Source organism: Sarcophilus harrisii, chromosome 3, assembly GCF_902635505.1.
Source record: "Sarcophilus harrisii chromosome 3, mSarHar1.11, whole genome shotgun sequence".
NCBI classification, from domain to species: Eukaryota; Metazoa; Chordata; class Mammalia; order Dasyuromorphia; family Dasyuridae; genus Sarcophilus; species Sarcophilus harrisii.
The window spans coordinates 464,679,290-465,760,421 of record NC_045428.1 but is presented as its reverse complement, the minus strand read 5'-3'; the positions used below and the strand labels follow the sequence as shown (position 1 = coordinate 465,760,421).

Sequence of the window (1,081,132 nt, the reverse complement as noted above, 5' to 3'; positions counted from 1 at the left end):
TAATTAAGTCATTCACAGTTGATAATTGTATAATATTACTATACTGTATACAATGTTCTCCTGGTTCTGCTCTCTTTACTTTGTATTAGTTCACGAAAGTCTTCCAGCTTTTTCTAAAAGCATCTTTTTCATCATTTTTTAAAAAAATAATATGGTAGTATTCCATTACAATCACACACCACAACTTTTTCAGTCATTCCTCATTTGATGGGCATCCCCTCAATTTCCCATTCTTTGATACTACAAAAAAACTTACATAAACATCTTCCCCTTTTAAAAAAAAAATCTCTTTGGGATATTGATTTAGGAGTATTATTGCTGAATGCATAGATGCCAATTGCTCTACAAAATCAATGGATCTCACACACAACTCCTGATTTTTCCACATTTTCTCCAACATTTATCATTTTCCTTATCTATCATATTAGGCAATCTGATATATGTGAGATGGTGTCTCAGAATTGTTTTAATTTGCATTTCTCTATTCAGTGGTGATTTACAGCAGTTTTCTTATGACTATTAGCTTTAATTTCTTCTGAAAGCTCTGTTCTTATCCTTTGACCCATTGATCAACTGGGAAATGACTTGTCATCATGTACATTTGACTCACTTCTCTATATTTTTGAGAAACAAGGCCTTTAACAGAGACATGCACTATAAAATAATTTTTCTAGCTTCTTTACTTCTTATCTTGGCTGCATTATTTTTATTTGTATAGAACCATTTTAATTTAATGTAATTAAAGCCATATATTTTACAACTGATAATGTTCTGTTTGGTCATGAATTCTTTCCTTATCAATATATCTTACAAGTTAATTATTTCATTCTCCCCTAATTTACTTATAATGTTTTTTCTTATGTTTAAATCAAGTTCTCATTTTGATCTTATCATGTACATTATTAGATGTTTAATCTATTTCCTTGCTTCTGCCAAATGGCTTTCCAGTTTTTCTAGCAGTTTTTCTCAAATACTAATTTTTTTGTCCCAAAATCTTGGATCTTTGGGTTTATCCTACTAGGTCACTGTGCTCATTTGTTACCGTGTATTGCATACCTAATCTGTTCCACTGATCTATAACACATTTTTTCCCGTAAACAATACCAGATTGTTTTTATAATTATCACTTTGTAATAAATTTGAGAGCTGGCACTGCTAGGCCACCTTCACTTTTTTTTTTTTTTTTTCATTGATTCTCTTGATATTCTTGAACTTTTGTTCTTTCAGATGAATTTTTGATGGCTTTTTTTAAAATCTGTAAGATAATTTTTGGTACTTTGATATGTCACTGAATAAATTGATATAAGTAGAATTGTTATTTTTATCATATTGGCTGAGCCTACCCATGAGCAATGAATATTTTTCTAATTGTTTTGATCTGACTTTGTGTGAAAAATGTTTTGTAATTGTGTTCATGTGGTTCTTGAGTTTGTCTTAGGTTTGTCTTCCCAAGTATTTTATATTGTCTGCAGTTATTTTAAAAGAAATTTATCTTTTGCTGCTGGGCTTTGCTGATAATGCATGGAAATGCTGATGATTTATGTGGGCTTATTTTGTATTCTATAGCTTTGCTAAAATTATTGTTTCATCTAGTTTTTTAATTTATTCTCTAGAATTTTCCAAGTATATCATCCTACCATCTGTAAAGAATGATAATTTTATTTCCTTATTACCTATCCTAATTGTTTTGATTTCTTTTTTCTTTTCTCCTATGGTTAGAGCTGTATGGTTAGAGCACGTTAGAACTATGGTTAGCTAGTTCCTGGTATGATGTTGAATAATAACGAAAATCCTTGCTTTACCCCTAATCTTATTGGAATGACAGTTGTTTGCTTAGGGTCTTAGATACATTATCATTTTAAGGAAACTTCCATTTATCCCTATGCATTCTAAGTATTTTTAAAAATAGGAATGAATGTTATATTTTGTCAAAATATTTTTCTCCAGCTATTGAGATGAGCAAATGATTTCTGTTGTTTTTGTTACTGGGGTGGTCAGTTCTGCTGATAGTTTTCCCAGTATTAAACTAGCTTTGCATTTCCTATATAAATCCCACCCATTGATAGTGTATGTCTTTGTGATACATTGTAATGTCTTTGCTCATATTTTAAATTTTTTGCATCAGTATTCATTAAGAAAATTGATTTATAGTTTTCCTTTTTTTGTTTTGGTTCTTCCTGGTTTAGGTATCAGTACCATATTTTTATATGGTAAATGGAATTTAGTAAGAACTACTTTTTTGCCTATTTTCCCAGTTAGTTTCTTTAATATTGGAATTGTTCTTTAAAAGTTTGTTAAGAATTTACTTGTGCATCCATCTTGGATATCATTGATGGTTTATCTAATTTTATTTTATAAAATAGGCATATTTAATTATTCTCTTTCTTTTGTTAACATGGGCAATTTATATTTTTATAAATCTTCATCCATTTCACTTAGGTTATTTGATTTTATTGACACATAATTGGGCAAAATAGCTATTCTAATTGGCATGTAATTGGCAAAATATCAATCCTAATTACATTAATTTAATTTTCATTGGTGGTTTGTTCACCCTTTTTAGTTTTGATACTTGTAATTTGGTTGTTCTCCTTTTTAAAAATCTTTATGAACCAATGGTTTATTTTGCTGGGTTTTTTTTCATAAAGCTGGCTTTTAGTTTTATGTATTAATTCAGTGGTTTTCTTTCAAGTCTATTATTTTCTCCTTTGATTTTTCAAGATTTCCAGTTTGGTGTTTAATGGGAAATTTTAAATTTATTTTCTAGGTTTTTTTAGATGCCTTCCCAGTTTATTGCACTGTTATTCCTCTGTTTTATTGATATATGTGTTTAGAGAATTTTCCCAAATACTGAGGGCTCTGGGAGCCAGAGTAACTCTGGCTGTTACTAATTTAGTAGTCTCCAATGCCTGAGTTGGCTTGTTGGGGCAAGGCCACTGCTGTTTTACCAGGACTCTGCATATGCTACACTATGTTCTACTCCCACTCTAGTGAAACAGTTCTTTCCTGTTGATCTTGTAGGTTGTCTTGGGCTGGAAAATTGCCTCACAGAATCCTTTTGTTGATTTTGTCACTCTAGAATTTATTTTGAAGGATTATTTCAAAGATGTTTGGAGGCAGATTTGGGAGATGTTAGGCAAGGTCTTGCCTCTATGTCATCTTGGCTCTGCCTCTGGTATATCTGGATAATTATTTTTGCAATGTTTTCTTTAGGCTTATGGGGACATTGGATAGACGGCTGTCCCTGGAAAAATAACATGTGGCAAACCAACAGATGCATTGCTTAGGACCAAACAAAAGTCAGGAATTTATAGGATTCAGAGAGGAAAGGGGTTAAAGAATCAGGCTACTTTGGCAGTATTGTAGAATCTCAGTATATTACTCAGTGACTTCACTTCAGTAGATTTAGAGTAGAAATTATAAGTTTCAGTACATTACTTTGTCACCATAAGCCAGCTAGAAAACTATCCTGGTCAAAAGTGACAGAATTCCAGGGTCCTTTGTTTTAGATTCCTTTCCTGCAGGCTTCAGACTGAACTGCATGCTGGACCTGATGCAGTATTTTACACATCAGAACCATATGGCTGCTACTTGCTACTTAATTTGTTCAATGCTTAATACCCATTCTAGGGCCTAGCACTTGTTATGGAACTTGCCACCCCCAAGGGCAGTTTCCTTCTGTTTGCCTAACTTCAAGTTGGGCAGTAAATAATAGGGCTGCCAGATGCCATCTGTTTTTGCATCCTACTTAAGTTAAAGTCCCTCTACACCGAATCTGAGATCCCTTCTTGGCCTATTAAACAGGCTTTTTCCAATGCCCACAGACCTTTGTAATGGGCTGAAACTGAGTTGACCCACTGAGGTCCGAGCACTAAAGGCTAATTACCAGTTGGACAATACTCTTATTAGCATATGCTTGGAGAAACAATGGCCCTGCCCACTACTCTGTGCAGGCTTGATCTGTTGGCTATAGAGAGATTGGGTGGAGGATTTAGAGGGTGGAGTAGGACGAGGTGGCTCCGGGCAACAGAAGAAAGAGGAGATTCCTGTGTCCACAAGCTCTCCTCTCCCTTCAATAAAGAATAAAAACCAAGTACTGACTCCAGCTGATTCTAAAGTATCCCGGGTGCTAATGTGGTCTTACAGACCTTTCTCAGTCTAACTCTTTACACTGAACTGATCAGGAACAGTGCCTCAATGGTTTATTGGATTCCCATTAATGATTCAGGCTGAACCATGTTCTCCCTTTTGTTTGCCTTAACTTCTTCAGTTGTAAAATGAGCGTAGTAATAGTACCTACTTTATAGGATTATTGAGAGGATCAGATGGACCAATTTATAAAGACTTGGCACTAGTAAAATTTAACAAAGATGTAAACTGAAGCAGTTCTGACACTAAAATTAGTAAGTGGGCTGCCAGTGACTTGCTTCCTTTTATGCCAAAGACACCACGCAAAAGAATAGTTCTTCTAAAAGAGGGGAATACAGATCAAAGGACATACCTAGGATTGAGGGCCACATAATTGACAGTGTAAATACATTAGGCTGACACTGATATTTGCATGTGTCCTCCAAGGTCAGCTACATTCCTTGAGGCAAAAATAGATTAGTGATTATTAGGAAAGCTGGATTTTAATAATTAACCTATTACAGTGAGCTGAATCTCTGAACCAACCTGAGAGGCAAAGAGCCATAATTAAGCAATTAGAGAAAAAATCTATTATTTATAAATTGGATCAATAAGAAAAGGATCTTGAATGAATTTTCTCTGTAGGCGCCATGGTTGTGAACCTGAGATGAAATTCATGAGGGATCGATTTCAAGTCTTGCTATTGGGTACAAAATAAATCCGTTTCACAAGTATGAGATGGGAGAGGAAAGAGTAAGCAGCCCTTGTTCTGAAAAGGCTCTATGGCTTTCCATGGACAGAGCAAGTTTAGAAGGAGCCAGAATGTGCTCTTGGGCTACAGCAAAAGACAGAGCTTCAAGGAAAAAGGAGGGGAGAGCCCTTGTACATATTCTGCCCTCATCAGACCTCCTCTAGAGGACTGGCCCCTGGGGTGTTCTTTTATATAATATATGATGATTCTCTGTGAGAGCAGGTTTCTTGGGGAAGTTTTCAGGAGGCAGCCTTAGTTTCAATTCAAAGTAAAAATCACTTCAAACGCAGCCAGCTGATAAAATGCAAACGTTTATTTTCTCCTTCCAAATCTTGTCTCTTTCCTTGGACCCGGGTAGCTTTCTTAGAGGCCTATCTTTCAGTGGAGAAGCGAAGGAGGAGAGCCTGCCACCACAGTGGTGTGAGATGGGATGAATGAATCTGGTGCCACCTCCAAGAGTGGGCTTCTTCTGAACTGACTCACTTCACTAACTCAGCTCCTTTTTATGCTCTTTTTCTGGGTGTGAACTCAAAGGTGGACTCCTCCTCTGAGAGAGTGGGATTGTGGGTTTCTGACTTGTGAATCTCCCCAAAGTGTGAACTCCAATGAGTACTTAAATACATTAGTGAGCTAGAGAACTTGCTAAGTACCGTGCTAAATTAGGCATCACTTTGTAAAGATTCTAACAGGCTCCAGTTCTGAAACCACACTTTAAGAAGCATATCATTAGAGGGACGATGTTCATAGAATAGCCAGGGTAGGTAAGGGCCTTGAGCCATAAGGAATACTTGGGACTAAAAAAAGTATTGGAAAGGCTGTGGTGTGGTGGCTAGACTTGCAGTTTGATTATAGAAAGCATAACCAGAAGCAGTATTTAGAAATTACAAAGAAGAGTCAAGAAATCAAAATTGGCCCCAATCACTAGCTGTGTAACATTGGGCAAGTTACTTAATTCAGTTTGTTTCAGTTTCCTCATCTATAAAATGAGCTACAGAAGAAAAATGGAAGTTGCTCCATAATATTTGCCAAGAAAAACCCAAAAAAAGGGCCATGAAGAGTCATGCAACTGATAACAAACAGAAGGAAGAACATATATGTTTCTGTTTGTGTTATATTTTTTGTTTATTTTTATCAGATGCAGAGACTAGGTTTGATATGAAGGAGATGACTGTTAAGCTGAAAATGATCTTATGGAATGACTATACTAAATATAGTGAATGTAGAGCTGGTCTTGCTAAACATCAGAGAATCCATGATGCAGAGAAATAAGAATACAATCAACATGGAAAAGCTTTAAGACTTAGGTCTAATCTTATTGTACATTGGAAAATTCATACTGGAAACTTTATGAATGTGACCTATGTAAAAAGACATTCACAAATAGGTCCAATCTTGTTGCACACAAGAGAAGCCACACTGGAGAGAAACCTTATGAGTGTAATCAGTGTGGAAAAGCTTTTGCACATAGGCCCAATCTTGTTGTCCATGAGAGATTCCATACTGGAGAGAAACCTTTTGAATGTGATCAATGTGGAAAGGCTTTCAGATGTCTCTCCACTCTGTAAACATCAGGTAATCCACAGTGCAGAGAACTTATAAATGTAACCAGTGTGGAAAGACTTTTCAAATGAGCTTCCATATTGCTGTACATGAGAGAATCCACACTGGAGAAAAAACTTATGTACAACAGAGAATCCACACTGGAGAAAAACCTTATGAATGTCACAAATGTGGTAAAACTTTTACCTACCACTATTCCCATTATGTACAATAGAAAATCTACACTTGAGAGAAAACTCATGAGTGTCTAGACTATGTTAAATCTTTTTGTTTTTGTTTTTTTGAGATGCAACTGGTTAAATGACTATCTGCTGCTTCATCTAGCTGTGCCCCTATGGGAAAGCTTTTTTCCGTTACTGAACATCAGAGAATCCATAGTAGAAAGGAAAAAATCTCATTAACATAAAGTGGAAAAGCATTCAAGCTAAAGTCATCTCTTATTTCCTATAAGTGAATTCACATGAAATAAAAACATCCCTATAATGAATATGTAAAACTATTCAATGGAATGCAGATTTTGTTAGACATAAGAAATTTCATTTTGTGAACAAGCCCTATATGAACTCAATGTGGGAAGGCCTTCAACCAGAGATCATCTCTTTATATCACAGAGGATTAATAGAGAAAAGACTTATGAATGTGTTCAATGAATATTCGCCTTTTGCTGGATGATGTCATTAGATGACATAATATTCACACTGGAAACAAGCAAATAGCAAAGATTGTGGGAAGATCTTCACCAGTAGCTTACACTTGTACATGCATTGAGAGATTCTTGCTAGAGATAAAACTTAGAAATCTAATTTTTTAGCCATTCCTCAATTGGTTCTCTATTTTCATAATGTTAGTTGGCAGAAAAAAAAAAGTCTTGGTATAAATATTTTGTTGTCAGTAAGTTATTTTTGTAAAGATTTCTTTAGGTTGCTAGATAGCACAGTGCATGGAGATCTGTCCTGTTTCCCCATATGTACAATACAGATAGTAATAATACCTACTTCCAAGGGTGCATGAGATCAAATGAGATATTTGTAGAGTCCTTTGCAAGCATTAAATCAACATGCAAATGTAAGCTAGGAACCCAAGGCTTATAGAAAAACCAAAATTCTCAAAAGTATTGTTACAGTAAAAACTGAGGCACACATTTCCATGCATTATCAATTTATTAGTTAAACTAGTAGTAACCAATAAATTGAATGGCCTTTCTTGATTATCAAAGACTGGTTGAAGCCTGAGAGGATGTTTTATAAACAATTAGGGAGATGACAAAGCCAAATCTTAAGCAACATAGATATGTCTTCTGATTGACTATTGATGACCTAGAATTGAGATTACATTATTTGAATCTCCCATTTGAAACTTATTAACCATAACCAAGACATGTGACACAAGACAAAGATTCTCAGGTCATAGTGTTAATCTTCAGGTAATGGGATTAATCTATAGCCCATGGGATTAATCTGTAGGAGTTGGGAGTTAGTTTGGTTTTTTTTGTTTTTTTTTTAAAACAATTACAAGAACATCAAATAAATCCATAATTTCCTTGAAGCATAAGAAAATTTAAATTTTTACATCTCACTGCTCTAAAAATCCATGAAGATCTGTAAAATGAGTCATTTTGGTTAGAAGAATTAATATTTACCAAAGTGGACCTGTAAGCAATGGTTGAAAAAGTACTTTTTTTTTCTTCTCAATATTTTATTTTTCCAAATACATGTAAAATAGTTTTCAGCATTCATTTTTGTAAGATTTTATGTTCCAAACTTTTTTTTCCCTTTTTCATCTCCCTTTTCTCCAAGAGGAATCTGATTTGGATTAAACATTTGCAATCCTTTTAAACATATTTCCATATTTGTCATGTTGTACAAGGAAAATCAGGCCAAAAAGGGAAAAAAAAAAAACACAAGAAAGAAAAAAAGCAAAATAAACAAACAAAAAGGTGAAAATACAATACTTCAATCCACATTCATGCTCCATGGTTCTCTCTGAATGTGGATGGCATTTTTCATCCCAACTCTACTGGAATTGTCCTGAATCTCACATTGCTGAGAAGAACCAAGTTTATCTCACTTGATCATCACATAATCTTGCCATTACTATGTATAATGTCTTCCTAGTTCTGATGACTTCATTCAATATTAGTTCATGTAGGTCTTTCAGGCTTTTCTGAAATCAATCTGCTCATCATTTCTTATAGAATAATAATATTTTCTTACATTAATATGCCATTACTTAGCCATTCCCCAATTGATGGACATCCAAAGGGTGCTTTTCTAGATTAGCACTGACTCTATTATCATTTAACTTTTTTTTTTCCTGCTGAGGCAATTGGGGTTAAGTGACTTGCCTAGGGTCATACAGTTAGGAAGTGTTAAGTGTCTGAGTCCAGATTTGAACTCAGGTCCTCATCACTTCAAGGTTGGTGCTCTATTTACTATGCCACCTAGCTGCCCCTAATCATTTAACTTTTTAAGATTGACATTCTTTTTTTTTATTCTTTCAGATTTATAAAAGGAAAGTTTCAATTTTACTACTTATAACTGCACTGACATAATTTAGCAAATTATTATGTTAATATATTTTAAGAAGTTCATGTAACAAATGAGAAGATTAAAAAAAGTAAATATTTTAAAGTATCACAGAAATTCTGCAAATCTCTGGAATTTTTTAAAACTAAGCACTAAAAAACCCCAAACAAAACAGATAATATCTGACATATATAGAGGGTGATCAATACAATTTTATTTATAAAGTCCCAAATCCAGCATTTACTACTGCTCAAGTCCTACATATCCCATTAAAATCATTTACAGGATGAGGATTCTGGGAAGATGGCAGAATAGGTCAGAAAATTCCAATTTCTCCATATTGCTCCTCCAAACAAAACAACATTGCACCTCAGGGAAAACACGGAGTACTGAAAAACATTTTTAAGACTTGGTGCAGAACAGGGGCTCTTCTGGGACAACCCAAGGACCAGGAAGCAGGGGGAGCCCTGGACCAGCTGGGTTCAGAGGTAGTCTTAGCCCAAACCACAGGATTTCGCCTATCTGACAGGATAGCATGGATCTGAGTCCGGGAAAACTGAGGGAATCTCCACTGATTAAGAGCACCAGGTCCAGTTATGCTGCAGACATGTGGCTTTAGGCAAAAGGAAACTAGCATATCTTGTGAGTACAGAACCAGTGAGGCAGTGGCTGCCAGAACTTGCAGGAGGTTGGAGTTTTTGGTTTGGGGTTCCAGGTAAGAGGGAGGGGAAAGCTGAAGTACCAGAGGTACTTCTCCCACCTCAGAACTAGGGGTAGCTACATTAATTTATCATTTAAAAAAATGAGCAGGCAAAGAAGAACCCAACCATAGGAATTTACTATGGAAATAGGGAAGATCAGGGTTAGTCTTTAGAGGACAGTGAAGTAAAAAAATAAAACAAAACCTCCTCTTCTCCAGTGAGCAACATTAAATGGTTACATGCCCCCAAAATTTATAGAACTCAAAAAAAATTTTTTTAAATCAAATGAGACAGCTTGAGGAAAGATTAAACAAATTTTTAAAAATTATGAAAATAAAGTTAACCAACTAGAAAAGGAGACACAGAATCTTAAAGAAGAAAATAATTTTTTGGAAATCAGAATTGGTCAAGGGAAAGCCAGTAAAGCTATGAAACCAAGAAATAATAAAATTTTAAAAAATGAAAAAATAGAAAAGAATGTGAACGATAAGAAAAACAACAGATTTGGAGAACGGATCAAGAAGAGAAAACATGATTGGATCACTTAAAAGCTGTGACCAAAGAAAGAACCTTGACACAATATTGCAAGAAGTAAACAAAATTGTTCTGAGGTAATAGAACAAGAGGGGAAAGTAGAAATAGGAAGTAACCACTGATCACTACCTCAAAAAGATCTTACAATGAAAACACATAGGAACATTATTGCAAAATTTTGAAACACCCAGATCAAATAGGTTATATCATGAAGGATATAGAATCCTCCAAAATTGATAAATAAGAGAGAAGAAGGGAGGGAATAGGATAAGATGGAGTATAGATAAGTGAATAGATTTATGGTAGTGGGACAAAGTGTGTAGATTAATGGGGAAGGAATAAAGGGGGAGGAAAGTGGCATAAAATAAGATGGGGTATAGAAGAGTGTTTAGAGTAAAAGAATGGGACAACCCAGCAGGGGTCCTCAAACTACAGCCCAGGCGCCAGATGCGGCAGCTGAGGACGTGTATCCCCCTCACCCAGGGCTATGAAGTTTCTTTATTTAAAGGCCCACAAAACAAAGTTTTTGTTTTTAATATAGTCCTGCCCTCCAACAGTCTGAGGGACAGTGAACTGGCCCCCTATTTAAAAAGTTTGAGGACCCCTGCTCTGATAAGGTATGTAGATTCATAGGAATGAGATAAAAAGGGAGGGAAGAGATGTGAGGAGAAGATGAGAGGTATGCATGGGTGGGGGGAGATTAAGTAATAGCAAGTCAAGTTAAGGAGTAAAATTAAAGTAGAAGATTTAGCAGGAATAGGAAATGAGAGATGTGCACAAAGACAATAACAGGGATCAGAAATAGAATTTACTAGGAAAAAAATTAGGGCCAGTAATCATCTCTGTAAGTCAAACTTATTCAATTGAGAACTCTGTATTATATATCATATTATTATTATTTTAGGTATATGTCTATCTATGTATGTATAAATACATATGTATATATATATATATATATATATATATATATATATATATGGGTATATGGGTATATAAAATTACAACACACTTGGGGAATATGGAGGGAATTAAAGGGTGAAAAAAGAATAAAATAAAAAGCACAACATAGAACAAAAGAATAATCTTGGACAGTCATGAATATAATGTTTTCTATTATTATATATATTTTCTTGAAATGGAAATTTATTGTTACACATTTTGACTCCTCCATTATGTTCTACTGGGCACATGACAATGTGTTCTTTTTTCCACTTTTCTGAATTTTTCTATTTTGTTTTTTCTTTTTTTTTTTTTGTATTTAGGGTTTTTTTTTTAAAGAATTATTTATATTTGATACATATATGTCTGTGTGTATGCATATCTAATCTTGATGCTTTCTCAAAATTTTTCATTCTAGCTAATTCTCCCCTTAGATGGATGAGACTTTTTAGGGCTCTAATCCTGAACATAGACATATAGCTATTAATACTCTTTATAAGTAGATGACTCTTATCCTTTGGTTCATTGGTTACATAAATGGAATTGCATAAAGTATGCTGATTTAGCTTCAATTGTAATACAACAAAATATTTGGGATGGGATATGTATATATAGAGTAAGTTCTTTATCTCAAATTGTATGCAGAAAATAGTGTATATCTCAAATTATTAGTCTATATGTAAATTGCTTGCTTCAGGACATACTCTACACACAGATGTTAATCGCTAATTAAATAATAAAACCAAATAAAACTGGATTTTATTTTGGATTCCCTTTGAGGTAATACAAGATGGTTTACAAATTACTCTCCTTTAAGATAATTGCATGGAAATTCTTTTCCCTGTAACCAAACAAAAGATGTTTTGGATTTTAATCTTACTAATTAATAGGTTTATATCTTTTCTTCACAAACTTCTTCATCTATGTCTAATTATTCCCATATCATTCTAAATTATTTCAAAAACCTTGCATTCTATTATATAGTAGGGTGGAGGTGCTGGAGTATCGCAACAGTGAAATTCATTATCTTAAAATTATAGCTTTATATGCCCTGGTTAGAGAGATTTGCTATGAAAGGAAGAACCAGGGACATGGTTATGACAACATCAAAAGTGGTCCTTCTCACCTAAGCCTAAAAGCACAGAATAGATAAAGCACCCTTAATAATGTTTGGTTTCAAATAAGAATTGCATCTGCCATTTGGAACAGCCAATTTTTAAGCAAAGTTCCATATCATTCACAAATATTCACTGGTTGTAACCAGGCTCAAGATTGCACAGGTAAAAAACATTTCTTTTTAGAAAGGAAATTGAACAATGGGAAAACTGAAGCAAGAAGAACCTACTTAAGTCCAGGCCAAGTTCATCCTTACAATTTTTTTCTAGAAAAAGACATTCCCCAGATTGAATTCCCTTAAGCAGAAAGTGGCATTTACCTTTGAATGTTGAATGACTGAGTCTCATTCACTGAATTGACTGAATTAAAAAATCAGAATAATGTCAGATTACAATCCCATGAGATTTCATTTCAAATAGTTAAGTTTCACTAATTATAACTTAGGGTGATGGTGATGATGATGATGATGATGATTACAGTTATTATTACTCTCATTTTGTTGCAATAAATTTTCCTGTTGTTTTTAAGTTAAGTACTAATCTCATGACCCCTTTTTGGAGTCTTCTTGGCAAAGATATTGGAGTGGTTTGCTATTTCTTTCTCCAGTACAGTAAGTAAATTAGCAATAAAAGACTTTTCACTCAATATCCCTTCTTCTCTTCTTTCCCCATTTGAACTTATTGTTTTAAAAAAATCAGTCATTAGAAATCAAGAAAATAATTACATTCTTCAGTTCCAAAGAGATAGGGAATATATGAACATCCCATTAAAAATTAGCCAAAAAACACTGACTATAAATCTTCAGACTGACAGATATCGATCTCTGAAAGTATTGTATATTTAATCCTAAAACAAAATTCAATCTGTAACACTAATTTGGCCCAAGATCTAACTTTAATATATACTATTACAGGTATAACTTCATAATTTTCATAATTACCAATAATCATATAAATTATCGCTATTCTATAAACAGATTGTAATTCCTCTCCTCTTTTGTCAAGGAGTGTTTATGATGGAAGAGGGGATCCCATTTTCTCAGTAAAGCAAATTACAAGTTATTTCACATGAGAGCATGCCACTGTTAAGGTACAGGGGCTTTGGCAAAGTTCCATGGCAGAGAAGAGTTTCTGTGGTCACTCTCAGAACAGAGCACAAGCTACAGGAGCAGCTGTCCACTTCTTAGAACATATCACCTTGGTGTAGAAGTCGAATATTAACTCTTAAAGTAGTATCAAGAATGACTTGAAATTTGGGACAATGCCTTCTTCATCCCAGGAGCAGTGCTCATGTTAAATATAAAGCTAAAAATGAAGAAATAGGCTGTAAAAATGAGCAAACAATAACAAAATGAACCTGACCACAGAAAGTTATTATGGTGACAGAGAAGATCAAAAGTCAAATTCAGAAGAAAATAAAAAGTCGAAGGACCTATATGCAAAGCCTCAAAGAAAAACCCTGCAAAAAAAGCCTCAAAATTGAATTGATCTCAGTGCCATCTGTTCCTACCCCACCAAAAAAATTCCTGGAAGAACTCAAAAAAAATTTTGAAAATTCAATAAGAAAGATAGAGGAAAACTTAGAAGAAAAAAGTGATGCAAGAACATGATGGAAAAAGTCAATAGCTTAGTAAAGAAGGCACAAAAATATTGAAGAAAATAACATCTTAAAAAACAAAATATGTAAAAGAATCACAAAAATCCATTAAGGAGTGCCTTAAAAAGAATTGGCCAAGTGGGAAAAGATATATAAAAATTCACTGAAGATAGGAACTTAAAAAATAGAATTGGCCAAATAGAAAAGAAAGTAGGAAAGTTCAGTGAACAAAATAATTCTTTTGATAAGTAGAAGCTAATATCTTCATGAGACATCAAGAAATAAAAAAAAAAAAAATGAAAAGAATTATAAAAATAGAAGAAAATGTGAAATATCTTGTAGAAAAACTGAACTGGAAAATAGATTGAGGAGAGATAATTTAAGAATTATTGGATTTTCTGAAACCTATGATGTAAAAAAAAAAAAAAAAAAAAAGAGCCCAGCTATTTTATTTCAAGAAATGGTTGAGGAAAACTGCCCTGGTATTCTAAAACCAAAGCATAAAATAGAAATAGAAAGAATCCACCAATTACTTCTGAAAAATCCCAGAAATATTATAACCTAATTCTAGAGCTCCTAGGTCAAGGAGAAATACTTCAAGCAGCTGGAAAGAAACCATTCAAATATTGTGAAACCAGAGTCAGGATGGCATAAGATTTAGCATTTTATATATTAAAGGGCCTGAAATACACTATTCAAGGTGCCTTGAAGCTTGAAAAAGACCCAAAAAACTAACATCTTGGCAACTAGTCCCATTACTTCAGAGTAGAAATGGAAGCAGTGTCATCATATATTAATGAGCTCAACTATATCTGCATATGGTGACTACAGCCATGAAATTAAAAGACATTTGCTCCTTGGAAGGAAAGTTGGGCAGCATACTAACAAAAAGAGACAACCAAGGTCTGTATGGTCAAAACTGTGAAGTTTTTTGTTTTTTTTTTCCCAGTAGCAAGCTATAACCTTGAGAGTTGGGCTATGTAAGGAAAGCTGAGTGCTATAGAATCAATGCTTTCAAATTGTGATGCTAGAGGAGACTTTTGAGAATTCCTTGGACAGCAAAAAGATCAAATCAGTAAATACTTAAAGAAATTCAGACTATTTACTGGAAGTCAATACTAAAGGTGAAGCTTAAATATTTTGGCCATATAATAAGACAGAACTCATTCAAAAAGATCCTGATATCGGAAAAGATTGAAGGCAAAAGGTAAAAGAGAAGACGGGATAAGATGGTCAGAGAGTGTCATGGAAACAATGAACATGAACTTGGATAGACTTTAAGAGATAGTGGAGATAGAAAGTTATGGCACATGATGGTCTATGGAGTGATAAAGAGTTGGACTTGACTGAAAAAACAACAGCATTGGATTTGGCAGTTAGGAAATCCTTGATAACTTTGAAATATGGTTTCCAATTTTATAATCTAACTAAAAATATCTTCTCTAAGAGGTTGAATATTGAGAGAAGTGTCAACAATGAAAAATTAGTTGTTGTTTTTTTCTGCAATTTTGGCTGCGAAAGGGAAGAAAAGTTATATAGCATGTCATTTGAGAGTATGGGGAGATTTGCACATGTTGAAGGAAGTAGAGAAAGAGTCAGTAGAAAGGGAGAGATTTGACACTTAGAGAAGAAAGTGATTAAAAGGGGCATTCTGCTGGAGAAGATAGGATATGGGATCAATACCTAGAAGAGTTGACCTTGGAAAAGAGCAGGACCACCCCCATATGAAAAAGTGAAAAAAAGGAGACTGTGAAATTAGTGAAGAGATTTTGAGATGAAGAAAATATGTGGTAGCTTGGGAGCTCTTGAATTTGACTATAATAATTTTGACTATAATATATATATACACATATATAATATTTGACTATAATATTTCTTTTTATTTTGGAATTTCAGTAGATAATTCAACTTCCATTTTACCATCTGAAACTAAGATACTGATGAAATTTTCTTAGATAATTTCTTGAAATATGATGTCTAAGATCTTTCTTTGATCTTGACTTTCAGACATTGCGATAATTCTTAAATTATTTCTCCTTTATTTATTTTACTGGTCAGTCCTTCTGATGAGGTATTTAATATTTTCTTCCTTTTTAAAATTCTTTTGATTTGATTTTATTGTTTTCTGATGATAGTGGAGTCATTAGCTTCCATTTGTCCAATTCTATTTTTATTTTTATTTTTTTTGCTGAGGCAATGGGGTTAAGTGATTTGCCCAGGGTCACACAGCTAGGAAGTATCTGAGGCCGGATTTGAACTGAGCTCCTCCCAACTTCAGGGCCGGTGCTCTATCCACTGCGCCATCTAGCTGCTCCCCAATTCTATTTTTAAGGAATTTTTTTGAGCTTTTGTACCTCTTTTTTTTTTTTTTTTTTTTTTTTAAATCTGACCAGTTATACTTCTTAAAGAGTTCTTTTCTTCAGTGAATTTTTATACTTCTTTACTATTAGACAAGTTTATTTTTAAGGTGTTATTATCTTCAGTATTTGAGGTGTTATTTTCTTCAGTATCTTACCAAGCTGTTAATTCTCTTTTCATAATTTTATTGCATCACTTTCATTATCTGTTTCTTTAATTCTTTCGGGAATTCTCATTGAGCTTGTGTCCAATTAGCATTTTTCTTTGAGGCTTTGCTTATAGCTATTTTCATGTTACTGTCTTCTGAGTTTGTATCTTGATCTTCCTTGCTACTATATTAGTTTTTATGATCAAGTTATTTTGGGGTTTTTTTTGCTCATTTTCCCAGCTTATTTCTTGACTTTGAAATTTATGTTAAAGTTGGACTTTACTCACCTGAGGGTTGGCAGACATTTTTCCAAGATTCAGACTTTTTCATGCTACTGTTTTCAGAGCTAGTTCTAGAGTTCTGTGAGTTTTCAGTGCTTCCAAAGTCGTGTGGTCTAGGGAGTGGTGTGGTCACTGCTTTTTTGGTCTGCATTCTGAGCTTAACTCAGAAAAGGCTCCTGCTTCTTTCTGGCTGCAAGTAATGGTACCCCTCTTGTCCCATGATCATCAGAAAACAATAATAACAAATCAAGAGAATTTTAAAAAGAAGAAAAAGAAAAGAAAAGAAAATGACTAGCTTCCCTACCTTCCTATAGCCATAATTTTAATTATCCTTTCATTCTTGATCTTTGCTCTCCTGTGACTGACCACTGGCACTGCTTTCTGCCTTGGAAAGTGACCAAGAGCTGCTATAGGCCATAGAATTGCTAATTAGTGCCAGGTGACCTAGTGTCAGTGAAAGTTCCCCTGCAATCTCTTTCTGACTACTTTTCCGATGCCCTTACTCTTCTTGGGTAAGCCTCAACTGTCACTGTCATGGCTACCTCCAAGGCCTGCTGCTGGTTCTGCCACCATGTGCACTCTAGACCAGCTGCCATCCCTGTGTCAGAGCCCACTCCTGGCAACCTCCTAAATTGTCCTGGGCTAGAAAAATGTCTCACCTTGACTTTTTGTTGGCTCTGCTGCTCCAAAATTTGATTTGAGACATTATTTCCAAGTTAATTGGAGAGGCATGTTTGAATTTAGCTGTATTACTGCTTCTACTCCACCCTCTTGGCCTCCCTTGAGTGGTATCTTGAAGAGTGATTCTGCAAAGCAGAGGTAAGGGGGAAATGCCATACAGACATGAAGGTAAGACAGTACAAAGGCATGGGGAGAGCAGGTATTTTGTTCTGTGTGAGAAACACAGAGACAGCCTGTTTGCCTAGATCACAGAGGACAGGAGAAGACTCATGTTCAATGATCCTGTTAGGGATAGGAAAGAAGATAAAAGGGAAGATAAACTGAAAAATAACTTTCAGACCTTCTCTTTGAAGAAAATAATGCTAAAATACCATAAAGAATTTGATTTCAGCTCCTACATCAACCTCTTCTGAGGGCATGGGGGAAGAGACAATGATGGTGATACCAGTGAGAGAGGAGAAAAGATTACAAATATCATATATTTGGAATAAGGGGTACTCAAGGCACATCCCAGTAAGCTGCAGAAGCCCAGTTTGCCCAAACCAGTTAGGAATGAAAATGGTTCAATGGAAAGAAGGTACATTCTTTATAACACCTTGATATTTGTCATAAATGTCTGCAAAGTAGTTAGCATAGTGCCTGCATATAGTAGTGCTACATAAATTATAGCAATAATTATTAATCAGTTTCTTCTAAATTCTCTGTGAACAGTCTCAGTCAGAAGCTTGAGCACTGGTTGAGAGTCAGCAAGGTGAGATGGAAGAACAAGCAGGAATGTCAGTGGTAGAGCAGCAAGAAAGGAAGAAGAGTTTGAGAGGGAAAATAGAAGGTGGGGCACTGCTGAAAAACTGCTTGTTCTACACTATGACAGTAAGAAGCAGTCATTTCAAAGAAGACTTTAGCTGGGAGATTTCATTATTGTTCCAAAAGATAAATGACTTCATTGGCCAAGAGTTTCATTGACTGTTATTATTCTCTAGTGCTGCCCAGAGTTAGAAAAAGATGAAGCTTTTTAATAAGGGCTTGATGCTCTCTGTTGACACCTCTGTCTTGAGAAAGAAAAGCAGAGAGGGGTTTATAGCTATGGTGAAACCCTGGGGAGCAGCCCTTAAAGAGTCAACCTGAACTGTGTTGATGTAATTTCCTTCTGATAAAACAGAGCAGCATACTTGTATAACTGCCAGGTGAGAGTCTATTTGAATTTCACAACTCTTTGGCTTAGGGAAATATTCACATTAAAATACCACACTTCTCAAATGCCCTTGAAAAGTGATAGCTAATTGGAAGAGTTTGCAAAAACTATGTTCAGAAAAGAGGCTTTCTTTATTTTTTTAATATTATAATTTTTTATTATACCTTTTTATTAACAAAACATATCCATAGGTAAATTTTCAACACTGACCCTTGCAAACACTTCTGATCCAACTTTTCCTTTCTTTCCCTCCACCCTCTCTCCTAGATGGCAGGTAGTCCCATAGATGTTAAATATGTTAAAATATATGTTAAATACAATATATGTATACATATTTATGCAGTTGTCTTGCTATACAAGAAAAATCGGATTTAGAAAGAAGTTTACCTTTCTAAATAACCTGGGAAAATAAAACAAAAATGCAAGCAATAATAATAGAAAGAGTGTAAATGCTATGTTGTGGTCTACACTCAGTTCCTGGTATTCTTTCATTGGGTATAGCTGGATCTGTTCATTACTGATCAATTGGAACTGATTTGAATCTTCTCTTTATTGAAGATAGCCACTTCCATCAGAATTGATCCTCATATAGTATATTGTTGTTGAAGTATATAATGATCTCTTGGTTCTGCTCACTTCACTCAGCATCAGTTCATGTAAGTCTCTCCAGACTTTTCTGTATTCATCCTGCTGGTCATTTCTTACAGAACAATAATATTCCACAACATTCATATGCCACAATTTATTCAACCATTCTCCAATTAATGGGCATCCATTCAATTTCCAGTTTCTAGCCACTAACAAAGAGGGCTGCCACAAACATTCTTGCACATACAGGACCCTTTCCTTTCTTTAAGATCTCTTTGGAACATAAGCCCAGTAGTAACACTGCTGGATCAAAGGATATGAACAGTTTGACAACTTTTTAAGCATGGTTCCAAATTTCTCTCCAGAATGGTTGGATCCATTCACAACTCCATCAACAATGTATCAGTGTCCCAGTTTTCCCACATCCTCTCCAACATTCATCATTATCTTTTCCTGTCATCTTAGCCAATATGATAGGTATGTAGTGGTATCTCAGAGTTGTCTTAATTTGCATTTCTCGGATCAATAATGATTTGGAGCACCTTTTCATATGGGTAGAAATAGTTTCAATTTCATCATCTGAAAATTGTCTGTTCATATCCTTTGACTATTTATCAATTGGAGAATGGCTGGATTTCTTATAAATTAGAGTCAATTCTCTATATATTTTGGAAATGAGGCCTTTATCAGAACCTTTAACTGTAAAGATGTTTTCCCAGTTTATTGCTTCCCTTCTGATCTTGTCTGCATTAGTTGTTTGTATGAAAGCTTTAACTTAATATAATGAAAATTTTCTATTTTGTGATCAAAAATTGTTAGAATTCTTACAAGGTGCTAAGTCAGTTATCTAATTTAGCATGGTACTTAATAGTTCTCTAGCTCACTAATGTATTTAGTATTCATTGGAGTTCTGCAAGATTTATAAGTCAGAGAGGAGTGAAGATTCACAAGTCAGAAGCCCACAATCCCACTCTCGGAGGAGGAGTCAATCTTTGAGTTCACACCTCTAAAAGAGCATAAAAAAGGACCATCCCAATGGGAGCACTCTGGGAGATTGAGAAGCCAGGATTCAGAGAGAGAGAGTCTGAAGCTGGAAGAGGCAAAGGACTAACAACAGGAGTTCTTGAAACCAAGGAGAGAGATAGGCCTTAAAGAAAGCTAACCAGGCCCCAGGAAGGAGTCAGAAACCCAAGATAATAAAGGATCTGGACTTTTAACAGCTGGCTGCATTTGAGGTGATTATTACTCTGAACTGAAACTAAGGCTGCCTTGAGAAGTCCCCCAAGAAACCTGCTCACATAGAACGATTATATTTTAGATAAGAGAACATTACAAATAATGATCTCTAGTTCTTCTTTGGTCACAAATTCCTTCTCCCTCCACAGGTCTGAGAGGTAAACTATCCTATGGTCTTCTAATTTATTTATTATCTCATTCTTTATGCCTAGATCATGAACCCATTTTGACCTTATTTTGGTATACGATGTTAAGTGGGGTCAATGCCTAGTTTCTGCCATACTAATTTCCAGTTTTCCCACAAGTTTTTTTTTTTTTTTAATTTATTTAATAGCCTTTTATTTACAGGTTATATGCATGGGCAACTTTACAGCATTAACAATTGCTAAACCTCTTGTTCCAATTTTTCACCTCTTACCCCCCACCCTCTCCCCCAGATGGCAGGATGACCAGTAGATGTTAAATATATTAAAATATAAATTAGATACACAATAAGTATACATGACCAAACTGTTATTTTGCTGTACAAAAAGAATCAGACTCTGAAATATTGTACAATTAGCTTGTGAAGGAAATCAAAAATGCAGGTGGGCATAAATATAGGGATTGGGAGTTCAATGTAAAGGTTTTTAGTCATCATCCAGAGTTCTTTCTCTTTCCCACCAGTTTTTGTCAAATAGTGCATTCTTATCCCCAAAATTGGGGTCTTTGGGTTTGTCAAACACTAGATTGCTATAGTTATTATTAACTATTTTGTCTTGTGAAACTAACCTATTTCACTGATCAACTAGTCTATTAGCCAATACCAAATAGTTTTGGTGACCGCTATTTTATAATATAGTTTTAGATCAGGTACAGCTAGGCCGTCTTCATTTGATTTTTTTTTTTTTCATTAGTTCCCTTGAAATTCTTGACCTTTTGTTCTTCCAGATGGATTTTGTTATTTTTTCCTAGGTCACTAAATAGTTTCTTGGGAGTCTTGGTATAGCACTAAATAAATAGATTAATTTAGGTAGTATTGTCATCTTTATTATATTCACTATTCACCAGCACTTGATATTTTTTCCAATTGCTTAGATCTGACTTTATTTTTTTTGGAAAGTGTTTTGTAGTTTTGCAAACATAGTTCCTGATTTTCCCTTGGCAAATAGATTTCCCAAATATTTTATACTATCGACAGTTATTTTAAATGAAATTTCTCTTTGTATCTCTTGCTGTTGGATTTTGTTAGTGATATTTAAGAATGCTTGATGATTTATGTAGATTTATTTTGTGTCCTGCAACTTTGCTAAAATTGTGGATTATTTCTAATAGTTTTTTAGTAGAATTTCTGGGGTTCTCTAAGTATATACCATCATATCACCTGCAAAGAGTGACAATTTGGTTTCCTTATTACCTATTCTAATTCCTTTAATCTCTTTTTCATCTCTTATTACCGAAGCTACCATTTCTAACACAATATTGAATAGTAATGGTGATAGTGGGCAACCATGTTTCACTCCTGATTTTATTGGGAATGGTTCCAGTTTATCACGATTACATATGAGGCTTACTAATGGTTTTAAATAGATGCTACTGACTATTTTAAGGAAAAATCCATTTATTCCTATCCTCTCTAGTGTTTTTAATAGAAATGGGAGTTGGATTTTATCAAATGCTTTTTCTGCATCTATTGAGATGATCATATGGTTTTTGTTAATGTATTGATATAGTTAATTATGTTAATAGTTTCCTTAATATTGAACCAGCAGAGGATTTCTTTAGATAAAGAATGGGAAGGATTAATGGTCAAGAAGTGAACAAAGAAGCAGTTTCATTGTGTGTTCAATTTTCATCATATCTATTCAGTACATTAGTGGAAGAGAGTGATCTGGGTTTAATCTGAGTGTTATGGTGTATTTTTTACTTATGTATTTGTTTTACTGCATTGTCTCTAATATTGCTTTTGCCTTATTATTATATAAATGACTAAGTTTAAGATCTAAAAGTATCTTTAAATGATTCTATAAATTTTAAAACTCATTGGATGGAGATTTAAGATTGGTGAATAGAGTTCAACTCAATAGTTATCACAGGCTTTTGAGGGACTTTGAATATAACTGTGGTATTGGTCTATTATTTCCGGGAACTTAAAAATCCCTAGTTCTCACTAGAATGGGTTAACTCTTCCAACCTACCCTGAGGTAAGAGGTCTGGCTTGCACACCTAGATGAAGCTCCTCTGATATGGGTTTTGGTTAGACCTTATCTGGCATATCACACTAAAGTTATGTTTGGGGAGCTGTATGTAGAAAACTGCTTGCTACTCCAGAAAGTAGTGGAAAAGGCTAAATTAATAAATAAAACTATACTGTTTTAATTGATTAATGTTTTTATTCTATTTTGGTGGTCTTTTAAGAATTCTCTTCCAATTTTTAATTGGCTTTCTCCTTTTCTTTGGTACTGCTATTTAATGCATTTTTGAGAGATAGGTAAGAAGTTTGATCCTTTTCACCTTGCTCTCATTTTCAGTGGAAAGCACCAAATATTTTTTCAACATTGAGAGACTATTAAAGCACTATGTTTAAAAGAGACAGGCTTAAAACAGTTGCCACCAGCAACAGCCAGTTAAAATTGACCTTCAAGGTGACTTACTTTGTTAAAAAGGTTGGGAAATAAGTTAAATTATAGATTAAAAGAATCTTTAAAGTAGTACAAAGGCCCAAATGGAGCAAGAAAATCAAATTGTGAAGTAATTGCAAGGATGCCAGAAATAGATAACCAGAAAATAAACGAGCTATGAAACCCCAGATAGGAAAGATACAACTCAATTTTGGAGTAAAATCTCAGCCTAACCTATCACATACTGATATACCGACAACACCAGTAACAAGTTAAACATGTATTACAAGGCCATAAAATACTTCCAGCCTCAGATCATTTTCTTCCAAATAGGGAGAGAATACTGCAATAGAACTAGGGCTATTTCAAGAAATGCATTTGGGGATTTGCATTCTAGGTTTAGGTCAAAGAGACCTTGAAGACAATCTAGTCTAATTTTCTCATTTGACAGATAAAGAAACCAAGACCCATGGACATTATAGCATGTCCAGGTTTTTTCAACCTGGCAGGCTTCAAATACAAATCCTGGTGACAGTCAAAACCATGGTTGAAACAACCAAGCTAATGTATTTCTCACTTGGGTAGAGTTCTACATTGGAGTATCTAGGATACTTCCAAATTCTTAGAGTGATTTGTAATAATATCAAAAGTACAAATGCTACAAATTTATTAAAAAAATTGAAAGGTTAATTTATTTACAATTTTAAAATATTGATTTATTTGGGTTAAAATTGAACATAACCGTCTTATGCTATACATTAGCAGGCTTTCAAACTTCATAACACTTTCATCAGTTCTTGCATAGTGCCTGCAAGAAATGCATTTGTAATCTTAGCTTTATGAGAAAATGAAACCTGAAAAAATAAAATTAAAAATTATCTTTTAAAATTCACAAAAGTATTAAAAGATTTACATTTTGAAGATGGAGCCAAAATGACAGAGAGAAGCCAGAGGTTGCCTGAGCTCTTCCTACTATTCCTCAGAAACAATGTTAAATCAACCCTCTACATAGATTATGAAGTGACAGAAGCTATAAAAAGATGCAGTGAAACAATTTTCTAGCATAAGATAACTTAGAAGGAATTCAGGGAAGGTTTGTCTCTCTTGGATAAAAGGAGGATGCAGCTCAGTGTTGATGGTGTCCAGGCAAGCCAACCGAAGGCTCTTGGCCACAGCACAGATTAGCAACCCCTCAGTCCTAGCTCAGCATGCAAATATTATGACTGTCCAGCAGTGAGCCTCTAGATCTAATGCAGAAAGTAAGTTTCCAGTCCCCAAGAGGCTAGACAACAGCAGGCTCAATTGGGTCAGACTATCCCAGCACAGTGAGCAAACCTCCAGTCCTGGAGTGTTGGAGCACCCCAGTGCTAACAGTCAATGATCAGGCAAAAAGGAGTAAATTACATCACACAAGAGGCACAGAAGAACTATTACAATAGAGAATTTCAAGGGAAGGGAAAAAACATTGTTTAAACCTTAATCTCATCAGATTTGGCTCAAAGAGGGAATAAAAAACCATGAGGAAAAAAAAACCAAACCAAAGCAAGCAAACAACCATGACTTAAAAAAAAAAAAAAGTAAAAATGCTATGCTTTGATCTACATTCAGTCTCCATAGTTCTCTCTCTGGATGCAGATGGAAATTCCATCCCCTGTCTACTGGAATTGCTTGAATCACCTCATTGTTGAAAAGAACCAAGTCCATGACAGTTAATTATTACATAATCTTGTTGTTGCTATGTACAATATTCTTACTTCTATTCACTTTACTCAGCATCAGTTCATGTAAATATTTCCAGGCTTTTCTGAAATCAGCCTGTTCATCATTTCTTAGAGAAAAATAGTATTCCATTACATTTATATACCATAACTTATTCAGCCATTCCTCATCTGATGGGCATCCACTCAATTTCCAGTACCGGCAATGTTTCTAATAAAGGATTTGTTTCTAAAATATAGAGAACTGAACTGAGTCAAATTTATAAGAATACAGGTTATTCCCCAATTGATAATTAGTCAAAAGATATGAACAGACAGTTTTCAGGTGAAGAAATTAAAGAAATTTATAGTCATAAAAATGCTCTAAATCACTATTGATTAGAGAAATGCAAATTAAAATAATTGATGTAGCATCTCATTTTTGTCAGATTTGTTAATAGGACAGAAAAGAAAAATGGTAAATGTTGGAGATAATGTGGGAAAATGAAACATCACTGCATTGTTGGTGAAGCTGTGAACTGATCTAACAATTCTGGAGAGCAATTTGGAAATATGTCCAAAGGGCTATAAAACTTTGCATACCCTTTGATTCAGCAATGCCACTATTAGATTTGTTTCTGCCCCAATGAGATCATAAAAAAGGGAAAAGGATCCATATGTACAAAAATGTTTATGGCAGCTCTTTTTGTGGTGGCAAGGAGCTGGAAACTGAGAGGATGCCCATAAATTGGGGAAATGGTTGAACAAATTGTAGAGTATGAATATAATGGAACACTATTATTCTATAAGAAATGATGAACAGGTGAATTTTAAGAAACCTGGAAAGATTTATATCAACTGATGTTGAGGGAAGTTAGCAGAACCAGAAGAACATTTATAGCAACATTGTGTGATGATCAACTTTGATAAATTTAGCTCTTCTCAGCAATACAATGATCTTCAAACAATTCCAAAAGACTCATGATGGAAGATGTTCCAAATAACATTTTTAGAATATATTTAGCACTATTAGAATATATTTAGAAGTGGTGCTGTTAGATGTTTTGTAAAAGAATATTTTGACATAAAACTATCAGAAAATTCATGTTTCTGTAATTCTTGAATTTCTACATTATGCTATGTTTTCCACCATATGCTTTCTGGCAATCTTTTCCTGAACAGATAACTATCGGTAAACTATCAGTTACTAGAACAGTACCATCTAGTGGTGGCTCATAATTGTATGCAAAAATTTTGGTTTCTAAAAATGGCATTTGGAAGATATTCTATATAGAAGCAAATGAAAGTAGCATAGTGCTTGATAAACTCCAAGATTCCATGTACTGGTATAAAGACATACTATATGACAAAAACTCCTAAGAAATCTAAAAAACAATTTGGCAGAAATTAGGAATAGAGCAACATCTTGTATGATGAACTAAGTCCTAAATTAATACATGATTTAGACATAACAGATGGTAAATATGAAATTACCTTTTATGTCTGTGTATAAGGAAATTATTCATAATCAAGCAAGGTATAGAAAGAATTATAGAAGATAAAAAGGATGATTTTGATTAGGTAAAATGTTATAGGTTTTGCCCAAATGAAAAATAGTACAGCCAAAATTAGAAGTAAAATTACTTACTGGCAGAAACATCTTTCTAATAAGTTTCTCTGAGAAAAAGTCTTATTCAGCTTATATAAGGAATTAATTCATATTTAAAGAAGAAATTCAAATTATCAGTCATATTTTTAAAATGCTCCAAATAACTAATAATTAGAGATGTCAATTAAATATATCTGCTATTATTTCTCAAATCAATCAAAATAAGAAAGAAATCATAAATGTAATGGGGTTACATGAAAACAGTTACATTATTGTACTCTCGGTAGAGCTATAAATTGATTTAGCCATTATGAAAAGTTATTTGGAAATATGCTGAAAAAATCATTAAGCTATGTACATTCCTTGACTCAAACTTAATTTTTTGCATATTTTCAGTGCCCATTTCCAAGATACTGATATATTCAAATTTATTTATACCTTGAACTTAAAAAAACACTAAATAAGATGAACATTTCCATTGAATAGTAGAATAAAAAAAGAGGACTAGTTAGAAAAGCTGGTCAGATATGTAAAAACATATAAATAATTATTATACATAAATATATATAAATATTTTATGTATACATGTATAAATTTTATAAATATATGAATGATGTGTATTATAAGCATACAAATAAACTATTAACATAAAATGAAGTCTATATATAAACTACAAAACAAAATATTAATAAAATATAAATATAACATATTATATATACATATATTAATAGATCAATTAATTAAAATCAATAGAAAACATTAATTCAGTAAATTTTCAGGTTTTAAAGTGAATCCACATAAAACATTGACATTTCTATGTATTATCAACAAAACTACTGAATCTTGTATGTAAGCAAAAAACTAAAGCAACTCTGTTTTATCTTTAGTTCTTCTATTTTGTCTCAGATTCTCTTTGTGTGATACCCCTACCCTGCCTTTCCTATTCCTTTCTGCAGACAGCATATATTCAAAATAGTATATCTATTAGGATGAGGTTTCAAGAGATAGCTCATCTGAAGTAGAGCCTTTCCTGTTAATATCCCCAACAACAGGATCTGTCTTATCAAATATCACATCCCTTACTACTATCCTTGCAAGATTCAGCAACACACACACACATATATATATATATATATATATATATTGTGTTTTTTGTTGTTTTTGAGAATTTTACCATGTGGGTGGGGCTCCCTTGCTGCCAAACTAAAAAATCCTGTTTGATTCCTAAATTTCTAGTTTTGGTTCTGTTTTGTTCTTGCACCAACAATTTGTCCATAGTCTATACCTCAGAGACATCAAAGGAAGCAAAAAGGACCTATAAATACGAAAATATTTGTAGCATCAATTGGATGCCACTGGAGACCAAGGAGGTACCCATCAATTTTCAAATGGCAGAATAAATTATGGTATATGAATGTAATGGAAAATATTACTGTCTTTAAAAATGACAAAATAAACAATTTCAGAGTAATATGAGAAGACATATATATATTGGTACAAAGAAGTGAACAGAGCTAAGAAAACACTTTATATGATAACATTATAAATAAAAACTTTTTTATAAATAAAATAAAACTTGAGAATTGTGATCAATCCAGTGACCAATTATGATTTCAGAGGAGTGGTTGTGAAACATGCTACCTAATTCATGTCAAAGAAATGATAACCCCAAGATACAGAATAAGACATGCATAATCAAGCAAAAAATCAAAACTACATTGATTCTAAGATAATGTATTTTACTGCAAAGGTTTTGTTTTTATTTTTTTTATGAGACATGGGAGCCTATTGGAATAAATTTTGGAGAAGGATAGGAGAAAAAAAAGAATAATTAAGTCACTTGTTTTAAGGCATAGAAGAAAGCAGAATGATGGCCAGAAAGAAGCACAGACAAACCAACCATAGAAAGCTATAGGTTAAGCTTGCTATATAATTTAAAAAAAAAAAAAAGCAAGCTGCACATAATATAGAAATGTGGCTTCATATAAATCCTTTTGTTTTATTACTATGTATATCAAAATGTCCATTTTATTTAATATTTAAGTTCAGAATGCACACATAGATATCTGCTCAAATATATATACATATACATTCACACATTAGATATAGGTTAGTTCCACAATTGTGTAGAAAGATCAAGATGAGTCAAATTTAGAAAAAGCATTTAAAAGCATTCTCACTAAGTACTGTAAAAAATCTGTCTTTAGTGCCAATTTTCTCTTGATGATACCATATGACTATCATTTATAGAAGAGTATAAGCTCAGAAGAAGTATAGTAATAGTCCAAAGAATGGTGAAAAAATTGAATGTCCACTGTAAGTAGGCAGCAACAAATTACCATTGTGGCTATTTAAAGGGATCAGCAATAGATATCATGACCAGAAATGGATGTGAAGCAATGGATAACCAGTCCAAGTACAATAATAGTGCCCTGAAGACAATAAAAGAATCTTAAAATGGCTTCTGGTACTTAGAATAGATCCTCCCTACAGAATGATTTATAAAAGGGCATGACCTTAAATTACACAAAGAGTGAGAAAAGTTCAGGATTTGCTAGAAACAGCAATGGAGAATATGCCATGTTTATCTTTAGGAAAGCTCTCAGACAGAAGTAATCTGGCTCCTTTTAACAGATAAGGAAACAGATAAGAGCTCCCACTGAATGGTGAGCTCCTTAGGGGCAGAGACTATTTTGTGCCTGTTATGTGGTTAGCTTGGCTCACTGACCAGCCTGGCCCTCAAAGATCCCACATCTGGTTTGTGGCTGGACCAATACTAAAGCCTGGACTGTTTGTCCCAATTCTCCCATTGTTTCTACTAAGTTATCAGGACTTGTTAGCTTCTGATGGCCTCAGATCTCTAGGGGATCTTTCCAGATATGGTCATGGATATATAGCCAAAATTCCTTTTGTGGCAATTAACACACCTTGGAATAAGTATTAAATGTCAGGTTAAAAATAGCTAAAAGTAGCTGAACATTACAGAAAGTTACAGCAGCAGTTCTTATTGCACTGGGAGGAATCTATGAATGGTATGGCAAGGAAGGATGGTAGGAGACTCAGCAGAGGCCACTCTGACCTGATTCACTCGGGAGGTGCAGTGTGTTTATGTGCATATCCAGCAGCTGATTCTTTTTTGATATTTAAGTTTCTCATACAAAATTTCCAGTAGTAGATGTTTATACAGAACTTGGAAGGTATTAATGAAAGAAATTACCCAAGGAGTCTTAAAATGTATCTGGGTTATTTCCTTTACATGAAAAATAAAGAATTATTTCAATCAAGCTGCATAATGAATGCAGCACAGCTCAGTGCATTTATCATGACTGTGCACAGAAAAGATATCTACAATAAAAATACAGAGTAGGTGAAATGGAATGTGCTTTTCAGTGATTAAAACTCATTACTGCTCCAGGACTATGACTTGAGGAAAGAAACATTTGTTAATCAAAACGGACTAGTGGCATTTTTTATTTTGGGGCTGCTGTTCATTGATTTCTTTTCTTGAAGATAATTACTTCTGTGAGAAACTGATGATTGCTTAGAGAAAATTTTTTGCACTTCATTTCTCTAATTTTGATTTCTTTTTCTCTAAGTGCAAGTATATGTTCTGTTATGTTCTCTAGTATATAGCTTGTCACTTTGCTGTGAATCCAGGACCTTACACAGTAGGCAAGATCCCAAGTCCTTTTCCATCCTAATGGCAATGTCACTTCCATGGTAAATCATTCTCATTCTAGTTGTTTACCCACATTCTCTATTTTCCTTAATAGTGTAGAAAAGAAAAAAAAAGGATAACTAGACTCAAAATACAGGTTAAGAAAGACATAATATTATAGCCATTAATGTGGGAAAATTATGTATGTGTTGGAGGAGTACAGTGGAGGGTTCTGTGAATTGTAAACTCAATAAACGTCAATGATGTGACAAGGCAGTGCAAAGAGCTACCAAAAACATTGAAATAGGAATATTGTCCAGAATGCTGTTGTTTGCCCTTCATTTTGAAGAGAACCAATTTCATCACAAGTATGATGTCTTAACTTGTTCATGAATTGGATTTGAGTGAGGCAGAACTGTGCAAGGTCATCAACCTTGATCTCTCCTACAGAATAATCAAAGTCCATGGTGAGATAAAGGTCTGGCCTTTGGAGAATTGGCAATGGTCCAGGATGCAGTAAGTTACCTTGGCCTTTCTAAATTAAGATCTTTCCCAGGTTTCATTTTGTTTGATGTCATGCCTAACCAAGGGTCAGATAAAAATTGAGATAAATATGGCTCAATTTACTAATATGGGGAGTAAGACTGTCAGAGTTTTTGGCCAGAACAGAAAATAAATGCTATTTACATTCATTCTAAATCTTTAAAACCTAAACAGTGAATCATAAAAGCTTGTGCTGGGTGTATTATTGGTCACTTAATGAAAGCCAGAATCATTTGGGTTTAAGGCATAATCAAGTAGTTCCCTTTAAAACATATTCTTTTTTTTTTTTTTAAAGCCTATTTTTTCAAAGCTATATGGCAAAACATCAAAAATGAAAACAGCCTGCATCAGAGAAAAATGAGTTTTAGGGACAGCTTATTCTCCATCTATCTTCATGTTTGTATGGTAGATTTTGAACCCTGTGACAAAAGGAACTGTCTTTTTATCTTTCATTATATCTGATGAGCATGGTGACCAGTACATAGTAGGCACTTGATCAATGTTTACTGACTGGACACAGGGCAAGAGAGATAAAAGACTCACTGCCCAAGGCAGCTAAATATCAAAGCATGTAGAATAGTGGTTTTGAAGTCAGGAAGATTTGAGTTCAAATTTGACCCCAGAAACTTATTAGCTATGTGATCCAGGGCAAGTCATTTAAAGTCTATATATCTCAGTTTCCTCACCTACAAAATGGGGATAATAACATCTATCTCCCAAGATGGTTTGGAGTATTAAATGATATGCTATTTGTAAAATGCTTAGCACAGTACTTGACATAGAGTAGGTGCTTAATAATGCTTATTCCTTCCCAGGTCAGATCACATATGGGACATTGCGACCAATTCTCCCTTTTCAATGTAAAGCCCTCTTGATCCTAAGTCAGTGAGTCTCTTACAAAATATGCTGTTTCTCTCTTTATAAGATCTATTTCACCACTTATACCAAGAGCATGTTGTGTTGGTATCATAAATCAAGGTCATCTCAGCATTGTTTGTTAAATATCTGTAATGTGCCCAACCTTGTACTAAGTGCTAAGGATGCAAAAAAAGAGGCAAAAAGAATAGAGATTATTTTAAAGAGGGAGAACAATATTTAACTTATACACACACATAGCCAATCAACAAGTATTTATTAAACAGTTGGCACTGTGCCTAGTACATAGTTGGTACTAAAAATACAAAAAAGGTAAAAATTCCCTACCTTCAAAAAGGGAGAGGTGTTAAGAACTAGGGGTGGGTGTATAAATGGAAGTAATGCCTTTTATAGAAGGCAAGATTTGAGCTGAGATTTGAGGGAAGCCTAGTTACAGAAAATCATATCCTGTTTCTTTGGTACATTCACTATATTACCAGTGTTCCCTTTTCTTATTCTCTTTCCTCTTCTGAAGTCATGACTTTAAACTTAAGTAGGGAGTGGGAAATTGAAGACTCCATCTGTCATTAGGGATGCATTCCAGATTTTTTCTGACTACATCATTTGTCATGGGAATCATCATAAGTGGATAGTAGTCAGTGAGTCTATCACATCTTAGGTACATGGTCTCCAAAGATATGTCCAAGTCAACTTTGTCTACAACTCTCTTTACATGTCTATTTCCAACTGAGTCGTAATTCCGTGCTATTCTATGAGAAGTAAATGGCTACCACTACTAGAGTGCATATCCTTCTTTTGGGGGTGGAAAGGTAACAGGCATTTTGCTGGTATCCATGAAGTCTCCTTAGTGTTTTATTGGAAATGAATTACTGGGACTTCCAGCTAAGCAGGCTTTCTAAACAGAAATAGGATACCAAAGTCACATTTATCTACCTTAGCCAAAACCTAAAATTCACACCAGACCAAATAATGACCAAGAAATCCAATTAAAAACTACAAACAAGGAATATCTGCAGCAGAACTACTACAAAACCACCCAGAAGTTCATAGTAAGTGGGGAAAGGGACCAGCACCGAAATTGGTGCTAAAGCAGGCAAATAAGCCAGTAGCTTCCCATGACAGAGGCATAATAGCTTGCAGGGCTCTATGTTTATGGGCAGCTAAAGTGGAGGGCCCCACTGAGAAAGTTCCAGAGTAGACATAAATCACTTGAAATGCCAGAGACTGAAACCTTGGAAATCACTAGGAGCAGCACTAGTCATGCAGTGATAAGGCAGTGTTCAGAATGAGACAGCCATAAATGTCTAAGTACTCTGCATTTCCCAGTATTTGGTCCTAAGATGTCATACAGAGCCCTAAAAATCCAAAATTCAAAACTTCACAGATCTCAAGGTAAGCTAATCTGTGGAAAGAGATGTACAAGAACCTGAGGGACCCAGAGCAAGACCAAAGAAACTATCTTATCTAAAAGTGCAGCAGGAGATGTTGTGTGGCTTTGGCAAAAATAGTCAATTTAGGAATTAAAGCTGGAGAGATGAGTAAATCACAGAAAACACTAACTGGTAAAAAAAAAAAATTAATCTAGAGATGTCCAAAAATTCAGTCTTAAAGGAGAAAGTAATTCCATGACAAAAGCAAACAGAAATTGAAAACAAGAAAATGTGTTTCCATAAGGACGTTGTGAAAACCTGGAAGGAATAAAGCAAGAAATACAAAATAAAATAAGACAACTTGAAGAAAGAATGGGAAAGATTTTATAATAGATTAAAAGAAATGGAATTTCTGAAGACTATTAGACAAACAGCTAACGAGATATCAGAATAAAATTGAGAGATTAAAAAATAAAAGGAAGAGGAAGTTGAGATGGCAGAGTTAAAGGCAGGGACTCCCCCAACTTCTCCATTTACATTTAAATAATGACTGTAAACGCATCTTAAAGCAACAGAACCCACAAAAAGACAGAGTCAATTTTCCAAATGAAGATAACTTAGAAGATCAGCAGGAAAGGTCTGTGTTGATGAATGAGCACACTCCTGGATCAGGCTCCGCCAACACAGGCCCAGCCAACTGGGCCTTGGGGCCTCTGAACCAGGGGCAGCACTGAAAGTCTCCAGACCTCACAATAGACTGCTCGGAAGGTTAGTGGGAAAGGTTTGTCTCACAAAAGTGTGAGGGCCTTGGGAGATCAGCAAACGAGGAGCTGGCACCTGTGGCAGGAACAGCATCAGTGCTGGTAGAAGAAGCTTTAGTGATGGCAACAGCAATTGCTTCTGGAGGTCTCAGCCCCCAGATGGTAAAGGGGTTGAACTGGCCAGAAGGAGGTCTCTTTACTAGCACTGAGGCAGGACTCTATGCTTTGCCCATAATCAGATCTGGGACATAGTCCCAGGATGAGGGGAACACTAACACTAGAACTTACAGCCAGAGTAGCATGGGACCCTTCTCACAGTTCCAGGGCAGAAAAGAACACTCACAGACCACAGCATGGGTCAGGAGAATAATAAACACACTTGGATCATGATCCTTGGAAAAACTGAAAACTCACAGGAGGATCCCTGAGAAGAATGTACTGGGAGAAATGGAAAGGGAGAGGTAAAATGATATAAGTTGTCTGCCATAAAAGAGGCAAGAAAAAGATTTTACAGTGGAGGGGAAAAGGGGGAAGAGAAGGAGTGAATGAACCTTGTATCATCAGAATAGGCTCAAAGAGCAAAGCCTCTGAAGCTCGGAATGTTGCACCCTCTATAGTGGAAATAGAGCCCCACTTTAACAAAGAATTAAGAGCTGAGTAGTAGTCTGGAAAAATGAGCAAACAACAGAAACAGATTTTGATCCTAGAAAGTTACTGTGGTGACAAGGAAGATCAAAACACACAATTCAGAAAAAGATAACAAAGTCAAAGCTCCAACACTCACTAAAGTCTCCAAGAAAAAAAAGAATTAGTCTAAGATCATGGAAGAGCTCAAAAGTAATTCTGAAAATCAAGTAAGAGAGGTGAAATTGAGAAGAGAAATGAGAGTGTTGTATAAGGAACTACAAAAAGCTAATGAGGAGAAGAATGCCTTAAAAAGCAAAATTGGCCAAATGGGAAAGGGGGTACAAAAGTTCTCTGAGGAAAATAATTCCTTAAAAAATAGATTGGAGCAAATGGAAGCTAATGACTTGATGAGAAATCAAGAAGCAATAAAAAACCCAAAAGAACAACAAAAAAAAGAAAACAATATGAAATATCTCAATGTGAAAAACAGTGGATGTGGAAAATAGATCCAGGAGAATTAACTTAAAAATTATTGGTCTACCTAAAAGCCGTTATCAAAAAAAGAGTCTGAACATCATCTTTCAAGAAATTGTCTGGGAAAACTGTTTGATATTCTAGAATCTGATGAGAGATTCAAAATTGAAAGAATACAATAATCATCTTCTGAAACACATCCCAAAATGAAAATTCCCAAAAATATTACAGCAAAATCCCCAAACGTCAAGAATAAAATATCCAAGCATCCAGAATGAAAAAAATTAAAGTAGAGTGGCACCACAGCCAGGATAACACAAGATTTAGCAGTTTCTACATTAAAAAAAATCAGAGGGCTTGGAACATGACATTATGAAGAGTGATGGAGCTAGTATTTTAACCAAGAATCACCTACCCAGCAAAACTGAGTATAATCCTTTAGGGGAAAAGTTGAATATTCAGTGATATAGAGGACTTTCAAGCATTCATAATTAAATGAACAGAACTGAATGGAAATTTTCACTTTCAAGTACAGAATTCAAGAGAAGCCTTAGGGGTAATTAAGAAAGGAAAATCATAAGGGACTTAATCAGGTTTACCTGAGAGAATGATACTTGTATCTCAAGAACTTATTATTGTGGCAGTTTGAAAGAGTACAGATAGATAGAGGCCACAGATATAATGTTTAATATGAAGGGATAATATCTAAAAAATAAAATCAAGGCGTGAGAGAAGAATGTACTGGAAGAAATGGAAAGGGAGAGATAAAATGGTATGTTATTTGCCATAAAAGAGGCAAGAAAAAGATTTTACAATGGAGGGGGAAAAGGGGATAAGAGGAGGAGTGAATAAATCTTGTATCATCAGAATTGGCTGAAAGAGGAAATAACATAAACACTCAATATGGGTATAAAAATCTATCTTATCCTGCAGGAATGTAGGAAGGGAAGGAGATACAGGAAGAGGGGAGAGTGATAAAAGGAAGAACATATTGAGGGAGGGAGTGGTCAGAAGCAAAATAATTTTGAGAAAGGTCAGGGTGAAAGAGAACAGAATAAATGGGGGAAATGGATCAATAATTGTGAAAAGAACGTTGAATCAAATTTCTTTGATGAAGTCCTCATTTTTCAAACATATAGGAAATGGAGTCAAATTTATAAAAAAACAAGAGTCATTCTCCAATTGATAAATAATCAAAAGATTGAATAGTTTTCAGGTGAACTAATCAAGTTATTCATAGACATATGAAAAAATACTCTAACTTACTATTGATTGGAGATTTGAAAATTAAAACAATTCTGAGATACTATCTCATACCTATTAGATTGGCTAATGAGCCAGAAAAGGGAAATAATAAATATTGAATAGAATGTGGAAAAAATGAGACATTAATGCATTATTGGTGGAATTGTGAACTGATTCAACTATTCTGTAGAGCAATATGGAACTATGCCCAAAGGGCTATAAAGTAATGCATACCCTTTGACCTAACAATACCACTACTATGAATGTACCCCAAGAGATTTAAAAAAAAAAAAAAAAGGAAAAGGACCTATATGTACAAAAATATTTATAGTGGTTTTTTTCTCAGGGCAAAGAACTGGAAACTGAAGTGATTCACAAATTCAGTAACTCATTGGGAAAATGGCTGAATAAATCATAATATGTGATTATGATGGAATATTATTGTTCCATAAGAAATGATGAGCAGAATGCTCTCAAAAATCAAGTAATAGCTATGCTGTAGAATGATCAGCTGTGAATGACTTTGTTATTCTAAGCAATAATGATCCAAGACTACTCTGAAGTACTTATGATGAAAAAATGTATCCATACCCAGAAAAAGAACTGATTGTATCTGAATACAGATTGAAGTATACTTTTTTAAAAAGTTGTGTAGTGGTACCTCAGAGTTGTCTTAATTTGCATTTCTCTAATCAATAGTGATTTAAAGCACCTTTTCATATGATCAGAAATGGTTTTAATTTCTTCATGTGAGAATTGCCTGTTCATATCCTTTGACCATTTATCAAGTGGAGAATGGGTTGAATTCTTATACATTTGAATCAGTTCTCTTTATAGGAAAATGTAGTTTTAAAAAAGTATACTTCAAACCTATCAGTGTCTATACCAGGTCTGTATCCCAAAGAGATCATTAAAAAAGGGAAAAGGACCCACATGTTCAAAAATGTTTGTAGCTGCCCTTTCTGTAGTGGCAAGGAAATGGAAATTAAGACAACTCTGAGATACCACTACACACCTCTCAGATTGGCTAAGATGACTGGAAAAGATAATGAGAAATGTTGGAGATGTGGGAAAACTGGGACACTGATACATTGTTGGTGGAGTTGTGAATGCATCCAGCCATCCTGGAGAACAATTTGGAACTATGCCCAAAGAGCTATCTAACTGTGTTATCAGTGTTATTACTGGGCTTATGTCCCAAAAAGATCTTAAAGGAGAGAAACATACCTACATGTGCAAAAACGTTTGTGGCAGCCCTTTTTTAGTGACAAGAAACTGGAAACTAAGTGGATGCCCATCAGTTGGAGAATGGCTAAATAACTTACAGTATATGAATATTATGGAATATTATTGTTCTATAACAAAAGAACAGCAGGATGAATACAGAGAGGCTTGGAGAGACTTACATGAACTGATGATGAGTGAAATGAGCAGAACCAGGAGATCATTATAAGCGGCAACAAGACTATATGATGATCGATTCTGATGGGCGTGGCTTTCTCCTCAACACTGAAATGATTCAAACCAGTTCCAATGATCTTGTGATGAAGAGATCCCTCTACACCCAGAGAGAGGACTATGGGAACTGAGTGTGGAGCACACATAGCATTCTCACTTTTTTCCGTTGTTGTTTGCTTGTATTTTGTTTTCCTTCTCAGTTTTTTTTTCCCTCCTTGATCAGATTTTCTTGTGCAGCACAAGGTTTTTGTAAGGGTGAATGTTGAAAATTATACATTTATATATTTTGAAAATAAGAAGCTTTAATTAAAAAACCCTATATTTTCTTTTCTTTTCTTTCTTTCTTTTCTTTTCTTTTTTTTTTTTTTTTTTTTTTTTTTTTTTTTTTTTTTTTTTTTTTTTTTTTTTTTTTTTTTTTTTTTTTTAGGGAAGGGGAATCTATTATGTTCTTATATGTTCTTTTACAACTTTTATGGAAATGTCCCACATAACTTCACATGTACCTTTTTAATGGGTGCATTAATTCCTTTTTAAAATTCCTAAAAAGGGATTTTTAATTCCTTTTTAAAGGAATAGGGGAAGGAGGGAGAAGATCTGCAATTCAAGTTTTAAAAACATTAAAAATTCTTTTACAGGTAACTGGGAAAAATAAAATATTAAATAATGAAAAGTAGAAGGAAATGTGAGCTATTTGACATGAAAAAAAACTGATCTGGAAAATAAATCAAGTAAAGATAATTTGGGAATCACTAGATTTTTTGAAAATCATGACTTTAAAAAAAGCCTAGATAGTATTTAAAGAAATCATACAGGAAAACATGCCCATTCTCTTGGAACAACAAGACAAAATAAAGATAGAATTCCCCAATCACTTTCTGAAAGAAACCCTTAATTGAAAAATCCATGACCATAATAGTTAAGATTCAAAATTTCCATATCAAAGAAAAAGTACCATAAGCAGTCAAAAAGGAGTTCAAATACCAAGGAATTATAGTCCCCTACATAAGACCTGGAAACTTTTACTATAAATAAGAAGTTTGGGGATATAATATTCAAAAAAGCAAAAGAGAGAGACTTATAATCAGGAATAACTTGCAATACTGTTTGTAATACTACAATATAAATAAGATGGTGCATGTTACATCCTGCCTTCTGGTATTTGAAAGCTTTTTCTTCCTGGATTTCCTCCATAATGTTCTCTTCCATCTGTTTCCAGACACTTCATCCTTCATAAGCTGGAAAGAAAAAAGCGTTCTACAGATTTTTTCATTTGCTTCCTCATTTGCTTATTCATTTTCAGTGCTTATCATTGTTGTCAACTTTAGACAGTAAAATATCGAACCTACTCAATGGAGCTCTATTCAGGGATCTAGCTCAAGTTTTTGATAACCAGACATCTTGAGTATCAAGGTCAACTTCAGTCCTAAAATTTTTTTTTTTTTTTGCACTGAGAAATACCTTATGAACTCCTAAAGCAACTATCAATTTATATACATTAACTGTTTAATTGTTTTTAGGATATGTTATCATGACACCTATTGTGTAATTGATAAGGTATCAACCACTTCTCTACTATGGATCCTATAATGTAGTGGATAGACTTGGAATATTGGAATGTAGAAAGACAAGCTTAAATCTAAACTCAAATATTAGCTGTACAATCCTAAAAAGTCACTTAATTTCTATTTTAGAAGTAAAGCCATAAGGGACCCTAGAGACCATAGAGTTCAAACTATTCTCTCCCTTTCATTTTATAGATAAGGAAAATAATACATTCATCACACTGTGTTGCTGTCTCTCTACCCATTTCTCCATATCTGTCTCAGAACACTGCAAAGGACTCACCAATACAGAAGGTAACAAATTCCATCTTTGGCCTATATAGCCACTTTCAAAACTATCTTGCTCATCTGTATTCTCACATATTTCTGTCCTAACATTTGTGATAGTTTCAAGAACTTACAAGCTTCTTGATTACCCTTTCACAGTCAACCTGTTTATAGCTTTTTGCTGCTGGCATGAATGCTTTTGTCTGCTCAGTGAATGTTTATGTGGCCTTCTATATGGGAAGCCATCAACTCTGTGTGGGAAGAAATTAGAATTAACTATGCTTCAGAAAATTAGAATAAGTTGGGAGTGATTCTTCTTCTTCAATAACTTCTCTCATATCTAAAAAGAGTAGGTAAAAACCAGTACCATTCCTATGGAGAGGAAAAGATGGGCATAAGATTTAGAGCACTGTGATGCAATGGAAAAGGTACTCAGTAAGTTCCCTTCCTTCCTCACTAATTAATTTAATATCACCTTGAGCATATTGCTTCACTTTTCTGAACCTCAATTTCTTCATCTATAAAAGAAGTGGGTTGATCTGGATGTTCTAGATCTAGATGGTCTCCACCAGAATCTACGAATTTAGCATCTATGCCAAATCTGAACAAAGGCAGGAGCAAGAGTAGTATATTCATGTAAGATATAGCGGTGGCTACTTCAGCTCACAAGTGATAATGGATTGATAATTGATCTGGGATCTAGACAACCCTGTCTCTAAGAGGAGGCTGAGATTTCCATTTCTGTGGGGAGCAGGAGGAGAGTCATGGCTGAGTGCTTGCTCCTTCCTTTGCCTGTCCTCAAGTGGGGTATTGAGCCAGAATTATCTATCCATTGTACCTTAAATATTGATACTCTAAGGATATGATACATTAAATGCCAGTATATATATATATATATATATATATCACTTTTTCCCTCATTACTCTCAAGGGGAGGGTAATATTTAGCTTACTATTGCTTGTTCAGTTTTCTCCAATCAAATGCTGTTTTTACAAAATTCCATCACAAATATCTAGCAAATCTTGATTACCATATTCAAGGATTAACATAGGAAACAAAATGAAATTAGTTTTTAGAAGGCTATTCATTCTTTCACATGATGTCATTCTCTCTTCCAATTCTAAATCTATGGTTCTGTGTTCTTATACTAGAATGGAAAGAGTAGTTGGCTCAAAGGAGAGACTCTGATTCCAAACTCAGCTTTACCACTTACTGGTTGAGTTACTTTCAACAAATAACTTCATTTCTTTGACTACTCTTCAGTTTCTCCCTCTGTAAATCAAAAAGATGGGACTAGGAATCATTATCTAGTCCAAACCACACTATAAGTAAAAAAAATTAGAATCTTCTAATTTTTACAAACTCTGGATAGCAACTTCCAGTATGTCAGAGAGTGGGAGTTAAAGAATAGTGAAAAGGAAGGAGCTTACAGCTTACAAATAGGATGAAAGGAGAGTGAAGATAATGTTTTAGAGGTTTTAAGAAATAAGGATCTAATTTCCCACAAAGAAGACAGGAAATCAAAGCAGTTCAAATATCTTACAATTACTCCCATAAGGATGAAAAAACTTTCTTGATCATTACTCTGTGTGATACACTTAGAAGAAACTATAGTAATTGCACTTTTCTATCCCAGAGATGTACAAAGAGATATCCAAAAGCTGGCAGGCACTGAGGAAGAGAGTCAATCAGAAAAACTGGACCAGAAGGCATAGTTCACTGAAGCTTTCCAGCACATGAACTAGGGGTGATTCAGGAACTTTTGGAGACTGAGGCTATCTCCCTCTGACTTTGGGCCAGAGACAGGAGCTTGATTATTACCATAAAGGAAAGGAGATCCTAAAATGTGATATTCTAAGTGACAAATGATAGACACTTACAACCAAGGACAGCTGAATCTGCAAAACAGTATAAAACTACATAATAGAAAACAGCATTCTAATAAAATAGTTCTGGTCTTTTCATCAGGAATATTTGGAAGTTCAAAAGAAAAGTAGAAAGGGAAGCAAATAAATGATAATGAAGTTCATAGGGGCTATTTCTGTCTGACCTGTGGCAGAGCATTCCTATTTTCTGATCAGCCAGTAGGACACATTTGACTCTAACATAATGATGACATTTTGGTCCTCTTTGAGAATGAAGGACAATAATCAATCAATCAAATAAGAGCTATCTGACTCTCAGTGATTTACTTTTTCCTTTAAAAACCACAACTATCCATTTCTCTAAGTAAATTGATAGTCCTTTAAATTGTACCTCATTTTCTTATGCTTATCTTCTTTAATTATAAATATTTTTTATTTTTTAAAATTTTATTTATATAATATATATAATAAAATAAAGCAATTTATGTTATTAAAATCTGTATTTTATACAGATTGTGAATTAGAGGAGGTATCCATAATGTCCCTTTTAAGTTTCTCTTTGGTGCCTTTGGAAGAGTTTATTCACATTTCCATTCCTCATATTTTTAATAAAAGATTTCTCTGCCTCTTTATAACATTGTGCCCACACATGCAAATCATCATTCTATTTTATTAACAAAGAGATCCAAGTTTTCAAATAATTGTCCTTTAAAATAAAAAAAAAAAATCACTATTCTCACTTGATCCTCACAACAACCCTTGATATGAATACTATTAGTATCCCCATTTTAAGATGAGGAAACTGAGCTTGAGAGACACTAATTGTCTCCCACTGTCACTCAATTAGGAAGAGGTTGAAACCAAATTTCAAAGTAAATCTTCATGACTCCAAGTCCAGCTCTGCTACAGATCATTTTCTCTCTAAAATGGTCCAAAATCCCTTCTTAAAGTGAGCTCTCTTTTATTTCCCCCCCCCCCCCACATTTATGCATTTATATAATGGATACACACACACACACACATACACACACAAACATATATTTTAACAGTGAATGTTAAAGCTATCCTTCTACTCTTATTAAGTATCAGAATGTTCATCCACAACAATGTCAATATCCTACAATCTTTGACGATAAATACAAATTTGTTATTTCAAACAAAAACATATTTTCTATATCCTTCAATATTAACTGCTTCTTATAAAAAAGAGACAAAGACAGAGTATCTTATGCTGCTTTGTTCCCCTCTTTGAAAAAAATCAAACATTTTTTTCATCTCTCCTGAACCATTTCTTCTAGTCTCAATATTTTTCAAAGATGTAACAACAGAAGCTCATTTAGAACTTCTTATAGAACCTGGTAAATTGAACTCAAAGCATTGAGGTGCATTCAGTCATTTATGTAGCTTCAATTATTAATTAACAGTTTTTGTTCTCTCATTCATAGTGTGAAGATTATTATCAAGATTTACTTAATACCCTCCACAGGAAAGGGTTTTAATTTTAGAGAACCACATTTTTGGACAGAAGTATTGCCAGTGGAAAAGGGTGATTCATGAAGTTACTGTAGCTTATTAGAAATTCCTCTTTATTTTTATTTATTAGAAATTTCTCTTTAGAACATCCAGCTCTTTTTACTTACCACATTTGGTCTCCAAATTAAAAGTGATTTTAACCAGCATGAGTAGGTGTCTTGTGCAAATAAATAAAACCAGTTCTCATTTCAGGATTATAGGATTATGGGATTTAAAGCAAGAAGGGACCTTAAAGATTATCTAGTCTAACCCTTTCCTTTTTGAACAGAAGGAAAGCGAAATATAGCTTCTCATTCTATTCCAGTTAATTCATTTCCCACCATCATTCAAAACAATGAAAGAACATATCCACCAAATGCTACCACTTACAATTTTATTCTCCTCAAATACTTTAACATTATCTCTTATATTCCTGTTTTTGTTAGAAGTCTTTTTCAAAGACAATACTTGCTACTTCTGCTGCCTCTTTACCATCATTTGGCATATGCACACACACACACACACACACACACACATACACACACATGTGTCTTTTTATTGCTTGCCTGTTGCTTTGTTTTATAGATATATAGTTATACAAAATAGATATTTAATCTATATTTATATATGGATATTTATACATATATTTATATATCATATCCATATGTTTATATCAATCAATATATTTTTATATTTGTAAAAGCAAAATATATGTAATAGGAAAGCAAAAATAGGTTGTATAAAAAACTATGAACTACTATTTTAAAATATATTTCTTCTTATTGCAAATTGAATTGGCAACTATCACCAATTTTTGAAATTCAAAGACACTCTCTCTGGGTATTTCTCTGGCTGTTTTCCATGCTCAGAATGCTCTCTTTCCTCATCTCCAACTTCTGGCTTCCCTGGCTCCCTTCAAGCTAAAATCCCACCTTCTACATAAATCATTTCCTAATCCCTCTTAATTTTAGGCCTTCCTTCTATTGATTATTTCCTATAAAAGATAAGTAGGTAGTAGCTTATTGGTGTGTAGTTGTTTGCATGTTGTCTCCACCATTAGGCTGTAAGCTCCTTGAAGACAGAGAACATCCTTTGCCTTTCTTGGTATCTGCAGCATGCAGTAAAATGCCTGGCACATAACTGACACTTAATAAATTCTCATTGACCTTCTCATATTAATGAAGAAATGGAGGCTCAGAGATCTGGGCCTTGATCAAAGTCATGCAAAATAAGGGGCAGATTGAAATTTGAAGCCTGGTCCTCCGATTCCAAATTCAGAATTCTTTACATTATATTACACTATATACCTCAAGCAGTCAAGAGATGTGGCTACATAATGTTAATAAACAGGTACTTATATACCCTAGAGCTGGCAGTCACTGATCTTTATTACCTGTCTCTTCTTTCTTTATTACTAGATGATCTCTTCCACTGTGACATATAAGAAATTTAGGGGACACAAGTTGTGAATAATTAAACATTTTATTAATGATGTTAGTGGATACATTAATGAAAGGGGTCAGTTCCACTTTGGAATGCCAAAAAACCTCATGGAACCCAGTCAATACTTATATATGCCCTTGGAAGAGTGGGTTTTCCCCAAGTGTAGCAACCAATTCTGGTTAACAACTAATGAGAAGAATGAATATTATAATGAGAGGTAGATCTATTCAAATGAGGAGCTGGAGTATGACTCTCCATCCCAGACCACCCACAACCTTAAGCAATCCAGATACAAGATCTGTTCCCCCCCTGAAGCCTGAGTAGAACACAATGGTTTTCTTCACTTGAGTGGGATCTGAACTAGGTTGAGGAGAAAATTAATCTAATCTCATTATCAGCAATATCTTCAGATGCTGACTTGATCCAGTAGAGAATAAAGAGATAGGAAGGGAGAAAACCTGGTTATTCCCCCAAAATTGGTTATTTAACAATCATTTCTCACTTGGTAGTATCTAAGTAGCCCCATGAGTAGCCACATCATTGCTTATAGGAAAAAAGAGAATTCATCTCCATTAATAACAGGAAAAGTGCCACACTCATTTTCAAATATATTCCTCATTTCTTTACTTCTCTGTATTACATATCCCTATTCTCCAATTTCATGCCCTTGCCCTTCCACTTTCACCTCTCCAGATTCTTTTTTTTTCTTGTTTTCTCTCTGAATTTTTATTTACAAAACGTGTGCATGATTTTCACTCTTTCTGTTGTTGTTTGCTTGCATTTTTGTTTTCTTTCTCTATTTTTTTTTCTTTCTAGATCCTATTTTTCTTATGCAGCAAGATAACTGTATGGATATGTATACATATATTTTTATATGTATATGTATACATATATATAAAATATATTAACATATATTTTAACATGTATTGGAATACCTGCCATCTAGGGGAGGGGTTGGGGGTAACGAGGAGAAAATTTGGAATATAAGGTTTTGCAAGGCCAGTGTTGAAAAATTATCCATGCATATGTTTTGTAAATAAAAAGCATAATAATTTTAAAAATTTTCATGGGTAATTTTTCAACATTGACCCTTGCAAGACCTTCTGTTCCAAATTATCCCCTGCTTCCCTCTATCCCCTCCCCTAGATAGCAGGTAGTCCAAAACATGTTAAAATATATATTAAATGAATATGTGTATATATATATTCATACAGTTACCTTGCTGCACAAGAAAAATTAGATCAAGAAGGAAGAAAAAACTGAGAAGGAAAACAAAATGCAAGCAAACAACAGAAAGAGTGAGAATGCTATGTTGTGGTCCACACTCATTTCCCACAGTCCTCTTTCTAGGGGTAGATGGCTCTCATCATTACAAAATCTTTAGAACTTGTTTGAATCATCTCATTGTTGAAGGGAGTCACGTCCATCAGAATTGATCATTATTTAATCTTACTGTTGACATGTATAATGATCTCCTGGTTCTGCTCATTTCACTCAGCATCAGTTCATGTAAGTCTCTCCAGGCCTTTCTGAAATCATCTTCTTGGTCGTTTCTTACAGAACAATAATGTTCCATTACATTCATATATCATAACTTATTCAGCCATTCTCCAATTGATGGGCATCCACTCAGTTTCCAGTTTCTTGCCACTACAAACAGGGCCGCCACAAACATTTTTGCACATGTGGGTCCCTTTCCCTCCTTTAAGATCTTTTTGGGATATAAGCCCAGTAGAAACACTGCTGGGTCAAAGGTTATGCACAGCTTGATAACTTTTTGAACATAGTTCCAAATTATTATCCAGAATGATTGGATCTGTTCACAATTCCACCAACAATGTATCAGTGTCCCTGTTTTCCCACATCCCCTCCAATATTTGTCATTTTCTTTTCCTGTCATTTTAGCCAATCTGACAGGTGTGTAGTGGTATCTCAAAGTTGTCTTAATTTTCATTTCTCTGATCAATAGTGATTTAGAGAGCCTTTTCATATGACTACAAAATAGTTTCAATTTCTTCATCTGAAAATTGTTTATTTATATCCTTGTCCATTTATCAATTGGAGAATGGCTTGAATTCTTATAATTTGAGTCAATTTTCTATATATTTTAGAAATGAGGACTTTGTCAGAACCTTTGACTGTAAAAATGTCCAGTTTATAAGCACATCTTCTTTCAAAAATGTCTTCGTTGTTTCTGACAAATTAAGGAGCTTTCTGCTTTCACTTATTTCTCAAGGATAAAGACCAAAATGAGTTTTATTTGTGCAAAATATTACTTATCACTTGACAGATATGAAAACATAGCATGCTTGGCAAGTTGCTTCAAAGACTCTCATGTTCTACATGCTAAAAGAAAAACCCTCAAAACTTTATTTTAACCTTCATCATATAGTACTAAAACAAATTGCTTCTTTGTACATTGCACCTAAGTACCATTTTCTGAAATCTGTTGGGGAATTCATTTTTCCTCATGATAAAATGTTTTTATCCTTGTTTGTCTTTGACTGCATTAGGACTTGGGGAAAAATCCATAATTATCAGATAGAAAACACCCTTACTGTTATCTGAGAAAGGAACAGACATTTTTTCTCCAGACAGAAGATATTTCTTCCTCTCAAAAGCTCTCAAGCACCAGACAAGAAAACATATTTTGAATACTCCCAGAAGAAAGAACCAGAAGCACAGAATAGGAGTTATAGAAAACTATTTGAGGTTTGACCTAAGGAAGAACTTTCTTTTTTTTATTATTATGATAGCTTTTTATTTACAAAACATATACATGGGTAATTTTTCAACAATGACCCTTGAAAAACCTTCTGCCCAACTTTTCCCCTTCTTCCCCCTACCTCCTCCCCTAAATGGTAGATAGTCTAATACATGTTAAATATGTTAAAGTGCATGTTAAATCCAACATATGTATACATATTTATACAGTTACCTTGCTGCACAAAAAAAAATCGGATCTAGAAAGAAAGAACAAAAAAATCTGAGAAGTAAAACAAAAATGCAAGCAAACAATAACAAAGAATAGAAATACTATGTTGTGGTCCATACTCATTTCCCGTAGTTCTCTCTCTGGGTGTAGCTGACTCTCTTTATTACTGAACAATTGGAACTGGTTTGAATCATCTCATTGTTGAAGAGGGCCACGTTCAAGAGAGGAATAGATCAGGTAAGTGGGGAAGTAGATAGAATTCTGGGTCTGGAGTCAAGAATATACTTTTTTTTATCTTTTTGAGATCAAATATGGCTTCAGACACTTATTGGCAAGTCACTTAATTCAATTTGTCTCAGTTTCCTCAAAATGAGCTGGAGAAACAAATGGCAAACCATTCCAGTATCTTTAAAGAAATCCCAAATGGAGACACAAAGAGTTGAATGTGACTAAAACAAGTGAACAGTAGCATGTCAATAGTTTGCCGTATTAAATACCAAGTTCCTGCCACTAATTATTCCAGCAAAGACTAGATGGATAATTGATACAGTAGGTCTAATTTCTGCATGAGTAAGAGATTGGACTTAGATGGACTTTTAGGTTAATAATAACAGCTCATGCTTATAAAGTATTTTAAGACTTGCAGGACACTTTGCATACCTTATCTCACTTTATCCCTATAATATCCCAGTGAGGAGGATTATCTCTATTAGAGATGAGGAAATTCATTATACTCTCAAAGAGATTAAATGGTTTACCCACTGTCATCTAAGATGAGATTTAAATTAAAGTCTTCCTGACCCTAAATCCAGTGTATTATATTCTATATAACATTGTCTCAGTTCTCTTCCAAGTCCAATATCCTATGATTCTCTGAATATTGGGACCAAGAGCTTCAGATATGGCCAAGAGCAAAAAATAGGAGCTATCACAATAAGAAGAAATATTTCTCCTACTTTAGCAACTGGTAGGGGTAGCATTTCCCAGGGAATTACTTAGTACTAGTCTGATAACTTGATAAATGGCTATATGATATGATTAAAAAGTGAAACAGCTTCCCCACTAGTTTCCCAAACTGTCCCAAAATATCAATGTTTCCTACTAAAATGCATCTTTGGTTGTGCAGTCTGTATTAGCTCCCTGGAGGCCTCAGAATCAGCCAGAGTTAGGATAAGCAAAAGTCTTTGATCTTTAGGGGGAGAAGTGAAGGGGATGAACAAGACTGACACAAGCTCTCCACAACCTCCCTTCTCTTCATCCACCTCCAAAGTGACTCTGGCCTGTCTCACTCCACCCCTAATCCCTCCTTACAATTCTCTTAACCCCAAGCATTGAGCTAGCATTTACTGTGAGAAGAGAAATTCCAAACATGCTAATAGAGTTATTGTCCAATAGGTAATTAGCCTTAGTGCTTGGTTGTCTGATTCAAGTGCACCTATTCAGAGTCTCAGCCCTTTACATATGGTAGAATCTGGAGAACAATTTATATTATAGTATTATAAAAACATACACCTTTGAAAGACTTTCAGAACTCTGATGAATGCATCGACCAACTAGGATTCCAGATGTAGCATGCTACCCACCTCCTGATAGAGAAGTGATGGACTCAAGTTAAAGAATGAGAAATACATTTTTGAACATGGTCAATAGGAACTTTTTTTTTTAATATGAATATTTTTTCCAAGAGCTTTCCCCTATTTTTTCTTTCTCTTTGGGGAGAGAAGTTGGGGGAGGGGAATAAAGAAACTATTAGAGATAAGGCAGCCAGAAGAAGAAAAAAATATCATTGAAGCATTATGTTAAAATACATGGAAGAAAACAAGAGAAAGGACAGAAAGAATTACAAACAAGCAGAACAGCATTGAAAGTTACATATTAAATTTATCATATGCTTAAAAAGAAAGACAAACTATACATAATAGAGTTTTATGTATATAGCAGTTATGTGTAAATTTTTCTTTATAGTCTGCCATGTTTATAGAAATGTCCATCTTATTTTGGTATTAAGTTCAGAATTTTGAAAAAATTAAAAATATATTTATGACCTTATGAGAGATAATACAATTAAGGTTAACAAATCAATGAATATAGGGCCTTAGGAAAACAATAGAAAAGACAGGCAAATTTTAATGATGAAAGTATAATTGACTAACTTTATGTCTCTGACATGGACCATGTTGACTATGCAAGGTCTAAATTTCAGGGTTTCTGGGAGTTCTAGGGTAACAAGCGCTATCAGAGAGTAACAAAAAGTACATTATTAGGTAATTGAAACCTAAGTTCACCCCTCCCATTAATTTTTTTTAACAGGAAAGGAAAGGAAAAGAAAAAAAAATTCCTATAGAATGGGCTAATTGTATCGACAGTTGCTGAATCATGAGTTTACTGCATATAGAAGTTTTCCTGAGCAAGACCAAGGCAATAATTTTCATGGGATGTTGCATTCATTTTCTAGGAACAGGCTTAGCAATTAGATCTTACACAGCCACTATGTTACCCCTTGGTTCAATTTTGTTTTTTATTCATTTTAATCACATTCAACTCTTCATGACCCTATTTGAGACTTTCTTGGCAAAGATATTGGAATGGTTTTCCATTTCCTTTTCCAGCTCATTTTATAGTTGAAAAAATTAAAGACAAACAGAATTAAATGACTTTCCCAGTCTATCTGCCAAGGCAAAGTCAGGAACTATATGAATAGAATTAGAAAACACTTTTCACACAAATAAAGTCAGATCTAATCAACTGGAAAAATATCAAGTGCTAATGGGTAGACTGAACTAATATAATAAAAATCACAATACTACCTAAATTTATTTAGGTGCCATACCAATCAAATTCTCAAGAAATTATTACAGAATTAGAAAAATAATAATAAAAATAATAAAATAACAAAAGTATAACCATCTGGAATAACAAAAGGTCAAGAATTTCAAGGGAATTAATGAAAAAAATGCAAATGAAGGTGGCTTGGCTATACTAGATCTAAAACTATATTATAAAGCAGCAGTCTTCAAAACCATTTGGTACTGACTAAGAAATAGATTAGTTGATTATTGGAATAGGTTAGGTTCATGAGACAACATAGTTGATGACTATAGTAATCTAGTGTTTGATAAATCCAAAGACACTGGGCTTCTGGGATAAGAACTCACTATTTGACAAAAATTGCTGGAAAATTGAAAATTAGTATGGCAGAAACTAGGTATTGACCCACATAAAACACCCTGTACCAAGAGGAGATTGAAATGGGTTCATGATTTAGCCATAAAGAGTAATACTATAAGCAACTTAGAAGAACAAAGGATAATCTACCTCTCAGATCTGTGGAGAAGGAAAGAATTTGTGGCCAAAGAAAAACTAGAGTACACTATTGAATACAAAACAGATAATTTTGATTATATTAAGTTAAAAAGTTTTTGTACAAATAAAACTAACACAAATAAGATTAGAAGGGAAGTAATAACTGAGAAAAAAATTGATATCCAACAGTTCTGATAAAGGCCTCATTTCTAAAATATATAGAGAATTGATCCAAATTTATAATAATTCAAGACATTCTTCAATTGATGAATGGTCAAAGAATATGAACAGACAATTTTCAGATGAAGAATTAAAGCCATTTATAGTCATATAAAAATGCTCTAAATCATTATTGACAAAAGAAATGCAAATTAAGACAACTCTGAGGTAATACTACACACCTCTTAGATTGGCTAAGATGACAGGAAAAGATTATGACATGTTGGAGGTGATGTGGGAAAACTGGGACACTGATACATTGTTGGTGGAACTGTAAACTGACTGAACCATTCTGGAGAGCAATTTTGAACTATGTCCAAAGGGTTATCAAATTATGCTTACTCTTTGATCCAGCAGTGTCTATACTGAACTTGTAACCCAAAGAGATCATAAAAAATGGAAAAGAACCTATATGTGCAAAAATGTTTGTAGCAGTCCTTTTTGTAGTGGAAGAAACTGGAAATATACTTTTATGGTATATGAATGTTATGGAATATTATTGTTCTATAAAAAAACAACCAGCAGGATGATTTCAGAGAGGCCTGAAGAGATTTACATGAATTGATGGTAAATGAAATGAGTAGAACCAGGAGAACATTGTACACAGCAACACAGATTCTGTGATGATCAATTCTAATGGACATGGCTGTTTTCAACAGTGAGTTGATTCAGGCCAGTTCCAATGGTCTTGTGATGAAGAGAGCCATCTGCATCCAGAGAGAGAACTATGGGGATTTAGTGTGGATCACAATATAGTATTTTTACTTTTTTTGTTTTTTGTTTGCATTTTATTTTCTTTCTCATTTTTTCCTTTTTGATTTTTCTTGTGTAGCAGGTTAATTGTGGAAATATGCATAGAAGAATTGCACATGTTTAACATATATTGGATTATTTGCTATCTAGGGAAAGGGGTGGGGAGAAAGAAGGGAAAAATTTTGGAACATAAGTTTTTACAAAGGTGAATGATGCCCTGAAGTTGGGAGGACCTGACTTTAAATCTGGTCTCAGACACTTAATACTTCCTAGTTGTGTGATCCTGGGCAAGTCACTTAATCCCAATTGCCTCAGGAAAAAAAATGATGAAAATTATCTATATGTATTTTTTGGGGAAAAAAACTTTAATAAAAAAATTTAAAAGTGACTTTCTCATAGCCATATAATTAGCATCTAAAGCCAGATTTAACTTGAGAAGATGAGTCTTCCTGACTCCAGGTCTACCACTTTCTCCCTTACACTATCTAGCTGCTCACCAGTTCAATACTTAGAGGATATATAACACACAGGGACAAATAAAAGCCTTCTGTTGTCCAGCAGAGCTATGCTTTGTTCAACTTTTTGTAAAGTGACCAAAAGGCCACTTCAAGTTTAGTTCTGTCTCAGATTCTGAGATCAATGTGACTTCTAGGCAGAGAAGATATATTAATGCAAAGCTATATAATTAGTTGGATAAGGGTCTAATCATTCTTCATTGTGGTTCTGCTTTGGATCTGAGGCATGGAGAAGTGGATAGACCTCAGGGCTTCTTCTCAGTGAACAAGTGAACTCTTTTGTGAGAACTAGAAAACAGAGTCCACCTTGGTATCCTGCCTTGGAAGATGGTTTCTCTAAGACTTGGTCTTTTCCTTTGTTGATCTTTCTATAAATCACATCTCTGCTTCAATCTTCATCTTCCTTCTCCCTTAATACTCATCTGCTTAGACCTTAGTCTTCCTTCTTTCTTTAGATAATTCTGACATCATAGTTCCTCTCCCATTCTGGGAGGAAGAACCTCCCTCCCTCCCCCCCAAAATATTACTGGGTTATCCTGACACTGACACTTATCTGGACCACAATTTATTGCCTGCCATTAGGTACCACTCCATGTTCTTGAACAGATTTTTCTCTTAGCACACTTTGTTGTTACATTCTCAGATTACCTTCTTCATCTTCCTTTTCCTGGTCTTATCTTTGGGTTTCAGCCAATCCATTGACAGAGAGAATAAAGAGAGTTCTGGAGCACAGAGGGATGGGTTTGAAATATGTAGTCTATTGGAGGAAGGGAAGGCAGCCAGGGTTAGCATGAGAACCCTGAGACCATACAAGTGGGCAGTATCAACCACTGAGAGAAGACTATTGAAAATGGAGAGAGAAGGCTATTGAAAATGGAAAGAAAAGTGTATCAAGGATAAATGCCACTAATTTAGCTTCAGGCTAGTTCTGATAATATGTCAGCACTTAGAACATAAGAAATAGTCGGTAAATATATGCTAATTGATCCAACAATGGGCCATAATATGAACAGAGGGAAAAAACCCAACAACAACATAAAAACCAAGAAGGATTGTGCTTATAAGCACCAGAAGAGAAAAGAACATTGAAAGAAGTCACAGCAGATATGGAGTATCCCATACTATGGATGGATACTGAAGAGCTCTGGATATTTAGATTATTTTCCCCTTCTGAAATCTTTTTTTGATGAAAGTTAGAAGTCAACGAATTTGTTCATACACCAGATTTATGCTCAGTATTCTTTGGAAGCCTAATTTCACATCTTAACATCTAAAATCCTTTTACTTTTCTAGATGAGAATTTGATTGTTTGGTTGGTTGTTGTCCTTCTTTTTCCAAAAGGACCAAAAATGACGTCACTATGTTAGAGTGGAGTTACAGTGTATCTGACTGTGGCTATCAGACCAATACCAGCTCAGAATGCTCTGCCACAAGAGTCCATATGAACATTTGGGTGGTTTCTCTAATTTTTCACATCTTGCATTTCTTTTGGGCTAATTCAATTCTGCTTCGTTCATAGAGCACAGCACCTTCTGTGACAAGGACACACCATGCTGGGTGGTCCTGTGCCAGTGTCTCCTGTGTCATACAATCAACTCTAAAGCTCTTAAGAAATGGCGAAGCTCTGACTTACTGTAACTGATGGTTTCACATATGATGGTTTGGTACTGGCTGATGGAGGACCTGTGTTTTCTTGGTGTTAATTGTTAGGCCAAAATTAGCAGAAGCAGCAGAGAACTGATTCATACTTTGATGCATCTTAGCTTCAAAGGTTGCAGAGTGCACAATCTTTTGCAAACAAAAGCACCATGCAGCAATACTTCTTCCACTTCACTTTGGCTTGTGGTCTTTTCAACTTGAAGAATTTATTATCAATGAAGCAGTTGACTTTGGTTCTATGCTTGTCCTCATTGAAGGGATTAGGCAACATGGCTGAAAATGTCATGTTAAGAACATGGGAGCAAACACACAGCCTTGTTCTATCCCACTGGTGACAGGGAAAGCTTGAGAGCATTGTTCATTGTCCAGAACTTGGGCAAGCTTGTTGCCATGAAACTGCCATACTATATTGTTGAACTTCTCTGACAACCTTCATAACTTACAGCATCAGAGATCTTGGTCACATGTACAAATGTTGTATACAGACCTCTGTCCTGCTCCTGGATTTCTCCTGGAGTTGTTGGGCAATAAACACCATGTTGACTGTTCCTCAGCCCCTTCTGAAGCCACATTGGTTCTCAGGTAGATGACCTTTTGCTGGGTGTAGGGTCAGCCTATTAAAAAACTTTGATAAGAATTTTGCCAGCAGTGGGTAAGAGAGAGACCCCACTGTGATTGTCATAGGACAATCTGTTCCCTCTAGCTTTATAAAGATGGACAATAGAGGCATCCTTGAACTCTAGGACATAACTTCCTCTTCTTGTATAATCTGGAAAATTGCAGTCACTTTTGTACGAGCAAGGGACCTCCAACTTTGTATATCTCAACTGGAATAGAATCAGAGCCATGTGCTTTACCACATGAAAGTAGACTAATGGCATTCAAAACCTCTTCTTCAGTTGGAACTTCATCTAGGAAGTGATTGATTTCAACTTGAGGTAAAAGGTCAATAGCTTCAGCATTGATTGATGATGGTCTTTGAACATATGGAAGTTTGCCCATCTTATCCCACAAGATGTGGCACCATCAACAAATTTGAGTAATTGAGATGCACCAGGTCTTTCCCATAAAAACCTTCAGTGATCTAAAAAATGCTTTGGATTGTTCATCTGAAAATAATTTCATCTCTTTTTAGTGAGTCAGAATCCTGCATCTCTCTAAATTTCGATTGTACTTTACTTTTGATGGAGGTGAACAATACCTTCTTACAAGAAGGATGAATTGTCCTGCTCGTACACCCTTTGAAGTTCTCATTTTTTCATTTAGCAGTTTTTGAATTTCCCCATCATTTTTGTCAAACTAGTCTTGATGTTTGCAAGTGTTCTGACTCAGATGAACAAATGCAGTGCTCTACATCAAGTCTCTGAAAGCTGCCCACTCCTTTTCTGCTCCATTGTTGCCAAATGTGTGTTGGCTCAACTTACTCCAAGTTGGCAACAAACTGTTTCCTCTCAGAATTCTTCTAGTAGTCTTTTTGACCTAAGACCACTACTTTTGTTGAATGCAAATATTCAGCTTGGAGAGGATAAGTCTATGATCTGTCCAGCACTCAGCCTTTGTCATTATCACATCCTGTCTGTCTCCTTATAATCACATAGTCTATTAAATGCCAGTGTTTGCTATGAGGGTGCATTCATGAAGTTTTATTGCATTAAGGTAAAAGAATACAGTGCTGGTAATGAGATGGTCATGAGATGCATGAGTCTTCAATGGAAAATGACCACTGCTGTGTTTCCAACTCCATTCCTCCTGGGGGCTCCCTGCCTTCTAGTAGTCTGAGTCTACTTTAGCATTAAAGTCACCCAGAATTATAAGCTTATCTTTTTTTTTTAACACATTGATATAAAGTTTGATCATCTAATCTTTCTTTTCTAGGATTCTCATGGTGTTAACCACTAATGATGGTGACATGGCACTTTTCCTCTAAGAGGCAATTGCATTGTCCTGAGCCTATCATTCACTCCTTTTGGGAGGCAGTGAGTTTATTTTCTTTTTTTTTTTTTTTTTTTTTTTTTTTTTTTTTTTTTTTTTAATTTAATTGCCTTTAATTTTAAGGATATATATACATGGTAACTTTACAGCATTAACTTGAAACCTCTTTTCCATTTTCACCTCTTCCCACCCCACCCTCCCTTAAATGGCAGGGACCAGTAGATGTTAAATATATTAAAATATAACTTAGATACACAATAGTATACATGACCACAACATTATTTTTGTACAAAAGAATCAGACTCTGAATTATTGTACAATTAGCTTGTAAGGAAATCAAAGATCAGGTGTGCATAAATATAGGGACTGGGAATTCAATGTAGTGGTTTTAGTCATCTCCAGGTTCTTTTCTGGATAGCTAGTTCAGTTCATTACTGCTCCATTAAAATGATTGGTTGATCGTTGTGAGGATGGCCTGATCCATCAGGACTGGTCATCATCTAAGTATTGTTGTTGAGATATAATGATCTCTGGTCCTGCCATTTCATTAGCATCAGTTCGTGTAAGTCTCTAGGCCTTTCTGAAATCATCCTGTTGGTCATTTTCTTACAGAACAGTAATATTCCATAATTTCATTACCACATTTATTAGCCATTCTCAACTGATGGACATCCATTCAGTTTCCAGTTTCTACCACTACAAAGGGTGCCAAAACATTCGTGCACATACAGGTCCTTTCCTTCTTTATAATTCTTTGGGATATAATCCCAGTAGTCTTGGATCAAAGGGTATGCAGTTTGATAACTTTTTGAGTGTTCTACTCTCAAAATGGTTGGATTCGTTCACAACTCCACCAACTGAATCAATGTCCCAGTTTTCCCTCCTCCACAATCATCATTTTTTTCCTGTCATCTTAGCCAATCGACAGGTGTGTGTGGTATTCTTAGAGTTGTCTTAATTTGCATTCTCTGATTAAATGACTTGGAGCATCTTTTCATAATGACTAGAAATAGTTTCAATTCTTCATCTGAGAATTGTCTGTTCATATCCTTTGACCATTTTCAATTGGAGAATGCTTGATTTTATAAATTAGAGTTATTCTCATATATTTTGAAATGAGGCTTTATCAGAACCTTTGACTGTAAAATATTTTCCCAGTTTATTGCTTCCTTCTAATCTTGTCTGCATTAGTTTGTTTGTACAAAAACTTTTCAGTTTGGTATAATGAAATTTTCATTTGTGATCATATGGATCTCTAGTTCTCTTTGGTCCAAAACCTTCCCTTCCACAGGTCTGAGAGGGTAAACATCCTATGTCCTCTAATTTTATAATCATTCTTTATGCCTAGGTCATGAACCCATTTTGACCTTATCTTGGTGTCGCGTTAATATGGATCAATGCCATTTCTGCCATGTATTTCAATTTCCCAGCAATTTTATCAAACAGTAATTCTTATCCCAAAGCTGGATCTTTGGGTTTCAAAGACTGGTTGCTATATTTGTTGATGTTTATCCCTGACCTAATCTATTCCCTGATCAACTATCTATTCCTAGCCAATCCAAATAGTTTTGTAACTGCTGCCTATAGTATAGTTTTAGATCTGGACAGCAAGACCATCATTTGATTTTTTCATTAATTCCTTAATTCTTGACCTTTGTTTTCCATATAATTTGTTTTATTTTTCTAGGTCATTAAAATAGTTTTTAGTCTATTGTATAGCGTTAAATAGATTAGTAAGTGATTGTCATCTTATTAATTTGTTGCCTATCCAGGGCATTTAATATTTTCCAATTGGTTAGATCAGACAATTTGTTAAAAGTCTGAATTTGCTCATAAAGTTCTATTTCCCTGGCAGATAGATTCCTAAATATTTTATATTATCAGTAGTTACTTTAAATGGAATTTCTCTTGTAACTCTGACTGTTGATTTTTTAGTGATATATAAGAATTAGACTTATGTGGGTTTATTTATAACAACTTTCAAGTTGTGGATTATTTCTAAAACTTTTAAGAGAATCTCTGGGGTTCTCTAATTATCACATGTCATCGGCAAAGGTATAATTTGGCTTCCTCATTGCCTATTCTTATTCCTTTAACTTTTCAGCTCTTATTGCTATAGCTAGCGTTTCTAATAAATATTAAATAGTACGTGATAGTGGCAACCTTGTTTCACCAGATCTTATTGGGAATGGTTGCAGTTGTCTCCATTACATATGATGTTACTGATGGTTTAATAGATGCTGATTATTTAAGGAAAAGCATTTATCCATACTCTCAAGTGTTTTAATAGGAATGGATGTTGGATTTATCAAATGCTTTTCTGCATCTATGAGATGATCATATGGTTTTGTTAATTTTATTAACATGGCCAATTATATTGATAGTTTTCCTAATATTGAACCAGCCCGCATTCCTGGGGTATAAATCCACTTGATCATAGTGTATTATCTTGGAGATGATTTTCGTAGTCTTTTTGCTAATATCTTATTTAAGATTTTAGCATCAATATTCATTAGGAGATTGGTCTATAATTTTCTTTCTCGTTTTCAGCCTACCTGGTTTAGGTATCAGTACCATGTCTGGTTCATAGAAGGAATTTGGTAGGACTCCTTCATTCTATTTTATCAAATAATTTATATAGCATTAGGCCAATTTTCTTTAAATGTTTGGTAAAATTCATGTAAATCCATCTGGTCCTGGGGATTTTTCTTAGGAGTTGTTTAATTGCCTGTTCTATTTCTTTTCTGAAATGGGACTATTCAAGCAATTTACTTCTTCCTCTGTTAATCTGGGAAGTCTATATTTTTGGAGGTAGTCATCCATTTCATAGGTTATCAAATTTATTGGCATAAGTTGAGCAAAATAACTCCTTATTATTTCTCTAATTTCCTCTTCCTTGGTGGAAAGTTCTCCTTTTCATTTTAAGACTACTAATTTTATTTTCCTCCTCTTTTCTAATCAGATTTACCAAAGGCTTATCTATTTTATTGGCTTTTCATAGAACCAACTCTTAGTTTTATTAATTAGTTCAATAGATTTTTTACTTTCATTTTTTAATTTCTCCTTTTAATTTTAGAATTTCCAATTTAGTATTTGATTGGGGGTTTTTAATTTGGTCTTTTTAGTTTTTTTAGGTAAGCCCAATTCATTAATCTTTTCTTTCTCTTTTTATTCAAGTAAGCCTCATGATAAAAATTCCCTCTTTTTCCGCTTTGGCTGCATCCCACAAATTTTGGTATGATGTCTCATCATTGTCATTATCTTGAGTGAAATTATTAATTGTATCTATAATTTGCTGCTTCACCCAATCATTCTTTAAGATGAGATTGTTTAGTTTCCAATTACTTTTTGGTCTATTTCCCCTAATTTTTGTTGAATGTAGTTTTATTTATCATGATCTGAAAAGAAAGCATTTTACTATTTCTGCTTTCTGCATTTAATTTGAGGTCTTATGTCCTAATATATGGTCAATTTTGAATAGGTTCCATGAATCTGAGAAGAAAGTATATTCCCTTCTATCTCCATTCAATTTTCTCCAAAGATCCAACATACCTAATTTTCTAATATTCTGTTTACTTTTTAATTTCTTTCTTATTTGTTTTGTGGTTTGATTTGTCTAATTCTGATGCAAGGTTGAGATCTCCTACTATTACAGTTTTAGTTGTCTATTTCTTCTTGCAACTCTCTTAACTTCTCCTTTAGGAAGCTGAGTGCCATACCACTTTGGTGCATATATGTTTATTGATATTGCTTCGTTGTTTATGTCCCTTTAGCAGGATGTAGTTTCCTTCCTATCTCTTAATTAGATCAATTTTACTTTTGCTTGATCTGAGATAAGGATGGCTACCCTCTTTTTGACTCACCTGAAGCATAATAGATTTTGCTCCAGCCTTTTACCTTACTCTATGTATCCCTGCTTTAAATGTGTTTTTGTAAACAACATATTGTAGGGTTCTGACTTTTGATCCAGTCTGCTATCTGCTCCTCTTTTGGGGAGTTCATCCCATTCACATTTAGGTTAGAATTACTAAATCTGTATTTCCTGCCATCCTAATAACTCCAGATTGTGCTTTACTTATTCTTGCCTCCCCCAACCCTCTTTCCCTTTAAACTTATGTACCCTTCTTGTATCAGATACTTATCCTCTTTATAATCCCCCTCCCCCTTTGAGTCTTTCCCCTTCCTTCCTTATTACTCTTTTTCTTTCCCTTTTCCTCTCCCCGTTTTTAATGGGCAGAGAGAATTTTCTAAAACAAATGTCAATTATTTTTCCTTTGAGCCAACTCTGATGAGAGTAAGATTCACACAATGTTCCCCTCTCTAAATTCCTCAGATATGATAAGTTTCTTAGCCTCTTTGTGGATGTGGTTTCTTTTATCCCTCCTTCCACCTTATTCTGCCATCATCCCTTTTCCATATCTACTTCCCTTTTTTTTATTTATATCAGTCTATCAAATTTTACATGTATTTTTTGTGTATCACAACAGAAATACAACCTCAAGAGTTATTTTTACCTTTTTCTCATCTTGAGTTCTATTCTTGGAGATCAATTTTTGTTTAGTTCGTTTTTCTTGAAACAAATGGAATTCATTGTTTCATTAAATTCCATCTTCTTCCCGAAGAAATGCTCAGCTTAGCTGGGTAGTTTATTCTTGGCTGCATCCCAAGTTCTTGTGCCTTTCGGAATATCATATTCCAGGCCCTTCTTTCCTTAATGTAGAGGCAGCCAGATCTTGGGTGATCCTATTGTGGCACCTCGGTATTTAAAATGGTTTTTTGTCTTTGTAATTTTTCCTTAATCTGATAGTTCTGAAATTTTGCCACAATATTCCTTTGGGTTTTATTTTAGGGTTTCTTTCAGAAGGTGTTCGATGAATTCTTTCAATGCCTATTTTACCTTCTGATTCTATTACATCTGGGCAGTTCTCTTTGATGATTTCTTGTAAAATAGTATCTAGGCTCTTTTTTTCATCATAGTTTTCGGAAAGTCCAATAATCCTCAGATTATCTCTCTAGATCTTTTCCAAGTCTGTCATTTTAGCAAGTAGATAATTCATGGTTTTCCAGTTTGTCATTTTTTTGGTTTTGCTTGACTGATTCTTGCTGTCTCAATGCATCATTAGTTTCAATTTGTTCAGTTCTAATTTTAAAGAATTTTTCTTCATTAGCTTTTTACTTCTTTCTGTATATGTCCAATTGAGTTTTTGAATGTATTGTTTTGGTCTGTGGAATTTTTTCCATTTCACTAATTTTTTTTATGAATTATTTTCTTTTTCAACCACAGATCCTACTTTCTTGCGAGTTCTTTGTCTTTTCCAATTACAAATCCTACTTTCTAGTGAATTCTTTATTTTTCCAATTCACAATTTTACTTTCCTGAGATTTTTATTTTCCAATTCACCAATTTTGTTTCCCTGACTTCCTGGGAATTTTTTAACTTTTCAATTGTATTTCAGGAATTGTTGCTCTCTTGTAAGGCTTCTTTCCTTTCCCCATTTATCTTCTAACTCTCTTTGAGACTTTTAATGGTCTCTTCTTAGAGCATTATGTAAAGAGGACAGTCTGATGCATTTTGCTGTTTGAGGTCTCTTCAGGTTTTGTGACCTGCTCTTTTCTGCATAGAAGCTGTCGATCGTTCTTTTCATCTTTTATTCATGTTTTAAAGCCTTTAGGGTATGTCTCCTAGGAAGGGGTTACCAGCCCTCTGCAGAGCAGGGAGGATGTAAACCGATTCCGGCTCCAAGGTATGGGAGTGCTCCGAGTGAGGTTTTCCTTCCCCCAACAGGAAGTGGATTCGCACTGGCCGAGCTATCAAACGCTTAGTAGGGCTGAGTGGATTATCGTTGCCTAGGCTAGAGACTAAGTGGTGAAAGTGTACTGCCCCAGGCCGGAGCCTCTTGTGGGACTGTGAGTATTAGCAGCTGAGCGCAGACTGCAGACCGCCCGGAACTCTGTCCCAGTGTTCTGCCCAATAAATCAGCCCTGGAAAAGCCTCTTATGGCCCAAGTCGAGCTCCCACTGTGCAGATTGAGGCTAACCCGGCTCGTCCTCCTGCGGTGCAGGATCACAACTGCCCCAAGGAAAAGCCCTTACTGCGGGTTGGGGCTGCGTGCTTGAGATCTGTGCTTTCTCCCCGGTTTGAGACTCTCCTCGGAACCTAATTTCTCTCCCGTCTCGCCCCCCCTGGCCCCGAACCAACCTTTTTTGGCGAGACTGCAGATTTTTTCGGCCGGTGAGTTGTTCTATTTCTTATCTTTACGAATTGTAGCAGTCAAGACTATTTTTGAGGCTCGATATAATATTGATAAAGAGGGTAAGAGAAGAGCTTAGAAAGTCGCGTGTGTCTTCTCCGCCATCTTGGCTCCGCCCCCCAGTGAGTTTATTTTCTAGCTTAATTTTGATCACAAAACCTACACCAGTTTTATGGTGTTCCCTTTTACTGTGGCCATTTCAGAAAAATATGTATCCAGCCCCTACTTCAGTAAGCTTGCCTTCATATCCATCCTTCTTTCACTCAGAGCTGCTATTTGGGTTCTCTTGCAACAAGATCTATAAAATCTTGTCTACTAGATTTTGTGTTGTCTATATGTGTTTGCATGTCCCAGGTACCATTGGTGAGAAGAATCAGTTTTTCTGAAGCTTTTGTACATTTTTTAGTGCTTCAACTGCAGAATGGAATCCCCGCCTGCTATAATAATTGGGCCAGGGTTGAGTAAGCAAACAGTTTTTAGGGAACCTCTTCTAGCCCCTCCTCACTCATAGAGGTGAGCAGTGTAATCCTTAAAAAGCTGCTCAGACACCCAGAAGGCCTAATCCCACAGCTGCTTCCAGTGAAAAGACATCCTATGGCCTGGGCAGCCCACATGCAAGGTTGTGACCACAGCTGCCAGTGTATCCACACCTGCTGCTTCATCACTGACCCATGGCCACAGAGCTTTGGGATAGGTAGAAATGGGGAAATGGTGTGGTGATGTCTTGATTGGGCATAAATTGGATTTAAGTGAGTTACAGGGAGTCACTCTCTTTTCTAAAGCCATCATTGTCCAGGGGCAGGACAGAGTCAAGATGACTGGTGATAACTTGAGGTGCGAGGGACGACCTTGGTGAGTTCAATGTCCAACCAGGCTCTTAGTGCTACACAAGACCTGCCTCATCCGCTTTTGAGGTCATTGGAACAAATTGTTCTCATCTGCCTATTCCTCAGGGGAAGACTTTCTATATTTGGGGTAGACACCCTCTTCTTGTGTGGAGTGTGAGACCTGTGGGTTACCCTCAACCTGGATTAGCCTTCTGCTAAAATGATTTGCTGGGATGTGGACACTGCCCGCTACAGCTTCTTGGAGTCAAAGGTGAGAGTTAAGTGGATCAGATGGACAGCAATGGTGGAAAACAGTCTTGTAAAGGACTCAACAGCCTTCACACTGGAGGTACTAGTCTTCCTGAACACATCCTACACTCCACTTTTCTGAGAATTTATCATTTTAATAACAAACTACTCAGCTCCAGATACTTCTTACTGTTTTTGTAAACAGATTCACAATTTCATTTTTCTAAAGTTGGCTAAAGGGAGAAAATTAGACATTACTAGAAAAATTTATATTATTAGCTTTTCTACATTTTCCCCTCCACAACCCCCAATACTTTATGGATATTTTTGATCCTGAGGTTTGACTTATCTGTAATCTTTATAGCCAGCATCAATCACTCTTTCACTTTTTTATGTATAAAATCTGTTGACATTCCACAGAAACCAATTTCTACCTAGGGACTTAGGAGTCTACCTTCCAACAGTATTTCTATTTCTAAATTATTATGGAGTGATTGTCATCATACATAGTGGTTTTCTTCCTGACAGCTTCTGGGGACATTGTTTTGTATTTCTCCCATAGAGGGGGAGAAAATAAAAGCAGCTCCAAGAAACCCCAGGACAATGAGTTTGTGTGACTGAAGCAAAGTTTGAAAAATTTTCCTCATCTACTTTGCAATAAAAAATTGTGCCTGCTGTGGATTCCTGCCATATGCCTTTCTTCCCTCCTTCCTCCTTTGAGCTTTAATTGAAATACATGCAATTTGACTTAGTGGATCAGAGAGCAAGTATTACAACATGAATATCAGCATGCCATGGAAGTGGAATTTTCTGCCATTGAAAAAGGTGCTTCTTTTTAACCCATATTGTATTGCTTGCTATTTTGAATTTTGAAGTACAGTAAAGGAGAGGAAGAAAAATTTGAAATACAAGGTTTGCAAAGGTGAATATTGAAAATTGCATGTATTTGGAAAAATAAAATATTATTAAAATTAAAAAATTAAAGAAAATATGTGCTTCTATAAAAATCATACTAAATTATGTGTCTCCTTGTGTCATTCTATGTGTTGTACCCTCAAAGGCTTTCTCCCTTGACTATCCCAAGAGTTAATTCTGGCTTGAAGTCAGATTGGAATCTGATAGGAAATCAGCATTCTTTAACTGGTGATGATAATCCAAAGTAAATTTCAATCTCCATCAATTTTAATCATTGATGGGATTAAGAGGAAAAAGGAGGAGGAAGGGGAAGAAGAATTTATTAAGTATCTACTTATGTTCTAGGTACTGTGCTAAGCACTTTACAATTATTCTTTTTAGTCCTTATACCTGTGAGTTGGGTGCTATTATAATCCTTTTTTCTTTTTCTTTCTTTCTTTCTTTCTTTCTTTCTTTCTTTCTTTCTTTCTTTCTTTCTTTCTTTCTTTCTTTCTTTCTTTCTTTCTTTCTTTCTTTCTTTCTTCCTTTCTTCCTTTCTTCCTTCCACCCTCCCTCCCTCCTTTCCTCCTTCCTTCCTTCTTTCTTTCTTTCTTTCTTTCTTTCTTTCTTTCTTTCTTTCTTTCTTTCTTTCTTTCTTTCTTTCTTTCTTTCCTTTTCTCAACTGTTTCTCAATTTATTGTCCAAATTAAAAGCTGTCCTTAGGCTCAAATTCCAGGCATCCTGATTTTTCATAATTTCCCTCTGAGCTGGCTGACCATAACATCCTGCCTGGAATTCTGCCTTCAACATCTCCATGCTTTGAAAGTGGGACTGGTAGCTAACCTCTACCTCAAAATTCAATTATCACAGAACAGAAACAGAAATGGAATTTAGGGTTAACAAGGGAGGAGAGGTCCTCTTACTGATTCATTTCATGAATCCCTTACTGGGTGTACAGTTATCTTCACCTTCTGAATTTAAAAGAAAAGAGTATACGGGAAAGAGAGATTCTCTCAGTTTGTCCAGTTTTAGAGATGGAGCCTGTTCTGGCTGAGCTGCCAATTAAGAGACTCCCCTTCCTGTTTAGCAGGGGACATAGAATGTCTCCATGTTGGACAATCTGGGCCTGCCCAGGACAATCCCCTCAGTCTATCTCCATTTTAAGAGATCTGGGCGTGCTCCAAGCTCTGTTAGATTTACTAGATGGCATAGTGAGTAGAGCACTATCAGAAAGTTAAGATCCAATATCAAACATTTGCTAGCCGTGTGACACTAGAAAGGCCATACTCAAACTGTTTTCCTCAGTTTCTTCCACTATAAAATGAAAATAATAGCATCCTACGCCCAGAGAAAGAACTCTGGGAGATGACTAAAAACCATTACATTGAATTCCCAATCCCTATATTTATGCCCACCTGCATTTTTGATTTCCTTCACAAGCTAATTGTACAATATTTCAGAGTCTGATTCTTTTTATACAGCAAAATAACGGTTTAGTCATGAATACTTATTGTGTATCTAATTTATATTTTAATATATTTAACATCTACTGGTCATCCTGCCATCTGGGGGAGGGGGTGGGGGGGTAAGAGGTGAAAAACTGGAACAAGAGGCTTGGCAATTGTTAATGCTGTAAAGTTACCCATACATATAACCTGTAAATAAAAGGCTATTAAATTAAAAAGAAAAAAAAAGAAAATAATAGCATCCCCATTTCAAAGACTTGTGAATATCAAGAGAGATATTAATAAAGTATTTAGCATAGTCTCTGACACATAGTCAGTGCTTGATAAATACTCATTCCTTCCTGGGCAGATCTTCATATTTTATAGTGAGGGAATTTGCAATGATCTGTCAGTCACTGGACCCAGTAAGCTCTTTCCATTTCTTTCAACTGTACCATTCAATGGTTCAGTGAAACTGGGAACAAAACAGTTGTGGCAGGAAAGACCAAGAGGAAGACACTTTTAGAGGTAAAGTAACTGAGGGAAGTAAGATAGGAAACCAGATTCTCACGTTACAGAGCCAACATTCTTTCCACCTATTGTCCTAACAGATAGAGACCTGGGCTCGAGTCTTACTTTTAACATATGCTGACCCTGACAAGTTATTCAGTGTTCTAATAACTACCTCACTCAAAGTTGGAGGAATGATATGAATTTCCATTGGTAGAAGAATTTTTTTTATTGAGAGTTTCATTGAAATCTCAGATCCAATTTCTATTCCTATTCCTATTGAAGGAAACCTAAATAATACCTTCCTAGAAAGTGAGGGGAAAGGATTGACTTCTGAGCATAGATATTGGCCCTCCATCATGTAAAATATAAGAATCATAATGCAAAATGAAAATTTCCCCAGGCCATAGTTTGGACTGGTGCCCAGAATAAGTCTTATCAACCATATCTAAGAAGTAGGCATTTATGCCATTTTATAGGCACTTTATATCATTTTAACAAAACCAGTCACACTGTGTTAAAAAAGAACTTTAACAAATCCATTATTAGATTAGTTTTGAATTATTCCCTCTCTCCAGAAGATAGTAGTCTTAAGAACATGCCTGTAAGGATTGCTTCAGTTCATATCAACAAGCATTTCTAAGATCTTACTCTGTGACAGGCATCGTACTAGATGCTAGAGATACAAAGATAAAAATAAAGCAATTCTTTCTCTCAAGGAACTTACCTTCTATCAATCTAAGGAAATGGGGATTTGGGACTTGGAGAGGAGAAGATGGGGAAATACACATTATTTCCATGTATTTATCTGAAAGGCTGACACATGAAAGTGAACCATGAGCAAAAGGTGTATATTGCTATGAAGAAAATGTAGATTTCATGCAAGAAAACTTCTTGCTATACACAGATGGAATAACTGCAAGGGGAATATAGTGAATTCCCACCCACCCTATCCCACCCTAAATTTTCAGGTAAGACTGAAAGACCATTTGTCAGGAATGATTTGGGGTTCATGTACTGGTTGGACCAAGTAGTCTCTGGGTCCCTTTCTATTCTGAGATTACTTCTTTTTGCAGTATTAAAAGAATTATAAACTCAGTTTATTCTTTGAAACAAAGTATTTTATTTGAGGGAAATTGATGTACTTCCCTACTTGGTCTGAAAGCTTACTATATGTATGGCACCTGTCAATCTACGGTGGGAAGGTATCAGTTGCCTGCCACCTTTCATTTCTACCCTGCTTTGGGTAGAATGTTGTCTCCATGAATTTTTCTTATGAAATTATTTTCATAGAAGTCCAATGGTTCAAAGTTGGTCTTAATGAGATCCCCAGGGCTGGTTACATAAATGAAAAGTGAGTTCTCCCAGACCTGTAGTATTGTGCATCACTTGCAGAGATTGTGTTAACATCTCTGACATGTTTATTGCCTGCAACCAAAAGCATCCCATCCATTCTGGATTTTTGCTTTGAAAAGACTGGTTCCCTTATGAGCTGACTGTTCCCTGTGAGCTGACTGCTCACAGTTAGCTCCCTAATTTCTAAGTTACTTCTGACATGCTCAGATCATAAAAGCATTTGTTAACTCTATATCAATGGATTTCAGCAGCGTTTAATGCATGGTGCATTGAACTAAAAGTTACAAAGACCTGAATTTGAAACCTGCCTCAGACACTTTTTAGCTATGTGACCTTCTATGAATTCTAGTTTCCTTATGTGTAAAATAAGGTATTTGGACCACTGTGATTCTATGATTCTTCCCAGGAATTTAGTTCTATGTTCCATCTAGATTACTGAAAATTATTTTTGAAACTTCTAATCCATCTCTCATCTTCCTTGCATCCACTCAGATCATTTTCCAGGCCTGGGAAGTGCTCCCTGTTCAATTTGACCTCTCAGAAGCCTTATCTTCCAATAGGTTTCAGCTTGTGTTACTATTGTCAGAAGCCTTCCTTGGTCCTCCCAATTGCTGGCTCTCTCTCTCTCCTCAATTTTTCTTGTACTCTTCTTATTTGTCCACATGGAACCTTCCCCCATCACGCACAAGTGCTCATTTCTTTTGAGCAATCCAGTGCTTTTCTGAAAATGACTCAAAGTAAGAGGATGATTACTAGATTTGGTCAGAAAGTGGCAGGCCTGGGATTGGAGCTCAATCTCTGTCATTGGGTTCTTAGGTGGCATCATGGTTCTATGATGAAGAATGTTACTCTGCTTCTGACAGAAAGGCAATGCCTTCAAAATGAAAATTGAGAAGTGCATTTTTGAACATAGCCATTGTGGAAATTTGTTTTGTTTTGTTTCACTATACTTATATGTTTTTATTTTTTTTATGAAGATTGTGGTGGTGGAAGGCAAGGTGGGAAAAAGACAAAATAAACACTTATTAACTGAAAAAAATATTAATAAAAAAACCCAACTGTTCTTGACTCTTGATCCGATGTTCTATCTACTATAAAAATTGTCTCTCCCTAGGCTCTATCAAGTCTTTCTGGTTCCAAATCTATGTTTCTTTGATTCTATATCATCATCTTCTCTTTCACCAGAGAATTTGTCAATTAATTAATGACTTCACATTTGGAAGGCATCATACCATCTCTGTTCATATCCAGCTGTTTCAGTCATGTTCCATCATCCAATTTGGGATTTTCTTGGCAAAGATGTTGAGTAGGTTGTCCCTTTCTTCTCCAGTTCATTTAATAGCTGAGGAAATCAAGGCAAAGAGAGGTAAATTATTTGTCCAGGCTCCCACAGGAAGTGTCAGAGGCCAAATTTGAACACAGTTTCTTGACTCAGGCCCAGCACTCTATCCACTGTGCTACTAATTGCCCACCATACTATAGGTATGATAGGCACAAGAACAAAACATGAAACAATCCCTGTTCCTGATGAGCTTTCATTTTAGTGAGGGAGATAATAGGTATATATATGTATATAAACATAAACATATATACATAAAACATATGTAAATATAAATATAAAGTTAACAAATACAAATATATACAAAGTTAAATAGAAGGTGGTTTGAGACAGGGTACTAGAGATTGGGGAGACCAGGAAAGACTTGGGCATGGTACTTTTTACATTTTAAAGGAAGGGAAAGACCTTTTAAGGTAGAGGTAAGAAAAGAGATCAACATAGTACTAAGGAATGGCCAGTGCAAAGAGATGGGAGATGAATGTCATATGTGAAAGGAGACTCATTTGGCATGATCACAATGTGCAGGAAGAGAAATAATGTCTAATGAGTCTGAAAAGATTAGTTGGGGCCAGGTTGGGTAGGAATTTAAATGTTAAATTCTGCAGAGGACTTTCTAGTTTATCAGAGAGGTAATAGGAAGCAATTAGAGATGGTTGAGGGAAGTCACATAGAAACATATGTGATTAGGAATTACTTTGATAGCAGAATTAGGACTGACTGGAATGGGGAGGGATGAGACAGAGAGAACAGTTAGAAAAATATTGCAATAATCTAGGTAAGGGAATGAACTAATAATAGTTCTATTATTCTAATAGCTAATATTAATAGCTAGTATTTATATAGCTTGTTAAGGTTTGTAAGGTACTTTATAAACATTTCATTTGATTCACACAACTCTGGAATATATATATATATATATATATATATATATATATATATATATATACATATGTTTAGAGACTTGCTCATGATTGAACAGTTAGGTAATAATTGTCTGAGCCTGGATTTCAACTTGGGTCATCTTGACTTCCAGTCCAATATTCTATCCATTGTTATCACCTAGCTGCCTAAGGCAGCAGCCAACTCTAAGAGACACAATGAACGTAGGAGTGGCAAGATTTGATGATTGATTGGATATGGATATTGGGATGGGGAGTGTGAGGTGTTAAAGATTCTGCCAAAAATGACAAACCTGCGACACTGAAAAAAGATGGTACTATCTTCAACAGAAAAAAAATGTAGGAAGAGGGGCAGGTTTAGGAGAAAGATAAAGTAGACAATGTTGAGTTTGAGATTCCTCTGGGTTAGTCAATTTGAAATGTACAATAGTCAACTAATAATGAAAGACTAAAATGGGGTAAAGTCTGGGCCTGTTTAGATGGAGGTCCTCTTCATTGAGATGTTAGTTTAGGGTAATTCAGAGCTATGGGCAGGACTGGTCATACAGATTAGTAGAATAAACAGTGGTTTGATAGTATACTTTAAAAGGCCTTTCCAATCCTACTCTCCCCAGATATCTACTCCATCCCTACTGAAATTGTTTGAAATTCCATTTCCAGCAATATCTCTTAGTACTAAAATACAAATATTCCTCAAATGGGTAACCCTGAAACTATTTATCACTGGGGCATTAGTAACTCATCAGAAAAAAAAAATTTTTTTTCTAACAAGATAGACTGAGGCATTAAGGAGAAAGGAGATTAGAAGGCAAGATCTTTAAAAGGGGACAAATGTTTTCAGAACAGAGAGGAGAGGGGTACCAAAAACAGTTTTGACCAGCTTCATAATCTGTCTATAGCTATTATTTCTCATCCCCAATTAGCTAAAGGACAAGACCAGGGTTGCTAAATCTATTAAGGCTAGCTTTACCCTTAACTTGCATTAGATGTTTAATGAAAACTTTTAAATATTCCATACATTTTCTCTAACCTTTAAGTTTCCTTATAAGCAGATTTCTTTTTTCTAAACCAACATTTCCTTCTTCTATTGCTGCAAATTCCTTGTAACATCTTGATCCTTATGAAAGCACTTAGTAGCCCAAGGATATGCATGAAAATGTAGCAATTATATTTTCTTAATGGTCAAATTCAGGGTTAGAAGTACACATTAAATGGAATTGTTTCATCTAACCCAAGAGTTCTCACATCTTACAGAATTAGTTCCTCAAATCCAATTCCATTTTAAATCTGTTTTCTCTGTGCCATATTGATTGAATGTACCCTCTAAGCCAAATGATATTGATGCTATGCATTTCTTGGGTGAGCACAATAATCAAAATTACTAGTTGTTTTTAACACTTTTATTTCTTTAAAGGGATAGAGAAATACAATGAACAGTATGAAATTTGTAATTTTGTAAGGAAAAAAATAAGCATTTGTCAAGTCCCTACTATGTGCTAGATTTTACAAATATCTCATTTGATTCTCACAACAACCTTGTGAAAACTGTATACCTGATTTAGAGTTATATAATCTCTGCTTTATGGCCTTGGGAAGAATCCACTACTTCTCATCTTCACTTTGAAATAATTCTAATTAACTGAAGAGTTTGAGAGTTTAAGTGACTTGCACATAGTAAGACAGATAGTTAAATGATCAGCCTTTCTGAATCCATGTCTGCTGTTCTATCCACTATGCCAGGGCTTCTCAAACTTTTTCCTATCATAATCCCTTTCTGCCCAAGAGATTTTTATACAACCTAAGGCAGATAGGTATGTAAAATAGGTATTCAAATCAAACATTTATTGATAATAAATAATAGTTTTGTGATCTCCATATTCAATTGCATGACCCTATAAGGGGTCGTGAACCACAGTTCAAGAAACTTTGCATTCTGCCCTGTTGCTTCAACCCCTTCAATTTTCCAGTATGTCTTCATTTGATAGAATCTTCATTCTGATTGCTCTTCTCTGAATATTCGTTAGGGTATCAGTGTCCTGCCTAAATTTGACTTCAAGAACTGAATAAGTACTCCAGAATTGCTCTGACCAGGGAACAGTACAGTGGGAAAATTAACTCTTTATCTGTGGAAGGAATGTTTCTCTTAAAGAACCCTAAAATCTCATTAGCTTTCTTGGCACTGTTACAATGGACTAAAATCCCTAGACATTCTTAGCTTGCTATCTAATCACACCTCTCCCACCTTACATTAGGTTCAAAAACTGAACTTTACAAGTATAAGACTTTATCCTTACCCACAATAGATTTTATCTTAGTTGATTTAGTTCAGTGCTGTAGTCTTTCAAGATGATTTTGAACCTAACTCTCTCAATTCAGTGTCTTAAATATTTGTGTATTCTGCAAATTTGATAAGCATGTCAAGTGCATCTTTATCTGGGTCATTGCTAAAAAGATTTACCAGCACAGGTCCAACCCTCCAGAGACCTCCTTCTGGGTTGACACTGAATAATTAATAACTACCCTTTAGTTTTAGTCATTCAACTAATAAACTAAGTGTACTATCATCTAACCCAGGGTTTTAAATCTGGAATCACTGAATACATTCCAGGGGGTCCGTGAACTTTAATGGGAAAACTTACATTTTCATTTTCATTAACCTCTAACTGAAAATTTGCATTTCCTTCAATTTTGAATTAGGCAACAAAATGTTCTAATGAGAAAGGGATTGACCAGACTGCCAAAGGACTCCTTGAATTAAAAAAGTTAAGAACTTCTCTCATCTGAATCTTTCCATTTTCTCTATGAGAAGAGCATAGCCTATTTTGTTAAATGCTTTACTAAAATTTAGGAAAGCTTTTTCTATGGTTTTTCCTATCTATTAGCTTAGTAACCCATGAAAAAAGGAAATAAAATTAGTCTAGTTGTTCGCCATAAAGCTATGCTCACTATTTGAAACTATCGCTCCCTTTTAAAAGTGTTGACTGACCATCCTTTTGAGAATAAATGTTGTTTAGGAATGGAAATTAAGCTCTTTGGACTATTGCTGATAGATATTGCTCTCTTGCCTTTTGGGGAAAAAAAATAGAACATTTGCCTTTCTCATGTAATACTTCCATTTTCCATGGTAATTCAGGATTCAATGACAGAGGTCTAGCAATTATCTGCCATTTCTTTCAATACCCAAGGGTGTTGTTCATTTAAGATGATTTGAATTCATCAAGGAGCTGGCTACTCATTCCATGCTGGTCCGATTGGGTAGCATGGAATCTTTCTGTAATCCTTGCTCTGATATCACCGTTGTTCAAGTCCCCAGTCTTGTGAGATACCTCTAGCACTGGAGACAGAGGACAAACAACCCAGAACAGAAGCCAATACATCAAGTCTATTTCTTGAAGTTGTGGTAAAATAGAAGGAGTAGGGGAAGGAAACTTCTCTCACTGGTTTGGTTCATAATATCCATGTAGAACACAGAAGCTAAGGAGTGCAACAGAGAAAGTGGCAGAAATGATTGCCACTGAAAAAAGGGGTGAATGGAACAGTCATTGATTTAAAGATAAGGACAACCCCCCAAAAACCCAAATCCATAGGCACCTAATAAAAGGAAGGCACCCTATCTAGGTGGCAGGAGAGACAGATCTCTATATTACCCAAATTAGGCATGCGCAAGCCATCCTGGGTTACACATATTATCTCCTTACTTATCTTGTGAATTAGCTCCTTGCAGTTTACCTTGATCTTTCTGTTTTCTGCCATTCAGTTCTAAATGTCCAATTTATTGATAATTATTGATATTATTGATAATGTGGGATTGGGCTAGGTAAGGAAGTGGAGGAATCACCTACATATAGATATGCTAATTGAATCCATAAGACCATCAAGTGAGAGGGTAAAGTGAGAACAGAGTGCCCAGAACCCACAGCAATTGGGCATGACATGAATGAAGAGTCAGCAAAAGAGAAGCACTGGAATAGATAACTTTGTGCATATATAGATACCTCTGGAGTAAGTCAATGGCCTTCAAATATCAACACCAATTTCCTCAAGCAATGGATGTTACTGATCATCATTTGAATGCAGCTATTTTCTCACCATTTTATAGGAATTGGAAAGCAGTTGTCTGTTCTGATGGCTCAGAATCTAGACTGACTGGACAAGTTCATTATCGGCAGAGTGACCTCCCTCTACATTATTTACTATTTGCCTGTTTTGTATTTCTTTCCAACCTGTCACTGATTTCAGAGCAAGTATTCTCCCCCTCTTTGACTTCTGCCCCTCCCATCCTGCTTGAGTATTTCTGGGCTAGACACTTGATACTGATTAATTCTTTTAATGTATTAATTAACATATCCCAATACACTGCAAGGTTCACCTGAATTATTAACCTCCAGTAGGAAATGTAATGAAGTTTGTAACTAACAAATCAATTCAGTTTGCTGATCTCTGCATTCTAAGTCTTTTGGGGAAATGAACTTGAACATGTTGTGCTTAATTAGAGTATAAATATTTGGGTTTAATAGCACTAGCAATGAAGCTAATGGCAAAGAAAAGCTGTCTTTTTATGGATCTAGTAGAGGAGCACCCCATTGATCTAGAACAATAACCCTAAATATAGTGTCTCACTATCTGGCCTAAAAAAAGATTTTTTTTAAATGATCATTTTGTTCCTCTCTTACTGCTTTGGAACGGTCTGGGCTTAGTTCCAGAGAAAAGCTGGTCCCTCAGTTCATTGGAAAAATGTAATTAGAAGATGTTAATGAAGTATTAAACTGACTATAGAATGCTTCCACCTTGACTAAGGGTTGTATTCCCTTCTTTGAGTCAAGAAGAGAGCAGTACAATTGGCAGAGTAAATAGTCTCCAAGGGCTTCACAACATGAATTTCAAAGACTGTTGGAGACAAGGCAAGCCTGAAGCTCCCTGTTTAGGACCCTCCCTTCAATAGTTCCAGAGGAGGGAATTTTCTTCCCCATCACCCTCCCTCCCTCTTCATGTTAGTCATGCAACTTTGAAAGAAAACTGGACAGATACAGATACAGTGAAATAGTCAAGTGAGGGAGGAAAGATCTCCAAGGAGTCAGTCATAGCAATGAGTCAACTTTCAGTAAGGAGAAATCCCTGGGATGCTAGATGAACAACCCCCTGAGCAGAGATGATACACCCAAAGGGAGCCTCGTGAGTGCTCTGGGATCAAAGGTCTTCCAAATTCTGAAATACCAGCAATAGCAGCAACACATGATACCAGTGTATCTTGCTTTGGCTGTGTATATATACACTGTCATTCTAGATTTATGCCCACTCTTCCCTTGAGTGTACTTTGTGGTTAAGTTCACTACAGCTTTATTGGGAAAAGGTTTTCTATCTATTGTTCTTGCTAATACCATTTGAATAAATGCCTATCTATGCCAGGAGCTAAATTATTCTACTGGCTGATGATTACTGGGAAGAATGCTTGTAGTATCTTTCCTCCCTACCCTTCTTCCCTTCCTCTTCTTCTCTCCCTCTTTTCTTTTCTCCCTCCCTTCCTCTTTCCCTTCTTTTTTCTTTCTTTCCTCCCTTCCTCCCTCCCTTTCTTTTTCCTTCTTTCCTATCTTCCTTCCTTCCTGCCTTCCTTCTTCTTTCTCTCTCCTTTCCTCTCCTCTTTTCTTCCTTTTCTCTCCTTTTGTTTGTTGGAGAAAGAGTAACAATAATTTGTATTATCTATTACTCTACTTTCATTTTTTGTCTCATCATGACTATTTTCTATGGGAGATAACATTAATTCATTCTGATATCATCTATGATGTACTTCAATTCCTAATTCAGTCCTATAAATCAACTAAAAACATTATGCATCTAATTTTGGAATACTTATCTAGAAGTGAGAATGGAGGCTACAAGTCTAAGGCAGCTTCTTTTGTTTATTTATTTACATTTCACTAATAATTATAGCAAACATTTTTACAAGACTTTAAGGTTTCAAAGCACTTTCCAAATATTATTTCATCCTCAAAACGATCCTGGCAGGTAGGTGCAATCAACATTTTTGATGGTTCTCTATTTAGAATTCTAAGTCAAATTATTCTGGGCATTTCTCAGCAGGAAGAGATATCTTCTCATTTTGTAATAGAGTAAAGAAGATCTTAGTTCAAATCTCATGTCTAATTATTTACTAGGTCTGTGAGCCTGGACAAGTCACTTAACCTCTGTGTGCCTCAATTTTCTCACCTATAAAATGGGGATAATTTCAGACCTGGGAGATAGTCATTGAAAATTCCCATTCTGGGGAAGTAGATTGTTTTGTGTGAGGAATAGCAAAGAGGTCAATTACTGGGGGAGAGTAAGGGGAGCAAAAGGGACTGGCTTATGAAGGGCTTTAAATACCAAATAGGATTTTATTTTTAATTCTCAAAGCTTTAAGGAATATCAATTTGATATCTGAGTGGAAGATGGATTGAAGTGGGAAAAGAAAGGAGACCAACCAGCAAGCTATTGAATGAACCATGTGTGAGGTGATGAGGGCTTGCCTCAGGTGGTAATAGTGTCAGATGGGAAAAGGGAATCTATAATAGAAATATTAGTGAAAGTAGAAAGGGAAATGTTCTTCCAGTTGGCCTTTGCCTTCCTTTGCTTCCTTCAATTTATAATTAGTTTCCCTTTCTGCAACAAGATTACTCTGTCCTCCTTAATCTCACTGTCTTCCTCTGGAGACTACCCACATTTTATTCCATACACATCTTGCTTATATATAATTATCTGTATGTTAGGTACACCTTAAGACTGTGAGCTTTGAGAGATATACCCATAAAGATTTTGGGTTTTTTGTCTATCACCTTTGTTTAGCACAGTACCTAGTATATACTAGGTCCCTAATAAATGTTAGTTGATTGACTGGCATGCAAACAGCGGGAGGATGATCTACATGATTTTTAACAATTACCTAGTAAGCACTAAAACAGGAGATAGTAGGTGTGCTTAAAGATTAAGAGGGAAGGGAAAAAAAAATTGAAAATTAGAAAGTCAACCTTAAAGAGCATCTAGTCCAAAAGAGAAAAAAAGGGAAAACCAAGCCTAAGTAGGCTGTGACTTGCTCAAGATCATGTAGTAATCTAATTAACATTTGGACTATATCTCAGGTCTCCTGACTCCAAATATGGGAGTCCTATACCTCTCTTATGGAGTACTAAACCTCTCTGCTTTTAATGAAGAACCAAAGAACAGGATAGGGAATAAGAGTGGGGAAGAGGCAATTGGAGAGAGAAATAGAAAGTCTAGAAGTGATGGGGAAGGAATTAAGTTAGGGAAAATTAATTTGAAAATGTATACTATTATATGTTTTTCTTCCTTTTTAGAGATGAGGATAGGAAATTCTGGAGTAGATGATGGCAGAAAGTAGAGGCCCTGGTCACAATAGGCATAATATTCCTTTGTGGGCAATCATTCCAATTAACTTGCTTTTGTAATGGTCTCTGGCACCTCCCTTTCATTAGACTTATTTTTCTACAAATGAAATTATTTTGTATAACTCCACAAACAATTTAATACTTCAGTGGATTCATGATATCAGCAATGTGAATATGCATTCACATGCACACACATACATACAAATTTATGCTTTCTCATCTTGTGTGATTTCTCTCCATGATCTTCAAATTTACTGAGCAAATTGTTTAACCAATCATCTGTCCCCTTTAAAAAATAAAAAAATAACAAATTCTGAAGTGACATACTTCAGACAACAATTTGACTAAGAAGTAAATAATGTTATTTTCAATCTTTATCTCTATGTCTATTTGGTCAGGAGACTAGCCATGCAAGTTTATAGAACTTTATACTTTGCAAGATGCTTTTCTTTCAGCTCTGTGAGGGATGTAATAAAAGATCTTCTGATGAAAACTAGATGTCTCTGAGTCTCAATTTCTTCTTTTTAAAATAAGTGGCTTGTCAATGGTCACATAGCTAATAAGAATTGAAGACCATATTGCTACTCAGATGCAAGAAAAGTATCTGAGATCTTTGGTTATAGGAACTAAAAATGCTATGTCTTCTTTCTCTCCTTTCATCTTGTTCAGTTTGTAAGGTATCATCTTTCTCAAGTTATATCCCAACTTGAACTAAATGTAACAAGATGCAAAGCTTTATATATATATATATATATATATATATATATATATATATATATATATATATTTCCCCCCTCATTCTTTTTGTGGCTTTTCAAGTTAAAAAACTTGTTCTGGAAAATTTTATTATAAGAAGTTACATTCCAACCACTATTTTTAAGAGTAAATGCATGTCAGTAATATCTATACTGAATATGAATTTTTAGTTCATAAAAGTCACTCTTTAATACTCTGAAATGCACACAATATAAAAACCATAAAATCAAATAATTCAAAATTGGAAGGGACTTCAGTGGCCATCTACTTTAAATCATACTCAGAAAGGAATACCCACTCTGATACATCAGACAAATGGTTACTCTGTCTTTGCTCAAAATTCTGTAATGAAGAAAAAATTTCTATAACCCAAAGAAAATAGATCTCTGAGGATCTTCTAAAGAATGTGTTATAAACTCTACAAGCAAAGGGGATAATTAGACCAGATTATCTCTAGTTTAAAATCTTCCCCCTTATTTTCCATTCTATTACCTATAGAAAAAGTTTGATTTAGAAAATAGATAACTGGCTTTGGATTCCATGTCCAACTTCTGGTGTCACAACCGTTCTTTATAAATCTCTCATATTATCAAGTTTCAAAGAAGAGGCCAAACTCCATGATGAAAAGGAATTCCTTGTTTAGGATCAAGTAAAAAAAAGTTTTCTTTTGGGCATTTAAAGTCTTTTATAGCCTGGTCTTTTCCTCCATTTTCAGTCTTGTACTTTCTTCCCTACCAAGTATTCTACAATCCAATAACACTGGTTTCCTTGCTTCCTCACTTACAACAATTCATCTCTCCATTCTGTGCATTCTCCTTGGCTGTCTCCTATGCCTGCAGTTCTCTCTTTCCTCCTTTCTGCCTCTTGGATTGCTTCCCTTATTGATTATCTCCAATTTTTCCTGTATATATCATTTGTACATAGCTTATTAGTACATAAGTATTTGCATGTTGCTTCCCCATTAAATTCCTTAAGAGAAGCGAATGTATCTTACTTTTTTTTTTTTGTATTTCCAGTGCTTAACAAAGTACTACATTGTAGGAGCTTGATAAATTCTTGTTGACTGATTGACTAGAACATACCCTTCAAAGGATATGTTCCATGGGATTGATGAGGGAAAGCCCCACCACCCCACTTTTCATTTTCGTAATGAAAATGAAATAGAGTTTAGCTACTCAGGACAAGAAAACATTGTCAGGCTGTGAAATCTGTTACAGAGATGTACTTCAATATTAAAATAGGATTGCCTTGCTTCAATGAAGACTTGTTTGAGATTGAGTAACAAATTTGTAATGAACTCAATGAGCAAGGTTTCATAATTTCCCCTGATTCTCTTCAGTAGCACACGAATAGGTGAGATTTGTAGAGGTATTAGTGGATTGGGTTTTGCAAAGGTGGGAGATTGTGAAAGAAATATAGCATTAGGTTTTGGCAAGGTATCACTGATAATAGAAGAGGGAGATGAAAAATTTGAGAATAGAAGAAAACACAAAGTTGGATTGGTTTACCAATGGGTCAACATAGGGAAGGAAGGAGAGTGTACCCTGTGCATATGTGATGTCTTGGAAAGAGACCAAAAAAGGCATAGGGAAAAATAAAAAAATAAAAGTTCATGATCAGATAAAAACATTTAAGAGTTCAAAAAACCCATATGAGGATGGGAAGGTTAAGAGTAAGACCATCACTGTCTTACCAAGGTGAGGTGGAAGAGTAGAACCCCTAATATAAAGTAGTTTACATCAATTGGTGTGTAAAAAGAGACTAAAGGGATCAATGAATTCATTGAAGAAGGGTAGAGATTGTCCTAATTGACAAATAAAGATCTAGGATCTTGAGGAGGATCTCCCTCCCCTAAATTCTAACTGAGAGTTGAGGGATTTCCTTGTTCCTGTGCCACTTAGATTTCTGATCATAGAGCTAGAAGAGCACTTTGTGATTACCTGCTGTTAGGTGCATAAGTCCTACTGAATAAGTAGTCACAGAGCATTTGCTTAAAGCCAGTTAAATATATATTAAAATATTTATTGAGTATTTACTAAGTGCCAGGCACATAGTATGCTAAGCAGTGGGAATATAAATCTGAAAAACAAAAAATTATTCTTGCTTTTGTGAATCTCAAGGATATAATGGGTAACGACAACATATAATAGGGAGCTAAAGCACATGATATGGTGGTATATTGGAATATCCTAAAAATTCAACTAAAATTAGTTGAAACAATCAGTAATTTTAGCAGTGTAGCAGATAGACTATAAATCCACATGAAACATTAGTGTTTCTATATATTACCAACAAAACCCTGCAAGAAGAGATAGTAAGCAGTATTTATCTAAAATAACCATAGAAAACAAAATATCTAGCAGTATACCTGCCAAGACAAGTCTAGGCATTATATGAACCTAATTATAAAAGATTTTAATAAAATAAAGTCAGATTTACATAATTGTAGAAATATTCATTGCCTCGGGTAGGCTAAGCAAATATAATAAAAGAACAATTTAACCTAACCTAATATACTTATTCAGTGCCATCCGAATTAAATTACTAGAAATTATTTCATAGAGCCAGAAAAAATAATGACAAAATTCATTTGGAAGATTAAAAGGTCAAGAATATAAAAGAAATTAATGGAAAAAACATAAACAAAGGCTGTCTAGTAGTGCCAGATTTTAAACTGTATCATAAGGTCATAATTATAAAACTGCACAGGACTGGCTAAGAAATACAATGGTAGGTCAGTGGAACAAAGTATACAATACACCATAGCAAATTATTATGTTATGTTTGATTAATGCAAAGCTCTAAGTTTTGGGGATAAGAACTCATTATTTGGGAAAAAATTTCTGGGAAAACTGGAAAGAAGTCTGAAAGAACTGAGGTAAACTATTTACCAAGAGAAGGTCAAAATGAATGTATGACCTAGATATAAAGGGAGATATCATAAGTTAATTAGAACAGCATAGAACATGATACCTATCAGATTTATGAGTAGAAGAAAAATTTATAAATAAACAAAAAAGAGAACATTGTGAAATAAAAATGGATGATTTTGATTTTATTAAATTAAAAAAAGGTTTGTACAAATAAAGCCATGATAGTCAAGATTAGAAGGAAAGCAGAATGTTTGGGAGGAAGGATTTTTTAGTCATTTTGTTGAATAAAAGCCTCATATAGCAAACATTCAGAATTAAGAAAATTGAGTTAAATTTATAAGAATCTGAGTGAATCCCCAACTGATAAATGGTCAAAGAAGACCATTTTGTGAAAGAAGAAGACAAAGCTACATATAGTCTTCTGAAAAAATGCTCTAAATCATTATTGACTAGAGAAATAAAAATGAAAGTAACTCTGAGCTACCATCTTATATACGCTGGGTCGACAAAAATGACAGAAGAAAAAATGCTGGAGAGGTTGTGAAAAATTGGCACACAAATAAACTGTTGTGAAGCAATTGAGAAATTTTGGAGAGCATTTTGGAACTATGCCCTAAGAGTTATAAAACTGCAATCCTTCTACCAAGTCTGTTTCTTAAGGTGATCAGAGATAAAGGCAATTTATATATAATCTAAACTATTTATGCATCTCTAATGTGGTACGAAGAATTGGAAAATGAGGTAATGTCCTATTGGAAAACAGATAAATCAGTTGTGGTATGATTATGTTGCAAAACTATTGTGCTATAAGAAATGATAAGCAGTTTGGTTTTAAAAAACATGGAAAAAATAGACTTGTGATAGAGAGAGCCAGTACCCAGAGAGAAGACTGTGAGGACTAAGTGTGGATCACAACATAGTATTTTCACCTTTTTTGTTGTTTGCTTAGTTTTGTTTTCTTTCTTGTGCAGCATGATAATTGTGGAAATATGTATAGAAGAATTGCACATGTTTAACATATATTGGATTGCTTGCTGTCTAGGGAAGGGGTTGGGAGGAAAAGAGAGAGAAAAAATTTGGAACACAAGATTTCACAAGGATGAATGTTGAAAACTATCTTTGCATATATTTTGAAAATAAAAAGTTATTATTTATAAAAAGCTCCCCCAACACAAAGAAAAGAAAAAAGAAAATATGGGAAGACATGCATAAAATAATTGCAGAATAAAATGAGCAGAACCAAAAGGATGTATATGGTAATAACAATATTTTCAGTAGAGTAACAAAATGACTAAGCCACTCAAGTAATATAAATATTCAGATCAATAATTGAGGACTTATGAAGAAAAAAGATGTTATCCACCTCATCCACCAAGAATGGATATATATGAAAGTGTCTATTGTATGGCTCCACCTATGTATATCAAAATGGGTCTTTTGTAATGTAGGGTTGAAGGGAGGGAGAAAGACAACTTGGAACTCAAAATGTAACCCCAAAAAGGCAGCTGAAAGGGAAGAGAGGAAGGTACTTGTAAGTTTGGGAGTGAGGGAATGATGGAAAAGTCCTAAGGAGGGTACCTGGGTGGGAAATGAGAAAATGACAGATCTGGGTACATTCCTTAATTGAAGTTCTAGGAGGAATTCTCCATCCTCTGAGACTTGGAGAGAAGGATCCCAGATGCAGAAGGTAATAGCTTAAATCCAAGACAAAAAGGATCTTGCAGAATAAAGAGGTTCCTGACATGATAGAGAAATCCAGAGGAGGGTAGCCAGGTGGGACATGAAGAACATTTTGGGGTTGAATGTCTCACAAACAGGGAGTGAGGGAAAATCCAAAGACATTTTAAAATGTATATTTGTTGCTTCCTTTTCACTTTGGTGTAGAAATAATAAGCCTAATTAGTTTTTCTTTTGACTAAAAGGCTAAAAAGGTTTCTATTTAGATTCACATTCCTCCCCCAAACAAAAGATTAAGTACTTTTTTAAAACTTTCTTTTGAAATGTAATTAATGATAGTCCATAATTTTCAAGAGAAAAAATAATTAGTCCATAATATATTGACAGACTATTAAGAAGCTTTTGTTTGAAATGGGGCTGAACCCATTTTCTAGAGAAATGACTTCAATAGCAATCTGAATGCTAAGATTAAAGTGCAACTAGTCTCTAATGGCAAACTTGGGGAACTCTTGAAAAGGGTGAGTTTTTGATTCTATGCAAAACTTTTAGTCCAACCTGTTATCAGTCAGAAAGAAGAAAAGCTGGACATTACACAATTACACCTAAGGTTCACATTCTCCCTTCTAATAAGTTATTTTTCTTGAAAATTTCAACAAATAATATGAACCCATCATAACACGTAGAATCAAGAACAGGGTTTAAATCCTGACTCTCACACTTGCTTGGTTTCCTCATCTGTAAAATGAGGATACTTAATAGCACCTATCTCCTGGACTGATGGGAGGATAAAATGAGATAATAATGAGCTAGGGATGATAATAATAATATCCAACCCATATAGTTGTAAGGATCAAATAAAATAGTGCATATAAAGCATTTGGTAAAATTTAAAGTTCTCTATATATGGCAGCTTGTATTTTATTGTTATTTATTTATTATCTATTATTATTTCTTATACACTTCTATGTAGAACAGAGATGTCAACCATGGGGTCACTAATATTCTCTAGTATAGCTGGAACCAAATTAAAATGCAATTAGGAAATAATTAACAAAATAAATAAAAATACTGTAGAAAATGTTAATATGTGGTTTTCTAAGTCAATATATAACTGACAATTTGTGATTCTGTTACTATTTGAATATGACAGCCTAATGTCCTGGATGTGAATGTGGTTAAGGAAGATCCACATTTAGGTAGAATTGAATATAACTTGTGTGGTATGATGTCAAGGATATGAGACACCTCATCCCACCCACCACCAACTCATCCATGTTCACTAATGCATATGGTTCCTATCATTGAGAATAAAGACTTTGGAAAGAGTTCTGGCTTCTGGTCTCTGCATTGTTATTTACTGCTTGTATTATCTTGAGAAAATTGATACCCAGTGAGATATGGTAATTTACTTGCCTATAAAATTTGGGTCAAGGAATATTTGGTTAGTCCAGTAATTTGTAAGGCTTCTCCCAGATCCAAATTTCTAGGATTATGTGGTTTAATCCAAGATAAAACTTAAAAGACAAATTCCCATAGAAAAGCTACAGTAATGCAATAGCTACTTTGGCCTCCTACTTTAGCTTTTACTCACAAGTCCCCTAAGTTCTAGATTCTGGGGGGTAATTTTGTGGGTCTAAATTTTAAATCATTTGTCCACAAGCAAACACCAGCATGTTTCCCATTAATACTAAGCCAATAGACTTAATTAGTTCTTTACCCTTTCATTCAAGTGGCATAGTAAGAACGGTAGATATAAAACATTCTGTTCCATAATTTGCACTTTCTCAGAAATACATGCAGCATCCGTGGGAAAAGAAATTCAAACTAAGAGTATAATAGTAGTGATACTCATGTGGCAAAGACAATTCATTATTCCTAGTGCCACTGTACCTGGAAAATGCATCCTTTATTAGAGCTCTTAGAAAGTTCCCCTTAAATGCTGTCTCTTCTGGGGGAGTCACTCAGCTACATTCCTAGTGTCTACTCTTTTCCAGGGTCTCTGACTATACTGCCAGGATTTGTGTTACTTAAAGCGAATTCCTCCCTGTTGTAACTACCTGTATTCATCATCACCATTATCAAGTGATAAGCATTTATTAAGTCCTCCTACTACTCCCTGACACTAATTACATAGTTAATGTGGAGAAATGGAAAAAAAAATCTCAATGTCCATTCCCCCTAACCTTCACCCCTACTCCCTCACAGAAATCCCCTGGTTTACAGTACTTCCAAGTCTTTAGCTCAAACTTTGACATCTATATAGGGCCTATCTGTTAAAGTCCTTACAAGTATGGCTCATTTGCTTGCTCATCTAGTTATCTTGCAACTTTCTTGATTCAATCTTAGAGATATCTTTCCCCTCCCTCTTAACTCCTAAACAAAATTCCCCCCTTAAAAGATTAGGATATAGTTGCATCTCTATAATCATTTTGCAATTCATTAACTCCTTGTGATTACATTCTGGGTCGTCTGTGACTAAATCAATTGAGGATCTTTTCATTGTGTAAGCACAATGACTAAGATTCATACTAAGATTTCAGTGATGGATAGGAAAAGACTTTTTGACAATGTGGGAGTTAAGCTTGTACATGCAGCCAGACCACCCTGAACCATCGGAAATAATGTAAAGTCAAAGAAACTGAGTAAGATAGAGATTAGAGACCAATTCAATAGTTTATTAAATGGAGAGAGATATTGGGACCAATGGATCCATTGTTGGTCCCAGGGCTGGACGAGACTATCATCTGAAAGAGTCCAGCCCCGAAGTACTCAAAGGGCAAGGCTTTTATGGGATAACAACAATGGGGGAGGTACCTGGGTGGGGATAACCTAATGGGGGGAGACCCCTAGGTTGGCACAATGGAGAGAGGTTACTGATAGTCTAATGACATCTAAAATGGATAAACATTTATCCTGTCAAACATTAAGAAGGAATGTCTATAACCTAAAGATATAAAACCTTTATCTCATCAACCATTTTAGAGGGAATGATTATAGCCTGGGGTTTTGGGTCAGAGCAACTGAGGTAAACCTTTATTTCATCAAACATTAAGAAGGAAAGTTATAACCTGAGGCAGAATAACTAAATAGGACAATTGGAGAAACTTGATTATGACATTAAAAGAAACTGGGTCACGACATTAAAAGGGAACTTTGGTACAACAATAACAGCAGAATTAGTAATGAGCAAGAAAAAAATAATAAGAATGAGAAAAATATATGGCATTCAATGAAAACAATTCAATCCTGACCTATTTAAATAAGAATTGTCAATCAAAAATAAAAATAATAAATAAAATAAAAATTATACACAAGTCCTTGAATATTTTAACAATAGAATCATCCAATTCCACAACCTTAAACAGCAATAAACATTGGATGAAGCATAAAACAGGAGATGTGTACTCTCACGAGAGGTGATGTGACATAGATGAAGAGCTGGTCTTGAATTCAGTGAGATTTAAATTCAAATCTTACCAACAATTTAACTCTATAGTGTTATAAGACTATAAGATTATAAGATTCAGAAACCAGTCAGCCAAAAATCACTTATTAAGCTCCTACTATATATCAGGCATGGTACTTAGTACTGAGGAGGTTAAAAAAAAAGGCAAAAAAAAGAGTCTCAAGCGACTCTTGAGGAGCTCACAGTGTAATGGGGGAGACGTCATGAAAAGACATTGATCTTCATTGACAGCAAGGAAATCACAGGTCCAGTTTTTCTCCCCCTCTGTTTGTAATTTACCACAAAGTGCAAATTAAAGAACAATTCTCTGTGTATCATGAGGTCCTTGACATGTTTCTGTGTGCAGATGACACTGTGCTAGTTAAAATATGTCCCATTTCATACATTGCATGACAGAATCTTCTGAAAGAGATACATGATCACTCAGAAGAGTGTGGTCTAAACCAATCACACAGGAAAGAATAAGTGGATAAAGAAAATCTATTGTTAAATACATTAAAATATAAATTAGATACACAATAAGTAGGAGGGGGTGGGGGGTAAGAGGTGAAAAATTGGAACAAGAGGTTTGGCAATTGTTAACGCTGTAAAGTTATCCATGCATATAACCTGTAAATAAAAGGCTATTAAATAAAAAAAAAAACAAAACTATTGTTTAAGTTATGACATGAATTTTGACAGAAAACCTATACAACTCATTCATTACTATGTGAATTTGGGACAGAGAGCACAAGTGGACTAAAAAAGGTCTATGTAGGGGCACAGTAAAATAGGAGAAAAGAGAGTTAAATTGCCTTCAGGAATGTCCTCAAGGAACTTTAGGATAAGAAGTGAAGATGGGCTGGTCATATAACAAGAGCAGAGGATGACAGGCAGACATCCAGAATGATCCACTGATACTCTTGTGGTATCAGGAGAAATCTAGGAAGGACTGCTAACACATTAAGCAGACACTCTGTGATGAGCTTTTGGGAGGATAGATTAGAGTCACAAAGGATGGACAGGTGTACAGATAGGCTATAATTTGCACCAATGGAGGGAACACCCAAATCAATGACGTTATTGATTCCTTTGAAGATTACATATATGTTATCATTTAATCCTCACAGTGGCCAGATGAAGAGGGTATGGATTGGTTACATTTTAAAGAATGGAGATCATAATATTTATGCTTTTTTATTGTGTATTATTATGAGGGAAGCATTTTGCAGTTCATGTAGGGAACTCCTGGTGTGGAAGATCCCTCTATTGATGCAACAACTCAACATTAATTTATAATCTTAGAGAGTTATCTGGGATCGACTGTGTCTGAAGCTTTAAATTATGCATAGTTTGCTTTCCTTTTTAAATGTGTAAATTCAGCTTCTAACTCTGAAAGCTGTTCTGCATATCTATGCTTCTTTCTGGCCTTTTCAATCTCTTCTCTGCATTTAAAAAATAAAAAATAATTCTCAATGACCCTTTTTTCCCTTTCCTTCCTTCCATTCTTCTTACCTTTCTACCTTTTTTTCATCCTTCCTTTCTATTTTTTAAAATTTCTTCACTATCCCTAATCCCTTCTCTCCTGAATACTCTTCCTCATTGGGGAAAAGAAAAAGGGGAAAAAAGTCCCTTGTAACAAATATATATTATCAAGCAAAATAAAATCCCATTTTGGTCATGCCTAAAAATATGTTTAATTCTGAATCTTGAGTCTGTCATTGGGTAGCATACTTCATCAATGAAGGTCCAAGATGATTATGAAATATCTGTTCATTAATCCCACAAATCTTGGGAATGGAAGAGGGAATACAATGATTATAATGAACTTTTTGACTGGTATTTGTTCATATACACCTAGGAGGCTTTTGCATCTTTTGAAGTTTCTATGATGGAGAAAGTAAATAGCTGTCTTATACCTGTACACTCAATGTACATCTATTTTGTACACTGAACACTTTTGAATGATAGGATCCTGTTACCCCCTTTTGTTACCCCCTAAACTTGTTCCACCTAAGTTTGTAGGAATCTAAGTAGCATAATGGATAGAATGAGGAGCTTGGGGTCAAGAAGATTTGGTTTCAAATTCTCCCTCAGACATTTACTATTTGTGTGACCCTGGCCACACTTAATCTCTATTTGCTTCAGTTTCCCTATCAGTAAAGCAAGGAAAATAAAAGTACTTATTAGATTAGATGAGTTAACATATGTAAAATGCTTTGCAAACGCAAAAGTTTGCAATAGCTATATTGTAAATTTAAAGTTTGCCTAATAACTATATAAATGCTATTTATTATTATCATTAGTGGTAGTAGTAGTTGCTGTTGTAATAGTAGTAGTAGTAGTAGTAGTAGTAGTAGTAGTAGTAGTAGTAGTAGTAGTGTCATGGACATTCCCCTGTAGTTTTATTTTTGGATGAAGGTAGAATTAAAAGAAGAATTTAACCTTTCCAAGAGCAGGGGAGTCAGGTACTCCAGAACAGACTTTGTTTGCTATGAACCACAAAACTAGACTCCAATTAACAGAGAGGACATGATTCATCAGAAACATTGGGATATAAATAGGTCTGAATCATCAGAAGAAAAATGTCCCTTTACCTAGGTTCACATTCTGCCCCTGAATCTTATTACCTATGTGATTCTGGACAAGTTATATAACTACTGAGGATTTAAGTGGCTTATCTGTACAAGAAGGGGGTTAGGCTAGATGGTTTTCTAAGATTCCTTCTAGCTCTAGGACTGAAATCCTCTAACTTAGGGGAAGAAAAGATGTATGCATCTAGGACTTATCCAAGCAGAATTATTAAGTCATTCCATTCTGCCTTCTTTGACTGCAACCTCATCCATATGAACCTTAAATGGACCCAATTCCCTTTATTTCCTCTCCCCATTTCTACTCTCATCCCTATCCTTACCTGCTTTTAGATAAATATCTGCAAATTATCATTTAAGTCTTGACAGAATTCCTAATGTGAGGCCCATGGATTTATTTTAAAAATTGTATTTTTGAACTTACAAGTTAAACAATTCTCTATTCCCTGACTAAACCGTTGGATAGTAACACAAACCACCTGCATGATCCCCAAACAATATATTTCATCTCTTGGCTTGATGTATTTTCTTTTCTCCATAACTGGAATGTTCCCCCTCCTAGCTTCTCAACTAAAATCCTTCCTTCTATTGATCTTTAATACTAATGCCTTTGTCACACTGTACAGTGCCACTACTGGATTTGTATCCCAAAGAGATTATAAAAGAGGGAAAAGGACTCATATGTGCAAAGATGTTTATAGCAGCTCCTTTTGTAGTGGCAAGTAGTTGGAAATGGAGTAGATGCACATCAATTGGAGAATGGCTGAATAAGTTGTGGTATGAATGTTATGGAATATTATTATTCCGTAAGAAAAGATCAGGAGGATGATTTCAGAAAGATCTGGAGAGACTTACATGAAATGATGGTAAGTGAAATGAGCAGAACCAGGAGATCATTGTACATAGTAAAAGCAACATTGTGAGAATGATCAACTAAGATAGACTTAGCTCTTAGCAATACAGTAGTTAAATGACTCATCAGGGTCACACATGTAGGAAGTATCTGAGTCTGGATATGAACTCAGTTCTTCCAGACTTCAGGACTGCTGCTCTATCCACTGCACCATCTACCTGCCCCATCCACAGACTTTTAATGGAAGAAAGGAAGGAAAAATGAGGGAAGGGAGGGAGGGAAAGAGGGAGGGAAAAAGGAAGGAATGAAGGAAGGAAAGAAGGAAGGAAAAAGAAAATGAAGAAGGAAGGAAGGGAGGGAGGGACAAAGTGAGGAAGGAGTCTTCAACTGACCAATTACAGGCCAGCTTTGTTCACAGAGGTTCCTTAATTCTCAAAGATGACATCAGGGACCTTCCTCCTTTTTTCCCTCCTTCCTTCCTTCCTTCCTTCCTTCCTTCCTTCCTTCCTTCCTTCCTTCCTTCCTTCAGTTCAGATAGGGTATCACACTCTTACCTCCAGATGCTCTTACAAGTATTTTTTTTCTCTTTTGCACTTCTGAACCATTCCAAGATATCTTGGAATCTGATTCTAATTAGCCTCCAATACGTTCTAAGCCCCAGCTCTGCTCTCTGAAACTAGCTCTGCAGTCTCCTCCAGTCTCCCAAAACAGATTTGAGTCTTCTCAGTGGATTCCTTGAGTCACAAACTTGAAAAACCTTTTGAAAAAGAATATCCCATTGATATTGAAATAAAGTTTAAAAGTATTTTTTGTTTCTTTTGCTGCAGCACTTTCTTTGAAGGGCCATTCTTCTCCAGGTGGACAGCAATTATAGAGCTTCAAATAGTAGAGGAAAAGCTCACAGCCAAAAAGGTACAAAAGCAATAATTCCTCAATTAAATGGAGGTCAACCTTCTGACATACCCAACTCTCCAGGATGTGATCTTCAACCAAGAAAAAGTAAAAAGTTTTTCAAAATAGTTGACACAAAGCCTCAGTATGAAAAGCAACATTAAAGCATAGGAGAGGTCTTCAGGTTCTCAGTGCTTATTTATTCTTAAAGTGCAAAGATAAACAAACTAGGCTTCTTTGGGAGGCAGTGTGATCTTGGGCAATGGATCTCAAACTTTTGTTCTCAATATCTTTCTACTGTTGAAAATCATTGAGGATCTTTCAGAGAGTTTTTATTTATACGGGTTATCTTTATAGATATTTACCATATTAAAAATACCTCCAAATTAATAACACAAATAAGCATTGTAACAGTCCTGAAGAAAGATTCGACATCATTACTTTTATTACAACCACCACCACCATCATCATCACCATTCTCACCATCATCATCACCATCATCATTCTATATCAAAATGGGCTGGGGTGATATTGAAAATTTTAGTTGATAAAATTTAAATTGAGACCTGAAGGACAGATAAGGTTCAGTCACATGCGGTGGGGATAAGGGTAGAGGGATGATGCAATAGATATTTCAGCTTCAAATATTAAACTTGGGCCACATGGGCCACAGGTTACATATACAATCAAGCCTATTTCATAAGTCAGTGACTAAAATCATGTACTTACAAAATGTAAATTAAGGAATCTAGTCTTAAGGAAATTGAGGAGTGCATAAGTTCATTAGCACTAACCAGCAGCAATGGAACAATTCAGAAATGATTCCTTTGGAGTGGAAAGAACATTGGTTCCAGAGTCATAGGGTTTGGGTTCATATTCAGGCTTGGATGCTTTTTACTTATATGACTTTGGGTAAGTCACTTAACCCTTGTGGACATCACTTTCCTCATATATAAAATGAGGAGATGGACTAGATGACCTTTCATGTCTCTTCCAACTCTATCGATGCACCTATGACCCTTAGCACTTAATTTTGTATTTCATAGACTTAGAATCATAAATCTAAACTTGGAAAGAACCCCTCCTTTTATAGATGAAGAAACTGAAGCACAGATAAGTTAAATAACTAGTCTAAACTCACACAATTAGTTAATAGCAAAGTTAAGATTTGATCTATAGCCTATGACTCTAGATCCAGCATTCTTTCCCCCTACATATGATAGTTATCTGTGCTTCTGTCTCATCTTTGTATCTCCCTAGTTTTTGAGGCTGGGGTCTTTAGCTTATCTAAACTTTATATCTCTCTCAATATACAACACAGTGATCTGCACACAGAATGTAGGAGCTTAAATAAAAATTATATTGTATTATGTTGAATTGTCTTATACTCTTCTATAGGCAGTTAAGTAACACAGTAGATAGAATGCAGAACTTGAGTTCCAATCTAACTTCTGAGTTATTAGCTGTATGACCTTGAGCAAATAATTTTAACCTCTGTCTGCCTCAGTTGCCTCATATGTAAAGTGAAGATAATTGTACTGCTCAGGGTTGTTGTGAAAATAAAGGTAAAAATATGTATAGCATCCCTGTCATTCCCCACTGGCTAATCCCCCCCAGTCTGTAGATGTTATTTGCATGTCACCTCCACCATCAGATTGTGACTCTCTTGCTAGTAAAGATGATCTTTTTTCTTTATGTTTTTAGGGCTTAGCCCTGGCACATAGTAGATGTTTAATAATAAATGTTTACTGACTAACAAGAAAAATTGAAAAAGAAGTATATCTCATTTCATACCTCAGAGGGAAAAAAGCTTCATCATCAGTTAGTTAACACAGTAACCAGTCACGACTTCAGAGTTCTAAAGTCTTTCAGAACTGCTTTTCCTTATATTAGTTATTGCATATTTTATTCTTTTTGATCTATTTTTTTTTGCATTTGTCTTTCCAAATTTCTATGAATTCTTTGCATTTGCTAATTTCTATAGCACAATAACATTCCATTACATCAACATACCACAATTATTCCCCAATTTATGGGTACTCATTTTATTCCCAATTTGTTATTACTGTAAAAAGTGTTGCTATTAACTTCTAGGTTAAGATGGTAATATACAATTGTCCACAAACAGTTCAACAAAATTCTGAAAATTCACCACAAAGAAGAATGATAAAGAAAATAAAAAGACATCAATAAAGTCTTCCAGTCAGTCCAGCACTGAGCAAGAAGACTAAGTTTGTGGGCATGCTAAACTGAGAAAAGAAAGGGGAGGTGGGAGTTAGTTACTCTGCTTAGAATCCCTGGGGTCCATTTATCACAAAAGGGCTCACTGCACAAGGATATAATGAAACTATATACCTCTTGGGCATAACTTAGCCAGCTGTTGGGGTAGATTCTCAATGAAACCCACAAAGCCAATATGACGCTTAGACAATTAAGTTTCTTCTTAAAATTTCTCAATTTACATGTAAAAATCTTCTTAACATTTATTTTAAAATGTTTGCAAATTCTCTTTCTCCTTCATCCCCTCCTTCCTTGAAAAGACAAGGAATTTGATATAAATTGTACATCAGCAATTATGCAAAACATATTTCCATATTACCTATGTTGTAAAAGAAAACACAAATCAAAAAAAAAAAAAAAAGAAAGTAAAAAACGGTATGTTTTAATCTGCATTCCATCAGTTCTTTCTCTTGTATTGGATAACACTTTTCATCATAAATCCTTTGAAATTATCCTACGTCATTGTATTGCTGAGAATAACCAAGTCATTTACAGTTGATGATTGTACGATTTTGTTATTGTTGTGTACAATGTTCTGATAGTTCTATTCACTTCACTTTGTATCAGTTCATGTAAGAATTTCCAGGTTTTTCTGAAAGCATCCTGATTATTATTTCTTATAGCACAATACATAGTCCATCACAACCATATACCACAGCTTGTTTAGCCATTCCCTAATTTATGGCCATCTCCTCAATTTCTAATTCTTTGATATCAAATTAAAAATTGTTATAGATATTTTTGCACATATAGGTTTTTTTTCTTTTTTCCTTGTCATTTCGATATATAGACCTAGAGTTGCATTTCTGGGTTAAAGGGTATATACATAGTTTTATAGTCTTTTGGACATAGTACCAAATTGCTCTACAGAATGGGTGAATCAGTTCACAACTCTACCAATAATGAATGAGTATCCCAATTTCCCCACATTGCTTCCAACATTTGTCATTTTCCTTTTTTTGTCATATTAGATATATGTGAGGTAGTATCTCATAGTTGTTTTAATTTGCATTTCTCAAAATAGTGATTTAAAGGATTAAAACAATCCACTTTACATCCTATAATACTCTTTATCTCTTGCTTGTTCATTCTTACCTTCTCCATAGATCTGAAAAGTGAAATTTTCCATGCTCCCCTAATTTATTTATGATATCCCTTTTTATGTCTAAATTGTGTGCCAATTTTGACCTTTTCTTAATGCACAGTATAAGATGTTGGTTTCTGCCAAACTGCTTTCTAGTTTTCCCAGCAATTGTTGACAGATGTAGAGTTCTTGCTGGTAACTGTCAATTTTTTCTTCAGGGGATCTGATATAAAAGAAACTATCTCTGTCATTTCAATCAAACTACCAAAAAATTATCTTATAGAGCTAGAAAAAAATAACAACAGTATTGACCTGGAAGAACAAAAAATCAAGAATGTCAAGGGAATTAATGAAAAAAATAAAAAAGAAGGCAGTCTAGCAACACCAGATCTCAAATTATATAGCAGTAATCATCAAAACTATTTGGTATTAGCTAAAATAGAGTGGTGGATCAATAGCACAAGACACAGTAGTAAATGACCATAGTAACCTATTGTTTGATGACCCCAAAGACACCAGCCTTTAGAATAAGAATTCATTATTTGACAAAAACTGCTTGGAAAAAAACTGGAAAATAATAGGAAACAAACTAGGTCTAAACTAAGATCTCACACCATATATTTTTTTTAATTAAAGCTTTTTATTTTCAAAATATATGCATGGATAATTTTTCAACAGTGACCCTGGAAAATCCTTGTGCTCTAAATTTTCCCTCCCTTCCACCATCTCTCCCCTAGATGGCAAGTAATTCAATACACGTTAACATGCTATAAATATGTTAAATCCAATATATGTGTACATATTTATAAAATTATCATCACACAATATACTAAGATAAGGTCAAAATGAATACATGATTTAGACATAAAGGATGATGCCATAAAGTAAATTAAGTTCAAGGAATAGTCTACCTATTAGATCTATGGTTAAGGGAAGAATTCATGACCAAACAAGAGATAGAAATCATTATGAAATGTAACATAAATAATTTGGATTATATTAAATTAAAAATTTCTGCACAAACAAAACTAATACATCCAAGATAAGAAGGAAAGCAGAAAACTGAGAGGAAAAAAATCTTTTACAGGAAGTATCTCTGATAAAGACTTCATTTCTCAACTTTATGGAGAACTGATTCAGATTTATAAGAAATTCTCCAACAGATAAATGGTCAAAGGATATGAAAAGATAATTTTCAGATGAAAAAATCAAAGCTATCTACAGGCATATGAAGAAGTACTCTAAACTACTTTTGATTAGAGAAATGCAAATTGAAATGACTCTGAGATACTACCTATCAGATTGGCCAATATGACAAAAAAAGAAAAAGATAAATGTTAGAGAGAAAATGGAAAATTTGGGACACTGATGCATTGTTGGTAAAGTTGTAGACTGTTCCAACCATTCTGGAGAGCAATTTGGAACTATGTCCAAAGAGCAACCAAACTATGCATACCCTTTGATTCAGCAGTACAACTATTATCCCAAAGAGATCATTAAAAAGGGGGAAAAGATGTACATATACAAAAATATTTATAGCAGCTCTTTTCATGCTAGAAAAATATTGGAATGTGAAGGGATGTCCATCAATGGAGGAACTACTGAACAAGCTGTGGTATATTAATATAAGGAAATACTATTGTACAATAAGAAATTAACAGACACATATCAGAAACTCCTGGAAATGATGCAAAGTAAAATGAGCAGAACTAAGAAAACATTGTACACAGTATCAGCAACATAGAGTCATGATAAACTATGAATGACTCAACTCTTCTCATCAATACAATGATCCAAGGCAAATATAAAAAATTTAGGAAAGAAAATGCTATCCACATGCTGATAAAGAACTGATGGACTCTTAAGTGCAGATGGAAGCATATTTTGTAACTTACTTTATTCTTTTTTTGTACTCTTTTTCATTTTGATCTTTTTTTTTCTTTCACAACTGTGATTAATATAGAAATATGTTTTACATTTATAACCTATATCAAATTGCCTGCCATTTTTGAAAGATGGGAAAAGAAAGGGAGGGAGAGAAATTTGGAACTCAAAATCTTGTAAAACTGAATGAAAAAATTATTTTGACATATAGTTGGGGGAAATGCTATTTAAAAAAACAGAAAAATTCTCCTTCTCCACTCTTAGTTTTTTGCTCATTGATTTTTCCCCATGGTTTCTTGGAAGGTTTCTTGCTTCTGATTATAACCAGGGTCACCAATATCAAAACAAAAATCCAGCCATAACACATCCATTAAGAAGCAACCTAAAAAAAGAAAAAAATAGCAATCTGCTCCATTCTTTAAGTATCAGCTAAGCTAGCCAAATGCTAGTTGTTTGGCAAGATCCCCTTATAAATAAATGAAAGCTTTTTGTATTGTTTTTTGACTCTGAGGGCAGTCAAGTGCCCAAATGGAGAGAGCATTGGGCCTGGAGTCAGGAAGACTAGTTCAAATCTGGCCTCAGACACTTACTAGCTGTGTGACTATGCAAATCATTTAATCTTTCTCATTTTCCTCATTTATAATATGGAGATTATAAAAGCAATTACCTCCCAAGATCAAATGAGATAATATTTGTAAAACACTTAGAACAGTACCTAGCACATAGGAAGCAATATATAAATGCTAGTTACTACTATTAATCTTAGTAAAGAAGGTATAAGTCTAAGAGAAATGATTATTAATAACCAATGATTTGGAGAGAGAAAGAGTTCTCCCTCCTTTTCTAAAGTCTTCATTTTGTATCTCAGCAGGCCAGGACTAAGAAGATTAACATTGTCCTAGGTCTAAAGTCTAAGTATTGTTACCCCACCCAAACTTCCGAGGAATTTAATCTAAGGTAAAACTCATTGTCTTCTGCTTAGACTTGGATGTAGGACATAGGTCTTAGCCTAGATTTTGCAGGCTGGGGATGATTTGGAAATAAATGATATAACCAAAGTTACATTCTCTTTGCCTCTTATTTGAACAGGTATATCTCTTATTATAATATTCATCCTCTCCCATTAATTAACCAATAAGAATTGATAGCCACCCTTAGAACATAGGGTGTTCTAAGGAACATTTATATGCCCATTTTTCTAAGGGCATATAAAATGTGAGCCCACTGCCACAATTGGTCTTTGGCATTCAAGAGTTTCACTGAAAATTTTATTAATAAAATGCTAGCATTATTAATAAAAATGATTAATTTCCCCAAAACCATGTTTCTCAAACTTTTAAAATCATATGATGTGAAGTAGAAACTGTGTTCTCTCGGGTAACTTTCTTGATGCCTCTGAGTCTTAGGTTCCTCATCTATAAAATGAAGTTTGGAAAAGGCATTCCTTTTCAGTTCTAAATTCTGTGTTCCTATGGCCTACTAAAGTATGGTGAGAAAAACACAGACCTGACAGTCAAGATGAGTTCTGGTCTATGTTCTGCTTCTAATTTACTGTGTGACCTCGAACATTTAGCTACTTAAGTCTTCCTTTTCCTCATGTATAAAATGTTAATGGACAAGATGGCCTCGAGTTCGTTGCAGATCTGTGAAGGGGCATTTAGTGGTATATTTATTATAATAAAAAGGCAAAAACCAGAGATGTCCCCAGAAATAGCCCCAGAAAGAATTATGAAATTATCTAGGTTTTCCTTTATTATTTGCAGCCCCTATATATCTCTTAACAGTACATTGCTTTTTCATTTTTCTATCTATTTCTGCTCTTATCATTATCCAAACCTGTTTTCAGAAAAATATCTGAATTCATTTATTCCTGCAGAAGCCCTGTTCTTAACCTAAGGTTTATGAGTTTTTAGATAAATAGATATGTATATAAATATGTATGTGTATGTATATGTATAAATAATTTTGTTTGGATATAATTGGCTTCTTTTTTAATCTTAAAAATTATATTTTAAGCATTTAAAAATATTGTTCTGAGAAGGCATCCAAGTTCACCAGACTATCAAAGGGAGCCATGACACACAAAATATTAAAAATATTTACCTTAGGATATCAGAACCTGAATGGAACTTTATTCATTCTGTGACTGTCCTCAGAGTTGTTCTAAGTAAAAGATGACATTATGTGTGGGAATGTGCTTTGTGAGAATATGAGGCAATGTACAACAGTATTATGATGACCTTGAGGGATTACATAGGAAAATGAGTGAAGTGCTATGGGGAAAGAAACAACCAGCACACATGTGAAACAGGGAACAGGAAAAATGTGGGTACTTGGACTATCGGGAAAACAATTCCAAAAAAAGTATTTCAGGCAAAATTTTCTTTATTGAGAGTCAAATCTTCCAGTTTGAAATAGTCCTGGTATGTGTTAAATATACAAACATATACATATCTACAAATACATATGTATAAGTATATATATATATATGTATATATATATATATATATATATATTATATACATATCATCAGATGTCCCATTTGCCGCATTCATATCAATTTCCCCAGTTCCAGACTCAAGAGCAGAAACCTATGGAAAAAGGTGGAGAAGTTTAGGTTAGTGAATTGTAAGTAATACTAAACAACACCTGAGTGACAAAGTAAATGAAAGTCTCCCTCCCCCCCTCTCTGTCACTGTCTCTCTGTCTGTTTGTCTGTCTGTCTCTCTCTCTGTCTCTGTCTCTCTCTGTCTCTCTTTGTCTCTCTCTCTGTCTCTTCTCTTCTCTCTCTTTCTCTCTGTCTGTCTTTCTCTCTCTTCTCTCTCTTCTCTTCTCTCTGTCTCTCTTTCTTCTCTCTCCTCTTCTTCTCTTCTCTTCTCTCTCTCTTTCTCTTCTCTCTCTCTCTCTCTGTCTCTCTTCTCTTCTTTCTCTTCTCTCTTCTCTCTTCTTCTCTTCTCTTCTCTCTCTTTCTCTTTCTCTCTTTCTCTCTTCTTTCTTCTCTTCCTCTCTTTCTCTTCTCTTTCTCTTCTGTCTCTCTTCTCTCTTTTCTCTTCTCTCTCTCTCTCTCTCTCTCCACACACACACACACACACACAAACACACACACAACCCCCAAAATTTTCCCCTTCTAAAAACAGAAACAATCAAAAACAAGGTATCCATTTTTACTTCTGGAAACTTGCAGTAAAAGGCATAGGAGGAGGGATAAAGAAGAACTCATTCAGTCATCATTTGGTAACTAATTATAACTAATTCTCTTTGCTAGGAAGTTGTTAAGCTTTAATTTTTCTATATTACTGAAGGAATACGAGTACTGTACTAAATGAGGGCACTGAGACAAAGTCCCAGTTGCCTCACTCTACCTCATGTTTCTCCACTCTCCACTCTCTTTTGTATTCCCCTCTCCTTATTCCTACCCATTTCTCTGTCTCTCTCAATCAAGAAGCATTTATTAAGTACCTAATATGTGTCTGGCATTGTGTTAGACACTGAAGTTTGAAAAATATTGAATTAGTCCTCCCCTCAATCTTTATAGTTACTTCTTTTTGTGAGGGTGCACATATATGCGTACATGCGTGTATGTTTGTGTGTGCCCAACATTCTTCTGTGGCATGAAGTTCTTTTTGCAAAGAGCCCAGTATTTGTAGCCAGGTCGTAGGTGATTGTGAGGATTGTGGCTTTATAGAACAAATAGGGCTTTTAGCCAGGGATAGGTTACAAGAGTCTAAGAAAAGCTCCCTTGGTGGACTGTGAAAGTTTCAAATATGTGTATTTGACAAATGGTTCCAATCCCTACACCCAGGCAAGGGCTAGCATATTAATATTTAACAACTGGCTTTTGTCCACAACACACTTTTAAGTTTAATGTGCATTATTAATATTTTCTCCATCACTTTCTTAAGTCTACACAATCAAAAACCCACCCAGTAAATCAAGCTTTGATTCATATAGCTTGTATGATTTCCAATGTGTGAATGCTCACAATAAAAATCACAATCAGTTCTCCAGAGCTGGTTCTAATATACTCCCACCACCTCAATTCCCCCTTCATCCCCCTCAATTTCTGATATCAGGGTGATGATCATGACATGACTACAACTAGAGCATCCCATATAAATGCAACATATCTCTTGCATTTATTCCTACACTCATGGAAGGATGGGATGGATTCAGGACACCCTAAATTATATGGATCAGCTCAACCTTTGGGAATCCCACAGGAACTATCAGTATCTGAGAAATGACTTATAGAAAGAGTGAGGGAGAATATGATTTTATGGTAGTACTTGAGAGTCTTTTATACATATTAAGAACTACCTCCCTTCTACCCATACCACTCCCCTCCCCCCTTTCTCTCTCTTACACACAAACACAAATTTATTTCCCCCTTTCCCCATCTTCATTACCTGCTCCTTGGCTACTTTTGGGGGTCCTTTCTTTCTCTCCCTTAAAGATAGCCCTAGCTCTCTCTTTTTACCTAATGATAAAGATGGAGGGGGGACCTAAGATGTTTGTTAACTTTGCTGAGGCTCCTTTTTCAGAGAGACCTTCTTGTTGGGAGGATTAATTTTCCCTCAAGTAGGGTTTGTCTTGACACCATGGTATGAAGGAAGGTCTTCTTTCTGTCTCTGGATGGAACAGTGAAAATATGGCACTGAAAGTCAAAATATCAGTGTAGTCAGAAGTCCCCAGAAAGATGTGTTGGAAGACCAGAAATTAAACCTTGCTGCTTTACGGAGCTCCTGAATCTTCCCTCAGGTGTGCCAAATACCCAGAGCAACAATGCAGAAAATTAGAGACCAGTACCACTGTGCAAATTGATAGTGAGCACATGAGCTTAGTTAACCATGTACAAATCCACTGAACATCTTGTCCAAAAATTAGCTGATCAGGTTACACAAGTCAAATGTTAATTAAAAAAATAAAATAAGGATCTCAGAGCCCATCTGCTCCAAGACTCCACCACTCCTTTCCTTGCTCTGCCAGAGAACTCATCCCAGATGCACTAATTCCTTCTGGATGCTCTGCAGAAAGATTACAAGTTGTTTGTCTCTATGTGTAAAGCATCAGGCTTGTTTCTCTGACTGTTAGTCCCATCCTTGGAACTATCCTGAAAGAAGTACCTTGGTATCCATAGAACCAAAAGGATTTTTTTGTATTCCTTCCAAAAATTCTGATTGAAAAGACCATATATAATGGCATTCAGGTAACTATTGAAATAAGCCAGGAAGTAGCTGGTGGTAAACAGCCCATCTGGGACCCGGGAAGCCATGTCCAAAGGGTTAATGGCTATAGCAAGACCAATTCAGTGGAGCCCAGCAAATGGCAAAAATCACAAAGACCACAAACATGGTGAGGAAATTCCAGACCTCGCTCGGTTTCAGCCTGGGCTTTATCGCCAGCTTGACCCTTCTTCTGGATTGAATCACCAGCACCCAAATCCTCAGGTAGCAATAGGTGACAATCGTGATAGGGACAAGGAAATGGATCACCACCATGGCAATGGTGTAGTGGGCATTGGCTGTCTGGATAAATGTGCAGGAATAGTTGCGGGGGTCATATTTTAAGGAGCCCATAAAAAAATTGGGCACCAAGGCAATAACTGTGAAGACCCAGATGAGACAGATGTAGAGGGTAGTGTTCCAAGCCCTGTAGATCTTTTGGTAGCCAAGGCTGTGGCAGATGCAGCAGTAGCGATTAATGGCAATTGGGGTGATGTTGAAGACGGACCCAAGGACGCTGAGACCCATCACAAATCCACTGGCTTTGCAGTGTGTCTCACTCAGGGCCCAGCCATTGTGGAAAATGGCCATCAGGATCAGAGGGTAGGGGTACAAGGCAACCACCAGGTCTGCCAAAGCCAGATTCACCAAGAACATGTTACCTAAGGCAGAGGAGAAGAGTGACAGTAATTTGAGACTGCAGCTATAATAAATGAATGTGGTAGACACCCAATCAATCTAGGTACTTAACTGGCAAATCAGTGATAACCAATGATAACATCAGACATTTAAGGTTATATTCTATAACTAAAGCATTTGCTTATTTGTCCAAAAAATATATCCTCCAGTTCTATATTGAATCTATGAGACACTTAGTTTCTTTCTTGTTCTCTCTTCTTTGGGTCTAATAAATTCCCATAAAAATATTTGTTTAATTTGAATTGTACAAACAATTTTCTGCTGCTATTTACCCTTAGGGATTAGGATAATGACCAGATCTATGATGTCACTGGAATAGGAAATTCGCACAGTTAGAACTTTTTCTACAATTGATAATCTTATAGAATTGCCTAGAGTGCTGAGTTGCTAAGAGACTTAGTTGCCCAGGGTCCCACAATCACTATATGTCAGAGGAAGGGTATTCTGATTCAGGGGAGCCACATATCATGCTGTTTGATCATAAATGGTGATATTGGGGCTGGGATTGATAAGAAGTAGGAGGAGGAGAAGATGGGGTAGACATGGGGGTGGGAAAGCAAAAAAACAAAGAGAAATCATAGGGTATTAGAACTGGAAGAGACATTAGAAATCATCTGATTTAACTGCACTATCTTACATGTGATGAAATTAAGGATCAGATTGGTAGTTAGAATTACTCTTTAGGAAAATCAATTTGGTGCATGTGGAGTATGGTTTGAAATAGGGATAGACTTAAAAAATATCGATTAGAGAATAATTAATAAAATTAAAAAGAGATATCAATTGAAATAGTCCAACTTTGATGTGATTATGCCTAAAATATAGTGGCAACTAAGTGATTAAACAGAATGGGATTGTTGCAAGATATATAGAGGCATAAATGACAAAATCTGACAACTAATTAGACATGTAGGATGTATGAGAGCAAGGAACTAATTATTATGCCAGTCATTGGCAAAACAATTTCTTCTGGTGGACTAGATGACAAAAAGTGAAATTTCTAGGTCATTGACCTCTTCAGCCTTTCAGTAAGCTTTAAGATCCCTTTCTCCCTCTTCTGCTTTGGCATGATGTATCTCTTTTCACTTCTTTAAAACAAAATAAAATAAAAGGATGAATGACTAGAATAATGCTCACTCATAATATGTGCCTTTCGTAATGGAAACATTTGTTTAATTTCCCTCCCTCCTTTCCCCTCCTCACCATGCCTTTTGTTTATTCTCAAAGATAGACTTTTCAAGAATAGCTTTCTCAAGAGTCCCTCAGTGGGTGTCAACTGTACAAGGAGAGGTGCTCCCTGCAATTTCTTATAGAAACCTACTAGGGAAAGGAGAAGGAGTCTCCTCTCTTAACCTTACCGCCCAGAAGACATTTCCTTGAAGTAGCTATTCAGGAAGGGGATGCTAAGCAGAAAGAGCTTCCAGAGTCCCAAGATGCAGGCTTCAAGTTCCTGGGTAGCACAAATGTTTAAAGTCAACATAAAGGGGAGAAGAGGGAAGGGGCCCTTACTCCATCCCTCACAAGAAGTTTAGAGATTTACACATCCTATTCCGAAGGGAGGAAGGAAGAAAGCAGGCCATGAAGTGGAGTCAATTTCTTTTAAACTCTACTAAGTGGGTAGCTTCCCACTCCACACTGGTCAGTCCCCATGATGCAAGCAGGACTTTACTGCCATCATGGGTCCAAGTGCTTTTGCAATTTAGGGAGCAAGGGGAGAGGGAGTGTATAAATAATATAAATAAAATAAAGAGAATTTTAAGTTTCTTTAATCTTAGTACTTTTGCTATTTAATCAACAAAATATTTACTGTACACTTACTGTGTACCAAGTACTTCCTTCTCCATTCATGTTTCATTAGTCATAGATGCCTTCTTGGTAGTAGTGACATATAAAATTAGTAATCATCTGATATTGAGGTTATAAAATTGAGAGATTATAAGAATGGTGATACTGTAATTCTGGAGAAACTGAGGCAAGATAGAGATTAAAGGTTTTTAATATTTTACTAGGGGGAGAATTTGGAGGGGAAAAACAGGAACCATGTTGACCCCAGCTGGCTGGATCAGACTCTTGTCTTAAAGTATCCAGCAAGGAGCGAGGGATTTCAGATACTCTTATAGGGCTCCAGTGATTAGGGAAACAAAGGCAAGGTGGTGGTTGAGCACTGGTGAGCCGGGAGTTCCAAGAAAAGACCATAAATTCAGTTCTGACTAGTTGGGGGTAAGGAAGGATCATAAATTCTGATAAGTTGGGAAGATGCTAGGAGCCACTAAGTCTGGTTCAGAGGGTCCCATTAGGCATCTGAGATAAGCCATCTGCAGTTTTATGACTCTTTGGAATGCTAGTGGTCAGGGATCCCAGCCCTAATTATCTCACTCCTAAGGTCCAAGAAGGGGGGTTGCCACCAGGGAGACTGGGGCAGAACAATTCAGGGAAACTGAGGAAGAACAATTCAAGGAAATTGAAGTAGAACAATTCAAGGCAATTGAGGCAGAACAATTCAAGAAAACTGAGGCAGGGAAACTGAGGCATAACAGTACCTTTGACATAAATAAGGAAATTTATCAGAGGTAACTTAGGTAGGAAGGGAAGAAAGTAATTAGTTTTGTTGGGAATATGTTGAGTTTGAGATTTCTCTGGGACATCCAGTTTGAAATATGCAATAAGTAATTGGTGATGAGGGATTATATCTCAAGAGAGATATCTCAATAGAGATCTCAGATCATCTGAATAAAGATAATTAAACCCATGGCAGCTCTCATCAAGAGAAACAGTATAGAAAGAGAAGAGAAGTAACCCCAGAACAGTCTTGAGGGAATCAACTAATTAGGAAGCATAATATTAATGAAGAGTCAGCAGAGGACACAGAGAAGAGATGAGAGATTCAAGAAGAAGATGAATTAGGAGAAAATAGCATCATGAAAACCTAGAGAGTGGAGGGTTTCCAGGAGGAGAAAGTGATCAACAGCATCAAATGTAACAGGAAGAAAGAGCAAGATAAAGACATTTCCCATGAGTGCTTCTTGGGATGGCCTAAACATCAGATCTACTCTAATATAAGACTAAGAAATGAATTCATTCTATTGCCCAAGGGAGCAGCAACAAACCTATTTGAATTAGCCCTTGAACCACACTAGTTTTCTAAAATGTTTTTTTTTTTTCCAAAACAATGACTTAAAGTGGGATTGTCTTTTAATTTCACTTTTCACCCATTGAATTCAGTTGTCCAGAGCCACAATTTCTGTCCAGTGAATATAAGGTCAAAGATTCCTTCATGATCTTTGTAATGAATTAAAAGTAAAGCCTCTGTCTGATCTTTGGTGGGAATCACTGCAGGGAGCATAAAAAGTTATGGAAGATATAAGCTTTATAGCATCAATATCCCAAAGGCCAATGAAACAGAATTCTTGGATAAAGTCATCCGGTTTTGTTGATGACTATAGACCTTTACTGCCACCATGTGTCTAAGAGGCACAAGGAATTCAGGAAATAGAAAAGTCATAGCAGGAAGAAACCAGTCTTCGGTTGGGAAAGAGTTTCTCTGTGAGGAATATAAACTTATCTGTGTTAAAAGAGAAATTCTTACCATTTAATAATGGTCGTTTGGTAATCCTCTCTGCACTTAAATTTTTATGCATGGAATGCTCATAGAATAGAGAAGCTACTTATTTTAACTAAGTCAAAGAGACATGGATCATTATGTCCATGAAATCTAGTCTTGAAATAAAGATGATCTCACTCTACAAAAATCCTTTCCCAATACTTTTTAAAATTTATTTTTTCTCAATTATATATAAAAACAATTTTTACATTCTTTTATTTTATATTTTGAGTTCTAAATTCTCTCCCTTTCCCTTATTAACCCTCTCCTTGAGAAGATAAGATATTTGATATAAATTATTCCTGTTTAGTCATGAAAAATCTGTCCATATTAGCCATGATATAAAAGAAAATATATATAAAAAAACAAGAAAAGTACAATTTTAAAAAGCATGCTTTGATCTACATTTTGACTCCAACAATTCTTTCTCGATGTGGCTAGCATTTTTCATTTTTTCAGTCCTTTGGAATTGTATTGGATAATTTTATTGCGGAGGATAGCTAAGTCATTGCACCATATTGCTCTTACTGTGTACAATGGTTTCATGGTTTGCATCAGTTCATGTAAACCTTTCTAGGTATTTCTGAAATTATCCTGTTCATCATTTCTTATAGCACAATATATATTGCCCACCACAATTGATAATCATTCTCTCAGTTTCCAAATCTTTGACACCACAAAATGAATTGCTATAAATATTTTGTACATATGGATCCTTTTCCTTTTTTTCTATTTCTTTGGGATACAGATCTAATAGTGGTATTGCTGGGTCAGAGGGTAAGCACAATTTTATAGTCCTTTGCACATAAGTACCAAATTTCTCTTCAGAATGGATGAATCAGTTCAGAATTCTACCAATGAAGCAGGAATATCCTAATTTTCCCATATCCCTTCCAACATTTTTCATTTTCCTTTTCTGTCATATTAGCCAACCTAGTAGGTGTGAGTTGTTTTAATTTGAAATTCGCTAATCAATAGTGACTTGGATCCTTTTTCACATGACTAAATAAACTTTGATTTCTTCTTCTGAAAATTGGCTGTTCATAGCCTTTGACTATCAATTGGGGAATGATTTTTTTCTTATAAATTTGACTCAATTCCCTATATATATTGGAAAAATAGGTCTTTAATAGAGAAACTTGTTGTACATCTCCTTCTCCCAATTCCTGCTTTTCTTCTAATCTAATCTTGGGAATATTGGTTTTGCTTATTGGAAATTTAAAAAACTGAATGTAATAAAATTATTCATTTTACACAGCATAATGCTCTTTTTTTCTTGTTTGATCATAAAATATTCCCTAATCCATAGATCTCACAGCTAAAATATTTCATGATCCCCTAATTCGTTTATATCACTTTACAGCTAGACCATTTTGACTTTACTTTGATCTACAGTGTGAACTGTTGGTTTATACCTAGTTTCTGTCAAAGCGTTTTCTAGTTTTTTTTTTTCCAGCAATTTTTGTCAATAGTGAATTCTTAGCCCAGAAGTTGGAATCTTTGTGTTTATCAAATAGTAGATTACCATTGTCATTGACTATTCCATCTTGTGTCACCTAACCTATTCCACTGATCCACCACTATTTCTTAGCCAGGACCAACTACTTTTGAAGACTGCCATTTTATAATATAGTTCTAAATCTGTTGCAACTAAGTCCCCTTTCCAAAAGCTTGGATCTTTGTGTTTATTTTCCAATACTCCTCAATGCTAACACCTTTTCCCTAAGCTGATCTTCAATCTATCTTGTCTATATAGTTATTTGCATGTTGTCTCTTCCATCAGACCATGAGCTCCCTAAGAGCAGGAATTATCTTGCCTTTCCTTGCTAGCACAGTCTAGCACATAATAGTAACTTAAAAATACTTGATGACTTGATTTAAAACAATGAAGAAGTGAAATCAGCTATGTATTAGTTTGTTTCAAAGAATATATGTGTATATACACATATATGTGTATGTGTATATAGCTTCTTTCTCTCTCTGTCTCTCTGTGTCTCTGTCTCTCTCTCTCTCTGTGTGTGTCTTTGTCTTTGTCTCTTCTCTCTCTCTCTCTCTCTCTCTCTCTCTCTCTCTCTCTCTCTCTCTCTCTCCTCTCTCCCTCTCCCTCTCCCTCTCTGTCTCTCTCTGTCTCCCTGTCTCTGTCTTTGTTTCTTCTTTTTCTCTCTCTCTCTTTCTGTCTCCCTGTCCCTCTATCTCTCTGTCACTGTGTGTTTCTGTCTTTGTCTCTTCTTTTTTTTCTCTCTCTTCTGTCTCCTTCTCTCTGTCTCTGTCTCTCTGTCTTTGTTTCTTCTCTCTTTCTCTTCTGTCTCCCTCTCCCTCTCTCTCTATGTCTCTCTGTCTTTGTCTCTTCTCTCTCTCTCTCTCTCTTTCTCTTCTGTCTCCCTCTCCCTCTCTGTCTCTCTATCTGTCTCTGTCTCTCTGTGTCTCTGTCTTTGTTTCTGCTTTCTCTCTCTCTCTTCTGTCTCCCTCTATCTCTCTGTCATTGTGTGTCTCTGTCTTTGTCTCTTCTTTTTTTTCTCTCTTCTGTCTCCTTCTCTCTGTCTCTGTCTCTCTCTGTCTCTCTCTCTCTCTCTCTCTCTCTCTCTCTCTCTCTCTCTCTTCTGTCTTCTTCTCCCTCTCTCTGTCTCTATCTCTCTGTCACTGTGTGTCTCTGTCTTTGATTCTTTTTTTTCTCTCTCTCTTCTGTCTCCCTGTCCCTCTCTCTGTCTCTCTGTCTCTCTCTCTCTCTCTCACACACACAAAGACACATACACCCACATACCTGAGCTCAGCCAACCAGTACTGAAGTTCTAACCTAGCCATTAAGAGTTTTGTGGAATAGGGGGTAGCTACCTTTTCAGCCTTCCTTATACTTTGTTTTGATGGAAGAATAGGCTGAATTAGCTGTCTGCCTATCTATGTGAGTTTAAGGCAAATGTAGATGACAGAGAGAACACAGCTAGTGAATCATGAGAGCACATAGGACAATACCTTCCCATTGAGCAATAAAAGGAAGGGACCAGACCATTTAGGAAAGGTCTTTCTGTGATATGAAAATCACCTAAGGACAATTCAGAGTGGGTAATGTACCCAAGAAAAACTGGAAGTCACATTCAACATGATCATCTCTGTTTTATAAACTAGAGCTTGGCAAAATGTTTTGCTCAGACTTATAATCAATAAAATATAATTTATAAGACCTCAAGTAAGATGTCAAACTGTTCAGTTTTTCATCAGTCAGATGAAGCCTTTCTCAGTCCTCCTTAGTTGAAGAGCTTTCTTTCTGAGATTATCAGTATATCAATTAATAAATCAATAAACATTTCTTAAGTGCTTACTATGTATGCTAGGTGTTGGTAAAAAAAGATAAAAAAGGACAAAATTCAGTCCCTGCCCTCAAGGGCCTTACAATCTAATAATAGAGGAAAAAATATATATATATAAATACACACATATGTATGTATACATATATAGATATATACATATATAAATAAAAATACACACACATATATATATATATATACATATACATACATATATATATATATATATATATATATACATGTATGCATAGGGCATTCTGTATACATTTTGTTTGTGTTTAATTGCTTTTTTGTTGTCTCCATTAGACTGAGCTCCTTAAGAGTTGGAACTATTTTTTGCCTTGCTTTGTATTCTCAGGGGTAAGTAAGCACATAATAGGGCTTAATTTCTAGTTGAATAATTTTTAAAACTCATATCATACAACCTTTAATTAGTGAAAAGCTCTACCTTTTTCTCCCTTTTGTTCCTGGGGGCATATTAAATTGTCTAGCCTGCTAAATATCTCACAGAAATATTATAGTTTTGCTTGAGGTTGAACTTCCCAGAGTGGGATTTCCCTAGCCATTTGTTCTTTAAATCCAGTCAAGTACAAAAGAAGAACTAGGAAACGGCATTCTAAGAGAATAAAGAAGCAGCAGCTAATTATATTTTTCTTTTTCCTCCTGAGAAAGTCTTGACTTTCCTCAATAGAATCTTACTCCACTCAATGAAATCAATAAACATTTGTTAAGCATCTACTATATCCCAGGCACTGTGCTAAGTCAAAGAGTACAAAGAAAGGCAAAACAGCACCTGTTCCCAAGAAACTCGGTCTAATGGGGAGACAACATACAAGCACGACTATGGACATTCAAAGTATATACAGAATAAGCTGGAATAATCAATAGAGGGAAAATACTAGCAAGGAAGTAGGGAAGGAGAGATTGGGAAAGGCTTCCTATAGAAGATGACATTTTCTAGTGCATATATTTCCATTATTATAATTATTATCTTATTACTAATAGAAAAAGGGAAGAAAAGTCAAAATGGCCAATATGAGAATTACAACAATGCTGACTCTTGTATACATAGCTTTGGCCAGTGTGGACATTTTTAGAAGTCTCCCCTAGCAGATCTCTGATGTCAACATCCAAATGGTCAGTGAATCATTTAACAAGAATATTTTTTCAAAATGTAATCACTCTGGGGAGTTTTCAAGTTGAAAAGCAGTTTGAAACAGTGGAAAGTATGTTGAATGGGGCATTAGAGGACCTATGTTTAAATCCCTGGGCTTCAGTTTCCTTCTCAGGGAAAATAAGAGGGTTGGACTAGGTGATTTCTGTGGTCTCTTCCATCTCTAAATATATGATCTTATGAACAAATGAAGTCACGGGGTGCTAGAGAAGCCTTTTTTAAATTCATATGGATCAACAACTTTGTTATCTCATCAGAGTGAGTTAGGGGACTTTTAAGAATTTCCTTAGGGCAGCTGGGTGGTACAGTGGATAGAGCACTGGCTCTGAAGTCCAGAAGACCTAAGTTCAAATCTGGTCTCACCTATGTGACCCTGAATAAGGTACTTAGTCCTGATTGTAAAAAAAAATTTAAAAAAAAATCTTAGTACTTCTGCTATTTAATCAACCAAATATTTATTGTACACTTACAGTATAGCAAGTACTTCCTTCTCCTCCATTCATGTTCCATTGCTTACAGATATCTTCTTGGAATGTCCCATCCCCCATCTCTTCATAACACTGTTTTTGGAAGTTATTTGAAATATTCCTTTTTTCAACCCATGGCAACCAATTCAAGAGAAGCACTGCTGTCCTCCTTTTGATGAGTTTCTAGTTGATGTGCCATGAAAGTCCAACACTTGTTGGAGTTATTGACAACTCATTACCAGCTATTTCTTTTAAGAGAGGGCTTAAGTTCCAAATGCTGCCTCATATAAGAATGAAGCCCTACAGGGCTAGAAGCAGCATGGGAAAAAAAAGGGAAGAAAACATGGATTTCCTCATGAAAATTGATCTCATTATTCCCCTCTAAAACACTGACTGTTCCTAGCAGGCTCAAGTCATCTTATTGCAATAATACATTTACCTGGCCTTTGAACTGTTTTGGGAGAAAGAAGGAAAAAAGTCTTGTTTTGTTTCCAAGACAAAATCAGCCCAGCCTTCTTGGTCTATAATCATTTTCTCATATATTTCTTCCCCAGACGTGACAGGTATAAATTAGGATGCACATGAGATTGCTAATAAGCTTCTGCAGGGACATCTCATGAATATTTATAGTATAACCTATGAAATGATGCTCCTGTTCCTGGATCAGATGGGGAGGGATTACTGTGGATATAGCACCAAAATAGGATTTAGTAGCTTATTAATGGATACTCACATACATAGAGCCCAAACTGAAAACGTGATTACAAATGAAAACGACAAGTAATGTCCTAGATCAGTATGACTTGGTCAAAGTTAGAAATAATTTGAAAAATGCCAATTGTAAGAGTTATGAAATTGATCAGGATAAGACATGATACAAAACTTATCTAAATCTTTAAGACCCATTCACCGCTTCCCCCAAAGGAAAAGGACCAGCCTCAGAAAGGGAAAAGTGGAAGGCTGTTTTTCACTTCTCCCCTCTCTCAGCTTTCTCTACCTACTACCACCAGATATCATCTTTTAAAAGAAGATTTGGCTATGGGGTATCTGGACTTTCTATGGAAGACCCAGCCAAAGAAGAACTATAATGCCCTGGTTACATAAGTTACTGGAGAGTATTAGAGTGAATACTAGAAAGCCCAGGAAGTAGAATATATAAATATATAACATCTCACACACACATATGTATAATATAACTGGGTCAGGTTTTGATTAGCCTACATTATTTAGTATGAGAGAGTGGAAGGAATACAGTAGTTCCAGAGTCAGCCGTAGGTTTGAGTCATGTTTCCACAACTTACTAATTTTAAGCAATTTACCAGCTCTGAGCAAGTAATCTTATTTCTCTGAGCTTGGCTTTCCATCTATAGAATGTAAATAGAACATATAAATCTATACTGTGACATATATTTAATATTTATATTATATTAATATATTTGTATTCTGTTTACATGACCTATAATTTATAATGTATATTTATATAATATAATATATATTTGGTTGGTTGTTATCCCTCACTCTCAAGGAGGACCAAAATGACATCAGTATGTCAGAGTCCAGTTAGTATGTCTGACTGGCTGATCAGACCAAGAGGATCTCTAAATGCTCTGCCACAGCTTGGACACAAAGAGTTCCTGTGAACATCTGGGGTGGCTTCTCTAACTGCGCATCTCGAGTTTCTTTTGGGCTAATTTAATTCTGCTTTGCTCAGAGCACAGCACTTCTCTGATGAGGGCACATCATACTGGGTGTCCTGTGCCCTGTCTCCCTTGTCACATAATCAATTTAAAGTTCTTAAGAGAGATTTTGGTAGTGTCCTTGTATCAGTTTTTCTGACCATCTTGTGAACATTTGTCTTTTTTTTAATTAAAGCTTTTTATTTTCAAAACATATGCATGGATAATTTTTCTTTCTTTTTTTAATTATAGTAACTTTTTATTGACAGAATCCATGCCAGGGTAATTTTTTTACAACATTATCCCTTGCATTCACTTCTGTTCCGATTTTTCCCTCCGACCCTCCACCCCCTCCCCTAGATGGCAAGCAGTCCTATACATGTTGAATATGTCCTGGTATATCCTGGATACAATGTATGTGTGCAGATCCAAACAGTTTTCTTGTTGCACAGGGAGAATTGGATTCAGAAGGTAAAAATAATCAGGGAAGAAAAACAAAAATGCAAACAGTTTACATTCATTTCCCAGTGTTTTTAATTTGGGTGTAGCTGCTTCTGTCCATCATTGATCAATTGAAACTGAATTAGGTCTCTTTTTCAAAGAAATCCACTTCCATCAGATTACATCTTCATACAGTATCGTTGTTGAGGTATATAATGATCTCTTGGTTCTGCTCATTTCACTTAGCATCAGTTCATGTAAGTCTCTCCAAGCCTCTCTGTATGCATCCTGCTGGTCATTTCTTACAGAACAATAATATTCCATAACATTCATATACCACAATTTACCCAACCATTCTCCAATTGATGGACATCCACTCAGTTTCCATCTTCTAGCCACTACAAACAGGGCTGCCACAAACATTTTGGCACATACTGGTCCCTTTCCCTTCTTTAGTATCTCCTTGGGGTATAAGCCCAGTAGAAACACTGCTGGATCAAAGGGTATGCACAGTTTGATAACTTTTTGGGCATAATTCCAGATTGCTCTCCAGAATGGTTGGATTCGTTCACAACTCCACCAACAATGCATCAGTGTCCCAGTTTTCCCACATCCCCTCCAACATTCCTCATTATTTTTTCCTGTCATCTTAGCCAATCTGACAGGTGTGTAGTGGTATCTCAGAGTTGTCTTAATTTGCATTTCTCTGATTAATAATGATTTGGAACACTTTCATATGAGTGGTAATGATTTCAATTTCATCATCGGAAAATTGTTCATATCCTTTGACCATTTATCAATTGGAGAATGGCTTGGTTTCTTATAAATTAGAGTCAATTCTCTATATATTTTGGAAATGAGGCCTTTATCAGAACCTTTAACTGTGAAGATGTTTTCCCAGTTTGTTGCTTCCCTTCTAATCTTGTTTACATTAGTTTTGTTTGTACAGAAGCTTTTTAATTTGATGTAATCAAAATTTTCTATTTTGTGATCAATAATGGTCTCTAGTTCGTCTTTAGTCACAAATTTCTTCCTCCTCCACAAGTCTGAGAGATAAACTATCATATGTTCCTCTAATTTGTTTATAATCTTGCTCTTTAAGTCTAAATCATGGACCCATTTTGATCTTATCTTGGTATACGGTGTTAAGTGTGGGTCCATGCCTAATTTCTGCCATACTAATTTCCAGTTATCCCAGCAGTTTTTGTCAAATAATGAATTCTTATCCCAAAAGTCAGGATCTTTGGGTTTGTCAAACGCTAAATTGCTATAGTTGACTATTCTGTCTTGTGAACTTAACCTGTTCCACTGATCAACTAATCTGTTTCTCAGCCAATACCAAATGGTTTTGGTGACTGCTGCTTTATAATATAGTTTTAGATCAGGTACAGCTAGGCCACCTTCATTTGATTTTTTTTCATTAATTCTTTTGAGATTCTTGACCTTTTATTATTCCATATGAATTTTGTTGTTATTTTTTCTAGATCATTAAAATATTTTCTTGGAAGTCTGATTGGTATAGCACTAAATAAATAGATTAGTTTAGGGAGTATTGTCATCTTTATTATATTCACTCGACCTATCCAGGAGCACTTAATATTTTTCCAATTGTTTAAGTCTGACTTTATTTGTGTGGAAAGTTTTTTGTAATTTTGCTCATATAATTCCTGACTTTCCTATAATAAAGATGACAATACTTATATTTGCTCTACCTATCCAGGAGCACTTGATATTTTTCCAATTGTTTAAGTAGTAGATTAGCTTTGATTGCAAAACCTACACCGCCTTCATGGTAGTTCCCTTCCCTGCAATCACTCCAGGAAAATGTATATCCAGCTCTGACTTCAGTAAGCTGGCTTTCATTTGCCAAGCTTGTTTCTCTCAAAATTCATCATCAGTAGTGATAACTGTTGAGTTCTCTCACAAGAATTTTATGTTGTCTATAAGTGTGTTCAAATTCCATATACCAATGATGAGTGGAATCAACTTTGCAGAAGTTTTTTACATTTTTTAGCGTTTCAACAGCAGACTGGGATCCCTTCCAGGCAGGCAGGTGAGCAGACAATTTTAGGGCATCTTTTCTAGCCCCTTTTTCAAACCTGGAGGTGAGCAGTGCTATCCTTAAAAGGCTGCTCAGACATTCAGAGGCCTGCTGCTTCCAGTGAAAAGACAACCCTATGGCCTGGGCCGCCTATGTGTAGGATTGTGATTACAGCTCCCAGTGTGTCTGCACCTGCTGCTTCATAATTCATGCATTGTCAAAGGAGTTTGAAATAGGCAAAATGGTATAGTTGATGTCTTTTGATTCATACACAAATTGAATTTAAGTGAGGCAGAATTAAAATTGTAGGCTTCATTCTTGCTTCTTTCTCCATCACTGTCCAATGGCAGGACAGAGTCAAGATTATTAGAGATGCAGTGGATGACCTAGAGTCTTTAAAGTCCTACCACTTCACAAAATGTACTTTGCCTGTCTTCATGGCCTTTGGAACAAATTGTTCTCATTCCACTAGGGAAGTCTTCACCTGCTTAGACACCTCCCTAACTCACCTTAGAGACTGAGACCAGTTGGTTACTCTCAACCTGTTTTAACTCCTCTTACCAAAATGGCCCATGTGTATTCTACATCTTCTTGGAGCCACAGGTGAGAGTTAGGTGGATCAGGTGGACACCAAAGATGGAAAGCAGCCCTGCAAAAGGCTTGGCAGCTCTCGCCTCAGAGGTACTAGTCTTCCTTGAACTGCCCTACACACCAATATATATTTATGCAACATATAACTATAATACTTTCCTAATCTATATCCCAGGGTTGCTGTAAGAACCCCAAACAATCAATAAACCTTAATTCAGTATTTACTGTTTGCCAGGCGTATTGTAAAATTCTAGGCATACAAAGAAAGGGAAAAACGACCCCACAAAAATGGTCCTTGCCTTCAAGAAGTTTACATATTAATGGGAAGACTACATGAAGATAAATTAGCACATAATATTATATATATATATATATATATATAAAAGTATATATATATACATACATATACATGTGTATGTAGCATACATCAAGTGTAAATAGATAATCTTAGAGAAGCTCAATGGCCGAGATAAAGAGGGAACGGACTAGGAAGACCCCTCATAGAGGGTGCTCTGAGTTGTCATCTGATTAGAGTCTTGAAGGAAGCCAGGGATTCTAAGATTCAGAGAGAAGAAGAGATGGCATTCAAGCCAGAGGCCAGTTAGTACAGAGACATCGAGATGGGAAATAGAACACTGTCTTCAAGGAATAGTGAGACTACATGACTAGAGTACATGGGAAAGAAGAAACTATAAAAAGGATAAAAAGGTAGGAAAGTGTCAGGTTTTAAAGAACTTTTATGTCACACCGAAGACTTTATATTTGATGTTGGCAATAAAGGCGTACCTCATTTTATTGTGTTTTGCAGACACTGCAGGGTCTTTTTGTTTGTTTGTTAATAAATTGAAGGTTTGTGACAATCCTGCATTAAGGCTCTTGACAACATTTTTCCAACAGCCAGTGCTCACATCATGTCTGTATTACTTTTTGGCAATTTTCACAATATTTCAAACTTTTTCATTATTTTATCTGTGATCTGTGACCAATGACCTTTGCTGTAACTGTTTTGGGGCACCATGAACTGTGCCCATGTAAGATGATGAATTTAATTGGTAAATGTTGTGTATATGTTCCAGCTGCTCCATTAATCAGCCCTTCCCCTGTCTCTCTCCCTTTCCTTGGGCCTCTCTATTCCCTGAAACACAACAACATTGAAAAGATATTACATAAACTTAGTTGATAAAGCAAAAGCAAGATTTAGGAGGCTTGACTGATTTTGAAAGTTCTATTGTGGATAAAATACTATAAAATAGCACCATCAAATGCTACAGAGAAGTCTCTCATGAAAGGAAAAGTGAATTGATGTGACAAATCTCATTGTTGCCTTATTTCAAGGAACTGCCATGGCCATCCCAACTTTTAGCAACCACCATCTTGATCAACATGGAGACAAGACCTTCCACCAGCCAAAAAGATTACAACTCAATAAAGACTCAGATGATGGTTAGCATTTTTAACAATAAAGTATTTTTAAATTGTTGTATACATTGTTTTTTTAGGCATAATAACTATTGCACCCTTACATTTTACAGTTCAATGTAACTTTTAGGTGCACTGGGAAACCAAACAATTCATGTGGCTTGCTTTATTGTGACATTTGCTTTATTGCAACGGTCTGGAACCAAACCTGCAATGTGTCTGGGTATACCTGTAATAGGGAACCATTGAAAAGAGCAATGACATAATCAGATGCAGGTCTGTTTAAGGAAAATCTTGTTGTGTTTGGAATACAATGGGGAGAGACTTGGGGCAGGGAGACCAATTAGAAGAAATGATAAGGGTCTGAACAGAAGTGGTAGCTGTGAGAAGGAGACGTATATAGGAAGCACTAAAACAAGGTTTAGAGCATTACATTATTTTGTGTGCACAAACACACATGCTCACAACAACCAAAATCTAGAATCTAATTACAAATGAGTTACTGTAAAGACAGAAATGACAAATGAAGTAATATGCTTGAAAGCACCCTGAGAAATAGAAAGCAATGAAAAAAGTTTTATTACTTATAGAAAAGCTAAAGTAGTAATGTTATTATTTTCTGTTTGGTTTTCAGTGTCTCTTTTTTCCCTCATAACATGGAGATGATAATATTTGTTCTTTTTACCTCCCAGGATGCTAATGTGAATCAAATGAAATATGTTTTAAAATGTTTCAAAGATTTACAAGGCTTAAGCATGTAAAATGAAAACAAATTCAATAGTTAGATAAATAATAAAAGAATAAAAATGAAATGAAAATAAATAAGACTTAATAAAAGAAATAATATATAAAATATGGTTATTAGTAATCAAATTAAGGAATTTTCCAGAAAAAAGTTCTTCTCCCACAAGTGTTAAATAAAAGTGCATGTATAAAAGGGCTTCTCAGTAAACCCAGGCCCTGTGAGCCTTCACACGGGACAGGAAAGGAAGGCTAGGAAGCCTGCCTCCAGCTCAACCCTGTTGTTGAGTAATAGAAGTGCCTTGAAGAGACTTTAGGACATGTATAAATATTCTGGAATTGGTTGTTATCTGCTAAACACAGTAGCCTTTTTAATTGACTATAGTTGTAGAACACAAATTGGAGCATCTTTAAAAGGTGTTAGTCATCCTTAGGAACTAATCTTCATTGGGCAGCTGCTCTTGGTTCAGTTCTTTTGTTGATGACATACAATAATGACAGTTCTATAAAGGGAGAGGCCTGAGTCTGCTCATCTGCCTGTTTCTGTGTTTCTTTATTTCTCTGTCTCTGTGCCTGTCACTCTATCTCTGTATCCGTCTGTGTGTCTGTCTGTCTCTGTTCTTTGTCTCTCTGTCAGTTTCTCTGTCTCTGTCTCTCTCTCTCCACAGGCCAATATATAGACCTTCAAATGTGGTTTTCAGCTTTTTTATCTGCCTCAGAGGCAGTTAGGTGGTGTAGTAGACAAGGCCTGGCATTGGGAAGACCTGAGTTCATATCTGGCCTCTTATACTTATTAGTTAGATGACCCTGAACAAATCAGTTAACCTCTGCCTGCCTTAGTTTTTCGTCTGTAAAATGGGAGTTATTCTAGTGTTTTCCTCTCAGGGTTATTGTAAGGATCCAATGAGATGATAATTATAAAGTGAGCACTACAGTGCACATAGTAAGTTCTATATAAATGTTAACTGTTATATTTATTTATCTTTTTTCATTTCACATAAAGGAAGTTAAGAGCAATAACTTTGTTGGATTTGTAAAATAATCCAAGGTCTAAGATCTTACTGCATTTTGTGGCCAGCCAGAATTTATGGCCCAGGGAGTGGGTACAACTCAGGACCAGCCTAGCACGCATGAGCCAGTCGTTGAGATGAGGATGCATCTGGCAGCAATGTCCCATTTGGATGTCAAATTGGTGAGACCAATATTGGGTTGAAGTTGCGCTAAATCTGAGCCAATTTCTCCAGGCACAGAGGTAATATAGGGGGAGTGTACTCCTAAAATGCTAAGAGGAAATGTTTGTCCTTTTCTATTCTTCCTGTAACTTCAAAGGAAATATCCTTTTGTAAAAGCTATCATGCTAATTGATTAAGTGGAAGTGAGACACCAGTCATTCGTTGTTAATAGTGGTGGGAACAAATCCAGTGGATATTCAGGTTAATAGCATTAGAGAAAGAGATATTTCCAACTATGGATGGGTTAGAGACAATATAAACAAAATTATAGAAGTTATCTTTAAAGAAAATTCTTTTAAGCACTTTAAAAGCATCTATTTACATAAAATAATAGATATGATCATTATAAACCATTCTCTCCTAACCATTAAATCAGGATGCCTGAAAACCTCAAACAGAATATACTTTATTAACAAAATTGCATATAATATAAAATTTTCACTAATTTAAACCAGCCTTCTGTTTTGTATCTCTAGGCATGAGATTTAACAATTAAAAATCCCTCCATTCTAAGCATTCCCATTCACCCTTCTACCTCAATTCCCTCTTCAATGCACATTTCTCTGGACAAGTAAGCCAAAAAGAACAGAAATGTTTGTTGATTAATTAGGATATAAGATAAAAGATGTGGGAACTATTATTCTAATCAACTAGCCTATTAAATCCTTCAGTTCCTTAAATTCACTATTCTGTCCTTAAGATTGTGTGATAAAGTGTACCAAACTTGGAGTCAGAAAACTCTTGTTGGTGCTGTGAAACTTCCATTTATTAATTAGCTGTATGGCATTTTTCAATTCACATAATCTTTTAGAATCTCAATTTCTTCATCTCTAAAATTGGAGAAAGGTGAATATTGTGACTTTCTTCCTCATAGGTCCTGTGAAGATGAAATAAGATCTGTGCATAAAACAAGTACTGTACTGAATGAATTTGATATCAGAAATCATAGGTTCAAAATCTAACTGCTACTTATTTCTCATATAATCTAGAAGTAACTTAATCTCTTTGGGCCACAGTCTTTAAATGAAAGTGTTGGATTATGTAACCACTAAAGGAAGATCCAGTACTAAATATATAATTCTATTTATCTTATCATCATCATCATCATCATTGCATCTATTATATGTTCGTTCAATCAGCTCATTGTGATAGCCATTTGAGCATTTCTCACCAAAGATACCAGCGTGGTTTGTCATTTCTTTCTCCAGCTCATTTTGCAGGTGAAGAGAATGAGGGCAAATAAGTTTAAATGACTTGCTCAGGATACACATGTAAGAGTCTTAGGCTAGATTTGAACTCATGAGGTTGAGTTTTCCTGATTGCAAGCTCACTGTTCTATCCACTATGCCCTATAGTAAGCACTTACTAATATGGGAAAACTTTGAAAGACTTAAGAACATTGACCAACTCAATCACCAACCATGATTCCATAGGGCCAATGATGAAGAATGTTTCCCACCTTCTGATAGAAAGGTGATGGATCAAATTAGAAAATGAGACATATTTTTGCATATTTCAGAAATTGCTTTCATTCATCACTCCTTTTTGTTTCAAGAGTTTTCTTTACCTAAGTGGAGTCATGGGGCATAGTAAAAAGGAAGAGAAAATAAATGTTTATCATTTGAAAGGATAACATTTAATTTCAAATTAATTTTAATTTAGAAAATTTAAATTTACCACACAATAAAAAATAGAATTTTCTTGATGAATTAATCATTAGTAAGCAACCAAGCATAGAGGCAACTTGACATAATGGATATAGCATTAGATTTGGATTCAGTTTAAATCTAATCTCAGATATTTATTAATTGTGTGACATTAAGAAAGTCATTTAACCTCTGTCAACATTAACTCATGCATGATATTAACAAAATAACATCTATCTCATGGGATGGATCAGATTACCTAACTATTGCACTCAAGTTCTTAAAATTATACAGGTTAGGTTTCAGGAATAAATGAGCTGAGAATTACCAAAAGGACAGATTAGTTTTCGAAGAAGTAGAGGAATTAGAGATCAACTTGTTGATATTTGCTGGATTACAGAGAAAGCAAGGGAATTCCAGAAGAGCATCTACTTCTGCTTCATTGATAACACTAAGGCTTTTGTGTGGATTACAACAAAATATGGAAAGTTTTCAAAGAGATAAAAGAGCCAGATTATCTTACTTGTCTCCTGAGAAACCTGTATGCAGGCCAAGAAGCAATAATTAGAACCAAAGATAGAACAACTGACTGGTTTGAGATTGGAAAAGGAATACAATAAAGCTCTATATTGTGATCTTATTTATTTATTTTATTTATATGTAAAGTATATCATGCAAAATGCCAGAATGGATGAATCAAAAGCTGGAATTAAGGTTGCTGTGAGAAATATAAACCGTCTCAGATATGCAAATTCTGATGTCAGAAACTGAAGAGGAATTAGGAAGTCTCTTGATGAGAATAAAAGAAAAGTGTAAAAGCTTGCTTAAAGTTTAACACACACACACACACACACACACACACACACACACCCCTATATGATCTTGGCAATCGGTCCCATCACTTTTTGGCAAATAGAGGGAAAAGAAATAGAAATGAAGTCAGATGATCATTGCAAATAATAACTGCAGCCATGAAATTAAAAGAGGCTTACTCCTAGGAAAGAAAGTTATGGCAAATATGGACAACATACTAAAAGCAGAAATATCATCTTACCAATGAAACTCTACATAAGGTTATGATTTTTCCAGTAGCAATGTATGGCTGTGAGAGGAAGGAAAGCCGAGTACCACAGCATTGACACCGTCAATTGGTGATGCTGGAAAAGAGAGTTCCTTGGTTAGCAAAGAGATCAAATCAGTCAAAAATGCTAGTTACTTCTTTTACTTAAATATTTCCTGAATCTTGGTTCACGTTATTCACCTGAAGGTCAAATATTGAAGCTGAAACTTAAGTACTTTGTCATATAAGAAGAAAGGACTCACTGGAAAAGACCCTGATATTGGGAAAGAGTAAACGCAAAAGGAAAAGGTGTGGCAAAGGATGAGATCGATGGTATCATGGAAACAATGGCCAGTGGAATAAATGGAAATTGGACAAACCATGGTCCATAGAATTGCCAAAGATCAGATAAGGCTAATAACTGAACAAGAACAACATAGGGTTATTTCAAGAATCATGTGAGAGAAAGTATGTGCCTTGTAAACCTTAAAGCATTATTAAATGTTATTTGCTGTTAATTTATCTAGGAGCAGACTGAATGTTTTCTCTGGTAATTTTTCTTTAGTAAGAAAGTTCATATCCAGGAGTTTCTTAATGATACATTTTTATGCAAAATTTCACATAGCCCAGAAATAATTTCTGGATACCACAACTTCTGTTAACAGAATTAAATTCCAAAGACCTAGACTAAGTTTTGTGCAAAAATCCTACTGTACCCTTGATATTCACAGGTTCATCATGGATCACAGGTTTAGAGCAAGGTCATCATATCCAAACATCCCTCTTGACATATAAGGAAAGCAAGATCTGAAGTAGGTAAATGTCTTACCTAAAATTATGCAGTTCATATGTAGGTAAGCCAGGATTTAAATTCATGTTCTTTCAAACTTGGAGTCATCTCCATGCTTATAAGAACTCTGGATTCAGTAAAGCAAATTGTTGGCTGACTTTCAGTTTTCCAGATCTAAATTGGCCAATCCCTACTTCTTGGTTTGCTTCTAGCCATGTTGGCCGAGTAAGCCTAAAATTGTGACAAAATTAAGCATCATTTATGAATCATTTCCTTCTTCCATTTTTCTGATTTTTCCACATCTTTATCAAATATTCATTCAGTGGCAAAAAGGTCCCTTTTTTTTCTGAATAGGCATATTTTTACATTAAGACTACATATCAAGCTAGGTATCCAAGAAAAAGGGCAAAAACCATCAAAGTCTTTATAATTCTTGTCTGCTGGGGGTTGCATAAAAAGAATTAAAGAGGATTACAAGCTTTTCTGATTATCCAGCTAAAGACATAATTACAGGATTAAAATTAGTTAATTTTTGCTGGGAGGGAAGTTAATAAATAAGATATTCACAATTGAAGTGAAAAGTTGGAAAGCTTAGAGAACATTAGGGAATGAAGTCCAAGGCAAATGGATTTGAACTTCATTAGATAACAACCCCCAAAAGTTAGAAAGGCTTGGAAAGGCCAAGAAGCATCTGGCCCTCTGAAAACATGGAGCAGAATTTTAATGTGATGATACAAGATGGTAAAACGTAGAAATTTAGCCTCTTGTGAATGAAGGGAAATAAAATAGTTCCTTCTATACACATGGTTCCCACCTAAATTGTTTTATGAAATGTATATCAGATAAAAAAATTAACATAATAGCATAGCGCCCTCAATTAGGAAAATTCTTAATATTTAGATAGAAATCTGACTTTCCTAATTTAAATTTATGTTTATTTCTAGTTAACTTCTGGCTTTTTTGTGTTTGAAGCAAAAATCAAGATTTGGAAAATATTTAAGTAAAAGAAGTAAGCACTGGGCATATTATTGTTACTGGGTAGACCTGGAAAGGGAAAGTTGGGTAAAGAGCAGATTTGGCAGGTTTGTGTAGAGGAGAACTTCCCTTGTTCTTTTAAAGGTATATACAACCTAATAGCTTTGGACAAAGATCTGTGCTTCAAGATGCCTGTGAGGGTCCTCCTGGATCTCTTTCTTCTCTACCATAGCTCAGTTTGCCTTTTGAAAGTTCAGTTTGTTAAATACTTACTGAGGTTGGAATTCCCACTGGTACTATTGCTCAGCTATTTTATTCTCTGTCTCATATACTTTGTGTGAATCTGACTAATTCTTAGCCTTCAGTGGAGTCCATCTTCCAGCTTAAAAATCATGCTCAAAATCACTTTCAAGACTGAGAGGAAATGTCCTTCTGAATTACAAATCGCAGGATACCAATCCATTCTCAAATTTCACTTACTACTATAAGTAAGGCAACAATGTAGTAGATGGAGGCAAGTCTGGGAGTAAAGAAGATTTGGGTTCAATTTTTGTCTCTGACACATATTAGCTATGCATCCACAGAAGTCATATCACTTTTTGACATTCTAGATAACCCTCTAAAATCATAAATTACACCCAATTTATCAATCTGCTTGAATGAAGGCAGTTTCCACACTAAGAACTGACCACATGAAAGATACTACACAAGTTGATGGCTCCCTCTGAGGGCACTGTGTTAGCCATGAGGGACACAAAAATAACAGTGAGACAGTCCCTTCTCCGGGGGATTTTATAATCTAGTTGGTGATTCACACTTACAAATGTAAAATGTAGTGGATTTGTGGCACAGATCCCCTAATTCTCTCCTCTTCCTCTAGCTCCCTTTTTTGAGATTGATTTATTCAATACCCCCTCCTCTTCCTAATTTGACAGGTTGGGGGTTCCCAGCAGAGGCAGCTATAACTCATATTCAAAGTACTAGGGATAATCCTTACAGGAAAAAAAAACAAAAAACTATTCATTAACTGTTCACAGCACTTAAGCCTCCACCCATTGTGTTTCCTATTTAAATCAGCCAAGATGACACCATTAATTTTTAAACAGGAGATATTTACTAACAAGAAACAAATGAATTAATAATCATAACAAGGAGGGATTGCCTCTCCTTGGAAATCTTCAATGAGCATTTTTTGTTGAGTATATTATATCGGGAATTTCAGATTATAGGTGAAATCCCTTCCAATTCTTAAATTCTGTGATTCTCTGATAACATAAAGTCCACCCATAAACCTGGGCCATATTTTTCCTAGAAGGCATATGGTTTTTGGGGAGGACAGTGAGCAGAAACTTCTAGGAACCTAGCAATGAGGTAACACCTATATATCTGGGCAATTCACTGTGCTGGACTGCTGGTTTTGAAATTCTTAGTCTTGTTAGTGAATAGTCTGTACCACTGATCACCTGCTGGGCAGTACAGCTATTCTTTTTGGACTCTCCTGATGAACAAAGCACCTTATCTTCTACTTACTCTCAAGGCACAGAAACAGTGCTAAGTTCATTTAGCAAACAGCAACTTTAAGTCTAAAATTTGCAGTTTCCTGGGAAACTTAGTTTCCTGCTCCCTTAGTTGAGTGTTGAGGCAACATTACACTCTTTTAGTGAAAAACAATTCCCTTGAACTTGGGATTTACAAAGCTATTCGAGTCTTCTCATTCATTGGTCACTCTCAAAACACAGAGGGCAATAATGGAAAATGTGGACAAGATTGTGAGGAACAACTCCCCTCAGAAGCTCTAAGTGGTGCTAAAGAGCAAGGCACAAGCCCAGATAGATCTTCAAGCTAAAGAGCAATCTTTTTTCTTCCAAAATAGTCTCCCTCTCAAACAATAGTGCTTTTTTATTCTCCAGTTGACTTCCCAGTATCAGTTGCAGTTTGTTTCCAATCAACTGGGCTCTTCTAGAATCACAGTGAAGACCCTCCTTTTACTATCTTCCTTATCTGCTTCTTTTGTTTTGCTGGTTTCTTAGTTCTTTTGGCTTCTGCTTATTTCTTGGTGTCTAAGCTCCTCAAGTCTCTTCTGCCTCAAATCAAGGCTTCTTTATGTGTAATAATATTTATTCCAGGTTAAAAAAAAATCTAAAATCCATATTTCTGTTAAATGTGACACAAATAGGCAATGTACAATTGTCCCATAATTTCCCCAAATACTTCTTGTTGTATATATCTAGAAAACTCTGAATTTACATTCTATAGTAATACACACACATACATATACATACATACATACATATATATATATTAACCATTGGGAAATATTGTTTTGCAGCCATCTTTACTATCAATAAGAATGTTTGTTTCTCAAGAACTGTTTTCTCCCAGATCCTGTCAGGATTATCTGTTTTTCTCCCCAAGCACTTTTTCTCAGTTTTTCATTTAAAAATTTTATATATTTTACCTCTTTAAGCAAATGAAATGTCCATATAAGAAAAGGATAGTATCTCTCTCTCTCTCTCTCTCTCTCTCTCTCTCTCTCTCACACACACACACACACACACACACACACACACACACGGATACAAGGTGTTTTGAATGGAAAAGTATTAGAGCACAGGAAGATAAGGAAAGGTCTCACAAAGAAGGCAAGTTTTGACCCAAACCTTGAAGGAAACTAGACATTCTGAGAGATTATGATGAGGATGAGGAAGGAGGGAATTTCAAATATTAGCAACAATAAATACAAAGGCACAGAAAGAAACAGAAGTTGGTTGGGGAACAAGATATTGTTTTTCATCCTTCATTACATATTATATAATGATCAAAGACATCATAGATGATGTTTTAACTTAAATCTGAATTGAAATTAAGGGAGATAGTTGCACAGTCATCAACCTCACTCTCTCTTCCAAAGTCATCAAAGAACAGTGGCAATGTAAAAATACAATGAGCAACAACCCAAGGTGCAATGGATAATTTAGTGTCTCTGATGTCTGATCAAACTCTATGCACTCCACAATGCCTGCTTCAATGACCTTCAAGGTCATTGGAAAAAATTGCTCTTATCTACTTTCACAAGCTTTAGTAGACATTTACCTAACTCACCAGTAGGTTTGATATCTGTTGGTTATCTTCAATCTGGGCCAGCTCTCTTCAAAGATAGTTTTACTGGGTGTGAGCCACTGATGAACAATTGAAGAATTTGTATCCTGACAAAGAAAGAAAATCACCTTGAAGATTTTGAAGGTGGATTGGATGAGAAGGACATGAGGAGAAGAGACCATTCAAGAAGTCACTACCAGAGTCCAAGCAACAAGTGAAGAAGACCTGAACTAGAGTGGTGACTGTACAAATAATTATGAATGTAAGAGATGCTATAGAAGTGGAAATAATAGCATTTGGGATCTGGGTGGATAAAAGTGGGTAGTCAGAATAACAATAAAGTTATGTATCTGGGAGGCTATAGGTGGTGTAGGTATAGGCTAGTGGTATTAAAAGAAATAGGAAACAAGAAAATTTGGAAAGAGTGAGTTGGTTTGGAGAGAAAGAAAATGACTTCTCTTTTGGATATACATTATCTCCTGCTTTATGGCAGAAAGGTGGGGGACTCCCAGGGGAAAATGTTTTTTTTCCATTGTCATACGTAGTCATGATATCATATTTCTACTTAATAGCCTTTCTTTGTCTCAAAAAAGGATTCTATATGCCCTCCTCTAAAAATAAATGACTGTGATATGAAGGCAAAGTCATGAATAAAATGTGGTTTTTCTAATAGAAAACTGAAGAAACCTGTTCAATTTACCCACAACTGTTCCTAGATAGACATAAATATTGGGAAACAGGTGGTAAGGGATCTATACAGAGAAAGGAATTCAGACAATGATAAATGATGGATATAATACCTCTAGAGTGATAATGATTTTAAAAAGAAGAGACTGTGTCAATGAGGGGAATGATAGAGTAAGCACAGAACAAGTTTAGTAGCCTCTAGAGGACTATATCAGCTTCTGAGGCTGAAATAGAGAACAAACTAGTCTATAATAAGCATATAGTCCTGAAAAACTAAAGGCTAAATATGATGAGGGACTGAGGAAATGGGTGACAGTGACAGGCAAACCTCTAACTTTTCTCTTGCTCCTTCAGCAGAGACCTTTTGAGTGCAGGTCCTGAATATACTAGTTATATAACCTTGATCAAGGCATTAACTTTCCAGTGCCTCAGGCAACAATGCAAGACTATCATTTACAGAGCAAGTGTTGATCTGCATTAGTAAAGGAAATCACTTCAGGGGGAATCCACATATCAGTGAAATCACAAGTCTAATCCAAAAAAAATTTTTTTAAAGATTTTTCCTATGGACATCATTTACTTATTGATTCTACTCCAATTCTACCTATGTCTGGGCCCTGCTCCAAACCTGTGTCACTGCTTGAAATGCCAAACCTATTAGCACTGCCCATCCCATGTTTCCTTGGTTTTCCTAATGCCTTTCCTTCCCATGTCTAGGTTGCAAAGTGGTGCAGTGGATAGAGGAGTAGGGCTGGAGTCAGGAAAACCTGAGTTCAAAATCAGCTTCAAACATTTCCTAACTCTGTCACTCTAGGCAAGTTATTTAGCCTCTTCTGCCTCCCTTTCCTCCACTGTATTTGAGATAATAATAGCTCCAATATCCACAGTTGTATAAAATGCTTAGTACAGTGCCCATTATTAAAGTAGGTGTTTAGTAAAAACTTGTTTTCTTCAGTCTCTTTGCTGGCATTTTCCCTGTACCAAGCACAAAGAAAAATGCTGGACACATAGAAAATACTCAATAATAATACAACTTAGCAAACCTCAAATCTGGGTTTCATTAGTGTGGGGGAAATCCCAACATGGAAAACTCCCTCCACAGATGAAGATCACCAAACACTACAACTTATAACCTTAGAAAGTTACCTTGCACTAAAAATCATAGCCATACAAAAACCTTTAACATTAAATAGTAATAGTTCATTTCCCCCCATTTTACAGATGGGAAACTGAGGCACAGAATGGGTGAAAGGATCTGCTAAAGATCTCACAGCTGATGTGCATCAGAACTATTATTCAACCTCAGTTCTCCATTCTGCACATTGAATATGCTTTCCAGTGTATTATGATGCCATTAATTATTAGGATCACATTCTAACATTAAAGACAGTAATACAATACACAGAATCCAGCCAGAGAAGCAACATAATTTAGTTTATAGAAGTCTAGCCTCAATGCCAGGAAGATCTAGAATCACAGTACTATCTGAGTGATCATAGATAGATAATCCACTTTTATCTCAATCACAACTCTTTACCAGTAAAATAGAGAGGAATAGAGTGGTTTTATTCTAAAGTCTATCTGACTATGTCTCTTTCCTATTCAGTTAAATATAATGGCTCCCTTTTACTTAGCGGATCAATTTTAAGATCCTCTATTTGAGGACCACAGGATGATAGCACTAGAGCTATAAGGTATTTAAAGCTCTTTACTATCTGGCTCCAATCTACCTTTCTAGTCATATGTACTACTCCTCTTCTGCTATTCTTCTTGCTGTTTCTCAGACATGTCACTTAATCTCTATACCTTTGCATTGGTAGTCTCCCATGCCTGGTAACATACTCCTCTGCTTCTTAGAATCACTTGTTCTTCTAACACTCAACTTGTTCTATATAAAGAGTATCCATATAAAATATAAAATTTATTAAATATAGTTTTCTGTTTGTTTATTATTCTTTTCCAATGAAAACACTTAAAAATAGGAACATTAGCACAGTGAAAAGGACACTGCCACTTGAACAAGCAAAACAGGTTCCAAAACAGGTTATATAATGTATAAGCTATATGACCTTAAAGGAAGTCCTTGTACTTCTCTGTGCTTTAGTCTTCTTATCTGCAAAATAGGAATAAAACTTGTACTACATAATTGGGCAGGTAGGTGGTACAGTGGATAGAGTGCAGAACCTGGAGTCAGAAAGACTCATCTTCCTGCATTCGAATCCAGTCTCAGGCACTTTCTAGCTGAGGGACCCTCATATGTCTCAGTCCCTCATTTGTAAATGAGCTGCAAAAATAAATGGTAAACCCCTCCAATATCTTTGCTAAGAAAACTCCAAATGGGGTCATGTAAAGTCCAATGTGACTTAATAACAATATCTACTTCACTAGGCTATTGGTGAGTGCTTTGGTTCTGGTTTATAATTTTATTTTATTTTATTTTATTTTTTTAATTTAATAGCCTTTTATTTACAGGATATATACATGGTAACTTTACAGCATTAACAATTGCCAAACCTCTTGTTCCAATTTTTCACCTCTTACCCCCACCCCTCCCTAAATGGCAGGATGACCAGTAGATGTTAAATATATTAAAATATAACTTAGATACATAATAAGTATACATGACCAAAACATTATTTTGCTGTACAAAAGAATCAGACTCTGAATTATTGTACAATTAGCTTGTGAAGGAAATCAAAAATGCAGGTGTGCATAAATATAGGGATTAGGAATTCAATGTAATGGTTTTAGTCATCTCCCAGAGTTCTTTTCTGGTATAGCTGGTTCAGTTCATTACTGCTCCATTAGAAATGATTTGGTTGATCTTGTTGCTGAGGATGGCCTGATCCATCAGAACTGGTCATCATCTAGTATTGTTGTTGAAGTATATAATGATCTCCTGGTCCTGCTCATTTCACTCAGCATCAGTTCGTGTAAGTCTCTCAGGCCTTTCTGAAATCATCCTGTTGGTCATTTCTTACAGAACAGTAATATTCCATAATTTTCATATACCACAATTTATTCAGCCATTCTCCAACTGATGGACATCCATTCAGTTTCAGTTTCTAGCCACTACAAAAGGGCTGCCACAAACATTCGTGCACATACAGGTCCCTTTCCCTTCTTTATAATCTCTTTGGGATATAAGCCCAGTAGTAACACTGCTGGATCAAAGGGTATGCACAGTTTGATAACTTTTGAGCATAGTTCCAAACTACTCTCCAAAATGGTTGGATTCGTTCACAACTCCACCAACAATGAATCAATGTCCCAGTTTTCCCACATCCCTCAACAATCATCATTATTTTTCCTGTCATCTTAGCCAATCTGACAGGTGTGTAGTAGGTATCTTAGAGTTGTCTTAATTTGCATTTCTCTGATTAATAATGACTTGGAGCATCTTTTCATATGACTAGAAATAGTTTCAATTTCTTCATCTGAGAATTGTCTGTTCATATCCTTTGACCATTTTTCAATTGGAGAATGGCTTGATTTTTATAAATTAGAGTTAATTCTCTATATATTTTGGAAATGAGGCCTTTATCAGAACCTTTGACTGTAAAAATATTTTCCCAGTTTATTGCTTCCCTTCTAATCTTGTCTGCATTAGTTTTGTTTGTACAAAACTTTTCAGTTTAGGTATAATCAAAATTTTCTATTTTGTGATCAGTAATGATCTCTAGTTCTGCTTTGGTCATAAAGACCTTCCCTTCCACAGGTCTGAGATGTAAACTATCCTATGTTCCTCTAATTTATTAATGATTTCATTCTTTATGCCTAGGTCATGAACCCATTTTGACCTTATCTTGGTGTAGGCGTTAAGTATGGATCAATGCCTAGTTTCTGCCATATTAGTTTCCAATTTTCCCAGCAATTTTATCAAACAGTAAGTTCTTATCCCAAAAGCTGGGATCTTTGGGTTTGTCAAAGACTAGGTTGCTATATTTGTTGACTGTTTTATCCCTTGAACCTACTCTATTCCACTGATCAACTAATCTATTCCTTAGCCAATACCAAATAGTTTTGGTAACTGCTGCTCTATAATATAATTTTAGATCTGGTACAGCTAAGCCACCATCATTTGATTTTTTTCATTAATTCCTTGAAATTCTTGACCTTTTGTTTTCCATATGAACTTTGTTGTTATTTTTCTAGGTCATTAAAATAGTTTTTGGGAGTCTGATTGGTATAGCGCTAAATAAATAGATTAGTTTAGGTAATATTGTCATCTTTATTATATTTGCTCGCCCTATCCAAGAGCATTTAATATTTTCAATTGGTTAGATCAGACTTAATTTGTGTGAAAAGTGGTCTGTAATTTTGCTCATAAAGTTTCTGATTTTCCCTTGGCAGATAGATTCCTAAATATTTTATATTATCAGTAGTTACTTTAAATGGAATTTCTCTTTGTAACTCTGACTGTTGGATTTTGTTAGTGATATATAAGAATGCTGATGACTTATGTGGGTTTATTTTATAACCAGCAACTTTGCTAAAGTTGTGGATTATTTCTAATAACTTTTAGCAGAATCTCTGGGGTTCTCTAAGTATACCATCATGTCATCGGCAAGAGTGATAATTTGGCTTCCTCATTGCCTATTCTTATTCCTTTAATCTCTTTCTCAGCTCTTATTGCTATAGCTAGCGTTTCTAATACAATATTAAATAGTAACAGTGATAGTGGGCAACCTTGTTTCACTCAGATCTTATTGGAATGGTTGCAGTTTGTCTCCATTACATATGATGCTTACTGATGGTTTTAAATAGATGCTGCTGATTATTTTAAGGAAAAGTCCATTTATTCCTATACTCTCAAGTGTTTTTAATAGGAATGGATGTTGGATTTTATCAAATGCTTTTTCTGCATCTATTGAGATGATCATATGGTTTTTGTTAATTTGGTTATTGACATGGCCAATTATATTGATAGTTTTCCTAATATTGAACCAGCCCTGCATTCCTGGTATAAATCCTACTTGATCATAGTGTATTATCTTGGAGATGATTTTCTGTAGTCTTTTTGCTAATATCTTATTTAAGATTTTAGCATCAATATTCATTAGGGAGATTGGTGTATAATTTTCTTTCTCTGTTTTCAGCCTACCTGGTTTAGGTATCAGTACCATGTCTGTGTCATAGAAGGAATTTGGTAGGACTCCTTCATTCCCTATTTTATCAAATAATTTATATAGCATTAGGGCCAATTGTTCTTTAAATGTTTGGTAAAATTCACATGTAAATCCATCTGGTCCTGGGATTTTTTCTTAGGGAGTTGTTTAATTGCCTGTTCTATTTCTTTTTCTGAAATGGGACTATTCAAGCAATTTACTTCCTCCTCTGTTAATCTGGGAAGTCTATATTTTTGGAGGTAGTCATCCATTTCACTTAGGTTATCAAATTTATTGGCATAAAGTTGAGCAAAATAACTCCTTATTATTTCTCTAATTTCCTCTTCCTTGGTGGAAAGTTCTCCCTTTTCATTTTTAAGACTACTAATTTCATTTTCCTCCCTCCTTTTTCTAATCAGATTTACCAAAGGCTTATCTATTTTATTGGCTTTTTCATAGAACCAACTCTTAGTTTTATTAATTAGTTCTGGTTTATAATTTTAAAAGAAATAGTTATACTCTACCTGAAAAAATCGTGAATGTAATTTCCTTTTCAGAATGTTTATGGTACTTTGCATAAAATGGAAACATACTTTATTTAAAAGCACTATTATAACCAAAGAATTAAAAAAAAACCTTTAAATTACTGAAGTAATATTAAATTCTATACACAAGAGGTTTTTCATTTTTTTTAAATTTTTGGAATCCTTTTTAAAAAGAATACTTTCAAGATGATCTGGTACATAGTGATTAGGTCTTAATGAGTGCTTAATTGTGCTTGTTGGTTGATTGTGTGTATATGTACACATGCAAGGACTTGACATCAAATCTCCCATGGTTCTTCTAGGATGAAAATTCTGGATCCAACTAGTCAGACAAGAAAGCATTTACTTTAAAAAATACTTTCCCTTATAAAAATATTGAGTAACATTTCTAAACTGTATAAGTTGCTTGCTATTGCTGGACTTTTTCCATTTTAATAGCTCTTTTAAATTTGAGTTATAGCCTAATAATGGCTGCAAAAAAAAAAAAAAGATATTTCAGCTCTCTTCAGTGAGGTGCAAATGGAAAAATTCAGAGTTAGAGGTTTCAAATCTCATATCTAGCCCTTACTACACATGAGACTTTAGGCAAGGCACCTAATCTCTCTGGACCTCAGTTTCCTCAACTATAACAAAATGGAGGTGGACTAGATGACCTTCTAACTAAATCTATGATGCCAAGGACTATGGCATAAACTTAATGATCAATCAGGACAATTGTTCAGGGTATGTCCCCTAACTCAACTTTCTTCCTTCCACATTCTGCATATAGAAAATCCGAAAGTCCAAACTGTGAGAAAATTTCAGAATTGTAAACTCATGAATATGAAGGAGAATTATTCCTTTGTCTTTAAATATTTCCAGTAATCCTCTAATCTCCAAAGAGACAGTCTATTTATATGCTTCCAGGCATATTTTTTCAACTTCTGTGATCAACAAAGTATTCTTATTTAGTACTAGGACGAATAGCATTCAAAAGACACTCAACATATACAAATCACAAGAGAATATCTTAGAAACTTGTTAGTAGATAGCACTCCCTAGAACTGCATTAAATGGGAATCAATTATGGAATATATTTCTGGGCAAAAGGTACTTTCCTTCCTCTGACTGTCCCTCCCTTACTTGTCACCCCTCCCCACTCCACCTCACTCCCAGCAGAAGCCTAAGGAAATGAGTGAACAAAACTTTTTAACTAGATTATTTAAGACAAATCAATAGAAAAAGTTGAATTTCCCATGCCTTAGAAATGACTTGAACCAACTTTTAGTTTCTGGATCAAACTTGGGGAAAACAAAAGCAATGTCGGAAAGATTTAAAAACTAAGATGAGGGGATATTTGTCTGGACCAGAGTAGGGTTAAAGTGTAAATTGGCATAGGAGTGTGGGCGGAATAACGAAGAGTGAGATGCCCACGGCTCCGCCCATCCTCCCCTACCTGTATTCTGGAGTTTGCGGTTCCTTAACACGGACAAGATCACCAGTGAGTTGCCCACAAGATCTACAATGGTGATGATGATCAGCACGCTGGACAGTGCCGGAGCTATCCAAAAGGGCCTAGAGGCCGGGGAGGGCTGCTTCCAGTCCCCAGCTTCCGCCTCTTCCCAGCCAAAAGAGCGGCCTGATCCGTCCCAATCACAGCAATTATGGAGAGAGCCATCCTCCAGCATTCGGACCTCTGCTTTCCCAAACCGCCGCTGTCCCGGTTCTTGCCTCCGCGGCAGCATAAACTTCACAGTAGCACAGAAAGTGATTGGGCACCCGTGCCGGAACCTAGATTCCAACTTCTGTTCCACTCGCCTCACCAATCTGGTTTTGGCCCTAGCTTTAATTCTGTCCTTGCCTCTGGGTTTTCTGGCTCTTGCGCTAGCCACCAGCCTCACTACTCGGTCTGCCCACCCCTCTCTCCCCCCGACCACCCGGCCTCAGAAGGATTTATAATAAATGAGTTTTGTCCTTCCCACTACTCTCACTCCTATTTAGCTAAGCACTACTCGGACTTCCCAGGCTTACTGAGGGTGGGGAGGAGAGGAAGTAGCAGGAGGATTTAAAAGAAGAATGTTAAGGATCCGAAAGAAGAGGAGGGAAGAATAGTGGCCGAGCGGGAAATCACCGAACTGTTCCTGTCTTAGGTCCATGCTGTAGCAACGAACTGGAGATCCAGGGACATATCACTTCACAAGTTATCTCGTTTACTCAATAACCTAAGGCCCTCTGATCTGGGCAAGGAGAGAGAAGGGTCACAGTGGGGAGGTCATGGAAGAAAGAAAATAAGCATTATTATGTGCCAGACATTGTGCAGGGATAACTAAATTGAAAAGATGCCAGTCAGGCAAAAACAAATATGAAGAAAGAATTTAACAGTTTAGTTAAATTTTTAAAATTAAAATATATTGAAGCTAATATATAGCTAATATATAAATACTCTTTAGTTACCAAGGTGTATTTATGGAGTTTTTGCCAGAGGGATATTTATGAAGTCTTTTCCCTATTAAGACTATCCTTCATGTTCATATTTATTTTAACCCTATTTTATCTATGTTGTTAGTCCACTTGTATCCCTTTAGAATAGTCTTGGGTACTCTTATTTCCTTAGGAATGACTTTCACCACATAGACCAGATCATCTATTCTCCCCACTTTTGTGCTGAGGCAAACCATAGTTTGGTAGTCCACTTTCCTTACTAAAACCATGCCTCTTCCCTTGGCCTGAGCAGCTCATATTCTCCAATGCTGACAGAGTCTTACTCATTTTATTTAGTCACATCCAGACTGTTAATTCAGGACAGTGGAGACTGTGTATTAAATAGTCTTGACTGACAAAGCCTTCACCTGCTTCTAAGTTAGGGTATAAAAAAGAATGAAAAGAAGCCTCCCTTTAAGGGGGAAGGGCCAAGCCCAGATGAGTCATATCCAAGTCCAAACAGCAAACAAGAGGAGGAATGAAAAGGGAGGCAACTCGATCTGGAAGCCAAGTAGAGCAGAGGGAGAGATGAGGAGTAAAGAAGCCACAGACTGATGATCAATTGCTTGGTTTGAACTAGATATGAATTCAAAAGGTACTAACTGGATCAATCAATGTCTTTCTTTCCTGATAGTAAGGGAAGCAAAAATTCAGAACAAAATAAGTATTCATTTCAGTGAGAAGACATCTAATGTCCTACTTTCTCCCTACCTCTCCATCTCCCAATATAATACAATTATATTGTATTTACTTTGTATGTATTTTGTACGTATATAGGGAATATAGAGTTTCTCTAGAAAAGATCTAAGCTTCTTTTTTTAAATTTAAGCTTTTTTATTTTCAAAATATATATATGGATAATATTCAACATTCACTCTTACAAAACCTCGTGTTCTAACTTTTTTCCCTCCCTTCCCTCTACCTCCTCCTCTAGACTGCAAGTGAGAATCTAAGCTTCTTGAAGGCAGTTTCTATTTTTGTCTTTGTATATCCATCATCTAGCATAGTCCCTGGCACATGATAGACACTTGTTTGATTCTTGTTCAAATATGAATTGGTCCAAAGTACTCTTAGGTACTTTCCAATATGAGTTTCTGTGATTTTTCAGATGAGAAAAATGAAGCTGAGAGATCACTAGCCAACGGTCACAAAGTGAAGATGACTTCATATTGTTCCCTATGTTTTTGCCTCTCTTTCTAAAGAGAAATAAACCAATTGTTTATTCAAACAACTGAATCCAGCCCAGTTTCCCAATTCCATTCCAGTATAGGAAAGTTTCCACTTCAAGCACGGCAGCAAGCAATTTTTGGTTGTGATAACAATGCACAAGTGGACTGCTAGTTGCTTTTAGCATTCCAGGTTGATGCACTCTTATCTAAAAAGAATTATTTTAAACAGACAAAAATATTAGCTGCTAGCTATTGTGAGATGAAATTACACGGGAGGAAAAAATACTAAGGAGGAATGCAGAAAGAAACAGAGGTTCAAGACACCCAACTAGTTCTTCTTATATACCTTTTACTAGACTCAAATTCAGACCAAAAGTCCTCTCAAAACAATATCAATTAAGGAATAAATAACTTAGAAAAGAAAATTTCTAACAAAAACAGCACCAGTCTCTATCTCTGTCTCTGTCTTTGTCTCTCTGTCTCTGTTTTTGACTCTCTCACACCAAGCCCATGCACGTATATATACCAAAACCCTCCCTGAGCAGAGTCATAAAATTAGGAATTATTAATTTCAAGTCATCATCTAGCCTCTACCTGAAGATCTCCAGTGAGGGGGAACTGTACTCCAACTTCAGCTCATTTCACTTTTGAACAGCTCTCACCATTAGGAAATGTTTTTCTTATGCTTATTAAGAAAAAGTATTCCTTAACTTCAAGTTCTCTTCTGGGGCCAGGGAGAATAAGGCCACTATATGGATAGAGCACTGGAACTAGGATCAAGAAGGTGTGAGTTCAAATCTAGCCTAAGCTTTTTTCTAATTGAATAATTCTGGGCAAGTCACTAACCTTTGCCTACCTCAGTTTCCTCAACTGTAAAATGGGAGGAGGCTAATATTAACACCTCCCAAGATTATTGTTAAGATTAAAGGAATATTTATAAACTACTTTGCATAATTTAGGTATGCGATAAATACTTGATTTCTTCTTTCTTTCCTCTTCCTCATGAAAATCATTCAAATACCTGAGTATCTTTTATCCCAATTGTTTTTTTTTTTTTCTTCTTCAAATACAGGCTAAACCTAATTAATTAGTTCAACTAAAAATTGTGAAATAGTTTCAGGTTCCCTCATCATCCTAGTCAGACTCTTTTAAACAAACTCCAACATGTCAACATCCCTTTGAAAATAAAGTATGCAGAATAAGATTCTAAGGAAGGAAGAAAAAGAAAGGAGAGAACAAATAATTGGTGATTTGAGCCAGAAAGAACTAGCAACTTAGGGGCAACCAGAGAAAGAAATAATTTAAAAATATGAGCACCACATTTGTTTCATAAAACTCTAAGATTTTATGCTGAGATTATTTTAGTAATTACCAACCTCCACCAACAGACAGCTAAGCACAGGAGCTCTCAGAGTGGCAGCATTTCTCATTCCTCTTGGTCTTGCTTCCAGCCCAACACTTCCAGCTACTATTTGAGAAATGGCTTCTGAGGAGAAGAGACCAGCCATTTCAACCAACTACCAACTAACCAAGCAAACCAGCCCAGTAGAAGCAGCAGGGAAAGGAAAAGACAAGAGGCAGTTAAATCACTCCCACCAACATGGACCAGGAACTTCCTACTCATTCCCTAAGAGAGACAGCCTTAAACCCATGAGCCTTGGAAATAGCAATTTTCCTACCTGTAATCACTTTCTTGATTCTTGAACCTATATCTATTGAGGACCTAGAGACTTTTGTCATCATACACCTTGGCAATGTTGAACGGTTAAGCATCAGAAATAGATATGATTTTATCAGTAGAAATTACATTGGAGAGACAGCCTTACCACTTTACTGCTATACCCCCCAAAACTCTTGTCCTTTCTATCTGACTTTCAACTGAGGTCTTCTATGTATGTTGTCTTTATTATTAGAATGTGAGCTCCTTGAGAGCAGGGACTGCCTAAATTTTTCTATATTTAGCATAATGCTTTTCAAATAGTAAATGCGTAACAAAAACTTCATTCATTCATTTTTTTCAATGTGGTCTGCTTAGAATTAATACAGCAGAAATCCCTTGCTTGGGATTATATACTTCCATTCATTAACAGAATGTAAGAGCTCGGAAATTCTTTTGACTGCTGTACCACACTGCTGCTTCATATTGAGCTTACAATCCACTGAATCCTCTAGAATTCTTTTTATATGAATTCTTTTTTGGCCATGTTTTCCCCACTCTATTTGTGCAGTTGATTTTATTAGCATAAGTATAGGACTTCACAGTTACTCTTATTAAATTACCAAAGTGTTACTTTATAGAGCTAGAAATATCAGAAAAAATTCACCTATAGGAACAAAAGTTCAAGAATATTAAGGGAAATAATGAGGGAAAATGAAAAAGAAGAGGGGAGACAATGTCAATTATTAAAATTTAGAGCAAAGTAATAATCATTAAAATTATTTGATACTCTGTAATGGGCCAGAGATTTGAAGAAATAAATATATTTGGGGCAAGGATTCTTACAAGGTGTTAACTTAATGGAATTGATAAGACAATGGTTATCTAGTTTAGCATGGTGATTAATAGTTCTCTAGTTCAGTATGACTGAATTAATCTTACAACAAATAATGGTTGCCTAGTGATATAATGATTGGCTTGCACTTAGTATGATGAATGGATTTAATTGTAATAGAGTATATAAACTGGGGACAAACTCAGCCACAGAGAGGAGAAAACTTGACCAGCCTCATGGTGGCTCTCCTGCCCTCATTACTTCTCCACTAAGATCAAGGACTCGGACTGGTCCCAAGATCCTCCAGAGAGCTAGTCTGGACACTATATTTTAGTCCACCCCAGTGTTGGGGCTCTAGAAAACAATGGTACGTTTTGTCACCCCAACTTGGGGGGCTCTAAAAAACAGGACAGTACATTGAGATGTGCAGATTGCTGAATGGCTGGCTGACTGAGACTGGGAGACTGAAGGAGACAATAAATTTAGACTTTGGACTTTATCCACTACTATTCTCATGGTGATTATTCTGCTGAAACCAAGACTGGCCCCGAGACTTCCAGAAACCTAGTCAGAACATTATAGAACTCAATTTTTAAAATTGATTAATAGGGTAGATTAGGACCAAAGATAGAGGAGCAAATAAACATAAAAGAATAGTATTCACTTACTCCAAGTGAGGGACAAGTTTATTATTTGACTGTAATTTCTGGGAAAATTAGAAAACAGTTGAGCAGAAATTAGATTCAGACCAGTATCTCACACAAAACAAAACCCAAAGCTCCAAATGGATATATAACTTAGACATAAATGATCATATCATAAATAAAATAGAAGAGCAAGGAAAAAGTTGCACTTTACAACAATAGATAGAAGAAGAGTTCTTAACCAAACAATAAGATAGAGAGTATCACAGAAGATAAAAAATGATAATTCTTATTATATAAAATTGAAAACTTTTTGCACAAACAAAATCTATGCAGCTAAAAATAAAAGGAAAATTATTGCAAAAATTTCTCTATAAAAGTCTGAAATTAAAAAAAATACAAACATAGGAAACTGCTTCAAATACATAGGGAAAAGAGCCATTTTTTCTATTGATAAATGAAGATAGGAGCAAGTTTTCAAAAAAAAAAGAAAGAAAAACAAGCATCAATAATTACATGAAAAAAATAGTTCAAATTGTTATAATAAAAAATACAATGTAGGATAACTCTGAGATTTCGTATTACACTCATCAGATTAGATAAGATTACCAAAAAGGAAAAGAATAATTATTGGAGTAAATATGAGGGGAGGCACACCATTGCATTGTTGGTAGAGCTATAAATTGGTACGTTCATTCTGGAAAGCAATTTGAAACTAAACTAAACCAGGCATATAGAATTTAACCAAACAATTACATTGTTAGGTATATATCCAAAGAGAATAAAACAAAGGCTACATGAACAAAAATATTTACAACAAAATTTTTTGTTATAACAAAATTAACTGAAAGCTAAGAAGTCCCCCTTTTGAGAATGACTATTATGGGATACTGTTGCATCATTTAAAAAATATCAGAAGGGACAGACTCAGAGAAGTCTGGGCATACTTATATAACCTAATACAAAGTAAAAGAGTAATTCCAATTTACAATAATCCATAACACTAAAAAGAAAAATAACTTTTAAAATCTTAAGTACAATCAAAGAAATGATAAATTTCTTTTGACACAGAGGTGATGATTCAGAAATGAAGAATGAGGGAGACATTTTGGGGCTTGGGCAATGAATAGATTTGCCTCACTTTATTCTTATTTCTTTCAGAAGAGGATTAAAAAAACTTTGATGAGGGGAGAAGTGTTTTGGAAAATGTGGATCAGGTGACAATAAGGCCAAAAATGAAAGAAAAAGAAAGCATCAATAAAACATTTTTTTCAATGCAAAGAATAAGACAGGAGAGTCAGAGGAAAACACTGACAAATGGTCCCATTTTAGAAAAAGCATACTGAATTTAATATGCCTTAAAAATGAACTTAATAATGGAAATTCAGGATTTCATATGTAATTCATATGTAATGGGCAAATATGAAAATGCCCATGTTTCTTGGTTTTTGCTAATTGTAAAATAAAAACATTTTAATATGCCATGTGATTATAACACATCCTTTAAAAAATAATTGTTTTATTTTTTCAGACCAAAGCTTTTATTTATTCATTTCTTGCATTTAAAATATTCTCTGATAATATCTTTGGCCTGAGATTCCTTGCCATAGTCCTTAATAACAACACAACTGCAGCCAGTCACTTTACTGGGTTTTCCCTCTGTCATTTTTACAGAGACCTATTCATTCACCCAGCTTCTTGTTGTTATCAACCTTGATCAGGTTGATTCAATGTTCAGCATACAAGGCCTCAATCAACTTTGCAAACATGGGTTCATCACAGTTGGAAGCAAAAACACAAAGATGGGCTTGGCATTTGTCCAAGGCAGCTTCACAAATTCCACAAACTAAGCCATCATGGATGACTGCAGTTTTCAGCACTTCTTGTGAACAGTGTTAACATCCATTACACCAGCTGCAAAACCTTCCTTGGTCATGTCAGTGGTTAGCAGGTGAAGCTAAATCTTGAAAATATCCAGGAGCTTCTGCCTCCACTTCACTCAGTAGCAATAGGGAAAGAGCAAAAATAATGGTATTTTTTTTAAATTAATGAATATAATGACCAGAGCAAGGGAGATAATAGTTCTGTTAGACTTGGTCCTGATAAGATCACATCTAGACTATTCTGTTCAGTTCTGGGTACCAGATTTTTAGAAAACTAAAATGTGTCCTGAGGAAGACAACTAGGATGATGAGGGAATTTGAAAGCATGTCATGAAAAAATGGTTAAAGGAAAGAGATTTAACCTGGAGAAGGGGAAGACTTAGGGGGATACATAATTTTGATATCCATTTCCTGATAAAAGTACAGAGCATGTAGTTAAAGGATAGCTTATCAACTCTTGGGAAGTGTGAATCATTAATCATTATCTTGAATTCATTAAGAACAAGTCATGAGAGATGAACCTCATTTATTTTTTGGATAAAATTATGTCAAGTAATACTCTGTTCATAAATTTCATTAAAAAGTTCATGGTTAAAATTACTTACTATGGAATACCGAGAAAACATATAAACAGAATTTTGTACTTACAAAACCATAGCAATGTTTTCTAATAATTCTTCATGAGCCAGCCATTAGAATCTTATTTCTCCTTCTTAACTCTCGGTCACTGTCAGCAGCCTAGAAAGCTACCGAGGTGTAGTCAAAGAAGATTCTTCTCTTAAAGTGAAGAGCTGTTCTTACTCCTCTAACTAATTCAAAAATCCAACCTAGGACTAATCCATATGGCTCTGAATAACTTTCACCTTTTAAGGTTGAAGAGTTGGCCCTAAGAAAATGCTTGATTTAGAAAATATTGTCTTTCCCAGTACTGAAACTGGCACCTTCTTTGGTATCTCCCATTAAATTATAGTGCTAGGAGACATTTTTATTTCTAGGCTGAACTAAGAGAAAGGGGCCTTAGTTTTTAGTTCATCTGAAGAATAGGTGAGACCAACACCCTTTGGGCTAAGTGATATCTTACATTTATTCAGGCCTGTTAATTCCATTCATTTTACTGAGTTTGGGGATTCACAGGTCATTTGTCATAGATAACAGGACATAGAAAAGTGAAGAATGTAATGGAATACTAATGAAAATGAAGAGATAATTTTGGAGAAACCTAGGAAGGATAGCATGGACTGATGCAACTTGAAGTGAAAAGAAAGAGAATAATTTATACAATAAAAACATTGCAAAGACAACTTTGAAAGACTTAAAAATTTTGATCAATGCAATGTTCAACTATTTTTTTCCTGAGGCTAAGTGATGAAAAATGCTATCCATTTGCAGAGATGTGACATATTAAATATGCATCCTGATGTGTTGAGGACCATGCAGAGTGTGAAACCCAGAAAACCTGAAAAGGGTTAACAGGGAATTGCACAGGAAAGCAGATCGGTTCTCACAGACCTGCAGCTGTGTATCACAGTTAAGAAGTTGCAAATCAGTCTCTACTGTTAGCTTACTTTTAAGTTGAGCTAGCAGACTCTTGGGAACCAATGACCCTGGCAATCAGAGATAAATGTCTGAAGGTCATAACACAGAGTTGCAGATGCAGGTGTTGCTTGCAAAAGAATGTATGCTTTTTTTAACCAATAATAACCTTGCTGTGTCTTGAAAACAAATATATTTTGCATAAAGCATGAGAATAAATTAGAGGTATTCACTGACATACAATTGCCTCTCGTTTCCTTGTATCATTCCCATCTTCTCACATGATATGATCCATTCTTCTGGTCAGAATTATATGCTGGACTAACAAGTGGCCCCTAACACTGAAGCATAGATTTCTAAATGTGGTTAATATGTGAATTAGTATTGTTTGACTATGAATATATGTTATAAGTGTTTTCTTTTTCTTTTTTTCTTTTCCAGTGATTGGGTCAGAGGTGGAGTAAGAGGAAGAGATAGAAAAGGGGGAAATGATTTAAAATGGAAGCTTCAGAGTGCCTGAAATCATGTTTATTATAGAAAAGACAAGTGTTCAGGTGTTAGAATGTGCAAATTGGATATAATTGGGTTGGATATCAGGCCTTCTAAGTTCTTGTTTTAGCTATGCTGCTAACCAGATATATGATTCTAGACAACTCAATTCATTTGTTTGTGCCTCTGTTTCCACATTTGTAAGCTATGAAAGTGGAACCTGAGTATTTAAAGGGTTTAGAAATCATCTAGTCCAATCCTATCATTTTACCAATGAGGAAAGTGAAATCCAGAGGGATAAAGGAACTTGCCCAACATCCAACAGTAGTCCTGAGGTCCCAATCAATTTTCCAACCATTAGGTGATGCCTTATTTTAAAACTATCTCCTCTGACAATGATTTGGTCTTACATTTATAGATTAATAATGTTCCAGTAATCTAAACATGCAGTAATAATACATGACTTTTCTGTCCACAATAAGAGAAAAATAAGGTTACTGGATTTGATTGGAGGAGGGGCAAAGAAGTGATTATTTTCACCAATCTGTTAAACCAAACAACTTATAGAATATGAGATAATTATATGAAGGGTCTGGATTTTTATCATCTGTCTGTTGGTGTTAGAGGAATGCTATTAGCAGGCCAGATGCTCCAAACACTTTCCCTTTCCTGCTTAGTACATGATCATAGTTTGACAAGCTTGTACCTTTGCCAGGCTTTGTGGTAGGTGTTAAATTCATCTCCCCTTAAAAAAATAATAATCTGCCTTGTCCTAGCTATCAACACTGAATTGATTTCCTCAAGCAAATTTATTAGGCTAAAGCTGGTTCTTGTTTTCTTTTTCTCAAGAACTAGTGTCTGTAGTGAGGCTAAAAGTTTTCTCATGCCATAAGTATTAGGTGGACCTCTTACACTTCTTAAAGTTTATCTTTAGGTTAAGAGTTAACACCCAAGTTCTACATGGGAAAAAATGGTAGCATGGTGCTATGGATAGAGTTCTGGATTAGAAGTTAAGAAGTTGTGGATTCAGATATGGTCTTTGACTTCTATTAACTTTATGAATATCAGAATACCTTATCCAACACTCAATTTTCACATCTACAAAAAAGAAATATATTTGGAATACCTACCTCCCAGGATTGTTGTTAAAGCCTAAGTGCCATAATTTATATAAAGTGCTTTGCAAACACTACAAAAATATCAATTTTTATAATCATCATCATCTGTCTGAATAGTGGCAAAATGTGTCAGTGCGAATGGTTTGATTATTCATCAAATTATGAAAATAAAACAGGGCAAAATTAAGTTGTTTCATAGAAATGTTCATCACTTCCTCATGCTAGGAGACCGAAAAGCAAATGGCCAGATTACTATTTTGTTAATGTGGTCTGTTCACATTTGTCATCCTAAGGTCTTCATAGGTATATATTTATTATATTTCTGAGACCCCATAGTACTGTGCACATATGAAAACATTTTAGGCTGCCAATAGGGCATCTAAGTAGTGCAGTGGATAAAGTACTTTGTTAGGAAGATTGAGTTCATAACTGGTCTCAGAGACTTACTAGTTCTGTGACCCTGAGTAAATCACACTTAACTTGGTATGCCCCAGTTTCCTCATTTATAAAGTGATGGCAATAGCACCCACCTCCCAGGCTTGCTTGAGGACCAAATGAGATTATAAAGTACTTGGCACCTAGGAAGCTCTATCTGTCTGTCTATCTGTCTGTCTGTCTGTCTGTCTGAGTTGCTGTTGCTATTCAGTTATTTCAGTCATGCCTGATTCTGTGACCCCAAAGATGCTGGAGTAGTTTGGCATTTTCTTCTCCCAAAAAAACTGAGGCAAACAGGATAAAGTTATTTGCTCACAGTCACAAAGCTGGTGTCTGAAGCTAGATTTGAGCTCAGATTTTTCTGACTTCAGGACCAGTATTTTATCCACTTGCTGCCCAAGTGGAATTTATACAGCTACACTAATTAATAATCTTAAGAAGATGGAAGAAATGGGCTTCAATGTGGTGGCTTTTTCATATGTGATGCATATGCTGTAACTGCTAATAACTGGTTCAACCATTGCAATGCTTGCTTCGGGTATTTATGGTATCCAAAAGAAAGCCACCCATTAGGAAGAGAGCTTTTGGGGAGGCCACGATAATTAACTAATATTTGAATGTTTAATAGATCTTTGATTTCAGTGATTCAAGATTTTCCTTCGACTATGTGGACTCATGCTTGCCTGTTCTATGTTACTAGTATCCATGTCCATATATTAGCCACATAATATCCCCCTAATTTGCTAAAGACATTCCTTACATGCTCTTGACAGCCAAAGGGAATCATTGGAGCATTCTGGTTTCTCACTTACCATCCTTCAAACTTGCCACATGTCCAGCCCATCTTCTCTTCCTCTCATACATCTCGCCAATGATATGATTTATGTCTATTTTTAAGTTCCTTATCAATTATATGTTTCATCTTTCTCATATCAATCATACTACTATCCATTGGTCTCTTTTGATACTCATTTCAATTCTTCATAGACTTATAATCTGACTTTCATTGCTATACAGTAACACTGCCACAATGTTGATATTAAAAAGATGGGCCTTTATTTGCCTGGAATCATTAAAGAAGTTTTGCAGTTTCCCAAAGGTAACCCAGGTTACCCATCAAGCCTGTTTTTCTTTTACTGATATTATCATTGAAAACATCCTCGATTTACATAAACATTTTGGATAAGTGGGAGAATAGGCATTCTAATCAGTATTCATTGATGGTTTTTATCATCTTTTAACAAATATTTTTTCTATGTCTTTAATGGCTTCCCTTCCTCCAGATACTTATTATTACAAGAAGACCAGATACCTTCAAGAGCATATTAGTTGCTCTATACTTATACAGTCATGACTTCTCCAGTTTGGATTTCTTCTAACTACACTTAATCCCAATTCAGCTGTTTTCCCCATCTTTATCCTTCTTAGTGGTGGTGTCTGTTGTACTTACAGGCACATCCAGGAAATTGATATTAAGATCTAGATGAGGTATTTCCACAATCCTTAATGCTAAAAATTGTTCATTATAGTGATCCCTGCAGATATTTTTCATTTTTATTCTATTTGCTGTCTACCTGTTTTCCTCTTTAAGTGCAGTTACCTCAAGGCATTTAAGAATGAAAATGGTAGGACAAGAAGTTTTCTTTAAATTGGTTTTCTCCTCGACTGACTAAATCATTTCTTTTAGTTTTTCTGGTCTTATAATAACAGATTTGCTGAATATCAATATAGAGTTATTATAAGAGGTTTAAATACAGTTTTTATTGTTCATTTCTCAATTTTCATATCTAATTACTTGCATAGTTAATGATCAAGGTGTTTCAATTGGATCTCAATCCTTTTCTCAATATTATTCTTTCTTTTTGCTCTTGTCTAATTATGATCTTTTCCCCTGATAAGTCAATAATCTAACTACACACAGAATCTGCTTCAGGGATAACTTTTAAATCAATTACAAGCCTTTTCTGTCTATTAAAATAGAATCAATTTCATAATGTTATTTTATGCTAAGTTCAGTGTCAGTAAATTATTTTATTAAAGAAAGTATTCATAGATGTAAAATCCTGAGAACTCTGAAGTCTACAAGTCTTTAGCCTTTCTGACTCATTTTCCATTATATAATATATATATATAAAATTTTCCTTGTCTTTCCCCACTTTTGCAGTGAAGTCCCTGAGCAAATTTAACTTGGAAGGCCTTTTTGATCCTTCTTTTGGTACAAGATAACCAAGGTTAGATCATTCTGTGCTGCTATCTCCATCACCCACAGACATTTTTAGTTCTCCATATATTGGGTGAGGGATTGGGCTTTTCCTTATTTCAAATAATAGAAGAATTATAATCTACTTAACAAACTGAGAGTGGAAACATGATCAATAGGAGTAGGGAAATGTAACTCAGGGGTCTGTCTGACTGTTTAACTATTTTTGATAATATTGAAGTTATCTATTGACTCCTTCCTTATCTTTCCAATCATCTTACACCTTTTTACTCCACCCCCACCCCCCACTCCCACATGCTGTGTGATTCATTCTGGCCCTCATGCAAATAACGCTATCCTCCCTCATCTCTGTCTCTTGCTTTCTCTGTTCCTCCAAATTCCAACTAAAATCCCACTTTCTATAAGAAGTCTTACATAAGGTAAGACTTTCCATAATATTAGGACTCTCCCTCTTTAGATTATTTCTAATTCATCTGATATCCTGTTTTTACATAGATGTTAAAATATTGCTTTCCTCTTTCCATAGGGAGTTCCTTGAAATAAGGGACTATTTTATATTTCTTTCTATAGTATACACGTAGCATAGCATCTGACATAGATTAGGCATTTAATAAATGTCTATTGATTAAGATCTTATTGTCCTTTATCTGGGAAGTGAGTTCAAGAGTGAGATAACTGGAGCTTCCCTTACTCAGGTTCACTTACCAAAATGAGTTTTAGGAAAAGGGAGCAGCATTTATCATGTGACTAGATAGAGGTTCCAGCTTTCTATTGTAAATGAGACCTTCTTCACTTAAAACAATGAAAAGAGGTAAAACCCCTAAGTGACCCTCAGATCTGGCCTAGAACTTGGAATTCAGCTGTGATATTACCTTAAACCTAAAGGATGCCAAAAACTAGGTTTTTGAGTGTAACATACTATCTGGACTAGACCAGATGGATAGGATTTAAAGAGCCACCAGTTTTCTAAAATTTCTTTCTTTTTGTAATCCAAAAATTGATAAAGAGCTTTAAAATTTGCAAAGAATTTTATGTACATTATCCTATTTGGTCCTCCCCAACAACCTTATTAGATAGATAATATGATTATTATTTCTGTTTTACATAATAGAAAACAGTCTTAATGACTTACTTGCCCATAATCACACAACTAGTAAATTTCTGTTTTTCTGCCTCTCTCTTTACCTCTCTATATTTCTCATTTTGTCTTGCTGTCTCTGTTTCTCTTTCCCTTTTTCTCTCTCTCCCTATTCCCTTCTTCATTTGGAACCTAGAAGCCAATATGGCCTTGGGCCAAGTAAAAACCAAATGGACTCAGGAAATGCAATCTAATTTTATCCTATTTGCTGGCTCTGTCTATTTTCAATATTAGGAATTAGATTCTTAATTCATAGGCAATACATGCAGCTGCATATGCAATGTATATATATATATATATATGCATACATACACATGACAGAGACAGAAAGAAAAAGAAAGAGAGACACACAGAGAGAAATGTAAAAGTGAAAAGTTCTGCCTTAGGAAGCAATGAGCTTCTCTTTCCTGGAGGTCTTTAAGTAGAAGCTGAGTGTTAGAAGCTTTGTTAGTAAAAGAGATTCTTAATTGAATACAGATGGGACTACATGGTCTCAGATTTTTTTCAACTCTATGATTCTGCATTTCTCTGAATGTGGGCTTTTTGGGTAGATTTTCCCAGGAGGTGGTGAGCTAAAAATGTTCTTGAAAGACTTGATTAAAATTATCTTTGATTTTTTACTTGTCAGACAAAATCCTGAAGAAAACTGTCCAAAAAGGGGTGGTGGTCCCAGTTAGACACACACACACACACACACACACACACACACACTTCTCAGACAATATTTTTAAACAGATTTTTAAATGTAGAATTTTAAGGGCACTGATGCCTTTCATAGCTATACTCTATATTTTCATGCACATTTCTCTAGTAACACAAGATAAAAGTGATCCTTGAACTAATAATCAAGGATCTGAACATTAAGACCAGTTGGACATAAAGTCCAACTTTTATATAAAGTGCTCTTTATAAATATAAAGTACTCTTATGGTACAGTCACACTGATTTCCTCACATTCTACATCTCCTATGTTCATTCTTTTGCACTGGCTATCCCCAGTGCTTTTCATTCTCATCTCTACCACTTGGGATTCCTGTTTTCCTTTACTCAGCTCAAGTACCACCTTCTATGTGAAGTCATAGAGTATATAACAACTAGCAGGGATGGAGAGACAGATTCATTCCATCCTCCACCTTTGGGGTGGCTGGAGGCTGAAGCACAAGCCTTCAGACTCAGAGAGCTTCATTCACTCCATCTCACACCACCATGGTGGCAGGCTCTCCTCCTTAGCTTCTCCACTGAAACCAAGACTCCGGAAGGTCTTCAATAAAGCTAGCTGAAGCCCCAGGCAAGGAAACTAGACTTTGAAGTAGGTAATAAAGGAATTGGACTTTGTCCCTGGCTATTCTCATGGTGATTTCTGAACTGAAACAAAGGCTGCTCCAGAGATCACCAGAAAACCAACCAATGACACTACATGCTAACAACATTTTTCTCCTATTTCTTCTTTCCTTTCCACAGCTTCAAATCACACCTCCTCCCCCACTCAATCTGGCAATTTATTATTATTGCTGCTGTTACTAGCATCTACATTGTGTTTTATTCTTTGCCAAGTATTTTGACATTTATGTGCTCATTTGATCTTTATAACAGCTCTGCATGGTTGACAAAACTGACATGATTCTCTTTTTTTTAGCAGATGAAAAGTTTGAGACCCAGATCAGTAGAGGTACAGCTGAACCTGGAATTAGAATACAGGTCTCTACTTCTGGTCCTGTATTCTTTCCAACACAGACAACAACTCTATTGTGCTGCTGCCTTATACAAAGTGTATGTGTGATGGCCTCAGTAAATATAGAAAAGCATAATCAGAGAGAGAAAGATGTAAAAGTGAAACATGTTTGCTGCAGAGGTTGCAGCAATGAGTTGCTCTTTACTAGAGGTCTTCAAGTAGAAAGTGGGTGACCTTTTGTTAGCATAATTATAGAAGGGATTTTTAATTGGGTACAGGGTAGACTATATGGGCTTTTAGATCTTTTTCCACTCTTAATATCCTGCATTTCTCAGAAGTTGTGGGTTTTTTGAGGGGGGTCAATTTTCAAGGATGTGCTGAGCCAGAATGTCTTTGGAAGTCTATAAGTATGACAATCTTCATGAGATATCTTTCCATGTTCCTCACTTGATTAAAAGTAGCTCTTTTTCTTTTTTTAACTTGACAACCTGACAAGTGTTTTATTAGCTATTGCTTAAAAATTCTGAAGGATACTACTTTAATTAACCATTGGAGGGTTAGTGCCTGTGTACAAGTAGATGTGTTTTTCTGTTGTTAGCTCAGTGAGATCTCTCTAGGTATTTTAAATATCACCTTACAAGAAGGTGAAGAAGAATATATATATATTCTTTTAAGCAAAAAATGGTTTTATTTATATATATATATATATATATATATATATATATATTCAAAGCTTCAGCATATATTTATAACTAGGGTAGGGGAACTATGACTGTTGCTTGAGGCACTAAAATTTAGTAGACATCAATAGTATTTATATACTATTCATACTTACAACCTTTATGAAAGTTCCCCATTTTATAGATGAGGAAATAAACTATAAAAGTGACTTGAACTAACCATGTCACTCAGTTAATGACAATCCAAGTATCCCACATCTGATTATTATCCATTAGCTTTTATATCCTCTCAATACCCCATGGACTAGTAAATCCAAGCATTATAATTAACCCCATTTTACAGATGAAGAAACTAAAGTTTAGAGGGGTTAGATGAATTAATATGGGTTATTAACATTGTTATTAATAATACCTTATAGTGATAGAACCCAAATTTTAGTTCAATTAAATTCAATTCTCAGAACATTCCCTAAACAGTTATTATATTGAATGCACTGTGAAAAGATAAATGTTAAATGGTACTTTTTTTGCAGTTTTCAAAAGTATAAATAAGTAATTTCCAGAAGGAAATCCTTCTTTCAGGCCTCTACCATCTACCATGGCTCCTAGCATAAGTGGCAAGACTTCATTATCTCCTTTGACCATCATGAAGATATAAACTGGCAATGATTACACTGGGATGATTATTCTCCTCCTCAGTGTTTCCCCCTGTCCAGATCACTTGGTAGGCTCAGTATTTATCGATGGAATTTGAACTAGGACATCCTGAAAATCCATTTGTGCAGCTGACTTATTGGGTCCCAGGGAAGGATTTGAGCTGGTCATAAAAATGTAGCTTAGCTTTAAATTTGGATTCAGGCTGCAGTCAGCCTGTGCCCTTTGAGAACCAATACAGCTGTCACACAGACACTGGGGGAATACTTTAACACAGTGCTTCTCTCAAAACAATCAACCAGTAATGATAAGGAGCACATTTGAGAATGTGTTTTTTTTAGTTCTATTGGTTTTATTTCCCTTCCTCCCCATTTTTTGAAGCAATTGGGGTTAAATGATTTATCTAGGGTCACTAATTAGTATCTTAAGAAGGATTTGAACTCAAGTCCTCCTGATTTCAGGGCTTGTGCTCTAGGCTCTACTACCTAGTTGCCCCTACTAGCTTGCTTTTCCAACTTCCTGTTACATGTGTGTTACTTTGACTTCTGCTTAGCAAGCAAATCCTTTGCAAGCACAAAAATGAATGAATGCAGTATCTAGTCACATACACATTCAATTTTCTAGGTTAGGTTTTGGGCCAGCATTCTCTATCTCTGGAGATGACCATGTTCAGTGTATTGGAATAGATGAGCCATGAGTATGATGTAGTAAAAAACTCTAGATAGATTAGGATAATACACAAAAACTGTTTCATTTCTGTCTTTGTTTCTAAGAGTCTAGCAATATTAAGTGCCTGGGAAAAATTAGTCCCTTAACAAATATTTGATGATAGATTGATAAATTGCCTTGGGGTTTATAATCCCTGCTCTGTCACTTAGTAACTATGATCTTAGATAAGTCACTTGATCACTCAAGCCTTAGTTTCCCCATCTATAAAATGGGAATAATAATATCTGTCTATAATGACTAGAGGGCTGAGCCTAAAGTCAAGAAGATCTGTATTCAAGTTTCACCTCTTCTATATTAGCTATTTGACTTTGTGCAAGTCACTTAACATTCCAATGTTCTAAACAAATCCCTAAGATTATAAATTTCAGAAAAGGCTGTTGAAATCCAAGTCTTTGTGACCCTATTTGGGGTTTTCTTGGCAAAGATAATGGAGTAGTTTGCTGTTTCTTTTTCCAGTTCATTTTACAGATGAGAAAACTGAGCCAAACAGGGGTAAGTCACTTAACCCTGGTTAGGTGTTTGAGATTGGATTTAAACTCAGGTCTTCTTGATTCCAAGTCTACACACCCCATCCATTGCTTCACCTAGCTGCCCAGTTAGCTGCAGAAAAGGTGCTGGATCTGTATTGGCAGCGGAAGCTTCTCCCCTCCCCATCCCAATGAAATCATATTTCAGTAAAAACAACAACAACAACACACACACACACTCTATCAAATATTTGTGTTACACAGGAAGAGTATGACACTCAAAAGAGTGTATGTGAAAATACTCATTCCAAATGGTCAGAATATATATGCCTTCCATTTACTTAGGTCAGAGCCCATCCATGCTGTACATCTAACTTTTGCACCTCTTGTCCACATCCTCTCATCACTTTTCCAGAGACCTTCCTCACACTTTCTTGACATTGCAAGTGGAGTACAATGGCTATGCATTGGTATGCCTCACATCCACCACACAACCATTTTCTCTTCCTAACATACATTTCCTTGATAACATCTCAAAACCAGTTTCAAATTTCCTTCTTTATAATATGTTGCAGTTTGCTCACAACCATCATGTGCTTTTCCATCATCTTCTAGGAAATGCTGATTCTGTTTCTCAGAGATAGTCATATTTTATGAAAGGAAACAAACATTTACTCAGTGCCTACTATGTGCCAAGTATTTTGCTAAGTCCTTGACAAACATTATCACAGCTAACTCTCACAACAGCCCTTTGAAGCTTATTATACTCAGTTTACAATGAAATAAACTGAATCAAATAGAAGTTGCCCAACTTCTTGCCCAAAGTCACATAACCATTAAGTGTCTATGCCTTAATTTGAATATCAGTCTTCCCAATTCTAGGTACAACATAGTATTCATTGCATTTTGAAGAATTACAATTATAAAACACTACTATTTTTTATCATTCCCAATCATAAATAACATGCAATTCAAAGTAAATGAGATAATTTGTGAGGATGAGTCCATTAAAAACATATCACATTACCTTATTTTTTCATTTTATATAGAATCATATCATTAGAGTAAGATCTAAGACCAACCACTTTGGAAATACAGAATGATGTAGCATAAAAAGATCTAAATCTGGAATCATACAACATAGATTCAGATCCCAGTTCCAACATATCATATTCCAGTAATTTTGGGAAAGTCACTGCATTTTTTGTTTTTTCCCCTCAATAAAATGTTTAAATTTTTTTCAATTTTTTTGTTTTGTTTTGAGTTCCAAGTTCTATTCCATTCTCTCCTCCCTGCTCTCTCCCTGAGATAGTATACATGTGCAATCATGTAAAACATTTCCATTGAAGGCATTTTGTATAGGAAGAATCAAACAAAAGAAAAAGAAAAGAAAGAAAATTAAAAATAAGATGCTTCAGTCTGTATTCAAATAATATCAGTTCTTTATCTAGAGATGAATAATATGCTTCATCATTAGTCCTTTGAACTCCTACACTTTATTGAAGGTTATACAGCTTTAAGGAGCCTTCATTTTAGATCTAGAAAAAACACAAGTGAATTCTACTCCATGACTCCTCAACACAGATGTAGAAAACACATGAGAACAAGTTCTGGATTGAGAAATCCAAGTTAAAAAACACAATAGTCATTTTTCCAATTCTAGGTTGGCAAAGGAGATAGAAAGATAGGTCTACAGACATTATGTCAAGAGTCTTTCTTGGAACAGCTTTGAGGAACATTGCAGTGAAAGTTGGGAATCAGAGCCAGAAAATGTCCAAAACATATTTAGATAGGCTTGAGCTTGTGCAGGATGAAGAACTAAGTGCCAGTTGGCACCTGTTGATCACTACCAGGCTAGAGCCAGTTTGTACTGACTCACAAGAATAAATCATGAAATTTTAGTGTACATATTTACATCTTGGAACTCAGTAAATGCTACAAATCAGGCCTTGATTTGTTTTATTTATTATCTAGACTTAAGAAAGTGATGGAGAAAATGTTAATAATGAAGATTAAGCTTAAAGTGTTTTGTGGATACATTTTTTCCAGGGGAGCCAATTGTTGAACATTTAGCAGAATATTCCTACTTACTATCTAGTTCCAGGTCATAGATTCACAGCAAAGTGAGAAAAGAATGAGTACATATGAGTGACATTCCAAGATAAGGTGTGATCCCATATGCCCTAATCCATGTATACAACAAGGAACAAGCTCAAAAGCAAGCAGCAGCTGGCCAGCTCTGATCCTAGGAACCAAGCAAGGTCTCAGTTCCAAACTATAGCCCAATCTAAAACTTGTAGCAAAATAATCAGGGGGAAAATCCCAGACTAAAGGGAAGTCAGAAGTTTTATCATTGATAATCATCAGGGCTTTCTTGCTGGCTGATAGTAGCTAAATCTAGGAACAATTTTCTGAAACTCTAATTGAAGCAAGCCACAAGTGTGTTGCTCAGATTTAAACTTAGATCAGGAACTTACAATGTGAAAATAAATTTGCTGTCTTGATATAATTGAATTCATTTGTTTCTAAGCTTGTATTTTGTGATGGAATAGATGCTATTTATGTAAATTTTTTCTGTATTAAGATAAGGACTTGAATGGCATAATTTTGCAATGATATGTTTGTTCTCCAAATTTAATAAATAGCTACTAATGATATATGTCCCCCAAATCTGCTGAACAACTGACAAATACTTCCTAATAATATCAGCTCTGATTGAGCTTAAATAATAAATCCCTAATCAGAAAATGGGTAACTCATAGCTAAAACCATAAGGAACCCACTAGGGACATCTAGTTCAACTTTTGGTCATGACTAGGGCTGGTTTTTGTGTTCCCTTGCACTTGGGATCTAAGCAACCCTATGATGGTTTGAGGACAGTGTTTATTGAATGAAAAAAATTTCCTGAATTGTCAGGCCTTTGAGGCAGACATGGCCTTTAGCTAGGCAGAAAGGGAACCTTATCATTTAATGTCAATATGAGACATACTTACTATGATACCCAAAGAAATCAGGTTAATAACTTGTTCCTAATGGGGCTAATGTTTGTATCATCTAATAGATAATATAAACTAATATTTGCTTTTATTTAATAATAACCTTTGATTCTTAGCATTGAGAATTATAAGCCTAATTAATGGTTTGATTGCACTAATTAGCATAATTAATTGTAAATCAGTTTTATGTATAGACCACAAATTACAATTGAAGGGGACAGAACAAGAGACAGTGCTCAGACTTCACTTTGGATAAAACTCTTTTGTGGAACCTGAAAACTTCCCAGTACCTGGGGCGAACTGTCCCTGAGATAATGGAATAATATAATACACAATATGCCAAGAAACAGCAGGACCCAGGAGGACACAGGCCAGCCCAAAAATTTCCACCAGATGAGGGTTTATCTCTAGCATAAATTCCATCGTTCAGAAATAGCCTAACGGTGACACTAAAGATACAAACCCAGAAGAAAAGAATGATTCCAAAATATCCTCAATCAAAGTTTCAAATTAAAACATACTTTCTATACAAGTTCAACAGGGGTTCCTGGGAGAAATAAAGCAGGGTTTTTTTTCCTAGAGATTAAAATGTTTTATAAATAAAATGAGAGCACTGGGGATGGAGGGAGGGGATTGCAAAAGAAATGAGACCCATGGGGGAAAAGAATTGGAAAGGACATTAGCAGCTTGGAACAAGAAGGTACAAAATCTTGCCCAACAATAAATGCATTAAAATTAGAATGGATCAAATAGAAACCAGTGGGCAACAAGGAATATTAAAAATAAGTCAAAACACAAAAATAATAGGAAAATGTAAGATATCTCCTAGCAAAATGACTGACCCCAAAAGGATATTGAGGAGAGATAATTTAAGATACATTTGGACTACCTGAAATTTGGTATTCATAATATAAACTGCCCAAATGTCTTAAACAGATGAAAAATAGAAATAGAAGGAAGCCACCAGTGACTTATTGAAAAAAACATCCAAATAAAAACTCTCAAGAACATGATAGCCAAAAAATACTACAGTCATCAAAAAAAAAAAAAAAAAGATTTAAAGAACTAAGGGGCTACAGTTTAGTAATCACCATTATAAAGGCAGAGGCAGATTTCCAGAAGGCAGAGGACATAGACCCCACCAAGAATAAGTTACCCAGCAAAACTGGGTATCCTTCTAAACCTCTAGAAAACCTCTAAAAAATAAACATTACAAACATTCCCAATGGAAAAAAACCACAACTGCAAAGAAACTCTGAAATGGATACACAAGAATTGGGAGAAACATAAAAAGGTAAATGAACAAACAACCATAAGCAATTAAATTATGATAAACTGTTCACCTTCTAACATGGAAAGATGATAACCTTTGTCTCCTTAGAAACTTATCATCATCAGGGACCACAGAGGGAATCTAATTAGACAAAGGTATGGAAATGGTTCTGTTATATTTTAATGATTTTAAAAGAAGAGAAAGAGATACACTAGAGGAGAAATAGAAAAAAAGAAGAATGGAGAAGTTGTTTTTTATAATTGCCCTTAAATGGGCAAGGAGAAGTATATTCAAAGAGAAAAATATGGAGGGACTGAGTAATCTTTACATCTCATTCTCATCTGAACTGGTGAAAGGAGGAAAGAATACACACCCAGAATTGGGTAGAAAAATACTTTTGATTTAACAGAGAAATAGGAGAAGAAAAGGGGGAGATTAAAAAAAGGGTACACCAAGTGAGGGAGTATTCTTTTTTGTCTATTTGGTTTTTTCCAAGATAATTGGGTTAAGTGACTTGCCCAAGATGACATGGCTAGTAAGTGCTAAGGCCAAATTTGAACTCAGGTCCTTCTTTCTCATCTAGCTGTCTTGAGAGGATTTATTTCTAAGAAAAACTTAAATAAATTTTTTTTCTAAGAAAAATCATTCCTAAGCAAAATTCCAAGAATGTACAAAATTATAGCAACTCCTTTGTAGTGATCAAAAATTAGAAATCAAAGGTATAACCTTCAATTGGGGAATGACTAAACAAGTGATGGTATGAGAATATAATAGGATATTATGTGATATAAGAAAAGAGGGGGTTGATTTCAGAGAAAACTGGAAAAATTCATATGAACCTATGCAGAGTGAAATGATCAGAACCGGGAGACTAACTTCTGCAATAACAATAATATTGTAAAGACAAACAACTTTGGAAACCTTAATTATTCTGATCAGTATAATGACCAATTATGTTTCCAGAACATTTTGCCTGTTTCTTAATAAAAGTGTCAATAGAGTCAGAGCATAAATTGAGGTACATTTTTTGGATGTAGAAATGTGTTTTTGCTTGACTCTACATGTTTGTAATAGGGATTTTGGCTTTCTTTCTTTCTTAGTTGTGGGATATAATGGGTCAGAATTCTGGAGAAATATACTTGAGGCAAGGATTCTTACAACAAGGTGTTAACTCACTGGGATTGATAAGACAATGGTTATCTAGTTTAGCATAGTGCTTAATAGTTCTCTAGTTCAGTATGATTGATTTAATCTTACAACAAATTCCCTAGTTCCCTAGTGATATAATGATTGGCTTATACTCAGTATGATGAATAGATTTAATTGTAATAGATTATTTAAGAGGTCAGAGTCAGACCTAAAAAGAGACTTAGAGATAGAAAAGACAGAGAACTGGAAACTGGAGCTCAAGCTGGTGGCTGTCCTGTCTCCTTCACTTTGCCACTAAGACCAAAGCCCATCTGAAGATCCCCAAAACCATCCTGGCCCCAAGCAAAGGAGACAGACTGTGAAGGAGATAATAAAGACTTTGGACTTTATTCTTGACTATTCTTGTGGTGATTATTTTGCTGAAACCAAGGCTAGTCCCAAAACCTCCAGAAAGCTAGCCTGGACATTACAGTGGAGTATGGAATTGGAGAGGGAGAGAGATGGTGGCTTTTCATTGATTGAAAAATATTTTTTTAAGTTCTAATGTATAAAAACCCTCAAAGACTTGACACTTTATCCTGAGCCTAGTATTTTCAAGACCCCTATAGATGTAAAGGCTAAAATCCCCTACTCTAGTCCCTTACCTTAAACTAGTCATTTTGGTTTGTTTAGATTCAATTCAAATGTCCTACTTATTGGTTCATCACTCTGTAAGCAGCCCAAGAAAAGTACTATTATGGAATTAGTTATAATCTCAAAAATCTAAGGGATTTTCCAAAAAGAATGAAAATTAAAAGATAACCAATATACAAACATGAATTTGATAAAGAATAAGCAATTTGTTTCCACACACAAAAGGGAGCACTAGGCCCAAAAGAAACAGAATTACTGGATCAGTAGTCTGATTTCTTTCCATGTCATTTTCCTTTTGCATTATCATGGTCGTGGTGTGAATTTCTCTAATTTATCTTGCTATTCTCTGCATCATTTTATGTGATCTGGGATTCCTTTCAACTCTGAGATTTTGGGATGGTGAGGCAGTAACCTTAATTTACATAGTATTTCTGTATATTCTACCTTCTTCAATGCCAAACACAAAATTGCCTCTAACTGGATGAATGCCGGACAGAAGCATAACTCTCTCATAGCTAAAACTACTATATTCTTCCTTTCCTTTCCCTCCTCCAAGACCTAGAAAAATATCTATGATCCCTCAGGCTAATGGGGAAAAAAGCCCTCCATCTCCTCTGGGATAATCTAAGTTTGTTTAGCTCCTCTTCTTCTGAAAAACGGTGATTGAATTCATGTCACTAAGAAATTCAGAGAAAATAATTCAGAAAGGCCATACAGCATTTTTCTTATAAGTTATAAACTGGCAGACAATGGGAGAGAGCTATCAATCAGTGAGGTGCTCCATGCCAAGTGCGAATTAGGAATGAGCAGGCCATATTCTGCAGAGCAGCCAGATTACTCTAGGGACTGATTTACACTCTATTAAAAGTATGAAGAGCTGCCTTCCTTCAAAGAGAAGAGACTATATCCTAGTCTTAGAGCCCAGGGAAAGCACTGATAAGAAAGTTAAATTTATGGCAGTTTACAGTGTAAGTACTTCTTCCCACACTTTTGAAGGTTTTAGACAGCAGTGTCAGAGTGATGGAGAGCAAGATGGGAAGGAATCATTAGGAATCTAATATCTATTTGGCTATTTTAAAATTAAAATTTAATTTTTTGATACATTTTAAGTTCCAAACTGTCTGCCCTCCCCAACCCACCCACACTCGTGAAAACCACCATTTGACACAGATATATAGATATAAATAGGTAGGCATATCTATCTATCTATCTATCTATACACATATGTATATGTATTTATGTATATAAAATCATATTATATATACCAGTTTTTTTTTTTTTCTGGAAGTAGATAACATTCTCTTTCATAAGTCATTTGTAGTTGATTTGAATATATATAATATTCAGAATAATTGTGTGTTGGATAATATTGTTACTATGTACAATATAGTTACTATGTACTATGTTACTATGTGCAGTTCTTTTGGTTCTGCTCATTTCACTCTTGATTATTTTGTGCAAATCTTTCCATATTTTTTCCTAAAATAAACTGTCATCATTTCTAAACACAATAGTATTCCATTATGATCAAATACTACACTTGTTTAGCCATTTCCCAATTGATGGGCATCCCTGCAATTTTCATTTCTTTGCAAAGAGAGCTGCTGCAAATATTTTAGAACATATAGAATCTTTCCTTTTCCCCCTGATCAGCTTGGGAATCAGATTTAATAATGATATTGCTAGGACAAAGGATTTATACACAGCTTTATAACTCTTTGGGTATAATTCCAAATTGCTCTTCAAAATACTGGGTTAGCTCACAATTTTACCAGTATCAGTGTCCCAATTTTTCTATATTCCTTCCAGCATTTGTCATTTTTCCCTTTTTCTCATTTTTGCCAATATGATATGTATGAGATCTGGAAAGACTTACATGAGTTAATGCCAAGTGAAATGAGAACTAGGAGAATATTGTACACTAGGAGAACATGTATACACATTGTACACATTATAAAGCAAGATTATGTGATGATCAACTATGATAGACTTGGACTCTCTCAGCAATATGATGATCCAAGACAATGCCAACAGACTTGGAATAGAAAATGACATCCATATCCAGAGAGAGAATTATGGAGACCATGCAAATAGAAAAATACTATTTTATCTTTTTTGTTTGTTTGCTTGCTTTTCTCCCCTCATGGTTTTCCCCTTTTGGTCTGATTTTTCTTTCACAACATGACTAATATGGAAATATGTTCAAAATGATTGTACATGTATAACCTATATCAGATTGCTTGCTATCTTGGAAATGGAGGAGGGAAAGAGGAGAGAGAAAAAATTGGGAACTCAAAATCTTACAAAAACAAATGTTGAAAATTATCATTACATATAATTGGAAAAATAAAATATTATTGAAAATTTTAAAAATTATCCATTTTATATTTCACAATACTATCTCTTGTTTATTCATAAATTCTTTTCTCCATTAGTCTTTTCTTCATTAATCTGATAAGTAATATGTTCTATGTTCTTCTAACTTACTTATGATATTTCCCTTTATATCCTAAGGACTCAAGTATTCATTTTGACCCTATTTTGGTAAATGTATTTGGTAAATTGTATTATTTTGACCTTATCTTGGTAAGTGATGGCAATTAAATTTTTTTCTATTGTTTCTTGAAGTATTTTTTCCCTTGATCTGGGAGCCTCGGAACTTAGTTATAATGTTCCTGTGAGTTTTCATTTTGGGAGCTCTATGAGGTATTTTTTCCAATTTCCATTTTTATCTTCCAATTCTAAAATTTCAAGGCAAGGCAAAATTTCTTTTTTTTAATTTTTTTTATTTATTTTTTTTTTAATTTTTATTTAATAGCCTTTTATTTACAGGTTATATGCATGGGTAACTTTACAGCATTAACAATTAAGGCAAAATTTCTTGATAATTTCTTAAAATATAGGGTCGAGACTCTTTTTTTTTGGAATCATAACTTTCTGGTAGTCTAATAGTTTTTATATTGTTTCTCCTCAATATGTTTTTCACTTCAATAGTTTTTCTAATAAGATGTTTCACATTCTCTTCTATTTTTTCATTCTTTTGATTTTATCATTTCTTGGTGTCTTGTGAAGTCATTAGGTTAGACTTGTCCAACTTTAATTTTTAAAGAGTTAGAGTCAGGGTAGTCCTGAGATGTGGGCAATAATGGATCAGGCTTCAGATTAGTTTGTTGTTTTTCATTTCTGAGCTCTATCTGGGGGCTTAATCACAAATATTCCTCACTATTCCTGACCTCAATCAGGGGCCCCAGCAAAATCAACATTTGTTGTGCTTCCTTGTGGCCCAAATAGTGACTGCAAACTTCAGCTTACCCTGAACCAAAACCACAAACTCTGTTCTCTTGTGAGTGACTACAGCCCAGAGAACCCACATTCCTAGTTGACTACATTCACTGGCATGCATGTGTACTCTCTTTTTCTTATCCACAGCAACAGCCTGGGACTATGTCTGTGCACCTGGGCCCTGCATCCAGAGTGAGTAGAGGGCCCTTTTATGTTCCCAGGTCAGTCGTTTGACTTGCACACTGTCCATGAAGCAGAAGTTGCTAAAGCTGAGACTAACATAGTATTTTCACTCTTTTTATTGTTGTTTGCTTGCATTTTGTTTGTTTTTTTCTAATTTTTTTCTTTTTTGATCTTATTTTTCTTGTGTGGCATGATAGTTGTGGAAATATGTATAGAAGAATTATACATATTTAACATCTATTGGATCATTTGCCATCTAGGTTGATGGGGGGGAAAGAGGGAAAAAATTGGAACACAAGGTTTTGCAAGGGTGAATGTTGAAAATTATACATACATATGTTTTGAAAATAAAAAGCTTTAATAATTTTTTTAAAAGAAAGAGATTAAGGAAAAACCAAAAAAAATTTAAAATAAAATTTAAAAAATCCAAGAAAAAGATTATAGAAAAAGTTAAACAATTAGAAAAGGAGATACAGAGTTTTAAAGAAAAAAGTAATTGTCTGAAAATTAGAATTGGGCAAGGGGAAGTCATGAAGGTATAAGAGAGCAAGAAATAACAAAACAAAATTTAATAAATGAAAAAATAGTACAGAATATAAGAAAAACAACAAATTGTTAAGAACATATCATAAAGGGACAATATAAGAATAATTGGACTACCTGAAAGCTATGACTACAAAAATAACCTTGACACAATAATGCACAAAATAATCAAAGAAAATTATCCTGTAATCATAGAACCTGAGAGAAAAGTAGAAATAGGAAAAAAATCCATTAATCACTACCTCAAAGAGATCCTTTGTGGAAAACACATAGGAACATTATTGCCAAATTTTGAAACCTCCAGATCAAAGAAAATGCTTTTCAAGAAACAAAAGAAAAGAAAACAATTCAAATATGCTGGAGCTAAAATTAGAATTTTATAGGACTCAGCAGCAGCCACAATGAAAGACTGAATTAATATATATCAGAAATCAAAAGAACTTGGCTTGAGGTAAAAAAAATATCATATCTAGCAAAATTATCCATAATATTGAACGAAAAAAATGGATATTCAACAAATTTGCAGATTTTCAGGACTTTGTCTCAAACAAACTTGAACTTAACAGAAAATTTAACACATAAGAGCCAATCTCAAAGATTAATTTCAAGGAGCTCAATATGGATAAATTGTTTATGTTTTGTATATGGAAATGTATACCATATATGTAAGATTGACATCAATAATTGGGTAGTTCAAAAGAAAGATTGGGGCAGAGGTGAGTATGATTTGATTCTAAAGAGCAACACTGTCTAGGAAAAGATAAAAATAGTAATTATGTTATACAAATGAAGTATATATTTGTTAGGAAAAAAAATAGGGCTGGTAATCACTGAGTTCAGAAAAAGTCATACTTAAAGATTTAACCAAAAAAGAAATCTACATTATATATCAACCATATTAAAATTGTTTTACATATATATTTACATATGGGTAAATGTGAGTATATATGTGTATCTGTAGGTATGTATGTATGCATGCAGCTCTATGTGTGGATATGTGGATAGGTGTGACTGTAAATGTCTATATATATATGTGTTTGTGTGTGTGTGTGTTTATATCTTTATATATGTATATATAAATATATCTGCACTTAACTATACCCCACTTGCAGGAGATGGGGGGATGAAAGAGGAAAAATAAATTTTTTAAAGTACATGGCAAAGGACAAAAGAAGAGTTTACAAGGAAGCAAATAAGAGATCAACACTCATGAATATAATTTATTTTGTTATTATATGTGGTTTCTTGAAATGGAAATTTATTGTTATATATTTTGAATCATTTCTGACATTCTGCTGGGCACAAGACAGTGTTCTTTTTTATTTTGTTTTGACTTTCCTTTTCTGTCTTATTTCTATTCTGTTTTTTTTTTTCTTCTTACTCTTATGTTTCTAGAAGCAACCAGGAAGTTCAGTGGATACAGCAGGAAAATCTGAGTTCAATTTGGCCTCAGACACTTTTTAGTTATGGTACCTTAGACAAGTAACTTTACTTCTAACCACGTATTCCTCAACATCACAGAATTGTTGTGAGGATGAAATGGGATAATATTTGTAAAACATTTAGCACAGTGCTTGACAGGTGTTTAGAAGTTCAGTCATATTAAATTCTTTGTGACCCAATTTGAGGTTTTCTTGGCAAAGATCTAGCTTGATTTGCCATTTCATTCTCTAGCTCATTCTACAACAGTGAAAAACTGAGGCAAACAGGGTTTGCCCATGGTCATACAGCCAGTAAGTGTATGAAGTCATATTTGAACTTAAAAAATTCCATTTTTAAAAGTCTTACCCAAAAGCATGGATAGTGCAACTCCTGACAACTAGTCCTGGATGGACTACTCCCTCCCCCTATAATATTCAGCTCAGTATTTTCATCCCTTTTTGGTGCCTAATGATACTGAAAATGCACAAGGCAAACACTGACAAGCTGAAGGCGAAGGATGCTTCAGATATAAATGGTGTGCATATAAAACAGTTCCTTTAATGAAGAGATCAAACAATCCAGAACCTGTCTCAGCCAGGAAGCATTTAATTGCAATACTAAACTTGACCAAGGAAAGGGACAGTAACATGAAACACTGAAGATGTAAAGGAAACAAATATTAATTAGTTACCTGTTTGCCAATCAAAGTAGCTAAGTGGATGGAGTGTCTGGCCTAGAGTAAAGAAGACTTATCTTTTTAAGTTCAAGTGTTAGACCAGATGAACAAACCTAACAAAAGGGGTCATGAGGCCTTAAACCTAGCTATTGTTTTGTGGGTAAAAACAAAGAATGCAGAAAAGAGAGTTGGGGGGGAATAGAAATTGTGTTCTATTGTGCTTTGGAGCTTAGTAAGCTTACTATCCTTTACTTTTGCTTTCCTTGTAGTTTTTAAGTTATAAACTAAGTAAGTGAATTATTTGGAGATTATAATGAGAAGTGAGAAGATCAAGTACTTAATTGGGTGAAGGTATGAGCCAAGAGGATTGAGTTGTTGGTTGTTTTTTTTAAATTAATCATTCTCTTAGACTTTAAACATGGCATCCAGGATATTTGAGAAAGGCTGAAAAGATGCTAGAAGATAATCTGCACATGTTCTATTTGTAAAGAGCTGGTACTTGGGAGTTGAAGTTGACTAATTTTGAGTTTTGAGTTACCCTGTAGTTTAAGAAGATACAGTATATTTACCTCCCAACATAAATACAATTGCTTTCACCAACATTGTCCACATGAGAACTGAACTTTCTCTGTGAGGGTAAAGTATTTCTTTAAGAAATGGAGATAATCAATCACTATCTTTATTTTTATCCATGTCCAATCATTTATTGGAATAGGGATTGTACATTTTTAAAATTTTTATTCTTTTTTCTAATTCAGTGCTGGTTTTGACCTTTAATTATTCAGTGATCTGACTGCACACAGACAATGGATTCTGAAATTTTATCTTCCTCAGTAACTACTTATTGAAATATAATTGGTTGCATGTTTTGTAATATTGTTTGGGGTCTCATATCTTTCTGATTCTTTTCTTGAAGAAAATATTAATGACAAAAATATCAGCTTTTAATCTCTTTGAACCATATTTTTCAACACTTTTTCCCCTTTTGACAACTTTAAAATTAAAATCATTAAGTCTTAAGGTATTTCTTGATTTTATTTAGAGGAGATTTTCTGGCACTGATCTTCTTCTCAGACTCCTGTTCTGGATTCCTTGGCCCTAATAAGCTAACTGAGGTTTTGCCTTATCTTGCCAAGATCTGGCCTCCACACCACTATGTGGTGTCTCTCTCTCCCCCCTCATCTTCCACTTTCCAGAATCTCTCTCTATGTATTAATTGTCCCATATTAGCAAGTAAGCTCCTATAGGGCAGAGACTGTCTTGCTTGGTTGCATTTGTATCCTAGCACTGGCCCAATCTGTCCATGAATTTCTAACCCATAATATATGTTTAATAAGTACTTTATCCATACCTCTATCTATCTGTAAGTATGGCAATAACTCTAAGACATTTCATTAAAGTAATCAATCAAGAATATGAATTAGATGTGAGCAAAGCCTATAAATCTCCACTGAATCAAGAACATTGGGTGAAGTCAATTGATTTTGATAAAAAAATTTTTGATAAAAAATCTACTATGTGTAAGATACTGTGCTAAATTCTGATGATACAAAGGCAAAAACATCCCTAATCTTAAAGAACTTGTGATGTAATGGAGTAGACATCATTTTATATATATATATATATTAATCTGTATACATGATTAACAGGAAAAATTTTTAAACAAGAAAAGGAAAGAAAAAACATTGGAATTAAGAAGGGTTGAGAAAGGCTTCTTGTAGAAGATAAGACTTTAATTCGAAGTTAAGAGTCTTTGAAAGCATTTGCATATGGATATAAGGAGATATATTGGTATTGACTAAGAAGATTCCGTTATGTCCTAGAGCGAAGGACATCTCTTCTATAAAAGAGTCATTTCTTTTTCCTTGAAAACTACTAGATCAAGGAATTTGAGTTCTTCTATTCAAGCCTTTTTGTGTGCACACTCAATTCCAATTTAAAAACTTTTTAATCACTATGAAATAAATTGTTAAGACACAGTCTGAATAATTACAAATATTTTGAATTGGGGACAGTCCCTCCATAATGAATCATTAGGTAATTAGAGAAGCAGGCTCCCTAAACTGCTCCATATGCTGGCCAATCCCCCATTACTTAGATGTAGATCTAATCTAGTTCTTCATAAAACTATTCATCTTCTTTATACTTTGTAATAATACTGGCCTATGAGTTATGAATTGTAGAGGGCCAGAACTTTGGAGAAGTGTACTTGAAACAAGAATACTTACAGCAGGGCATTAACTCAGTGTGATTAATGAGATGATGGTTTTCTAGTTCACACATACATAGTGTGCTGTAATGATGTAATCATAATAAGGTATTTAAGAGCTGAGAAGGACTGGAAATGGGACGTTCCATTTTTGACCATCCTCCTGATGGCTCTCTTGCCTCCTGCACTCCTCCACTAAAATCAAAACTGCAGTGAAGGAGACAATAAAGACTTTAGACTCTATTCCTGATCATTCTCATGATGTCTATCCTATTGAGACCAAGGGCCATCTGAAGGACCTCCAGAAAGCTAGCCCAAATATTACAATGAATATTTTCAGCATCCTTTTTTATTTCTTCTCATAACTTTTCTTGTAATTTTTCCTCATAATTCTCATAAACATTGCAAGGTAACTTACCAAGTGCACAAAGTGATATTTCTTGCATCTTTAATGTAAATAATGAAGCCATCTCCAATATTTTTTTTAATTCCCAATGATCAAAAAAGGAAGTGAATGGAATTTGTGAACTTCAGGACAACGAGCTTGATTTCAGTTTCTAGTAATGTTAACCAAAGGTTAATGAGTATCTAGAAAAAACTGTAATCATACAGAACCAGCAAAGCTTCAACAAGAAGAGACCATATCAGATCAACATTGGTAGTATATATAAACTCTAAGGGTCTTTTTCCCAATTTCCATTCACACTGATGAGTTGAGCCCCTGGAGCAAGGCTGCTATATTTCCCCTCCAAATCTAAGGTTAATGCTAATAGGGTGGGATTAGTACTGAGATTTTTTAATGTCATAGTTCACAAGCCTCCACTGTTGTGTTTCCTGAAATATTTATGGGTCAATCATCTATGAGTTAGGAAGACTTAAGGAGCTTTTAGAAAAATGTATTTTGTTGTTTCTCAGTTATTTCAGTCATGTCCAAATCCCTGTGACCCCATTACAGGTTTTCTTTGTGAAGTAGTTTCCCATTTTCTTCTCCAACTCATTTGACAGATGAGGGAAATGATGAAGTAAATGGGGTTAAGTGACTTGCCCAGAGTCAGATAGTTACTAACTATCTAAACTGGATTTGAATTCCTGGCTTCCTGCTTCCTGGCCTAGTGCTTTAATTTGCTACTCCATCTATCTGCCTTAAGGTGTTTTTATTCACTCCCATCAGTGCAAAACTGTAATAAATACTTATTAATCCTGTTTGCTAGAAGTCTATTTTTCCATATTATGGGGTATTCTTGAAGTTCTTAGGTAGGTATAGAATAACTTTTCTGCTGGACTTGTAGAGCTGTGAAATTTTGACTAGTTTGTCCTTGATTTCCTGCCATCACCTGCTCCAAGAACATGGCTAGGAAATCTATGGGAAGACAGGAGGTCATTTGGGTCTTCTAAGTCCACCAGTCCTTCTGATCAAAGTGAGAATTGGAGATGAGGACTTAGATTCAAGTGGGGTCTGTGTTTCTCCCTACCAAATGAATTCTTCTTAGGAATCTAGCTGGAACTCTGTTGCTCATAAGTCTTAGGTTCTGAACTAGTTCCCATTTGCTCCTGGTTTTATAAAAACCCCACAAGTCATTATCAAGCTACTTCATCTAATCTGAATAGTTTCCTATACACTTGGTTATCTAAAGTCCATGGCTAGTAGTTAAGATTGTTTTACTAGGTTGACTAAGACATGTTCCCATCTGATAAAAGTATCAGGATTAACAGTAGGACTTTATCTCCTACTTTAGGTGGGTTAACTTGATTAATAAACCCAATCAACTTCCACTTTCACATTTTGCTTCCTTTTTTTTTTTTTTTTTTGACAGGATTAGTAGACAGGTAGAACACAGGAATACCGTACATATAATTTAATTAGATTTTGGCAAATCATTTGACAAAAAGCTTTCCTTATATTCTTGTGGAACAGATAAGAGAGATTTGAACTAGACAACCATACAATTAGGTGGATTTTGAACCAGTTGAAAAACTAGATACCAAAGTAATTAATTGCCCAATATCATCTTGGAAGAAGGACCCTAGTTAAATGCTTGGTGGCAGTGATTGGACCAGTGCTGTTTCACATAAATGACATGCTTATCAGGTTTTCAGGTGATATAAAGCTGGCACACAATAGCTAACATATTGTATAACAGTCGGGATTCCTAAAATCTTAAGAGACTGGACTACCTAATAAGAGAAAATTTATTAGGGATAATTTAAAAGTAATGCTTGGTTTCAAAAAATTAACTTGACAGGTTATTAGATCACATAGTATGGCTAGACAGCAACAATTTATCTGAAGGAGAGCTAGAGATTTTTTTTCAGAATTTCATTATATCTTTAATCAGCTACTGAAGACAAAACCCAGTAGTTAAAGTGATACAAGAAGTCAAAGTAATGTAAAAACAAAATAAACAATTCAATATCAATAAAAATTATACTATGGATATTTAAGAAGCAAGAAATTTAGAGAAGAGAAAGCCACAGAAAAAGAAGGCTATGAAATTTTCTCATCATCTATATGTCAGAATGTGAACAAAACAATGAAATTGAAGTTAACTCAAACATGAAATGGAAAGATAATGTACTACTAACATAATGGTGGTGCACTTATGACTAAGTTAAGAAATAAATCTCTTTGCAAAACTCCCAAGTGGAATGTCTGGACAATATCTATAATTATTTGACCAAAATGATCTATAATCTTTGAGCACATTGTTGTTATTTTTTATCTTTCATATTTTTAATTGTAGTAAGTTTATTTATTTTTAATACACATTATGTATCATGTTGGGAGAGAAAAATCAGAGCAAAAAGAAAAAACCATAGGAGAGAAAAAAAAAACCCAGAAAAAACTGAATCACTAAGAGGAACCAAGCTTTTCATAGTTGATCATCACACATTCTTGCTGTTATTGTGTACTACATATTCCTGGTTCTGCTTGTTTCCCTTAGCATCAGTTCATGCAAATCTTGTATTCTTATAAATTTGACACAGTTTTTTAAATATTTTAGAAATGAGACCGTTATCAGTAATATTGTCTGTAAAGATTTTTCCCCAGCTTTGTACTTCCCTTTTAATCTTGTTTATGTTGGTTTTGTTTGTGCAGAAACTTTTTAATTTAATGTAATCAAAGTTGTCTATTTTGCTTTTCATAATGTTCTCTAGTTCTTCTTTAGAGCTAGAGATTTTGCTCTTGTCATATATATATAATGTATTCAGTTCAGTTTTAGGCACCATATTTTGAAAAGGATCTTTACAATTTAGAGAATATCCACAGAATAACCAGCATCTTAAAGGCACTCAGGACCAGTCATAGAAAGAATGGATTGCTGAATTGGAGATGGAGAAGAAAAGCTTCAGGGAAAACAAGTTTACTCTCTTCTTTGAATTCTACAGAGAAGGGATTAGATTTGTTTTGCTTGGCCCCAAAGGGCAGAAGCAAGAACAGTAAGAAGACTTATGAGTTTGATGTGAGAAAAAACTTCCTAATATATAAATATAGATATATAACTATCTCATATATATAATGTGCATATAGGTATAGACATATCTATATGTATATACCCATACATATATGTCTACAAATAACTATATAAATGTCTATAGTTATATATATGCTTATTTATATATAAGATACCTATTATATATACATATATATTTATTTATATACCCATGTATGTATACGTGTCTATAAACAATTATGTATCTATACCTGTATCTATATATATATATTTACATAAGCATACATATACATTTACATGATCAAACCTGTCATTTTGCTACTGTAGAGACTACTTAGTGAAGAAAATTTTGCTCCTGAATTAGATTACGTAGCTGTTTAAGTTAACTTTTCAATGTTCCCAGTCAGATCTCTAAGATTGTAAATGATTTCTCCAGGGTCACACAAAGGGAAAAGATGAACTCTTCTCTTCCTGATTCCCCGGCCAGTTCTCTATCCTCCATGAAGTGCTTCCTTTCTTCTAATAATTAGGAATGCCCAAATGTGGAACAAGTTGTGCCGAAGAAGGCAGAGTCTAGCAAAGTATGGACTTTTATATTATTAAAGAAATTCTTACTTAAGTTTGGGTAGGATTTATTCGCCTTAGAGAGTCTAAAATTCAGTGATATTTAATTTTTAGTACCTTTACAGAATGTTGGATAAAACTCCAAAAACATGGCAGCCAGCCAATTCAACTCCTAGTTTCTTTTTTAAAACTTTGAAGCAACTTTATACTAGCAGCGGGAGCTTAGACCTATTATTGTTTTAGATGAGGCTTGTAAAGAAATCTCTTTTCTCTCCTTCTTCCTCACTTTTTGGTTACCACCTGCTGCTGTTCCAATTTAAACCTAGGACCCATATGAACAAAAGAGAAAATGTAGGTTCATACCCACTGAATGTATTCTTACCTCTCTCCTCTCTAATAGCCCCTGTTCAGCACGGACACTAGTGATCCTCCCATACAATTATCCCCAACAAGGACTGTTCTGAATGGTCCTTCCTTATTTTGTTAGTCCTTTGAGCACAAAACTAGAAGGTTACAGTCTTTTAAAACAGATCAATGGGGAAGAAAACCTCAAGCAAGATAAACATCCTGGGCTTTGATAAAATTCAGAAATGGGGGCCTTTCCCTCAAGAAATGGGATTATCCACCACTTAAAAAAAAAAAAAAATCTTGTTCTTGGTTCTTTAATCCCTGTGTCAGGAAGTCTTTTGTGGGCAGAGACTATGTCTTATACTTCTTTGATAATCTTGCACACTGTCCTATTCCAACTAAGGCACTTTGATGACCACGTCTCCTACTTCACTAAAATTAAGGGCATCTAAAACTAGGATCTCCAAAATTTCTCATTATTATCAGACTTTTTTTTTCTCTTCTCTCAATTTCAATTTAATTCATCAAATAGTGCTACACTCTAAGGGAGATGTTGAGCTTAGATAATATGTGGGACAGTATCCTTAGAGACATTATAGTATAGTAGGTAGTAAAGATATAGATATGTTATAACATTTAATTATAATATTTAAATTTAAATATTATATTTACATATATTTTCATATATTAAAATATATAATAAAATATAATATGTACATCAAATGATAGGAATTTATGGATTGGGGTATATAGAGAGAAAGACTGGGTTCAAACCCTATCTGTCTCTTAATCTCCCAGAGACACCAATTCTCTATCTTGCAGAGTAGGTACAAATTTGTATCTATGAAGAGTTTCCTCACCAAAAGTACCCTACTACCCTACAATTACAGGTCTAGTTTTAAAAATATATTTGTAGAGTTACAAAACAGAATGCTATGGGACATCCCAAAGATAAAGCTTCATGGAAGACATATCTTTTAATGAGTTTTAAGTAATGAACAGAAATTTTAAAAGGGAAAAGAGTGAAGGAAGTTATTCCAGGTATAGAGAATAGTGTGAGAAAAGATGCAGTGATGGAAAATACAGTATACAATCAGGAGACAGAATAGAATACAATTTGGCTGCTATAAAGTAAGCATAGGGGAGTAATATGAGAAAAGCTCGGGAAGGGAGATTGATTTTCTCATGCAGAGCTTTGTATGTCAGATGAAAAAAAAAAAGAGGAGAAAGAAGGACAAGGAAAGAACTGTGGGGAGCACTCACCTTCAGGGATGAAGAAGAGGATAAGAAGTCAAGAAAGGAGATTGAAAATGAATAGTTAGACAGCAAAAGGAGAATCAGGAAGCCAAAGGAAGAGAGTGTTCATAGGGTCACAAAGTTAGAGGTGGAAGGGACTTGAGAAGTTTTTCAATTAGACAAATGAGGAAATATAGATCCCAAAGGTTATGGGATATACACAATGTCACAGCAATAACTAGTTCAAAATAAACACATGACAAGGGAAAGATTTGAACCCAAAAAATTTGAACTGATAACAGTTTAGAGTCATAGAGCACACTGAGGTATACAAAAACCTTTGCATATATGACTTCATTTTTCAAATAAAAATCACAAGTGAACAAATATTTATATGATATATACTATAACATTATATTAGTATATTATATATGATTATATGTGTGTCTGTGTATGTAATCTACTCAGCATGGGAAGGAGATGGTTGGTCTCTGACTTACAATGGTAGCCAATGCTTGTGCTGTTTTGGTATAAATAGAGTGTTCAGTGGCATCTGATAAATTCCTCATCCTCTGTCATGGTGGAGGTGGCTCTGGAACTTCCAGTTCTATTTTATCAATAAGAAAATCAGCTCAAGGAGATTCAGTGATTTTCCCAGAATTCCAAGATATTAAGTGCCAAGAGTGGGGTTCAAAATGAGGTTTTACGTAATTCTAAGTCCAGACCTCTTTCCATTTTATCTTGCTTAGATAGCTAGGTGACTACAGCATATAAGCAGCTGGGCCTGGAGTCACAAAGCAGGGAGTTCAAACTGGGCCTTGGCCAGGTAATTTAATTTCTGCCTCAGTTTGTAAAACAGGGATAGTAACCTGTCTCAAAGAGTTATGAAGATTAAAATTAGCTAATATTTGCAAAGTGCTTTGCGAACCTTAAAGCACAAGCTAGCTATTATCATTATCATTGACTCTCATAGTTCTGAAGAAATCTAAATTATCAATAATCATATAAGAATGATCCAAATCACTCATAATTTGTGAAAGACATTTATAAATTGAGCATCAAGTATTTGATAAAGGCAACTAGGAAATACCATAGTGCTTAGAGTGAGGGATCAGGAAGAATCATCTTCCTGAATTCAAAACTAGCCTCAGATGCTTATTAACTGTGCGACCCTGTACAAGCCACTTAACCCTGTTTGTCTCAGTTTCCCCATCTTTAAAATGAGCTGTACAAGGAAGCTGACAAACCACTTCAGTATCTGCCAAAAAAAGACCCAAATTGAATCACAAAGAATCAGGTACAACCCAAACAACAAAACATCAACAAAAATATATGTGTTTTAAAGATCAGCAGGATGTTTCAGAGAGACCTGGAGAGACTTACATGAACTGATGCTAAGTGAAATGAGCAAAACCAGGAGACCATTATACACGGCAACAAGACTATACAACAATCAATTCTGATGGATGTGGCTCTCTTCAACAATGAGATGATTCAAATCAGTTCCAATTGTTCAGTAATGAAGAAAGCCAGAGAGAGGATCATGGGAATTGAGTGTGGACCATAACACAGCATTCTCACTCTTTCTGCTGTTGTTTGCTTGCATTTTGTTTGCTTTCTCAGTTTTTTTTCCTTCTTGATCTGATTTTCTTGGGCAGCAAGATAACTGGATAACTATGTATACATATATATATATATATATTGAATTTAGCATATATTTTAACATATTTAATATGTATTGGACTACCTGCCATCTAGGGGAGAAAGGGAGGAGGAGATGAAAATTTGAAATGGAAGGTTCTGCAGGGGTCAATGTTGAAAAATTACCCATGCATATGTTTTGTAAATAAAAAGCTTTAATAAAATAATTATGTGTTTTATATGTATTATAATATGCTTGGTTCTTTGCTTCTTTGCCTTAAAAAATTTAATCCCACTTAAGCAATTCAGAGATTTCTTATTTATTTTAAAGATTTACTTTCAAAATTTGGGCATTCTACTTTCTTTGGAGAAATGCCAAATTTCCTTTCCTATCTAATTTTACATTGTTTAAACAGTTGAATGTTAGGTTGGTCTATTTTACAATTGGATTATCTTTGTTGGGATACATTTGTTTACATTTGTTGGTGATTAATTAGTATGATTCCTTTTCTTTTTTGAATCATTGGATAATTAACCCTAAGCCAGGATTTGACCCTAAGGATGCCTGAGTCACATTAAGTATGTTAAGTACACACACATAATGTGACTCTTTTTGCTAAAATAAATTGGATAAGTCTCTAAACCCTCTTTTCTCAGGATTAATCTCAGAGTTAAAAGGGATATCAGTGTCCAGTAGGATAAAACCACACTTCAAGACAGAAGCACTTCTACAACACAGCCCAGAAGTAGCCTTTCCCTAAAGTTGTTGCTGTTGAGCCATTTCACTAATACTCAACTCTCAGTGACCCCATTAGGGGTTTTCTTGGCAAAGGTACTGAAATAGTTTGCCATTTCTTTGCCCAGCTCATTTTACAGATGAGAAGACTAAGGCAAACAGGGTGAAGTGACTTGTCCAGTTCACACAGAATGAGTGTCTGAAGCTGGATTTGAACTCGACTCTTCCTGAATATAGACTCAGCATCCTATCCACTATACCAGCTAACAAGAAAGAAAAGTGCCTGAGACCTCTTTTTTAGAGGCCAAAGTCCCTACCATGACTGAATCCAATTCATGTATATGAATGCAAAGCAAAGTATCCCTTTTTCATGGGAGGCAAATACCTCCTGAGTCCAGTGGTGGTTTGGTGTTGCTACTTAGGTAAGCCCAGGGCAAGGAATTTAGAGTGAACCCCTATTAAGGGGCTAACTAGATAAGGAGATTAAACAACTGCTGGAAGTCACCCCACCCTCTAGATCAATGGTCCTCAAATTTTTGTTCTCAATATCTTTATCCTATTAAAAATGATTGAGGATCTGTCCAAAGAGTTTTTGTTTATGTGGTTTATAGTTATAGATATTGATCACATTAAAAAATAAAAACTAATTATGAATTTGTAGACTTTCTGAAAGGATTTCAGAGATTCCCAGGATGCTCTGGACCAGACTTTGAGAACCACTGCTCTAGATACTGAAGGGAGCTCTAAAAGAACTGACCTGATTCTATGATTAATAATGGGAACTGGCTGGGCTCCTTTTAACAATTTCTGAGAGTAAGCTGGTTTAGAGTTCCCAGCAGATACTACTTCTCCAGCAGAGAAGATATAAGAATAATCCAGATGATTAAGAAAAACAAGTTTTGGGGATCTCAAAAACTCTTGCTGATAATTCCCTCTGGTCTAAGCCTTATGTCTTTAGGGCTGGAATCTTCCAGTCTTCCAAAACATCAAACATTAAGAACTTTAGAATTGATTGTATGACATGGGAGATGAGGTGGTCAGTTCAAAATAAACACATGACAAATTCACAATGGCCATTCTCTTTGGCAAAAAAAAAAAAAAAAGATTTATTTAGCAGAATAGGTTACAGACAAAATTAGGAGGTGAAATAGGCATCAGGAGTGGAAATTATGAAATACAGTTGGGAGAGCATATAGTTAGCAAGGAAAAAAAGACTCATGATTAAATAAGAGAAGGAAATACTCCATGAGGTGGGAGCAAGCCATTGCTTATTGGTTGGTTAGACTGACCAGAGTTAGCTAGAGTAAGGAGAAAGATGCCATTAGAGAAGGAAGAAACCAAGTAACCTCAGAGTGAGCTTAGTCCTGAAAGAACTTAGCAAAGATCTTCATCATAACCAAATCTTTTATAGGGCAAATATAGCTTTGAGGGCTTCACAGGTGGGAACAAAGAAAAAGGGATCAGGAGCTAGATGGAATATACCTGGCGGGGCAGGTCTCAGATCTGCCTAAAAACATGCTAATCAATATCTCAAAAGATTGTTTGGAGATGCCCTGTGGTTGGGGGACAAACAATGAAATCTGATAAAGAGTTCCTTCCTAGGGAATGAAGCCACATGTGCAAAAACATTTGTAGCACCCCTTTTTCTAGTGACAAGAAACTGGAAACTAAGTGAATGTCAGTTAATGACCGAATAAGACCGAATAAGTTGTGGTATATGAATGTTACAGAATATTATTGTTCTATAAGAAATAAAGAGCAGGATGATTTCAGAGAGGCTTGGAGAAACTTATAGGAATTGATACTAAGTGAAATGAGCAGAACCAGGAGATCATCATACATGGCAACAGCAAGATTATACAATGATCAATTCTCGCAGATGTGGCTCTTTTTCAACAATGAGATAATTTAGGCCAGTTCCAGTGGTCTTGTGATGAAGAGAGCCATCTATGCCCAGAGAGAGGACTGTTGGAACTGAGTGTGGTTCATAACATAGTATTTTCACTCTTTTTGTTGTTTGCTTGTATTTTGTTTTCTTTCTCATTTTTTTCCCTTTTTGATCTGATTTTTCTTGTACAGCATGATATTTGTAGAAGTATGTACAGAAGAAGTGCACATGTTTAATATATATTGGATTACTTACTCTCTAGGGGAGGGGGTGGGGTGAAGGGAAGGAAAAAATTTGGAACACAAGGTTTTGCAAAAGTAAATGTTGAAAATTATCTATGCCTATATTTTGAAAATAAAAAAACTTTAATAAAAAAAGAAAAGAAAAAAAAAGAATTCCTTCCTAGATAATCTGAAATTATTTGATAATAGAATTATCTGATAATAGCTTCTTCCTGACAGGGAAAGAGAGTTAAGTCACATCAGGACACACTGGTGGGATGGCTCTTCATGGTGTGCCCTTATCAGAGAAGGTACTGTATTTTACAGACAAAGCAGAATGAATTAGCTCAGAAAATGCACAGAGTTAAATGAAGCCATCCTAAAGATTCATAAGGACTATTTGTGTCCGACCTGTGGCAGAGCATTCCGAGCTCATATTGGTCTGATCAGCTAAAGTTGGACACATTAACTTGACTCTAACATAATGATGCCATTTTGGTTCTCTTTGAGAACAAAGGACAACAACCACTCAATTAAGCCTTATGTCTTTAGGATTAGAATCTTCCAGCCTTCCTGAAAATCAGCATATTAAGGTGATAACATCATTTGCTTCTGTTGTAATAGTTCTCTGGAGACCCCTTGCTCACTATTACAGAGGGCACATATATGTGCAGAAACACTGTTTTAAAAACTTTCTAGATGAAGGAATTATGCCAGTTGAACTCTGAAATTCTTTTAGCTCTGAATTTATGATCCTATCTAGTCCATATATTCTCATTTTACAGTTAGAAACTGAGGTCCAGAGACATGAAATGATTTGTCCCAGTCATACAGCTAGTGAGCAGTGCACCCCAGCAATTACTTTTCAATATTTATTGTTTAGTCGTTTTTTATCATGTCTGACTATGACCCCGTTTAGGGTTTTCTTGGCAAAAAATAATAGAGTAGTTTGCCATTTCTTTTTTCAGCTCATTTTACAGATGAGGAAACTGAGCAAATAGGTTTAAGTAACTTGCCTAGTTCACACAGCTACTGTCCGAGGCTGGCTTTGAACTAAAGAGGAGTCTTTCTGACCGCAGATTCTGCATTCCATCCCTGTGCCACCTCCTATTTTCATATTTAGATTCTCTCTATATATTTCCTTCTGTTCCCTGAAATTCTAAACTAAGAGAAACTAAGGATTTACCTCCCGCAAAATTTGGTGCATACCATAGCTATAGGGAAGGAAATGGTGAAAGGGGCAGGAAAAAAATGAGGCTTTGGAAGTAGTAGAGTCAGATGGGAAGCGATCTTTCGCAACATGCTTTCTTTTTCCTAGTTCCAATTTCTGGGGAATCACTCAGAAAAAAAAAAAAAAAAAGGAAGAAAGAAAGAAAAAGAAAAGAGAGATTTTTATTGTGGGCATTTCTGACACCTAGTGACAGAAATTGGAAAATACATCCAGTTTGTAAAATCTGCTGTTAAGAAGACTTCTCAGCATTTCTACTTGCAATTTAAAAGCAACACAATAAACCTACAACTTTTCATCTTTGGTTTGAGGCATTTAAAAAAAAATCTAAAAAATCTTCACCAAAGTTTAATTTGGTTAAGGAAATCTTTATTGCCACACAACTTCAGACATATCCCATATTTCAAAAAATATTATTAAGGATGGAGTTCCAATGTGGCTTTGTACTTACCATGTCTGTGACCCCATTAAGCCATTTCCTTTCCCTATTTGTCTCCCTATAAATGGGAGATATATCAAAATAAATGATATCTGGGGACATTTAATAATAATAAATAATAGCATTTGTACAGCATTTGAGGTTTACAAAACAATTTATAGTCATCTTATTTTAGCCTCACAACAATTTTGGGAAACAGATGCTATTATCATCCCCATTTTATATTCAGGGAAATTCAGTCAGCCAGAATTAAGTGATTTGCATAGAATCATAAGGATAATGTCTAAGTCTGGATTTGAATTCAGCTCTTCCTAACTCCAGATCCAGTTTTCTCTCCACTGCTGCGTCCTAGAAACTTTACATCACTACTTGATCTTTATTTTATTTAGAAATCTTAGACTTGTAGAAATATTTTATCATTTACAGTATTTTCTTACACATATTCTCATTCCATTTTTCCAACAACCCTATAAAACAGTACAAATATCAATCCCATTTTACAGATTACTCAACTGAGAAAAAGGAAGTGATTGTTTAATGTTCTACAGCATTCCAGGTCACATGTTTTTTTTTACTCGAAGTCTGGCACATCTTCCATGACAAAGTACTCTCCAGCTCAGTTCTCAGCACACCACAGTTCTCAACAGAGGCAGCCAGGTAGCATAGAAATTAGTTGATAGAACACTTTACAATTATTTAATTTTATACTCACAACAATCTTGGAAAGTAGGTGCTCTTATCTCCTTTTTCCTTATGAGGAAACTGAAGCTGTCATGGCTTAAGTGACTTGATCAGCTCACACAGTTAATAAGCATCGAACACAGGATTTGAATTCATATTTCTCCATCTTCAGATATAGCATTCTGGGGATACCTCCTTGTCTTTGCTGGGAACTGTGGTACAGTAAATCTGAAAGCTGGTTCTCCAACCCAGTGTTCTAATCTCGGGTTTTCTGATTTCAAAATCAATTAACTTTCTGTAATACTATGCAATTTCCCATAAAATACATGCACATGTGAGTCCATTTTCACCTGACATGAGAATATTAGTGTTGTAAATTGAGTGCATCTTTATGCTAATATTTTTAAATAACCTGCATCATTCACTACATAATATAAAGAGATGAATGATCTGGGCAGCCAAGATATAGTTGAAAAAAATCTGAACCTGTTTAAATCCTGGCTCTGACACTTACCAGCTACCGAGATGATCTTGGACCAATCACTTTACATTTCAGTAACTGTTTTTTTCATTTGTAAAACGAGAGTCTCAAAGATGCCTTCCACCCTAGAAAGTCCATTCTTGTACTAAATCCTATGGCTTTGTGCTAAGAGCCCTCCACCCTTGCAGTATAATTTCTTGATTCTGGGATTTCATTACCCTCTTCCATCAGTGCAGGCAACAACCTCACTTCAATTTAGTTGGAGGACTGAAAAATGCTTTTTCTTGAGGCCAGCCTGGTGATAGACTTCTCTTTGCTTATCTTGACTGATCCTCAGACAACAAATACACATTTGTTCGATTGGATTGTAGCCAAGGCTTTTCCAGTTTGGTGATTCTTCCTAGAGCTTGTGTTCTGCTAGCTTAGCCTTTGAGAGTCCAATATTAACTACATAGACATATATTTATTATATAATTATCTAATAATACATTTCATATAAATTATATATCAACATTAATATGAATTGATATAAACATTAATATGATAAATACACATATAGAATATACTATAATAGAACAAATAGAATATATGTAATATATTATATAATACATATTATATATAATTATATATAACAAATATGTTCTATATTACATATATGGAAAAAGACTTTTGTGAATATCTTTATATGTATCCTTGAATATAACATCTATGTATATGTATGTGCACTTATACATAGATATTTGTGCATATGCATATGTATGTGTGTGTATACACATACTTATAAAGGTAGCATCTAATTACCCATTTCAAACAGATAAAAAGTTCTTCAACTTTGAAGAACTTCAAAAATAGAAGGCGTCTCCAAACTCACTGAGCAACCCCATGAATTATCCAACATATATCTCACTGTTAGGTACAATACAGCCAGTCTCTTTCCTTTTGGTCTTCATCAGGGATGGATTAGAGCTTTTTATTATCCTAATAATGGATATGGTGCCCAATGGGATAGCTTTGGATTCTTGATCTCAGGCTTGACTTTCATTGACATAATTAGCCAATCAGCCAGTATAGATCAGAGATCAAGCCTAAAACAGGAGCGAATCTTGTTCCCCAAACAGGCCACAGAAAGCTCTGATGAACAGACAGAAGGAAGACTTTAGAGAGTGCTAGGGCCAGGAAAACAGAAATAGGCAAAGTAAGAAGGGTGAGAAAAACATAAACCAGGTCAGATAGGACTTGCTCCCTATGTGGGCTAGACTAGTTTCCCTTTAAAGGGTTGGGGGTCAGACATAGGATCACCTTGGTTTGGGTTCTTGTTGTCAGAAGCATGTTCTATTTCTATTATGCTAAGACCACATAACTAATACTCATTGAAATGAATGTTCAAAAAAAGAGAAGACCTTTCTCAGTGGATGGGAGCTCCGAGTTAAATTCTAATTGTATAACTCCAGGAAAACTAGCATTTGAGTTATTAAGATAAAGAAGGTAGTAGTCATTTTATGTTAATTGTCCTCTTTTTAACCTTAAAAGCATATTAATTTTCTCCTTTTTATTAGTAATCATTTTTATTGCATTTTATGGCTTATTATTATCTCTCTGCCCTCTAACGCTGAGCCTGAATTATTGGATGGCCTGAATAAGGGATGACTCAGAATAGAAGGGTACCTTGTATTGTACCTGCTACATTCTCTTGGCATCAATAACTAAACTGTCGTAGAAAATACTTATTGTGTATCTAATTTATATTTTAATATATTTAACATCTACTGGTCATCCTGCCATCTGGGGGAGGGGGTGGGGGGTAAGAGGTGAAAAATTGGAACAAGAGGTTTGGCAATTGTTAATGCTGTAAAGTTACCCATACATATAACCTGTAAATAAAAGGCTATTAAATAAAAAAGAAAAAAGAAAAAAAAAAAAAAAAATTTGAGCACCCATGCTCAAACATTGCCATGTCTCTTTTCTTTTGATCTTAGCTTTAGTGTTTTGGTGGGAAAGAGGGGTAGTATAATCACAAGGCAAAGGACAATCATTAGGGAAATTCAAGGGGAAAAGAATACTTTTACTCCATCAGTCCTTCTAGCTATAGAAACTCACTAAAAGTGTTCCCTTTGAAGGGGAGGGAGAGTGAATTACTGTCATTGCCCAAGGAAGACAAAAACAGAGGAATGGGCTGGCAATATGTCAGAAAGGATTTAGGTTAAAACAGAAGAAGTGCTTTTTAAACTTTATTTCTGTAAACACATCAGCCAAGTCTTGAATCCTGAGGGAGTTCACCCCATCTAAACATATAATCAAATTAAGCATCCCCCTACACTATTTTCCTAAATACAAACAGCAGAGATTCTGGACAATTACTTCCAGTTCATGAAGTAATATGTCAATGAGTCACCAGGGAGACTGTGAAGCCTCCTTCCCCGGAGAGGTTTAAAAGCAAAAAGACACTAAATTGTGTGTAGGAGTGTGTGTGTGTTGGGGGATGGAGGGATTACTTACTTCTTATTTCTTGTTCCTTAGTTCGCTTGGTTCAATCATAATGATGATAATGGGGCCAGAGTCATGGTCATGGATTCAAGACTCCCATGGGCTAATTAGGATAGTAGAATTAGAAGGGATTATTGAGTCAAACTTTTTCATTTTTATGGATGAATAAACTAAGATTCAGCAGGGTGAATTATTTTGCCAAAAGGACACTAAACTAACAAATAGATCAGGGATCAGGAGTAGCTTTCCTAATTCCCATCTAGTCCAGCAGTTTTGCTCTCTTAAATAGCCATGTAGTATATACCTTGCAAATTTAACTACCAGGTGACATGGCATTAATAGCTACTCAGTGCTGATTATCACATTCATCTAGGTGGTTTGCAACTGCCCTGCTGGATGTAAGTGCTGAGTTAGTACTATATTCAGTTCCACCTCTCATGATAGAACAATGCTAATTGATTTTCTTTTTTTTTTTTTTTTTTTTTTATTTAATTTTTAAAAGGGGATATATAAAGGAAACACATTAAAATTGAAACCTTTTTCCAATTTTTCCCCTTACCCTATCCCTAAAATGGCAGGAGACCAGTGATGTTTATTAAAAAATTAGTAAAAAAAGAAATGCCAAAACTTTTTTCTGTACAAAAGGAATCAGATTCAAATTTAAAAACAAAAAAATTAAAATCATTCTAAATAAGGGACTGGGAATTAATGTAATGGTTTTATTCCCCGAGTTCCGGGAATTGTTAGTTCTTCCCCATTAGAAAGATTTGGTTGATTTGTTGTGAGGATCCTTGTCCTAGGCTGGTCATCATTAGTATTGGGAAGTATTATGATTCCCCTGGCCTGTATTTATTAGAAGGTTAAGTCCTCATTTTTAGAAATGTGGTCCCAAGAACAGTAATATTCCAAAAACATATACACAGTTTATTAGCCTTTTCTCCAACGTGGCTCCTTATTTCCAGTTTTACCCTAAAAAAAGGCCTTTACAAACATCGTGCAATACATTCCTTTCCCCTTCTTTATTTTTTTGGGATATAATCCCAGTAAACCTCGATAAAATGCAAGTTTTCTTTTTTTCATTTAAATACCTAAAATTTGGATTTTACAAAACTACCAAAATAAACTCCCATTTTCCCTCCACCCCCTTACCTCCCAAAAATCAGGGGTTACCAGGTATTTAATTATTTTTAAAAATATAACTTTTTAGAACAAATAGTTTACTTACAAAAATTTTTTCTACCAAAAGAATGGCTTGATTTTTTTAAATTAGGTTAAAAATTTTAAAAGAGGTTTATCAAACCTTTGACTGAAAAATTTTTAGTTTATTCCCCAATCTTTCTGATTAGTTTTTGACCAAAAAACTTTTCATTTGAAATGAAATTTTTATTTTTGTGATCGAAATCTCTAGTTTGTTGTAAAAAATTCCCGGTCGGGTCATTATTTCCTTAATATTTAATTTATTCTTTATCCGGGCTTTGAACCCATTTCCTTATTTTTACCGGTTTATCAAGCCTTTTTCTCCATTGTTTCCAATTTTCCCCAAACAATTTTACAAAAGTGTCTTTCCCAAACTGGGTTTTGTAAAGATAGGGGCAATTTGTTATTTTTTATTAACCTAATCACCCACACAACTAATCATTCCTTCCAATCCAAATATTTTGGTAACTCTCATGGTATGTTTTTAGATTGGTCAATCCCCATATTTGATTTTTTTCATTAATTCCCTTGAAATTTTAATTTTGTTTTTTCCATATGAACTTTGGTTTTTTTTTATTAAAATAGTTTTTTCCTATTGGTTGCCTTAAATAGATTTATTTAAATATTTCTTTTTTTATTTTCCCCTATCCAAGGTTTTTTTCCAATTGGTTAATCAACTAATTTTGGTGGTCGTAATTTTTTAAAGTTTCTGTTTTCCCTAAAATTTTAAAATTTTAATTATTAGGTTTATTTAAAAAATTTTCTTTGTAACTTGACTTTGGATTTTTGGGTGTATTAAAGAATGCTGTGATTATGTTTTATTTTATAACCAAACTTTCAAAGTTTTTGGTTTTTCAAAACTTTCAAAATTTCGGGGTTTCTGAACCATCTATCCAAAATATAATTTGGCCCTTTGCCATTCATTTTTAACTCTTTGCTTTAAGTTTTAGCTGCGCTAAACAATATTAAAATAACCGGGAAAAGGGAAACCTTTTTCCTAGACTTTTGGGAATTTTTTGCCCAAATATGAGTTCTGATGGTTTTAAATAGATGTGTATTATTTTAAAAAGTCCATTTATTTATATTCTTTTTTAATAGGAATGGTGTTGGATTTTATAAATTTTTTTCCTTTGAGATGATCATATTTTTTTAATTTGGTTATTAATGGAATTTTTTGTAATCTAATTTGAAATTTGTTGGTATAAATCCTATTGACTTATGTTTTTTAATTTTTCAGCTTTAATTTTATTTAAATTTTAGCATTTCAAATTCATTAGGGATTGGTCTATAATTTTTTCTTTTCTTTTTCAGCCTACCTGGTTTAGGTATATAATTCGTGATAGGGGAATTTGGTAACTCCCTTATTTATTTTATCAAATAATTTATATGATTAAATAATTGTTTTTTAAATTTTGGAAAATTCCATTAAATTCTTCCTGGGGTTTTTCAGGAGTTTTTAATTGCCTTTCTATTTCTTTTTTGAAATTTGGGCTATTCAAAATTTTTTCCTCCTCTGATCGGGGAAGTCTATATTTTTGGGTATTCCATTTTTTGGGTTAAAAATTTATTTAAATTAGCAAAATAACCATTATTTCTTAATTTCCTCTTTCCTTGGTGGAAAGTTCTTTCTTTTAAGATTAATTTCATTTTTCCCTTTTAATAGTTTACCAAAATTTTTTTTGGTTTTTCAAGAAAACTCTGTTTTTTTTAGTTCAATGTTTTTTTCTTTCAATATTTAATTTCTCCTTTTAATTTTAAATTTCCAATTTTAGTATTTATTGGGTTTAATTTGGCTTTTAAATTTTTTATTAACCCTTATTAATTTTTTTTTCTCTGTTTTTTCTTTTTAAATTTCTTTTCCCTTTCTCATCCCACAAATTTTTATATTTTCATTTAAAAACTTGGGAAATTATTAATTTATCATAATTTCTTTCCCCAATATTCTTTAAGTGGGTTTTTATTTCCTTATTTTTTTTTCCCCCAATTTTTTTAATTTTTTTTTGATTGTCTAAAAAACATTTAATTTCTGCTTTTTGCATTTTAATTTTGGGCTTTATGTCCAATATTGTTAAATTTTTGAAAGGCCATAACTCTGGAAAATATATTCCCTTTATTCCCATTTCAATTTTCCCAAAATCCCATACCAATTTTTTAATATTCAACTTTTTAATTTCTTTCTTATTTTTTTTGGGTTTTTTCTAATTTGAACAAGGTTGAACCCAAACATTTTTGTCTATTTTTCTAAACCCTTTAACTTCTCCTTGGGCTGAGGCCATCCACTTGGTCATTATGTTTAAATAATTCTTGTTTTTATAACCTTTAGCGGATGTGCCCCCCTTATCCTTTTAGATCAAACTTTTGCTTATCCTAATAAGGATGGCACCTCTTTTGATCAGAAGCATTGATTTTTCCATTTTATTTTAATTTTTCCCCTTTTAAATGTTTCTTTAAACATTTGGGTTCTGACTTTTGACCAGTTCTTCCCTCTTTATGGGGTTTCCCATTCCATTTCGTTAAATTACAAACGTTTTCCTGCCATCCTTAACCCCAGATTTGGCTTACTTATTCTTCCTCCCCAACCCTTTCCCTTTAAACATGACCCTCTTGTATCCCAAATTATCCTCTTTTAACCCTCCCTCCCCCCTTTGAGTCTTTCCCCTTCCTTCCCTTATTTCTTTTCCTTTTCCTTCCCCCCCTTTTTTAATGAGGAGAGAAATTTTTCTAAAACAAATGTCAAATTTTTCTTTGAGCCAACTCTGATGAAAGATTCCCAATGTTCCTCCCCCTCTAAATTCCCTAGATTGATAAGCCTTACCCTTTGTGGGATGTGGTTCCCCTTTTTATCCCCCTTCCTTCCACCTTATTCTGCCATCCCTTTTCCATATCTACTTTTTTATGTTATATCAGTACAATCAAATTAACATTATTCTTTTTGTATATCCCAAACAAAATACACCTCAAAATTATTTTACCTTTTCTGCATCTCTTGAGTTCTATTCTTGAGATCAAATTTTTTGTTTAGTTCTGGTTTTTCCAGAAACAAATGGAATCATTTTTTCATTAAACCATCTTCTTTCCTGGAAAATGCTCACTTAGTGGAGTTTATTCTTGGCTGCATCTGTTCTGTGCCTTCGGAATATCTATTCCAGGCCCTTCTTTCCTTTAATGAAAGAAGCCAGATCTTGGGTGATCCTTATTGGGCACCTCTATTTAAATTTTTTTTGGCTGTTTTAAAATTTTTCCTTAATCTTATAGTTCTGAAATTTTCCCAATATTCCTTGGGTTTTTATTTTAGGGCCGAAGGTTATAATTTTTCAATGCCTATTTTACCTTCTGATTCTATTACATCGGGAGTTTTCTTTGTATTTCTTGTAAAATAGTATCTAGGCTCTTTTTTTCACTAGTTTTCGGGTCCAATAATCCCAGATTATCTCTCCTAGATCTATTTTCCGTCTGTCGTTTTTTGCAAGTAGATAATTGTGGTTTTTTCCAGTTTGTCATTTTTTTTGTTTTTGTTGACTGACTTGGTCTCAAATGAATATTAGTTTCAATTTTTTAGTTCTAATTTTAAAAATTTTTTTCTTCAATAGCTTTTTTTATTTTCTGATAGTCAATTAGTTTTTGAATGTATTGTTTTGGTCGGAAATTTTTTCCATTTCACTAATTTTTTTTTAGTGAATTATTTTTTTCCAATTCACAGATCCACTTTCTTGCGTTTCTTTGTCTTTCCAATTCTGGTCCACTTTCTTGGTTCTTTGTCTTTTAAATCACAACCTACTTTGGTGAATTTTTATTTTTTAAATTGTATTTGGAAGTTGTTGCTCTCTTAGGTTTCTTTCCTTTCCCCATTTATTTCTCTCTTTTTGGCTTTTTCCTCTTCTAGAGAGCATTATGTAAAGGAGGACAGTCTGATGCTTTTGCTGTTTGAGGTCTCTTTGGTTTGTGACCTGCTCTTTTTCTGCATAGAAGCTGTGAGTTCTTTTCATCTTTTTTTCATGTTTTAAAGCCTTTGGGTGGGTCCCAGGCAAGGGGACCAGCTTCCCCCAGAATAGGGAGAAATGTAAACCGATTTCCGCCCAAGGTATGGGATGCTCTGGTGAATTTCCCTTCCCCAACAGGAGGTATTCAGCACTGGCCGAGCATCCCTGCTTAGTAGGGCTAGTGGATTATCCTTGCCCTCGGCTAGAGACTAATGGTGAAAGCCCCCCAGGCCGGAGCCTCTTGTGGGACTGTGAGAGGCTGAGCCGGACTGCGAACGAGACAGCCACAAACCTGCCCAGCCCCCTCCGATGCAAACGGCCCGGAAAAAAAAGTTTACCCCAAGGAGTCCCCGGCAGATTGAGGTAACCCGGGCTCGTCCTCCCGCTGCAGATCAAACCCCCAAGGAAAAGCCCTTACTGGGGTTGGGGCTGGGGCGCTTGTGCTGAGATTCAGCCTTCACCCTCGGGTTTGGATTTGGAACCTAATTTTCTCCCGTCTGCGCCATCTCCCCGGCCCCGGAACCAACCTTTTTGGCGAGACTGGATTTTCTTCGGCCGGTGGTTGTTCACTTCATCTTTAAAATTGTAGCAGCAAGACTATTTTTGAGGCTTGATATATTATTGATAAAGGGGAAGAAAGGCTTAGAAAGGCTGTGTCTTCCCCCATTTTGCGCAATTGATTTTCAAAGGGCAGGTGGATTCCTGAATTTAAACAATTAGAATTTAACTCTTAGCCCCCATCTACTGAGAAAGGTCTTTTCTTTTTTTGAACATTGAATTCATTTCAATGAGTATTAGTCATGTGATCTTAGCACAATATAAATGACTACCAGAAGGAAATAAATATGCTTGAATATTAAATACAGTTGTTTTTCATTTTTCATTGCTGTTTAATCATAGGATAGAATTTAAAAGCCAGATAAATGTAAAAGTAATGGACAAAGCCTATTTCAGACTTTACCCTACCCAGATATAGAGTGGTCAATCAATGGATTAAAAAAAAAAAAAAAAGAATGGTTAGTATAAGAGTGAAACCTTGAATGATCATTTGCATGGGAAAAGGTTGAACTAGTGGTTCTCAAACTTTTGTTCTCAGTATCTTCATGTTGTTAAAAAACTATCGAGGATCTGTTCAGAGTTTTTGTTCACATGGGTTATATTTATAGCTATTTATTACATTAGAAATAAAAAATAATTTTGAATTTGTAGAGCCTCTGAAAGGGTTTCAGAGACCCCAACAATTCTTTGGACTACACTTTGAGGACCACTGGTAGGCCGTCTGAAGGTTGGAACGGGCTTTACACATTGAGAGTCTGTTGGAAAGTCAGGTTGTGGATTGAACAAAGGAGGGAACAAGATTGAATCCACACTGACTTAAGCCAGCCCCATGGTAGTTTGGGGTGAAGTTTTGGAATGATATGAAATATTCCTAGAGGATCTGATAGTAAGAAATTTACTAAACCATAGCAAGGGAAAGAAAATTCAGGGAGGACACTAATTATCTGATTCTGTCTCCTCTGCTTCCCTATATGACAATCCTCTGGCCAAGCATCAGGGCGGAGCTAAAAATACCTTTTATACTCAGGTAATCAGGAAGTGACATCCTTCATGATTTGCAATCTCTTGAGCCAATTAAATTAAATGCTCGCAATACATTTTAAGGAAAAGAACTGTTGTAGTCCACATGGAAAATATTCCTCCAACCACAGTTCCTCAGAGTTGGTATCCTGCTGGTCCTAAGGTGGATACTTCATATCTTTATAAAATTGTGCAGTACCCTAGATGAGAATGTCAGCTGAACTCAAAGTTAAAGCCATCACAACTCCAGTCAAACAGCATCTTTCAAAAATTCCAAAATCAAATTTTGGATGCAGTAGTTTCAGGAAATACAATTTGAATTGGCTTATTTTCTCATAGCTGTGCCATCTCTGAAGTAGCAAAATAATGTTTGCTTACCATGAAGAGCTATGGAAATACTATGTGTGACTCTGACGTTACAGCCGTGGCTATACTTCTAGAGCAAGGATTCTTAACTATAAATGTATATATATATATATATATATAGGTGTGTATGTCTGTGTGTCTGTGTGTCTTTGTATACATATATACATACTAAAAAAAGAGATTAATCTTCTAGAGGGAAAAATAGTCTGGAGAAAAAATAGCTTCTTGAGGAAAAAATAGTCAGATGGGGCACAGATTGGAATCAAACCCTGGAACTGGATCTGTGGAATAATTTGAAACTGGGATGGGGAGAAAAAAAAATTTTCTTTGGTCCAATTTTGGACATCCTTTTGGTAATAAAGATGCTCACTCAATTTCTTCTAACTACAACTAAGCTACCACAAAGTAAAATCAATAGTGTCCTAGGTACATGAAGCTATTTAATTCTAAATATTAGAACAAATTGAAACTAATGATGCATTGAGACAGCAAGAATCAGTCAAGCAAAAACAAAAAATACAAATGAAAAACCAGAATTATCCACCAAAAAACAGACTTGGAAAAATAGTCTAGAGAGATAATCTAGATTATTGACTTTCAAAACTATGATGAAAAAAAAGAGCCTAGATACTATTTTTACAAAAAATATCGAAACTGCCCAGATGTAATAAACAGAAGGTAAAAAGGATTGAAAGAATTCATGAACACCTTCTAAAGAAAACCCCAAAATAAAAACCCCAAAGGGAATATTGTGGAAAATTTCAGAACTTAATTAAGGAAAAAATTTTAAAGCAGCCAAAAAAAACCATTTAAATACCGAGGTTTAAAATAAGGATACCCAAGATCTGGCGCCTCTACATTAAAGGAAAGAAGGGCCTGGAATGTATTCAAAGGCACAAGCGGGATCGGAATAAACTACCCAGCTAAGTGGCACTTCCAGGAAGAAGATGGAATTTTAATGAAAAATAATTATTTGTTTTTTGAAGAAAAAAACCAGAATTAAACAAAAAATTTGATCTCCAAGAATAGAACTCAAGAGGTGCAGAAAAGGTAAAATAATCTTGAGAATTGTATTTTTTTGTGGATATACAAAAATACATTAAAATTTATTTAAATTGATATAAATAAAAAAAGGGGTAGATATGGAAAAGGGAATGGCAGAAAAGGGGGAAGGAGGGATAAAAGAGGGAAACCACATCCCACAAAGAGGCAAGGGAAACTTATCATCTGAGGGAATTTAAGAGGGGGAGGAACACTGTGTGAATCTTATTTAAGAGTTGGCTCAAAGAAAAATAATTGACATTTGTTTTAGAGAAAAACTCTCCCCATTAAAACGGGGGAGGAAAAAGGAAAAGAAAAGAGTAATAAGGGAAGGAAGGGGGAAAGACCAAAGGGGGGAGGAGGGATTATAAAGAGGATAAGTATTGTGATAAAGAAAAAGTTTAAAAGGGGGAAAGGGGTTGGGGGAAAAAAAAGTAAAACAAAACTGGGGTTATTAGGATGGCAGGAAATACAGATTTAGGGTTTTAACCTTAAATTGAATGGGATGAACTCCCCCAAAAGAGGAGGCAGATAAGACCGGATCAAAGTCAGAACCCTCAAATTTGTTTACAAAAAACATTTAAAGCAGGGGAAAATAAGAAAAAAAGGCACAAACTATTATCTTAGGTGAAAGCCAAAAAAAAAGAATTCCTTATCTCAGATCAAGCAAAAGTAAAAAATTGATCTAATTAAAAAGAGAAAAGGAAACTAATCCTCTAAATAATAAACAACAAGCAATATCAATTAAAACATATACACCAAGTGGTATGGCACTCACTTCCTAAAGGAGGGTTAAGAAGTTGGAAGAAATAGACAAAAAACTTAATATAGGAGATCTCAACCCACCTAAATTAAAAAAACCACAAAAACAAATGAAAAAATTAAAAAAAAAAAATAAGAAAATTAGGTATTTGGATCTTTTGGAGAAAAAATTTGGAATGAAAATATACTTTCTCTACAGTTCATGGAACCTATTAAAAATTGACCATATATTAGGACATAAAGACTTAAAATTAAATAAGAAAGCAGAAATAGTAAATGCCTTTTCAGATCATATGCAATAAAACTACATTCAACAAAAAATTGGGGAAATAGACCAAAAAGTAATTGAAACTAAACAATTCTCTTAAAGAAATGATTGGGCAGCAAATTATAGATACAATTAAATTTTACTCAAGATAATGACAATGATAAGACATCATACCAAAATTTGTGGGCAGCCAAAGGGTAATAAGAGGGAATTTTATATCCTTAGAGTTCGAATAAAACAGAGAAAAGAAAAAGATTAATAATTGGGTTGCAACAAAAAAACTAAAAAAACCTTAAAAACCCCCAATCAAATACTAAATTGAAATTCAAAATTAAAAGGAAAATTAAAAAATTAAAAAAAACTATTAACCAAAAAAAACAAAGTTGGTTCTATGAAAACCAATAAAAAAATTTTTAAATCTATTAGGAAAAAAGGGAGGAAATGAAATTATATCTTAAAAATAAAAGGGAGAACTTTCCACCAAGGAAAGGAAATTAGAAAATAAAAGGATTATTTTTCAACTTTATAAATAAATTTGATAACCCAAGTGAAATGGATGACTACCTCCAAAATATAACTTAACTAAAGAGGAAAAAAATTTTGAAATCCCATTTCAGAAAAAAATAGAACACAATTAAACCTCCTAAAAAAAACCCCAGGACCAAGATTTAATTAATTTACCAAACATTTAAAGAACAATTGGCCCCAATCTATATAATTATTTATAAAATAGGGAAAAAGGATCCTACCAAATTCCTTCTATGACAAAACATGGTAAAACCAAACCAAGGCTAAAACAAGAAAGAAAAATTTAAAACCAACTCCCTAGAAATTGATCTAAAATCTTAAAAAATATTAAAAAAAACAAAAATCATCTCCAAGATAATAACATATCAAAGGGATTTATACCAGAATGCAGGGCTGGTTCAATAAGAAAACCAATAATTGGCCATTCAAAACCAAATTAACAAAACCATATATCATCCAAAAGCAAAACATTTGATAAAAATCCAACATCCATTCCTATTAAAAACACTTAAGTTAAATAAATGATTTTTCCCTTAAAAATAATAACATCTATTTAAAACCATTAAACATCATATTAAGAACAAACTGAAATTCCCAATAAATCTAGGAAACAAAACCCACCACCTTTATATTTAATATTTATTAAAACTATATAAATAAAAAAAAAAATTAAAAAAAAACAATAAAGCCAAATTATCCTTTCCATAATTAACTTAAAACCCCAAATTCTTAAAAAAATTAAAATAAACAACACAAATTGTGGTTATAAAAAAACCCACAAATCATCACATTCTTATATATCACTAAAAAATCCAAAACAAGTTACAAAAGAAATTCCATTTAAATAATACGAAATATAAAAATATTTAAATCTATCCCAAGGGAAAAAGAAAAAAGAAAATTACAACCACTTTTCACACAAATTGTCATCAACAATTAAAATATTAAATCCTTAAACAAATATAATAAAAACCAAATTACCTAAACACTTTATTTAGCCATCCAATCAACTCCAAAACTATTTTAAACCTAAAAAAAAAACAAATTCATATAAAACAAAAAAAATTTAAAATTAAAAAAAAAAAAAAGATTGGTTTACAAACCAATCTAAAATTAATTAAAAAAAATTACAAAACTATTTGGTTTAAAAAATTTTAAATCATAAAATTATTCAAGGGACAAACATCAACAAAATGCCCTATCTTTAAAACCCAAAATCCCACTTTTGGGAAAAACACTTTTGATAAAAAAGGGGAAAATTAAACTAATATAGAAACTACATTATCCATACTTAACCCACACCAAATAATAAAATTTCATAACTAAAAAAAATTATTAATAAATTGAAACATAGATTTTACCTCCAAACCTTGGAAGGGGAAAACTTTTACCAAAAACAAAATCTTCTTAAAAAAAAAAATTTCAATACCAAACAAAAATTTTTGACAAACAAAACAAAAACAAATTGAAAACAATAAACGAAAATTTTTAAGTATTTATAGCCCTATTTCAAAAACAAAGGTTAACCTAATTTAAAAAAACCCATTCTCCAATTGAAAAAATGGTCAAAAATAACAACACTCAAAAAAAGAAACCTTTTCGTCTAGGAAAAACCCCATTATTAATCAGAGAAAGCAAAAAAAAACTCTGAAAAAAACCCCGCCACAAATGACAGGAAAAAAAATGAGAAGGGGATGCGGAAAAAACACAATGCATTGGGGGAGGGAACACCAACCATTTTGGAGGTTTGGAATATGCTCAAAAATTATAAACCGTATCCCTTTCCCGGAACAATACCCGGTTTGAAAAGGGGGCCGTAGGACGAAAATTTTGGGCAGCCCGTATTAAAACTGGCTGGAAGGAGCCATAGTTGGAGAATGGCGAATAAAAATAAAATTATAATATTACGCAAAAATGCCAACAATTTTCAAAAGGCCGGAAGACTTAACAACTATCTAGGAAATACAGGCCAAACATTAATTTCAACAAAAAATACCAGTTCTTAAGACTTCCCAACAACCCAACCTTTCTAATACATAATAATGACACAGCCCAAAAAAATCGGGAAACAAAACCATTCATTAAATTCCCCCCTTTAGCAAACTTTTTTGATTTCCATAAGTAAAATTCAAGCTGATTTTTTTGTACGCAAAAAATTTTTTGTTATACATTGGTAATTTATTTTAATTATTTAACTCCTGGCAAAGTAGGAGGGGGGGTAAAAAAAAAATTAACAAATTTCAATTGTTAAACCGTAAATTACCCAAAACCCAAATAAAAGGCTATTAAATAAAAAAAAAAAAAAAAAAAAGAAAAAAAATTAAAAAAGAAAATAAATTTATGTCATTTCCAATATTTAACAAAAAAATTTTACTAAAATTAACCATTAACCCTATATAATAATAAAATAAAATTATAAAAAATCTTTTCTTAAAAGGATTAGGGACTAGTGTCGGGTCTTGTTGGCAGAAGGCCCCTCCCCGGATTTCAAAAAGGGGACAATTTTTAAATTGTGGTTCCTCTACAACCTTCCCTCAAATTATCCATTGACAAAGAAAATATGAATTTAAACAAGAAAAAATTAATCTTTCACCAATTTTTTTTTAAAAAAGGGTTTTATTCATTAAATTTAAAAGCCAAAATTTTGTCACAAAATTTTTGGTTTGGCCAGAACTTTTTTTGATTTAAATTTTTTACTTTTACTTTATTTAGTGTTTGTTCCACCCAAACCCATTCCCAGGGAGGGTGGGGAAGGGGAAAAGAACAAAATTTAGCAATTTTCAAGCTGGAAAATACCATATTTTTATAATTAAACTTAAATTAAAAAAAATCATGTAATTTTGAAATTAAAGCTAATTGGGACCTAGAGACATTAAATATTCTGAAAATGAATCCAAAGAATTCTTCAAAGAAATTCTGTTTTTAATGGAAAAAGTCCCTTTTAAAATGGCTTTTTCAGGCATGTGCAAATCAATTTAAACAGAAAAACCCAGATTCCCCTGTCTATGATTTTTTAAAAGGGAAGAATAATAATAAATACTATTATAAAATTTTGCAAAATTTTTCTAAAGGAAAAGGATTAGTAACTGGTAGATACAGGAAAAATCTCCAATAAAAGATGTTCCAGCTAAGGCCCCTCCCCCCCAGACACTTTTACCAAAAGGGCACAATTTTCTATAATTGTAGATTTCCTCTGACAATCTTCTCAGAACTTGATCTATTGTTTTTTTTTTTTTTACTTCCTAAATTGAAGAAAGTGATGAAAATGTTAACAACGAACTTAGAAGTGTATCCTGCACACATTTTTTCCTCTTAAAGATTCCATTGTTATTTCAGAGTCCAATTCTTTTTGTACAACAAAATAATGGTTTCGACATGTATACTTATTTTGTATTTAATTTATACTTTAACATATTTAACGTGTATTGGTCATCCTGCCATCTAGGGGAAGGGGTGGGGAGAAGGAGGGGAAAAATTGGAACAAAAGGTTTGGCAATTGTCAAAGCTGTAAAATTACCCATGCATATAACTTGTAAATAAAAAGCTATTAAAATTTTTAAAAAAGCGATTCCATTGTTAAATATTTACCAGCACAATGCTGCACAAAGCAATCAAAATAAGGGACAAGGTAAAAAGTATAAATGTATCCCCAGAAAAGCAAAGCATGGTAATTCTCTGCAATATAGTAGGTAAGTAGATTCCTGTTTGGATATGTATAATAATGTGCCCTCCTTTTTAATGCCCCTCTTTCCTTCTAGCCTATGTGTCTATATCTCAATTTTATTTGTAGGTACATGAGAAGAGATCCCCTTGTGTTTTTCCTCTGTTAACATTCCCTTGTGCTTAGTGGATTTTTTTTTTTTTTTAAGTCTGAGCCTGAATATATGAATGGTAGGCTATCCTCAGTAATGCTGGCAGACTTTATTCTGGGAGCAAGAAAAAGATAATAAGAGCTCTATAAACCTGGGATGTGTGATTAGTAGGCAAAATGACTGATTCTTCCATAGGGAAACATTTTATCCAATTTTTACATTTAATTTCTTTTCTTGGGTTTATAAGAATCAGGTGGTAAGACAAAGAGCTAATCATGATGAAGAAAGTTATTGGATTTTCATTAACTGATCATGACTCCATGGGGGCTACATAAGGAAATTGATCATAGCTCCTTGAAGGTGAATTTTTTATATCCTGGAAACTTTAATTAGCACCGCACTGAATATAAATACTCTAGTTCCATCCTGATGACACCTCATATACCAAAAAATACTGAGCTTGAGGTGGGAGAATACGAAAACCCTGAGGCAAGAAGAAAATCTCAGCTCCCCATTCTCTATTCGACCCAAAGAAAATCCTTCTAGGGCCATTAAAATCCCACCACTATTGGTACATCTTCTAGAGACTAATCCTTTCTTGGTTGTGGACAAGCAATATCTTCTCTTCAAAGTTCTTGCACTAATCTAATCATGGTTTCCCTTTATGCTCAGTTAGAGCAAAGGCAAGGGGAAAAAGTGACAGCATTTCAATGAAGGAGAAGGCATGAATGGACTGAAATGTTTAGAAAATAGTGCAAATATTAAAATAACTTGTTTAATTAGTTCTTTCTCCAAGAATCAAGTGACTGTATCCAAAATCAAAACAATAAACAAAAAGGTGATCAGTTTTGGAAACATTTTCTCCAGTGATTCCAATTGCAATTTAATCAAGCTTTGATAGTATATCTTTATTCTAGAAAAACAGTATTTCTCACAATACTCATTCACAAAACAATTTTCTACATTCTTCAGGTGATGATTTGGAAGTCTCAAATGGGAGTTTGTCTTGGTAGTTATCTCAATCTGTCACTGCCATCCACCCTTGGGATGGTACAACTCATTTTGCCTTTGTATCCATTTTTCCATGGAAAGGAAAAATGCCTTTCCATTCCATGTGCCCAAATGTTGATTAATTATTTTCTGGAGCAAACTGTTTAATTGGGTCAAAAACAAATGAAAGCAATGTTATGGAATAATCAATAAAATAATAATAAAAGACTTCAATTAGGACTTAAAGCTCTGGCCATGGTTTGCAGGGACTGATGATTTCTATTTTACTACTGGACCTAGATGACTCTGGAGGAAAAAGTGAGGCAGGTGACCTTGTACAATATTCCTTCACTTAAATCCAACTCACTTCCATATTATAGCAACACATCTCTGATGTCACGGTCTTCTTTGAGAACAAAGGACAAACAACAAACAAAGAAATTTCTGCAGTAATGGGGTCCTGGAAATAATTATGGGGCACCAATAAAGGTAGGAGGACAAGACCATAATTTAATATTCTTTCATCCAATGTCATTTAGTTAGCTGGGCAGGAATGCTAATTTTATTTTTTGTTGTTGTTGTTGTTGTTTTATGAGATCCATTTGTTGGTTTAATATTTAATTGACAAGAAGGCAACAAACCGGTATTAAGTGCTTTTTATATGTTAGGCACAGTGGATACATGAACAAGTAAAAAGAAATCCTATCCTCAAAGAGCTTGCATTCTAATGGGAGAAAATATATAATAATAGCTTATATTTATGTAGCACTTACTCAATTCCAGATAGCAGGCTAAGCACTTTACAATTATTATCTCATTTGATCCTCACAACAATCCTGGGAGATAAGTGCTATTATAATTCCCATTTTTGCAGATGAAGAAACTGAGGCAAACAGCAATGAACCGAATTGCCCAAAGTCACATAGCTTATAAGTCTCTGAGACCAGATTTGAATTCAGGTCTTCCTGACTCCAGGGTTAATACTCCATTCATTGCACCATTTAGTTGTCTCATAAAAAGAAGCTAAAAATGGAGGAGGGGAATGAGGTACCTGTGTTATGGGGCAAAAGGGGGAATTCTGTGGAGTTAGAAGTATATCTTGGGGAGAACTGAGGATGAACAGCTTGGACTCCTTATCAAAATGGAAATCCTGGAAAGAACTCAGCAATAGGACAAGAGACCCAGAGAAGATGTTCCAGGGTGAGAAATCTCCAAGTGTTGAGATTGTTCTAGCATGAGGAGGCAGTTGAGGCCTTGTGGTTAAGTCCAGAAAGTGAGAAACACAGATAGAAAGGAAATGACAGCTCAACCATTTGGTGGCAGAGAATGCTGGGATACCAAAGAAAGGTAGAAATATCATCATTTTGACTCTTCCTTCCACTGGTTCAATATAAGAAAGGCCTTTTTACTTTAGTTGCCAATTACAATAGTTGCCACTCTCTTCTTTTCTCTTTACCTTTGGCACAAAAGACATTTCTCTCCTTGTAGAAGTGGTGCTTTAAAAAAAAGGTTTGTAGGATATTATAAAAGAACTTATGGGGACATGAGAAGGTGGACTAGTCAGTTGTTAAGAGTGAGTAATAGCTGACACACAGCTCTCATTTATCATTGGTATTTGTGGAGCAGCAAGTTGCCACAGTGCATGTAGAATGTGAGATTTGGATCCAGGAAAACTGAGCACCAAATTCCTAGCTATGTGGCCCTGGGCAAGTCACTTAGCTACTTTGTGCTTTGATTTACTTATTGATAAAATGGGAATACGAATAATGATTGTATGTAAATGTAATGTAAATGTAAAAATGATATTTTTAAAAGAGTCAACAAATTTGAAAAAGAAAACAACTGCTCAAAAAGTAATGGCCAAATGGAAAAGAAAGTGCAAAAGCTAGCTGAGGAAAACAAAAGTTTTCAAAAGTTATATATGAGTAAGTGGTATCTAATGATGCTAGCACATTAAACATTAATCAAATAAAACATGGAAGAAAATATAAAATACCTCTTGGGAAAAACAACTGTTTTGGAAAATAGATCCAGGAGAAACAATGTCAGAATCACAATACTATCTGAAAGCCATAATCAAAATGAAGACCTGGACAGCACCTTTCAAAAAATTATTAAGGGAAACTATACAATGTCCTGTAAACAGAGGGAAAAATAGGCATTGAAGGAATCCACCAATCACCTCAGGAAGTAATCCCAAAATAAAAATTCCAAGGAAGATTATAGCTAAATTTCAAAACTATCAGGTAAAAGAAAAAATATTACAAGTGACCAGATAAAAAAAAGCAATTAAAAAATTACAGGACCACAATCAGGATTATATAAGACTGAACAGGTGCCATTAAAAGATCAAAAGTCATGGAATATGATAGTCCAGAAAGTAAAGGAGCTAAGATTAGAACCAAGAATCACTTACCTGGCAAAATTAAGCATAATACATCAAGAAAAAAAAGATCATTCAATCCAAATAGAATAATTTCATGCTTTCATAAGAAGAACAGAATTAGACCAGAAATTTGATCTTCAATATCATGATCCAAAGGAAGCATAAACAGATAAAAATAAAAGAAAATAAGGAATTAAATAGAGTTAAACCAGTTACATCTGTACATGGGAAGATGATACTTTTAATTCTTAAAAATTGTATCACTAATAATACAGTTGGAAGAAACATACATAGAGGATATGAGCATGAAGTGAATTTGAGGGAATGACATAAAAATATTAAGAGATAAGAAAGAGTAGTACAGGAAATAAAGAAGGAATAAAGAAGTGGAATGGGCTAAATTATTTTACATCAAGAGTCTCAAAAGACCTATTATAGTGGAGGAAAAGATAGAAGAAAGGGTGATGGGCATTGCTTGCATCTTACTTTCATTAATATTGGTTCAAATAGAAAATTATATAAAAATTAATTGATTATAGACATGTATCTTACCCAATTAAAAAAATAGAAGGGAAGGAGATCAAGTATAGGGGATGGGGGTGGGAACTGACAGAAGGAAGGGCAGATTTAGGGAGACAGAAGTCAAACACTACTGAGAAAAGAAAGGCTAAAAGAAAAGAAGACAAATAGGAAGAAGAATAGGATGGAGCAAAATACACAGTAATCACAATTGTGAATATGAATGGGATGAACTCTTCCATAAAACTGAAGCAGATGGCAGAGTGAATCAAAAAACAGAATCCTACAATATGTTGTTTACAAGAAAGACACATGAAATAGAGAGAAAAAAAAAGAGTAAAGTAATTGGCTGGAGTACAATCTATTATATTTCAGCTTAAGCAAAAAAAAAAAAAAAAAAAAAAAAAGCAGGGATAGCAATCTTGAACTCAAAGTAAAAGCAAAAATAGACAAAATTTTCTAAATTCTAATTTTTTAAAAATTTCCTAAATAAGGAAAGAAACTACATCTTGTTAAAAGGTACCATAGAAAATGATATGATAGCAATATATGTACCAAGTGGTATAGCATCCAAATTCTTAAAGGAGAAATTGAGTGAGTTACAGGAAGAAATAGACAGCAAAACAATAATAGGGGACCCTCAACTATCCTCTCCCAGAATTTGATAAATTCAACCAAAATTAGACAAAAAATTAAAAAAGTAAATAGAATATTAGAAATATTAGATGATAGAACTTTGGAGAAAGTTGAATGGGAATAGAAAGAAATATATCTTTTTCCCAGAAGTATATGACAAATACACAGAAATTGATAGGACATAAGATAATCAAAATCAAATGTAGAAAGGCAGGCATATTAAATGTATTCTTTTTAGATTATAATGCTGTAAAAATTGATGAATATTTACTAAAACATAAAACACCTATATTAACAAATCAGGAAATAGGAAGCCTAAATAACTCCATCTTAAAGAATGAAATTGAACAAGCAATTGATGAACATCTTCAGAAAAATCCCCAGGGCCAGGTATGTTCATAAATGAATTCTACCAAACATTTAAGAACAATCTATTCCAAAACTATATAAATTGATTCTCTGATGTTTGTGCTAATTTTGTCCTAATAATTAACACCAAAAAAACACAGATACTCCATCAGCCAGCATCATATCATCCATATGTGGCTACAACAAATGGAGAAGTTTTGAATGCTGTGGATAAGTTCACTTACCTTGGCAGTGAAGGTAAATGAGACACACATTGCCAGAGTTTATTCAAAGTTTTGAAAGGCTCCAAAGGAAAACATGGGAGAGAAGAGGTATTAGACTTATTACCAAACTGAAGGTCTACAGAGCCATTGTGCTGACTTCATTGTGGAATGCCTACAAAACTTGGAAAGTCTGCCAGTCCCATGCCAGGAAACTGAATCACTTCCATTTGAATTGTCTTAGAAAGATTCTGAAGATCATCTAGCAGGATAAGATACCAGACACTTTTCTTAAACTAAACTGCCAAGCATTCAAACTCTACTGTAAATAGCACAGCTCCGTTGAGCTGGCTACATTGTTCAAATGCCAAATGCTTGCCAAAACATCAGGTGTTCATAAGATGGTCAGAAAAAGCAATACAAGGACTCTCTCAAGGCCTCTCTTAAAAACTTTAGAATTGATTGTATGACATGGGAGACATTGGCATAGGGACTGTCTTCCTCAAATAAGGTGCTATGCTTTATGAGAAAAATAGAATTGAATTAACCCTGAAGAAATGTGAGATGTGCAAAGTTAGAAAATCCACCCCAAATATTCATAGGGACTATTTGTGTCCAATCTGTAGCAGAGCATCATTTTGGTATAATGATTCATCGTTGGACACAGTAACTAGACTATAACATAGTGATATCATTTTGGTCCTCTTTAAGAAAGAAGGACAACAACTAACCAGCCAAACTGTTTAGAAAAATAGGCAAAGAAGGAATTCTACTAAACTTATTTTATGACACAAATATGGTGCTGATACCAAAACCGGGAAGAGCTAAAACAGGGAAAGAAAATTATAGACAAATTTCCTTAATGGATTTAATTTTTTAAAAAATTGAACAAAATACTAGCAAAGTGATTACAGCAATATATCACAGGGATTTTACACCATGACCAAGTGGGATTGATACCAGGAATGCAGGAGTGATTCAGTATTAGAAAAACTATCAACATGATTGCCCATATAAATAACAAAACCCAAAGAAATCATATAATTATTTCAATAGATGCTAATAATTTTTTTTTGACAAAATAGAGTAGTTATTTCTATTAAAAACACTAGAAGGCACAGAAATAAGAGTATGGTTCCCTAAAATGATAAATAGTATGTATCTAAAAGTATTAGTAAGCATTATCTGTAATGGGCAAAGATTGGAAGTATTCCCAATAAGACCAGAGGTGAAGCAAAGAATATTACCACTATTCTTCAATACAAATGTTAACTATATTGTTAATTAAATATTAACTATAACTAAAGTTATAACTAAATGTTAACTATAATAATAAGACAAGAAAAAGAAATTGGATTAATTAGAATTGGCAATGAGGAAATAAAACTATCACTATTTGCAGAGAATCAACTAAGGACTACTTGAAATAATTATCAACTTTTGCAAGATATAGGATAAACCTACATAAATTATCAGCATTTCTTTATATAACATGCAACAAGAGAGAGATATTCTGTTTAAAAGAACTGTAAACAATATAAAATATTTGGGTCTCTCTAACTGCCAACTTCCTGGGCTTGTGCCAATAAAATTATCAAAAAAAATATTTAATAGAGCTAGAAAAAAAATAACAAAAATTTATTTGGAAGAACAAAAGGTCAAAAATACCAAGAGAATTAATGGGGAAAAAAGCAAAAGAAGTTGATCTAGCAATACCATATTTTAAGCTATATTATAAGGCAGTAGTCTTCAAAACTATCTGGTACTAGTTAAGAAATAGAGTGATGACTCAGTGGAATAGATTAGATAAACAAGACACAGTAATCAGTTATCACAGTAAACTAGTGTCTGATAACCCCAAAGACCCCAGCTTTTGGGATAAAAACTCATTATTTGACAAAAACTGATGGGAAAACTAGAAAACAATAGGACACAAACTTGGTATAGATCCACATCTCACATCATATACCAAAATATCATCAAAATGTGTGAAAGATTTAGACATAAATAGTGACACCATAAACAAATTAGAAGAGCAAGTAATAATCTGTCAGATCTATGAGGAGGGAAAGAATTCATGTGATTCAACAAAAGATAGAGAACATTATGAAATGTAAAATAGATAATTTTGAGTATATTAAATTATAAAGGTTTTTTATAAACAAAAACAATGCAATCAAGGAAAAGAAAAGCAGAAAGCTGGGAAACAATCTTTATATTAGGTATCTCTGATAAAGCTTCATTTCTCAAATATTTAGAAAACTAAGTCAAAATATGTCAGAATACATGCCATTCCTCATTTCATAAATTGTCAAATGATATGTACTGGCAGTTTTCAGATGCAGAAATCGAAGGTGTCTATAGACATATGAAAAAAGTACTCTAAATCACTTTTGATTAGGGAAATACAAATTAAAACAACTCCGAGGTACTACCTTATACCTATCAGGTTGGATAATGTGACAAAAAAGGAAAATCATAAATTTTGGGAGAGAGGATGTGGGAAAATTGGAGCACTAATACATTGTTCGTGGAGTTGTGAATTAATCTAACCACTATAGAGAACAATTTGTAACTCTGTCCAAAAGGATCCAAATTGTGTATACCTTTTCATCCAACAATATCCTCTATTAGATCTATATCCAAAAGAGAACATAAAAAGGGCAAAGGATTTATATGTACAAAAATATTTATAGCAGCTCTTTTTGTGATGGCAAAAAATTGGAAATAGAAAGGATACTCATCAATTGCGGAATGGCTGAATAAGCAGTGATATACAAATGTAATGGAATACTATTGCATAATAAAAAATGATGAAAAGGCAGATTTCAGGAAAACCTGAAAAGACTTGTTTGAACTAATGCAAAATAAAACAAAAAGAACCAGAAAAAACATTGGACACAGTATTGCATTATTATGTCATGATCAACTATGAATGACTTACTTACCTCTTCTCAGCAACACTATGACCCAAGATGAAAAAAAAAAAACTCACAAAGGAAAATGTCATATACATCCAGAGAAAGAACTAATGAACTATCAATGCAGAAGAAACATTTTTTTTCATTTACTTTATTCTTTTTCATGGTTTTTATCTTCTTAATCTGTTTTTTCTTTCACAACTGTGACAAATATGGAAATAATGTTTTATATGATAGCACACATATAACATTGATCAAACTGTCTACCATTTTCAGAAGAGAGGAGGGAAGGGAAGGAGGGAGGAAAATTTGGAATTCAAATTCTTGAAAAAGTGAATGCTATAAATTGTTTTGACATGTAATTGGGAAAAAATACTATATAAAATAATAATGATGAAACAAAGATTCTTCTCATAGAGAAATTATAGAGATCAAAAAACATGACACATGTAAAGTGTTTTGTAAGTCTTAAAAAATTATATAAATTATAGTTATTATTACTATTAGCTATTTAGCTTATATGAATGGTACTCAAAGAAGGTTACACATTGTCTTTGGTCCTCTGAAAGGCAATCATAGATTTAGAGTTAGATAGAAGCTCAGAAGACCTCTAGTCCAACCCCTTAATTTTACAGTTGAGAAAACAGAGTATACTAATCAGTTTCTTTGAAACAACTGAATAACAACACATTTCAATATGTCCCAATTTCATGATCTTTAAAACTGAGTAAATAACATTTATTATGCTTATTTCACAAGGATGCTGTGAGAATGCACTTTGTGACCTTAAGGTACTATAGAAACTTAAGCTATTATAACTATTGCTATTTTGGGGATTATGGCACCAAATAAATGGGACAGTGGGCTTAACTCCCAAGGTATACTGGAGTTTCAGGCTAATATCCCAAGTCCTACAAATTCAAGAGAATTTGTAGCCTTAGACCTTTTTCAAATCAAGAGATAAAGATGTTATTATGCTGCTAAGAGCAGGCTAAATCCATGTGAGTTTTTAGCAAAGAAAAGAGATTTTAGCAATTAACAAGGAAAAGAGAAGAGGAGAGATAAGTTCCCTGGAGGAATTCACAGTTAATCAGGGGGAAGATGCCATTATGGAGAAAGATGTCATGAAGATATGGCAAGTTCCTAAAGAACTCTTGATTCCATGAGGCAGGCTAAGCCTTAAAAGGATTTAGGGTCCTAATAGACATTAGCTGGGGAATTAGAATAGAGCAAGTCTTTTCTAGGAGAAATATAACCTCAAGAATTGACATTATAACTTGGCTTTCTGATTGGATACAGTAATTATGAAGTTATGATGGTTTTGCCAATTAGACTAAAAATTCAACCAGAGGTGGGATTGTAATAGAAGTCCACTTAAAGATTTCAAAAGATCCAATCAAAATCACCCTATTAAGTGCTCCTCCCTGCTTGTCTCTGTTTCTAACTAGTCTACCAGATTGTTTACAGTAATTCAGGCTCTCTCCAGATGTCACTCCCTGCTACCAAATATTTCTACTCTTATCACTACTCTTTCAGAACAGCACAATTCTTTCTCCCAGTGGTTTACAAATTTTTTCAATCATGTATATTATCAAGAAGGAGAAGAAGAAGAAAGAACTCACAGTGCATTTATATTTCCTTTTTTATGAATTAAATATATAATATCTATATATTTCTATATCTAACAAATTTAACAAATATGCATAAATATGCTCCACAATCATATTTGATCCTAGAAACAATTGGAAGCGCCATATCTTCTTCTTTTTTTTTTTTAATTTAATAGCCTTTTATTTACAGGATATATGCATGTGTAACTTTACAGCATTAACAATTGCCAAACCTCTTGTTCCAATTTTTCACCTCTTACCCCCACCCCTCCCCAGATGGCAGGATGACCAGTAGATGTTAAGTACATTAAAATATAAATTAGATACACAATAAGTATACATGACCAAAACGTTATTTTGCTGTACAAAAAGAATCAGACTCTGAAATATTGTACAATTAGCTTGTGAAGGAAATTAAAAATGCAGGTGGGCATAAATATAGGGATTGGGAATTCAAGGTAATGGTTTTAGTCATCTCCCAGAGTTCTTTTCTGGGCATAGCTGGTTCAGTTCATTACTGCTCCATTGGAAATGATTTGGTTGATCTCGTTGCTGAGGATGGCCTGGTCCATCAGAACTGGTCATCATATAGTATTGTTGTTGAAGTATATAATGATCTCCTGGTCCTGCTCATTTCACTCAGCATCAGTTCGTGTAAGTCTCTCCAGGCCTTTCTGAAATCATCCTGTTGGTCATTTCTTACAGAACAGTAATATTCCATAATATTCATATACCACAATTTATTCAGCCATTCTCTAACTGATGGACATCCATTCAGTTTCCAGTTTTTAGCCACTACAAAAGGGCTGCCACAAACATTCGTGCACATACAGGTCCCTTTCCCTTCTTTATAATCTCTTTGGGATATAATCCCAGTAGTAACACTGCTGGATCAAAGGGTATGCACAGTTTGATAACTTTTTGAGCATAGTTCCAAACTACTCTCCAGAATGGTTGGATTCGTTCACAACTCCACCAACAATGCATCAATGTCCCAGTTTTCCCGCATCCCTCCAACAATCATCATTATTTTTTCCTGTCATCTTAGCCAATCTGACAGGTGTGTAGTGCGCCATATCTTCTTAAGGAGGGTAGTAACCCATCAGACCTGTGCTTTAGGAATATCACTTAGACAGCCATATAGAGAATGCTTCAGGCCAACAGAGATTTGAGGGCAGGGAGATCATCTAGGAGCAATTGTAATAGTCCAGGTATGAGATGAGGAGAAAGGCCTGATTAGGGTTAAGCTGAATGAAAAGAGGAATACAGTTGTTGATTCTATTTCCATATCATAGTTCCTAGAACTGAACAATTGACTGGTCAAATGGGGTGAGGGAGAGTGAGGAGTCAAGAATAAGAGTAAGAAAAAGACAAATTCAGAGGAATGATGGATTTTTGTAAAAAGAAAATGTAATGAGATTTTGGAACCACCCCATGGTCCACTAGGGGTGTTAGGCTTTCAGTTTAGAAATATATATTCTAAACAGTGAGATTATTTCTCTTCCCAGCCCTCAATACAATCCCCTCATTTGCTGTGGGTTGAAGCAAATTCCAAAGCAAGGCCATAAAAAAAGTTAGTTACGAGTAAGAAAGAGACCTTTCACATAAAAATATCTAATATTTATATACTGCTTACTATATGCTAGAAATTTTTATAAGTGCTTTCCTATTATTATTTTGTTTGATCCTTATAACAAGGATCACCTAGGAGATAGGTACTATTCTCACCTCCATTTTATTATGTATGAGATAACTGAGACAAAAAGGAAGTTAAATGATTTGTTCAAGATCTTAAAGCTAATAATGTCTGAGGTTTATTTGAACTCAGATCTTTCTAGCTCCACTGGAAAAAAATGCTGAATTTGGAGTCAGTCTAATATTAGCTTTATCTATTCCCTAAGTAATTTTTGTCTAGTCATTTAAATTTTCTGGATCTCAGATCTTTCACCTTTTATAAGGAAAAATTAAGACTAGAAAACCCCTAATTTCCTCTCCAACTGTAAATCCTAAATTCTCACACAACCATTTTTTATTGACAACTAAGTCAGTTTACCCTTTCTGAATCTCAGCTTTCTCATCTAAAAAATCATTTCCTATACTGATCTCCCAGGGAATAAATGTAAACCATCATTATTGCAGCTTGGAGAACATAAGTCTAGGGAGTTCTTCAAAGTGAATTTGTCATTCTCTGTTTATATATATTTTTTTCTGCTTTCCATAAAAGTTCACATTTGGGTCTTCTTCAGATTTTTTTAAGTGCAGATAATATCCATTAAGAGACTATGGAGGAGTATAATGGGAGAAGATGGGGATGAGGAAAAGAAGGGGTTGTGTTTCTGGGTGAAACTTCATTGTCCTGTTATTCCCCATGTGGCTCCACAAAGCATGATGTAGACTACTCTTGTTATCATACAACTCAGGATAATTTGCATTCACACTGCATGTTATTGGCATAACAATTTTGTCCCTTTGAGCTGTTTTATTTCAAGTGGTTCCATTTTAATTATCTATAACTAACAGAGCAACTATAAAAATGATTGTAAAACAATTTGCAAATTGAGAAGTGTTGCCCATAAAAGCTAAATACCAGTAAAATGATAAGCATCACAAAAGGGGACCTGTCACCTTTCAGGGTGATGTTTTCATTTCCCACAAAATATATAGTCAACTTTTTATCATCCACGTCTGGATGACCCACATGCTAAATGTATATCTGGACCCAAATTTGAGAAGAGTATTTGTGGAGGGGAAAATATTTCAGAATAGAGGTACATAATAATTCTATTTTTTTCTGTATTATCAAATACACACACTCACATACACACATATACTCACAGGTCTGTATACAGCAATACATTTCCTTTAACAGTGAAATAGGAAAAAGGAAAGAAAGGGGAGAAAGAATTAGAGGAAGAGTAAATTAAGGAGAGAGTAATCTTAAGCAAAACAAATTTTAAAATGCATAAAAGTATATGTAGCATTTTTTGAGGTAGAAAAGAATGGAAATCTGAGAGGGCTATTCATAAATTGGGAAAAAGATGAATAAGTCATGATATATAAATGTGATGGAACATGATTGTGTCAAGTTCTAATCAGTGTAATGGCCAACCACAATTCTAAAGGATCAATAATGAAACATGCTACCCATCTCCACATAGAGAGGGAAAAGATTCAGAATACAGAATGGAAGAATTTTTTTTTTAGAACATGGCCAATGTGGACATTTATTTTGATGTGTGTGTGTGTGTGTGTGTGTGTGTGTGTATGTGTATAATGGATGTGCAATTTCTTATGATCTCAAAAAGGAGGGAAACTCGGGTAGGAGGATGAGAAAGTAGATATTGACTAATAAAAATCAAAATGTATACATACACACAGAGAAATAAACTTTGGAACTTTAATCAACACAATTTCTGAAGACTTGCCATTAAAAATGTGACCCATTTTCGCTTGGAAAAGTGATTAAAACATTATTTTTTGATACAACTAATGGGAAATTTTATTTTGCTTGACTATAAATAATCAAAATCAGGGATTTTGTTTTTCTTGTTTCTCAACTTAGGAGGGAGGAAGAGAAATGGGAAGGAGAGAATATTGATCTTTGTGTGAAAATAAAATAAAACATAATTTTTAAAAAAGGAAAAAAAAAACATTACTTCTTCTGGAGTCTAACCATGAGGGTCCATTTGCTATTCCTTACTCATGATTCTACATCTCTCTCTTAACCTTTACAAGGCTGTGTCTCTCCCATACCAGGAGTGTACTCTCATCTCATCTCACCTCCCCCTCTTGCAGTATCTTTCTCTTTTTCCAAACAGCTCAGGAACACACAGGTGATATCTGAGCTACCATTAAAACTTAGATCATCCTTTCTGCTTTCCAGGACTGCTTCTCTGTCTAGATTGTTACAAAAGTGGGTTTTTAGTTCATTGAATTTGAGAAGGCTCTAGAACACGTCTTTAAATAGCAGAAAGTCATGTATATGTGATATTCTTCAAGAATTTTGTTCTTCTCAACTATCTATATATAGCACTGTACTTGAAATCCAGAAGCTCTGAAATAAAGTTTAGCATGAGATACTTATTAACTGTGTAAACCTGACTTAGTCACTCCAATCTGCCTCAATTTTTCATCTATTAAATGGGGATAAATAATGCCACTTATATCCCCCAAATTGTTGTGAGGTCAAAATCAAATAATTGTTGTAAAGCATTTTGCAGAGCTTAAAGTGCTATGCAAATGTCAGTTATATCATCATTATTACTATTTCAATATTTTAAAGTCACAATGATTTTTCAAGGCTTAATCATGTCACAAACAATCATAACAGAATTAGGGGTAGCTAAATGGCATCTTGAATAGAGCACCAGCCCTGGAATCAAGAGGACCTGAATTCAAATTCCTCTTCACCCTTGACACTTACTAGCTATGTAACCTCAGGCAAATCACCTAACCTTGATTGCCTCACCAGCCTCCAAAAAAATCATTACAAGCTTGATATTAAAAACAAATTTAAGGATTATAAATTTAATATATTTATTTATATTTCTTATGATTTTATAATATCATTAATATAATTTTAAAATGATTGAAATACAAACAAGAATGGAAAATTTATCTGTAATAACTTTAAGGATAAAAGAAAAGATGAAAAGAAAAAGATTTCATTAGACTTCCAAATTTATATAGCACCAACTTTCTAATTCTGGAAATACTTGTAAAATTATAACTCTTTGGTGATTAAGGGAGGACTCAATTTCCTAGTTTGTAAAACAAATGAGTTGAACTCAGAGTTGGAGTTGAGCTGGAAAGGACCTCAGAGACCATCTTGATTCCTTATGATCTCTTTCAATTCCCTAGAGGGGATAAAAACAAAACAAAAACTGGAACTGAAGGGAAAGGAGGCCTCCCACTTCTATGAGTAAAAATTAAGTGATCATAAAGAAAAGCCAGTTTACTGACCCTAGTCCTACTCTGAACTAGTTCTAAGAAAAGCTTAGGGAAAAAATTACCCTTACTGCCTTTAAATGAATGCTTTCTTCCTATTCTCCTTTGGTTCCATAAGTCAGTTATCTATATATTTTCCATATATTTTAATAATAAAAGTTGAAGGTAGGATTGTATTGCCATTCTGAGCTTCAATAGTTATCTGATTTTTTTTTCTTTTCTTTTTTTTTTTTTTAAATTTAATAGCCTTTAATTTACAGGATATATACATGGGTAACTTTACAGCATTAACAATTGCCAAACCTCTTGTTCCAATTTTTCACCTCTTACCCCCCCCCCAACCCCCTCCCCTAAATGGCAGGATGACCAGTAGATGTTAAATATATTAAAATATAACTTAGATACACAATAAGTATACATGACCAAAACATTATTTTGCTGTACAAAAAGAATCAGACTCTGAATTATTGTACAATTAGCTTGTGAAGGAAATCAAAGATGCAGGTGTGCATAAATATAGGGACTGGGAATTCAATGTAATGGTTTTTAGTCATCTCCCAGAGTTCTTTTTCTGGGTATAGCTAGTTCAGTTCATTACTGCTCCATTAGAAATGATTTGGTTGATCTCGTTGCTGAGGATGGCCTGATCCATCAGAACTGGTCATCATCTAGTATTGTTGTTGAAGTATATAATGATCTCCTGGTCCTGCTCATTTCACTCAGCATCAGTTCGTGTAAGTCTCTCCAGGCCTTTCTGAAATCATCCTGTTGGTCATTTCTTACAGAACAGTAATATTCCATAATTTTCATATACCACAATTTATTCAGCCATTCTCCAACTGATGGACATCCATTCAGTTTCCAGTTTCTAGCCACTACAAAAAGGGCTGCCACAAACATTCGTGCACATACAGGTCCCTTTCCCTTCTTTATAATCTCTTTGGGATATAATCCCAGTAGTAACACTGCTGGATCAAAGGGTATGCACAGTTTGATAACTTTTTGAGCATAGTTCCAAACTACTCTCCAAAATGGTTGGATTCGTTCACAACTCCACCAACAATGAATCAATGTCCCAGTTTTCCCACATCCCCTCCAACAATCATCATTATTTTTTCCTGTCATCTTAGCCAATCTGACAGGTGTGTAGTGGTATCTTAGAGTTGTCTTAATTTGCATTTCTCTGATTAATAATGACTTGGAGCATCTTTTCATATGACTAGAAATAGTTTCAATTTCTTCATCTGAGAATTGTCTGTTCATATCCTTTGACCATTTTTCAATTGGAGAATGGCTTGATTTTTTATAAATTAGAGTTAATTCTATATATTTTGGAAATGAGGCCTTTATCAGAACCTTTGACTGTAAAAATATTTTCCCAGTTTATTGCTTCCTTCTAATCTTGTCTGCATTAGTTTTGTTTGTACAAAACTTTTCAGTTTGGTATAATCGAAATTTTCTATTTTGTGATCAGTAATGATCTCTAGTTCTGCTTTGGTCATAAAGACCTTCCCCTTCCACAGGTCTGAGAGGTAAACTATCCTATGTTCCTCTAATTTATTAATAATTTCATTCTTTATGCCTAGGTCATGAACCCATTTTGACCTTATCTTGGTGTACGGCGTTAAGTATGGATCAATGCCTAGTTTCTGCCATATTAGTTTCCAATTTTCCCAGCAATTTTTATCAAACAGTAAGTTCTTATCCCAAAAGCTGGGATCTTTGGGTTTGTCAAAGACTAGGTTGCTATATTTGTTGACTGTTTTATCCCTTGAACCTAATCTATTCCACTGATCAACTAATCTATTCCTTAGCCAATACCAAATAGTTTTGGTAACTGCTGCTCTATAATATAATTTTAGATCTGGTACAGCTAAGCCACCATCATTTGATTTTTTTTTCATTAATTCCTTGAAATTCTTGACCTTTTATTTTTCCATATGAACTTTGTTGTTATTTTTCTAGGTCATTAAAATAGTTTTTGGGAGTCTGATTGGTATAGCGCTAAATAAATAGATTAGTTTAGGTAATATTGTCATCTTTATTATATTTGCTCGCCCTATCCAAGAGCATTTAATATTTTTCCAATTGGTTAGATCAGACTTAATTTGTGTGAAAAGTGGTCTGTAATTTTGCTCATAAAGTTTCTGATTTTCCCTTGGCAGATAGATTCCTAAATATTTTATATTATCAGTAGTTACTTTAAATGGAATTTCTCTTTGTAACTCTGACTGTTGGATTTTGTTAGTGATATATAAGAATGCTGATGACTTATGTGGGTTTATTTTATAACCAGCAACTTTGCTAAAGTTGTGGATTATTTCTAATAACTTTTTAGCAGAATCTCTGGGGTTCTCTAAGTATACCATCATGTCATCAGCAAAGAGTGATAATTTGGCTTCCTCATTGCCTATTCTTATTCCTTTAATCTCTTTCTCAGCTCTTATTGCTATAGCTAGTGTTTCTAATACAATATTAAATAGTAACGGTGATAGTGGGCAACCTTGTTTCACTCCAGATCTTATTGGGAATGGTTGCAGTTTGTCTCCATTACATATGATGCTTACTGATGGTTTTAAATAGATGCTGCTGATTATTTTAAGGAAAAGTCCATTTATTCCTATACTCTCAAGTGTTTTTAATAGGAATGGATGTTGGATTTTATCAAATGCTTTTTCTGCATCTATTGAGATGATCATATGGTTTTTGTTAATTTGGTTATTGACATGGCCAATTATATTGATAGTTTTCCTAATATTGAACCAGCCCTGCATTCCTGGTATAAATCCTACTTGATCATAGTGTATTATCTTGGAGATGATTTTCTGTAGTCTTTTTGCTAATATCTTATTTAAGATTTTAGCATCAATATTCATTAGGGAGATTGGTCTATAATTTTCTTTCTCTGTTTTCAGCCTACCTGGTTTAGGTATCAGTACCATGTCTGTGTCATAGAAGGAATTTGGTAGGACTCCTTCATTCCCTATTTTATCAAATAATTTATATAGCATTGGGGCCAATTGTTCTTTAAATGTTTGGTAAAATTCACATGTAAATCCATCTGGTCCTGGGGATTTTTTCTTAGGGAGTTGTTTAATTGCCTGTTCTATTTCTTTTTCTGAAATGGGACTATTCAAGCAATTTACTTCTTCCTCTGTTAGTCTGGGAAGTCTGTATTTTTGGAGGTAGTCATCCATTGATTTTTTTTTCTTTGTGAATAATGGCCCCATTATTTGTCAGAAGCATAATTGGCCCCATTATTTGTCAGAAGCATAGTTATACACAAAAAATTGGGGTAAATTTTTAAAAGGTTCTAACATTTCTTTTTCTGTTTGTTTTGCCAATTCAATCCCCAATATAAACTAGGAAATAATCTGAATATTCAAAAGAATAAATCATGTTGAACAATCTTATTATTCTATTTTGTACAATCCATTTTGCAAAGTGCTTTCATTTGACTGATAGTATATTGCATTTGTTTTTAAATTTTAACTGAAGAGAAATTTTGATGTAGTATAGTGACAAACAGTGTGATATCAATTAATAAAGTTTTGGGGTCAAGAAGATCTGGATTTGAATCCTGCCTCAGATACTGATTGTGTGACTCTGAACAAGCTACTAAGTCCCTCTGAGCCTCTATTTCCTCTTTTGTAAAATGGAATTAAGATTGAAATTAGTGACTCTAAAGTTCCTTCCAGTTCTATGATCCTATGTGTAAACTGCCTCTCGGCCCAAATAAAATCTGCTTTCCTACTCCCATATACCTTTCTTGATTAACAGCAACAAGAACAATTATACTTTATCTTTCTTGGATTCTATGTACTGTCCTTGCTATTCTAACATGAAACCTCCAGATTACACTCCAATCCTACCTTCTACAGGAGGCCTTTCCCATGCCCTCACTGCTAGTACCTTCCCTATGGGGGACTGCCCTAAGTACTACGTGTGTGTATGTATGTGTGTAAATGCACACATATGTGGGTATGTATTTTATATAATAGCACATCTAATAGATCAGTATATCATATAATATATTAACATCTATGATATATACTATATTTTATAATATGTAACATTATATAATTATACAACTTGGTATAATTATATAAACTACTATAATTATATTACACATATTATATATACTATAATATATAGTATAAGCTGGGTCTACTATAATATATACTACATGTAATAAGTGAGAAGTATAATGCATACATAGGTATGTATGGGGTGTGTGTGCACATGTTTAGTTGTTCTCTTGTTGTATCTATTAGGACATGGGCTCCTTAAGGACAAAGATGTGCTTTGGGTTTTTTTTTTTTTTTTTTTTGTATTCCCAGACTTACATATGCCTTGGCACCCAATAAGTGTTTAATAAACGTCCTTGTGCATGGTAATAATGATGGTGAAGATGCTGATGGGGCTGCTTTGGTAGCTAAGAACAAATACATGATAAATAATAAGATTACTGCAGTTAAGAGACATTCTTTAGTCTCTGTAAAGCACAGTTGCTGGCACATAATGGTGCTTAATGTTTGTAGGATTGAGTGGCAATCCGGAAGGGTTGATAAGAGTATCAGTATCTGTTTGTCGTTTAGTACAGTTTAATTTACTGCTGGCGTTGTCTGTTGGATGAATTACAGCAGAGACGGAGTACTGTAACCACTGTTCACGCTTCATCAGCAGCTCCTAAGAACCTCTTCTCTGGGGAAATTTTGCTGCAGCAGCCGAGTTCCCTCGTGCATCTCAGATCCCGTGCAATTTACCTGGGTAATTCTTGTCTTCCTCTGTTCCTGCCACATTTTATAAATAGGGTGATAAACTTGAATGACTGCCTGGGGGCAGGAGCAGGCAAGGGATGGAATCACACTTGTCCCTTTGGTAGAGCCTTAGGTTGATCCATCAGTCAAGTAGCTACTTACCAGTGAGTCCTTTTCAAATTAGGTCATAGGTCCCTAACTTTCCTCCAATAACTTGAAGCTCAGGATGGAAGGGAGGGAGGGACACTAAACAACCTAAGCCTGAGAATCCTGAAGAATTTTGGAAAGTGAGAGGGGAGCACAGCACTTCCTCTGGAGAGGTCACTTCAGCAATTCATGACTTTAGAGGGTTGCCTTGAAACTGGGGTGTTAAATGATTTGCTCCAGATCACACAGTCTTTGTCGGAGGTCGGACTCAGCCTAGGGGTGATTTGTCTGCAATGTCATGCTCTGTGTATACTTAAAAACTACTATTTGGCATTTGAAACTTATAAGATTATATCCACCTTAAAGGGGATTTTGCTTATTATTCTATTATATAAATTAAAAATACGAGAAAATGAGATCAACCCACAAGGAAGGCGTGTGTATTTATAGATGTATCCCTCCTAAACAACACACACTCCCCATATTATGTATATATACTTACATATACACATATGTGTGTATTATATATGTGTGTGTATATGCATTGTGTGTATGTATACCTGGGGATCAGAGGATAAGAACTGCATCTGTGACTTCATTGCTGTAAGGAATTTCCTGGAAGGAACTTCTATCATTTCAGGTTGGTGCTGTTTCTACAAATGTTAGCATTAGAGAAATGTTTTATACCAGTGAGAGGTTAAGTGATTTGTCTAGGGTCACACGAGCAGTATGAACCCATATCTTTCTGGCTACAAGACCAGTTCACTACACCAAGTTGCCTCTTAGCTTAATACACACATATACATAAATACATATGCACCCATATGCACCCATTATCTACTATTGATGGATTATTGATTAGTGCTTTTGGAATTCGTGTTTCCCATTAATAAGCCATACTGACCCCTTCCCCAGGTATAACTAAAGCACAGCCAACAAGCCCATCTTGGCTGAGTAATAACATTAATATAATTGTCTTCTCTGTGCATTCCATTTGCAGTGCCCTAAATGATCTCATTTGATTCTAAGTACTTGAAGCTTACATTACTGTCATGGCAGATTTCATTTCTAAATCCAAACTGTTTCATTCCAGGAACACCAATGACCTTAAATTTATGAGTTGTAAATACTGTTTCTAATAAAGTGATAATGAATCACTAGTTTCCATCCAATTTGTAAATAATAGGAATATTTCCCTAGCAACAGCCAATTACATCAAAGGAGGAAATCCATTCTATCAAGAACATTTACCCTTCAGCTTTTTTTCAATGTCAGGAAACCTCTTAGTTCTGATTATTTCTTCAGCCCCAAGTCAGCAAAGACCACAGAGATTGTTGTTAAATGGGGCAAGGGGAAGAGCCATAATAATAATCCTTAATGAGACGACAGGCTATCTCAGAAGATGCACAGCCAAAGAACCTAATCTCAGTTCGCCCAAGGTCCGCTACTTTGGGCAATTCACAGTAGCTCTCTGTGCTTAAGGCTGTGTCAGCTCAGTGGAATTCAATGCTGGTAGCATTTATTAGGGCTGCTCGGTGGCATAGTGGGTAGAGTTTCGGGTTTAGACAATCAGGAAGACTCATCTTTCCAAGTTCACATCTGATCTCAAACATTTACAAGCTATGTGATCCTGGGCAAATCCCTTAACCCTGTTTGCCTCAGTTCATCATCTGTAAAATGAACTGGAGAAGGAAATGGGAAACCATTCTAGTTTCTGCCAAGAAAGCCTCAAATGGGATCATGAATTGATTGAACAAAAAAAAGTAGAGCTCCTGTATTTCTTTAATCACCAAGGTGCAACCTAGCATGGGGAAGGAAAAGAGAAAGAGAATTTCAAAGCATCAAAGTAAGAAGAGACTTAACAGACCATCAAGTTTGACTCCTTTTTTTAAATAGATGAGGAAACTGAGTCCCAGAAAGATGAAATAACTGGGCCCAGGTCACACTGAAAGTAACAGTGCCAGATAGAGCCTTTTTCTAATGAATTTGGAAACTGTTCCCTCATTGTCTCTATGACCTGAACACAATGTATACCTGTACAGAAAACAGTAGGTGTTGAATCCAATTAATTTTTGTCTTTCTTTGTATCCCCACCACTTAGCTAATTTTGGGGGGGAACAGGCAATTGGGGTTAAGTGACTCGCTCAGGGTTAAGTGTTTGAGGTCAGATTTGAACTCAGATCCATCTGAGGCCTCCTCGGGCCTGTGATTTATCCATCCAAATGTCCCACTTTGCATTCAAGAAGCACTTAATAAGTGTTTGTTGGCTGACTGTCATTGCATGTGTGCATACGTGTGTGTGTGTTTGTGTGTGGGTGTATGGTTGTGTGGTTCATAGGTGTTTCTGAAACTTCCCATTCTTGAAGTTCCAAGACTTTCTAAGCAACCAACTTTCCCTTCCATCTCAAGGCCCTGCACACTGTATATTCACATCAGAAGCAACTGACATCATTGCCTTTTGACAACTTCCTCACGATTCTAATTGTTTTAGCCCCATTTTTAGTCTTCATACTTACCATAATCACTCCAAAAGGCTAGTAGGTAAAGTGGGTTGTAGAAGAAAGGGAATAAGAGCTATTGAAAGAGAGATTCATTCCTATAAAATTCAAAGGAATAATATGGGAAGAACAGAAGGAAGGAGTCAAGGGAGAATAGAGGAAACCCAAAAAAACTTCAATAGTAGCATAATGATATTTGAAATGTAGAAAGAAGCCTATTACAAGGATGTCAAAATCTATAACTTGAATGTCAGTAAAATGCAAGTCTCTTGATGACAGAGACAGTTTTGTTTTTGTCTTTGTATGTCAAGAGCCTAATATAATGTCAATATTACATAATAGGTTCTGATGAAATGTTGAACTTAACTTATTTTGCCTTTTTAATGTTTCTAAGAGGTGGGGAGAGGAAAGTAATATTCTCCTAATTTTACATTTGGGGGAAGTTCAACCCAAAAAGTTCAATCGGCCTACTGATAGACATGTTTGCCATTTACAGAACCAATCTTGATTAGCTTTGTTGTTGTTCTGTTATTTTCAGTCCTGTCCAGCTATTTGTGATCCCATTTGGGATTTTCTTGGCAATGATACTGGAATGGTTTGCCTTTTTCTTCTCCAGTTTGTTTTACATATGAGGAAACTGGAGCAAATAGAGTTAAGTAACTTGTTCAAGGTCACCCAACTAGTAAGGGTTGCTGAGATTTTGACTAGTAGTGCGAGGCCGACTCCTGCCTCACAAGCTGAGAAGACTAGTAGGATTAAGGGGGTTATGGACATTGAGAATATGTGGAAGTGGGTGATTAGGAGGGTTATAAGGATGAACAAGGACAACATTATTCCCTCCTCAGGAAGAGGAGTCTTCATGACTTCAGGCTCTGAATTCCCTGTACGGCCCATCTGCCCTATTTTGATTAAATTAAATCAATTTAATTCAACAAACATTTTTTAAATACCCACTAGTGCAAAACATTGTTTTCTGTCAAGGATACAAAACAAAAAGAGGAACAATCCTTGCCTTAAAGGAACTCCCTGACACAGAGTTAAAGAGAAAAGTCCAGTGTTTTAAAGGAATTAAAAATACACATCTATATTTCTGTCTTCTCATAGATTTAAAGTATCACAAGATTTAGAGTGGCAAGGGGACCTTGGAGATGATTTCATTTGACCTCTTCATTTTTTATAGATGACAAAATGGAACCCCAGTTGAATGTTAAAGGGAGCTAGATATTTCAAGAAATAGAGGTTAGGGGAAAGACCATTCCAAACATGTAGACATGTACTGGAATTTTACTTAAGGGAAACAGCAAGGTGATACATGTAGTGAATTGTAAAACTACTATTAAAACCAAGGTCCTATGACTCCCAAGCCAATGCCGGTTGCCTCAAAGTAGGTAAGAGCAGAGTCAAGATTGGTTCTTAAACTTTTTTTTTCAGTATCTTTATTCTATTAAAAATTATTGAGAATCTCTCCAAAGCATTTTTGTTTATTTGGGTTATATTTATAGACATTTACCATATTGGAAATAAAAACTATTTTTGAATTTGTAGACCCTCTAAAAGGGTTTCAGAGATCCCCAGGATTCTCTAGACCATACTTTGAGAACCACTGGTCAAGAAGAATGGGTAGAAGTGCTTTCCTGGTAAAGTCCTTCTCTTCCAAAGCAGAGTAAGAACAATCATCCTAGACTTTTAACAGTAGGCAAAAATGCCACTACCTGCACTTAATACATTGCCTTTGGACCTCAACTAAGGTTTCAAAAGACATCAAGAAATTCTTATTAGAAAAGGCTACAATAAAATTATAGAATATTAGCTAGATGGGAAATTCAAGATCATGCATTCTGGAGCTTTTTAACTTGCTTTGCATTTCTTTAAAATGTTTTTTTAAACTATATATATATATATATATATAAAACTAATATAACTATTTCAATATAATTTATTTTCTTTCTAATTTTAAATATTTTACTTTGATAATTTTAAAAAAGTAATTCTAAGAAAGGAGACACAGACTTCATAAAAATCACAAAGGGGTCCATGACACCTAAGATTTAATAATTGTTGATCTCGTCCAGTAGAGGATTATATCATGGTTGAGATAAGAAAAAAAAAATTATAGTGCTAATTAACACTAGGATCAGGAAGATATTTTCCTATTGTTTAATTTCTTAGTTTTAAAATATGGATTGTAGCTACAGACTGTACCATAGTAATTTCAAGGGTTAATATGAGGATCAAATGAGATAACATATGTGAAGTATTTAGCATAATGCCTGATCTTTAATGGATATCTATTCCCTTCCTTTAGTTTATAATTATATAGTTGTGTAATATATATATATATATATATATATATATATATATATATATATATATATATAGACAATGTATACTATACTATATCACATGGTTGCTTTCCCTGGCCACAGGAATTTCAGAAACGTGATCACCAGTGCCTTACAGATGCTCCCCTAGGCTCACCCACTTCTTGTAAGCAGGTCTAGCTCCCTATCCTAGATCTCCCCAATAAAAGTCAAAGATCAAAATAGCCCAAAGTGTTGATTGCAAATTAAAAGCTGATTTTAAACTATGCATTGAAGGATGGTATCCAAAACATGGAAAATGGTATTTTTCTGTTTTATTCTGTTCTCATTAGACTACCTCTGAATATTGTGGCCAGTTCTGGATTACCCATTTAAGAAAAGGGATCCTCTTACAAAGGAGAGCTACCAGGATGGGAAAGGCTTTGAGAAGAAAGTGAGGAGCTGGGGATGTTTAGCCTGGAAATGAAAACAAAAACTGACTTAGTGGGTTTGGAGGAGACTGAAGGTCTGTTTTCAGATATTTGAAGGACTTTCATGGAAAAATTAGACATATTTGGTTTGGCTACAGAGATCATAACTAGGAGTGATAGGTAGACATTAACAGAGACAGATTTAGACTTAGTATAGGGAAAATTTCCTAAAAATAAGAGCCATGAAAAAGTGAGTTTGGCTGGTTGGGGAGATAATAGCTTCTTTGTTTCTAATGGATTTAGAACTGGAAGGGATCTTGGAATCCTGAGTCCAAAATTCTCATTTTACAGATACTTCATTCCATAATATTCTACTTTTCAGGTCATTTTGCTGTCTGGAACATGAGACAGACAGTGGAAGTTGCTATTTTCAAGTCAGTGGACAAAAACGGTATCTACTTCAGTCAAAGTCACTAAATCTTCAGTGAGGGCCAACAAGAAGTAAACACTAACCAACTCTCCACTGCCTACTTTTTGTGTAGGCTTTTTTCTAGTATTTTCAATTTTTAATCTTAAGTACCATATTATTATGTGAGGTTTTAAGAAGATAGAAACTGGATACAATGTCTCTTTGAATCTATTATGGAAATAAAAGGTTAAAAATATACTTCAGTTTGGGTTACTTTAATTATAACCATAGCATGGGAAACTACTTTTATAGTTTACTGAGAACTTTTCATTCACTTTTTGCCCCATTTAATTTTTGTACATGCAAAAATTCCCCAAATGTTCTATACATTTTAGAAAATTTTAAGTGAATTCCCCAAGGTCATTAACAGAATAGGACACTGTTGACTGAAAACTATTTTATCTTTTATAACTCCATGCTGCCTTTTAGTTTAAAGCCAAGTAATAAAATAATGCAACAGCAATCATGGCAGGAACTATCCCTAGTACTGATTTACAGGAAATAACATTTAACTCTTGACCTATAGATCATCAGACAAATGCTTATGTAAAGCATCTTTTGGGATTGTTAAGATGTAAAGATCTGTGGAATTCTTTCTAATTTGAGGTGAAAAATACCATGCCTTGTATTCACAGATCCTAATTTTTTTTTGGGGGGGAAAGGAAGGAAATTTTTGAGGCTCAATGGAATGTAGTTCTTTTTGATTAAATACATTCACTTAATTATCCCAGGTCTTGGCCTGTCAGCATTGGTCTTCCCTCAAGCACATTTCTTCTTAGCAGTCATAGTTCCAGAACAAACCCAAGAATTTACATTCCCCTAGGAATTCTTCTGAGTGACCTATCAGAAGTGTCAGCTCAAAAAGCATCACTAAGATTACTTGTTTCCTGTGCTAAGTGACCTGTCAAATTTCAACTATTACCATAAATTCAGGTCCTGAGGGAAAAGGGCCAAACTTGGGAACTTTCTGTGCCTGTCACAGGAGTTACCAAAGCCACCAGGCTGTGGAGGTGAAGTACTGACATGTGACCACTGCCACATTTCTGTCTCCTTTCCTGAATTTTATGAAATCATAGATTCACAGGATGGCAGAACTAGAAAGGACCTTATAATCAATCTAGACCTACCCCCTAAATTTGCAAATGAAGGATGCTCTCAGTTCTGCTAAAAGACAGCAAATGGCAAGCAGCACAACCCATAAAAGAACCCTTATAATCAGGCTTAGTCTAGGTTCCATGTTGCCTCCATTGGACTTTGATTTTAGAATACTACCTTTTTTATACTTGAGAGGGATTTTTTGCAGTCATGTCCCCGTTTTACATATGAGTAAGCTGAAACCCAGAGAGAAGTTCATTGATTTGCTAAATGCTTCACATATAGTGATAGAAGACTGGGTTCAAACCTACATGTTCTGATGCCAAATCTAGTTCTTCAGATTTTTTTTAACAGTCTGGGAATTTATTCCATTAGTGAATGTCTGGGTCAAGGCTTAATCCCTTTTGGCTTTGATTTTTTTTATTTAGAACTCTAATTCTTTGCCCTTGAATACAGTGGTCAGCTCTGCTAAACTGTATTGGTCTTGAGGCTGTGCAAGCAAGTCTCTCCAGAAGTGAGGTGATCTTGGCATTCTTCTTCTACTCTTTACAGTTCTCTGGATTTTCTTTGATTGTCTTTAATTTAAAAGGTCTTCCTTCCTAGGAGTATCTTTGTTCCCTTCTTTTGGAACAAAGGCAGGACATAGTGGACTTATACCATTGGTAGTATGGGATGATATCAATGAGCATGATGCAGGTCTTAACTAGTTTTCTTGGTCTTTGGTGGGCTTCACTGCCTGATAGTATTATTCATTTATTCAAAACACACGTATAATGCATCTGCTTATGTGTTTAAGTGTTGCCTAGAAGAGCATGTACTATTAAATAACATGCAGAAAGTCAAACAACCAACAGTGTCAGAGAATGGATTTAATCTTCCTAATAGAGACCAATTCTCTTATCATATAACCTGCAAAAAAGTGATGACCTGCAGACTTGTGTTGGTAAAAGGAGTTTCCTCACCTGGTAGTTCCCTATTTTTATGGGCCAAGAGCTGAGATGGGGAGAAGGAGAGAGAGACCCAGAACAAACAGAGCACCAAATCTGAGATATAGGAACTGGCCTGTATATAGTCTTGGCACTTCTATCAACATGTGTAGTCTTGCCATTTTATTTCTCTGAACTTAGGTTTGCTCCTCTATAAAATGAAAGGCTTGGACAAAGTAATATTTAAAGTTCCTTCCACTTCTAAATCCCTCAGAAAGTATTCTACTATAAATAAGGCAATTCAGTGATGAGACATGCATGTAAATAAGTGAGCTAAGAATTTGAGGAGCCAAAAAGGGGCTAGTGAGAAAATTTTGTTAGAGAAACTTTGCATTGACCTCCATTTATATAAAAAGATGAGCACTCTCTTCTGCATAATAGCAACCTTCATGATAAAGTGGAAGTCTACAAAATGAAAACTGGAATAAAAAGATTTATTATGTACCAAAAAATCTATTAAGCACTTGGAATACAAATACAAAAATAAGATAGTCCCTGTTCTCAAGGAATTTACATTCTTAATGGGGAAAACAACATAGGGATGTATATATCAATCTTCAGCATAGTTCTGCAATATTCTGGACTAACGACAAAGTGATAAAAGTTGATTTGATCATGGTCCATAGATCAATAAAAAAAGAGGAGGTTGGAGTGTAGTGGAGTTATAGAAGAAGGAGCATGTAGAGAAAGGTAAAAATTTCCATTTTTCTTGGCTTTCTTGAAGTAGAAGAAAAGACAATAACGTATCAGGTGAATGAGATTTTTGAGAATTTTTTTAAAAGCATCTTATAATACTGACACAATGATTTGATAAAGCAATAAGCAATTTTCCTTTAGTTACCCAAATAATTTGGATGAAAAACATTTCATGAAATATCTGTACATGTAAGGTTTGGATTTTTCCTTAAACCATTTTCATGCATAATTTAAGGTTGTTATGAAAGGTTTCCCTTCCTTTTCTCCCAATTGTAGGGGTGGTAAAGAAAAAAGATTGATTTTCCTAACTAAAGAGAAGTATTTTTATATTTTTATCTAGTGCCTAGCACAGTGTCTGGCATGAAGCAGTGCTTAAGAAATACTTAGTTATTGGTTCATTGAATGAATAAATAAAGGTTATTAATACTATTGCCATTATTATTTACTCTTTATATCCCATACAGAACTTAACGTTAGGCAAGTAAAATATACATTTCGTGCTCAATGAAAACTTAGTGAGTAAATAATAAGCATTTATTAAGTGAGGAGTCTAGAATAATATGTTAGTTATGAGCCTGAGTGACTTGGAAGATAGTAGTGTCCTTGACAGTAATAGGGGAGTTTAAAAGGGAAGAAGTTTTGGGGAGAAATATAATGAGTTCAGTTTTATAATATAATATGCAAGGACATCTGAGAATCAACTACCTAGAGATAATTGAATCTATGGGAACTGATGAAATCACCAAGTGAAAAACTATAGAGGGAAAAGAAAAAAGGGGAGAAATTCAATAGAGTACTACCACAGAAATTTAAATAGAAGAGAATATTAAGAAGAGCATGATTGACAGTGTCAGAGTTTATATTTGACATTTGAACAATATGGCCAGTCCATCAGACTTGCATTCTCTCATAGAGTTTGAATGCTTGGCAGTTTTACACAAGTAAGTAAGGACCTCAATGTTCAGTACCTTATCTTTTCAGGCAATCTTCAGAATCTTCCTAAGACAATTTAAATGGAAACAATTCAGTTTTCTGGCATGGAACTAATAGATTGTCCAGGTTTACACAATGAGGTCAGTACAACAGTATCCAAACCTTCAGTTTGGCAGTAATTCTAATACCTCTTCTCTTCCCACACTTTCTTTTGGAGTTTCCCAAACACTGAATTTTGGCAATGTGTGCATTAACCTCATCATCTCTGTGAACATTCTGGAAAGCATATTGCTAAGGTATGTGAACTTATCCACAGCATTCAAAATTTCTTAATTTTCTGTAACTTATGGTACCATGTATGGATGCTGTGGTGCTGGTTGGTGGAGAACTTCCATTTTTTTTGGTGCAATTATTAGGCCAAAATGAACAGAAGTGTTAGACAATTGATCCATACTTTCTTGCCTCTCAGCTTCACAGGCTGCATTGAGTGCACAATCATTTATGAATAAAATGTTATGTACCAACTCTCCCTCCACTTAAGCATTGGCTTGTAACCTTTTTAAATTGAAGAATTTACCATCAATACAGTAGTTGACCTTAATGCTTTTTTCCATACCTATTAAAAACATCCAAAAACATCAATAAAAACATCATGCTAAAAATCATAGGATTAAGCACCCAGCCCTGTTTCACTCCACTGGTGACTGGGAATGCATCATCCATTATCCAGAATCTGTGTAAACATGCTCTCATGGAATTGTTAAGTACAATACTGATGAACTTGTCTTGGCAACCAAAGTTTGTTATGATTCTACACAAGCCCTCATAGCTGATGGTATCAAAAATCTTGGTCGGTTTGACAAATGCTGTGTATAGACCTCTGTTCTGCTTGTAGCATTTCTTCTGGAATTGTCGGGCTTTCAAACATCATATTGACTGTTCCTTTGTCCTTTCTGGTTTTGGGGTAAATGACCATTTTCCAAGTGAAGAATCAAGCTGTTCAGGAGAACTCTAGTAAGAATATTGCCAGGAATGACCAAGAGAGAGATATCCTTTTTGTGATAGTCACAGGACAACCTACTTCCTTCTCCATTATACATAGAGACAATGGAGGAATCTTTGCACTCCTAGGGGCTAACCTCCTCTTGCCATAACTCAGAAAATTTCAATAATTTTTTTCTTTGCATAGTGGACCCATTGTCTTATAATTATCAGCTGGAAAAGAATCAGCAACAGGCATTTTACCACACAAAAATCTAATAATTCAAAACTTCTTATCTACTTGGAAGTTTGGCTGGAGTGGGATTGACTTCAACCTGAGGTATACAGTCAATGGCATTAGCATTGGTTCATGATGGCTTTGTTGAGAACACTATGAAAGTGGTCAGTCCATCTTTCCAGCATCGTTTCCTTATCATTAACCAATGTGGTTCCATTATCATTGAGTAGCTGAGATGAACAACAGGCCTTTGGCTCATAACTAGTCATCAGAGCATCATAAAAGTGCTTTGAATTGTTACTACCAGAATAAAACTGAATTTCATCTGTTTTTTTGACGGAGCCAAGAATTCTGCATCTTTCTGAGCTTTGCTTGCACTTTACCTTTGAAAGTGTTGACCAATTAAGAATGGATGAACCATTCTGTTAGAAAATCCTATGGGTTTCTTATTTTTGCTTTTTATTTAGAAGCATCTGAATTTTTACATAGTTTTTGTCAAATCGGTCTTGGGATTTGAGTGTTCTGGCCCAAAGGAGTAAATGTGGTGCTGCATACTAGATCTCTGAAAATTGCTTATTCCTTTTCTGCTCCACTGTTGTCAACCAGGTGTTAACTTAGCCTTTCCTCTAAATTAACGGCAAATTGTTCCCAAACAGAGAAGTACTTTAATTTGTTGACACTAACTCTTCTGGTACTCTTCTTGCCTTGGGACCACTGCCTTTGTTGAATATGGATGTTTTAGGTTGGAGAGGATAAGTCTATGATCGGTACAGCATTCTGTGCCACACATTGCCTTTGTTACTTTCACATCCTGACTGTCTCTTCTTTCAATGACACTGTCCATTAAATGTCAATGTCTGCTGTAAGGGTGTATCTACAAAGCTTTATTGTATTTAGATAAATGGAAGATGGTATTGGTGACATCATGAGACACACAATTCTTCAACAGTAGTCTTCAACCTTTGCTCTTGCTGTTTCCTCCCTTCCTCCCAAGAACTTCCTGCCATGTCTGTGATTACTCTGGTGTTAAAGTCACTCAAAATAACAAACTTGTCCTCTTTTGACATATTGATAATGCGGTTGTCCAAATCTTTATAACATTTTTCTTTGATCTCATCAGAATTTATCATGGTAGAAGCATTTGCACTGATGACAGTGACATGGTACTTTTTTGCAAATAGAAATCACATTGTTGTGAGTCTGGCATTCACTTCTTTGGGGCATACAAGCTTGTGAATCATATTAATTTTGACTGCAAAACCTATGCCAACTTTATGGCATTTCTCATCATAGTCACTCCAGAAAAATGTGTATCTAACTCCTATTTTGGTAAGCTGGCTTCATTTGCCAGCCTTGTTTCATCAGGGCTGGCATTCAAATGTGATACCCGCAAAAGCCTTTTACAACAGGAGTTATTCATCTTTTAGGTCTATGGAGTTTCTTTTTGTCCATAAGTATGCACACATTCCATGTATCAATGATGAGTGGAACCATCTTCACAAAAGTTTTGTACTTTTTTGTTTTGATTAATGGGTAGGATAACTATCTGTCACAGTAAACAGCAAAAGTTTTGATGAAGCAGACAATTTTTAGGCACCTTTTCTAGCTCCTTTATTGCATCAGGAGGCAAACAGTATATTTCTTTAAAAAGGCTGGTCATAATTTGGAAATATGCCCAAAAGGTTATAAAACTGTGCATATACTTTAGTCCAACAGTATCAATACTGAATCTATATCTCAAAGATCATAAAAAAGGAGAAAGTACATGTTAAAAATGCATGTAGCTGCCCTTTTTTAGTGGCAGGAACTAAAAATTGAGTGGATGCCCATCAGTTGGGGGAATGGCTGAACTAGTTATAGTATATGGATGTATCAGAATATAATTATTCTATAAGAAATGATGAGTAGGGTATTTTCAGAAAAGCCTGGGATGACCAACATAAACTAATGTTGAATGAAATGAGTAGAACCAGGAGAAAAATTGAATATAGTAACAGCAAGATTATAGGATGATCAACTGTTATAGACCTGAGAACTTCTCAGCAATGTGATGATTTAGGATAATTCCAATAGCGTTAGGAAGGAAAATGCCATCCACATCCAGAGAGAGAACTATGGGGACTGAATATGGATTGAAACATAGAATTTGCACCTCTTTTTTGTTTATTTGCTTGCTTGCTTTTTCTTTCTCATGGTTTTTTCTCTTCTAGTCTGATTTTTCTTGTACAACATGACAAATATGGGAATATGTTTAAAAGGATTGAATTTTATTTAACCCATACCAGATTGCTTGCTGTTTTGGGAAGGAGAGAGGTAAGGAGGGGAGGAAGAAAAATTGTAATAAAAAATGAATTTTAAGACTATATTTACATATATTTGGAAAAATAAAATAAAATACAGCCAAAGGACTGTCAAATGTTCCCGTTACTTCAGTCTAGTGAGGAGACAGTTCTATGGCCTGGGTTGCCTATGTACATAGTTATGACTACAACTCCCAGTGTACCAAAACCTGTTGTTTTATTATTTGCCTATCAACATAGAACTTTGAGGTGAGTAAAAAAATGGTAAAATGGTATGGATGATGTCTTTTAACTAGTCTATAAATTGGACCTAAGTGAGGCAGAGTTGTGTGAAATCATTAACTTCATTCTTTCTAGTCATGGGAATCCAGTTGTAAGACAGAAGTCAAAATGTCTAATGATAGCTTGGGATGCAGTAGATAACCTTGGGATCTCTGATATCTAACCAAGCTCTAAATACTTCACAGCTCCTTCTTCACTGCCTTCATAGACAATTGGAACAAATTGTTCACATCCATTCCATTCCATTGGAGGAAGTCTTCGCATGCTTGGGACATACCTCCCTAACTCACTGACAGGATTGAGGCCATTTGGTTATCCTGAACCTGTTTTAGCTCATCTGGCAAAATAGTTTACTGAGGTGTGACCACTGAACATACCACAGCTTCTTAGAGCTATAGTGAGAATTGGGTGGTAAATGAACACTAAATGAAGAAAATAGCCCTGAAAATGGCTTGGCAGCCTGCACAACAGAAGAAACAGTCTTCCTCAACACTCATACATCCCTAGCTGAATAGTATGAGATAAGGGGGAATGGAGAAGAGGAAACTTTCAAGCCCTGGTTTCAATTTTTCAGTAAAATACGAGAAGTTATTACATCAAGGTCCTCAAGGACAGGAAATACTTTTTATTTCTTTGCAGTTATTAAGGACACAGATATTTAAGGGGTATGTGTGTGTGTGTGTGTGTGTGTGTGTGTAAAAAATGAAAATCCAATAATAGCTCTTTGTGAGTTTCCAAAGGAGACATTCATAGTTATTCTTCTGGGAAATGAGCTTCCAACCCACTAAGTCATGTTGCAGACATGATTTAGAGGCTCAAATCAAGCCCTGAAATGAATAGTTTCCAATGATAGAAGTCAAATTGGAATCCAAGACAGGGGAGACCCAAGGATGGATCTGCCATGTACATCCTCAATCACTCAAATGGAATGGAGGAGATGGAATTGATCCAGAAAGCTGATGGTTTGGATAATGAGGGGAGCTTTTAGTGCAAATCACACTTGTCAGAGGCCATGATCTCATTCAAAAAATCAGGATGTTAATGTCATAGGGGCCTAGTTCCACGGCCTTATACTGCCTTTCTATGTCCTCAGCTTTCAACTTCTTTGAGCCGCTTTGAAATTTCCAGCTGCATTCATGATTCAGAGAAATATGAACTGCACAAAGCCCATATTTTTTTTTTACAAGGATTGTTAGATGATGTTGGAGGAAACAACACAAAGCCTAACTGTGGAGGCAATTGGTTCTCCTGCTTGCTAAAGAAATGTCATATAGTTCCTCTCCAAAGGAGCCATAAATAATATTGCAATGGCAACATAAATAAGGGAATCATAAAACTATGGATCTGGAAAGGAACTTCAAAAATCCTAGTCTCACTCTCTCATATACTAAAGGGATGAAAATTGTGGTCCATAGCAGTGAGACAACCTGTCCAAGGTAACTTAGCTAGTTAGTAGCATGGCAAACACTAGAACTTATGTCTTCTGACTCATGTGCTTATTAATCCCCTAGTCAGGGGTTAACATTTATGACTTTAGGAATGTCGAGCAAGTCACATAATCTCCATGAGCTTCAGTATTCTCATCAGTAAAATGAAGAGGTCAGATCAGATAGTCTCAGAGATCCTTGTAGCTCGAGATCTCTGATCCTGAATGCTGCAACTCCAGAATGATGGTGATCTCTTTCTTCCTTAGAGAATTAAATGCTATTTTGTTTTCTTTTTCATTTTTTCCATTTTGATCTGATTTTTCTTGTGCAGTATGATAATTGGGGCAATATGTATAGAAAAATTGCACATATTTAACATATATTGAATTACTTGTCTTCTAGGGGAGGGGAGAGGGGAAAGGGAAGGAGAAAAAAATTTGGAACACAAGGTTTTGCTAGGGAGAATATTGAAAATTAGTTATGCATACGTTTTGAAAATAAAACGTTTTAGATAAAAAAGAGAATTAAATGCAACTTCCAATAAACTTGGGATGGAGAATGTCATCTACATCCAGAGAGTGAACTATGGAGACTGACTGAATGAAAACAAATTATTTAGACCCTTTTTGATCTGGTTGTTTGTTTGATTGTTTTTTCTTTCTCATGTTTTTTTTTTTCTTTTTGATCTAATTTTTCTTACACAGCACGATGAATATGAAAAATACATCCAGAAGAATTGCACATGTTTAACCTATATCAGAGTGCTTGCTATATTAAGAGAGGGGAGGGAGAAGGAGAAAGAAAAATTTGGAACACAAGGTTTTGCAAAGGTGAATGCTGAGAATTAAATGATAAAGAGACTTCATCTTCATTTCTTCTCAAGGTCACAAGAACTCAGAATTGGAAGGCATCTGAGAGGCCATTAAATTCCCCTTTCCAATATCATTATAAAGTGGTTATGCATCCTTCATTCTTGAAGAAGACCAATGACATGATATGGATGACAACTTGTGAGTGAATTGGATTTAAGTGAACTGGAGCTTACTGCACAAAGTCATCAGCCCTTCCTCCTCCATAGACACCAGATTCTATTGGTAAAAGGCATAAGTTGAGAAAGAGGGGGACATAAACTCCCCAGGAATTTCAATCCACTTTCTGCTTGTTTTGATCATTTCGAATCCATTAGAAAGGCTGCAGAGTAGAGTTGATAGAGTTCTATCAAGAGTGCTGATTTCAAGCTTGGCTTCTGATATACTGGGTTTATAACCCTAAGCTAGTAATTTTGCCTCTCAATTCCTGAGAACTCTCTAAGACTACCAAGTTGCAGATATGCATCTATGGAGACAGTTCCCATACTAGGAAGCTGGAAGTTCCCTGAACAATGATGTAATTACAGATTCAGACCTCTTACTCCCCAACCACTCCCCATATTTATTCTCCAATAAACTCTCTCTGGTCTGCAATTCTTCCTTACTAGCCCCAGGAGACTAGGGGCTGCCAGAAGGCAGATTCAGAATTTCCTGTTTTGATCTTTGGATTCTGTGACCTTTAGTCCTGAGATAAAGAGTTGTCTCTTAAGCTCTTCCTAAGAGAAGTTGAATGTCGAAGTCAAAAATCATTTCCACTGCTATCACTGAACAGGTAGGATTCAGCTTGGTTCAGTAGAAAGAATGGTAGGTAGAATCTAATGTCTTTGGCTACTGAGACAAACTACTGATCATCAATTATTGATTAATCAGCCAATCTAATTAATAGATTGGTAATTAGCCAGAAACGCTGTCTTTCTGGTTTTTCATTTGTCTCATATATAAGTGCTAATTATAACTAGTTTGCTCATATATTTATAAAAGCAAAGAAAATCTGAGTGACAAATTATTTCTTCAGAGTATAATTGACTATGTTCATGAAGTCCCTGCCAGTTTTCTATGTATGAATTTAGAAACAAAGAGAAATCAAAACAGAAGTTATAGATTTAATTGAATTGAATTTAGAAACAAGATTTATTCTATACAACAAACTATGGAGCTGCAAAAATAAATGAAACTTCTTACCTTCAAGGAACTCATAGTTAAATAGATTGATGTTTTGATCTTGTATGGACATCTACAAATGTGTTTGTAGCGCTATTCTCATTGATTATGATCATATAAAAACATGGAGACAAGTTCACTCAATAAGATCATAAGAGCTGGAAGAGACTAAAAGGTATCCACTTCTGTCATTCTGCAGATGAGGGAACTGAGTGAGCTCCAGGAAGGTCAAGTGATTTGTTTAAGATAACTTAAGTAGTAAGTGGCAAAGATAGGTTTAAGACCTCTGATTTTAAATCCATGCCTGTTTTCATTCTGTCTTAGTGTCTTAGAGGAAAAAATAACATATGGTCATTATCAAACTATATACAGTACACTGCTAATTTTAAAATTAGAGGAGGCCATTTATTGTACTCTTTCTGTGATGAGGGATTTCTTCCCACAGCATCCTTGGCAGATCCTTTCCTTCAGCACCTCCCTAGAAATACCTTTTTCCCCCACAATAAGCTTGATATTATTTAACCTCCCAGAGATAAGCAAGTTATAGGCTTGCTTTGTAAGTGTATGTTGTTCTGTTCACCCAATTAGTAGATCTAATTTCTCTTTAGAGCATAAATAGAAGCCAATTTGGATGAGCTTGGGGAAAGGAACTCCTGTCTTTGGTCTCCTCATTAAAGTTTAGGGTGACTCAACTCATGGAGAAAACCAACCAGAGAAGTCTGGATGGAAATGGTTTCCTTCTGTCCAGATTGCTGAAGGCTGCTGCATTTCATCATCAAGACTTGTTCTTAGTAGGAGAAGCTGAAAACTTTTAGCTCTCCTCTTCTATGTCCACTAATGTCCACTAATCAAGGTTGGTTTTCACTTGTCAGAAAAATTCCCTTTCAGGAGATATTTAAAATATCTTAAGGTTTCCCTTGGCATCTTTGGTTATTGAGAAAAAAAACATTGACCATCAATTAGTTGATTGCTGGCCAATCTAAAAATAAGTTGATTATTAATTACCCAGAAAATCTTTCTCTCTGAATTTTAATTTGTGTCACTCTTTAAGTCTAAGCATCTTCTTTAGACAATCCTGATAATGATACAAACACATATCCTTCCATATCCTGCTTGCTTTCCTCTGACAATGTCCAGAATATCAGTGCTCTTCCTAAAGTGTGATGCTTAGAACACCTATACAATAATAACATCTCAAATTTAGGAGAGATCTTAGACATAATTTAGCCTAATTATTTTATGTTCAAATGGACCAATGAATCTATGACCTTATTGCTTTGAGAGTTTTCTCCAATGATTCAGAGTGGAACTCTTCTATGATGGACTATTCTCCAGTTCATATCTTTTCATAAGCTCATCAAAAAGGTCCATTTATATATTAATGGTCTACTTCATTTTCTCCTGGCATCATGAGGTTACCAGTGAAGCACTCTGGTCATTTACCTCTCACTCCTTGCCATGCAAGCAGTCCATCTCTTCCTATCATACATAAGATGACATCTCTTGCTTCTTGTTTTAATGGCAAAGAATTGTGACTCCCAGGTGAGAAACAACTTGTCCAAGGTCACATAGCTAGTGTGTAGTCTCCTTTTTCTCAGTCTATTTCTTTCCATTCTATACCATACTGCCTCTTAGTCTCCCATGGGAAGATTAATCCCATGGTCAGGGATGGTAGTACCAGAATTATTTTTCAAAAGAAAAACTTCACACCTTCTCTGCATACATTCTTGTGTTCAATAATTAGTCTAACACTAATCAGTCTATGCATTATTGTCTTTGCCATGTTAATTTTGTGAGACAATGGTGCGTAACTCAAAAACAGGGCAAAGCTAGATGATAAATTGGCAAAGGGCTCATGGGATGGCTGCATTATTCATGAAAACATACCAGAACAACCCAAGGATAACATTAGATTTTAAATCAGAGGAGCAATTACAAGACTATTATTCCAAATGGTGTAATTGCCACACTTACAGTGCATATGACGCAGATACCACACACTGGCAGATTTCCTCATTTTCATTTAAGGCTGATCGGAAAGACTATGTATATGCTTTAAAAGGGTCTGTCAAGACAAAGAAAAATGTACACTTCTGCATGATTCTTCCAGAGCATCAATCAGGAACTCAGGTTGAGTTCTGTTTTCAAAAGCTTTTTGAAGTATTTCAGGGTTCTCTCTTCCCTTTCATACCAAGTAGTACAGGTCTCTGTTATGTGATTTTATGGATGGTCCAAGTTTCAAGGCAATCAGAGATGCTTCATTTCCTTTCTTTTGGCTTTAATCCTTCAGCTGCCTGGAACTTGTCTTCATCTAATACTCATTAAATCACAGGCCTTGAGCTGAGATTGACTTTTGTGATCACCTATTTCAATCACCTCATTTGATGGAGGGGAGAATGCTTTTGTGTTCCCTTTATTTTATTAGGTTCCTTTTAAATGGAGATGTTCTCAGAAAGCTACATGATCTGTGAATTAGGCCATGAGATAAAGAGGTAGGGGGATAGATTAGGTTTCTCATGGCATCTGTAGACCTTTTCTAGGGTATAGATGTTTTGGCAAGTGCTTCCATTCTAACTGATTCCAGAGAATCCTAATTCTCTCACTTACCAATTCAACACCCATTTATCAACCACTTACTCTGTCTAATCTACTGTGTTAATCCTTGCGTAAAAAGAGTTCTTCAAGATCATCTAGTCCTCCCTCTTATGTAATCCAGACATTTCTTCTACAATATTCCTGAGAGAAATTTTTGCCTAAATAACTCTCTCTAGGGACTTTTTTCCATAACTGAGTTTTTGGGTCATTCAAAGGCTTGTGAATTCTAAGGAACACTGTTCTAAGGATCTTTCTACCATTGTTGACCTCAGGGATCTTCTTTTTTGTATCTTTCCCCCTGCCTACTTTCTCTTCTATTGCTTTTCTATTCTTTTTCTCTTTTTTCCTCTTTCTTTTTCATTCTTTGTCACTAACCTAGGCCTGAAGACCGTCAGTGGTATCAATAAACATTACTTAATACTACTAGAGAACCTTATGGTTGAGTACATTATTAATTCTATGTTAGTATATTGCAGCTCTATGTCCAAAGGTAGAATTGGAATCACACATTTTTGGATGCTAAACCTGAGGCATGGATACCCAGATAAAATTATGTACTTTTGAAATCATGTAATTCGAATTGGGGGGTGATATTCTTCCCCTCTTCTCCTCCCTCTCTTCCACTTGTTAGCTTCTTATTAATAGGGATAAACATGGAGGGGATACCATCTCCTTCCCAGGGTTGTTGTGAACATAAGATGAAAGCATACTTGTAAAATGCTTTTCAAACCTTAAAGAATCCACAGAAATGATACTCCTATTATTATTTTTTCTAATACTAAGTACTATGGTTCTTTGCTCTTAGGAGTAGGAATATGAACTGGACCTTAATTTTTATTGTTATAGGATATTCCTAGACGAGGAAATTTCACCATTTTCCTGTCATTTATAGTCTTAGAGAGTTGTTTAGGACAGTGAGAGATAAGTGACTATCTCAGGGTTATTCTGCCAATATGGATCAGAAGTAGAATTTTAACCCCAGGCCTTCCAAGACCAGCTCTTTAGTCACTCTTCTTCTATGTCTTTCACCTTGTGTGTCCACAATGCTCAGTCATTTCAGTCATGTCTCACTATTCATGACCCAATTTATTTTCATTTATTTATTTTGTAGGGCAAAACTACTATTTATTTTTACCATTTACTTTTCTGGTTCATTGTACAGATGAGGAAACTGAGGCAAATAGGGTTAAGTGACTTGCTCAGAGTAACACAGTTGGCAAGTGTCTTGAGGTCTGATTTGAACTAAAGAATATGAGTATTCCTGACTACAAGCCTGGCACTCTAGCCACTGTACCACCAATTTCTCTGTATATACATATAGATACATACAAGTACTTTATAATTGGCTACTGAATTGACTTATACCATTCAGAAGCTGGACCAGACAAATCACATCCTGTTATATTCTGAAAGGTTCCTATGAACTCCAATGTCCTAGGCACTCCAAAAAAATTCAGGATCCTGAATTAGCATCAAAGGTTTAGTGAAGTCAACAAACATTTATTAAGCACCCAGTGAGCACAGACTCTGTGCACTGGAGATTTAAAAAAAAAGGCAAAAATTGTCTGCCTTCAAAGAGCTCACAAGCCAGTGGGGAAGATGAAGAGTCTATGATTGCTATCCCTAACAGCAGTCTCACTGGTTAGAGATCCCAGGATCAGATTAACATCAGAAAAGGAATTTAGAGAACATTTTACCCCACTCTCATTTGATAGAGGAAAGTGAGATGGCTCAAGGTAAAGTGATTTGCCCCTGATCACACAGATAGTCAGTGACAGAGTTCAAACTTAATCCAGGAGCTTTAACTCTGAAGTCAGCATTTTTTTCAATGTACTTACTGCATGCATGGCCAAGAGCTATAGCTGCCAAATATCCCTGATGTCCCTTAATGATCTATTATGGATATGCCATCTATTAATTTATCATGCTCCCTCAAGGAAGCCAAGCACCAGCATTGCTGTGGTAGAAGAAGAATGAAAATGGTAGGAAGAGAAGGAAAAAAAATTATCTGGGTAGCTGGCTTGGTACTCAGACTGCAGCAAAATGTCCTTCAAGGGCATTAAGTACACCTGATGGAGTCAGGCAGACCCTCCATGGAGGATGGTTGATGCCCTTTTACTTTGCTTCCTGAAACAACAATTTTGATCCCAATGGTAAGGAGCAAAGCAAAATGAAATGAAACAAACAAACAAAAAACACCTTAGGAAATATTGCATTCATTGCAAGGTGCCATTCTTGTCTTTCCCATCCATGGGAGGTTGAATTCAAAATTCTCATGAACACTTTTCTTTCAGTTTTCCTCATCTCCACCAAGCTATATTTTTGTCCCTCACATAAACAGGCAAGAAGGTAAAGTAAGTGGTTGAACCAAACCCTCAAAGGATTGAAGTTGGAAGTCACCTGCAATCTATGCTTCTGATAAGAAAGGAATAAAAGATTAGACATCTTAGAAGTGATTCAGAAGGAATATGCTATTTTTGCCTCCTCACTACATCATACTTGAAAAGTTGGGGAAGGTATACTGTGGACAGATCCTCTGCTATAGGCTCTGGAAGAACTCAAAAGAAATTAGTGTTTCCAGAATGAATACTAGTAAAACCAATCATCTTAAAGGTATGTTGTATGTATAGATAGGGAGGAGAGAAAAAGAATGGAGGAGGAGAAGAAAAAAGGAAGGGAAAGGACAAGAGAAAAGAGGTTGAGAGAAGAAAAGGGAAGAGGAGTGGAAAGAGAAAAAGGTAGGGGAAGGAAGATTAACAAAAGAAGGAAAGGCAGGGAGGAAGACTGGATAGAAAAGAAAAAAGGCAAATTTAGAGGAAGGGGATAATGAAAAAGAAAAGGGGAGAAAGCAGAAAGGAAGGCAAAAGAGGAGAAATAGAGAAAAAAGGGAAAAGGAGAGGAGGAATGGAAAGAGAAAGGGGAGCAGAAGGTAAAGGGAAGGAATTGAAAAGAAAAGGGAGGAGAAAGAAAGGAAGACAAAGACAAAAATGGAGGAGAATAGAAAGAAAAAAGGTAGGAAAGACAAAGGAGAGGGAGGAAATGGCAAGTGAGAGGGGAGATAAAAAAGACAAAGGAAGGAAATAGTAAAAGAAAGGAAGGGAAGACAAAAGGGGAAAACAAAAAGGAAAAGGAGAAGAAAAGAAAACAAGAAGAGGATGAAAAGTGAAGGGGAAGGCAAAGGGAGTGGGGAAATTTGAAAGGAAATTGGAAAGCAAAGAAGAAGAAATGGACAGGGAAAGAAAGAGGAAAGGAAAGGAGAAAAGGAGGAGAAAGAAAAAATCATTTGTGAAAAGGTGGAAAACAAAAGGATGGCTGAAAGCTCTGTGTGTGTGTGTGTGTGTGTGTGTGTGTGTGTGTGCTGACTCAACTGAATATGATTTCACTCTGGCACTTCCCTTTGGAAATTAAAAAAAAAAATCTTTTTGGAAGGTTTTTGATCCCATTTCTACTGGATATTTTGGAGGACTCCCCCTGCCTTGTTAGTGGTTTTCTGCTTGAGAGAGTAAAGTCTCCTTGACAAGCATGACTACTCCAAAATACCTTGGGATGAACAAGGCAGCAGGGCATGAAAGGCAGTACGTTTTCATGAGCTCCCCACTTTCCGGGATGCTCAGTGACACATAGCTGATCGCTCTCCCGGAGAAGAGGAAAGACGGATTTGAAAAGCAGTGATAGCAGAGAAACTTGGATCAATTGTGGCTGCTGGAAACAGCTGTTAGAGCAACGGATCGAGCTCTGGATCTTGGCTGCAGAACCTCACATACTTTCTAGCTGTGTTACTCTGGGCAAATCACCCACCTCTGTTTGTTTCCATTTCTTCATAAAATGGGGATAACAGTAGATATAAGGATCAAATAATGCAATATTTGTAAAAGGTCTCGGGTATATAAAAATGATTTGTCCCTTGGAAATCAGATGGTACTATGGACTCTGCAGCATTCTGATAATTGTATGCTGACAGCAGCTGCTCTATGCCTGGAACAGTCACAATTAGGTTTTGGGAATTGTAGGAAAATCCAGATTATTTTCTGGAAATGAACCCTCAGACTGACCTAGAAAGGAGCTGAACTTTAAGAATATCACATGAGACCCAGCCAGATGTTCTAGGAGCTTTCCTCCTCCAAATCTGCCATTTTAGTGCTTGAAGATCTGTTGTTGGGGAATAATAAAGTGAATATTGGATCTTGAGACAGGAGAGTTGGGTTTGAATACTGCCCCTAATATTTACTAGTTATGGGACCATATGTAAGTTCTTTCATTTCTTCTCAGTTTCCTCATCGGTAAAATGGGGATAATGGATCTACCGTATAGGGATATTGTGAGGAAAGCAGACCCATTTACTTTGTAGAAGACTGCAGTCTTCTGCAAGTGATTTTGATGAGCACCATGAAGGCTTCACAGGAATGTGCTAATTTGGGCACCCTTAATTTGATTCTATCCTCTTTTCTCTGTTTCTCTCTATTTATAAAGGAAAAATGTTTATTAACATCTTTTGTTTTTTACATAATCATAATTTCTCCCAATATTCCATCCTTTTTCTTCCTCAGAGAGTCATACTTTATAACAAATATTATTTTTAAAAACAAAAAAGAGGAAAAAACCTGATTAATATGTCAAAAATTTCTGAAAATATGTGCAATACCTGTGAACTTCCCACCTTTGAAGGGGTTAGGTTGGGAGCAGCATCTCTTCTTTCAAACCATGTTTATTTTAAATTTTGCAACATTTATTTTGATTTTTGTGTTTATGTAGTTGTTTTGTTGTTTTATTTCCATTGTTGTAGTCATTTTGTATATTGTTTTCTTGCTTTGCATCAATTCATATAGATCCCTTTGGGTTTCTCCATATTAACCACATATATTGTTTCTTATAGCACCACAATATTCTATTATATTCATGTACCACAATATGTTTAGCCATTTTCCAATTGATGGGCACCTACTACCCTATTTTCTTTTAGAATATCTCTGGGGAAGAATCTACTTGCTCCAGCTGCTAAAACTGTTGGTTAAATCTTTGCCTAGAAAAAAGCAGAGCCATAACTAGCAGTCTTAGCATTTAGAACGAGTAGAATGAAAGAAGAAACTAGAGAAAAAACCATTTCCTTGTGCAATTCATTCATCATGAAGACCCCTGGACTTTGGCTCCATTGCTGAAGGAGAATGGGGGAAATGAGTGCTCACTTATTTTTCTAATTGACTAAGTTATTCTTCATAGTTTGTTGATATGCTGCTGAAAGAGTGAAAATACAATTAAAATTAAATGTAACAATTTTTAATTTTTTAAATAATTTTTTGGCTTTTACATTTCTCTTTTCTAAGTTAAAGTCTCAATCATTTCACTCTAGTTATGCTTCTAGGAAAAAGGGGAAAAAATCATCCCAATTCTTATGTCATTTCAGGTAAAATAAGTAAGTACTCACGAAGCTAACTTAATGACTCATCAGAAATAATGGAATTATAATCTAGAATACAGAACAGTCATATACATTGGCATAGGGAGTCTTCTCAGGCTCCTTACACCAAAGGAATAACAGGTCATGACCAAAAAATGCTTAAATAAAGATTTTAGGCATATAACTGAAAACGACAGATTCCAGGAATAGGAATTAAAAGCCTACTTAATAATTTGTTTGTTAAGAAAAGCATCTAAAGGATTTTAGGAAAGGATTAACAAATTTAAGCAGAAAGTTAAGTCCTGGAAGAGGTACAGGAGGGGAAAGAATGATTTTAGTAAACATAGAGCTGATTCCTCTCCCTCCCCCCTACCCCTAAATCCTGGGATGATCAAAGAAAAGACATTTTTCTATTCTAAATTTTCAGTTTTAAGTGTAAATTGAGGAGCCAAAAATTTTGACAGGTTCTATGTCAAGAAAATTGGGTTATCATTTTTAGTATATAAGTATATATATGTATAATTTTTTTGTAACCTAGGATAAATTTCTTTATGTGTAGGAGAGAGACTTATTTACCCTCCCTCCTAATAAGCTGAATAAAATACCATCAAGGAATATATGAAAGCTTGCAAAATTCCCACCACCCCCACCAAAGTAATTAGGCTCCAAGTAAATGTTAGTAGCTTGTTATTAAGAAAGTCACTAGATTCAATTGCAATTTGCTATGTTAACATCAAGTGTTAAATGCCTGGAATATTCAGTTCTGACAATCACTGTACCAATTAATATAATTCAAACTCAATTGCACGATTGGTATTTTTTTTTATAGAAATAGAAATGGAAAAGAACCATTTAATTTGCTGAATGTAGTATATTAATATTGCCCGTCACATTATCCAAATTTAAAATCGGTTCTGCGCAACCAGGAAATTCAATTTTCCTGTTGTTAAAAATGTTCATAGTAATTCAGCAACATGCCTTCAGGTTAGAGTTTCTATAATTACTTTGTATTTTGAATTCTTAATTAATTATATTCTCTGAGACATGAAAAAGTCATTTTGTGCTTATAGCTGGAGAGCCCATCTTAAATCCTTTTCTATTCTCATTAACTCACCCGACTGCATTTCTTTTTAGTTCCTGAAGCTGCAGGGCCTTTCGTTTCTCTAACTATATTATTCTCAGTTGATTTTTGCTAGTCTCTATGTGTGCCCCAGTTTTATTTTCCTGAATGATGAGGTTCTTCTGCTTGTCACCAAGTCCCTTTGTGACCCAGTTAAGTGGAAACCTTTCTGGATCATAGCCATGATTGTTTTCTCAAAGTATTTGCCCTAGTAGCAGCTCCTAAAAATTGACTTTAGCTTCCCTTTGATCAGAAAACAGCTTCTCTCAAATCCCCCATAGCTTGATATTACTCCAAAAGAGTTTAGAATATGGATCTTACAGACACAACCATAGAGGCACCCCAGGTTTAACTACTAACACAGTTTGGTTGTAATGATTTCTGAAACATTCATTCTTTCAGCACCAGTGGGTGCCAGTCACTTGACATCATCTATCTCTCTCCATCTTCTTCCAGCCCAAACCAAATAGGACCCCTATGGCCTTAAGTAATTAATATGCTTCCCTCATAGCAGATCTTGGACGATTCTTAACAACTTAAGAAGATCAGATGCTCCTGTATTTTCATTGATTAGATAACAATTTTCGAATAATATGGTTAATTATGTTTAGATTGCTTCCTATTTAACTCTGAAGCAACTGCTTTAAAAACATGAATGTTGCTCTCTATTGTTTTCCTGTTGCTTTTAATTCTTAGTCTATTCTTTTTACTTGCCTACTTTAAGACAATTTTAAAATTAGAGCTTATACAGTGACTCTCTCTACAGGTAATACTTAGTTGTATATCTTTCTAAAGCACTTACTATGTGCTTTTATAGTCTATTGGAACTTGAGTTAGTCCCTCCAACTCTCATTTCACAGAGGAGGAAATAGCTCCAGAGAGGGAATAGAAAAAAAAATCAGCGGAAAATAATGTTGTCAGAGAAACCAAAGGCCCATCCTCAAGATTGCATCACAGATGGGATATCTGTACTTGTGTCTTATCCCCCAATAGTTTATACATACAAACATACAGGATGGGGCTGGGCTTTAGCTACACTTTATACCTGTTCTAGTGTCTCCTATACCCAATATTTGCTGACTTCTAAAGACTATAATGAACCTGTTGCCATCAGAATTCAGACTCCAAGGATTCTATTCACTTGGTTCTTGGTGCAGTCCCATGAACAAACACAATCTCATATGTGGCCTCGTGTCCAAAGTTCAGATCTTGAATTTTGAACTTTTTGGATTTCAATGGTCAACATAGATTCTACTCTTTCAGGAAGTTAGCTCATTTGCTTTTCTGTTTTTTTCTAAGTAGCATAAATGAATAGTGTTGATTTCAGTCAAGAAGATTTGAGTTCAAATCCTGCCTCAGACTTACTAACTAGGGAACATGGGAAAGTCATTTAATCCGTGACAGCCTCAAGTTTCCGCATTTGTTAAAAAAAAGAAAAGTACCTATCTCTCAGGGAGGTTTTGAGGATTCCATGAGATTGAAGTGTTTTGCAAACTTTAAAACATTAGGTAAATGCCAAATAGCATCAAATAACAACAATAAAATACAACATTAAATAACAAGGGCAATAACAATAAAAATTACAATTATGAAGAAAACTGCTGTGGCCTCTGGTCACCTACATCACTAGTTGTGCATGGTATTGGCAAAAGCATGGACTAGGTGTCAGAGGCTGTCACTCAGTTGTCTACTTATAGAAACAGTGGGCTTGATTCCAAGAAGTGATGACAGAAGTCATATAAGTCTCTATGAGTAACCAATGGTTCTTGAGCTAAGCATATCTGGAGAATATGATTGACATGGCATGGTTCTGAGGAAGGCATTTGATGTTTTGGGCCTTGATATTTTCATTTGGGAAAAGAGTGAATACAATTAAAACAAGAACAGCAGCAGCAGTAGCCGCAAACAGCACCACTATCACTTCAGAAATAATAAAAATACTGGAGGAAGAAATCTAATCACTGTGCTAGGACCATATTTTAGGCATTCAATAAACATATGTGGCTTGATTAATAGTGCTTATTACCAGTAGGCTGAGCAGGGAAGCAATCCATTTGGGGATTTATTTTGTATTTTACTTTTTAAAAATAATTCTGCAATATCTAAACTGAGTATTTCTATTTACAGTAAGACAGAAAGAGAAGATTGTACCCAAAACTTTGAAGCTCTCTTGTGTATAGTTGTTTTCCTATCAAATAATAAATTCCACATGTTACTCTTACATCTGTCTTGCTGTTTGTTGTTCCATTTGTGACTTTCCTTCTCTTTTCATATGCATGTCAAAAATATGTTTCAAAGACTATCCTTTTTTTAAGTAGGCCAATCCATAGCTCTCTTTTTATTTGCACCCTTCTATCAAGAAAAAAAGAAAAACTAAACCTTTGTAACTGATATAATCAAGCAAAATAATTTCCCCCATTGGCTCTTATTGAGAATTAAAGTTTCTTCTGCATCTTGGGTAGCAGAAAGCAACCACATGCTTGGTTCACATTTGTGAGAGGTTAAAACAAGATAAAGTTTCCATATGAGAAATATGAACAAACAGGAACTAGCTGTTGCAGCCCTTTCATCTCAAGCAACCAAAGGAAAACAATGTTCCTGGGTAAGGAAAGTTTGTCATTTCACATTGGCACTTGCTCCACAATTTATGGTAACTTTACTAGAGACATAGAATCAGCATTCATCAGAGGTAGCATCTCATCTGAGACTAGCCTGGCTCTGGTTGGGCTGATACTCCTATTAGTAATAATAATGATAATGAATAAGTCAACAAGTATTTATTAAGCTCTAGACCCTATGCTAAATACTAGTAATGCAAAGAAAAGCAAAAACTAAAACCAACTTCTTGTTACAGCAACAATAACGGTTATAACACTTATGTAGCCCTATACAAACATCATCTCCTTTTACCTTTACAACCCTGGGATGTAGGTGTTATTATTATCCCCATTTTGTAGATAAGGAAACAGGTGGCCAGAAATTAAGTGACTGTCCTGTGACTATATAGCTAGTGAGTCTGAGGCAAAATTTGAACTCTGGTCGTTTTGACCTCAAGTTCAGAGTTCTCTTGAGGCTACCTGTCCATCCTCATTGCATGAAAAAAAAAAAAAAGATTTTGAGCTTAATGACTTGCTCACTTAATATAAGGACAGGGCTTGAAGCAATTTCCTTATTCCTAGTATTAGGCTCTTTCCAAACTAAATTTTCAGAATAGAAGAATTTATAATTAGGAAGTCCTGAGAGATAAGTGCTATTTCCATATCCTGTTAAGTAACAGGATACAGGAAAATTTTGGCTTCCCTAATCTGCCCTGGGGGAGAAATTATGATGAGTACATTGAGAACCTTCCAGGCTGATGTTTGTTCTCAGTTTTCTGCTGGTTGGGTTGGCAAATGTGGCAATGAGAACAATCAATCTTATTGAAATCTCTTTCTTAATTTATTTCTGCTGATCTCTTCTCACTCCTCTCTCTAGTTTTCCATTACTTTCCTGCTCTTTGTTTAAAACCAATGAACCAGCACAAAACCCTTGTTGCTTCAAACTCCCTCCTCATTTTTCATTCACTGCTGTGTGATTAAGGGTCTCTCCATACATGGAGGCCAATAACGTTTTTCTCCCATCAGTCTCAATTTCATCTATCCTTTCCAACTTTTAGAGATGGGTCCCCTGCCTTTTCTCCCTTACACCAATATTTGTGATGTTTGAGCTCAACCTTAATTTTTAACATTTAGCTCTACTGGGATGGATATCTGTTCATTCCATTTTTTTTCTATAGAATGGGACCTATAAACTCTGACCTGAACACAAATGATTGCTCAGTTTTGATTCACACTTTGCTTATATAATCAAATCATAGCAGGTAACACACAGCACACACCTTTTGGCCTATTTAGGGGCTTTTGGAAATGGATTTAAAGCAAAACTACCTTGTCAAATTGCTATGATGTTATGATTATGAGAAGAGAAATGAGTAACTTTTAAGGCTCCCAATGATTGCTCCCTCTTTAATATTACCATCCATTGTTATTTCTGATTTAATTATGTTGAGTGAAAAGTCATTAAGACAATGAGAACTCATTTTGGGGAGATAAACTCTCATTGATTAAGTTTTTGAATCAAAAGGCAAAGTTTTGGAACCAGAGTCATGTAAAGGGTATAGAAAATCAAGATGAATATCTTGGGGGGAAAAAGTGGAGATGGAAAGATTCCTGTGCTGTATGCTTCTGGGCAAAGAGATGGAGGGGTAGCTGATGATAAAAAATCAGGGGTCTTGAATACATATAATGACCAACTTTCTCCCACTATTACTGAAACCAAGGCTTAGACCTTTTCACCTTTACTTTCGTCATTTTGTCTTACTTAGAATTTACTTCCTTCTCAGAGGTGTCTTCTCACTTAAAATTGCATACAGATGTTAGAGAAAGAAAACCAAAAGGACAGGGAAGTCTTCAAGGCTGAAAGATTTTTAAGACCAATAGCCTTCCCGTCTTTTTTTGCTCCAAATGGTGGTATATGGTATGTGGAAAGGACAGGAGGTCTACATAGATATGAACTTTCTTCCTTTATTTAGCTCTGTCTCATTAATAACCAAAAATCTTGGATTGTGTCCAAGGAAACTCTTGAAATAAATTAATTCAAACTTCCAAATGTAAGCAATTTCCAAATTAGGGGCTTCCTGTGAATAGTTAAAATAATAAGGATAGAGAGTATAGGTAAAAGCCTCAATGACTCCAGATGGGGGTCCTCATTTAAATTTCACATTTTCCACAATTCCCTGCAAGATGTAAATGGTTACCTTATAAACTGTGATCAGGAGGCAAATGAAAAGACAGCAAATCAGAAAGAAAAAGGCAACACAAAAGTTTTTTTTTTTTACTTGAAAACTTGTTTTTAACCATCAAATTTTGGCAGTTACAAACCTGTACACTGTTGGGCTGTTTTGTTTTTTTTTTTGTTTTTTTTTTATAGTTGTTGCTTTTTTTTCTTCATTTTTTTTAGGAAAAGAACACAAGACTTAATACTGCCAACAGCAAGATATGAAGGAACAATTCATCTTCATACAAGGGACAAGACCCACTTAGAGTGTTAGCTTTCCCTTTTGCATAAGGTTGTGTGTATGAGAGATAATGTGTATGTGAAGAAATGACATACTTTAATACATACTTGAAATGGCATAAAAATCATGTACCTAGTATCTGTGCAAAACACATTCATTTTAAAAAAAAGTCAATAAAAAACATTTCCTTAAAAACTGAAAAAAGTTAAATGAAAACAGTGAAACCAAAGAAAGGTTACAGTACATTTTGGAAATGATTAAAAAGCATCATTTTCAAATCTAAAACTTTTTTTCTCATTATTTTAAAAGTTTATAGACTGATTAACTCAGATGATTTAGAATCTGACTCCCAAATTAAAGCATCCTGATAGGCATCAAATACAGTATCTACAAAAGCCTGGAAATTTGAAACCACTATATACATTTTTATAAACATTTTTAAACACCAAAACATACATCTTTTACAAACCAGCCTGTTTGTAACAGGTAAAATTTACAAGACAATCTTTCTAATACAGTGCTTAAAGAGAACTGCTTCCATGTTCCAAACACATCTGTCCTTCCCCGAATGCAGTAGTATGGGCTCATTAAATTGTTAAATAGTAGCAATTCCGGTATTTGCTTGCTAGAAGAATACTACAGTACATATTAACCATTCCCACCTTGCTCTTATAACAATACAGTTCTAGTGCATCCTTAACACTGGTAAAGACTAGTTATGTATGGCCTTTGTGTAGCATTACACAATTATTGCTTTTCATTATTACAGAAAAAAAAAGGAATTTGTTTCCTTTTTCCATCTCTCCCAGCCAGCTGGTGAAACATTAAATGAATGTTTCATCTTCTAAAGATAATTTGAAACCTCAGATTCCTTCTCCCACACTCCCCCACCCCCCAAAATGAGCAAATAAGCAGAAAGCAGAAGCAAAAGACAAGTCTGAGGCATCCTATCTGATTAATATAGATAGATGTTTGGGACTCAAATCAGCAAAGTCTGAGGCTTACCTTCTATAAAAATGTGGCGAATGATCATGGTGATCTTGAATCATTCTCAAGTCATAATTTCTCAGGGTTTGTAACTGAATATAATTGAAGAGTAATTTTAAAAGCCAAACCATTTGACCAATTAACATGTATTAATATTGTTTGGACATCAACAAAATGAAATAAAGAAATCAAGAAATTATTGGGATAATCCTCCAAAAATAAATACATAGGATACCACCTGATATTTCATTTAAAAGTTTTTTTTTTTTTTTGAGAGGGAGTAGATTTAGATAATTTGTTGCCTCAATTTGAAACACATACAGTTCCAGTGAGCATCTATAGTTGCTATATTTAAAATTTTTACCCCCTTAGTTGGGACTATCTTGTGGTTTTCATTGCCTCAGGAATGCATTGTGAATTCCCCTTTCTGGCTGTCATACCCATTCTCTGCCGGGCCCACTATAGGGATAGACTGGTCCATCTTACTGGGCCTGCATGGACAGCCAGGACTTTGCACATACAGAAGGTTAGTAGAGCCCAATAGCAGCATATATACTTGAAGGAAACAGAAAAAGGAAAATGCCTCCTTGGTCATCTTATACTGGTCTTTGTTCATGCTTTATTGCCAACATGGTTTCTGTTCTTTGCAGCAGCTTTAGCCCAAACACTCATTCAAACCATTCTTAACTTGGTCATGTGCAAAAGTAGGCCATGTGCCTACCTACAGAGTTTATGAGAAATGATGGATAAGGGACATCATGGAAAGGTAAGGAGAAAATGCAGAGGGTGCTTAGACATTTCCCTTATGTGGAACATTCTGAAAAAAATACCCATTAACATTGAGCAAAAACAGAAAAAAAAATTCCCATCCCACGTTCTATCCAGATCTGAAACTGATCTGTTCCTATGTATAATCACTGCCCATTTTAGGGCAGATCCAGCCACCTGAGAGGTTTAGTAAGCTAACAATGAACCTAGCCTATGAAGTCTGTATCTACATGTCCAAAGAGCCAGTAGAACGCCAGATCTTGGTGCTTCACATGAAGATTATCTTGGTATTTTGGCGTTCTCTTTGCCTTCTGAAAGCAAGTATATGGTGGAGAAAGATCAAAGGGCCTTGTGAACAAGGCTACTTGAATCTTCTGCAGAGTCCAGTTAAGACCATCATGAGATTATAGGTCCTGAGAAGGTAAACCTTCCTCCCATGCTTTGGGGTTCTGAATTTGGCCTGCTCTCAGGGGAAAACCAAAGATGCTATTTAAAAGGATGAGGTACTTCTAAGTGGGGAATATCATTTCAAGGACACCATTTGGCATGTTTTATCACATACCTTGTGCTCAGTTCTGTTAAGTGCATTTCAAAGTATCATAAGTGACAAAGTTCAGAAGATAGTAACAGTGAAGAGATTAGAAGCTTTTTTAAAAACAAGAATGAAGACAAGGACTTGGTCTATTTTACTTAAGGAAAAAGGTTTAGAGAAGGGAACGCAGAGGTATATTAAGTAAAGCTAGGTAGAAAAAACTCTAGATACAAGCTGTTTTCACCAAGTGCACAAAATGCAAGAAGGATGTAAAGAGAAAAGAGAAAAGAATGGCCCATGGAAATTGTAAAATTGACAAGCCATTAATGCATGGAATTGGGCACACTTGGGTGTCAAGGAAGCCAACGGCTGCAACCAGTGCTCTGGCATGCCAATGTTTCTAATTCTTTTCCCCCAAATTGATGCTTTGGATGTGTCCTAGCAAATAAAATAACCTTTAGATATTAGGATCTTCGGGTATAAGAAGAGCTAATAATATATTTTCAACACTTAACTGAAGCAGCATCTATAACAATCTGATATGTAGCAGATCAGAATTTATTTAAACTTAGAGACAAAAGCTTGAAGAAAAAAGCTCACATGAAATTATAAACCTCTGTGCAACAAATTTTGCCTTTTGAACTGAGAGAACCATTCTTTAGGAATTCAATGATGAACAGTCAAAATTAAATATCAGAGAGATCACAGAGAAAGTTTATATGACAGAAAGGATCTTGGATTGGAAGTTGGGAAGAAAAGATGCATGTTCTATCCCTTGCCCTGTGGCTAACTGGCCAAGTAATGCAAAATTGTAAGTAAAAATGAGATTGAGGATGATAATCTCTAAACTCCCTCTCAGCTTTTCAGATTTGGTGACCTCTACAGGGAAATCCTTTGTTCTCTATGCAATTTTGAGGAGAAATGTCAAATAATGTTCTCACCTGATTTTAAGATGATGATTCATTACATGACATGAGATAGAACTACCAGAGATGGACATCTCCCTGTTTGCCTTTTCTGAAAAGATCAGGTGAGATACATCTAAGAATATGCAGGTCGGAGATAGCAGGCTGGCTTCCTGGATTTCACAGGGGCATTCAGATCTATTTGTTCCTTCATTACCATGTCAGTCAAGCATTTCTCTCAGCAGAGAGGTTGTGTAAGCAATGGAAAATCATCTGTACTAATCCTGTCCTAATATATCCTGGGGGGTAAGAAATGAACTGTTGGTTTTACTTTGTCAATTTTTTATGTCACTGCATTATTAAGATGGTTACAGAGGTTCTATCTAGATCATTAGTTTGTCATTTTCTTGCTGATTCCTAAAAATGCACTCCTCACATAAGAAAAATGCTGAAGAATTCCTTTGAATGCATTCTGGTTATATACTTCAATTCATTGCAGAACCCCGATTTCAAGACTATGGTACAGATCATCCTTCATTTAGTACATCCAGACAAGAACAAGGATGAGAAAAAAAAATAAAATATGAAATCCTTTGAAGTGTGTCCACATATCTAGGAAGCTCTGAAGTGCAAGGGTATTGCCTTGACAAATTGTCAGGATACACTGATCCCTGTGCCAGGAGAGAAGCGAAATAAATGCAAAGAATGCAGGTAAGAAATGTGACTAGGTGGACCATGACTAGGCAAAGTTCTTTAGAGCTCACACACCAATGCCAAAATTTGTTTAAAAAAAATAACCCAAAAGCCAACAACCCACAACAGTTTTGCTCATTAAGCAGATAGTGCAAATAAACGTTTGCCAGGGAAAGAAGTCATGGACTTCCCAGTCCTTGGAAACAGTTCAGGCTGCTTAGTATAAAATCTCATTTGCCCTAATCAGCCTGAGGGGAAGCAGAAAAGCAACTCAAAATGTCAATTTTATATTTTATTGTACCATGTTGTAACATCTCTCGTGGAATGACTCTCTAATTCATTTAGAAAATTTTCATGGCCAAAACCCATGTGTCAGACTGACCCTGGGCTAAAATGAAACATGAAGTACTTTCTGAAGACATTTGAGACTCTTTGTGTCATTCTAGTAAAATGCTACTTTTAAAATCCGGAATTTTGTTTTAATTAAATAGATATGGCACTATCCAAATAAGGTAACTGCACTAACACAAAAAATAGCATTTGGTCAGTCTCTAATATTAAAGAGATCCAAAAGGTCAGAAGGCTTGCACTTTTGGCCATGGTTCATAGAAGTTCACGAGTCTCAAAATCACTTTCCTCACAGAGGTGCCTTCTTGGGAGAAAACACATACACACATTTACATTGGCCCAAACACACATACTATTATAATCTTGTGTATAAACATCTATTCATCTAGTCTCTCTTCTTTGACTTAAATCCATTTATTGAAATGATACTGTCATGTTAAAAAAACAAGTACTTACTTGCCTTTTACCTATGATAGTAAAAAAAAAACATTTTTCGGGGGGAAATTTATGAATTACTTGTAGACATCTTTCAGCCTAGATAATGGTCACAACTTGGTCAGCTTTATCTCCTAGTTTCCATGAACAAGGTCAATGATTACAATAATATTCAAATTGTAATCATGGCCGGGAATGTTCAACAATAAAATCAAAGAGGTAACTTCTACCCTTTCCTCCCCAAAACTCGGAAAACCTGTAAACTGTCATGCATTACTCTTCATTGAAATCTTTTTCAGAGATCCACAAACTCCATCATCATTTAAATTTTGGGTTCCATTTTTCATCCAGGTTTTTCTAATTAAACCAGTATCTGAAGTCTACAAAAATGCAAGTCTTTTACTATAATTTTATAGCTGATAATCAGAAAGCTTTATAAAGAAAATCATACTTTATTTTAATATTTTGCCCACTTTTGACTGATTTTATTTTTACTCTTTCTTCTTTCCCCTTGAGGCCTTAGCTTCTCCCTTCCCCCAATTCTATTAACTATTTTCTTTCTTTTTTCTGTCGGCTTAATTTTGTTTCATGCACCAATACCCTGGTGCCCAAACTTTTATTTGTTCATTAATACTGCGGGGATTGATACTGTTAACACCTTCAAAAACACAATACTGTACAAAGCTGAAAAGATTGACTGCATATAACTTACTGGGTGAACTTGTGTAGGGGCTTCTTTACCCCCTTAAAAACTTGGTGTGCACTCTTGGCCATGAATGCTGGGTATATACTGTAAGGATTGTCTGTTGACTCACAGTAACAGATTTTGTGACATGATTTACACAACTGGACTTTAAAGTGTTTGCATGAGACAACATCATTTGTGACTAAGTTATTTGTGGAAAATGGTGGATTTCCCCCCATCCAATGGACTCCTCTTGGTCTATTTCCTTCAATGTTTCCATGAAGAATGGAGCCCAGATGTCTGTGTCCTTCACACCTGGGTCTGGTGCTGGGTCTCAATAAATGGAATGTGAAGGCTGGTGAGACTGAGCTCCTCCACGCTTTCATAGTCACTCATGGCCACTTCGGAGTCCTCAAAGCCACAGCCGGCAGACATATCTGAGGAGGAGGTGCCGAGGGAGTTGTGCAAGGTTAAGGACACGTTGTCTGCCGTGCTTGGGTTCTCCAGGTTCTGCCCCACACCCACAGCAAAAGTACTAAATTCGTGTGCAGGCGGAGGTCCCACCATGTCTGTCTCATTGGGGAATGGGTGGGGAGGGAGATACTGGCTGGGGTGGAACTGGGGCCTTCGCCTGCAGTCTGGGCTCAGTGTGCCGGCCAGGGAGGCTGGCTGGGAGGGGGGTAGTGCCTCAAAGTGGTCCGGGTAGTCCTCCGGCAGGGGAGGGGGCAACTGGTCTTGGCTCAAAAACTCCTCCTCGTGAGGCGGGGGGTATTCGCTATCGATGTCATAGCCCCCTAGGTAGTAATCGGATTCGAGCTCCCTCGTGCTCCCCTGGTGCACTGAGGTGCCGTCTGTATTTTCGTAATTGGGCACTTCCTCAATGTCGGACAGGCGGGCTCCCGGCATCCAGTCCGAAGTGTCCCAGTGGTAGGCTGAAAAGAGAGACCGATCTTAGTAAACATCCCTGGGGTTGGGGAGTGACCTGGGGCAGGAAAGGAGCAGGAGGGGAAGAGCGCCACATGCACGCCTTCACGACTCCATGAAGTCATCCACATGCTGTTTACAAAGCATTCAAGGAAGTCAGCCATGCTCTGACCAAACAACAAGCCACTTTATATGATGATGCTCAAGGGGATAAGGTGCTCCCCTTCTACTCAGCCAGACCACAAACAAGACGATGAGGGGAAAAAGAATTAGGAATCTACACTGTAGGAAAGACCTCCTATCTCCAAATCCCTCTTCTCACCCCCACCTCCCAAACCATGTAGAAATCAAAGCTTTCAGCATGCTTGCAAAGGTAGGCTTGAGGAGAGGCAAATGGCTGGCTTAGGACGCGCCAAAGGGACCTGGAAGGAGATCCCATTCGATGTCTGGAACATGCAGAGAGCTAACAAAACACTCGGAAAGGGTGAGGGGGAAGGAGAACGAGAACAATAGGGGCAGCAAAACCAGGAAAGGAACAGGGGGCTTGGCTGAAATCTGGGGGAAGTCACCTCGGTTGTAGTTCTGTCCTTGGTCCATAACTGACACTGTTTAAATACAAAGCAAAGAATAAAACTGACAACCCCAGTCACATGAGCACTGGAAGACTTAGAGAGGACATGCTTTTAGGACATGCTTCAATAATATTCTTGGGATCTAGCTGATTACAGCTTCAATCTTCACTCCTTAGCAACAGAAGTGGGAAATGAGCTTCATCAATACGCAGTCCCATAGGGCATGAAGAGCTAGCTCTAGACAGAAAGAGCTCCCTGATGTAATCTATTTCTTCACATTATATCTATGGGATGAATCTTTAAAGCAAATATTTACACTTTTCATCTATTTTTCTGCTAATTATATTCACCTCCTCTGGTATTCCTACTTCACAGTTTACTTTTTTTAAGATAACTGATCAAAATTTTGCACTTTGGTCCAGGTGTGTGATTGCATTGGCAAACTACTGGTAAGGAAACTTTATTCTACCTATTCAAACTCTGTAACTTCAAGAGTTGTCTAGAGCATGTAGCCAGGATGTATCCAAGGCAGAACTTGATATTGAGGTCTGCTTTCTGTCTGATTCTGAGACCAGCTCTTTTTTCAACAATGTTCAAAGTGGGAAAGTAAACAATTAATTTATTCATTTAATTTCTATTAAAGGCATTAAAACTGCTGAGTGACTTTAAGGAAAAGAAACAAAAACCAGGTCACATAACTAAATACAGGCATGCTCCAGCAGTATGAAGGACTGGAAGCTCTACTATTTGATCCCAGGATTTAAAAATATTTGTAGAATCACGATCGAGTATTCTTTTCAAAGAAAATAACCATTTATAGGGGACATAGAGAATATTTCAGGTCATGAGATTCACTTTTTTTTTTTTTTTTTAAAGAACTTTAAAACTGTCTCAAAGGAATTCTTTTAAAAAGCCAATACCAATGAATGGCATGAAACTAATGAGCCCTTGGAGCCAATGGTCCCTGATGCCTCATTTTATCCTTAACTGGATCTAATCTAAAGTAATGAGAGGTTACTAAATTTCAAAGAAAGATAACTTGATAAAAAAAGAAATGTTACAGAAAAAATATAAATACCTTCATTTTCTATAGTGTCAACTACATTGTTGACAAGCTGAATGACAGTCACTATGGAAGCTTGTGGGAGAGGGAAAGCAGACAAGGGAGGGAAAGGATAGCTTTAGGTTAGTATTTTAAACACATATTATCTTCTCAACCAATACACATGTATGTTCACATTTTATTATATTATACTATATAAACAAAATCAGAGATTCCATACAATTCATTAGGGCAGTATTCCAATGAACACCTTAATTTGGGTAACATTGATTTTTGGAATGAATGGAAAATAATGACAAATTCTAAGCCAAATCTGCCAAAAGGCGTATAACTAATAAATTAGTCATGTGGATATGTGATTTTGTCAAATTAAGAACTTCTAATGAAGATCACAGCAGATGTAAAAAAAAAAATACCCTTCAATTTATACTTATAAAATTTTCTGGGACTACCAAGTTTAAGTGACTTGGCTATAGTCACACAATCAATATGTGTCACCAAAGTCTGTCCTCACTATACCATAGTATACTATACTCTCTGTCCCTGTTTACCAGTTAATACAGTGAATGCAAATTCTATCAGCAACACCAGCTAAATAAATTTAAGAAGCTAGTACCTCTCTTACTTCTAATTTTTCTTTAGTAACTCTCTAATGAATCTTGGAATAAAGCAATTAATTTGTCAGGTGGTTCTATCTGAATCAGTCAGGTTACTTATGAGAAGGCTTAATTTCTTAATATCAAATGCTTTGCTCATATACCAGTATCTTTTGTGATTAAGATATGTGTGGCCTCTACAATGATTAAGATGTGATAAGGAAACAATTGTGATTTATAGTTATCCTAAGTGTTTTCTGTTGATGTGACTAAGCATAGAGTCCATTTCCCCAAAACTCTAATAGAATATAGAATGAAATGAGAATTTTTAATTTGAGACACTAAATGTACCATAAAGAGATGGGCATATTTTCTTTGCCTGGCTGAGCCAAGCTAGGTAGGGGTGCTATAGGGAGCTTGAATACTTAGCCATCCTTGGATGTTACTTATAGCTATTGAGAATTGGAGTCAGGATGACAATATTTCACCCCTTTCCTCATTTGTTTAACTCAGAACAACCAGTCTTGGGAAAGTAGGTAGTAGTTATATGACTAGATTGAGATGACTTTCGATTAAAGGAATTAGCTCTCTTCGATTCAAAATTGATGGGTTTAAGTAAGCACTGACCTGGCCACCCTTATCACCTCAGCATTGAGAAAAAGAATGTTTTGATTATTTAGAACACTCAGTACCAACTTCAGAATTGATGCCCCCCTCCCCATGAAATACATTTGTCTGTTTCTTAAATATAATTGTCTTTTTATGTAATGGGGTTCAGATGGCTAAGCATCCTATTATGAACTGCTTATAAGTTGCTTGTTATCCTGAAAGTTAATGGTTGTGTAGGGATGGTGGTAATGGTAGAAAATTGTCAACATCATCCTAAATGCCACTGGGATGTCCTTAACAATAGCGATACACAGAATATCAATTCTAGAATTACTCCTAGGTATTCTATAAAACATTTGTTTTTTGCAGCTGGGGTGATGAAGTTTCTAAATAGCTTGCAGCCAAAAATAGATGCTCAATCCTCAAAGTAGTACAGTGCAGAGTAAGACTGGAGTAAAGCATCTGGCTTACTCTGCCATTCGGGGTTCATTTAATCATTGAAGCCAGGGAGGTGCTTAAACCCATAAAAACCCCACTTTGGTTGTGATTTATTGTACCAACATAAGAGCAAATGTCCCTTTATCACACAACAGGGACTCAAGTACCTTGAGGATTTCCTCAGAGTTCTCAAGTTGCAGTGTCATATGGAATACACTTTTAAAAAATATTTTATTTTTTCCCCAATTATATATAAAGACAATTTTTATCATTCAATTAAAAGAAATTGAGTTCTAAATTCTCTCCCTCCCTTCCTAAGATGATAAGCAATTTGTTATAGGTTATTACATATTCAATCATGCAAAATATTAGTTATGTTGGGGACACATATTTCTAGTAGCAATAGTTGGAATGTTGCTGGAGGTGTAGTTGGATTTTTGGGCTTTCAGCTTTTTTTTAAGGTCTGGGGAAATACAGCTGTTGCTTCAACATATATTCATAATGTTGAATATGCTATCTCTACAGATAGATGCTGGGGAAGTAGTTTAATCTTGAGAATAATATTTTAAGTCTCTTTATATGATTCCAAATCTAATTACTATCTAGTAATTATATCTTGTGATGTATCTTTTAATGTTTTTTTAATAAACAAAAAATATTTCTTTCCCTCCATCTTCCCCATTGAAAAGACAAAGAACAAATTCCTTCTAACAAATACTTGTTTCATATATATATATATATATATATATATATATATATTATATTGTGTATATAAAATATAGAGAGGTCTTATCTCACTTTTTTCTTCTTTTATGGAACTGAAAACAAGTTTTTACTCTCTATCACACAGCTCAGGGAACCTATACTCTTAGCCATAAATAAGAGTCCCTTCTTTTGAATTCTGATGCCACTTTGTATACACTTCTCTCATAGACCTGTACATATATTTTATTTTATGTTTATCTGTATGAGGCTTTTATGTCCCATGACAATATCTCACCCCTTTCCTCATTTGTTTAATCCAGAACAGCCAGTCTTGGGAAAGTAGGTAGTAGTTATGTGACTAGATTGAGATGAGTTTCTATTAAAAGAATTGACTCCCTTCAATTCAAAATTGATGGGTTTAAGTAAGCACTGTCTAGGTAACCCTCATCATCTCAGCATTGAGAAAAAGGATGTTTTTATTTATCTATTTCTCTTTATATGTATGATAGATAAACACAGTGGGGGCCACAATACTGGCAATATAAACTGAATGTAATATATATATATATATATATATATATATTTATATAAATATAAGTACACTTACATAATTTATATATAATATAAATTGAAATCAACTTGTTTACATTGGTCCTTCTCCAATTTGATGGTACCTTGGGAGTGTATGTAAAATGTGGACATGGCTTTATCCCATTTATGAAATGAATAGGTTTCTCTATGTATAAAAGCCCATCTACATGGGGATCGTGATATCAGGCTTCAATTCAAAATGAAGCTAAATGAAGAAGATAAAATGCATGCTGAAGTGGGGAGGCAAATTCCACCATCTAGTCAAAAGAATAATCTGTGAGGAGGCAGATCCATTTTGAATCATATCCAAGAGGGCTTAGTCATTAAATACCAAGGAGGTAGATCCCTTTTCCCTCATGAGGGAGTCAACTGGTGAATATCTAGAGGACACTTGCTAGGTTAAAGCTCATTCTCTTAGAATTCTAAGAAATGAACTTGAAAATTTCTTACCATTATCATCTCCAGAGTCAGACTGGAAAGAGCTGAGGGACTGAACCTCCGAGTTGCTGCCTTTATTACTTCCCACAAAACAGGTCACTTCTTCAGCATCATCCACACCTTTGTCTTCAATGACAGGAAAAAGAGGAAACAAAATGGTAATGGTTTATTCTGTCCATGTATCAATTCCTGCCACTTCCAGAGTTCGTTTTTATTTTTCAGGTTCTTTCCCCTCTTCTATTTTCATTTGGTCAGAGAAACGATTTACTTCCAAAGGAGAAAATTGATTGTGCTATTGGGTGTAAAGATCTATCAATCATGTAATTTGCATTATGGATTTGAAACTCTTAACCCGGGGTAAATGAGCTTCCAAATATCTGACAACCAAAAGTAGATGCTCTGTCCTCAAAGTACTATAATTAAATGAAGTCTGAGACCGGAGTAAAGCAACTGGCTTGCTTTTTGTCATTCAAGTTCATTTAAATCATTTACATGAACTGATGTGGTGTCAACAGTAGATTAAACAAGATTACTTTTAAAATGGGGAAAGTATAAATATTTTATAGCCAAGAGTGTCATGACATTTATTCAAACTTCAATCAACAGATTTTCACTTCAGCCTCTAGAGGGCAGAGTAGCACCAACTTCAATAATTACAGAATTCTCATAAATTGTGCCTGTTAAAGGGAAAACCTGGGTTAGGAAGGCTTTCTGTATCCCCACTCTCTTATTCCTTTAGGTACAAATTTATCCTGGGCACACAGATGCACAAACACCACAGGGTCATTTTCTTATTTGATGGAGTACAATAGCCATAAAAGCAACCTATATCTTGGGCCTGTCATCATCTGAAAAACAAATTGGCTACTTACAGAATGTCTTTCCAGCACACTCTAACACCCTTAACAAAGAAGTCAATGTATTAAATAAAAACTCAACAATACTTTGGGGGGAAATCTGAGTTTTAGACTGAGGTATATTTTGGAAATAAACCTGTCACATTAAAGAGGGAAAAGAAATGATCATCAGAAAAAGATTTAAATCATTGCACTATGTGATGGTATGTAGAGATACAGGCTTGTAATAAAAGGAATATCCACTCTTCTTTCTGGACTCAGGAATTAGTCCCCACAGAAAGGACTATTTTTCTGCATCTGTTGTCAATTAGACAAACCCCAAGTAAGATGTGGTATAGGATTAATTACTAATTTAAAAGCAAAGAAACACTAGGAAGGAAGTCACATTTTGGAAAACAAAACAAAACAAAACCCCAAACCCTAAGCTCTGTTTTTTGATGAGGGCAGGCAATATATATGGTTTACTTTTATCATAAAGAAGAATACAGTGAGCTCTGGGAGTGAGAGTGGTACAGTCTAGTAGCAGAAATGAAAATATAGGAGGTTTCCTTGTATTCTCAAATTGAATTAATTTAACACAAACTCTTGGGGCCCCATGACCCACATAACACCATCCTGGACTGATTTAAGTCCTGGGTTAATGCAGTGCTGCAGCCCAAGCTCATTTCATTTTTTGGCTTTGGACTTCATAGTGCTTTGTGGATGCCTGCTTCTTTTACATACCTAACTGTAAAACAAATTAAAATTTTTATTATTTTTGTATGGGCCTTATTCTACTTTTAGACTGTGAGTTCCTTGAGGACAGTGATTATACATTTATCTCTGAATTCTCAATTGTCAGTCATGTCTTCTATGTGCTAAGTTCTGAATCAAGGAATGGCAAAAGATAGTTCCTGCCCTTAAAGAGCACACAATCTAATGAGGGAGAAAGGAGGAAACTACTATATACAAATATGGTTACCTATCTATCTGATCAATTAGAAATAATCAACAGATGAAAGGTACTAGTATTAAAGAATTGAATGGTTTTGGGAAGATGGGATTTGGGCAAGGACTTGAAGGAAGTCAGTAAAGTATGGTGGTGGAGATGAGTATGGAGGTAATTCTAAGCACAGGGGAAAGCCTCAAAACACCCAAAGACAATTCCCAAGGATTTTATAATGAAAAATGCCATATACCTCCAAAGAAAAAACTGATGGCTATAAAGGCCAATTAAAGGATACTTTTTTACTTTATTATTTTAGGAGTTTTTTTTTTTTTTGTCTGTGTTTTTATTTGCAACATGGCTAATGTGGAAAAGTTTTGCATGACTGAACATGTATAATCTATATCAAATTACTTGCTTTATTAAGGAGAGAGAAGTGGAAAAAGGGAGGGAGATAATTTGGAACTCAAAATGTAAAAAAAAATGTAAAAAATTGTATATGTAATGGAGAAAAAAATTAAAAATCAAAAATTAGAGGCAGCTTGGTGGCACAGTGGATAGAGCACCAGCCCTGGGGTCAGGAGGACCTGAATTCAAATCTGACCTCAGACACTTAACATTTCCTAACTGTATGACCCTGGGCAAGTCACTTAACCCCAATTGCCTCAGCAAGAAAAAAAGAAAATAAAGCAATTAACCCCCTTTCTCCAAAGAAAAGAAACATTTGGAGTTGTGAGATGGAAAGTTTTCTGTGAGGACCAGCAAAGAGGACAGTATCAATAACCCAAAGTGGGAGTAAGTTGAAAGAAAATTGGAAAGATGGGGGAGGAGAGATTTTGAAAGTTTTGAATGCCTAACATAATTTTACATTTTATCCTGGATGTGATAGGGAGCCAATGGAATTTATTGAGTAAGGGAGTGACATAGGCCTATGCTTTTGGAAGATTACTTTGACAGCAGTGGGGAAAGACTTAATGAAGCTTGAAGGTCTTCACCAGACTGGTGGCAATGTCAGAGCAGAAAACAAGGAGTTTATGAGAGATTTTAAGAGGGTAAAATTGATGAGTCATGATAAATAAGAGATTGGACATGGGGAAGGATGGAGAGAGGGAGAGAGAGAGGGAGGGGGGAAGAAGGGAGGGAGGGAAGAAGGGAGAGAAAGAGAGAGAGAGAGAAAGAGGATGATGCTCTCTTGACAGTAATAGGGAAGTTCCAAAAAAAGAGATTTTGAAGCAAAAAAAGAGTTTGGTTTTGGGCACAGTGAGGTTCATATGTTACGAGAAGTCTGGTTCAAGATGCCCAATTGGCAGTTGGAATTGTACAACCTGAGGTCAGGAGAGAAGTCAGAAGTGGATGAGTAGATCTGAGAATTATCAGCATAGAGATGATAACTGAACTCATGGGAACTGATAAGCAACCTAGCACTTTGCACATATACAGCAGGTGCCTAATAAATATTAAAGTGAATTTAATTAGAAGAAATCCTTACTGGCCTCTCTGTTCCACTTCTTGATATGGGAGAGAAGGAAAAAAGAAAAAAAAAAAGAATTGAGCAGGGAAATAAATATAGTAGCATGCAATTAAGAACTCAATAAGCCAACAAGTTTAGTCTTTTTTTCAGTGGCATGGAGAACTACAAGACTAGTTAAGAAAATACTATTTATATTAGGCAAAACAAGTAAGCCTAGCTAAAGTGCTATAGTAACTTGTCATTTAAAATTGGTTATATATTGTAAAATCAGAATCAGAATTGGCTTTTTCTATGGAAAAAAAATCCATTGTAATGACAGATGACTTAAAGTTCAACTTCAACCATTTTTCTGATTAATTTATTGTCCATTTACCTGGATATCTAATTGGAGCCAATGTGACATTCAAGACACTACCTCAACTCTTGAATTATGGATTATCCTTCTCTCAAGTGTTTAAATGTTTGTGACCCATATCAGTGACCCTGAGGCTGTGTAGTAATGAACCAGGCACATCCACGGCGCCATTTAATCACTGACCTTGATAATGATGATCAGAGTTCAGCAAGAAAAGATTAAAGTATGTTCAGTATATAAAATATAGCATTCTGTTTATTTTTAAACTAAAAGAAAGCTGCTAGTAGAAAAAGAAAAAAAAATATGGACTTGGAACCATTTGAGTTCAAATTTAGTGTGATGACCTTTTAGTGGTTCAATTGTCAATGAAAGGAGGGAGATGAACTCGATGATTTCTAAAGTTCCCCTTTTGTGATTCTGGGATTCGGAAGGAAGCCCACCTCCCACAAATATTTCCACCACCACCAGCTTCCACTCACTCTCTGTTCCTGCATCCCAGACACTTTTCCTGATGGAATCACAATCAGAACGACAAGGGGAGACAGCTGGGAGATTGGGAGCCACGCTGCACACCACCACTCCCCGCCTAGCAGTTAATATTCGGGGTGACTCAGGATGAAAAGTGGTCATCTCTTGGTGCTCCACACCGAGCCCATCGACGATTTTGTCCAGGTTGTTCCTAGAATCGCTCTGGAAACAAGGGGTGTAGGCCATTGGGCGCACGGGGACCTGCGGGGGGCCAACCTCCTGGTAGATGTTCCGGCTGTCCCCACCCCCCCTTAGGTTCTTGAACTGAATCCCATTGCTTTTGTTCAGTAGTGCCGCGGTGGCTGGGTCCTGGACCAGAGTGATATTGTTCCTGGAATAGTTCTTGCGGAAGACTTTCTTGCGGAAAATGATGAACAAGACAATTAAAACAAAGATGACAAACAGAACCACGGCAATTCCAATGAGTTCTTCCTTTCCAACATAGGAGTGGCCAGCTTGGATGTTGGGAACCACCACTGGCCGGAGCCCACAGTACTGGCCCACATAACCTGGGGTGCAGTTACAGAGGAAAGAGCCAAACACATTGACACAGGAACCCCCATTTTCACATTCTTCTCTGTCGCACTCATTGATGTCTTCCTCACACCTTTAGGAACATAAGAAAAGAATACCCCCCAAAACAGTGACAATTGGAAACTAATTAGAGATTTTAAAGTCACCCTCTGCCTAATATTTAATAATTCTCTTCCCGAAAACACTTCTGAAGGAATTTTAAAAAAAGTAATTCTATCAATTTTTTTCTTTTTAATGTAATCTGATCCATATTAATACCTACCTTGATATGATTGTTAAGCAAACATACAATTTAACTCCACAAACATTATTAAATGTCTATCACACAACACAAGGTACCATGTTGGCCTTTAGGGATCTAAAGACAGAAAGGAAACAGTCCCTACTTTCAATGAACATATAATCTACTAGAAAAGTCTGTCTGTCTATCTATCTATCTATCTATCTATCTATCTGTCTGTCTGTCTGTCTATCTATCTATGTGTGGGTATGTGTGCTATACACACACACACATACCTGTTCTATTTGCCCATTTTAGCAGATGTTGTATATTTATTTAAAGGGCTTGATCCCCTGTGGTTTTTGGTAAAGTCAACATTATATAGTCAAATTTCACTAATTGGGTTCAAATGGAGAAAAGGCCAGTCTAAATTAATAAGGAATTGAAATCATAGAAATATGAAAAGAAATGTAATTTGATTGCTTTAATTACATTATATACAGTGAATTACAAATAATAATTCAAAGTAGGCCAATAGAGAGCCATCTAGTATATATCCTCAGGGGGTTTACTATAATGACTACAAAAGAATGGTTTATAATCAGAATATGTTATCCACATATATATGGATACTTAGGAGTGATCAAGGAGATTTCAAAGTGGTTTGTGCTTATAATATAATAAATAATAATTCACATTTTTATATATCTGGAAGGTTTATAAGTGACTTTCTTTACAACGGATTTCTGAGGTAGGCAATGATCTCCATTTAGTAAATGAATTGAGGCTGAGAGAACTTCAATAGCTTGCCACAGTCACACACAATGTCAAAGCCCAGATTTGAATCAGGTTTCCTGATGCAGATCCAGAGATCTTTTCATTACATCATGATATTTCAAATATTCTGAGCATCCTATTTCAATCTAAACATGCTGTTCGTTTGACCCATCTCTGAAAAAAAATAATAATTTAAGCTTAACTTCAGCTTCTATTCAATTCCTAAAATCAATTCCTAAAAATTGGGAATATGAATACATAAGGAGTGATTATTTTTGACTAGAATACAGATATCTCAAACACAATATGGAAAACCACCTACCCCACAAATTTGCTGCAAGAATCAAATGAGGTCAGGTATGGGTCTTGCCAGTCTTAGAGTGCCATATAAATACCAGCTATGGTTATTGTTGTGCTAGCAATTTATAGGCTCTAGAGAATTATACTGCAGGCTTTCCTGAGGCATGTCCTGCCACCTAAATATCTGACAGCAGCTGGACCAAGGATGATTCACTTACGTGACACCAGTAAGCCCAACTTTACAGTTGCAGATGAAGGTGTTTCCTATTGGGTCGCAAGACCCCCCATTCCGACAGGGATTTGGGAAGCAGGCTGTAATCTCTGACTCACAATTCCTTCCAGTGAATTGTGAGAGACAGGTACATTGATAGCCTGGGGAAACAAAAGACCAGAACATTCCATGAACACAGCTGGGTATATTCAGAGGCTGAGTTAATTCTAATGTTTTCTCTCTAGTTATTACTCCAAATAGATTTTTTGCAAGGAGGGGCAAGTAAAATAGAATCAAAGGTGAGGGCTTTGACCTTATGGAAAGCAAATTCATTTATTCTTTTTTATATGATACTTTTGAAGAGACCTTTTCTTTCCTAGAAATTTAGAATTTTGGAACTGAGATCCTATGATGATCTAATATCCCTTTAAGTGATAAAACTAAGGTTCAGACAAATTAAGTAATTTTCCCTAGATCACACAGCTAGTTAGGAGCAAGGTTAAGATAAACAGCACATTTAGCAGTCAGAAGAGCCAGATTTCAATCCCATCTATGTCCATTACAAATTGTGCAACACTGAGAAAAATGTGCTGTACTTTCGGCTTTACAATGCTTATTAAAATAGAGATTAGAATCTCTACTCTGGCTATTCTATAGATTGGCTGTAAGGCCCAATGAAGATGATCTAATATAAGTACTATACAAAAGCAAAAGCTTTTATTATTCTAATTTATCTCAGGGCATGACTAACATTCATCTGCAGCTTAAATGATTTATCTTGTTTTGCAGGGTGTATAGAATACTTGAAATAAATTGTATAAGATAATGCTAGAAAGGTAAACAATACAATTAAATCATTTACTCATGATTGGGTTGTGCCAGTTTAGAAGAAATGGTGATTTAGTGTTATGCTAATCAAATGGGAAGGGCTTACTTGAGAGAACTAGGAAAAATAACAACAGAATTCATTTGAAATGACAAAAAGTCAAGATTTCAAGAAAATCATGAAGGAAGTATTGGAGGGGTCCTGATAATACCTGATTTCAAATTATATTATAAAGCAGGTATCATTTAAACCAGCTAAAATGTAGAAGACTGGATTGTTGAAATAAACCCAGAAACATTTGAACATAGTAAAATAGCTCAATGTTTGATAAATCCCCAAATGGAAAGTATATGGAGAAGAATTCCCAATACAATACGAAACACTGGGAAAACTCAACAGCAGTTTAGAATAACACCTTGCGTCATATATTATGATAAACTCCAAATAGCAAATGTGACATATTAGAAGACAATGAGAAGTTAACTGTTAGATCTATGATCAAGGGAAGAATCCTTAAGTAAACAAGGAAAAGAGTAGAACAGAAAAAAGAGACAATTTTTATTACAAAAAATTAAAAACTTTTACCCAAACTAAATGAATTCAACAAGAATTAGAATATTGGCCAATAAAAATCTTTTCAGCAAATATCTTTAGCAAAAGTCTGATATTCTGTATGTATAAGGAATTAAAACATAAATATATAAAATATGTAAATATAATAAAACTAAGATTGTTTTCAATCAATAAGTGATCAAAAGAAAAATACATTTTCAAAATAAATGTAATTATTTGCCATACACACATGAAAAAAACCTAGAAACTAAATACTTTGTTCATTGGGGAATGGGTGGAAAAACTGGCACACATGAATATAATGAGACATTATTATATCAAAAAAAAAAAAAAAAAGAATCAATATGAGGAAGGACCTCTGCTTTGCTTAGGAAGATCTGCATGAACTAATTCAGAGTAAAGAAAGTAGAATCAGGATAACCATACACTGTGATTACAATTCATGTAAATGAATATAACACAAAATAACAATTGAATTAACATTAATTGTAATGATCAATCTTGACTCCAGAGAACATATGATGAAACACTATTTTTTCTCCTAATTAATGAGGGGGCAGAATGTTGCTTATGATTCAGATGTGTTTATTATGTTGGTCAATTTTACTCTATGTTTTTCCTTGTTAAAATGAGGTTTCAAGGGTCATCTGGATGACACAGTGGATAGAGCCCTGCACCTTAGAATCAAAAAGACCTAAATTCAAACACAAACAAGTTGAGTGACTCTTCTGAATGAGTCACTTAACCTGTTCAGCCCAGTTTTTTTTTTTTTTTTTTTTTTTTATCAGTAAAATGGGAATAATACTAGAATTCACCTCCCAAGGTGATTGTGAGGATCAAATGAAAAAGTATTTGTAAAGTTCTTAGTATGGTGCCTGGCACATAGTAAGTGTTATATAAATTGTTAGTTACTGTTATTATTGTATTAGAAAATGGCTAGGCTGTAAAATCCAAAGAGCATTAACAAACCAGTAAAAACAAATAAAATTTGAAGGGAAGGTGAGTTTTCTGATTTCTTTATGTGATGGAAGGAAAAGTGTTATGTAATAAGCAAATGATATAAAGAGTTAGTTAATTATTACATGCCTAATTTGTTTTTCCAATATGCACAATGTTTTTGCCTTACCAACTTAGAGAATAATCAATCAGATAATAAATACCCAATAAAATAGCCTTAAGATATTTGATTGGTTGTATTAATATGGAAGTATAGAATTACATGATACCCAAAAGTCTTTTTGGCTTGCAGAAGTACAGAACATATGGGAGTTGAGAATTAGGAGGTCTGTGTTCTAGAAATTTTTTTTATAATATTTTATCCCATGAGCTCAAAAAATCATTTAACCTCCATGTACCTTAGTTTCCTCATCTATAAAATGAAGAGATTGGACTGGATGAGTTTTTTTGTAATTTCATGACTGCAGACTTCACTGAAAAGAGTTAAAGGCAATTTTTGAAGGGCCTTAGATGGTGTTTACTTAGAATGGGAGGAATTATTAAATTCAGAAGACAATTACTGAACTCTTTGGCAATGTACAAACTAGGAGGGAGCTGAGACAGATAAGAAGAACACATAGAAGCACACATACATGCTCACACACATATTCATTCCACAGTGATGAGACACACGGGGAAAGATTAATTTCTGCTGGGGAATCAGAAAAGGTTTCCCTTCATCATTCCAGAGATGATATTTAAGCTGGATTTTAAAGGGTATGTAGGAATTCAATAGTCAAAGAGGGAAGGAGAAGGCATTTTAAAGAGAGGGGAGAATTTTACAAAATTATGAGAAGTTTTTCATTTAAAACATCTTATACAAATAAATATATATTTGTGTATATTTATATATACATAGACATGTATAAAGACAAATATGTATAAAAAGACAGACATATATAGAAAGACTATACATAGACAAACATGGAGTGACTATAAGGCACTGTATATACACATATATGTATGTATATACATACTTTATAAGTATATATATATATATATTAAGTATATGCATATTTTATGACACTATATACATATAGACATGTATATAGACAGACACCTACTTAACTCAATTAAAATGTGATCAAATGAGAGGACATATGCAAAATGTTTTGCAAATCTTAAGGCACTACTATTTTATAGTGCTATCTCTTAGTATTATCACAGTATCATGTTGTTTCTTTTAAAAAGGTAAAACAAAAACAAAGGGAGAGGTTCTTGTTCTACTATTTGACTAGAAGAATCCAGATAATCATGAAGCAACATGATCCGTTTCTAAAAGTCTAGATTCTGCTATTCATTAATAGAAAACTCAATTCCATGGTCACAATGGCTTCCTTGCCTGGTGTGGCTCTAGAACCATCTTACTCCTGATGCCAGAGGGAAGATGCTACCATTCTGCACTGACAGTGACAAGCCATATTTGCTGTTTGCTCAGCTTTTCCTTAGTTTCTTATCATGGATCCCCAGGGAAGTGAATTAGTTAATTCCCTTAGCTCACAATAGACTGGGTTGAGAGACAATGAGATATAGCCCAACCTGGACAACCCACGTGGGCACTAAATAAACATTAAATAACCACTATGATAAGAAAACCCAGAAAGGTTGTTCCATGTTATTCCCAGGTGCCATAATATGTCAATATGAAACACTAGAACAGGAAAAAGACTGTCAAGAGATGCTCAGGCTTTATTTGACTACAACTAGTTCATTCCCCTTTTGTAAATACAAAGTAGAAATATGACTGAAAGAAAACCCTACATTTTTCCTAGAATGAAGGAGTGTAAGGGAATACTCTGAACATGCAGTCCTTACTAATTACTGTTAGAGTTGAGGGAAATGAAATAATCATTTCCTAAGCTTGTTTCACTGAATCTTGACAAAATGAAAAGCATACTTCCCAAACCCCCACCATAAAAATCCATTTAAGAAGTTAGAAGTGTCTGTGGAAATCTGTGCCCACATGGACATTTTCTTTGTACAAAGAAAATATTTTCAAAATCCATAAAATGCCATAATATATCTGCATAGGCTAGGATCAGCAATGTTCTGGTAGATACAGGATGCAGAGAGAATCGGGATAACTTATCTATCCTTCTTCCAAGACATCAGCAGTTTCTTTAGTCTGATTTATTTAGGTTGTAGCTTCAAGCCTCTATTTGATTTTGTTTCAGTAGGAAATGGTTGAATCATTTTGGGAATTTCTGGCTGTTTTGATCCATGTGCATGCACATACATACATACACTCTACCACAAAAATGGAAAAAAAATGCTAAATGCAACAAATAATTTGGTTCTGGAGATGGCAATCAACTAAGGCATTTTGCTGGAAAAAAAAAAAGAAACCTAAACATTTTATGTCAATGCTTCCATGGCTGTCAAGGGCCATCTTGAGGTAAATCTCAAATCTAAAGTAGGCTCTCTCATATACCAAACAATGGAAAGCTGCAAAGATTTTTCCCTCTTTAATTTTAGGCTGAATGTCAAGGGGAAAAAAACCCTCCTGTCAGTGAGACTATTAATTAGTCTTCTAAGGAAAGTGGTAGCAGAAGTATCACTTGGGACACTGAACACAAGTCTGGATAAAGCAGACAGTGTGCTCGGGGAACGAGCTCAAGCTGACACAGATGGCCTCATGATTAGTTAGGCCATTTCAACTTTTAATTACTCTGATCATTTTTTTTCCCCTTGCTTCTTTTCAAATACAAAGAGGGACTAAATTCAAAAGCCATGTAAACCCTACAAAATGAAAGCACACTAAAGGGAGACCTGGAACTTTCCCTGTGTGTGCTAACTGGCTCACATCTCACATAATGCAAATGGGGCTTGTCCTCCAATGGTTTACTGAGGAATTGGAAGCTGTTTGTGAAATGTGAGGGAACTAAGCATAAGGAGTCTTTATGTCCTCAGTTTCCAGCATATTCTTCTGAAAACTTTATATGTATATACATATATACTTAAAGCACACAATATACATATGTATATGCACATACATATACACATATAGGTCCGTATCACATGTCATCATGTATATATTCTAAAATGCATAAAAATTTGAGTTTTGTCTGTTAATGGCTTTACTTATGTTGTCACCTTGAGACTTTCCTAATGCATGAATGATGAATTTAGTCCATTAGGAAAAGCTACCCTAAAAACTCTTTTGCATTTTTTGAAACTACAAATGTATAGCTAATCTATAACTACTCCTTTGTCAGGGAAGCTCTCTCCTTCTTCTAAATCATTCTTATGTAGTGGGGCCAACTTCCCATACTGATTCTTATTTGTCATTCCACTTTTATTTTTAATTTTTAAGAACAATGCAGAGGGAAGATGGCTCTCAAGATAGTATCTCTGGATAAAATGGAAAAGCATGAATTTACCCTCTATTATCATCTAGGACCCTGGTCTCTTATATGCTGGGAATATAAATACTCATACCCATGCTAACATGAGTTTCACTTGGGAAAGCACTTTTTTTTTCAAGTTCTGTAGAAACCAAGACCTGTTCTTTCAAAGAACCTGAGATTTCATGGATCTCACATGAGAAGGGCCTACACTCAGTTAGGGATATATGGAAAAATCTTATTTCTATCATCATGTAGGGAAGAAGGATGCAATGTACTCAATGTCACCCAAAAAATGAGTTGGAAAAATTTTTTTCTTTTTCTTTTTTAGCAGGGGCATAGGGATGTGACATATTTAACATCACCCAGAAAATTCTGGCTCCACTAGCAACAAAATTCAATCTTTAAATATCTGATATTTATAGTTTATAGATTTATAAAATACTTCATAGACATTATGTGAGTGACCTTGTGAGGTTAATGCCATTAATACCTCTATCTTACAAATAAGGAAACTGAGGCTCAGAAATGTTGATTTGTCCAAGATCACAAAACTAATATTTGAAGTGGGCTTTAAATCTAGACCTTCCTAATTCTAATACTTGTTCTTTAGCCACTATGCCAAACTGCCCCCCAAAATAAATAGTACACCTGACTTTTAATTTAGTATTCTAAAGAGAAAACCATCTTTCTTCCTCCATCTGTTCACCAACTTGCTAGGGATCTTATCAGCTGCCAGGACTCCAAGCATTACATTTATCAAGATACCTGATGGCAAATTTGTAGGTCTGCTCAGGTTTAGTACAGTCTGGAGACAGAATCAAGAATCAAGATTAAAAGAAAAACAACAAACTCAATAACTTCTTAAGAACCAAAATTCTCCCCAAATACTAAAAAAATATTTATAGTAGCATTTCTTGTGATAGTAAAGATATGGAAGAAAAATTGCTGCTGATTAACTGGGAAGTGGCTTGAACTAACAGGTATGTGACTATAATAGAATGTTATTGTACCCTGTGAAATGATAAATGTGAAGAAATTGGAGAAACTTGGCAAGGCTGATATGAACTGATACAAAGTCAGCAGAACCAGGAGAGTACCTTACATGACAACAAAAACAATGTAAAGGAAAACTACACTAAAAGACTTCAGAACTAAATCTAATCTTTCTTGTGCAACAAGATAACTATTAATATGTATACACATATTGTATTTAACACATACTTTAACATATTTAACATGTGTGGGATGGTTACTTGCCATCTAGGGGAGGGAGTAGAGGGAAGGAGGGGAAAAGTTGGAACAGAAATTTTTGCAAAGGTCAATGTTGAAAAATTACCCATGCATATATTTTGCATATACAAAGCTATAATAATAATATAAAAAAGACTTCAGAACTGATCAAGGCAGTGACTAATCATAATTGCAGAAGTTTTGATGGTAAAGCATTGATAATGAAGTAGCAACTAAATGAGATGTACATTTTCAGATGGAGCCAGTGTGTGGATTTCTTTTGCTTGATAGTACTTATTTATAACAATGCTTTTTCATTCATTCATTGCAAAGGTGGAAGTCAGTGGGACATTATAGGATTTTGAACAAAAAAAGGAGCATTAATATGCCTAAAAAAGACAAAAATCTACCAAATTCACCCTTGTTTCATCCTTAGCTGAACAGCGAGAATTAGGCACCCAGACCCTCATACAAATGCCCTAGAGTCTGCTTCTTCCATCGGGACTGCTTTACTGGGCCCACTTACTAAACTGCCACCTCACCACAGTTACTTTTTCGCTTCTTTGGGAGACAACTGAGTCAGGAGAGGACAGAGGGGTGGGGGACTAAGGTCTCCTTGTTCAGAGCTCTGCCAGTTTTCTGCTGAACAGCATGCTCCCTGGCTGTGGGGATAGGAAGGCAGAGGTCACTCTGGCTATGAGCCATTTCCCTGCCACAGTGCTTGCTGCTATTTCCAGCTCATGTTTATGCAACACGTATCATTTTGAGGTTCTTCTCAGAAGGAGCTTTCCCTCTGTGGCTGATGCAAAAGGCCATATTTATGTTCTTATTACAAGCCAGCTTTCTGGGCTCTGGCTGCTGGCTGCTGCTGCTTCATATGTGTCCTGCGGCTAGCTGCTGGGACAGCTAGACTTATAAGCACTGGTCAAACTTGCTGAGTGCCTCATTCCAGGGTTATATACACAGCTTCTAGCTCTCTGCTCTACATGCCAAAGATTTGATTTTAGGCCTGTAGAGTGGTGATGGAAGGGAGTAGTTCCTTAAAAAATAATTGTGTCCTACTTATGGTTCATTTTTAAGGACCCAATAACAGTCCCAGAGTAACATTCTAGAAGAGACACTGATTGAGGGGCACTGTATTTTAATAACAGTGCAGAAGTCTACTTTTCTAACATTTTTAGATGCATAAAGACTGGGCATTGGAGTGGGGAAAGGTTGGTGATTTATGTAGACCATTTAAATACTCTGGATTCTGGAGGAATAAACAATGTAGGCTTAGAAACAATAACTGCATGGTCAAATTATTAAAACTTAAATGAGAGGATGCTTGTGGATATCATCACATTTCTAGTTCTCTCATCTTATTTCTTCCTGCTGAGACTTCCTATTTAAATAAATATACAGGCTCTCACTTTTTGTTTAGTAGGGCAAGAATTCCTCTCTTCCAATCAGGTCCTTGGAGAGCCCCTTGAGGAAATTACTAGAAGATTTTTCTTTCTTCCTCAGAAAAAGGTCTCTACCATTGTTCTTTTACTTCTCCCTATTTTACCTCTAGCTAACATCGAACAAGAATTCTGTTTTATCTTAAGTCACCATGCAATTATATAGCCATGTACCCGTGGGTCTGAATTAAGGAATGAGTTGCTGGCTCCTTTTTCAGTGCATGATACTGGAAAATGTTCTTGCGCCTATTTTAATGTGTTTGCTGACAAGGTATGCATGCTTAGCAGAAAGTTTCCACTGTAAAAGAATTGACAAAGATTGTATATGACTCCTTTTTTTTCTCTCTGCAAGCACTGAGGTGTCAAAACAGGAAGCATGCTAGAAACTGGAATGGCTTCAAGAGAAACTCTCTCCTTGAGTTTTGTGCTTGGCATTTACTCCCTTCTTACCTTTCTGGTCTCCTCACATTTTATTTTCCCCTTCCAGACTGGCTCAGAGACAGCAAAGACCTGTTTCCATGTTTCAAATCTGCATAGATAGATACCATGATGCCAAGAATTGACCTGCTCATTTCTGCTTCTTAGTCTTTCTGGCTTTCTTCAAGACTCAGCTGAAATCCAACTTTCAGTAGGAAATCTCTTCCAGCTCTTCCAGTTATTAATGCCTTTCTCTCTATCTTGTATGGACCTAGTTATTTCATGTTGCCTGTCCCATTAGAATGTGAGCTCCCTATGGGCAGGGACATTTTTTGACTTAATTTGAATGTTTGGTGTATAGTAAACAGATAAAAATGGTTGTTGATTGTTGACTGTGCTAGAAGGCAAGTTACTACCCTCTCACTTTTGTCCAATTTGGCTATGTATGATAACAGGATTTATAGTTGAAAGGGATCATTGATTTAGTAGTGAAAGAAATCCCAGGGGCTATCTAGTAAAACCCCCTCAATTTACCTAGAAGAGAAACAAGACCCAGAACAGGGGTCCTTAAACCTGGGGCCCAATTCTATCCACTGTACTATCTAGCTGAAGTTCTCTTCTTAGGAGAAAGTCAGCTCTGTCGTGCATAAGGAAGATAAGAACTGACGACATTATCTAGGGGGAAAAAACCCTTAATAACAATATTGTTAAGAGAATAATAAAATATAAGGGTAAAAGTGAAGTTCAGGCTTTTTAGCTTTCTTATTACTTTTTTTTTTTTTTTTTTTAAAGGAAACCCACTGTGGGTTCTGGTAGCAATGCCAGCAAACACAATGTCCTGCCATCGTTAAAAGTATATTACAATTTGTGGTTGTGTAACTAGCATTTGACATGGAGTGGAGTTCTATTTCAACCCGATTTAATTATATGCTCCTTTTTTGTATCGTAGATGGCTCACACTAGCAGAATTGTTTTGCCTGGTGAAAAACTGGCCATGACTTGTCATAATGGGCTGGTTTATAGAACTACTGAAGTATAGTTAGTGCCCATCATTTGGGAATTATGGCACTATAACAACCCTTTATTTACATATACTGCTGAGACAGTAAAAATGGCAAATAGATTTCTTAAACTGAGACAGCAGAAATATCCCCCTAGGGTATTTGGCCCTCATTGTGGCAGTAACATATGCAAGTCTAAATAACTTTGGTGTCTGTATTTCTGCAGTGCATCATCGCATAGACACTTTATACCAGTCTAATAATAAGATGGACTCTAAATTGGGAGTTGGGCTTCCTGAGTATTCGATTGTAATACACACTGTGGAGCCTATAAGTGATTTGTGAGAAAGGTTTAAATTTACTAATCACATGGCTGTGGAGTGATCCTGCAAATGGGATAGAGGAAATCAATGGCAGAGCTGCTCCCCTGCCCAGCTGCCTCAGAAAAGGATGGATGCTTGACTTAGTTTACTGTTAACTCAGATCCCTCATTCGAGGAAAGTCAAGCAGTTGTTTCATCTTTATACCCTAGGACTTCAGTAATCTCAGCATCTTCCTCAAAAACAAAAAGCAACTACAAATGTTTTGCTGCTATTTCTCCATCCCAAATTATTTCCTTCACTTTCTTGATGTCTTTCTTCTTAGTTGAGAAAGAGAGATAGGCAGACATACATGTAGAGACACACACAGAGACAGAGAGACAGAGAAACAGAGAGATATAGAGCCAGAGAGATACACACAGGAGAGACAGAAACAGAAAGAGAAAGACAGAGACAGAGGAGAGAGAGAAAAGAGAGAGAAAAACAGAGAGAGAGAAAGAGTCAAAGGGAGAGAGAGAGGAAGGACAGGAAAGGAGGGAGGGAGGGAAGAGGGAGAGAAAGAGTAAGAGAAAAAAGAGAAAAAGGGATAGAGAAGGAGGGAGAGAGGAGAGATAGGGACAAAGACAGAAAGAGACAGAAACACACAGAGACAGAGACAGAGAAAGAGACAGAGGAGAGAGAGAAAGAGAGAGAAAGAGGGAGAGAGAAAGAGTCAGAGGGAGAGAGAGGGAGGACAGGAAAGGAGGGAGGGAGGGAAGAAGGAGAGAAAGAGAAAGAGAAAAAAGAGAAAGAGGAGAGATAGGGACAAAGACAGAAAGGGACAGAAACACATTCAGAGATAGAGACATAGAGACAGAGGAGAGAGAGACAAATACAGAGACAGAGGGAGTGAGGAGGAAGAAGAAGAAGGAGGAGGAAGAAGAAGAAGGAGGAGGAAGAAGAAGGAGGATGAAGGAGAAGAAGGAGGAAGAAGAAGAAGGAGAAGAAGGAGAAGGAGGAAAAGGAGGAAAAGGAGGAGAAGGAGGGAGAAGGAGGAGAAGAAGGAGGAGGAGGAAGAAGGAGAAGGAGGAGGAAGGAGAAGGAAGAGGAAGGAGAAGAAGGAGGAGGAAGGAGAAGGAGGAGGAGGAAGGAGAAGGAGGAGGAAGGAAAGGAGGAGGAAGAAGGAGGAGGAAGAAGGAGGAAGGAGGAGGAAGAAGAAGGAAGAAGGAGAAGGAGAAGGAGGAGGAGAAGGAGGAGGAGAAGGAGAAGGAGGAGAAGGAGAAGAAGGAGAAGAAGAAGAAGGAGAAGAAGAAGAAGAAGAAGTGGAGGAGATGAAGGAGGAACTAAATCAGAAAGGAAGAGAAATCAGTTAGAAGAAAAAGAAAGAAGAAAGAAGAAAGAAGAAGGAAGAAGAAAAGAAGAAGAAGAAAGAAGAAGAAAGAAGGAAGAAGAAAGAAGAAGAAAGAAGAAAGAAGAAAGAAGAAGAAAAAGAAAGAAGAAAAGAAGAAAGAAGAGAAGAAGAAAATCAGAAGGAAGAAGAACAAGAAGAAAGAAGAAAGAAGAAGAAAGAAGAAAGAAGAAAGAAGAAGAAAGAAGAAGAAAGAAGGAAGAAGAAAGAAGAAAGAAGAAAGAAGAAGAAAAGATGGAGGAGATGAAGGAGAGACTAAATCAGAAAGGAAGAGAAATCAGTTAGAAGAAAAAGAAAGAAGAAGAAGAAAGAAGAAGGAAGAACAAGAAGAAGAAAGAAGAAGAAAAAGTAAGTAAGAAGACAGATAATGTCAAGAAGATCAGAAGAAAAGATGGAGGAGATGATAGGAGGAACTAATCACCGAAAAGGACAGGTAAATTCTAGTTGCGTATATATTCCTTCGAGACAGTATATTATGTTACCTCAGAGTAGTCAACGAAGGATGAGCCATTACAGTGACAGCAAAGGCCGATAGCCTGCCTGTCACCGCAAGGACAACATGGAGATCCAAGAGCACCCTCTGATGCAAATGCAATATTCACTATCCCTCGCTTAGACGGCTTATATTGTCCCCACGGGTGGGGACGATTCCTGCGTATGACCTTTACTAAAGCAGCTCCTGCGGCGTGGATGCGCACCTCAGCCATAACAATCCCCAAACAGGATGGCACCGGTTCTAATCTGGTTCCGCCATCAGGTGAGTGCCGGCTTTCCCGTCCTCCTTTCTACAACAGGGGGTCGGACGGAAATGGCCTCTCAGGCTCCTTCCGGTCCTAAGTCTGTGCTCCCATAAAGGCGGTAAAAAAGCACATGGGGGATGAGCCGAGGAAGACGGAGCTTTTCCCGCCTTCACTTCTCACCTGGAACACTACCAATAGATGAAAGTTTCCCCTGAAGCACTGGGGCTAAGCGAATTGCCCGGGGCCAGGCACCCCGGAAGTGCTGAGTGTCAGAGGCCACATTAGAACTCGGGCCCTCCCGCCTCCGGGCAGGCGCTCTATCACTGCGCCACCTAGCGGTCCTCCCTACAAAGAGATCTTGGGGAAGCTGAGCCGAGTCTCCGCCTAACTGTAAAGCCCCGGCTCCTGAATAAACAGCCTGGCGAGCCCGGCGGCCATCTGGGCTTGTGTATTCTTCCCCTTGTGGCCGCTCCTGCATGGCCGGCGGCTTCTAAGAGGCGCATTTCTCGCGCGGGGTCCCCAGAGGAAAGGGGTTCGAGGCCCGGCGGCCGCTGGCTGAATGGCACCAGGAGGGGGGAGGGAACGGTGGCAGGCAGAGGCACTCACCGCCAGAGGGCAGGCTAGCGCAGCTCCCTCCGTTCTGGCAGGGGTTCCGCTCGCAGGCGTCCGGGTACAGCACGCAGCCGAGCTTGAGCTCGGTGAGCCCCACCACCTCGGCAAAGCTGCTGCGCTTGTTCTGCAGGGGCAGCTCGTGGTCGTTGAGCACCACGGAATCCAGGCAGCCCTGGAAGCCGCTCAGCACCTGCGTGACGCGCTTCTCCGTCAGACTCCGGACGCTGTCCACCTGCACCAGGGCGCCGAAGTAGAGGGCGCTCTCCGCGCCCGGAGTCTGGAAGTAGAGGGGCGCCTTGCGCCGCTCCACGTAGCTGTCGTCCAACGACAGGCTCGTGAAGTTCTGGTTGAGCTCCAGGAAGACCGAGTGCCAGCTGCCGTCATTCACGGCCCGGCCGGAGATGCCCAGGATGCCGGGCCCCGTGCCGCAGTCGAGCTGGAACCAGAGCTTGCTGTCCACAATCTGAGAGGGGGGAAGGGGAAAGGTATTAATTAACAGTCACCTCAAAGCCTGCTGGTGCATGTGCACTCTCTTGCTGAGCCCAGGCCCCCCGCAAGGAGACCGCAGAATATGATAACAATAATATAATAATGAAATAATAATAATAATAAACAAAACCAGTGTCAGTGGATGCTTTTTTTTTCTTTGAAAAATCCCCTTCTCTTTGCCGTGTCAATGCAGGCTTGTCCTTTCGCCTTCCTCCTCCCTCCCCCTCCACTTAGTAATTAGTTACGGCCATAGTTATAAAAACGCAATTAAATTTAATGGTATTTACAGTCCTTAGGATAGAGCATTCCTAAAAGTCAAAGCGATGCTTCCTCAGACAGAAGCACCGCTCATTCCCGCTTGTAATCCAGGACTCTAACCAGGATGACTCCTCCTGGGTTCCCTTTTCACTGCCAATACTTAACACCGATGTGACTCTGAGCAAATTATTCAGCTTTCCTGGGCCCCTCTTTCCTCGTGTGTAAAATGAGGAAGCTGGACTTGGACTATGAGCTTCCTTCTAGATGAGCTAATTTTCAATCTGTTTCATCGCAGTTCATTTCTGTATCAGTTATGGATTGATTTCTGTGAATGCCTCTGGAAAACAGGAATTTTCTCTATAAGGGGAAAACTATGAAATATTAGCGATCATAGCATCACATATCTAGAAGGAATCTCAGAGCTAATCCAACTCTAATCTAATCCAAGACTTTAAGCTAAATGGCAAAGTGGGGACCCAGAGTCAGAAGAACTGAATTCAAACCCAGCCTTCAATCTTTACAAACCATCTGACCAGGGGCAGGTTGTCTGACCAGTTTGACCAGACTGGAAAATGGGCATAACAACAGCACCTACTTGCTAGAGTTGGTGTGAGATAATTAATGTTAACAATTATTATATTATAATATTTAGATTTATTAATATTATATATCATATTAATTATAATAATTAATATGATATATACTATCAGAGTTGGTGTGAGATAATTAATGTTAACAATTATTATATTATAATATTTATATTTATTAATATATATCATATATAATTATAATAATTAATATGATATATACTATTAATGGATAAACATTATATTAATATATTATATAATTATAACAATTAATATGATATATAATATTAATATAGAAACTATTATATATCAATATATTATAATATTTAGATTTATTAATATTATATACCATATATAATTATAATAACTAATATATAATATATAAACATTATATATTAATGTATGATATATAATTATAATAATTAATATATAATATTAATATAGAAGATATTATATATTAATATATTATATCATAATGTTTATATTACAATATTTATATATATAATATTATATATATATAAATATAATAATATATTATGATAATTATAAAGATAATAATGTTAAGATAATTGTAGAAAGTTCCTGGCCTATAGAAAGTGCTATATAAATGTTATCTACTATTATTGGTATTATTATTTACTGATGGAAAAATTGAGGCTCCAGGATGAGGTCAAGGTCACACAGGAATGACACAAAATCACATAGGAACAGAAGTAGGATTGGGATCATAAAGTGGTAATGACATGATCATAGCTGGAAGGACCCTCAAAGATCTCTCTATCCTCAGTTTTTAGACTTGCATAAGGTCACATAGATCACAAATAACAGAATCAGAATTGGAATCTATCACTCTTTACACAGGCAAGGAGAGAATTCAAGGCTCCCTAAAATTCAGACACACACATATTCATACATGCACACACACATGGAGATACATGTATGTGCGTGTAAACATACATGTACGCACATATGCACACATACATGTGTGTATTGTAACAGATACAAATCCATTTTTACAAATATACTCTCATATACCTCAAAGATAGTTCTTTTCCTTCCAACTAATACTGTTGCTACTGGTATTAGAAGATCACTCAATGCACTATAATTACTTGTGATTAGATATTTTCAACAGCAGATTTTATTCACTCCTTAGAAGGCCCCCCCTATAGTAACACAACCTCTCATCTGAGATATTGTCTGTGATGGGACAATATAATTAGATGCTTGTTTTATGCGACTTTATTATTTCCATGAATGCCTCATAATGGAAGTTTAAAGCAAAGAACCATGTGGCAGGATTTGATATTCAGAAAATCTTGGAGACTACTGGTCCTGCTTCCATTCTTGCTTTCCTGGGGAAGTAACCAATTCTTGTGGAGATTTGACCTCTGCAGATGCTACAGCTGCAAACAGCTCAGTAATCCTGGCTATTGAATATTAAAAAAAGAAAATTCTTACCACCAGAGTACTTGGCCTTGTCAATTATCAGAAAAACATACGGTTTTATCAATGGAAATATGACTAAAGATGCTATCTGCTTTGCTTGGACACACTAAAGATCACTTGGTCTTTCCATTTAACTAAAAACTGACATGTTTTCTATGTGTCTTGTTCCCTAGAATTTGAGCAGGAAGCACTGAGTTTAGTTATCTAGACTAAAACTGATTTTACTTAATCGAGGAAGGGGAAATATTGAGTCCAATTGTTTTGAGCACTACTCCAATTTTCTGCTGCAGTTCTCATTTTTCTAGGTTTAAAGGGGAGTAAATGGTTATACAAGAATAGAGCAGGATCAAGGACCTTATATCATTTTGTAGCTCCTATGTTTATATTCTGAAACTGTGATATCTATGTTTCCTTCATGAGCTTCTGTTGTGAATTCATCTAGAATGTGTTTGCTGTATAAATTCTCATTGTCAAGGTGACTTCAGAACAGAATAAATTTTGTTGTTTCTCTTTAGGAGAAGAAGGTCCTTCTATCTAGAGGGAGCATTGCTTTGACTTTTAGGTTTTGTCTTGATTTTCTATTTGTATCCTCAGTACTTTGCCCATGTTAAGTCCTTAATAAATGCTTTTTCAGTTAGTTCCTTCTTCTAAGCGGAATATGAACTCTTAAAGGGGGACTCTTATTACTCTTTAGAATGCCCTCCCTGAGGGTAGGGACTGTCCAGAAGCTCAAATGTATCCCTAGTTCTTAGGACCCTCTGGTACATTAGAAGTGCTGAAATAAATGCCTGTTGAGTGGACTCCTCAAAGCTGGAAGAGCCCTTGGGTTTTTTGAGAGCCATGCAAACTCTGAAAGATGCTAGCAAAAGCCTGGAAAGGCTTTCAAGTGTGGATTCTATGAAGCTCTCAACTGAGATATGTAAAGCATTATACAATTCTTAAAGTGCTATGTAAATGCTAGCCATTATTATTATCATCATGATTATCACTATTGAAATTATTAGAGCGGAGGGTTGGCCTTCTAGCTCTGTGATTCAGAAATTGCCACCATCCTAACTTTTGTTGAAAACTCCTCCATGTGAATACCAGAGACTAAACTATGGATATAAAACTGATTCATCTGGAATCAATGAACTTTTCTTTTTCAGGATCCAGCTTAAGCATCCTTCATTTTTTTTTTTTAAGCACACACACACACACACACACACACACACACAAACCCACAAAATCTTCTTATTTCAGGTTATTAACAGTAAGAGCATATAAATATCAATGGAATACAGAGTAATATACTGAGAGAGTGTTCCTAAAATGTGTCTTATTCATGATAGACCTGTCAGGGATTATTAGAACCTCACTTATTCTCTCAGACTATTTCTTTATCTATCCTTCAATATGTTCCACAGACCATTAGTTCTTTGGGACTCTCTCCTTAACTCCTTTGTCACAGTCCTGCTGCCACTCAATGTATGTGCTCAAATGTATATGCTACATAAAAGCATATATGTGAGAATCTTTGTGGACTTAATACGGCTTTAGGAATTTAAGAATCTAATGAATGCTCTGTAATCTTGTGTAAATTATGCAGCTTCTCTGGGCCTATGATTCTTTAGCTGCATGGAAGAGATAACTACAATGACTTATTTTACAAGGGTATTGTAGTGTATGGATAATAATAAGCTCTATCACACACAAGCAATACATATGTACATACATACCTCTCAAACATCCAAATTAAAAAGAGACAAATACATATAGTAGGAGTATTTTATTTTCCTCTCCGGAAAATTTTAAGTGTAATAAATGCATGTTGGATGCATAATTTTTTGGTTCAGTGAAATGAAGTGAATGAATACTGTAAATCACACCAGAATACGTGCTTGCCCATGACTCTTGGATAATGTCCATATTTGTATATCAATGTAAGTAATAAAATGATCAAATGATCCTTTGGGGACTTCTTCCTTTTTGCATAGTCCATCTGCTGTTACATGCTATGGCTCTAATATAGTATCTACCAATCTAACAGGGGTGGAAAGAAGAAGGAGGATGAATATCTGGTTGGTGCTGTTACATTTTATGGGACTTTAAAAAAAATGGGCAGAATTAAGCTTTCACTAACTTCAACCTTGTCTCATACCTGGTTTGATATCAAAGCCACAATCTCATTCAAGAGAATTGAAGTGGTATTAATATACATAAAATGATATGGATCACTGAGCACAAAGTAACTTGCAGTTTTTCTACATTTAGTGAATAAAAAGGGAGCCACAACACATCAGCTTATCCTTGTTTTAAATATTATATCTTATTTAGAAATTTTAATTTAATTGTAAAATTTTACCTTATTGTATTTTTGAAGTTTAGTAGTGGTTTATATTTATACTATGATTTAAGGTTTATAAAGTGCTTTTCACACCATTGTCTCATTTGACTTTAAAAATTGTTGGACAGGGTTTTGGAAATCATATAGAATGTAGTCCCCAAGCTTTCTTTCACCAAAACTTGTTAACCTTTTTCTGTTTCAAATGTATGTGATAATGAAAAAAAAAAATACTGGTGGTTCTTTAAAGCATTTATTTCACTTTATTATCTTTAAAATAGGCCAGATCCTATATAACCCACCTTTTATAATGATAAAGTGTCCCATTAGTTAGTGGACAAGCTGTTACAACTGAAGTTCAGGCATGAATGAAACGCTTTATTACTGAATATCAAAGTTACTGTAATTGGTATGCTACTGTGGATGAGGGTGGGCAGAAGTAGGGATAAGCAATTTGTTCAGTAGAATTTATTATTTATAGACTCAGTTTTATAAAATATTTAGAGTCTCTGAGTTGCTTGAAATCAGTCATGATTTCCAAGCATCAGCCTAAATTCCAGTGGCCTAGAATCTCAGAGTCATTAGTCTGGAGCTAAAAGAAATCACATTATAGGAGCAGAGGCAAATTTTAATAAAAATTAAACTTATGGCAGAAAGAATTAACCTTTCTTGTCACTGTGTTCAATGCTGCCAGGAAGACTATATTTATATGAGTGGGGATTGATTAGAGACATCCTTATAAGCATGACTGGAAGAAGACTGGGAAGATGAAGCTTTTAATCAGAATTATTTAATTGGAATTATCCCCAGATGCAATGGGTGACCACCATAGGGGAGTCATTCCTCAGCTCCAAAGGTCTTTCAAGCAGAAGCTGCTCTAACCCTCATTTGAGGATGCTGCACTATGTAATGACAGTTCAGGCCGAGATCACACTAAGGAACTCTTTGTCTCTTAGATAGACATTATGGAGTGTCTGATAATTTGTGAAGAAATGATATTTTAAAGCCTAGTTTAAAGTTGCTTTAAATTCATACATTCGGCACATTCACAACCCAAATCCTGTCCTACCTCCTCACCATACAAGTCCTCCCCAACGGCCCCTAGCTCACGTTAATCATTAATTAATTTTGAATTTACATTTCTCAGGTTGTTGCCTTGCAATGGTACTTAAGTTTTCACAATTCCATCTATAGTTCTATTTTTGTATATTCATCTTGTCTATTAGCCTATTTCAAATCTTGGCTTATTAGCCATTGCCCTATAGTTAGGATTCCATCTACTTTGTGTTTTAGAATCCATAGTTTCCTTTTGAAATAAAGCTTCAATTCAGGTACCACCTCCTATGTCAAATCTTTCTTTTCTAACTCTCTCAGTTTTGGTTCTTTCCCCCTCCATAAATTCTCTGATTTTTTACTTATGTATATGCTTTATATACATATGCTTTATATATATAGTATATATGCTATATGCTTTACTAGAATGAAAGAGCCTTCACTAAAAGGCTACTGTTATTGTTACTGTTCAATTATTTCAACTGTGTCTAACTCCTTCTGACCCAGTTGGGGTTTTCTTGGCAAAGATACTGGAAAGGTTTGCTATTTCCTTTCCCAGCTCATTTTACAGATGAAAAATTAAGGCAAACAAAGTTAAACGACCCACATAGGGTCACACAGCTACTAAGTGCCTGAGCTCACATTTGGACTCAGGGGCTTTCTGACTCCAGGGCTGATGCTCTATCTACAGTAGCACCTTGCTGCCCCTACTAGGTGGTTAATAAATGCTTGTTTTCTTCCTTCTCATCCCCTGCTGGTGAGGGGGATTTTATGTCCCTGCCAAGGTTCTCCAGCTGCCTGAGTTGCAGACATTGGGGAATGAGTGAGCTGTGATGAATGTGAGCCAGAGGATCAACAAAGGCTGTACCCTGAGATACGTTCTGAGATAAATCCCTGTCTTGCCCCACTACCATATCACATAACACAACAGTTTGGAAGCCTGACAGCTCTGTGTTGAGCTTTGGGATCTGACAAAGGAAGCTTTAATCCAAAGCTTCATGAATACCCTTACTTCATTCTATCCCCATGTAATTCTCCAAGAGACACCTTTCACCTATTTCTTATTCTAAGTGCTTTCCAAACATGGCATGCTCACTTGAAAAAATACAAGGAACCTGAATGTACAATTGAAACAATGCATTTCGACTTCATTGGTTTCTGAAAAAAAGCACAAGGTATACACACTGCACCAAAACCCAATAAAATGAAGTCTTGCAAGAGGCACAAAATGCCAAGCAAACAGATTCAAATTCCCAAAGTGGATGTTCAGAGCTATTAATAGTTTAGTACAGATGTGCTCTGATTTAAGACAGCCCAACATATGAAAAACTCAAATATACAAAGACAAGCAATTTGGGGGTGAGAATTAGCATTATAAAAGTATTCATAAAATTTTCCTTTAAATAGCAGGCTCTTCTAGTATATTTCAAATATAACTTTTTATAAAAAATTGAATTTATATAACTTTCAGGAACATACTTGTTTTAGAAAATGAAGTCCAAACCATCTGCTTTGTATCTATGAGATATTCATAATTTATTATTGGATTTATAACCTAGGATTTAGAAAGGGGGGTGCTTTTCAGATTAAAGTGAAATGTCAAAGTTAAGAGAAACTCCATTTTGGAAGAAACTATAATTCTATCTGTGAGTGTTTTTGATTACCTCAAGTTCAAAGCCTTGGAAGATACTTATTCATCAAAATTCCATTTACTAAGCATTTAATGAGAGCATACTATGTGCAAGATACTGTAAACTTTTGCTTAATAAAAAGAGCTTCATCAAAGGCCCCTATTTCAACTTGGAAGAAAGGAAGACAGAGAGGAACTGAGGAAGGAAAGAAAGGTATTGGTAAAGAGCAAAACGGAAGCAGTACAAATTGACTGGTGTCTTTGCATTACGCTTTATAGATAGGCAGAAGTATTCCATAATAGTTTCTGAAAACTGTGCTTTCATCTTCCACCTTTAAACCCATTTTGAAAACTGATCTTTACATGGGAGCCTGTCTTGAAAGTAAATCAAAATAAAAAAAATCCAAAACTGTCATTTTTGTAGGTATTTTTCTTCTCCCACTATGAAAAGCTGATCATAATCCTTTAATCAATATAATCTAGCTACATAGAAAGACTCTTTTCAACATTGCCTTTAAAAAAAGCATTGATAATATTTTCCCTCTGAATTCAAGAAAAAAGACTGATAATGGGATTTTCTGTAAGTTTCTTCGAAGACGAGGGTTTTTGACTTGGGGTGCATGAACTTAAAAAAAACCCTTATCTTTAAAACTATACCAATATAATTGGTTTCCTTTGCAAATCATTTTATTTTATATAATTTATTTATTTAAAAACCACATGTTTTGCTTTATGCATTTAAAAGCATTATTCTGAGAAAGGGACCAATGGTTTTTTTTTTTTTTAACAACTTCCAAAAGGGTCAATTACACAAAAATTCTTCTTCTATGGAAAATCATAGCACTACTTAAATCCATCAAAAATGGAAATTACTCTTTACTTTTATCAGAAAGAGCACTCAGTATGATACATTAGGGACTGAACCAGTCCCCCCCCCCTCGTATTAGGCTCTATTAAGATAATAGTTTCCGTATATGTTTGCCTTGGTGAAAACTCATCTGGAATAAAGTGTAGTGCTTTTTGGGTGACACTGATAAGCTGCAAACTCAAAAGGATGGCAACCAAGATCATGAAGAAAAGCATCAAGATCATGTCTTCTGAGGATCAATTGAAAGAGTTGGGAATGTGCAGTCTGAAGAAGAAAAAATAGGGCAGCATGATGCTTCTCCAAGAAAAACTATTGGGGAACAGGAATCAGATGTGATCTGTTTGTCCTCAGATGGCAGAAACAAGAGCAAATGGAAAGCTGCAAAGAACCAAATTTAAGTCTGATGATAGGAAAATCTTTTTAATAATTAGAGCCAAGGATGGAATGGGCCGTCTCAGGAAGTAGTGGTTCCTGATGCTCTTTAATGGATGCTACTTGTTGGGGGTGCTGTAGATGGGATCCTTGTTCTTTGATGGATCATGTGGCCATTGAAGTCCTTTTCAGCCATGAGATGCTGTGATTAATTTAAATGCTGACTGAAGTTCCAGGAATTAATAAGCATGTAGAGACACAGGGCATATATGTATGTTTGGGGGTCAATAGGGAGCAAAACAAGGTCCATTCATGGTTTTTTTTTAGGGGTAGGGTTCATGATGTTTAGATAATTTCTAAAGTCCTTTCTGGCTCTAAATTCCAAGAGATTTTTTTGCAGCTAGTCACATGCCTTGAAGGGGTAGAATCTTTAAACAAAAATTGGTGACTGTACTTGGCAAAAAATGAGAGAGAGGAAGGTTTTATTTCTAGCCTTGAGGAGGAGCTTTTCAGTGAGTTTTCTTTTCCCTTCTCATTGCGAATAGAACTCTCCTTTAAAATAAAGATGTATTGTTGTTGAGCTATTTCAATTATATCTGACTCTTTGAGACACTATTGACGTTTTTCTTAGCTAAGATACAGCAGTAGTTTGCCATTTTCTTCTCCACTCATTTTGTTGATCAAGAAACTGGGACAAAAAGGGTTAAGTGTCTTGCCCAGGGTCAAACACAGATCCAATTTGGTTAGGTACCTCACTCTGCCCCCATGATCCATCAACTCTCTTCTGGAAGTGGAAGGAGGTTTTATCATGATCTTCTGAAGTCACAATTGGTTATAGCATTGTTTGGATGCATAAGACTTAAATATTAGTATTAAAATTCCCTGTCCAAATAAGTTATTGTCTAAGTTTGAATATTTATTTTTGAATTTAAAATTTCTTCAGAGAAATTAATCTGTATTTTGGTCTTTCATATGTGAGTTTGTTAAATGTAACCATTCTCTCATTTTTTCAGGGAGATCTATATATTTGTGATTTGTTGAGGTATTGTAGAATACACAGTGCTATAAGGCTACCATAATGATGCTAGGGATGTTGCATACTGGCTCAGAAAAGGACTTTGTTAGGGGAGGGAGTATAGAGTGTCTTGTTCAGAGATTCTGTACATCTCAGGAATCCCTGGAAAAAACCCAGACTGCTTTTTTTTTTTTTTTTTTTTTTTTTTACTGACGGAATGGTTACAGTTGAGAAGTCAAGATACTCTGTCATTGACTGGAAAATATAAGTCCCCATACTTCAGGTCTGAAGTCTCAGAACTGAAGAAGGCTTCACAATTGGGTAGGGAGAGATGCTGAATGGAGTAGAGGATTAAAGTCAATGCTATCCCTGTGGAAGAGTTGCTATGAATTGTTGAGTGATTATAGCTCAAGGAGACTGACTATTGAACCTACTCTAGAGGGAGATGACACAATTTACAGAGTCAAGTTTGATGCTAGATGTTCAAAAGGAAAATGGGAGTACTGGCTCTACTCCCAGTTTGGCTACTGTCCTCTTCTGCCCTGAATTGTGCTTCTGATCTTCTGAACCCAAAGACAAAATGATTACAGCATTCCCCAAACTGAGAGCCAAAATGCAAACATATAAGCAAGAGAAATGACTGCAAGAAAAGATAACCCATTTTAATTACCTTCAGAATTATGCAGGGATTTGCTCTGGTGTACATTATAATCCCATTGCTTTGCAGTGTTCGCAGACGCAGAGCCAACTTAAATTCCTCTTTCTTGCTATTTTCAGAAAGCCGGTATTTGATGTAACTGTTTCCAGCAAAGCTGAGAGAAGTGTGCCCTAAAAGAATCATTATGAGAAGATACATATACTTTTAATGTTCATAAATGAGCAGGGACACACAAAATTACCCAACAACGGCCAAGCGAGTTAATTAAAGATCATGTGCAGTTAATGAAGCCATTTTTGGGAGAAAGCTTTTAAATAAAAACCTACCAACTTTGGATTAAAAACTGTTCCTCCATTACACAACACACTCCTTAAATTTGAATTGAAAAAATTTATTAAGTAATCAGATCCCAGGGATCTGGGTTGCCTTGTGCCAATGGGAAATTTAATAGTTCAAAACCTACATTATTACTGTGCCACTATAACTCTTCCTATTGAGAATTAGCAAAATTCTTTTTCAAAGATGCAACAAATAGCTTCTGAAGAGACTGAAGCACTTTGAGTACCATCAAATGAACTCCCATTACTAAATAAAATAGTCCCCCTACTGTCAAATAATGGATTTAACCAAGTATTGCAAAATAAAAATCAGTTCAAACCAATCTATAGTAAGGATGATTATAAATAATTCAAAAGTGGCACTTTATGCAACATTTTCAACACATTTAAAATATTTATAAAAATAAGTTCTTGAAGTGGTAAATTTTAAGTTTGATTCTCTTTTTCTCCTATACTTTTCTATTATGTGTATTTTAATGGTCAATGGTCAAAACTGAAATACTCGGATGGAGGAATTCAATCTTCTACAGACTTTTCCAAACCTTCTAAATTCTAGTCTCTTCCTTTTTATAATTCCCATCTTTTTATTCTGTATATAGTTTATTTGTACATGTTTGTTTGCTTGTTGCTTGTCCTTTAAGGCTGTGAGCTCTTTGAGATCAGGAATTATCTTTTGTATTTTTTTGGGGGGGTAATTCTAGAGATTAGCACAATATCTGATAAACAATAGGTGCTTAATAAGTTTTTACTGATTACTGAGTAAGGAAGAGAAAAAATTTCTGTCAATCTATTAAAAGGATAATTAGCACATTGGAAAATTAAGGGCTGATGTCATATATGTGGATTATGTGATGATGGCTAGAAGGGAAGTTTGGAAATAGGAGATTTGGATTCTAGTCTAAATATTTTTTATGAATTGTACCCTTATTTATTTATGTACATTTTGAATATGCTGAACAAAACATTTTCTAACTCTAACCGTTTTAAAAAAGAAATAGTAGATTATTATCAAAGAGTAGGTTCCTGGGAATAACTAATTGAAGGTGGAAATTACTCCATTTTGTTTATAGCTTAGGGTTCATAGCTGAGAAGATTATATTCTCCAATAACTGAGGTAGAAATGTCAAAAATCCTGACTGAGTCTGACTGTAAAATTGTCCATATTTTTGAATTTCAGATACATTTTATAATAACAAAATGACATTTTGATAATGACTAATGATTACACTCTTCCCTTTTCCCCAACAACGTATTTTAACAATCACTGTTAGAATTCAAAAAGTCAGGCTTGGAAATGAATGAAGGCCACGACAGCCAAATTGAATGCTGGGATGAAGGTCAAGAAGGGAAAATTTAAAGCTAAAATCATATAAATAAGATTTTTTTTCCCTAGGACATGGGAGTGGATACCTCTGTTTTTATGAAATATGTTGTCATCCATCTCAAATGGATAATACATTTCTTACTGGTCCAGACTTGCTTATTCCATAGACCATGAATGGCTTTTCCATCTAAAGTGTTATCTTCTTATGATGGCAGATTTATGCAATACTCCGAATAGCAAGGACTATACTAAAGATGAGTTGCCCTTTGCTCCAACAACTTTCTATTTTCTATAATGTCATACCTTTAAAGTAGATGAGATAAAACCGAAAAAGGCCTACATTTCTTTGTCATTCCATTATAAAAATAGTGTATGTTTTCATTTTTATTTAGTAGAAATACTAAATTCTGGGTTCTGGATTGCTGATAGAACCTAACAGCAGACAGCTGTTAGCACAGCACAAAAAAGGAATTTAAATAAAATGCTTGCTGACTGATAGCTATCCCCCTCACAATGTAGAATGTGAAGGCATTCATGGCAGGATCACATTTAGAGCAGAAAGAGATCCAAGAGGTCACTGGGTCCTCATTTTTCAGATGAAGGGACAAAAACCTAGAGAGATGAAGTGTTTTTTTTTTTTTTTTTTAAGGTCACATAGTGACCACATGGTGAGTGTCAGATAGGACTTCCTGGTTTTAAATCTAGCACGCAATTTATGATCTTCAAGGTACAATGGCTACTCAAATGAACAAAAATAAGGTCAGAGAAATTCTAAAGTTTTGAGAAAATGCATTACACTAAGTCAATTCAGAAAGTCATTTCATGTGTTGTCAAGAAAAATCTTCTAAGAATTTGGGGGAGAATCAAGGGTGTTATAGGAATCAAAATTTCAATATTCTTCATCTAGCACAATTCTGTACCTGAGCACTCTCCAAGTTTTCCTGGTGGACACTGGCAGATGAATGGTCTTCTACTGGCTTCATATCCAACACATTGCATATCTCCAGGGCAAGGCTTCTCCATACAAGGATCATTTGATCCTGGACAGAGTCCTCCTGTTACAAATGGAACAACACAGTTAAGTATACAAAGAAATTAATGGAATGCTGAAATGGGGCAAGAATAATACAACAATGAGGATTCAAAGAGAAGATCAGAGGGGAATACTACCTTATATGTACTTCCTACATTATGGTGTACCAATAGAATACGTCTAATAGCTACTGCCAATATTACTTCATGGAGACTGGAAAAATATGTCCAGTTTAAAACTGAACTAGGCCAGGATTAGATCAGTTCCATCAAGGAAACTGGGAAAATGTTTACCATCTCATTACTTGATATTTGTGCAGATGAAATGATAAAAACCTGAGCTTTAAAATCTGGAGTTGGAAGAAACCTTAAGAGATTATCAAGTCTACTTCTTCTTCTTCTTCTTCTTTTTTTTTTTTTAAAGGTAAAGAATTTAAGACCTAAAGAGAACAAATGTTTTGATAAAGGTCATGCAGGTAAAATGCCTGGGAATTGAATTCAGATCTTTTACCTCTTAATCTAATGCTTCCTGTCTCCTCCATCCTCCCATATTCCATGTGACCTTTATCACCAAAGTTGGGCTAAAGGGTGGTTAGAAGTGACTTGTTATCTAGGCTCCCACCAAGGTCCTTTTAATTTAATCTAATTCTGCATAGAATCTAGGTGATTAAAAATATCTCTATGGACTCCAAAGAAAGAATGGATCATTTTGCTGAATTAATTTAGAGTTATGGAAGCAGAGCACTTGCCTATTTCCTAATCTCTTCCACTACATGCTGTTTTACTGACTATGTGCAAATGTGATATAGCAACATTCATGAAAAGTAGAATTAGTCATTTCAAAGGAAAACATCCTTCCCAACCATGATCGTAATGACACAGGAGGATGAAATTTGTATTAATTCTTTAGAAAGGAAATCCTGGGAAGCAGATTAACAGATTTAACTATGAAATTAGGTGCTAAATGAGTTATTTTGATTCTGCAACCTTGGCAAACATAGGAAATGTGCTTTTCATGGAATCTGGATATTTCAAAAGTAATTAGGCCATTTCCTACCTGGTGAGAGAGCTACTCCTTAAGTGTAAATTACATCAGGGTAAGTAATAAAGTGGCTATAAAAGGAGACAAATTAAAAATAACTCACAACTGGAACAGTAATTTTCTAAATGGGTTCTCAGTGGCCTAAAAGAGTTAGAGCCCCTTCATGTGAATTTAACACTTCTGGGGATTCAGCAGCTCCATCACCACATAGCAAGATCTGGTCTATTATATTTTTCTTAGATTTCCATTCTATCCTGACCATTACACATACTGTCCTACTAATCATTAATTTCTTCTTCTAGAAGAAAATAGCAATTCAACTTTAACAACATATAAATATTTTAGGAACTATAATCTTTGAGAGAAGCAATATAAGTGGCAAGAGCAAACCCAAAATTTATAAATCCTATTTTTCAGTGGTTTGTAGTTTAGCCATAAAAGATGTTGCCCGGCCATGAACTGGTTTATCATGTCTCAACTGATGAAAAGGTTCTTAACAGAAAATTTAGAAATAACTATACATTTGGTTATAAAGAAAACAAGGACAAAGAAGAAAGAACCTGGATATTTTGTAGAATAAAGAAACTTGTTTAGTGACAACAATTCCACAAAAATTCCCCTTTTAAACTCCTTGGGACTTCTCAGTACTGCCATGTCTTTTTCAATGCTCCCTCATCTTAAACAGTTGCTTGCACATTCTATGTCTTCTTCCCAGTAACTATTAATGACTAATGTTAAGTGGCTTTTGGTACTTTTAGGTAAAAATACACTGTTTTGTCCACAATTCACAGGTAATAGCTCAAACAGATTCTTTAATATTTACTTGCAACCCCAACAGATAAATTGGGGTAATCTTCCTATTTCACTGGCATTAAGTCAACTCTCAATTATCTCTATGCATTTTCTGACACGCAGCGCAATTCTAGGTCACTTTTTTTGCCACATGGTTTATTTGTGTTCAGGATTGCAAACTAATCTTAACATTTAAGATTAAGCCATACCTAATTTTAGCAAGATATATATTGCTGAACAAAATAATTACAAGGTGCAGCCCCCAAACAAATGTTGATAATTTCTAAATCATCTATGTCAACAATCAGTCACCTAGTTTAGTACGACATCTGACTATATTCAGTCAATCTATCACTGACCTTTTCAACTAAGGGTGATCCATATCACCATTTTATCCTTTTCTTTCTATGAGCAATATATCCCAAAGTCTTGCTTTGAAAATGTTATTTAGAGAGAAGGCAAAAAGTTCTTGGTTAGGAGGGCAGAATTGGAATAGAGTATTGTCTTCCTCAGTATTCTTTGGAATTTTTAAAAGTATCCTTTTTGATCTCCTAATTGGACAACACAAAATAAAAAATATTATGACTGCAGTTACTATTTTATCTCTAGCCCTATTACCATCCCACTCGGCAACAAAAGCTACTACTCGCACCAGATCCTGATGAAAAAAGAGTAAAATACTGGGGGCCATCTTTCTCAGGTAGCTGTCACTATATCTTGCTCTCTTCCCTATTTCTCTTCTCTTTGTCTGTTGGTCTGTCTCCATCTTTTATTCAAATAAAGAAAGGCTAAATAGTGAGGTTATTGAGCAAGCCAGTTTCTTCAAACTAGAACTTTTTCTTCTCTGTAAACATTTGGAAGCAGTTAGGTCATGTCTAGAATATATATTGTTACAGGGGCTGGATTCTTTATAACTGATGTGGAACAGATCAACACCTGCTTCATTGTGGCTCAGATACTCTGAGATTCTAATGAAGTTGTCTAAATCCTGGGAAAGATTTTTAGGAGCAAAGTCTTCTCTTTTCAGCTACAGCCAACAGCTTCTTAATACATAAGATCCGTAAGCTCCAAACAACTCCTAATAACTTAATTTGCTTTGACAAATCACACGTTTACATAATTACTATTTTAGGACTCTATGCATCCTATAATTGTTATAGGCCACAAGGCACTTTTTTATTGTAAAAGAATGCCCCCCCCTCATTGCTCAGGAAGTGTCAGCTGAGTTCTGGGAGGATAGTCTGTCATCATAACTATCCCTAAGGAATTCAGATTTAATCATAAATGTGTACTGAGCTCAGGAACATCTATCTTAAAGGAGATGTGTCAGATTTATGCCATGAATTTTCAGGCTAGTCAATTTATGTCCAGAATTGGTACTGAAGGGAAAGGAGTTCATTTTGCTAAGCCAAAAAAGGTTTATTTTCACTTCATATCATGGCAAGATGAAAGGGAATTTGGTTAGTGTTTGCCATTTCATTTCCCTTTTCAACCTGTATGTTATTTAAAAATAGCTTTTGCACGTTATATTTTGAAACGTGTCAAAAAGTAAAATTATCAGGACAAACTACTTTGACCTACCCCTAGTTCCATAACATTTACAAGGAAGTTCAAAATGCCTCCTAAAGGCTGAAGTTAATTACTCTCTTCTTTGTAGAATTTTCCTGCAATCAAAACATTAAGAGGTTTCAAACAGGGACCTGCCATTATGTCTGGCTACTATGACTACTAACCTGGGAATAATATAAGACTTAGCCCAGTCATATTTGAATGGCATTTAAAAAAATTTAAATCTAATGCATGATTTAAAAGTTTGCCAAAGATATATGATATTGTATTAGGTAATATCTGATGTTTTAAAATTTTATGTTGCCTTTTTGGTCTGGACTCATTTCAACAAGTTTAGTAAACCTCAAGAAAGAAATTTTTCTATCCATGCTAATTGACAATTTACAGTCTTAAAGAGCAGCCCAAAGTAATGAAAGTATTTGCTCTAAGTCACAGAGGTAGTAACCTCCTAACTTCCAAGGTCACATAGTTAGTATCTGTCAGAGAAGTAACTTGAATATCGTGTTTTTTTTTGTTTTTTGGCTGGGACCAATTCTCTTTCCACTAAGCTACACTTCTCGGCTATTATTAAAAAGCCTAACAGTTTCAGTAAACAGACAAGGGTTTTTCAATCTCATCTTGTTTGCTTCCAAGGCATCCAGTTCAGACAGCTTCTTTGTCCAAGGTGAGGCTGCAAACAATATGCACCCCTTTGAAAGTAACTTTAATCTCATAGTCAGGTGATAATTTAAGATGCAAGAAAGTTCCTGTGGTTGACAAACATACAATTTATCTGAATTAAAGTTGATGGAGGCTTGGAAGCAGCTGAGAGGAGGGGGCTACAGGATGGAAGCTCTGGCATCTTTAGAACTTTCACTTCTCTCTTCCTCATTATATGGAGATTTACCTGATTGTATACAGCATTGAAGGACTTTGCATTATTATCATTCATATTTTTACCTGGACTAGTATCTAAATTTGTATCTGATCTGTGTCAAAAACTAGACAGGATCATGGTAAAGAGTTATATCTCACATTAGAACATTAATCCTGCCCCCACCAGCTCCCTTCTGTCTTTTGCTCAGTAAGAAAAGTTAAACTACAGAAATGTACAATACCTGTTTTGAGTTAGTCTCCTGTGGTTTTCTCACAGAAGTCTGAATCATGCAGTATATTTGCTTGACTGAACCACATTTTCTGGATGATTTCACCACTGTGCTGAATACAACTTCATGCAATGATACTTTCCAGGGCAGATATATACTATGTCATACACATATTGGAAAGGGAGGCAGCTGGTCTCAGATTCAAGAAAATGTGTGTTCAAATCCTATATCTGACACATACTAACTGTGTGATTTTAGGCAGGACTCATAACCTCTCTGTGCCCTGGGGAAGGCTATAACTTTCAGAGAAGGTGCTGATCTATACAGGTAGAACACATTCCTCACAGGAACTCCCTATAGTAATGAAAATACAGATTTGGTCCAGACAAAAACTGGAAAGAGTCATCCAAACTTTTAAACAACAGGGGTACACCACACTGCAACTATTACAGATAAGTTGACATGTATATAGTCCTTTGGAGTTTATAAGGCCTTTTAATATATTTCACTTGAGCTCCACAACACTTTGTTGGTAGGTTAAATTATCATAGATGATGAAATTATGGTTCAAAGAACTGACTGTTCTGCCCTTGCTCAAAAAGCCAGAAAGTGTTAGGGAGAAAATTTGAATTCAAGTCTTCCAGATTCTAAGACTCCTATCGAGAAACACCATGTCACCTCCCACCATCAGGATAGTAGAAGACATAATCATTCTTGAAAACTCAAGAAAGAGTTCACACATTTAGGACACTGTATTATATCTATACTTATATCATTTTGCTCTGTTCTTTCAAAGGAATATCTATTAAGAATGGTTATGTAGACAATGGATTGTGCTGCAGGTATGGGCTGATATACCTTTATACATAATATATATATATATACACACACACACATAAATACATACACACAGGTAATCATTTATCAGAAGGGAAAAAGAAGGATTTATGGTTTCAAATAACCTTGAATATTTGTTTTACATCTACGGAGGGTTTATCAGCTCATTCTCTCTCTCTCTCTCTCTCTCTCTCTCTCTCTCTCTCTCTCTCTCTCTCTCTGTATGCATATGTATATATATCCTGTATAAATAAATGATTACCTGTATAATGAGAATGGTGACTGACTGATGGGGATGAAATGAAATAGCCATGTAGTATAAAAATAATAGTAATTATTATAATATAAGGATATTTGTATAGTAGTTTCACACTTGTAAATGCTTTAAATATATTATTTTGTTCTTCCAACAATAACCCCCTAAGTTAAGTGTAATTATTAGTCTCATTTTGCAGATTAGAAACAGATGCTAAAAGAGATCATTAAAGTATCTTACCTAAGGTTGCAAAGCTAAAAAGTACCTGCGTCAAGATTTTAACTCATCTCTTCCCATATTCCATTCTTAGTGTTTTATTCACTATGCTCTCTGGCTGGTTATTCTTAATTGAACCTCAAAAAGCTCTCCAAGATACATACAATAGAAATTATTTTGCTTGTGTCATAGGAAGGGAAACTGAAGGCTTAAAACAATTAGTGACTTGGTCAAAGTGAATTCTTTGTGTAGCTGGCACAGTGAGCCGAACCACTTTAATCTTAGGATACTTTTGTCCTGACCTTCACACACACACACACACAGTAACTTCTCAAAACTCTAATTCTTTGGCAGTACCAATATTATTACCTTTATTTTACAGAACAGGAAATTAAACCTTCAAGAGGTTAAAATAATAAATATCTCAGATGGGATCTGAACTTGTTCTTCCTGACTCTAAGCCCACTATTCTAGACACTGTAGCACATTGCCTTACATGTAGCAGCATGTAGCACAGTGTCTGCCATATAGTAAGCATTTAATAAATATTTATTTAATTGCAACATGCTTGCAAACTTATTTATTTCATATAGCTGAAACCAAGCCCTTGGAAAAATGCCAGGAGGGCAATGCCCTAGTTCTCCCACTGCTCCTCACACTTTGATCAATTCCTGAGCCCTTTTTGACAGATCTTTCTTCTCCCACTCTCCTCTGAGCTGGCCAGCAAGCCACTTTAGAATGGGTTGCTTTTCCAGGCCCCCTCTCTCCTTTTTTCCCTGGTCAGATTAGGTTTCTAATTTCCCTGATTTTATGTCAGGCTTCCTTGCGAGTCAGTGAGGTGCCCCTCAGCCAGCGGCAGCGACAGGCAATCACACAGCCTCCCTCGCACCTGCTGAACTGCTGTTCACATGCAAAATTTAATGGTGGCTGGAATTTAATGGGGCCAACTGGCACTAAAATTTAGGTCTTCTTTCATTCAGTTGCAGCAATTCAGCATTTTAGTTCAAAATGATAATGATCATCAGACTCAAAAATCTGGATAAGAAAAAGAGGAGCTTCGTGTTGGACAAGGAAGAGAGCCCGAGAGGAAGCGGAAAACTGTGCCCGTACCGTTAATTACTCCTCCATGTGGCCAGCAGGGTCGCCTCAGGTCCTGTAGCTGGCTAGGCTGAGTTACTGAGAGTCCAGAGGGGTTGGGCTCTCTCTATAAAGTACAAAGATCTAATGCTCGTGAGTTATTTGCATTGAATTCCTTGACCATTTACTTCTTTCTGAGGAGTGAAAGATGCTGGGCAAAACTGAAGCTGAGAAAAGAAACGATTTCCTTTACAATTCCTCACCTAATTTTTATTGAAATTCTAGGGACATGGCAGGAGATAGTATGATATGTTGTAAATACAGTGGTCACCCTCTCCATTTCAGAAGAATGACTTATGTCCTTTTGGCATCACACTAACCGGTATAGCTCCGATTCAGTTTACTAGCATATCTTCATGGGACACTCACTGGGTACAGACCAGATAATAGGCAGGGCTGATTATCCAATATATAACCCAACATCATGCAGCTACTAAGTAGCATGATGATGATGATTATTCTGCCACTCTCCCATCTCCCTGACTTTGCATAGGCTGTCCCCTAAGCTTATAAAGCTTTTGAGAATCTCTGTTTCCTCCCGTACCCCAAAATCACTTTATATGTATATACATACATATATATATATATACATTTATCTCTCTGCATTATATAAATGCAAATCTATATATTTATTTATTCATCTATGTAGCTATGTCTACATTGTCTTTCCACAGTAGAATGTGAACACCTTGAAAAGAGATACTTTTTTTTGTCTTTTTATCTATATATTTATTTATTCATTATTTATGTATTCAAATATATATTTATTTATTTATTCGTGTAGCTATGTGTATGTTGTTTTTCTATAGCAGAAAGTGAACACCTTGAAAATAGAGACTTTTTATTTTTGTCTTTTTATTCATCTATATAGTTATATATATGTTTTTTTTTTTTAATTCACAGTAGAATATGAACACCTTGAAAATAGTGTTTTTATTTTTGTCTTTTTACCCCCAACACTTAGCATGATGGCTTATACATAGTAAACACTAAAATGCTTGTTGAATTGAATTGTTAATTGCATGTTCTATCACTGTTAATCAATTGTAAATACCTTAAAGGCCATAAATATAGCCAGGATTATCATTTTCTTTATTAGTTAGATAGTTATTGAATCTCTCTAGGCCTTAGCTGATCCACCTACAAAACAGAATCAATTAATACCTTGCCTGTTTGAAAGAAGGGTTATATTTCTCTTTAGATCTATTGTATCTCTAATATCTATAATTCTGTGAATAATTACAGAAGTGATTCACTAAGAAAGGGAGACAGACAATGATATTCTCTACACCATCAGAATTTCAATCTTCTCCAAAACTCAACATTTATAGGGTCTCACATTCCACTTGTGGGGTACTTAGGATTTGGCTTCCAAAAAGAATTAGAAGTGAACTGCTCAAGAGGAAAAAGATTCAGTCCCCAACACATTTCCCCATCCTGCTTCTCACATATAACCATCAGCCAGAGCAAAATTCTGAATTACAAGATTTTCCAGTGTCTGTTCTTAATGACTTAGTCACCTAGAAACAAGCTAACATGCTGTTCTCGGTGGCTCCTCAGGACTCTGAGAACATGTCATTTCAGTTCGCTCTGTGGGTGAGACACTGAGGTGTGTGCCCAGGTCACACTATGGGGGTCCACGGCTGGCACATTTGCTCCTACAGGGTGGAGCTTCCCCTTGTACTGAGCCATCCCACCTCCTGATCTTTGCTCTGCACACCTTCATTAGGCCCCTCACGGTGCTTTGTTGCATAAATCAGCTTGCTTACTAAGGTAATCTAGGTAAGACATGAACAGCTGGCCCGCATAAATTGTCTGTGGCAGTGACATCTGCCAGCGACAAAAGCACTCTGCATAAGATGCAGGCATTCGGACAGTCTGGCGTGTAGACAATTAACATATCCAACAGGTCTGGTCATCATTGAATCTGACTGCTGAAAACACCTACACAGTATTTATGGAGCACCCACGGGGTGGATGGCACTGTTCTGGACATCTGAGCCCAGAATGGAAATGGAGGCAGGAAAACTGTCAACACATTCCTCTTACTACAGCAAATATCCCATTCCTGGATGCTTTAATAATGACATCCAAAATTGGGCAAATGGGAATTTTCTACAAGTTAAGAGCTAGAGATTCTCTGTCCCTTTCCAATGACTTAAAGGGTTACTTTACAAGCTCACTCCATCTTGGAAGTGACTCCCTCAGCAATCACTTCAGCAAAGGTTCCCATTGCTTAGAAAACCATGGATGTATGATTCTAAGACTCAGACAATGACATTGTCCATGCACATCAGAGAGCGGAGCATGCCCTCTCACTGACCACTGAGAGTATGGTGACTCTCTACACAAGTGACATTTGTCCCTGAATGGTCAAAGTTCATTGATGCATTATAGCAAAAAAGCAGAAAAATCCCAACCTGGCAGCCCTGAGCAATGATTCCATCCCCGTCTGTTCCCCAAGACATCTGGACCTTGTAAATTGTCCTTTCTAACCAGTATCCCCAAAGACTGGAGGGAGCCTGGGAAATTTCCCCATCCAGAGATATATAAACTAAACTTACCATTACACGTACAGCGCACATTTCTGTAGAAACGAGGGCAAACAAAACTAATGCGAGCCGTGCTGTAGGTCATTAGAGAATGTGAATCTATGGACAAGCTTTGTTCACAGTGTTGTTCTTGGCAGTCCAGTCCGGAGCAGTTCTTCTCCAGGATGGCTGAGATGCGAATCACATTCTCCAGATGTCTCCTTGCGTTGGACAGCTTCTGGATAAGGTACGCGGGCTTGTAGAAGCTGCCGCTGTGCATCTGCACAGCAAACAGCATGTCCAGTTGGTTGGTGCCGGCCACAGGTTGGATGCTGATGATGTGGAGGCTGTCCTGCTTCTGGGAAAGGACGGCGTTCCGGAGCGTCCTTCGGAACCCGTGCATGTGCAGCCCTACAAAGTCCTCAGGGGACACGTTCTCAAACCGGATGGTGACCGTGTTCTGCAGCATCTCCTGGACCAGTTGCTCCACGTGGACGATGACGTCAATGGGCACCTGGAAGCGGCCGTCACTCACAGAAACATTCAAAATGTACTTGCCACTGTCCAAGCCCCCCAAGGCAATGATCTTCCCGTCATGGGTGTTCACCTTGAACAAGCTTCTCTGCTCAGATTTCAGGGCATATGTGAGTACATCATATACATCCTGGTCAGTAGCGTGGATCTTTCCAATGACACCCCCGGGGAAGTCATCCTCCATTGTGACAATAAAGATCTCTAAGGGAATGGCAGTGGGTTTGTGGATGCTTTCTTCAATCACCCGGATGTGAACATAAGAGTGGGAAACTTGCTGGGGTTTGCCTGAGTCTTTTGCCTAAAACATTTAAAGAAAAAACATGGGAATTAAGAGAAAAACATAAAAAAGCAACAACATAAATCCCTGGCAAACAGAATCTTACCTATACTTTCAATTTTGTTTTTTTAAAAAATTCTTCTTAAAAAAGATATTTTCCCTCAAAGTGCTGAAGATATGCATTTAAAATAAAGGGAGTCATTTGTCACTTTCAACCCCCAAATGCACCATTGATTATTAATAGTAAGAAATGACAAGAGACCAGAATTGGGGATAGAGAAAAACATGACCCAGAAAACAATGCAATGGCATTGTTTCCAATGTGGATAAAAGAAAGAAGTGATACTGAGGACAAAGTGTCATTATAACAAGGAAGTCTTGGTGCTCCATGGAAGTTTTCTCTTTGATTCAGTTTACCTAACTTAGATTAAATGCCCGTTGTGTGCACTAGAATACTATGGTATGTGCTGAGTGAAAAAAATTTAGCTGGAAGAACGTTCTCTACCCCAAGGGAGTTTACAGTGCAGAAAAAGGATCAAGGAACATACAAAAGCAAGTATAATATGAAATAATGCATCTTCTTCACTGGGGATATGAAAGAGAAGGCATATTTTTGTTAATTCAAAAATTTAAACAAAAGAAGCATGCTTCCCCAATGTCAATCTGGGGGGCAAATAAGCCCCTTTTGAACACAAATAGCCCCAATATAATGGTGAAATCTCTTCCAAGATAGACTGCTTTGTTTTTAAGGAGGCCTCAAATAATTAAGTACCCCAATATCTAATGCCTAAGAGTGTCCTTCAGGTGAGGGCACCTCTTGGGTGGTCCCTCTCATCATATACACAGTCAATGGAGCACTGATGTTCCTGTTCCTGAGCTCTGATGAGGGAACTCTCCATCTATGTTAGCTCTTTTCCCCTTTCATTTTTTTTTTGTTCCCCCTACATCTATTGTCCCACATCAAGGGGAGGACAAGTGAACAAAAGTCATTGCCTGAATTGTGTTGCTAGTCTATTTATTCATGGTTCCATGAGGAAATGAAACAAGATTAAATGGACTGGATCAAAAAGATGAGGTTTCTCTCTCTCCTACAAAAACTGAAAAAGACATCTGGCCTAAACCAAATATAAGATGCTGATTCATTACTTCCCCACATAATGGTGATTCAGCAGAGGATGCCATCACAAAGGAGAAAGCCTTATACAACTGAATGATATTCAGGGGAAGGAGGTAAACTGGACGCTGGGGCGGTTTTAAATACACTTAAATACAATGATTGCCTGCTTAAGCATACTAATGTTAGGCCTGAACAATGATACCCTCATATCTTTCTATTCAGTTTTACATGCAGAGTCTACTTTTATTGCTGTGAAATTAAATTGGAGTTAAGAGAGGTCATATTCCTACATGCCCACTAAATTATGTTTACTTACTCAACAAAGAGAAATTAAGCAACAGGCTCAATAAATAACAAAAAGAAATAAAAGACATATGGTTCCCAAAATGGGCAAGACAGTACCTGAATGTAAAGCACATATTCAGGAGAGTCTGTATGCCTAAAGATTACTGCTGATCTTAAGATCCCATGAGGATCCAACACAAACTCCTCTTCCTCATTCCCTGCCAAGATGGTAAAGGTAAAGGGGGGTCCATTGTGAAAGGAATCACGGTCTGTCACCATCAGCTGCAAAATGCTTGTCCCCACTGGTTTATTTTCCTGCATAAAACAGTACGAGGAAAAAAGATTAAATTATATTTCTCTCTCTTTAATAAAAATTTAAAAAAGCAAACCATTCCTCACTAGAAATAAAATGTTTTGAAAAGGAAGTAGTTCCCCATGATATTTTATTATCTTAAGCCAAATATTGCTGCTCATTAACAATTTTTATTTTCCTCCCTTTCCCTTAGCAATAAAAGTCATATTTATGTTACACATTTTTCATTTGTTTGTTTGTTTTTGAAATCCTAACTATGGTCTTAAGCTGTAGTCAATTCTCTAACTAACTGAAATATCTACGGCTACTTGAGAGAATTCTAAAAAGCCAGAGATGGAATGGCACTCACAGCATGGTTCATTTGTAGAACAACCTGGCCTTAAAGACATTCCCAGGTAAGGAAAAACAGTAGATTAACCAGAGCTAACTTTTTCTCAAACAGTTGTTACAACAATTATGCAGAGACAAAATACTGCTGCACACATTACAAGATTTTGCAGGGTGGAGAGAGTATCTAGAGAAATCAACAAATTTATAGAAAACACACAGAATAAAGACCAAAACAGTATTAATTTTAAGGTTTTAACACCCACAAAAAGCTTGAATTAGGCACACTTAGCAATGAATGAGCTCATTTATTATATTATTATTATTCATTGAAGATATGTGGGAAAGAGTATCCTGTAGCTTTAACACCAGTAGAAAAAAATTTTATTCACTTAAGCAATCAGTAACTCAAGTAATATTTTACTGATTTCTCTCTGCTTCTCCTCCCATTCTCCCATACATCTTAGGTCAGAGGTTATCCTCACTTGGATTTAATTCTGTGGCTCAGGAGTTGAGTTACTTGCTACTCTCCATTTAGATTTCAGTGCTGTTATAGGCTGGAACCAGAGTCAGTTTTGCTAGTGCAGGCCTTTTGATGACAAAGATTTAGGATTAAGTGAGTCTGGGTCAGAGAGATTGATAGAATGATACATGTAGTTTTGGCAGGGAGGAAAATGCAGGGCAGGATCATAGGCTCTAGGTCCTGAATTAGATTGTGTCTTATCAAAACCATGTGTGGGAGTAAGTCAGAGTAGATTGGGAAGAGGGAGGGAATTATTCTGAAGGAGAAAGATAGCAGGACCTTCAAGACCTGTCATTTTTCTCCTCCTCTCAAGTGTCCTTTCCGTCAGCAAGAACCAGATGCAAGATCCCTCTGGAATCAGTTACCGTCCCTTCCGGGTTCAGTGAAGATTTATTGCTTTACACTGACAATATACTCAGCCCAGCACCAAGTGTAAGATTTATTTATTTATTTGCTCAATCTATATAGCCACTTCCCTCCAGAGAGGAAAGACATAATAGTTGCTTCAGGGGCTCAGTGTCCATGAAAAAAGAGATATACTACAGAGACACTGCACTTCAAGACCTGGAGGAGGGTCACAACTTGAATGGGGTGAGGGGCTTCTGGTCTGTCATTCTTTTCTTTCTGTTTGGCATTTAAAAACAACCTGCCAGGTTGATTGATATATGTCATAAAATGAAAATTAAGTACCAGGAGTCTTGTCTTGAGGAAAGAATAAAGGACAAAGGCTGGGGGTAGCTGAATGTAAAGGCAGAAAAGTCTAAGAGAAGTACCATCTCCTAAAGAAACTGAGGCATTTGCAGAAATCCAGCAAATATCTATGATGGGAGGAGAGGGGTCACATTATACAGCTGCTAGGAATAAGATTAGAAGGAGAAGAATTGAGTCTAGTTGGGATTTAAGAGAGGTAAGCAAAAGAATATCATCACTGGAGGCATCAGACTTCATGAAAAGAGGAAGTAATCTTTACTGAAACGTGAGGGTTTCAACATGGCTGGATCTGCTGTCTAAATTATCTTTTGTCTATAGAAGTCTGAGGAGATGTGGAGAATAATTCTGCAGCCAAAAAAGTTCAAGTCTATACTGGGGTGAGCCTAGGAGATATCTGACATGGGAAAAATATCAACACTCCACCTCAGATCTGCTCTTGATCCTTTATGCAGATGGAGATCTAATCAGTAGAGAGCCTTGTTTATATTTCTGGTGTATGGAGTTGCAACAGCTTTTTGGAAGTATTAGGATATGGGGCACATGGCCTTTCTCTCTAATGTATGAGTCTAGAAAAACACGACTAAGTCATCACATCTTGCAGCTGGATTTTAAAGGGCAGGTGGGTTATAAAGCGTGAAATAACTTTTTGGCACTGGTTCAGCTCTCTAAAGGGACACTGCTTTGTCCAACTGCCAGATCTCCAAGCTGCCCTCACCCTCCTTCTGCTTTATGAAATATTCAGCACCCAACTCGCTTTTTTTTCTCCTTAACAATCTTAGGGTTTGTGTTCACTTCTTTCCCACTCCAGACAATAATCCAGATGGAACATGGAGATTTTTTCAGCAAGTCAAATGAAAAGGGTAAGCCGATGTTGAAGAGGAAACAAAAGTAGTATCCTTAAGAGTTCTCATCTTTGAGAGGTGAGCTTACCTGGATTACAGCAGTATAGTTAGCTGGTGTGAAAACAGGGCCGTTGTCATTTACATCAGAAATGTCTATGTTGACTGTCACAGTGGAAGACATGGCAGGAATGCCACTGTCCGTAGCCTGAATGAGTAATGAGTATCCAGACACCTGTCAAAGGCACCGCACACTGAATGAACAACTGAGAAATCCAGAACTCTCATCCCCATGTCTAAACCCCAAGCAAATTCAGCAAAGCAGAGCAACTCAGAGTAGTTCATTATGTGTCAGGGGGCTACAAAAACTAAAAGGATATGTAAATGCATATATTATATATACATATAATATATGTGTGTACATCTTTCAAATACATGCACATAATTATTTTTTTGGGGGAGGGAGTCAGATCTTGTGATTTCACTGTTAAAGATAACTTCCAGTGAGAAAACAATGCAGATTAGTTTGGCTTTGCAATTTAGCATTTTAGAGAGTTGTGGGAGTTATTGGGAAGGTAAATAATTTGCTCAAAGTTACACAAAGCTAGGACTTAAATTTTTGTCTTTCAAGTTCACAGGTTGGGTCTACTCTGCTATATATACAATTATCCCTAGAAACTGATATACTTAAAAATATGAAAAAAAACCCCATTGCCTTCATTTTGTTATTTTGGGTCTTCATACAACATCTGCATTGTGGTCCAATTATGCTACATAGCCTCATGGAAATACTCTGAAAGTCTATTTTGAGGGACAAAGTTTTGTGAAGTTAGATTCTTCATAGATATACTCGTTGTTCAAGTTCCATTTTTTTTATACAAATATTATCAAGTGAGATAATAGCTGTAAAGTGTTTAGCATAGTATTTTACACGTGGTTGGTGCTTAATAAGTGCTTATTCCTATGCCCATTCCTACCTCACTTTTTCAGTACTTATAAATATAAAGGATAAGCTCATCTTCCTGCACCAGACCCTAAATGCAGGATTCTCTCTTACAGCTTCAAGAAATTAGCCTTATTACTTTATATGTATCCCCAACACTTAACATAAGTGTCTGACACATAGTAGGTGCTTAATAAATGTTTACTGATTGACTGATACATTCCTAATTCACATATAATCTTAGCCAGTTACCTTAATGGTACATTTAACACATTAAAAAAAATTCTGCCTTTGGATCAATCCACAGCTGCCTCATGATTCTTTTCCCCTTCCCCCATGTCACGGCTATCACTCCTAACCCCACTATGTTCCTGATCCCACTTCTCCTCCTTACAGCTAATTCTTTTGGAGTGCTAAGTCCCTTTCAGGATTTGACTTGCCTGCTAAGAACATGACTTAACCTCATGGGGTGCTTCCTTTCTTCTTGCTCTTTCTATCATTAATTATTAAAGCCCCACTCTCTGCTCTCCCAACCCTATTCCATATTTATCATTCCTGGTGTCTATTGTACCTTTTATTTTGTCTGTAACCTATTCCCTTAAATAAACCTACCTTTTGCCAAAGAGAATAACCATTATGAATTCTTCACATGACCAAACCCCAACTTTTGGTACTTACCATCATGTAGTGTTTATATCAACCACATCACAAGGACCCTGTCTCTTTTATTGAGGTGGATCTAACTGGATTATCTTAAAATTACCTATAAAAGCTATTCCCATCTTGAAGCCAATATTTATTTCCAATGATCAGCCTGTCAATAAATTGCTACCTTGATGTACTTATAATAAAATCTTTATAATTCTCAAAAAAGAAATAGAATTCTGAGAATTGGGTCTGTGAAGAAGCAGAAAAAGTATAAACTTAGCTATCTAAAATTCCACATTCTAATACGATATACATATATATTTAAATAGTATTACAATTATGTATATGCTTACACATATGTATTTGTATATATAGGCACAGACTTGAAAGACATCCAATATGCCAAACTATGAATTTTCAAAAAAAAGAAAAATTATGAAAGAAGTCACTATTAATAAGTGTTTGTTAAAGTGAATTAACAGTGAGTTCCCTTAATATATTGAAAATGTCATTTAATTTATGAATATTTGATCTTCCCACATCTTTTAAAGAATACAGTTACTAAGTGAAGTACATTTTAATATCCTATCTAAAGATGAGATTCTATTAAGTCAGTAAGAGAAAAACCATTAGCAAAGTCAAAGAATTAACCTTGATTTCAATTCAAAAAAGCCAGTTACTTGTTTGTTTAGCCAAATGGCAGTGCCTAGATTCTTAGATGCTATTTCAAAGATCAATAAATTCATCCAGCTGGATGTTTCCTTCACCAAAGCAGATCATAATCTTTCAACCTCTTATTCAACATTTTTGTGAATTGTAATTAACAAAAAAAAAAAAAGAAAAGAAATCAGCTGACCAAAGTTCTAGTGAAGAGTCTCTGTAAGTTTGGCTAAGTTAGTTTCCCAAGGAAAGACAGACAGACAATTTCATAGTCCCATACATGCAGCTCTTCCAGCATGGAACACCCTGAAATGACTTTCCCCTCTTCTTTCTGTTGTTACTATTGCCACCAGAGCCTACAAGATTACAGTGTTATCTCCATGCTCTGATGAGAAGGAATATTTCCTCTTTTCAGGAGAGGAAATCCTGTCAGCTTTTTCACAGGGAAATCTGTGTTCAGAGCATCAAACAGTACTCTATCATTTAGCTTTTCCACTCAATATATAAACAGTTATAAACAGTAACTGTTTACTATTCTGTGCTGTGGACATTGGCAGTAATTTGTCTGTAGTTCTATGTTAACAAATATCTACATTTAATCAAGTAAAAATTATATGGGATAATGCTATCAATATGCCTTGAAAATGGTATAAATGCAAGGTGTTATCATTACTTAGGAATAATGACTCCTAGTCATATAAGCATAAATAATAATAATAATAATAGTAATAGCTTTAAGATTTGTAACCATTTTACAAATATTGTATTTTATCATCAAAACAACTATGAGATTATTATGATTGTCATTTCATGTGTTTGATAGTATGTGTTAGTACATATGACTGAGAGCTTGAGGGATGGGATGATCCTTCCTCTACATTCACTCATACAGGGATTACAATTAAGTAACTGTACACTTTGCTGCAGGCTTTTCAGGCTGGGTCTCTGGGAAGTTTTATTAAGGTTAGTCAGCCTCCTTTATCAAGACTAATTTCCTCATGCTCGGTGCCTGGATCACACAGGAAATTCCTTCTGGGTTTTCTGTACTTTAGCATCTGGGAAAGGAGAAGGGGAGGGCTTCTCTATCTTTACCTTTTCTTTAGAAAGCTGAATTCTTGGTGGAGAAAGAGCCTTTTTGAACCTTAATCAACATAAGGAAATGTTAAGGATATGGGCTTTTAAAATTCATGTTTCTTGACCTAGGAGTCCTTCCAAGTCAGCATTGATCACAGCTTCTGGCAGAGATAAGTTAGCTATAGAACCCAGAATCAGAGCCTCCTGATGCTAGATCCCAGGCTCATATCTATGGTATTAATACAGTTGACATTGGGCTGATATCTGAGAGGTTGGCTTCATATTTTATCACAGATACTGGCTGCTTTTTACTGATTTTTCAGGTCACCTCCTTTTTCATTTTTCTAAACAATTTTCATTTTTGTCCTTGGCTACCACAAAAAGAGCTTTTGAGACAAGCCTGATAGAACCAGTCACTTCCTTAATATCTCTTGAGGCAATGAAATATGGTGTTACATAAAATTTGGCAGAAAATTCTTCCAAGGGTTTAATCAAAATCCAAGTCATTATAATTGTAGACCGGTTTTCTATTTCTCCACCTTTGCTGTACTTAGAGAATCACTGTCCCTATAGTGCATATTTTACAATTAGATATCCTTCCACAGCCCTATCTCGTTCAGACTATAACCATTTCTTGAAAATAAAAATTATTATTCACCTTTAGAGACCTCTAAGGAAGTCTAGAGGGGGAGATTGGTCTAATTATTCTTACCCGTTCTCGGTCCAATTTCTTTTTGACTTTAATGAGTCCCAAAACAGAATCCACAGCAAACTCATTGTCCCGGTCCCCACTGACAATGGAAAAGCGAATCTGCCCATTGGGTGGGCTGTCTACATCTTCTGCTATTAACTTCATAAGAAAACAAAGGGGTTAGAGAAAAAAGTCCACCCTTAATCTACACCTCTATTTCCATAGAAATAGAGGTAAAGCAAACCCCTAAGTATTAACCTTGCAGAAGTAATGCCAGTTTTTCCATTAGAATCTCCCATTCTTATTCACCATAGTGACAGAGATAGTATCAATGGCAAAAGAGCACTAGGGCTATGGTCCTAGACTCCATTTTTACTTAAAGTCATATGTATTCACAGCTTGATTTATTTTTTGAATCCCTTATGCCCTGAGTCTAAAACTAAATGATTACTCATCAAAGGCAGGGATTTTTCCTTCCTGTCTGTGTATCCCTAGCACCTAGCACTGTGCCATGCTACATAGTCAATACATACTTAATAAATGCTTTCTTCAGCTTTATTATTCTTTGAATCCCCTCAAACATTTGCTTCTGTCCATTGTGCTGAACATTCAATATGCATCAGTAAATTTGACTTCATGTACAAACAGATGTGAAGGATGATAAAAGGGTTCCCCCACCCCTAACTGTGTCCCCTAACTGTGTTGCTAATGTCTAAAATTTTACCATTAAGTATTAATTTGAGTTAAGATACCAATCTCTATTAAAATGCGAGTCATCCTTTAAATCATTATCAGTCATCTATATCTTAGTATGAAATAGCTTATCAACTCCTTTCTAGTGAAAAATAAGGGCTGAATGATACTGGGAGTATATATGATTTCTAGAGAGAACCCCAGAAGAGAGATTTCACTCAAAAGAGATGGTGGGAGAACACCAGAGAAAAACTTTACTTCACTAATTTGGCTCTGGACATGAGGACCAAACTAACCACAGGTACCCACCACAATAACTGAGTCCCCGATGGAAGCATCTTCACTGATGACTGCACTGTAGACCTCCTGGTTAAATTTTGGTGCATTGTCATTCACATCGGTAAGGTTGATGTTCACCGTGGCCACAGCACTAAGGGCTGGGGTGCCCCCATCTTTGGCTTCCACCACGAGGTAAAAATCTTTGCACATTTCATAGTCCAGGGAATCAATGACAGAAATCCCTCCTTTGAAGAAAAATGGGGAGTTTCAGATTCTAATCATTAAAAAATACTGGGGCAGGAGTGCAATTATCATTGTACATTTTATTTTTGTTATCTTTAACCAAAAAATGGTGGATATTCATTTATTTAAGGTCCTTCCAAAATGCATCCTGGAAGCCTACTTAATACCATCAATCAGTACATAATTGCCCATCAACCAGAATATTGAATCACTTTAAAAATCCAAAAATCCCATCTAAGAATCAGACATTTTAATACATTTCTAGAACTGAAATTCAGTTTCTTCATTTGGGAGCACATTTGGACCATAGTCCATTCTTATGCAATCCAGGTTTCAGTCGGGAAGAGGTGACTTTCTTTATTTGAATCTCAGTCTTGCTTCTTTGTTTCTAGATATATGATCTTGGGCAAATCACTTCACCCATCTGACCCTGTTTCCTTATTTGCAAAATGAGGGGTGGGTGGGCTGGATGACTTCTAAGATTCCTTCCTATGTTTGGTCACCATGATTCATGCAGCTCAGTTATAAAGTATATACAAACTGGTCCTGTTATAAAATGAAAGTCATAACTCTTCCTTGTAAACAAAGATGCTACAGTTTTTTGGTTCTCTAATTAAGTTTCCTTGATGATTATCTCACTTAGTGCTTTATTAAGTCTCCTGCCCTAGCTGTCAAATAACAAAATTTAAGCAATATTTAACCATTTCCCCATGGCATTTAAATACAATAGTCATTAGCCCGACAAGCTGAAATTAATGAATACCTAAATGTGTGAGGACCCCCTCCCCATACACTTTAATTTTAAATAATGGGTTTTAACTGAAAGAGGTGATTGTAATGCAGAATCATTGATGGGAGGAGTAGCTCTTTTGGCCTAGTACAATCTTCTTCCTATAGGGACCCCCTTTGCTAATGTATCATGACTAATACACTTATTCTTCTAGTGATAGAGAGGTGTGTGTGTGTGTGTGTGTGTGTGTGTGTGTGTGTGTGTGTGTGTGTAGTGTTCAGTGAAGGTGGTAGGGATCTGCATTCAGTCTTTATCTTATTACACTCTAGTGGAAGAGTTGTTTTCTAAATAAAAAGGGTTCATCCTCATGGTGGATCTTATTTATACTGTCCAGACCCTTTACCTTACCTTAGAGAAAAATACTGCAAGTTTTGAAATAGTCCCTGAGTCATTCTATTTCTTAGTACTATTTATAAGGTCACTAGCTTCCTGCTTTAGGTTAGCTAGCTAAAGCTTCAGTGAAAAAATACATATATACACACACATATATATGTATATATGGAAAACCCTTTGCAAACATTAAAGTTCTATCTAAGTGTTTATCATCATTATTATTATTATCATTTTGGCTCACCACAAAAATAAAAAAAAATCTGGTTTCCAATGAAATGAGGATGCAAGGTTTAAGAAAGTGATGTAATGTAGTCAACCTCTCCTATTTATTTTTGGCATGGTTGTCATGGCAATATGTTTGTAGGCAAACTGAATATTTCCAAAGGTGGATGGACATATTCTCCAAATCTAATAATCTTCTGAAAAGAGGGATATGTATAGGAAGAAATATGAAGATCTGAAAGGATTTTTGGTTGGACTAATTCTTTGCCCCATCCTCTAATTCCTTTATAACATCTTAGACAAGTAGTAATCTAGACCCTACTTAAGTACCTTTAGTAATAGGGAGCTCATCACTGTCCAAGCCAGTTACTTCCATAGTCGAGCAGTGCTGCTTATAAAGAAATCCTCCACTGGATTAAGCCAACATCTAACTCTGCAATTTCCATTCATTAGTCTTAGTTCCCGTTTATGGAGGCAAAGGGAATAAATCTAATCCCTGTTCCATATGAAAGCTCTTTGGATATTAGTAAGACCTATAATGATAACTCCTTAATCTTTTCCTCAGACTAAACACTACCAACTCCCTCAGCTATTACAAGACCTCTCACCATTCTTGTTATGTTTCTCTGGAAGTGCTCAGACGTATCAATGGTTCCTTTCAAAAAATAACACTTAGAATGGAACCTGATGCTCCAAGAGTCATCTGACCAGCAAATAAAGTCAGATTTTCAGCTCCAGAATTTGGGGCACTTATTGATTGTAACAAGGATCAGTAATTTCATCTAAACCACATCCCTTCTATTGATGTAGATCATAAGCCCTCTACAATTAAGGGACTGATCTTTGAGCTTTTGTGGCCTCCAAGTTCATCCTCCTCTCAGCCAACCAAATGGTGTTTTATTGGCATTGCTACAGAGAACTGTTGATGAGGAACTTCCTCTCTTTGCTGTACTTCATTGATATATATTTTGGTCCCAAACTCAAGGTTTTTTTAGTTATAAAGAAAAGGGCTCTGGATTCAAGAAATACTATCAGAGCTTATGTTCCACATACATTGCCTTCAATACCCAGTGTCTTCTGCTTCTGGATATTATCATTTTGTCAATGTGACTGAATCATATTATTGATTTATGCTGACTTTGCATTCATGTCAAAGCACTGCCTTTTTCAAATGAAATGTTAAGCTAGGTTTCCCCATCCTGAACTTGGACTGTTGAGTTTTTGAATGTAAACATATGACTTCACATTTTTCCCCTGTAATGTCATCTTATTAGTTTTTGTGTTTCTTTCTCATCAAAAGAGAATTTTTTGAAGTATTGATTCTGTCATCTAGAGTACTTGCTATGCTCTTTCCCCCGACTTGCTTTGTGTGAACTGGATATATCTGCACTCTAGGGTCTTTCTCCAAGGTGCTGACAAAAATGTTGAGAATGATGGGGCTGAGGACATATGGGAAGAGTTCATACTGGGCAAAGTGTATGTTGGGCAGTGATGCAAATTTTGCAAACTAAATAGAACTTCTGTGGGCTTAATGGTTTATGAAAACTATTTGTAAGGGCTGGGTTAGGCCATATGGTTCTCCCTCCCTTCTTACTAAATGCTGTGGAATTGAGGAAGCATAAAATCAGTTGACAGATCACTCCTGCGGCTGGCTCATATTTTAATTGGAGATAATGACCAGTTTCCAATAGGAGAGCTGGAAGAGTAATGGCTTCTGCAGAGGCAATATGTCTACCAAAAAGAGCAATAGGCTGGGGGCTAGAAGACTTGCTGCTTTTATTTCTTTGTTTCCACACTGAGTGATTTTAGGAAAATCAATTAACCTCTCTGTTTTTCAATTGCCTTACCTGCAAAATGGGGACAATAATGTCAGTCCAACTTCAGAGAACTGTTGGGATAACGGAATGGAATAACAGATGCCAAAATGCTTTGGAGAATATTGTAAAACACAAAGTGTGATTATTATAACAATTGCTCATTAGCATTCTCTCTAAACCCATTTGCCTGGTTATAGTTTTTTACCTGTGGTGCTTTGTCATTAAGCATATTACTATGAGGAATAAATACCCCAGGGCTTCTCTGAACCTTTGCCTTTCCCCCCACCTATGCTGTAAATGTCACATATTCTTCAAGATACTGGAGAGAAACTAGGATTAGTAGCAGAAGCTTAATAAATGCTTATTGATTAATAAAAGGATTTTTTTTTTTGCTGAAGAACCTTGAAGTCCGTAGTCATAAGTATAACTCTTGATTATTGTTTGTCCTTAATTCATGAAAAGGACCCTAATATCTGATATTGGGGAAAGTGACATCTTGACTTGAAAGTGAATTGGATTTAAGGGAAGGAGGAACAATTGGAAATCACCAAAACTGGAGCGACCAAACCAAATAGCCTTAATAGAAAGCAATTTTTTTTTGGTGTGTGTGTCAGCTTATAGGCCTTATAAACTTAACTGTGGAACATTCACTTGTTTTTACTCACCTGTCTTTGGGTTAATCATAAATTTCCCTCGTTCATTCCCAGAACGAATGAGATAAGTAATTTCCGCATTTGTGCCAATGTCTTTGCTTGTGGCAAAAACTGCAAGGACTTCTGTGCCTGGTGATGTATCTTCTGGTACTGTAACAAGATAATCCCTTCTTTCAAACACAGGGGGGTTGTCATTAATGTCCAAAACAGTAATAGTGACTGTGGCTAGGGAAGACAGAGCCTTTAGGATACTCTGGTCTGATGCCTTCACACTGATGTTGTAGGATGACTGCAGCTCTCGATCGAGTGGCTGTTCCAAGATGATAATGCCTGATGAGCTGTCTACTGAAAAGTATCCTCCTGCCGAGTCTGCCAGGGAATAAACAACTTTTCTGTTGATGCCTAAGAGAAGAGCAAAAATCAGAAAAAAATGATGATGATTGTGGACAATATTTTATATTAAATGACATTTTTCCTCTAAATCCTAATCCCTGACCTCCTAATCTTGATTAGAACAGTCAATATCTACCTTTACTATGAAAAATGGAAACCATGCAGCAAAAACATTCCCATCTATGTTACATTCATTTTTCTCCCTTAAAACCCAGAAACCAATTTTTAAAATAATTTATCTTTTCCCAATTACATGTTATTTTTTTAAACACTCATTTTGATATTCTGAATTCTAGTTCTTTCCCTTTCTCACTAAAAAGGTAAGTAATTTGATGGAGGTTATACTTGTGAAATCATGTAAAACCTCTCTCTCTATTAGTCGTGCTGTGAAAGAAAACAGAGCAAAAAAAACCCCACAAACCCCAATTCAAGAAAAATAAAGTAAAAAAAAAGTATATATCAATCTGCATTCAGACTTTATCAGCTCTTTGTCTAGAGGTGGATAGTCTTTTTCATCATAAGTCCTTCACGATTGTCCTGGGTCCCTGTACAAATCATTCACAGCTGTTTATCATATAACATTGCTGTTACTGTGTATGCTCTTCTAGCTTTGTTCACTTCACTTTGCACCAATTCATGCCAAATCTTTCCAAATTTTACTGAAAGTTTCCTGCCCATCAATTCTTATAGCACAATATATATTGTCCATCACAATCATATACCACAACTTGTTCAGTCATTCCCCAATTTATGGGCATTGACTCCATTTTCTAATTCTTTGCCACCACAGAAAGAGTTCATATTAATAATTCTATACATAAAGGTCCTTTTCCTTTTTAAAAAACTTTCTCTGGGATAGAAAACTTAGCAGTGGATCAGAATTAATAAGTATGGTTTTATAGCTCTTTGAGCAAACTTCTAAATGGCTCTTCAGAATGGTTGAATCATTTCTCAATTCCAACAACAATGGATTTTTGTCCCAATTTCCCCACATCCCCTCCAATATTGGTTATTCCCCTTTCTGTAATGTGACCCAATCTGATAGGTATAAAGTGGTACATTTACATTTCTCTAATAAGTAGTGATTTGGAGCATTTTTTCATATGTAGCTCTAATTTCATCCTAAAATTACAATTATCAATTGGGGAATGACTTGCAGTCTTACAAATATGACTTTGTTCTCTATGTATTTGAGAAAAAGGGTCTTAGAGAAACTTGCTATAATTTTTTTCTACAGTTATTACTGTTTATTTTCCTCCATTCTATCCTCTCTTTCTCCTTTCTCACTGTCTCTTCAAAAAGTGTTTTATTTCTGACCTCTACCTTTTTAAATTTATGCTTACTTCTATCATCTCCCCAATCCTCTTCATTTTTACTATCCTGAAGGGTAAGACAGATTTTTTATAAGCAAATAAGTGTGTTTATTATTCCTTCTTTTGAGCTAATTCTGATGAGAGTAAGGTTCATGTGATTCCTCTTTCCCTCTCTCATCTTCTTTTGTACTGTAAAGCACTTCTGTATCTCTTTTATGGGAGATAATTCATCCCATTCTATCTCTCCTTTCTCCTCCTCTCAGTGGATTTTTCTTTCTTTTTTAATTTAATTTTTTAAAGATATAATTCCATCATAGTCAACTCTCTATGTATACTCTCCATACTCTCTATGTATAATGCTACTAATTGTCCTATTGATAACTGTCTTAAATAATAAATTCCTTAGTAATTATCTTCCCATATAGGAATTTCAACAGTTTAACCTTACCAAATTCCTTATGATTCATCTTTCCTGTATACCTTTTTTATTCTTCTCTTGAGTCTTGAATATGATAGTCAAATTCTTCCATTCAGCTCTGGTCTTTTTATAAGAAATGTTTAAAAGTCCATGAAATATTCATTTTTCCCCTGATGGATTATACTCAGTTTTGCTGGATAGGTCATTTTTGGTTGTAATTAGCTCTTTTGCCCTCTGGAGTATCATATTCCAAACTCTCTTCTCCTTTAATGTAGAAGCTGCTACATTTTGTGTTATCCTGACTGTGGTTCTATAAAATTTGGATTGCTTCTTTCTGGTCACTTGCACTATTGTTCATTGTTCACTCTTCATTCTTGAAGAGAACCGATGACGCAAGGATGATGCCTTGATTTGGGAGTGAACCGGATTTAAATGAGGCAGATCTGGGCAAAGTCATCAGTGGAGTTCGGTGTCAAGACATAAGTCATAAGGCTTGGCGGTGGCCCAGGTAATACTTTCCACGTGGCCTGGGAGCTCTAAAATTTGGCTATAACATTTTTCAGTGTTTTCATTTTGGCATATCTTTTAGAAGATGATCAATAGATTCTTTCAATTTCTATTTTACCCTCTGGTTATAGGATAGCAGAGCAGTATTTCTGGATGATTTCTAGAAGCCATGTTCTTGTTAAAATTTTTTTTTATCATGGTTTCCAGATAGTTTAATAATTCTTAAGTTTTTTTTTTTGCCTCAATCTATTTTCCAGGTCACTTATTTTTCCAAAGATCTATATCACATTTTCTTCTATTTTTTTCCTTCTTTTGATTTTGTTTGATTATACCCTCATGTCTCATGGAATCATTAGCTTCCATTTATGCTATTCTAATTTTTATTGAAGCTTTTTATTTTCAAAACATATGCAAGGATAATTTTTCAACAATGACCTTGCACACCTTGAATTCCAATTTCCACCCCTTTCCCCAATATATGTAAATCAAATATAGGCATACATATTTATACAGTTATCATGCTGTACAAGAAAAACTAGATCAAAAAAGAAAAAAAAGAGAAAGAAAATAAAATTCAAGCAAACAACAACAAAAGAAGTGAAAATACTATGTTGTGATCCATACTTATTTCCCACAGTCCTCTCTCTGAGTGCAGATGGCTCTTATCACAAAATCATTGGAACTGGCCTGAATCACCTCATTGTTGAGAAGAACCATGTTCCTCAGAATCTATCACTGTATTAAATCTTGTTGTCGCCATGTACAATGATTTCCTGGTTCTGCTCATTTCACTTAGCATCAGTTCATTTAAGTCTCTCCAGGCCTCTCTGAAATCATTCTCCCAACTGTTTCTTATAGAACAATAATATTCTACAACATTCATATACCATAACTTATCTAACCATTCTCCAACTAATGGGCATCCACTCAGCTTCCGGTTTCTGGCCACTACTAAAAGAGCTGCCACAAACATTTTTGCACATGTAGGTCCCTTTCCCTTCTTTGGCATATAAGCCCAATAGAAACACTGCTAGATCAAAAGGTATACACAGTTTGTATTATTCTAATTTTTAAAGAATTATTTTCTTCAGTGAATTTTTGTATCTCCTTTTACAGTTGGTCAAATCTGATTTTTAAGGAATATTTCTCATCAGTAAATTTTGTATGGCTCTTTTATCCTTTGGCCCATTGTGTTTTTAAGGTGTTATTTACTTCAATATTTGTATGTCTGTGCCTCTTTTACCAAACTGTTGATTCTTTTTTTCATGATTTTACTGCATCCTAACTCCCATTCCTTTTTCCATTTCATCTTCTACCCCTCTTATTTAATTTGTAAAATCCATTTTGAGCTCCTCCAGGAATTCTTTTTGCACTTGAGACCAATTTACATTTTTCTCTGATGCTTTGAATGCAGCAGTTTGACTTTCTGCCTTTTTTCCGAGTTTGTATTTCAATCTTCTCTATCACCATAGTATTTTTCTATGGTCAGGTTCTTTTTTGTTGTTTGCTCATTTTTCTAGCCTATTTCTTGACTTTTGACTTCAATCTTCAAGCTGAACTCTGCTGCTAGAGTAGAGAGGACATTGATCTGACTTCAGATTTTTTCATGCTGTTTTTTTTTAACAACTAATTCTTCCAAAATGGTATGTTCTAACGAGAGATGTAGTCACTGCTTTCTTCTCTGCCCTGCAACTGGAAGCAGAACCCCTTTAACCCTGTGGCCCCACACTCTGTGATATACTAGTGCTTTTCCTCCTCATCCTGGAACTGGGACCTAGAGCCACATATAGGCAATGGGGCAACAGGGCTAGAGTTCCCAGAGCTAGAAGAATGTCCCTTTTAATCTCCTGACCAGTTGTCTTATGGACTCATTGTCTCTGTGTGGAAGCTGCTCTAAGGCCCATTGCTGGCTTGCTCAGTTATGGTCTATGCTAGCTCAGCTTGAGCTGAACTGTACTCCCGTCACCCCACTGAGACAGACCTTTCCTACCTATGCTGTTGTGGGCTGGAAAATTCCTTCTTCTTGTGCTTTTGTTGGGTCCGCTGATCCAGAATTCCATTAAGACAATACCTTTCAGCTGATGGGCTTTCCATACCAGGCCCACTGGGCTTGCACTATATTGAGTAAAGCTTCTAGAGGGCAGAGTCTGTATTGTGTATTTATTCTGTCTAGCACTTACTTTATATCAAGCGGATGCAAATGCTTACTGGTAACAAAAGCTTAATGTTTTATTCTCCCCAAAGAGCACTTTTCTGATAGCAAAAATTCCCAGCAAAACAATAAAATGATGTATCTTGGAAGGATGACATAAATTGCATTAAGTTACTTCAACAAAAAGGTCAACTCTGAAAAACTCACTCTTGGTTTAGTTCCAGACAGTTGATTTTTTCCTCGGTTCCATCATTTTTTTTTCAAAAGCAGCATGCAAGCATAAATATCAACCTCTGGTTTTATCAGCAAAAAGATAAGGAATCAATGATGGGAAGAAGACGAGATGGGAGTAGGGGAGGTGAGGGGGGTAGTGTCCTAACAGATCACAGAGTACATGGTTCTGTTCTTTGCTATAAATTACTGGGGCAAGTATACAGTGCATTGCTAAGGAAGTCAAGCATGCAACAGAGAAACAATAACTTAGATGGGCATTAAAACTCCCCCTGTGTCCTGAGGGCTGACTTGACTGATTTGATGGTCTCAGAACACCTTTCAAAATAGCAAATATGCATTTATGGGAACAGATTAGCAAATGACATGAATGCACCGAATTGGCTTTAAAATCACACGCGTTCCCTAATGATCGTGACTTCCACTCCATAACATCTGGAGTGTTGCTATTACTAACAACAACACAAAACACAAAATTCATACAGTGTCCTTTTATATGAGGATCCAGCATCTGTTGACAAACTATTAAGCCCATTTCACTGATGCATAAACAAAGGGCTAGTTACACTTGCTCAATTTAATTCAGATCTTTAGGAAGCTATATTAACAACAAGGGGCAGCTCAGGGACTCAGGATAGGTAGAGCACCAGACTGGAATGAGGAAGACTTTAGTCTCCAACATTTACTAGCTGTGTGACCCGGGGCAAATGACTTAACCCTATTTGTCTCATCATAACCCTATTTCTTCATCTGTAAAATAAGCTGAAGAAGGAAATGGTAATCCACTACAGTATTTTTTTTTAAGAGAACTCACAGAGTTACAAAGAGTCAGACATGACTGAACAAATGACCATTAAGAACAAAAACCAAAAACGTGATTCCTTGTCAGCTTGCTCTTTTTCTTAATGCTTAGCCATCTTCTTTAAGGCACCTTTTGGGTTCCTGGGAAAATTTTTACTAAAAACAAATAGAAAAAAATACAAATTTAAATCTCTACTCCCAAGGCCTGCCCAGCACTTTAGAAATGACTTAATTCTTATTCACAGCTTGGGAAGAAAGGTTTAGGTCGCCAGCTGTAGAGGAGGTGATACAGAAGTTTAGATCTGCATGTAAATAATGAGGTCTAAGGGGAAAGAACTTTTATGGCTGCCTGTTCTTCCCATCATTAGGAATACCACTTAAATCTAATTTAAAATATCTGATGTGTTCCACCATGTCTGTTTCTTTAATGTCTTTTAATGCCCATGGAACTCTGACCTGCATCCAGCCTTTGCCCAAACTTAGCGAGCAGAAGTCACTTTCTCCACTTCTTTCATTTCAGTGGGCTCATCCTGATATGGGAGAAAGGGCTGACATTAATCAGACATACAAACATGATTGATCCCCAGGGGGCAGATTCTGTTCATTTAAAATTTAAAATGGCAACAGTGGTTGGGTTTTTTCTGCTTTATTATGGCAGAAAAATATATGAATAATCTTCTGATCCAACTAACACCATCCCTTCTGTCTTTCCCTATTCTTCCTACCACCCTCCATCCATGTCCCTAGTCTCATGACATTTACTTTGCTCTTGACATGCTGCTCATTCACCCTGGGGAAAGAATCATGCATAACTGATAGAAAGACAACACTAAGAAAAGAAAAAAAAGGTCTTAAATGGCATGACTGATGTCTGCCAACTCTCAAGAACGAAATTTTATTAGCATAATTTTTTTCTATTAAAGGTTTTTATTTTCAAAACACATGCATAGTTTTCAGCATTTGTCCTTGCAAAACCTTGTGTTTCAAATTTTTCCCTTCCTTCCTCCCACCTCCTTCCCTAGACAGAGCAAGCAATCCAATATATGTTAAACAAGTGCAGTTCTTCTATACATATTTCCACAATTATCAAGCATAATTATTTTCCAAAAATTCAGTTTAAATAATCATTTGGTAATTTTAAGGAAATTAGGTAATCATTAATAATAGAATAAACCTAATCCTTCTTCCATAGGATAACCCTTCAAAATAACTGAAAAATAATTGTGCCCTTCCCTTTCCAAGACTTCTTTAACTTGATATGACAGTGGATAAAGAGCTGGGCTTGGAGTCAGGAAGAGTTGATAAGAGTCAGGCACTAAGTTTAAGTCCTAGTCCTGTCACTTCCATAGTAATTTTTCAAATAATTCAAAATAATTTCCAATAATTGAAAAAGCAATTGCACTCTTCCCTTTCCAAGTCTTCTCTAGCTTGATTGGATAATGAATAAAGAGCTGGATTTGAATTCAGGAAGATTTTAGTTCAAATAAGGCCTCAAATATTTCCTAGCTGTGTAATACTACCATTTTAGCTTTATTTAATGAGGCCAGAGTCATTTAGCTTCTCATACTCTGCTGAAATTCTATGATATTAGAGAATTATGGCTTTTACTCCTTTTGCCTCAGCTTCCTCATCCATAAAATGGGGATAATATAGCACTTATCCCCCATATTAAATTAAATCAGTACTTAGCATAGATCCTGGGACATAATAAATGTTATATAAATATTAACATATGCATGCATGTATTAGTTATATATAAACACTAATATATTTCAATTTATATAGTACTTTATAGGTACAAAGAACTGTTATCTTCTACTCCCCCCATTCTCCTAATCAATGGCAACATGGAAAAATAGAAAAATTCCTACATTTAGAATCTGAGTTGCTCTTTACCAGTGTATTCTGTTAAAATTTTATCTTCTGAGGCAGTTCACGAAAACCTGATTGCCTTCTCCCCAAAAGGTTCATCTTCCCCAAATCACTGAATATGTCTTTCATGACTGAAATTTGTATTTACTTACACGTAAACATGTTATATTTTTTTATTCTTTGAGAGCTGATACCATGTCATTTTTGTGTCTGTATCACCAATCTCTGGCACACTTTATTAGATATTATTATTAGATAATATTGAGTAGGTACTTAATAAATGCTTATTGACTGATTGGCTTTTGGTAGGGAATGTTTAACTCCTCAGTCCTCAATTTCCTCACCTGCAAATTGAGAAGTTTGGACTAGATGAATTTTGAGCTCCCTCGGATTATCCGATTCCTATCCTGTGAGATAGACTTAAGGAATATCATTATTCCCATTTTACAGATGATGAAACTAATGTATGGGACAATAAAATGATCTCACCAAGGTCATACCATGTCAGAGTTGGGACTTAAACTCAGGTCTTCTGACATATGTCCAATATTCTTTCTACTGTAAAGTAAATCTGAAATGAACTCTCCAGTTAACTGTGGTAAAATAAAAGGGTACCCGAAAGGAGTCAGGCTTACATCCTAGCCTCTGGGCCTCAGTTTCCCCTGAGGTCCCTTTAAGATCCAAATCTATATTCCTGTGAATACATCCTCTTGGGACAGGATTTGGGCCGGTTCCTCCTTTTGTCAAATGAATGCACACCATGATAACAGAATGGAAACTTTCTACCACAAGGCCTATGGCAAATGCCATTTGTCAAACTATCAGTCCTCCATTCTGTTCTGAGTTGAAGCAATGTAACAAGCTGCTAATTGGCTTAATGCTTCCACCCTATGTCACGATTTGTTATATCAAGGTATAACATTAATCCATCATTTTGTGTCTTTCCTTTTTTTTTTTTTTTAGCATATAATTCTCCTCTGCCATTTTAGCTTAATTTAATGAGACCAGAGTCACTTAGCTTCTCACACTGTGCTGAAATTCCAGGATATTAGAGAATTGTGGCTTTCACTGAGTGAAGTTTTGGCATGTTAATTGCTGCAAATGGGGGCAGGAAGCCCCAAAGGACTAAAATCATATAAAAGGAGCATGATTAAACTCTTTGTATGCTTAGAGAAATAACTAATTGGTAGCGGCATTTCATGAAGGAGTCTGGAAGGGACTATGAAAAAAAACTTCCTGATATTGTATTTATTAGATATTAGAATGGATTACCAGGAATGGCTGTGGATTCTGTCTCTAAAAGTCTTTATAGATCTTTGTCTGGGAGAATCTGATTTGGCCGAGGGCGAGGGAACTGACTTTTTGGGGCAAAAGTGTATGCTTTTGCTATCAAGAAGAGTGAGATTCAAGTTTAAGTTTTTCCAGATGAGAGGAAGGTTATATTACAGAAAGAAAGATTATTAAGCTTGAGAATCAGGAGTTAGTCATCTTGGCTCTGTCACCTGCTTGCTATATGACCTTAAGAAATACATTCAACTTCTCCAGGCTGCAATGTTCTCATCTATAAGCTAAAAGACTATAATGGGTTGATGTCTAAGACTTTAATGAATTTGAGTTTCTGCAAGGCTGAGAATGGGTGAATTCCAAACTTCAAAAAGATTAATTATCCAAACTATAGGCTAGTGAACTTTAATATATTAAAAAAATGGTTTTTTTGAGGTTTTAGAAATGAAGGTGAAACTGAAGGTGGAATGGGAGACGGGACAGAACTAAGACCCAAGGGCCATGGACACATGATGACAGGGTTGACAAGATAATGGAAGAAGACAAATGGCAGGCTTTAGAGGCTGAAGAGGGCCTGAGCTTCATTGCCACAGTTTCAAAGTAAAGTTTAATTCAATTATACACACACCTGTGATGAAGCATGTCCTTTTGGTAAAAACACTTTCTGTAGGGCCAGAGCAAAAAAGACAAAAAAGAAACCATTCTTGTTCTCAGGAAGACAATGTATGAGTCTATGATATAGAAGATAAATCACATACATATGTGTGTGTGTGTGTGTGTGTATATATATATATATATATATACATATATATATATATATACCTATGTATATACCATATACCTATATATATATGTATATATATATACCTATGTATATACCATATACCATAGGTATATACCATATACCTATGTATATATCCTATTTATAGTATATATTTTACAAGCATGCTATATGGAATAAATACAGTCATTTAATGCAAGATAATTAGGGAACAAAGGCTATAACAGTTGTGGGCACAGGAACAGACTAGAAAGTGGTCGTTAGGGAAGACAGATTCTATGGGGTAGAGGGTAGGAAGTGATGCATCATAAGCAAGGGGAAACAAACACAGAAAGACAGGGGATAATGTTCTCTGTGACAATCACAGAAGCTATTCTGGCTATATTATATTGTGTAGTAATGGGAGAAATGTATAGCAAATGAGTCAAAAATAGGTAGGCAGCAGATTTGGAAGGGCTTTAAAAACTAATACAGGAGTTTATTACATTGGAATCTATAGGTAATAAGGAGCTATTGTGGTTTATTGCAATGGGGCCTGGAAGTCAGATGGAAAAAATTTTAACAAATAATAAACAAAAATAATTGAAGTTATAAGGAGAACAGATTGGAATGGAAACAATTTGAGAAAGAGAAACCACTTAAGAGGTTGCTTAATTAATCTAGAAAAGAAGTAATATGGACTTGAAGGAAGGTCATGACTGACTGTATTTGAGGAGAGAAGTCAGCCAGATGCAGAAGATGTGATATATATATATATATATATATATATATATATATATATATATATGAAGGTTAACATGTCTCCAGGATAATCAGTTTGAAATGGCTCATTGGAAGTTAGTGATACCACATGAATTCAGGAGCAAGAATGAACTGCAAGATATCACTGAATCTACATAATATCAAAAGAATGTGGAGAAAGCCTGAGTACATAGAACTTGGCAATGAATTTATAGGAAGATGGGCTTTGATTTGCATTACCTAAATTGACATGATCACAGAATGGTGGCCACAACAAAATAAGGGCAATCGATGTGGAGGCAAAAAGACAAGTGTTTAGGGGTAGAGATGAGTACTGCTTTTGATATATCAGATAAAATTATAAATTGTTATAATATGACATAATAATATATAAAATAATACAATTAATATTATAAATTGTTAGAATCATGGTTCCATCTATTTATTTTTGTGAGTTGTTTTTTAATAGCCTTTTTCTATTCAAAAGTGTTTACTGCCATAAGATCTTAATTATCTATTCTAATATGTCAAATCTCTCATTTATCATTTCTAATTCTTCCTTAAGTACTGTAATTTTCTTCCTTATATTTTTCTTTACATTCTTTTTTCTGAGCTTCTAAATTATTCTTCCAATTCTTGTGGCTATTTTATTCTCATTTCTGAGGATTTAGGGGGCTATTCTTCAAATGTTTCTGCTTTCTCCAGTTTTATTACTTTTTGCTCAGAATATCCATTCCTTATTTATTTTTTGTGTTACTATTTCTTTACTTTTTGTGTTTAATTTTCCTTGAGATTTTCTTTGTGAGGAATGTTTACTTTACACTTTTATTTTTGATGTTATTTGATGCTTTCCTTGCTGTGGAGAAGCAATGGCTTTGGGCTTAACTATTCCTTCACTCATCTGACCTGAAATCTTGCCATTTTACTTGAGAGAGAAAACATACATGGCTAAAGCAAATTCCAGAGACAAAGCAAGTCCATGAGAATGGGAACCAAGTCATCTTTGGAAGAATTATGGGACTTGAATAAAAACACAGTCTAAATGAAGCAGGGAGGCTTCAGAACCAACATGAAATGAAGCCACTGTTCAATATTTTAAGCCAGAGAAAGAACAGTGCTTTCACCTAATAACAAATGGCGAGGATAGCTAAGTTCTCCATTTCTCACACCTGTTTACTTTTTTTCACAAGAACACCATCTGAAACAGTTTTAAGCAACTATGCTTGGCAATCAACCCTCAGCATTCCCTGCTTTTTAAGATTTCCAGATCTTAAAGTACATTCCATTCTGTTTTAATCTGTATCCATGAAGTCACTAATTTTTTGGGGGAAATATTTTTAATAATAGTCTTCATTGTGAAGAGATTTTGGGGAACAAATTACATTCAACTTTTTTTCTTTTTAAGTGCTAGATGAAAACCTAACATTTGTTACCATTTTCTGGAGTAGGCAAATAAGTCACATTGCATCAACAACAACAAAAAACAGCAACTGACCTTTCCCCCCTTCTTTTGTAAATGCCTACAGCTGATATGAAATAAAACAGAAAGTCACCATGAGGAGGTCCAGGAAATTAGCAATTACTTTTAAGTTGGCAATTACTTTTAAATAGTCTCTCTAATTACTTCTTTTAGGGCGCCTTTTAAAAGTTTTTCACAAGGTGATGAGTAAAACTGACAAGTGCCCACCAAATGGAACACCAAAGCACAGGACATCAGCCTTAGAGCGGGTAAGAGGTAGAAGGAAGTGCAGCTTATGGACTCAGAAGGAGTGCCTCTGGCTCAGCCTTTACAGGACTCTGAGCCACTTCTGCCCAGGAGGCCTGCTGGGCAAGACAAAGCATTTTCTCTGAAGGGAATATGAGGGAGGTTACCATCAGTGCAGAATGTCATCCAAGCTGGTGCACACTTTAGGAAGCAACCTGAAATGTTCCATATGTACTGGAATTCTGAGCCCTCTTTTGGGGAAGTGGGACCTCTGCCTTGTCCCTGTATTGTAGAATGAGAAAAATGGTGATAGAGCAAAGGCTGGAGTAGGCCAAAGGAACTCCTGATTTAATTCAAAGAACTTTTATCAAGTCCTTACCAGATGCAAGATTTTTATCAAGTATCTGTCGTGAGAGGCAGCATGTGCACTAGTGTTAGGGGAAGAAAGACCTGGAATTGAGTTCGATCTGTGTTAGATACTACTTGTGTTACCCCAGAGGAAAAGGGAGAGGGAGCAGAAGAAGGAAAGGGAGAGATAGAGGGAGAGGAAAGGAAGGAGGAAGGGAGAGAGAAAGAGAGAAACAGGGATAGAGAGATAGAGACAAAGAGACAGAGAAAGAGTGGGGGGGAAGAAGAGGAAGGAGAGACAACATGAAGAAATAGATCGCACTGAACGATTTATAAAGCCAGAATTTGCAGAAAAGTTGGAATATGCACTGCAAAAGGAATATCCACATTGTAGAGGTCATAGATCCATTTATGTGTGCAAGGTACTGGGGATAAAATGGGGCTTTCAGAGCTCTGAGCCACAGAGAGAAATCCTAATTTCAGGTTCACTGGGGCATCCCTACTAGCATCTGTGACTTAGAATATTGAGAAATCTCACAATTTGAACCTTATGAGACATCAGGTATAAGTGTCACACAAAACTGAATCAGAGATGGTCCTTTATATAACCTGAAGTTTACTTGTACACAGGCAGACAGATCTGCCCTGACTCCTCCATCTGTGATTCACACTGTGTAAGCCATGGGAAAGCTATCAGACTGCATGGTGAAATGTATCTGGATACCACTGGGAAGCAGAAATGAGTTTTTTAGCCTGAGCGCCAAGATTCCAGGACTCTCCAAGTCAGTTCTGTGGGATGAAGCAAAGTCAACCTGTTGCACCTCAGTTTCTTCATCTGTAGGTAGGGGAGATCACCATCCACTATTCATCTAAACACAGGAGTACTGTAAGGATTATTTGAGAAGTTCTTTGAATGCCCTGGAGAAAGGCTTCACACAGATGATTACATTTTTGTTATCTACAATAAGCAGAAAGCTTAAGAGTATGATGTCCTCTAGAGAATGACTCATGTCTCTTGGCCTTTGGGGGAAAGGGAGGAAAAAGGAGGAGGAAGATTGTTTAATTTTTACTGACATTTTAATGACTCCTCAGCTTCCATCAAAGATTTAACACTTCAGAGAATAACTAAGCTTTGGAAGAGAAAAAAAATAAGACCCATATTAAATCACTGACATAGAAAACCTAGAAATGCCACCCGCTCTCCTGTAGTGCCCGGCAAAGACACTAAAATGCTCAGCACCAAATAAAGTTCAAATTGACATCAAGACTAGTTCCTTTTCAAAACATCGTAGATCCCCATTTTTGGTACAGTATGATAAAGCAGGAGGTTTAAGTTTGGGTTCTGACTTTGTCACAAAATAGCTTTGTGGTCTTGGACAAATCATTCTGCAGCTCAATTTCCTGACGTGTAGAAGGGGTTACTAATCCTCCCACTCCCTACTTCACAGGGTGGTTGTGAGAAAAATGCTCTGCCCACTTTAAGGGTTTATGTAAATAGGGGTTATCATCATGATCTATGTGAAGGCTGCTGCTGTTCAGGGAAATGACTATGATTTTAATAATATACAGGCCCAGCAAGCCAGAAATAATCCATTCAAGACTCCAAGGATAAGCCAACAGCTGTGACATCATAACTCATGTATCTCCCCCGCACTGGATTGCTTCAATGCTCTTTGCTTGAGGATAAGCTGCAAAACCATCTGTTGCAGAAGGCTGCTTCTGAAGTTTAGGCTTTCGGCACGAGTCGAAGCATCTGTGCCCCAACTCTGGCAGAAATATCTTCCTGATTTTGATCATGACTGACCTTCACTGGAGCATACATTTCCCCAAACAAACACAGCCATATGGACAGATCATCGTTTTAACATGTCGGCTTTCTCCATGGAGAACAGTTGAGGAACTATTTCTTGGCTCTTCCTGCCTTGAACCAACAAGCAAAAGGTCCCAGCATTAACTGTATGATGTCTTGCTTTATAGAAACCTCGTTAGGTGGTAATCAGAAATGATTCCATCCCTCATTCAGTAAACACTTATTATGAAGTTTCTATGTACATACAAAGACAGAATGAAATAGTTCTTGCCCCCAAGGATTTTATTAATACATGGCCCATTTCATTAGGACTCTTAAGAGTAACAGGACAATTATGAGATGGAAGGAGAAGGGGGCATTATTCATATTTCTACCTCTTAACACTTAAGAGACTTTTTGGGAAGGATGAGGAGAGAGCCCAGTGAGAATCGCAAACTAGAGTATTTGGAGCTGATGTAGAAACACATGTGAATTATTAAGGACTTTAATAAATCATGTACTAAAGGTAGGACTGAAAGCATGGCAGAGGTTCAGCCTGGTTCGCTTCTGGGAAGTCCTATACTACTTCTAACAGTCGCCACTTTTGGTAGGGCCCTGGAGATGAAGGAAGAGGTAAGGAAGAGATGAGCCCATCTAAGTGCTGAAGACTATCTTGTTTTCAGGAATGTGATGGTATATAAGTTCTTTGAGAAGTATATAAAGTATATAAATAAGTGTGCTTCTAGGTAACTTAAAAAAAAAAACTAACAACAATTCAACTTAAGGCAGAACAGGAAAAACTAAGTTAAGGAAGCTCTTTCCATCTTCTTTTCTTTATTCTTTATGTTCATACCTATCATGTTGGGACAAAGATATTTCAAGAGATTATGATTATGATAGTGCTTTTTCCTTATGTATAATTTAATAGGAAGTCACTGTGATAGGTTCAATTCAATTAAACAAATGTTCATTTTGAAACTATTGCATGTTAGATTTTGAACATAAAAAGGACAAAAATAAATGTTACCTACTCTCAAAGAGCTTACAGTCTACTGGCAAATTCTTGGAACTCTTAAGACAGCATGGAGACTTAGAAACTATAAATTTCTGCCAACTACTATTCTTAGAATGGACTGGTAAATTTGCTCATCATAATCCTGCCTTGCTCCTTGTTCCTGTATACTGCAAGGAATGACAATCCTTCTACCCTCTCCTTGTGTCTAGAAATAAAACAGCTCTTAGAGTATAACATAATATATTTTCCACTGAAAGTTGCCCTTTCTTTTCCATCTCATTTTGCCTAAAATACTCACAGATACCGTGTCTCTATTACCACAAATTCTCTGAGCTTCTCTGAGACGCACTAAATTAGGTGTCTAAATTCCAATTTATCTCCATGAAAGAGGCAGAATTAGTGCTCGAGAACACTAACCCAAAGGGCACAGCAGAAAAGGTGTCCTCATCTTTCTCGAAAGTACTATGCTTTGCAAATGTTGGGCCATTAGTTCATGTCACTGGTTTATGGGAGTGAAGATGTTTCCATTTTACAGGAAAACTGAGAGTGTGTTAAAACCAGGGCAAGTGACACATTTTTGTGTAGACCTCATAAAACTCATGGCACAGTCATCCTCCTCCCACCCCCATTCTTGACCCTTCTCATCCTTTTGTTGCAGTTGTTTCACCTCTGAACAAAGGTTCCCATGGAGCTGACACCTGCTTGTTACTCAAGAGCAGGGAGATATTGTGAAATTATAAAGAACAAGTCACTTGGGTTTGGTGAGACATTTATTATTCTGGCCCTAAGCATTAGGGAAATCCTATAAAATGAAATGGTTGGACTAATGGCTTCAGAGATTCCAGGCAAATCTAGATGTAGGATTCTTTGGATTAAGCTGCCTTCAAACACAGGAGAACATTTAACCAGACCAGGTGTCATTTGGTCACTGAGTTCACATACCTGCTGTCCTATTTGCCAATCTACTACTTATCATTAGTGGATAAGCTTCAGTCTGCCATCAAGCTCAATTCTCCACTCAGTAATACAGAAACTTCTATACTTTGCTCATTCTCATCCAACCCCATTGCTAAAGATTTAAAAAAATCTACTAGTTCTTCTGCATGAGTTGGCTTTCCTTTCACCTTAATTGCCTCCTCAGAGAAGCATATAAACAGCTTAAGAACTGCAGGTAAGAGTTCCTTAGAGGTCCCTTAATCTAATTTATAAACTGACCAAGACTCCCTTAAACACCAACTTCCAAAAATTTCCATCTAGACTTCACTAGGAAACTTTTAGTACCTAGGACATACATGGACTGCCCATTAGGGATACCAGGTGGTATAGTGGACAGAACAATGGCCCTTGAGTTTGGAGAACATGATACTACTTCAGACACTTACCAGCTCTGTTTGCCTCAGTTTCTATTTGTAAAATGAGGATCATAATAATCCTGCCTCCCAGCATTATTGTGACAGTCAAAAGAGAAAATAACTGTAAAGTGCTTAATAGAGTGCCTGGCACATAGTAGGTGCTTTCTAAAATATTAGCTTTTGTTGTTGCTGTTATTATTTAACCTGAGGCAAAATTTCCCCAAGTAGAACTAAGTCAAAGCTAAATTTGTATTTTTGAAACTTCAGTCTCTTCAGTTTTGTCCACTGGAGGCAACTAAACAAGTCTAATCCCTTTATTGTCTTGGTTGCCTATTTGTACCAGTGTTCAGGTAATCCAGAATGAACCTCCAAATCCTCAAGGAATTTTTCCTTTCTTCTGTATTTCATTGGTAACTAAATTCATGAAGAATAGGTACATTACCTCCATTGAAGGAAAAGTAAAATCTTTCTTTAGTTTAGCCAACTACTAAGAGGTAGCATAGGAAGACCTGGTATCAACTGCTACCTCAGAAATTTACCAGCTGAGTGACTGTGGGTAGATCATTTGATCTCTCTGGATTTCTACATTTGAAAAATGAAGAAATTGGAGTCAATGATCTCTAAAGTTCCTTCCAACTTTAAATCTATAATTCATGAGGGCATTGGAGGCAAGAAGATCTGAATTTAAATGTGACTTCAGATACTCAATTAGCTGTGTAACCCCCAGCAAATCACTTCATTCTCAGCCCCCCAAGGCCACACTCTCTAGGATGCTAAACTGCAGAGTTTGGGATGATGTGCACAGATTACAGGGAATTTACTTAATAGGCATTTCCTATGCTAATGAAATCATAGGTCTTCACTACCCCAAGATTCGACATACACATTACCGATTAAGCCATATAATGTAAAAGACCTTTTTAACCTTCCATAATCAAACATTGCAACTACAATTCTAGACACAACGACTTCACTAAGAAGAAATTTCCAGAGGTTTTCAACTTTAAATCTGCTTACAATTATTTATTCAATGTTTACTCTTTCATTAGTCAAATTTCCTTTCAATCCAGGATTAGAGCAATAAGACACTGAATTATATAAATGTCTATTTAGCACATCAGACACCCCCCCCCATCATACTGCAATCTTCTGATTTACAGATCTTAAATGCAGAACCAAAAGGATGTCCATGCCCTTTCATATTTATATTCCATCACACAGTCACCCCAATAACTTATGCATCCTCAGAAGAACTACCCAGCAATTAACTTACATCTTTCAGAGTTCACCATCTCATTATGTAAAGTGGGTTTTAATACAAACTTTATTGGTAACTTTCAATTCTAATTCTCCCCCTATTCCCCCATAATGTCACTCCATACGTGACCAAAATGCTTTGGAATATGGCCATAAGAAAGACAGCACTGGGCTGACAATACATTTAGTAATTGGTCTTTGTACTACAGGGTGGCACAATAAATTGTGATTGTCATTTTTCAACTGTGACATGTGATGGAATTCTTTATTGAAAGGGAAATGAATTTTCCCCATTGAACAGTGAATTTTAACTATGTTCAGGAGACACTAAAAAGGAGGGAAACAGTTATTTTTTATTTAGTAAAATAAACAGAAAAAAATTTTGTCGAAGGTCAAAGGAATTCATAATGTGTTTCCTTTAAAGTACTTACCAGAAAGAAAGAACAGAGAAGGAAACTTGGTGAGTTATATGTACATGAAACATACAAGCTGAAAGGAGAATTTAGATCTTTACATGCATAAGTTCTGTCAGAAATGTGTCTGTTAAAGCTCTTACATGGCAAGGGAATGGCAACCCAACTAAGAAGGCACATTGTACAAAGAGATTATCAAGATAATGTGTGTGTTCTTAGCTTACCTAAGTCAGGATCTGTAGCTTGCACTCTTGTTAACAAGGCTTTGGTGGCTGTATTTTCATAGACACATGCGTTGTAATGGTCAGATGAAAATATGGGGGGATTATCATTAACATCTTCCAGAATCAGGCGGATATCTGACTGGCAGAACCTGCCACCCCCATCTGTTGCCCTGGCAACCAGGTTGTACACAGGGATTTTCTCTCGATCTAAAAGGGCCAGGGTTTTTAACTCACCTGAGAAAAATAATAAATAAATGAAAAAATAAAAGTGATAAAAATAATAGTCTGAACAGTACAACATTTCAATTTAAAAATATGTCAGAATTAAGAATCTATATTAGAGGGATCCACCAATACAGAATAGAGTGTCAGTCTGTGTCTTAACCTGGAATAATTAATTATTCAGTCAATCAAAAGGTATTTATTAAATACTTATTTTGTTCCAAGTATTGGTCTAAGTTCTAAGAATACAAAAGACATAAAACAGAAGTCTTGTCCTTAAGGAGTTCACCTTGTAGAAACAACATAAATATAAATAAATATATTCAAGATTCATAAAGAATAGATGGAAGATAATTCTAGAGTAGAGTTTCTTAACTTGAGGCATAAAAATTTATTTATTTAACATTTTCTTAATATATTTTCAATATATAACTTTTCATTTGTTACCCCATGTATTTTATATTTATATTATTTAAAATCAGTATTTTGAAGAATTCATAGGTTTCACCAGACTGACAAAGAAGTTCATGATGACCAAAAACAGGCTGAGAATCCTTGCTCTAAGAATCCCTCTAAGGGACAGCTAGGTGATGGGATGATGATAACTAGTAGGGCACAAAAGAACAATCTGTTTGCTTCCCTTTCACTAAATAGGAAGGCATAAGGGACTCTTGAAATACAGCAAACACATCTCCTGTCCTTCAAAGTTATGTAACTAAACCTGTACATGGCCAGAAACAACATCTGGATTGTTTCCTCTGGAAACTTGGGGAACATAATCCATCTTCAGGTTTCTCAGCACCATGGTCTGGTCACAAACAACAGCAAAGGAACATACACAGCACAGTTCACTAATGATAAGCTGACCGCCAGTCAATCCTAGGTATCTATTAGTTCAATCTTTTTGTCCCCCAGTATAGTACCTGGCATATTGTAAATGAGATTATATCTATAAAATGATAATAAATCAGTCTTATCTTCCTTTTCCTTCCTTTCTTTCTCTGCCTCCTTCCCACGATTTCTATCCTTCCTTTCTTCCTTCCCTCTCTATCTTAAGGAAAACACATAAAGCTGAGTATGACATAAATTTATTTACTATCATTAAGAGTATGAGATGAGAGAAGGTATAAAATATCAAATAGAGCAACTGCTCTATTTGTAACTTTGGTTAGTAACTTTGGATAAATTCTAATAGGTGATGATTCGTAGAAGGTGAAAATAAAGACTAAAAAACCGGGTTTGGTTCTTGCCAAAAATTTTACATTTTAGGCCAGAAGGAGTCCACTGCTGCTATAGTTAGATGAATGCTTCAGTTGGGTCCCATGGAGGGCAAAGAAATGTCTGCTCATCAAAATCAATAGTAATGGAAATTTAGAAAGTCTGGCTTTTCTCCACATATTTCGTTAGTTTTTCATTAGATTCTGAGTTCCTTGAAAGGAAGAACCATTTCTTGTCTTCTTTGAATTTTCACCTCTCAGCACAGTGCCTGGCATATAGTAAGCACTTAATAAATGCTTATTGACTTGAGTCAGGAGACTAGATTAGAAACCTGTTTGACTTTTACTAGCTGCATGACTGAGGGCAAGTCATCTAACTCAGCTGTTTGTTTCCTCATCTATAAAATGGGGCTACATAAAAATATCTTTTTGTGAAGAAAGTGGTTTGTAAATGTTGGTGGGTACAATGGGGAGCTGGTCTGGACCTATGACTTCAATGGTATTGAGAAATTCTGTAACTTACAGTCTCAGAATTTAAGCTCATGGAAAGTTATTATAACATCCAAAGCTTAGCATGGAGTCTGACTCAGAGAAGATGCATAATAAATTTTTATCAATTGACTGACATGTCTGGTATACAGGAGGTATTTAATAAATGCTTGATGATTTTGTCCAAACCAATGCTTAAGGTAGCAGGGGGTTAAATGATTTTTGCAGGGTAATACACGTGGTACATGCCAGAGACAGGAGCTCACCTCCAAGTAGGTCTTCCTACTTCAAGATCAATCTTCTGTCTCTTAATACACATTACCTGTTTTTGTGATCTTATACAGAAGTAAGAGATCATTTCCATTAGCACTTGCCCTCACTATGGACATATAACTTAGGTTTCGTAATCTTTCATTTTGTGAATTTTATCTAGCCATGAATATAATCCCTGGCCTAAAAAGTTTAATGAAAATTAAACAGTAATAATAGTGAGAATTAGAAAGTAAATATAAAAGAATTTCAATGCTACTATTCCTTGATTTTTATTTTTGTTTAGTTTCCTGGAAAATCTATGAAATTTACTTTTTTTGGGGGGAGGATACTGAGAATTATTTGCTGAAGGAATTAAGTAAGAAGAACCAGGAAAATAATACAAATTATGACAATCCCATAAATGGAAAGAATATTAGTGGCAAAAACCACAATGAAAAAAGGGAAAGTGAATGCTCTATAATTATAATGAAATAATCTGACTTCTGAGAACAGATGAGAAAATGCACTTTCTCCTTTTTCTGCAGGGGTGGGAGATTATGGAGGTGGAACAGTGCATACACTGTTAAATTCAGATAAGCTGCTAGTTATTTGTACAGAACTGCTTTTTTATTCCTTTCTCCTGTTCTTTGTTAAAAAGGGATGGCTTCACTTTGTAAAGGAAATGGGAAGAGATATGTTTTGAAATGAAGGTTATATTAAAACAAACGTATATTAATAAAATTAAAAATCTGATTGACTGAAGAAGTAATTGTCTTCCTATAACTTATTGATAGGTAAAAAGTGTATAGTAATTAGAAATTTCTAGTTGGGGAGGTGGTGGAACTGATAAATATAGGGGAAATTATTATAAGATTTCTGGTCAAAAACAATTTTTGTGGCTTAGGTAAACTACGCAGGACATACTTCTCTAGTATCATGGAGCAAGAATGTAACATAGTCAAACAGTTAAAATGAGATGCTTCTGATCTTTCTTATATTCATATAAACCTCCTAGGTTGGATATTAAGATATGTATGTAAAGCAACCAAGAAATCTATTATGAAGTTTAAGCATATATCTATATATATGATATATATGATATATATGATGTATATGATGTATATATATATATATGTCATATATCATCTATCTATCTATCTATCTATCTATCTAAGTATCAATGATCAGGTCCCATTAGAGCCCAGCTTCTTAAACTATGCACTGCAACTCCAAAAGGGAGTCTTCTAACTGAATATGGGGGGCTAAAATGATGACATTGTCAGTAAATGTTTGATTTGTATACCTAATTTTATATACCTATATACTTAAAGTTGTGTAAAAATTTCATGGGACAAAAAAGGGTTTGTGGGTGGAAAAAGTCTAAGAAACCCTATTTTAGATTACAATGAGTAGTGTAATTTGCAAGACTGATTAGTCACCAATTAGTAATTTTATCATCTAAATAGCCTACCAGAACTGGGGGGCATAAGATTCAGTCATGTTTGTACCAAGTGATCAAAACTGTCATTTCACCAAAGAACACATGACATCTTACCACTTTCTGGATCTAAGAAAAATTTGTTATTTCCTGAGCCATAGAGTGAGTATCTGATATCTCCATTGGGCCCAATGTCAGCATCCTTGGCACTGATCTTAAGGATAATTTTATTTGATGGAATGTCTTCTGGAAACAAAGCTGTGTATGCAACCTAGACAGAGAAAAAGAAATTTTTTAAAAAAATATTTGTAGGTTTCGGATAGTCTAGGCTTTAAAATTAAAAAAAACCCCACAAAGCAAACAATTTCATTTCTAGTCAATTTTTCCCATTTAAATAGTGATATGATTGTCACAAATGAATTCTAAGTTATAGGATATCAGAATGATAACACATATTCATTCACACTATGTAGGTACAGAGAGAGAGAGAGAAAGAGAGACAGAGACAGATGCACACACAGAGACAGAGAGACAGAGAGAGACAGAGACAGAAAGAGCACATTAAGGTTTACAAAGCCTTTTATATACATTATCTCATTTGATCCTCAATATAATTCTGCATTGTTGTTATTTTATAGAAGAGAAAATGCAGTTTAAAAAGGGCTTAAAGATCTGCCCAGAGCCACCGAGCTATTATGTGTCTGAGACAGGCTTGGGAATTTACCCGTATTGGAAAACAACATGGGAATGGGGGATCTGATTTAGGAGAATCGTCTAGTATAATGGGAATAGGATTTTGCTTCTTGGATTAAAATAAAGCAACTGAAACTCAGGGAGGAAAAGTAAATTATTTCCAAGGTTTCTGACCTAGTAGGTGCTACAATTGTGACTAAATCCCAAGTCTCAAAGTCTACACTTCTATGACATTTTGATTGATTAGGAATCCAATCTGGCCACTCATGGCCATTTCATTTCTAATTACTTTATTCCAAAAGCTATCCAGTGACTAACAATGACAACCTTACTAAACCTAAGAAGGACCTGAGTTGAGTTATTGCATTAAGAGGACATTCACATTTTTCAAATGTTTAATCAGAAATCTTTGTGTGCAAACCACAAGAATTAAATTATCTAATTAGTGGAATTCAGTTTTAATTACCATTACTAATGATACAAGTCTATGAGTGTGGTACCTCAAGTCAGGTAATTATTGTTCAGTTCCATCAGATTCTTTGTAATCTCATGGACCATGTTAATAACTGTCCGTGGGGTTTTCTTGGCAAAGACATTGGAGTGGCTTGCCAGGTTCTGCTCCAGGGATTTAAGGCAATAAGAGGCTAGATGATTTATCTAGTATCACCCAGCTAGAAAGTAGCTGGGGCTGATTTCAAACTCAGGTCTTTCTTGACTCTAGGCCCAGTGTTTTATTCATAGAGCCACCTACCTGCCTGTCAGTCAGGTACACAAGAGCAATTACACTGGTGAGCAGGTATTTTTCTTTTTCTTTACATGTGTTAATTAAGCAGTTTTTTTTTTTAATTTGGCGAAAATCTCAAAGGATCTCAATTTGAGATAAGGTAAGCCAGATTTAGCCTCAGGAAAACACTTTGGATATACCCATTCTATTACTACTACTACTGCTGCTGCTGCTGCTTCAATGACTATTACCACTATCCAGCGTTTATGATTTGCTTTAAGGACTGCAAAGCACTTTATAAATATTATTTTATTATCATTTTTATTTATTCGTTATTTATTTGTCTTTTATTATTTTATGCTGGAAGCAAGCCTGGGAAGTAGGGACTATTGTTATATCCATTTTAAAAATGAGAAAACTGAGGCAGGAACACTGCACCATCTAGCTGCCTACAAGTCCACAGGAAAGAAATGAAATGAGATCCTTAAAAATCAATTATAGGGGGGCAGCTAGATGGTGCCATGGATAGAGCACCAGCCCTGAAGTCAGGAGGACCTGAGTTCAAATTTGGGCTCAGATACTTAACACTTCCTGGCTGTGTGACCCTAGCAAGTCATTTAACCCCAATTGCCTCAGCAAAAAAAGTCAATTAAAAGGAAAATGCTAATTATTGAGTAAAAGGATGAGAGAATTATCTGACTAACCTGGTCACACACTGGACTGTTGTCATTCACATCAATGACAGTGACTTCTACCATAGCCTGAGTGACAAAAAGTCCATCTGTGGCAGTGATGTTCAGGAAGTAAACATCTTGCTCTTCTCGATCAAGAGGTCGCTTTACATAAACCTTCCATTCGTTTTGCACCAGGCCCAAGGCGAATCTTCCTCTGGGATTCCCTCCTGCAGTCAGAGAAGAAATCGATCTCTTTAAGTTTCTGGAAGAAAATGCCTTCTATACTAAAACTACTCAGAAAAGAACACGAAGATGATCTCACTTTCTTTTCAAACTCAGGATACTAAAAAATGACAACCACTCACAAAATCCTAAATTCATCTGATTCTCTTGCAGCAAAGCATGACATTTATATGCCCTGTGTGGAAACAAAGACAATAACTTCCAAAGAAAACAAAATCCACTTAGAGGAGTTTGAGATGATCTCTTGTTTAGTTTCCCTGAAGGACGATCAAATTCAAACTGTGAACAATCAATAGACTTCTCGGAACCGTACAACTGACAGTCTTTCCACTTTGTCTCTGGAGAGAATGTAATACACCATAGCTCTTGTTACTAAGACAATTTCATTAGCTGTTGATTATGTAATCAAAGAATGGCAATGAGTTCTATTAAGGAATCTTGTAATGAAGGTTTATCATACAGCTGTGCTGTTCTTAACTAGGAATGGAGTTGGACTTTTTTGTTTTTTTAAGTTTCCATGGCACATAAAGACAAATTAATATTTAAAAACCCCTAACAAAGGGGTCATAGAAAGAGCTCTTCAGAGATAAGCACTGTAATTAGTAGGTGCTTAATAAATGTTTATTGACTGATTGTAACTAGATTAAATTTATCAATAAACAAAAATGAAGAGAAGAGTAGAAAGATGTAATAGAATAGTTTTTTGTATGCACCTGATGTTAAATCTGGCAGTAAGACTGCTCCATATCATTTAAATCTGATGATAAAAGTACAAAAAGAAGAGCAACAGAAAAGAAAATGAAAATGGGACTGCCTTCGCTACTCTCTCATCCTAAGATAATAATATGAAGTTGAAACAGGTAAGAAGTTGGGAATCACCTTTGTTTAACTGTGTATCCACATCATTCACCTGCTCAAGGACTTTTAGTGGCTCCCTATTGCTTCTTGAATAAAATGAAATCTCTAGCATTTACAGTTTCTCTCTATTTGGTTACAAACTATCTTTATAGATTGGGTTTGCATTCATAGATTCCAAGTTCCAGTCAAACACGGGATAGATACTCTATAACTTGCCTTTGTATCCCTTCCCCATTATTCCTCTCCTTTGTACTTCTACCTCTTGGAATCCTTTGCTTTTATGGTAAAGTCTCAGATCCAACGGTACCTCCTCCTATGAAAGACCTTTCCTGATTTCCTCAAAAAAATGTAGTGCTTCCTTCTAACCCTGGAATTACAATGCATTTTTTTCTCTGCATAAAATTTCCATTTTCTTACCTGTATATGTGTTAGGCTTCCCCAGGAGTGTAAGCTTAACTGTTGTCCCTTCCCAACATCTACCATAGTGCTTGGCACAAAGCAGGTGCTTAATAAATGTTTCTTAAATTGAATTAAGTTACCGTCTGTCAGGGCTTTTGATCTCACTGGAAAACAGGAGAGACCTCACCTTTTCCTCAAGGGAATCTTAAGTCAGAGAACACATACTTATCTAGTGTAACACCCAAGGGAGGGAGACAAAATCCTGAAAGAGAATTCTAATTTGTGACCCTGAAGTAGATTAATGTTATGAGTCAAACTGGTGTTTCTCTGGTGCAGAAGACATAGAAAATACTTTTAACCCCACAGGTAAACTATTGACAAAAGGTGAGAGTCCCACATTCTTCTAGGGGAGCTCAGGATGGGCCCATAGGCTCTCCACGATCCACTAAAATCTAATTATGTTTCCACTGAATATTTTGACACTCACAAATTTAACCTTTCCTATTACATTGAGTTGTTTCTGTACAGGCTGCAACTGTTTTTTTTTTTTTTTTTTTCCTACAGAAAATGATTAACCATCTTTTGTTAATCTGGAGCACTATGGGCAAGTTGTCTGCAACCAACTGCTATGTAAGAAGGAAAAGTAAAATCTAATTAATGCCAGTTGGTGGTTGGCATTGCCAATAGTAATTTTTGCTTTAAAGCTACTGCATGCTCTCCACTAGAGTAGAGTTGATGGGATAGTGTGTGGACCCTTTAAATCACTGGGATTTCAGAGAAAGTGCATAAATAATTAGAAAGGCACATTTAAACTTCAGTCTTCCTAATAAGAAAGAGTTCTTCAGAATGTCTACAAGGTTTCTGTAGTAAAAGTGAAAACATATAAATCAAAGATGATTCACATGTCTCTTCTTTTTCTTCCTATTATCCTTCATTCCTCTACTGCAGAAACGTACATTTTGCAGATGGAGGGCTGACAGTGTGTGATAAAGTATAAAATGCATAATGAGATTTAAACAGAAAACATTGTCAGGGAAAATAGTTTCATGAAGGCAAAAGGAAAGAAAATGCTGAAATGAAAGGTACTTTTTGCTAATGCTCATATGTATGCCCTGCTGCAAGCTCTTATTCAGTAGTGATTAATTAACTTTTCCACTAACATACTTAAGCAGATTCCATGTCCTAAGGGCAGTCTAATTAATTCCTTTTTCTCTCTGAATAATGTAGTTTTTCTAAAAGGAAGTCACCTGACTACAAGTACTGATAGATTCTTTAAAATCTTTTGTCACTTTTCCTAAGTATCATCTTTGAATGTCACAACACCAAAATATTGACCTGAAAACTCTCAAAACAATTTTTAGGAGGACTGCTCATCATTCATTAAGGTTCATTTTCCCCTGGCAAGTGTCCAGTTATTAGTGCCACCCATTTGTTATACTAATAGTGCTCCTACCAGAAAGGCAGGTAGGTAGGGTGGTGGTTCTCAAAGTATAATCCAGGAACTCCTGGCACCCTGAGACTCTTTTAGGGGGTCTATGAGAATGAAACTATTTTCATAATAATACTAGGATAATATTGTTTGCCTATTTGAAAAAATCCTTCCTTTTTCAACTACGCGTGTGAGACTGAATTTACTTCATATACTCAACCAAAACCACATAGTCTAACAGACAATGTAAAAACAGAGTGGAGTCCAGCTTTTTTTTTTTTTTTTTTTTTTTAACCCAGACATTAAAGAAATTTGTAAAAATGTGTCACTGCTCACTATTATTTTTGGAAAAATAACTTTTTCAAGAAATGTCATTTTAGAACTGAAATAGTTTTTAAATGTATCAGGTTTAATTTCAACTATGATAAACTTTGATATTTGAAATCCACAAAGGATAGAAGCTCTTTGAAGTCCTCATTTATTTCTTTTTTTAGGCAATTAGGGTTAAGAGATCTGCTCTGTTACATAACTATTAAGTATCTGAGTGAGACTGCATTTGAACTTGGGTCCTCCTGACTCCAGGATCAGTGTTCTTAATCCCTGCCCCATCTAGTTTTCCCTAAAAAGAACATTTCGAAGACAATTTCGAGCCCTTTTACAAAACTAACCTGTCCTATAAAAGATAAATTTTCTGAGGGCAGGAGTATTTTGTTGAGCTTCATTTCCTTAGCACTTACATGGGGTTTCTGCACTTAGTAACAATTTAAGAAATGTTTGAATTGAGTTCTCCTTGTCTACCTTCCCCCTTCCCCCAACTCTACTTTTTTTCCACCCAGCTGCACAAATTATGAAACAGGTAATAAGGGGACTGACCTGTAATATGATAGCTCACTTGCTGATTAATGTCAGATGTATCTTCATCCCATGTGCTGAGGACCGCCACAACTTCACCTGGGGGATCACTCTCCTTCACCTGCTCTCGGTACATCTCATGCCCAAAGACAGGTGCATTGTCATTTATGTCCGTCACGGTGACGGAGACCAAGATGGTGGAAGACAGAGAAAAGGCTTCGCCAAGATCCGAGGCTACCACCGAGAAAGCGAATGTGGGATCTCTCTCATGGTCCAGGTCTTTCAAGGTGCTGATCCAGCCTGTGTTACTGTCAATGCTGAACACTTCCATTATCTTCTCTGGACTGGAATCAGAGTGGAGAGCGTAAGTGACCTGTCCATTGGCACCCCAATCTCTATCAATAGCCTTCACTTGGATGAGTCTGGTGCCTATGGGCATTCCCTCCATTATAATGGCTTCATAGCTTGAAGCATCAAAGAATGGTTTATTATCATTCAGATCTAGTACCTTGATCTCTATATCTACAGTAAACACAATATCCACCTTGTCCAAGGGGATAGTGGCTGCCACCTTAAAGTAAAAGGCGGGAATCATTTCACGGTCAAGTCGCTTGTCCAGTTTGATGATACCGGTGTCCTGCTCTATGATGAAGACCCCACCTTTGTTATTTTCAGGCCGTTCACCGTTAACTGTGCTAAAAACAACATTCTGACTTGGCAAAATCCTGAGGGAATCCACTGTGCTTCCAATGACAGTATCTTCTGGAATGGAGAAGGAATACTGGGGCTGTGTAAAGGAGGGTAAGAGTATTTCGGGAGGCAAGACATGAATGTAGACAGGGATGAGGGAGTGCTTCACTGGAATACCTCCATCAACCGCTTTGACAAAAAATGACAAGACAGTGTTTTTCAACTGGTGAAAATTGCTCTTTGTGACCATCCAGCCATTGTCAGGGTCAATTTCAAGAAGATCTGCTACGGAAACAGAAGCTTCACTATACAGTGAATAAGTAATCCTTGAATTCACTCCATCGTCTGGATCAATGGCTTGAACCTGAGTTACCAAGTGACCTCTCCCAACATCAGCTCTGACACTAGCTCTATATTCCACGGTCAAAAATTGGGGAGCATTATCATTTTCATCCACAACAATCACCCTCACGGTGCAGAAAGTTGTTCTCCCTCCACCATCCAGGGCCCTCAAAAAAATACTGATGTCCCCTTCCATTGGGCTTTCCCGATCGAGCCTTTCTGTTGTTATGACTTGCCCATTGCTGTCTATCAAGAACCGGTCCTTAGCAAAGTCATTGATGATGGTATAGCTGATTTGTCCGTATGCTCCCGGATCCCCATCTGTTGCTCTGACATGAATTACCTTTGTCCCTGGAGCAGCGTTCTCTCTCACTTCAGCGACGTAGGTGCTTTGTGAGAAGGCTGGACTGTATAAGTTAGCACCAAGTATCCTAATGTGCACCTGTGCTGTGCTGGTGAACAGTCCGTCGGAGACAGACACATTCAGACTGTACAGAGGTTCCATTCTCTGCTTGCGATGGTTGGACAGCGTGATGATACCACTCTTGCTATCCATCAGAAAGCTAGTTCGGTCATTCCCAGATAAAATGCTATATTCTAATCGGTCAAAATCAGAGCTGTCGGCATCAGAAGCTTGGACACAGGTCACAAAATGGCCCCGTGGGGCTAATTCACTCACGTAGGATTCGTAAATCAGCTGGTTAAAAATTGGAGGGTTGTCATTCATGTCAGTCACATAAATGTTAACAAGTACCTCGCTGCTCATTGGTGGGAACCCATTATCTGTTGCTCTGACTTTTAAAGTGGATTGTTGCACTGATTCATGATCTAACATGCGAGCTGTCAAGATTAAGCCACTTGTGCTATCTATGTGAAAATAATCAGTACTGTTATAGGTGTCTTGAACAATCTGATATTGTACAACTTTATTGTTTTCCGAATCTGCATCAGAGGCGACCACTTGCAAAACAGGTGTCCCAATAAGAGAGGCTTCAGATAAGGTTGCATTGTAGGCAGGTTGATTGAAAATGGGGGGATTATCGTTTACATCATTAATTAACAAGTCGACAGTGACCTCAGCCCTTGCACCCGTGAGAGCATCACTGGCTCTCACTGTCAATTTAAAAACAGGTGTTTCTTCATAGTCCAGAGGGCTAATGACATTGAGAACTCCAGTGTCAAAGTCAATGTTAAACTGGTTGTAGGGATCCCCATCAACAATGATGTAAATGATTCCTTGTCCTTCTGGGCTGGTTGCGTTGATGCTGAGGATGGGAGTGTGCATTTCGATATCCTCATTGACAGAAGTTGTATAAAAGGGCTTATCAAAGACGGGCATTGCTTTGTTGACGATAGTTATGGGCAGCTCAATGGACGCAGACAATGCGGGCTTTCCACCGTCTTTGGCTAGGATGATAACTCCATACTCTATGTTAGATAAATCAGAATTGAAGGCTTCTTTTAAAAAAACGCTCCCTGATTCTGGGTTAATTTCAAAGTGGCCATAATCCTCTTGGAGGCTGTAGGTCACTTCCCCATTGGCACCTTTGTCTCTGTCAAGAGCGGACACCCGGTAGATAAGAGTCCCAGGTTCGGCATCCACCTGCACAGCAGCATAGTAAGGCAGCCCCACAAAAACGGGAGAGTTATCATTGATGTCTTCAATGATTACTCGCACCACAACCCTGGCCACACGCAGATGGTCTAACTCACGACTGGCTTCCACCACCAAGTCGTACAGCTCTTGCTCTTCACGGTCAAAGGGGACACCAGTTGTCTGGATGACCCCGGAGGTAGATTTTATTTTGAACTTGTTTCCTGGATTCAATATTCTATATATTAAAGGTTCATTAAGGCGATTTCCAATTGCATTGACAATGGCTACTTTGGTGATATTGGTGCTGTTCTCTGAGATCGAAGCAAAGTAAAAACTCTGTGTGAAATGGAGACCACTGTCCATGGCTTCTTTGACCATGATAGTCACCATCGCAGTACCGTAAAACTTACCATCCGACACTCTGACTATGAGCATATAATGATCTTTGGAAAGGCTGCTGTTTTTTATGGAGAGCACCCCACTACTGGAATCAATTAAAAAGTAGTCCACGCTGCCTTCCATCAGACTGTATGTTAGTTCAGCTGGTACTTCTGAGTCGGGATCTGTTGCTTGGACTTTCAGAATCTCTACCCCCACATAAGTGGGTAGAAGTAAGACTGTCTCAAACACTGCCTGAGTGAAAACTGGAGGGTTATCATTCACATCTGTCACCTCAATATTGACCTCAGCTGGGCTTTCCGCAGTCAACTGGGGATTACCACTGTCTCTCACATGCACGTGAAAATGGAAATGGGCAATGGTTTCATGATCCAAGCTGGCAATTGTTCTGATGGCGCCTGTGCTGGAGTCCACAGTAAAAAACTTCTTGGCGGTGGACTCAACAATTTGATAAACTAGCAAAGCGTTCTGATTACTATCAGCATCTGTGGCTCGAATCACCAATGGATTGTTACCTGAGCTACGGACGATGCTGTTGATTGGGGCAACCTCACTGAGGCTGCCCGAGTAGTGAGAAAAAAGGAAAATGGGGGGATTGTCATTTTCGTCAACAATCTGAATATTAACTGTGGCATTGGACGCCATCCCTGCCATGTTGGTGGCTTGGACGATGAGCTGATAAGAGGAAATGCGTTCATAATCAAGGGCCTTTTGGTTGGTTATCACACCAGAATATGGGTTTATGGTAAAGGCCCCTTCAACATTTCCATCTTTGAGTTCATAAATGAGTGTAGATTGACTGATGGCAGAGATTAAAATAACCGATGTCCCGATGTCGACGTTTTCATTCACTTCTGCTTGGTATTCTTTCTGAGTGAACTTGGGATGAGAATTATCTGACATAGTGACAGAGATGCGAACAATGGCAGTAGCAGACATTGGTGGGGTACCCTGATCGGTGACTTTTATGGACAAAACAAACTGTCCCATTGTTGTCATATCTGGTTCTTTTGATACGGTGATGATGCCCAAGATGGGTTCAATCTTAAATGTGTTTCCAGTGTTTCCTAAAATACAGAAATTGGAAAAAATTAAAATTAGTTACATTTGTCTCAACAAGCATTTTTTTTTTCTGAATACCATTTCCTTAAGGCACAGAGCAAGCCAAATGATTTTGAACTTACTTATTTTGATCCTAATGAAAATAAGAGATGCTTCTTTGATTATCTGTTATCTATACTGAATTTCCCAGATTGTAATGGTCATTCTTGGATTAAACAAATAGACAGGCTTTCCCATTGATGAAAGAAATAGGTACATGTGAACCAAAAAATATAATGAGCTGAAAGTAAGATTTTCTGCCTAAAATGATTAAAATTTTCTTTCCTTTCTATCCTTCTGTGGAAAGGTATTGATCAAGTACAGAAATACATATATGAGAGGGGGAGAAAAACACCTTCATTTAAAATATAAAGATAGTATATGTTAATGAGTACTCACAAAATATTTTTTCTTTCCACATTCTACACAAAAACATTCTACAAAGTTATTAATAAGTCAGGTTTTTTTTCCCCTGCCTAGATTGTGTTGCATTCTCTCATGGCAGATGAACCATTCATTTGTGTAACTGGTTGGTTACGTTCAGATTACCCAAAATGACAAGAAATGACTTTAAGTCATAGCTTGTTACAAAGATGGTTGAGCTTACTCCAACTCAACCTAAAAATTAAATGAAGAACCGAGGACACTGCTCTAACCTATGGTATTCCAATCCTTTAAATGTGGAAAGGATTTCTTGTGAAATGATGAAAATGTGTACAATCCAAATTCAGTAATTAAAATTAGCATCTTGGTGTCAGAGCATTCATGGATCAGAGAAAGCAGGGGTCACACTTTGATAAATCTGGAATTGGAAAGGCTGTCAACAATTATACTGTGAAAGTTCAGAGCTCTGAAACAAACAATTGTTTGAAGTTTGGAAAGCAGACAGAGATTCAGATGAAAGAAATAGCAACTACACTATGGAAGATAAAACCTGGAGTGTGTAATGAAGGGAGGTGGGTGACATATATCTGCAGAAAGGTAGCTGGTGGGATGAAGCATCTCTAATCATGAGTTCTTCCCTCCTCCCACTTTCTTTCATCAGGCATCCTGCCATTTCTGTAACAACCCATTTGCTCACAGACTTGGATTCTTGAAATTAAAATTTACACTTCTTAGTAGTTTAAATATTTTTTATTCCTTCTGAGGTAGTGCATGATGGGAGACATATAGACGATTTACTAAATGTCAAAACCATTAAGGCAGGCTCAGGACTACAGAGGACAGAAACAAAACAGATCTGGCTATTAAAATGCAGAGCAAAGTCATTTAATCTTTTAAGTAGAGATGTACTGAATAGAAAAAAGTTTTATTTTCCTAAATAAATGCATAATGACTAAAACATTTATTGAGATTTTCTTTTGTTCCTGGCTGGCAGTGTTATTTAATTTCTATTTCCAAGTGAGAGATCCTTATTTTTCATATTTAGTCTAGGAAACCATTTGACTCAGGCCTAAAAAGTGCATTTTGGATCATCAAATCTTCCACATGAGTGAGTTCTTATTTCTCAGTCCAGAACAAAGCTAGATTGTGATCTTTACTACATATACTCATATGTACCCTTTCAAATGGTCAATCTGTTAACAATCTATAATTTGCTCTATCTACTTTTATGTAAGTTACTGTTTTAGGGACTTACCTGGCATGGCACTGAGAGGCTTAAATGACTTGCTCAGGATTATACTGTCAGCATGTGACAGCCAGCTTTTGCACTCTTTTTGGCTCATAATGTGACTCTCTGCTTACTAAACACTACTTATCTAATTAAGGAAATCGTCTTATGAGGAGGTTTCCTATACTAGTGAAATTACAGATACAGGTCAGAAGAAGCATCTTGGTTTAATTGATAGTACTCTGGACCTGGGAGTTAAAAAAGATCTGTGTTCAAATCATGTAATCTTTTCTAGCCTCAGACTTCTCATCTGTAAAATGGGAATAAGAGCTATTCTCTTATAATAATATCTTATTATTATATTATCTAATTATGAGGATCAAATCAGATGATATATGTAAAGTTTTGCAAAATTTCAACTGCTATACAAATGCTTATTATTATTATTAAAAACATTTCACAACATATATTTGCATTTCACCAGGGAAAAAGGAATAATTTCTCTTCATGATAGAAAACTGAGAAAAAGCCTGAGTAGTACTGGCATTTGATAAACTAGAATAGAGCCAAAGGAACATGACTAAGGATGGTGAAGGGAAATTAATCCCTGGACAAAAGATGAGTTTGCTCACTTGCTGTAGAAAGACTTGGCAGGCAGGAAGTAGGGACACAATATGGCTACCTTCCACTGGTTAAGGCATTGTCATAAAGAACTATACGTTTTGTTCTGGGTAGCTTCAGATTTAAAATCAATGGATGGGAGTTACAAGGATGAATTTTCTGACATTTACAGCTGTCTTAAGATGGGATGGATTCCTTGGCCAGGTAATGAGTTTTATGATGTCATTGGGAGGATTAGGCAGGTATTTCCTATCTTTTATCTTTTTCATTCATTATAAAGGATGGCTCTTTAGAGAATGAGATATTCGGAAAGAGAAATGATATAAAAACAAAATATTTCAATAAAATTTTCAAAGAAAAAGATTTTTTTTAAGAGTATGAAGTAGGGATTGGATCATTCAATTAATCAAACAATGATTAATAATCATTAAGGGCTCACTATGTGGCAGGAACTGTGCTAGGTGTTGAGGATACAAAAATATAGACATATAAAAGTGTTTCCTCTTTTGAAGAAGGAGACTGGCCTAGATGACTTATAATGTTTCTATCTAAACTTAATCTGAGCTATGTTATTAGAGGCCACAACTTAGGCCCAATGTAGTTTGTTCTCTTTATAAAGAGCTTAATGGAGCATTAGATACAAGTTGGTACTTAATACACTAAACCTTTTTTCTCTATGATATGATGATTAAGAGTCTCTTTTCAAGGAAGTTTTTTTTCCTTCCCTAATATTTTCTAATCCACAGCTGTCACTGAAACATTCATATTTTAATTGTAATCACTCAAGGAAGTGCTTCACACTTAAATTTAAGGAAAGAAACCTCTCTGCCACTGGCATGAAAAGAGATCACATTTGGCATCATCTGTAACAGACAGAATGTTACAGAACATTTCAGAAAATATGTGGCTTGAATATTTAAAGGGGAAAAAGAGACAAAAATCTAAGGGAAAATATAGTAGGAAAAAGAAGACTGTCATTTTTGCTTTGAAGGGCCACTCCTGACAAGGCTATTTCATCTCTTTTGTCAAAATAAATGATTTCAGTTCCTAATCTTTAAGACATCGGTTTTACCTTATGGAAGTGAGGTTAATAACACACAGACACATATATAAAGGAGAGGGATTAAATTGACCGCCTGGGAGACTAATATCCTGTATTTATCTGACAATCCAAGAAGGTCCCAGCTCCATATCGCCTAACTCCTTCCACTATCAAGACTAACCTTGATATATTATAGTAGTCTTGGCCTTAGGGGTAGTGGGAACTTATAAGAATGACATTCTCCCACATTCAACTAAATAAAGACTCCAAACAGTGTAGAGGAGGCATTCACAGCTGTCTCATGTGGTGACACTCTGTTTACTTTGGGTTGAATTTTTGACCGAGTTAAAGTAAAAAAAAAGTTAAAAAAGTATGTCTTTTCTGTATCTTCTCAATGCAAGAAATAATATGAAGTTTGGATGAAATGAAGGCAAATATTTTTCCTTTATGCACTCCTGAATCACTAGGTATTCAGGTATTCTTATTGTCATTCAAGAAAAAAAAAAGATAATATGCTCTGTGCATATTGTATTTCCCCAGGAAATAGTGGGTTTCATGGTTTTTCTTTGTATTTATCCATTCACATCTTACACAGACTAGGTGCTTAATAAATATTTCCTGGATTGGATTGAACTGTTTGGCCAGAGGATGCATTGAGGGATTTTCTGTGACTATCTCCACATAAATTAACCTGGATATGAATGTTAGCTACTGTTCACACAGACACCAGATCCATGGTTTGATCTAAGAATTAATTCTTACCTGCTTCTATGGAATAGAGAAGTTCTGCGTTTTCCCCTCGGTCTTTATCCAGAGCAGTCACCTGCAGGACAGCTGATCCCAAGGCTGCAGATTCAAATACAGAGGCTTCGTACAGTGGGCTGGTGAAATAGGGACTGTGATCATTGGCGTCTTCTACATTCACAATGACTCTGGCCAAGTTTCTCCGATAAGGAAATTCTTGATCTCTGACCTTCAGACAAACCACAAGAAATAATGACTTTCATTCAGGTGTGTAAATGTCTTGTGATGAATGAAAATACAAGGACCTCATTTCTGGACCTGTTCATGGTTAGGCAGTGTGGGATCATGAGAAGAATACTGAACATGGAGCCAAAATGCTGGAATGATTCTAGATCTTAGTCCCTGCCCCTCACTGATCTGAGATGAGCTATTTGATTTTTCAAAATCCAATTTTCTTAAATAAAAACAAAATGGGGAGGAACTTGATAGGGTTATTTAGGTATTGTCATTATCTAAAATAATCAATCCATATTCCAAAGATGGGGACCACTCACTTTCTGTAAATTGGGAGCTCCACACCCATAAACTCACAATTAATTCTCACTGCAGGTTTCAGTGTACTTTGAAATCTGATATTTATTTTACATGTATTTATTGCTGGGTCTTGTGTTGACATAGTGAACAATATAATAGGATGTTGAACTCCCAGAAATTGTGCACAGTGTAGATCAAGAAGTAATTATCCTTATGATTAACTTCTCAAAAAAGTTTCTAAACTTTTCCATGAAATTTCTGAGGACTATGCCTAACATCAGACATAAGAAAATTGAGAAAAATAGGAACTACTCCTTCCTTTTCAATATCTATTTAGCACTTGCTATTTGTGCGACTTTCTTGGCATTTCAGTTCAGAAAAATATGTAGTTACTTTCTAGTGACAATAATTCTTACCTAAATAAAACAGCAAAAAAAAAAAAACCCCCAAAAAAACCCCAAAAAAACATAGATGCACAATCAATTGTGAACAGATTAAATTTATGACAGCTTAGTAAAATTTAGTGCTCTTCCACATCTGAAGGCTAAGGCACATGCCTTGAATAACTAATGATCCTGTTTGGAGAGCAAATGAATAATTCTGTCTTACCATTATATTAAGAATGTGCTTGTCCTGGGCTTCATGGTCTAGCCTCTCAGCAATGTAAAGAACCCCAGTACTGGCATCAATCCGGAATTTCCTCATGCTTACAGAGTCAATACTGCTGTGGATGGTATAACTTAGTTTATGTTTTTCATCTCTGTCCGTTGCTTCAACCTGTAATATCTCGGTGTCAGGAAGTACATCCTCAGAAATCGTGACATCATAACTTGATTGGGAGAATTCAGGGCCATTATCATTATTATCCAGCACTTTGATAAATACCTGAGGTTAAAAGAAGACAAGACAGACTGGTAATATTTCATTTCTTCCACACAGGAAAGACCAATACTCTAAGGTCAGGACAACATAAATTGAAAGAACATCAAAAACATCAAAAACAACAACAACAACAAAAAACAGCCCAAAAGTTCATGTCTCAAAATGACAAAGAACGAACCTAACATGAGAAGATAACTCCAACCCATTTCTTTGTAGAGAATTCAACAGTTGAATATATTACATATATTTTCAGACTCTCTTTGATATATTAATCTGCTTCCCTGAATATTATGTCATTTCCTCCTCTTCTTTAAAAATGGTGATTTATTATATAGAATGGTTTTTGGGGTGAAGGCAAAAGTGTGGCAGGAACAGAGAAGAAAAGGGATGGCTAGCTGAGAGAGAAAAAACAATATATATCAATGACAATTTATATTAAAAATAGAGTGTCATTTTACCTGCTGTTCCTCACCTGCAACTTCAATATGTGTGGCAAACTCTTGGGGGACCATAGATCTAGAATTGAAAGGAACCTCAGAGTTCATTTAGTACAACCTTTCGTTGGGCAGATGAAGAATATTAAACATTAAAGTCACAGCAACAAAACTAGAGTGCTAGGAAGCCCAGAGGTGACCCCCACAAAGAATCCTCTCAGAGAGGGTATCAAGGATGGAAGTGTAACCTTAGCTAGTGTTTTCAAGAAGCTTACAATCTAATGAGTAGGGGTCCATAGGCTTCACCAGGATGTCAGAGTTCTCTGAAACAATAAAGTCCTACAGTCACTAGGGAGTTTCTGGAATTTATTAAATGATTGGAGAGAGGGGAGAACATGGTCAGATGATATTTAGGCAAAATACTTTACCATCTCTTTGGGAAATGTTTTGGATTTAAGTAATAAGGCAGAGAAACCAGTTAGGAGGCTATTAAGGTAGTTCAGGTATGAAATAAAAAGGAAAGAAAAGCAAAAGAAAGCAATATCAGGGAGGGAGGGAGAGAAGAGACAGAGAGGGAAGAAAGGAGGAAAGGGGGGATAGGGAGAGAGAGAGAGAGAGAGAGAGAGAGAGAGACAGAGAGACAGAGAGACAGAGACAAAGAAAGAGACAGAAAGAATCTGAGGGAAGAGGATGGTTAACAGTGTCAATGCTCCAAGAGAAGTTAGGAAGAATGAGAACTGAAAAAATAAGACTATTAGATTTGGCAATTAAAAAATTGTTGGTGACTTTGGAGAGAATAGTTTCAGTTGAATGATAAGGTAAGACAGACTGCAAAAGATTGAGAAGTGAAAGAGCAATGAAGTGGAGACAGAAAGACTAGCTTTTTCAAATAGTCTTTAAGGTAGGAAAGATAGAAGGCATTAACTTGGGAAGCTAGTAAAGTCTAGGGAGGATTTTTTTTTTAGTTTTTAAGAGGGAGTTCATGGATAATGGGAAGAAGAGAGAATAATAAAGAGGAAGTCTACAAGTTCTGAGGATACATTCTTTTCTCTTTGGTAAATTCTATTGAAAAAAAAATTGAGATTAGTTTTACCAAAATGTCAAAATTTTCATATTTAGGGAAAAGCATTCAAGTTAGTAAAAAAAAATACTTCACCTGAAAAAAAGATCTTATTCAGAAAATCTGCTCTGACATTCTTGGATGTTCCTATTTCTACCAACAGTTAGGAGCTCTGGAGGAGCATGCTAGTTTTTGCTTACCTTGTGCCTGGCCTAATTTACAGTCAGAACAAGTATTTTTCTGTAAAAGAATTTGTTCTCCTTCTATCTTGTTTCCCACAGTTAAGGCATTTTCATATAAAAGACATAATGGGCTTCTGAACTTATAAACCAAGCAAAACCCCTCTCAAAGCCATTGTGTTCAAAATAGTAACCAAAAGGCCAAAAGAAAGACAATAAAATCCAAACAGGATAGAGCTGAATGCGCAAAGTCTCTCCAAAGCCATTTCTAATGTTGCCATCACAAAAACCTTAGCTTTATTCACAGAAGTACTTGAGTCAAATCTGGGCAAAGGCCAAACCAAGTTTCACAAATGCTCAGAGCATGAAGGATCCTTGGGGCTAATTGCTTGTTCAGGGTCTTGTGTTGTCCTAAAACCTTATTAATCACCTAAATTACTTGAATTCTGTTGCACATGTATATGCATTTCAAAAGCACACCATTTTTCTTTATAGCATTACTGTTTTGTTTGTTTCAAGGGCAATTTCCCACATATTCTCCTGTTTTAAAAGTTTGTACTTTAAATTCTCATTTTAGTTTGTCTCCCAACAAGTTCTACTTTGATACATTATGCAATAAAGGTGACCTTGGAGTCTTGAATTCAATGTCAGCAGAATACAAGCTCTACCAAGGTCTTGCTGTGTTGGAAATGCATCTGTAATGGCTAAGCAATGGACTTTATTCTGAAATATTGAGAACTACAATGCTTTCTGCACAGAGCAAATACATAAATACATAGTAGATTGAATAGAATTAGATAACAGTCTAATTAATTTTGGGCATGCTAACAACCTGAAAGCTGGTAACCAAATGGTAAATGTTTTTCAAGTACGGCCACTGACACAGGCAAGCTACAAAGACATAAAGTGTTTGTAAACTGGGCTGGGAGAGTCTATGCTGTCTGAAGAAATTATATATATTTGAAATATTCATTAAGTAGAAGATGTCAATAAAAATATGTCCTCCTTCTCTCTTGTTTCCCACAGTTAAGGCATTTTCCATACAAAAGATATCATTGGATACTGAACTTATAAAAAGTAAAAGCATCCTTCAAAGACAGTATGTTTAAAATGGTAACCAAAGGCCAACAGAAAAATAATTTAATCAGTAGTATGTTATGAATATCGTCTTAAGAAAATAGCCCAGCTCTTCTGTCAGACACTGGTTATATGATGCTAGGGAAATCATCTTAGTTTCCTCACCTATGAAATGGGTGGAAAAATGGGACCTGTCTTTCAGTATTGTAGTGAAGATCAAATGAGATGCTATTTTAAATGTTTTGTAAACCTGAAAGATCTACATAAATGATAGTCATTACAATCATCAAAGTTTCTAACTTATAAAACATCAATAACAAGGTGATTATCTCCATTATAAAAGATTAAACCATCAGATTACATTTTGAATATGATTTTTCCAATATTCATGTTTAGCTAAGACTTAGCAGAATGTCTGGCTGTTGTGTAACTCACTATTCAAGTTTAAAAATATTCTCATTCATTCTTATTTTGTATAATTCTCATTCTTTCCACGAAAATTCCATAGGAGATATTTAGCCTTTTTGGGGTGCTTATAATATCTTGAGAATACTCATAAGTCTTCCATCTGTCCATCTGGCACCTCCCATTCTCACCACATAACCTTTTCTGGACACACTTATTCTTGATAATTTCATCTACAACATTTCTCTTAAGCAGGTTATTGTCAGTTATAAATGTATGGTGCATGGTTCATGGTGACCCAAAGCCTGCTTTAATAGTCATTTCAAATGACTCGGCAAGGTGTGCTGATAGTTTAGTGTAACAGTTTTAGCAATACTCAGACTCAAAGTCTCTCCTCTAACAAATTTCCCCCCTGCCAAAGTGGATGATTAGAATAGTTTCTATTTCTAGTAAATAACTGAGTAGGCTTTGATAACAACTAGCATTTATGTAGTACTTTACAAATATGAACTTTTTCTTTTGACAAAGCCCTGGGAATGAAGTGTTATTGTCACCCCCATTTAATAAATGAGGAAACTGAAGCAGGCAGAAATTAAGTGACTTTTTCAGTGTCAACTTAAGTCACAGAGAACTTCCCAGGGAACTTGTCCAAAGCCACAGAGCCAGCAGGTGTCAGAGACAGATTTGGACATTCTGGCTTCAAGATGACTTTCTAGTCACTACACAAGCCTCTCTTAAATAGAAAACCAAATTCTTTAAAAATACCAAATCATATTTCATAAAGTCAAACAGTCATCATTCTCAAATTATCCATTGTTTTGGTTTATTGGCTTTACTGCCTCCCTTCCATGGGATGGAAAATTAAAAAAAAAAAGGCTTGTATATAAATCTAACACACATATGAATAAGTGTTTAAGTATGAGGTGAACCAAAATAAATTTCCTTTCCTCCAACTAATCTTTTTAGCTGAATCCTGATTGGAAATAATTTTAATTTGTTAGAAGGAAATGCTATCCTGGACTGATTTTGTAGATAGGTGAGAAAATCTGTTATAATAAAAATTTTCTTATAACGGGATATAGTGTAACAGGAAAAAGGCTGAGTGAAAGGAAGCATGATGTCATAGAAAGAGCACAGCATTTGGAGTCAGAATTCCAGTTTTTCTAGTCCACTAGTTCACTCACTAACCTTGGAAAAATTAGGTCACTTTTCATGGCCTCAGTTTTCTCAACTGGAAAAAAGTAAAGAGACTGAAAAAGATTAACTCTAATGTTTCTAGCAAGCTCTAAAAACGTGATTTTATTATGGCTTTGTGAATATTTAGTTAACAAACTACAGCTAGGACCCCATTAGTGAGAACAATGAATCTCATTAAGTAGTCTCATTATTCAAATCCACACTGCATATTTCTATTGGGCTAGAAACAATATATATTATATATATATATATATATATATACACATATATCTATGTATATATATATATAATACACACACAAACACACACACAAAAATAATACTTCTAATAGGAAGGAAAAATCAGTCCATTGAAGACTGTGCATATTAGAATAAAAGCCATTCAAAGTTATAATTCTGTACTGTAAGATATGGTAAGACTATTTAATGAAACTCATTGTTTGCATTAATGAGGACCTAGCTGTAATACTGTGGTCACAAATGGTATTTCTTAACTGAGACAACCATCTTGTACATGGCTTCCTTGAGTTACAGGTACAACTTAATCTACTTTACTTCTTTAGAAAATCATTGCAAAAATAACTGAACTATAACTAAACAATAATCATGTCCTGTTTCCAGATTATTATTCTTTTTAAATAATATTTTATTTTTCCAAATACATGCAAAAATAGATTTTAACATTCACTTTTTCAAAACCTTGTGTTCCATTTTTTTCTCTCTCTCCTTCCCTCCCTTCTCCCTAACATAGCAAGCAATCTTTTATAGGTTAAATGTGCAATTTTTCTAAACATACTTCCACATTTGTCATGTTGCACAACAAAAATCAGATCAAAAGGGGAAAAAAAGCAAGGGAAAGAAAAAAAAAACAAGCAAACAAACAACAACAACAAAAAGGTGAAAATACTATGTTTTGAACCACATTCAGTCTCCATACTTCTCTCTCTGGATGGAGATAGCTCTCACCATCACAAGTCTATTGAAATTGCCTTGAATCACCTTGTTGTTGAAAAGAGCCAAGTCCATCACATTTGATTATCACATAATCTTCTTGTTACTATGTACCAAGTTCTCTTGTTTCTGTTCACTTTATTCTGCATCAATTCATGTAAGTCTTTCCAGACTTTTCTGAAATCAACTTGCTCCAGATCATTATTCTGAATGCTTACTGTATAGTTACTATATGTGGAGAAGACTTTTTTAGTTTTGGGGGCTTTTCTGTACTATATAAAACATTTATTATACTGTCTAGAATTTAGGACATTTCTTTTAAATATAGCTGAAGGGAGTGGGGAAATGCTGATTGGGAGACCCAGACCTAACAATTTTCCTCCAAGGGGCAGGTAATCACCACCCCCACCAACCCTACCACCAACAAGAGGGTTAGGGTCTTGAACAAAAAATCTTTATATTTTATAAGCCCTTTAGGAGAAGTAGTAAAGTTTTTCAGTCAAGCTTAATGAGATCAAAGAGTGGCTAACCACTACCTTCTGAAAAGCTCTAAGCAAGAAATGAGATCCATGAGCTGAGAAAAGTATCAGCTTTTAGGAGCCCAGGTACAGAGAAGAAGAGACAGAGGAAGCTCCACTGAGTAACCTGTTTTGCAGAGGCACTATGTCTTGAGGACATCAAAGAGAAGAGAAAGGCTATCATCCTGGAAACGCTCAAGGTGTGAACCACCTAGTTCCTTATTGTTCCCTATATGTATGTCTTCCTACTAATGTATTCATTGTGTGTTTCCATTCTTCTCACTGATGCTATAATCAGTGGTTCTCAAAGTATGGTCTAGAGGATCCTGCGGATCTCTGAAACCCTTTTAGAGGGTCTACAAATTCAAAATTAGTTTTTATTTCCAATATGGTAAATGTCTATAAATATAATCCAGATAAACAAAAACACTTTGGAGAGATCCTCTATAATTTTTAATAGGATAAAGATACTGAAAACAAAAGTTTGAGAACCACTGCAGTGTAAATAGTTGTGGAAGAGTATGTACGCCTCAGTTAACAATAAGAGCTTATCATCTATACAGAAGTTACTATGTGTCAGGCACTAAGCTTTAAAAATATTTATCAGATCTAATGTTCACAACAACCCTGGAAGGTAAGTACTATTATTATCCCTGTTTTACAGATGAGGAAACTGACGCGAACAAAAGTTAAGTGACTTGCCTAGGATAACTCAACTAATAAGTGTCTGAAGCCATACTGAACTCAAGACTTCCAGACTTCTTGGAAATTATATTATGCCTGTCTGATTTTCCGGGAAGCTCTGCTAAAACATGAAAAGCTTTTTGTAAAATGCACTTGGCCTTAACCTGAAATATGTCAGATCACAGTTCATGATTTCTAATTGGGCAAAAGAGCAAAAAAGTGTTTGGAAAGGAGACTGGAAAAGTGTTGTGGAATAGTGGATATTTATTTCATTGATGATGGTCATCTGTTTTATAGTAAAACTCTAAATTGCTCAGAGTTTTTGGCTTTTAAACAAATTTTAGATGAAACTTTTTTTTTTCTAAACCAGAACATATTTCTGTAAAATGTCACTGAACTGAACTTTTTTAGCTTAGGTTTAGTTTAGAAACTAGAATTGTTTAGGCGTAGCTGTAATCTTGCTGTGAATTGCCAGAAAAGACATGGGAGAGGCCAGTAGATCCTTGAATTCCCAGGAGTTGAGTGGGATTTCTATTCCCCTGTCTCAAGAGTACCATCTGCAGAACGCCTAACAAACACAATTGTCTTATGTGATGCTGACAATAATGCAGGTTTTGTTTTTTGTTTTTGTTTTTTTTAATAAAAAAGATGTAGAGATGGCTCTTGGATGCTGCTAAGAGATACTGTCATTAGTGTGCTTATATCAGTCATCTTCAGGATGCCAGCCTTTTTTGAGGGCAGGAACTATGGCTATTTTATTTTATTTTATTTATGTATTTACATGTCTGACATATAACGGGCACTTTATAAATTCTGAGCTGATTTCTGGCTTCAGAATTAAAAAGGTCTTAATAGTTTCATCTTATGATCTCACCTACCTTTAAAGAGCTTTAGAAAACAAGTCTTATTCTATTTATTTCTGGATTGTGAAGAATAGTTTTTTTTTAAGCTGCTTGGTCTAAGTGCTCAGCAGCCATAAAACACCACAGAAAAGAACAGAGAATATAATTCCACTGTTTATTTGTATTGTAATTAAATATGCCTCTAACTGTTTGTTAAATGGAGCTCAAAAGTAGTGGTTAGAGTTGCTGAGACACTGGTTAATTTAGGGACCTCATTTGAAGTGACTTTCAGGGAGACAGGAAGCTATTACTTTGTACCGATGAATAGTTTGTCTATGTGGGTTGCTTTGTATTTGATGCGTTTCTCCCAATAATCATATATTTTTTAACTGGAGCAGCAAAACTGTGGCATCCACTATGATTAGGTCATTCTGATATATCTAGATTTCAACCTTGGTAATGACCTATACTCAAAAGGAAGAATCTCTCTACATTTCAAAAACAATGCCCAAATAGGAGGTAACGGCTGAAAAAAAAGACATTTCTGTTATTGTCTTAGGAGAAATCAAAGCTTATGTTATATTAAAATAAAACAAAAGGAAAAACTAGTCTTTGAAGTTAAAAAATTTCCACAATATATGCTAATAGACTTATTAAAAACTCCTTGTCAAAATATAAAGAAATCCTCAAAATCTTACTATTTTCTCCCCAAAGTCCTACTTTGTCAGATTGTTCTAGTGTGGTTTAAGAATACCATTAATAATGAATGATAGTTAATGCTCTTTCTGTTACTGCCTCTTTCCCCCATCAAAACTATTTTGAATTTGCTCTGTCTACATTTTGTTTATCTGTGTATGGTGTTGATTCTCCCTAGGAGAATATAAGCTCCGTGAAGGTAGGGAATGTTTTATTTTCATTTTTGTATTCCCAGCTCTTAGAAAACAAGTTGACATTCAGACAGTTCTTGATAAATGAATATTATACTGATCTAAATTGCATGAAAAATCAAGTTTCTTATTTTCACCTCCAAATTGCCTTTCATTTGATAACCCAAATAGAAAATGCATTTAAATACTAAAAAGGAGTTAAAGTAGACCACAGAAGTAACAGTGCTGACCTGGGAGTAAAGAAACATTTTAAATAGTTAATAAGTTAATGGTCTACCTGAGTGACAGCCACATTTGTTCCATCGGTGACTTCCACACTCATATTATAGATGGACCTCTGCTCTGCATCCAGAGGTTTTGCAATGACAATTGTTCCAACACCTTTCTCTGTGTCGAAAGAGCTGTCAAAATTTCCTCCTGACGATTTCACAAAAACAAAATGAAATTAGCATATTCTGGGAAATGATATATGTGCTAAATATGTACATATGACTGGAAGCATTTCTATATTTGACAGGCATCCCTATGGCTCCATTTTGTACAAATTAAATGGGACCTTTTTGTTTTAACCTAATTTATTTTTTCAAAGCACAGCCTCTACAATGCAAAACAAATGTCACAAAAATAATGCAAAGAAAAGAATAAGCAGCAATATTGTTATAGTAACTGAAGCATAAACGCTGACTATAGAAATATAAAGAAAGCTACAATCCCTTATAGCTCCTGTGCTATAAATCTGCAGACCCTGTAGGCTTTTGAATTCTGAATGTATTCTTTTTAAAGAGATAAACACAGAAATATCCCCATTAGTTAAAGTAAGTATATAAGTAGATGAAAATGAATTGACAAAATGCAATTTACATGAAGGTTGATGGTAAACGTTTGGTGGCTGATTTTACCCTCTTAGTCTCTGGGGAAGAACTTATTAAATAGAACCACGTGATTTTTTGAGTTTCATTTACAAATTGGATCACCCTGATGATGAGACATAACTTAAGAGAGGAAGTTGATCTAAAAATACAAGAAGAAGAAAAAACATAAATAAATGTTGAAAATAATTATTTTAAAGATTAGTGAATGGCCCTGCCTCTTACCCATCCCCCCCACTTATAGGTATAATTCACAGTTGGCAGCTAATATTTTTAGGTCTACAGCTGCACACGACAGAAGGATATTATAGATGAGGTTGCTAACTCTCTTTACCCAGACCATCCTGATCACCCAAGGGGCATTTTATAATCCTTCTAAAATAAGAGAATTTGGAGGAAGACAAGAAGAAAATAGAATGAACACTGCAGCTATTTTAATTAAAAACGAGTAGTATACTTTTGGAAGTTCTACTATTTCTGGTTCTGAAATTTCATGTTGTCCATTAATTTTGTTCTTTGGCAGTAATTTCATTTAACAAGAGAAGGATAAGGCAATATGTTCACTGCAATATCTAATTTAGGAAAACCTGGCTTCTCATATATTTAGGATTCCTTGAATTCATTATGCTAATCAATAAAGAGTACATTTCCTATAATATTACAGCTAGGAATGTACATGAGAGATAAAGAAAAATAGATTTTTAGTTAAATTAAGGTGATTTGATTCATTATGACATCAGAAAATGAGTCCATGACTTAATTTCCCCCCCCCCCCCCCCCGTCATATATATTCCAAAACACTTATTGCCTGCAGCTGTTATGTACACTTAACATTATTTAATTGCTAGTGAGAATATAATTGCCCTTGACATTTAATTAAATTTATGGACATACCAAGGTATAAGGGAATTGCTTTAAGATTATATACTTTTCCAAAAATTTCTCCTAAAAAAGATGTTATCTTCCAATTAAATGACTTTAATTGATTTCCTAACAAACATTAAAAATAAACTCCAAAAAAATCCCAAATTATTTGAAGAATGAAGATTTCTAGACAATATTAGATATCTGGGCTGAAAGGAAACTAGCCTTGGGACAACATTCACTTTTCAAAAGGAATGTTCCACACTGATAATCAGAAGAAATAAAATGTTAAGGCATTAATTTGAAAGCCTTAATAACTACTTGAACAAGCAATGAAACTCCCGAGTTATCAGCTGGTACTCCTTGAAGAAAGTTTGCCAAGAAAAGTTTCACAAAAGTCAATGCTAAAAGATCTATAATTATCTCCCAAAGTCAACTCTGGTGATAGAGATGAAAATACAATTTATACTTAGAAATGTGCATTCACATTTATGTATGTGTATATATATATATATATATATATATATATATATAAAAAACACATATATACATACATATATATATATATAAATTTCAGTATAAAATCTCTTTCTGACTTTTAAACGAATTGTGAAAGGCAATAAAATATATTTTCTTCTCTCAACGAAGTACTTCCTTCTTTTTCTTTAAATCTGAGAATATTTTGCTTTTGTAACCCAGGGAACCAAGTATTTTTTTCCAAGGTAAGAAATGGGAGAGTTATAGAAGATGGATGTACAACTAGCACAAACACCAGTGCTTACACAAACTAAATCACTGTAATTTTTATTTTTAGTTCAGTTATTTATGAAAATGAAATTTAGAAGAAACATATGAAAATTTTCAAAACCTTAGGCAGACAGTACTATGTCTGAGTTCTTGTCCCCTTCCTTATAGATCTTTTAGCACTATGGTCTCCATTAAGATTTTCCTTAGGGTCCTATATAATCATATAAAATTAAAGCCATGTGCTTATTTGCATAAATTTACATATTTTGCATGTCACATAGACTGTGTGGTTTATCCTGTTAGTTTTCAAATGAAAAAAAAAAAACATTTTTTTTGGCAACTCTTATGGCTGTGTGTGTGTATGTATTTTAATTTTGCTCTTTCTCTTTCATTTACCACACTGACCTACACTTAAACTAGAATAAATAAATACTAAAATAATAAAGAAAAAGAAGTCATAAAAAAGTAGGGTAAATGGGGACCTCAAAAATACATCAGACAACCAGCAGAGTTAGCAGCTTCTCTTTGCAGGCATCTCTCCCTGCTAGATAAGCAAACTTTTTATTTGTAATAGATTCTAAAATCTTTAGTGATTCAGATGATTATTTTCTGGCAAAGGGAATGGTGTTTGGACCAAGAGTTCATCAACAACCCTCATGTAATGCAATAATCAACCACTTAAGCATTCTATTTCATAAACCATCTCATATCTCTCCCCTAGGTCTCAATTTTGTAGCCTCCATATTAACCCGAAAACTCATTTCCTTTTCATGGACAACCATTAATATCAAATGACAAGATCACATGTTAGGAATCTACCTTCCCTGACAGCATCCCATTCCAACATGGAGCGCTCCCTCAAAGCCAGTAACAGACATGCAAAGCAGGAGTGTGTTGGGTGCAGCAGGGCTTGGCTAAACAAAAGTGGGGGAAACACTGCTGGGCTTTTCCAAAGGTCAACAGAGTGGGAAGGGGAAAATCCCAGCCTTGGAGTTGTTGCAGGAGTGAGGAAGATGAGGAAAAACAAAAAACAAAAAAACAACAACAAGGTTGTGAACAGCTCATGGGGCAGATAATACAAGGCTGTGAAAGGGAAATTTCTCTGTATCTGCCTAAGGTCATATCTCAACAGAATTGCCCTCTATACTAATAAAAAGGGGGATAATGTAATATGCAAAGGGAAGAAAAAATATAATGAATTTTTTTATTGGATCGTCAAAAGAAATGCAGTAGATAAGAAAATTATAACAGTTTCAAAAGGTGTTTTCTATGAAAATACTTTAACTAGAAGGTACTTTTAGAATGTGATGGGATACTAATTAAAGATTAGTAAAATTTTACTTGAGGTGGGGGAGGATGATACATGGTTCCCCCCAACCAAAGCAGAACCAATGATATAAAGGGCAAAGATTCTCCCATAGGAAAGATTCTACAGTCTTCAGCATGCATACAATCCATTCCTTACTATGTGTAATTTTTAAAATGTCAAGTAAATCTAGTAGCTACCAGAGGGGAAAAAGTGTGATGTGAGTAGCTTCCAAAATACAGAGATGTTTTAATCTAAATGAATTAAGGGAGTCACATACAAGCTGTTCATCATTCGAGTTCAAAATGTACACTGAACTTATGGAAAAAATGTTAAAATTAGCATGTTACATTTTGACCACGAATAATTTTTGGACCAGGATAGCAGCAAGTAGAATAATTGTAAAGGGCTTAAAAAAAAACAAAAACCCAAAGGCAGGAGAGAGTGGGTAGATATCAGCGGAATGTGATAGGAAGAATTCCCCTACTGAGTCTGGATCTCAAATTAATTTTCTGAAAATAATGAGGCTTCTCTCTTTTCTTATATTTTTTTTGATCCATCTAAAGGTGTTTAGCATTTTTCATCCTACTAAATATTTGGGGTATTCTCTAACGCAAAATGCGATTGCTATGAGAAGAAGGAAGAGGTCCCATTTAGAAATTGTTTTTGGTTTTTCTTTAAGAGGAATAAAACAAAGAGAAAAGAATAGAGTGCTGAGAGCTGTAAATCTTGATAAGAGAAATATACAGAAAGGTAACTAGTTCATTTGAGTTCAAGGAAACCTTGAAAAATTTCAGATGTTCATAAATTTGGATGAGAAAAATTACATCCTTATTTTCACTAGCCTCTAACTGAAATTCACTATTTCCTTCATATATGAATGTAGACAACAAGCATTATTCTGAAAAAGGTGAATCCTTAGGGATCCACCAGGCTGCCAAAGAGATCCATTACACATGTTCACATGTGCACACACATACATACACACACACACAAAAAAATGTTAGGAAATATTACCATGAGGTAAATGATAAAGTACTATTGCTGTCTGGAAACATCCACTGGACAGATAATGCACTTCAATGCTTGTGTTTTAACAGCTTTAGAATTGGCTGTTGTATTAATTAATCAGCCACTTACTAAATGTGACCTTGGGCACATCACCTATTTGCCTCAGTTTCCTCATCCTAAAATGGGAATAATAAAAGCAACTATATCCTAGGCTTACTGTGAGGATAAAATGAGATAATACTTACAAAAGCACTTTGTTTAGTCCCTGGCTATAGGAACTATATAAATGTTAGCTCTTATTGTTATTAGTCTACTTTTGAATAAAAGAATCAAAGAGTGAAGGATAAACTCAAATAATCTCAAAGCCTCTAATTATTTTTAGATATGTCCAGAGCTAGAAAAGTCTCAAGCCCAATACTGCCATATCTGACATATAAAGTCAAGGTCATTACTAGCAGCAACAAATGACAGCCCTTTCTTGCTTCCTAATTGTCAGAAAGAGATATTAAAGGAAAATCAACGTGTTTTATATATATATATATATATATATATATATATATATATATATACACACACACATATATAAATATAGGGGTAAATAAATAAATAAATATATATATAAATATAAATATAAAATAGAGGTAAATATATATAAAATATAGAGGCAAATTATATATATATGGATAAATATAGGTAAAATATATTCCAAACCCGTATGGAGGAGGACTAATTTAACTATGAGAACAATGTTCTTTAAAATACATAAGTGTTTCCCATCAGGGTAAAACATAGTGGGACTGAACTGTGAACCAGATTGCTTGCACGCTAGAGAGTATGTAAATGAAGAAACTGCTGAGTAGTAATCACATTCCCCTCAGAAGTGTGAAGATACACGCTAAAGTCACCAAGGACTCTGTGTTATTTTTGTTCCTTCCTTTTTTTTTTTTTTAAACTCCCGGGCCCCCTTTTAACAGAGGGAAAGAACGTGCTGTGCATGGGCTATTTAAACACAGAACAGCTGAACTTTATGATGTTTCTTTTTAATTACAGCTTTCTTAACTCAGTTCCGAGTGGTGCTTCTGTTTCTGAAAGCCCAGGAGAGTCTAGTCACAATACCATGCTGCGAGGTGGCAATCTGGGAGGCACAGGCTGGTGTCTCTTTGGGGCTTTGCAAAGGAGTCTGTGGGTATGCCATAGCCTTTGAGGATTCATGCAATCAGGAATCTGGCACATGAAGACATCAAAAGGCTTTATCTAGTCTTGAGTGGGCGGAAGAACAGGGTAAAATGCTCTCTGCTTGGTGACCTATACCCATAATTTTAGCATTAAAAGCTTGTATAATCTGTATTTTTAATATGTACCTACACAAGGGATTCAAATGTAGGCTGCTCAGAATGGACTATGGGAAGACTGATTTCATCCTTCCCTAGTGGTCAGTTCTATCTCAGCTTCTTGAACATAGGACTCATAAGGGAAAGTCTCTTATTCATATTTACGAGGGCCAAAACTCTAAGTATATTCTATATACCATTATGACTCAGTCTGTATACATTGTCAGTGAGCTATGGAGGCCACATCTAGTTTTCTTAAAGCCACTGACAGAACTGAATGCTGTTTCCACTCTCAGAGGCAGTATGTCACAAAGATCTGAGTTTATAAACCAACTCAGAAACTTATTAACTTGGGGAATCTATGCAGTCTTTCTACATCTCAATTTCCTTATAAATAAATTGGAGTTTATGGTAAACTCTAGGACCTACTAATTAAGATTATTGTGGAACTGAAATGAGAAAATGAATATAAAGTGTTCTTCAAATTTTATAATTTTATATAAATATCAATGATTATTTTGATCCCAAGTTCATTCATTTTAGTTACCTTTTTGGGGACCCTAAAGGACCTGACATACCTTATTTTTAAAGTCTTTGTGGGACAAGTCATGCTTGCATTTCATTTATAATTTTTTAAAATGGCATCTATATAATCTTGGGCACTGGCAATAGACAGGATTGTCCTTGGCCATTTGGGTGAATCATAAGTAGAGGTTGATAGATTTGACTTGAGAGGTATATTTATTATGTCCTAAATGGAAAGAGGTGCTGAATATTAGTTTTACAGAGATAAAGGAAATAATAATGATAACAGTGATGATTGTTATACAGCATTTACTATATGAAGGTACTTTACAAATCTCTCATTTTGACCTCACAACAACCTTTTTTGGTAGGTGATGTCATCCTTCTCAATTATAGTTGAGGGAACCATGACAGAGAGTGTAAAGTGCCCAGGGTCACACAGCTAATAAGTTTCTGAAGCCAGATTCTGACTGCAGGTCCAGAGAGCTAACCATTGTGCAAGCAACTGTGTCTGACTGAAAAATAGGGAGAATATCTGGGAAAATGCAATAGTAGCAAGTGTTCTTGAAAGCAAGGATGAAACATTTGCATTTCATGAAGGAAATGGCAGTTACAAAGAAATTTAGAAGTAGGTAACTGGCAGAGAAAGAAGGTTGTTTTTCAATGACATTTTCTCAGTTTCAGGGGTTTGATGAAATGCATTCTTGTGTAATGCATGTGTGAGACAAGTTACTCTTTGAACAAGGAATAGTTCTTTTATGATAAAAAGAAATGATCACTAGTATTTTAACCACCGACTAAATAAAAGGAGGCAGAGAGGAGGAATAATGATATATTTGGCCCTCTCATAAATTCCAAGGATTAAGTGCACAGAGAACTTGGAGAGAAAGATGAAATCAGTCTTTTTCAAGTCCATTTTAAGATAACAATGAGATGTTCAGGGGGAAAATATTAACAAAAAAGGTAGTCTGGTTCATACGAGAAAGAGAAAGGGGGATGAAGAGAATATTTTAGGGATTCTAAAGGTAGTGCTTCTTAATTTGGAAGCTTATTTAAAAAAATGATAACTATCTCAATACAATTGGTTTCTTTGTAAACCCATATATTTTATGTACCTATAAGGGTGCATAAAGGGGTCCTTTAGGTTTTACCAGGTTGACAAAGAGGCCTATGACACTAAAATAGTTAAAAAGGGAAGGTTTTTGTATCCCTGATGTTCTGAATCTTGAAGTGACCTAAGTGACATTTGTTAAAGTGCACTGAAATAGCAGATACTGTGGATATACATGAAAGTCATCCACATCAATCACCATAACAGATAAACTCTGGCCTTGAAGAATTTTAGACAGAGAGACACTGAATAAGTTCAGCCTTCTTTCCTAGGTACAAAAGGGGATGTATAATTTTTAATGATTGCTGGACCAGGAGGCATTTTATAAAGAACTTTTATCCTGGAATCTCCCTTCATAAGTGGACACTCAAAAGTTTTACTGATCTCTGGGGAAAGTATCAGGACTATTTTTATTTAGGTTTCTGCCAAAAGTTCAGTGTTCAGTGGGGCTAGCAATATATGAAGCGATTATTGTTATGATATATGGGATTTGGGAAACCTTGGTGAGGCTGGATTATTGGTTACCTATGGTCTATCAGTCAGTCAATCAATAACAACTCTTCAGGGTCCACTAACCACTAACTAATGTATTTTTGGAGAGGAAGAAAGATGGAAAAGAATAAAACTGAGGCTGTAGGAAGGAGAGAATAAGAAATGACAATGGTTACATAAGAACATGACATCCATTCTAACCCCCTACTCAGATTTGTCCATGTTGTAGGGACTTCTGGAGCAATCAGATAAAGTGGGGTTAGCAGAGACTGAAGAGGGCAGAATGAGGATTAGGAATGAGCAAAAATGGTCTAAGGAAGAAACAGGCAGGCTCCATCTGAGGGCCAGAATGAATGAAAAAATAATTAATTTATTGATTGATATTTACAATCGATTGATTTGATAGCTTTGGGCTGAGTACTGTGCTAAGTGAAGGCAATACAAATGCCAAAGTAAAGCAAGTCTCTGCCTTCAAGGAGCTTACATTTTAAGATTAATTAGCTTTAGTTTTTGAAGTAAAGATCATAATTTGGAAAGTCAGAAGGAGGAAGCAGATGATAAGGAAAAAAACTATTCCAACTACTTTATAGTGTAATACTAAAGTTGTAGTTTAAATAAACCATGATTTATTATATTCTATGTAAATTCTAAATAACTAAAAAGTAAAATTCTATATAAATAAATAATTGTTCATGTCCCAAAATTCTTAGTGCAGCTTTATGCTTTGATAACATAAATGTGATTTAAGCTTTGAGTAATTTTAGTTTGCTTTAATAGCTTAAAGCTGCACCAAGACATCGGGATACCCAGTTTTATATATTTAATTTTATTCTTATGTCTACCCTTTTCGTTCAACACCAACAATAACACCACCAAAAAAAAGCTATATTCAATAATAACTGCTATGTGAAAGGAACTGAAGGCACAGTACTAGAAGCAACTTTCAAAAATGGAAATATATCATTTGTAACCAAGATTGTGATGACTTGAGGAAAGTTATTATGGCAGAGATTGAGGTGTAGCAGTAAGAGAATCACTTAATGTGGATTTATGAACAGGCAAGTGATAAATATCAGCAACTTTTATTTCACTGAGAGTGAAAAAATGAAAACAGAGGATATCTTAATGAAGTGGAAAATACTGAACTATTTACTGAGAGGCACAAAGAATGGAGAAGTCCATATATCAGAAGGTGTCAGAGTTTTAAAAATAAGGGGTCTCAACTGAGAATTATGGCTGAACCATAATAGGATGGAACCATCAATATCATTTAAACATTATTTAAATCATATTAAATCAATATCATTTAAATAAAATTCAGAACTATTACTAAGAAACATAAACTAGAAAGGCAGAAAACAATTCCTTTTCTAGTAAGATTTTGAAGGGAGGAACTTTGGGCCATTTCTTTGAAACTATCTGCAAGGAAATTATAGAAAGAAAGGTATGAACAGGAATACACATGAAGTACTTTCTTGCTATTCATCCCTAAAGCAGGGAGATTTCCATTATTACCCTATCCAATGGTAGAAATACCCTTATAGAAGAAATTTATTCCTCTAGGATTATTCTTTTCTGGCTTACCAGTCTCCAAAAAGAGAAATGTCCCCTTCATTTCAGATTCAGGATTGGCCAAAACACTCTTCGCTTCCTCTCTTAGCAACATTCCTGGTTTTCTTAATCCTGTGAGACTTTAGTATCTATTCACCTTTTTTTTTTCTCCTTCTTTGCACTGATACTATTTCTCTCTGTCTAGCTTGGTTTCAATTCTTTCTTTTAAGGAATTTTAAAGTTGTATCCTGGGGTCCATGATGTACTTAGCATCCCATGTCTTGTCTGATGATTTTGTTTGTCAGCCTACCTCATGGGGACAGCAGTAAGACAACCATTCCTCGGGGGATTTTAAGGCTTGGAATTGTACATGCAGGACGTTATTACTGCTAAACAGTAGGGCTGCAACTCGACCTTATTATTAAACATTGGGAAAAATTGGGGCCAAAACAACCCATCTCAGGGGGAAGAAAAACACCCCACCCTCAAACAAAGGAAAGTAATTGGACACAAGTAATGCAGTAGCTGTTAGAGAGGCATGTATGAAATCTATGGGCTGCACTTTACCCTGTCAGAGGCAGTTATGAAAGATGTAATTTAATTTGCTTCAAAAAAACCCCATAAAAAGGCAGATTGGATAGCTGTATTTTAGCAAATGTGTTTGCACTAAGGGTACCTTCTGTTGAACAGTTCTGCCCACAAGCTGTCTGTAGAATATAGAACATCTCTCGAGCATGCTTGCCACCTTGAAGCAGGGCAGTCGGGAGCAGAAAAAAAAAGAACAGAATGCAGAAAAAAAGGTGAAGAAAAGAGAGAAATGAAGGACAGCAAGTCTAAGTACCATCAATACATTAAGAAATGAGATTAGCAAAGTGTGACAATAGAATTTAAATGACACACAGAAAGACATTAAGATTGCAGTAAATAACATACTATGAAAAAAATTCAGCCAAAGAGCGCTTTCTGTTCAGCTTAGCTACAGAATCATAACGAAAGCACAAGTACATTAATTCATTTTACTGGTTCATTTGCATTCTAGCACTAAAAGGCTATTTAAATCTTAGTTCTAACGGTTAGTCTTCTGGCTAGCAAATCCAAAAAGCCAATGACTACATTATTTAATACCTATAATACCTTCAATACTGGGACTTACCAACTACATCAAACCACAGAGGTATATTGGCTGGTTGCACAGACACCACACCCACAATTTCTGTCACTCTATCACTTTCCATGACAGTAAAGTTATAGAAGGGCTCATCAAAAGTTAGAGGCACAGGGGAAGGAGGCGGTTTCTTAATCCATTCGATATGGAGGCGGGCAGTAGAGGACTTCTGGGGACGTCCGTTATCCACTGCTTTGATCTAATCACAAGTGGAGAGAATATAGAACATGGTTTAAATCCCTGGTTGATTTGGAATTCTCAGATAGCAACATACAAATTTACTTCCATTACTATGGCAAAAGGAGAACAAAATCTACCTACTTGCCTCTCAGGGAGAATCCATTCCAAGTTGATCTGAAAGCCTGTGAGCCATTGCTGTGTTTTAGAACGTGACAAAGTCCAAAACAAGTGACATGGGGACATGTGGATATGAGCAGTGAGAACAAGAATGGGATCGACCAGTCTGGTTCTCTGAGAAATGTGATTTCCTGGACAACAAGAAATTTGACCAGACTAATATAAATCTACATTATGCGGGGGGAGGGGGAGTGTGTTTAGTACCTTTCAACTACCCTTCTCCCTGCTTCATATTTATGTATAGTCTTAGAAGGAAGAAGGATCCAGATGGACTTAATAAGGCATATAGGTAATAATCATGTAGAAGTGATGAATCTGTGTCTAGAAGAGAAGAAGCTTGTGAAAAGTCCAGTAAGAATTATAGTTATACAAAGTCTGCAGTGGCTTAAGTGAATTCAGCCATCATAAAAGCTCCTGATATAGCTAGGGAGTTATTTTACCCCTTGGACAATCATGAACTCTGACTGAAAGACTGAATAAAGAATTCATTTTTCCACTTTGAATTGGAAAGGAACTGCTAGGGTTTACTTGATACATGGGAAAATTACATCTGGTAATGAGGAGTAATACACCCAATAGAATTTTAAAAAATTAAAATCACCCAACATAAACAAAAAGTGATAGACAAATATCACATTGTTCTATAAAAGTTTTTGGTAGTGGACTGGGAATTAAGTATACCTAGATTCAATGCCTGATTTCACTACTAACTCACTATGTGATCATGGACAAGTCACTTGATATAGGAATTTAGACTATAGATGAGCTTACAACCTCTTCATTGATGAATGAGGAAACTGAGAAAAATACGTAAAGTTGACTGAAGTCTCAGCATCATAGTATCACAGGTTTAGAGCTGGTTTTAGGAACTTGAGAAGTCATTTAGTTCAACTGTCTCATTTTATAGCTAAGTAAACTAAAGAACTAAATGGCAAAGTGGATAGAACACAAAGCCTAGAGTCAAGAAGACTCATCTTGAGTTCAAACCTGGCCTCAGACAGTTACTAATTTCCCAGCCTTTGGCAAATCACTTTAGTCAATTTGCCTCAGTTTCTTCATCTGTCAATTAAGCCAGAGGAGAAAATGGCTAACTACTCCAATGTCTCTGCCAAGAAAACCCCAAATTGGGGTATGAAAAGTCAGATATGACAGAATAATAACAGCAAGCTAAGGATCAAGATGGGGAAGAAATATGACTTCCCAAAATTATATAGGTAGCAGAATCTCATATTGGAACTCAGATACTATAATTGTAGATTTAGAGTGCTTTCCATTTGAGCATTTTAAGTGTCATAATTTTTTTCCATTTACAAAATGGGTACAAGTTTTTATCCACTGCCTTAAAAATTCCTTGTAAGTAAAATATTTTAAAAATCTCTGTGGGAAGTACTTTGAAAACTAAAAAAATAGAAGCTATTATTCTCCAAAATAAAAAGCACTGCAGATAAAATTTATATATTTTACTTTCTTAAGTATAAAGTAGCTATCTTTCACACAGTCCTTATGAGATAGCATGCTTCCCCTGGTTTAGCCATAAATCAATTATTTTTAGAAATAGGGAATGTGGTTAACAAGAATATAGGCACACACTAATTGGCTGTGTGAAAACACAAAAATAGGTAAAGCACTATTACCAGGGATAAAGTTGAGTATAGGGAAGAGGAACTACCTGACAAATTATATAGTTAGCAGACACAAAAATAAGTTAAAATCAATGGGCTCCCATAGCATGGTTGGTTACCCATCATTTGAACTGTAACTTAAATGAGAAGCCAGATACTATTAATATGGGATTTGGTTATAATGCATCTATTAGTAATGTTATTGGGAATCTACATTAGTCAGAACAATGACATTCATGCAAGTAGTACCTGTACCTGAAACTCATAGATTAAAAGGGTTTTGTTAGAAAAAAGCTATAGCATTAAACATTTTATCAGAGTATATGGAACACATTAGGAGCATATCAGCTCCTTTTATCTACTCTGAACATCACCTAAGGGTAGGTAATAGGAGCAAAGAGGAGCCCATCCTCCCAAACTAATCAAGAATTTTTTGCATTAGGGTCAAGGGTATGTAGGCCAGAGAGAACAGACTTGAAAGGTAAATAGAAACTTAGTACATGCATGAAAGCTGGAGTATCTTAGATTTATAGTTGGAAGAAACCTTAGAAGCCAAGTAGACCAAATCCTTCATTTTACAGAAGAAATAAACTCAGAAAGGTTAACATATTATTATTAATTATTATTATTAATATGTCAGTATTTATAATATTAATATATGTCTAAGGCCATATAACAAGTAAGTAGAAGAGCTAAAATTTGAATCTAGAATTTGAATATCCTCTAATTCTAAATCTAAATTCTTATTTTCCAAGGTACCACAATGCTTCTCAGAGGGAAGAATTAGGATGAATTTCTTTCATGTTGAGCTCTCTTTGTCTAGCTTTGACTTAGTACATATACAAAGTGACACTTGACAATTGTGAATATGACCAATTACTCTCTGTTTCCTAGAACAAAATGGGAATAAAAATGCAGTTGTGCATGTGAAGGTGAGGTAGAGAGGAAGGAGTGTATGGATGTATGTACTTGCATATGTTGATCTAAGATGATTGGAGAACACTAGGGAATTGAAGCAAAGGAGGGAAAAAATTATTTTATGCCAATTTTATGCCAATATATCCAACATGGGGGTATCGGTGAAGCTTCTAGAAATATTACAAATCACTAGAGAAGAGTAATATTTATTTATAAGCCTTTGTCTCCAGGACAGCATTTCTTTTCATATGTATCATGGCGCTACTTATTAGCAAGATTTACTACATACAAGAACATATACATGCATATCTATATGAATGAAAATTGAATGAGATATTCATCCATTTCTTTTTTTAATAAACGAGAAATTGAATGATAAAAATGGAAACACACATAATACAATACACACACACACACACACACTCCCCCATCTCCCCCTCCCCCCCATCCCTGCTTCTCTCTCTCTCTCTCTCTCTTTCACATACACACAAACACACACACACACACACACACACTCACTCTTCTGATTTTGGATTCAGAAAGTCTTACTGTGAGGATGTCGTAACTCCCTGCTGTAAATTGCTTCCTGGAAGAGACCATGCCAGTTTTGGGGTCAATAAAGAATTTCCCATCATCATTTCCATCTACGATGCTGTAGGATATTTCTGCATTGGGACCTTCATCTTTATCAAAGGCAAAAGCCCTGTAAATTGGTTCTCCTCTTTTTTTTCGATCCCGCTCTGGCAGCTTGATCTGATAGACTTTCTCTGGGAACTGAGGTTTATTGTCATTTTCATCCAGAACCTGAACCACGACCCAAACTGTTGATTGCTTTGGAGAAGAACCACCATCAGTCACCGTCACCTGAAGCAGGAGAAAATTAGAACTATGCAGAGTTAAGGTGTTGGGGCATTCGACTATAAATTTGCTTTAAAAACCAAACCAAATCAAAAAACAACAAAGATTTATTGCATTCATGCAAAGCATTTAGCAGAAGTTCTTTTCTTTTTGCATTTCAGGATGTAGAGCATCTTATTTCCACTGATTAAAACTTCTATGTAATCACCACTCTCTTTAAGGTTTGCAAAGCACACTTCTCACAAATGTTGTCCCATTTTACAAATCCAATTCAATATGCATTTAGTCAATGCCAACTATCTATAAAACCTCTGTTTATAATGGAGGGTTCTTCCCTGCACCCCCCAAAATGTGTGTGTGTGTGTGTGTGTGTATGTATGTATGTGTAATTATGATTGAAATGCAGATCAAAGATTAAGAAGAGGAAAGGTCCTTAGAAGACATTTGGTCCAATGCCCTTATATTCCAGATAAGATAGAAGAGGCTTTGAGAAAATAAAGTGATTTGATTATGATGACAGTGAATAAGCATCAGAGGCTGGGCTGAAACCCCTAACTTCCTGAGGGGACCCTAAGATGCACTTAGGTCCAGCATTCTATCCAATGTTCCATGCTATCTCTTGAGGTATCAAGGAAGACATTATTTTAATCCAAAGCTTCTTAAATCGTGGGTCACAAAATTATGGTTTATTATCTGTAAATGTTTGAGTTGAATACCTATTTTATATATCTCTATACAAATGGTCATGCAAAAATTTCTTGGGCAAAAAGGGACCACAAGTGGAAAAAGTATAAGAAGTTCTGTATATATAGAACCCAGCAAGGACAAATGAAACTTGATACCATTAAGAGCTCAGCCCACTCCCATACCTTCCAGGTAAATAGACAAGCCAGATTCCCTTTGAAAGAGGGGGACAGGACATCAGTTACTAGAGGGTGGCAATATGTTTTGAGGAAAGAAGGAAGGAAGAGAGGAAGATCAACCTTTTCTTGAACTAGACCAGGTTAGAGTGGTGAAGTTCTACCTTGGAGAAACAACCACTAGTGTATTTCAGCTGACACTTATAAAGGGCTCTGGGGTTTGGAAAGGACTTTACTTGCATTTTATCATTAGAATTCCTTAACACAACCAGGAACTAAGTACTACTGGTACTAACTCTTTTTAGAAGTTGAAACTAAGGCTCAGATAGATTGACTGATTGTACTATAATCAGAGTTGCTTAGTGATCAGTGGATTAGAACCCAGAGAGTCCTGACTCCCAGACTAATGCTCTGTCCACTCACTCTGCAAGCCTGTAATAGCTTCTTTAATAGCTACTTTCTTAGAACTTTTGGTAATTCTTATTTGTTTACTATAAGCTATTCTGGAAGAATCTGTCATTCTTTCATTCATTACCTTGAATTAGACAGCTCATTAATCCAAAATATGCTTTCTGAGGCTCTAATGAACACAAATGCATTTGGCATGAAGAAAAAAATATAATGGTGAATTTCAGCCAAAGTCTGTAGTATTTCATCAAATAAAACAATTTGACAGCACTCAATGAAAAGTGGGAAAATATATGGGGAGAACGAATTGGGAACTTTATGTTTTCCCTCCTCAATGGGTTGGCTAACCATTTTACTTCCTCTAAATCATTGGGAAGGCGGTGGGGATGGAGGGAAGGGTGACTTGAAATAAGCTCTTATGGGCTTCAGTAATGAGCTTCTTTGAAAAAAATCAATCAAATTTCCTTTCTTTCAAAGCTCTTTCTCCATTTGTGACATTTTCCAGAAGACATGAGGCAGCAGCAGATATGAAAGAAGGCTGGAAATTTTGCTTTTTTGGTTAATTTTCTGACATACTGCCTCCTGGAGTGGCATTTCCTGCTGGTGGCAGTGAGATTGAAATGTTATACTTGCCAGTCTGGCTGTGCTAACCATTACACATTGATTGCATTGCTGCTTAACTACTCTGTGGTCTTTTTTCTACTTAAATGTCCCTGCCCAACTTCCAGCTAACCCCCGCCGTCCACTCACACAGAGCACAAAATCACCTTCTCATCACCTATCAATAATGCCCTGCAGTTGGATTCAAGATATAACATTGTAGACTTAGTGGGAACAGTGTCTGTGCTAACGGATTTCCACAGAGAAGACAAGATTACATTAACAATGTTTCACCCCCTTCCATGATTCTTGCCTCATTCTCAGCTCTTGCTGGCATTTTCATGTAAAGAAGATCTGGATTTATAAACGCAGGCTCTGAAATCCAGTCTGCTGACAAGAAAGCGCCGCAGCTAAATGGGTGAGACTCCTTAAATTAGCCAACAGGGAAGCTTCAGCTATACTCTTAACTGGTTTGGGGAAAAAAGGCAGATGTAGAACATTGAATGAATGATCAAAAATCTGAGGTCTTAATCCAGGTCCTGCTTTTGGGCAACTTCTTTTCAGGTCTTTGATACTATAAAGTATCTGCTGCTGTGGACCTTTATTTTTATTACCTTATTTTTACTTCATTTAGATATATCCCCAGTAGTATCAGAAAGATCTGAGTTCAAATCTGTCCTTATATACTCACTTTTGTTTATCTTAATCCCTTGGGGAAGGAAATGGCAAACTATTCCAATACTCCATGGACAGTATGCTTCATGAGGTTATAAAGAATTGGACATGATTGAACAAGAGTAAGGATCCCTGGATCCAAGGTTCTAGATATTTTTGTCACTTTTTCAGTATAATTATAAATTACCTCTTTAGAATTTTGGGGGCCAAGTCACTGGGCCATTAATTTAGCACAATATTCCTTCTAATATTGATTAGTCTGACCCTTTATCATATTACTCCGCAGGGCATAGTATATACATCTTTTAAAAAAAAGATTTTTATATTCAAAACACATGCATAGATAGCCTTCAACACCAACCCCTGCAAAATTCCACTTTCCAAACTTTCTTCTCCCTCCCTTTCCCCCACTCCCCCAGACAGCAAAAATCTGATACATGTTAAACATGTGCAATTCTTCTATACATATTTCCACAATTATCATGGTGCACAAGAAAAATCAGATCCAAAAGGAATAAATGAGAAAGAAAAGAAATACAAGCAAACAACAACAGAAAAAGTGAAAAGTGAAAATACCATGTTGGATCCACACTCAATCCCCAGAGTTCTCTCTCTGGGTGGAGATGGCTGTCTCCATCACAAGACTTTTGAAACTGACCTGAATTATAGTACCTTTGCCTTGTAAAATGAGGATTCATGGATAGAACAGTGAAGTAATACAAGTGCGTGGGATTTCCATTTGACATAATGAAGAAAAAACTAAGGTGAATGTCACTTTTGTCTCAGCAATTCCAGCACTGACAGATAGTCAAAGAAAATGTTATAAGAACTGGAACATAATAAGTGTTTAATAAGTGCTGGCTAATCATTGGCTTAACTGAAGACAAAGACAGAAAAGTCCAAACTGGGCCAAAATATTAATCCCCTTTATGATTGCAAAGAAATGAAAACAATTTGGTTTGGGAGTATTATTTGATTAAAAGCTGAAAAAACCCCAGAATATGTATATCATATATGTATATATGTATGCAATTAGAAATGGCAAAAATGAAGAATTCAGAGAAACACGGGGAAATTTATAAGAACTGATACAGAATAAGAGAAGCAGAACCAAATGGGAATTATGCAGAAGGGCTGCAACAATGTAAGCAAATTGACTGCTAAATGAAACCTAAACTATGAACTGATAAATCAGTAAAGACATCTTAGGAAAGAGATAACATATCTACCTCTTCCATCATGGCAGACAGATGGGGGGGGGAGCTATGTAAGATGCCTATATCAGTTGCTTTTGCTTAATTATTATTCTGAGTGGGGTATTCAATGTGGCTAGAAATGACTGCAATGTAAAGAAAATTAACAGTTTAATAAAACCTTAAAATAGAGGAAGAAGAATGACTACTATCTAATAAAAGAGAGCTGAAAGAAATTCCTACCTCTTCTATTTATCTTTATTATTTATTACTTTTTTTTAAAAAATCACCTTTAGTGTCAGAGAGGAACAAAACCAATGTCACCTGTGATGTTGATGGAACATCTTAGAGTTATTTGATACCTCTGTTGCATTTTCTTGCCAGTCCCTGAGAAGTCTACTCCAGAGCCAAGGATGATTTTCAGCCATTTTCAAAGCTTAGTAGTTTTCATTTACTAACCTCAAAGGGAAAAGGATATAAATGTCCCATTATTAATTCCCTCAGGCCAGCTTGTCTGCCCTGGCCACATTTTACACCAAGCCTAATAACTATAAAGGATTTCATCAGATTCCCAGACTTCATTTTAGATGCTGTCCTCTTTCTTAGTCTACTGGATGAAATTAGCCCCTACTAAAGGAATAACAGTCCAACTCAGTGCACTGGGATCTTAAGGGAAGTTAGTCAAGAAAATACCCATTATCCCTTATTAGTAACAGAAGAAATAAGCTATTATTTAAGAATGAACCAAATTCTTTTTATCCTGATGTAGGTGGCCAAAAGAAGTTCACTCATCTCATTCCAGGTTTTCTCTTGACTCCATAGATTAAATAATATTTTCTTCATATAACTGAAGATTTAGAAAAAGCCTAAGTCAAGTTCTTCTTGTCCTTATGTAGGTAGCCAGGAGAAACTTATTTCAATTTTGGCTTTTCTTTTGGCATCAAAAGTTAAATAACACTTTCTGAAAAATAACTAAAGATCTGGACAAGCAGCTTATAAAAGTATTAATTTTTAGTAACTTAAAAGATACAATATAATTCATTTCACACTTAAATAGTATATTCATATTTTGAAAATAACAGGTAATGATGGGAATAGGAGAGGGGAAAATCAATATGATGTAAAGATAAAAAGACAAAATTACATAGTAGGAATAATTTTTTTTTTCAGGGGAAGGGAGGTTTCTCAGCCTCTAAAAAGAGCAAATTGTAAAGTGGTAGAACAAAACAAAACTGAGAATTCTAAGCACAATGATGTCAATCAATGAAGGCAACAAAGTTTTGATACAAGGAAAACTCAGCCCAAAGAGTTATTCTTTTCTTTTCTTTCTTTCTTTCTTTCTTTCTTTCTTTCTTTCTTTCTTTCTTTCTTTCTTTCTTTCTTTCTTTCTTTCTTTCTTTCTTTCTTTCTTTCTTTCTCTCTCTCTTTCTTTCTTTCTTTGTCTTTCTTTCTCTCTCTCCCTTCCCCCCCTCCCCCTCTCTCTCTCTCTCTTTTTGCCATTGTGATTAAGTGACTTGACCAGGGTCACACAGCTACTGTTAAGTATCTGAGGCTACATTTGAATGCAAGTCCTCCTGACTTCAGGACTGCTTTTCTAACAATTCTTTCAATAAATATTTATGAATACTTATGTGCTGGGCATTGGAGCATGAATGAAAGATAAAATGTGATCCTTACACAGGGAGATATTTAATCAATATGTGTATAGCACTGTGGTAGGTAGGAGAAGGATAAAATATATTTTTCTAAAAAACTTAGTTTTTCATTTAATAAAACCTATTCTTTTTCCTTCTTATTTTGCTGCCCACTTTCATACTGGATGAAAAAAAAAAACCCTGCAACAAATATTCAAAGTTGAACAATACAAATTCCCACATTGGCCTTGTGCAAAAATAGCTATGTCTCATTCTACAACTTGAACCTCAGTGATCAATGTTGGAAATCATTGTAGCAAAAGGCAGGTACTGATGCTTTTCATGCTATCAGAAATCTGATGACTATGCTCCTCTTGAATGAGAAATGAGCATACAGACCAAGAAATAATGAGATTAAGAAGTATGTTGCACTTGATGGCAAACATTCCATTAAAATAAGTTTAATATATAAATACAATAGGACACTTAGTATCCCTCTTTTTTTCTGATATCACATCTTGAACCTTGCAAAATATCTTATTAGCTAGATTTCTTTCTTAAGGACCAAGTGTATTTTATTTATTTATTTATTTATTGTTTGCTGAGGCAATTGGGAGTAAGTGACTTGCCCAGGGTCACACATTTAGGAAGTGTTAAGTGTCTGAGGTCACATTTGAACTCAGGTCCTCCTGAGGGGTGGTGCTCTGTCCACTGCACCACCTAGCTGCCCCAGGGACCAAGTCTTAAACCCAAATCATTCTGGCCTTCATTGATTGGCCAACAATAGGTCTAAGGTCAAGTGACTTGGTCACTGTTTGGGCACTAACTGGCTCAGAATAATGTAAACCTCAAGGGTCTTCCCCTCCCAGATGGATCTTTTTTTGCCAGGGGTACAAGAAGCTAATCTTTGCTTCAATTCTTACCTAGCCTTAATCACTGAATGTGCATTGCCTCAGTCAAACTGAGACCTACTAAAGACCTTAGCTTAAAAAAGATCAAGATTTCCCATGCATCCAGGGCCATTTCAAGTCTTGGACAAGTCACAAAAGGTTTCTGGAAGTGACATTTGAGATGAGCTTTAAATGACAATAGCTAAAAGAAGAAAAGAAGAAATAAAAATGAAAGAACACCGTAATCTAAACGGAAAGTCAAGATGAACAAGATAAATACACATGAAAAGTTAACAATATGTATCATATCCTAGAACAATAATTAAATACCAAATACTCTGAGTACAGAGGCTGATCTGGCCAGTAATATTTCATGAAAGAGAAGAAGAGTTGAGTTAAATCTCAAAGAATGAATATGTTAGGTTTGGAGAAGAAATGAGATGGCGAGAAAATAGTATTCTAGTAAGAAGGCTCGAGTAAAAATTCAAAGGGGTTACATTACAGGCGATATTTGCCTGATTATAGGGGATAGCCTGATTGGTGGTCTTATAGTCTGATCTGTGTGAAGTATAGGATCTATATAGAGGAGGAGCTGGAGACTCAGCCCACAAGGACTTAATGAGAGGCTAAGGAATTTAGACTTCATCGCTTTTTAATAGGAACTCTCGAAGATTTTGAACTTGGGGACAGAGCTACAGAAATGATATAACTCTATTAATATTTAGGACAGAATGAAGGCAGAGAGGGACACTAAGGCCAGTTAGAAAGTTATTACTATAATTCAGAAATGAATTGATGTGGGTCTGGGCTGGGGGTGGGAAGTGGTAAAAGTAGGAACAAAAAATTAGGGAGAGCTGTGAATGACATAAAGGATATGCTGATGGGATTTAGTTGTTGATGTGATATGTGGATACTAGATGAAAAATAGTAGGTAATTATTAAGTTCTAAACCTAGATAACAGAGGGAATGGCTATCACTGGCAGAAGTGACAAGAGGGAGGTACTTTAGTGCAAATGTAATGAGTTCCACTCTAAAGATGCCAATTTCTCCACTGCTTCAATGGCTCATTAGCAGACTCCCTATTAAAATTTGAGCTCTATGAAGACAGGGCCTTATTTTGGTCATTGTTTAAGAGTATCTTCAGTATTTAACATAATGCCAGGCACTCAGTAAATGCTTAATAAACACTTGTTGACAAATGGCTTTGAGAAAGGTAATTGTGAAGAAGGGCAAGTTATGTGTGGCAAATTATTAATCAGGTTGCCCTTGAACCTTCTTCTTCTATAGAATCACTGAATTTTATCATTAGGAAGTGCTTGAAGATCATACAGTTAAAGTCTTCCATTTAAAAACATGAATCCTGTAAAGTATTCATATTTTGCTTGATAACAGCCAGGAATGGGCAGCTCACAACTTAATGAGGATAATCACTGTATCTTTGAGCAAGTTAGTTGACCCTCCATTTATTCAAATGTTAAATAAGAAAGTTGAATGTGATGAACTTTAATATCTCTCAATATCTAATATCATGGCACCTTTACTTTTATAGTTTATGTTTTGAATAAGTGTATTATTTTATGTCTATACCTATCATTAAGCATATCATTCTAGTCTGTGAAAATGTTACTGAATTCTGATTTTGTCATTCATTATATTAGCTGTCCCTCTTTTTTGTGCTATCTGTGGACTGGATAAAAATGATTTCATCTGAATACTGCTAAAACTGTTCACTAGATTAGGGCTAAGTACATAATTGTACAGTATTGTATGCCACCAGAGCTCTCCATCCAAATGGACAATTATCTACTAATCAGTATCTTGAGATGCAATGATTACTCAATCCTGGATATGCAACTATACTGTCACCTTGCCCCATATCTTATCATCTTGTCCAACAAGATATCATGACACCCTGAGCCAAATGTTTTTTGTTGAAATATAGCTATAGTGCATCTACAGTATTTACAAAGATAGATAGGTAGATGATAATTTCAAAGGGAAAGGCATTAGTGGGGTAGTGGGGTGGGGGAGTGATGGTGCCAGAAAGCATTTGTTGAGGAAATCTGGGATTTGGGCTGAATCTTGAATGCACTCATGGAGTCTAAAAGGGACAGGTGAGGAGAAAGAGCTTTCCAGTATTGAAAGACAGCCCAAAAGTTTCAGAAAGGTAGGAGGAGTCTCATGTTCAAGGAATAACAAATAGGTGAATGCAGCTATAATGTAAAGTATGAAAATGGCAGGAAAGTTAGAAAAGGTCAGGTTATGAAAAGCTTTAAATGCCAAGAAGAGGAATTTATATTCAATGCTGGAAGTAAACTAAAGTGGAGGGTAGGAAGAATGGTACGGCAAAACTTGGCTTTAGAAAAATCATTTGACAGCTGAGTGGAGAATAGATTAGAATGGGGAAAAGGCCCAAAGGCTTGGATTAGGATGGTGGCAATGTGACTGGAGAAAAGAAATATAGAAGAGTTATTCTAGAGAAAGACCCTACAAGGTTTGGCAGCTTACTGAGTCTGTTCAATGAATGAAAGAAGAATAGAGTTTGATTTTAAGACTGTGAATCTGGGTGACTGGGATGATGATTGTATAAGTGCAGAAAATGGGGGGTGAGTAAGGGGAAAAAATGAGTTCTCTTTTTAATATATAAAATTTGAGAAGTTTATGGGTCATCACTTCAAAGTGTTCGAAAGGAAGGTCTGGATTACATATATGGAGAATTTGGGAATGATCCACATAGAAATGATAATTGAACCCACAGACGCTAATGAGATTACCAAATGAGAGGGCAGAAAGCAAAAAGAGAGGTTTAAGAGGGAAGGAAATGAATTAATTATGTAGTAGGTATTCCAGAAGGCAAAATGGAAGAAGCTGGCAAATTGCCTCTATTGGTTGGAGGAGAAAGCAAGGATGGTGATTTTGTATGTCTCTAATTCACTTAAATCCAGTTCACTTGGAAGTCGACATCACCTTCCTGATGTCATTGGTTTTCTTAGAGAATGAAAAATGACCAAGACAAAGTTTCTGGAACCACTAACGTTTTCTACAATGGTAGTGGGGATTCTAATCAAGTTATAGTTTAGAGCTGGTTGAAACCACATATTCCCCCTTTCAGTGTTAGCCCTCATCCTATTTTCAGGGAACTCTTCCACTGGTCATGATTCTTCAATTTCCATAATCACAAATACAGCCTTTCAGTGTTCTGAGATATAATTTATCTGGGTATGGAAATTTAAACTTGTTTAAATTAGCTGGATGCTTCTTACTATTTCTTCATCTATCTTAGAATTTAATTCCCTTTTGACTATAATTATGCAGACCTTTCTTGTCTGAAGACTATTTCCTTGACAAGTGTAAATGGGAATAAAATAAGATCTGAGTAGATCTGCTTTTTCTCAATTATCTTTAAAAATTACATCATCTGCCAGTGAGCTTAATTTTTCCTTCCTTTTTTCTTTATCCCCAAACAACTAAAGATAACAATTATCCATTCCTGTCTGCTGACAACCCAGCTCTAACCTTTTTGTTTTTCATAGCATTTCCTCAAACCTAATCTTTTTCCAAGATTTAATCTTCCCCAAACTATTTTTAGTTGTATTTTTGATCGTTCTTGTGGTATTTCTCTTTTGTTTCTGAGACAATGCTATCCATTCTACATCTTATCCCAAACCCCAACTCTCTTAGGCTCCTAGAGCATATATTCTTTCTCCAGAGTATTTTGAGGTCATTTCATTACTTTATTCATTCAGGCTTGCTCTCTGAGCAGACCATGCTTTCTAAAATCATTTTTCCCCTCTTTCTCTATCTACCAAAGCTTATTCCAAAGCCCTTGGTAGCATGTTCTTAGATAGCTAATTAAGAAGAAAACTATAATAAACTCTTTCGCACTGAGGTAATAACACATGAATGTATTATGCTTCCTAAGGACATTTCTGGTCTGGAAGAGGATGCCTAGAGAGGACAATATTTCCATTTAAAATGCTGAAGTTTTAGTTGTTGAACTAGATGGACAGGGGAGAATTTGGGAGGGAAGGATACCCCACGGTTCCTATAATTCACTTCATAAATACAAAAGGCCAAGACTCTGGAGTGGAGACAGATTACAAAGTACATCCAATATATATATGTGCTATGAGACTGTCTTCTCAACCACCTTGAGAAATACTGTAGTTAACAATTAATAAAAAGCTACTTTCTGGTATAATGGATTTCCAGAAGGAATGGTCCTGAACAGGTCATAAATTGAAGGGGCATCTTTCTATTATGAATAGGACAGGACCCCCTTGATTCACAGCTGTGGGCTGTAATAAATTAAGTGTAATTGTCTGAGAATAAGGCTTCCTATTTGTTAACAGCACAACCTTCCCTATTGTCCACCTTCTCCATTTTTATTAAAAGCTGACTTCAGAAAAAGTAAACTGTTTTCTTTAACTTTCTGAACTAGTAATGATTATACTGTAGTCAAGACAAAAAGCATTTATTAAGCATTTGCTCTGTATCAACCACTGTACTAAGGACTGAGAATACAAAAAGACACCTCCCTACTTTCAAAATACTAGATGTCTATTTGGGGAGGAAGGAACAACACATAAACAATTATGTACACACAAAAAATTGGAGGTAATCTCAGAGGCGAGACATTAACATTAAAGGGAATTGAGAAAAGCTTCCTTGCAAAACACTGGATTTTAAACTGATACTTGAAGAAAGCCAGTCAATCAAGCCAGGAGGCAGAGATGTGGGCAGGCATGTGGGACATGTGGTGAAAACGCACCTTTGAGAGGTGGGGGAGAGGAGGTCAAAAGCAGGAAAGCCAGTGTCAATGGTCACAGAATGTGTGGAAGGGAGTAAAGTATAGAAAAATTGAAAAGATAAGAAAAGACCACATTAGGAAGGGTTTTAAAAGTCAACATTCTTATATTTGATCCTGGAAGTAATAGGGAACTACCAGGGTTTATTGAAAAAAAAGAGTATCAGTTCGAATTGCACTTTAACAATATTATTGTTATAGATGAGTTTGAAGGATGTCTTGGAGTGGGGAGAGACTTGAGACCAACTCCCAGCAGCTAATGTTAAAAAAGGGTAAAGATGATTTTTAAAATACTTAAATTCTTTTTGGCCTTCAAAATTTCTCATAAACATTCAACACATAAACATCACAAGATACCAATGAAGCTAACAAAAAAGGTTTTTATCTTCCTTTCACAGTTGGAGAAACAGAGAAATAACAAGTAAATGAATGACCTTCCCAAAGATTATTTGAGAGTAGTCTTACAATTCAGAACTCTAGCTAGCTCTGTGCTCAGACTACTGTACACTTTGGGGAAGAGAACTCCAAAGAATAATAAACAAAAGATTAGATCTCAATAGGGGTGAAATCCCTGAAGCAGATGAACTTTCTAAAAAATGAAATCACCAAACTAAAATTAAGCTTCTCTGACACACAAACATACAGTACATGAAAAGGAACGGGAAACCAGCAGGAAACATACAGCCCTGAGTGACATTCTGCTATTTCTCTTAGGATATAAGGTTGTTTTGCTTTGATGTATAATTTGGCATTGAGAAACCAATTAGAGATGATGAGACAGGGGTAGTTCTGGTCACTTTCTCTTACATTTTGCCATGACTCATGGGAACGACACATTTAAGGATTTCATTTTTTTTGGTCTGAATCCATTCTTCCCCCATTATGATCAGGTAATAGATGTATTCAACCTTGAAAATTATCTTGCTTTTCAAAGCTTTGTTTTTTTACAGACTTGATGAAATGCGTATTTCTACCCCCTGTAATTAGAAGTGCATGAAATGTTTCATATATTAGACAACAAAGACAGAAATTGTTGGATGACTCTGAGAATAGGTAAAGTTATATGATAGCAATATAGCACCCCACATTTTGGGGGTAATTGGGATTGTTTAGAACTATGCTTCTTTTATAAAACTGAAAGGGAGAAAGACCTCTAAAAACAGTTAATTCTTAACTCAGGAAGACTGAACCGTCTCTCTCATTCTCCATTAGCAAACATTTATTAAATAATCACCATGTTCTATTTCAGTAAGACCTAAAATAAATAATGTATGAGATAAAGTTGCTCCCTCAAAGAAATTTACATATTAGTTGGGGAGAAGGAAGAAGCAATGAAATTATGTTAAGGGTATTTACCAAGAAACATACCAATAGTTATAAAAACATCCAGCAATTATTTACTGATTACTTGCTAGCTTGTCAGCTCAGTACTAAGCATTACATTTACCAGGTATTTATTTATTAACTGATATTGAGAAATACGAGTAGTATTGTGATAACCAATACAATTATATTTGTGTATATTTATAATTATAATTTTAAGGCACAAGATCTTCAAGAGTCTTTTGAGTAATCAAAGCAAGTTCTCACTATGGCCAATACAATTTGAGTATATAAAAAGTAATTATTTTCCTCCATAGAAAGCCTCCTCTGATGTGTTACTGGGTCACTGAAATGAGCCTGAGATTTTAAAGGCTGTGCCAAACTTGGTGAAAATTCAGGTAGATTCTATGACAATGAAAAGGCTTTTGACTATTGCTCTTGGGAAAGATTTTGTGTGCTGTCTAAGAATCAACCTAGCTAATTATGGAAAGCCTCATTAACTAGTAAGCTGGTCAAAGGATGATGAACTTTTTTAAAACACAGCACCCAGGAAACAAAAGTCCAAAAAGTTCCTTTGGTGTATGTACTCTTCTCTGCTTCTATGGGGACAATGAGTAAAAAGGCAGGGTGAGAAAGGGAGGGCTTCTATACTCCAAATATGTGATTCTATATGTGGAAACATGGCTCACTTGGTATCCTGTTGGAGCAGCAAATAAAAGAATTGGCAGAATTGTTTTTATTCATGCAAAAGAGGGAAAAAAAAAGCATTTCTTGAGGTAGTTGTTCATGTCACCTTGAAATGTTTACAATAAACATTTACAAAAAAGACTACTAGGAAGATAATTGTAGATTAAACGATCAGATGACATTCTTTGTTGCAAAGAAAAATGTTAAACAAAGAACTCAAAAAGTCCTTCTAAACTAAATCAACATTAATACATAATATATTTAATGGTAGACATAGGAGAGGACAGCAAAAAATATGCTAAAAATCAAATCTGAAGTATTCCAATAAATATTCAATAAACATTTGATAAGTACCTACTATGGGTAAGGTATGCTGGAGATACAAAGGGGGTGGGGAGAAGAGGACGTAGTATGTAGGCCAATAAGTAAACACAAGATTATAGAAAGGAGAAAGCACCAACAACTAGGACTATAAGAAAAGTCATCACAAAAAAAAAAATGACCCCTGAGCAGAATCTTGGGGATTCTAAGAGGTATAAAATAGGCATATTGTAGGCAGTAAAAAAAAAATTGAGAAGATAGAATGTTATGTTTGTGGAATGGCTAATGGGTCAGTCTAGACATAAGACAGAATGTATGAAAGGGAGCAATGAAATAAGTCTGGAAAAGTAGGTGGAAACCATACTGGTACCAGGCTGAAGAATCTGCATTTTATATTCAAGGCAATAGAGAATGAATAAAGGTTCTTAAATGGGGAGGACATAACAACAAGTATTCTAAAGGAAAATCATTTTGACAGTTGTATGGAGGGCAGATTGGAAAGATGGAAGACTGGGAGAGACCAATTAAGAGAATACTATGAAGGTCCAGGCTATAGGGAATGAGGACCTCAATTTAAAGTATTGGAGGAAAAAAGGGAGGATGAATTTAAGAAATATTATAGAGGGGAAATCAATATGATTTGGCAACTGATCAGATACAGAGGCCGTAGGTTAGGAAGACATTAAAGGTGATTTTGAGGTTAAGGAGAGTAATAGGGAATATCTAGGAAGAAGTATACTATAAGATTGTTGAGGGTTTCTAATGCAGATGAAGGATTATTTAACTGGACCTGTGTTTTAGGAAATTAATTTGACAGTGGCTTAGAAAATGTTGCATATCATCATGATCATCATGCTTAACAGGTTGGAAATGTAGTGTTCACTGATGGGTCCAAACCCAGTACTGATTGTCAAGTGAGCTACCAACGAGGTCAACTTCTACATTTTTATGATTTGAGTCACTTTGCTTTCCTTAGGCAGCCTAGTGGCTCCCAGATCCTAAGGGCCCACCACATTGGTGCAGACAATGAGGACATCTGATCAGCTTAATCTGCTATAGCTCAGAACTCTTAACTTCAAAATCCACTAGTCATACCTTCCTTTCTAGCAGGGATTAAAAGCCTATCACTGAAAATGCTATCCAACTGAATGAAAAATACAAAGTATATGAAATTGGAATTTCATTGGAATGTGCTTATTGTTCACTATAAAAAACCCATTTGATTCAGTAGGGAAATTGTTGTTTCTCTTCAAACAAGGTATCTCCCATGTAAATGTTAAGTTCATCCAAGAATCCCTGATAAATACCGGAGACAACTTTGTCAGATAATCTTTGAATTAACAAAGAATGAGTCAAGGGAAAAAAAGGTTAGAGATATGCTATGTGGAGATGACTGTTACTGTCATGGAGGCTGTCTAGTATAGAGTCCCAATGTAAAAGGGGATAGCTCTATAATTAGAAAGGTCCTCAAACTATGTCTGCTTAGAGACAGATATTTAGAGAGCTTATCAGGCTCTGAATTAAATGCTAAAAATTCAAATAAAAGTAAGCAAGATTTTCTCTGCCCTTAAAACTAATATTCTTATGAGAGGAATAAAAGGGAATATGAATAAAGAGAAGGGTATATATTCATTGGAATGTCTGAAGATGTTTAGGGAGCATGGTGTGGATATGGAAGGAAACAAAATAAGACCATAGTTGGCTATCAAAGGTAAGGGTGGTTCTCCAGAGGAGAAAGGAATAAATATTAAGTATCTACTATATGCACTATTACTGTGTTAAGCACTTACAACAAATATTATCTCATTTGATCTTTACAACAATCCAACCAGGTGATCTTATAATTGCAATTTTGCAGAGAATGAAACTTAGGCAAATAGAGTTATTATAACTATTAAGTGTCTGAGCCTGAATTTGAACTCAGGTATTCCTGACTTCAGTCCTAGAACTGTATCCATTATACCATCTAGTTTCCTCCTCAAGATAGCTTCCTTCTAGGAGCAAACTCCGATTTTCAAGTGGGAAGAGAATGAGAATGATGGCCTAAGTATACAGTCCAGCAGAGATGTCCAGACTATGATACATCAAGACCCAGAATATGGTATATCCTCTTAAAGAAGATACCCAATCATTCAGAGGAGTTTGGCCTAACCATTCACATAATTTATTCTGGAGCAAACATTAGAAAAACAGTTTTAAAAGCTGTTTTTGAAAACCCCTGAATAAATGTGAGCTAATATTAAAAAAGTAACAGACATGGAACAGGAGAGGCAGGGTGATTGTCTCTGTCAGCTCCCTTGGAAACCCTGGCCCATGTTTTATTGGACATTTCATCATTGCCAAAATATGTCACATAATTGGGCAGCTACAGGAAGGAAGTAGCTTGAAATTCATTTACAGAATGGTATAATACAAAGAAAATTGAATCTGGAATCCAGGAATCTGGCTTCAAGTCTTAGCACTGCGACGCTTTGTGTGATGCAAGTCACCTAACCTCTCTGCACCTTAGTTTAATGAGAAGGTTGGATTACTAAACCAATGAGTGTCTCTTTCAGTTCTCAATTTATTATTCTTTTAGAGAAGTAGTGTTAAACTCACATAGAAGTGGCTCCTCATAGATACCATATTGACTTTGTTGTTGTTCAGTTCTTTCAGTCACATCCAACTCTTATGTGACCCCATTTGAGTTTTTTTGGCAAAGACACTGAGTGATTTGCTATTTTCTTTTGCAGCTCATTTTACAAATGAGGAAACTAAGACAAACAGGAATAACTGTCTTGCTGGGAGTCACACAGCCAGTCAGCGTCTGAAGCCAGATTTGAACTCAGGAAGGTGAGTCTTCTTGGCTCCTGACCTGCTGCCCCATCCACTGCTCCATCTAGTAACCCTACTGTTTTAACTTGGAAAACCACAAATGAACATTATTTACCTTGTATTGTATTTTTATTTATTCTGTTAAACATTTTCAATTACATTTTAATCTGATTTGGCTGCACTTAGTGGTTTTGCCTCTGATTTTGACATCTCTGTTCTTCAGCATATATCCGCCCACCCTACAAAAGTCCTACAAGCTTTTAGTTTCTTTTTCAATATCCATTACCAACTTGTTTTTATTTTGGCTACTAGTATTATAGCAATTCTCCAAATCTCTTATCTCTGCATTTCAGGAACAAAGTAGTTTCCAGTCTGACATCTCTTAAAGCCTTTATATCCACAGAGAGGTATGCCTCAGACTCTAATCTCATCATATTACTGTATCCTTACAGACCCATCTGCTCATCATTTTCTATTCATAAAACTTTCCTGATTCTAATCTTCCATATCAGCAGGAACTAAACACTTCCTCTAAGTTTACTTATTACTCCATGGGTTAATTCTTCCTTTCAGACAGATGGGTCCAATCTACCCACTCACATGTGGGACATTAAAAGGAAGGTCTGCTATGTGATGCTATTAACAAATGAGAGCCTTTCGGGGGGAGGATATTTCTTTTATTTTGTAATTCCTTTGCTAGCATCCAGGTCTTAGTCAAAATTCTACCCTATGTCCCTTTCTCATGTTAAGATATTGCTACAGAACAGAAACCAGCAACTATAATTTACAATCCCAGAGGCATGGTTGATGGATGCTCTTCACAATTTTACTTTGATTCTCTTCAAGTTAACAGTGTCAATAGTGGCTTTGAATACCTGATTTATGGCTCGGTTAACAACTGCCAAAATAGGAAGGATGAAATGTTAACTGGATCCAACAATGGAAAATACTACCAGCACAATTTTGTGCCCTTTAACTGATGCATTCAATGAAAAAAAAAATAGAATTAGTATAGCAGAATGAATAAAGTCCTAGTTTAGAGCTGGAAGGATTTGAGTTCAAATTTGGATTTTGACATTTACTATTTGTAGGTCCCAAACTCAAGTCATTTAGCTTCTATGAGCATTAGATAAGTCTCCAAATGAAAATAGGTTTAGCATTTGAGAAAGGGATGACGAAGAGGTAACATGATATAATATGAGGATTAATTAAAACAACTGGGAATGAGAAAACTTAAATGGGGAGGAAACAATTGATGATTTCATCTATTTGAAGAATTCTCACACAGAAGAAAAGGCTATAAAACTTGATTTCCCCCTAGAGAAGAGAACTAACACCTGTGGTTAGTAGAAAAACAAAGAAAAGCAAATTTGGATTTAATGAAAGGAAGAACTCTAAAACAACTAGTTATATGAGAATGACTTTTTAATAAGGTGGTCTGTGTAATTTTAACATATTGTTACCTAAAATAAGGAAATAGTATTTTGAACCCCATATGTGGACTTCTGATCATTGGAGATTTTTAAGCAAAGTCTGGATGACAAATGACTTGATCATTACACTGGATTTGATGACTTCTAAGGTCCCTTCTAACTTTTAATATGCTGTGGCCCTAATAACTTGCTAAGAAGAAAGGGTTTACAAATTTTGATTATTTCTTGCTCCAATATGAGCTCTTAGCTTGCTTTAACATCATGTTTTGAGAACAAGGAGACCTTACATTGAGACCTACAGAGAGTGAACTATGGCTATATTTCTGCCACAATCTTGGAAACTGACTTATATACAAGATACACATTGGTATTCATTCTAGCAAAGTAAAAGAACTAGAAGAATTTATTTCAACTTCTTAAATTTCCAGAATGAAGTATTTCTTTTTTTTTTTATTTCATAGCCTTTTATTTACAGGTTATATGTATGGGTAACTTTACAGCATTGACAATTGCCAAACCTCTTGTTCCAATTTTTCCCCTCTTACCCCCCCACCCCTTCCCCCAGATGGCAGGATGACCAGTAGATGTTAAATATATTAAAATATAAATTAGATACACAATAAGTATACATGACCAAAACGTTATTTTGCGGTACAAAAAGAATCAGACTCTGAAATATTGTACAATTAGCTTGTGAAGGAAATCAAAAATACAGGTGGGCAAAAATATAGGGATTGGGAATTCAATGTAATGGTTCTTAGAGAATGAAGTATTTCTTAACACAGTAGAAAAAAAGTGTTTTAAGATGCAGAGAAATGGAGAGGGACTGTTGATTGTTTTAGAAGGACAGGAGATAGACGAATGGGACAGAACTTTAAATGAGCATTCCAAGTTAATACACTTGGTATAGTATTCTTCCTAGAGGATTTGAGAGACATATGGGGAGCAGAAACAGCTCTGTAGCTTCTTGTGCCTCTAAGAAATAATAATGTATAACCACAGGCAACAAAATAGAAGTAAAAGAAGAGCTGAGTAATTCAGTTGAATAAAGTGATTCCTCCAAAATAATCACTAATAGAATGGTTTCAGTGGCCCTTGAATTTAGTACTAATTTCATAACTCCTTTTTTCTCTATTGGGGTATTCATTTCTAGTACATCAAATATTCCTGTACAAAACTATATTCACCCTATTCCCCTTTGTTCCTGCCTCATTCTCCAACTTTCCCATTTCTTTTTCTAATTCAATTTTCTGTTATTTTTACATTCAAATTCTCTTTCTTGCTCCTCTTCTTCCTCCTCCCCCAGTAAGAAAGCAAGAAAAACAAAATCTGTTACAAATGCGCATAAAGAAAACAATTTCCCAATTTAACCATGTAAAACAAATAAAAGCAAACAAAAAACTCTACCATATGCTTAAATCAGCACTTTGAATCCATCACCTCTCTATCTTGAGGGTTTCATATTGATGAGTCTTTTGGAATTGTGGTTGTATCTCATGTTAATCAGAATTCCTAAGTCTTCAAAAGTTGTTTTTCTTTACAATACCATTATTATTATATAAATTGTTCTCTTGTCAATTCACTTTATTTTGAATTAGCGTAGACAAGTTTACTCAGTTTTCTCTGAAATAATCCTCTTAATTATTTCTTAAAATACATTAATACCTGTTTTTTTGATGATGTCCCTATACTCCCAGTCACCAAGGTTTTAAGTTCTCACTCATTCTTACCTGTCATCTCTTACATAAAATCCTGATGATTTTATGTATAAAACATCCCTTGTATTTGATTTGCTTGTTAATTCATTTACGGTGCCTATTCCCTCATTCAGATTCTTATTACTTTTTTGTCTCTTAACTTTTTTGGACCCTTTCCTCATTGTCTTCCCCTTTTATAATTAAACCCTCAAATAGCTGCCAAAATTATCTTCCTAAAGAATGACAAGTCTGATCATATCACTATTCTTAATGCCACTTAAAGCTTCCCACCATCTCAAATCAACCCACTTTGTCAGCCTTTTCAGACATTTATTCTCCAAAACCTACTCTGGCTGAACTCAACATATTGTCTCTTGCTCCTCCCACTCAAGGTTGTTCCTCATCTGTACTAGTCAAAATCTCATGGTTTCTCAAATCTCTTAGTTCAAAGATATAAAAACCCTCCTCCACTCCCCTAATTCCCAACAAGTTTTCTGACCTTATCAGATATTCTCAGAATACTTCCTCTCCTTTGTCCTCATTATACCCTAACGTGCATTAAACTCCTATATATACATACCAATTTCCCCAGAAACAAAATGTAAGCTCTTTCAGAGCAGGAATTATATGTCTTTCTTCATTTTTATGTCCCAACCACCTAACATAATGACTTGCTTAAGAAATAGTTATTGAACTGAAATCAATAATTTAGATATCATGTCTTTGAAAGAGTTCAGACAGAGTTTGAGAAAGGAAATAATAAATTGACTAGCTAAATCTTCTTTTGTTTTCATGCTTTAGTAACAAAGCTATGTGTCCATGAAAAAATCTATTCTTCTACCTGTCTTTTCTCCTTCCAACAGTGTTCTGTATCTTTCCACTTTCCCCTAATGGGACTATTTAAAATAGTCATGTTTATCAGAGATCAGGTTAAATGTTTGCTCTTTATATACACAAAATTGTCTAGGAGAAATGATTCTATGAGATGTAGCTAGAGGCTAAGGTCTTAGGTATTTAAAATATTTTAATTATTTTCACAAAATAAAAGTGCTTAGCATGTCACTTAGCACATTGGAAGAATGTCATAAACTCATTATAAGCTTTATCTAACAAATACTACTTAAAAAATTCTAGCTCTCTATATATCTATTTGAGGGAATATATAGATTAAAATTAAAAGCTTAAATTTATCCAATAAACTCTTACAAACTATGGAAGATTTTTTCCAAAAAGAGCAGTAAATTCCAATAAGACTAACAGCATACATCTAATAATCATTATCAGCACAAACATCATTGCTGGGTGACTTGATCATTGATGATTATGAAACATACACTTCCATATAGAATTGCACAGAAAGAATGATTTCCAGACATATGCCAAAGACCCAAATCATAATGAAATATGGCAACCATGAAGTGACTCAGGATACCATGGCAGGGAACTAACCTGACAATCTATGCCATTGACTGATAGAATGCAATGGCTGAAATGTTCATAATACAGCAAGGAATGTTAAAATTGCTTCCACAAATGTTCCCTTTAGTTTTTTTGTTTTTATTTTGGAATTTCTTTAGACCTGAAATTATGCTGCTGTGAAAATGAAAGGAATGAGGTTTTTAAAAGCATTCCTTTTTTTTTTTATTCAATCCTCCTCTGCCATCAATATTTAAAAGGATATGTTGACTTATCTAGCCAGATCATATGGAATCACACAGATTCAGCAATTCACTAATTTAGCCAAATTGGAGTAGTGGGGAACACATGCTGTGAACTATTACTTCTCTCTTGTCAATCAAAACTTTGGCCCAAAGCAGAGAATAGTTTCTCACCTTTGTTTTAGTGGAGACAGACAGCTAAATGATACCTTACATAATTATCATAAAGGCAGCACCTATGGCCAGGCCAAGTATTGGAAAAAAGAAGGGTTACTTTCTGGCTATGTCAAAAGCTAATGGATGAAACTTGTTACATTATAGAAAATACATGAATGTCACAGTGGCCCAAGGATTCAATTAAAAACGTACAATCTGGTGATGTCTATAGTCTAAAAGTAATGTCTTTTTATTTAAATAAGTTAGAAATATATTTGAAGAGAAAACCAAAAGGCACTTTGGATCTTGTACTGGAGAAAAGCCAGTATAGTGGCTAGAACACTGGATGATAGTAATTTTGATTACTAGATTAATGCCATTCTCAACATCTCCACCATCACCACCCATCATTACCACTATCACCATCACCTCCTTAGGGGTACATGCTTAATAGGAGGTTCTCTAAGATAAAGAATAAACTTATTTTAGTCAATTTCTTTTCATAATTCCAGATACCTGGGCCAATTAATAGCTCTATCAATAATAATTATTATTTTTTTTTATACTTCCTACAAAGCATTGATTAGTCTTCTATTTTTGGACATGTTCTTTTCAAATGCCTCCCTTTCTCCCATTTGTTTTTTTCTACCCAGTCTTTCCTTTCAGGAGAAGAAACCAGTAGGAACCACATGTGTGACTACTTTGTAAATTCCTATATTTTTAATGCTATATGGAAGTCTAAGGGTGCACATAATAAGTGACTCATAAGAAAACTCACAGTTAGCTATTTTTGCTTTATGACAAAAGCATTTTGAGAGAAGTATTTTCAAACCACATTTCTCAAATTGGAAGGAGCAGAAAAGCACGATTAGGTAGAATTTTTGTTCTTCAGTTGTTTCACTTTTGTTCGACATTTTATGACTGCAGTTTAAGTTTTCTTGGCAAAAATACTTGCCCACAGTCACACAACTGGAATTTGAAGCTGCATTTGAACTCAATTCTCCTTGATTGCAGACCCATTGCTCTATCTACTGCACTACCTACCTGCTACGTTTAGTAGCATGAAAAGGATAAATTATGATATTGTGGAAAGAGCACTGGCTCCAGAGTCTGAAGAAGGATACTCGTGCTGATGGATACTATCTGTCTGATCAAGCTACTTAATCTCTTTGTGCTTCAATTTCCTCATCTGTAAAATTAGGGGATTGTACTAGATAGCCTCAAAAATTCCTTTTAGGACTAAATCTATGATAACACAAAGTCATCACAGTGGATAGAGTGCTTGCCCTGCAGTGAGGAAGACTCATTTTCTTGAGCTCAAATGTGACCTCTGACACTAGCTATGATCCTGGACAAGTCATTTAATCCTAAAAGTCTCAGCTTCCTCATCTGTAAAATGGGACAGAGAAGGAAATGACAAACCACTCCAGTATCTTTGCCAAGAAATGCCTAAATAGGGTCAGAAAGAGACAGACATGACTAAAAACAACTGAATAACACCAGAAAATATACTTGTCAATAATGAATCTAATTATCTTTTCATCCCCACAACTTTCATCCATAATGTAACATTTTCTTTAGAGAAATATTTGGTGGTCTTCCATCCAGATTAAATAAAATAGGAGGAGTCCAACCTTAAACTAATATGTTAGGAAGAAACAACTAGCTCCCATAGTGATGAGAGCTCCATATGAATGGGAAAAAAAATCACAATCCAACTTATCAGCATGCTGGTTAAGATAAAAATTATCCTCACCCAGAGTGAGAGAAGATGAGAATTTTGTTCTTAAAGAGTTATCAGTTTTTAGGGTTCAATGAATAAGCTGATTACCAATTATGAGTTCAGGTTTCTACATTCCCTTGAAATCTTAAATGCAAGATTAAATGAGCTAAGAGCACATTTGAAAAAGAAAATTTGAAGAAGAATTTGCTTGTGAGTTAAATCTTCAGACACAGAAGCGATGGCAGCAACCAAAGGCAACTCAAAGATGTCAGATGGTGAATGGCTAGGTTCTGGTGAGCAGTACGTGATCCCCTCAGTTTCTAAAAGCTAATGGATAATGTGTCACCAATGGACAAGGCAGGTGAGTGAGTGAGTATCTACTGGCTCTAATTCAATTTCTAGTAATCCCAAGATAAACATATGGTGCATCTTCAGGAAAAGAAAGCTCATCTAAAATCTCGGGGCTGTTTACTGGTAGCTTTGAGGAAGACATCTTCTGTTTCCAGGTTTTCTTGAATTCTTTCAAATCCCATTTAAATCCCACCTTCTATAAGAAGCTTTTCCCAGTTCTTAATCTTAGTAGCTTCCCTCTGAGCTTATCTCTAATATTTTATGTATAAAACTTGGTTGTACAAGTTTTCCCCACTTATCTCTACCATTATAAGGTAGGATAGGTATGTGTGTGTGTGTGCATTCTTTCCATCCTATGTTTAATCCTGTGTTTTTAATTTAGAATGGGCACTTAATAAGACTTAACTGACAACAAATAGCAAATTGGTTATTGTTGATAACTGGTATCCTTGGTATACTTTCATAGCAATAGCAATTCGACCCCTTGTCATTTGTATTGCACTTTTAATGTCTAAGGATACCTAGATAGCACAATGGATAGAATGCCAGATGAGGAGTCAGGAAATACATCTATCTGAGTTGAACTCTGATCTCAGACACTTCGTAGTTGTGTGATCCTAAGCAAGACACTTAACTCTATTTACCTCAATTCACTCATCTAAAAAAGGAGCTGGAGAAGAAAATGGCAAAACAGTTCAGTATCTTTGTCAAGAAAACTCCAAATAGGATCACAAAGAGTTGGACAGGACTGAAAAATTTTAATTTATGGCTCTTTGTGCCTAAGAGAAGCTGATAATAACTAGTATTTATAGAGCACTTTTAGGTTTAGCGTCAATGGTAAAATCTGAAGTCAGGTCTTATGGGTTTCAGTCATTCATGAGTTTTAGCCACTAAACTGAATGCTTCATATAATTAAGGCCATTATAAATTGTAAACTGTATAGGTTATCTAGGGAAAAAAAATCTATATAAGGTACTCAGTATAACAAATTGAATTAACCTCTCTGTTCAACTGGAAAAAAAGAAATAAACAGGATTTTGGATTGTTTACCATTATGCAACCATGTCAATAAGTCACTTCTTGTCTAAGCACCTGCTATAAATTTATGTTACAATGTACTTATTTCCCTCTATAATTTCATTAACAAGTATATGAATATTCAAGCATACATCCTTTAACAGTATTGTACGATTTAGGAAAATGGAACCTTTGGGTGAGTCCTTAAAAACCTCTTAGAATTGCTTAAGGGAATTAGGCTTGAAATGCTAAGATCAGACACTAACATAGTCTAATAGAACAAAATAACATTTGCTTTGTGTTCATGGAACTGTGAGTGCTGTGGGTACTATAAGAGGCGCTCTTAATAATGAAAGGTCCCATGAGAAATCTAAATCTGAACCTAAAATCAAGGGCTGGCCTATTCTCTTTGTTACTGAATATAATCAGCAGTTACCCTGAATTCTGACTGCTTTTCCCTCTGTTGGTAATATGCTTAATCTCTCTGCTGATTCAAACTTTATGAATTATGATTAGTAAGGACTCTGGAGCTTGTGAAGAATATTGCTGGTGCCTTTCAGAATTACCTCAATATTCTGAAAGCTGCAATTAGTTAAATATACTCTAAGTATATGTCACCTTGTTCCTTTTTTTGGAAAGATGTAGGAAGAGAAAAAAGAGAAAAAAGTACTTATCTGAGATAGTTAAGGCTATTTTTTAAAATTTATCTTATTCTACCATCTTATCACACTGTCAAGGGTCTGTTACATTTGTTTATTTCCAGCTTTCAAAAAGATACCAATGCTATGGGAAGGGGTGATTGTATGTTAGCTGCTTTTTATAACAGCAGAGCAATAACCTCCCAAAGTGGGTGTGAATCCCTTCTGAGGGGCAGATCTTTGACATTAGCAGATCAAATAACAGCTTTATAGTCTGGTTACTAGGGACTCTTCACTTTCAAAAGTGTGAGTGGGATGCTCAAATCCCTCCATATTTGAGATTTTCTTTATAAAAGCTGAGTCTCAATATTATCAGTTAGGAAATGAGGTCTGGGAACTCTTCTTGTCTGAATGGCTCAATACTGGAATGTTAATTACCTGTGATACCCAAAGAAGCCTGTCAGTCACATAGTAGAAATCCTTTCTGCTAGAAAGGGAAATCAGAGAATAGCATAGAGGCTAGCTGGGTCAATCCATACCTGGACAGAATTCCCTCTATAACACATACGATGAATAAAATGGAACCCATCAATTACTGAATCACCCTATTCCACTTCTGGATAGCTAAGTAGTTTTTCCTTACATTGGTCTGCACAGGAACAAGACTACAGGAAGAAAAGAACAGGAAGATGTAGATATGGATAAGTTACCCATGTTATTAGAAGAAATAATATCTACATGGATGAGATCATATGGTATAGCCATTGGAATATTGTAGCCAAAATCTGTTTCCCATCTATCAAGTACTTTTGGTTCTGTGCTCTGGAGCCAGCTGGGACAAAGTTTAAGCCTACTCCCACCTGACAATCCTAGGAAGCTCTAAAAGAATAATTTTTTTTCCTATTCATCTTCCATGTGTCACACACATGATCATAAGTCTCAAATGGCAGCAGCTTATTCTGATCCCATGACTGCATAATTCCATGTGGCTTCCTGACTCCAGTGGCTGCTGGACTACAGCTCATTGTCTAGCGTCCTACACTCTGAAATCTGAGGCCCCAAATCCAGAAGTCACTTAAAGGGTTCTACGTAAATAAATCAGGTCATCAGGTTTAGAGATATTGATAAAGCCTTTATTAAGTGCTTATTGTGTGCCAGGTACTGTGCTAAATGCTGGGGTTATAAATATAAGCAAGCAAGATAATCCCTATCCCCAAGGATTTTTTTTTTCAAATTCAGTTTTATTTTTAGTTCCAAATTTACTTTCTACCTCCCTCCCACAGGCATTCAGAAGACAAAAATATCAAAAATATATACAGTCATATCAAACAAATTCCTGAATAAACTGAAAGATGGAAGGGAGGGAGGAAGAGAGGGGAATCAGGAGGGAAGGAAGAAAAGAAAGAAAAAAGAAAGGGAGGGAAAGAGGAAGAAGATAAAAAAGGAAAGTAAGAAAATATGCTTTGATCTATAGCCTAAATCTATCAGTTCTCTATCAGAAGGTAGACAGCATTTTTCATTATTGTGTTGATCAGAATTTCCAATTTTTTTCAGAATTAATTTTCTTTACAATATTGATATTATTGTATAAAGTATTCTGGTCTGTTCATTCACTTCTCCCTACGCCATTTCCTACAAATCTTTCCACCTGTTTTCTGAAACCATCTCCATCATTTCTGGTAGTACCATAGTATTCTATCACAATCATATGCCATAATTTGTTTAGACATTCTTCAATAGATGAGTGTTCCCCTGGATTCTAAATCTTGCTGACATAAAAAGAGCTGCTATAAATATTTTTGTGCGTATGGGTCTTTGTCATCTTTCTTTGATCTCTTTGGGACATTGATCTAGCAGAAGTATTTCTGGGTCAAAAGGCATGCACAGTTCAACAGCTCTTTGGGCATGGTTCTAAAAATCTTTCCAGAATAGTAGGATACCTGAAGAAATAGGGATTTCCAATAGGGAAAGACCATGGCAAATGGGACAGAAAGGGAAGAGTGATACTTACGAGGGAGCAGTATAGCAGGGGTAGGGAGTAGGGTCAACAAAAAGGGGAAGAAGGCCCCAGGGAGGAGGCTTCTCAGGGGGATAATATAGCAGGGAAGAGGATGAGAAGAATTCTGTAAGGCATGGCTGAAGTCCTTTGAAAGATGATAATCTGAGGATGGAATTTGAAAAGCAGACCAACCCATGAAACAAGGTAGTTCATGTCTTCAGCATGTCCTTCCAGTCCTATAGATACTTAATAAAAATGGAAAGGAGAGTGACTACATATTTAAAGATAACAAGATTACAATCTGGGTTCTCATATCAGATTATTTACTTCAGAAACTGTTGGCTCTTCTTTACTGAAGCTGATCCAAGTCAAATTGAGATGACTTGAATTTTTTACTAAATTGAAAATTTGTATCCCAGAAAGAGATTGGGAACTACTACACTATTAAGGTTGTGTACTGGACTTTGAGACAAGAGAAACCTGGATTCTACCTCTTGCCTCTGGCACTAACTATTTGATTCTGGACAAGTCAGTAAATCTTTCTGAGTGACACTTTCCTCATCTGTAAATGGGAGTAATACCACTGAGGTTCTAATGAGATAATGTATTTAAAGTGAAGCATTAGATAAGTTACTTAATGTTAATAACTATATAAATTATTTAATATTATCAGTTTTAGAAAAACAGACTGATTATATGGATTTTTCCTGCATGCTTTCAATATTTTCATGTATAAACACAATAGTGAAATTATAATTGTGATCTCCTAACACTAGGAGTACACCAGAAATATATTGTATGTTTTCTGGAATGAACATTCTCACTCATTTATTTTTTTCTTTCTCTTCCTTCAGTCTCTCTCTCTCTCTCTCTCTCTCTCTCTCTCTCTCTCTCTCTCTCTCTCTCTCTCTCTCTCTCTTTCTCATACAATGAAAATTTTGGGTTTACTGTCTACTGGTTTTTTGAGATTCTGTGATGGTTAGGAACCCATATTTCAGATCTCTCTTGAGAGAGTGACAACCTTATAAATAACCACTTTCACCACATGAGCATTTACAGAAAGGTCCTCATGCAAATGACCTTCTCCCCAAAGGCAGTTAACTCCATTTCAAGGGATGGCCTCTGTGTGAACTGCCATGATTATTCCCAAAAGAGCAATCCTGGTTCATGGAACCATGAAAATGGTTATGAATAGCCCCCTAGTGACCTGAGAAAGTTCATATGGCTTCCCAAGGTGCCCACCTCACATCTCAGGTAAGTGAAAGCATCTAGTTGATTGTTCAGGGGAAAGTGTTAGAAGGGCCACAGGCAGCTGATAATCCTGACAGCACTAGAACTGTTGATTTCCCAGTCCTTCTTTCTCATCACCAGCAGTTATTCTGTCTTAAGAAAAGCCCAACAGAAAAAACCAATAGAAACAGATGCTACTTATAGGGCCTTATGGATTAGCAAGCATTTTTTGTCCATTATGCTATTTGTTCTTCACCACAACCCTTTGAGATAAGTAGTGTAGATATTGTTATTCCCATTTTACTAATAAAGAAACTGAGACACGGAGAAATTAAGTACATTTTTCCAGTTTCAAGGAGTCAATAAAAAACAGACTCAAGAGCCCAAACTAGCTCTTACAATTAGGTCATTTTACTACATCACAGCTGTCCAGGATGTAGAATACAGGCTATGCAATATAAAATATGAAGTAAGCATACTCAAGACATTGTCAAGCCCCATACATAATACAATTTCTAAGATATATATATACAATATTTAATATTCATATTTAAATTGAATATTTACATAATATTTCAATGTAAATATTTTCATATTTAAAATTTAAATAATAGATGTATGTATTTGCATATGTATGTATACACATATACACATGCAGTTAATGATGAAGATATTTTGGTAACTAAAATTTTCCTTTACCTCTCAGAGGCACATAATTTAAATAGGAGCCTAGCTTAAGAACTAAAAGCTGTGGATGATTGGCTAACTCATAATCAATTCTTGTGTGACTTTAGGTGCCTCATTTAACCTCTCTGGGTCTCAGTTTCCTTAATCTGAAAAATAAAGCAGGTGTACAATTATATTAAATGGATGACACTATCATGGCAAAATAACAATTGGAAACAGAATAAAAAAATCCATGTATAAAGCCCTTTAAAGATTGCAAAGTACCTTTTGTTATTAAATAGCTAGGAAAATATTAAAAAAAAACAAAATCTGTTAGGGTCCTCAGAGGCCATCAAGTGTAATCACCTCACTTTACTGGTGAAGAAACTACTGCCTACAATGATTAGGAGCTCAAGATTGAATAGGTAGCAAGCATCCATTCTTTAATACCAGACCCAGTATTCTTCCCAAGTCATTTAGAGTCACTTAAATCCAAGTCCAATATTCCATCATTTTGTGAAAGTGACGTCAGATCCAAAAAGATAATATGTAGAAAGTAAAGGACCACAGGAACCTTAAAGTGCCATATAAATGTGAGTTATGAAAGGGTCCAAAGTTTTCAGATAGAACTGAACCAGAAGTGTAGAGGGACTGCAATGTTAAGTTTATTTGTTAGGCATCAAGTACTGCTTTTGAGCCATCTGTTAACATAACTCAGTTAGGGCTTTTTGAAAATTAAGGTGGTACTAGGTAACATGTAGGAAAGATTGGAGGCAGGACCCAGAGAAGGGAAGTTAATTCATAGATTACAGTCATGGGGTAATAAAGAGATGAAGAAGGGTCATGAAAATGGAAATGTAAAATAAAGAATAGGTATAAGAAAAGAAAGTTTAGGAAAGAAAAAAGATAGATGAAGCTTAAAAAACCTTTGGGGTTCTGAGCCTGTACTATTGAGAGAATGGTGGTTCCATGGCTGTAAATAAAGATATTAAGAAGCTTTGAATGCCTTTTCTAATGATACCTTTTTATCTCCTGGCTGTTTGAAAAAGGGAACAATTATTCATATCACAGATGAGTCCATAGATTTGCTTCATTTTGTAGATGAAGGAATTGTACCCCTACAGAATGACCTCTAGCACAATGAGTAAATCTTTTATGAAAGATTTATGGGAGAACATGAAGAGGCATCTTATAAGATAAGAAATCTTGGAAGAAGAAATTGCAATAGACTTGGAATGGAAAGTACCATCAGCATCGAGAAAGAAAGAGAGAGAGAGAGAGAAAGAGAACTAGGAAAATATGAAGTCTGAAAGGGGATCAAATCATGATATTTTCACCTTTTTGCTTGTTTTTTCTTTCTCATGTTTTTTTCCCATTTTTATCTGATTTTTCTTGCATAGCATGATGAATATGGAAATATGTGTAGAAAAATTGCATGCATTTAATCTATTGCTTGCTGTGTTTAGAAGGGAAGAAAGAAGGAAGAGAGAAAAAATTAGAACACAAGGTTTTGCAAAGGTAAATATTTAAAACTATCTTTACATGTATTTGAAAAAATAAAATACTAAAATAAAAAGAATTTGGGTGCTAAAAAAAGAAATCTTGGAAGGGTTATAATCTTTAAGATAAAGGAAATTAATGGGATCAAAGGCCCATCAGAGTAATAAGTAGTCCCTAACATGAGCCTCCTATTCCAATGAGATAAATTTTATCTTGGTTGAACATTCCATGTCAAGTATGAATTGTGAACTATTGACTAGACTATATTCTCAACTCAGGATTCACTGACCTGTGTAGTGCTATTTGTTAAAACTATCTCTACCTTTTCTCACTTGGATGAAGTTCAATCTATTTTTTGAGGTGTATTCCATTACTCCTTCTACATTAACCTCTTCTACTTTTTAACTTTCATAGCACTTCCTGTATGATTTAGTCATTCTATTTAGTCATATATTAACTCACATGGTTATTTCATTGTTTTCCTCCTATATGTCTTGTCTCAATTATATTCTTAGCTCCAGGAAAGCATTATATTTCTCTTGCAACATATTTGCATGGCATAGAATAATGTATGGAATAGCTGCTCAGTAAACATTTTTGCCTGTATCAGACATAAAGGAAAATTGGGAGCATGGGTGGTAGAATAAAACTGGATAAGAATGTGACTGTAATTATCAGGAAGAAGATAAAATGTTTCCAGTAAGTAACTAGAAAATTACACAAAGTATCCTACCTTCATTCCTAAAGAAAACTGGTGCAATTCATAGCATCAAATGAGTCAAAAGATATTTCTGACCCATAGGACAAATCATTGGACAAAACTACGCTTACTGTCATAGACCTGCATACAATCTCTAACAAAAGAATACTACAGAAAACAGGAAAAGAACAAAAAAGGATTGTCAAAGATGTCAATGACCTTGTAAACCAAGCAATATGAGTGCAAATATTTCCACATATTCTGTGGCTGAGTCTTCAGGAGACCCCTCAGCACAGTCATATGTCCAAAAACTCAAGAATACAGATAATACAGAAAAACATGAAAATCCAGCCTGAGACATTTACTGGCTATGTGACTCTGGACAAGTCCCTTAACCCTGCCTCAGTTTCCTCATTTGTAAAATGAGCTGGAGACAGAAATGGCAAACTACTCCAGTCTATTTGTCAAGAAAACCCCAAATGGGGTCACAGAGAATTGGATATGACTAAACAGTTGAACAACAACAACAAAACAGAGGAATAAACCTAGAAATTTTAGAATCTTCCTCAAACTGTAACACTTGAACCTGAATACCTTTATCTTCTTCCTGTCAAAATATCAATTTGCAGCCACAATGTCAAGTGTAAGAATACTAGCCCAAAGTTTCTAAGTGTTTCTATTTTTATTGATTGTCAAGAGGTTACATGAGAGGGGAGGGAGACTGATGTCCCCATCAAAGCCACAGGGAGCAGTTTGCTGCCTTCTTATCCCTATACAGGTAAACTGCTCAGCCTACCTGACTATGCTGCCATTATTCCTCAAGTATAAGACACCTTCCATAGTAGAGAGCTTATAGAGAGAAGCCAAGAAAGAGTGAAATTAGTTCAGTTAAATGATTATGCTTCTTCTACTTACCAAATTATGAGTTGAAAAGCTTATATATGTTTTTATAAAAGGAAGAGAACTGGGAACATCTGTGAGATAAAACTGAAAGATAGAAGCTGCTGATCTATACAGTGCTTCAAAAATATTTCTAATTTGGGTAAAAACAGGTTTGAGGGTTAATTAGAAAGCAAAACATCAATTAACTTTCTGGTACATGTTGCTATTTTCAATAATAAAGTGCCAAGTTTTAGCGTGATGAGCAAAAGCATTGGATTGAGAACCATTCTTATATTATTAACATTCTGAAGGATTTCATTCCAATAAACTCAAGCTAAGGAGGGAAAACAACAAAAACACAAATGTGACTGAATGCCACATTTAGTAATGAAAACCAATATTCTGGCTCATTTTATAGAAATCCAATTAGCTCTTAGAAGTAAGAGTAACAGTTGGCCATAGAGTTATAAGAATGAACTTTTAAAAAGATAACAATGCTACAAAATACTTTTTTCTGAACCTAGAATATTGCTTTGATTTTCAAATTTTGTTACATGGGTCCAACTGGAAATCTTTAGATATTCTTAGAAAGAAAATGTAATCTTAAAATATGTATATACATATATTCATACACATACAAGTATATATAATAACTGCTTTTTTCCCACCATCTCTAAGCATTCCACATAGAGATGAGGACTAAATGTAAAAATAACTTTTATTAGAATAATAATAGCCATAATGATGTCTTACATTGTACAGCACTTTATATTTTTTTTTAAAAAAACTTTTACTTGATTTTTTGTTTCTTCACAGAGGAAGCAACTTTAGAGACGAACTAGTCTAACTTGTATCTTTTTTAACATTCCTGACAAGAAAATTACTGACAAGAAATTACTCAAAAATACCTCCTCTCTCATGAAGTGAGAATGGGTCCCACATAGTAATAACATGAAAGGGACAGAGGATATAAAACTGTCAAGCCAGGAAACTTTGATTGAAATTTAGGGCTGCCTATTTGCTGTGACACAGATTTTGGCCACTTATTCATCCTCTTAGTGACCTAGGGACTGTCTCTTAAGACTTAAGTTTACCCAAATCAGTAGAGGGTATTCCCTCATTTAAGTTCTGAAAACTTATTAAATCCACAGGTCCCTATCCCTCCCAGATAAAGGGCATGTACTGTCTTCTGGAAAGAGACAACCCATTATACTTGTAGATAGTTCTAATGGATGATAAATTAAATTCATATGAATATGGCTCTTCAAACTCATATAAAGTAAGGTAGAATTAAGACTACATCTGGTACAATCTATATTGAATGATGCTTTTCATGTTAAAAACACACAGTAAGGACTAGTGCATAACATATTAGGTCATGTTGACCTGTTTGCCTTAAGTCTTTTAGATTTGGGGACCCTTTTCTGGGAAATTGGGGAAAAACCCACTTCAACATATTTCTACCACTGACCCAACTAGGATTCTATGAATGTGTGAATTGTTAGAAAATGTTATCTTAAAAGTTGTCATTTTCAAATACTTTCATATTTCTATAAAAATACAGAATCTAGATTTGTTTCACGGATTTTTGTCTACAAGAGATCTTAGAAGTTGTCTATTCCAAGCAATATCAAGTTCAAACAGAAATGGAGACCACTAATCTGTAAATAATTATTCCTGTTGCATATTCCATACTGACTTAGCATTAAAATTCAGTGTTATCTGTGTTTTATTATATTTTTATTTGTTAACTATTTCTGAGTTAGCTGCACTGGAAATGTTGCAGGATTCAGACCTTTGGTCTGAGCCAACACTATTTTTAAAATGAGGAAGCAGGGAAGCAAAAGTTATAGTATATACAGCATGTATATACTATAGTATATAGTATATACAGCATGCTAACTGTCAGAGGACTTAGCTGACTGCAAGTCAGTTCACTCTCCTTTGGACTCGGTTTCCTCATCTGCAAAATGGGAAGACATCTAAATATTATGGGTGATAACCCAGGGAATAGACCTGGATTTGAATTCCAGTAGGCTAATTCTAAACCCAGCATTCTTTCTCTATGCTGTACTTTCTCTCTGGATAAAAACTACCCTATTACTTAGTTCCATTTCTGGAAGATTGGGCTGAGAAAATGGGTAGACGTGTTGAAAAGTGAGTAATAGTTTTCTTAGGAGCTCAGTTGCACTCATCTGAGGGGCTGGTTTGGCTACAGCAAAGGCCAGATGAGCATAGAATATGATTAGTGAAAGCTGCAACTAGTTATAGCCTCTCTTTGTGGTCTCCTGAAGGCATAGGCTGGTGGGTCCAAAGAAAGCATCCTCTGCCCATGTGGAAGAAAAACCATCAGTCTCTCTTGGGCACACAGGCCCCCTTGCTAGAATCATTTTGACTAAATTGCTCCAGAGAAACTTAGATGATCATTTTAAAGTGACTTACTTCTACTATGTGCATTTAGTAAATGTAGGGGGCTGATATATATATGTGAAGGTTTCTTTCTTCTTTTAAATAAACTATGTAGGGTTCTGGCTTTTCTTCCACTCAGGGGGCTTTCTTCAAGCAGGTGCCTGTTAGCCAACATGGGCTTCATGCGCAGGTTCTTTCCCCTGCAAGAGTTAATCCTTCTCTTCCAAATGGGGCCAGAGGTGGACCTCCTTTCCCTGAGCAATCTCTGCCATCGGAGAGTGACTGTGTCAGATGGCAGAGCTAGGCTGGCTCATACTGAAATGAAGCAGTCAAGTCTGGTCATCGGCCTGTGTGTGGTCCCAAAGGACTTGGAGGCACGCTGGTCCGGGAGGGGTCTGAACACTGTCACAGGCAGGAGAGCCCAAGGCAGTGGTGGAGATAAGGGGAAAGGAGTGACAGCTTCATGAAACATCCTGCTGTCGGTCTCCTGGGACGACGAAGCTGTCAGCTCCAAGACTAACCTTACCTTTGCCGACAGAGAGAACTCCCTGCCAGTTATTTTGAGAGATGCTGGGAAGAACCACTTCTCTTACCCCCTCCCCATCTCCACCCAAATCCTCAAATAATTACCATTCATTATTTGCAGCTGAATTTGTCATTGCAGTAGAATGACAAGAGCTCTGAATTTGTAATCTAAAGGTCCAGATTTGCATATTGTTAGTATTACTTCCTTAGGGTTAGAGTTAGGGTAGGGTTGTTCTATCTGCCTGTAACCTTCTGTGATCAATCAATCAATCAATTAGCATTAAACATCTCAGCTATAAAGAATGCAAAAATCCCTATTCTCAAAAAACTTAAATTTTGTCAGGGGAGATGCATACATATGTCAGTATAGAATAAGGAAAAATAAATGCCTAGTAATTAGAGAAGGAGGGTATTAGCAGTGAGAGAAGAGTTTAAAGTAGAAGGTTGTGCTCAGCTAAGTCTGAAAGGAAAAAAGGATTCTAGGAGGTAAAAGTGAAAAGAGAGTGCACATGGTTGGCAGGCTTGGAGGGTGGCCAGTATAAAGGCAGAAGATAGGAGATTCAATTCTGTCCTGAGGAATAAGGAGAACGCAAGTTTCGCTGTACCACAAAGTGGAGGAAGGGGACCAATATATCAGGAACTTGCAAAGATGGGGATGAGTCATTTAATTCTCTGGAGCTTTATTGCCTCATATAGAAAATGAAGGGGTTGGACTAAATAGTTTCTAAGGTTCCTTATAACTCTAACTTCTGTGATCTTCTATGATGCATGTCTATTTTAGATTCCACTAAAAATGATTTAGCATACAAAAGATTTCATTTTAAAAGTAGTTCACTAAAAATAAAAATAGTTGACTCAGGCCGTAGACTCAAAAGATAATATTAAATCAAGACTCTAGTGCATACTTGGTTCTATGCATGGTAAAATGCATAATGGCTTACACTCAGACTCCAGCCTACAATTCCAGGCTTGTGGTACATTACTCACATTCGTACATTGTACAGTCAAGCTTTCTTGCTGCTCTTCACACATGACTTCATATATTTCAATATCCCCAGAAAGTCTATGATAGCCTGACTGTGACTCCATTTGGAGAGGGGGGTACTGGGAGAAAGGAGGTATATGAGGGTGCAGACATTTCCTTCTATATTTTTGGCAAAAAGAAAATATAAAATCTAAGAAGATATTAAGAACTTTTTATGTTCTTTTGATATGTATAGAAGAATTATACATGTTTAACATATTTGGATTACTTGCTGTATAAGAAAGGGGGGGTAAGGGAAGGGAGGGAGAAAAAATTTGGAACTCAAGGTTTTGCAAAGGTGAATATTCATAATTATCTATGTATATGTTTTGAAGATAAAAAACTTTATAAAAAAAGAACTTTTCATGCAAACACATCCAGGGTACATTGCTGGGCTTAGTATCCATCAAGACTTATGTTGTAATTTAAATGAAATAGTATATGATCCTGAATATAGTAGGTGCTTAATAAATGCATATTCCTTTTTCCTTTTCATTTCACATATTTTTCAATAGCAAAAGCATGTGATAATAGCTGATGCTAATAATGACCATGAACTATTAATAACAGGTTAAATTAAATTCAACCTCACCTTTATAATGGGAATGGGAATGGAAGAAAAGTTTTAGATTTTAGATTTTAGAAAGATTGCTGTAAAATGCACAAGACTTAAAAACCATCTTTTAAAGAGTTAATCTTCATCTAGTTGAAACATTCAGCAAATACAGAAGGAATCATTCCCAGGAGAGTACATTTACCATATTTGAAAAGTGTGAGAATTAGCTAGAAGGCATCTATTCCCTTGCAGATCTGTAAGAGAGACCTAGACTCCTAGTGCAAGTCTGAACAGGCCTGCTGAGCTAGATGCTCAATGTGATGGAAGGGTATGACAGGAAGTTACTATATCCTTGGAACTTGGATATTTTCAAGGTCTTAATCGAAGATTAAAAAGGGAAAAAAGAATTTCTGATTTACAGGAAAGTGGCAGAATTCTGATCATGTAGCTTATATATATTATGTTATATTACATTATATTAGCAAATTTAGGTATCCTGATTACTCAAATTGACTTAATCTAGGATAAACAAAATTTCAGCTAAAAACTGAACTTCAACTAAAGTAACAGACTGTATTATTATCAAAAAGTGGGCTTTAAAAAAACATTTCAGTACACACACACACACACACACACACGCCCACCTTTTGCCTTTATGGAATCACTAGAGAGAAGGATCCATTAGAGGAAGACTCATTTAGAATCAGACATTTCCCCCCCCCTCTGCTACAACTTGGAAACAGTCACTTAATTTTGCTACTTTAACACTGGTACTTGTGTTTACAGAAAAAGGATGCCTGAAGATAAAAAAATGTGTGGGAGGTTTGGAAGAGTATAAATATAAGTGTTCTGAGATCTAAGCTTGACTCCAAAGTGAATTTATAAAGTTAAATTGTGAGGATTTTCCAAAATATAACTGGTGTGATTAATATTTGTCAAGAACAATGAAATCAGACTTGGTTTCTTGGTTTCAGATCTAGGATGGTATTTCAGTCTACAAAAGAATATATTTTTTACAGATTACTTAGTATAACCCACTCATTTTATACCCAAGTCAACTAAGTAAGATCTGGAAATGTACAGTGACAAGATCTCAGGAAGAATGTGTTGAAGTTCCTTTTTCGTCTCTTTGAAAAGTCATCCTTGTTATCTCCTAAATATTGGTACATGTTAGTTGTCTGGTTTTTCTTCTCTCTCTGGACTTTTCCTTTAAGGTTCTCATTGGTTTTCATAGTCTCTATCAACTCTTTGGATGTGATTCCAAGCTCTTCATGTATACCCCAGTCTGTCTTCTGAACTACAGTTTCTTTTTGTTAACTACCTATTGAGTTAGATGAGATCTTGAAGACCATAGACTAGGGAATCCTAGTTCTACCATTTGCTAGCCATGTGACCTTGGACTTGATACCACTGGGTCTTAGTTATAGAATCATAAATTAGAGTTGAAAGGGATCATAGAAAATTTACAAAGTACAAATTCTTATTTTACAGGATAAGAAATTGTGCCTAAGAGAGATTAAATGTGTTGGCCAGGGTTACACAAATGGTATGTGTTTGAGTCAGGATTCCAACTAAGGTCATTTTTTACTCCATGTCCAGCACTTTACCCAAAATGGCACCCAGTTGTATAAATATTCTTACTTCACAAGATTGTTTTGATGTAAATAAATCACGAACTCTGAAATGTTGTATAAAAGTATTATTGTTGCTGTAGCAGGTGTTGGACAAATGGAACCTAACAACCAAGTATGATATTGAATCCTTACAAAGACACCGTAAATTCCTATTCAAAAAGAGGAAAAGAGCAAATTCTAGAAACTGGCCCCAGAAAGAGATGAGAAAAAGCGGATAAATTAACAGAGATGAGAAAATATTACTCTTTTCAAAAGGCATAATAGTATATATCCTTTTTATTCATCGGGGTTATTAATCTTTTTGTGGGTACGCCATGAAACCCTTTGGGCAAATTAGTGAAGCCAATGGAGTCCTTTTCAGAAAAATGTTTTTAACTACACAAAATACATATGAATAACAAAGGAAACCCATTATATTGAAAAACAGTTGTTAAAATATTTTTATTTAAAACAATTCTAGGACCTCAAGTTAAGAACCCCTGCAATATACATAAATATCTTGATCTTTGTTAATAAGAAAATTATCTCTCACTAAAACTTCTCATTTCTAAATTTTGTAGAATTTTCCTCATAACCCTACTCCCATAGGGATATATGAAGTCAAAAGAATATAAATTTTAAGCCAGAAGAGATTATAGAAATTACTTAGGATTTGGTTTAATAGTTTAATTAATTAATTGAAAATTAATTAAAAGTTTAATAATCCTTGATCAATAGAAAGGATATGTAACTAGTATCAGAAAGGATATGTAACTAGTATATCCCAGATTTGCCACAGGCAAATCACTTCATTGGACCTCCATTTCTTCCTGTCTTTTCTCTACTTTTGGTGATCTACAGTTTTTCCAATTATCACCTCTTGTATCAACATCTTCAGGTGTCATATCTTGTTCTATGAGGTTTAATTTTATAATGGAAATCAAGGGGAAAATTTATTTACTTTATAAAAGTTAACTTTGCTGGAACTTCTCTCTTACATAAAGTGAAGGATCTTTGTACTGCAATTTTAAAGCATTATTACAGAGGTAGGACTAGTAGAGGTCATGTAGACCAATTTTTCCAGGACAGAGATGAAGAAACTAAAACCTAAAAAATGTAAAGGATTTGACCAAGATTCATGAATAATAAACATCAAAGATTATATTGGAACCCAATCCTCTGGCTCCAGTCACCGTTCTTCCTGCTCTATTCCTCTAATATTTCCTCTATGGAATTAACTTCAAATGTAATTTTGGTTGGCAGTTGTTCTCTAGTGCTTAAAGATCGGGGGAAAATGAACTTATAGACTCAAAGAACCACAGAATTCAAACATTATAAATGAACAAAGAAATCATTTAGGTCAATCTCCCACTCACTGAAGGAATCCATTCCATGATAGCTTGTTATCATCTCACATTTTAGAGAAGAGTCTTACATTTGCACAGTTTTTCCAACTGTGTTATTTTCTATTTGAACTTCACAGCTGCCATGTGAGATAGTGTGACCCACAATTTCACTTCATAGCTGCCATGTGAGGTAGGCAGCTCAAATAGTCTTTCTATGTTATAGATGATACCATTTATAAGAGAGGCTGGCTGTAAATTTCCCAAAATCATATATCAAGTTAGTGTTAGATCCAAATTTGGGATTCAGGTCTTCTGGGGTTTTAGCTATGTGTTCTTTCCATTGTATCATATTGTAAACACACTGTCACCAATAAGATGAATGAGTCTTTTTATAGGGCAAAAAGTGAGAGAATGTGGTTTGTGAGGAGGTGAAGGCATGGGTGAAAAGTAGTATCTTTCTCCTCCTTTGCCTCTTTCTCACATAATGAAATGGTCTTACTCCTTGTCAAGAGTAACCCTTCTACTTGTTCAAGCAATCACATTTCATTCTGTTTCCTCCCCTGTTACCCCTATTTTCTCACTTATTTTCAATCTCTCATTTTTTACTGGTTAATTGCCTATTGCCTACCTACATGTCCATCTTTCCCCTATTCTGAAAAATTCCTCATTTAATCCTTCAAACTGTACTAAGTAGCATCCTATATCTCTTCTGCACTTTGTAGTAAATCCTCAAAAAACCTATCTACAATAAGTACCCCACCTTTTCTTCTCTGACTCTTTTTAACCCCTTACCATTTAACTCCTAGCTTTATCATTCCACTGAAACTGCTCTCTCTGAAGTTACTAATGATTTCTTACTTGCCAAATCCAATGCCTTTTTCTCTGTATTCATTCTCCTCCTCTCTGCAATTTATGACATTGTTGATCACTTCCTGCTATTCTTTTCTCCCTAATATTGGGACACTATTATATCTTGGTTTTCTTCCTATCTATCTAACATCTTCTCTGTCTCTTTTCTGGATCTTCCTCCAAATCACACCCTTTAACTATAAGTGTTCTCCTTTAGGGTTCTATTCTGGATCCTCTTCTGATATTCTATTTGATGATTTCATAAATTCCCATGGATTTTACTTATAATCTCTATGCTGATGAATCTCAAATCTCACCCATTCTCTCTGCTGACCCACAATTTCACACATCTCTAACAAACTTTTAGACATCTTGAACTGGATGTCTGGTAGATACCTTAAACTCATTGCATCCAAAATGGAATCTGTTACTTTCCTCCAAACTCTTCCCAACTCCTACCTTCCCTATTACTATAAAGGACATCACCATCCTCCTAGTGACTCAATCTTACAACTTGGGAGTCATCCTGGACTGCTCTCTCACCATCCTTATCCACTTCAGCACCGACAGCTCCTGTAGCTATCAGTGGATATTCCTCTGTCATTTCTCTGCTTCTAGGGCAATCTGTTATCAGAAGTCATACTCTTTCTCTTGCCATTAATGAAGCCCGATTGTCATCCTGGTTGATAACATGACATTCAGATACTCTTCTGTCTCCCCACATGTAATTCTCCTTTTTTCTTCTTCCTTCACAGACTCTGCTCTCCCAGCCAATTTTTCCTGGAGTTTTCCTAAGATGCGTTTGGTCCAGTGTTCTAAGAAAACCAGTTTCCCTCTCCCCCATCTGCCATGTCATATACCAGGCATCTTCTTGTTTCTCTCCCTGCCTATGTCTATTTTAGAAAGAAGTAAATGTTTTATTGTTCTCACCCTCTGATGCATATCCTGCTAGGAAAGTATGATTGTGTAGTAATGATAGTGATTGGCTTGTGTGACCCAAACAAGGTTTGAAAGGCAATGCCTTAAAGAGACTATCTAAAATTAATTAGAGCTTAGAATTCAGTGTACTAGTCACATAGGTTCTCAAAGTAATTGCTTCAAAGGATCATGCCCATTTGGATGTATGAACTCTGCTGTATTTCTTTTTTAATTTTTTCCCCTGAGGCAATTGGGGTTAAGTGACTTGCCCAGGGTCACCCGGCTAGGAAGTATTAAGTGTCTGAGGCCAGATTTAAACTTAGGTCCTTCTGACTTCAGGCTGGTACTCTATCCACTGCACCACCTAGCTGCCCCCTCTGCTGTATTTCTTAAAAAATTCATTTCATTACTTCATAGTCAGATCTTATATACTGAACATAATCTAATAGGTCCTTTTATGAATCCTAAGAGCTATGTATGAGTCATGAAAAAACTTCCATCCTGGTTATTTCTCTGTAAGAATAGGACAATATCACTCTATTTATGAAGGATTTCAAAACTGAGGCATACTACACAATGATCTTTGATACATTCAAGGCCTTCTGGATGGCTTTCAAGACAAATGAAATAAAGGACATAGCAAAACAAATTAGTTCAATTGAGTTATTTGTCTTACTTTCCAATGAGGACAAAATACAAAGAAATAGCTGATATATAACAAATATATTACATTTTAAAGTCTACAAAATTCATTAGACCCTTGCTTATGGGGAGAATGACTATTACTCCCCATTTTGAGGATAAAATTAAATCTAAAGGACATTACAAAACTTAAGGGAAGCACTGGTCTAGGAGTCACGAAAAAATGAGTTCAAATATAGCCTCAGAAATTTAATAGTTGTGTGACCTATGTAAATCATTTAACCTTTGTCTACCTCAGTTTCTTCATTTGCAAAATTGGGATAATAATAGCACTTGCCTTTAGGGGTGGTTGTAGGAATTAAATGACATACTTGTAAAGTATTTTGCAAAAGTTAAAACACCATATAAATGTGAGTTATTGTTGTTAAAATTATTTTTACACTTAAATCAGCCAGAGGCTGATTTTGAATTCATTGGACTGCAGGTCCAATATACTTTCTAGCACACCATACCGCCTTTTTCTAATATCCCATATTACTTTTATCAGAATATAATGAAATTATCATTAGACACTAATAAATATTGTAATAATTACAAACACTAGAATAGCTGCAGCAGAGAAAAGCAACTACAATATGTAAAGGAATAACAAAATTATAGAACAAACAGAGGTCAGGTATGTGTGTTTAGCTAAAAGAGGAGAAAAATAAAATGTGAACTAGGTTTCTCTACATCTTTTTCCTTGCACTAGGCAAAAAAGCAAGGCAAATAAACAAAAATCACTCTAGGATATGCTATATAAGTTACAAAGCTTTTTTTTTTTCTATTTTGGAAATTGGAACGTAGATGTCAATAGCCAGCCAAATTGGGAGAATGTACTGTGAGTGATTGAAAAGCAGACTAAATAGTTAGAAAGCACAATCACTAAGCAGCTTAATCTTAAATGGGAGAAAAATGAAAGCTTCTGATAAAAGTATAAGTTCTTTATACTAAATACTATCTCAAAGTACTGGTGAGAAACAACTGCACTCATTTCCTTTCCTCCTTCTTTGCAATGTTGGCAGATGATGAATTTTTTTTTAGCCATGACAACTTATGAAATGTGAAGAGGTTGAGGTCATTTCTGGTGAAGGAAAACCCAACATCAATACTGCTAGTCTTTCTAAGTCGCATCGTTTTTTCTTTTAAAATGTCATTCCATTTCCATTGTCCTTATCTTTATCATCTCACACCTGGATTCTGGCAATAGGATACTAGTAACTGGACTTTCTGACTGTGGTACCTGCTCCCTTCTACCTCCCTTGCACACAAAGCTGCTACTTAAAATAACCTATTTTAAACAACACTTTTTATAAAAAATCTTGTATGATTTACTATGTTTTATTAATTTGTCTTCATTTTATCATTTTATTAATATATTGCTATTCATCAAAACAAGAAACTAACCAGTAATTAAAGTAAGTTTTGTTGGGAGATTTTGGAAGTTGACATGTCTTCAAATGTTAAAAAGGTGTTATTTTTCTGGAATAGACTTTCAGAGAATACTAAGATATGCTGATAGAAATAATAGGGAAAGAGAATTTAACTCACATAAGGAATAATTCTTGAACAACTGATGCAGTTTCCAAATGGACAGAAGTTTCCCAATCTCTGAAACACCATTTCAAGCAGAAACTTATTATCTCTAAGGGAGGCTACTGAGAGGACTCATGTTTTAGATTGAGGATTGGACTAGATAATCTCACAACTTTCCAACTGTTAAGTCACTTCAACTTTATTTGGCTTTTTAGACCCAGTGGAATTTGACCCCATGTTCCTTATCCAATGATCTTTTCTATGACACATATATTTCTCTTTCATTGGTATCGTCTTCATTCTGTCCTATAAACTCATCATGCTCATTATATCTTTCACTTCTTTAGGGATTTTTTCTTCCCCTCCTTGGAAATGATTTTTAAAATCCTTGTCAGCTCTAAATCCAAAGAAAACCATGAAGCTTTGGGCTACCATTTATTGTTGTGGGATCATAGGTTATTCCATCTCTATGATCCTTAGCCTTTTTACTGGGAAAATGGGGCACAGTGATAAGATCTACTATATCAGAATACCTTTGATTAACTCCCTAACTCCAATAACATATCTTGCAGGTTTGTTGAGACAGTCAAATGAGTTAATGCATGCAAAGTATTTGGTAAATTGTTAAATGCTTTATGGATATCAGTGCATCTTGTTCTGTTTAGAACTTTATGAAGTAGGTATAGTTTATTCAAAAGCCCTGTAAGATACAAACTAAAAATATGGTTGGCATAGTAGATAGAATATTGGACCTAGAGTTAGAATGACCTGAATTCAAGTACAGTCTCAAACACTTATTATCTGTCAGTGTGACTCTTGGCATATTGCTTGTTGCTTTGATTTATTTGTAAATGGGGATAATAATAATGGCATCTATGTCCTCAGGGCTGTTGTGAAGATAAAATGAGATAATATTTGCAAAGCACTTGGCAAATCTTAAAGTGCTATACACATGATAACTTATTATTATTAGCTATTTTTAAAAATAACAAAATATTGAGATTATCAGAATGATTGTTTGAATCTACTTTATCGATGTGACTTTACTTTTCTAATGTATCTAAACAAAGAACATAAAATTTAAATTGTAGAATATCTAATTAGGCAGGGAGAAAGAAATCTCACTTGGAGAAATAGGAGCTATAATACATGTTCTTTTTTATGGTTCTGATACTCATTTTTTAAATTAAAACTTTGTATTTTTCAAAACATATGTATGGATAATTTTTCAATATTGACCCTTGTAAAACCTTGTGTTCCAATTTTCCCCCCTTTCCTCTAGATGGCAAGTAATCCAATATATGTTAAACATGGTAAAATATATATGTCAAATCCAATATATGCATACATATTTATATAATTATCTTGCTGCACTAGAAAAATCAGATCAAAAAGGAAAAAAATGAGAATAAATAAAATGCAATCAAATAACAACAAAAAGAGTGAAAATGCTGTGTTGTGATCCATACCCAGTTCCCACTGTCCTCTCTCTGGGTATAGATGGCTCTCTTCATCACAAGATCATTGGAACTGTCCTGAATCGTTGTTGTTGAAGAGAGCCATGTCCATCAAAATTGATCATCATATGATCTTGTTGTTGCCATGTACAATATATTACATGTTCAAAAGTCCAGAGTGCCAGATGCCTTATCTGGTGATGATCCTATTGAGGGTCATTCTAATTTTTTGTCCCTCAATAGAAAAACCAACAGATTTATTCCTAGATAACCAATCAGGGCTGGTTAATGGCTATTCAGAGATATCAACATCTTAGATGTTTCTTCATGCTGATATATAATACTTATATATCACATATATATATATTTATTAAATATTTATGTATATTCATATCTGAAAGGATCAGTGAGATTGGAAAGAGAAAGGCAATGATACAAATATGAAGGAAGGCTAGATAAAGTGAGAACTGAGATACTAAACCACCAACTCTTTTAGTTAGAAGAGTAAACAGCTTTCTCTCCAATCATTAATGACTTTATGGAACATCCAGTGGCTCTTTTCCAAGAGTGTTCTGCTGGAGAGGAGGATTATTTTACATAGGTCATTACATTTCAAGCTTTAAGCTTAAACATGGACATTAAATTTAGATTTCTCAGACCTAGAAGACAGTATGCTAATGAAGAAATCCATATAATGTGAAAGCACTAAATCATTTCTAAACAATAAATACCACTGCTGCATATTTATTTGGTACGCAGTGCCTTGCATACAGTAGGCATTCAAAAACTGTCCACTGACTTCAACTGAAATGCCAGTCAAGTAATTCCACACTGGGCAGACATCCAAGCTGACAAAGAACACAAAACAAATGGAGACACGGAGTCTCCACCATATAAGGGAAGGTCTGTCAGAGAGTTCATTTTTTCTTTATTTCTTAATTTTTAAAATCGGCTCATTTTTAAAAAGAGACAATCAGGTATCTTCATGCTTTATTTGTTTTCAAAGTGGTAAATTTGCCATAGTTACACATCACAGCAATCACAAACTGATTAAACCATTTTAAAAATTGTTATGTTATGACAGAAACCAGGCCAGAATGGGAGGGGATGAGGGAATGGTGAAGTGTGAAAAGATGGTTTATACATGTCCTTAAGTCAAACTCAACTAAAATAACTGAGGGGTGGAATAGGATGATTTCTGAAGTTTCTTCCCAGGTCTAAATCTTATGATTCTATCAACTTAATCCCCAGTTACTACCATAAAGCACAAAGAGATTTTATTGAGACTTTTTAGATAAATAAAATGTGAGATATGGTAGGCAAAATGGAACACACTTCCTTCTTCCTCCCCCACATGCTGGTCCCCAACAAGATGTCATCCTGACAAGATGACAAATTCAGGGGGTCCTAACTACTTCTTGGTTCAGTTTATTTCATTTTATTTTCCTGTAGCTCCAATTATTAGGATGTTTTTCCTGTCATTAAATTGAAATTGGTCTTTCTGAAAATTTCGCCCTTTACTTCTAGGTCTGTCATTTGGAGTTAAGAAGCATGAAGCTAATTCCTGTTAGAAATGACAGTCCTTGAAATATTTGAAAATGACTGTTATACCTTCTATATTTTCCTCTTAAGTATACACATTCCCTAATTCCTTCAATAGATCCTGATATAACATGATTATTATTATTATTATTATTGGCAAATTGAATATTAGAATCATATTTTTAACATTTTATTTATATATGTGAGGCAGACAGGTTGATCATATTCAAAAGAATTTTTAAAAAACAGTGTTTTAAAATGTCATGGTGGAATTTAGTGTTTGGTCTACTATGAAAGTATCTGTAATGTAATTTCCCAAGTTGGTAGCTTAAATAATGGAACATCTGGATGCCACGGCACTGTGTGACAATCTAGAAGAAAAAAGCAATACAAACAATGCTGTCCCTTGCAAATATTTCCTTGGGGTTTCAAATCCTTTTTGCCAAATTCCAGCTCTAGCCTTAAAGGAAAATTCCTTGTTCATAAGTCTACCGATCATCCACAATCTCCTACTCTCATCTCTGCATCTACTAATCACCTTGGACAGCCACAGCCTAAGCCTGCCTCCATATTCTGCTGTGTAAGATTTTATGCCTGAATACACCTGTGAAGCTATGCACAATGTCATATGTAAATTGGTCCAAGAGTGATGAGTTTAACCTCTGAAGCTAGTGCTTCGCCTTTGGAAACTTTGGCAGATTTTGATGGATAATACCATCTACTTAATAACTCTACTAGCAATCATCAGGTTTGCTTTCTCTGGTCCTTCCTTTTCAACCATAAACTGCTGTAACTTTTCAGGTTTGGGGTTTTTTCTTTTGCCCTGGTAGTTACTTTATGGGTACTGTACAGAGGTTTATCTTCCAAAAAAAAGAGTTAAGTTCATGAACTAGCTGGTCTGCAAATCCATTTCTTAGATTAATCAACTGCCACAAAGATAATTGCTTTTCTTTTAAAGAGATCTCAGATCCACAGAATGTCGGATGTTATCTAGTTTAAGTGTTCTTAACCTGGAATACCAGAAATTTGATTTATAAAATATTTTGATAAGTGCTTTCAATATTATTGTTTTTTTTTGAAACATTGTTCTGGGAAAGGGTCTATAGATTCGGACTGCATGATACACAAAAAAATTAAGGACCCTTGATCTAGTCCAATGTAAACTTTAAAATTCTTTAAAACATCTTTGATTGATGGCTATCCACTTAAAAATACACAGTGAGGAGTAATGTATACCTCCTGAAGCAGTCCATTCTGCACTAGGATGACCCTAATTGAAAAAATGTTTTTCCACTTCTATTATGCTGAAATACGGCTTTGGATCTTTTACTCTAGTGTTGGTTATTTCTTCTGGGGCCAAGAAAAACCATTATTTATTAACCTCTTAAACATATTGTTGCTGTGGAGTCAGCTCAGTCAAGTTGCACTCTTTGTGATCCCACTTTTGGAGTTTTCTTGGCAAAGATATTGCAGTGGTTTGCCATTTCCTTCTCCAGCTCATTTTACAGGTAGGGAAATTGAGGCAAACAGGTATGTAACTTATTCTGGGTCATATAGCTTGTGTCTGAGGTTGGATATGAACTCAGGAAGATGAATCTTTACTACATGAAAACAAACTCCAAATTAATAATAGTAAGTAAAATGAAAATTGAAATCTCTAAAGTTTTATCTCATACTAAGCAAATTGGCAAAGATGACAAAAAAATGGGAACAACCAATGCAGGCGGGGATCTGACACACTAATATGATTTTGATGGATCGATGAATTGATCCAGACATTCTTGAAAACTAATAATTTAAAATCATGCAAAAAATGTGATTATACTATCCATACCCTTTATGCTACTATATATGTACTCCAAGTCAAAGTAAAAGAAAAAGTTCCAAAATACAACAAAACATTTAGTGCCGCACTCTTTGTGGTAGCAAATAAACTGGGTATGCCCTTAAATTGCTGTATAACTAAAAAATATTAGTGTAATTGAAAATTATTATATAGGAAACGGGAAATTTTGAGAAAAATGAGATTTGTATAAACTGACAATTGTTTCTTTCAATTGGTTCTGCAAGCAGAACCAAAAGAACAATATAAACAATAATTGAAAAAAAGAGTAAAGGAAAAATATAATTTATACTGACTTAGTACAGAGTTTAAAATTGAACTCTGAATAATTTAAAAAAAATCTTACTTCCCTCTTCATGGTAGAAAGGAGGCAGGTAACTATGATAAAATGTTATATACATAGTCAAATATACTCAGTGTATGAACTATTTTGAATCAGTTATCACTCTGATATAACAAAGATTTCAATCTAAAAGGAGAGTAAGGTCTTCGGTCCTGAAATGACTGATGAGAAGGCAAAAAATATTAATCAAAAAAGAAAAATTTCGAGGCATTCAATGAGCACACTGTGTAGCCATATCAATAACTTTAGAAAGTACTCCCTTTGCTGTGTCATCACAATAATTTATGTTGTCAGAATTTCCATTTTGGGAGGAACCCATTGCTCTAGTGTTCATTTAAGTGTGCAAATTTTATACTGTTGAATCTTACTAATTTTTTTGAACAACTTGAAATAAACTTTCTTCAAGTCCAGGATGCTTGTCACATTTTAACTGGCATTCAATCCCTTATCTATGGCAAATTTTACAATATCCACTTCATTTCTTTCTTTTTCAAAAAATAATTATAACTTTTTATTGACAGAACCCATGCCTGAGTAATTTTTTACAACATTATCCTTTGTACTCACTTCTGTTCCAATTTTTCCCCTTCCTCCCTCCACCCCCTCCCCCAGATGACAAGCAGTCCTATACATGTTAAATATGTCACAGTATATCCTAGATACAATATATGTGTCCAGAACCGAACAGTTCTCTTGTTGCACAGGAAGAATTTACCTACTTCATTTCTTAAAATTCTTGTCATTTCTATTTTGGCAATAAAGTAAATCTTTTCTAATCAGATTGAGATGCAAAAAATTAGTTATAATAGAACAAAGATATGAAGCTCAAAGAGAAACAAGGATCTCTAAATTTAGTGATCTTTATTTTATTATTATAGTGATCCTTATTATTAGTGATCACTAATTTTAGTGGTGGATGCATACTAACTCAGAAAAGCCCATATTAACATTATCTGTATTTTATTGTATTTTTTATTTATTTGACTAAATACTTCCCAATTACATTTTAATTTGATTTTGGTTGTACTTAGGAGTTTTGTGGGTCAAATGTGGCCCAATAGTCCATTGATCTTTGAAAAGGAAAAAAAAAGCAAAACAAAAAAACCCCACAAATATAGAACAATCTCCAAGATTCAATGTTTTATCACCCTTTATATTTGTTGAAAATGACTCTTTATTCTCTATTTGTTGTTGTTACTTTGGCAACTAACAACTGTGCATTGTATGTGATTTGAGGATTCGTACATAAGGCTTTATTATTTCTTGTTTTAGGAAGCTGGAAATGAATACAAAATTCTCAGGAGTTCAAACACACAAACAGGAGTTTGTGCATATATTTGCATATATACATTCATATATGAATATGTATTTTAGATGTATGTCTGTATTATATACATTTACACATATACCTACACACAGATGTGTATATAATTCAGTTATGCAGAGATTATTCTCCTCCATTTAAAATCCTCCTTTATGGTTGAAGAAAAGTGGCTAGTCTTTCTTTTAGGGTCTTTTATCAGGCAAACTATGTTTCTAAATTATGATTTTCTTTGCACTTTTTCCAAAGTGATATAATTTGTAAAGAGATATTTCCTTCTCTCTTCTTCCTACCCCTTCATCACTGCAAATTATATTTCAAGGACTCCTGAAAATGAGCTTCTCACATTTTAGAGATGACTTATTTTTGGCAAATACAGCAGAGTAATTCCAGTGCCCCTTTAACTAAATAACCTGGGCTTGGACTTAGATGAAGGAAGGCTGTTGAAGAATGGGGAGGGAGCTTGATTTTTTCTCATGCTGGTTTTGCTTGTATAATCTGATGGAATTTGCTTTTAAACTGAGGAAGACATATGTACCCTCTCAAAGATACGTCAGCTCTTGACTAGAGTTTGGTTTGGACTCTCTCCCTCTTTTATACCACAATTTGTCACAGACAAGGAATGCACAGTTGGCTATGTCAAACGTGAATGCTGCTCGTATACCCACATTTGGCCAATATTTACACAAATTTATAGTTTGGGAATTAAATAACCCATAGTTTTGAAGGCCTTTTCCAGCTCTAAATTTCTAGGGGATTTTGTTCAGGCTAGAATTGGATTAGATTTCCAAAAAAAGAGGCTTACACTGTATCATTTTGTTCAGATTAAGGGAATGCTATACAGTATAGCTTTATGTGGTCTTGTAGATGATGGGGGTGGGACCATGGGTGGTCATAATTTTGTGGGTAGAATGGAAGATTTCTTGAAATCTTTTGCCAGGTAATATCAAACCACATCCAATTTCTTTATTCAAATTATTTCATAGAAAGTTATTCTTTATATCTTCATGGATCAGTTAAGTACTTTCTTTGATGGATGAGGGTAGGCGTGGGAGATAACATAAGTCAAAGCCACAGAAAAGTAAATGCATGGGATATTGACCTGCCACACAAAGAGTCATTCAAATGATAACTAAAGAGTAACTATTTAAGGATGTTAAAAATCCCATTACAGGTCATACCTAAACTAATCCTAGGACTCTCAAAAGAGATTCCGGATCTGTACTTTTTCCCCTAAAGCAACCACAGCATTTGTTAAAAATGAAGTTTTATCCACAGGCAACACAATACAGTAGAAAAAGTGTTAAGATTCAGAAGTCACAAAAATCTGGATTTAAATCCTACTTTAGACACACAACAGCTGTGTGACTGGCAAGTGGCTTAGCCTGGGACTCAGTGGTCACTAAAGTCCTTTCCAGTTTCAAATCTAGGATTCTTCAATCCTACTTTACATGATTCAACTGCGAACTCTGCTTAGATATTTTTAAATAATGGCTCTCAGGGGGTACCATTAAAAGTGTCAGGGAAATGATTTCTGTACCTGAACCAACATATATATGATATTGTAAGGCCATTGTCATATTCTCATACAAATAAATATGAGACAGAAAGGGATTTGCTTTCCTGTATCAAGTGTCAGTCATCACATGTGGTGTAATAAAAATGATAAACTAAAAAACATTACTACATTCCCTTGCTGAAATCAAGCTACCCCGTCTCTAATTCCTGCACACCATAAAAGTCTTTTTGCTGCTGTGGCTCCCAGCTGTTGCCAAGAGTGTAAAATTTCTTTGAATTTAACTTCAGTCTTTCTGACCGCTTTTAAAGACTTTGGGAGAGGTATTTTTGCCTTTTAATATTAGTTGAGGATAGGGACTTTCAGACTAAATGTAAATGACATAGCTAGATAAAATAAGACTTGGAAATTGAAAATTTCAGACAAATATATTATTTGGTGTCCCTTAAAAACTTGTAAATTTGATGAGATCACAATGTGAAACTGATCTTATGTATTTTCATACAAATATACAAACATTGTCTCATTGTTATTAGTGCCAAGGATCTCTCCTTTAAAGGGTTCCCATGATGAAGGAAAAATAATTATTAATATATTTTTAAACTTAAAAAAAACTTACATATACTTTTTGTTTTAGACGAGGGCTGCAGAATAGTAAAGCAGAATTTTAACTTTATAATGTCTACTCTTATCAAGAATCTCAGCACAAATCACAATGAATTAATGAATTAAAAAGAACTTATTAAGCATTTAATATGTATACTTAAAATTATACACACAATTATTTTTTCCTTTTCTTCTATCTCCTTTTCCTCCTTTCTTAAATCTTTCTAAATCACCTATAATGTGCTAAGAATTGGGGGGAGTACATAGGTAAATAAAATTTGGTTGTTATCCTCAAATAACTTAAGAGTTGTGCAAAGAAGATAAGACATGAATCTGCCTTCAGACAATACCTGTGTAAACCTGAATAAGTCACTTAACATCTGCCTGCATCAGTTTCTTCAATTTAAAAATGGGAAGAACAGCTTCTATCTCCCAGAGTTGTGTGTGTGAAGATTAAATGACATCTGAGATATTATTTGTAAAGTATCTGTAAACTTTAAAACTCTATAAAAGTAATTACAATTATTATTTGTTGCTATTATTCTTATAGCAGTAAGTTTTATGATTTTCTAAACCAAGTATGGCTCATGTTCCAATCAGCTCTGAACATTTTTGGCCTTGGGTTCAAAACAGATTTAACAATTATATTTTCTTTCTGGCTATCTTATCCTCTTGCTTTCTTTCTGATGCTCACAGATTAGGTACTCAGGAATATTGGATTATCCTGCTAATGGAGAAAGGTAAAAAAGAAAAAATGATAAAATAATTATAACAAATACATAGTGAAGTAAAGGAAAACATCATCATATATTCCCAAATGACTTAAAACTATACCCACGGTCCCAAAGTGCAAGAATTTACCACTCTGACAAGTCTCGGCAAGACAGATCCTGCATCTAGCAGATCATCCAATGTCCAAACTGCAATGCTGTTACTGGCTGGCAACTGCAGTTCATTAATTCCCCTTGCCCCCATATATAATCAATACCTCATTTTTAACTCCATATTTAATTTTTAAAAATCTTGTTTCCATTGCTATTCATTTACAAAAGCATTTCTTGTTCTATCTCATCATAAAACTCACCTTTTTCTTGATCACCTTAAGACAGCTACTCCTTCCTTCACTGACATAACAAAACTGTGCATTACATTCACACTCTTCACTTGGAAATGATGTTCAATGTTTTCAGCAAATGAGCCCTGTATACCTTGGATCCAGGCATTCTGAGAAATGTAATGTTTTTCCCCAACTTGGCCACACCTGTTTCATAGGTATTTATGATTTCATTAATTTGATAGATTTAAATTTAAAAACATGATTCAGAATAGCTGGCACACTTCTAATAAATATTCCTTTTCTTACTTCTCTGGAAAGACAATGACAGAGAAATGTCAATGGCTTTTTTTGAAAGGAAGATCTTGCCATTCCTTATGACAAAAAGTAAAAAGGAATTATTGTGGAATAACTATGCCTAGGTACAGGTGTTCTATCAATAGAGGACTTTGTAGGAAGAATAAATCTTATTTAAAATTATCAAAGCACAGATAAACTTCTGAGTCAATGTTCTAGCCTCTGGATTGTTTAGGACACTATATTTCATCTTCTCCCTCTTCCAGAGGAGAAAGAACATGAGATAAAATCCAAATCCATTAATTTTGTTCATTACTAACAGTTTTTGGAGCTTTCTGAAGGAGTTTTAAACTACATTAGATATAATGATTTGAATTTCCGATTTGGAAGGGACTCGGAGATCTCTAGGATGGCCTGTACTTGTCCAAGATTTTCTTGTACAACAGCTAGGAAAAATGATCATCTAGGTTCTACTAACCACCTTTAGTGATTCTACTAATGATCTTCAGCGATATGAACATCACTACCTCCTCTAGATGGTCAAAATAGTTTTGGATGGCTCTGTTGGGAATTTTTTTTCCTTAGACCCCAGAATCTGTCTTTCTGCAGTTAACATCCACAGCTCCTTCCCTTTTTTCGTCTGGTTTAAACCATCTTCTGAAAATCACTTTTCAATGACTTACTGTGTCTTCTCCAAATTTCTTCAGACTAAACATACCTAGTCCCTTCATTAAGGACATAGTGACTTGTCATTTATAGGAAGTAATGTTTGAGTGTTAGAAAAGGCAAACAAAAGTAGTTGGGATTTAATACAATCCTGGGCTCAGGAATGATTGGGCCTAAAACTACTTTTATCATCTCTTTAATTCTTTGGTTGACCTTTGTCTGAAACATTCAAGTAAAAAATATGGTCAGTTCTTTCTATGAGATTATCTAAATATAGCAAACGAGGGAAGATTATAAAGAAGCATTATAAGAGCCACTTGCATCTAGTTGATTCTTATAAAGTCTATCTGAAGAACAAAAACCTATTCCAAGCATTTTGGTTAATCCACTAGTTTATATGGAGATGAGGGGTCAAATTTCCCATTCTCACATCAATGAGATTCTCTGTAGTTCTCCCCAGATGAGTGAGTAGGTGATTACAACAGCTACATACAGAAAGAACAAAACACCAAATTAATATGCTATAATCTCTGTCTTCTGCTACAAGGAGGAAGCCTCCAGTATTCCAACTCTGACATCACAGTTTCCTGACTTATCTTCATTACAACTTGCACTATTAAAGATATCTTTCTCAGCACAGAACTAAAGGGATCCTTACCACAAAACTGATGAGGCTGGTATTTCCTGATTGACCACAGAAGCAGGAGGCTTGGAAGGTGCTTTTACGACAGATTGATTGAACAAGGCTGTCTGTAACAAGGAGGAAATAAGCCAGCACACCATTTCCCCTTTATTAATAGAGGCACTTCAGCTGGAATTTCATGTTTCTAAACTTGCTGCTGCCACCACATTTTTTATTCTTCCATGGACAGACGCTTAAAGCATCAGGCTGGTCCATGAACATCTGGTGTAAGACTCTGGCTTTTACGGTCTCTGATGGATTCAAAGGAAATTGGAATAGACATGTCATTCTACTATATAGTAGAGTTTGTGGGAAATGGCAAAACCAAAGAGAAGGAGAGGAAAGAAATGGGAAAATGTGGATAAAAAAGGGCAAAGGGTCAATTTACCTTTACTGAGATGTCAAGGGGAATGCATACACACACACACACACACACACACACACACACACACACACACTTCCTAAGAGTGTAATTCTCAGTTGGGAGTTTCTTTCTGTTATTCAGAACTATATAGTGAAATCAGAAGCCTTTCTGGGGAAAAAAAGGATAGTCCACTGATTCAATATTAAGCTTGCAGAGAAAGAGATTTCCTATTCAGGAAATGTTACATCTGCTTGTCCAAGAAAGCATGAAGGAAACAGAAATATAACAGCATACTCAGAAACCTTTCACAACTCAAAACAAAAGCAGCCACTCATCTCGACTTTATAGCTTGTGTATGCAGCTCTTGAAGCTGAAACCTGACTCAGAGCAATTATCTCCCCAAGTACCACATGTGAACAATGTGGCAAAAGTAAAAGGCATCTTTCTTTTTGGAAGGTTGAATGCAGACAGATAACTGTTTATTTTAGGAAGATCTAAAGAATGAAAATCCAATTTGGTATAGCGGGAAGCAAGGAGTCACATCATCAGAGTTTGTCCCAGATGACCTTCCTGATAATTCTCCCAATATGCATTTCAGTATTTCTTTGAGGATGTATGAACTTGACAGTAATTTGGGGGCATGTATTTGAGTAAGGGGATCTGGAGAATTTAAATTCTACAAACTATTGTCAACTTTAGAGCAATCAAAAATGATCTTAGTAATAATGTCAGCTAAAAATATGATTTAATTACAACAAGAAATTTACCTGCTGCTTTTTTTCAAGAATGTATATATATATAATATATGTATGTGTATATTATATATATGTATATATGTATGTATATATATATATATATATATGTGTGTAAAGAGAGAGAGAGAGAGTTTTTTCCAATTTGTCCTGTAGATATCTTGTTTGTAAGTGGTTGTTTGAATGTTTTAGTCCCCATTTGACTGTGAGATCCTTAAGCAAGTGCTGATTTTACCCTTCTTTGTACCCTATAGCATTTAGCACATCATATGCAGGTACATAAGTATTTATTGACTGACTACATGAGCACAATTATTACTAATAGCTAGTATGTATAAAATGCTTTAAAATTTGTAGACTACGTTATAAATATTATTTTATTTAATCCTCACAGAAATCATTTAAGGTAGGGGTTATTATTCTTATATATCTTATTTCTTATCTGGCTGTACTAATTTTGGACTTCTTCAACTTCTCTACCAATAGATATCTTCCTCAGCCCTCTCTTTTAAGCTTTCTTTTGTATGGTGTCTCCCTCCATTACACTGTAAGCTCCTTGAGGGCAGGAACTGTCTCTTTTTTCTTACTTGTAACCTAAATTCTTAGCACAATGACTGGCACATAGTAAGTACTTAATAACTATTTGTTGACTATTAACAGCCTATCCCCATTTTATACAGGTGAAGAACCTGAAGCTGAGATTTATTGACATGGATACATAGCTGGTAAATGTCTAAAGTAAGCATTAGGTTCAGATCTTCTTTACTTCAACTTCAGTTCTCTCTCTGTATGTATGAATTAAGACACAGAGTAACTATAACTTGAGTCTGTGGAGACTGCCCATATAGATGAAATGTAGGATCCTTAATGTTCTTAAGTACATGAGGAGCAAGCACTGCATGGCAATTTTAAATACTTTAAAAGCAAGAGCTAATTCTAAGTAGCAATAAGAAGAGTTTTTTTTTAATTGCCCTAACTCCTAGGGAATATTTCCTAAATTTACTAAGAGAATTCTAATTTCCTTTACAGAAAACAGAACTTTTAAAAAGGAGAGAATGATAAGTTCAGATGGGAGTAAAAGGGGATGCATCTATTCAAGTGAGCTATATCTTACAGTAAGGAAGGTGGGGGATTATTCTAAAGCAACTAATACTAAATAATTTACATTTTCATATATCCAGTTTCTACTTCTATAATATATTTTGTTATTTATACAGATGTAAAAAAAAACCCATAGCAATCTCTGGCCTAGACTAACACAAGAGTAATTGCATATTAACACTTCCATTTTTCATTTCCTATCTTAATATTGGATACTTGTCCCCATCATTTTTTTATTTGCAAATAAAAAACTTCGTTTTTGATGGGAGGTTTTAGTGAGTCCTAAATGGGAAGTAGATCAAGATGAAAAAGAAAGATAAAATAGTACTTCTTCTACAAGTAAAGTAATGAATGACAGATAATAAAGCTGGGCCTACAGGATCTCTTAAACAATGAGTCTTTTAGGAAGAATTAAATCATTAGAAAACATTAAAGCTAAAAAAATTAAAGCTTCATGGATCATGACAAAAGAAAGACCTATTATTTAAAAATTCCCTGGAACTATTTGCCCCTATACCTTTTGTCCCTATGGAATCATCAAAGGCAGCCCTTGCTGATTTCTCGCTCTTCCCTTTTAAGAATTAAATGACTGTAACTCAGAAGAAACTATCATTTAACTCTATTATCACTTTCCAGCTATTATCCACCTTCCATGCATGATAAAATTCTTTTAACATTTTGTAAAACACTTACTAACTCCATCTATATCAGAGAGCCCTGCTAGGAGGGAATAAGGAGACAAAGAAGAAAGACTGCCAAGGACAATTTAAAAAAATAGAATCTGCTTGTTTTTAGTTCAATTAGTTAAAGAAGAACGACAAGAAAACAAATTGCTTCTTGGGATGGATGGAGTTATAATGGAGGATATAATGAAGGAAGAACAATTCAGATCTTAACATTTCTTTCCCCCTTCTGAAAAGGAGAATAATAATCACTGCATTAGAAATAGCAGAAAATAGGGAGATAGTAAGAAATCACCTAGTTGCCCATGTTGTCAAGGTCACATGAACTATATTCTTAAATACTGAAAGAAAAGTGGATGTGAACACTGAGTCACTTGTGATCCTTAACAGGTTGTAGAAGTCTATAAAGAAGGGAAAAATCTACAATGGAGTATTCCAGTGATCTATGATTGGCTCTATGCTGTTTGACATTTTTAACTGGTTAAAGAAAGGTAAAGACAGTAGTTAACAAATTCAGGTATAACCCAGATCTAGAAATGAGAACTAGCACATCAAATGGCAGAATAAGAATATAGTTGGAAGGAAGATGAAATTAAAAGTCTTACACTTGGATCAAAAAAAAAAAACTCCACAAATATAAGGAGACATGCAGACAACAAAACTGAATATGAGTTATCAGTGTGATAAGGCAGCCCAAATTCTAATATAAATTTTTGTTATTGTTCAGTTGTTCTTCAGTCATTTCCAACCCTTTTGATACCACTTTTGGGGTTTTCCTTGCCAAGAAAACTGGAGTTATCATTTCCTTCTCTAGGTTCATTTTATAGATAAATAGAAGTAAGTGACTTGCTTCATGGATACTAGTAAGTGAGTGAGACCACATTTGAACACAGATCCTCTTATCTCCATGTTGGTGCTCCATCCACTGTGCTACCCACTTGCCATCTAATGATTTTAAATTGAATATTTTTTTAAAAAAATGCAGTGTCTAGAATTAGGGAGATTATGATCCCATAATACCCTGCTCTTATTAGATCACAACTAGACTGCATTTAGTTCTAGTTACTACATTTTAGGAAAAAGATTTATAATTGTTCAGAGGAAGGTTACTATGAGAGAGAGGTCTTGCAATATTGCCATATAAAGATCATTTGAAGGAAATGGAAAGATTTAGTCAGGAGAAGAAAAGACCTAAGGAGGGAAAAATTAACTGTTTTAAAATATTTAAGAGGTTGTCATTTGGAAGGGGAACTAATTAAACTTATGCTTAGCTATGGAGGACATAATGATTAGAAGTTGCAGAAATCCATATTTAGATAAAGCATGATGAATTTTTTTCTTAGGTTTTTCAGAAATGCTCCTTAGCTTAGTATTTAAAGCCCATCATGAGCTGTCTACTCTAATATACAGATTGACTTCACATTATTCTCATTTATGAACTCTAATTTCCTGCAAATTGGTTTACTTGCTGTTTTCCTAGTTCAGCAACTCATTTCTTGCTTACAAGCCCTTCTTAGTCTGTTGCTCATGCCTGGGAAATTTTGAAAGTAGGGACTATTTTTTTTGTTCTGTCTTCAGAAGTGAACATACAGTCTTAATGGTCAAACATTCAAAGTGGAGGTAACTGGGCTGCTTCTGATGGTAGTGTTCCATTCTGCCTCCTTTAGAGCTCTTCAATCAAAGCCTTGATGACCACTATAAGACGAGTAATTATTCAAGTATGAGTTGTACTAAATGGCCTATGTGGTTCTTGCCAACTCTGAGATTCCATATTGTGAAATATAGATTACCCCTGCATGGCACTTGAAATTTCTGGAATTCCTGGCTCTTGCATGCCTAGAAATTCAGAATCTCTATTTCATAAGCATCCGATAAAGACAATATGAATGTAATGATCACTTAAGTAATGGAGGAGCCAGTGAAAATATATTTGGAACTCATAAAAAGCTCAAATTGTAGAAGTAAATAGTCTTTACCTTCAAGAACTAGATAGAACACTAGTGTAGGCCTATGGAAGCTAAAGCACACCAACTGGACAAGCTATTAGACAAATGCCTATATGACTACATTCATTTTAAGCTAAGATTAAATTACATTAGTGTCAGGATAAAGGCCAAATCAGAGCTAATGTTCCAGCAACACAAAATAATTAGCAAATTCATTAATTATAGTCCTGTTTATTTCATATTACCAACTCTAACTATTTGCTGCTTCAAATTAATCTTCTACTGTCATTAGAGTCATCAGTATCTACCTGGATAATATATCTGAATGTTCACAAGTATATAGGAGTTCCAGACATTTTGCATTTAACATAAAGGAGAAGAGGATTAGTCAATATATATTTTTTTATCTATTGTCCAACAAACTTGGCAAAGGGTCTTAAATTTCACCATGTATAAAGGTCATATGTAATTACTGAATTTACTAACGATTCTTTCCTATTGTTGCTGGCTCTTTATCCAATAACATCAGAATTTTCCATTTCTAATAAAATATCCCTCTCTACACTGTTAGGGAGCAGAATCAAGTTATTACTGTAAGGATGGCAGTTTGCATTCTACATATGGCCAAGACAAATATTTTGAAGTAATTTAAGTGCAAAAATGCTATAGGCAAACAATTATGGCTTCTATTAAGGAAACAACAAATGACCAAAAGGTGTTAATTTTCTCTTGTATGACCCAATCAGAAATGTACCTGCTAGGTCAGCTTTGGTTCTGTCTTTTCAAAGAGAAGTCAGTTGTGCTTTTTCAAAAAAAGTACAGAAACTCTACTGGGAAGGAGAGGTATGAAATAGAGCCAGAAGGTTAATATAAGCAGAGTGGGAGCATAGGGTTATCTTGGTAATTAAGGACTCCCCAGGAGGTTAATTATACACACCAAGAGCGAACAACTTCACAAAGTGTTTCGTGAGCATTACAAAAATTTGTGCCCAACAAAGAGCTTCAATCTGTACTGTCAACAGAGTAATTTCTTTATTTGGCAAGTTGAATCTGCCTTCCCTACTTCAGAGATGGAAAAATAATGGAAAGGAAGTTCAGCTGTGATAAAAATAATCCAAGAAATGGACAAAGGGACAACTTTATGTCATTACTTTCAGTGTTTTGGATTTGAATAGTTCAAGATGAACTAAAGTTACCTTTAATTATTTCCTATCAATATATTTTATGCTAATAGCTTGACAATCTGAGGGGTGAGCAGGGTGGGGGTTCTCTCTCTCTCTCTCTCTCTCTCTCTCTGTTATTACTGACAAGATTTTTGTCATAGTCCATAACAGGCTGATCTTTCACCTGGAAGATGATCACCTATCAGAGAACTAGTGTGGCTTCAAAAAGGGCTGAGTAATGGTCAATGTGGTGTTTGCTGGCCTACAGCTCCAGAAGAAATGCCTGGAACAGAGCAGAGGTATGAACACAACATTTACTGATCTAACCAATTATTGATTTGAGATCAATATCTCAAATATATCAATATCAGCCATGAGAACTCATGGAAAGTTGTAGCAAAATTTAAAGAAGTTCATCAATATTGTATGTCAGTTTCAGGGTGGCGTACTTGCCCAGGTTCTGGATAATGGGTGATGCTCTTGTGCCTTCCCAGTTACCAACTGGGTGACCCACCTGTGAGCTTGCTCCCGTGCTTTTTAGCTCCTGATTTCAATGATGTTTTCAGACAAATTCAACAAGCACAAGCAAAACTTCAAGGTCAGCTACTTGAGTAAGGGTAAATTATTTATCTTGAAAAGATTACAAGCCAACACTAAAGTGCAAGGAGAATTAGTCCATGCCTTTTTGGTCACAAATGACTGTGCACTGAGCCTCTAAGGCTCAGTAAGTCTCCATTCTCTGCTGCTAACACTGGTCCTTGTTTTTGACTTCTGATTCTAGAATTTGTATTCTGGCTTGCACTTTATTTGTACCTTTATCTTTTGAGCCTGCGCTTACTTCCACTTTCATTCTTATGTGATTGTTTTTAGATTAGAGATCCTTGAACCATGAGTCTTTTCTGAGATCCCTGATAGCAACTGCATGATTATATTTGGACCATATTGAGGCAACCTGATTGCTACAAATATCCCAATTTTCACATTCCTTTGTTCAGAACTCAGAATGATCTTTCTAAAAAAAAAACTATAGTTAAGATGGTAGTTAATTAGGTTCCCAGATTAGCCTTTCCTTACATGGGCTTTCACAAACTAACAACTTTTTCAGTATAGTTTTTAAAAACTCTTCATCACTTTTATGCCAGGATGAATGATAGAGAGTCCTGTTACTAGATTAGATTATGAACAGAGAGGAAGAACATTGGGGGAGAGTTGAGGACCCATGGGAAAATGATGGAAGATTTAAGTGGACAGAAAGTTCAATAAGTATCATTTATGTGACATGATAACCGCAGGAGTAAACTGAACATCCTTAATCAGAAACCAGGTATCTTTCTGCATCTGTCAGGTATATTCTAAAGGAGATTCAGCCCCAGGTACAGGTGGTTCTAAAACCTGTGAGACCTTTTTCAACACTGTGGCTCAATTTGGAAATTCTGTGATAATCTGAATGAATGTGTAAAGTACTTCTCTACCAAAGAGTCAACTTACTGTAGTTATGTTTCATACCATAATTCCTCCAAAGATAGTCAGGGTTGCATGCTCAGCCTATACCCTCTATCAAAGTTCATTTTCCACATAAAGGTTGGTTGCCCAATTGTTCAAGTGAATGTCCTCTCTAGGGGAATTTAATACTTGTCTTATAAATTTAAATGGTATAAAATATAATATAAAATTTTATTATTTTGGCAAAAATAAATTATATTCATTCTGGAATAGTTAAGTTCATTACCTACCTAGCATTTACTTCAAAAGACATATAAACAGCTATTGTTTACATCTAAAGATTATATTGTAAACATTTAAGATTTGGTAGCAAAGGTTCTTCTCTCTCTTCATCTCTATCTCTTGTTCTCCCTGGCTTCCTTCAAGTCTTGGCTAATTATTTTTATTTATCTTGCATATATCTTGTTTGGACATAGTTGTTGGTATATTGTCTTCCCTGTTAGATTGTGAGCTCCTGTAGAGTGGTGATTATTTGGGAGTGAAGGAGAAAAAGTTTGTTTTTTATTTTTTTGTATCCCCATTGTTTTCCACAACACACGGCACATAGTAGGTACTTACTTAGTAAATGCTTGTTGAGAAATGGCATTAAAGCAAAGAAAGCATCAAAAACACCCTGAGTTTTAAACAACATTGTTGGACAACTTCTCTTTAAGTGTGATATCTGGAGTATGGTGTTCAGTATGGGATATCACATTTTAGGAATGACATTGACAAATTAGAAAAACATTTGTGCTTGTCAGTTTAAAATTATTTTTTAAGAATTTAGTTGACAAATATAGTTCCCTAGAAAGAATCTGGCTACCGGAATCAAATGTAAAATTTTAGAGGCATTAACACTGATGGATGGAAACATTAAGAAGCCTTGACATATGCTTGCATTCTTCTAAGTCTTATCCTTTATAGAACATATTTATAGAACATAAATGTTTCTATAATATGTATTTTATAAATTTTACATATAGTTTTATATATTATATGGGTTTATTATATTTTGAACAGATGAAAATCCAAAAATCATAGTGTTTTCCACATATATAAAAAACTGTCTCTGATTCAAAATAATAATATTACTTCATTCTTATAAAGCCCTTACATGTGACTGAGAAAATAGATGTGAACATACTTTGTAAAGCACAGTGTTATATTTTTTCAGTAGAAGTGATGCTTTTACATTCCTATTGCAAGTTTTAATAAATTATATAGTAGAAATAGTTTATGTTTCTTAGGACTGTTCTTAAAGGCATGAATCACTTAGGCAGCTAGATGTATAGTGACTAGAGTGATGGGCTTGGAATCAGAAAGAGCTACATTTAAATCAACATCAGATACTTACTAGTTGTATGATCTTGAGCAAGTTACTTAAGCTTCATCAGTCTCAGTTTCCTCATTTGTAAAATGGGAATAATAGCAGTACCTATCTCATATATTGACTGTGAGAAATGTACCACATTGTACAAACAATGGTACCACATGTAAAATGCTTTGCAAACCTTAAAGTGCTAATATAAATGCTATAATTATTAGTAGTAATATTCTCTCTATCCTAATAAGAAAAAGGAATGACAGACTAGAACAATGTAATATTATACAAATCTCCGTTGATCTAACCCCTTCACACATGAATAAGCATATAAATAATATATAAAGTTAATTTCAGTCATAAAACTTTTATCTTTTCCTTTCTTTATATAAGTGGACAGCATGTCTTATGGTAACATGTTTCTGAGGATTGTTTTCAGGCTTAACCTAAAATACAGGCCAAGTTGTTGTTAATGGGATAATCATTACTAAAAACCAGCAGGGCATTTTTATTCCCTTGTTCACATTGGAAACTTTTTAGAGAAGCAAAACAATAGTTAGCAGGTTCAGATCTCCAAGTTCTGAACCTTTTCGCTCAGGGGACGTATCACTGGTATCTGAGGCTCACAGTTCCATTCTATTAAGATTCTAGGTTGTGATGAAAGCTAAAATTTCTTTTTTTTTTTTTTTTGAAGGCATAACACTTCTTTAATGTTTTCTTTCATTTATGTTACTCTGTAGCTTCTCAATTGGACCCAATTCAGTGGGAGGAATACTAGATTGATAACTAGATTGATATAATCCTGCTGTGTCCCAAAGGATGCCAGTAAAAGGACCATTTTCTCTATAACTCCTAAGTACTTTTTTTTTTATTTAATAGCCTTTTATTTACAGGATATATACATGGGTAACTTTACAGCATTAACAATTGCCAAACCTCTTGTTCCAATTTTTCACCTCTTACCCCCCCACCCCCTCCCCTAAATGGCAGGATGACCAGTAGATGTTAAATATATTAAAATAGAACTTAGATACACAATAAGTATACATGACCAAAACATTATTTTGGAAAGCTAAAATTTCAACTAAAGTCCATTTTAATGAATGTAGGTTCCTTCTTGGAGCTTACCTCCAGAAAATGCTCTGCCTGCTGTTCTCGATCCAGTTTCCTTGAAGTAGTTGTAATCAAACCTGTGAAGAAATGAGAATATTAGAATTTTAAAGACTTGGAGGCATTAGATGAGAATTTTGCTGAGGATGGGAGACAATGTCAGTTTCAGGAAAGGGAACCCAAGTGGGAACACTCCCCCTCAAATACTGGATGGTAATCAGATTTCTTCAGAAAGGATACTGAAGAACAAAAATAAAATATATGAAAAAAACTTTAAAATTTATTTCAATTCAGTTTATACAGTGGAGGCATTGTAATTACTACAGTGAAAGCAAAAACTCACTAAAGAACCATTGTTTTTGTTATAATGAGGAGTTTCAATGATTCATTTGCATATGACTGAAATTCTACAGTAAGAACCTCATTAAAGATTTTTAGTTAGAGTTCTTTAACAATTAATAGGTTGTGGATGCTGATTAGATTCTTCTAGAGAATAGCACTTTCTTATTTAACTTTCAGATGTCTTTATGATCTTTTTTTTTTTTTTTGTTAGGTTTGACAAAGAAGGTTATTTCTGTAATAACTGCTTGGATACATAATGATTTCAAATGTAATCGTTCTTATACACTGAAAATCTCATATTGTAATTTCATCAATTTGTTTTATGTGTTTGATTCTTAACACAGTATATTCTACAAGGAAAAAAATCCTGTATCTTTAAACAGAGCTCTTTAATAAATGAATAAACTTGATGAGAATTAAGTAAGGGAAGGAAATGAAGGGAGGAAAAAATACCCTTTAAGACCCTCTCCCCCAACTGCCTTCTGTTACTTTACCAATTTGTCTTTAGACTACTTTATTATTTTTGAGTGGCAATTAAGAGGTCAAATTTACATTTCATTTCTCTCTTAAACTAAATCTCAGAAGAGGGGAACGCATTAAGGGTTGTTTCCTTGACTGACAGTGAAAACCCCACTTTTCCCACAGGCAAGGTCTGGAAAATGATATATCAAGCTAGTTCTCAGCCAAATATTTTACTAGTGAACTATGTGAAATGTGTGCTTTTGTTTTGTCAGGTATCCACATAGAGGAGCTCCTTCTCCAGTTTCATGCTTTTGTCTCAAGTAGAAGGAATAGGATTTGCTGCTGGATAATACAGGGTAGGAAGAAGAGTCTGAGGAACATATGAATGCTGAAGATGGTTCACTGGGAGGGAATGGATGAAGAATAGGAAGCATATTTTAGGAAAAGTGGAGGAGAAGAGAAGCAACCTGGGGAAAAAAATCATAGAAAGTAACTTGCTTTTACAGAGGATAAAACTGAAGTCCAGGGAGGAGTTGGAGTTAGGAAAAGTCTGAGTTCAAATCCTGTCTCAGTAATTTAGTAGGCTTAGACAAGTTACTTAAATTGTCTTAGCTTCTTTTACTTCATCTGTAAAATGGAGATAATAAGCATTCCTATCTTACAGAGTTATTTGAAGATCAAATGAGATAACATTCAAAGTACTTTGCAAACTTTAATAACACTACATGAATAATAGCTTATCATCATCATCATCATTATCATCATCATCAACTTCATTATTAATTTGCCCACTATTGCAGAGAAACAACTTTCCTGATTTAAAACCTCTGCCCTGAATATAGGGAGTAGGTGATTTTGCTAGATATCAGAAAGGTTTGGGGAAGAGAAGCCTTCATGAGCACAAGCTATCGAAATTTAGAGAGCTACCAATCAGATGACTATAAATAGGTTTGAAGTGTTTGGACATGAGTTACTATTAAACCTGAGCAAAGTAACTGATGGTGCTGTGAATCCACAAAATGGCAGAGAAAAAATAATTAAAAAGTGATTTAGATACAATCATAACTCAAATAGCATGAGAGTGTAGGTTTTTTGCATGGCTGGGAAATAATGAAAACTCTCCCATCAAGGAATGCTGCCTGTTTAAAAGAAGTCAATCTACAGGGGAGATATTCACAGAAGCAATTTCCTTGGCATAGTAGTAGATATGCCCTAGCAACTGCAAATTATTTCAGTTCAACAAATATTAAGGTACTATGGCAGATGGCAGGAATATGGGGGCAAAAATGAGAAGCAGTTCCTGCCTTCAAGGAACTTATATTCTCTAAGGATACAATGCAATATATACGTAGATATGTACAAGATAACTGGAGAAGGGAAAAATCATCATTAATTAGATCATGGAAGACTTTGTGGGGAACATTATATCAAGCTGAACCTGAAAGAACAGGAATATGAAAAGAAAAAACATTCCTGGGGGCAGCTTGTGGAAATGCTTAAAAGGCCATGGAATATGTGGCTTGAATATGGAGAACAGGTAGAGTGATTTAAAAAATACGACAATGTATTTTTCTGCCTCTTCCTATCTTTGTTTTTTCTGCAGTCTAAATTAAAGAGGATGTGGGGTGTACCCCATGGAACCTTCTGCCTTAAAATACAGAAAAGACTAAAAAAAAAGACTATAAAATGGTGGCAAGGGAGAGGAAAGCATAGGGAAAAGCAAAGAGCAGGGCCAAAAAAATTTATGGCATCATGTATTTATTAAATATTTACCAAGAATGAGACATGATGCTAAGCACTGAGAATACAAGAAAAACAGTCCCTATCCTCAAGGAGGTCACAGTCTAGTGTGGTAGAAAACAGGCTAAAACTAATTACACACAGGTTATATACAAGGCAAACTGGATGTAATCTCAGAGGGAAGGCACTAGAATTGAGAGGGATTGGGAAAGACCTCTTTGAGAAGATAGGATTTGAGCTGAGATGTGAAGGAAAACGGGAATGGTAGGAGGCAGAAATGGGGAAGGACAGTATTCTGGACACGTGGGAGATATTAATGCTTATCTTGCAATTTTAACAATGGTTCATATGAGTTGGTTTCAGCAAATTCCTGACTTTACAAACTAATCAGAGAATTCTATATTTATTCCTAAAGATAATAAGAAGCCTTTAGTTCTCAGTATCTTCATGTTGTTAAAAACTATCGAGGATCTGTTCAAAGAGTTTTTGTTCACATGGGTTATACTTATAGCTATTTACTATATTAGAAATAAAAAATAAAATTTGAATTTGTAGACCCTCTGAAAGGGTTTCAGAGACCCCAACAATTCTTTGGACTACACTTTGAGGACTACTGCTCTAGAGGATGCTCATCAATTGGAGAATGGCTAAATAAGTTATGATATATGAATGTGGTAGAATATTCTTCTATATTAAATGATGAGCAGATTGATTTCAGAAAAGCTTAGAAAAACATTCAAGAACTGATGCTGAGTGAAGTAAGCAGAACTAAGAGAATATCGCACACAGTATCAACAAGATTATGTGATCAACTCTGATTGACTTGGCTCCTCTCGATAATGTGGTAATTTGTAAAGGACCATGCCTGAGTAAAGGGGTAGGTCAATTTTGCAAAAGCCTCTGCAGCTGTGGATCATAACATCTGAAGGAGTTGCAAAGCAGCCTTATTGACACAGGTGTTGCTTGTGCACAGGGAATGAAATAAATTGGAGGCAGAGGGAAGAGGAGAGAGGTCAGACAATACAATTGCCTCTCAGAAGGGAGGTCAGAGAACAGCAACTGCCTCTCAGTCTCTTTGTATCCTCCTCCTCCTCCTCCTCCTCCTCCTCCTCCATCCTCTCACAAGAAGAGATCCATTCTACAGGTCTGAGTTACACCTCCAGTAGCCACTGGCAGCTGGCTCCTGTATCCCAACAGCAATTCAAAGTCATTCAAAGAGACTTGGGATGGAAAGTGCCATCTGCATCCAGAGAGAGAACTATGGAGACTGAATATGGATTGAAGCATGATATTTTCACTGTTTGTTTCTTCCCTTTTGGTCTGTTTATTGCATGTATGTAATCTATATCAGATTATTTGCTGGTTTTGGGGGGGGAGATAAGGGAAGGAGAAAAAAAATGTGCAAAACAAAGTCTTACCAAAATGAATGCAGTAAACTATTTTAAAGTGTATTTGGAAAATAAAATACTATTGGAATTTTTTTAAAAAAGACTCCACTGGACTGTATTGAATGGGGTGAAAGTGACATAATCAGACACTGTAAAAATATAATTTTGATAGCTAATGAAGGATGATTTGGAGTGAAGAGACCAACAAGAAGGCTATTGAAACAGTTCAAGTAAGAGGGGATGAGGATCTGTACTAAGATGGAAGCTGATTTAGAAAAGAGGAGGAATATATAAGAGATTTTGCAAAGGTATACTCAACAGAATTTGGCAAATGATTTCAGGATGCAGAATGAAAAAGTGAAGGCTAAAGGGTGGGGATTCTGTGGGAGGGTAGTGTTATCAAAGTAATACCACGAAGAGAATTTGGGGAGAAAAATAATGAGTTCAGTTTTGGACTTTTTGAGCTTAAGATTTCTATGGAACATCTGCATGATTTGTTCAATAAGAAATTGGAGATATGAGGCAGTATGAAATTCTCATGAGAAAGATTAGGGTAGATCTGAGATTCATCAGTGTAGAGATAATAAATGCATCTATGGGAACTAGTGAGATCACTAAACAAGATAATATGGTGGGAGAAAAAGATCCAGGACTGAATCTTGGTACAGTATTCAGATAAAAGCCTTATGTGTTCACAAAATAATAAGATTTTACATTTTATTATGTTTTTATAGTTTTAAAAATGCTATCACTTCATCTCCTATGAAATAAGTAATGAAAATTTCATATGAAGTACCATAACTAGTACAAACTCATGAAGGTGAATATGAACTCACTAGAGAGTGACCTTGAGCTTAGGTATTCTGCCACCTAAGTCTAGTATTTTCCCACACAGTCGCTCATCAGTTAGGATCTCTGTTATCAAATGGGTTCCTCTGAATCTAGCAAAGTCATTCCCTCACTTGTTCTCAAGGTAGGGGTAGAGGGAAGGGCTTTCACACATTCTCACCACCTCCTCAGTAAAACCATTTTGCTCAGAGAGGATATAGTGGAAATGAGAAATACTTGTTATACTCATATTAGCAACAGCAGAAGAGCAGTAGACTTCTGTAAGAAGACTGTTGTAATTCCAGCCTCAGCCTGCTGTTTTTCCAGACACAAAAGACAGAAAGACCTTTGCCCTCAGACACCCTGAGGAAACTCATATCATTTCAAGTTCCTTTCACACTGAATCATTCATTCCACAGCCCACTGGGGGCATTGCTCATTGCTCTGGGAAGAATGAAGCTTCCTTTCCTAATTCATTCTCAGGGTAATTCTTCAGCAAATTTATTTATTTATTTACTTATTTAAGCACAGGTGTGTAATTGGAAAAACCACCTGGGCTCTCAAGTGCAAAAAAGAAATGGGATGTCTCTTCATCCATCGTCATCATGCCCTCAGCCAAAATATGTGTTTCATGTAATTATCAGTCTACAGGGAAAGGGACTTATGCTTCCTGCCAAGTCTGGGGCAGCTCTCAAAGCAGTGAACAGTGTTTCTGGCTCCCTGATGGGAGGTGGGCAAACTTGTCTAGATTTCCTTCTTGTGGGGTTCCACCTCTTTCATTTTCAGTTTTAAAGCAAATAGAAAAAAAGAAAGAAAGAATTTGAACAAGAGTCGAAAGATTTAGAATGAACCAGAAAATGTCAGGAAATGACAAAATTTCACTTTTTCCATAGTCATGCCCACCTTAAAGTGCCTGAGGGCACTTTTTCCCCCCTTTTCAGAGGAACCAATCAATCATTACTCTCTCCCAGAGGGAAGCAGAGAATCTTATTTGACATAGGAGTTAGTCCTATGTTTTTGAAAATCTGAAAGATTTTGGAATTGCATGATGTAGCCAGTGGAATACAAGAACCAGGGCCACAAAACCATGGGTTCAAATCCTTCTGACACTAGGCAAGCTTGAGCAAGTCATTCAACTTCTCTGAATTTCAACTTCCTCATCTGTAAAATGAAGGGCTAGACAGCTAGATGGCCTCTAAGGTCTCTTTCACTCTAAATCTGATTTTATGAATCAAAGACTAGTCTCAGATTTTATAATCATTTATGATTTTAATTATATTATTAATATACATTATACTATACATATTATATAATATATAATTATACATTTTAATCATTTATAATTTTTATAATCATCCTCATAATCATCCTCAAAATCCAATATCTGGATTTTGGTTTCAATACTTATTGTTATTCAATATTTATTTCTAGTTTCTATCTTTCAATTACTTTAGCCAATCTTTCTCTCAGCTTCCTGGATAAGGACAGTTTGGTTCTTCACTTATCAGTGTGCCTAGAACTGAGTATATATTAAGTTACAATCACAGTTATATGCAAAAGTTCCATCATCTTTTTTCACTGTCACTTTCCTTCATCACACAGTTCCAATCATCACAAATTGTCTAAGCTGCCTGCTTTGGAAAGTATATGTTAGTGCCACAGATTCAATTAAAGGCAGGGGAGTGAAAACAAGTATTGATCCAGTCTTTTAAGTCCCAAACAATATTGATGCTGATTAAAACTCAAAAGACAACAGAACAAATGTTTAAAAACCCACTAAATTTTTTTTTTTAACAAATCTGCTCATTCTGCAGAAATTCTTATAATTGACCTAAATAGTTAATTCCCTTGTGGTCCATCCACTAATTTAATAATTTTTGTATTAAAAAATCTACAATAGGTATGCTATTGTGTTACATATATAAAAGTTGTAGGGAACCATAATTCAAAAGGATACAATGAAAATGAGGAAACATTTGCTGTATTAAAATTATAAATAAGTAGAGGAGCAGGGGACCTCGAATAAGGCTATTTTAATTCCATGCTGCAGCCTGGTGGGGTCAACTCTCCTGATTTTTACAAAAGAGGAAACTGAGGTCTGCAGCAGTTAAATGACTCACCCAGGGTTGTAAAGGTAACAAGTAGAAGGACTGGGATTTGAGTCTACATCCTTTAACTTCAAATTCTGCATTCTTTCTACCATATTATGTTTAATCCTCGCTTCAAGAAACATAAAATTACATTGTCTTTTTAAAATCCATGGCTCTTCTGATTCTACATTTTGGAGCACTTAGCTAACATCTAGGCATTTTTTTAGGATTTGCAATCTTTAAAATTATTAGTGTTACTACTACTGCTACTACTACAACTACTAATTATTACTACTTCTGCTATTACTACTACTGCTACTACTACTACTACTACTACTACTACTACTACTACTACTATTACAAGTTTGGTAAGATGGAGCTTTAATCAAGCAACAAATATTTATGATTGACTATTTTTTAATTTGTAATTTTTTATTAAAGCTTTTTATTTTCAAAACATATGCATGGATAATTTTTCAACATTAACACTTGTAAAACTTTGTGTTCCAATTTTCCCCATCCCTTCTCTTAGATGTCAAGTAATCCAATTTATGTTAAACATGGTAAAAATATATGTTAAATCCAATATATGCACACATATTTATACAATTATCTTGCTGCACAAGAAAAAGCAAATCAAAAAGAAAAAAATGAGAGATAAAAATAAAATGTAAGCAAAAAACTAAAAGAGTAAAAATGCTATGTTGTAATCCACATTCAGTTCCCACATTCCTCTCTCTGGGTGTAGATGGCTCTCCTCATCACAAGAATATTGGAACTGGCCTGAATCATCTCATTGTTGAAAAGAGCTATGTCCATCAGAATTGATCATCATATAATCTTGTTGTTGCCATGTACAGTGACTTTCTTATAAATGGCAAAAAAAAGTAAAAGTTCAAGGACATGGAGGACAGACAAGGCAAGATTGTAAGCAGGATGGAGAGGGACTCATTTTGCATCTGACTTGCCCTGGCCTACAAACCATTGCTCCATTAATCATGAACAAACCAAGAAGAATGCTCAGGTCTGCTTTCAACTTTGTTTCTGACTTTCTGAACTTTGCCACTATACTTCAACTACCTTATTGACTTCAGCCCGATCATCTGAGCCTAAGCACTGGACCTCATAATCTTTCATCGTGGAACATTCTTCTCCTTTTCTATTGTTGATCTCCTCCCAAGACCTCAATTTTGAGGAAGAATCCACACTAACCAGAGTTCATTCCTGTTTTCCCTCTTTTTCAAAGGCATATTCTTGCATAGCCAATGTTCCCCTCAGCGCTTCTTCTCTACTTCCTAGCTTTTCAGCTCCATTTTTTTGTACTTTAACTTTTCCAACTAAATGTAAGTTCCTTGAGGAAAGCATTGGTCAGTTGTATTTGCCTCCATAATGTTTAGCAGAGTGGCTGGCACATAGTAATCGCTTCATAAATGCTTGTTGCTTTGCTTCTGCTAATGAACAGTGAAATAAGCTGTAACTGAAGAAATGATCAGAGGTCCTTTAACTAAAGTGGAAAAAGCAGCAAGTGACTTTGAGATTCTAGACTCCCAAGTTTCCATTCTTTTTAATTTGGACTTTGATCCACTGAAAATTTGTGAGTTAAAATTTGGGAAATATTTTATTTCTAAAACTCTTTTACTCACTATTCAGGAGCAAACTCGACAGGGCTAAAATATCTAAAACATATACTTTTTTCACGGATTCCTGGGTCCAGAGTATATGTATATACTGATGACTAAACACAAGGTCAAATGAGAAAAACATATAACTAAAAACCAATTAAATGTGGCTTAGTATCTATGCATGGCTACTTAGTATCCATGCATAGTTGGCATAAACAGAGTGGTATCCCAGGCCTTTGGAGCCAAAAAGAACATTAGAGGTCATTTAGTTTTATCCCGCCTTTATTTGACAGGAGACTGTGGAAGGAAGCCAGTAAGGGTCAAACAGTGGGAAAGAAATAAGAAGAGTCAACAACTTAAACCCCCACTCAGAAGTAGTTAATATAAAATCATAGACTCAAAAGAAAAAATCAGTAGCAAATGATCTTGTAACAATGAGAAGTTGGATTGCTTTTAAAGGATACTGCCATTTCTCCAGTTTTCCTGATGAATAACTTTGTCATTATTCCTGACTCCTCAGTCTACACATCCCATAGGTTGCTGTTTTATATCTCTACAACATCACATGTGTCTTATCCCTTTTCTATACTCACACAACCTCTGCTTTAGTTATCTGGAAGACTTTTATCACCTCTTATAGATCACTGCAATGGCTTCTTAATTGGTGTCCTTTCCTCCAGTTTCTCTCTATTACAGTTAACTACATTAATTGCCAAATGATTATCCTTAAACCAGAAATGACCTTGTCAGTCATCTATTCAATACACTATTATTAATTTCCTATTGCTTCTAAAATAAAATATGAACTTCCCTTTTTGACATTTAAAGCTTTCACAACTTGACTCCAACAATTTTTCTTCCCAGTTTCATTCTATATATTCCCTTTCTTTTACTGTAGAGTCAATACAAGCTGGCCTTTCCTCTGCTTCTGTGTTTAGAACATAAACTCCTTGAGGACAAGGTCTCTCCTTTTTCCTTTGGACATCTAATGTTCAGTACAAGCAGATGGCAAATACTTTAAAAATACTTGTAATTTGTATATAATATTCCAGCTTTACTGTTTCCTTTTCCTGGAATGCAATCTCTTCTAACCTTTGCCTCAGAAAATACTCCCACTTCCTTTAAAATATAGTTCAAGCACAACTCCATACATGAAGCATGTCCTCATCCTTTAACTGACTGCTACCCTCCCTCCTTAACCACTTTATGCTTAATTTTTAAAATTTGTGCATATTTATTCTGTACATGCTTATATATGTCTATGTTGTCACTACTAATTATTAGTTTCTTGAGAAGAGAGATTCCTTCTTTCTTTCTTCTTCTTTTTTTGGGGGGGTCTTCTAGCCCCTGGGACTAGCATATCAATATCACTAGATAAATGCTTGCTGAATGACTGATTGATCAGGAGGCTATGCTTGAACTTTGTGAGTTTTGTGGAAAATGGAAATCAAAATTGCCCTACAATGGCTATGTCTGATTAATAAACCACATGAGGCAAAAAAGCAGACTATTCACTCATTTCCACAGGTGTGGGTAGCAGTGTAGTCATCCGATGTAATAAATTGGGGATTGACATGATGAAATTGAATTTCAAAGATAAATCACAGACCAGAATTTGAATTTGACTCAGATGTAAACAAACACATCATTTTATATAATTACATGTGCAAACCCCCAATTTAGGGAGAAATTATGCCAGTCCCAAGTGAATGATACTCAATAAAGAGGAGGGGGGTGGAAAGGAATGATGGCTTGAACTGTGCAATTACTTTAAAGACGGCTGCTTTATTATTTCTGTTGTGATGACAGGGGGAGTGTAATGACCTCACTGGGAAACAGCCTGAACAAAAGAAAACTCGGAATGCTCTAAGTACAGTTATGGTCAGAGAAGTGATACTTGTAAAGATGGCATCATTTCTGCTGATTTCTCTCCCTGTGGGTGTTCTGGGTCGCAGCTGTGTAATCTACTGCCATGACATTCACATTTTCTCTAAGTGTTACTTCAAGTGCTGAAAGCCTTAACCATTTCAAACATAACTCTCCATGACGATTTGGAGGCTGAGTTTAGTTTTAAAAATACGAGCAGGATAACTACAATTGTAAGGATGTTACTGAATGGCATTTACCCATGGGCATATGTGGGGTGACATGAATGTAGTGAAGCAGTTGACGGGTGTTGCAACTGGATAGATCTGAAACAATGGAGTCCCCTTGCAAGTGCTAAGGGGGATAGTTCTCTGATCTTTCCCTTGATAATCTTATCTCCCACTTCATGGTGAAGTGGAAGCAGAAAAGGGAAAAGTGATGCTAAAAAAGAAATGATTTCTTTCTTGGTTCCCAAACTTAGTCCTTTCTCTTTTCTCTATAGGTTTTGGTCACAAAGGATCAGTGGTTATCTGGTGACCTTTGTGCTCATGCCAGCCAAGGAGGAACCACAATGGAAACAGCAGTCCAGCTGTAAGTAATCAGTGCCTTACTCTGAATTGGGCTCCTTCTCATCTCTGATATTAAATTCAATTATCCTCATTCCTAAAGAATGCCCATCAGCTCAGTGATGCTGATTGGTTCTCTTGCCTTCAACACCATTAAAAATTCAAGGGAAAAACCAGGATCATCCTTTGCTTTGACTTTACCAAGGCAACAATTGTAGGAATTTTACTTTGGCACTCTAGCATTGGGGTCCTTAATCTTTTGAGTTTCATATACCCACTAGGTATCATGCTGAGATCTATGGATTCCTTCTCAAAACAATATTTTTAAATTAACAAAGTATATTGTATCACAAAAGAAACTAGTTATATTGAAATAGTTACCAATATATCAAAAGAAACAAATTAACAGACTACAGCTTATACTACTTCTTGTATAGTGTGATAATGTTAGAGCACACCTATAGAAATAAATCTGGGTCATCTCAGTCACTGAAGTAAAATACCTACTGGAATAAATATAATGGGGATAATAAATAGGTAGGTACAAAGAAAATTCAGAAGTAACCAGTGAGTGATAATAAGAATAACAATAATTTATATAGTACTTAAAGCTTTGCAAAGTATTTTGCATATGTTATCTAATCCTCACAACTTCTGAAATAGATACTATCATTATCTCCATTTTAAAGATGAGGAAATTAAGTTTGATGGAATTTAAGCAATTTCTCTCAGGTCATATAGTTAACAAAGATCCAAGGGAAGATATGAACTGATTTTTCCAAGATTTTGCTACTATATTCCCTAATCTCTTCAAGTAAAGGACAACATTTAAGTAACGGGAGGAAAGTTATAAGGAATTCGAGAGAAGGGAAGTTTTAGGACATTAACCAAACAATATATAAACTAGTATATGTGCTTTTTTTAGAAGGTAGTAAATAAGAAACACCATAAATTCCTTGTTTTGTACCTAAATAATGGCATCTGGCTTTAAAGGGGCAAAGATTCTGAACTACTGAGCTCAGCATGAAATGCTAGCTATGGGGGGAAAATAAAGTTTAATTTAAGGCAAAACCAGAAAATTTGTCACAGAAAATATGGACAGTCCATAAAACTGCAACATCAACTTTCTTTTTAAACAGCTATTTTTGAGATATTAACTGAACTTTCCAACTGTAAAATCTGGGTGTTTTAAAAATCCTAGCATAAAGAATCCTGAAGCCAGATTTGTTTACACCTTGTTCACAGTCTTTGTCTATCATTTTCTTTACCTTTGCAGCTTGGCAAAATGATTAAGTGACTGTATTTAATAGCAACCCTGGCAATTGTGGGATTTTCCTCAGAACAGAAACTTTTTTCCAAGCCTTCAAGCTGCAGCTGATCACTTACCAAATAGAAGGCCATAAAATAATTATACATTCCAGTTTACCTTTGTGCAAAATTAAGGGGCTGAATTAGATTACTTAAGGTTCCTTCTAGCTATAGCTTCCAAATATAATCATTTATTCATCTCTTTTCACTACAAAGGACAAGCAAAAATAAACATTCATTTAATAATATTTATTGATTGCAAGCTCTTTGAGGACAGGGACTGTCCTTTACCTCTTTTTGTATCCCTAGAACATATCACAGTTCCTGACATATAGTTGGTGCTTCACACTGTTTATTGATAGCTGGTTGGTTAATTACTCACTATCTATAGAGCACTATTCTGTCAAGATGAAGTGCAAATGTAACTGAGGCATTGGCCCTCCAGCGTTTACTATCTTACAATTTATAGTTTAGTGAAAATGGAACTTAATAGTTTAGTAAAATGGTACTTGTATGTAACTCTATGAACACACATTCTAGCTAGTATAAAAATCAATACCCTTTAGGACAAAGAACCCATATAAATGCAAAATAGTATTAAGTATAGTAATAATGGTCTGAGGTTCTGAAACATGTTATTGGTTCACCCAGCCACATTTGGGGGTTTTGTTGTTGTTTGTATTCTGTGTCAGAGCCTATTGTGAGTATAGTTAACTGAGGTGAATGGGGGGAACATGGCAGACTGCCAATGCTAATGAATTTTTCTTGTCTGTTTCTAATATGTATTTTATTTCTCCTTTCCTTTTTGTTTAACTAAATTATATTATTTAACCAAGAATTCATCACATAAATCTCAGAAATCACCAAGCTGCCAGGGAGGGGTTAGGTTACCATATAATCAGTTGCCAGTTAAAAAAAAAATTGACATGGGAAGAGATTCCTTCCTCTTCCCAAACCCTGAAAGCCTCAGGCTTCAATGAGGAAACAAAGCATGGCAGCCTTAATGAGAATGTGCAAATGGAGAAAGATCAAAGGACATAAGAGATCATGAGTCCTCAGTGTTGAGACATTTAATTCTTCTAACGAACCACAAATAACTTTAAAATGATATGCAATTATGATGTGGCAATAAAAACGGCTCATATTTACAAAGTGTTTCGCTATTTGTAAAACACTTTTCAAATGGTGTCTCATTTGAATCTAAGCAGTTTAACATATCTAAACTTCAATTTTCCTTATCTCTAAAATATACATGAAAATTGATAATGTGTATAAAGTGCTTTGCAAACCTTTAAAGATCCACATAAATGAGAAGTCTTTATATCACATTCACATTGTCCTTTTAAACTTGGCCTCTTTCAGAAGAATACATAAAACTGATTGTCCTATGTGATTTTACTATTCCAGTTTCATATTCCCAATAAATATTAAATATATGACCAGTGTTTTTGAATGAACGACTCTTAGATAGCAACTTGGTTTTTTATTTTTAAAAAATCAACTTAAATATGTGTAAGAAACATACTAAAAGTACTTGAAGGCAGAGCTAGTGGGAGAGATAGAAGCTACTTGGAGAATTGTGTGGCCCAGAATGGCCTTGCTATTCCATATTCATTAAGCACTTTCTAATTCAATTACTGTTTTATTCAATTTATTAATTTCTCCCCATACATATATCCTTTTGGAGAAAGGTAAGTTTGGTGATGATGTGACATTTTATTTCATCAATGTGGAAACCAATCAATAGCTGGGCTAAAATGAAAACCCATGACTAGCTTGGCCCTAGATTCTGTTTATTAGGGGTAAAGAAAATTACTTGATTCAATCAATCTCTTTCCTTTCCTTGTGGTTCCAGATTAACCCCTATTCCTTCTTATTCAGATTAGTAAAAGGGGCAAAAGAACACTTTCCAAAGCATTCTTGTAAACTTTTAGTAGTTTATAATTATCCCATTTGGAGTAATAGCTTATAATGGGTAGGTACATAAGATCCTTATTTAAAAACCAAATAGCCAAATAAACATGCCACTAAGACTAAAAAACCATTTTAATCTCCATTGTTTGGCATCTGGGAAATTCAGTGTCTCCCAAACAATTAATTGTTAATACAGAGTCCGGGAACAGATTTTTTAAAGTGCTCACTAAGTCATTCTTTCATTCTTAGTGAAAATTAACATGATTCTATTCTGATTGTAATTAGTGTGTAATTACTACTTGTACATGTTGATATTATATGTCATGAAACCGGTGGCTAGTTTGGTATCTTACTCTGCATTTAGGGCTTTTTTTTCTTTAAATTTATTTTTTGTGAAATATAAAGGCCTTCTTGACACTTCAAACTAGAACATTAATGTCCTGAGTAATGGTAATTAGTCTTTTCCTTGACAGAAAAACTAATTTACTAAACATTCAGGGGGAAAGGTAATGCCATTCAAAGAAAGAGAAAAGAACAGAGCCTTGGAATGGGCAGAATAAATCAATTCTGGGAACCATTCTAGACTGTCATTTATTCATTTTTTTAGCCGCAACATTCAATAAATGCCTATCATGTACATAACATTGTGCTGGGTTTTGGGAAAGATATGACAATAATTAGGTCTCTGCCCTCTTAGAGCTTACACTCTAGTAAGATAGAAAGGACACATGAAATAGCTTTAGACTCTAGCAAGACAGAAAAGACACATGAAATATCCATATTTGTGCTATGAAATGCAGAACAGAATGGAAAGCAGCATTTATAGTCCTTCCCATTTAATTCGTACCTCACTATTTCTATCCTTGTCCTTCTATTGGGAATGTGTTCATTATTTTGGGGTCTTCCCTCTTTCTTCCATCTCATATATCCTGTCAATTCCAAGATAGGTTGATTTGAATCTAAAGGACAAGAGCTCTGCCTTGTATCTCCAACTACTTCTACTTCTGACTAAAGCCTTCACTCCTTGCATTACCACTTGCCTTGGCTCCCAACAGAGCCTTTTCCTTCTGCTTCTAATTTTCACTTCTAACACTTCTAACCTATTCCTTGTATTTCATCCTTTGCAATTCTGTCACATTCATCTTTTTTCTTTCTTTTCTTTCTTTTTTTTTTTGCATAGATCTGACCCTGTCCCTCTTCTATTACAAACTCTTCAGACTTCCTCTATCACTTTGCGGAGTTCCGACCTCTTATCATTTACAAGTTTTCTACCATTTGTCCCCAAATTAGCTCTCCACCTTGATTTCATGGTAATAATCCCCTTTAGAATCTGATTCCTGAAATGTTACTCCCACAGTCACTTTGGATTTAGAGAAAAGATGTGCTATTTTTGAGTTTCCTGAACTTATAATAATTGCTAACATTTAGACAGCACTTACTACGTGCCAGGCACTGGGCCAAGCATTTTATAATTGCTATCTCATTTGATCTTCCAACAACACTGGGAGATAGATGCAAATATTATTTCTATTTTGCAGATGAGGTAACTGACACAAAATAAGGTTAAGTAGCTTGTCCATAGTCACACCACTAGTAAGTATCTGAGGTGAAACTTGAACTAAGACTTTCCTGATTACAATAGAGCACTCTATTCTGATTTTTAGGAAAAAAGTTTAAAAAAATTTAAAAGTGGGCATTGCAAAGATATTCAAGTAATGCTGGCATCTTGGTCTTTTTTTTTTTTCCATTTCTTGGGAACACAGCAGGAATAGAGGTCAGTTATGATTCGTAAGCAATGTTTTCCTAGAATCTTGGAAATATAAATGGTTTAACTTTTTTCCTCCTGTAGAAATTACAAAAAACATCTCTTTAGGAAAACTCTCCTATCTCCTTTTGTTGAAATTAAGACTCAGGCTTTCATTACAGTAATTCTCTTGTTCTAAAAAAGCAAAGCAGCATTAGGCATTTAGACACTTTTCCCCCCAATAGTTCCTTGTCAAAGAAAAATATTTCTTATTCATTCATTTATCAAGTATTCAAGAAGCACCCCACAAAGCATTTATTCAGTACCTATTACTACCAGCCACTATTCTAGGCACTGGAGAAATGAAGACAATAATGAAACATTCCCCTGCCCTCAAAATGTTTACATTTTACTGGGGGAAACATCATGTAAGATACATTGTGTTTAGTACATATCAAAGAGTTAGAAAGTAAATACCAAGAGGGTCTAACAGAAGCATACAAGACATTCTATTGGAAGTCACTCTGGGCTAAACCTGGAGGGAAGATAAGAGTTCTAAGATGCCTTTCTCTGAAATAAAGGAGGATGGGCAAAGAGGAAGTACATTGCTTTTCTGCAACCTTCATCCACAGCTTAATAATAATAATGATAATGAGAGCTGGCATTTATATAGCACTTTATGGCTTTAAAATGCTTTACAAATTTATTTCATTTTATCCTCTTAACAATCTTGGGAGGTAATGTTAGAAGGACTGGGGTAGTCTTGAAATTCTAGCTCTTCCCCATCCTCTGAGCTCAGTATTTTTACTTGATGGCTACAGTACAATAGGAAAATTGGAAGGGAAACTTAATGCTCACCAAGAATCATTAAGTTTCAGTAAATCTCTATGGTCTTGGAAAAGGTAATATGAGAACTCACTTAATCCAACACATACCTGAATAGAGTTCTATAACATCCCCATTGAGTAGTTATTCAACTTCTATTTTGTAGACTTTTTAGTGGGAAAGGGAACCATTCCCTCACAAAGCAATTCATTCTATAGTGCTGATAGAACCTGTGGTTAGGAAGACCCAAGTTCAAACCTAGTCACAGACACTAACCAGTTGTTTTTACCTTGGTTAGTCACTTAATCTCTATATGCCTCAATTTCCTCAACTGAAAAAAAAGGGGGATATTAACACATACACCTCCTAGGGATGTAGTGAGGATTAAGTGAAGTAATATTTGTAAAGTCCTTAGTTGCCTGACTGACACATAGTAGATGCTTAATAAAAAGCTTCTCCTCCCTTTCTCCTAACATGGTGTTAGGGAAAGACCCAATAATCTGCTTTTCTGCAATCTTCACCCACGGCTTAATAATAATAATAATAATAATAATAATAATTGGCATTTATATAGTATCTTATGGCTTAAAAATGCTTTATAAATTTATTTCATTTTATCTTATAACAACCTTGGGTTGTTATAAATATTATTATAATATCTATTTTACAGATGGGGAAACTAAGGTGATGGAGGTTAAGTGACTTATGAATTCATACAGTAAGATTTATGAATTCATCCAGGAAGAGTTCAGATCTCACTTTGGATATTTATCAGCTATGTGGCCCCATCATTATTGGCCACTGCAGCCCCCTACCTGATTTCATGCTTCTAGTTTTGCCCTCTGGGGCAAGCTGGGAATAGAATTTGGATTTCTCAATTTCTTAGTCCAGTGCTTTATCCACTACAAAACATGTCAAGACTGGAGAAAAAATTTTAAAAAAATATGTTTTAATTAAATACAAACAAATAGTAGCACCCCCCCCAAAAAGGATATATATTTCAAAAATGTCATTTAGTTTAAAATGAGACTTACAACTTTAGAACATCTTTCATTGCCATCTGGAAATCTATTATTCCAGGAGGAAGTGGTCTGGGGGAAGCCACAAAGCAACGTCCTCGTTTCAGTACAATCAGTGCTTTACAAAGAGTAAGCACACAACTAACTGATACATGGTTCATAGCTAGGGAATTGGATGAACAGATGTGGGTCTCAGGTCTTTTTACTCTCAATTTATTGCTCTTTTGGTTTATGTCATGGTCAAACCTAATGGCCTTTCTTAGCATTAGAACTAGGAAGCTAACTTTCCCATCATTTGAAAAAAAACTGCATTTAATTTAAACATTGGCAGAATAGGTCTCAGACAATGGTAAATGTTCCCAAGAGTTCATTCTTAAAAGAATTAAAAAGCCTCATCCTATAATGGAATAAATGTTTCAGGTCCCAATGTATTTCAGTCTCCACAGAGCTTTAGGAGAGGGCTAATCCCAAGTAAAGAGTTTTTTTCCCTGGCTGGGTTCCTTGAGAAACCACTCCAATTAACATCCTAAGTATCCTCATGAACTAGTTGAGGGGGCTAAAGAAATTCCAATCCATTAACTTTTTAGGAACTAAAGTGCACTTAAGACTACCTATCCTTTGGGTTGCGTCCATTTCTCTTCACTTTCTACTTTTCACATTCTTTTTACTTCACATCTATTCCAGCTTCTATCTACTTTCCAATTCTGACTGAAGCTGCTTTATTTCTTTTGGTTGTAATGTCCTTTTTTGAGGGGGAGGGAAGTGATGACCTGGCATCTTTTCAGTATTGGGAACTCCAGGTATGGAAACTTTAGCCATTGACAAAGACCACTAACATGTCCCTAAATGATAATCTTAGTTATCTGGAGACATTGAGAAAACATATTCAATTGCATCACATAGCTGGTATGCATCAGACTCAGACCTTGAAATCAAGTCTTCAGGACATCAAGGTCAGCCATATATTTAGCATTCCATACTATTATTCTCATGTGACTCCCTCTGCCTATCCAACTGTTAAACATTTTGTATCCCTTTCCCCCTGTTTTAACTGGTCACTCTTTTTCTTTTCTTTTTAATAAACCTAATATTTGAGATAACTTTTATAGTACATCCCTGAGGTTTCTGGGGTCTGTATACAGACCTGGTTTGTAGCTTCCAGTGCAAGTATTGATCTGTTCATTTTAGAGTGTGATTTATTGAATTCTGTAACTTTGAAGCCCTGCCTTAGGACATTTACTGAAAAATTAAAACTTTATAGAGAAATGTAAATAAAATGTAAACATTCTCTCAGATATAGCACAGGTCTCGTCATCTAGGGAATCCAAAAATGAATAATTAGATCTTATATTAAGTAAGGCTTTACATCTTCACTGCCATGAATTTTGTCAGACTAATCCTAGCAAGAAATTCTTGCAAAATAAATGTAACTTCTATCAATTTCCCAAAAGTTCATTGGAAAAGCTACCTATGTCTATTAGGGACAATGGACTGAACTTCAAAGCTCAAGTTTCATTTTCACCTGCCCTGAATCAGGTCAAACATGTGGCTTTTTTATATTCTTGATAAATCATTCTAGTATCTTTGCTTAGAAAACCTCAAAAGGGGTCACAAAGAGTTGGACATGACCGCAACTGAAATTCCTCTATCTGGAGGAGTCAGGTTGCTCTTAGACAGTTATGGAAGTAACAAGGGTTCAATTCAGCAAACATTTAATAAATTATTACTACGAGTATGGGCCTGGAAAATAATTCAGCAGGCTTTCTATAAAGAATGAGATTTAGGAGTAGGAAATCCCTCTACCAATGCAGACAAGCACCCATCTATGGCATTCATCTTAGGGAGTTTCCTCCATCTCAGAGAGGCTCAGTGACTTCTGTGAATATTGCCAGGAAATATCGGAGGCATAATTTGCAATCAGGTCTTTTTTTTTATTTCAAGTGCAACATTTTTTTCTATCCATTATGCTATACTGCCTCTTCCAATGTTTAGGGGTAAATCTTTTACTGGCCTGTAGTACAAACAGAGGCAGTATTGAGTGGTGAAAAGAACTATCCAGAGACTGAGTTTAGTCCTAGCATTTTTGCTTACTTGCTATGTGATAATGAACAATTCACTTAATGCTATTGAAGTGATCATCTATAAAATCTCAGAAATAATATTTAATCATGAGGAAAAAGGGAGATCATTGATAATCTGATTCAATCACAGAATCTCAGAGTAAGCTAAAGACAAACGAGGGAACCTCAAATGGGGGAAAATCTGCTATAGGAAGTTTTTTCTTATGCTGAGTTTAAACCCCCCTCTCTCACTTCCGCAGATCACAATTCTTTCTTCTATGGCCAGGAATTTAATAGATGCTAGTCTGATTATGTCTCTTATCTGCTCACTTATCTTCGATAGCTCTCTGTACCTTATCAGATCAATTATGAATTCCTCAGCATTTTGTAACTGGGGCCCAACCTACTTTTCCACTCTATGGTTGGTTATTTAATGTTCTCTATGGACCCTGTGTTATAGCTTCTGGATCATTGTCTATCATTCTTAGAGTTAAAAGGGGAAAGACATGGCTCTTTTAAGTGGCTATTCCATAATCCTGGCACCTGAAAAGTTAAACTATAGACTTCTGAATAACACATTTTAGGAGACTTAGATGGAATTGTATTTGCAATTGTTTGTTCTTTGTTCTCTAAGATGACCGTGACATCAGGGAATTGGTGCCATGACCAGGAAGTGAATTGGATTTGAGTGAGGGAGGGCTGTGCAAGGGCACCAGTCTCACTTTTTTCTCTGGAACCATCTGGGTCCAGTGGCCAGATATAAATCAGGACAATGGGAAATAACCTGGAATGCAGTGGGAGACCTTGACCTTTTTAAGCTAAGATCGTAGTATGGCTGAGGGAACAACTATTCGGTGATTATGGTTAGGTAAGAAAGAAATGGAAAAAAATAGCCTTTAAAAAACTACCATAATAAATGAATAAATAATTAAAAGAAGAATTGTGAGAGAGAAAGACCCTCAGGATGGGATAGGCAAACCTAGAGAAGGTATCTGGAATTGTGACTTCATGAATATAGGGAATTCTCAGTGAAGAAATTCTTTCTACCAATGCTCTCACAATGTCACTTCTCCAATTGCCAAATAGATGCACTGAAACAGGATGTTCTGTATTAATCCTAAATTTAAAATGTCCAAAACTGAACTGATTATGTTTCCTGTGGACTCTCTCCTCTTCCCAACTTTTCTGTTAATGTAAATGGCATCACCATCTGCCCAGTCATCCCGATTTGAAATTTAAGTATAATCCTCTATTCTTGATTCTCTCTCATTCTCCAATCCTGATCTGTTGTCAAAGTTAGCTCATTTACTTTTGTAACATCTCTTGAAAAACTCTGACACTGCCACCAATCTGATGAAGGACCATATCATTTCACACTTGGATTGTTGCAATGACGTATTGATTTGTGTATGGACCTTAAGTCTCTCTCCAATCCAATACATCCTCCACTTTACTGTCAAAATTATCTTCATAAAAGATGCTCCAAGTCATTATTAATCAGAGAAATGCAAATTAAGCTAACTCTAAGATACCACTACACACCTGTCAGATTGGCTAAGATGACAGGAAAAAATAATGATGATTGTTGGAGGGGATGTGGGAAAACTGGGACATTGATGCATTGTTGGTGGAGTTGTGGACGAATCCAACCATTTTGGAGAGCAGTTTGGAACTATGCTCAAAAAGTTATCAAACTGTGCATACCCTTTGATCCAGAAGTGTTACTACTGGGCTTATATCCCAAAGAGATTATAAAGAAGGGAAAGAGACCTGTATGTGCACGAATATTTGTGGCAGCCCTTTTTGTAGTGGCTAGAAACTGGAAACTGAATGGATGTCCATCAGTTGGAGAATGGCTGAATAAATTGTGGTATATGAATATTATGGAATATTACTGTTCTGTAAGAAATGACCAACAGGATGATTTCAGAAAGGCCTGGAGAGACTTACACGAACTGATGCTGAGTGAAATGAGCAGGACCAGGAGATCATTATATACTTCAACAACAATACTATATGATGACCAGTTCTGATGGACCAGGCCATCCTCAGCAACGAGATCAACCAAATCATTTCCAATGGAGCAGTAATGAACTGAACCAGCTATGCCCAGAAAAAGAACTCTGGGAGATGACTAAAAACCATTACATTGAATTCCCAATCCCTATATTTATGCCCACCTGCATTTTTGATTTCCTTCACAAGCTAATTGTACAATATTTCAAAGTCTGATTCTTTTTGTACAGCAAAATAACGTTTTGGTCATGTATACTTATTGTGTATCTAATTTGTATTTTAATGTATTTAACATCTACTGGTCATCCTGCCATCTAGGGGAGGGGGTGGGGGGATAAGAGGTGAAAAATTGGAACAAGAGGTTTGGCAATTGTTAATGCTGTAAAGTTACCCATGCATATAACCTGTAAATAAAAGGCTATTAAATTAAAAAACAAACAAACAAAAAAAAACAAAATTATCTTCATAAAATTCATCTTGGTTCATGTCATTCTTCTACCCAATAAATTTTCCTGAGTCTCTGGCATTTCCATTTAAAAATTTTTCTATTTGTCATTCAAAAGCCTTGCATGATCTGCTCTCCTGATTGGAATTTTTTCCCTCCTCATCTCTGCTTCCTGACTTCCATGGTTTCCTTCAAGTCTCATGGAAATTCCCAGTTTCTACAGGAAGCTCTTCCCAGTATCTCTTAATCCTAATGCATTCCCCTCTGTGATTATTTTTAGTCTATCCCAAATTTAATTTGTATAGTTCTTTGCATAGACTGAAATTAGATCTGAGAAGTGGGGCTATTTTTGGACTTACTTTGTGCTTTACTATAACATTGAGCACATAGAAGATGATTAATAAATGCTTATTGACAAATTAATGGTCTTAATAAATTGCCTGGGATCACTGAGAACACAAGTAACTTGCTCAGGATCTCACAGCCTATATTTGTCAGAGGCAGAACATGAACAAGGTCTTCCTTAGGTTAAGTTAGGGTTATACTGAGATTAGCTTTCTAGTCACCGTATCATATTGCCTTAATGTTTAATTGAATAAAATATTCTTTATTGCAAAAAAATGGCATGAACAAATTTGAATCAGATAAGATGAATTGGTATCCCTGAGTCTCAAAGAACTTGGTTTTGGCAATGATGAGGTCTTCCTTTACAAAACAGCCAATGCTCTGTATAATGTACAGTAAAGATAGGTCCTGACCTCAAGAAGCTTATATTTAGTAGTGGAAGACAACATTAATAGGGAAGTACTGGGAAGGGAAAGTTCATTGCCCTAGAAAGTTACTGGGAGGGTGATTGGGTCCATAGGACAATAGATTGACATGTCTTCTTAGAGAAACAGCAGAGCTGATTTAAGTATGGTTAGAACTAAAAAATATGTATGTATGTCTTTATACATAGGGAGAGGCTAGAAGGAGAATGAGTTAGGAGGAGATATAAAGTTGGAGAGTAGAGAGTATAGAGAAACATTGCTTTGGATCTGATACTGGAGGCAGTCACCAATCAGGAAAAAAGTGGGGAGAGGGAGGGTATCCCACTTCTGCTTTAACTTCAAAGCATACTCTTTTCCTCTACCCCCAACAAATTCCAACCTTTCACTGTGGAACTATATTTACTTATCAGGAACTTGTTTCTTATAATGCAATTATCAGAAGTTTACCAAATATAAAAAAATTTCTAAAAGAAATCAGGCAGCTTGCTTTTTTCTTCCCCTCTTCTCCCACTCCTCCCACACCCCATGCTTAATATGAAGTGCTGAAATAATCACCAAAAGATTACCCAATCAACCCAAAGGGAGATACAACTTTTGTTGTTATTGCTCTGAAATCTTAAACAAGGAGAAAGATAATAGAAATAGAGCTTATGTTGCAATTCAGTAGGAAAGGTTTGTAATAGAGAATAAGAACAAGTGAACTGTAAGTTCAATTTGACTGAAGTCTTTTATAAGATAAACGTATCTCCAGTGGAGGTTGATAGGAGCCTCATTACTTAGAATTGGACAAATAACCTTAGGGCTCTGTGATTATAACCTAGAAGAAACATCGGTTCTCAGAAAATGACCAAGGCCTCTGCTGGGAATATTTAATAGCATTTATACTTGGAAATCACAGGCTGCATCTATAGTCAATGATTGTTATCTCCTGAATTCACTGGCAAGTGAACAAACATTCAGGTAATTCAAGTTTAACAAATTTGTCTAAAGGAATATTTGCCTTTGGAATCTCCAAGGTATGGTTTACCATGTTTTCTAATAGACTATTTATTGAGGTTGAATTTTAAGTTTTATTTAAAACCTTTGGGTTTTATCCAGTTTTGACAATTCTCCCATCCAAATACACAAAAAAGAGATTTTTTCCAAAAGCAGATGAACACAGGAATATTGTTATTGGTACTCTAGGATAGATATTTGCTTCATAGCTTACTTTCATCATTACTAGAAGGCAAAAAAGAGAGATTGCCAACAACTCCATAGCATCAGTGGTAATGCAGGTAGTAGTACATCATAATTTTTCAACTAATCTTGCAATAAATCTTAATAATACACCTTTGCTAATAAGTAGTTAATGATAAACAACTTCTGATATTTTCTGTTGCTGATATTTTATCATTCTCTTAAAAAGAAAACCAAGTAAGCTTAAGGTTAATGAGTTTGTCTCAGCCTAATTCAGTGAAGAATGAGGACTAAGATCTATTTAACTAAAGTCTAAAACCATGTTTAGACCAGATCGCAAGCCCTTATAGCCCAGCCTTCATTTATTTTTCATTCTTCTCAAATATGGAGAATGATTTATTGAAAAGAATATTGCATTTGTTCAAGAAAACCCTGCCTTCTTAGCCTATCTCTCTCATTTGGTTCAAATTTGATACCACATAAGGCAATAAACCCCTTTGGATTTTGGTTTCCTTATTTGAAAAAAGGAGAGAGACTGAACTAGATGCTGAATAATGACCCTTACAGGTGTGGATCCATGAGTCTCACATGCTTTTCAGCTATTAACCTATATTTATAAAATGCCTACTATATACTTTCATGTTAGGGCTATATGAAACAATTTAGAGGCGCCATGTTTTATTTCATGTGAAGCTTTCATCTATCACTGTTAGCTCTCTCTTCCTTCTCACTCACTTATTAAAATCCTTATGGTATTACCATGATTCAAATATGTCTGCTCTAGAATTTGTCATTCTGGAACTTCTGTTACACAAGTTGTTAGTGTTGTTTAGTGGTATCTGACTCTTTCTGAACTCATTTGGAATTTTCTCAGCAAAGAAGTAGTTTTGGCTATTTTCTTCAGCTCATTTTACAGATGGAAAAAACTAAGGGAAACAGGATTAAGTAACTTGTCCAGGGTCAGAGAACTAGTAAGTGTCTGAAGTGAGATTTGAATTCAGGTCTTCTTGACTCCAGGTTCAATGCTTGATTGACTGAAACATCCAATTGCTTTTATTTTCCTGCTATTCATAAACATTACCACAAAAAGCTTATCTGATAGATGAACATAGCTCAGGCCCTCAAAAAAGGCAAGCTGAGTTCATTAACAACTTGCTTCCTCCCTGAGTAATTGGAGTAACCTCTCTAAGAATGGTATTTGTTCTCTTTTACTGATAAAGAGACATGCTGCAGATTTCCATTTTTGTAGAACAGAATGATCAGTTTTATTCAACAGGAGAGACATTGGGAAGAGAATTAGGTCAATAGGAATGCATGAGTACAAATTTTCCTACTCGGAAAGACTCGGAAATGGGATGCAGAGGAACTATTTTAATCAGAAGAAATAAAACACAGGACTAATGTCTTTTGAGCTTATGTATTTAAAATATTTAAAATGAATTCTATATATTTAGTGTTTCTTACTCACTTGTATACAGGCATTATAAATGACCAGTAGTAAAAGTCACCATTCATTCCAATTTATTAGGAAAGCCCTAATCATAAAACCAATGAAATGGTGATAGCACCTGGCAAGTATGTGCCAACTTCATTTTATGTCCCAGAATTTCAGCGTCTCAGAAACCATTTATTTCCATTGGTAGCTGGACATGATTCAGAGGACCACAGCTCTATAGCAGGGACCAACTTTAGGAGTCAAGAATACTTGAGATCAAACTTAGCCCAAATAGTTATCGGCAACTTTAGTTTACTATATAAATACTAGCTACTATTATCCTATCATTTATCAGCTACATACAGTTCCAGTACTTTTTGTAGGAGAGGATCAGACAGTGATGATGCTGGTATCAAGAAATGCTATTATCATAATAATTGTGAAAATATGTATAGGAGAATTATACGTTTAACATATATTAGATTGCTTGCCATCTAAAGGAAGGGGTGAGGAAAGGGAGGAGGAAAAAAAATTGGAACACAAGGTTTTGTAAGGTGAATATTGAAGCCTAGAATTATAGGATCACCAACTAGTTGGAAGGGAACTAAGAGGCCACCTAGACCAATCTCTTCATTTTACAGAGAAGGAAACTGAGACTCAAAAGAAATGAAATGTTATTGGCCAAGGTCACATAGGTAAAGACAGAGAAAAGATTTAAACCTGTCTTCTTACTCTTTTTTTTCCTTATTTTTTCTGGTTATACATGTGTATTAACTTTTTTAAAAAACATTTCTTTATGAATCATGTTGAGAGAGAAAAATCAAAACAAAAGAGGAAAAAAAAAACACTAGAGAGAAAAAAATTAGAAAAAAAGTTTTTCTTTTTTGTTGATTTACATTCAATCTCCATAGTTCTTTCTGCATGTGTTGATTTACATTCAATTTCCACAGTTCTCTGTCTGCATACAGATGGTGTTTGATGTCCAAAGTTTATTGGGATTGTTTTGGATCGCTGAAACCACTGAGATGAATCAGATCTTTCATAGCTGATCATCACACATTCTTGCTGTTATTGTGTACAATGTATTTCTGGTTCTGCTTGTTTCCCTTAGCATCAGTTCATATAAAATTCTAAAATCAGCTTGTTCATCATTTTTATACAACAATAATATTCCATTATCTTCATATACTACAACTTGTTCAGACATTCTCCAGCTGATGGGCATCCACTCTTTTTCCAATTCTTTGCCACCACAAAAAGGGCTGCCACAAACAATTTGCACACAAAGGTCCTTTTCCCTCCTTTATGATTTCCTTGGGTCATACACCCAGTAATGGCACTGCTAGGTCAAAGGGTATGCACAATTTGATCACCCTTTTAGCATAGTTCCAAACCTATCTTCTTATTCTAAAGTTAGTGCTCCTCATTGCACCATGCTGCTTCTCCCATGTTTCTAACTATTATTCAATGTATTCTATATAGTTGCTGTAAGGAAAAGATTTGCTACAATCAGACATGCTATAGAGCTGAAGGGTCAAACATGTGGCTTCCTGACCACTCTTACATTCCCATGCCATGTACTGACCCAGATTAAGATGTAATTGGAAAATATTTAGCAAAGTAAACAAAAGTACAATAAAGCACATAAAATACTACATTTGAAAACTAAGCCTACAGAGATCCTTAGGTAGAATTTTAGTGCCCTCTATTTCTGTTTGAATTTGACATCATTGTTGAGGAGAGGGATTCTCACACTAGACTATGACTACTTTTTGGTGAGTTGAAAGTTGGTCAAGGAGAACATATAGAATATTTGATGAATAACTATAGCAGCCCATTGACATATCCCCAAAATAATAATAAAAAATGATGAATTGAAGAGAAGAATTTATGATACTAAAATAAAGGGAAGAGATGGAATTGTAGTAATTATCAGGGGCCAGATTTGAACTCAGAAAGATGGATCTTCCTGATTCCAGGTGCAGCACTCCGTGCACTATGCCCATTAGCTGTCCTGTTATAAAAATATCATGTATCCAATAATAGCTGTCAAAACTAATTGATCTCTTTCTTTTGTTTTGTATTTTGTGTGCATATGTATGGTAAATGGTGCATTTATTTCTTCTTGTAATGATTAAGAGACACTAGAAAGCCAAGGAACAGGAGGAGCAATAAAAGGTAGAGTTTCCAGTCTAGAGGAAATGAACACGTGATTCTGAAATGCACGGAAGAGAGTGACACAATCCTTGCTGATGCAGAACCCAAAGTTCTTCCTCTGTTTGAAGAAAGGAAGTACACAAACCATTATGCTCCAGTGACAAAAGAACTCAACAGCTAAAAGTTGCTTGTGATCCACTTTTATATGGTCTGACATTTGGATGGCAGGGAAAGAGCCCAAGTTCAGCCAATGACATTTCTATGGGAAAGAGGGAGGTGGCCCCCAAAAGTGGCAGTTAACCCTGTGGCCACCTCATTGTTGGGCGTCCACGAGGCAGAACCCAGGAATACCACCGGCAGAGAAGGGGGCCTGCCACCTGTTGCTAGGGATGACATCATCCACCCTTTTAGCTTCCCATATTTCTTGGGAGGATTGTGTTTGGCTCGTTAATCAGTGCTGTCCCCTCTGCCAGCCCATTCAGCGGGGCCTCAACTGTCAGGGCTCCAGCTTCACGCTTCCAAAGGGACCTGCCAAAATGCTTGGCTTCAGTCCTAAAGAGATTTGGCCCAATGTCAACATTACCTTGCATGGTGCAAGTGGGGGTGGGGGTGGATGTTTTATTTTTTCTTTTCCTTCCAGTTTATGGGGATGATAAGGTTAAGTGGAATATGGGAATAGCTGGGAGGTACACAGTGGAGGAAAAAAAAGAAAAGAAAAAGCCATTGCATTTATTTAGAGAATAAAAGAAACCTTCCTAATTAATTTAAAATAAATAAATACATTCTGTATAGTGCTTATTGATAGTCTTGAGTGGCTTTATGTTGGAAAGCAAGGCTGAGAATTGACTAAATCATAAGATTATTTATTTAGAAGTAAAAGGAGCCTTAGATACTATTTAGTTCAAATTTTCTCATTCTACAGATGTGGACACTGAAGCCCAAGTGTCAATCATATTTTTCACATCATCTATCTCCTAAACAAATATTCAGATTCTCTAATTTCAGGCTGTTTGTTAAAAGGGAAAAAAAAGAGTAAGAAAAAGGTATCTCTCTCTCTCTCTTACCTTTTCCTTCTCTTTCTCTGTCTCTCTCTGTCTCTGTCTCTGTCTGTCTGTCTGTCTCTCTCTGTCTATCTGTCTCTCTCTCTCTAAATTGGACGATTCTTTATCAATTTTTTTGGACCAAGAGAGATATCCTGACTGTTTAGGACAAAAAGAAATAGAGACTTGCAAGTCTGTTCTGCTCCCCTGTTATACAGGGAGTTTAGCACATGGCTCCTGTGGATGCCTGATGCTTGCAATAACAGGACCAAATTACTGTATTACCAAAATACTATAGCCTTTTTCTTTCTTTCTGCTGATTTTGTAATCCTTGACTAAGTTCCAATCAACTTGTCAATCTAGCACTATACAATTCAAACAGAAGTATATTATTTTGGCTAAAGCACCTACTAGAAGTCACTGAATGCCAGAGGTAGACAGACTCCCCTAGTTTAGAGATGAGGAAATTGAGGTCTAGAGAGAACAAATGTCAGAAGATCAGTAGACAGTCATTTCAATGTTTCTTCTTTCTAATTCATCTTCCAGGAGATGAATTCATATCAATAACATGTACTAGAAAATAGGATTTAAGATGCATATGTACATGTATTTAAAAATAACTTTTGGGGTAGCTAAATGGTGCAGCGGATAGAGTACTACCAGGTCTGGAATCAAGAGGACTCAATATGGTCAAATACAGCCTCAGACACTTAGCATTTACTAGCTGTGTGAAACTGGGCAAGTCACTTAACCCCCAACTACCTCACAAAAACAAATGAATAAATAAATAACAAAATAAATGTCACATATGTACATATATGCATATGCATATGTATTAGGTATTCAGACAGATGTCTCAAGGAGCAGAAATTTTAAAACGTCTTGAGCAGCATGATAAATGTGGAAATATGTTTAGAAGAATTATATATATTTAACCTATATTGGATTACTTGCTGTATAAGGGAGGGGGTTGGAGGGGAGAAAGGGAGAATAATTTGAAACACAACATTTTGCAAGGATGAATTTTGAAACTATCTTTGCATGTATTTTGAAAATAAAAAAGCTATTATCAAAATTAAAAAAAAAACTTAGAAGAAAAAGAGAACTAGAAAAAAATTTGTAAACAACAAAAATCCAAGACCAAACTGAAATAAATAAAATGTCTATAAAATATAATTTTCCCCCTCATTAACAGACTGCTTTGGGAGAATCATGAAACTAAAATATATTCTATCCCCTTCTGTCTTCTCTCAGTCTTTAGAAATCTAGTTAGCCACTTTTGCTGTTACCTAATCCTTTCTGTCTCTTTTCAGGAACAAACTCTAAACAATTACCCTCATAAAACCTAAGTCTAAATGTGGAGTTGTTAAGGAGTTAGGAGAAAGAGATCCACAACAGAAAGCAAAGAATTACATCTCTGTAATTTTAAAGAGGAAAAATAAGAAAGCTAAAGAATAAAATAAGACAGTTGCTTTTCCAGTTTTTTTTAATGTCATATTTAATATATCTGAAAGAACTAATGTTAATATGATTAAATGGTTTCAGTAGCATGTCCCATTAATACAATGCAGAGGATAGATGAGGAACAGGGAATCATTACTAAAATCAAATATACCAATTTGAGTAGGAAATTTCTATATAATAATTTTTGAGAACTATGATCTTTGGAGGCTGGAGAATAAAATTTGGGGCTCCTTTGACTTCTTTGTAATAGCCAAAACTGACTTCTGACTTTTTTAACCTCTTTAGATTTCAATATATCTATAAGTTAAGAAGTTGACACCATTTACTTTAATGACACTCATATGTACAACTATATCCATCCTGCCTCCAAACTTCCCCATTTTGATTGATGGTATCATCATCCTTCTAGTCAATAGGGTAGAATTACAGAATCATTGTCTCTCTCTGCTTATGATAACTACCTCTTTCTCTCTCCCTCTCTGTCTCTATCTTTTGTTTCTCTCTCTCTCTGTTTGTCACTCACTCTCCCCATCTGTCTGTCTCTGTCTCTGTCTCTCTCTCTGCCTGTCTCTCTCCTCTCCTTTCCCCCACATTTCCTAACTGTCAATCCCACTTACATATCTTCTGCATTTTTTTCCTTTTTTTCATTCATACATCATCTATTCTAGATTGGACCCTCTGCATCCTTTCAACTGGATGACTACAAAATTATCCTAATCATTTTCCTTGTCTCCAGTTACTTCCCTCTCACTCCATCCTCCATATAGGTCTCAATTTGCTATTGCTAAAATGGAACAGCTGATCATGAAAAAACTGTTCAAAAATCTTCTTAGGCTTCCTATTTTTTTTTTTTTTAGCATGAAATACAAAGTACTTAGCCTAGCATTTAAAGCCCTCTCCCACCTGGCTCCCACCTTTATATTATTCCCAATCATTTCATATTATTTCCCCTGACCACATTCTTTATTTCATTCAAAATGGCCTGCTGAAGTTCCCCATACATGACATTTCTGCTCCTGTCCATGTACAGGAAGTTTTCCATGTATAGAATGCACTTCCTCTTCACTTCTTTCTATACATTCCTTTGAAAGCACTTAATCCCATTCTATCACATCTTTTCTTTCCTCCAATATCCCCACTCTTTCATAAATCTTCATTTTTTCCTATACTACCTGTTTCCCTACTGCCTAAATATACATTTCATCCTCATCCTTGAAAAGATCCTCATTTGATTCATCCATCCTAACTAGCATCCCATATCTTTTCTCTCTCTTATGGCTAACCTTAAAAGTCATCTACAACAAGTGTCTTGATTGCCTTTCCTTTAAATCTGACTTCTCCTAATTCAACTAAATTTGACTATTTCAACTAAAATTACTTTATTCAAAGTTTCTAATCCCTTAATTGCCAGATTCATTATTTTTTCTGAATACTTATTTTTCTTGACCTCTCTGACATTGTCCATCACCCTTTTTTCTCTAGTTTTCATATTTATCTTGATTATACTCCTATCTTCCCATCACAGCCCCAGAATATGAGTTTCTTGAGGACAGACACTGCTTTTGCCTTTTTTTTTGTATCCCTAGCATGGTGCCTGGCACACAGTAAGTGCTTAATAAATGCTGGTTTACTCGACTGAAATTGACTTGGAAGAATCCCTGTCTTCTATAAAGCACAGTACAAGTGCTATCACTCATATCTGGTCCTTGGGATCCCCTCTAGTAATTAGGCTTCTTTTTCCTTCTTCAAAATGTTTATTCTATATATTTCTTTATTTTTGCTGTATGTTACATTTCCTCTAATAGAATACAACTTCTTTAAGATCAGGGAGTATTTCATATTTGTCTTGGTATTTCTAATATAACTTAACACATAGTAGGTACCTAATAAAAGTTTACTGAATTAAATGGAATTAATTAATGGATATTGGATTCCGTTGTAGGACTTTAGATAAAAGCTTCTAAAAGGAAAAGGAGAGCACAAGATGATCATTATTATTTGCCTCCTCTTATTTTGAATGATTTTTTTTCTTTTTCTTTTAAAAATTAGGCAGAGAAATACCAGCTGTCAATAGGACTGGATGAACATAACTATTGTTGGTACTTGTTATATTTTCAAAAATCTGTTATTTTCAGAATAGCCATTCTACTGGACTTGACAATATCATGTTGTGAGGAGCATTTGGTGATGAGTTTCTACTCTGGCAAGTACACAATAAAGGTTTGGGGAGGTCAGGGAGAACATGTGGAGTGACATTAAAGTGAAATGTCAAAAAGTACTGGTGGATAGATTTGGTGAATCTTTTTACTGCTATTATTATTATTCCCTCAGAAGTGAGATCATTCCAACAACAGACAATGTAAGTGGGTAAAAATTACTTCACAACTTGTTCGGAATGGTCTGGGCTTATATTACTATTGTTGCTGTAATGAACCAAAACACAAGAAATGAATATGCCCGCAGCAACAAAGACGATGTGAGCTTAGAAATTTAAGACAAAGCATTTATTTAACCTGACTTAAATTTCTTCACCTTAAAAAAAAGTTTCACATCATAAAGCCAAATATTTTTGCTGATCTTCTTTCCTTTCTTCTCTCCATTCCAACCTCCCTCCCAATCACCATTCCTTTCTTGACAAGGCTATAATAAATACAAAATAATTTTTGGGGAGAGAGGAAAAAATATTTGGGAGAAATTGTGGAAAACCTGTTTCTTTTCGTGCTCCTCTTTCCTTCCTTCTCTCCATTCCAACCTCCCTCCCAATCATCATTTCTTTCTTGAAAAAGTTATAATAAATACAAAATAATTTTTTAGGGGAGGGAAAACTACTATCTGGGATAAATCATGAATTACTTCATGTAGGAGGTGGTGCTTGAACTGAACTTTGAAAGAAAGCCGGGATTTTACCTAAAGGGGAGGTAAGGAGGGAGTACATTCCAGGAATGGATGAACAAGCATCCTTATTCAAAGACAGGGAGGCAGGAGATTGAGAGCTCTGTATGAGAAATAGAAAGAAAGCCATTTTGTTTGATTGTAGAATATATAAAGGGGGATAAAACACAATGAAGCTGGAATAAAGGGATTAAAATGCTAAACAGAGAAGTTTTTATTTTGTTATAGAGATATCTGGTGGCTACTATAATTTATTAAGTAAGGGAGTAACACCTCAGATGTCTTTTTAAAGAAAATTCCTTTGGTAGCTGGGAGGAGGATGGATAGCCAGAAGGATTGGAGGAAAGGAGTCCAATTACAGAAGCTACTGGCAAAGGCCAAGAAAAATGTGTCTCAAGTGAGGAGTTATATATGTAAAAGATATGGCAATAGAATGTACAAGATTTGGTCACTGATTGGATATGTGGGGTGATAAGGTGAGAAGAAGGTGAGAAGAAGCTGGGAATGACTGTGGAAGCATATGAATAACCTTTTTTATTATGTCTAGAAATATTCAGAGATAAATATTTCTCTATTTTAACACTTTTTCTAACTTGTTTTCTTTGGAAGATGAGTTGCATCAAAAATAAGGAAATGAATTAAGAATGGAACCAAATTCAGAGAATGCTTGCCCTTTTGATGATCTTTCCCTTCTCCATTTCCTGAAGTGACTCAGCTAGGACTTATTCTATTCTGAAATTCCTGAAGGGAGTGGTCAAGGAGGGAACTCAGTCATGACTATTCAATATTAACCTCAACTTGTATTTGAACATATGTCAAATCATTTTGGGACAGAGGGAGTTGTATAAACTCACATGGAAGCTAAGGTAGTTTGGAACTAAATATTTAGGACTACCCATTGTGAAAACTGCTGTTCATAAGATAAACAAACATTTCAATTAAACTCAGTGTGAATTAAGCATCAAGTATTTGTAATATATTGTGTTTAGTACTAGAGAAGATATTAAGATAAATAAGACAATTCTTGCCCACAGTGGAATTTTAAACAATTAGGGGGAGATTAGACATGTTGTGAATTAGAATACATGTTTAAGAAAAGCAAGACATTACAAGAACAAAGAGGAGAAGGGCTATCTATTTTAGGCAATAGCATGAGACATCCAGGAAATGAAATGGAAACCTGGGACCTGGAAAGATGAGGAGAAAACACTTCTCGGATCAAGAAACTACAGGAGTGGAGTTTGGCAGGGGAAAATTAAAGGAGTCTTCAGCTATAATGAGGAGCCAAATAGAGACACTAAAAGAGATGTATTACCATCTGTTTTGTTACTACATTCGAAGGATCACTGGATCTTTCTATCCCTTCTTGAAACTAAAAGTTTCTTCCATGCTTCACATGGTACCTTTGTAATTGGCCCCACATTTATGCAATTTCAAAATATTCAATTTAGCACGTAGGCCATGTAAAGTGTTTTATAAAATCTAAAAATGACTGAGCTTCTGGTGGCCTTCCTTTGCAACTACTGTACCCTTCAACTGGACTGATGCCAGTCTGAACTGATTGGTGAGACTTCACTATATCTACTAAATCTCACAAATATTCATGTTCTTTCACCTAGCCATTTTCCCTATTATAGAGAGAAGGGAGTGGGATACCATAAGATATAAATAAGAAAGAATGGAGTTCCTAAAAGTAATGAAACCTGATTAAAATCCATTGAAGTTCATAAGAACTAATGCATTAGGTATTGCTAAAAGAGGTCTCATTTATTCCTCTACTAAGTTTCCTCCATATCCTGCTGTCAAAAAAATCACTAATATTGTATATGTTGTATGTATTATTCTTTCATTACCCAGGTTTTCCAAAGAATGGGCCAGAAATGTTATTTCTCTCTTGCTCTCTTTCTCTTTCTTTCTCAACCCAATGAGTACTTGAGAATCAAATGTGCTTGGAATAGCTGTTTGAAATGTGCAGAATATACAGTTTATAAGAAATGTACTTGGCAAACATTCTGCAATAAATCTTTATCACTGTCAATCAGCAATCATCATTCACATTTTGGGCATGAGGAAATCTATCCACAACTTCACACTTCTGTTATGTCTGGCCATTTATACCATGAGAGACTGAATATAAATAGTATTCTCATAGGGATTGGAGAATCTTAGGCAACTGAGACCCATCTTCTTACTCTAATTCTAGTACTCTTTCCAGTTAACCAAGTAGCTTTCATACCTCTGAAATCTATATGACGGTTGTTTCCTTACTAATAATCTTGTCAGTCAACAAGCATTTGCTAATATAGTGCCATTTATTACGCTAAGTGCCAGGGAACAAAGAAGGGAGCTCACATCCAAATGGAGGAGACAACATGCCAGTAAGTAGGTATATACAAAATATATAGAGTTTAAGGCAGCTTACAGTTAGAAAAGAAGTCACTACTAGCTGGAAGAGAACAGGAAATACTTTCTAAAGAAGGTGGGGTTTGAGCTAAATCTTGAAGGAATCCAGAAAATGGCAAGATTATAAAGAGCTTTAGATGCCAAATAGAAGACTATATTTTTTGATCCTGGTGGTGAGAGGAAGCCATGAGAGTTTAATGAATAGAGGATGACATGATGATCCCTGTGCTTCAGGAAAATTTCTTTGGCAGTTGTGTAGAGGTTGAACTTCTGTGGAGAAATGGGGCAAAGAGATCAAGTAGAAGGATTTTGCAATAATCCAGATTAGAGGCAATAAAGGTCTAAAACAGGGTGGTGTCTCATTAATCCTCTTTACAAACAAAGAACAAACAGCAAAAGAGAGCATATTGAGGTAAAAATGGCAAAAGTAGACAATGGCTTTCATTCTTTTTGAGATCCTTTCTTAATTTCCTCATCTATAAAATAGGAATAGCAATGTCTATTCTATGTTTTCTAGAAAGTGGCTGTGAGGAAAACAATTAGATAGCATTTGTGAATCACTCTGTATATTGTGCATTGCAAGGAAAAAATGATACATGGATAATATTTCTTCCCATCCCTTTCTTTATAATGCCTCTCTTTCCTTCCAGCCACCAGGTTCCTTCCTACAAAGTCATCTTCTATTCCTTCCTTCACTGACTCTTCATATCCAATCAAATGCCAAGTCTTGATGACTTACCTTCATTTCCCTTCCACCCACCCTCTTTGTCCTCTTTACATAGCTACCAATTAAGTTTGGGTTTTCATCACCTCTCACCTGTATTATTGCCAGAGCCTCTTAATTGGGCTCCTTCTTTCAAGATGCCTCTCCTCTCCTCTCTGGATCCACAGAGCTGTCAAACTAATATTACTAAAACACAGCCATGTCACTCTCCTGATTAACAAGCTCAAGAAAATACCTATTGCATCTAGGACAAAAATCTAAGTTCCTCTCTTGGCATTTAAAGCCCTTCAACACTTCAGCCTACCTTTCCAGGCTTATTTATTATTCCCATTTACAGAGCCTTATGTGTTCAGCCAAGCCAGCCTTCTTTTTCTGTGCTCTATCGGTCTGTTTTTCCCTTGCCTAGAACACATTTCCTCTTCACCTCTGCCTCTATAGAATCCTTCATTTCCTTTAAAATTCACTTCAAGGGACACCAGTCACTAGGAAATAAGTTCCTCTTATTTTGGCTTCATATATATTTTATTTTTATTTATATGTAAGGCTCTTGACTGATTTTAGTCTGTTTCTTCAATACCTTCATGAACTTGTCCTCTCTTATTTTTCAGTTTTTTCATACTGTAATCATCCCCAAATACTCTCTAATCCAGTAACACTAGCCTCCTTGCTGTTCCTCATAAGACATTCCATTTCTTCACTCTCTCATGAGTGGAATTTTGTTTCTCCTCAACTCTGCTTCCTGAGTTTTCCTGTTATTCTTCAAGTCTCAGTTAAAATCCCAATTTTTATGAGTATTTTTTCCTTGTCTCCAATTTGTCTTTGTTTGTACATAGTGGTTTGCATACCTCCCTCAACAGACTGTATATTCTTTGAAAGCAGCAGCATTCTTGTGCCCCTTTTTTTGGTATCTCCAGTACTTGTACCTGGGTACATAGTAGGTGTTTATTAAATGCTTACAGACTAACAAACAGAGAAAACTTAATAAATGCTTAGTGAATGAACAGACACAGAACAAAAGTATGTGCAATGATTGACTACATAAAACTTTAAGATTCTAAATAAGCGTAAGTTATAGTTACAGTCAGCTATTCATAACTATGGTGATGGAGAGCAAGATAATTATCTAACTTTGATGCTAACCAAGTATATGGAGTGGTTATGTTGTTCTGTCAGAATAAGGAACCAAAATTTGCTACACTGAATATCTGAATCCAGGTCATAGTTATACACATTTAAATAAGATTTTGCCATATTTTTATTATGACATCACCCTATTCTTTAATGAGAAAATCAGTATTTAGTTGCCATAGACCCACAAAAGTGGGTCTCACCTCAACAAGTCAGTACAGAAGGGAATAATTCACATTTTTCTAATTTCAAACAGGGGCAGGCAATAATAGAGCAATTTCTTCCCTACGAGGCTTAGGAGCATCAGGAGCATAATAATCAAAGCAGTCACCTTACACAGCATAGAGGGTTGTATCCTGGGGCAAAGAGCTTCACAGCAGAAAATGTACCTGCAGGGAATCACACCTACTAGGGTGGCAATTAAATTCAGTGTTTATAGAAGAAGAATCAGCAGTAGGAAGCTACTGGTGATAGATTGATTGATTCCGGTTCTACCAAGGCAAGTGTATATTCCTATATAGTTGGTATACAGGCAACAAACAATAGGGAATATAGTCTCAGGCTTAGATTCAATAAAACTCATTTTGGTATAAAGTGATCTCAGGTCCTAAACCAATAAGATTATGTTGTAGTTTTTTGGTGACTCCAAGGGGTTTGATGACTCAGTTAGATATAAAGAAGATACATCTAGTGTTTTTTTCTCTGGTAGAATAAGCTTGTGTTTGTCTGGGATTTGGGAGTAATGTGGGACCAGAGAACAGAATGGTAATATTGATGAGAAATTGTTGTAATTAAAAAGTTTGTCTTTCAAGTTTATCTACTTGTCACTGAATAAGACCAGGAAGAGCCTGAAATGAACTTAGTGAGAGACATTTGCCTTCTTATAAAGTAGTACCTACAACAAAAAAATTCAAGTCTCTGGCCAAGTGGGTATTCTGTTATGCTTTGAAGAACTGGAAACAGTAGAACAAGGCAGTGATGATAATGATGATGAGTCTACAAAACCCTTTATCCAAAATATGTTTCCAGCTCATTTACTAAGGCTTATGCTAAGCTGTTGGTGCTGGATAAGCCAGCTGTGTTTCCAAAGGAGTATGTGACTTTTCAGAAAATGAGATGGGTCCTTGAGGAGCTATAAGGATGCCAATTTCGGGGAGAGAAGATCCTTAAAGTCAGGTGGCACAGTAACTAAGTAAAAGACCAGCAATTTTCAAGCAGCATATTCACAGCTTGACTTTTTTGCTCATGGGATCCCCAAGAGGAGGTATTATTGTATATAATAGAAAGAACAGTGAACTAGGAATTTGGAGTTAGATTCACAGAATAATAATATTTGGAAAGCACCTTAAAATCTCATCTATTTAATTTTCCTAATAACAATAGCTAGCATTCTGGTTTGCAAAGCATTTTACATGTCATATCATTTGGTCCTCACAGGGCTGGGAAGCAATATTATCTTCATTATCTTCATTTTACAGATGAGGAAAGTGAGGTCTGCCCAGGATCACTTAGCAAGTAAGTATCTGAGGCAGGTCTTAAATTCATATCCAACCCTTTGTACACACTCTTATACATGTGTCTTCCTGACAATATCCTGACACATGCCAATCCTGGTAAAGCTCCAATGTTTCTTGCAATGGTTGCTTTGCAAGGCAACCTCTTCTATTGGTAGTGAGTTTTTTTTTAAAGAAAGTTCTTTCTTAAAATGAGAACCAAAATAGATTTCCCTATAGTTTCCTGCTCTTTCTTTTAGTTTTATCCTTTAGAATAATATATGTTACATTCTCCTCATAGATAATAGTCATCCAAACTCTGAAGATAGCCTCCTCGTTGTAATATGTCTTTTTTCCCTCCAAGGATAAATTGCCTAGATTTCTCAATTTTCAATGGAATGTTCAATGTTCGTGGAATACTATAGTTTCTAGAATTCTTTTACTATTTGTCACTAAACAACATTTTATTATTTGTTCTCCAACAAGAATGTGTGATTCCTGGAACCAAACATAAACTTCAGATATGGTCTAACCAGCACAAAGGAGACTCTTCCTTAATATGTATATTATTCTTGTATTGATGAAGCTTCAACAAACATTTGCATTTTTGCCACCCATGTTCTAAGATGATCTCATCCTATGCTTGTGATTAACTAAAATGACAAAATCCTTTTCCTCTTAATTCTTAAATCAGACTTCTCTTGACCTATACTTACACAACTGATTTTGAATCTAAAAGCAGTACTTTATGTTCTGTTTCATCTTCTCATTTTTGGTTGGGAGTTCAAGCCTTTTCTGATTTTTTTTTTAATTCTGGGCTCTGAATCCATTGAATTGTACTAATATAATTCTTTATCGTTTCCACAAGGGCACCATGTAGACTTATGAAATGGCTTGTTGAAATAAAGCCCAGTATTTTCCCCATCTACTGTTTCAGTAACCCCATCAAGAAAAGAAAATTTTTTGTCATCACATGTTTTTTAGACTTCCACTATGCCAATTACTAATATGGGCAAGTCACTAAACTTTTTTTTTCAATTTTCAACTTCCTCATCTTTCTAAATAGGTAGAAGCTGGCACTACTCTACCTTTATCACAGGGATAATAAAATCCTTGACTTAGAACTGGAAGGAGACTTAAACAACATCTGTCTAAACCCCCTTAATTTACAGAACAAGAAACTGACCCAAAAAGGATAACTATGTTGCCCAAGATCACATAGGCATTATGTGGCTAAGGTGTATCCCCCATATACACATATACATACACATAAAGTTTTTGTATAAGTATCTATATCAAGAATATATAGTTTCCAAAATGTACTAAAAATTATTTCCCCACACTTTGAGACAGGGAAGAAGGATGCCCAGAGCAAAGTTAAGCACATTTATTCTCTATCTATAAAATAGGATCTTTGCCATAAACATCATGACTAAAAGATGCTGTTATCAATTTGCTAATTGGTGATTAATTCTTTAAAAAAATAGAATAGTATTATTAATGCTAAAGATGTTTACCCTAAAGCTATTTCAAGTAATTAACAAAACTAAGTCTATTCTGAAATGAAATGTAGATGAAAACTTGAGAATCCATTATCAAGATTGCAAAGATAATGGAACTAATAATGGTGAAAATGATCTCAGTGCAGAAGTCCATTCATCTATCTCATTAATTTAGGAAGATATCTTCTTGTTTTAAATAAAGTTAACAGGTGTCTTGGGTATAAAAATTAACACTTTTAAACAAATAATAGCATCAAATGCCTCTGCTGCAGTTGTGAAGAGATGAAGAAGGTTTCTACATTTTGTCTAAAGATCAAAGATTGGCTCTGGAAAGACACTATCAGGCCATGTAGAATAAGTCTCTCATTTTAGAGATGAAGAAATTTAGGTCATTGTAACTTTAAAAATCCTATGGCCACATATGCCATAAACATCAGAGGTGGGATTAGAACACAGATTCTGTCTTCAGAGCCTGTGCTTCTCCATATACTAATTGAACAAATTGTGAGTATATGAATGCAATGTAATTTTATTGCACTATAAAAATTCAGAGAAATTTGGGAACTTGTATAAATGGATGTAATTAAGTAAACTCAAGCAAAAGAAGGGTGTTGATGCTGTTGTTTAGTTGTTTGTTTCATGTCTGACTTTTCATGACATCATCTGGGATTTATTTGGCAAAAAACTGTAGAAGTTTGCCATTTCCTTTTCCAGCTCATTCTACAAATGAGGAAACTGAGGCAAACCAGATTTATTGAATTGTTCAGGGTCACATGACTAGTAAGTGTCTGAAATTGGATTTGAATCCAGGTTTTTTTTTTACCTCCAAGCTCAGCACCCTATCACTGTGCCATCTAATACACAACATTAAAAGATAATAAAACTCAGAGCAACTTACTAATCAACTTGCCTCCAGAAAATTGATAGAGATGCATTTCTTTTTCCTCTGGGTAGAGGGATAATAGACTACAGGTGTGGAATGCAGTATTGTAGCCTGAGTGGCGTACTGGAAATTGTTGGGCGAAGGAGGGTCTGAGTTCAAATCCTTGTTGGACACTGGATGGTCTTAGGCCAGTTATTTTCCTCTCCCAAACTTCAGTTTCCTCATGTGGAAAATGGGGGAAATTATAGTACCTACCTCACAGGAAAAAAAAAAAAACTATCTCATGTATCATATGTACTTCAGCACTTTTCAAATATTAAAGTGCTATCTAAATGTCAGTTATATGCTTTCAGAAATGCTTTAATGTGTCTACTAACACTGCTAACACAGTGGATGGACTCCTGGGCCTGGAGTCAGGAAGACCTGACTTGAATTCAAATCTAGCTTCAGACATCTAGTGCAACCCTAGGAAATTCAATTAATCCAGTTTACCTCAGTTTCCTCATCTCTAAAATAAGCTGGAGATTGAAATGGCAAATCTTTAGTATAATTGCCAAGAAAACCCTAAAGGACTCTTGAAGAGTAGAATATGTTTGAAAACAACTAAATAACACCTTCTTTTTGCAAGAGGGAGATAACAGTGATTTTTTAAAAAAAGAATCAAATTTAAAAAAAAAAACACAAAAGAAGTTTTCTGTACATTCTCAAGTTACTTTTACCCTACGGGAATGATTCATTTATAAATCTCCTTAAGTGATTTGTTAGGTACTGGTTTCCATTCAATTTATTTACTGGCAGGTCTGAATAACCCTGGCTTGCATTAGTCTAGATGGCAAATGAGAATTAAATCACGTGCAAGACTTCAGATCCAAGTGACTTCCCCTGCAACTGATTATCTCCCATTGATGAGGTATATCTATTTTCTTGAGGAATGTGAAATTCCATAGATATTGCTTTTCCTTTGACCTTGAAAAGTAGTTAATACATGCCATATTCCCACATCCCAGGGCTCTGAGATGCCACACTGTCCAGAACATGCTCCTAGTGGCAAGGCTCCAATTTTCAGGAAATGGATTTCTAGTGGCCAGTGGTAGTTAGCCAAGCTACCCACAGGACTGTTATTCCTTATTTCCTGGGCTCACATTCCCCACTATGTGAGAAGCAATTATGTAAGTTGAAGACAATAGTATCAAAGATTTAGGCCTAGAAGGTCCACTCCAATCCTCTCATAAAAACAAGGAAAATGAGACTAAAGGAGATTATATAAATTGCCTAAAGGCACAAATACTAAATGGCAGAGCTGGAATTTGAACTCAGATGCTTTATCTTTCCAATTTAGTGCTTTGGACACAAACTGTGGATCTCTGAGTAAGATGGTGGCCCAAATTTGGTAAAATTTCATATCTCAAGATTCTAGCCTTAGTGTTTTAAAGTTATCCTTAAAGTGCAAAGGGCAGAAAAGTGGACTTAGAGCCAGAAATCCATGCATTCAGACCCAGTCTCAGAGATTTAACTAGCTGTGCAATCCTGGGGAAATCTCTTAAACTCTATTTGTCTAGGTTTTTTCCATTTGTAAAAATAAGAATCATCACAGTTCCTACTTTCCCAAGTTATTATGAGGATCAAATGAAATATTTTTGTGCTATATAAAAACTAGGTATTACTATTCCATAAAGATAACTTATGTTTATGCATAGAGATAAGGAATTCCTTACTGGATCAATTCAAAGGACAAGAGATAGGAGATCCAGACCAAAGGAATATGGTAATAATACAGGGAACTCTCAGATGAGGAAATCTCTACTAAAATTTAGAACTTTCTCTGCAATTTATAATCTTAGGAAGTTGAGGAGAGCATTTAATGTTTAAGCTATTGCCCAGTATCACACCATCAATAAGAGTCAGAAAAAGGGCTTTAAGGTATCCATTTTCCTGATAATAAAGCTGGTTCTCTATCCACATACCCATTTGACCAATTTAACTAAAGAAAAATATTAGAGACTGGAATGTTCTATATGGAGGAAACACTTGAGTGTTAGCTTCTTCAATTAACTGAGTAGAATCTACTAAGATTCAAGGTGATTATACACACACACACACACACAGAGAGAGAGAGAGAGAGAGAGAGAGAGAGAGAGAGAGAGAGAAATGAACGACTATAATAATATTCTATACAAAACTCTAGAGATATAGTGGGTCACTGAAGTAGACCAATATGATGGAGACACCTCCATGAGAAGTTTGGGGATGGGAGAAGAAGCTGTTTTGATAAGGTTATAAAGCTTCATTGCTTTGATGGCCACAAAAGCAATTTACTCTAGAGAAAACTACAAGAGAAAGTAGATATATTTTAAGTTCCTTCAAGAATTCATGTTAATTAAGCCAGTATTTTGGCAGCAAAGATGAGATAATGTAATTTGTTACATCCCCAGTCAGGAAGGATAACAAGAACATCGCTCTCCCACTTTCCAACTACAAGATTCAAGAACAATTAACAGTGTAATGTTTAAAAGTGATTGTGAACTAGACACAAATGTTTCTTAATATGGCACAAATAAATAATTCCCCACAAATAGTTATTGCAAGCTGACGACAGATCTGTTTTCTCCCATAGATTTATACCTAGTCCAATTAGAAATAAATGTTGAGAAACCATTTTTAAACAATTCCACATTTAAGTCTAGTAGAATTCTAACTATGAATATATGCAAAAGAAAGTCCATTTTTAAGGTTGACTATTTTCAGAAATTCTAAATCTCTTTATATCATAAGAACAATTAAAATAAAAATATACCCTAGCTATGTGTGATTGTAAACCGGTGGATTACTGAGCCCTTCAACTTGTGTATTTTTCAGAAATTCTTTGTTACTGGAGATCTTTTGTCTTCTGGGTTCAGCCATAATCTATAAACCATGGCAACATATAGTCAAGGCCACCTTCTAGGATGGATTTTGCCAAATTATTTGGGATAAATGCTTATATAAATTTATCTTCTTGAATAATTATGATCTCATTATTCAAAAGTTGGAAAAATTGTTTCCTGAATATCAAGATATTATTGAGTCATTTCAGTCATGTCCAACTATCTGTGATGTCACCTAGGGTTTTAAGACAAAAATATTGGAGTAATTTGCCATTTCCTTCTCCAACATTTTACAAATGAAGAAACTGAAGCAGAGTTAAATGACTCTCACAGGGTCACACAGCTAATAAGTATCTGAGGCTTCATTTGAATTCAGGTTCTCCCAATTCCTGGACCTGCACTCTATGTTAGGGTAAAATGAAAATATACTCTAGATATATGAGATTGTGAATTTCCAAAGTTGGGGATGTGCTGTCTTCAGTTCAGATCACAATTCTTTTTTGATGCTATAGATAGGACATGGGAAATATCCCAAGTAACTTGCCATGGTTCGTTCACACAGTCAAGGAAATACCTGTCAGAGGCTGAATTTTAACCAGGTCTTCCTCATATAATCCAAACTTTTATTCATTATATCTGCCTGCCTCTTTATATGAAAGCAAATATTGAAAATTCATATATATTTGAATATATACTTGATCAAATGTGCCTTCACTTTTAGATCTAATATACAAAAAACTGTCAACCTAGGTACATCCAAATGAAGGTTATTCAAATTACAAAAATAATTCTTCACTCTGGGAATTGCATAAATAATAAATGCTTCTAGCTTGTTTTAACATTATTTGATGGAATTAATTTATGTCTCAACTTTTTATAATATATCTTTTGCAAAAAGTAACTTATAGTGGTTTAAAAATAACCCCAAGACAGTGTTGAATGAATGACTCAACTATGGACTTCCCACTTAGAACCTCAGGATTTAAGATCAGAGCAGATTCAAAATGACAAAATGCTCATATTCAAATCTAGGGGTAATCAAGAGCTTTTCAGGCTATTACATGGATGAAACAAGTCTAAAGGCAACTCAGATCACAGTCTTCATTGACTTCTCTATCTGGGAGAGGTAAATAGCTCTGGGGATTCACGGTGGTTGGAAAGGTATATGGAGGGAAGGAGTCTTAAAATGCACAGTGTGATCACTACTATGTGTCATCTAGGGCAGGTCTTTTTACTTCACTAATACCAATACACATCAAAAACAAAAAAAAAAATTGCCTATAATGGGTAATGGGGAGACTTGGGAAAAAGAAATTTTAAAAAATTATTTCAGAGAAAATAAATATATCTCCCTTTGTAAGTATAGGAAGAACCAAAAAAGTCTTTCTTGGAGGGAATGCATTCATTGTTTGTTTTTAAATTTTATTTTATTTTTAAATTATGGATTAAAACAAGCACTTACATAACATAGTACAATAAAAAAAAGTTAATTGCACATGAAACTGCAAATCTACTATGCACAACATGCTCTTCCTTTCAAATACACTACAAAATTATCATGTAAATTTCTTTTATCCTCCTCTGCCCCCTTTTAGTTTTAGAAGAGATTAGGCAAGGAAAAAACTCCTGAAAAATATAGTAGATTAATTCATTCACAGAATCTCATAGCTGGAAGAAACCTTAAAAGCACACTATAACGATGTGTATCTGATCGAGAATTCTTTCTCCAATGTCCAGTATAAGTGACCTTTGCTTGAATACTATAATGAGAATACATTTTAGTACCTTAATAATATAGAAGGAATAAGTTTGTCAATATAGTATAATGGATAAAGGAGAATAAATTTTGCTGCCTTAATGAAAGTTTATTAATTTGGCCTAACCAATTCCTTTCTGTTTGAAGTTTGAGCTTTTACAGATTAAAGTGGTTGTTCAATATTAAGATAAGCACCTGCAGATCAAGGCATAGAAACAACATGTATACATTGTTAAACAACAATCAACATAAGGAATTCTCTGATAAGACAGACCACCCATGATAAAAAAAAATAAAAACAACTTCATCAGTAATTCTGAAATATAACTAAATTACAAATTAAATTATATACCAAAGACCTTAATCTAAAAGTATAAAATTCACCTGACATGGCAGTTATCAGAGCTGGTTGTGAGTCCAATTAGGTCTTACTCCTATTCTCCTGCTCTTGAGACTGAAATAAGCCAGTGGTGACTTCAGGGCAGTTCACCCAGAGAGAGAGAGAGACTCAGTGTCTGCAACTAGGCAGGAAGGAAATCTTCTAAGTCTGGTAAGAAAGAAGCCTGTATGCATGCTTTGATTAACAAAGTCTGATTGCTCTCACTAAGAAGTATAAGTCTAATTAGTGTTTCCTGTGCACTAGTTGGCATATGGTAAATCAGCCATACGTGTGCACCCACATGGAATAAATACTTCCAGTGAGGGGGGACTCACTACCTCCCCCAAAGCTATTAAAACTGTTTAGAAGGTTTTTATTTTGTTTATTTTTGTTTGTTACTTCTTTATTCAAATTTGACATTTCTATTTATTTCATTTTTGATTTCTGGGCCAAGAAGAAAATATCCAATTCTTTTTCCATGCCATGAAAGGGCCTTTCATATATGCTCAAAGACAAAAAAACTGACCCAGCTACTACTTTTTAGCCCTTAATTGATGTATATTATGTGCTAGGATAGATATGGCTCATCAATGATATTCAATAATCTAAAGTATACACATGTAGGGGTATAAAATTTAAAACTATGAACTGAACAAAAAAGAAAGAATCGGGCAAAACAAAATATGAAATTTGGGGATAGAGATATCACTTTAACATCACTCACATTATGGAGAAGGTACTTGATTTAGGAATGGAAGTAGAGGAGGATTTCAACAGGCATAAAATTAGTGAGGAATCTATTCTATTTATAGAATATCACATATGCAATAAAATAAAGGAATTTAAAAGGATAGTAGGAGTATGAGGAGTTCAGAGAACAGTCTAGCTTCACTGGAATATGGAGTACATGAAAGATCATTTAGAGCTATATTACAAGAAAGCTTTGAATTTTAAGGATCAAGATCCTAAATCAAGATTTAAGATCACTTTATTTAGTAAGCAAATGATTTTTTAGTAGGGAAATAAAGCTTAGAAGCTTTCAAAGTAGCTCTTTGGGGAAACAAAAGCAAAAACAAAACATATACACACAAAATGATTTTTAATTTAACCTGCATTATTGATATTTTCCTCCCCATTACTTTCAAAAATCTATACAATCAACAAACAATAAACCAATCATGTATTTGTTATTGTTCAGCTGCTTTAGTTACTTCAGTCATGTCCAACTCTTCCAGATCTCATTTGGAGTTTTCTTAGCAAAAATACTGGAGAGTTTGCTATTTTCAGCTCATTTTATGGATGTGGAACTAAGGCAGAAAGTTTTATCACTTGTCCAGGATTACACAACTAGTAAGTGTTTGAGGTCAGAATTGAACTCAAGGAGATGAGTTTTCCTATCTTCAGGCTCAGTACTCTATCCACTGGACCACTTAGCTGTCCTTATTTGTAGCAGTTACCAATTTCTGAGGTATAAATACTCACATTGAAATTTTAAGCCAGTTCTTGAGACCAAATTCTAGCATACCCATTAAGTGTACCCCTAAGTCTAACTTTCCTATTAATGTAACGTCAGGGCATATCAGAATTGTCAAGACTTTAGAAAACATTACCAGAAGCTCAGTTTTCTACACAGGGTTTTGGAGACATTTCACTGATGAAATTATTTTATCTAAAGGGCTATCAGAAGTCACAAGAAAGTATAATCAATGGGAAAATGATTATATTTGCATAATGCTTTAAAGTTTAAAAAAGTGTTTTCCTTACAATAACTTTGATAGGTAAGTAATATAACTAAATTGTATGCCCATTTTACCAGTAAAGAACAATGAGTCAAGAGTTTAGATCTCTTGTTCAGACAGCTAGTTTTGTTTCTGAGGTAGTTTATCACATTCAATAATCCTGGTTAAGATATTAAGATCATAGGATCAAGGCTATAGATCTAGAAGGGACCACTGTCATAAAAATCTGGTCCAACTTCCTCATTTTATAGGTGAGAAAATAGATCACAATGGAGATGAATGACTTTTTCAAGTATCACAAACAGTACACGAATCCAGGCTCCAGAATTAGTGTTCATTGTGAAGTATCACTCTGCCATTCTCATGGCTTTGACTGAATGCTCACAAGCCATGCATAAACTGAGCACTTCCTATAATTAATCTGAGTTCCTATTCATGGAGATATTTGAAGGGGAGCCCTAGATTTGATTCTCTAAATACAAGCTAATCATTTCCTTTAAATAATAAATTTTTATGTCTATATTTTGTTTTTACATTGCCTAAATTACCACCCACCCCCAGTTACTTCTACATGAAATGATAAAATCAAATTTCTGAATGTGAAAAGACAAGAATGAGGCTCTAAGCCATAATGATTTCATAAATACAAAATCTCTATGAAGTTTCTTTCTTTACTACATAATAATTAAAAGCAAATTATGAGGGGAAGGAAGCAAGGCAGCGAATTAGGAAAATAAGGAATCATAGAATCACAGAGGGAGAAGGGAAGAGATAAAAAAAGAGGAAAAAGAGAGGGTGAAATTAAGGAGAGAAAGGAAAAAGACATTCAAACAAAAGTTTTCGGTTTGACTTGTACAGCCATATTTTCCAAAGTCTGATAATCTCAGAAATCCTTGCAAATAAAGGCATTCCCAGAGCCAATACTTGGTATGAATTTGCATGCTGATGTATGTGTGAATGTGAGATTAGATAGTATGGACTAGAAACCCTTCTTGCTAAAGTGAGGACAGGAAAGGTCAAGCTTGCAGAGGCTTTCAATAAAATGGTGGAAGGCCACATGGGAGTTTGAGGCGATATACAGATATTGATGTGACCTCATTAAAACTGAACTGGCAGGTGTATTTTTTTTCTCCAGGTGAATTAGGCTTGACATTATGAGATCTCAGGTCGCAGGCATGTGAGATGTGCTCCATGGTTAAGATTATATGAGGTCTCTGGAGTCCAGGACTAAAATAATCACTCCCCTGGTCCACCAGTCATTGCTGTTGGGGTTCAGGGCTCATCAACATACTTACTGAACCATCTGAGTCACATTCTCAAAAACAGAATCTACAAAACATGTTTATGTTTGATCTAGACCCATGACTTCATTTGTATATAGAACTGTCACAAGAAATCTCAATTTTAGACATAAGTTAATCAGTAATCTTAGAGAGCTGAATCGGGCATTGAAAGGTTGTGTCTTATCAAGGATCACTCAGCCTATTGGAGTCAATGAAAGAAGATAAACTCAGCTCTTATCAGCTTGAAAACCAAATCTTTATCCATATACAACACTGCCTTGCAAATATCTCACAAATGTCTTTGAAAAGGGAGAGAGAGAGAGAGAGAGAGAGAGAGAGAGAGAGAGAGAGAGTCAGAGACAAAAAGAGACACAGACACAGAGACAGAGACAAAAGAGATAGAAAGAGACAGAGAGAAAAGAGACACACAGCGAGAAAAACAAAGAGAGAAAGGAGAAACAGAGAGAGAGAGAGAGAGAGAGAGAGAGACAAAGAGACAGAGACACCGAAAGAGATACACACAGAGATAGAAACAGAGACAAAAAGACAGAGTTAAAAAGACAGAGAGGGATACAAAAAGAAAACTCCATGTGTTAGTATGCATTAAGAAGGGGTATTTTTCTTTTTTCTTTTTTTTTTTTATTTAATAGCCTTTTATTTACAGGTTATATCTAGGTAACTTTACAATTAACAATTGCCAAACCTCTTGTTAATTTTCCCTCTTACCCCTCCCTAGATGGCAGGATAAATTAGATTTAAATACATTAAAATATAAATTAGATAACAATAAGTATACCCGACAAAACGTTATTTTGCTGTACAAAAGAATCAGACTCTGAAATTTTGACAATTAGCTTGTGAAGGAAATCAAAAATCGGTGGGCATAAAATAGGGATTAGAATTCAATGTAATGGTTTTAGTCATCTCCCAGGTTCTTTCTCTGGGTGGTATTCAATTCATTACTGCTCCACTGGAAATGATTTGGTTGATCTCTTGCAAAGGGATGGCCACCATCAGAACTGGTCATCATATAATTTTGTTAAATATATAATGATCTCCTGGTCCTCTCATTCCTCAGCATCAGTTTGTTAAGTCTCTCAGGCCTTTCGGAAATCATCCTGTTGGTCACTTCTTGCAGAACAGTAATATTCCATAATATTCATATACCACAATTTACTTCAACCATTCTCAACTATGGACACCATTCAGTTTCCAGTTTCTAGCCACTCAAAAGGGCTCCACAAATATTCTGCAATACAGGTCCCTTTCCCTTCTTTATAATCTCTTTGGGATATAATCCCAGTAAGTAACCTCTGGATCAAAGGTATCACAGTTTATAACTTTTTGAGCATAGTTCAACCTACTCCCAGAATGGTTATTCTTCTAACTCCACCAACAATGCATCAATGTCCCAGTTTTCCCTCCCCTCCAATCACATTTTTTTTTTCCTGTCATCTTAGCCAATCTGACAGGTGTGTAGTGGTATCTTAGAGTTGTCTTAATTTGCATTTCTCTGATTAATAATGAGTTGGAGCATCTTTTCATATGACTAGAAATAGAAGAAGGGGTATTTTTCAACAACTGGATCAAACTAAAATTCATTTAAGACAAAAAAGAGATTTCATTTTAGCTTTATTTTCCCTCTCACTTAAGCAGTACCCTCCCTCTGGCACCCACCATGGTCTGTCTAATCATTCTAGACTACCAGGGGGTCTCTTTGATATAGAAAAAAGAGTATTGTTTAGAGGTATGACTAAACTCAGACAATTTCTTAGTGTTATAAAATCTGAAAAAGAGAATCCAAAGTTGATTTTCAAAGACTCCCAAAAGTCATTTTTGTATTTTACCACACTAAAAAATACATAGCTGTTTGAACTTTCATTCTAATGTAAGTTTGACACATGTCCAGATTACCTGGGATGACAGCATCCATATGACAGGAAATACTGGCATAATTGCAAAAACAGAAGTTACAACAGATATTTATCATGCACCAACCATTTGCAAGACATAGCACAGAGTGCTATGATTATAAAAAAGTACAAAGAACAGAGTAACTTTCTTCTTTGGAAAACCAAAAGAGGCCATCTACTCTAACTATTGGCTATCAGAAAATATTCTTTTAGTGGAAGTCTTACTTTGCTTTCTAGACTCAAATTGAAATGTGAATGTAGTGAAAAGAGTGCTAATTGGTGTCAAAGGTTCTGACTTTAAATTCTGCCTCTGACGCCTACTACCATTATGACCATAGCCAAGTCACTTCTGGGTTTCAATTTCCCCATCTGTAAAATGAGATTGTACCAGATGTACCATCTCAAATTTAAAAAAAAAATATATATGATTCTACATCTTCTATGTAGAATGACTAACAATAGTCTCTCCTTAGTTTTGAATTTCTAGTTCACTTAAAAAAAAACACAGCATGGTCAGAAAAACCTACTTTGAATTATTGTTTTAAAACTTACCTGTGAGACCCTAAAAGAGTCACTTAAATTCAAGATTGCTCATCTGTAAAACACTGTGAGAATTGAATATAAATGACAACCATTCTAGTTGTATACACCACTGTACCACTCTACCTTGTTCAGATTTAGGTAATAGAAGAGTCCTAGTTTCTGATTCTTCAGCTAGTCTGTAAACATCTTGTGAGCAGATACTATGTATTTATTTTATTTCCTCTCTATTTCATCAAATGTCTAACCTAATGCAAAGCCTAAAGAAGGTCATGTAATAATTGGTCCCCGAAGAACAAATACATATATCATATACTTTAATGAATATATGATAACAAAGTGTTGAAGACAACATAATTATTTTGTTTTGTTTTGTTTTGTTTATTTTTGACAACATAATTATTGATTAAGAAAAGCAATGAATTGAGCATCAAGAGAACTGGGTTTGAATTTTAGCTCTAATGTTTACTAGCTGAGTAATTTGAAACAAGTCAATGACCTGTCATTGATTAGTTTCTTTATTTGAAAAGTGGATAAGATAGTACTCACACTTCTTATTTCAAACAGCTCATTGAAGATAAATGCTATGTTGATTTTAAGTGCTATATAAGTAGGAGAGGTTGTTATTAAATACTTTTCTATTCTGGATTATTTATAATGGCAATATATCCAAAAAGTTAGAAATGTAAGAAAAATAGTCTAGCAAAACTTAGAAATAATTTTTGGCTTTGTAAAAAGATAACAATAATAAATAGTTATATAGTGAGATATAATTTATAAAGCACATTATTTGCATTACTACAACATCCTTGTTAGACAACAGTACAATGATTATTATCACATTTTATAGACAAGGAAATAAAAGGTTACTTATAGCACCTCTGACCAACCATACTCTCCTCTGGAGCATGTCTATGAAGACCTGATTTCTCTGAAGGTTAGGGATGGAATAACACACCCAGCTTTTCAGAAGTATAGGTTATTCCCTAACCAGGATAGAATGTATTGCTCTATAAAATGTCAACATCAAAACAATATAGAAAAAATAATTACAGACAGTGTTAGTGTTGTAAGCTGATAAGGACCAGATGGTCTTTTGTATTTATGGTTCTCCTTGTGCATACAAATGCTTTGGGGATCTAATTAGCCTTCTACAAAACTCAAACTGGGTAATTACTATCATTATCCCCTTTTCAAATAAATCTGAAGTCTAAACTGCAATTAAGTTTTTTATCTTAGAGTGGTATTCACACATTTTAAGAATTGTTCTTTGCTATCCTCTCATAGAAGTTCTCACCGGTAACTTAAGCACATAGCACACAGTGTGATATCTTTTTTTTTTCCCCAAAGGACATATACTTTAAAGGATCATTATGTTAGAAAAAAGTCCAGAGCAATGCTAAAGTGGTTTCCAAGCAAATGCCATTTGTCAGATTTCTCGCCCACTGGAGATAAAGCATCTTTTCCACTTGGCTTTCACTTTTCTAATAACACTTTGAAAGGCAAGCTCAGGAATCGCACATACAAAGTTATAGACACAGGCACTCAGGTGTGTGAAGAAAGGATTCTTTAAGAGATGGAATGTGGCAGGTACACCAATTAACATTTGACTTTGCCCACCAAAATGTAATACTTAGGTTGAGGATGAGCTATGAGCTATGGAAGAGTAGCCATGCACTTAATAAGACTAGTATGTCATTGTTATTGCCTTCCTCACCTAGGACAGTAGAATCACCTGGTTACAACATCTTTCTCTGGAAAGTCATGATGCCATAATCCCCTGCATCAATGAATGCAGGATGGAAGATACATCAACAGCTGTCTGCAGACCACTTGTATGCTATAAAGTAAATTTAATATGGAATCATTTTATTTCAGAACAAGGTTAATAGTGATTATGGATCACGAGGGAGGTTTGAGACAAAGAGAAAATCCATAGCTAACCAGTGGTATCTCCTGTGTAACTAATAAGGATGGCATGGGATGATGATGGCTTAAAAAATAACAGTTCGAAGTTCTTGCTGAAGTATTACTATTGTTCTTATCCTCTCCTGAACAGAGTATCAGAGGTCTACATCTTAAAACAGAGTTGACAGAAAGAAAATCAAACTCCCAGACTGGAACAGAGGCAGGTGTCCCATACCACATGTGCTTTCCTGTCACATCTGTACTGAGAATGGGAGATTTCTGTCATCTCCTGCTGTCACAGCCAACCCCTCCTGGCTCACCTGTTGCAAGGATCACTTTTAACTACAATTACTGTTATTAACTCTAGGGCTAATCAAGGGAAATGCCATTAGATAGCAGGAGAATGAGTATTACCAAGAATGGAAGCCTTCAAAGATTGGGAATATGAGTATCCTACCTCATTAAGATAGATCCCAAAGACTTGGCACTGCAACCCCCTCCCAAGCACAACGTTTGCAAACCTGAGAACTTTGAAAATATGGATATCATATCAAGATGGGTTGTCCCAAGTTATTGTTGCTTTTTTCCCTTTTTTTTGGGGGGGGGGCTTAATGTTTCCTTAGACCTCTTGATAACAATAAAAATAAAAAATAATGATGATGACAAATAAAGAACATGTATATAGTGCTTTGAATACTGCTAAGTGTTTTACAAACATTATCTCATTTTATTCTCCACAAAAGCCTTGGTGCTATTTTATCTCCATTTTAATGATGAGGAAATAGATAACAGAGGTGAAATGTTTTCCAGGGTCACACACATTTAGTAAGTATCTGAGATGGGATTTGAAAAGATCCTCCTCATTCCAGGTTTCTTGTTAATTCTGCTAATTCAAATTTGAATGAATAATTTTAAAAATTATTTATAAGTGCCTATTATGTATCAGACATCGTGTTAATAATATTACACATTTATATAATTATATAAAGACAACAAATCACTTTCATCATAACAACTCAAAGGTAGCGAAATGAGCATTGAACTTAGCACCACAACATCTGAATTCATATTATAGCTCTGTCTCCTCTACTACAGCTGTGTGATGTCAGGTAAATCAATTATTCTCTTCGATTCTCAATTTCTTCATCTGTTAAATGAATGGGTTGGCCTAAATAAATTCTCCCCTGCTTTTAGGTTGGAGGAGGTAATTAGGATTAAATGATTTACCCAGGGTCACATAGCTAGTAAATGTCTAATAATAAATATCTAATATCATATCCTATGGCTCTAAGGCCAGTATTCTATGCACGGAGCCACCTCACTTTCCCTGACTAACTTTTTAATAACTAAATAAATTAATTTTTAAACAACTAAATAAATTTTTAATAACTAAATAATATTTTTCCTTACTGACTCTAGATCTATGACCACATGAGTTCCATTTTAGAGGTAAAGAAACTGAATCTCAGCAAATATCCTGCTTAAGATTATACAACTTGATATATATCAGAATTAGGATGTGAACATGTGGCTTTCCTGTGCTGTAATGAAAATATCATCTCTCAGAAGTTGATATTATCTCATTGCTTATCATTCACCTCTGCCAAAGCTGTTATAAAATTTGAATCACTGAATGACTAACTGTGAATCAGTCAGCAATTTCTATTTCACTTCGTTCAAACATATCCCTAAATATGGGAGCATAGAGTTTAGGGTTGAATACAGCTGGGAGAGATGCAAGGCTGGGTTAAGGCAGTCAAAGGGAGATTGGGACACATCTAGATTCACAGAATTTCAGAGGTGAAAGGGACTTCGAGCCCAGTCCTGTATCTGAGCAGGAATCCCTGCTGCAGCATCTACTATTAGTGGTCATTTATAGACAGTCACAGCATACACACCAGGCTGAGCTGTGATTTAAAGGGAAGGGCAGTTTGAAGCAGTGGAAAGAATGTCATACATGGAATCAGGTCTGTATTTGAATCCTGGCTCTCTCACTCCTTGTCTGACCTTAGAGAAGCCATTTAAAGTTTTCTATAAAATGAAGGAACTAGGTCAATGATTACTAAGATGGTTTTTATCTCTGAATCCTATGATTCTATTCATTAACACTTGTGCCTTCCTTTGGGAAAATGCCAGCGACCTGAAGGACTCTTAATAGAGCTAAGTTTGGTATCTAAAGTCCCCTGTGGACCCTGGCTTATGATGGAAAACATCTCATATTCTGGACTGAACCTGGATTACAATAAAAGCACTCAAGGTAATAGTAGTTTATACCCATAAACATGCCTTAGTCTAAAAAGTAACACAGGCATGGCTCTTTTCAATCATAAGGTAATTCAGGGAGTTTCAATGGGCTTAAGATGAAGAGAGCCATCTGTACCCAGAGAGAGGACTGTGGGAACTGAGTATGAATCATAACATGATATTTTCACCTTTTTTTATTTGCTTGCATTTTGTTTTCTTTCTTATTTTTTCCCTTTTTGATCTGATTTCTTGTACACCATGATAACTTGGAAATATGTATAAAAGAACTGCACATGTTTAACATATATTGAAATACTTGTCCTCTAAAGGAGGGAGGGCAAAAGGAGGGAGAAACAAATTTGGAGTACAAAGTTTTTAAAGGGTGACTATTGAAAACTATCTATACATATGTTTTGATAATAAAAGCTTTAATAATAATAAACCATACTAGATTATTTGCTGTTTAGGGAAGGGGGTATGGGAAAGGGAGAGAAAAAAAATCTGGAATACAAGGTTTTGCAAGGGTGAACACTGAAAATTATATATATGTTTTGAAAATAAATTCCTTTAAAAAATAAAAAATAAATAAAAGGTAATCCAGGTCCAACTATAGATATACCTTAGTTTGAGGATCATAGAAGCTCCATTCTTCCTGGGGTTTGGGGTGTGACATGTATGGCTATCCAGAAGTTTCTGTCCACATGACATTTTAAGGAATGGAGCACTAAGTGTAGTTTCCAACTGAGAGTATCTGTCATTCTTAATTCTTTTAGCTCAACCTATACTAAAATCAAAGAATTATATGAGATTAATAGTGTCTTATGGCCTTTGCAAGAGGAGTAGAAATTACTTAATATCTGTCTGGAAACTTTTAAGCCACAGAGTGATAAACACATGTTTGGTAGTTATCCATGGAGATGCTTTGCCAATCCTCAATTAGGAAACAGAGCCTGTCAAAAACCATCATTAGTTCCCCAACAGGAACACTTGTTTAGGGGTGGGAACTGAATAAAAAAGGGGGAAAAACCTACTATCATATGAAAATTATTTTTTGCTGATATAAATACGTGCTGACTTTCTTGTTAGGATAAAGCAAGATGAACCTTCAGCTGCCCTCCTAAGAGAGTGGGATTCAAGCCAGTAGTACAGCCATGCTGTGCCCAGAACAATAACCGAGATGACAGTCAGATTTTGCACTAGGGTTGAAATATCAGCCTGGATCCGTTATGCACCCTGATGTCAATGAACAGTGCCAACTTGCCAGATTTTTCAGACAACTGTAAGGCAGGCAGCTTGGTGATCCGCACTCTGTGTTTGAGGGCTAAAGCTACTTTAGGGAATAGTCTGCTTTGGAAAAATAAAGGGAATAATGGTACCAGTGTGATGTGAGAAGAGGGTGGGTGAAGAGTTCAAAAGGCCATAGCACATCTGGAAGGCATTGTCTCTTTAGCTGAAACTATAAGCAACCTGCCACCCTTGATGAAGCTTTTCTGTAAGACGGAGAAACTACTGGGAACAGGGAATGAGCATCAACATGTTAGTAATGGGCAGGAAGGGAAAGAAGGAAAGCTAGGTGATGAGCTCTTCAGCAGCAGCAGAACAACAGCATTTATTTAGCACTTTAAAGTTTCTTGCTTTCTTTTTTTTTTTTTCCAGTCATGTCTGACTGTGACCTGTTTTGGATTTTCTTAGAAAAGATTCTTGGAATGGTCTTCCATGTCCTTCTCCAGATCATTTTATAGATGAGGAAACTGAGGTAAGTGGCTTGTACAAGGTCACACAGATAGTGTTTAAGGTCAGGTTTTCTTAACTCCAGGTCTTTTTCTCTATCCACTACCACCTAGTTGTCCACTTTAAGAATTACAAAATGTTTTCTATGTTATCTCATTTAATTTTTATGATAATACTGTGAGACACGTGCCATGAATGTCCCATTGAAGGACTTGACACAATTCCTGATATGTAATAGATACTCCATAAATGCTTATTCCCTTTCCTCTTCCCTTCTTCTATTTAATGACCCATTACTTAGTAAATGTCCAAGGCAGGATTTGAATTTAGGATTTCCTGGCTACAGTCCAGGCAAACTCTCTTGTAGGAGGTATTTATACTGGATCTGCACTCCTTTCAGTGCCGGGGTGCTCAAATCAGCCTATGATTCTTGTGTGAGCTTAAGGGAGATGTGGGAGAGAAGAAAGAAGGAGGCAGTAAATAAGATGTCCACAGCTGCTCACCACTGGAGTTCCTGGTGAAAGCTGGTGAAAAGCATTTTTGGAGGACAGCTTTAGGAACTCTAGTAATATCAATGTGTATCCAGTGGAATTCCTGTGTGTTAAAAATCCCATTCTTTACTGATTAGGAGTAAGAATACACTAAGAGGGGGTCCAATCAGAGAGATGAATGTGAACAGAAGAAACTGCTTCAATATGATGCTCTGTAAGTAAGCAAAATCCCTTCTAGGTTTCCTGGCCATGGGAGTATATTTAGGAGAGAGTAGAATGTTATTGAAACTACTCAAGGCAAAATCACTTTGTGGCAGATCAGAAAGAGAAAAATGCAAAAGCATAGCTTGTAGGATGGTACCAGCCATGAATGACATTTGTCCATGGTAGCATCTTTCATTTCATTTCTTCAGTTATTTAATAAATACAAGGTAAGTGTGTAAATAACTTGGTAACACCTGTCTCTGCCAACCATAACATCTGTAAAAATATGTGCCATGAAGAACATATACATAAGATTGGAGTGTCAACTTTCTAGTCATGCTATCTCAGAATGCTTATGTTAAAATTTCAGATCTATAAATATACCCATTATACACACACACACACACACACACACACACATTTCAGTATTTTAAAAAATCCAAGAAAGTGATCAGTCTGGTACCCCTTATACTGTTGCAGATCACATCACTTAGATATTGTAATGATATTCCCATAAGCTGCTCTGACCAACAAATTCATTTCCTGGTGACCAATTTCTGATCAAAAGCATCATCCTATGATTATATTTATCCCTAGACCACTGATATGTATGTAGTCCATTGCCTGATCTGTATTCAAAAACTATGAACTTTGATAGGACCAACAAAGAGCTTGTGGGAATTAGTGTCACCCCAGTAACACAAGGAGGCACTGAAGTAGTTCATGTAAGCCTATAAGCTACAATATATTCCTGAGGAATAAAATGTCTTCATATTTCTAACATAAAATTATAAGAAGCCATCAATGCATAAAAATCCCTGTGGAAAAATCTCAGGGCAATTCAAAAGCTGCCTGGATAAACTGATATGGAAATGGCTGAATTTAAATAAAAATATACAAGGCTGTAAATTTAGCACCTGGTTCTTTAAGAACAAAAAACAGTTACCAGGGTTAAAGAATCAGAGAATCAAAGAATTTTAGAGTTGAATGGGACCTTGGAGATCACCTAGACCCACATTCCCATTGGCTAAACACAGAGCAGACTAAAATAAACATGTAGAGAAATGGTTGTTTCAGGTCTGATAGAGGGACAGAGCCACAACTGGGAACATCACTGTATTATCTTAAAATAATAGCAAGGTCAACTGAAATGCCTTATATCTGTTCAGGATTTTATAGCTGACAATAAGTTATCATGTCCAGTATTCACTCATTCTAACAATGATCCTATCAACAAAAATGCAAGTCTTCTAGATTCTTTCCTACTGTACCATACTGATAAAATAAGGAACACTAAAGTAATTTGGGTTCCTGCTGTTTTAGAGGAAGCAAGCTTTAATACCAGAGAGGAAGTTCATCTAGACAGGACAATCCAAATCCTCATACACATGGTCTACATCCCACATTTAGCTGAACTGAAACAACTCCACAAAATGTGACCATATGTCATGTTTCTCACCTTCTCTATTTCCCACTTTTTAAAATATTCTGTGCAATTTACCACCTTCTATCATACTTTGAGAAATGTTTGGAAATAAGTTTTAAATGAGGATTTCAAGCTATCAGGCAAGAAAGGGGCAGAGGTTAAGAGAAAAGTAAATAAATGGGGAGTCAGAAGAAATTGAACTTGTCACTGACTGGTTTGCAAATGGGCTCTCCTTCACTGGAAGTCTTCTGGAAAATTATAGATCATCTGTACAGGAGGATACTCTAAAGAGGACTTCTTGGTCAGGTATGGGTCTGCTCAGATGATTTTAATATCCTGGATATATAAATACCCATGCACAAATTTATAGTGACCCTGACTGATACTTCTTATGGCACAGTGGATAGAATGTCAGAAATAAGTGAGTTATCTCAGATGCTTGAAAGCTAAGAGTCCCTCATCAAGTCAATTTCTCCCTCTGTGTACGTCTTATTTTCCTCAGTTCTAAAATGGAAATCCTAACAGTGCATACTTCATAGGGTTATTATGATGATCAAATGAAAACAGTGCATGTTAATCTTAGCAAATCTTAAAGCATTATACAAATATTTCAGGTCAGTTACTTTTTAATCATTTCTGCCTCTGTCACCCCATTAGATGTTTTCTTTTTTAAAAAAAAATTTATTAAAGCTTTTTATTTTCAAAACATATGCAAGGACAATTTTTTCAACATTGACCCTTAAAAAACCTTGTGTTTCAAATTTTCTCCTCCTTCCTTCCCCCAGATGGCAAGTAATTCAATATACATTAAATATGTTAAAATATATGTTAAATCCAATTTATTTATACATATTTATATGATAATCTTGCTGCACATAAAAAAATCAGATCAAAAAGAAAAAAATGAGAAATAAAACAAAATGCAAGCAAACAACAACAAAAAGAGTGAAAATGCTATGTTGTGATCCACACTCAGTTTCTACAGTCTTCTCTCTGGGTGTAGCTGACTCTCTCCATCACTGAACAATTGGAACTGGTTTGAATCATCTCACTGTTAAAGAAAGCCACATCCAGAATTGATCATCATATAGTCTTGTTGCCGTGAATAATGATCTCCTGGTTCTGCGCATTTCACTCAGCATCAGTTCATGTAAGTTTCTCCAAGCCTCTCTAAAATCTTCCTCCTGGTCATTTCTTATATAACAATAATATTCCATAACATTCATATACCACAATTTATTCAGCCATTCTCCAACTGAAGGGCATCCATTCAGTTTCCAGTTTCTGGCCACTACAAAAAGGGCTGCCATAAACATTCTTGCACATGTGGGTCCCTTTCCCTTCTTTAATATTTCTTTGGGATATAAGACCAGTAGAAACACTGCTGGATTAGAGGTTATACACGGTTTATTAACTTTTTGAGCATAGTCCAAATTGTTCTCCAGAATGGTTAGATCTGTTCACAACTCCACCAACAATGTATTGTGCTCTCAGTTTTCCCACATACCCTTCAACATTTATCATTATCTTTTCCTGTCACCTTAGCCAATCTAAGAGCTGTGTAGTGATATCTCAAAGTTGTCTTAATTTGTATTTCTCTGATCAATAATGATTTAGAGCACCTTTTCATATGACTAGAAATGGTTTTAATTTCTTCATCTGAAAATTGTCTGTTCATATTCTTTGACCATTTATCAATTGGAGACTGGCTTGAATTCTTATAAATTTGAGTCAATGCTCTATACATTTTAGAAATGAGGACTTTATTAGAAACCTTAAATGTATAAAAATGTTTTCCCAATTTATTGCTTCCCTTCTAATCTTGTGTGTTTTAGTTTTGTTTGTACAAAACCCTTTAATTTAACATAATCAAAATGATCTTTTTGGTCCTCAATAATGAATTTCAACTCTTCTTTGGTCACAAATTCCTTTCCTTTAGGAATTTTCTTGACAAAAATAGTGGGATGGTTTGTCATTTTCTTCTTCAGGTCATTTTACAGATGAGGAACTGAGGTAAACAGGGTTCTAAGTACCCTGTGTGCCAAGGGTCACACAGCTAGTATCTGATGCTGGATTTGAACTCAGGAAAATGAAGCTCCCTCACTCTAAGACTGGCACTCTGTCTACTATGTCACCTAGCTGCTCCAAACATTAATAGCCAATATTTATTATTGATATAACAACAAACTCCATGATGGAAGATACCTTGTCTCATCTAAATTACATTTTCCCCATAACATCTAATGAGAAACGTGGCACACAGTAAAGTTTGATGAATTGAAATTTAAATCTAGCAGCCTTCTAAACTAACCATAATCTACCTATCCAAATTTATTTCTCATTAATCTCAAGTAATTTCTCTACCTTTCTCATCTCCAAAACTTTGCTCTAGTTACTAACCCTTGGAAATATCAACTCATAAATTCTTGTTGTTCTCTCTGCCTAGAATATCATCCTTCTCTCTCTTTCATATGTTTATCCTGTCAAATCATCTAGATTCTAAAGGTCTTTGAAAACAAAAACTGTGTCTTATTTATTTTTGTATCCCATATAGCACCATAAGAGAGAGTTTCAGAACCTAGAAGACATTCAATAACTGCTGAACTGAGTCATAGTACGGTTTTTAAAAGATTATTATGGTGGTTCTGTGCAAAATGAATTGGAGGGGACAGGACACTGACTTCAGGAAAATATACTCTTATTTCATAACTTATTATTTGAAGTAAAATAAGCACATGGGTTTGTCCACCATTGTTATTTTTAGTGTCTTATATATAAATGGCGGATTTGTATATATCTTAATGATATATGTAATGAAAAGGGTTTTTTCATACTAAATAAGTGTTTAGTCTGATGTATAGGGCCATTTGAGGTATAATGGAGAAAGTGTGGGTTCTAGAGTCAGGAAACCTTAAGTTCGAATCCACCATCTGACCTTCACCTGCCTCAGTTATCTCAATCACAAAATGGAGATGATAGCACTTATCTTACAGAATTTTTGTGAGAATTAAATCTGGAACACTCAGCATAGCACCTGGAATATAGTAGAAGCTTAATAAGTGCTTGTTCTTTTATATCCTCCTTCTCCCCATCCTAGAATAGGACAAAAATGTAGTCAGTTTGTAAATGGGTGCTAGTTTCATCATCTGCTACATAAAAATAACTATGTTACCAACCTCTGGAATTATTTATAATCCTAAAAAATTATTGATAAACACTATACAGCCTAGTGTTGATCAAAGTCAGAAACAGTCAGAAAGTGAAGGACCTAAGACTTAAACGCATTTCCTCTGACACCTGGCTAGTTCAGTAGTATTTTCACTAAGTAACACTGCTTCTGGTAAGAATTAGATGAGATACTTATATGTGCCTTGTTCCCTATCTCTGTGTTTGTTTTGCACTGTGTTTATGACAATCTTTCCCCTCCAAAATTTTTTTTTATTGATTTTTAAGGTTTCATCTCAACGTTTTCATATCCTATTGTCAAACTTCAATTATTTTGTGTTACACAAAAAAATACATGCAAGATGGTTTGAAGAAAGGTAGGGGTACAAATATCATTTTAAAGGAAATGTAATATTTAAGAGGTGACAAAACATTTAAAGGGAAAGACAGATCAAGAGCACTAAGAGAAATATAGAACCACAGAAAGTTAAGAACACTAATCTGAGGGAGTGAAAAAAAAAAAAAGAATTCAGGGAACTGGATTTGGAAGTAGAACTGGATTTAGGGGCCAGCTCTGCCACTTGCTTCCTATGTGATTAGGCAAGTCACTTTACCTCCTTAATCCTCAGTTTCCCCATTTGAAAAAATGAGAAAGTTGTGCTATATGTCCTTTGAGGTACCTTTCTAGTTCAAGACTTATGATTCTGTGATCATACATTATCGTATTTATTTTTTAATTTTAAAACTCTGAGATAAATGTTTACATCAAAAGCAAACTTCTAGTTTAGACATTCCCCCCAAAAAATTGTGGAGCAAAGAAAATAACAATGAGAATGAGTGTAATCTAAAGGAAGCTCCTTTAATTTTGATTTTATGAGAGTAACTCACATGAACATGGCACTGTAAGATTGCTTATCAAGCCTATGAAGAACATAATGTGAATAATATTATCTCTATTCTACAGATGAAAAAACTGAGGCTTTAAAAAGTTGTGAAATGCCCAGGTTTACACAATGGTGTTTGAAGAAGTTCTCAACCTTATTAGTCTTCTGCGTCTCTTGATTACAAAATGATGACCCCTTCCGTTTAAACCCAGAATTAAGGCTTTTCTTTAGTCTAGACTTGAAGAATCACTTGATACCCCAAATACTTGGAGATGGGTATCATTTCCATCCTGTGTTGGATGAACAGTAAACAGGCAGAACAAGCTGTAATTGTTTTAGATTTTCATCAACTGTATAACATACTCAATTCTATTCACTGGCATATGGCTGGTTTGAAGAATAAACTTGTATACAATCTAGCTTTTTTGTGCTTGGTCTAATTTGAAGGTGAATGCTCAACATCTTACCTTTCATTTCCCTCCACACCAAAATTAACTTATTCTTTTACCCTCATTATATTTTTCATTTTCTCATTTCTTTTTATCTATTCACAAGCCCTAGCTTGACTTCAATGACCCCCGATGTGCAATCTAGAATCCATGGTCATTTTATTTTTAAGGCTGCCCTTTCCAGAATCCTAAACTCCTCCCAACCCTCTCCTCTGTGTCTGCGATGAAAATCACCAGTCTCTACTATTTTTTTTTAATTCCCTGTTCTTAACCTTCCATTCTTGGGGAGCAATATGAGAGAGCTATGTTGACAGGATTTACAAAAATTCATGGTATCTAGTCCTTAGCTGACTTTTCACTGCTGTTCAGCGATCCTTTTGCTATATCTCATTCACACTTTACCAGACTGTTCACAGTGATGATTCCAAATCTTTTCTACACTTCTCAAGACTCTAATCTATGCATTTTTATCTGTTCCCCCATCATCTTAATCCCCAAACAGGTAGCTCTTCTTTCCTAAGCTATATATATATAAGCTGTATATCTTCATCTCATTCTTTTTGACAGTCCTAAAGCTCTTGTTCTGTTGATAATTTGTTGATTTTCTCATATTCCTTCCCCTACATTCTTCCTCCTTTTTTTTTTTTTAACTTTAATAATCATCTTTCTCTCTACTGGGATAGGAATTAAGGTACAACAGAAAGGACATTGTACCCTCTTATTATGGAAAATTATGTAATATTAAATAGTAAATTACAATACTAAATTTATTAAAACATATTCAAATATAAAATAATTTAAAGTCAAATATAAATATATGATATTAAATTATTAATTTTAGACATATGATCTCTAGTTGCAATGCTGTCCCTATTAGCCCTTAGGCAAGTCAAGAGGTTAACTCTTAGGGACTCAGTTTCTTCTTCTGTAAAATAAGTGCTGGCATAGTTGTAGTTAGGATAAAAAATATATATATATGAGTAAGCCTGATTTGGAAAACTGCACAGTTCTTACTAATGTAGGTTATTGTTATTCTGACTCCATTCCGTTTCACTGGGCCTTTATGTGCTTTGAGATAATAAGAACACTTGAAAGAGAGTCAGGGAACCTGATTTCCATTCTGGGCTTAAAACCTCACCTTCCCCTGCATAAAGTGGAAAGAATGCTGTCTGTTGGCTTGCTCACAAAGGTATTGAAAAAAAATGTTAATTCCCGTAAGAAGCCTTTGACTCTGGGTGAAAGAGCCTGGAATTAAGCTCTTAAATCATTCACTTCCACAATGAATCATGAAGATACATAACAATATCTATGGGATATCTTTGCCATTTACAATATTGACTCTATTAAGGCCTCTCTCTGGAAGCATGATTTGACTAAAGAGTGTAATTTAAGAAAATTTGCTGAAGTTTTATTGAAAGGAGAGAGAACCTTTCCCTGAATCTGGAATGGACATATATAACAGAATTGTAAACAGGCAGGAAGGAAAAGCCTCATTTGATTAAATAAACATTCTTATTGAATCCTAGATTATCATTTCTTGATGAGCTCCTGAACACTTAATAAATGGATACTAACAATGATGATATATGTAGTAGGTAGAATATAAGATTGGGCTCACTAGCTCTGTGGCTTTGGGTGATGTCTCTAAAGTCCTAACCTTAGATCTTAATCATTCTGGGTCTACTTCATAGAATTGTGCTGATATGATGAGATTTTGTACCTAAAACTTTTTTTTTCTACTGAAAAAGACTAAATATATATGTATAACTGTTACACTAACTACTACAGTATTACTCTGCATAATAATTCTCTCATTATGCCTTATGCTCTTATTTTTAATTATTCAATTCATCATGGATTCAAAGGATCCTTGAGCCAGAAGGAATGTAAGGGACCATTTTGCCTACTTTTTACTCAAAGTACAAAAAGTATAAAAGGGTACTTTTACCCTGTTTATTACATTCCCAACAAATAGTCATGAAACCTGTGCTTAGAGATTTTCAGTGATGCAGAACTTACTACTCACAGAAGATTCAGTTAATTTTGCCTAAGGTCACATTCATTTTTTATTTCTTCCTCATCATACTTTTTATTCAAATGGAGCATAATGAGCAGAAGCTCTATATAATTTTTCATATACACTTCATTTTAACCAGGTCTTCCTCATTCTTGATTTATGCAGTTTACTTTAAAGCTCAGGCACAAGATTTTATAGTTATCCCTAACTTAGCTCCAACCTTCTAGACCATCAAGAGTTTGGAGGATGCTAATTCTGTTATCTAGAACTTTAGTAATTTTCTCCAGGCTTTGAACCATCAACAAATCTCATCAACATCCTTTATCCAGATCAATAATAAAAAATATTTAACAGAATGGAGCTTAATAGAATATCTAGTTAACCATCATCCAGTCCTTCTGGGGAGGGATAAAGGGGCTAGACATCTGTCTATCTAACTTGGAAAACATCTCTCCTTCCTGAATCAGCCAGTTCAGTCATTAGTTGTAATGATTAAATATGTTATTTTTCCTGACACCTAACTGAAAAATATCTGCAGCTCTTCAACTTTCATCCACTACTCCTAATTCTTCCTTCTGGGGCTAAGCAAAACAAGACCATCACTTGTCTATAGAGATGACAATGCTTCAATATTTGAAGACAGCTATCATCCTTACCCCCAGCCTAACCCTTTTTAGGTTACATGTCCCTGATTTTTAACTGATTTCTATAAGGCATCATCTCTGGAGTATTCCCTAATCTGACGGTCCTCTTGAAAACTCTGCAGTATGTCAAAATTAATCTTAAAATGGGAGGCTCAGAAATCAACACAGTGGTAGGACACACAAATGAAACTATACAATAAGCAGTTAGGAACATATAGTTAATGCATTCTTATTATAATATTCATACGTCAAGTGAGAGAAATCTTTTAGAATAAATTGCATTAAATGAAAAGTTAGTAGTTACAATGTGGGGAAAGGTAACAAGCATTTATATAACATTTATACAACACCTACATTGTCAGATATTGTACTAAGAGAATTTTCTTTTAAACAAAAAACTCATTTGATTCTCAGAACAAATATAAGTAGGAGCTACTATCATACCTATCTTACAACTGAGGAAACTGAAGCAGACAAAAGGTAAGGTAACTTGTCCAAAGTCATAAAACTAATATAAGTATCTGGTGCCATATTTGAAATCAGGTCTTCTTGACCCAATGATCTATCCTTTGGATTACCACCTATCTTTCAATGTGGAAGACATATAATTCCTTGAAAATAATAATTTAAAAAGACTTGGAAGAAATCCCATCTGTTCTCACTTAATAAAATCAGGAACTCTGAAGTCTCAAGACTAGTAACAGTGTTAATATGTTTTTAAAATTAAAACTATATGATACTCAATAGAAAAATCCAACAGCTGTTATAGATCTCATTGGCCCTAATACTTTTTATAGTTATTACCCTTATTTGGCCATCTCTGCCAAATATGTCTGGTAAATGTTCTAAGGAAGCTACTTACACATACATATATACACACAAACACACACACAACTTATTAGTCTACATAACTTTGTATGTCCAATTTATAAATACAATATTTGGAGATAGTTTTTTAATTCACTTCAGCTCAATTTATCCAATGCATATTTATAATTCTTTACTACATGTAGTGGGAATAAACTTATCTTCTTTTTCTCCCTTTATAAATGGTAGAGGACAGATAATGGATACAGTAATAATAATGATAATTCTATTGTTTATATAATGAAGATAATATATATATATATTATATATAATAAACCCATCTTCTTCCTACATAAATTCAATTCAAGAAATTTAATGTGATAAAGTCACAGGGAATTTAGCTGTTGCTACAGGACCCTCTTTATTAAAGAACAAAACAAAACCAAAAAACAATGGGAAACTTTCTAAGCCCAAAGCTAAATTCCCTGTGGCTTTGTCACTAGACAGCCAAGATCCCAATAAGCTATTACTAAAATTAATGTAACCACTTTTTAATGACAGATTTTTTTGGGGAGGTAGAGGGAGTCATAGGATAGGATAGTTTTTACCAATGCTTTTAACATACTCAGGTTGAGGAGATGGGTGTCTGAAGAAGCCACATTAAATTAAATGTAACAAGGATGATGTAATTAATTGTGATGTAGCTCTACCTAAGTTAAATAGCAGATCTGTAACCAGAAAGATAACAATATAAAAGAACAATAGACTGAAATTGTCAAGCATTCTAGAGAATTAGAGTTCTGTACAAATGATTGGAAGGTGTTTCAGAGTTTATTCATATAACAGATAAAGGTTACTGACTGTATTGAAATTCATGAACTTTCTCCCTTTATGTGGCTATAACATAATTACTAAGATAATTTACTTTTTCAAGATTTCAATACATTACTCCCTTCCCCCTACTCCTGCCTTCCCATATCTATAGTCCAATAAAACTGGCATTTTTTCATTTTCTTATAAAAGGCACACCATTTTCCATTTCATTGACTTTATATAGGTTGGTCTTCAAGCCTGGAATTCACTCCCTCCTTTCTTCTCTCTCTTAAGAATCTTTAGAATCCTTCAAATTCAAATAAACTACTGAGACCTTCCCTCTCAGTTATCATGTCTCTCCAAGAAAATTACTTTGTATTTCATCAATCAAGTAATAAGCATTCATTAAGGACCTACTAAGGCAGGCATTTGTACATATTTTTTATATTTTATATATGTGTATGTTACCCCCAATTCAATCTCTTTAATAGTATCTACTATCATTTGTTTATGTTTGTATCCCCTAAAATTAGACTCTTAATAAATGCTTATATCAATAGACATGTGGCAGAGACTAAATCATTACAGAACATTCAGTAGAATTCCATTATAATTTCATATGTTTAGAGCACATTTACAAAATGTCTTTCTCACAACCCTGAAAACTAGCCCATGCACTGATCTCCATCTCCTTTTACAATAAGAAAATTGATTCTCAGAAACTGAGTTATTGCTCCAGTCACAGGATTAATAAATTTAACCTGAATCTAGGTCTTCTCACGCAAATGAAACCTGCTAAGATTGTTTATGAAAATATAGTGTGGACATCCTAATGGTGCATGTGGACATGCATCAAATTAGATACCTTGAACTGTAACAGATAATAGAAGAAAAGCCTGTCTTAGGTCCATTTGCCTATCAATTGAGTGGAGATCTTGTTCTTCAATGATACTGTCCATTTCTATTTAACTCTACAGAAGAAGACTGTAGTTGGAAAAGAAAAGTTCAGCAATCAAAATTAATCACTGTGAAACATGGCATGGAAACATATGAATGGATTACATACAGCAAAAGTGGCCTGAGAAGTGATTGTCCCCTACAATTTGGTTTTTCTCAGTCCTTGGAGAAGAGTGTTCATGACCTACAGAGGTGAGGAAAAGTAGAGAGGGGTATCACTATCATCAATTATTACTTACAGAGACCCTCACAAGAGTAAGGTGCTGAACTCCTAAATCCAGGGGAGAGCAATAAACATGATTCAAGGGTTAGGAAATGAGATTTACGAGGGAAGGTCAAAGCAACTAGAGTTATATAGCAAAGGGAAGAGAAGAATGACAGGTGATTTAACAGCCTTCAGATATATGAGGGGAATATTATACAAAGCATGGCAAGCAGCTGTTCCTTTTAGCTACTAAGGACCATCCAGGAGAAAATGGGATTAAACAATAACAAGATGAGGGGCTTAAGTAGTAATAAAGGGAAAATTTCTTGACAATGCATATTATTGAGCAGTCATGAGTGTTTGGAGATAGAGGAACAGGTTACTAAGGAAGGTTTTTGGCATGTTAAGAAATCTTAAATAATATGATAGAAAAAAGTACAGTAGTAACACCCTGAAAAAAATGCGGGAAGGTTTCAGACAAGATATCACATAGTTGTCAAACAAATGTCTGGCTATTATTCTGATATCCTAAAATTCTCCCTCTTTTGGTCTGCAGATGTTATTATCCTTCGGGCTTTCCAATTGATCTGGCATTGCTAGAGAGATAGGAGCAAAATGTATGATGTTCAGTGCCAAGAATTACATCTAAATGGAACAGAAACTGACTCTTTCAAGACTGGCATAAAGTGGGGAAAGATTGTCCACAAATATATCCAGGATGGACCCATGATACTGTCTACAGGCTGATGTCTGAATGATGAATGGAGGTACTCACCTTAAAGAGCCCTCAAGCAACAGATACTGTGGTAAGGCAGAAGAAAACAAAAAAGCCCTGGGTTCAAGTTTCAGATTTTTTTAAAAAAACATTCTCTATATGAGTCATTTAGAACTTATCTAAACTCCTATGTATTAAAGTTCTACGTGATCAGAGTTCAAACTGGAAAAATCCAAATCAATTTCTATTTATAATTATAATTTCTTCCACTCTGAGCAGTTGTTAGAGATAAGATCTCTTTTTCTAAAGAACTTTAAACAAATGAAACCATTTAAATGGAATAACTTTAATAAGTGTTTGTACACGTATATAAAAAAAAGGCAATACATGCCTTACTAATTTCATGGAGTTTTTGTGAAGGCCAAATGAGATAAAGAGAATTTTAAAGGTTTTGTAAATGGTTTTTAAAAAGTACTATATAAAGGTGAATTGTTGTTATGGTGTTCACTATGACTATAGCTCCCACAATAGGAAAACACTATTTTTTTTAAAAAAGCTTTTTATTATATGGATTCCAATAGTCAGAGGTCAAATTAGACAACTGAATGGAATAACTACAAACAATAAAAAGCCAATATTATCTTGCTAGGCTGCAACCCAGCATATAAGTCACACAAAGCTAATGCTAATAGGGTTCTGACAATATATTATATTTTACCCTGCCTGACTTGTTCTAATTCTTTCTCCCATTGTAAATTTAGCCTTGATTGGGGTGGTGAGGGTGACAACAGCCACAGAGCAGCAAGTAGCATTTACATAGTACTTATTATATGGCAGGAATTACATCAAGCACTTTATAAACATTATGTCATTTGATTCTCACAACAACCCTGGGAGGTGGATGTCATTAGTATCTTCATCTTACAGATACGGAAACTGAGGCAAACAAAGGTTAAATGACTTGCCTAGAGTGACACAGCTAATAAGTGTCTGAGTCTTGATTTGAATCTAAGTTTTCCTGTCTTCCAGGTTCATGTTCTATCTGCTATGTATCTACCTGCTCAAAAGTCCCTTAAATGCAGACATAGGAATACCATTCAATCATAGAATCACTCAATAGAATTACACTGAGTATAAGCCCTACTCAGTCTTGTAGGAAATACTCTGATATGTGTGCTACAATTAGAGAACTTAGGATCTAGTCTTAATATGACCCATTTATATGAAATAAATCACAACTTCTTTGGACCTTGGTTTCCTCATCTGAAAAATGGGGGCTAGAGATTAAATGAGATCCCTTCCAGTTCTATAGCTATTAATGCTATGCCCTTTAACTAGTTCAGCTATGTTTCTTGAGGTAATTCTCATTATGTGCTGGGCATTGTGTAAGTACATTTCTTGGATGTTTGAGAAACTTATAATATAATGGAGGAGGGATATTTATTTTTCTCTGAACAATAGGTGTGAATAGCCTAAAAGCTAGAAGGCAAAGAGCTTTGTAGCTAAGAGCCATATAAATGTGAGTTGTAAGTATCCAGCAAGCTACTAGCCTAGTTCAGAAGATAATTCAAAGAAAAAGAAGAAATTTGGTGTTTTCCATTAAGATAGGGAGGATAATTAAAGTTCTGAATGCTTCCAAACCTACAAAAGTTTTTTTAGGAACTCTGAGCAAATGTTATCAGTGACTAAAAGCCTAAGAAATGAATAAAATGGACAATTAAAACAGTACAGACTACATTACTAGATAAGATAAAAACAGACAAGGGATATTCACTGAAAAATAAGAGCTTATATTATTATACTGCATTAAGTTTTGTAAAGTGCTTAACATATATCATTTGATTTTCCCAATGTCCTATGATAGGTACTGTAATTGTCAATTTATATAATATGCATTAACAATTTTTTTTTGCCCGGACACATAATTTCATTGACATTTCTCCCAGGGAAGAAACTCTCTTTGTCACTGAAAATGGACACCTGCTTATCACAGAGCACTAAGAGATTAAATGACTAAAACATGTCATAGAGCCACTGGGAGTGCTAGCCCTGGGGCCCTATACTCTTGACTTGTGAGAATTCAGCATGTCTTGCTGCTCCACAATCCTCATTATGCATTCTAACTATTTCCTTTTCCTTTTGTCTTTCTTTTTTCAACAGTATTTTATTTTTTCCAATTACATAAAAAGTTTACAACATTCCTTGCTGTAAGATTTTGAGTTCCAAATTTTTTTCTTCCTTGTTCCCTCACCTCTTCCTTCCCCCAAATATCAAGAAATCTGACATATCTAATCATTTCCTTGCCATACCCTTTATATTGCTTGCCTTGGGAATAATAATCCAATCCTAATTCTTGGAAAGGAAATGTCGATCAATTATCCAGTGCCTCTCTTGCTCATACCTTTGTCTTCTCAGAGTAAATAAAAAAAAAATACTCCTTTCTGGATTGTGTGTGTGTGTGTGTGTGTGTGTGTGGTGTGTGTGTGTGTGTGTGTGTGTGTGTGTGTGTGTGTGAGAGAGAGAGAGAGAGAGAGAGAGAGAGAGAGAGAGAGAGAGAGAGAGATGCACATATATATTCTTGGAGCCCCAGATGGGATCTGAAGGTGCATGAGTAGCCTAGGAAAGAGCTCAGCAAGCCCTCAGAGCTACTAGTCCCCCCTGAACACAGCATGGCAGGAATCTCTGTATATATACTTACATTCCCCAGTACTAAGCATACTGTTTGGCATATAAGTAAACACTTAAAAGCTCTTTTATTCACATGTCAAAGGCAGTCCTTGAACCTGGGTTTTCTTGACTCTTAAGACAGTTTTTCTATTTTATTTTCTAAGGTCATATTGCCACTCTCATTACTTTTCCAATCTCCCTCCATCATAAATAATGAAACAGAGGTTAAAAGATTTTAAGTGAATTTTTTTTCAGGTCACACAAATATTAAGTTGCTTTAGCTATGATTCAAGCCAGGTTTTTCCCATTCCAGGGACACTAGCTGCCTCAGTATTGGCCATTTGTAAATGGTGCAGGGATCTCTTGGGAGGCATAAGATAAGGTCAAATCACATGCTCATTGCCTAGACTAGACCATCACTCTACCTTCAGGTCCAAAAGGGCAGACAGGATGAGTGGTGGTCGGCCTTAGTTTCTCAACAGGAGAAATAAAATGAACCAGAAAGACAAATCAGGAAAGCTTCCCTTTGAGAATCAGCTGGTTCACTCAAGGTGAAAAAGAGGTTTACAGCTGACCTATTTTTACTGTTAGGTGCATTAAAGGAGGGAACTGAACCACAAAAACCTTCGTTTATGAACAACACCTTTTGCTTATTTATCATCTAGTTTATCACAATTCCAAGCAGAAACTTTACTGCTTTAAATGTTTAATTTGTAAGACAACCACCTACGTCCACAGAAACCTTGTTGTTTTGGGTTTGTTTTCCCTTCACAAAAATAACAAAAAAAAAAAAAAAATAAAGGCAAGAGAGCAGTATAGGCTTATCTAAATCCTAACTGTCCTCAGCCTTTACACTTGCTGGTGAATTAGTTTCTAACTATAGCTAATTGACTTTTTCCTCCTCCAGTTCTTAACTGAAGTGGGGAGAGGGAGACAAGTGAGTGTCCTCTCAGCCACCCACACTGATGTAGTGACACTGAAACTTTTTTTAAATGTACAAAAGGAAGTTCATAAAGAAGTACAAACAAGCAGGAGAGTTTTGAAGAAGATACCGAATTTATTATGTACTTACAAAAAACAAATTGAATGAAATTGAGATAATTTTATATACAATCTACTTTTAGTGTCCCATTGTACACATGGAAATACTTTTTTATGTATTTAAGTTCAAAGTAAAAAAGATGAAATTAAAAAGAAATTTAAATGAGTCACTTACCATGCTCATTCTCAGTCTTCTCATTTGTAAACAAATAATGCAAACTGTCCACTCAGCGCTATTGTGAGGACAAAAGATCGCTTTTTAGAAAGTATTTTAAAAGAATTAAAATGCTTCAAAACCAGTAGCTTATTTATTCTCCTATCTCAGTGGAATTCTATGGTAATTCATTATATATGAGAGGTTTTACAGATTGTACAATTTACACACATCGTTACACACATCTATAATCCCTTCCCACACACCCAATTTCTTTAAAAATCCATTAAAATTACATGATTGTTTCAGTTTGAAGAACGTTCTATTTGAGAAGAGGGATGCAAAACAGTAGCTGAAGAGTTGTGCTTTTCTTCTACAATGTCAATATTTTACCATTTGCCTCAAGCAATGGGCTAATTTCTTTTTTAGCCTTCCCATTCTCAACATACCAGAAAATCTCAAGCTGTTGTTGTTGCATATCTCTGCTGAATCTGAGTTTTGGACTTTCTGATATTTTATTATGGATTTACAGCAATCTTTTTCCCCCCTTTTTCTTAATGCTCACTATTTTTTTGCACACTTTCCCTGGATTTGGGCTATTATTTCCTACCTGAGTAAGATGTTGGATCACTGGGTCTTTAAGATCTCTTTTATTTCTAAATATGAGAATCCTTAAAAGATCTATAAATGTACCTTTAAGATGTACCTTCTGTGCTCAGTGGAATGCTCCTTTTGTTATGGTGGTTTCTATAATTCTTTTAACTTTCTCAGAACCATTTGTAAATATATCCTTTTATATATTTATATATTTGTCCTTCAAAATTATCATTTAGAATGATATCCTGGAAACATCTTCCCTTTTAAAAATTCTAAGACAGTTCTGTTATCTATCCTTTTGCTGAACTCTTTGTAATCTTAAAGCCTGGGATACATCCCCTCTTTGGCTATGACAAATTCTCAGATGACAGGGGAACTTTCTCACACAGTCCTCATCATTTCTCATCACTTCCACTTGACCAACCAATTCTTCCTCACCAGCCAGAATAAACTCCAAAGTGACCGTTTCCCTCTCATTACTCTCATAGCATTCTGAGAGATGGACCGGTCAAGCAAGGTAACTTGAGAGTTTTTTTCATAGTCGACTTTTAATGGAGGAAGGATTCCAACAGATACCTAGAGAGTTTCAGCTGGTCCCAACATTGCTATATCTCACCTCCATGATGGCTAAGTTACCAAATGTGGAATGATCAGCTTTTTAAAAAAAATACAGATGCAGGCTCAAGATTAACTCTCTGCCATTACAAAATGCCTCCATTTTAGAAGATGCTGCCCCTACTTTCTTTTGCAAAACAACCTCCTTGGTTTTAATTCCTACAGAAGAAATTTTGCAGAATGATTCTGGCTTCATCTGGCCTTCTAAAATGGCCTTAAATGACATAGTAAGGAATATTTCTTGCCAATTGCATGTATGCCTTTCTTGTTTAGACAGTTTATTCTCTTAATTCATCACATTAAATCACTATTCTATGTGTGTGACATCATAATAGTCTCTATGGCAACTGTGAATCATATTAAAATCCTGTCTGTGACTAAGTAGGAAGGAGAACCAGCAAGAGTGGACAATCTCCTAAGCAACAAATACAGTTTTTCCATGGAAACACCACATTGTGGATGAGAGAAAGACATAGGGCATAATAGACACAGGGAGAGAATAGCTTCTAAATATAGAATTAAACTAAGTACTGTCAATTGCAATTTAAAGACAATCAACATAGCATTCAACTTATGAAAATGATCATGGACAAAAAGGTTCTATCCAGCTTAACATTTCAAGAAATGACGGCACATTGTACATTTTTTTTATTCCTATCTCAAAGTCAATTGCAACTATTCATCACAGGAAATCTAAATGGAGTGATATATAAGTATGCTTTCTTTAAAAAATGCCAACATTTCCAAATCCAAACTTATTAGTCAGATAAATTAGGAGGAGGGATTTAAATTGCACACTACAAGCTTTCTTTATGCAAACATGTGACTCTACATTTCTTTGAGAAACAAACTATTAATGTATTAAAATGCTTATGTTTATATACACACATAAAAGAAATGTATATTATATAGAGAGATATTTCTACATATATACATATGTATACTCATACACACATATATTTGTATGTGTGGATAGAGATGTAGATATGTCTGTCTATTCCTCTATTTTTTGTTTTATTCCATTATGTCCAACTCTTCATAGCCTCATTTGAGGTTTTCTTGATAGATATTAGAGTAGTTTGTCATTTGCTTCTCCAGCTCATTTTACTGAAGAGGAAATTGTGGCAAAGAAGGTTAAAGTGACTTGTCAACAGCTACTAAAGTTTTAAAGGCAGATTTGAATTCATGAAGATGAGTCTTCCTGATTCCAGGGCTGGCCCTCTACCCATTGCACCACCTATCTGCCACTTTCACCCTCTGCATTATAGTTTTTTTTTTACATTTTTAATAGCTTTTTATTTACAAGTTATATGCATGGGTAATTTTACAGCATTGACAATTGCCAAACCTTTTGTTCCATTTTTTCCCCTATTTTCCCCCACTCCCTCCCCTAGATGGCAGCATGATCAATACATGTTAAATATGTTAAAGTATAAATTAAATACAAAATAAGTATACATAGTCCCAACCATTATTTTGCTGTACAAAAAGAATCGGACTCTGAAATATTGTACAATTAGCTTGTGAAGGAAATAAAAAATGCAGGTGGGCAAAAATATAGGGATTGGGAATTCAATGTAATGGTTCTTAGTCATCCCCCAGAGTTCTTTCACTGGGCATAGCTGGTTCAGTTCATTACTGCTCCATTGGAACTGATTTAGTTCATGTCATTGCTGAGGACGGCCAGGTCCATCAGAACTGGTCATCATATAGTATTGTTGTTGAAGTATATAATGATCTCCTGGCCCTACTTGTTTCACTCAGCATCAGTTCATGTAAGTCTCTCCAGGCCTTTCTGAAATCATCCTGCTGGTCATTTCTTACAGAACAATAATATTCCATAATATTCATAAACCACAATTTATTCAGCCATTCTCCAACTGATGGGCATCCACTCAGTTTTCAGTTTCTGGCCACTATAAAGAGGGTCTGCATTATAGTTAAGAACAAATGATTCAGATGCAACTTTCCTGGAAAATGTGTTGCATGGTAATGATAGTTAACATTTGTATCACAACTTTAAGTTTTGTAAAGCATACATTTTGTATTATATTCACAGAATCCTAGAATGTTATACTTGAAAATAGCCTATCCTGAAGAGCGAATGGCACTCTCATGAAAAATTTCACAACTAAAGAAATGTTGGGGATGAGTGCCCCAGAAGCCCTCCTTCCAAAACTGTCGCCAAAATATGATGGAATTCTACTTCTGTGAAATATCAAATAGCTTATGAACTAATTGGACTACTTGATATTCTTTCCCCATAAAGGACAACTGAGCCATTTCTGTCTTTGCTTTTGCACAGGCTGTGGTCTAGCATGGCCACAAGGTACTTCTTCCTCATCTCAGCCTCTTTCTTGGAATGCTCACTTCCCTTGAAAACTCTGCTCAATTGCCAGCTTCTGTGAGAGGGTTTTTTTTTTAAATGATTCCTGTAACTCTTAGTACTTTACTCACTCAGAATACTTCCATGTTTCCATGTAAATGCAAACTCCTTCAGTGCAGGAGTTGATTTGTTTTGGCTTTTGTATTTCTGGCACCTGTCATCATGCCATAGACACTTGATAAATGAGTAGGATTGAACTGAATTAGGGATCAAACCTCTTTCACTTACCCCCATTTTTTAGATTTTTTTCTATTAACACAGTGCTGCCCAGTAAGTGTACAATAAATGCTTTTTATTCATTCAAAGAGAGATGAAATGATAAGACCTGAACTAAAATTCTGGTCTCCTGTATCTGTTCAGTCAGTTACCTAGCCACCATCATTCATTTCTTACTTTAAAATATTCTTATGTTCTTTTCATACTTGTTTAGTTGACTCCCTCTTTGTCCCCTATGAAACAATTACACTTTTGTTTAACAAGAAGGTACTATAGTTTGGGACACAAGTTTCAAGTCTCAAAGACCAACCAAAACTTTAGAAAAAAATTCTTTTCCAAGTGCTCAATGCAAAAACAAATAGCTCTTCAAAGGAGAGCCGTCTTTCCTCTCAAGGAAATGTTTCAGCAATGTATGCCTCTCCCAGCATTATTTATCATGGGAAAGCCCCCACAAATGCTTCACTGTGGACCACTACAATCCCTCCTTGGTGCCTTCCTCACTACATCATAATAGTCTCACAGATCGTTTTCTTATTAATCTATGATGAATGCTCATTAATGCTAACACCAGCTACACCCACATCAAAAGAAGAGTAGACACCAATGATTCCACAACACTTAATTTTCTCCTTAGGTCTGTAAAAGGAAGACATCTAGTAGATTATCCATAACTAATAAATGTGGATTTGCCAGCTGATTGAAATTCACTGGATGATGGCCTATGATTATTTTAACAATGCCTCACTTGCGTTAATAAAATTTACTCATTTTTTTCTTTTAAGTATATCTCTGGGTGAATTAAAAGAGTAGTTATATCAAATGGCACTTACTGGGATGAAATGCATTAACAGTGAACATCCACAAAGGGACCTGCAGTACCATGCATAGTTCATGAGAAGTAAAATAACTACACTTAATAGCTGGCAAAGCCAATAGAGCGGAATATATCCACACTGACAGCCTTAGTAACAGCCATTCCATTTATTCTTTAACTCCTTTAACCCTTTGCTTGTTTAAAGAGAAAATCTCTCTTCAGAATCATTTAAGTTCTATATGGAAACTATACTAATGTTCACAGCCAGGCACACAAACAAAACATTTTTAAAGGGTCTAAAATCCTATTAAGAGAATCTCATACTGAGAAGGAGAAAGTGAATTCCATATGGAAACAGAAGACTGCAGTTCAAAGTCCAGTTTCATTGCTTATGAGCTATATGATGCTGGGCAAATTCCTTAACCTTTTTGAGCCAGACTCTTCATTTAGAGAATCTCTGGAGTCCCTTTTAGTACCCAATGTATATTTGCATGAACTACTTACTGATAGGTCAAATAGACTAATTACTAAATAAACCACGGTATCATAAAATTTAAGAGAACAAAAAGATCTAAGAGATATTCCACTTTAACCTTTTTAAACCCCCCCCTTCCTTTCCCCCTTTTTCTTTTCCTTCCCCCTTTTTTCCTTTTTTCCCCTCTTTTTCCTTTTAATTTTTCCTTCCTTCCCCCATTTATTTCCTTTCCTTCTTCCTTTTCCCCTTTTTTCCTTTTTTTTTTTTTTTTTTTTTCCTTTTCCTTTCCCTTTTCCTTCCTTCCTTTTTTTCCCTTCTTTTATTCTTCCTCCTCATCCTTTTCCTTCCTTCTCCTTCTTCCCTTTTCCCTCTTTTCTTTTTTTCCTCCTTTCCCTCCCTATTTATCCTTTTTCAAACAATTTTTCCGTTTTTCTCCTTCCATTTACTTTTTCCCCTTTACAAATTTTCCTTTCTTCTATTTATTCCTCCTTCCCTTTCTTTTCTTTTTTCTTGATCTTCCTTCCCCTCTTTTTTTAAATCCACCGGCCTTCCACCTTTTGATTTCTTCCACTAAATAATCTTAAACTAAAAAGTATCCAATAAATTCTAATTTAGGCAAAAAATTTTTTGGGTTCAAACCTCAAGCTTAATTTTAAAATTTCAATCATACTTTCCCCTTGGGGCAGTTTTTTTTGGTCTTTTTTTTATATTTAGATGAGATTTAATACTATTGGTGAATTGATTTATTAAAGCAGACATTGGAAACTTCTATGTTTGTTAAAGAAATTAAAAAGGAAAATATTAAAAAAGTTAGAATTATAAGACCCCAAAGATTTACAAAGTATTAAAATATTATTCATTTATCCTAAAATGCCAGACATGTAGGTGCAATTATTATCCTTATTATTCAGAAGAGGAAAATAAGGCATATAAAGTTTAAGTGTCCTGACCAGAGTCATACATTAAGTGTGAGTTCACATTTGAACTCAGGTCTTTTTTACTTCAGGCCTATCCACCTAGCTAACTCTAGTTAGAATTCATTCTTGGTTAGAATGAAATTAATCATAAAACATATAAATGTTGATCAATACAATTCTAAGTCAATAGAATACACCTAGATAATTTAGTGGGTAGAGTGCCAGACCCAGAGTCAGGAAGGCTTCATTTCCGTAGTCCAAATCTGTTGACAGATACTTATTAGCTATAAGATCCTGGGCAAGTCACTTAATTCTGTTTGCCTCTGTTTCCTCCTCTGTAAAATGAGTTGGAGAAGGAAATGGCAAACACTTTCTTTGCCAAGAAAATCCCATATGGGGTCAAGAAAAGTCTGACAAGACTAAAAACAAGTAAACAAAAAATCCCTAATATCCTGTGAATTTTTCTTAAGTTTATGTAAGAAAATCAAAAGTGATCAATTTTCCCCAGTTAACTTAGAATATTAAATTTTCTCTATTTTCTATGTTCCTGGTATCTTAATGTTATATCTCTGCTGTTTGAGAGACTCCCACAAACTGTTTTTCAGAGAAACTTTTGGTTATTTTCCAATCTGATTTCTCTGGGATAATTCTCTATTAATATGACATTTGTTTGGTTCACTTCAAAGAGCTTTGTGTGTGAGAGAGAGAGGAGAGGAGGGAGGGAGAAAGAGAGAAAGGGAGAGAAAGGAAGAGAGAGACAGAGACAGGGAAAGAAAAAGAGAGACAGAGAAAGAGCAGAGATAGAGACAGACAGAGAGACAGAGATAGAGAGAGACAGAGACAGGGAAAGAAAAAGAGAGACAGAGAAAGAGCAGAGATAGAGACAGACAGAGAGACAGAGATAGAGAGAGACAGCAGAGAGACAGAAAGAGACACAGAAAGACAGAGACAGAGACTGAGAGACAAAGACAGAGACAGAGACAGAGGGAGGAGACAGAGAAAGACAGAGAGACACAGAGACACGGAGAGAATAGGGCGTGATGGGTGAAAATGATTTTGTCAGGCAATTTGGCCATCCACTTACAGTCCTCATCAATTTTACAACTTTAATTAAACCCGGGAAGTTGCTGCTTCGCTTTTCTCAGTGAAGAACAATTCATCTTTGACTTCAACTGAGCCTAGTGCTTGAAAGTGACAATGGAGAGAGGGTTTAGTCCTGGGTGCCTATTCTCTCCAATCAAGCACTTCTGAAAAATCATGCTTTTAAGGGTCTACAGCCCTCAGCCAGAGCTAAGCCCAATGTTCCCCAAGTAGCATCACATGACCACAGCCAAAGGCAACTTGGGGGAAAATGAAGAGCCAGCATGGTGTCCAAGTACATTTAGCTGCTAAATCTGACAGCAGCATCTCTGCTCTCAGGGCTATCGTCTGAGCCTTGCTGAGGGTTCTGGCTGACAACATGACTGTGGCAAATTCCTAGATACTGGCTTCTCTGGCCTCAGGTGTCATTCTCGGTGATGACAGGCACTGTCTTGGGGGATGGGGGAGGGCTAAAACACGGATTAATGTCATCTCAGTGTCACTAAATATAACACTGTGGCTTGAATGCAGCAGACACTGACAGACAGTGTTTATGTGTGGTAGCCTGTGGCTGCTTCAGATAGCCACTCTCTGTAGGTACTATCAGAGGGATAAACCAGGCCTAGGAGGGAGAAAGAAGGAAGGAAAGAGAGGAGGGGAGAGAGGGAGGATGGAGGAAGGGAGAGAAAGAAAGAAAGAAAGAAAGAAAGAAAGAAAGAAAGAAAGAAAGAAAGAAAGAAAGAAAGAAAGAAAGAAAGAAAGAAAGAAAAAGAAAAGGAAGGAAGAATAAGGAATGGAAAGAAAGAAAGAAAGAAAGAAAGAAAGAAAGAAAGAAAGAAAGAAAGAAAGAAAGAAAGAAAGAAAGAAAAAGAAAAGGAAGGAAGAAAGGAATGAAGGAAGAAAGGAAAAAAAAGAAAGAAAGAAAGAAAGAAAGAAAGAAAGAAAGAAAGAAAGAAAGAAAGAAAGAAAGAAAGAAAGAGGAAGAAAGGAAGGAAGAAAGAAAGGAAGAAAGGAAGAAAGAAAGAAAGAAAGAAAGAAAGAAAGAAAGAAAGAAAGAAAGAAAGAAAGAAAAAAAGAAAGAAAGAGAAAGGAGAGAGGGAGGAATGAATAAAGGAAGGAATGAAGGAAAGAAGGAAGGAAGGAAGGAAGGAAGGAAGGAAGGAAGGAAGGAAGGAAGGAAGGAAGGATCAATCTATATGCTAGGAGAGAGTCCCACAAAGCAATTTTTTTTTTTAGTAACAACCACATGATCCACTTAAGGAAAATAAAGCTCAGGCAGTAAAACTGAATAATAACTTCTTATTTATTGGTTTGACCAGATGAAAACAGGTCTGTATTGATCCTAGTTCCTGCTTCATCCTAAAATCTTGCCTGTGAGATGAATCTCAAAAAGCTACCTAGCCTAATCCTCTCATTTTATAGGTGAGGAAACAGGCCCAGATAGGGTAACTGACTTGTCTGGGGTCATACATACAATTAGTTAAGAATCTCATTCAAAATTTGAACCCAGAACTTCCTGACTCCAATTCCAGTTCTGAATCTCAACTTAAAGTGATAGAAACAAGATTTTAGTCTTCTGAATATAAGTTCAGATTTGGATTTGATTAGATGAATTAGGAACTTCCTTCTAATGTAAAGATTTTATAATTCAGACTTTAATGTACCTTCAATGTGTTGTTATTTGTGTAGAAGTTGGTATTAATGACTACTTTCTGATTGAATGCAGTCTTGAATTTCTAAGTGCGCTCATCAGGTACAGGTTTATGTTTTTCTCAAATGGTACTTCAGGACATACTATCTAGTTTTACCCTGTCTCTATCCTTAATCCTAATGGCTATTGAAAAACAAAATTATAGGATGTCGCTATAGCAAATCTGCCATCTTTTTCTCCTTCTTAAAGGAAAATGTGAACATTCTGCAGTAACTCATTAAAAGTATCATAAAACACCTATCAATTGAGAAACGACTGGACATTTTGGGGAATAGAATTGTGATGGAATACTCTTACACTATATGAAATGACAAGCAAGATGTTTTCAGAAAAAAAAAATCTGGGTAGACTTATATGAACAGATGCAAAGTGAAGTGAGCAAAACCAGGAGAACATGGTACATTATAGTAGCAATATTCTAAAATAATCATCTGTCAGTCACTTAGTGGTTCTCAGCAATACAACGATATTAGACAGTATTGAAGGACTTAGGATAAAAAATTGCTATCCACCTCCAGAGAAAGAATTGGTAGAATCTGAATGCAGATCAAATCATACATTTTTTATTCTATTTTTCTTCTTGTTTGGTCTGTGTTTTCTTTTACAACATAACTAATGAGAAAGTGTTTTGCATGACTGCATGTATATAATCTATGTTAAATTGCTTGCTCCATTGTTCCCATTGAGGTGATAGAGGAAAGTGGAAGAGAATTTAAAATTCAATATTTTTAAAATGAATGTTAAAAATTGCTTTTACATATAATTCAAAAAGTGAAAATATTTGAAAAAAATTTAAAAGCATTATGAAAAACAAAATGAAACAAAACCTATGGAGAGCTCACATAAGAAAGTCATTTATTTCCTGGTTCTTTTTCAAATTCTTTAAAAGCTAGCCTTTCAGGACAAAAACAAGGCTTTCCAGAGCCAAAGGTTTAAAGAACATACAGGCCTCAATGGGGTCAGTTCAATTATGTGAGTAGTCATGAATTCTAACTTAATGAGAAACCACCCTGAGATCCAGAGGTCAAAAGAGTGATATACTATTGCTGAAAAATCCACATGGAGTGTCATAATTCTTCCATGGTACTTCAAAACAGAATCTTGTGAGTGAGACAGACTCTGAAATGAAGCTCTGGACTCTCTGTGCTTTTGGCTTGCTCTCTTGCCGGGGGTCCTAGCAAATAGCATCATTTCAGGCAATAAGATTTAAACTTTTTTTTTTTTTGAATTAACCTCTACAATTTCAGTGTGAAGCAATGATGACTCAAATGAGAACTTTCGGTGACCCTGTTCCTCAAGTTAAGATTTTTCACTAATGTCTTCTTTTTAAGCTACAATAAAAATAGGTCATGCATGACTTCTGATCTGTGATGCTGGAGTTATTCGGATTATTTATAAGTATACACAGCATGAGTGACTGTTACAACCAAAAAATTTTTGGCACATCCACTAGTATGGGCTCTACAGAAGCTGTAAAATATTCTCATACTCATACTTGTCAATATAATCTTTTCTTATTACCTTTTTTTCTTTTTCATTAACTTACCCTTGACCTCCAATATTTGGTCACATTTATACCTATTAGAGCCAGAGTGAAAATACTTGAGTTGGACTAGCATCTGTGTTCAGAACATTAAAGTATAATAAAGTAAAATATTATGCCACTGTTGGACAAACAGAAGCTAATGTTCTTTGTGGAGAGGATGGTGAGGGGATATGGAAGGGAAAACAGGCCAAATTAAAACAACACTACCTCCAAAAATCAAGAAATGTAAAGAAAGTTAATTTTTTTTAAAAGCATGATTCAATCTGCATTCCAAATCTATCAGTTCTTTCTATGGAGGTGGATAGCATTTTTCATTTTCCTATCAAACTTTCTTGAATTATCATATTGCTGAGAGTAGCTAAGTTATTCATAATTGATCATCATATAATACTGCTAATATCATGTATAATGTTCTCCTAGTTTTGCTCATTTCACTTTATGCTAATCAGTTCATGTTAAGTCTTTCCAGGATTTTCTGAATGCACCATGATCATCACTTCTTATAAGCACAAGAGTTATTCCATTGCAATCTTATACCCGGCCCCCCCCCCCCCCCCCCCCCCCCACCCGTTTAGTCATTCTCCAATTGACAGGCATTTTATGATAAAGTTTTTCTTTAAAGAACAGAAAAGGCATATTTGACATAGAACTTCCCAACCAATAATTTTGGTTTTTGCTAACATTAAGGGCAAGGGCATGGCAAAACTTGCTAAAACTTGTAACCACAAAATTTGTCAAAATGCCCTAATGCTTTGGTGATAAGGCATGACATAGGAATTTGAAGAGAAAGGAAGTATAAATATGAAGTTTAATATAAATATGAACTTTAAAAAATACCTACCTGGAAATTTTTCATAGATATACAATGAACTCAATTCCCTTATTTTACAGATGAGAAAAGCGATCCCAGGTAGTTAATGGCATGTGCATAAGGTCCCATCAAAGATAGGATTTGAATTTTGCCTGTCATCTCATTCTAAAACTAATGTTCATTATCTATTCCCTATTAGCTCATTTTTGGGGGGATCTTTAATAAACGCACATAAAATTGTATTGCTGTTCTTTTGTTGTACTGAAGTGGCCAATTTGTGAGTGACAGAGTAGTCTGGGCCAAAGTAATATTTGTGACAAAGAGGACAAATAAGCAAATAGCAGTAATTACTAATATTGAAATTGGCCCAGTGAACTCAGCCTGTCCTAGCCCTGGAAAGAATATAGATTTCTGCAGTGGCAACCAAAGGAATGAACCAGATGGCACTCAGTTGTAATGGAAGCATCTTTGTGGGATACTCACATTCCTCTCCACTCCAAAGAAAAGATCCATCCACTTCAATGAGCTTTAACATCTCAAAGAGTAGGAATTGGAGATAAAATATAATCCAGAAGGGTAGCATTTTATCAATGGGGAAATAATTATTTGGAAGGCCTTCTGAGAAGCCCCTTTTTCTTCTTCCTCTTCCCTCCCACACAGGGTAAAGAATTCATCTGATTTCCTCCCTTGCTCTGTTTTTTTCAGATAACACTTGATTCTCCCAATGGAACATTAGTGTTCAAGTTTTGTCTTTGCATGGACTGGCAGAGAATTGAGATGCTCTGATTGTGATGAAAGGCAGAACCGGATTTTGGAATCAAGTCAGGAGGCAGTTTTCATGGCAATTGCCCTCAATAAGGAGGGTGTGTGGATTAAAAGAAAAACATAAGCACAAAAAAGACTCTTTCACAGGAAATGCCCAATCATTTACTCATTTCTCTGACTGAAAAGTCTGCCAATTGAGAAGAGTCAAAAGCATAGAGGCAAAGGATTAGGGAGATTGTGCTTATTATAAAAACGTGCCTAAAAGTTTTCTCATTAATTTATGAAAAGGGGTTTGATTCATATTTTGACCACTAAGTGATGTCCTATTTTTCTTTACAAATTTTATTACCCAAGATGATCAAAGCCTTGCCAGAAAGTCAAAGCCCTTACAAGCCCAGACTTGAAGGGATCAAAGATGGGATTTTGATTACTAGGTACCTGAATACTATGATATAAATTTTGTGGATATCTTGAAATTTAGGACCCCAATATTGATGTTTCCCTTGATGCTAACCTTTGCTGAACTAAAGATCTAAACTTTGGTATATCCATTATACATAAAAGATTTCTCATTTTCCTTTGTTAGGTTTTGATATGCTAGCAATTATGATGGAATAGGGAAAATGGAAATGCATATGTGAATTATATTCACAAAATATTAGAACCATTGAAGACCTTTAAGATCATTTGATTCTAACCTTTCGTTGTCACAAATGAGCCCTAAAGAAATTGAGTGAGGTAGCCCAAGGTCACAAAGCCTGAAAATATTAGAATCTCATTGAGAAATCAATCAAGTAAACAACACCAAGAATTTATTCACCATCTATTAAGTGCCAAGTACTGGGAATAAAAATGACCAAAAAATGGAACAGTTCTTGACCTTGAGAAGCTTGCAATCTATCATATATAATACATTTTCAACTATAACATACTAATTCTCTGATCAACAGTAAAGTAAAATATAATAATATTTCACGCTGGTATTGTACTTACAAGCCATAATACAAACATATTTGTCCTTGTTTTATAGCTTTTGGGAACTGGAGCTTGAATTAATTGGCATAGAGGTTATTTGCGTGGAGAAACTCCACTGTAAATTGGCAGTTTCTTTCTGAGAGCAACAAGAGATTAAGAGTAACCTAGTCTAACTCTGTTACTGTGGGACTTGAACCCAGGTCTTTCTGATTTCATTGTCATTACTGTCGCCATTATATACTATATTGCTTCTTAAGGGAGCCAACATCAACAGAAACTATCATTGTAAGGGTTCCTAGCCTGGACTCTATGAACTTAAAATATTTTTGATAATTATTTTAATATAATTGGCTTCATTTATAATGCTATGCATTTCATTTTATGCATTTAATGTTTTCCTGAGAAGAAGCAGAAAAATTCACCAGACAGTCAGAAAGGCAACGTCAAGACTGAACCCTGATCTTCTGACTTCTAATCAATATTTTTTCTGTACTTACTTCATTAATAAGGACAAATTACTGAATAATTCCTTGTTAATATCAAAGCAATTAACAATGAAGTATGATTTTCAATGCCATGTCATAACAATTAACAATAAAATGTGATTTTCAAGTCTTTGCAAGTATTTTTCTTTTAAAATATGAATAAAACTTTTTAAAAACTATAAATAATGTTTTTAATTTCTCAGTTTTTAAATAATGAAATTAAATGTTTAAATTTAGTTTCCTTGATTTTCAAATATTAGTTTAGAGTCAAAGTTCGCCAGCCTTCAAACCAAGTCAATGTATACCTTGACATTCAGAGACTTGAGTGAATGTGGGCACAGGAGAAATAAGTGAAAAATACATTGGAAAAACAGGGTTTAGGATTAAGAATGTAAGAAATCAGAGATTTGTAGCTAATACAAAAGGCATATCCTTTATCATGGATACTTTCTTCCATAAAAAGTGTCAGAAGATCAAAGATGTGAAAAGTACCAAAGATGACATTTACCATATCTTAACAAGTTATGATTGTCTATGACAATGAGGGTCATTTCAGATTCAGCTGTTTGTGGTCATGCCATTGTTGTATTGAGCAAAAATTAAAATTAACCATACATTAAAAGTAAAATGTGAAGTTTAGAAAAACACATTACATGTAATTTTAAGAGCTAAAACACAACTTATTTAAACAAATTATTATTTAAAAAAGAGGGAAAATGTATAAAAGTAAAGTCATGATGATCAACTTTTTTTGTAGAAGTTTAATAAATATTAAATCAATCCTTAATGAGAACAGTTATCACCATAAGTGTTCCACACTGACACTGCTTTGGACAACAAACCTTTGATCTCTTGGTTTAGCAGGTTAAAATCAGAGCTCATTTACAAAACATTATCAAGGAATAGTATAGGAAATATACTGCTTTCCAAGCAGGTCAAAAACAACAGTTTGAAGAAATCTTGGTGTTAAGGACACAAAACTAAAACAGCCCAATGCAAAGGGAATTCGGAGCTAAAACTAGGACATAAATAAAAATTAGGGAAATGAAAGAGTAGAATTCATCACAAGATCTGAGTTCCAGGATTTCAAATGTTTCTGTTAATATATTTATGGCAATTTGTTCCTGGATTTAAATTTCTATAGGCAAAGGTACCTCAAGAGTTATAAGGAAAAGGGCCAAAATGTGACACTACTCTAAGGAGAAAGAAGACCTCATACCTGTTCTCCAAGAAAAGATCATTTAAATAATATAAAACTCATTTCTTCAGAATAAAGGTATTGCAGAGGGAAGGAATCTGATTTAATACAACTTTTAAACAATCATTTATAAGAGAACCTTTTTTCAATTCCTGACTCTGCCACTTACTAGTATAATGAAGAGGAAGAGGAATAGGAATCGGAGAATATAGTGCTTAATATGAGCTGGATACTATGTTAAACATTTTATAATTATTATTTCATTAAGGTAAGTGCTATGATTATATTCACAAATAATAAGGAAAATACTGGTTTTGAGTAACTTGCTCAGAGTCACATAGCTAGTAGTACTCAGACCTGATTTTAACTCAGTCTTCCTGATTTCAAGTCCAGCTCAATACTACCTTTACCCCCTAGCTGTATGACTTTGGATACATCATTTCTCCTTTGTAAGGCCTATTCTTCTCTCTAAATTAAGGAGTTGGACTAGAGTACCTCTTAGGTCCTTTTCAAGTCAAAATCTTTGTTCCCAGTCTTTCTGCTTCTAAAAACACACAGAACTCAAATTAATATGTACATTAAGTCCTTACAGTGTGAAGAGTACTGTGTTAAATACTAGGAAGAGAGCCAAATTCCATTAAGATATAGTTTTTTTTTCTTTCCTGGTATTAACAGTCTAGTACTAAGAAAAAACACATGCACAAATAGAACACACAATACATAAAAAACTAAATGTAAAAAATAATACAAAATAACTACTTAAAAAGATTATCAACAAAGTACAATTGGAGAACCACATACTACCACATATATCAGTGAAATTTTCCCTCAGATTTTAATTCTAGCAAATGGAGATCAGGTGTCAAAATAGGGCATCTTTCTGCACAAAACCTTAAAGGTAAGTTAATTAGGTGACTGCAACTTAAAAAAAAACCCTCCAAAAATAAAAATGAAACTCCAAGTTCTTCATACCCCTCATAATGAAAATCAAAGGGTTTCTATTCTAAGAGGAGGTCCTGCAGGGCTTCTTTAATGATTATAGGCAAAACTCATTATGAATTTAAGACACTAATTTGTATGCAAGAAATTAACATCTTAAATTTCTTAACAGTTTTTTCTCTAACAAACAGTTGAATCCACAGTAGACTTCACAAATAAATGAAATGAAAGTAAATGAATTGGGGTCTCTACAATCATGTTTACATTTCAAATCTGATTAGCAAACACTTTTTGGACAGGCTATACTTTATTTGCCACATTTCCTCAATCAGTGGAGTATGAATGGTTCAAGCAACCATTTAAAGAAATCTATTTTTTTGTCTCCTCGATGCAGTTGGGATGAAAATAAGAAAGCAGGACTTGGTTTCCCAAGCATCTACAAATATTGACAAGATCTCAAATCTAATAAAAGGTAGAATCCTAAATAATTATTCATTCTTCTTGCTGATAGAAAAAGACAGCATTAGTCTGCTGACTTTAGGCCAGTCAATGCCAATTATCCCAAGATTCAGCCTCAGCTCCTCACAGTTGATAATAGCTGGCTTCCAGTGGCAGCTACAGGGGCAGTTGATTAGATATCTAATAAGAAATGACATATCTAGCTTGTGGTCATTGAATAAGATGCTCCCAATGTGCCCCATCACTCTCACCCTACTGAATCCTTAGGGATACCCTAATGATCCTTGGCTTTATCAGTTCATGAGATTTGGCCTCAGGCCAATTTTTTTTCCCTATGGGAAGACTTTGGTACCAAAAAGGTATACTGTTCTGTCCATTTTCCTCTTTAGCTTTGATAATACTTTGCATCAGAGGCAGCCTGGCCTAGTGAGTACAGAGCAAGACTTGGGAGACAGAAAGATGGGTTCAAGACTGACCTCTCACACCTATTGGCTATGTGACCCTTGAACAAGTCGCCTAGTCTCACAGGGTTCCAGGTGAATATTTATCATTATTAAATGCACAGCATTTGCTGATCTACCTGGTAAATAGAGTTTCTTTGTTCAATGTCTGCTTATACCAATGACATCAGGCAGTAGTATTTGATTTTGGCTGTAAAGGAAAAGTAGTAAAGGAATGTGTAGAATAGGAAGAGAGGCAACCTAGGTAGAGGGCACAGCATGAGATAGAAACGGGAAGTAGGAAACCGTGTTGTACTGAAGATGTAGTAAATCTAGTTGGCCCGAATCATCCATTCTTTAAAATGAGATGAAACATGGAGTGGTTTAAATAGGCTGAGGTCAATCACAGAGGTCATGAAAAAGCTTGGAACTTAAATTCCTTATGTACAATGAGTCATTTTAGAATGTATAAATTCCTAATGGGACAAATTAACTTGGCAACGTAAATGGGAAGATGCTAAAAATGATAGTTAGTGAAAGATTTCCTTTTATTCATAAGTTTTCCCTTTTCTACCACATTTCTTTAAACTCAAGATTAGTACCTTTCTCAAAGCTAGAGACTACATCAATGATTATAGTTTAGTTCAAAAAAATATTCATTAAATACTTACAATGAAATACTATGCTATTCTTTGGAGATTTTTCTTTCTTTTTTTCTTGTCAATTTCTATGTTTTTTTAAGAATGTAGTTTTATGATTTCTTTTTATTTTCAAAACATATGCATGGATAATTTTTCAACATTGACCCTTGCAAACCTGTAATGTTCTTGACATAGAGAACCTTTAGTGAAGATACACTGATCTACAAATATACATCAGAAGTGTTTTGCAATCATAGCCATAGATGATTGCTGGGGCTAGTAAGAGACTGAGTGACCTTCTCAATGTTACTTGGCTATTATGTTTCAGACAAGATTTAGACCCAAGTCTTTCTTCATTTATTATATGAAGCTGTCTCTTAGTGTCTCTGGAAATACAAGGACCAATTTATTTTAAATTATTCTTGTTCTTCAAAAAGTTACATTTTATTATTTCTTAAATAACTCCCCCGAGTACATTCTTTAAAAAAATAGATACTCAATAAATATAGACTCATTAAGATTTAACATAATCATGTACTGCCATCTTTTATAATTCTCTTCAATTGGACACCTATCATTCCAATATATTGACATTTTGAGGAGGGAAGTTTGTCACTTTCCTTGGGCTTAGATTTTCCTTCTGAACATCATCTCACCAACATGTCTGAAACAATATTGTCATGCCTATCTTTACAATTAACTGCATGTAAATGTTGATGATTTTTTTTAAATCAAAAAGAAATCCCATTTTATTATTTTTGTCAACATCTGGGTGATGGAAGAGATATTTTAAAGTTAAGATATTAGAAAAAGAAGCCAACAGAATATATAAGCAAGAGATTTCACATATTTCACACTAAAGCAGGGTTTTTCATTTAGTTTTCTATTAAAAACTGAGTAATTGCAATATAAAAAGCTGAACACGAGATTGAAAGGTACCAACTCACTACATATCATTCTATGAGTAGTTGGGACTGAAAAGTAAATTAACTATGAGAGTTGTAAAGTATCACTATCCTGATAATACAAAACCTATCACACACATCCCATGGATGTAATTAATATAGCTTCAAATAATCTCCTAAAACTCAATCATCAGGAAATTCCTATATTTGCTTCCAGCAGAAAAAGTGATAAGACTGTCTTTTAAAGTATAAGTGAATATGTTACACTTTAACCATCTACTTGAATCATTAGTTACTTTCCCTGAGTTCAGTATATGCCCAGGGAGCCTTGGGAGCTCCAAACAAGATACACACCTCATCCCAACATGATTATGTGAAATCAGACTGACATTATTCATTCTGCCGTGGAAAAAAAAATTGTCCTTAAATGGAAATTTATCTATTTTTTGTAACCAGAGATCAAGTTAATTATCGTCCCACTGACAAATTTCCAGGAGATTTATATTTCCTTGGGGATTAAATGCAAAGTCTTTAGTCTAAAATTTAAAACCCTTCACAATATGTGTCAAGTCTACCTTTCCAGATGTATTTCATTTTTTTCCCCCAAGATGTACTCTGTTAATTAACATGTTAATGAGCACTTGTTAAGCACCTACTATGTTCTAATCACTGTGATAAGGGTGACAGACATAGGGAAAGGAAAAGAAAAACAAAATAAAACAGAAAAAGAAAAAATAATCATAATTCGTCTGTGCTTTCAAAAGCCCACCACAGGGGGAACAATATGCAAACAACTATATATAAACAAGATAAAGTGGTCCAACTGAACTGGCCTACCTCACACTCTCTGTACATGATATTATGTCTCTGTGCCTTCACATAGGTTGTCTCCCATCTCTGATATGTATGATATATACTCATTCCTCATCTGCTTCTTTGAAAATTCTTAGCCTCCTTCAAGGATTATCTCAAATGTCATTTCCCATTCTCCCACTTTCCATTCCTGCCTGTTAGGAACTAATGCTTCTTCTTCAAATTATTTTGCATGTAGATTGCATAATTACTTTTAAGTGTATATAGCACCTATTGAACTTCTCTGCCATTTCCCATCATTACTTCTATAGAAGGATCATTAATATAGCTACCCTGGGTTCAAGGTACTTTATGGGAGCTACATCCAATTGAAACAATAGTTCATGAGGCCCCATTGATGCACAGTATTTTTCTATTCAGCCAGAGGACATAACTAATTTAAAACAAAATAATTTAATGAAATACTATGTTAGAAAATTCACAAATAGAATATCTTTCTCTTTTCTGTACTCCTCCACTGCTGCATTAAATGAAGACACATTTTTCCCAAATATAAACATCATCAATGGATAAACAAAAATTATACATGACAGAGAATATGGGTGGAGAAAATATATGCTTCTACTTGTAGGCCACTGGTATATTCTTGGGTTATCTTTGGGTTTTTCTCCCTGGTCACAACATCTTTGCTGAGAACAATACACTAATGGGTTTACTAAGCCTGCTTTCCAAGAGCTATATTGCTCTTAAGTTAGAAATATATCTCTATGGATATATGCCTCTGTGTGTGTGTATGTGTGTGTGTGTGTGTGTGTGTGTGTGTGTGTATTTGCATTTGCTACTGTCTAAACTTATCTCCAGAATATAAACCCCTTGAGGGTAGGAATTATTTGTAACCCCAGTGTATAGAACAAAGCACGAGATGAATAAATTGTTCATTCATTGAATGGCTGATCGATTAAGCACATTTTAGGTAGATGGTGATGGTGTTGGAAGCAAAGTTTTTTCAGGTTGTGGAAAATATTCCAAGACCAACTCTATACCAGTGATCCAGCTATGTAGAGAGAGCCAAATACCTAGCCATATTTATCTCTACACATCTTTACTTAACTAAACTTGAAGCAAATAAAATTTGCAATGAAATAGTTCTTTTGCTGTTTTAAAAATAGATGGGCCATTTGTATAATTTTGTGATTTTAAATAATGTGACTCATGCGGAAAGAGATCACAGCATTATTATACACAGCATATCAACTATGGGGACAATTTTAATCATATGTTATTCAGAAGGATGCTCACCATTTGAATTAAGTTTATCTTACAGCTAAATACATGTTTTAAATGTATTTCTGCTTCGTTAATTTGTTTTAAGACTTCAGAGCAAAACAGTAACAGCAAAACAGTAATTATCCTTTCATATATGCAAGAAATTCCTAAATATTTGCTTCAAAGCTGGTCTAAAACTGAAAAAAATAGCTAATTCCCCTAAGGGTTCAAAATACTCATAGTTATTAACCAAAGAGTATTTTCTCAACTACAATATGGAAAAAACAGTGAATTTTTGCAAGAAATAATAAACACAAAAAAATTCTCATTTGTTTAATCAATTCACTAGTAGGTAAATTCAAGTACTTATATCACTTCAGATAAGTCATTTCCCTTCTGTATTGCTTGGCATGATTTTCTGTAAAAGGCATATAATACTAAAGTCTATTAGAATGCAAACTTGCAAGTAGAAATTAATTTATTATAGTTGAATCTACAACACAGTGTCTGGTATACAGCAGGCATAGAATAAATTTGTGTTGATTGCTGATTTATTGCTGAATCTTCTTTACTTCATTAAAGGAATATAAATACATGGGACATCAAATAAGCTGTACTTGGGGATATTAGGGCAAAAATTAGTAGGTAAATTTCAGATGGAATCATTTTCTTGACTGCTAGAAGTAAAAAGAGATCTGGCTCTAGGAGGCACAAGATGCAAAGGCATATCTCCCCAATAATCCTCCTGAGAGAAATGTAAATTTCTTCCTCTTTTCTCTAAAATAAGAAGGAATAAGAACATAAAGAGGTACCAGAAGAATAGAAATATGGCAGAAACCCAGCTCTGGAAAATGTGTTAGTTATTTCCCTTCATGGAAAGAAGAGACACTTCCAAGATAAATCGTAATTAAAGTGACCTCAGTTTCCTCATATATAAAATGAGAATCACAAAATTTGTGCTTCCCACTTTGTGGGAATGCTCTGAGAATTCAATGCGATATTTACAAAAATTCTCCATCAATTATAAAAAGAGCTCCGCAAATATATATTCATTCATATTATTTTTATAGTGCATTCAACAGAAAGAATTAATTTTTTTGGCAAATCAGTTAAGTATTTAACACTTACTGAGTATGTAGCACTGTGTGTAACACTGGAGGAGGGGGAAATGCACAAAAAAGTAGAACACTTGGTTTCTTTGACTTTTTGGAGCTTCTATTTTATTGGAAACTAGAGAGCTGGAGTTAGGAAAACATCAACCTGAGTTCTAATCTGGCCTCAGACACTTACTAGCTTTGTGACCTTCAGGAAGTCATTTAATTCTATTTGCCTCAATTTCCTCAAGTAACCTGGAGAAGAAAATGGCAAACCACTCTCTTATCTTTACCAAGAAAAGCCTAAATGAGATCATGGAGTGTTGAATACAATTGAAATGAAGGCACAACAACAAAAAAGGACATTTTAATGAAACAGTGCAAGTTTATATGAATAAAATGCCAAAATAGACTCAAATGATGAAAGATTAGAAAGGACCTTAGAGTCCTTTCCTTCCTCCCTCCTATTTTGCTTTTCTTTCTCCATTCTGAAGATGAGAAAACTGAGTTTAACACCATGCATCTTTCACTATAGGAAAATGGAACTTACATTAGTGCAAAGACCTTTAGATGTACCATATAACTGTTGTACGAAAACAATGATGATGATACAAAATAGAATGTGCCCTAGTAAACTGGCTTCTCTGGAGGAAAGTTTATTAGATTTAAATAATCCAAAAAATAATTGGTCTTTAAGGCCTACCAACTTAAAAAAATGTCTAATTAAACTGGAGTGACAGACTATTTCAGTTTGTATAGACACCAAGTGCTGTAAGGAGATCAGTTCAGACTGGAGTACTCAGAGAAGACATCATGAATAAGATGAAATTTGAAGCCTTGGAGGAAATGAAGGATTTGGAGAAGCAGACAAGACTAGGAGGAAGGCCTTCTTAATAAAGAGCAAGCAAGAATGAACATGCTCTCTAGAAACTAGAGAAACTAGAGCGACTAAAAAAAAAATGCTACAGATAAGTTTGGGCAGGGGTCCTGGCTTAAAAAGACTTAAAATACTCCCAGGCCTCCAAGTTTATCAAACTACCCCAAGTTCTTTGTTAAAGCTCAGATCTTCCCTTTTACTAGTTTAGCTGAATTTGTTTCAGCCTTGGGCTAAATTGTTTATTTTGGGACAAAGTGTTTCATCTCTCCTCCACAATATATATGAAGAGTCAGACTAGATGATTTTTTATTCCATGAAGTTCTAATATTTTTTGGTTCTGTGAGAAATTTAAATAGGGTTCTGATGTTCATTTTGAAGGTCATCTTTCTAAAATATGAATTCCTTAAGAGACTTCTCTGAAATTTTTTGTAGCAACATTCAGTTTGTCGCTCTCTATTTCCACAGCCTTATTATATGCATATCCAGGCGCTTTTTTCCACAACATATTTCCTTAATGTATTTTATGCCACTTCTTTTGTGCAAGTCACCACTGGTAATATCCTGCAGTCTACTTAAAATCTCCTCTCCCCTGGCCCCATCCCTTCCAGCTTTGGAGAAAAAGCAATAGCATTTTTCTGGAACATAACTAAAGGGGTGAATTTATAGGAGGATATAGATGAGAGTCACACAGGAGAGCGAGCATGGATGAGTTGCCATCTGTTTATTAAAGGAAGTACTCACACTTATGAAACCACAGATCAAGTGGAATTTTGGAGGACTTCCTAAGTGTTATGGCTGAAAAAAAAAACCAGATAATAATTCTGAAAGGAAGAATTAGAAATTTCACAAATTATGTTTTTGATTAGTATTCTATTCCCAAAGCTAATCTTTTATTTAACTGAGGGCTTCTGTCCAGTCCAAAGTTCCTGGCATTTGAAACAACAGTTGATGAGCCAGACCTTTTTAAGAAATTGTAAATCTTTATAATTCCAATACTTTTATGAAATCTAAATAAACATAGTCTTATTTCCTAGAAGTTATAATCATGTCTGAGGTTTCTTTTCTTTTCAATTGAAACCAACAAAATAAATTAGCCTTGAGAATAAAAGGTTAACAAAAACAGTTTATGTGTTCCTTATTATTCCCTCACTATGGACAACAAAGCTAGTTCTGGCCTTAATAAATTCATATATGTATAAATTCTAGTTTACTTTAAAAAGAGAAAGTCATGGGGCATTTTCATAGCACTCCAAATGCCTTTTGCACAACAACTGATTTTCAAAGATAATTTGAAAAAAAAAGGCAACTTAGAAACAGAAAATTAGAACTTTTCTAATTCTCTCTAATGACATGGAAACCTGCCGAAGCTTACTAAGCTTTGTGAATTACAGAGACAATATAAACTATCGTAAAATCTACTCTGTTCATTTATTTTGATTAGTAAAGTTTGGGCAAAATGATTTATGGCCCTATCTCACAATATGTTTCATAAAAGCAATGAAGTCTTTGTAATATGAGCCTCCCCTCCAGCACTGAGCTATTAAATCTTGGTTGAAAAGTGGGGTGAGCCTGCCAGGATTCTTCCGATTATTTTTTGGCTGACAACAGCAGGGTCATAGAATAAGTGCAATGAAAGTGAGGAAAGTTCAATTCCATGAAATCTTCCATTTTAAATGTTCCAGAAGTTACTTTATATTCAAAAGAATTGAAAATTGTTAAATTAAATATCACTTTATAATGAATGAAGTAGTTTCTACAATTTGTAAAATGGGAGTCTTACAATAACACAATGAGTTTTACTACAACAATGGTTCTATTATGGCAACTTTACAAAAGAGGAAATCAAGGCTCATGTATGTTAAATGATATCATTTCATAATCATACAACTAAAGTCAGATATGGGATTCAGTTCTTTAAAAAACTATCTCATAAGTAGCAATAATATTTCCTTGACTTAATGTGGCTGCAAATAGCTGGAAAATAAAAATCATGGGATCACCTTCAAAATAGCAGAGATACTCAAGCGGAATAAAGAGCCTGTAGATTCAAGTCACTCAAGAATGGCCCACACAAAACTGAATAAATATCAGAGGCCAAATTTCAACTCAGCTCTTCCTACTTCCAAGGCCAATGATGCTATCTAAGATATCAAGCTAATTCTACTGAAAAAAGGTGGCCAAAAGATATGGAAAGAGGTTGTCAAAAGTTTAAAACTTGACTTGCTTAGATTTAGAGATTATTATGTAATAAAAGTGTGAAAGAGTTAAATGTATCTGACAAAGGAGTTTGAGATTTTCTTCTGAAGTGGCTGACATATATCATTGATAACAGGATATAAAGCTAAGTAACTCAATGATACATAGCTACATTCAAGTTCATAAGCAAGTTCAACATACCAGACTGATATGAATCAAAAGCAGGGCAAGCCTTTGGGAAGATATTTGAAATATTAAACTGGAAAAAATGCACACACAATTTTGTGGAATGCAAATGGCTTTATTCATTTAACAGATCACTGTTTTGCCTTTACTTTAATAGAAGAGTAATGTCTACGGGTTATTTTTTCCTAAGACACTTCAATGTTGGGAGATCATTTAAAGTCCATTCGAGAAGATCCTTATGGAACTAAATATATTCAAGTTTAACAAGTAATTATTAAGTACCTCAGTCAACAGAGATAGAAGTAAATAATTCATGCCACCAGGGAGCAAAAAATTTTCCTAAAATATATAATTGAAGTTGTATTCTGGTATTTTGAAGCTGCATTCTGATATATTTTATAAGACATAATTTAAGCAAGGGCTATTGATCAGACATTTTATTAAAAACAGACTTTTACTTAAAGGACTCCTGATATATGAAGTATATCCTTTGATCATTATTATTTTTTAATTCTTTCAGTATTATCTGTGAGATATAAGTACTGATTATGAATGTCATCATCATAGAAAGGACAGGTGGTGAAACAGAAAGCAGTTCTGAATCCTTCTTGAGATTGGTGGAGTAACCCTTAAGGTTACCCATTCAACTTAGTGGCCATTCTAATTGTTAGGAAACTTTTCTTGGTATGTGGTCTAAATTTATTTGCCTTTTAAAAAAAATCCCACCTGTCATTTCTGATTCTGCCTTCTGGGGTTAAGCAGAACAAATGAAATCCCTTCTCCAGATGACTGCTTTTCAAATACTTGAACTGCAGCTAAACATTCCCATGTTCTTAAAAAATGGCCTCAAAAGGATAGACTTAAGGCCAGTCATCATATTGGCTGCGTTTCTCCAAGTATCAAAATATCAATAGTTCATCAAACTATGATCTTCAGAACTGAACAGAACACTCTAGGTATGATTTGACTATGGGAGCATACAAAGGGACTATTATTTCCTTATTCCTTGAAGTTATATCTTTCCAAAATAACCCAAGATCACATTAGGTTTTTTTTAAGCTGCCAAATCAAATTGATGATTCATATAGAGCTTGCAGACAAATAAACCCCCCAGATTTTTTTCAGGCAAGCTCCTACCTAGACATACCTCTCTTATCCTATAGTTATAAAATTGCTTTTCTGAATCAGTTTTTAAAAAATCTAATAAATAATAAAAATAAAATTTTATCTAATAAAATTATCTAAGGTTATAACTTACTGAATTCATCCCAATACTTAAACAGATCAATACCTACTTGGATCCTAACTGTCATATAGTGTAAGCTGTCTCTCCCAAGCTTGTGTCATCCATAAATATGATGGACATGCCATCTATATCCAAAGTACTGATAAAAAAGTTAAAGTATACAGGGCCAAGCAGAGAAGGTTAGGTCATTCCACTGGATACCTTCCATTAAAATGACATTGAACCTTGAAGTCAACTCTTACAATCTGACATTTAGATTCAGAATCTAACTAATCAGTAAATATTCTTTAAGCTCTTACTATGTACTAGGAATTGTTTGAAGAATAGCTCACATCTTTCCTCTTTTTCTAAAACAGAAATAATAAATGTTTTGGAAAAAAATCTAGCAAGACTGTATCTCTATCATTCCTCTGATCAGAAAGTTAAGAAATTCAAAAAAAAAGAGGAAATAAGATTAGTCTGGCATAATCTATTTTTTTATGAAGCCAGCTCTTAATAATCACCACTTCCTTTTCTAGCTATGCACTAATCAAATCTTTAATGATCTGTTCTAGAGTAATTGCAAGAATCAAAATCAAGTTGACTAATCTCTTGTTTGCAGACTCTCTTTTGATGTATTTAGAAGGAATTCAACAACCTCAGGCATTCAAACTAGAGAATATGACTGGGGACAGAGCAAATCAATTTGTATTTTGAATTGAATGCATTTCTCTTCTATTATAACCATGACCTGATAAGGGATTGATGAGAAATAAAGAAAATACTACATGTTCTTGTCTCATATGCCCCTTGACTTTATCCAACATAACTCTGTCCTCAGGAATCAAGCATAATGTTAAGCACACAAAAACAACAGCCTGTGAAGTCCTGACTATTTCCATCTACACTGAACATAAAAGAGAAGGTCTTGTGGGGAAAGGACATCTCAAAAACTCACAAAGTGAGACATACCATAAGCTTCCATGTTTTGAATTAATCTATAGTCTGTAGTCAAATTCCAAAAAGTTCATCCCTCATTTTCCTTAAACTGTAAAGATTCCAAAGCAAGGTTAAAACCACAGACTGTTGGAATTAGAAGGGAACTCCAGGAGGACAGAGTTCAGGCTTTTCTTTTTTATTGGTTTAAAAGTGAAACCCAGAATGGAGAAGTGACTTATATAAATCACAGAGCTCCACAGAGTAGAAACTGTCATTGGGATTCTGTCGGGTCTTCTCACTCTTTGGCTAATACTCACTTCATTGCACTAAACTGCCTCCTTCCTGGTTCAAACTCCTTCTATCTCATTTTAATTTATTTTTTTAAATTAAAGCATTAAAAAACAGTGAAGGGCCAAGGAAGTATACTATTTGATGGGATTTCTACTGTTGGATTTGAAGGAAACCATTTGTGTTGCTCCTCTCTTTATTGGCATTTCCTTTTTTTTGAATAATTAATTCACAATATTTTAATTACAGACATTGTATCTCATGCTTATTTAGGAGTATTACTAGGGAAAAAAAAAGGTCACCATTCCTGAAAACCTAGCCTGACAAACAGCATGCATTTGGTAATAAATTGTCAGATGGGAAGCATTGACTTGGAGTCTAAACTAAAAAAAAAAAAAAAAAAAAAATTCCTAATCAAGGTGGTTGTATCCTCTCATCAGAAGTCTTAACATAAAAACTGTTCTTGCTTGATATATACTTAGAAATACAGGATTATAGAGCTAGACGCTATCAGAGCATATCTCATTTAGTCTCCATCATCTTTTAACGATAAGGAAATTTTGCCCACCATCATATAGATAGTAAGAATCAGAGGTGGGGGGCAGCTAGGTAGTACAGTGGATAAAGCACCAGTCCTGAAGTCAAGAGGACCTGAGTTCAAATTTGGCCTCAGACCCTTAACACTTGCTAGCTTTGTGACCTTGATCAGGTCACTTAACCCCAATTGCCTCAGCAAAACAACAACAACAACAACAAAAAAAAAAAACAAAAAAAACCAGACGTGGGACTTCCCCCACTCCCTTTCTAAGGTAGCAGGGAGAGAGATATCTCTAGTATCTGTGGGAACTAGGAATACATTTATTCAAAGTATGTATATATAATATACATATAATACATATATACATATATAGAATGACATACATAATATGTATGTTACATAGGACTGAAATAATCCTAATATTGCTACTAATTACTTACTCTGAGAGGAGAGGACAGCACTGAAATGGCTATCCAATAGGTTAAAAAGTGAGAAGGGAGTTGAAATCACTGATCCATAACTAAAAGAGACCTTGAGGTCATGTGATATAATCCCTTAATTTTATACATGAAGAAACTAAGTAAGTAAAGCAAGGGAATAAAATGATTTACCTATACAGATATATGTCTGCAGCATAATTTGAACCCAGGTCCTTTTGAGAGTGGAGCCGGTACTCTGAAAAAATATCAGAAGTCACCAATAGTCAAACCCATCATTTGATATATAAGAGCCTGGGGCATAAGGAGACCATGACTTGTCCAAGTTCAGACATCTATTTAGTGTCCTTCTCAGAGTAGAATATACCATGCTTCCCAGACTAACTGAATCTCTGAATACAATCCGATAAGAGGAAACTGCCTTCTTAGAAGGGTTTGACACTCTGTGTCACAAATGACACATTAGAGGAAATACACAGAGCAACCCCAAAAGAAGGAAGCAGGGAAAAGGAGGCTCCCTGGAAAGAAGCTGTGTCTGGACTTCACTGAGATGGAATTTTAGTCAATTAAGTGGAATAGGGACATGGAGACATTCATTCATATCAGCGTAGTAAAGCAGGCTGGTGTTCAATGCCTAAAGCATTATACCTGCTGTTGGTACAAGATTGATTTCCTATATTTAAGCATCCCTTTATGACAAACTGTGCTTGATATAGAAACAGACAGCACTACAGCAATATGAATAGCCTCAATTAGGCCACGGTTACACATGTCACATCTCTGTTATTATGATTTGAGAGGAAAGAAATGGTGTTTATGTTGGTCAGGGAAAGATTATCAAAACTCATTCAAGGAGAAATACTTGACCAAAACAAACTGAAAATATACAACTAAATTTGGGCTTCGTTGAGTAAGATGATTAAAATTAAACTGATGGTTAATTGTGCTTAGCTAAGGTGGTTCTAGGGATTATGAAGAAAGTCAGAGATTAAAATGTGGGAAAGGAAAATGTACTTGCTCCCCAGTAATTATAAACTCCATGAAGGCAAAGGCTGTATCATATGTTTTTATAATTATCTGAAACAAAGTTTGGTACAACACCTTTCTTTTTTTAAATAATACCTTTTTATTTTAAAAATATATGCATAGTTTTCACTATTCACTCATAAAATCTTGTGTTCCAATTGTTTTTCCCTCCCTTCCCTCATACCTCTTCCCCTAGACAGCAAGTAATCTTATATATTTATATAACATGTGCCATTCTTCTATAAATATTTATACAATTATTTTACTGCACCAGAAAAATCAGATCAAAAAGGAAAAAAATGAGAAAGAAAACAAAATGCAAGCAAACCAACAAAAAAGGTGAAAATGCTATGCTGTGATCCACAGTCAATTCTCACAGTCCTCTCTCTAAATGCAGATAGCTCTCTCCATCACAAGTTTACTGGAATTGGCCTGAATCATCTCATTGTTGAAAATGAGCCACATCCATCAAAATTGATTGTTGCATAATCTTGTTACTGCATACAATGTTCCCCTTAATTCTACTTACTTTACTTAGCATCAGTTCATGTAAGTCTCTCCAGGACTTTCTGAAATCATTCTGCTGATTGTTTCTTAGAAAATAATAATATTCCATTACATTCATATATCATAACTTATTCAGCCATTTTCCAACTGATAGGCAGTCACTCAGTTTCCAGTTTCTTGCCACAACAAAAAGGGCTGCCACAAACATTTTTGCACATGTGGTACACCACTTTTCAAACTTAATGGTGGTCATTAAAGATCTCTTGTATGAATACATGAATAATTGCTCCACCCACCCATTATCAAACATTACCAGACCAAAAAGAGAACAATTGTTACTTTGCATTTCCTCCAGTACCTAGCAGAATGCATTACACATGATAAATGTTTGCTCTACCAGTTCATTGAATGATTCTATGCTTTGACAAAGTGTTCATTATGAAGGCACACGTGCCATAGCAAATGATACCCCTTTACTTTTGTCTTCCCTGACCATGACAAAAACAAGTACATGTCAATCCTTAGACTTATTGACTGAAACTAGGAAGTAGCTTGAAATGATCATATATTGTGAGCAATTTGTCATGGCATTTTTTTTTTCCTGTGGATATTTCTTTGTCTCCACTGTACCTTAACATACGCAATCCTTAATTTGCAACTCAGCTGACTCATCCTTCTGATTTTCTAAATGATCCGATTTCTCTGCATTTCTCTTTATTTCTTCTCTTCTATGAAATGCTAAATAAATAGGATGTTAACTACAGAATGTTTTGTTAATTGATGTTAGCAAAATGGGTAGCCTTCCAGAGCAGTATTGTTATTGTAGAATTTCTTAATTCCAACTGTATAAGCAACACTGGAACTAATCATTCTGGAAATAAAATCAGTAGGAAGCTGTCAAAAAGGTCAGCATGTAATTAATCAATAAGGTCACTTCCAATAACAATAGTACATCGTATTACATGTTTTGCTGTATTTAATGGATGTACCAAATGTTTAAGTTACCGGAAAAAGAAAATATTTCATTTTCTGCCCTGGAACAACATCATATTGCAAAAAGCAACTGAAATACTGTGATTCATGCCAAAAGTACATCAAATGGGGAAAGCAACAAAGACCATTATTTGTAAAATAGTTGACCTAAAGAGCGATTTGGGAGACTGGCTCAGAAAGGACAACATTGTTAAAAGACAACACTCTATAATCTGGTCAGTAGACCCAGAACTATGGGGAAAGGTCACTGAGTCTTTGAAGAAATGTTTAGACCTTTCAAATGTTATGTCTGATGGGAGCATAACTAAGCATGAGGTGGGATGGGAATGACAGAAAGTTTAAAAGGAATAGGTTTGTTTGGCTTGGAAAAGAGGTTAACGGGTTATTAATGCTAATGGATCAATTGTTGTACATTTTCTTTGAGGAGGGATAGAAAGATTAAAACTCTTTTTGAAGGTATCTTCCCCATTGCAAATTCTTAAAACCCATAACTGCTGAAATGTTAATAAGGAACACTGTACAAGGAAACTTCATATCTTCATGGTTTACTTATTCATTCAAGGACGTTGTTAGAGCATTTACCTAGCACAACAGAGGTCTGCTCAAGAATTAAAATAGCAAATTAAATGTTCACAAAATAATTGCAAGAATTCCTTGCCTGATATATTATGTATGTTCAAAAAACATGCAAATAAATTAAAATTCCAAAATTCCAACAATCTAAGGGTGTTGGGATACTACAGAACTCTTTTGTAAAGTGAATAATAATGCCTTAATTCATCTTTTTGAATATTGAGATTTTCCAATTGAGAGCAATGGTATTTTTTTTATTTGTAACACCTAAATCCAATTTCTTCTGAGTCCTCATTTTCCTTGAACTCTGCAAAATTTGACACTGTTGACTATCGACTCCCTCTTGAAACTCTTTATCATTGGCTTCCATCATACTGTGCTTTCTTGGTTCTTCTTCTAATCCAATTCAACAAATATATATTAAAGCCTCACTGTATCCAAGAATTGCACTAGGTTTTGGGGCAGCAAACACAAAGTTTTCCTTTCCTTTAGGAGCTAGCATGCTAATTCCAATATTCACTAATTGGCTAGTCTCTCTTCTTCTCTTCCCCCAAATTTGCCTTAGCTCTCTTCACTCTTGTCATCTCTCTATATTTTCCCCTGGCAATCTCATCATTGTAAAAACTAGAACCTCTTGGTAAAAAATCAATCAATCAAACAAAAAACTACACCTCTAGTTCCAACCTTGCTCCCAAATTTGTTATGCTTTTTAATTGGTTAATGGGAATATACAACTGAATCTTTCCTTCCTCATCATATACATACATTTAAAAGAAAATGTCAAAACAGTATGTCTAAATCAAAATGCTATTTTCTTCTCCTGACATCTTCTTTCTAATAATAGCCCCATAATTCTCTTAAACTCAAAACTTCAATATTTTTCTCAATCTACTGAATTTAATTTAATTCAATGAACAGTAATTAAATTAATACCCAAAGTAAACCACTGTTCTGGACACTAATGATACTAAGATAAAAATCAAGCAGGCCCTTTCCTTAAAGAGACTACCTTTTTCTATGGAGATACACTATGTATAAAGCAGTGAACACAAAGAAAGAATGCTAAGAACTAGAAGAAATATGAAAAGTCTACTTAAGGAGATGATGACCATAATAATGATACAATACTTTAAGATTTGTACAAGTCATCCCTTCTGGTTTTCACAACAACCATGTGAAGTAGGAGTTATTATTATCACCATTTGATAGATAAAGAAACAGGTTCCTGAGATTAAGTGACTTGCCCATGGTAGCTAAGAAATATAAAGCAAGATGCTAAAGAGTTATCCTACTCTGTTTCCAGTGCTTTCAAGAAAACAAGGGATTCCTTCAGGACCAAAAAGAGGATGTTCATTTTAGAAAAGGGAGATTACTTCTGCCAAACCTTGGAGGAATGTCATGTGTGGGGATTGCCTTGTGGTCCAGTGTGATTGGAAAAAAGAATATATGAAGAAATATAATGTTAAAAAGGACTAGAAAAGCACTTGGGAGTCAGAGATGAGCTTTAAATGTCAAGTTGAGAAATCTGTATTTTTTCCCTAGGGACAAAGGGCCACTGAAGTAGGGGGATGGCAGAATGAGAGCTATGTTTTAGGAACGTTCTTCCAGCAGCATTATACAGGGTGTACTGAAAGGCAGTGAGACCAATTAAAAGGCTATTCAATAATCCAGGTGTGGCACCCTGGGCATTTGTAAGCATTCTCTTTAAACATCAAATCAGGTTCTACTATGGGAATGGAGAAAAGGGGAAAGAAGCTAGGATGTTAGGATCCTTAAATGAGGCAACTGATTAGTTATGAGGGTCAAAAGAAAGAGAAGATTCAATGATGACTTTAGGTTATAAACTTAGCTGACTGCAAAGATGGTAATAACCTCAACAAAAAATGGGAACATTTGGAGGATAGATACTGTAAGAATGTTTTATGTTTTGCTTTGAATCAGAGATATCCAGAAGAGATCAATACGGCAGCTATCTTTCAATTAGAGCATTTTACAAATGTTTGTCCAGTTATTTCTCAGTTGTGTTCAAGCCTTTGCAACCCTGTTTGTGTTTTTTTTTTTGGCAGAGTTACTGCAGTAGTTTACCATTTATTTCTCCAGCTTATTTTCAGATTAGGAAACTGAGGCAAAGAAGTGATTTGCTTAGGATCACACAGCTAGTAAGTGTCTGAGGCCAGATTTAAATTTAGCAAGATGCGTTTTTGTGACTCCAAGACTGGCCCTGTATTTACCGTGTCACCTCATTGCCCTTAAATAAATTAGGTGCTTGGTAAAATTGTATAAATAAAAACAGGATATTTCTGTTTTCCAAAGATTTATAGTTTGGAGAGTATGCCTGTTCCCAGGAACTACAAATCCTAGAGTGCTTTTCGGTTCTCAAATATGTATTACATTTGATTTGCCAGAATATCATTTGCCCTTAAACATAGTTGGTGATAGAGAATTTTCCTGAGCAATGTTTGCTTTAAAGAGGGATTCAACATCAATTATTTCATTATGTCCCATGCTCTATTTTTCCCTGTCTTGGGGATATTAATTAGATTTCCAAGTGAATACATTTTAATATGAGAGGATTATACAAGTGAGTATGAAATAAACCAAACTCTAAAAAAGTAAGAAACAAACTGCCAGTTTGTATCTAAAAGAAAGGAAACTAGGTAGGTAAAACAAAACAAAACCAAATAAATAAATAAATTTAAGAGCATTTGCATAGTTAATATTCAATGCAAAATTTCATGATAGAAGTATAGTTGTTACAACTCCATATCAGTGAAATAAAATTACCTACTGTTCTGCTTTTTCTGCTCATCATCTAGAACCTCTTTTTTTTTTTAATGCTTTGGTCAACATTATACAGAACTGTGACTTTACAAAAAGTTGCTCATGATAAATACTTGCTGGAAATTGAGTCAATTTGAAGAAACAATAAGGGCATTTCAGTGTACGAAATTGTACTCCTAAAAGAAAACTTAAAAACATATTATTATACAGTCAAATTATTGGTATTTAGCAGAGGATTGGAGCAGTTGGGTGGCACAGGAGCTAAAGTGCCAGGCCTGCAAACAAGAAGCATCATCTTCCTGAGTTCAAATCTGTCCTTAGATATTTCCTAGCTATCTGATCCTGGGCAAGCCATTTAACCCTGTTTGCCTCCATTTCCTTATTCTAAAAAGAGCTTGAGAAGAAAATAGAAGTATCTTTGCCAAGAAAATCCTAAATAGGGTGAATTTGAAAAACTGACTCTACTGAAAATGATTGAACAATAAAAGCAGAGGCTTGACTAAATCCATGATTAGGTAAGTGCTAAGAATCTCCTAAGCCTGGTGATTTGGTCAAATATCAAAATCTGAAAATCAAAGAAATCAAACTACATTCTTATTTTTTTTTACATGCCAATAAGATATGCATTATATTTTTCAGCTGGGATCCTGCAATTACATTTGTTGTAAGAAACTTCCAAAAAAGAAACACTTTCTATCTGATACTCCCAGCAATTACTCAGAATTAATATTTTTGGGGAGTTCCCTGGAGGCACTGAGAGGTTAAGTGATGTGTCCAGGGTCACATAGCTGATCTGGGGCAAAGGTAGGACTTAAGACCTGATTCCACTTCTTCCAAATTTCAAGAATGGCTCTCTGTCCATTAGCTCATAACACTTTTCTTTGTAGCATATGTAGTAAAAATCATTCTAAAAATACAGAATTATTCTACCTTTTTAAGTACTTCAAGGAATTATCATTTCATTGGTGTTGGAATGTACATCACCAGAGTAGGTTAGAACCCCTTTCCATATTAGTGCAAGGCTTTTAAGAGTGTCTGTGGCTAAAGCATTCACTACCATGTCTATGATCAATGGAAAGATAAATTCTTTAGCCAGGCTGATAAGTAGAAAACAGATACTGTTTATCATCAGATTCATAACAACAGCTTTCTCAACTTGGGTAGCCTTGCCAGCCTTTAAACTTCACTGAAATAGACATGAGCACCCAAAGTAATCTTCATACTCTATGAAGGAAAAATAATAGAGATTTATTTAAGTAAAACCTCTAAGAGTAAAAGTACAGTGAAGATATCACTTCTTTTTATCATAGAAGTAATAAGGAGCTAGCGAAGACAGAGAAATGACATGAGCAAATCTACAGTTAGGATTATCAATTAAATAATCAGATTGAGGAATATTTTAATTATTTGGCCAAATTTCCCATACAGTAATCAAGTCAGAATAAAGCTGTCACTGGAAAGTATAGAATGATGTTGAGAGTTAATTGCTATAGGGACTATCCTTTGAAATACTGAAATGGAAAGGAAGAGTGGACAAAGAAATGAGTCCAAATTCTGCCTTTTTTACTAGCTGTGTGACCCTGGGCAACCTCCTAGCAACTGTATTTATTAAATTGTGGCCAAAGATTGGAATCATTGATCATGAAGAAAGTTGGTAAAAATGATAGAATCACATATCCTTCTAGTATATTTTTGAATTAAGCAGCTGAATGCCCATTACCAAATTTTTTTTAGTTTCATGATTTCAAGAGGCTAAATTTGTCTTGCCTACTATAGTATCTTCTGCTTGACTGACAAATATTGAAATCAAAGAAAATGAAATGGAACAAAGTCACAACAATTCTGAATTTGGAGGACAATATAAATTTATTCATGCACTGAACAATTATTTACCAAGCCCACTCTATTTTCTTTCTTTTTTTTTTTAATTTTAATAGCCTTTTATTTACAGGTTATATGTATGGGTAACTTTACAGCATTGCCAATTGCCAAACCTCTTGTTCCAATTTTTCCCCTCCTTCCCTCCACACCCTCCCCCAGAAGGCAGGATGACCAGTAGATGTTAAATATATTAAAATATAAATTAGGTACACAATAAGTATACATGACCAAACCATTATTTTGCTGTACAAAAAGAATCGGACTCTGAAATATTGTACAATTAGCCTGTGAAGGAAATAAAAAATGCAGGTAGGCAAAAATATAGGGATTGGGAATTCAATGTAATGGTTTTTAGTCATCTCCCAGAGTTCTTTCGCTGAAGCCCACTCTATTTTCTACATTACACATTAGAAGGGAGGGGAAAAAACAAGCATTTATTAAGCACCTACTATGTGCCAGGCAGAATATCAAGTGCTTTACAAATATTATCTCTTTTGATCATTCCAGGAGGTTGTTGCTATTATGATGCCCCCATTTTACAACTGAAGAAACCGAGAGAGATTGAGAACTAATCACCTGATCAGCATTATACAGCTAATAAGTGTGGGCTATATTTGAACTTAGATTTGTTTTTTTACTCCAGGTCTGCTAAGCCTCTTAGCTGCATTAGGAATGAATATGAGTAGGTATATGTGTGTATATGTGGGTGTAGTTTTCCCCAAGCTGATAGATGTTCTATTTTCGCTCAGCAGTAAGCATCCTGTAGATGAAAGGCTCTGTCTACCCACAAAGCAGTATCAGTTTGAAATGATAAATCTCAAACTCAAATAACCTTGTAAATGCCAGAGATGTATTCAAAATACTGCTTAACAGAGAATATTACCCTCCAGGTGAGCTAATGGCTTCATTTTCCAATCAGTCTTTCCCCCCTAAACTTCTTTTTCTCCTTTCCTATAGAAACTCTCAAATCACTCAGCAGGTTGGAGAATGAGGTGCTCCAGTTAATCAAATATTCTGGTTTATTGAGTCGGTATACATGCCATAGAAGCACATCAATTTTTAAATCGAAATGTAGACACTTTTCACCTTTGTGATTCTGACTCCCTAGTCTACTTTCTAGAAACCAGCTATTTCAGTTCATTCTTTATCTTGAATAATTGCCCTAAAAGCTATTCAGTCAAACTTTCTGAACAATAACTGTAACAACTAAACATAACCGAAAATGTACTCCCCCCAAAGACTAAAATTTAAGTTCCTAAAAGTGTTTATAGTTATCATATTCATTTGATAAACCATTTGTTTTCACAGGTACAGAGAAACAAATTCAGGAGGTCTCAATAAGTTGGTTTATGGAAATGCCATTTAATTCAAAAACCAAGAAAATCCTGTGATTCATTTTGGCATCATGTTCTGATATGTCTGGGCAAGACATTTAACCTGTCTGCCTCAGTTCCCTCCACTGTAAAATTGGGAAAATAACACTTACCTCACAGGATCCAGTAATATCACATTTGTAAAGCATAATCCTGGCACATTGTAATCATTTAATTTATGCTTATTCCCTCTTCCCTACCTCTTCCTACCATCTTTACCTATCGAAAGACTTGGTAAGAAAGAACATTCCTGTATCTTAGAATAATAAAAATTCTTCTTTTAAAATGCAAATGCTGTCCCTTATTCAGTCCTGCCCCCACAATTAAGCCTCATTCACATTTTGGGATGGATTATTTTAGTTAATACCTACTTCATATTAATAGCAGTTAGGCAGTGGGAATTTTGACAAAGATTAGCAGAGAGGGAGAAAGGGAAATATTAGCACTGAGTGGCAGCTGAGGATCTCTGGAAAGAAAGAGATAAAGATGACATCACTGGGCAAAGAGAAAATGAATTACAGAGGGAGAAAATGGTTCAGAAAGTGAGGTGAGAAGGCAACAAAGATTGGGTTTACCTATACTGTAATTGTGTGCAGCACACCAGAGTGGCTGATGCAAAGATTATCACTGCAATAGGATGGTCATTCTTTACTTTAGATGTCAGAATTAAACTAAATGAATGAAACTTCAACTCCCTCAAATTTAACCCAGGCATTATTACACTGTATTCTACTGTGATTTAACTATTCCATAACAACATCTCTCCATCTAATCCCTGTCCTTTCCCTAATGGAGGAAGTAAGATGAGAAAAGGAAGAAAAAGAAGGACTAAGAAGAAGGGGGGATAAAGTAAGATGAACAAGGGGGAAGGGAGAAAGATTGGCGTGCTCCCCCCATCTCTTATTCCTATCCCTCTTAATCAGAAAAATAGTTCACCAGTTTTCTCAGGATTTCTCTATTCCCCAGGACCTCTACAACTAATTCCCACACATATGCCCAGGGTCTGCTATACTGATAAAAATGAGATCTGTTAAATATGAAGAGATTTTCTTTTAGACAAGAGAGTCTGAATTAAATTAAATTTAATGAAATTGTAACAGGCTTTTAAAAAATTCTTCAAAGTGCTAATGTGATTTCTAAGTAATTACACTCTTAATAGAGGAAGCCAATGTTTATAGGGAAGCATATTAAGTAAAATATGAAATCCTGAGGAATAATATTTCAGAGGTATCTTAGCATGGATACCACATTTTATTTGTATTGCTTTCTATGTTACTAAAGAATACTGTATCTTATGAAGGTGATTTTATATATATATATATATGTCCATTCTTTTGCTACAGTATGCATTCACTGAACATAAACCCAGGCGGCTTCAACAGCATGAGACTTTCATTATGCAATGGCATCGTAATACACATAAAGAATTCTGGACAGGGAGTCAGGAGACCTATATTTATAGTCTTGCTCTGCAGCTCATTACCTATGGGTTCCGAGGCAGGTCACTGACATGGAAGATGGAAATGTTATTTTTGTTACTTACCTCATAGATTGCCAAAAGGAAACCAATCAATCAATAAACCTTTAATAAGCACCTCATATGTTGAAAGCACTGTGAGAAGTGCTAGACTACTTTATAAACATTAAAACTGATATGTGAATTGTTTTCATGAATTTTTTGAATTTTTTATTTTTTAAAGATATTACTAAAATATTAAATCTCAAGGGTAGATAAGATACCCTGAGTTTATTTAGATATTAGAACATTTACTTCTTTAAGACAGGATGAAATTGAAAATACTCAGATAGGTGCCATTTCGTAGATGGCAAAGCTAGAAAGGAAACTGGAGATAATCTAATCTAACTCCCTTGTTCCTCTGAGGTTCCTTCTATTGTTACAATCTTAAGGTTCTTTGAAAATCAAAAGAACTGGCAGGCATGGAAGCACACACTTATAATCCCTGCTGCCAGGGATGCTGAAGGTAAAGGATCTCTTTAGCTTGGGAGTTCTAAGCTACAATGGGCTAAGCTGATCTGGGGTCTCCACTACATGCAGTGTTAATATGCCGATACCCTGGAAAGAGGAGCCTCTAAATTGCTTAAGTAGCAATAAATCAGTCCAGATTGTAAATGAAGCAGGTCATAGCTCTTGGGATGATCAGAGTGGAGTCAACCCACAAGTGCCTACTACAAGAGGGGCAGGATAGAGAAAGACAGATAAACTGAAAAATCAAAAACAGAAGGAAAAGAAAGAGAAAAAGAGAAAGGGAGAAAGAAAAATGCATGCTGTTTGTTTGCTCTTGGAAACTTTTATCAATTGCTTCTTCTCAGGACATACTTTTTGATTCCAAAATGTATTCTGAATATACATCTGTATCTCTCTGTCTCTTTGTCTGTCTGTCTGTCTGTCTCTCTCACACACACACACACATACATGCACACACAAACACATACACACCCCTTTTCTAGCCACAAGACTATATTGAGGGGAGAAAAATATTAAACATACCGATTCAAAATAGATCTGCTTTCCTTTTTGGAACTAGCTTATTAATTCTTCCCAATATTTTGCAGCCTTGAGAATGTCTTTTTAAGGCCCCGGGCAACCTGTCTGGTAGATTCACATTGCCATTCTATTAAAGAGCCGCCTTTCTTTCTTGAGAACTTCAAACATGTCAGTCTAAGTGTGCACTGGTTCCTTTTCCTCTCTAGCAAAACCTTGTCACCCAGAGATAAGTTAAAGAAACAAGACAAGGGAAAAAAGAGCTGATCTCATACCTTTTCTATGTACAGAAAAACAGCAGTCTATCTTCCCTCCCCAATCCTCCTCCCTCTGAATGACCGAGGCTAAACTGACTGTATAAAATCTTAGCTCCATCTCCCACCTTCCCACTCCTACCCCCAATACTGATTTCTCAGACAGAATGTGTCTATAAATACAAAAAGGGTAAACCTGGAGACTTAGAATGTAGTAAGCCTAAAATAGTAATTTCGGCCTTGGATTCACAGGTTTCACTTTGAAATAAATCAGTTGATACATTAAGCACACTATGGATTTGTTTTTATTTTTAAATTAGAATAGTGTATACACATTATTTCCAGGAATGAAGAATGTAATCCATAACATAGCAGCATGGAAGGATTCTCTTGGGGTAAAGATTTACATATCTACCTACAAAATTATCCAATAATGTATAAAAAATTTTCCCCTAACTGCAGTTTATCATCTTAGGAAAAGTTTTTCAAAGATCAAGATATTAGAATTTTTTTAAAAGGCAAAACAAAACTAAAGAGGTGTGCTTATGTGGGGGAGGGAGGGAGAGAAGGAGAGGAGAGAGAGAGAGAAAGAGACAGAGACAGAGACAGATACAGAAAGAGAACAGAGAGAGAGAGAGAGAGAGAGAGAGAGAGACTGGATTTGGAATTGGAGACAAACATCATAAGGAATCCTGGAGGTATATAAAAGCCAATGAAGCTCATAGAAATTGACATTGTCAGACCTACAATTTAGAAAAAAAATCACCTTGGAAATAGAGTTGGGGATGGATTAGAGAAGGGAGAGAATTAATGTGGGGAGGACAGTAAAGAGACAGTTGTAGCTGTCCAAGTGTCAAGTGATGAATACATAAATCACTGTCTAGAAAGGAGACACATATGAGAGATTTTGTAAAGATAAAGGTAAAAATGACAAAATTTGGCAGATATTAGATATATGAAAGGAGGGCAAGATTATAAAGGGCATTAGATTATGAGCCTGTGAAGATGAAGATGCCCTTAAAAATAAAAGGGAAATGTCAAAGGGAGGAATGTGTGGGCCCAAAGATAAGGACATGCTGAATTCAATATGCCTATAGGAGATACACTTTAGGGTTTACTGAAGCTCAGGAGAGTGATAGAGCTGGATTTATAGACCTGGGAATCTTATGTAAGATGATAGCTGAGCCCATGGGAGTTGATAAGATTGGACAAGTGAGCCAGCAAATGACAAAAATGAAAAGCTTCAGAGGAAAAGATAATTACTGAGTATGACATATATAATTACCTAGCAAGGGAGATATTAAAAAGGAGTGGCAATATAGTAAGAGAACTAAGAATAAGTCATGCTACAAAAGTCTAGAGATGAGAAATTAGTCAAGTGGAGAAGGTAATCAATTAGTGTCATACACTGCAACATATCTGGATTGGGGAAAGGTCCTAAAATTGAACAATTAAGCAATCCTTGGAAACTCTTAGGGATATATTACTTTTTATTAATTATGTTTTTTTGTAGGAGCTTTTTCTTTTTATTATTTAACAAAAAGAGCAAAAGGGAAAGAAAAAAATCTCATTCTTAGAAAATTTTAATTTTAATTTAAAAATACCATACAGAAAGTAACTTTAGGGAGGTTTTTAGATCAGGTGCAAATGTAGAGCAGCTATGTCACCTTTCACCTCTTTGGAGGTATTTCTATAGACTCAACATTTAAAGCAATTCTTCCTGTCACGTACCCCTGTAATTTTCATATACTGGCATCAAGTTGTAAGATTTGGATGTGAGTTCCATGAAGCTGAGGACCAAGTCTTTACCTTCTGCTCTATTCTCAGATTTTAACACAATTCTTGAAATATAGTAGGTGCTTAATGAATGAAAGCTGAGTACTCAGCTCAGCTAGGTCATACATCTATTAATTTAGACTCTAAAACTTCAAATGTAGCTTTCCCCGTCCCCCCTCCCCCCCATTTCCTTGTTCACATTTTTTACACAGAGGATCCATCCAATGTCCTGAATGATCTTATCCAGGTCTTCTTGAATTTTGTGAGTATTGAGACTAGCCACCTGTTATTCCCTCACTCTTGTGACTGGTCTGTTTTTTTTTTTTTTGTTGTTGTTGTTGTAGTTTTGTTTTGGGTTTTTTTGGATCAGTAATTTCCTTGATAATCTATATTCCTAAGGCTACATTGCTTGTATAGGTCAACACTAGAAACAAGCAATTATAAAATATATTTTCATTTCATTCCTGTAACAAATGCAAACTAGGTATAATAAGAGGATAAATGTTGCAATATAGCCAAGAAAAGCAAAATTCAAACCAGCTGTGAAGAAAATAAATCACTGTTCATTATCTGAAAAATTAAAGATTGCTTTATATGACATTTATGACATCAGCTATTGAAGTTTAAAAGTTTAAATCTAATTTTTGATATTTTTTTAAAGCACATTCATTTCCAAATACATCTCTTCCTTCCATTCCTTGTAACAAAAATTAGAGACAAGATGACTAACCATCACACTGACCACCACACTTAGCAACATATACGGTATTCGATGTTCATATTCCCAACATCAACAATGTATATGCATATGTGTCTTTTATTAAAGAAATAATATGATGCTGCTATTCTTGTTTCTGAAACATTTGCCTCAATCACAAATGTCTACTTAAGTGCCATTTCCATATGTGTGTTTGTGTATATGCATATACTACGCACATATAAATATGTCTCAGAAGAATTAATTACCCTATTTTTATTTTTCTCTATAAATACTTAAAAATAAAACAATTGGGGAAAAGAATGAATTAAATTTATTTTCTGCCTTGTTAGTGCTATTTCGAGTTATAAACCTGCATTTAACTTCTGACTTGTCACAATGACAAACTGACAAGTGGTCTCATCTTTTGCTATAATGCTTTCAACCTGTCACAGAGAAATCAGATCTGCTTTCCCCTCAAGGATCTTAAGAAATTCTCTTCCATGTCAGTAAAGTGAGAAAGAGAAATTTTGTCTTTCTATTAAACTTGATTTGAAAGACGCCGTCTTCAATTAAATCCAGAGGTTATTCTAGAGGGATTATACCATGAGTAGCTGATATTATTGGAGAGATTTTTTAAAAGCCAGTAATAGCTGTAGTTACTTTGTCCACTTCCTTCAATCAACAACTTCAATTGTCAAAACTATCTCTATAATACATAAGAAATCTGGCTATTGGAAGAAACTACCGAAAAAATAAGAGGATCCCATGTTATTAGTACTAAAGGGGGTGAAGTGGAAGAGGAAAAAGCCCTTAATTTTGGTTCCATCCATCAACTTAAACTAAACCAAACTGTCATCATCTCAAATACTCACATAACAGAAGTAGCATCACATGGAAGACAAGGCTACTGCCCACAGGCACTAGCATGATGAATTATAAGCAAGAAGGCATGCTTGACTGCTTGTTATTTATTGTCTTCATAGTATCATGTCTCCAGGTAGTTTGGGTCATTTCCAGTTCCAATATGAATCCAGTAACCATCAACTAGTTTGGGGCAGTATTATTTTTAAGCAGTGAATCGACATTTGGAAACCTACTGCTTTCTCTGAAGCCACCGGGTGTTCTGTCTTAAAAACCTCAGGTTTATGAGTTTGCAAGCCCTGCCACTATCTTTGGTGACTGCTTTTATGCAGTATAGTCTCATTTCTGTATACAGGGAGGTGTTTCATTGGCAAGTCCCACTAGTTTGTCAAGATAGAAGATGGAATTCAGTAAGGATAAGGATTAAAAATTCACATTTAGGTTTAAAAAATCAAATTCATGAGCCGATGATAGGAACGGGATTACCAAGAAAGATCTGAAGATTTAGCAGATTGAAAGCTCAAAAGTGTCAACAATAAGATAATGAAATCCGTCAACAAAAGCTTATAATGTGCCAGTTACTGTGCTGTGCTAAATACTTGAGATACAAATATAGAGGAGAAAAAAAACACTCCTGCCTCAAGAATTTATTTAATGGAGGAAGAAAACATGCAAAAGGAAGGTAAAAGGAAAATGGAGAGTGAATATAGAATAGGGGAATATAGAGGAAATTCAGAGAGCAGATTAAACAGGAATGAGACATGGTTGACCAGGCCACCCTACTTAAAGACAGGTTCTAGAAATAGCTATTTTGAATTTCCACACATCAGCAGCTTGATCAGCTGTGGGAAGGCCACTGGATTTTGAGTCAGAGGTCCTCGGTTGAAATTGAGCCTCTGCTACTTGGGCCAAGCTATATCCCTTTAGGCCTTTCATTTTCCTCATATGTAAAATGAAATGGTTGGTCTAGAGCCCAGTTTCTTAAACAGTGGTTCATGGGGAATTCCCAGTATCCATTAATTCAATAAATCAGTCAAATAAACAATGATATTGTTTCTTTCTGTATGGGCAAATTAACTTGTTAAAAAAAGCCTCTTTAATATATGTATTTGATAACTGTGTGGATATGTATCCATCTATTGTATTTAACATAAACTTTAACATATTTAACATGTATTGGTTTACCTGCCATCTGAAGGAGAGAGTTGGGGGAAGGAGGAGAAAAATTGGAACAAAAGGTTTTTTGCAAGGGTCAGTACTGAAAAGTTACCCATGCATATATCTTGTAAATAAAAAGCTATAAAATAATATATGTATTTAATAAAATCCTTGTATCTAAAGAAAATCTCCATTTTCCACAACTCTGCTAACTCTTAAGTGATTGATACTGCAATCACAATCATCCACAAACACATGTATTTGCACTTAATTATATCATCTAAGTTGAGACACTTACAGCTTTATTTCTGGTACCAGGCATCAGCAGGCTCTGGCAGCCCAAATAGCAGGCTCTAGCTGCCAAAATAACAATCTCCTTTAAAATTTTTCTTGAAACTTAATTCATGGATAAAAAAGATTTAAATAATCTGCTTAATTTTTTCATAGTCTAATGAATTTGGCCTATGAATCTCCCATAATTAGCTTCAGCATAAAATGAAGTTACAAAAGAGCAGATTCTGAATGCAAAAACTATCCATAAAACCTGTTGTATAGGAATATTGTCATTTATCCTTTCTTAGTTCAATTTAAAAAAATAGACCCTAAAAAGACAAATTCAAAACATATATTTTGTATAAAATGTTTAACCACATTTCAAAAAATTGTAATATGTTAATATTATGAAAGCCATCAATAGATATGAGTAGCATTTTTCCAATCCATCCATTCTTCCATATGAGATAAGCATGTTCATAAGTCTGCTAAGGACTTTCTTGTTGATTATTTGTATCCTTACTCTATGTGGAATATGAAAATATTTTTGACAAATAGCCAAAGATAATAAGGAGGAAAAAACAGATCCAAAGGAAAGGGGGAAAGAAGGGAATTGGGAATGGGAAAGACGAAAAAGAATAATGAGACTCCAAAAAGAAAACTACAATACAAAGAGATAACAGAATATAACCATTCAAAGAATATCTGATAAATGCCTAATATGTACAATGTACAATGTACATAAAAGAAGGAGAGAAAAAGATAAAAAGATAGGAAGAATCTTTATTAGCAGGCTATGAAAACTGCTCATTGTTTTTTGATACTGAATTCAAATTTCAAATGATCATTGATACTTGACTAATTTTATTTGAAATCAAATTAGTAACTTTAATGAGACAGAATGACAAAAGTAGAACTTAAGAATACTAGAAATATAATCTGTAATAATTCCCTAACTTTGGCAAACAATGGTTTCAAATGAATGAATTCAGCTTAAGTAAAATGTAGCTCTTTGTATTCAGAATATGGTTGACAGTGAATGTATCTAGCTGGGGAATGGAACTGGCTCTGACCTTGATTTCTGACTTGTCAATCAGCTTCAATCCAAAGGTTTCCATTTCATTCATTATATAAATGAGAAGCTCCAGACCTTAGAAAACAAAGAGCAGACTGGTCACATGTAACCCCCTAAAAGTCCGAATATTCAGGGATTACGCATATTTCAATGATTCTAAGTTATGGATGTAAAAATAATGATAATTTAAAAAAAGAATAAATGTACTTTGAAAAACTCAGGAAAAAATCATATACACATATACATGTATGTATATATATACATACACACTCTACTAGAGAAGGGTGCAAGTTTACAATCTATTAGTTTTCTACAGGTAAAATCTCTATTTTTGCTAATTTTCTAGTAGTTGGTTTTCATTTCAGTTAAATCCAATTCAAGAAACATTTTTGTCCTCATAAACTATTAGAGACTCAATTTGTCCTGTGCTCACATTTTCCACATCCATTACTCAATTCTACCACCCAGGAAAGAGCAATTGTTGGGAATACACTGAACTCAGTATGGTATACCAATTGGAATCTGCAGGCTTTCGATTCTATGCTGAGAAGTCTATTAAAAGGAAATATATAGATAGATAAAAAGGAACATCAGTGTATCACAGGAAGAAAAGGGGACCTATGTTAAAGAACAGTGCTCAAAGGAATCACTTCAGGCAGCATGCAGCATGAGCTGATGGAGATCACTTTTTAAACCAATTACTGCTCCAGTGTGAACATTCTCTTCACTGAGAAAATTGATTCCAGGGGTAGAGCTCAACCTTCTTTAGCCTACACAGAACTCCCAAAAAGACCAGTAAGGAGCTTGTCCATTTCCAAAACACACAATTCAGAATTCAGGAAATCACTGTGAGCAGCGACATTCCTTCTAAGCTGTCTCACCTGGGTAGTACACAACATGGAATATTCTTTAGGGCAACAGGTTCTTTGCCTTGAGAGTCATCTTCTCAGTTAAAGGAAAATAGACTCAATTGTGGCAAAAACAGGAAATAATCAAAGTTTACCACTATTGTTCTCAGCCTCCTTTTTATTGTCCTGTTGGTAGCTCCCCTCTATCAACCAACTAAGCAAATAGGAATTTGTCATTCAATCCCTTTTTTCCCTCCCTCTACAGGACTGAAAGGGTACTTTTAAAAAAAGGAAGTGAATTTCCTATGGACATTAAACTTGCTTATATTCCTAAAACATTACACAATTGTAATGAAGGGCATGTTTCCATTTTTATATTTTCAGAAACCTTCCAAAAGAGTAAAATAGGGAAGAAATTTTTTCTTTCACTATGCCAAAATATCTATAATTGCATAAGTGTCTAGAGACTCCTTTCATAATTCAGATTACAGCTCTTACATGTCTTAATAAAGACAGTTTTTATGAGGCACTGTAGCCCTCCACAAAAGCAAAACAAAACCCATCACCTGTTGGCCGATGATATGGTGATAAACGTCTCTGAAAATAACCAAGCTGATTTCCAGATGGCAAACACATATCCAGTCTCTGGATTTATAGTCAACGTCTTTCCACCTTGGTAGGATCTGCCAGAAGTTATTGTTGAACCATTTTGGTCATGTCTGAATTCCCATGGACTCTGTTTGGGTTTTAGTTTTTTTATTTGTGGCAAAGATACTGAAATGGCTTCCCACTTTCTTCTCCAATTCATTTTTCATAGATCCATTACAGCAATAGATGGGATTCACTTCTTGAAGAGGATTTAGAAAAGATTAAAGTTTTAAGTGTTAGCCGTCCTCAGAGGTCTTTTATAATTCTATGATCAGATGATTCTATAATTTTCTAATTTAAAAAGATAGTTACTTTGTTCTTTAATAGTTTTGATATGTTTGGAGTCTATAAATTATTCCTCTCACAACATCATTCATTTCATGAGAATTATAAAAAGAGTACATGGAATATATATATGTGTGTGTGTGTGTGTGTGTGTGTGTGTGTGTGTGTGTATGTATGTTAAGTAAAACCAGAAATTTTTAAAAGTAAAACCCTTTTTTAAGATTATACATTAAAATGTATCTCAGTACAATCATACCCTCCATTTGACAATTGGAATTTGAATTTAAAAATTATTTGATGGAAATAAAAAAAGAATTTTTGGGAAAATATATATCACTTGCCATCCAAACAGGTCCCAGAACATTATTAATACATGTGGCAAGTGTTATAAAGGGATCCATACATGGGAAAACATTTAAAATAAAAACTCTCAGAGGAAAAGAACCAAATCACTATGAAAGACTTAAAGATCAGAAAGCTTGAAAAGTTCTGCCTGTCAATAATGAAGTAGATTGACTAGAAAAGTGTTGGCCACATTCTATGTACTAGGATACAGTAGTGATAAAAAAAAATCTGTAAAATTTAGAGAATTTCCTTTCAAATGCTTTAGACTGTAAGGGCACTAACTGGAAGAGAAATTTTATTTCCCATTGATAAGTAACTAACCAGCCTTAAATCATGTTTAGAATATTCTGTCAAGGAAGTCCGTAATATAAAAGGATGCTAGTACACAATCAGGAGATTTATTTATTTGCTTATTCATTCACTCATTTAACTTAAATGCATTTTCCAAAAAGTTCTAAAATAGGACATGAAATTTAAGGTCAAATTAACAATGCAGTAGACAATCAACCAAAAAATTTGAATAAAACATGGCTCAACTGAATCAGACCAGAGAGTGATCATAAAATTAATTAATTAGTTAATTCATTATAGTAATTCTATTCTTCACAGACTTCTATGTTTCTAGGAAGCAGCCCAGACATGTTCTACACAGAACATGTACATATATACACATGCACACATGGATATATACAAATTTTTAATGGTGTGTGTGTGTGTGTGTGAGAGAGAGAGAGAGAGAGAGAGAGAGAGAGAGAGAGAGAGAGAGAGAGAGAGAGAGAGAGAGAGAGAGAGAGAGAGAGAGAGAGAGAGAGAGAGAGAGACCCTACCAAGTTCTGCCAAGCAAAGTCCTTGCTCTGATCCAAACTCATATCAGTGAAGTCTCAGAGGTTAAGGCAAGAAAATAGAGGTCAAAAAAGAAGCATCAAACAACCTTTTTGTCAGCTACTTACTGCTTTTATCCTCATGAGGCTATTGGAAGTCTCTCAAATAGAAGCAACTTCTTTTTTTTTTAATAGAAGCAAATATTGCTAGTGGACTCAGGTGTAGCACTGATTGTGGTATTGGAGGACCTATGTACATTTTCAGTCTCTAATGATTATTGCCTATAAGATGTCTGGAAAGTCATTTAACCTCCAAAGAACTCAATTTTTTTCACTTGTGAAATGAAGAGTTGAGAACAGATGGACTCCAAAGTCTCTTTCAGGTGGAGATCAATAATCCCTGACTTCAGGATGAATTTCATTGAACTCTACACTCTGGCCTCTGTTTTTCATTCTCTGTGCCCTATAGAATCTCATTCTTTTCTCTTTTGCTGCTCTGACTCTGTTTCTTATTCTATTTTTAAAAAATTGAGTCATTCCCAAAATTATTTAGCTCACAGAGTGGACAAAATGTTGTGTTAGTCGCTAGGGATAGAAAGATTTAAAAAATAGGAAAAAATATCCTACAAAACATAATTTATTAGGAGAAGAGCAGTAAGAAATATATGCAAATAAGTGTATCAGACATTGTGGTAAAGCCAAAAGAAAGGGCTAGTCAAATTGCTGTAGGGATATTTGAGAAGAGAGAGTGAAGAGATCGAAAAAGGCTTCCCTGAGAAGGAAATATCTGAATTCACCCGCGCTGAGCCTCAAAAGCAGACATTTCAACAGGCAGAGTACAAGTTAGTAAATTTATAAATGTAAATTGTAAATCCATTCCTTTCCATGCACTGCTTTCTAAAGTACTCACTCCCTCTTAGAGAGTACTCCCTCCTTCTTTAGAGTCCCATCTTTTCAATTTTTTGTCTTGCTCTCAAAGCTAAACTGGATTGATCATGGGTCAGATATAATGTGTTCATTTATATTCTCTTGTCCTAGTGGAAAATATGATATGGGTAATATGTACTAGGTATTATTGATTACTATTTGAAACATTTTCTCATTCTTGTAAGTAACAATTAAAGGTAGAAAGAGAGCACAGAATCATAGATTTTGAGGAGGATGGAATATTAGAGATCACTTAATTCAATCACCTCATTTTACAGGTGAGAAGAGTGAAGTCTAAAAAATAAAGTGTTATGCCCAAAATCACATAGATAGTAGATGTAGTTGAACCCAGGTCCCCTGTCTTTATGTCTAGAATTCATTCCTCAGCATCACATGAGACTAAGGAGGTCTCATTGGCAAGGTTTGCCAATAATCAAATTTGGGTCATTATGAAACTATAGGTTTAAAACCAGGTGCAAAGCAGATCCTTGGATGGGCTCCTGAAAAAAAACCCAACAACAATCCTTTGTGTAATCACCAATATAAAAATCCTACCACAATAATGCTTTAACCCCTGTGTTATTCATTATGATTCAGAAAAGGAATAAAACAAAATCTACAAAGTAGCATGATAACCCAAGAGAGGTTGCAACAGATGAGATAAGTTTGCTTCAAGCCAGAGACAAATAGGTCTTCATTCAGTGCCAAAGCTAAACTGGCCCACCTCATCTCATATCCAAAAAATAATTCTCCAGGTGCAAAAGCAGATTTTAAAATACTAACCAGCACATATGTGTGCACTCACACTCATTCACACACACACACACAGATTTACAGATAACCATATCATAAACAGCGCTAGTTCTCTGAGAGACTATTTGGAGTATAATTTAATAGTTATTAGGCAGTGTTTGTCTTTGGGTAAGGAAAATCTTATCATTCAGTCACAAAACTCTTAACAAACATTTTCAGTAATCATTAAAAATAAATTTCTATTAAAAAATCATCGTCTTCAGAATAAATACTCCAAAAATTCAAAGTAGTAAAGAAGAAAGGGAACAAAATACTGTGGACAAGAGCTTCACACAATCTGCACAGGCTATTAAGAGCAAGTTCAAGCCACAGCTAGGGATTTATAAGCCATATTTCAAAAAATGTCCTCATACAAAATAATTTTGTGCTTAAACATCTCATCCTCTAGTCATTTGGGGTGAATTCCTCTCTGCATAGGCAACTTTATTTTCTTCATAACTTCTAGAATCTCAAATGTCAAGATATCAAGTCACTTTAGCACATAATATGATTCTCATGTCTTATCTTTCTAGTTCATCATGATACAAGGCCAGGCTAAACTTTTTACAATATAACTTTCATTGTGTCATTTCCTTTTCCAAGAATCGACAATGTCTCACAGTTGTAAGGAATTCAACTGAGGAATAAGGCTTCCCATGTGAGATATGATGGGGAAAAGTTACATAATATTGAAGACAGGTTGGCATGTATCTGGGCTTAAGTAGGGTTAGTTTATACTCAAATTGGGATTAGAGGTGAATCACAGTAGGAAACTGTTACCAAGGTAGCTTGAGGCAGGAAGTTCAGATTCAAGATAGGCAGAATCAGTAGGTCAGAAATAAAGGAAGAATCCATTTGGAAGAAGGCAATAATAAATAAATCTAGCAGAAGCAAGAATATTGACTCTAGAGTCATGGGCCTAGATTCAGATTCTGCCATAATAGACTTGTGGTTTTATCCAAATCATTTCAACTCCATCCCCATTCTCAGTTTCCTCATATGAATGAATTGAACTGGACAGCTTTTCAGATTCCATATAACCCTAGATCTTTTATCTACAAATGATCAGCAAACTATTCAAAGTATCTTTGGAGTTCAGTACCCTGGTGGAGAGTTCCCTGGGGAAGAATTTGTTGGGATAAAATCCTACTGGGTGACGATTTTTATCCTCAAAGGTCAAAGTCCACTAATTTTGCTCCAATCCCTTCCATGAAGTTTCTGGCTCATAAAAGAGTTTTAGGTTCAGTGCACCAGGCTTAGTCTCTAATGAAGTTTAATAATCATTTACATTCTTTTTTCCTGGTTCCCTAAGAGCTCTTCCACATTTGGAAGCTATAATGTACCTACCACATCAAATTTAAACTGAACTTCTCCCTGGGTTTTAAGGTCTTTCTTAGTTTGGCTATACCTTAACTATCTAATCCTATTTCTCACTAATCTCTGATAAAGACTTTTTGATCCTGTCCTGTAGGTCTCCTTACTGTCCCCTGACAATGTGACTGCCTCTATGCTTTGCCTTATCTTCTTCACCCACCTGCCTGCCCTCCCTCCTTTTCTATTATTCCTTCAAAGTCCATCTCAAGACTCATTTTCTCCATAAGACTTTCTAAAAAAACTCAAGCTCACACATGGTTTCCCCTTCTTTAAATTCTTATTACATTGTAGTTCAAATCAACCAATTTAAAACTCAATTATAAAACATCTTCAATGTGCTCCTAATTGCTTCATGGTTATTAGTCTTCACTCCTGAATTTCACAAAAAAACCACAGAATGAATCTTATATTTCTTTGTACCTTGAACAATAGCTATCATAGTCTTTGTTGTGTAGTAGATGCTAAATATACAACAGAATCCAGATGAGGGAGCACCCTTTTATTTAAATTACTGCTAAGCAAATGGAAAGAAAAACTGTGGGTCTGTTCCTCTGATTCCCAAGAAAGGACTGTCATAACTTTGTTATTCTACTTTTAGATCAATACTTCCATGCACCTTTTCCCAATCTCAGATTTTACAACCTTTACTGTGCAGATGGATTAAGTCAGCATTCTATCCTTCTAACATAATGTAAAGTTGTAAGTATGTGAGAATTAAATGAATTGTAAAATCTTAGATGGTAGTACTAAAATATCAGAACCTATTATGCAAATATTGGTGGTATATTTAAAGTTTAATGCAAATTTGAATTTACAAAAAAATAATTGGATTCAATTTTATTTTATAATTTTCTAAGACAATTTAGACTAGCAAGAAATGGCCAGGAATAGTGGCATATAATTGTGGCCTACATGATCAGTAAGACCCTCAGGCAAAGGCAGGCCAACTCCCACAAATGAAGAATTAGAGTATCTCAGAATTGGAAGGGTCATCTATTTCATTACTTACCAAAATTGAAATAATCTTTACAACATTCATGACAAGCAGTTATACAGTCTTTGCTTGAAGAGCTCATTATGTCCTTTAAGATAGTCCATTCCATTTTTGAACAATTCTAATTGTTAGTGTATTCTTGGTTACATGAAATTAATTCTGTCTTCCTATAACTTATACTTAAGGTTTTAGATCCATACTCTAAAGCCAAGTAAAATAAATCAAATACTTCTTTCAGTATGGTATAAATACAATTCTCTGGATGCCATTTGAGGGAGTTTGGGGTAAATTGTAGAAATGGAAGAGATAGGGAGAACTCATCTAATATGATCCATTTCTTAGGAGAAAATATGGCTCAGAGAGGAAAATGTACTTGCCTATAGCATAGAGATCATGGGTTTTGAAAAAACAATATAAATTTAATGTGCAAAATCAAATTTAAAAAAGTAAACTGAGTCTATAGTTCCAAGCATTCTGTGCATATATCCTGTTACAATGAATAATTACACCACCATGTAATAAATGGTGTATAACCTGTCCTTCAGAGTGCCAATATGTATCTCCATGAAAAGTTCAACTTGATTTACCTTTTTCCACCTGCAGGATAATTCCCTGAAAAGATTTTACTTCTAAAGCATGAGATAAAGGCCTGAAAATAGGATATAATAAATCCTTTTAAGTTATCAAATGAAAAGGTAGGTCTGGATGAAACTTTAAAAGATGTTATTGTTGCTACATTGACATTAATTATTAAATTAAGACTAATCATTAAAAAAAGCTTTCCTGATGCCATTATTTAGCAAAAGATATTCTTTACCCATTACACCCAGAAGCACAAGGCACACAAGTATGACCACATGAGGACATACCACTTAAGGAGCTATTTTTATGGCTACATTGGGGGGCAATCATACAATCTGTTAATACTGCAAACCCCAAGAGAACTATAAGTAAGAAATTGTAATTCCTCTACTCCCACAAGAAAATCTGAGTACATAACCCTCTCTTACCCAGATAGCTGGTCGAGAACCAACACCAGAAATAAACCTGAGGAACAATAGAACTCTTACTTTCAAGGCTCTCTGAAATCCTTACTAGCTTTGAACTCTCTTGAAAAAAAGTGTTCTATTTCTTTCTTCGTGGTATTTTGACTAACTTACTACAAAATCATTCATTTATAGAGCAATTCCTGTGATATGTAAAAAATGATATGGATAAGGGGATATGTTTTGTACCCTCTTAAAGTACTATAATTATGAGTTATTTATTTTAGACAAAAGAAACACTCAGAAAAGATAATATACTTTTCACCTTGAGAAGAGTCAAGTTCTTATTTTGTAGTCCTAATTCTAGTTCATCTCCAATTGCTCCCCAAGTGAATAAAATATGCATTTTAATTAGCTCAAGACATTTGTTAAAAACTGATAAGTACAAAATATATAGTCAACTTCCTGGAAGCACTAGGAACTTTAGGGTTTTTACACAGTAAGTCAACCATGAGGAGATTCTACAAACTAAGTACCCACAGCTGTCCAGGAAATGAAAGAAAAAAAGGAGAATATAGTCATTGCCTTAAAAACTTTATGTGTTTGAGAAAAGAAGACAAATACAGATGCATGAAATATGAGACAACAATAAAGGAAACATTATCAAATGGTTTCATCTATACCACATAATTAGAATTATAAAAATTCTGAAAATTAGATTTCCGATTGCCTATCAACAACACAATTCTCTATCACTGTGTAACATTCTGTGAATAAAACTCATTATTATGGAATCAGAATACAGTATTTATGTGGTACTTCAAAATGTATACTTCAATGAAACTTCACACAACAGCAATAGGGCCCTAGGTATGCAACTACTGGACTAACCTGACTTGAAATCTGCAATGAGTAACTTAACAATCTATAACAAGGCTATAAGTCAGTGACTAATTTGTTGAGCCTTAGAAATACTCAATCTTTTATTTACTTAGCAAAATTCTTATTTGAATGAAGGGTATGGACATTCTCAAATACTGAAATATGGCAAATACCATGATGGATTAATCTCTTCTTGTACTCAAGGTTTAGGACTGCCCAGAGGGACTTTCATGATTCACCGTGCAACTGACCTTAACTATTTTCTAAATCTAATGCTGTTACTCTGTGAAGCTTTAGTCCATAGCTTAGATTTAGTCTTCAATTTAATATCCAGCCTGCTAGGCAAACACACAACACATCTAGAGTTGCAAAATCTTCAATGCATTTAAAAAATGTAATGGAAATATCTTAAAAGGCTATAGAGATTGAGGTGTAATGGCCCAAAAGTTTGTGGGTATATTATTGTATGTAATAGGTGATTAATTGTTGTGGGTATTTCTCCCCGTACAAGAGTTTCTTTGTTTATTAGTCTTCTATGTTTACATTTTTGTTTATCTTTTGAGGTCACTTTTTCATTTCCAGATAATATTTCAATTCAGGAATATATTTTTTAAGTCAGGCCAACATAATTAAAAGCAGACATTAAGCAGCAGGACTTCTGGTAGAATCATAAGGTCATAGATTTAGGGAAGCAAAGAACCATAAAAATGAAACTAATTTAACTCCTTCATTTTATAATTTGAGACCCTGAGCTCCAGGAAGTTAATTGACTTCTCTAAGTAACAAGTGACAGAGAGAAAGCAGAAGAACCACAATTCAAATCTTCATCCTTTTTTATTTCAAATTCAGAGTTCTTTCTACTATAATAACTAATAAATTTTAAAAAAACTTAGGTTTTGCCACCTTTTTTCTTGTCAGCTTGGAACAAAAGCTGTGAGTATATGCCTGCACTATGAAGAATGTTTTATGGGAAAAAAATACCCATTTTGTCCTTCCTTAACCAGTCTTCTCCACAGAGGGAGATTTCCTGAGAATGATTCTCTCCTATCCATCCTCATGTTACTGAAGGGACACAAGTGAAGAATTTCAATTTCTAGAAGGGATTTTAGAGCCTAAGAGACTTGGCTTCGATGGTAATTTCTTGCAATTTTCAGAGGGACAGATTCAGGTTCTGAATGTAGCTTTTAATATTCCTATAATACTTATAGAGGATATCCAAATTAATTTGGCTGAAAAGGCAAAAGGGAAACCTTTAGAAGTGGCAACCTTTGTCTTCTTTTTGATCAGACTAAAAATCTCTAGTTTATATTTACTGAATATAGTTTTCCATTATTCATTCTTAATATTTAAATAAGTTTTTAATATTGAATAAACAGAATGTCACATTTCCTCATTTTAACAAAATTTATTGACATTGGAATTTGTATTCTTCATTTGATTCTACTTATCATTTCCCAACATTTATGATCCCAAATATGAGAGGTAACATGCCTAAATTATTTTAAGTGTTATCTTTAATACTACTATTGATTACAAAGAAACCATCTATTGTTTGTTTTTCTAACTCAAATTTAAGACCTTGGTATTTCATAAAGTGATTTTTCAAATTTTCATTTGACAATCAACTATAATTCAATAAATACTTATGCTGAGGAGGCCAAAACTTTCATTTTAATTCCTACATTCAAGTTTTTACATCATTGGCAGCTACTCCAGGGTATGAACAATTTGTAATGTTAGCAATTTTTTAGATGCTGAATATTAAAATCCACTTTTGTATTTCAAGGGTTATTTCTAATTACATGCACAATTGCTAATCCATCTGTTTACTACATAGATGTCTGTGGTTATATATGCTTGAATAATTATTGAAAATTAAATAACATCATAAAGAGTCAGATAATTTCTCTGAGAATACAGAAAGCAAGAAGGCAGCAGAAAGATAAAGCACAATCACCCTGAGAAACAGCAAAAGCAGGCTTATCATATAACTCACCAAATTTGTCACTTGCTGTTTTTAACCTGATAGAGAATTTTTTAAAAATCCTCAATGTGCAAAAAGTAATGCTTGAAAAGTGTTTATTACACAGCAGAGCACCTTGGCTGGAGGTGTAATTTAAAACTTCAATCTGTAGATACTTTCACCATCAAAACAACAGGCTCTGTGTGTGCCATCTGTAGTCACATCACTGATTCTAGCACTTTCAGCTAGAAATAGTTTCCTTGAGAATTCTAGGGAAAGGTAAATACAATATATTAACAGAGAAAGAAAAATCCTGACCTATTATTCTTATAATAGGAGGTCATTGCTATGAAAGACAAGGACTGTGTTTCAGGTCCTAGAAAAGTCACATTTTATTCCACTATCAGAAGAGGGATGGAAGAGTATCTTATAAATGAAGTGCTAAAGGATCAGTCAGAGAAGTAAAAAGAAAACTAAGTCTTACACCATAAGCTGCGATGAGAAAGGAAAGGGAATTGAGGTAATTAGGATTTGTCGTGTTCAAAAGTGCTAGGAGAGAGGATGGTGATAGAGAATTAAGTTAAAGGCTTTAACAAAAAAATAAGACCACTTGATGAAAATAGTTTCTGTACAGAAAAGAGCTGGGAACTTCATAAGGAGATGGAATGAACATACACCGCTATGGATACTGGAATCAGAGATATTAGGATCCTTAGATTCATAAGTGGAAGGAACCTTGAAGATCCCTTTATTTGAAGATGAGGAAACTGAGGTCCAAAGAGCTTAGGGGACCTGTACAAGCTTATCCAATTAATAAGTATTAGGTGTGAAACCAGTTGCTGATTATAAATCCAGGACTTTTCATGGCACCAACCTGTCTCATTCAGGAAGGGTTTAGGATGTCATTTCACTCCTCCAAAGTCCACATACTTTGCTGGAGCCTCGATTATTGGGGTTGTCTTTCTTGATGCTGAAAATTTTATCACCAACACTTAGTGTCATTCCAGTCTCCATAAAGGACTAAGTAACACAGAGAAGGGCATCTCTTCTTTCATCCTGCCCTAAATAATCCATCAAAATAAACAACCATTTATTAAGTAATTAGTTATCATGTGTCAGGCGTGACTGTTGAGAGTTTGTTAAAGAATTGCAATTAAAGAACCTCAAAATATCAAACCTGGAAGAAATATGAAAGACCATTTAATTTAACCCACACCTGAACAAGAATCCCAACTACAACACAGCTCACTAAAGGTTCATCTATTTGAGGGGGCAGAATAGTGGGCCTAGAATTAGGAAGTCCTGAGTTCAAATCCCACTTATTGGTTAGGTAACTCTGGGAAAGAAAATTAGCTTCTGTTTCCCCCAGTTTCCCCAACTGTAGAATGGAGATAACAATGCTATTTGTTTCTCGGGGTTTGTTATAAGGACAGTATGAGATATATACAAAGCAAATAGCACAGTGTTTGGCATATAATAGATGCTTAATAAATGCTTGTTCCCTCTTCTGTCCCTTTCCATGTCACCCTTTGATAGAAGATTTTCCAAGGCAGATTACTTTTAGTTCATGATACATAATTACAACAAAAACAGAAAAATTCTATAGAAAATATAGTTTGATTCTAAAAGGTATAAACTGAAAATTCTTCCTTTTGGCTTTTAGGATCATTCTGTTATGACCAGACTCAATGCCACTTATGCAATCATTTATTTCAGTACTTCCCTGTGTCCTATTCCTTCTCCCCTCTCCCACCCTGTTCCAATCAAAAGACTCCTTCTTCCCAGAATATGTTCCACACAGCATGGCATAGTGAAAAGAACCCTAAAAATGAAACCAGAAAACCTAGATTTACACTTCAGTTTGGCCAGTTACTAACTCTGTGTGTATATTCTAATAAATTCACTTCTCTATCCCTCAATCTCCTTATCTTTAAATCTCTGTTTTCTAGTCCTATAATTCTCTTCCATCCTTCAACATTCTTTCCTCTGCCCTCTACAAGCTGAAAAAGCTATGTCTCAAGGCTATGTCCAAAGCCCACCACTTCTTTCTTCAAAGCTTCAACTCATAGCTTTCTTTCCATGCCAAACTCTTATAATACTCATTTCCCACTCATTTCCTTTTAGCAATTAACCTTATCCTGGTGCACATAAACATACTGCTGTGAATATCATTTCCCCAAGGAAATCATAACCCCCCCCCCCTGAAATCAGACATTAATTTTTTATTCTTCTATAGTTTCCCCAGCGCTTAATAAAAAAGGTATGATTCAAGGAAAATACACCCAGAAAAAGTAGGCTTGCCATGTAATAAGAACAAAAGATTTATAGGAACTGGAAGAAAGACCTGCCAATGATAATCCACCAGACCCAATTTGTGATGAGAAAACTGCTAGACATGAGCCTCCATTGTTTTGTTTTGTTTTATTTTGTTTTTTTGATTCCTAGAATTAGCAGGAACATGATTCCAGAGGCTGCTTATAATCAAAAGGGAGGGAATATAACCAGCAACTGAGGTATTCATAACTGCCTCGGGAAAACTTAGCAGGAGGTCACAGTGGAACTGATTTTATCCAAAGCATTTATGGAAACTTAAGTAAAAAGAATCATTCAGCCAATGACTCACATACTAATATATCCTTTGTGATACGTTAAGAAGATAAAATTATAATCATAATAATTATCTTTTATAATCACCTAACACTTGTAACACTATCGCCAAAAGCTTGCCAGCCAAGGCTGATATTTCTTTTACCTGAGCTGTGTATTATCTCCAAGAGAAGGTAGAAAGATAATCTAAATACTCCACATAATGTAAGGGGAGGACTGGGAAGAGAGATATTAAAGATTTTCTTTTGAAATATTTGTGTGTGGGGGCATGATTTAAATGGAGGTTCCTAATTTTTAACTGTTTATTTCCTTAATGTAATTTCACAAAATACAACATGGAATCTTAGAATCAGAAGGGACCTCAGAAACCATTCAAGCTATGGGAGTTACCATATGATAGGATGAGCATATTAAGTTGCTTGTTAAACTCTACTGATTTCTTTAGTTAATAAATGCATAGTTTGACATCCAAAGAGCCGCAGATTCTGACTCCAACCAGATACAGGGTCACAGCAAGTCTTAAAGTCACAGGATTCAGATCTGAAAGGAACTTCAAATATCATATCATTCAATCCTCTTTTAATTAAATTCAGTTCAATTCAATTCTTGTGTATGTAGTGCCTATAGTATATGTCAGGCATTATACAGCATGGGGACACAATTAAAAAAAAAAAAAAAAGGAAAAAGAAAGGAGTTTATAATCTAAGGGGGAAAGACAATACATAAAAGGAAATTGGAAAGGGTGGGAGTAGACAGAACATATGGGGACATGTTCTGCAAAGTTTAAACCAAGGAAAACTTCAATGAAAAGTGGAATATGAGGTAAAAGATCCGGATTCTGCCTTCTTTAAAGGAAAAGAGCCCTCTAGAGAGGAAATGAAGTTGATGGAATTGAGAACGAATTGAGTATGTAAGGTAAAGTGATTTCCTAATCTGATATAAACTTTGAATTATAGTATTGTAGGTACTGTAGGTATATGTGTGTTCCAGGCTCTACCAAACCACAATAGTCTTAATTCTCTGAATACCTATTCTTGTCTATTTCCCTGATCTGTCATGGATATTCACTGATAAATTTTTAATAGTTTTGTTATTTTAATTTTTAATTTTAATTTTATATTTATTTTATAATTTTTATAATATTTAAATATATGTTACAATATATAATTTTATTTTTATTTTATATAAATACATCTGATTCTATAATACAAATTTTATAACATTTTATAATTTTATATCATATCATAATAATGTAATTTTACAATATTTTTAATTTTTAATAGTTTATTATTTTAAAAGTATTTTAATTTTTTAAATCAAATAGAATTGAAATATTATGGCTAAAGTCAGTTTTTTAAAATGTTTCTTTTTTCTTTCAAGTATGTCAAAGTGGCAAAACCAGCACTAGTGACATAAAGATGGAAAATTATCCCTCTGCCACCTATCTCTTATCTTAATGTCAGTTTCCTTCTCCTCAACACAGACCTTCCTTTCCCAAAATAATTTCTTCAACTTACCAGGATTCTCTAGTGAGGTAAGAGATAAAAAGTTCTTCACCAATAAGTTGATTTTTTTGTGTTTCTTTTTTTTTTAATATTATTTATTTTTTACAATTATATGTGAAGATAATTTTCAACATTGTTTTAAAACTTTTTCTTTTCTTTTTTTCTATTTTTTATTATAGTTTTTTATTGACAAAATATATGCATGGATAATTTTTCAACATTGGCCCTTGCAAAAACTTCTGTTCCAACTTTTCCCTTCTTTCCTCCCCCACTCCCATGGCAAGTAGATAGCAAGTAGTCCCATACAAGTTAAATATGTTAAAGTATATATTAAATACTATATATATATATATATATATATATATATATATATATACACACACACATATATATACACACACATATATACACATACATATTTATACAGTTGTATTGCTATACAAGAAAAATCGGATTTAGAAAGAAGGTAAAAATAACATTGGAAGAAAAACAAAAATGCAAGCAAACAATAACAGAAAGAGTGTAAATGCTCTGTTGTGGTTCACACTCATTTCCCAGTGTTCTTTCGCTGGGTGTAGCTAGTTCTATGTTCATTACTGATCAGCAGGAACTGATTTGGAGCCGTTATTTGTTGAAGATAGCCACTTACATCAGAATTAATCCTCATGTAGTATTGTTGTTGAAGTGTATAATAATCTCCTGGTTCTTCTCATTTCACTTAGCTGATGCTAAGTGAAGCATGATGCAGTTCATGGAAGTCTCTCCAAGCCTCTCTGTATTCATCCTGCTGGTCATTTCTTACAGAACAATAATATTCCATAACATTCATATACCACAATTTACCTTTCAATTGATGGGCATCCATTCAATTTCCAATTTCTAGCCATTACAAAAACGGCTGCCACAAACATTTTGGCACATACAGGTCCCTTTTCCTTCTTTAATATTTCTTTGGGATATAAGCTCAGACTGCTGGATCAAAGGGTATTCACACTTTTTATCTTCAAAAAATATGCAAAGCGTTCTCAACATTCACCCTTGCAAAACTTGGTATTCCAAATTTTTCTTCCTTCCTTCCCCCCTCCTAGATAGTAAGTAATCCAATATGTTAAACATGTGCAATTCTTCTATACGTATTTCCACATTTGTTATACTGCACAAGAAAAATAAGATCAAAAAGGAAAAAAAAAACTGAAAAAGAAAAATTAAGCAAATGACAACAAAAAGATGAAAATATTATGTTGTAATCCACTTTCAGTCCCCATAATCCTCTCTCTGGCTGCAGATGGCTCTCTCCAACACAAAACTATTGGAATTGGTCTGAATCACTTCATTTTTAAAAAGAGTTACGTCCATCAGAGTTGATCATCACATAATATTCCAACATTCATTTTTTTCTTTCTCCTTTTCCTTTATTCTCTCTCCAAGACAGAAAGCAACTTGATATAGATTATACATACACAATCAAGTTAAATATTTCTGCATGAGCCATGTTGAGAAAGAAAAATCAGAACAAAAAGGAAATACCATGAGAGAGAAAACAAAACAAAACAAAACAAAGCAAAACAAAATGAAAATGGCATGCTTTGATCTGTACTGAGACTATAGTTCTTTCTCTGGATATGGATTGCATTTTCCATCTCCAATCTTTTGCAATTAATTGTCTTGGACGCCTGAATTGCTGAGAGTTAAGTCTATCATAGCTGACCACTGTGCAGTGTTGCTGTTACTGGATACAATGCTCTGCTAGTTCTGCACACTTCCTTCAGCATCAGTTTATTTAACTCTGCTTGCTCATCATTTCTTATAGTACATGTACCATATACATAATTCATATACCATCATTTGTTCAGTCATTCCCCAACTGATGTGCATCCTTCAAATTCCAATTGTTTACCAACACAAAAAGATCAGCAAACATTTTTGTACACATTGGCCCTTTTCCTTGTTTAATGATCTCTTTGGGATACACATTTAGTAGTGGTATTGATGGATCAAAGGGTATGGACAGTTTTATGGCCCTTTGGTTGTAATTCCAAATTGTTCTTCAGAATGGTGGGATCAGTTCGCAACTAAACCAACAATGCATAAATATTCCAATTTTCCTACATCTTTCCCCAATAATTATCATTTTACTTTTCCATCATATTAGCATTATTATTCCATATTATTTCATAATCTGACAGGTGACATAAATATGAGATGATATCTCAAAGTTCTAATTAGTATTTCTCTAATCAACAGTGATTTAGATTGTATACTAGAATATTATAAGTGATTTTGATTACATATACTTTAATTTCTTCATCTGAGAACTTCTTGTTCATGTCCTTTGACCATTTATCAATTGGAGAATTGGAGAATAAATTACAATAGGCAATGTCAAATGAAACATAAAATCTGAATTTATTCCAAGAGAAAAGCTAGGTGCATCTTAATAATGAAACTGCAGAAAAATTTTGGAATGGTGTGTATCCTTGGCTCAGAATACCCAAATCTTTCTGAGTTAAAACATGCATTCTTGTCCTTCCTGACAATGAATACATGCTCCTGACACTTCCACTAGGGCCTCAATGTTGAGAGCATCATGTAAGAACAGAAATATTAGAATGAATTTAAGAAGAAGTAAACTATTGAGCAATACCTATTACCTTTCCTGGATGACAGAACAACTGTGGCATTTTAAGACATCTGGAGGTAGCAAATATTGGAAGTATTATATGATGGGTTTTACAGGCTGATGCTTTATTACATTTGGACAGCTAGCATTGTGACCTTGGCAAACTAATTAATTACCAAGTTTCCTGAGCAATGGCAGCAACTGTCAGCAGTCTAGCAGCCAGGGAATCGGGGAGTGGTTATACAGCTTAGGGGGGGAATAGATGGCCTGCAGAGTGAGATACTTACAGACACGCCTGCAGGCAATTCCACCCCAGGGGGTGGGGGATGCCTGTAGAGTACATAATGGGAATGCAACAGCAAAATTGGCTGATACTGATTAAAAAAAAAACAAAAAAAAACTAGGCCACCCATCTATTCTATAGGACCAAAGTAGAATATTACCCAGTTTGAGCTGGTGTCAATTCCATAGGGACCTAAAGAAGTGTTATGATTTTTTACCAGGTCCAAGAAATTTCCCTTCTCATGCATTATGTCTATATCACCCGGAGGGATTTCATAATTGGTGGGATGTCACCAGGTCTATCTATACTGTGCATGCTACATAGATTGCCGCACTATTATATACACAGGGGAATTTACTGTGATTTTAGAGCAAGAATATACCTATTTAATGGTCAGCTGCTTGGGGAAATGCAACTAGACTGAGGAATTCTCTCTCCCTAGGGCAAAAGCTGATGCAGAGTCTACATTCAGTCACAGAAAAGATTATTATATAACATAACTGGGTAGATAACCCTGGAGCCTATTTTCTTATACTCTTCACTTCATCCAATACAAAAAATCCTACCCAGATCTAATCTAGGGCTTTTCTTTCTTTCCCTTTCTTTTTTCTTTACCTTTTCTCTCTTCTTCCTTTTCTCCTTCCTTCCTTCCTTCCTTCCTTCCTTCCTTCCTTCCTTCCTTCCTCCCTCTCTCCCTCCCTCTTTTCCTTCCTTCCTTCCTTCCCTCCCACTAGACTCAGTCTTTCCAAGAATAAGGAATGCAAGCCTACATTACCAAACTTGCCTTCAGTGTTTTAGTTTTCAAATTTAACCTCCAACAGCTAAAACAACAACAAAAATATCATTGCCTTAATTTTTTGATTCATCATCAAACATTAAGTAGAACAAAAATAGGACTATTAAGTCTTTTACTTGTGATCAGCATAGTGAAATTTCTGGATAAGTGTAAAGGACCAGATCTTTGGAGAAGAATACTTGAAACAAGTATACTTACAACAAGGTGTTAACTCAGTGGAATTGATGAGATGATGGTTCTTTAGTATACATATAATTAGTACTTAGCATGGTGATATAATGGCTCTCTAGTTCACACATATATAGTGTGCTGTAATGATGTAAGCATATCAAGATATTTAAGGGCTAAGGGCTGGAAAGGAGACATTCCATTTTTGACCTGCCTTCTGCACTCTTTAATTACAGAAAACTAGCCAGAACATTACATATAAGATATCCATCTTTTTTTAACTTTTAGTCAAAATGTTCTCTCTCACAAATACCAGCTCTATCAGAAAATCCTGTTTGAATGATTCTCTTATTATCAATATTTGGAAAAGTTTCATATTGCTAAGGATTGCTAGGGTAATATAGCCAAGTACCTGAGCTAACATTATTATAGAATGCAAATTCGTAAAACAAAGTTATATCTAACTTCTTGAAATAGGACAAAGCCTTATATTTTGAGTTAACCATAAGAAAAAAATGTGCTATGTCTTTTCTGTTATGTCCCTTTTTGAAAGGGGAAAAAAAAAACTAGCCTTTTACAATTAACAGAAAATGTTACTTGGCTTTTCTAGTTGCATCACAATGCCAAGCAGATCTATTTCTCTCTTTTCTCTTGTGAAAGATGGAAGCAAAGGATTCAAGAGCTATTTTCAAATGCCTAGACAAGAGTGAATAGACCACCTATGGCTAAGTCCAAGAGAAGATAGCTGGCCAGAAGCCATAAAAGCAGCTTGGGTTGGAGAGGAGAGGGAGAAAGGGGAGAAGAAATGGAGGGAAATAGGAACTGCTGCTTTTATCTTAAGCAAAAGGGAAGATTGACAAAAATTTATTGAAAGGGTTCTGAAAGAAGAATTCAGGGTGAGCTGTTTCACAATGGAAAGCAGGAGTTCTTAAATGCCAACTTGAGTTTCAAGAAAAATATGTTGATAAGTCTATTTAATATAATGAGCTTCCTTTTAAATATTTTATTCATTTAAAATATTATTCTAAGAAGGGATTTACCAGATTTACCAATTAGGTGATATGGGTTTGACTTTGATCTCTACTTTTCACTAGCTAGATGCTTTTGAATAAGTCACTTCCATTAAGTTCAATTCAGTATTTGTCATTTTCTGATCTACTATTTATAAGACACTGTATTAATTTCTGGTGAGACAAGAAAATGATGAAATAAATTTCCCCTGATCTAAGGAGTTATGTTCTAGTGGATGATTATAGTACATGTACAGAGGTATAAGTCAAAGTGATAAGAGGCAAAGCACTAGAAGGATAGGAATCAGATGATCAAAACTCAGTTTCCTCATTTATAAAGAGAATCCTATACAAGGGCATATTAGGGAAAATAATTTGAAAATGTTAAAGCACTGCATAAGTGTAACTGATTACTATTTATTTATTATTTTATATATTTATTATATATATATATTATTTAATAAAGAAAAATCTTAAAGAAAAGTTTAAGATTACTGAGCAAGATATTTGAATCCAGCCTGTTGCTTGCAGACTGTAGGCAAAATTCCTAAGTATCATAACTAAATGAAAATGTAATTGAAACATTTTTAATAAAATATAGTAAAACATTGATAATGTTAATTTGAGGTTTCCAAGTCAACATACTACTTACAGGACTTTTTTTCTATTTGAGCTTGACAGCAATGGTCTAACCTATGGGTGCTGATGTTGGAGATGAAGAATATGGAAGAGATGATCAATAAAGCAAGTTCCTTAAAGTAATAGTTAACATGGTGAATGCCAGAATTATAACCTAATAAGATCTGGGTAGATGAAAATGATGAGTAAAATATCACAAGATGATAAATCAAATCTCATATCTGGATTTTTAAAAACCTACTCATATAAAATGATATGTCTAGAAAATGGTACATGGAAAAAGACATGAAGCTTTAATGTAATGGAAACTTAAGAATAAACAGGGGACCATGGCTGTCATAAAAACATATGTAACCTAAACCTAAATAAAAAAAAAAAAACAACAAACAAACAACTAGTAGTTGGAATTGAGGTGATAGCTATTTTATATTTCATCTGGAGCAAATTGTAGGACGCTAAAAGGACACTGAAAATTTGTGGAATGTATGAAGGGAGATGGTGAGGATACTAAGGAAAGTCAAAGCCACAGCATGTGTGGAAATAAGGTTAGCAGGGAGAAAAGACAGCATGATGTGTGTGTCACATGATGGCTGTCTTCCAATATATGAAGAACTATCAAATGGAACAGGGGTTTAACTCAACCCTAAAAAATCAGAAAGAAACTGTTAATGGAAGGTGTGAACAGCATATTTTGGTTTGAAATAAAGAAAGATTTCCTAACAATTACAGCAGTCCAGAAGGATAACAGATATAGACTGTGAATAAGAAGGATGGATTATGGTCACCAGTCAGGGTTTTTGTAGGGAAAGCAGTGCTAATCTTCTTCAGGTAGGAGATGGGCTAAATTGCCTGTGACTTTCCAAACAGCTCCAAAAGTTCTATAAATCTGCTGTCATATTCAGGTTCAGAACAAAGACCTCAAGGAAGTCTGCCAGATCCATTGATGGAGTACTCTAATAAGAGAATCAGGTTATGGCTTTTCCATTCTACCATGTAGGAGGTGGGTCCCGAAATCAGCCAATCAACAAGGTACAATGAAAAGGATAGGGAAATATGTTCCTATCCTGGTTCTACAGTTATAAGCTGTGACATTAGGAAAATCATTTAACCCCTCTGGGTTTAAGTTTGTATGATCTAATCTGCATGGTTCCTTCTGAATGTTTATGGTTAGTTACATTTATATAACATTATTGTCCTTGTGCAGACTTCAAAAATGAAATAAGAAATGATTCTTCTCTAAGCATCAAGTTAAATGTAATTGTAGCAAAGGTTAATCTAAACAGAGGTTAAGTGCTTTTAACGCATATTTTTGTGTTTGTTTAGTATGGGGCAATAAAAGAAAAGGGAGTATATAGCGAGAGATATTCATTGATTAAATTTAGATTAAAATGCTTAAGAGTATATTTCAGTTAAAGATGGCATAAAAATAAAAGGAGATCACTGAATGAAAGGATCAATTATTAAGTGGTCAAATAATGAGAACATATTATCAATAAATATTAATTGAACTATGCATCTGCAGAGCAAAAGTCCTAGGGAAGCTGGACAGCAGGGAAGAAGCTATAAGGAAATTAATCAACATGATTTCATTAAGCCTCCATGACATTGGAAATATAAAGAGACAAATGGAATAGTCTCTGTCCCCAAAGAAATTATACTCATGAGTGATACACTGTCCCTCTCTTACTTTTGGAAGTGTTTAAAGCCAGCTCTCAAAGCAGGATATAACAAAGCTTTCACAGCTGGTATTTGGAAACAGCCCTTGAGAACATCCTATAAAAAAAGTCTTAAGGGGTTTGGGGAGGTAAGGAAGTGAAGAGATAAAGAAACCCTCATCTGAGCAGAATAGAACAATTATTAGGTCGTTCTATGCTTGCATTTTTTATTTTGTCATGCTTTGTTTTTTCTTCCCTTTGTGTCTATAGGTGGATTCCACCCGGGAATGTCCCATGATCAACCATGGTATGAAGCTTCAGGAGGTCTGAGGCAATGGGAACAAAGGATGAACTGGTCAGTAATGTATCTGTGAAAAGGATTAGCATAGTTACACACTTAATAGCACCCTCTGGAACATCCCCTCACTTCTATGGCATTTTAGTGTCAGAAGAAGGTGCACTACAGTCAAGAGATCACAAGAACCTCAGAATGTTTTGTGAATCCAGGAAACCTGAGGAGAGCATCAGTATGGTCTGGGAATCTACCAGGTACGGCTTGGAGACCTGCCACTAAATCCCAACCTATCAAAGTCTTCTAACACTAGACCCATCTTTTCTGCTGGTCATATTCTATGTGGTTCTATGTTTATAAATAGAAGTTATTAATTTTATTAAGATTATAAGATCTTTGGGGGAACTATTACATTTCTATTAGCTTATCATTCAGTCTTTTAAGTCGTGTACAAATCACTGTGACCACATTTAGCAAAGATCTTGGAATGGTTTGCCACTTCCTCTCCAGCTTAGTTTTACAGAGGAGGAAACTGAGTCAAACAGAGGTTAAGTGACAGGGTCACATAGCTATTAAGTGTCTGAGACCAGATTCAAACTCAAGAAGATGAGTTTATCTGATTCCGGGTCTAGCATTCTAGCCACAGAACCACTTTGCTGCCCTCTCTCTTAGCATTTGGCCTAAATTGTTATAAAAGGTCCATCCCTCTAGTCTCATGAGTCTCTCAAGAATATGACTTCAAATGATCATTTGATATTTAGCAAGAAATATCAGAAAACAACCTGTTACCTTTTGCTCAAAACAAATCTCAAGACAGCATTAGTGTGGGTCTTCTCTCAATTCTATTTTCTCTGTGTAAGCAAAGAGGAGAAAAGCTCTGATATAAATAATGAATACAAATCATTACCTATATATTCTAGCTCCCAAGGTGGGACATTTAATACTGGTGATACTTAATATTTCAAAATTAAGGTGAGCAGTTCATTTTGCTGCACTGTAAACAATCAATTTTTAAAATATTGAATACTCCATAGTGACTCTACTTTCAGCGAAGATCAGAAAACATGAGCATATGGAGTATGAAAGCAAAATTAATTATGGTCTCAATATCTCCTTTCAGATTGGTCTCACTCATCATGTATTAATCTTCTGGGCCCTGTTCCTACATGCTAAAATACAGAGTATGAATTGTTGATTATATGTCATTGCCAGGTTAAAGTAGTAGAGGATGTGAAAATGTCAGACAACAAATCACACTGAGAATTGAAATACTGTTTCCCTCTGCTTACAATTACCATACAAATAGACTATTTTTGAATATAAATTATAACAACCAAAGAAAACCTTAGAAATATCCTCAACTCCCTAATTCTTTACATTTGATTACATGGAATATAATAAGGAAACAGAGACTTCTGAATATCAGTACTTCAGTTTAACACACATACATAAAAATAATAATAATAATAAAATAAAAATGAGGCAACATTTTGCTTTGAAACTTGGGGAATATCATGTTTCAAAACATTATAGCAGATGATAGTTCCTGAATTAAAAGCAAAAATCTGCTAACTTTAACCACAAGGAAAAGTCAGCATAAACAACGTATGGAGAAAAAGAACAAGGCTGTGAAATAAGAGGGTAGCAAGAGGAAGAAGGAATTTATAATTCCTTTAAGCATTGCCAGGATCAAGAGACTAATTTTAGAAATGCTCAGATACTTTCAACTATCATTCACAATCTCAAGGTGGAAAGTTTAATTATTTGCCAAGCAACAGTGGCTACACAAAAGTACTTTAGCCTAGGTATAGGAAAGCTTTCTATAACCACCTCAAAATTAGACATTTTTTGTTTCACTTAAAGAGACAACCTTAAAGTAACAGACTCGAATGAAACTGAATTAAAAAAAATATACCTCAACTGTGTCTCCAACCATCCAATAAACAGGAATCCATGAAATTACAAACAAGTAATGGAGAAACTCAACATAATACAATGTAAAAAAAAAAAATTAGCGCCTTACAATCAGAAAACCTGGACTCATATCTCACTTCTATGTTTACCTATGTGATCTTGGGCAAGCAACTTAGCTTTTTTTGGGGGGGGGTAATAGTCTGTTTATCTGTAAAATCAAGGGACTAGCTTTTAAGATCCCTCAGGTCTAACCTGTGGTCCTATAAATGGACTTTCTAGAAAAGAAGGAAGCAGTGAGCTATCAGTAAAATTTGTATGGATTTCTGTACTTTGATGAGCAATGCCAAATTCAAAAACGAGTAGGAAAAAACATTTTTTTCCTTTAATATATGTTCTACTTTGAGAAAATCTAAAATAAAAAAATCCAACATTTCTTTCTTTTCAAGTCTCTATCTTAATATACTCAAGTGCTACTTTAATGATCATTAAAAACTTGACAGAGAAGCCTGAAATAGCACAGCAAAGAATGTAGGGAAGGTGAACTGTGGTAATGGAATGGCAGCAGTTACAATAAATACACAGGAGGGACACACCTGCATATTAGCCCTGCTGAGGTGCTGACAACCAGCACCAAGAAGAAGCAAGGAAAAGTAAAGTTTTTGTTTTTCTTATTAAGGTTTGTATTGCAAAACTATTAATGTAAAATATTATAATTTTGGAAGAGGAAGAAACAGCTATGATCTCATTACAACAGACAAATATTGAAATGTTTTAGTGTTCCTAAATATCTTTTCTATGCACAATTACTCCAAAATTCTTCAACTTATGAGTTAAATGTCACCCAACGGGCTTAAAAAATTGATTTTCCAGATAAAATTGAGACCAGATAAAATTTATTTATTTTTTATTAAATCTATTCCAGATAAAATTTATTTTCCAGATAAAATTGTACCTTTCTTTATGAAATACCTTTATTATTTTCTCTCCTCATTGTCATCATTATTGGTGAACAGAGATTTGGTTATGGAGTTGTGAAGACCTTACTTCAGGCACTTAACTGTGTGACCCTGGAAAATCACTTAACCTCTGTTTCTCTCTCTTTTCTTCACACTAAAATGGAAATTATAACAATACCTATCTTTTAGAGTTGCTGTGAGACTCAAATAAGACATTGCAAAGTGGCTACCATTTAGCACAATATCTGGAACATATCATTATATAATTGCTGGATATTACTCCTCTTCCTTTTCCTACTCTCTATCACTATGACAATTATTTCTAAATCTTCTTATGTATGTATAATAATACTGTTGAATGCTTTGAGCAAAGGTAAAAATCGATGATAAAAACAAGAGGAAAATATGGCTTACAAATGAAGCAATAACAAATTGACCTATGGAAGTTCTTAAAGGCTCCAAATGGGAAAAGAACAAAATGACCAATATCAGTCAATAAACTAACATTTTTCAGCATTGAATCATCATCATCATCATCATCATCATCATCATCACAATTGTCTGTTCCGCTGCAAGGAAGCACAATGCTATGTTTTTTTAAAAGACAGAAATAGACAAAAAATGAAACAGCCCTTTTCCTCAAGGAGTTTAGAATTGTAATATTCTCATATCCTAAGGAAGTTTGACTTATGGACACAGGTTCATAACATCATGGAAGATATTAAACTCAGGATCCAAATGAGAGAGGGTGAATTCTTCCAAATGCTCTTGTTTTTAAGTGATATTGGTCCAGTGTATGAAGTTCCAGTATGTCCTCCAAAGTGAGATCTAGAATCAGTCAAAAGATTTCAGTATAACTATCTCCACTAAAAAATAAAATGGTTGAAGATTGCTTTTTGTCAAGATTATAGGATCATAGATCTATAGATGGAAGGAACCTCATCTATCTAGTCTGACAGTCTCATTGTATAGATAAGGAAACTTAAAAGCCAGAGAAATTAAGTGACTCACCCAACTCTGCAAAGGTAGTATTAGAGGAAAAAGGCTAAAAGATTAGATAGAACACCTGTAAAGCTGGTTCATCTATACATCTATGAGAGGCAGCTAGGTTTGGTGGATGGAAAACCAAGAGGGCTTGAAATATGAAGGTTTGCATTCAGACTCTGTTTTTGACACATACTGGATGTAGATGTAAGACAAATTACTTTATTTCTCAGAGCTCTGAGGAACTCTCTAAGACAGTAAGTAACAGAGTAGCTGACCTACACAGGGAGGAGTTTCCACACACTTCCACTTCTGCCCTATATTAATAAAATTATAGTTATAATCTCTATCAGTACAAAGATCTTAGACAAACACAATGGAATGACCAAGAATTGAACAAGAGGAGGAGACCGAGATGGATGGACTTTGGGAAATGGGGCCACATTTTTAATGACTGCAAGCTTCTCCTTCAAACAATGCTCTGAAAAGTTTATTTAACATCAATATTCTTCTGGTGATGCTAAATGGATGTAAGTTATGTTAATATCAACTGGCTTCAAACAATTAAAGATATAAGACACACAAAGGTCTATCAATGGAAAGGCCTAGGGTAGTTATGAATAAATTGAAATATGATATAAACTAAAATTCGCAAATATTTAATTGAATAAAGAGTATCACCATAAAGAAATATGACAGGGAGAAGATGGCCCAGTTATGAAGGAAAAGGAATAACGGATGATCAGTCTAAGCATTTCACTTGTAATATCAAGAGATACAGAGATAGATTCTGAGGACATTGGATGGTCCATATGCAGATGGATTGAGATAAACCCTACCAGAGGGAGAACCCATATCAATAACATCACAGATCCATGCAAATATTAAAGTACTATCTGTAACCTTTACTACCCAAGACTTCCTCTAATGTCTCTTCCATGACTTGGAGAGTTCTCAAAGATTATGTCCAGAGAGGAAATTCTCTGGTAGGTTGCACCAAACTGGCAAGACTTAAGCCTGGATCAGGCAAAAGACAATATATATATATATATGTGTGTGTGTGTGTGTGTGTGTGTGTGTGTGTGTGTGTAATATATATATACACATATATATATAGAGAATGCATATGTATCTATGTATGTATATGTATATAATATAAAATATCTATTTCATATATGAAATTATATATACATATATATGAAATTATATATACATATATATGAAGTTATATATATATACATATATATATGTATGTATGTATGTGTGTGTGTGTGTGTATGTATGTGTGTTTATAGAATGACCCAGTGCAGTTTTAACCTATTATCATCCAAAATTTCCTCGGATTTGGGGGTCACTGAATATTTGTCACCCACTGACCAAAACTAGGTAAGGGTGGAAAGGTTCATCATGAGAAAACTGGTTACCAAGTAATAAATATTCTTGGTCACAGAAACTCATAAAGACCACTGAATAAGTCACAAATTTCCCTGCTAGAAGGTGTATCAAGAAACATCATGAATGTAAATATTAAACTATTCATAGGATCACAGGATTTTAGAGGTGGATGTGACCTTAGAGATCATCTAAGTCATAGCTTTCATCTTATAGCTGAATAAATTGGGGGGTCAAATAGGTCAAATCCCTTGCCTAGGACTACCAAGGTAAACAAATTGACAAAAGCTCTTTATCAAATGTAAATAAAATGCTATCTGTCATATCATAGCAATAAGGGATTTAATTAGGACAAATTCATTCTGACTTCCTCTGAGTATCTGTTGATTATGCATTAAGGAGAAAGTCAAGAAAAACACTAGATTGGGAGCCAGATGACTTATATTTTCATCTCATTTTTGCTTGTGACTCCATGTATGATCTTCAGCAAGTCAGTGAATCTCTCTGATTTCCTCATCCATAAAATTAATAATCTGGGCCAAATGGACTCTAAGATTCTTTGCAGATTTATATTTTATGATTCTAGGATATATATATATATATATATATATAACTAGGTCTCAATTAATGTGAATAATGAAGTGATCATAGCATTTGAATTTATACTATATATTTCTATTGGGATGAGGTTAATTATCATGTTTTACATATTTAAAACTTCAAATAGTGTTAATTTAAATGTATGTGAACCACTTCACAAGGTTAGTTATTTGTATTAATCAAAACCCCTTTAGGCCCTATTCTATTTGTCTTAGGACAGGGCTTCTTAACTAGTTGTTGTTCAGGTGTTTCCATAGTGTCCCATTCTTTATGTCCGACAGAGATGTGAAATAAAGACCCACTAGTTTCTTAACCATTTTTTTCTTTTTGGCAATCTAATGGAATCTTTTCAATATTTTAGATGATAATGACAATCTAAAAATATTGAAAAGTTTCCACACTAGATTGCCAAAAAGATGTAACAGAAACATAATTTTAAAATATGTCATATCAAAATAACTACATTTATAATGTATGGGAAAATGCTATTAAAATTACAAAATATTGTCAAATAAAAGTACTAATAATGATATATTAAAAATAGTTATGATAATCATGAGGAAAGACAATCTTCTAAAAGAATAAGAGTCACTACTTATTTGACAAATGGTCAAGAAATATGAAGAGGCATCAGAGGAAAAAATGAAGATCATCAGTGGTCTTATGGAAAAATGCTTTAAATCACTAATTATCAAAGAAATGCAAATTAAAACAATTATGAATTACCTTACCCCCATTAGACTGATAAAGCAGAAGATACAAGGAAAATGACAAATGCTGGAAGAATGTTGAAAAATAGATTCTCTAAGACACTGTTGGTAGAGCCACAAAACTAGTACAGCAGGAGAAAATTTGGGACTAAGTCCAAACAGTGTTAAACTGTATGTGTGTATATATATATATATATATATATATATATATATATATATATATATATATATGTAAATATACTACTACTTCACCTGTGCTCCTAAAAGCAAAGAAAAAGGGAAAAGACATGTACAATTTATAACACTTCTTTTTGTGGGGGCAAAGAATTGGAAACTGAGGGGATACCCATCAATTGTGAAATGTCTGAACAAAATATGACATGTGTAATGGTATACTATTGTTCTATAAGAAATGATAAAGGGGATGATTTCAGAAAAATCTGGGATTTGAAAATTGTTAAAAAGTACAATGACCAGAACCAGAAGAACAATTTATACCAATATTGTAAAGGTAATCAACTATGAAAGATTCAGTAGTATCAATATTGTAAAGATAATCAACTATGAAAGATTTAGTAATTTTGATAAATACAATGACCTACAACAGTTCCAAAGGACTCATGGGGGAAATGCTATCCACCTCTCAATTAAGAAGTGATTGAAGCTTTTTTTTTCTTTTTGGAACATGACTAATGCAGAAATTTATTTTGCATGACTTCATATTTGTAATGGGTTTTGTATTTCTTGCTTTCTCAATGCGTAGGAAAAGGGAGAGAACCTGGAACTGAAAATGAAATTGAATGAAAAATAAGAAAGAAAAACTTTCATTGTTTTCATGCTCATAAAAGCAAAAATATATTGTCCAAATTCTTACCTCCCATTTTCTCCCTTAAACCCTCAAAATATATGCCATTAAACCTGATAAGAGCAGAGAATTACAGTGTAAGAGGGCTTGAAAGGACAGTGAAAAGTCATTTAATCCTCCCCTGCCTTTTAGCATGCCAGATGGCTAGTTTATTTGCTTTAAGGCTAGGATGGTACTTGATGTGCAAACTCCCAGAGCACTTTGCCTACCCAAGACAAATTGATAAAAATGATAAATGAACCATGATTTTTCTTTATGAAAATTTATTAAACTTTAAGCACAGTGTGCATTCTAATGACCTATAGCCTAGGTCAGTTTAATTACTTTCAATTCCATGGAGGCAATTCACTCAATCCAAAGGTGATATTTTTATAAGTTAGTTCAAATGTCAAATGAAAATTTACACTATAGCAATTTTTTCATGGTAACTTCAGGAATAGCTAGATTATTTTAAGGCAAAGGAAAAGAACCATTTACTACACAGGATGAGTGAACAATTCTTGTGTTCCAGTAATTGATATTATTAGCACCCATTCAGTAAACAAATAATTATTAATGAAGGAACAACTGTTAGTTCTTAGGACTAAGAAAACTTAGAGTTAGGTTTAGAGTTAATTAAAGTTAAGGTTAGTTCCTTCCTGAAACTTTTCTACATCTTTCCTCTTTTATTCCCAGCAACTAAGAACATATTATGCATATGGAAGAAATATGGTAACGTTTGATTATACAGATTGAAATTAGATGAAAAAAATCAAAACTAGTTAACTGAGTTGACAAAATTAAAATATCTAAGTGAAACATAAATAGAAAGTAACTTGCTAAAAGTTTTTTCAAAAATGTATAGAAAAATATTATTATTGTTGTATGTTAAACGCTGTTAAACAGAAAATGAGAAGTTCATTTGATTCCTGAAATTTAGTTGAGACCAAAAGGACTTCTATATATTTCATTATAATCAAATCTGGTTAGTGTATGATGAAAATACAACAAAACTCAGTTTAAAAATAAGCCAATTTAATAAGTGTCTTTATCTTCCAAGAAGTTTCCTCAATCCTTTTCTAATTGTCTTTTTAAAATCTGTCTGTGGCTGAAAAGTCATATTACCAAGATTGTTAGGTTTAAAAATTAAGAACCACAAATCTTGAAATTTTGTTCTGGTCTGATCTCCTACTGCAAAGAAAATGAAATGGACATCAACACAGTTTAGTGAAAAGACTTAATTTTTCACTATGACAGGAAGGTAAATTAGATAAGTAAAAAAATAAAGCATTTACTACATAAACAGTCAAGATGAAACATGATTTTTTAAAGAAACTTTTACAACAGAGTTAAATTTGCTGACATGACAGAAGGCAAATTTAAAATTGTCTTGCTTAACTGAAGAATCTACTAGAGACATTATATTTTAGCATGGTCCATTGGCAAAGATTCTATATATTTTCCTTGTAATAATCATCCTAATTCAACAAATGATTTCTAATTTCATTCAAATTCCCCAATTATGAAATAATTAATAAAGATTATAGCCATTTACTAGCTTTAAAAAAGTGACATAAACATTTGTTGTATTTATTTAATATTTCTCTATGTGAAAACTCTAGAAAGTAATCATTTGTAATTAATAGTATTTGTAAATGATGATAGTAATTAGGAAAATGTGCATGAAATACATGAAAATACTTTAAAACATTTTGCCTACTTTGATAAATTTCCAAGAATCTAAAATAGAGATCATTGAGTTCAAATCACTCATTTTTACAAATGAGGAAGCTGAGGGCCAGAGATCAAATAGTTAGAAAATATATGAACTACAATTCAAACCCAGGTTTCCTTATTCCCAAATTCAGCTACCACACCCTTGCAAAGGTACCTTGTCCTGTTCATATATCTTGTGTTACATAAGAATGGAAACTCCTTCTAAGCAGGAACTGTGATCCTGGTTTTGCATCACTGGAGTGTTTAGTGTAGCATTGGAGACATGACAGTTTCCTTATAAATAACTGTTGACTTGACTCAACCCAGGAATTTTTTTTTTTACTTTACAGTCACATATTAATTCACATTTCAAGTACATTTAATATGAATTTGGGAAAAATTGGAAGTTTACAAAATTTAGTGTGCATTTCAGGAAGCATCAATAAGTCAGCCAGGAAGTCATTTCAAAATGATAGAAAACTGTTAAGGACAAGAACAGAAGACTAAAAACAGCATCAATTCCAAGAGTTAAAACAGAAACATGTTCGGTTCTATAGAGAAGTCACACTTTTAACTAAGATATTTTCAGGTTTGCGGCTTCTAAACTGAACAAAGGAAAAAGACTGCAGTGTTTTCTTTTGTGAGCTGAAAAACATGACACAATGAGCAATGAGATAATCAGAACACCCTGATTTATGAAGCATGAAAAATGCCAGTCAAGAGGAGTTTTTATGTAATCTATAATCACCTTGTAGAAAGACACCTCATTCCCCTCTCTACATATCTCTCCCTTCCTTCCCCATATTTCCAGGGATAGAAGGAAAACTAGCAACTAGCAAAATTGTTATTTTTTTAAAAGTCTTACAGAAGATTCCTCATCCATAAAATGAGACTCTTGGACCCACTGACATCAAAAGGTCCTTCCTGGCTCCCAAATCTTAAAATTCTATAATTCTAAATTATAATAGTTTATTCTGTCCTAATGATTAAAACAAAAGAATTATTCCAAGCCTTTGGAAAAAATATATGGCCCAGCTGATCCACCCAAGTAATGAAAATATTATTAGATAACTAGCAGTGCAAAGAAGGGAAAAAAAGCATACCTTAGCACAAAAACATAGCAGCTTGTCTTTTTGCTGTTTGATATAGAAGAAGAAGGTCCTGAACTAGGAATCAAAAAAAATCATGGTCCTACTCACAGCCCTACCCATAATTAGTCACATAACTCTATACATACACCATCCCTTAAAGTTTTTCTTAGTTTCCTCCCATGGAAAATAAACAATATGATGCGTATGTCTACATGATCTCTGTGGCCTCTTCAAGAACTAAAATTCTAGGATTATTCATTTGTGAAATTTACTGACATTTTCCAAATTTGACTGCATTTTTGAGTTTGAACCACATGGTATGTCCAAAATGATCTAGGCTAATTTTCCCATTTTATCCTTGAGATAAGATGAGTACTTAAGTAGGAAATTAGTAGGAATTTCACTGCAAAACCATCTAAGACCTGAAAAAACTGGCAAGAGTGTGAATTAAAATTCATTGTTTCCTTCAGGACAGAAGAATGCAATAATTCAAAGTAGTAAATTATCACTTGGAAATTAACACCCCAATACAAGAAATAAGAAATCAAATTTATGGTCTAAATCCATCATTTTTTATATCTCCATCATCTGCTTTATTTATGCTTCTTTGCTATCCACCCAAATAATTTTTTCTTGCTTCTGGCAAAGCCACATAACCAGCTGTGGCCCTGGAGCTGCACCTAGGCACAATCGCCACATTCCATTATCTAGACTGTACTTCAGCTAACAAGATTAGAGAAGAATGGAAATGTGGAATAATTGGTGCCACAAACTGTGGCCCAAGAAATACCCTGAGCGACTACTTATGGTTACCTGTCTTCAGGAATTCTAACTCCACATGGTTAGCTCACTCATTCTTTCCTTCCCTCATAAAGTATACAGCTTCCATCACAGTCACCCACCTGAGGCCCAGATTTTTTCCCCAATTTGACAGCTGTGAAGGCCTGCTCACTCCTAATCATTGTATTGCCTCAAATTCTTCTGTGATTTATAAAGTGAAGTCACCAAGCTGATCAAGCTGTGCAAACCACTTTCCAAGGTACTGAAATAACCTGTGGATATGATTGGAGAACCGCCAATGGCAATTTCTTATGAACTCATGAAGAACAAAATATGTGTGGTAGGACTAGAGAGGGAAAATTGTAGTCAGAATTTTCAAAACAGGTCAATTCTTAAAAATTAGAGGCCAGTTAACTATAAAAATATGGTTTCAGTTCTTTTCAAATTTTCTAGAACATCTGACAAAAGGGATAAGTTTGTAAGTATATACAAAGGGAACCATTCCTTAATCTCATTTCCTTTTTAGACATGGTTAAAAATCTAGTCAATCATAGAATTGGTATATATTAAGCATATGTGAATTATAAAAAAGCATTCCCAAAATCTAGTGAGGAGGTTTAAACCAGATAATATTATAGTTAGGTGAATTTGGAACTGGTTAAAAGACCAAGATAACAATATTATAATTAACTGGCTTGATATTCACTTAGACATGGGACTCTATCATAGGACCTATCATAGGATCATCAAGTACTTGGACAAAGGTTTAAATCAAACATTTGTTACATTTGGAGATGACACAAATATAAGCTATAACAAATATCATAAATGGAAGAATTAGACTTCAATATCTCCACAATCTGGGATGACAGATTCAGTCTAATGAAACAGGTTTTAAGTAGAAATACATATAAAGTCCTAAATTTTCATTAAAAAAATTAACTGTATAAAGATTAGAAGAAATGTAGCTATACCAACAGCTCTCAAAATGTGTTCTGTGAATCCTAGAGGACCCCTAAGATGCTTTCAAAGGTTCCACAATGTAAAAATTATTTTCAAAATAATGCTAAGAAATTATTTACCATTAATCTTCCTTTTTTAAGTATACGCCTATGTGAGGCTAGATTTTCCTCCTCTACTTCAACCAAAACAATATATCACAATAGACTGAATAAAGAAGTCCAATAGATTGGATGAAAGTATAAAAATCCAGCTAAAGTGAAAAGCATTTGCAGAAATATATAAAATGATGTTCTTACCATTATTTTTGGTTTTGGGGAATGAATACAATTATTTTCATTAAAATGTATTAAAGTTAATCTTCAATGAGCTTTTTAATAAAATTTTAAACAGAATTAAATATTTTAAATGTATCCATTTTAGTTTTCAAATAAAGTTAAATAATGATTGATATTTCAATATTTTATTCTATACATAGATACTCATATAAGCAAAAGCTCTTTGCTATTCTCAATAATTTTAACAGGTATAAAGTAATAATACCAAGACAAAATTTTGAGAATGGCTAGCATAGATAATTAATATCAAAAGGGGCTTAGATTTTTACACTTGTGATGAATGTTTTCTCTTGGACTTCTGGCTTTCCTCTTCTCATTTTGGACTAATCGAAAAGTTAGAAGTGTGTGGATATGCCTTTGCTGTCTTAGGACACAATATTATAAGTGCTTTGAGGCAAGGATACATCATATTTTGTTGTCATATGCTCAGCACTTAGCTCAGTGCTAGTAGGCAATTAGTAATTGTTAACTTGTATAGGCTTTGGGGGAATAAAGATTTTAAAATACTGGGGTATCCATACCAAAGATCTATTTAGAAACTTTATAGTAAAATCCTATGAATCTCTACTTACTTGAGATAGTAATGGAAATAGACAACAATATTTAACTGGTGGTACCAAAGATCTGAAAGTGAAATAACCAAAAGAAGGCTATTGAATGAATAAGTGAGTGTGTGTGTGTGTGTGTGTGTGTGTGTGTAAGAAAAAGAGGGAGGGTGAGGGGGGAAAGTATTTAACCATAGTTCTTCCTCAATGTACCAACTAAAACACAGGACAGAATTTTATGTCAGTACACAACATACACAAATAAAATAAGAACTCTCTTAAATACCTAATTACAATTTTTGTTGAGGTTATTATCATTTATTTATTATCATTTATCATCAGCACCACTAGAATCAAAACTTACTGTGGACATGACATTGAATAGACTTTGCATCCTAACTTTTCAAAATTTGAATTTTTTCCCAAATATTTTTTTCAAATATTGAAATGATGTTACTCCTCTAATGTTAAAGAAGCTGTACAAGTCTCTTGATTTCTTCTACCATAAAATATAAATTGATCTATTTATCAATGAAACAACTGTACAATCTGGGTCTATTTCTGTAGATTAACTTCATAGTATCTCCTCCCCCTCACCCCTCTTTCACAATCTAGCCACTAAGTCCTATTGATTGTTCTATATACATAATCACTCTTTCTCTCACACATGTAGCTTTGCATGGGTTACCCCCTTGCCTAGATAGTTCTCCCCCTTCCCCAAGTTTCATTTAAGTACTACATTCAAATATGTGTTTCCCTATTCCCTCAGTTATACCACCTTCTTCCTTTCACTAAATTATTTTGAACTTTGCATTTTTTGTTTATTTGTATACATGTTATTTCTTCCTGTAAAAGTATGGTTCTTAAGGTAAAGGGCACAGGCACACAGTAAGCACTTAAACACTTTCCTGTCCTTATACTACCAGTGCCTACTATAAGTGAGGCACTATACTAAGCACTTTACAGACATTATTATTATTATCTCATTTGATCCTCACAACAATCTTTTGAAGTAAGATGCTATTATTGTACCCATTTTACAGTTGAAAAATATCTGTTGAATTGAAACCATTCCACAGATTTGTTTTTCTTAATATAATGATCATTAAAATAGCAAAGAGAAAAGGCCACATGAAAATAAAGTTGACATTCCCCTCACAAGAAAGGCAATTCCATCCTTCAATAGCCAGGCTCTGCACACTTCAAATTGCTATGAGAATACACAACTGTGAAATGATGAAGCGTGAAAATATGTCATCCTCCCATAACCATAATCACAGTATAGAAAAAAAGATACCTTTTGTCCCTTTCTCATTGAGAATGTATTCACATGTATGCAAAGGTCAACGCTGAATTTAAATAACCCAATGTGATAAATCTGCATGAGTCTGATTTGTTCTATTGGACTCACTGGATTAAATGAACAATTTAGTGGTCTACAGGACAAGGCATCCTTTCATAGCTGAAAGAGCTAGAGGGTGATTTACTGTTTGATTCCTACTCCTGCACTCTATTATCTGCTTTGTGTCTATCCTTACAGGTATCAGCTTAGCATCTAATACCCATTTCTACCCCTTTATGGAAATTTAGATTCATTCTAGGAAAACTCAATCTAGTTAAAGAAAAAATTTTTAAAGTATATATATATATAGATAGATACATGTATATATATAAGTATATATATATGTGTGTGTGTGTGTGTGTGTGTGTGTGTATGTGTATGTATATAAAATAACAGACTGAAGATGGGACCCCATGCAGACATACAAAAATTAATTGATATGATACTGACTTGTAATTCATGGCAAGTGAAGCATAACTTAAAAGTTTATCTTTTTGATACCTCAGGGAAAATGTTTTCTAAGCAAATTAATAATGTAAACAAGATTTTAAGGGGATAATATTCAGCTTACTTACAAATGAAACTGTTTCTAAAACCTTAAAATAATTCTATGAGCCTTATTACTGCTGTACCTCCCAGACTAGAGCCTCAGGAATCATGTTTCTGAGGAACTCTGCCATTGAGCTCCAGTTCCCAAACTGAAACCCTGAATAGCTTTTTTTGTGTGTGTGGGCCAAAAAAGCTTTCTCTCATTACCTCCAGAAAAGGTATGTCATTTGACTGCTCCATTGTTCCCATCAACTACATGGTGATTTCCTTGACTGAAAGACAATTCATTGGCCATCACCCTTCAAGGTATTATCTTCCTCTATTAAAAAGTAACTTTTTTATATGTACCATGTCCTCCTATTAAGATGTAAGTTCTTAAAGATAAAAATAGTCACAATTTTATATTTGTATTCCCAGCATTTAGCACAGTGATTGGTACATAGTGATTGAGTAATGTTTGTTGCATTCTCCTTTTATTTATTCATCTATTTGCTTTATGATAGCTGGAAATAAAGTGATTTAAAGGACAGAGTACAGGATCTGAAATCTGGAAGACCAGTTCAAATATAACCTTACACACTATTTTTTAAATCAACTGTATGACTCTAAACAAGTAAATTAACCTGCTTGCCTCAGTTTCCTTGTCTGTAAAATGAACAGGAGAAGGAAGTAGAAAACCATTCCAATATCTTTGCTAAGGAAATCCCCAAAAAGGGATCATGGAGAGTAGTATACAACTGAAAACAAGAAACCTGTTTTTCTTTTACAAGACTTTTCTTTAAGAAGAGTAGTAAACTTCCCCAAATTTGTTCTCAATTCCTGAGACATTGTTATTTCAAGAACCAATGGAATTTTGTGACAGAAAAACTGGTTTAAATATCATTCAGATCTACGTCCACCTAATCATTTACAAAGCTCTGTATTTTGAACATCTTTGAAGTTGTTCTTTCAATTGTAAAATGAAAATTAAAAATATCTATTTCATAAGGTGAGAATCAAACAAGATAATGTATATCATTTGTAATTATAAAGTGTTATACATATTAGTTATATTCTGAAGTACTATATAAAAGAATTAGATGAAACAAGCTATTTTTGTTAGTATTACACAGAGAAATAGTGTGGAATGACCCATCTTGTATTCAGGAATATCAGGATTCAAATCCCTACCTCTGACATATCAAATAACCAAAAGCAACTCACATAATCTCTCAGTTCCCCCAGAAAACTATCTAAGACCATCAGATGCAGACAAGTTGCCTAACTCTATAGGTAGAGGGAATTTTTTTAATACGAGGAGTTATCCTATTCTGAGGAAATCATAGGTTTGACAGATTCTGATCACCCTCCATATATAAAGACATACATATATACATTCATGAACAGATAGACTTATAAAATATATATATATACATATATATATATACACACACACATATATATACTTATATATCATCATCTCAAAGAAAGAAAAATATTATTTTAGCATATCTTATTTTCACATGACATGTCCATTTTTTAAAAAATTATCTATGACACAATTATTATGGACATTAATGAAGCAGCTATTTCAAACCCCAAAGGATCTTCCCACCACAAGGTCTCTCCTCTAAGAGTTATTCAATTCAGTCTGGCTGACCAATGGAAGGTTATCTTTTCTTTACCTGGGAGAAATAGCAAGTCTCCTGACAATTCTTTAAAACAAGTGAAAAACAGCTCCTTGAAATTTATCCTTCCTCTCAGATCACAAGGTTATTCCTCCATTACTAACCAAGTCAAGTAGGCTTGGGCCTGGGGGAGGTAATGCCGCATAGGTGTAATTCACCTGCTAAGCATGGAAATAATTATTTTGGCTCAGAATAGATCTTAGAAGCTTAAGCAGTTTTTTTGGTTGGAGGAAGGAGGGGGATAAAGGGATAAAAGATGAAGAAAGAGGAAAGGAACAGCAGGAGACAGAAATTTTACATAGTTTTATAAGAAAAATCTCCATGTCATTACATGAACATTCTGAGTTTGAAAAAAATATTGCCTTTAGGTATAAAATAGTAACTCATAAGAAGGGTGGGGGAATCAGCTCCTGCATAGGTCATCTGCTATATGCTGAAAGTTAGACAAAAAAAAAATTGACATTCTTTGCATTCAACATTTTAATCTTTATTTCTTATAAAGCACTGTGCAAAGAACTATACATTCTGGTTCCACTACAGTAGAAAAAAATTTAAAAAAAATTGGTTTACTAAAGTTAACACTCAGTTGGGGAGGGAAGAGCAGCAGGGGAGAAACAGAAGAATTTATAAATCCTTACTAAATCTTCTGGATAGCTAAGTTCTTGCCTTCATTATTGGAAAATGTTATGTTAACAAAAAATGCGATACCTAGAATAAAACTTCAAGTGAGACTGTGAAGTTTTCTAATGGCTAATTGCTTGCAGGTTACAAAATATAAAATATGAATGAAAGTGCTCAACTTTTAGGGCTCCAGGACAATAGTAAAAATTCATCAATGCAAGGTTCCCCAAAATCACAATCCCATTTTCAGGTTGGTAGAGCCCTTTGACTTATTCTGTTATACGGAAGACTGAAATGCAGAATGAACTCTTTCTGAAACACACAGGCTCTTATATTAACAAACATGTTCTCAAATCATCTCACAAGATTTAGCTTTTATCACTCTAAAAACAAACAAAAAAACCTTTTTCTCCAAATTTGGAAAAGTTAAACCAGGATCATGGTACAACAAGGTACAATATCCAGGAACATGGTACTTAAAAAGTTTATGTAGAATTGGGGGCAACTACTTGGGGTAGTAGATAGAGAACCAGCCCTGAAGTCAGGAGAACCTGAGTTCAAATCTGACCTCAGACATTTAATATTTCCTGGCTGTGTTACCCTGGACAAGTCACTTAACCCCAATTGCCTCAGGGAAAAAAAGTACATGTAGAATTAATATGGAGAACGTTTATGATTTAACAAAAAATTATAATGAATAATTATTTCCCCAAGAATGTTTTATTACCTGTCAGAGGGACTGAAAATAAAACTGTTTTCTGTTCTTTAAATGGATAAGAAAAATTCAAAATGAGTTCACTATCCATGGAAACACTAGTACTAAGAATTTTTGAGTTCTTCATGGTCACATATCTTTTACTATCATTTTTAGAAGACAAGCAATGAACTGCACAGTAGATAGAGTGCTGGATCTAGAATAAGACTCATCTCCCTGAGTTCAAATCTGACCTCAGACACTTATTAGATAGATATGTAACCTGGCTTGCTTCAGAAAAGGAAGTGATCAATCACTCTTTCTTTGGCAAGCAAGTCTCCCAAAAGGGGTCACAGATATTTGGAGACAATTGAAACAACTGACCTATTAGAGTTAGGATGGGGTAATATGAAATATATCATTAGGAGCAAGTTATTGGTTCATGAACTATCTTCCAGACCCAATTAAAAGAGTAATTCTTTTATATAAAAATAAGACTTGTTACCTTTTCTTTTTGTTGAGGCAACTGGCGTTAAATGACTTGTCCAGGGTCACACAGCTAGGAAGTGTTAAGTGTTTGAGGTCAGATTTAAACTCCGGTCTTCCTGACTTCAGGGTTGGTGTTCTATCCACTGCATCACCTAGCTGCCCTATTGTAGCCTTTCTTTGCAGAGCTGATTAATTTGAATAATGAATCCCCTAAAATAATAATATCTCTTCAAATATGTACTTTTTAAAGTTATAAATATGAAAAATATAGTAAGCAGCCCTGGTTCTGCAGAAATATGAAGTGTGATCATTTCAGGGAATTCATTATTCCCACTTACTGGGAGACCTGGCAGTAAATTGAGGGCTTAGCATAGTTGTCTGGTACACAGCATTTAATTTATATAATTTAATTTAATAAATTTAATAAAAGCTAGTTGTTGATGGACTGATATTCTACTGAGGCCTTTTTTGATCTTCTTAGCTACTGGAACCCTACCCTCCAAAAATCACTTTGCATTTACTTTGTATGTGCATTCTATAATTCAGAAGATCGTAGAATTATTCTTTTCATGTACACACCTTCCCCAGTAAAATATGAGCGTTTTGAAGGAAACATGTATTATTTCATTTTTGTCTCTGTACTTCTAGCACAATGCATGGAACAAATGAGATGCTTAATAAAAAGTTGTTTTATGAATGCTTGATTAGAAAAGGAAGTAGATCAACTATGCAGCATGAGTGAATGCTAAGAGAAAGATCACTTAGATACTTATATCTAAAAAATGTTGTTGTTTTTCTTTTAAAGCAGAGGAAAGGTCTCAAAACATTGAATAAATTCTCCATGTAAAGATATTGTTAAAAATTTCCTAAGAGATGAAGGCCTGGATGGCAATCTACTGAAGTACCAATAGCTGAAAGGGTTTGTAAACTACAACAGGGAAAGGAACATCTCTACCAATGAGATTGAAAATCCACTTAAGTATCAAACAAAAAAAAAATAGATTTTTATAACGTACCAGAGGCCAAAGTTCTAGTGGCTCAATGGGCAGAACACTGGATCTGTTGTCAGGAAGACTCGAGTTCAAATACAATCTCAGACATTCAGTTACTATATGATCTTAAGCAAGTCATGTAATCTTAGTCTGCCTTGTTCCCTTATCTAAAATATGGGGAAAATAGCAGTATCTACCAAACAGAATTGTTGTGAAAATCAAATGAGATAATTGTAAAGCACATTGCAAAGCTTTTATTTCTAAGTAAGTGGTAGCTATTAAATTTAGTTTAGTACTAAGTATTTATGTTAGTTCAGTGCCTAGCAAATAGGAAAAATAAATATTTATTGACAGATTATTTCATAGAAATTTATTTACAAGGCAGCTTTCAAAAAGGAGTGTTCCATCTTTACCTAAAGGGCAACCATCTGATTCTGCAGATTTTTCTGTGTTCGCAGAAACTCAGATTAGTATAAGTTATTTTCTACCTGCAGCCTGAATTCTCCCTGCTATGCTTGGAATTTCTTTTTATTCATTCCACTACAAAACAAAGGAGTGGGTGAACAAGCACTGGGAAGGATCTAAATAGCACTGCATATAAGAAGCTCAGGTAAAGAGATCATAGCACCTTTGGAAATGTATGGGATATTTCAAATCTCATGGAAGCTCAGGCATTATGAAATAAACTGGCCCTTGACCACATAAGCACGTTAGGTATATTGTTGCATAAATCTGTCTAAAGTTGAATGGACTAATGGCCTCTACGCTTTATCTCAATTCTGAATTTCTGTGATTCTGTCATACATACCCTGCTTCTTTTTCCTGGAAAGCTATTACTTTTTAATATTCCAAAGTGGCTAATTTGCTTCCAATTTTTTCACATTTCTAAGGAAGCTCAACAACATGGGAGTGTATTGAGAGGTTCCTTTTTGTTCTTATCTTTGTTTTTTCTTTTGTCTTTCAGAACAGCTGAGGAGATTTTAACCTAAGTGGTATCTGTACCTCAAGGTGATTTCAGAGGTTAAAGTAGGCTATAAAAGTCCCCAATTCACCTTAGTCATGCAGTGCTAGGTGCATATGTGCTAGGTGCTAAGATTGTAAAGACAGGAATGAAAAATTGCTACCCCTCTGTGTGTGAGTGTGTGTGTGTGCATGTATATATGTACAATGTATATTCCATATTTCATCATATATGTGCATATATATACATGTGTGTGCACATGCCTTATAAGTATAAAGGGGCACTATAAAGTGAGTGTTATTTTAGAATAAAACACAGGCAAATTCCTGCTTTAACACAATTTGTAATAAAAAAGGATAATAAGAAAAAAAATAATCTGTATATAGTGCTTACTATGTGCCAGAATCTATGCTAAACTCTTTACAATTATTATTTCATTCGTTCTTCACAATAACTCTGAAGTTAGGTACTATTATTATCCCCATTTTACAGATTAAAAAAATGAGACAAACAAAAGTTAAAGGCTGGGGACCAAATCTGACTCAAGACCCAGGATTCTATTCACTGTGTCACTTTGTTATCGCTCAGTCATTAAGAAGGCTTGTCCAACTCTTCACATCCTTATCATCCTGTCCATGGAGTTTTCTAAGCAAAGTTCCTGGAGGAGCTTGCCATTTCCTTCTGTGCCACCTAGCTGCCTCTAATTTCCATACAATTTAGTAGTTACGGAATTAAATAAACATTTATGACGTACATACTCAGTAAAAAGTACTGGAAGTGCAAAGCTACATGTGACATAGAATCTAAACTCTCAATGAGTTCACGTTCTTACTGAGGGAAAACACATATATGATGATATAAAGAAGAATGGAGGCAAATGTAAAGGTGAGAAGAACAGGCAAAATCTTTTAAGAAATCCCAGGAGAAACTGGAAACTGCGTGGATGCCCATCAGGTGGAGAATAGTTGAATAAGTTATGGTATATGAATGTTATGGAATATTATTGATCTGTAAGTAATGATCAGCAGGCTGATTTCAGAAAAGCCTGGAAAGACTTACATGAACTGATGCTTGGTGAAGTGAGTAGAACCAGGAGAACATTGTACACAGCAATAACAAGACTATGTGATGATCAAGTATGGCAGACTTGGCTCTTTTCAGCAATAAGATGATGCAAGGTAATTCCAATTCATTTGTGAGGGAAAGAGCCATTCACATCCAGAGAGAGAACTATGGAGACTGAATGTGGATCAAAGCATAATATTTTCACTTTTATTGTTGTTGTTTGTGTTTTTTCATTTACTCTTGTGTTTTTTCTTCACCTTTTGATCTGATCTTTCTTGTGCATATGTAAATATTTTTAGAAAAATTCCACATTTAACCTATATTGAATATTTTCTGTCTATGGAAGGGGGTGGGAATAGAGGGAAAGAAGAATTTGGAACACAAGATTTTGCCAAGGTGAATGCTAAAAAACGTCTCTGTATGTATTTAAAAAATAAAAAGCTATTTTAAAAAAAAGTATTTAATAAACAAACAAACAAGAAATTCCAAAAGAACTCATTTTAACTTAAGGGTGGGGAAGGGATGAATTTGAAAAAAAATCTTCATGGTGAAAAGTACCTATTGTGATGGTGAAGAAAAAAATGGTAATAACTGGGGAGGGGAGACCACATTTAACACAGTGTGAATAAAGGCAGCAATCCAGTTTGATCGTAATATAGAATAAATTAAAGGTGACAGTAGGGGAAGACTGGAAAAGTTGACTGAAATTAGAGAGTGAAGCTCTTAAATTCCAAGATCAGAAACTTTTGTTTTATTTCTTAGACAAAGGTAAACTACTAACACTCCCTGGCTTGGGGAACAGCAGGATAATCATGGCACTGCAATAGGGGAGTTTACTTGAGGTAGTACTGTGATCAATGGCAATGAGAGAGGACCTTGAAATATCAATGATGAGGCTCTTATAATAATCTAGGTGAGAAAAGATAGTGGCTTGAACTTAAGTGGTCTGCATGAGTAGAGAAGACATATTTGAGAAATATTAGGAAGACATAATTATTGAAATTTGGCATGTAGGGTGAGGAAAAGGAGACAGAAAGATAATTTTGACATAAGTCTAACAAAATGAAGTATGCCATAGAACTCTTCAGTTCAATGAAGATAAGTAAAGAGGTTGGGAGGAATAACAATTCTAGAAAGTTAAGGTATTAATTTCCTTTTAGACATCTTCAGTTTTCAGTACTAGAATAAGCTACATGGAGATAGTTAAAAAATGCCTAGGAAATAAGGGAAGGAAGATTTGGGAATAATTAGTGGATGAGTTATGGATTATAATGACAAGGGTCAAAAGGAATTGGTGTAATAGTCAAATGACAATGAATGTCAAAGGAAACATTATTGAATTGTGGCAGAGCACAAATATTTAAGACCGTTCTTGGTGAGTCAGCAGTATATGCTACAGGCTGTAGACATCAACTTAACAAAAAAAGTTTTCCAGGTCTAGTAAAGTCTTCTTATCATTAGCAATTTTTGAAGGTAACAAAATTCCAGTATATTTAAAGAATATAGAGTGCTTTGGGAGTTTGCTTTAATGTAATATAATCTGACATTTATGTATAATGGACTGCAGTTTAATATTTCAACTTAAGCAAAATCTGAGCAAGAGAAATGATATCATCTACTGAGGACTCCAATAACACTCATTAAGAATAATACTGAAGCCATGCACACTCCAAGGAATGCCTCCTTATTCCTGTTCTCTATCTCATGTTGATTCATTTATCTGGAATATGATAATATTATCTGCTTTACATTACAGTAAAAGATTAACCCAAACCCAACAAAACAAAACACTCATTAGTTGGTTCTCTCTCCCTCCCTCCCTCCTTCCCTTCCTCCATCTCTCCCTTTCTTCTTTCCTCCTCTCTAAATCTGTCTGTCTATCTTTTTCTTTCTCCCTCTCTCTGTTTCTCTCTGTCTCTCTCTCTTTGTCTGTCTCTGTGTGTCTGGCTGCCTTTCTCTCAAAATGAGAACTGAAAGAAAATATCTGATAACAGGGAAGTATTTACAAATCAAATTGCACAATACATCTTGGATTCAGTTCACAGTCAGCTCAGTCTCCTATACCTCAATATCTCCATCCATAGTCCTATACAAAAATCACTGATGTCTGGAATGATAATCCTTAGGCATAACTAGTGCATCACTCATCAAAGTCAATTTTGATTATATCTACTTATTTACCCAGTACTCATTATGACAGAAAAGATAAGCATTACATTTCTGAAATATTTTCAACAAGGAGAGTGGTGACAGAAAAGTTTATCTAGCTAATTCTCAATTTGGCAGAACACTGAAATAGCAAGACTACTCTCTCTGACTTGATCTTTCTAGTAAATTGTGTGTATTCTGTATTATTACCTAATGGCAGATATTGAAAGGTAGTTATGCTTACAAATAAGTCATTGAGAGATAGAACAGGGTTCATGCAAACATATGCACATATGGGCGCGTGCGCACACACACATACACACACACAGAATCTGAATCTTCAAGATTCAGTGGATAGAACAGTTCTGATTAAAGTTGAGCATTAGAGAATCTGATACAGAAAGGAATGACCAGTCAATCTCACCTCTAAGGATGAAGTCCCATTACTGATTAAATTAACTGATTAAGAAAGTAGGCAATAGGCTTTCTAAACTTTGGCTGTTATTAACCACAGTGATTCTGATACTACCTCTCAATTTTAAATCGAAAAGAAAGACCTCCATCCCATTAGTTCACTTGACTTTGTCAACTGAAATTAGAGCCAACTTAAAAGATTAGAAAATAAGTCTCCTTTTTGTAATATTGCCTCAGGAAAAAAAGAACATGTTGATAACCAGAAACTCAATAGAAATAAATCTAAATAACAAGTGTTATGGATGGATTTCATTGCTCTATTGCTCACTGACAGATGCTTCCTTACCTGTTTTGATGTTTATTACAAAGAAGTTCTGAGGATTCCCACTTGTAATCCTATAAGTTAGTTTTTCATTCGAACTGGAATCTGGATCCTCAGCCTGGATCTGAATAACCGATACATCCTTAGGAGAGTTTTCCATGACCACAGGATAGTAAATGGGCTCTGAAGTTAAAGGAGCATTGTCATTTACATCTTCAATCTCAATGTAGACCTCAATAGTAGAATAAAGGGGGACAACACCGCGATCGGTTGCATATACAGTCAGCCAATAGGACCCTGTTGTTTCTCGATCAAGAATGTCTGCAGTATAGATGACTCCTGCAAGAAAACACAGCAAGAATACCACCATAAGTTACTACAGATTACTCAAAATAATCATTTTAATTAAAGTGTCTTAACTAAGGTAAATTCAATTTTACTTCAATTTAAGAAAATTTGGTGTCTAGTCCAGTGGATAGAGCTGGACCTGGAATCAGGAAGTTCACATCTGGCCTCAAACACTTCCTAATTGTGTGACTGAGCAAGTCACTTAACTGCTGCCTCAGTTTCCTACTGTGTCAAACAGGGAAATTAATAGCGCTTACCTCCTAGAGTTGTGACAATCAAATGAGATAATAAGTATAAAATATACATTATATAAGTATATATAATTATGTATATAAAATTATACAAGTATATATAAACTATACAAATATCAGCAATTATAATTGTCATTATTATTTAGGGACATAAGAGATCACCTAAATTAATGAATGTTTACCCAGCTGAATGGAATTGAATTGTACCTAATCTTCCTATTGTATAGTTAGGAAACAAAAAAGAGAGAAAGAATATGATTTGTGCTAATGACAGAGGTGGGACATGATTATTTGTGACCATTCCCATGTTCTTTATTGATTTTTTTAATCATGACTTACCCTCATGGGGGAGGGAGGAAATCAGAAAAATTCTTTAAATAGTGGCTCTTTTAGTAAACATAAAACAAGATTACACTTAGAAAAGTTCAATTTTGAAACATGACTGTATAAAATACATCTTTGCCATATATATTACTGTTTCTATTTTTGTCCCCATTATCAAGACTCATCTCCTGATCATTCCCACCACCTCCTCAATCTGGCTAAGAATTTAACTCTCAAGGAATAATGCTATATTTTTAGTCCGAGGGCTAAGTTAGACAATTGTTTTCGCCACGTACAACCCAGGTGACAATAATCAAATAGCAACCTTTCTAGGTTATATGTAAATTGAGAACACTGGATTCACTGACTGCCAAGGACTCTTTGTAGCTCTTTGATCCTGTGTTCTCAAAACTGAATTGAATATTAATATTGAAAACAACTTTATCTGGAAAACCTATAATTCTAGTTTTGCCTCAAAAACTTATCGTGTGATCCTTGGAAAGTGACTTACCCCTCTGCTGATGGTAGATTTCCCTACTAGAACTGATTAAAAATCCAATGGGACTCCATAAATGGATTCACTATGGTATGGTATAGGACCAGAAATCTAGTATAAAGAATTCTCAGTCATCTATTCTAACAGATGATAAACGGGGCTCCAAGATTGACTAGGTAGTAAGAGGCAGAGTTGTGTTTCCAATTCAGATCCCCTGAATTCCAAAACTTACCCTCTTTCCACTAGTAACAAATACTGAAATCCTGACAGCAAAAAAGTTTGGTCAGAAAATTGTTTCAAATTATGAGCCTTAATGAAACTTAGATATTTGGGGAAATTCTTAACCATGTTTTGCTCTTGCCTCTTATTAGTATAAACAATTGAGAAACTGGACTGTATTATTTGAATATTAAGATTTTCTCAAAAGAATTTCTCTCCCATCTTTCTATGCAAAATATAGGGAATATTGTTTTATGTTTTCCCTGGTCTTTTTGGATGGGGAAAAAAACAATCAAATACTGCATACAAAGCTATGTGAAATTTTCAGATTATATTTCTCAAAAATTTTTTTAACGTTTTTTATTAGTATCAGCCAGTTCTGCAACAAGAGAAATCCTAATTTCAATCCTGAATACCAAATTGTATTTCATGAAATGAATTATCCATTCATCATTTCTTATAAAAATGGATCTGTTTAAACAGTGATGCCAGAAGGCTCTGAGAATGAGCTGAATCACTACCAGCTTTCCAAGCGTACTCATTGAACTGTGATCTGCTTTAAGAGAAACTCACTAGGGGCAGCCAGGTGGTACAGTGGACAAAGCACCAGCCCTGAAGTCAGGAGGAACAAAATGAGTTCAAATCTGGCCTTAGACACATCGCACTTCCTGTGTGACCCTGGACAAGTCACTGAACCCCAATTACCTCAGCAAAAAAAGAAACAAATAAAAAAGAAACTCACTGACTAGGCACAATTTTAAACAAGTATAAGAAAATTGTCATCATTTTGTTGTTGATGAGTTTCTACCAGAAAATAGATGCCAGACATAAAAGCATTAGAGGAAACATTTTGTACTCAAATGCCCCAATATCTCTTAGCCAAAACATTAAGAGGGCAAAAAGATGCCTGAGGTTTCACAAAAACAATTGAACAATTCTCAGGTTCCTGCCTCAAGGGTTCTAAATTATTCTGTTGACTGTGTGAAAAGTTGGACTGACAGAGTCCAGAAGGTTTTAAAATCCTCAGTGATGAAAGGAGAAAGAGTTTGCCTTCCAAAATACTTATTGGTCTGTTTTTTTTCTCCTGGGAAGTTTGAATGAAATAGGCTAATAAGTCCTCCTGTTGATTATGAATAAACAAGATGCCAACTACAATAACTATGTGGGGAAAAGGGCGCTTCTCCAAAAACAATTAAGCTGATAAATCTTTCCCCTTTGTTATCCACAAAGGTGCTTGCAATTCTGAACAGCTAAACTGTTCAGGGGGTTGTAACCCAATTAAATTGAAAATTTAAGTTCTAAAGTTGGGATAGGAAGAGAATTAATGAGCAATCTAAGCAGAAATTAGCCAGCATTTAAAGAAGCATAAAGCCATTGTCCTTGCTACTGAAATACAACTGACCAAAAGAAAAAGTAAATAGGGATATGCTATGGGACACAAGAGAATACTATTTATTGTTGTTGAAAATATGTGCTACATAATAATTTGGTATAGAAAAATGGTGTAGAAACATGTATTGAACTTTGAGGAAAATGTCTTAAGTCAAAATAGAAAGGCTACTCTGCCAACAATGAAAATCACTATATAATAAACAACAGCCTGGGGAGTAAATATTAAAACATCCAGGCCAAAAAAGTAATGGGGAAAGGGAGAAAAATACTTATCTTGGGTATGATGATTTGTAGTGATTACAGAGAAGAATTTTCTCCCTCCTAAATGCATTAGATTATTCAGATTGGAGGTGGAAGTAGTAAAGAACATTAAATAATGGTCATGAAAATGAATGCTACCTGAATCAGATAACTGATCAACATAATCTGAGATCATTTTAATCTGAGACTAGGAAGCCTGGCTATGAGCTTGTCCAACTCAGAAAAAAGGGATAAGTAAACAAAATGCTAGTTATAGCTTACCCTCAGATTCCACAGTCTCCTCCTTTTTTTTCCCACTTTTCCCATGAAGGCATATCTCTGCTCTTTAGTGAAGACACAGTTTACATTCAATCTTTAGAATTTACATAATCAGACATTTCATCTCTCACTTTGCAAAGAAAGAGTCTTTGTCTGCTATATATCATTGGTTATTAATGAATTGAATCAGCCTATATGTTGGTGGGAGGGGGGGTGGAAAGGAAAGGAGGTCTAGAGATTTCAGTGAAATATCAAGCAACAGATCCACCCAAATGGCTACAGAGCAGGATTTAGAGAGAGTCTTCTACAAGGGCCTTGAAAAATAAAAGACAAGAAGACACTGGAATACGACTGATATACCAGAATAGATGCAAGGTTGACCATAACACTGTTCTAATAAGGAGAGAAGAAATTAGTAAATGATAGCCAAATAAGCAGCTGTCCATGTAAACTCTACACAGAGCAAACTACAAGCAAGAGATGGAAGGGAAAATGTTACTAAGGACCATCTCTGGAATATCTTTTCAATAATGAGCCATTATTAGGGAATACTGGGAAGTAGTAGCACAGTAGCATTAATTATATATTTAATGAGCATTTACTGTTTGATCAGTACAGTCAATGACCATCTGAGCTACCTCGTTTAAAAAAAACACAAAAGAATGGCAGTAAAAATATTGACAATAGGAGAAGGAATTGGGAAAAGGCAAAAAAAAAAACATTTATTAAGCACCTACTATGTGCCAGGGATTATATACTAACCTATTTATTAAATCACTTGATCCTAAAATGTTATCACATTTGATCCTCAAAACAACACAGGTAGATACTATTATTGTTTCTATTTTACAGCTGAATAAACTGAGGCAGACAAAGATTAAGAGATTTTCCCAGTGTAACAAAGCTAGTATCTGGGGCTTGATTAGAACTCGGGTTTCATTGGACCAGCTCTCCATCCACTGTTCCACCTAGGTACAGTAGTTATAGGCACAAACCAAGAAATAGTTTTTAGTTGTAAGCAATTGTGGGAAAAAAAGGCCAAGACATGCTCTTATTCTTCCAGTCAGAGCAAATTAACTGAATTCATGAATTTGCTAATGGAACTTTTCCCAGTCAACCAAAGTTTATCTGCTCTTTAGCTATCACAGAGATAATTCACAAATGTATATATTTATACAATCTGGTATTCCACCTTTCACTTCTGAGAAATATAAAAGCTAGCACTGGAAAGGACCCTGAGGAGCTATCTAGTCAGAATCACAGAATTAAAGAATCACAGAATTTGTGAGTTAGAAAATACCTCTGGAGCCATCTAGTCCCATCCATTTACAAAAAAATCCCCCACTACAGGATGCTTATCAAATAGCCCTCCAGCCTCTGCCTGAAATTTGCCAGAGGGCTGGGGGGGGGGGAGGGCGAGAACCCATTTTTTAGTCATTATACTTTTAGACAGTATTAAATATTAACAAGAAGATTTTCCTAACATAAAGTCTAAATTTGTCTCTGTAGTCAATATAATAAAAATGGCAATTCTACCTATGCTAATTTACTTAATAAATGCTATACCAATCAAACTACCAAAGAATTCTTTAATAAAACTAGAAGAAGAGATAATAAAATTCATCTGGAAAAATGAGAGAACAAGAGTATCAAGGGAATCAATGAAATAAAGTGTTACAGAAAGCACCTTAGCAGTACTGAATTTCAAATTGTATTACAAAGCAGTATGCATGAAAACAATCTGGTACTGGTTAAGAAACAGAGTGGTGTATCTGTGAAACAGATTAAATATTCAATATGCATCAGTAAATGACCACAGTAACCTAGTGTTCAACTAGGTTGATCAACTTAAAGACCCAAACTTCTGAGACAAGAACTCATCATTTTTACACAAAAATTTGGGAAAACTGAAAAGCAGTTTGGGAGAAACTAGACTTAGAACATCTCACATTCTATACCAAAATAAGGTCAAATTGGTTATATGATTTTGACATAAAGGGTGATATCATAAACAAATTAAGAGACCAAGATATGTTTTACCTGAAAGATTTATGGAAAAGGGAAGAATTTATGACCAAACACGAGATAGTAAATTTTGAGATGTAAAATGAATAATTTTTATTATATCAAATTTAAAAAGTTTTTCAAACGTAAAACCTGCAGCCAAAATTAGGAGGGAAGCAGAAATAAGGGGAAAGGGGGAAATTACAACAACTTTCTCTAATACAGTCTTCATTTTTCAAATATATGGATAACTTAGTCAGATTTATAAGAACACAAATTATTCCCCAATTGAAAAATGGTCAAAGGCAGTTTTCAGAAGCCAAAGGTATCAATAATTACATGAAAAAAAATGCTCTAAATCACTATTGATTAGAAAAATGCAAATGAGAACTCCTTTAGAAATATCTCACATCTATCATATTGTTTAATATGAAAAATTTGATAAATGATGGAGAAAATGTGAAAACATTAGGATACTAATACACTGTTGATGGGAACTGCTCCAACCATTCTGGAAAACAATTTGGAACTATATCCAAAGAGTTATTAAAATTTGCATATCCTTTGACCCAGCAACACCACTAGCAGTATGTATCCCAAAGATATCAAAGAAAAAGGTTAAGGATATTTTAGTAAAAAATATTTATAACAGCTCCTCTTATGATGGTAAAACACTGAAAATTGAGGATATATATATGTTCATCAATTGAGGAATGACTCAACAACCTGTGGCATATGACTGGAATGGAATACCATTATGCTATGAGAAATGGCAAGGAGGATGTTTCCAGAAAAATGTGGGAAGTCTTATTGAGCTTATGCAAAGTAAAATGAGGAGAATCAGGAGAACACTGTACACAATAATAGCAACACTGTACAATGATCAACTGTTAAAGAATTAGCTATTCTGATTAAGACAATGATCCAAGACAATTCTCCAAAAGACTAATGATGAAGTATACCATCCACATTCAAAGAAAGAGTTGATGAGCTGTGATCATAGATTGAAGTATATTTTCACTTTATTTTTTTTGATGAATGTGTTTTATTTTGAAACATGGCAAATATGGAAATATGTATTGTATGACTTTACATATGTAATCAATATTGTATTGTTTGCCGTCTCAATGGATTGAAGAGGAACAGATGGAACAGAATTTTTTTAATAAAAAAGAATATTAAAATAATTTCATGTAATTGGGAAATATTTAATGAAATAAATAACACATATATTAAAACAAATTTGCCTCTTTTTGACTTCTATCAATTCTTTTAGGTTCTATTCTCTGGGGCAACCAGTACAAATCTAATCATTCTTGCACATCAAATTATTGAAGATGTGTAAACCTCCCCTCCCAGGTTTCTCTTTTATCTTTAAGTCCATGATACTGAGAAATTAAGATCATTGTCTCCATTCCACTATGGAGACATGGAACTTCCTTCCAACTCCCAAATATTACATATATAACAGGGAAAAGCAAAATGAAACAGATGTAAATTTCTTTGCCTAGTTAATAAGAAAAGTTTTATAAAGAATGTATCACTTGAACTATGCCTTGATGGAATGTGTTTGAGTTTCTAGTTGAAAACAAAAACAGATTTAAATAACATCAATTCTAAACATTTGCAATCTTTTCATTCAACTCATTTGTGAGTTCAAATTCTACCACGATGTAAAGGTTACAAGTTGTTTTGACTGTTCCTTTTTATCCTCAGCAATTAGCTCAGCACTTGGAATCAAGTAAACTCTTAATAAATGTTTTCAGATTACTTGATAAGAAAGAAAGTAAGAAAAGCTGGAATACTAATGCTCATTTCCAATGGTTTGGCCAATTTTAAAATGCTCACCAGGTCATAGTATGGACATGACAATGAAAAACCAGATTTGAATGAATAAAAGAACCAACAAAGAATGAATTAAAAAACATCTACTCTGTGTTAGGTATCAAGTGCTGGAGATAAAATAAGTGGACAGTTCCTGTATTCAAAATATTTACGCTCTAATGAGAAAAATAACACAGTAAGGGGAACTAAAAAGGCTGAGATGGCGAGGAGGTAGTTTGAAGGCCATTTTTCTTCAAGCTAACCACAATTTCAAGTTATCCTATCCCTGTGGTCCATATAAAGCTTTTCCTAAACCTCCATGCCCACCAAAGTATCCTATATTTAATTTTCATATATGTGAGTATAAATATTTGTGTAGTTAGATAGACAATCTCCTCCAACAGAATGTTAAGTCCCCTGAGGGCATGAACTGATTTATTTTTGTCTTTGTATTTCCAGCTCAGAACAGTGTAGATACATAATAGCTCTCAAATACTGGCTGATTGGAATGATTTGAAGCCTACCCTTATGCTTTGTATGTAGCAGATATTTGTTATAATGACTTTAAATGTTTGCAAATTCCCCCTCTTATTTTACCACAAATCTACCAGCTTGCAATTTCATAGTTAAGAGAGATTCAGAACTGGAAACCCTTTATGTACCAGAGAAAGAGACTGAAGTCAAGAGCTAAAAAGTATATTGCCTAGTGTGACACAGATAATAAGTTAGGGTCCTTTGGCTCTAAATAGATATTTCCTCCATCCTCCAATCAAATGTCTGTATTTTCATCATCATGTCCTGGTTTGGTTCATTGTAGCAACATAAGAGGGGTCAATTTTTCTCTTCTGGTCCTTTAAATGTTTAAAGGCAAAATGACCATTGGGACAGCTAGGGAAAAACTAGACCTGGAGTCAGGAAAAAGTGAATTCAAATACAATCTCAGACACTTACTAGCTTATGACCTTGGGCAAGTCACCTTGACTGTCTTTCTTGCCCTCCTCCTCCAAAGACACAGCGACCATGGCTGCTAAAAACTGAAAATTCTATTTTTAGAGTAAAAGCAACATTATTTTGAGTGACCTTGTGGCACTTTAGGCTCCCATTAAATTTAGAAATAATGAAAACTCCAGAATAAATATTGTTTATTAATATATAGACACACAATGAAACAATTATAATTTACATACATATGAACACTGCATAGTATTTTCCACAGGTTTCCTGATTATGATGTTGAAATATTAATTTAGTTATGGAATTAGTCACTGATTTGTACTCTACACAAAAGGAAATTCTCTTAGGAGGGGACATGAGGTTCATCTTTCCATCCTTGCTTTCTATCGATGAATTAATTGTGCCATGCTTGTTCATGGTAGGGTGGCTGTAAGTAGAGTTTAATCCCTGTTCTAAAGCTCCCAGTTTATAAGAAAAGAGGAACCTTGATGGAGTCCTTTTGGACTGGTGGGAGTAGAGAATCAATCTGCCTGAATTTTAGATACTTACTGGGAAAGAGCATTGTGGTAGGACGCGGGGTTATGCTTTGATAAAGTGAAGACTACTGAAACAAATAGCAAATAGAGTATAGAGGCAGAGGGTAGGGGAGGCAGGTGAAGGGTAGACAGTAGTGGGGAAGACACTGGGGGAGGAAGACCCAAGCAGTCACATATAACCACAGATCGGAGTTGAGAACACTTTGCCGCATGAAACTTTAGCAAATGGAAGAGAGGTAGGAGTGCTCAAAAGACAGGAGTTTGGGGTCTATTTTTATAGGTTTTTGGTGATGGGAGACAGACGTTCTTATCCATGCCATCTTAGATTTAGTTCAATAACATATGTGCTTTATCTTAAAGTCAGGAGCAATATCTTAGCTTTAGTTCATCAGTATAATACTTTAATGGTCTTATTGTACCTGTCTGTGATGCTTATAGACCAAAGTAATTAGTAGGACTAAGAGACACATGGGCTTAGCTAGCTCCACCTAGTTTAATGCATAGTCTTTGGATGTGGCTGTGGTTAATTTATGAGGCAGTTATCAGTGGCTCCAATGGCTACCCTGATTTACAAGACAGCTTGCAAATATCTATTTTTTTACCCTTAATTTATAGGACAGTTTGTAAGTGACTTTTAGGTTCCCTTTTCTAATCTTATGTCCCGCTATTATTACCTTAAAGTACCTAAGTTACCTTGAATTACTTATTAACTTAACTTACTATACTAGCTATGAGGGACAGAGAGTGGATAGGTGGGGAAGGGGGGAGAGAGCAAAACAAGACCCAATTTCAGCAAATAAAGGTAAGAAACCCACTTATCAGTAGAATGGTTCCCTGTAAATTAGCAGTGAAAAGAAGTAAGGCATAAGGCAAAAAGGACTAGTATGGTTACTTCTCTAGAGTATTTGGATATTCTCAGGTCCCAGCTGTTAATCTTTTCCTCTGCTTGGTTACTTATATTTTATATGCTTTGTAAATATTTATGGGTCTCCATTATTACAAAGTTCCTACCTAAGGTTTCAAGTGAGACAAGCCCCTTTAGAATTAACCCTCTCTTATAAGTAATGATATAGAAAGAGCAAATTTACTTCCTATTTTAAAAAATACAGCCCCAAAATGCATATCACAGCCAGAGATTCTAGGATTGTATAACAAAAACATATATACTATTCAATTTCTAAATTAGCTATATCATGTCTGAGTATGAGAATATACTATTCTACTCATAAGTCACAAGGCATCATCATTCTGGTATTAATTTTTTCTTTTAGTATAATCAGATAAGTCTTACTTCTTCTGGCATCTTTCCTTTTTTTCTGAGTGGGAGGGAAAGATACATATGTTCATATACTAATTTTATTTAATGTAGTATTTTTGCTTTCTCTATAACAAAGGAAGTAAACTAGAATTCTTTGGTTTTTTATTATTTAATTTTACAAGTAGATAAATAGATAATATTTATTTATTTTCCACTTATAACTGTGCACAGCTTGAACCAGGATTAGTTGATCTCAGCATGAACATATATTAGCCATAATTGTTCTTTCTTTAGTCTCAAATAAAAATATATTCAAGGGAAAAATAATGTATGCTATTTTCATTTAATGTGACTTGAATATGTAAAACAGAAAATAAAAATAGGAACCTGTGCATAAGTTAGTTGAATTCTCCATGCTGCTATGAAAATACCTTAGTTGGTCACTGTGACATAAATCAATGACTCTGTTCTTCTCAGGCCTTGCTACTTTGTTCCTTTGTTACTATATTTCAAATGACACCCTATCCAAAGAAGAATGTTATTCAAACTTCTACAATATCTCCAAAGTTAACAGCTGATACTACAGGAGAAGGTGGGACAGGAGGGCTGGCCCATCTTAAAGAAGCATCTCCATGACAACTCTCTTTAAGTGGTTTCATAACTGCTTTTTAGGTGATATGTTTGTAAAAACAAAAAACAAAAACTGCATAATGCATAAATGTGTGTAAGTTATGTATTTCAAACACTGAAGACTTGAAAATACTCATAAAATCTCACATGCTATGATACTCTTTGAGAGATATCAGAATGTAATGTAAAGGCACCTAGGTGGCTCAATGGAGAGAATACTGGGCCTGGAAACAGAAAGATCCAAGTTCAAAATCAGTCTCAGATACTAGCTGTGTGACTCTTTGCCTTAAAAAAGGAAATAGCAAACCACTTCATTACCTTTGCCAAGAATACCTCATAGACAGTATGAAAACTCCACGGACAGAATCCGCCATCTGGGGATTTCTTGGCAGAGACACTGGAGTCCTCTGCCATTTCTTTCTCCAGCTCATTTTACAGATGAGGAACTGAGGCAAACAGGGTTAAGTGGTTCGTCCAGGTCACAGAGCCAAGAGTAATATACAGAGTAAGTATCTGAGGCCAGATTTGAAGTCAGAAAGATATTTTCTTAATTTCAGACCCAGCATTTTCTTACCACATGGCGTGGTCCATGAGCAAGTGCATAATAAATGCTTGTTGATCTGACCTGACATTCTTATTCTTTGCAGGTATTCCTGACATATTTCGTGTGGGGATATCAAACTCAAAAAAAAAAAAAAAACCATGACCACTGAACCTTACACTAAGATTTCTGTAGGCTACATATTAAACTAAAATATATTATCTATGTCATATTTTATTTTTGTTTTATTAAATATTTCTCAGTTATGTTTTAATCTGATTTGGCCTTGGATATGTGATTGACGCATTTGTCTTAGTGGACAGAAGCTTGATTTTGGAATTTGGCAGAAGTGGACTCAAATCTTACCTCGGACACAAACTTTCTTGAGTGACCTTGGACAATTAATCCAACCTCTCAGTGGTGAAGGTAAAATTCTAAAGATTATCAGTAGCAAAGCTGGTGTCAATCTGTATTAACAAAGGGAATTTTCTCACAGGGCGCTGATGAAATTATAGGTCTTAGACCAAAACACATACATACCTATGCTGATACCCCCAAATAAGGAGAGACCACAATGAACTCTCTGGATTTCCATCAGTACACCTGTAGGTTTCATGCTTCTCTTTTATCCCAGAGTTATCTCCTATTGATTAAACAGCTTTTATCTTTACAGAAGTAAAAGGAAAACCCCACGACAGTTGTTGAAAACAATGACAAGCTGAATCTGAAGCAGCCTTGATTCCATGTTATTTACCATGGCTTTAACCTAGGGAGCTATGGGTAAGATTAAGGAAAAGCGCTCCGGGCTGAATTTAAGCTTTTATTTGTAGTTAATGAGAAGGGACAGTATGCCTTGTCAGTTCAGAACTTAGGGACTCCAAAATTTAGCTACATATTTAAGAAAGTCTAGCTGGCTTTGAACTCTTCAAAATTGGCAGAAAAAATACAATGCACATACATCATATCTAACCATTGTTCAGATGTTCTTTTAGAATGGCCTTTGCTATGACCTGATTTTTCAGTAGCAATGCCAGCAAAAGGTGAAGCTAGGATTGTGAAATATAATTTTGACTTGCATATTATTTCATACTTAATCAATTTCAAACTTTCTCTTTAGTTGCTGTACAAATACTTCCAAGGCGTACCTATGGGTGTTAATTTACATACTTGCCAAAAGGGATATTTTTTCAGTTCCATAAATTTAAAAAATGAAAATTTGAAAATAATGCTTAGAAATTTATTGAAAATGAAGAAAGATTTGCTTTATTGTTGTTCTCATCCATCCTTTGTCCCTGAATTTTTGAACTGGTTGTCTACTATGCCTGGGATGAACTTCTTCATCTTTATTCTCAGTATCTCTCAGATTCAGAGGTTAGCTCAAAAATCATCTTCATTTTTTTTTAATTCCCCCCCCCCCATAACATTCTTATACTACAATTTACTCAACCATTCTCCAAGTGAAGGGCATTCATTCATTTTCCAGCTTCTAGCCACTACAAAAAGGGCTGCCACAAACATTTTGGCACACACAGGTCCCTTTCCCAAATCATCTTCATTTTTAAGGTCATTTTAAAAAATTCAATTCCATTTTATTTATAGTTTCATTTGCTCTCACTTTCTAATTAATGAAGCAGGGAATATAACATTAATTACAAAATGAAGTCATATTAAACAAGTTTTCATACTAACTAAGGTTTGTTTTGTATTTAGGGGTAGAGAAATGAGAAAAAGGAGAAAAAATACTTGAATTTGCAAACTCCATAAAAACTACCTCTTCTATGAGTTTATTCTACTTCAAGTGCCTTTGCCTTTTAAAACTGCTTTTCTATTTATTTTGTATATAGTCTGCATAGAACTATATTTGGACATGCTGTCTTCACAGGGACAATGTAAATTCCTTGATGACAGGGACTTTTATCTATAATGACAGAGCCCGATATGATGTCTGACATATAGCAGGTACTTAATGCAAGATGACTGAGGAGAAAAATAAAGCAGACAAATTTACTCATGTTTCTGAGTATGTTATGGATTCAACAATAAGTTCTTATCATTATGTTATTGGAAGCACTATATGTTTGAATTATTACTATTTATAATCATATTCCTCCTAAGTTCTATAGATAGCACCATGTAACCTAGTGCTTTGAACATATTAGATGTTTAATAAGATTTTTGTTAAGAGATAGAATGAATGAGTGAGTGAGTAAATGAATGACAGTCATCAGGTAACTCCATCTTCATAGAAAGAGAAATGGGCTTAAATTACAGTATAAAGGTTTAAGATGAGATATTTTGACTGCCTTAAAGTTAAATGTTACAGAAGGCAAGCAAAGTTGATATCCTTTCAAACCTTATGTTTCAATTAAAAAAGGAAATTGTCTGAAGTAGCAATGTCAAATTTAAATCCCATTCAATAATGAAATTCTCTGTTTAGCATTTAAAGGCCTTCATGACTTGACTCCCACCTGCCATTTTAGTGTTAACTATATATCATTCCTCTTCATAAATTTCACAGTTCAGCTCATCTGGTCATCCTGCTAGTCAGCATGCCTAAGAGTCCATCTCCACACCTTTGCTCTGGCTGGTTGTCCTATACCTCCCTCCTTTATATTCCATCCTAAAACCTTTTAGAATCTCTAATAATATCCTTCAAAGCTGGATTATCTCCAATAATATCCTTCGAACTCAAGCACTATTCCCTCATGAGGACTCTTCTGATTCCCTCAGATCCTAGTGCCTTATATGAAAACATTATCTTAATTTTTTTTCTCAAAAGTATTTATTTTTTCCAAATAGGTATATAGTTTTCAACATTCATTTTTGATTTCCAGACTTTTTCTCCCTCCCTTCTCTTACCTCTGTCTAAACAGCAAGAAATCTAATATAGATTAAATACACACAAATCTTTTTAAAATATTCTCTCCATATTTCCTATAGTGCACAAGAAAAATCCACTTGTCTTAATTTTGAACATATTTTTATAAACTTAAATATACAATGTTAACTCTCTTAATGTAATGTAAGCTGAAGGTTGGCCTTTTGTATCACCAGCACCTAACACTGAGTAAGTTCTTAATAAGCTTATATTGATTTCAATAGTTTGTTTATTGACAGATATATACTTGAATATTAAAAGAAAGCAAAGATGACTTCCAGCAATTTGTCTGATTTGAGAAGCCAAGGGTGAAAGTAGACTAGTCTGGCAAACTCAAGATAGGTTGCATCTAGCACCACCCGAGGGAATACTTCTTTCGAGAAGCTCAGAGAGCCATTTGATTATATAAGTAAACTCAAATTTCATAAGATTTAGAGTCGGTATAAAAAAACAGAGGGACAGCAAACAAGAAGACATGCAGAGGTCTCAAAGTCTAATTAAACCTCCTTGGTAGAATGCATGACCTCTGGAAGGGAAGGGTACCCTTTAGACTAACGAGAGCATACATAATCAATAAAGTAAACTATGTGCTAAGAGGAAAGTTGTTGGGTAAGGCAGTAAATTAATTAACTAAACTAGAATTTGGCCCGAGCATGGGGTTAATTAATATTCCTTCACTTTAAAAAGTGCTATGGGGTTTTTAATAAAATGTCAGGACCCAAGCTCGCTCGCTCTCTCCCCTGCAGGATAGAAGTGTTGAGTCAGATGCACTGTCAGGTATTAGCCACTCTCTAATTCCATTTGGGATCACTTCTTACCATCTATGCAAAGGAGTATGATCAGTGTCAAGGATTGTACTGGACATTCTTCTGAGTCTGTCTGAGTAAATGGGTTTAAAATTCAAGTCACGGTTTTATAGAGATTGTTCTTTTCCTCTCAAAAGCATTTTACACTTAAAGAGTAATTACTATGAGCTAATGACAGGGGAAAATGCATCCAAGCCTAACACATACATACATATACATAAACTCAATATCAGAAGATTAAAACATCTTACAATGAAGATCCTCTCTTATGGAAACAAGAATGAGGCTATTGATAAAACATGGCAGACATTATTACTTTTAAAATGCTATTTAAGTTTTATTGTGTTATGCATGCATGCCGTCCACATGCATGTATGTGTAAGGTGCATATATGCGTGTTATACATGTATAAGTATGTATATTTGTGCATGTCAAACAAATCCATATCTACAGAGATATATACAACCATTAACTCACATAGAAGAAAAGTACTCAAGACTGGGAGACAATATGTGGTAGATACAATGCTAGCATTGGAATCAGGAGAATTGGCTTTAAATATAGATTATATTATCTTTTTGATATGTCATAAATTAAATCTGAATCTCAGTTTCTTATTTGGAAAATCAATTCATCTATCTGTCAAAAAGCATTTATTAAGCATTTATTTGCAGTAATAAATGCTAGAGATAGAATGAATGATAAAAATTAGTGCCTGAACCCAGGGAGTTCACTTTCTAAGTGGGAAAACAACATGTGGAAAATTAGGCACATACAAGTTAGAGTAGATTCGAGTTAAGTTCATGAGAAAAAATATATTACTATAAAAATCTTATAAGACTAAATTATATCTTATTAGGGGCTCAATATATTCAAACTTTTTTGTATGACCTATTTTTAAAAGTTCTCTGAGGAAAGTGATTTAAAATTTGAACTATAAGTCAATAAGTATTCATTAAATATCTGGTGTTAGATCAATTATTGGGCTAAGTAGAGAGCATACAAAATAAATAAAAAATAAATGTAATTATTACATAATAAACAAAATAAAATAAATGTCTGCCTTTAAGAAGCTCACAATCTACTGAGAAATACAATGTATATTGAAATAAATATAAAATAAATACAAATTAATTTGGTGGGGCAAGAGGGAGAGTTGAAGGGAGTCAGGAAAAGTGTCAAAATGCAAAGGAATTAATGAATGATGAAGCATTTAAGTAATTATTATATACCACTAACTATGCAAAATCCTGTCGATTAAAAAGCAAACACAAACAAAAAAGCTAAACCGTTCTCTCTCAAGAAATGTACATTCTAATTGCTTTTCAATAATTTTTTTGGCAGCATTCAACTCTTCATCATCACATTTGGTTTTGGGGTTTTTTTTTGGGGGGGGAAACATACTGGAGTGGGTTTACTATTTCTTTCTCCAGTTCATTTTACACATGAGGAAATTGAGGCAAACAGGATTAAGTGACTTTCCCAGAGTCATAGCTAATAAATGTCTGAGGCCAAATTTGAATGCAGGTGTTCAACGTCTGGTGCTCTTTCTATTGTACCACTTATCTAACCAAGAGGATGCTACTGAAATAATCCTAGTGAAAGATAGATGAAGGCTTAAACTAAGGTGACATCTATGTGAAGCTCCCATGTAACAGTGTTCAAAAAAATCAAAAGAACAAAGTTTTCCATATATATTATATAAGGTAACAATCATTATTAATAGCATTTAGCAAAACCCTTTCATTAAAGCTTTCTACATTAAAGTCTCAACCTAGGATTTTTGTTTCTCTTATCATCTCTTGAGGTTTTAATCTCACAAAATGCTTTTTATTTTCCTTGTCAAGAGTACTGGCTAAATCTTTTAGACAGTATAACAGTCTGGTAATTAAGTTAGGTTAATTTAGTTATAGCTCCTTTAGTATAAACAGGACAAACAAATGGAATTTTTGAAATTTGCTTGTTTTCTGTACAATGAAAACAACAAATGTTCTGTTCCCTGTTTTTCTCCCCTAAGCAAGGAAACAAGGTATAATTGTGGCAAAGGCTCAGGGAGTATAACCAGGGCCCAAAAGGAAAGAAAGGTATAGCTCCCTCTAATTGAGTTCTCTTGTTCTCATCTCCTATAGATTTCCTGGATTGTTTTCCAATTTCCATTCCCATTCCATCCATTAAATAGCTCCCATTTCCAATACCTACTTTACCCTTGCATCCATCTTCTCTTTTTAATTATGGTGAAATGCATCTCCTTGCTCAGATCTAAGTATAAAGGTTCCAATAAGAATTCTGACAAATATAAACTCATTCTATAAGGCAGTACCCCAAATGGCAGGGGGAGAGAGAAAAAAATGCATTTTAGTTATGATCTTGCAAAAAGATTTTGGTACACACATATATTCACAAACATACAAAGTCTGTAAGAATAGCAGTTCCCTGAAATAAGGTACTGGGAGGATGGCAGAGAATCATCTTCCTTCAAACTATTTTCCTCTTAGAGCCATGCCTGTGGTGTTTGTTGGAGATAGGCTATCTTAAGGAATTTTTATATTTGTGTGCCCAGTGAAAGTTGTTTAAATAACAATAAATATAAATGCTAGTTTTGCGAGCAAATTTGTGTTTTCTTAAAGGAAAAAAAATTGACCAGTGGTAATCTCTTCTTTTGGCATTGGTAAACAAAATACTTTCCAGTTTGGGGAGCTTGGAAATTACAGAAAGTGGTTAGGAATTAGGTTGCTCATTTTTTTCCTATTTATAAATGTGACTGGCTATTCAAATAAATCTCAGACTCTATAAGTCACAAAGTTAGAAAGTAAAATGCATAGAATGGGGAAAGAAGGAATTTTAAGAGATTCGAATAATATGTAATAACTTAGAAGATGCAGCATGGTATAGTGGCTAGAAAGCTTGGCTTGCAATCAGGTAAATGAGAGTTTAAGTCCTGTCTGACATACAGATCTTACTGGACTCTCAAAAAGTCACTTAATATTTCAAAACTGCACTAGTTAAGAATATACTACCAGTGAAATCATAGATATTAGGCAAAAAAAGATAACAAAGGAGAAAAAATGTTAATCAACATTTATACAGCATTTAAGGTTTTCAAAATATTATGCACACTCGTATATAAATGTGCATGTTATAGTGATGCAAGTGTATGTACACATGAATATCTATCTAATTCAATCTTCATAACGAGTCTATGAATTAAGCGTTGTTGTTTTCCTGGTCAGAAAAAGTCTGAGAGAGGTAAATAACTTACTTGGGCAGTCTCACACAATTTAAGTTTCTGAGGCAGGATTTGAACATGTCTTCCTGATTCCACATATACGTAGCTATCCCAGGGTAATCAAAAATACCAAAATAATGTCTGATATTGCATTACCATGTTTTTAAAAACTTACATTCGACAGATATCTGATGTTCAGATATCTGATGTTATAAAAGATACACATCATATGAAAAGTTCAGTACCCTTAGGAAAAAAAGACTGATGGAAAAAAAATCAAAATAAGGGGGCTAGCTTTATTTTAACAAAAGTAAATTTTGTGTCTAAAAACCATCTTCCAAGTTAAAGTCAGGTTTTCTTTGTCAGGGAAAAAGGAAATAGTGAGAGCAGAAGTTCCCATTTCCTCCTTCCGGGCCTACATTCAAAGCTTTTGCAGCTTGATGGGTCCTGGCAGAGCCTCACCTCCAGGCAGAGTTTCAGAAAAGCAAAGATCACTTGTACTCTAAGATGAAGCTGTGGATGAAACTGTTCAGAGAACCTCAGCACAGTGGAACACTGATTTTATTAGGGTGCATGTTCTCTCCACCAAGGAAGATTGCAATTCATCTATCCCCCAAGGGCCAGCAGCAAAATAACTCACAGCTTAATTAATGGCAGTGAGGTCGGGGTAAGAAATAACTGAAAAGCTCTACTAACAGGATTTTAGGAGTTCTGACTGTCTGATTACCACAGAATGTTTTCTCTGTTTCTGGGCGTTGATTTTGCTCTTAAGGGTTACTGAGATGTTCAGATTATTAATGGGTTGTAGGCATTAGAAGAAAGGATAAATAACCTGTCAGAGAATGATATATTTCTGCCATACTCATTGCCCAAGTGCAACTGGCCACTTGGCCTTGATGTTAAGCCACAAGATAAAGTGAACAATGACATTCTGGGAGTGCAAAGTGAAACAAAAATAAAAATAAGATGAATATGGTAGAGCTTCAGTTGAGAAAATACATATCTTTCACTGGCAGAAGTTTTCTTGCTCCTGATAAGAGCCACAAAAGGTGAGAGTGGCTATCCACTTAGTAATAAAATTTATCCTTCAAAGTTAACTATAAAAAAAATCAATTGACTAACCCTCTGCCTACACACAAGAAGTTATTCCAAAACCAACTCTAGGTGTGTTGATGGCTCTTAAATCCATTTATTCCAACTAGCCTAATTTCTGTCAATGGTGAAACTATTTTCCTATTTGTTACTGTTGTTATTGTTCAGTCATATGGATCACGTCAACTTTTCATGACCTCAATGGAAGTTTTTTAGAAAAAACTCTGGAATTGCCCAGCTCATTTTACAGATGAGGAAACTGAGGCAAACAGAATAGGGGTTACAAATCTAGTAAATGTCTGAGATCAGATTTGAATTCAGCAAGATTAGTCTTCCTGAGTCCAAGACCAGCACTCTGTTCACTGCACCATCAAGGTGGTCAATTTCCCATTTATCCAAGCATAAAATCCTTTCAAAATCCATCTTTAATTCCTTCTCCTCCTCCCTAACATCTAGTCATCTATTCTTATGGATTTGGTTCCCATAAAATCTCTCCCAATCTTTTTTTTTTCTTTTCATCATTCACATTACTCCCACCCCCAAGTTCAGATTTAATATTCATTCACCTGGATTATACAAATAGATTCTATAATTAGACTCACCTCCAGTTGTTCACACTTTAATCCACCTTGTCAGATAAATCTGTTTTTAATACAAGTCAAGTCAATAAGAATTTATTAAGAACTTACTGCGTGCTAAAAACTGTGCTGAAAACCTGGAATAAAAAGAAAAGCAAAAACTCGGTCCCTGACCTCAAGACGCACACATTTAAAAAGGGAGATATAAGTATCTTGGCATATACAAAGCAAATGGAAGGCACTAAGAGAGGAAGGTACATTAACCACTGGTAGTACCAGGAAATGTCTTTTATAATAGGAACAAAGGCCCCTTCTAGGATATAAGCTAAGTCTTAAAATAAGTTGGCTAAAAAGAAATACATGTCAGTGAATAAGTATTCTAGGGGTAGGGCTCAGAAAAGGAGAGCTGGAGGGTCATGTTGCTGGAACTGTAATTAGGTCAGTGTTCCTAAATACGGACCATGTAATGTATAAGAAACTAGAAATAAGGTGAGGGACAGGTTATGAAGATCTCTACATGACACTAGAATTTATATTTGATCCTGTATACAACAGACAGGGGGAGTTTCTGGGAAAGATGGGACTCATATATAACATGGTCAGAATCTACATTTCAGAAAAATCTCCTTGGTATCTGAGAAGGACAGGATAAAGTAGGGCGAGGTTTGAGGCAGAAAGCTCAGAGAAATGTCTATTATAGTAATCAATACTTGATGAAATGAGGATCTGAAATAGGGCTGGGCTTATATAAGTGAAGAAAAGGCATTGAAGGCAGAAATAACAAGGTTTTTTTGAGTAACTGGATATATGGGGTGAGAGAGGAATTAAGGATGTGGGGCTGACTGGGTGACTCGGAGGATAGTGTTAAACTTGACAAAAACTGCAACATTCAGGAGACAAGAGAGTTTGAGTTTTGCTTTAAGTATGTTGAGTGTGAGATGACCATAAACCATTAAGTTTGAGAAATCCAGAAGTGAACTGGTAAAGTAAGACTTGGATTTTACTTCTTTTTTTTTTTTTTTTTTAAGTTACCAAACTATCATTTATTTGCAAAGGTTAATTTAAGGGATGGATTTTACTTCTTAAAAAACATATGTGTCTTGAAGAAAAGGGCTATATTTTTGCTTTTCTTCCAGCTCTCAGAAAAGTGCCTGGCACACATTAAGTGCTAAATAAATGCTTGTGTCATTGCTTGTAATTTAGGAAGACCAGACCTGGAAATTACTGCGGCTAGATAATAACTGAACCTCTGGTAGTTGATGAGCTTCTCACACAACATAATATAGAACAAAGAGAAGGGAAGACCCAATCTTAAAGAAAAACACTTCTGTAGTGGTGGTGACAAGGATGAACCACCAGAAAAAATTGATAAATAGAAATCAAATAGATAGCAGGAGAGTAGTATCAGAAAAACTTCATGAGAAAAGACTTCAAAGAATATGATTAAAAGTTTCAAAGGTTGCAAAGAGTTTTAAAAAGATGAAGATTTAGAGAAAAAAAACAGATTTAGCAATTAAAATATCATCAAAAACTCTGGAGATGGAAGCTTCAGTTTAAAGACTTGAAAGAGAGATTGCAGAAGATCTGGTACAAACATACAAAAGGGAACTGAGAAGCAGGGAGTGGAGAACTGGGTTAGGGGATGAGGAGAGAACCAGCAAGGGAACATGGTTTAGAAGTCCAGAAGCCATGACCTTAACTGGGAAGGGAATAAAGGCCAATTTGGGTCTCTCAATAAAAATGGAAGCCCTAGGAGGAACTTATCCATGGAGAAAAGGGATGGTTCTTACAGAGGGACAAGGCAAGTGGATAAGACCAGAAAGGCACAAGAATGAATACATGATCCAGGGAAGAAAAGTGAAGCTCTAAGGGAATTTTCAATGGTTTTGAATTCTAGAAGCCAGAAATAAAAACTAAAGAGGGAATGGAACAGGGATAAGAGTGGAATAGAAAGAAACATAAATTATTATATTATAGTAATATTATATTACATATTATATATAGTATAGTATATATATAAGTATAGTATATACATATATTGTAGTAATCAATACTTGAGAAATGAGTATCTGAAATAGGGTTGGGCTAGCATAAGTGAAAAGACAGATGAGAAAGGCATTGAAGGCAGAAATAACAAGATTTTTTGATGAACTGGATATATATGGGGTGAGAGAGGAATTAAGGATGGCATCAAGGCAGTGGGACTTCTGACTGGGTAACTCAGAGGATAGTGGTAAATTTGACAAAAACTGCAACATTTAGGAGACAAGAGAGTTTGCAATAAATATATGAAAAGTGAAGTAATGAGACTCAGAAAAACAATATACACAGTAATAGCAATGAAAATTGAAATTGCCCTCAAATAAAAGGAAAACCAAATATTATGAAATTATAACTACTAAGACTAGTCCCAAAATATAAAAAAGGGGACTAAAAGGTAAGGAATAAGGCTGCATATAACATAAGACTTTCCCCCCCTATACTTTAACCTTCCCTTCATATTTTTTAAAATCTGTATTATAAGGAATAGTACTGGGTAAGCAATAGGGGAAAAGATATATTGAGAAATCAAGATGTTACAAAAACATATAGCCATAACAATTTATTTTTAAAGAATTTTCAGAAATAGAAGTGAAGAAAGAATTCATTTAAAGACCCAAGGAATGGCTTGTGAAAGGGAATGGAGGCAGAAGATTAAATGTTAAGTATGGGTAAGAGTAATCTGCTTTGGCTGGAATGTTAAATAAATGAAGGGGTATGATGTGAAATGATTTTAAAAGGTAGGTTGGAGCCAAATTTTGGAAAACCATAAATGCCAGACTAAGAAATCTGTAATTTGTCTTAGAAGGGGTGTGTGTGTGTATGTACACGTGCACGTGTGTACTCATGCCCTCAGAGGAGTAAATGTGGCCTTCTGAAAGCCTGAGGATCAATCATCTGAAAATCGTCCACTTGTGGTCACTTTCCAAAAGCCTCAAAACTAATGCCTTCCCTCTGCTGATTATCTTCCTATTATTCTGCAGATAACTTGTCTGGATGCAGTTGTTGCATTTAGTCTCCCTCATTAGGTTGAGTTCCTCACATGTAGGGATTGCCTTTAACTCTCTGCCTGGCAGGTAGCAGCCACTTAATAAATGCTTGCTGACTGATTTATTTAAAAGGAGGAGGAGACAAAATTTGGATACATCCTTCAAAACTACATGCACAGGATCCACCAACAGAAACACTGGGCAGTAGAATCTGCCATCATGTAAACACTGTCCAAAAGATAATGAAGTCCATCAGCATAAGAAATGTTCTCATATCAACCAAAATTATGATGGGAAGGGAAGGTAAAAAGCACAATACATTTACTCATAAACCATTAAAATCTGGTGCTTCGATGACATGGTTGACATAGTGTTTTGAAATCTGCTATAAAAATGTTTTATTTTTAATAGGGAAGGTTAATCAGCCATTTACATGGGTTCCTGCAGAGTGCCAATATTAAACTACTAAGTAACAGCCGTTCTGCAACCAAATAAGTCTCTCAAATACCTTATCATTGTCTGTGCTGTCAAACACAATCCTTGGGCACAAGAATGTTTTCACATGCCATTGACACTGTAATTTGGGAAGCTTTCAGGAAATTAGTCAAGAACAAAAAGGCTGGTCAAACCAAAATGAGTCAGATCCTCTAAACATCCAATTCTAACACCCAAGGATCAAGAAATCCCATATATAAATTGAATTTGTAGTCTTCTGCTTATCTCTTTATTTTCTCTGATAGTAGTAATTTTTACACAGTAGTACCTTCAAAGTATTGGAACCCAAAACTATTACTAGAGGTTTGGGGTAAATCTTTTGAGTGGCAATATGGTATCATGGCAAATGAGTGGAGTTTGAAATGAGACTAGTAGAACTCTAATCTCGTTTTATACCTGTGTGGCTAAATCACTGAATCCCCCTAGTCTTTAATTGCTCATCTGTAAAATGAGGTAGTTGGACTACCTCTCTTTAACTTGATATATATGATTTTGTGATGCTATAGCTCAGAGGCAAACAAACTATATTCCAGCTCTGACACTGTTTTGTGTACAGCCTGAAAACTAAGAATAGTTTGGTGGGGTTTTTAAAGTATATTTTTAAATACAACAAAACCTTATTTTAAAAAATGTAAAAACTATTGGAAGATCCCTGGCCATACATCAGTATAATTTAATGATACCTACTATAAGACATGGCGTTTCTTTTCATCTTTTAAATCTACTCTGGCTCTAACATCCTAGAATTCCATAAACTCAGCAGTTTAAAAAAATTTAAAGCAAAAATTTAGCATTGATCAAGTTAACAATGCACATAATTTTGCAGCCTGAATAACAAAAATAAATTTGCCTTTTCTGTTCTTTTTGGTCTAGACCTATAATTGTATCACTATAAGGTACTCAGAAGGATGCTATCTCTGAAGGACCTTTCCAGGTAGATCCGTATTTCCTCTGCAATTTAAAAGTCATCTATCTATATGACCTGTGGCTAAACACTTAACCTCTTCAATTCTCCTTTTTCTTCATCTATAAAAAGAGGGTAATGGAGTAGGTGATCTCCAAAATCCTTTCAAGCTACTCTAAATCATGTTACTATCTCGGAAAGGGTACTGATCAGAAAAATATTATAGAAGAGGTAAAATAAGATGCTGTTTCATTTGCATCTCACTATTCATGATCCAACTTAGAATTTTCTTGGCAGAAATGCTGTAATAGTTTGCCTTACCTTCTCCAGCTAATTTTACAGATGAGGAAACTAAAGCAAACAAGGTCAGATTGTTTGCCTCGTATCACATAACTATTAAGTGTCTGAGGTCAGATTTGAACTCATGAAGATTTGAACTCATGAAGATGAGTCTTCCTGACTTCAGTTTGGGTAGTCTTTCCACTGTACTAATCAGCTGCAGTAGCAGGAAATAGCATAGCAGAGAAAGTCCTGGATTAAAAGTGAAAAGACCAGATTTCAAATATCAGTTCTGCTACCTGTGTGATCTTGGGCAAGTCACTTAATGCATAAAGACATATTTACTCTTATCTGTAAATAAGAGGGGGATGATTTCAAGCCTTGTTTTCCCTTCTAGCTCTTTATTATTTCATGATGGCATCTCAAATTTGGATTGAGACGATTAAAGTTTATAAAGTGTCCATCTCATAACAATTCTGCTGGAGTGAAAGGTTATGAAATTGGAGAATACTGGAATCAATCAACACTGGTAAACAATGGAGTAAAAAACAAATGATTGTAAAATTACATTTGTTACACCATCTCTCAAAGTTTACAGATGATTTGAGAGTTCCCTTCATCTCTACTGGAGGGAATATTTAGCTCAAAATGAATTGCATGTATGTCTGTTTTACATTTTCAGAGTACTACCACTCAACTGTAGTCACTTGAATCATACTCCAAATATCTCTGCTGTCAAGTACTATCTGAAGCCTAATGCTGACCTAATTATGTATTACTTCAAAAGACATTCATATTTGCCTTATGGAGTACTCCTATCTCTTACATTAAATTATAAATTACTTTAGGTTAGGGACACACAAGTACCTTCTTTGGTACAACATCTTGGGCATGAAAGATACCAATTGTCAGCTCACTAGATTGACTATAAATTTGCATACCTGTCAAAATTCTCTGAAAGAATCTATTACTGGCCAAAAAAATAAGAAAGAAAAAATAAACAGCATACATGGCAATGGAACTTCTGATGTAAACCAATGTCATATATGAATGAATTGGTCCCCAATAATCACAGATATGTGAGATAATTTAAAGAATATAAAATGATCCATTAGAAAACCAACTCAGGAAAGAAAGCTACTAAAAGGCAGAGGAAATTTAAAAAATGAGACAGAAGTAGGCAACATGGTGTAATGTTAATTGGAACCAAGACTTGAATTCCAATCTGTCTCATACACTTGCTAACAATGTGAGCTAGGGAAATCCTCTAACCTGTATGGGACATTATCTATAAAAAGGCAGTTGAGAAGGGATAGATTAAAACGTTTTCAACAAAAATATCTAAACTACTCAGTACAAAGCTTTCACCCTTACACACTTAGGCATATTGCTGTAAGAGCACTGGGTTCCTGATAGTAGTATACTCCAAAGATAGCCTATTAGGGCATCACTATTTACAGGGTTTAAAGAATGTAATATGATTTCCCAGTAGTATCTTGCCATTAATTGGTAAAAGGCACTCTAGGAATACAAGCCCAAGATAATATCTCAGCAACAATTAAAACTGAATCACATTTGCTGACCTAGACAACAAAGGGAAATGTGCTTGGGACATTCCATGCAATATTTTACATCCTGAACTAATTAAAGATCGTGTTCCCTATACAGTCAGAAAGCAAACATGAGCGGTAGCCCCAGCTGAAGACTCTTCATTTGATGGTTACTATAATGAGTTCAGCCCCAAAGGAATCAGGCAATATAGAGCAGCTCCTATCTGGAGGTTGCTGAATGAAACTTTGACTTTTCTTAATTTTAGAGCAATTCCTTATTGCACAATATCATTCCTATCCAAAGATTTCAGTTCAATTTTTTTTATAATGAACTTGGGGAATAAAAGGAGGGGGAGAGGAAAAGGATCGCATCTCAGTCTGCTAAATTCCTTTACCTGATTTAATGTTGACAAAGATTAAGAACATCATGTCATAATTACATGACCATATGTGGGTTAAATTTCATTTACTAACTTGAGAAATTCTACTTTTCATCAAAAGCAGACACTGGTCTATGAATGTTTTTACTGTGTTATTAAAGTGTCATTACCCAAGTAGCCCCAGGCACTTCTAAATGTTGATCAGATGCCTAGAGGTAAATTAAGGTGATGCTTTTCTTTTCCCTTGTCTCCTAATGGAATTGTACCTTGGCCCTTGGCAAAATAGATTACACTATTACATTTTTATAAAAAATATCATTCCTGAGTGCTGACATGTATGCTCTGTCATACATGGATTTTTAAAAACTACTTTACTCTGAGAAGAAATGGGAAACTTTCAGGCTATCCAAGTTTTCACACCCAGAAGAGATAGAGGGATTTAATTACAGAATCACAGACCTAGGCCTGGAAAAGATAAATACTAGATAATAATGAAAATGAAAAAGTAAATGTAATGAGAAGATAAATAGGGGTTATTGATAATGGCTTGTCAGGATTTACTGAAACGTGCCAAAAATCATCAGACAAACAATTTTACACTAAAACTCATAAAGAAGGAAGCTAGTAAAGGCTAAGAAAACATACAAATGGTAGCCATTAGAAAGCATAAGAAGTGGGGTTTTAAATTCCAATTCTACTTATCATCTCTCTGTGACTTTTGGGCAACTAACTTGTCCTTTATCTTTAGTTTCTGTGAAAAATGAGGATCTTAGAGGTGGAACGTGTCAGGATATAGGGAGTATGCCCAAAGAGTGACATGGGGACTCTCTTACAAGATTTGAGTGGAACAGAAATGAAGCACAGGATTTAAAACATACAGGATTTCGGAAGTCTATGTCTGTCCAAATGGCATTTCTCTCAATTTTGGGCCTAGAAAAGGTATATATTGGCAATATTATGCCACAACATTTAGTGTAACTGTTAGGAACTGCAGCCACTTTTTATATTTAAAATTTTTATTATTTTTAAACATTCTTTTAAAATTGTGAGTTCCAAATTCTCTTCCTCCTTCTGATTCCCTCCAAACCCCACTGAAAAGGCAAGTATATCAATTTTACATGTGAAATTATGCAAACATATTTCCAATATTAGTACTATTTCAAAAAAAGCAAGAAAAATAAAGTGAAAAAATTAAAATTTAATTTACACTCAAAGTTTATCACTTCTATCTTTGGAGGTATAGCATTTTTAAATTACAAGTCTTTTGGAATCATCTTTGATTACTATATTGATCAAATAGCCAAGTCTTTCACAGTCGATCATCATTACAAGGTTGTTGGTCACCTATGTAGCTCATTAGTGGGAATGGAGTTAGAAAGATCTTAGGTCCAAATACATCCTCAGACATTTGTCAGCAATGTGACTCTGGGCAAATCACTTAATCCTGTTTGCCTCAGTTTCCTTAAGTGAGCTGGAAAAGGAAATAGCAAACAATTCCAGTATTTTTGCCAAGAAAACTTTAAATGGGTTCGCAAAGTGTAGGACATTACTGAAATCAAGAAGACATCTTCCTCAGTCCAGATAGATGTGTAACAATAAAAACAAATTCACCATTACTGTGCACAATGACTCCCTGGTACTTCTCACTTCACTTTGCATAAGTTCATAATGGTCTTCCCAAAACTACCCTCCCTTATCATTTCTTATTTTGAAATAGTATTCCACAAATATACGCCACTCTCTGATTAATTATAACTTTCTTGATTTCTAATTTATAAGACCTTTCTTGAGAGATCTGCATGTTTGTATCTAGTTAGAAATATCTCCAACATTCCATGTGTTTTTTGGTGATTTCTTGAGCGAAATTGTTGGTTGGCTTAGTGAAAATCAGCCTGCCAAAGGTCTTATACTGTCTATTACTTTAAAAGGTCCCCTGCGACACAGATGTTTATGCAGTGATATGGAGTGAAGCAAGCAGAACTAGAAGAAGAACATACACTAAAACTATAATAATATAAAATATTCCTAAAAGGTAAATGGATTTAGATTAAATTCAATGACTTAAAATATTTCAGAAAAATAATTGATTAAACATTTCTCTAAGTAAAAAGATGAAAGACTATAGATAAGGAATGATTTCAGTCATTTTGCTGTTCAGTTTCATTTAAACTTTTAGTCTGAGTCATAAGGGAGGGTACTGTAAGTGTTAATCAATAGGCTATAGTATAAAAAGAAAAGGATTCATAATACTTTAAAAGAAAAAAAAACCCTAATTATTTGAGGAGGGGGAAGAAAAAATAAGTCTTTGGAGTGAGGTTAGATAGGTTAGATACTGGGAGAATTACTTAACTCTGATTAACCCAAAGTCATTCAACATGCATATTGTCAAATCAACTTTTGAACCTCTATTTCCTGATGTTCAAATAAGAACTTTCTTTATACTATGCACTGCCCAATCTAGAAAATATTCTTGTGCATGGTCCCAGATTTCAGGGCCAAGAACAATGGGTAGAAGTTATAGATTTATGGTCCTTCCCTCCTTAGGTTTCCCAGCTGACTGTAAATAATCCATCCAGGACAGTCGGGCAAGATTGCCACTAAGAATGTTCTTTTCCCCTGACTTGCCCTATTTGACTAGCTGTTTCCCAACTCACATGGATGAGATGGGAACCAGCAACTCCGTTCTTTCCAAAGAGTTGGAGAGCTCTCATGCTTTGCCTCCAAAAGTCCTCCCATTCTCACCATCTGTCTCGATGCCCTGCAGTCCCCCAGCACTGAGATCTGAATCCTTATGTACCCTAAGGACCCCTGGGGCTTGCCATCTATTCCAATACTCTTAGTAGTTCTAAGTCTTCTATCATGTCTGCAAAAAACTTACTTTAATATACTGTCTCCTTTAGTTTAGAGTATGAGCTGCTTGAGAGTAAGTGTCTTTATATCTCCAAAGAACAGGGGTTGGCACATGGCAAGTATTTATTAAATTATTTTTTATCCATATTAAAGCTTTCCAGAAGTAGAATGGGCTGCCTTGGATAAAAGTGGATTCTTCAAGGGGAAAGTAGATGACTGACTACTTGTCCAGAATGCTGCAAAGTGAATTCCTATTCAGGTACAGCTTGGACTAAGTGACCTGGAAAGCACCCTACAATTCTGACATTAATTGATTTTTAGATCCTTTCCGATTTGTCCTTTCCAGTTTTATTCTACATCATAAAAATATTCTCTTTTACTATTCTGATGCACTACACTTTCTTAACCATTTCCCTGAGCAACTTTCCAAAACTATCTTGAATCTTTTAAGCGCAATATTCTTAATTCTCAATAATTATCTAATACTGAATATTAAAAAAGCAATGTAATCAAATTTCCAAACTAAAAAAAAAATTTTCTAATCAAAATATGTTGAACATTTATAAAGTATATATGGGCAACTGATGTGCTCTTCTTTAAACTCTAATAGTTATTAGTCTTTGAACTGTTTCTGTACATGTATCTCTCAACCTGCAGAATTCTAGCATGGATGAAAACCAAATTAAGCATCATAGGATCATGGATACAGAAATGACCCTAGAAATCATCTAATCTAACCCCTTTCATTTGACAGGGAAGAAAAATGAAGTTTGTGATAGTAATGACTTGTTTAAGGTCCCCTAAATTGAATTCTGAATTTACATCTTTTTTTGAATCTGGGTGGAGTCCTAAAGGTTTGTCCCCAAGTCACCACAATGTATCTCACTAAATTCTATTAGGAGATCTTGTTCCTATGGAAAATCTTCCAACAGACATAAGGAAAGAAGAGTTTAGGAGAGTAGCCAGATCATACTGGCACAGTAGATACATGGTGCACATTCTGAAGAACATAAAGTACTAACTAATGTAAGGTTCTGATGTTATTATTCCAACTACTTTTATTGAGAATGTCTTTGAAGAGCTTGCCAGCATTTTCACCATCAATCAACAAGCATTTTTGAGCACCAATCCCTATATTAGCTGGCAGGGATGCAAAGACAAATACAAAGCATTCCCTGCTCTCAATGAGCTTACTCTCTCTTATGGGATACAATATTCACATAGGGATGTGTGTGTGTGTGTGTATACACACCCATACATATATACACATATAGCACATGCAAAACAAATCCAAGTTCATTTTTCCATAGGTTCTTAAGAGTAGAAAGGATTCAGTGAGGTTTTTTTAATTCAATCACCTAATAATACACATAGAGTGAGTTTTACAGAAAATCACATCTCTTGGAAGATAAGGGAGCTATTCAAGATCACAGGAACAGTAAGCAATAAGAGAGAAATTTGGACTCAGGTTTTTTGATTGCAAATCTCAGGCTCATTCCATTGTACCACCCTTTGGGGGAGAAACTAGAATTTCTATTAAGCATATTATTATTCTCATGCCTTAGGAAATCATCCCAACTCCATAAAAATTAGCTGAAATTTAATACTCACCCCAACCCTGATAGCATCTTCCCTCCCTCCCACCCCACCCCCCAAATAAAGAACAATGTCATAATATCACACCAGACTAACAGGAACTAAAGCTGAAACATGAGAAGTATCCAGAAAGAAATAGGAAATAAGCATGCATATTCAGTCTACAAAAATAAACTATCATTCTACTTTATCCCTTCTATAAGAGGTAATGTGAGACAATAATAAATGATATTTGCATTGTGCCTTAGGTTTTACAAATCACTTCATATTCATTACTTCACTAGCATCTTACATCCATATGAGGTAGGTGCTAGATATAATAACCTAATTATAAAGATGAGAAACCGAGGTTCAGAGATTAAATGATCATTCATAGTTTTATAGTAATATAAATTAGAGACAGGATCGGAATATGTCACCCTACCTAACCCAGGATTTTAACCTAGGTTATAATGCTTTTCTGACACATTAATAATGTTGGTATGGTTCTGGTTAAAGTTCCTATCCTAATCTAGACTGCAGAGTGGAACAAGAGGTAATATCAATCCTTTTAAACCCTGAATACTGTTTAGCAGTCATCTATTAAGTGCATCAATTCTGTAGAAAATATAGCTTTGAAGCACATCTAATGACAATTTTATAAATTACCGAAGTAAAGAACTTAAACTTTGATATGTCTTTTCAATTATGATTTACGCCAGCTGATATTAGTTCAAATAGCTAAGTTCGAGACCAACATTATCCGCAGCCCAAGTGGCTTTTATACAACAAAGGAATCTGTTAAACTACTATACCAGGAATCCGATGAAAACATATTGTGCATAAAGTTTTATTATTCTCTCAAGCCTAGCTAATGGATGTTTTGTCTAGGAAGTAGTTGAGAGCAGGATAAGCATCCCTTCCAAAATTAACCTGGAGTTCACTTTACCAGCTATAGCATGATCATTCCCAGCACTGACTTTGAAGTGCAGAAGATCTGTATTAGTCATTGACTAAAGCCAGGGGTCTGTTTTGCTTGGAAATTTTGCTACAGTTCTCCAAGAAACCAACTTTCAAAATCCATCAGTGGATTTTCCATCAGAATCCCTTTTTTCCACTCCAGGAAACTATGTCCCTTCGTGCATTTCAATATGTACCTCAAATATGTGTGATTTCACTAAGTAAGTCTGTCTTAAATTAATAGAATCATGAGTTGCTATGATTTAATACAGCAACAACAACAATAAAACTTATTTGAGATGAACCTCGATGAATTCAAGTAGGTTCATTTGCAAACAGCAAAATTCAGCAATGATCTAGTAACTGAGGTTCTTCAAGGTTGGCAGGGCCTGCCTGTATCTCCCTATCTATCAGCACAACACCCAAGAATACAGGGTCATCCTAACACTATCATAAATCAGGGCAGAATTTTTTAGTTACTGTTTTCCAGAAGTATTTGGAAAAATAAAGACATAAAATCTATAAATATATTAAACAAAATTAGTATGTCAACAATATTTTTAAACTCTAATAGCAGACAAAGTGTTGCAACTTCCCATGAGAAGCTCCAGCAATAAGCACTAAGAAGCTGGTTGCCGGTTATTTTATAATGACTTGAAATCAAGAGACCTAAACTCTATAACCATTTTGTCAGTAACCAGCTCTATTACATACTAGATGTCAAGGGACTACACATGTTCACAAATTGGTCTGGTGAGTTCAACATTGGCATCAGAATGCTGGGATTACAACATTCTATCCCTAAGAGGACTAGGTTTGGGAATTTAAATTATGAGCTTTATGAAGCTAAGAAAACATTTTCCATATGCTGTGTAAATTTCCCACTAACTACTAGTACCATGCACTCAGCAGGTACTAATAAATTCTAATTGATGATGATAATAATGATGATAAAACAGAATGAGTTTGGATAGAATACCTAATTGTAGGTATCATGGTGTCTTCTATTTCAAAATGCTATTTATATTGTAACATTCAAAAATATTATTCAATAATTGAGGGATGACCTAAAGTCCTTCATATCAGGAATTTTTGCAATCAGTTATAAGGTTAGTCTCTTTGATCTTAATATCCATAGCTATATAAAGTTCTCCCTTCTAATTTCCTTATTTTTTAAAAATTAATAATTTGTTTGATGAACTGGGGAAAATCAATTAATCTCCAAGTATTATAGCAACGCTCTAAAATATGAGTTCTTAATCTGAAATTCATGGACTTGTTTTTTTGTTGTTTGTTTTAAATGTTCAGAAAACAATTTTAACATAATTGGTATTTTATAAATTAAAAGCTTTTTTAGAAGGGCTCCATAGGCCTGGGCTGACTATCAAAGTGGTCCATGACACACACACACAAAAAGGTTAAACACCCCTGCTCTAACTTTGAACCTTAAGCACTGCAGACTCAAAATCACTGATCTATACCAGTGTAAGGACTTTCCTTGAGAGGAGCTACCTACTCCATTAAATCACCTACCCATACCCACACCCATCCACACACACAACCTTTTCCCTACCTATATAAAGGATTAAATGAGATGATGTACATGAACGCATTTTATAAATCATAAGCCCTATATAAATGTCAGAAATTGTTATTATCATGCTAAAACAACAAAATGAGTTTCCTTTTCTGAACGCAGTTTCCAAAGATAACAGATTCAGCATCCCCACAGACCCTGCTAAGCCACATCAAAGGACTACTTGACTGAGAAATAAATATAGAAGAAATATTTTCAGTATAAAACACAGAGTCAAACACCAAGCCTGAACATTTCTGCATTTAGAATTACATTTATACATGCTGAACTATGCAGACTGTGGAGACCATTTAAAACTGATTATTTAGATGATTATCTTCATTAGTCATGTAGCAAGCTAACATTATAGATCTGCAGATGCACAAAAGAACCACTTCTTTTGTCAAATGCAATTATAATTAATTCTCAAAAATGTATTTGTATAACCCAAATCAGATGGAGCACAAAACCAAGGGGATGAATGCACTTCTTCCATAACTGCATGCAAAACTTTAATTAATCCCAGAAATACAAAGTGGTTACAGCAGAAAGCTAATAGAATGAAGGCTAGATTAGAGGAAGCAAACAGAGGAAATCTCCAAAGGAATCTTACCAGAATTTCTTTCTACTCTTGTCTGGGCTGCTTCATTTCTTGCTTTCCAAAGGAACTAATGAATAAGCAATGCAGTTCAATTCTTACAAGCAGTGGTCATCTGAGGCAATGTGCTACAGTGGAAAGAATACTGGCTCTGGAGTGAGAGGATAAAGATTCAAATCCAGCCTCTGACAATTATAACAACAAGATCTGGGGGAAAATCATTTATCCTTTCTCAATAAGTTTCCTTTTCAGCTCTGTCTTTTGTAAATTGAGGGAGTTCACTCAATGACCCCTATGATCCCAGTTGGAGGCCACTAAGTGACACAAGGGATAGAGTACCAGGCCTGGAGTCAGGAAGATTCATGTTTAAAAGGTCAAATCTGACCTCTGTTACTAAACCCTTTTTGACCCAGTTTCTCTTCTGGAAAATGAACTGGAGAAGAAATGGCAACCCCCTCCAGTATCTTTTCCAAGAAAACCCCAGATGGGGTCATGATGAGTACGGCATGACTAAAAATGACTTAAAAAACATGTTCCTATTAATAATCCTAGGAAAAGGCAGAGATGTAGTATAAGAAATCAAAACCACCTGGGAAAGGATGACACAGATATCAAAGCCTGTTCTGCTTCCAGACTTGTCCCAAGATGGTCCCAATGAGTCTAAAGGAGATGAGTAAGTTACCTTTTGTTTTGGTCACAAAAAATGGTGACTTTATCTCCCTTTATTCATAGTTCTAGAACTATGAATCTGACAGAAAAGCAGAAAGCAACCTGTCACATGATCATTTTTGTATGTCTTCTACTGAAAAATAGGGAAAAATAATGACCTCAAGTATAATACGAATTAGTGTTTATCTAGCATCTACTGTATAAAAGGCTCTGCACTAAGTCCTTTAGAAATTTCAACTCATTTGATCTTCACAAAAGCTCTTGGAGGTAAACAACATTATTATTCCCATTTTAATGTTAAGGATTAACAAGCACAGAGGAGTTATGTAAGCTGGAATCACACAGCTAGCAAGTACCTGAGGTTAGCTTTGATATCCTGTCTTCCTGACTCCAGACCTGACATCTGTCCATTATAGCTGATATTTCTATAGCACTGTAGGTCTGCAAAGTATTTTACGTAAATTATCTTAAGTCTCAAAACAATCTTATTTTGTAGTTTTAGTGGACACTATCCCCACTTCACAAATAAAGAAACTAAGGGCAAGGAGAGGTCAAATTATTTATCCAAGATCACACAGCTTAAAAGGTCTGGAATTCTGGGTGAAAAGTTTACTTTAGAAAAGGAATTCATTCTACTTTCCCACAGGATATTAAATTAATTAATCCTCTATAAATTAAGGGCTTCCTACGATGTACCAGGCACATGTGCAAAGCAGTGAGGAAATGAAGCCCTGAAGAACCTCACATTTTAAAATGGAGAGATAGCACATGCAAAAGAGATACAGGTAATTAAGGGAGAAGTCACTAGTGGCTGAGCTGAAACAGGACAGGTTTCCTAGAGAAGGAGCTTTGAAGGAAAGGAGGGAGAGTAATAAATGGAAATGAGGAAGGAGTACATTCCAGACCTTGGGATCAGAGCAGTGAGAAGCCCTATTTGGTCTGACCCAAGGGTGTATGAAGGGAAGTAAGGGATTTCAAGTCTGCAAAGGTAGAGTATGGCCAGATTGTGAAGGGCTTTTAAATTCCCAACAGGATCCTAAAGGAAATAGGGTTCTGTTTCTCCCTTATTTCAAGCCTGAATGATCTTTGTAGCTTGTAACCACTGCTCTTTCAGTGATGTAGAATTAGGCAGAACAAGGCCTACGCCCCTGCCCTTTTCTAGTTTGTTCTTAAGGGTGTACACTGAGAAGCAATGAATGGGAACTGCCAAGAGGAAAATTTTAGGCTTGATGTAAGGGAAAAACAAATAAACAAACCCCAAAGCAACTTCCTAACAATTAGACTTATTCTAAAATAGAATGAGCTGCCTTGGAAAAACACAAAGCTTCCTTTTTTATCCAGTACTTCAACCAAATGCTGAAGTGACCATTTAAATGGGACGAGTTAACATGCAGTGTCATTGGCTACCTAGCTGTCCCTCAAACAAAATGTTCCTTCATTGAATTCCAGGTATTTCCACTAATTATCCTCTAACTGTTCCCCCTCATCCCTACCTACTGATTTCTCTGGCTTCCTTCAAATACCAGCTAAAATTCTACCCAGCAGCAGTGGGGAACATCTCAGCCAACATAAGGTCTACAAAATTATTTGCTAAGGCAACCTTAGGAAATAATGAGCTGAAAGCTAAGTACAAGAACCTCCCACTGCTTGAGTTCTATAAGTTGATTATTTTGTTTGGCCCACAAATGATGCTATAAATATCCAAATGGCCCTTGGCAGAAAAAAAGTTTCCCCACTCCTGGTCTACAGGAAATCCTTCCCAATGCTCCTTACTCCTCTGCCAAACTCTACTGATTATTTACAATTTCTCCTGTATGTGGCATTTGTACCAGGCGACTGAATGTTGTCTCCCCAATCAGACCATTAAGCTCCTCAAAACCAGGAACTGTCTTTTGCTTTTAATTATATTTCAATACTTAGCACAATATTTAGTTTGCCTGGGACATAGTAGGTGCTTCATGTAGTTAGGCTAGACAATGCTAACTACTAATAGCGATTATGACTTCACAATTTTCTATTTGTGTAATTGTCACCATGATATTGGAGAAAAAACTGGAGGCAGAACAGGGATTTATTTCTTATCTCTGGTCCTTACTACCCATATAATTTTCAATAAGTCTCAATATTCCTGAGATGAAGTTTCATCATATGTAAAATGGGGTGGTTGGAAAATAAGTCTAACTCTGAATCCATGAAACTATGTTATTCCCGAAGTGTTTTCTCATTTATTATCAGATGTATAGGTCTCTGTGATTTCTCTGTAATAATCAATCAAGTACTATTATGTTCCAGGGACTATGTTAGATACTATATTTGTGTGTGTGTGTGTGTGTGTGTGTGTGTGTGTGTGTGAATAGACAGACAAAGAAATATATGTATATGTTTATAAACTCATAATAAATACCCGGCCTCAAAGAGCTTACATTCCATCAGGAGTAGGGGAGCAACATTTAAGTAAATAGAAAATATATATGACTACTGTATAGATCACTCAAATTGGAGCTGTACCTCCTTATAGATCCTCTCTCTATAGATCTCTCTCTGTCTCTGTGTCTCTCTCTCTCTCTCTCTCTCTCTCCGAGCACGCACACACATCTCACACACACACACACACACACACACACACACACACACACACAACACACACACACCCCTTTCCTGGCCCTTTCCTTTCCTCTAAGCCTTTTGATGAAAATAAAGCAAAAATAAATCAAAAAGAATAAATAATGGAAATAAAATTGCATATCACACAATTCATAGTTTGGAAAATTTTATGGAGGTTTCTAGACAAATCAGATCTCATTGCATTTTCCACAGTAGTTTACAAATTGTCTCTTCCTTGGTCCCCATTAAAATGTAAGATGGCCTGAATCCAATTAAAAGGGATAATGGCAGACACTTGCAACAACCAACAATAGAAATATGTACTTCAAAAATAGGCAATCCTAACTAAATTGGTTACAGAAGCTAATTTATGGTAGTTCAGGTAGGATTAAAGGGTGGCCATTGCAAAACACTAACCAATCTGCAAATAACAGCCCCCTAAAGGATCATTCCAGAAGCATTTTATTCCTAGAGCAAATTAAAGCAAAATAAATTTGAGTCTACGAAAAAATAGCAGGCTTTCCTTTAGGTTACTTAAGAGTCCTTAGAGGAAACTAGAAACCACAGGCATCTTATCTTCATTCTCTACCAGTTAAAGCTATAGATTTCATAAGGTAAGGGTTAGAAGAGGGAGGAGAAGAAAGCTGTCAATCCAAAAGGGACTTGGTTGGAGTGAAATCAGAGAGTATTAAATCTGTGCTCATTGTTTTATTCCTTCCTGCTCTATATACTTTATATTCACTAAAGATCCTGGGAGCCAAGAGATCTGGGCACCAGTTTTGCTATATATGAAATGAGTGAGTTTTCCTAGCTTATCTCCAAAGCCAATTCCAATTCCAAACTTATATCAATAAAAGAATAAGACAAATCTTAGAAATGATCTGAAAACATAAAGACATACTAACTTGTTATAACATACCAGAACTCTGAAAGTGATATAGAAAATATTAACAAATACAAAAAATCTTTCACTGCAATTTATTTTAAAAGCTGTGATCTGTCATTATCATCTAGTTCCCAACAATTGAAAACTATCTCGAAGTGGAAGAAGCCTAGTCTTAGATCATGTAGCCAGCCCAACTCTTTCATTTTGCCAAAGGGAATCTAAGCCCTGAAGAAGACTACTCTGGCGGATTCTTTAGACTGACTAATACAGACCAAGAGTTCCCATGATGCCTAAGAATATTACAGACATTATGAATTAACTAAAAGTATGTGGAAAAGAGAGAGACAGAGAGAGAGAAACAGAGCAGAGCAAAGGAGAGACAGAGTCAGAGAGACGCACACAGAGACAGTCACAGAGAAAGAGAGACAGAGACAGAGACAGAGTGATAGATCTATACTTAGTCACAGACAGTCACAGTCACAAAATGTTTTGCCTTCAATTTGCTGTTTTGACCATGTTATCCTCTGCTATTCTTCCAGCATCCATTTATTTATTATGCCAGTTCAAGTCACTGGGGCACAAAGGTACAAAGATGACCATGATACTTCCCCTTTTCTTAGGGAGCTTAATGAGACTCCTAATATATCTATAAACAATGTAATGTCAATCAGAGAGCAAAAGGCTAGAGGTATTCCAAAAGATCAGATTAAATCACAGAATAATAAATAAGAGTTAGAAGTCATTTTACATATCCATTCCATCATTCCTTCTCCTCCACTTTTCCATGGGGAAAAATAAGAAAAAAGGAGCTCAAAAAAAAAAAAAAAAAAAAAAAGAAAAAAAAGAAAAAAACCCAGCCACCCCTGGTGATCACATAGGTGAATAAGTTATGACCAGAACACCAGCATTCTAATTCTAGAATTAGAACCATTGAACATTCCACAATATCATGTTGGGTTTGAGGAGAAAATACTTCCAATCTAGAGTATGACTTACAATCTCTAGGTGTTCTCAAGCATCAAAATAGGTTAAACTATGTTCCTCTCTCCTCAGTCACATAATAATAACTCACATTTATGTGGTGTGGTGCTTTATTGTTTACAAATCACGTTCCTCATTAAAACTATGGAGTAGTAAATAGTGCTATTATTAGTATTATTTTACAGTTGAAAAAAAAGAGGCCCAAATGGCTGACCTCATTTCCCCTATGTCTGGCTGCTAATTTAATTCAATAAGTATTTATTCAGCATCTGCTATGTGTCAGGGAACCATACTAGATGCTGGACATGCAAGGACAAAAACTTCAACAGCCCCTTCTTTGGTGACATCAAGAAGATTATCGTTTCCCCATTTGTGAAAGATGGGGGCCAGACTCAGGATTTTATGATTAAAAGACAAGCCCTATATTCCCTTTACCACACTTTGCCTCCAGGAACCAGTACATAAAGTGGCTAAAGTAAGTGGGCTATCAAAGAAATTAGACAGAACCTCAGTTTGCTCCCTTGTCTTTCTGTACCATGTCAGTATTTGTCCAAATCTGTCTATTTGTCTTTAGCCTGGTCTTACTATGGGCAATCAGATACACATGAACTTCTCTCACTCAGAACAGCTTATCCCCAAAATAAGATTTACCAATGCCAAAGGGAGGAGGTAAGATAAAAGAACCAAATTAAATTTCCAATCCAAACAAAACAAACAATTCCAAGCACTCAACTATGGCTCTACACAGAGTTAAACTTCTATCAAACTATGTTTTCAGGCAAGCTTTCTTCTCATTTGCTAAGTCAACTTGGAGATTACCAAAAAGCAGTTTTCCTCAGGATTCCTTATGTGCAATCCACCTTATTTTAAAGATATTTAATCTGTAAATCTTGTTTTCTCAAGACATACATAAGCATGTACACAATTTCAAAGACATCTCTCTAAAGTCAATCCTCCAATTACACTGTTTATAAACTTACATAGTCAACTTACAGGAGCTATAGTTACAGTTTGAGCAATGAGGATATTTGATTTCAAGATGTTATTAAATTTAGTTATTAACTGAAGATGCAATGCAGAAATGAGCATTTAGGTTAAATTGACACATATGATTCAGTTTTCATTTATATTATCTACAATAAGCTATAATTTTAAGATTAAATTATTTGATAATTAGTTTGGAGCTTTTTCTGAAACAGAATAACTAAGGTAAAGCTGATGAAAAATTTTACTGGTTTTGTATCAATCTCGACTTTCAAATCTTTGGTTTTTCTAAGGTTAGAGTTCTAATTAATGAAAGCTTTGTTTCTTTTTTTTTTAAACAAATTACCAATTTCTCCCTCTTCCCAACAGACTCTCTTTCAACTTCAAGCTATAATTACATATATTCACACAAGTTTAAGTTTGATAACAACAGAATTTTTAGAAAGTGCCTTGTAGATATTTCCCATAACATCTGAGGCAAGATGGTATAATTTAAAAGCCCAATGAATTCAAAGCAAAGCTATGCTACTTCATGCTACCTTCATGGTGCTTCAGTATCCTTAACTATATAACAGGAATTCAAAATAAAAAAGTTAGGATGGAAGTTGTCTAACATATCTCCCTGTTCTGCAAATTATAATAATCAAAAAAATTCTAAATATTGGCCCTAATTCCTACCTTCATGTGCCATTTCCAGAGACCAACTAAAGAAGTAGAGGTAGTTTAAAAAAACAACAATAATTTCTGGGGAATCTATAGTTTTCAAGGCTTAGATCTCATGATATAAAGAATTTGAGGTGAGGCTAGGTGGTGCAGTGGGTAGAATGCCAGCCTTGAATTTAGGAGGACCGGAGTTCAAATGTAGTCTCAGATGCTTAACACTTCCTAGCTGTGTGACTCTAGGCAAGTGCCTTGCAAATATTTCTGAACATACTGAAGAAATTGTGAAGGATCTGTTCAGAAAAAGAAGGGCACTCTGTTGAAATACCAGGTACCTGTGCATGACCAACAGCACAATGACTTCTCTTTTATTTATCACTGCCTGCTATGAAGATTAATTAAGAAGAAAATATATACTCCTACAAGGCTTGTTCATGTGTTAAATTTCTGCAGGCATTAAAAAGACAATAGGAAAGAATATTAGATCTGGGAGGAATGTAAGGGATTCTTTCCTTCTCACTTTATTTAAACATTCCTTCCTAACCTTCTTACAAATGAGGATTTTGAGACTCAGACATGTGAAGTATCTTGAACCATGTTGCACAGTTCAAGTTATAGTATGACTCCAGGCGCTTAGTGCAGTATTCGCTTCCGTACACCCACCATCAATTAATAAGAATTTACTAAGCATCTATTATGTTTCTGATACTGGAGATGCAAAGATGTATGTGAATCAGCCCCTGATCTCAGGGATAATACAGTGACTTGTAGATATGGGTGAATGAAAAAGAAATATTAAATTATATGATTTGCATGTGTATAATATACATGTGCATATACATATGCAATGCATATACATGGGCAACTGGTGAACCACCAGGCTTGGAGACAGGAAGACTTGAGCTCACATTCAGCTCTAAACACTTACTAGCTATGAGACTCTGGGTACATCATTTTGCCTTGGTTTCCTCGTTTGTAAAATGAGCTGGAGAAAGAAATGGCAAAAACTCTGGTATCTTTGGCCAAGAAAATCCTAAATGGGGTCACACATAGTTGAACACAATTGAAAAGACTGACTAAACACACACACACACACACACACACACACAGGTACATACACATACATACACATGTATACATATACATGTATATATGTATAAATAAAATTTTTTTAAATGTCTAAAAGACAGAAGGAACACATCATCCAAGGACATATTAATACAAAACATATTTCTGAAACCCAAACTGAAGGCTAAAGTCTTCACATAACCTCAAACAGGCCACAAAGAAAGGGAGTTTCAGAGATTACATTATTCTTCTTTTTTTTTAAAGGTGCTTTGTACTGTGCCTAAGTGGGAAGAAATACAAATAATGGTCAGAAACTTCAGAAAGATAGATTTAATCTTGATTAAGGAAAAATAGAAATCCTAACAATCAAACTTGTTGAAAAGTGGATGGGCTACTTTGGAGGATAGTGAGTTTTCCTTCAATGGAGACTTTAGCTGAATGATCACTTATCTGGGATGTTGCTGATTGTTGGGATTCTTCCAATTCTAAGATGCTGTAATTTCCTTAAAAGCAACCTTATTGATCTTAATTGTCATGAAATGATTCCCAATCTAAGCAATGTTCTAAATAACATGCTGCTAGAATCATTGAATTTAAGCAGCAGAACGACTCTTCCATAACTATATGAGCTACTGAAGTCTGCTGTTGGGGGTCACTGGATTATAAGCAATTTTATAATCTCAAGTAATAGAATATCAAAAGCTAAATAAGGAAAGCCATTATTCATGCTCCCATACCAGGTCGTAAATACTTCCTAGCTTCCCAGAAAATCCTATGATTAGAAAAAGTTGCTTTGAATTTCCTCCTCCTCATCCAGGCCAAGCACAAATCTTGTTTGTGAAGAGGTCATATGCAGTCTAGTATTTATGTGGGCTGCCATCATCCTGTAGAAACTTTTCAGGAAGCATTATGAGTTCAGCTGGGACATTCAATAGATGATGAGCTAGAATGTACTTCTGGCATCAACCTCTATCTATTCCATTATAGAGTTCTTTCTCAGATTAGAGGAAGCTGTAATTGACTTTCAGTGTACACTCTGCCTTCAAAAACCAATGTCTGTCCATACCCTTTCAAGATGTATACATTCTTTATTCTGCTTTGTGGTATCCATTGCTGTTTGATTCTGTATTTCATTGTTCTAAGTCACTTGAGTAATACAAAGAAGATCATATTGTTTCTTTATTTTTATGTTTTTACTATGCCTCTTGATGGAATTTCTCCAAGATCCCCTGGGAGGCAAGTATCACAGCATTCTACCTACCTAACTCATAATTAGTGGTCTATCCTGTTCCCAGACAACCAGTCCCAAACATCCCTGACTAGAAAAGAAAGGATTAAATTATCATGTAAAACCATTTTTATACATTGATCTACTCTTCTTTTAAATTCTGTGTGATGAACTGAACAACTGAAAAATTACTCTACAGCTTTCCTTTAGAATTACCAAGCAAATAAATCCAATTTCTGACAGAAACACATCTTTAAAAAATTCTAAACAAAATAAATTGGATCAATGCATAAATGCATTAAAAAACAAGATAATAAACTCTTTCCATAAATTTAACAGGTTTCTCTGGAGCCTGAGTTTTATTATGTCTTACTTCTTGCCTAAAGAATTAATTTCTAAAGTACTAAGCTAGAAACTATTATTGTAATGTCAAAATGTAACATGAAGTGGTAGGTATATTCTTTATATGAATCATTTCAGACTTATCTAATATACATATTAACTATATCCAAGCAGCCTCAATTTCATGAGCAATCAAAGAAATTAATGATAATGGAGGCATCAAGAAAACCATGAGAACATTTAGAATTTTTTCTTGTAATGATTTCAGTATAGACACAAAGCTAACTTTGAATCTTGGAATTCCAGTCATCACATGAGATGCTGAAGGGACAAGAACTATACAAGCAATGGAATCTTTCCTCTTGATAAGCAGTTTTTTCTCCTCCCCACTGAACCACAATATCAATTTTCTTTTTTAATTTCACAGAGTGAATACTCAAAAACAGAATAGCATCCAGTTACTTACTTAATGAAGATAAAACATCCTATTTATTATGACTTCATGCATATATATACACATATATATGTGTATTATATTCGCCTCATAATTTCTGCACTAAATTGATTTTTGGCTATTATCTAGCCTGTGATGTTAAGTAAGTGATAATCTCTATACTTCCCTTTCCTCATCTATAAAATGGATATAACAGTAGTTTTTCCATCCAACTCATAGCATTTATTTTGAGATTAAAATAATATAATCAATGTTTTAAAGGTTAAGAGCCCCACTAAATACAAAATATCATAAACAATCACTATCAATAGTAATTATCATCATGATTATCCTTTTGGGGAGATAAAATAAAAATGCTTTTCATTTTCTAAAGGGTTTAGTATTTTACCCAGTAGAGATGAAAAAATGAATATTTTTTTCAGGAAAAGGACATCTATTTTCTTTTAGTAAGGCTTGAAGATTTCTTCTTACATTCACATACTCAAATTCATTCCTCTCCTGAGGGAGATAAAACCAACACTCATTTGTAATAGATTAATTTTATGTATTTATTGGATATAATTCTCTTCTACTTTGGTGAGAATTACCTGTTTTCAGGAAAGGTGGAAAGGACTCAGGACTCACAATCACTTTATTATGTCTAGGGCTTTGAAACCATTCCCAAAGTGGATGCTTCATTATGTCTAGGGTTTTCAAACCATTTCCAAGGTGGATGACTAGGAGTCTTGAAGATGTGTTTGAATCTGTTCTCTGGCACAAAATAGCTACGTGAGGAGCTATTAAGTAAGTCATTTAACCACTCAGCCTCAGTTTTGTCATCTAAAAAATGAGCATGATAGTACCTAGGGTATACCTATAGTCTAGGATATTATAAGACCTATTATTAGAAAATCCTAGAGAACCTACTTCACAAGATTGTCCTGATGAATGCCTGTAAGGTCCTTTTCAAATCTTCAAAGATGTATAAATGTCAGGTATTATTTAGCAGAGGTCATTATGATAAAAGTGATGTTTTAAGAATATTAATGTGGGCTCAAGTACAAAACTTTGCTGGAGTAGATAGAGGTGGTAGTCAAGGAGACTGAGTAAGAACATGTTTTCACAATATAGGAAGGGCTCAAACCAGAAGCAACTATTGTAGGAATTAAGGAAGAGTTATGTTTGAAGAAAAAAATGAAAGGAAAAAGAACAAGTTTTGGTGACTTATTCCTTGTGGGAGTTGAGAAAAAGGTTGCAGAGATAATTCCAAAGCATTAGGTTTGGGTAAATGAAAGAATAGTTAGTAGTTGTCATCTTCCCAAAACCCCTACAAAAGAAAAAATCATGGGAGAAAGCCTTGGGTAAAAAAAAAATTATGTGTTCAGTTCTCAGTTCTAAATTTGCTGGCAACACATTTCCTCTTGGAAGTAAATGTGTTGGGTAGTGATATTGTAAAGCATTTTGAGTGCATATGAAATATTTTAATTTGAAAATGTTTGCCTGACTTGACACAGGAAATGGGAAACCAAATGCTGACTGCTCAAAATCACCTGTACTTTAATTCTTTAAGGAGGTCACAGAACTTGTTAGCTTCCTATCTCCTTAGAGATATGCTATGAAGACAAATCCTTTTGGCATTAAAAGCATAATGAAGTTCGATGAGAGCTTAGAGGAAGAATAAATCACTTTTATTTTGGCACTTTGGAGGGGAAGCAAATTAGGGGAAAGGTTTATGGATGCTTCCATAAAAAATGACATTTGGGATGAACTGAGATGAACCATGTAGGAACTGTAGGAATGATATTGGGTGAAGAATAGAGAACATCATTTTTAAGAAGTAGGGTCAGAAGAAGTTTTCAGTCCAGGGCAAAAAAAATTGTTATCGACATTATCAATGAACTGGTGACTAGACATCTTGGGAACTCTAAACCTAGAAGGCAGTATATGTTACCTAGTGGAGTCTAGGGTCCAAGGGAAAGAACATTCAAATTGATGGTACTTCTATAGAACAATGTATCTGTATACAATTATGAAATCTAAGAAATGGAAAGGACCTTCAGAAGCCAATCCAAACTCCTGTACAACAGTCCCCTCTACAGCTTCCCCAACAATCAACTGGCCCTCACTTGAAGGATCTTGTGGATTGGGGTAGAAACCTCCCAAGGAATCCCATTGCACTTTGTATACCTCCAATTGTTAGGAAGTTTCCTTTATACCAAGTCTACATCTTCCTCTCTACAACTTCTGATTATCATTCCTAATTCTCTGACAGAATTTGATGACTCTCTCTTTCTCCACAACAATCTTGCAGATACCTGAAGATAGTTGTTTCCTCAATTCTTCCATTCCGTAGGATAAAATATTTCAATTTCCTTCACTTGACCGTTAATTAACATCTCCAACTCCCTCATCATCCTTCATCTGCCTAGTCTAGAGACTCTCTTTTGTCAATGTGCATAATGTTCAGAATCCTATGATATATGATCAACACAGAATATAATAGGATCATCATAACCCAGCTCTGTTATTAGTCCCTATGTGATTTTGGATGACTACTTTACCTATAGATTTCTGTTTCCTCATTTGCAAAATGAAGTGGTAAAATAAGAACTTCACCCACAAAAAATAAGCTCTTTGAAATTATTTTATTATTTGAGCTTATTTATTATTTTGAGCCTATTGTGCCTTTGTCTTTGGGTCTCCCCTGATAACCCAATGCAAATGCTGAATAAATGTTTGCAAGTTGATCAATTCCTTTTGGCATCAAATGTTTTTCCTATATACCTACTAATTCAGCTTGTTCAGTGAGAACTCTTGACAGTTTATCATCTCGTATGGTGCTGTTGGTTGCCACCTACATGAAAAGTCTGATGCTACAACCAAAAATAAATCTCACACCAGAAACTCCAAAATACTGAAGTCTACAATATCATCTGTTATCCAGAAGAAATATGCTCACATTGTTAAAGAAAGATCCATCCCCAAATTTACTCATTCATTTATTTTAAACAAAGCAGACAGATGGCTTTACTTAAAAATAACAACAAAGGACAGGCCAGAGAACACACTATGTAGTCCTCTGTATTCATTGAGAAAGTTCCTCAAACAGCTTTTCCGCTGGGTATGTTGTCAATGTAAAATTTTTATTAAAATTAAAATGTAACATTTCTATTTTACTTTTCAATCTTGAAAAGGGAAATCTTGCCCTTTTCTTATGAATTAAGTGATATTACAAATTCCTTTGACCCTGTATTGTCAAATTAGTTCAACTCAACAGAAGCTCATTAAGATGCTATTTTGTATAAGCTGTCTCCTGCTACTGAGGATACAAATACAGCCTCTGTCCTCAAGAAGCTTGAAAGAAATGAGTATCAAGTAAGTCAACATGTACAAATATATACAAGTAAATGAAAAGCAATTTATGGTAAGGGGGAAAGAATGAGTAATTGGTAGGATTCAGGAAAGACTTCTTGTAAGTGGTAGTAAGTTGAGTTTCAATGTAGCTAGGGATGCTAAGAGGCCCAAATGAGGAATGAAAGCATTCTAGTATATAGCCATGGAAGTAGAAAGCTGAATGTCATGCTTATAGATCAGCAAATATTATAGTCTAGCTAACTACTACATGAGAGGGAGAAATGTAAGTTGAAAAGCTGGAAAGGCAGCAACCAAATTATGAAGGACATAAAATGCCAAGAATGTGTCTTTTATTCAAAGAGGAAAGAAAATGAGAAAATAAAGAGCAGTGATATTGAACCATATAATAAATATATCATAAATAGAACATTTATTGTACTTATCTTGGAAAGAATAATAATAGAAACATGTATAGACTATTTTAACACTTATAAAATATCTTTTCATAGTGACCCAATGAGTTGTGCATTATTTTCTCTATTTTTTGAAAAGAAAACCAAGTCTAAGGAGGTTAAATGGATTTATCAGTAATTATACATCTAATAAGCAGCAAAATTAGGATGTGAATACTTTCTCCAAATGTAAAGATTCATCTACTAGAGAGGTTCTTGTTTTCTCCTTTGCCTTCTCATTCATTTACTCCATAATTCATGCAATAAACATGATTAATGATCTAATATCTTCAGAACTCTGGTAAAAAAGATGAAACTTAGATTATCACAGGGACTCTACCTTCATGATTTTAGATTCTATCCAAGGTAAGGACAGTGATAGAGACTGAACCTCTGTGTGTACTGTTATGAAGAATTTGCTGCTCAATGTAGGTTAATTCTCTTCTACTATTATCTTAGAGTAAAGCTACTTAACTGTATTTTATTGCAATTATTTCCCCTTTTTAATATTGCATATTTTGTCTTTGGCATTTAAAAGCATTATTCTGAGATCCAAACAAAGTGGGCCAAGACATATAAAATAAGAAACTGTGTCTTAGAGAACTAGCTAGAGCACTGAGCGATTAAGTGAATATCCCAGGATCATACAGTATGTCAGAAGGGAGACTTGAACCAGGTCTTTCTATTTCAGAAGCCAGTTCTCTATACCAGAGCTTCTTAAACTATTTCCACCTGTGGCTCATCACTCAAGAAATTTTTACACAATGCCAGATACATAGTTATATAAAATAGGAATACAAATCAAACATTTACTGATAATAAATCATATTTTCATGGCCCTCATATTGAGTTTGCAACCCCACATTGGATTGTGAACCACAGTTTAAGAAGCTTTGTTCTATATCAATACACACATATATATCCCCACACTACAAAAGGGAACTATTAAAAGGGAACTTTCAAAAGTAGCGAATGACAGGTTCATGACAATACAATTGCCACTTGCAGGAAAATGCCATGTCACCATGATGAACCCTGATGAGGTCAAGGAAAAATTTTATGAGGACCTGGAGACTCCTCAATGTGCAAGAGGACAAACTTATAATTCTGGATGACTTTAATGCTAGAGTAGGTTCAAACCACCAGACATGGCAGGAGTCCTTGGGAGGAGTGGAGTTTGAAATGAACATTTGCTATTGAAGACTTGTCCATCTCATGATCTTCTTTCTCATCATCAGCACAATTCTGTTTACTTAAATTCAAAAAACATCATGGATGCACCCTCGCAGCAAACATTGGCATTTTAATAGATCTATGCATAATGATGAGTCAATCTGGCAGAAGTATGAAGTATTTTTAGGCACATCACTGTAATAGTACTGGCAAGCAACATAATTTAAGTGTCTACCCTTGGGTGGTGAGAGTAGGAATATGAGTCTGAAGAGTATGGTTTCTCAGAGTCAAACAGAAGAAAGTAAGCAGTAGGAATGGGAGCTAAAAGTTTAAAATATTCCAATGAGGAATAAAAGAGCCAGTGGTTTTGGCAATAAAGAGGTCTTTGATGGCCTTTGAGGGAATAGTTTGATGGGTGATAATAGGGCAGACACTAATTTGAAAAATTTTTTTAAAAAAGTGATGAGAGAATTGAAGTTCTGAGTAGAGATAATTTTCCTTCCTTAATAGCCTAATATATGTTTATATATACATATACACATATGTATATATGTAGTTTCTCCTCTAAGTTCATATTCTGATGTCTCACTGTGGCATTAATGTGGGGTCCTGAGTTCTTAAGGACAAGACCAGTTGAATCCATTCTGATAGGTCCCATCCATCAAGAAGGAACATCTAACATGGATCCTGCAATTGTTACTTGTTATCAGTGGACTAGCCAGGCTAAGTTTAGGAAGGCTTAGTAATATAGAGAGAGGGGGGGGGAGAGGGAGAAAGAGAGAGAGAGGAGAGAGAGAGAGAGAGAGAGAGAGAGAGAGAGAGAGAGAGAGAGACACTTAGTCACACACACACACATACACACACACATACACACACACACACACACACACACACATATATATATATATATACTTAGTAACACATTCACACACACACACACATATATACTTAGTAACACATTCACACACACACACACACACACACACACACACACATGCATGTATAGTTGGTCTCCAGGTGATGATATGCTTCAACCTCTGAAAATCACAAAAATCACCTTTCAAGGTGTAGAAAAGAGAAGTTATTTGAATTAGTGACAAAATCATAGTGACAAAATAGGACTACATCCTATTTATTTCTGAACCCTCAAAGGCATGTGTCACAAGGCTTTGAGCACAGTAAATACTCTGTCAATACAGCTAGGTCTTGGTTAGTGCAAATAACAAATCCTGTGAAGTATAAGCATTAATCTCTGCACTGTGATTTCCATTGAGCTGGAAACAGTTACCATATTTTACATAATTATAACTTCGATTAATGAAAAAATTCAAATACACATTTACAATTTACAGTATTCATTATTCATACAAAGAGGTCCTTCTTGTATTTCATGAATGACTGAATGTGACTCCTATGGTCCTCTTTTGTGGTTCAATTTCTCAAAATAATTTTCTATATCCTTTCCTCCACACAAGGATACATTTTTCCTTCTCAGTGTATTTTAATATGAACATATTTGCTATGATGCTAAATCAAAAGATAATCCAAGTTGGTTTTATGCTTCATCAATAAGAAAATATTGAGATATCTTTTATAGGAGCTTAGATGGGGGAAATCAAATTTACCATCATACTGCCTTTTAACACAGACGCAATTTATATCCTTTGGTTAGGCAATGATAGTTTCTAAGTTGATCTGGTCAATCCCAAAGGACCATTAACTACCATAGCCAAATTAAAGCTTAACCTCCTGATTTATAAACTGTTTCCTGATTCATATTTTCTTGTATTTTCTTTCTGCCTTTTTACTTTGCCCTTAGATATCCTACTTCTCTGCATTTGACATTTTGACCTTTAAAAGGAGTTGATTTTTCATTGGTCTTGTCCCATATATCAATTTAGCCCTCCTCCTCTGCTCCATGTTAACCTTTGCTCTTTAATCTCTTTCTTTACATTGCTTTTTATTGCCCAACTCACCCCATAAAGGCATTTTATGAGGCTTTGTAGGGAAGTCATTCCTTAAGAATAAACTGCCGTTTATATTTGGCAATGATTATTCTACTCCATAACTTTATCTTAGAAAGCTCAAACTATATAAACATCCTCACAAAAAAAAATACAAGCATTACTACTCTTATTTTGAAAATTTGTGAAATTCCCTCTATGTTCCCTTAGGTTATTTTTTTTTTCATCTTTTGAATTCCTCCAACAACACATAACAGTAAATGAAGAAGGGCTTTTAGAAAAAAAAAAGTATTAGGAGAACAGCAACTAATAACAGAAATCGCATAATTTGTATTCTGGGTCTATATAACTTTTTGTTGCATATCTGTCTGTTTTAGAAACTCTGCAGCCCCATTTCTCTTTGTTTTTGCTATACATCCCAAATACTGGCCAACAAGCAAGAAGCAGGTTCAGTGACAAAAACTACTATGTGTCCTTCCATTCTCTATTACTAATAAGAAAAGGATCACACAAATAGCACAAAAAGATAGAGCTCAGAGCATTACTAATGTGTATCTGTCAAAGAAATCTCTATTGCTACTACTACTAAGGCTAACAACCTAATATAATATTATTGCTTTAAGATTTTGCTGCCAACATTATGCCTCAATTCACTGATCCAGCATACTAATATGTATATAGTCATATTTCCTTTTCTTCTGAGTCTATCATAGTCAAAGCATGAATTAAATTCCTCCTGCACTCTCCATTGTCCCAATCTCTTCTCTTCTTACTTTTTAATGCCAAATTACATATGCTCTAGTATGTAGATTTCATCCCTCATTCATTTCCTGGTGTAAGTATATGCCATTTTGTAAACTGCTTAAGGGCCTACACTCTGTTTTTGACGGTATACAGCAAAAACACAAAAGTGGCTTCCATACTTAGTAACAAAGGAAAATTCTATGTGCAAAAAAATGTGGAAATCAAAATTAAAAAAAAAATCTCCTTCAGATGAATATAATTTCCTTGAGGGCAGGACCTAGGTAATTTATTTCTTTTTTACTCACAATACAAGGCAGAATATAAGTGATTGATAAATGTTTCTTCACTTGAGTTCCACACTACAAAAAGAATACTCAGTTTACAAAAGGTTTCACTCTAGGACTTCTTATAACAGTCAATTTCTTTTGCAAATTTAAGATGCAATTTGCTAAAATTTGATTCATATCTATTGTTCAAAGCGAAGTACCCCTAGAAAAAATTACTTTTCCCTTTGGTACATTTTGGTCCCCAAGAAGATCATAATGCACACCTGCTTTCCACACTGCCAAGCAGATCAAATTATGTTTCAATCCTATCTTGATGGCTTTTTCCTCCATAAATTATTTCAGTTATCAAATTTATACATCTTTGTCACCCTCATTGACTATCTTTGAGCTTACTATACTCAGTAACAAGGACAGATTTTTACTTTTTCTGTTTCTCTTCAATCCACTTAGTTATTTTTACTTATTCTATTATTCTATTTTCATTATTATATTCTAAACGTCTACTAAAAATGAAGAGTTGAGATTTGAGACAAGAAATAAATATGTATCTTCCATTTATAGTGATACTTGAATTGAGTGGCTATGATAAGCTTTTTGAACTAATAAATGATTAAATGAATGAATGAAGCATTTATTATCAAAAGCAATAAACAGACTAAATCATATTTACATAACACTATAAACTTTGGAAGCTACTTTCCCTGCCACAACCATTTATGTTGTTTCATGGTGTTATCCCTATTTTCCACTGTGGAAATGGAAGCTAATAGAATTAGGCTAATTCGTCCATGAACACCATTAGTTGTTGTAAAAGCTAAGATACAAACTACAAGTCATGTTTTCTACTGCCCCCTTACCTGTCCTAAAAACACTAATCAGTCAACAGGTACCTATGACCAAGCTATGTGTCTGGTACTATTATACATATTGCTTGCCATATCAAACTGGAAATAAAAATGTGAAACACATAAGGATACAAAGTAATTATGGAATAAAATGTTACTATTATAACCAGAGAATGAATCTCTTATCATTGCAAGTTGTTACCTTCTCTTCAACTTGGATTTGCCTAGATCATTGTCAAACTCAAATAGAAAATGATCCCTATGGGCTTCAAATTGATTTTGAAAACTAGAAATTCACATTATCTATGCTGTATTGTATTTTTATTTATTTCGGGCAAACATTACTAGTTTGACACTTCCTGTCTATTTCTTATTTAGTCTATTAAACATAATGAAAGAGGCATTACAGGTCACAGAATTCTCTAATATTTAAACAATGGACAAAGTAGCAAATCCACAAGGAAGTATAGAGGCACAGGAGAAGCAAGAACAATCTAGTATATTACAAAGGAAATGCTCATATTAAAAACAAGGACTGAATCAGAGAAATTTAAGGAAAGGGTGGGGGAGATGGGCTACCAATCACATAGCAACAAACAGAAGATGGTATAAAAATAACAAGATCAATATTTTAAAAATCGCTGTTATTCTCCTTGTGCTATTATGTGTAGTAGACAAAAAAGGCAACTGAGTGCAATCTCCAAGTACAAGTGACTATCAATTGAATGAATTGTACTATATTTTTGGTACCATAAAATAACAAATTTAAACATCACAAAGAAATTTAGAAATACATATATGAACTAATTTTTAAAAAAATATGAATAGAGTCAGGAGCTTATATGAACTGATTTTTAAAAAAGATGAACAGAGTCAGAAGCTTACATTCTGATCATAAAACCTTGTCGATGAAAATAATAAAAGGAAGAGAAAGTGATGGAGCTTTATGAGTACAGAGATGATTTCAGGTCAGGATATAATAAAATTGTGTTGCTACTATTGAATTGTTATATTTTATTTTGTTTAAAAATAGTGTACCATAATATAGGCTTTGGTGGTAGTAGAATACATATTATTGAACATCACAAGGGGAGCTGGACATCTGGATCCACAAATCATCACAGTTCATTGTGTCACCTGGAAAACTTAATGGATGAGTAAAATGTTGACCAGACCAACTGCAACCATAAGGAAAAGGGAATTCTTTCTTGGGCAAAGAGCAAGAAAAACCTAATACTAAAAGGCAGAAGCATGGCAAGTACCACACAGGGTACTGGCTGTAGCTTATAAACCTTGGTCCAATGTCCACGTGGTGGCAAGTTACAGAAAGACAGTTGGGTCTATGCCCAGTCCTTTTAGCATCACCTGCCATCAGCAGCCTCACGGCCTAACACCAAAGACAAGAAGCAGCTGATGAGCACTGGGAATCTCACAAAATTTAACTGTAAGAACAAGGCCTCCCAATGGGTTTAGAATCTAAGGCAGATGGTACAATTAACACCTAGAGACAAGGGATGGTGGATGGCCATGCATATGTACTGCAGCAATAATTTGGACGTGTGACCTCAAAAGACCATTTTCACACTGTACACTATTTTGAAGGGAACTGTATAGAAATGGAGACTAGTAAGGATATGAGTTGTTGACTGTATCCTTTGGAAGTGAAGAAGATACTGAATCAAAAGAATAGTATTCTGGGTATGGGGGACATCCTATAAAATGGCATATATATATATATTTTATATATATATATATATATATTAAAATTTAAAAATTTAAAGATATATATATTAATTTAATTAAAATATATATATTTTAATTTAAAAATAAATAATATATATTAATTTAAATAAATAATTTAATTTAATATATAATTTAATTTAATTAACAGATTTAATCATTCAATAAAATTTAGTCACTCAAACTCAATGGCTTCCCATTACCTCAAGAATCAAACATGGGCAACTAGGTGGTGCAGTAGATAGAGTACCAGCTCTGATGTCAGAAGGAACTGAGTTCCAATCTGAGCTCAGACACTTAACACTTTCTAACTGTGTGACCCTGGGGCAAATCACTTAACCCCAATTGCTTCAACGAAAAAAAATCAAGAAAATAGCACCTACAAATGTGATTATATAATTTGATTACATATATATATATTATATAATAAAATATAAAATGCCCTATTTGGTAATAAAAACTTTTCCCAGCTATACCCCTTTCTACCTTTCCAGGTTTTTTAAAATATCATTCCTTTCAACATACTCTGTGTTACAACACTATCTCCCTTCTTCCTGTATCTTAAAAGAGATATTTTATTTAATGACTATATTCCATTTTACTGGCTGTCCCCCATGTCTAGAATGTTTTCTCTGATCCATCGTCCTTTAAAATTCAACTCAGTAACAATTATTAATAGTTTTTATATATAATTGAGAGAAATAAAATGAAAAACACTCTTTTTTAAAATGAAAGCATTTTTAAAGAAAAAAGACAGCTCAGTTCCTACTTTCTGTAGGAAATCTTATCTTGTCCAGTTCATCTCCAACTACTGCTTAATTTTGGTCCATCCCTTCACCCTCGTGTCTCCCATCTAGATTACCTTCCATTTATGGCATTTTTTTCTGTTTGACTTCTTTTTGCCTTCCTTTCCAAATATACAGAACTAGGCACTGTATATGGAACATATTAAGTGCTTAATAAAGGCTTTTTAACTGATGGATGATGCAAGATATCAGGCTGAAAAGCTGGTGCATCTTAATGCTATGTCCTATAGAGTCCAAACCTGTGTTCAAATCCTGATTCTGTTATTTTTACTAGTTCTAAGACTTTAGGCAAATCACAACCTCTCCTAGTCTCAATTTCCTCATTTATGTGATGAGGGGGTTAAAGACTTGATCTCCAAAGTTCCTTGTAGATCTAAATCTATGATCCATTAGCAGGTCAGCAATGTTCATACAGAAGAAAAATGAGGCCCCATCATATTTTTGGAGGATATGTCCCAGATTTTTAACCCTTTCTAATATGTGAACTAAATAAATACTTACTCAAAGAGGTTCTGAACCCCTTCAGTTAAGTTTCTTACTTGCACAGTTTATTTCAGCTATATATTTTTCTTACTTGAAACAGAACTCACCTCCTTTAAAAAAAAATCACAAAGAGAACTGAAAATCAAGCTTTATCAGAAAGTTATCACCAGACAGGCAAATGATATCTCCTTCTGCTTCCTACTAATATGAAATATACAATTACTATTTCAGTTCAGCTCCTATATATAATTTTTGGCCATCTCTTCTTTGTTTTGCCAAGAGGAGACAGATGGCAAATCAACCTATAAATCAGCCCCCAAAATTCTTGAAGGCAAATGAGTGCTTTATAAATCAGGGTTTTAAAAAGGTCTCATTTTTATAGCAGTTATTACTTTGAAGCAATCTTTCTCTAATTATCTCCATAAACATTAAACAGGAATAATTTATGAGTTCCAAAACAATTTGGGGTTTTGAATGAAATAATCAAAATTCTACATGCTTCCTTTTCTCTTTTAATCATCACTAATGTATACAATGACCTTGATAGGCCCTATGGTTCATTAAGCTATGACCCTAATAGTGTATGAAACAAGGAGAAATGCTTTTGTGTTTTCAAACTGAGGCAGTATTAGATAACAACAATAGGAAGAAAACTCACTGACCAAGCTGTGGTCTGGAAAGCAAATATTTTGTGAATATAAAATATTAGTAGAAAGAAGGGCATAAGGAGAAATTATCTGAATGTTCTGTGATTCTGAGCAATTTCCTGATTCGATCCTCTCTGGTGATAGATAAATAGATAGATAGATAGATAGATAGACAGACAGATAGATAACTATATATATATATATATATATATATATATATATATACATTTTTAGATAGATATAGAGACATTGACAGTAAGTTATTTCTTGATATTCTATGAGAATTAATAAAGTAAATACTTTAAAATGCTAAATCTCTGAAGTAAAAGGTATAAAAGACAATCAAATATCATTCCATTCTTCTTTCCCACAACTTCCTTTCATACATCCCCTGCTTCAGATAAATAGGACTAAATATATTCTATCTCTCTACTTATTTCATGCTGCTTCCTTTATCTGGAGTGTTCCCTTTCTTTTCTTTACACTGATCTGCCTTATAACTAGCCCCATTTTAATTTACAAGGGGAATTTTTCCTCCTCTATGAAAGATGTTTGTTATCTCCTCTATGATCTCTATTCCTGGACTGGATCTACCTCTGAGATTCAAGAACTAGCTAACAGTCTTGATGCCCTTTCACATGCTACCTTTTAATATAGGGTTTTGTTTCCTGAGGGAACAGGGAGGTTAGTGTCTGGGAGGTTAAAACTTCACCTTTCCATGCCATGCCACAGGCTGTCTGAACTTGGTAAAAGATCTAATTGCTGACTACTTAGCCAAGTGGTCAGAAATGATAGTTGGAAAATAGCAAGAGCTGAGCCAAAGGAATAAAATAGTATTTAACTGCAATGAGATCTAAGCAATGGAATCAGAAGATGTGACCAAAATGATGAAATGATGGGTCAATCAGCATATATTTATTTATTAAGTACTTACAATATTCTAGGCACTGGGGACACAAGTGGAATGAATGAAACAATCCAGGCAAGAAATGCATGGAAAATAATATACAGTATATATAAAGTAAATGAATATAAATTTCTATAAAGTAATTAAATACAAGATTGTTTGGGAAAGAAAATATTGGCATTTGGAAGGATTAGGAAAGGTTTGATAGAGAAGACAGTAATGGAGATTCACTCTAAGGGAGGAGAGGGATTTTATAAAACTAAGGTGAAGAGGTAGTAAGCATGTGGAACAATCAGGTAAAAGATAGGGACGTAGGAGATGAAGTATCCTGCATGAATAACAGAGAGAATGCCAAGTTGACTGGATTGCAGAGTCAAGTCAGGGGAGTAATGTCTAAAGAGGCTACAGAGATAGGTTGGGTCCAGATTGTTTAGGACTTAAAAAGCTAAACAGCAGAGATTACTTTTAATCCTTGAAACCATAGGAAGCCACTAGAGTTGGTTGAATAAGGGGGGTTAGATGATCAGATTTGCACTTAAATAAAATGGCTTTGTGAAGAATATGTAGGATGGACCAGAGTAGGGATACACTTGAAGTAGGGATACTAAATGGGAGCCTTGCAATAATTTCAGTGAGAGATGATGAATACCTTAAGTGAGACAGTATTTATGGAAGTGGGAGAAAAGAGATACATACTACAGATGATATGAAAATATAAATGTTTCATCTGAACTGTATAACAACCATGTGTTATTTTTATCCCCATTTTACAGATGAGTAAAGTGAGGTAGAAAAGACATTATTTACTTTGAATAGTATCCCCCAGTAAATGTCTGGGAAAAGATTTGAATTCAAGATTTACAAACTTCCAGACCATCATTCTATCATCTACTATATCATATTTTCCCTACTAAAGAGGCAATGCTATTATGAGTCTTCTCACCAGCATTAACAGACACAGAATTATTATTTCTAAGCATTATAAATTAATAGCATTTTCTTTCTGACACACTATGACTTTGAACTCTATTATCTCAGGACTTTGTTCTATGTAATTCTCTCTCCTTCCCCCTCCATTCTAGGATTTTCTTTTTGAGGCAAAGCTTTACAATAAGTCTAGAGGTGATACTGTGCAACCTTAATTTTCACTTTAAAATAATTCTGATAATTGTATTGACTTAATATGAACTTTTTAGTACAAATCAAGCCAGAGCCTACTGAGTCAACCAGAAACATTCAAATTCAATTCCATTAACTTTTAATTAGTAGTTTTCACACGTATGAATGGGGAGGGGGATGATTTAATGCTTTATGCCCATCTCCAGTGATACTAAAGGGCTTTTACCCCCCTGCCATTATTATGTCTAACCACAAATATTAGTTACTAGAACAGAGTATCACACAAATCAAATAAACTATTTTTTCCCATCATCACTCAGGCAGCTGCTGTAGTATATTTCAATAGCTATGCAGTGGAACTCATTAAGAAAGCATTATGTATAGTAAATTAAAATGCAAGGCCTATGATCTGCAGACAAAAGGATGACAAAGCTTATCAAATGTATGCTTTGGACTTCTCATTAACTGTCAGGTTTAAATGCCATTGTCCTCTCAGAACAGGTTACTACAGCTCCTGGCTCCCAGGGATTTCAGTTTGCAAGTCAGCCAGCCTCTCTATGGCCAAAGAAATTCCTGCATTCTAGAGAAGTAACTATTAAACAAAAAGCACAGGTCTCAATTCAGGTTTTAGGATTCTAGGAATGGCTTAGAAAGGTCCTCTTTTTTCTCCCTTCTCTCTCTTTAAATGGTGTCATGTATAAGAGCAATCAAAACTACAAGAGCATGATTAGCCAAGACAGAGAATGATCAGTCACAAGAGCTAGCCATGGTCTCTGAGAGTCTGTTAAGTAGACAAAAAAGCCCTTGTTTTGGCCCCGTGTAGATAAAACATGACTTTTAAAGGGCCTTGCATTTATTTACAAAATGTCTGCAATCCCCTTCTGTGCTTAGAAATTTAAGCACTAAATGGACATAACATAAAGAAATGCCAAATTCATCTACAGTATCAAGCTTTGAATGTTAATGGAGGAAATCCCAGCATTAATACTGTATAGTGCTAATAAAATTGAAACTTTTTGAGGATCACAGACTGCAAGTCCGCCTAGTAAGTTTGTGCATCTGAAACAAGGTAAGTGGGAGAACTAGGTGGGTGTGGTGTATATAGTGCCAGGCTTGGAGTCAGGAAGCAAGTGTTGCTGATTGCAAATTTTGCCTCAGACACTTCCTAGCTGAGTGACCCTGGGCAGTCACTTAACTTTCTTTGCATCGATTTCCTCATCTAAAAAATGAGCTGGAGAAAGAAATGGCAAATAATTTGAGTATCTCTGCCAGAAAACACTAAATAGAGTCAAAAAGAGTTAGTCATGAGTGAAAATAACTGAACAATAAACACCAGTTTCATACATAGGACAATTTTATCCAAAACAAGAAGGGAGAATGTGATTTTTGTAATCATCAAGCAACATTCATGTTGAATTCATTATTTACTGAACTAGCTATTCAGTAAAGAAATTTATTTGCAGCCAGATAGTTCTCTCATGTAGTACATTATAGTTTAAGCCTGGGTCAACTTTAGCCCATTTTTCCCTGACTGTACCTAAGGGAACTCAGGAATAATCTGGGTCTTTTATGGAGTAAAAGGAGAAATAGAAGAATATCTGGGTTAAGGTTCAAGGGGGGATTTGAAGAGTTAAATTATATGATAATACATCATATGAAAACTGGGACATTGATGCATTGTTGCTGGAGTTGTGAATGAATCCAACCATTCTGGAGAGTAGTTTGGAACTATGCTTAAAAAGTTATCAAACTGTGCATACCCTTTGATCCAGCACTGCTACTACTGGGCTTATATCCCAAAGAGATCATAAAGAAGGGAAAGGGACCTGTATGTGCACGAATGTTTGTGGCAGCCCTTTTTGTAGTGGCTAGAAACTGGAAACTGAGTGGATGCCCATCAGTTGGAAAATGGCTGAATAAATTGTGGTATATGAATATTATGGAATATTATTGTTCTGTAAGAAATGACCAACAGGATGATTTCAGAAAGGCCTGGAGAGACTTACACGAACTGATGCTGAGTGAAATGAGCAGAACCAGGAGATCATTATATACTTCAACAACAATACTATATGATAACCAGTTCTGATGGACCTGGCCATCCTCAGCAATGAGATCAACTAAATCATTTCCAATGGAGCAATAATGAACTGAACCAGCTACACACAGAGAAAGAACTCTGGGTGATGACTAAAAACCATTACATTGAATTCCCAAAAAATGCCCACCTGCATTTTTGATTTCCTCCACAAGCTAATTGTACAATATTTCAGAGTCTGATTCTTTTTGTACAGCAAAATAACGGTTTGGTCATGTAAAAAAAAGATAATACATCATAGCAAATCTTACCATGTATGTGACTCTGGACAAGTATCCATATGATTCTGAACCCCAATTTCCCCATTTATAAATTTGGAAGTTACGCTAGGTGATCTCAGAGGTCATTTTCAGTTCTAAAATTCTATGGGTTTTGTGACTTTATATGGTGGCTGTCCTTTGTTCTTGAAGAGAGTAAAAATGACCTCACTATGTTAGAATTAAGTTACAGAGTGTCTGACTGGCTGATCAGACCAATATGAGCTTGGAGTGCTCTGCTACAAGTCAGACACAAAGAGTCCACATGAACATTTGGGGTGGTTTTTCTAACTTTGCACATCTTGCATTTCTTCTGAGCTAATGCAATTCTGCTTTGGTCACAGAGTACAGCACCTTCTCTGATTAGGGCACAACATGCTGGGCAGCTCCTGTGCAATGTCTCCCATGTCATACAATCAATTCCAAAGTTCTTAAGAGAGACCTTGAAAGTTTCCTTGTATCACTTTTTCTAACCACGTGTGAGTACTTGCCATGTGTGAGATCTCCATAAAATAATCTTTGTGGCAAGCGTGTATTTGGTGTTTGAAACAATGTGACCAGCCCAACAGAGCTGGGTTCTCTGCAACAAAGTTGGAATGCTTGGCAGTTTGATTCAAGAAAGAACCTCTCTGGTACCTTCTCCTGCCAGATGATCTTCAGAATCTTCCTATGACAAGTCAAATGGAAGCAATTCAGTCTCCTAACATGGCTCTGGTAGACTGTCCAGTTTCACAGGCATACAACAATACAGTCAGCACAATGGCTCTGTAGACCTTCAGTTTGGTAGTCAGTCTAACACTTGTCCTTTCCTACACTTTCTTTCAGAGGCTCCCAAATCAATCAATCCACAATTAATCATCCACAATGTAGCAGACACTGTGCTAAGCATTGGAAAGTGCTGGCCAATGCTATAGTATATGTGTGCATACACATACACCATTGTCTATGTATGTACCAATACAGAGAAATGTGTATATGCATAAATACATGTGTGTATATATATTTGTGTGTGTGTATAAAAGCACTAATCTACTCTAAAACTTCCTTGAAAATTCCTTTCCACCTCTTAATCCTTAAAAAAGGTTTAAGACACTAAACATAAAACATTTATCAAATCTTCTTCAAACACTTGCATTCTAAGAGAGTTACCAGTCTTGAAATAGGGAAATCAAGTAGTCCAATCCCTTTCATTTTACAGATGAACAAACTGAGACCCAGAAAGGTTAATCTGAAGGTTATATGAGTAGAAAGAGAGTCAGGGTTGAAACTCTTCCCTCTTTAGTTTCTAAATCAGTACACTTCACTGCCTCGTAAAAAGGCATTTTTTTATTTAGCATGTTCCAGAGAAATTGCAGTTCTCATGGAGGCCATGAATTTCCAGAAAATCAAATGACAAAAAGCAAATGATCATCAGAAAGTTTACTAACTTAAAAAGCAAGAAAAACTCACTAATTGAAACTCTTAAACCCAGCTAAGGAATCAAAGGTGCACCATTCCTAAATAACCTATTGAACAAAATGCTCAGGGTAAAGTATTAACTAGAGTCTTGGTCTCTGCAGCTGGATAACAAGACACCAAAGCATGTTCTATCTCCGCAAATTAATATTTTATGACACTGGATGTTTTCTGCTTGGTACTAACGATCTCAGATTTGTTTTATAAGTGAGAGTAGATTTGAGTTCATGGTTATGTATCTGTCCTTAGGTGAGAGCATGAGAGAGAAAGGCAGTCCCCATTATTTAGTATCAATCATATTCTATTTTCAGAGGGGAAACACTTCCTGTGCCTACTAAAAATAGCTTGGATTTGTTGGTATTTTTTGGGTGTGAGCCTATAACTTCACTGGTATAGAATGATAGCAGTAAGAGATTATTTTTACTATTTCTACAGATCTGCAACTACTCTGAAATTTATAATTTTAAAGAGCTGTCTTGGGTAATATGAGGTTAAAGCACTTGGGACATGGTCATACAATCAGGATGTATCAGGATGAGGCAGAATTTAAACACAGAACTTCATGATTCTATGGCAGTTAGATGGTGCAGTGAATAGAATGCTGAGCCTTCAGACGCAAATATGGCCATGGAGAGACCATGTGTGACCCTGCACAAGTCACTTACTTTTTCCCTTGGTTTCCTCATCTGTAAAATGAGCTAAAAATGGAAATGGCAAGTTGCTCCATTATCATTGCCAAGAAAAACCCCAAATAGGTTAGGAAGAGTCATACCAGACTGAAAAACTACTTGATTCTAAAGCTAGGCTTGAAGGAAGAGAGGGTAGGAGGGAAGGAAGAAAGATGGAACGGAGGATGGTAAGAAGGGAGGGGAAGAAAAAGGACAGAAAAGGTGAAATCCTACCCAACGTCTTCAGTCCTCAGGGGGCCAAAAAAAAAAAAACCCAGAAATACACAGTTCATTCATTTATGTGATTCTGACAGATGCATAATTAGCCCAGCCTGGCAGCTTTTTTGTGTTAGTACTGGACCTATGCTGAACATGACAATGTAGGGATCACGGCCATGCTTCAGTAGGCCTTTGATTTCCCAAATGGCAGCTTCCTTTGAAGACCATCATTCATTCGTTGAAAAATAAAAACACATTAACAAGGTGCTGAGAACCAGTCAAGTGGCTTAATTATCTGCTCCCTGTTAAGTGTCCCTGCAGATTCAATATTTGGGCCCACCCTCCTCCCTCCTTTTGCTCAGTTCTGAAAGAGATACTAAATCCATTTCCCAGGATTCGTTTTACACACAATTGTCCCAAATTAAGCCAGGCCCAAATATCCACGGCAGGCAACATTTGGAGAGGGAATCAGGAAAAGGAACAGCTGCTTTTTAAAGGCTGGCTAATAAATAGGTCTCTGGCAGCAATAACCAGAGGATAAAGAAAAAACAAAGGGATAACACATTTTCTTCCTTCTTCACATTGCTCCCCTTGCTTAATATTATACTTTGAAGAAGTTCCAACTTTGCAGACAAGGCATGCGGAAGGAAGCCAGAATTGAAATAGTATGAGAAGACACAGCACAGATTTGTCAAGCAACCAGTCTCACGTCTATTAGCTGAAGTGAAAATTAGAGTTCAATGTTTCACTAAATAAAACTGATAATGACATCAAGCAACTATGGCTATTTCTCCAATAAAGGTTTACTGAGCTCTACAGTAGCACCTTCAACTCATGAAGCTCTTCATCCCTCCACTTCCTACAAACCTGGGTCTCTAAAAATTGCTAATCTTAATATGTGAGTACATCAAATCTTATTTTAATGCAATATTCACTGTCCCAACGATAGGTCACATACATATTATAGGAAATATAGTGGGCCAATAAGGTTTTTTCTCCTCTTATAAATTCTACCAGTTTATACAAAGGTCCCAGACAAAATGGTTACATTCAAAATACATAAAATGGGTCCTGTGTAAATGAGGCTGTACAGTTTGCAGGAGACTAAACTTAATGAGTCAAAAATTATATACTTATGTATTTCAATGATATTATTAAATTTATATTCAGCATGGGAAAATACAATAAATAATTCACATTTATCTAGCTCTCAGGATACTTTTCTTCCATTCCATTCCAAAATCCTGTATCATAGAAACTTATTATACAGATGATCATCTTTGTCTTTTAGATAAAGGAAACTTAATCCTAGGTTAAATATTTTGCTGAAGGCACAGTGGATGACCCAGAGCCAAGGATACTTATGTTCAACTCTCACCTTAAACTTAGGCTGCATGTGTGATTCTAGACAAGTCACCTAATCAGTCAACGCTGTGGTAGGCCAGGGCCCAAAACACTCCTGAATGCAGTTATTCAATATAACTTGGAAATATTTACCAAAATAAGTAAAAAATAGAAGTAAATCTAGATAATGTTAATAATATGGTTTTCAAAATCTATATGTAACATTCAGGGACTCTTATGTAGAGTTTTGTGGCCCTCATTTCTCTAAGTTTAGCATTACTGCTCAATATTACTGAAACAATATTGAACTTTATTTGAAGAGAAGAGCTTCTTCACCTGAGTGTTCTCAATACAAATAAGATGATGGATCCAATCCTCATCATTATATATGGTCACATGATCAGCAAGCAGAGTCAGAGCCATGGCTTCAGATTTAAAAATCCAATGCCCGAAATTTCTACTACCCCATATCAGGCTTTTATGTCTGCTGTTGCTCAACTACATTTATTTAGTGCTCATTATAATGAATGTCACAAATTCAGCCTTCTGGGTCCATGAGAACTAGTACTCCAAAACTCAATCTCATCTAATATTTATGTACTTACTGTGTGAAAGAACCATACTTGGTACTTCTATCCATGGGAAAGGGCCTCAATGAAGTGCTCTAAGACAGAATGGGTCCCATCTTTCTGTTATAGTTTCTGAGGCCCTTGACGATGCAAAGTTATTCTCACTTTGTTCAATCTCATTTCATTTTCTCTGGAGCACATAATACACACAGGAGTCTTTGTAAAGGCCCATTATGAAACATACTACCAAGAAGAAAAAAGATCTCAGCACTCACTCTCCCTTCCTCCCTTCCTCCCTCCATTTCTCCCCTCTCTCTGAGGTTTGTGTCTCTCTCCCCCTTCTAAAAATGGAATGCAAATGAGTCCTACCTACTTATATGGATGGCTACCCCTATGGATGAAAAGCAGAGATGAAACCAGGATGTAAAATACTGTTAGAGTTCTCAAAATTTAAGTTGAAAGGACTGAAAATTTGCTTGGGTGTTTTCTATGAACATAATAATAATAACTATTATAATTATGCCATGCATATTTTTTTTGTTTTCAACATGTTTACACATTTATAAACTTACATACACAGGGGAAACCATCATAACAAATAAATGCCAATCCCTGGATAGAACAGGAGAAGCATCTCTTCCAGAGAGAGCAATAATGGGTATTAAGTTATTTAATATTTATGTGATAGACTTACAGTTTTGCTCATTGCTTCAAATCCTCCAGGCAAAAGCCCAATAAAATGTCATTAGTTAAAATACTTTTAACAAGCTAGTCATAATTATAATATAGCCCCAAACAACACATTGAACTGTATACAATAAAAATTTTATACTATTTCTCTATATAGGTATCCAGCTCAGAATAAGCGAGGAGAGGGAGAGGGAAAGCAAAAGAGAGAGAGAGAGAAGGTCCATAGTTCCCTCTCAGCATGTCATATTAACCAGAGACAGAAAGACAGGAGTTTTAACAGATGGTTTATTGGCCAATTACAATATCATAAGTTTAATACTTTTACATGATTATATTAAACACAAGATTCTTTCAGGAAAGAAAATCCATTTTCTATCTGTAATAGAAGAAGATAGAGATCAACTTCATAGAACCACAGGGTCTTAGAGTTGGCAGGGCTATTTTCAAATGGCAAAACAAATCAACAACGACACAAAGTGACCAAGAGAATTAATGAAATCTTAGCTTAATTAAAAGAAACATGGCATCTAGGATGAAGGTTATAATCTTTTTAAATTTTCTCCAGTCAGACCCACATCTGTATTCTTCTGTTAATATCTTGCTGCCATATTATAAGACACTGATAAGGAGACTGTTCAGAAAAGCATCAACCATGATGAAAGTGATCTAGATCATGGCATATAAAAACTGGGATGGAAATGTTTCACCTATGAATGACATCATGAGTTTTCTTCATGTTTCTGAAGGGCTGTCTTATAGGAGAAGGAAAAAAACAGCAACTTCTATTTGGTCCAAAGGAAAGAAATGAAAATGATGAGGAAAAGTTTCAAAGAGGTCAAAAAAGAAAAGTAGCCTAATCTTGAGAGCTATCCTGAATTGGAATGTCTTAAGAGAGTGTGGGCTCCTCCTCACTTCAAGTTTTCAAACAAAAGCTGGATTGACCGTTGAATATGTCAGAAGGAAGTGCCTTTCAGTTTCAGAATGTACTAGACAGCTACTGATGCCCCTCTTTCAGCTCTCTCGATTTGTGACTTGTAGAACTAGCCCAACTCTCCCATTTTGCAGAGAGAAAAACTGAAGCTCACAAGAGATAAGTAATAAAGTCACACTGATACTATAAGCAACAATATTTCCATTGACTGCAAAAACAAGATTCAGCTCTCTCTAAAGGCTGCTGGCTTTCCCTCTTCAGAAAGCCTTCTGCAATTACTGCAGGCTGTATTTTTCTTTATCTTTTCATACTTCCTAAAGCAAGAGTTCTCTGCATATTTCTTTAATGTTTACAGCAATAATAACAATAATATAATAATAGCTAGTGTAATATAGTACTTTGAACTTCACAAAGCACTTCATGTATATTGTTTCCTTTTATCCAAACAACTTGATGAAGCAGATATTATTATTAACATCATTTTACAAATGACAATACTGAGACTAGTATTGGCTTGCCCAAAATCATAGGGCTAGTAAGTGTAGGAAGCAGGATTTTCCTGATTCCATTTCTAAATCATCACTTTTGTCACAAAGACTTGTTGATATGATTGCGTATTTGCTGAAACAAAGTACACACAGTTATGTCATATTTTGAGAGGCAGGGGATGGCTTCAGCTGATCAGTGAGAAGCCCATCATTATGAGAATTCAATGCCAAGGAATATTTCTCTATAACACATAATCTCTTGGACTTTTATCTTTTTTTCGTATGTAAGTGAGTTACAAAGGGCCAAGACTGTATTATTATTCTTTGTATTCTTAGCAATTAGTGCAGTATCTGGTGCACAATGCTTAATAAACAAATATTCCTTGATGAATAGCTAAATGGATGTCTCCTTAAGGTAAGCTCATTGAGGGGACAGAATATCATTCTTCCTTTGCATCCTTCACACTTCCTTCAACACAGGGTGGTGACTGGTCAGATGCTCAATAAATACTTGCTGGACTACATTTCTGCTTAGTTATCATGATAAAGACATTTTCTTCTAAGGGTAAGGAAATGGCTTTAATGAAACAGACCAGATTTTGTTAATCGTTCTTTTTAGAAAAAGACATAGCCCAAGAAGCAAATTAACAGGAACACACTTATGTACCCAGGTATTCAACAATGTTTTGCTTCTTACCCCCACGTGATTTTCCTTCATTGTTCCCTCATACTACATCCGGGGAGGTAAATATTAGGTTGAGAAACATCAGCCCATGAAATAACAATATACTTTAGACTGCAGTACCAACAAGTGGACAATACCAAAAACAGGTCAATCACCTTGGAAGAACTAGATTAATGAAATGACTGCAGCCTAAGCCTATGGTTTTACAGTGCTCTCAGAATCAGCTGAAGATTCTAAAAAAAAAGAAGAGATGGAATAAGGCTTAATATATGATTCAAAGAATGACAAGCTGGAATCCCAAACACAAGAAATCACCTGAACATGGTTATTGCTCTCAAATCCAACACTTCCTACAAACGGGGAAATTGAAGAATGCCCCATAACAGATATTACATGCTTCACAATTACTGTGGTGCTGTATAAATCTTCAACTAGCTGGAGGGGAGGGAAGATCATATCAGGAGAAAATATAAAATGTATTATAGCAAGGGATTACATGTATAATGCACATACACATTATAATATTTATGGTTCACCTTGGGAAAAATATTTAATCAAAGCAATTATAGTTTATACAAATACACATATGTATGTGTGCATTATTATTCATGTAAAGATGTATGTACATGTATATGTGTATATATACATATGTGTATATGTATACATGATCTTTACAGATATGGAGTTTTTATTGCTTAGAAAGCAATTCACCTTGAGGAACTTCCTTCAATTACTCTTCCATTTACAGTCTCATAGAGTTGCCTGAGGCTGGAGATTGGAATTTGGGGGGCTGGTACTAAGCCTGAAGTCAGGAAGATGAGTTCAAATATAGCCTCAGACACATACTAGCTGTGGGCTTCTGTGCAAGTCATTTACTCAGTTTCCTTATCTGTAAAGCAAGCTGCAGAAGGAAATGGCAAACCATTCCAGTATCTTCACCAAGAACACAACTGAAAAACACCCAACCAACAAGAATTGTCTAAGCCAGCCATTAAGCCTGTTATTCAGGGTCTCATATGGAGATGAGACTTGAACCAATATTATACTTTTCTTTGTCTTCTCTCAACTACACTCTCTCCATACATTACAGAATTATAATAAATCAACAAAATGATAAATGTTATATAATCTTCCTCTGAATCTCAAAGACAAGGCCAGTGTGTCTACTACTACTACTACTACTACTATTATTATTACTGACTATTTTTGCATTTGATAAATATCACCAAAAATCTCTTTATATAACAAGCTTACATGAGCAAAATTGGATTTTGTCACATGAGGACTGGTTCCATGTTGGAAAAAAGATGTATTCTCATTGCTGGAAGTCCTAGTAAGGAAAATCTTCGGAAGTCTCAAAACAAACCCCCCCCCCCCAAAAAAAAAAAAAGAAAAAAGCTAAAAATTTTGTTTCTGTTGAAAGTTCTCCTAAGGAAGAAGAGCTTTCATTGGCTGGATACCCTGTGACTACCAGAGCATCAAACCAAAACCCTAGGGAAACAAACAAAAATTCACAGCTGTCTTTCAAGGCAAAGACTCATAAATCTCACCAGGAACCATAGGACTATGACAAAGGATACAGGTTCCACATTTCCATCCTATTTTTAAAGATATTCTGTATCTGACCAGACAGAACATCCTTGAAAATAGGACTCTGTCATCTGACGTGTGTCTTTTAAATTTTTTTGTTGAACAAAAAGGGAAATACAATTGAGATGAAAGATTATCACTAGAAGGAATTTTGGATATCATTTACTTCAACCTCTTAATTTAAAAGATGAGTAAATTGCAAGTAATATGAAAACAGCAACATCATTATCAACAAGAACATAGTGTTTATATAGCTTTAGGGTTGTGCAAAACACTTTACAAACTATCTAATTTGAATCTCACACCAACATAAGGAGCTAGGTGTTTTTAATCATCATGTTTACAAATGGAAAATCTGAGGCAGAAAAATTTTGAGTGACTGATTCAGGGTCATACAGCTGGTAAGAATATGTAGCTATAATTGAATTCTGTTTTTCCTATCTCTAGGTCCAGTGCTGTATCCACTTGCCTAAGATAAAACAAGAAATAAAAATAGAATTAGTATTTCAACTCTCATCTTTAAGTCAGTGGATTTTATTATTTTTAATTCTACCAATTGATCCTGCTATTCCAACTTGGGTCTGCCCAGTTTCTGACTTTGATAATCATTCACTCAAATTCATTTTGGCAAATAATAATCATTATTCCTTTGATAAAGTTCATCAAATCAATATGGGAAAATTTTCTTGGAACATCTTGTATTTTTCCAACTTTGTATCTTTACTCATACTATTTTCTGTACTTGGTATTCCATTTCTCAATATTTTCCTGCCAAAATGTGACCCCATTCTTCATGGTCCAGTTTAAATTCCTTCAGCCAAGATCACACTGTGTATATTTGTTATTACCTTAAGTTTAACATTCATGTGATAATATATGTCTTTCCTACCTCGAGCTTTTATGGAAGTCAAGACAATATATGTGCAAGAATTCTTGGAAAAGCACATACAAGGGATTACTGTTGTGATTTAATTGCCTTGAGAAACTCTTGATCCTCCACACATGTAAAAAATACAACTGTTCTATAATTTTTATTCTTAAAAGAGATGATGGAAGCATTTACAAGTTGAATGATTGGTCCTTGATAACAAAACCAATATGTGGCAGAAGTAAAATATTAGCACAGGCCTTTGTGATTCCAAAGTCAACCTTCTATCCAATATGTCAAACTGCTAATATTACTATTATTAGTCCTGTAATAATCCTGTAAAGACCTGTAATAATCATCATGGAAAATAACCTGTAGGATATTTGAGTTTTATATAAAAGAAAATGTCACCCTTTGACCCAACAGTGTTACTACTGGGCTTATATCACAAAGAGACCTTAAAGGTGGGAAAAGGATCCATACGTGTAAAAATGTGGCAGCCCTTTTTGTAGTAATAGAAACTGGAAACTGAGTGGATGCCCATCAATTATGGCTGAATAAATTGTGGTATATGAATGTTGTGGAATATTATTGCTCTATAAGAAATGATGATTTCAGAGAGGTCTGGAGAGACTTATATGAACTGATGCTAAGGGAAGTAAGATCATTATACATGGCAACAACAAGACTATGTGATGATCAGTTCTGATGGACGTGGCTCTCTTCAACAATGAGTTGATTCAAACCAGTTCCAGTTGTTCAGTAATTTAGAGAGCCATCTACACCCAGAGAGACAACTATGAGAATCAAGTGTGGACTACAACATAGCATTTTCACTCTTTCTGTTGTTGCTTGCATTTTTGTTTTCCTTCTCAGGTTTTTTTCTAGTTCTGATTTTTCTTGTGCAGCAAGATAACTGTATAGTATGCATACATATATTGGATTTAACATATATTTTAACACATTTAACATGTATTGGACTACCTGCCATCTACAGGAGGGGGTGGTGGGAAGGAAAGGAAAATTTGGAACAGAAGGCTTTGAAAGGGTCAATGTTGAAAAAATTACCTATGCATATGTTTTGTAAATAAAAAGATATAATAAAAAAAGAAAATGCCCATATCTAGTTGTCAAAAAGTCTTAAAATTCAGACTATCTTATAGCATACAACCAGTTAAGGGAGAGGAATTATAAAGTATACAAATACTTTCTTTTCCTTTGAATTAATTGAGTTCTTCTGATCCCCCTCACAGTTATGAATATGCTTTCTAAATGGTCCTTTCCTTTTATTTCATGTGATGGGTGATAAAAAAAATGGAAAAAAAATTGTTACTGAATTTGTGTACATGGTAAGCGGCAGTTCAATACCACTGCTCATGTAGCAAACATGGTGTTCCATATCTTATACAAAAACTATCTTCTTTCTTTTTTAATGTCTTTCATAAGTTAGTTCTCAGGGGATGCTAAATATTGTTAATTATGGATATTCAGTCCCAATGTCCCAGAAAAAACTTAATTACTCTCATTTTCAAGGTCATAGAAACAACTACAGGTGCCAGTCTACTATTTTCAGAGAACAATCAGCTGGAAGAATTGAAATCAGGATTTAGGATGGAAGATTGGTAAAAGTCTTAAAAGTCTATTCACTAGTTCTCCAAAACAGAATGAAAAATGCAAATTCTCCCCCGACAACCTGATTATGAACCTCGATTAATATTTTTCTTCAAGTCAAAGGAAGGATGATTCTGATAACAACATTCTTCAAAGTCAGAGCTTCTCTTAGATAGTAAAAAAAGTAAGAAGACACTAGGCAAAATCATTAAGTTCTCCCTCTTTGAATAATGAGGTAATAATAAAGAGCACAGCATGAAAAAGGAACTGCTTTGTGAATTTTCAGTACATAATTGGTCTGTTGTTTCTAAGGTTAACTATCTATAGGAAACATTAATACCTTGAAAAACAGATTATGAAGCACAGTATAATACAATTACTCTTAAATTTGAATATGTTAATAATAAGCATTTAATAATAATGTACACAAAAGGCATTAACTCTGTAGACTAGCTTCTTGAAAATAATTTTGGATTTGCCCAAGTGAAATTTCAATCCAAATGATTTCTCTGACATCAATTATACTGTTAGAAAAAAACTTATTCTGTTTACTGATAGATAAAAATAAATTCATTCTCTATTAATTGCTCCCAGTCTTGTTCAGTTTAGATGGACATGTGAGAAATGGAGACTTCACTATTTTTTTCATAGCATACCTATATAGTTCATTAATAAAGATCTTTGAAGAAGTCTACTAATGGGAAATATATTCCTAAATGTGGCATCACATTTACATGAAAACAGTTCACTAAATATGCATGAAATCTGAGAGCAGAGGGTTTACTCCTAGAGGAATCCTTAAAGTAGATATTACTCAAGAAACATTTATTAAACTCCTAATATATGTCAATCATTCTGCTATGTGCTGAGGATACAAATAGAAAAAAAGGACAAAATCTCTATTTTCAAGGAGCTAGCCTACTAATAAAAGAGGTAACATGCACATATATACACATAAATACATATATGTGTATATAGATTGATAGATACAATGAGAATAAATATAAAGTCAATAAATACAAAGTCAAGACAGAATTTGAGGAAGAGTCTCATATAGAAGATAGTGCTTGAAATGCAACTTGAAGAGAATGAGTCTATGTGGTAGAAGTAAGGAGAAAGGAGACAGGATAAAAAATGAAAAAGAACAAAGGATATGTGCAAAGTACAAAGATGAGGCCAATCTAACTGGATGAAGAAGTATGGGAGAGAGAGTAATATTAAATGAAGGGGAAAATATCATTCAATCTTTTAAACATTAAAGTACTTTTTCATCCTATTTGATAGAAAAGGTGGAACAAAAATCCCAATAATCAGAAGTGTATGTTGGTAAGAATCACAACCAAGGAATTGAGCTCTCTTACAGAGAGGGATAGGCAGCAGCTTTAGGAAGTCAAAATGAACAACAAATAGTCAAGTCCAGAAAAATATAAACAAAGGCACATGACTGTTCCTGGGACCAGTACATAATCTATATTTATATCTATATCTATATCTATCAATCTATATATGATCAAACAATACTATAGTGCTAATACATGAGGCATTTAATTAATCAGGATAGGGACTAGTTCATTGTTTAACTAATCTTTGCTTAGTTTACTTGAAATATATGAACCTCAATTGCCTCAAGTATTAAGTGGTGGGAGGAGAAAGTGAACAAGATAATTTCTAAGGCCCTTTCCAAAGCTAATGTTCCAGGACTTTGATTATGTGTATCTTAAAAAGGAAATGTAACACACTAGTCACATCATAATGTTGTGGATCAAATGAAATAATATACTGAAAAGGGTTTTGTGAACCATAAAATATACTAAATATGTCATACTACTGGCTGAGGAATGAAAGGCAAAATTTAAGGCAGGAACAATGCCCAGAAACAGCACAGGGACCTCATACACCAGATCAGACCTACAGATATTAAGCAGATGGACAAGGACCGTGGACAGCTCCCTCAGAGAGATGTTGTTCAGACATAAGTCTGAGGGATTTTATCCTGGTACTTAAACTTATTCATTGCTTCTGCCTTCTCTCAGTCACTGACTGGCTGTTCAATCTTTTACTCCCTTAAATTACTCTCTATAGAGTCAGGGAGCTGGAACTATTCTTCCCCTTCTCAACCACCACACTATATCCAAAAAATCTTTCCATGTCTTTGTCTTGGTTAGAAGTCAGAGCACTTCTTCTTACCTAAATGAGAAGTTTCACCAATACCTATGTCCTTCCATTGTCCTGTTGTCTAATTTAAGGATTACTCCCTTTGTCTCTCTTTCTCCCTTTCCTTTTCCTCCCCTTCTTTCTACCTCTTCCTCTAGCCCTAGACCTCTCAGACCTCACAAAGTCCCAAATCAAAGTCAAACAAAAATTATATTTTTCTCAGGGCTGACAACAATAATTGGTGTTTTTGCATTTTTTGCAAATGATACTCCCACCATGCCCCCTAGTCCAGGAGATATTATATCATATGTCTTAGACAAAAGTTCTATAATGTCTCATAAAGTTTTGAATAGTGCTCAATCTCACTTATTCATAGAAAAGCCAAAATCTTCTATACAAAATCAAAGATTATAAAAAAGGGCAATGGAGAAGGGAGTTTCTTCAAGCAATACCTAAGACATTAAGCATTTCAAAAAAATGGCTCTTTCATCCCATGCCCAACAAGTACAAGCAAAAAAGAAAATTAGGATCAAAAATTCCTAGAGGACCTAGTTTATGGAGTGCCTAAAATGTGCTACCACTGTATTGAACATAGAACTGAGGAAATTTAGGTCATTTCGTCAGATCCCTAGCATGTGAGATGGAAGGGACTAATTACTTGCCTTAAGGGGCAACTGCAATCTATTGAAAATATATTCTTTTAAACACAGTGGAGACTGGTAAAGAGTGTGGAGGGATGAATATAAATGTATTTCTTCTACTAAGTAAAACTCTAAAATGAAATTCCAATGATCAAAAACCTTAGTAAGGTCAATCTGAGGGATAGAGCACTTTTGGTAGAAATAATGTGATGCTGGTGAACCAAGAATAAGATTAGGAGTCATATAAGCTTTGCCCAGTTCTGTGACTCTTATTGCCAATTGACTCTGGACAAGGCATCCTACTTATGAGTCTATACTTCCTGATGTATAAAAAAAATGGGATGATATTTTTAAAATGGCAAGGCCCCTTCCTCCTCTAAAACAAATGTTCCTCTATCATATGCCCCTTTTTGAAGTTCAGGGAACCACAGGCTTGGGCTACATTCCACTCAATAAAATCTATAGAGTCAAGGTAAAAAGAAGTCACCTTAAAAGTCCTGATTAAATTCTTTAGTTCTGTCATCTAAAAACAGCATTTTCCCATCAGTACTTTCCTGACACAAATATTTTCCTGACAGTTCTCCCACAAATGAGGTAAACTCTACTACAAAAAAAGCTGGGTGGGTGCCCAAGAACTAATATATTCCCTGTGGATGAAGATCACAAGTAGCCTCATTTTTATGTATGAAAAGTTGAACATTTATTAGCTGTTACACAAAAGAGGTGAAGCTAAAGATAAATAAGTTAGCTGGTATGAAGTACATGAATAATTGGACAGAGCTCTTCTGTTTCCATTAAGGAAAAGACAAGATATAGTAGCCTCAAAATGCTGCATGAAAGAATAATGCTACAGATTAAGAGCCATTTCCTTAGTGAGAGTTTTGAGTTATTGGAACAAGTTATCAGGGGGATTTGTGCAGTATATCTTTCTCGAAAATTTCCCCAAAATAAAAAAGGGCTCTCTTAGGATGCCTTGTATGTGATTCTATATGGAATAAAGAAAGTAGAAAGAATGACCTCTCTGTAATACACTGTCATGGAGGAGAAAATTTTACCTTCACTCCAACCCTCCATTACAGCTAAAATAGTAACCAAAGAGGTTGCAACATTCCCAGACCCAGGGAAGCACACAATCTTAACACAATCCTGTGGAATTTCTTTTTCTGTACACAAACTAAAGCCAGCTTGTTATAGAATCTTTACTGCCCTTTGGAATACTATGGATACTGAAAGACAAATATGATGAACCTTGATGACAAAATAATGAGGAGAATAAAAGAGTCCCTTCCCCCCACCTCCACTCGAGCCACCAATAAGGACAATTAATTAAACTAAAGTTGGAACAAGGAGGGAGTAGGAAAAAAGGAAACACAGGAGGAGACAGGCCTATCAACCTATTCCAGCTGCGATTTAAGTTTAGCCCACAGAGGAAAAAAATGTAATTTGCATCTCAAGCTGCACACTTGCTGAAAGCTAACTCATTTCCAAAATACCTAAAGTGTCCAGATTGTTTACAGGTTTTTGCTTTGACTAAGATTTGCTCTCCAGGGGTAGTCTATTAAACTATTATTATTCCAATGGACTGCTATTAGAATGAAAGCTTTGTGAAATTTCAGAAAGAAAGAGAGAAAGAATTTAAAATACATAATAAAAAAGAAAAGACATATACTGTTATGGTTTGTTATTTCATCTAGTCCTTTGAAGTTACTCTATATTTGTATATTTCCTTGAATGTTGGATTTAAAATGAGAGCCAGTTTGGCATGATGGACTAGCTAACCCGGGTTCAAGTTTCAATTCTTGGCATATATGTGCTTTGTGGCCCTAAACCAGTCACTTCACTTCTCAGTGAACCAAATAATTCTCTGAGACATATATATATATATATATGTATATATATGTATATATATTAATAGTTGCTGCCTATAAATAACAATTTCTAGAAGAGTAATACAAAAGATTTTTTGCATTATCACAAAGTGTATAAATTCCATTGATACTGAGGAAAGGAGAAGAAATTATTTTCTTTTGCAGAAGAACATTAGGGAGACAGATGCCTAGAGGTTACAACTGAAAGACACTGGGGTTCCCCATCAGAGACATGTTCAAGTAGTGGTTGCCTTCTGTCAGAGAAAAGTTACAGAATATATTGCTGAACCAAATGGAAGGTTAGGCATGATGACTTTTAAAATCTTATTTATAATCTGCTTTATGAAAGGATTCAAATACTATGACTTAAGAACTCTCTGAACTCAATTCTGACCCCTGTCCATAATTGCATTTCTGATGAGATACAAACTATTCTGGAGAATTCTTTACTTTTGCTCCCTTTGTCTTTCAGATAAAATCTAGTAAGGGATAATGCTACACTTTGAGTTAGAATACCTAAATTCAAATTTAAGCCCAGTATTTACTATGTTTATCACTATGGACAGTTCATTTAACTTCTGAACCTAATTTTACTAAAATGGAAACACTATGAGCTGGATTACCTATCCCATAGGATTGTTGTTAAGAAAATACTTTAAATATATATAAATGGGCAGCTAGGAGCCTCAGTGCATAGAGTACCAGCCCTGAAATCAGGAGAACCTGAGGTTAAATTTGGGCTCAGACACTTAACACTTCCTAACTGTGTGACCCTGGGAAAGTCACTTAACCCCAATTGTCTCAGCAAAAAGAAATCTATAAGGATTGTGTAAATATGAACCACTATTATGGTTAAGGTTGAGGAAAGGAGGATCGTTCCTCAAAACTTTAGAAGGTCCAAGTTGGAAGGGACTTGACAAGTCATAAAAGTCAATTATGCCTTCTGTAAAAGGAAAATGGGACCTGTAGCTTTTGCTTTAAGATCTAAAAACAATGAAAAGAAATCCAGTATTTCCCAAAGCATCCCATTTCATTTTTTTATAAATTATTAGGAAAAAATCTCTCTTCCATTCCAAAGGGAGATTTAATTAACTCTCCAGTTCCTACCTACTGCTCCTATTCATCCCACTGGGAAGAAAAAAGAATTAGTTTAATTCTTATTCATTAAGAGTCCCAAAATTACCTGAAGAAGGTATAGTGCCCCACTCCTCTCTCATACTTCTTTTTAATTTCTTCCAATAATCTTCCTATGACATAATCTCAGTACCCCAACCATTATATATACTCTCTTCTGGGGCTTATCAACGCCAGCTTCTCTGTGAATGTGTATAACAAAAAGATCAGGTGTTGTCCTGAACATTAATCCTCTTTTAAGATAGCCATGAATCTCATTCATTTTATTGCCTTCTATGTTGTACCATTGACACATACTAGACTTAGAGTCTGGACCTTTTTCTGAGGAATTATTGCTTAATCTTCTCTTTCATCCTACTCTTCACTGATGAAGTTATTTTTTTTAAACTCATTTAATATGAAATATGAAAGAGCCCAAGTAAGCAAGTCATTTTATTTAAGTCAAAGTTTTTGGATCTATAAAATATTGATAACAGCACGTGTAAGTGCACTCACCTCAAGGAACTGTTATAACATTCAAATGAGATCATGGACACAATAGATTTTTGCAAAAATGAAATCAGTTACATAAAATCAGTTATCATTTATTCTAGTAATGGGAAATAAGCTTTGCTTGTCAAATTAACATCCCAAGAGGAAAACAGGGCAAATAGAGACAATGAAGTCAACTGCAGAACTCTTAAAAGTAGAAAAAAATGAGAAAAGGTGATAGCTGTGCCACCCTCTGTTCCTTAGAAAACATCAGACATTGATCCTTCCCATTAAAGGTAGGGTTTTGAGGACAGATCAAGTACATTAATGCAAGTGATTTGCACAGCAAAAAAAAAAAAAAGCAAAAAAAGAAGGAAACAGCAAATAAATCCTAACTGGAACAAAATTAATTACCACACCAATAATGAGTTAAAATGTTGTCTAATTATGTCCTGTACCACAAAACCCCAAATAACCCAAATGGAGCTTTTAGAACATGAGGAGGAGAAAGGAAGGGAATTCTAAAATTAAATGAAATTTGAAGGCTGTATTACATACCACCAAGGATTCTCTTTTTGTTAATTCAGACTGTGTTAAAAATTATGAATAAAAATCAACAGAAGTGAGGCAAGGCAAGGTTAATGACAATAAAACAAGAGACCAAGCTAAAAAACAAAAACAAAAAAGAGAGATGAGCCTGGAAAAGATAAGGGGAAAGAGCAGTTACTGTGACCAACCACTAATTTGACCAGCCATTCTAACTTGTTAGACTCTTTTTTTTCTTTTTGGACTTTTATCATACATGTAAACCTTCTTCTTGGCTTTTGTATCATATACAAATATTACAAAAATACTCTATTTGTCTTTATCCAAGACAATAATAAAAATATTAAACAGCAGAGCACCAGGAAAAGGACCTGGGACCATCCAACAGAAGTCTCTCTTTAAAGTGATATTATCCTATTAATGAGTATAACCCATTGAGACTAAACATTTAGTTTTGAATTCATCTAGAGATATAAAATTTCCCCTAAAACTTCTTTGGATGCATCCCATAAATTACGCTATGTTGTCTCATTATTGTCATTCTCTTGGATGAAATTATCAATTGTTTCTATGACTGTTTTATCTACTCATTCTTTAGGATTAGATTATTTAGCTTCCAATTGATTTTTGCTTTTTGATCTATTTTTCCATAGCACTTTTTTACCCGTAAGTTTTATTGCATCAGAATCTCAAAGGGATACATTTACTATTTCACTATTTCTATCTTTCTGCATTCAATTATGAGGTTTTAATGCCTTAATATATGATCAAATTTTGTGTATTTGCCACGTACCACAAAGAAAAATATATTCCTTTCAATCTCCATTCAATTTCCTCCAAAGATTTATTGTAGTTCATGTTCTAAAATTCTATTCATCTCTTTAACGTCTTTCTTGTTTATTTTGTGGTTAGATTTATCTAATTTTTGATAGAGGGAAGTCAAGATCCCCCACTAGCATACTTTTGTTTACTAATTCTTCTTATAACTCATTTAATTTTTCCTCTAGGAATTGAATACTATACTACTTGGTGCATATAGAGTTAGTAATAACATTACTTCATTACCTATGATACCCTTTAGCAAGATATAGTTTCCTTTCTTACCTCTTTTAATTAGATCTATTTTTATTTTTGCTTGATCTGAGATCAGTATTGCTATCCCTGCTTTGTTTTCTTTACTTCAGTGGAACCTAAAAAAAATTCTGCTCCAGCCTTTTATCTTTACTCTGTATATAGCTCTCTGCTTCAAATATGTTTCTTGTACACATCTGGCTTTTAATCCACTCTGCTATTTGCTTCAATTTTATGGGAGAATTCATCCCATTCACATTGACAATTAAAATTACTAACTCTGTATTTTTTACCATCCTATTTTTCCAGGTTAAACTTTTCTCTCTCCTTTTACCCTTTCCCTGCTCAACAGTGTTTTGCTTCTGATTAAGACCTCCCTCAATCTACCCTCCCTTTTTTCAGCTCCTCCCCTTTCTTGCCCCTTCCCCCTTCATTTGCTTTCCTTTTATTAGACCCCCCTTTTCCCATTCTCTCTCTCTATAGGGTGAAACAAGTTTCTATGTCAAATTCAATATGTCTGATATTCCCTCTTTGAGTCAAATCCAATGAAGTTAAGGTTCAAACAATGCTCATTCCCCTACTTTTTTCCCTCAATTGTAACAGGTCTTTTTGTCTCTTCATCTGATGAAATTTTCCCCATTTTACCTTGCCCTTCCTTTTCTTCCAGTATAATCCCTTTCTAACTCTAGCTTCTTTTTTACATCATCCCTTAATTAAAGTCAACTTATACCTTCACCCTCTAAGTATACCCCTGACAAAAATACAGTTCTTAAGAGCTACACATATCATCTTCCTATGTAAGGATATAAACATTTTAACCTTTAAAAAACATAAGCTTTTTCTTCCCTTTTACTTTCTAATGTTTCTCTTGAGTCTTGTATTTGAAGATCAAATTTTCTGTTCAGTTCTGTTCATCAAAAATTATTGAAAATTCCCTATTTCATTGAATGTCTATCTTTTCCCTTGAAAGATAATGCTTAGTTTTGGAGGGGTAATTGATTCTTGGAAGTAGTCCAAGCTTCTTTGCCTTCCAGAATATCATATTCCACACCCTTCAATTCTTTAAAATGGAAACTGCTAGATTTTGGGTAATCCTAATTGTGGTTTCTCGCTATTTGGTTTCTTTCTACCTGCTTGCAGTATTTTATTCTTGATTTGATGATTCTGGAATTTAAGCTACAATATTTCTTGATTTCTTGATAGAAACTATCAGGAAGTGATTAGTGGATTCTTTCAATGACAATTTTACCCTCTGGTTCTAGGATATCAGGGCAATTTTCTCTGATGATTTGTTGAAAGATGTTATCCAGGCTTTTTTTTTTCATTGTGGCTTTCAGATAATCCAATAATTCTTACATTGTTTCTCTTGAATCTATTTTCCAGGTCAGTTGTTTTTCCAATGAGGTATTTTACATTTTTGTCTATTTTTTCATTTTTAATTTGGTTTGACTAATTCTTGATGTTTTATTTAGCCATTCACTTCCATTTTTCCAATTCTAATTTTTAGTGAATTATTTTCTTTAGTTAGCTTTTTTAACCTCCTTTTACATTTGACCAATTGCACTTTTAAAGCAATTGCTTTGCTTATTGGATTTTCCCCCCATTTCATCAAATGTATTTTAAGCAGTGGTTTTCTTCAGTCAATTTATTTCCTTTTCCCAACTCTCTTGCAAAGCTCTCATTTATTTTCCTTATTATTCTTCTAACTCTCTTTTAAGATTTGTTTTCAATTCTTCCAAGATAGCCTTTTCAGTTGGAAACCAGTTCATATCCCCCCTTGAGGTATCATCTGGAGGTGTTTTGTTTTTAGTATATTCTTTTGGGTTTGAGTTCTGTTCTTCCCTGTTTTCATAGTTGTTCTCTTTTTTCAGCACTTCTTTTACTTTTTTGCTCATTTTAAAGGTCTATTCTCAGGGCACAGGAGAAATTGTCCCAAGCTTCCTCTGCAGGGCAACAGGGTTTCTCACTGACTATGCTAGGGCCATTGGTGCTGCAGATTTCCTCACCACACTGGGTGAGTCTGGCCAAGTCCTGCCTGTTATGCTGGGATTTATGGGCTCCCTATTTGCTTTTTGTAGCTGTACTGGAAGTCTCACAGCTAGTCTTATAATCCATTGCCCTTCTGAATCAGGACAGAGTAGCCAATGCTGTTTTATTTTGGCTAAGAGCCTACCATTAAATTCCCTGAGCCAGGTATCTCTACCCTAGGCCTCCCTGCTCCAAGACATGTTTGCACTGAGCATTGTTCTCCTTTGCCCAATTGAAACAGCTCTTTCCTGAAATCCTTCCAAGATATTTTTGCTGGAAAATTATTACACTCTAAATATTTGTAGGTTCTGTCACTCCAAAATTCATTCAGAGTCTTGAATCTGAAGAAAGCCAGGAAATCTCAGGCTAAGTCCTTTCTACTCTCCACCATCTTGGCTCTGCCTCTCAGTTCTGAATTTGAAGAATTTCTAGGTGGTAGTGCTGTTTTAAACATGTAGAGAACATCTCTTCATATTGTTTACAAGGACAGAACAAAGGAATGAGTCAAAACATATAAATAGAGTCAAACATCACCTCAAATCCAAATTCTAACTCACATGAATTGAAGGAATATCACTATATGAAGAGTCTTATTCTGATTCCAATACTGTCATTGTATTTTTAAAGTTTCTCTCTATAAAATATTTTTCAACTTTCTCTTTTCAAAATAAAAATAAGTTTAGATTTATGTAGAGTTTTATAGTTTAAAAAATGTTTATTTAAAACCTGTATGAGGGAAGCATTGGAAGTATTACAATGCCTTTAAAGACATAAGTCTAACTATTCAAGGTAGTATTGTCTGAATACAGGCAAAGGGAATTTCTTTGCTGTTGAGATAAAACATTTTTTCTATACATTGAAAAAAATGATTATTTCTTTGTGTAATCCATATTTTCCTCAGGGCAAAAAAGGGCATTAAAAGAAATTGAGTAAAATGTGTCCAATTTTAAATGTATTAAAGGAGCTCACTATTTAAAGAAAACCTGTAATGAGTCTTTTGCAAAGTGAGTAATTCTTTCACAAAGTGAATAATCACTGCCTAATTAATTTGCTTTATAAATTCCAATTTTTGCATATTGCATTAAGCAGCTCTTTCTAATCTTCTTTGGGCTGGAAAATCAGATAACTAAACTTATTAGAATTATGTTCATGAGTAAACAGACTCTGAATGATGGCCTAACTAGCTCTCCTTGAAGTCAAGTATGTAAACTTCTATATGCAATTATATTTAGGTTATAAAGAAGAATCACTTAACCTAAATAAAACTTCTCATCCTTTAATGGTAGTTGTCATTCTGTGAACACATTGATTCAATTTAGGTTCCTATTACAAAAACACAAGACAGAGAAATTCAAACTAACTTGATGCACATTATCATTTAATGACAGAAACTAATTAATCTAGCCAAAAAGCTTCAGTCCATTCAACCAAATTCTTGCAAATGACAATAAAACAGCACTTTAGCTGAATGTCCTAAATGTTCTTTTTTTTAACTTCTTCAAGCCCATGTTCCTTAGTCATCCCCCCTTTCCCTTTTACTATCTCTCTCTTCTATCACCCCAATGCAAGCACAATCGGCAGTGTAAGGTATAGATGTGGGGTGGATGAAGAAGGTGAAAAGTAAGAAGAACTGAATCTAGATCTTGAAACAAATATTTATTAACTTTACTAACCAATGAGTAATTAATTTTATCTCTCAGTTTCCAATTCTGCAAAATGAGGAAAAACTATTACCACAATTTTTAGAAGAAAAAGTTTAAACACTATAAACAACTGTACACATGCCATTTATTACATGTAGTTATATGTATAAAATGGGAATATAATAAAATAGCTAACATTTATAAAGCATGTTATAGTTTATGAAACACATTGTGTGTGTGTGTGTGTGTGTGTAATTTCACCTGATTTCTCACAAAAGCCCTGTTATAAATGGGAAAGCTATTATATAATGTGAGTCCTTGTTCTGGTCTCCACAAATAGCTTAAATGACATCCAGAAACATGATATTTCTGAGAGAAGACAGTCGCTATTGTTTTTGAAAAGGCAAACCTAAAACAGTTTAATTTTACTGTAAGCCATTTTTTAAAATGAAAGATTCTGATCCTTCTATGACCTCATATCTGAAATGAGTGAGGACAGTATACTTTCTTTGGTTGGCGGGGGGTTAGCTTTTTAGTCCTTTTTATTCTCTTATGAAGTCTGAGAAAAAATTATTACTGTAACATGTAGATGGATAGTTTCTATGTTTATCTTCTATTACACAAAATCCTTTATTTCATGGGCTGCTCTGGATATAATTAGTTTGTTTTTCTGAATTTCTAATAAAGTACCCTTACCAAAAAGTACTAACTCTAATTTACATACAAATTATTTTTTCCTAATAACTTTCTGTGACACATAAAAATTTGGTTCTCAACAGTTTCATGGGCATATTTTCAATATATTTGCTATGGATTTGAACAAATCAATTATATCTCACTCTCTTTTCATTTAGCTACCTACAGTATATATTCTAAATTTCATCTTATCATAGAAATATTTACAAAAAACTTTCAACAAAACATTAAGTAGATATAATGAAATATTATAAGACATTTAATTCATAAGCAAACAAAAATCCTCTCTCCAAAAAATGAAAAATATTAATATATAGTATTGATATTAAGATACCATTTTATATTAGGCATGCATATTTATATATACTATAAAATATATATGCAAAGATCAATGAATAAATACATGAACATTATATCCAAAATACCCATATTTGTACATACCTCTTATATTCACACTACATTAAGGTATGATTATGCATCATGAATATATATACACATAAACATACATAATTAACAAGTAACATTTGACACATCTCAGTTCTTTTAAACATATTTTTGTAAAAATAGATGAATATAGACCTATGCAACTATATATACACATATACAAAACACAAGCACACAAATTTTGTTTGTACATTGTACACACAGTATAAATGCATAGCTGGGGAGAGCTGCTTGTCTATTAATTCACCTTTAGACAAGGATTTTACTATTTGGATAACTTAATGCCAACACTTTAATATTTATGCTTTACCTTCATTTCCAACTTCAGTTTTTTGATGGTGAGAGGAAGTTTCAGAACTGTTTTCATAACCTAGGAAACTCCCCTCATGACAATGATAGGGCAACATGTTTGAAACTCAAAGTGAGACCAAATGGCAGAAGTCCCAATAGGTTAAATAATTTATCTCTGTTCATTCAGCTAGTATGTATCAGAGGCTCAAAACCAAGGTTTTCCTCACTTCACAGATAGTCTTTTATTGTTACAATGTAAACTCAACTTTCTTGAAAATAATTCTTTTTTTTTTTTTGCTATATTGTGATGATAAAACTTATATTAGATTCTAGAACTATATGAAAAGTAGTAAGAAGAAAATAAGGAGCCAGATTTTGTTTCAATATAAGGAAAATCTAACTACTTAGAGCTGCTTAGTACTTAAAAAGAGTTCTATTTAATTATGGCAGGGACAAATTTTTCTCAAAAGGATTCCAGTAAGCTTCAATTTCACCTTAAGCTTAAATTATATTCGTGACATTGGCTTTTCTCAAATAGAAACTGATAAACAAAGAAATATCACCGTTCATTGGAAAGCTAGCTGTGATTATGAAATAACTCCCCTATTTTTTTTTAAAAAGCCATATATATTGGAACAAATACTTAAAAATAAGCAGTTCACTGAAGAATAGCATTTCATAACCTATGGACTCAGATAGGAAATTGTAAAGTCCCTTTTGGTGGTCTGGAATACTATTATCAATAATGACCTTCCAGACCAAAACGAAAGTAATATTTCCATTTAGACTCTCCCTTCCCCTTGTCCTAAAATATTTAACCAGACAGTATTCATATGTAAGATATATTGCCCAGCCTATTCATCTTTGGTCTTCAACTTCTGTTTTCATTCCTAAAGTAAGTACTTAATTTATATACTGGCAACAACTCAAAAGAATCTGCAGAAACCTGACTATTTCTCTGAAAACATTTTTAAATGTATATTAAGTTACTCAAACAAAATACATATGCTATAAATGTTCTCCATAATGCCCTGTGCTTTTTTTTTTTTTTAAACAATGTATATTTGGGTAAGTCTGGCTACTGCTATCTCTTCTGGGGTCCCCAACAGCTGTGCCAAATTAAGGATGACTATTTTGGGAAACAATAGACTTGTGATAGGCTCCTCAGTCTCTCTCAAATTACGAATTTTACAGCATTGTTCTTTTTTCACTGATTCACAGCATTTCACAATTTCAGGAGAGAGAAGAGGAAGAAGAGATGTGGGAGATGATGAAAGAAAAGGAAAGATGAGGGAAAAAAGGAAAAAGAAAAGGAGGAAGAAGAAGAAGAAGAAAAAGAAATTCACAGAATAAAATGTACAGGAAATGAAAAAGAGAATCTAAGGAGATCATTTTACAGTAATTATGGAAGCAATAATAATAGAACCAAAGCAAAATTAAAATAAGCATGAGCATTATTATTATCCATTATTACCCATCTCGCTTTGCAAGTTATCAAAGCAACATTTTTATGTTGTGGAACTTCACAGCCTTCAAAATATGCAGAATTTGCTTCTAGCATCATCACTGTGACGTTAATTATATTCTAGTTCATAGATAAGGCAACTGAAGCTAACGAATCTAAAGGACTTGACTAACCAAAATCACATAGGTAATATATCTAATAAGTGGCAAAGACTTAGAAATTCAGTCTTCCAAATTCATGTGCCTAGTTCTTCTATCTTCATTAAAGTTGAGCAAGGAACACCCACCTCCTTCAAAGAAAGATGTGACTTCCAAGAAATATGCCCTGCTTCCCATTCACTAATATACAAATAAGGGGAAATTCTAATGGGAAGATACTAGCTGTCTCATTCATCACAAAAAATTCCAAAGTGATACATGGACATAAAAAATGACTAAGCCTGAAAAACCTATAATCAACACCAAATGATTCTAACCATTCTTTTATGGGATCATTTATATATTTAGGAAACATTTATTGAACATCTACTATGGGCAAAATCCTCGTAGCACTTACATATTTATTTAGGCTTTTGTATTTTACAACCACTGGAATGCACTTGAACTTTGCTGCATAAAGTAAAGTATGTGTATGTATATGTGTGTGTTTCTTCCTCCAGATTTTAAGTTCCTTTAGCAACAGTGCTATAATGTGTAACTTCTACATCTTCCTTCCTAAGTTTATTGGGTTAGATTTAAACCAAAACCATCTGATTCTCATTAGCCACCAATAGGTCCTAAGTCATTGTTTGGATCCTGATGGAGTCAGGTTGAATGTAAGTAGCAATCATTTCTGCTTTGGTCAGATACCCTGAGGGTCTTTCCCTCCCAAATTTATTTAATTGGATTTGGAGGGGGGAGAGGGTAATTAGGTAAAAGAAGAGATTTTTTTTTTTTTTTTGCCTCAATTGCTATCTAGCCTTAATCACTAAATGGGTGCAGGCTCAGTCAAACTGAAACCTGATAAAGACTTTAGCTTAACAAGGCCCAGATCTCTCATTTCATCCAGACCCATCTCCAGTGGTCCTGATTTCTATCTGGCCACTGGATCCAGATGGCTCTGGAGGGGAAAGTTAGGCAGGTGACGTCCCTCACTTACATCCAATTCACTTGCAGGTCATGGCATCATCTCCCTAATGTCATGGTCCTCTTCAAGAAGGGAGAACAAACAACCTCTGTGAACCTGAATAAACTTATCCCAATATTTGGAATATAATAAGCATTAAATAAAAATGTTTACAGACTGAATGACTTATTGTATGTGCTTAAATATACTTTCTAAGCTGGACAACTAAATAGTATGAGAAAAATTACTTTACTATTTTAATAATTCATGGAAACATAATCAAATATACTAAATTCCATTTTCATCACATCATTCCTCTCTACTTGATAACAAATAACTGTTTGCTACTTGCTACTGCATCAAACCTAAATTTTTCTTTCTTATTATGGAAAACTTCCATAATTTAAACTAATCCACATCTCTTCTCTAAGTTACAAAATTTGACCCCAGCAGCCTAGTTTCTTCAATTCTTATCTTTCTTGAATATTTATTCTGTTCCTCCAACTACAATATAACCTTCTTGAAGGCAGGAATTATATGTAATATCTTATCTCACATTGCAGCTACTATAAAATCCTTACAAGATATTCGAGAGAAGCTTGTTGATTAAGTGATTGCAGGAAAACAAAAACAAGAAATTTTTTTAAATTAAAGTTTACAGGATTACTGCTACTAAGGTTTTCAGAAAAGAATTTTCATGAAGACCATTTTCCTGACTGAAATATTATTTATACTGAGGGAATTTAACAAAAGTATCAAGAGATCGATCCTAACCACAAGGAAGTTGAACATAAAAAGCCCTATATATAGTAAACTAAACTATTCACAGTAATTCTTTTTGAAGTAGCAAAGAATTTGAAACAAATTAGAAATCCACTGTTTCAAGAGGATCTAAACAAATTAGGATACATGAGTAACAGAATATTACTATGTTATAAGAAACAGGAAAGCAAACAAGAGAGTGAAGACTTAGATAAACTTAGGTAAACTACAGTCAAGCAGAGATAGAAAAATAACATATGCAATGACTAAAATAATGTAAATGGAAACAATAAAACAAATGGAAACCAAACACTATGTAATTACTATAAATAAGCTTGGAGTCAATGAAGAGATTAAAAAATATGTCTCAGTTCCTCCTCTCAGAGGCACCAAGTTATGGATACGGGGCCCTGTATATAAACTGTCAAACTTGGTTGATGTATTGGTTCATTTCACTGAGATGCTTTCTCCCTCTCTATTCTTCACTTCAACAGAATGGCACTCTAGGCAAAGGAGAAGAAATAATCAGTTAGTCAACAACGTGTTCATTAAGCACTTGCTTTGTGCCAGGCACTGTGCAAAGCAAGGGGTTCACAAATGAAAACAAAAAGAGTAAATTCAAAAATAACAATAATGTAAAAATCAAAAGATCAGCATTTTAGAATTATTTTTAAAAGTAAATACATAAAAATAGTGAAATTAAATTTTAGACTCTTCGTCTGACCTGTATGGGTGTGAAGATTATGCAGTTTTCCCAAAATCCTTGTATAGTTAAGACTTTAGGGAAACCTCATATTTTAAATATCAAATTTATGTTTATTCATATTTGGTTTTTTATGGTAACAATACACTATGAGCAGAGTGATGACAAGAAAAAAACATCCTGAGTTATTAAAAAATGGCTAAATGCCACTCATTACTAGCACAAATTTAAATTTTAAAATTGAATGCAATGGTACAACTAGCAGCTATTTTAAAAATGGACAGAAGTATAGGTATACATGCTCATTCATATTAAAATAGATCACCTAAGATAAGTGGGAGCTATGGAATTCTCAGAGGTCACAATCAAGCCCTGCTGATTTAGGTTTCAGGTGAAATTCATATACAGTGTTAAAATGCTTTAAAAAGTATTTATTTTTGCCCAAGCACAATTTATTTCTTTTGATTAACCATTTTTCACTATCTTCAAGAGCAGGATTAATTTATTTTGTACTCAACTGCTCATATTAATCTTTCAAACACATGTTCCATGTAAAACTTTCTATTGATGAAATGGATCTCATTCTGGTTGCCAAAAACATTTACCAAGCATTACAGTGCATGTGAGTATTTAATAAAAAATCCTTTTAGAGGGCATACATGAAGTAGGCAACACAGAGAATCCTGAGCAGCATTGGAAAAAACACATGGGAAGATCTGGATATATTGTCTATTATGTTCTCTCCCTCAATCCCTGCCTCCTAATTTTTAGTAGATTTATTTTAATGAGAAAACTATTTTAAATGCTTTTAGAAATAAACTTGAAATAACAATTTCTTTAAGTTTAATGCCATGTGATCCAACTGGACTTAATAAATGAGAACTATAAAGAAAAACTATAGACTTGTGTAGATTCTTAAGATATTTATAATTGAAAGTAGCCTTGTAGCTCATCTTCTCAAATCCCTCTATTTTAGAAATGGAGAAACTGAGGTCTCATTTCTAAAATATACAAAGAACCATGTCAAATTTATAAGAATACACATTATTCCTCAATTGATAAATGGTCAAAGGATATGAACAGACAACTTTTAGAGGAAGAAATTAAAGCCATCTATAGTCATATAAAAAACACTCTAAATCACTATTGATTAGAGAAATGCACATTAAAACAACTCTGAGGTACCACCACTAGACACCTCTCAGATTGGTTAAGATGAAAGGAAAAGATAATGACAAATGTTGGAGGGGATGGGGGAAAACTTGGACACTAATACATTTTTGGAGAAGTTGTGAACTGATCTAACCATTCTGGAGAGCAGTTTGAAACAATGTCCAGGAGCTATCAAACTGCATACTCTTAGATCCAGCAGTGTTTCTACTGGGCTTATATCCCAAAGAGATCTTAATGAAGGGAAAGGGACCCACATGTGCAAAAATGTTTGTGGCAGCTCTTTTTGTAGTGGCAAGAAATTGGAAGCTGAGGGGATGTCCATCAGGTTGAAGAATGTTTGAATAAGTTATGGTATATGAATGTTGTGGAATATTATTGTTCTATAAGAAATTATCAGCAGGATGATTTCAGAGAGGCCTGGAGAGACTTACATGAATTGTTTCTAAGTGAAATAAGCAGAACCAGGAGACCATTATACAAACAGCATGATTATACAGTGATCAGTTCTGAAAGACATAGCTCTTTTCATGACATGATTCAGGCCTCCAATGATCTTGTGATAAAGAGAGCCAGCTGCAGGTAGAGAGAGGATTTTGGGAACTGAGTGTGGATTATAACATAGTATTTTTCACTCTTTTTGTTGTTATTTGCTTGCATTTTGTTTTCTTTTTTCCTTTTAGATCTGATTTTTCTTGTGCTGCAAGATAACTGTATAAATATGTATGCATATATTGGATTTAACATATATTTTACCATGTTTAATATGTATTCAATTACTTGCCATCTAGGGGAGACTGTGGAAGGAAGGGGGGGGGGGAATTGGAACACAAGAGTTTGCAAGGGTCAGTGTTAAAATTATGAATGTATATGTCTTGAGAATAAAAAGTTTTAATTTAAAAAAAGATGACAGGAAAAATAATGACAAATGTTGGAGGGGATATGAGAAAACTGGGATACTAATGCATTGTTGGTGGAGTTGTTAAATGATCCAACCTTTCTGGAGAGCAATTTGGAACTATGCCCAAAGGGCTAGAAAACTGCATAATCTTTGATCCACCAATGTCACAACTGGGTCTATCACAAGGAAATCATAAAGGAGGGTAAAGGACCCACATGTGCAAAAATGTTTGTAGCAGCATTTTTGGGGTGTCAAAGAACTGGAAAAATGAGTAGATGCCCACCAACTGGGGAATGGCTGAATAAGTTGTGGTATGTGAAGGTAAAATTGAATAACATTGTTCTATTTTTAAAAATGAACACACAGAAAGGTCTGGAAAGATTTACATGAACTGAGACTGAGCCAAACAACCAGAACCAGGAATACATTATACACAATAACAGCAAGACTGTTTGATGATCAACTATGAAAGACATGGTTCTTTTCAGTGGTTCAGTGATCCAAGGCAATCTCAATAAACTTCTCATAGAAAATGCCATCTGCATCCAGAAAGGGAACTATGGATACTGAATGTAAATCAACACATGTTAAATTTGCTTCTTTCTTCTGTTGTTTTTTTCTCTCTCTCATGGTTTTTCTCTTTTGTTCTGATTTTTCTCTCTTAACATGATTAATAAAAAAATTTGAATTTTAAAAAGTTTGTGTGTATGTGTAACCAGAAAGAAAAAGCAATTTAAAAAAGACATAGAAAAACTGTGAACTCAAAGAAATCAAGTAAACTGCCATAAATCTACAACTAGGCAGAATACAACCCAATCTAAAACTGGTTATTTTCTGAGTCAACTAGCCTATGAGATAGAATCTAGACACTAAGTTGTTCTATATTGCTTTGAAGAAATGTGAATTTCCTTTAGTTCTTTTCCAAATACAATTAGGTTTGCATATATGGATAATAATGCTGTATAGATTTGTTCTTTTAACTTTGCAGAAAGAAGTTTCCAGTTTTCTGAGCATGCATGATAATTTTTTTTAAAAGAGAATAATAATAACATGACTATTACATTGCTTAGAAGCAATGGTATCTACCTTTCACTCTAGTTAATTCACCCAATATCTCAGTCACAGTATCTTTCTCTATAAAATGAGGATTACTCAGATCTGTGCAGAAGAAAGGAATTTGTGATTAAAGAAGAACTGGAGAACACAAAAATAGATAATTTTGATTATATTAAGTTAAATACTTTTGTACAAATAAAACTAATGCAGACAAGATTATAAGGGAAGCAATAAACTGGGAAAACATCTTTACATTCAAGTGTTCTGATAAAGGCTTCATTTCTAAAATATATAGAGAATTGACTCAAATTTATAAGAATTCAAGCCATTCTCCAATTGATAAATGGTCAAAGGATATGAACAGACAATTTTCTGATTAAGAAATTGAAACCATTTCTAGTCATATGAAAAGGTGCTCTAAAATCACTATTGATCAGAGAAATGAAAATTAAGAAAACTCTGAAATACCGCTACATACCTCTCAGATTGGCTAAAATGACAGGAAAAGATAATGACAGTTTTGGAGGGGATGTGGGAAAACTGGGACACTAATACATTTTTGTTGGAGTTGTTAACTGATTGAGCCATTTTGGAGGACATTATGGAATCATGCCCAAAGGGCTATCAAAATATGCATACCTTTTGATCTAGCAGTATTTCTTTTATTATTATTATTATTATTATTATTATAACTTTTTATTGACAGAACCCATGCCAGGGTAATTCTTTACAACATTATCCCTTGCACTCACTTCTGTTTCAATTTTTCCCCTCTCTCCCTCCACCCCTTCCCCTAGATGGCAAGCAGTCCTATATATGTTAAATATGTCACAATATATCCTAGATACAATATATGTGTGCAGAACCAAGCAGTTCTCTTGTTGCACAGGAAGAATTGGATTCAAAAGGTGAAAATAACCCAGGAAGAAGAACAAAAATGCAAACAGTTCACATTCATTTCCCAGTGTTCTTTCTTTGGGTGTAGCTGTTTCTGTCCATCATTGATCAATTGAAACTGAATTAGGTCTCTTTGTTAAAGAAATCCACTTCCATCAGAATACATCTTCATACAGTATCGTTGTTGAAATATGTAATGATCTCCTGGTTCTGCTCATTTCACTCAGCATCAGTTCATGTAAGTCTCTCCAAGCCTCTCTGTATTCATCCTGCTGGTCATTTCTTACAGGACAATAATATTCCATAACATTCATATACCACAATTTACCCAACCATTCTCCAATTGTTGGGCATCCATTCATTTTCCAGTTTCTAGCCACTACAAACAGGGCTGCCACAAACATTATGGCACATACAAGTCCCTTTCCCTTCTTTAGTATCTCTTTGGGCAAGCCCAGTAGTAGCACTGCTGGGTCAATCTAGCAGTATTTCTACTGGGTTTAAATCATAAAGAGATCTTAAAGGAGGGAAAGAGATCCACATATGCAAAAATGTTTGTGGCAGCCCTTTTTGTAGTAGGAAGAAACTGGAAACTAAGTGGATGACTATTGGTTGGAGAATGGCTAAATAAATTGTGGTATATGAATGTTAAAGAATTTTATTACTCTATAAGAAATGATCAGCAGGATGACTTCAGAGATGCCTGGAGAAACTTACATGAACTAATGCTGAGTGAAATAAGCAGAACCAGGAGACCACTGTACATGGCAACAACAAAATTATACGATGATCAATTCTGATGGACGTGGCTCTTCTCAACAATGAGATGAGTTAGGCCAGTTCCAATGATCTTGTTATGAAGAGAGTTATCTACACCCAGAGAGAGGAGTGTGGGAACTGAGTGTGGATCACAATATAGCATTTTCACTCCTTTTGTTGTTGCTTGCTTGCATTTTATTTTCTTTCTCATTTTTTCCTTTTAGATCTAATTTTTTGTGTGTGCAGCAAGATAGTTGTATAAATATGTATGCTTATATTGGATTTAACATATATTCTTTTACCATGTTTAACATATTGGATTACTTGCCATCTAGGCAAGGGGGATGGGGAAAGGGACAAAAACTGGAATGCAAAGTTTTGCAAGAATCAATGTTTAAAAAAATTATCTATGCATATGTTTTGAAAATAAAAAGCTTTAATAAAATAAATAAAAATTATTTGAAGACTAAAACATTTTTCTGTTGTTGCTGTTCAGTTGTTGCCAACTCTTCATGGCTTTTTTTGCAAAGATATTGGAGTGGTTTGCCATATCCTTCTCCAACTCATTTTACAGATGCGGAAACTGAGGCAAAAAGGCTTAAATGACTTGCCCAAGATCACATGGCTATTAAGTATCTGAGGCAAATTTGAATTCAATCCAGCACTCTTATCCATTGTGCTATCTAGCTGCTTCCCATACAGGAAAAACACCTACTACTAATACAGATGATTGACAGCTCTATAATATTGGTGCTTTGTCTGGGGCACTGAAAGATTAAATGATTTGCCCGTTTATACTAAAATGTAAATGTTTAGTTTAGTTAAATTTTTTTTTCTGCCAGATGATACTATAAATTCCTAGAAAAGCAAGCAAGGCTGGTTAACAAGCATTTATTAAGCACTTATATGCCAGGGACTACAGCTAAATGTTAATGGAGATGGCATCTCATTCTCTGAAATCTTAGAGTATGTTAACTGAGAAAATATCTGAACTCTTATCTATGAAGTTCATCTGGATGCTATGGAACTTTCACATTGCTATTACAATAAGCAAAGTTATCTATACACAATTCATGATGAAGGGTCACCCTATGTGAATAACTTCTAATTCTTCCCTCCTTCAAATGAACATACAGGAATATGTGTACTTTCTCTAGGAGTAAACATCCATAAGATTTAATTTCAATAGGATCCAAAAAAGGGAAAAAGGAACCAAGAACTAACTCTGTCTTGATTTTCTCCCCATTCTCGTATTGCTACATAGAACACTGTAGTTCAAGAATTTTGGCCAGTAATAAAGAATGGAAAAACATGCATAAGAACTGGAATATCAAAGTGTACTTGTCAAAAAAGTATACTTTGGGAACAAAAATGGAACAGATGGCTACCAAAGCTGGGAAGGGGCAGAGAGCCAAAGGCTTGTCTCACCAGGGCCATTTTCAGGAACTGAGCAATAGATTTTCATCTCTGCCTCTTTCCACCCCACCAACAGCACTGGTTACTGGTGCCATCCTGGCTATGGAGGAACAATGCTGGGCATGTGGGGAGAGGGTTAGAGGATCTCAGTCCTTGAAATCATGCTAATTCAGCAGGCCAGACAGAAAGAGATACAGATCAGTTCTTTTACAAGGAATGCATTATTGAAACCAAACAATGGCTCTGAAGTCAAAACTGAAGAGTACTGGCTATAAAATGATTATGAAGTGACAGGAATGAATCAAAGAGTATAATCATAATTTGTTTCTCCCCATCTCCTTCCCCCTTACTACCTAAAAGATAATTCCATGATTAGTTCTCCTGAGGGGGAAATTTTCAACTCTAGCTCCTAGACTCCCAAAATAGTAGCACTTGAAGGATCATAGAAGCATAAATTTAGGGAGGGAAAAGACTTTAGAAATCCAACACATCCAAAACCTTTTTATTCCTTCCTCCAAATGAATAATAAAACAGAGGCACTGAAAAGTGCCCCAGATCAGACAAGAAGAAGAGACCTTATGTAAAATCAGGTCTATTCCATCTATTTTAAAAATAAATAAACTGGAAGTTTAAAAAGTTACATTACTTGCCACAGATTGTAAAAAGCTAGTGTGATACTAGACACAAATTTAAACCCTTCATTTTCTGACAAACCCAGTATCTTCTCCACTACATATCTATAGAATTCAAATCTATTTATTTATCTGAATTCAAATTCAAAACATTTAGAAAACATCTCCCATGTAACAGACAGCTCTCATCTCTAAGAAAACAATGATAAAACCAAAGCAGTCTCTCCCCTTGATGAGCTTATATTCCACTTGGAGGAAATAACATACGTACAAATAAGGTTACAATTAATTTTAGCGATCATAGTAGGGTTCACCAAGAACAGTTTTCATCTTTCTGGTTTATCATGGATTAGATTTGGAAGAACCTAAGGACGGCATGAAATCTAAGTTCCTACTACAAGAATTCCTTTTCCATAGAATTGCTAATAAGTGATTACCTGGTATCTGGTGGAACTATGCTAATAATGAATAATTCAATAGCTGGAGTGATACAGACTATTCTCACTCCCTTGATTCTCAGGAAAGCTCTTCTAAGTCTCTTAATTATGCCCACTTTTTTTTTTCCATTTCAGAAGAGTTGTCCCTCTTTCTAAGACTGACCCCTCTAAAGGTACCAGTGATTCTACCTTCTTCCCTGTCTCTTCCACCACCCTGTTCCATCAATCTTTGCTCACCTATAATGAATGTGTAATCACTCAATCTTTCTATGTCTACTGGCTTTTTTCCAAATTGAAATTCAGAGATGAGAGATAGTGAATGGACTGAGAGGAAGATGAGAGATGTGACAGGAGTAAAACACTTAATTCTGGAAGAATAAGATATACAATAGGCAGATTAAGAATCCCTGTTCCCTTCCAAATTCCATTTCTCTACAAAATCAACAATTCTTCAGAAGAATAAGGATAATACAGCCAAAACCAAACCAAACCTCACTATACTTGGACTCAAGTTCCCTAGTCAAATACCAGAAATACCATTGCTAAATAACTGGTGAAATGATGTTCATAAAGTATTTTGTAAAGCTTAAAACACTAGATAAATGATAAGAAAAGGGGCTAGCTCTGTAAATTCATTACTATAATCAACTCCCTCTTTCAAAATATAATTGGGACCCCATTCTGGAGAGCAATCTGGAACTATGCCCAAAAAGTTATCAAACTGTGCATACCCTTTGATCCAGCAGTGTTTCTACTGGGCTTATACCCCAAGGAGATACTAAAGAAGGGAAAGGGACCAATATGTGCCAAAATGTTTGTGGCAGCCCTGTTTGTAGTGGCTAGAAGCTGGAAACTGAGTGGATGCCCATCAATTGGAGAATGGTTGGGTAAATTGTGGTATATGAATGTTATGGAATATTATTGTTCTGTAAGAAATGACCAGCAGGATGAATACAGAGAGGCTTGCAGAGAATTACATGAACTGATGCTAAGTGAAATGAGCAGAACCAAGAGATCATTATATACGTCAACAACGATACTGTATGAAGATGTATTCTGATGGAAGTGGATTTCTTTGACAAAGAGACCTAATTCAGTTTCAATTGATCAATGATGGACAGAAGCAGCTACACCCAAAGAAAAAACACTAGGAAATGAATGTAAACTGTTTGCATTTTTGTTTTTCTTCCCAGGTTATTTTTACCTTCTGAATCCAATTCTCCCTGTGCAACAAGAAAACTGTTTGGTAAACTGTTTGCATTTTTGTTTTTCTTCCCAGGTTATTTTTACCTTCTGAATCCAATTCTCCCTGTGCAACAAGAAAACTGTTTGGATCTGCACACATACATTGTATTTAGGATATACTAGGACATATTCAACATATATAGGACTGCTTGCCATCTAGGAGAGGGGATGGAGGGTGGGAGGGAAAATCAGAACAGAAGTGAGTGGAAGAGATAATGTTGTAAAAAAATTACCCTGGCATGGATTCTGTCAATAAAAAGTTACTATAATTAAAAAAAAAAAAAAAAAAAGGGAGGGGGAAAAGATCACAGAATTTAAATCAGAAAACAGATTTACATTTAAAAAAAACATAATTGGGACCTTGATTGCCATATATGAAATTAAAGATTGTCAAGAGAGAGAAGGTACTAGGATTCAGAAGGGGAAAAATGGCTTCATATAGATAGATGAGATTTTCTTATAGAAGATGAGATTTTTACTGAGAATTAAAGGAAGCCAGGGAACCAGGAGGTTAAGATGAATGGCGGAGAGTCAGTGAAAATGCCCACAGTCAGGATAGCAAATTACCTAAAAAACTAAGGCTAAGTGACTTGCCCAAGGATATATAGCCAGAGGAAATCTTTGAACTCAGGTCTTCCTGACACTGGCGGCCAGTTCTCTCCTCTAGCCACTACTCCATGATGCTTCTCCTATAAATTAGGAGAATAATTATAATGAGATTCCATTTCCTTAGTCATAAAATTGGAGCAATGATATCTCACAGGATTGTTTTGAAAATGAGATACTTCATCATTTTGTTATTATAATGAAAACAAAATGAGATAAAGTACTCTTCAAGCATAAAACACTAACACACACACACACACACACACACACACACACACACACCACACGTTATTCATGTAACCTCTAAAATACAAATCCTATCAGAGAGACAAAAACAATACACATTTGCCGATCCATGCTTTAAGAAGGAATCAAGAAGACTAAATGTGTTTTCAAAACTTGTTTTTCAGGTGAATGAGATCTGCCACTGTTGTCTTTCTTAAATATAAATTGCTACTCTGGAGAAAATAGTTCTCATTATGTCATCCTAGTATAAAATTTCTCTACCTCCCACAGGAATGATGTGAACAGCTTCACTGAAGAAAAGGTAGTAGAGAGAGAGAGACATTCAAAGCATCATACTTACAAGTATTCATCATCCTAGGGCTCATGTACTGCCAGAAATCTTGAAAAACAATGGCACGATAATTTGTAATATTATCATGAACCTAGCTCCATTTTGAATAACATTCATATTTTTTAGTCTGATTTCTTTTTGGTGTTGACCCATGAGTTGATGATAATTTGTACTGTTGTTATACCCTAATACAATGCAGAAATTCCAAGATTTGTTTTGCTCCAGGAGTTATATCTACTTGAAATCAACCCATCCATTGAAGTTAAAAACTCCTTTGGCAGTGCCAAGGGAGTACAGAGATGCTTTCTTCTATTATACTCAAAGATTTTTTTTTACCAAACCTAATGTTAGACCAGACAAGAAGACTCAACAACAAAAGTAAGACTGGATTTAGAAGCAGAAGATTTAGGGTCAAATGGATAGTTTGCCATTTATTTTTTACATGATGCAAGAAAAGTCAGTTCTCTTTGGGACTTGTTTTCCTTAACTTAAAAATAAGTGGGTTGGAACCCATTTTCTCCAAGTTTCTTCCCAGTTCTAAATTCCAAAATCAAGGACAGATTTACTTTCAAATGCATACTAGCAAAATGTATTCTTCTCAAAATGATTAAGTAGAGTCACTTGGGGGTAACTGTCCAAAATGACAGAGATCCCTTTAGTTGTGCCCTTGATAACTTTCAATATTAATGGTCATTTCCTTTTCAATACTGTGCTGCTTTGCAGTTATAAATGTCTTAGTTAAGTCCCTAAAGTTTCTGTAGCAAATCTCAACTACTGAGCTATGTATATGGGAATTATAGTGAGGCTGAAATAATAAGGAAAGGAAATTTTTTTATAGTGCTGAAAGTTATGCAAATCATTTTTTATATATTATCTCATTTAAACTTCCTATCAATCGTTAGATTAAGCATTTTACAAATAAGGATACTGAGCAAAAAAGTGACTTGTCAATGATTATAAGGCTGAAGTTGAATATATTAATTTGCTAAGTTAATTCTAAAATCCTACTTTGTTCAAACCAAATTAGATCCTGAAGGACAGAAAGGATAGAAAATAAATATACTGAAATCTGAGTCTTAAGGTATGATCCATCACACCACACCACCATCCTATTGAGATATAGCAAAAAGCAAAAAGGCAGGCTAACAGGCCATGGGTCAAGAAATAGAATGTAAAGAAAGGAAAATTTAGGGTTAGAAACAACAACTGATTTTTGACTTTCTAATTTTAAATATGAGGAAATTAACAAGGAGAGAGACTAAATGGGTAACCTAGAGAGAGAAGGCAGAAATTTAAGGGAATGAGATGAAGAAAGGATAAGATATAAGAATTACCATTTTGAAAAGTCACTGCCTCATTCAATAAAGTTCAGGTACCCCTTTCCTTTAATTGAACATAATGGCTTACTAACAACCATATGGAAAATGTGACATGAAGGATATCATTCTAATTCTTCAAAAGAAAAGAAACACAAACTAAGATAAATATTTTAGAAAAACACAAATGAGAAGTAATTATAATTCATCTACAGATAAAATATTTCAACAACTAATATGCAACTTTTCAGAGAATTTCCTTTGAAATTTAGAGAAAAATTTCAAGATTTCCTCAGTTTGCTAATGTAAAATGTCTAAAAGCATCTAATAACGTAATTATTCAAATGTCATTTGCCAATAACATGGAAAACAACTGAATAGTAATTTGGTGACTTTCTGTGCAAGGTAGTAAGTAGTCCTACAGAAGACTAGAAGTAGTTCAGAGGAAAATTAAAGACTACATTAAAACCTTTTTGAATAAGGAATCTAAATTTGTTTTTAAGATGTTTCAAAGAAAATATGGATCAAATAAATAATAATAAAACTTTACCTCTTTTTTCAGAAAAAACTCCCAATAATTTTTAGGTAGCAAATCAACAAATTAATACAATCACTGTTAAAGTGAAAGACAAAGGAACTTTGTTATATTAAAAGTGAAATTTGACTAAAACAAAAACTAAAGAATTAATTAAGCTGTATTCAATCTTAATCTCAATTTCCAATTGCTTGTTCTTTTGAATGCCACATTTCTTTTGAAGAATGCAGTATCAACAGGCAGAAAGAATTTACCTGAGATGTGAAAACAACAACTGATATTGAATGAGAAAGTTAATAAAATGGGCGTCAAACTGGGTATTTCATGAGCAGTGCTGAAAACATAATTCATGGGGGTAAAATACCATCGTTATATCTGAGAATAAAAAACAGATTGCTAGTCTTACAGTCTGTGTGTATGAAGGAAATCATTTTAAATCAATTGAGTTACTGTTTCTTAGCAATTTGATAAGAAGGAGAAATAGTGTAATTGGCAATCAAGTGCTCCTTTGGGAGCTTAAAAATAGCCCAGTGGGTCTGTGAGTGCACTATAATCTATTTGTATATTTTCTCCTACTTTAAGGGAAAAAAAGAGAAAGAAAAGTTGACAAGCAGAGAAGATTGGCTGAATAGTAGCCAAAGCCTGAGAATCTATAGAATTTTATTATTTTTAAAACTTACATGTATCTTTTATTTTTTACAATATTACCTTATTAATATATTTCCCTGAACTTATTAGAACTGTACAAAAGAAGAGGAAGAAATTAGTTGTACAATTAATCAATACCTCAATGGATTTGGCTTACATGAAATATACACAAAAATTTCCCCTTGCTTCCCTGAATTTTTTATTCCTTGTTTCTTACAAAATGTTAATATTATTGTATTCAGATATTATAGCTGAGTCCTTCAACAATCAACATGTTTCTACCTGATTTCTATTTCTTAACCAAAAAGTGCTGCCATGAATGTGTTGGTGCATGCAGGAATTTTCTTTCTCTTTCTGCCCTCCTTTCACCTGTCTATCATACCTGATCTGGATTGCCTACTAAGCTTGACCTCTTAGCATTCCTAGAAGTAGCACCTTCTACAGGATACTTTTCTTAATGTTTCCCCTGCTGGAGTCTTCACCCCCAAAACAACCTCATATCTATTTTATATACATGTATATAACATATACATATTGTTTTCCAGGAGAGCCCATTAGAATAATTCTCTTTTGTTTTTATATATGTATATATAATATTTCATATTATCTATATGTTGCATTAATAACATAACAAATTGAATATATTTACTACACATATATTTTTTCAAATTTATATTTTTGACTAGCTTAGTATTTTAGTAAGAGTTTAGAAGACAAGTTGATGGATAACTTGATATACACCTGGTGATAGATTCTCTGAGTGAAGAGGTATTCAGCTTTTCCATTACTTTCTTTAGCATAAATTTAGAAACTTATTAATGAGATTAAAGTGGATGTCTTTTTTTTAAGGCAGGAAAGACTGGCTTGGGAATTCATGCTGAAAATATTTTCTATATAAGCTCAATATTTCTGTATCTTTACATTGATATAAAATTCAACTCTGTTTTACCATGGTTGAAAGGGCAGAATAAAAGTTATAGGTAAGATTCAATCACTTTATTCGAGCACTATGTGTTTATAGCCTTTTATTAGTAAGATTCATTAACATGTTACTTTAGTTTTGCCTCTTCTCTCACTTTAGCTTTGCATCTTTATGGAACTTAAGATTTAAGAATATTCATTCATATGTCTACTCAGAATCGAAATGTATGAACTTATTCTATTAATGACTACCAAATGGTACTTATAAAAACCAAGGGTTCAAAAGGTCTTGAAATTTTAAAAAATTAATTATAGTCCCTAAAGGAATATTTAAAATATAGGTGGACCACCTATGTTTCTACCATCTTATAAAAAACAAAGGAATAATCTTTCATGTTAAACTAGATTTCTATTTTCTTAGAGATTGGTCATATAATGAAAATAAAGCACAAGATAAGATAAATACCCTACAGGCTAGTCATAATGAATAATACTAATGCCCAAGAAATAAGAGAAAAGCCTCCAGGACCTTTGTTGCATTTGATATGTGGTATTTAAGGCCAGGAATCAACAACAGATGAGAATTACACAGTGCGTATGGCATAGAAGGGGGTGAAGATGAGTGCTAGAGGACAGCTCATGCATTAATAAAATGACAGAGCCACTAAAATATCAAAGAATTTAACAACTTTCTGAAATTCATCAAAGTGGTGAACCAATAAAACATACTGGACATTTCTGTCTTGGATTGATGGAAGAAAAATGAAGGAATTTATCCATATTTTTAAAAGGATAAAATAAAACCAACCACTCTTCATTATGATAGTTTTAATCATTCACTTGTTTCCCAATACTATTATTAAGTGTCTTAAAGGGTGAAGAGGAATTGTACCTTCTTTAGTGGCTAGTATGGTTTTAGTATGCAGTGACAACCATAATAACCACAAGGGCAAAAATGACAAAATCTGAACCCATTTTGTCACTTCGTTTTACATCATGGTTGAGTCACAAATAGAAACAGTGATTAGCCAAGTACATTTAGGATTTTGAAGAAATTAGACTGTGACCCCAAAATAAATATAATAACTAAGACAGCATATTTGTATAGCTACTGCTATATTGTAACATAAATACTACATATTATATTATTATGGCCTTATATAATATACATTATACATAAATATTTATATATTTTGTGATGCTGAAATATTACTTATTCTGAGATCACAATCTAATTCCTTAATATCAAACTTGTTCTGCTCTCTTACTTTTCCATTGCAATAGTAAAGTAGAATAGTAGAAAATCTCCCCCTCTTCCTTTCTCTCTCTCTCTCTCTCTCTCTCTCTTTCTCTCTCTCTCTCTCTCTCTCTCTCTCCCTTCCCTCTCCCCCTCTTTTTCCCTCTCTCTTTTTCTGTCTCACATGCATCTGTCTCTGTCTCTGTGTCTCTCTCTGTCACACTCTCTCTCCCTTCCCTGTATATGTATACCTTATTCTTTATCTCTATCTAACTCTAGCTCTATCTATCTCTATTTAGAGACAGATCTGTGTCTTTTCATTCTTAATTCTCAAATCAGCAAAGATTCCATGAGACTTGTAGATGGTCTTCTGTATGCTTACCTCCAAACAGAATTCAGTCTTCTCTTGGCTCACAGATTCTTAAGGGGTGCAAAGGACTTTATTGAGCTTATCTGGTTCTACTGATTTTAAAAAAATGGAATGCCAGGGGGCTCTAAGTGACTTGCCCAGTCTATGCAGTCAGGAAGTGCTAGAACAAAAATTAACATTTAGATATCTAGCTAAGTTTAAATACCAAAGCAGTCATCTAGCTGATGTTTTCTCCTCTACCTTACCCCTCTCCTGGTTTGGAACTTTCCACGGAGTACTATCTAAAGGTGATTTTTATCATTCTTTTTAGATGATGTTTTGAAAAACATACACCATGATAAGAAAGGCAAGGAAAAATAAAACAATATTTTGAGAAGCAAGGAAAGTTGACATAGTAACATAAATTGATGTTTGTGATACTGCAAATGGTTCTGTACTGAAAACAGAACACAGAGGTAACAATGATGATTTATGTTCCTAGAACCTCCTATTTAAGGATATGTAAACTAATATTTATCTCCACAAAATCATTATTTAAGAGGGAGAAACAAGAGGTCTACACCCTGGAGTTTACATATGACTCATGTATAGGCTATAGAAAAAGGGACAGGAAGGAATCAGGTCCCCTATATATTTTTTCTAGTCTTCAAATATAACACTGCTTTGTCTGTAACCATTTGAAAGGTGACTTTAGCTTTAGCTCAAAAAATCACAAATGGAATTTTCTTTCTTTCTGAGCATGTTTTTCTGAGAGCAATGCACAATCCAAGTCTGTTGAAAAGCATCAACAGACTCTGGCCATGCTGAGTTAAATGAACCAAATGGTTTTTGGAAACGGAACTCTGATTAAAAGGCAAGGGGGGAGGAGGGAGAAGGAGAATCTAAATAAACACCCAAAGTGAACTAAATTATGCATCTGTCAACACAACCTACTAGAAGGAATACATTCATCAAGAGTAGTCCTTAGAAGCAAAAGCCAATCAACACTTCAAAATGGAGCCTGGGGACCACTGAGCACAGTGACTTAAGACATGCTATAATTCCAAGTCCTCCAGGAGCATTTATCAGCAAAAGATGAGCTGGAATGGCACAATTACACCTAGAGGAGCAATATTTTTTCAGTGTCTAGCGAGTTCTAGGAGCTGCCTAGTCAAACTACTAAATGGCTGTGTGTTACTGAAGTTATACGATTTGTTAAATGTTACCGTAAAAACCTCATTTACCCCAGACTTATTAGGAAGGAATAGTTCCACATTAGTGAGTTTGTAAAAAGTGTTTCTCAAATTGAACTGAATTACTCTATTCACTTAGATTCTGCTTTTAAGTGATTTTTTTAAAAAACTGAATTTGGAACATTTCAGAAATGTATTGCAAACTCTCTCATCTTTTGAAAAAAGGCATATGTAAAGAATCCATTTGTCAATGATTCAGTTGTCAGAATAAGCATTAATTCAATCCAATACTTATTGAGCAATTACTAAATTCAAGGTAATTTGATAGATAGCAATGTATATATAAAAATTTTTTTTAAAATTCTACTTTCAATAATATTGATTCAATACAATTAACTTACACATACAAATATGAAGCACTTACTAAGTTCAAGATACTTTGATGGATAGCTATGGAAATATAAAAATAATTGTTAAAGAATCCTACTTTCAATAAGTTTGTTTAGTCATTCAGTCATGACCCCCATGACCTATAATGTCTATAGGGTTTTCTTAGCAAAGATAATGGAATGGTTTGCCATTTCTTCCTCAAATGGATCAAGGCAAAAAGAGATTAAATGACTATAGAAGAATAAGTTCATATAAGTGACTAATATAAAATAAGAGGTAAAGGGTCATACACATAGTAATGTCTGAGGCCAAATTTGAATTCAGATCTTTCTGACTCCAGGCCAAGTACTCTATCGACTGGACCACCTAGCTGCCTTGCAATAGAATGGGGCCTCCAAAGGCATTTAGAGTTCTATGTTTAAAATGGTCTCAAACTGCTATGATTTTCATAGATTTTTTTTTTCAATTTATCAAAGTTTTTCTCTCCTTCATTGCTGTCAGGTAATGAGGTGTCACTTCTTGCTCTTGACATTGGGCCTAGGTCCTTACTCTCACCCATTTGTAATTGGTTTCATTTGCTATGGGATGGAAAAACCAAACAGGCAAGTTTTTCAGAATTCTGTCGAGAGAGAGAGAGAGAGAGAGAGAACGAACTCTGGGTAGAGGCCAAAAGAGATCTTCTATGAATAAAAGTTCATTGGCTCTGTAACATGTATTTTACTTACTGCTGGCACAGTATCTTGCCTGCTAAATAGAACTACATTTGGTACTTCCTTCCAGGTTATCAGCTCTCTTCTAAATAGCTAAAGTGAATGGATAAATAAGTTGGACTTGAAAGTCAGACAACCTGAGGCCATATTCTACTTAATCCACATTTACTAGCTATATTGTCCTTAGGCAAGCCACTTCCCTTTGCTTGCCTTACTAAAATGGGATAATATACTCACTAATTCAGAACTGTTGAAGGGAAGCACTTTGTAATCTGAGAGCATAAGAAAATTGCGAGATTTTAAAACGGACCAGAGCAACTAAGTCTCCTATCAAAAAGATAAGACTATGTATGTGGGCATATGTATAATCCATATGCATAATACATGTATATATGACTTCGAAATTAAATTTTAGTATTTCTGTGCTCATTTCATTTCTCTCACTAAATATTTTTAGTTCATGCGAAAATTCTAATCTTCAAAATCAACCATTGCTGCAGCTGGTACAGAGCCATATATTCCACAGGTACTCATTAAAAGTTTATTGACATGTTAACACTATAAAGTTTAAAGACATCCATCCTCCTTTCTGTTTTCAAGGAATGTATTTTGCAGACCTTTGAGTGTTGGTTGAATAGTATCCATGGTGTCAAAACAAAACAGGTTTTTTAAAAAAAAAACTTTATTGACAATAATGATTTTTGGTTAAAGTTAAAAATATTAAACACATCATGGGAGACATGAAAAAATTCACCAGGAATAGTCAGACTCATTAATTATTTGCTTAATAAATCCTGGAATATTCAAAAAGAAAATTTACAATTAGTAGTAAGCTTAAATTAGTCTATTCAGGGAGTATTCTATCCTCCACCTCACATGTTAAAAGTTTCTCGTTTCTAACATTTTATATATTGAATGTGGCCACTCATTTCCAAAATTCTGACTTAGACAGCTTACAGAAAATCATTTTTACTGTTTTTGTAAAGAAAGCAAGCTTGATATATTAGCAATGTGGTTAGAGATGTCATGAAGGAGTAAACAGAAAAAAATGATGGATCCTTAATCAATTAACCAACAAGTATTTATATTCGGTATCTACTGTGTGCCAGACACTATTCAAAGCTTTGGGGATACCATGGCAAACTGGTGCCTACTATTAAAAGGCTCGTATATTGTCAGGTAAAAAATCATATACAAATATAATTAAATACAAAAATATACATGATAATTGGAAGGCAGCTAAGGGAACCTGGAATGGCCTTATACAGAAAGTGGCACCTGAGCCAAAATTTCTAAGAACATGTAATTCAGGGTTGCAGGACAAGTTTTATATAAATCCTGGAAACTGAATGCCCTGTGCAGGGAGGACAATTTTTGAGGAATGTAAAGTGCATGAAGAAGAAAATTGTGAATGAAGTCTAGAAAATTCAGATGAAACCAAATGACAAGGAGTGTTCAATGCCAATTTATATACTTGATGTTAACATGCAGACCTAGCAAGTTACCTCTAAGTTTAAACTATTAATACCAACATTGTTAAACAAGTGCCTCCTCTTTATTTTTCACTCCATCCAACTAGAAGGCAATCTCCAGGAGGTGGGGTTAATGTTTCCCCATCTCCTTTGTATTCTCATCACTTATTCCAAAGCCCAGCTCTTAGCGGATGCTTTAGTAAGTATAAGAATCTATGATCAAGGCTTTGTGTCAGTTAATGTGGATTCTTCATTCTTCCACTTACTTGGAACTTCAAAGATCGCCTAGGTCACTAACCATTTTGTACCCAAGTCTTTGTGGTATTACCTCTACAATAAATGAAAAGTCAGGTGCATTCATCCATCCCAGAAGCATAAAAACAGAAAAAGATATTAGAAGTTCCACCACAGGAGGGACTGGTCATCTGGGCCCCAAACCTAACCTAATGTAGAGAAGGAGCAAAGAAATGACCTTGCATCCCTTTAAAAAGCCATTCATTAAGAAGAATTCCAAGGAAAGTTTGGTAATATATTTAATTGTTATCAATTGTTATCAGGAGTTGGGTAACAACTTTCTTTCTGAATTCAAGACAATACAATCTGGATTAAACACTGAACTAGAATCAGGAAATCTGGATTCTCTTCAGGGTTCACATATGAACTTGGGAATACTACTGAAACTCACTAGTCTGTGGTTGCCTCCATCCTACTCATTCAGTAAAGAAATGTCTATAATACAAATTAATATAAATCTGTAAATTCTGTTTTAATATTTTACATAAAATTAAAAGTTCTAAACAACAGAAATGAATGATCAAGTTCAAATGATGAGATAGTTGACGTTGGTTTGTTCAAAATATGGTATCAGAAAAATGAGAGGGACACTTAATTGTCCTATTATATTTATAAATTATAAGTTACTTTCATGGAATGTGTGCCATCAAATGTAGCATACTTCTTTGTCTTATTCTTTCTTGTCCTTGGGTTCATTTCTCTCTCAAAAAAGACAGAGTCACCAAATCTGATAGCATGAAAATCAACGGTTCGTGGCTGATGCTTTGAGGAATTCCAACATTAAGCACTGAGATTCTAAAGTTCTAGGACTGTCTTACCTTTGAAATCTGAGGGAAATGGGGGAGATAGACATTTATCAAGTATCACTATGTGGCAAGCATTGTGAGAAGTGCTTTACAATTATAATCTCAAATGATTGAGGTAAAGAAAATTCCCAGAACTTAAAATCTCAGAAGCTGCAAGAAAACCTTAAACAAAGTAATCTAATTCCCAGTCATTTTTGCAGATGAAAAACCTAGGGCAAAAGAGTAGATAATGTGATCACAAAAAATTTCACAAAGTAAACTAGTAAGAGTGATAAGATTAGCACTGGAGTCTCTAAGGTTTAAGATCCAAGTCCACTGCCTTTTTTACAATAACTTTTTACCCCTTTCAATTTCAATTTTAGAATACAGGAATGACTAGATGTACCTAGATTTATGCCTGGCCATTTTTTCCCCCTGCTACCTCAAATGTAAATTTCTCATAATAATTGCATATCCTAAGTCTCATCATTTCTGATCAGACAGCAGGGTATGGACACTAATGAAATTGCAGTGATCTCAAGCTGTGACAGGAAATCAGGGGAGCACAATTCTTTTGCTTCAATGATTAATCAATCAACAAATACTTATTAAGCATTTTCGATGTTTGAGGTGTTGGGTCTAACAAACAATGAATAGAGTCCTTTTCATGAGGAGTTACATGCAGGAATATGTATTTGATAAAAACGTGAGAGATTAGCTTCAACTGTTAAAATTCTGAGTAAATATCCATCCTGATTCAGACATTCCAAGAACATACAGATAAAAGAATGCTATGTTGAAGAAAAATAATGAAGGGCAAAGCTGAATGAATTAAAAACTGCTAAAAGTATTCATTTCATATATTAAAATTCCTATGAAAAGATGTTATAAAAGTATAGAGTTCACTTCATTCCTCCATTATTAGCTTACTAGGATAACAAATATAACCAAATATTGGCAAAACCAAAACTATTAATTATTTTCTCCCTTTGATTTTATATCTCTTTCTCAGGATACTGCTATTCCTCTCAACAATCCTATGAGACAGGTAAAGTTAAGGGTAAGAAAAGTTAAATGACTAACTAATAATCATCTAACTAGTGAGTGTCAGAGACAAAAATGCTAAGCCTGGTCACTTCAAATTTCATATCTTCACTATGAACTTCACTTTACCACAGCAAAATGATTTATGGAATGATTTTTATTTTTCAGTCTGGGATGTTATTAAGCCGATAAATATTTGGAATGATATTAAAGCAGAAACAAGTCCAAGTTCTTCTTGACTAAATGTCTGCATAAGCTGTTTGAAACACCACATTTTTTTAATTTTAGAAAAGGTTTTTCTTTATTTGATGCGTAGGAAAAAAAAGATCCACTTTTAATTATCACTGAGTATTTTTCCAAGAAAAAACAAATACAAACCTAAGTCCAGCTATCATAGTATTTTTCTCAACCAAAGGATGGCATGAATGTACCAAACAAAATGATACATATAATAATTACCAGAGGAAAAAAAAGTGAAAGGCTACACTTAAAAAAAAGGAAGTTAACCAAATAAGAAAAACCTGAGAAGTATGATACATTTTCATTTTCCATAAAGATCTCCAACTAAAGTCTGATCCTAATACCTTATTATGACGTGGAGGTCAAATACAACTCTCAAATGCAATGCCAATATTTCACATCAGGTCTAGAACTATGCAAGATTTCAATTCAGCAAATATTTATTAAGAAAGCATGAAGTATGAGGCATTGTACTAGGTGCTGGGAATATAAAGACAAACAATCATAGGACAACAGAGACCAGAGAGAAGATCAAATCATCCAGCATGGGAGAAACTTTATTTGAGGCCTAGTTATGGCTTGTATGCCCGTAGGATAAAGTCCATCTGATTAAAATTGGGAGAAGCTTATCACCAAAACTGGCCAACAGCTAAGAAGTTGTGTTATCATTGTTGTTTTCCCCCCAGCCACACAAAATAATGAAATTAGTAGCATCATGATACAATGAAAAGAGCAAGGGAATTTGAATCAAAAGACATGGGGGTTCAAAGAGCAGCTTTGCCACTTATTATATGTATGACCTTAATTCCCAAATCTCTATCAACTCCAACGGTCAAATGAGGATATTGGATGAAGTGGTCTCTGACATTCCAAACTAACGATCTAAAATGTTATTATCTTTTGAACTATTTGATATGTTAACATATTTGCTGAATTTGAATCATGTCCTGCATTTTCCAGAACACTGTAACTTTGAAGAAACTTTGATCAGGTAGTTGATTTTCTAATCTTTTAGATTATAAGTATCCTAAAGACAAAATCTATATTTTATTAACTGTATTAAGTACTTAGCAGTTTATTTTAGTTACCTCTTTAGAGCACTCATTTCTCTTCACTAGACTGTAAGCTTTTTGGAAACAAGACTACTTGCAGTTAAGTATTGCACCTAGCAAATGGCATATAAACTGATGAATTGGATTTATTATTGATCAATTACAGCAGCCATCTTCAGAGGGCTCTATTGTAGCTTATCAGCTTGCATGTGGCCACAAAGCACTGATACTGGCTAAAAGCTGTAATAAGAGAAAAGGGGTGATCATGAACTGAAAGTTGAAGTTATGTCTTAGGAACAAAATTCCAAACTGCATGTGGGAACCACAAAGGCAACCCAATTTATCTGGCATTCTCTTTTTACAGTACAGATGCCAATTCAGTTTTTACAACTTAGAAGAAACTTGGCAATTTTGGAAAGGATCCAGAAAAGAGCAATGAAAATGATGGAAGAGTCAGGAAATGGAAAGGTTGATGAATCAGGATAAATTAGCCTGGGGAAGAGAAGACTAAAGAGAACTTAATAACCACCTTCAAATATATTAAGAGTTATTATACAGAGGATGGTCATCATGATTCACATTTCCACTGAGGTTGAAAACAGAGCAAATAGGCTTAAGCTGAAGCAGGAAGGATTTAGATTGAATATAAAGTATAACTTTCACTGCCAAAGTTCTGAGGCACAAGAAGAGGTTACTTAAGGCATAGGTGAAATTGTTTTTCCTAGAAATTTTGAAAAGTTATTTTACAGAGTAATTTACATACATTCCTCTTAAAAGGCTAAGAAATGTCCTCTTAACTCTCTTGAAGGGTTTTGATTGGTCCATGATGAATAATTATCAAAAAGTAATTATTTGCAAGAAATAAGTCACTGGGTTGAAAAGGGGAAAAATGAAGATGACATAAAAACAAAAAAAATCAATAAAAATGCAAAGGCAAGAAAAATCTAATTGACACTGAATTGCTTATGTAAATGATGGTCTATTAGCTTTTATCTTATCATCAATTTAACAAGTATATGTTGAGCATCAGCAATATGAAGAACAATGTGCTAGATGGAGAAGATTCAGAATTTCGATAAACAACATGTATAATAATATATATTACATAGGAGAACAAATCCAATATTGAACACACCCAATATGTGCTCCCAAAATACTGCCAACAAAATCTAATGCAGGCAATGTAATCAAACCTCCTTGCCATAAGATTTAATTTTACTCATTGAAACTGATATTTGACTTAAGTCCCCAAGACTGGAATTCAAGGAAAAGGCAGCATGGGCGTCATATTTTTGTTTATTGTTTATTTTGCCTGATTTTAGCAGCTGAGGCTATCATAGGTCAATGAGCAAAATGAGGACCTGGAATGTCTGCCATGTTGCTGGTTGCAGCTGGAATCAGTGCCAGAAGCTAATACAAGGAATTATTTAGTCAATGATTCACTGCACACCCTTCCCCCTTGCCCCAATCAGCTGCTAAACTATCAGCCAATGCTTATCAAATGCACAGATTGGCAGCAGACACAAAGTCAGTGTATTGCGCTACAACAAGGAATAAATGTCCCATCGTTAAGGAAGAAGTAGACAATCTTTCTTTTGAGTTTCCAAATCTACTCAATCAAATCACCTCAGTATGAGTATTTATTCAGTTTATCAGGAAACTAGTTGGGGCAATGAGTAAAATATTGGGCCTGGAAGGAGGAAAATCTGAGTTCAAATCCATCCTCAGACATTAGCTGTTAGACTTTGAGCAAGTGATTGAACTTGTCTAGGTTTCCTCATGTGAAAAATAGGGATAATAATGGCAACCAATTTTCAGAATTGTTATAAGAATTAAATGAGATAATCATTGTAAAGCACTTTCCACAGTGTCTGGTACATAGAAAGCACTATATAAATGTTAGCTATTATTATTATCTAGCCTCAGTCAGTTACTAGTTATGGGACTCTAGAGCAAGACACTTAAATGCTCTTTGCCTCAGTTTTTCATCAGTAAAATGAACATCAAATGAGTTAATATTTGGAAAATACTGAACAAGGTGCTGATACACTGTCACTACTTAATTATTACTTCTTTCCTCCCTTTCAATGCTGTGTGCTCAGCATTGAATCTTCGGAGCCCAGGATCACAGTCAACAGAAATTTTCATTGGAACCTCAATGCATACTGAAATTAATCCCTAAACACAACACAGGCAAAGATATAATTCCTGCTTGAAGACTTCCAATGAGAGAAAAATCTACCACCTTCCAAGGTAGATCATTTTATTCTACCTCTAGAGATATAGCTCTAATGTTAGAGTGATTTTCTTAATATCTGGTCTACTAAATTTGCCTCTTAATAACTTCTAACTATTGCTCCTGAATCATCTACAATGTATTAGTCCCTCTTACACATGAGGATCTTTCAAATATTTGAAGATAACTATCATATTTTCCACTATGTCTCTCACTTTTTTTAATCCCATGCTCCTTAAGTTTATCATGGTCTTCCTAGACTCTTCCCCAAGAATGGGTTAAATTATGAGCTGAAGAGTTATTTTGAGGATCAAATAAGATAATATTTGTATTGTACTTAGTAGAGTTCCTAATATGTAGTAGCCAGAGTGTAAATGATTCTCCCCTTCCCTCCCTCTTCTAGGGCACTGCATTTCTGCTTGGATTCTACATCATAGGATGAAAAGTGATGAGAGGAGTTTCATGATAGGAAGCTGATTAGGAAAAGTGAATATATGAAAACATGTGCTATTAAGAAAAGCTTAAGGAGGTGGGGATATTTCAATTGGTAAAGAGAAGACTTTAAGGAGACAAGACACCTATCCTTATTCCTATACATGAAGGGTTTTAACCCCAAAGGGGTATTACACTCCGTGGCTCCAAAAAACAGACCAAGGATTAATGACAAAAAGTGACATGGAGACAGATTTTAACTCAATATATGTAAGAACTTTCAAATAATTAAAGCTGTAGAAAATGGAATAGGTTGCTTAATGAAGCAGCAAGTTCTCCATCACAGGAAGTGTTCACAGGCAGAGCTTGGGAGAAGCACTCTTCAGAAATATTCAGGGAGAGGATAGATTAGACAGTCTCTATAGTTCTTCCCAAATCAAGGGTTCCAGTATGATTCTGAGATATTTTCAGCCATAAAAGAAAAATCCCTACATGAAGGCGACACTGCTATATAACAATTACAAATGAAAGATTCCTTTCAAATGTGTTTTATTTCCTATCAATATTCCCATTTTAGTCAATATCTAACCCATACAATTTTTTCCTTTTTTCCCCCTAATCAAGCATTGTCCAACTCAATCTGACTTGCTTACCTCTTTTTACAAATGAGTAGACAAAACAATACACTAACACAATTTAACAGTAAAAGAAATTATGTCCATTCCACCACACATGAATCTATTAAGGGTCTAGAAGCTTGGCCTGGAGATGGCAAAACACAAAACGAAAAACACTGAGCTAGCTTTGCCCTAGGAATAACAAACAATAACAATAACAAAAATCACAATAGTAGCAGCAACACCCATAGCTACAGTAGCAAAGAGTGTGCCTCAAGCATTACCCTGTAATCAAAACTAGCTTATAAGTATGAAATATAGTCATTATCTTATGGAACTGATCTAATGTTGTACTCAATGCCCTAAATGAAGGGTTTCTTTTGAATACCAAATACATGGACTTGGACGAAAAAATGATAATAATTTGACAGCCCTTTAAAGTAGTGATTTTTCTCCCCCTTTCCTGTCACATTAAATAACACCAAATGACAAACGTTCTATACAGACTGAATGAATGAAGATGCATTTGCTGAGTGGAGGAAATCCTGCCGACAGAATGCAGTGGGAGTCTGGTATTAGCTCATTAGACAGGCTAAGCGGCCCCAGCTCACAAACAGCATAGTTAACTATCATCTACAAAGGCATTCGAATGCAGCTGCCATCCTGAGAAATTGAATTCTCTTCTTTTCATGCAGGGAAAGGAGGAAAAGGAGCAGGGGCCTCTTTGAAGAGTCCTGTGGCTCAAGGCTACACATGTGTATATAAATATATTAAGTCTATATGTCCCATCTTGTTATTAATTTGGGTTTACTAAAGAAAGCAAATAGATGATGGTGACATTTATTAACTTCTGCATTAAAATCCATGAAGGAAAATGACACAGAACATTTGACCAGACCTTCATTTTCAAATACCAAAGAGAAAAGTGAGCAGGGAAAGAATATTTTCCTATGAAAATGATTTATAGCCAAAGAAATAAGAACAACAGTCCTATACATAATGTTTAATTCATTAACAGTTGACAGGATTATTAAAGGAAAATATCTAACAAAAGGCATAATTTTTTAAATGGAATACTATTAGAACATATTCCACTTTATTCTTCCATCAAGCTGAGCCCTTAAGAAAATCTTATAATTTGTAAAGAATATAACTAGGATCAGTCATTTCTTCACATTAATGAAATAAAAAGTGTTCCTTAGCTTCAATATACCACAATTTCAATGACAGTTAAAATGTTTTAGTTAATTTCTATACAGTTTCTAAAGTATATCATTATCCTTCATTAAAATAAACATCTAATGCATTCCAAAATCTAGTCCATAATCCTGGAGTATTCCTAAAGAATTATCACTGCATTTTTTTTATAGGAAGGACATTATCAAAGATGTATTTGCAATATGGAGAGATGCCTTTTTCTGACTAGGTAAAGGAAAGGTCAAGACTGGCCAGTGAGGAAAATTGAGGGGTTCTTTTCTTTTTAGAACTTTTATTGCCCTCCTATTGAAAATATTCATGTCTATGAAATAAGTAATACATCAGGAAGCTCCCCATAATGAAGCAAGAATTAATGCCCTCTTATTATGAAGAGCCACCCAATCTACTACTTAACAGACAGCAACAACTATTATTAATTGGCATCAGACGAATGTGAAGAAGAATCCATTTATGACCTAGAAAGTCATGAAATTTTGCATAATTATACACTCTCTTGTTTGGGAGATTTTTTTTTCCTGTTATTAAATTAGGAGTCTACTTTAGACTTCAATCTCACCATTTCTGACTAACAATCAAAAATATTTCCTCCTAAATCAATCCTTGAAAATATATGCAAACTAATGCAGAAGTACCTTCTAAAGCTTAATATTAAATGGGTTAAAAAACTGAACTGGAAAGTAAACCAATGGATATATGCAGGATTGCTTTGTGAAAATAAGTCACTAGGTCTTGTGACAGGCACAAGAATTGGAATAGCAGGTAAAGATGTTTAGTTTATTGGTTTACCTTCTATATACTTCAACAAGTCTTATGTGAAAGGCATTGTGTGTGGTAATAGTATAGAAAGAGAAAAAGAAAAGTTTATATCCTCAAGTTTAAAGTATGAAGCTCAGTGCTTAGAAATTTCAACACTTTCTCAAAATTTTAAAAGGATCATCTCCAATTTCAAAGCTAAGAATAATGAACAGAAGACTGGATTCAAGATCTCACTCAGTTCAAATCCAACCTGAGACACTCACTAGCTGTTTGACTCTGGGGAACTGATATAACCTGTGTATGCCTCAACATCCTCATTACAAAGGAAAATAATAGCACATCTCAAAGGGTTATTGTGAAAGTCAAATCAGTCTATATATATTATATAATTTCATAAATTTTATATAAAGGTTTATATAAATTCTAGTTTGAATTATTATGATGATGATTTTATACTTAATAATGGACACTAACTCACTCCATGTTCCCTAAGGTAACTGAGGAAGGCACTGTAATACAATGTAAGGAGTGATAGCTCTCAAGTTAAAAGACTAATTAAATGATCTCAAGGTCTACTAGCCCCACCTGTGGTTGAACAATAATTTCATCAACATCATATAACTTGATAAATGTTCAATGCTCTGCCTTAAAAATTCTCTAGGAAGAGAGAAACTGCTACTTTCCCAGGTTTCATTTAGCTTTGCTCTAATCGTTATTTTCCCACACTGCTCATTAATTCTCAGTGTGACTTTTGAGTGAGTTACATAAACTTTGTGGACATCAACTTGTTCATCTTTAAACTGATAAGGGAGGAGTTGGCATCAAATGGTTTCATTTGTCACTGGAGCTTTTGGCCAATGAAATCAATTCTTTCACTCAACTGAAATCTACTATGAGCTGAATGCTTCTAACTGCTAGAACTTGAGCAACTTTGAAGCCCTCCTGTTGTGTAAAATCAATAGCCCTTTGGAAGGGGAAATCACATCTCAGTCTCCAAATATTTATGTAATTTCTTTCTTTTTTCTTTTTTAGTGTTACTTTCGGCCAAAAACCAGTTACTTAGAAATGAACTGAATTATACATCATGCTTGTAGCTCTCTGAAGGCTTCACCACAAGCATCTACCATTTTGGTCCCTTCAGACTTTGTTCCTATTCATTAATTTCTCTAATTTTTAATAATAAAAGATCTTTCTCTGACTGCTTGAAAAATTATACTGTTCCTATATAAGTGAGGCCTAAAGGGATATTTTATGAGTTTTTATATTATAAACCACTGATTTTTGCCCAAATATTCATACACATATACTAATAGTGTATTTTAAAACAAGATTCTTTTGTTACTTTTTAGCTATCAATTATCTTTTTTTACCAGCCACATCTTACACCATTTAATAATTAACATAAATCTTTTCCTCCACACAAAAATGTGTTCTAGCCTTGTCATCATCAAGTTGCAGTAAGTATATACTATGAATGAGTCCCTAAATATCACCTGATTCCCACATTTAGTCTGTACCCACAAAAGGGGAACTTGAAAAGTAAATAACTAAGCGTTCACACTTTGCCCACCCAAGACTCCCCATTGCTCATTTTTAGGACAAAAAAAATTGTTGTTTTAAGAGCTCTCTCATGAATTAGAATGCAGTTCCTGGCAACCACCAAGTTCCTTAAAGGCTCAACTCGTGTCACCTGAATATTTATTTCCCCTAGTTGTCATTGATTCTGTCTTTCTGTCATCACAGACACAAGAAAGATTTCAAATTTCAGTAGTTCAGTACGAGAAAATATGGAACTCACAAGTCAATAAAAGTAGGCAGATTTTACTGAAGCTTTCTTGGCCTTCTAGAAAGTCACAGGTATGGAATCTGTCATTTGAATATCATAAACTTTCACACCCACGGCATGCAAATATGCAACATCAGTATCACCCCAAGGGGACACCTCAATCACATCTATGAAACACTAATGTCATGACAATTACATGGCAACGTCTCACAAACTTTGCACTAATATAGCACAAACATCATGCAACATCACCAATATATGCCACTGTCACACAAACATTATGCCCAAACCAAACATGTGTTAATTGCACATACATTTCACAAAAAGGACATACCGATGCTACTCCAGTGCCTTACAGACCCCACAAATCAACCATCATGTCAATTACACGTCACATAAACAAGCCATCCCTGCAAAACACTATATTGCATTTAAACACCATGACAAATTGCATGCCAATGTCACACTAATTACATGTCAACCACACAAAACACACCAATTACATGCACATAAACAAGCTGTTGCTGCAAAACACTACATTGCAATTAAATACCATGGCAAATTGCATACCAATGTCACATCAATTACATGTCAAATGCCATGAAATCATGTCAGTTACATGTCACATAAACAAGCTGCTGCTGCAAAACACTATATTGCAATTAAACACCATAGCAAATTGCAGTCAATGTCATGTCAATTACATATCAACCATACAAAACATGCCAATTACACATACAAACAAGCCACTGCTACAAGACACTATATTACAATTAAATAACATGACAAAGTACACACCAACATCATGCCAATTACATGTCAATGTCAGATAAACAAGCCATTGCTGCAGAACCCTATATCACAATTAAACACCACACCAAACTGCATGTCAATGTCATGCCAATTACATGTCAATAGCACAAAATATGTCAATTCATGCCACCAATGGCTACCTTGAAATTGAACCTCATACCAACTATATGCCAACATCACACAAATATTACATTGAAATTAAACATCATCCCAACTCCTCTGATATCATGCAAAGATTACATAGAAATTAATTATACTACTATACACCAGCATCACATTGAAATTAAACATCACACCAACTAAACCACCATCATCCCAATTACACACCAATGTCACATGAAAAACACAGTAAATGCATATCAATGCCATGCAAACACCACACAATTATATCAATTATATGACATCACACAAATATTATTGCGATATTATGCCAATTGCTGCCAACATCTCACAGACATACCAATCACATCCAGTTTCGTGCAAATATTACATTGAAATTAAACATCATCCTAATTAAGTGACAATATTATGCCAATCACATACTAATGCCATGGCAACAACATGCCAATTACATGCCAATGTCACAACATTGCCTCCAAATTAACCATCATGGCAATTGCACACCAGTATTGCACACTGATGTCACAAAACATCATGACAAATTACAAGCCAATGTCATGAAACATTATGATATAAATCATGCTAATTATACACAAACACCATGCCAGTTACAAGCCAATATCCTACAACTATCCTTCCTATTATAAACCAATCTCATGAAATTTTTTCAACCAATTACACACTAATGTCATACCAATATCACGGCATGGCTTATATCCCTTTGTCACAGCTCTTATCACGACTATGTCACAACACTGTCACAACTCACCATGGCTCTCTCACTCCAGTTTCACAATATGTCATGACTATTTTGTGCCTCTGTTGCGGATATGCTGGAGGATAATGTCAGGGGAGAAATTCCAAGTATTTTCATTTCAATGAAATAAAAGATTTTCAATCTCTGATGAAAACACCAGAATGTAGAAATTCTGAAACACAGGAGTCAAAAGAAACTTACACATGAGCAAATAACTGCAAGGGACTAATGGAGGATAAACTGCCTATAGTCTTACATGTCTTATCTTTGTCCTAAGAACTACACTCAGTTTTTGTTGCCTCCTGATCAACCAGCCATCAGATCTGTGGCAAAGATCTGGGGTGCATGGGGTTCAACGCTGTAAGCACAATAAAAGTCAACAGTGGGGCAAACAAAAGCTAATATAAGCAAACAAAACTAATATAATTGTCATAATTTTCAGAGGCAAGATCAATACTGGGGACAGTGTGGTAAAATTCAATAGTTTCAATCCTAGTCTTCCCTCTTTGGGCAGGTACAACCTTTCTATGCTGAAGTTTCCTCCTTTACAAACTAAAACCAGATGACCTCTGGAGTCCCTTTGGGTTCCAGAGATATAAGTATTTGATTTCCTTGTCAGTAAAACCAGATACTTGTTGCAGTTATTTGAAATCAAACTGAGAGCAAGAATCAGAATCGCAAAAGGGGTTAATATTTGTTAGATAAGCAAAATGCAGAGTAGAAAGGGTAGAGGTAGGCTTTATCTATATAAAAGTATTCAAAATGCTTTTTAAAAAAATTAAATTTGTATTGATGGCTTATATTTTCACCGCTTCTTTACTTGAACAGTAAAAACCTAGAAATAATCTGTAGGTCCCCAAACCAGGCAAGAGCTGAATAAATTATGGGTGATGATGTAATGGCCTATATGAAGAATACAAAATAGATTATTAGGAATAATGCAAGGTGACATGCACAGAATGAGAAAACATGCATGGCTTTGATGTTAAGAAGCTAAGACAATGTATGAACTGAGGAAGTAGATTAAATACGTTAATGTAATGACAAAATTTATGTTATTATTTTCCTCCTTAAAATAAATTTTAATTTGATGGTGCTTTTAGGTTTACTTCACACTGAGTTTGATTTTTTAAAATTAGTACCTATTATGAATCTTAGTATTTATAATAATGAAAATTAGAGTAAATAAATACATAAGAATCTGTTTTTCAGGCAAACTTTTCATTTTGTTATCACACTGATATTAGCTAAAGGCCCAGAAATAATAGAATTAAGATAATAATCACAGTACTCCATTTTCTAAGTATACTGAAACAAGTAAAGCAGTTGACAACCTAAGCCCAATTAACCAAGGTACTGCTGTAAAACTAAAATTTTGCTTTAAAATTGTTGGCTATTTAAAAAAAAAAAAAGGGAAAATGGGATCCTTTTTCCTCTGGATCACATCAGGCTACCATTAAAATCTACCAAGCTTACTCTCTTAAGATAGGAGGTAGGGACCAAAGGGTTCTGGTAAAGTAAATAAAGAAAGATACAGAAGTGTTCTAAAAATTAAGACTCACTGGCAAGATAGATATAGAAAATGGCAATGTAATTAAATAGAGTAGCTGGTGAGACACATGATTTGTATGACTAGCCATGCATCACTTAAGACAGAAAACAAGAACAGCTTTTGGCAGGTATTTAAGGGAAAGATTCACTCCAAATCATTTTGCATAAGCAGAAATTGTTGAACATAGCCAAAACTTCAAAAGAATGCTATGGTGAGGTGTTAATGATTCCAGGGATACTTTCTGGAAAGTGAGAAAACCAGTGCAATAAAAAAGAGAATCTTAAGGGACTCTGTATATGTTAACAGCAGAAGGCAGAAGATTGCTTAATATTCTTACGCAATTAAATTAATTCCCTTTAAGCTTCCATTACCTACTATAAAACAAGTTCATTTCATCCTCTGGAACTTACCTTTTTAATGGGAAATGGACTACGTGCTATCCAAACCCTAGAAATCTCAGGTTTTTTATTTGTTTTAAACAAAAACCAAATAGAGATGAATGCTGTAAATTGTTTATACCTTCCAACAGTCTAGTCCTCAAATTATTTATGAAAAAAGTAAGTATCTTTCAAAACATCCATAATCATAAGGCCCATTAAATGAAAACAACTGTATTATTACCACCTCTCATTTATTTAAAAATATATAGTCAATAAATGCATCACAGAAAAAAATGTTTATGTTATAATTAGAAATGGGAGAGTGAGAATGAGGAAAGTTTGGTTGCTTTTGCCTGATTTACTAGGTTCTAAACTGTGCATCTACTTATTAAATAAATAGACTTTTCACACAGGGCTAAGAAAAGAAGAGTTTATCCACTGTCACACCTCAAAAATGCCTGTATTTTTGGGCACGATGGTTCAAGCCCAGCCATATTGAATGGATATCACTCTTCTATGTTTTTCAATGGCCAATTAGTCAAATCATTCTATAATCTGGCTCTAAATAATGCCTGATAAAATAGAATTGGACCATCACCAGTCATCTCAACTTATGTATTGCCACTGGAGAAGAAAATTATTTTCTTCTCTAATAACTCTGGAGAAGAAAATAAGGCTGATGACTTTGCATAGATCCAATTCATTTGCAAGTCAAGACATCTTCCTCTTGATGTCATTGGTCCCTTTTGAGAATACAAAACAAACAACTATAAAGTCCCCAAATTGAGAAGTTCAGAGAGTTATTTTAGTGTTTGCATATATGCACAGCAAGATAAATATATATGTATGTATATATGGATACAAACATGTATCTATCCCCAGATAACTGGATCCAAGATTAAAAACTCATATAGAGCAAAGCTTCTTAAACTCTGGGTCATGACTCCACACGGGGTCAAGTAACTGAATATAGGGGCTGCAAAAATTATTATTTTTATCAGTAAATATTTTTGATTTGTATGTCTATTTTGTATACCTGTGCACTCAGAGGCAAAAAGACTGGAAAAAAGTTTTTAAAAGGACTGATATAGAGGAAGAATGAGGAAAGAATGATTCTGGTGGTAGATTAAACCCAAATACTTTAAGAGGAAGATGGGAGTGATAATCAAAAATTAGGCTGAAATGAAAGGATAAATGTCCCCTATGCAAGATGACTTAATTTTAAAATGTAATGTGTATGTTATTATGCTTTTACGTATTTTCTTAAATGTGTTCAAGTTAGATTTTAATCTTGATTAAAGTTTTAATTTTCTTTCCATTAGATTTAAATTGAATCTAAATTTCAATTTTAATTACAAAGTAAAGCCACATTTGGCAGTGTTGCAGGTCACCAATCTGACAACAAAACCACAGTTAAAAATAAAAATAAAAAATAAAATAGAACTTTCCTCTGAAACTTTGTCAGCTCAGGTTAAATCAATGGATCTCATGATGAGATTCTGCCACCACAAGAGGATCCACCTCTAATGATATCTCCTACAAAAAAGCTTTTCCTAACCCATTCACATATCGCAGTTGGAAGTGATCTCTTCTTAGTCACTGAATGTCTATAGCTGTTCATTTGTACTACTCTCACAAAATCTTTGTGCATACATCTTTCTTTCATATCTCACCAGACCCTAAAAGCTCTTTTATGACTAGTAACTATGATGCTTTATCCTTAGATCCTTTGCAGGCCTATGTATAGAAGCAGTTTCAAAAATGTTTTGCAAAATCAGAGAATGTTAGTGTTAGAAAGAAATTGCAAGTGTCTCTAGTGAAATTTCTCTGTCTGAGAAGAAGTGGGCCATAGGGAATAGACTACCAGACTTAGGAAGTCCTGTGTTTGAATCTTGACTCTGACATTTAATTTTCCTTATTTGTAAAATAGAAATAATCTCATATATAATATCCACTTCTTGGAATTTTTGTGAATATCACATGAGATCATCTGCCTATATAGCATTTTGTAATCATTAGCATACCATCCAGTCAGCTTATGTTATTTCACAGGTAAAATGACTTTAGGGGCCAAGTCAGGGCTTGAATACAGATCTTCTGGTTCCAAAATAAGAAATCTGTTATAGTTCTTACTTAAGAGGATTAAAATAATTTTGTTTGTGGGCTTTTATGACTGGCCTGTAGGGTTCCTTCTAACACTAAGATCCTGTGATTCTAGGATGGGATGGAAAATTACAATTTGACAGGTTTAGCTCTTAATTTAAGGGGGAGAGGGGAAGATCTGGCTATCTTTTGAGAATTTAAATAAACAGAAATACACTACTACTGAATGTAAAATAAGAAGGGGAAAATTTATCTACTATTATTTATTTAGAGAAAACATTCAATGGAAAGACAAAAATTAATTTGTCATTGGAATAATTTTTTTTTGTTTAATTGCCCCCACATCTAGTAACACAGTTCATAATTCAGTCTCTTCTTCATTATCTATGAATGGCTTATCCAAATTAAGGTTTGTATTCAACATATTTATTTTCGTGTATTTTTTCATTAAAGCATCAATATAAGATAAACACTATGCACCACACACTACCAAAAGGAAAAATCATGAAAACTTGAACCGGGAAGAAACCTAAGATTAACTAAAGTTAAGCTCTCAGTTTTCTAGAGCTAACTATGAAGCTAAGAAAAGTGGAATGATCTTGAAGGGCACAAACAACATGGCGCCATGACTAAGATCTCCTCTTACAAGGTTTCTGTACAAAAGAAACAGAAAATTCAGACCCTATAATTGAGTATCTTGAAAGCAAGTTGGGAAAACAAGTGAGAAACTTCTAAAAAAGCTGGAAAAATTGTAATATAATGCAAAGAATACTTGACCTTAGGTCAGAAGTAGTGGATTCTGGACTCAACTCTGCCACTTATTGGACGTTGGGAGGAAATGAGTTATAGTTGGGTGACTTTGGGCAAATGACTTATCTTTGGAGCTTAAGTTCTCTGTTCTAGGAAATATGGATGGCATTTTCACATTACCCAAGGGAGTAAATTAACACTACCCATAGGATATTAAATGAGATGTTGCATGGGAGTATTATACACAGCATATCATGAATATATGGGGCTTCTATATAATTAAAGCACAATGTTAATACACAGGGGACAAATTAATAAGCACACATTTATTGAGTTCCTATTATGTACTGTGATTTTTGCCAAGTTCTGGGGATACAATAACTAAAATGAAACTATTTCTGCCCTGGAGAAGACTGCATTCTAAAAAGGTGGAATGTTAATATATAAATTTTATGAAATAAATGTTTAAAAAGATAAGAGAATAATATGGACAGAGGCAACAAACTCATGGATGGATAAGAAAAGGTTTCTTCAGTGTTGATCCTAAAGGTAACTAGAGACTCTTATTTAATAGCTTGTGGCACTGAGTTTAATGAGACTTCCAGAGGTGAATAAGTGACAACCTGATTTTAGATTAGGATACAGATAAAATTATTCTTTCCATAATTAATATCTAATTAAATAGTTAATTAGAAGGGATAGGAAGCTGCCTCAAAGCTACTTACAATGCCTCTTTTTCATAAAAGCAAGACAGGAAAGCACTTCCCCCTTTGACTGTCTGTACTTGATCTATGATGCTCAACTGCTAAAGGATGTGAGGATGCGGGTATTACTGCTGATGAGAACATATGGTTTTGATGGTTTGGCAGGCAAGTTTCAGGCTGATGAGACGTGAGGAGTCAGCAGATGCTACCATCGTAGAGACATCCAAATGGTGGTGTAATTACCACCTTGGCGCTTCAGTACCACCCTTTTCACTGTGGTGACAGCGATGTATTTCAAGGTATGGCTGGTGGCAGAACCTGCTCCCTTCTCATCACTTGAGTGGGTCTCTCCTTCAAAGGTGTGTAGAGAAATGTGGAAGTAAGTCATCTATAGAATTTAAAGCCAACTGGAAAAGGGAAACGGATCTGAAGAGCTATCCTGCATTTTTAACTTACTTAAATTAACTTTGACATTTGGGTTCTATTCAGAAAACAGGAAATCACCACCAGCTTTGCACAGAGTTAACAATGGCTGGGGAAAAAAAGCCTGCCGATGAGCTGGCTGGTGATGGGCTCAGGGCCTACTGGTCTCCCTAGCAGCCTGGGCCTCTGCCAGGCTCTAATAGCTCCTTATCTAACTACAGGACAGCCTGCAGCTTGCTCAGACTCATTTGTGCTATTAGTCTCCATCTTTACACCTGGGAAAATTCAGTTCATCTCATCCCAGAGGAAACAGTTGAAGCAACAAAGAGAGGAATAATGGTATTCAATTGAGAAATCTAATTTGTTTTCTATGGGTCAAACCATAAGACTCTCATACTACTGCTAATTTTTGATTATTGCTCTTCTCTACGATATCAACTGGTAATGGGAATGGACAGCACTTACTATCTCATCCTTTGCTCTGTCTGCCAAATATTTCTACACTAAGGGAAAGCATTTGATTTTAGTAAAGAAAGCTATTAGAAAAATAGTCAATGTGAAGCAAATGTGAATAGATAACCAACTCAAAATAAACAACTTGAAAAAATTAAAAAAGGAAAAATGCTAAATTGTCTGCCACAGCCATCTCCATGATCCTCATTCATCATTAATGGAATGAAAAATAGGTAAACTAATGAGCTGACAGAATACAGATTTGAAGCACTCATTAATAATATGAGTCCAGAGCCATACTTTAAAAAATAGCTTACCCTGAACATCAGGATTAAATTAATCTGAGATAGAAGCATGATTTATCATTATGCACAGATACTTTAGAAATGCATCAACTCAGTAACATAGATGTTCGGACAGTCACTTTTGCCCAAGAGCCTAAAGCAGAGTTAATGGGGTACTAATACATACTTCCTAATTTTATATAGAATACTTCCTATGTCGCCTGTGTAAGAGAGGGATGGGAAGAGCAATAAAAAACTTTTTGTATTTGTTTTTGGAAGATGAATTAACATTGAACAATATCCACAAAATACTGAGTAAACTAGAAGATATTCAGTGAACCTGTTACAAAAAATACCAAACAAAACCAAAACAAACACACAATGAAAAGATATAACTAAAGATGACAAACTTACTGAAACAGAAAAAAGACTTTAAAGGCCAAGAAGTCCAATATCTTTATTTTACAGGAAAATAAACTGAGGTACAAAATAGTTAAGAAATTTGCCAATAGTCATGTAGCCAACAAGTGTCTGATACAAGATTTGAACATAGATCTTCTTAACTTCAAAGAAGTCAGAAATGGAATATCCAATATGCTATATGAGGTCTCACATAAAAATTCTACATATTGAGAAGTTATGAATATCATCTGGGCTGATGGAGGTCAGATTCATCAAAGTATATTTGCAAGGTTGCAGAATATAGAAATATCGTGCATGTTAAAATGATACCTTGACTTTGAAGATAAATATATTTCTGATAATTCAGATATAAAGCCAATAATATTATATATATATATATATAATCAGCAGAACATATAATATCAATAGTCTTTCTAGCAGTGACAATGGACTTAGACACTCACTTTGGGTATACCTCTCAAATCAAGTACACACATTTTCCAGAAAACTATTTGGAAAAGATGAGGTGCTGAAGTCATGAAAGAGAACATGGTTAACTGCCCCACCAAGGGATAGAAAGTATGATCTTAGTTTTACTAGGGTGATGTTCTTATGAAGTTCATTAATTAATGCGAATTAGAGCAAGGAATAGTCTATCTATCAGATCTGGGGAGAAGGGAGGAATGTATGGCCAAAGAAGAACTAGAAAACATTATAAATGCAAAATAGATACTTTTGATTGAATTAAATTAAAAATTTTGCACAAACAAAGCCAATGCAGTCAAGATCAGAACAGAAGCAGAAAGCTGAGGGAAAATTGTATAGGCAGTGGTTCTGATAAAGGTCTCATTTATTAAATATAGAGGTGTGACTCAAATCTATAAGAATACAAGTCATTCCTTAATTGATAACTGGTCAAAAGATATTCAAAGGAATAAATTAAAGCCATTTGTAGTCATATGAAAAAAATGCTCAAAATCACTAGAAAAATGCAAATTAAGCCAATTCTGAAGTACCACCTTGTATCTCTCAGATTAGCTAAGATGGCAGGAAAAGATAATGATAAATGCTGGAGGGAATGTGGAAAAACTGAGATATTAATGCATTGCTGGTGGAGTTGTGAAATGATCCAGCCATTCTGAAGAACAATCCTAAAAATATTAAATCTTTCTTTGAACCCAGCCAAAACACAAATCAATGCTAATTAATTACTAATTAGGCTATTTTCTAAGTTTCCAACATGCCCCTACTTTTTAGTTTTACTCTAATTCATTTTGCATAGTATTAGCAGCATAATCTTCCTAAAATAGTAAGTTTATTAAGTCTTTCTAATAATAATTTTTGGCTTCTTTTTCTAGTGGCAAAACCTGGAAACTGACTGAGTGAATGCCCATCAGTTGGAGAGTGACTAAACAAATTATGGTAAATTAATGTTATGAAATATTATTGTTCTGTAAGAAATGATCAGCAGTATGAATATAGAGAAGCCTGGGAAGACTTACAAGAACTGATGCTAAATGAGATGATCAGAACTAGGAGATCATTGTGCATAGCAACAATAAGATTATACGATGATCAATTCTGATGGATGTGGCTCTTTTCAACAATGACATGATTGAGGCCAGTTATAATGATCTTGTGATGAAAAGAGCCATCTACACCCAGAGAGAGGACTGTGGGAACTGAATGTGGTTCATAACATAGCATTTTCACTCTTTTTGTTGTTGTTTGCTTGCATTTTGTTTTCTTTTTCATTTTTTCCTTTTTGTTCTGCTTTTTCTTATGCTGCAAGATAATTGTATAAATATGTATACATATATTAGATTTAATATATATTTGTAACATGTTTAACATATACTGGTTTACTTGCCATCTAGGGGAGGTGGTGGAGGAAGAGGGGAAATTTGGAACACAAGGTTTTAACAAAAGTCAATGTTAAAAAATTATCCATGCATATGTTTTAAAAATAAAAGCTTTAATTAAAAATAATAATAAATTTTTAGCTTGAAAACTTTTACTAGCTTCCAATTGCTTATAAAGTCATGTCCAAATTCTTTAGTCAACATTAAATAGTGGAAAAGAGCACTGCATTTAAGACCAAAAGCCTGGACACCTCAATCCAAATTACAACTCTGATATGTCCTAGCTGTGTTGGGATGGTGATTAACAATTCTGTATCGAAGTTTACCTCCTCTATAAAAGGAAGATACTACTATATCTAACTACCCTGGAGGTAGTATTTTGGAGGTACTGTAAACCTAAAAGTGTCATATAAAGTCATAGAAATATAGTAGGTAGGACTTTAAAAGTCCTTTGGTTCTGGCAGAGGTCACAAGCCCATCATATGTATCTGTAATGAGCAAACTGAGATTGAGGCAGATTATATGACATATAAAGTAAATGCTCAATGATCAATTATCCAGGGACATATAGGTTAGTTAGTAGATATCAGAAGCAAGTTTTTGAATTCTGATCCTCTACCCTCAAATCAGTGATCTTTCCACCACACAGTGATGATTGTGATGAATGATGGTGGTAAATAGTAATTGCATAATAAATACTCATTTATTGATCAATTATTAAACATCAAAAAGATACATGAGTACATCAAGACATGATCAGTAGTTTGTCTTGAAGCTTAGAATTTACCTGAAGTTGAGCAGATGATTCTATATGTATGAGATTTCTTTATCCTGACATTTCTGAACTGAGACCTTAGACCTCCCTCAAACAATTCATAATCAGTTTCTTATTTGCATTTTATACCTTCCCCATTATTCTGCTTCCAGACCAAAGATTAATGCCAAGAATAAACAACTTCAGGAACTCTTTTAAATGGCTAAGAATCCAGAAAATACAACCAGCTGACTTCTAGTCACTCTGGTATATAGAAGACCAGAAAGTTCTCTAATAAGATGTGATTCTTAATGTATTCCTACACACATACACACACATAAAATTACATCACACAAAAGGAAGAAAACCATCAAAAAAATTTTAGTTACTCCTGAGGGTACTACATGTGGGGTAGAAGGGCACTCCCTCTGATGGTGGACTTCTCATTTCTTCTACATAAAATAGATAAACAGTTATGACACATCCACAAAACCACGCTAGAATCATAAAATTTTCATTACTTTATCAGCTTGGAGCCAAAACATCAAACACTATAGGCAGTACTAATCTACTTCTCTCTGCTCCTAAGTGCTGCCGCAAATAACCTGGCGTCAAGCCCAAAAATGGAAATTAGTTGCTCAGATTAATTCCCTTCACCAGAAAAGATCCTTGTACTGTATTTAAAACAAGGACATCATGCCATGGCTCTTTACTGACAGGACAATTACTCCAAGAAGACAGCATTTAATGTATGTAAGCTGGTGGTTGCAAAAGTAAAAAAAAAAATGTGTCTATGTATGTTTATACACATAAGTGTGTATATATATATATATATATATATGTGTGTGTGTGTGTGTGTGTGTGTGTGCGTGTGTGTGTGTGTTTACACTTAAATATATGTGTTTGTGTGTATGTGTGTATGCATACATATACATATACTACATGCACTAGCTCTTCTTGCAGTCTGAACTCCACCAATAATAGACTTGCAAATTCATTACAGGATCTAAGTTAAAATCTTAGCACTACCACATAACTATCTATGTTATTGTGGGCAAGTAATTTAAACCCTGTAAGTCTCTAAAGTGAAAGAATATGATTAAATGACTTCTAGGGCATTTTCAAGCTCCATGACCTCATGACAAGGGCCCCCCTCGCTTATATTCATCCTGTGTACACAATATAAGTTGTATTGTATAGTGGATTGGGTACAGCTAAGCAAGAACACAGAAAGATCAAAATACAAAGAACGTCCCACAATATGGAATTCCCAAAGCTAAAAGTCACCATTCAGGTGTCTGTTCCCACATGTATCACACAATCCATGTGTATTGCCCATTGCCATTATAAATACTTTTTATTCCTTCATGCATGAATGCATGCATGCACGTATTCAGTCATTCTCATTGCAAAGAAATTCAATTTGTAATATAAGGAGCTCAAAGGGATGGACAGGTATTCTAAACATCAAATGTGATTAAAACCACTTCAAGAGCATCTCCTCTCTTTGTGCTTTCATTGCATTTATCATCTATGCAATAATACTTAGCTGTTGATAATGCACTGATATTCACTCATCACAAATTGCTTTGTCAGTATTACTGCCTCCATAACTAGACTTCTACCATAGAATTATTGATTTGTAAAAAAGTAAAAAACTACAAAAAAGCCTTAGGGATTGTCGCAACTCTGCTACTTGCAACTTGTGACACTTTGGGTAAGCTTCTTAAGTTGTCTGAGTTTCAGTCTCCTTATCTGTAAAAATAAGTGGGTACTCCAAATCTCTGATCAAATGATCTAATCTATCTGCCTCATATTTTAGGTGAGAAAGATGAATTAGTGATAAAGTGCCAGATTTAAAGTCAAGATAATAATAGTATTTATATAGCAACTAACATTTGCAAAGCATTTAACAACTATTATCTAATTTAATTCTCATAGCAGCCTTGGGAAATTTTTGTCATTCAGCCACATCCAAATCTATGTGACACGATGAACATTGTCCACGTGGTTTTCATGGCAAAGAAACCGGAATGGTTTTGCGATTTCCTTCTACTCTTACCCAAGAAGAATTGAGGCAAATAGCTATCAAATAACTTACCCAGCATCACACAGCTAGTAAGAATCTGAGGCTGGATTTGAATTCAGATTTTCCTACTGCCAGGTTCAGTGTTCCATCTGCTATAGCATACAGATGCCTCTAGAAATACCTTCTAGTAATATCAAGAAATCTGGGTTTGAATCAATGATCAGATACTGAACTTGAATAAATCATGCAATCTCTTAGTCACAGTTTCTTCACTTGTAAAATATGGGCATTAATAATGTATTACCTCCTCCCACAGGAGTCTTGTGAGGAAAGGGTGCCTAACATGAAACATGGTTCTACACCATACATTGGGAATATAAACATTTAATTAAAAAGCAGTTCTTGCTTTCAAGGATTTTACATTCTACTGATATCTATTCATCAATATAGATGTTATGTAGAGATATATTCTTACATTTTAACACATTGTTCAACATGCTATTTTACTGAATGGTTATTTGCATTAGCAGTCAGGTGTCTGGGTCCTAATTTCACCTCTCCAACTGATTCACTATGTAAAAACTGGGCAACTTACTTAAACCTCTAAATGCCTTAATTTCTCCATTTGTAAAAACAATTGAACTTTCCCAAACACCCAGAGTTGCTGGGAAATTAAAATGAAATAATATATATATATATAAAAATGACATCTATTCTTATTCCTCTAAGTTTCAATTCAACCTATATTAGACATGTCAATCCTGTTTTCTAAGTATATTTTCTACAGTCAAGCATTCCCTGATTCATATATGGAAATCTAACACAGATGGGCCCCTATATCTGAAATATACTTCTTTCCCCAACCCCCCTTTTTATAATCCCCGATTTCCTTCCGACCTCAGTTCAGGTGCTGTTGCTTATATGAAATTCTTTCAAATCTACTCTGATCTACTGCATTCTCCTCTCAGGAAGTTATGTGTATTTGCTTATATGTATATATATATATATATATATCACTTCCTTCCTCCCCCCAAAAAAGGATCTAAATTCAAGGAGAGCACAAAACTTTTTCAATTTTGGCCCTGAATCCCCAGCATCTAGCACGTCTGGGATAAAATAGTTGCTTTGGGAATGTTTTGAGTTGAATTAAATAGAATTTAATTGCCAATACCTATACCAAGCAAGGAAGTGTCTCTAAATATTTATGAAACATGTAGATGAAGTCATCTAAAACCAGCTCCCCCAAAATTAAAGACGTAATAATTTGGATAATTAGTAAGGATTGCAATATTCTAGGTGATTCGGTGGATAATGTGCCCAGCCTGAAGTCAAAAAGACTCATCTTCCTGAGTTCAAATATGGCATCAGACAATTACTAGCTATGTGAATATGGGCAAGTTATTTCACCCTGTTTACCTCAGCTTCCTCAATTGTCAATTGAGTTACAGAGAAGGAAATGACTAAACACTCCAGTATCTTTGCCAAGAAAATCCCAAATGGATTTTCACAACTCTTAAGACAAGACACAACTGAACAACAGGAGAGTAGCTAGCATGGATAAATAAATCAATAACTTGCTTCCTTGGAGATGCACCAAAGTGTAATTCCAAACTAAACTGCCATGATAGCTGAATCACAATATCTTAGATCTAGAGCTGGAAGAGTCATTGGAGAACATGTGGTCCAAGCTCCGCATTTCACAGAAAAGTAAATTGAGCTCCACAGAGCTTCCCAAGATGACAAAAGCAAGTAGCTTAGGGGCTATTGGATGATCTAGTAAGTTTAAAGTTAGTGCTCTTGCTTCTGTATCCCACTGCCTCCAGAGTTCCTACAATCTTTGGATCCTGAAATCCAATGAGGGGCATTCTGCTTCAGGGTTGGAGCGTGCCTGCAGCCATTAGCTATCTCCCCACATCAAAGAAATATTTCCAAGATTGGAAGAGATTGCTGATGCAAGAATTACTCTCCCCAGTTACCCAAATTGTTGTGGCTGTCAGCCACAGAAGAGATGAAGTGATTTTTGTGTGGGGCTAGATGCTCTCTACAATCTAACACCATGCTTCTGTGATGAAGAAGCTATCATTAAGGCAGAGATTTTACTCCTAGTTCCACCGAGGACTCCCACTTAGGTGGACTATCTAACCAACTTTCTACACTCCCATTTCTCCCAAATGGTAATAGGTGAGACTAGTCCTAAGGTTCAGCTATTCATAAAACTCTTCCTCAGTTCCTGGAGAAAATGCAATGGAGAATAAGTTCAAAGAATCATCATTTTGCCAGGCTATTTTCCAACAAAGAACATTAAAAAGGTTATTTTCCCAAGTGGAATAACCGAGTCCCAGCCAGACTGTCACATCTCATATGTACAAAGCCCGCTGCTAAAGGTGATCACACAGCACCGTTCCACTTGGAGATGACAGATCCTCTCCCATGCTCTTTCTTCTGGATGGCAGATGAAATCTAGGTCACTCAATCACATGGCTGACCCACATTTACTAATAGCAACCAGGGACCCACATTTACTGAGAGCAACCATCTTTTTCCTACTATAAAAAAAGCCCTAGCAATTCTGTAGAAATTATCTTTACATATAAGTAAATTTACAGATCAGCCAGTTTTAATTAGTAGAAAAAGGAGAGATCCACTCCTCTTCCTTCAAAACAGAGCCAGTAAGCTTTCCACATCTTGGTACAACTGTAAACAACCAGCACCCCCTTCCTTTGCATGGATTAGTCTGGTTTAAATTCCTTTTGAATTTAATTAACTTGCTTTTTTTTTTTTATCTCTGCATCTGTAGGGCAGCACTTTGGAAACATCAATCTTCCAGGCAAAGGAAAAAGGACTGATCTTCCTGATACAAGGCATGCAAGGTTTGTAAATATGTCTAATTCGGTAAGCTTCAAACTTTTACAGCTGATTAATACATGTGGAAGCTGGGGTGGAGAATTTTAACTTAAGTGGGTCACTGTGAGAATTCTTTTCTGGGTTTTAATAGGCAGAATAGTAAAAAGCCCATTCTCCCCCATATTTCATCTTTTTCCAGCAAAAAAAAAAAAGACAAAAACCAAAACCCTGCTATTGAAGAGTTACCACCATATTACTCTTTTAGAACTATAATAAGGCAACAAATAACTTAGGTCATAACTAACCAGATAAAGATGTAAAAACTAATGATTAATCACACCTAAGTCTATTAAGTGTTACTATGTAAGTAGGGGAGTGGATATTGAAAAGTAAAGGTTTTTTATCTAAAGCCACCTCGCAAATATTAAAAATATAAATCTAGGAATATAAAAGTCACTCATTAAAACCTTTTTTTCTGGAGTGAGAAGTATACTAAGTCAGAATAGGAGCACTGAAATCAAAATCCAAACTTAACTAATTCTATAGAAAGCCAATTGAATCTGTCAGCCAAAGCAGCCAGATTTAATAAAAATCTTCGAGTTATCCTTGATTCTTACTTCTCCTCTACCCTTATAGTCAATATGTTCCAAGTCTTATGGATTCTACCTCCACAATACCTCTTGTACATTCTGAATTCTCTCCTGTCCACTCACATGGCCAACACCCTATTTCAGGACCCCATCACTTTATTTTACCCTGGATTATTAGAAGGGTCTCTAAACTAGTTTTTTTTTCCTGCTACCACCATCTTTTCTCCCCATTTCATCCTCCATGTAGCTGCCTAATTAACATTACTAATACATGTGCCTACTTATGACACTGACCTACTCAAGAATCTTCCAGGATCCTAAAGGCTCCTAGATCAAGATACAAACTCTTTTGTATTGTATGAAGGATTATTTTACAATCCTTCATAATCTAACTTCAATCTACCTTTCTGGATTGATTCCACACTATTCCCCTCAATTACCATTATACCCAAACTTCTCTGGTTGGTGACATCTTTAGATGCCTTCATAACTCAATCAAACACCCCTTGCTACGCAAGATCCTTTGTGATACCTTCAAATTTTTAGATTTTTCTCTTAAGAGTTTTTCATATTTGCTAGGTGTTTACTTGTATATGTTTTATAACATATCTTTTTATACATGTTTTAGCCTTACAATAAAAAGGTAGGCTCCTTGACCACTGGAACTGATTGGGCTTTGTTTTTGTATTTGGAATGCTGGTGCCTTACATGCAGTAAATGTGTAATGAGTATTTGTTCATTTAATTGAAATTGCAGCAGAAAACATTTCAAAGAAACCAAAAGTGGTTCTCTAGGTAGGAAAGACCCAATATCTCCTGGTTAGAAACCCTATATAAAACAAAAGCACAAAGCAGGGATGTCTTTTTCCATCAATACCACATCAGAATTACCACAGAGAGATGTGTATTATATTCTGAAAAATGTCAAGAGGAAAAGGAAAAAACCAGTCCAATTCCTTGATGCCAAAATAAAAATGATCATTTCTAAATGCATGGGTATCCAAACTTGAAAAGGGAGAGGCCACATTCAATTGGAAACATCAGGAGATTCTTTATTAGACATATACTATTTAAGATAATGCTGAAAAGTTAAGTAGTATTTTGAAAAAATAAATTGAATTGTTAAATCAGATATAAAAGAGATAAGAGAAGGGGAATATCCTATGAATATGAAACAGCATGAACATAGTTGAAGAAACAAGAAAGCACCATGTTTGGCAATAGAAGGAAATCTAATTTGACTGGAATTCTAAAATACAGTCACCTTGAGAGTAGGGACTGTATCACTTTGTTACTCTATACAACTGTCACATCTTAACATGTGCCATTATTTTGAATTGGAATACTATTACTTAACTATTGCTTTCACTTCTTGCTTTTAAAAATTTAAGTTTGCATGTCTAAAGGGCTATTAAACTGTGCATATCCTTTGATCCAGCAGTGTCTCTACGGGGTCTGTATCCCAAAGAGATCATTAAAAAGGGAAAAGGACTCACATGTACCAAAAATGTTTTCAGCAACCTTTCTTTGTAGTGGCAAGAAACTGGCAACTGAGTAGATGCCCATCAACTGGGGAATGGCTAAATTATGAATGTTGTGGAATATTATGGTTCTATAAGAAATAATCAGCAGGATAATTTCAGAAAAGCCTGGAGAGACTTAGATGAACTGATGCTAAGTGAAGTGAAACTTCATTAGTCTTCACAGACTTGTGATGGAGAGAGCCATCTGCATCCAGAAAGAGAACTATGGGGACTAAAAGTGGATCACAACATAGTATTTTCATCTTTTTGTTGTTGTTTAATGGATTTTTTCCTCATTTTTTTCCTTTTGATATGGTTTTTTGTATAGCATAATAAATGTCAAACAACATATTTTCTCCCCTAAGTTCATTGAGGGCAGGAGTAGTATTACTGTCTGTTTTCTATCCCCAGTGCTTAGTATATGATAAGTAATTAATATTTGTTGCTTAATTGGTTTTTAACACTAGTGCTTAGAAGAGTATTTGCTTATAATAAGCATTTGATGAATGTTAAAATTGAACATAATGTCTGTTTGGAGTAGTAGAAAATAAAGTTAGAAAAGTAGGTTGGAACTAATCATGGAAGGTCAAGAATGGCAAGCTTTGAACTTTATAAGCTGAGCAACTGGTAGGCTTTGAAGATCTTTCAACAGGGGAATAAGCTGATCAAAGTTAAGACTGAGAAAGATTAATCAGATAGTACTAAGTGTAGGATTCATTAGATTGAAGAAAAAACTAATGAAAAAGAACATAAAAGAAAATTATTTCTATAGTTTAGGAAAGTAGTAAAAAAAAAAAAAAACCTAATTAGGCCCAACAATGAGAATGGGCAAAAGTTAGGGAATTGATATGGAGGGGGGAGATATTTAAGAGACATCTTGGATGAGGAATGTACAGGATAAAAAACTGGTTATAGAGATGAAATAGAAAGAATGGGAAAAATCAAAGACGAATCAAGAGTTTCAAGGCAAGCAACCAGGAGAATGAACTAATTGGCTCAGGAGAGTCTGGGCTTGGAGTCAGAAAGGTCAAATCTATCCTCAGACACTTACTAACTATGTCACTTACTAACTATGGCAGGTAACCTTACCTGCCTGAGTTTCTTGTGTAAAATGAAGTAGAAAAGGAAATGGGAAACTACTCAATCCAGTATTTCTGCCCAGGAAACCCTGGATCACAAAGAAGCAGATATGATTGAAAATACACACATACACACACACACACACACAAACACACACACACACACACAAGAATAGCAAAAATATTAAATAAATATATGTAGATTTATCTTAAGGATTTTGTGAATTTTAGCAGGAGCAAAATACTCAAACAACAATAGCAACAGCAACAATATTTTCCACATTTTCACATGAGGAGGGTTAAGGGCTAAATTTGTTAAGTGACTTGCTAAGGTAACAGAGCTGATTAGAATCTGGACAGAATTTGAACTTAGGTTTCCCTGCTCCAGATCCAGCCTTCTGTCCTTCAGAAAAGACTAGAAAGTAGTGCTTGAAAAAAATCCAACTTAAAAGTTGATGGACCAGCGTTTAGTAGCAGAATGATTAAAACATAATGACACTAAAATGATAGAAGGGAATGTCACTGATCAGGATTGCCTCTTATGAGCTAGGACCTCCTAATGATCTCCTCAGAAAATGCAAGGTTTTTGTTCATAGTACCATTCTGGGAAAGATCAGCCCAGCAAGTAATTCCATTAGCTTTATCACTTAAATAATAACCAGATTTTCCAAAAGAAAATGAACCAAAATATTACACAAAAAAGACAACTAAAAATAGTTCACACTTGACAATGTTACTTTAGTTGATTGAAAATATATTCAACCACAAGATGATCTGGAAAGGAAAATGGAGTGGAGGGTAGAATCTCATGGTCACAAGCTACAGCATCTACTCTGGGGACTTAGATAATGAGCAGTTTGATTATAATCGCCCCAAGGGCAACTAGTATAGAATGGTGAAGAGCTATCATCTGGAGAGGTAGGTAGTAGAGGAATTATGCTGAAGAGAAGTCTTACAAATGGCTATCCTGGGGAAAGGGAGATACCCATTTTCTTATCATTTAATTGGTTGATCACATAGTCTTAGTTCCAACTATGTATGTCATTGTATGAGATTAGAAACGCTTTGAAAGACTGATGTAAGATCTCCTCTCTTTTGAGAATGAGTACTTGAAAAATGGTTGCTACCATTTTTTCTTACTTTTCTCTCTCAAAAATTAAATCAAGCAAAGCTGTGACAAAATATTACTGAAATATATTACTGAAATTCACCAAAATTAATGTGTTTTGTATTATGTAACATATCTAATGGAAAATATATGGATTTGTTCCTCTCAGAAATATATAGCTGGGTTACTACAGGAAATAAACATTTTAAAAAGACTCTGGCTCATGGTTTTCAAGGAAGAGATAGGGTTTTTTTAGGAAAGAGCTCTTTAGTTTTTGATTCAAATAATCATAGTAACTGTAATGAAATTCAAGGTCATCTGATTAAGTGCAAGGGTATCAGGCAACAGAAATATACTAAATCCACTTCTCTTAGATGACTGTACAATAAGATTTTTAACACTAGCAATCAAAAAAAGTAGAATGTGAAGTGCCACTAGATTTAGACTCAGAAGACCTGGCTTCAAATCCTATCTATGTGACCTTGGGAAAATTATCTGGGTCTCAGTTTCCTAATCTAGAAAATAAGGAGAGTAGATTAAATGACCTCTAAAAGTCCTCTATCTCCTTATTTCTGAATTCAATAATCCTACATAATTTTTTTTAACTTTCAAAGAATACTATTACATAACCACAAAGAAGACAGAAATAGAAAAAAACTTTGAGGAGGGGAGGGGAGAGAAGAGACAATATCATAATATTACATATTTTGGACTGGAAATAATCTCAGAGATCACATAGTCAAGCACTTGCAGTTTTACAGATAACAGTAAGAGACTGTAACCTCCCAAAAAAAACAGATATCTCTGTTAATGGGCAAGAACCAGAATAGGGATCTATATTCTCTGATACCAAATTCAGAGCTCCCAGAAGTTGTCTCATCAATTTCTAAATGATTCCTATGTCTCTCCAAACCTAAAGTAGAAAAGAATTCTGGCTGCTGACATGAAGAAAGCAAAACTAAACTATTTTACTGAGAAATATGATCAATCAACAAGGATTTATTGAATTCCTATTATGTTTTAGGCACTAGTGAGTTTCTAGGGATGTAAGTGCAAAAGAATGAAAGTATTTTACATTCTTCAGGGGTGTGTGGGGACGTATGTGTGTGTGTGTGTCCGTGTGTGTGTGTCTGTGTGTGTCTGTGTCTGTGTGCTTGTGTAAACAAATATAAATATATGTACAGTAGATTAAGAGGGATGGGATTAACAGCTGGGGAATCAGAAAACACTCAGGTACACAGTGCCATCTGAGCTGCATCTTTTCCCAGAATTAAATGTTATTTTTTCAATTAATATCCTCTCTCTTCTCCATATTAGGAAAAAAAAAAACAAGATTTTTGTAACAATCCACATAGTCAAGCAAAACAAAATTTCACAATGACCATGTTTAAAAATGTATAGCTTGTTTTGTATATTGATTCTATTCACACCTTTATGTCAAGAGGTGGGTAACAATTTCTTTTATCATCAGTAATTTGAGATCATGGCTGGTCAGTGTGATAATCAGAGTTCTTTTACATTAGTCTTTTACATTTTTCAGTTTTACAATGATGATTTTATTGTATAAATTGTTCCCCTAGTTCTGTTCATTTCATTCTGCATTGGTTCATGTAAGTCTTTCTAAGTTTCTTTGAAACTATCCCTTTCCTTATTTCTTACAGACCAATATTATTCCATTACAGTTCTATATTATAATATGATGAGCCACTCCCAAACTGATAGTTACCTGAAATCCTTTGCCACCACACAAAAGAGCTTTGAGCTGCATCTTAAAGAAAAAGAGAGACTCTGTGAGGTCAAGGTAAAGAAGGGGTATTCCAAGCCTAGAGGATACTAGGAGAGGCAAAAAATGTACAGTTCCCAGAATGCTTTTTTTTTAAACACTAGGCCCAGAGGCAGAGTAAGTATCAGTGGGAATGTACATTTTAAAGCAGCAAGTGGAATTTTTTTTAAGAAAAAAGAAAATTCTTTTTTTTTTAAAGAAAAGATGCAGAACTAGGGGAATTTTACCAAAAAAAGGAATAATATGAATAACTGACATATAGTATTTTAAAATTTACAAAGTGTTTTCAACTAACACTTTTAATCCTCACAATAACTTTGGACAAGTAACAAACTCCCTAACTAATGTCAATGATGACATTTAAACATAGGTCTTCCTAATGCAAAATATAATATTTTAACTGCCATGTTGACTTTTAAAAAAGAAGGGACAATATGAAGAAGGAAGAATGACGGAAAAAGAAAGAATATGAAGAAAAAAAAAAGACAAAAAAGATACTGAAGGTTTGTCATGTTATCTTTCATAATAACTAATATTCAAAGTTTGTCAAATATTTTCTATATATTTATCTCTTTTGATCCTCCAATAACACTTTGAAGAGAGCAACACAGGTATTATAATTCCCATTTTGTAGAAAAGGAAATTGAGGCTCCAAGGGATTAAGTTACTTGCCTGTGCTTACTAGTAAACTGGTAATATAAGGCATATTTAAATAGAGATATTACTTAATTCTGATTCATTACTCTATCCATTATGCAACAGTTTCTTTCATAAAGGCCAGAGCATCTTCCAATATCTATTCCTTGTTTCACTCTGGCCCAGAAGTAATCCTGGATTTTTTAACACTATACAAGGTCCTCTCTAGGTCCTACACAAAGCTAAAAATGCTCCAAGTATCAGTCCATTAAAGTGATGTGAGTCCCTTCTAAGGCTGGAATTACCATTTTAGAAGAATCATGTTGCACTGAAAAAACTACTCACATGAGAGTCAAGTGGTATTGGGTTCAAATTCCAAATGAACTTCTCTTTCCTCAACTGCAAAATGAGATTTTTTAAAGTAGACTTTTAATGTCCATTACAGATCTACTTCTATGATCATATCTTACCACCAAAAAGTTCCCCAAAAGGTGAAATTTTAGAGAAATACATCAACTCACAAATGTCGAAGAGATACAGGAGTCCTCTCAAAGATCAACATTGAAGAGTATATCTTCACAGATAAAATCATGGGTCTTTAAGGCATTAAAGAAAGGGCCACTGAAGAAGAGAACATAACAAAGGAAAAACCTACAGGGAGGAGACTAGCCAGACAGAAATACTCTTTAGAGAAGATGCTTTATATTGTTTTCATAAAGAATGAAAGCCATTCAAGGAATGGGAAACTGAGTGGATGCCCATCTTTGGGAAATGACCAAATAAGTTATGTACATGTAAGTTATGGAATATTATTGTTCTGTAACAAATGACCAGCAAGAGGATTTCAGAAAGGCCTGGAGAGACTTACATGAACTGATGCTAAGTGAGATGAGCAGAACCCAATGCACATGGCAATGAAAAAGTCATGACATGATCAATTCTGATGCACAGGGATCTTTTCAATAGTGAGGTGATTCAGGCCAGTTCCAATAGACTTGTGATGGAGAGAGCCATCTACATTGAGAAAGAAGAATCTGGGGACTGAATGTGGGTCACAAGATAGTATTTTCACCTTTTTATTGTTGTTTACTTGCTTTTTTTTTCTTTTTCTCATTTTTTTCATTTTTGAACTGATTTTTCTTGTGCAGCATAATAAATGTGAAAATATATATAGAAGAGTCACACATATTTAATATATACTGGATTACTTGCCATCCAGGAGCGGGAATAGGAGAAAAGGAGGCAGAAAAACTTGGAACAGAATTTTTAAGGGTGAATGTTGAAAACTATCTGCATGTATTATGAAAAATAAAAAGATATTATTTAAAAAAGAGACTAAAAGCTATTTCTCAGTGAAACTTCATGTTGGAGACCCTAATTATTAATTCAACTGAGATGAACTTCAAGAGAAATACAGGCATTCAAGTTCCAGGAAGAAAGGTTAATCTGACCTTCATATTAACAGAGTAATATGATGAGCTATGAATGAAGCCTGTGCTAGCTAAAGTCCATCAGGGCTGCTGAAAGACTTTAGTAGTCCAAGGCCAAGGATTCTGGTTTTTATCTGAAAAAATGGAACACCAAAAGCAAAAAAAAAAATAAATCCAATTAAAAAACCAGTTCCATTCATGGTAAAAAATTGATATTGGGAGTCTCACTTGGAGAATACAATATGAGGAAAATAAGAGAACAAATGATCTGCCAGATCCTTTTCATTTAAGAGAAGAAAAGGGTTATTTCTGCTGCCATCAAGTATAGCCAAAGGTATGCTAGTGGAGTTGCTCAAGAAATCCTGAGAATGTACTGTCATGAAAAGTATTTCTCTTGGAAACTGCAAGGACATACCAGCATATTGTGTACAAAGAGAAATGTGTGTGTGGCCTTCAGGTTGGAAAAGGGGCAAAAGGTTTGGAAAAGCCTGTGGATATGTTTTTTGTTGTTGTTTTAATGAAGAAAGACATAACTCACTGGGGCTGCCAGAAAGAAAAGGGAGACAAGAAGCATGAAACTGTATCTCAGAAACAACTATAAGCCTTTTTGAAGAATGGAATTGTTTGTTTACATTCTTGTCTTGCTAAAGCCCCATCACCTAACATAGTGCCCAGGACAGTCAGTGATTAATAAATACTTGCTGATCAATTGATTAAACTGGTATTATCCTAAATGAGAGCAGGCCAGACTCACAGAGTTAAGAAATGCAGAGAAATAAAGAAAATGATTTTAAGGTCATGATGGGAAAGAAAAGGAGATGGAAAAAAACAGATAAAACACTTAGAAGTGAACAAAACACAACAAAGAAAAAGAAAGAAAATACAGGTCCTAAAATGGAGAGGAGACAAGAAGAGTTGGCATTATAAGAGACAGCTATGTCTGAAATCTACGGAAGAAGCTCTGGGAGAGCAGAAAGGCCACAGAGAAGTTAATGGAAGAAAATACCAAAGAAAATGAGAATAACAGGATCCCTCTGATTAGAACCCAAGAAGATGAAGGAATACAGAAAAAAAAAAAAAAGAATACTCAAAGGGAGGTAAGAGAGGAAGGAAGGTCAAAGGAAAACTTTGAATCAAACAAAGTTAGGGAAATTACAATTTGGCTCAGTCTTCTCCTCCCAGAGCTGTATTTCAGATGGCTTTCCCCAGTCTAAAACTAAAGCATGTCTGCTGACTATGAAATTCTATCATTTTAACCAGGTCAACCAGTTCCTACATTCACTGCCCCCATCTCCAAAGAGAATAAATAGTCTTTTGTGCTGGATTATTAGTGGAATAACCAAAGTTCTCTCAAAAGCCTGAACTTCAGTCTCCTGATACAGTCTACCAAATTAATCCAATTTCTTTGCTTTTCAGAAGGTCATATGACTTCTGCTCCCTGGGATTTGAATTATTGCAAATATGTCCCATGAGGTTCACATAAGTTGAATTAATAATCAGAATTCTCCTCCACAACTTCTCTCTTGATGACTAACTGTGCTCATTTTTTGTAATAAAAATACAGATCTCCTATTACCATTAGAAGGAGAAGGCTAGAGGCAATCTATGGGATAGCAATCAACACAAGAAACAAGACAGAACAACAAAAAAAAAAAAAAACAGGGAAATCATTGCCAATTATAAAATCATAGAAATAGATGGACCTCAGAATGAATGAAAGCCAGATCTTATCCTGAATACTCTCTGTAACATCCCCAGCAAATGATCATTCAGCCTCCACTCAAAAAATTCAAGTGAGGAGAAACTTTACCTCTCTGAGGCAGACCATTCCACTTGTAGAAAGGTCTAATTATCACTCAGATTTTATTTCAACTAACCTTAAATTTATTTCTCTGTAGCTTCTTTGCAATATTTCTGGTTCTACCTCATGAAACTGGGCATAACAAGACTCATCTTCAACATTTCTAAATTGTACTGTATTTATTTATCTGCATAAAAGCTTTATTCTCCACCCACCATAAAGTAGCATTATTTTAGTTATCTTTGTACCTCAAGCATCTAACAAAGTACTTTGCTCAAAGCAGGCACTTAATAAAGGCCTGTTGAATTGAAAAGAGTAATTCTATACAGCATTTCAAAACCTTTTATATCTCCTCTAGTTCTCACATATGTTGGTCTTTAGGACTCTCACTCAGCTGGACATACTACTGATTAAAATTAGTCAGAAAATATTTATTTTTTCTCTCATTCTGCATAATACATTTCTCTTAAAGTAATTCCAAATAATTACTACTTTGGAATGCTAATATAAATAAATTTATGTTCATTTTTGTAATTACCAAACCACTAGATTTCCCACCCCCCCACAATAATTGTTTGTATCCAATATTCTTCCATCCTGTACTTGTGAATCTGATTTATTTGTTAACCCAAATAGGACTTTCCATTCACCCATATTAAATTTTATCTTATTTGCTTCAGTCCATCATTAGGGCTTTGTATCATTTGCACATTTAACAGGATTACTTTCTATGGTTTCATCTGAGTCATTGTTTAAAAATGTCAAACAGGACAAAACCAAAGCCAGATCCATTAATGTTATCTCTTTAATGGCTATTCACTGGGTCAAGTTATTTAACCAATTCTCCTCACTTCTATCAGCTAGCTCTCATCTCTTCATCTTTTCCATAAGGAAAGACTGACATTTTGTCACGAATCATGATATCAAGGAGGTACTGGGTTTAGGATCTTTCACACTAGTCAAGAGAGAGCTTAAAAGATAAAAACAGCTAATAGTGAAATAATGCCAACATAATCACAAATAATGGATCAGAATCCTTTATAATGGAGGTGTCAAATGCTGCTGCCCACAATATTCCCAAGTGCCCCTTGAACTAGATTGAAATGTAATAAAAACATAATAAAATATAGATAACATTATATTTTAAGCTAAGTCAATAGGAGGCCATTAGGGATTCATATGTATGGATTAGCAGCCCTCTTTTCTATCTAAATTTGAAAGCACTTCTTTTCAGGACTGTTGCAGAAGCAAAAAAAGGTACTAGAGATTATTAAGGGACTGGAGATGAGTATAAGGCTGGTCAGAGTCCCCATTAAAGGATGAAGAGACAAATAATTTAATAACTGGAATCACAATTTGAGGGTGAGAACAGCATAATTCTGTTGGGGCAGGCAGGGGAAAGGGGATCCAAAGTTCTAATATTTCACAGTTTATTAGCTGAATGGAAGATGATATCTGAGGACTGCCTGAGGAAGTCATTGGTGGCTGTAGTCAAAAGCTCATGAGGGGAAACAAGGAATGTTTAGCACAACAAAACAAACTGTTGTTATGTATGTATACATATATATTCATTTATATTTAATTTATGGACATACATATATACAATATATACTCATTCTTCATCTTTAAAGACAATGCTACAGATAATAACCACAAACATCTGTCTGCATGCATAAGCCCATGCTGTGTTACATTTATTTCTTCATTTTCATACATGTATATGAGGTGCAGGTTGGAAAATTTATTCTTTAATATCGGTGTAGCCTCAAAAGCTGGTTCCAATTGAAAGCCATCTTTTTAATGTCCACTGAAAGGCATTTACACTGTATTTATGACCTGAATATAATCATTACCTCCCTATAAAAATGACTCATTAAATAAAAAGCAATTTTCACCCATGAGCTATTAGAATGTATTTGCTTACTTATGGAAATGCACTAGCATGCTGCTCAAAATTACTTGTATCTCTCAATACAATTATATAGCCTTCATTCTGTGCTAGTTTTATCAAACTTACTTAGCTCACAGAAATTTAAAATGGAAAGTCTCAACTTCACAAGGTGATGGGATCTTAGTTCCCAGGTCCATGGGTTGGCCCAGAGGGTTGTACAAAAAGCAGGGTCCCGTAAATTTAAGTCACTCTCAGAGATGAATTTCTTGAGATATATTGGAGCAAGAGACAAAGCGATAAAGACGCAAATATTTTTATTGACTTCATCTCTCCCCATACCAAATATATCTCAAGATTCCAGAATGGAGACAGTGAGGAATCTGTGTCTATACTGCAAACAATTGTTTTCTGACATGTATAATTCAGATGAATACTTCTTATTAATTAATTAATAGCTGGTTATCAAAGTAGTACTTAATACTTTTAATTTATTTATTTATTTATATATTTTAACCAAACTTGTCTACCTGTTTTACAGTTAGAAGGCACCTTCAAGATCATTTAGTCCAATCCCTTGATTTTACAGATGAGGTAACTGAGGTCCAGAGAGATTGAATAATTTACTGAAGTTCACAGAAGCAGCAATTTGAAGAGCTGGGTTGTTAACTCAAGATTCCTTGACTTTGCCCCAGCACATTGGACTTAGAACTATACTACCTCTTCAATCTGGGTAGGAGGAAAGGGAGAAGCTTAATCATATACTATCTATAAGATATTTGGAACTGATATTGCAAAATGAAATAATACTTCATTCCTGCTCTTGAAAAAATTTAAATTCATAGAGAAAACAGAAGGGTTCATGTAAGCATTATATGTATTAAAATATGTATAGTGTATAAAAGATATTTAATGCTATGAGACATTTGAGAGAGCTAAAACTTTCTCCAACTGCCTATATTGAAGATATGAAGAAAAAAGAAAAATAGGGAACTAGCTAATGAGACTGATGTAGATGCAAAAGGAAATTCAATAACAATCTATGAACTTAAAAAGATCTGCATAGAAGATTAAATCAAAAGCAAATGACTCACAGTAAATATTTTTAAAGAGTAGCTTGGTCCTAAGAGAATGATGTCTGGAACATTGACTAAAGTTCAGAATTAGCTATATTTACAGTATTTACAGTGATAAAATAGGCATTTTAAAGCTTGGGACAAGAGGAAGAAGGGATAGTACTGCCCTGCAGAGTAGACAGAATGACAACAGAGGACAGAAATTAGGCAAATATACTCAATAGTTATGTTTCTTTTAGTCACACAAGTAATAAGTACTAAATATGACTTAAAAATCTCTTGAACATAAAATCTAAGTCTCTTATAATTACAATACCCTGTCTTTTCTTTTTTGTAAACTACAGCTTCAATATGAGGTAACAGTATGTAATGGCAGCCAAAAAGATATTATTATTTCAAGTGATATTAAGCAATAGTGTTCAGGGGTGAGGTGAAAGTTCTTCCTGATCAGACCACAACTAGAGTAGTATCTCTCAAACTTTTTGGTCTCAGGATCTCTTTATACTCTTAAAAATTACTTAAGACTCATCTGCTCCCCAAAGAGCTTTCATTTATTTGGGTTATATCTGTAGATACTCACCATATTCAAAATTAAAATATCAAAGTATTATTATTAAAAGTTTTGACCTGGTAGAACTCTTCTAGGCAAGTACAATTTGGGGGACTGAGGTTAGGGAAGGACATGTTGGATATCATAGACCATACCTTCAGACTTGTTGCTCTAGAGTGCTAAGTTCAGTTCTAGGAATAGCAACATAGAATGGTCATTCAGAAAATAAAAGTAGACCAAAGGAGGGTGGCCAACATGCTTAGAGGACAGGAAACCTTGCTTTACAAAGTACATAACAGGACCCAGAAAGATTTAGTCTTAAGAAGAGAATACCTAGGAATTACAGAATTACTGGCTTCAAGTCAGCAGGGATTAGTGAGTCTTCTTGGAGCCAAGTATAAGAATCAGAAGCTGTGGAAATTGTAGCAAAAGGGGATTTAGGCTCAATGGAAGAGTCCTAAAGGAAAACTTCCTGACGATTACAGCTGTGCTGTCCAGAATAATGAGGTTGGATTGTTATTTGTTTTTCATTCTCCCAAAGGACCATGACATCAGGGAGGTGAAGCCATGGCATGCAAGTGAATTGGATTTAAGTGAGGAAGGACTGGACAAGGTCACCTGCCTCATTTTCTCCTTGAGAGAAGTCTGTGTTCAGGGACAAGATAGAAATCAGGATAACTGGAGATAACTGAATAACTCACTGCTATGAATGCAGTGAGAGACCTTGGCCTTTTTAAGCTAAAGTCTTTAACAGGTTTCAGTTTGACTGAGGCAGCATCCATTCTGTGATTAAGGCTAGGAAAGGAATAAGTTGGATAACGACCTCTTTTAAGAGTCAAACAACAAAAATCAATCTGGGAGGGGAAGATGTTCAGGGTTTCTAGTCAAAACAGAAATAATTGTTATTTACATTAACTTTGAATCAATCAAGGCCTAAACAATGACCAAGGGGGGACTTGAAATGGGACCTGCTGTTGGTCAATCAATGTGAGCCAAAGTGATTTGTGTTTAAGGCATGAGGCTGGGAGTTTCTCTTCCACAGAAGTCTTTAAGTAAAAGTGAGGTTAGTTTTTGTTGAGTATATTATAGAAAAGATTCCTGCTTAGACATGCATTATACAAATTAAAAAACAAGAAATGAAGTACCTTCAAACTTGGATAATCTATGGCAAATCAAGGAAATCTGAGGAAGAAGGTAGGACCTAAATCAAGAATTTAAACAAAGTGGGGGACAAGAGAATATAAAACATATTTCTCATCTACCTAGTTAAAAAGACTTTCTCAATCAATGCTGGCTCAGAGTCCTAACATCTGTGGTACCAGTTTTCTGCAGCTTTGGGATGGAACATAGCTATGTTTAACATGGCCTGCCTGGGGCCCCTCTGGGAATTTATTTTTGTTTGTGTGTGTGTGTTTTTTTTTTCCACAGCACTCTATAATTTAATGACAACAGAGGTACTGCTCCTACTTTAAATGTTTAGGCTTATTTATCTAACTCAAAAACACCATCATAATGCATAGTGAAAACCACTTTGGGAGAAGGAATGTTTGCATATGCTAATGATTTAATTGGAATAAAATGTGACTAAAAGCTGGGGATGTGTGATAAAAATTCAGTCCCATATTTGTGTGAAAAGTACAATGTGAGATAGCAGCTTTGCAGGTCAGTGCACAAAAGAATATGAAATGCTTAGTCACGAAGCCTCAAAAAGAATGGACACAAACATTCATCAAAATGCAGCTAGAAAGTGCAAATACAGGAACCTCTCCTCTTATTTAGTTTTTTTGGCAAACAAAATTGTCTACTAGGTGATATTTCTGCATATCTGTAACATGATATAATTGATGCTTATAATAACCGGAATTTATATGGTGCTTTAAATTTTATAAAATGAACAACAGCTCATTTGATCCTCACAATAATCCTATGAGGTAGGTACTACAGGCATTATTATCTCCATTTATACAGTTGAGGAAAAGTAAGTGAGCTAGTTTTCCACAGTCACCAAATTAGAATGGTTTAGGAGTGGGATGGACGGATTCAGTTCTTCCTGACTCTGAGTCCAATAAATCAAACAATCATTAAGCATTCACTAGTTTATACTATTTGCAATGTTGTGTTAAGTGCTAAGGATATAAATGCAAAAATAAGAAAATTAGCCATCAAAGAGCTGATATTGTAAAACTTTATTCATGCTATTTCTTTTATTACAATAACCTTGATGCATTATAGAATATTAGAGAGCTTTCTACATATGAAAATGATTTCAATTAGGTTAATTTCATTTCAATTCAATAAACATTTATTGGGTATCTAGTGAATACTCAGCACTAGGATAGATGCAAGGGACACAAAGATTTGTAAAATGATAATCTCTATTCTCAAGAGGCTTACATTCTTCTGTGGGGGACTATTCAGGTATACAAATAAGTATATTACCAGGAAGAATGTAAAAGACACAAAAGAGAATTTTTTTTAAAAGTACTCTAAAGGAAAAAAGGAATAAGGGGAGATAGCAGCTAAGATGGGCCTTGCAGAAAAAGATAAAAAAGTTGTATTTAATAGATGGGGGTTATTGTTGCTGAATCCTATCTTACTCTTTGTGACCCTATCTGGGGTTTTCTTGGCAATGCTACTGAAGTGGTTTGCCATTTCCTTCTCCAGTTCATTTTACATTTGTATTTATAGCTGCTTGGAATAGTGATTGCTCACATGCCCCCGCCCAAAAATGAAAAAGTAAGTAAATGCTAATATAACAAGACCATAAGTCCTCAGTCCTTGGAAATCTTTACCTAGATTGTACAAATGCTTTTCATGGTACAAGGTACACCTTGAAGTGATTGAATTATTTAACTGTATAATGTGTCTCCTAGAAGAAACCCTATATGGAAAGGAGTACTAAAAATAAGCAGGGATCTAGAAGGGGAAGGTAAAAGGAACAGAATAAACATTTATTAAGCACCTACTACCTACCACAAAATTTTCTAAGTGGTTTACAAATATTATCTCAAGTTATTCCTCGCAACAACTCCTTGAGGTAGATGCTATCATGATCATCATTTTATAACTGGAGAAAATGAGGCAGACATGGGTTAAATGACTTGCTCAGGATCACAGTAAGACTCTAAGGAAGTGTACATACAATTTATATAGTACAACATCTTCATTTACTACTGAGAAAACATTCCTGAAAAGATGTCATTTGCCAAAGTCACATAGAAAACGGAAGCATAATTTAAACATTTGTCCTCTGGTTCAAAAACTCACTGTCCTTCCTTACTGCTCCCCTACTACTTCAATTCACAGTTGACAATTAGATAAGATTATCTTTTAAATATTGAAGTCAACCTGGAGCTGTTGCTTAATACTCTGTAAAGGTCTGTAGGTCACCTTCAAGCTACTGGAATTGGGAAATGAAAAAAAAAATTACATTAAGAATTATTTTTTTAATTTTGAAAATAGTTTTTAATACTATACTCTTCGCTTAAGCACTGTATACCATTGAGGATTCTGTAACTTCAACCTCATTCCACTGTGCTCATATTTTTTTCAGTGTTTATAAACCAGTTCATGCACTTGCATTAATATTCATTTGGCAGATTAAGAAACTGAGGCTGAAAGAGTAAAGAAGTGACTTGTTCAAAGTTATACAGTAGCAATACTGAGAATCAAACCCAGGTCTAACTCGCAGTCTAGTTCTTTCTATCCCACACTAGAAACAATTAAAGGAAGAGGAGATATTTGCCCTGAAGAAAAGCAGACTTGTAAGGGCCTGAGCACTGTGTATTTTACAAGGCTGTCATTTGGAAAATAGGATTTGACTGTAAAGCAGCAGTCATCAAAATCATTTGGTACTAGCTAAGAAATAGAGGGATGCATCAGTGGAAAAGATAAGATACACATGACACAATAATCAAGACCTATAGTAATCTAGTATTTGATAAACTCCCCAACTCTAGCTTCTGAAATAAAAACTCACTATTTGACAAAAATTACTAGAAAACTGGAAAATAAAATGTCAGAAACTTGGCATGAACCTATATTTCACACCTCACACCAAAAATAAGATCAAAATGGGTACATGATTTGGGCATAAAGGATCATACTATCAGCAAATTAGGAGAGCAAACAATAGTTTACTATCTATCAGATCTTTGGAGAAGAAAGGAATTTATGACCAAAGAAGAACTAGAGAACATTGTGAAAGGCAAAATGGACAACTTTAATTACATTAAATTAAAAAGGTTTTGCACAAACAAAACCAACAAAAACAAGATTAAAAGGGAAATACAAAGCTGGGGGGAATTTTTACAGCCAGTGTTTCTGATAATGGTCTAAAATATGTAGACAACTTTATCCAATTTATAAGAATACAAGTCATAACTCAATTGATAAATGGTCAAAAGATATGAACAGACAATTTTCAGATGATGAAATTAAAGCTATTTATAGTCATGAAAAAAGCTTTAAATTGTTATTGATTAAAGAAAAGCACTTTAAAACAACTCTGAGTTATCACTGCACATCTTTCAGATTGTCTAAGATGACAAGAAAAGATAATGATAAATATTGGAGGAGATGTGGAGAAACTGGAACACTAATGCATTGTTGATGGAGTTGTGAAATTATCCAAACATTCTGGAGAACAATTTGGAACAATGCCCAAAGGGCTATACAATTGTGCATACCCTTTGACCATTACTGTATCCCAAGGAAATCAAAAAGGAGAGAAAAGGATCCACATGTACAAAATTATTTGTAGTAGCTCTTTTTGGAAATGGAAGATGAATGGATGGCCCTCAATTGGGGAATGGCTGAATAAGCTGTGGTATATGAAGGTAATAGAGTATTATCGTTCTGTAAAAAAATAGTGAACAAGCTGATTTTAGAACAGCCTGGAAAGATTTGCAAAAACTGATGCTGAATGAAACAAGCAGAACCAAGAATACATTGTACACAATAACGGCAAGAATATGTGATGGATCAACTATGAAAGTCTTAGTTTTTCTCAGTGGTTCAGTGATCCAAAACAACCCAACAGACTTTGGACAGAAATTGCCATCTGCATCCAGAAAAAGAACTGTGGAGAGTGAATATAAAGCAACACATTCTATGTTCATTTTTTTCTGGTTTTTTTCTTCCATGGTTTTTCCCTTTTGTTCTGATTTTTCTCTCCCAACATGCTTCATAAAGCAATGTGTATTAAAATGAATCAATAACAAGAAATTATAAAATAGGGAAATTGACTCTCCATGTGAAAAAATGTTTGTAGCAGCTCTTTTTGTGGTGACAAAAAATCAGAAAATGAATAGATACCCATTAATTTGGGAATGGCTGAATAAGTTATGTTATATAAAAGTAATAGAATGTTATTGTTCTATTAAAAATGATGATAAGCTGATTTTAGAAAGGTCTGAAAAGACTTACATAAAATGATGGTAAGCAAAACAAGCAGAACCAGGGAAACATTGTACATATCAATAACAAGGCTGATGATTAGTTATGACAGACTTGGTTTTTCTCAGTGATTCAAAGGTCCAAGGCAATTACAATAAACTGGACAGAAAATGCCATCCACATCTAGAGACAGAGCTATGGAGACTGAATGAAAATCAATACGTGCTATGTTAAGTTCTTTTTCTTTTTCTTCTGTTTTTTTTTTCTTTTGTAATTTTTTGTTTTTGTCAGATTTTTCTCTCCCAACATAATTCATGAGGAAATATATATATATATATATATATATATATATATATATATATATATATATATATATATATAAATATATATATATATAACAAAAATAATTTTACATGTAACTGGGGAAAATAAAACATTTTTAAAAAAGAAAGAAAATAGAATTTGACTTTTTTTGAGGAAGTTCTATAAGACAGAACTGGAGCTAGTGGATAAGTTCTAGTAGGTGATCTTTCTTTCTCACAAAGAACTTTACAGACTTTAGAGAATTTAAAGAATGGAATGAGTTTTCTGGTGAGGATATAAGGTTCTTGTCCCTGAAACAAGTCCATCAGGTAGGGATATGAACATAACACCTTCTAAGGTCTCATTTAAGATGCCTAAGATTATATGGAGAAAAAAAGAAAAAGAAAAAAAAGTTTGTATAATGTTACAATTGTAGGGAAAGGGGAGATTGAGAGTCCATGAGTAACATGGAGGCTATAATCATAGTTTCCATAATTTGATGTTATTGTGACTTGCCCAGAATCACACAACTAGCAAGTTTTTGAGGCTATATTTGAAGTCAGGTCTTCCTGATTCCAGGCCCAGCACTCTATCCATTGTTCCACCTAGTCACCTACATCTTTCATATAGCACTTTATGAATGGCACTCCTCACAATAGTCTGAGGAAATAATAATTTCTCTGAGGAGAAAAACAGAATCACAGATTTTCCCAAGCTAGTAAGTTTCAAGGCTGAAATTTAAACCTTCTGAGTATAAGCCCAAGTCTTATTCTCTTATCATACTATTTATCAATCAACATTTATTTTATAAATACTCATCAAATGCTTATTATACACAAGGACTTGCATATACTACATTATTTTATGTGAAGGTAAAAAAAAGATAAAAATTAAACAGTCCCTGCCCTCAAGGAGCTTACAGTTTATTGAAGAGTTAGCTATTGAAGTTAACTAAAAGCATGGTCAACATTCTGTGAATCTGTGAAGGGGAATAATATTACATAAAGATAGGGGAAAAAAACAAATTGGAATCAGATTGAAGATAGATTTCAATGCCAGAATCCTTTTTTATCTTAGGGACAATAGTCATTGAATGTCATTATTAAAGAATGTGATTTGCCAGTTCCTAAGAATCCCTTTTTGAAAATGTGTCTCAGATTCAACTCTTCCTTTGTACTTTCCATAGTTACCTCCCCTTTCTAATTCCACATTTAGGCAGTTATGTTATAAAAGCTTAGGACTGTTCCTCACACTTAGCAGAAGCTCGATAAATGTTCCTTGATCATGTTAATGATATTGAAAAAAGGGAGAGTTTTGTGGAGCAATACTTCAGCACATACAGATTTTGCAATTAGGCAGCTAATGACTGCAATAAAATCCAGGGTCTGGTCTTTTACTTTTTTTATTATCCCCCAAAGCCCTAAACACAGTGGCCTGTCCATGGTAGATGCCCATAGCAGATACAAATCTGCTATGTTAATTTGCAGCAGACTCCGGAAAGGTCTTCTTGCCCGGAGTCTCTTGCCACTGCAGTCCTTCAAGGATAATCTTCTCATTTGCAGTTTTTATGGTGTCAGTCCCTATACTGGGATTTACAAAGGCTCAGCCTAAAATAGCCAGCAGTTCCCAGAGTCAGGGGAAGTTAATTGTTTCAGCCTCATATAAAGTCCCTCCAGCCACTAGTAATGCCATATTTCTTCAAAACTCATTTTCACCCCAGCCCGCCCAAGAAGGAAGTCTCTTTGCCGTGTCTCATACACACGTCCTCTTTCTATATTTGTTAAAGCTTTCGTTTTCTGACAGTGCTTACTATGATATACTTATGATACACAGTTAAGTGACCCAGTGGATACAGTGCCAGATTTAGATTCAAATTAGGTTTCAGGTATTTATTAGCTTATAGAATTCTGGGGAAGTCACTTAACCCTGCTTGTCTCAGTTTCCTCATCTATAAAATGGTTCACAAAGAGTCAGACATTACTGAAACAACCTGAACAATAAAATAACATGGTGTATATATATACTCCAAGCTTTCTTCCAGAAAGAGTCCAGCTTTCTTAAATTCAGATTTCATTTAAATGCAGACCATTTTACTACATGTTTATTGATTATGACAAAATATAAACTCCCCATTTGAATTTAAGATACTTGTAAGTGGCAATTGTTTCATTCTTTGTAATTGTATCCCCAATGCCTAGCACAATGCATGGCACATAATAGATACTTTGTAAATGCTCCTTAATTAAATGATTGATAAAAATCTGCTTTTATCCTCGCATCTTCAATTAGAGGGTCAATTTCTTGAGGACAAGGGCATGGTATCCAGGGATATTCTGATAAATAATTAATAACCTATTCTAGGGGAAATAAAGTATATACTTAAAAGTTGAATTTCTATTAATCTTTTTCCCAAACTTTTTTAAGTCTGGGCAATCAAGAAAACAATGAATCAAGTTCTGATTTCTATTGTTGGCTGATTTCCAATGCATAAATTCTCCCAATGAAAATTTTATCTCACAGTCCATGTCTGACCCATAGTAGGTACTTAATAAATGTTCATTAGCTGACTGACTGCTTGGCTTTAGACAGCAGATTTAAGCTGGCTCCAGTACAATCCTAGCTCAATTCCAACTTATGGCCAAGCCCCACCTATTAGAAAGTAATTTGTACACTTCAATGATTAGACTAATCAGAGTAGTAGCACATTTTACAAAGTGTTTTTCTCACTTTAAAAAATAAGTGAAGTAAGTAGTGTGAGTAATATTTTCCTCATTTTGCAGATGAGTGAATAAAGATTCTAAAGACACATGCTCAGTCTCAAAGCAAGGATAAAAATTCAGGATTTCTGACTCAAACAAAGGTACCATCCTTTCTTTTAGCATCTTATTAAATACTTGATGAAGTAATGATGATTTATGAAGAAGGAGAAGGAAAAGGAGAAGGAGGAGAAGAAAAAGATTTCTAGAAACTCAGGAGTTATTCTGCAAAGTGATGATGATAAAAAGTCATCTGGAAGCAGATGGAAAAACAGCAAAGAAGCAGATGGAAAAGAGGTAACATTTTTTAAAAAAGGAAAATGTGCTTGAGTAAATTATATTTATAGCAATAGCCTATGTTTATATAGCCCTTTAAATAAGTATGTCACAGATCTCATTTTTATTATGGGGGTAACATCCACCTCCCATATACCTATTTTCAACTTAATAAACAGTCTCTGAGTGGATCCATTGCTAGTGGCAGAGGCAAAATTTGAACCCATCTTCTTGATTCCTGTTCTAATATTCTATCTCATATTTGCCATAGCATCTCTCTTATATTTTATAAGCTTCCAAAATGCTTTCCTTATCCAAACACTATAAGATAAGCTCAAAAGATAATAGATTTAAGAACAGAAAAAGAATCTATGAGGCAATTTTATATAGGAAGAAATCAAAACTCTGAGAATGTAATTGACCTACCTATGGTCACACAACTAGTGCAGGTCTCAACCTTAATTCTTCCTGGATTCAAAGTACCACATTCTCTCTATTTTTGGTATCACATTCTGTTATGTTACTCTTATTCCCACTTTTCAGATGAGAAAATTGAGGCATATATTGGTTAAGTGACTTTCCCATAGTCATAAAGCTAGCAAGCAGCAGAATTATCTCGCAAATTTAGGTTTCCTAACTCCAAGGCTAGGAAGTTCTCTAAATTACATTATCTCCTGTTGTTCATTGAAGTCAATTTTGCTGCCTTTATGTCTCATAGTATAATTAAATTCAATGTATATGTGTGTGCATGCATATTTTCTAAATTTTCATCATAATTCCATGTATTTTATGTGTGATTTTTTGTTTTGGGAGGTGTTTTGGGGGGCTTAAGATAGTTCCCATTCAATGTACAACATTTTGCAAGTTTAGGAAGGCATTATTTTCACCAACATGTTGACTTCAAAAAAAAGAAAAACTGAGCCAACACATTAACTATGTTATGCAAATGAAGTCAGCTGCTCTGTGAATTTAATCACAGAAAGTGACCATAGAGTGGGTAATAAAATCTACATAGTCCAATAGGAAAATGTGGAGAGTCCTATTATATCCAATAATTCAAACACCAGCACACAGAATTTAATATAAATTGAATTGAATCCTACACACAACTCTTTGTAGATTTTGTCTATCGATAAGACACACTTTCATAAAACCCAGCAAGTTAAAAATACAGACTGAAGCCCATTTTCATTTTCATTTCATTCTCTTTTCAATGAAACACTGCAAAGGTAGTAACACCACATAAATATTTATCAAATTCCATATCTCTCTTTGTACTGCAATGCTAAATGAAAGTATCCTTCAGCCTGCATGCAAAAACCCCACACAACTGTTTCACTAAACTAAAATGAGATGCAAGTCATTTGAAAGAACAGAAAAACACATTAAATAAATTTATACACCTATATGTATGTGTTTGTGTTTTTCTGATTTTCACCGACTTCCTATGGGTCCTATAATTAATTCATCTCTACATTCATTCATTCATTGACTGTTTAAGTAAAAACGCATTAAGTAACTATAAAGTGCAAAGAACTGAGTTATATACTGAGAAATAAAGAAATTAGACTAAGAAGTAGTCTTTATCCTCAGAGAGCTTATATTTCAGTAGGGCACATGAGATGTATACATTCATAAATATAATACAAATTAGAGTTTGAGTCAAGTATGAGGGAGAAACCAGCATATTATTATATTTGTGGTCACCATTTACCACAATTTCTAAATGTCACTTAAAATTTATGGTGTCAGAAAAAATCCAAAAGCAGTTCCATTGATGATGTTTTTATGGCAATTTTATAACCAAGGCCAAGTTAATAATAAACATAAAAGACCCCAAAGACCAGAGGAAGCAAGATAAGTAAATCTTTTTTTAAATGTTAAAAACAATTTCCTATTTAGGACAGAAAGGCCACATATAGAGAAAAGATCACAAACTGTTGTCTTATCCCATTAGAATTAATTAAGGTGATTGTTATTTTTTTTAATCACTAACTACTTATTATAATATTAGGAGAGAGAGCTTGATGCACATTGCAGATGTTATTACAGATTCTAACCAACAGTCTTTCCATTAAAACCCAAACTTCCTCCAACAAACAGCTTGGAAAAGGTCAAGAATAAGGCACCTGATGAAAGGAGTAATAAAAACATGCTGTTCACTCTTTCCCAGAAACATCTAATCCTTTCCCCCACCTGGCTTATATGACAACTACTAAGTTCATCAGAATGTAATACAGTGTTCGAGGCTCCTCAGGGAAACATTATTTTCATTCTGGAATAATTAGAGGAGAGAAGTCTAGAGTGAAGGTTAAAAATCCACAGCCATGGAAAGTCCCTGCTGTCACTGGGTCATAACTCCGTTCCTTTTGGTTTGATCTGGACCCAAATGGAAATTTTAGGGGCAAGTCTGGGCCAGAATTCAATGAACCTCTTTTGAGTTAGGTGAGTTGGGGTAAAAATGTCACTTTTTAAAACGAATGGTACAGGGGAGGAAAGTCATTCAAGCTGGGCTTCTCATAAATAACTCTGAAACTGCCAAGCGCCATCTGTCTTCCTCTTTGACTCATGACTGAGGAGTTACCACAGAAGTCTGCGGGAAAATAACTAAGGAGAGTAAGAATCACAAATCATATGAAATGTGAAGTCTGGTGCCTCAGAACATGAGGGAAAGAAGGTTTTTTATTGCATTCGTTATATTAGGCAATGGATTGGATGCTACAAGAGTTAACTCTGACTTCATACCAAAACTGATGCTTTTAGCTCTGACAAAACTCAGAGACTATAGTCATACCTTTCTTGTGTGTCCCTGATTGTCCTTCATCCACTCATTAAACTTCCCCCACAGCACCCTTCTCATCCCCTTTCCACTCTACTAGGCTGGGTACTGAGAGTATTACAAAGAGCTAACCATCCCAGTAGGAGAAAGAAGCTATATACATAGAAATTTGATAGAATTTCATCAAATCTTTGAGGGCAAGAACCGATTTTTCTCTTTTTATAAAAAGCACAATGCACAATGGTTTAGACAAGGTAGGTGCTTAATAAATGCAAAATGAATTCAGCTCAGGGGTCAGCATCTGTAATAGTTTTGGGGTACTTAGAAGAGAAGTCATTTCTCCCTAGAGATATCAACAAAAATCTTTATGACTTTTTCACCTCACATCAGACTTGAAACCAGGGATTTATTTTTGCCTTTCTTTGTAACCCTAGTGCTTAGCACAGTGCCTCACACATAGCAAACACTTGAAAATTTCTCATCACAAAAATATTTATTGTTGTCTGGAGGAGGTGGCATTTGGGAAATGGCAAGAAGAATAAAAATTAACAGGGGGGAAAAGGAGAAAGGTCTTGGGGACATAAGGAACAGCTGGAACAAACACACAGAAGTTTGGGGAGATTTTTGCATAATAGCAAGTGGTATAGTCTGGCCAGAATACAGTATTCAAGAATCAGAGCAGAATGAAATGAAGTGGGGGTGGTAAGATGGGAACAAATTGTGAATGACTCTGAATACTAACCTAAAGTTCTCCAGCTTTTCCCTACTGGAAACTAACCTGGCAGAAACTGAAGTTTCTAAAGAAAAGTATAAGGGGAGTCAACCTATACATTAGGAGAGCAAATATAGTCTAATGGAAAGAGCACTGCATTGGGAGTCAGGACACCTGGGTTCTAGCTCTGGAAGTTATTTCTTTGTTATGTCACCTTGGGCATATCACTTTAACCATGACCATCTGTTTCCTCCTCTGAAAAATAAACAGTTTGCTAAAATCAGGGGTTCTTATACTGGGGTTCATAGGCCAACCCCTTTCACAAAAGTTCATGGATAGATTTCAGGAGGTGTGTGAATTTGGATCAAGGAACAGGGAATAATTGCTCCCTCCCCTTTAATTTCCTTTCTAATCATGTGACTATTATTTAAGCACTTAAAAACATTTTTTTTAAGCAATCCATAAGCTTCACCAGACTGTGAAAAGGGTCACACACACATTCACTTTAAGAATGTCTAAACTAAAAGAACACTAAGATCTTACTTAGAACCAAAATTATAATTATGATAAGGTTGTTATCAACAAGGACGATGAAATATAAATAATATATAAGGTGACCCTTTAAAAATTTGTATTGTAAAAGCAAGACAACCTGAATTAGCACTGTAATAAAATCACAAAGAATATATGACAATACCTCCAAATTGGTATTTCTCTGAGTCCTAAACCTGGGAATGAACACGCTATACCAATAAAGATAGGGCAAGGTTCTACCTATAAGGAATGGCTTTCTAGTATGTAATACAGTCTGCTAAGAGTTTCTATCTGTCATAAGGTGGGCCCACCTAGTTAAATAAGGAGAAGCTAATCACTAGGAGAATGGTTGATAGATAATATACAACTTGACCAAGTTATCTGTGAAGCATAAATACACAAATATATGCAATTATATATTAGCATCTACATTTGTATTTATGCATATTTGAATAGAATGACCCTCATTGATGAGGAGGTCTATGAGGGACAATCTTTACTAGAAGTTATACCTGTACCAATGAAAACATGGCTAATTGTATTGAAGCAGGGGAATATATGAAATTATAGGCTCTCTCTGCCATTATCATAACTATCATTTCTAACTTGAGACAATCCCTGACTTCTGCTGACACAGTAGAAATGGAAGAAGGCTTTCTGCTGAATAGACTTAGCCCTAAGATTATATAAAAGGTAGGGGAAAAATGCGGGTTAGAGAAGCTGAAGCCCCATTCGTTTCTATATTGTCCCTTTCTCCCTTTAAAAACAAACAAAACGAAGAAAAAACTGGAGGATTTCTGTTAACAGTGCTATAAGAATTCACATTGCAAAATATTAGATTCAAAATTTGTCATAAAGAGACGAGCATAGTATCTGTGGTGAAGGGCTACAAACAACACTGTCTCAGTTATCAATATACACAATGCATACAAAGATGCCTAATAAATTGGAAATCCATCAAATAATCCCAAATGAAAGGCACCCTTCATTTTTTATTATATTGTAGCCAAGGTGAATTATTGTCTTTATTTGTTCCCTCTTCTTTTCCTTCTTTTCTTTTTGCTTCCTTTTTGCTTCCCCTGCACTGCTGATTTCATTGGCATGGGAAATTCCTGGTGTGAAAATTACCTTCATCAGAGCACATCAGCAATCCTTGTGTAATTTGAGTCTTAGAGAATTGCCTTGCACAATGAGAGGTTAAGTGAACTGCCTATGATCACAAATCCAGAATTTATCAGCAGCAGAATTTAAGGCTTTTCTATAACACCTCTCTTTTTAAAAGCCTAATTTGTTAAATTTGAGTGGTTTGTTGGTGTTTAAATAATTTTAAAACATTTTATGTAAAAATACTCAATCTGCAATATGTTAAAGTTCAGAGATATCATTAGAGAATAAGAAATTTGATTTGGTGCTACATAGTGTTTGAAATAATATATTAATTTATAGGGGACAGCTAGGTGTTGATGTAAATGAAGTGCAGGATCTAGAGTCAGGAAAATTCCACTCCCTGAGTTCATATCTGGCCTCAGATACTTACTAACTGTGTGATCCTAGGCAAATTTCTCCACCCTATTTTCCAAAGTGCTTTAGTTTCCTTATCTGTAAAATGAGCTGGAGATGAAAATGTCATTCCACTCCAGTATCTTTGCCAAGAAAACCCCAAATGGAGTCAGGAACTGTCAGAAATAACTGAACAACCACAAATCCATTTGTAGAAAAGTTTTGTGAATTGATGATGAGAATTTCTTCTTGAACCCACTCAAATATGTGTTCTCATTAATGTGTTAAGCATTTGGTACTAGGGTCAATCTTTAATGACAAAGCTCACTGAAGGAAAAGGCCCTTCTCACCACAAAGGGAATTTGTATGTTATTATAAAAGGTTTAAAAATATTTTATATTATGATAGAATTCCAAAATATTGCTACTCTGAGAGAACTTACAACATGATTCATTAAACAGAACTTAGAGAATGATTGTTCACAAATAATAAATAGCCCATTTGTAGAGTAGTGTAGTTACAAAATCTTTTGCATAACTTACCTATTTAGAGCTATAGGACAATGGAGGTTTTTTTGGGAAAAGTAAGTATTGCGCCTATTTTATACATTCAAGAATGAGGCTCCAACGGGTGAATGAATCTTGTCTTCTAGGTTAATTGGAAATAAAGAAAAGATAATTCTACTTTTACAACCAGGATCTGAATATATATTAACCTCATAACACATCCATTATGGAAGGTCTTAAAAAAAACAGACTAGAAACAGGAATTAAGTAAGAATTGTAGCTAGGGATTCAGGATTCAAAACAAAGAGAAGCAATCTCTTTCTGATACTGCAAAGGTGTAAAGGAAATGCAGCTGGTGGAACAAGGGTACCATTAAGTCATTTCTGTAGGTCAGAAGGGGAGCTAGGTGTTAACCTAGTATAAACAGACTAGAAAGCTGACCTACCAGTAGGTAGAGATCAAGAAGACTTAGCTGAGGCAAGATGCAGAAACAGGGCAAAGTGAGACCTTTTAAAATGTGACAGTAAAATGAACCTTTGTTTAGTGCATACTATGATCTTTGTGTTTTATAAACATGGCCATCTGTATTTGATTGTTATTTTTGTGCTTGGGGGGATTTGTCTTGCTAAAAGTTTTGTCTCTCATAAAGGAAATTGGGTCGGCCTCACTTAGGCAAGAAGAAATGGGGGGTAAATAGGTCTTAGGTTGGGGGGGCAGTCATTGCCATATAAACACAGGCCCCTCTCAGAACAGTTCTCAAGATTCTGAAGCTGATATAATTCAGTACTTTAACAGATTCATGATGTCCTTGAGGTGAATACTTGCTCAATAAATATAGTTCCATATCTTCTCATCCTATGCAATTTTCATCAGTGTTCTTTCAGAATCTCAGTAGTCAGTCAAGTCAATCAATACATATTTATTAATTATTTACTATGTATGGGCCAGATTCTTTGCTAAGCACTGATATTTTAGAGGAAGAACTGTAGCAATAGCCCGATTATTGGTCTCCCTGTATGGTCTCTCCCCATTCTAATTTATCCTTCTCTTAGCTTCCAAAATGACCATCCTATAGCTTGAGTATGACCATGATACTCCACACCCCTCCTCACTCAAAACTCCAATTACCAACATGATCAAATATATAACTGTCAGTTTGGCTTTTAAGATCATTCACCAATTCTTTCCTTTCTATTTCCAGGCTTCCTACATTTTAATGTCTTCCAAATACCCAGTGATCAAGCCATACAGGCCTTCTCTGTTTCTCCCAGATTTCCATTCCCTGACTACATGTTTCTCACTGGTTGTCCTTCCTGCCAGGAATGGTCTCCCTCCTCACCTCTGTTTCTGCATTCCTGGTCTTCCTTCAAGACTCAACTCAAATACCTACCTTCACAACAGATTTTTTCCAGGCTTCTGCTTCCTTTCTGTCAAAAAAACCTGCCTTCTTAAAATCAACCTCCCCATTTAATTAAAGGTTTATTCTCTTATTTATTTAACATTGTCTATATTCTGAACTACCTAGTTTACATGTTGTTTCCCCCATGAGAATGAAAACCTTTAGGACAGAGAATGCATTTTTGTCATTATTTCTAAAAATAGTGCCTGACACATTATATGTCCATAATAAATGTTTCAATGATTAATCCTGCAATAAGAACTATGCCCAAAAGTCTTCGATGGTTTTAGAAAAAGGTTTAAATTTCAACACAGTAGCCCTCTGCTTACTCCTTGAAAATTATATCAGTCTCTACCTATAAAAGCCCTCTGCTCTGATTAACCATGTCACTGACCAATACACTGTCACCAGGGAAATCCACTGAGTAACATTGAGCCTCAGTTTCTTTCTCTGTGAAATGAGGGGATTGGGCCAAATAATTTCTGAAGACTCCCCTATTTCTAAATCCCATGATTCTATTTCTATATATACATGTACCGTAATTCAAAGAAAATCTGAAAAATCAGCTCAAATTTTCAACCAATGTGCAATATAAGATGTAGGTCACTCCAAACATATTCCTTTCAATTAACTTAGATAAATCAAATAACCAAATTGCCATTCAGGTTTCTCATGTGTCTGTATTTTTTAAAAGATAAATTACTGATTTCAAATATATAATGTGTGTATGTATATGTAGTAAAATCTCTAAATTGTGAAGACTATATGTACATATATATATAGAAAGTGTACTATACATATATGTACATATGCATATATATATTAATGTTACAGCATACACTAAGAATGAAATCTATAGGGAAAAAAGATTAAGTAGCATCTTCCAGACTAATGATTTAAATTATAATCAAATCTACTCTAGTTGGAGCTCTATTTAATCCATTTAAAATGCATAGTATTAAACATTTATTAAATGTCTATGCACAAAAAATATTTTTAAAATGTCTATGTACAGTAAAGAAATTCAAGGTATAGTTCTGTTTCCTGAATTCCAAAAAAAAGCAAAACTATAATGGGAAAAAAAATAAAATAAAAAAGAATCAACTAATACAAATGCAGTGTAGCATATAACCATATCAGGATTGCTCTCATTTCTAATACAAGAAGGTATTTTTGTCTGAAGAAGACTATTGGAAAATGACCACTAATTAAGATTAGAAAATTATGCAGATTTTTGAGAATGTGAAAAAAGGGAAGAAGTTTGTTCTAAAAGATAGCAGACAAAGAAAGAAATAGCATTTTATGCATAAAAGCAGCAATCTGGGACATATTTTATTCTGGGCCCCCAACTAAATTTAGGGACAAGGATCAAATCTCTGGATAGCTGAACTCAATCATTGGTTAGCAACATAAATCCAAATGAGGTAGGGTCATTCCATCTAAAAGGCCCAGAGATATCCAGTTTGTCCTTTGAGGAAAGACTCATTAACTGAAGAAAGAATAAACAGCCTAGTGCCACAAATGCAATTCAAACTGTGACTTTTCGCACTTCACCAGAGCAAAGGGCTGATGAATCATTCAATAGCGCTTAAGCTATTGCTAACCCAATAGCATCATGCTAATGACTACTCATGTTGGACAACCGATTGCCAAACTTATCCTCAACACTGCCTCAAGTTGGCAAGAGTCCAAGCAATCATTCTGCGTCAACTTCCACGGGTTTATAGGTTGCTAATTAGCTAAATTCTTGCAGAGGTGAGAGGGGAAGCAGCAACATGGTTGTGAATATTATTATATAGAAAATCTAATCTTCAGGAAAGATTTCAACACTCAAATGAAATCTTTATTTCTTACAAATAGAAAGAGATAGTAATGTAGGTAAGAAGGAAGAAAAAGTTATACAATGAGGAAAAGAATAGATTAAGACCTATAATTTAAAAAAATTAAAAGTCTCTTATAAACAGCTGATTAATTCAGAATTTATGTGACAGTGAAAAGAGTCCTTGACCAGTACAACATAAGCAAAGGGAGGACAAGAAGAAGGAAGGAAAGAAGGAAGGAAGGAAGTGAAGGGAGGAGGGAGGGAAGGAGGGAGGAAGAAAGAGAAGGGAGGATAAAGAATGAAGGAAAGAAGGGAGGAAGGAGAGATAGAAATATAGGTGTATATATATATATATATATGATGCAGAGAGAGAAAGAGAAAGGCAGAGACAGACAGAAAGACAGAGAGAGACAGAGAGAGAATTTATTGTTTACTGTATGTACCAGGTTCTGTGTTAAGGTCCTAGAATAAAAATATGAGCAAAAAAGATGGTCTCTACTACCCTCAAGGAGTTTACCAATCAAGTACATTACACATAGTGGACATTTAATGAATGGTCCTTGGATTTGTTGATCTAGTTTCTGGTCCCAGATTTATCACTCCCTAGTTCTGCAATGGTGGGCAGTTATTTCCCTCTCTGAGTCCATTTCCCTCCCCATCATTTGTAAAATGAAATAATATTAGCAACTATACTTCAAAAATTATTTGGGGAATGAATGAGATAATGTGCTTAAAGAGCCCAGAAAACTGTGCAAGATATTGGAAGCACTGTTATTAATGTTGTCAATGATGTCAAATATATTTCTATAACTCAGAGCTCAACTGAGGAAATATAGAAGAATTGGAGTGATGATGGGTATGATAAACAGAGGATTTTAATTTATTTTAAAAATATAAATGAAAGCTATCATATTCTCAGAGCCAAAAATTAAAAGGGCAGTTTTTCATCCTAAGTAATTATATTCACATTTTACATTCTAACATTCAGGATGAGAAGAAAAAAAAAATATATATATACAAATGATAAAAACAGAAGATTCTCACCTAATCAGTCCTATAATTTGTTCCATTAAAAGGGTACAAGATGGAATGTCTTTAAAAAAACACAACAAAACAATTTCCTTGTGGCTTGATGTAGTTTAAAGATGGGGTTGTCAAGGGGATAGGACGGAAAGTCCAGGACATTTTCTCTTTATGCTTGTCCAAATCCAGGGTCTTATACCTTGTGGCCTTATGAACTCAACTATTAAAAAGCAGCTAAAATACATCTTCAGGTCTAATCCTGTAGTAGTTTCGGCTAGCATGGTGAGGGAAGTTCACATGTAATAATAGCTGGCATTTATATAGCTTTTCAATGTTTGTACAGGGCTTTACAAATATCATTCCCTTTTATCCACACAACAACCCTAGGAAGTAAGTACTATTTTTCTCCTTTTTGGGGGTAGGGGATGTGAGGCAATTGGGATTAAGTGACTTGTCTAGGGTCACAAAGCTAGGAAGTATTAAGTGTCTGAGGCAAAATCTGAACTCAGGTCCTCCTGACTTCAAGGCTATTATTTTTATCTACTTAGCCATCTAGCTGCCCCAGTAAATGCTTTTTTAAGACCCATTTTTCAGATGAAAAAACAGATGTGCAGATCTGCTCAGGATCATACAGATAGTATGTGTATGATGCAAAAACTGAACTCAAGTCACACTGTCTCCAAGCTAGCACTCTACACACAGTGTGAAATTTGCCAACTGACTGACGGGTATACTGGACATTCTTTTTCATTTCTACACAATCGATTGAACATTTTTATAGACCAATGTTTACTTATACTCTATCATACTCAAGAGAACTCCAGAGTTTAACTATATTTTTCATGTGCTACAAATCAGTCATTTATTCAATCAATTAGTCAACAAGAGATTATCAAACTATTATCATATATTTACTTTACACTGTGCTAAGCACTGATGTCACCAAAAGAAAAGGTAAAAATACTATTCCTAGCCTCAAGGAATTCATTCTGTTGGAAGAGACATTTCCACACATGGAAATAATTATAAGATATAAACAGAGTAGAAAGAGCACAGTCTTAGATGACACTAATAACAGTAGCCCTGCTAAGGGAGGCCTCTTGCAGAAGGTAAGATTTTAGATGAGTGCTAAAAATAGCCAGAGAAACTAAGAAATGGAGATAAGGAGGGAGAATATAATGGAGAATAGCCAGGTTACAACACAAATGCAGCCTAATTCATTTGAGGCATATTTCAAGCTCCAATGTACTACATAATTATTTTAATTATCTCCCATTTTTGTTATAAAAACATAGGGTCATTGAGTTATTATTAGTTAAAACGGCCTTAGAAGACATCAAATACAACTCTCCTATTTTATGGATGAGTAAACTGAGGCACAGAGTGGTTGTGAATTGCCCAAAATCATATAGCTAGTGAACACCTGAAGCAAAACTTGAAATTAAGTTTGTTTTACTTCAACTTCATGACTCTAATCACTATTATTTATCCCTAAAAAACTGTTTCTCAGAATTGGGAGCTAAATCTAAAATTTAAGTATTTCATAGGTGCTTCTTTTAGTATATATTGGTTAGTTCTGCTGAACTAATATTTCCTCCCTCCTTTTTCTTCTTTACTATAAGAGATGGAGGGGCAAATAAGGGGAAAGAAAGGAGAAATACATTGGAAAATGTTGGTGATATAAAAAACAAAAGAAATAATGTATTTTTAAAAAATACATTAATATGAAGTTGATGTTTGGCAGACAGAAGATAAATACACTGTCTACTCCAACTGTATATACTTTTATACCTTTCCCTTCATGGGGATACGATCTAGACCTGCAATTTTATTAGAATAGGGAGCTCCCAGGTACAGAAACTAAATTTCATCTACTAAGACAAGTCAGTATTTCCTTTGTGAGTCACACTTGTAGAGAATTATATGGAGCAAAATGTAAAACTATGGGTCATGACTACATGGGATTGCATAACCCAAAGCGGGGGTTGCAAAATATTTGGCAACAGTAAACGATTTCTGAATGCAATGACCAAAAATTAATTCAAAATCAAAAGTGTATGTAATGAATCCAAGGTGTTTCTGGCAGCACTAGCACATACTACACTGTATGATTTCATGGCAGCCTTGGTTCTGAATACAAAATATTTCTCACTGAGCATGCATGAATGCTGTCAGAAACACTTTGGCTCAGATTCTAGAAGGGGTAGCATAAATATTTCTTGTGTGAAAAAGGGTTGTGATGGAAAAACTTTAAGAAGCCCTGGTGAAGAGTAGTGAGATTAAGTGACTTATCCAGGATCATGCAGAGAGTGTGTATCAGTTTAGACCTGAACTTTAGAACCTGTCTTTTAAGCAATAAGACTAGCTGTCCAGTACACCAAGATGCCTTTTACCCTTTTTAATTTAAGTATTAAAATTCCTTTTAGATTACATTTATGCTAGTAATAGTGATGGTTGTTATAATAGTGTATTTTGTTTCAAGGCCTTTGCAAAATACTGAGATGACAAAGCTAACTTTAAGAAACTTACAGTCTGGAAGAGATGATTGGTAAAACATGCATTATTATCAGAGAAATAGTTGGATTTATATATGTGAATATATCATGCATAGGTATTTATACATTACAGAAGAATACATGAGTATAAACACAATTCCATACATATATGGGAGGCTGAATGGGTTATAAGGGAGCCACTACAGCAGAAGTGGGGAATCATATCTTTTCATCTTGAAAAACAAATTTATTATAGACAATTAATTTGCAAAACCTAAATTATCTGTTTTTATACCAGTACATGTATGTACATACATACATACACACACACACATACACACATAACCCTTGATTAAGGCCAGGTTATCTCAGAGCTTGTCAAATGTCAGGGTTTATTGTTTAAAGCTGTAATAGGCCCATGAAAAATGATAGAAACCAAACAATTGATTCAATATCATTACAGAAAACAGCACCATGGCAAAAGGAAGAAGTAGGATATGAAATCCATTTGAGAATCCATTTCACACTTCTAATTTAAAGCCAATTCTGCCATAATTTACTTTACTAGGTCCCTATATTTTCATGAGGGTCAAGAGTGCAATCAACAGAGGTGACAATAGTTATTTGCAGCTATCAAAAGATAAAGTGACAACAGTAACTGAGCCAGTGACTAATAAAAATCCTGGGGCTCCCACTGAAAACTGAATTACTAAATCAAAGAGCCTTGTCCCTTAGTCCCCATGTGAATGCTATAACAAAAGCTTTTAACGTATGTCAACTTGGCATCAAATGCATGTTTGCAATTTTACTGAGTTCAGTACAATGCAGTTGGACTCACTGGTGCATAAACCCATCATTTTGCTTCTCTACGAACATTTACAGGCGGTAAAGCAATCACTTTTGCCTTTATGTTTAAACTTACCACTTTCGTCATCTATGTTAAACCTTCCGAGACCGCTGCCGTCCCTGATAGAGTACTGGATCTCCCCGTCCCTTCCAGAATCCTCGTCTCTCGCAGTCACCTGCAACACACTTGTTCCAATCCGGGAGTTTTCCTTTACAGATCCAACCACAGCAAAGTCTGGGAAATAAGGAGTATGGAGGTTTTCATTGACATCCACCACTTCCACCTCCACAAAGGAAACAGATGACAAAGATACGGGGCGTCCTTTGTCTTTCGCACGGACAGTGAGGTTGTAGAACTGTTGCTTCTCATAATCCAGCTCTTTACTCAAACGGATGGCTCCGCTGGCTTTATCAATCTCAAATCTCCCGTTATAGTCGTTCACCAAGGTGTAACGCACCTGACCTCCCAGACCAAGGTCCGGATCGTGGGTCTCCAGCCACGCAATGACGGTGCCCACCGGAAGATCTTCAAGAACTTTCACACTGTAGCTAGTTGGTATAAAAGTAGGAGAGCAGTCATTGACATCATCCAAGAAAACCTTAAGAGTAACTACAGAAAACTGCTGCTGGCCACTCTCAGATCTGTCCCTAGCCTCTATTTTTAAAGAGTAGTTTGCTTTGGATTCCCGGTCCAGTTGGTCGGCTACATAAACTATCCCAGTTGAACTATTGATGGAAAATTGCTGTGCGTCTGTTAATACTGAATAAGTCACTTCGCCATTAGATCCCAAGTCTTTATCCCGGGCTTCCACTTGAATGATCTCAGTACCGATACTTGAGCTTTCTAGAATATTAACAGAGTAACTCTCCTGCAAGAAAATGGGCCTGTTATCATTGGCGTCCTCCACATTGATGGTCAGTAACCTCCATGAGGATTTCTGGGGCCTCCCTAAATCATAAATGGTAATGTTAAGGAGGTAGAGATCCGTCTGTTCCCGGTCCATCGGCATCAGGACTTTAAGCTGACCTGTCTCCATGTCAATGTTGAAGCAGCTATCTGTATTCCCATCAGAGATTGTGAAAACCACTTTTCCATTGAAACCAGAGTCAGCGTCAAAGGCTTTTATTTTCAAGATATTAGCACCAACCGGCATGTCCTCCTTGACAGCGATATCAGAAGGAAAGGATTTGTCAAAATGGGGTCCCTGCCTGTTAACAGAATAAAAGTCAAAAAAACCATCTTCTGAATTCAGCCTCCCATTGGCCTTGGCTTTGATGAGCAGTTTCTCTGCTAATTTTTGTGCCACTCTAGTTTCTCTACAACTGAAGCTCTTGGAAGATACCTTTCCCTGTAAGACTGAAATATTAACAAACATGGCGTCTGCAAAATTCTCTCCATCAGTGGCTGTGATCCTGAGGCCAAAGTTACCATTCTTTACACCAGAATTAATCAAGGACTGTTTAAGTTGTAAGACACCTGAGTCAGGATTCAAATAAAAAAAACCAAGTTCATTTCCAGAGATGATTTTGTACTTTACTAATTCCAGTTCATCAATATCGATTGCTGAGACAGCAGTAATGTGCCCCCCGACAGGAAAGTCGTATGAAATGACTCCCTGGCAGGCCACTTTTTCAAACAAGGGTCTGTTGTCATTGACATTTCCAATGCGAATGGTCACATTGACCTCACTTTCATGACGGTAAGGTGACCCCCAGTCAGAGGCCCTCACAATGAACCTGTAATTTTCTGGAGAGGATTCAAAATCCAGTTCCTCAGTTGTACGAATAACACCTGTAAACTGATTAATGGAAAATGGGAGGGCACTAAGGCTGGCGATACTGTACGTGATATACCCATTCTCTCCCTTGTCCTTATCAGAAGCTGAAACGGACAATACGCTTGTCCCCACCGGTACGCTCTCATTCACAAAAGCTTCATAGGATGGCTGCTGGAATTCAGGAGTATGATCATTGGCATCTTCTAAGCTGATGGTGACTTGTGCGCTCAAGTCCCCTTCTTTGTTGGATACTCCCAGCTCATAAACTTCTTTTCTGCTGACATCCAGGGGCTGGGCTGTGACTATTAGACCAGACCTTGGATTAATCTTAAAATACTCTGCATCCTCTCCGGGAGATATTCTGTATTCCACCCCTGGGGGCTCTGGGCTTAGTTTAACAATGGCGACCACAACTCCAGGAGGTGAAAATTCACTAATGGTGACATTATAGGTTTCCTTCTCAAATCTGACAGGGATGTTATCTTTCTGGGGGTTGGCGATGTGGACTACTTTTACTGCCGAGAACTTCTGTGGAGAACCCTTGTCCTTTGCTTGAAGAGTGAGATTGTAGCCATAGGGAAAGCTCTCCCAGTCAATTGACTTTCTCTCCTTAATTTTGTACTCATTGATCCATTTCCCTTCCTTTACTAGAAGAAACTGTTCCAAAGGATCTCCAGCTACAATGGAAATTGATTCAATCTCACCATTTGCACCCTCATCTAGGTCATCCACATTAACCACCGCATATGTGGGCTCCTTGTCCAATGAGAAGGGGATGTGTGTAACCACACTGATAGTTGGAGCATGTTCATTGATCCGTTCAATATGAACATAAAGTTTTGCTGTGCTGCTGACACCATTGTTACCATAAAGTTTCATCCCCCGGTCCACTGCCAAAACTTCAAGGTCATACCTGTTCTTCTCATCATAATTTAATCTCCCACTTAGAGAGATCACACCACTTGTAGGGTGAACAGAAAAGAGGTCAACTTTGTTTTTAAAGTAATAGTAGAATTCACCATTAGAACCAATGTCAGCATCGGTAGCTGTTACTTGGGCAATGCTAGTCCTTAAAGGTGTGCTTTCTGCTATTGTAACAGAGTAGGTTGTTGGTGAAAACAAAGGTCTCAGATCATTCATATCCAAAACCTGTATATTCACTTTGGTCCATGCTTCTAGATCCTCTCCTCTGACAGAACCTTTTACAATCAATAAATAATTGTCTTGTATTTCTCTATTCAGAATGGCTGAATTGCCACCTTTAGTTCTTATTCTGAGGAAACAAAAGTCTGCAATGATGACTTCCTCTGCTTTAAAGAAGCCTTCTTCATCCCCAGACACTATTCTGTATTTGATGTCCCAGGAAAGATCTGACAAGATAATACCCATTCTGCTCTGGCTGTTGACATAGGTCCTTGCTGCTGAGTTCTCATATACTGTAGCATTATAAATGGAATGTGTAAAATGGAAACCCAGAGGTCCTGTCCCTGGGAGACCCTGGGAAACACTGGCCAAAAGCTTGAGAAGCAGGAGTACAAGGCAGGAGGGAGGGGGTCCTGTCCCCGTACAGCAACCCATAGTTATATCCATCACATCATTCTTTCATCCTGGGGGGAAAAAAGACAGAGAAAAATAAATGAATCTAAAAGGAAACCCGCAAGAGGAGAATATTACATATGTGTTTTATGTGTGTGCTGAGAAATGATGTATGTTATTATATGTCCTATACAGAACAACATGTGTACACATAAAATGTTTGGAAATCTAACAAGATTGCAATTAATTCAAAATATACTAAATCCATAAAGAAAGATTATGTTACTAACATTTTACTACTTCTTTTTTGAGCGATCATGTTTATTTTTAAATAACAATGCTCATAAGCAATTTAGCTCAGTAAAATAATCTATCTATTCATCCATCCATCAATCCATTTATCCCTGAAAGCAAAAGACCAAAGGGCCCATAAACATTTCATTCAATAAAATGCATTAGCAAATGGAACTCTAAGGGGGCTAAAATGGAATAATAGTTATTTAGATATGCACTTAAGGAACTACAATGGAACTTCTAACTCTCTTTGTTAGTTATCACAGAAGTTCCAGTCCTCTAGAATATGGTGCCCCTACCAAATTGACTTACTAAAAAAAGAATGAAAGTTGAAACATGTAAAAATGGTATACTAGTCAGTCAGTTAACATTTGTTAAGCACCTACTGTGTGCCAGGTACAGTGATGGGATACAAAAAAAAATTTAAAAAGGCAAAATATAGTCACTGTCCTCAAAGAGCTAGCTATCCAATGGAGGAGACAATATGCAACTCTGTACAAACAAGCTATTTACAGATTAAATTGATCAAAAGCAAGAAAGTATGATAATTAAGAATGATAATGAATGAGTTCTTACAGAAGCAAGGAAGCCAGGAGGCAGAGTGAAGAGAGTGAGAGAACCAGGCATATGGACCAATCATTGAAAATGTCTGGAGTCTGAAGGTAGAATGTCCTATTTGAAGAGGTCTGTGTCAATAATTCAAAAACAAGCAATAAGCCCTCAGAACACAGCAAAGTTTTCACCTGGAGTATGTGCTCACTTCAATATTGGTGATTGTTATGTCTGACCTGTCCCATCTTCTTGCTGACTTACCTACCACCTGAACCTTCCTTTTCCTGTACTGAGTTCATCTGCATTAGAAATATGGCTCTGGTGCTCAATGACTACAATTACTGATGACTTGTCTGAAAATCTGACTCGAAGATCCTCTTTCTTCTCCCAATTATAGAACAGCGTAATGAAAAAAAGTACTAGTTCCAGGGTCAAAGGGCATAGAATAATGCTCTACCCCTTATTGGCTCCTTGGAAGCTAAGGGACACAAGAGGACAGAGGACCAGGACTAGAGTCAGAAACCCATCTTCCTGTATTCAAATCTGGCCTCAGACACTTAACAGCTGTGTGATCCTGGACTTGTCACTTAACCTAATCACTTAACTTCCAAATGGTGTCATGAAGAGTCATATAGGAGTGAACAACTACCTTACTGACTGTAACTTTGGAGTAAGTTATTTTTCCCTTTCCTTCACATTAGCACTTTTTCCTCACTTATAAAATGAAAAGACAAAATTAATTTATTTCTTGTATTCTGGTTAAATTTCTATAATCCTACAAGAACAGACTTGCTTCCTTATTGACAATATTCAGCTATCCTCTCTAACAATATGTTCTTTAGCTATTCCCCTGTCTACTATGATCCCAACTGTGAAATTCTGGCACAGACCCAGCGAGCTGAATCCTTAAGAACCTTTAGCTTAGGGCTGATTAGGATACAGAATTTTAGAATACTTTTGCCTCTTTCACTGTATTCTTAAAATCCTTTTATTTTATTTACAAGTTTCTACAAAAGTAATTATAGAGAACTGTACTCCAGCATCCCAGATTTTACAGTTCAGTGGTTGGGCAGTTTCTCCTAGAAAAGTTAATCTTATATTCTCCTCTCTTTGTCTCTTACATTTGGTAAAATTTAATTCTCAGTTCCAGACAAACTTCAATACTTTAATGGATCTTCGATCCTATTGTTCAGTCATTTTTCAGTTGTATCCAACTCTTAGTGATCCTATTTAGGTTTTTCTTGGCAAAGATACTAGAGTGGTGTGCCAATTTCTTTTCCAGTTCATTTTACAAATGAAGAACTGAGGCAAACAGGGTTAAGTGACTTTCCCAGATTCAAATAGAGATGGTATATGTCTCAGGCCACCAAAATGTCTTCCTGACGTCAGCCCCAACACTCTTACCTACTATACCACCTGTCTTCTGTGATCCCACAGCAAGTCATCTTTGCTTTTTCATCCCTCGTGACTCTTTCTATATCTTCCCATGAATTATTCATCCAAACATTCGTCCTGAAGTTCTTCCTCTAGAAGTTTTGACTTTGTGTGGTGAGCCCCAGAAAAACCATGGGTTTTCCATCAATGACTGCTTAATTCTTTCACTAGTTTTTGTCACTCCCTTCTTTCCTCTTTTTCACAACTCTTAGCACATTTTAAACTAGCCTCAATTGTTCAAGTTTGGAAATTTCTTATACAAGGCACTGCTAAGAAGAATTTTCAAAATGTATTTCAGTAAAGCAAAACCCTAATTCTAATTTCACAGCACATGCTCACCTGTTCAGACAGATAAAGGCAGAAAGAGGTGAAATATAGTTCCTGAATCATTAGTTTTGCAAAGGTAGATTCACATGTGAAGGAAAAAAAAGAGATCTGACTCTCCAAACTCATAAGAGCCTCACTTAATTCAATATAATTTTCTACACAACTATTGGAACACAGCCCATACAATGCTTACGTTCTCAGTTTATGAAGTGAATGAATGTATGGTGAGCTGAAGCAAAAAGTGAGACTCAGTAAATGAATGAACAATGGTAACTCCTATTCCAACTCTGTAGACCGAGGTTGGGTATAAAGGTGGTGGTGCTTTTAGGGTCTGTCTGCCTATTTAGGCAAAATTAACCTGTTTTACATGTATGTAGGATTGTATGATTTAAAAAAACTTTGATAATCATTATTTCATTGAATTTTTGTAATAATCCTGCCATGCAAACAAGACATTTCACATTTTACAGGTGAAGATGCTATGGGATTAATAGACTTGTTGGTGACATGAGATTGGCAAACAAATACCAAAGCTAAGTCATGAACTCTTTCCTCCAACTCTGGTGTTCTTTCTGCTCCACTATTCTAGATTATCCTGCCTGCTTATTATCACAATCCTGTGAAGTTGTCTGAGCAAATATCCCAGGATTCAAAAATCTGCAGGTGGAAAAGTTATCAGAAACCATGTGGTCAAACCTCTCTCATTATATAACTAATGAAACTGAAGCTTGAAAAGGTTAAATGTTCAAAGTCACAAAAAATATAAGAGAAGCATGATTCAAACTCAACACCATTTCCAGTACATCACACAGAATCCTTATTTTAATATATAACAGTTTCTTGGCTCTGGGCAACTTCCCCTTTATTTCTAAAGCTGTTGTCAATATTACCAGGCATTTGCTAATTAAACATTTTTTGCTTTCATTCCCATGAGTGGTTGAGGTGTTAGCAACAGTCCCATTTAAAAGGAAGGTGGGCATTTTAATTGTGGGTGGGTATCTTAAAACCAGAAGAGCTGCAGGGGAGATTGCCTAGAAACACCAAGAGCTGCCACCATTTAAATGAAAACATTTGGCTTTTGTCCAAGCATTCCCTCCGCAAGGAGAACATTAAAGAGACAGTGTGTTGGGATGTGACTGTTCTGAGGAACAGGCTTAGCTGAAGCATGTGAAACATAGAAACCTCTTAAGGTTCACACAGAATAAACCACCTAAGAGCACTCACTCGTGTTTAATTATGTCTCAATGTTATTTCTTTCATCTCCCAAACTGAAAAGCACTTCCTAACAGTAGTCACTACTCTCATGTTTATTAAAGATAAGGGACAAAATGGAGGAATGGATCTGCTATTTTTTAAGTGATCTGCCAATGGTCATGTTACATCAACCCCATCTCTCCTTAGCCAAATCAAAGAAAAATAGAGGCAACTCCCTCAGGCAAAAGACCACATCTGCTTTTGCTGCCTTTGCCTGCTTTCCCTGTTCCTGATCACCATACATATGTGGTGGGGGTCTTGTGACTTCATACATGGCTGACCAGTTTCCTGATTCTTTCCCAAGGTGTCTAGACAATACTGTCTTCAACAAAGGAAACTCTTCTCGATGCTGATGTATGGCTGTGAGAAAACATCAACAAGACTTCACATCTCATAATGCTGAATGCTCAGTTTCCGCTTCCCAACTACAAGTCTCTCTTGGTTTTATGAAATACATGTGTTCTTTTTTTTTTTAAGGCTGAGTTTGAGCTAAGCTGTTCTCTCACAGAATTACATCATCATTTCAGCAAGCATTTATCTTTGTTTCTGAGTGATCCTTAGTGAGCAGTGTTTTCTAACACTTTGATATTATTATACTCCTTGGTGTCCCCTCTCCTCATCACGTACTTAACGGATTGTGAGTAAATACTTAAATGTACTGGGGGAGTTACTACCAAAAAGTTCTTCTGTGAGTTTTGTTTTTCAAGCAAAAAAATGTTCTTATAATATAGGAATATTACTTCCCTGTACATGCTCTAAATTAATTGACTGGCTCAGTCCCCTGACTATATTTTATACTCTCTCCATACCTCTGCTCATTCCCAGCACGCCCTCTCTCCTCCCTTTTACCTTGATGAATTTCTATCATAGAATTTAAGATTTGGAGCTACTACATTTTACAACTAAGTCAATTTGTGGCCTCTGGTATATTTTAGTGATCCCATTTCTTTTTAAGTTTTACCTCACAATTATTCCTTATTTTGCAAATGAGGAAACTAAAGGTCAGAGTTTGATAGCAAGTAGAATTTGAACCCAGGTTCTCTAATTCCAAATTCAATACTCTTTCCATTATCACATTCTGCTTTCTCACCCTTTAATGGCCAAAACATGGCACCTCCTCCATAAAGCCTTTCCTTACCACCAACTCATTCAGTAAGGACTTTCTCCATCACATTTAACATATCATTATCTTCGCATCTAATGCCTTTCTCTTATGTTGTATATTAGTGTTGCTTTGATGTTCACTTCTCTTGTAATAAATCTAGTTTCAATGCATACTTAATGGACTTTTGATTTTTTGGGGAGGTTAACATACAAACATATTGATGTCTTTTCCTGCTACATGAAATGAAAGTTTCAATCTTATACACACTGTATCTCTAACATCTCATTCATGGAAGACATTCTATAAATATTTGATGAATCAATGAATTAACCAATCTCTAATTTATGTTTGGTTGAGAGGTTTTTATATTAGGGTTTTCACAGGCTATACTTCTACTCAAGCTGTTAGAATTTTCTATTATACTAAGGCTGATTCGTTTCAATATAAAACAGAAATTTCTCTAGGAACATGCACAACTCAAATAGATGAATGGTGATATAATACTCAAAGGAACTTTTTCTAGTTAGCAAAACAGGTGTATGCATTTCAGATGCTGAAGAAACAAAGCCACCTCATAGGATCTTTGTGCTTCTATTCTCTTGAAAAAAATTTCTCCCTGGCACAACATAATTAAAAGATCATGCTATTTTCCTATTGATCCAAGAAGACAAATGAATGGTAGATGTTAAGATTTCTATGAAATTTAGCAAAGTAAATGCTAAAATATGGATCCTGTTTCCAATATTTTTCTAATATTCTCAAAAACAATTGCTAGGATATGTATTTTTTTTAAAAGGTGTGTTTTGCTTTTTCCACATTTTGTGTGAAAACTATTTTCAAGGCCAGCTATGACAGGGATGATATTTGAGATACCCTAAGTTATTGATTTATTCCATTGAAGCTAGGTTATTATAAAGAAAGCACTTAGTCCCCTACCTCCAAGCCTATTTTCTACAACTTAGTAACCTAATCGATAATATTTGGTAAAAATCTCCAAAGTAATCATCAAGTCATAAATCTTTCAGACATTTATTTTCAGATGCAATTCTGAGTGGGCCTTCACCTTCCGTCTTTCTTTCATTCTCTGTTGAATTCAGTATAAGTCACACAAAAGATTATTTTCATGAGGATGAGCACCAAAGAGACCCATTAAAATACCCTGTCCTTGGCCAGTTAAGCTATTTTTCAGAGGGCTTCTACTTTTCTTGTATAGGCCCCAAATAAAATCTGATTAGTAACCATTAAATTGGCATTGGTAAAGTGACTTCTGGAGGAAGAAAAGAGCTTTTTGAATGGCTTTTTTGAATGAGGCCTATGGTGTGGCAGAGGAATTTTCTATTTACTTTCTATCCATCTTTTCCCGTCACCTATTCACTTAAGAGAGCTCCCTGATGCATCCAATACAAATGCTTGGGAAATGCAGTGAGATCGATTATAGAAACAAAGAACAAAGCAAGCCATGGCAAATGAGGAGACCTCTTTACAAGCATTTCTTATCACTGATTGTTATGGTTAGGAATTAAGAGAAAAAGATGAGAGAGACTGGGATTGCCATTCCAAAAGCCAGGTCAATAATGGCTAGAAAGGTAGCCAGTGACTTGCTAAATCCATTTTGGAGTTCATCAGTTGTACCTGAACTATAAAAGCACATATACTAAAAAGCATGAGAGTTTTTAAGTCCCTTCTGATATTTGTGACTTTAAAGCAGTTACTACTATTAGAGATGATGTCTTTAAACTAAAAACCTATTCCTAAAGAGAATGTAAAGAGAAAAAATTAAGGATAGAAAGAAGGCACAGGGGACAAAGGCCTTGAATGATAAGTGCAGTGCTTATTCACTAGGGAGGAGAGATTCAGGATCAATTGTATTAAATTCAAAAGCATTTATTAATTACTTACTATACTCCAAACATTGTACTAGGGGTCATAGCTATAGAGATGAAGATTCAACAGTCCCTATCTTTAAGGGCCTTACATTCTACTTGAGTAAGTTAATTATATGTATAAAGATGAGATAATGTAATTTCAGGAAGAAGTAGGAACCAAACAACAATGTGGAAATCCTAGTCTTTCTCTCTTGAAAGTCTTTCTAAGTTGTTTTTGACAAATCAGAGTGTCTGATGCAGGAATCAAGAAAGGGGTCCTAGTTTTATTTGCAATATTTAAGACCAACTATAGCTTCAACTCCTCAACTTCTGTGCTCTCAACTCCTTGGCAAGCATCTTCTACTCTGGGGAAACCTTAGTCATATAAGGGGATATGATCTAGGGACAATACCAACAGATTGTTGCCTTAAAAGGAGGAGTCTTAGACCAGCTAAATATCTCTAAACATTATCTTCTAGAGAAGATTATTCTCATATTTCGCATCCTAATGGGAATGCTTTTATGTTTTCAAGCAGCTCTAGTAATTTACCATCTGTACAGTACTAATTATAACAGCTAGCATTTAAATAGTGCTTTAAGATTTACAAAGTGCTTTACAAATAGTATCTCAAATAGTGTCCTCACAAACCTAGAAAGTAAGCAGTATTATCTTTATATCATAGATCAGGGAATTAAGGCAGGCACATGTTAAGTGACTTGCCCAGGATCATATAACTACTAAGTATCTGAGGCTACTTTAAATTAAGGTCTTCCTGATTCCAGGTCTAATACTGTAGAACCCAGGTCATTACCGTAAGCATAGGAATAAAGCTATGTTCTCTTCTTTCTGCTAATGGCTTTATTTTGTATTAAACAAAATTTATACAAGTTGTATTATTTTTGATAAAAAGTATTGTGGTGTAATTGGTCACCTATATGGCAGTGTCAGATAAGGAGTCAGAATACTCATCCTCCCGAATGTAAATCTGGCATAAGGCAATGGGAAATCACTTCAGTATCTTTGCCAAAAAAAAAAAAAAAAAAAAAAAAACTCCAAAGGGGTCATGAAGTCAAACTTGACTGCAACAACTGAACAAAAACAACTGCAATAAATAAAAATAGTAGATTTCAGAATCAGGAAGACATGGATTGATGTCTTGTAATATAAATATTATGTAATATTTTGTGAAAAAAATTTAATGCTGAGATAGTATATAAATTAAATTTTGCAAATTAAATAAAATAATTTTTCGATGAGGTGCAGGAAGTAGTTTAAGGAGAATATAAGCTTTGGGTGTTGATGGTGGGGTGTAATACCTTTTCCTAAGGTCCCAAAGCTAGTTAGAGTCAGAAACTCTAGAATTCAGTTCTCTATTTGTCTTACAAGATGATGAATGCTATGTAATATATATGTATGTGTATATATATATATATATATATATATATATATATATATATATATATATAATTATACTATTATCCAAAATTTGATACACTCAACAACTCTGTGAAGTAAGTGCCATTATTATCATCCCTTTTTACAGGAGAAGAAACTGAAGCTGAGGAAGATCAAGCAGTTTGCTAAAGGATGACATAGCTATTAAGTCTCTGAAGAAGGATGTGAATTCCTTCTCATTTAATGTTCCAACCTCTACTACCTCACATAAACTTGTTGTGTGCTTCTAATAAAAGGAACAGAAGAGAAGGTAATCCAATTAAGAATCAACTGATCTCCAGGAAGGAACAGAGGTTTTGGGGAGGTCTCCAAATTCAAAGCATGATTTCCCATTCAACTGAGTTGGTAAATTATCCTGGGAATCTCACATCCCACTTAAATCAGAGTTTGGAAGTATCTCCATTATTGTTTGTTTGCTTATTTTTTGAAAGAGTAATTTTTTACTTTTATTTTGGCATAGGGTTTCTGGTTTTTGCTTTTGCTTTTAAATCAGATATGCATGGACATTGCCAAAGTCCAGCTATATGAACTCGTAATATTAATGTAAAGAACAAGTAGAATTTTTACAAGATGGTTTGGAAATGTTATTTGGAAAAAGAAATAAAGTTTTAAATAATAATTTGATGTATTTTTGCTTTAGTCAGAAACCAAAAGCAATCAAGCAATCCAGATTTCACTCTTCCCCTTCAAAGCAGTTTTCCTATCTGGCCTTTAAAGTCCAGCCAGGGCCGGTGGAAATGCACAATATTTGATTTACAAGTTTGAGACATGAAATATTCTTAGGTTTCCATCATACTTTGAATGGAAACAAATATCAAACAAAAGTCTTCAAAAAGTATATCAACCAAAACAAAAAGACCTTTCCCAATGCCAACTTTTTGCAACAAAATCACCCAGCAAATTCCAGTTCTTTTTAACCACTGCAAATCTTTCTCCAGTTAAGAAAACAACGTAGGAGAAAAGTCAGTCGGCCTGCAATAAGTGTAATCCAAGCTGATGCTGGGCCAATGGAAGATTTAACCACAGAGGGGCAGCATTATGAATACCTTCCTTTATCTTCTCCCCAGGTGCTGGGAATATTTCCATACAACCAGTTAATGTCAAGAATCAGTTTGCCAGCAAATGCTTCAAATTCAGTGAGAGATTATGTGCAGACTTTTTAAAATCCCCTTTTTCCCGGGGGAAGAGGAGAAGAAAGGGAGGAGGGAGAAAGAAACACATCTTGGGAGAAAAGAACAGGGAGGAGTTAATTTGTTGCCATGTGTGACAGCTTGAGAAGGAATTCCAAGGAATACCTGGTTGCAAAGATTTTTTCTACTTTTTTCACTGCTTGGTCACTGACAAATAAAAGGTTGATGCATTATACAACAGGGTTTTCATGCATTCTCCATTTTTCAAAAGAGTTTTCCAGTGATGTACTACTCTGCTGCAATAATAAAGATTTTTACAACAAAGAAAGCACCCAAATGCTTTCAAAGGGAAGAAAGGGCTTCCTGTGATGTCTGCCAAACCTGCATTATTTTGATAGAGAGAAAATCTTGACCCTAAGGGAAAATAAAGAAAAGCCCACAAAGTTTCCAATAGAAGGAGTTAGATTAAATGAGTTGTAAGGTCCTTGCCAGCTCTTTAATTCTACCCTATCACACATGGGATCAGAAATAGCTGTGATGGAATGAACTAAGGCAGTATGGTGCAAGAGAAACCCCTCTGGGTTCTGAAGTTGAAGAATATAGGATTCATCCTAGCCTTGGACATTTGATGTAGCTTGGTGGCACAGGGGATAGAGTCTGGAATCAGGAAGAAATGGATTAAAATCTGATCATGGGCAAATTATTTAGCCTTTGCTTGCCTCATATTTTCTCATCTGTAAAATGAGGATAATAACAGCACCTATCTCCGAAGCTGTGCAGATCAAAGGAGGTAATAATTATAAAATTCTAAGTACATAGTAGGTGTTATATGAATATTATTATTTTTACCTTCATATGTGACAGGCACTTACCCTAAATCCCACCTCCATGACTTATTTTGGCCATTTATAAAGTGAAGAGGACAGATTATAGGGTCTCTGAGATCTCTTCTAGTCTATATCTGTAATTAGATAATTTTACCTATGGAAAAGTGAAGTTGAGCATCAATGAGTACTTATTAAGTACCTGCTGTGTGCCAGGCAATATGCTAGACTCTAAGAACACAAGATAAAATAATCAATCAATCCCTTCTACCAAAGAGAAGGGGAGACAAATAAGAATAAGTAAATAAAAATGTAAACCGTATACACACACACACACACAAATATATACGGAGTAGTCTAAATAGGGAGGTGTGTGTATATATATATATATATATATATATATATATATTAAATAGAGAGGTATATATTTGTGTCTAATATCAGCCATCTGGGGAGGTGAGAAAGAAAATAAATTTACATGATAAATATATTATATATTTTAAAAGGATAACAAGTATCTTTTTATTATTCTACTATGTAGTAAAAATGCTTATTTTATTCCATAAATTAAAAAGAAAATAAATAAAAGAATAAGAAGGGGGAATGAAAACCAGAGGCAGAGAATCATGGTCATAAGGTCAGGAGTTGAAGTCTTGATTAAGGTTTGTGGACAAAAATGTGCAGGTAAAAGTTTAACAACTGGCTGAGAGAGGGATAAAGTATGCACTACACATTTTAAAATACAATCTACATTATTAATATTTTCTTCATCACTTTCTTAAATCTAGACAATCAATAAAAGAATAAATCAAGCACTGATTATAATCTTTCTCAATTTCCTGAGTTTAAATTCTCATTTGAAAATTTAACATTATACCGTCTGGTTGGAGTTGGTTATGAGTTAGGGGAGAAGTATCAAGGATCACAAGAACATTAGATTCTAAACTTATTGGGAAACATATAGGAAAAACAATGACAAAGCTGTAGGGTGGAGACTACTTGGCACAGACCCCTAAGTTGGCTCAGCTTCCTCACTGCCCCTTTCCTTTTGACCAGTTTTCATGAAATATCCCAGGGTAATTTGATTAAACAAGTATATCTGCTCTGGAAAATAGAGGGAGTGGGAGATGGGGCATTTTTAAAAGGAAGAGGTTGAAGGGTCCTCTGAACCCCAAGATTTAGCACAAGGTATTGATATGACTGGGAAGCACATCTTCTGGGTCCTGTGAAAAAGAAAAGTGAGATGACTCAGTATGAGTGACCACAAGTACAAAGCAGACTCATTTCAGAAATGCAAGAAGGAAATATTCCCAGAAAGCCCTGAGAAACCCTGAAGGAGGAAGAGCTGCTCTTATACAAGAGGTTTGAAAAGGACGTTTTGTGTTGTTGTAAACCATTCATCTGAAACACCAGAGTGATAGAGGTGGTCCCCTGGTTAAGGTGACAAGCACCATCCTCTGGAAAAGGACTGAACTGCAAAAAAAAAAAGAAAAAGAAAAAAAAAAAAAAAAGGCTGCAATGGAACTGAGCATGGAGGAGACCGAACTGTAGTGAACAGCAGAGAAAAAACGTTTAGCATAGGAGGTGAAATGGCAGTAGTGGGGGGATCTGAGTTAAAGCAGGTGTAGAATGGAGAAAAACAAAACCAGTGATACCTGAAGAGAATTATCAGAACAAAAACAAAGGGACCACAGCGGGGAATACCACTGTAAAGGAGAAAACCCTGATTCCTCCTCCTGCTGAAGTCTTCCTGCTGACAAAAGCAGAAGTCACAGAGACTGTATAATTCTCTGAGAGATGAGCTACTCCTTTGGCTTGATAAGAGCCCCTCCTTCATATACCAATATATAAATGATATTATTTTGACCTTGTTTGTCTTGAGTGTTTTTTTGTAAATTGTAAGAGAGCTATGGTTACCTCTGAGGGAGTGCCAGATAATAAATAACCTTCACATGTATTGGGGGCAACACATCCAAGAGCTAAAAAGTTTCCAAATTGTACCAGGGCCTTTTAAATCAAGAAAAAGCCTCTGGTTCAAAGGTTACACAAGTTAGGATATGGAAGATCAAAACATTGAGGAGAAACCACCAGGGCATTGAGTAGAAATTATAATGTCAAAAAGGCCAGGGGGAAAAAAGTGATTAAATAGGGAGCTCATAAAAGTTTGCAAAATTGCAAAGGGCTTAGATGTGAGGCAACAAGGAATATGGCTCAAAGTGATAGACACACCGAAATTCTAAATATCCCTCTGCCTCCTTCATCCAATTAAATCTAAACCTGCTGACAATTCAGTAATGATACTTGTCGGGCTCCTTCAGACAGGCTTTGTAGATAACTGTATATACATGAAGGAAATACAAAGTTGGGCTCCCTCCCCCATCTCATTAAGATTCTTTATTTATTACTGACTGATGTGTTTATGCTGATGTTGTCTGGGTTAGTTAGAGCATGGTGCTAATGAGGCCAAGGTCACAGGTTCAATCCCCACATGGTCCAGTTAGCATCTCACAGAAGAAAATTCAGATTTGGTATACTCTGCAAGCTCAGCCTTCTTAAAAGTGTTTGCCTCAGTCACAAGGGGTCCGGCTAGAAGGATGTGGGTAGCAAAGCATAAATTTATCATCACTCCTGGAAATAAGCAAATGTCCTTCTAATGGTAGGTCAGAAGTGTCATCCCGGCCCATGCAGAGCAGAATATTTACTGATGATTGAAGGATGCAATGCTACAGTGGGTGGAACACTCTAATGCGATGCATTATAATGGAAGTCAAGTTATAAAAAGAATGTATGGATGTACAGATGAGAAGGGGAGTGTGTTCTAGAAGCAAACAAGTATTCAGGTATGTAGACAAAGATTAATTTCATCTAGGAAAAGCAAAAATCAAGGATGATAAGGAAAAAACAATTTATGCGAGTTGGCAAAAGTTATAGATATTGGGGAGGGAAGGGGAGACAGAGAATAGGAAACATGGTTTAAGAAGATCCCAGAAAAGTATCCAATGGAGGAAATAGCACAGTTTCATTGAGAAGTTTATACCCAATAGTATGGAAGGAATAAATTCTACAAAGAGATTTACCCAAGTCGTTGGAGAGGTTCTTCAAGGTAAAATAAAATAAAATAAAATAAAATAAAAATCTGGGAAATAAAGAAAAACCACCTTAATTGTAAAAGGCTTCAGGCTTATGCTAACAGGCACTCAGCCCAAAGTAGCTGAGGACATTTTTCTGAATGGGACCCCAGTGGACAGTTATCCCTTCTTACAGCAGGGCCAGGAATAGTTCCAAGATGGTAAGATTTTCATCCCCCTCATGCAGATTACTCTGAGTACTTTTAGCATTGGTATAACTCTAAACTCTTAGCCAGCAACAGAATCTAGTCCAAATTCTTTTTCCACCACAGAAAAAGGAGAAATGCTACCTCTTCCGACTGACTGATTATCTCCATCAAGAATTCTGATCTTCATTCCTTCCCAACATCTACCACAACAGGTCACTCACTCTTCTCCGTTCAGTCCCTTTGGATCTCTCTCTTTCAGAAATACATACTTGCAGACAAAAATAAAAACTGGAATATTGATCTTTGCAGGTCATTATAGGGCCTCTCTCTCCAGAGACTTCACCTCCCTTGCTCTCCGTAACTACTAAGCCCACAGCCATGCCAGGAGTTCAATAGTGTAACCCTGTCACAGCATGGGAGAAATTATCATACTCTTTGCAGCTCGGCATTAAGAACAAAAGATTACTCTCCACAAGGTTAGGAAATCAGGCAAAGCTCCCTCAAATCCCCAACTATAACCAAAACAGCTTTTCCTGACACTTTCCTTCAAGATCAGCAGCTGTTGGAAAGTAGATGAAAGCCTTGCTACTTCATGGACTGCACCCGAGTGGACTCATTCCGTGTATTTAAATACCCAGCTTCTTCTTAGTCCACCCCGGGGTATGGATCATCAGAAACCCAGGATATACTTTCCCACTAATTATGTATTACAAATAAATAGTTTACACAAGAGTATGTAAACTGTTGAAGGGAGTAGCTACAGTTTTCAGCATGCACAGCAGATGTGTGGAAACAGCTGTATGCAGAAGATGACTAGAATTTAAATGAAAGTTATTTCTAAATATCACCACAGTGAGAGGTCGTTTGTTCAGCCTAAAAACACTACCAAATGATGCCCCCCAAAAGATATGGAAGACTCCTTCCTCTTTGCCCAAATTCTTGCCTTATCTCAAAATATTCCTGCTCTAGTCCTATTTATTGAAAGTAGAAACATTCCTCATTCCAGTTCCTTTCTCACTGATGCATCGCTACAGATTCAATGCAAATAAATGCAGTTTTCTTGTTCATTATTATTTAAAGACAACAGCTCCTTTTTAAAGACTGCAGAGTATAGAGAATAGTCTTGCAGTCATGAAAGCCTAAATTCAAGTGTTGCTTCTGACACACATATTAGGTATGTGACTAAGAGCTACAAATCATGTATGTGTGCATGTGCTTATGTGTAAGCATGTGTGTGTGTGAAAAATCAGGGAAAGGCGGGAGACTGGGGATATCCTTACAAAAACTCCATGGAGATGAAAATCGCACAGGTTGACAAGAAATAGGTGAAAAACCATCTGCATGAGTCAGAGTACTGGCAAGAATGACGGCACATATCTTACAGTCCAAGTATATGCAATTGTGAAATGCTAACAGATGCAATCAGAGTTCTTTATGTTAAAATTCAAGACCAGTAAATATTTTAAGCACTTAACTCTATGGGAAGGACTACAGTGGATACTGAAGGAAATACATGAATAAAATAGTTCTCCCACTTGGGCTCATGTTTTTTGAGTTTGAAGGAAAATTAAAGACCTTCAAGTCCAAGCTTCTTGTTTTGCAGATGAGGAAACTGAGGCCCAAGGAGGGCAAGTGTTTTTCCCAATGAAGTTGTGTAAATGGGGTCAGCCAGATGGGGCAGTAGGTGGAGCACTGGACTTGGAATTAAGAAGATTCATCTTCATGAATTCTTATCTGGCTTCAGATATTTACTAGCTGTGAGATCCTGGGCAAGTCACTTCATTCCATTAACCTCAGTTTCCTCAACTGCAAAATAAGCCAGAGAAGGAAATGGCTAAATTATTCCAGTATCTTTGCCAAGAAAATCCCAAATGGGCTCATGAAGAATCAGACACAAGTGAAATGACCGAACAGCAATTGTTTAAATGACTCAAATCTGAGTTGCCCCACAAGTTTTTCTGAGTTTATTAATAAGATCAAAATACTATCATTCCATTCATGTTTTCCTTTCCTGAATAAGGAAAAAGAAAATATTAAGAAAAATGGTTAAACTAATATGAATAAATGTTTAATTAACTACCTAATTTGAATCTGAATTACCTACCATCTCTATCATGAAGGATCTATGACCAAATAATACTCCAATTGGTAGTTTCTTTTTGTTTGTTTTATCTAGACATAACTCCTGTGGGAGAATTTCCATGTTGAAGAAGTTCAACAGGACTCTCAAAGAAGATCAGCAAATTCCTATTGTTTATAGAAAGGTATCTAAGGGCATTGAGTAGTCGACTGGCTTACTTGTGGGAGATCACATAATAGACATAGGTGTTCATCACAACAAACCCTGGCTTTCTTTAATTTCAAGGTCAACTACTTAACTAATTAACACAAACCTCTAAATCCCATACATATCTGAAGATAGCTGTTTTTGGTTTCATAGAGCTAGAAGGAGAGTTAGAGATCACTTAGGCCAATTATTATAGATTTTGTAGATTTGATTTTATAAATGATTTTTTTTGATAGACAAAGAAACTGAGGCCCAAAGAAAGATAGCACTAGGTGGTAATCGGAGTGGAATCAGAACCCTAGTCTTATGACTCGAATGTCAATATATTCAGAAGAACTGTGACTGATAAAAAAAGAATGGTCTAGGGCGTTTTCTTTAACACCCCATGAAATGATATTCTGCAAAGTATCCATCAGGTCATTTCCAAATAGCTGTTATCATCCACCCCAGCTCTCTATGAACCTCAATTTCCTATGATCAATCCCTCAAAATGCTTTAATGCTTCCTATATAAATTTAACTATAAGTACAAGGAGCATTATTATTCATTACCATAGGGAAAGTCCTATTGCTTTTTTAGAGTGCACTCAGAAAGTACTAATAAAACATTAATTAGTACCTTAAAGATTGGTCCCATTAATTTGTTCAATGCTAATTTTGTTGCCCCATTAAATCCACAAACCCCAGTTTCCAGCAAGGTCAATATGAGGGTGATCTACTATGATTTAAAAGAGAAAGAAGTAGGATGCTAAAGATGATTTGTATAATTGTAGCAAAAAATAGTCCAGTCTTACATTTTATATAAAATCATGGAGTTTAACTGTCTAACACAGAAAAAAGATATGGATTTAGAGAACCTGAGTTTGATCTTGGCTAAGTCAAGTTAACTTTACTGGAGACTATTTCCTTAGATATAAAAGAAGGAAATGTTACAAAGGAGGGAGTCAGATCAAATGATCTCATAGATACTTTACAACTTAAAACTAATGGTCCTGTGATCCCTTTGGCTGGAGAACTCTGTGAGACATTTTGGAATATTCCTGCTGTTCTTTTCCTATCCTTTGTCCTTTTTCTACTTTTTTGAGCAAGGTCTCCCCTTCTTTTTGTTTGAGAACCTTTTATTTCTCATAGGTTTTTTAGTACATATACTGTCTATATGAAAACATCATTTTAATTTGCCTCAACAATCGCCACACAAAATAGTGCTCTTTGCAAAGTCTTTCCAGTAGCTGAAAGAGCAATGCTTTCAGTAGATTTACATCAATTTTTGTTCTGATAACTAAGACCTTCCATAGAAGCAGATTCTGTTAAAGGAAAAAAAAATCATCATAGGCTCCATAACTGCAAGCAATTACCTCACATAAACCAAAGGAAACAAACAATAACACTAATGAATCACACTCTATCTACCTGATGGATAGCAAATCCCTGGGTCAATCAAGAAAGTAAGCTATCATCAGTCACCTATCCTAAATAGAAAGTCCAAGGAATGAAACCAGTAATTGAAAGAAAACTGGAGGATTTCACTTATAGATATGTGCATATGTTTGTATATGTAAATGCATATGGACATGGCAGTAGGTGTTCTTTCCGTTCTTACAAACAAAGGTTCACAACTTCCTAAAAAAATGAGTCTTGTAGTTCCTAACCCTTTTTGTGTCAAAGACCCGTTAGTGGCCTAGGGAAACCTATGGATTCTTTCTCAGAATAGTATTTTAGAATAGATAAAATAAAATGCATAGAATTCAAAGAAAGCAAAATAAAATGAAATAGCTTTCTAAAAAGAAGTTTACTGTTATATTAAAAACCCTGGTCCAAAGCACACTATGAAGATGGAAGTTTGAGGTCAAAGTTGATAAGGCAGGGCAGAAATTAATTAGGTGAAGGGTCATTTCTGTGCATAAAAATGTAAGACAAAGCAAAAAAAACCCCCAAAAAACCAGAGCCTCTTATTGCCAATGTTATCATAAAAAATATTTTTCTCTTCGGGTATATGGGAGGATACCTTAAGGCCCAGTTAGAACCAAAATGGGCACAGATCTGACAAACTATGAACATATAAAGCCCTCTGCTCCTCTGGCATGACCTCATCCAAGTTTACTTAATTGATATCAGAATCACACAGAGATAGTTCTTCACAACAGCTCATGACAGGATTTGAAGATAATGGCCTGGGGATGTTTTAAAGTCCTTCTATAATTATTACATCTAAAGCCCCAGAAAAAAATTATAACCAATTCTATTATTCATATGCAGGAAACATGCTCCTAAAGCAGATAATAAACTATAACTATTTAATGCTTTTTGGTCTACTACAAAAGATCTGAATATCTTTATGAAAATTTGCCAGAACGAGAGGTCAGGTTTTCAACCATATGTGGGTGTGCTTAAGACAAAGATTTTCTCTTTAAATGTCACTTAAAAATTTTAACACCATTTTGGTTAAATTAAAATATTTCCTGAAATCACGATATTTGTTGAAAAAATTCCCTCTTTTTTTGAGCTATTTCACTTTAATATAAGAAGAGAAACTTCACTCAATCCTGTCAGTTTGCAACCATGAAGACTTTTACCTCCAAAACAACCAGGAAACAGCAGTCAATTTCCCTAGGATCTGGCTGATCTAATTTTTCCTTAACTTTTCCATGATAATCCCTTCAAATATTTGAATAGTAATTGTATCATTCCTCTAGTCTTCTCTGCTTCATGATAAACATCTTCAGTTGTATCTGTATTGACCCCTTCTATTTAAAAATGTAAAAACTATTTTCATTTGTGGGCAGAAAGAAAGATTAGGTCCTTGGATGATAATTTGACAACCCTTAGACTTTAATTATCCTTTCTTTAATTTGCTATCCAGAATGGACCAAAATACTGTAAATATGATCTGACTAGTATAGGGCACATAGGTAGCAGGGTTACCACCTCTTTATATGAGAAAATAAATACATAAGTATTTATTAAGTACCTACTATTTTCCAGGCATTATGTAAAGCTCTTTATCAAAGTTATCTCATTTTTAAATTTTTTAAATAACAACTTTTTATTTTCAAAACAAATACAAGAATATTTTTCAATATTCCTCCTTGCAAAACCTTGTGTTTCTATTTTTTTTCTCCCTCCCTTCCTCCAACTCCCTCCCCTAGATGGCAAGTAATCCAATATATGTTAAACCACGTGCAATTCTTCTATACATATTCCCACAATTATCATGTTGCACAAAAAATGATCAGATCAAAAAGGAAAAAAATGAGAATGAAAACAAAAAGCAAGGAAATAACAAAAAAGGTGAAAGAAACTATGTTGTGATCCACATTCAGTCCCTATGGTCCTCTTTCTAAATGCAGATGGCTCTCTCCATCACAAGTTTCTTGGAATTGGCCTGAATCACTTCACTATTGAAAAGATCCAAGTCCATCACAACTGGTCATCACATAATCTTGTTACTGTGTACAATGTTCTCTTGGTTCTACTCACTTAACTCAGCATCAGTTCATGTAAGTCTTTCCAGGCTTTTCTGAAATCATCCTGCTGATCATTCTTTAAAGAACAATAATATTCCATAGAAAAGTTATCTCATTTGATCCTCATAACAAACTTGGTGTGTGCTATTGTTGTCTCCACTTTGAAGAGGAGGAAACTCAGGCAGATATAAATTTAATTATATTTTATATATGTTATATAAAAATATTATATATATATATATATATATATATATATACAGAGAGAGAGAGAGAGAGAGAGAGAGAGAGAGAGAATATTAAATTAGCTGATAAGTATCTAAGGCTGGATTTTAACACATCTTTCTGACTCCAAGCCCAGCACTATCTACCATATCACCTAAGCTGCCTAAAGAATAATATGCAATGCTATTCTTGTAGTAACAAAGCCTAAGATTTCATTAGGTCTATTGGCTGCTGCATCACAATGGTGACTTAAATTGATTTTACAATCCATCAGAAGTAGTATGTGTTTTTCACATGAAATATTTTCAAACCACGGTTCATATTCCCCTGACACTTACATATACTAACTAGTATTTAAAAAGCTGTGTGTGTGTGTGTGTGTGTGCAGGGGGAGGAGGGTTAGGTTGTACCTGTGTGCAGTTTTTACATTTTATCCCTACTGAATTTCCTTTTGGCTCAGAAGCACAGTTCCACTTTGTTACTATGTTTCAGATCTTAATTCTCTTATACAAACTAAAACTATCTCTCCCAACAAGAAATTTGATAAATATACTATCTTTCTCCTTTCCCAAGTAGCGGCTACAGAGAATCAAGGATTATTACACACACACACACACACACACACACACACACACACACACAATATTAAAACTCCCTCTCCTATCCTCCCTGCTCCTTTTCTTCCTTCTCCATATACGTATATATGGGTAGATATCTTGGAACTGGTTGATTTTCAAAATCCACATATTATTGATCAGAAGAATATTATTAAAAGATGCAGTATGCATGATAAAGAAGAAAGTATGCTATACTGAGTTAAGAAAACTAAACTCAATTTAAAGTTCAAAAGGCACCACAACCCTTTTCATTTTCTGACATCATAAATGGGCAAAAACACAAATGTGCAAAAACAAAAAAAAATTCAAACCATAGTTCAGTTTTTTGACCTTTCTACTTTATCTAAAATATTGGTAGCATAATGGCAGAAAAGAAAGGGAAGTTTCTAAGAATCGCACAATTACACTGTCTACAAATATTAGTATAATTGTTGATACTTTCAATATGTAATCTTGGTCCAACAGAAGACTAACACTAACACAGCAACTAAACCACATCCATATTGACATTCTCACTATAAATGAAACCAAGTAGTAGCAACCTTTAAACAGTAAAAAAAAAAAAAATCTCATTTATTATTATTGACTGAGAATATCATTTAAACCCCAGTGTTCTTGCCTCCCCTGGCTCACCACAGCACGCAACCAATGAAACCCTATCTTGAGAACACTTTATTTGCCCTGGCTCAGCACAGTTCATTTCTGTTTTAATATTTTAAAATTATATATATTATTCAAAAGATATATTTCATGCTACCTGCAGCACTTTCATTTTTCCTAAGGTTGAAATTTGACCCCCAGGAAGCACCCTTTGTCCCACACTATTTCTTCAAGAGTACCTTTTAATAGCAAAATGGAAATTAAACAGTTTTCCAGGACACTAAAATAACCTCAGTTTTCCTTATATAAAACCAATAAAAGTTAAAATTTGGTTGTTCATTAGAAAACTTCATCCTTTATTTTTTTTCTTCATGTCACCTTTTAAATCCTCATCTCAGTTATGTTATAAAACTTAAAAAGTGAAAAAAAAAATTAGTATCTCAACTAGAAAGTCAGCTGTGCTACCAGGATTTTGATAAAGGGGGAGAAGGAAGGATGTATTTTGTATTTCTTCCTCTTTGGTTAAAAGGGAATCTGTTAGCTTTCTGATAGAGAACCTGCTAGAGCAAAAAGTTGAATAAAGAGCTGCTTACTGCAAAAACAGCATTCTCACTCCAGCAAAATTTAACATGGGATTGTATTTTCAGATTACTTTACCATTATCTACTTTTTCATGTCTCCCAACATAATTTTATTTAGTTAAACAAACAATAAAATATGACTTCCTGAGAAAGAAAATATCTTTTAATAGTTAGAAAAGTTTCCATTTATTCTTACTTTTTTAAATAAAAAAAGGCAAAACTCATTTCATTCAATTTCATTTCATTCAAAGTCAACCACTGCTGTATGTTTATTGACTTATACATTAGGGTAGGTAGCACAGTGTATCAAACCTGAAGTCAGGAAGCATTGAACTCAAATCCACTCTCAGATACTCATTAACTGTCAAGTCACTTAACCCTATTGCCTCATCTTTGAAATAAGTTGAAGAAGGAAATGGCAAACCATTCCAATATCTTTACCAAGAAAACCCCAGATGGAGACATGAAGGATCAGACATGACTAAAAACAAATGAATAGCAACATACATTTGATTAACTAAATAACTTTAAATCTACATAATTATTATAATTAGGAAGAGACTGAAAAATTTCATAATCACAAAAGTACATTTAACCATCCCTTTTTACTTAAAAACATTTTACTGCACATTTTATTTTTATACAACTCTATATTCAACTTATCAATAAATTTTTTCAAGCTGTTGTCAAAATGGATATATCTTAGAAATCATGAACTTCCAAATTCCAATCATTGAACTTATAAATTTTCTCCTAGAAAACTCTAAGACTATTTAAGTCATAATTATGCCTATGAAATCACAGGTTTATACAGAGAGAAAAACCTATACAGTATATACATATAAACAAGTATACATATATGTATCTATATTCAAATGTGTACAGTTACAAATACACATACAAATATGCACATATGACTTTTACTAGATACATTATGAAGTCTTTAGATATTATTAAGTAGATCCAGAGTATAACAATCATTTTTCTTTTACTCTATTCCCTTTACTAATTTATAAGCCATGTCTTCACTTTTTTGTAGCTATTTGAAAACTAAACAACTATGATTCATTCTAAGACTTGCTGCACAAATTGTTCCTGCTGATATTTAAACAGTTCTGTCTTAAAAGTTCCAATGTCCTTCCAAGTAAAGAATGATGGCACATTTTTGGAACAGGATGAGTAATATCTAAATTAGTATTTCTAAACATAGCTGATAAATGTATTTCTCCACCTCTAATACAGATGCCCACCCCTCTATGAAATACTGACTCTTCAGAGAGCACGAATAATTGATGCTCTTGAAAAATCAGTATCATACAATGCTGAAGTAAAAAAGATTCTTTTCTTTATTGTTTTAGGAAGAAGGGGGCATTCTAGAAGATGCATACAGAGTAAATGACTAGTGACTGAATCCAAACCCTGGTCAGCACAAATTAAATAAAAGACCTAGCAAACCACACCAAAATGTTGGAGCAGAGCCTGGGGCAGGGCTGCCACAAAATTTCAAATCTGATTGCATCACAGAAATTTTGCTAATACTCCTGGTAACACATTTCCTGGATCCACGAAGACCTTGTTGGCCTGAATATTTCAAGATGTTGGCATTCCCAAGAAACTGTATCCCCTTGTCTCAGCATATTCAATGCCTTCTACTCACTTTAATACTCATTTGGACTCTAAATGTACATTCCTGTTGGGTCTCTCAACCCCAATTATTGCTCTAATCATGAGGCACATGTCCTACTATCTTATTCAGCTACTGGACAATAAATCAACCAATAACTAACCTGATCCATAGAAGCAATAACATTCAAAGGTGAAAAGGACCTTAAGAAGGCCATTTAATCCAACCTCTTCAGTTTACTGATGAAAAAAGAGGCCCGGAGAGTGATGTTCCTGGGATTGCACAATTTCCATGTGGCAGACCTGGAATTTTCAGCCCAATCTTGACTAAAAATCTAGCATACTTTCCACAACAGAGGGCTTCATTAAATTATGCTGACCCTAGTCTTTCCCATGTTTCATTCAAGGAAAGGCTGCCCTGTCAAAACTGAAATTTTCCTTCCCTAGTAATCTTCACTTGATCAAAAATGCAAAGCAATTTCAAATGTCTATCCCCTACATTACACTAAATTTTTTCATTTCCAAAGGATCTAATGAAGCAAGAGGGCACTAAAATCATGAAGTGCTTTCATCACTGCTGAGAGCATATTTTTCAGTGCTCCTGGACAGTGTATTAATGCAGAAACTGTCAATGTTTCTGACAAACTGATAGCTGACGCTACAATTTGGAAAAAGCTAACAAGCTACCATAGGGGGAGAGGGGCGGGTTTGAAAAGGTTCTATTATCTCTCTGCTATTCAGGAGAAGCCTCCTTTTTCCATCTTCTTACACATTCACTATTCAGAATCTACAAGGTGGACAAATGAATGGGATATTGCTGTCTGACAATTCCTGCCAAAAAATTCCTAAATCAATCAATAAACAGTTATAAAGCATCTACTATGTGACTAGAGATACAAAAAGAGGGAAAAAAAGACAAATTCATTCTTCAAGGAGCTTACACTCTTGATGACCCATAATTTTTAGGAAGAACTAAAGATAAACCAAAGAGAATCTCCCCAACAGCTTTCTAGATATTCTAGAGGTTCTGATGGCTCCACATTATATGTCAAGAACTCTTAAAAGTATATACAGGAAGAGATTTTGTATTTTCTAGAAGGTTTGCTTCTTAATGCCTTTGGATATGTTGAGTTTGAGGAGTAGGGTTGTAGCAAACTAGGGTAGATATTCATTTTGCAATTTATATAATCTGGAAGATTAAGCTATAGATGGGTCATAAAATATGTGTTTAAAATAAGTGCCCATAGCAACAAATTCACATATCTTAAAAATTACAACCACTGGGATTACAGAGCTATGGGAATTCATGGCATAGAGAAATGGCTGCATAAAATATAAGGGATAGATCAATCTTGCCACCATCTCCTGCCTGACTTCATCCTGGTGTATTCATCAGCACTTACCCAAGATCAAGAGAGAAAGGCTATATCAGAGAAATGGTTAGTATCTTGTGAGATTCCCATTAAGACAACTGCATCCTAGCCATCTAGAGGAACAGAGGACTGGGCCTGTAGTCAGGAAGATCTGGTTTCAAATGTGGCCTCTGCTTTGTAAATTCTGGCAAGTCACTTAACTTGTCTGCCTCAGTTTCCTCAACTGTAAAATAGAGATAATAATAGCACCTAACTTCACAGAATTGACATGAGGATTAGAGAATAAGCACAATTCATGGCACATAATAGGCATTATATAAATACTTATTTTCTTCCCTTCACTACTCTAGCTATGCTTACTACACAAAATCATAGAGAGCAGAGAGGTGATTCAGCAGCAAGGTACAAACCTAAATGAGCAACATAATGAGTAGAAAAGAAGAACTACCCCCCATCCAAAGGACCGTGAACTGGAGCCAACTTCTGATCATACTGTTTACCAATTTAATTTATCCAGTATCTTGCATAACACTTGCAAGTATTTGGGGAAGGGTAGAATTGTGAAGAGGCACAAGAAGCTGTTAATTCATACAGTCCTGCCCAATTCTCTTCAGTACACAGCTATAATCCAGACAGTTGGCAAAGCACTGAGAATTTTCCAAAAAGGGTGTGAGATAGTCCCTGTCTTCAGAAAGCTTATCCCTTTTCTGCTCCCATTCACACCCTGTATCTACCCCTGCACAAAGATACATACATACAAGGATACATATCCTTGGTAAATTTGTAAGTTAAGCACTTGTGCTACCTTCCTTTCCCAAGTGAAATATGGCAGACCAGTTAAACATCTCTCAAGGAGACAATTATTACTGCTGCCTGTTTCTCTACAATGCAATTCTTGCCCTATTCTTTTTTTTTTTTTTTTGGTGGTGGGGGGAGATAGAAAGGGAGAGGTAATCAGAGGTAAGTGACTTGCCTAGGATCACACAACTAATAAATGTCTGCAGAGAAATTTGAACTCTGGTCCTCTTCACTCCAGGACCAGTGCTACCCTTTGCCTATTCTAAAATTATTTCTGTCCTTCTGATCTTAAATTATTTTTGTGCCTTCTTTCTTTTAAACCTCTCCTTAACCTAACTTGCTCTATTTGAATCTGGTAGGGTCTCTTAAGAACTCTACAGTTGTGTCTTTGAATGTGGATGAGGCTCAAAAACGTCTTTGGTTAATCTTACTTCAAGAACCTAATAACCTCTCATATCAATACTATCCCATATCCTTATCAATTTTCATACCCCTTTTTGCCTTATTCCAAAGCTCTAAACTTGTTTCCCAACAAAAATGGGACTTGAAATACACAAACATAAATCTCTTCTGTGGTCTTAAGAAATCTCCTGCTCAGGAGGTTATCCCTATCCTAAGATCTCATTATTTATGGGGAAGAATTGCTGAGGAATATATTCTTTTTTCAAGCATTTACTCCTAGCCTCATTACCTCCACAGGCAATTCGATAAGCCATTTATCTACTTGTGCACCCTAAGTCAGTCAGGGCTCTCATATTATTTAAACACATTATTCCTTGAATTTTGCCGCTTCCCCATTCTGTACCATCAGCAACTTTTACCCCCTTCCTACTGGTCTTTCCTCCCAGATTAAATGAAATATGAATTCAACAATTCTGCTCAAGTGCTGATTCTTGCTATCCTCCTCTAATCACCTCCCTCTACTACAAAGTGCTTCTCTTCAAAAATATCTTCTTCTGCCTTTATCCTCTTCTTTTCCCCTGCCTACGATCCCTTTTGTCTTCTGTCCTGTTACAGCATATGGGCAGACCAGTACTATGATCACTGGTTTTTCATCAAATTCTTACTAGAATAATTTTTCTAAAATTCTTCCTGATTATTCTTAAAAAACATTCTCAAAAGAATATTCTTTATGTCCATTGTCCTAAATAACAAATACTTCAAGGAACCTATGTTCTATACTATGGCAGTTTTCCAAATTCCTAGTTTCTCTGTACCAACCATTCAATCAACAAATACTTGTTCAATGCCTATTGTGTGTCAGGCAGTATACAAGATGCTGAACATTTTAAGACTAAAACAATAACAAACTAAACTAAACTAAAACAAAAATAAACATTATTTCCTCTAAAGAAGTTTCTATTCTTTAAAGGAAAATGTATGTCTCTGCAAAGAACTTGTCTTTTCACTGACTTATGGAGAAGGAATAACTATTTAAATAAAACCTCTTCTGTGCCAAGTACTGTGCCAAGAGCTTTTACAAATATTATTTCACTTGATTCACACTAAAATGTGACTAGACTAAATGATCCCTTTATCAGATGTGAATTAGTCCCTTGAGGAACCTTCAAAAGTTAAGTCATTGAGAGTAGAAGGCAGATTCCTCAAGAAACTTAACGGGTTCCTAATGGGGAAAGAAGATATATGGAAGCCAGGAAGAAATAAGTTGTTAAAAGCCCTTGGAACATAGAGAGCAGACATACAGGCAAAGACAATCAGTGGAAAGAAAGGAGTTAGGACTCTCCTTGAAGCAAGGCTGCACAAAGTGGTTCTGACTCAATGTCTGAACAGAAGCTCTGTTACCTAAATCTCAGCCTCCTAACCCTTAACTCCCTGCCTCAAAGCTGTAATTCTGTCACTTTTCTGCCTTTGAGGTCCAATAGAAGTGTCTGAAGCCTTTACATCTGAGCAAGAAAAAAATACACATATTTACCTTTGTATGACATGTTTACTTTGTCCTTACAAACAGCATTTGTGAGTGTACTACCTATAAGTGGATTATACTTAGGAGGAAGCAACTAAAGTGGAAATGAAGGAGATGGAGATAGATCTAAAACTAAAGTTTTTTGCCAGAAAGCATTGTCTCTGACTGGGGACTGAAAGCTAACAAAAAATGAGAGAGAATTATAGCTCTTTTGATATTTCTCAGATTGGAGAAGGAACTTTTTATACTAGGGAACCCATCTGGGTGTTGGGAATAATAGGATAAAGGGGAAAACAGGGATTGAGCAACTCTGATTCAGTCAATAAACATTTATTAAGTATCTACTCTTTGTAAGACACTATACTAAGAGCTAGGATTACAAAGAAAAAGAAAATACAGTCCCTGATCTCAAGGAGCTCACAGTCTAAAGAGAAGCAAAGAAGAGAGACAAAATGCAAATGACTGTGTAATCAAGCTAGACACAAGATAAATGAAAATAATCAGAAGGAACTAAGGAAAGGTCACATAGGTAGAAGGAAAGAAGGTGACTGACTGCGAAAGGCCGTAGGGGAATCAAGAGGGATGATGATCACTATTCCATGCCCTTTACACTGCTACATAAATATACACAGAATAAATACAAATATAAACAAGGTAATTAAACACAAGGTAGTTATCAAGTTATATGCGTGGCATCCAGAAGGTGCTGAATAAATGTTTGTTGACTGACTAGGTCTGACTGAGGAAAGACAACAGCAGTTGAGGCAATAATTAAAAAACCTTATATAGCAGCCAGAACTCAGGTCCACTCTTTCCTACCTGCCCAGAAGAGAAGCAGATGAAGTGCTGGGCCAGAAACCTCTTCCACACCCCTTTAAGACCAAGATCTTTCACTTTTCATGTGCCACTCAATTCTAACCATTATAACTAATACTCTGCTACCTCCCATTCCCCTTCTTATTCCTTTTTTAATCCATCAGGAGCAAGAAAGAAGCAAACCATCCCCTATTTACCCCTCTTTTTCTCTCATCTTCCTCTTCCTCAATCCTATATCATACAAATCACACTCTAACCCCATTCCTACCTTCCACTATAACCCAGAGAATTACCTTCCACATGTACTAACACCTCCTCCCATCTTCTAGACTCACAAAAATACATTTCCCTTTGATAACATTGAATCTCCAGCCACTCTCTCCAGTCATGGTAATATCAGTATATTTATCAGAATTCATCTTTTCTTTATAGAAAACAAAATTCCCATTTCTACTAGAAGTAAAAATCTCTAAAATAGAAGTTTTGCAATCTGATGAAGATACCTAGATCTTGAAGGCTTTCCTAAAATGAATCCTCAAAATACAGGCAAAGACCTTCAGAGAAACTTAGAAACTAGAGCTGTTATTTATTTTTCTACAATGCAAAATAGACATTGCGAAGTTGGAAAGAATAATGAAAAGATACCTTAAGGGGGGAGAAACAGCTGCTAATTATTACTATTAATTGCTAATGAATGGGTAAGATAATACAGTGGACTAGTAGAGTCTAGAAAAGGGTAATTTTTATTATAAAACTCACTTTTTCATTCACAGACCTACCAAAGCCATTATCAGAAGAAAGTATCTTCTTCAGAAAGTAAAACTTCTATCCCAAAAATATATTTTAGGGATTTTTTACTTCTAGTAGAACTGGAATTTGGTTTCCAATCCAATATTCCAAGGGAAATATGAAATCTGATAAGTGTACTGGTATGCTAGAAAGAGAAATGTTTTAGAATTACAGAAATTGACAAAGGAAACAGAATACTGCAATACAATCTTGTACCAAAAGCTCCATGTAATGAAAAGTTAAGATATATATCCAAGGGATTGAAATAAATATGTTTCAGTGGTTTGACTTCTCTTGGTTTAACTCTTACTGAAAACTTATGAGTTATAATTAAGGCTAGACTTGGAAAAATGGAAAGTTTGCCAAACATAATTTTATATCCAATGGGATAAAAGTGAGATTTCATGACAAAGAATTAAAGAATGTTGCAAAACTTTACTCAATGCCTAATCAATGAAACAAAGGATTAATTTTGCATGTTTGCACAAATGACTTGATATAGCATATTAAAAGCATTTTGATGATATATAAACATATGGTTCATTGTTTATCAATAAATAATCATTTTGTTTTCACACATACACATAATTTGCATACCACTCTATCATTAGTCTCCTTTTAAAAATGAAAAAGCTCAAAGAAATTATTACTTCTTGAAAGTCATACAATTAATAACTAGCAGAAAAGAAACCTTTCCAGTTACTTTGTAGATCTTATCACTTTTTTAATGGTGTCCTTTGTTAGATTCTTTTTAACCTCCATCTGTATATCCTAAGCATCTTAAGCATTTTTACAACCAATAGGAAGCATCAGGGTTCTGGGTATTTTAGGGGAAAGAGTTCAGGATGATGAGAACAGGATTCCCAAATGAAAAGAATAAAAGACCCAGGTCTCTTGACGTTCAATCAATTATTATCCCAATGAAGTAAGATGAAATCATTTTTGCAGGGATGGTCATTTCTAAAAACAATTTGCAGGCTAGATATTCTAAAAATTATAATTCTTGCCTTTCACAGATAACACCCTTCAAAATGTTATGTTCTCCTTTATACCAGAGAGTAAATAAAAATGACTATTTCACTTCATTTTACTAAAATATGGGTGGGTTAGTTAGTATTATTGTATGTATCTGATTCTTAGCTATGAGTGCAAGAAAAACCTTGGGCTTAAATCAGACTCTTTTAGAATCTAAGTTGCTCAAAATATTCTTTGTTAGAACTCATGAATGATCTATTTTCAGGTCTTCTTATCTTCATTCTGGAAACATCCTGAAATGCTTTGGTATGATACTTTATAACAGAAACTCCACGGTTTTGTTTTGAAAAAGCAATCACTGTACAACTGCTGTAAGATACAGATTATAATTGCTAAGACAAATGCACCTGGAAACATGATTTTGAACAATTTCTCCAAAACTATTCTCTATTAGGAAAAATAAAATGAGTTCATGTAATTGTGGCATTACTATATCTAGAATAGATAATAGAATTTTACAGTGAAAAGGAAATTCAGCAGAGCATCTAGTCCCCCAAATCATACCTAAACAGGAATTCCTTCTCTGACATTTCTAATAAGTTGTCATGCAACCTCTTCCTGAAATCCTTCTGTAATAGAGTATTCCCCTTCAGAGAAGGCTGCCAATTTCATTTCTGGAATATTAAGAAGTCTGTTATGAGGTTTTTCAAGTTATCAAGTCTAAATATGTTTCTTTGCTACTTCCCTGTTTCTCCTTCCCTCCCACCCAGTTCTCCCCAGTATTCTGCAGAACAGGTGAGTCTGCTAATTAGGAAGACGAATTCAAATACTGCTTCAGAAACTAACTAGTTATGCAACCCTGGACAAGTGCCTTAGTCTTTTTTTTTAAATCTGTTTTCTTAGCTGTAAAAATGGGAATAATAATAGCACTTATCTTTCAGGACTGCTAAAACGATCCAAGAAGCTAATATTTGTAAAGCTCTTAACACAGTTCCTGGTATCATATTCATTGCTGTACACTTGTTTTTCAGTCATTTCTGATGCTTTGTGACCCCATTTGGGAGTTTTTTTGGCAAAAATACTGGAATAGTTTGCCATTTTCTTCTCAGTAAATTTGACAGATGAGGAAACTGAGGCAAACAGGGTGAAGTGACTCGTCTGGGGTCACACAACTAGTAACGGGAGATTTTTAACTCGGGTCCTCCTGACTCCGGGATAAGCATTCCATCTACTGATCCACCTAGCTGCCCAGCTTAAATATTTGCATATACTTCAACCATACAAGGTTTCACATCTTCTTGCCATACTGGTCACCCTCCCACCCCGAGACATGACCACTTGACAATGTCCCTCCAAGAATCTGTCAAGAAATGAACACAATTGGCAGCCCTCTTTGTAGTGGCCAGAAACTGGAAACAGAGTTGATGCCCATCAACTGTGGAATGACTGAATAAATTGTGGTATATGAATATTATGGAATATTATTGTTCTATAAGAAATGACCAACAGGATGATTTCAGAAAGGCCTGGAGAGACTTACATGAACTGATGCTGAGTGAAACAAGCAGGACCAGGAGATCATTATATACTTCAACAACAATACTATATGATGATCAAATCTGATGGACCTGGCCATCCTCAGCAATGAGATGAACCAAACCAGTTCCAATAGCGTAATAATGAACTGAACCAGCTACACCCAGTATATACCCAGTCTTTCACCCAGTGAAAGAACTCTGGGAGATGACTAAGAACCATTACATTGAATTCCCAATCCCTATATTTTTGCCCACCTGCATTTTGGATTTCCTTCACAAGCTAATTGTACAATATTTCAGAATCCGACTCTTTTTGTACAGCAAAATAACGGTTTGGACATGTATACTTATTTTGTATTTAATTTATACTTTAACATATTTAACATCTACTGGTCATCCTGCCATCTGGGGGAGAGGGTGGGCGGAAGGTGGGGAAAAACTGGAACACAAGGTTTGGCAATTATCAATGCTGTAAAATTACCCATGCATATAACTTGTAAATAAAAAGCTATTAAAAAAAAAGAAATGAACACAATCATACAAATGTGAATTGACTAGAGCCCTGCAAAGCAGGACCAAAACCCGACTAATTCTGAGCACTGAACACCTATTAATGCAACCTAACTTGACATACTGACTAGAGACCTTGCTTCAGTGTTGGGAACACCTGGGTTTAAGGCCTACTTGACAAATCATGACTGGGCAAGTCATTTAACCTCTGAAGTGTCCTGGGCAACTCTCTAAGCCTTTAACTTTAAGAGCAATTATTGATCAGAATTGGTAGAGGGAGGTGCCTAATCAGTAAATTCTCCAGGCCAGTTAAATCATAGGCCTAGTCTTTATTCCTGTCCCTATGTTGAAGTGAATCAAACTACTGAGGATTATTCAAGAATGCCTTTGTTTGATCAGTTTATCCCTAAGCCATTGGCTTAGTGACAAGGGGGTCTATTTCTAGGGGTCCATGAGATCGAGATTAAGCCCTGAAAGTAAAATTAGATGTCATCCAGCAAACTACTTCATTTTATAGATGAAGAAATCAAAGCCTGGATAGTATAAGTAGCTAAGGCCAGCCAGAGCAAGTGGAGAAATCAGGATTTAAATTCAGGCCCTCTGACTTGAAATAAAATAGCCTTGTAAAAATCTGGCTCACCACGACTGATGCACATTGAGAGCCTGGCACTAACCTGTTCCAAACAAATCTGAAAATTTAAGAATTAATGTAAATTTGCATCTCTTAAGCTGCTGGGAGCATGCCTGCACAGCTTCCAGAAGAAAACTCCATATGAAAGGGACTAAGAAAACTTCATATGAAAGTGATAGAGGAGAGATACATCAAATAAGAACAATTAAATAGCTACCTTTCAGAAAGAGAAGAACACTATTTCCAAAGCAAGGCTGAAATAAAATTTTATTCCTCTGATTTTAAGAGCCTCTGGGGTCAGTGTAAACAAGGGAATGGCCAAAACCACTGGAAAATAGCCAGTTTATCCATTCTTTACAACAGTTATTTCACAGGGCTGTAGGAGCAGAATTTTTTTCACCTCCAGTTCCCTGCCAGGTAGCTAAGATAAATTGTCTTCCTAGTCCCCACCAACTGTTGAGAAGTGTCAAGGCAGACAGGCAAATCAAGTCGGATCAAGCAAAGCTCATCATCCTTACACCTTAATGACTTCACATGCTGTGGCTGTTTCACCTGTTTCAAATGTCAAGCCATAATCCCCAGTGAATTTTCAGATTCCATAGATAACTTCCTAGAAACCTGAAATAATCTACCAATATGCTTGAAATTGTTTTAAAATGGTAGCAGATTAAAGGTCCAAGTTCTCTAAATACTTCTTTTCAATTCTCATGAAATAATATTTTTGGAGATGAGGGGCCTCAGGCTAAATCCTGCTGAAGGTCCAGATGACACTATAACTCCCAGAGACTTCAGAGATAATTGGTCTTTTCTTCCATACATCTTTGGATTCATTAAAATAGCCAAAAGAATGTTAAGCTGACTATCTACTCATGCTACTATAATGTTTTTATTATGTTTCCAACATATCCTGTATATCTGACTTGACATATCTGCCTCCAATTTCAATAGGCAGGGACTATGTCCACACAGATCTTCTTCACAGCAATTAGACAATTACTTTTGGTGACAGTCAGATATGGAATCAAAAGGCCTGAATTTGAATCCCAGCTCTCCTACCTATTTGGATGAAAGGAATTTATAGTTGTCCCTTCTACATCACAGGGCCTGGGGGAACGGTGCCCCTGAGATCTGGAAAAATCTGAGTAAAAAATTTTGGCCCTCCCTTTGTACCAGAGAAGGAGTCTGAATTACCATGATAATAAAAGATAAAATGTGTTGATATTATACAGTATTATTCATGTATTTTTATGCATTTTGGAGTTTATAAATTTATTCTTTGTCATCTGAGGCTTCTGCAAAACCCCTTCCCAATTCCCATTTAATTTCTTATGCTGACACTCAATACACAGAAACTACAATAGGAAAAGGTGCAATGTGGAAGAGATAACTGTAGAATTGAAAGACATCTTAGTTATTATATATCACAATCCCCTCACTTGATTACTCAGGAACCTGGGGCCTACAAAGTTAAAAGGTTTATTTCTGGTCATATGGAAAAACGTTCTAAATCACTATTGATTAGAGAAATGCAAATTAAAACAAACTCTGAGATACCACTACACACCTCTCAGACTGGCTAAGATGACAGGAAAAAATAATGATAAATATTGGAAGGGATGTGAGAAAACTGGGACATTAATGCATTGTTAATGGGGTTGTGAACTGATCCAACCATTCTGGAGAGCAATTTGGAACTATGCTCAAATTGTGCATATCCTTTAATCTAGCACTATCTCTACTGGGCCTGTTTCCCAAAAAGAGCACAAAAAAGTACAAAATGTTTGTAGCAACCCTTTTTGTAGTGGCAAGAAACTACTGTGGGAATGGCTGAATAAGTTATGGTATATGAAGGTAATGGAATATTATTGTTCTACAAGAAAAATCAGCAGGATCATTTCAGAGAGACCTAGAGAGACTTACATGAATTGAGGCTAAGTGAACTGAATAGGACCAAGAGAACACTGTAGACGGAAACAAGAAGATTATAAGATGATCAACTGTGATAGACTTGGCTCTTTCCAACAATGAGGTGATTCAAGGCAATTTTAAAAACTTGTGATGAAAGGTGTTATCCACAACCAGAGAGAGAACTGTGGAGACTGAATGTGGATCAAAACATAGAATTTTCACCAGTTTTGTGTTATTGTTGTTTGTTTTTCTCTCTTTCCCTTTTGATCTGATTTTTCTTGCATAGCATGATGAACATGAAAATATGTTTAGGAGAATTGCTCATGTTTAACCTATATTGGATTGCTTTCTGTCTTCAAGAAAGGGAAGGAGAGGAGAGAGGGAGAAAAATTTAAAACACAAGGTTTTTCACAGGTGAATGCTGAAAACTATCTTTGCATGTATTTGAAAAAATAAAATATTATTGAAAGTGTAAATAAATAAATAAAACTACAACAAAACTAAAAAAAAAAGTTAAAAGGCTTGCTTGAGATCATACAAACAACAAAAATATAATTTGAACCCAAGTTTCCTGATCCCACATTTAGTACTCTCTCCTTTATTATACAATATATTCCTTTACTTGAATCCTTTGCCCCTTCTTTGAACCTCTGAATCTATGTTAAAGAAATAGTAAAATTGCAGTATCATTCAGATGTCCTCTAGTTCTATATTCCATGAGGAAGGTCCATAAAACCTTTAAAGACCTTTTAGATAAAAGCAATCACAGACCAATTTGTAAATAAACCAAAAACCTTCAGGCTTAATGTAATCTAATTTATACATACATATAAATATATATATGTACATACATATATTCATGTACATGTGTTTGTATGTATGTATATTTAGATACATTCACACAATAAAAATGTTCAATTAGCTTTACAACATAAGAACAAAAGCAAAATGAGATTTCCAGTGTGAATTCTTATGAACTGAAGCATTATACACAAAGATCATTCAAAAATCTGCAGAATTTTTTGTTTAGTGTTTTACCAGATGTATGGTCATGACCCATAGAGATAAGACTGCATTTCTGTTGCTGTTTGGAAAACATCAATGTATGGCTTTCTCCATTACTTTACCAGAAACATTCTGAGAAAGGTTTCTGTAGATGGAAAGTTAATTTTCTCTCAAGGAACCTTCTATAATATTGGTCCTCAGGAAAGATATCCTAAACACAGGATCAAAATCTGCTATGCTGACTAGAACATATTTTATTCCCACAAAAAAGGGATGTTCTTATGATGCTCTCTTACTCTAAGAATAGAAAATTCATTTCAGGTCTGGATCCAAGGTCCATCAACTAAACAGGATTCAATTGAATCAAAAGCTTTGTGTATTTCTATACCAGGGACCTCTGAAAATGTTCCAGATGGAAAATCTACTCTCTCTGGAGATCTAAATTTATGAATAAAACAAATAAAATATTTAATAAAACAAATAAATTCTTTACTCTCTAGCCAGTAGCAAAATCCACTTATGTGATATGCTGAAACTCAATTGGAATATGAGTGGCAAAAGAAGGAAAATAAGTTTACTAGGGACCAAGCAAAAGTTCCCAAAACCACTCAAAACCTAAGCAAAACAAACCAACTATGCTAGCTTTAAAATTTATTCATAAGGAAATCATAACAACCAAGGAGATTTTCAAAACTAATAAACTAGTTATTTAGACTCTTTTCCTTAAGCCCTCACAGTAGGAATACTTTTAGTGTGAAAGAGGATCCATATTATTTTTCTAAAATCAAATACAAATTAATTTAAATGAATTATTAGCTGTTTTCTGAAATCTGCCTTCCCACTTTTGGAAGTCTCTGAAGTTTTCTCCCTGCCCCAATTCTTCTGCTTAGAATGCCCTCCCTATCTTCATCTTTGCCTTTCAGAAGTCTTCTCTTCCTTTAATTTACTGCTCCGTTCCAATCTCCTTTCTGTAAATTATTTCCCTCCTTTTTTTTATTCTTCCAGCTAAAAATGTTCACTCAATCCTCAAAATTTCCTAGAGCTTTCTGTCTGGCTCTCTCCTTTGATTTCATCACATGTAATCCTGTATTATGTTTACCTCTGTATCTACCTTATCTTTCCCTAGTAAAATGAAAGCTACTTCAGGTCAGGAGTAGGCCATTTTTAATCTTTATGTAACTATTGCCGAGCACTATAGTTAGCACATAGTAGGTATTTAATAAATGGATGTTGTACTGAATCAATTATGAGCATCTATTTCTCATAAGCTTTAGAGTTATTCTTGCCAGAGCTGGTTTCCAAGGAGACAAAGGTACAGAGGTGAAGGAGATAACTTAAAGGAACACAAAAAATCTGGAGGAGAAAGGATTTTTCTCTTATTGATGGGCATATTTCTTTTTAAAAATATATAAGATTAACAGGATCCTTTACTTCTACCATTCCTAACTTTTAAAAAAATTTTATGCAAAAGATTAACTAAAAAAGTATTAAGTTTAGGAGGGACAGATTTTTCTCCTCAGAATCATGGGAAAATAAAGCTATCTCCATGAAATGGGCTAACCTATTTTTCTTAAATTATCCCACCCTATGAGACCTCCTACTTGGGGAAGTAAATTTGATCTCCTGCTTCACCACTAATTCCTAGATAAATGGCCACTGAATTATTTCATGTCACAGATACTACTAACAAGAGAGTATGAGCTCCTGTACAAAAAGAACTTCCTCACTTTTCTATTTGAATTCTGTAGCACTTAGCTAGTAACTGGACATAGTAAGCTGCTTTAATATTTTTAATTCATTCATTCATTCATACCACAATCTATGAAAAATAGATATTTTTAAAAGGCAATTTAGACCAGCTTCCTTCCATAGGTTTGAGATACATGGGCCCATCCATTGACTTTAGTCCTGCCTAAACTCCCAAGGTCACTGTGAGAATAAAACAAGGTCTTTGAAATACACACTAGAAAGGGACAGAAACCTAAGTAATTTCTCTTGGTGCAACCATCCTTCATTTAAAAAAGATGAAATAGATTTTAAAAAAAGCAACTTGTCTAATATCCCCCTTATGTCTGCCAGTGCCTTCCCTGTGATATTATCTCTCATTTATCCTTTACATTTATTAAATACATACAGTTTTTGCCTCATTAGCCCACCTCTAACATTTAATAAGCATTTGCTATGTGCCAGACAATGCTAAATTCTGAAGATACAGCAGAAGGTAAAAGATAACCCTTGCTCCTCGTGGAGCACAATCTAATGGGAGAGAAAAACGTGCAAATGATAGTTATATACATGATCAGCAGAAGGCAGATACTACCATGCCCCAGAATCAGCAAAGACTCCCTTGTAGAAGGTAGAATTTTGCTGGGACTTGAAGGAATCAAGGAAAACCAGGAGGCAGAGTGAAAAAGGAGAGAATTCTAAGCTTGAATTATAATATTGCTGCTGCTCAAAAGGGATAATGACATTGGGGAAGGGATGCTGTGACATGCAAGTGAGTTGGATTTTACTGAGGGAGGACTGAGCTCAAGATCACCTGGCTCACTTTCCGCTCCAGACCAATGGGGTCCGTGGCCAGATATAGATCAGCATGACTGGAGATGGGACTGGATGCAGGGGAGACTTCCATCTTTAGTTCCTTGAGACCTTGCTTTGCCCTTTCCCTATATCCCTAGTTCTTAGCACAGTGCATGGCTCATACATATTGCTGCTGTTGTTCAGTCATTTTCAATTTTGTCTGATTCTTCTTGACCCCTTTTTGGGGTTTTCTTGGCAAAGATAATGGAATGGCTCACCCTTTCCTTCTTCATCTCATTTTACAGATGAGGAAACTGAGGCAAAGAGGGGGAAGTGACTTGCCCAGGGTCACATAGCTAATAAGTGTCTGAAGGCAGGTTTGAACTCAGGGAAAGAGTCTTCCTGACTCTGAGCCTAATACTCTGTCCACTGACCCATCTAGCTGTGCTGGTTCATACATATTAAATAAAGGCTTAATAAGTGCTTTTTTGTCTGTGGGCCACACTCATAAAGTCCATGGGATTTTCTTGTCAATGATACTGGAGTGGTTTGTCCTTACCTTCTCAAGTGGATTAAAGAGAGCAGCATTTAAGTGACTTTTCTGGATCACACAGCCAATGTGTCTGAAACTGAATCTCAATTCAGACTTTCTTCACATCCACTGAGCCATCTAGCTACCTCTTGTTTATACTGATGATGATAATGATGCTCCAGACTCACAATCCAAGTCTTTGCTCTAGCTCACACTGAATCCTCTATCAGCAACAAGTATAACAACAATTTGAAAAAAAATGAAAAATATTAACTATAGGGATTATCATCCAGTATACCTTTCCTAGCATTATGAGAGAATTGCTGAGACTCCCCAAAACCTAGAAGGACAAACTGAGTGCAAAGGGTTTATGCACATGGATCAACACAAGACATTAAGGAGTTAATCAATTTTCTTGTGCAGCATGATAATTATGGAAATAGGTATAGAAGAACTGCACATGTTTAACATATATAGGATTACTTACTGTCTAAGGGAGGAGGTGAGGGAAGGAGGGAAAAATCTGAAACACAAGGTTTTGCGAGGGTGAACACTGAAAATTGTCTTTGCATATATTTTGAAAATAAAAAAGCTATTATTAATTTTTTTAAAAAGGATTTAATCAAGGAGCGCCTAGCCAATCCCACTACATGTGAAGATGAACCATACAAAGCAGAAAAGGGAGAATACAGATGTCAAATCAGGCAGTCTTTAAAACAGAAGAAAATCGGTTTTCAAGGTTTCTGAAATGCTTTAACCTGCTCTCCAAACCAGCAAAGAGAGTTTGGTATTCATCCCCCAAGAAGAGCACAGCTTTATTTATTTATTCTTCATTTAACACAGACTCTTCCAGCTTTTGGATTTCCAAAGACAACTACCCTGATCCCACCACCACCACCCCACCCCCTTCTGCAAGGCCACCTTAGTCAACACATAATCTGCCTTTCTGATGCTAATGTAGTTCAAACAACCAAATCTTTCAGTTTTTATGCAAAAATCCCATCTGAGGTCATTGAGCAAGAGCTGCAAAACTGAATGGCTTTCCTTATTTTAAAAAAAAAAAAAAAAAGAAGAAGAAGAAGAAGAAGAAGAAAAGAAAAAAAAAAGGAAAGAAAAGGAAATTAACCTGTGTTTTACTAGAACAAAAGAAGAAGTCCACGGGTAAGAAGATTTTTATGTGAATCCACACATTGGGAAAATGAGTAGCATTTTAAAAGAAGATACCCCAATCTTTAAAACTTCATGGGTGCATTTATAATGACAGTAGGCCAAAAATATCAAGGAAATGGGAAACTGGGTATTACAACCTCAAACTAACATCATATTTTAAAAGAGTTATGGAAAGTGCCAATTTTATTCAACTCCAACATTTATTGACAATCCATATCATTCAATCCTAGAGACCAAAAGCCTCTCTTTACAGGTTCCCTTGGGCTGATCCTCCATCTTAGGGAATGTCAATTTGTTATATATGTCTACAGATTACCTGAGGGGACTGGTGGGAGAAGGGGAAGAGAGTAAGGGGACTGGTTAAATCCTTCTTTTATTCTGTTTTCTCCCAATTCAACATGTTCATCTAAAAGAATGTTTTTTATGTACAATTTATCTAAAACGATGAACATATTTTAAATGTATTTCTGAGCAAATAAGAAAGCTGATTTCAATAAGAATGGTAGCTGTGAAAGTACAAAATCACAATGTGAGAAAGAAATGGACTATTACTTTAATACACAAAATGCCATTTTCTAGGCTGACTCAGCACTGCCTCCCCATGGGTGGAGTGGCTTTCTTTTATATTTCCTAAATGCTGTTTCCTGTGCTTTTTGATTTCCAACACATAAATAGAATTCAGTAAATATTTACCTACTTATCTATAAATGAATTTTCTGGTTCCTTGGATATCTTACAGAGGGATCATATGAGATTTTGCCATGCATGTTCATTTGGTACCTATTTATAAAATTATTTGAAAATGTTAGATGCACGTATTTTGGGCATCTGTGAACTTCAACATCATAGCTTTATTATAAGAAGTGGCAAGTGTCTTCATATAGAGCACAGATAAAGATTAGACATTTCTTTCTTATTTTAAATTACTAAAAAACATACTATTCCATAATGGCCTCTAATATTAAGATTTAACATTTATGATTAGGTCATTTTATGTGTTTTTTTTAGTAGAAAGAAGGTTGTGACTTTTATCAGAAAAACGCCTAATTATAATAATAAAAACAAGTAGCTTCTTGTTATTGAGTTGTTTGAGTTGTATCTGACTATGATCCCATTTGGGATATTATTGGCAAAGATGTGGTTTGCTATTTCCTTCTCCAGCTCATTTTACAGAATAGTAAATTGAGGAAAACAAGGTTAAAAAAGCACTTGCTCAGGATCAAATAAATAGTAAACATCTGAGACCAGATCACTTTGTAGTTAAGGCTAAGTAATGAAAAGACAGAATTTGAACCTTAGAGCTTTCTATCCACAAGATGATGTACTTTTAGTCCCTAGTACAATTCCAATCTTATTGTATTATGGATTTTTAAAAAATCTTGTATGACTAGCTAAAATGCAGAGTTCCTCTGTGGAGGCTGGATCCAAACACAGTCTCTTGTCTCTCTCTCCAAAAAGATTCATTTGAATTAATGCATTATCAAGAGCAGTACTTTGATATATATACATATATATATATGTATATATATATATATATAAATATATACATATATACGTTTCCTCAGCCCTATTCATAAAATAATATGTGCAGGGAAAAGAACCCTGGAGTTGGGGTCTGAGGATCTGCCTCTTATGTTTGCAACTTGTTTAATTTTCCCAAGCTTTCCTTATCTGTAAACTCAGGGAGTTAGCTGAGGTTTTTTCCAGCTCAAGGGGTATGATTCTATAATGTAAACTCCTTGAAAGACTATATCAAATATTCCTGTCACTGGGAAGCTAAAAGGTTTTAAAGTTCTCTTAACCATTTTAGCTATAATTGAAAATAGAGGGACTTAAAAATGGAAAATAATTTTATAGGAAATAAATTGGGGTCAATTGCACTCTCCAGTCACCTCTTTCAAGGAAACTCAGAGAACTGGAGTCTTAGAATGCTTTTGTCTTTGATCTGCTGATTGAGTGCTGATCTGCACTGATTGAGTTTTGTTTTGTTTTTTTTTTTAGTAGGAGTTCCTTACACCAAAGTGTCCAACACATGACACCTAATTTCATCCCCCCATCACTTTCCCACTCACCTCCAATCATTCCCCAACCCCTACTCTATCATTTATAGACTGAACTAGATTAAAATAGAAGTGTGAAATATTTAACAGAATTTTTTAAAAAAGATAATAAAATACAGATAATGTTAACTTGTAGTTTTCTAAGTCAATATGCGCTGGTAAGGTTTAATTGTCAGCTTCTATTAGAATCCAAGAGTTCTGTACTATACCAATGAAAGCATAGGATTAGTTTTAAAAGAAGGGAATGTGCCTTCATTGCACCCAGCTCAGACCTGTGGCAAGCTATCACTGAATTTGGAATATTTGAGGTTTGAATCTCCAATCCACCACTTAGTATCTAAGATTACCTTTCACCTTAGTTTTCTCATCTGTAGAATTGAAACTATATACATACACCTCAGGATGCTAAGGATTAATTGAGAAATGTATATAAAGGTTTTGTAAACCAGAGAGACATACAAATATTTGTAAACAACTATTAGAAGTATAGAAGTTAGATTTAGAGTTGGGAAAGATCCTGAAGATCTGGTCCAAACCCCTTACTTTACAGATGAGGCAACTGAGGCACACAATGAGGAAGTGATTTACTTTAAGGAAGGAACTGATTGAATTAATAACAAAATTCAAGAACTCCAGCATCCCAAGACAGGTCTTCACTTTCTTGGATGCTATGAATTCACGCAGTTTCCACTGACAAGAGCCATAAAGTTTTCAAAGAGAAACTAAGAACTCAGAAAAATCCTTACTTGAAAGACATAGCAGGAGGAGTATTCAGAACAAATTCAATATATGATTGCTTGTAGTCAGAAGATACGAACTCTACAAAAAATGATCTAAATCCTTCACTCTACTATCCCACATAAACATTTTTAAAGAGTGATACAATGCAAATTTTCATATCCTTGGATGTCTTTATAGGATTCAGGGATGATTACTGGAAACGTCTCTCAAAATATATGTTTATTCATTTTATTTTTTTTAAATAAAATGAAAAAGTTAGGAGCATCTACATATAATAGTCCAAATATCTGAAATTAGGTTTTTGTCTATAAAATTATTTATGAAGATAGGTATGGTTTGTAATCTTTACATCTCTGTAAACTGTTTCCTCTCTTTCATTCTTTTCCTCTCATCTCTCCTTTCTTCTTCTCTCTATATGTATGTATGTATGAATGTGTATATGTGTATATACACAAACACATATATAAGCATACTTAGCTATAAAAGTATTTTATACATATACACTACGTGTATATATACATACACATAAACACATGTATATGCATGTGTGTACTGTGCATAAATAAAATATATTTTCCTTTTCCAAGGCTGCCTATTTTTCATTATACTGTATTGTCTCTCATTTATTTTAATTTTTGTTGTTGATATTGTTGCTGGGATTTTTATTTTCATTGGTAACTGCTTCTACCAACAGATCCACAACTGCTCTCCAATCAGCCTTAGAGAATTGCCCAGGTTACTGAGACTGTGACTTGTCTGAAGTCACATATTATACAATAAAGCAACTGGAAATTCTTCAGCTGTAGGCCCAGTGACAGATTCAGTGTTTACTGTCCAAGAACCAACCTACTTAAATGAGGAGAGATCCATCACTTAGGGATGGGGGAGGGGGGGCCCAACCGCTCAGGAAGACCTTCTACCATGAGGAGGGATTTCAATCTTTCAATCAACCTTTATGGGTGGCCTGGTGAAGGAAATGTCCAAACTGATGAAATCATCAATCTTGTGAAGAACTGAAATCCCGTGTTTAAAAGGAAGTTAATATTTAAGAGTTTTCTTTCAACTAAGTAACTATTTTCAATGTATAAATATGTGTAGATATACAGTTTTAACTACAAGTAAACTACTACATGTATATAGTAAACGACAAACTGGAACTACAAAACACTGGAAGGAGTTTACAAATTATGAAAGCACATCTGCTTCATTTCCCCTCCAGCTCCCCACCCCTCTCTCAATATTATCGTCTGGCAATTTGTTGTTACCCTTAATAGGGATTTGGACTGAGAATTTTGAGTGCTGAGCTCTACACCCAGCTCTAGCCACTAATCTAACTCTGTGCCTTTACGTCAGTCATTTGGCCACTCTGTGCCTCAGTTTCCTCACATGTAACAGGAGGGAACTGGCATACAGAAGAAGGGGTCTCTAACATTCCTTCTGTCTGCAATGTTTAGTGACTCTATTAAGTGATTCCTCACTCTAGGACACTCTGGGGAAGCAGGCTGAAGTCCATTTTATAACTCAGAACTATAAAGCAGAGAGGAAGGCATATGTCATTTTGCCAGTTAACTGTGGTATTATAGAAGGAGGAATCCGGCTATATCATCTGATTTTTAAGGTGATTGAGTTCCAGTGCCAAAGTAATGTCCTGGGCCTTTGACAGATGAAAAACAGAAATAATCACTGCTGAAAGCGGATTAGGGGGACCATAGTACTTCTTATATCAGTATTTTGTTTTTCTTTCCTTCTACATTTTCATATATTTCATAATTTTTGAAAAAGGTCATAAATGAAAGAAACTATGTGCCTACCCATGCTGTCTTTTAAAAAGATACAGAAAGGGATAGGGACCACATATAATTGTCAGTATAGGGAACCCTCTCTCTTACCAGGGTAGATCAGCCAGTGTCTTCTCTGCAATTCCTATTCCTAGAGAGCTGCCTGTCTTCATGAAAGGCTAAGCAATTTGCCCAGATCACACATTCACTAAATGTGTCAGACATTGGATCTGAACTCAGATTTTTCTTGTTCCAAGGCTGCCTATTTATTCATTACACAGTTTTGTCTGTCTCTCACTTATCTTAGTTTCTGTTGTTGTTGGGACCTTTTTTTTTGTTATTATTATAACTGCCTCTCCCAACTCAGATCAGAAGCTTCTCTTCAATTAGTCAGTTGCTCAGGTAACTCAGACTGACTTGTCTGGAGTCCCATATATGTGTCAGAAGGGTGCCACTTGAATCCAGGTCATCTGGATCCAAAGAAGTTCTTTCTATCCACTATCCCATGCTTCTCAATTATTTTTATATGTTATTAAAATATTTTAACGGACAAGTATTTTCTATTTTCCATTCAGAATATATTCCAGAAAGTAATAAATACAAAGAATAAAATGAGTTATGTACAAATAGGTGTGTATTAGTGTAGGTGTGTGTGCATATACACACAAACATCTACTTTAAAAATATTTTTACAGGAAAAAGTCTTATCACCCACATATACAAAATCAAAACCAAGGATGGCAAATGAAAACAGAAAATATTACAAAGTGCATTTTCTGCATGCAAAGTAAAATATATTCCACACAATGTCTTTAAGAACCAACTGATTTTAAAAGAATAGGACAGAAACATTCTTTGCCCAACAAAGCTATAGAGGCTTCCTATGAGATAAAAACCATAGTGATGTACCATCCAAACAAAAGCTACAGTGTAGGTTAGTAAAGCATGGTATTCCTCTTTCTTCTGGTCAAAGATAAGACCTGTTTAAAGGAATTATAGATAAACATTATTCCAATTCCAATTAGCTTAAGTTGATAAGATTAAGAATATATCCTGTGCTTCTATTATAGTTATTATTATCTAAGATTTCTCTACTTGCAGTTCAATTCATAGCTGGATTTTTTGGCAACTTCAGAAAATTTCTTTTAAAAAAAGTTTTTTTTTCTATAAAAAGCAAGATATCAAGTGGGACAATCAATACAGCAAATTCTTATCTACCTTAGATTTATACATATCACTGTATATGACATAATCATTGCCAAAATCTCACCTCAATTAAAGTGATTTCTATAGAAACTATTAGCTTCCCTCTATACACTGTAACCCAAAGTAATAATTTAGAAAATTGTTATAAAATGCAATCTGCTGAGCAAAGACATTCTTACCTTATTCTAAGGTCCCAAGACATCTCATCACAGTCCATGTGCTCAAAGTTTATGAAAATCAATATACATGTTGATTACATACTTACACACATGTATAAATGAATCAATATACCTATAGTAATGACCTATTTTTTTAAGTTACAAAATTAAGAATCTTCTCTCTTCTGAAGTCATGTGAAACCGACACCACCCATAAAATAACAATAAGATTTCCAGCATTTCCCCCCTCTCTGGATATACATAAAAACAGAGAGCTTTGACTGGATAGACGCCGGAAAAAAAGAAAAAGGGAAAAAAAAAAAGGCAAGCACAAATGCTTCATCTTCTAACCTCCCTCATGAGCCAATTAGTGAAAAGCATCAGAAGTAGAACAATGTATGCTGCCTTTGCAGGGACAAATTACAGCAGCCCTTACCTTTTAGTCAGAGTAAGTGACAGATAACAGGCATAATAAACTCAGCAGGCAGGGCTGCGGATCTGCATTTCTCAGTGGACTTCTCTAGCAGTCCCAAAAGAAAAGCACATAAAAACCCCAGCCTGCCTGTTCCATTCTTCGGTAACTGAGATATCCACTACCACGGTAACCAGAAAAGGCAGAAAGAACTACCAATCTTAGCTTCTTAAAAAAGCTTTGTGCTGGGGGAAAAAGAGAGAGAAAGAAAAGGGGGAGAGAGGAGAAAGGGGGAGAGGGAAGGGAATAATTACTTTGACTGAGGCCAAATGCACACAACAGCGCAAGATTTTTTTTTCTTTAAAGTTTGGATCTCCCCCTCCCCCCCCCCCCCCCCCCCCCTTACAAGATCCGGAAAGAATCTCCCTCTGGAGAGAGAGGGAATTTAAAAAAAAAAAAAAAAAAAAAAGGCAGCGGGAGAGGGAAAGGGAGAGAGTGAGCAGAGCCCAGGCTTGGGATGGGGGAAGGGGAATCAGGGGTGGGCTGCTTGGAGGGGCTAGGATCTGGAGGGGAGAGTGAAGATGTGACATACATATGGAATGAGCATTAGAACAATGCGGACCGGATCGCCAAGACCCTGCCCTCTGGGCAGCAGTTTTCAAAACACAGCTTTGCAGGAAAGGGAGGAAAAGGGGAGAAGGGGAACTGAAAACACAAAACAAGCTAATTGAAATAAGCAACTGGATGCAAAATGAGTTGCCAAAAATCTGCGTGGTTAGTCTCAGCAGTTTTCTAGCATCTCAGACAGATACACAGCCTGGTTTTTTTTTTGTTTGTTTGTTTGTTTGTTTTGTTTTGTTTTTTGTTTCCTTGCTAGAGCTAGATAACTCTAAGTCTCAGGGGGTTAGAATTCCAGAGGACCCAATTAACACTGCACTTTGCTAACTCCTTGGTCCGATCAATATGAAATAAGCTGCCTTTTAGAATCACCATAAAATTTAAAAAAAAGAAAGCCTAGAAATTGAGGCTGCTAGCTTTTTTTTTTTTTAATTTCCTTTATAGAGTGACAACCTAAAGTCTTGATTGGGGGGCAGGGAAGAGGGGTGTCACAGTTGTGTATACCCCCAAAAAAGAGCTAAAGTGTGATCCATTTCAATATATTTAAAAGATCCGAAGTATATAATACGATTTTTAACAGGGTAACTTAAAAGTACCTCTCATATACTAAATCTTCCAATTATCCTTAAATTGTTATATCATCTACTACTCTGGACAAAGGAAGTTAGCTCAGGCTACAGCAGGACTGCGCTTCTGTCTAATAGCAGTATTTTGGCAAAAGATAAATGTACCAAAATAAAAAAGTTTGTGTCGAATATGACCTGGTCAAATATACCTTCAGTCAAATATAACCCAGTCCAAAGATTTGTAAGAACTGATTCAGAGCAAAATGGGAGGAACTAGAAAAACAATATATGCAACATCTGCAATAATGTAAATGAAACCAACACTTAGAGGAAGTCAAGGATGATTAATTATAATGACCAAGCAGTCCAGAAAAATAGATGAGAAAAGATAATCTCTCTCTCCTCCTCCCTTAATTCCTTTCTTTCAGAAATGGATTGACATGTAGTCACATGCGGAGTATGCTACAGAATGTTTAATATGGTCAGACATGGTCACAGTGTGTGTTGTTTTTGCATTAATTGCTTTTTTAAAAATTTTTTGCAAGGAAAATTTCTAAGGTATATTTTAATAGAATTCCAATGTAAGTAGCAAAAAGTGTCAATAAAACTTTTTTTTTTAACTCAGATAACCTTCACTCCAAGAATATGGTTTTCATCCCCATCCTCTTACTTTTCAATTCCTGTTTTTTTTTTTTTTTTCATTTCCAAACATTCCGGGAATGTATAAAGTGAATATAGTTTGTACAAGCTCTGTGACATCCTTCACTACAAACACAACATGGAATTGAACTCTTTTCCCCAAAATTAATACCATCAACAAGTGAGGCTTACAATGTCCACTTTTTGATCTGGTATTTTCTTTCGGTTTAAATGAGACCTGATATAAAAGGCTCTCTTCTTTCCCAACATATGCCTTTTCCTTTCACAATGGAAGCTTATACATATATACAAACTACCAATTATAGAAACAAACCAATTATAGAAACAAATGACAACAAAACTCACCCTCAAAAATAATTAGGAGACCAGAGGTCAGCTTCTACATCAATGCCCCATGTTCTTGATATGAAGTTATAATTTTCTGATTTCAAGTGACCTAAATGTGCAGCCTAAAAAAAAAATGCAAGCAGTAAGTTTAGGGCTAGAATAGCTTGGGCTTACAGCTGGCTAAAATCCCCTCTGCTAAATTACTGGGGATCACATTTCCATAAGAATAAGCTCAATTTAAAATGTTCATAAAGAAAGAGATCATTAATTCCCAAGTGTTGCGAAAGGTCTTGAAGAGTTAAATCAATGAATATGAAAACCTATGTTTAAACAATTTTCAGGTTATGACACAAGCCAAGGGGGAAAATAAAATGAGAACAATGAGAGGATTGAAGGTCTGTCAACATCAACTCCAAATTTCATGCTGCTTGGCTCAGCTCTGTATGTTATTTAACACAGATTTCTACATTTGGATTATTTGACTACTCTTGTGAGGTCTTTCAGTTCTGAAATCTCCTCAGCCAAGTCTCTCTTTCCAATTCTGGGCTGTGATCTTGTCAGATGCACCTATCCCAAAGGTAGAAAAAAAAAAAAAAAAGAGTCTAGGGCTCAAGTGGAATTCCTCCAAGATGTTGGTGTTTCCAGGGGCCAACTTCAAGTCAATGCTTAAGCAATGATGCTTTTAAAAAACAATAATAAATTCATGGATTGCAATCTCTTGGATGAGATAAAACTAGGACACTGACAAAAATGTGTCACTGTGTCACAAGGATGTTTTTCTTATATTTCTCCTTCTTTTTCCACCCTCTACTTGGGCTCCTATTTCTCAAGGTATTTGGCCAATTGCAACTAAGGAGAATGGGAGTGGGAGTGAAATCCCATATTTCAGTTCCAACAAGATTATTATTATTATTTTTTGGCTGGCTTCAAATAAAAAGCAAAATGCAGGTAGTAGACTTTCAAGTTTTCTTGTATAGGGCTGGTTCAAAGAAGGAATTCCCATTATTTCAATTAGTTCAATGGAACTTCATGGTAGGGCAATCTATAATATATTAGACTTTATAGGTATGAAGGAAGGCCAATTGTTCAATGGTAATATAGAATTACAACTAGAAAGTCACACTAAGCTATTTGCATGAGTTTGGCAGGTTTTGAGAATTATATCTGAAAATGTTCACTAAAATTGGTTTTTAAATATACTTTAAAGCACCACTGCATATACCTGTGACTTATAGCTCTGAATTTGGAGATAAAAAAAATTGAATTTAAATTTTGCCTCACATTCTTACTTGCCCTTATAAGCTTTATCTTTAAATGAGTATTAAAATACCGTTCTCTTATAGAGCTGTTGTAACAATTAAATGAGATAATGCATGTAAAGTACTTGGTAAAACTCAAAGCACCATATAATATATTACATATTATTATTATCATTACCAATGGAAAGGAAAAATTTTGCCATTAAAAAAACATGTTAAGATAATCTGTACTGTATCAGCATGCACATTATAATACCAGGCAAGAGGCTGTTTTACCTACCACTAATCCCAGAATAGCATTTAAATGGGGGGGGGAGAGACAAAAAGGTGGGGAGACCAGTCCATCCATGCATGTACTAAGAGAAGAGGGAAGGCATGGTGAAGGAATCTTGTCAGACAGTACAAGGAGAAACTTAACAGTAAGTAAGAGCATATCATCTATGTTTTCTTACATCCTTTTCCACGAAGAAATGTCAAAGGAATGACTTCTAGTCAACATCTACTCATTAACCTTGTCAAACTGATGTATGAGAAACAAAGATTTAAACTGGACATGTACAAGAGAAAAGCAAGGGCGGGTGGCAGAAGATGAATACAAAAGAGCAACATAGTCCAGCCAGAATAACTAAAATCTAATATTAACATGGGCTTGCAAGAAAAAAATTGTTAGGGATGACACAAAAGGGCTTTTGTTTTCAAGCTATGTTGGGGGTAAGATGATTCTAAGGAAGGGATAGGATCAGTGCCTGATGGAGATGAGAATCTGAAAATAAATCAGAGAAGAAGAATGGACTGGAGAGAGAGACTGGAGAGGGGGGAGAAAGAAACAAAGAGAGGTAGGGAAGGAGAAAAAGAAAGGGAGGGAGAAAGAAAAAGAGATAAAGATAGGATAGACAGGAGGGAGGAAGAGGGAAAGAGGGAGGGGAAAAGAGAGAGAGACAGAGACAGACAGAGACAGACAGAGAGCGTACAAAGTTCACCTTCAAAGATTGAGGAAGGGAAGGAGAAGGCAAAAGGAATAAGCATTAATATAGCACCTATTATGTATCATCATGTGCACCTACTATGTATGCATTAAGTGCCCAGAACCAAGACAAAGGAGGGAAACAACAAAATCAAATGCTACAGAAAGGTAAGAACAAGATCTGATTCTCTTCAGTTTACTATCTTGAAGTAACTGCAAACCCTGAAAAAGTCAAAGTAAAAGATATAAAAAACCAGATGACAGCTCGTTGAGAAGTGAATGAGGAGTAGGGAAGTAGAGGCAGAAAACAGTCACTACTCTGTTTAGAAGTAGAGCAGTAAAGGGGAGGACAGGTCATGACAATTTAACCTCATTTCTTTTTCTGGCAGGGTTATCAAGTAAATGTCATGAACATTGTAAAGCTGAATTTCAACAAGGCATCTAACAATGTCTGTTATGATACTGTTATTATAGACAAAATAGTGATGTAGGCTATTCTGGGGTCAGTTCAGAACCAACAGGCCAAACCAATACTATGCATTCATTAGTCAATGAACAGAGAAAGAGAAATTAACAGGCTAGGATTCTTCAAGAGAAGGATGACTATGTCAGTCAAGTACACACAAACCAAGTCATATCAAGATCCTTTGAAAGAGCTAGGGATCATGCATAGGATCATAGACTCAGGGTTTAAAGGAACCTTAGGAACGACTTAGTCTCACTCCCTCAATCTCTACATTAGAACAAATGTTTATCCTAGAGAATGGAAGACATTATGGGGGTTTGGGAAATGGGAAAAGATAATTATTTGTCTCTTCAGAAATATGAAGGGCTGTTATGAAACGAAGATTAGACTTATTTTTCTTGATATCAGAAAGAAAACAAAGATAAATTGGCAAAAATAGAAGGGAGAAAGAATTCTTTAAATTCTTCCTAATAACTGAAGCTTTTCAAAAGTGTAAATACCTGTAGCAGATCTTTTTTGTGGTGGCAAGGAATTGGAAATAAAACAATTTAATTGGAAATTAAGGAAATGGAAATTAAGCCCATTAGTTGGGGAACAGCTGAATAAGTTTTGGTATATTAATGAAATGGAATACTATTGAATAAGAAATGATGAGTAGGCAGATTTCAGAAAAGTCTGAAAAGAAATGAACTTCACATGAGTGAAGTGAGAAGAACCAGAAGAAGACACAAGGAAGATTATGTGATGATCAACTATGATAAACTTAGCTTTTCTCAATAATGTGGTGATCCAGGACAATTCCAATAGATTTTGAATAGAAAATATCATTTGCCTCCAGAAAGAGAACTATGGAGATTGAATGTGGATTGAAACATATTACTTTCACCTTGGTTTGTTTCTTTGTTTGCTAGCTTTTTCTGAATCACAGCTTTTTCCCTTTTGGCCTGATTTTTCTTGCACAGCACAACAAATGTGGAACTATGTCTAAAAAGACTGTACACATTTAACCTATATCAGATTGCTCGCTCTCTTGGGGAGGGAAAAAGTTGGAGAGGGAGAGAGAAAAAAATCAGAACACAAAAATCTTACAAAAATGAATATTCAATACTATTAAGAAAAATAAGAAAAAAAGTACAAATATCAGAATATTTGCAAGGAGTTAAATCTTGAATTGCGGAACCAAGCCAACAGTTGGAAAGAAGGTACTCATTCCCCATTATGAGAAAAAACAAACCAGAAATTAGCATGCAAGAACCCAATTTTGTCCTCAATTTCTGATTCAGTATGTGGGTATGAGGTAAAGAAACACTCAGCCCCCTCAGAGAAAAATGGCAGCTTGCTATATTCAGCAGCCACGTTTCTATACACTAAACACCTGTTCTACATGTGTGTAGCACTGCTTGGCTCAGAGGAGTGAAAAAAACAACAACCTTCCTCTTCCCAGGAAGAATATGAGAGTAAGGGGAAAGGTTAGCAATGGTACTACAAAGAACTACATTACAAAGTTCATTTACATTCCAGGTACATGCTCTATAAATGCCTTTTTATAAATAAAACACAAAAAGAGCATTTTTGCCAAATCTGGGAACCTTGACTGAAACCTTTTCATAACTACAAAGTCACCAAACTATCCACTCCCATAATGAAAAAAACTCTCCAATTTATGCTTCTAGTTGGTCGACAAAACTTTGTCTGGATTTCCCACATCAGATGCTAATTTCTTGGCCAAAATTCAATGGGCAGATTATAAGCAAATTCTACTGCTATTTCTTGGCAACAAATTAGCAGTAGTAATACTATGCAACAGTGTTTGTTTGACCAACCTTAATGTGTCCATGTAATATATATACCAGCCTTGCAACCAAATGCTACCCAAGTTACAAACTTGCAAAACCAGTTAGACAATTGTGTACATCTGAGAATTTTGATTTGTTTTTCAGTTCCCTCTTACAAATCCAGTTTATACCAGAATTTCAAAGGCATTATAGATTCCAACAAAGACAGAACTTCATTAGACTGCTACTCTAAATCACAGGGTTAGAGACTTCACCTCTAAAGAGTCCATTAACATAACACTTTAAGGATTACAAGATGTTATCCTCAAATGGAACCTGTGGGGTAAAGTAAGTATTATTATCCCTATTTTATTGTAGAGTAAAGAGAAGCTCAGAGAAGAGGCTTGCCCAAGGATACACAGCTAATATGGGTCAAAGGCTGAATTCAAACTAAGGTTTATTTTTTTACTCCAACACTGTTATCTTGGGGCCCACATGCTCATCTGAATAACCAGATGGTTCCTTACAATTTATAAACTTCTGTGCTACTAAGACTTAATTCTAGTACCTTCTTTCTATTATTTCCAGTTTGTTCTGACTATAGTTTGTTCATACATGGTTGTTTGCATGTCATCTCTCTCCTTAGATTGTGAGCTCATTGAGAGCAAGGACTGACTTTTGCCTTTGTTGGTCTCCCCAGTACTTAGCACAGTGCCTGGCACATATCATACACATAACTCCTTCTGACTTAAAGAATACCTCAGGAAATGTTAAATGACAATCCAATTAAATAAGTATTTATTAGGTACCTACTGAATGGCAGGCACTTCAAAAAATGCTAAGAATACAAGAAAAGTCACTATTCTCAATGATCTTATGTTTTACTAGGGGGATAAAACATATAAAAAGAAAATTATATACAATTTGAAATGGAAGGGGAAGAGACAGTGTGGTGTAATTAATTAATTCAACAAGTACTGCTTAAGCTCCTATTATGTATCAAGCACTGGACTAGAGATGATAGATAAAAAGACAAAGAGCAAGTCCTATATTTAAAGAATTTGCATGTTACTATGGGACACAAGCATATATATAAGTATATACATATATGAAGAGAGTAAATACAAATGGACAGAAAGTGGACAGATTTAATGTGGTACCAAGGTGGTACAGTGTTTATAGAGTGGTGGGTCTAGAGTCAAGAGGGCTCATCTTTCTGAGCTCCACTCCAGTGTTACTAGTCAGCTAAATGACCCTGTACAAGTCACTTAACCCTGTTTGCTTCAAAGAGCCAATGACTCCAGTATCTCTGCTAAGAAAACACCAAATGAGATCACAAAAGTGAAACAACTGAACTAACAATACAAATTCAAAACAGCATTAGAGCAACAGAGCACTAACAATTAGGGCAAACAGAAAAGATTTCCTGTCAAAGGTGGTTCTTAAAACAAATTGAGGGAAGAGAGTCTATGATGTAGAAGGTGGCAGAAAAGTTTATTCTAATGCAAAGACAGTGAGATGGGAAACAGAAACAGGTAAGGAACAGAGGAAGGTCAGTTTGGCTGGACTGTAGAGAGAGGGCTAGAAGGAAAGGTTGGCTTGACTCCAGATTTTGAAGAATTTTAATTGCCAAATAAAGAAGTTTATATCTTTTCCTAGAGGCAGTACAAAAGCAATGGAGGTTGCTGGGCAAAGTAAAATTAGATTTTTACACTTTAGATTAGAACTACACTTAAGAAAACCACTTAAGTGCCTAATATCAGATTTAAATGTAAGTGTGTGTGAAGGATGAACGGGAGTGAGGAAAGAGGAAGCTTGGAGACCCCTTTGGGAGGCTGTTGCAATAATCTATGTAAGTGGTGATGTGAGCCTGAAAAGCTGGTGGCCATGTGAGTAAAGAGGAGAGAAAAGTCAATATTTAGCAACTCTTTGGATGTATGGAGTAAGAGAATTTTGGAGTTGAGGATAATTGTCAAGGTTATAAATCTGAGAGACTAGGTGAATAGCAACAGAGAAAGAAAAATTAGGGAGAGGAAAAGATTTAGGTGCAAAAATAGTAAAATCTGGTTTTGACATGCTGAGTTTGAGATATCTCTCAGAAATCCAGTTTGAAATGAGTAATAGCTAATTGGGAATGTGGAACTGAAGTACAAGGGGGAAAATGGCTGAATATATCAATTCTATAAGTAATATGCAACAAGATGATAATTAAACCTATGGAAGCTAATAATAACACCAAGAGCATGTGTATAGACAGAGAAGTAGAAGGCATGAGTATGTGTTGACAGAGGAAAGTAGGGGACCTAGGACACGACATTGGAGACTATTTCCAGTTGGGGAACATGATAAGGATAACAACCTAGTAAAGAAAGAATGAAAGAGAGGAGCCAGATTTGGGAGAAGAATTAAAGGAGAATAAGGTCTTGATACCCAAAGAATTGGAGAAAAGGAGTCAAAAAGATGAAAGATTGCAGATAGGTCAAGAAGGACAAGAGATTACTGGTAATATTTGGAGAGAGAAGGAGCAGTTGAGTGATGAAATTCAAAGACAAACTGTAAAAAATGTTGAGCAGTGAGTGAAATTTAAAGAAACAGATTTAACAAATAGAGACAACATTTTCTATGAGTTTGGCTGAAAAGGGGAAGAAAGAAAGACAGGACAGTTGAAAGCAGTGAATGACGAATCAGAATGACCTGAGTTAAAATCCAATCTTAAATAGTTACTATCTGGGCAAATCATTTAATCCTCATCTATAAATTGGAAATAATAATAGCACTTGCCTCCCATAGATGAGAGAAGAAAATGAGATATATGTAAAGTGTTTTGTAAATCTTAAAATGCTAAATAAGTACTAAGTTTCTTTTTTAAAAATATATATGAAGGAGGATGGGAGGATCTAGTGACAGATTTGGAGAAGTTTTCAGAATGAAAGAGACTTTTGCTTAAAGGCTGGAAAAGAATTGGAAGAAGGGGTTAAGTTGAAAATTGTAAAAGGAATGATTCAAGTTGTAAATTGTTTTAGAAAACCTGAAGGAACAGGATTATTAAATCAAGCTACATACAAGGGATTAGTCTTGGTAAGCAGGATCACCTCATTATCAGACATTAGAAGAAAGAGTGGGGAATGATATAAAAATATTTTAAGATAAAGATAATGGGAAAAAATGGAGGGAAAAGAAAAAGAATACAATGGAAAGGAAGTCAGATTTAGAATCAGGAGTCCTTCATTCAAGGCTAACCTCCCCACCGAAAGTACACAAGGAACAAGTCCATAATCAAAACTCATGGTGTTAATAATTGTTCAGAGTGCATGATTTCAGATTAAAAGCAAAAGAGAGATGAAATCACAAGTCTGGCAGAATTTAATCAAAATGTGTTGAGCTATCCAGATGGGAGTGCTAAATGAGGCTTCCTTCTATAATCAGGACCTGGACAATTAATGTTTAATGTACAATGTGGTATCATGGATAGTGCAATGGATTAGGTTTTAGGGTACATGAATTCTATTTCCAGGTCTGTCACTAAACTGTTTGATCTTAGGAAAGTCACTCTACTTCTACTTCCTCATCTATAAAATAATGGGAGATGACTAGATGACTTTTAAGGATCTTCTATAATTAAATTCTATGAAACTGTTACCAGCTAAACAGATGTGCAATTACCTATTGATTCCCAGATACACAAAAAATGCATTTTTCCCTCTTCCTCAAAAAAATGCAGCTGAATCTTCCTACAAAGCAATCTTGTGTTGTGTCTGCTCTAGCCCCTCTTTGGGAAGTACTAGGAACACAAAAAGTGTACTTCTTATGAAAATGTCAACTCCCAGAGAAATCTAACTTATCTAATTCATTTTTTCCCTTTCTTATTTGCCTGCAAACTCAAACTCTATGCAAAGATGGACATCATTTCAGGATTTAGCATCTGGGATAAATCACTTACACTGTCATCAGAAAGGACTTTAATTTCTCTTTTATAGAATGGAGAGGGGGGTCAATATTCAGTTTCTTGTTCAGTTGGTGTTCATCATGATCACATTTGGGGCTTTCTTAGCAAAAATACTGTAGCAGTTTTATTATTTCCTTCTCCAATTCATTTTAAAAATGAGGAAACTAAGGCAAATAGGGTTAAGTAACTTGCCTAGGATCATACAGCTAGTATGTTAGGCCAGATCTGAACTCGGGAAGAAGAGCCTTCTTGACTCTAAGCACAATGATCTATCCACTGCAGCACCTACCTACTGCCCTCAGGGTCAACTAGATGGTCCCTAAGCTTCTGTCCAGCTCTATATTTATGATTTTACAGTAGAACATATTCAACCATGAGGGTCAGAAAAGCTTCTCATGGGAAGTGACATCCAGAAGTATTGCTGTACTCCTAAATCTTAATGTTCTTTTCTAAAGTGGGAGGTAAGTTGGTGACTAATTTCTTCTTCCCAAGTGTTTTAATTTGGTGACAGATTCATCTATTCCGAGAAAGCAATAAGTGGCAAATTAGTAGAGTTCTTGGTCCTGTTTCTATGAAAAGAAAGGACAAGTCATCCAACATACAATGAGACAGTATGTAATGATGAGGACAAATGAATCAATTCTGAAAAACGTGTTAGAACCAAAAGACAAATTGCTAGAAGAAGCTTTTCCATGTAAAGAAGTTTCATTACAAACATATCAATGTGCCTCACAAATATCAAATGGTACTCTCTTTGCAGATGTTCTCTGCAGTCCTCAATATTAAGTATTTTCCAAATACCACTAAGTGTATGAGACTGGCCTAGAGGAAAAAATGTAAATCCCATATAAGATGTAAACACAAGCCTCTTCAATCTTCTGGAAAGCAGCACCCAACTTTTTTTCCTCTCCAGTCTTCAACTTTGCTCCTTATCTATTCATTGAAACTAATCTCCTCTTACTTCATATGGCAAAGTCCCAGTTTCTGCTTATCTCAGTTGTTTATATTATTTGCATTCTATTTGGGTGAATAAGACTATACTAAACACAAACAGAAGTATTTTTAATTCTTTGAAATCCTATTAACATAATACAGCCCCCAAATTCATCAGCCATATACAATTGTTAAGTGATTAATATAAATAATGATTATAATGAATACAAATTCAAAACTAATAGCATTCCCAAAACAAAAACAAAAATGATGGCTTTTTCAGAAAGTATAAAAGAAATGTCTGTGAGCTATGTCAAATATTTACCAATTGTGGTGTCTATGGGTTGGAGGGGAGGGGGGGAAACTTAAAGTACTTAGATTTCTGCTAATTATGCTTCGCGATTTTTCCACCTCAAAATTAAGTTTTAATATTGAAGCAAATAGCACCAATCCATAAAGCAAGGGGAAAAAAAAAACCCTGGAAAATAAGACAATCTTCTCAACCATGGTTACCATGAAAAAAGGTTAGCTAGATAATTGCAATAACACAATAACCCGTCTGGATTGTTCAACTAAGTGCTTTAGTCTATTATATCAGTCAAACAAAGGCCAATTTCTTACAGAGAAGATGAGATTCCGTGACAGCACCAAGGGGTCTGAATTTGATTATGCTGCTTTGTTAATCAAACAAATTCATAAAAATGGCTACAATTTAGTTCATCTCCTTTGCTGGCACCTTCTCCACTAGGGCTCATACTCACCTAGGAAAGACATCCAGCCATAACAACTTCTCTTTCTAGCTTATAAGACTTATTGCACAGAATTCTATACATATCTTAGTACCAATTAATCTGAAAACTCCTCGAGGGCAAGGATTGTGACTTTCTTGTATTTGTGGTCCACTATATTCTGCATTTAATAAATCACTGCTTATTAAACTGGATTGTATCAAAAAAGAAAAAAAAAACCTCCAACAATCTCCCCAAGATTCTTTCAATGCTCTCTAGTCCTCATAAAGGAAAAAACAGGATCTCAGAAATGGTGATGTAGAGAATTTCAAGTTATCTGGCTTCCTTTATGCCAGATAAGGCCTAGGAAAGTTAAAATACTTGCCCAAGATGGCGGAGGGAAAAAGAATCAAAGCCAGTATTTAAACACAGGTTTTCTGACTCCAAAGCAAGCATTCTCTTCACCTATGGAATAAAATAACATGCAAAAAGTTGTAAGGAATCTAATTAGTCATCTAGTTAGGAAAAGAACTGGATTCTGAAGCCATCTTTACTGCTGGTTAACTCTGTAACTTGACACAAGTAACAAGTTTATCTGCTTTATGATATCTGGGACCAATGGCTCATTCTACAATCTGTCTGCTTATTCTAGAGGGCCTACCAGAGATGATTTCCTTGGTGCAGGGAAAACAGAATACAAGATTAACTCCATGTCTTTGTTACTCCACAATACAATGCTGAGGAATAAAGGTGAAAATGATAAATCGTTTTCCTCATTCCTTACTGAACTAGATCTCTCCAGAGAGAAGGATGTGAATAAAATGTGTTTCATCTTTTAAAAAAGGATTTAACAGGATCTTCTCTCTGTCCTACCCTCAAGGATTTGTTTTCCAGTTTTCCATGAATTTGTATATTATGGAGGTCTCTATTGTCTGAATTTCAGAAGACTGTAAACCTCAGGAGAGAAAAGCTGCAAGGCTTCCCTTTCCATGAAATTTTAATGAAAGTGAAAAAATATTCAGAGTCTCCTCTAAATCTAATCCCACCACAACCATACCACAATTTTAGAGATCATATAGATAGGATGTTAGGCCGAAAGTAGGGAAGATCATCTTTCTAAGTTCAAATCCAGCCTCAAATACTTACTAGTTCTGTGATTGTAGACAAGTCACTTAACTCTGCTTCTCTTTCCTCATTTGTAAAATGGACAGGAAAGGAAAATGGCAAATTATTCCATTATCTTTGCCAAGAAAACAACAAATGGAGTGACAAAGACTTAGACAGGACTAAAGTGCTGAACAATAACTCTCTACCTTAGTATTTATTCACCCTCACTGTCAAATTGCTCCTTTTCCAACTTCCTGTCATGTATGAGGGCTTTTATGTTCATCCCCAAACCTGAAAGGTCAGGGAGAAGAGCACTCTCCTTTTCTAATTATCCATTCCAGTGATTTGACTGTGGCAACCTACTTAGGGAGTACCCAATTTTAAGTCATAAATAATACACACATATTTGCCATACCATCAGCACTGGGAAAACCAATATTAGATAAATGATCTGAACTGGGGCTGAAATTAATAATAAAAACTCGCATTTATAATCAAAATTTGCAAATTACTATCCCTATCACAATGGTTCTGTAAATTGAAGTATTTTCATCCTCACTCTATAAATGTTATGTGTGTGGTTCATGATCATACAACTAGTAAGTCCCCAATATCAAATTTGAACATAGCTCTCTATCCATTAGGTCAAAATACCTCTTTAAAGAGAAAAAAGTTATTTGTCAATATTAGATGGGGGACAGCTAGGTGGTCCAATGGGTAGAGCACCAGCCCTTGGAGTCAGAAGAACTTGAATTCAAATCAAAGCCTCAGACACTTAACACTTCCTAGCTGTGTGACCCTGGGCAAGCCACTTAACCCCAATTGCCTCAGGAAAAAAGAAAAAAAGAAAGAAAAACAATATTAGCTAGTACAGTAGGGGAAAAACAAACGTTGATTCTATTTTGTTCTATTTGAAGTATTTGGCTTCAAATATTATAGTTTCGGCTTACCAGTGTGACCTTGGATAAACTTTATGGGCTTCTGTTTCCTTAAGAGTGTTGGACTAGATCTAGGGCTCTGACATTCTTCCAGCTATAGATCTATGACTCTTAAGAAAATCATTAAATAACAATAATAATATGGCATTTTAAGGTTTGTAAAGAACTTTACAGATAACATCCCATTTGATACTCCCAACACAACCAGGAAAATTGGTGCTATGTCTAATTCCAGTTTATAGTTGAGGAAACTGAGATGAACAGGGGTTAAATAAGTTGCTCAGAGTCACATAACTACTTTGAGTTTGAGATTAGAAACAAACTCCCTGACTCCAAGCTTTATCACATACTAAATCAACTAAGAAATGATTCTTAAGTTCAATGAAGGCAGGTTTAGATACTAAGCAGAAAGAATTACATCTGAATTGAGAAATAATTCTACCACTTACAAGATGCGTGACCCTATCAAATCACCTCCCTTCTCAGATTCTGTACGTAGTCAAATATGAAAAAGATAATAACCTTTGCACCACCTAACCTTACAAGGGTATTGAGACCATCAGAAGGAATAATGAATGTCAAGCAGCTTGTGATAATAGCTCCCACTGATTTTACATGGATACAAGTTATTTTTTATAATGATGATGATGTATTATGGCCTATAATGAAAGAATTAAACACTAAAGTATTCAGAGTAGCAATGCAGTGGTAAATAGGGGAATATGTTAAAGCAGCATAAGAGATTAAAGAAAGGAATAAAATGAAAAGAAAAATGAAAGTCATTCATATGACAAATGATTAAAAGAATCAGACATTTTTAGCCAGAAGAGAGAAAAAGAAAAGGGATGACTCAACAAACCATCTTCAAGTATCATTTGTTTGGGTTTTTTTTCCAGATTTGTTACTACTTTTACCACATTTTACTTTTTCTGAAACATAATGGTCTTATAGCAACAGCCAGGTGGCTCAGAATACTGGACCAAGAGTCAGAAAGACCTCAATTCAAATCTTACATTAGACACTAACAATATGACCCTAAAAAGGTTTTTTTCTGCCTCTATTTTCTCTTCTGAAAAATGGGGATAATAATAGTCCCTTCCTCAGTGAGGATAAAATGAGATAACATTTGTAAAGTGATTCTCAACCTTAAAATGTGATATAAATAGAGGACTACCTGAGGCACTGAGTTTTAAGTGACTTGGCTGATACATGTGAGACTCAGGACTGGAACTCAGATTTTCCAGAATAAAGCCAACTCATTAATTCACTCTCTCATATCTTCAATTATCCAATGAGTTAATTAAATGAAGAATGTTTTATTAGTCCTTCCACTCTAATGATAGAGAACCAAAGACAAGAGGACAGTGACATAATTTTTGAATTGTCACAAAGGATGGAATTGGATAAGGAAAAACTTCTTGACTCAAGGATGATTTATGATGAGAACAGTCTACCAAGGTAGGCTGTAAAAATTCTGTCCCTAGGTACCTTTTAAAACTGCTATTTAGATGGCTTAGATGAATTGGAAGACATTTCACCATCCTGATCAAGCTCAGGTAGGTGCATTAACTCTTTTCTCTGTTTCTTTCTAACCTTTTTCTTATATCTTTAGACACACAGTCTTTCTCTAAAATCACTCTCTGTACAGGGGAGGACCCAATTGGCACTTGATATGTTCAATGTTGTAATCCTGTTTTGTAAACACATGCCTTTATGGCACTCTCATCATTGAACACAACTAAAATTATTGTTCAGCCAGTCCACTTTTGTGCAAAAAAATTCACTGTACAAACTGCCTTACATCTCCTACTAGCTCATTTTTCAAAGCGCCATTTTGAAAATAAGAAATCTGAACCATAAGAGATTGAGAGATGATTCCTCACTTTGTAAGGAAACCAGGGGCATGGCCCTGGGTTAACAAAACTCAAGATCTTGAGATTCATGCTGCCCTTAAATGGAACTCTGAAAGTGTGTATGTGATAGGATTACATATATCACAGTAACCACACACACACATGAAGCATCTCATCCTTTTTTCCTGTGTATTGTATCATTTGCTATGTAGTCATTTCCCTAAGCAAAGTACATTTATCTCACCATGACAGAAAGCATAATTTAATTAGGGTTAAATGAAGAACTAAAAGATGCGCTACATTATTAGATCTTTTTGAAAGCGTTAAATGTCTCACTGCTCAGATCTCTTCTCTTCCTGTGCCCCATGATAAGTACTAGAAGATTTATGTGCCATGAATTTCCAATTACCCATCTCTACCAGCTGGGCTGTCAATCAGGACTTGTCTGTACCCTGCATGTCTTTTACCATACCCATCCCCTTGTTGTGCACACACTGAAACAGGCTTTTAATTCTACTTGGAACTTATTCACCATCAGATTGGTTAAATGTTGACTTGATTACATCCAGTTTCTGCTGGACTGACTTCCTGACTGAAATTACTGCCACTCCCACCTTTCCAATATACCCAAGCAATTCATGAAAGAGTTTTGCACATTGGTGGATGGAAGGTGCCAACAGTAAATTTACAGGTAAAATTATCCTTTCTGCATCCTCTCCCCAATAGGATCCACTGAAGCAAAATTGACTTGATCTCTAGAGCAATTCCTCTTTGACATCTGAAGGCAGATGGGAGAATTCTAAAAACTTTACCCTCTCCACATTATCACCACATACACACACAATCTATTTAGAAATGCATTATAATCATTTCAGTTATGGGTTTCATAAGAAAATTGAAGTAGTCTGTCTACTATTCAAACCTATTATTTTGCTTAGGTTTTGGACAGAAGAAAGAATAAGTTTCAGAACATTTTGCAAAAGATAGTGAGATGCTTTTTAAGCTAAGCTGAATTCTGAATTCTTAGAAATTAGTAAAATTATTCCTTTGATGACCCCACCCCATAAGCAATTTAAACGTCATGGATAGACAGATGGAGGTATTTGTAGATAGACAGGTGTATACAAACACAAATATATACACTCACACTTATACACACACACACATACACACACACACACACACACATTATTAAGTATATAGTATGGGCAGACTCAGTATGACAAATGGAGGTCAAATCCCTGAAGGGTACAATTATCCAAACTCCCATTATCTGGATGTTCTTTATCTAGTTAATGGACTAATTGAGATCCTGTGCTTTTCCTTCTCACCTGCTATATCTATTTTCCTACATTTCACAACCTATTACTACCCATGAACTAAAGAAGGGAAGGGGAGAGAAGGCCCTAAAACTCAGAACCTAATTTTAATACACATTGATCATTTGTATAAAAGGTCTGATAATCCAGGAATCCAAAATCAAATGCTGAAGTCTAGAAAAGGAATTATCTGTTGTTTGAGGTTTCTGTGGGAGTCATTTCTTCCTTTTGCTCCTCTTGTTGCCACTGTTTGATATTTAAGCCTTGTATAACCTGATTTAATCCCATCTATCCAGGTTTTTTATACACTGCTATCCTTCCCCTATTCTATAGCCCAGCCAAATTGGCCTTCTTTCTGTTCCTCATAACAATCTACCTTCCTTTTCTGTGATTTCTCTCTTCACCTTCTATAGTTTTTAAGGTCTATCTCATGCCCCATCTTCTCTAAGAAGTCTTTCCTTAGCCGTCCAATTGCAAGTGTCCTTCCTCCAAATATTGTCTTGGGTGAGGGTGGATGGGGTTGTGTATATTATATATTCTATATCATTGTTTTTTATGTTTTCTCTCTATGTTAATTGCTAACATTTATATATCACAGTAGGATTTGCAAATTGTTTTGTCATTTTTTTCAATCCTGTCTAACTCTTTGTGATTCCATTTTGCGGTTTTCTTATTAGCAAAGATACCGGAGTGGTTTGTATCCTTCTCCAGCTAAAAAATCCAGGATTTCAGAGATGAGGAAACTGAGGCAAACCTTAAGTGACTTACCCAAATGACTTGTTTGTTACATAGCTAGTGTCTGATGTGGATTTTAACTCAGATCTTTCTGACTCTAAGTTCAAAACCCAATCTACTGAGCCATCTTGCTTCCCTAAAACTTGCAAAGCACTTTAAGACTTGTAAAGTCTTGTAAAGATACTTGTAAAGTATCTTATTTTATCATCATAACAGATGAGGAAACTGAGGCAAGCAGTTCAAATTATATCTCCAAGGTTACACAGCTATGAACTTAGATCTTCCTGACTCCTTGAGGACAGAGACTGTTTCATTTTTGCCTTTTATCCCCAATTTTTAACAAACTTGAGTTATTAACTTATCTGATGATACTTTTTAAGATACAGGGGAAAAAAAAACATCTTACACATGCTATTTCTGAATCTAGACAGAAATGAAAGGAATCAAGGATTTAACTTTCAATGGAAAAAATCATCATACAGTCTTCCATATCTTAATGGAAATCTAAATTGACCATGTGTAGTACGGAATCAACTCACTCATCCTCCTGGAGAGAACAGTGATTATTAGGGAAAGTATGCTAGTCATGAAAAGGGACAGATGGACAACTACAGTCACATAGGAAGAGCTCACAAAATAACATAATTTAGTCCTCTCAATTGCTGGTTGCTCAACGTGCTTATTAGATATCACATCACCCATCCTCACAGTACAAGGGTGGGGGAGCAAGTATTAAGGCCTTCACATGTTAAAAAATGACAAGTTAGAAACAAAGCAGTCACATGTTATGAGATTCAGTAGGCAGTCAGATGCACTGATATTACTTGAAGAGCAATAAGCATAATACAAGGTAGAATGTGAGAGAGATCCAATAATATACTGATAAAAGGCATAAAATCAGAATGCACTTTTAATATGGAAAATATTTTTGTGTTGTTGTCCAGTCTATCACTCTTATGTAACTTCTTATGATCCCATTTGGCGTTTTTCTTGACAAAAATAGTGCTGCAGTTTGCCATTTCCTTCTCCAGTGGATAATTTTCACATGTTATAATAAGTCTCTAAGAAAATATCAAAACACTTTTGTACTACCTCCAAAATTGATTTTGGGAGCCTAGCTCATGTCCTTGGATTTAAGTAAAACAAAAATCCCCCTTCCTTCTTTCCCAAGACCTTTTTCCCCAACTTGCCCCTTTCTGGAGTATTTCTGTGGGTAATATACCTTTGACAGATACCTCTAAGACTCATCTCTCTGTCATCCTGAACACACAAAAGTGTGCACATACATTGTTCCCAGAAGTTGGTGCTTGTTCAAATTTGTCTTCAGATAGTCAAATCAAAAGAAAATATATATGGGAGGGAAGGAATTCAATCTTTCTCTCAATTCTGCCCACTGCTGGAAATGAAAGACTATCTTGAGGATCAGCTACAAAATGCATTATCTGTGGTCACCAGTAACCAATCTAACATATTAACCCTCCCCCCTGTAAATCAATCTACTAATCAATCCATGAAAGTTTATTAATTGCTCAATATATGTGAGGTACTTTAATGGGTGAAAGACACAAAGGAACAAATAAAAGAATCTCTGTTCTCAAGGAACAATAACAACATAAACATATAAATATAACTCCTGCCGGGAGAGACCTATGTAAACTGATGCTAAATGAAGTGAATAGAACCAGGAGAACATTGTACACAACAACAGCAAGATTATATAATGATCAATTCTGAAGGACATGACTCTTTTTAACTGCCAGGTGATTCAGGTCAGTTCCAACTTTGTTGTGATGGAGAGAGCCATTTGCACCCAGAGAGAGGACTGTGGGCACTGAGTGTGGACCCCAACATAGTATTTTCACTTTTTTGTTGTTGTTTGCTTGCTTGTTTTTTCTTTCTCATTTTTTCCCTTTTTAATCTGATTTTTCTTATGCAGCATGATAATTGTGGAAATATGTACAGAAGAATTGCACATGTTTAGCATATATTGAATTACTTATCATCTAGGGGAGTGGGGTGAGGAGAAGAGAGGGAGAAAAAAATGTAGAGTACAAGGTTTTGCAAGGGCAAATGTTGAAAATTTTCATGTATTTTTAAAATAAAAAGCTTTAATTAAAAAAATTTAGGAAACAAATAAATAAATACTAATCCCTTGACCCTGCTGCTATTCTACTGTAGGCCCTCCTCACCTTCACATGTGAATTACTGAAATATGCTGCTTCTGCTTATGATAGCCTATCTGTTTCAGGTCCCTTCCTCCTCTAGTCCATCCCATTCATTCAACCACCAATTTTTTGAAGTACAAGTCCTATTCAATAAACTTCAGTGGCTCTCTATTGCCTCCAAGATCAAATATAAAAAGCTCTACTTGGCACTCAAAGCTCTTTATAACCTACATTACACCTTAATCCCCAATCTTAATACTCTTTATTCCAATGAAATAGACCTAGTTATTACAGGGACAAGGCATTCCATCTCTTAGTTCTGGGCATTTTCTGTGGCTGTCCCTCATACCTAGAAGGCTCTCCCTCTTCAACTCTACCTACTAATTTCCTTGGCTTTCTTCAAGTCCTACCTAAAATCCCACCTTTTCCTGGAAGCATTCTCTAACCCCTCTTAATTCTAGTGCCTTCTCTCTGTATTCTTATTTATCCTACATGTGGCCTGTTTTTTTATATATTTGTTTGCATGTTGTCTCCCCTGTTGGAATGTGAACTCCCTGCAGGCAAAGGTTGTCTTCTGCCTCTTTGTAGCTCCAGCACTTAGCCCTGTAGCTGGTACATAGTAAGGGCTTAGTAAGTGGTGCACAGAAAGAGTGACCAGCATGGAGTCAGGAAGAAATCTCTTCCCAAGTTTAAACTGGTCTCAGACACATACTAATTGTGTGATTCCAGATAAGTCACTTAACCCTACTTGCCTCATCTTTAGGCAATCACTCCAGGATCCTGGGTCAACATAGAATCAGACATGACTGAAAATTAACTCAACCAATGTTGATTGACTGAGTGATACATGACAAATATAAATACAGAGTAGTTTGGGCAGGGGAGAATGCACTAATAACTGGAAGCATTAGGAAAGGACTCTTGGAGCAGTGGGTCCCAGGTAAGCATAGTGGGAGTCAAAGTACAAATGCTCAGACATAGAGCAGAATAATAGGAGTGAGGGACAGTAAGAATGCTGATTTGGTTTGGCCCATAATATGTGTAGTAATCTGAGATAAACCTAGAGTGTCAGGTAGTAGTCAGGTTATGAAGAGCTTTAAATGGCAAACAGAGAAGCTGTTATTCAATCTTTGAGGCAAATGAGAGCTATTGAGGTCACCAATGATGAAGTAATAGCTAATCGTATCTTAAAGTACTTTACTGTTTGCAAAGACAGTGTACATATTTTATCTCATTTTATCTTTACAACAACCCGGTAAGGTTGTACCCATATTACAGATGAGGGTATTGAGCTGATACCAGTTAACTGACTTGCCCAGAGTCATAGAGCTAGTCTTTAAGGTAGAATTCAAAGTCAGTTCTTCGCATCTCCAAGCCCATACTAGATTTAGATGCCATGCAGTAACAGATGGCTTAGCTAACCTGGTGAAACTCAGCACCTAAAAGAAGGATGCTGATCTCACATTAGAACTTTTCTGGGACGAAGAAATGGAAACTATTTCTATCTACATGAAAAGTTGCTCCAAGTCATTATTAATCAGAGAAATGCAAATTAAGACAACTCTGAGATACCAATACATACCTGTCAGATTGGCTAGGATGACAGGGAAAGATAATGCAGAATGTTGGAGGGGATGCGGACTGATATGTTGTTGGTGGAATTGTGAACACATCCAGTCATTCTGAAGAGAGATCTGGAACTATGCTCAAAAAGTTATCAAACTGTGCATACCCTTTGATCCAGCAGTGTTACTACTGGGCTTATATCGCAAAGAGATCTTACAGAAGGGAAAGAGACCTGTATGTGCAAGTATGTTTGTGGCAGACCTCTTTGTAGTGGCTAGAAACTGGAAACTGAGTGGATGCCCATCAGTTGGAGAACGGCTGAATTAATTGTGGTATATGAATATTATGGAATATTGTTCCATAAGAAATGACCAGCAGGATGATTTCAGAAAGGCCTGGAGAGACTTACACGAACTGATGCCAAGTGAAATGAACAGGACCAGGAGATCATTATATACTTCAACAACAATACTATAAGTTGATCAATTCTGATGGACATGGCCGTCTTCAACAATGAGATGAACCAAATCAGTAATGAATTGAACCAGCTACACCCAGGGAAAGAACTCTGGGAGATGACTGTGAACCACTGCATAGAATTCCCAATCTTTCTATTTTTGTTTGCCTGCATTTTTGATGTCCTTCACAGGTTAATTGTACACTATTTCAAAGGCCAATTCTTTTTGTACAGCAAAATAACTGAATAGACAAGTATACTTGCATTGTATTTAATTTATACTTTAACATATTTTACATGTATTGGTCAACCTGCCATCTGGGAAAGAGTGAGGGGAAGGAGGGGAAAAATTGGGACAAAAGGTTTTGCAATTGTCAATTGCAAAATTGCAATTGCAATGCAGAAAAATTACTCAAGCATATATCTTGTAAATAAAAAGCTATAATAAAAAAAGACAACCCTATGACAAGAAAAAAAAATAAAATGGCAAAAAATTTAAAAAAGAACTTTTCTGGGAACCAAAGACATAACCTTTTTCTTTCTTTTTTTATTCCAAGGTAAATGTCAATGTCAGCTACCAAACCCAGTGCTTCTGCACTTAGTTTTTCCCTAGTAAGTATTTAATAAATGTTTTAAAATTCTGCTTTTTAATTAAAACTTTTTTTATTTTCAAAGCATATGAATAGATAATTTTCAACATTCACCTTTGCAAAACCTTGTGCTCCAAATTTTTTTCTCCCTCCCTTTTCTTCCCCTCCCCTCCCCAAGATGATAAGTAATCCAATATATATTAAACATGTACAATTCTTCTATACACATTTCCATAATTATCATGCTGCATAAGAAAAATCAGATCAAAAAAGGAAGAAAATGAGAAAAAAACAAAATGCAAGCAAACAACAAGACAAAGAGTGAAAATACTATGTTGTGATCCACACTCAGTTCACAGTTTTCTCTCTGAATGCAGATGGCTCTCTTCATCACAAGACCATCGGAATTTTGGCCTGAAAAGAGCCACATCCATCAGAATTAATCAATGCATAATTTTGTCATTGCTGTGTACGATGTTCTCCTGGTTCAACTCATTTCACTTACCATCAGTTCATGTAGGTCTCTCCAGGCCTCTCTGAAATCATCCTGCTGATCATTTCTTAAAGAACAATGATAATATTCTATTACCATAACTTATTCACCAATTCTTCAATTGATGAGCATCCACTCAGTTTTTAGTTCCTTGCCACTACAAAGAGGGTTGCCACAAACAATAAATGTTAAAAATTGAATCGAAGGACTCTATCTTTACCCAAAGTCATTAGCTAAATTACCACTCAGGATTTCAGCCTTCTTGAATGAGTTGCACCCCTAAGCTAAACTCCTTGTCTCTAGTTCCTGTCTTCTTCCCTCTGTGAGAGATTGCTTTCTTTCCTGGCTTTTGAAGCATGTTAGAGAAAAAGTCACTCAACCTTTGAAGACTGGAGCCAGGTTTCTTGATTGTGCATTACTTTTTGTGATCTTTTGTTGGACCAGCTTGAGTGTTTCTTTTCTCTTCCTATTGACACATATGGATCAATGGATCCTTCACAGAGTGTTCTGCCCCAAGAAAATAAGCACACTAGAAAATTCTCAGATTCATTATCCATATTCCTTACCACTAAGAAAAATCTACTTAAGACTCCATGGCATAACCTGATGAGAAAATCTCCCACAGAGAGCAACAGGAGGAAAGACTTTTATTGACAGACAAAACCTCTTTCCTCTTGGTATCCCTGAATCAACAGTCAGGATGGGGAAGGCAAAATATGCTAGGTCTGTTCCTGATGGACTTGATCAGAAAGACCTTGAAAGAAGAAATAGTGCCTATGGCCAAGTGAATAAAGTCAGTAAACTGTACTAGGGGAGATCAATAGGGATTCATGGAGATTACCAGTGCTCAGCTAAACCTTTCAACTATCTCTTTGTATAAGACAGGAATTGGAAAAAAGAAGAGGGGAAGAGTGCATGCTCAGAATTAAGACCATAATAAATGTCAAGACTGAGCTGCTATTCTTTATGTTTCTTAGTATTAGCCAAAGACAAAAATACACAATGGGCTACCAAGCAGCAAAGCAGGGTTAACTATTTATAGATATAGTCTATTGATTTAAATACTCCCACCCATCAGAATGAGATTTTGGTAATGAATTAACAGCTCCAGGTGAGGTATATGCCTATGATAGCACGAGTCCCATCAACTTCCTGGGGTTATGGTGAACCAAAAGAGTAAGGGAAAACAGGTATAGTAAGTTTGATGGGCATGTTTATCACCAATATCATTAAAATTGTTGCTGTTGTTTTTGCTTCCCATTGTATTTCTCCTCCTGGGCCTTCTTGCAATTCCCAGATATTCCATTCCTCTAGCTTCATCACTTTCCACATTTTACAATTCGTTGGAGTTTGTTTCTATGTTTCCATTTTTGTTGTTTTCTGCTTTCAGTTTTGTAGCCTAGGTTCACATACCTGTATTGCCAATATTGCTCTTTTTTTGTGGTCATAGAGCAGACATTCAAAACAGGAAGGAAAATCTCTATACTCTATATAGGCTCTAGAAAAGGACTTGCTTGCCTTCCTCTCTCTCAGGCAACACAGATAGTCTCTGGTGAATTATCTTTAGCATTTTCTGCATCACTGTTGCCCCCATTAGGTAAGGTACCGAGGGAAAAGAACATTCAGTAGCCAATTACCTTCAACCTAATCCTACAACTTTTCTCCTCAAACCTCTCACTGAGAGGTCAGCTTGAAACTCCCCATTATGTGACCATTCTGAGTTCCCTATCCCTTCAGCTCTAAAAGGGGCATTTTAAAGCCTAATTTAGTAACAAAGTCACTTGAAACAGGAAGGAATTTGCCATCTGTAGTATATTCAAAGAGCTATCACTTGTACTGGTTAAAATATTCATGGACATGAACCCAGTTTTCATAATGAATACTACAGTATTCATTTTGTGCTTAAAATGACACATATTCATTTTCTGGGAGACAAAAGGCAAGCATTAAATGAATCACTTTCAACCACTATAATTCCTCACTAGGACATAACTAAAGGAATTCCAAGACCATGATTTTCCCTAGAATTAAAAAATAAAAACCAGTGTCTTATGCAGCCATTTCATTTAAGTTAAGAATTTAGCATGCTCACATTGAGTCAAGCTGGTCCAGTTACTAAGTAGACTGAGGAGGAGCCTTTAAATCTGATGAAAATATTAATAATGACTAATGTTTATAAAGGACAATTAGGCAATACAGTGAATAGAGTACCTAACCTAGAGTCAGGAAGATTCCTCTTTCTAATTTTAAATCTGACTTCAAACATTTACTAACTTGGTAACTATAGGCAAGTCACTTAACCCTATTTGGCTCAATTTTCTTATCTATAAAATGAGTTGAAAAAAAAAGGAAATAGCAAACCACTTTAGTATCTTTGCCAAGAAAATTTCAAATTGGGTCGGAAAGAATTAGACCTCACTGAATCACAAAAACAATATGTATTATAGCTCTTTAAGGATTATAAAGCACTTTATGCTACCTCATTTGGTTGTCACTTAAACTTACTGAGCTAGCTATACTATTATCCCCATTTACAGATGAGAAAACTGAAGCAGAAAGAGGTTTGTCACTTAACATGTGCCCTGTCCTCAGAACTACATACTAATAATAAGTACATGAGAAAGGATTCAAATACTGATCTTCCTGATTCAAAGTTCAATACCCTCATCCACCAAAAACCAAAACCAAGGTTCTAGAGATCTGATTTTGTTAAAAGATATTCTAGAGCAATGGTTACTAATCCACAGGACTATAAGCTTCTAGAGAGCTGGGGAATTATTTCTACAGAAGAACAAGAATCCAAATGCAATGCAAGTAGCAATATTTTGATGTTTAACTCCAACAGACTATGCAGTGTGACAGAACATAATCAATAAGCAAACATACCTTCTGCAGGCTGAATAAATAATCTGATTTGCAACTCAATGACTAGTTTTTCATTGTAGATAGATACACTGGTGATTAATAAGCTACAAATTCATTTGAAAGCACTCGGCTGGATTCATACTTGCTTTAGTCATGGCTCATAGGGAAGGTATAGGTTTTAAAACTAAAAGAAACCAAAGAACTTAAGATACAGAGCTATAATGATCCTGTAGGGTCATCTAGTTGAAGCAGTTCCTTTTACAATTGAGAAAACTGAGGTTGAGATGTTAAGTAACTTACCCAAAATCACAAAGAATCTGAACTCAAGTCTTCTTGATTCCAAATCCAAGAGTCTGCTGCATTATCCCTGTCTATATTCCCCACTACATCCCAGTCTAAACCCTTCATGGGCTCATGGAATTGGGGATCATCTAGTCTACCCCTGTCACTTTGCAATTGAGGAAACTAGGCCCAAATATTAAGTGATTTGCTCTAAATCATTATCAAAGTAAAAACTCAGACCAAGGACTGCAAAAAGGATTTTCTCACTCTAATTCTAGTGGTATTTTCATTATACCATAATGCTTCTCAGTAAGGATGATAATCAAATACAATAATAAAATATAAAAAGTTAGGAGAGGTTGACTTTGAAAGTACCAATGTCAAGGTTAAAGATAGATATAAAAGAAAATTTAAAAAGGAAGGTAATAAAGAAAGACTGACAATAACTTTTACCATGAGCAGGGACATGAATTTTTTGACATTAAAAAAGAGTCCTTGTACTCAAAAAAGTTAAGAACCATTGACCTAATACCTACTTGTCTCAAGAACAGAAGTGGAATGGTTTCTTTTAGCATAGCTTTCTTAGATATAAAAACAAAATACATCCTAAGGAAAAACCTAGAGGTTTTTAGATGTTATAAACCATCTTAAAATCTGACAATGTGCTCCCTTCCTATGGCAGCAGTGTGACATTGTGGGTAAAGTCCTGGATTTGGAGTCACATAGCATAGATTCAATATTCAGATATGAATTTGATTATCTGTATTAACTTAAAATGATGGGGTATGAGCAGGTGACCTCTGAGGTTCCAGTTCTAAATGCATGATGCTACCATCTTAGTGTGGCTGGGATATACAATTTTATTCCAACCTAGGAAGCCTGCCATTCCCTTTTGCTATATCTCCTAAATAAAATGCAGAGGAGGTATGGCCTTCACGTGAGTTAACAAGGGAATAACTGGAGGTCCAGAAAGAAGGACTCCATCCAACCTAAGAGTACATTAAAAATCAGAAAACCAACCTATATGATAAGCTATCCATCAATAATCACAAAAATAACAATAGCAACAAAGATAGGTGGCAAACTGTGTAAAAGAAACATTGCTCACTCTTGGAATTCAGAAGATTTGCACTGTCTAGAAGCAGCAGCACAGATTAGACAGAATGAAAATGATTATTTCTAGTAAGTTGTTTAGTTAACAGACATGCCACAAATGGAGAAAACAGGCCCATTTGTCTAAAAGCAATTTACCTAAAGCCAATTCACCTAATGATCAATTCCTCTAGCCCTCTTAAGCATTTGTGTATCATTACTGCTGTTTTTTTTTTTCTATTATATGTGTGGAATTGTTTTAACCTTTTATGGTATACCCTGCTAAGTATGTGTACCTTATTATTGCTGTATTTTTTTTTTAGTACTTTTGTAGTGATTTTGGCTCCTACTAAGCATTTCTTTTAGCTTCTTTAAAGGTCTAAACTGATGTCCATAAGTTTAAGAATTTAACCTTGGATACTTTATATAGGATTGTTTACATCTAAATGTACAAAATTATAATAAAGAGATCTTTATGAATGTATTCCTTATGACATCTGTTAAAATGGTTTGGCTCTCTTTCAGTATTTTTGCCCCCTTTTGTCATCTATGACCATTTTGTTTATACTCATTAACCTTATCAATGAGTAGAGCCAGCAGTAGCAAGCAGTTCTGGACATTGAAGACCTGAGTTCAAGTCAACTCTTTGCCACACAGTAATTGTGTGGCCTTGAGCAAAACCCGTTAGTTTTTTAAGCCTTATTCCTCTCATCCATAAAACTGAAATAATAAGCAGACTATGGTATTTGGGAGAACAATCAATCTAAGATCAAAAGAACTGAGTTAGAATTCTAGCTCTCCCACTTAACTATCAGCAAATCTCGGTCTTGGGCATCTATAACTTGAGCTAATTAAACTAGTTAATAAGTATCATTCTAGCTATAAAATCCTACTATCCTACTGGCCCTCTGTATTTCCCTGGGTCTGACTTGAACATTAGGAGAAATGATGCCAATGAATCACTGTAGACGAAGTGGCTTTAAGCTCATTGACCTAGACCCAATTACAGGCCATTGAGGCCTATTAGTCAATGAAATTATGTTTGGATTTCACAACTAGGTTTAAATTTTGCCAGTCATATTTCACAATAGGGACCTCAAGCACTGCTGAAATTTTAATATGCTAAAATTCACTTAAACCATGACAAATTAAAATTTTACTTAGATAAATAAACTGCAAAAAGGCAAATTCATAAATTTGCTCACTGTTCTTTGTTGCTAATATGAGCTATAATTAGCCAAACTATAATCACTATTCCAAGTAGCTATATGCACAGTTCTTCTAGGATTCTTTCTATCTCAGTGGCTGGCAGATGAAGAAAAACTTGGATGATTTCAGAATTTGTGGGTGCAGAACAGTGGCAATAATAGCCTCCATTTCCAATTTAACCCAATAAGCATTCATTAAACAGGATAGTCAAGCTGTGTTACTATGTGGTAAATGGAAGAAAATCCTGACAGGCACAGTAAAGGCAGCTGTGAAGGATATGTATGTCACACAGTGGAATAGATTAAGTCAGCCAGCAAACATCTGTTACATGCCATCTCCTACCTCCATGTCTTTGCAAAGTTTGTCACCTATGCCTTAAATTCATTCCCTTCTCATCTATACATATTTGTTATCTCTCAAATCTGAGCTCATGAGCTGCTTCCTACATGAGACCTTTCCTGATCTTCCCTTACTCTCTGCCTTGATTTCTTGTCAAAAATTTGTGTTGTGACTCTGTGAACCATACCTGGCAATATTTCAAAAAATGTATGGCTTCTACAGGCAGAGTATTCCATCCACTAATAGAAATTGTAACTCAGCCATAATTTACATCTTTTTCTCATTTGACGCAGTCAAACTCATACACACACACACACACACACACACACACCCCAAACGTACACACTTCACTCATCCATTTGCTAGATGACGAATAATTTGCATCTGAGACTTTCACAATGTAGTGAGGCTGGTCCTTGGGTTAAAATTTTGTGCCTGACTTCTTCCTGTTGTTGCTCAGGTGTATCTAAATCTTCATACTATGGATTTTTTTTTTGCCAGGTACCACCATGATTTGCTATTTCTCTGGTGGATTAAGGTAAATAGAGTTTAACTGACTTGTCCAGGGCCACACAGCTAGTTAAGTGTGTGAGATCACATTTGAACTAAGGTTTTCCTGACTCTGTGGCACAGCACACTATTTACTGAGCAACCCAGCTGCCCTTTTTTAAAAATTACCTTGTAGATATTTTGTATATATGTTGTATATTCTTACCAATATGGTAACAAGAAGGTTCAGGCTAAAAGGAGCTTAGAAAATCTAACGTAACTGAAAGCAAGAAGGATATGCAAATACCTATAACATATTAGAATATGATTCAGTGAATAAAAGAGATTTTTTTGAAATCAATTTGAGAAATTTAGGAATAATGAATTAATAGGATGGGGGAAAACTTTATGAAGAAAGGGGTAACAGTTAGCCAAGAGCAGAACGGCAAGTATTCCAATTTAGCTGGAGCAAGAAGCAAAATACCATAAAGCAAAATTTAAAAGGCAGACTACAGCCAGATTCCAATGAGCCTTGAATGCCAAGCTAAGGAGATTACATCTTAATCAGCAGACAAAGGAAGACCATTGACAGGTTCTGAGCAGAGAAACATCATAAGGAAGATTATATTGGCTGGACTCAGGTGGAGTTGGGCAGAGTAGATACCAGCATAGGCCAGATAAAGATTATTGGACTAAAATAATAGCATGAATGGAAAAGGAGGAATATAGTATAAATACCAACTTTCTGAAGACATGAAACTCCTTAATCCATATTAGCAACAGCATTTAACTTTATAGAAAATAAATAACCCCAAGTGAAGTTAAGTATAAGCCAGACAGTCAGATGGCTCAGTGAATAGAGTGCTAGTTCTAGATTCAGAAAAAGTTCAGTTGAAATCCAGCTTCAGACACTTACTAGCTGTGTGATCCTGGGCAAATCATTTAACTATTGTTTGCTTTAATCTACTAAAGAAATGGCAAACCATTTCAGTATCTTTGCCAAGAAAACCGCATAGACCATGTCTATGGGGGTAACCAAGAGTAATATATAACAGAAGGAGAAGAACAAGAGCTAGAAGAAGAACAAGAACAAGAAGTCAAGTACTTAACTGTAGTCCAAGGAACAATCTAATTAAATTCTAAAAGTCTCCTCTCCAAATTATTGCTCAACAGTCAAAGGGATGAGTGAATGTGTGTATACATGTACTTCGCATATGCATATATTTGTGTCTGGCCATCTCAAGCAAGAAAACCATGTATTAAATTATGGGTAAGTTGCAATCTCCATTAGTGAAGGGAATACTCACACTGAGGAAGTTATAGATTTTTTAAAAACTTGGCACTTAAGGACAGAACTTTTCTGCGCTTAATTGAAAATTTGTTGGATTTTTTTTCCTACAAAATAGTCTCTGAAATGGCAAAGTTGTTTCTTTTAAAAGTTTACATAATTTATGGTATTTCAAAGCTCACAAAATTCAGTGCTCTGAAAGAGAGACATAATGCCTGTTATATAATCTAGTCTGGCTATGGACAGTGAATACATTTTATACATCTTTGTATCTGAAATCAATCCATCAACAAGCAAAGATGAACCCAGTATATGCCAGGCACTGCATCAAAGAAATAAAAAAAACCTGATCTTTTCCCTAGGAAGTACTTAATCAAACTGATCGTCTGTACCTAACATCTCATACACAATCTTATACACAAATATTTGCTAATGATAATGATCCTCCCTTAAAGCCCTCCTCTGACTCTTCCTTGTAAGGTGAAGTTGACCCCAGATTCTCAATGCCACAAAGGTACAAACTGAAATTATTTAAAAGTTAGGATAAACTCATTCCTGGAAGGTTGATCACCAGGTCAGAAGACTATTTTTGTGAGCACAGAAATTCATGAAAACCATCTAAGGCAGCTCACAGAGATTTTAACCCTGTTATCAGTATAGGGAAAACTCTGACTTGGAATATTGAAGGTTTTTTTGAAGCACTAAATTGATGATGATGATAATGGTGGTGATAGTGGTGAGAGTAGCATGGCAGAAAAGAAGGAAACATTAGTCTGAATTCTGTTTTGGGTTCTGTTGCCAATTCACTGTATTATGATAGTCTAGTTATATAACCTGAGGCCCCGTTTCCTTTTCTATGAAATGGAGACAGGTTGATCACTTCTAAAGTCCCTTGAAGCTCCAAAATTCTGGACTTAGGTGGTCACAGCCATTTGAGATTAAATTTCCTCTGAACACTATTTGATAATTTAGAGAAGATATAGGATAACAACTCTTGACTTAGGACATACTCAAGGTTGACTCAATCCTTCCTTTAACTTTCTACTCACCACCTCCCACCCCAACATATTCATGCAGTCCAGTCAAGGGTTCCTAAGCTTAATCTTGCTACCTCTCATAGATGAGTAGAAGTTCTTGCTCTTCTCTAAAGCCTAGACCAAAAATTTACAGAAGACAAAACAAAAGTTATTCTGGTCACTGATATTAATGAATATACTCTTCTCCTGATTCTTTTCCCCTATAAGCAGAAGTTTAAAGGTGAGTAGAAACTCAAGTCTTCTGCTAATATATCTAACCAAACAAAAGATAAGTATTTCTTAAATATCTACTATGTATCAGACATTGTGCCAGACAATGGGATGTCAGAATTCCCATACTATGACAGCAACTCTCTTTTCCTTCCTCTCTTTTGACTATTGGGAGTCACTCTGTTTTCCAAGTTGTTCCCTGAGCTCAGCATAACAACAATCCTTTGCACTCATCATTTGGATCAGTTCTGCTGCAGCTAAATCACAAAATTGGTTGATACCAGCCCTAAGGGGTCCCTGAGTTTGGACAAGTACATGTCTAACTTCCCTCCTCCAGGAGAGTTGGAATGTGTTGCAGTTTAGTTTGAGAAGGGATCTCAGTGTCTAGTACTTTCTCCTTCCAGGTGATCTTCAGAATCTTCCTAAGACAATTCAAATGGAGGCCATTCATTTTCCAGGCACGGGGTTGGTATACTGTCCAGGTTTCACAGGCACATAACAATGAAGTCAGCACAATCGCTTAGTTTAGTAGTCAAGCTAATACCTTTCCTCTCCCAGATTTTCCTTCAGAGGCTCCCAAACATTGAGCTAGTTCTGGCAATGCATGTGTCAATCTCATTATCAAAGTGGACATCTCTGGAAAGTATACTTCCAAGGTAAGTGAACTGATATACAGGGCTAGCCACATTGTTCAAATGCCAAATGTATACTTGCCAGAAAGATTACTTTATGGAGAACTAACACAGGGTAAGTATTCACAAGCTGGTCAGAAAAATCCTACAAGAGCACTCTCAAGGTATATCTTAAGAACTTTGGAATTGACAGTATGACATAGGGGACACTGGTACAGTATTGCCTAATATGTTGTACCCTCATCAGAGAAGGTGCTATGCTTTACAAGCAAAGCAGAATCGAATTAGAGCAGAAGAAACATGAGATACACAAAGTTAGAAAATCCACCCCAATTGTTCATGGGGACTATTTGTGTCCAATCTACAGTAGAGCATTCTGAGTTCGTATTGGTCTGAGCAGATACAGTTGGACACACTGTAATTCCAAGCCCATAATGCTTTGATCAGCCACAGCCGGACACACTGTAACTCTGAGCTCATATTGCTCTGATCAGCCACAGCCGGACACACTGTAACTCCATTCTAACATAGTGATGGCATTTTGGTCCTCTTCAAGAACGAAAGACAACAATCAACCTCTTCTAATAGAATAAATTTTTTGCTTAGAACCTCAATGAGCCATTTAGTTTTATTTTATCTTTCAGAGATGACAGTTGGAATAAAGCTTTTGCTAGCATCTCTGTGACTCTTTGGTCAGAGTTGACAATTGCTATAATAACTTCTGTGGCCCTTTGGATTATGGTATTTTATTTTTCAGAGTTAACAGTTGATGTACAAACTCTGTGCAGTCTCTGGTACTTTCAGAGTTAACAGTTGTTGCTTTATCTCTGTGGCTGTTTGGTCATTCATTTCCAGTTTGACAGGGGATACAAAACCTAAAATGAAACAATGCCTGCCCTCAAGGAACTAATGGTCATGGATAGAGTGCAGGAAGGAAAGTAATTTTTAGTAAGATGGAAAGGTAGGTTGGGGGCAGATTATGACAGGCTTTAAAGAATGTACAAAGAAGTTGTTATTCCCTCCTAGAGGAAATAGAAAGACCTGGAGTTTATCAAGCAGCAAAGTGATGTGATCAGACCTGTGCTTTACAAATAATCCTTTGACAGCTGTGTGCAGGATGTATTGGAGCAGACAGAGTTCTCTAAAATTCATGGAAACCCCACAAAGGCAAGAAAATATTCAAAGTATTTTACTGGACACTAAGGAAAATGTCAAATTTAAAAGGCAGTAACTACTCTTACAAAATTTAGTTGAAAAGATAAGATACCTACACAAATATGTTTGTGTTAGAAAACACAGAATAGGAATTACCCATGCAAGTGATATATAAAGGTGCAAGGAAGGAAGAATCATTTCTGAATGGAGAAGTAAAAATAATGTATTGGAAACAATGGCATTTGAGCTCTGTCTGAAGGATATATATAGAAATTAAAAAGGGAAACTGTGTATGGAGTATTAAGGGAGGAGAAATCATTCCAAGTGGAAATGAAACTACAGAGGTAGACAAGTACAGCCAGGAAACATGACAGACATGCATAGAAATATAGGAAAGTAAGCCTTTCAGGGCTTCCAGGATTCAAATCTTGACTCTCACTCTATGTATTTAGTTTGGGGGAAAGGAAGGAACAAGTCAATTAATTTGGCTTAGGCAAATTATTATCTGTGTGACAAATCTTGATAACACTCTTAACCTTAACCTTAATTCCTAAAACTATGTAGAATAGGTCTGGGATTACAAGGAAGGGCAAAAGAGGCCTAAACTGGAAAAAGAAGGGGACTGACTCAGTAACCTCAAGGGCTCTTCCATATCTAAATAAATCTATGATCCTAGCATACACACTGACTCTAAATCCAATACTCTACCAGATTATGCAAAGCTCAAATTTCTGAGGGTCTTCCAAAATCAGAGAAAACTCAAAACTGAACCATTCATCATGAGTTCCCTACATGAAACCATAGGTCTGAGTAAAAAAAATAAAAAAAATAAAAACCAAGTTAAACCTACTTAGCAGTTCTTCATGAAAAAATTTTGCATCAATGAGCATCTTAGAATACTTCTAGACCACATAAAAACAAATATAAAAGTGATGGAAAATAGAAGAGGCATCAGTTAACTTGGGAATTCCCAAATGGAAAAATGTCTTTAAAGGGTTCTGCATGTTAATAGGTCTTGACCTAGAGCTTTTAAAATAGCTCTGAAACTTTCCTCTACCTGCTGAGTGGCTTCGAAATGTTAGCAAACTTGACAAATGTTCTGCCCTCTATATCCTGGTACAGCTGCAAGGTCAAGTCATGGTGAAAGTTGACAATTTTCTCTTGGGAACAACTGTCACCTGAGGTCACATGTTTGAGCCACTCTAGTGACTTCTATGACATCCCAGAATCTGGCCTTTGGAGAAGTCACTATGGAAATTTAGAAATTTGGAAAACCAGCTGGAAAAGCTTAAAAGTCAAATCAAATAAGGATTCCAATGGAACCAACCACTTCTCTTGAACAATCTAGCTTAGATATTTCTTAAACAAACAAATAGAAGCATAATATTGAATGGAAAGAAAAAGAAATTTAAACAACTAGGAAAATGATTAAGGAGAAGATATCAAAGTACTTAGTAACTATGAGACCATGAGCCTACCACAATCTGGTTATATAGCACTACCATATAAATGTTCACTGATTTGAATTTTATTGCAAAATGCTTTAATGTACATTATCTCAGTTGATCTTCCCTGACCCTCTCCCCTCCAGTTTCATATTAGGGAACAAAGATTCAGAGAATTTAAATGACTTTCATTGGGTCACACAGTAAATGAATGGTGGGGGTCCCCAGAGACCTTCAGGTTTCCTGTCTCCAAGTCCACGGTTTTTTTTTTTTTTCTTCTTTTATTACATCACAATATCTCTCTTCACAATAAAAAAGAACCCTGGTATGACTAATGACAAAAACAATATGGTGCATTGAGGATTACAGCTGACATATGAGTTATGTTAACATTAGGAATGTACTAGATGTCCACCACCATGATGATCACTGTAGATTTTTAACTCCAAATCAACCAAGTATCTAGGTTTTAAATACCACTTAGATGACATTCTCCCCAAAAGAGTTAAATTACCATTTATAGCCTATTCTTCTTATTAAAAATTTATCAATTTATTCCTTGCTCCTGGGATGTAGGCCTTCATTTGTTTTAGAAGGAAGAAACCTTTGATCTGCAATTCTCCAAGGCTGCAATTGTTTTTATTCTGCAGTTCTTCTCATTAAAAATAAATAGCTCCATTCTCTAAAATGCACCTGCGAAGCACTTAAAATATCCATTTTAACAATAGGAAACCTATTTTAGTCTCACCACAAACAGAATATACTGTTTAAAGGGATTCTGAAATGGAAAGAGCACTTTTCTTCAGTGCCCTGGCACCATCCTGTGTGGTGAAGATTGAAGGTTTGCAACTAATCAGTATTTACAGAGCTCGCTCAAAGGGCAGCTTCTTAAAGCTGGAGATCTGAACTGTAATCATAAAGCTCCACATACTGTCTATTGTCTTCCGCTTGAGCAGGGAGTATCAAGCCAACTTTCAGTCACAGTCTGATTCAATGAATGCTCCATGCTTCACCTCTAATGCATTCCAGACCACCGGGAACAGGATTTTTTTCCCCCTAGCAGATGACATACAGAAATAAACCTTAATAGCAAGAAGGGGGGTAGGAGGGAGAGGAAGGAAGAAGCTTTTAGTAGATAACTCCAAGATGGCTGCAGAAATTAGACTTTTTCTCTACACACTCATTCATTTTAGCAAAATTTATATAATTTGGCCCTTAGTGACATACTAACCCAATAGAAATAGATAACTTTTTGATACCAAAAAATAACTGTTAAAATATTGCTAATGTTTCCATTTTTGCACCAAAATCCATTGCACTGAATAAATATTTTGGAGTGAAAATGAGTGAGTAAACAGATTAAATTCCTTCACCTGTGTAACAAAAGGTTTTCTTATGTCTGTTTCTATGACTGTGAGATGACATGGAGGAGTAAATAAAGAGTTGGCCATGAAGTCAAGAGGTCAGCTGGGGGGGTTCAGGTTTTCCCTCTGACTCACAGTTGTATAATCGTGGGAAAGTCACTTAAACTCTAGTTGTCCAGCTCTCTAGTAAATGGAATGTTTTTACCTAGGAATTCCCTATATTAATGAAATCACATGCCCCATCCCACTTCTTATTTCAGGATTGCAGGAACCAAGATCATTTGAGGTTATCAAGATTTTAAAAACATAAAATTTAGAATAATTCACAGTTCCTATCACAGGTAATGATTGGCTGGCCAGAAATTAATAATATATCTGAACCCTGAACTTCCCATTACATATGCACTGAGTAGCAAATCTCTGTAATAAATCAACAGCTAGAATGGGATAGCTTCAGCTATATGATTCTTAATGTCTAAGCAAAGGGGAGTTTTGAATTGGGGCTCACTGTCTCAGATATTAAACTTTAGGTCAACATTCAGTATAAAGCATTTGGACCAAATAGAGGAAAAAAAAGTAATAGGAAGAAGACAACCCCCCCAATTCAGTGGGGAAAATTAGCAATGGATACTGAGAGAAACTGTTTAATTATAGACTTCTTTCCTGTTCATTCCTAGGCCCTCTTTAATAAAAAGATAAAAAAGAAGAGAAAGAAGAAAAAAAAAAAACAGCTAAAAAATTATACCAACTCCCTTTAAGAAAGAAAACCCAACACAGAAATGGATGAAAAGAATTCAATATTGTTCTGATATTAGTTTGGCAACAAATAATACTCCCTCTTAGGGCACAAATACACTGGATGTGAAAGAATAAAAGTGCAGCTAGGATTCTGATTCTTCTGCCAAAGGATAAATGAAATCATTTCAGATGTGGCTAAAGGGCACATCTGAACACAAACATCCCACCATCCTGCACATTGGTTTCAGAGATAATCCAATAGCCACTTGAGACCCCTCCTCAAATGTCTGGGAGCAGAAGTACTCACAAGCTGTGTGTGAACAGGACAATCTGGCCACTTACGTCTGTTACCTTTGCTCAGGAATCTAACTCTGTTTCATCTCTGTATGTAAAAGCTTTGTCAGCATAGTCAATGTACTTTCATCCTCAAAGTCCAGCCATTTGGCAAAAATGATACTGTATTAATAGATAACAGCTTGTCCTTATTCTCTCCCTCCCCCCAATAAAGATGCTCATTCCATAGTATAGCAAAATGGAAAAAGCAGACTATATTTGAAAAAAAACTTGTTATCTTAGCCACTCACATTCAATTGAGCCACAGAGTCCATGTTTAGCTTTTACTTCTCCCTTTTAAATATTAGTTTTTAATCATTGGACTAAAACTTTAGAGCTGGAAGATGCCTATGTAGGGCACCTCCATACACAGAGAAGAAACTGAAATTCTAAATAAGTTGCCCATTTAAACTCACATAGCTACTAAGCAAGAGAGCCAAGATTGGAATCTATGTTCATTGTACCACACAGCCTCATAAGCAGGGAGCATCATTTTTTTTTTTTTGTGTGTGTGAGAAGTGGAAGATAAAACCAATTGTGAATTTGATCCAGAGATTAACCACTAGTTTAGATACAAAATGCTGTTATTTTGTGTCTGCATGCCTCCTAGAATTTTTAAAAAGTATCTCCAACTTTTGAAATTATATGACTTCCTGTTGCCCCTATGATAAAATGTAAACCTATTTAGCTTTTAAAGCCTGAAACAACTTGGCCCCATCCTATCTTTCCAGTCTAACTGAACATTATTCTGCCTCCCACACGCAAAGCTGGCCTTCTCTCTTTTCTCACACATGGCTCTCCCTCTCTCGCTGCTATTACTTTGCACTAGCCGTCTCCCATGCCTGAAATTCTCTGGCTCCTTAGCTCTGCCTCAGAGACCTTAGCTTACTTTTAAGATGCAACTCCAGTATTATCTTTTAAATGAAGCTTTTCCTTCTACTATGGCTGCTAGTACCCTCCCATCCAAACAAATATATATTTAACTTACTTATTAACTTTACATTTATGGTATGTGTATGTACATATGCATATATATATGGTAACATATACATACATATATTTATGTATATATATAACTAGTGATAATATCTATCTATATATAGATAGATAGATAGATAGATATACACATATCTGTGTATATATGTGAGTATACTTGTTTCTTTCATTAGATTGTAAGCCCAATTATGTACAGCCATGGATAATTTCTCTGTATTTTTATGCTCAGTATGTGGCATGATACTTAGCACATAGTAGATACTTAATAAATACTTGAATTACCAATTGATCTACTTCTGACTTGGATGAAAAACATTGATTCTGATGACAGCCAATGTGAACATGACAAGGATCAGGTTTCATCAAAGGCCCTTTAATCTTAAAGGGTAACTTTTATCTACAGAGTTTCCACTACACACCCTCATATATAAATGCTCAGAAGCTCCCAAATTGCTAAATGAGTGATATATATATATATATATATATATATATATATATATATCCCCCCATTAGAGTGGAATATCATGGCCTTCTTCAATCGGGTACTCATTAAAGGTTTTCTCCTGACCATACTCCCTTTATTTGCATATGTCAAGAAATCACTCAGGATACCAGTGATCTTTTAAAATGAAAGACCACCCCCAGTAACAATATTGTCTCTATTAGAATGCAAGCTTCTTGAGGACAGAGGCTATTTTTAATTTCTGTTTTATTCCCAACACTTAGTATAGTATCTGGCACTTAATAAATGATTATTTATTGATCACTGATCATTATTATTGATTACTGATTATTAAAACCATTAATAATCACAAGAATCTTATAGCTAAAGCTTGCAACACATTTTTTACATCTTGTCTCAATTGATAATTAATAATTTTTGAACTTAATTCTATTCCTACTCCTGATTACCTTCACTAACCTGACTCTGTAACACCTATGAAGGCTTAGAATTAGCTCAAAGTAGATGAAGAAGGCAAAGAAAACCAAGACTATCCCCTTAACCCAAAGCACAGAGAGATAAGCACAGCAATAGCTGCCAATAAGTGCCCATCTTATATCTGATTTGTTTCTTAGGACACTTCACCTGACACAGGTAGTTTCCATTACATACTGATTTTGCTTTGTGATTGTTACTTCAACAATCACTATTCAAAAGGACTCTTCCATTTCTCCAGTTTTTCCACTCTCTCAGAGGGGCACAACCTTGAATGGCACTTTAAGGAGAGAGCACAGATAGCTTGAAGGGGCAGGTATTCAATTCCAGAGGGTAAGAGAGAGGGAGTCCTATCATTCAGCTGTTCTAGAAGAGATGGGGAGATCAAAAGTCTGTTCAAGTCAAGGTGATATCATTAGCTGTTAAGAAATTGCAAAAGAAAACCAGGTTTCTTTTTGCTGCCTGTGAGTTCACTCAATTGCTTACTAAAATGTCTCTGAATCCCAAACTGCTGAAACTAATGAGGAGCAGATCAAGGAGGTGTTACTGAAAGAGAAGACTAACAGAAGTGGGCTTAGTACACTGCCATCCCATCCAAGATGATAAAGAAAGATTTCATTTCTCCAAAATAGTAGTCATGTGGAAAAATCTGACTGATGCACCTAAGGTATCCTTACTGATATACCTATCAAAGAACTGAAAGCCCCTAAAAGTCAATGTGCAGAGCAGTGTCACCAAAAAATAAATCCAGGGCTTAGTTTTCCCCTTAATGGAGATAAAATATACAATTAACCAAGCTCTTTTGTTGTTCTATGGGACTATCAGGACCTGAGGGAATACAGCAGCTACAAATTAGAGTTCAGAAAAGGGAGAAAACTATTCCCAGAAAGCACACTGCCACACAGTTAGTAGTAATAAGAGTAGAACAGAAGCCACAGGGAAGACTCTTGGGCCATAACCCTCCCCAATGTCCTCAATTCCATAAGCAAGCTAGCAGTTTAGTGACATGAGACAAGATATGTATTCTAATCCCAGGCTTCAAGTCACTTGAGGATTTTAGAGAAAAAAAATAACAAGAACAAGAAGAGCAACTGCTATAGTAATAGAAGAGACATCTATGGGGTTAGGAAGTGGGAGAGTCAAGAACAATGGTGTCAAACTCAAAAAAAAAAATGGAACCATTAAATCATTCCTAAGACTACATGTCCCATCTCTGCCTTTTACTAATTATGTGGCAGATTCTCTAAACCTGGCTTCTCATCTGTAAGACACAGATATACCTGTGTTACCTTCTTTACAGGGTTGTTATTGTTGTAGAGTAACATTCATATGATCTATCGTTTTTCTTAACAGAAGGAATGCTAAATAACATTTGCCTGCCTACAACATTTTTTTCCTAAATATTCTCATTAGAGCGGGCTGATGAGCATTACTAATCCCCAGATGAGTAAACTAATACATGATGATGCTAAATCCACTATATTCTTTTGCAATATTGTCTGCACTTCTTAGTTTCTATCCTCATAAGCAAAACCTTTGTTCAGTTTTTTCTCATGACCTTTCACTACCTTCGAGCTCAATACTCTTACTCCACTATCTTACTTATATTATCCTTACCTTCTGTCTTTCCAATAAGCAACCTTCCCAATCCCTGGTTCCATTTTTGCCTAAATGAGAAGTATGGCCCTGCTATCTATTATAAATGGTAGTACTCCAAAGTACTCCAAAGGAGTCATCTATTTCCATTTTCTTACTGGATTAAAGAGGAAAACGAGGTTCTAAGAGATTCAGTGTCTTCCAAAGGTCACACAGATAATTAGTGGCAAACCTGGGTTAAAGAATCGTAGAATAATAGCTGGAAGGGCCATTACCCTGGCTTAAAAGGCCTTTAAAATACATCCCCATCATTTTACAGCTAAGGAAGAAACTAAGGTCCACAGAGATAAAAGGCCATACCTAGAATCTGAGGCGGTAGTCAAAACTCATTTCATCACCTCCTAAGCATTCACAGGTCATGGGAAGATACAGAGGAGAAGTGACACTGTCAATTTCTGTATACAATGTCCTTTCTCCTATTCCTCAAGCAGTTAAGTGAAGAAGTACTTCTGGGGATATTAAATGGGCTATTCTCGAATTCAAGGGACTCTCTGGACACATACTCAGAGCATAGTAAAGATCTTGCCATTCTCCAAATTACTTTCTTTGGGAGTAAAATGTAGTTTAGATCTCTAGGGAATATCAATACTGGTGTCTTATATGCCTTAGGCTAGCATCTACTTCTCTCTTTTCTCTTTCCCTACAATCTTTTCTGTTTCTTTCAACACCATGCTATTCTTCCCTTGAGTTCTCATTCTCATTAAACATTCTGGATGTTTAATACTCCAAGTCAACTACATATAGTCACTGAAAAACACTATGGGTTGAATGGGAAGGAGTTGAGGGAAGGCACGGGATTAACAGAGTAATGATTAAAAGGAAAGATGAGAGGGAAAGGGACAAGATGAAAAATATGGCATTCTGGCTATTTGTTTCTTGATCTGTTCTCCCTAAGGCATTGAGTTATATTTGTGTATTTTCTTATTGTCTTCCCTACCACAAAAAAAGCTCCAAAAGTTGGATATTCACCAGAACAGGAGTGAGGCTACCGAGACCATGAATGTAGACCTTTGTTCTGCATTATATTCTGGGCCAAAGTCTTATGGTTCAAAAGAGTATCACTTAAGAAGCAATTAGTTTCAGACCCACTTCTGGTCTAGATCTGGGGAAAAAAAGCCAATTTGCTTCTCACCTCTCCAATAAGAAAATACCTGAAACTCCTGAATCCAGATAGTGTAAATCTGTATATTGTCAGATTCCTACACTAACATCATAATTATGGAGGAACATGAATAGACTTTAAGTAACCATGAAAAAGCATATTCTTCTTTTCAGCTTTCTATTCTTCTCAATAGAAAATTTAAAAAGCAAGTCAAGATTCAATTCCCTTAAAATGTGAAGAAAGAAACAAGAATCTCAAGACTTTATGATCACCTGGGTTCTTGATTCTTAATAGGGCTATGAATCAAACAATTGCCATGTGATTAAAAAAACAGGGTCCATTTTTCTTTACTCCAGTAAATAGATGGGAAAAATTATTCCCTTCAATTCCAAAGACTCCCATCCTATAGATAGCCATCTTTCTACCTAACCATCAGATTAGAAAATGCCAAACAAAAACAATGGAAGTTCTATCTTCTAATTATGTTACATTTCACCAATGAAAAGCTACATATTGTAGGGTTTGTAGATAATATTTGGAAAGAGAGTAAGATTACTTTGATTCTTGTCCCCTCAAAAAAAAGACTGAATAAAAGAGAAAATGACAGCAAAGATAACTACTTCGATGGCATCCCTATCATGAATAATAAAGTACACATCAGGCCTAAACTTAAAATATTAGGAAAGCTATTCCTTTATGAACATTCTTCCTAAAATATGACACCCCAAACTGAACACAATACTCCCTAAGTAATATAACCATGGCACAGTAGAGCAAAATTATGACCTTTCTATCTGAATCCAAAGCTGCTCTTTCTTTTAGTTTTTTAGATTGTCATAACATAACATTGACACATATATGGATTACAGAATCCATTAGAAGCTTGACTCTTTTCCCCCCATCATCTCGTGAAGTTGACTATTTGAACCCAAGAGTAAAAATTTACATTGATCTTTACTGAATTTTTATCTTATTGAATTCACTCCAACTGTGTGGCCCACTGAAATTCTCTTGGCTACTGATATCCAGTCTGTCAGTTATCTCATCTATACGTATATCACCTGAAAATTGCTATTGGTATCAAAAAGCTATTCAAATGTTTATCTTAAACTATGGTGTTTCTATATTCTCTTAATTTCTACAGTCTATTGTCTTGGTTTCAAAGGCAATAAGATATCAAATTGATGAATTTTACAGAGAAAATTATTCATAACCTGAATCTGATCAAATTTAGGATCTTGAAGAAAAGAGGAGCCTCCAAGGCTTTCAACACAGAGTACATTGAACAGGCCTGATGCTCTCCTTTAGTCATTATTCTTCCAAGTTCTGATTAAGTCTGGGGGAAAGATCAAACTAGGTGATAATAGGCCATTACCACCTTATGCTTTCTGATTAGCTCCAACCAAGTGGCCAGCTAACTTTCCTTTTAACAAAATGTATCTGTCACCATTGTGAGGGGCCAGTAGGCTGCAGCAGCTTCAGTGAAGGAAGGGGCTGTGACTAGAGTCAGGGCAGTGTTGATCCCAGAGAACAGTCAGACTCATAAAGGGCTGCTAGGAAGTACCGAAAATATTAAAAAATCACATACCAGAATCCACTAATCCAGAGAGTCTTTACTATTTATAAAGGGCTTCCAACGTCTCAGACAGTAGGCAGAGCAGAGAAAGCAAAGTGATATTAAACCGGTCAATACTCCTGCATAGAATCTGTTTTCACAACAGATTATATAAGAACCTATTTTGCATTAACACTTCACACCTAAGAAGGAATAATTTCATATCTTAGTCTGTGCATACTGTTCCTTCCATCATTAGTATGCAGCCTCATCAGATAGAAAAGGATGATGGGAAGCCAACAACAATGCAAACACACAGGGATAAACAGGACATACTTATATCAACAATATTTAAAGTGCTGTATTTATCATACTCCAGATAGATGGTCTCCAGAGACATCCTCATCTCCTTTGGAACTTCCTTTGCTCTCATCTCCATGATTTTTAAGAGTAAAACTTCACTAATTGGCACTAATGACAGAAAGATCCATTGCAAATCACAGGATTTTGCAAATTATCTTAGAAGCAAACAGAATTCAAAGCTAAGAAGTGGAATTGCAAATCATTTGCCCAATTTATTCTGACAGTTGCTTATATTTGGTCATGTATAAAAATGAACACTTCATAAGTGCCTAGAGTATATACTTTTCTGCATAACTTATTTGTGACTAAAAGAATATACTAGCCATAGCTCCCCCTAGAATGAACTCCTTTTTTCTATAAAGTCAAGAAATATTAGCAAGGTTTACCTTTTTTGCTTTATTTTAAAATTAACTGTTAAGAATTTTTCAAGAATTGACATATAAGACATAATTACAGATTCTAAAAGCTTCATCATGTTGAGCAACCATAATGGTTTGATTCTCTTTCTCAAAAGCAAGGACTCTGAAAGGACCTCATCACAAGCTATCGAAGTAGCATACAGCAGGTAAAATCAATAATTGGTAAATAAATTGGTATGGTCAAATCTGTGAAAGAAACAGAATAACTACTAAGCACCTGCTATATGTAAAGCATTGTTCTAAATGCTGAGAGAGATATTAAAATAATTAAGACATGATCTTCGACCTTGTGAATCCTATTCATACTTAGCAAGAGAGAAAAGGCAACTATACAATGTCATACAATTATAGCATGATTAGTAAAGAAAAGAAGATAAAACTTGAAGAGTTAAAAAACACAAGGCTAGAGTAAAGAAAGACCATTTCTTAAGAGGTGGGAAAGTCAATAATGAAAGAATTTGGTCTGGCCCTTTTTGAAGGATGGGTGGGAACTGTGGAACATTTCAAGTACAGAAAAAGTATGCAATGGGAAAGTGCTAGATGTGTATAAAACATGACAAATAGTTCACCTCAACAAATGTAAAGTTCACATGGAGAGTAATAAAGTGAAAGAAAGAAGACTAGAAAAGAAGGGAAGTATTGAGGAGAGTAAAATATCACCCTACAAAATTTAGATTCTATTTTGTGTTCAAGAGGAAAAGTCCTACAAAAGATTTTGAACAATGCTTATAAGGTAAATTGAGCTGCCTTATAAGGAAGGGCAAATTGGAGTGATTTGAGACTGCAAACCAGAAGACTAGTTGAGAGAATTTTACAGTCTAGGGAAGTGGTATTAGGATGAAAGTAATAAGAAAAGAAATGAGGGACAAGATTCAAGAGATGCTGCTATATAACAGTAACAACAAATATGTGGTATAAGGGAATGAAGACTGAACTTAGGAATGGAAGACCCAGGTTAAAATGTTGGCTTCTATCACCTACTAATTGAATGACTCTGGTTGAACCTCAAATTTTTTTTTCTGTAAAAATAGCATGTTACTAATGCTTTCAATAAATTACCTCATAGACTGGTTCTGATGTTTAAATGATACAATGTATATAAAATATGCTTTAAAATAATAAATTATCCTAAATTATAAATTATTATTGTTGTAGAAGTAGGATTTGTTTCATTTCTTGTATTTGTATCATCAATGTCTAGCATAGTGACTGACATATAATAGAACTTAATAAATTTTTGACAACTGATTATTGAATGCACCTGTAATTGTATTTTGCATGTATATAATGTTATTAAAGCTTACAAAATGCTTTTATAAACATTAAGTCAACAACTCTGTAAGTCAGATGAACAACTATTTTCAAAGAACACAATTGTGTGTGTGTGTGTGTGTGTGTGTGTGTGAGCGCATGCACACACAAAGCAGAGAAAATATTTCTACTCCTCTATTAGAGGAAAAAAAAAATCATTTTTTTACTTCACTTTTCCACCAGGGGGCAATCCCCCAATGAAATAAAAGAAAACTCCTTCAAACACATCTGGAGAACCTACTCAGCCAACATAAAATGCTCCTTTATAATATATTGCAGACAGCAATATTGGGAACCTGTTCTTTTCTCTCACCAAAGCATTACCAACTGATTGGCTTGCATCTGGTCAACAGAAATAAAACACTTGGTTCACTAGGGTGCACCCTTTGTAAAAAAGAAAAATCTTAGCAAAAAAAACCTGTAATTTCTGAATTTTACTTAAATAGAACTAAGCACAGAGAACTGCACTGTCACCCACAAATATGGTTCATGTTCTCTTTCAGAATGGGAAATTTTCTTTGGAAACTGGTATGAGGTACTCTTGAATCTCATAGAATTCTAATGTCTGATTAGCTCTAGTCCAGAAGTTCTTAACTTGAGGTCCATGAACTGTGGGATTTTAAAAAATATTTTATTAATTCTTTCACTATAACTGATTTCTTTTATAATTTTATTTTATGAATTTAAAAACATAATTCTGAGCTTTTACCACTTTGCTAAAAAAGTGACATTAAGAACAGGACAAAAAAAGTTAAGAACTTAAGTTCTAGTTTATTTTTTCCTCATCATTTTACAGATGAGGAAACATGTTGAAAATTTGGATTAGTACTGAAAAACTGTGTGGATAAGAAATAAGTCGATGACACTGGGAAAATCAGTGTCTTCAAGACTCAACATTTATACATCTACTTTATTATATATTCTTTCTTTATCCAACAAATGTCTTCCTGAAAAAAATCACATAAAAATCAATGTCTTAAAACTGTCATATTCTTGGAACTTTTCTACTTCAAGTGATCCAGATCAGAACAGAATCACAAAATTTCAAAGTTGGGATAGACCTCCAAAACTATCAATATAAGGAAGAGCTCCCTTTATAATCTACTTAACAAGTGTCTTCCATCCTACCCTTTGCTTGAAGGAGTCTAATGAAAGGGAACCCTCCACTTCATGAGGCAGTCTATTTATCCACTGGAGCTTTCAGAATTTTTTTCCTCCATAAATTTAACCCAATTCTGCTTCTCTGAAACTTCCACATCTTGTTCCAAGTCTACCAAGTAGAACAAATCTCATCCTTCTTCCTTATGACAGTTCTTCAGCTCCAAATGAAGACAGCTATTATGTCATCCCTAAATCTTTTCTTCTCCAGGCTGAACATCCCCATCCTACTGTGAATCCTTTTGTGAAGCAAAGAATTATTTCTCAAAGACTGTTGTTTTATTTCAGTTCTGTCTGACTTTTCACAACCCCATTTAGGGTTTTCTTGGCAAAAGTACTGGAGTGTTTTGCCATTTCTTTCTTCAGCTCATTTTACGGTTGAGGAAACTAAGGCAAACAGGGTTAAGTGGCTTGCCCAATGTCACATGGCTAATAAGTATCTAAGGCCATATTTGAACTCAGATCTTCCTTACTCTAGTCTAGTAGCTCTAACCATTGTGCAACCTCGCAACATCTAACAATCCTTTACCCCAGTGTTAGTGCTTGTTCTTTCTCTTTGAAATGACTGTCAGATTTTCCCATATGCATTTGCTCTGTAGTATAAGGAAATTTTATTATATTAGTAAAACTTAACTATTCTGTCTTTACAAAGGCAATGAACTAAGCAATCCCTAGCTTCCAAAAGTTTTTCATGTGAAACTGAATTTAATGATAGAGGTATAAAGACTATAGTTTTTCATGTGAAACTGAATTTAATAATAGAGGTATAAAGCCTATACATTAAACTAAAAATTACATTAAGTGAAAAAAAAAAAAGTTTTTGACCATTGTGATTTCAAATATAGACAGTACATTGAACGCCTCCTTGGAGCCAGTGCTATAGAAACAACTATTGCAAACATACAGCCCATATGTCTCTACTACTGATGACAATGAGAAAGCTTCTTGTACATGCCAGTCTCTATTTTTAATAACTTGCAGAGTGTACCTACCTACCACGGTCAAAATTAGATAAAGGCATTGTCTATATTGTCTCCTTCCCACCTCAATGCCTTTGCCTGTGCTATTTCATATCCTTGTAATGACCTTTCCATCTATCCAAACTTGTTGCAATCTTGCTCAAATCCTTCAAAACATACTATGAATACTTCCTGATTTTTCCCAGTTGGAAACTTTATTTCATTTATTTAAACTTAAATTCAAGTCAAATCATTTTAACAATTATTCATTAAAATTATAATAGACATCCAAGATACTTGTACTATGTATTGGAGAGAAAAATGAAATAAAACACATTCCTTGCCCATAAAAGCTGTTACTTCTTGTATATTTTTGGCATATTTCACTTTGTATAAATTATTCATGCATGTGTAATCTCCCACCAGTAGACTATAAGCTCTATAAGGACCGGGACTATAACCTTTTGATCCTTATATTTCTCCTATGACCTAGCACAGAGTTCTGGGGGATGTGTAAATGTTTAACTGAATTAACTGTTGAATTGATGGATCACAGAATCCCTCATTCAAAAAAAATTGTTCTCTCAAATGAAGAAGTTGTCCTAGATCTGTAACAGTTTCTAAGGTATCCATCTCATTTTGTGACTTTAGGGAGATCATTGGTCTCAGTTTTCATTTCCACTCTACAATAATAAATCAACAATCTGTGTGATCTAGTATAAAACTGGACTCTGCTTAGAAAACTTAGCTCTAATACTTTGAAGCAACATTTCCATGGCCCTTTAATTGTTTGACTTCTCTAAACCTCAGTTCTTTGATCTATAAAACTACCTAATGCCGGACTATACTTCAGAAGTCATTTTGTAAAGTACTTTATAAATAGAAATTGTTACCACATACTAGGAACTGGAGTAGGTACTATCAGAGACCCTCTCATATACAACAATGTTGTACATTCTTTAAGCTCTGGGGCTATTTACAGCTTATAAGAAGCATTCTTTTCCTGTGCAAAGAGTTTGGAGGTTCAGAACCGAACAAGTCAGTTCTCTAAGGAGGTCTTGGTGCAAGCCACAGAGACAAGCTCCAAATGATTATTGCTGTGTTTACTCATATCTAAAGGATAAGTCTAACATAAGCAGCTAATTGTGGGCCTACATACTGTGGGTATATTAATTGAGCCCTTGTTTTGAAAAATCTGTCCCTAACAATTCCCACTGACAGAGTAGCAGTTGCTTCATATGGCTCTAAGGAATTTTAACTGTTCTGAACTGCTTTTTAAAAGCCACTCTCATAATTCATCACTTCTGTACAATCCAACTCTAGCCCAAAATGATCGTATAACTAAGAATGGACAAGAATGTGGACATGTTCATGTGCATAGGCTAAGAATTACTTTGTGTTTTGTTTGTCCTTTTATAGACTATAAGAATGTGGCCAAACAGTTATTATTAGTCTTAAAGTAATACTGCTCTTAACCAAACTCCCAGAATTTAGAATTAGACTGAATGCTCCATGAGAACAGAAGTTATTTCTTACCTGTGCTTTGTACTCCTTGGAAAGTAGTCAAAACAGGAACTTTGTTTATTGAATCAAAGTTAATGAAAGCAGCAAAAAATAGAATAAACTGATAACCGTCAGGGAAGTCAGTCTACTATTTTTAAAAATAATTTAAAGTAAAAAAAAAAAGTTGATTTATACCTTTCTGACACATTATAGTTACTCAAATAAAACTAGTAAAGTATGTATGGCCTAGAACATGGCTTAGGTGAAACTCCTTGAATGATGAGTGGTTTATGATAAGCACATGAGTTGTTTGTATAAATATAATGCCTTTCAAGTATTCACAAAGTTGGCTTCTTTTAAAAGATTTCAACATTCCCTCTATAATCTTGTTTATACTAGTAAATTGCTTAGCAAACTCCCTTTCTACAGATAATGCAAAGCTGAACTTTAGTAACCCCTGTTCAAATGAGTAGAAATTCTGAATTAGAGGGGCTTGAAATAAGGTTTTACTGTTTAATTTTGGTAATGAAAATGGATGGCTTCTTATTTTCAAAAAAGCAGGGAGAAATCTTCTCCTTTTATTATGCTCGATTACTCCTCATCAAGTATGCTCTCGATTATGCATGTGGAGAAAACATTAAAGAAAGAACATTGAAGAAAACTTGCAAAATCGAGAAGTTGAGCACCCTAGAAGGGTAATGGGAGCATAAACTGATTAAAGTAATAATGAAAGTTTCTGAAATACCAAGACCTGATTTTTAATAAGGAAGCTGAAATACCATAATAATTTTCATTAAATTTTCGGTAACAGCAGACATTTCATTACAGGCTATAAAAGCCAATGTGTTGAGCTATGCACTAAACTTACAACCTGATGATAACGGACCCCTCATAAAAGCAGTTTATTGTCCCAGAAATGTTCTAATAAACATAATCATATTCTACAAATCAAAGAACTTTAGCATGTTATCTTATGTAAGCATTGATGCTGAAACTCATCCCAGAAGAGTGATAATAGTGCTTCGAGTTAAGAAGAATTAAAAAGGAAAAAAAAAAAAAAAAAAAAAGAAAGAAAGAAAAAAAAAAAAACCCCAAACCTGGATATTGTTCTCTTGTAACCTTGCCTTGAAGTTAAGTGAGTGAGGTGGATAGAGTGACTGTGTTGGAGTTAGAAAGAATGGAGTTTAAATATGGTCTCAGCACTTACTAGCTGTGCAAACCTGGTCAAGTCACTTGGCTTCATATGCAAAAAGTATATAATGACAGGATCTGCCTCACATGGTTATGGTGAGGTTCAAATGAGATAATGATTGTAAGACATTCAGCACAGTGCCTAGCACACAGAAAGCACTTATAAATGCGTAAATCAAACATAATCTTGGGGTCAACAAGACCAACAGGAATCCTTAGATACCAATTCCAGTTGCACGGATATGACCTCCTTCCTTCCTTCCCAGCCTCATCCCTTTAAATTCCATCTCATTTGACTCAGAGGCTCCATAATGGCTTAATTTGCCAACTTTTAAATTATTTTGATAAATTATGCGATATTATACAGCTATTATAACTAGGTCCATAGGAAACATTACCAGATCAATATCACCACCTCCTATTAAATGGCAGTTTGGTGCATTGGTAATTTTCCTTTCATGCCATTTCAAATCCTAAAATATCCATGATATTTTTTATGATGTCCTCTAAAACCACTGTAGGCTTGGAGTTTTACTGAGTCCATGGGGGAGGGAAGGAGGAGAAGCATGAAAGGAGACACTTAAGAGGACTGCCATAAAAATTCTGATATTATAATGGTCTACACCAAAAAACTAAAAATATTTGAATCTCTGAAGAGCAGAGTTTCACAATCCAGGGGTGCAAAATCCTCTTCCTGCTTACCTGCTGAGTTGGCATTCAACACGAGCATGTGCAGAATGGGCTTCCCCAGCATCACCCTGCCGACAGACATAACTCTGGGGTAGGATCAGGGCAGGATATCCATCTGTCGGCCCAGCAGCTGCGTCAGGCTCGCATGTTTGCTTCTGTTCTATTGATCTAATTTTTGCCAAAATGTCCAGCCGGCTTCCTTGGCAATCCCCTCTCCACTAGTATGCTAAGGCCATTAACTGAGGGAAAGTGGGCTGGCCAAGGTTACGGGGAAAAACAACTGTATTGGAATGCTCATACATTGCATTTAGGTCACTGGGGTCACCAATTCCCCTCAGAAGCCCCACTTCGCACAGAACACATTGGTGATAAGTTCGCTCTGAAACAGAATTCTCCAACCATTAAAATAGGGACTTAGTAGAGATCCAAACTTTACTTGGCTGATCTCCAAGGAAACAGAGATCACCAGGTCCCTCTCCCCTCATTTTGCTGCAATTCCTAATTTGGAGAGGAATATAAGGTCATCATAATCCCTTTCCAGTTCTGCTGTTTTTTAGTAAATAAGAAGCTTATAGTTAGAACCACTCTCCTCCCTCCTCCTCCATCTTTTTGATTTTGTGAAATAAAAAAAGAACTCCCACAAAAAGTTTAGGGTCTTTTGCCCTAGAATGTAATACCAGACTAGAACTGCTGTGCACTGGAGTGCTTTGCCATTTCCTTCTATAGTTCATTTTGTACATGAGGAAACTAAGATAAACAGGGATAAGTAACTTGACCAAAGTCACAAAGCTAGTGTCTCAGGGTGAATTTGAACTCCAGTTTTACCAATTCCAGGCCTGGCATTCTATTCACTGTACTACCCAGCTGTCTTTGCCTTATATTGTAGTATGAGCTAAGTACATTCAGATGTGTTCGAAGCAATGATTTATTTTTGTTGACTACTCAAAGGATATGAACAGATGATTTTCAGATGACAAAATTAAAGCCATCTATAGTTACATGAAAAATGCTCTAAATCACTTTTGATTAGAGAAATGCAAATTAAAACAACTCTGAGGTACACCTCACACCTCTCAGATTGGCTAAGATGACAGGAAAAGATAATGATAAATGTTGGAGGGTGTGTGGGAAAAGTGGGACACTCATGCTTTGTTGGTGGAACTATGAAATGATCCAACCTTTCTAGAATTATGCCCAAAGGGTTATCAAACTGTGCATACCTTTTGGTCCACCAGTCCCACTACTGGGTCTGTATCCTAAGGAAAATCATAAAGAAAGGAAAAGGATGCACATGTGCAAGAATGCTTGTAGCAGCTTTTTGCAGTAACAAAGAATTGGAAAATGAATAGATGTCCATCAACTGGGGAATGGCTGAATAAGCTGTGGTATATGAAGATAATGGAATACTATTTTTCTAAACAAAATTATGATTAAGCTGATTTTAGAAAGGCCTGCAAAGATTACAAGAACTGATGCTAAACGGAACAAGCAGAACCAGCAATACATTGTACGTAATAACAGGAAGAACATGTAATGACCAACTATGAAAGACTTGGTTCTTTTCAGTGGTTTAGAGATCCAAAGCAACCCTAATAAAGTTTGGACAGAAAATGCCATCTGGATCCTGAAAAAGAACTAAGGAGACTGAATGTAACTCAATGAATGCTATGTTCACTTCTTTTTTCTATTTTTTTCTCTCCCATAATGTTTCCCTTTTGCTCTGATTTTTCTCTCTCCCAACATGATTCATAAAGGCATGTGTATTAAAAGTAAATGATTTTAAAAAACTGAATAAAAAATTAAAATATAATTTCACTGATTACACTTATTTTTAGGAGTATTGGGACTAGCTAATGATAGACATGCAAAAAGAAAAATAAATAACATATCACCCAAAATCCCTGCCTCTAAAAAAATAGGAGAAACATAATTTTGTTACCACCTTTTTGAATTAAATATACACCTTAAAAAAGTGTATAATAGAATTTCTTGATTTCATCTAAAATGAACTTTTTCTTGTTTTTATTTGCATATTAAAATGTTTGTACTTTTTTTAGTTCAGAAATTTTTTTCTAAGTTTTTTTCTTTGTAGATACTAAGGAAATAGTGACAGATAGCCCCTTCACGAAAATGATCGACATTCCTATAGAGCAACCTAACAGCTTTGCAAACCAGGGGCATACTGACTTTGGAGGAGGGCTAAAAGCAATTGTCTTGCTCAGCTAGGAACTGTCAAGCACAGGTAAAAAACGGTGGAATGGTTTTGAGACATAAAATAAATCTAACTTCAAATCAAGTGCCTATAGGAAGCAAGGAAAAAACAAGCCACATTCAGAAGATTCATGAGATCTCACAGCACTGTCCCCTTCAGACTGATGGAACAAGCCTACAGCATTAAGTCCAGCATTTCAAAGGGACCTGTTGTCTCCCCCTTGAAAAGTAAAAATAAAGGGCCTACAAGCCTGAGGAAACTACCCCAATGTATTATGTGTCACAAGGAAGATAGATCTCACCCCTGCCCAGCAGCTTCGAATCTTAAAATTCAGATTGCAATGCCAACAAACACAAAAAGAAGGATGTCTGAGAGCCCCAGACTTAACATCATACCAGAAATCTCCATTAACTCAGTCTTCCCTGGTATAACAATTGTTGTTCATGATAACTCCCCCAAATTAAATTAAATAAAATTTATTAAGCAACTAGTTTGTGCAAGACACTGTACTCAGTGCTAAGTGTAGAAAAAAATGAAAAATATCATAGTCTTTGTCCTCAAGGACCTTGAGAGAAGCCAGCAAGTATAATGGAACAGGACCTGGATTTGGAGAGAGAGATATAAGAGGAGCTTCTAGCTTTCCTATTCATTAACTATATTAACATTTCCCTTCTGAATCTTAGCTTCCCCTTCTATAAAAGGAGTGTATTGGGATAGCCACTAAGTACTCTTACAGCTTTCTGACCCTGCAAGTGCTACTAAAAGGGAGGGATGGTGACCCTTACACGGCAAAATAACAACTTAGTTCACATTCAACTAGATTTCTCTGAAGTATCATAAAAAACGAGTCTTAAATGACAGGAAGAAGATAATGATGAATTCTGTTAAGATGTTCCAATGTGTATTGGTATAAGCTCCACCATACCAACTTGCAGAACAAGTTCCACATGACACCTTCCCAAGAGACAACTGAATTTCGTAATGGATAGAATTCCAGAAAAGGAAACAAAGAGATCTCATTTCTAAGTCTAATTTTGGAATTTGTCCATTTTGCCATTCATCCACTAAGTATACATTTATTGAGGGCTGACTATATGTCTGGTACTGTGACAGAAATTTTTAAAAAATCTTCAAGAGCTTAAGAGTGAAGGAAGGAAGGTAAGGCTGAAAAGCAAATATGATTATTTCAAAACTATAATGATTCTCAATTTTACTAGGGTAATTAGGGATGAAAAATCACCATCTCCCTAGTACTTAATAGAAAAAAGTGATTGAGAGTTGCCATATCCAAAAATAGTCATCATGTCAAATCCAGTGTGGGAAGGGGACTCTCCAAACTGAACTAAGCTGATCTTGCACATCAGATCCAATAGGAAGGAGACTCTTCAAATCTAGCTAAACTGGTATTGAACATCAGATACACAATCCATCCACTAGAGCATACAGTCTACCAGCACAGACTTGGAGATATAAGAGTCTTTTCCATATAATGACAACACATCAAAGTAAATCTGTAATTTATAACTGTGTTAATGTTGGAAATGTAAAATTTAGAAAATAGCTGCCAAGATGATCTAAAAAGGTCTGTTTGTTACATATCCTTAAATATCATAAAGGCAACAAAAATATCAAATTTATTCAAATAAATTAAACAAGACTTTCTCCTGGAGGGAAACTAAAATGTCTACCTGTGTCTCGTGCCCCTACATCATATCTTTTCCCCAAACCCAGCTTTAAATTAAAGCACATTGAAAACATATCATTTATTTTAACATAATATACTAATTTTTAAGTTTTTAAAATTAAAATGAACAATAATTAGGAAATGTTAGGTTTAATTAAAGAGCAATGAGGGATTTGGATGAACCAGAAATCATACTCCTTCAATTAACAGGGATCAATTCAGAATTTATGTGGATGATTTTCGTGATGATCACAAAGACAGTTTTAGAATGAGAGTCCATCAATGAACTTTAACACATGAACTGTCAAAAATCTTTTCTCCTTGTAACTTTTATTAGTCTTTAAAAAAAAATTAAATTCAGGAGACATGGATTTTACTTTTGACTCTACCACTATGTGGCCATGTGAACCAGAACACACTAGTGAACCTCTCTGATGGTTGAAGTGTTTATCTGTAAATTGAAAGTGATAGACTGAATAATTTAGAAGGTCCTTTCTCACATTTAAAATCTGTGATTTTATGATAAGTACAAAAGTCAGAAAAAAGAAACAAAACAAAACAAAACAAAAATCCTATGAGAATTCGAAAAAAAAAAGAGATATTTCTCAACCTAGAAGGATCAGGAAAGTCTTTGTGAAGAAGGTAGACCTAATCTGGGTCTTGAGCAGGTTTCAGCTTGCAGAAATGAAGGGCATTCTAGATTAGAGAACAGGAAAAGGGAAATCATAAAATGTACTCTATTGCTACTATTATTTTTGTTTTGGATAAGGATAGTAAATTCTAAGGTCCCCAAAATGATGGAGGGTTGACAATATTTGTACATTGCTTGATATTCACCATGGAGGGCACTCAACAAATTCAGTATAGTTAAAACTTTTCTTATGCTTGCTGTCTCCATGCAATAATTTCATATTGTCAATCCACGAAAGGGATTTGTCATCTGAGGGCTTCAAATCTTGAGCTCTCTTCTACAGAGAATAGGAAAGCTGGAGAAATATGTAAAACATTAATCAAAGCTGCCACAATTTCACATAGTATATGAATTTAAAAATATATACGAAAGAACAGTCAGAGGTTAAAACTAAATTAGGAATGCATCTGAAAGTTCAATGTCCAACTTATACAAAGATTTAAGAGCAGAAGAAATGAAGGATTCAAGTCTAACTACACATGGCTAATTTTACTTCAGAAATACAAGGGAAAATATTTTTTTTACTTTGATCTACATATTTATGATGAGTCCTTCTTTCCTTTCTCAGTAATTGAAAAACAGATACTTGGGGGGGAGGGAAAGGGGAACTACTCCGGTACATGAAACTAGGAAAAATCATGGTGGAGAGTGAAAAGAACTTAGGTAAAACACCAAATATTAAGAGATAAATTTAAAAAGAAAAAAAAAGTTCCATTTGCTTATAAAATGATATGAAACCAATTCATTTCTTTTAAGAAAATTTCCAGGGCCAGGAACACTTTATTTAAATATATGAACAGGGGAAACATTTTACGTATCAACCAAAAATTTTATGAAAAAGACCAAGTAGATTCTTCTACAATACATCCACTTACAGATAGAAATCTAAATGATTGGAATTCAGGACACTTCCTAAGCAGCAAGGCATGTAAATGGCAAAGTAATAGTTGTGTCTCTAATTCATGAGGACCCCTACATCTTTCAATATTCACTGCCTTTCTTGAATTTGTCAACACTGGGAATCACATCATGACTATAAGGAAATGTTTTTAACTTAACTTTTGACCTTCAGCCTAATGAGTCCTCTAATTCTACCAGTTCAAGCTGTTGAATTATTCAGCAAATGGAGTTCTGACCCAAGGCAATTTAGGATATGGTGATATTTTTGTAGAAGATGAAGAGGAAAAACAAGCTGACTTTGCATTCCATTCCAGTTCATCCTGTTAAAAACACCTGAATAGATTTATTTCTTAATTTTCCTTATGCCCCGTAAAAGGCTGAAAATGAAAACATAATGATTGCAAACCACACCCTTCTATTTACGGGAAGAGACATGGCTCTCAAGAATGCCTCCTTCTCTCCCTTTTTACCCCCCTGCAAAAAAAAAAAAAAAAAAAAAAAAAAAAAAGAAGAAGAAAATTATAGGTTGGAATACTGCTTACCAAAGGATATATTTTGTGAATGTTTCTAGATGCCAATCAGAAGTTCTCTGCAACCAAGGGTAACTTATATTTTAGTCAACTCTACATGAATGCCTGGGGAAATATGTAAAACATTAATCAAGGCAGCCACAATTGCATACTTATCATTTGAATGGAAAATATATACAAAAGAACAGCTAGAGATTAAAATTAAATTAGGGATGCATCTGAAAGCTCAAGGTCCTCCCTATACAAGGAATCAAGGGCAGAAGAAATGAAGGACTCAAGTCTATCTACACTTGGATAATTTTACTTTAGAAATACGAGGGAAAATATATTTTTTACTTTGATATACATATTTATGATAGGTTCATAATTCCTTCCTTCTTGTAAATGAAGAACAGAAAGATTTGTGGGGAGGAAGGGGGAAAAAAAACTTCTGGGATGTCAGGTTAGAAAAAAAATGATACAAAATGAAAAGAATACTGTTTTGGGGATTCAAATGTCCTGAGTTCAAACGCAAACTTCCACTTCTACTTTTTTAACTTCTCTCAGCTTCAATTTCTTCATCCATAAACTGTGAGGTTGGAGGATATGGACTTAACTACCAAGAAAATTCCTTTCAATTCTGTACCTATGGATACCATGGAGGGAAGGAAGGAAGGAAGGAAGGAAGGAAGGAAGGAAGGAAGGAAGGAAGGAAGGAAGGGAAGAATGGAAATGTGGGTGAAGGGAGGAAGGAGGAAGGGAGGGAATAATGGAGGGAGGAAGAGAGGAAGAAAAAGAGGAAGGAAGAAAGGAAGGGAGGGAGGGAGGGAGGAATTGGATCTACCATTCTCTAGCCACATAAATAAACTCCAATAAATTACTTCACCTCTAGGACTAAATTTCTTATGAAAATGTGGAGACTGGAGTAGTTGAATCCTTATTCTAAATCCTAACATTCTAGGATTACTAGGATTACCTCATACACTCTCCAATGGTAGACTAACAATCATACACTCCCCAATGATAGACTAACTATTACCTTTACAAGAAATTAGATTTTCTTGATTTTGATCAAATGAGATATTTATAGAGTTCTTAGCATAGTGCCTGGCACATAGTAATGCTTTTTTCTAGTTCTCATAAGTTTTTCTTTCACAAGTGATTTCCCACAACACACACACACACACACACACACACACACACACACTTTTTTTTTAATATCCTGTTATTAGCTCATTTCAATCATGTCTGACTCTGTGACCCCATTTGGGGTTTTCTTGAAAAAGTACTGGAATAGTTTGTGATTTCCTTCTCCAGCTTATTTTCTACAGATGAGAAAACTGACACCGTGTTAAATTACTTGCTCAGAATCAAACAAATATAAGGGTGAATTTAAATTTGGGTCTTCCTGAATCCAGGTCTGGTCCTCTATTCGTTGCTCTACCTAATTGCCTTTAACAGCCCCCCAACCTAATGCTAGTGTTCTCTCACTCTTGAAGTAGCCAGATATATACTTGGTATTTACTTAATTCTGTACAAGTTATTTCCCCCCCTCTCCTGCATGAATTCAAGCATGTGTATGCACTTGTACAAACACACAAAGGTCAATAGAATGCAATCTCTTGGAGGGCAAGGACTGTTGTCTTTGTATTCTAGCACTTTGTATATTGAACAGAATAGTTGATTAATAAATGTAGAGATGAACTGAATTGATTAAACATTAACATATTAATGAAAAAATAGAGCTCAGGGTTCAATTAGATCTGAGATTATTTCACATCTTCCCCCAGAAATCGGAAACTCATTTAATTTCCCAAGATATTCATCCTCTGTTCTACAAAGTCTATTTATTCTTTCAACTAAGATTACTTAAAACTTTGTGTATATTATACTTCCAAATAAATTAAATTTCGATGGATTATAAGGTTCCTTTTGAGACTCCAAAATATATCTAAGCAAACTTGCCTATTTGTTCTGTTTCTAGAGGGAAGCAAAATTAGTCTATAGGCAGATCATCAAAGATAAAGATGAGGTTTACCTTTAGTGGTTTCTGCTCCATATCCATTTGTATACCCCCTACCTACCCTCTCCTATTTTGTTATTGCTTATCCCTTTTAAAATCTGCTCTCCCTTTCATAGCAACCTTGTTCAATTCAGACATTTATTAAGTACCAATCTACTAGGACTTCTGTCTCCAACATCAGGATGCCACAGAAATTCTAAGCCAAGTTCCCTGTTTTCTACTTTATCATCCTTTTCTTCCATCAAAATTTGTCTGTGCTCTGTCCTATGCCATTGAGGAGTTGCAAAGTGATAATTATGTGGCCTGTAAAATTCATGATTGATAAACATTAGTTAGTGTTATTGGTTTAACCAGTTATTCCTCCTAGGAGACATATTCATTTTCATGAAAAAGACAATAATGAAATTTCAAATATTAGCAAGTGCCATGGAAGTTCAAGGAGTAGAAAAGAAATTTTTAGTCACTCAGATCTTTATCATTTTCTTCATCATTCCAGGATGAATCAGTAAGAAAAGAACAATGTTCTGAGAGAGAGAGAGAGAGAAAGGAGGAGGAGAAAAAGGAGGAGGAGGAAGAAGAGGAGGAGGAGGAGGAGGAGGAGAAGGAGAAGGAGAAATAAGAAGAAATGCTCCATAACACATATCATATTTACATTTGGGTTATTTTCTCCTGCAACATAATTCCATGGAAGCTGGACCAGGGATAACCAAGAAATACAAAGGATGAACTACTAAGTTAAGAGATAAAGAGCTGGCTTCAATTCTGCCTGCTGTCTGGTAAAATGAAGTTTCTTTATTTGTAAAAGGTAAGGGTTAACTACAGGGCACTTGGAAATCCAGTTTTACATCAATGATCCTATAAACTATATAGGAATATATGGCAAACCCAGAGAGTAAATTCAATGGAAATGGAGGGAACAAAATCCCAAATCCACCTTCCTATTCCAAGAAAACTGTCCACACCATCCAAACAGAATTCTAATAAGTCCCAGAAAGTCACACACTATGCCTACAGACACACAACTAGCTTTGAGTAAGCCTCAGAAAATAACCACTTTGGGAACAGAGCAGAGGGCAGGCTTTTCAGTATGCAAACTGGGAAAGAGGCTGTTGGTCTTTTCTTGCCACAACTGTATAGGAGTGACCACTCTCAGCATAGAAAGTGACATGTATTTCTCTAAGGAAAAATCTCTGTCCTTCAGCTCCTGGGAAAAAAGCGTCACCACTCTAAGAAGGAAGCAGCTCAGAATCCCACTTAATTTTCTGAGAGAATCAGAGATAATAGCCAAACAGCACATAGCTATTGAAAAAACACAACTCAGTATGCCAGCTTAATGACTTTTATCAAGGAGGATTTGTGCGTGTCAAACACTGCACAAACAGCATTAAGGAAGCAGGAACACTACCCCAAATCCACTCCAAATTAATGGCAAAATAACAGTGTCCTCAAGGTCACGTGAACAAAGACATGCATAGAGGAAGATAGGGTTCTCTAGTAGGTGGCAGAGGAGGACCAGGTCCCCTGGTAGGTGGCCAAATGGTTAAGAAGAGAAGGTTTCAATAAATTTTGAAAAGAAATGTATTATTGGTTTGTTACTTTTTCCCCTCAGAGAAATATTCCTAATTTTTCTGAAGAAAAGGCATTTAAGGTCTATCTCTTCCCAGAAAGTTAAAAGACAGTGAGGGAAACGTTATTATAAATTCTGTCATGTTTAATAATAAAGTAGTTATTAGAGTTGTAATTTCAGATGTGGAAAGCATTCAAGTTAAGCAAGGAGATTAGTACATTCAAGTTAAGCAAGGAGATTAGTTTTCCTAGATAAGGAGGAGGGAAAGAATAGAGGGCAAAATAGAAGAAAAAGGAAAAAGAATAAGGAAGAAATAAAAGAAGGAAGGAGGATAAAAATGAAAGAAATTAAGAGGAAGAAGAATTAATACAAGGATGAGAGTATGAAAGAAGGGAACAAAGGAAGGAAAGAAAGATGTAAGAAAGAAACAGAAAAAGGAAGAAGGGAGGGATGATGGGAAAGGGAGGCAGGGCAATCAATCTGAAAGTAGAAGTCAGAATATGTAGGGCTTTTTCAAAAAATCTCTTCTGCTATTTTTGTAGTTACCCAAGCAGGACTGAGGGTAATAATTTTTCTACTTTTCAAATAATACAAGACCTTCAGTACTCAGATAATTCAAAAAAGGGCTGAACTATTTCAAGCTGACAAGCCTCTCAGTGGTCCACTTAACTTACATTGTAAACCCTGAGGGCAGTAATAGCATGCGCCAAAGAGCCTTTGAGCCCACTCTGGGACTCCTGCAAAGCTAAAAGGGAAGAAAAAACACAGTAGATACCTTGTATCTGTATGGCAACTTTGCGGAACGTAGTGATTACCAACCTCAGGCTCAGTTAGACAAAAGTATTTTGTTTTGTTTTTTTTTCTTCAACACCCAGAAAGAATGTTACAGTACATACACAAAAGCTTCGTGATTCCCATTCCACTAGCTTGGCTGCAAGAATGAGAAATGTGTTTTCAAGCAAGCAAACAAAAAGCATTATTAAGCATCTACTATGTGCTAAGCACTGGAGACAGAAAGACAAAAGTGAGACATCCTTGCCCTTGAGCAGCTTACATACTAATGGGGAAACAACATGTACATGAATGACTAAAGAACAAATGCGAAATGAATCCAAGGTAGTATGGGAAAGGTGTTTCTAACAGTTGTGTGTATAGGCGGTGAGGCTAAGCTAAATTTCTTTGCAAAGTGGCCTTACAAACCAAATATTCCAATAGGTAGAGATGAGAAAGATGTACATTATGGACTAAAGTGCAGGAACAGGAAATGGAGCATCCTGCGTTGAGGAGATGGCTAAGGATGCATAGTGAAAAGACATTAATGAAGTGTAAGAAGCCTGGAAAGATAGGAAGGAGACAAAGTGAAAACTTTTAAATGCTCAAGAGAGGACATTATATTTGATTCTAGAAGCAACAGGAAGTCACTAAAGTTTATTGAGGAGGTCAGTCATGTGGAGTGGGGAGACACAAGACAAGGAGTCCAGAGAGTTGGTTCCTATAGTATAAGATGTAAGGACAAGTGTAAAGAGAACCTGAAATAGAATGTCAGGAGTGTGAAGGAAGAGGATGTCAGAGAAGTGACAGAGAAATAAGAAGAATGGTCAATAGGGTAAATATATGAAGTGAATGAGAATGAAACATCAAGGATGACACTAGAGTGGAGAACCTGGGTGACCGGGAGAATGGTGCTGCTTCTTATGAGAGGAACAGGGAGGTCTGGAAGAGGTATGGGTTTAGAAAGAAAGAATTAAGGGGAAACTAGAGGGCATGGTAGTACTGGCCCCTGAGTTCAAATCTGACCTCAGACACTTGACATGCATAAGCTGTGTGACTCTTGGTGATTGCCTTATCAAAAACAAAAACAAAAAAACAAAAAAGGAGAAAAAAAGAATCAATTCTGTTTCAGACATGCTTAGTTTGACATGTCTCAGATATAGAGTTTGAAAGTTCACTTGGTGTTGATAGGCTAGAACTCAGTAGAGAGAGTAGAACTAGATATCTGCACACAGGATTCATCTAAATAGTGACATAATTTACTTTATGGAAGCTAATCAAGTCATCAAGAAAAAAAAAAGAGGAGGTCTAAGTTCTTGTTCTTTAAAATCTAAGAGTTCTCTCTAGGAGAGAGGTTTCTTGGGGAGGTTTTCTGGAGGCAGCCTTAGTTTTGGTTAAAAGTATTAATCACTCCAAAATGCAGCCAGCTGATAAAATGCAAATATTTATTTTCTCCTTCCAAAATAGCCTGGTTAGTTTTTCTTTGAAGCCTATGGTACACCAAGAGCTCTTGCAGCTTTGTCCTTTGCTTCTGCCTCTGCTTTCTTCAGCCTCCAGCCAGGACCTAGGTGAATCTGTCTTGCCTCCAAGAGAGGGCTTCTGGCTCTCAATCTCCCAGAATGCTCTGTGTCTGTCCCAGAGTGCTCTTCTCTGGCTCCTAAGAATGTTCCGAAGTAACTCCCGAAGCTAAGAGCCTCTCTCTCTCTATATATATATATGATCTCCCAAAGGTTGACTCCGCCCCTCCGAGGAGGGATTAAAGGAGGTGTGAATTCAGATATCTCATACTAAACCCTGAAATCTCCCAAATGTGTGAACTCCAATGAGTACTTAAATACTTCTTGTTTATATGAGCTCTCTAAATGTGTGAACACAAGCATTGTTTCTATCAGTTGTACACAGTACCTTGTTTCAAGTTCTGGCCCATAACATTTCCCAGTAGGATCAGATCAATCATACTGAAGCATGCTAAATTAGATAATTATTGTCTCTACCAACTCTAATCATTTAACAGTTTGTAAAGATTCCAACAGGTCTAGGACAAACCTTGGAGTATATTATAGTGGACACAAGACAGGGACATGCATGATGAGAGAGATGACAGTTAAATCAGAAAAGGAATCAGGGGAATGGAAGAGCAGAACATCCCCAAAAGGAGAGACTATCCAAGAGAGGAATTCAGTGCAAAGGAAATCTCTAATTACAGAGCAGCAAAGCTGCTTGATTAATATAAGACACATTCACTCCTTTATGATTGAAACATAAAACCAAAAATGGCCAATACAATGTTCAAACGAGCAATATTCAAGTTCCTTATTTTTTTATGTCCAAATGCAGAAAAATGAAAATATATCAGTAGTCATGGCAACCTGCATTCACCCACAGTAAGCCTAAGATATACAGTAGTGGCAATTCTGAATTACTAGTTTGGTTTCTTCTAAATATGGAGTTTGTTATATGGTGTACGTGGTATGGATGAGTTAATGTCCCCAAAACAACCCAACAGCCTATTTCCTAGTTCACAATAATTTAACCATTTCATTAGTAAGGCCTTCAGAAGCATTCAATAAACATTTATCAAATGCTTATTGTATTCAGAGTACAGATAGACATGGAGAAAGCTTTTGTTTTAAAGTTTGTATATGATCTTTGTACCAATGGATTTTGGGAAGGCAAGAGAATATATGCCCTAAAAATGAAATTCACAGAATTTCAATCCAGAAGATATTGTGCATGTTTCCTAGTGTAAGCACCTTATTTTCCAGATAAGAAAAATGAGGTCCAATATAAATTAAGGAGACACTGAGAACACCATTTATGAGGCTCCCTAGGAAAGAAAAAAAAATTATTAAATACCTACTACATGCCAGGCATGTTGCTAAACATTATACAAATATCCCATTTGATCCTTACAACAACTCTGGGAATATTCCCGTTTTACAGTTGAGAAAACTGAGGTAGAGGGAGTCTATAAATATTCTTGTATCTGTATAGCAACTTTGCTGAACATAGTGATTAACAACCTCAGGCTCAGTCAGTACATACACAAAAGCTTGTATCTGTATGGCAGAAATCGAAAGAAATCTAAATTATTACTTTTAATAGTCAAAGCCCCTAAAAGAACTGAAGAATAATGAGTTACATGCAGAGAAACCCATATCGCTATATGGTACACCAGGCTGCTTACTTCATAGGATCATAAATTTAGGACTGAAGGGGATTTAAATCATCTAATCCAACTTCCTCATTTTACAGACAAAGGCCCAGACACTTAAGGTTAAGTTTTTTTATCCAAGATCACACATGTATTCCTGGAATTTTAACCCAGGCCTTCAGACTCCAAATGCAGAATTCTTTCCACTGAAGAATTAGGTCCTGATTAGTACGAATAAGGAATCCAATTAAGCCATTGCATTTTTTGAAATTCACAAAGAATATTTCCATGGGGCTGGAACCAATTACCACATTTTACATAATTATAACTCTGAATAGTATGAATTTGAATGTCTGAATAGTATGAATTTGAATGCATGTGTTCACTTCAAAGGAAAAAAAAAATATTATAGGGGAAGAATAAGGGTAAAGTCTAAGAAGTGACAAAAGAATCTTGATCATATTTTATTCCTTACTGAAATCACTAAGAATCCTACAAAAGGGTGAATTGGGACAATGCATACTTGAGTTTGATTTATTTTAAACTTTTCATACATTGTGTTTACTCTAGCAGAAATCCCTGATATATATATATATATATAGAGAGAGAGAGAGAGAGAGAGAGACAGACAGACAGACAGACACATAAACTTCACAACTGAAGACTCTGGAAGGCATTCCTAATTCCTCCATCTAGTATCCAGATTCTCATCTCTATCTTGCCCTTTTCTACTTTTGTGTTATTATTTACACCATGCCTTGTGGCTGGAATATTCCCCCCCACTACCCATCTTATTCTCCTATGCATACATTTTTTATTATTATTCTAAACTTATGAAATAAAACAAGCATTTTCATAACATAGTAGAATATAGAAAGATGGAAACAGAAAACTTCTATCCTTCAAGTTCCAATTTAGATGGCACCTCCCCAACTCCTCAACTAGATGTTCATCTCTTATGAATCTCATTATACTTTGTTCTGGTTAATCTTACAAGTTATTAGCACTCTTACTACATTATGCTTTCCTGGCAGTTCAGAATTACATCTTCTAAACCTATCAGCTATCAAGGTACTTACACACAGTAGACATATCATAAACACGATAAATTAGTGCTGAACAAGATAAATCAATGCTAACCTCATGAAAAAAAAAAAACCCTTCAAATTACTAATTATTTGCTAATAATCTGTAAATTCCTGAAATAAAGAATTGTTTCCTCCTTTATATCTAGACCCCCACTAGCTATCATAGCACCTGACACACAAGCAATTAATAAATACTTTTTAATCAATTAGTTCTACAAAACATTACTACCATGAAAAGATTCATCAATGCCAGTTTATCATCAACCAATATGTGTAGGAAAGCATGAAGAGCTAATTTTGCTTAGTGAACAGAGAGCAGCATCAAAGTAAAAAAAAAAAAAAAAAAAAAAAAAAAAAAAAAAAACTGGATTAAAGTCTCACTTCTATCTTGTTCTGTGTGACCCTGAACCTTCACAATGCTTAATCTTCTGAAGTGTTAATCTATATTAATAGAAGGAAGTTTCACCCATTGTTCCCTATGAAATCAAAGGACTAGTAAAAAAGAATTAAAAAATAAAATTTGTCAATATCAACACATCATCAAACAGCATGTGTAGTATTCTCTGCTTGAAGGTGGGGGCACTCAAAGGAATAAGGCACATTCCCTGCCATTATAGAATTTCAGAACTGGAACAGTCTTTGGTGACTGTCTTGTCCAATGCAAACCTATCCAAAAATAGAGTTCTGCTCTATCATATTCCCATCAAATTGTCACCCAGCCTCTGTGTGAAGACCTGTAATGAAGGTGTAGGCATTACCTTCTTTGGCAAAATAGTATACTTCCAGACAGAACTGATTGTTAGGAAGTTTTTCTTTATATTGGGCTGAAATCTTTCTGCAATTTCCATACATTCTGCCTAACAGTGGCTCCTCTAGACAAAAATGGAACAAGCCTAATCTCTCTTCTAGATGATAGCTCTTCCAATCGTTGTAGACAGCCACTATGTCTCCTACATTTTCTCGTCCCTAAGCTAAAACATCCCAAATTCCCTCAATAATAGTCATGGATTGTTCATTTTTTTCATTTTAAAAAAATGAATACTTAAAAGTTCAAAAAAATTTAACTAAAAATAATAATCCGAACTGTATTTAAAACATATTCTAAAGAATCAACCCCCAAATTCTGATGACATGAGGATTATACTGGAAACCGGGGAAAGAGAGTGGGAGGGTAAGAAAAGGGAATTTCCTGGAAAAAAAATAGAAAATTGAATAAAAGACTATGAAGGTTTTTTTTTTCCCTCTCCCACAGTACTGATGATATGCAAACCTTTTACAAGAAATCAACTTCCCACTCACCACAGCCTCACATGGCAAAAGGGCAAACACTACGTATAATTTCAGAGAAAGATATGACACAAAAGCCCTTGAGGAGACAAAATTAAATGGATCAGATTTTTAAAATGATCGACAGGAAACCAATGAAATTGAGGGTCACACTCAATGCCAGTTGTGTAAGCACAGATGCTCAACCACTCAAACAGCCACCTCCCACATGCTGAAAGCTGTGAGCCCTGGGTATAAAGCCCCCAGGGGCCCTGAGTGGGGTGGGATCAGTATTCCATTCATTAGAATAGATGGAGTAGAAAATATGCTCCAGTTTAAATGATCTGGGAAATGGAAGGAGAAATGGAGAGGGAAAGGGGAAGAAAGAAAAGGAAGTCATTATGTAGTCTAGTGTTGAAAAATGAGGCCAAAACTTTGCTTCATTTGCCAAGTTTTCCACAGGCTAAGTTGTACCATTGCTCTATGCCAGTCCCATCATCCTCAGAGAGTGTTTGCTAAAAACCAACAATTTAAATGGATACAGTAGCCGTCTTTGGGGCAACAGTTCTCAGCCCAGACACTCCTGAACAAAATTCTCCAAACAACACCAAAACCAAGTTAACTTTGTCTTGGATTTAAAGAAATTAATATGCCAATTTACATCTGGGAGGCTTACATAGCGAATGCAGGTGCACCTAATTCCTTCAAAAGTCTGAGAAAAGGCACTATGAACATAAACAAATTATACGATTATCTTAGAGCTCTATCTTTTGCCCAAAACCTTTTAAAACTATAAACTTCAAATGCCTTATTCTTTTCGTTCTCATTTCTTTTCAGAAGGGTTGTTTTTGTATCCCCAGCACTTAACACATAGGCTGGAATGCAGTAGGTACTTAATAAACCCTTGTTGGCTTTTTTGTTGGTCCACACATACACAGAGGAATTGATTGAGATTGTCATCAATCTCAATCAATCTCAAGCACAGAATCAGCTTTAATTGTCTCAAATAAACCAAATGAGATCCTAATAATGGTGAATGAGTGAAGACAAAACACTCTTAATACCATCCACATAGTAGCTTGGGGCTTTTGGAGTATAACTATAGATTTCTCTCATCTTTCCCTGTCCAATGGTGCAGCGTCAGGCTAAGGATGCTCAACTAGCATTTTAAAAGGAAGCTTCTCAAAATTAGCAGCCTGGGTGATTTTCCCATGCTAGAGAGACATTAATAATTTAAAAAGCCTATTAAGGACATAAGGAAATTAAATAAATTCTCTTGCACCCATAAAAGATACTTTAAAATGGTATTTATTTGGGTAAATGTATAAAGCAGAGACTCTTAATTAGGGTCCCAGATTTCAGAAAATACACAATGTTTTATTTAATGCTTTGGTAACTAATTTTTTGAAATGAAATTTATTTGAATTTTTAAATTTTATTTCATTAAACTGGTTTCTTTTATAATCCTATATGTTTTATGTTATGCATGTAAAATAGGATGGAGTGCATAGTCTTCACTGGATTGTCAAAAGGCCAGTAACATCAAAAAAGGTTAGGAATACCTGAAATAAAGGAAGGAAGAAAAGATTCATAAGAAAAAAAAAAAAAACAATAGTTCAGGTTGCCTAAAAAAGATCATTTTCAACATATTGACTCAAGTCAAAAGGCTAAAGTTCAGTCTCTTACATGATCACAGAAAAATCATTTATCTTCCCTGGGCTTCCGTTTTCTAATCCACAAAATACGGGGCTGGTCTGGATGACTTCAGAGAAGTCTTCCAAAGAAATACCCGATTCCCATAAACTGTCAACTGGAAGTTCTGTTTTCAATCTAGATTCAAACAATTGCCTAGAATCTGTTAGCACAAATCTAGGAAGGAGGAAGCTAGGAAGGATAGTACCAAATAAGGTTGCTTTAAGAGTTAGGTTCTTCAGTTTATGAAGCAAAATAGGTTACATTTAGGAAATGAAGGCAGAATAAAGTAGTAAATGGAGTACTTAGTTATAGCTTAATAAGACTTGACTTTGCTATTTCCTTAATTCCCTCATCTATAAAATGATGTGGATGCACTAGATCGGGGTGGGGATGGGGGGAATTCATGGCCCACAATACTCCTGAATGCTATAGAACCAGATGAAAATGGAATTGGAAAATATTTAACAAAATAAATAAAAATACAACACAATATAGATAGTTTCTTTGTGGTTTTCTAAGTCAATGTGTTGCAATAAGAATCCCTTTATCTGAGTTTGACACTGCCAGACTAATCATCTCTAAACTGCTTTCCACCTCTGACAATGTCATTCTGAAAAGGTCTAGGTCAGCTATCTTCTTCCTGGACTTATTCAAGTAAACAAGAAGGGACCAGGAGGGGAGTAAGAGTTGGGGACTTAAGGAAGGGACCCAAAGTGATACCAAAGAGAAGCAACTAAAATGGGAAAACACTGAAAGGAAAAGGGAAAACAACAGACTATATTCATTTGGAGCAACAGCTAGGTTTGCTATTGTTTAATTATTTTTAATCATGTCCATTTCTTCATGATCTCATTTGGGGTTTTCTTGACAGAGGTAATGGAGTGCTTTGCCACTTCCTTCTCCTGCTCATTTTATAAATGAGGAAACTGAGATAAACAGATTGAAGTGACTTCCCCAGGGTCAAACAGCTAGAATTGACTGATTTTAACTCAGGAAGATGAGACTATGGAACCACTTTTGTAAATACTTAAGTAGTAATTAGAGGTGGGACATTTTTCTTATCTCTTATTTATCTTATTTCAGCACAGTGCCTCAAGTACAGGGTAAGCATAAGCTTAATAAAAGCTTGTTGAATTGATCTCTGGCTAACTTCCCTGCCCATCAACCAACAACATTATGATGTTGGTCACGGAAGAGGAGGTATGAGGGTTTTAAATGCTTTGCGCATCAGCGATAGTGTTTGCTTTTAAAAATAAATCTCTCTGGTTGGCAATTATTAATGTATGTGGTAGGTAGCCATCCAGGGGTTTGGAGCCATCCATAGATATGGGAGCTATAAGACTGAAGCAGAGGGGCCATTGGTCTGGGATCTTTTCTTGAGTTGGGTCCTGTAGGTGTCTGCAACTGTGTTTTGTTGTATTGTGTTGTGCGGAGCTGGACTGAGACACCACACAGGAAGGTTTGGTCTTGATGAATGAGACAGGAGACCAATAAATAAGGAAAGAGCCCTATCAAAGGCACCAAAAACAGAATGATATAGCACTATTCTTCATCTGCCTACACTCTGGTTTTACATTTCTAGGACCTCTCCAGATTGTGAAAATCTCAATTTACATCTTCTGTTTTAAAAGCATTAGTACCTTGAGCAAATACGACTGGATTTTCTTGCTTCAGAAAAGCCACTGCACATTCCAAGCTTTCCTATAGGGTGACATTCCCAATCACTCTGCTTCCCTAAACAGTCTATTCAAAAGTCTCAGAGAACTAGGATTTGGGGTGATTTATTGGAATAACAGCCTGCTGAAGAAGTGCACTGTCACAGCATTTTTTAAACATGAAAAATGATACAACTATCTTTCAGTAAGTCTGCCCTATAATAAACTATCACCATGCTACCCATAGTTAATAATATAACAACCTCCCTCCCCACCTCCAGCTATTCAAGCTGCTTAATATCTGCAGACAAAAAATGAAAAAGATACCCACTACTTAAGCTATTTTGCTGTCTGTGTGATGTCCTGCAGGCTGGCACACATTCCCACTAGTAATTCTCAAAGCATTTCCAAATGGGTTCTAGTCTTTCCATTAAGGCCTCTATTAGGGAACACTAAAAGACCACTTTAACTTATCTAGAAGAGGTTAGTTAATGTGCAAATTCCCTCTAAGTTATACAGGTTACCATATGACTGAAGCTTGAAAACAACTAGGGAAACAGATAGTTTATTAATGTTTTAATCTATTAATTATCAGCACTTAAAATAAGCTCCCTAGTCTAGACCATAGGGACTGGAATTGTTTATAGTATACATTCTAAGAGGAAGGAAGAAAGGAAGAAAGGAAGAAAGAAAAGAAGGAGGGAAGGAAGGGAGGGAGGGAGGGAGGGAAGGAGAAAAGAAGGAAGGGAGAAAGGGAGGGAGGGAGGGATATTATTAAGCACCTACTATGTGTCAGGTACTATAATAAACTCTTTATTAATACTTTATTAGTAGTAAAGAGGGCAATAAGGGCTGCAGTTCCTGGGTTCAAATTTAGGCAAATTATTTGCCTAAATAATATTAGATAAGTTGTTTGTGCTATGTTTCCCCCATTAGATTGTGAGTTTCTAGAAGAATGGAACTGTCTCTTGGCTTTCTTTGTACTCCCAGCATTTAGCAGAGTATTTTTCACATAGTAAGGACTCAATAAATAACTGACTGACCTGACTAGCCTAAAGGGGTTGGGCTCAAAGGACTCAAAGGTCTCTTCCAGATCATAATCAAAGATCTTATGTTTCCTAAGAGACATCTAGGTACTCACTGGTAAGATTGGTAAAATCTTAGAGCTTTAAAACAAAAAAAATGTTCACAGATAATATGTAAATATTCATTTTTAAAAGACCTTTTTTTGAGGAAAGACCCTGAAAGAATCTGTGTTTAGTGTTTTCATGAAATCTGCTTCTATTTCATCCCTATATGCTTCTGTAGGAAACTTGATAAGGAATCTTACCCCATCCCTTCCCATTAGAGTAAAACTTCCTGAACAGAGTTTAATTAGGGCTAGATCAGAATTTGGATGTGACTCCTGCAGGCCACACATATATCCATAAATAACACACAAACACACACATGCACATGCATGCATGCACACCACATAAACACTACCATTTTTTTTACTAGATCCAAAAAGTTCCCAATAAGTAATAAAATTAAAACTGGTGAAAGAAAAAGACTAACAGGGAGGAAGCCTGCAGCCAAAGGCTGCTTCTGCCCAAGAAATCGGGTCACACTGACAGGCTGTATTAAATGGGTGCCTGGGATTCCAAATGACAGCTGTACAAAGCTCTGCAGCTTTATTTTCCTGTCTCAAAAATAGCAGCTGCTCAGGGGTAAAAGATGTCCCCCTTGGTAAAAGAAACTAGCTTGCTTCTGCAGGACTCAAGGGAAATTCAATTCAGTAGATATAAACTTTCTATTACATGCAAGGGAATGAGGGGAGCATGGAACTAGAAACTCAAAGGCAAACTCTTGTCCACCTTAATGCAGCCCCTTGTATCTTTGTTCTCATGCAGCTCTTAGGAGGAGACCACAAACATTCCATTTTGGCCCATCTCTATGGAAGAAAAGAGAAAAGCTCAAAAGGCTTTGTGGCCTCCCTTTTATAAGCCAGTCAACCCAAAGGAGTCCTAGACAACTAATCTTTGCTGGTGCTAAGACAGTCAATCAACTAAGAAGCAAGAATTAATTAAGCACCTACTGTATACCTGACTGTGTTAGGTCACATACAAGTCAAAATAACACCTTATGAAAACAAAGGATAAAAAAAACCACATCTAGGTCCTAGATATGTCAATATGCAAATGCAAGAATGAAACAATCCCTACTCTAAAGGCACTATATTATATTCTAAGGGGAAAGAAAGAAGAAAGGAAGAAGGAAAGAAGGAAGGAATAAAGACTGAAAGAAGGGAGAAAGGGAGAAAGAAAAGAAGGGTAGAAGAGGAAGGAGGGAGAAGAAGGGAGAGAAGGAGGGAGAAATTTTTTAAGCACTTACTATGTGCCTGGCACTACATGAAGCATTTATCAAATATCTCATTTGATATTACAATAGTCCTGGAAAGCAGGTACTATTAGCCTCATTTTACAGTTGAGGAAACTGAGGAAGAGCTAGGTTAAATGACAACATTATACAGTTAGTAAATGTTTGAAAGCTAAGTCCAGGGCTCTAGCTACTGTGCCACCTAGCTACAACAAGCATATGCATAAGTATATATAAAGTGTATAATATTTGATATAATGTACAAAATATGTTATATATAATATCTAATAGATATACTATATATTTCACATATGACTAAATATACAAAATAAATATAAGGAGAACAAAGTTAGGAAGGGAGGGCATTTAGAAGTTAAGGGTATCAAGAAAGAAAGTGATATTTGAGCTGTATTGTTAAAAAATTGGAAGATTCTAAATCAATTGAAGAAGGCAAGTAGAAAGGACAGTGCAAAGCATAGGTAGAGACCGAATGCTCTAGTGAAATTTGAACAAAGAACTTATACAACACTAGTTCAAGGTGCACAATAAAAATGATAATTAACATTCAGTAATCTATTGAGGTCTAACAAAAAAAAGGCAAAACAAAAACACTTTCCTGAGGAAACTAAGGTTCTGAGTAACCAAATGGCTTCATGAGAGATCCCATGACAGGTATTAAAGCTAGGGAAAATATTAGAAGGAAGAGAACCTTCAGGAAAGTACTTTTTATTGTTTATCATACAGAAAGTTCCTGGGAATTTACTACCTATTAGTTACCTTTATTTGAACAAGTGCCTGTAAATTTGGAAGCCTATAACAAGAAAATCCTGAGGTAGAAAAGTGCATGCTATATTGTATGATCGCATACATTTACAAATAATTATATAAATGGGGCCTTTATTTTTATCCAGTCTCCTTTGATATGATACAGTGAAAACTGTACTGGATTTGCAGAAACATGTGGTTTGGCTCATTGGCTCCAGCAGTCATAGAATCACAGAATTCTAGAATTGGAGAGAGTCTCATTAGACATCAAGTCCTACTTCTATCCAAAAGGAATCCCCATGGTAACATACCCAATGGGTGATGTGTAACCTCTACTTAAAAATCTTTACCTCAGCTATATCCAATTGTGAAGCATCAATGGTACTAAATTGCAATAGCTCTAATTGTTAGAGAATTTTTTCCTGAAATCCAATCAAAAATGACTTCTTTGTCACCTCTTCTCCTAGCTCTAGTCTTTAAAGTCAAATAGAGCAAATCTAACTCTTCTTTTCAATGACAGACTTTTAAATACTTGAAGATAACTATCATGTCACTACATTCAATTCCCACCTCCCCCAAGTCATTTAAACTCTGTATATTTCTGTTTAATTCCTTTGAAAAATGAGAATAATACTTGTTCAACCTGTCTATACCTTGTGGTGAGGAAAGAATGTTGTAAACTTTAAATCAGTAGAGAAAACATCCAATCAATAAGCATTTATTAAGCACCTGTTATATCCCAGACATTGTGCTAGGTGTTGGGAACACAAAAAGTGAAACAATCTCTATCCCCAATAAGTTTACATTCCATCAGAGAAAGCAACATATATAACTAAACAGAGAGAATAAATACAAGGTATTTAGAAAGGAATTAGGCAGCTAGATAATTCGGTGGCTACAGTACTGGGCCTGACTTCAGGAATACTTAAATTCAAATCTGTCATTAGACATTTTCTAGCTGTGTGACTCTGGACAAGTCACCTAACCGTGTTTGTCTTAGTTTCCTCATCTGTAAAATGAGTTTGAGAAGGAACTAGCCAATCATTCCAGTAAATTTGCCAAGAAGATTTCCCAAATGGGATCACAAAGAATTAGACATGACTTAAAATTACTGGATAACAACATTTAGAGGGGGAAAGCAAAACTATTGGACGATATTAAGTAAGGCTTCATGTAGAAGGAGCTGTTTAAGCTCTACCTTGAAGGATATAAAGGATTCTGAGATAGAAATATTGATTGATTATTGAATGAATGATTAATTGGGTAAGTGCATTCCAGATGTAGGGGCTGGGCAAAGACATGGAGATGGGAAATGGATTTTATCATTATCATTATTATTTTTATTATTACGTAAAAGAAGTTGAATTGGACTAGATGCCTGCTAAGATCTCTTCTTCCTCTCTAACTCTCTGATACTCTTCTCATACATATCAAGCTACCATTAAATATAGCCAAGTCAGAACCCCAGGGCAAAGACTTTCTCCTACAACTCTGATCTATTTCATCTATTCAACATCAAAAGAGGAAGGAGGAGATGCTGAAGAGTTATTTTTAAAGTAATATTCAAAAGAAGTCTATTAGTGGGCCCTGTATGGAAATTTCATCATATTCTATATTCACTATCCATTACATAATCAGTCTTGGCCAATGTTGGTGCCATTCCAAATTAAAGACATTCATAATTGTCAAGAGGGGAAATGTCTTCCTCTTCCCTAAATAATTAACATACCCTCTGCTCTATCTATTCAAGTTACTTTTTTTTTCCAACTTCAAATGTCAAGAGTCTGTTTCTTATTCAGCAGGAGAAATTTCTGAAGACATTTTGGAAGTGGAATATCTTTTGCCTAGCAAAAAGAACTTGGCCCATTTCATATTAATCTCCCTCTGTCAATCAGTAGTTGGAAAAACACTAAATGGTGAATGCATGAGAGAGATCTGTTTTGGTAAATTATCATTTAGAAGAATTCTTTACCTGAATGATGTTATTACCTGTCAGAACCACAATCTCAAATTCATAAGAAATTCTGAGGATACTGAGGTCAGTCATTTATGAATAGGAATTCCTTCTATGACCTTCCTGACAAGCACTTACCCAATCTCTGTTTAAAGATATCCTCAGTTATCATTTTGGAAACTTTGCCTTCTATTAAGCTAAAATATGTATCATTGTATTCTTCCATCTATTAATCTTAGTTCAGTTCTCTAAGGCCAAACAGAAGAAATCTTGGGAGGTGATCACTGTTTCAATTACAGAAGGACCTTAAGAATCCATGTACTTCAACCCTCCTCATCTTACAGATGAGGAACTAAAGTCCAGAAGTGAAATGATTTGCCTGTTGTTGCTATTCAGTCATGTTCAAATGACTTGGGTTTTTTCTTGGCAAAGATTCTGAAGCAATTTTCCATTTTCTTCTCCATTTCACTTTACAGAAGAGGAAACTGAGGCAAACAATGACTTGCCCATAATCACACAGCTAGTACATGAGGACAGACTTCAACTCAGATTTTCCTAACTCTAGACTCACTCCCTAGGCTCTCTAGTCTACTGGTCTGATTTCCTTTCAATTAATAATACAGCACATATTAACAAAACCACTTTAATGTTTGAAAAGTACTTCATATATGTTATTTAATTTACAGCAGCACTGAGAGGTAAGCAATATTATGATTCCCATTTTAAAGATGAGACTAAAACCCAGAGAAATTAAATTATACCAAACCCAGGTTTGGCGGTATTCTATCCACTAAACCACACTATAACTCTAATTACAGGAAGATGGTCATTTCTTCTTTCATATTATCTTTTCTCCATGCTAAGTATCCCTGGTTCCTTCAATTTATATTCTTTTGCCAAGCTTTCCAGCCCTTTCACCATCATGGTCATTGTCTTGTAAACCCACTCTGTTTTATTGATGTGGTCCTGCAGACCAAATACAATATTCCAGATGTGGTTTAACTAGGGCAGGATAAGCTCTACTTTTCACTTTTAAAAAGAGATAATCCCATGTAATAGAATCTACATGTTTTCAAAATGAAATGCCGTATGTGCTTAAAATTCTCTTTAAGCTTCCTTTATAGAATACATATTTGTGCGAGAAGTAATACTCTTGTTTTTGCATTATTGAAGATATTGTATGGGTCTAAAAAGAATGTATTGAGCCACTAAATTCTTACTATTGAAATGAAACCTTGCACAACAAATCCTTGCATACCATAATTCCTCCCACCCAAATCTGTATAACAATGAAGAAAAATTAAACAGAAAATACACAGGGGCTAGTCCATAATCAAAGTTAGTGGTATTGATGTTAATTGTTCAGAATACATGATTTCAGATGAAAGGGAAAAAAGAGAGATGGAATCACAAGTCTAGCTGAATTTAATCAAAAAGTGTTGAGCTATCCAGACCAGAGTGCTAAATGAAGCTTTACTGAATAATGTCAATGTTTAGTATACAATGTGATGTCACAGACAGAGCAATAGACTGAGTATCAAGAGACATGAATTCTATTTCATACTCTGTCACTACGCTGCTTAATGTTAGGGAAGTCACTTCATCTCTCTATCTCTATTTCCTTATCTGTAAAATAATGGGATATGACTAGATGATTTCTAAGGTTCTTCTATAGTTCAAATTCTATGAATCTATAACCGACTAACCAGATGTGCAATCATCTATTGATTCCCGGAAACAGAAAATGCATTTTTTTTTAAACTTTGTTCACAAAATGCAGCTATATCTTCCAACAAACCAGTTTTGCATTGTGTGTGCCTTAGCCTACTCTGGGAAGTGCCAGAACACAAAAAGTCTACTTAGTATGGAAATGTCAAGTCCTATAGGGATCTAATTTATCTAAGTCATTTTTCCCCTTGCTTACTTCCCTCCAAACCTGTACTTTATACACAAAGGGTGGACACCATTATAGAATTTAACATCCTAACGAGAAATGACAGAAGTTGCTGAATTTCACTTTTGAAAAAAAAATTTAAGCAATTTTTCCTTCCTAAAAATTGAGATATGGAAAAGTCATTATGTAATTATGTCAAACCCCAGGGGCCAATTCAGGAGTGTTCCCTGTAGTTTACTCTTCAGCAATTTTCCAGTCCACTTCCCTAGGGAAATGTTAAAGTCCTCTCCCCCACAGCTACTTTCAAATTTAGCCTGAGCCTGGTATCACTGCAAAGCTTTAAATTTAAACTTCATAACAAGACCTGAGTTGAAATTGCAAACAGCTATTAAAAGCAGGACCCCTTTGCTTTTTACATGCAAGCTAAACATCCTTTGGCACAAATAGAAAGGACTATGTAACTTTTTAAAAACTATTTCTCAGAACCACTGGTTGGTCTCACCACTAAGACTGAATGCCTGTATTCTGTTTCAGTATGGCAGAGTGAAGAGGGAATCAACCTCAAAATTAGGAATGCTTGGGTTCATGCCCTCCCTCTGACACATACTGGCTCTGGGGCTCTAGGCAAGTTTCTCAGTGACCAAAGCAATTATCTGAGACTCTAAGTTGCCATGAAAAAGCTGAATTGAAATAATGATCAGAATGTCCTCACCCACAAGTTCCCTGAACTAATGAAATCACAGGTTTAGGCATTATACCTTACTGTTATTGGGAGAGAACAGTCATCTGTAAACAAGACCTGAGCTAGGACATCTGTAATGATATTTTTTTTCTAGGTGGACCAATAATATTCAATGAGAAGGCTACAATATTCTTCATTTATATGAGATTGGTTGTCAAAGCAGAAGCAAGATGCAAAATGCTCTAATATCACCATGTTGGGCCACTAGAGTTCAACAACCTCACTTAGCTATCTCTAGACATCCATGTTTAGGTTAGAATAATGGAGATTTTGCCATGTGTACATCTATTTGGCCAATGGTGACTCTTCTACCATATCCAGAAGCCAAATAAAATTTTATCAGAACTAGTGGTCTGTCAATCTTCTACAATCACTTATTTCTCATTATAGAAACAAGGCAGAAAACATAATCATTTCTCAACTGCTTAGGCAATTCTTTATTTTCTCTATAACCCCTGCTTCACTGTGTCTATGTCAGAGATGGAGTCCAAATGCTGATTAATATTGACTTTAACTAAATCTAAAGAAGTATAAATAGCATCATGGGATTTAGAGCTAGAAGGGACATTATAGATCATCCAATACAAATTTCTCATTTTACAGAAGAAAAATAGAAGGCCCTGAGTTAATGGACTTGTCTAAAGTTACAAGGATCAAAGAGAGGATTTGAACTTGAGTTTTCTAATACTAATTCCAGTGTCTTTCCATCATAATGCCTTTCCCCTCATGTATTAAATCAGATCTACATGATTGAAATACTAAGAATTGCTTGTGTTTAATAGTATTAATTTAATGAAGGCCATATAAAAAGCATGAGGACACCCTTCAAATAATGAACATTAAAAAGAACTGCTTATTCAATGAGACAAAAGCAAAAGAGAGTAAAAGTTTTCATGGTCATCCAAATCCAAATGAATTACTTTCCAAGCTGCTAAAGGAAGATGCAGAATGAACCCCAGAGCCCCTACTAGCAACACTGACTAACTTAAAAGAGGAAAAAAAAAAAAAGATGGTTAAAAATAAGTAAATGAGAAGTGTAGAGTCTTAAAAATGAAAAAGGGTACGTTCCAAAATATGAACAGATGAACCGGACCCTGATCCCCAGGAAAATTCTGGGATGCATGTTCAAACAGAAGGTCTTTGAACATTTAGAAAAGAATGCTGTGATTATGAAAAGTCAAATAGATCTGCTATGAACAAGTCATGCCTAACTAAGCTCATTTCCTCTTCTGATGGAGTTAACAGGTTGATAGAACTGGCAAATGCTCTAGACAGAGTGCATCTTTATTTCAGCAGAGCATATGATAAAGGGTTCCCATGTGGAAAACTTCTTCATGTGGAAAAGGAATTTTTTCTGCTTGGCCCCATAGGACCAATGGGAGAAAACAAGAGAAAGGCAAATTTCAGCTAAATATAAGAAAATTACAATAAAAAGGACACATAAGAGAAGCAGTATGACTTATAGATAGAAAGCTGGCTTTGGTATCTGTCAAAACTGAGTTCAAGTCCTGCCTTTGACACATACTACTCTTCTGAAGGCTGGACAAGTCAACGGTCCTTTCCCAATGCTCAGATTACTCCTCTGTAAAATGAAGGAGTTGGCCTAAATAGCTTCAGAGGTTCCATCCAGTTTTATATCACACATATCATGGTCCTATGCACTTACCTCTCGAGATTCTGTGCAATTTTCTGGATAATGTTAGTACATGATAATAATAGTAGTACAGTTACCAATCTGCCTTGATAGAACAGACTTACTCACTGGGAATTCCCTATAACAAAGAAATCCTAAAGCTAGACCAATTTATGGACTAAGAACACATCAGAAAAAAACAAGGAGAAAGATTTTTCTGCAATGGAAACAAAAAAAAACATTTTTTTTTTTTTTGTTAACAATTAGATGTATCCAAAAATGAAGAAGGTTGCTTTTAAGTCTAGATAAGTGTCTAGCCTCAAGTGCCTCAAGACCATACTAAGCTGGCAGTTGACCAATATGTAGAAGACTTTAAAGATCAAAGAAATCTCTGCTTTGGGTTTCTAGATAACAATTTCTTAAATTGTGGTATGTGATCCTATATGGGGGTCTCATAACTGAATGCAAAGGTCATGAAATTATGATTTATTATCAGTAAATATTTGATTTGTATACCTATTTTATATACTTATATAGCCAGGGGCATGTAAAATTGGGCAAAAGGGAGTCACTAGTGGAAAAAGTTTAAGAAGCCCTAATCTAGATGATCTATCTCTATGCACACTACCAATTCCATAACATAATGATTTTATAAATTTCTATCATTGTAAAAAAAAAATAATGAAACATACATGATTTAGAAGGAATCAGAGCTAGTTAAATAACTACACATTTTTACTGAATAATAGTTTGATAGTTCCCTAGAGGGAGTGTCATAAGGCTCTTAGAAGGTCTAGACAATGGACAAAGGATCATGTTCTTATCAGGATCTTTCCTAATGACTTGGAGGAAGAAATAGAACCTTACAGCTAAGACAAAATTGGAAGATGGTTAATGGGACAGATGACTGAATATTTAGTCAAGTTCCTTAACCTTTCCAGACCTGTTTCCTCATCTTTAAAATGAGGCATTTGAAATAGCTGCCTCCTAATGATGTCTCTAAAATTTTGTGACAATCTTCTATGATTGACTCATTTAAAAATCATCTCAATAGGCTATAAGGTGATATTTAACAGGGATAAATGTAAAGTCCTACATTTAGATTCAGAAATCAATCACATAAGTACAGAACGGAAGGAAGATGACTTGGCAGCAGTTCAAATAAAAAGAATCTGAGGGTTTTAATTGACCATACAATTGATATGGTAAATCAGTGTGATGTGACTGCCCTAGAAGCCAATGCATTAAAAGAAATGTCCAGAAATGATACTACCATTATAGTGGATAGCTCAGAGTATACCTAGAAAATTTTCTCTTCCAATGTCTTGTTGAAAGAAGTAAGAATGTCTAGTTTAGAAAAGTAAGAGGTAGATATTATCACTGTGTTAAATCCCTCAAGAGTTGTCATGTAGACGATGAATTAGGTTTATTCTAGGTAGTTTCAGTAAAAAACTAGGACCAAAAGAAGTAAGATTTCGATTCCATATATGGAAGGACTTCCTTTTACAACCCATTGGGCTGTGTCCATATTTATAGAGTTCTTCATGAAGGAAGGTATTAAAGAAGAGGCCGGATGTTCATCTGGCAGAGATGCTATCAGAGGAATTCTTGAAGTGATTGAGAGGTTGCCCTTGGCAACTTTGACAATTTCTAAGAGTTTATACTTAAGCAAATTAAGTGAAACACTTCTACAATATTCTTTCTACTTATAAAGTACATCTTCAAAACAACCCTGTGAAACAAGAATCATGCCCATTTCACAAATATGGAAGCTCAGTTTTGGGGAAATTAAGTTACTTGTCTAAGGCTACACAGCTAATAAAGGTCAGAATCAGGGCTCAAGCCCATCCAAAACCAATATTCTTTCCATTATGCACCACACTGACTTTCCAAGGCATGCTTTCCAAGTTGTTTTGTTTAACTTCCTATTTTCTTGTGATTTTGACTCTTACAGTAAAACAGCAAATAAATATCTAATTAAGACACAGATTTTATATGAGCCTTAAAACTATCAGAAGATCTTGTCATTTAGGGAGAAAAATGCTTCAGTTTACTATAGTAAACTGTAGCTTAATAATATATAGAAATAGGAGAATAATATAATAAATACAATAGAATAATTTAGCAATAATAATAATAAACTGTGATATAAAATTGTGGTAAGATAAGACTAATGGTAGAAAGCAAGAAAAAAAATTATCCAACAACAGAGAATAATGATAGTGATAGTTAGCCAAAGTTGATTCTGCCTGTAACAATTTATAAGTGGTCAGATAAATCTCATATGCTCATTTTTCAGCTAAAGTATATAACGCTTTGGAAGGAAGCTGAAAGTAGTAAAGGAGGAGGGGTGGAAGCACACAATAAAAAAAAATCTTATATATTTTTTTTATTTCTGTAAGTGGATAGCAGCCCCAACATTGTTGTTTAATCATTTTCCATCATGTCCAACTCTCCATGACCCAGTTTGGCAAAGATACCAGCGTGGTGTGCTGCTTCCTTTTCCAGCTCATTTTACAGATGAGGAACTGAGTTAAATAGGGTTAAATGACTTGACTAAGGTCACCCAGCTAGTAAGTGTCTAAGGATAAATAATAAACTCAGGTTTTCCTGATTTCAAGATTTCAAGCTCAGCACTCAATCTATTGTGGTAATAAATCATCAACCAACAGTATGATTTGTTCATAGTAGATCTATTTTACTTTTCATAATCACTGCATTCTTTTCTAAATGTTCAAAGATTTTCTGTTTGAATACACATCCCAGAATTTTCCTATTTCCTTATTCATTTCTCTAACACTTTCTTGAGATGTTTGTTCCCCAGGAATTCAAGGAAAACAAGAAGTGACCAAGCATGCCCAGAAGTCTCCAGGCTCAAAAAAGCTTACAAAAGTGTCATAATAAGTTTAAAAAGCTCTCTCTACCCTGATCAACTACAAGCCTTTAGGACACCTTCTCTGGTCAATAGAGCCCTGGAACACTCCCACAATAGACAGAGAATTAAAATTTCAATCAACTCAAAGGGTAATAGAAATAGTGTCTACACTTAGTCTACAGTTTATTACCCATGATGATCTACATGTCATAAAGGTACAAAACAAAAACATGAAATAAAAAGAAAGAGAGGAAAACCATAGATTGCACAGTCTCTATGACAATGTATTCGGGATGATGGGAGAGGGAAAAACATGAACCAAACTTATCCCAAATCAGAAATTATGAATAAGTTGAATATGGAAGTAATATCCACCCCCTTCAAATTATGTCTTCAACATATGAAAGTCGCTCATTTATTACTATCTCTCTTTCATGTATGAAGAAATTGTATTTCAGAGTATCTACCTAATCTGTCCAAATTCCCATCAATAATAAATGGTAAATCCAGGATTCATACTTCCTTGATGGTGATCCAGTTGAAGGATGGTTCCAAATTTTTCCTAATGCATTTCCTTTTCTATGGTAAATACTATCCCCATGAATAATAAGTACCCAACATCCTCATGTTACTCTGTGACTATCTAGGATCATACCTACCATATTATTCTACCTAGAGATCCAGACAAAACACCTTAATTTATCTTAGTAAGTACGGTATAAATCCAATAAACTAAGATATTCTGTAGTTGTTGTAGGTGGTAATGACTTAGTGCCTGGCCCTTTCTAAAAAATACATGTCAATAGGAATCATCAATGCTTCAACACAAAAAGAATTCTGGTACTAAGGGAAGTTGATAGGAATAAGCATTTTTGGGGATAAATCATATTTTTAGAACTGCTAAAACCAATCCATCAATGAAGCATTTATCGAGGGCCTGTTATGTGCCAGAACTATAATCCTTTTATTCTGAAAGCACACTCCATTTGATCCTCACAATATCTTTTAAGACAAGTGGAATAGGTCTCATAGCCTTGCCCAAAGAGCAAACAATAAGAGGTGATTTCCTGGTTCTGGAATCCAAGTCCTCTGCTTCTAAATTGTGGTAATCTACAGTCAATCCTAGGGAGTACAATGGACAGATTGCTGGGCTTGGAGTCAAGAAGACCAGAATTCAAATCCAGCTTCAGATATTTACTAGTTGTGTGACCTCAGAGAAATACTTAACCTCTGTTTATTTCAATTTACTCATCTGTAAAATGAGTTCAAAATAACACCCACCTCCTAGGGTTGTTATGAAGCTCAAGTAAAATGATGATTATAAAGCATTTAGCATAGCACCTGGCACATATTAAGTCTTATATGTGTTCATTATATTATTATTATCCACACACTATTGCTACTTCATCAAAAATACCACAGGAGTCACTGAGTCATAATTTTAGAACTAGAAAGGGCCTTAGAAGTCAGCTACCCCAACTTTCTAATTTTATAGATGAGGAAACGTGGGCCAAAGAATTTAAGTGAATTGTACAAGATCAGCCAAGATATGAATTGGGGCTTCACTTCAAATTTTTCCATCTTTCTTGCAAATACTATTAAAAATAGTGATATGAATTGTTTGAATGAATTCAACCAGCTGATCCCAAACTCCTTTACAAGTATTTTAATTTGATGCATGTAGCCCTGATTTAATGTAATAATTCCTTCATCAGAGAATGACTAAAATAGCCCCAAAGGAAGGGGATAGGGTAGAGGGGAACACATGCACTGAAAAAATTGACTGGTTCACAATAAATACTGTGATCTTCTTCATGGCACTTCATTTATTTGACTTCCCATGGCAACATTGTGAGGTCTGGTATCATTCTGCTCAATTAATGTTCAAGATACTCAGGCTGCCTCTAACATCTGTTTGCAAACTCCTAACTGAAATGACAGCTAAAGATAAGACCTTTGCTGGATCTACAGCTGAAACAAGTCTTATTCTTTTCTTTCTCCCTGGATCTCACATGGATACTTTACACAATGCATGCATGTCAGAAAATCATGAAGAAGTTCAGAAAGTCATTCTCCAAGGAAAACTTTAATTTTTTTAATCCTTGCTTTCTTCATCTGTAAAATGGGGGAAATAGTATTACAGGGTTATTACGAAGTTCAAACTCCTTCATACAGCAAGAAAAACATACTGAAAAGTGTTAAAGTGCTAAGTTGTTGTGGAGATTGTTTCTAATTGTCCCTTGAATTATCTTCAGCCTGGGCAACAATAACAGAAAAATAAAGCATGAACTGACACAAATATATAAGAATAAAAGTCATTTCCCCACTGGACACCTGGTCAATTAATTTGAATAAATTATTCTGAAAAGAAACATTGCAAACTATTAATACACACATGAAAAGCAGCCACAGCTACTGAAGACCTAGAAAATAAAGTTCTTGACATCAAAGTCCTTGGTATTCTCATATAGCTGAATATTAGAAATAGATTATGGTTTTATAAGTGGAAATGACATTAAAAATACATTACCATCTGCTTTGTCACTGAAAGCTTTCATAAAGTTTGGTCTTAGAAAAGAGTTGAGAAATCTCTTTACTTTCATAATAAAGGTAGGGGAATATAGGTATGGAATATTACAGATGCTGTCAGACAAAACTGATAAAGGTAGTTGGTTTTAGAAAACTTTTTCTTTTTAAGTCATTGTCACAAGCTACAGACTAAAAAATTTTAATCTGAATTAGATGTAATGCAACCACAAGAAAAATCATTAGACATTTTTAAAAAGGAGAAAATATATTTAGAATGAGTTATTCCTCTAATCATATATAATGGTCATGAGTCTTTAAGTTTTTCAGAGGATTATATTTAATCACAACGATAAAATTCAAGGTTGTTTTTCTTTTTATATTTCTATTTAATCAAATGAGATGTCAGAGATTAAATTAACGAAGAAGGAAACAGCTGAGTGTCTTGGAAATTAAATAAAGTGTCAAATAGTTTTAAATGTGGGATTAGACTATCGATAAGCTGTCCATCTACCTTCTAACAGTTACTCTACATAAACTTATAGATCCAAGATGTTCAGATCAGGAAATGATCTGGCTGATTTGTGACACACCTCTTTCAGAGAGAATAACAGGGATTAATTACTCTGTGAACACAAAGGCCTTTTCAAGTAACATACTACATAACTTATATAAAAACAATGATGGCATTGCAAATTACAAAATAATATACTAAATTGGTTTATATGCTGGACAATTTATAGCTGTAAAAGACATGAAAATGTCTATTAGAGCATACTTCTAAAATAATAATGCTATTAGTCTCACAAAGAAGAATTACATATCCTGATCTTCAGTACATACTCAAGAGAATTTTAGGTCTGATTATTACTTTAAAAGTCATCCTGTCCTTTTACCTGCTTCAAGAAGAATAACATACAAATCATTTAAGAGAACTGAAAATGCATATTCTTTAACCACATAGATCATATATTTCCCATTAGGTCATAATTTCTTGAACCATGAAGTAGAAGAGTGAGATTCTTCACATCTTTTTCCAAACAAAGGCAGCAGGAACAGAGGAATGGGTTTTGGAGTCACAGAGACTTTGACACCTATCTCCAACTCTTAAGAACTATGTGGATGAGAAAGTCACAGTCTCTCTGCGATTAAATTTTCTCCTCTAAAAATTGAAGGAGTTGCATTAAACAGCTTCTACAATCCTTCTAAATCTATAATCACATGAGCCTATGTCCCCCTTGCAGCCAACTAATGTATAGCTTCTACATTTCATTATAGTTGTTTGCATAATGATCTCATTCACCCTAATAAATTACAAACTCCTTGAAGGCAAGAAAAAAATTATATTGCTCTCTTCATCTTCCTCAGAGCCTAGAACAAAGGTCTTAAATCCTTAATTAATAAAGAAATGCAAGCCACAAAGAAGGATTCCTGAACTTAGGTTGTTTCTGCTTTCTCAAGTGCTGTCAGCTCTCCAATACCTTCTGTAATGACAAGAAGAAGCAGTGACATTGTATCAAAGTGAAGAGTGCTAGGGGTTAGCACGGTGCGTTTTTATAGGTTGTTTGCATCACCCTGAAATCTGTTTCAGCATAAATGACACTGTCTCTTGATTCCATAGCACATGGTGCTGAAGTGGGGGGGGGCGGGGGGGAGGAAGATGAAGCTCTTTGTTACTGCGATTTGAGTATCAATCTTTTCAAGTACCACAAAACCTACACACACAAAAGCCAAGAGCCCTCTTAAAAGAAGGTGATTTATGAACTTGCAAAGCCCAAGAAGTCAATCAATATGTAATGAAGTAAAAAGAAAAAAAAAAAGAAGAGAAAGAAAGCAGTTGTGACAGAACCTTTGGTCGATGGCAATTACTGACATGTCTAGATGGAAAGCACTCAGTTCACTTACGAAGACCTCCAATGGAGGGTAGGAAGGGGAGTGGAGGAGGATACTGACAAAGGAGTAAAACACATATTTCAGATCCCAGGTTTCTTTGTGCTTATGTCCCGGATGTCCCAATGAATTTATATGTAGACTTCAATGGAGATATCTCTCTTCCCACCCTTTATTGTCCATCCCTACCCTCTCCTTTGATAATCTAAATAAATTGTGGCTCATGACCCTCATATGGGGTCTCATAACTCAATGTGGGAGTTGTGAAATTATGACATTATTAGTAAATGTTTGATTTGTATTACTATTTTATATACTTATATAGCTAGGGTTATGTAAAAATTTCTCAGGAGCAAAAGGGTCACTAGTGGAAGAAGTTTAAGAAGCCCTGTTCTAAACTACTTCCTTCTTATAACCTCTAAACAGATTCACTTAATTCAATAAACATTTATGGAGCATCTATTGTGTACCAGGCATTTTGTTAGGCAATGAATGGATGGATGAATGTAGATTTCTCCTCAGTCTCTATTTCCAATTCCAAACTCCCCTGCATTTCAATGCTTCAACTCTGTCAAATATCTAGCACACTGAACTCAACATGGCTAAAACTGAAACCATCTACTTACTACGCATACAACAACTCGGTCCCAAGCATTGCCACCACCATACTCCTATATTCAAATCCCAGCTCTAACACTTACTAGCTATGTGACCATGGCTAAGGATATTTGATCTGAGAGCCTCAGCTGTCTCATCTAAAAAAAAAGAATGAGGGTACCTCTACTGACATCATCACAGGAGGGTATAGGGAAGTTAAAGTACCTTATAAACTCTTTAATACTAACTATGTGAATGTGAACTACTGTTATTATTATGGGCAATCATGATCAAATTTGGAGGCTCTTGTAGCTTTCAACATGCTACTAGATTTCAAGTACTGAATAAATCGTTCTGATCACAATTCCTAGTCAAGGGAATTCCTAGCCCTTTGCCATGCCAGCAAAAGGAAATGTTATTCATCACAGATGACAACTATTATAATATTCTTTCTCTCACATTCATTACTTTTCATATTTACATCTTCCCTTTGGCGATCCCAAACCACAGTGAAAATATGCAGAGGTATTCTGTCAGCTCACACTCCTCAGAGAAAATAGATCCAGGGGGAGAAGCACAGTCTTAGTTGATTAAAATGCTAAGAAGAAAAAAAAAAGTTACTCACTCTTCCGAAACTCATTTTCCCTAATTTTCAACTGACAAACCACAGTTTCTGCAATTTTAGACAAAAGCAGGAAGATGGCTTCAAAGGAAAGTTTACAAAATGTCAGTTATCTTTTCTATGGATGAAAGACACTGGAAGTGGGGAGAAGGGAGAAAAGAAATGGAAGAGAAACTGATCTCCCTCTCTAAGACAGATTGCCATATGTCACATTTTGCAGAGAAACCACTTTAGATCTCTGTTTTAACATCTTTTTTTTCTGTTTTAATATTATTTTTTAAAGTTATGCTTTGGGATAAGTCCAAATTTGAAAGAAAGGGATGTGATTTACTACTTCAAAGTATACATGAGCTCAATGAAGAAGATAGATTTCAGGGGGTCCAAAAATTTTTTAAATATTTGGATATTTTAATATTATTAGCTTTCTTTGTAATTCTATAGGTTTTAAACATTTAAACATTTTTAAATATTCTGAAAAGAGGTCCATCAGCTTTAATAGACTGCCAAAAAGATCTATACCACCAAAAAAGTTCCTTCCTCTAAGACATTTCACATTTTACAGGTACCAGTGAAGCTCTTTGAATTGTCCATCTGTTATGCCTACTGCACCACCTGTTTTTCTGGTGATACATTTACTGAATAATGCCCGTTATGCCACTTCCTTAAAGTGGAAAGGTATGTAGTATTTTTTAAGAGAGTACAAAGGAGGTTAAAGCTGTAAAAGATAGTTAAATTAAAGCCCTTTTCCAATAATTCATCTCAAGTGAAGATAACCACTGTACAAAATTTATATTATCAGCAAATTTTAACTTATATTTCATAGCTGGCAATCACTGCTGATAGAGAAGTATCTTGCCCTCTAATGTCTACCTCTGTTTTTTTAAAGGAATTTTTAATTTTTTTTAATTTTAAAGGAATAAAAAATGGATCCTTCCTAGTGAGGAAAAAATATAATTCCAGAGGCTATTATTATATATCTCCCCTTTCAGTAGGTAGACAAGAGCTTGCAGGCATGAGTTTATAGATAGAAGAAAGTAGCTTTATAGGTGGGTCTCACTTGTCTTTAAGATAGGGGCAGAGAAGGCAAGGCCTAATAAAATATCAAGGATTCACAAAACCCAAATTAAACTAACCTGAAACCCTGAGTAATATATAAGCCCTCAAATAAGTTAAGAGAAAATGCAGATTTATAAGCAGTAGATAGATCAAATATATACATAAGGGTAATCTGGGAACAATAGCATTTAAGCTGGTGAAAGATACAAATTGGAAAATGAATAGATGTGCATCAATTGGGGAATAGCTGAACCAGTTGTGGTATATGAAGATAATGGAATGGAAGGTAAAAAATGATGAACAAGCTGGTTTTAGAAAGGCCTGGAAAGATTTACACTAATTGATACTGAGCCAAACAAGCAGAACCATGAATACATTATATACAATAACAGCGAGAATGTGCAATGATCAACAATGAAAGATTTGGTTCTTCTCAGTGGTTCCGTTATCCAAAGCAATCTCTGAACAGAAAATGCCATCTGCATCCAGAAAAAGAACTAAGGAAACTGAATGTAAATCAACACATGCTATGTTCACTTCTTTTTTCTGTTTTCTTTTTTATCTCTCCCATGGTTTCCTTTTCCTCCGATTTTTCTCTTCCAACAAGATTCATAAAGCAATGTATATTAAAAATAAATAAATTTACTGGGGAAAAAAAAATGACTGCATGAGGCAAAGGCTTTTCAAGGGGATCATTTCTGCAAGGAGGAAGGAGTTTTTATTCCTCTCTTGTACTTTAGTGAATTGCAGTCACATTAAAAAACAGTCTATCCCCTAAAGTGTACAGGAAATACAGTGGGCTGGGGGAGAGGGAAGAGAAGAGGGGGGAGAAGGAACATGAATCATTTCATTACAATTAAATTAAACAAAGCCCTTAAGTTATTTGATTCTAAAAGTGTCCATTCCCCACACTGAGCTTTGAAACTTTTGAGTCCATTCATAGTCTCTTTCCATTCTTTTAACTACCAGTAGCTTTGTACTGCCCTTGAACATGATCATGAAGTAATCCCTCACTTAAGAGAATTAAAGATAACCTGCCAATATCAGAAATCTACCCAACCCTCTATTGCCAAGTAGACATTTAGATAAGATACATCCAGGAAGGGAGTGGTTCACAAAAGACTTAAGTATGAATGAAATAAAAACACATTCATTCATTCAAAGCAGAATGTCAACAGTTTTAAATGGCTTTTCTCAGCCCAGAGCCACTTTGTTTTAATACTGTCAAACAGGAAAATCACAGCTTGGAAATTCAGAATTTGGCTGTTCTAAATAAATGTATCAGCAGACCAGAACAGGACTGATGTACTAGCAGTCGTATTTAATAATTTTTCAATAATAATACAAAAAAACTAATGAAAGCCACCTATAGAATGACAATAACTTCCAACATTAATTATAAGATTAGGGAGGTTTAAATGTAAAAATCAGAGGAATGCTCTCTGATATTAACTGGACAGAAGCAGTGCTATTCTGCAGGTACAAAGACAACTAATGTCCCAAGATACAACTACTGAAAGGGATTTTTACAATTAACATGTCCAGAATGCATCTACAATCATTCAACAATGCTCACCTTAGACCTATAAAGGGAACAGTTCATTCAAAGTGATGGGTAGAAGCCATGATGCTGATTGACCCAAATACTAAAACTCAAAGATTAGGCAAAGGTTCAGTCTCTTCATTCATGAAACTATATAATCTTTTATTAAATGATTCAACAAATTGCACTGCACTATAAAACAAACCCTAAACTCACGATTCAATTCCATTCCATTCAAAAAACATGAGAAAGTATATCAGGTGTGAGATGCAAAGGCAAAAATGAAATAGTCCCTGTCCTCAAAGTGTTTGCATTCTATTGTCATTAATCAGAAGGGGGGATATATGCATTTATTAAGCACCTACTTATCTCATTTGATCCTCAAATCAGGCCGTAGATTTAGGTGCTATTTTTCAGTTCAGGTAACTGAGACAAACTGAGGTAAATGGAGGTTAAGTGATTTGCCCAAAAGGATACAACTAGCTAGTCTCTGAAGTCACAATCTACCTTAATATACATCTTGCACCACCTAACTTCCTACACCAAGTGTATCAGGACCTGGAGTGGCAAAAATAAACAAACAAAAAAACCCACTTTTATTGTGGGAAGAAGGGAGAGGAGGAAAAAGAAACATACATTTATTAAATGCCTAATGTGCTAATGTGTACCAAGCATTGTGCTATTTACTTTTTTTTTTCCTTTGTTATTTACAAATATTATCTCAATCGATCTTCAAAACAATACTGGGAATTAGATGTTGTTATCCCTATTTTACACTTAAGGAAATTTGGGCAGACATAGGTAACAAATATCTGAGGTGAAATCTGAACTCAGGTCTTTCAGATTCCATACTACCTAACAGGCTGAAAAGTAGATTAAAAATCAGTAGCTTGACAAGAAAAAAAAAAAAAAAACCCACCCTGTTTCTTGAAATAATGTAGAAAATTGTCCCCAATTGTTTAATGTGGTAATTTAACTACTTTAAGAGTTAAAAAAAAGGTGAAATTAACTAAGTTGCATCTCATATTCCTTACATAGTATGCTTTCTCTATTTGTATAAGTATGTGTTGTCTTGCTAAGAGAAGGTAGGCTTCTTGAGGGTAGAGACTCGTTAAATTTTACCTAACCTAGCAGAGTGTGTATACACGTGTGTTTGGTCATGCACACATGTGTGTAGTATATATGTATATGTTCAGTCTATACATACACTAAGTATTTAAGAAATTCTTGTAGACTGATTATTTGCCTGAAGCACATAAGAGTTTTGCTCTGTCACTCACAGTTTAAAAATAAATGTCAGTAGTGGGATATGATTTCAAATTTTCCTGATTCTAAGCCTTGCTTTCTGTCCATCATGCAACATTGAATCTACTAAATCAAATGAAATCATATTTGTAAAAGTGCTTAGCACAATTCCTGGCAAATAGTAGGCACTATATCCTTCTCCCTTCCCCCTACCATCACTTAGGATATTTTAACTTTTCTTTGATTCACTGGGTCTGGATCTTTGTTATGACAACTCTAGCCCCATAATATTGACAGCTTTAATGAGTTGGTTAAGGGCCAAAGGGAGTCCTGGATACCAATTGTCTTGCCACTAAACTGCAGAATAGATCATACCAAGCTATCCCTCACCATAGCTGCACTCCAAACCCTGACTTTAACAGTAGGAAATGAATGTTAGGTACTAAAGCCCCACAGGATCCCTAAAACAAATGATATCAGCAAGGTATCTCCAAATAGCTCATCTTCTTCCTACCCTAGAGAGTGACAATATGGCAATATGGTTTTTGAAATCCTTAGGGCAGTTCTTCAAATCAACTCTTAAGAGTAAGTTCCTACCGGGGTCACAGCTGTGTTTCATCGTCATATTTTCATTTAAGTTAAGTGTGGGGTACTGGGGAAAAATGATTTCAGAATCAATCTTCCACTGAGCACTTTCTCACAATTCTCAATACCAACAGCAATTGTCTGGGGCCCCCCACCAGCACAGGTGCAGAGGATTAGTAGAGGCACAGATTTATTCTGAGGGGGAGGGCAGGAAGGAAGCCCAAAAAGAAACTCAGGATCACAGAACCCCAAGTATGCAAATTCAAGCCAGCTTTGATAATTCCTACATCCTGCTCTCAATTGCTGCTGATTCTTCAACTCTTGACTCCATGTTTATTCGCCCTGTGAAGCTTCCAAAATCCTAAGTGTCATGATTTCCTCCATAACGATCTGAATCTCTACTACCTGTCTCAGACTGTTTTCAGTTATGCCATCTAATACAAAATCCTCCCTTGCACCACTCTACAACAAAGGAAAAATGTTATATTAGCATTAACAACTCTATTAATAAATCTTCAAGTCAGACAACCCAATCAAAAAAAAATTATTTAAACCAGAGTAGAAGGAAACACAACTGTTTAATTTTTTATTAATTCAATATACCATACCTGAACATATGAATGAATGAATGAAATGAAAGGAATGAAAAAGTATTCATTAAGCACTCATTATGTGTCACACAATGAGCTAAGCACTGGAGACACAAATACAAGAGCAAGACAGTCAAGAAGATTACAGTCTACTGGGGAGAGCCAACCCAGGGAAGGATGATTTTCTCTGGGAACCCATACAGAGACAATGTTGATTTAATTACAATTCTCAGAGCCAGTAGGCAGCAGGGTGGGAAAATAGCCAGGGTGAAGATCCAGGGAGTTAAGAACTGAACAGCTTAGCTCTTCCCTGGCACAGTCTCAGGAAACACAGTTTACAGAAACATGGAGTAACAGCAACACCAGGGTGTTAGCAAAGTAAAGAGAGCACGTCAGGCTCCATCTATGTGTGTTTGGGTGTGTATGCACACTCACAGGACTGTGGATATATACAAACAGATGCGTGTACATAATATATGCACATTTCAAATTACTGATACTTTAAAGTTTACAAAGTACTATCCAGACATCATCTCACAAATCTCAGAACAACCCCATAATATAGATATTGTTATCTCCATTTTACATATGAAGAAAACTAAGCTTTGGGGACTGTACTGTTTATTTATGCACATCCAACTAGTGTCACAGATAGTATCTGCATCCATATCTTCCTGATTACCAAGCCTGGGAAGTTTATTTATTATATCAAGCTTCCTCTCCTATCTGATCCTTTTTAAAGTACTGGGATATTTGCAAAGCATTTTATCTAACAATCTCTGAAAAAGCAACAAAAACATACAAATGTATATTACCCCCATTTCACAATTGATGTCAGAGAAGTAAAGTGATTTGTAGAGGAAGGAAGAAAGGGAAGAAGAGAGGGAGGAAAAAAAGAAGAAAGGAAGAGAGGGAGAGAGGAAGGAAGGAAGGAAGGAAGGAAGGAAGGGAAGATGGAAGGGAGGGAGGGAGGGAGAGAGAGAGAGAGAGAGAGAGAGAGAGAGAGAGAGAGAGAGAAAGAAAGAAAGAAAGAAAGAAAGAAAGAAAGAAAGAAAGAAAGAAAGAAAGAAAGAAAGAAAGAAAGAAAGAAAGAAAGAAAGAAAGAAAGAGAAAAAAGAAGGAAGGGAGGAAGAAAGGAAGGAGAGAAGAGAAGAGAAGAAAGGAATCTCTAAGACTTTAAACTGCGAAATAGTTTTTGATCTGCATTGCAAACTGAGTGTCCTTAGAGAGATTTCTGTACACTAGAGAAATTATAAGTTGGGACAGGTAAAAGGGAAATATAATATACAGAAATATAGTTTGTATCCAGCTTTTGAGAAATCTAAAGTTTCAGTTTACCAGTATTCATTTCTCCAAATTACAAAAATCTTTCCATACTGTATCATCTATCCAAGAACCTATAGAACTCCTAAAAAAATTTCCTCATTATCATTTTTTTTAGTGGCTAAGGTCACCAGCAAGAGCTTAACATTCCAACAAAGAAAAGGAAATCCTGGAAAATTAGCCATTTCCAAAGAATTGGAGCAACTTGGAGGGAGAACCAAAGAGATTACAAGAAATGTGATTTAGTAGAAAGAGAATCACCTATATTCAAATTCTGCCTCTCTCAAGCCTATATGCCTTGGAGCAAACCATTTTATCTCTGCACCTCAGTTTCCTCATCTGTAAAACTTGGGGGTTAGACGAAGTCCATTCTGTGGTCTCTTAAATATGAATATATGTGTTCCTAAAATCCTTTTTAACTATTTCTCATTTTGATTTTCTTTAAAAACAGGTATTATGCAAACATTTCCAAAGAAGAGGTTTGCATTTCTTGTGAAATACTTGATATAACTTGTCCAAAGTGTTGTTTTATTTTTTAATAAAGTATCCAAAGGTAAAGTATTTCATAATGGTGAAATACTCAGGCTCGAGAAATTTGCTAGGGCAACAGAAATGAGTTCTCCTCCAGCTCAATCTTGGCACGTGAGTTTATGTATCCTGAAAATGGTATTACTCTGGCATTCAGAACTCACCAACTGAAAATGGTCCCCTGTGTATTCCTGGGGTGAAGAAAAGGTTCAAGAATGCCCTAAAATAGTTCTGAGACCCTGAAGAGGCAGTGATCCCTTGGATACCACTGGTGATGTGTGGTCAATGCCAATGAAGAGTTAAACACCTTCTCCATACTCAGTGATGAATGCTTGGTAGCAAGTTTAGCTGACGAATATAAAGCAGATACCATGGCTAGGGCACTGCGAAAGGGATGACCTTCCTGCATCTCATTTGCATGGCAATGAGATGTCACAAAGAAACACTGAAGCTTGTTCTTAATCCTTGTTTTATTTTGTTGTGACATGAAGCAAACCCCTTCCAAGGAAAAAGAGCAGCACCATAGCATGGGGTGGAGGGAGGAGAGGAAGAAGGGTGGAATTGGGTGACTCACAGACTACAGACCCATCAGCCTCCTGGAGCTCTGAGGTTAGTTGGATTTTCTCATCATTTCAGTAAAGTCAGCCAGAACGGGTAAAGAGCCAGGGAAGAGGGAAAGGGTGAAAAAAAGAAAGAAAAAGAAAACTTTCCAGAATACTTCCAAAGTAAGATTACACAAATAAATCGTGGCCTCTTGTGGACTGGCAAACTTTGTTTCAGTGGAGAACAATGCATTTTATCCACAAGCCAGCAAAACCGTCAATAAAATAAGCCCAACTTCATTCAAAGTGAGGCTAAAGCCTTAGGCTACTTTCTGCCTATACAGCTCCAAAACCATCCATCACTCAGACAGTCTGTTGCTGTGGGTCCTGGTCCCCACTAGCTGCTACTCAAGGGCGACTCTGAAAGGTTACCATCCTCTTTCACGTCCACCCCAGCCCCATGACAACAAGAACTTTTCATTTCATACAATGGATTAAATCACATAGACAGCCAAGACCACAAAAGCCAACAACTAAATAGATGACAAGTCTTTTTTTTGAAACTATGGATATCTTTTGTTTTTACATCAACTCAATTTCCTTCCCTATCCCCCCTTCTATCCCTCCCTCCCAGACAGCCAACCCTTGCCATAAAGAATATTTTTAAAAGAGTCGGAGGGAGAAGAGAAAAATACATCCGGACATCAAAAAAGTCAGACTTTCTATGTAATACTCTCCACATCTTGGATCTCCACTTCTGCAAAGGAAAAAGAGGGGAGAGAGATCCTCACATTTCTTCCTCTGCACCAAGTTTACTTTTTATAATTTAATATCATTAAGTTTTGATTTGTTTTGATTCTTTCCACTGACACTACTGTAGTCTTAAAGAGAAGTAAAATGACATCACTATGTTAAAGTAGAGTTACAAAGTATCTGACTGTGACTGATCGGACCAATACAAATGCACAATAGTCCCTGTGAACATTTGGGGAGGATTCTCTAAATTTGTGCATCTCAGGTTTCTTCTGAATTAATTCAATCCTGCTTTGCTCATAGAGTACGGCACCTTCTTGGATGAGGGCACGCTTTCCTGGGTGGTCCTCTACCCTGTCTCCCAGGTCACACAATCAATTTTAAACCTCTTAAGACAACCTTGAGGGTGTCCTTGTATCGCTTTTTTTCTGACCACCTTGTGAGCACTTGCCCTGTGTGAGCTCTCTATAAAATAGTCTTTTTGGCAAGCATATATTTGGCATCCTATCAACACAGCCAGCCCAACAGAGATGCACTCTCAGCAGTAGAATGGAATGCTTGGCAGTTTAGTTCAAGAAAGATCTTAGTGTTTGGTACCTTCTCCTGCCAGGTGATCTTCAGACTCTAACTAAGACAACTGTAATGGAAGCGATCCAGTTTCCTGGAATGGCGCTGGTAGAATATCCAGGTTTCACGGGCATACAACAATGAAGTCAGCACAAAGGCTCTGTAGAATTTAGTAATCAGTCTAATACCTCTCCTCTCTCACACTTTTCTTCAAAGTCACCCAAACACTGAGCTAGCTCTGACAGTGTATCAACTTATTATCAATGTATACAATTTTGGAAAGGATCCACTTACTTCACATTACCACCTAGGTCTTCCTTCCCATTATCATCCTCATTTTTTTTATGCCATGATAATGTTCCCATACATTCATGTACCACAATTTCTTTAGCCATTTTTAAGTGGCAGGCATGTATCTTGCTTCCAGTTCTTTGCTACTACAATAACTGCTTCTATAAATACTTTGGTGTATACAGAGCTATTCTTTTTTTATCAATGACCTCTTCAGAGTATGTGCAAATTGGCAATTGAGGCAACTAGATGGCAAAGAATATAAAACACTGGACCTGGAGTCAAGTCAAATTCAGCCTTACTTAACTCAAACTCCTCATCTATAAAAATGGGGATAATAACAGCACCTAACACAGTTGTAAAGATCAAATGAAATAATATTTATAAAGCAATTTCCAAATATTAAAGCACTATATAAGTTATCTTTATTCCTAGATTAAATAATTAATCTACAATATTTATTGTGTGCCTACTATGTATTAAGTACTGTCATGGGGACACAAATACAAAGAATGAAACAATCCTTACATTCTGAGGAAACAAATAGATAAAAAAATATAAAGCAAACAAGTAACAATATATGTAAAGCATATAGTTGGGTCAATGATGTGGAGAATTTAGTTACTTTATTTGCATAATTCCAGATTCATTTCCAGAAGGGCTACAATAATTCGCAGTTCCAAAAATGACACTTTAGTGTAAGCTATCTCTTCATAATCTCTGTAACATCTAACCATCTTTTGTCATCTTTGCCAGTTTATGGAGTGTGAAGTGAAACCCCACATATGTTCTATTTTGTATTTCTTATTATTAGTAATGTAAAGCTTTCTTTCATATGGTTATCAGTTTTCAATATTTTTGTTCATATCATTTGATAATTTATCTAAGATATGGCTTTTTGTTCTTATATTTTTCTATTGATCTCTTATCAGAGACATCTGAAATAAAGTTTTTTTTCCTCAATTGTCCACTTATTTTCTAACTCTGCACATTAATTTTTTGTGCAAAAACTCTTTCAATTTCACATAATCAAAATTATCTATTTTATCTTTTGTCATTGACTCTTCCTTGTTTGGCTAAGAACTCATTCCCTACCGAAAGCTACAAAAAGAATCTATCTGCTTCTCTTCTACTTTTTACTGTATGATCTTTAACATTCTGATCATATGTCCAAGAATTTTTGTGGAATATGCCAGATTGCTTTCCTGTTTTCCCTTAGCTTCTTTATCAAATGTGAGATCCCTTCATAGATATGAGTTAATCAAACATTGGTATATTAAATTCCATTATTTTTTATTCTTCTCCGTGTAATCTTTATCAACTTTTCTACTTTTAAATTGGTACCAAACAGATGTGATAATTGCTGCTTTATAATATAGTTTAAGGTCTTAAAATGTTATTTACTTTTTATTCCCTCCTTTTAAAAATTATTTTCCTTAATATTCTAACCCATTGTTCCTCCAAATTAATTCAGTTATGATTTTGTCTAGTTCTATAAAGTATCCATTTGGTAATTCTATGAGCATAATATAAAATATGAGAACTAACCTTGGTAGTATTATTATTTTTATTATATTGACAACCAACACAATATTTATATAGCTTTAAATTATCAACATGCTCATTTAGAGAAACCTGTTCTCGGGGTTTAGAGAATTGATATCTATTTCATCAATAAATTTGTGCAAAATTTTAAGATTTTTCAATTTAAAAAGGAATAAATCTCTAATTGTCTTCTGGGCTCCAACGGCACCTAACCAAACAAAACAAGGCTACTTTATATCATAAAATGAATATTTGTGTCCTTACAAAGCATTAAAATTTCTTTACTCATTCTCTCTGAACAAGATCCTGGAAAAAAGAGAAAAATCAGTGTCCAAAGTCATGGGTTAATTATGAGACAAAGGTCTTATGGAAATGAATTTTACAATCAAGCAAATGAAATTTCCTATAGTTTGTTTCCCACCTTGTTATTTACAATCCGATGAGCAGTCAGAGTCAGACAATCACACTGGCCCCAAAATCCTACCTCAGTACTCTCATGGTATGTACCCTGGATCCCAAAAGAATACACAAGGGGATCATAAAATGACACTGATCAAGATCTGACCAAGACAGTGATTGGGATCTAGAGTTCAGACTGTAGGAGGTGTAGTACGAAACCTGATGATTTTACAGATGAAGAAACTGAGACCCTGAGGGGTCACCCAGTTGGTAAATGGTAGAAGTGGGGTTTAAAATCCTGGGCTTCTCCCAGCTGCTACAGGCCTTGTGAGATTATGTCCCATAAATCCTGAATAATCTTGCGTTGTTTATAGGTTGTCTCCCCCGTGAGAATGGGAGCTTCCTGAGAGCAGGAACTCTGCTCCCTTGTCTTCGTATCCCTGGTGCTTAGGATGATGTTTGACATTTAATCAATGCTTCAAGCCTGATTGACCTGTTCCAGTAGACCATATATACATTTGTGCCTATTTTGAAGAAGGGTCTAGCTGGCAGTGTCTGAAGTGACTCAGATCATTACAATTATATGTAGTTGTAATTCACAGAGAAATTTAGGATCACCTATTCAAACCAATGATTTCAATAGTGAAGAGAACCCAGAGGAGTGAACTGTTTTTTCTCAAAGTCATACTTTACCAGGGGCAGGGGCATTAAAACCAGCTTTTCTGACTTAGCCCAGTATTCTTTCTACAATAACATGCAATAATTAAGAAAAGAAAGGTTTTGATAACTGAATAATGTATAGTATCAACACTACCCAAAGTGAGTAGACAACTAGTAACTTAGCTCAGTAAAAGTAATTTGTAATAAGGAAAAATCACCTTTGCTATAAAAATACTTCACTGTATGTTTTAGCTTTCAAATACCAAAAAAGTCTAGTGGAAAGAGTACTAGAATTACAGAATTAAAATGCCTGGAGTCTAGACTTAGGTATGCCTCTGTCCCTGGGCAAATCACCTAATCTCAGACAGGACTCTGTTTAGCATTTTAGAAGCATTTAAATGCATTTTATTTTAGACAATCTATATTACATATTTTAAAAAATACTTTCATTTCAAATAAATCAAGGTAAAAAAAATTTAAAGCTCAAGATAATATCAGTCCAACTTCATGCGTTGTGCTGGTGTTGTGTAAATGTCAAGAAGACCTCAGGAATTAGCCATGTGACCCTGAACACATCAATTAAGCTATATTCCCTTTGATTTCCTCATTTGTAAATTAAGGATAATAACAGTCTCTATCTCTCAGGGTTGCTGTGAGATAATAATTGGAAACACATAGCATAGTTCCTGGCACATACTAAGTGCTATATTAATGTTAGCCATTATAAACATCACTGGTAGTAGTAGTGGTCATGCTAGCCAGTAGTAGCAATGGCACTAGTGATGATGATAGTGGTTGTAGTAGTTGTAGTGATAGCTACAATAGTAGTGGTGGTAGAAATAATAATAGTAGTTACCATAATAGTGGGAAGAGAAGGAGGAGGAGGAAGAGAAGGAGAAGTAGTAATGGTAGTGGTGGTGGTATTTGTAGTAATAACAGTAGTTTTCATAGTAGTGGTTAGTAGTAATAATAGAAGGATAGTAATAAGAGTGGGCAAAGGAGTAGTAGTAAAAAGGTAAAGTTGGACCAGCTCTAGAATTGTAATTATATTCAGCTTATACAGATTTGTTTTCTGGACTTTTAAGTGTACAAAGACATTTTCTAAATAGAGTCATAGTTTAAACACACTGAAGGAGTTCACTATTTAACAAAGTGTCTTTGAAATATAAGGAACACTTTGAAAATACCCCAAAGCAGTCTTAGGCTTTTCTCTTCCATTTAACCCCCACATCAATCAGCTACTAAATCCTACTGATTCCATGTATCTCTCACATCTATCTCTCTAGCTCTCTTCACACTCCACTATCCTGGTTAAGCTCTCTCCCATTGCCTCATAAATCAGGCTACTCTCTTAACCAATCCATCCTCCGTACATCTGTTTAGATAAGTCTCCTATTGCACAGGTTTGAACACATTCAACCTGTTTCCAACACCAAAAAAGAAAATGAGTCCCTTATTCTAGTATTTAAGGTAAGGGGAATGGAACAAACATTTCTCTAGCAACTACTACATCATCTGTATAATTCATTTAGTTGTATACTATATATTCTCAGTCAAGGAATATTTATCGCATACCTACTGATGACAGGACCTAAAAAACTTACCATGAAAATCACTGTACACAAACAAGCTATAATAAGAATAAATTGTAAATAATCAACCAAGGAAAAGGTCATAGTATTAAGGAGGATCAGAACAGGTTTCCCATAAAAGGTAGAATTTTAGAAAGGAAGTAAAGGAAGCCAGGAGGAGGAAATGAGCAACCATGGGAACACACTGTCTCATATCACCATTTAAAACATATTTTGTGTCTATTACCTAGACGCTCAATCATCATTGAGGAACTATGTCTTTGATGTTTTCTGTATCTTCCACAGCAATTTATACATATATATATATATATATATATATATGTATGTATACATATGACTCTCAATGCATATTAATAACAAGATCATAGAAACTTTGAGTTGGGACGAAATCACTTCCTCAGAAGTCATCCTAAAAAAAAATTCTTTGAGCCTCACTTTCTTCCTTTACAGAATAAGGGCACTGGACCAGATCACAGACACAAAATTCATGAAATCTCTGAGTTAGAAAAAACTTAAAAAGTCAACTCATATATGAACATGAATCTAATCCACCACCATAGCCCAGCTTATGCTTAAAGGTCCTTAATAAAGGGGAAGCCCCATGATCTCTCAAAGTGCCCCATTCTGCTTCTGCACACTTCTAATTATTCTGGAGTGTTTCCCAACATCAAATATCTATTTTTTTCTGGACAAGTCTATGACACTAAAGTCTACTGCAGATTCTATTATCTTCTCTGATCTGATGAAGCTAGAAGCAGGAATCCTCTCTACCGTATCCCTGACAAGTTGGATAAATGAAAAATAGTAACTCACATTTGCATACACTATAAGATTTATGAATGAATGGACAAACTACCACTTAAGCAATAATAAGTCACTTGTTTCAGCTTTCTAGGAGAATGCCTGATGCACTGAAACCTTATCACCTGTAAAAAAAAAACCCAACAACAACAGGTAATTACTGAATCTTGCACGCACGTGTACACACACACACACACACACACACACCACAGAGTTCCTTAGCACTCTGAGTCATTTGAGGTGGAGAAAGCTATGTTCTCCCTAGGTGATTAGATTCCAGATAAACAGAAGCAGGGCCCTGGAGGGCAAGCTGATGAGGGGAGGGAATAGCAAATCATACTTCCCTAGAACAAGGCTAGATCATATTTTCTGGAGACAACATTATACTAGAACTGGAAAGAATGTTCTAGGGTTGCTACAGCTGTCACTGACTTCTAGTTTCTGAACCTATTATTGTAAACCAAAATTAGAGGTTCACAAATGAGGGGAAGAGCACAACATGAGAGGGGAAAAAGGGAGGCAGGAAAGGAGAGAAGACAAGCCAAAGAGGGAAAAATATTAATGTAGGTTATGGCCAGGAGAATATTGCTGTTGGTCAGTCATTTTAAGTAGTGTCCAACTCTTTGTAACTCCATTTGGGGTTTTCTTGGCAAAGATATTGGAGGAGCCTTGTCATTTCCTTCTCCAGATCATTTTGCCGATGAGGAAACTGAGTCAAACAGGCTTAAGCAACTTGCCAAGGGTCACACAGCTAGTAAGCTGACTGAATTTGAATTTAGGTCTTCCTGACTCCAGGCCAAGAACTCAATTCACTTTACCATTTAGCTATCCTAAGGGACCATAATGCCAATTATTATAAAAGTTTTTTAAAAAAGAGGATTGCTATAATGTCCCCTTAAAAAAATTGTCACCTAACTTAACAGGAAATCTTATGCGGTTGCAAACAAAAATATCAGCTGAAGAAACTGGGCAAGAAATCAATCAACAATCTGTAAGCATTTATTAAGTGCCTATTATGTGCTAGGCACTTTGGTAGATGGTAAGGATGAAATAAATAAAAAAATATTATCAGAGGAAACATCTATACATATTAGAATAAATCAAATGAAACAATATTTGTAATGCACTTATTAGCAAAGTGCCTAATCCACAGTAAGTGCTACATACATGTTTATTCTCTCCTTCCTCCACATAAGTATATATTATTATATGTATGTATAAACTAAATATAAGATAATGGAAATGAGGAAGGAAGGAAGGAAGGAAGGAAGGAAGGAAGGAAGGAAGGAAGGAAGGAAGGAAGGAAGGAAGGAAGGAAGGAAGGAAGGAAGGAAGGAAGGAAGGAAAGAAGGAAGGAAGGAAGGAAGGAAGGGAGAGAGATTAAGTCCATAGTGTCTGCATACAGTAATCTGGACTTCTAATAGTGAAGTGCCACAGTGAAGAAACTGTTGTAACTTGGTGCCCAAATCCTTCATCCACATAACATGCTCATTTACTCTCTCTTCCAATTGAAAAATGATTGCCATCCTAGCCTTGAGATACAATACTTATAAACTTCTCCAGTCTACCCAGAAATTTATATAAAAGCAAAGGGATAAAAATGCCCTTTCATCTAAAGAACTGTAAATTAACTCTCTGCCTTTTTAATTACTCTCAATTACTTTCCCACTATTAGTAAGGGTTTCTTATTTTTAAAAAAATTCAAGTCTAATCAATACATGCAGTATATCCGAGCTGATTAGCACAAGTCTCACTTAACCAGGATGCTGGAGCTGTGCCAGGCTTACCTAGCACACAGTTAAGTGTCTGGTAATGTCTGCCGCTCACTGCTCAGCAGGCCTCATGAGTTAATAGGAGAAGAACGGGATTTACATTTGCTCCTACCAGCCCCTATGTGCCCTCACTCTTGCATCTGCCTTGTGGCACGCACACAGCATGCCTGCAGAAAGTAAGGTCGAAAACAATCACACAAACCTAGGAGCATGAGAAAAGAATTTAAACTCATCATCTTCTCATTTTCAGCAAACACCTCCAGAAATAAGATACCCTTCTTCTCTCATCGGCTCACATGTCAAACAATGAGCACATTCCAAAAACAGTAAAGCCTCATTAGTCCAGAAAAACGAAAACTCTTGCTATGAACTCCAGTTAATGTGTCTCTGAGTCGATTTTCAATCAACATAGATCATTTAATAAGAAATTAAGAGTATTATAAACTTCTTACACTCCTACAAATGGTCTGTTAATGAGATTTTGTTGTAAGATGGCTGGTTATATATAGTTCCTAGAGAGAGGCAAACAGAATCTTCCAGTTGTGATTCAAATATCAAATGGGGCAGGAGTATACACATCTGTCCATATGGTGACTCTCAGGCTGACCCTTCCCATAACCACCCAAATTATTATGAATTGGATGCAGAAGTTTCTGAAATCAGTCAGAAGGTACAGGCAGAAACACCATAGGCAGACCAGATGCTACTTAACAAGCAAACACCCCAATTCTAAATAGCCTGAATGAGCTTCAAAGTCGTACCTCCTCCTCCTCTCCACCACCACCATAGGGTCTTTTTGACAGAATGAGCATATTTATTTCATAGTCTGGTTGCAAAATCATTCTGTACAGATCTGGCTTTGGTTTGTGACAGCCCCTAGAGATAACTGTTTACAACTCAGTTTATCTTGTTGACAGCTACCTGTGACAACCGACTCACTCTCTATGGTATCTGGTAACTACAGTTTAACTTCAGACTTTAATAACTTAAAGGACCCTGAAAACATTTTCAATAGACACAGATAATTTAAGAAAATATTAAAAGGATGCAAACTTCTCATGCACCCCCAATTCAGATAAATGCCACATTAATCTCTTTAATGTACATACAGATCAGCTTATATAATTCCACTGATCAAAAAACTTCAATGACTTTTTGCTATTCTGAATAAAGACCAAACTATCTAAACATTCAAAACTTTCACTTGACCATTATTCCTTGTATTGTACCCAAAGTGAACTATTAACTGCTCCCCTAAATTGTTCTACCATTTCCAACCCCGTACTCTCTTTTATGTCAGAAATGTTTTTCTATCTCAAGTCTACTGGCATGGCATAATTAATTCAGATCCCAATTTAAATATGACAAGTGTATATACAAATGTATGTACATGTGTATATATATATATATATATATACACACACACATACACATATCTCCATGGTATATCCTCCATATATTACACATTCTCTCTCTCTCTCTCTCTCTCTCTCTCTCTCTCTCTGTATGTGTGTCTCTGTCTCTCTGTCTCTCTGTCTCACTCACACACACACATTATCCCCCAAATTAATGACAATCTTTCCCCCATATCCCTTATACTCCTAGTATTCCTTCCCTCTCTTATGCATATAATTCAAATGTGTATAGCAAGTATTTGTCTATTTCTAGTCAATACCTCTCTTCCTCACCCCACCAAATAGAAAGCTCTATGAGGACAGGAACATATGTTAACGTTAACTATCATTAACTTTCTTTAAGTATCTAGAAGAGCTGAATTCATTCATCAGTACATAACATATGCTCATTTTATAACAATATCCTTAAAGTGAGAAATTACCCTTTTCATGCTCTTCATTGATGTCCTCTCCTCTATTCCCAAATAGTGAGTGCCATCATCTGCCTTAATCTCAAAACTGGTTAGAAGAAGAGAACCTGATCCATTCATTCACACTAAAATAAGGTAAAACAATGTGTTACCCATCTCTGCAGTATGTTTATTTAAGCCAAAAATCAACTTTAAATCAAAACAAGTAATCTCCAGTGGTAGACCTTCAGGCATTTAAGAACCAATAGGAGGAGATGCTGTTGGGCAAGAAGCCTCATTGACCCTGTGAGCAGGGCAATTATGGTAAACCTCTTAAATTATGTCTCCATTCTTTAGCTGGAAGACAGAGCTAAAACTATACTATTGGCTTCTAAACATTTTTTCCTCAACAATGTTAAAATAAAGTAAATGTTATTGAATTTTTTGAGGTTCTTTATTGCTGAAAACTCCACACCTGCATGGTCTGCTCAGCTTCCTCCAAACTTACAAAACAAATAAACTATGTCCATGGATGGACAATTATTTAATGATAATAACAATATTAATAATAATAACTACCCTCTATATAATACTTACTACATTCCAAGCATTTTGCTAAGTGCTTTGCAATTAATTCTCATTTGATCTTCATAACAACAACACCTAGGAATCTCCAGCCAGTGAGCCCTGCAAAATCAACTGCATAATCAACCACAGGCAATGCTAGATTCAACCACCTCCCACTGCATGAGTTTTACAAGTTGCTAATTTTATATGGTCCAGAATGATGTTGTAAATATGGCCCTTGGCAGAAAAAAGGTTCCCCACCCCTGTTTTACAGAAAGGCACATCAGACAGTTAGAAGGCCTGTGTGATTCAAATTCAAATCTGTCACCAATCACTTAATATGACTGTTATCAAAAGATTCAAATCTGTCACCAATCACTTAATATGACTGAGGATAAGTTGTTTCATCTGTAAAATGGATATAGGAACATCTATAACACCTACCTTGCTAAGCTGTTACAAGGAATGAACTTTATGAACTCTAAAGGTATTATCTTCTGGAAAATGATAGCTTTTCTAACAGCATCCTTTATCTTGTAAACAGATTTTCAATCCTTTAAAAAGCCAGTTCTCCCAGTGATTTTAAAGTCAGGTTTGATTTCCCAACAAAAGATTTAACTGCAACTTTTCAGAAACATGTGTGTCTAAACTCCAGTGTGCTTGTACAAGTGGGTTGCTTGAACATGCATTCAAAAACAGGGCAATTGTGGTAAACCTCTTAAATTATGGCTCCATTCTCAGAGCTAAACCTATACTACTGTTCCTATCCTCCTGAGAGGGACCTAGTAAGGCTAAGTAAGATGGTCCTTAATGGCATGCTAAAAGCACCTTGGGAATAAAAGGAATTTATAATCTCAAGGAATTCCACAGACCCGAGGATTTTGTGGTCAAAGTGATGAAGGATTTATCCAAGTAACTAACCCAATGGTGTCAAATATGCAGCTAACAATGCAGTTGATACCAAGTTAAAATATAATTGAGAAATATTTAATAAAATAAGTAAAATACAATAAAACATAAATAATAATATATTTAAAACAAAGTCATTTTGCAACTAGCAGGAATCCTTTTTTATGGATGAGCAGTCCTGTTTCCACTTGAGTTTGACACCACTGGACTAAATGGTCATTTGGCAACATCATCTATTTTAGCCTTAGATTATCTTCTCAGTCCATGGTCCTGATTTTACAATAAAAATAATAATGCCTTACTTAAATTTGATAAGTGTTTTTTTACTTCTTAAAACACTTGCCCATTGTGTATTATTTTCAGAGTTATAAAACAATCCTGAGAAAACAAAACAACTCTCCTTTTTTTGCATTACAATTATCATCATCATCATACATTTATGCCTACATGCATGCAATACATACATGCTCAAAAAAATCCATGAGAATATCCCTTCCAATAACAGATATTGCAACTTGTCCAAGTCTAGCTATACAGTGCAAGATGGGTTCAATATATACTGAAAGCCTTTCTCAAAAGACTACTGAGCTAGAAAGAGCTGCTCAATCAGTAGGCTTAAAAGGAGATAATTTCGGTTATTGTTCTTTCTTATCTCATTAAGGGCATTTTTGGGGATTGACAGTTCTCTCTTGAAGTTAATAGCAAGGTGATAGAGGGTGGGAAGGTTTCCCCTACTTGTAAAATTTTAGAGCTAGAAGCAACCCTAAGTGGCCATCTTACAATCCTCACCTTAAAAAAAAAAATCCTCACTATAACAGCAATCTCTGCTTAAAAATCATGTTAACATATAATGGTTTGTTATTATTGTTTTTAAATAAATCACTAATAATATTTTATCAATTTTAGTTTCTAGCACAGTAAGCCTCCATAGGTCTAACACATATAAACAAACAAAAAAAGAAAGTCTTTCTCTATAATTACTAACTTCTTAAGAACATCATGGGAGCACATGAGCCTCCATCCATTTATTATCCCCTCCTTCTCTCTCCTTTTTTGGAGGGAAGGGGAAATCATAGTTAAGGGACTTGTCCAGGATCACTCAGCCAATAAATATCTGAAACCAGAATTGAACTTAGGACCTCCTGACTCTCCAAGATCAGGGCTGTAGACACTGTGACATTTCACTATGCCTATTCCTCCCTCTCAAAAAGACCACCCTGTCATCTTTTTTTTTTTAGTCCTTGCTGATGCTGTTGCTGTTATCATTCTGTCATTTTTCAGTCATGTCTGACATTTTATGACCTCTCTGGGGCTTTTCTTAGCAAAGATACTGGAGTAGTTTGCTATTTCCTTCTCTGGATCATTTCACAGATAAGGAAACCAAGGCAAACAGAGCTGAATGATTTGCCCCAATCACAAAGTTAGTAAATATCTATGGCCATATTTGAGCTCAAGAGCATGAGGCTTCCTGACTCGTTTCAGTTCTCTATCCACTATACTATATAGTTGTTCCAATAATATACTATTTTTCTTTGTAGTTTATTAATGATTATGTTACAGCAGGCACATATCTCTTTCTCAACCTCTGAATGATGCTCATTTCTAATTCTTCAGAGACAAAAAAGCTTTATCATTTATAACTACTTTGACCTGAAACTAATATTTACATGTCACTTTAAGGTTTGCCAAATGTCTTGAGTATTACAAGAGAGACACTACAAGTATTATAACAAGTGAAGAAACTATAGAGTAGTTAGGACACAAAATTTGCCTAAAGTCACCCAGGAAATCACATCAGAAGCGAGCAAGTTTTCCTGATTCCAAGACATTCTTCACCATGCTATACTTCCTCTCTTATTTACCTCCCTTGTTGGAGGTCCCCAAGTTTTGGGTGGATGAGTACTTATCTATTTCTTAGAGCTGGAATTCCTTTTGTGTAGGGATTGGTCCCTTTCAAACTTCAAATTCAATAATTCCGTGACCTATATTGTCAATATTCATCCAGGACTTTAAAGATGGCAGAAAGTATTAGCAAATGATTAAGGAAAAAGATATCACCATTCTCATATCACAGCACATTTGAACCCCTGCTGTATTCAGTAAACCATATCATCACCATAACAGTTTTTCTCTCTAACCTACATTCAAACATAAATATATGACAGTATAATGCAGTAGAGGTTAAAAAAAAAAAAGAAAAGAAAAAGAAAACACAGGGTCAGAGATTCTGTTCTCTGTTCAAATCCCACCCTTGTCGTTTTTATAACCTTTGTGACCTTGGACAAAGTCACTTTACACCATCTCTCGATCTACATTTTCTAATCTGTAAAATGAAGTGGAGGAATAAGATAGAGTAAACATTGACTAAAGCCCCTTTCAGCTGTAAATCTGTGATACTAAATTCGTGTCTAGGGGTGCCTAGACACTGTATACTCACCATTTGGGAAATCAAACTTTTGACAGAACAGTGAATACATCCCTTTAGTTTAGTCTAAAAGCCACCCCAACACTGTACTAAATGCTGATGTGGTTGTCTCTTACTATATTCCACAAGGAAAATCTTGGATACCCATAATATTACTGGATAACTAAAGGCTAGCATCTTTGCAATGTTCTTAGTTTCAGTGGACTGTGGATGATCATCCAGAGCTACCTCAAAGATGGGAAGCTAAATTAGCTTAAATAATTCTCAGTAAGAAATAAACTTACGCAGGTGATCAAATAAGAAATCCCATAAAATGGGCTTTCCAACTAACATTTGTCATTGATGATGCATGTAGCCCAAAGTCATTTTAACACTATAATTCTGAGTGACAATTACTTTGGGGAGTCTATGAAAAAAATCTTGGTTTTTTTTCCTGCCTAGCTTTGTCTCAACATTTTCAAATTATTACAGTATCAATTTACACAGATCTTTTCGTATTTATAATCATCAAATACACTTTGGAAAGCAATAAATACCTAAACTTTTTTGACCTCTGTAAGGTCCTCTCTGTGTAGTTCATCAGGTCCTTCAAATTCTTTTCTATTCCCTGCCCAACATGTGCAACTAATTTTTGTCTTTCTGAATTAGTGGTGGTATCATATCCATGAATTTGGAAGTCAGGAATTAAGAACTGGGTTCAAAACCTACCTCTGACATTTGCAATCTGTATAACAATAGGAAAAGTAAAGCTTCAATATACAAATTTACAAAAGCTCTGTATGTGTGTTCACACTATATCTCTAATATTTATTTTCTATGGGACAATAGAAAGTCATGAAATGTCTGTAAGCCTCATTATTCTTTTTTGTACAATAGGAGTAGTACCTCCAATGAGATAAGATGTATAATGTACTATATAAATGTCAGTTACAAACATTATGCTACATTCTACAAGAATCATATCAAACCCCTTTCCTAATTACAATTATCCCCACTCTATCCCGATGAGTCCTATTTCCATGTACTATTAATATACAAACAACAATGTTGCAAAGCAGAAAACACACTAGACTTATCAGAAGTTCTAAACTCAAGTTCCAAATTTTCTAATTAGTTTGACAATTACCAAGCCATTTAAATTATCAGTGGCTCATATTGTAAAAATGGAACCATTGAATTAACTACCTACTCCACAAGGTTTTTCTACGATATAAATGGGTGGTGTTATTTTTCTCACAAATAATCTGAGGTAACATATATATCCCTGAAAATGATCTGAGGTTCTCAAAGCTTTCACAGGAAAAATAGTGATCAAAGTTATAACAGTAATAAAAATAATAACAATATATATTTTATGTACTTTAAGCTTTGCAAAACACTACATATACTCTTTAAACATCCCTATAAGCTTTGTGGTATTACTATTAACCCTATTTACAAATGATGAAATTGAGGCACAGAAATGTGGAGTAATTTGCCCAAAATCACACAGATGACAAATATATGAAGAAGGATTTGAGTTCTAGGTCCCATACTTTTCCCACTAAATCACTACAAAACATAAATGAGCCTAGGATACAGAGATAAAAATTGTATGGGCATAACTAGGAAACAAATTCCTCACAAATTACTTTAAATACCCCATCCTCCCTCCCCCCAAAAAACCCCAAAAAGGTAAAAAATCATCTCGCTTCCTGCTCCTCACTCTCCAAAGGCAATCAGATCAATCACTGTCTCTGACAGCACTGATCAACCATTTCTTTATAATATATTAACAGGAACTACAGACTCTATTAAAAGTGTCAAACATGGAGTATGATGAAGGAACAAAGCTAAGTGGGAGTAACCCTAAACAAAACAAACAGCAGAGTTCTAAATAGGTCAAAAAGCAGGCAAAGTGGCTAAAGAGATAAAGCAGTAGCCTTGGAGCAGCCCTGAATTCAAATCCAGTTTCACATACTTCCTAGCTGTGGGATCCGAGGTAAGTCATTTGACCTGTATTTGCCTTTATTTCCTCAACTAAAAATGAGGAAAATAACATGAACAATTTCTTAAAGTTGTTGTGTGAAAAAAAATCAGAGAAAATTTATAAAGTATCTGGTACTTAGTGGATGTTATACAAGTTCTTAGTCTTCTCTCTCTCTCCTCCTTCAAGAAACCAGAGGAAAAAAACCCATAGTGATCAAGAACAAGCTGGAACATAGGCAGGTTTCAATGGCTAAAATGATCCAAGAACTATGAGCTTTTAATGAGTGAAACATGCCACAAGAGAGACCTTCTGTTAATAAATCTTGTTAATAAATCCAAATCCTGGTTCATCTAATTATAACATTTACTATTACATCTGACTATGTAGACATGAGACTTCAAAATCTCTTAATTATATTTAATACCAGAAATAGTGTTCCATTTAATCACTACTCTAAAATGCTAGAAAAATGTGACTGGGTAAGTACCAAATTCTCCAGAGAGGCTATCCAAACAGATGCGGGAGTGTGGGACAGCTTCCTAAAAAAAGTTGTCTCTCTCTTTTTTGTTTTTGTTATTTTTAATGAATCTTAGGAAAGACTCCCACACCAGTCTCTCCATAGGCCTTGTTCAAATTTTGCATTGGTTGAGCAGCTATGTCTCTGCCATAAAAAAATCTGAAAGATAGGTTTTATTGATAAAGCAACAGTTAAACTCCCAACTTGGCATGGGATCATGCCACATGAATCATATAACACATTGCTCAACCTAAAATCTCGCCAATCATAGCAGAAAGTCCCATTATTTAACCTCCACTTAAGAGGAAACTGAGAATTCCAAACCACAGTCTTAAAAATAGCCCTCAAATGTCCAAAATATTAATCATATTTCAACTTGAAAAGTCAACATAACATTACATTCATCCAATCAATACTTGCACTCTCACAGGAGCCTCTCCATACCACCCACAAGTGTTCTAAGGCAGCTTTTTAAAAAAATGCCTCAAGTTATCTAATGATACATATAACTGACATTTATACTGTCATTAAACACATCTGTCACTAAATTTAATCTGCGTTACCCTGGCAAGTGCTCAGATATTTAGAAGTGTTAAGTAATATTCAGGGATATTTAGTAGTATTAATAACTTAGGGTTTATTTCAAAATGTAACATATTAATAGCTGCTCTTGAGTGCTCATTGTCAACCTTCAATAGTATGAAGGAGGCTGATTTTTTTTCATCAGGTTGTTTGGAATTTGATTTAGTTTTAGTCCTGAAGCTACAATTAAACTTTTAGTTAACTTTTCATATCTGTGCTTCATTCAACAGCTGGACTAATCTTTGACATCTCCAAGGTTGGGGAGAGGGGAGAAAATGAAATTTGCAACCAGCCTGTAAACCAACAAATATTAACAAGAAAAGGGTAGATTTCCAAAAACAGCTTTTCTCTGGTGCTCAGAAACAAGGTAACCTGGTATGATACTGAGTAAAAGTTTAAAAAAAAAATCATTGAGGAAATCAGGGAGAAAAAAAAAAAAAAACCTGAATCCGCAAGAAACTGGATATTTTGTTCTTGGAACTCCTGGAGCCACTGTTAATATGGCAAACAGAAATCCATCAGAAGGAGAATAACTGGAGACCAAGAGTATTTGAAGCAAAATGGGTCTATAGGAATGAAGTATCTATGTCCTGGGTACTGAATGGAGTTTAAGTAAGCTGTCTGGTCTTCCCCAGTATCCTAAGGGTCAGGTCAGTTCCAAAGCTGCCTCAGAGATCTGAGATTAGAAGGGGACAAGCCTGGGAGGTCTGGTCCTGGGAAAAGACAAAAACTCTTCCAACTTATCCACCAGTTCTCTGGCACCCAGTGGCTTATTGGCCAGAGGTGGTGATGGAGTGATTTAGAGTGAAAACTCAGAATAAATGTTTCCTTCTAACATCAAGTCAGCTCCACCTAGGGGTTGGAAGCAACTTTAAGAACAAAGGAGGGAGAAAGGCTGAAGCTAAAAGGAACTGGATTCCCCAGATTTCTGAGTCAAATCTGTTTTGCCTTCAGCCATAGAGATTTAAATTTAGTAGTGCCTTACAGATGACATTCATGTTTGGGAACAACACTGTCACAGAATCACAGAATCTTGTAGTTAACTGAAAGAAAAATCCCTTCTACTCAGATGTAGACAAGGGGAACCCATACCTTCCAGAACAGCCTCCTACGAAATAGCCCTGCAGCTAAGGTGAACAAGTCTAAATTCTCTTCTATATGACAAAATAGGTCAAATACTTGAAGATACTTATCATTTCCCAGCAAGATCTTCTCTGATCCAAACTCAATATACTAGGTTCTTCAACTGGACTATTTGGCATGATTTCCATTCTCTGTTCAATTGGTTGCCATTCTCTGAACGTAGTACAATTTGTCAAAGTCCTTTCACTAAGAACTGAGCATAATAGTTCAAATGTGGTCTAACCAGGTCATTTAACAGTGGCACTATCACTTCAAGAATAGACACAGAGGAAATTCTTGTAGCATAGTGTTTTAAAGGGAATTTATACTGTGCTACAAAAATGTCAGAAAGAATTCATCCCACTTAGTCAAAAATGAAAGCATAGCCATCTATCTATCTATCTAACTATATACATACAAATGTTTGTGTGTGTGTGTGTGTGTGTGTGTGTGTGTGTCGGTATATATACATACCAATAACATGAGGGATTCATATGCTAACTTTTTATATCACATAAAATTTAATTACTGTCCCCATTTTACAGATGGTTAAATTAAAGCAAAAACAATTTGTCTAAGATCATATTACTGATTAGTACATCTACTATATGATCACATAGTAGATATCAATGAACAGTGACATTCAAGGCCAAAACACAGCTAAGAAAGGCAGTATTTATTAACCTCTGTTGTTTATTTTTTCCAGAAAATTCCTCTAGGCTCTTTTTTGAAATTAGGAGTTCACCAAAAACAGTACACAGGATGTAAAGAGAGAAGAGTTTAAGAGAACATTTAGTCTAAATTGTTCATTTTGCAAAAGAGAAAAATAAGGATCATAATTTTTACATAATTTTTATGTAATGGAGGTGAAATTAAAACCCAAATTTCTTCTAGCTACTTAAAAGCAAAGACACTTTACCATACTTCTTCTATCTCTGCTCTTCTCCCTGTACCAATCCCCATGCCCAATACAGACACACATAAGAATTCTGAAACAGAATGTAGAAAACTGTCTATCACACTCCATTCCACCCCCTCCCTCTCTTCTCCATATTCACATATATTCATGGTAAAACAGGAAAAAGAAAAATCCTCTACACTGAATACAAAAAAGTCTGAACATATATTACAGAATGTTCTCTCCAACTTCTATGATTATCATCACCCAGCAAATCTATCCCAAAGTTTCTCTCCAATTCACTTGATAAAGTTTAAACCTATCAAAACATTTCAATCCTTATGCAAACTAAAGCTAAGTCATTTTTGAGTGTGCCTCTCCATTCCCCTTCTACAGTAGGTCATTTGGAACCTTACTATGAAATGTATAACTTATTTTGGTTGGGCAGAAACTGTCTTGGAGGCAGTTAGAAAGGTGTCAAATACACGCTTCTCAATACATTTAATCTATAACATTAAAACACAGCTTGTTTTTGTAGTGGAAAGTTGGCACTTTCCTAACAGTAATCTTAAAAAGAAATAAATCATGTCTATACATATTTGGGGAAAGAGGGGGGAAAGTGTGTGTGTGTGTATGTATGTATGTAAAATGTGTGTATGTATATATACATGTGTGTACATATATGTATGTGTGTATATATATATATATATATATAATTAAAATGCACATTAAAAGGGAAGGCATTTGTCTGAAGCAGTTTTAATTTAGCTAAACCAAATATAAGAAGACAATTGCCTTCAGAATTGTTTGGGGAATTATCTTGAGTACAATCAATCAACAAGTCTTTATTGAAGACATGGTAATCCTAAACATTGTGGGGGGAGGGGAGAAAGAAGAGAGAGAATACAAAAACTTAGATTTTGTAACACAAGGATTTTATAACTTCACCAGAGAATCCAATACAGTGCCTTACAGATGTAAATGTTCACGTATAGGGTTGATCAGAGTAGTTCTTGTTCATGGTTCTTTATGGTTCTCTTTGCCTAGAAATTGTTGACTTTCTAGGCATTCAAGTATTATACAAGTATATAACATTCAAGTTATATACTGATTTTTATAATTTCTCTAGGAATCCTGAAGGGTACCTAGAAGGTGCAGTGGATAGAATTCAGGAAAACCTAAGTCCAAATGTGATCTTGGACACATATAAGATTGGGACAAACTAATTCAATACTAACAAAGAAATCTGAATCCCCCTCCTGCTGCCCCAGAAGACATCATCTCTAGTATACCTGATCTGGTGGAAGTGTGTTTGACTTCTATCATGGCCATCATAAATGTCCTACTGCAGGAATCCTGCCCCATCTTATTTTTTTCTGAAAAACAAACAGCTAAACAGATTTGCTTGTTCCTTGACCCCATTACAGACCGGCAGGAAGGTAAACAGTCTGGTCAGTTTGGTACACAATACCTGGAATATTTGTAGGCACTTAGTAAATGTTTGTTAATGGGTACTATCAGTGGTCCTAGGGAACCAATGTATCAGTAATCACTAAAATAACATCTTGACCTTGCCCCACAAAATGTATCAATTTGTACTTTTATTTTGTATATACTTATTATGTGCATTTGTTGTTCCTGCCAAAACAATGTGAGCACCTGGCCTATTGCATTTTTATCTTTGTATCACCATAGTTTAACACAGTGCTGATCAGCACATTGTAGATGCTTTCATAATGTTTGCTGCTTTTTTGACTGACTTGGCCCATCCTCAAGGATGCACTACTAAGGGATAGGTCTAAGTCCTTCAGATAATCAATCAATAAACATTCATGAAACATTTACTATGTATCAGATACTGAATAAATGCAGGTGATAGAAAAAGAGGCAAAAGACAGTCAGTCCCTGGCTTCAAAGACTTTCCAATCTAAACCCTTCATAGAAAGATACAATCAAGAGACCCAAAGGAAGGCTTACCACACTGTGGGCTCTTCAAGATGATCAAGTAATCAACCCCCTACAGCTCATAAATGTTTGTTGAATAATGAATGAACAGAAAACCAAAGAACAAAACTGCATGAAATAAAATGGCAAATTGTATGGCGCTCACAATAAGTTCTCAAAACAAGAATATGGCATTGTATATTAGGATTTGAATCTCATGGAAAGGATTGAAATCTTTCTGCAACATGGAGGACAGACACTTTTGGAAATGGTTGTCTCACCTTGCCAGAATTAGAGGAAGGAGTTTGAGCTAAAAATAAGGGCTCCTTTTATTTCCACCATCAAACTATTTTTCCCCTCTTCCATTCTAATCCTGGTGTTTATCACAGAAGTCAAGAAAAACAAAATTCTTCAATACTCCCTTTTCAGCAATCAAAAGAAAATCAATTATGGTGGATAGCCCCACCTGATCCCAACAGATGATCTGTTTCCCTATTCTGTCAGCATACATGCCTCTCCAGGAGGGACAGGTTCTGCTTTGGGGAACTGCAGATTAGTCTTTTCCAGACTAGGCCAACTTCAGGGTTACAATCTTTTTGTTGGTTTTCTTCCCTGTCAAAGTCTTCTTCTATTAGTACAGAGGGACCTTAGCCAGACCTAAAGCTAGTATAATAGCTTGATTTTTTCAAGAGAGGGGAAAAGAAAAGCAATTGTTGGCCATCTCCCTGGAAACCCTTAAGAGGAAGGGTCGTTTACTTGTTTTTGGATCACTCCCAATACCAGAATACCTCTCTTCTCTTTGAATGAAGGAGCAAAAGGAAAAGGGACCTGGGAATGGCTTGAAAAGAATATGAGAGCAAGCACCCACATTCCTTCCCTTTTCTCCTCAAAGAGAGCCAGCCTCAAAAGAAAAAGCCAGCCTCCCAAATCAAGGAGAGCAAAGCCAGGGTAAGGAAAGCAGAACCCAGCTAACTGCAAGCCCCTAAGATAATGTCACTATTGTCCTATTTATGTTCTATACTACTAATATTGCAAACCAAGAGCCTCTTCAGTTTAGCTGGGGGATGACTAAATACTCACTACTGGCTGGTAATTGCCTACTTCATTCTATTGGGCATAATTCATCAGCCAGATTACAGCAAGTCACACTGAAGTTTATGAGGAATGCAAAGATTATAACATAACCTGATACAACATAAGGCATTTATGTGAGCAGTCCAAAGACAGATCACTTTACAAAAAAAAAAAAAAAAAAAAAAAAAAAAAAAAAAAAAAAAAAAAAAAAAAACTAGGCTAGCAAAATAATCATAAAACATACAGGTCAGTGGGCACCCACTTTGTTTATTGCTACTCATTCCATTTTTGAATAGCTCAGCACATCTGTAATTGCTAGTTAACAGGCAGGCTGGATCTTGACTATTACAATTCCCCAAAAATGTCTCAGTCACTGGGAAAAGGATTGATATTAAGTCATTTTCAGAAAACACTCATTGCTATGTTACAGAGACAAAAAATAGTACCAATCTAACATCTGACTGATATTTGATGTCTGTACCAGTCTTCTTGCATATGGATTTTTCAGTGTCCACTAGAGATGAAAACATTATAAATGGACAATCCTGGGAACTTCTTCATCACAAAGCAGTGTACATAAAAATTTGACTGCTACCACCCTCGAGCCACTCCAGAAGCAAATTCCCAGATGGTTAAAAAATATATGGAATTTTATCAGTTTAACTTAGTTCAGAAAGATAACTTTTGCTTTTTTCAAAAAATGTTAGACTTTGTTGTTGAGATGGGAGAGGGAACGGAGAAGCACAGAAAAGAGCTCAGCAACACTCTAAAATGGTGGGGGGGAGGTAAGTTTTTTGTCTTTGTATTTTATGGTGCTCTACTTTCCTGGCTGCTCCTTCTTTTCTCATTGTTCAACTGCTCCAATTTAAAAATCAAGTCTCGCTCAAAGAAAAAAAAAAGATGGGACACTAGGATTGATGATATTTCCTGGATTCTGCAAAACCTAACATTAATACACACACACACACACACACACACACACACACACACAAACAAGCTCTCTCTCAGAGTATAGTTCCCACGCCACAAACCTAAACATTATTCAAGTATTTGCTAAAAATTTAAGGAACCTTTCCATAACTAGGGAAACTAAATCCTCTCCCTTAAACAGAATGGTTGGTCCTATATTTGAATGCTCCTCTGTGAACAAGTCCTCAGTTCCTCGATGCCCGCCCGCCCGCCTGCCTGCCTTCCCTTTCAAAGAGATTGAACTTGCCTTGCTGCCTGCTAAGGGGGCCAAGTATTCTGCAGTCTTTCGTGTGTTCTCTGTGCATTTATTTTAATTGGACTGGGGTTGAGGACGCAATCATAGCATCTAATCCTCACAACAAAGCGAGGATACAAATCCACAGTGATGAACAAACCAGCCTCCTCCCCCACCCCTTCCTCCCACCACTATAGGTTCCCCTTAGAAAAGACAGGCATTCTGGCCCCAGAATTAATGCACTGGACTGGAGGATAAGGAAAGCAGCCCGCGCTTGGAGGAGGAAGAGATGAAGAAGGGGGAAGGGGGAGTAAGAGAGGGATGAAAGTGGCAGAGATTCGATTCTTCCCTTTTTTAACTATCAAGGGGGCACGAATAGAAACCAGAACTGGTCAAGACCCCGGTGGGATCATCACGCAGCTCTAAGCTCTGCAAAGACTAGCCTGCCTGCTCCCTCCCACCCGCTCTGCTGTCTGGTCAGGTTGGAGAGTGGGGGAGGTTCAAGCTCGTTTGTCTGACACTTGTAAATGGAAGTGGGTTCCAACTTGGAAAACAAACGCGCCGGAGACCCAGGGGCGGGAGAGGAGAAGCAGGGAGGGGGAAGGGAAGAAAGAGGATGGTGAGAGCTAAGGAAGGGCCTCCTCAGTCTCAAACCCACCACCTTCCTCTCTCCAACCCCTCTCCCCACCTCCGACTGCTGCCCGCAGGCATGCAAACACCAGAATAAGCATCACCAGCAACTCCAACTAGGAGATTGGTAGCTCTGAACTGAGCCGGTAGATGTAGGTGGACGGGGGGGGGGGGGGGGGGGGGGGGAGAGAAGAGAGGAATGAAGAGAGCGAGAAAAGGAGAGTAGAGACGCTGAGGGCAGCGGGTGCTGCAGCTCTGTTCCCCAGGGATTGATGAACCAGCAGTGTCACCGTGGTCACCCACGCTTGGGGGCGGGCAGGGGCGCAAAGCGAAGCCTATCCTCCAATCCTCCCCTTCTCCCTCTGCATCAGCTCCGGGGGTCCAAAGCAGAAGCAGCGGCGGCAGCGGTGGCAGCTCCTTTCTCCCAGCTTCCTCCAAGGAACCACCTTCCCCCTCCACTTCTAATTCTGCCCAGGGCACAAAAAAGAGTAACAGCTCCGGGGTTTTCCCTGCTTTCTGCTCTCCCTCCATCTCCCCCTCTCTTCCCGCCCCCCCCCCCCCCCCCCCCCCCCCCCCCCCCCCCCCGCGAGGGGGGCGCCCCCCTCGCCCCCCCCCCCCCGAAAGTGAACAATAAAAGTTGCTTCCAAAGAAGACGAATTCTAACCTGCTTCTAACTACCTCTGAAACGATTGCTAGAACTAGAGGGAAAGGGAGGAGGGATGGTTCTTTTAAACCTACCCCAGTTTCCCTTCTCTTTCCCCGCCGCCTCCATTCTCCCGGGTTGTCTTCTAGATCCCCTCCCCATCCCAGGCAAGATGCACTTTCTCCGGGCGACCCCCACTGGACAGAGTCCGCGTCAACGGCAGCGGCAGCGGCTGCACGCCCTTTTCCCCCCAGGGAGAAACGAGTCCAATCCTTCCTTCTCCGATTTCTGAAACCGTCCACCTTAGTCCCCCACCTCCTACGGAAAAATAAAGCGCCCTCCACCCACCCATGAGCCAGTGCTGAAATGTGCCCCCGCATAGCCCAAGAGACATGCCTGCACTGTGCGTGCAAGCCACAACCGCCTCTCCCGCACCGCCACGGCTGGAAACAAGTAGAAAGCAAACCCATTGCGGGGGACTCTGCGAGTCAGGACTCGGGGCACAGTCCCAGACCGCCCTTGGTCTATTTTTAAAATTAAACACCATTCCCTCACGCGCGCCAAAAATGATGCACATCCCCCCTTTCCTCTCTCAAGAGGCTGAGAACAACCTTCTTCTCCCTTCCTTATTCCAGAATAGACATATATCCCCAGGAGCAAGAGTACCTCCTTCAAAGAAGTCCAATCCTGGACAATTACTTAGAGCCTCCGGTTGTAGGACCACCGCAGGCAAAGAAAGAAAGAAGGTGCGAGACACAGGACAGCGTTTGCTAGAGCCCCTTTCGGGCCCCGGGAATCTCCAAGCCCAGTCTCTGCTGCCTCGCGGCACCTTGCGAAGCGACCAAACTTGCGCCTCTAGTCCCCTCCAAGTGCACTGCATCCATAGGCATTCAAAATCCAAATCGCGCACAGTAGACAACCAGCGACAAAAGCGTGGGCACGCAGGCTGGGGCACTTTTCAGTCCACCTGCAGCTGGTTTCTGCTCAGCATCCCCAGGGCCACTCCCAGGGGTTTTCACCTTTCCTAGCCTAGAACCCCAAAACTTTTGCAACTCCAAAATGCCAATATCTTTTCCCCATATGAACGCCTTAAGCTGCTCAGAAGGTAAAAAACAGGATCCTTCTCAATTGGCGGTGGCGTTGGTAGCAGCTTGGCTTAGCTCAGGCTCCGGGCTGTACAGGGAAGCAACTTTGCAAGGTGAAAAGTTTCCCCCACGCGCTTCGCCAGCTCTTGCCCCCCACGCCTTGCCATCACAGTAGATCTGCACTGGGCAATTGGAGCTCTGCTCCGGCAGGAAAGATCCCACGCACCAAACCGAAAAGCGTAACCATATATACATACACATTTTAAAATAATAATACCCACGCACCCTTTCCTCCTCCAGCAAATCAGCAACTCCTCCGCGAGCTTCCCCCGTTGTGTGGCTTCTAGAGGCGCTCCATGGGAAGAGGGAGCCCAGCGCCCGGCCGCTGCCGCCCGCCGCCACTGCAGTAGCCTCCCGGCGCAGAGCATGCACCAGGACTGGGGCCGGGAGGAGAGGCGCTCGGCTTTCCGGCCGCTGCCAGGAGCTCGTAGAGGGGAGGGAGGGGAGCCAAGAGGAGGAGAAAGGAAAGGGGAAGGGGAGGAGAAGGGACTGGGGGGCGATATCCCAACCCGCAGCTCTGATCACAGCGCAACCTACCGGGAGGAGAGCCCAATCTCGACAAGAAGCTCCCTCTCCCTGTGGCTGCTGCTGCTGCTGCTGCTGCTGCTGCTGCTGCTGCTGCTGCTGCTGCTGCTGCTGCTCCGGCTGCTGCTCCGACTGCTGCTGTCGCCGCTGCCACTGCTGCTGCCGTTCTTGCAGCCGCTTCCACCGCTCCAGCCCCTATTCTTGCCTCTCTTTTCTCTCCCTGTAAGATCAGACCCGCACGCATACACCGTCCGCCGCACTCGCTCTCCCGCCTCTCTCGGCTCTCTCTGGCTGTCTCCTCCTCCTAAACTGAGAGTGAAAGGGAAAAAGGGAAGGAGAAGCATCACTAACAGGGATGACTGGGGATGAAGGGCTATAACGGAGGGGTTTGGGGGAGGGAGGTGGGTACAGAGAGAGATGGCCTATTGGAGGACTGTGGAAGAAAGCAGGAGGGATCTGATCTCCTCCTCCTTCCACCCCCACTACCTGGAAGCTAGACTAATTTTAGCAGGAGTCTTGAGGTCCTGAGGATGCCAATCAAAACACTGTGGCATAGAAATACATTAAAGTCAACATTTGTAGAGCACTTATTTTTTCCAAGGCACCTACACTTTCGTCATTTCATGAGATTTTCACAAACCTAGGATAAGTGTTATCCCCATTTCCCAGATAAGGAAACTGAGGCACAAGAAAATTTAGGGACTTGTTAATAAAGATAAAGACCTAGACAAAAAGACACCTGACGCTTAGCCAAAGAGTCATTTTATTAAAACACTTTAGTTTCTTGTACACAAGACAAGATTTCCACCCAATTTTGGGGCTTTGGAGCCATTTGGTTCCCTGGGGGAAGTGGATTTCTAAGTCAGAAAAGGTGTTTCTTGGCGATTCTATGATCTTTTCCCCTTACCCTGACCCAAGGATATCTTGGTCATTTCTCTAAAATAGGAGAAGCAGTCAGCTAGATCGATTTGGCACTTGAGAGGTCAATCAGGAACTCCAGCCTGCTATCTGCCTATTTCCAGTTACTTTATTTTTGCTCCAACTCTCCCACGCCGCCTCTAGACCTACTTTAATATGCTGAAACAGATCAGTCACACAAACACCCCACTCTGTGTATCCTCTCACTAGTTTTTCTTTCTCTCAAGCAGACATGGGAGGCATTAACACACCCCACTATATCATCTAACATCTGTCTCTCCAAATCAGACACAAACCATTTTGCCTCAGATGCTCTATTTCAGATGCCTGAAATTAAAGTTGGAGCAAGGCAACAGGACAGGCGAAAGGTGGGAGAAGATTAGTAAAATGCAGCTCAAAACCTAATTAACGATTTCTTTCCTAAGGTGGATACCTTGTCCATTCTGCCACCATCTTCCCAAGGCTTCAGTTTCTCGCTGTAGAAAGACCAGCAAGAATTGTGCTGAGGAAAGGGGAGGGAGTTCACCAGAGCAGCTTTGAACTACTAATTGATTGAGTTTACCTTTCTAGTGTTCTCTCTTATTGCCTGATTCCTTTCCTCTTTACAGCTGCTACATAAAGACTCCACACCAATTCCCAAAGGTGAAAAGTTCTCTGTGAAAAGCACAGGGCCAGCCTTTCTGCCCTGACTGTCCTCATAAAACACAGAGAGCTCTGGTCACCCTGCTCCTACAGTTTAATGGAAATACTAAAAAACTATGGCAGCTCCCCATGCATCAGCTAATTCAAGATAATTGGCACAAAGTGACCAAGGACCTTGCTGCCACCTAGGGCTTTAGAACACACTCTATAATGAAAGAAACAATTGGAAGCCCCCAGAAAAGCTTGCTTTGCTCCAAGATGTTATAATTTGAATAATTTTTTTCTGACTTTGTTTTGATATCTGTAGCTATCCTGCCATTAAAAAAGGTTTATTACCATTTAAATAAGCACCCTCATTTTCCTGGTGACCAACAGAGTACAACTTTGCATCAGAGATTTTAATAAATGAATGAATAAATTTACTACCAGAGTGGTTTTCGGAAGGTTTTGAGGCAACATGGCAGGCAGCATATGAATACTCACCTTGGATCAAGGCATCTGGTAGTTTGGCCTTGGGATGCTGAGAGAAGTAATGCTGGCAATTGGAAAGGATGCTTCCTAGCTTCCTCATCTGGAAAACTGCCAGGTAAGTGGAGGAGTGGTATGTTCTCACTAGTCCTACTGTGCTTCCTCTCAGCCAAATTTTATGTATGTGTGTGTGCATGTGTGTAGGTGCCATTTGGTGCCTTGCAGATAAGTGCAGAAATCTATCTGACTTCCAGCCTTCCCAGCACCCGAGGCAGTACACAGATGATAAAATAAACACTCTTTCCTACCAACCAGACATAAGCCATTACTAGCCCTGGGTAAGAGGCTTCCTGCAAAGATGATAGAGTGCTTTATCTTGGTCTGACATAGATTATAAATAGTGTGTACTAGGGGACAGGAACATCCCTTTGGGCATTTATTCTTTGCATAATACTCCATACATATTGCATTATTATTTTTGTTATTCTTATTCCATAAATGAGAAGATGTTACTCTTTTGCTCAAAAGCTTAAAGCTATTCCTATAGTCCAAAATCTTCCCATTGCCTACAGTTTAAACCCTCCTACAAGTCACTTAAACTTCCCAGAAAACTGGCTCCACAATATTCATCCAATCATTTTTCTCACTACTCCCCTATACAAACACTTAACTCAGATTGCCACTTCAGTTTCTTAACTGTCCCACAAATAAGCTGTGTTTATCCATAACTTACAGCCCTGGCCTAAGATGGTTTTACCTTCAGATTATGATGCCTGAGAGCTGGATCTGCCTTTTATCTCTTTTTGTATCGCCAGCACTTGGCATAGGACCTAGCACATAGCAGGTTCCTTTTTTTCCTCTTAATGACATTTTTCCTAATTATATATAAAGATGTTTTCAACATTTATTTTGTAAGATTTAGGGTTCTGAATTATTCTCCTCTTGAAGATAGCAAGCAATCTAATGTAGATTATAAATGTATAATCATGTTAAACATTTTCACATTAGTCATCTTGTGAAAGAAGAATGAGAACAAAAAGGGAAAAGCATAAAAAAGAAAAAAGTCAAAATAGCATACTCTGATCTGCATTCCGACTCCATGATTCTTTTTCTGGATGGGAATAGCATTATTCGTCACAAGTCCCTTGGAATTGTCTCAGAACAATTGTATTTCTGAGAAAAAACTAAGTCTATCATAGTTGATCATCATACAATGTTTCTTTTACTGTGTAGAATATTCTCCTAGTTCTGCTCACTTCACACTCAGTATCAATTCATGTAAGTCTTTTCAGGTTTTTCTATAATCCATCTGCTCATCATTTATGATAGAACAATAGTATTCTATTACATTCATTCACAACTTGTTCAGTCACTCCCCACTTAATGGATATTCCCACAAATTCCCAGTCTTTTGCCATCACACAGCTGTTACAAATATTTTTTGCACATGTAGCTCCTTTTCCCTTTTTATGATCTCTTTGGGATATAGAGCTAGTAGTGGTATTGCTGGATCAAATAGTATGTATGCACAGTTTTATAACTCTTTGGGCATAATTCCAAATTGCTCTCTAGAACAATTGGATCAGTTCACAACTTTACTAACAATGTATTAGTCTGAAAACTTCCTGTTCATATCCTTTGATTGGAGGGTGACCATATTTTTATAAATTTGATTCAGTTGTCTATATAGTTTAGAAATGAGGCCTTTATCAGAAACACTGGGTATAAAAATTGTTTACCAGCTTTCTACTTTCCTTCTAATCTTGATTACTTTGGTTTTGTTTGTACAAAACCTTTTTTTTGGTTAACATTTCCACGTAGTCTATATTTTTGGACCCAAATTTTTCCACTCCCACCCAGATACAAGTAGTGGATTGGCAACTTGCAAATTGTTTTTTAAATAGTTTGGTGACTGTTTCAATCTCCTAAATTGGTCCTGCCTATGCTTCTCCTCTAAGTATAATGCCTAAGGATACCACAGAGGTTTTTAATGCAAAACCTTTTTCATTTAATGTGATCAAAATTATCCATTTTGCATTTCATAATGCTCTCTTGTCTCCTTTTTGGTCATAAATTCTTCCCATCTCTATAAGTCTGACCGGTAAACTATTCCTTGTCTGCTTATGATATCACTCTTTGTGTCTAAATAATGTAATCATTGGTACAGGATGTGAGATGTTGGTCAGTGTTTAATTTATGCCATACTATTTTCCAATTTCCCCAGGAGTTTTTGTCAAATAATGAGTTTTTATCCCAAAAGTGGTAATCTCTAGGTAGACTACAATAGAGTCACTTACCACTGTGTTTTGTATATCTAGCTTATACTACTAATCTACCACTCTTATTTTCTAGACTGTACCAAATGGTTTTGGTGATTGCCTCTTCATAATATTGTTTTAAATCTAATACAACTAGGCTATCTTCCTTTGCATTTTTTCCCCATTAAGTCCCTTGATATTCTTGAACTTTTTTTCTTCCAGATGAATTTTGTTATTGTTTTTTCAACCTCTAATAAAATGATTTTTGGTAGTTTGATTGATATGATCCTAAACAAGTAAATAAATTTAGGCAGCTCGGCCTCTCCATGAGCTATTGATATTTTACCATTTGTTTAGAACTGACTTATTTGTGTGGAATGTTTTATAATTGTGTTCATATTGTTCCTTGTTTTGCCTCAACAGATAAACAATATTTTATATTGTCAACAGTTATTTTAAATGGAATTTCTCTTTCTACTTGTTACTGCTGGGCTTTGTTAGTAATAAATAGAAATGCTGATGATTTGTTTTGGTTTATTTTATATCCTGCAACTTTGCTAAAGCTCTTAATTATTTACATAGCAGATTCTAAATAAATATATATATTAATTGATTATTGATTGACCCACCAACTACAATGTGATTTCCCCTCTCCTTTGCCCAACATAATTCTACCCTCCTTCAACATCACATTCAAATTATTCCTTTTCCATAAGGCCTTTCTGGATCATCTAGTCCAAGTTATACTTTAACTTCTTTATCATCTAGTTTTGACGTGATTTTTGGTGAATGGGTACTTAATCACATACTACTTTGAATTTTTTTAACTTAAATCTTTCATGTCTTAACTCTCCAATTAAATTGTAAGCTTTTGGAGGGTAGGCATCTTTTCCTCATTTTTATTTATCCCTCTTAGCATCTGGCACAATAATATTCATACATGCAGTCATTAAATAAATAAATTGATATAGTATATTTATTTTCAAATAATTTTCATATCTATTTCATGAAAAATTAATTTGATCCTTAGAATAAATAATGCATATTTTATTCTTATTTTATGGAAAGGAAAATGAGACACAAGAGAGACATCACATAATTAGGGAGGGGATGAGTTCTGAACACTGTCTTCTAGATTTTTATCATCAATATATATAACATTTAGCTGCTTGTAGGGAAGGAGTATTACAAATTACAATTTCAATAGTAATCTAAATAATGAAAATAAAATTATATGAATACTTATATTTCTAACTTTTTTCATTTAGGAATATTTAAATGTCATTTTAAAACCATCAGCAATGATGACAGTTGCTGGATTTCAGTGTCTGTTACCACCTACTACTCAGACTAAGGGCATCTCATTCATTCTTCACAATTACAATAAACTACCCACTCCGGTGAATCAGTGGAATAGATTACATACATGCAACACAATAATTACGGCCTATAAAGAAACTGGAAACTGAGTGGTTGCCCATCATTTAGAGAATGGCTGAATAAATTGTGGTATATGAATGGAATATTGTTGTTCTGTAGGAAAAGATCAGCAGGATGATTTCAGAGAGGCCTTAAGAGACTTACATGAACTGATGCTAAGTGAAATGAGCAGAACCAGGAAATCATTGTACAAGGCAACAAGAAGATTGTACAATAATAACTCTGATGGACTTGGCTCTCTTCAACAATGAGATGATTGAGGCCAGTTCCAATGATTTTGTAAGGAAGAGAGTTATCTACACCCAGAGAGAGGAGTGTGGGAAATGAGTGTGGGTCATAGCATAGCATTTTCACTTTTTTGTTGTTGTTTGCTTGCATTTTGTTTTCTTTAACCTTTTTTTCTTTTTGATCTGATTTTTCTTGTTCAGGATGATAATTATATAAATATGTGCACATATATTGGATCTACCATATATATTTAAACATGCTTAAAATATATTGGATTACTTGTCATCTAGGGGAGGGAGTAGGAATAAGGGGGAGAAATTTAGAACACAAGGTTTTGAAAGAGTCATTATTGAAGAATTACCTATGTATATGTTTTGAAAATAAAAAACTTTACTTAAAAAAACAGGACAAAAAGATAAAAAAAGAATTTTTTCCCAAATGCTAAATATTTTATGGCAATTTGTATGTTGTAAACTAAAAATGGTTTTAAAAAATTGGGAAAACCGTATTTAATCTGCTTTAAGTTGTAAAGTTGTGTATAATAAAGAATTTGAAACAGAAAAAAATTAATCAAGGCCTATAGTAATCTATTATTTGATAAACCCCCAAACTCAAACTTCAGGAATAAGAGTTCACTATTTGACAAAATAGCTGGGAAAATTGGAAAATAATATGTCAGAAACTCGGCATAGACCTACATTTGATACTCTATAACAAAATAAGGTCAAAATGGATACACAATTTAGACATAAAGGATGATACCATAAACAAATTAGAAACGCAAGAAATAATTTATCCATCAAATTTTTGGAGAAAAGAGGAATTTATGACCAAAGAAGAAGTAAAGAATATTATGAAAGGCAAAATGGACAACTTTGATCACATTAAATTAAAAAGGTTTTGCACAAACAAAACCAACAGAAAAAAAGATTAAAAAGGAAGTACAAATCTGGGTAAAAATCTTTACACCCAGTGTTTCGGATTAAGATCTCATTTCTAAAATCTATAAAGAACTGTGCCAAATGTATAAGAATATGTCATCCCCCAATTAATAAATGGTCAAAGGATATGAACAGACAATTTTCAGATGATTAAATTAAAGCCATTTATAGTCATACAAAAACAAATGTCCTAAATCACTATTGATTAGAGAAATGCAAATTAAAACAACTCACACTCTCAGATTGACTAAAATGACAGGAAAGGATAATAATAAATGTTGGAGAGGATGTGGGTAAACTGGGACACAAATGCATTACTGTTGGAGTTGTGAAATGATCCAACCATTCTGGAGAGCAATCTGAAACTGTGCCCAAAGGGCTATCAAACTGTGTATACCCTTTGACCCAGCAGTGTCTAATCCTGGGTCTATATCCCAAGGAAATCATGAAGAAGGGAAAAGCACTTAAATGTGCAAAAATGTTTGTAGCAGTGCTTTTTGTTATAGCAAAGAATTGAAAAATGAGTAAACACCCATCAATTGGGGAATGGCCAAATTAGTTGTGGTATATGAAGGTAATGAAATATTATTGTTCTATAAAAATTATGAACAAGCTTTTTAGATTTTAGAAAGTCCTGGAAAGATTTATATGAACTAATGCTGATCAAAACAAGCAGAATCAGAAATATATTGTATACAATAACAGCAAGAATGTGTGATGATCAACTATGAACTATATAATACTAAAATCTAATTGATGAGGAATAAAACAAAGAAAGAGAATTATAGTTTAGTATCTCTAGTGAATCTTGCAAAAAATTTAAGTAAACCCCTAGTAAAGTTTCTAGCAATATATCCAAAAATTACCCCTCATGGTTACATTTTATTGACACCAGAAATAAAAGGATTGTTTCAACATCAGGAAAATAATAAAATAAATCCTGGGTTTTGTTTTGCTTTTTTTTTTTTTTTTTTTTAAGGAAAACCATCAACTACTGTGAACTCTGAAAAATTACAGGAGGGTAGGATTCTGGAAAGATGGCAGAGTAAATTGGTAAATTTCAAGCTCTCCCAATTTCTCTCACAAATAATTTTTATACCTCAAGGCATACATAGACTGGTGAAAAATTAAAGAAGATTTGGGGCAGAGTAGGGGTCCTCCAGATATAACCCAAAAAGATCTGAAGAAAGACCTCAAGTGGGATTAATATGTCTAAAGTGTGAATACTTCCACAGGTATCCAGCTATCTCCACAGAATAGCCCAGATTCTTGCACCTGACATGGACCCCTTGGGCTAGCGGGGTGTGTTTGGATACTCAGCAGGAACCACAGAAATTTTTACCTCCTGACTGTTTGTCAGGTGGGGGATTAGGAACTGATTAGGAATACCAAGGTGAGAAGGAATCAGCTCCCAGGGAGTGAAAAAGCATAAGGACAGGAACACTGCTACTGCTGGTTGTGGGCACTTGTAGGAGGGTGAAGCTCTTAGTTTGGGGTTCCTGATCAAAGTGAAAAGCTAAAGAGAAGCTTGAGGTACACAATTAGAGCTGCTTACACTAATACCTCTTATTAAAAATTGAATTGGCAAAGAAGAAAGAACTCTACCACTGAAACATATTATGGGAACAGGGAAGACCAGGGTTCATTTTCAGAGGAGGTCTCTTTAGTTTAAAAAAAAAAAGCTTCTACCCCAAAGAGTAATGTGAAATAACTAGCTGACTAGAGATAGTTTATAGAAGAACTCAAAAAAGAATTCAAAAATCAAATGAGAGACATTGAGGAAAAGCTAAGGGAAAAAAATTAAAATCAACCAAGGAAAACAAGAAGATTATGAAAAAAAAAGTTATCCAATTAGAAAAGGAGGTAGAGTCTTAAAGATAAAAACCAATTCTTTAAAAATTAGAATTGGGCAATTGGAAGCCAGTGATGCTATAGGAGACAAAACAGATTATTAAAAAAATGAGAAAATAGAACACTATGTGAAACATAAGAAAAATGACAGATCTGGAGAAAAGGTCAAGAAAGGAAAATATAAGAATTATTTTACAGCCAGAAAATTGCAACTAAAAAGAGAACCTTGACACAATAATGTAGGAAATAAACCTAGAAAATTCTCCTGGAGTGATAAAATATGAGAGGAAAGTAGAAATAGAAAAAATCCACAGATCACTATCTCAAAGAGATCCTTTGTGGAAAACACATAGAAATATCGACAAATTTCAAAAACCCACATCAAAGAGAAAATTTTGCAAGAAACAAGAATAAAAAATTCAAATATGCTGGAGTTACAATTAGAATTGTACAAGACTTATCAACAGCTACAATAAAAGACAGCAGGTCCTGGAATCATATCCACAGATAAATGTATCTATAAGGAGTATACATATATGTACATACATACATACTATATATATATATATATGTAAGAGAAGAGGGATAGGTGATTGGGAAAGCAAAAGGTGAGGAAAGAAGATAAGTGAGGGATCGCTGAGTGGAGGGAAGTTAAGTAATAATAAGCCAAGTTATGGAATAGAATTTAATGAAAGGCAGCAGGAATAGATAGGAAAGACATATGTGTGTATCTGGGCAGGTATGTGTGCAAGTGAGTGTGTGTATGTATGTATATATCTACATATGTATACATAAATAACCTTTTCTTAACTGTAGCTTGGAAGTGGTGGGAGGATGAAAAGGAGATATGAATTTGTCTATGTGTGTGTGTGTATGGATATATCCACATATGTATATATAAATATATCCTTTCTTAACTGCAGCTTGCTTGGGAGTGGTCGTGAGGAATGAAAGGGGTGAAAAAGTATGATATTAAAAAGGTGCACCACAGAGAACAAAAGAATAATTTACAATGGAGTAAATAAAAGATGGATACTTATGAATATGATTTCTTCTACATATATATATATACATATATATATTCTTCTACATATATATATATATATATATATATATATATATAATATGTATACTTTCTTAAATTGGTATTTGTTGTTATATATTTTGAATCCGCTCTGATACTTGACTGGGCATATGACAATGTTCTCTTTAATTTCATTTTGTTTTGTGTTGATTTTCTGTTTTTCTTTTCTCTTATTCTGTTTCTTCAAAATAAAATAGATTTTAAAAAAGAAAAACTACAGTACTCATTTATGTTGAAACCTAAAAAGTAAGTAAAGAATGACCATTTTGATACAATAAAAATTTTACCCCTAAAACAAACAAACAAAAAAAAAAGGTACTATTTTCCATGAGAAAAACTAGACAATGTCCTTAAAAGAAGAGGAGGAAATAAGATTGGCTTTTATGGATAGTCACTTTCTACAAAGATGAATTAAAAGCAACAAAAAAAAAGTCAAAGAGAAAACAAAATTAGCTCTTTATACAAGTGATATTTGCAGCTATGTGGCATGGGATTGTGGTTAAAATTTTAGACTTCAAGTCTAGAAGATCTCAGTTTAAATCTTATGCCAAATACTTACTATCTGTGTAATCCTAGACTGATCATTTAACTGCTCTCAAATTCTCTTTATGTGTAAAAATGGAGATAGAAATGTCCTATACCTCACAGGATTGTTTTGAAGATCAAATGATAACAAATGTAAAAGTCTTAAAATACTATTCAGAAACTTGCTGTTATGATGATGATAATAACATGATGGTTCACTTAGAAAACCCCATAGAATCAACCCCCAAAACTGAAGTAATTAATAAGTATGATAAGATAGGATATAAAGATAGATCAATATTTCTATATAGCAATAACAGCATCCAGAAAGTAAAAAAAAAAAAAAAAATAGAAAGGCACAGCAAAATAAAATAAATAAATAAAATATCTGGGATCCTACTTAGATAAATTCAAGGATTATACTTACAAATTGCTTTAAATAAAGAATAGCTTAACTAATTATATGTAGTGCTTATATATGAGCCATATAAATATAATAAAAGTGTCATGACAATACTACCCACATTCACTTACATATTTATTGCTATATCAATCAAACTCCCAAAGAAATACTTTACAGAGCTATTTAAAATGATAACAAAGTATAAATACAAGGTCATAATCTTTAGGAAGATAATAGGGGAGAAGCTAGCATGAAAAGAAAATAGTATTAAAATAATATTTCCAGCATCAAAGTAAATTATAAAGTAATAATCACTGAAACTATTTGGTATCATTTGGAAAAAAAATTAAGGTAGATAAGTAGAAAACAGGCGATAAACAAAAATCAGAAGTAATTTAATTAATAACCCAGTGTTTAAAAAGCCTAAGAACACAAAGATCAGAGGAAAGACCTCCAAACTTAGCAAGAATTGCTGGAAAACTTGAAAATAATTTGACAAAAACTAAATGTAGGACAGTTTCTCATATCATATGCCACATTAAACTCAAAATGAATAACTCACCTTAATATTATCGGTCATATCATTAAAAAGTTAGGCTAGAACAAGATCAAGCATCTTCACAATTATAATGAAAAGATTGCTAAAACAAAGAAAAGAAGAGTTCATAAAGATAATAATGAGGAGACTCCATTAAGTTGGAGTAATAATAAAGGAGATTTCATGAAATTGAAAAGCTTTTATGTGAAAAATATCAATGTCTCTGACAGGCAGGAGGAGGTAGACAAATCATGTAGTGGGGGAAAACTTTACATCAGATTCATCTGATTTGAATCTACTCTCCAGTATCTTCAGAGAATTAAATGGATATATGACGAAGCACAATTATTCTTATGATAGCAACAAATGGTTCTCAAAAGTTGCAAATTATAACAAACATTCTTTTCTTGTTCTAAATAATTGTCAGTGAGAGTAATGCAATTCAAAATAACCCTGAAGTTTCACGATGAAATTGGCAAAGATATTGCCAAAGAAGATAGGAATGAATCATTATTGGAAGGACTGTGGAGATAGGCCTGATAATATATTCTTTTGATCTGTGAGGTGGTCCAATCACTCCCAAGGATATTAAAGACCGAAAGAGAAATCCCAAATCAAAATATTCACCACATAAGTTTTTGTAGTGACAAAAAAATTGTAACAAAGATCATGGGGAATGGTAAAACAAAATGTGGTACCTTCATATTGTCAGAAATGTTCAGTATAGAGGACTCTTTTTAAGATAGCAGAATAAAAGTAAAACAGTTCAGTTTTTTGTTTGTTTGTTTGTTTTTACAAATTCCTTCAGCGAGGATTAAAAAGATTTGCAGACCAAGAAGTTATGTAGAAATTCAAGAGGGAAAAACTACAGTAAATACATTTTGCAGTCCCATATTGACTCAAAGAGACAGCCAGAAGCAAACACTAAGAAAAGAATCTAATCCAAAGACACCAGTATGAGAACACTACACAAGAAACCCTTCAGGCAAGGACTGGAGAAAAGTCAGTAAAGCTTGGAGCCTAAAACTATGTGCTGGGGGAAGGAAGAGGATGCCTGGACCAACAACAGTTAAGGATCTCTGGAGATTCCAGTTATGTTGCTCTGATCCTAAACTGATTCTCAGAATCCAGAAAATCAGCAATCAGTGTATGCCCTTGATCAGCCCATCCTGTGTGGACTTACTCAGACTATGAACTGTGTAGACTCCACTGGTGCAGCTCACTGTCAAATTGCTCCAGAGCTGTTTCAAGAACATTTTATTCACTGTCCAGATATTATACTGTTATTGTTGTTATTCAGTCATGTCCAACTCTGTGAAACAGAGATTTTGTATTTGATCCTGGGGCTTCTAGGGAACTACTGAAGTTTATTGATTGGGGGTGGGAGAAAGAATTGATACAGTCAGACCAATATTTTAAGATTACTTTGACAGCAAACTGATAGTCTTCAATAATCCAGGCATGAAGCAATACCTTGCACCAGTGCAATAGTATGGTGGAAGTGTAAGAAAAGACAAGAGGACTTATTCAAGGCTTGTTGCAAAAAGTAAGATCAACAGGTCTTAACAGATTGACTGGAGAAGAGAGAATGAGAGTGAAGAATCAAGGATAACATATAGGTTGTAAGCCTGGGTGACTGGGAGAATAGTAGTACCTTTGGCAGTGATAATGAAATTAGGTTTGGAGGGGAGAGTTAGTAAGTATAAATTCAAACATGTTGAGTTTAAGATATTTATGGGACATTTAGTTTAATTGACCAACAAGCAGTTGGAAATACAAATCTGGAAGTCAGCAGGAAAGTTAGGACTGGATAAATTGAGAATCATCAGCATAGAAATGAGAATTTAATCCATGGAAGAGGAAAGAAAGGGAGAAAAACAAATTATCTACTATATTCCAGCACTATACTAAGCACTTTACAAATATTATCTCATTTCATATTCACAACAACCCTGAGAGGTAGATGTATTTGTTATTCCCATTTCATAGCTGGATAATTGAGTTGAGATTGTGATTCACCCAGAGTCATATAGTAAATTTTTGAGACTGAGTTTGAATTTAGAACTTCCTTATCTGGGCACAGAACTCTATATATTACTCTAACTAACTGTTTCAAAGGATCAGATTATATTGTCAAGTGAAGCAATATAGAGAAAGAAAGAAGAGAAAAAGATTCAGGACCCTATTAGCATGTTAGCACATGACTTGGATAAAGATATAGTCAAAGACTAAAAAGGAACAATCAGATAGTTAGAAGGAGGATTTAAAGAAAGTAGCATTGTGAAAAACCAGAGAGAAGACAGCATCAAGAAGAAAATGATTGACAGTACCGAAGGCTGCAGAGAGGACAAAAAAGATAAAGATTGAGAAAAATCTATTCAAGAAATCATTAGTAACTTTGGAGTTTCAATTAAACAATGAGGTTGGAAGCCAAACTGCATAGTTAAGAAGAGAGAGGAAAGGAAGTGGTAACATCTATTATAGCTTTATTAAGGAATTTAGCGACAAAAGGCAGGAAAGATGAGACAATAACAAGTGAGAGGTTTTTGAGGATGGTACAAAAGATGAAAAATCTTATTTAAATAATAGACTTCTTGAAAATTATACCAGACAGAAATCAATGACTCCATATAACAACAATAAATAACAGAAAACAAGTCAAATAGTGAAAAATGTAAAGTATCTCCAATTAAAACAACTGACTTGAAAAAGAGATTAAAGAGAGACAATCTCTCTCCTGGATAGAGTGCTGGGCTTGAGTCAGGAACAAATTTGGTCTCAGGTTCCTCAACTATAAAACGGGAGTGATAACAGCACCTATTTTTCAGGGGTGACGAAGACCAAATGAGATCACATTTGTAAAGTTCAGTTCCTCACTCTTAATAAATATTTATCCCATTCCATTACAATCTAAGAGTATCTGAAAACTGACCAAAAACATCCACAAAACGTTTGAATACCACATTTTAAGAAATCATGAACAAAAAGTGCCTGGACATATAGCAGTCAGAGGGCAATGAAAAATACAAAGACTATACCTATCACTGTTGGAAAGAAATTGCCAAACATTTCCATGGAAGCTCCTGGGAATGTCTTAGCCAATATCTAAAGCTTCCTGTTAAAGAAAAAAAGATTGCTTTAAGCAACCTTAAAAAAAAAACATTTAAAGGAGCCGTAGATAGGATTACACTTGGATTTGACTTAGAAGCCACCAGTTCTTTAGGACCGGATTTGGCAAACTACAACTTAAATAAATTGCTTTTATAAATGTAAAAACCATTGTTGACTCATAGACCATACAAAAATGAGCAGTGAACTGCATTTGGTCCTTGGGCTATAGTTTGCTAACCCTGCTGTAGAAGAAGAGAAATAAAAAATATATTTTTTTCCCCTTTAGAAATAAGGGGGGGAATAAAATCTTAAAATCATGAAGAACTTATCCAGCAAAATTGAATATAATTTTACAAGGGCAAAAATAAGCCTTTAATAAAACAGAACACTTCTAAATATCACTGATTAAGATAGTAAGTTTATTAGGTACTTTGAAATTCAAATTCAGGACCCAATAGAAATATAGGAAGGTAAACATAGCACATTTGATAGGAACTATCATGTGTTCAGATTCAAATAAAGGGAGAAGAAACAAATGTCTCTACAGGCTTCTAAAGTCTTCAAGATACATAGAGGGAGTAAATAAGAAAGAATTCCTCAGAGCACTTTAGTTATATTGTGCTGATCTTCAGATTTAGCAAAAGAAAGAAAAAAAAGTCATAAATAAAAAATAAGGAAGATAGAACTTACTTTCTCACATACTGGAAAATTTATAGAGAATTCTGCAAATATGGAGGAAGGATTAAGCATAGCATGTGTGGGCATTCACTACACACATGCACATAGAGAATTTGGTTTAGTAACTCATTAAATCATTACAAAGAATCCTGTACAGGGACAGGAGAGAAGGGGATTGAGTGGGAAGATAGTATGAAGGTAATATTAGTGATAGCAAACCAAACTCCATCTTGTGATGAGGAGGGCTGAAAGAAAGCTTAAGAGCCTGTTTTGGGGGATTTGGTGAGGGGAAGAGAAGAATAGTGCAACAAAAGGAGATTATATCAAATATAGCTTACTAGTGCTGAACACAGTCCTTGTCTCTCAATATATTCATCTTTGTAAAGAGAGAACAAGGAGCAAAGATAGAAAAAAATATATGCAAGAATCAAGAAAAAACGCAATTACCAAAGATAACTCTGCATGTGAATGGAACAACCAATGGAAGAGGATAAGAAAATGGATTATAAAACAGAATCAACAATATATTGTTTGAAAGAAATACACTTGAAAAAAAAATCACACACATTTATAATAGAGGGATGGAACAAAATCTATTATCTTTCAGATAAAGTAAAAAAAAAAGTAGAAGTAGAAACAGTGAGGCAAGAATTAAAATATACATAATTAAGTTATGTAAATAGGGAAATTATATGATATTTCAAAGCATTGTAGACAATGAATTGCTGTAGAGGACCAGAACTCTGGAGAAGTATACTTGAAACAAGGTATTAACTCAGTGGAATTGATGAGATGATTGTTCTCTAGTTCACATATATACTTAGTACTTAGTATGGTGATGTAATGGTTCTCTAGTTCACACATATTCAGTATACTGTAATGATATAATTGTACTAAGGTACATAAGGGCTAAGAAAGACTGGAAAGGAGACATTCCATTTTTGATCATCTTTCTCCACTAAGACCAAAGACTTGGGCTGATCCCGAGAAAGCTAGCCTGAACATTACAAATTACTATGAGTACTTATATATGCAGATGTACTATAATAGTTGGGGATGATAATATATCCCCTTTTAGACCAGATACATTTACCCAAAATTTTTTTTTTAAGTTTAGGACTTGAATAGACTTTTTAAAAAGTTGACACTATAGTCTTTTGGTGATTATTAAATTGGAAAACGGAGGAATAAAAAATAGCATCTTTTAAAATGGAGAAACCATTTAGTTGAATTTTTTAAAAAGGAAAAATTTTCCACCATAAAAGAAGAAAAAGGAGGAAACACAACAAATGAAGAAGATAAAAAAGAAATTAGAAATAATTTCATATACCAAGAAAACTGAAAATTTTAAATGAAATTGAAAACTCTCTAGAAGAAATTCATTTAGTTTAAGAAGTGGAGAAAAAACCTCCTGAGAACATATGTATTTATAAGGAAATTTATCTAACATTCAAAAACCAATTAATTCTAATATTACATATTTTTGTAAAAGTAGAAAAAGATTGGATTCTACCAGATTCCTTCTATGACACAAATATTATATTTTTAAATTTAAATTTTATTTTCTTCAATCACTAGAAATCTCTTGTTTCTCCTGTCCACCTCAAACTTCTCTGAGAAACAAAAAAAGAAAAAGAAACCTATGTTACAAATACACATAGACAAGCAAATTAGATTCCTGCATTGGCCATGACCAAAAGCATATGGCTCAGTCTTCACTCTGATTTTGTTACTTCTCTATCATGTTCCATTATGAGTACATTGGTTGATCATTATGCGGATCAGAATTATTAAGTCTTTCAGTCATTTTTCTTTACAACGTAATTACTATATGAATTGTCTTCCTGGTTCTGTTTATTTCACTCTTCATTAGTTGATATATTCTAGGTTTCTCTGAACCTATTCCCTTTATTATTTTATATAACAAAATAATGTTCTATTAAATTCATATATCATAATTTTTCAGCCATCCCCAACCTGTTTTTGTCACAATAAGAAGAGCTTCTATAAATAGTTTTGCACATAGAGGGGTTCTTCTATTCTTTCTTTTACTTATTTGAATACATAGTTATACTAGTGGATTCAATGGACCAAAGGTGTACATAGTTTAGTGACTTTAAAGGATATGATTCAAAATGGTTTTAAATAATATTTGTGTCAGTTCATAGTCTCACTAGTAATATATTTATGTATCTATTTCCCACAACCTTTCCAGCATTTGTTACTTTGCATTTTTTGTCAGTTTCACTAATACTAATAGGTATAAAATTAATTTGCTCTATCCAATTATTGGTTACAGAGAATTTTTTCACATGATATTCATACCCTGGATTTTTACCTCTGAAAGCTGCATGTTCATATTCTTTGGTCATTTATCCATTGGAAAATGCTTCTTAAGATCCCTTTATAGAATGGAAATGAAACTTTTATCAAGAGAAATTTGCTACAAAGATTTTTACTCAGTTAACTGTTTCCCTCCTGAATTTAGTTGTTTTTGTTTTGTTTATATAAATTTTTTTTTCATTTCAGGTAATCAAAATTGTTTATTGTTTGTGATTCTTTCTATTCTTAACTTGGTCACAAATTCTTTCCCTGTCCATAGATCTGAAAGAAAATTTATTGCTTGTTTTGCTAACTTGTTTATCATGTCACTTTTTAATTTCTAAATAATGAATCTCATCTAGAATTTATCCTGGATCATAGTGTGAGGAGTTAGTCTAAACTTAATTTCTTCTAGATTGTGTTCCCATTTTCTCAGCAGATTTTTGTTAAATGGTGAGTTTTTATTTAGTAAAGAAAGTCTTTGGAGTTAACAGAACTAGGCTATTAGGCTTGTTTTCTTCTTTCTGTTGTATAAATAATCTATTCCATTCATCAGCCTTTCTATTATATAAGTAGTACAAAATCATTCTGGTAATTACTGCTTTGTACTATACTTTAGGTCTGGTACTTCTAGACCTCCTTTAAACCCTTTAAAAATTATTTCTCTTTAGATCCTTGACATTATATTGGATCTTTCTCCTGATGAATTTTGTCACTTTTTTCCTAGTGCAATAAAGTAATTCTTTAGTAGTTTGGTATATCAGTAAACTAATTATTGTAGTAATATAATTTTTATTATATTGGCTCAGCCCACACGTAATCAATGAATAGTTGTCCTCTTTTGTGTTTTGCAGTTGTATTTATATAGTTCTTGTGTATTTTTTAATATGTCAGTTATCAGATATTTTGAATATTCTGAGTTTTTTTCAATAGAATTAACTTTTCTATATCTTCCTTCTAGGCTTTGTTGGTATTAAATAAATATGATGATTTATGGGAATTTACTTTTTGTCTTATAACTTTGCTAAAATTATTTTCTGTTTTTAGTTGACTCTCTAGAACATTCTAAATAAACCATCACATCATCTGCAAAAAATAATAATTTTTTCCTCTTTGCATATGCTTATATTCCTTAGTTTCTTTGTCTAGTCTTATTGCTATCACTATAATTTCTAATATGACATAAATTGTAGCAGTGACAAAAGACATCTTTGATTTATCTCTGCTGTTATTATAAATGATTCTAATTTATTGCTATTACATGTAATATAAGTTCTTAGTTTTACTACATACTGGTATTGCTTACCATTTTGGAAATGTCCATTTTGTCTTATATTTTCTAGTTTATTTATTTTAACAGAAAAGCAAGTTGTACTTTGCAAATATTTTTCTTGTTATTAAGATGGCCTATTATAGTTTTCTTATTATCGAAACAACTCAGCATTCCTATTGTAAATGCAACCTGGTTATATTTCATTATCTTTTTTTATATGTTTCAAAAACCTCTGCTATTATTTAAAGAAAAAAATTGTGTTGTATTCAGTGGAACATTTGATCAGTAGTTTTTTTTCTCCATTTTCACTCTTCCTTGTTTAGATATTAGGATCATATTCACATCAAAGAAAGAATTTTCAGGATCCTCCCTTTTCCTACTATTCAAATTAATTCTAAACTTATTATATTTATATATTATATAAACATTAATTTTAAACTATGCAATTAATTCTTCTCTGAATATTTGATAGAATTACCTTGAAAATCCATTTGACCACAGGGTTTTTCCTTTGGAACTTCGCATACGGTTCAATTTCTTTTCATGATATTTGATTATATAAATGCTCTCTTATTAACATGAATGATTTATATTTATTACAAACATTTAATATTTCACAATTTAATTTCACAAAACATTTCATGATCTTCCCCAGTTAGTAATGTCTTCTTTCCTGCAGGAAGTTGTATTCAACCTATTTATTATGTATTCACTTTATATTTATGCTCTCTATATTTAGAAATATACCTATTGCCTCCCTCATTAGAATGTAAGCTTCTTATCAGTTGGGATTATTTAATTCTTTGTACTTGTGTCCCCATCATCTAGCACCATGTCTAGAACATAGAAGACCTTTGACAAAAGCTTATTGATTGATTGATGTGCAGTAAAATAAGAAGGAAGAAAATTATATGCAATATAAACAATGCCCCCCCACAATTTAAATGCCATTTAATTATAATCATCAAGCTAAATTCCACAGAAGATTAAAAAAAATATATACCACTTCATTCTCTTCTTTGTAGGGATTGGGGATTATAGCTATGAAATATTGCATATTCTGTCTGTAGACATTGTTGATATGATAGCTTTCTTTTTAAAGTATAATATGGTAACAAAAAGAATCGTTAAAAATTAAAGAAGAAACTGAATAAACCCAAAAGAGATCAAATAATTTAACTTTAAACTCTGGTTAACAAAAAATATAGTTGTTTGTTTGTTTGTTTTTCATTGGAGACTTTCCCTTAGACTTAATGCATATTGCTTTCTACTTTATCTACTATAGCTGTCTCCAGTACAGGTCAGTAGGCAACCTGTCTTGGACTAAGTAATGCTACTGGGTGCTACTGAAGTGGGGAATCTATCTTTTCTATTGTCCTTTCCTTACATGCTACTTTCTTCCCTCTTTAAGGAAAATATCCTCCATTCTTCTGGTCAGTTTCCAATTCCTTTCTCATTTGTATGCAGACATCCTTTCCTTTCTGCCCTATTTCTTTAAACTGTTGTATAAGAATTCTCAGGTAAAAATTTTCCCACAATTTTTCTTTTGATTTAATTCTCTTTTTTTGTCTCTTTTTCTCTTTCCTTTCAATATATCTGAATTAAAAATCAACTCTAATCACTAACAATATGTTAAGCATAAAAGATTTTTATTATAGATATAAGAGAGGGAGGGTTTGGTCTCTTACTATGTTCACCCCCCAATTTACTTGGTGTAGTCACAGGATTTAAACAGAGATGATGAGGTATTATTGAGTTAATAAGGTATTAATGCCCTGTTATCCTTTTTTTCAGTATGAACACATCTTTCTCTGTTTCTGTTTGAGTCAGAAGGGAGTCAAGTAATAGAAGAAAAAATGATTGATCATCTTCCTATTCTCCCCACTCCCCATGATCCTTAAAAGACACAGTTAGCAGTTCAGTTCAGGCTGGTAGTACTTTATAGAATGTGATACCTGATCTCAACAGCTACATTTGTGACCAAAATTCACACAATGGTACTGAGAAACATGTAAAGAATAAATGTGGCCAAGACAACTCCAAACTCCAGAACTACAGGACTTTTGTATCCATTCTCTATGTAGTCCTTAAAATCTTCTCCTTTAAGCACTGCATCTCTGCTGTCATTCATCTGGGCTCCCCCGTTTTGCTTTTCTCCATGACTTGACACAAGAGCATCTATGTTAGCTGCCTCTTGAGTCCATAGCTAGTTTTCTTCTTTGCTTATAGGGATAATGCTCTTTGAAGCTATTTCTAACTTCAGGCTGCTTTCCCTCTACATCTACCAAATTGAAAAATGTATTACTCCCAAATTGCACCTCAAACTCTCTCAAATTAACTTTGCTGAACTGTCTCCTTCTGGGAAAGTAGCTCCATGGCCACTAGGGGGAGAGGGAAGATATTACAAAGGTCACACTGTACAAACCATTCCTGATTTGGACAGACTTAAACTGCCTCATCTAAAAATCACCAAAGTATGGCCAATTACTGTTTGTCCAACAGAATTGCTCCCATGTATTTCAGTAAGAGAGAAGTATTCAAAAATCTATCATAGTGTAAACCCCTCAACATTTTGAGATATAATCTATGATTATAACCCGAGATGGGTACTGGGGGAAGGGTCCAAGTTTCCCCTCACTTACATTGGAATATCATACTCCATTTTGTATTATGGCTAGCTTTAGATACCTTTATCCTTAAACTAGATCATAATATTCAGAAATTCAGGGAACGGAGTGAATGTTATTTAATTTTCTCTCTCTTCCAATACTGATCATAGTGACCTACATATAGTAGGATCTCAAAAACTGTTGAATGTAATTACAAAAGATAATAATATTTCTGTGGCAAGGGTGGGGAGATGCTTTTAAAACTTTGTATTTGTAATGGACTTTTTGTAGGTCCGGTAAACAAATGCCTGCTTTTAGACATAAAATATATAGACATAAAATAAAATTCCTAAGATTATTAAGGAAACCAACTATATTGGACCAAAGTTATACAACTTTTCTAAAAAGAGTTAACAGACTTTAAGCTAAGAACTGATGCAATAATAATAGTTTAAGTTAAATTAGTATGTAATAAAGACCTAAATAAAATTAAAAACTAAATGTGTCAAATTTTAGAATGTATAAGTATTCAGAAGTACTCTTAAAATGTTCTATGAAATATCTCTCTTTTATAATTAAATATTTTCTTTAAGTACCAATTTTCAAGATAATTAAATTTGTTATTTTCTTTTTTTATTGCTAGTATTACAAAAATATAACTACCATTTCAGGAAAATAATTAGTTAAATAGATATTTTGGAAGTAGCAAGAGTCTAATTTTAGATCTGAATTTAACTTTGAATTCAACTGTCTCATTCCTTGTATTAGAGTCTGTGGTAGTAGTTGAGGTACTCAGTCCTTCCAATCTATGAAATCTGTTCAGTTGCAAAAAAATCGGTATGCTTCCCTTCCTGTGGGTATAAAGTAGAACATATGCACTTATATTCCTTGGTTCAGTCTTTTTGGAATAACCTACAAGGAGATTCAGTCCTTTTAAAGGTAAGTTATAACTGTCTTTGTATATACCCATGCACATTCACTTCTTGGGTCATATCTCAGATCTGTCTATAAGGGGGTTATGTGTTATCACATATAGAATGTAGCCCATGCAATCTGACTGCCTCATTCCTGTTATTTATTTTGTGTGTGAAATAGTTTTGCTTTTGAAAGGGATCTTTATTACTCCTCTCTTATCTTTATTAAATTTCTGTTGATAACTAGTTGATGAGACCTTAGGTGGAGATGACACCTTGGGTGTTTGCTTGTTTTTAAAAAATCTTTATAAACAACAAATATAGGTTTATTACTATATGAACTTTGTAGAGTCCCCTAAATTGAACATAAATGCAGTTCTATTAAAGAAGGCCCCATACACCAAGGTACTTTTAGAAAAAAGGAAGTTGAAAATTCTTAGAGAAAGGCTCACACTGAAAGTAAAAGTTTCATAGTATAGACAAAAGAAAGAAGAAAAGATAGACAAAAGAAGGAAAGATAGTCAAAAAAGAAAGATAAAAATGCAAGGAAAAAATTCATTTGTTATTGTCAGCTCAAGATGGGATCCATTTTGTGGGAGCTTAGGGAAGGTGTGAAATAGGTAAACCATAGGTAAGGAATAGGTAACAGAGGTTACAATATAACTAAATATCTAAAAGGTATAAAATGCATGATAATCTACTTTATTCAATATCTTAAACAAAAACAAGAACTCCGGAGTCTATGTACTCATACAAAATGCTAAAAGCAAATGGGAAAGAAATAAGTTTCTTGAAAAGGTCAATGAAAAATTATAGCAACTGATTTTTAATCTTATCTTAATTGAGTTAGCAAAGTGAGATTAAAAATAAATCTCTATACATTGCTGCAAATTAAGAAGAGACACTTTTTCATTTGAATGTATAAAAAAAGACCAGCACGATGTTGCTGTCATTTCTTCTAGACAAGCTAATACCCATTTTATTTAACCAGGCCAAATGTTAGATAATGCTGATGCTATTTTTCAAAACAGAAATGAATCAAACTACTTGCATAATGAAAATGTCACAGGGAACAAATATGTTTCTACCCACGACTGTTGTTAAAAGTTACTTTGAAAAGATGATCTATTTCCCATCACTTGGCCCTGCAAAACAAATAGTTACCCAGTGCTGATGATTTCTCATTGAAGTGATTTCCTGATTATGAGAAATTGGCAGGCTTTAGGATTGATAATAGGATTCAAAACTTTTCACTTCAAATGGCACCAAATTAAATTCAAACTACATTGGGGTGATTTAAATTTTTTTTCTGTTGTTTACAGGTTTATCTAGCTCATTCTCTCTCTTAGTCTTAGTTCACTTTCTGTTAAAAAAAAAGTTATTATGGAATGTTTATTAAGCATGGACAGAATGCTAGATCACAGGAGAAGAGATTTAGGCCTTTAGACATCAGAATCTAAACCCCTTATTTCACAAATGAAGCAGCTGAGGGTTGCAGGGATTAACTGATTTGTTCACAACCTCATAGATTCTAAGTACCAAAGCCAAGATTTGAATCCAGGACTTTTGCTCTATATCCAGTTTTCTTACCACTATACTTTATTAGCTCTGGATAATTGGGAAGAAAGCAGTTCCTGCCCTCAGTATGTTTATGGATAACTAAAACCCTATACTATTTTCTTTAAAAATTAGTTTCATTCTCCAATTGAAAAATGGTCAAAGGATATGAACAGACAATTCTCAGATGAAGAAATTGAAACTATTTCTAGTCATATGAAAAGATGCTCCAAGTCATTATTAATCAGAGAAATGCAAATTAAGACAACTCTAAGATACCACTACACACCTGTCAGATTGGCTAAGATGACAGGAAAAAATAATGATGATTGTTGGAGGGGATGCGGGAAAACTGGGACATTGATGCATTGTTGGTGGAGTTGTGAACGAATCCAACCATTTTGGAGAGTAGTTTGGAACTATGCTCAAAAAGTTATCAAACTGTGCATACCCTTTGATCCAGCAGTGTTACTACTGGGATTATATCCCAAAGAGATTATAAAGAAGGGAAAGGGACCTGTATGTGCACGAATGTTTGTGGCAGCCCTTTTCGTAGTGGCTAAAAACTGGAAACTGAATGGATGTCCATCAGTTGGAGAATGGCTGAATAAATTGTGGTATATGAATATTATGGAATATTACTGTTCTGTAAGAAATGACCAACAGGATAATTTCAGAAAGGCCTGGAGAGACTTACACAAACTGATGCTGAGTGAAATGAGCAGGACCAGGAGATCATTATATACTTCAACAACAATACTATATGATGACCAGTTCTGATGGACCAGGCCATCCTCAGCAACGAGATCAACCAAATCATTTCTAATGGAGCAGTAATGAACTGAACTAGCTATGCCCAGAAAAAGAACTCTGGGAGATGACTAAAAACCATTTCATTGAATTCCCAATCCCTATATTTATGCCCACCTGCATTTTTGATTTCCTTCACAAGCTAATTGTACAATATTTCAGAGTCTGATTCTTTTTGTACAGCAAAATAACATTTTGGTCATGTATACTTATTGTGTATCTAATTTATATTTTAATATATTTAACATCTAAAGGTCATCCTGCCATCTAGGGGAGGGGGTGGGGGGGTAAGAGGTGAAAAATTGGAACAAGAGGTTTGGCAATTATTAATGCTGTAAAGTTACCCATGTATATATCCTGTAAATAAAAGGCTATTAAATAAAAAAAAATTAATTTCAACTCTCCCTATGGTTGAATATCAATAGAAAGTTTGGGAATATAATGATTTTAGAAAACCACTTCCCCTTTATTTCAAATTCCTTAATTTTTTTAATATAAAATGTTGATTCTCTGATGATTGAGAAAATAGCAGTTATACATCATTAAAATCATCTCCACAGTGAAGAAGGAGACAGTGAGATATTCCAAATAATTGTTCCTATTAACTATGCTTCAGTATGCACAAAAGTGGTGAAAATTTTATCCTAAAGGAGATCAAGTTGATGCTTGGGGTCAGACCCAATGCCATGAGAGCAGGAGAATTGGTCATTTTGTGTATTAACAGAGTACCTCAGTGAGTTCACACAATCTTGCCCTTAAATTTCTTTTCTTAAGAAATTGATTAATGCAGTTTAAAGCTACTAAGACCTAACACATAAGTAATCAATGGAGGTACTTTCCAATATGGTGTGGTGTGTTTGGGGAACAGCTATGGTCAATTTAAATTAGAACTAGAGAAATATATTATATTGGAGAAGTGTCTTGATGCATACCACCTCTACAACTTAGTTTTGTTTTTTGTCAATATTAAGTTCTGTTTTGCTTCGATATAAACTGGGAGTTACTTAAATCTACACGCACACACAATTCTTTCAATGCATCATTACTGTGTAGTCAGTTACAGGGATCTTGTCAATATCTGAAATTTTGAGGTAGGATTTCCAAGGTAAGATACTACAAACAGTTCATATTCATTTAAAAAAGGAATCAGATTACTTTTGGGGGGATTTTGTCCCTCATTAAAAAAAAGAATGCCTAGTAACACAGAAAGTATTTTCATTATCCACAAATAATCCCCATTATCAGTTTACTTTTAGCATCCCTATGAGGATATCTTCCCAAATTTCATTTTTTTTTTGAGATCTAATGCCATTAACTTTTTAAAAAAATTTACCTTCAAGACAAGATCAACCAATTTGATAGAACTTTCTCTCTTACTAAGATAGTAGGCTTCAGTAATATGTGTATATATATATATATATATATATATATATTTAGTACACATATATATACTCACATATATGTATATATACATATATACACACAAAGGTATATGTATGAAAAATATATTTTTCAGCAGACATTCTGAGCTTGTTTAAAAATGACAGTAAGAATATTACAAGGTATTGAAGTGTTGCTATTGAAAACTACCAGAATGAACAGAGCAGGATTAAAATCTGTGATGTATCATTCGGGGCTGAAGGGAGAAGAATGATTTTCTTAGTGGCCAGAACCATGTAAAGCAAGGATGGAAAATGCAGCCTCAGGCTTGATTCTTGACAGGTAATATTGAAGATCACATTCTAGATTATATTTCAGGTCATGAACCCTAAGAAAGTAGAATTAATGCATATAGCATGAAGCTGTTTAGATAGGAATATCAGTGTTCATGTAACTTTCAGGCAGGATCAGGTTAGCAATTATTGGTGCCTTCCAGTTAATTGCAGCATTATTTAATGCATAGGTTTCAGAATTTATTTCAATTCCACAAACATTTTAAAAATTAGCTACTTTTATACAATGTGCTCTGCTAGGCTCTGGGGAAAGGTAGATGGGACTCAGACACAGATCTCTACGGGTTTACAAGCTAATATGAAAGAAATCCATGTATATAAATGTGATGGGGGACTGGATAACAAGCCCAGTCCTATAAGCATGCAAAAAATGTTTGGCTGATGAAATTCCTATGTGGATTTTGGAGAGAGCATAGACATTCTGTAACTGGTTCTTGTGTGACAGCTTTCCAGTGAAAGGAGAGAGACAGTGTTCTAAAGAGAGAGACTTCTTCCATCTGAGTCTAATATATAGGAATTAGGCTGTTCTTATTTCTTCATAGCAAAGTCAGATAGTCTTGACTTCAGGATTCTAGAGCAATTCTTGAAGAGCAGTAGGGTATCTTACACCACTGCTTTGGGCTCAAGCCCCCATTCTGCTATTGTCCCCCAACTGTAAACCACCATCAACTAGTATCTTTCTTGAATTTAATTCACCTCAATTAACTTTTACAAATGGATATTTGCCTAGTAGATTTAGCAAATAGATTTAGCAGGAACAGAAACACTACTAAGTTTGTTCCTCAAGGAAATCATTGACAAATCAGAAACACCAAAATATTTATAGTAGCATTTTATGTGGTCCAGAAAATTGGAAACAAAGTTTGAATTGAAAAATTGAAACAAAGCTCATTGAATGGGAAGTATCTAAACAAACTGTGATACATGGGTGCAAAAGAAGAGGATGATTCTATATGATGAAAACAGAGAAACATGAAAATACTTATATGGTCTGCTTCTGCTTGAAGTAAGTATCAACGAATGTTTGTGGCAGCCCTTTTTGTAGTGGCTAGAAACTGGAAACTGAATGGATGTCCATCAGTTGGAGAATGGCTGAATAAATTGTGATATATGAATATTATGGAATATTACTGTTCTGTAAGAAATGACCAACAGGATGATTTCAGAAAGGCCTGGAGAGACTTACACAAACTGATGCTGAGTGAAATGAGCAGGACCAAGAGATCATTATATACTTCAACAACAATACTATATGATGACCTGTTCTGATGGACCTGGCCCTCCTCAGCAACGAGATCAACCAAATCATTTCCAATGGAGCAGTAATGAACTGAACCAACTATGCCCAGAGAAAGAACTTTGGGAGATAACTAAAAACTATTACATTGAATTCCCAATCCCTATATTTATGCCCACCTGCATTTTTGATTTCCTTCACAAGATAATTGTACAATATTTCAGAGTCTGATTCTTTTTATACAGCAAAATAACGGTTTGGTCATGTATACTTATTGTGTATCTAATTTATATTTTAATGTATTTAACATCTACTGGTCATCCTGCCATCTAGGGGAGGGGGTGGGGGGATAAGAGGTGAAAAATTGGAACAAGAGGTTTGGCAATTGTTAATGCTGTAAAGTTATCCATGCATATAACCTGTAAATAAAAGGCTATAAAATAAAAAAAAAAATGAAGTAAGTGTCAAGAAAACACATACAATAACTTTTGTTGCTGTTCAGTGGGTTCAGTTGTCTTAGAGACCTAATGGACCATAGCATGCCAGGCCCTTGTGTCCTTCATTTTCTCTAATATTCTATCCAATTCTATTCATATTCATTGTCTTCGTGTTGCTATCTATTCATCTCATCCTCTGCCCTCTCCTTTTTCTTTTACCTTTTATCTTTACCAACATAAAGGTCTTTTCCAATGAGTTTCATCTTCTCAAAGTATTTAAGCTTCACTTCAGTATTTGAACTTCCAGAGAATAGTCTGAATTATTTTTTTAAAGTACTGACTGATTTGACCTTCTTATTGTCCAGTACCGAATTCAAAAGTGTTCATTCTGCAGCACTCAAACTCTCATAGGCATTCATTGCTCCTGGAAAAACCATATCTTTAACTAAATAAGTCTTTGCTGGCAGGGTGATATCCTTGCTTTTTAATTTGTTTCCAAAGGAGCAAGTAGTCTTTTAATTTCATGGCTGCAGTTGTTATCTGCAATGACCTTTGAGCCCAAGGATATAAAATCTGACACCGTTTCCCTTTCTTTTCCCTTGATTTGCCAGGAAGTGAAGGAACCAGATCTTAGTTGTTTGTTTGCTTGTTTGCCTGCTTTTTATTTGAAGCTGAAAGTCAGCTTTTACATTATCCTCTTTTGCCCTCATCAAGAGGTTTTTAAATTTTTCCTCAAAATTTTTAGGGATCTATTTTTTTTTTAATTTTTGAAATACATGCATTGTTTTCAACATTCACCCTTGCAAAACCTTGTGTTACAAATTTTTTTCTCCTTCCCTTCCTCTCGCCCCCTTTCTTAGACAGCAAGTAATCCAATATATGTTAAACACGTGCAGTTCACACATATATATATGCATTTATATATATGTATATATATTTCCACAATTATCATGCCACACAAGAAAAATCAGTTCAAAAAGGGAAAAAAATTGAGAAGGAAAACAAAAAGCAAGCAAATAGCAACAAAAGGGTGAAAATACTATAATGTGACCCACATCAGTCTCCACAGTCCTTTCTTTGAATGCAGCTGACCCTATTTATCACAAGTCCATTGCAATTTGCCTAAATCACCTCACTGTTGAAAAGAGCCACACCCACCAGAATTGATCATTGCATAATCTTGTTTTTCCTGTATACAATGATCTCTTGATTCTACTTACTTCACTTAGCATTGGTTCTTGTAAGTCTCTCCAGGCTCTTTTGAAATCATCCTGCTTATAGTTACTTATAGAACAATAATATTCCATCACATTCATCTACCATAACTTATTCAGTCATTTCCCAATGATAGGCATCCATTCAGTTTCTAGTTCTTTGCCACTACAAAAAGGGCTGCCACAAACATTTTTGCACATGTGGATCTTTTCCCCCTTTTTATGATCTCTTTGGAATACATGCCTAGTAGAGACACTGCTGGATCAAAGGGTATGCACAGTTTCAAAACAATTTGGGTTTAGTTCCATATTGCCCTCCAGAATAGTTGGATCAGCTTCACAACTCCACCAACAATGTATTAGTGTCCCAGTTTCCCAATATCTCCTACAACATTCATCATTATCTTTTCCTGTCATCTTAGCCAATCTGAGAGGTGTGTAGTAGTACCTCAGAGTTGTATTAATTTGCATTTCTCCGATCAATAGTGATTTAGAGCATTTTTTCATATGACTAATTTTTTTCCCTCAATTTCTGTCTTAATCTGTACATCTGAGATTATTGATATTTCTTCTTGCAACCTGAATTCCAGTTTTTCATTCAGGCACCCTGCATTTCACAGCATGTATTCTGTGAAATAAATAAATAAATTGACAATATACAGCTTTTTTGTACTCCTTTTCCAATCTTAAACCAATCAGTTATATCTAACTGTTGTTTCTTAACCTACATATTGGGGCCTCAGGAGATAAGTAAATGATCTGGTATTCCTATCTCTTTTAGGAGTTGCCACATTTTGTTGTGATCCACACAGTCAAAGACTTTATTGTAGTCAGTGAAGCAGAAGTAGATGTTTTTTCTGGAACTTCCCTACTTTCTTCACAATCCAACAAATATTGGCAATTTGGTCTCTAGTTCCTTTGCTTCTTTGAACATAAGGCTGTTCTTCTTGAAACTTTTGGTTCACATTTTGCTGAAGCCTAGCTTGTAGAATCTTAAGTACAATCTTGTTGATGTGTGAAATGAGTATAATTGGTAATTTGAACATTCTTTGACATTGACCATTTTTAGTATTGAGATCTAAACTGACCTTTTCCAATCCAATGAAAACTATTGTTTTCTACATTTGCTGGAATTTCAAGTGCAGTATTTTAACAGCATCCTCTTTTAGGATTTTAAATAATTCAGTTAGAATTCTATTACCTACACTGACATTATTGTTAGCACTGCTACCCAAAGCTTACTAAACTTCATTTTCCAAGGTGTCCGGCTCTTGATCAGTAACCACCCCATCACAGTTATCAGTGATGTTAAGGTCTTTCTTGTATAGTTCTTTTGTGTGGTCTTGCTACCTCTTTTTAATCTCTTCTGCTTCTGTTAAATCCCTACCATTTTTGTCTTTTATCATACCCATACAATGTCTATTTTGTAAATGGAAATAACAAACACATAATGATAAAAAATGAAAGTTGCAGAATTACAAAGAATAAGCACTGGTTCCTAAGAAGAGATATGAGAAAACATTCTTAGCTTAGTTCTGTACAGAGATGAAAAGTCCATGAATGTGTACACTGCATACATTTTCAGACTTTTAAAAACATTTAAAAAATGTTAATAGATTTTGCTGTTTTTTTGGTATATCATAGGCTTATTTCTTTTTTTCTTCAAAAATGTAATTTTTATATGGATAGGTCTTTTGGATGGAGACAGGGAGAGATTTTGTGCATAAAATAAGCACAATAAAAAATTAAAGATAGCAAAACAATTTTATTTTTAAAAATAATGCCCCCTCAAAGTCCATGCCATTGTCTATTCTGTGAAAGAGAGAAAACAATGGCAAAATAGGAAGATATCTGCCAGAATGATATATGACAAAGACTCAGTGCATTCTGGGTTTAGTACAGTAGCTGGGAAGACCTGGCAGAAACTCTGAAGTAATGATTAAATGGACTCTGGCAGTACCACTAAACTCTTCTAGCACATCACATAGTATGAGGCTGCTGTTCTTGAGGCTAAGAAATAGATTGCACTGCATGGAGCTCTAAGTTTGTTTTATTTGAAATGACAATCAGCTTGACAAAAGGATGGAATTAGTAGAGGTTCTTCATCTTCTAGTACCACAAAAAGGCAAGCTATAACAGAACAAGTCAGAAATACCAATAACCCACCTGCTAGAAACATGTCCTATACCTTGACTAAAGTAGGCAGCTCTTAGGTGTTAGGTAATTTTTTCAAGTTACAAGAAAGGCAAAAATCAGTCCCTTTCTGTATTAACAGAAAGGGGAAGTTATCAGCAGCCTTGGGGACCAAGAAAAGCTTCCTGCAAAAGGTCAGGCTTTAATTGAGTCTTGAAGGACATTAAGGTAACAAAGAGAAAGGGTAGGTAAAACATTCAGACATGGGGATCAGACAATGGAAACACGTGGAAGAAGGAGATGGAGTGTCCTTTACAGTTGAAAATGGACCATTGTAGCTGGATTATAGAATTTTTGGATGACACAAGGTATAAACAGGTTAGAAGGGTTGGAAGGAATCAGGGCGAGACAAGATTTAGGTGCTAAATCAAGCATATTTGATGGTAGAAGAAAGAGAGTACCACTGAAGTTCATTGATCAGAGCAGTGACATGGTCAAATTTTTGCTTTAAAAAGAGTGCCTTGGAAGCTGAATGGAGGATTGAAGTAGGAACAGACTTGAGGCAGGGAGAACATTTAAAAGTTTAGATGAGAGATGATGAGTTTCTGAACTAAAGTTGTACTGTGTGAATTAGGAGGAGGGCTCATTTAAGAGAGAAGTTGTGAAGGCAAGGTTTGGTTCTAGATTGGATGTATGGGATAAATAAGAGTGAGAAGTAAAGAATTACATTGAAGTTGTTGTCTGGGTAACGAGGGAGATAGTGGTGCCCTTCACAATAATATGGAAGCTAGAAGAGGAGAGGATCTTGGGGAGGAGGAAGAAGATACTGAATTTAGTTTTGGACTTGTTAAGTTTGAGATGCCTATGAAATAGCCACTGGATATTTAGATCTATGAGTCATCTGTACAAAGATATTAACTGATGAGATCATTAAGTGAGATAGTATAGCACAGAAATAGAAAAGAGGCTCAGAACCGGAGGAGCCATTCATGTTTGGAGGGCATGACACAGTTGTAGAACCAGCAAAGGTTTCTGAGGAGTGGATGGTTTGATAAGGAGGAGAGGCAGGAGAGAGAAATATCATGAAAACCTAGAGAAAAGAGTAACCAGAAGACTTATGAATCATAAATGTTCATAAAGTGGATTAAAGACACCAATCATTTTATGCTGTAATGATATTAAATAGTAATAAATAATAATAATGTCCCATCTGTTACTAGAAGCATGCCATGGCTATTTTCAGTGAGCTTGCAGAAGGCTATCATACATACCAATGTTTTTATTTAATTACAAAAAGCAATTGTTTTATCTACCTATGCAGTAGCTGCTAGAACATGAAACATAAACATAAAGTAACTAGATATCTACTTGTTTTAGAGTAATTTCTGTCTTTACTTTCTTTTACTTTTCCAAAGTTATATGTAAAAGCAATTTTAACCTTCATTTTTAAAACTTTGAGTTCCAAATTCTGTTTCTCCCATCCCTCTTCATTTTGAATGCAAGCAATTCAATATAGTTTAAATATATATAGTTATGCAAAACATTTCCATAATAGTCATATTGTAAAAGAAAACATAGGCCAAAAAAATAACCCTCAAAAATATAATTAAAAAAAGGTTTAGAAATTCTTTCTCTGCGTTCTTCAGATTTGTCTTGGGTCATTGTATTACTGAGAACAGCTATGTCATTCATAGTTGATTATCTTACAATATTGGTATTATTTTGTACATAGTACATTTTGTATCAGCTCATGGAAGTCTTTCCAAGTTTTTGTCAGAAGAGAATTTTGCTTATCATTTCTTTTAGCTCAATACTTTTCCAGCATAATGACACATCACAATTTATTCAGTCATTCCCCAATTGATAGATATCCCCTCAATTTCCAATTCTTTATTCAGAAGAGCTGCTACAAATATTTTTTGTACATATAGGTCCTTTTCCTTTTTGGTTTTTAATTTCTTTTGGGATGACCTATAGTAGTATTGCTAGGTCAAAGGGTATTTATTGTTTTATAGTCCTTTGGGTATAGTTCCAAATTGCTCTACAGAATGGTTGGATCAGTTCCCAACTCCACCAATAGTGCATTAATGTCTCATTTTCCCCTCATCCCTTCTAACATTTGTCATTTTCCTTTTCTAACCTATTAGCCAATCTAATAGGTATGTGTAAGTACTTCAAAATTGTTTTAATGTGTATTTCTTCAGTCAATAGTGGGCTAGAGAATTTTTTCACATAGCTATAGATAGCTATGATTATTTCATCCGAAAACTGTTTGTATCTTTTAATCCTTTACAATTGGGGAATTACTTTTATTTTTACAAATTTGATTCAGCAATTCTGATGGACATGGCCCTCTTTAACAATGAGATGAACCAAATCAGTTCCAATAGAGCAGTAATGAATTGAACCTACTACCCCCCCTACACCCACTACACCCACTAAAAGAACTCTGGGAAATGAGTCTGAACCACTACATAGAATTCCCAATCCCTCTATTTTTGTCCACCTGCATTTTTGATTTCCTTCACAGGTTAATTGTACATTATTTCAAAGTCCAATTCTTCTTGTGCAGCAAAATAACTGTATGGACAGGTATACATGATTTGTATTTAACATATACTTTAACATATTTAACATGTATTGGTTTACCTGCCATCTGGGGGAGGGAGTAGGGGAAAGGAGGGGAAAAATTGAAACAAAAGGTTTTGCAATTGTCAATGCTGAAAAATTACCCATGCATATATCTTGTAAATAAAAAGCTATTAAAAAAACAAATTTGATTCAGTTCCCTATATGTTTGAGAAATAAGGCCTTTATTAGAGAAATGATTCAAAATTCTCTTCAATTACTCTTGCTAACTATCTTTCCTGTTTATTCTATTCTCTCTCTCTCTTTCATTGTGTCTCTCCTGAAAAGTGTTTTGCTTCTGACCACCCCCTTCACAATTCTGTTCTTCCTTCTTTCATTGCCCTGCTCCCCTTTATTCCCTTCCCTTCAGATAGATTTTTATACCCAAGTGAGTGTGTATATTACTATTTCTTTGAGCCAGTTCTGATGAGAGGAAGGTTCACTCACTCTCCCCTATTTCCCCACCTCTCCTTCTCCACTGGAAAAAAAGATTTTCTTTGCCTTTTTTATGTGTAATAATTTATCTCATATGGCCTATCCCTTTCTCTTTCTCTCAATATATTCCCTTCTCACCCTTTAATTTTACATTTTTAGATTTCTTCCTTTCACATTCAAGTAACACTTGTGCCATCTATCTATCTATCTATCTACCCATCTAGCATTCTTATGAGTTAAATGTTATCTTCCCATGTAGGAAAATAAACAATTTAATCATATTAAGTCCCCTATGACTTCTCTTTCCTATTTACTTTTTTATGCTTCTCTAGAGTCTTGTATTTAAAAATCAAATTTTCTATTCAGCTTTGGTCTTTTCATCAAGAATGCTTGAAAATCTTTTATTTCATTGAATTTCTACTTTTTCTCCCAGAAGGATTATATTCAGTTTTGTTGGGGAAGTGATTCTTGGTTATAATTCTAGCTTCTTCCTTTGCCCTCTGGAATTACCATATTTCAAGTACTCCTATCTTTTATTGTAGAAGTTGTTAAATCTTGTGTTATCCTGACTATGGCTCCATCATACTAGCATTGTTTCTTAATGGCTGGTTGCATATTTTCTCCTTGACTTGGGAGCTCTGAAATTTGGCTATCATATTCCTGGGAGTTTTCATTTGGAAATCCTTTTCAGGAGATGATTAGAGGTTCTTTCAATTTGTATTTTATTTCCTGTTTCTAGAATATCAGGGCAGTTTTTTTTTTTTTTTTGACAATTTCTTAAAAGATGATGCTATGTTCTTTTTTTTTTTTTTTTTGATTATGTATTTCAGATAATTTAAAATGATCTCTTCTAGATATCTTTTCCCAGTCAGTTTTTCTGGTGAAATTTTTCACATTATCTTTTATTTTTTCATTCTTTTGGTTTTGTTTTATTGTCTCTTGATTTCTCATAAAATAATTATGTTCAATTCTAATTTTGAAAGAATTATTTTCTTCAGTGAGCTTTAGGTGCCTCCTTTTCCCTTTGTCCAATTCTATTTTTAAAATACTTGTTTTCTTTAGTAGACTTTTTTTTCATTTGGCCAATTCAACTTATTAAAGAATTTTTTTCTTCATGAATTGTTATGCCTCTCCATTTGGCCTTCTTGTTGGCTTTTTGAACTATGTTTACCATTTGGCTTTGTCTGTTTTTTAAGATGTTATTTTCTTTATTTTTTGTTTACACGTGTGTATGTGTATGTCTTCTTTACCAAGCTGTTGCCTTGTTTTTCGTGATTTTCTTGCATCACACTCATTTCTCTTCCCAACTTTTCCTCTACCTCTCTTATTGAATTTCAAAATCTCTTTTGAGCTCTTCCACAACCTTGGAAATTTTGTTTTTGGAAATTTTGGAGGCAGGAACTTTGACTTTGTTATCTTCTGACTGTGTATTTTGATCTTTCTTGTCACCACACCATACTTTCTGTGTCAGAATTATTTTTTCTGTTGTTTGGTCATTTCCCATTCACTTTTAACTCTTTGTTAAAATAAGGCTCTCTTTCCAGGTTGGAGGGTGCAGTGTCCTAAGCTTCAGGGTATTTGTGCAGCTGTTTTCCTGAGACATTTCTAGGAACCTGTAAGTTTTTGTTCTTTCAAACTGGTAAATCTAAGAAGTGTATTTACTGTTCTCCTGTTCTCTGATCTGGTCTGTGAGCAACCACAAACACTTTTTTATCTTGGAACTGTGAGGAGGGTCCCTGTTCCTTGGTGGCTACGAGCTGTGGTATGTTAATTCTCCTTCTCAACCTGGAATGGCCATGCAGGTATCTGAGTATGGGCAAAGCAACAGAATCCTATCTAAGTCCTAGCGAAAAGGACCTTATAATTTTCCCCTGACCAGTTGTTCTACCTCCTTACCATCTTTGGGCTGAGAACTCTATGAGCAAGCTCACTTGAACTGGGCTGCTGAATCTGTGTTAGATTGGGATCCACTTTCACCCAGGTGTCACAAACCTTTTCTAATAAGAAAGAGATAGGAACCTTCTAAATTTGTCTTTGCCATTTGTGGACTGAGAAGTCTGGAGACTAACACTGCTGTCGCTAATTCAGTTTCTCTGAAACCTGTTCTTCATTTGTTGGGGCTGTGGCCAGACTGATGAGACCTGCACAGGGCTGTGTTTCACTCTTACTCTGGTGTGACAGACTTTTCATGCTAACCTTCCAAGTTGTTCTAGGTTGGAAAATTGTTTGACTCCTTTTTTTTGTAGGTTCTGCTACTCTAGAATTTGTTCTGAGTCATTATTTAAAGGTATTTGGAGGGGTTTGGGGGAGAGCTTGGGTAATTCCCTTTTCTTTGCCATCTTTGCTCTGCCTCCCTTTTGCCCTTAGGATATCCACTGAACAAAATGAGAATGAGATAATAAAAATAATTAAACCAATAAGTATCTACTAATTGTTGTTCACTTGTGTCCCACTCTTTGTGACTCCATTTCAGGGTTTTCTTGCCATTTCCTTCGCCAGCTCATTTTTACAGATGAGGAAACTTAGGAAAATAGGATTCAAGTGACTTGCTCAGTCACATAGCTAGTAAGTGTCTGATTCTTGATTTAAACTCAGGAAGATGGATCTTCCTGACTCCAAAGTCTGGTGCTGTATTCAAATAAATAGCTAGGTGATTGTAGTGCTGGGTCTGGAATCAGGATGACCTAAATTAAAATCCAATCTTAGTCACTAAATTAGTGATCTTAAACAACCTACCTAACTTCTAGCTCCCTTAATTTCCTCAAATATAAAATTGGGATAATAACAGCACTCCCAGGGTTGTTGTGAGAAGCAAATGAGATAATATTTGTATATGTACATTGTACATAATAGCTTACTAATACATTTTTCTTCCTAATAAAAATAGACGTTGCCATGCCAAATATGGGTAATCTCAGAGTCACATAGGAAAACAATTAAATATTCAAAATATAGTTTTAGCCAGAAAAAAATTAAAATCATGTATGAATAGGATGATGTGCAGCTCATCCCAGTCATCTTGTCTGCCACTGGCTTTGAACTGGTAATGCTTTCAATAACCCTGCAGAAGATGATCTTAAATTCTAATGTATTTATTCAACTACAAAAAGCTGTTATTTTTACCACCTGTGTAATAGGACCTTAAATGTAAAAGAAAAATAGGATAGCAATTTGTCTCAAGATCTTTTTATCTGAATTTCGTTGAGCAAAATGAGAATGTTTTTTAATAATAATAATAATAATATCATGAAATATATATGTATATGTATAAATAATATATATATATATATATATATGTATGTATGTATGTATATTTCTTTAAGCTTTGCAAAGCATACATTTTATCGCCTGTGCAAGTTAGTTTGTTAGCAAGAATGGTCTGAATAAATCAATGAGAAGGATGAGAATAAGATAAGAGCAGGGAAATAAATGAAGGGTTTTATTATAGAAAACTGGATCCCCATGTAACTATTAGCCCTAGTCTATATGCCTGACATATAGTCCCAGGAAAACCCCAAACATAAATAGAATTGAATGCAATCCCAGTTTTTGAGGGTTTTTTTTTTTTAGGCCCAGTGCCTGAGTTGGCTTAGGCTGCCCGTGGCTGTGTGGGCATCTTTTCTTCATGACTGTTCTGGACATCCTTGCTTCCTTGGCAACCACTGCTGTTTTCTGATCAGAACATTCCTATCTTCAGCACAAACTATGTTTCCTTTGTAGTCTTCACAGTAAAATATATCAAACTGATTGGGGGGTGGGACTGTGGAAAACCTTAGTGCAAACCCAGCACTTCTGGTAAAGAATTTATGTCAAGTTTCAACCATGAGCACATTTTTATAGATGAAGAAACCTTCAAAAATAGGGGTTAAAATATAACTTGACAGAGACTTAAATGGAGTCTGTTGTGTAATCATAATGGCAGAGTAACTCTTAGTCAAATGTTATCAGAGTTCACAGGTTTTTTCCTCTTGCTGCCTTGTTAAAAAATCACAGCATGGTACTTTATTTCAGGCAAATATATAAATATTATATTTACAAATGCCGCCATTTTTGTGGTCTCATTTCATACCTGACTCTTCACATTAGGAAAGACATCTTTCTGTGAATTTTCAAACACACTAAAATTTCCCTTGTTTTTAGGATTCTTTCAATTTCTACAATTAAAACCTGCTCAGAACTCAGTTCTTATATCAGAAACCTGCAATTTGATTCTGAGTAAAAATTATTTTCATATGGTCTTGTTCCTTTCACTTATTTAAAATTACATATTTATATGCACACACAAAAATCTATGTACATAAATATATGTTTTATATAGGAGATATCAAACACATATTTATAATTATATAGGAGGGAGAGAGGAAGGGAGAGAAAGAGAGAGAAATAGGAGAGAGAGACAGAGAAAGAGACAGAGAGAAAGACAGAGAAACTGAGATTTTCTCTTAGGCCCAAAAGGAGAGAGTCACCAATAGATTGGAAGGTACTGCTGGCTTTTTAGATGATTATTTTCATCTTTCTGTGCCCATTGAATATGTCTTCCCAAAGGTCTGATCTCTTGTCCAGAGAGTTAGGGCAGAAATGACTCCAGTTCCAGTTATAACCATGCTTGAGTACAAATACATTTAAAATATACTTTCCCCTAGAGGTTCACGTTTCACTGTGTGTAAAAGAGAACGGGAGTTTTAGTGCTCATTCTAACCAGGATCGCCTATTAAACTGTTTAAACTGCATATGAGAAAAATAAAGTTAAATAAAAAGGACATGAAAACTCAAATTGGCAGAATATGAATAATAAACATCTCTAAATCAGAAGTGGTCATAAAAATCACATCTTCAACTTGTTCTAATAATAATGTTAATAGTACCCTCCTCCCCCAAACCTTGACACTTCTTTTGATTTGTTTTAAATACCATGCAGCTCTTGTTGGGGGTTTTCCTGGAAGCCAGCTCAGACAGTGCCATACTGACCTTGCTTAGCTAATCTCCCCCCAACTCTATTCTTGTGGGTTATGGAGAGGACAAGCTTTATTTTCCTTTGTTTAGTGGAAACTGAACCACGGAGATGTTAAATGAGCTGACTCTGCCCGGGCAGTCCCCTTTATCTCCTCTCACAGCAGACCCCAAAGCCTTGCTTCATGGGTCTGGAATCTCCTTCCCCCTGCTTCCAAAGCCACCTGTCTCTCCTCCTCAAATTTGGATTCATGCAGAAGGCTTCCCAGACTAGGAGGCTTAGGTGAAATCTCTCACCTCCCACCAGCTTCTGTCTAGCAATCAGATTTCCCTCACACAGACATACTTTTTTGAGTCTTGTAAAAACTGTTCGGAGGGGAGGGGGAATTTGGGGAAAAAAAAACAAAGGAGGGAAAAAACCTTCTAAAGGATTTATTAGAAAAGGCTAGGAAGAAGTTGGTGCCCAATTTGACAGAGAATGTATGCAGGGGAGGTGTGTGATTTTGTGCTGCTGCCCCAGAAGCCAGGAGTCCTGTCCTATTGCTATTTTGCCAAGAGCCGTGCCACAGAATGTGCAAGGCTGGCTAGGTAAATGATTTAAAGAAAGCAATGTGAGGAAGGCGCGGCTAGCTGTGTTCTGAAAAGAGCAAAGTGTTGGAGCAGATGAGAAGCTGCTCAGAAAAATGACTGGGAGGTTTGTGCTTGAGAGGAGGAATGTGAGCAGTAAAACAGGAAGGAGGATTCACCTTGGGAGGGAGAGTCTGGGATACCCAGCTGCTGGGATGGGTCAAGGGTTACCCCGGAGGAGGGAGGGAAGGTTTACACCAGTTGTACCTCGGCAGTAATTCTTTGGAAGAGGAAAGGAAGGTGGGAAGGGTACATTAATGACATTCTCAGATGATACGACTTTGGGAAGTATTCCTGATAACTACAAGATAGAGTGGAGCAAAGAGAGATGATAAATGAGGAGGGAGTATTGAAAGAGGGGAAAAAAAGCAAATATAAAATGAGAAAAATCAGACAAAAATCCCAGATGCCCACTAATTTGAAAGGTGGTATATTACATGTTTGGAAGGATAATTTTTGATAAGAGAAATTTAGAAATCAATAATGCTGCAAGACACATAATGCTTGTACACTTCCTGATTATGGCTTTTTGGTGACCCAGCCTTAGGCCTGTAATCATCAACTAGACCCCAATTCTAAATCCTTTGGTCCTGTGATCTTCTTTTTCCCCTTTCTCTACAAAAATGGAAATAGATGAAAAATAATTATAATATTCCAGTGAAGTTTTCCCAGTCCTCTAATTTAATTAAACGTGCATTTTTAAGCCCCTGCTGTATGCAAAGAAGCTTGTAGGTGGTGTGGGATAGTATATAAAATACTGATCTGAAATCAGGGCAATTTGAATTCAAATTTGACCTTTGTCATTTACCATCTGTTTCATTAACTTCTCTGAACCTATTTCCCTTTCTCTAATATGGAGTTTATAATATCCGTGAGTAGCTGGGTGATATAGTAAATAGAGTGCTGACCCTGGAGTCAGGGAAACTCATCTTCCAGAGTTCAAATCTGGCTTCCAGACACTACCTGTGTGACCCCAGAAAAGTCATTTAACCCTATTTGCCTCAGTTTTCTCATCTGTAAAATGAACTGGAGAAGGAAATGGCAAGCTACTTTGGAATTTTTGTCAAGAAAACCCCAAATGGGGTCATGAAGTGAAGACATGACTGAAATTACCAAACAACAACAACAATAATGTGGGAATATTTCCTTATAGTGGGAATAGACAAAAAGAATTATAATATACCAGTAAAGTTTTCCCAATCTCTTACTTCAATTATTTATTAAGCATCTGCTATATCAAAGAAGGGAGCTTGTAGGTGATTATTTCAACTGAAATAAAGTATATAAAATAGTATGTCAATATTGTAAAATTTAGGACTCAATCCTTAACCTCCTTAAATGCAGTACCTGAGGACTGAGTGAGAATCCAATATTAAACAATAAATGTCCATTTCAAGAAAATATATGTAATATATACTAAACACAGTTTTCAAAGCTGCTCTGCTCTTCTTTGCTCCTTGTTGATTTTCTTTTGTTCTCTGTTGTACACTTTTTACTTTATTCATTTTATTCTTCCTTCCCCCTACCACTCTAAAGAAACAGATGAGTCTATGCATATATATATATATATATATATATATATATATATATATGTATAGACTCATCTGTTTCTCTAAAGGTGGATAGCATCTTTTCCAGCTCTAACTCAACTTCAGTACAACTGTCAAGGTGATTTTCCTAAAGGGCAGGTCTGATCATATCATTTCTTTATTCTATAAACTCCAGTAGCAACTTATTACTCTAAGGATCAAATAAAAACTCCACTGTTTCGCACTCAAACTCTAGCACAACCTCACCCCAACCTACCTTTCTGGGCCCATTACACAATATTCCCTTTCATGCACACTATGTTCCAGGCAAACTAGCCTTTTCTATTATTCTCGTACTTAGCTTACCATCTCAAATCTCCTTGCTTTTGAATTGGCTCTCCTCCTTGCATGAATTCACTCCCTCCTGATCTCTGCTTTTTAGAATACCTCAGTTCCTATAAGGCTCAGTTGAATCCCCTCATTTCTTTGTTATTCTCCCCCTTCCAAGTGTTTCAGTTCTATCTGACTCTTAATAAGCTCCTTTGGGTTTTCTTGACAAGGATGGTAGAGCGGTTTGCCTTTTCCTTCTCTAGTTTACTTTACAGATGAGGAAATTGAGGCAAACAGAATTTAGTGACTTGTCCAAGATCACATAGCTAGTAAGTATTTGAGATCACACTTGAGTTCCAGCCTGGAGCTCTATCCACAATGACAACTAGCTGCCTCATTTATTTTCTATATGCCCAGTATATATAAACATACCTCAAGCAGACAGATGATAGGTTCTTTTAAGAATTGCATTGTTTCATTTTTTGTCATACCTTTAGTGCGTGGACAACTCCTGGCACATATCATGCAGTGAGAGAGCAGGTTCCAATAGATATAAATTACCAAAAGACTGGACTTGTTTCTTAAAGGAAGGGGCTTTATTTTCACCAAGCAGCATCAGGGAACAGGTTGGTTTAGGAGCTTGCCTGTGATGGATATTTAAGAGCAAAAATTGTCTCCTCCCAAGGGAGGGAACCTTTCAACCTGGTTGGTTCTGACAAGGCTCTGCTGAGACCCCAGAGTCTGAGACATTTAGTACAACCCAAACTTTCTAGATGGGCCTGAGAGTACAACAGCATCTTGTTTTTCTACCCTCTGCAATTAGTTGCCCATGAAGGAACTAACAAAGGCCCTGTTGGAGTCTGTTCCATATTATTTTGTTGTTGTTAGTTATTTATCATTCTCTATAATGATTCCTTTTGGTATTTTTTCTGGAAAGGGGCTACTGCAGTAGTCCATATTGATGGTAAGAATAGCCAGTACAAACAGTTGTGGACTAGGAAAGATCTCTTGCAGAAGGTAGGACTTCGTCTAAGATTTAATAAGAGTAGAGAGTTCAGAAGGCAGAGATAAGGAGGGAAAAAAAAACATCCCAGAGATAGGGGACAGCCAAAGACAAGGTTTGGAGGTAGGTGATGAGGTATTTGGTTCAAGGAAGAATAAGTTGTTTAGTTTTATTTTATTGTAGAGTATGTAAATGAGAGTAAAATTTAAAATTGATAAAGTCAGAAGAAGCCAGCTTGTAGAGAACATTAAATGCTAAAAAGAGGAATTTTTATTTGACTCTGGAGTTAATAGAGAGACATTGAAGTTTACAAAGGAGGCTGACTTGGTCAGCTTTGTGGATTAAGAAAATCACTTTGGCAGTTGAATGAAAGACTGATTGGAGTGGGGAGAGACTTGGGGCAAGTGTAAACACACACATATAAATAGATAGATAGGTAGATAGATAGATAGATAGATCATTTGTATAGAGATAATAGTATGGAAATTGTTGAGATCACCAAAAGAGATCATGTAGAAGGAGAATAAAAGAGGACCCCGAATAGAAACTTTGGGGGCATTTATAGGTTGTCGGTGTAACTTGGTTGAAGATCCAACAAAGGAGATATAAAAAGGACAGATAGATAAGAGGAGAATCAGGAGAAGAGAGTGCCATGAAAATCTAGAGAAGAAAGACTATCTAGGAGGTAAAAGTGATCAAGAGTGTCAAAGGCAAATGAGAGACCAAGAAGATTGAGAATTAAGAAAAGTCTTTTTGATTTTGAAATTAAGAAATAATTGATAATTTTAAAAGAGTAGTTTGATGAGATGGGATGACTAATTGAAATGGATTTTAAAAGAATAGGAAGGGGCATCTAGGTGGCATAGTGGATAGAGCACCAGCCCTGAAGTCAAGAGGACCTGAGCTCAAATCCAACCTTGGACACCTAATACCTTCTAGTTGTGTGACCCTGGGCAAGTCACTTAACCCCAAATGCCTCTGGGGAAAAAAAGAGTAGGAGGAATAGAAATGGAAGCACTTCCTGAAGGCAGCTCACAGGGAGAATATTATAGAAGAGGAGGGGGGGATGGTAGCTAGTGAGGATGATCAGATGAAATGAAGTTATTTTCTTTGTGTTTTAACACTGACAGAGAAATCAATAAGTTTGTAGGTAATTCATAGGGAGGGAAATATTGAAGTTTAGAGAGTCTATGGAGATGATAGAGGGGATTCTTTACTGGAGAAAGCAGGAAATGGGGTCAAGGATATCTGTTAAAAGGTTCATCTTGGCAAGAAAGGCCAGCATTTGAAAAAAGTCATCGGATTTGGAGAGTTGGTTGCTAATCATTTTTAAGAAGGTATTTTCAGAAGAGTGGTTGGCATATGAACCAGATTCCAAATCACAGATTCTCATAGTCAAAATAGACATTACAGCATATTTGGTTTAGCATATATCTGAATTAAAATTCATTTTACATAATTCCACCCAAAAGCACAATTCTTTAGATGTAACCTGAATATGGTCAGTTACAGGATAACTATTATTCTAGAAATTATACATTTTTATTAAGCCTAAGATTGCATTCATTTCTGGGGCTACCCTATTGTAGATTTTCCCAAACTTGCAATTTATGCAGTAATTGAATTGTCACTATAAAATTCATCTTCTTAAGTTCTTTTTAATTGCTGAGATTTTGGGGGGGTCTTGAATTTGTCATCTAAAATGTTAAAGAAGAGAAAAGAGGGTAGAGATATCAGAAGAGGAGGAAGTAGAAGTATAGGGAACAGATAACTTTTTTATAAAATTATTTAAGTATCTAGAGAAGAACTGATAGAGTCTGAATGCAGATCAAAGCATACTATTTTCACTTTGGGTTTTTTTTGTGTGTGTCTTTTTCTTTTGTCTGCTTCTTTCATAGAATGACAAATCTTAGGGAGGGGGATGGTGAGGAAATAAGAAAGAAAATTTGGAACTCAAAATTTTTCAAAAGTGAATGTTAAAGTCTGTCTTTACATGCAATTAAAATATTGTTAAAATAAAAAAGTATAGATATTTAAAAAATTTTATAAATTGGAAGAATTGCTTAGTCAATCAACAAGCATATATTAAGTAGTCATTGTGTGTCTATTACTTTGCTGAAATCAGAAATGGGGCAAGATTGCTTAAAAGTCAAGTGGAGGCTTTGCTTTGTTTTTTGAAAATTAGTAGGCTTAAAATGTTTGTGGCAGCCCTGTTTGTAGTGGCTAGAAACTGGAAAATCCATGGATGGCCATCAATTGGAGAATGGTTGGGTAAATTGTGGTATATGAATGTTATGGAATATTATTGTTCTGTAAGAAATGACCAGCAGGATGAATACAGAGAGGCTTGGAGAGACTTACATGAACTAATGCTGAGTGAAATGAGCAGAACCAGGAGATCATTATATACTTCAACAACAACGATACTACATGAGGGTGTATTCTGACAGAAATGGATTTCTTCGACAAAGAGAAGATCTAACTCAGTTTCAATTGATCAATGATGGACAGAAGCAGCTACACCCAAAGAAAGAACACTGGGGAATGAATGTAAACTGTTTGCATTTTTGTTTTTCTTCCCAGGTTATTTCTACCTTCTTAATCCAATTCTTCCTGTGCAACAAGAGAACTGTTCAGTTCTGCACACATATATTATATCTAGGATATATTGTGACATATTTAACATGTATAAGACTGCTTGCTATCTGGGGGAGGGGGTAGAGGGAGGGAGGGATAAAGTTGGAACAGAAGTGAGTGCAAGAATGTTGTAAAGAAAAATTTTTTTCAAAATAAATGAAACTGCTCAATAAAAGATAGAGTACTCTTTAAAAAAATAGTAGGCTTGATCATGTTTTAGACAAATTGGAATAAGAAAGTGAAGAAAGAAATTGAGAGACAGAGAGGGAGAGAGAGAGAGAGATAGTAGGAGAGACAAAGAAAGAGAAAATGAGCGAGAAAGTGACAAAGACCAATAGAGAAAGAGAAAAAAGGAAGAAGAGATGATGATGATGATGATGATGATAATGATGATGATGATGTTGAACTTTAGAGCAGGGTTTTATAGCAGGCTGAAAGGAATGGGTTCAAGGATAAAGGTCTTAATGAGCCAGTAGCTAGCCTCTTCTTTTGTTACAAGAGGAAAGAAAGACAGCTTAGTTTTCAGGAATCTAAGTAAGGGATAAGGTGGGAATAGAAGAGAGAATGACCAGGTTTTTACATGAGTTTTCCTCAAAAAAGTTCAAATTATATCATATGCTAATAAGTGTAGAAGATGGAACATTTATTAAGGTAACTAAAAAGAAGGAAAATGATTTGAAATTGTTGGTTTGAGAATGAGATCAAATAAGCAGTCCTTCACCTATTTTAACCATCAAAGTTCATTGCAAAAAGCATAATCCTTTCATTACACCTACCATTTAATGATAAAATTTCTGAACCAAATTGAGCCATGATGGAGTCTGCAATATCCTAACTAGAAACTTCCTTTCACATGAACTCCAATCTATTGATCTTTGGATCTGGTTAATCAGTCAGTACTGAATCCATCTAACATTTTGCCCATATATTATGGAATGGAATAAGAGACTTTTGAAAGTGTCATTAAAATTTAGACATATAATACCTAGAATATTATTCTAATTAGTCTAGTAACTTTATCAAAATGTTAGCTTGAGTTACTAGATCTATCCCTTTTGAAGTACTCGCAAACCATCTATTAATGATCCATTCTAGTTTGCTGGAGATGAACATCAAACTCACTGATAATCAATTTCTGAAAACCACTCTTCCCCCTATTGTAAATTAGGATATTTGCTCATCTCCACTACCATGTATTTCTTCTTTTCCCTGTCATATCTCAAAAGCTATGTTGAGGCCAGATCATAGAGGAGATTTAAAGCTAGATTCCAAAGCAGAATATGAGTTCTCTGGGAAAAGGGCATGTTTAGCTATTTTGTTTTTGTATCCTCAGTACAAAGTATTGTTTTTTTTTTTAATTTAAAAGGTATTTATATTTATTAGATTGGGACTTTCTCCTGTAGAGTATGGATAACCAATCTTTATGGTCAATTTTGGGACTTAGAGGAAATTTGGCAAAAGAATCATAGACTAGTAATTTATGATAAGTATTTTTTATTACTTCCTTACTTTGATGAGCCTGTGACTTCATTCATCCAAGTATTCCCTTTAGAAATGTGGTATCCTTACCCATCCTGTTCTGCTCTTCTCCATGTTTTCCCACAAATTCCCCAAAGGTATTCACACAGGGTACTAAAAGGCTTGTTAAAGATTTTTGAATAGAAACATTGAATGGAAACTAATATGGGCATATAGAATATAGAACAGTTATCCTTCACCTCATTTCATGATCAACTTAATTTCTTTTCCAGTCATCTATCTCTCTCATGACAGCCTTTGTGTTCCTTTTTCCTATTGATGCTTTGGTGGTGGTATGTTGCATCCTATTTATATCACTGTATACCTCTTTATGACCTTTGTATGATTCTTATCTTCAATTCTTTGGATACCATGATATTCTATGACTCACAGTCACATAGCATTGCCAAAACATATTGTGAGTGAAAACATGAGCCTTTGTTTTGGGGAGAAGCTTGGGGTCATTGAAATCGCATTATAATTTTCCAGACACCACAACCCACTCTTTTATTCAATTCTGGATTTCAGCTTATTGTCTGTGCAGTCTTTATACATGATAAATACACGGCGAGAGCTGTTTTATGTTGTAAATAAATCTTTTATTACAAAACCTTGAATTTATATAAAGGGGAGTTTCAAAAGTCTGAAATAATACATGTTGGGTCAGGTGCGTGAGAAAAGAAAGAGGGAAAGGGGGAAAGAGATGTTTGGGGCAAAGGATTTAGTTCTCAGTTGTCAACGCAGAGATGCTTGATACAACTATGTCTCCCTTGGCAGAGGGGACCAGGTACCAGCATTTCAGGATCAATGGTCTTCAGGTCATGGAAGGAAGAAGAATGGATTTCAGCAATAGGGCATTGTGAGAGGCTACCCTCTGATTTGGTACATCCAGCTTTCTGTCACTTGTAGCTACTATAAGGGTGAATAGGATTATTTATTTAGATCAAGAACTTTAAAAACCGTTGAGCCCAACTCCATTATTTTACATGTGAGGAAAGTGAATCCCTTAAGAGGTTTCTCTTGCCTAGAAAAATAGAAATAATAAGTATCTGAGGGTGAATCTTTTGACTCCAAGTGCAGCCCTGTATCCATTACACCATACTACCTGTGTTGCAATCATTTTTGTGCTAGCAAAAAGCTTAGCACAGTGCTAGAACAAAATAGGTACTTAATAGCTGTTTATTGACTGATTGACACAAGTGCATCTTGTGGCAGCTGCAGGATATGAGTTTTATATGTAAGAAAGTGAACTCTTGGTATTGTGTCTCTGATATCATCAGCAGGGAAATACTAGTTACTGGCTAATGCAAGTATGGGGTATGGAAATTTCCATAGAAAGGCAGGATGATGAGTAAATGAATAGAAATTAATCTTATTAGTTTCAGAGAGGTCCATATGCTCCAGGTTGTTATGGGTTATTACCACGGACATGAAGAGAGATCTGATTGTACCTGTGTATGCCAGAACAGCAGTTTATTAGGCAGCAAGTAAGCATTTATTAAGTATCTATTATGCATCTCAGAACCTAAAAAGAGACAAAAGGTAGTGCTTGTCTTCAAGGAACTCACAATCTAATGAACACTAGTTCATGCACACCTCTGATTATTAGAAAAGGCAAAGGGAGTTTAATTCACTGTCTGAAGATTGAGCAAAGAAAGGACAAATAGCAAAGGGCATATAATTCACTGCTTAACCAATTTACCAGCCTGCAAAATGGAGGGGATAATCTCCAATAGTAACTTCTTTTTTTTTTTTTTTTAACTGATGTGAGATTTCATTGATCAGTATCTTAAAGTGCATAAAGAAATACTTTTAGAAGTACTATTATTCTATACCATTAAACAGAAACTTGGCCACACTTAAGGAATTATTAGAAAAAGGTAGAAGGATAATGGAATTTTAGAAAGCGATTTTGAAGAAACAAACATTTGTAAAAATGATTTTTGAATGAACACACTATCTAAGTAACATCAAGAAGGAACAAAATATCTTAGACCTAAGGAGGAATCCTTTCTGTCTGGAGAAAAAAGAATGAGTAAAGAAACGACTTAAGAATATCCATGACATTTTCATCATTTAGGTTTTCTCTAACCCACTGGACAAAATACTTGAAGTAAGACTATAGGGAAACATTTCTTACAAGCAGAGGGATAGACTAGCAACTTAGTAGCTTCTTTTCTGTCCCTAATTTCTCTGAGGCAGCCAGGAAACCTGAGGGAAGCTGGAGGAATCAACAAACAAGAAATCAGGGAAGTGACTGTTGTCAAGAGAGGCTTCATAGAGACAAATGGATCCGTTTTGGACAGCACAAATATTCTGAGGAAATGTAATTAAGTTCAAGGCTAAAATGAGATGGGTATGGAGATGGAATGAAATTTTCATAGCAAACATTGCCTGTGTAAAACCAGTCTTGTTTTGATACCAATTAAAAGTGATAAAAATTATGAATCAATATTTGCATAAAGTGCAGTCTTTTAGAAATAATACCATTTTTCTTGATGAGTAGAGAAGTAACCTCCAATATGTGCAATTTAAATTTAATTTATCCAGGGGGACAATTATCATTTACATAGTCTAAATCTTTTTTTTTTTTTTTTTGGTGGGGGAGAATTTGAGGAGAAGGGGAAAGAAGGTGCCTCTAAACCATAATTTCATTAGATTCTGGATTTCTGTCTTTAGAATTTCTATTGCTCTTTCCTAACTTGTGGTCTTAAGGCCTTAGGCTATAGAGAGGTTAATGACTTGCCCTTGGTCACACAGTCATTTTGTGTGTGAAGCAGGACTGGAAGCTAGCTCATTCTGACTCCAAACTCAGTGCACTATCCATTATGCCAAGAGTTTATTACTGATTCCTGCTTTGACCATCTGCCAGAACCAGGGATACACCATCTGCTCTGCTGCCCCTGCCCCTCCATACCAGTCACTAGATCAGGTCCAAAGACCTACCTTCCTCCCACTCTGTAATCTAAATCAACACCAGACTGAGCTATGGCAAAGGTGACCTGGCTAAATTTTGGAGGGTGTGTCATACATTATTTTTCATATCTCCACTACTCTTGCCTCAAATCTTTGCTTTAACCTCTTGACCATCATGCAGAATCAATGAATTTCCTTCAGTTTTGTCCTTCTCCTTCTGCATCTTCTCAGAGATAATTTTGCCTTTGCTATCAGTAAGGGTATGACAATCTATTACTTTATGACTCAAAACTCTATTTTCTATCCCTTCAAACCCAACTCTGGTTCTTCCCCCCACACTCCACATGGAGAGCCCTATCTCTTATACTTAACAGTACCAGTCACCGGTAGGTCCTTTAAAAGATTCTTTAAATTGAACAGATCAAATTATAGGAGATGTCAAACTACTGCTGTTCCTCTGCTTCTCCCACTCCCCTTTCCCCCAACCTCCCAAGGCTAGAGGAAAGATAATTGAATTTAAAAGGAGGAAATATTTATGTTCTTCCACATAAACACAGCAGTTGGTTGCCAGTGTCCTATCAAGCTATTGTTGTTGTTGTTGTTCATCCTTTTAACTCGAAGAGGACCAATGACATCATGATGTTAGGGTCAAGGTACAGTGTGTCCTCCTGTGGCTGATCAGCCCAATAGGAGCTTGGGAGGCCTACTACCAGTCAGGCAGAAATAGTCTATTTGAACATTTGAGATGGAGATATTTCTAAATTTGCCCATGAAGCTAAAGGACAAGCTAAAAGAATTCTATCAGCAGCATTAAACTAAGATCATCTGGTGATATTTTTAGCAATTCTACAGGTTGTTCCCAGTCTGGGAAAAATGAACAATTCTGGATCTCTGTTGCTATAGAGTGTATGAGCATTTGATTTAGGAGGTTGCCAAGATAGAAAATAAAGTACTTACTATAATTAACATTCTATTATAACATATTTCTTTTTTTTTTTTACAAGTTAATGGTATGGATGACAGTAGAGTTATTGAAAAATGTATCAAAGACAAAGATGTATCACAGATATTTCAAGATATGTAGATTAAAGCAGGATATGGACCAACCATTTATGGAAGAAGTCTTCTATACACTGGCATAGCTCATTCTTGCCTTTAGCATTTCTGAAATGTGAAGGGCACTTGATTCATATTTCTTAGCAGTTTTTCAAAAAGATTATTTGTTGACTTAATTGACTACATTGAATATTCTTCATTATAATCCAGGGAGTCAGGTCAGTATTTTCCTCATTAGAGACAAGTAGAAAAATAAGAAGATGGGGGATTCGATCTAGGTCATCTAGCAGCATAGAGTGTAAAGTTGAAGACTAGAATCTTAAAAGTTTGTCCGTTTCTGAATTATAGTTATTCACCACTCTGTGTAGAAATTGGTACTAATACAGAGAGTTCTCTATCATGTACAAAGGACAAAATGGTCTTGGATCTTAGAGATTCAGGACATAAAGTAAATCACCAGATGTCTTTTTCTCTTTCTCTCTCTCTCTTTTTTATTTATGAGTAATCACACCCAAGAACAAATGTGAAGTCTCAGAAAGCAAATTAGACATTCTTTCCCTTAGACTCTAGACTCTCTGAGGTGGAGAGTCTGGGAGCACATATGCCAAATCACAGGAACAACAGGCAACCAAGGAACCATGGAGACAGTCAAAAAAGAAAGAAATGATTTTTAAAAAGATGCCTCTGCTAAATCAGAAGTAGGAGAATGGAACTCAGTTTAGAAATGCTTTGATAAGTTTATCACAGGATCCCAGATTTAAAGCAGAAAGACAAGTAATTTAGTAATTTTATGTATAAGGAAACAGGCTGAAAAAGGTCAAATGATTTTTCTAAGATCACAACAGTATAAATCAAAAAAATCAGAATTTAAAATTGATGTGAATTGTTGGAAAAAGCAAAAGATTTCATCTAAGTTCTAATAAAATATTGATCTTAATATAATCTAGGAAAGTATTATGAGGGGTTAAATAATATCAAAAAGGAAAAAAAGATGATTTCATGTAATTTGACAGATATTGAAGTTATATCTCTGTTGAGATTAATATAGATATCCTTGATGGGTTGGAAATATGCCATCAAATTTTTCTTATGCATCATGATAATTGTGGAAATATTTATAGAAATGTTTAACATGTTTAACATATGTCAGATTACTTGCTGTCTAGGGGAGGAAGTGGGAGTAGGGGAGGAAGAAAAAATTTGGAACACAAGGTTTTGCAAGAGGGAATGTTAAAAACTATCTTTGCATATATTTTGAAAATAAAAAATCTATTATTTAAAAAAGGTAAATAAACCATCAGTGCCCTCTCAAAATATTAATGAGAAATACCTTGCAGATAGAAACCTCCTTGATTATTAGTTTACTTTTCTAGGAATGGAGAAAACTTTTCAACACCATTTTCAAAAGAGGAGGCAAATAGCAATGTCCTGTGTCTCCAGAAAGGTTCCCCTACCTCAGAATCCTTCTTTTCTTTGTATTCCATTTTATTTTACTTGTACATCTGTGTTAGAATAATTCAGTATCTCACCAGCTGGATTTCATAGCAACTTTATGTTTAACAAATGTTAGTTCTCCAATTTTATTGTTATAAGAAACAGCATGGCATAGTGCAAGTGTGCCATGAAGATGTTCTTCTTCCAGCCCTATTAGGCTGTTCATTCATGGGCAAATCCCTTAATTTCTGGGGGCCTTAGTTTCTTCATGATGATGATAGGATCACATATTTAAATCAAGTCAAAAGGTACTTCTTAAGCACCTACTATGTGTCAGAAACTGTGTGAAAACCCAGAAATATAAAGAAAGGCAAAAGGGAGTCACTATTTTCAAGGAGCTCATCTTCAAACAGAATTTAGAGATATAAAGGGTATTAAAGGTCATGTCTTCCAACCTTTAATATTTTACCAGTGAAACAAATTGAAACACAGATTCAATGGCTAGGATTCAAATTCTGGCCTTCTAATTTACAGTTCTCTTTCCATTGTGCCAAAGCTTATAATACTTTCCTCGTGGGTTATTGCGAGGATCATATGAGATAATGCATGACAAGTATTTTGTAAAATTTAAAGTCCTATATAAATAAATGCCAGTTACCTATAATGGTATAAATCTGGGCAATGCATAACTTTTGTGAGCCTTAGTTTCCTCATTGTGTAAAATTGGGATAGTGATCATTGCACTATCTACCAGTGTTAATTAAATAATGACAACTTTTATATAGTGTTTTAAGATTTGCAAAGAGCTTTTTCTATATAATTTCACTTTATCCTCTTGTAACAATTCTGAGAAATAGAAGCTATCATTATCCTCATTTTTCAGATAAGGAAACTGGGGCAAAAAGACATTAAGTGACTTGCCCAGAGTCATAGAGCTAGTGAACATCTGAGGCTGGGTTTGAATTCAAGTCTTCTTGATTCCAATGATCTATTGTACCCCCTAGCTGTCTTTTAAAACATCATATACATAAAACACTTTTGTAATTATAAAATCCATATATTCATTCAAGATAATTTAACTATATAGTTATTGATAAGTTTACCATCTTGTTTATGTCAGCATTAATCAAACTTCTTAAAAATAAGAACTATATAAAAATGGAGTGGATAGTTTTAAGGTATAGTGAGTATCACTAAGGGGAGTGAGTGTGGGTTTTCAAGTGGAGGTTGGATGATCACTTGTTGGTAATAAAGATGAAGTTTATGTTTTAAACAATAATAATAATAGCATTTTTATCTAGCCTACTATGTTCCAGATACTATGCTGAATACTTAAAAATTATCTCATTTAATTCTCATAATAGCCAAGGATGGCAAGTGCTAATAGAGCTTTCCAAAAGTCATATAGCTAGTAAGTATCTAACTCTGGATTTGAACTCAGACCTTCCTGACTCTGGTCTTAGTCCTATATTCACTGTGCTACCTAGCTGCCAAATCAATAATAGATAATCTTGAAGTTCCCCGTCTACCACTAAAATTCTTTGATAAAGATATTTGATAAAGCATGTTCAAATCTTTATGTGATATGGTATCCCACAAAATTCAATGAGATTATTTTTTGTCCCACAATGAATTTTATAATGCAAATGAGATAAATATGAGAAATGTTAACCAAATTGCTATCCAACAGTTCTTAGGAGCATAAAACAATTGAGAACTGAAAGGAAAGGACCTTGGAGATCATCTAGGATGACGCCTGGGTTTCTGAGGGTGGAAGGGACCTGTCCAAGGTTACACAGGTAGAGAGTATTGGAGCCAAAATCTGAATCCAGTTCTTCTCTTACAAATCCATTTTCAAGAGCCAGACTTAAAACACAATTTACATTTGTGTTGACAAACTACATATATGGTATGTATATTTATCTTAGGGAATGCTGTCAACTGGAAAGAGCAATAAGGAATATACATTTTGTATTAGTTGTAGATATTCAGACCAAGATTAAATTACATAATAGCAAAATTTACTACAAAAGATGGAATATATTTAAAGTGTTTAGAAAATGCATATGGAAAGTAGATGCACCTAAGGGAAGTTAAGACTCAGTGCATTCAATAATAAGATTTAAAGCTGTCACATAATCAAGCGAGCACAGGTACCCAGGGTAATCTGAACCTTACCTAGTAGATGCTCAATAAATAATAAGAAAAACCTTTTTTTGTGCAGCAAGATCATTGTATAAATATGTATGTCTATATTCGATTTACATATATTTTACCATGTTTAACATATACTGGATTACTTGCCATCTAGGGGAGGGGGTGAAGGGAAGGAGGGCAGAATTGAAACACAAGGATTTGCTAGAGTCAATGGTGAAAAATTATTTTTGCATATGTTTTGAAAATAAAAAAGCTTCAATAAAAAATAAGAAAAACTGAAAATAACCATGAAACTACTGTGGCAAAGTGATGCCCACATAATTTAGTACAAAGCAGAATGATACAACGGAACGGAATACGAGTAAATGAATTCAAATTCCACCTATGGGACCTAAGTCACTTAACCACTTTAGACTTTAGGATTCTCATCTGTAAAATGACAGCTTGGATGGATGTAGAAGGGCCTTTTCATATCCTAATAAGTCCTTACCTTAGTAGGTTTTCCTTTAATCCATTCATTAGATTGTAAATTCCTTGAGAGTAGGAACTGTCTTTTTCTTCTTTTTTTTTATACTCAGTGCCTGGCATATAATAGTTGCTCAGTAAATATTTATTGATTGATTTGTAATGAGAGTTTGTTGCATGCCTAAATAACCTAAACTGGTGTCATCCATGTGAAAAATGTTTGCTCTAGGACATCAGAGGACTGGAGCACACATGAACTTTCTTTGTAGACCTACCTATCCCCTGATTGAGAGAATCCTTTTTCCTTTAGTTACAGAGAAGGAACTTGGTGGAGTTCAGCTTGAGTCAGCAACTCAGGTGGTTTTTCTCTACCTTGTTTTCTGAGGACAAATGGTTCTACTTACAAGTAATATTACATGGTAAGGGGAGAGGGCCTGGGGCCATCTCTTCTAGCTGCCTCTTAAGACATGTGGCCCCAAGAAACCTAGCCTGAGGTTTTAGCATATTTTTATTCATTCATTTCAGGTTTAGATGCAAGAAGTGGGAGTCCAGGAATTGAGCAGGTTTTATAACCAGTTTGGCATTGAGGACCAGGGCACCAAAAGTCCAGTGGGGGAACACCATGGGTCTAATCCTGTGTAGGAACTGAGCCAAGTTATAAATCGAATCCCTTTTTGGGCCCCAGAAGTAGTTAAAGTGAGGATTATACCTCTGAGGTTTTAGGTAGGAAATGTTTGCATCTGGGTTTTGCTATATCTTAGAAGTAATTATCTGTTTATAAAAACTAATCCAAACTTAAGTGTTTAAATGGAAGTAGGTTTTCTGGGCCCCTAAAACGGGGAAGGGGAGCACAATCAGTGAAAACTCAACTGATGACAGAGAAGAGAGAATTCATCCTTAACCCCCTAAGAAGTACTAAAGAACCTTAGTCAGGGAAGGTTGTAAAATGTAACAGACCTAGTCCTCAGAGAGTGGGGCCAGAGCAACACTTGTTACACACTCAAGAAACATTTACTGAACCATTGAGGATAGATACTAGGATAAGAATATTCACAATCTCTGTCACCAAGAAGTAAAAAAGCACTCTTAAAATATGAATGCTCACCCATGAGATTACAAGGTAGAGGGTAATAAGGGCAAAAGAAAAGGCCAGGAAAGGATATGCTCCAGAAAATTTGAGAAGGGCCATAATACTTTCAGCTGGAAAGATAACATAAAGCTTTCATTGGGGAAGATGCAGCTGAGCTGAGCTGAGCCTTGAAAGAAAACAATTTCAACAGGCAGAGCTGAGGAGTGAGTAGGTTCCAGGCACGGAGAAGGGCCTGAGAGAATACAGGATGACAGTTGGCCCCAAGGCCATGAGATGAGCCAGAGATTCAATTCAATTTAATCCAACAAACATTTATTGAATGGCTACTATGCATGAGGCTGTGTGCTGAGTGCTGTGACCTCGACACTGGAAGCCAGAACTTAGTTTACAGCCAAAGTCTAGGCAGCTGACTGACCAATGGCAGCTAGCCTGCTTTTCACAATGCTGTGACTGAAGCACATGGAAAAACTTAATTCTGGATGGAAGCAGCCTAAACTACACTTGGCTGAGACACCTCTGGTCATATGGTGAAAACTCTGGCCAAAGGAAAACAAGTTCTGAGGTATAACTCCTAGGAAACAGGTTTCCTTAGTTTCTCTTTCAGTAGACACTGCAGATAGTTATCCAGACAATGAACTAATAGATTTTCTGAAATATTGAATTTAGATACTATAGTTGTACAGACGATTTCAGTGTAGCACTCAACCCTGCTGAATGCTTTCATCGTGATACTATAGAAAGAATATCTGACTGGGTGTCAGAAGAACTGGGTTTGGATTCTAACTTTCCATCTTCTATGTGTATGACCCTGGATCAGTGGCTTGACATCTCTGGAGTATAGTTTTCTCATCTGTAAAACAAAAATATTGGATTAGTTCACCTCCAATGTCTTCTTGAGCTTTCAATCTGAAATCCTATGACTGATCTGAGTTTGAATTTTAACTAAAGACATATACTTGTATGTTTAGTTTCCTCATCTGTAGAATGAAAAAATAGTATTAGCTCTCTCAGGTCCTTTTGAGATATAAATCTGTATACTAACAAAATTCAAAATTTTTATCTTTGTCTGTACTCTCTGAGTCTGGTAGAGGTACTTAGGTACTACTACATTTCTCAGACCAAAAGACTGTAGAAAATATTTGACCAAAATGGTAGGATCAGTATTTTATTTGAAATCAAGTCAGGGAAACTCTAGCCAAATATTGAAATACTGCCAGTCTCCCTATGCTGAGAAAGGAGAGAGAGAGAGAGAGAGAGAGAGAGAGAGAGAGAGAGAGAGAGAGTGTTTCAGCATTATGAATAAATGGATTGCAGTTGAGCAGTTAATGGTTCTTGGGTCATAATGCCCAGGAAAGCAATCCAGAGAGTTCAGCTAGGAATAGAATGCTCATGCAATTAAGGGAATTTGTCTGGGGACCTATCTATTCTGAGAATATACTCAAAAGAAGAGAGTTAAAGAGAAAAATTCAATAAAAGAAATTCTTACTTTTTAAGTTTTCAATACACAACATTTCCCCAAAATAAGTAGGTGACTCAACAGTCAAAAGCATTTATGAGTAGGCTTCTTTCTTAATCTCCAGAGAATTAAAGTTAGCATGGTTCCAGTTCCCATGAAATTTATAATTTAATGGGAGTGAATTTTCTGTATGTTTATTTCGAACTAGGAATTGTTACCCTGACCTTGTAAGGGCTAACTGGACTTATCCAAGTAAACTCACACATATGCCCACCTATACAATTAAACTTTAGAAATGTAACTCCCCCCTCCAACTTATAATAAGATTATTAATTTAGAGTTAGAAGGAATTATAAAAAGGGGGGGTCCTTTTATAGATGATGAAATTGAGGCTAAGAAACATTAAATTAACTTGTCCATGGTCACGTAGGAAATAAGTAGCAGAGTTAGGATCTGAATCCAGCCCTCTTAACTCCAAATTCAGTATTCTTTCCATTATACCAAATTGCTTCTCCAGATAAAGAGATGTACTTTAGTATAATAAGAAATAAAAATAACTGACACTTATATAGCACATTATGGCTTACAGAATACTTTATACACATTATCTCATTACTTTCTAACACTTGTAGGGAGATAGGGAAGTTTTTTACTGGCCAAAATAAAAATATCAAAACAATAGGGACATGCTGTTGACAGATATGCATAATAAAGGCAGGAATAAAGACTTTGTGGGTGTAGAATCTTGTCTCCTTAGTTGACTTTTTATAGGTTAAGCTTGAAAGAATCTTGGTAATGGGTAACCCTAAGATAGAGAGATATCTGAAACAGAGGGCTTTCCTTACGCTACCCCAACAGGGTATCAAAAAGACTATTTTAGCCTGCTAGCAGCTACCTGACTTGGCTTTTGTTAGATATGTGCTATGGCTCAAAAGTAGTATTCCTTATCAAAAAGATGTACTATACACTATATCCTAGTATATGGGAGCTGACATGACCAGTGGGTGGCCTTGAAGACAGAAAGAGTTGGGAGCAATTCTTAGTGGAGACTGCTGGCCCAGCAGCCAGTAACCATCACTTGCTAGTAGATGCAAGCCAGAGGAGCAACACTGACTCAAAGCTACCCATGGAGCAGTCACAATGAACTCAGAGGGACCAGTGGAACAATAACAAGTGGTTAGCTGGTCCAGACGTGTGACTATGCGTCACACAGCTAGTAGAGATTAAATTCCAATTCCAATCCTTTGATAGGAAATATATGACTTTTTTTGAGGCAATTGGGGTTAAGTCACTTGTCCAAGTTCACACAGTTAGTAAGTGTCTGAGATCAAATTAGCTCTCTGCCTCAGAGTTGGTACTCTGTCCACTGTGCTACCTAAATACCCTGCTCTTAACAGAGAAGCATCAACATTAAACATACTCTTAGTGTGGTCAGATGAAGTATAGGAAAATTGAATATTCACAGTGTCATATTATATTAGGATCATAGGTTTGAGCTGGTTGGAACCTAGAAAGCCATCTAGTTGAGCCTTTTCATTTTACAGATGAGGAAATGGATGCCCAAAGGCATTTGTGTAAGATCATGGAGGTTAATAAGAGGCAGAGAGAGGATTTGAATGTGGCTCTCCTCCAAATTTAGGACTTTTTTTAAAACTGTACCACACATTGGTACGCTTATCATAAACAAAAGATCATAGCCTCTCCCTCCCAATTTAAATACTCAACACCAATAAATTATTTATTATTTTGGATTGGTTATAACATTTTTATGTGTCTTTATCATTTTACAACTTTCAAAGGATAATGGATCATTTTAAATACCAAAATCAAGGGGAAAAGGAAGGGAACAAGGCTTTATTAAATACCTACTATGTACTTGGCACTATGTTAAGCACTTTACAAATATTATCTTATTTCATTCTAAAAACAAATCTGGTTGGTAGATGCTATTATTATTCCCATTTTACACACGAGAAAACTGAGGCAGACAGAAATTGAGTAATTTGCCCAAGTTCACATAGGTGAGAATTTTTGAATTCAAGTTTTCCTGATTCCAAGTTCAGCACTCTATTCATTGCATTGCATAACTTTACTAGCCATTTTAGTTTCTTCATTTACTACCTTTTTTTAAATGACCATATACAAAGCTCTGAAGTATGCCTCCCTGGGGCCACAGATAGATTACTCCTGGTTGAATCTTTTCAGGCAAATAGCTTCCCTGATTGATGGTGACAAAATTGTATGTATAATATCTCTTTTCTGATCTGTGTGATCTCTATTTAAATAAATGAATTAAAAAAATACTTGTGAGGTACTTCTTATGTATCAAGCACTTTGCTAAGTGCTGGATATCTAGATAGAACAAGACAGTCCTTGTTCTCAGGGAGATCACATTCTATATGGGGAAGGTAGCATATGAAAGAGGGTTCAGCGGGATGAAAAGGACCAGTAGTCCTGAGGGTGCATCAGCAGGTCAGCTGGCAATTTCCAGTGACTTGAAAGGTATATCAGCCAGACAGATGGCAAGACATCTTACCATAAAGATCAGAATTGATGACTTCCTGTTCTCCAAATTAGTGCGACTACATCCATAATCACTGGGAACTGGGGTTTGGGTCTAAGGATTAGAGGAGGGCTCTTTCTTTTTCTGCCATCACTTTTGTAGAGGGTAGGTAACTGTCTTAATGTTATTCTGACATTTTGGTTCCTAATTATTATTTCACTAGTATTTATTATTTATAGAACACCAGAAGGCAACATGATATCTCCCACCATTTGCCATCATTAAAGTCCATACCAACAAGAAATTACTGTCAAAAATTAGAAATAGTAACACAAACCATCACAAACCCAGATATGGGGACAAAAACAGGGGTTGGGGTCAGGGTGGTATTTAAGGAGTGTGAAGTGCTCTGCTTATCATGTTTATTATAAACTGAATATTAAATTAAATTTAAAAATGCATGAAATATTGATTCTACAATTTGCTAAATAACTTCACTGCAAAATTAAGCATTATATAAATAGTACCTCATTCCTACAGCATATTTCTTGTGTTGTTTACCTTCTTAATAAAGAGTACAGGGGAGAAATATTTCCATTACCAGTGTGATGTTTTCATTACATGATACTTAGAATTGAAACTTAGAAAAATATTTGCTGATTTCTTTTTCAAGGCAGTTCTAATACCTTTTACCGAGAAGATGAAGGGATGACATACAAATTGGAAAAATCAATTAGTAGTGAAGGTTGGAACTTGGTGAAGACTTCTTTGGCAGAGATCAGAGGGGAAATGATGGGAGGTCTTGAAAATCATTAATATATAAGGATTAAGTCTAAGATATGATGAGATATTGTCATTTAATGTGAGAAAATTTAGTCAGAGAATGAAGGATGAAAGACTGGTCTTTTGTTGAATAGCATCATTTCATAAAAACTGAGACCATTCCAATTTTCAATAAGGCAGTCATCCTTCTCCCCCACTCTATCCTCAGTGAATGTCAGTAATCAAAAGAGGAAAATTTGTTTGAAGTTCAAAGGACAACATAAGTAAATATTCAATTGGAGACACAATTTGCAGAAGAGGAGAACATAAGCATGGAGATGAGTCATCCCACACCAGCCTGAATTTCATAGAATTCATGGGACAAATGGCAAAATAATTTTTTATAACTTCTGGTTTTTATTTATGAGTGAGTTTTGTTGAAATCTTATCAAATAGTGATTTGATTAATTAACACGTATGTTTAGAGATCCAGGTGAGGTTGCATGCAGTAGTGTATAGAAAGTTAGCATTGATGTCAGTAAGATTGGGTTCATATTTTACTTCTAGTCCCTACTGCTTTGTGATTAGACAAATCACTTAAACTCTTGGTACTTCAGGCATCTATAAGGCCCCAAGACTCAAGAAGGCTAGTCTGAATTGGAAGAAGATGGTCCTTAAGAGTTTTGGAATGATGATTTCATGGCTTAAGAGGTGTTTAGGAGTATGTATTCTTATAAAGATTAGGCTATTCTCCCCCCTTCTTCCTGCTGTCCCTTGTAAAGACAGATATGTAGAAGTATACTTGATGGAGAGTCTGGGAAAGTCAGATACTGAGTCTATTACAAGGAAATTCAAGGCTTGGAAGTATGTCAGGATAATGATATTAAATAAACATACATATATTAAATACACATACAATCATGTGCTTTTGTATAGCACATTCTAACATTTTCAAAGTCCTTCTGCATTTTTTGATAGTATGTTGTGTAGAACTTGTTTATAGATCTGTAGGAGAAAATACACTAGAATTCCATGGAATAATAAGGCATGGATGATCTGTAATCGATATTGACTGAGAGCATCACCACATCAATAGATCCAGATGTAGTAATCAAGCATATACTGTCTTTTGAAAAGCCACATTTTAAAGGTAGGGCAGACATTTTTATACATATATGCATCCAAGAGAGAGGCAGCCAGGCATAGATAATAGTGGGCCAACTTTGGAATCAACAAAAACTGGGTTCATTTTTGCCTCTAGAAAATAGCAAATCTGTCTGTATCTGCAGATAGAGCAGAGAGAGCACAGGAAGATTTGAATTCAAATTCAGCACTAGATCCTTCCTCCTTGTGTAATTTTAGGTGAATCACCTTTCTCAAGTGTAAAATGGAGATAATAAAAGCATTTTCTCAGAGGAATTGTGAACATCAAATAAGATAACATTAAAGTACCTGGCACATAGTAGATACTTAATAAAAGTTACTCGTTCCTTTCCCCCCCTATTGTAACTGTGTTACAGGCAAGTCATCTTCTAGGAAACTTGTTCAGGAAATTTTCTGTGATTGTTAAGTTTCTCTTCTGCATCGGAATGATAGGGTGGCAATAGTTTCTGCACTGGGAGTTCTCCATGGTGATGAAATCCTAAGTCCTAAGCAAAAAAGAAAAAGAAATATATATATATATATATATATATATATATATATATATATTTATATGGCATTTATAGCAAGAGGATTTGAAGCAGCTTGCAAAATTCAACCTAATAGAAAATAAGACAATTCAGGATAATGAAAATGAGTATTATTATTAATGATAATATCATTTAAAAGCAGCAGAGGGAATAGACATTACTAGACATCTGAGATGAGTACCTGCTGCTAATATCTATTATATTTGGGAGTTAAATTCAGCTTTACATCTTGTTCTGTGACTCTATGATATTACCTTTATGATTCTGGGCAAATCACTTAATGTGCCAGTGCTCCAGGTAAATCTAAATCCTTAAGGTTCAGGATGGCTGGCCTGCTTTAGCAGAAGAAAGTGGCTGTTTTAATTAGAGGTCCAAAAGAAGCAAAGGCAAAAAAAAATCATCCCAATTGTAGAAACAAACTCTTCCCTGGAATTCAATTCAAGGATGAATGTATTGCTTGAAATCCTGTGACCTAAAGAACTTCAGATAACATGGTAGTTTATAAAAGTCAGAGAAACTATTCCAAAGGAAGCTTTTTAAAATAAAATTTGAAGACACAATCTTATGAAGTAATTCCCACCAAGGCATTTCTAGAGGGGATTAAGAAGACAGGATCCAGATAATTTGTTTTCTACTGATCTCACTTAATATAGGCTAGATATGGAGAGAATATAGAAGAAAAAATATGTAATATATCCATTAGACCATCACTCTTCAGTACTGAATGTGTAATTGAGCCTTTGGCAAGCACTGGATGATCTTTATGATTATCTGAATTATAGTATCTGAGCTATTCATATTATATTGTTCATGCAAGTAAAAACCAAAGATTTTATTTTTAATAGCATTATGTTTTTTCCTTAATTATATGTAGAGATAATTTTTAGCATTCATTTTTGCAACATTTTGAATTCCAAATTTTTCCCTCCCCTTTTCCTGGAATGGTAAGAAATTTAAAATAAATTATATATGTGCATTCATGTAAAACATATTTCCATATAAATCACAGTAGGGAAAGAGGAAACAGACCAAAAGGGGGAAAACCCCACAAAAAATAAAGGAAGTGGGAAAAAATATACTTCAATCTGCATTTGTACTTGTCTTAGATCCCTATGTTGCTGAGAAGAGTTGAGTAATTCATAGTTGGTCATCACGTGATGTTGGTGTTATTGTGTACAATATTTTCCTGGTTCTGCTCATTTGACTTTGGATCAATTTGTACAAGTTTTTATTACTATAGTTGACCATTCAATAACTAAATTAACAAAAAGCATATGAGCATCTCAATAGATGCAGAAAAAGCATTTGATAAAATCCAACATCCATTCTTATTAAAAACACTTGAAAGTATAGGAATAAATGGACTTTTCCTTAAAATAATCAGTAGCATCTATTTAAAACCATCAGTAAGCATCATATGTAATGGGGACAAACTGCAATCATTCCCAGTAAAATCAGGAGTGAAACAAGGTTGCCCACTATCACCATTACTATTCAGTATTGTATAAGAAATGCTAGCTTTGGCAATAAGAGTTGAGAAAGAGATGAAAGGAATTAGAGTGGATAATGAGGAAACCAAATTATCGCTCTTTGCTGATGATATGATGGTATATTTAGACAACCCCAGAGATTCTACTAAAAAGCTATTAGAAATAATCCACAACTTTAGCAAAGTTGCAGGAAACAAAATAAACCCACATAAATCATCAGCATTCTTATATATCACTAACAAAATCCAACAGTTAGAGTTACAAAGAGAAATTTCATTTAAAGTAACTACTGATAGTATAAAATATTTGGGATTCTATCTGCCAAGGGAAAATCAGGAACTATATAAGCAAAACTACAAAACACTTTCCACACAAATAAAGTTAGATCTAACCAATTCAAAAAATATTAAATGCTCTTGGATAGGGCGAGCAAATATAATAAAGATGACATTACTACCTAAACTAATCTATTTATTTAGCACTATACCAATCAGACTCCCAAAAAATTATCTTAATGACCTAAAAAAATAACAACAAAGTTTATGGAAACTTTGGAAAATATGGAAAAACAAAAGGTCAAGAATCTCAAGGGAATTAATGAAAAAAAATCAAATGAAGGTGACCTAGCTAAACCAGATCTAAAATTATATTATAAAGCAGTGGTTACCAAAATCATTTGGTATTGGCTAAGAAATAGACTAGTTGATCAGTGGAATAGGTTCAAAGGACGAAATAGTCAATAACTTCACTAATCTAGTGTTTAACAAACCCAAAGACCCTGGGGTCTTTTGGAATAAGAATTCACTGTTTGACAAAAACTGCTGGGAAAATTGGAAATTAGTATGGCAGAAACTAGGCATTAACCCACATTTAACACCATACACCAAGATCAAAATGGGTTCATGACCTAGGCATAAAAAAATGAGATTATGAATAAATTAGAAGAACATAGGATAGTTTACCTCTCAGACTTGTGGAGGAGGAAAGAATTTATGACCAAAGAAGAACTAGAGATCATTATTGATCACAAAATAGTATATTTTGATTATATCCAATTGAAAAGTTTTTGTACGAACAAAACTAATGCAGACAAGATTAAAAGGGAAGCAATAAACTGGGGAAACATTTTTCCAGTCAAAGGTTCTGATAAAGGCCTCATTTCCAATATATATGAAGAATTGGCTCTAATTTATAAGAAATCAAGCCATTTTCCAATTGATAAATGGTGAAAGGATATGAACAGACAATTCTCAGATGAAGAAATCAAACCATTTCTAGCCATATGAAAAGATGCTCCAAGTCATTATTAATCAGAGAAATGCAAATTAAGACAACTCTGAGATACCATTATACACCTGTCAGATTGGCTAGAATGAAAGGAAAAGATAATGCGGAATGTTGGAGGGGATGTGGGAAAACTGGGACACTGATGCATTGTTGGTGGAATTGTGAATACATCCAGCCATTCTGGAGAGCGATTTGGAACTATGTTCAAAAAGTTATCAAACTGTGCATACCCTTTGATCCAGCAGTGTTACTACTGTGTTTATATCCCAAAGAGATCTTTAAGAAGGGAAAGGGACCTGTATGTTCAAAAATGTTTGTGGCAGCTCTTTTTTGTAGTGGCCAGAAACTGAAAAATGAATGGATGCCCATTAATTGGAGAATGGCTGAATAAGTTATGGCATATGAATGTTATGGAAGAGTATTGTTCTGTAAGAAATAACCAGCAGGATGATTTCAGAAAGGCCTGGACAGACTTAACATGAAGTGATGCTGAGTGAAATGAGTAGAACCAAGAGAAAATTGTACACAAAAATAAGATTATGCAATGATTAATTCTGATGGACATGGCCCTTTTCAATAATGAGGTGACTCAGGCCAGTTCCAATGACCTTGTGATAAAGAGAGCCAACTGCACCCAGAGAGAGTACTGTGGGGACTGAATGTGGATTACAGCATTTTATTTTCTCCTTTTTTGTTGTTTCTTTTCTTTTTGTTTTCTTCCTCATTTTTCCCTTTTTGATCTGATTTTTCTTGTGCAACATGATAATTGTGGAAATATGTATAGAAGAATTGTATATGTTTAACATATATTGGATTACTTGCTGTCTAGGGGAAGGAAGGGAGAGAAATTTGGAACACAAAGTTTTGCAAGGATGAATGTTGAAAACTATTTTGGCATGTATTTTGAAAATAAATAGCTATTATTTTAAAAAGAATTTGGATGCTATACCATTTGGTTAATATATGTTCAGCATTGATGTCACTTCATCGTGTATGATAACTTTTAGCAAGATGTAGTTACCTTCATTAGTTCTTTTAGTTAGATTTCTTTTTGCTTTTGCTTTGTCTGAGACTGGGACTGGTACTGCTGCTTTTTTTTTAATTGTTTCTTCAGCTGAAGCATAATAGATTCTGTTCTAGGCCCTTATTTTTACTCTATGTATGTCTCTCTGCTTCAAGTACATTTCTTAGAAATGAGATATTTTTGTATTCTGGTTTTTGATTAATTCTGCTATGGGCTTACATTTTATGGGAAAGTTTATCCCATTCACATTCACAGTTATACCTACTGTGTATTTTCCTCCGTTATATTTTTCCTCCTGTTTGTTCTCTCTCTTTTTTCACTCTTTCCCTTCTCACCTATGTTTTGCTTCTGTCTACTGATTTCCCCAATATTCCCTCTCTTCTCTCAATCTTTCCCATTTTGTCTCCAATTCAATCTCCTCAGCTCCTGCTTCCCTGTTCGGTAAAATAGATTTCTATTTTTAATTGATTATGAATATTTTTACTTTTTGAGCCAATTCTAATTAGAATAAGGTCCAAGTGATGACCACCATTCACCCTCCCACTTTCCCTTTTACTGAAATGTGTCTTTCCTGCCTCTTCTTGTGAAATAATTTACCCCATTCTTCCTTTCCCTTCCTTTTTCTTATGCATTAATTAATTTTTATATCATTCTCTCAAATTCGCCTTTTACCCTCTATTGATATATACTCCTAGCTGCACTACTAATGATAAATTTCTTACAAATTCAAGTATCATGTTCTCAAGTAGTGAGTGATATAAATAATTCAGACCTATTGAATCCCTTATGTTTTCTTTTCCCTTTTCCCCTTGAAGTATTATGCTCAGTTTTGTTGGGTAGGTGATACTTGGTTGTAGTCCTAGTTCCTGTATAGTTCCTGCCTAATAGTGCCTAGTTCTGCCTAGTTCCTGTAGCCCTATCATGTTCCATGATTTCTAATCCTTTAATGTTGTAGTTGGTAAGATCTGTATAAGCATGATTGTGACTCCCTGATATTTTAACTGTTTGTTTTTCTGTCTATTTGCAATAGGTTTCCTTGATCTAAAAGTTCTGAAATTTTGCTATAATGGTTTTTGGAGTTTTCATTTTGCAATCTCTTTCTGGAGGTGATTGGTGGATTTTTTCACTGTCTATTTTGCCCTCTGGTTCCAGAATATCAGGGTAGTTTCCTTTGATAATTTCTATGAGCATGATTTCCAGATCCTTTTTTTGATCATGACTTTTAGGTTGCCCAATGATTCTTATATTATCTCTCTAGGATCTATTTTCCAGGTGTGGTTTTTTTTCCCCAATGAGGTATTTTACATTTTCTTCTAATTTTTTCATTCTTTTGATTTTGTTTGATTGATTCTTGATGTCTTATAGAATCATTAGTTTCCAATTGCCCAATTCTGATTTTTAAGAGATTTAAAAGCAATGCTTCCCAGAACTGGGGTTCACAACCTCCTGCTGGTTTACTAAGGTTGGGTTTGGTGCTGGCTTGCTTGGATGCTTCCTGTCCTGTACATATTTCCCTTTTATCCAGTGAGACAGAGCTTTCCTGCAGACCATCCAAGTTTCTTGGGCTAGAAGGTTTTTTCATCCTGGCTTTTGACTGGAATTGAAATTCCAAGATTTGTTTTGAAGTGCTTTTTTGTAGTTGTTTGGAGGTTAATATGGGAGAGGTGAATGTGACTTCTTGCTTTCTCTGCCATCTTGGGTGCTGGAAGTGAACCAAATAATTTACCTTATTAGATATGAAGAAGGAAGAGATATGATTTTGTTATGAAGGTTATGAAGAGCTTGCTTTCCCACCCAAAGAAAAGCTATTAAAAATGCCATAGACAACAAAAGTTTGACCTGGTGCTGGTTGAGAGTCTGGAATTTTATGCGATGTAGTATGAGAAGGCAGCTATTAGGAACATCATTTTGCAGATGAGAAAACTGAGACACTAAGAGTTAAAGTGATATCTCTGAAATCCCATAATTACATAATTACAAAGGTCCTTTGCCTCTCAATAGGGCTATTTCCTTTAAGCCTCATTGTCCAAAATGCTGAATACTTATGCAACTCTTTTATCGCAGACTGCCATGTAATATAAAGGGTAGACTTTGGAAGATTTCTCATCTTTCTAATTCATTAACTCCACCTAGAAAATCTGGGAAACCTACTATGTGACACAACACTAAAAAATTCAAAAATTCAAAGAATAAAAGTTGTTGTTCAGGGCAATGAAAACATATGGAATTGAAAATTTATGGAAATGCATTGTCCATCAGTGAGTAAGCCTGTCCAATCATCTGTGACATAAGAGAAAACGTTCAGGATTTGAACTTAGACTTCAGAGTTGAATCTTGGCTCTGCCCCTTATAAGCTGTAAGACTAAGAGGAAGTTTTTTTACTTCTTCAAAACTTGGTTTCTTTATCTGTAAAATGAAGAAGTGTAAATGGATGACCTGTATAATTTCTTCTAGCCCTAAACCAATGCTCTGTATAACCTGTTTCTTCAGTCATTTACAATCATGGATTCAGTAGGAGGGCTCCAAGCAGATTTGATTCTAGAAATTGGCCCAATTCCTTCTGAGTAACTCTTTGCACTTCCCATTGTAGTTCCTCCTGGTCTGTCTGTTCTGTGGGACTTAGCTCTTGAGACTGCTAACTTTTTCCAGAGAAAGATCCTGCTCTGACATGTTTCTTGCTTTGGTACTCTAGGAAGGAATGATCTTAGGTTTCTTGTCTTATCAGGAGACACGGTTCTCTCTATGTTACAACTTCATGCAATGTCAGACAAGAGGGTAACTCTCCAGATTTTCTCCATTTTTCTCTGGTTCCTGCCAGCCTCTGACCTCACAGAAATTTTTCTAGTGATCAGGAGAACACCAAGTGTCCTTTTCATTTCCAAGCTGGTCTTTGTCACCTGTACCAGGCTGGGACATTGTGACCTCAAAATCTGAGGACTTTTTTCCATCACCACTCCTAGGTGGAGTATCAGTTGCCCAAACAAACACTGCTCATAGATGTAGAAACTTGATAAACCATGCTAATTTATTAAATTAAATTAATTAATTAAAAAGTTCTTATTATGTGTTTCCTTTAGGTCCTTTTCAATTTTTTTCTCTGTGAGTCTCAGGTAGAAATTTTCAAATTACATGGGTGTATTTCCCAATTTGCCTAAGGTGATGGTGGGCAATGCAAGAGGGAAATCATTCATTCCTGCAGCAATATCATGAATGGAGGGAAGAAAATTAATAAATAAAAACAAACCTGCTTTTGATGCACAATGTCTGTGCTATGCTCCTTCCACTATTCAAGGCCATTCCTTGACAGCTTTGAAACACTCCACAAGTCAGGTCTATTCTCCTTCCCCAGTTTTATTCCACACTATTCCTTTTCATGAATTCCTTATATTTTAGCCATATTAAAATGATTTCATCCTATTCATCCCCACTTCCATCCATTCTTGCAAACAATTCCCCTAGACTTAGAATACACTGTATCCCTGTCTGTTAAAAATACTTCTCTTCCTCCAAGAACCAACTTGATAGGGTGAGGTGGGGAGGTAATCCTCTATGAAGCATTCTTTACAGGGAACTATTCCCTTCCTCCTATAATTCATTGTACTCTGTATATCTTTTATTACTTGTAAAGAATAGTATTATGGGACAGACAGCAAGGAGGTAAAGCTGACTTTGAAGTCAGGAAGACCTGATTTCAAATCCTGTCTCAGATACATATTAACTTTAGGAATCTGAGCAAGTCATTTAAATTCTCTGAGTCTTAGTTTCTTCATCTATAAAATGAGAAGACTATACTCAATGACCTCTAAGGAGCTTCTGCTCTCTATATCTATGATTCTGTGATCAATGGATCAGACTGATTGTAGACCTCATTCCTTTTCCTGTGATTGGATAATAGTCATTTGCGTCTATGTGTTATCTCACAATTAGAATGTAAGATCTGGAGGGCAAGGACTGTGTCATGTATTATCCCTGAATCCCCCAAACCTACTCAGAACATTGTGTTACCATTTTTCTTTTCTTTACCAGACCTATGATTTTATGAAAAGCAGCAAGCACCTAGTTTGCTCCTTAGGATCTTAGAAAGTAGCCTGGATATACTAAGGTCAAATGCTTTACCAGTTTGAATCAGAAATGGGACTTAATAAAGAACTTTCTAACTTCCAAAGCATCTCCCTCCCTATTCCACATGGCGTCTCATGTAGTGCATAATAGGTACTTAATAATTGTTGTTGAGTTGAACTAAATAAATGGGATAAGGTGATTTCTCTAAGATAATTAAGATTTTGATACAGACTAGGGTGAGATTATAATGATTTGGTATATGATAATTTAATTTCATATGTAAGGCCATAATTGAACATGATTATATCAACATTTGGGCAGCTGGGTGCTGTAATAGAAAAAGCACCAGACCTTGGAATCAAGAAAACTTATCCTTCTGAGTTCAAATCTGAGCTCAGACAGTTATAAATTGTGTGACTCTGGGCAAGTCACTTAACCCTGTTTGCCTCAGTTTCCTCATCTGCAAAATGAACTGGAGAAGGAAATGGCAAATCACTCAAATATTTTTGCCAAGAAAATCCCAAATAGGGTCTTGAGGAGTCAGACAGGACTGAAAATTGACTAAACAACAGCAATCTGTAAGTGATAGCTTCTCAGAAATGGAACAGTGTCATATTCTCTGGGATCCAGTCTGAATTTGGGAATTAAAGTTAGTCATTTTGAAATATTTTGGTATAGTGTCTTAGTCTCAAGAATGCTAAGCATCTGTTTTATTTTTCAGCTCCATGCTTGTAAGGATTGTATTATTTTAGCAGGTCAGATAATAGAGAACTGATATTGGACTCAATGGAACACATTAGTAGGGATATATTTTGCATACATCTTAAGATAAGTATCGTTCCAAACCCAATAAAAAGCACATTAGAAAACAAAAGCTTTACATAATCCATATTTCCCCATGGACTAGATATTTCCTGAGTAAAAGATTCAGTTTGTGCATTTATACATGTATGTTCTATTCAAGGCTTTTTCCAATCAAGTTCAAGTTAGAGCAGCTTCATCAATTAGCTCCCCAGGGAGAAACTCTTGAACTGCCAATGCTTCTGAGGTATTAAATTCAGTTGCAGAGAAAAGTTTTATGGACACCATGAAACCTGGTATTATATATATATATATATATATATATATATATATATTATATTATTTATCTCCAGCATTCTAAGGAATGGTGTTAAGATGTTCCTGATCTTCCTTCACCTCAAGAATCCTAAGAGAATTTGCTGGTTACATTGCATATTTATAGTTGGCTTTGTATAGCAACTTTTCTGGGGCTGACATTCATTGATTCAGGCCTTCAAAATGTACAAGTCAAGGATATTCTGGTTTGCAATAGTTATGTCATCATTGGGCTCAAAGTGGGGAGGGATTTGCAAATAATTATTGCAAATAGAATCAGAATTAAATTAAGAAGCAGTCTAGTGTCATAGAAAGTACATTTAATAGGAATTCTGAGAATGTTTATGTTATCCAGGGAGGCCTCAATTCAGTCTAACACTGGGGTTCTAGTAGAATGCTATAATGGCTATGAGGAATCAGTGTGTTGATTCTATAAAGGCTCATTTGAAATAGATATCGGCTGGGAAAAAGTGTTCTCTTCCATGAATCACACTGGATCTTAAGGGAGATCCCAGAGGATTCTGAAGGGATTCCATGGTCTGAATCAGTTGAATTCAATCTGTGGGTTTATTTTTTAAATGTCACTTTAGCCTTAGGGCCTCAATTTCCTTTTCTGTAAGAAAAGGATGAACTAAGATTGTGGTCACTTATTTATCTCTGTGGAGGTCTCTGAAGGCTCTTGTTCCTCTTGCAGGTGGTACACCAGTATAGAATCAGGTTATTTTGTGAAAGAACTGGCTCTATAAATATTGAATTCCCTTTTTCCTCGGTGCTCTTTAGCTTGCACATTAACTCTTTCAGACCACCTGAATGCCATTTAGTGTATTGCTGTTGCAGTGCCAATTACTCATGAGGATAAGTTCCAATTTTGTAAGGAGAAGCAGAAAGAAATGGGTCACAGTTGAATGATGACATTTTTAGTGTACTGTGCCAGGTTTATAGAGGATAGATCTTTCCCTATCATCAGCTAATAGCTATTGAGTACCCACTGGAGATGCTGCAAAAGAGGAGAGACTTTTCTCCCCAAAAGAGAAAACAACCTGAGTTGAAAGAACTTTGCATCTTCCTGGTGTCTTGGAGCATTGATGAGAATACCTCAGGACCTCAGAAGGGAGGAAAGCCTGTGTAGTTAGCAGGAAGCTTTCACCTCCATTCTTTCCACTGCCTTGGCATTCTTGGCAAGGTGCCGCCCCTCCTTTCACTGCCATTGCTAGGAAAATTTAACTTACTTGGCCAACAAGTGCCTACTATTTTCCAGGTACTGTGCTAGAGATAATGAATACAAGTATAAAAAAATGATATGTTCCCTACTTGTCATAAGCTCACATTCTAATGGGGGTGACAAGTCAATGGGAAAATATATTCAGTATACATATAAAGATGACAAATACAAACATAGAAAAAAGTAGTTAAATTCAGTGTAGAACAGATGGGTCCTAGCAGTTGAAGGAATCAGGAAAATGCTACATAGAAGCAGTTATTGTTCAGTTGTTTTAGTCATGTCCAATGGGGTCCTTGAGACCCCATTTGGGGTTTTCTTGGTAAATATACTGGAATGGTTTGTCATTTCCTTCTCCAGTTCATTTTACAGATGAGGAAACTGAGACAAATAGAGTTAATTGACTTGCCCAGGATCATAGAGACTAAGGCAGGATTTCATCTCAGATTTTCCTGACTTCTGGACCAGAGCTCTATCCTCTGTGCCATTTAGCTGCCTGTCGCAGTGCTATAGCTGAATATTGAAAGAAGGGAGAGACTGTATGAGGCACCCACGATGGTAGTTGAACTGAATATTGAAGGAAGGGTAGGATTGTATGAGGCAGAAATAAGAGGAGGTAACATTCAAGACACATGGGAAAGTCAGTGCAAATGCTGGAGTTGGTTGGTGAGAAACAGAAAGAAGGTCAGTTTGGCCAGATTATAGTATGTGAAAGAGAGAGTAATGTCCATTGGATCTGGAAAGCTCAAAAAAGCAGTTTCCATTGATCCTTCTTTATTATTATTAAGTTTTTTTTATTTTTAAAACATATGCATGAATAATATTTCAACATTAACCCTTGCAAAACCTTGCGTTCCAATTTCCCTCCCTTCCCCCACCCCCTCCTCTAGATGGCAAGTAATCTATCTATTGATCCTTGAAGCAATTTCACTTGCCTTTTATTTTTGAAGAGGAGTTGATTTAATGACTTATCAGCGAATTTAATTTAAGTGAGGCAGAATTACACAGAGTTGTCAGCCAGAGTCATCAGAATCCAGTGGCAGAACAAAAATTAAGATGATAGTCAATGGTCCAGGGTACAGGGAATGACCTCAGCATCTTTGGTGTCTGACAAAGTTCTGAGCTCTCCACAAGCTCAGACTCTCCATGAGCCTATTTTAACCACTTTCCTAGTTCTTGGAACACATTGTTCTCATCTGCCCATTCCACTGGGGGAAGTCTTCACATACCTGTGGGAGACTTTACCCTAACTCAGTGACAGGTTGGAGGCTCATAGATTACCCTCAATCTGGTTTAGTTTGCTGAGACAATTTTTCTGTAGTGTGTTTGCTGTGCATGATAAAGCTTCTAAGAGCCACAGGTGAAAATTGAGTGTCAAGTGGATACATGAGCAGCCTCAAGAAGGATTCGGCAAACCCTAGTCCTCCTTGAACATCCCAAGTGCTCCCCTTGAAGCAATAAGAAGTCCCTGGGAGTTGGCCCAAGAGAGATTAGTCACATGCTCAGATCAAAGCCTAAAGTTTTTTTTTCCTTTCTTTTTCTTCTTTACTTTTTTTTTCCAATGAAAGAAAAAAATCAACAACAAAACAATGAGGTAGCATCTGAAGATAGGAAAAAAAAAATGTTCCTGCCTCTTCCCCTGGCATCCAGCTTCATTAGGAATATGCTCTTGATAAATGTTCCAGTTTGAAGATTGTACTCAGTGTATTACTGGTCTGCTAGAAAAATATCTGCAGCTGATCACTATATTACAGTGATATATGGGGGGGACAGTTGAGTTTCATAACTGGAATGCTCACTTGTTCTTGCTAAAACAAGATTTCTGTCACATAGAACTTTGGGACTCATAATTCCTAGAACAAGAAACATGGTTTTGAAAAAACTTCCTAGTAATAGTTTCAAGAAGCTTAAATTAAAGCAAGGTGCTAGGTTAATGCAGGTTTTCTTTGTGAGGGGAATATTGGGGCTACAATCTTATGGAAGTGGAAAGAAAGAGATTTACAGGGAAGGCATCATTCCAATAATGGATTGATTTTCTTTCAGTTTTCATTTACTTGCTATAATGTAGAAAGCTGAAGGCTGGAAATAAAGAAACTGTAGTGTTCTAATGTGGTATAAAAAGGCAGTAGATTTGGAAGCAAAGATGCTGAGTTTAAAACTTAGTATCTTCTACTTATTATTTGTCTTACATTGAGTAATTTACTTAATCTCTCTGTGCCACAGTTTCCTCATATGTTGTTTGAGGGAAGGGGACGGGATAACCTCTATCAGTTTTCCAATGTGTAAAATCCAGAGAGAGATGATTTTATTTGCTGAAGGAGGGTAGTGAGGAATAGCCTATAAATAAAATGGATTTCAAGAGTCTTATGAATATTATAATGGTATACAAATGCTTAAACAAATATATCAATATTGAGGATACATGTTGAAGAAGCCTGACATCTGACAATGTCACATTGTTTTATTATGATTAAAAGTTTTACCTGGGTGTTTTCCTGTACAGGTGACATTTTCAATTGTGCCACAGAGAATAAAAAAGCTCTCAGTGCAGTTCTGGGTTACTTAAAGAATTCTCCATGGAAGCAGACTTGGGAACATGTCTGACTTGTGTCATTCATTGCCTCATTTAGATTTTTAAAGTCTTTCAAAAATAGTTTATTTTTTATGTCCTCTCTTCTTTCATACAACCTTCCATATTATATCCTTGGTCAAAGTTTCTTAACAATCCTTGAGTTTAGAAAACCTCCTACAAGTTACTTTTGTCTGGTATATTATTCAAATAATTAAAACCAGTCATGAAAGTGTCCAGCATTTATAATTTTCATGTGAATCATGATGGGCTTGGGGTTCCAAAGAACTTAACCTGAAGAATTATATCTCATTGCCCACTTCACCCCCAGCTTCAGTTGGTCCTATCATATCAATCTTCCTGAAGAATAACTATGATCACACTTACTTTGCTCTAAAACCTGTGATGATTTTCCATTATCTCCTGAATTACATCTAAAATTCTAGACTTGGTTTTAAGAGTTCCAAAAATATATTGTAAGTCTACATTTATAGTTTTAGCTCCCCAATGACTTTCTATATAATTTCACATTTCAATCAAACTGGATTACTTGCCATTCCTAAAATATTCTCCTCACAAATCTTTGTTACCACCAGATTTGTGTTCATGCTTTTCCCCTGTTGGAATGTCCTCTTCCTCTTTTCCACTTGTCAAAATTTTAGGTATCCTTCAAAACCAAAGTTGAATACTACCTTTTCCCCAAAGCTCTTCCTAATCTTTCTAATGTAAGTGATCATATTTCTCTGAAATAACCGCATCATTCCTTTAAAAAAATTCATACATTTATGATATTACCTAATATTATAACTATTTGTGTAGGCGATGCATTTCTCTTTCTTAACTGTGATCTCTTGAGGACAGAAACCCTGTATCCCTTGTAGATTCTTATATGTAGCAGATGCAGATGAAAGAGCATAATCCCAAACAGAACTAATTATAGAATTATAGTTTCACAGAAGTAAGGGACTTTAAGGATGATCTAGTCCAACCCTTCCTTTTTTAAATAAGGATACTGAGGCCCAGAGGGATTAAATAACTTGTCTAAAATAATAGAGCAATAAATAGAAGAACTAGGACTCAAGCCCAGTTTATCTTCTGCCACCCAATGCTGTGCTCTCATGACATATCTTACTGCCTCTTAAATCAAAGTGTATATTAGGGATAGGGTGGTGTGGGGAAGTGATTATACATTTGCTGACCAAAAAATAAATTGGTTTATAACTTTATCTAGGATTGAATTCCCTAAGGGTATAAACATAAGATATCCCTGAGATTCTTTAAAGAGCTATCACAAACTTTTAGCTATGTGGATAGTATCCAAAAACAATACTTATGTTTAAAATCTTTCAACACTGTTTTTTCTAGCTCATTGTCTTTCAAAGCATATATTGCTTTCATCGAAAAAAAATACATGATATTTGTGTAGAGTGTGACAATGTTTCCAGAATAACCATTCTTAGCTCTCTTGGTTTCTCTGTGTAATTGAAAAGTCAGTATCCTGGATGTAGGGAAGTTTTTTCACTTATGTAAAGTAACCCCAGGATAGAAAAATTGCCCATTTTGTATGATTATAAAGTCGGGATAAGGGAATAGAGCCTGGTGAGACACAAGCCATGGTATGATTCCAAACTTGTTCCCTTCCCTACTAAACTAAAAATAAAGAAAGAGTCAGGGGAGTTTTATTTTCATTTATTTATTTATTTATTTTTGTGTGTGTAATTACTTTGTGGGACTTGCTTTGGTTTTGCTCAAGTGTGGAATGAAGAGTCTATACTTTTTTATATTTCTAGTTGAAGATCAAAAAAGAAAAAGAACTGGAGAGATTTTTGTTTTTATTTTTTAAACAGATTTGTCCAGAACTGGTTATAAAACTAGATGTTCTAGTTTGCAATATACCTGTCCTGTACAATTTGCCAGGGGAAATGAGTGCTAATGATTTAGAAAGTCCAAGGTTAACATGATTTCATGACTCATGGATTTCACTAATCCAGAATCATCTAAGCAATTTTAATTCTGATAGAGAAACTAATTTATGGAGTATGGTGTATATTCAAGGAGGACAAGCCCATTTGATATGAGAGGGATGCAGAGCCCTTTTCAGGGCTGCTCATTCAATTTTGGTGTCTACCTATCATACAGCTCTCATCTGTGGCTCCAAGATAGTGTAGCATGGGCAGTACTCATGCCCTGTAAAACTGTCTTAGCAAGTAGGTAAATCAGGTTGAAACCAACAGGTCTCAAACTAGCAGGAAATTGGGGGTTGTCTATCACAAGCTTGAGAAGACTTCCTCTGGTGGAAGAGAATAATTCATTCCGGCTCCATGAAGGCAGCAGAAACAGGAACTGTGGAACATTCAGAGCTTGGTAAGACATTGAAGATACCCAGGTCACCTACTGAATCCTGGGCCAATGCCAGTGATCTTGACTTTTGCCCTGCTATTGCACGTGGATGACTCTGGAAGAGAAAGTGAGGTTTGTGACTTTACAAAACTCTGCCTCACTTATATTAAACACTGACAAGTCAAGATACTACCCTTCAGCCACTATTTTACCCAAACATCATGCTGTCTTTGGTCCTCTTGAAAACAAAGAATGAACAAGAGTAGCTAATTAACCAACAGACATTGGACTAAGTATGTGCTATAAAGGATGTTTATAATTTAATCCAAGAAATAGACTAATACCCATTACTAAATTGACTAATAACATAAGCTGAAGCATTGTATGTGATAATTGAGTATACAGGTAAGGTGGTATAGGTAAGTGTGCTATAGGTAAGTGGTATAAGTAAGGGTACTATAACCTGTAGAGATGTCAAAGAGTAGGTCCATTGGGGCAGATAGGTGGTGCAGTGAATAGAGCACCAGCCCAATCTGGCCTCAGACACTTAATACTTCCTAGCTGTGTAACTGTGGGCAAGTCAAAACAAACAACAAAAAAGAGTAGATTCATCATGGCTGAGTTTAAAATGGTTCATATTTAAATGTTATTGGGAAATATTTAATAAAATAAAAATACAATAAAACATAGATAATGGTAATGTCACTTTTTAAGCCAATTGGGATCTCTATCTTTAAATTAGTAGCCCCTATTTCTATTTGAATTTGATAACACTAAAATAGGAGAAACCACCAGCCTGGGGTGATCTAGAAAGGCATTAGGAAGAAAGTAAAATTTGAAAGGATAAATAGAATTTCAATAGACAGCTAGATGGTAATCTAGGGAAGGGAAGTGATTTATTTTATATTTTACAGCCCATCCAGACGCTTCTTGGTAGGAAAGAGTAGAACAATTTGAATGGAATAAAGAATACAAATTTAAAGTAGGAAAGAAGGGAACTTGTTTTTATAATTTTTTTCTAGTAAATTTATTTATTTTTTAATATACATTGTGTTATGGATCATGTTCGAGAGAAAAATCAGAGCAAAAGAGAAAAACCATGGGAGAGATTAATGTAATTAAAGTTGTGCATTTTGCCTTTTGGAATGTTTTCTAGTTCTTCTTTGGTCATAAATTCTCAAAAGGAGGGAACTTGTGATTGATTGTAGGCTTTACAACTGGAAGAGGCATTGCAATGGGCTGAAGCTCGAGTTGATGCACTGAGGTCCGAAGCACATGAGGCTAAATAGTAATTGGACCATACTCTATTAATATATATGCTTGGAGAAAGAATGGCCCCGCCCACTCTCTGTGCAAGTCCTGATGTGTTGTATAGGAAATGACGATTTTGGTGGGTAGAGGCAGAGGGGCGGAGAGAGGAGTGGAAAGAGACAGCTGGCTGGATCCTGTCTCAGCTGCACACATTGCTATCGCAATCCCCCTTCACCTCAAAAAGAATAAAGAATGAAGATTTTCCCTTAACCTGAATTCCTGACTCTGGCTGATTTTAAAATACACAGTCATCACAGGGCATTAGAAATTTTCTCTGACCTTTTTCATTTTATAAATACAGGCACTATGTTAGGTAGTTTTTTTTTTTTTTTTCTTTTTACAAATACCTCACTTGACTAGGGAGATAGGGGCTATTATTAGACTGATTTTACAGTTGAGCAAATAGAAACAAGAGATTGAGTTATTTGCTCTGGGTGACAGTTAAAAAATGACTGAGGCTGGATTTGAATTCAATTCTTTCGGACTCTAAACCTAAAGCTCTCTCCACTGCCTCACCAGTGCCTCTAATAAGGATGAAGATGAAGTGGTTTAGTCCATGACTTTCATACACTCATCAGCTGACTTGACATCCAGGGCATTTCTACAGCTGTAAGCTCCCTCCCTGGAGGGTTCTAGTTTTGATACTACTACTCTCTTGATCTTAGAATAAGCCACTTTCTTCCCCTGTGCTTTGGTAAAAGTATGTGTTTATGTGAAGAAAGAAAGAGTAACCTGAAAAGAAAATCTCTAGCAACACTGAATCCTTTTGTTCTTTGAACTAGGGTGGCTCGCTGAGCTCCTCTGGTTTGCAGAATACCTACTGAATGCCAATGGGACACCAAAAAAATACTCACTGCTGATGAGCTTACAATCTACCTCTATTAAAAAACAAATGTTGGCAGAAACCCAGAGCCATTTCAGGTTGGGCTTTTGTATTGGAGAAACTTGGCTTTTTCTTCAGGCAATATTCACTTTGATTTGTAAACTTGACAGGACTTGGTTCAGGGAAATGAGGGGTGTGTTTAATTGTTGGAGAATCAGCAGCATTAGGTTGGGATGGTCAGTGTCAGATGAGTGATGGCATTCATTCTTTTTTTTTAAGCTTTTTATTTTCAAAACATATGCACAGATAGTTTTCAAAATTCACCCTTGTAGAACTTTGTGTTCTAAATTTTCTTCTTCCCTTCCCCTCATCCGCTCCCTCAGACTGCAAGTAATACAATGTATGTTAAACATGTGCGTCTTCTCTACATATTTTCACAATTATACTGCACAAGAAAAATCAGATCAAAAAGGAAAAAAAAATGAGATAGAAAACAAAATGCAAGCAAACAACAATAAAATAAATGAAAATACTATGTTATGATCCACACTTAGTCCCCACAGTCTTCTCTTTGGGTACAGATGTGAATGGGACTGGGTGAAATTTTCTCAAAAACTCTATGAGACTAGGTTTAAGTCACATGATCCCTATTCCCAGAGGTCTGCAGAGCGGGAAGATCAGGCCTTGGGCCCGGGATTGCAAGAAGTTACAGGATCTCTAGGCCTAGGGATCTCTAAAGGTCAGACCCTAAATCAGCTTCAGGAAGTGATGTGACTCACAGGAAGCAGACAACATGGTGACCATATTTGTTATCTCCCTGCTACCTTGCTGTGAGCATCTAAGGATATATTTATAACAGCACATAGTCATTACTTAATAAATGTTTATTCCCTCATATTCTGAATCCCAGAAAAAAAAGGGTTCTGTTAAATTAGTTCACAATGGGGTATAAATTAATTAAAATTTTCCTTCTCTGGAAAGGGGATTTGTACCTAGAGTAGACACCTGCAGGGTGCAGTATATAATTCAAAAGATTTAATTCAAATCAACGAACATTTTTAAATGGTTTTAAAATATAGACTTCTGAGGTGAGGTAGAGAGCCAATATCCAGGGAAGGTTGGGGGGGAAAGTAAATTTAATCAAAATACAGTAATAGTTTATAGTTTATACCTAATGATGAAATGAGGATTAGAGAAAGCATGTGCCTAAATGCTTTGGGAGATTATAGCAAATGACCCTGATTAAGTATAAACAAGGAATCCAAGGTAACTTCTCTTAGGAGCCGAGCTAATTTTTACTGGTGACCATTTCTATATAAAGCTAACCCCTGATTAAGTGACTCTTTAAATTATTCTTGCCTAGAATAAAGAAATCCCCAAATCCTTCTCTTATAGGACCTTTGTTGGAGCTCTCCAGTGAACTTTCTGTAAACTATTCTCACACATCAGATTTTGAAGTCATTTTGCAGCTGTTCAGAATTCTTTTCTAGCCTTGTAACTCAGGGGGGTAAGAACCTATCCAGTGTTAACTGATGGTTTTCCTTCAGAAAATGCCTTAGCCTTCTTAAACTGGCCTATTCTTGAAATTAAATACTTCATTTCTAGTATAAATTAAATACTTCATTCTAGTATAGTGGAAGGAGTTTGAGCTGGAAGGCTGACTATTTGAGTCCTGGTCTTGATTTTGTTTTTTTTTTCCATTTTGCTTGTGACTAACCCTTCATGCCCCATTTGGAGTTTTCTAGGCAAAGATACAGGATTTGTCTGCCCTTTCCTTCTCTAGTCTATTTTACAGATGAGGAAACTGAGGCAAACTAGGTTAATAGTATCTGAAATAGAATTTGAATTAGGTCTTTTTTGATTCATGTGTTTTAACTCAGTGCACCACCTAGGTATCCCAAGTTCTACTATTTATTATCTGTGTGACTCTGGGTAAATCATCTAATTTCTCAGTTTCCTCATTTGTAAATGTGATAATAATGCTTGCCTTCTCTAAATTACAGGATTGTCATAAGGAACATTTACACAGTTCCAGAGGAAGCTGGGTGGCTCATTGGACAGAACACTGGACTTGGGGTTAAAAATACCTAATTTCACATCTGGCCTCAGAAATTTACTAACTATGTGACTTGGGTCAAATCCCTTAATCTCTATTTCACTTTCCTCAACTATAATTATAATAGATAGGTGATTACAATAGGATCTACTTTTCAGAGTCAACAAGAGAATAAAATTAGATAATATTTTAAAGTGCTTTATATACATTGAAACTCTTATAAACATCAGTTATTATTATTCAGCAAATATTTATCAATTAATCAATTAATATCTAATAAATACCCATTATATGCTAGGCAGTGTATTGAGTGCTGAAGTTAGGAAGCAATCCTTGTCTGTTTAAAGTGGCCCTTTTTATAGTGGGAATGAACTGGAAATTGAGTGGATGCCCATCAGTTGGAGAATGGCTGAATATGTTATGGTATATGAAAATAATGGAATAGTATTGTTCTATAAGAAACAATGAATAGGATGATTTTTGGGAAAGTCTGGAAAGATTTACATGAACTGATGATAAGTGAAATGAGCAGAAACAAGAGAATATTGTATACCATAGCTACAGGATTATGTGATGATCAGCTGTGGTGGACTTGAATCTTTTAAACAATGAGGTGATTCAAGGCAGTTCCAATAGATCTGGGATGGAAAATGCCATCTGCATCCAGAGAGAGAACTATGGAAACTGAATGTGGGTTGAAGCATAGTGTTTTCCCTTTTTTGTTGTTGTTGATTTGCTTGTTTTTTTCTTTTTCATGATTTTTTCCCTTTTGATATGATTTTTTTTTTGTACAACACAACAAATGTGGAAATATATCTAAAAGAATTGCACAAAGGCAGCTAGGTGATGCAGTGGCTAGAGCATCAGCTCTGCAGTCAGGAGGATCTGAGTTCAATTTTTGCCTCAAGACACTTAATACTTCTTGGCTGTGTGGCCCTGTGCAAGTCACTTAACCCCAATAGCCTCAACAACAACAAAAGAATTGCACATATTTAACCTATATCAGATTGTTGCTTTGAGAAGAGAGGAAATAAGGAAGGGAGGGAGAAAAAATTTGGAACACAAATTCTTACAAAAAATGAATGTTGAAAATTATCTTTACATATCTATCTATCTATCTATCTTAGATATATAGATATACATATATATATATATATATTTTTTTTTTTTTTTTTGCTGAGGCAATTGGGGTTAAGTGATTTGCCTGGATTACACAGCTTTTTACATATTTGGAAAATAAAAAAATTAATGAAAAAAAGCAGTCCTTGTTCTTCAGGAGTTTAAATTCTTTGAAGGGGAGATAAATTGTTGACAAGTAAGAAATTCTAAAATAAATGCATACTAAGAAATTGCAGGGTGATGGGGATAGAGAGGTGTTTTAATCATGCTTTAAAGGAAGCTAGGGAATCTAAGAAGCAGAGGAGAAATAATATATAGAAATGAAGTGATATACAAAAGAGATGTGAGATATTATTATTATAACTTACATTTAGTACTTGAGGCTTAAAGAGCACTTTATCTCCATCTCCTCACAATCACTGTGTGAGTGACACTGTTATCATCCCTGTGCTGCAGAGAAGGAAGCAGGCTTAGAGAGATTTGTGTGATGTTCAGGTTCACACAGATAAAAGGGTGTACCTCAAGTTGAAACTCCAAGGTCAGATTTCTCTATACTAGGTTATTCTACAATTGTATCTTTCAATTAAAGGGGTTGGACCTTATATCAAATTACCTTTAGTAATTACTCCAACCTCTTAATTCTATTATATATATATATATATACATATATATATATATATATATATCTGACATATGATGCCATATGTGATATGTCAGTTTATATGACCAATAATGTTTTATCACATGTGATCTTCTGTTACAGAGGTAATTTTGTGGCATTTTTTCTGCAAGGTAAAAGCTATTGCATATTGGTTTATTCACAATACGATGGAATTCAGGCATGGCAATGCTTGTTGGAGAATTTTGTTTTGTTTTGTCTTTGTATTTCTAGTGTGTGACACACTGTAAGCAGTTAAGTCATACTAGATCCTGAGTCAGGAAAATTTGTATTCAGAGTCTGTGCTCATAGAATTGCTAGCTGTATGATATTGGGCAAGTCACTTAATTTCTGTTTGCCTCTTTTATTGTCTAAAATAAGGGATAATAATAGCAGTTACCTCTCAGTGTTGTTGTGAGGATCAAATGAGATTATATTTGTAAAACACTTTGCAAATTTTAGAGTGCTATAGAAATAATTTATCATCATCATCATCATCATCATCATCATCATCATCATTACTATGGCACTTAGTCTTGCAAGATTGGGTGGGATTAGAGGTACTTTAAGATCTATGGATAATAATGATAACATATTTACATAGAACTTTAAGTACTATAAATTACTTTTTTTCACAAAGCTCTGTGGAGTATTGCTATTATCCCCACTTTATAGATGAGAAAACTAAAGTTATAGGAGATTAAGTAACTTTCCCACGTCTATGGAAAGGTAAGATTATTCTCAAAAAAACATTGCATGTCATTGTTGAATATATTAGTACCTTGCAGAACAACACTAAACCCAATAAAAAATAATTAAAAGACATGCACAGCCAATATTGTAGAATACATAAATTTCAACCTGGTGCTAGTATTTTACAAGATTTTAGTTATTAGCATGTGAAATTTAACTATTGTTCCCTGTCAAAAAGTGCATGCTGGTGGAATAAAAATTGCACAGTATAATTTTTTAAAGGGAAATTCAAATATAAATGGACACAGTCAAAGCAAAACCGTCTGATTGGAAATTGGGCACATGCCAATTCTTTGGTTGTGAGAAAGATTCAAGGCTTAGGAAAAAAAATTCAGCCAAGCCATAAAGCACTTTTTTTTCTTTTCAACTTTCATTTTGTTTCTTAAATTTATTTTGCCCATATAGGTCTTGAAAATGTTTGATCCTGTCAAGTCTAGCTCAGTGCCCTTCAAACCTACCATCTTAAACAGATGGAAGAATTTGCTAAGTTGTCTAGCAAAGACAAACTTTATCAGGTGGTAACTTATATTATGTTGATTTTAGAGACACTGGGAATAGCAACAGTTGGCCTGGTTCAGTGCCAGTGGAAACTGCCATACTAAGAAGTCTAGCTCTCCTCCTGCCACAGGGGGAAAAAAAAGGATTCAAAAAAAGGGGAATATGAAGATGTGTTAACACTATCCAGGGTCTAGATGAATGCAAGAGAACTCAAGATCCAACAACAATATAGATTGAAATCTAGGTTCAATAGGAAGGTAACTCATGACAAACCAATTAAAATGTCCAAAGAGAATTCTACTTATTTGCCTTTGCTAAACCTTTGAACTTCACACCTAAAAGTTTGAGGCTGTTCTGCTAATTAAGCTGGACAAGTAATAGAAATTACTTTGATGGATAATCTTAAAGGCTATTAACACCAAAGAGAAGGGTTTAGAGATATTTGAATTGAATTGCTCAATCAGGCAAAAAAAAAAATTATAAACTGACCTAGAGAAGATTTTTTTTCAAAGTAGATAACTCTGTTTTGGCTGTGTCTTCTTGGGAAAAGTAGGAAAAAGGAAAACAATGATGGTGGATGATATTCTTATTTTAGGTTTGGATTAGGATGTGATTTTGTTGTTAGCTGTTTTAGTTCTGCATGACTCTTCATGATCCCACTTGGGTTTTCCTTGGCAAAGAAACTGGGTTCTTGAAAAAGAAAATTGAGGCAAACAAGGTTAAATGACTTTGTCCAGAATCATATAGCTAATAAATGTATGAGGCTAGACTTGAACTCAGAACAAAAAACATCTTCCTCACTCTGAGCCCAGTACTCTATCCACTATGCCATCTAGCTACCTGTACAGTACGGTATATTCCAGCAATAATAATAATAACACAATGATAATAATAGCTAGCATTTATATTGCATTTCACAATTTTCCAAGCTTTCTACATGCATTGTTATAGCAATTCTATATTGTAGGTGTTATTATTATTGCCAATTTACATATGAGAAAATTGAGGGTCATGAGTAACTTGCCCAAGTTCACATAGCTAATAAGTATAAAAGGCATGGTTTAAATCTAGGTGAATTTTAAAGCGATTCCAACGGATCTGTGATGGAGAGAGCCATCTGCATCCAGAGAAAACTATGGAGACTGAATATGGATCAAAAGATAGTAATTTCACGTTTTGTTGTTATTTTGTTATTACTTTTTTTCTTGTGTTTTTTTCCTTTTTGATCTGATTTTTCTTGTGCAGCATGCTAAATATGGAAATATGTTTAGAAGAATTGCACGTTTGACCTATATTAGATTGCCTTTTGTCTAGGAGAGTGGGGGAGGAGAATAAAAAAAAAATGGAACACAAAGTTTTGCAAATGTGAATGTTGAAAATTATCTTTGCATGTATTTGGAGAAATAAAAAGCTATATTTGACTCTAAGTCATTAGAATCATCATGGTACCAACACTAATGCTCCTTTTTTCAAGTGATTGAATAAGAGCTAGTGTCTGAATTTATTAGTAAGGCAGAAGTTTTCTAGTTTTTGATTAATTCTCAATTGAACTGGGAATAAACACTTTAGCCTGTAGTTAACTTTACACACTGGGTAGGGAGGCATTCCATGATGTCTCCACAAGACTAGAGGGGAAACTGTCTTTTGTCTTCTTTTACATTTCTTTTATTGCTCAATACATCCCTTGGGTATTATCTCAAAAATTAGACATTTGGATTCCTTCAATTTCTTTGTCTCTTCATTTTTTCCCCCAGAGATAATGTTCCTGGGTTGAGGTTATGCTCAGCTGGAGAGTTTCAACAATTTTTGGAACACATCTATAACCAGGGCTTTTCACCTTCTCACCATTCTTAGAGTAGGTAGGAAAATTATTTTTTATAAATGGGGAAAATGAGGCACAGAAAGTTTAAATGACCTCCCCAAAGTCATAAAGAAAGTAAGTGACAAAGCTTAAGAGTCTTCTGATTTCAATTCAGTGGTCCTTTTGACATGGTTCTGCCCAAATATTTCCTAACAGAATCCTACAATTTGAGAAAGAATTCTTCTTACAGTTTATAATGCCCATATAACCTCAGCAACAAGACACTTCAAGGCTATCAAGGAGCTAACTCCTTGACTAAAAATCCCAAGAGGACAGAATTAATTATCTATACACTGATAAAACATAGAGAATAACCTATGGGTCTTATGGAGCCAGGGAGGTTTATAGTATTGGAAGTATTTGTTCTTGAGGTCAATTGATATGTTGCTAGGGATTAACACCAGGGCAGCATTGCAAACCTGCATGGCTAGATCAAAGCAAGGGGATTTTTGAAAAAATATAAAATTCTTCTTTTCTCACCTACATTTGATTAAAAAGTAGATTGGATTGATATTCAGGCGAAGGGTAAAATTGTGGTTCTCTTTTGAGCAAAGGTATCAGACAAATGGTAAAGTAAAGATAACAAACAAAAGAGAGCTAAGTTTTCCAAATATAGTACTTGAAGACACTCCAGAAAGGATCAGTAGGCATTTAATTCCTTGATCGTTTCCAGTCTTTTCACTGACATAATGGGCATCCGTGAACAATGGTGAGATGTCCCTATCCCACCAAAATAAAATAAAATAAAACCTTGTTCTAATAATGGGAATTAGTTTTGTGCCTCTGATGTTATACTTTTTAAAGCACAATTTCCTTGTCCATTTTCATTACTTACTTTATTTAATTAATCAAACATTTAGTAAGAGAAATTCTAACATTTTTGGTCATTATATCTTGCACTTGATGGCAGATATGATGAGGTAAGAGAATTGAGGGTAAGACCCTTCCCATCATTTTATGCATCCTAAGCCCATTCCCATCATTGTATGCATCCTGTTATTCCCACCATTGTATAAATCCCAAACCCATTGTATGCATCCAGTTTTTGGTTTAGGCTATGAGAAATATAAATTTTTTGTACAACTGCTGCCTGATGACCTAACTTAACTGCATTCTTTTTGCTTCTGTATCACCTGCTTGCTTTGCTAATTACAATCCTATATAAACACTGGTTGTGCCTCAGTCATGCTATACCAAATGCTTTGGATGATAGTCTCATTAGTCTCCACATTAACAGATTAAAAAACCAATCTCTGTCTTGTCTCAGTTTCTCTGGCAATTTATTTGGATTCCCTCCATGCCAGGAATGTTTACCTTCCTTGTCTCTATCTCCTAGTTTCCCCAGTTTCCTTCAAATCTCAGTTAAAATCCTGCCTTCTTCAGGAAGCTTTTCTCAATTCTTCTTAATCTCCATGCCTTTCCTCCTCTGTTCCCTCCAATTTATCCATTATATATACTGCGTACAGAGCTGCTTATATGTTGTTTCCTCCATCAGACTGTGAGCTTCTTGAGAGCAGGGACTGCCTCCCTGTGTACCCACAGTTCTTGGTAAATAGTAGGCACTTAATAAATGTTAGATGATTGACTGAGTTAATAAGTGATTGTTGATTGATTGGGGGTGGAAAAACAAAATGGAACAATCCATGCCATTGAGGAGCTCACATTTTATTGGTGAGAAATGATGTATGGGTAGGTATATAAATATGAAATGAATATAAAATAATTTCAAGTTGGAGGGCAGTCTTGACCTTTGAGGGGGAAATATCGTGGGCATACTATTTCCTCCCAAGTTTGACCATGTTTTGTTGTTCAGTTGTAACTGTCTCTTTATGACCTCATTTTATTTTATTTTTGGCAAAGATACTGGAGTGGTTTACCATTAACTTTTCCAGCTCATTTTACAAATGAGGAAACAGGCAAAACAGCATTAAGTCATTTGCCCAGTTTTAGATAGCTAGTGTGTGAGGCTACATTTGAACTCAGGTTTTCCTGACTTCAGGCCTGGCTTTTTAGCCACTGTGTGTGCCACCTGGCTGCCCCAAAATCTTCAGTGGATTCTTTTTGCCTCCAAGTCTTCCACAATTTGGTTCCAGTTTGCCTTTCTAGGCTTTGTAACATTTAAAAGGTTCAAGAGACATAATTTCTGGGTAATTATTCATTAATAATGCTACCATTTTAATTAGATAGGTAAGTAGCACTCTTAAAAATACATGATATTCATTATTAAAAATATGAATGAGAAATTCAGTAACATCTATGGTTTTAATTACTTCAGACTGCTGGATATTACAGTGAAGTATAACAGAACAATGACTTTAAAAACCAAAATAAATAGGAATGTGTCATTTGAAGTTAACTCTTAGATAAAGTTCTAAGAGAAAGCAGTAAGTAGCACTCTTAAATGCCAAAGACTCCCATGGCAACAGACTCAAGGTTTTTATGACCACAAAAAAGTGTGTGTCCTAGAATATAGCAATGAATTGTGGTTAACAAGTAATTAGAAATAATGAATATTACAATGAGGGGCTGACCCTATTCAAATAAACTTTAATGATGTCTTTTACTTTTAAGTTACTCCAAGCTTTGGATAATCTAAAAAGAATCTATATCCTCCATCCAAGCCTGTGCGAAGACAAGGAGCCAGGAGTCCCTGGAATAGCAATACCCAAACTGTGGTGTTTTTCTTCTTTAAAATATAATATAATGGTTCTTCTCTGGGAGAGGGTTTCTCTGGGAGGTTTTCTGGAGGCAGCCTTAGTTTCAGATAAAAGTAATAATCACCCAAAACGCAGCCAGGTGATAAAAGTTCAGATCTTTTATTGCTTCCACCAAAATAGTCCGGTTAGTTTTCTTAGAGGCCTATCTCTCTGCTTGGTTCCAAGAGCTCTTGCAGCTAGTCCTTTGCCTCTGCTCCCTTCAGCCTCCAGCCAGCACAAAGATGGAATGAATCTCTCTTGCCCCCGAGAGAGGGCTTGTGGGCTTTCTCCCAGAGTGCTCCTCCCCAACTTCTGGGAATGTTCCCAAATAACTAACTTGACTGGCTCACTGAAGCTCTATTTATGCTGAGTGTAAAAGAGAGTGGGATTATGGGTTTTCTCCCAGAGTGCTCTCTGGCCCTAAGAGCTTCAAGGTAGGTGTAAATTTGGATATCTCATACTAAACCCTGAAATCTCCCAAACGTGTGAACGCCAATGAGAACTTAAATACTTCTTGCTTATATGAACTCTCTAAAGGTGTGAACACAAGCATTGTTTCTCAGTTCCACTTAGTACCTTGTTTCTTCTGGCCCATAATATCTCTTCGTAAGATCAGATCAATCATACTGAACCATGCTAAATTAGATAATTATTGCCTCTATCAACTCTACTGACTTAGCAGTTTGTAAAGATTCCAACACCAAATGAGGGAAATGTTCATCCTGTTTTCCACTAGCCCTATCTTTAACAGATTGGACAGGAGAAAAAAAAAAAAACCTGGGGTCTTCCCAATCTTAACAAATGACTATTAATATGAGAGAGAAATAATCTCAACTCAATACATTACTCCCCTTTACATAAATCATATTCTTACTAAAGTGGGCTAATTGCTATTTTCCAAATTTGTCATTCTCTCTGTGCCCTCCTTACCTCTGTTCAGCCTCTATCCTTCAGTTCCTGGAATATCCCACTTTCTCAAATCTCCCATCAGGCTCAGGTTCCTTTAAGGCTTAGTTTTCTTGCCATCTTCCCCCAGTAGAAACTTCTTGAGATCAAAGACTTTTTCATTTTCTCTTCATTATCCTCAGTGTCAAGAATAATGCTGAATCATAATGCTTATTGAATTATTATGCATTCTATTTAGATTAATTAAAAGGGCATGGGAAGTGAATCTGAATATTCTATCCTACTTATGATACTGTGATCAACAACTAGGCCACTCCAAAAAGGAGAGTTCCTACTTTCTAAATCCTTAAGTTGTTCAGGGACCAGAGCCACAGGATGTTACATAGATTAGTGCCTCTGAGAGGTCTGTCTTTCAGCACTAGCAGATGGAAGCCTTGGGTGTTTCAAAGTGAGCCTAATTCTAAAGCACTCTAATTAGATGCTCTCTAAGGTCTCTCAGATGGGGATGTCTACTCTTAAGCATTGTGCCAAAGACTTAAGTCACTCATCAGGCTGCTTTGTTAAGACTATAAAGAAGAAAACAGCTGTTGCTGATACCCTGATGTGGGCACCTCCCTCACAGAACAATTTAGCAGACTTGGAGGACTTGTTGGCTAGTGTTTTAGACTAGATCATTATGTTTATAGAGCTCATTGTTTCTGAAGGAAAGGGAAAAAAAAAAGCATGACGACTAGATCAGTATTTCTTCATCCCTTAAATGGGGATGATAATACTCCCAGCACTTATCTTCAGGGCCATCTTAAGGCTCAAATGAGATAATTGATGTAAAACATTTGGAATGTCTTCAGATCCGATATAAACATGTAATCCATGCTTCCCTCACTAAAGCAATGTGAATGCAGGGTTCAGGTGTTCTCTCTCCTGGTCACACTTCTGACTCCTACCAGGGTTGGCTGTGCCTCTTGGTGGTTCACTTCAGCCCTGAAATTCACACATTGGAAGAATTCCTGAAGTCTCACCTCTGATTGGGAGTGATCTCCCATTTAAAGAAAGTACTCAGTCCAGCCATGCTCCATCCCTTTTCTGGCTGAATGTTGGATTTAGTCTAGAATAATCTCTGTCTCTGTCTCTCTTTCTTTCTCCTTCCCTCTTTTTTCCTTCCTTTCTCCCTTCCCTTCTCCTCCCCTTCTCTTTCTCTCTTTGTCTCTGTCTTTGCCTCTCTCTGTCTCTCAACACCTGAGCCACTCTGTATCATCTTGCTCCTATGTTTGGCAATGATGTGGGATGCTGATAGTCAAAATTTGGGAAACCATTGAATCAAAGAACAAAAGTATGAGACTGTGTAGTTGTCCTGGTTTCTTCTGCTGGGAGGGGGATTTCTGCTGCTGCTGCTTTCTACCCTCTGGTACTTCAATCCAAGTTCCTCTTCTGCCTTTAAAGTATGAGCCTTTGCTTCTTGGTCCTCTGGTTGGTTTATCTTCTGTTTTCTCCTGATATCAATTGTCTCATCATTTTATTCAACATCAAATGTCCTAATTTCCCAGCATGATGGGCAAGAGGGAGCAATTCTTGTCTGCTGGATAAAATACCAGTGGCTTGGGTTCCACAATTTAGGTAGTGCTTGAATCAAAAAAAAGTTATCGATATTAGTTTGAGATTTTTATTCCCTGGCTGAAGAGGGATGGTATGAGCAAAGAGGGGAGCCAAGCTGCTGATTTAAGGCTAAAATGGAGGGAGAAAGACTATGTAGATCAGAAGGAGCACCAAATCCTTCAGTGAGTGAATTTTGTGAGATAAAGTGGAATAGTCTTTGGGGCAGTGGGGGTTGGGGGGAGGCTGTTGAACTGTCCATTTTTCATACTTAACTGCAGGTGGTCTGAAGGCCTTTTCCCTACTTCAGAGAATCAATAAAGGACATTCAAAACTAACTGGTGTCAAAATATTTTTAAAAGAGATGACAGTAATGCAAGTTATTTTTCACTTGAAGTAATCAGGTTTGTATAGATGGGACCATTACATATATTTCTACACACAAGCTTCTGGTTATATATGGGCATAGAAACCAAATCAGCATCCCTCATTCGATTTCTTTTATTACACATCCTTTTGTTCCTATAGGATAGCTAGGTGATACAATAGAGTGCCAGGGCTGGAGTCAGGAAGACTCACTTTCATGAATTCAAATATCAACTCAGATACTTACTAACTGTATGATCATGGATAAGTCACTTAATCCTGTTTGCCTCAGTTTTCTCATCCGTAAAATGAGCAGGAGAAAGAAATGACAACAATTCCAGTGTCTTTGCTAAGGAAAACCCCAAATGGGGTAGTGAGAAGTTGGATGTGACTGAACAATATAATTTGTTCCTATAACCAGAATTGGGAGATGACCACTCCATTCTTGGTTTTTTTACACTGGGTTTGGCATATATATATATATATATATATATATATATATATATATATATATAGTGGATATTTCATAAATCTTTGTTGACTTGATTATGCAATTTGGGGATTTTTCTCTCTCCTTGCTTCTTCCTCCTGTTATCACTCAAGAAGTATTCCTATTATGTACTTATTTTGCGCCAAAGACAAAGACAGGCTCTGCTTTCAAGGAGCTCACATTCTAATTGGGTAAATGACACAAATAACTCTGCATGTACCATATATACAATATAATGGAAGATGATCTCTGAAAGAAAATGCTAATAGTTGATAGAGTATGGGAAGAAAAGCCTTCTTGAAGAAGATGAGATTTGAAGAGAATCTTAAAATAAGCCAGCAAAAGAGGTATGAGTATTCCAGTCATTGGGGTAGCCATTGAAACAACATAGTATTGGTAGCTGGAATGTCAAATTTGGGGATAGCAAGAGGGCAGGCATTATAGATCATAAAGAATATGGAAGGGAGTCAAGTATAAGAAGACCAAAAAGGAAGGAAAAAAAAGCCAGGATGTAAAGGATTTAAATGCCAAACAGAGAATTTCATATTTGAACCCAAAGGTAATGGAGAGCTAGTCTCTGAGCTAATTGAGTAGGAGAGGTAACAAGATCAGACTTATTGTACCCTTGGAAAATCACTTTTGCAGCTGAGTAGAAAATGGACTCAAGTACAGACAGAAACTGCTGCCTGCTTTTATCTCTTTCAGAGTCCATAAGCAGAAGATTGATCCTAATTAGGTAGATGAGGCACCTGCCTGCCTGGTATCATTTGAAGGCTGCTCAAATGTCTTTCCTCATACCAAAAGAGCTCCCTCCCCTCCCCCTATATTTCTGCTATAGTAACTGACATTTCTATCATTAACTGGGAGTTAAGATTTTGAAAGCCTTTATTTAATGGAAGGGCAGCTGAGTGGCTCAGTGGATAGAATGATGGGCTTGGAATTAGGAACACCCAAATTCAGATGGCCTCAGATACTTAGTAATGGTCTGGCTCTGGGCAAGTCACTAAACCTTGTGTGCCTCGGTTTCCTAATTTGTCAAATGACTTGGAAAAGGAAATGGCAAACCATTCCAGTATTTTTGCCAAGAAAATCCTAAATAGTATCATGAAGAATCAGACATGATTGTTATGGCTGCACAACAATGCTTTGTTATTTTAATTTTCCATGAAAATTTATTTGCAGTGAATTTGGGTTTAGTCTTTGTGGTTGTTGTTATTCTGGCTCCTTTTGACCTCTTTTGGAATTCTCTTGGCTTGTCATTGGCCTGCCATTTTCTTCTCCAACTCATTTCACAGATGAGGAATTGAGGCAAATAGGGTTAGGTGACTTGCCCAGGGCTACATAGCCAGTAAGTGTCTAAAGGCAGTTGTGAGCTCACAAAAACGAGTCTTCCTGGCTGAAGATCTGGGTGCTTTGTCCACTTTGCCACCCAGCTGCTCACAACAAGATATAGCTAATCATTTATACTTTATAATATACCATCCAGGACATATCCTGAAAGAGTTGGACTAGTCATGTGATCACTTATGGAGTAGAAGCAATAGATAAACTTATTGCCACCCTTTTCTGGGATCATAGTGTTTCACAACTTAGACACTCAATTATCAACTTGTAAACTTTAAATCCTGAAGTCTACCCTGAAACTCAGAAAAAAGTCAGTTGTTCGCTTTCTTTCTCAGGACAGAAATAAAGATTTTGCAATCAGGATTTAAAAAGATTTTTTGACAGTGAGGGTTCTCTTCTAGCTCCATTGATTGAAGAAGAATGTAATTGCTCAAACATAGACAAGAATAAGTGGCTGGATTAAGTGGAGTTATTTTTATATATGCAAACTCAGTTTAGTCCCTTACAATTGTAGGTGCTTTACAGTTTCAATTCAATAGATAATAATCAAGCATTTATTATATGACACATCCGATTAGTTGGTCTATTACCCAAGAAGATCTAGAGTGAATAAAACATAGATGAATACGAAAGAAGAATGTGAACTTTTTGAAGGCAGGAACTGTTTGTTTGTATTTTGTTCTTGTATTTGTGGTACCCAGTGCAGTATCTAACAAATAGTAGGTATTTAATAAATTCTAATTAATTTTTAGAAAAGAAAATTCTAGAGGCAACAACATCATCTTGGGCAGCTGAGATCGTAAGAGCTCTGGGTACTTGAGAGTATAAAGGTGAAAAAATGGAAAGGGAATAAAGAAAGGATAATGTGTGACAAATTAATAAAGTGCTCTGGTCTGCTTCATAAACTTTAGGAGAAGATATGGGATTTAAAATGAATAATAAGAAGCTAGTTGTATTTAAAAAAAACTAACTAAACTGGAATATGACCAAAGAGGTTTTTGACATTTGACATTTACTATATATGTGACCTTAGCCAAGAGACTGAAATTCCCTGGACCTCAGTTCCCTGATGTGTAAAATGAGGTGCATTGGATGAGTTATCTTCTGAGGTTCCTTCCAGACTAGTGTCTAGGTTTCTGTGATTTTATCAGTTGATCATCAATCTCTTTTCTCTCCATTTTTTGATGAAAAGCTGATTTAAAAGCAAGGTACTATATAGTTTAGCTCCCTCTAAAGGAAGGAGGTAGCACAGCTGAAATCCAGAGCCTCTGGCCTGAATAATTCCTTTTTTTTTTTTCAAATCAACTAGAGAAAAAAGGCTTCAAGGAATGGCCTGCCTTCTGCTTCCCTATAGAGACAAAAGGCTTTTCCAAGTTTGAAACAAAACTCTTAAAATATTGATTGAGTAGAATAGAAATGTTAAGGCTACCCCAGTTTGGGTTAGATACCAGCAGGTCTGCCAGAGCTGTCATGTCTTGAAGACCCCAGGAGAGCTGACATTCAAGCTGCTTCCACACAGAGATGCAGATTGTAGTCTGGGCCTATGTCAGTGAACCTAAAATGGAAGAGGAAGAGAGATTGGCAGAGTGACTCTATACTTCTCCATTGCATGAAGAAGTCAAGCTGCAAAGGTAATCAAGTATAGGTATCTTGAGGGAAGGTATATAGGGAGAGAATTTGCATCTTATTAAAATTCATTGGAAAATTCTTTGGAAAAAGTAAAACTAATTTTGATTTTTTTAAAAGCCAAAATGTCAAGATTAGTCTCTTTTAAATAGGGTCAGTGGGAATATAGTTATGTAAAAATAAATCTAATCAGACTTCCCACAAAATTCCCTCCAAAAAAGTATGACAATGATTTGTTATACTGCCAAACTTCAAAAAAACAGATTGAAATACCCAAGATTATAAATTCAAATTTTTTTCCATTGAAATGGCATTTTAATTTCCTTTCCCAGAATGTCCCCAGGGGTCACCATCTTATAGATATTTTCTGGTTTTTGTTATCTAATGGTGGGAGTCATTTAAAAGTGGTGCAGGTATTTGGGTAGATTTGATTAGGAATCTCTTGGGACTACTTCCCAAACCCCAATTCTCAAAGTAGACTAAATCCATATGTGAAGATAGACAGCAAAATGATGAAGTGAAAGATGCTAGTGGTTTCTTATTTGGAGATCATACAGAGGCCTGAGGGGGATAATTCTTTTATTGATTGAAAAAAGCAGATCCAACATTTCTAACTGGTAATTTTTCAAAGTCAGATCCAAGACTATGAATGGGCTCTCAGGCCACTTACTGATCTGGGGATAGTCAATGGATAGGTGTCTGCCCACTTTTTATAGAGAGTTGGGAAAGATAATTTCTCTTTGGGGAGTTAAGGATACCATTTATAAGCTTCACAGATGGCAGGAATAGCTAGACAGGGTCTACACAGGACTGATTAGGGTGTATTTTATATTTTATACTATTGGTATATTCCTAATTTGTGGTATGTGTGGTAATACCTAATATTGATATGTATATTCCTAAATTGTGGCATCCAGAACCAATAAACTATTTTATAAATAGTTGTAACTATTTATGTAAATGTGAATTGAGTGTGGGACATAGTCACTCATTATCCTCAGGCTGTTGGCATGGCGATGGATGTAGAAATTCTAGCAGAAACAGCCAGCCAATGAATAGATATCTACTTATAAGAATCCACTCAGATATTAGCATTAAGGACCATCGAGTTGTAAGAGGTGGAAAGGGTCTCTGCTCTCCTCTAATGAATCCTCTTTACAATATATGTGACATATGGTTATTTAGTCTTTACTTGAAGATCTCTGGTGTGATCTCTACTTACCAGAGAAGTTCATTCTGTCCTCAGTACTCTTAGAAATTGTTTTCCTTCTATCAAATATTCTTCTTTGTAGCTCAGTTGTCGTAGTTTTCCTGTTAAAGGACCAAACATTGAAAGTTGTTATTTAGAAAGGTTGTTTCTATTTTTCTCAACTAATGAGTGAATTAGACCCTTAGGCCTATGATAAAAAAGTCACCAGCATCTTTAATATATATATATATATATAAACATCTATATTTATGTGCATATATACATATATATTAACATTCTGAGATACAAAAGAGAGAGGAGAAGGATCAAAGAAGAGAGATAAAGAGAGAGGAGAGAGACAACATTTTCATATAAGAAGCAGAACAGAAAAAAACAACATTATACATGAGAATGCAAATCTTTATTACTTTCTTCTTCTTCTTTTACTTTATTGCTTTGTTATCTCTCTTCATATCTGTTCCTATTGTTCCTGGTTCTGCCCCCAGGAATAAAATAGAACAAATCTAGTCCTTTTTCCATGTAACAACTCCTCACAAGATTCCTCAATCCTTTCAATTCATTAATCAATCAGTAAGTATTTATTAAGAACCTATTAAGTTCCTGCCTTCATTCTAATTGATTGGATAGTAAAAAATTTTTTGTGGGATATACTAGTAGTCCAGGAGATAAAAAAAAGCCTCTCAGAAAAGTTATTGCTTTGGTTGAGTTTTAAAGAGAACTAGGGAGTCTAAAAAGTAGAAGGGAAGGAGGAAGTGCACTTCTGGCCTGGTGGATGACTTTTGCAAAAGCCTAGAGACAGGAAATGGAATATCTTGTTGGAAGAACATAAGGAAGATTGAGTTGATGGGGTGGTAAAGAGTAAAATGGGGATGGGGATGTATAATAAGGCTGGATTGGAAATAGGTCATGAAGGGCCAGAAAATGCCAGAAAGAGGGGTCTATATTTTATCTTAGATAAAAGTTGCTCTCAGATGACCTTGACTCAAGGCCCTTCACCATGCTCCCTGCCCTGCTTTGGACACTTGCAGCTTATCAACGTGTTTCCTAAATTATGGCATCCAGAGCCAAACATAATCTTCCACAACACAAAACACAAAAATTCCAGATGGAGTCTGGATTTAGAGGAAACTACTTGTCCTGACACTGACACCTAAGTCAATGAACTTCTTTGATTTGGAGGCAATTTCAGTCTCCTTGTCTGTTTCTCTTCTTAAGGCTGGGGGGACTTAAGGATAAGATTTCTTATGTCTTATATTTGGTTTTTAAATCTGGTTACTTAGGAGGAGATTGATCCTTTGTCCAAGATTCCTCTTTATAGTCATCATTTCTGAGATAGGTGTGAATGCAAAAAGATGATCAAAACAAGCAAACTTCAATTGAATCATTTAGCTAGCGGAGGGTCCTCAATTAACCCTAACTGTTGTGCTTAATTTTGAAATTTCTCAGTCTGTTGAAATGATATGTGGACATATACATAGAGAAAACAACTGGAGATCCAGAGAGATTTTCAGGTATTAGTCACCAAGATTATAACTTCCACATAAGTCAAAATTTCACAGTTCAGATAAGTTCATTTCGTAGTCCCAAGTCACTCCAATCTAGAGTGTGGTTGGGGTTTTGGGATGGCAATTCCTTGACCACTGGTCAACATTTACCCAACGCAATTTTTTCCCTTGAACTAAATGTGATTCTGAATTAATATAAGATGTTCCAGTGTTTGTACAGATAATAGTCCATATGGACTTAGAAACTATAATTGAATCTAGCTATTTAGGCCTCAGTTCCACAGTTCACAGAGAGCTGTTTGAAAAGCTAATAATAGTCTTGACAGGCCCTCACCAGAAGTGCTGTATAAATTGATGTATTATTTGTAAATGGAGTATTTTGGTAATGAATTGAGAATCAAGATAGTCAAGTACAACAATAATACAATCTTTTCTTCACATGTCCTTAAACTCAAACCATTTTATATCTACCTAGGCAGGGAATATGTTACTTCCTTTTTCTTTGCTTTTCTTCCTCTCCCTTCCCTACCTCTTTAGGCTTATTTTGAGCACCAAATGAGATAATTTATGTGAGAAAATTGCTTTGGAAAAATACACAGCACTGCAGAAGCAGAAGGTTTGTTATTTTCATCTTATTTTTCTATTACTTCTCCTTTATTTTTTTTCTCACTCTTCTCTCTCACTCTTTTCTCCTTATTCTCACAAACTTTATTAAACATCAAAGAGTTGTGGAACACTATGCTAAAGAAAAAAGAATATGGAACTAGGAGTCGAGAACCTTGGGTTCCAGTCCTCATTCTGCCACTAAAGAGCTGTATGGGCAATTTGGGCAAGTTGATTGGATTGGTCTCAATGAATTCACCTATTAAATGAGGTAAGTAGACAAGCTGACATACATAATACCGTTACAGAATCACCAAACATGAATTGTATAGGACCTTAGAGTTCATCTAGTTCACCTAAAAAAGAATCTTCTTTGCAACATACTTAACTACTCACCTACTCTCAGTTTCAATATCTCCATGATTATATATATATATATATATATATATATATATATATATATATATATCTCAGCATCATTATCATCAGTTCTCTTACTGTTTTGGGCACTGCCTACTGACATGTGAAATGCTTCTCTTTATTGAATAGCATAGAACTATAAGATTACAGACCATTAGAGGTCAAAGTAATTAAAGCAAAGGACCCTGTGAATTTCCCCTTCCAAATGGTTTGTTAGAGAAATGAACCAGAGATTTGTTTTATTATAAATGTCCCTCTTTAGTGGTAGAACTTCTCTGCTCTGTATCCATATTTCCCTTTCTTCTGCTGTAATTTTTATTTTCCAGTTTGGATTTTCTATCAGTATAGTCACCATGAAATAGTTTGTTACAAAGAGGTTGGCTATAGTAGGTATCAGTTGCTGTGTCTACTCAACACTCAACCAGAAGAAGAACAAATAGTTTTAATGCTTAAAATTCACAACTGTTGAATTTGAAGAGGGGTTGAATTAGGGAGACAATGGAAAGAACAGTGGTCCCAAAGTCAGAGAATGTAGGTCCAAATCCTGCCTTCTTAAGTGTTTTATAAATGTTACCAATGAGATGATGATTATGGATTCTTGGGTAAGCCACTTTTCTTCTCTAGGCCTTATTTATAAAATTGAGTTTGGACTAGATAAACTCAAAATTCCCTTTCAGGTCTGTATTTATGATACTCTGAATAGAGGGTTTCTATAGTTTCTCCCATCTCAAAATAGCTATATAATTTTTTTCTTAAAGGGTTTATTTTAATAATTCAAATGTCAGTCGATGGACTTTTATAAACAAGTTTCTGCTGTAGATGTACTATATATATAATAATAATATAAAGTTGACCTTGCTACATTTATAGCACTTTCTTAAGTCCCAGATACTCCATCAAAGTCCAAATACTGTTGAAACTCCTGTGATATTATCACATCTCTCTTGTGTCAATAATTGTCTTCTGGTGGTTCGGGTTATGGTAGTCATCCTGATTTTAAGGTTAGCCTAGTGAAGTAAATGCTAGGCAAAAATGAACAATTCTAGAAATCTTGCTTCCATATCCTACTGAATTGTATGTTGTTGTCTCTTCCTTTGTTCCTGATAAATTCTGAGATTATGGTTAATTGAAGATGGCCTCCCTGTTTCTTCTCTTCCTTCTCACTCTTTCCTTAGTGTCCTTCCTTTCTCTTCCAAAATTGTGTTTAATTTTTCTCTCTCCTCGGCTGTATTCTTCCACTCTAATTACTTATTTGCGTTATTGGAGATTTTGGTTGGGAGAGATGCCATATTTTCCCATTTTGCTGAGACCTGGGTAACATTGCTTGGATAACAACACACACACACACACACAAACACACACACACACACACACACACACACACACAAACACACAAACACACACACACACATGCACACGTACTCCCTGCCCATATTTTTCAAACAGAGACTGGATTGTAGCAGCTTGGTACCATGGAAAAGATTAGCTTTAGAGTCTAAGGACCTGGGTTTGAATACTGATTCTGCTACTTTCTAGCTGGTTCATCTTGGACACAATTCTTCATTTCTTTGGTTTCTAGTTTCCTCATCTGTAAAAGGAAGGAATTGAACTAGGTGAATCCTGAATTTCCCTTTCAGTTCTAAATATATGAATTGTAATTCCTAACTATCTCATAGCCTAGAGAACCTTCAAAGAATATTGGGCTTATATAGAACTTGATCTATTGTAAAAGGCTAGCAACTTGAATTGGAATAAAAACACCTTTTCTCTATCTTTGCCCCAAATGATTTTCTCAAGGAAAACCGCTAAAACATTTTTAGATATGACTTGTGTCTCAGATTTTTCCCCAAAGTGGGTAATAGGATCCCTTCTGACAAAAGTACTCAATGTATCATAAAAGTACTGGCTATGGAACACCTTTTATTTCACTCTAAAGAAAATGTATAAGGCACAAAGGACCCAAAGGTATGCATGAACAAATACAGAAAACATAAAATATTTAAATAGACCGTTACACACATTGGATTCCCTCCCAGAAGGTAAAGAGCCTGTGTGGTATGGCTGAACATGCAGATCACATTTGCCTCAATTCTATACTATCTGAGCAAGTCATAGTAATAATTATGGAAAACTGGCAAAGTATAGCTCAATTGTGGCTTTCTTTGGCCCTCTAATTGCAGGATGAGTCTGGTCTTGGGCTTCTTCTCTGAGGAATACATTGTCAAGGAAATCAAGTGATGTTGGGCTTATGAACTCAGAAATTATAAACCCACAATATAATCACCAATGCTGGAAATGTCCATTTTTCTCTGTAGCTAGTTAAGGACCTGGGCTTAAAAAAGTAAGCAAAAAGGTAGGAAAAAGGCAGCTAAGGACTTGAGGTTGCCAAGGTTAATACATTCCCCCTCTAGACTTGCACTTTTGCCAGAACCTGCCATTATTGCTGTATGGTAGAAGGGAGAGGAGAAAAATGGCCCCATTCCTCTCTCCTGGTTGGAAATGCAGAGAAATGGAAGTAATGGAAAGTCTCCTGGCAGAGGAAGTATCTAAAGGAGAATAAAATCATTCTCTTATAGTGAAAGGAGAGGAACTACAGAGAGAAGAGTTTTCATAGATAGGAGTTTTTCTGCTCTGCTTCTCAGTAGCAAATAAAAGGAGTTTTTTAGTCATTAAGAAGCAATCGGGAGTTCCCTGTGGCATTCCAACAAGGTCATGTCCCTAAGCAAGGGATCTGTGTGGTATGAAAGTTCCATGAGAAGCTCCCATTTCTAACAAAGGTAATTCCATCATTTGGTTGGGGTTGCTATTGTTCCCTTGTTTTCAGCTGTGTCCCACTTGGCAAAGATTCTAGAGTGATTGGTTATCACATTCTTCAGCTCATTTTACAGAGAAGGAAACAGAGGTAAGTAGGTTTAAGTGATATGTGCAGGGTCACACAGCTAGTCAATATCTGAGATCAGATGTGAATTAAGGTTTTCCTTTCTGTGGGCAGTGCTCCATCTGCTGTACCACCTAACTACCTTAATGTTTTCCTCTAAAAAATAAGATTAGACTAGATATCTCTAAAATTTCTTCTAGTGCTAATATATGACTCTCCCCAGTCACATCCATTATATAATGCATTTTCATTATCTATATATAATGTATAGTAGTTAAAAAATATGGTGAGAACAGAGAATTATGTGTATTGTAAATTCAAAGTATTTTGGAATTAAGGAGATAGATGACTAGGTAGAGAGTATTCAAGGTGAAGAAGGAAATTTTGATTTTGATGATCTGTAGGAAGAGGAATGAGGGATAACTGTGAAATGTGGAACCAAAGCAATCAACAGTAATAAGGATATGCCAAAGGATTGTGAATATAAGATTTGTGTGAATTATTATTGAACAAAGGAAGAAGAGGAAAAGGAAGAAAAGGGAAGGAAGAGAACAGAAGGGAAAAGAAGGAAAGAAAAACACCCAAGATGGTGAAAGGTTATAAAGAATGAAAGGGGAAGATGGGTCTAGGGGTGGGAAGTGAGATGAGGTAATCAACTCACCCTATCATCCATTCTCTTTGCTGACACCTCATTCAGTTTCATTTCACTGCCCACATCTCTAGGGATGACATTTCTCTGAATGGGATTCGATGTAGACATCTCATCCCTGACATTCCTTATACTTGAGGCCTGGAGCAAAGAATTATAAATCCCATTCCTCATAATGGGAAATCAGACTTACAGAGGGGTCTCTTTGGGGTTGATCTTTAGTGAAGACATCTTCCTTTCTAACCCCAAGAGTCCTGCTCTAGGGAGAATCTAACTTCCAAGATTATAGAATTAGAATGGATTTTTAAGGTCATTTATTCAGAATAAAGGAATCCTTTCTCATGACACCATTGACATGGTCAGCAAATGCCTACTTGAACAGTTTCAGTGACAAAGTTCCCAACTTGGAGGGGGTGGATGGGTGGGAAACAGTCAATTCCATTGTGTTTCAGTATCATAGGTTATCAATCCAGACGCTTGCCTGAAATCCTACATTTGGTTTGTTACATACAATTGGAAATATTAAGCCAGAAGTGGAAGGGGACCCTCCAAATGCCTGCTGTACCAGTATCCATTAATTTGAGGGCCACAATACATAATTTCCCTTAGGGAGAAAAAAAAAGTACAGGGTCATCCTAAAAGCCCATAGGCAAATGCCTTTCTGGTCAATCTGACTTTGGATAAAGAGTTATAATATTCTAGAATGCTTTTAAGGGCTAAAAGGTCAGCATTCTTTTCCTTGAGGGACAGTCTTGGTGAATTGAAGCTGATATTCTGGCCCATATGGTCCTTATGCTATTTTTGAGATGAGATTTTGAGTCACTGCTGTTTAGTGGTCTGAGTGGACACCAAAAAGATACAAATTCTTCCTCTCTAGGTAACATTTTTTGTGAATTCTAGTTCACACATATTATCCTCAGGTACTCTCCAAGTCCCCAGACTTCTTAATTTCTACCCTCAAGCTATCCTTATTTTTGCTGCTGATTAAAACTAAAACAGGCTTGAGGGTTTTTTTTTTTTCTCATGAATATCATGACTGAATTGATAGTCATTCAAAGGAGATCTTCCTAACCAAAATACTAGAAAGAAAAAGAGGGAACTAATGCACACAGCTCTGGTTACATCAGACATTTGGATGAGTAGCTCATTGAGCTAGGTGATCAGCATATGAATAGTCACTGAACAAGAAAAATGAGATCTGGGCCCAGAATTTATTGAAGATCAAGCTAGGTAATACTTTGGAAGTTGTGCATGCCTTTAATGATCCTACGGGTGCTCTCTAGTATTCGCATTTTCCCATTAATACTATACAGGTGTGAATTATGAAATACTCATTTCAAAAGAATGAGAGTTGTAAGTGATTCCAAAGTCAATGGAAAGATGCATGGTGGGTGAAGGCTCTGGGGTAGTGCAGGTGATGTGATGGTTTATGTCTGAAAAGAGAAATCAAGAGCATCATCAAAGTCATGGATGACTGGGAAAGGAGGTAGACCAAATATGTAGCAAGAGTGAGGGAAAATAGGTGGGCCAGCTAAGGACGACACTGGGACCAGTGAAATATTTAAAGAATCCAAAGGAGTCTTCCAGGATACTGAATAGAAGGAATAGTGGAGAATTGAGGTTAGAGAATTTGTGGAAAGGTATAGACAATTGCTGCATAGAATGGAAGAATGGAAAGGGCTTAGTTAGGATTTGCATCAGGGAAGGAGTATGGATCTTGGTGGACTCACAGATCCATGGTACAGTGGAAGGGTGCCCAATTTGTAGTCAGAGCATCCAAGTTGGAATCCTAGATCTGCAATTTGTTACTTGGGTAATCTAACCTTCATCTGTAAAACAAAGGGCTGGATTGATGCTCTTAAAAAGTTTCTTTGATAGGGTGAATGAGACCCAAGCAAAAAGTCCTAGCTTCAGGAGCATAAGAAGGGGCTGTAACAGGAAAGGACCTGAATCTTACTGTCCAAATAATAAGGAAACAGGGGGAAGCACTGACAGGATTATTTTGATCCTTAAATGGGCCTTCATGGCAATAGGCCCTGATTGAATTCTTTGTCCAATTCCTTGCATTGATATGACCCCATAGTTATTGTAACTAATCAGAGGGCCAAGTTATGATGTCAACCCCAAAGTTATTTTTCTCTTGTAAAAGAATCTACTTGTATCCCACTTCTTAGCAGAGTTCATTAGGAACTGCCTGTTTTATGGCAGCAAGTTCTCTAGGGATTAACGTGCCTTATGTTATCTTTCTCCTTGTTATAGCTAGCTCCATAGGTCTTTGTCTTAATGGCATCTTCTTTGTTAATGGCAAGTTCCACTAAGGAACTTAGCCTGAATCTTTGCCCTTATTAATTGCTAAATTCCCTTTTGAAATTTAGTCTGCCAGTCTATGGCATAATAATAAAATCTTTGCCTTTTGACTTGGAGATGAAGTCTATAAATCCTTTTGAGACACCTCATGACACCCCAATATATTACTGGAACCCTCTTCCCAATATTTGGATAGCCTGCATGGGGAGAGGTCTGGAACCCCATCATGTTTTGGGGGATTCGGCACTTTTGTATCTTATCATCTTCCAGGTCCAAATCTATAGGGATTTGAACCAGACCAACGATTGCATGTGCATACAGGGAACTCCCAGAGGAACAAACTCTCTCTACCAGCACAGGTTGGTACTTATTCTAGTATTTCTCAAGAGCACTTAAAATGACCAAACAACAATCACAACTGCAAGTTAGATCTTAGAATGTTGCTTGTGTCACTAAGAGGCTAAGTGCCCAGAGTCAGATTTTATCGTTTTTCATTCATTTCACTTTGTCTGATTCATTTGTAACAAAGTTTTACAACCTGTAATACAATCCAGGATTTGCTGCTGTTGTTCAGTTGTTTTCAGTCATGTCCATGACCCTATTTGGGTTTTCTTGGCAAAGATACGAGACCATTGGCCATTTCCTTTTCCAGCTCCTTTTCTAGATGAGGAGATCCAGGTAAAGAGAGCTAAGTGACTTCCCCAGGATCACCCAGGTAAATAAATATCTGAGACAAGATTTGAACCCATATTTTCCTAACTCCATGGCAACTAGGCGGTGCAGTGTACAGAGCACTAAATCAGGAGTTCTCATCTTCCTGAGTTAAAATTTCATCTCAGATATTCACTGGCTGTGTGATTCTATCACAAGTCACTTAACCATTTTTGCCTTAGTTTCCTTATCAATAAAATTAACCAGAAAAGGAAATGGCAAACCACACCAGATCCATCGTACAGTGGGAAAAGGGGACTAATGAAATTACTCAAGAACATTAAACTTCTTGATTTCAGATCCAGCTTTATTCAAGGTGCCTAATTGCCCCAGGGTCAGATTTAGTGAATAGAAAGCTGGCCTTAGAGTCATAAAAAACCTGGGTTCAAGTTTCATCTCCAGTACATACAGGATCAGATAGCCAATTCCTCATCTATAAAATGAGCTTGAGAGGGAAAGGGCAAATCACTCCAGTATCTTTGCTAAGAAAACCCCAAATGTTATCATGGAGAATCAGTTATGACTGAAGTTATTTAACAATAACATTGGAGGTAGATATTGAAACTCTTGTTGAATTATTGACTTTTTTCCATTTTGTTTTATTATTCAATTAATAAGTATATAGTTTCTATCCCTCCTACGTTATTCCCCAATTTAAAAGGAAAAAAAAAGAAAAACAAAATCTTTGTAACAAATATAGATATAGTTAAAGAATACAAATTCCCACATTGTCCATGCCCCAAAATAAATGTCTCAATCTGCATTTTGAACCATAATTTCTCTTTCAAGGGGAGGGTGACATATAACATTATCAGCCCTTTCATGTCATTAAATTGATTAATTAAGTCTTTAAAACATTATTTGTATTTGCAATACTGTTGCTATATAAGTTGTTCTTTTGGTTGTTACCTTTCCTGCATTAATTTGTCATATTAAATCTTTCTTGGCTTCCCAGGTTTTTATGGATCCACTCTTTCATCATTTATTACAGCATCCCTTTACATTTATATACTATGATTTTGTTCAGTTACTACTGAAAAATCATTAGAAAGAGTCATCCCACAAATTTCCTTGGAAACTCAATTGAGAGTGGTGGCAAAGAGTTGGAAAGTGAGTAGATGTCCATCAACTGGGGAATGGTTGAATAAGTTATGCTACATGAAAGTATAGAATATTGTTTTATAAAAAATCATTAACAATCTGATTTTAGGAAGGCTTGGAAAGATTTATACAAACTGATGCTGACCATAACAAGTTAGAACTAGTAGAATACAGTATCTACAGTAACAGCAAGATTGTGCAATGATCAATTATGAAGGACTTGGTTCCTCTCAATGGTTCAATGACCCAAGGCAATCTTGATAAATTTTGATAGAAAATGCCACCTGCATCTAGACAGAGAACTCTGGAGAATGAATGTAAATCAATGCATGCTATGTTAATTTTTTTTCCTTTTTCTTTGATTTTTTCTTTCTCTTTTGATTTTCCCCTTGTGTTCTGATTTTTTCTCTCAACATAATTCATAAAGAAATGTGTACTAATGTACATATATAATCAGAAAAAGGAGAAAAATAAAAAAGTAAAAAAAATTGAATATATAACAATTGTTATAGCCAAGACACTCTTATTTACTGTGAAAATTAAACTCCATCCACCACTATGTCTCTTGCTACTTGTCCTTAAATAATGAGAAGAGAAATGGGCAATGAAATTCAAATTCAAAAAATGTTAGGACAAAATGCTCGAAAGAATGGGAAATTAGACTAAATACTTAAGTCTTTATCTTCAGTTGGTGAGCCTCCTTGGATGAAGAGTTTGAGGAGAATGCTTTGATAACCTCCCCGTATTCATTTTTCACATATTATATTAATAACTTAGAGATATCAAGGTATAGTGGTTAGAAAACTAACCTCAGAATAAAGAATACATACACTGCTAATCACTAGGGAATATATTAAATATAAATAAAGAGGGGAATCTCCTAGGAGGGGACACAAGATTCAGTTGCCCACCTTTGTTTTCTAATAATGAATTTATTTTGCTATGATTATCCATGATAGACATTGCAATAAGAAGCATATAATCTCAGACCTGGTGCTCCCAGTTTATGATTAAAGGTATGGGATCACTGACTCTTTGCGTTAATGGGGCAGCCATGTCTGGAGTTTTGAATACTTGCTGGGAAAGACTACTAGGGGAGCAAGCATACAGGGACTAATGCTTCAGTCACAATCATAAGAATATAGAAGCAGACACCATGGAGGTCAGGGTTTGTGGGGTAGGGAAATGGGGGCGGGGAAGAACAAAATGGAGATGCAAGTATAACTGAAAATCTGAATTGGGAGTACATGAGCCCCATGGACATGTAGCAGGTAAAGGAGTGTGGGGAGGAAGCAGGAGTTTGGGATCCCATTTTTATAGGGTTTTGATGATAGGGGATGGATTAGTTTTCAGACACGCCACTAGATCCAGAACCTAGTGTCAAGAAGACTGAGTTCAAATTTGAGCTCAGACACTTGCTAGTTGTGCAGTTCATTTAGCCTCTGTTTGTTTGTTTCCTCATTTGTAAAATTGGAATAACACCAATTCCTAGGTTGTAAAGATGAAAAGAGATATTTGTAAATTTCTTTGCAAATCTTAAGACAATATATAAATGATAATAATAATAAATACAATTATATAATAGTCATAATAATTATTAAGTTATTAAAATAACATAATAATAATAATTATATTATTATTATTATAGGATCATAGAACTAGAGATAGAAGGGTCCTAATAGGCCAAATAGTCAACCCCACTATTTTACAGAGAGAAAATTTAGGCTCAGGACCATTGAGTGATTTGCTCAAGATCAAGAAAATAAATTTCAAGGTGTATAATTGAACCCAGATCCTTTAACTCCAGAGTCAGTAAGCTCTCTTTCCAAAGCACCATTGTGATTTTTAATTATATTCACGAGAGTAGTCCTTTTGATAACACAGATTGTTAAGTCCATCCATTCTTTCTCTGGGAATGGATAACATTTTTTATCATAAGTGCTTCTGAATTGCCTTGGAACACTGTGTTGTTAGGTAAATTGTTAGCTAAGAGTAGTTAAGTCATCCTCTGTATAATTCTGTTCAAGCAAAAAACTTGAAAACACTTCCTTCCTCCTTCCCCTCAAAAAAACCCTCTTCCACTACCAAAAACAATAACAACCCAATCTCAAAATGATTTTCCCAGTGAACAAAAATATAAAATGTAATATTGTAGAATATTCTCAAAATTAAAATCAATCGCAATAAAATTATTAAATTATAATCCCTAGTCTTCTAGAGAATTATTTACTTTCTCAGAAGTCACAAAGCAATTTACAGGCAGAATATAATCAAGAACCATTGAGAAGTTACTCTTCTTTCTCATTGTATTTCAGACAACATGAATTTTTATTCTTCTGAGACATAAGAGGCAGGAAGGATTTTCTCACTTTAGAAAACCTACAGTAAGCACACATCACCCTTACCTTTTGTCAAACTAAGCCAACAAAACAACCCAACTCATTAAAGATGTAACAAGGATCGGAAAATAGTAGTAAGCACCTAAACAAGATATAGAACATGGTCTTCCTTTTACCAAAAATATTTTCAGATTTAGTATTTCATATTTCAGTAGGACCCAGATGAAAGGAGAGTAGGGAGACTTTATTGTCTGTAATAATAGGCAACAAAGTGATACAGTGGAGGGGGTTTCAGATTTGGTATCAGGGAGACCTAAATTTAAATTTGGCCTCAGATACTTTACTGATTCTATGACCCTGGGCCAGTCAGTTAAATTGCCTAGTTTCCTCATCTGTAAAATCGGGATAAAAATAGCTCTTACCTCTCTATGGCTATTGAGAGGATCAAATGACATAAAAGGTCAAGTGCTTCTTAAACTTTAAAGTGTTATATAAATGCTAGCAATTATAATAAGATAAAGCAGGGTCTTAGGGCTTAGTATTCATTCCATATGAGACAGAGGCTGTTTGGATGAAATTGTATATATACACCTGAACTTCTTCCAGGTTTCATCAATTGCTCAAGACTTTCTTAGAGAAATACAAACCAGGATACTCATGGACACTGATCTATGAACAGGGACTCAACTGAAAATGATGGATATTAATGGTAACATCAATTTAGGAGATATTGAAAAAAATTCCCCAGTGTGATGGCCTTTTCTGATTTCTGTTATAAAGAAAATTGGAAAACTGATTCTATAAGAACAAAGACATATGGCAATGTCAGGTGTATGATGGAAAACTCTTCCTTTGCAGTTGGAATTATGAATCTATAGCAATCATTATTAGTTGAGAATATTCCCTTATGAAATGAAGCTGGAATGATAAGTAGAGAAAGAATCATAGATCAGTTTTCAAAGACACTAAGTGTTGGTTGATTATTCTGTTAATGTCATAACTTTTTTTTTACATATCTATTTATTTGTTTGTACACAAAATAATACAAACTGGAATATCAGAGCATTTGGATGAGCAGTGTGAACAACTTATTGAAATTACATGGCACCAGGATCAGTGCTCTGCTTCTTATAGTAACCTCCATCTTCTTGCTTCTTATTCTGTTCCCATACAAAATGACAGGGACACTTAGGGAAAACTCTCATTGAACAAGGTGAGTATCCTTCTAACACAAGAATCACAGAACCAAATCTAATGAAATCTATAGTCATTTTTCAATGATAAAAACAGTACATTTCTGAAGATCAGACTAAAATCTTAAAGAAATTGCCTCAGTTTCCTTATGAAGAAATCACATCACCTCTGAGTACAATTCTAACATTCTGGGACTCCTTAAAAAAAACAAACAACATATTTTCATAAAGAGATAGCAGAACACAAATAGTTCCTTCTCCCATAAAATCATTGTCAGAATTCCTTCAGGAGATGGGAAGAAGAATGAAGGAAGAAGGGCACCCCAAAAAGACAAAGGTGTAAGGATGTATTCACAGAAGTTTAAAGACAAGTAACAGCCACTTAAAAAAAAATCAAACAAAAACAAAACATAAAACTCAAACCCAACAACCCCAAAAGAACTACAGTTTACTGTCCAAGAGAGGTAGGGATAGGAATCAGGAGAGAAATGGAAACTTTATTAAGCCATTCCAAATTCTAAGGGAATAGAGAGACTGCATTTTAGACAGCTATTTTTAGATTATGTCAACTCCAATCATAACCTGACTCAGAGTTGAGAGCCAAACACTAAAAGCATTTAGGTGGAATTCCTTTCTGGAAAGCCTTGCTAAGATGAGAGACTCAGCAATGGAAACACTTGAATTTAGGAAGACTTCAGAAAGTCATCTGGAAGGAACATATTTTGGAAGAAAGTTTTCTAAGTTTTATCAAGTTCACTGGATCCTTCTGGTACCCTTCCTTCTGGAATGATGTCTGGACTTATGCCAAGGGCCACTTTGTGTTTAAAACCACTTAAAAAAGAAGTTCTTTGAACTGCTTTGGTTACAAAGGTCTCTTCAGTGGGTTTTAGACAGGGTTATTTTATCATTAAATCCTAGTCTACATGCAGTACTCCGGTCATTTATTTATTCATTCACCTACTTAACAAGCATTTATTGCAGTGTCCAGGACTTTCTGCTATGGAGGAAGCAAAAGGTGTATGTGCTCTTGCTTTCAAAGCACTCACAATTTAGTTGTAAATGCACTATATATTATCTAAATCCTGATAAAAACCAACATTTATATACCACTTTGCAAGCAGAGGCTATCGTTTTGTTTTTATTATTCCCAGTTGCTAAAAATTCACATCTATGTTCCACTTCTTGGAATATTGTAAGTACTTAGTAAATTCTTGGTGATTGATATACATTATCTCCTTATTGTTCTTATAGCAGCCCTGTGAATAATCACCATCTTCATCATCGTAACAACCAGCATTTTTATAGTTTTTAAAATCTTGCCAAGAATTTTAGTAAGCATTACCTAACTTTATTCTTTCAACAATTTTGTAAAAAATCCCCATATTCCAGATGAGAAAATTAAGTATCAGATCAGTTAAGTATCTTGCCTAGGGTTAAAGATTGTGTAATGGATAGAGCAATAGTGTGGGATTCAGGAGTCCAAATTCTGCTCCACATATCCTGCTGTGTGACTCTGGGCAAATAATTTTTGCTTTCAACCTCAATAATAGCATCTACTTCACAGGACTGGCATCTGGATCAGATGAAATGCTAGTTATTATTATCGATAATAATGTTATTGTTAAGTTCACACAGCTATTATATTATCTGACAACTGACTTGAGCCCAGGTTCAAATACAGTGTTTAATCCCCCATGCCATTTTCTGACAGTAATATGATCGAGTAACAAAAAGCGTGTGACAAAAAATAATTGGTTCAGAGGTTTAGAGTTACCATATAATGAGCTCCCCATGTGTTAAAGGTCTTCCAGTAGAGGCAGGATAATGACTTGTCCGAGATATTATAGCTGGTATTTGTGATTGGGTTGAGGTTAAATTAGATAATCTTTGATGTTCTTTCTATTTCTAAGATAGTATGGTTATATAATGTATATCCCACATGGCAAAGCCAGTTTTTAAAATAGTAGCAAAATGATCAAACATTTTAACTAAAAGAAACATTATTTAATCTTCTGTGTGAATTTCAGAAGCAGAGCACAAAAAATTAGATAATTAATGATAGATAGCTAGAGAGATAATGCATTAATTAGGCATTCACTATTTACTAGATGGGGCAGCCAGATGGTGACATGAATAGGGCACTTGTCCTGGAGTCAGGAAGATCTGAATTCAAATCCAACTTCAAACACTTATTACCTATGTGAGCCTAGGCAAGTCACTTGTCCTTATTTGCCTCAGTTTCCTCATCTATAAAATGAGCTAGAGAAAGAAATAGCATATTACTTTAGTATCTTTACTAAGAAAACCCCAAATGGGTTTACAGAGTTGGACACAACATGAACACCAAAATGTACCTGATGCTGTCCTAAGTGCTAGGGATATACAAATAAGAAAACAAAATGGTGTTCATGTTTTAGCTTTCTTAATATAAAATCATACAAATCAAATTTTCCTATAGTAAACATTCTGGTATACCAGAGCTGGAGACAAATTTAGAAAGCCTCTAGTCCAACTTTCTAATTTTATAGATAAGGAAAGTAAGACTCAGAGATGTAGAGTTTTGCCCAAGGTCAGTCAGCTAGCTAATGACAAAGCTGGGATTTGAACAGACATCACCTATTCCAGTGATCTTTCCTGCTTTTCACAAGGAGGTCTCGTTGATTGCACCTGCTAATAACAACGTGGGTTTACAGACAAATACTTCCCATTATTTATTTCCATATCTGCCCATGCCTTTTTTCCATTTATTTATTCACTTCTTTTAGTTTTCCTTTGTCCTGCAATCTATACCATCCAGGAAGCCATTTCTTCAAGCTAGCTCAGGTCCCATGGCCCTAAGAGCAATTAAATGTTTTATGGTTCTCACTCTAGCCTGTAGTCAGTCTTCGGTGAGCCGGGAACCAGGCTGCCTTCCTGGAGCACCTGGCAACTGCATCTTACACGCGAGCCTGAAGCGGGGAGATTACTCAATTTCATCCTGAAAATAGAAGCCCAAGATGCCTGCTGATGGCTTTTCTTGCCTTCTTTGCCTGCTTGAGTCCTGGAGGGAGGTGCATTCAGGAGCATCCTCATTTACTGCTGGGCTTTCCCAGATTGCTTGGAAGAGCAGGGGAGTTGTTTTCTATTGTATTTCTGTGGATTGCAGCTGCTTGAAAATTCCCCGATTGATTTTCAGCACAGCAGTGCTGCCCCAATTCTAATAAGGTTCAAGCACTGAAAAAGTACCTCTGTGAACCATTGATTACATTGACATAGCAATCTATTTTTTTCTGCCCCTAGTAGGCTGGATCAGTTCTTTACACCGGCATTTGTTAATTTTTGCCCCCTTTTGTCTTTGCTAATAATCTGATTTAAGGCAAGAAATGTGCCTCTACTCAGTGGTTCTGCCTATACATCTGTCAGTGGTGTCCTTTTAGGACTGGGAAAAGGAAGGCTGAGGAAATTCAAGGAAGTGGTTCTAGTACAAAAAAAAAAAAAAAAAAAAAAAAAAAAAAGAATTGAACAGAGTGAGGCCTTTTAGACCTGCTTCACAAGAGATTCCGAATGGAAAGGAACCTAAGAGATTTTCTATTCTCACCTCTCATTTTATGGAAACTGAAATCCAAATGGTGGAAAAATTCATTCAAGGTCAAGGAAAAAGATGGGTACAAAGACTGACCTAGAACCCGATTGTTTGAGCTTTCAGTCCAGTGATCCCTAATCATAGTTCTCTCCTTGGAACTCAGGAGAAAGAATATGAATGAATAATCTGAAAAATAAGATTTGTATGAATTGATGCAGATTGAAATAAGAAGGACAGTATACAAGATGATTTCCATAATCTAAATGAAAATAACATTAAAGGGTTGTTAGATTCATAGAGAATTATCTTGATTCTGAAGAATAAATAGTGAAATGCTTTTTTATTTTAGGAGAAAAGTGTAGGGACTTTGAGAGTGGAACTTCACACTCCTTGTGATATAAATATTATCTTTTAGTCCATTTTGCTTAATTTATTCATAATGGAGATCAATTATCTGTATTATAAATATAAAAGGTATCAATACAACAAAATAATTTAATGCAATGCCTATAAAATACATAAACAAATGTGAGAACTAGGAACATAGCAAGAGCATCCAACATGTGTTGAGCTTTTTCAGTATTGCATATGAATAACTTTCCATGTCATGCAACAATCCTTGGTCTGTGAATCCAATCCAATCTAAACAACTTTTATTAAGTATTTACTATGTGCTAGGAACTGGGCTGAACACTGAGGATATAATTAATAAAAAAGACAATTCCTATCCCCAAAGAGTTTGTAATCTAAAGAAGGAAACAACACACAAAAGGAGGGAGAAAAGAAGGGGAAATGACATCTGGGAATATCCAATACTTTGGTGCTGAAACTAGGCAGAGCAGCAGATGTAAAATGGAATGAGTAAACTGAGTTGATAAAGATAGCTCATTTGGTAATATGACCTGTTTGATATCTTTCATCACCATGTCTGTCCCATTTTTAGATGTTTTGGGCCTAGTAAAAATATTCTGTTGAATCCCTGTTTTAATCCAAGTATAAAAAGAATCATTTCTATCCTTTTCCAGATCAAAGTTGATTTTCTGAAAAATCTTTTTAAAAGTGAAAGTCCTCAGATTAAGTGCTACTGTTCCACATATCCCTCTGCTTGTGGCATTTAAAATGGAAGATATTCAGCAGATGGATGTTGGATCATCATGATATAGAAAAGAAAATGAAAAATGGTCTGTAGGACTGCTGGGAAGCCTAACACATGTAGTACTTAAATTACCTATCACCTCTGACCAAGGAAGTCACCCCTCCAGCACATCCTCCTCTATTTAAAAGAAATTGTCAGCCATGCATCAATGCTTCTTATATAGTAGATGTCAGGTCCTTCAATGTAAAAAGCAAAATATCTTACTTATACTTTATATATGCATATATAAAATTCATATTTAATATATATATATATATATATATATAATACATGGGTACAGATGTTTTCCTGAGCATATTTATCTCTGTATCTCTCTATCTATGCATGATCATATATTCACACTCACACATAATTGACTATCTCACACTCAGAGGTAAGAATGAAGAGGACTTCATGACTTGACCTTCCAATCCTATCAGTATGCAAATAACCTAACCTTGGACAAATGATTTTTAAAAAATAATACAGTTCTTAGAAAAACCTAATTTTTATTCTCAGTGCAACCTTCCTCTCAGACTTTTTCATCAACCCCATCACTTACCAATCGCCTTAGGGTATTTCCTCCTGGTCTATCTCTCCAATATTACTGTTCACTTTCACTTAGTTATGAAAACAGGCAACACTGCTAGGAATATATCATTTGTGGCATACATGTAGTTCCAGTCAAAATATAAATGAGATTGTGTTCAGAAAAATCACAGAGCTCAAAGGAACCTTGAGAGGTCATGTAGTCCAATCCTCTGCCCTCAAGCATTATTAAACTTGTCTTCTAAGCCTACTAGTTATCTGCCTGAGAATTAGTGCTCAAAAAAAAAAAAAAATGATTCCACTGAGACCTTGAGCAGTATATTTCCAATGTATTAAAAACCCTCTTATTCAGGAAGTCTTCCCAAAATCTCTATTGCTGAAATTTAATTTCAATGATCTTTGTTCCATGCTTGATGGAGTTTGAAAATGGCTGATTGCATACTCAATGCATTCAGCCTTCATTATTTCTTGCAAAACCATTATGCATTTCCCCTTCTGCCTTTACTTCAGGTTAAATAATCTCAAAGCCTTTAATTTTTCCTAATACAGTCAATTTTCTATTATACTCTAGTGGATTGTCCAGTTTGAAGTATTATCCAAGCCTTACCTTTCTCTTCTTACTCCCTCCCACTTCTTGCCTTTGGGCCATTTCATAGCTCATTAGTAACTTCATCAGGAGATAGATAAAGGAAATAAAAGGTGAGGAAATTCAAGTTATTCAAATTCAAATTTTGTCCCTGATAATGGTATTAAAATATTTTTCCCTCTTGGGATGAGAATTGAAATTATTAACTAAATCAGAATTTTGATATTTCTGTATATTTCTAGGATCAGGATTTTCCCTGTCTGCAATTATGTCAGATACTCCTTTAGCACAAGGGTACTTAACCTTTTTTTTGTGTAGTTGATCCCTTTGTCAGCCTGGTGAAATCTATGGACCCCTTGTCAGAATAATGTTTTTAAATGCACAAAATAAAATACATAGGACCCCAAAGGATACCAATTACATTGAAATATATTCACCAAGATATATTTAAAAAAAAAATATGTTGCAAGACTCTTGGTTAAGAACCACTGTTTCAACACAATACTAGGCACACAGTACATAGTGACTGCTGCTGATGAAGATTTGGTCTTATTTTCAATTTTTCAGCTTTTGATTGATTTCCTGTAATTCTTCTCTGAGTTTTCCTAAATTCTTTATATGTTAGGATTCCTACTAATGCTAGTAACAAGCTCACCCTTTGTAATATGAATTTTGTCTATGAAACATAGTTTTGTGTTCCTTGATAGGAAAGGTTACCATAAGGAAGTGTGGGATAGAGGCTGATTCTTGAAGGACTTTAAGGAAAAAGAACTGGATTTGAAACTAGAGAATCTTTGTCCTATCACTTAACTCTTTGTATATTTTTTTGTGGATTTTAGAGCAACCTTATCGGTAATATGAGAGGTAAGACTACACAATCCCTAAGATATCTTTAAATTCTTAATATGTGATGCTTTGATCATAGCGCAGCTCTCCTAGAAAGAAATAGATAGTAGGGAGTATAAAGCCACAATTTAAAATGAACTGAGGTTCGAAAAAACAATTTGCCCAATCGACTAGGCAGTTCAAGGGCTAAGTCTGAGTTTAAGCTGATGAAACTCCATTTCCCTCATTCTGCTCCAGTCCCTAGAAGGTATGGATGCTGAGGCTTGACTTATGTAAAGACATAGTGTATCCACTCCAATCTCAGCTGCTTTTACACTGTAGCACAGTTAGAGTTGTTTCCTGACTGACTCCCTGCCTTTCATTCCACATTCTTTATTAAGTAATTCAGAAAATACCAGGCTCTTGTATTACCTTATTGCCTGTCCTTCCTGCTGATGACAAGGTTCCCTGTTAGTGCCATGTGAGCTCTTTGTCTAAACCATCTAGATAAGTTTGAGCCCAGAGTAGTTCTAAATCTTTCTGGATTTGCATATTGCTGCATATATGAACCCCCAAACCTGAGCTCCTAGTGGAATTATGTGATAATGAGGGCTGGACTACTATGTTGTTGCCTAAATGACATCTGTTGGGATCCTATACCTGTCATTTCTGTGTGGCAGTGTCATTCTTTGGGAAACAAAATGAAACAAAAATGAGAACCTCCTTTCCCCTTTGCATTGCAGGGAGTAATCTGAGGTGAGACAGAGCACTTTGGGTGCCACATAGTCATTGAGAACACTATTAACAATACTATACTATATATACATATACATCCTCTGGCTCCCCTTTTCTGACTCCCCAATAGATTGTAAACTCCTTGAGGACATAAATTCTTTTTCTTTTTATTAACTGTTTCTCCAGAGAGCCTACTGTCTGGAAAGTAGTAGCACATAATAGATGTTTCATAAATATTTATTGAATTGTATTGGGAATTTAAAGATATGTTTAGGATAGGTAAATGAACTGTTAAATTGTGAAGGAATTCCACTACAAGAAATAAGATATCTTGATGATCAGAGATGTAACTGACATATTGACCAAAGGTCTAGTTTCTGAAATCTGTCTCTCTACATACTATGAAGGATATGAAATGGAAGAGAGATGATAAAGGGTTGTGCAAATTTTTTCCAATGGATGGCTAGGTAGCAATTAGCTTATAACTATACTAAGTCTCTTAGAGAGAGAGAGAGATACTGGGAGCTTGTACTATGGGCGGGGGGACAAGGGAAAATAAGAATGTTAGGCAATAAAGGAAGGTGTAGTTGTGATTTAGACAAGTTATAGGACTTATTATTACTAGGAGGACTGAATGTGTTTGGTTGATCACATTCCCCTTAGGGTCAGGGACTTTCTTCTGGGGTGACATTGGGCTTAAGGTTTAGTTATTTAACTAGTTCCAAATCTGCTAACTATGTTATTGATTAATCTATCTCTTTCTGCATTGTCAACAAGCTTAAAAAGATGGACATTGTTAAATGCCTTCATGAAATCTAGGTAAACTATGCTGTTAGCATTCTCTTGATCTGCTCATAAGTTATAGAATTAGAAATCATTCTAGAACCTATATAACTTAACCCCCTTACTTTAAATATGAAGAAACTGAGTCCAGGTGGATTAGGTCCACACAGGTGGTTAGGGTCACACAGATAGCAAATATCAGAGAATTTAAACCCAGACTCAAGAGCCAGAATTCTTTCAATTATAATGTGCTAAGTCAATCTTCATGATTTATTCAAAAGAAACATGTATTTATTTTGGTGTTTAATAATCATAGCTTTTGTTTCTAAACACTCACCTATCATCCCTTTATTATCATGCTATAGATTTTTTTTAGGTATCAAAATCAAACTCAACAGCTTATAGTTTGTAGAGTCTGTCCTTAATTAGGATTCTAACAGTGGGCCTGCTAAGAACGGTTGAGGGATAGAGATAGAAATTAGAGATATTGAAGGGGTAGAATTGATAGGACTTTGTGACTGATTGAATGAGGAGAGGATTGAAGATAATTGAATATTTAGTCTTGGCATCTGAGAAACAGAAGATGATGAGTTCAGTTTTAACCTCTTGAAGTTTGATATAACAATGAAACAACCATTAGGAGATCTAGCAATATTCATTGCTGATAGAAATGAGATGATGAGAGTAGTGTCTGAGATAGGCAAAAGATCAATTTTGCTGAACTGTGACCTTTTCTAAGAACATAATATAATAAGATGGTGTAGAAGACAGAATCCCTAATTTTGAATTCCAAATGTTTGTCCAGTACCCTGCTATAGGATCTTTGACCAATCACTTAAAATTTTTTTTTTTGAAATCTGTATCTCCTTTTCTATAGTCTAATGATATTTAGTCATTGTACTGTCTTCCGGTAAAGTGTTCCCCATAACTAAAACTTTTAAAGCAAAGGCTGGTTTCAGCCTCAACCACCCCTAGGTTCCTGGCTCCTGTTGGGCTCCTCATCAATTTAAATCCACAGCTCTGAGTCTCGATTCAATGAATTTCTGATAAAAATTTGGGTAGATCAAATCATATGATATATAAATTCAAAGCAAGCAAACATTTAATAAAGGCATTTAATATAAAATTAATAGGGAAGTGAGTCAGTTTGTAAGCATCCTCAATTCTCATACCCAGATGGAAATTGCATCCCATTCCTCCAAGGAAGACTGAGTCAAATCTCCACTCAATTTCTTTGCATCCTCAACACAGCAGGAGAAGGATACAGTCCGTTTAAACTCACAGTAGGGTGTTAAAGAGTTGCATCTGAAGCAGACTCAGTCTTGTCACTTAGTGTAGCAGCTAGCAAAGGTTGTACTCTCTGAAAAGCAGAATATCATGATGAAAGACAGTGCCATTTGAATCTCTATCCAATTCCCTTTTATCTGAAACACCTTTCTCATAGCCCTCATTTATATTAGCAGCAGCATGTAGATGAAGTTGCCATTTTTTCTTAAACTCTCCTGGCCTTCAGAATATTTGAGTCCACTGACTACCACAATCTTCTATGTTTCCACTGTCCTCCAACCCTTCTATTAAAGTCTCCCCCTCTCTTCCTGCAGTATTCAGAGAAATCATTTCTGACGCATAGGAGACATAGCCTCTTGGGAGATGTAGTTCCAGAGAAAATTGCTTCTAATGGTGAGTCTTTCTTGTTTCAAAGCATTGTAGCTCATAGTCTGTCTCTTACACAGACAATGCTTCTTGTATTGCCAGACACAGAATGTGATCATCTTTGAGGACCATAAATGCTATAATTTTTCAATGTCAACTAATAAATCTCTAGAACTGCTGGGTAGATGGGTGAATTTGGAATGAACAATTCTCCATGCTTTTCCAGTCAGACTAATGGAGTCTCCTCATCCATGAGTTCTTTGTGTCAGTGAAATTATAGGTTTTATTCTAATTCCTATATCTGTGATGAAGGGGGTATCCAATGAATGGCCAGACCCAATAGTTGGGATATTATAAAGACTATCTTATTGTAGGGAAGCTATGTGGCACAGTGGATTAGAAGATAATTTCTGGTCATTGACAATGTTTTCTTGTCATTTATAGAGTGCTCAAGAAGTTCTCAGGGAAGTTAGGTTGAGCAATGGATAGAGTGCTGGGCCTGGAGTCAGGAAGACTCATCTTCTTGAGTTCAAATCTGACCTTAGATACCTGCTAGCTATCTGATCATGGGCAAGTTTTATCCCGTTTGCCTTAGTTTCCTCATCTATAAAATGGACTGGAAAAGGAAATGATAAACCATTCTAGTATGTTTGCCAAAAAACCCTCAAATGGGATCATAAAAAATCATACAGGACTGAGAAACGACTGAACTTACAACAACAAATCTTGGCCCAGATTATAAGAAATCTCTATGGATAAAGACCTATAAATAATTTGATTTGTACCAAAATTCCTGAGTGATGTTTGGATGGTCCAATAAACCAATCAGAGATTAGTGCTGTGCCTAGCACTTGGTAAATGCTCAATAAATGCTTGTGTATTGATTGATAGACTGAATCTGGCTCAGCTGTTGTTGGAGAATAACTTCAGAGGATCCCTACATACCTACCAGGAACCTTTGGGGCTAGCATGTAGTGTTAGCATTAAACCTATTTGTTTTTTGTTTGTTTGTTTGTTTGTTTGTTTTTAGTGAAATTCAGTATTGGATCCTTGCCCTCCAAGAAATGAATGAGCAAGTCTGGTGCACTCTTGTCCTCTCTCTCTGTCTCTGTTGTCTTTCTCTCTGTTTCTGTCTCTCCCTCTCTGTCTCTTTCTGTCTGGGTCTGTCTCAGTCTTGTCTGTCTGTGTGTCTCTGTTTCTCGCTCTCTGTCTCTGTCTCTCCCTTTCAGTCTCTCCCTCTCTGTCTCTCTCTGTGTCATTTATCTTTTCACTTACCTTACACTTTAGGATTTTGTTTATATGTTTAATAGATAAAAGTTAGTGTGTGAGTGGGATTGTGTTCTTGCTTTCATCCTTTCAGAAATTCATGCATTTCACTGTAATTGACCACTCACTTTCACTTAGCTGTGTTTTTTGAAGTCAAAAATTCTCTCTTCTCAATTGGAACATCCACCAATGTTTTGAACTAGGGGATTATTATTAGGAAAAGATTATGGATGAGGTGATGTTGCTTTACTTCATGCAGTCCAAAGTCAAAAGCTATAGTAATCTTAAATTGATTTTTGAGATCATGTCTCCTGTTGGAGCTTGCTGTTTACCTCTATTTGTTGGTCTTTAAGTTAATTTTATTCCTTCAAATGTATGACTTCTCCAAAAGTTCATAAGTAAATTCATTTTCTGTTTTCTAGAGGGAAATGCCAATACCCCTGCTGTAGAGAGCAGGCTTCCTTGGACTATAGACCCAGTAATGGCCCTACTAGGTCAAAGAATGTGTACAGTTTTATAGCCCTTTGGGCGTAGTTCCAGATTGCTCTCCAGAATGGGTGGATCATTTCACAACTCCACTAACAATGCATCAGTGTCTCAGTTTGCCCACATCCCTGGAACATTTATCATTATAATTTCCTGTCATTTTAGCCAATCTGACAGGTGTGTAGTGGTAACTCAGAGTTGTTTTAATTTGCATCTCTCTAATCGATAGTGATTTAGAGTATTTTTTCATGTAACTATAATAAGCTTTAATTTCTTCATCTGAAATTATTCATTTATCAATTTATCAATTGGGGAATGACTTTGTATTCTTATAATTTTGACACAATTCTTTATATGTTTTAGAAATGAGACTTTTATCAGAAATATTGGCTATAAAGTTTTTTTTTCCCCCTCCAGTTTCATACTTCCCTTGTAATCTTGTTTCTGTTTATTTTGTTTATGCACAACCTTTTTAATTTAATGTAATCAAAGTTGTCCATTTTGCCTTTCATAATGTTCTGTAGATCTTCTTTGGTCAGAAAAGAGATTAGATTAGATACAATCTCTTTTCTGACACAATTTTCTGTTTCTTGCTAGTGTGATTTCTCTGTTTTTTACTTTTAAGGTGGAACTCTGCTTAAGGTAGATGTGGTGCTGTCCCAACCTTCCTATGCAGCTCTGAGTCTTGGCTTTGAATCCAGCGGCTCCATGTATTTGTAGGGGATAGTTTTGCCAGTTCTGTTTAGGAAACAGACTGGTTTCCCAGAGTTTGTCTTCTGAGCTGATACTGGAAACTGCCCCACTGATCTGCCCCTCTACTGAGCCAAGTATGAGGGTCGTAGTTGCTAATTTTCTGTGATTAAGACCCTCTTACAAGTTTTCCCAGAGTCTATCTGACTTAGGCTGAACATACTTTTCCCCCCAGTGAGACTAATCTTTCTTGAAGTTTTTTCAGTCTATCTGAGCTGGAGAGAGGTTCATTCCCTCAGACTCTGTTCAGAGGTTTGGTTTCATGTGGTTTTTGAGGGAAACTGAGAGAGCTTGAACAGCTTCCTGACTTTACTTGCCATCTTGGTCTACCTCTGGAACTTTCCCATAGCTAATTTTCAATCATTTGTATGTAGTTATCTTCACTATGGATCTTATTATTATTTTTTTTATTAATAGCACCTAACTCCCAGGGTTGTTGTGAGGTTCAAGTGAAATAAAATTATGAAGTGATTAACACAGTCCTTGGCACATAGAAAGTACTATATAAATGTTAATTATTATTATTATTATTATTAGTCTGGGTGTATTCTTTGCTGACAGTGGTTTTGGGGGATGAAGCTTCTCCTATGGATCAATGGTAGTTGAGCAGGGTAGAAAAAGGATCACAAAACCTCAGTGTTAAAATGGACTTCAGAATTCATTTAGTCAAACCTGAACCCAATCTCTATCTTTTATAATCCCTACCTTCTTCATTGTTCAGCTTAAGTGCCATCTCTTAGTGGAGGCTTTTCCAGGATATTCCTAGCTGGTAGTGCTGCTCCTTAAAATTATCATCCACTTATTTTGTATATGTAGGCAAGCTTTTTCTTCTAATAAAATATAAATTCCTTGAAGATAGAGACTTTTCAATTCAGTCTTTGTATTCTTTTGTGCACAGTAAGAGATCAAGAAATTCTTATTGATTGATTGAACAAAAATTACCTCTAAAAATCCCTGAGAAATGTGGTAACTCAGTCACTTCTTGAACATCTCTAGTGTTGGAGAACCTGTCCTTCAAGCAGCCCAATTATATTCTGGGACAGATTTAATTATTATCAGATTTTTTTCCTTACACTGTGTTAGAATCTGCCCTACTGAAGTTTCTGCCTACTTGTTTGTCTTCCAAAACTAAGCGGAAGAAATTTAATTTCTTTTCCATATGACAGCTGTCATGTCCTCTACTCCTCTTCTCCAAAAGAAAAAAAAATCGCAAGCTCCTTCATTTAGTTTTGTCTGACATGGTATGAAGTACCAGGGAGTGTGAGAAAAGGGAACTGGTGAGGAATTTTATTTTTACCTTGAGTTTCTTTCTCTAATGTTTTACCCCATTGCACAGAAAATAGGGAGTTGACTGTGCAATAAGTTAGGGAAAGAGTCAGTATCCCAACTTGACAAATAAGCAAAGGGAAGCACAGAACATTATATCACCTTGGGATAGTCCTTTTTCTTCTGAGTTTACTCAGGAACATGAGCAAAGTGTCCTGGGCATCTCCCATCTCATTGGCAAGGATATAATGGGTCACAATGCCATGGAGACAGGTACAAGGACTGGTGGTATAAGAATGGATTTGGCAAGGAACTGATTTGATAATCTTACAAGTGTGAAGAAAAATGTCAAAGAGGTAAGTTGTATCAAGCAGTTAATAAACATTTATTAAGCACCTTCTCATGCAAGGATCTACACTAGATGCTAGGAATATAAAGATAAAAAAAAATACTCTCTTCCTAGAAGAGCCTTCTAGACTACAGGGCAGACAACATGTGTATAAGTAAGTATGTACAAAATAAATATAAGGTCAGTTTTTTAGAGGGGAGAGTGCTAGCAGATAGGCAAATAAGAAATAACTTCATGTAGAAGATGTCATGTGAGCTGAATCTTGAAGAAAACCAGGGATTTCAAGAGGAAAAGGTAGGGCCCAGCTAACAAGCACCATACATATAAAGACACACAAAGATGGGAGATCGAGGGTCAATTGTGAAGAAGAGCAAGAAGGCTAGTTTGGCTAAACCACAGAAGGTAGGTTAGAGGATTATGTACAAAGTTGGAAAGCTAGGTTGAAGTCAAGCTGTGAAAGGTTTATTAATGAAATAAAAGTGTTAGGGAACCTAGGGAGCTATTAGGGTTTGAGTAGGGGAATGATACAGTCAGACTTGTACTTCAAGATGTGGGTAGAGAGGAGATGGATGCAGTGGAAGATATTAAAGGCCAGGCTGTCAAATGCAGAATCCAGGAGGGACCAGAGACAAAGAAGCACATCCCTAAATCAGGGTGATGTGAACAACAGCAGGCTGGAGCATCTAAGGAAGCAGGCAGGAGGAGCAGTATAAGGCTGAAGGAAAAGACATCAGAATAACCTTCAGGCAGGTCAAAGGAAAAGTGTGAGGTTGTATAAGAAGTTGTCAATGTCAGTGAGCAGAGAGCATCTTCAGTCTTTAAACGACGGTTAAGGGATCATGGACTTAGAGCTGAGAGGGATTTTATTAATGTCTAAGGTTCTTAACCTGACATCTATGATAAACATTCAAAAAGAATTCTGAAATTGGCTTCACTAGAATGCCAAAGGAGTCTTAGAACATGCAAGGAGCTTTAAGAATACCTGCTCTCATTCCTTTACCTGGAGGGAGAAATTAAAACTGAGACAAGTTATATCACTCGCCCAGAGTCATACATGTAGTAAGTGGCAGAGCCAGGATTTGAATCCAGGCCCTCTTGTTATTGATCTAACATTCTTTCTACCATAGATACTGCTTTTTATTCCTGTCCTGTCCCCCAGGCAGCAATGTGGTACAGTGAATAGGGTGCTCAGCCTGGAATCAGAAAGGTCTGAATTCATATTTGGTCTCATATACTTCCTAGCTGTGTAATCCTGGGCAAGACACGTAACTGTTTGCCTCAGTTTACTCATCTGTAAAATGAACTGGAGCAAGAAATGGGAAAACAATGCCAGTATCTTTGCAAAGGAAACTTCAAATGGGATCACGAAGAGTTGGATACAACTGGACAGCAACAGAAGTCCTGGCCCCCTGGCTTTTGAGCTGAACTACAGCTTTAGATCGTTCTCACTCATCTCTTCTGGATCTTGACTGCATTGTAGCTGTGTTCAGATGGTGAGAAATATTGTGTAAATTCATGTAGTGGGTCAGAACCAGGCCCATTTCCACTCTACTACACTTCTTCCATGGTTGTTAACCTTGTGCTGCTGTTTGTCCTTCAAGAATTAGTTCTGTTTACTCCATATGAAATTATCTTTCATTATAGTTGTCCTTTGAATATCTACCTTGGGGGATTGGTACCAGTGAGTCCCATCTCTTTGCTGGCAGATACCCCTCTGATCAGGCTTCCTTGTTGATGATTTTGTCATTTATTAGAACCTGTGATGTGTAGGTGACTTTGTCCAAGAAGCCAGATGTGAATGACCCTTAAGCTATGGCCAGTCTTAAAACTGTGTATGAAGGTAGCTCCCTACCATTGTTCTATAGATGTATTCCAGATATAGATATAGATATCTTCTTCTCCAAGAAGAGAGAATAGCTTGCCTGCATGTAAATTTTTTTTTTTTTGGGGGAAACACAAATTGACCCTGAGTCTGTGTGATATTGTCTGGTTGTCATGGGCTTCCATAGTTTTTGATAGCAACGGTAGCCAGGAAGGCAGGGTCTGATGTCTCTGTATATTCATCTGTTCTACAGATTTGAAATACACAACATGTAGTTTGAATTCAAAGACATCTCCAGAGACCACATGTCGTACATTATCACCATAGCAGGGCACTGAATGTTCTGGGCTAAGAAGCACAGTTGCTGGTAGAAACAATGAAAAATCCATTTTTTCCTTGCAAAGGAGTCTTCTGCTCAGTCACAGGCTAGATGAGGGTTTCTTTTCTTTTTTTTTTTTGGTGCATCATGGATGCCCTTTGGCAGGCTGGTAAAGACCATTTTTAATGGCTAAATTAAACTACTTAGGGTCACAAAGGAAGCTAATTTTATTAAAATACAGTTATTAAAATAAAAAATAACTTCATGGATATCAGGTTAAGGATGTCATTATCAGAGAATATGGGGTGGGGTGTGGTTATTACTGAAAAGATGTAAAGGGGGTACTCATTCTTTTGGGCTCTTCCATTTTTTAATTTAATAAAATTTTATTAAGTTTATAAATAAAATATAATAATAAAATATAAAATAAATAAAATAAGTTCATTAAGTTTAAGTTTAAATTAAATTTAAATTTAATAATATAATAATAATATAAATATAATATATTTAATATTACATAATATTAAATATATTATATCATATTATAATTTATATATGATATGTAAATATATATAAATATAAATTTAATAATATAATAATAATTTAATAAAGTTCAAAGTTAAGTATTGCATATATATATGTGTATGATACAAAGATCTAATTCTTGTCCACAAAAAGCTTACAATCTAATTGAGAAGAGATTTACTATATGGATATAAAAGTATCAAAATAAGGAGTATATGTTATGAGTGCTGAATGTGTGGTACGCATATGAATCGTTCCTGAGTACATGATAGTTTCTCTTTTGGAGAAGGACATATTAACTTTGTCACTGTTGTTTGACTGAATAGGTTATGAAGTCAATGAGAGCCAATGAAGACCTTGGCCTTATATGCTTGTATAATATGCTTGACTTGACATATTTCTATATGGAGATTTGGTTTGCCTGCTTCTGAGTTGATAACTGCATTTTTGTAACTTCTATTTCCCTGAATTTGGATGGTGCAAGTCTATCCCTTCATAGACGTTTGAACAGGTTACTTAAAATGAGCAATGTGGCTGAAAATTAAATAACTTTTGACCAATGGGGACACAGTAAGAGCTATACAAATGTTTGCCAGGTAAGTGGCATAGTGTACTGAAACTGGAACCATGAAGATGACTCATATTAGTGAGTTCAAATACAATTCAGACACTAGTTGGATACTTAACCCTGTTTGCCTCAGTTCCTCATCTGTAAAATGAGAAAGAAATGGTAAGACACTCCAGTATCTTTGCCAAAAAAAGTCAAATAAGTTCATAGTCAGACACAAATGAACAAAAACAACAAAATATAAATGTTAGATATTATTATTATTAACATCTTTTTCTTCATTTCCACTTTCTTTTACTCCTTTCTTTAGGAACTGAGTTACTCTTTGCATCATATGCTTGGAACTATTCTAGGAATCAAGGGGAACTTAAAAGAAATATAAGATACAAACGCTTCCTAACTGTGATCCTTATCCTTGGTTTGCCTCATTTTTCTCACAGCAAGATGGAGATAATATAAGAAAGAGTAATAGTCTTCTAGAATTGTTGTGAGGGCCAAATGAGATAATGCTTTTAAAGCACTTAGCACAGTGCCTCATACATAGTAAGGGCCATATACATGCTAGCCGTTATTATTATCAACTTCTTTTTCTTTAGTTCCATGCTTTTTCTCTTTCTTTTGTCAGGTCTTTCTAACATATACTCATAGATTTAAATTGCAAGGTACCCTATAGAAGTCATCGAGTTGAATTCCAGTATTTTATAGGTGGCAGAACAGAAGCACAATGAGTCTAAATGTTTTGCCTTGCCAAGTGTCTGAGAATTGGACTTAGATCTTTCTTATTTTAAGTTCAGTGTTCTCTTCCCTAAACTATGTAGTTTTCTGATTTCAATGAACTGATTTTTTAAGGTTTACTTCTAATGATGGGTTGACATGCCAGTCATTCTTCCATCCATTTCATTGTTTTCTTTCTCATTCATTCAAGAGACTAATTAGTCTCTCATGAAGAGATGACCAGACTTGCTTGCATTTTTTCAGTTTATTTACATCTCATTTTCTTCTGTTCCATAACCCCTTTTTTAAGTTAATAAAATTAGTTCTAGGACTTGTAAGGAGTACTTAGTCAAATCAAAGATGCATTTATTAAGATAACAAAATCAAACACACACACATACATACATATGTATGTACATATCCATATACACACATGTATGTATATATATATATACATGCAGATATACAGAAAGAGAAATAGACACATGCATATGTGTATATATGTATATACACACATATAGAGAAAGAGACATAGAGACACAGAGAGATACACAGAAACATATACACAGAGAAAGAGAGAGAAAGAGACAGATGGAGAGACAGAGAGACACAAACAGAGACAGAGAGATAAAGAGGCAGAGAGAGAAGAGAAACATACACACATACATAGAGAGAAAAGCTCTGCTTCCTTGGCTAGGAAGAAGAGAGGAAAGAGATTCAATACTCTTAACTTTACTCAGTAGAGCCCTGAGGAAAGCTTCTCCTATAGCCTAAGAGATGCTGTGAAAATGACCCACTTGAAACATTTTGATGCTTAATTGTCCTGAGTTCCTGTAGAAGCAAAGCAGCATCCTTGCACTTTACAAAACAAAACAAAACTCTGGGCTGGAGCAGAAACTGTCAGCATCAACATGCTTTATTGTTTGAAACCACATCTCCTGGCATCTCTAGTGAACCTTTTGATCAGCCCAAGCTGTGTGTCTCAATAAAATCTGTGTGGGGAAGGGTATCTCACTGCAGCAAGATTGCATCAGAGGAGGCTGAATAGTTCAATCGCTGGAATTCTAAAGGCAGCATTCCACAGAGAGCTTTAGTATTCACAAATATTCCAATGCTGCCACAATGGAAATTGATCCCTTCTATAATAAAAACAGGTTAACTCAACGAAGGGTTTGAGAGGCTGCTGTGATGTCATAACTCTCATAGAGGATGCTTATTTTGATCTCACTATCTTCTTTCAGGTTTTTATATGACATTTTCCTTTCCAGTGAATGAAAAAAAAAGGAAAACTAGTGGCAGAAAAATGAAAGAAAAAAATTACAACAAAAAAACGCATCTACTTTTGCTGTTTCAGGAATAATCTTGTGTCATCCTGCTCTGGGAATGTGACATCACACAGGTGAATTCAATGTTTAACATCATTGGGGCTATTTTTCTAGAATCCTCAGTATCATTTTTCCCCTCTACATGATATTATCATTTGGTGATTTATGAGACCCCTATCTGATCTGACGTTTTTCTAAAGTTTTTATTGTTCATAATCATATAGAATGCCTGCTGAATGTCTAACGTGGAGCTACTCGGCCTTCTTGCACCTGCAGGTGCAGCAGAATTTTAAATAAGAACACAATTAAATGGAAATCTGAATTACAGCCAGCAGGATGTTAGCAATAGTACAGTGCACTGGGGTGCTGGGCAATCCTGATCCTGCATGTCTCAGAGAGTGAGGGCGCTCAGCATACTTACCATACAAAGAGGTGACTATATCAACAGAACCCCTTCTCAGCCATAATGGCAGGTTGGAACAGGATCTATCCTGATTGAATTCATTCAGATGTATAATGTAAGTCAAAGATGAAATAATACTTTGTTTGAACTTGGTTATCCAGATTCCTTTAAACTTGATGATTTCCCCCATTTTTAGGACAAAAAAGGGGAAGATAGAGAAAAATTTCAACTTAAAACAATCATTGACTAGAATAAAAATTAAGAGTGAAGAATTAATTTACACTGAGAAATGTGGAGTCACAGTTTTCCCCAAAGTGCCTTTTTCCTTCATGAAATCTTCAGGGAAAAGCTGCCAAGAAATGGAAATTGGCAGAAATACAGACTGAGTTTACTCATCTTTATAAAGGCACTAAAGTTAGACACATAGATATTATAGTTTGTGCATTGACCCTAAAAGGCTAGTCCTTTTGTATGTCCTAGATCAGGGAGGCACAGACTGTTCTGTAGCCAGAGTCAGGTTTAAAAGTTCTACGGTTTTCTTGAGCAAACAAAATTTCCTTTTGAGAAGAGTTCTTGTTTTTAATTTTTAATTTTTTTTTGCTTGAGAGCTCATTACCAACATCCCCAGTCCCTAATCATGAACTTTACATGGTACCAGTGGGGAAATTTTAGGGAGACCATTGGAACTTCCCCCAGTAGGATGATATTTTTGTCTATTCAAAAGCAAAGGAAAAAATGCCATCTTACAACATCTATTGTCTTTCCAATTTAGGATAATTGGCTGTCCTTAAGAGCTGACATTTATATAGTGGTTTAAGGTTGCAGAGAGCTTTACATCCATTATCTCATTTGATCCTCATAACATTCTTATGAGATAGGTGCTATTTTTATCTCCATTTTTATAGAAAAGGAAACTTGGGCTGAGAAAGGTTAAGTGATGTGGACAGTATTGCATAGCAAGTAAGTATCTGAGGCAGGTTTCAAATCCAGGCAGTCAGCCAGTCAACAAGCATTGCCAGGCACTGTGCTAAATACTGAGAATTCAAAGAAAGGCAAAAGCAGTCCCTGTCCTCAAGAAACCCACAATGTAATGGGAAATATAACATGTTTAAAAAAACATACAGGATAAATTGAGAAGATGGAAGATAATCCAACAGGAGACGGCATTTGTAAGTTGGGGTACTGGAGAGATTTCCTGCTGAAAATGGCATTTGAGTTGTTTTGAAGGAAGCCACTGAAGAGGTGGAAGTCAGGAAGGAGAACATTCCAGGCATGAGGCACAGTTAATAAACCCCCAAAAGGTGGGATAGTGCTGTGTCTGAGGGACTGTTAAGTAGACCAGTGTAGCTAAAAGGTAGAGAGCATGGCAGAGGAAAGTGTAAGAAGGCTAGAAAGGAAAGAAAGACTAGGATTTGAAGAACTTTAAATGTCAAACAGCACTTTATATTTGATCTTGGAGCCAATAAAGTTGATTGAGAAAAGTGTGATGTGGTCAGATCTACTCATTAGAAAAATCACCTTGGCACTTGAGAGGAAGATGTATTGGAGTAAGGAGAGATATGAAGAAGGGAGATCATTTGAAAACAATTGGCAGGAGGAGTAGGAGGTAGAATAAGGACAGTTGTGGCTATGTGAGTGCAGATAAATGGATGTATATGGTAGAGGGGGGAAGCAATATGCATTTGTATAGCAATAAATATGTGCCTAGCACTGTGCTAAGTGCTTTACAAATACTGTCTTTCATCTTTTCAATGTACATTGATTACAAATTTATAATTTGGTCTTTACAAAGACCCTAAGAGTTAGGTACTGGAATTATTCCCATTTTATAGTTGAGAAAACTGAGGTAAACAGAAGTAAAATTATTTCCCCAGGTCATAGAGCTAGTAAGTTTTGAAGGTCTTTCAGATTCCTGGACTGTTGTTTTTATCCATTGTTCTATCTAGTTGCCTAATTCTGTTATGTCCAAACTGGAATGAGAGATATGAAAGTAGAAATGTTCTATTTCTCAGCATTACACCATTCTGACTCTGTCCTTGTAAAACATATCATTTTGCAAGCAGGATTGTTTTTTCTCCTAATAATTTGACTCTTGGCAATCACTTAACCTCTGGTTGCCTCAGTTTCCTCATCTGTAAAATAGTGTGATAATTTTTGTTGAATCATTTCAGTTGTCTGACTATCTGTGACTTCATTTAGGGTTTTCTTGGCAAAGATATTGAAGGGTTTGCCATTTCCTCCTTCAGCTCATTTTACTAATAAGGAAACTGAGGCAAACCGACTTGCTCAGGGTCACACAGCTAGTAAAAGTCTAAGGTGAGATTTAAACTCAAATCTTCCTGATTTCTGGATCAATGCTCTATCCATTGTGCCACCTACCTTCCCTCAAGTGATAATAGCACCTACCTTATGAACTCAAATGATAATATTTGGAAATGTGGTAGTGCCTGGAACAAAGTAAGTGCTATATAAATGTTAACTACTATTATTATTACATAAATCCTATTGCATGCAACTTGCTAAGAGAGTTTAGAATACTAAATACATACCCCACTAAAGAGCTGATCTTATTTTTTAAAATAGAATTTTATTTTTCTAAATACATGCAAAAATAGTTTTCAACACTCACCTTTGCAAAACTTAGTATTCCAAATTTTCTTCCCTTTCTCCTACCCTTTCTTCCCTAAGACAGCCAGCAAATTGACATAGTTTAAGTTAAACATGTGCAGTTCATCTAAACATATTTCCATATTTATCATGCTACTTAAGAAAAATCAGATCAAAAATTAAAAAACTAGAATAAAGAAAAATGCAAACTCCCCCAACAATAAAAACAACAAAAGGTGAAAATATTATGCTTTAGGGCAGCTAGGTGGCACAGTGGATAGAGCACCAACCTTGAAGTCAAGAGGATCTGAGTTCAAATCTGATGTCAGACACATAACATGTCCTAGCTGTATGACACTGGGCAAGTCACTTAACCCCAATTGCCTCAGCAAAAATAAATAAATGAAATAATGCTTTGATCTACATTCAGTCTCTGTAATTTTTTTCCTTTGGATGCAGATGGCACTTTTCATCCCAAGTCTATTGGAATTGCCTTGAATCACCTCATTGTTGAAAAAAGTCAAGTTGATCATCACATAATCTTATTGCTACTATGTACAATGTTCTCTTGCCTCTAGAGCTGGTCTTGTGAAAAATCTTGAGACATGATAAAAAGTTATGTTGACTAGACCATTGTCATAATTCTAGGAAGGATATGATGATGATGATTTTTCATAGTTGAAGGGATTTGTCTTCACCTGAGATCATCTTAAAAGGTAAGATAGTGTAATGGAGAGTGCTCTGTACTTGACATCATGAAATCTCACCTTAGACTTCTTTTACTAGTTGGGCAGCTGGTGGCTCAGTGGGTAAAGTATGTGACCTGGAGTTAGTAAGACTCATCTTCCTGAGTGCAAGTCCCAGTCTCAGGTACTTATTATCAACTTTGGGCAAGTTATTTAATCCTGTTTGCCTCATTTTCAATATATACCTACATAATATTCATAAAATAGAGTTGAAAAGGAGATAAGGTGGGGAGGAAAGGGAGGAAAGATCTCTGGCAAGGAGAAATAATGAAGTCTGTAGTCAAGTGAAAAACAATGAGGTGTCTGCTGAGTCCCCTTCTTAAATAGTGGATGTCTACACTCTCCAATCAGAGGGAAGGAGGAATCTGAGTGGGAGGGGATAATGAGGGTGTATGACTGCAGAATCAATTTGATCTTGCGGAAAGATGAATGTCTGGAAATAGTGGAAAGTCCAATGCAGCCACCAGATGGCAAATGAAAGTTTATGTTCATATATGTGTTGGATCAGATACTCTCTTAAGTCCTATACAGTTCCAAGTTTCTGGAAATAAATTAATACCTATCAGTCGAGATAACAGCTGACACAAAGTCATGTAGCCACTTATAAGCAGGGATTACTTTTCATTTTTTGAATTTGTCTCTGTAAAGTCTAGCATGGCATTAGATACATAGTAGACTGTTTACTATGTTCATCCTTATTGATGAATGATTCAAATAAAGTCACAAATCTCTCCCTGTCTCCCTCCTTAAGTCCATTTTATTTTCTTATTATTACTATGAGGTAGGTTGTGGTAGCATTATTATCATTCTGTAGACCAGGAAACTGAGTTTCAAAGATGCTTAATGACTTGTCCAAGACCTTGTAACTGTTAAAATAGTAAAATTGGAACGTCACAATCCATTTTTCAATCTTCAGGTCCAGTGCTTTTTCCATTGCATTTCGTTACTTTCTGAAGGAGTATAATGCTAATGGTGAAATTTCTGCTCATGTGACAGAGCTGATGGTATCATTATTTTTAGGTTAATGGGACTTTTCTAGTGGTTCTCAAATCATACCACATAGAGTAGCCCTCATTGCAACTACACCAAAGATGAATCCTCTTTCTGACTGACATTCAGATAAGAGCTTAAGCACAAAAATGCATTAAGTAATGCTTCTCATCTGTGTAAGTGATTCTGATGTTAAGAAATTAAGGATTAATATTATTTGATCTAATTTAATCAAACAGTGCCCATTGCTCCAGAGCCTCTGGCTTTATGTAAAGAGAATATGAATGAGAGGACTAAATTAAGACCCAGCAACCAAAGAGCCTTATCTAGAGGAAGAGTGGTAGAATTACCTGAGCAGTAGGCCAATAAATGGTCTTGCATTTTTTATGGAAGATCATTGAAACTTGGCATACATTGGAAAGGAAGGGAAATGACTCACAAAATATTCTCTCCAAAGAAAATTTAGGGTGGAAAAAGCACTGAAATAAAAATAGAGAGATATAATAATTTCAAAAGTCCCAGGGATATAGTCTCTACAAAGAAAATGTTATTTTCACCATGAATGTGGTTAGTTATCATGTTGCTTTTAGCACAATCAGGGAAACAGAGCAGTTTGATCAATAGGGGAGAGGAGGCAGTGACTGCTGCTAATAGCCTTTATGAAAGCAAAACCCTTATTCCCATTCTGACTTTGAGTGTAAAGAGTACATAAAAAAGGGTAAGCCCAGCCCACTGGTCTAATGTTCCTAAACTGAGCCTTATACTGTTGGTATAGAGTTGAGTGCATTGTTTAGAGAGAGTGCAAGTGAGTCTTGTGGAACCCTGAAGGGAAGGGCTGGATCTGTTTAATTCTCTTTTTGATAATCTCTCATATCCAAATAGTTGTCATGTATTAATATTTCCTTCTCCATACTTCTCTCATACATGCTTTCATTTTAGTCACACAATCACCTTAGTTTTCATGGTTAATTTAGATTATTGAAAGTCTCTTAATTTGTCTCCCAGCCTCAAGTTTTTAACCACTATATTTGGCTGTCAAAGTAATATTCCTTTTTTTTTAAAATTTTATTCATTTTTAATACACATTCCTTTATGAATCATGTTGGAAGAGAAAAATTAGAGGAAAGGGGAAAAACCGTGGGAGAGAAAAAAATAACAGGAATAAAAAGTGAACATAGCATGTGTTGATTTATATTCAATCTCCATAGTTCTTTTTCTGGATGCAGATGGCATTTTCTGTCCAAAGTTTATTGGTCGTGCTTTGGATCACTGAATCACTAAGAAAAACAAAACCTTTCATAGCTGATCATCACACATTCTTGTTGTTATTTCGTACAATGTTCTGCATGTTTCACTCAGCATCAGTTTGTGTAAATCTTTCCAGGCTTTTCTAAAATCAGCTTGTTCATCATTTTTTTCAGAACAATAATATTCCATTATCTTCCTATATCACAACTTATTCAGCTATTCCCAGTTGATGGGCATTTACTCATTTTCCACAAAAAGAGCTGCTGCAAACATTTTTGTACATGTGGATCCTTTTCCCTACTTTATGATTTCCTTAGA

At 35.3% G+C, this 1,081,132-nt stretch overlaps 2 protein-coding genes and 1 pseudogene across 6 annotated transcripts; all 3 read right to left on the bottom strand.

Moving 5' to 3' along the window:
• Positions 1-99,736: 99,736 nt before the first annotated feature.
• MTNR1B (melatonin receptor 1B) lies at positions 99,737-132,884 on the bottom strand. The gene is given in 3 exon segments (XM_003764327.1): positions 99,737-100,004; positions 100,006-100,585; positions 132,653-132,884. Coding segments are annotated over 3 exon segments (1,080 nt in total).
• Positions 132,885-139,531: 6,647 nt separating this feature from the next.
• LOC100925427 lies at positions 139,532-139,918 on the bottom strand (annotated as a pseudogene).
• A 105,911-nt stretch (positions 139,919-245,829) lies between these two features.
• Positions 245,830-945,064, bottom strand: FAT3 (FAT atypical cadherin 3). Of its 5 annotated transcripts, none has more exons than XM_031960969.1 (29): positions 944,672-945,064; positions 773,375-776,683; positions 603,413-603,727; positions 437,004-437,065; positions 372,108-372,422; positions 368,650-368,860; positions 368,173-368,241; positions 357,967-358,106; positions 349,184-349,459; positions 348,059-348,269; positions 339,914-343,987; positions 336,142-336,338; positions 334,138-334,291; positions 330,403-330,636; positions 311,819-312,208; positions 307,779-307,993; positions 306,798-306,935; positions 302,852-302,995; positions 300,165-300,362; positions 297,868-298,666; positions 288,258-288,392; positions 285,688-285,845; positions 274,968-275,436; positions 262,090-262,243; positions 259,992-260,647; positions 255,917-256,030; positions 252,543-252,602; positions 251,462-251,497; positions 245,830-250,900 (listed from the first exon to the last, which is right to left on the bottom strand). In XM_031960969.1, exons 2-29 carry the CDS (start codon positions 776,664-776,666, stop codon positions 250,278-250,280), a joined length of 13,839 nt encoding a protein of 4,612 aa, XP_031816829.1. In that variant the 5' UTR covers positions 776,667-776,683; positions 944,672-945,064; the 3' UTR covers positions 245,830-250,277. The 5 variants fall into 5 exon arrangements, with proteins under 5 accessions (XP_031816829.1, XP_031816828.1, XP_031816830.1 ...); XM_031960968.1 differs by lacking the exon at positions 944,672-945,064 and adding an exon at positions 824,557-824,685; XM_031960970.1 differs by lacking the exons at positions 368,173-368,241; positions 944,672-945,064 and adding an exon at positions 824,557-824,684.
• Positions 945,065-1,081,132: the final 136,068 nt, after the last annotated feature.

Excerpts from the sequence above, each read along its gene's own strand:
- FAT3 (XM_031960969.1), bottom strand. The coding sequence starts at position 776,666 with ATGGATATAACTATGGGTTGCTGTACGGGGACAGGACCCCCTCCCTCC. Across the intron at positions 368,242-368,649 it reads TCTGTGGTTTGATGTAGTTG|GTGGCAAGCATGCTCGAGAG; the intron begins GTAAGTCCCAGT and ends CCCTGCTTCAAG. Across the intron at positions 250,901-251,461 it reads AGGACAGAACTACAACCGAG|CCTACCACTGGGACACTTCG; the intron begins GTGACTTCCCCC and ends CTCTCTTTTCAG.